The sequence below is a fragment of the Eulemur rufifrons genome, chromosome 28, assembly GCF_041146395.1.
Source record: "Eulemur rufifrons isolate Redbay chromosome 28, OSU_ERuf_1, whole genome shotgun sequence".
Classification (NCBI taxonomy): domain Eukaryota; kingdom Metazoa; phylum Chordata; class Mammalia; order Primates; family Lemuridae; genus Eulemur; species Eulemur rufifrons.
The window spans coordinates 12,158,826-13,195,996 of record NC_091010.1 but is presented as its reverse complement, the minus strand read 5'-3'; the positions used below and the strand labels follow the sequence as shown (position 1 = coordinate 13,195,996).

Sequence of the window (1,037,171 nt, the reverse complement as noted above, 5' to 3'; positions counted from 1 at the left end):
CCAGAGTATTCCATAGTCTAATGTAAATGTTTAAATTCTCGTGTATTTTTGTTTATATTTTTTTGTCTCTCTCTTATTCTGTCCTTGTTATCCACCTTTGCCCTTAATGCTTCAGATACCCTCCATAATTCCAAATTATTTTTCATTTCTATTTTCCTCTCTAATCTTTTTTCTGAGCTCACTCTTTAGCTGTCTCCAGTTTGAGAATCATGAGTTGTGGTATCTTGCTATGCAGGAAGAATATGATACTTGAGATTCCTTGCATCAACGAAAATTGGTCACTTTTCTCTCTCAGGTTTCCTACACACTACTCTACTTTAATTTTAAAGGAAAGGGTGTACCTTTTGCTCAAGGAGATACAGATTGATTGGGCAAAGAGCTCCTTGATGTATGCTGAACAATGTGTTATGGCAGAGAAAACCACAGCAAGTGTATTATGCCCTCTAAGGCCTACGTTGATTTTTAGATACGTGAATCAGTCTATAAAATAGCCAACAGTCTCAGGTTGGAACTTTAGTACAAGTTTCTGAGATGTACAAATCAGTGTTTCCTGCCTTGTGTAGTGTGCCACTATAGAAATGAGAGCAAAATTGTGCCAAATTTTAAGTTGTGGTATCTTTGCTTCCCTAGAGAATAATTTCCTTTTCAGATCCTTGGGAATTGTACTAGATATCCTTTTGCTCTCTGTAGATAAGGCCCACCTAGTGCCCAGGCTTAAACCCTCAGCAACCTACCTACCGACAACTAGCGGAGCATGGTGTTCTCTCTGGTTGCTGGCATGTTTGTGCATGCAAGCCTGTTTCTCCGGTTTGCCTTGCCCACTGAATGAACAGAGCAGCCAGGAAGCTCAAGGAGACATCTGGACACGTGTGATCTGGCCCCTAAACTCAAAGGCAACACCTCAAGGTCCAAATTTAACATTATCTAATGTGGTATTTTTTTTTTTTAGTAGGTTAATAGAATAGGCTGGAAATGGGCCTTTTCCTCTGCACTGTTAATTTGAAGTATAGATCCCAAGAATGGTAGCTGTTACATGCCTAAATCAGTACTAGTTTGGAATGGAAATGACTCTTCCTATATAGTTCTCAGCTCCACAAGGACACCTTCCCTGAAAACCTATCTTAAATGAACATCCCATCACAGCCAATTTCACGTTCTTTATGCCACTTTTTACTATCTGAAATTATCTTGTTCATTTAGTTATTCGTTTATGATCCGAGTCCTTCTGCCCCACCAGAATGTAAACTCCATGACAGCAAAGACTGTCAATCTGTTCTCAACTCTCTCATCAGAGCCTAGTGCCTGGCACGTGGTAAGTACTCAGTATTTGTTGAATAAGTGAGATAGATAAGCATAGAATTCCTGTAAGCATTTCTGAACTTTATCACCAAGACCCTTCCAGTGTTGGCGTGTGGCATGGCTGGCTATGTGGGAAAGCATGAGGGTTGGCGGGGGAAGCCATGGATTACATCATCTTCAGTGAAATGGGGACTTCTGCCTTAAGGGATCCTAGTTGAATAGATTAATCCAAGTTAATCCATCCAAAGTCATTTTCCTGTTGTAAAGATTTTATGAGGCAAAAGGCAGCACTAAGTCTGTGTGAGTCTGGAGATGAGTTAGAGCCCAGTGAAGAGGGACTAGAGAAGGAATGCCATTGGTAGGGGGACACTTGAGATTGGTTTCAAACCCGATATTAAATAGACAGGTGTTACACAGAGTAGAGGAAACAGATTCATTTTTCAGCATGCACGCTACTATATCATTTTATTGGTTAATAGTACCACTCCATCATGATTTAGAAGGACCAAGCCAAAGCAGAAATTGTGTTTAAGAAAAAGATGGATGTATATAATTCAATGTACAAAATAAAGTTTAAAAGCATGACTTTGTTCTTTTCTTTGCAATGGTACAGTATTTTACTTCCCCTTCTATGTTTATTAAACAACTTATTCCTTACACCTTTTTTTTTTTTTTTTTTTTTTTTTTGGAGACAGGTCTCTCTCTTTTGCCTGGGCTAGAGTACACTGGTGTCATCATAGCTCACTGCACCTCAAACTCCTGGACTCAAGCGATCCTCCTGCCTCAGCCTCCTTATTAGCTGAACCTACAGACGTGCACCATCATACCTAGCTATTTTTTTTATTGTTTTTTTTTGTAGAGACAGGGTCTTGCTATTGTTCAGCCTGGTCTCCAACTCCTGGCCTCAAGTGATCATCCTGCCTCGACCTCCCAAAGTGCTAGGATTACAGGTGTGAGCCACCAATGCCCAGCCCTTACTCCATTTTAATTTCTCTTTGCTTCAAAGCACTTGTTTACTATGATTGAAAGACAGTTGGGGGCCGGGCGCGGTGGCTCACGCCTGTAATCCTAGCACTCTGGGAGGCTGAGGCGGGTGGATCGCTCAAGGTCAGGAGTTCGAGACCAGCCTGAGCAAGAGCGAGACCCCGTCTCTACTAAAAATAGAAAGAAATTATATGGACAACTAAAATATATATATAGAAAAAATTAGCCAGGCATGGTGGCGCATGCCTGTAGTCCCAGCTACTCGGGAGGCTGAGGCAGTAGGATCGCTTAAGCCCAGGAGTTTGAGGTTGCTGTGAGCTAGGCTGACGCCACGGCACTCACTCTAGCCCGGGCAACAGAGTGAGACTCTGTCTCAAAAAAAAAAAAGAAAAAAAGAAAGACAGTTGGCTGAGGATATTGCAGCAAAGTAGTCATCATTTGGTCCCACCTAGTCCATGGCCTCTGCATTCATCCTTCCCCTACTATTTATATACCCTTTCCCATGGAACCCAATCTTTCCTAGGCTCTGAGGGAGGAAGAATTTTCAGAGCTTCAGTCCAGAGCCCAAAACTCAGCCTCTACTACTTATATGGAGAGCCCTGACCCTGGCCCCTTTCTAGGAACTGACACACAGCTCTTGTGTTTGAAACCCTGGCCTGTGAACCTACTTGGAACTCGAATTTCTTTGCTTGTTGTCTGGGCTCAGCCCCAGCCCTACAGCCCAGACTCTGCTGTGTACAAATAGATATTCCTGGTGGCAGCACTTACTTGCCTCCAGCTCTTAGTTTCTAGATTCTAGAGTCCCTGTGTCTGTATTCTACCTATCTACTGGGCTTTCTTTGCCCCACTGCCTCAGGTCCGACATCCTGCTGCCTGCTGTTCTCCTGGACTACCTACCACCTGTTGTTTGCTCACTGCTTTGGCTATCAGCTACTGCCTAGAGGGCGAGGGCGGTAGTTCCTCCCACCAAGCACCCAACCCCAGTTCCCACTCAGCCCACTGTAAATCTTGGCCTTCCTGGTCCTGCTGCAGCTCACCGCCCTGCCTTTCCCTGTCCTCACGGTGCTGGGTTTATGACCTATTACACCTGGATTATTTTTTAACCAGATAAAAAACTATGTAATAATATATATATGTATAACTATAACATATATATAGTTTTTGTCTGGTTAAAAAATAAGTGTAATAAATATATTCACAAATTCCTAGTATCTGTTCTGAAAAATATATATATACACATACCAAATATACATTCAGAAATGAAAGACCACTATCTAATTATACTTATTATTCCTAAATGCAGCTTGCACTCAAAAATTCTTTTCGGGCTACTAGTCCAGAATTCCCAGTGTGTGGAGCTGAGTATGGTTACCTTGTAAATGACTATTCAAAGGAAGGCAAGGTGCTGGCGTAAAGATTCAAGCTGAGATAACCGAAGAGATAAAATTCCAGATCAGGAGTGCACAGGCATTAATGGCCATACTATACCTACTGTACACGGCCTACGTGGTCATCCAGTTGTATTCCTAGGTGTGGTGTGGTGTCACCAATGTGACCAGGCATACTAGTTTATCCACCAGATATGTTGGGGGTGCTTGTCCCTGTGCTGGACTCGTGGTTCCAGAGGACAGGCTCTGTCTTACTCTCACTTCATTTTACCTAGCGTGCTACCTGGCACACCAGTAGGCAGTCAGTAAATATTTATTGAATGGATGGCTGTATTTACTAAGCATCATGGTAGGCTCCTGTCCTCCAAAAGCTTAAAATATCTACTAGTAAAAATAAGACATGTACATAATTCTGGCATTTAATGTTTGTTTCTGAGCCAGGAGTTATTGACTTTAACATAGTTGATACTTTATTTCATTCCATACTGAAAGTGTGCCCTCACTCATTTCTTTTTATTTCTATCAACCAAGACAGAGTTGGGGTTGTTTTGTTTTTCAGTGTTTTTGAGGATTAATAATAAAGCACTTTTCATGATGGAATGAGAGTCTACTAACATGCTGTACATGATAACAACAGAACTGTCATTGACTTTAAATTCTAACAACTTGTTCTCAGTAAATAGTGTTTGAGGTTCTGTTTGCTCTTTAAAACAACTTTCTCAATTCTTTCGTGGAGATACATGATCATATATTTAACCAGTAACCAATACTTATCAGTGTTTCCTTTAAAATGTGCTTATTTTCCATTTCGTTTGCTACCCACCTTGAAGCCTGTCTTCCAATACACTGGAATTATACCAGCTCTCCTCCCAGTTGGTCATTCCTTCTTTCAACTAATCTTGCCCAGAGTTTTTCCACATTCCTCTTGTGAAACACCAGTCACATCAAGTCTGGAAACCACTGCTATATGGCAACATTCTGCTAGACTGGTCTCCCTACTTTCTGAAGAATGGGCCATATTCATTCTTCTTTTGATGCCATTCTCCTGCCTATAATGCCCAAGTACCACCTCTTCCAAGAAGTCATCTTTGCTCTATCCTACATTCCTTAAGCTTTTCTGTCTATTGATTTTTTTGCATAGCTTAGCTGTTCCTGTGTCTTTTTTCCAAACAAGATTTCATACCTTTGTTCACTTACACATGAATAGGGGCTTCTCAGCCTCCCAGCCTAGGAAAGGATAGTTTAGGGGGTATCAAAGTACACAAGGTATCAAAAGAGCAGTCCCCAGCTGCTGGGGCCTACCGGTTATTGAATCCTTTCCCCTGTGAATCCATTGTTTTCAAGGCCCAGCTGGAGGCGGGGAGGTGGCCACTAACTCCCTGATGCACCTGCTATGCTGCTGTGTCCTCCCTCCTGTCCTTCCATAGTTACCACTGTTGCTTTAGTCACTGTGCTGAGCACCAGGGTTGCTAGATTGCACAACTCCAGGGGGGTGCCATTCATGTCCTGCGTGGTGTGAAGAGTGCTCCCTGGAATTGTGTATTGCAACATCTGCCCGAGGTCCTACTGAACACCAGGAAAGTGCTACTCAATTGCAGGCAGGGAGCCTAGTCCCTGGCTTGTTTAAAGAACCAGCCTTTTTTATTGTTTAACATTACATACACTTCAGGGCATTTGGCAAGATATATTTAAGTGTTTGTTAATTCTGTATCATAAAATATGAATGCATATAAGTAAACGGATTATAAGAAAACAGAGACAAAATGTTGGCAGTATTCTGAGGTGGCCTAATAGATGGCCATTATTTTCTTAATAAGCTCTATCTGCCCACAATGGATGATATTAATTTTATAATCAGAAAGGTAGATATTACTTAAAAGAACTGATTGATAAAAAGATTGGGGAGAAAAATGAAATTGGCAAGATGCATATTTGTCAGAATGAAGTCAATTAGAATCCCATATAAGATGTGTAAAGTTTTCATTTATTGGAGTGATGTGAATGTTTTTCTTAGTAACAAAAGTTATTCTGTTGTTATACTTGCAATAATGCATCATAATAATCAGATTTCAACTATATTACATACCATATTTAATCATAATTAAGATATTATACTATTGATTACAAGATGCATTATTTTATGTACAAAGAAGGAAGAAAAAAGACTGCCAATTAAACTATGACACATTATTGATTGTAAGACATCCCAATTTCAGAAAGGTTAAAATGTCAAAAAATGTGCACCTGGGTGAGAGTTGATGAAATACAGTGTGTTTTAATGCATCTAGAAGGTGAAACAATGCCATGTAGGTCAGTAATTTGAAATGTTGAGTTTCTAGGTTTTTGATGTATAATCTTATTATTATGCACGATTCCTGAATAGTCATACTATGAATGTTACCACCAAAGCAGAGGCAGTGCAGTTCAACTGCGCATAAATACATAAAACAAGCAAAAGTGAATAAGCTATGATTCAGTCACATAAAGTTTAGAAGAAATACTAGCATCAAGTCATGTGCTTGGATTATATTACAAATAAAAAATTAACTTTCTGACAGTTGCTTATACTGAAAGTGTGTGATGACAAGAAAAATTGAATTTTAAATGTTTTAAAAAACACACAAGTTTATCTTTGGAGAAGTCAAACTGAACAATCAGAACAATCTCAGCAGTGCGGTAGAATGACCTTCCATCTATGCCGGAAGCTGAACAATAGTGCTTGTTGCTCATGGGGCCATCAGGAAAAGCCAGCTGTGGACTTCTTTCTAGTACAATTAATTGCTTCCGCTGTATATAAAATTGAAAGAATTGGGTGCTTTAGTGCGGAAAAAGGATATCCTGCTACACTGCTCCCATTTCCTCACAGAGGCTATTACAGACCCTTTCACCATTAATTCGCATGCACTGGATTATCCTGTGATGAAAGACCAAAAAGCCTTTTCATTTTTATAGTCTCTTATCTCCTATTTATTTGACACCTCTCTGGAGATACCTGCTCTTCTCCCAAGACTAATTGCTAATTGCTAGGATGTCAGAGGTGGCTAATGACTGGCTTCCTTTTCAGAGACTAATTGTGAGCCCATCTCTATACTTTGTCTTGGGGTGGCCTTTGTCATTGCTGAGAAATATTCTGGGTCCCGTCATTGTTTGAAAGGACAGATGCTGTATTTTCAACGCCAACTTTCAATCCCTGCCCACAGTCCACTTTGAGACCAGCAAGCGACTCTTACATAAATCCTTTGCGTAGACCTGCGCTGGACAGGGCAATAGCCACTTGCCGTGTGTGACTATGTAAATTCTAAATTAGTTAAAAGTAAATTAAAGTTACAATTCAGTTTCTCAGTCTAGCCACATTAAGTGCTCAATAGCCATATGAGATTAGGGGCTTCCATGTTGGGACAGGGCAGATAGAGGACATTTCCATCTCCACTGAAAGTTCAGTTAGATGGTGCAGGCATAGATCTGCCTGCTCAGCTCAGACCTTAAGAAATGGTATCTGAAACCATTGCTGTTCTCACTATTCAAAATAAGTGGTAGAAAGACTCTATATCAGGGATCTTTTCTATAGTTTGTTACTAGGGAAGTATCTCTAAACATGTAGAGCACCAGAAATAAGAGTTGCTGTTCAATGGATATAAAGTTTCAGTTTATATGAAGTGTTCTTACCACAATTTAGAAAAAAAATACATTTTTTACAAATGGTAGAAAATTGGCCAAAATGCTAAACAGTGGTTGTCTCCCAGTAGTGAGACTGTGATCACTTTTTTCTTCTTTCTACTTGTATGTGTTTTTCAGATTTAATAAGCACATACTTTCTTAATTAGTAAAAATTAAAGATATCTAAACCCATTTATTTCTTTTATTGCCAGTTTTAAACTAAGGTGGTTTCATCCAGTCCCTGTCTCTAAGACAGGAAGTAGTCATTTTGAGCTACCGTTTCTTCAAAAATTACTCTCAGGCAGCATCTTTTAGTTGAGAGATCTGTATTCCCTCTATCCTGACGTGAGCGGCATCAGAGACTTGTGTTTGGGCTACGCAAGAGCCCTGCTAGGTAGAATCAGAGAACATCCTTCTGGAAGAGATGGCTCATGACTGCTAGCAATCCTCTCCACCCAGGCATTTGCTGTGCATTTTGCCAGGCTCCATGCATTTCTAGACTATAGTCCAGAGTCTTGCAGTCAAGGCCCAGCAGATTAAGGAAGTTTGTAGATTGAAGAGGGCTCTAGTTTCACCACTGAAAAGAGAACCATAAAAAGTCCTCCTTTCCCAAAAGTTCTGACGTGACCATACAGGTTTAATTAGGAATAGCAAGCTGTTTACAGCAAAGTATAAACTGTATAAAGCAGACCTCAGTGGACACTCCCAAAGGACGTCCCGTGAACCCTTGCTTCTCTAAGTCCAGATTCAGCAGATCTGGCTTGGTGAGGTAGGGTGCTGCAATGCCAGCCAGGGGAGTACCCCAGAAATCCCTTTCCAGAACTTTCCATGACCAAAAGAGATGGCTAGAGAGCTCAGGGAAAGCCTCTCTTTTTCTTTCCTTTCTTCTTTGAAACTTGAAGCCAGTCCCACTGTTTTCTTGAGTACTTTAGCACCCATCTGCTAGAGAGACTCTTGAGAAACACGATGCGGTGAGAAGAACACAGACTTTGGAGTCAGAATCCTGGCTGTATTTCCTAGCTTGTGACCTTGGGCAAAGTTTGTCAACCTCTCAGAATCCCAGTTTCTTCCTTTCTAAAATGGGGATAATACCAATCTAGTGGGACAGATGTGAGAATTAACTGAGATAGCATATGCAAAGCGGTTGGCACAGAGTCAGCACTCAATTCATTTTAGTTACCTGTCCTTTTCCTTCTAGAAAGTGATTGGTCCATTAGTGTTTATGTTGAAGGGGAGAGAAAACAAACTGTAAAATTCTTAATGAACCTCACTTCAAATACAGCCCAGTGCAGTTCAGTAATTAGCATGTGAGTTCTGCTTCGGCTTGGGCTGGGCTCCAGTCCTTCATTCCAGCCTGGGCTCTGGAATTCCCCTCTCTGGAAAACCTTGGCTGCCCACTCCCAGGCTGGGTTAGTGGCCCTCCTCAGCAATCCCACAGCACACACCTGGCCTTCTGCTCCTCAAGCTGGGGCGCCCAACATTGAGCGTGGAGCACATAACATTATACAACGTCTTCTCCAGGGCATCAGCTTGTTGTTTGTTGTTGTTGTTGTTGTTGTTTTTAATAACTTAAAGTGCATGATTTTTTTTAGCTAAAACATTAGATTGTAAAAGAAATTTCACAATTGCAGAGGGTCCCTAGAGGACATGTGTTTGCTGTCCTTTGCTTCTAGATCTGCTTTGTGGAAAAGCTGGAGAAGCATTTATTGCCATATGATAGTGAAATTCTGTGGTAATTTATTTATTTTCTCCCCCAGACTATGAGCTCTGTGAGGCAGGGGTTGTGCCTCGCTTGCATCTGAATTTGCAGTACAGTACTTCGCTGCTTAGCGTGAGGCCTGGCTCAAAGGAAAGCCTCAGTGAATGTTTGTGGAACTGAACTCAACTCTTTCTCCTGGTACTTCTGGTGAATATAGTATTTCCAGGACAGGAACCATTTGACTGACAGGACGTCACATTGCATGCCTAGTGGAGAGAGGTATTTTGGGGAGAGGTATTTAACCTATCTGAACCTCGGCTTCTCTACCTGAGAGGGTTGTGAAGATTTGATGAGAAATGATACAGAAAGTGCCAAGCACATAAGCATAGAAGGTACACTCACACACAAAAAAGGCTTATTTCCTTTCCTCTAAAGCCACATTCTGGTTATTAACCTGCAAACTATGAGATGATTCTGGTCATTTTAATCATTCCAAGCAACTCAAAAAGAACCTGGTATCCATGGCTGGTAGCCACTGCCCCGGGCTTCTGTAACACCCATGTGCTTCCTCCTAAACTCCCAACTTAATATTACCCATGCTCGCAATCTGGGTTTCCTTCACATTAAACCTGGGCTTATAAGACAGGGATAATTTAACTAGAAGGTGGAGAAAGGTAAGCACCTGTTAGGAGGCAGGAGCCTCAGAGCCATTTCAAGCCTCGCCTCACTCAGTAATGTGATTTACCCTCCCAACCCCAGGGCATGGCTTGGCCCTGGTTCTGGGACAGCCCTGGATGAATGTTACCAGTTCCTAACATACAGCATGAACCAGGGAATCAGGATCCCCCAGTGGCTGTGTCCGTCATTCTGTTGGCCTGGGTCTAAAGTAGCTTTACCAGCAAACTAATGAAGCTTAAACTTCAAGGCTCTTCCCTTACTTTAAAAGGCGCCCGTGGGTGCTAAAAGTTGCTGGAATATTCTAGGTTGAGAGGGGAAGCTTGGTTGCAATCAGGGAGCATTCCTATGTAAGTTTCTCATAACTTACCTAAAGAGATTTCCGAAGATAGAGACCTAGAGTTCCGTGACTTCATTCATTTGTTGTGATTTTTTTTTCTCATTCTAAATGAATACTCAGTTTGGTATTTGCAATTACTGTATATATTCTTCTTAAAGATGGCCCCACAATTCCTGGATTCCAGGCTGAATCAGGCCCTTCTCCAATCTCTGCCTACTTCTCTCCAATGCCTCCCACTAGAAAGTCACAAGTATAATGGGAGGCGACTCCTCTGCGAGGGGGTCTCTGTAGAGGGGACCACATGCAAGATAAAATTACCATTGCTACTTGCATTTCTGCTTCTAGCCCAGGCACACGTTGGATGCCTTGCACCAATTCTTCTACAAATGCTAGGACCCCCTGGCATTCCTAAGGGCTTCCCACTAGAAGGAAAAAAAAAACAATTTTGAAATAGTCTCTTTATACCTACTTTTATGCATCAAGTAGACTTTGAACTAGAGTTAGATAAAGGGAATAACTGATTTGCAAATAGAAAAGTAGTCTGTTAAGTATTTACTTAATAAAATACTTTGGGTTTTAGATAGAATTTGTGTGTGGAAAAAAAGGCACTCTGTTCTCAGCTAAGCGATAACAATAATGGCGTTCTATTGTCATTTCATTTCTAAATCTCTCCAATCTAATACCTAAGTGTAGATGGAAAAAACCAAAAAGCATAATCCAGTGTGTGCATACACTGCTCTGGAAAAGAAATCAGAGTTTTTCACAGTTTGGCTAATACATAAACGTGCTCCAAATAGTTGTTCCTTATAGCTGCTGCTTGTATAAGCAGGTGGGAAAGACAGGCAGGTAAACAGACAGTGTTTAAATAATGTAAAAATGCAGGAGTGTTGTGGAAATGCAAGGGAGGGAATGCGGGCCCACAGGGTGGCGAGGACGATGGTGTGTCCTGAGAGGGTGGAACACGCCAATTGAGAGGTGAGGCTGGAGCGGTGGCTGGGGCCGATCGGTGGGTGTCTTGAATGCGGGTCAGTTTGTGCTTTATGGAGAGATAGTGGGAAGCCATTTATGAGTGTTGTCCAGGATCATTTATTTTACCAGATTTATTTTCAGAGAGATCTCGAATAGGAGATGGATTAGGGGGTGGACAGAGAGCAAAATGGAGACTAGGAGATCAGTTAGGAAGCTGGTGAGATAACCCAGAGGGGAGATGTTGGAAGACAGGAGTCCTGAGGATGGATAGGAGAAAACAGATTCGAGGCAGGTTCAGGAAGTAAATTTGGCCGCCTGCGGTAAGTATTGGTTGTCAGAGAGTGTGAGAGAAGAAAGACACTAGGAGAGCCCGGATTTCTAGCTTCAGTGGCTGAGTGGTGCCTGCAATTCACTGAAAGAAAGAACACAGGAGGAGAAGCAGGGTGGGTGGAAGGGTGGAAGGGTGAAGAGCTCAGCCGGCGGCAGCTCTGGAATCACAACGGGAAAGTGTGCGGGGCAGTAGGACTGTGGGTTTGTCTGGAACTCTGTTTGCAGTAACAAGCAGTCTGCTTTTCCTTAGAGTGTATGTTTAGACAGGACAGCATGGGTAAGATGGGTGGCAGATTATGGGGGCTTCCCCCATCCTGAATTCAGCATTGCACATTGTATTAGTTGAGATTCTTTTGTTTGCAAGTGAGAGAAAGCCAGTTTAAACAAGCTCAAGGAAAAAGGGGAGAGTTAGCAAACCAGGGAAAAGATAGGCCTGGGGCCTCAGGAATGAATAGATCCAGGAGCCCTCGTGTCGGCAGAACACACTCTCTGTCTCATTTTGAATCTGCTTCTCCATGTCTGTTGGCTTCATTTTCTCCTGGGGCAGACAGACTTTCTTCACACGGGAGGGAACAGGGGCCTGTTGGACTCTCTTCCAGCTCAGCTACTGGTGAGAGAAGAGACTCTCTCTCTCCAACCTCCAGTTTTAACATAATCTCGGGAGGATTCTGAATGTTCTGGCTTGGTTCACAAACCCACTGCTTGAACCAATCGCTGTGCCTAACGGGGTAGGGTCTGAACCAGAAGAAAGGATAGATAAACATGCAGACGGCCATTCCTCCAACCTGTGAAACAGGTGGGCTCGGATGGCTGCGGAGCGTCCAGGTGAGGCCGTGGAGCAAGACATGGACTCGTGAGCCTGAGGCTCAGAGGACAGCTGAAGACTTCTGTCTGACGGCTCAGAAAGTAGCTGATGGCCTTGACAAAATTAACTGCAGGATTGATTCACGAGCTCAGTGAGTAGATTAACTAATGGTAATTGGTATAGTTCGGATATTTGTCCCCTCCAAATCTCATGTTGAAATTTGATCCTCAGTGTTGTAAGTGGGGCCTGGTAGGAGGCATTGTGTCATGGGGGCAGTCCCTTATGAATGGCTTGATGCCATTTTGTTGAAAAGGGCCTGGCACCTCCTCTTCTCTCTCTTGCTGCCTCTCTCACTGTGACACGCCTGCTCCCCCTTTGCCTTCCACCATGCGTGGAAGCTCCCTGAAGCCCTCACCAGAAGCAGATGCTCACGCCATGCTTCTTGTACAGCCTGCAGGACTGTGAGCCAAATAAACCTCTTTTCTTGATAAATTACCAAGCCTCAGGTATTCCTTTATAGCAGCACATAAAGGACTAATACAATCATTAGTCTCAGAGAACCCCTCATATGTATTTTATAGGGGTTTAACTAGGATCAGACAGTGAAGTTCACAGTTACAAAGTAAATTGTTTTTAAAAGAAAGCAAATCTCAGAACAGCATGTATAGTATGATTGCAATGAAATAAAACAGTGTGTGCGACCTGCGTAGGTGTGTATGCAAGCCCAGGTCGCTGCGTCCCAGACATCAGAAAACGAAACTGTGCCATATCCACACAGGACCGATGTTTCCCAGACAACCGCAATACAACCTTGACTGTTTTGCCATATTCAGACAGAACTGCTTGATAGGCAGCTTTGAACATTTTTTCCAGTGAAAAGTCTTATAGGAAAAATAAAATTTATTCTATTGAAAGCCAGGTTCTTTATCTCTACTTGTAGTCAACGATTTATTTCCTCTCTTTGCCATTGGCAGGCATTTGAAAGCTTTCTGCCGCATCTTAGCATGGCCTCTCCGCCGCCTCCCTCCGCCCCTCCCCCTGCTCTCCTGCCCTGTGCCTTCACTGAGCCAAGATCGTTCCCTTAAAGCCGTTACGTGTATTTTTCCCCCTGTCTGGAACACTCTGCCTCACGCTAGGGCATAGTGTTTTTCCTTCTTATCAGTCAGACTCAGCTCAAATGTCACCTCCTCAAAAAGACAGAAGGGTTCCCTGACCACACCAGCACGTCACTCTGTTTCATTTTCCCGTAGCGCTCATGATCTCAAATTCTGATTATTATGTATTACTTGTTTCTTGCCTGTCCCTTCCTTCAAAGTGTCAGCTCTACAAAAGCAGGCACCTTGTCCGTGGTGTCATCGTCCATACCCACAGCAGAGCCTAGCCATTCAGAGAATGTTTGTGCTGTGAAAAAGTACACATCCCAAGTTGTCCAAATGGTTTAAGTATGTGAATGGAACCTTGAGAAGGATGATTTGACATTGCGATTGCCCTGGGAAAGCCAGAGCTCAGGAAAGCCTAAACCAATTCATTAGGCAGTGTTTCCCAGCTGGAGCTCTGTACTCTGTGCTCACATAAGTTAAACAGATTTCTTTACTGAGGGACCGAGTACCCACACAGCTCACTCCTGTGTATTGGGGATCTCTAGGGTGATCAGCATATGCAGCTATTTCTCAAACTTATTCGATCCAGAACCCATTCTTTATGCCGTGTCTGTCGTTCATCAGTCTAAGTTTAGCTTGATGCCACTGTTACCTTGTAGGGCAGCTTTTTTTTTTTTTTTTGAGACAGAGTCTTCCTGCATTGCCCCAGCTAGAGTGCCATGATATCACCATAGCTCACAGCAACCTCAAACTCCTGGGCTCAAGGAATCCTCCTTCCTCAGCCTCCTGAGTAGCTGGGACTACAGGCATGCACCACCACGCCTGCCTAATTTTTCTATTTTTAATAGAGACAGAGTCTCACTCTTGCTCAGGTGGTCTTGAATGCCTGAGCTCAAGCAATCCTCCTGCCTCGACCTCCCAGAGTGCTGGGATTACAGACATGAGCCACTGCACCTGGCCATGTAGAGTAGCTTTAAATAGTCAAAATATTTCTCCGTAGAAGTAATCTGACATATTTTAGTTATTTTGTTCGGCTGATTCCAACCCACTAGACGGTAAGTTCCGTGAGAGCAGAGGTTATGGTCTGTTGTGTGCACTGTCGTGTTGTCGGTATCCAGAGCAGTGCCTGGCACCTGGTAGGTGCTCAGTAAATATCTGCTGAAGGAATGTATGAATGAGCAAATGAACAAACAATATTTATTCTGCCCACAAGTACTTAGTGAAGAGGGCAGGAATTTTAGTACAAGTTAATTGTACCAAATTCTGATTCTTGTGGTTTATATTTCTGGGCTCTCTATTATTTATTCTTGCTGCTGATTTTCCCAGTGGATTTTTTCCAGATAGGCAAAGTGGAGGAGTTAAGAAAGTGAAGCAGGAGTGAGGAACTTGGGTTCTGACCCCAGCTGTACTGGTGATGGCAACAACTAACATTTGTATTGCCATTTTCTTCCAAAAGTTATTGCCTTTGGTTCTCAAAATACCCCTGTGGGGCAGGTGGTGTAACCTTCATTGTCAGGTAGATAAACAGGCTTAGAGAGACTCTCCCAATATCACTCAAATGGCATAAATCTACCTCCATCTAGACCCTGGTCTTTCCGTGCCAAAGGCCAGGTTTATTCCCTTGGCACCTGGCTGCCTCCCTAGCTGGCTGTGTGCACTGAGGAAGCCACTTCCCCTTTCTGGCCTCAGTTCCTGCATCTGGAAAATGCCTAGATAATCTGTTAGATTCCTTCCAACTTTAAATTTTATGATGTATGAGCCTTTTTTTCCATCATCTATTTTCAAAATTGCTATAGCTTTAATAAAAAGTACTAAAATAATGAGATTTTGTTTCTATTTGTAATTGCACAGCTCTTTCAAAATCTGATCCAGGTGCTTAAAATCAAATATATTATGAAAAATTTCCCTTTACTTTTAAGTAATGCCTAGAAACAGACTACCTTGAAAAAGAATGAATTGGTTTTGTTAAGCATAGTACCCTCAGTGGGCCTTCATTATTTTAAACAAAATGCCATGAGAAGGTTGTACACTGAACTTATTTAAAAACAAATGATATGAAAGGAAATATAGTAACTTTTCTAGACATAAAGCCACTTATATCAGAATAAAAATAAATTAGGCCAGGTGCAATGGCTCACGCCTATATCCTAGCACTCTGGGAGGCCAAGGCAGGAGAATCATTTGAGGTCAGGAGTTCAAGACCAGCCTGAGCAAGAGCGAGACACCCTGTCTCTAAAAAAATAGAAAAATTCACCCAGGCTGGTGGCATGCACCTGTAGTCCCAGCTTCTCTGGAGGCTGAGGCAGGACGATCACTTGAGCGCAGGAGTTTGAGGTTGCTGTGAGCTATGATGACACCACTGCAATCTAGCCTGGGTGACAGAGCAAGACTCTGCCTCAAAAAAAAAAAAAAAAAACAAAATCGGAAATAGTTGACCACCGGGCTGGGCGTGGTGGCTCACGCCTGTAATCCTAGCACTCTGGGAGGCCAAGGTGGGAGGATCGTTTGAGTTCAGGAGTTCAAGACCAACCTGAACAAGAGCAAGACCCCCATCTCTACTAAAAATAGAAAGAAATTAGCTGGACAACTAAAAATATATAGAAAAAATTAGCCGGGCATGGTGGTGCATGTCTGTAGTCCAAGCTACTCAGGAGGCTGAGGCAGAAGAATCGCTTGAGCCCAGGAGTTTGAGGTTGCTGTGAGCTAGGCTGACAGGCTGACACCACAGCACTCTAGCCCAGGCAACAGAGGGAGACTCTGTCTCAAAAAAAAAAAAAAAAAAAGAAAGAAATACTTGACCACCAAGTAGCTAAATAAGCAAACCTTTCTGAAAATACTAGGCAAGGTGTGGTCTTCAGTTTATTACTTACCTGGTAAACTTCCTTTGCATGCAAAACATTTATATTATTCACATATCCTTGTCTGTTTAAACAAGCTGATTAAACTGCTATTGAGCAACACAGCAAGTGAGTTGTGTTTATTCTCCGCAAGATGTTTTGTTTTGTCTCAGACTTCTAATTGTGGTCATATAGAAGTAAGCTACTTTTGATATCACATGAAAAAACTTTACACAGAAAAATCTGTATTTGCATATCCTTTTAGGAGTTTTATTTTGCTAAAAAGAGGAATTCACACAGGCCAAAAAAACCATGCAAAATATTTTTTTGTGCACACTTCTAATATGCTATATTCCACTTCTGAAATATTAACCAAAAAAAAAAAAATCCCAAAACAAGAATACCTGGGTTGAAAAGTTAACATTATAAAAGCTAGATTCCTAACACAAACAGTGCAGATATAAGTCACTAAGTTGCAAAAAGTTATGTTTATAAATGTTAAATTAATGTCAACAATGAGGAGACAAGAATGGTACCTCCAAAGTCTACACCCCATCACGGACTATTAAAAATTGCATTTGGTTTGGTGTTGAAGGACATTCATGATGTTAATCTGAACTAGATACAATCTTAATTCTGACACTGTATCAGATTTACAGACACTGAATGAACCACACTCAAACCACCCTCCTTTTCCTGCTACCTTCAAAATTTTTTGTTTGTTTGTTCTGTTTTTTGGGTAAATAAAAGAGTACCTCAGAATCTATACTAGTTCTGAGATGTGGAAAAATTGATTCAATAAAGGACTATGGTGAAGCTGCCCTTTGAGATATTTCACTTTTCTTCTTAATGATCATACACTATTTAAGGATCACACGTGTGTGTGTGTCTGTGTATGTGCGTCTGTGTCTGTGTGTGTGTGTAAAACCTTTAAAAAGAGATTTTGGAAACTGAACTCTGGGGAACTTTTTTCCTTTCCTCGAGACCAGTCCCAGATAATTTAATAGATTGTTTTTGGAGAAAACCTACTCAGAGCCGTTCTGTAAAGTCAGCAACCGCCTTGCCCCTGCATATTTGAACTTTCCAAAAATAACAGAATGCTGCAAGGTACTTGTTTGCAACTCCTGACAAGTCTCCAGTCAGTCCCAGCAGATTTCACTCTGCCTGGTACCTTGTCTCACTTTCTCACGGCACCAAAGGTAAGAAAGGCCCTGTGGTAGGAGCACATTTATGTCCCTCCCTGATGTTCCCTGGGGGAAGTTGGTGGCTTCATGCTTGGAAAAAGTTCAGGCTTCCTGCTAGGGACACAGCTAGCCGCCTCCTTCTCCCGCAGGGGAAGAGATACATACTGGTAGGACGGCAGTCCCCCGGAAGCCTCGGTTCTCAGAAGAAAAAGAGTTCTAATGCATTCCCATAAAACATTTCAAACATGCAAAGAGAAAAATCCAAAACAGGAGTGAGGACAGAGTAGCAGTGAGTTGGAAGAGTGCCTAAATATCGTGCTCAAGTGAGAAACATCCACGCAAACTGCCTGCTTCAATGCCGTTTTCAATGAGCATAATAACAGTGCTTCCTAAAAAGGAAAGTGACTGTTCCATTTCCAACCTGAGAAATTAAGCTTCTCTCGTTATCACCAAACAGCTTTAAAATGCTTACTTAACTCAAACTATCACTAATACTGCAAAGAAGTTTGAAGGCCCAAGTCTACTTCAATAAATACTTAAATAATTGCTAGATCAACTCAGCTCATAGCTTTTCAAAGTATTGGCCAAAATGGCAAATGCATATATATCAGTCCATCTTTTCCTTCCAGCAGTCAGCACAATCGTACGTAATCACTGTGCTGCATTGAAAGGAATACGTGAAAAGGATGGTTGGTGCAGACCTGAGGGTGGGAGGGCCTGCCCCCTCATGCATTCTTACTGAGGTTGGCAGAAAGTAAGGCTCCTCTTCCCCACCCAGAGTGTGGGCATGTCAACCTATTCTGCCATCCTGTTTTAGACACTGTCTCTGTCTCTCTCGCTCTCTTTTCCATAGGCCACCAAGCCTGTTTGAGATAGAGGGTACTGAGGAAGATGTCATGAGTGAGCAGTCACAGGTTGGGGGTGAAATACATGCACAGGACTGGACACTCATGCTAACAAACCTCTTAAAGTAAAACAAGGGCCAAACACAACCCAGAGTCTTTAAAATCTCCTCTCACACACTGCAAAGCAAAACTGGAAAAACCCAATTCCACTTTCCCATCACAAATCAAAAAGGAGCTAAGCCATCTGGGGACATTGGCTGTTTCAAACTGAAAGAGGGTGGCTGAAGGGCCCATCTTTCCCAGCTGTCTGCAGAGTGAGCCAGAGCCCTTCCTGGAGCCCTGGCAAGTGCCCAGTGGCTCCCAGAAGACATCTCTTTGGACATGGGGGCCCCCTTTAGAACGTTTCAAGTTCGTTCAAGGTCCGAAGTCTGATGCACAGAGGTAGCTCCATGACGCTAGTAATGGAATAACACTTCCTTTTTTGGTGAGGAAAGGCCGATAGGTCTTAGCTAACAAGCTCTCAGCTATGGCTCTAAAAATACCCTGCAGCAAGGACTGTTTGGCACTTCATTTTGTTTGCCAGGGGAGCTCTAAAGAACCCTGCAGAATGCTTTGGATTCTCCATAACTGCTCTGAGCTCTGTCCCTACTCTGGTGACCACGACCACAGGGAAGTGTATCACTTTGGGAAAGTTGCTTTTTGTTTTTCACTTTTGAGTTCTTGGAATTCTGTACTAAACGTTTGAAGTACAATTCCAGTCTTGGATTAATTACTAGCTTGGTTTGAATCTTCATTTGGCTTCTAGTCGGAACTATGCAAATACACGATCTGTGCACCGAAGAAAAAACTAAAATTATACTTCAAAAGGGCTCAATCACTTCCTCTCTTCCCCCCTTCCCCCCAAAAGAAACATCAGCCTCCTTGAATCCTTTGTTGCCGGCAGCAAGAGCAGCTCTGCCCGTCAGCACCAGACGCCTGCACCCCTACACGTTGATGGCGTGTGCGTGCTTCTTGCACAGGGGCCTGTCCTTCTTGGAGTAGAATGGCTGCCCCTCCAGATTCACGTGGCAGACCTGGGACAGAGAACAGAACTGCGTGAGGCGGGACCCCGCAGCCCATGAGGCAGGGCGACACAAGCAAAGAATTTCAGTCACTGCTTTAACTCCCATTCTATTTTTTCCCTTTTTTCTCTTTTTTTTTTTTTTTTTTTGAGACAGGGTTTTGCTCTGTCACCCAGGCTGGAGTGCAGTGGTGCTATCACAGCTTACTGCAACTTAGAACTCCTGGCCTCACAATCCTCCTGCCTTAGCCTCCCAAAGTGCTGGGATTACAAGTGTGAGCCACCGTGCCCGGCCTTCAGTCACCCCTTTAGGAAAAAGCCCTGTCACATGCAGCCCAGAGAAAAGCCAATAGCCTGTACTCCCCACAACAGAAGCAGGGTAGATGGGTTAGACTATATACAAATTAAGACTTCCAAAGAAGACACAAAACAAAACTCAAATTAAATGTAATGGAGTAGAGAAAATATACACCATGAATACGACCAATTCATGCTATCCAAAATGTATAAAGAACCAACACAAATTCACAGTCGATACTCACAGAGAGGATTAATATCTAAAGAAATATTAGTAAACTAACAAACATGTCAGAAAAGATTATCTTCACTAATTAAAAAACAATAAATCAAAACTGCCCTGAGATACCACTAGACACCTATTCATCTAGCAAAATAAATAAAACAAAAAAACTCAATGGCTTGTCACCTTTAACCTTACATGACTCTAGCCAAAAAAAGAAAAAAAAAAGTATTCAATCTAAAATCAGCAATGCCAAAAGGGAATGACGCCTCCTTGCACAGTGCTGGGGACACATGAATCAGCCCAGTGTTCTGCAGGCGATGTGGCAACGCTGAACAAGAGCCATAAAGATGTCCCTCCCCTGTAACCCAGTCATGCCACTCTGCAGAATTTTATACTGCAGAAACAACTCCACAGAGTAAGAAAGCAACATGTGCTCAACTAGAAACTGAAAACTACTAAAATTGCTCTCAATAGGGAGATGATTAAATTTTTATGGTGCATTTTTCCAATGGAATGCCACCGTGAAAAAAAGCTGAATCAAATATGGAAGAGTGTATACACAGGGGAAAAAAGGAGACAAAATTATATATCCCCATGACAACAACATATGAGTATAGCTTGAGGCTGGAGACATCGCAAAAGGATGGGAACTGATTTGTTGAGGCTACCATGGGTCAAACCGGATGCTAGATACCCTATATACATGAGCTCCCTTAATTCTCATAAAAACTTTATGGAGCTAGGTATGACTTTCTCCTGTTTCACCATCGAAAAAACTGGGGCTCAGAGAGCCCAAATGTCTTGCTTAAGTCACAGACCTAGTAAGTTGTAGAGCTGGGCATCCGTGTCCAGGTCTGTCAGGCTCCAGTTCTATGCTAATTTTACCCACACTCCACAGCAGAGAGGTGTCGTGTTTACTTGAAACCGTTCTGGGCTTACAGATCTGTACAGAGGCAGCCCTCTGACTTTGTTGGACTACTACTATGTAGGCGGGGCCCTGGGTTGGCAATGTCTGTATGTCAGAGTCAGCCAGGAAGTCATATTGACTGGGATGGGCCCCGGCCTCAGAGAGGACCTTGAAGATCCCTACAGGGGAGCAGAATTGGGAGCCACTTCCAGGATACCGACATCACAAGGAGAAGTGCAGGTGGAGTCTCCACATATGGGTGGCCATGGGGACAGAGAAATCACCCTCCTGAGCTGAGCTTGGGTCAGTGAGCATGTGTCCACCACAAGAGAGCTGGAAATGAAAGGGCATCATGATGTGCCATGTGCAAGGCCCTGATGGCCCAGTTGGGGTCACACAGGGCTGCCAATGGGCTCTGCAAACCAATGAGCTTAAATAGTATTTTGAAAACATCCCAGGTGGATGCAGTGATGTTGGGTATAGGTAGGCGCTTGTGGAAGCCTCAAGCTGCTAGTGACAACTTGGAGATTCATCCCAAAAGGCAGACACCCAAGACATAACTGGTGAGAATGGGTTTTGGGGGAGATAGGCAGCTCTGGAGGGAGTTGGCAAAGAGCTGCCTGTCAACACCTGCAGTGCTGGCTGGGAGACCCCGCCTGGTCTGGGACAGTGCTGGTTGCTTGTGAGAGCTTCAAGATGAGTCATGCTGGGGAGAGAAGTTGTCAGGGGACTGAAGACCAAGGAATGAGGAAGGGACGGAACCTCAGAAGTGGCTCATGGGTGAGATGGGGCTGGGGGCAGGAACTCTCAGTGTCTTCTTGGTGCAGGGTGGCTTCATGGTGGAGGAGGCCTCCAGCCCACCCAGCATGGGGAGATGGCAGGGATGGTCCAAACCCCACAGCCAGGTGGTATCAGGGCCTGGCTGTGGAAGAGTGGTGGCCATGGACAGTGCTGACTGCAGTCCTAGCAGAGTTAAGGCAATAAACGAGGCCACCTGCAGCAGCCCCTGTGACTGCCTGCAAAAGTTTGCCACTGCCGATCCCCTCCTGATACCATGCCAGTGGGGAAAGGTGAGAAACCAAATAGATTTAGAAGAAAAGAGGGAATCGGTAAGACATTTTTCCCTACTAAGGTAGGAAATCCCTTCTGTTGGAACTCAAGTGCCAAAGCCAGGCAGGAGCCCAACCCTCACCCTGACTCAGCCTGCCCTTCTCAGCCTACCAGCCTTCCTTTATGGCTTTGGACTTGAGAGATATTGTCTTCTTCTGCCCTTTAATTGTTCATATCTGTTAGCTTTGTTTTCAAGATTCTAGATTCCTTGAAGTTAGAGACTTGTTCTGGGGTACTCTCGCACTTCCCAAACTCTAGGAATATTTGGTAAACTGAATCAGTCTAAAGAATGTTCAACCATGATATCTAATCAGTGGGAAAACAGCACATCAGCTGGGAGAGCTAGTGCAGATCTTCCTTTCTTACTAGGTTTTGTGAGTTTTTTTTTAAGTTTCAGGAAAACACATGCTCACTAAAAGTGATTTGGAAATGTAAAATGATAGAAAGAGGACCAACAAAAAAAAAACCAAAAACCCTTAGAGTTTTCCAATTAAAAGATTCCTTCCCAGCCCGGCGTGGTGGCTCACGCCTGTAATCCTAGCACTCTGGGAGGCCGAGGCAGGAGGATCACTCAAGGTTAGAAGTTTGAGACCAGCCTGAGCAAGAGCGAGACTCCGTCTTTACTAAAAATAGAAAGAAATTAGCTGGACAACTAAAAATATGCATATAGAAAAAATTAGCTGGGCATGGTGACACATGCCTGTAGTCCCAGCTACTCGGGAGGCTGAGGCAGTAGGATTGCTAGAGTCCAGGAGTTTGAGGTTGCTGTGAGATAGGCTGACGCCACGGCACTCTAGCGTGGGCAACAGAGCCAGACTCTGTCTCAAAAAAAAAAAAAAAAAAAAAGATTCCTTCCCAAGGAGGAGAACTATGTTGCACTTTGCTGTCTCAGTGGGGCAGTCAGGGGGCACTGGCTGGGCTGGAGGAAGATCTCACAACCTCCATGCTGATTCTCCAAAGGGCAGGATCTGCCCAGTTTCTTTGGGTAGGTCCTCTGGGCAGTGGCACAGGTCTGTCACACCGGACTGGACTTAGTTCTCTGGAACTTATTTGTAATATCAGCCTGAACCACCCTAAGCTTTACTGCTCCTTTGGTCTCTCTCCAGGACTTGTGTCTCATGGCTTTCAGCCAAACACGGCAGGCACACGGGAGCCGACCCACGCTCGCCTTTGCCACAGTTCCCTCTGCACGCAGCACCGACCTCGTCGGCCTGCCCTTGGAGAACAGGCCTTCTGTACCACTGTCTTCCTGGACTTTCTCCAAGTCTCTTGGATCCTTCTAGAAGTTGGGTAACCAGACTTGCAGGCAGTGTCTCAGGCCCAGACAGGCCAGGGCTTGAATGTAAGGGTCAAAGAGCCCTATGTTGTACCTTCCTGAGCCATGGCTCTTCAGGGGACAACCCCAAAGTCAGTATATTTATACCATTGTCCCTTTTGGAGGGGAGGCCTTGATGTATTTAAAGGACCCTAAAAGGCAACTAGAGAATCTATTCAAAGATCTGAGTATTGAGGGGTCAAATTGTGTCCCCCAAAATTCATATATTGAAGGTCCTAACCCCCAGTACCTCCCACCTACCCAGCCCAGGGACACAGCAGTGACCTTATATGGAAATAGGATCTTTGCAGATGCAATCAAGATGTAAATTAAGATGATATCATACTGGAGTAAAGTGGGCTTTTAATCCAATATGACCAATGTCCTCATAAGAAGAGGAGAACACCATGCAAAGGCACACACACACAGAGTGAAAGCAGCCTTGTGACAAAGGAGGAAGAGACTGGAGTTGTACCATAGCTGCAAGCCAAGAAGTGCCAAGGATTACTGGCAACCACCAGCAGCTAGGAGAAAGAGCATGGCCCCCTGTTGGCACTGTGATTTGGGAATTCTGGCCTCTTGAATTACGAGAGCATAAATTTCTGTTGTTTGAGCCACTAGTTTGCAGTGCGTTGTGCGGCAGCCCCAGCAAACTAATACACACGGTGAATACAATGCATCCCACAAATGGTGGGGCACAGAAGCGAAGTGTAGAACCAGACGCATACAGCAGTAAACTTTATGAATAGGGTTTGTCTTATCATAAGTCTATAAAAAAGGATTCAATTTTAAACTGTGCAGATATTCCAAACATTCCCAAAATTTACCTTGAGCAACTCTGATTTAGAAAAAAAAATATTAGTAGGACATTGATTTTCCCAAAGGAAGTTTAGTCAATTACAGATTGACATTACAGGGCTTTATCAGGGATGACTGATTCTTACCTCTAACTCAGAGTCTAAATGTCTCGCCATGATGTCCCCACCCCAACCCAAAGCCCTCAGAAGGAAAATGCCAGTCTCATACTAAAAATGACCCGCGGGTCAGGAGAAATAAATTGCACATAGTTAATAGTTAATCTAGGACTTATCTCCTGGCAGCTATATATCAAGAACAGGACCACTTAGGAAAATAAAATGATACTCAGTCCTGCTTTTTAAAGGTTCTATCAAGAGAAAGCTTATCATAGGTTTTTCACAGGATTAGTCAATAAGCTCCAATCTAGTGCTCAAGGTGAAAATTTGGGGGAAACCCCTCAAATCACTTCATCGTATCTGAAGCAATGAGTAACCAAAGGAAACCAACTGCCCCTCTTTGAATCCAAGCACTATTTACCGCTTCGCCTCCTGAGAGCATTGCTGCTGAGACAAACTGCTGGTTGGCCAAATCCTGGGACATTCTGTTGTCCTTACGAAATGGAAAGTCACAAAGCCACGCTGGCTTATAAATAATTATTAGTAAGAAAACTTTGTTCAACCGTGACATATCAAGGCATCATGGTATTTTCCAGCTTTTAAAAGTGATCAGGATATCAGAATGCTAGAGTTGCAAGGGATATAGAGGGTTGGTCATCTGCGCCCCCCTCCATTCCCTCCTGTCCATGCTCAGAAAGTCAGAATCCCATGCTAAAAACATACTGCGCAAATGAAGCAGGTGTCATGCCAAGTATGCCCCAGGGCTTCGATAAACTTGTCGCCGGCCTCCACAGGAAAATCACAGCCATGACACTTGGTGCTGAACAGATTGACGTAGTCTGAAACGAAAGACACAGTGACGATAGGCACCCAGGAGGGCAGTGAGGAGCATCCTGGCCACATTGACCCAAGGCCAGGACACCCCCAAATCAGTGGGCAGGGGGCACTGGATGAAACCTAACTGACTGTTTATCATGGCACAAACTACATAGTTACACGACTGGGCATTTTTTTTCCCCTTTTCCAATAATTTGTACTGATGTTGTGCGGACTCAGGCTTAGTCACTACCTTGTGCTGGCTGGATTTGCAAACACTTTCTGGAATTGTCACCAACTTTCTGCAATGTGATCATCTCCTCTGCTTCTGTCACCTCTGATATCCCAAACAAATCGATCCCCAAACAGATAAAAAAAAATCCACATTTCCAAAGAGCTATGCTTATTTTAGAAGAATGAGGATTCAACAATTTTAAGAGTTATAGAATGTTCTTTGCTTGGCCATTTTTCTGTCATCGGGCATTTGTGTTGACAAATTTCCACTATTATAAACAATATTTGAACTACTTTATTGGAGCATGTCCTCCTCCTCCTCCCCCACCCCCAAGCAAGAAGTTACTATTACTAAATATTATTTCTATAATAATGCTTTGCAGTTTAACAAGCATTGTCACATAAATGGTATTATTTACAAGTATCTCAATGTCAAGGATGACATGTTTTCTTTGTACTTCCAGCACAATGCCCAGCACACAGCCAATACTCAATATATATGTAGGAAATGAACGAATCTATCAATCAATCAATGAACCTAATCTTCATAAAACCCCTCAGAGACTGAAGTATCATTTTGTTTTGTTTTGTTTTATAGATGAGGAAATTGAGACCCAAAGAGGTAAAGGACCTAGCAGATCCCCTGGCTGAGACACAATGGGTCGAGTCCTGCGCTCCACCATGGCAGCTGTCCTCTCTGGCCCAAAGGGGCTGCACTTCTGCAGAACCACACTCACTGCAGAACTTCTCTATATTGTTCTAGAAAAGCTCAATTCCCTTTATGAAGCCCTCACCCCCCCCAGGAATATACTTTTCTCTCGATAGCTCTGCCACAATTGGCTTTTTCTTACAGTGATTTTCTTTTCATCTCCTTGTGGACGGTATGTCTGTTCGTTGTCTTAGGCCGTGTGCTCAGAGGCAGTGTGCCATGGGGTTACACACTTGGACTCTGAAGAAAGAGCGAGCTGGGTTAAATAATTGCTCTATTAAGGAATTGTTCAAACCTGGGACAAATTGCCCAACTCCACAGGGCCTCAACTTTCTCATCTATATACTATATTTATAGTATCAAACTCATGGGGTCATTGAATGGATTAAATAAGGTAATGTAAGTGAAGTACTTGGCACAAACACCCAAAAATGTTGGCTGTTATTTTGAAAGTCTTCATAAATGATGAAAGGAGGGAAGAGAACCATGATTTGAGTGCCTATTATGTTTCTTGCTTAATCCTCACGCCGGCTCAGTGAAGAGATAACATTCTCATCTTAAAGACAAGCAAACTGACTGGAGCGGTTCCATCACACAGGTCATAAGGAGCAGCACCAGGCTTGATGGACTCCAAAGTTCATCCTCCTTCCAAGACTTTATGCTGTCTCCAGCTCCTTATCTACCTGCCGTTGAGCGTTGATAAGTTATACCTATCACTTGCATGTTTTTTCCAACATATGGTTTCCCTTTCGTGCTTAATTATAGTTTGTCATGCAAATACTCTTATATATTCCAGTCCAGCAATCTTAGAATACTCACTTTCTTCAGTAGGCAGCAATGTATAGCCTCTCCAGAGCTAAAGAAAACATTGTCCTGCTTCCTTTAGAAAGTTACAGCAGATTTACGGTTCACTCTGTGCTCTGTAGGAACTTACTGGTGTGGGGTATAGCCTGACCCATATCCACCCGAGGACGAGCCCTGCACCCCACTTCTGACTCCTCTCTTGTCACTCCCAGTCAGTCTCCAGCTGCCCTGGGCTCTCTCTTCCGCGTTCATGCCTCTGCATAAACCACGTCCTGGCCTTGGAAAACCCTCCCCACTTTCTCTTCCAGAATCTCTGCCATCCTTTGGGCCATGCCTTCTTGCTAGGAAGTCTTCATCCCCTTCCCCAACCAACAGAGATGAGATGGCCTTCCTGAGGGCTTCCACTGGACTTCCCTCCTCCATCCATCCATCCATTCATCTATCATCTCTTGAACGTCCATGTGCATGCTGGCATATCACATGATGCTGTTTCTGCTTGAGGTTTTTGAAGGCAGAGACCCTGCCGTGCTCACATCTATTCTCAGCTCCTTGTATAGGGACTGGCACAGAGTACATGCTTGACACATGCTTGATGGAGGAATGATGAACAGACAAAGACATGGTTCAACCAACCTCATTAAATAGTGATTCCTTCTCTTGTTGTTCTTTCACATATTAAGCTCTTACAATGGCTTGAATCTATTTCTGAAATGTCTAGTCTTTCCTACTGATTAATTTTTCTGTTTTAAACTTGACTGGAGAATTGCCACTTTGTTTTAAAATTTGGTAGCACCGCCAGGCACAGGTGCTCATGTAATCCTAGCACTCTGGGGGGCCAAGGCAAGAGGATTGCCTGAGCTCAGGAATTGGAGACCAGCCTGAGCAAGAGCGAGACCCCGTCTCTACTAAAAATAGAAAAATTAGCCGGCTGTGGTGGCGCCCACCCGTAGTCCCAGCTACTCAGGAGGCTGAGGCAGGAGGATTGCTTGAGCCCAGGAGTTTGAGGTTATAGTGAGCTATGATGACGCCACTGCACTCCACCTGGGGTGACAGAATGAGACTTTGTCTCAAAAAAAAAATTTGGTAGCACGGGTCTGACCCTAATATTAATACATTAGGCCGGGCGCGGTGGCTCACGCCTGTAATCCTAGCACTCTGGGAGGCCGAGGTGGGCGGATCGTTTGAGCTCAGGAGTTCGAGACCAGCCTGACCAAGAGCGAGACCCCACCTCTACTAAAAATAGAAATAAATTATATGGACAGCTAAAAATATATATAGAAAAAATTAGCCGGGCATGGTGGCGCATGCCTGTAGTCCCAGATACTCGGGAGGCTGAGACAGGAGGATTGCTTGAGCTCAGGAGTTTGAGGTTGCTGTGAGCTAGGCTGACGCCACGGCACTCACTCTAGCCTGGGCAACAGAGTGAGACTCTGTCTCAAAAAAAAAAAAAAAAAAAAAATACATTAAAAAAGTTGGTATTTTTCCTCATTTATTCTACAAAAGGAGAATATCATTGGTATGGAATTAAGTCTGTGCATGGCCTTTCCTACAAGAAACATAATCTAGCTGCTTATTTATGTATTTATTCATTCCTTCCTTTATTTCTCCCTTTAAGTCTTCCTAATTTTCTTTGACTCCTTTTAGTCCCAGGTTGAATTAATACCCTTGTATTTAATGGATTTTATTGCTATTGTAAAAGAATTGACATCCATCAAATCACAGATGCTGTGTGTTGAAAAAGGGCTTAGTGCTTTTCTAGAGTAATGGTTCTCAAACATTAGCATCACGAGGAGGGTTTTTAAAAACACAGTTTGCCAGGCTCCACTCCCAAAGTTTCTGATTCACCAGATCTGGGGTGGAGCCTGAAGATCTGTGATTTCTAACAAGTTCTCAGGTGAGGTTGATGCTGCTGGTGCTGGGAGAAACATTTCTGAGTCCCAAACCTAACTGAGTATCAGAATCACCTGGGTAGGATGGGGTGACCTGTGAAATTCTGCTTCTGCAGGTCTGAGGTAGGTCTGGAAATTTATCTTCTCTCCAGTTTTTAAAGTTCTCCAGGGGATTGTGATGCCCCGCCAGCCTTGGGGACTGATCAGGTGCAGGCTCACCTGCGAGGGGCTCACCCTCCTACCTCTCTTACTTGTATGCAGAGCTTAGATAAAAGTGTCGGCTCATTGTGCAGCCGGCTGAAGTATTTTCAGCCGAGACCCTATCATTCTGGCGCGTGCTGCAGATTCCACAGGACTCCCTTCCCTATCTTCTTCCAAGTTGTTAATAAAAATGAAGGCAAGACATCCAAACAAGATATCACCTCACACCCATTAGGATGGCTACTATGTAAAAACAAAAACAGAAAATCACAAGTGTTCATGAAGATGTAGACAACTTGGAACCCTTGTGTCCTGTTGGCAGGACTGTAAAATGGTGCAGCCACCATGGAAAACAGCATGAAGGCTCCTTTAAAAAACAAAAATAACACTACCATATGATCCAGCAATCCCGCTTCTGGATAGATACCCAAAAGGACCGAAAGCAGGGTCTTGAAGAGCTATTTGCATACCCATTTTCATAGCAGTATTATTCACAACATCCAGGAGGCAGAAGCAACCCAAGTGTCCACTGAATGAATGGATAAACAAAATGTGATCTCTCCACACAATGAAATATTATTCCGCCATAAAAAGACAGGAAATTCTGACATGTCCTGGATGAACCTTGGGGACATTATGCTAAGTGAAATAAGCCAGTCACAAAAAAAACAAATACTGTACGATTCCGCTTATATTTTATGAGGTTTCTATAGTAGTCAAATTCACAGAAACAGAAAATAGAATGGTAGTTATTCTATTTTGCCTATTTTCCCAGGAGCTGGGGAGAGGGAAAAGGGGGGAGTTGTTTCATAGGCACAGAGCTCCAGATTTGCAAGATGAAAAAGTTCTGGAGCTTTGTTTTATAACAATGTGAATATACTAACAATACCGAACTATACACTTAAAAATGGATAAGATGGCAAATTTTATGTTGTGTGTTTTTTACTGCAATAAAAAAAATGATGACAAGGTCAGAACCAAGCACAATGTCCCACAGTATGACACTGGGGACCTCCCTCCTGGCTGACTCCAGTGTATTTTACCAATTCTAGGGCAAGTTAACAAACCAGGCTTGACTTCACCTGACTGTTGGATCATCTAGCTCTCCTCTCTTGATCTTGTTCATAGGAATATCATTCTTTATTGCATTCAACAACATACTAAACTTCTAGTATTCCTTCTAAAATAAAAATTAGATTGTGTTAATTCCTAGCCTTAAACATTTCCATGATTCCCATTGCCTAAGGAAGTGGACTGCCAATTGGGCTTCCTGGAGAGCTATGAGTCTCCTGGAGCCATTCCAGGGGCAACGTACATCGCCCACTTACCACGGGCAGGTGCTTTGCTCAGAGCTTTGCACGCGTTATCTGACTTCATCCTCACAACAGCCTCTGAACGAGGTGGTTTAGATGAGGAAACAGACACTGGGAAGAGGGAAGAGCCTTATCCATCGTCACACAGTGGCCCACGAGGGATTCAATCTGGGTCTCTCCAGGTACCTTGGTCTTAAGGCAAATCTGCTTTCTCACTGTCTTCTCTTAACAATGGACTATCCTCTTCCTGGGTCTTCTTCCTCAAAACATCATTTTTAAGAATCTTTTGGGGGGAGTTACTCTGAAGAGGGGCGGCTGGTAGTGGAACTCTATTATTCTTTCATAGATCTCTGATACAAATTGTGGCTTATCACAAACTATGGAAGTGATAATGCTTTTATTCAAAGAATAACAGCACTTTCACTAATTACCAATCAATATCATATGCTCATAAGAAGGGAAAAGACAGATGTTATCTTCTCCCCTTACGGACAAGGAAACTGAGGCACTGAGTAACTAGGTGACTTGTTTAAAGTCATGCAATTAACTTCAGAGCTGGAAAGAGAATCTCCAACTACAAGAACCCAAGAAGTTTCTTTTATAATTTATCGTCAGGGGAAAGAAGTTTTATTTAGTTTTGCTTTTTACCTTGAGGAACTGAATGTTTTTTCCTTTCTGATTTTAAAGTAAACTAACTTACTGTGTTTCTGTTTTTGCCCTCAAATTTGCTACCCAGTCAGTCGCTGCAGCTCTGTTATTCTTCACAATCAGCATGCTTGTGTTTCCCTCTTCTGATTTTCTAGTTGTATAATCTTAGCCTTCGTGTCTATGTTACCTTTGTTGGAACCTGCCTTAAATCCTTTCTGAAAAGGGCAGGCTATGAACACACAAGTGAGTGAGTGAGTGCTCAGTTAGCCAGAACTCCCGACTGTCATTGCTGTGCCTCCCGAACTCACAATGATTTACTCCGCGTTTTAAGATAGCATATAGCGTTCTTGGGGTATAGAGAAAGTCTGAATTCAGAGAGTGAGATTACAGGGCTCTAAAGGAACATCAAGGTCTGATAAATGTCACAGGAGCAGGGGAGGGGACTCTTGCGTACCCAATGCTTTACACGCCCTCTCTGGTTTAATCGTCACCACAACTCCAGAAGACAGGTGTTTACAGATGAGAAAAGTGAGGCTCAGAGAAGTTTAGTAACTCACTCAGGGCTACAAAGCCAGCCTGAAGTGGAGCCAGGAATAGAACACAGGATGAAGCACAGAGCCAAGGCCTTTTCAAGCTAGACCTTGTGGTCCCCAAGTCAAAATGACCTGCCAGTTTCCCAAGTGGTTCTCAAATGCCAACTTGTACTCCACATAGTTGACGCAGGGAAGGGAGAAGAGACTGGATGTGTAAAATAAGCTACAGACTCTGCCCCCACCCCTACCCCAGGAAAACTGCAACCGAAGAGGCAGAGGAGATAGCTCAATTAACTTCCTTTGTGTAATATTAGCATGATTCTGCCATTAAAAACAAAAATAAAAACAAACCCTTCTCCCAGAAATAAAGGCCTCCTGATGGTCAGATGTGAACAGACACAGGCAAGAGTTAGTTCCCTGTGCCTGTCACTTTCTCCCAGACTGGGGGGCTTCCTGCGTGTCGTCGCAGTGCTCCTACCTTTCTCACAGTAGGGCTCCCCATCTTCCATGTGGAAGAGGCTGTTCCCGAAGGGCTTCTTGCAGGCTGCACAGACAAAGCAGGTGGTATGCCACGTCTGTCTCAGGGCATGCATCACTTCCTAAGGGAAAGAGCTTGAGCTCAGGACAGAAAGGTCCAAGGGAGAGAGGGAGCCGGGCTTGACGTCCCCCAAGGCCCTGGCCACTGCCTGAGCAGCCCATCAGGGAACAGGGCAGGACAGCCCAGGAAGCAAGCCTAGGACATGCTGAAGAAAAACCTGGGGGTGGCAGAGGAGGGGTTCCCTCATCCAGGTGGGTGCCAGGTTCTATGTGTTCTTATGTAAGCTGTGATGCTTAACCCTCCCATTCAGCCTGGGAGGGAGGTGTTGCTTACTACTGCCATTTTACCAAAGAGGCATGGAGGGCCAAGGCCACATGCAGGTGAGCAGTGAGATCAGGCTACGAAGCAATAGTTTGCTTTGCAGAAGTTCCACCACCACTTCAGGCTGTGCAGCACAGGCATAGAATCATCTCTTGCTTCAAGGTCATTTGCTCCCTACTTCGCTGGCGGCAAAACAACTCTCTTCTAGGATAAAAATAGAGTTCCTTTCTCTCTTTTACCAGCAACTTCTTGGCTTCCTAATGGGACCCCAGAATCTCAGAGGGAAGGGAGAGGTTGGTCAGGGCTAAGGAAAAAGACCAGGTCAGAGCAGAGGGATGCTGCCCACTTACCCCCATGATTTTGGTGTTGCACTTGGCACAGATGGGGGCAAAGAACTGCTCGTAACACCGCTCACAGTAGACGTTGTTCTGCTCCTCCACAAAGCACACGTCTGCCAGGGAGGTCTTGCAGTAGGCACAGTTGAACTCTTCGGGGTGCCAGGAGCGGCCCATGGCTACCAGAAAAGGGCCCCTGGGGAAGCAGAGAACAGCACCTAATAAGGCAGCCCCCAAATCTTGGAACCGGATATTTCAGGAACCCCAAGAATGTTTAAACTTTTACCCAACAACTCTGACTTTTGTTGACTGTTCTAATGAAATAATGTGAAATTCAGAAAAAGCTCCATGCAGAAAGGTGTTCATTGTTGCGTCACTTATAGTAAAAGAAACTGGGAAACAACTCATATGTGCACCAGTAGGGGTCTGGGTGAGCACATTACAGAATTCAGCCGATTACTGATAATTTTAATCAGAACAATGACGATGCTGCAGGTGGCTGGGGTTTACTAAGTGATTACTCTGCAGGCACTATTCCAGGAGACTTTTGCGTTTATTGACTTGCTCAAGTCTCACAACAATCCTATGAAGTAGGTACTGTTACGACACTCATTTTCAGATAAGGAAAATGAAGCCTAAAGAGTCTGAGCAACTTGTTCAAGGCCATAGGGCTGGTAAGTGGTAGAACCACGATACGAACCTGGATCGTCTAGTTCTAGGTAGTGGTCAGAACATTGGGACTCTGAGGTAATTGTTTATATTCTAATTTTTACTTTTCTGTGTTTTCTAATTTTTCTGAGTATGAGTTACTGTATTTATAAATAAAAGTGTGGTTTTCATATATATAAGCTCACACCACACACCCCACACACACTGTATTCAAACACCACCACCCATAGTCCCTGTCTTCTAGGTGTGAAATGACAGCTTTTCATTTGAATATGGCAGATGCCCACCAAAGCCCAGTGCAGCAACAGGCCTGTTTGTGGAAAGACCCAGAAGCGACCCTAAAGGAAAGCTGGGTCAAACCAACAGCCAGCCAGCTTGCAACATGCCCAGTAAACCTACTGACAACAAGACTGGGGATTCCCAGAACCCAACCTTGGCCCAAGGGAGAGCTCCTGGCACTAGACACCCTGCTGGGAGTGTCCCCCACTTACCTCATGCAATCCTCCCACCTCCCTAGGGAAGTGGGTGTCACACAGTTATGGCCACTGAAGCACAGAGAAGGTCAGACCAGGTGGCAAGCCAGAGGGACCCAAGGCCGCCATGCATGCGGCTTTCTCCCTAGCTGCCGCCCCCCACCCCACCACCGCAGGGCTCAGACTATGGGGAAGCACCATGCATGCCCACCCTTTCAGCGCCCCAGCACAGGGGCACAGTGGGATCATACCGGATGACGATGTTGCAGTGGCCACAGAGCGGAGTCCGGCTGCTTGCTGGGAAGCGCTCAGCCCTCTGGACAGTGCCCCTGGCAAGGGGGGGTGCCTGGGCTGGGCCCCCTCGGGGAATGGCCTGCTTGCTGATGGAGGTGGTGCTCTTTCCAGGGGCAAATTTCTGGGAGAAGCTGTCATCTGCCACCCAGGGGGGACGGCCAGCAGACTCTGCAGGTCCCCCGCTGTAGGTCGCTGAGGGTGCAGGATTATAGCTGGGGGCAGGCGAAGGGGTATAGGCTGGTGCTGGGGATGGAGAGTAGGTGGGGGCAGGTGAAGGAGTGTAGACAGGAGCAGGCGAGGGGGTGTAGGGAGTTGGACTGTAATTGGCCCCTGGGGACGGGCTGTAGGTAGATGCAGGCACTGCAAGACAAAAATACCCAAAGAAAAATGTGTCAGGAATTCATTCTCCCAAACTCTCCCACCTCCAGTCAAAGATCTGCAAAAGGTGACTTTAATAAGAGCAGTACAATCCCAATTTTTACAGGAGACTTGTTTCTGAACTTCTTGATGCCCCAGATTTGAATTCTCAGCAGGGAGCCCAGGGAGAGAAAGAGCAAGTGCAGCAGAGCTCTGGGAGCTGGACAGGGCTGGAAGAGGGATATAGCTATAAATATCTACAGCTGTGCAGGGTGGGGCCCGGCCAGGCCTTGGCTGTAGGAGGCCTGCTTAAGACTGCGGGTGGGGGTGGGTGCCTGGGCCGGGAAAGAGGGTGGGAGTGGGTCAGCTCAGCTTGACTGGAGGATGCTTTCAGTTGCAGGGAAATGCCTCGATTGGCATGCGGTTGCTGAACCTGGACCTAGTTCAGCCTTCGGCACAAAGCAGATCACTTGGCAGCTGGGTTTTCGGGTTCAGGTTTCAGGTTTGGCTATAACTGCTTTCTTGAAAAACAGCTTGGCTTGATTTGTATTGGGGGGAAATGTCATCTTGGTTTGATTGGGGTGGGGGATCTTGAAGGCGTCATCAGAGTGAGCCTAGGCAGAGATGCTGGGGGACACAGCCCAGTGCAGCTGCTCACTTGGCCTGTGGCTGCCCGGGGGGGACCCCTGTTCCCCCACATCACTTTGGTGGAAGCTGAGAGTGTGTTTGAGTGACTGTCTAGAGGTTACCAAAGAGCTGGAGTGTAGGGAGGAGAACACGCTGCCCCACTTCTCCTGCCCCCTCCCCCAGCTCCCTGAAAGCAGAAAACCTTTTTGGGCTCACGACACAGAAAGAACATTGCAGCTGCTTACCCACGGCACCGTCACGCCTAGGCCCTCAACGCCCAGCCAGGGAGACCCAGCTGTGCCCTGCACACAAGGTCCAGCTGGCTTGGCTTCCCTTCTCAGTGAAGGAGGTTCCAGAAGCCTCACCTCAGTTCACAGTCTGCTCCTCTGGAAAGAGGCCTCATTCACCCCACCCCAGGAAGCCTGTCCGGGCAGCCTCCCTCCTCATTCCTGAGCTCAGCCTGGGCAGGATGGACTGCACTGAGGCAGCGCTCTGGGGCCCCAGCCTGGAGAGGAGGGTATTCCTCGGGGTTCAAGACCCTAGTCCCACCTCTGGTCTCTCTTTCCCCTGGACCACCTTGAGTGACCTGTGGCTCCCACTCTACATCTTCTACTCCCAGGTGACTGGCCCTTCAAAGCTGGCTGACATGGAAACCCCTGTGCTGGGGGTGGGTGGGGACCAGGCCTGTGTTATTGAAGGATTAAGGGATAAAACCCTCCACAGCCCTACCCTGGGGCCATCCTGGGAGTGATGCTAGCTTCCAAAGGTACAATCTTCTCCATATGGAATCTTCCTCCCACTTCCATAGGGGTAGACTAGGCACATAACAGATCATCTGAGTCAGTCCTACATTATCCATTATCCCCCTTTGCACTTGAGGTCACTGAGGTTCAGACAGAGCCAGTAAGTGGCAGAATGTGTCTCCAAAACCACTCTATCACCCCAAGCTGCCTCTGTAAAGAACATGAGTCCAATTTCCAGGAAGTCTCAATGCACCATGTCATTGAGGAGTCATTTTAAACATTGCAGAGACCCTATACTCTGGCATGTAGCTCAGCCATCAAGCACCCTGGCTCCAGGTCCCAGCTCTGCTACAGCCTGGCTGTGTGACCTTGGGCAAATTCCTCAACCTCTCTGGGCCTCAGCTGCCACATCTAAAACTGGCAAGAATAATTCTTAGTACCTCACAAGGCTATTATGAGAATTAAGAGAAGATAAGAAATCTAAAGAGTTTAGCCAAGTACCTGGCACAGTGTATCACTAAATGTGAGTGAGGATAGCAAGGATGGTGGCACCTGGATCTCAGGGTCAGATGTCCTGTCAGCTCCTCTCATGGCCTGGTGGTCACCCGGGGAAGCCCAGTCCAGGTAGACTGTGGGATGGAGGGAGGGGGAAGGGAGATGGGACAGCCCAAAGTCAGATAGCCTGGGAGTGAGTCTACTCGGTGGTGCAATGTATGACGCCCCTGCCTGCCTCACAGCTGTGGCAGGCAGGGAGTGACACAGTGTGGGCATTTTATAAATTTGTAAAGCCCAGATTCAAGGTGTTGTCACCCTCCCTAACGGCCCTGCATAGCTCCCTGGTTCCTAGAGCAGAGGGTCTCCAATTGCTGGGGACAGAGGTGATTTGAGGAGTGCCATGCGGGAGGGGGCGTGGCGAGAGGTCCCCTAGCAGAACTTCAGAAGCTTCATCCCTTTCTGTTAGGTATGATGGGGTTCTCTGCAAGATTGTGTTTCCTTTTTTTTGTAGAGCACAGTCCTCTGCTAAAAAACATGAAGAACAAAAGCCCTAATCCTGCGCTGTCCAATACATAGTCCCATGTGACCGCTGAGCACTCGAAAGGCAGCTAGTCTGAAAGGAGAAGCACTGTTCAGGGCAAAGCACACGCTTGGTTTTGGAGACTCATTAATAATCATTTTATATTGATTATATATTGAAGTGATATTTTGAATGTACTGGGTCAATAAAATACATTAAATTGAATTTCACTTCTTTTCTTTCACTTTTTAAAACGTGACTACTAGAAAATTTTTTTCTATTGAACGGTGCTGCCCACACCAGAATGACGCTTGCACACGCCAGGCCCTCTATGTGCATTATTTCCGGTAATACTCGCTGCAACCCAACGAGGGGGGCAGATCGTATTTGCAAATCAGTCCACTTTACAGCTGAGCAATTGAAACTTGGAGAGGGGCCACCTCAAAGTCAGATCTCCGGCCGACTCAACTCCAGATCCTCCCTAGGCGGCCAGACAGGCTTTAGCAAGCCTCTTCCCACCTTTCCTGTCCCCCTCCAGCAATACCAACCCTATTCTCTCTGCCTGGCAGTCGCTCCCCACCACTGTAAGGCCTCCTAAACTCCCCGGTTCACCTCCCTTTCTAAACTCCCACAACACTAAGGTCTCACAGAGGCAGGCCGGAATCTGGACCCCGGTTTGCCAGCTCCCTTGCCGGGGGCTGCAAGGAGAAGGGACCTTCCTGGCAACCCCCCTCCCGCTTCGCATCCCCGACTCCTAGCGGGGGTGGGGCGAGGGGGTCAAGCAGCAGCAGTTTCACGGTTCCCTCTCTGTCCTTCAGCCTGGCCTGCCGCCACCCCACATGCCAGGAGAGAGACCTGATATCCCATCTCGGAACCCCGGGGCTGTTGCTATTTCTGCGTGACGGAATTAAGCTCGTCCAAATTAGAAGGTGATATTTCATCTCTAATTGGCAAGTTCAAAAGGCCCCTATCGCACTCGGCGGCCTCGGGAATGTGTAATTAAACAAGGTGATTTCTGACTCACTCCAGGCCGGGCCTGGCTCTCCGCGACCGCCGCCCGGCCCACAGGCGGACGTGGCCGACCCGGCCGCGCGCCCCGTCCCAGGCCTCAGGTGTCCTGGGCGCCAGCGGTCGGATCCGGGCTGCGGACGCCGCCATCGGGCCGTGCGAGGCCCTCGGGGAGCTGCGGGACGCTCTGCGCCCTCGCCGACGCCCGAGCCCGGGGAGCCCCGGAGGGCAGGGGAGGGGAAGCCAGGGGGCTCGAGCCCGCACCCCCGCTTCGCCCCGGGCCGTCTGCCAGCCGCCCCCGGACCCCACTCGGCGGCCGGGCCCCCTCGGGAGAGGGAGGTGGAGGCAGGCCGGCTCCAGCGCGCGCCCGCCCGGCCGCCTCCTTCGCCCCAGGCAGGAATGAGTTAACGTCTGCGCGGCCTGGGAACGGCGGAGGCCGGCGGCTCGGGCGGCACGTCGCGCCCGCGGGGCCCCAGCCGGGAAGGAGGGGAGGAGCCGCCGAGCAGCCCGGCAGGGCCCCGGTCCGTGCCGCCCCCTGGCGGGCCTGCGAGGACAGTGGCGGCCGGGCGGGGGCACCGAAGCGCGGGGCCAGCCCGGAAGCTGCCAGAAGGGGCTGCTCCGGATGCGACGGGACGGAAATGCAGCCCCTGCGCCGTAGGGGCCTTGCCACCACCTGCAGCTTCGCATCCAAACTCCCCTGCAGCCTCCCTCTTGGGTCCCCGTTTTCACAGGTTGAGCCGCTCCCTCCAGCTCCATTCGAGATTTTTCACCATTGCAGCGCCCTCCCAAATGCCACCTCATCCTGTGTGGTTTTAACCTCAGAACTTTCTGTCTCTGACCCTGTAGGGAAGGAGAAGGACACCTCCTGTGTGCCAGGCACTGTACTAGGTCTTCACTTCATCCACAAAACACGAGGTATACATCGCACAATCCTCGTTGTCAAATGAGAAAATCTGGCCAGGAGAGACCCGGCACTTGGCCGTCTATGGCGCAGCTCGCACAGACAGCACCGCAGGCCCGCTTGGGGTCGGTCCGATGGAAGGCCGCTGGGGCCCGCCCACACTCCACGCTGTTGTCGGAGCGAGGAGCTGATCACGTGCCTCCCCTGCACATGGAGCTGAGCTCTCCTGCAAGGCGCTTCCTGACTCTCTTCCTGTCTTATCTCCCCTCTGCTCCGGCCACAGAGAAAAATTCCACAGAGAAAAATTCAGCCGGGTCTCTCCTTGTGCCCTAACAGGACATGCTCCAGGCCTTTGTATGTTCTGTACTCTCACACTTCTGCAAGACACAAAAGGTCTTCTCTCTCCCCCTTCCTCTCCCTTCGAATTATCTACCTCATTCTTTCCCTAAAGAGCTGTTAATGTCCTCACTTCTGGGCCTTAGCGTGGTAAAAACATGTGGGTGTCTGGTGGAGATGTTGATGGGGGGGGGGCTGAGCCTGCTTGGGGCAAGGGGTACGTGTACCTTCTGCTTGATGTTACTGTGGACCTACAACTGCTTTTTTTTTTTTTTTTTTGAGAAACAGTCTCACTCTGTTGCCCAGGCTAGAGTGCCGTGGCGTCAGCCTAGCTCACAGCAACCTCAAACTCCTGGGCTCAAGTGATCCTCCTGCCTCAGCCTCCTAAGTAGCTGGGACTACAGGCATGCGCCACCATGGCTGGCTAATTTTTTCTACATATATTTTTAGCTGTCCATATAATTTCTTTCTATTTTTAGTAGAGACGGGATCTCGCTCTTGTTCAGGCTGTTCTCGAACTCCTGAGCTGAAACGATCCTCCTGCCTCGGCCTCCCAGAGTGCTAGGATTACAGATGTGAGCCACCGCGCCCAGCCTTACAACTGCTCTTTTTAAAAAGGCTATTAAAAATGGTGACTTCCGTGGTCACCCAGGCAGTACCTGCATGTTGGGGTTTCCCTTACCTTTTCTATAAGTTGTACCAAAACATCCACTTAAGTTCTTTTGTTTGTACCATTCCTTCAAATAAAGAAATTTGGTACAAAAAAAAAATTGTACATGTATAATAATCTCGAGGGGAAAGAAATGTCTATATCAGTACTGTAAATGGAAAATCGTTACTGCTTTCCACAAATCCAAGACGGCTGTTAAATGTGTTGAAAGCATAATGGTTTGAATGTAAAGGATGTGCCCACCAAAAACCCTATCTCACCCATTTGTGTAATGGGCATCAGAAGATCCCTCTGGGAACTCCTGACTCATTGCTCCTGTGTATGCGGCTGCCAGAGGACAGAATGCACTACTCACAGCTTCTGCTGTGCCCTTGTCCCCCACCTGCCTGTGCCTTCCTCCCCAGCATCCGTGCATTCATTTGTTCCTTCATTCCCTATGCCTTTGCTGACCATCTTGTTTGTGCCAGGCATGGGTCAGGTGCATACAGCGGAGAAAATCCACCACGGCCCTGACCTCCTGGAGTTCAGAGTCAGAATCCAGTGGGAAGGAGGTGACGGTGACCAGACTCAGGGCCTGGATGCTGGGAGCCCTCCTGTGGGCACATCCTATATGCCAGGGCACGTGGGACCTTCCCCCAGCTTGGGAAAACACCTGCTCAAGAACCCTTAGGTTCTTTGAGCAATGGCTGGCAGGGGAAGAATTACCTTCAGGCTCTGGGGAGCAGGCCTAACTTTGCCTAAGAAAGCAGGGGCCATGAGGCTGAGCCCTCATCCCAGCAAGGGGACCCTGGGCACTGATGAGAATGGGGCCCAGATAGATGTAACAGACAACCAGTGAGTGCTGTTTCTGGCTGCCCCTGAGCTGCCCCCCCATCCCCCTTCACGTATTCCCCATACCTCCTGTTATCCTGTCTTGGCTGAGGAAACAAAAGACCAGACAGGTTGAACAGCTTGCGCTGGGTCACATCGTGATGCAGCGAGTCTGTCCAAAGCCCACAGCATTTCTGTTACAGCTGCCTGTCATTGGCAGCTTGAGCCAGACCCAGACTCATGGAGGAACAGCTCCCCCCTTTAAACCTTCGCTTCCCTCTCATTGAGCTAGAAATCTCTAGCCAGGAGCATCCTCTTCCTAAGAGCTGGGACTGCCCACCTGTCTCCTCAAGGCCAGATGTAGGCTCTACAGGATCTGGCCCACAGCTGGGGGCAGGAGGGCTGAGCCTCATTAGCAGGGCCTTGCTGGCCACCATCCTTCTGTGGCTTTGGAGCCAACCCTTTGCTCTTCCAACTCCTGGAGCCCATGCACAACTTAGACAGCCTCCCCTCCCTCTCTGCCTCTCACCTGGCTGGTAGACAGAAGGCCGGATGCTGGCAGTGGTGACAACCCGGGGCTTGGCTGCAGGGGCAGCTGGGCCCTCGATGGAGCTGGTATGGGCGGCGGGTGCTGGAGAGCTGGCTGCTGCGGGGCTGTAGGAAGAGGCCTGGGGCCTGGAACCAAGGGGGAAGAGTTATGGCAAGAAGGGCAGCCCCAGCTGGATCCTGGGGCCCGCGGCCACAGCAGGCTGGCTCCCTGACCTTCAGGAGCCTTCGTGAGGAAGACACCTGACCGAGATGTCCCTGGGGAGCTGCCAGAGGCTGTGAAGGAAAGACTATGGGGGTCTTAGAGGGGAGGAAGCTATTCCTTGGGTGGCTAATGCCACTGCTTTTAGAGAGAGGGAGGAAAGCCACCAGCCAGACAAGAGGATTCAGGGCAAAGCCTTCACTCCGTGGGAGACTGCTGGGGTGGGCCCATGGAGGGCAGCAAAGGCAGGACAGAGCAGTGAGATGGAGGTGGTCAGAGCTACCTCATCCCCTTGACCTTGCACAGCACCTCACAGCCTCAGACCACCTGGCCGCCTCCACCTACCCCTTTCTATTCTTGCTGGAGGGTAGCAGCAAAGACTCTGGGTTCTGGGCAAGAATGCTCCCCGGAGGGCTCATGAGACGCCAGAAGGCCTCCAAGAGCTCCCCCCAGCAGTCCCTCTCGTCTGCATGGAGTTCCTATTGTCCCCCTCCTTTGACTAGGTTAGAGTTGCCTTTGACCAGAGTCGCCTTTGCCCCATGTGGCCCAGGGATCACGGGACCAAAGAGATGGAAAAGTGTCTCAGTTCATTGCCCTCAGAAGATGCTGGACTTTTAGAGAGCTAAAGGCTCCGAGAACCCCTGGAGCTCAGCAGCCTGTGTAACCTTGTCTGATCCCGTATTTCCCAGTTTGTGAAACTCTTTTCTTCATTTAAGTCTAATGAACCCCTTGTACAACACATCCCTGTTCCTTCCCTGTGTGGCCCTGCATCTTTCAGATCCAAAAGGGGACCGCGTGACCACACACAGGGCAAGCGGGTCACCGACAGGGCTGCTGAAGGAGTGAGCTCCCGGAGGTACACAGCTTGCCACCCCCACCCACCCCATGGCTTCCTGCCTTCCTTCTACCTGTCCTCCCTGGACCCTGGGCCCGCTCATCTCTGCTGGGCACAGTAGTAGGGTGTGGGAGCGCCTTCCCCTCAGGGCCCCTGCGAGGCAAGTGGTCCTGGGATAGAACTTACCAGTAGGCTCCTGAGTGGATCTAGAGGGGCCTGCAGAGCCGCCCCAGACAAGGCAGAGATAAAATGAGCCTTGGGGAGCCAGCGTCCCACACCTGGGGGCTGTGCAGGCTTGCCCTGTCAAACTTCCAAGTTTCTGGCTGAGTAAGGACATTGTCTCCCCTCCCTGGGGCCATCTGTCCTTCTCTGGATAGATCCCTGTGCTAGGGGCAGCGGAGTGGGAGCCTCCATGGAGGAGGAAGAGAGTGTCTGTGGGTGCCTGGCTTCCACGGTGGTAGGAGAGGGCCAAGGGTCAGTGGGCCTCAGCTGGACCCCCCACCAGTGGAGGATGCTTTGCCAACATCCCAGGAGCTACGAGTCCTGTGTCGGGGAATGATGTTGGGAGAGGAAGAGGAGGCTTAGGATATCCAGTGAGAATTCTAAGCCATGCTCCCAAGAAAGGCTGGGGGGTCCATTCTCACGGGCTCCGTCTAGCCCAGGTCCCCTGGCCTGTGTGTCAGGAGGGGAGGCAGCCTGGCTCAGAATGTGACCCTCTGATCCCTCTGCTCCAGCCTCATTCCCTGCTGGGCAGCTCTTTGGGCCCCTCTCCAAGTTCCACCCGGGCCCTAGCTCCCTGGCAAGGCAGAGAAGGAAGGACTCACCCTGCTGAGGGTGTCCTGAGGGCTCCAGGAGCTCTACAGGGGTGAGGCCTCAGGGATGAGGCTAGACTGCCCACGGGGCTCCAGCACCTAGAGCTCCCCCACTCAAATTGGGAGGCTCCTTCCCGCGCAACGCCAGGGATATTTCTTGCCCTCCTCAAAGTTTCTTCTTGGTGCAGGTAGCAAGGCCCTTATGTGAAGAGATTCTGGCAGGGAGAGGGCAAGTAGCTTGCTAAATCCCACCCCCCCCACCTCCCCCCCCCCCCCGACACTGGGATAAAACCACCCCTGGAGGCCCAGGGCCAGGCTCGCCTTGAGGCTGGGCTGGGGAAAGGCTGGGAGTGGGCCATGTGAAGGCTGGGGTGCGGGCAGCTCACAGGCCTGCGGGCCACTTTGCCCGCGTCAGTCCCTCCTCAGGCTGCACCACAGACCTATGCACCCTGACCCAGAGAGGCATGTCCTGCCCAGAAGAACCTTAGGAAGCAGCGTGGAAGCTGGGAAAGCCAGGCTCTGTCCCCACACACCAACTGGACAGTTCCAGGAAGCCCACACAGAGAGCTGGGCCCACCCAGCTGCCTGGCTGCTGCAGACTGACCTGTCCAGCCTGCCCGCTCTGCCTCCCCTGGCCTTCCTGGCCTTCGGTCTCTGCCTTTCTCGTACCCAGAGGGGCACGTTGGGATGTAGGAAGTCCCAATACTGTGTCCTTTATATGTGCTAGGTGTTTTTTTTTCTTTCATAACCCTGTGAAATAGGTGTTTGTTAAACATCTTATCAGATGAGGAAACTGAGCTTTGGAAAAGTTAAGCCACCGTCTCAAGGTTACAGACAGAAAACTGTGGAGCAGAGACTTAACTCCCACTACACCAGGTGCATCTGGAGTTAACTTGCTTCACCATCAAGAGAAGAGAGGGTAGGGAGGGGTGTGTGCAAGTTAGTGGCGGAACTCCAGCTGGCCAAATCTGACCTGCCTTGGTTCTCAGCTCAAAGCTGCCTCCTCCGTGGAGCCTTCCTTGATTTCCCCAGTCCACATGCATGACTTTCATTCTCCCTGATCCTAGTTCCAGGAGCAAGGACTTTCCACACAGTCTTCCTTTGTTATCTCTCTCTCGCTCTCTCTTGCTCTGTGTGTGTGTGTGTGTGTGTGTGTGTGAGAGCGAGAGAGAGAGAGAGAGAGAGAGAGAGAGAGACTTTTACATCTCTCACTAGAGTGTGTCCAGCCAAGGGTGATGCGCTCCCCTGAAATGCACCCCAGCTTCCTCTTTATACTCTGCACCAAGCAGTGCTGGCTCCAGGTCCCACCTAGACACAGATGGACCCAAGGTGGCGCCTTTCCTGCCTCCCTTCCCTAAGGTTAGGGCTGGCACCTGGGGGCCAGTTACCTTGGACCGTCCGCAGGGCTCGAGGCAGGGGCTGCGGCAGAGGTGCTGGCAGCATGGGGTGGCGAGGCCGAGCTGGGAGAGGCAGCAGCGGGCGGCTGGGCAGAAGCGGGTGGCAGCGGGGTGGCGGCCTGGCTGGTGCACACTGGAGCATGCTCAATAGGGGTGCTGACGAAGCGGACCGAAAGAGACAACAGGTCAGGGGGTCTCAGTGGGGTCCTCTGTGCAGGGGCCGAGGCCGCGGCAGAGGCAGGCTGGGCAGAAGCCACCGCCCATGCTGCGAACAGTGCCGGAGCCTCGGGACAGCGTGTGGCCAGGCTCCGGGAGGAGCTTCTCCGGGATCCGGGGAGGAAACACTCGGACCGTGGGGAGGGTCACGGTAACATCAAAAACACTCTCAATCCTGGAGAAAATTTCCAGGATTCCCCCCGCCCAACTTTTCTGAGCTTCCGAATTTTTCTTTGTCAGCAAAACAGTGTGGTGGAAAAGTGGATTGAATTATCAACCCAGGTTCCTCCCCCAACCTGTTTCCCTTTCGTCCTTCCTCAGCCGGAGTCGTCGAGAACCTGGGCTTTGGGCTCCACAGAACTCAGGGCACTGACAGTACCGGTGGACGAACGCTACCACGCCAGGCAGATCAAAGTTGGCCAATGTGGCGTGGGAATTCGAGAACAGAGACCCCCGTGCCCCTTTTGGGGGTAAACCTTGGGGAAGCAGCAGCACCCCAGGATTCCCCATGCCCATGGCGAGGCGCCAGGCAGACCCAAGACCGTCCAAAGACCCCCATGCCTCTGTGTTGCCTAGGTGGCACAGAGGGTTTCACACACACTCAAGAGTGGCCTGGACTATGGCTGAGCCCTGCCGATCTGAAAGGCCTTGTAACTGAGAACAAGAGAGGCTTCACCTGGTCTAGCGTGAACCCGCGTGACCAGATGGGATGGGCAGATCCCAGCAGATGCCAGTACAGATAGACCATGACCGAGGACCAGGTGCCCATGTGGCCCCATGCCTCCACCCAGGACCACTCCAGGAAGACAAGAGCAGTCAGAGCCTGGGTTGATGGATTAGATTTTGGCTACCTGTGAAATGGGGCAGGGAATAAAAATTAAATTATAGGAAAGCAAAGAAATGCACAATCTATGCTTGTTCTTTGCTCTTCGATTTATATTTGTGTTTGCAACAATAGCGAAAGGATAAATGCACATCCTGTAAGTGGGAATAACTCCCCCTCCCATACGGTGCGCCAGGCATTAATAATGTCCTTAATGCCTCACAACAGCCCTCTGATGTGGGTATCACGGACTCTATTTAATAGACGAGAAAATGGAAACAGAGATTTCAATTGCTCAAGGTCCTAGAACTTATCACTAGGAACAGCAGAATCTGATTTAGGGTCATTTCGATTTGAAGGCTTAACCAGTACCTTGTGGAGGAAGAAAGAAACCTCTTTTTGTGATCAGCCAAGTAGAATCTTTCTCCAATAATAGGCACTGTTCTTATTGGAAATAATTAGACTAACAATACTTCCTCCATTGAGTGCTTACCATAGTATAAGCATGGCCCCATTATTCCATTTTAGCCTTTCAGCCTCTCTGGGTGATTGGGCTCATGAACCTCATTGTACAGATGAGGAATCTGAGGTCCAGAGAGAGCATCTCTGCTGAGACGTCACACAGCTGCCAAGTGGCAGAGAAGGGCTTGAGCCCTCATCACTGCCACACTTCCCAAACTTTGATGTGCACACGAATCACCTGGAGATCTTGTTAAACTGCAGCTTCTAGTTGAATGGGTCTGGGGCAGGGCTGAGAGTCTACATGTCTAACACGCTCCTGGGTGGTGCTGCTGCTGCTCCGGGACTGTGCTTGGAGTAGCAGGTGCTACAGAGGTCTGCCCTAGGTAGGAATGCTGTTTAGCAAAGCATTGCCGAATTCTCTCCTCCATCCAGTGAGGTGTGTGGTAGAAAAAGGCATGAAATACTGGGAGAGGGTCAGGGAAGAAGAGAGCTGGAGAAGTGGCAAGGTTGAGGGTTGACCGCCCCACGGGAGGGAGCACCATTCTTCTCCATGCCTGGGTGAGATGCATCCGGGATGGGCAAGGGCAGTGGCTGTGTCCTGCCCAGGCCTTCCCCTGCTTGGTGCTCTGAGAGGAGGCCTTGGGCAGCTCAGCTCTCGGGCCTGCAGCAGTGCCTGGCCCTGGCCCTTCCACGAGGGCACTTTCCCATCCTGTGAAAGAACCTCACTCTGGATGCCATGCCTGTGGTGTGGCCACGTCAGAGAAGCAGCTGCAGGCCCTGAAGCCAGACTGCTGAGCCGGCTGCTCAGACCCTCCTCTCAGCATGGGCAGGGATGGCCTGGGAAGGCCCCGGCTGACACTGGCCTCCTTCGTCTGCTTCTCCCCGGCCTATCCCACACTTCCAGTGGGCTGCTGGGAAGTGAGGACACTGCACGGGACAAGAGATGGAAATTTCCAGGCTGGGGATGGTATTTTGCAGGATGAATGGGAAGTTGGCTTTGCCTGTCTCCTTTGCTCCAATTCACTGTCAGGCCAGCTTACCTGCTGCTCTCCCAGCCAAGGCTCTAAATGAACTCTGGACTCCAGGGGATGAAGTTGGAGCTGGATGTGGCCCTAGGGAAATTCCTCAGTGACCACAGGGCCAGGACAAAGATCACCGGCAGGTATACATGGGCATGCATGTGAGCCTGCTGCTTGGGGTTCTTGTGGAGTGGCACCCTCTCTAGGGCCTCTGTCTGCAGACACCAAGCTGCAAGGGCCTAGGGAAGGCAGAGGAGGCATCGAAGGGCATCCTGAAGGATGCTGGGTGGTTCCAGGTCAGTTCCTGCCTGGAGTCCCACGAGTCTCCAGAATCCCCAAAAAGGGAGCATCAGAGAGCGAGCACTGCCGAGAGCTTACTTGGCCGTGGCTTCAATCCTAAAGACAGTGTCTGTGAGATCACCCCACCCTGGTCTCAGATTCTACAGCTGCTTTCTGCCATGGTCATGATGCAGTTTAAACATCTAAGCGAAAACCAAATCAAATCAAACCAGACTCAAATGCTCATGGCTACATGGGGGGAGGGTGTGGCCAGAAGGAGAAACAGCCTGGTTATGGTCCTCTCTTCATCTCATCTCTTCCCTCAACCTGGTCAGCATAAGGCGGAACATGCAGACCCTGCATCCCCGCTCTGTTGCGGTGGCCCTAAGTGGTGGAATGGTGGGGTTTGGTTGATGCTGTTATTGACAACGGTATGTCTGGAAAGGATAGAGATGGTATTGGTGGTGGTGCTGGGTCTTGGGTTGTGGTCACTGGGCTCAGGTTGGAACTGTTGGTGATGGTGGGGGCGTTGTGATTGGTACGATGGTGCAGGGGGTGGTTGTCATTAGTGGGGCGATGATGCTTCTTGTGTTGGTTACAGTGGTGGAGTATGAAGATCTCTGTTGACTGGATGGTGGCAGAATCCCAGTCAGGTGGTTAGTCTTGAAATTGTTCACACTCCCTCCCATCTAGTCTACGTCCCCCCTTGCGGCCTGGTGACTACTGCTCAGGGGAGCCCTGGCCGTGTCACTTTGCCCCAGAGCTACACTGCAACTCCAGGGCCCACGTTGACATTGTGGTTTATGTGAAGGACGCCTCATCAGTTGCAGTGTGGGTGTGCCCTGCAAACTTTACTAGTTCTACTTTGCCTGCAAAATACATTCAAAATCCCACAGCCTGTGATTCTAGATCTGGACCACTACTGCCATGGCATCCTCTGCATTCCGTCCATTCCAACCACAGTGATTAACTCGGGGTCCAGGACACCCCTTCTTCTTGTTGGCATCACTGCATCTTCTGCCCTGTCCACCCAGCCTCCCCTATCTGTATACACCCCAATTCTAACCATGCCTGGAGGTCAAACACCAGTGTGACCTTTTCTTCCAGGAAGACTCTGATCCTCCAGCTGGAGGATCACTACCTGTCTCTGGACCCCATGTGATCAACCTTCATTGTGGTCACAGCCACATCAACCCTTTCCTATTTCTTTAGCACCCACAGCAGCCAGGTGCTTTGACAAATGCCCACAGACACAGGACGATGAGTGAGGACATCTCTCCAGGGACCCCTGCCCTGGGGCCACCCAGGGCACTGCATGCAGAGGCCTGGGGTAGCCGGGAAGGCACCAGGCAGGCTGGGAAGCAAACAAGATTCTTCTAGGGCTTCAACCAGGTGATCCCAAGAAGGCTCCAACAGGCTAGGGGCTGGGGACAGGGGTCCGAGATCCCACCAACTCTTAGGGATTGGCTCAGGTCCTCTGCCAGCCTCAGGATACCCACTGCCCAGGACCTTGCTCTGTCTGGCAAGTCCCTGCCCCACACCATTCTTGGGCCTTGGAAGTCCTCAGTAAGAGGTCAGCCAAATATGGGTGTGCTCCAGGATGCTAGATGAAGGCCAGTATCCCCCTCTCAGGGGGAACCTTGTGGATCCTCGGGCTAGGATGATGCCTTCTTGGCCAGCCCTTCCTGGTGGCAGTGCTAAGGCCCCTGGAGGCAGAGACAAAGCCTGTGCCTGGGCAGCAGGAGCAGGAGCAGGGCCCTGGCCCGGCCCAGCCACAGGCAAAGCAGGGCAGTCCGGGAGGTTGGGCCTCAACATCTGCCTTTATTTGCCAAGTGCCAGTGTTCTAATACTCTCAGCCTGTGATTCCAGTGACAGGTTGGTGCGTAGACAGGTGGATGGGCTCTGGCTAGTGGCTCACAGCTCAGCAGGACTGGCTGGAATCTTTTTGGCTGCTGCCACCCTGACTATCCCTTACCAAATGCTCAGGACTAGGACAAGCTCAGGTGGGCCGGGGAAGCAAGGCCCAGCGGGAGGCAGTCCCTGTCCTCCTGCTGCTTGAGAAAGATTCTGCCGCCTCTGCCTTCCATCACCTCTGCCCTGAGCCCCAGCCCCGGCCCAGCCTACCGAGTTCCCCTGTGAGGCGTTCCCCCTCCTCGGCCCAGGTGTGCCCACCGGAGCCCTCCTCTCACCTCCTGGGCCAGGACTGAGCATTAGTAGTGCCTTCCTGGGAGAGGGGCTTGCAGTGTGCTTTCTGAAGGCTGATGGCTCAGCCTGCTGGTCGCAGTGGGGTGCGGGGGGAGAGGGGGCATTCGGGGATGCCCCATACTCACTGCTCGTGGGAGACTAAGGTTGCCCACAGGCTACAGCATGGATGTGCACCTGCCGGCCCTCCCTGCGGGGTAGGGAAGCAGAGGCAAGCAGAGCTGCGCTGGGTCTGGGGCCTGATGGGCACTGCTCCTGCCCCTCACTGGTGGCGCCTGTCCTCTCTCTGTCCCAGACACTGCCTCACAGCCCCTCTCGGGCGGGACACACACAGGCACAGCATGACTGGGGCTTGGTTTGGTTCACTTCAAATCCTCTTTATTTCAGAACAAGCATGCATATATGTACAGGAGAGAGAACTATGGAGCCAGCACATGGTACGGAGAGGAGGGCCCACACCCCGATCTCACCACAGCCAGGAGGGGTCTCTGCCTCATCTACCCTAGGGCTTCCACTTCCTCTGCAGAGAGCCCTGTTCCAGGCTGCCTTGGGTTCCAGAGGGCAGCCAGGGGGGCCAGGGGGCCAGGGATTGGCCTCTTCCCAGGACCTTGATCTATGGGCAACTCATTCCAGGATGGCACAAGGCCAGGAGCTGAGGGTGGTGAGAAACTGGGCAGTGGCATATCCCATTTCCCTTGGCTCTGGGGTGTTACACCAGCAAAGCCCATCATGCCCTCTCTGGTCTATGGCTAAGCCCTGTGCAGGGGCATGGGCTCGGGCTATTTGGGGGGTGGTGAGGGTTGCACTGGGTGGGGGTGCAGTGCCGCGTGGCACTGGGCCCTGGCATCAGCTCTGGGGTGGGCAGAGGGCAGAAGTGCTGCAGTTGGCTATAGAGGTGTCCCCAGCACAGCTATATATTGTCAAGCATCACCGTGGGGCTCACATGCCAGATCTGTGTGGGGGAAGGAGAGGGAGTCCAGCCTGTTGGGGTGAGGGGATTCCAGGCAGCCTTTTAGCTTTTAACATTAAGGATTTGGGCTGAAAGGCCATGGTGCCAGTTGCGCAATTTGGCAAAACGTGGGCTGTTACGTTCCGTTTCAAACCTTTCCCTGTGGCATAGAGAGAGAAAGAGACAGAGACAGAAAGAGAGAGAGAGAAGAGAGAAAGAATGAAAGGGGTTAGGGGATGTGTTCATTATTCCCCTGTATGATAGCTGGGATGGAGGGCATGGGAGGGAGGAAGTTGGCTTGGAGAAACTTTGCCATCCATGGGGTAGTTTCTAGGTGGTCAGGCCTGGGTTGGGGCAAGACCAGAGTCCCTGGGACAGAATGGAGGGACTGAAGCCCCTTCCTTGAGTGAGTGGAGGGGCCACGGAGAAGGGTCCTAACTAGTGGGGCTGGAGGGAGGCTGGGCAAAGAGGGGGCTCCCTGGCCTATGTGGTTAGGGCTGGGCAGGGCTGCTTTGGCTGTGGGCTCTCAGGACTGAAGGAAATAGGCAGGTGCGCCCAGCATGATCTCTGTCCCCTAGCTGGGCATCGAGAAGGAGGAACGCCTGTGCCCCGTGATGAGGCTTGGTGGGCAGAACTGCCACCTCCCTGTGCTGCCCTGGCCTCGCCAAGCCTTCACCGTCCTGAGAGAGAAGCCTTCTCACACCACCACCTGCCCCTGCCCACCCAGGCCTGAGCACAGCCCAGACACACGCGTGCAAACACACATACTCACAGGACCATTGTCACAGATACCGAGGGCCAGAACTTCCCGCCACTTCCCACCAGCAAGACCTCTGGGGGCTCAACCCACACCTGCTCAGCCGAGGGCACAGTGCAGAGCAGGCAAGCAGCAGCAGAACGTGGAAATGGAGGAGAGCGCGGCTGGGGAAGGCCAGCGCCGCTGCCGCCGCAATCCCAGGCCCTCCAGGCTGGAAGGGCTGCCAACAGCCTGTCTCAGAGGTGTCAACTGGTGGCCAAAGGGCCACAGCTAGCCACACACACAGTGTGTTTAACCTGTACGCGTTTAAAACTCGATTTAAAAATTAATTGCTATATCCATACTATAGGATGCTACTTAGCAGTTAAAAGGAACAGATGAACCACTGGGACACTCAGCAACTTGGATGAATCCCCAGGGAATTATGCTGATTGAAAAAAGCCAATCCTAAAATGCTCGTGTGCTGCCTGATCCCATCAATGGAACATTATTGAAAGGGATGAAATTATAGAAATGGAGAACAGATGACAGATTAGTGGTTGCCAGAGGTTAAGAAGGGAGTGGACACTGGAGGGGGTGGGTGTGGCTGTAAAACAGCAACCCCGGGGATGCTGGGGCGATGGAATGTTCTGTGTCTTGACTGTGTCAGTGTCAACATCCTCGTTCTGACACTGTGCTTCAGTCTTGTAAGATGTTACCACTTGGGGGACTGGCTAAAGGCCATATGGGATCTCTCTGTGTTTCTTACAACTGCACTTGAATTTGCAATGATCTCAAAATAAAAAGTTTAATTTAAAAAATGAGTCACCAGCATATGAAAATCAGGAAGATGAACTTTAGATCTTTGAAGATCAGAAGATGTTGCTGTGCTGGTCTTACATTTCTGCATAGTAACAGTCATCAGGGGCCAGTCCCCATGTCCCCACACTCACCTAGGTCCACTTTCCCATGCTTGTGTTACCTGCCAGACTCTCACTCTACCCCTTGAGTCCTGCATATTGGGTCTCTGTGAGAGACTGTTTGATAAAAGGGGCCCACTGCTAACATATTTCAAAACCACTGGCCTAATCCTAACTTTCCTTATACCAAGAGGAAACAGAGGCCCAGAAATGTCACATGAATGGCCTAAAGCTACACAGAAACTCAGTGACAGGACCACAATCTAAGCGCTAGACATCTTCTTCCCTTGCCACACACTTGCCTTTCTGAGGTCAGGGTGAAGGGGTGAAGACAGCATGAGCAAAGGCCCTGTGGCAGGGCCCACACAACCCTGCTGACAGCATTACAGTCATGACCATCCCATAGAGACTACTCAGGACACAGGGACACAAATCAGATGCAGCCAGTTTGCCTGTAAATCATCAGTCCTAGCAAGGCCTGCGGTGGCTGGGTGACGGTTTGTTGTCAGTGCTTAGAGACAGGGTTGGGGACAGTCCTGGAAGAGCTGGCAAGTCTAGCGAGACTGCTCTGCTTGCAGTTGTTTAGAGATCCTCAGCTAGGCAAAGAAAGGAGCAGGGAGACGAAGGCTCAGAAGACAGGGAAAGAGACAGGAGAGCAAGAGAGAGAAAGAAACCTTCCACCCCCATGAGGGCTGCTTAGGTGGTGACACCAGGGTGTCCTGGGCTCTCCAGTTGTGGTTTTCAAACTTGCTAGTGGGGCTGAACATCAGGGACTGAAAATCCACGAAACATAGGTAACTTTTGTCTCTGCCTTTTTACCAGGGTCCCGTCTACGGGAGGGCCCTGTGCTGTGCCAGCGCATAAGTACAGCGGCTGGACAGCGGGGCGGGGGTGAGGGGCAGTGCTGACGGATGCTCAAGGGAGGGAAGAGGGCGTGGACACACCGGGGGAGGGGCTACGGCGGGGGAGCAGGAGGGGAGGAGGGCCAGTGAGCCTCAGCGTCCGCTGCTGCTGGGTAGAAAAGGGACGTGGGGGGGATTTCCACACTGTTTGAGGACGGGGTATGATGCGGCCCTCGCCTTCAACTCCTCCAGGAACTCTCCTCTAGAAGTCAGCATTGCTCCTAACACTTGGGACGAAGGAGACATGCAGAGTTCTTTAGCCAGGTGAGCGTCAGGGACTACATGTATAGGCAGTTGTGCCACGAGGCGGGGCCAGGGCACTCTGGGTTACGCACTAGGGGCCTCCAGGATGGTTACACCCGAGCAGTGGGATCCAGAGGCCTCGCGGAGTTGAGCCTTGCCTAGGACGGAGCTGGGCTTGCCCCCACCCCCACCCCCATCATGGCTGTGCAATGCGGACCCGAACTTCTAAGCCATCAGGGCCCTGGAGTGTCTTCCCGAAGTCAGAGGGAAGCTCTGGTGACCTGCCTGAGATTAGGGCTCTGCTTGTGGGATGGAGGCACTATTTCAGCTACCTCAGGTGGGAACTGGGGAGCCACAGCATCACCTACACCTACCGGAGAAGCTGCCACGTGGAAGCAGACAGGAGCTGATGTTCAAGGCAGCTTGGACAGTTTGCTAAGGTGCCGGGGTGTTTCTAGGGAAGGCAGCTAAGTCCACAGTGAATGCCTGGGCTGTTCAGGCACCAGCCCTCCATGTAAAGACAGGGTCCCTGGAGATTAGACTCTGCCTTGGGCTGCCCAGCAGGTAGGCACTGGAGCCTCAGAGGAAAGCTACATGCTACCAGATACCAGGGACACCATCGGGAGCCAGGACCTGAGAGGAGAGGAGGGCTGTGAGCTGCTCTGCGGGGGCGGCCTTGGAGGCATGGCAGTGACAGATGTGAGGGGAGAGTTGGCAAGGTCTGCCTGACACGTGGATTCGCACCTGTCCTCGAGGTCACCAGTGCCCCTGCGTGGTGCAGAACGCCTGACACTACTCACTTGACGTTCCTGGCAACTTTCTCACCGCACAGCAGCAGGAAGGGGAAAGAAAGCACCTTCGCACGGGCATAGGCTGCTTAGGCGGTCCCCATGCGCAGGCTTGGCAAGCTCAGGCTCTGCCGGGGTGAGATACGCGGCAGGGTTTGCAGTGAAGCCTCCCTGTGGAAGCTCAGCCTTCAGGAGAGACCCTTGGAATCCTCGCTGGGACTGATGCTAATTTGGGAGGAGAAGGAGAAGGAGGCAGTGGTTGCCCTCAGCCACGGATGGGTCAGCAGGATCTAGGGTGCAGCTTCCGACTCGGGATTGGGGACGGAGGGAAGTGTGGCTCAGGCCCCCGAGGAGCAAGAGCCCTGACCAGCCTGGACCAGAGTGGGGACAAGGATGCTCCCTTCTGTTCGAATGGCCCCAGCTGTGACCAGGGCCACAGTCACAACCTCAGGCTTTAATCACAAACAGAACTGCCACACCGACCTGGGATGGGCGGTCCAGGTCTATGACTTGGCAGCTTGGGATTCAGTGACATAAAGTCACGAAAAGGGAAAGCAGCCCCTCCATCCCTGGGCAGAAGTCTTGTGCGGTGCCCCAGAGCCTCCACTGCAGGGCCTGAGAACCCAGAGGGAGGGGCTGATGGGGGGGGCAGCGCCTGCCAAGGGAGGCTGCCTGGGCCTGAGGGAGGAAGCAGGCTGGAGCCTCTTCTTGGGCCCTCTTTCCGGATTTCCCATGATGAAACCGTACAGTAGCTGGGGCAGAGGCTCTGAACCCTGCACCAGAGTTCTCAAGACCTGCTGCCTCTTGCTGGGGGCCAAACAAGGCTCCTGTGGGGTTAGTTCCCTGGAGTAAGGACAACCCCCACCCACCCCTTGCATATCTACAAGATCAGGTAGAACAAGCCTCAAAAGATGCTTCTGGAAGGAGGGAAGAGGAAGGCTAAGAATGAGGCCTGGGGACCACCCTTTATACTGCCCGTGTGTTCTCCTCACTCAATAACTTTGCAGAGCCTGCAGAGATTCCAGGGGAAACGCAAAAGTCAAAAGTTCGCTATAATCTACCTCCATGGTATACTTCCCCTGCTAATGACGTCTGGATACTGAGGCACAAGCTTGGTGGGACCACCCTGCATACTGAAGGGAAGAAGAGCATGAAGTAACCAGAAGGGGGTGGCAGGGTCTGGAGAAGCAACGGTCTGTGTCTCGTGGGAGGGAGGAAAAAGGTCCCTTCCTGACCTCTTGGTGGAAGGAACCGGGGATTTTTAGGCCATTTGACTCTAGGGTGTGTAAAGATCACTCTGTCAAATCTTTGGGAATGTCTACATTGCTCACGGAAGCATCTACATGGGTGGCTTCAAAGAGGAGGGTGGGACAAATATGGGGACAGCATGTAGGGGTGGAGCAGCGTAGGAGGAGGGGACAGCCGAGAGCTCAGTCACACTTAACATAGCTGGATCTTAACTTTTGAGCTAAATCAAACATATCTCATCTCAGACTCCAGATGCATTGCAGGCACGAAGGGTTAAGGACTATTGGAACCGCATGCCATTCCATGCAGGCCTGGGGGACCACACTTTAGGCCTGGACGCCCAGCCAAAGAATGGAGCAACTTGGGTTGGCAAAAATACAGGTTCAAAAAGAAAATCTACACCAAGTCCGAGCTGGCTTGAGTCTTACTCTGCGGGTCCTGTGACCACTACGCACTGGTTAGCAAGTCCAGAAAGCTTGGCCCCAGGGGGAGAGCACCTCTGACCCCAGACCCTCACACAGAGGCCGACACGGGAAGCGCTGGCCCAAGGCAGACTGTGCTGGGAAGAGCATGCGGATGGCATGTTTGCTACCGGGACTGTACATACAATCACACTGAGCCCCACGCCTCACCATGGAAGGCCCTAGTCAGTTCCAGGGGGTTCCAGGGCAGCATGCCTCCCTCACGCCCAGGGCTACGAGCATCTGACAGGCCATGATGGTAGGTTAGTGGCTGTGGCCTCAGAACTGCCACTGACAGGAAACCATGCCCTGAGACCCCCAATTCTGCACAAGCCCCTCCTGTCGAGGGCTTGTCTTCCTTTTGGGTGCTGTTGTGCTTTGAGCAATTTACAGAACTGGTACCTCAATGCAAGCCTGGACAGGTGAGTCCAGGGGTCAGGCGTCCACGTCTGCCTGCATGGCCTCCCGTCTGCCTGCTGCCCAGTGCCCAGCCTTTACACTCACAGGGGGACAGGCCCTGTGGTGAGAGGGCAGGCGAGGTGGCCAGCCCAGAGCCCTCACAGGGAGAGATGCCCTCATTCTCAATAGCCCAGCAAAGGCCAAAGCAGCCCTGCCCCCTGCCCGGGGAAGGAGCCAGGAGAGCCCAGAGTCGTCCCTCCTGCAGCCTGGGGCTGGGGCACAGAGACCCCTGACCCAGGACGGCTGCCTCAAGCCAGCGTGTGCTGGAGCCCTTTTCGGGCCAGGCTTTCCAAATCCATGAATTTGAGAGGTTCCTTCCATGAGTCCTGTGGCCTGGGGGCTGCTCGGGTGGGATGGGGCTAGAGGGCAAGGCCATGGAGCTGGGTCCAGGCACTCACCTTGATCTTCGCAGAGCTTCTTCATCCGGGTCTTGCACTGTGGGTAGAAAGGAGCTGGTCAGGGCACTGATAGGGAGCGCAGGGAAGAGCTGCCGAGCAGCCAGGCCCCAGTAGCTCCTGCCCCCGGCTTGTCATTGTGGGCAGGAAGGGCAGTGTGCTGGGAGGGGTCAGAGGCGCTGCCTGTGTGGTCCTCTCATCCCAGCCCCACGCAGTCATTTCTCCCAGGGGCTGCCCCATGAGCCTGCTGTGGGCTGTCACAGTTGGGCTTGGAGCAGAAGCTGCTTCACTGGCCACCTGCCCGAGGGTCCACAGGAGCTCTGCCGGCCACTAACGAACCATAAAGGCTTCCGGACTCCCTGGCTTCCGTGGGCCCCAAGACTGAGCGGCCGAGTCCAGACCCCTCGTGGCCCTCAGCACCTCCCTTCCCTGCGCCCACTCGGCAGCCCTCACTCACTGAATTCTGTCCCCGTCATCTGGGCCAGGATGCGGAAGGAACGCGACTGCAGGTTGGAGGAGCGGCGGGCCCACTCAGCCTCGTCTTCCGGCTTGTTCTGGTTCTTAATCACAGCCTGGTACACGGGAGAGGCGCTGTCCACGGTGAGGTCTTTGACAGGAAGGCTCCTGCAGTGCAGAAGGGGCGTGGGCGGGGGCGAGGCTGGAACCCGCCCGCCCGCTGTGCCCCTGAGCACCCCCCACCCACGTGTTCTTCTGTGCCCATCTGGCCTTCACCCGCTGTTCTCTGAGAACCCAAGACACGGGCGCGGCCTGGGTCCTCGGTGCTCAGGGTGGTCCCGGTGAGGGTTGGGGACTCAGATCCCTCCAGTCTGCCCCTCCCAGAGTGAACTCCAGGCCCAGGCCTGAAGGTGTCCCACGTCCGGCCACCCACGCCCTTTAAGGAAGGAGAAAACAGAAGAGGTCTTCTTGAAGTAATTTTGACCTTTCTGAGCACACCCTGAGTGTGGGCCTGGGTGAGAACAGGCCATCTGGGGGGACCCAGAGGCTTCCTCAGGGCCCTCCTCGCACCTGTGGGTGCAAACAGGGAGCCGCCAACACCGCAACTGCCCTGGAAGAGGGCTGAGGGTTCTGGGCTCAGCTGCGAGCAGGCAGACTCCGCTGGGGGTGGTGTGAGAAACAAGGCGGCAAGGCCCTGTGGCCCCAGCATGGCCCGCAGGGACAGCGGGGTTCCTGGCCTGGGGGAGGTGGGAGTGGAGCCACAGAGATGGCCACTGGCCCTGTGCCCCAGGACAGCACAGCCTTTTGGTGGGGGGTTGCTGGTGACCTTCTCTTAGACTCCCAGAGTCTGGCTCATGGTAGGTGCTCAAAACTCTTCACTGAATGAACGAATCCTGGACCAGAGCCCCCTGGGTCCAGTGCCTCCCGGCCCGGATCAGACTGTAGGGCAGCAACGATCAAAAGCCTTACTGGTGCCCACTAACCCCGGCCAGGGGGCCAGAGGATCCAGGCTGCCCAGCCCACTCTCTCAGTTAGGGAGGGCTCAGGCAAAGCTTGCAGCAATGACAGACTGTTGGTCCAGCCCTGTCCTCTTACAGATGCTGAAACTGAGGTCCAGAGAGGCCAGCTGGCTAGCTCCAAGTTACAGCAGGTAGGGCCCCATCGAGCTGCAGCCCATGCTTCCCAGCTTCTAGCCTACTGTCCTTCCCATCTGGCTCTCTGCAGTCACAAGGGCTCAGGAAGGCCACTTCTGCCCACTGGAGCCTTACAGAGATCAGATGCTCTGTGCCTGGAGACATGGCCCAGCCCAGACCCGTCCTGGCCAGCATCCTCCTGCCTGCCTCCCCCTTCCCCGCAGAGGGCTGGCTGGCTGGGAGAGGGATCTTTCCAGTGCCCATGCCTTCTACCCTCTCTGCAAGGAGCTGGACAGAGAACTGGCCTGGTCTCCCACGTTTGGCTCAGGGTGGGCTACAAGCACAGAGGTAGAGAAAGGTGATTGAGGTTAGGTGGAGGTTCCCCTATTTCCCTGAAGGCTCTGCCCTGGCCTGGAGAGCTACAGGTACAGGCAGCCTGTGATTGGGATCAGACGGGGAAGACCAGCAGCTCCTCTGGGGTCCAGCCAGGGAGGAGCGAAGGAGAGGGAGGAAACTCGCTCTTGCTAGGGGAGGCCATTTCCGGCATGGGGAGGAGTCCCAAGGGCTCCTGAGGTCTTTGGGTGAGATGGACAAAGGAAGGCACAACCTGGTGTCCCTGGTCCTGGCTCCTGGCCTGCCAGGAGGAGAGTGAAGGAGAATAGAGTGTGCCCTGCGAGACAGAATGTGTGGCCCCGAGCCCAGGCCCTGCCCTTGAGCCTGCCTACGTGGAGCTTTGGGATCCAGAGAGCAGACCGGAGGCGACTGCTGCTTTTTCCCGGGGACGTGCCCATGAGGAGCTCCCCTGTGCCTTTCTCAGCTCCAAGGGCTCAAGAAAGCTGCCAGGCGTGAGTCCTTGGGACTCAACATTGCTGGCATCGTTTCCCACAAACTGCAAAGACCAGGGACTCGTGTTGCTGGTGCAACAGAGGCTGGAGTCAGATGAGGGACTATTGCGCCTTTCAAGACACCAAGGCTTAGGGAGAACAAGCGAGGAGAGGATGAAACAGGCCCTGCAGTCCTGGGGGCCTGGGCTCGAGGCCATGCTCTGGACCGCTTCTGGCTTCTTCTTCTTGCCACAGAAAACATGCCATGGTCACTGCGACATCAAGGTTACCTCCGGCATTTACCCCACTATGCCCTGTCCGAAAATCCGATTCATCTTTCACCTCTCATGGGTGGCCGTGGCAGGGACTGGCTCCTGCAGGTCCATCTCCCGTGAGGATTCTGGGGAGTGGCCTCGAAGAGTTCACCTTGCCACGCTCTAGCCCTGAGTCACAGCCAAGTGTGGATTCAGACATTCAGGTCTATGCTGTCCCAGTGCAGACTGGAAAGGCTAAGGGCAGCCACCGGAAGCAAGGCAAGAACACAGAGATGCACCCCAGCCTGGGGGCAGTGCAGTGTGAGTGTCGTTACTCTGCAGCCACAGTGACATTATTTGGGGCAAACCCCCAAAGTCAAGTACTTGCCTGTACAGGCTGCAGGGGATGTCGTTTGGCTGTGAGGTGGGTATGAGGAAGAACGTGGACCGAGCACGCGGACTGACCACAGGTCCTCAGATACATCCCACCAAACCCACACACCATCCTGCACCCAGACAGACGGACGACGGGACAGACACTGCGTGCTCTACTTACGCCAGCGGCGACGCCCTGCCAAGCAGAAGGAAACCCAGCCGTGAGTTGGGCATCCCATGCGCGTCCATCATGGGATGGCAGAGGGCGGCGCACGAAAGAGAGCAGGGTTAGGATCAGAAACGAGTTATGGGAGTGGGGTGGGTGAAGGAGGAAGAAAAGAGAAAAAGAAAACGGTCAGCGAGGAAGGAATGGCGGAAATTAATGGCCGAGAGGGCTGCCCACTGGCACCACGGCAGCGTCAGCCCAGCGTGGCGGCGTTAAAAGGAAGGGCAAAGGATGGTCCTTTCCAGGCAGCAAGGGAAGGGAAAGGGAGGGATGGGAACAGGAGGGAGACGGGAAAGGTCCTTTGAGAAGCCTAGATTAATCAATAGTGTGCCATGTTCCAAAAATTATGGATACCCTAGTGGTAAAACCAAACGATTGCCGTCTTCTCAGGTGCAGGAAAGAGTTAGTTGAGGAGTAGCTCTTCCATTATTGTCCACTGAACTTCCCTTTGGCAACTGCTACCACTTTTAAGAGCACAACAAGGACACACGAGGCAAAGAAATGTTAACAGGAAATCTCTGTTAGCTCTTGAGCTTAGTCAGGCAGCCTTGTTTTTCTGGGTACACATGAGCTAATGGCTGTGTTTTTAAACTTGCATGGTCATATTTTCTGCTTTGAATGATGGAATTAAATACATCAACATTGCCCAGAGTTATGCAAAGCCAGCAGCCCCAAGCCTGAGGGGTTTGAGACCCGCAGCTCTGGGACAGGTGACTTCTGCCCCCTGGTGGCCCCAAGGCAGTACTGCGGCCCCAAGAGGGCACCAGGCTCCCCAGGCCCAGAGAGCCCAGGAAGGCCACACCAGCCTTCGTCCTTTGGCCTCTGGAGCCTGCCCTTCTTAACCTGTATGCACACCGTGGCCACAGGGGCTGGGCTCTGGAAAGGCCAAGCACTGTAGGGGTTATCTGTGACTTTTCAGCCCCTCTAGCCCTCTTACAACATCTGTCTTCCTAGCTTCAGAAAAAAAGTACAGCTGTCATTTTAAGACTTTTTGTCTTGACTTGTTTGGGATCCTGACCCAGGGATAAGATGTTGCCCAAAGAGATAATCAGCCAGTTCCACAAGTCAACACTATGATACTCCCAAGTAGAAAACAGTAAGGCACTGTGTGTGTGCACGTGCATGTGGTAAGAAAGAGAGAACAGACAAGAGAGAGAGAGAGAGACAAGGAGGAAGACAGAGAGAGAGAGAGAGAGACAGAAAGACAGAGGCAGAGAGACGTCCCATTAATGTTCACACTATTAGCATTTTTCATCCACAAACGATTTTCAGCCAACTCTTTCCCTACTCAACCCTCCAATTCCCCAATCATAACTAAAGGGCAAATTCCAGGAACCAAGATGTCTGAAATCCCACTGCCCTGAGGCCGGGCTTCCTGGGACCAAGAGGAGGAGGGAGGTGCCCATTGGTGGGACTCACTGCCAACGACATCTCTGGTGGTTAGACCCAGGCCCCTTCCCAAACCAGAAACCCAGCCACGTATTTGAATTGACTGTCATCGCAGGAAGAACACGGCACCGTCCCCCTGCAAAGAAGGGCTTAGCTGTGAGAGGCCTGGCGCCTCCAGAAGGTGCCCCTTGTTAAGACGATTGCAGAAGTCTCTTCCTAAGCCAGCCCGTCACGGAGCCTGGGAAAGTGCAGAGGCTGTGAAAGGCACCTTGAGGAACCACCATATTCTGCGTTTTGCCACCCTTCTCCTAAGGCTGACCATGAGACAGGTGCTGAAGAGAGGACAGCCACGTTCCGGAAGGCCCTGGCGAAGACTGGCTCCCCTCCAAGGGCCTGTGCCCCCGGGAGGTCCAGGGTGAGGGAGGAAAGCTGGTCCTGATGGCCTGGTCCCCTGGGCTCTGCGGACGATGAGCCCCGGTGTGTGGCAGAGGCGCTGAGGACGGTGGAGGAGGGGAGGCGCTTACCCGCTGAAGTCGCTGCCCTGGGCCTGCGCCTGCCCGGCGATGGCGTCCATGATGGCGTCCTGAGAGTACATGCTGATGGGCGTGTTGTACTGCGCGTGGATGATGGTGGCCTTGCCGCCCAGCCCCTTCACCTCAATGGGCTTGTGGGTGGACAGGGCCGAGTCCTTCAGGGCGCTGGGGTTGAAGCGTTCCTGGTAGTCGGCGCTGGGGAGGGGCGCGTGAGGACGGGCAGGGAGGGGGAGGAGAAAAGGGCAACAGGAGGTGGTTACATGGGCGGTCAAGGCAAGGGCTGCTGGTGGTGGGTGTCAAGAGAGATCTCCCAAAGCCGCGGCCCTGATCCCACACGGGCTACACAAGGTCCCCGGCTGTGGGTGGGCTGGGTCTGGTCGGGAAAATCCTCGGCACCCTCCGCAGAGCCCGGTGCAGGAGGCTTTCCCAGGTCCCCTGCAGGGCCTGGCTCAGCCGAGCTGCCCCCCAGGGAGCGCAGGGTGGGGCCAGGCATGGAGAGATCTCCTCCACACACAGCAGGGGAAGCAGGGGTTGGAGGTCAGGGACAGGCGCTGGGCCACGTGTGAGAGGCAGCGGCAGCCCAAGCTGAGTCCAAAACGCCCCGAAGGTGAGAAGCAGCCCCACTGGGCACCCACAGGAGTTCTGAGCAACGACCTTCCTCCAAGAAGGGGCCCGTCCTGCAGGCCACCCCCTCAGTGGCCTGCGGCTCTGCTCTTCCGGATGCTTCAGTGCAGGAGTTTCTTCCTCAGAGCAGAGGTGGCCCAGGGCTCTTCGTCCAGCTTGCTGTGTGTCCTGCCAGCCTCTACGCAGGGGAGGCTCTTCCCTCCAACGGATAGGTGTGCCCCCCAGGCAAAGACAAGATCAGGAGCAGCCCTTCTGAGGGGTCCCGCCGGGACAGAAAGGTCTTCAGGCTCACGCAGGCCCGGTGGCAGCGCGCCCCCACCCCCCAGCCAGCCTACGCGTCTTAAGCAGCTACAGCAGGAAATCGGGGTCAAAATTGGAATCATCCAATGGAGCCCCCACTCCTACCCCCAGAACGCCTCCGCTCCACGCTCCAGCTTCACACACATGCAGGCTCCCCCAGGAGCACAAATGCACCCCCACTCACACATGCACACACGCACACACATGCCGGCAGCACACGCTGTCCACGCCAGACTCGCAGACGCATGCTGGGGTCGGCACACAAGCGCACACACATGCTGTCCTTCGATACTAACTTGGCTGGAGAGTTGGCTACCACCTGGGGAGGAGAGAAGGGCAAAGAAGACAGGGTGATCAGAGCGAGGCTCCTGCCAGGGGCAGTGTGAGCACGGGGACCATCCTCAGACTGGTCATTATGGAGGCAGAACAGCACTGGGTGGGGAGAGTCAGGAGTGAGGAGGGGAGAGAGCTCAGAGTCGGGACTCCCTGACACAGCAGTGTTTCCCCCTCGGCGGCCCCCAGTGCCCTCAGCTCTGCCAGAGAAAAAGGCTTTCTTGTCCATCTTCATGGGCATTTGCACCATGTACATGAATCCCCCACATTCAGCCCAGCTCTAGGCCCTGGAGAGGAAGCCGGGAATGGGGACAGGGCCAGCTGTGGCTGCTACGGAGAGGGCCACAGCCCAGGTGCCTCCCTGCCAATAGCAGCTCTGCCCCTGTTCCACGGGAGCAGCTCTGGAGTTCTGCCCCCGGAGCCACATTGCAGTGATGCTGGGGGTTGGGGTATGCGACAGGGTTACCCACAGCTCCCGGCTGCTCTCTCTCCCAGAAGAGGGGCAGGCAGCCCTGGCCTCTCTTCCTGGGGTACAGAGATAGTGAGTGGTGCAGTCCCCAGGGACCAGTCCTAAAGGCCTGTGGACTAGCCATGAGGCAGGAAAGAGGACTAAGGAGGCTCAGGGAGAAATGTGAGTCCAAGGTTTGCTGCAGCAAAGCCCCCAGCCGAGGCAGCCTAGCTTGGACACCATGGAGGGACCCCACTCCTCACTCTCATCTGAGAGCCAGCTTCCTGGAGCATGGTCTCCTTGGGGGAAGCATTGTCTATATCACGTTTCTTTAAATGCATATTCCCTGCGGCGGCAGACCCTGCGGCCAGTGGCCCTGTGTGAAGCTGGAGACAGAGACAGTGTGGAACGTGGTGGGCTCTGTCCCCAAACCCTGCCACCTTCCTGGATCTGCTCACCATGGGCTCAGGGTCAGGGAGCCTGGGCCTCAGCTGGCCTGGCTCTGGTCGTCCCACAGCCAGAACCCTGGGGAGCTGAGCTAAAGTCAGGGATCCCTGGCCCCAGGGAGCCGCGTGGTGGCCTTGCTCTGCCCCAGACCCGCTACTGTCTTAGAGCTGATAAAATTCCCTGTGTCCTCCCAGGCTCAAAATAGCTGCAAGTGGTGCTATATTAGGAAAGGGCCAGCATGGGGCATCATTCCTTCTCCATTTTTGGCCAGTGCTGACAGCTGCAGGGTCAGCTCTTGCCCCCGACCAGCCCAGTGCCCCTGCAGAGGGCAGTGTCGGCCTGGCGGGGTGGGGGCTGCCAGCTCCTTCTTTGGCCTTGATTCCTGCCCCCAGCTCAGCCTCCCTCTCCCCCCTGCGGCCCGGGGCTGGGATGACTGCAGCAGACACATATCCGAGAGGAGCCGGTGCCCAGGTCTTGGGGAAGATGAGCCCAAGATGTGAGGCCTGCCCAGGGGCCCTCACACCAAGTGGCCTGAGAGATGCTGTCTTTCAATGCCAGCCCCAGAGAGGATGAGAAGGGAGCTGCAGAGATGCCCAGGCCCTTGCACCCCATCTGTTCCTGTCCACCCCTCCCCAGAGGATACAAGCTGCCAAAGAATTGCACTGCAAGCTGCCCAGGGGAGAGAGTGGGGGAAGGGGCTTCCTTTTGGAGCCAGACAGGACAGAGTTCAAATCCTGACCTTGCATCTTCCTAGAACTGTGACTCTGGGCAACTTACCCGCCTGTCTCAGCCTCTGTTTCCTCATTCATTAAATTGAGATGGTGGTACTCACCGCACAGGTGGACCGTGCAGACTAAGCCCTCAGCTTGGGACAATGGACAGACACCAGGATTAGCACTTGCTGACACTGCTGCCTGCGAGCAGTTAGACACTTAGCAAAGGTGGTGGCCTCGGCGCAGCAGAGGCGGCCCTGGGCTAGCCCAGGTTAGAAGCCCCAGCCTCTCCTGCCAACACTGCCCTGGGACAGCAGCATCAGCTTTTACTTTGTATGAAGCACCCAGGGCACTCCCTCCCCCAGCCTATTGTCCCTTGGAGGAAACTGTTGGACTCTGCTGCTCTGAGTGTCAGGTAATGATTTACATATTTGTCAGGTCCTGCCCCTGTGCCAGCCAACAGGAGGGCACCTCAAGAGACATGGGAAGTAGGGATGGGGCTGGCTTCTGACTTCCCTGAGCAGGTAGATAGGGAATGCAGGGTGGAGTCAGGCTGACCTGGGTACCAGCCTTGTCTGCCACTTACTAGCTGTGTGACCTTGGGCAAATTACTCATCCTCTCTGAGCTTCTATTTTCCAGCTGTATGATGGGTGAAATAAAGCCCACTTCTGGAATTGTTGAGAGAGTTGTGTTAGATAGAGTTCCTGAGAGTTAAAGCACACGGACTGTTAACTGGCCCCCAGTCCAGAGGCCCAGAGTAAAGGCTCAGTAAAGGGAGCCACTGGTCATCACTGCAGGTGGTCCTCCTGGGTGTCCCAGGCCACCAGAGGCCAACCTCCCCACCTGGGGCCAGTCCCAGAAAGTACCAGGAAGACCTACAGCCCAACAGAGGTGGGGCAAGGAGGCCATCTGTGTTCTACCATTCCCTGAGTTTTCTGACAAAAGCCCTTTCCTGGAAAACCCCGGAGGGTATATATGGCTCTGCCACCTTGGTCGGGGAGGCCCAGCTCCACTCAGGACCCCAGAAAGAGCAGAGGAGCTGGGGAGGCTGGAGATCTCTAGGAAGCAGTGACCTGGTGGGGCACAGGTGCTTTCTGCAATAAGGGCAAAGGGAAGGTGTGGGCTTGGGTCGGACTGGCCAGGTCCCGCCTATGACTCTTCTGCACACTAGCTGGCGACAGCGGGCAGTGACGATCCCAGGTGCCATGCAGTGAGTCATCACAGAACAGAACCCAATGCTTTACACGTGCTGTCTTCTTTATCCTCCCCCGAATCCTGAGACGGGACGGTGTGATTCCTCCACCGTACAAATGAAGAGCCTGAACCATTAGGCTCTAGTGCCTAAATCAGCCTACTCTGCCTTTAGCACCCAGAGATAATTGTGCCGACTGTGCGGGGCAATAGGAGAAGTTAAAATCAGATAGCAAGTATGAAGTGCTTGGAAGCTAATACATGCTCAGTGTGGGGGCTCCCTTTCCTCAGCCCCCTCCACGATGTCCTGGTTCCTTGTCCTAACTCTGTGCTTGTAGAGTCCCAGCAGCTAGACTGTGGGGGACATGGCTGCTGTTCTTCTCCCAGCCCTTTTCTCCTTGGGGGCCTGCTTCCCTGTTGCCCCACCCTGGCCAGGGTCAGTCCTGCAAGCCCACTCCCCTCCCACCATTGCTGAGTCTCTCCATACACAGCTCAGGCACTGCCTCCTCTAGGCAGCCTTCCCAGACTACCCCCAGTCCCAGAGAACTTGCCCTTGCCCTTCCCCCTCTATAACCCTTCTCTGCTCCTGCCTCAGTGCTCCCAGAGGGGCAGGGACGAGCCTGTCTCCTTGCCCCGTAGCTCCTGAAGATGGTGGCCTGGTGTGAAAGTTTTGGAAGTCAGAGTCTCCTGCACTCAGGCCTGGCTTAGCCACTTAACAGCTGGACAACTGGACCATGACTTAACCTTCTCTGAGCCTCAGTTTCCTCCTCTGCAAAATCTGACATGTCACCCAAGGTGGTCATGTGAAACAATGACCTGCTCAGCTCAAGGCAAACGTCGGTAGGATCATTGCTTGCATTGCTCTGAGCTTGCACTGCCTCCCGGGCCTGGCTGGATTGGGGCCAGCTGCTTGCTCTGACCACCTGACCAGGACTCTGCCAAGCACCGAGGACCCAGGTGGCCCCAGACCACCACTGGTGAGCTGCATGCCCGTTACCTACCCTCCTGGGAGTCCGGCACCCAAGGCCTTCCCTCGGAGGCTCATCTGGTACATCTGAGCCATCTCCCTCAGGGTCTCTGCCGAGTACAGGCCAATGGGGTTGTTATACTGCCTCGGCTGGCTCGAGCCCCGTAGGACTTTTGGGCCCAGTGGGTCCCGGGCCCCTTCCGGGCTGGCCCGTGGAGGGCCGGGGTCGGAAGCCTCCGTAAGTGAGGAGAAGGCGCAGGGCTGGGAGAAGGCAGGGCTAAAGGTGGGCCTGAGCTCCGGGGTGCCTGGGGTGCCCGGGCCGGCCCTCGCCTCGGGGCTGGGGCTGGGTGCCGCCAGGCTGCCGTTCATGTCCAGAGCAGGGTCCTGGCACAGAGCAGCGCCATGCAGGGGAGAGAGAAGAGAGTAGTTAGAGGCCACACATGTCCCAATGCTTCCGCATGGACCTGAAACAGATGCGTTAGTGTGAGCGCCTAGCCCGCTCTGCCCGGAGCACCCGGATGGGGCACCTGGAGGGGAAGGGTGTTGGAGGAGTGGGGGAGGCTCACGGCTCCTGGCCCGGAGGCTGGCAGCTGGGCAGAATGCAAAGCCCTGCACAGAAGCCAAGGCAAGCCTGCTGGCCCCAGGGGTCCCCTCCATCCTGAGTCTGTCCCGGGCTGGCTGTGGCAGGCGGGGTGGGGGTGCAGGAGGGGAAGCCAAGGAAGTAGGTGGCTGGCACTGAGCCTCTCTGTCCACCTCTGCAAGCATCTCCCAAGCGGCCCTCCGCCACTTCCCCGGTCTGTGACCCACCCGCCCTTGTCAGCCTCTTCTTCCCTTTCCCCACCTGCCCAATCTGCCTGAGGTTACCCAGGGGGAGTGGCTGGGGGAGTGAGGGCTGGGCCTCCTGTGCTTTGGGGCCTCGGGTTGAGCTGCTCAGAGGGAGCTTGGGAAGGGCCCAGGCACAGAGTGAGGTCTGGGGCCATGGCTGGCTTCCCCCATGTCTGAGTCTGAGGCCACCCACCGCCAGCACGTGTGCTGGGCTGTAGGGCTGTGCAGTGGGGAGGGCAGGTGGGGAAGTGGAAATCAGAAGGAGCAATCCTGTGTGGAGGAGAAACTGAGGCCCAGCAGGCCTCTCCCGCCTGGGAGCTCCTCCTGGGGTGGTTGGCTCAAGCTGGGGCCTCGGCCAGTCAGCCCCAGCCCATCCCCCTCGGGCAGATGAAGGTGAGAGCCTTCTGGAAGCTTGTCCCCTGCCTGGCCAGGAGGCTGACCCCTCTCCTGAGACGACTGCTGCCCAAGCTTGTTTCCCACCACAATGAGTGTTTCATGAGGGGCTTGAACGCCTCTCCCGAGGGCCTGCCCACGTCCCCACGGTCAGCTACGCAGGAGCAGGCATGGAACAGGCCAAAGGTCAGGCAGGCCAGGGGCTGCAGTCCAGGAACCACGGCTCAGAGCAGACCCGTCACCGACAGTCAGCACTTACCTTCTGGTGGGGGATCACCGGCAGAGGGGACTGGACCGGGGGTGCTGTTGTGGAGATGGAAATGGGACGCTTTGACCTGGAGAAACCAAAAATGGGACCAAGTGAGGAAGTGTCCCCTGAGGCCAGGGGCTCCTGCCTGGGCAGGGCTGGCGAGAGGAGAGCAAGAGGGAGCTGGGTGTGGGTCACCGCAAGAAGGCCTTGGTCTGACCAGGATGGAGGGCCCTTGGGCACTTTGGTCAGCACCATGGGCCTCTGCTATGTCCTTGGGAGGCCACCTCAGCAGAGAGGAAGCAGGAGGACCCTGGCTCCCAGGCCTAACGTGCTGGCAGCACCGGGACCACCCTCACCGAGCCTCATCCGTAAAGTGAGGCCGTAACGTCTGCCTCTGGGTGCTTGACAATGACCTGGGCCAGGACTGTCCTTACCTTCCACATGGCTCTGCAGCACAGGGCTGCCATGCAATTGCTGTGGGACAACCCCTCCTGTGCCCCCCCCCCCCCCCGCCAGCGCCCATGCCCTGGGCTCTGGAGAGCCCCCACCTACTTCTGCAGGGTGAGGCTCAGGTTGTAGCTGGCAGACTTGATCTTGTTCTGAGCCTCCAGGTGGGTCATGGTGTCTGTGTTGACGCCGTCAATGGCCACCACGAGGTCACCCTGGCTGATCTGGGACTCGGCTGCCTTGCTGCCTGGAGTGATCTGATTGGACAGCAGAAGGGGGGTGAGTATAAAGAGGTGGTTCTGAGGATGGGCCAGTCCTTAGGGAAGAGTCATATGCAGACATCCTGTAGAGGCCGTCATTTTGTCTTTCATTCACTGTGGCCAGTAGCAGCTCTCACCAAACCTGGTTCCTCTTCCTGGCACATGGCCACCACATTTCCTAGCACTTCGTATCTAACTGCAGCCATGGGAGTAGCCCTGGCAAGCAGAATGAGGGTGGGAGCAATGCACGCCACTTCCAGGTCTGGCCTAGCAACCGTCCTTGCGACCTGCACTCTCTGTTTGTTGGCTGATGGGACACAGAGGATGGAGAGGACGGCGGCTAACCTGCTAACTGGAAGGGGCCTGGATCCTGGAGTCACTGCCTGGAGGAGAGATAATTAAGGAGCCCTGTACTGGACATTGCATGAGTAAGACATTTTCACTGTGCTAAGTCATTAAGATTTGGGGGCTGTTTGTAACACTGGTTAGCCTACTGTGATCCCTGCGCTCTGCAAACCCATGGAGGTTAGGGAGACGCGGGAGCTCAGACTCAGCACCACCCCAGAGACACTGCCAGGCCAGTGGGCAGGATAAATGCATCCACACAAAAGTGCCCTAGTTCCAGGTGCTTTGTGCACGTGGCAGGTGTGCAGAGGGCAGAGGGAGCTGACAACCCTGCCGGATGAGCAAGGTCAGCTGGGAAGTGGGGTAGGGCCTAGGGCTCTGCAGCCAGCTTCATACCTCTAAAAGGGAAAGTGACAGTATGGGGGCCAGTTTCCAAATCCTGCACCCTGATGACATCACAGAATGTAGAGTCTGGAGCCCCATTTCCAGTGTGATCACACAGAATGCGATTGAGATGCCACGCCGGGAACTTCCCATGAGATCTCAGGAGGGTCACACCCTGGAGACATTATTTGGGAAGCCACTCCCAGTGACGTCATGCACAATGCCAAATTCTGCATGCCAGGCCTCCAGTAATAGCCCCACCCACAGTGATATCATATGAGATGCAAAATTCCAGAGGGCCTAGTGACATCATCTAAAATGGCTTGATGGTCTGTCCCTAGTGACATTAGCAGCCCCACCCCTAAAGGTGCCTCATGGAGTGTCAGAGAGACTCCCTAACCCTACCTCCCTGACATCATATGGAATGCCGGCGCAGCTGATAGCACCTAGAACAATCTTGTGACCTGATCCCACCACATTATGTTGGAGCCCCCCCCATCACCGTGACATCACGAGGAATGCCATGCAGGCCCCACCCCAGGGACATCACAGGAAAGAGGAGGCTCTGGAACCCCTCCAAGCTGTGGCTGGAGGGTGTCCCTTGGCTTTGCTGCCCCAACATGCCCACCAGCCAGTTCTTCTGGCTTCTCTGGGCACATCCCAGTCACCTTTCTGGCTATAACCCAGGGACAAGGCCAGCTCCTAATGCTGGCAAAAGCCAGATTTTGGCCAGGGCCTGAGAACCATCCTAGAAGGAGCCTAGAAAGGACCTGGGGACAGTCCCTTGCTCCAGGCGCCAAGCCTGGGTGGGCCTCTGGCCAGGCCCTGGGCTCCTGGGCTTAAAGACATGGACAGGAGCCTTCTGCCAGGCCCCTCACAGGGAACCCCTTTTCAAACCAGGGTACCCTACAGCCACTAGTCTCCAGTCCAGATGGGCTCTATGGGGGTGGCGGCAGGAACTACATTGTTTCCAAGTGACTGCATCACCAGTCACAGCAACACTGCCCCACAAATGTGGGTGATAACAGCAAGACCAGGGCAGCCCTCTCCAATTGCCATTAATCTGATGTTTCAGCCCTAGGGGCTGCGGTGCTCTCTTAAATATTGGCCGCCTTGTGCCCAGAGCATCCCTCCCCCAGCCCCCAAATTTGCTGAGATGAGGCAAGAGAAACAAATGCCTGGACTGTCAGGAAGCCACAGCGACTGGCTTGCGAAGTGCAGCCTGCATGCCAGGCTCCACGGGGGCATCTTAGAGTTACTTAGATTTCTCAAAATACACACAGCCCCTACCCCCAAATTCACGGCCACAGGGAGCCTCTAATGATGACAGGAGTGTGTTGCTGTGTAGAGGTTGGACAAAGAGTAAAAAACAACAACATTGAAGGAAAACAACCCTGTTCTAGACCGAAGGGCCTCCTGCGGGCAAGCTGAGCTGCCCAGCCAGGCCTTTCTGCAGAAAATCCACTGTCCCCAGCTCTCTGGCTTCCCGTGCAGGGCTATGCTAGCTCCGACATTTTATTACAGACATTTTCAAACAGTAAAAGTTGAAAGAATTCTAAAGTGAACACCCAGATACCCAGCACCACGGCTGTACCGTAACATTTCACTCAACTTGCTCCCCGCCACGCCGGCCCTGTGTGCTCGCATCCACCCGTCTCATCGTCCAGGTGTTTCAAAGAAAGCCGCAGAGCCCGGCGCGCTCGCGTTCAGGCTGAGTTTTGCAGTGAATGCCTGTACCGTCCTAGTGAACGGCCCATGGGGCTCCCCCACGGCAGGACATTGCCACGGCAGGTCACCCCCATGGTAGGTCACCCCCATGGCAGGACACCCCCCACAGCAAGGCTCCCCGCAGCAGGACGCCCTAGATGCTTCTACTCATCTACAGGGGTCGTCACCCTGCAGCAGGGAGCTGGGTGGGGTGCTGCAGAAGGTCGGGGCCTGTGGCCACAGGGGGGACGCTGCCAGGAAGGACGGGAGTTGTGCCCAGAGGATCATGATGACAGCGTGAGCAAGGGCACCAGAATGACAGCCAAGAGAGGCTGGGGCCAGGTCAGGGCTTGCCACAGGGCCATCTGAATGATCTGCCTTTGGAGCTGCCTTGGGGACATCTTTCTGCCTCAGTCATGGGCCAGCTCACGCCAATCCTTCCCGCTGGGTCTCTGGCACTTCCCCTTGCCCAGTCCTGCCTGGTGCCCCTCATCCTCAGGTGTGGGCTGGGGTGATCCTTGCTCCTGGGGGAGAGCCCAGGCTCCCGGCACCCGTCAGTGGCCAGACCTCCCAGAGGGGAGCTGCCGAGCTGACTCCTGCCTGCCCCTGGCGCCCTCCCCTGCAGCTGTGCTGCTCATCAGAGCTTGGCTGGCCTGGCCTTTGGCTGCCCTGAGCAGGGCCCAACACCCCGCAGGGTGGGGGCTGGGGTGCTGACAGCCTCTTATAGGGAGGTGCTTTAGCTGGGACGGAGGCAGGGACCCTAAGGATGACCAAGGGCCATTGGACGTCCTCCCTCCACTGCAGGAGCAGCCTGCCCCGGCCAGGGCAGGGGTGGGAGTGGGCACCCTCGGACCCGTGCCCAGAGCCCAGGGCTCACGAGGAGTGTAGTCCAGGCATGACCTTTGCATGTCTCTGACACAGTCAGACAAACTCCACCCTCCTCTGTTTGCTGTGTCCCAGAAAGGACCCAAAGTACCCAAATCCTTGGAGGGTTGGTTTTCTTAGATCTTTCTATTTCCTTTTGAGCAATTAAATGCCTCTTTTGAATGAGTGTTTCATTCCTGCTTCACTTTTCAGTCTTTTCCAGCTGATGGCCCCCTCTAAACTGGGAACCCAACCCTGGGCAGAGCCTAGAGCAGCCTCGGGGTGGGGGCACCGAGCTCCTGTCTCCAGCGTGCAGAGACAGGCTCCAGGTGTTTGGAAGCCAGGATCAGCCACCTAGCCCCCAGGAGCCCTTCTGCCTTGCTGGACCGAGTCTTAGGGCACCCCAGACGGTGGCCCAGGGAGAGCTGGTGCAGAGCCACCTGCGTGTGCCCAAGGGGGAGCACAGGAGGAGCACAGACTTAGGTATGAGCGGGACTCCAGGCTGCAGTGCCAGCCTCCAAGTTCTCGAGTGTCAAAAGAGCCACAATGCCTTTCTCTTGGGATTGTCGTGGGGATTACATTATTAAATGGGGTATTATATAAGAAGGGTGTGGAGCTGAGAAAGTTTCAGGGGAGCTCCAAACCAAGGAAGCGCAAGTGCTATCCTCAGACGGTGCCAGCGGGGCTGAGACTGGCAGGCCACGTCCCCGGGCTCCATAGGAAACAAGATCCGGAGCTGGCAGACGGTGGAGGGGGAGGGGCCAGCCCTGACTGACCAGTTCGGAGCCAGCCTGCTGTCCCTAGAGGGGCCTGGATGTCGGGGGGAGGGGAGAAAAGTTCTGTCCAGGGTCCCAGGGAAATAAGGTGCCAGCCGGGGCTCTGGGTGCACCCATGCCCTCTGCTCCTATTTCCCCAGGTCGCTGGCAGCAGGGAGGGCAGCTGGGCCTGCAGAATTTTCCAGCCATCACTCCTGGTGCTCCAAACCAGACAGGCCCCTGCTAGATCTGCCAGTGTAGGTGTGGCGGGCGGGTGCTGAGTGCAGGTAGCTGATGCTCAGGGTGGGGCAGCTTCCAGCAGCTCCTCCTCCGGCCCTCTGAGGCCGACCACCCACGGGGAGCTCTAAGTGCATTGTAACATCCTATGATTAAATTACCTTCCCCTCTGGTCTCCTCTGGGGCCTTGCCCCATCCCTCACCCTCGCACTGGAACCTTCTGTTTCCCCCTGGCTGATAAATGAGCCAGAGTCCCTTCCGTGCTCCAGAAACGGCCGCTCCCTCCTTCGAGGCTCCAACGGGCTACTGCTGTCCTCCTGTCCCTTCTCCACCTCCAAACTTCTCTGAGAAGCGACTGTGGGTTCTGCCCCTGCTATCTCCCCCCCACCCCCGCCCCACTCTCAGCCGTCTGCCTTTGGCCCCCACCACTCCACACATGCCAACCCCCTCCCTGTGTCTACAGCGAGGGGCCACGGCCCCCTGGCCTGCTGACTCCCCACTGCCTCCCCTCCTCCAGTGCAGGCCACCGCTCCAGCTGTGTCCCGAGAGTGGCCAGTAAATGTCCTCGTGGGCACTGGCTCTCAGGGGGCCCCAGCAAGGCCCACTTCATGCCTCCTAGGATGGTCCTGGGTGGAGGTGGAGCCTGGCCCCACAGGGGCGGAGGAGCTGTGTTTGGGAGTGGGAGGGCTCAGTGTGGGGGATGGGGGCCCCCCATGGTCAAGGGCAGCCCCTAGATGGGGGGACCATACAGAGGGGGAAGGAGACCCAGGGAACTGGGCTGCCCTGGAGTGCCTTCAGCGCAGGGAGCTGGGGCTGCCATGCAGCTGTCCTTGCCTTGTGTGCTGCCCAGGGGCCTCTGAGGGCCGAGGTCGCTCCCAGGACCCAGCCAGCCTCAAGACTGCTCCCTTCGGAGCCCACAGGGTCAGAGACAGCTCTGGGCAGAGGGAGGCCTGGCCTGGGGGACCTCTAACAGTGCATTTCCCAGCTGTGAGTCTGCCACTATCTTCCCCTGTTGACAGATGGATGCTGGGGGCAGCCCTGGGCGGCCTGCCTGACCTTCAGTGGGGCTATAAACAGCGCAGCCTGTCAGCACTGCTAAGCGCTGCCCAAAACCCAGCACTTTGTGCTCCAGCAGCCTTGAAATTCCAGGAATTGCCGGCACAGATACCCCAGAATAGTCTCAGCCCGTCCCCCTCCCCTCCCCCCACAGAGACCCTCTGTCCCCACTGTAGCTGGGAGAGTCCGGTAAATACCGGAACCAACACCAGCAGAGGGGCAGAGGTGTGCTGGGGGAGGCCTAGGGCTGGAGGCCCTCCAGCAGAGGACGGGCCCCTCTGGGCCGGGCTGGGCCACACCACTCCCCCAGCCTCACAACCAGCCCGGGGACAGCAGGTGGAAAGCATTTCACCAGTGCCTGCTAGCGCTCTCACTCATGTGCAACTATCCCCATTTTCAAGGTGAGAGAACTAAGGCCGAGCAGGTAAACTGACTTTTCTAAGGTGACACAGCTGAGAGTAGCAGAGCCGAAGAAAAGCACATGCCTCTTCCATAAAGCCGGGGCGTAACAGGCACTGAGGGCCAAAGCCCCAGACCACAGTCCCAGCCTCTGGCCAGCTGCTGGGGCAGGGGTAGGGGCTGGGCCGTTGGAGCTGCTCCCTCTCAGGCTGCTCCCACCCTCCCCACCTTCTGGAGAAGCAGCAGGGTCGGGGAGGGTGGCTGAGAGGGCAGCTCATGTTGCAGGCCCAGACACACCTGTCTGGGATAAATAAAGGCGCTTCCCTCCACCCTTCGCTCCCAGTCTCCCTCCTGAGCCCCCTTGTCTGTGTGCCTCAAGCTGAGACCCACTGAGGGGAGGCCTTGCTGGGCTGCCCCTGCCCCAGGGTTGATGCTGTGGGCCATGGGGGGGTGGGTACGGGAGCCACCCAGCCTGCAGGCGCCGACAGCTGAGAGGGGACAGGCCCTACTACATGCCTTTCTGCTAGTCCTTTCCACCCATGGCCACCTCTGCCCCATGAGCCTCAGTCTGCTGGGCCCGAAGTGAGGCGATCGTCCCAGCCCGCCTGCCTGACCACCTTCTCAGGCTGGCAGCGAATGTGCCCAGGGTGGCAGGACCCTGCTGAGAAGGGCCAGCTCTGCCTCTGCCAATCCATCCATCACAGTGCCACTGCCTCCGGCGCCCTGGAGCAGAGGCTCAGGCTGGGCACTTGGCCCATGGTGGGAAGCCAGAGGGGGCTGGGGTGGGAGCGGGGCTCCTCCAGAGCACTCTGGCCCCGAATTCCCACCAGGGGGATGTTCCTGGTGTGGAGGGTCCTTGTGAGCCCCTGCAGGAAATACCCCAGCCACGCAAGCGCCTGTTAGCGCTGTGTGTCCACGGGGCCTGCCTGGCCAGCAGCACCGAGCCTGGGACGCCCGAGCGCAGGGTATCAGCGGCTCCACCAGAGGAATTTGTCAAGGGGCTCCAAGTCCTGGGGAGGGCTCCAGCACCCAGCCCAGCCTCCTTAGGTGATTTGGGGTGTGTCCCTGAAGGAAACCGAGAGGCCATCACACCCATCCCCCGATACCTTGCCTGAGCTTCAGGTTCTATTTTTAAAAGTCCCCCCAGTCATTGGATCCAGTACCTCCCAATACACCCCCTCCTGCAGTAAGGACATTCCTCCTGTTATCTAGCTTAAGGCCTCTGTGCTGCCATTTAAGCCCCTGGCTGGCTGGAGCCAGATGGCGCATAGACCCTGGGTGAGGTCATTGGCTATCCTGAGTGCCACTGAGCCCGGTGGCTAATTTGTACCCGCAAAGATGGGGCAGGGGGCCTTGAGGACAGTGGGGCTGGGGGAGAGGTGGGCTCAGTCCCAGGCACAGGAAGCCAAGGGCCCATGAGAGGAGGATGGAGGCCCTACCTGTACAGGGAGGATACCTGCAGCCGTGAGGTGGGGACTGGGCAGGGTGGGGGGACCACTGGGGCTCAAATGCCCACATGACACTACATCACCAAGCAAGGTGTCCTTTTAGTATGGGACCCTGTGCTGTCCAGGGCTGTTGGCGTGGAGGGGTGGAGACTCCAGGTCAGAATAAGCCACGTCTCCAGCTGAAGGACGGAGAGCCAGCCCAGCACCCAGCCTGCAGGAATGTGGCCTCTGCGCTGTTACAAGGCTCCCAGGGCATCCCTCGGTGCAGCTTTTACTTCTTGGGCCCCCCCCAAGTACCAATGGAACCTCAAGTTCCAAGACCGAGACTGCTCCTCCAGTGGGAGCCCTGGTCCCTGGCCCCTCTGCCGAGCACCTTCCAGCCATGCCTGGCCGGGCACCTCACTGCCTCCCCCACCCACCGCCCCCCCACCCCCAGGCCTACGGCAAGTCTCTGCTGCCCTGGGGAAGAAACTGTCTCCTTGTTCCCCCAGTGGGCAGTAAGCCAGGCACCCCTGCCCACCCACCACCCTCCAGTGACAGCGCAGGGGCCTCCCCCTCCCCCTCGGGCCCAGATCAGCACTGCCAGGACTCAGCCACCAGGTGAGGGTCCTCCTTGCCCCTTGCGTGCCCCGCAGTCCACTCTGAACCTCGGGGCCCTCAGCCCCAGCTCTGCCAGTGACTGCAAGGGAGTCTCTTTGACAAATACTGACGAAGCGCCTACTACCATCTAGGTGCTGGGGCCACAGAGGTGTTTAAAACAGTGCCTGCTCCTAGACAGCTCCCTCTCGGGCATGTCTCGCTTCCCACCTCTCTGCCATCACTGTCTTCAGCTGAGCAGTAGAGTCACCCAGACAAGCCCCATATTCTGTGCCATCCCGGCCGGGCAGTGCTGTTCCCCAATCACAGGGGCCGTATCCCCAGACACGCGTCAGGGGAACAAGATGTGAGGCAGACAGGCAGGCAAAGCAGCCACAGTGGATGAGGAGGAGGTTGGGCAGGTGAGGGAGGAAGGCCCAGCCCCAGAGGCAGACTGTGCAGGGTCCCTCAGCAGTGGGCGGAGGTCTGGGCTGGAGCGGGTGCTGGAGCCCAGTAACCAGTCCAGCCCAGCCCCACACGCAGCAGGGCAGCCAGCGCCAGCCGTCTGTCTGTCCATGCATTCACCGGCCCGTCACCTGCCCTCTCCGTGCTAGGAATGTTCTCTTTCCAAAGCAGCTGCCCACCTCTGGGGAGATGCTCCAGGCTTGGGGGCACCCTGAGCCCACCCTGCCAGGGAAGGGATTAGGAAGGTGCTGTGCTCTCTGTCCAGCTGCCTGTCTGCCCACCCTGAAAACTCATCATTTCCTTCACTGTTCAAAACACCTGCCACCTGCCCATGGTGTCTGGCACTTACAACAGGCCAGCCAGCTCAGGTGGGCAAACAGCTGCAGCTGAGACCAGGGGACCAGTCCAGCTCCAGACCCCAGACTGTGGATGGGGCATGTTCTGCTTTCTGAGAGCCTAAGAGAGGACAGACAGACAGATGGACACACACGCCCTCCTTCGAGCGTGCCCCGCCCCTTCAGGTGCCAGGCTGTGGGCAGTGAGCACTCACCCGGGAGATAGTGAGGGGCATGTTGAAGTCCTTGCCGCCCTGCAGACGGAAGCCCCAGGGCCCGGGCCCGGTCAGAGTCACACTGTAAGACATCCTGGTGCTGACAGCGGCCGCCTCTGTGGACAAAGGACAGAAAGAGTTGAGTGTGAGGGCACTCACACACCCCGGCGCCCCAGCCCACACCTCTGCCCCTGCCCCCCGACCCCCAGCCTTGCCTGCTCCGTCCCTTGCTGCCCAGCCAGGCTGTGCGGAGCTCCTGAGAGGCTCCTAAGAATAGCTGGGAGCGAATGCCATCGACACTGATATCTGCCCTCGGCTGCGCCCATAAATGGACTGTAACCCTACACTGTGCCCGCCCGCCCGCAGCCTCCCAGTGGGTCCACCGTGACTCACACGGCTAATATAGCCCCTGGGGAGGGGTGTCCAGCACCCAGCACCCCCCAAGGGGAAGGAAGGAGGGACTGGGTAAGTTAGTGACAGTGCTCTGGTCCCCTCTGCCCTCTGGAGAGCCCAGACACTCCCTCTCTCTGCTCAGCGGGACCCACCCCCTTGCCCAGGAGACCGTGGGCTGAGCCCCCTTGGGCTGGGGCTTTGCTGCCCTGTGTTCCCTGCCCAGGACTCTGCAGCTGAGCCTTATTCAACACGGGGTCCTGAAGGTGCCTAGAACTGAGCTGAGCCTCCAGCTGGTCTGGAAGAAGCTTCAGCTTAGACCTGTGATTGGCCCAGGCTTGTCCAGCCATAAAAGTGATCATATAATAACAGCAGCCCTGGGCACAGCCAAGCTCAGCACGGAGGCTTCATGCCATTATCCCCTTGGACCCTGAGGGGCTGCCACCCTGGCCTGCAGGAGACAAGGCTCAGGGAGGTTAGATGACTTTTCCAAGGTCACATGGGGTGGACCCAGGCTCTTTCCTATGGGACTCATGCCAGATAATAGGCTCCTAGGGGGCTGCAGATGCCTCCCAAAGCCCTGGCCCTGGGGGACTGGGTCCCTGCCTACACCCCTTGGCACAGGGTCTGAAGGCAGGTCTGGAGCAGGCCACTGCACACCCCCCAACCTCCGCCGGCCCCCGGGGACCCAGTCAGTTGTTCCTGGCTTTCCTGTCTCATTTGTGCTCTGGAAAACTTGACAGCAGCATGGAAAGCTCCAGCTGCCAGTGCTGCACGCCAGGCCCCCGTGCCCTTTGCACAGGAATGGCAGGGGGCAGGGAAGGGAGGAGGAGATACCACTTGCTCAGCTGCTAGGACACAGGGCCAGAAGGGGCAGGGAGGGAGTGTGTGGTGTGTTCGGCCCATACCCAGAGACAGTGTGTTCTGGGTGGGAGCCTCAGCCCCTCAGGACTCCTGCCAGTGTGGTCTTTGGACCAAGCCATTTCCCAAGAAAGACCTCAGGACTTGTGTGGTCTAGAAATAGATCAAGGCCCACCCTGGCTCCCTGGCTAGGGAAACTGAGGCTCAAGGAAGGCAAGTGGGTTGGCTGCTTGCTGGCCCTCTAGGAGGGCTCTGAGCTGGGCCCCGAAGAGTCAGTGCAGGCCTGGGTTGAGTAATTTCCCCGCTGCCGGCCCTCCAGCCTCACACCTGGGGCCTGGCGCAGGCAAGGTACGTGGCAGGAGAGCCCACATTACAGGGTCGTTTGGTAACTTGCCCAAGGTCACAAAAATATCAAATGGAAGAAGCCAGGGAGGGACCTGTTTCTCCTCTCACTTCACCACCTCCTCTGCCCTGTGCCATGCATCCAGCCTGTCCTCGCCCAGGAGGCCAGCAGCTCACGGCCAGCATCCATGTCCCTTCCCCAGACCATTCCCTGCCCCTCCCTGCAAGGCCCCTGCCATCCATTCCTAGCAGCAACCTTATCCCCCTTCCTAGTGGTGTCTGTCCTGCGGGGCTGGGGAGCCCCCAGCAGCAGGACATGACGGTGTTGGGGAGGAAGGCACCGACCCTGGGGAGCGGGACCAGGGGAGGCTGTACCTGGAGCTGCCGGCTCTTTCTCTGGACTCTGGCCCTGCCTGATGCTCGCCTCTGGGGAAAGGGAGGGGTGGCAGCAGGATGCTCTTAAAGGGGAAGGCTGGCCTCCCTCCATCTGCCTCCCCTGGGAGACCCAAGGCCAGTCGGAGAGCAGCTGGTACCCATGGCTGGGCGGGGCTCAGCGGCTTCTTGGGGAGTGGAGGTGGGGGCCAGCCTGGCCTTTGTCCCTCCTCTTCTATGCCTGCTGCAGTTTGAAGTGGGCTTTCCGAGTGAGAGTCACAAGGTGGGGGACAGAGGGAAGGGAGGAAGCGAAGCTGCCGGAGGCATCAGAGGCCAGTCCCTGCTTCTCTCTCCCATCACAGCACCAACAGGAAGAGACCATGTTTGTCGGAGGAGACCTTCTCTGCTTTTTATTTTCCTCTACCCTGTCAGAGCCACGCAGCCGTGGGATGAACTTAGACCACTGATTTGAAACAAATCGCAGGTGCAGAGTGTGCACGCGTGTGCGTGGTGTGTGTACAAATAGGTACCTATGGGAGCATGTGTCTGCAAATGCCATGTGACCGAGAGTGTGGGCTGCGGTGGGAATGTCCGCCGGGGAAGCGGGTGAGTAACTGTTTCCAGTGCGCAAAGTGAGCGGGAGCCTAAGCTGGGGGAAAAAGCCCGAGGTGAGTAACTGTTTCCAGTGCGCAAAGTGAGGTCCGTGCTTTGACTGCTGGCAGTGAGAGACGCAGGGCTGGCCTTCCCGGGCCAGTGACATGCCCAGCCTGGGCACGGAGGCTGGCCGAGATGCCTCACTCATAAATAGCTGGTGTCCCCCGGAGCCATCACCATTGTCTTCCCTGGACAATTGCAGCACACAGCATTTGAGGAGGGGCAGACGACTCCAGGAAGCAGGAGGGCCTGGGCACACGCTCTTCGGGCCGAGCCCGGGGTCCGGCTGCTGAGCTGGGAAGTGGTTGCAGAGCACGTAGCCAGACAGGAGTGGTGTGAGGAGGGGACGTGAGGATGGGGCTGTGAGTCCAGCACAGCGCAGGTAACAGGGCCACTTCCAAAGTCTGCAGGCTCACAGGGTAATCCTAGGTCTATGTGTATGAGGGGACTGGACATGTCCCAGAAGAAAGAGGGAACCAGTGGGCATCCTACATCCTGGGGTCCATGCAGGGGAGCAGCCCCTTGGTCTGCAAACAAACAGCACACGTCTGTTTAGCCCGAGGAGCACCCCACTGGGAGCAGTTTCCCGATGACCAGCCACGCCTGGGTCACCAAAAGGTGAAGGGAGGTGGTGTAGAAGGGCCAGCTTGCATCCCGGGTCAGGGATGGGCCTTCCTGGAGACCACATCTTGGAGTAGGAGCCAGCAATGTCCAAGGCTGCCTGCAAAGTGTCTCTGGGGATGGTCGCCAGGCTCTTGGACTCCCGGGGTCTGGACCAAGTTCTCCCTTACCCCACCATACAGTTCCCTGTGGCGTCTCCTCTCACCCCTGCTCCCCTTAAACGAGTCATTCCCTGCCTGCGCTGGGGCACCAGCTTCCTTTGATCTTCACCGGGCAAAGCTGACCCAACCCCTTCCAGGGCTCCCTGTCCCAGGGTCAGGTCTGGAGACCCCCCGGCCAGTCCCTGATTGGGACCGCTCCTACCACGTCCTGCCCTCTTCCCTTCCCCTATGTCCCCCATTGCCATCCCATTCTGGGACATGCCGAGGTCCCTCCCCTGCCACCCCTGCACTTGCACAGGCTGTTCCTGGACGGCTCAGTGCTCCACCCCGCAACCTCCACTGCCTGGAGATCCACTTCACTGCACCTCCGCCTCCCCCCGGGGAGCCTGAGGGACTTGCCTCTGCTTTCAGGACCCTGTGTGCTCACCCTCCCCCCATGGCAGCGCTTATCACACGTGTTTGGTGACTGGTGATGGCTCGCCCTCCCTGTCCACACTCCACCCCAGCTCAGCACCCCTCCAGGACGGACACCGTGCCTTTCATCATTGCCTGGCCAGCCTAGAAGTCACAGCCAGGCCTCTGTCCTGGCCTCTGTGGCCGTGCACAGTGCCCAGGCTCTGGGACAGGGAGCAGTGCCCCGTTGGGGAGAATGCTGAGAGAAGCAGAGGGCAGCCCAGGGCCCCCCTCTCATGGACATGCAGGGGCACAGCTCTGGGGAAGGAGGCAGGAATGTGCCTTTGGTCTCTGGCAGGCTGGGGAAGTCCGAGAGAATCCAGGAGCCCACCTGGGGTGTTGTGTGGGTGTGAGAGGAGGGGAAGGGTGGGGAGCTGTCAGCTGAGGGGGAAGGGCTGCCTGGGGGCCTGTGCACACGGTATTTCCAGTGTTCCAGAATATGGCCTTCTCTAATCGCCATCGACATTCCGTTCCATAGGCACTTGGGCTGACAGCTGGGCTTCTTTTAATAGCCACAAGTATTCTGGGTGACATCCTGCTTTCAGGGCATTCATGGTGAGCACATACACAGCTCGCAGCCCCTTCTCCCCAGGTACGTCTAACTTCCCAACCACACAGAGAGGTGCACACCGCCCACACCTTAGAGCAGACACATTGGGGCACACTCAGTCACATGTCCTGGGGTATCATAGTGACAGAGAGGTATTCGAGGCACATGGTCACACACATACAGGAGTTGTGCTCCTCTGGCTGTAGACCACACACCCCCATGGACACACAGTTTCACACATGCTGTCCGTTTGTCATGGTACAACACAGCCCACAGCACCACTGCTACATGCGTGCATGGTTAGAGTCGCACAGTCACACACAGACACACCCAAGAGCAGTCACAGACCACACACAGGTCCTGCTCAGAGCATCTTGGAGTCACAGAGCCCCAAGTGGGCAAGGGAAAGCTGTAAGGTGTGGGGAGGGGGCGATTCCCAAGGACACTGGGTCTGACAAGAACAAGCCCCACTTTTCCTGGCCACTCCCTGGGCTACTTGCCTTAACCCCCACCCCTTTATAGATTGGCAGGCACTGGGCCCAGTCACCTTCCCTGGAGTCTCAGCTTCCTGTCCCTGGGCCTTGATTTCCATGTCCTCCAGGCCCTGACCATAGGGGCACCGCCCACTCACTCGTGGGGCAACTCCCCATGTGGCTGCCGCCTCCATGTCCATCCAGCCCTAGGGAAGGTGGAGAGTGCTTGTGAGGCAAGAGGACATCCTGTAGCTTTGCTCCTGCCCCTCCCCCACCAGGCCCTCCTCCATCCTCCCCACAGATAATCATCCCAGGAGGCCCACGACACCGTTTGCACAGTTACTGGTCACCAAAGCCCTGCAAATTGTGCCTGTCTGTGCCAGGGTGTGTGTGTGTGTGTGTGCGTGTGTGTGTGTGTGTGTGTACCCACATGTCCACATGCACACCCTCCTAAGCACGTGGGTGTTTATGTTTCTGGGTAGATGGGTGGTCTTCACGAGGGTGGAGGCCTCTGTTAACAGATTAGATTTACTCCTCAATCATTGTTCACTGCAGTGGGTCAGGTGAGGGAGGAATTGTCACCCCTGACAGTTCCTCCCTCAGCCCCTCAACCAAGACCCCCGGGGCCAGGGAAGAGGGAGGAGATCGCTGGATCGCTGGCTGGTCCATCAGTGGTGGCTCTCAGTGAGGCCCCAAGAGGACCTTGTGGACAGAATGATGGAGGAGCCCAAGTGTGGCCACGGTCAGGTGCCCATGGTGCAGGGAGCTTTCTTGGGGACATCCAGGGGCAGCTGCAGGCCCAGGGAGGGCTGCCAGGCTGGAGGCTCCCAGGGCCAACAGCAGCTGGGGGGTCAGTACCCATCCCTGGGCACACCCACTGCCCCCTGGCCAGTGTTGGATGTAGAGACAGACAACTTTCCCTTTCAGAGAAGGACATGGAGGGTCAGAGGGCTGAGGGGCCTGCCCGAGCTCACACAGTGAGGATGTGTTAAGCTGAGGTCAAAGCCGGGGTCTCCAAACTCCAGGGCCAGCCCTCCTTACGCTGCCTCTGGTGGGCCCTTCAAGCTCCCAGGAGGAGGGGCTGAGCGCTGAGAACAAGGGCCCTGAGCTAGTTCTTGCTCTGTCTCTCTTGAAGCCCATCCAGGGCCAGAAACACTGATCTTTTCAGGCTGTGGCTCTAAAGATGGTGTCTGCAAGGAAATGAGCTGGCCTGGAGCTAGAAGCCCTCAGGCCAACCCATGCCCTCTCTGGCCCCAGGGCCCCCACCTGTTGGGGAGAAGGATGCACAGCAATCTCCAGGCGGGTGGGGAGGGACTCTTCCTGCTAGCATCCCAGCGTCCTGAGGGTCCCCGAGTTCCAGAGGCAACCTGCCAGGGCCTGTGCCTCCCGTCCCCAAGCCTGAGGGCTGGTTGAGGAAGGCATGGTCAGGTGTGAGCCAGTGATGGCCCATGTCCTTACCATGTCATTCTCAGAGCCCAGAGACTCCTGGCGCCTCCGTCCAGAGATCCAGCTGAGGTCGGAGGCCTGGCTGCTCAGCGTGGAGCGGTGGGTGGAGCGGTAGCTGGGGTAGGGGCGACTGTGCTGGCGCGACACGCCCAGCAGCACCCCCAGGCAGGGCAGGTGCTGGGCGATGGCCACCCTGCAGGGGCCACACGTCGGGTTAGGGTGACAGCCACAGAGAGTGGGACAGATGGACAGACAGGGCTGATGTGGGGGACAGAGAGCTGCGGGGGAAGAGGGGAGGTTCAGACACTGGGGTTATGAGGACACAGAGAGACACTGGGAGCCTCGGGAAGTAATGAGGATGGACAGACAGACGCTGGGCAGTAGGCTTGGAGGGACAGCCTGGGTAACAGTTTCAGCGGGTGGATGTCCGCTCCAGCCCTCAAGTGGTGGCCCAAGCCACATCTCTGGGAATGGGGACCAGGGACTCTCCTGAGCAGCCTCTGTGCCCGACGGGCTTAGGCTGGCAGCTGGCTTCGGGAGGGTGGTGAGTGACTGACACCACCAGGCAAGAGAGAGAACTAAGGCAGAGGCGGCCTGGCTGGCCGAGTATCAGGAGAGTGCCCAGCCCAGAACCACCCATGGCTGCCTGGGCCCTTGAGGCAGAGCTGAGAGCTCCCTGCTGTGGTCTCTCCAGGATGTTGCCAGCTGGGGGACTTGACTTTACAGGGTCAGTGCCACTGATCAGCCGTCCTGGCTGCCCTACACCCTGGCTCCAAAGAGCCCATAGTTAGTATGGACATTGCCCAGGGAGCCTTGATGTCCCTCCAGGCTGAGCCTCTGGGAACTCCAGGCCCCACCCAGTGTGGCTGGCTGCTCCCCGCCGCTAGTGGCCACCACCCAATGCACACACAAAAGTCAGGAAAGATGGCAACCTCCGCCCCCATCTGCAGGCCCAGGCCCTCTGTGCCCAGGGGTGTGGCCCTGGGTTGTGGGAGAGTGCCGCACCTGTACTTGGGGTGGGTGATGGCGTAAATGATGGGGTTGTGGATGGCAGAGGCCTTGGCGATGACAGCCGGCACCGAGTGCATGTAGGGCGTCAGGACGTGCGCGTACCTAGGGCAGAGAAGATGCAGTCCCCATGCCAGCTGGTTCTCCCGATGAACCTTTTTCCTCTGGGCCAGGCCCTGCCAAGGCCCAAACCTTGGCCCGGCCCAAACCAGCCCAGCTAAGTCCACCTCACAGGGAGGGACTGGGAGAGTTCTGATCTGCGGTGAGAGGGAGGGAGCTGGGGGCGGTTGAGGGTGCTGCTCCGAGGAAGAGGTGCCAGGCCTGGGGGGAGGTTCAGGCCTGGGGGGAGGTTCGCCAGGTCCACTATCCCTTGGAGCCTGTGCTGCTGGCAATACCTCCCCTTTCCCCCCAGTGACCCTGGCTTCAGACCCTCTGCCCAGCTCTTCCCACACCCTGCCCCAGCCCTGATGCCCACTGCTCCCCCAGATCTTGTACAGAAACCCCATAGTAGGGCCCAAAGGGGACTGGGCCATTCCTACACAAGAAGGTCCCATACCCAAACGCTTGCAAGGTTTAATAGCCCTCACTGTCCCCAAAGTGCTGCCGAAGTCTAGTTGCCATCCCTGCTGCCACAGATGTCAAAGTCCCCAGACTCAAGCCACAAGGGACTAGAAGGCAGCTCTCAGGATCCGTTCCTGGAGGCAGGCAGCACCCCTGGCTATGTGCCCCACAGCTGGGCAAAGAGAGAACCAAAACCTTGGGAGAGCTGCATGTTCCCAAGAGGGCTGGCAGGCCCTCAGGCCAAATCTGGCGTGGCCCAGGGCTCCCCCTGCATGTGGCATAGTGCCTCCAGGAACTGGGCAGCCTCCCACCCTCTCTCCGAAGGGAGAACAAAGCTGTGAGGCTGGACTTAGGGTATGAGGGCGGCTGGCCCAGGTTGGGCTGGGTGGGAGCGGCTGCCTGGGTGGGAGCGGCGGGCCCTCTCCCCACCGCTACAGCCTCTGCCCTAGGCCCCTTGGCCTCTGCTCACCCAGCAAAGGCCACCAGAGCCACAGCAGTGTAGGGGGCCCAGGAGAGCACGAAGAGGAGGATGACCAGCAGCATGATCTTGGCCATCTTCCACTCGTTCTGCAGCCGCTGCCGCTGCCGCGGGGACTCACTGGTACCCTTGGAGGCCCCGAAGGTCTGGAGAGCCCTAGGAAGGGCACGTAGTGTGGGTCTGACCCCACTCGGGTTGCAGCGAGTGCCAGGGTCACAGCTACTGCCCGGGAGCCTCCCTGGACCACCCTCGGGGGCACTTGAGAGGGGGCCATTCCTTCCAGCACAGGTCGCCCTGATTTCTAGAAAGTTCCCCATGACATCAGGCCTCAGCTGCCTCCCTGTGGTTCTACCTGTGGCACCATCTCTGTCCCCTCAGCCCTGCCTAAAACCACCCCTTCAGAAGGCCTTGTTTTCTGAGCCTTCCCCAGGCATCCCTACTCATAAGCACGTGCTCAGCTTGTCTTAGCTGCCTGGAGCGGGGTGCTGTGGTGGGCGGGTGCAGATGTGAGTGGTGGGACAGGGGCGGCCTAGCCCCTCCTCCACACCCACCCTTACTTACCGTCCCGTCTCTCGGATGGCCCTGAAGATGAAGATGTAGCAGTAGATGATGACAAGCAGGGGCAGGAAGAACACGAAGCAACAGAGAAGCATGGTGTAGGCGCGGACGGACGGCGTGAAGGTCATGTAGTCCCAGGAACAGGATGTCAGCAGCCCCTCGGGCACGTAGGCGCCTGGGAGCCAGGGGAGGCGCTCAGAGTTCAGGGCAGCACTGACTAGGGCCCCTTATAGGACAGGGGCTTTGCATGTGGGGTTTGGGGTGCCCAAACACAGCCCCAGTCCCAGCCCCAGCCCTGCCTCGTGCAGCAAGGAAGCCTGGGGCAGTTGGGGGACCTGGAAGGGACCTTTCCAAGCTGGTTCTGGCGGGGGCACCAGCTCAGGAGATAGTAAGCAAAGCCCACTGCCGCCCATTTTTGCCAGATTGAAGCAGAGACCTCATCATTCCCAGGGTCAGGCTCACCAAGCCTTCAGCCAGCAGCCGGGCTTGCCCCCGAGGGCTGGCGCCTTGCTGCTCACTCCTCTGCCTGCTGAGACCTCCCGCCCCAGCCTCTGCCTCGTCTGACACACTGCAAACCCAGCATCAGCTGCACCTGTCACCTCACCCCACACAGGAACCCTCTGTATTTGGGGATAGTCTGCCCAAAGTGATCGTTTGGCCCTGATGGGATGGCCTCAGTTTCCCGTGCTGCTAGTCATGTCTGCTGAATGTCTATCTGACTTGAGGCTCAGGTGGTCCCTGGGCCCCTCTTCCAGCTGGCTGACCCTCGTTCACCTACTTCCCCTTGAACGTGCCCCTCCCAGCCTACCCGCCGCTCTCCCAGTGCCACCAGCCCACTCACTCCAGCCAAAGAAGGGTGGCAGACTCCAGGCCAGGGCATAGAGCCAGACGCCCAGCAGGACAAGCGCCGCCCGTCTCTTGGACGCCGCGCCGACAGTGGCCAACGGGCGCGTGATCACCAGGTAGCGGTCCAGGGCGATGGCCGTCAGGGTGATCATGGAGGAGATGCCAAACAGAGCCCCGCAGAAGGCATAGAACTCACAGCCTGTGGGCACAGCCCCCGGCCCTGAGTCCTCTGGAGGGAGGGTCTGGGGATGGAGTGTACTGGACTCGGCCCTCATCTCGCAGGAGGAGCAGGCCCAAGCACTCTCCACCCTGTCCACCTGCCACATCTGGCTGAGGCTGGTGGAGGCCTCAGGACCAGAACCCCAGTTTTCCCTTCTTGCTCCCTCATGGGACTGAGGGCAGCCACTCACTCTCTGCCTGAGAAGAGCCTATCCCCTCATCTGGGCCACCCTCCACTGTGGGCATCCCGCGTCCACGCCCTCCTCCCCCTCCAGCTAAAGGGAGCCCCAAGTGTCTACCTGCCTCCCCAAAGAGCCACTGTTTATAGAGGCTGCTGGCGAAGAAGACAGGGGCCTGGGTGACAGACATGAGGAAGTCGCTGACTGCGAGGTTGATAACGAACATGTTGGCAGGTGTCCGGAGGCTTCTGCTCCTGTGAGAGTCGGAAGCTGTTAGGAGGTGCTTCCCAGCACCTCTGGGGCTCACCCCCACCACGCATGTGCACACACATGCCACACACTCCCATGTGCACACACGCAGGTGCTGCACATGCATGCACACGTGTGCATGCAGACAGACACAAGCTGCCGGGGCACAGACCTGTCCCACTGTCCAGCAGGTACCAGCTGCGCAGCTGTTGAACCCAGAGCCAGGGACTGAGTGGCAGCCCCCAAGGCATCCCCTCAGAAGGAAGTGGGACAGCCATGCCTCTCCAGAGCCTGGCTCTTGAGCCTGGCCCATTTCTGAGTCTTGCCCTCTGGATCCCTCACCTGCTCTCCTTGGACAAACCTCGTTTCCCGAAATCCCTCCAGGCCAAGGTCTCCCTAGTGGCGTCACCCCAGCTCCTCCTCCTGAGTGCCCTTATTGTGCCTTCCCGAGGCTTCTCATGCCTCCCTCCTCCTCTGGCACCCCTCCCATCTGCATCTTCCAGGGCCATGTCTGGCCTGGGCCTACCGGCCGCAGCTGTCTCTGCAGTCTTCATCCTTGGGGGTGGCAAGGAGCAGAGGAGCTGATGACGGTGTACCACGGGTCAGGCACTGTCATCATCCATTTTTGCATCTTCCCTGAAGGAGGCACTATTGTCCCCATTTTCCAGATAAGAACCCTCCTGAGGCACCCACTTGTAAAGTGACTTGCTCCAGATTACAAAACCCAGTAAGCAAGGATGGGAATACTCATTTACGGGGCAATGCACATATGTGAACTTACTGAGTCACCATAGTGACTCCATGAAGTAAGTCACAATTCCGTTTTGCAGATAAGAAAAGTGAGCTCCAAGCGCAGAAATGAGGTGCCCAGTCCTGCAGCCAGCAGGTGGTACAGCCAGGGGCTGTGTGACCCTGAGGTCTGCGCTCACTTGTCCGCCTGTCTGTCTCAGCCATTCAGCCCACCAGGGGGACAGAGGGGAGAGAAGCTGGGGGTGGTTTCCAGGGATGTTTGATGGGCTTAAGGATCCTGGTACCCAGGACTGTCCTCAAGGCAGAGGGAGGATGCCCCTGGGGCACTCGAAAGCTGGGCAGAATGGGCAGAGACTGAAGAGTCCTGGGGACACCTGCCCTCCACAGAGGGTGTGCCTGGGCCCCAGATGGCATGTGCCATTCAAGCTTCCCTGGACCATGTTTTGGCCCCTTCCCTGGCTTTGAGGAAAGCCCGGGGCTGAGACCATTGAGGGTGTGGCCCTGCCCGCCCCGCCTAGCCTCAACAGTGCCCTGACTAGAGCTGGTACCAATGTTCTTGCCCTCATGTTCTGCCCTGTCTTGGCATGGCTGCCACCCTCAGTGCCCTGGGCCCAGAGCCACCAACCAGCCACCTGCAGAAGGTGTAGATGACAGTCAGATTGCCCAGCATCCCCGTGAGCCCCACCAGCAAGATCACCGTGCCCAGGGTATAGTGGGCGTGGTCTGGAACGTCAACTGTGGGGAAGGGGACCCGGGCAGCAGCCCAAGCCCCAGCGGCCTGTGGAGAAACAGAGAAATGAGGAATCACATTATCCCCTGTGACCTTCAAATAGCTCTGAGAAGGCAGAGTTAGGATTCCTAATAGGGCAGATGGGGAAAATGAGGCTCAGAGTGGCAAAGCTACTTGCGCACACAGCTGGCAAGTGGCCAAGCAGAGTGGAAGTGCAACCTTAAAAGTGTCTTTCTAAAGTGGAGCCCAAGCACCTACACCATGGCACAGAGGCACAAGCCTTCTAGGAGTGGGCCCAGATGACCTGCTGGAGGCCGGTGGGACAGACAGATCTGTGCCTGGCAAGCAGAGACATGGCTTGGGTAACCCTATCTTTCCTTGAGGAGAAGCCAGAGCCAACTCCTGGGTGCATCCTCCCCATTCCAAGTGCCCAAGACAGGCAGTAGTGCCCTAGGCCTCTCCAGGTGCTGGGGCAGGAGAGTTGGGTGGAGCTGTCTTCTCAGGAGTCCCACACCCCCCCAAGCCTTAAAGGAGAGGTTGCAGTCCCTACAGCATGACTGAGAGGGGCTGGCCTTGAGAGAGGGAAAGAATGCCTTTAGAAAGAAAGCTTGGGCCTCCCAGGGTCACTGAAGGGAGGTCATGACCCTAAGAGGTGAGTACAAAGGCATTTAAATGCCCCTCCCACCCTAATCCCTTTCTGGGGAAGAGAGGGTAGCCTGCTTCTGCCATGGGGGCCCCTAGAGCTGCCAGAGTCTTCTCATCCTGTCCAGGACCTGGACCACCACCCCAGCGTCCTGAGGCTGCCCCCAGCCCTCCTCAGGTAACAGTGCAGTTGGTGGAGTATGGTCCCGGGCCATCGCTAGGGTGATGGAGGCAGCAGGAGGCACCCAACACCTCACTGTGGGCTGGACAAATCCAGAGGCCTAAGTTATGCTCACCTCTCTGGAAGGCTCCATGGGCATCCAACCAACTTCTGAAGGGATTGGATGTAGCCAAGGACAGGGCTGGCCATTCCAGCCCCTGTGCTCAGGGCTGGCCATTGTAGTCCTCGGATGCTCTCCAAGGGGGAGGACACTGCCTGCACTCTCCTCTCCCGTCCCCTTTGCGTTGGGCAGGCTCAGATAGGTCCAACAACGTGCCCAGGGCCCCATGCAGAATTCAGCCCTTTCCCATCGGCCTCTCAAAGCCCCTGTGCATGCCCAGGAGGGGGACCGGAAGCGGGCAGGAAAGCCTCTCTGCATGCACATCCTCGCCCAGGCTTACCGTGGGGCTGGCAGGCAGCAGCTGGCCCAGGCTGGAGACGCTGCTCTGGGAGCTGTCCCCCCTGCTGGGCAGGGCTGGGGTGGCCACACAGCTGGGCTCCTGGGCTGGGCTTGGCAGCACTCTTGGCCCTGAAGGAGGGTTCATTCTGAGTTCAGGTGCTCCTTGCTTGAGCCCACAGAGAAGTCAAGGGCATGGGGAGCTCAGGACTCTAGCTGGGCCCAGCCTCCCAACCTCCCTCCCTCCGCAGCACCCCTGCTCAGCCCACTGCCTGCTCCCAGCCCGGAGCTGCTCTGTGTCCGGTGAAGCGCAAAGCACAGAGTGTCACAATTATGGTAATTCACAGCCACAGGGGCCATCCCCACCCTTAAGTAGCGGTGCGGGGAGCTGCACATGCTCAGTCCAAGGTCCCTGGGTGTCTGTCTGCAAAGGTCTGATGACGGTAGCATGAATGTGTGTGTGTTTCGGGGGGAGGGGGGCGGGATTGCTGGGCTTGGGCTCCTAGACATTGGGCAGAAGGTTTTATCCTCCGCTCTGACCAGTCTCTGCTGTTTCTTCCCTGAACTCAGCAAACACAGCCTGTGCCACCCCCGACCCCCCAGAGCCATCCGTGGGCAGGCGAGCCAGTGCAGCGTGGCCTTCCCTTTCCACGGTGGGCCCTGCCCCCACACTGGCCCCCATGAGTCCATGGCGCCCTCACAACCACCCTGCACAGAGCCAAGGCTGCTCACCCCATTCGCAGGTGAAGGGGATGAGCCGGGATGTGGCAGGGTGAGATGGGATCACAAGGCATTTTTTGTTTACTGTTTTTTTATAATAAACTTTTTAATGGAAGCATAAAGATAAAAAAAAAAAAATACTCACTGGAAGAGACCTGGGAACTCACCCAGGCCTGCAGGCCTGGCCCCAGATGACCGAATGTCGGAGGTGGAGGGGACGCCAGGCCTGTACCGCACCCCCTCTTAAGGGAGGCAGAAGGAGCTGGCAGTGGGGAGCCTGGGGCTGGGGAGGAAGGAGGCTGGGCACTCTTTCCAGAAGTGCTGCTCCGCTGGGCCAGCCATGGGCCGCGTTCTGGGGGGCTGACCGGGCAGGGTCTGCAGGGCTTCCAGGGACGTCCTACTTGGGGGCTGTGTCCTGAGACACTGCTGAAATGTGTGGAGCCCTGGAGTGGAAAGACATGCAGCTCCTCTCCCTGGGGTCCCCCCAGTCTTTATAAACAGTTCTCCTAGAGCCCCAGGTGGGCCGGGGGGCACACTGCCAGCAGATGCCCGCCCGCCTGCAGGCAGATTTCCTCCTGAACCCCTCCACTTCAGGCCTTTGGCTCCCAGGGGCTCACTGAGACGTGGGTGAAGCTGAGGGACCGGCTTTGCTTTCTGTCCTTAAGGTCAGTGTGGACGTGCCAGGTGGACGTGCCAGCTGCTTGCTTTTGAATATGAGGGTTTTCCAATTCCTCTCAGCTGGGAGCAATTCTGAGTGTACACAAAGTCCCATTCAATATCCGACTCCACTTTCTGAGCTGATGTAGCTGGCAGGGGGGTGGGGGGGCCAGGGAAGTGTTTGTCAGGTAGACAGGCCAGGGAGTCACACACCCAGGGCGCCACAGGCCTCAAAGCAGCATCTCAAAGAAAGGCCCAAGGAATTGAATCCCCCATGCTCCCTTGACAGCGTCCTTTCTCCGTGGCTGACACTGCACAGCAGCCCTTGTCAGTGACGGGTGATGCTGAGATCTCCTCAGGGTCCCCCCTTCTGTGCTCCTACCCTTCTGGGGAGGGCTCCCCATGACCCTGTGCTCCCGACATCTGCATCCACAGCCACCTGGCAGCTCCCCTGCCCAGAGCCTGCCGTCCAGCTAAGCCGGGAGGGCTGGGTGGGCATCCTCAGCCTCCAATTGTCCCCTCTGGCCTCCGCTGCCCAAGCTGTCCTGGCCACAAGCCATGGCCCAGGTAGGGGAACCCGTGGCCTTCCATCTCTCTGCTTGGACCAGGTGGCTTCTGTCCTCCCAGGTACCTGGCTGTGTCCCTCCCCTGAGCACTCCTACTCCCCACCAGGCTTGGCCCCGGGTGGGGCCCAGCCTCCCAATGCCCCTCCTGGCCACCCCATGGCTGTCCCATGGGCTGTGCCATCCACGAATCTCAGCATAGGCACAGGTGGGAAGGGTCCTCACAGCCCCCACCTTGGCTAGCGCCCACACTCGCAGAGACAGGCCCAGGCATCTCCTCCTCTGCCAGTGCCCATCCTGAGGGCAGCCTGACCTCAGCACGCTGTGCCAGTGTGTCCTATGGCCCCAGGGGACACTCGTGCTGACAGCAGGGCTGGGGTACCCACACCCATCTTCTCCCTCCCTGGTTCCCCCTTTCCTCTGGCCCCTCCCTTCCAGCCCCTGCCTGCTGCAGCCCTGAAGGAAAAACACAAAGTCCCGTCAGAAGACCCCGTGCTTAACCCTCTGTCCCTTAAGACAGAGCCAGAGCCCTAGTGTGGTGAGTGGGTGACAGGGGATATTACAAAGTCACCTGGAATGAGACGATAGAAAAAAGGTTTTATGGGGAAACCAAAACACCAGGGGTCAGCAGGAAGAGGCATGCTGTCCCCTCTTAGTGTCCGTGAGCACAGGCCAGGCTGCTGTCACTCCAGGGGGCTGAGGGCCTCCCAGGGACCTGTCCTGGCTCCAGGACAGCCTTGTTGGCGAAATGAGCAGCCATGCTGAGCACCAGGCAGTCTAGGCGTGGCCTCCAGCCACTGGGGATGTATCCGAGAGCGCCAGCGGCCAGCACCCAGCACCTGGAAACCTCGCTGGAAGCTGGATTCAGGCCGAAGGGGGAGAGGAGACTGGATGGCTCCGGAAGTCACGTTCAGGTGTAGCCTCTCTTGCTGGGGGGGAAGAGCCACTGACCCTGCCTAGCTCTGTGCCTAGCAACCAGGCTGGCTTCCTCTCGGACCACCAAAAGCACACAGTCCCTCTGGTTACCCAGCCTCCGCTCACACACTGCTCCTGAAACCTCCCCTGTCCCCTGCTGTGGGTCTCGGCTCAAACACCACCTCGTCAAGGCCGTCCTGTTCATCCTCTGGAACACTCACCAGTGGTGTCCTTTATAGTGACTGTCATCTCACCATGTCTGTCTGCCTCCCTGGAACGCAAACAGGTCTGTTTTGTTCACCTTCGCAGCCGCTGTATCAGGGAAACCAAAATCTCCCCGGTCCTTGCTTCTCAAAGTGTGGCCAAGGACTGGCCACATCAGTGTTCCCTGGAGCTTGTTAGAAGTGCAGAGTCCCCAGCCCTACTGACTCAGGGGGTCCATCCTCATGATAGAGGGGACAGGAGCTGGCCCGGACTCTTGGGAGAACTTTGTGGGCTGGTAACAGGTGGTGGAAGAGCCAGTTTGAGGGGAACACTAGGGCAACCCAGAGATTAGTGACAGTAGGACCCACTGCCACACCCGAGGCTAGAAGGGCCACAGGACAAAGGCGTTGCTGCGATGCCGGGGGCTGGGGCTGTCCAGCGTGTGCCACAGAGGCGGGCCCTCCCGAGGGGCTGTGGTTGCTGGAAAGGGGTGTGGTGAGCAGAGCAGGGGTGTGGGCCCACACTGCCCCTCTGGCCTTCTGCCTTGTGCAGGTGGCCACCATGGTCAAGCCCACCTGGAAGCCTGCTAAGGGGGCTGGAGAGATGCGGTTCCCTGCAACAGAGAGCAGAGCAGGGGAAGGGGGACGGAGCACACAGCAGCCGACCCCACACACGTGCCTTTCCCTCCATCAACCCCCACCCCACCTGCTGCCGTAGCCAGTAGAGCGTGTGGGCGCCCCCTGCGCCATGGCCTGCAGGTCAGCCCTCCCAGGTCCCCTATGGGTGCTCTTGTGTGGGCAGCAGTGGTGGCTCTCTGCCTGGCCAGCCTCTATGGTGCTCCTGGATCGGCCCAAGCCACCTTTCTGCTCAGCCTGGCCTCGGAGTCTACAGGCGATTACACTCATCTCCCTCCGTCCGCACCAGGGAGACCCACGGGGCCAAGGGTGCACAGTGGTACCTGCAGTCCTTGCCCAGAGCGCTGCCCTGACTCCGCCTGCTCTTCACACCTCTCTGGCAAGGCTAGAGGTGGGAAAAGCTTTCCTGCCCCTCACCCTCAGGGGAGTAGCAGGGCCAGGCGGGGCGGGGCTGGTGGGGGCAGGGAGCACGCTGTTACCAGCGGCTCAGGGGAGGGCCCACAGCAGACACATAGCTGCCTTTTGGGAGACTGGAATCAACCAGCCGTTGGGGACACTGCCCCTGGCCACCCCCCGCAACCACTGATGTTGATTTACCCCTGGCCACCCCCCGCAACCACTGATGTTGATTTACTTAAAGGCTTTACGGGTCCCAGAATTCCCGTCCTTTGTAGAAAAGTCCTGAAAGCTCTTGCAAAAAAAGCTGATAGAAAAGCCAGGAGGGCAGGAGGCCCCTGGCCCCTGTGTTTCTGTATTTCTGGCCACAGCACCCAGCATCTAGGGAGGCAGGTCTCCCCCACCCCCACCCTCTGGCCCAGCCCAGCCCAGCAAGCAGCACTGCAATGCCAGTTCCCTGCCACGCCCACCTCGTCCAGTTCTGGGGATCAGTTTCCTTGTCCTGGGGCTGGCAGAGGCTATCAGCTTACCCAGAGACTCCTGGGAGACTCCTAGGAGCTGGTACCAGGGGAATATTAAATGTCTTGACGAGCATAGTCCTGCAGGCACCAGGCCAGCACTCACCTGGGGCCTCCCTCACCTGGCAAACCCTGGCTTGATGGGACCCTCTGCCTGTGGCCTGAGGGGGAGGGATTAGAAACGCAGAAAGTCAGAAAAACCCTACTTTTCTGCAGTCTTACTCCACAGAATAGCACCTGCAGCTCTGCCCTTTTTCCTGCCCTGGGCCTGGAGATGTCATCCCTCCTGCCCCCATGCCTACCGGGAGCCAGCCACGTGACCAGTGGTCTTGCTAATGCTCTGAACTCCTTTTGGTCTGTGTGGCCCAGCCCTCCTCTCCGTGGCTCCTCTGCACCCTCACTGAGTCCCTTCCTGTGCAACCTGCACTAGCCAGAGGGAGCAGGAAGAGGGACAGCCATGGCCCAAGGGGACGGATTTACTGGGACAGAAAGTCTACACAGCATGTGAGGCTGTTTCCTGTCCCTACAGGAGCACCTGTGTCACCTCCTAGTTTCCCACTGCTTGTGCCTGAATTCCTGGCCTGGGATGCTGACCCTGGGTACCCAGGGCTGTCCCTAGTGCTGGCCCTGCCTGGCTCCTGTGTGGTCTCAGTGAGTCCAGTCTGATGGGCTCCAGCGTCATACCCATCTGAGTGCCATGCACTCGTTAAGCTCCTGCAGCCGTGTGCCACAGCCCAGGCTGGCCTCAGACACAGCCACTGCCCTGGGTGAGCTTGATGTACAATCGAGAGGGGTGACACAGTCATGCCCCAGAAAGCAGCCTGTTCCTCCCTGAGCTGGAGGCTTCTTTGAGGGCATCAGATGAGAGAGAGGAAAGAGAAAGGGCAGGGAATATCGGAGTAAGGCCAGAAGAACAAACTTTTAACTTGAAAATTGACTACACACCCAAGAGAGGCATGTGGGTATGAAAAACACCCAGCAAGTGGGTGGGCCTGTATTTCACATACCTTGGGCACACCCAGCAGAAAGCAGTAGCTTGCTGCTGGATTTTAAAAATGAAGTTCATTCCTTAGCGCCTTTAACATTTCCTTGTTTGGGCACGGAGCACCATAATCGGGATACGCAGAGAGAGGTGTACAGGCCCAGGGATTATATACTTTCTTGACCTTTTTGTAACATGCTAGAACAGCAATTTTCTTCCCTGAAACATTTTAGCTGATCATAACCAAGTGTCCACGCCATTCCCTACAAAGTGGGACATTTGTCTGAGGGAGAGAGGAAGTGGGGAAGTTACCCACTTTGACTTATGACAGCCCTGAGCCATTTCTGACCTTGCAGAGAGGAGAGGTATAAAAGACAAGTGAAGCAGGATGGAAATCTACAAGAAACACCAGAGTCACTCCTAGTGAAGAACCATCTGGCACAGAAATGTGTCCCAGGGTCTGCTCTGTGACCACCCCACAAGTCCTCATTTACGTCCACGTTGCTGTGGCACTGGAAGAGATCTGAACGGAAACCCCGCATTTGGATTTGCAACGGTAGATGTGTCAGCTTTGCAGGTGAAATCCCAAAGCCGTAAACAGTGTGAGTCCCACCTCCCATCAGGCCCAGCATGGCCAGGTCCACCTTGCCTGGCATTCCAGCCTTGCCACTATTGGCCACAGGGAGCTGGGAAGTGGTAAGGAACTGCACATCTCTGAGCCTCAGTTTCCTCACCCACAGAATGGAGATACTGTAATAAAACCTGCCTCACAGGGCTCTGAGTGGCTCCATAAGAAATTGGTTTCACTGATCATCACCTAAGAGCACATTTAGGAATAACATTAATTGGGTGTCGGGCAGATGTGGGGGTGGGGTGGGTGTATACATACATAATGAGTGTGATGTGCACCGTCTAGGGGATGGACACGTTTGAAGCTCTGATTAGGGGCGGGGGCAAAGGCAATATATGTAACCTAAACTTTTGTACCCCCATAATATGCTGAAATAAAAAATAAATAAATAAATAAATAAAAAGAAAGTGTGCAAAGTACCCTGGCCATGCCTCACCCAGTCTGGGCTCTAGGCTTGCAGGGGGAGGCAACATCCTAGTCTCCCTTGGGGCTTTGATGTTTGTACAGCATGGTCCCCCAGGGCATTACTTGGGAGTTTAAAAAATTATGGCACCTGGAGCCCACCCCCAGACTCTGATTTAGTTGGCCCGAGGTGTGGCCCAGGCACTGGGATTTTTATAAGTACCCAGCCCATATCTTTATGCCAGTGCCGGCAGCCCACATTCCTGTACAGACTAAGTGCTTCCGCACCTCCCACCCCACTTGCTCCCGGTCCTCTGGCTCCTGGCTCCATCTCTGCACTGGTTGTTGCTGCTTTGCAGCTGGGTCTGGGAGCAAACTCTCCCACCTTTCACAACCTGCAACTGCTTGGGGCCACGGTCTGGATTCAGGCCCCTCGCAGGCCTGTCTGAGCCCCTGAAAAGTAGGGGAAAGGGGTGGTGATGGGGAATCCAGGCACCTGGTGCTGCAGGCAGAGGGCACAGGAGCAGAAGCTGTGAGGTGGAGGGGCCAGGGGAAGCCTCGGGTCTCTGGGTAGAATTCAGGGCATCCATGAATTCAGGTGAGAAAAAAAATGATATTGTTGTTCCCACTAACCTCTACCTGAAATCTAGCTTTTCCCGCCATTATGAACATGAGCAAAACCCCCACAGAAGTATTACCTGTGACTTTGTGACCAGTGGGAATCACTGTTACTTCTATATGACAGTAAAGGTGTTGCAGATTATTTGCAATATTGGTTTTGTTCATTACCACTTCAAAATCACTGTCCTGCTCTGACCTGCCACCAGAGTCTATGGTTGATTTATTAATCAAGAAGGATATAGTTTACATGATCACAAACTTATTGTTTAATATTTTGGTATCAATATTTCAGTGTCATTGTTTTCCTTTGTAATCCTATGTATTTTATCTTATGCATTAAAAGTACTCCTGAAAAGGGCTCTGTAGGCTGCACAGGACTCCAGAGGGGTCCCTGGCACAGAAAAGGTTATGAACTTCTAGTTCACGGAAGAATGAGACAGGGGATGTTCAGAGCCATGACTGGGGTGGGGGCTGGAGGCAGCATCCTCTGGGTCCCCCAGGGGCTGCCTAGGGGTCTTAAGACCTGCCCCTTCCATGCCTAGACTCCTGCTTGCGCCAAGCCCCTGGCCCCACGTAGGCCCAATTGCTTACCTTTGTCTGGGTCCCCCAAGCCAGCCTGAGTCCCACAAGGACTGCCTGGTCCCCAAGGGCCCACCTTCCATCCATACCCCTGAACCCTGGGGCCTGGCTGTAACTCCTGCCTTCCTGTTTCCTCAGATAAACTGCAATTCCTTGCAGCCAGCAGAGCTGACCAACACCCTGTGGGGGTGGGGACTCTCCAGGAGGCCTGGGCAGTCTGGAGATCAGGGACCCCAGAGCCCCCCTGGAGGGACAGGAGCAGGATTCACTGCAGGCCAAGGCCCAGGAAGCTGCAGGGCCTTCACCAGAGGCTGGTCAGGGCGCCTTGGTGGAGACAGAGACCAAGAGGCAACCGCCAGGGTGCACGGTGACTTCCAACGTCTGGAACTGCTCCTCCCCATTTGACACAAAAGCAACAGAGGCCCAGAATTGGGCCCCCACCCCAGGCCGCAGAGTGCGGACCCTCCGGCTCTGCCCTGCCCTCTGCTGTCTTCACAAGAGCCTGTGGTCCCCACCAGGGGCCTCGGCCTTTCGCTGATCATCTAAAAGCTTCTTGGAATCCTCATTCTGGTAGCAAAAACTTTACAGCTTCTCCCCAAGGACCAGAAGCCTACGATTTCATGCCAGTGTGAAGAGCCACCGCTTTGCAGCCCCTGCCCAGGCGTCCCTGTTTGGGACTCCGCGTCCCAGCAGGGGGCAGGGACGAGTCACCACGTGACTGGCTTGAGGATCAGGAGCTCCGCTCAGCGGAAGGGAATTCTGGGTTTGTTTTGTAGTTTTTATTTGTGATCTAACTGATCCAAGCGCATCCTTTAAAAACGAAACAGCACCGAGAGGCTTCTGTGAAATCCAGGTCCCGGTACCCTCCCTCCCGCTGTCTAGTTCGACTTCTTGGAAGCAACCTCTTCCTACCCGTTAGTATTTCTTCTGCTATTTGTCTTCATAATTATAAATAAAAGGCTTATGCTGCCGAATCTTGTTTAGAAGACGTGGAAAGGGACTTCTGTTGCCAGCTAAAGCCCCAAAGCAGATGCCAAGAGGCTTAGGGTCCCCGCAGTCTGGCAAGAACTCTGAGAGCTGCTCCAAGCCCTCCCAGGCCACCTCTGAGGAGCCCAAACTTGCCCTTGGACCCACCGCGCGCGCCCCAGCGTTCACGGGGAGTGTGCTGGTGTTTTTCCTCCCCTGGGGCTGGGTGTCGGGGGAGTCTCCTGCCCCCGCTTCTACATAGGGCTATGCTGGGGGACCCCTGATGTCTGTTTTCCAGAGAGGACCTGAGTGGGGTGGAGCGCTGGCAGGGAGAGGTGTCTCAGCATCCACGTACCCCGTCTCGGTTCAGCGCCCCCTGCTGTCCTTTCTCTGATGCCCCCCAGCACAGAGACCTCCTAATTCACCCTCCCAATGGTGACAGTTGGTATCTGCGTATAGGCCCTGGTTTTAATTGAGGTGGTTCTTTTTTTCCTCACAGTTTATGGAGATATTTGCTGTTTATTTTAGCACATCAAAATCCTTGTTCTAAGGTTCCATTACACAGTCTGAAACCAGTTTCCAAAATATTTAAACTGAAGTCTTATTTCCTTTAAAGAGCACACAATTTTAAGAAGGAGTGTCGGGGGAAATTGACATTTACAGCGCATAGTTTGAACACCGCCAGGCCTTAGGGTAGTGAGGGGCGTGTATGAGTGTGTGTGTGTGTGTGTGTGTGCGAGTGTGTGTATAGGGGCATGGGTGGCAGGGAGCACATGTTCCTAAGGCGGGCCCTGGGGTCTAGATGAGGTCAAACGCATCCTGGAGCCACAGGCCCTGGGGACTGACCGCTGCTGGCCTGCGAGCATCTCTGCGACCGGAGCATTGGGTACAGTGGGCCCTGGATGGGCTCAGGCTCCCTAAGCCGCCCCCGGGCGAGAAGGCCCTCGGTGCACAGCCTGGGGCCGGCTGACCTAGTTCATCCGCGCCTCCACCCCTTGCCCGGAGGCGGTGCTTGGGACCCACGGGGACCCAGGCATACTCCGTGTATCCCCCAGCGCCCTCTGCTCAGTCAGAGCAGCCCTAGGGGGAGGCCACGGCCCGCCACCTGGGCCTCGGGGGAACCGAAGGGCTCTGCGGAGGCCCCGATCTGGCCAGAATCCTGCCTTTCTCCGATCTCAACGACCCCAGGGCCCCCAGAGTCTGCCACTGCCGGTGAACAAGGCGGGCAGGTGCCCTAGAGCAGTGGCGATCCCATTAGAGAGGCTTTGCTGCCCGAACCAAGGAGGGGAATCCCCCCTTCACCCGCTTTGCACCCAACCCGTCCCCTCGACTCTCCTACAAGGCCAAAGCACCCGACTGTAGCCCAACCATAAAATACAAACATGTCATAGTGTCTGTTCTCCTCCAGATAACCCTACATGTAATGCAGCGTGAACATAGTGCAAACAGTTTTTATAGCCTGAGAGATTGATTGTAAATGTCATTTGCAGGATTAAATGCATGCAAACCATGGAGAAATTTTTGGAAAAACAAACAAACAAAGAACAAGGCAAGGCCCACATCTTGCCAGATACAAATAAAATATGTACCATAAAATTGCTGTAATAAAACACTGTGAAACTAGCAGAAGGATAAACAAACAGATTAAGGGAAGAGAAAGAATAGAGACCAGAAACAGACCGACACATCTAGTCGGATGAGTGAGACAGAGCTACACTTTCAACTGTGGATAAAGGATAGATTATTTAACAAATGATGTTAAACATTTAAATAGCTGATTTTGATCTATTTAAAAAAGAGAGGCCACATTCACAAAAAATTTCAGATATTAACTTAGAGCAAAAATTTTAAAGTTAAAAAAAATCAGCCATAACAAAAACAATAGGAACCAAACCAAACAAGAAATTATGGGAGTATATTTTTATAATCTTATAGATCTTTCCCAAGCATTTCAGCAAAAGCAAAGCCACATAGAAAAATATTGACAGATTTGTCTACACAAAACTGTAAATCTTGCCTATGAAAAAAATACAATAAGCAAAGTCAAAATGCAAATGACAAGCCAGGAAAAAACATTTGTGATATGTATGACAGAAAAGAAGTTACTATTACTAATATTTAAGTCCTAATGAAAACAAATGAACGTCCCAACAGATATCTGGGCTAAATACATGAAACAGCCAGTTCACAAAACAAGAACTACAATAGCCAATAAGGATACAAAAAAGCACTAAATCTCATTGATAAACAAAGAAATGCACATTTAAAAAGCAACGAACATCCTTGAAACTCTTCAGTAGTTTCAATTTCTAGAATCGTGGTTTATATCAGACTAGCTGTCCCACTGATTACAATTATAAACTCTGGGCTAGGCACCGTGGCTCATGCCTATAATCCTAGCACTCTGGGAGGCCGAGGTGGGAGGACTGCTTGAGGCCAGGAATTCAAGACCAGTCTGAGCAAGAGCAAATCCCCATCTCTACAAAATATAGAAAAATTAGCTGGGCGTGGTGGCTCGTGCCTGTAGTCCCAGCTACAGGAGGCTGAGGCAGGAGAATCACTTGAGCCCAGGACTTTGAGATTGTTGTGAGTTAGGCCGACACCACAGCACTCTAGCCCAGGTGACAGAGTGAGACTCTGTCTCAAGAAAAAAATAAAAAATAAAATAAAATAAAATTTATTAAGACTTGTTTTGTGACCTGTAATATGATCTTTCTCGGAGATCGTTCCACGTCCTCTTGAGAAAAATGTTGCATTCTTATGTATGTTGTATGTGCCTGTTAGGTCCAATTGGTTAAGAGTGTTTTTCTTAGTCTATTTGGGCCGCTATAACAAAATGTCATAAACTCAGTGTCTTATAAACAACAAAAACTTATTTCTCACAGTTCTAGAGGCTGGGAATCCCAAGATGAAGGCACCAGCAGATGTGGTGTCTGGTGAGGGCCTGCTTCCTAAGAGATAGCTATCTTCTCACTGTTACCTCATATGGTTGGAGGAGTGAGGGATCTATTTGGGGTCTCTCTCCCTCTTTTTTTTTTTCTTTCTTTGAGACAGGGCCTCACTCTGTTGCTCTGGCTAGAGTGCAGTGGCATCATCATAGCTCACTGCAGCCTCTAACTCCTGGGCTCAAGTGATCCTCCTGCCTCAGCCTCCCAAGTAGCTGGGACTACAGACACACGCCACCACACCTGGTTAATTCTTCTATTTGTTGTAGTGACAGTGTCCCACTCTTGCTGAGGCTGGTCTCGAACTCCTGACCTCAAGTGATCCTCCCACGTTGGCCTCCCAGAGTTCTAGGATTAGAGGTGTGAGCCACTGCCAGTGGCCTGATAATGGAAGCTTTGACCAGAGTCAACAACAGGCCCCACTGGGCAGCAATCATTCAGGGTCATCTCCCCAGCTTCTGGATGTGTAGACGGAGCAGGTGGCCTCATTGCCATGGAATTGCTCCCTCACTTAAAGAGTAAGTCTGTTGTAAAAGGAAAAGCCAAGCAGAAGCCACTGGAGCACCCCTCCCAGCCAAGGGAGGTTTGAGGTCATGGGAGTGGTATCTGCCTTCTCTCCTGCACTTGAATTTTCATGTCAGCAATTGCTCCCACAGCATGACGGGTGTGTGCATCCAGGGGAGTGATTCCGTGAGAAGCCAGCAGAGACTCAGATAAAAGCGGGTAGAGCTGGGGGTACCTAGGGATTGCCAGTAACGAGGGACCAAATCCAGAGCATATTCAGAGTTCTTGTGTGGAATAGGTGAGAGACCTGATGGAGGGCAGCGGGAGGAGGAGTGAGTTCACAAAGCCAAAGACAAAACATAGCAGGACAAGGGGAGGCAGGGTCTTCTCAGGAAATGAGTCTGTCCTGTAACTGGAAAAGCACCTTACAGAACCCAACTCAAGACAGCTCCTTATTCAAATGTCTCCATTTGTCCAATTTGTTCATCATAAATATGCAAAACTTCTGAGATGTAGAAGAAGTAATGTCTACGTATACTTCATTTATGAATTTAGTTACACTTTAAACCACATATCCTAAAAGTGATATTTCCATTTATATGTGTTGCTTTTATCCATTCCATATTCTCTGAAACAATTTTCTCCCTAAAACTTCCACATGGATCATGGACCCCTAAAGCCTCCTGTTGACTCACCCAACAGGTTTCTTGAAAACCCCATTTCTTGAGAACAAGACCCAAAAGCCTTGAGTAATCCAATTCCCTACTTAGAATCACAAAGGTCTCAAGGAAATAAGCTTTCAGATGTGCACTTATTGTAGTTGGAAATGGGGACTCGCTTGACCACTCAGTGGGGGTGTGAGGCTGGTGTGACACTGGGGGACACTCAAAGTGCCCTTTACTAAAGGGTGAGAAAAGCTAATGACTCTGGCATTCATGACATGGTCACAACAGATTAGGTTATAGACAAAGGATCTAAAGAGTTGTTAATGTTAAAAAGAAGAAGAAAAAGAAAAAGGAAAACTCTGATGGATTAAAAGACATTGAAGAGCCATATCAACAGAATGTGTGACTCAAACCAACATTTGGGAAATTTGATCCCTGACTGGTTATTAGATATTTTTAAGGAATCATTGTTTATTTTTTAAATGAGATAATCATATGGTGGCTATGTTAAAAGAGTCCTTCTCTTCTAGACATGTATATAATGTCTAGAATTTTCTTTAAAATAATTCAGTGCAAGGGTTGAAGAGAGGACAGGGATGAAGTGGATGTGTGCTGGGGGTGTGGGGACATTAAAGAGGAAACAAGATTGGCCACAGTTGATAATTAGTCAAGCTGGGTGGAGGATTACACCACTCTCTCTACTTTTTAGTATGACATCCTCCAGAATAAAAAATAAAACAAATAAAATTAAATGTTTGCAAAATTTTCTTTTTTAAACTGAGGTAATTTAGAGAACATCTTTAATGTGAGAGGCATTGTAAGGACTAGATAATGATTCCCTCTTCTCTGAAAGATTCTTTGAAAACTAGTAAGTAACGTCTCAATGTTGCATTCTCAATATTGGTGTCTGTGTTAGTAATTTTGCCAAAGTCACATATCTATGAAATAGTAGATTTGGGATTTGGGATTTGGTCTTTGGCAGCTTCACTCCCAAGCTCCTTCCCTTGACAAGTACGTGATACTGAGTCACAGCCAACCACTTCAGAATCTCCAACCAGCTTACACCCCGGGCCTCTCATCTGTCTTTATCTGGAGCAGAACTTGTGGATTTGGTCAGTTAAACAGACAGCAGTGAGCACTCATACTGGAGACTGGCCCACCAATCTTGAATATTCACCGTGCCATGGGCATTGTCAATACTTATTATTTTAAGGAAAAATAGGAGAACATGTCTCAACTGGAGAGTCAATTAAACAGAGCTTAGTTAAAAGAGTTGCTATTGTATTTTTGAGGAAACAATGTCAGCTCTGCTATGGGAACTAACATCCCTCCCAACTCAGTGGCTTACATTAATATACATTCATTTCTCATTCACATTGGATGTTGCTGTCTGTGAATCAGTGGTGGTAGTTCTACTTCAAGTCTCATCTCATTCCAGGACTAGCCTGAAGGAGCAGCCTCTTTTTAGGACATGCCACTCTTATGGCAAAGGAAAAGAAGCAAGAGAAGAGACACACCATCCAATAGTTCTTAATATTTTGGCTCAGCTGTGGTGTATATATGCCTGTCCACATCCCATTGGACAGAGAAGGTCAAGGAACGATACTCTACCTTTGGGAAGACACTGCAGATCACATGCATAGTCCTCTTACAGGGAAGAAAGCATATGGTTGGGATCAATAATCTAATTGCCTGCATAGTCAAAGAAGTTAACTATTGCTGAAGTAGAGTGTCTGAATATTGCTGTTATTTTTCCATTCTCATATTTCCCATTTTTTGCAGCATTTATGTCACTTTTATAACCCAAAATTTATTCCATTAGGGTGAATTATAGTGGTTGGAAGAGCTCACCTTGTCTATTGTCTGGCCTTTAGTGTGCTGGAGAGATTTGCTGACTATGAAAGTCCTATCATTCACCCTGAATCAATCAGTCTGTTCACTTGACTTCTTTTTGAACAGAGTCTAGATTGCATTAGTTCACCCTGATTGCATTTGTGACTGAACCTTGAGCACTTATAAGCATTAATGAAAATATATGTGTGAAAACGGCCGACATGTACTAAGATATTCATGGAGACGACTTCAATCTAAGTCATGTGCTATTTGTATTGATAAATTTTACAATACAACATAATATAAACATTTGGTTTCACTTACAGCATTTTATTTTGTAATTCACTTTCTATTTCAAAAGTAATAAATGTTTATTTTTTGAAAATTACAAAAATATAGAAAAGCAAAAAGCAGTAGATAAAAATCACTAGTTTTACTCTGCCACCCTGAGATAACCACTTTTAGCATTTTAGTGAATATATTTCTAGTGATATTTCTAGCATATGTAAATACATTAAAAGTCATATTACCATTGATTAGTTTTACTTCTTAATATAGTAAGACTATTTCTCTATGCCATGTGGTATTATTCTATATTACTAATGGCTGGACAATGTCCTGTGGGAAAAGCCTAATTTATTTTAACTGGTCTGCTATTATCAATTCTATTACAAATTTCCTTAAAAATGAATTATTTCAAACATCCATAATTAATTATTCCCATAGACCAGCTTTCTGGGATCAGAAATTCTGGAACAAATGATTATGTACAATTTTAAGGGCCACGGGTATTGAATTACAAGAAAAATACACAAAATCAGTCTATTTTGTAATCTATCATTCCAGATCAACTGTACTATTGGTCTTCCTGCATTCATCAATCCTCTAGAAAGGTACCAAGGTATGGTTTAATTTTATTTTTTTATTTTTTTATTTTTTGAGACAGAGTCTCACTTTGTTGCCCAGGCTAGAGTGAGTGCCGTGGCGTCAGCCTAGCTCACAGCAACCTCAAACTCCTGAGCTCAAGGGATCCTCCTGTCTCAGCCTCACGAGTAGTTGGGACTACAGGCATGCACCACCATGCCCGGCTAATTTTTTTGATATATATATTTTTAGCTGTCCATATGATTTCTTTCTATTTTTAGTAGAGATGGGGTCTTGCTCTTGTTCAGGCTGGTCTCGAACTCCTGAGCTCAAACGATCCGCCCACCTCGGCCTCCCAGAGTGCTAGGATTACAGGCGTGAGCCACCGCACCCGGCCTAGAAAGGTACCAAGGTATGGTTTAATTTTAAAGCAAGTAGAAAACTTTCACATTCAGACATAATGAACTAGACAATTTGAAACTACCCTCCCACCAAAGACAGCTAAAATAATCCATATGGAATATAAAAACTTCTTCCTAAAAACATCAAAAAGTTAACAAGTGGCAGGGAGTTACCTTTCCAATTATTGCCAAAGGCCAATAACCCAGAAAATATAGAAACATAGGAGAGATCAGCATTTGGGCCACTTTTGTCAATCAGAAGAGGCGGTTAAAAGACTGAGGATGGTAGAGGCATATAAGGCTTTCCAAGCCAGGAGTAACTCTGAAAAACCACCCCATAATTAAGAGTGGAATCCTAAGTGACTGCCCCTTGCCAACAAAAGTAAACTAAAAGTAAACTGGCCTTACCCTTTACTGTAGTTCAGTTTAAGGAATCTGGGTGATTCAGAAAATTCTCAAATACTGAAATGGATCACAGTGGTCCTGGATTGCTAATACCCCTATACATTTTCAAAAGAAAAGCCTTTCTGGAAAAAGATGACACTATCCTGGTCTTAAAATTACTCAATAAATTTTTCAAATATTAATACAATTTGTAACACATACTCAAAGATAGCCAGGCATAAAAGGAGATAAAATAAGAATAACAATCAGCATAAACAATAGAAAACAGAAAGAGATGCACAGATACCCAAATAGCAGAACTACTAGTCATAGATGGAAAAAAAATCATCTTACTATGGTAGTAGGGATAAAAGCTGAACTTACAAATCTCAGCAATTGTGAATGTGGAGAGATAGGAACACTCATACACTGCTGGTGGGACTGCAGACTAGTACAACCTCTATGGAAAGTAATATGGAGGTACCTCAGAGAACTAAAAGTAGAACTACCATTTGATCCAGCGATCCCACTACTGGGTATCTCCCCAAAGGAACAAAAGACATTCTATAAAAAAGACACCTGCACTCGAATGTTTATAGCAGCACAATTCACAATTGCAAAGATGTAGAAATGACCCAAGTGCCCATCAATACATGAGTGGATTAACAAAACATGGTATATGTATACCATGGAGTTTTACTCAGCCATGAAAAATGGTGAACTACCTATTTTATTATCCTGGATGGTATCACAAGAATGGAAAAACAAATGCCACGTGTACTCACCATTAAATTGGTACTAATTGATCAATACTAATGTGCACATATGGGAAGTAACATTCATAGGGTGTCCGGCAGGTGGGAGGGGGAGGAGGAGATGGGTAAATCCACATCTAATGGATGAGGTGTGCACCTAACACTGGAGCTCCCAGATTCATAAAACAAATATTGCTAGACCTAAGAAAAGAAATAAACAGCAATATAATAACTTCAACACTTCAACACTTCACTGACAGAACTAGATGAATTGTGGCTCATGCTTGTAATCCCAGCAATTTGGGAGGCCAAGGTGGGAGGATTGCTTGAAGCCAGGAGTTCAAGACCAGCCTGCCAGCCTGGGCAACACATTGAGACCATGTCTCTACAGAAAAAAAAAAAAAAAAAAGATAGATTATTGAGGCAGAAAATCAACAAAGAACATCACACAACTACATAATACAGTTTCTTGGCTTTTGTGACCAATGCTCCAGCTGGAAATGTTCTATCTGCCCTTTCAGATCCAATCCACTCTGTGCCCTGGAAAGTGGATGGACTAGGGCACACTTGTTCTGGAAGAGGCCAGCTAATAAATATTTTAGGCTCTGTGGGCATGTGGTTTACATTGCAACTACTCAACTCTGCTGTTGTAGCCTGAAAATAGCCATGGACAATACTACCTATGAAAGTGGTTGTGTTCCAATAAAACTTTATTTATGGACACAGCAATTTAAATTTCCTGTAATTTTTATGTCATGAAAATTTTTATGTCACAAAAATTGCAAGCTGGATTTGGACCCCAGGCTGTAGTTTCGTTGACCCTTGGGCTACAGCAACAGATTCCTTTGCTTCCAGCTGGAGGCTCAGGCAAATGAGCAGAGGGCGGGAGGAGAGTGAGGCTGGAGTATTTATCCTCCTAATTCCCTCTGTGCCAGAGTGCCATGGTTGCTGCACCCCCTCCTGAGGAGGCCCTCCTCTACAGCTGCTCTGTACAGGTTCCTCTAACCCTTCCCTTTCAGGCCCAGGGGTGCTAACAGCACCATCCTTATTGTTTCCCCTTGAACCTGCCCATGCCATTGTAAATGGTCTCATTAGGTAAGCTCCCCTCAATGATCCCATTTCAGTGTGTCACTCTTTCCTGCCACACCCCGACTGATCCACCCCCCCTGTTCTCCCAGGGTTTGTCACGCTAGCTTCTGCATAACTCCACCAGCTCGTTAGATTCTTTTGAGCTTTACTTTCCAGGTTACGTTATAAAAATCCTAGGTTTATTTAATACGATTTTTCAGTTATTCATGGCCTCCATTCCCTCCAAGATCCTTACACCTTCCATCAGAGACGGCTCTCCTGTTTGGCTGCTAAGTTAGTGCTGTGGTTTGAATATCTCCTCCAAAACTCATGTTGAAACTTCATCCCCAATGTGGCAGTATTGATAGGGAGGATCCTCTAACAGGTGATTGGATCATGAGGGCTCTGCCCTCATAAATGGATTAATCCATTCATAGGTTAATGTGTTAATAGATCGATGGGTTATAATGGAGGTGGAACAGGTGGTTTTATAGGAAGAGGAAGAGAGACCTGAACTAGCACGTTAGCACACTCAGCCCGCTTGCCATGTGATACCTTTTGCCACCTTGGGACCCTACAGAGAGTCCCCACAAGAAACAAGGCCCTCACAAGATGCAGCCCCTTGACTTTGGACTTCTCATCCTTCAAGTTGTAAGAAATAAATTTCTTTTCTTTATAAATTACCCAATTTCACATATTCTAAGTAACGGAAAATGGACCAAGACAGCATCTACCACATTTGTTACAGTGTTTCATATCAGTTCCTAACAAGTCAGGGAAGCCATACCAGCTCAAAAGCTGCAGACTCCAGGGTAGCCCACCCCTGTCCATTCTCTCCTAGGCACAGCATGGTGGTCCCCTTTGTTCCTCCACCTGAAGTCAAGTCTGAGATGTCTATGCAATCTGACCTAACTGGCAGGAGATGTGCTCTTGCTTCAATATAGGAGCTCCCCGCCCCCCATTCCCAGGCCTGACCCCCTCACTCTCTCCACTCAAAGGCAACCACACTCCTTACACTCTGGAATACAGCTCTTATCCCATGAGCTTCATATGGTAATCCAAAGCCCTCCCAGGTCTAAGAAAGAAGGCAAACTAATGGACATGACATGGCGTCTGTGCTCCCACAGCTCATGCTGCAAGACAGACCCCTAATGACTCAGAACAGTGAATTCACACCTTTAATTCAGATACAAGAAGTGACTCATTCCCATTAGGGGAAGGAAGATGCATTAGAGCTGACCTTTGAGCTAGGATGAATGCACAGGTCACATAAAGCGATGTGACCAGAGCTGGCCTGTTGGGTCCCAATGTCCAAGATGCAGGCAAGGAGGGTAGCAGTGGCTTCTTCTGACTCAACAAGGGTTTTTTGGATGGAACAGAGCACCCAGAAGTTTGGAGATGGAGCTCAGGGTCTCAGAACAGCCAGACTTCAAGGCCTGGTGTCTGCCTGTTGTGGAGGACCCTGTCTCTGCCACCTGACAAAGCCCTGACCAAAGGGAAGTGGGAGAAAGTCCAGTGCTCGGATTTCTCTGGGGAGCCTGGCAGTGAGCATCAGGGCCTGCCACCTCTGTGAAAGAGAGCCATGGAGGGTCTGTGGTGGCCTGGCACTGGGGTCAGAACACAGCAAAGGGAACCCGAGGCCTGGCCTCTCCTCCCAGGACAACCACAAACACGTGTGAGACCTTGTCCCAAATGGATCTTCCATGGGGATATCTACCTATAGGTTCTTCTTAATGTTCAATGCTCTTGAAATCATCCCAATGATTTGTGAGCAAATAAAATCATTTTGTGGAAAAGCAGTATGTCCAACATATGTGATTGTAATTCTTTAGGGGTCATTAAATAATACATTAAATAGTACACAAGTATTAATAGCTGTCTGCTTCTTTCAGCCACCTGTCTGTGCTAGATAAGTTTCATTCACCCTCCAAACCCCCTCTGTGGATTGCATCAATGGGCTTCCAGTTGGGCTTGGCCAACGGGAAGGACCACAGGAGATGAATGGAAGCGAGAGAGTGAGAACAAGGGAATATTTCCAGCTCTCCCCCTGGCAGGCCGTGTCCTCTGCGGTGGACAGGTTGTGTCCCCTCCCCACTGCTCCACCTCTTGTCTGGTGTCTCTCTCCCTACACTACTCTCTACTGCCATAATCTCCACCACCTCTTGCCCCTCCTTGCCAAGCCGTTACCAGCCTTGAGGTACTGCAGCAGTTGCTGGTTTCCTTAACCCATGCCCTCAACTTTGTAAACAGTCTCTTATCACAGTCTCCTGAAGTTACCCAGTTTGACTGCACCATCTTTTTCCTGCCAAGACTCTGACTAACACCACGCCTAAAAGTTTATGTATTTACGTCAGCCAAAAAAAAAAAAAATCTTACAGTTGGGAATGTGTTGAATATGCAGGCACTTCCGAATTTCTGTGAGACCGCAACACAGGAGACAGCTGCTGATGATGTGGTCACACTGCAATGAGAACATTTGGGCAGGGCAATTCCTACGCCCAAAGACATCTTTCTTTCCGGACAAATACCCACCCTTCCACACGTCCCTCGCCAGCTCCTCATATTGCTATAGCATTGCTGCAGCAAAATGTTCACTCAAAGAGACACCACCTTATCAAAAAAGACTTTGTCCCTCACGTTTCTACTCTGTGATCACTGTGCTGTGAACCTGAATCTTTCTCATGAACAAGACAAAAGAGGAAGCAGCGGCACAGTGCCTTGGAGGGAGTCCACGTGAGGAACACGACCGAAAAGAGGGACAAGCGTGGGCGCACGCGCTCGGTCCGGGGCACACAGCTGCCGCCGGGTCTCGGAGAGGGCGGGACCTCCGCGGGGGGCGGGGAGTTGGGGGAGACGCCGCACGAGACTGCGCCTGCGCGGCTGGAGGCTCGGCTCCTGGCTCGCGCTCGCTTCCTTCTGTCCTCAGCAGCTGTGCGTCCGCTACGAGCGCGACGTTCCGGCTCAGGGCGGAGGCGGAGCGCAGCGGTGCCCTCCGCGGGGTTGAGAGGGGCGCTCTGCCAGCCCCGCTCCCCCAAACTCACGTGCTCCAGCCGGAAGGCGAGCGCTTGCCGGCTTCGGCGGAGGCGAACGTCCAGTCTCTCCCTGCACCACGGAGGACAGCACCTCGCAATGCTGCCCGGGCCGCGGCAAGGCGCGCCGGTCCCTGGGGAGATGGTCTCCACCTGCACGCCCATGGCGGGGGCGAGGACTGTGGGGGGCGGAGGGGACAGGGGCGACAGCAACCCGACCAGGCATCTGTCCCACAGAGTGCGCAGGGGCGCCCGCCGCAGCGCCTGGGGACTCTGAGCTCGTGCCCTGCACAGGCACGCAGAAGCTCCCTGTCCTCCACTGCAGCCTCGCCCTGAGACGAGAGATTTACAAAGGCCGCACTCCAACGGGTGCAGTGGAGGAGAATCGGGGTCCTGGATCCTGCGGTCTGCGGGGGAGGAGGAGCCTAGGGAAGGGCGAGAGGCGCTCCACCCTCTGCCCGGTCTAACCATGCATCCCAACGAAGCAGCACTTTTCAGAGCGGTGGCAAATTGGCACCCGCCACATTGGGGGTCCCTACTCGTTTACCGTCGCCCGTGTAGACGGGACCCTCCCGGGTTCTCCAGCGGACCGGGGAGCAGAAAGCACCCATTGCGCAGATGCGTCACTGTGTCCTTTCCCCTTCGCTTGGAAACAAAGCATTTTGATTCTTCAGCGGTTCTCAGGCTTTGGTGGATATCAAAATCACCTGGAAACTTGATAAAAATGCAGACCCAAGGGTCTACCTACTAAAACGAGGCGGGGCGCCCTCTGTCTACGTTACTAGCTCCCTGGTGATTCTGGCACTCATCCAAGTTTCAGAAGCACTGCCTTGGAGCAATGGCCAAATCCTGTCAGAGAGGCTGTACCGCCTGAACTACACAGGGAAAAGCTACAACCACTTCCTACCCCATTCCCAAGCCGGCTGCCTTCCTGACAGATCTGTAAATATACCAAGTCCCCTAAAATTATTCCGTAGATGTTACGCACTTCCAGCAAAAGCTGCACTGAATTTTGGGAGCACTTACAGAGTCAATTCCAAATGAGACTACAGAAAAAAAAAAAGGTATAAATAATGAATGGCAGCATCATTAGTCATTAGGGAAATTCAAATCAAAACCACAATGAGATATCACTTCACACCCATTAGGAGGGCTATAATGTTTTTTTTAAATAAAAGGAAAATACAAAGTATGGTGAGGATGTGGAGGAATTGGAACCTTGTGCATTGCTGGTCGGAACATAAAATGGTGTAGCCACTGTGGAAAACAGTATGGCAGTCCTCAAAAAGTTAAGCATAGCAACATTTTTCAGTCTTTAAAAGAAAGGAAGTTCTGACACATGCTACAACATGGATGAACCCAGAAACATGAGGCCAAGTGAAATAAGTCTGCTATAAAAAGACTAATACTGTATGATTTCATTTAAATGAGGTAACTAGAGTGATCAAATTCATAGAAATAGAAAGTTTTCTTGGGGCTGAGAGAAGGGAAATGAGTTATTTAAGTGGTACGGAGTTTCAGTTTCACATGATGAAAAATTTCTAGAGATTAATTGCACAATACTGTGAACATAATACTACTGATTTATATACTTAGAAATGATTAAGATGGCAAATTTTGTTTTATTTTTTTTACCACAATTCAAAAAATTTAAACATAGAGTTACTATATCACTCAGCAATTCTACTCCTAGGTATTAATACATATCCAAAAGAATTGAAAGCAAGGCCAGGTGCAGTGGGGCATGCCTGTAATCCTAGCACTCTGGGAGGCAGAGGTGGGAGGATTGCTCGAGGACCAGCCTGAGCAAGAGCAAGACCCCGTCTCTACTAAAAATAGAAAAAAATTAGCTGGGCATGGTGGTGCATGCCTGTAATCCCAGCTACTTGGGAGGCTAAGGCAGGAGGATTGCTTGAGCCCAGGAGTTTGAGGTTTCTATGAGCCAGGCTGACACCATGGCACTCTAGCCCAGGCAAGAGAGTGAAACTCTGTCTCAAAAGGAAAAAAAAAAAAAAAAAAAAGAAAGAAAGAAAAGAAAAGGAAAAAGAAAGAAAGAAAGAACTGAAAGCAGGAACCTGAACAGATATCTGTATACCAATATTCATAGCAGCATTAGTCACCATAGCCAAAAGGTGGAAACAAATACAAGTGTCCATCAACAGATGAATGAATAACAAAATGTGGTGTATATATACACACAATGGAATACTCTTCAGCCCTAAAAAGGAATGAAATTTTTGTATATGCTATAACATGGTGTACTTTGAAAACATTATGCTTAGTGAAACAATCTATACACAGAAGAAATATTGTAAGATTCCACTTATATGAGGTACCTAGAATAGGCACATTCATAGAGACAGACAGCAGGGTAGGGGTTGCTAGGAGCATTATCATTTAATGGGTAGAGAGTTATGTTGGGGATGATGAAAAAGTTTTGAGTATAGGTAGTGGTGATGGTCACACACCATTGTGAATGGATTTAATGTCATTGAATTGTACACTTACAAATGGTTAAAATGGTGAATATTAAGTTGTGTATATTTTATCACAGTTTTTTAAAAAAGATAATTAAAAAAAATAATGAATAGCCAAAGCAACCTTAAGCAAAAAGAGCAAAGCTGGAGGCATCACATTGCCTGACTTCAAACTATACTACAAGGCTGTAGTAACCAAAACAGCATGGTACTGGTATAAAAATAGACACATAGATCAATGGAACAGAATAGAGAACCCAGAAATAAAGCCACATACTTAACAGCCAACCGATCTTTGACAACCTCAAAAAGAATATACACCGGAGAAAGGACACATTTTCAATAAATGGTGCTGGGAAAATTGGGTAGCCACATGCAGAAGACTAAAACTGGATCCCTATCTCTTGCCATGTACAAAAAATTAACTCAAGATGGATTAAAGACTTTAAGACCTGAAACAATAAAACGCCTAGAAGAAAACCTAGGAAAAACTCATCTGGTCATTGGCCTATGCAAAGAATTTATAACTAAGATCCCAAAAGCAAATGCAATAAAAACAAAAATAGACAAATGGGACTTAATTAAACTAAAAAAACTTCTGCACAGCAAAAGAAAAAATCAAAAAAGTAAATAGACAACCTTCAGAATGGGAGAAAAAACTCACTATGTGTCTGACAAAGGGGTAATATCCAGAATCTACAAGGAACCAACCCAAAGAACTCAGCAAGAAAAAAAAAAACCCTGAAAAAGTTAGCAAATGATATGAACAGGCATTTTTTAAAAGAAATACAAAGAGCCAACAAACATTCGGAAAAATGCTCAACATCACTAATCATCAGGGAAATGCAACTTAAAACCCACAATGAGATACTATCTTATGCCAATTAGATATCATCTTATTGCATTATTAAAAACTCAAAAACACTAGTTATTGGCACAGATGCGGTGAAAGGGGAACGCTAATACACTGTTAGTGGGAATGTAAATTAGTATTAATACAACCGCTATGGAGATCCTTATGGAGATTTCTCAAAGAACTAAAAGTAGCCCTAGCATTTGATCCAGCAATCCCACTACTGGGTATTTACTCAAAGGAAAAGAAATCATTTTATCAAAAAGACACCTGCACGTGAATGTTGATTGCAGAACAATTCGTAATCACAACGATGTGGAATCAACCTAAGTGCCCATCAACTCATGAGTGGATTAACAAAATGTGGTATATATATGGAATATGACACAGCCCTGAATAAGGATGAATGAAGGCCTTTTGCAACAATTTGGGTGGAACTGGAGGCCATTATCCTAAGTGAAGTAACCCAGGAACAGAAAAATAAGTGCCACACGTTCTTACTTATAAGTGGGAAATAAACTATGGCTACAGAAGGGCACACAGAGTGATATAAAGGACATTGGAGACTCAAAAGGGGAGAGGAAAGTGAGGGTTGAAAAATTATCTATGGGGTACAATGTACATTATTCAGGTGTTGGGCACACTAAAAGCCCAGACTTCACTACTATACTCTCTCTCTCTCTCTGTCTCTATGTATATATATACATTTAATGGAATTCAACTTGTACCTCCTAAACCTATTAAAATAAAATTTAGAAAATTATTGAGAGGCAACTTATGGGATCAGACCCAAAAAGCTAACATAATCCAAACAGTGTGATACTGGTATGGAGTGGGAAATACTATCAATGGACCAGAGTAAATAGTCCAGAAACAAAGCTCCGTGTACACACAACTTCAGGGGGGTTCCCTAGTAGCAGAGCCTGTCTCTGAGATTCTTGTGCAGTGATTTGTTGAGGGAGAGCTCTTGGGGAGTGAGGGAATTACGATAGGATGGGGAGGCAGCTGGGCAAAGCTGTAGGTTCAAGAGAAGCCTAGCCCTCTCCTGATCCCCAGGGGCTCTGGAACATCACTGGCACCAGAGGGGGGCTCCCCCCGTCAGTGCTGGGGGTCGGTACACCCTGCATCACTCATTCAGTGACGTGCATGGGGGAGGGCGTGACCTCCTAGACATCTCTGGGCAAAGCAGCTCCCATCAGTCAAGGTGAACCTTCCTGAAAACAATGCAAGCGTGAGCTGTTAGCAGCCAAGGGCCACAGAAACAAGGGGGCTGGTGTAACATCCTGATAAAGAGTCTAGACACAAAAACACCAAGAGCCTCACTTAATACTATAAAGTAATGAATAAAAATGTAGAATTTCAACTCAGTAGAAAGGATAGAATATTCAATAAATAATTTTGAGACCATTAGGGAAAAAAGTTTGGTCTACACCTTATACCATGGATGAAAATAGGCTCCTGAGTGGACCCAAGATTTACCCGTACTAACAAACAGACAAGTAACAAATGAACAGTATTAGTTATCTATTTCTGCACAACAAATTAACCCAAAATTTAGCAGCTTTAAACACCAGACATTTATTATCTCAGATTCTGAGGGTTAGGAATTGGGAGCAGCTTGGCTGGGTGGTTCTGACTCAGTCTCTCTTGTGAGGTTGCAGTCAAGATGTCAGCCTAGGCTGTGGTAATTTTTTTTTTTTTTTAAGAGATGGTGTCTTGCTATGTTGTCCAGGCTGGAGTGCAGTGGTTATTCACAGGCGCAATCATTGCGCTCTGCAGTCTCAAATTCCTGGGCTCAAGCAACTCTCCTGCCTTAGCTGGAACTTCAGGCATGCACCATCACACCCAGTGGACTGCAGTCATTTGAAGATTCAACTGGAGGAAGATCCACTTCCATGATTATTCAGGTGGTTGTTGGCAGGCCTCAATTCCCCCCATTGGCTGTTGGCCTGAAACCTCATTTGTCACCATTGCTTCTTGCCCAGTCCAACCCAGATGGGCCCAGTTGGGCAGCTTTCCTGCAAAGAGTAAGTCAGGGACTCGGGCTCTCTCCACCCAGTGACTCTATTGTCCCCAGGGCTCTTGGACTCTACTTGTGCATCCAACCAGCTGAAAGCAATGGGAGAACATGGAGGGTTACATGAAATGTTTTAAGGGCCAGCCCTGGAAAAGGTACATCTCACTTCTCCCCACATTCCATTGGCCAGAATTAGACATCATGATGCTATCTATGGGCCTGGGAAGCAAAGCTTTCCTATGCGACCAGAAGAAAGGTGCACCAGTCTGGGGAGTACATGGTATTGTGTTTGCCGTGTGAGTAAGGGTATCCATTCTTCACCAGCCAGGGCTTGCCTGTCTGATGGAAGAACTCATTCTTTTCAAGACTTTGAATCATGAGCCCAGTGACTCAAGGACGGAATCAACAGGGAGAGTTAATGCATGCCAACACCTGGACTCTGTGAGGTCTCCAAGTTGGTCTTGTTTCACTGACCCCCTCATCCCTTCCTTTCCTGGGGGGCCCCTGCTTGTATCAATGATTGCTGAGTTATGTTACACGCATAGCTTCATGTTGCTAGAAACTTCTAAATGCTACCCAAGGGAGCTTTGCTGAATGTCCTTCCATTTGCCTCCGCAGATGGACCCTTGGCACCTCTCCACCCTGCTGTGTTCCTAGAGAAGCAGATCCAGATGCATTGCATATGGGCACCTGGCCCAGGTGGGTTCTGCCAGCAGGAGGCACTGGTAGGAGGCCAGAAGTGGAGCTGGAGTGAGGCGCCTTGTTTTCCTACTCTCAACTTTTTTTTTAAATTGAGATAAAAAATTCACAAGACATAAAATTTACCATTTTAACCATTGTAAAAGTGTACAATTCAGTGGTTTATTTTTTTTTGAGACAGAGTCTGGCTCTGTTGCCCGGGCTAGAGTGCTGTGGTGTCAGCCTAGCTCACAGCAATGTCAAACTCCTGGGCTCAAGCAATCCTCCTGCCTCAGCCTCCCGAGTAGCTGGGACTACAGGCATGTGCCACCATGCCTGGCTAATTTATATATATACATATATTTTTAGTTTGTCCAGCTATTTTCTTCTTTTTTTTTTTTAGTAGAAAAGGGGAGAGGGGGGTCTCACTCTTGCTCAGGCTGGTCTCGAACTCCTGAGCTCAAATGATCCACCTGGCTCGGCCTCCCAGAGAGCTAGGATTACAGGCGTGAGCCACCACACCTGGCCACAATCCAGTGATTTTTAGTATAACAATATTGTGCAATTGTTACTGCTATCTAATTCCAGGACATTTACATAATGCTCCCCCCAAACTCTTGTATCTTTCAATTTCCCCCTCCCCCATCCCCTGGCAACTGCATCTCCATAGATTGCTCTATCCCTTCCCCAAATGCCCTGGCTCTGTCGAGTGGTCCTTCTTCTGGAGCTTTCTATCGGGGCTTCAGGGACCACTACCTTCCCTCTTGCCCTTTGAGGCCTAAGCTCGTGACTTCCTGGCTCTTGGTGTGTTACAGGCTGAATTGTGTCCCCCCAAAATGCATATGTCAAAGTCCTAATCCCCAGAATGTGACTGTATTTGGATATTGGACCTTTTAAAAGGTAATTTAGGTAAAATGAGGTCACGTGGGTGGGCCCTCACTCCATAGGACTGGTGTCCTTATGAGTAGAGGCGATCAGGACACAAACCAAGGTGCGACCATGTGAGGACACAACGGGAAGGTGGCACCTTGATCTTGGACTTCTTTTTTTTTTTTTGAGACAGAGTCTCACTCTGTTGCTCAGGCTAGAGTGAGTGCCGTGGCATCAGCCTAGCTCACAGCAACCTCAAACTCCTGAGGTCAAGGGATCCTCCTGTCTCAGCCTCCCGAGTAGCTGGGACTACAGGCATGCACCACCTTGCCAGGCTAACTTTTTCTGTATATATTTCTTTTAGCTGTCCATATAATTTCTTTCTATTTTTAGTAGAGATGGGGTCTCGCTCTTGCTCAGGCTGGTCTCGAACTCCTGAGCTCAAACGATCCGCCCACCTCCGTCTCCCAGAGTGCTAGGATTACAGGCGTGAGCCACCGCGCCCGGCCTGGACTTCTTTTGCGAGAAAATAAATTTCTGTGGTTATGGTAGCCCCTGAAGTGATATACACACTGCTTCACCATTCCTTGTTAAGTTTCCTAAACCCTCTCCACATCATAAAATTAAGCTATCTTTGGAGCCTCTTCGGACGACAAAATGGCTTCCCATTAGCACGAGAATCGATGTTTCCAGACACGGTCCTGATGGGCTCCCACACCTCCCTGGCTGGACGCTCGGCTCTGCCCTGCCCTGAGATGAGTCTTCCCCCAGGCCTCCTGCCCTCCTTCGCCCTGCGGTCTCTGCCCTGAGTGCCGACCAGCCCCCGTGGCCCCCAGCTCTGTCTCAGAGGGGACCGGCCCAGCCCCACCCCACACCTCCAGCCACGGCCATTTCTGACCCCCTAGTACCCTCATTCCCCCCCCCCCCACCTCTCCTGGTGTTTCCTGACTGCTGCCCTGCATGGGTTTGAGCCAAATGTGGCTGCATTTGCTGCATTTGAAATGTTCCCTGTAGTTGACTTTCTTCACTCCAACAAATGACTGAAAAGGGACGTGGGGTCCTGTGGGAGCCATGGTCCAGCCCACCCACTTCCTCTTCCCCTGCCGGCCCTCTCAGCACCCTGCCTGCCAGGCTTCGGTGGCTTTGCGGTGTTAGTGTCATCCGTCCAACTTGAGCGAGGTGTGGACTTGAGTTTGTATGTGACATAGAGGGGCCAAGTCATGAGCAATGTTCATGTGAAGGGGCAAGAGCAGACACTCACCAGGGGGCAGTTAAATAGCGGGGATGAAGTCTGCAGGAGTGTCAGGTCACAGGCAGGTGGGGAAACCAGGGCGGAGAGAGAGGAGGCCAGCTGTCCAAGGGGACGTTTGGTGCAGGGTCGGGGCTGCACTGACCGCGGTGTCTCCCTGCACCTCCTCCACACACCCCAGGATCTTCAGGCTGTCAGGCCCAGTCTGGGACCCTGGGGTGGCTTTCCTCCCCCATCACCTGAGCAGGCCCAGGCCACACCCACGGAATTCCTCCTTGAATGGCTTGTAGAATCAAGGGACCAGGCCAGGCCCCAGGGGACAATGAGCCTGGCTAAAGAGCCACAAATGTGCTTTCTTTTGGATCTTCCAGCTCCCATTGAGAGGAAGACTGCAAGTGACAAAGGTAGCAAGTGAGCAAACATTAGGTCTGCCCCTCTGCCCTGCAGGCTCCACTGGGCCCCTCCGGGCATGTCCAGCACCCTGGCTGGAGCTCTGGTCCAGGTGCAGGCCGGGCTGTCATCCACTGGGAGCCTTTGACAGGGATTTGCCCTAATCCACCTGCTCACCCTTCAAAACCAGGTCCCATGCTCCCTCTTTGGGGAGGCCTTCCCAACACCCCGTTCGCTCCGTTCCCAGGGGACTCTGTCATGCCCTCCTCTATTTGTGTCAAGTACACCTGCTTTCTTCACCAATCTCATCTCATAATGCTGTATTTATGTGTCTCTGCCTCTGCCTCCGCCAGTACCCACTGGGGCCTTCCATGGTGGGGTCACGCTTCAGTCATTGCTGCGACCCCCTGCCCAGCATGGGGCTTGGCAGGGAGGAGGCCACTCAGTAAGACCCCCTGGACGGCAGCCCCGTCCCACCCCACCCCACCTCCTGCAACAGGAGGAATGAGTTATTTTTAAGAAGAAGAGTTCCCTGACTAAATAAATTTGAGAAAATCTGTCAGCGACCAAAGCTAAACAGGTCTGTACACTGCGAGACTTCTAGGAGCCTTTTGTCTACACATGTGCACTGTGGTTCTCTGAGGGAGCCGTGGCGGGCAGGGGAGCCCGGGCTCATTCATGGGAGAGTGCTCCTCAAAGGAGGACTCGGCCAGCACTGCTGTCCCACTGCTGTGAGCCTGGCACAAAACCGCGGAAAGGATGAGACCGTTGGGAAGACAAAGGGTGAGGCTGGGGGGTCGGGAGGGGGATTCGGATAACGAAGGCACACGAAGTAGGGCCGGGGATGCAGGACCGAGGATGGGCTCAGACGAGGGGGGTGGGACCTGATTATGGGGGGTGATATCGGACCCTTGGGGCAGGCCTGCCCGGCCTCGAGGGTCCCGCTCCTGCACATGCTGACAACCTGGCACCCGCACGCCAGACAGAGACCTCCCACCAGGAAGCTGTCAGGACTGGGTGGCACAGCAGGCTCCCACCCAGAGGGCCCACCCAGAGTCCACCAGAGGAGTGACTTAGAGAGTGGTCACTCCCTGCTCCCCGTCTTGAGAAAGATCCACTTGGAAAGTGCCCAGTGCTGCGTGACTGACAGCAGGAAAGAGGGCATTTGCCCCTGTGGAGGTGAAGGTAGCAGGGGGTTTGTGCTTCAGTCGGGAGGGCTGGCACTGGGAGCTGCAGATACCTGGAGGCGCAGGCAGGAGTGCAGGGGCAGCCCCCACCCGCTCAGAGTGGGTGTTGGCTGACTGCACGTGAGCCCCTTCCCTCCTGCTCAGCATGGGGCCTGGGGAGGGGCTCATGGGAAGGAGGGGGCATAAAAGAGGATCCAGGGAGTATGGGGTGCGACTCAGACTTACAGATCCCCTCCAGAGGTCTCAATTCAGAGGCCATTCTCACTGGGTCCCTGCCCTGCTCCCACTCCGTGAGAAGAAGCATGTGCTTAAGTTGGTCCTGTCTGGACCTGTCATCCCTGGGCCACCAGAAGAGCCCTCTTGGGAAGGGCCGGTAAGGGTGCCAGTTCTGTCTTTAACACCCTGAGTGAAAGCATGCCTCAGGCTGCTTCTCTTGAAAATGGTCAGTGTCACTGTGCTCTTTCCACCCTTGCATGGCCACTTAAAAAGGGACCTTCCAATCTTGCCACTAAACCAGTGGTTCTCAGCCATGAGACATTTGGTTATTACTGGAGATACATTTGTTGTCCCGACGGGCGAAGGGATGTGCTATGGGCATCTCATGAGTAGAGGCCAGGGATACGGCTAAGCTCCACAAGGCACAGGACAGGCCCCCACGACAAAGAATTATCCAGCCCCACATGTCAGTAGTTCTGAGAATGAGCACCCTAAGCTATACCCCCTGCTGACACACAGCAGCTCCACAATTCGAATGCAGGTCTCCTTCCAGCCCCCATCTACTGGCTGCCTCCCCAGGGCATTCCTGAGTGGTTGGTTTTCTATCCCACAACCTCCCAGCCAGGAAAGGATACATAGTTTCAGTAGACAGTTGCCAGAACTGAGACATGAGGTGACTTGTCCAAGGTCACGTAGCGCATAAGTGGCAGAGCCTGGATTCAAAGCCAGGTACAATGACGGGGAAACACGGGTGGGTATATTTGGGTGGCAAGACACTAAACTGTAAACAGTGGTTGCTTCGGGTGTTGGATCGTGTGTGTGATTTTTCTCTTCTCTATTTTCCAACTTTTTGACAATGTGATTATATTATTTGGGTAAATTTGAAATGTATTTTAAAATTTAAATGAGGCATCAGAAATGGTTCTTTGCACTATTTCCGTGAACTCTGGTTTCCAGGAGAAACTCAGCTGTCCCCTCCTCAGCCCTCTGCAATGACTGGGAATTTGCCGGGAGGAAGTCCCACCGGTTTTTATTTTGCAGGGCTCTCTGCTCTCTGCCTCTCACCCAAGCCAATATTCTTGATGTCTTCTCCCACTTACTTAGCTTTATTGAAGTCTAAAGACTGTCTAGGGAATGAAGTTTAAGATGGTTCCCAAGGGTTAGTCATCCTGTTGGTAGCTGTGGAGTCATCTGTCTCCTTCTACCTTATCCAAGTCAAACCTCTCCACCTGCAACTTTCCAGCATAGGAAAAGAAGTTTTTAACATTTGCATTTTTTGGCATCAAGCTGACCTCCCATTTGGATACGTAAATGTAGCCTGTGATGGAAGAAGGGACGGGCAAAAAAGAGGACAGTGACAGATCATGTTGTGTTTGAACATGAAACTGCCTTCTATGGGGAATATGCTTGTACTTTCTTGGTGTCCTCTTGGTCTCTGATGCACTCAAGCTCTTCTAACAAACATCTCTGCTGCTCTAAAGGTCAGGTCAAAATCTTCAACACACTGAGGAAAGTTTGTGTCTCTTTCACTTAATCTTGTCACGTAACCTTGGCCACATCGCTCACTTACTCTGAGCCTGAGTCTGCGTGGGTAAATTGAGGATCATAATGGCAACCTCGGAGGAGAATGGCGAGAGAGAAAGGAGACGGTGGATAGAAAACAAGTTGGTCCTTGGGATGTTCACCGGATAGTTGTTATATCCAAATTACAGATAATTTACTGATGAGCTTTTCAGTGAGGCTTAATTAGATTCTAGATTGGTTGACCTTAGCCTCACGTAAATTGATTTTAATAGGTATTTGCCTCGCCAGGTCTAGTGGCTCATGCCTGTAATCCCAGCACTTTGGGAGGCTGAGGAAAGATGATTGCTTGAGGCTAGGAGTTTGAGACCAGCCTGGGCAAAATAGTGAGACCCCATCTCTAAAAAAAAAATTAGCTGGGCTCAAGCAATCCTTCTGCCTCAGCCTCCTGAATGGCTGAGCCTACAGGCACACGCCACCATGCCCAACTAATTTTTTTCTATGTATTTTTAGTTGTCCAGCTAATTTCTTTCTATTTTTTTTTTTAGTAGAGGCGGGGGGGGGGGTCTCACTCTTGCTCAGGCTGGTCTCGAACTCCTGAGCTCAACTGATCCTCCCGCCTCAGCCTCCCAGAGTACTAAGATTACAGGCGTGAGCCACAGCGCCCACCTGGCCTCACTCCAGCTTTTGTGCATCTCTCAGGGAACTGGCTGAGCTTTGTATTTGGTTGTTAATTTTATTAAAATTCTAGATTTATTGACTTTGAAAGCCTCTCCATGCCCATTTGACACTCTGGCATTTCTTCCCAGAGAGCAGGGCCACCCCCCTCCCCAGGTGAAGAATCACTCAATTTCTTGGATTTCTTGTCGTTAAAGTCACATCCCTCACTGTTGGGAGCAATGCTACATGTTTTGTTGCCTGGACTCAGGAGGCAAAAGCAGGAAGCTGACTTTGTGTCACTGCCGCCCCCCTCCCCCTCCAGCCATCAGTCTCCTCTGGTGTGCGGTGGTGGCCCTGCTCCCTCTTTGCACAGCTCGGGTCCCCTTTCTGCTCTCCATCTGAGCCAGGCCTGAGATGTCCCTGCTCCCTGGCTTCACTCCGTGGTAGATACATCCTTCCTAGACACGTTCTCCTGTCTCTGCCCCTCATCCCACCGCGGCTCCTCCGGCTCTGCGGCACTGCGTCCTCTCTGGAACACTGGTACACAGCTCTTGTCTGTCTCCCTGAACAGGGAAGCTTCATCCTGTAGCTAAAAGTCTCGCCACGCTGAGGAAATGGCTTGAGGATAGGGACGGTTCAGGGAGGAAAAACTAGGTCATCTTCTGAGGTCAGGCGCCCGGGGGCCCCGGGAGGATCAGAACAGCCTTGTAACAGTCTGGCCCAGCTCCCTCGACTTCTTTTGAGGCCAGAAGAGGCTGGGACACGTCCAAGGCCATACAGTGAGGAAGTGTCACAGCAGGACTCGGATGAGGGTCTTCTCATGCCAGGTGCTCTGTGCTCTGCCCTGCCCCCCCACGGCCCTCTGAGACCCAAGTCAAGGGCTGCCCGTCCTCAGGCATTTGGCGGGCGCGGTGCCTTTTGAGTTCTACCACAAGCCGGCGCTGCGAGGATACAGTGGAACGTGGCCCTGCGCCAGGCGGTGTAACTGACTAAGGAACAGTAGTACAAGCTAACGTGGCACCTCTCCTCCACATACGTGACCTGTGGGGACTCGTTTATTCCTGGAAGCCCACTGGGGCGGTTACTACTGTTACCCCTTATTTCGTAGATGAGCAGAGTGAAGTGAAGTTACACGCCCAAGGTCTCGCTCCACATAGTGGGCAACGCTGGGTTTTGACTCTGGGCTGCAAAAGCTAGATGTTCGTGGGTGTGCAAGGGGAGAAGGTGGTGTCCCAGCTGAGCCTGGGAAGTAGGTTTGGATAGACTGGGAGGGGAGAGAGGTCAGAAGAGAGGGAGAGAGACCTCATGAGCACCAGGCAGATGTCACAAAACACTGGGCCAACTCCCTGTGTCCCAAACCCTCAAAGGTACGGGGCGTGCTTCTCTCGCATTTCACCTCCATTTTGGCCTTAGCTGTGGAGTACTGGAGGACCCCTCCAGGAGGGGGACGCATGAGTCACCTTCGACCTCTGCAATAAGGGGCCCCCACCCGCGGAGCGCGGGGCGAAGGGCCCTCCGCGGGCAGCCTTAGTACAGCGATCCTGCCACTGGGTGGCGCTGCGGCGCCTCGGGAAGGGGACCCCGTCTGAAAATGCCACTCGAAGGGATGGGGTGGGGAGCTTCACGGGCCTCTGTGCTAAGCAAGTTGCTTTCGAACTAGGGTTACAAAGAGGTACATGAAATAGTTCCTGCCTTCCAGGAGCCCACAGTGGAACAGTCACATGGATAACAAATTAATTGCTCCGATAATAGAGGTAATTAGTTGCTCCAAGTGCAAGGAACAACTAGTTCCAACCGAGGGGCCCAGGGGAAAGGCGGCATTTGAGTCTTAATGTAGAAGTTCAGGATGGCTCAGATGGTGCGGGCTCCCAGGGCACTGCGCTGCTGGGGTGGGGTGGGAGGTGGGGGTTGGGGTGAGCCCAGGGAGGTTTTGCAGAGTCCCTAGGAGGCCTGCCTGCAGGGACTGTGTCCCAACTGGCAGAAGGGTGGGGCTCTGTGCCCTGGCCCTTCAGCGTGGCCATCCCAGGTGCTCTTTGTCTCCATTAAAGCACTTCGCTAAGGGACATGGAAGAGAGACCTTGGTATTAGGACAACTAGAAAATTCTGGGAATAGCAGGTAAGGAAGACAACTGGCATCTTGTCCTCTTGCTGTACCTTCCTGGGACTTGACCTCGCAGGAAGGTGCAGCAAGAGTCCCAACTCTGGTCCCAGCTTGCTGTATGACCTTGGCCAGGACACTGCAGCTCTCAGAGCTGAGTGACTGCATGTGAAAAGTGGTCTTCTGTATGCAAAAATGTGTTGAAAAATGAAAAGGTTTGGTCAAAAGCCACAGGTCGAGAACAAATAAGAAAATTCTCTGTAGTTTCCCGCTGATCTGAAGGCACACCCTGGTCTCCTTGCAGGGCGTGGGGACATCTGGGGGAGGCAGACTCTCCTCTGCTCCCTTCAGTTCTGGGGTGGGTCCATTGAACAGCCAGAAGATATCTTTGTCCTTGGAGAACAATTCATCCTCTCTGCAACTTCTGCAAAATCTGATGGGCTGAGCTTTGCAGCAGGGAAAGTAGCTTAATACCTAGTAGATACATTTTCGTTAAACTTTTGAAGATGGAATGAACAAAGCCTCTATATTTTCAAATTTTCTTTTCAGAAGTTAACCCATTAAGGTGTCGAGACACACACCCAAACTAACTATAGTCATCTTCCAGAAAACAAAACAGGATCAGATATGGACTGGCTGAAGTTTGCAACTAGAGGCTCCGAGCTCACCCAGGTAGTTGGTGAGGGGTTGGTTGGACCCTCACTGGCATGCACCCACCACTGGAAGGGGTGCCTGTTTTTCCTCATAAGTCTTCACCAGCGAGGCTGCAGGCCAAGGCCCGGGGTGGCATTTCAAGCAGATACTCCATACCTTCTTTTGTCACTTACAAGTGATACTGGCCAGAGGTGATGGGGCACTTGGAGGTACCCAGGGTCTCATGGATCTGAGGGTTAGGCAAAAAGGGGGCTCCCCTCATACTCCCCTCCACCAATGTCCAGCCCCAGAGCCAGGCTTGCCCACCCCAGCTGGGGAGCCCAGGTCACCTGTTAAAGGGGTTGCTCCCCTCCACCCAGTGGCCGCTCCAGCAGATGCATCAGGGGCTTTGCTGCAAGCTGTGTTTACATAGTAAAACAAGCACAACCTTTCCATTTACATAGTCTACTACAGATCAATACAAATTGCAGTTTTCCAAAATCTCTTTCATTTACACATTTTACAGCAAAACCACAGAAAACTTAAGCAATTATCTATTTGAATAATGATGAGGAAAGGAGAATGGCTGGAGGGGAGCTGATGGGGATTAAGGGAGATAAAGTCCTTTCTGTCCCTGCCCCACCCGTCTTTGCCTCTGTTTGCTCCTAAATAATTACAAAGTGTGAAATAAAGAGTCATACAGAAATAAGATCAAGAAATGCACCTGGCCTGAACTTTTGGCTTCCACACTCTATAGTCAGATTGTATCTAATTTAGTCCCTAAATTGATAAGGAGCTGTTGGCTCAGACCAGACTATGTGCAGAAACACTTCAACTTTATGCACCAAAAGTTGGGCTTGAAGGGAGGCAATGGAGTTTGCACAAGGTGTGATGTGCCCCTCACTCACAGATTTATTACCTGCAGCCATGTCCCAGGAAAGACTTTTTGGGGACCTGGGAATTTGTCTATCTCCCATGTGTTCTACAGAATCCCTCTAATCTCTTTGAACCACTGAGTTCCTTTTACATATTTTATATACATAAATTCAAGCAAGGGATGTTGTTTGTTGTCTTTCCATCAGAGCTCACTGTTGGCTTTGCCACTATCTTGGTGGCGCATTATCCTTAGTACACTAAATAGAGCCTGTATAAATAAAATTTTAAAATGAATATCCCAGTTTGAAAATGAGCAAAAGACATGAAAAATATAATTCATAAGGGTCGAGTATGCCCAGTGTTAGTGAGATAAAACTGGCCCTCACCTTCTGTGTTGGGGCATGTAACTTTATACAGTCTTTCAATTAACAATAGTTTCAAAATTTTTGAATGTGCATGCTCTTTGATCAAGCAATTCCACATCTTGAAATTTATCCTGTGGAAACATCTACACAACCAAGCAAATATAGATGTAGTGGGATATTCCTTGTACATAAAAGTGCAAGGCAAGCATGAAAGTCCAGCAAGAGTATACTGGTTAAACCATGGTGTAACCAACCATACAGTGGATTACTATGTAGTTATTTTAAAGTTATTTAAATGCATCTATATCCTTTGATGTATTTCAGTATGTCTTTTTTTTTTTTTTTTTTTTTTTTGTTGAGACAGAGTCTCACTTTGTTGCCCAGGCTAGAGTGAGTGCCATGGCATCAGCTTAGCTCACAGCAACCTCAGACTCCTCGGCTTAAGCGATCCTACTGCCTCAGCCTCCCGAGTAGCTGGAACTACAGGCATGCGCCACTATGCCCGGCTAATTTTTTTTCTATATAGATTTTTAGTTGTCCATATAATGTCTTTCTATTTTTAGTAGAGACGGGGTCTCGCTCTTGCTCAGGCTGGTCTCGAACTCCTGACCTCCAGCAATCCACCCGCCTCGGCCTCCCAGAGTGCTAGGATTACAGGCGTGAGCCACCTCGCCCGGCCCAGTATGTCTTTAGTATATTGTTAGATAAAAAAAAAAGGCAGGATAAAAAGCAGAATACCTTTGAGTTTTTCTATGTAAAAATATAAATCTGTATATACATTGAACATCTGGAAAGTTACATTAAACTTTTAAGAGTGTCTAGCTTTGGGATGAATTTAGAATTTTATATTTTCTATAGTATGGATTTTAAAAAATTTACAATATCCTCTATTATAATGATCAATAAAAATATTGTATCATTCCCATTTGGGGAGAAAATAAACATTCCAACACTGCTAATCCCTGTATCTCTGAATGTCTTAGGGGTCATTGGCCCTTACCCAGGTGTCATTTCAGTCTCAGATAGGCACCAAGAACCCCCAAGAGTACAGGGAGCACGGCCAGGATCACACAGAGAGAAGTTCATGCTCACACCTCTTCAACTAAATGTTTCCAAAGGAATTTTTATTCCATTTTGTTTTGCTTTTTCTGGGAATCATCCTGTCTGCCCTAAGGACCTTTGGGCACAGCCACCTTGGTATTCTGTAATTTCCTGTAGCAGATACCGTTATACCCTGATTGTACCCTGTTAACCGTCATCATTTCCTTGCTTGTTGGCTTGACTTCTGAATGCCAGCACTTGGGTGTAATGCCTGAGAGCATTCTCTGTTTTCCAGAACAGGCCAGAAGTGACAGAGAGTTAATGCCTCCTGGCAGGAGCCCTTTATTAATCACTGGCAGGAGCTGGTGTGTAACTACCCTGGCTCCCTCACTCCTCAGGTGGGTAACAGCGAGGCAGGTGTTTTACACTGGCCTCCAGAGGTCCACAGTGGAACTGAGCTGCAGTTGCCCACATGATGACTCAGTGGTAAGAAACCTGCACTGACTTCCTTGCCTCTCTCACTTTCCCACTCCCTTACCGAGGGACCCAGGGATTCCTTCTCAAAAAATTAATTTCACTTAGATCTTTGTCTCAGAGTCTGCTTCTGGAGTTACTCAAACTAAGGCACTGTGCTTCGTTAGCAAGTAGGACATGAGAATCAGCCAGGATGGAGAAGCCAAAAGGTCTAAGGGCAATAATTACACCCCAGGTGGCTCCTGGATGCCAGATTAGGGCTCTGAATTGGCCTGGAAAGAGAATATGGAGCTTGCTTCCCAGTTCCAGTTCTCTAGGACAGAATTTGGCAAACTTTTTCTGTAAAGGGCCAGATAGTAAATATTTTAGGCTTTGTGGGCCTTTTGGTCTCTGTTGCACTTGCCCAGCTCTGCCAGTGTGGCATAAGAGCAGTCATAGATGATATGTAAAAGAATGGATGTGGGCTGGGCACGGTGGCTCACGCCTGTAATCCTAGCACTCTGGGAGGCCGAGGCGGGAGGATCATTTGAGCTCAGGAGTTCGAGACCAGCCTGAGCAAGTGCGAGACCCCGTCTCCACTAAAAATAGAAAGAAATGTTATGGACAGCTAAAAATATATATAGAAAAAATTAGCCGGGCATGGTGGCGCAGGCCTGTAGACCCAGCTACTCGGGAGGCTGAGGCAGGAGGATCGCTTAAGCCCAGGAATTTGAGGTTGCTGTGAGCTAGGCTGGTGCCATGGCACTCTAGCCCAGGCAACAGAGTGAGACTCTGTCTCAAAAAAAAAAAAAGAAAAGAAAAGAAAAAAAGAATGGATGTGGCTGTCTTCCAATAATACTTCATTTGCAAAAGGCAGCAGGCTGGATTTGGCCCACAGGCTGTCGTTGACTGACCCCCGCTCCAGGATAATAAAGAGAGGCTGGGCCAGCATCTGCCTAGCCTGGGGTGCTGGGTGGGAGGCAGCGCCAGCTTGCTGCCTTAGACTCTCTAGTGCAGCAGCAGCGCTCTCTGCCTGAGAGTCCCGTGGCTATGCAGCAAAGTGAGGAAATACTCCCCACATCTCTGTTGACAGTGGAGCACTCAGTGAATGTCCCAGCTTCCAAGCTCATGACAAGGTTTCCATTTCACTTATTATGCTAATAGGTCACTTTATTCTAATGGGGAGAGTACTGCCCGACAAGAAAAAAAATTTAAGCCCCCAGAAGGAAAAGCAAGTTAATGTTTTAAAAGACATATAAAATGGTGAATTCAACTAGGATTTCAAATAAGATAAGGGATACAAAACTTGATTACAAATAATTTATGGAGCAATAAATGGCGTCTTCTGTTGAAAACTGAAGGCACAATATTTTTTTAAATTTTTTTTATTTCAGCATATTACGGGGGTACAATTGTTTAGGTTACGTATATTGCCCTTGCCCCACCTGAGTCAGAGCTTCAAGCATGTCCATCTCCCAGATGGTGCACACCGCACCCATTAGGGGTGTATATACCCATCCCCTCCGCCCCTCCCATCTGCCTGACCCCCTGATGAATGTTATTACTATAAGTGCACGTAAGTGTTGATCAGTTAATACCAATTTGATGGTGAGTACATGTGATACTTTTGAAGGCACAGTATTGATAGATGACTGCGACAAAGCTTTTTCTTATGGTATTGGAAAGTACAGAACCAAGCTCACCAAGAGGGAGTTGATCCAAAGATAGGTGGAGACTTCAGTGAGACAACTCTTCTAAATGGCACAGGTCTCTTGACCTTGTTAATTACATTCTCAAAAACTTGCAAATAAGCTAACAAAACTGCAATGAGTCACTCTTTCCAATTTCCAAAAAGAATTCTCCATACTAAGCTCCATGCAGAGTCTAAGCCATGTTCCAAGCCCACTTTTCAGAGAGGTGGGTTGTTGAGCTCACCTAAGAAGGCAATGAGCCCCAAAATGAAGAGCAGACAGTATCAAATGAATGTGATTCTCTCCTTTGATGCTGCTACTGAGCTGGTAGGTCAGGGAATGCAAAGACAGAGGGAGTGGCAGAAGCTTATTTTGGAATATTAATCTATGCATTTTTCTCTCTTTTTTTTTTTTTTTTTTTTTTTTTTTGAGACAGAGTCTCGCTCTGTTGCCCGGGCTAGAGTGAGTGCCGTGGCATCAGTCTAGCTCACAGCAACCTCAGACTCCTGGGCTTAAGCGATCCTACTGCCTCAGCCTCCCGAGTAGCTGGGACTACAGGCATGCGCCACCATGCCCGGCTAATTTTTTGTATATATATATTTTAGTTGGCCAGATAATTTCTTTCTATTTTTAGTAGAGACGGGGTCTCACTCTTGCTCAGGCTGGTCTCGAACTCCTGACCTCGAGCGATCCAACCGCCTCGGCCTCCCAGAGTGCTAGGATTACAGGCGTGAGCCACCGCGCCCGGCCCTCTCTTTTTTTTTTGAGACAGAGTCTCGCTCTGTTGCCCAGGCTAGAGTGCCGTGGCATCAAGCTCACAGCAACCTCAAACTCCTGGGCTTAAGCAATCCTTCTGCCTCACACTCACTATGATGGCTGAAATTTTTTAAAAATGGTAAATAATAAGTGCTGGTGAGGATGTGAAGAAATTGAACCCTCACATATTACTCATGGGAATGTAAAATGGTATAGTCACTGTGAAAAATAGTTTGGCGGTTGCTCAAAAAGCTAAACATGGAGTTACCATTTGACCCAGCAATTCTGCTCTTAAGTGTATACCAGGAGAATTGAAAACATGGTCACACGAAAATTTGTACATGAATGTTCATAGTGTTATTCCTAACAGCCAAAATGTAGAAACAACTCAAATGTCCATCAACTGATGAAAAGATAAACAAGATGTGGTACATCCATACATGGAATATTATGCAGCAATAAAAGGAAATGAAGGAATGAAGTGTTTGTTTGTTTGTTTGTTTGAGGCAGAGTCTCATTCTGTCACCCAGGCTAGAGTGCCATGGTATCAGCCTGGCTCACAGCAACCTCAACTCCTGGGCTCAAGCAATCCTCCTGCCTCAGCCTTCCAAGTAGCTGGGACTACAGGTGCGCACCACCACACCCAGCTAATTTTTTCTATTTTTAGTAGAGACAGGGTCTCCCTCTTGCTCAGGCTGGTCTCGAACTCCTGGTTTCAAGTGATCCTCCTGCCTCGGCCTCCCAGAGTGCTAGGACTACAGGCATGAGCCACCGTGCCCAGCCAGGATGAAGTATTGATGCATGCCACAACATGGAAAACATCAAAAAGCATTATGCTAAGAGAAAAAGTAAGCTACACATTGTATGATGCCATTTATATGAATTGTCTGGAACATGCAAATCCACCAAGAAAGAAAGTAGACCAGTGATTGCAGGAGCTGGGGGAGGGGATCGGGGTGCCTGCTAATTGGTACGGGTTTATTTTTAAAGTGATAAAAATGTTCTGCTATTAGATAGTGTACTCTGTGAACATACTAAACCATTGAGTTGTACATTTTAAAATGGTGACATCCATGCTATGTGAATTATATCTCAATAAAGCTGATCCATTATTTAAAAATGGATCATAAACTAAATGTAAAAGCTAAAATTATAAAACATAGAAAGAAACCTGCAACCTTTGGGTAGAAAAATACTTTTCAGATAGGACACAAAAAGCACAAATTATAAAAGAAAAAAAGTGATAAAATGGATTTTAGAAAAACTTAAAGCTTTTGTTTAATGGACACCATTAAGAAAACAAAAGAGCCAGCCACAGACTGAAAGTACCTGCAATGCACAAGGCTGACAAAGGACTTGGATGCAGCACACATAGCACTCTCACAGTTCAGCAGGAAGAGAACAACCCAATAAAATATGCACAGGGACCTCGCCAAAGAAGACGTACTAATGGTCAGTAAACACAGGAAAAGACGCTCACCATCTTTACTCATCAAGGAAATGGAAATTAAAACTATGATCAGATACCACTACACACTCACCAGATCACCTAAAATGAAAAAGACTGGCAAACGTTTGTAATTACAGAGACAAACCAGAACTCTCCTATATTTCTGGTAAGAATGTAAGATGCTAAAGCCAATGAGAAAAACAGTTTGGCAGGTTTTTAAATACATATATATGTAAAACGAAACATTCTTGTCATAAGATTCAGCAATTGCACTCTTAAGAGAAAGAAAATATATTGCTAAACAACAACAAGAATTTTCATAATTGCTTTATGCATAACAGCCCAAATTTGGAAGCAATGTAAATATCCATCGACAGGTAAATGCATAAATAAATGATTGTATATCCATACAATGGTATATTATGCAGCAATTAAAAAAAATGAACTATTGATGCACACAACTGCATGGCTGAATTTCAGAATCCTGCTGAGTGAAAGCAGGCAGATGGAGAGAGTTCATACAGTATATTCCATTTATACAAAAATGTAGAAAAAACAAACCTAATCTACAGTCAGAGAAAGAAGTTACGTGATTTCCTGGGTCTGAGAGTAGTAGACGGAGATTGTCTGTGAAGAAGCACAAGGGAACATTTAGGGGCGATGAAAATGTTCTGCATCTTAATTGTGGTGCTGGTTACAGGTGTACACATTTCTCTAAACTTAAAATAGGTATGTTTCATTGTTTGTAAATTTTACCTCAAGCTGATTTTCGAATTTTCAAATTTGTTTAGAAAATATTTGCAACTCTTATTAAGACATAGGTCAACCTCTCTTATAACAAAAATCCTCTAGAAATCAAGATGTCAAATACCAATAATTTAATAGAAAAATACAGAAAAGGCATGCACATAGTTTTCAGAAAAAATAACACAAATTATCCCTAAACATATGAAAAAATGTTCATCTTTACTCATAATAAGAGAAATGCAAATCTAAACAACACTGAAATCACATTTCTCACTTATCAGATTGGCAAAAATTCAAAAGGCTGACAACACACTCTCTGAGACTGTGGGAAAACAGGCATGCTCCTACACAGCTGGTCTGGGAACAAAGTGGCACCTCCCCCATAGAAGGGAATTTGGCAATATACACCCAAATTACAAATGCACATATAATTTCTGAGAATGTATCTGACAGACATTCTTGCATATGGACAAAATGATGTGTATTTACTGTAAGATTTGGTCTTAAAAATTTCATTTACCAATAAGATTATCTACTGCATTGCTATATTTACTATAGTTTGTTTACTATAAGATAAAGTTTATTTATTATAAGATTGTTTTAAACAGCAAAATACTAGAAATTCCCCACATACCCATCTGTTGGTTGAATAAGCCATGGTTCATCTAGACAGCAGATGCAGGTATTAAAAAGAATAAAAAGGCTGCTCGCAGTGACTCACGCCTGTAATCCTAGCACTTTGGGAGGGCGAGGTGGGAGGATCACTTGAAACCAGGAGTTTGAGACCAGCCTGGGCAATAGTAAGACTCTGTTTCTACAAAAAAAAAAAAATAATAATAATAAATTAAAAAAAAATAAAATTAAAAAAAAAGAATAAGAAAGCTCTTTATATGTTGATATGAAAATTTCTCTAGAAAATACTGTTAAATGAAAAGGCAGGACACAGAACAGTAAAGATAACATGATACAAAACAGTAAAGACAACATGCTACCTGCTTTTCTAAGAGAGGGAAATAAGAATACTTATTTTCGTGTTTGTTTTTTTGGTTTTCTTTTCAGACAGAGTCTCACTCTGTTATCCGGGCTAGAGTGCCATGGCATCACCCCAGCTCACTGCAGCCTCAAACTCTTGGGCTCAAGGGATCCTCCTGCCTCAGCCTCCTGAGGAGCTGGGACTACCAGAGTATGCCACCATGTCAGCTAATTTTTTCTATTTTTAGTAGAGATGGGGGTCTCACTCTTGCTCAGACTGGTCTCGAACTCCTGACCTCAAGCGATCCTCCCACCTCAGCCTCCCAGAGTGCTAGGATTATAGGTGTGAGCCACCTCGCCCGGATTTATATATGTATTTATATTTTATTTTATTTGCATAAATAAACACTGGAAGGATTCACAATAAATGAATAAAGTGGTTCTCTGCTAAAGGCAAGTTAGGGAAAGATTGGGCTGGATGGTGACATGAGTTTAAATGAAACTTCTAAGCATAAATCTGTTTATACTGTTTTGATATTTGAACCAGATACATGTATAACCTATAGGAAAATATAAATTAAAAAAATCCAACAACAGGGCTGAGTGTGGTGGCTCACACCTATAATCCCAGCACTCTGGGAGGCCAAGGTGGGAGGGTGACTTGAGCTCAGGAGTTCAAGACCAGCCTGAGCAAGAGCGAGTGCAACACCATCTCTACTAACAACAGAAAAAATGAGCTGGGCATGGTGGTGAGCACCTGTAGCCCCAGCTACTCTGGAGGCTGAGGCAGGAGGATCACTTGAGCCCAGGAGTATGAGGTTGCTGTGAACCAGGCTGACACCATGGCACTCTAGTCTGGGCAACAGAGTGAGACTCTGTCTCAAAAAAAAGAAAATAATCCAACAACAATATCATCAAATCTAGTGGGGATGCAATAAAATTATTACATACACACACACACACACATATATACATACATACCCTAGCAAGCATCTTTCATTGCCAGCATTAGAGTTCATTCTTCAGTTGATTTTTCCTTTAAATCTTCAGGAACTCTGCTATGCACTACAAGGAAATGTGATGTCATCTGGGCAGTGACTAGCACAGAAACTCAGGAGACTGGGGAAAATCTAGGTGAAGATGGGTGGAATGGAGCTTTGACTTTTCCACGTGTACCTAATCTAATCTAATTTATGGCGGGAGACAGAGACCATAATCTTCTACCATAGAAGCCATGAAGACCAGGCACTTACTGTTCCTGCTGCCTTTGCAAATAGGACACGGATATCTATGAAACAGGCTTGGCTGGTTGGCTGCCTCCTCCCCAGTATCTGAACGAATCCTTTCCAGGGTCATCAACAGCAGCAAAGTGCACTGTCCATGCTCTGGAGCAGTGGGGATGTCTTGGAACCAGTGTTAATAGGGAGTCCAGCATTGACAATGGGTCTAGTGGCAGTGTTCCAGGTCCTATGTTGACACCAAGGAACAGCAGCAGTGGCCATATTTTATATCACTGGTCTCATTTTACAGCATAATTTTTGCTGTGCTCTGGCTGCATAGCTTCCCTTGGACCTGCCTATTTCCCAGGCCTGGGTATCCAGTCCTTCCTGTATTCGTTCCATACATTCCATTTCCTTAAACCTGTCAGTGTTGCTTCTGTTTCCGTGCAACTAACCCTGGTCCATGCGTCTGGATTTTGTTAGGGGTTCTCTACATGGAAATCCAAGCACATAAAAGAACCCACAACCTAGCCGAGATCTCTAAACCTATACATACCTTTGATGGAAAAGAAAGAGAAGAAAAATGTACAGAAGTACCACCAATCTTCTAACAGAGTGCTGTGTGTGTGTGTGTGTGTGTGTGTGTGTGTTTGTGAGGAGGAGGGGGGCAGAGAGAGAGAGAGAGAGAGAGACAGGGCAGCACTGGGCGAGGGAGTCAGCCATGAGAACACAAGAGACTTTCCTGAGAAGAGGCTGCTAAACCTGAGTCCTAACTTAGGCTGATAACTAAGTTAGCTGGGAAGCTTTGACAGGTATAAGCAAGTGATGGTTTCAGCCAATTAGCGATTGGAGGTCAAACTTAAGGATGGTTGTAGGATTCAGAATGTGTGACTGATGGTGAACTTTCTTTCACATAGTTACAATTTGAAGTCTTTTTTTTAAATGACAACCATGAATTTATATATTTCTTTTGTAAAAGAGATTCAAAAGACAGGGGAAAAAAACTTAAGGGGTGAACATGTGTGTGATTGCTCCCTGTATATATATCCAAAAAGACTTCTATTAGGTCTGATTCATTCACTTGCCACATATCCACTGAGCAGATAAAAAAGCGAATTAACATGTGAAGCTAATTTCACCCCTCCAGAATCTCCAATAAAACTAAAATAAAAGGATTTATAATCACTTTTAAAATTTTGGATATGGGCCGGGCACGGTGGCTCACGCCTGTGATCCTAGCACTCTGGGAGGCCAAGGCGGGAGGATCGCTTGAGATCAGGAGTTCAAGACAAGCCTCAGCAAGAGTGAGACCCCGTCTCTACAAAAGTAAAAAAAGTTTACCTGGATACGATGTGCGCCTCTAGACTCAACTCATCAGGAGGCTGAGGCAGGAGGATCGCTTGAGCCCAGGAGTTTGAGGTTGCAGTGAGCTATGATGATGCCACTGCACTCTAGTCTGGGGTGACAGAGTGAGACTCTATCTCAAACAAACAAACAAACAAAACACATCTCATTCCTTTTTAAGGCTGAATAATATTTTATTATATGTATATATCACATTTTGTTTATCCATTTATCTGTTAATGGACACGTGGGTTGTTTCCATCTTTTGGCTGGTGTGAATAATGCTGCCATGAGCATTGGGGAGCAGATATCTATTTTGAGTCATTGTTTTCAATTCTTTTGGGTATATACCCGGAAGTGGGGTTGCTGGATTATACAGTAATTCTGTGTTTAAGTTTTAAAGAAACCACCATACTGTTTTCCACAGCAGCTGATATTTTTATATTTCCACCAGCAAACTATGAGTGTTCCAATTCCTTCACATCTTGGCCAACATTTTTAAATTGTATAATAGCTATCCTACTGGGTATGAAGAGCTATCTCATTGTGGTGTAATACCTTTCAATGCACAACCTCACAAGGCAAGGCATGCACACCCACATCTGTCTGACTGAGCTTTTCTCCATACCCTGGTCCTCCTCAGGCCCAAGCACATCTGCTTTAACAAAGCAGAATGTTTATCCAACATTGTAGGATTTAGCTTAAATATTCACTCTTTGGTGTTGAATGCCACGTAACTGGTTTTCAGGATTGGCCTAATTGCATGTTCTCCTTCCAGAAATGCAAAACACCCCTGAATCATCTTTTGCCCAGACAGTAGTGTGAACGGAGCCCCTGGCTAGAAGGAGGCTGTGTGACCTGACCCAGCAGCGCTTCCCCAAACATGGCATCAAAGGTCCCTGGGCCATGGAAGTGGTAGGGCAGACAGAACCCCTCTTTCTGTCTGAGGCAACCAAGGCTCCTTAAGTGGGACATGCACAGTTGACAAGACAAATCCAGAGCAGAGCAGGCTGATCAGGGCCAGGATTCCCCAAAGGCAACATGCTAGCTGCCTTTGCTTCAATCCTGGCCCCAACATCCATCTTCTTAGAGGCTTCTGGAGGATTCCTTTGTAGAGCCATGTGGAGAACCTCAGGACTAAGGGCCTCTCCTGGGCCAGCTGCACCCAAACACTACACGGGGTGCAGGGTCTTCTCGGGAGTCAGCTCTGAGCCCAGGACAGTTGAGCCAAGGCCGGGCAGGTGTTCAGGCACAGGCACGGTTCCCAAATGCAGCTCTCAGAGAGCGCCTGCCGACTTCTGCACCAACCACGCACATTCATGACTAGACAAGCACCTCAGCCCTTCTCAGGGGTGTCTGGAGCCCAGCCCAGAGGGAGGCCTGGCTGACTTCTGACACTGTTTTCCTGCTCGAAGGCCTCCCCGCAGATGCGGCAGACTTCCACTCTGGTCTGGATCAGGAGGGAGTCCTGCCGCTGTATGGGGCTCAGAGGTGCCCGAGGCTCACACCCAGACCTGGATCCCAGCCTCTCCGGGGCACTAACCACAGGCAGCGGCAGGAACCCTATGATGGAGAGAAATGCACTCCAGCTTTCTTCCATGAGGTTGAAAACAAAATACTCAGGGCTCCCCAGGCCTGGATTCTTTCTCCCTGGGAAATGTCACCTGTGTGCAACAAGTCTAAAGATCAGAAACCAGAACCCAAGGAGACTCCAGTTCAGGGCTGGGCTGCTGCCGAGAGGGGCCCGAAGCTCCAATTTTGCTTTTCAATTAGTCGTGGGATTTGAGGAGGGAGGGTGTTGTGCTTTAAAACTTTTAGGTTTTAGGCTCAGGGTTCTGTAAATTCCAATAATGTGTTTGTTTCGAGTCTCCAGATTGAGGCCGTTTGTTCTAATTTGGCACTCTGCTTCCCTCCCCCGTGCAGTCCCAGCAGCTGCTGGACAGGGCGGCTGTGCGAATAGAGGGCCCTCCCTGCGATGGGGAGCGGGTCAGGAGGGTGGGGTGGGGGGGGAAGGAGGCCAACCCCAGAGCAGGGGCCCAACCCCCACCGCAGGCACTTTGGGAAAATAAGCCTCAAGAAGGACCAACTTTGAGTTATAAAAATGTTCATGAGAACATTTTTTTTAATAAAAGCAAAAAAAAGTGTTTTTGAAATAGAATCACTGTATAAGAGGCTAATGTTTGATAAATTATGACTGTCTTCTCAATGGATACTATGCAATGTTTAAAGATTCATAATTATGAAATCTTTGTTGAACCACTGAAAACCGCATGTGGAGTAAGTGGTCTGCAGCTTTATAATAATATGAAGTTACACAAACAAAGACCAGAAAACACACCCCCCACCCCCAAAAAGTGGCTGTGTTGTGGTGTGGGATTATAAAATGGTTTTCTTTTTTAAAAACATCATTCATGTCCTTGTATTGTATTTCCAATAAGAAAAGGGAAGGACAAAAGTAAAGCAAACAGGCCAGGTGCGGTGGCTCACACCTGTAATCCTAGCACTCTGGGAGGCCGAGGCGGGAGGATCATTTGAGCTCAGGGGTTCAAGACCAGCCTGAGCAAGAGCGAGACTCCGTGTCTACTAAAAATAGAAATTAGCTGGACAACTAAAAATATACAGAAAAAATTAGCCGGGCATGGTGGCACATGCCTGTAGTCCCAGCTACTTGGGAGGCTGAGACAGGAGGATCGCTTGAGCTCAGGAGTTTGAGGTTGCTGTGAGCTAGGCTGACGCCACGGCACTCACTCTAGCCCAGGCAACAGAGTGAGACTCTGTCTCAAAAAAATAAAAAAAGAAAAAAAGAAAAAGAAAAAGTGAAGCAAACACACCATTGAGGTCAGCTGATGGGAAAACCAGATATCAGTTCTCGTTTTTGTCAGGCAGCGGGTCTTACTGTGATTCTTAAATTTATTCTGAATCTTTTTGCCTGGTTACATCCTCAGACAGGTTCCAAGAAAGGTGTGATTAAAAACATGGCGTCCAAATTCTGGGAGGCCTAGACAAACCTGTCAAATGTGCGTGGAAACCATTACTTAGGTTTGTAACAGTTGGTTTGATGGGAATATCAAACCCAAATCCTCACATTTTCCTATTAGACAACCACTAGATGCTGCTCTAGGCTGTGTTGTGCCTGCTAAACAGGCTATGTTTGCCTTTCTTCCTCATGGACGAATGACAAATCTTCATTGAACTATTTGGTATTAGGACACACTTGCATGCATTTTTATGCAAAGTAAAGCCCAGTGCCTTCTCTACCCTTCCCTTGCTCTCTCTGTTAAGTAAAGATTTGAGCAGGGCGTTGGTACTAAGGTATGTGAGTGTCTTCTCTGGGCCAGGCAGTTTTTATACATTTTTTCATTTAATCTCTGTGCCAGAAGTCTTCTGTTGGCCCCCCCCAGATTGGCTCTCCACCCAACCCCAGAGGCCGAGCAGCTGAGACAGCCCCAGTGGTCTCCCTCCTCCTTTGGCTTTCCTGGCACCAGCAGGAGTTGACAGGCCGGAGTTGAGTGCGTGGTAGTTCCCCAGTTCCCTCGGCAGAGCCTCCACTGACTGGCTGTGGTCGCTGCCAAAGGTCCCATTTCTACAGGGGTGGGCCCTGCACACAGCCTCTCTGTCTCCAGTTCTGGAAACCTCTCCCCTCCATGGCTCCTTCAGGCCCACGGGAGGTGACAGCCTGTTCCCAGTCCCAAATACTGTCCCTCGTGGTTACTCTACACCTTACCCTCGCCTTTGTAAATAGTCCCTTTATGAAACTCTCCTCAAATTACCCAATCGAGTGTGTCATCTGTTTTCTGCCAGGACCCTGACTGACACAATCCCTGAAGAGATAGGGAGCAGCTCACCCAAGTTTGAGTGTTAGTAGGTGGCATAACCAGGCTTGGAAACAGGTCTGTCTGCATTCGCAGCCTGTGCTGCCTCTGCCAGATCAGATTGCTCTGGCCAAGAAGGAGTCTGCGTGAGGAGCAAGTAAGTGGGGCACGTGGGGTGAGATCCAGCATCGGGCTCAGGAACTGAACCCTTCTCCTGCTGCACGCCCCAGACCACGGCATGCCCAGGGCCCATCCCCGCGGCTGCCTTTCCTACAGTTGGTGTGCGCCCTCCGCCTCATTCAGCTGCCCAGGAGGCCTCTGCTTGCAGAGCCCAGAGCAGCCAACTTACTGACTCGTGTCATGGCCTTTAAAACATATCCACACATTCTTGGAGATTCTTCACATCAGCACTGGAATCTAATTTCCTGTTCTTGAATATGAGCTGCCCCTAGTAATTTGCTTCTAACAAATAAAATGCAGAGAAAGTGATGAGGTACGACGACTTTTGAGGCTGGGTCATAAAAACAGATCAGCTTCCACCTGGGCTCTCTCTTCTTGGGACACTATTCATGGAATGCAGCCGCCGTGCTGTGAGGAAACCTAGGCCACATGTTGCGGCGTGTACAGGTGATCCAGCTGGAGCCCCGGCCGTGAGGAAGCCCTCAGGTCCAGCCATGGTTGGCTATAGCTGCATGAGAAATCCTGGGGAGACCTGCCCAGCTGCGCCCAGTCAACTCCAGGAACAGAGAGCGATAAGAAAATGATTGCTGTTGCTTTACGTCACTAAGTTTTGGGATAGTATATGCACAGCAATAAAAAATTTAAAAAACCCCTTCTTTATAGGACTAGTGGAACTACCAGTGTTGGTTCTCTTTGGAGTGTTCGATGCCTCTGGGAAGTCTACTCTCCTCTAATTCTCTTAAAAAAATCTCCAAGTCTCCAACTGATAGCCTCATCATGACCTTGTCTTGGATTTTGTTCTTAGACACTTGAAATGTTGGTAACGTCTTGGAATTAAAGGTACCTGAGTTTTAAGAAACGTTCTGGGACTTACTTTTTCACTTAGTAATATATCGTTGACAACTTTCCAAGTGAGTGAATATAGACACCCTTTTATTTAAAACAGCTTCATAGTATTGATTTCCAGTTTTTAAGGGATTTCCCAAGCTGAATATGTCACCAAATAACATGCCTTACTCCTGGAGAATTTGTTAATCCATTCATTTGTACATTTGTTCTCTCACTCACTCATTCAAAAGACCATGAAGTGTTCACTACATGCCTAGTGGTCATTCTTGAAAATATCAAGAATTTTGTAGAATTTCAAGCCTAATTTTATTTATTTATTTATTTATTTTTTTCTGAGACAGAGTCTCACTCTGTTGCCCAGGCTATAGTGCCATGGTATCAGCCTAGCTCACAGAAACCTCAAACTCCTGGGCTTAAGCAATCCTTCTGCCTCAGCTTCCCGAGTAGCTGGGACAACAGGCATGTGCCACCATGCCCGGCTAATTTCTTCTATATATATTTTTAGTTTTCCAGATAATTTCTATTTTTAGTAGAGATGGGGTCTTGCTCTTGCTCAGGCTGGTCTCCAACTCCTGACCTCGAGTGATCCTCCCACCTCGGCCTCCCAGAGTGCTAGAATTATAGGTGTCAGCCACCGTGCCTGGCCTCAAGCCTAATTTTATAGGGACCATTTTTGCTTAAGTTAACCAAAGTTTTTTTAATTTTGCAACTAAGAATTCTGCATAGAACAGCAATTTTTATGAGGTATGAAATATAAGCAATAGACTCTCAGGGAAATGGAGAAAATCTGAGACTGGTCATCCTCCCCAGATAGGGTTGAAGATAATCGTGGGAGGTTGTTTTTATCATAGCTCCCAAAGATCCCTGTCTCCTGGTAGTACCCTGCTCTGGGCTCTACATAGCCCACCGTGTAATCCAGACCCAGTGATGTGCATATAAGGAATAGAACATGGCAGAATTGATGGGATATCATTTCCATGATTAGGTTACCAAAAACTGTGACTTCAGTCTTGCTCTATTGCCTTCTATATCTGCACACTTTGATGAAGCAAGCTGACATGTTGGACAGTTTAGAGTTTCAAATGGCAAGCAACTGAGGTGATTTCTGAGCAATAGTTCATAAAGAACTGAATCCTGTCAACAATGATATGAGTGAGCTTGAGCATGGATCCTTCCACAGTCAAGACTTCAGATGAGATCACAGCCTTGACCGATACCTTGATTGCTATCTTGTGAGAGATGTTGGCATAGAAAACACACATAAACTGTGCCCAGACTCCTGACCCACCAACCCTGTGAGATAGCAAGTGTGTGTTGTTTTAAGTTCCTAAGCTGTAGGGTAATTTGTTATACACCAATAGATAACTAATACAATGATCATTTAGGGGTAGGAACTTACAATTTACAGCATGTTGGTAATAAAATGAGTGATCTATTGCTTAGAATTGCTTTTATTTTTTTTATTTTTTTTTATTTATTTTTTTTTTTTGTTGAGACAGAGTCTCACTTTGTTGCCCAGGCTAGAGTGAGTGCCGTGGCGTCAGCTTAGCTCACAGCAACCTCAAACTCCTGGGCTTAAGGGATCCTACTGCCTCAGCCTCCCGAGTAGCTGGGACTACAGGCATGCGCCACTATGCCCGGCTAATTTTTTCTATATACATTTTTAGGTGTCCATATAATGTCTTTCTATTTTTAGTAGAGACGGGGTCTCGCTCAGGCTGGTCTCGAACTTCTGACCTTGAGCAATCCACCCGCCTCGGCCTCCCAGAGTGCTAGGATTACAGGCGTGAGCCACCGCGCCCGGCAGAATTGCTTTTAATGAAGTGTCCACTGAGGCAAGGCTCTGGGGGACCCAGTGGCTGCCACCAAAAACAGCATATAGGAAGTGAGCAATTCAAGGACTGTGGGTTTGAACTCTGCTGTATAATTTAAGGAAAGAGATTGATGAGCACAGGGTCACAACTTCTTGTTTCTCTTCTACCTCCTTTTACTTTACGCTTCCCTTTTCTTCTCTTCCCTTCCCTTCCTGAAAAATTCAGTCCCAAAGGCATTAGGTGGAAAGGGGCATGGAAGGCATTTGTGCCTGGAGGGGAGGGACTACGGAGCCACAGAGTGAGATACTGGAGCCCAAGTGGGGTGAGCAGGGCATTAGGGTAGGAGGGCTGCCTGGCCGGCAGGTCAGAACCTAAGCTCAGTGAGGAAGGTGTCTCCATAAGAGGGTGACCTAGCATAGGTTTAGTGGGCCTAAGAAGGCTGAGAAGGGCTCAGTGAGGATATGAGAGCCTGTCTTAGTCTGTTTTGTGCTGCTGTACAGAATACCTGACACTGGGTAATTTGTAAAAACAGATTTATTTCTTACAGTTCTGGAGGCTGGGAAGCCCAAGATCAAGGTGCTGGCATCCTGTGAGGACCTTCTTGCTGCATCCTCACATGGTGGAAGGTGGAAGGGCAAGAGAGAAGGAACCCAATCCCCAATCCCTTTTTATGAGGCCTTAATCCATTCATGAGTGTGGAGCTTCCCTGACCTGAACACTTCCCAGAAAGCCCCACCTCCCAACACTGTTGTACTGGGGATTAAGTTCTAACACATGAATCCTGGGGGAAACATTCAGACCGTAATAGAGCCAGAGCAGGGTAGTGGAAGTATATTAGTTATCTCTTGCTTTATAAGAAATTACCTCAAAACTTAGTAGGTCAAAGCAACAATAATCTTTTATTATCTTGCCATTCCCATGGGTTAAAAATTCAGACAGGGCACAGCAGAAATGGTTTGTCTCTGTACAGCACTGTCTGGGGCCTTGGCTGGCAGCCTTGGTGGCTAAGGGCTGAAATTATCTTAAGTTTTGACTGAGGCTGGAGGACCTGCTTCCAAAGTGGCTCATCTCACTCATACCTGGAGTATGAGTACTCCAAGTACTCCAAGTACTAGCACATTGATTTCTGTCTTCCATGCAGGCCTGCCCACACATGGCCCCTCCATGGGACTGTTGAGTGTCCTCACAATATGGCAACTGGTTTCTCCCAGAGTGAGCAATCCCAGAGAGTGAGCCAGAAAGAAGCAATCCTTTTTACAATCTAGCCTAGAAGGTCATCATATAGCACCACGTCCACCATATGTTATTCATTAGAAGTGAGTGGCTAAGTCCAGCTCACAGTGAAGGGAAGGGGAGATAGTTGTAGCTTTGTAGGGAGATGTATCAGACAATTTGCAGGTGTATATTAAGACCAATATAAAGGGCATTCATGTGGAGGGCAGCCTGGGGTGGGGTCTCAGAGCCCGAGCAGTGTGAGGAGGACATACACAGATGGGCAGCCTGGTGTGGGTGTGCAGAGCCCAAGCAGGATAAGGAAGATATCCACGTGAGAGAGACAGACTGGCTTGAGGAGCTGAAGCCAAAGCGTGTCTTCGGAAGGCATCTGCATCTATGGGGGATGGTAGCAGTTACATACAGGAGATAGGTTACATACAGGGGGTTGATCATATAAGTTAATGTATTAGGAATAATTAAAGCCAGGTTTCTCCTTCTCAGAAGTGTGAGTTAGAATATGGGAAGGGATAAATCTAACATAAATTCTGTGGCTTGGGATTGGAAGCTGGAGGTATCAGTATAAACTCATGGTGGTGCACCTTCGGGACTCACTGGGACGGTGGTCCTGCCTCCGCAGCTTTGCCAGACAGGGAACTACCTCCATGCCTCCAGCAGCCCGAACTGAAGGCTCTCCATGGAGGTTCCACCCCAAGGGCTTTGAGTGGAGGCCATCTGGCCTGTTGAAAAACTGAGGCAGATCTCTCAATTGCCACTGGGGTCATTGGAGTCATTTTTCCTTCTTGAAGAATGGCAAACATTCTAAGCCAAATAGCTGTTTCCTGTCTTGTAGGATCTAAGAAGTCCAACAGTCTTTCTTCGCTTCGTCCCTTTTCTGTACCCTTTGGTTCAAACTGGCAGTGTTTCTGCTCGTATAATACCATAAGCTCTTTACAAAGTGGTAGTCCAGGCCGGGCGCGGTGGCTCACACCTGTAATCCTAGCACTCTGGGAGGCCGAGGCGGGAAGATCGCTCGAGGTCAGGAGTTTGAGACCAGCCTGAGCAAGAGCGAGACCCCGTCTCTACTAAAAAACAGAAAGAAATTAACCGGACAACTAAAAATATATAAAAAAAAATTAGCCGGGCATGGTGGCACATGCCTGTAGTCCCAGCTACTCGGGAGGCTGAGGCAGGAGGATTGCTTGAGCCCAGGAGTTTGAGGTTGCTGTGAGCTAGGCTGATGTCATGGCACTCTAGCCCAGGCAACAGAGTGAGACTCTGTCTCAACAAAAAAAAAAAAAAAAAAGTGATAGTCCAGCCATAGCCTTAGTGTTCCCCTCAGGACAAGCCTTCTCATTTTGTGTAATATGGACAGGCTGAGGATTTTCCAAATCTTCAAGCTCTGGTTCCTTTTCACTTAACAATTCCTTCTTCAATCCATCTCTCTCTCCTCACGTTTTATATTATAAGCAGTGAGGAGGAGCCAAGCCAGTCCTTCAACACTTTGCTTAGAAATCTCCTCGCTAAACACCCCACTTCATGGCTCACAAGTTCTACCTTCCACAAAACACTGGCACATAATCAGCTAAGCTCTTTGCCATTTTATAACAAGGATCATCTTCCCTCCAGTTTCTAATAACATGTTCCTTATTCTGTCTGAGATCTCACCAGAATTGCTTTTAGTGTACATTCTAGCACGTAACTCAAAGCTCTTCCAGCCTCCTCTACCCATTACCCAGTTCCATATACTTAGGTATGTTTTACAACAGCACAGCACCCTCACTTCTCAGTAACAAAGTCTCTGTTAGTTTGGGTTTTCCAAAGAAACAGAAACAATTTTATACAATATAGTTGTTTGTATATAAATATAATATATATAGTTATGTATCCATATATATTAAGAGATTTATTATAAGGAATTTGCTCACGTTATAGAGGCTGAGAAGTCCCAAGATTTTCAGCTGGCAAGCTAGAGACCCAGGAGGCTGGTGGCATAAATTCCAGTCCAAATCTGAGTCCAAAGGCAGAAAAGACTGATGTCCCAGCTCAAAGACAGCCAAGCAGAGATAACAAGTTCTCTATTTATGGAAGAGGCCCACCCACATTGGGGAAGGCCATCTGATGTACTAAGTCTACTGATTCAAATGCTGATCTCATCCAAAAACACCTTTACAGACATACCCAGAATAATGTTTGATCAAATATCTAGGCACCTCATGGCTCAGTCAAGTCAACACATACAATTAGCTATCACAGGCCCCCAGGCCTTTTCCAGATTAACTGTGCAGTGGAGAAAGGAAATAATGTTCTCTGAGATTACTAAACACAATAATGAGCTCTAACTTTATTCTCTGGGAACTCAGAACACCTCTTTGAGACACTGGTAGGAGCTGAGCTTATAGTGGTCAGGCGATAAGTGGTGTTTCAGCCCAATTCTCACCCCACTGCAGGCTTTCCTCATCCCAATGACATTAGGCCTGAAGATAGGCCAAATATCACAGGCCAGAAAGGCCAACTGTGATATATTGTGTCACTTCCCTGTGGAAAAAGCACACATCCCTCCTCTGCAGAGGACACACTTACTTGGGCCAATGCAATGTGAACATGAGTGACACATGTCACTTCTGAGCAGAAGCTTTAAGCCAGTGTGTGGTTTGCATGTCTCTCTTTCCTCTGGCAACATTGAGATGGGAACTGCTCTGTCTGCCTGGGTACCGAAGCAAAGATGGCCCGGAGCAGAGCTGAAGCCAGCCTAAAATGGACATACACTATGAGAAAAGAAAAGAAAAGAAAGAAAAGAAAAGAAGAGAAAGGAAGGAAAAAAAGAAGAAAGCCAAACCTTTACTGTTGTAAGCCTCTGATATTTGGGGTCACTTGTTACTTCAGTATAACTTCATCTAAGCTGACTGATACATACTCCAAACCTATCCTAGTTATTCCTCTGCTCCTGAATAACCATATTTAACCATTGGAAGAATCCCCACAATAGCTCCTTGATCCACAGAGTAAAGACATCCAAGTGGAAACCACTAGAATTAATCCTCCATTCCAAAATTGTAAATCAGGCCAGGCCCAGTGGCTTGTGCCTGTAATCCTAGCACTGTAGGAGGCCAAGGCGGGAGGATGGCTTGAGGTCAGGAGTTCGAGACCAGCCTGAGCGAGAGTGAGACCCCGTCTCTACTAAAAATACAAAAATTAGCCAGGTGTGGTGGCCTGTGCCTGTAGTCCCAGCTCCTTGGGAGGCTGAGGCAGGAAGATTGCTTGAGCCCAGGAGTTTGAGGTTGCTGTGAGCTAGGCTGACGCCATGACACTCTAGCCCAGGCAACAGAGGGAGACTCTGTCTCAAAAGAAAAACAAAAAAAGCTGTAAATACAAATTAATACTATAGGGCCAGGTGTGGTGACTCACGCCTATAATCCTAGCCCTTTGGGAGGCCAAGTCAGAAGGGTCACTTGAGCCCAGGAGTTCAAGACCAGCTTGGGCAATAGCAAGACTCTGTCTCTACAAAAAATTTTTTAAAAACTTAGCTGAGTGTGATGGCACGTGCCTGTAGTCCTAGCTACTCAGAAGGCTGAGGCGGAAGGATGGCTTGAGCCCAGAAATTTGAGGGTGCAGAGATGATGCCACTGTACTCTAGCCTGGGCAACAGAGTGAGACCCTGTCTCAAAAAAAAAAAAAAAAATCAGTACTATATTATGGGAGAATCACAAAGATGCATGGTGGTGATTTCCATCACAACCCATTTTATTCTTCTGTTTGACCATTAATTGTCAAAATACGAATATCTCATTTCCCTAATTCTACTATTTTGTTCATTTAATCAATATATAGTTTGGAGCACCAATTACATATCAGGTGCTGTGCTAGGGCATGGGAAGCACAGAAAGAATTAAACCAGATTATCTTGCTCTTGAGTAACTCAAACTAGTACTGATCTTGACTGGATGTGGCCTATACGTGTTTTGTATAGTGAGCTGGATGTATGGTATTTGTATAGTGAGCAGTAGTTAAACAAAATTAGAATTAGTTGGCAACTAATTCTAAAAATCAAGAGACTTCACATTAAGATCTAGATTAATCGTTTCTTTTGAAATATGGAAAGATCTAGCAGTCTTGGATTCTCTCTCTCCGGTGGCTGCAGCCAGCTGGGAGCATCTTTCAGAAGGGCCTGAGCTTACCCAGCTCCTTGCAGGCCCAGCCACCCCCTGACCACTGAGGGAGAAGGCACAGCTTAGCACATGACCAGTTCTTGCCCTTCTAAGCCACATGACCTTGCCCTTTTATGGTTGCTGAAAACAAAAGAAACAAGCCTAACTGCCAGTCATTTAAGGAGAGATAGTATCCCTCTTTTCCAAAATGAACTCTCTATGGCAGGAATATTGGCTACACGAGCGCAGATGGATGCTTTCCAGGGCTTCAGCCCGCCAGGACCTCACCTCAGCCCACCTTCTTCTTGCCATTTGCTAGGTAGTCCTTATTAAAACATGTAGTTTTTTGGCCGGGCGCGGTGGCTCACGCCTGTAATCCTAGCACTCTGGGAGGCCGAAGTGGGCGGATCGTTTGAGCTCAGGAGTTCGAGACCAGCCTGAGCAAGAGCGAGACCCCATCTCTACTAAAAATAGAAAGAAATTATATGGACAGCTAAAAATATATACAGAAAAAATTAGCCGGGCATGATGGTGCATGCCTGTAGTCCCAGCTACTCGGGAGGCTGAGACAGGAGGATCCCTTGAGCTCAGGAGTTTGAGGTTGCTGTGAGCTAGGCTGACGCCACGGCACTCACTCTAGCCTGGGCAACAGAGTGAGACTCTGTCTCAAAAAAAAAAAAAAAAAAAAAAAAAAAATGTAGTTTTTAAAATAATAGGCTTTATTTTTTTAGAACATTTTTAGATTTATAGAAAAATTGACAAGATAGTACAGAAAGTTCTCATATACCCTGCATCCAATTCTCCCTATTATTAATAGATTAGTATGGTGTATCTGTTACAATTAATGAACCAACACTGATATATTGTCATTAATTAAAGTCCATATTTTGTGCAGACTTCTTAACTTTTACCTAATATCGTTTTCCTGTTGCAGGAGCCCCTTCAAGTTACCATATTACATTTAATTGTCATGTCTTCTTAGACTTCTTTCGGTTGTCACAGTTTCTCTGACTTTCCCTGTTTCGATGATCATGACAATTTTAATCAGTACTTTAAGGTCAGGTGTTTTGTAAGAAGATGTCCCGCTACTAGAATTTCTTTGGTGTTTTTCTCATGGTTAACTGGGGGTATGGATTTTTAGGAGTAGGATCACAGAGGTAAAAACCTCATTTTCTTTTCTTTGTTTTTAATTTATATATATATATATATATATATAAATATAAATATATACATATTCTGTAGAGGTGGGGTCTCCCTATGTTGCTCATGCTGGTCTTCAACTCCTAGCCTCAAGTGATCCTTCCACCTCAGCCTCCCAAAGTGTTAGGATTACAGGCATGAGCCACCACGCTCAGCTTAGTTGTTTTTATTTATTTTTTTTTTAAGAGACAGGGCCTTGCTCAGTCGTCCAGGCCGAAGTGCAGTGGCACAATCCTAGCTCACTGCAGCCTGGAACTCCTGGCCTCAAGGGATCCTCCCACCTCAGCCTCCTGAGTAGCTGTGTAAAATCCCACTTCCATCACCTCATATCAAGGGTACATACTATCAACATGACTTACCGCTTGATTGCTTGGCTGAGATAGAGTTTGTCAGGTTTCTCCACTGTAGTCTTTTTCCCCCTTTCCATCTACAGTCTTAAGAAGGAAGTCACTAAGTCACGCCACTTAGCATGGAGTTATGTTTCCCTCCTTGAGGGCAGAGTAGCTACATGATTATTTGCAGTTCTTCAGTATGAGAGATTTGTCTGCAATTCCCTATTTATTCAATCATTTATTTATATCAGTATCAACTAACAGATATTTATTTTATACTTTGGGTTATAATCCAATACTATTTTATTTATTCTGTTGCTCAAATTGTTCTAGCTTTTCAGTTGGTTTTTGTCTTCTTTTGACATATTCCCAGCATTGGGTTTTTTTGGTTTTGGGATTTTTTTTTTTTTTAGCACGTCCCTACTTTCTGGCACTGCAAGATGGTCTAGGCTCATTTTGTATATTTTCTGTCCCAGTCTTAGTATCAGCTATTTTTCCTAGGGGCTTTAGTTCCTTTTATTGGAGAATGGTATTAGAACCAAGATCTGGGAGCCAGGGGTAATTTTTATATTTTGCTACACTAAAACAACAACAACAACAAAAAAAACAAACAAAAAAAAACATGACCCAAATGTAAAAATTGTTAGAGGCACCAGGGCCAGACACCCCACATTGGCATATGCCCAACCTCGAAATCCCTTTCCTGCCTTTCCTTTGGTAGTTAGGGTTGGCAACTATCTTACTATCACCTGGCTGGTGGCCTTCTTTCAGGTGGCCACCTGCTGCACTGGCTCAGCCAGGCACTAAGGAGACAAGTGCTCAAAGAAAGGAAAATGCACACGCAGAAAAGAAGGAGAAACTAATGCTATCGGGAGGACCTGGAAGAGATCTCGAGCCTTGGGAGCAGCTCAGGAAGAACAGGAAGTACTCCTGGAAAGCAGATACTATGGCTGTCACCTTTGTTTTAGACCCCTACCCCTAACTTGCTCTGGGGAGCCCCAACCCTCAACTTGCTGCCTGACACATGGAAGGCCTCCATTAGCACTGCCGACAGTCTCACTCCACTGCCCTGAGCAGCCCACAGAATATTAGCAGAGCCCTCAATTTGGGAAGCTCCAAAATAACTCTTATGTGGAAGAATCCTGTGAGTTTTTTGAGTCCTAGGATTTATTACATGTGCCTTCCAGGGCCTGGAGATTTCTGAATCATCCTTGATGGCATCACCATTCAACGGAACATTTGGAGCCAGGCATGGTGACTCAAGACTGTAATCCTAGCTCTTTGGGAGGCTGAGGCAGGAGGATCGCTTGAGGTCAGGAGTTCAAGACCAGTTTGAGCAAGAACAAGACCCCCATGTCTACAAAAAATAGGAAAAAAAACTTAGCAGGACGTAGTGGCACGCCTGTATTCCCAGCGACTTGGGAGGCTGAGGCAGGAGGATCCCTTGAGCCCAGAAGTTTGACAAGTTGCAGTGAGCTATGATGACACCACTGCACTCTATCTAGCCTGGCTGAGAGAGCAAGACTTTGTCTCAAAAAACAAACAAACAAACAAAAACCCCAAAGAACCTTTGGGGGATTACTTTGGTAATGAAGTCACCAAAAGGTGTTGTGGAGCACTGCCGAGTCAGCAAGGCAATGTCATCAATTTTGAGAAACCCTTGGCCTAATGGGGTGAGGAGAACAGAGAAAAGTGAAGTAAAGGCTTTGCCCCAGCCTTTGTGTCAGCCATGGGGACTGAGACAACCCAATGAAAACCAATGCAGTGGGCACCACAGCAATGGCTCACCAAGTTGCTGGGGAGACTGGGAGTGATGACCCCTGGCTGTGGTGGAGGGACGGTGAAAGAGGAAGCTTGGGGATGGGGTGGGGAAAGGGGCGTTCCCCTAGGCAAGTTCACTGCTAGTAAAAACATTGAAGCTCCATGGCCCAGGTATCTGCTGGGGGACTGCAAGCAGGCCAGCAAGGAGAGTAAGCAGGGAAATGGGGTTTGGAAAGGTTCTGACCGAGATTCTTAAACTTGGACCTGGACAAACTTCACAGGAGCCTGAAACAGGATGTGTTTTTCAGGACACAAAGAGTTAACAGAGCATATCCGTTTCTCAAAGGTTGGGACGACCATGGAGGCTCTGCAACGAGACCCACTGCGGCTTCTGGGCAGCGTGAGATAAAACTCAGGCTGCCTGGAATGCGACCTTACAGCTTATCAACAGGGCCCGATGCTGTGTGGCCTTTAACTCACTGGTGCCTCCTGAAACCTTGCGGGAGTGGGGAGGCGAGAGGGGGGAGGGGACTAGTACAACTGTCCTCATTTACCAAACTTCACACCTCATTCCCTTTCCACCATCCCCGAGGCTGTCTGGAAGAATCTCTCAGCTTCGGGAGAAAGGAGGACACAGCCTGAGGTTGGGTGCGCACTAGAGACCCAGCATGCATACATTGATTCATTCAGTTAACATTTCTTGCGAACTAGGGCCACCCGGGATAGGGAGACCTGGGACATTGTCCCCAGAGAAGCCAAGATCTGGGGAAGCCGAGGCCGCACACCTCTAATTATAACTGCAATTACTATTTCGTAGTTGAGTGCTTTGGGGATTGGGCGAGGGGACCAGGAGGTGGAGCAGCGGCCACAGGCCAGTGCGTGTCGGGTTAGCTGTGTAGTTCGGCTCAGGAGAAAAGACCAGCGCAGCAAGGACACGCAGGAACCGCGCAGCTGGCGGCAAGGCCCGGCTGGTAGCGCGCTGCACGGCTGGATGGGCGCTGCAGCTCCGAGACGCGCCACCCCGCGCGGCCTCCGGCACCCAGGACCCGCTCCCGACGACCGGTTTGCACCCTTCCTCGGGCTGCACAGGCCTCACCTCGAAGGGACGCAGCGGGTGGGAGGCACGGAGGTGCGGGGTGTTCACCTCGTTGGGGCTGGCCCAGCTCCCGTCGCTGCTGAGCCCCTTTGGACTCAAAAGCCTCAGATAAGGCGATCAAAGCCCAGGTGGGGACGGGCGGGCTAATCCGCCGCTGCTCGTTGGTCTCCAGCAGCTCCTGAGCACCCGCCGGACGGCAGCAGACCGCGGAGCCTATGCGCTCTCCGGCCAGCCCTGCTCGCTGCCCGCATCCGCTCCCCGGGCCCGGACCCGTATTGCCCAGAGGCGAGGCCGGGCCACTGATCGGGCCAGGAAGTGCCCACTAGGTCATCCGCACAACAAAGGCGGCTCTGGGCGGCGCCTTCTGTCTTGTAAATGACCACTCGGGCGGGGTGGAAAGCTGCCCGGGGCACCCTACCCGGGATCCGCCCGTACCCCGACCCCGGAGCGCACTCATTTGAAATGTTAATGTTCTCAAGCTTCCTCTCCGCCCAGATCCATCTCCTAGGAAGTGGGCAGAAGCCTCGGGGATTAATGAACAAATAGCCCTTGGCTCGGGTGGGAACCGGGTAATTAGTTGGTCTGGGCCGGAGAGGCTGGTGTGCCCACGGAGACACACGCAGGTAAATTATCGCACAGTCCCGACCACTCGCTTTGGTCTCCTTTGTGCGCCGATTCCAGGAGTTGGAGAAGTTTTCCGAGTCACCAGACCTTTAATTGCCCCGGTGCCCCGATACCCTCCCGTCCCCGCGCAGGCCGTGCGGAATCCAGGTCACAGGTGGGGTGCGGGCGGGGCGGCTCGGGGGCGGAGGCGCGCTCAGGTAGAGCCGAACCCCAGCCCCGCCCCGGCCGCGGCCTCGCCCAGGTCCGGCTGGGCCCGGGCCCCGCCTGTGCTCCGCCGCTAAATCGCCCTGGGCCTCGGGACGTCCTTGGGTAGCCCTGACCACGCGGGTCGGGTGTCGCTTGCCAGAAGGCCTTGGCGCCCGTGGAGGACACGGATATCACAGCGGGAGCTTTTTAAAACCCTTGGCATGCGTTTGCCTGTCCACATTCGATAGGTTGTCGAGTTTTTGCCAACATTATCTCGTCATACTCCTTGCCCAGCCCAGCTGCTAGCGGTGGTAATAATACCCGCATTTTGGAAGCGCTGACACCCTGCCAGGCGCTGATCGAAGCCACGTGGATTAACCTGTGATGAGGTGACCAAAGTCACTGTCTCGCTTCTTTCTGGAACTGGTACATCATCTGCTCTCCATCACCTGGTAGCATGAGAGTAAACTGGGGCACGCTCCCCTGTCGGATATGGGGTCCGGATTGCACAGAATGTTTGCCAAGGGCCAAGCGCTCCTGCGTGTTGGAGAGGGGCCCGGCAGGTCGTCAGGTTCTGGGACACGTCTGTCCCCCCCCAACAGACCTCACCCCCACAGTTCTCCAACTTCAACGTTCTGTAATGCACTAAACCCTTCAAGCAGGCACTTCCTGATCTTCCGAAAGCTTTTGCCTCAAGCTGGGAAAACTCAACAGAGGACCGATCATTTTTCAACCAGAGGGCCAACACTCATACATAATGAAGCAAGTCACACAAAGGACAGAAGTCTTTCCCACTCTTCTGAGAGAGCCCCCTCGGCTTGGGGAATCTGGAGGGCTGCCCAAACTATGGGCCAGGTGGGAGGTGCCTACAGAGGGGTGGAGGGATGCTGAGACCTTCTACCCAGCCAAAGGCTGGAGTTCCTCACCGGGAAGAAATCCCCACCCAGGTTATTTATGAGCATTTCTCAGAAATCCCAGTTCCTCCCTTTTCTCTGTCCCCAGGGCTAGTTGTGGATCACCTGGGCAAGGAGGAAGAGCAGTTTATGGTAGAGCGGCTCCCACTAGGTCCCAGTAATACATCTGGATGCTGTCATAGGACCCAGTGGGCAGGGTGGGAAGAGACTATCCACTGCCTGGTTAAGACAAGGTGCTGTGGCTTTGAATTCAATAGCCTGGCCTTGCACACATCTCTGTCTTCCCCTCGGCCTTCCTTGCTCACAGCATGATCTTCCTCAGGCCATGGGCTCTCCACCTGGCATTCCTCACTCCTCAAACTCTGCCTCTTCCTCTAAACCGCCCTCAGGTCTCAACCGGACTCCTCACTCCTTCAGGCTGGAAACTGGCTTGAAAGGACTACAAGAAGATGGGGTTCCTTTACCTGGCTTGATATTCAGGGCCCAGGACAGCACATGCTTTGTGTCTGTAACCTTTGGAGAAAGACCTGGTTCAAAATCCTTGCTGTGTCACCTGTTAACCATCTGAGTGATCTTGGGCCAGTCATTTACCTTTGTACAGTATTCCTTAAGTTTTCCATCAGCAAAGTGGTAGGATAATACATCCCGATAAGGAGAGGAGACACTAATGACAATGTAAATGACAATACAGGGAAATCTACCCTGTGGCTGGCAAAGCATAGGGTCCAATAAATGGTAGCCTTCTCCATTGGTGAGAATAGAGCAGCTCCGTACCTGGGAGTCTGCACACCTTTGTTCTCACAAGCTCTCCTGAAGCTCCACAGGACAATGGATGATGGAGACAGTAATGTCATCGCCACCTCTGCCCCCACACTAAGTCATGCCCTGGAAGTTAAATACCTGAAACTGTATGGCCCTGGCTTCCAGGGCTGGGCAAGCAGCAGTCAGAGGCAGATTGGCTTTCAGAGCAAGTGACTCCCCAGAGGCCTCTCTCTTGTCGTCATTGTGGGTGGGCACCGCCCCACTGCTGGGATCTTGCTCCTAGTGGGATATCCTGCTGCCTCTTGCCTAGGAGGTGAGCCCAAGCAGATCTCCACTGACATTCAATAGCCTTGTCTGCTTCCACTGTTTCCATCTCAAGGTTATTGATCCCTAGCTGCCCGCAGCTGTCAGAATTCTTTTTCAACATTTCCAAGATTAACATATACAGTCATCATATCCATTTTCTAAACTCATATTAGAAAGAAGCACAAAAATGACAAAAATACCATACACCTGCTTTTCTGTACCTGCTTTTAATATGTAGCCCATGGAAACAAGGACTGTAGGATGATTGATTCATGTAAGGGAGGGTGCATGACTTGTGATAAGGCTCCACAAGTGCAGAGGGAGCAGGATGTTCCAGGCAGAGCGGACTGCGTGAGTCAGGCATGGAGTCGTGAGACCCTTGAGTAGTCTGCTGTAGCTAGTCAGGAGAGGAGGGAAACAGATGTATGGTAAAGTGGTAAACAACTGTACATGCCAATGCCAATGATAGTAGATAAGAACTTATCTCCCATAAACAGTGGGGAGCCACCAAAGTTAGTTTTTTTTTGGGAAAGTGGAATGGCCTATGAAATGTATATTTTAGAAATGTACGATATTCATTTTTTAAAAAATAGGCTATTTTTAAAAACAGTTTTAGGTTCATAGAAAAATTGAGCACATAGTATAGAGTTCCCATATATCTCCTTCCTCAACCCCCCTTCCCCAGCTGCCTCTATATTTGTTACAGTTAGTGAACCAGTATTGATACATCATTAACTAAAGTCCATATTTTGCATTAGAATTCACTCTGTGTTGTATAGTTCTGTGGGTTTTGATAAATGTATAATGACATGTATCCACTGCTACAATATTATAGAATTCTTTCACCACCCTAAAATACCCTGTGCTTCATATACTCATCCTCCCCCAAAACCCTAGCAACCACTGATCTTGCTACTATCTTTATAGCTTCGCCTTTTCCAAACATCATATACAGTAGTTGGAATCATATAGTATGTAGCCTTTTCAGACTGGCTTCTTTAACTTAGCAATAGGAATAATCTATGAATTCATATATTTTTGTGGCTTGATAGCTCATTTCTTTTGGGGTATTCATTGTTTATATTTTCCTTCCACAAATATTTACTGAGCTTCTTTCTATAGCAGCACTGCCAATACAAACATAATGCAAGCCATAAATGCAACTTAAATTTTTCTAGTAGCCACACTAAAAAAGATAAAAAAGAACAGGTGAGATTAATGTTGGTAACATTATATTTAACCCAATATATCAAAAATATTATCATTTCAACATTTAATCCATACAAAACTCATCAAGATACTTTATGTTCTTTTTTTTTTGTACTAAGCCTTTGAAACCCAGTGTGTATTTTATATTTTCCGCACATCTGAATTTGGCCTAGCCACATTTCAAGTGCTCAGTGGGCACACAGCTCTTGGCTACCACACTGGACTGTACAGTACCGTGCTGGGTACTGAGCATACAACAGGGACCAGAACAGACAAGATTTCTGCCTTCATATAGTTGACATTCCAGTGTGGGAGATAGATAATAAAGAAGAAGGTCGGGCACGGTGGCTCACGCTGTAATTCTAGCACTCTGGGAGGACAAGGCAGGATTACTTGAGCTCAGGAGTTCAAGATCAGCTTGAGCAAGAGCAAGACCTCGTCTCTACTAAAAATAGAAAAATTAGCCGGGTATGGTGGTGCACGCCTGTAGTCCCAGCTCCTCAGGAGGCTGAGGCTGAGAATCGCTTGAGCCCAGGAGCTTGAGGTTGCTGTGAGCTAGGCTGACCGCCACGGCACTCTAGCCCGGGACAGAGTGAGACCCTGCCTCAAAATAAAAAAGAAAAAAAAAAAAAAAAGAAAGAAAGAAAAAGAAAAAAAGAAAGTAAGTCGGGTGCAGTGGCTCATGTATGTAATCCCAGCAACTCAGGAGGCTGAGGCCGGAGGATCGCTTGAGTTCAGGAGTCCAAGGCTGCAGTGAGCTATGATTGTGCCATTGCACTCCAGATTGGGCAACAGAGTGAGACCTTGTCCCCCACCACCTCCCAAAAGAAAGAGAACAGAAAGAAAAAAATGCAAATATGCTGGTATTATGATAGAGACTGGGCAACTGCTTCAGATTGCCCAGGTAGTCAGGAAAGCCTACCCGAGGCTAAGACCTGAAGCAGGAGAATTATCCATAGGGTAATCACTACTTGTGTCAACTGTTTGTTGCCACGGTGCTGTATCACAAACCACTCCAAAATTCAGAGGCTTAACATAGTAACAAGTTATTATTGCTCTTGAGTCCACAGGCCAGCAGGACAGTTCTTCAGGTCCCAGGAGGGCTCATACATACATCTGTGAGCAGCTGCAGGTCAGGTAGGTGGTTATGCTGATCCCAGCTGGGCTTACATGTTCAGGGCCTGCTGGCTGCTGACAGGTCAGGGAAGACCTCGGCTCTTTTCCTTGTGGCTTCTCCTCTTCCATCAGACTAGCCCAGGCCTGTTCTCATGGCAGAGGCAGGGATCCAAAAGAGAATGTGCAAGTTTTCAAGGTTTCTCAAAGCTCAGGCCTATATCATTTCTGTTATTTTCTTTTGGCCAAGGTAAGTTACAGATCCAGCTGAGATTCTGGGAGGAGCTGCAAAGTCATATTGCAAAAGGTGCGGCTACAGGGAGGGGTGGAAAATTCAGGAAATTTTTGCAATTAACCTCCCATATTACTTAAAAAGGTTTCAATTCCACCAGGAAACTATTAATATAACAATTCTAAACTTGTACATTATGTGCCCAATAAAATAACCTCAGAATACAGAAAGAAAATTAGAACTCCAGAGAGAAATTGACAAAATTACTCTTATAGTGGGAGGTTTCAATGTGTCTTTTGCAATTATTGATAGATGAAACAGACAGAAAATTAGTAAAGATATAGAAGAGCTGAACACAATTTAAAGCTCATATTTACAGCATACTTTCTGTGTGCAAGGTACTATTCTAGGTGTGCTGGGCGTATAACAGTAAACAAAGGTCAACCATCCATGTCCTTATGGAGTTTACATTCTATTGAAAGGAAATAGATAATAAACAAGTTAACATGCAAGACAAATATGATGGCTATTATAGAGGAAAACAGCAGGGAATGGAGATACAGGGTGCTAGATGGCAGGCTGAGAGTTTTAACTTAAATAGCTTGGTTCAGATGACTCTGCCAAGGAGGAGACACTTGAGAGCAAAGACTTGAAAGCATGGAGGGAATGAGTCATGTGCATATCTTGAGGACTAGCAGAAGGAACAGCAAGTGCAAAGGCCCTGAGGCAGGAGCTGCCTTGGCATGTTCTAGTAGTAGACAGAAGCAGGATTGGCAAGGTGGGACGGGATAGAGCTCTTCAGGGGCCAGAACATGCCTTTTGGCTAAGATAAGGATTTTGGATTTTAATCTTAGTGATGGGAAGCTCCTGGAGGGTTTTTAATGGGGGTGGGAGGGACCTGTCATACAGCATTAGGAGTGAGGATACTGGGGAGAAAAGGGCTGTTTCCAGAGACAATGGTCAGGAAGTCAGACCTCTTTGAGTTTGCTGGATACCAGTCCTTGTCACGCAACATTCCCAAGGGAATTTCCCTTGCTTTGTCTTTCACCTACCTAGACAGCAGTTTATTCCCCAAAGATGTTGCTGTCTCTAGAGAACATATTCCAATTATCCTAGAATATAAGGTAATTGGGATTATGATAGTATTCATCTTCTCCATTCTCAGAATGAAAACCTATCTAAGGCAAGAACAAAAGGTAACTCCAGAAAGCACTCCCCTCCCTTTTGGGAAAACCCAATCAGTCAACACTTTATGGAGTTACCAGGTTATGTGAAACTACTGTTAGTTTCAAGTCACTTTCCTTTCAAGCTATAAGCTTACAAGAAGTAAATAAATGGGTGTCTTTATTCAACAAATATTTACTGAGCAGCTACTCTGTGCCAGGCACTCTTCTAGGTGCTAGGGATATAGCAGAAAATGAGACAGGCAAAGATCCCTGCTCAGAGGAAAGACAAACATGCAAAACGTGATATGTTAGATGGGGCAATAAATGCCCTGGAGAAAAATGAAGCAGGAACAGTGAGAATTTGGGAGTGGGCGTGCTGCAACAATTTAAAATAGGTTGGTGGGGGAGATTTATTGAAAAGACATCTGAATGGAAACCTAAAGGAGGTGAGGAATTAAAGTGGGCGGTGGTATGTGAGGGAAGCAAGCAGTAGGCAGATGGAATAGGAAGTGCAAAGGCCCAAAGGAATCAGGCATGGCAGAGCAGAAAGAAAGGGGGGACTGTGTCAGAGAGGTAAGGCCAGGGCCTGGCCCACATCTTATTGCTCTTATAAGACTTTGTGACATAACTACTACAACGTGCAAGTGTACAATTTAGAATTTTTTTTTTTTTTTTTTTTAACAGATGAGATCTCTATCTGTCATCCCGGCTGGAGGGCAATAACCTGATCACAGCTCACTGCAGCCTCAAACTCCTGGGCTGAAGAGATCCTTCCACCTCAGCCTCCCAAGTAGCTGGGACTACAGGCATGCACCACCACGCCTGACTAGTTTTTCTATTTTTTGTAAAGATGGGGGTCTTGCTATGTTGCCCAGGCTTGTCTTGAACTTCTGGCCTCAAGTGATCCTCCTGCCTTGGCCTCCCAAAGTGCTGGGATTACAGGTGTGAGCCATTGCACCCAGCCCAATTTATAATTTTATTACACATTATATGGCAAAGAAAAATTGACTGCTGCCAATATGGTAATTTCTGACTTCTAGTTCCCTGAACTGAATTCTATAGGTTGTAATACATTTTACTATACATGATCAGAAAAAGACTAAAAAGGCCTATTTAGCAACTCTAGTTCTGACAGTTCCTACGACTGGGCTAGAACAGAGCACAACAATGGCGGAACAGATGCCTTCCATTACTTTTTTTTTGCGGGATTTTCTTTTCTCAGTTAGAGGAAAATATAGGTATGAGCCCACTCAAGTGGGGCTCTAGGTAGTGGGGCTCTACTCTCCCTCAGGCAGGGCCACCTACAGCATCAAAGGGTACTATTATACAAGCTTGGCTCAAATCCATGATTTCGGTTTCTGGCATAAATATGACCTCTTTAGTAGGAAAAAAAAAAATCAGACATCTGAGAGCTTGCATAGAAGCATTTTAGCAAAGAAAAAAGTACTACTTGCTACTTGGTGTTTGTGTGAAGTAGATTCTTATGAAGTGAAGATAACCATTCTAAGGAGTGGGGGTGAGGTTGGGGAAGGAGAGTGGAACATGAGCTGAGAGAACTAAGAGAACAAAAGCAAAACAACCAAAAGCTGCTTGCTGGCCCATATGTTATCTATGCTGGAGTCCAGTTTGCTCATTCTGGTTTGGAACCCAGGGCCATGACAAGGGAAGGGGGTCAGGGCATTTGCCTGCCTCAGTGGAACCAGGTAGGTAAAAGGTTAAGGTGATGGTACAGCCTGCAGGGCCAGGAGTCTGAACTCCCTCCATGACGGGCCCTACCTAGAGGTGGCAGGCTCTCCACCTGTCTGTAGTATGGGGCATATGAGAGCAGAGACCCCTAGCATAGCTCTGCTTAATATTCATATATTAAGCTTCCAGATTAAATACACACACACATTCACACACACAATTTTTTCCTTTTCAAATCATTCTACCAAATCTGAGAATGTCCCCAAGCACTAATGGGTATCCAACATTTAAGAAAAAGTTTGGTTCTCTCATTATTTGCAATATCTTGAGCAAGTGCAAGCCTCTCAATTTCCTTACCTGTAAGATAAGGATAAAGGTTGGGATGCAGAGAAGGCCCCTGAAGAGCCTGGCATCATACCTGATGCAAAGGTTCTTAATGTTTTTGGTTTTTGTCTTTTTTGAGACAGAGTCTCACTCTGTTGCCCAGGCTAGAGCATCATGGTGTCAGCCTAGCTCACAGCAACCTCAAACTCCTGGGCTCAAGCAATCCTCCAGCCTCAGCCTCCTGAGTACATAGGACAGGTGCGCTCTACCACACCCAGCTAATTTTTTTCTATTTTTGGTAGAGATGGGGGTCTTGCTCATGCTCAGGCTGGTCTCCAACTCCTGACCTCAAGCAATCCTCCCGCCTGGGCCTCCCAGAGTGCTAGGATTACAGGTGTGAGCCAGGGCACCTGGCCCAGGTTCTTAATGTTCTACCTTTCCCTCTCCATCCTTACACAAGATATTAAATTGCTGTCAAATGCTATCGGTCTACTTTAAATCAATGCTTGTCACACTTTTATGTGTGCACCAATCACTTGGGGGAATCCTGTTAAAGTGCAGGTTCTGATTCAGTAGAGTTGGGGTGGGGACAGGAATTATGCATTCCCAACAAGCTCCCAGGTTATGCCTATACAGCTGACTGGGGATTATTCTTTGAGCAAGAATCTGACACTACTAAGTTCCATTACTTAACACAACTACCACACAAAAAGCTCTCATAATGGCTCCACAGACTATTTCTTTACACAATTAACCCTTCCACTAGAGCCTCATGCAGTCACTGACCCTGCCAAGTGTCCAGCACCAGAGAGGCCACCCATCCTTTGGTCTTGAAGGGTTCACAGTACCCTCCTACAGGACCTTGCAATTGTCTTGCCACCTCTTTTGGCTTTTTGATCTTGCCTTTTGCCTCTGATGATAATTACCCTTTAATTAGCACCCACCACCCTGTCATCTAAATAATTATAGTAAGTGCGGCCTGGCCCGCACCTCTGCCAGTGATCTTCAAACAAAACAATAAAACAAGATCCTAAACCACCGATTTTTTCAAGAAAGACAAAAACTGACCCAAATAAAACGATCATGTGAGAACTAACACAGTGGTGGAAAAGACACAGACCTGTTATAACTTCCATTCGTTTAAGCTATGGAAGAAGTTAATTTGTTTTGAAACAAGAGGAAATACTGATACAGTATTTGGGAAAATATAAATGTCAGAATATAAATTTTGCAAGCAGCCACGTAAAACAATTCAACCACGCTAAAATCCACCTTAATCTATTGGGAAGGGCTGCAAGATCTCTAGACTATTTTTTTGTTTATTTGGAGGTTTCCGATTATATTGGAGGGAGCTTGATAACTTCCTGGGTGCATTCAAAAGCAAATTATCTATTTGTGTGCTGTTTTACTTCAAGAGTTAAAAAAAGAAAAACCCAACAAATTATCCATTTGTGGAAGGAGGGGCGGGCTTTTTACTGAAAGCAATTAGTAGTTTTCTAATTTCCCAGGTGGGTCTCCATTAACCGCCTAACAGCAGGGCTGTCTGAGTCCGATAAATCATGCACCTGTCTTAGGGGGATCTAGAACACTGTTTTCCCATTGAAGCCTTAAAAAAACAACTTCCCAATTTTCTGAATTAGGTAATACACTGACATGTAAAAAAACCTCAAAAGGGTGTGCAGGGAAAAAGAAATACTCCTGCCTCCCATCATCCTCCAGCTCCCTATCCTCCCCAAAGGCAATCACTGGTTCATTTCTTTAAACTTTTTATTATTGAAAATTTCAGATATACAAGTGGAGAGACTGATAGGATTAGCGCAAGTGTTCGCATCACGCTGCGTCAACAATGGAAAACATTCTTCCAGCTTAGCTTGTTTTATTCTACCCCCTCCCTCCGCCCCCCGCCCCAGTTTTCCTAGGCGTATTCTAAAATTCCAGACACTAGGTCATTGTATGTCAAAACTTTAGCATGTTTTTTTAAATGATCCCATTACCATTATCATCTAACAAGGTTAATGATAAATCCTTAATACCATCCAATATTCTCGGGGTCACTTTTAACGGGTGAGGGGCAGACGGAAGAACTCCAGGGTGACCACTTAAGGGTTGGGGGTGGGGCGCAAAAAGCGCCGGGGCCGACACCGTTCGTGGCCGCAGCGGTCGGGTATACGGCGTCCCGCGCCTCCACGTTCCGGCCGTTGTTATCTGCGCCAGGCCAGGATCGGTCATGCCCGGCCGAGGGAGGCCCCGAGCCACAAGCTCCCCGCCTCCCTGCTCCCGGGCTGCGGCTCCTGCAGGCCCAGCGCAGCTGCACAACCCATCGTCCCCAGACACCGGCGGGTCCCTGGAGGGGAAACGATTGATACAGCTGCCTGCACTGCGCCCCCCGCCCACCCTCGCGGCACCTGCGTCTCCCGGCGGGGCTGGGAGCTGGACGCGACTCCCGAGCCCGGGCGGGCCAGGCCTGCGGCCACCTCGCCGCCCGCCACCGTGTCCCCCGCCAGGTTCTCAGCCCCGCGACCTCGAGGACCGGGACTACAACTCCCGTCGGGCCCCGCGGCCGGGCCAATGGCGGGCGCCGGAGCATGCGGGGCGCGGCGCCTGCGCGGCGGTTTGAGTAAGCGGCCGCGCGATTGGCTGCGGGGTCGGGCGGTCGCGCGGGGCCTGTGGGAAGCGGAGTGACGGAGCGAGCGGCTGTTGGAGGAAGGAGGTGGGGGCCGGGAGCGCAAATGGCGTTGAGATGGTTCAGGGCCCTGTTCAAACTCCAGCGCTGACCATTCACTGGCGGAAGCGGCGGCGCAGGAGGCGGTGGCGGCCCAGTGGGGGCACGTAGCGGGCTCCGGCACCAGCTCCGGCGGCGGCGGCGGCCAGGGAGGGCTAGGCCTGGGCCCGGCCGGCGGTGTTTGAGGCGGGGAGGGAAGTTGCGGGGCCGCCGCTCCTCCCCCCCTCCACCGGGCTTCCTATTTACCGAAAGCGGAGCCCCTTGCCTCCTTTGGCGCACCAGCCGGCCCTGCTCTCCCGCGCGGGGCTCCCGCGTCCGCCCGTGGGCCGTTGGGAGCGGGAGAGGCGGAGGCGGCCCGTGGCCAAAGCACCCGCCAGGCGCCGAGGGTAAGTGAGGTGTCGGGCGGCTGCCTAGGCCGGGAGGGAGCCAAGGAGGGTAGGGGAGCCAGGGGGCTGGAGGGGGCGATGGAAGTCTCACCGCCTTGCCCACCCGGCTTCTGAGGAAGTTGGGAAGGGGGGCGAACTGAAGAACTCTTTTTCCTCTTTTATTTTTCCTTTTTTGAGTTCTTTTTCGGGTGGCTACTGATTGACTTCCCTCCCCAAACCCAGTCAAGTGTGTTGATTTCAGCCCTGAGTCCTTTCCCGTGGTTTCCTCCGCCCCTGGCCGCCACCGAGGCCTTGCACAGCCCTAGGGATTCGGTGGCAGAGGCTTCCGGGGCGTCGAAAGCAACATCCCTTTCCTGGGCGGTGGGGGTAGGGAGGAAAAAAGTTGCGTGAGCTTCCAGCCCGGGGGGGCGTCCTCTTCCACTGCCTCCTGGCTCACCGGCCGTCCCCAGGTGAGAATTTCTGGGTGGTTAAGTTTCGCCCTTAAAGCCCCTGGAAACAGGGAAGACGGTAGATTTGGGTGGAAGTTAAGTGCGAAGACTTTTTTTTTTTTGTCTGTAATAACCCCAGCTCACTTTCCTCAAAATTCGACCTGACTTTGGGGTGAGGCAAAGGCCTAACGACTGAAAAGATCTAGTTGTAAATCATTCTTTCCTTTTTAGTTAGGACGGTTTTTGGAGTTCGAAGGCTGATCAGGCAAGATAGCTTGTGTACTTAAAATATACTGTAAAATATGTCTGCACACTTACTTTCGAGTTTATTAGTACTTTACGCTTAGATAATGCCATTTTAAAAGTCTGCTGACTTTTTAAAACAGACATTTTATTATGGGAAACGATAAAGACAATCAAAAGTAGGGAATATTATATAATGAACTCCCATGTACCCATCGTTTGGATTCAGCAGTTATTAACTCCTAACCAAACTTATTTCATCTGTACACTTCCCATTCCTTGATGTTGGAAAATTGCTGACGTTATTTCATCCATATTTCAGTATATATTTGTAAAAGACATGGACTCTTTTTTAAAAAACTACAATTTTCTTATCAAACTTAAAAAGATTAACTCCTTAGTATCAGATATTCATCTGCAGACTTTAAACTTTTAACAGTGAATGCTTTGTGATTCTAGGACCATTTTTACGAGTTTTTCTGATGTTGGCTTAAAGGAGCTCAAGTCTAGATTTTTGGTTTGGCCTTTAGTCAGCATTTTTAGATGATTACCACGTAGATGTATCCAAAACATTCCAGCTTTGTTGGTGTATATGTAAATGTAGGTCTGCAGATCTCTACTTTACATCCTTGAAGGAATGAAGAGAAATGACTTTATTTTGTTGTCCTGGTAGCTGCACAGTGTAGTTTTGTTTAGGTTATACTTGACAAGAAAGACATTAAGATTCGTTAAATCTACAGTCGAAGGGGGAATAAATCTCCCTCAGGAAAACTATTTTCTTGTAGCACAGATGTGTATGATGACTATATTTTTTTGTCAAATCAAAATTGGCTTTTTACTGAACATTGAGGGGGGTAATTCTCCATTGAGTATACATAAAGCTAACTTGGACAGTGATTCATTGTAAGTTGTAAGAATTTAAGTTAATAAAGGAAAAACATTAAAAGTATAGGTGAAAACATATTCAAAAGTATAGGTCAAATATCATTTCAATTGTTGTAAGTTTCAAAGTAATGAAGTTTTTCAGGCCACTAGACGATTGTTCATTTTTTTCAGTTGTATTTGATGTATTGATATTTAAACTGTAGGTCAAAGTGTAAGAAATGGATAAGGATTGATAGTGTTTAAAAAGTACTGTAACTTGTTTTTAAAAATGTTTGGCCCTGAAAATTTTTTTTGTCTTACCTGATTATTATGTGGTAATAATCAGATAAATCAGATGAATTGATTTGTCATTTATAAATTGGAGAGTAAAATAAAGGTTGCTTGTTTCTATTCTGTAGTAATCCATGGAATTGGGTATATGCTGGAGTTCACCAGCTCCAGAAAATGTAACTCGACAAATGAGCACAGCACTATAGGGACAAGGAAGATAGAATAAGGATGGTTTTTTGCGCTTAGGGAGATGACCACCTAAGGAATATTTTTTAAATCACAGTCCAGATTATATTACACCAAGAATCCGAATCTTCAAGTTTGGGTTAAGAGAATAGCACCATTTTTCTGACCTTTTTCCTCATATGAATAAGTGCTGTGAAATTTCAAAGAGCTAAATTTAGTAAACTATTTGACATTTCTGCAATCCTGAAAAAAATTAACATTTTGTGCTTAAAATTTTATATTAGGGGTAATTACCCAATTCACATTATTTTTTTAAGATGAAAATGTTTATTAGAATAGTTAGTTGATTCATTTGGAACTTAAAAAAAAAGTTTCATTATAAGTTGATTTTAGGGATGTTGTATTATAAGTTAGTTAGTCATTAAGTTTTTTTACTTTGTAAGGAGCCTATGAATATGTGCTTATTGTAAAAAAAAAAAAAAGGTTGACATATAGAGTAAAAAATGAGCCTCTTTATCCCCTTCCTCATATTTATATAATCATTTTTAAAGGTTTGTATAGTGAATGTCAAAAAGTCATATGGGAGAGAATCCCTAGTTTCTTATTTTTATATGCAGTGTTTAACACTTAAGTATTTATGATTATGTATTTCCTTAAATTTTTTTCACAGAGAATATGAAACAGGTGTCAAAATGACATCCAGATTTGGGAAAACATACAGTAGGAAAGGAGGAAATGGCAGTTCAAAATTTGATGAAGTCTTTTCCAACAAACGGACAACCCTTAGCACAAAATGGGGAGAGACTACATTTATGGCTAAATTAGGGCAGAAGCGGCCCAATTTCAAACCAGATATCCAAGAAATTCCGAAAAAACCTAAAGTGGAAGAAGAAAATACTGGAGATCCTTTTGGATTTGATAGTGATGATGAGTCTCTACCAGTTTCTTCGAAGAATTTAGCCCAGGTTAAGGGTTCCTCTTATTCAGAATCTAGTGAAGCTGCTCAGCTGGAAGAAGTCACTTCAGTACTTGAAGCTAATAGCAAAAGCAGTCATGCGGTGGGTGAAGACAGTGTTGTATCTGATAAATGCTTACCTTTGGAGGATACTTTGCTTGGGAAAGAAAAGAGCACAAACCGAATCTTAGAAGATGATGCAAGCATAAGTAGCTGTGCTAAATTAATGACCTCAGGTAAGTTTTGATTTTCTTTATTCTGAGCCAAGAGAGCTTTGTACAAGCAATTTATTTAAATGATTTGAATTCTAAAATACGTATAACTTGTGTTTTCTTTCTGCATTTATGATTGAGGACTATTGATAGTTTTGTAAAAGAGGTTTAAGAATTTTAAACCAATTGGGTGTTGAAATTTAAACAACTTGGATATTAATGTTTCTAGACTATTAGCAAGGGTACATTTTGGGAACAGTCTTTCATAAATCCCTAACCTCCATTCCAATAAAAAAACATTTCTTTTTGTTGTGTTGGGATTACACAGTATCTCATTTCTATTACTGTTGAGATTTGGATGGTTACTGATAATGAAAATGAGATCAGCATTTACAGTGAGGATTAGGTAGGAAGGTTAGACCTTTCCTCCAAAACTAGTTCAGAAAGATTAAGGAAGTATTGAGTATAGACAGTAAAGAATTGAACTTACCGCAAATTGAGATTAGTTTGAAGTCTGGGGCCAGTAGCAACTTGTATTGATAGATTTTAATCCACAAAACTTGTATGTAAATTTGTAAATATGAGGTTTGGTATTCTTGCCTAAAACAATATCTTGTTAGTTAATACCCCCCCTCACTTTTGTAAGGGGTTTGATAAATGATAATGAAGGTGCAATTAACTAAAAGACTGAAGAGCTAAGATTGAAGGTGGCAGGGTAGAGGTGGGGCAGGAAAGCCACCCTATCAGCAGTAGGATTAGGATGGCACTGTACTGTAATTGAAAATAAACCTTGGTTTTTGATGACTTGACAAAGTTTAGCAATAATGAAAGGTTATATAGATCTCATGTTTTGAAAGGAAGTAAAGAAACTTTCCTAGTACTTAAGAGGAATTTGTCCTTTGGAGGCTTAATATGAGGCACATCAAATAGTACAATGGGCTGTGCCTTGCATAGTTTTACTAAAAATGCTGAGCATTTTTTAACTTTTTTCTCACCCTTGGATGAGAGGATGAGCCAGCTGTTATTGTCATTCCCTTGATCCTCTGGGTTAATTCTAATTTGGCTGTCCTTACTGCTTTGCCGACATTTCTCCTAAAGCATTGTTTATGAGTTTAGGTTAAATTTTCATTAAAAAGAACAACATAAAACTGATTCCAGGTCAGCTCCTAAAAATGTATTACAATTGTAGGACTTTTGAGTTAAAATAAATTTTAACTTAGCTCTCCTCATTTTATAGATGAGGCTCACAGAGGTTAAGTGACTGTCCAAGGTCAGCTAGTGGCAGAATTGGAACAAGATTCATTTATTGATTTTCAGTGTTATTGAGCACCTAGTGTTTGTCAAACCACTGTGTGTGACTCTGGGAATGCGGTTCCACTTGAGTTATCTAGTATTTTTACTGCCATTTCTTGTTGTTTCCAGGCAGTTAATCTACAGTGTGGGGCAAGTAGGCTGGAGGAAGGTGAAGCTGGCCAGGTGGTGGAGGTGCTCAAGGAAGGCTGACGCTGGCTTCCCTAAGTGTGCTGTCTTTTGGGGAATCCGGTTTCATTGGCAGGCAGAGGACCTGGTGGCAGAGGGTATTAATAAGAATGAATGTTTAGATAAGGAGGAACAGGGATGTAGAAGTTAAAAATATGCAGCAAAAAAATTGCTGATGATATTTCTCTATATTTGTCCAAACTGCTGTTGGAAGTTGCTTGGTGGGGAACTGGAAAAACAGTTTTTTGTAGAATGAGATAATAGCTTCCCAGTCTAATGTAGCCAGAATGTAGTTCTGGTACTGATACTGTGGACTGACTGTGAATCCAAACTCCATTATCATGGGTTTATGAGGAGAAAATCGATACTAAAATACAGAAAAATAGATGGTTCCCTCTTCCTTCTTTACAAAGGGACCCTTAGTGGGAAGGGAATGGTGTAGCACTATGAATATTTCTTGTTTTCCTCCTCTCCCTTGGCCACCCAGAGCTGCAACCACCCTGACAGGGCAGTTCCCTGTAGGATAAGAAGCAAACTTTGAGGAAGTGCACATAATTTTGCTTTTAATCTTTATTTATTTGTCCTCCTGTTAGTGGTAGGAGTGTATTTAATTTTCTTAGCAGTCTTATCCTTTCCCTAATGTGTGCATGTTAGTTCTTAATGAAACATTTATAAATTTGTATGTTGGTTATATTTGTGGGAATGTTTTTGTATTTTATGACTTTTTTTTTTTTTTGGCCTCTGTCCTTTAAACTTTGGACACTTCCCTTGTGCCTAGACTCTTTTCTTACATTATGTCTATCAGATTGTGATTGCCTTTTCTCTCTTAGAAAGTCGTGTAATTTTAGTCGAAATTTAGAAACCTAAACCTAAGTTTTTGATAAAAGGGGTCTGTAAATCTTAAGTGGTTCCTAACTTTTTTGCTTTAGGGGCCTTTCTGAGAATGGTAAAGTTTTGAACTTTTTTCTCCAGATACAAGCACTTGTGTACTTACTTGGGTCTCAGAAACCTAGCAGTCTTTTGCAAGTCATGTTCAGGCATTTTATTTAAGAATCTGTTAGCAATTTTATCAATGACTTGTTTAAAGTGCATTGTATCCTTCCAGTAGAATGTCCCTGTTCTTTCATACCATTGTTTGCTGTAGAATTATATCACATCAGTGAAAAGGGCTTATCCAAGCTCAGAATCACCGTATCATTTGTCCTGGCATTATGTTTTTAAGTGCATCTCTTTCTCTATAGGGAACTATATGGTAAATCCTTTGACGCTATTAAAATTCTTTGTTTTTGGTACTTTTAAAAAAAATTGTGGCTCATTTGAAGAGGAAACTTAGGATGAGGTCATGATGAAAGTAATGGTTGCCATTTTGCAAACAGATGCTTGATGGATAAGGGAACCAGAAGCAAGATTATAGACTGAATAAGTACTACAGGGAAGGGTTGAGTTACAAAAATGTCTTAATCCTTAATTTAAACAATAACAGGAAAACTTTTATGATGAAACTTTTCAGACATACAAAAATATTCAGTATAAGAACCTCATGTACTCAACAGTTGTTAGTATATGGCAAATCTTATTTCATCTGTTTCACGCTCTGCTCTCTCCACCTCCCATCCTTTACCCCCAGATTATTTTAAAGCAAGTCTGGGATTTTTATTTTCATCTGTAAACACTTCCCTATTTAATCTTTAATTTTAAAACAAAAGATTCTGATTGCAGTTGCTATTAAAGCCATTGAGTTCTTGGCCAGATGTGCCACTTAAGAATGACTGTTAGCAGGAACTAAAAGTTCACCCTTCTAAGAGATCTTTTATTCTTTAAAGTTTGGAATCCAGGGCAGTGTGTATTAGGTGTAAAAGAAGCCTTTTCTTGCCCTTTATGTGAGGCTACTTCCATTTTCTGTCTTTTTGCTGTCTGCTACAGGTTTTTAATTTGGACTCTAGAATAAAGTGTGCAAAGACTTAAATTTCTCCTTGTCACGATTTGCCAGCCAGCTAGGATTCCGTCTATATACCCTGCCAAATATTGAAATAACTACAGCATAGGCTCTTAATTTGCGTGACTGGTTTTATAGCCAATGAATTTTTTTCATTTGCTTAAAGCTGTAATGAGTATTTATGTAAGTTAGAGGGATGATTTTGTCAGGAAATTATGAACTTTGATTTAGAACTGAAGGTGATTTTTAGAAAGGGAAATGAATTGTTCTATTACTGAAAGGTTAAAGTAGGCCAAGAACTTGTGACCTGAGATGAGATTGTCATCTACTTGTTGGATAAAAGTACAGGTGATTAAGGAGGATTATTTTTAAGAATCCTGAAAGGATAATATCAGCAAGAGTTACTTGCCTTTATTTGCTGAATGTATTTGTTGTATAGATTATATTTAAATTATACCTAAAATCAGCTGCTTTTTAAGAGAAGTGGATATTTAAATTCCTACTTTTACATATCAGTTGATCCTTAATGACAACCCAGTAAAGTGAGCTTTATTCCCATTATATAGAGGGTAAAGCACAGTTCAGAGGTTGAATAACTTGAACTATTAAGTGAAAGCTCTGTGAAACATCCAAAGTGTTCTTATTCATACAGTGTAGCTGTATTCTTATATGAATGAGATTAATTTTGTCATATTCAAAGCTATATGTTTAAAACACTGTCAGCATAAGATCAGTTTTCTCTTGATGTTTTAAATAAGTTATTTTGACAAGGGGCAAATTACGGATTCCCCCTTGTCTTTAAGTTATTTTCTTTTTAATAAGAATGATGGCCAAACTATTCTTAATAGTACCTAATAAAGCTGACCTTAATTTTATAGATAATATCTTCCACTTTTTAATTTTTGTGTGTGTGTGTACAAATGGAAATTAAACTATGCAAATTCTGAAAGGGGCACTATAATTCTAAATAAATTCATTTTGTTTTAAAGCAGAACTTTCACTAATAAAAGATTTTCTGAGTAAAAGAATGATCATTCTCAAGATTTGAGCATTAATAAAAGCATGGGAGACTACTAGCAGGTTTTTCCTCAGATCCAGGTTGAATACCAGCCATGGGTTAATATATGAAAACTATAAATATAGTCACTGCCCTCTAGGAATAGAGCTGTTGACTTCTACTGGTCATGATGAATAACCAGCTTTAAACACAATGACAATACATTTATATAAGATTTTATGCTTTTCAGAGCATTTTCCACATGTATACTTTTAGAATTTAGAGCCAGATGATACTTCATGAATTTTTCTGGTCCAGCCCTTGTTCCTTTAGGAAATGGTCCTCAACTTTCCTAGACTCTTGATGGTAGAGGAGAATGAATTTGTTCATAGGAAGGTCTGGGGGATACTTTGTGTCCAACCATCCGCTTGTTATTTTAGTGTCTATGGAAAAGATGGACTCAGTTCTTGCCTTTTTCACACTCTAGTGGGGAAGACAGAATAAAGAATAACAAATGTGCTAAAATTTGGAAAAATACAGGGTCTGTGGGAATGTGTAACAGGCTTATTCACCTGGTCTGGGAGTGGGGGTTTGTAGGCAAGGCTGACATTGTAGGCAAGGCTAACCTGAGACATGTTGGTGCATTGAAAAAGGATAAAAGTGGCAGAGCTTGGTGACATGAATGATGAGGAAGACGGAGACATCAAGAGTGATTCCAGGGCTGGGGTGTGGTGGCTCATGCCTGTAGTCCTAGCACTCTGAGAGACCGAGGTGGGAGGATCACTTGAGCTCAGGAGTTCAAGACCAGCCTGAGCAAGAGCAAGACCCAGACCCCATCTCTACTAAAAATAGAAAAAATTAGCCAGGCAACTGAAAATAGAAACATAAAGATTAGCTGGGGATGGTGGTGAGCAGGGAGTGCCTGTAGTTCCAGCTACTGGGGAGGCTGAGGCAGGAGGATCGCTTGAGCCCAGGAGTTTGAGGTTGCTATGAGCTAGGCTGATGCCACGGCACTCTAGCCTGGGCAACGGAGCAAGACTCTGTCTCAAAAAAAAAAAAAAAAAAGGAAAATGTAAAATTAGATGAAGTCATTAAGGAGAGTGTAGGAGGAAAAAGTACTGGGACTGTGCTGTGAAGAACTTCCAATGCACTAATGGATGGAGAGAAGAGGAAGAAACTAGACTAGGAAATTAAATAGGAGTAGCTAGAGCTGCTAGAGGGAAATCAAGGAAGTGATTTGTTATAGAAGCCAGCAGAAAAGTGTTACAGAAAAGATCAACTGAATCAAAATGCTGCTGCAATGTCAACTAAAAGGAGGACTGCAAAGCAGGCATTGGATTTGCATCTTGGATTAGAGTGATCTGAGGAGTGAGGAAATGGGGGTAGCAAGTGTTTACAACTTGTTAGAAGTTTGAAGTAGAGAAGAAAAAGGGCAGCTAGAGGGATATGAGGGGTTCTGGAAGGTTTAATGCCTGGAAGGGTCTTGAAGCATGAGATCCAAAGCACAGGAGAGAGTGGTCTTGAAAGAAGAGATGCTGCATTTCCTGGATAGGAGGAAAGGTGGAGAAAAATGTGAGCTTAGTGGGAGGATGGAAGATAAAGTGGTTTATGGCTGAAAGCTTTTTAAATTTTTTTCATAAAGTGACAGAAGAGGTTATTTCTGAACAAGAGAAAGAAGAGCAGGGTAACTTGGGGGATTGAAGGGAGCAGGAAAGGGCTCAGACAGATGTTACCTAATTTGGAAGAGCAGGCTATCTAGAGAGAAAGTAGAATTTCTGGACACTACTGAGGCCTTAGTTGAAGTTGGTGTTACTCATTGTGAGTATGGTTTTCCCCCCACCTTTAGTAGGCTCCATTATCCAAAACCAGCACAGAATATAGAATAGGATAATTAGAATTATGCTCAATTGGCATTTTGTCAGCATGTGGAAGGAAGAGAAAGAGAAGGAAGAGAATTTAGGATATTGCCCAGAGAGTGAAGTGATGGATTGTGGAATTTAAACAGTTTAGCACCCAGACAAGGCTGATGGATAGTAGAAAGGAGAGAAGAGGGGTAGTATGCTGAGAGTCTTGTTAAATAAAAGTCAAGAATAGGAGTACCAGAACAAGCAAATTGGATGGTTGATAGGCAGTGGGTTATCTGATTTTAATATTTAAGAGGTGAAGTATTTTAGGGCGTAACAGATTTCTAGATGAAACTGAAAACTGGTATATAAGGTGGAATGTGGGTGGGAGAAGATTGTCGATGATGAGATAAGGTTAAAGAACTGGGAGGTCAGAGGATTGGAATTTGTATGATAGCAAAACTGGTGAGTAGGTTATAAATCTAGTGTAAAATCCTTAAATAAATGAAGGGTTAACAACAGGTTGTTGGATGATAGATATTAGGAAGATGGTAACTGCTAGATGGGACAAGCCACAAAAGAAGGGGCTTTTATAATAGGGTGGAGGTATAATAGTTTTATAAAGGGGCTCTGAGATGGTAGGAAGGGCTGCAGGAGAAGAGGCACCTTTAGTCGAGTGTCAGCTAGGGCAGGGAAGTTGTAGAGAGAAAACTCCAAGTATGTGCGTGTTGGGGTATGCTGATGACAGACTTGGGTACTCCTGTGGTTGGTCGTAGTGGGTTGGATTAGGAGTTGGGAAAGAAGTACAGATATATTATGAGAATTAGAGTGTAGAAGAAGGTAGGTGACAAGCTGTGTTTTATATTTTGGATCACGAAGAGCATTAGAGTGAATGAGAAGGTATTGCATAGTATAGGACAAGCTGTGTTTACATGTTGGATCATGACCCAGAGAAGCAGATGAAAGTCATGGCTTTGGCACCACATTTTCCTGAAGTTGTGGTTATAAACCCTTTTTGTTCACACATCACCTAAAAAGTTTTAAAAAACTGTCTCCCATTTCATACATTTTACCCTCTGTGGTATATATTTAAAGTTCATGGTTGTATCAGTCATGGTCCCAACTGGAAACAGGTGGCATGCCCAAATTAGAGTGATGCGAGGATTGATTTACAAAGGGGCTATTTACAAAGGTGTGGGATAAATTAGGAAAACCACATTGGTGCTGCCCTAGCCTTGGTTAGTTGAAGTGAACCTGTTATCACCCAGGCCCAAAGGACAAGGGATTACCTGGGCTGTGCAGGGGAGGTCACCTGAAGGGTAGCAGTGTCCTTCTGTTGAAGAGCCTAGCCTGGAGGGATAAAATACTGGAGCCTAACTCTCCTCCTTTTCTTTGTCCTGGAACTCCTCCTGGGTAGAACCCAATGGAAGCCTGAGAATAAGGAACATTTTGATACAGATCAGCCTCCTGGGGCTGAGGTCAAGGTGGAGAGAGGATCTGGAAGGACAAATGGAAGATATCTGGTACAATATCTGAGAAAAAACATTGTAAGGTTCTATGGGAATGTCTACAGTTAGGTAATCACTGCACCACCCTCGAGATACAGACTATTTCCATCACCATCACCTTAAAAAGTTCTCTTACGCTTCTTCACGGTCAGTCCCTTCTTTCCACCTCTAACCCCTGGCTTCCTCTGATCCATTTTCTGTCCCTGTACTTTTGTCTTTTCATAGTGTCATATACATGGGATCACACAATGTGTAGACTTTTAAAATCTGGTTTCTTTCATTTAGCATAATTTTTTTAAGAGTGTCAGATGCTTTGCATGTCAGCAGTTCATTCCTTTTCATTGCTGAGTAGTATTCCATTGTATGTATGTACCACGATCCATTTGCTAGTTGGCCATTTGGGTTGTTTCCAGTTTTTGACAATTGTGAATGAAGCCGCTATTATAAACATTCACATTTAGGTGTTTGTGTAGACATATGTTATCATTTCTCTTGAATAGCTACCTAGGTATGGGGGCTTGCTGGTCATGAAAATATTCATCTTAAATTTAAATACTTGCAGAGGGTATAATTTCCTGTAAATATTGACATTTTAAAATAAAACATGCAATTTTGGTATCATAGTGATTTCTTTTAACTTTTATATTGTAAAATAAAACAGACACAGAGTACCACACAAAACATGTCTAGCTTAGTGAATTATCATAAGAGCAGCATTCCTAACCCCCATCTAGGTTATGAAATAGAACTCTGCCAGCCAATTCAGAAGCTCTTGCATGCATCCCTTCCCCCTTCTTCACCCTTAAAGTAGCTGCTGTCCTGTCTTCTATCATAATTACTTTCTTGCTTGCAAATGCCATAATTACTTGCTGTTCACTTTCAGACATTAAAAAAATACAAGAACAAGCACTTCTTTAATAGCCAGAAGATTTACAACGCTCCTTTTTCTTTTTGAAGTTGTATTTCTATCCAACTTCCACTTCAGAATTTTATTCTAATGAATATAGTATTTGTTTAGTCTTTAGTGGCCATCCTTTTCATAATTCTTGGCACGAAAATATGTATATGCATTTAGATTTGCATTTAGATTTAAACTCTTAAGAATTTTCTGTCACTATAATGCTCTAAACTATTTAAAAAATTATTTGGGCCTACATTGTGACCACAATTAGTGCATAGTTGATCAAGCAATATAAATGCAATGCCTGTTAAAGGTAAAATTTATTGGAAATGTACCTTTTAAGAGATGGTTGGGGGTTTTTCAGTTTATGTATATGTGGATAAATATTGCTAGAATAAGAAAAGGTTTTGGAACAAAGGTTTTGTCATCACTTCTATTCTTATTTTATAATACATATAAATATTGAGAAATCATAAATTGAGAAAATAAGAATGGAAAGAGTTTTGTTATAGCAGTTCCTTTCTTTCTTTCTTTTTTTTTTTTGAGACAAAGTCTTGCTCTGTTGCCCCAGGCTGGAGTGCAGTGGCATGATCATGGCTCACAGCAACCTCAAACTCCTGGGCTCAAGTGATTCTCCTCCCTCAGCCTCCCAAGTAGCTGGGACCACAGGCACACACCCCCCATGCCTGGCTAATTTTTCTTTTTCTTTTTTTTTTTTTTTGAGACAGAGTCTCACTCTGTTGCCCAGGCTAGAGTGAGTGCCGTAGCGTCAGCCTAGCTCACAGCAACCTCAAACTCCTGGGCTCAAGCGATCCTACTGCCTCAGCCTCCCAAGTAGCTGGGACTACAGGCATGCGCCACCATGCCCGGCTAATTTTTTTCTATATATATATTTTTATTTGGCCAGATAATTTCTTTCTATTTTTAGGAGAGACGGGGTCTCGCTCTTGCTCAGGCTGGTCTCAAACTCCTGACCTCGAGCGATCCACCCGCCTCGGCCTTCCAAGTGCTAGGATTACAGGCGTGAACCACCACACCCGGCCTAATTTTTCTATTTTTAGAAGAGATACGGAGTCTTACCCTTGCTCAGCCTGGTCTCGAACTCCTGAGCTCAAGTGATCCTCCTGCCTTGGCCTCCCAGAATGCTAGCCGTTTCTATTTGAATTCTCAAGTGCCACAAATCATGAGGTAATAAAAAATTAGTTTTAATAATGAACCAGTTTGTTGGGTCTTTTCAATTTTGTGGAAAGCAATTAATGGAAACCACCTGACATGAAAGGATTTGTTACCCAGACATGAGTTACTTACTTATGAAGCACAGAAACCAGCAGTTTGTTGCATTCTTTATAGGTCCTGCCAGAGTTGTGGAAATGTACTATAATAAGATTAGGGATAGGTGAGTGATATGGCATTATTTGTAACGTAGGAGTGATTGATCCCAGGTGGGTTGGCAAATCAGTTTTTTTAGACCAGACTACATGAGGATATTGGGAATCTAGAAATGAATTTCCTTAAAATATAATTATACATATATGTTTTGGAAGATCTATGTGTACCTCCAGGGGTATGTGTATCTAGTTTTTATTTTATTTTATTTTGAGAGACAGGGTCTTGCTATGTTGCCCAGGCTGGCCTTCTGGGCTCAAGCAGTCCTCCTGCCTCAGCCTCCTGAGTAGCTGGGACTAAAGGCATGCACCACTGGGCATCTCCATGCTCTGCATATGTGTATCTAGTTTGAAGCGTTAATTGCCACCTGGAAGGGAGGCCCAAGGCCCATTGGTTGAGGAGAGGCTGGGGTGTGTGGTGTGTTTCCTGTTTTCCTAGTGCTGCAAGAGTGGGGTAGAGGTGAGGTGGCTTCAGCTGGAAGCCATAGGGAGCAAATAAGCACCTCCGTGTACCTATAAGCTGTGGCAGTTGTCAGTTAGGCTCTCCACAGACTGTGTTGATGTGGGTGAGGGGAGGTTATATTAACTTGGACTGTTGTGTGTAATGGGCCTAGCTAAGTAGTACTTTTGAAATTGTTTTTAGTTTACTGTTTTATTTTTAAAATTGCATGTAAATCATCTTTAAAATTGCATGTAAATCTTGTGTTTTATAGGTATGCTTTATAAAATATAAAAATATTTTAGATTACCAATTGAAATGCTTAAAACTTTTAAATACTTTTTACTTTTCAAATCTTTTTTAAAAAAATTTTTAAAAAAATCATTTTTCGGCCGGGCGCGGTGGCTCACGCCTGTAATCCTAGCACTCTGGGAGGCCGAGGCGGGTGGATTGCTCAAGGTCAAGAGTTCGAGACCAGCCTGAGCGAGACCCCGTCTCTACTAAAAATAGAAAGACATTATATGGACACCTAAAAAATCTATATAGAAAAAATTAGCCGGGCATAGTGGCGCATGCCTGTAGTCCCAGCTACTCGGGAGGCTGAGGCAGTAGGATCGCTTAAGCCCAGGAGTTTGAGGTTGCTGTGAGCTAAGCTGACGCCACGGCACTCACTCTAGCCTGGGCAACAAAGTGAGACTCTGTCTCAACAAAAAAAAAAAAAAAAAAAAAAAAAAATCATTTTTCCTTTTTTTTTTTTTTTTTTGACAGAGTCTCACTCTGTTGTCCTGGATAGGGTACCGTGGCTTCAGCCTAGCTCACAGCAACCTCAAAACACCTGGGCTCAAGGCATCCTCCTGCTTCAGCCTCCCCAGTAGCTGGGAGTACAGGCACGTGCCACCACACCTGGCTAATTTCTCTATTTTTAGTAGAGGCGGGGTCTTGTTCTTGCTTAGGCTGGTCTCAAACTCCTGAGCTCAAGCAGTCCTCCCTCCTCAGCCTCCCAGAGTGCTAGGATTACAGGTATGAGCCACTGTGCCCAGCATTTTTCAAATCTTTTAGTAAAATTGATCCACTGAGGAAGATGTGCCATGTTTTTCCTGTGGCCTTTAGGTGCCTCTGATTAACAGCGGTATGCTCTTGTTGACAGTGAAAAGTCAGTTCCCTACCACTGAAACTAACGCTGTTAACAATTTCTTACACATCTTTTCACAATCTTTAATATGCAGAACATGCGTATCTATGTATGTACCCTTAAAAACACACAAATGTAGACACACACTATGTATTATGCCTTTATAAGGATTAAGGAATAATCTTTAAGATGTATTCCTGTCAGTATTTATATTATAGATCTACCTGGGTTTTTTTATTTTTTAGCAGTTTTATCGTTTTTCTGTTGTATTGATTTACCACACTTTAGTCTTTTATGGATATTTTGGCTATTTCTAGTCTTTTACTATTACGAATAAATGTTACATTGAACATCTTTTTACTTATGTCTTTGAGCATCATGTCATGTGTCCTCATATATTGGTAGGAGATGTTTTTAGAAGTGGTACTGACGGGGCGTTTACATTTAAATTTAAAGTTGATGTTGCCAAATCTCCCACTGTGTGGCTTTTTTTTTTTTTGTGTCATCTTCCTACTACCAAACTTTGAACTTTGCCTAGCTGAAAGGTAGAAAAATGGCTGTGTTTATTTTTGGTGTTTAATTTTTTTCACTTTAGATTATGTACCATCTTTACTTTTAAGAAATTTTATTTAACATGGTTCAAAATGGTATTGGTTAAAAGCTTCTCTCCCAGCCCTTTTCCCCTGCCAGCCCAGTTCTCCTTGGAATGTTAGTAGTTTTAGCCTTTTTGATATATGCTGTGTACATACAAGCAATATAAGCAGTTACATATATGTGTATGGATATGTGTGTATGTATGTGTATTTAAATCCGTAGACTGTTGTTTTGTACTTTACTCTTTGACTTCATATTTCTTGGGGACAATTCCATATCAGTATCTAACAGTTTTCTTTTTGGCCCTTTCCCTCCCCTTTGAAAAAATACTGCTATATGTTGCGTCAATTTGTATATGTTTTATAAATTACTTAACCAGTTCCTTGTTAATGTCAGACTTTTGGGTTGCTTCCATTGGTTTTTTTTTTTTTTTTTTTTAGTTGCTTTATTTTTCAGAGAATAAATACCACTTAATAACTGTGTAACTGTCAACCAATAACATAAGCCCACTGTCCGTCATCTGTCAAATGAGATACAGGTTCCCATTTCCTTATCTGAAACCTTTAGGGCCAAATGTATTTTGGAATTTAGAATTATTTTGGATTTTGGAAAGTTTACATTATCACCCCATCAGGATCTGAGGTGGTGCTCTCTTAATCAAAGACAGTGTTTCTTCAGAAAAAGAAAATACCATCCTTAAGTAGGGTAAATATTATAAATAGCCTCACTTCAGGTGGGGTCAGGTTTTGCTTCTAAATGTATTATGAGAAATCTTAGTTTTTAGAGCTTTTTGAATGTAGGAATTGTGAATAAAGAATTACGAACTTGAAATATAATAGTACCTGCCTAACTCAGATGATTGGCTAAGAGATCAAATGAATTAATACATGGAAAGTATTTAGAACAGTACCAGGTACATACTCAGGGCTTAATAAGGATAGTTCAACTTTGTTTTACTTTGAGTTTTAATTGTGAATGAAATCGAATATCTTTTTGTAACTTAATTCATTTGTATTTTGTTTTTTATGAATTGCCTCTGTGTTCCTAGCTTCATTTTCTACTGGGACATTGGACTTAATGACATCTAAAGATTCTTTTTTCTTTTTCTTTTTCTTTTTCAAGACAGGGCCTTGCTCTGTTACCCTGGCTGGAGCGCAGTGCTGCAATCACAGCTTAGTACAGCCTCAAACTCCTGGGCTTAAGTGATCCTCTCACCTCAGCCTTCCAGGTAGCTAGGACTGCAGGTGTGTGCCCCCACACTCAACTAATTTTTTTTTTTTTTTTTGTGGAGACGGAGTCTCTCTTTCCCAGGCTGGTCTCAAACTTCTGGCCTCAAGCGATTCTCCTACCTTGGTCTCCCAAAGTGCTGGGATTACAGGCATGAGCCACTGCACCTGGCCTGTTCATTTTTAATTCAATTATTTTCTTATTGAAATCTGAGTTCTTTTTTATGTTCTGGATGTAGCTTCTTTTTTTTTTTTTTCTTTTTTTTGAGACAGTCTCACTCTGTTGCCTGGGCTAGAGTGCCTTGGCGTCAGCCTCTCTCACAGCAACCTCAAACTCCTGGGCTCAAGCAATCCTCCTGCCTCAGCCTCCAGAGTAGCTGGGACTACAGGCATGCACCACCATGCCTGGCTAATTTTTTTCTATATATATTTTTAGCTATCCATGTAATTTCTTTCTGTTTTTAGGAGATATGGGGTCTGTCTCTTGCTCAGGCTGGTCTCGAACTCCTGAGCTCAAACAATCTGCTCGCCTCCACCTCCCAGGTGCTAGGATTACAGGCGTGAGTCACCACGCCCAGCCTGGATGTAGCTTCTTTATCTGATATATTTATTGTAGGTATTTTTTCAAGTCTGTGGCTTGTCACTGCATTCTCTTAACGGTGTTTTTTGTTGAGCTGAAGTTATTCTCATTTTATCAAATATTTATTTTATGACAAGGGAGCGTACCCTCTTCGTAGGCATCATCTTTGTTGGACAGATCTAGTTGATCTTTAATACGCATGTTCATCAGTCCTTATAGTTAGTTTGAATTTGAATGATTTCCTCACATTGAATAAGTTTGTTCCTTCTTCTCATGACAGCCACTCAGATAAAGGCAGCATTCATATAATGGCAGCTCCTGCCACCCCCATTAAACCTTTCTAGTTACCTCAACTATTTCAAGGGTTTGATCTCTGAAGCCACGTTGTCATCTGTACAGACTTCTTAGAAGTCAAAGGCTTTTTTTAAATTTAGAATATCATGTGATAAATATATGCCATTTGATACATTAGATTTTTAACATCTTCATCCAGATCTCTTCTGCTAATATGGATTAAGATGGGTTTATCTGTTTTAGTATTTCAGTTTTTAGGCACTATCACTAGAGATAGTGTATTATAATATAACCCGGTATGGGTCTTTTTATGAGGTCTCTTTTGACCATTGGTTTAATTAGCAACCTTTCTTACAAGAAAGTGAAGTCAGTATTTACAGACTAGCATACAGTTATACAGAAGTATACATCTTTGTGTGTAAGTCTCTCTCTATATATTCTGCTTTAATAAACATAAATTTGGGCCGGGCGCGGTGGCTCACGCCTGTAATCCTAGCACTCTGGGAGGCCGAGGCGGGTGGATCACTCGAGGTCAGGAGTTCGAGATCAGCCTGAGCAAGAGCGAGACCCCGTCTCTACTAAAAATAGAAAGAAATTATATGGACAACTAAAATATATATATACAAAAAATTAGCCGGGCATGGTGGTGCATACCTGTAGTCCCAGCTACTCGGGAGGCTGAGGCAGGAGGATCGCTTGAGCCCAGGAGTTTGAGGTTGCTGTGAGCTAGGCTGAAGCCACGGCACTCACTCTAGCCTGGGCAACAGAGTGAGACTCTGTCTCAAAAAAACAAACAAACAAACAAAAAAAAATAAACATAAATTTGTAGTCAGTCTTTTTTTTTTGGGGGGGGGGCGGGGAGACAGACTCTTGCTCTGTTGCCCAGGCTAGAGTGCCGTGGCATCAGCCTAGCTGACAGCAACCCCAAACTCCTGGGCTCAAGTGATCCTCCTGCCTCAGCCTCCCCAGTAGCTGGGACTACAGGCACGTGCCACCACACCTGGCTAATTTTTCTATTTTTAGTAGAGAATGGGTCTCACTCTTGCTAAGGCTGTTCTCAAACTCCTGAGTTCTAGTGATCCTCCCACCTCAGCCTCCCAGAGTGCTAGGATTACAGGTGTGAGCCCCCACGCTTACTTGGCTAGTCAAGCTTGTTTTCATTTTTATCAATACCAAAGCAAATTCCAGACACTGTATTTCTCCATAAATATAATTCTTTAACTGATAAGGACTCCAAAAAAGGTAACTGCATACCATTGTTACATTTTAAGGTACTTAATATGTAACTTTGGCATTTTTTTGTTTTAGTTTTTGACTAGACAACTTATATATGGTGTAAAACTCAAGAGGGATGAAAGAAAGTCTTTTCCCTTATCCCTCAGTTATTTAAATTCATAAGGGCAGCAGTCTCCAACCTTTTTGGCACCAGGGACCGGTTTCATGGAAGACAATTTTCTACAGGCGGTGATGGTGGGGAGGCAGAGCTCAGGTGGCTGTAAATACAGATGAAGCTTCCTTGCTCAGCTGCCTTTCACCTCCTGCTGTGCGCCCCCACCCCCAAGTTTCATGGAAGGCAGTTTATCCACAGATGGAATGGGGATGGAGGGGGGGCGGTGGAGCTCTGTGGATGAGGATTGGGGATCAAAGCATAAGGGCATCTATATCTGTATGTAATATAGAGATGCCTCATTCTTTGTAAAAACGACACAATGCTCAGGTGTGTGGCTGTATGATAGCTTAATTAGTTCTTTTTTTTATTGGTATTTGTATTTTTTATGGAAGTGAAAATCAGGAAACAGTGTTGTAGTGAGTTTCCTTGTTATTTCATGCTTATGGAAAGTTATTTGTAGAACAAATACTTGTAAATGAAATTGCTAGCTTTCAAGGATAAGTCCATTTCTTTGACTATGTGTATTTTTAATTTTAAAATATATCATCAAATTGCTCTTCAAAGAGGTTATTTATACTAAGAGATGCTCCCACAGAAATGTAGTTTTGTTTATTTTTATTGCTCTGTAGTATTTCTTTGTATGAGCAGACCACAATTGATTATACTTTTAATGGATATTTGGGTTTCATTTATTGGGAAGGATGTTATGAGCATACTTCTATTATGTTGAACCATGTGAAATTGCTGATACTCAAAAATTTTAAAAATGAGAATTTCATATGGTTGAATTTAATAATGCTTTTTGTTTTGCATATGCTTGCATTTCTGTTAGGTAAGTATACCTTGAAGTGGAATTGCTGGGTCATAGGATAAATGTTATGTTTAGCCTTGTGGATAATGCCAGAGTGTTCCAGTTTCCACTCCCACAGTTGAATTGATTACTTCCTCTATAACACTTGGCATGTCTTTCATTTTTAGCTTTTTTTAGTGATTGTGTAATGATATCTCATTATGGTTTTAATTTGTATCCTTCTAATGACTAGTGGATATGAGCACCTTATCATATGTTCATTGGCTATTTGAATGTCGTTTTTAAAATTCCTTTTCATTTTCTAATATGTATCTAGTTTCATTTTCCATGTGTAAGTCTTTTATTCATCTAGAATATATTTTCATGTTTGAGGTACAGAACTAAATTTTTTCCCAGATGTTCCAATATTGTTTGTGAATAATCTATCTTTTCTGTAGAGATTTGAAATATCCACAATCAGCATACACTGATTTCCTGTGTATATTTTTCTCCTTTTCTTGTCTTTGAAACCAATAAAAAAATTTTCTTAAGAGTATTTGAAAACTTGCTAAAACTGTAATACTCTCCCAGAAAAATGTGCGCACATTTTTTTCAGACAGTTTCACAAGATTTGCAAAACCTATGAAACTCATTCATATATCCCAGATCAAATCTCCCTCCCTACTTTTTAATTACTTCAAAGAATTCACTTCATTTGAGGAAGCCTCAAATCCCATTTTTACAGTTTGTTCCTTTATAAAACTATGTATACTCATATCATTGTAAGTGCTGATATAGGTTGGGTGTTTATTTTTAAAGGAATCATCAATGTTCTTACAAAATTAAGCGTACTTCAGGGAATAATGGGCATTTAGTTAATCTTTTATTTAAGGTTGCTTATTGTTTTTTAGACAAGCAAAATGAGGCTTAGAGGCTTATATCACTTGCCAAAGTTTCTTCTTTTTGGGAGTCTCACTCTGTTGTCCTGAGTAGAGTACTGTGGCATCAGCCTAGGTCACAGCAACCTCAAACTCCTGGGCTCAAGCGATCCTCCTGCCTCAGCCTCCCAAGTAGCTTGGACTACAGGCATGTGCCACCACGCCTGGCTAACTTTTCTATTTTTAGTAGAAACAGGATCTTACTCTTGCTCAGGTTTGCTCAGTCTGGTCTCAAACTCCTGAGCTCAAGTGATCCTGCCGCCTTGGCCTCCCAGAGTGCTAGGATTATAGGTGTGAGCCACCGTGCCCAGCCACTTGCCAAATTTTCATACATCCAATTATGGCCTTAGCTGTGGTTCTGCCCCATCCGTGCTTCTCAATTTCTAAGTTCCATGTAGTCAGTCGTCTTCATTATGCTGAATTACCTCCCTTACATGATACCTCATATACAAAAGATTGAGTACTAATCAAGTGATTCTAAAAACTAAAAAGATTTAATAAGTATCTGATTGCAGATGCTGCTGAGTTCTAAGTCTTGTACTGAGAGCTTTCTGCATGTCCAGTCTTCAGTCTGTAGCTTGAGTAAGAACAGTAAGCCCTAGAATGTGGCTTTGGCTTCCTTGCTTAAAGCTGTAGTACACAGGACATGAGGGAGTATTGATGAATTTACAGGTTAAGATTCCAGTAAGAAGAGTCTTACTAAAAGACTTGTTAAAAATATGTCCTATATTGTGACAACTTTGTAATAACTGTAATAATTTGCATTCCTGTGATGCTCTATAACCTGCAAAATATACTTAAATATATTATCTTTTTCTTTGTTCAACCTGCCCGTGAGGCAGATTTTATATAATTTTTTTCAGGTGAGAATGAGAATATATGAACTGTTGTTTTTTGTTTTTTACCCAGACCTTTTCTGGCATGAACTGCCTTTTTTTTTTTTTTTTTTTTTGAGACAGAGTCTCGCTCTATTGCCCCCGGTAGAGTACAGTGGTGTCATCATAGCTCACTGCAACCTCAAACTCCTGGGCTCAAACAGTCCTCCTACCTCAGCCTCCTGAATAGCTGAGACTACAGGCTCACACCTTGACGCCTGGCTAATTTTTCTATTTTTAGTTGAGATGGGGTCTCACTCTTGCTCTGGCTGGTCTCTTGAGCCTCCTGCCTCACCCTCCTGGAGTGTTAGGAAGATTACAGGCATGAGCCACTGCCCTTCGTGGCATGAACTTCTCAAGGTGACTTGCCCCAAGGTCATTTTAGCCAGGAAGTGACAGAGCTGGGACTCAGTCCATTTAACCCCTCATCTGTTAGTTTTGCTAGAAATACCCTTCTTTTATATAGCCGGTTTTTAAACCGAGTAGATACTTAGCCTCTCTGTAAGAAAAGAAAAACTCATCTTTGGTTCCTTCTCTTTATGTACTTGATGTTTTGAGATGTTAAGTGGTTTTATCTGACAGAAAAGCTGGGTGGTTGAATGTAGTTGGTATTCTGCATTTTAGGATAAGATAGCTCTTGCTCTATTCTGAGAGTGTAGTTAGGAATTTTTGTTGGAATGTTAAATGATGGAGGACTATAGAAAGAATTTGTTTTATATATTAAAATATTGTTATGGAGAACTTGGACAGCTTTTCTTACGTAGAACTCTTTGTTGACTAAATTAGATTTTATCTATGTAATATGTTTCGGAAGTTAAAAAAATATGTACTTTAGTTATTCACCTGTAGGATTGTTTATGTTTTATGTAGTTGAATACATGGATAGATCATGTTTGCTAATGACACAACTCCTTCAGTGAGAATACTTTCTATAGGGCTCCTTATTATTCTTTGTACTTAAAATGAATTACTTAAAATGAATTCATAAGATAAGCTCTGAGAAGTTAGATTGTTATCACATGAGAGGTAACCTATTGATAAAGATAATGACTGTTGAAATGCACAAACCCAACACACTCAGAATTTAGGGGAAATAGCGGTAATAAATAAAACTTGGCAGTAGTACTTTTTAAAACCATGGATAATAAAGTTTATTGTTCTCATAAATTTTTTTAGTCAGAAGGATGTTTATTACATACAACAATTAGTCTAAATTTTGCGATATTAAGACAGTGGAATGTTTTACAACTGTAGAAATTATTTAGTTGAACATTTAGTGATATAGACTTTTATGTATCATCCAAGCATTTATTAAGCATTTCCATAGGTATTTATTCTCAGTATTTCATTCCGTAATGCTGTAAAGTAAACTAGATTAGTCTTGTGAAACATGAGGAAATTGAAACTCTTAGGAAAACTTACAAAGTTAAGGGGTCTTGCCTGAGATCTGCAGAGGTAGTTTAACCAGGGCAATACAAGGGTCCAGACTCAGCTACCAGTGCTCTTTCTACTTGCTACAAAGTGGTAGTATTATTTCTTTTTTTTTTTTTTTTTGAGACAGAGTCTCACTCTGTTGCCCAGGCTAGAGTGAGTGCCGTGGCGTCAGCCTAGCTCACAGCAACCTCAAACTCCTGGGCTCAAGCGATCCTCCTGTCTCAGCCTCCCGAGTAGCTGGGACTACAGGGATGCACCACCATGCCCGGCTAATTTTTTCTATATATATATTTTAGCTGTCCATATAATTTCTTTCTATTTTTAGTAGAGACGGGGTCTCGCTCTTGCTCAGGCTGGTCTCGAACTCCTGAGCTCAAACGATCCGCCCACCTCGGCCTCCCAGAGTGCTAGGATTACAGGCGTGAGCCACCTCGCCCGGCCGGTAGTATTATTTCTTTAGGTTTGTTTTTATAATTGATTTTGCTTGTACCCCTTTTAAAGTGTCAAATATCAGAGTCACCTTTTAATTTTTAGCATCTTATGATTAGTGATTGGTGCAATTATGAAAACTGTAGTTCCTTGCCTTTAGCTAGGAAATATCTATGAATAAAACAGATATATTTTGTTTATAAATGTACTTACCTTCCAAATTCCAAAGGTAAGTAAATACAAATCTTAACAAGTTAAATTATATTTAAACCCATTGTGTAGCATTAAAAATTATGTCCATGTAAGCATTCCTCTTCCCTGTATTTGATGATTTGTCAGTTGAGATTTGTAAATAACTTTTCTTAAATGTGGATGCTTTTTTTAAAAATTAATTTTATTATTTGGCATAGAGTAAACAATTTGCCAGTGTTTTTCTGTCAATATGTGTTGAGGGAATTAATCATAATACCAGTTTGAATCATACTTCCATCTTTTATTTGGAAGGTCAAAAAAGTTTCTGATGGTAAAAATTGAAGGCGACAAAAGTGAATTGCCCAAGTAAAAAATGAATAGGCAGGTTAAGATTTACTGCTGGCTAATATGTTTAAATATCCACTGTAGTCACTTAGCTACCAGAACTGTTAAAAATTCCTTGAGGTTATTTGGCTTTTAGGATTAGAAAAAAGAACAGAAATATCTAGAGAAACCTGACCCTGTGGGCAGGTTTCTAGATAGAACTAGTATGCCTTATGGGCAGCTCTACCCCGTATAAATGCAAACACTGCTGGAAGTTTTTCATTAATTGTGTTAAACTGGCTTAGGTTCTACTAAATAATTTTTTTTTTTTTTTAAAGAGATGGAGTCTTGCTCCATCACCCATACTGGAGCCCAGGCTGGAGTGCAGTGGCACGATCATAGCTCACTGCAGCCTCAAATTCCTGGGTTCAAGTGATCCTTCCGCTTCAGCCTCCTGAGTAGCTGGAGGCTATCCACTATGGCCAGCTAATTTTTAATTTTTTTTTTTCCCTCCCTGAGACAGGATCTCTCTCTATTGCCCTGGCTGGACTCAAGCAATCCTCCTGCCTTGGCTTCCCAAAGTGCTGGGATTACAGGTGTCAGCCATTGCGTCTGGCTTTAATTTTTTTTTTTTTTTTTTTTTTTTGAGACAGAGTCTCACTCTGTTGCCTGGGCTAGAGTGAGTGCCGTGGCATTAGCCTAGCTCACAGCAACCTCAAACTCCTGGGCTTAATCGATCCTACTGCCTCAGCCTTCCAGGTAGCTGGGAATACAGGCATGCGCCACCACACCCAGCTAATTTTCCTATATATATATTTTTTTTTTTTTGAGACAGAGTCTCACTCTGTTGCCCGGGCTAGAGTGAGTGCCGTGGTGTCAGCCTAGCTCACAGCAACCTCAAACTCCTGGGCTCAAGCGATCCTCCTGTCTCAGCCTCCCGAGTAGCTGGGACTACAGGCATGCACCACCATGCCCGGCTAATTTTTTCTATATATATTTTTAGCTGTCCATATAATTCTTTCTATTTTTAGTAGAGATGGGGTCTCGCTCTTGCTCAGGCTGGTCTCGAACTCCTGAGCTCCAACGATCCGCCCACCTCGGCCTCCCAGAGAGCTAGGATTACAGGCGTGAGCCACCGCGCCCGGCCAAATTTTCCTATATATATTTTTAATTGGCCAGATAATTTCTTTCTATTTTTAGTAGAGATGAGGTCTCTCTCTTGCTCAGGCTGGTCTCGAACTCCTGACCTCGAGCTATCCTCCTGCCTCAGTCTCCCAGAGTGCTAGGATTACAGGCGTGAGCCACCGCACCCGGCCTGGCCTTAATTTTTAATTTAAGCATCTTTATATGGAAAGCCCATAATACCCCTGAGAAGGTTGGGCTAAGTCATTTGCATGTCACTCTGAATTGATTCAATTCTTTTGCGGAGTTGAGGGTGACAATTACAAGGGACTCAGATGCCTGGAGAAAGGTCCCACTAGAAGACATGAGAGCTATATCCTGAAAGGGTAGGATGAGAAATGTCTGATGTGTAAACATTAATTTATTGCAGTCATTTCAAGATTAATTGATTCTATATTAATTTGCCAGTGTCCCTGTTGTTAACTTTATATTGATGCCACTCACGTTTTTATCCTTTCATTTATTTTTATAGAGAAGATGGAGAATTTTCGTGAAGAACATGAAAAGAATAGTCACCACATTCACAAAAATGCTGAAGACAGTACTAAGAAACCCAGTGCAGAAACTACAGCGGCTTCTGGATATAAAGCTGATGAAATCAAGGAAACAAATGACACTTGGAACTCCCAGTTTGGGAAAAGGTCTGAATCTCCGTCAGAAACATCTCCAGTCAAGGGATCTGTCAGAACTGGTTTGTATGAATGGGATAATGATTTCGAAGATATCAGATCAGAAGATTGTATTTTAAGTTTGGATAGTGATTCCCTTTTGGAGATGAAGGATGAGGATTTAAAAAATCGATTGGAAAATCTAAATGAAGCCATTGAGGAAGACATTGTGCAAAGTGTTCTTAGGCCAAGCAACTGTAGGACGTACTGTAGGGCCAATAAAGCAAAACCCTCACAAGGAGCATCAAATTTTGATAAGCTAATGGATGGCACCAGTCAGGCCTTAGCCAAAGCAAACAGTGAATCAAGTAAAGATGGCCTGAATCAGGCAAAGAAAGGTGGTGTAAGTTGTGGGACCAGTTTTAGAGGGACGGTTGGACGGACTAGAGATTACACTGTTTTACATCCATCTTGCTTGTCAGTTTGTAACGTTACCATACAGGATACTATGGAACGCAGCATGGATGAGTTCACTGCAGCCACTCCTGCAGATTTGGGAGAAGCTGGTCGTCTCAGAAAAAAGGCAGATATTGCAACTTCTAAGACCACTACTAGATTTCGACCTAGTAATACTAAATCCAAAAAGGATGTTAAACTTGAATTTTTTGGTTTTGAAGATCATGATGAGACAGGAGGTGATGAAGGAGGTTCTGGAAGTTCTAATTACAAAATTAAATATTTTGGCTTTGATGATCTCAGTGAAAGTGAAGATGATGATGATGATGACTGTCAAGTGGAAAGAAAGACAAGCAAAAAAAGAACTAAAACAGCTCCGTCACCCTCCTTGCAGCCTCCCCCAGAAAGCAATGATAATTCCCAGGACAGTCAGTCTAGTACTAATAATGCAGGTAAGAATTTTTAGAAAATTATAATAAGTACAGTAATCCCCCTTATCTGCAGTTTTTCTTTCCATAGTTTCAGTTACCCCTAGTCAACTACAGTCTGAAAATGGGTGAATGTGATACAGTAAGATACTGAGAGAGACCACACTCTACATAAATTTTATTATGGCATATTGTTATAATTGTTATATTCTTAGTTATTGTTGTTCATCTCTTATTGTGCCTAATTTATAAATTAAACTTTATTATAGACATGTGTATATAGGAAAAAATGTACTCTATACTTTTGTGTACTGTCCGTGGTTTCAGTCATCCACTAGGAGTCTTAGAATGTGTCCCCTGAGAATAAAGGGGGGGAACCTTACTGTAAATGTGTTTTTCAGGCTTAGATCAACAGCTATTTAGTATCTTCCTAGATACTAATTTTAGCTTGCTATATTTAGTTTTAATAAAGTACCTGTTTAGAACCACAAATTACCTTATTCAAAGGTACATCATTTTAGATGTTAATGATCAAGTTTCAAGTTGTATGGAACCAGTTTATAGATTGAAAAGTCTTTATATTGGTGTTTTAATTCAGCCATTAGCACTTGAGAATTTTAAAGTGGGGCAGGGATACCGAACATCTTGATATTTGAAAATCCAAATGCTGAGGAGACATAAGGATAGTTTTGGACATTCAGAACTGTACTGGTAACAGATGGTTGTAATGAAGGAAATACAGATGATTAAAATTAATAAAAACCTTTTGTAGTTGGTTTAAAACCAATAAACATTTAAAACATTGTCAAACCCTCTCACGTTGGTTTAATAAAATTGAACAATGCTAGGTAAGTATTTCACTCTTAACCGTGAAAATTTAATTTGTCTCAAGATAGTAGACCCAGTAATGACTGGAGGTCCTCAAGGAGTTCAGTCTTCACTATGAGAGACAAACAAAAGAAACAGGTTAGCACTGCTGTAATTAAGTCATTACCTGACTTTGTGAAGTAGATTGACTGTCTAGTGAGGAAGAATACGTGAAAGCCTCTGGATACAGGGTTTTGTAACCAAATATAGTTTTTCTGGATCAGTTTATGTGTTAAAATAAAGCTTTTGTCCTGGTAGGGTAATAGAAGAAGTGTCATTATGGTGAATTAGAATTATAACAATATTCTTAAATATAGATTCTCTTGTAGAGTACAAGTCATACCTGAGACTACCTACCATTTTGCCATATTTGGCCTAAAAATAGCCTTGCTATATTAGAATCATTAGAATGATTCTTATCTTCAAAACTAGAATTATATAGAAGTAGCCCTTAGGAATTCAGGGGCTTAACCCCTACTCCCTGCTGCTGAAACAAAACCAAAAAAGGGTATTGTCAGTATTCATACAGTGTCGTCTTGAATCCTTTTTGAAGAATGGAAGTTTGGGGCACCCTTATTAGTCACTTGAGATCTCACTGGGCAGAAAGCTTTGTAGTTGCTTTCTTAGGAGGATGATAAGTAACATTGTACAATAACTGAGCTCTTGTCCTGCTTTAGTTTACTTGACTGTTACACTAACCTGGATAGCAAGTTATCTTAATCTGCACTTGAAAATCTGTGGCTGAAATTTGCATCTTGGAGTAATGAAACCTTTTAAACCTTAGAATGTGAAATTAGGCTCCCTTTCAGAAACTTGAAGTAGACACTAAATAACATTTGACTATTAGAGACCAATTTAGTTGATATACCCAAAGTTGGAATTTGAGTCTGTAAATAACGTGTGAAATATCACACGTGTGAAACAGCAAGTATTTTTAAGGCTTGGGATAGAGAAAAGTCTTCCTATTTTTGTTTAGGTTAGGAAAAAAATATTTTTAACCATTTAAGAAGTAATCTAATTCTTTGGTTAGTTTGTATGAAGACCCACAAATCATTGAACTATGTTTTATTAGGCCATTTTATATGTTTTGCCGAGGATAACTATTCTTTTTTTTTGTTTTGTTATGTGGCCTTGGTAATAAACGCAAACAAGCTTCTTTTTTTTTTTTTGGAGATGGTCTCCCTCTATCGCTCTGGCTACAGTGCAGTGGTGTCATCATAGTTCACTGCAACCTCAAACTTCTGGGCTCAAGCCATCCTTCTGCCTCACCCTCCCTAGTAGCTGGGACTACAGGTGGGCACCAACACATAGGCTAATTTTTTCTATTTTTAGTAGAGATGGGGTCCTATTTTTGCTTAAGCTGGTCTCCAACTCCTGAGCTCAAGTGATCCTCCTGTCTTGGCCTCCCAGAGTGGTAGGATGACAGGTGTGAGCCACTGCACCTGGCCAAGCAAGCATTCTTTGAAGGCCAAAAAAATTCAGTGCATATACAGTCCAGAAAAGTATTAAAGATAGATACCACCTGATGTTTTGTGTGTGTGTGTAAACTAGGCTATACCAGTGTCATCATCCACAGATTTCCAGCAGTTATATGACCTATGAATTAAGAACATTATTTTGGGAAAGATTTGATTTTGTCATTTACACAAAATAAGACCAGAGCTCATACACAGCAACCAGGTTTCTCTCAGGGGGAGGGACAAGCAGGGAGTAAGAAAGGGAGAATGAAACAGTGTTTTGGGGAGTATTTTGTCAACTCTGTGGTGCTTTCATTCTTTTCTCCCCAGAATATGTCAAAAAAAAGCTTCATAGGTTATCTAGTAGATAATTTGGAATATTAGTAAGCTAGCTAGTTTTGATTACCATTTCAGAAAACTTGGATTTTACAGAGGATTTGCCTGGTGTGCCTGAAAGTGTGAAGAAGCCCGTAAATAAACAAGGAGATAAATCAAAGGAAAATACCAGAAAGATTTTTAGTGGCCCCAAACGGGTAAGTAAAGTACCATCAGTGGTTTTTATTATTGGAGGGCTCAACTGTTAACTTTTTATTTGAAAGTTACCAGTAAGCATCATAGCAAATGTTTTTCAAAGGATATTTGTAAGTCATTTTTTCAAACATTATGATCATTTTTTAAAATTTGTGGTAAAATATGCATTATATTTATTATTTTAATCATTCTCAAGTGTGCAAGTCAGTAGCACTAAATACTTTCACAGTGTTTTGTTACCATCACTGTTATCTATACCCAAAACCTTTTCATCATCCCCAACAAAAAACTCTGTACTCATTAACTAATAAAGCCCTTTTCTCCTTCCCTCACCTCTAGTAAACACTATTCTACTTTCTGTTTCTATACATGTAACTCTTTTAAGTACCTTATATAAATAGAATCATATGTTCTTCTGTGTCTGGCTTATTTCTCTAAGATAATGTTTCCAAGGTTTATCCATATTTCATTGCTTTTTATGGCTGAATAATATTCCATTGTGTGATACACATACGTACATATACATACACATTTACCACATTTTGTTCATCTATTGGATGCTTAGATTTTTTTTTTTCCTCCTTCTGGCTATTGTGAATACTGCTGCTATGAACATTGGTGTATAAATATATCTGTTCATATCTCTGCTTTTGATTCTTTTGGATATATACCTAGGAATGGATTTCCTGGGTCATATGATAGGTCTAGAACTGGTTGAGGAACTGCCAAACTTTTCCACAGTGACTATACAATATTGCATTCCTACTAGCAATGCCCAAAGGCTCCAATTTTTCCACATCCTCGCCAATATTTTCTGGTTTTTTGATAATAGCTATCCTAATGCACGTGAAGTGGTATCTCATTGTGGTTTGATTTCCATTTCCCAATGATTAATAATATTAAGCATCTTTTCATGTGCTTATTGGCTATTGTATATTATCTTTGGAGAAATGTCTATTTAAATATTTTGCTCATTTTTGAATTGGGTCTTTTTTTTGTTGTTGCTTGTTGAGTTGTAGGAGTTGTTTGTATATTCTGGATGTTAATTCCTTATTCGTTATATGATTTGCAAATATTTTCTCCCATTTTGTTAGTTGTCTTTTCACTTTCTTTCTTTCTTTTTTTTTTTGAGACAGGGTCTTGCTCTGTCACCCTGGCTAAAGTGCAGTGGTGTCATCGTAGCTCACTGCAACCTCAGACTTCTGGGCTCAAGTGATCCATCTACCTCAGCCTCCTGAGTAGCTGGGACTACAGGCACATGCCGTCGCACCTGGCTAATTTTTCTATTTTTTGTAGAGACAAGGTCTTGCTATCTTGCTCAGGCTAGTCTCAAATTCCTGGCCTCAAGTGATCCTTCTGCCTCAGCTTCTCAAAGTGCTGGGATTATGGGAGTGAGCCACTGTTCCCAGACTCACTTTCTTGATACTGTCCTTTGATGCAAAAAAGTTTACATTTAGGCATTTGATCTGTTTTGAGTTAATTTTTGTATATGGTGTAAGGTTAGGGTCCAGTTTCATTCTTACACATTAATATGTCCAGCATTTAATACAGTCCAGCACACATATTGAGAATAATTTGCTTGATGTTACCTTTTTTTTTAAAAATTAATTCTTTTATTTAAATAGCTTATTACATTGTTTTGTTATTGAAAGTTACAATTAGCCTCTATCAGTACATTTTATTCTTGTAAATTGAATTACTTTTAAGTAACTAAAGACTGAGTCCACCTATTCTTTCTGTTCTTAATTTTTTTTCTCCTTTTACCTATGTGAAGAGTCCTTTGGTGATCTTTTCAAAGTGGTTGTGCTGTACTGTTGCACTCCTGGGTGCTTGAGTGAGGCTTTTAGTGTCTATAAAATTGTGTACGATGTGTTAATTTTCAGAGCATTATCTATCAACTTTCTCTGTAAAATAATAAACCCATTGCATGTTAATATTACGTTTTTATGCAAAATTAATTCAAAACAAAAAAATTAGAAGAGCAGCATTGTTTTACCTTTTTTGAGGGCAAATCTCTTTGAAAGCTGACTTAAAAGACATCTGGGACAGCATGGTGGCCTATACCTGTAATCCCAGTACTCTGGGGGGGTCCAGGTGGGAGGATCGTTGGATGTCAGGAGTTTGAGACCAGCCTAAGCAAGAGTGAGACCCTGTTTCTGCAAAAAATAGAAAAATTAGCCAGACATGGTGGTGCACGCCTATGGTCCTGGCTACTTGGGAGGCTATGGCAGGAGGATCGCTGAGCCCGGGAGTTTAAGGTTGCAGTGAGCTATGATGATGCCGGGGTGACAGAGTGAGACTCTGTCTCAGGAAAAAAAAAAAAAAAGGCACCTGGATTCTCATATCTTCTGTATTCAATATGTATTGTATGAAGAAAATCAGACCTCACAGATATTTTATTATTTTTTTTCTTGCCCTGAAGTCTGAATTGACTGACAGATATTTTAAATACTTGTATTTTAAATAGCCTTTTCTGGTAATTCTGGTTATTCTTCTTTTTTTTTTTTTTTTTTTTGAGACAGAGTCTCACTCTGTTGCCCAGGCTAGAGTGAGTGCCGTGGCGTCAGCCTAGCTCACAGCAACCTCAAACTCCTGAGCTCAAGGGATCCTCCTGTCTCAGCCTCCCGAGTAGCTGGGACTACAGGCATGCACCACCATGCCCGGCTAATTTTTTTTTATATATATTTTTAGCTGTCCATATAATTTCTTTCTATTTTTAGTAGAGATGGGGTCTCGCCCTTGCTCAGGCTGGTCTCGAACTCCTGAGCTCAAACGATCCGCCCACCTCGGCCTCCCAGAGTGCTAGGATTACAGGCGTGAGCCACCGCGCCCGGCCTATTCTTCTTTGATAGTACTCCAAAATTCAGCAAGTGGGAGTTTCTTAAAGATTAGTTACAATTTGTAATCTAAAACCATGCTAGTGAACCTTTCTTACTGTTACATTAAAATCTGTTACTCTGTCCTGCATTTTGAATGGGTATTTTACCCATGCATGCTTTCTAATACTATACTTTGGTCATTTGGAAAATACTGGTTTCACTGAGTTATGCAGATCTGTCAAATGACGACTTATTTCCTTATACAGTATCAAAAAATCACATTAATATCACTGTCAAACTCATCAGAAAAGTTTATAAGTGTTGGGAAACTATCTAGTTCACAGTGGTAGATAGAAACCTTCTAAAATTTTAGATTTTACTTGAAAGTTCAAAGTTTTTCATTGGAAGCAAATACTTCAAGGAAAGCAGCTGGTAAAGTGACAGACTCGCTTTGTTCGTTTTTGAGAAAATGTCTGCCAGATACCCAAGTCTGAATATGCATAGTTTGTCCATCTTTCAAGTAAAGAATGATGTTCCAGAAAAAAGTGGCTAGTTTAGCTTGTAACTCAAACAGTGGTGTTTTTTTCCCTTGATATAATCACCATATTTTATGTGCAACAGAAGTGTTTTATGCATACTTGTATTTAAGGCATAGAGATTTAATAAAATGAACAGTTTTTATTCTTTCATCATGGGGTTTAAGTGAAATTGGCATTTTATTTTTTAATTGGCATAGTAAGTGGCAGTGAAGGATATGACTGCTAGTATAGTTCAGAGGCCCTGCCTTGATTCATGCTAAGGTACTAATAGTTTTACCCACCATTACTTTTGTACCATCCATATAAATGTCAACAGTGAAAAAAGGAAGTAAAATTTTATTGTATTTGTGGAATTAGCTTTGACTGATAGACATACAGTTTATGGACTTACAGACTTATAGTTTTGACTTATAGACAGAGAGTTTTTTGGATCCCTAGGGGTCAATGAACCACGCTTTGAGAACTGCTGATTTATAGCATTCTGCTTTTATTCTACCCCCCCAACATTTTATTATGAAAAGTTGAAATACATAGAAAATGTGAAAGAGCAGTCCAGTGAATACCCATCTCTCTCTGCCTAGATTGATTTCCAGTTAACATTTTGCCATAATTGCACATACATGGTCCCCTCCCTCCCCCTTTCTATATAATATATGCTTACTGTATAATACAGGATATAAGTATATACTTATTAAAAATATATGCTTTCTTATTTGAAAGTAAGCTGTAGTAAGTTGCATACATTTCTTAAGGAAGAAGGTATGAGACATTCTCATACCTAACTGGTTATATGATTACAACACTTAAGAAAATTAATAGGAATTCTTTGATATAATCTGATATCCTGTTTATACTCAGTTTTTCCACAATTGTCTTCAAAATGTCTTCTAGTGTGTTTTTTCCAAACCATAATCATTAGTTGTTATGTTTCTTTTAGTTTTGAACAGTCCCCTCATTTAAAAAAAAAATTCCCCTTGGCAGTGATTTTTTTTAAGAGCTCAGGATATTTGTTTTATAGAATGTTCTACATTCAGAATTTATCTGATTGTTTCCTCATGATGTCATTTAACTTGTTTCTCTACTATATTATAGTAGTATAGTGTCAGAAGCCTGATCAGATTTAGGCTAAACATTTTTTGGCAAGAATACTTAAGTGGTGATATTGTGTATGTTGCTTTATATCAGAAGCTAGGTAATACCTGGTTATCCCACTCTTAATATTATTTGTCCACCTAATAAAGGTGTAATCACCAGCTCTCACCAAAATAAAGGTACATTGCTCCTTTTATAATTTAATTAGTGAATAAGCTTCAGGGTGCTAGTCTGGTACCATGCAAATGTCCCATTCCCCATTACTGTCTCACCTCATCATTGTTGAGCTTTGCTTACATCCTATACACTGAGAGTTGTGGAATGGTGGGTTTTCTAATTGTTATTTCTTCCACATTTAATGGCTGGAATTCTGTAAAGAGGAGCCTTCATCCTTCCCTTTTCTCCCTCCCTCCCTCCCTCCCTTCCTCCTCCTCCTCCTCTTCCTCTTTTCTTTTTTCGCCCTCCCTTGTCACTATAGAATCAGTAATTTCTACTTATTGCCTAACATTTAATTATGCCAAGTGAAATAAGCCAGACAGAATATTACTTTGTGATCTCACTTGTATGTCAAATCTAAAAAAATGTTGAGAACATAGAAACAGAATAGAATGGTGGTGACCGGGTATGGGAAGGGGAGGGGGGAGGAGATAGAGAGAAGTTGGTCAAATCGTACAAACTTGCAGTTTTGCAGGATGAATAGATCTAGAGGTCTGATGTACAGCAGGACTAAATAATATCGTAATGTGTATTGAAAATTTGCTAAGAGAGTAGATTTTAGGTGCTCTTACACACAAAAAAGGTAACTATGGAAGGTGATATATATATATATATATGAATTTGCTTACCTTTAGTAATCATTTCATTATGTGTATATCAAAACATTACCTTTTGTACCTTAAATATATATAATAAAGAATAAAGAATTTTTACTTATTAAATGTATTACAATAGATTTTTGCTTTTTAAAAAAATGTTAAAAGTTGTTTTAGATTTGGCCAGTGTGAACCATTTCATGCGCTCTCTTGTGTCCTTTTGATAAAACCTATCATCTTTGAGCATGTTCCTTGCCTTCTGTGTGATAAGATGACTCAGGCTCATCTTGCAGTTTACCTGTTTCAGTCATGAAATCACTCATTTCTCCTATGACATTGGTTCTTTTTGTGGAGATTAGTACTTAGAAACCAAATCTGAGTGCTGGATGTACTCGTTGCTTCTAGGTGCTTTCATTGGACAGAGCTAAGAAATATGTTGAAAAATAAGCTATGAGTTTATATTGATAGTTTCATTTAAAATTTGACATTACAGAATTTTGTAGTTATTTTGCCTGCTTTATCGTAGCATAATCAAAATTATAATAATATATTATTAAATTATAATATTAAAATTATAATACCAATATTACTATGAACAGTAAATATACTGAGTGAAGTTTAAGATTTCTTTGCAATTCTTTTTGTCCTTAGATTATAGTTCACTAAGCAGCCATAATAATGTCTCAAAGATGCTTGAAATAATTTTTCTCTTGTCTGCTTATGTTAATTTTCAGTTGAATTCACTTCTAGCTATTAGTGTTCAATTTTTTAACTTAGTTTTAAACTTAATATTGGAGCCATTTCTTTGCTGCTAACGTAGCTTAGAAGGTTGCAGTGTGCATGTACTTGACCTGATTATGAAGGAATCTATCTGGCCTAAAGTAAATCAGGTCATGGCAACCGAGTCAGCAGCAGACCTATTTACTGTTGATGGATGCAACATGATAGTGTCAGTGGAAAATTAAGAAAATTATTGCTAGTTTATAAATCTAAGCTATGGAATTGAGCTCATTTGAAAGATGTAATATGGGTTAAAGTTGTGTCTTAACATAGTAGTGCTAACATTTTATTCTCTGAAGAGACTTAAGTAAATGTCACAGATTTTTTTGATGTATGACAGATTTGGATTCATGGAAAGCTCAATTTGCCAACAAATTTTTACATAGGTTATCCCTCAAATACCAAGAGAAAAAAAGAGATGGGATAGGTAGGAAATATTCTCAACAGTCATTCTAGAAATGCCCTCATATAGCTGATAGGCCAGTGGGAGTATCTGGGTTTTCTGGAATTGGTTCTCTAATCTGATTAGATTTAAAGGCACCAATGACCCAATTTCCCAAGTGGTAAGGAGGTGGCTAATGACTTGTAGTGGCAAGAGTTTTCCTCCTTCTGTATCAGGGTTTGTCAGTCTGAGCACTATTGACATTTTGGACTGAATAATTCTTGTTTGTGGAGAGTGACTGTACATTGGAGGATATTCCTCTGGCCTCTATCCACCAGTTGCCAGCAGCACCCGCCTCTTCCCCAGTTGTTACAACCAAAAATATCTGAAGACATTGCCTAATGTCTCCTGGGGGGTGAAATGCACCCCCTTCCTATTGATGTGTATGTGTGAGTGAGTGTGTGTGTGGGGGGGAGAGAGAGAGAGAGAGAGAGACAGAGTTGAGAATAAATCAGACATGATGCCTGTTACTTCTGGATACCTCAGTTTGCACTTCCTATAAAAAGGAGAGCACTTGACTATATTGCTACAGGATGCTCATCATAAACCAGGGAGTTAACATTGATGTCATCCATTGTCTAATCCAAAGATCTCACTCAGATTTCACCAGTTATCCTAGTAATGTTCTTTATAGCAAAACAAATAAACCACACCCCCGTATCTCCTAAATAAAGAGCCCACGATCCAATCCAGAATCACATGTTGCATTTAGTTGTCACAAGTTTCTACTCTCGTGCAATCTGCCATGTTATCTGTGTTTCCTAGTCTTTTCATAGCTTTGACATCTTTGAAGAGTTAAGGCCAGTTAATTTTGTGGAGTATACCTCAGTTTGAATTTGATACTTTCTCATGATTAGATTTAGGCCACCCATTTTTGGTGGAAATGTCACAGTGAGAACTGTGTCATATCAGGGGGTACACAATATCAATTTGTACTGTTGATGGCAAGTGATTACTTAGCTAAGGTGATGTCTGTCAGGTTCATCAGTTTTTCTCACACTTTAATCCACTGGTTTTAGCATTGATTCTTGCCTGAATCAGTTTTTACTATGATGTTTGCCAACTGTGATTTCCTAACTACAGCATTCCTTCTACAGTTATTAGTATTTGGCTTTCTATTGTAAGGTAGATCTTCTTCCTCTCCATGTATTTAAGAATGTATGTATGTATTTATATATTACTCATTCCTATGTCAGTGCAAACATGACTGCTTTATCCAGTCATTTGTTACTGCTATTATATCTTTTTCCTTTTTTGAAATTTTTTACTGAGCCATCTATTTCCTATTTTTTTTTTTTTTTTTTTTTTTTTTTTTTTTGAGACAGAGTCTCACTCTGTTGCCCAGGCTAGAGTGAGTGCCGTGGCGTCAGCCTAGCTCACAGCAACCTCAAACTCCTGAGCTCAAGCGATCCTCCTGTCTCAGCCTCCCGAGTAGCTGGGACTACAGGCATGCGCCACCATGCCCGGCTAATTTTTTCTATATATATTTTTAGCTGTCCATATAATTTCTTTCTATTTTTAGTAGAGATGGGGTCTCGCTCTTGCTCAGGCTGGTCTCGAACTCCTGAGCTCAAACGATCCGCCCACCTCGGCCTCCCAGAGTGCTAGGATTACAGGCGTGAGCCACCGCGCCCGGCCTATTTCCTATTGTTTTAATCTTTTTTTCTTTTTAAAAATTTTGTTGCCCTTATATATTTACATAAGTCTATTCATTAATTTGATATTCAGATTTTCTTAGATTCAGTCTAAGAAGTCTAAGATTTGGTCTAGATTTGGTGAGATTTGGTAGATGTTCTTTCACGCTGGCTTTTAACATCTCCCACCATTTTGGATTTCCCTGCTTACTGACACCCTGAGATGTTCCAGGCTTATCCTGTACTTTCCCAGTCCTAGAATCAGCCTTTTTTCTAAGAATTCCTGTTTGTATTTAGTGGAGAATGATATTTAGAAATAAAGATCTGGTCACTAGGTATGGTTATTTCTTCTGAGGTATCACTGCTGCTAGGCTGTCTTCTAGTAGACAGAGCTAGAAAACATGTAAAAATCTGCCTGTACTCTTTCACATGCACATGGGCACATACCTATTTCTTAATCATTCTATGTATATAGAGAACCATGAGTTCACACTGATACTTCCAGTTCTAGTCTAATACCATGTTTTATCCTGGCCTTCCCATTTTCCATATTTTACTTCCTTTGCTAACAGTGAGAAAGAAATCTGGTTCCCATTATCCTCCACATGTTTACTTATTGGCTTAATCCCTACATATGTAACCAATTTCCTGACCACACAGGTCATCTTTCTCATCTTAGTGCCGTGCCACTGACATAGTCTGACCGAGAGTTCCCCTTCCTTTTCCCCACCTTCTTATTAGAAAGCATTAGCTTCTAAAGCGTGCTATCTGTGAGAATTTTCTTTAACACCTCATCAGGAATATAGAGAAGGGTTGTTTATATGTATCAGGATCGAGGGCTGGCTGCAGGAATACATACAGCAGAAAGAAAAGGAGGAGGGTGAAGAAAACTTCTGGTAAGAACATAGTTGAAGTGATGACTCAGAAAATTTGTCACTTGCTAGTGAGAAAAGTAAAGATAGAATTTGGTTGGAACATATATGGATTTAAGTACTGTTGTTTCTAGGTAAAGTTTTACTGATCATTTGGGAATTCTAGTCCTTTTATTGTTAAAATGTCATCCTGTTTCTGATTTCTGGCTATGGTTTCCGTACATTCCATTATTTGCAGCTGGTCATGTATGTGCTGATATATTTAGATTATTTCTTCTGCCTGTCCTGTGTGTGGTTTGATTTCTCCGTTTTCATTCAGCTACTGCCTGTTTTTCCTGCTTATAAGGCACTCACTACCTATGTATGATCAGCCTAACTTCAGTACTTAGAGGCTTGTGTTTTACCTGGGATGTTGGCCATCTTGTTCTGCAGTTAAGACCGCTGCGGGGTCATTGATGGAGCTAATCGTAACGTCAGTCTCAGTTTCAGTTCTCAAATATTTATACCTTTACTTTCATCATTTCCCTAGGGTTTAATGCTAGGCCCTTCTGGCATTATCTTTTTATCTGACTCGCTAAGGAACATTCTGGACTTAATTTTTTATTCCCATCTGTCCTTCAATATGACACTGGATAATGTGCTTTTGGGCAATTGAGTTAAAATGTATTTGTCAGTATAAATCATGATTACATATTTAGTTATATTAGAATGTTGTAATTACGTACACCTGTAGTTTTAAAGTTGTATGTAGCTTTATAGTTTTATAGACTCATTTTTTTTTTGTTTCATAAAATGAGTGCATGTAGGTTGTCAACTTAAAAGCAGAATCTTACAATTGAAGAGACTTTAAAGGACAAGTACTCCCACATCTCACCGAAGAACAAATGTTCCTTCCAACAGTATCTTCCTTTAGCAGTTAGAACCCACTCTCATGAAACAGCTTATTTTTCTGTGCAACAGTTTTACCCAGTGTTACCTTTGTTCTTTGAATGGAGATTCACTGACCATCTTGGGATCTAGTTATCAAGATGGTATTATGATGTCCACCATATTCTCAGGGACTAGAAAAACCTGAGATATTAATTGATATGAAGCCTGAAAAAAGAAGAGAGACTCTAGTCATTGATCTGGTGATTAGGGAAACTGGCCAAAGTGTAAAAGTTAAAAGCCACTGCCGTTCATCGCCGAGATTGGCAATCTAAAAAGTTGTTGAAACTGAGCAGGTTCTGACTGAGCGTGGTATGGAAGACAGAGGCAGTCTTAGTTGTCATTTCTTTGTCATTATTTTTGTTTGGTATACATGCTGCATGACTGTCAATGTATTAGGTGCTGAGTATACAAAAAGGACTAAGAAGAGCATCTTCAAAAGGCTGTCTGGTGAGGTAGAATGTTTTTCCCCTTTGGAATTTTGAGTTAGTATTTCCTCAGTGTTTTGTTGTTTTTCTCCCCCAAATCAGAAGTATCTGTCTTCCTTTTATATGGGTACTAGGTATTTAACTTAAATATCAAACCAGGCATATAAACCATTGATTTAGGAAAATGGAAATTGTTTTCTCTATGTGTTCTCATTCTGATGTTTTTTCCTTTAATATTTTATTCCAGAAGGATTTTAATAAGGAATGAAAGTACTGTTATTAAAGGTGCCTTTAAAGTTTGAAAGTTCACAATATTCCACTATAATCCATAGGCCTGAAATGAAAAAAATGTAGCCATAGGTTAATCAAGAGCCTGAGAACCGACATCCATTTGACACTTAGCCAGAGAGAGAGAGAGAGAGAGAAAGAGAGAGAATGTGTGCGTGTGTGTTAGGGTGTTTATAGTTTGGAATTTCATTTGCTTCTCCATTTTGTAATACAGCCATGCATTGCTTAATGATGAGGATATGTTCTGAGAACTGCATTGTTAGGTTATTTCATTGTTGTGCAAACATCATAGAGTGTACTTACACAAACCTAGGTGGTATAGCCTACTATATACCTGGACCATATGGTTATAGTCTAGGCTGTATTACTTCTAAGCTACGGATTTGTACAGCATGCTACTGTAGTGAATACTATAGGCAGTCCTAACACAGTGGTGGTAAATATTTGTACATAGAAAAGGTCCAGTAAAATAGAATATAAAAGATAAAAAATGGAACCTGTCTATGGGGTACTTACCATAAATGGAGCTCGCAGGACTGAAAGCAACCCAATTGCTCTAGGTGAGTCAGTGAGTGAGTGGTGAGTGAATGTGAAGGTCTAGGACATTACTGTATACTACTATACACTTAGGCTACACTAAATTTATAAAGAAGTATTTTTTCTTCAGTAATAAATTAACCTTAGCTTACTGTAACCGTTTAACTTTATAAAAATGTTTTAATTTTTTAAAACGTTTTAACTCTTTTGTAATAACACAGCTTAAAACACAAACATGCAGTTCAAAAATGTTTTCATTCTTCATCTTTATTCTTTAAGCTTTTTTTGTATTAAAACATTTTTTTTTTCTCTTTAAACTTTTTTGTTAGAAACTAAGACATAAATACACACATTAGCTTAGGCCTACACTGGGTCAGGATCATCAGTATCACTGTCTTCCACCTCCACATCTTATCCCACTGGAAGGGCTTCTGGGGCAATAACAATAACATGCATGGAGCTGTCATGTCTCTTGATAACAATGCTGCCTTCTGGAATACTTCCTGAAGGACCTGCCTGAGGCTGTTCTACAATGAACTTTTTTTTTTTGCTTTTATACATAGAAGGAGTACACTCTAAAATAACCATAAAGACTATAGTATAGTAGGCTGGGTGTGGTGGATCACGCCATAATCCTAGCACTCTGGGAGGCCAAGGTGGGAGGATTGCTTGAGGACAGAAGTTCAAGTCTAGCCTGAGCAAGAGCAAGACCCTTTCTCTACCAAAAATAGAAAAATCAGCTGGGCATGGTGGTGTGTGCCTGTAGTCCCAGCTACTGGGAGACTGAGGCAGGAGGGTCGCTTGAGCTCCAGGAATTTGAGATTGCAGTGAGCTCTAATGACACCACTGAACTCTAGCCTGGGAGATAGAGCAAGACCCTGTCTCAAAAAAAATAAAGTATAGTAAATACATAAACCAGTAATATTTATTATTGTTATTAAATATTAGGTACTGTACATAATTTTATGTGCTGTGTACCGTTAAATCACTGGCAGCACAGGTTTGTTTACATCAGCATCACCATAAATACAAGAGTAATGTGTTGCACTAGGATGTCTGTCACTAGGTGGTAGGTATTTTTCAGCTCCAGTAGAATCATGGGACCACCATAATATATGCAGTCTGTCATTGACAGAAACCTTGTTATATGGTGCATTACTGTATATATTATTAAAGTCACCATGTTATAAGTCAGATCTCCAGAACCTAATCATAACTGTAGGTTTTTGTACCCTTTGACCAAAATCCCATTCCCGCTACCTTCCAGTCCCTGGCAACCATCTTTCTACTCTTTGTTCCTGTGAGTTTTACTTCTTTAGTGAATCCCTCCCTATTTTTTTCCTCAATGGTTTATAATCCATTACTGTACTTAATTATTTTGGAACTAAATTTGTTCTGATTTGGCTAGTAGATCCTCTTCAACCTGGCCATTTTGTTCCTGTGCCATGCCCATATCATTCTATAAACACTTTACTTTCTGGCATAACACAATGTTCCAGATATACCTTCCTTGTACCTGCTCAACTCTTCCAGGTTTGAGGCTTCCTCTCTGAGGAGTACTGATTCCCTTTAGTGGGGAATGGTACTAGACATCAAGATCTGGGTCCTAGATGTGCTCATTGCTTCTTGGCCCTTTTAGCAGAGATAGGAAATGCGCATGCATATGTATATGCGTTCACATACATACAAATATACATTAACATAGGTATAAAGACTCATGCATATCACATATTTGATTTAGAAAGCATGAGTTCATACTGATATCTTCAGTATTAACTCATCCCCACAGAGTTATTTCTTGCTTTATGTTTTTTTCACAGTACACAATAGCATCATACTAACTCAAACCTATTAATGTAATACATTAAAGTAGGTACAGAATTGCTTTGCCCATTCTGTTACAATAAGTAAATATATTAAAGTGTTCAGGATTTGTTTGGAATCCTGCACTTGCTCCCTGCCCAAGATAGAGGGTATAAAGTCAAATACTGTGTTTATGAATTACTCGGATTAATTCTGCCTGCCTACCTCTTAATTGGTAGATCTTTCTTTTATTTTTTCCCTCCCTTTCCTGTGTTTGCTCTTCCATTTGAAGTACAGTATTCTTTATTCTGATTTGCTTTAAGTTTTAGGGTTTTTCCTCTTCCATTCTTATTGATGTTAGTTTTTTTTTTAAATTTGAATATGTATAACATTACCATGCTTCCAGAAGTCAAAACTGTGCAAAAAGGGAAGTTCAGTGAAGGATCACTTCATCTGAAATCTGTTCCAGTCTATCACCTACCTCTTACAGGGAACGAGTTTTATTGCTTTCTGGATTTTCTTATCTGTACTTCTTTTTATAAAAATAAGCAGATGTTTTCTATTTTTCTCTTCTTTCTTATATAAAAAGTAGCATGTAAGTGTGTTCTTTTGCACTTTTTTTTTTTCCTTTGGAGACAGCCTTGCTCTGTTGCCTGGGGTAGAGTTCCATGGCGTCAGCCTAGCTCACAGCAACCTCAAACTCCTGGGCTAAAGCGATCCTCCTGCCTCAGCCTCCTGAGTAGCTGGAACTATAGGTGTGTTCTGTCACGCCCAGCTAATTTTTTCTATTTTTAATTGCCCGGCTAATTTTTTTTCTATTTTTCATTAGAGACGGGGTCTGGCTTTTGCTCAGGCTGGTCTCGAACTCCTGACTTCAAGTGATCCTCCCACCTCCGCCTCCCAGAGTGCTAGGATTACAGGCATGAGCCATACTGCACCCGGCCTTGCACTTTACTTTTTAAATTTAGTTATGGCTCTTGCAAATCATTCTATTGGTTCATAATAGATCTTCCTCAGAGTGTATATTTTTGTAATTTAAAAAGTTTGCTTTAGATTTTATTTTTTCTTTAGTTTCTAACTTCTTCCATTTTCTTACAGGTTGGTTGTTTATATTTTTTAAATTGTTTCTTTTTAATGTTATATGTGCATCGTTTACTCACATCCAGCACTGGCAACATTTTATATATTCTGCATGTCCCTATTGTAACTCATTTCTGATCTCAATTGAACATTGTTCAAAGGTGGTGTCTTAGTTAACTTTTGGTGCAGTTGTAAAAGGAATCCCAAATTAGTTTTAAATAGGTAGCTTATTTTCCTCTGGCCTGCCAGTGTCTGGCTGTTTATCTGTGGACTACTTTCAAATTGCTGCAGTGTAAGGGACCCAGACTTCCTCTGTGGGGTGGTGGTCTACCACTTTAGACTATTGAGTAGTATTAAGGAACCAGGAGAGGAGGCAGTGAACCATCCCTGGAAGGCCAGGATCCAGAATGGGTACGCCACTTCTGTTCACACTTCATTGACTAGAGTTTAGTCATGTGCCCACACAAGCAAGCATTAGAGATGTTGAGAAATCTGGGTGAGCATGTGTCCAGGTTAGCCTTCTTAAAGGAAAACAAAGGGGAGAATGTATATTTTCTAATCACAGGTGTTGTCTCAAAATATTTACAGCTTCTGATTTCTTATTTCTAAATTTGGTAATCATCTCCCTGATACAACTGGTCCATATGTACTTAATGGTATTTTTAGCATACTAACTGCCATCTGAGTTGTATTTAACCATTAATATTGACAAATTAATTCTAAAAATGAGGATTAAATGAATAGAAGTTAATAAATTTTTTTTGTTAAATTTTTCATTAAATTAGAAAGGATTGTTTTGTTTTCTAAGTTTTTATTCTATTTTCGTAATAAAATACTGTATCCCCAGGGGATAGTGTGGCAGTCAACGTGTTAGTTGCAAGAACTGCTTATTTTAGCTGATTTATGATTATGGCATATTCCAGTATCTTTTATTTTATAATTGTTGAGTTATAGGCTGAGTTGTACTCTGTCAGAGTACCAACTACTGAACTTTATGTTTTTTACGTGGACTTTTTAGAGTTTGTAACCAAATTATACTATTTCCAGGTGATATTCTGAAGTGAAAGTGATCTGTTTTTATAAAACCATGGCTACCAATTACTCTTTTGAAGTTATGCTCACAAACAGCTGTTGTATTATGTATTATTTGCTCATAAAAATAGCAGCTGTCTCTTTAAAAGACATTACTACCTGATTCTGGCAGAGAAGAAAGATTTTCCAGCTTTATTTCTCCCCTTGAGCTGTGGATTAGATTCTCTACTCAGTGCTCAGTATTACATATCACAATGTTTAGTTCTTAGTATAGACATGGTTGGTTTTAATTTCGGGATTTCTGTAGTTTTACCTCAAATAAATTAATATTCTGAATATTTAACATGTTATGTTTTTCGTAGTTTAGGACAATTTGAGATTATATGATTATGTTTAGAAGGAAGATCTAAAGAACTAAAAGATACCCTAATCATTGTAAAACTTTCTTACTACTTCCTCTGATTCCACCACTTATCTTTTATAAAAAGCCTTTAAAGAAAAATTTAAAAAAAAGTGCAGATTTTTTTTATTAAAAATTCATTTAATACCTTTTTTTTTAAATTTCAGCTTATTATGGGGGTACAAAAGTTCAGGTTATATATATTGCCCATGTCCCGCCCATCCCCCCCGAGTCAGAACTTCAAGCATGTCCATTCCCCAGACAATGCGCAACGCACTCGTCATGTAGGTATACACCCATCCACTCTCCCCACCCCCCACCTCAGTCCGATACCCAATTGGTGTTATTCCCAAATGTGCACTTAGGTGATGATCAGGGAAACCAATTTGCTGGTGAGTACATGTGGTGCTTATTTTTCCATTCTTGGGATACTTCACTTAATAGAATGGGTTCCAACTCTCTCCAGGAGAACAAAAGAGATACCATATCACCGTTATTTCTTATAGCTGAGTAATACTCCATGGTATGCTTATACCACAATTTACTAATCCATTCATGAATTTTTTTTTTTTTTTTTTTTTTTGAGACAGAGTCTCACTTTGTTGCCCAGGCTAGAGTGAGTGCCGTGGCGTCAGCTTAGCTCACAGCAACCTCAGACTCCTGAGCTCAAGCGATCCTACTGCCTCAGCCTCCCAAGTAGCTGGGACTACAGGCATGCGCCACTATGCCCGGCTTAATCCATTCATGAATTGATGGGCATTTGGGTTGTTTCCACATCTTTGCAATTGTGAGTTGTGCTGCTATAAACATTCGGGTACAGGTGTCTTTGTCATAGAATGACTTTTGTTCCTTTGGGTAGATGCCCAATAATGGGATTGCTGGATCGAATGGTAGGTCTACTTGAATCTGTTTAAGATATCTCCATAATGCTTTCCACAGGGGTTGCACTAGTTTGCAGTCCCACCAGCAGTGTATGAGTATTCCTGTCTCTCCGCATCCACGCCAACATGTGTTGTTTTGGGACTTTTTGATAAAGGCCATTTGAGGCAGGGCATCACTCTGTTGCTCGGGCAGGAGTGCAGTGGCACAATCATAGCTCACTGCAACCTCAAACTCAAGGGATCCTCCAGTCTCAGCCTCCTGAATAGCTGGGACTGCAGGCAGGCACCATCACACTCAGCTAATTTTTTCTAGTTTTTTAATAGAGATGGGATCCTCAGTCTCACTCAGGCTGATCTTGAACTCCTGACCTCAGGTGATCCTCCTGCCTCAGTCTTCCAGAGTGCTAGGATTACAGCCACCTTGCCTGGTCCATTTTTCTTTCTTTCTTTTTTGTTTTTTTCTTTAAGAGACAGATTGTCACCCAGAGTGCAGATCACAGCTCACTGCAACTTTAAATTCCTGGGTTCCAGGGATCCTCCTACCTCATCCTCCCACAATAGCTAGGACTACAGACAGGCACATGCCACCACACCTGGCTAATTTTTCTTACTTTTTGTAGAGACAGGGTCTTGCTATTTTGCCTAGGCTGGTCTCAAACTCCTGGGCTCAAGTGATCCTCCCTCCTCAGCCTTCCAGAGTGCTGGGATTAAAGGTGTGAGCCACTGTGTCTGGCCCAGATTGTGGTTTTTTCCCTGTTTAAATTGCCAGTAAAATACTATGCACAGACACAAAGAGTTATGTGGCGTACTTTACTTCTTCAGAGTTCATTTAGTTGTACTGCATGCTGACTAAATTTCTGGTGAGAGCGTAATCCTGTTTTCATGATATCTTTGTGTGGGTAAGGCTGGGTGAATTCTAATCAGTTTACTATTTTTGTCCTTATTTAGTATATGGTCTTCTGTAAAACATAAATAAATTTGGTCCTGTTTAAAAAGGTTATGTGGTTTAAAAAACAGTTATTCTGATTTTTTTACCCCCTTTTGGGAGCCAGATCAATGGAGAATAGTAAAATATTGTCATTTCTTTTTAGCTTTTCAGGAAGGAACTCTTTTCTTTTCTCTGGTTTATAGTTGTGATTCAACAGCTAATCTGTTAACCGCAGCCGTGGCATTGTGATTGTAAAAACCAATTTTTAACTGTTGTTTTCATAGAAACTAGATTATCTTTTGTGGATAAACACCCCATTGGTCTGTCATTGGCATATTTTTTCCTTAGCTGTAATAGAGTGTTACATTTGAGATTTTTCTTGTTTGTTATGCCCCTGGAGAACTGAATAAAAAAGAATAGTATATTTAAGTATTGAAATATGCTAAAATGGTCAGTATTCTTAAGAGCTTTCTAATTATTTTTTTCTAAGTATTTTCACTGGCTTACAGAGCAAACAGAATCCACAAATTCTTTAACACAGAGAAAAGTTAAGGAATCTGGTTAATATGACTATCTGCTTTTTAAACCAGAATAAAATTAACAAGATTAAAGACAAGCCTGGTGGTACAATCAGAATGACCTAGTTAAAGCTTAGCTAGGTTGCAAAGTGGTGAGGGTAATTTGGTTTTCCATAAAAAGTTGATTGCTGTATGGTATTTTTATAGATACTGTACACAGTCACTTTCACAGAGTGAAATTAGCATGTGACATGCCATCTTTTTGTGTTTTACATACACAATTTTTTTTATCACCTTGTCATTATCAAGCACACACACACAATTTACTTAGCTTGGGAAATTATTGTACCATTTTCGAATAATGTAAAGATCCCGGAGTCAGTGTTCCTTCTTTTTCTCCTTCCCTGTTTCTTCCTCCCCTCCACCCGTGTGTATATTAGCCACATACAGATATTATTAATTTTAATTTTTAGATTGTAGGCTGCTTCAGCGGCCCTCTTCTCTCCATAATAAACACTATATTAACCTTGTAAGACATCGAAATGAGTCAAGGAAAAGTTGATTATATCTGCTTTTAGATTACTTATTAGCATTAAAATCATAAAAAACTTTAAAAATAATAGTGTTACTGACTTGCCTTATTCAACAAATAAGTTTACTCAATATAAGTTATTTGATGATTCTGCGTATTGCTTCAGTGGCTTTTTCAAAAACTTTATTTACTTTTAAATATTTTATGACATTTATTTACTTTTTTCTTTTTATTGTGATTTATCTTTTAAGATTTGCACATCCTGTTCAGTGGCTTTTAAGATGACTAGAACAGTGTGTTCCAAGTCTGCTTATTTATAATAACAATAATACTTGTTAACGGAGTATTTTCATGTCAGTTATTCCATGTGCTTATCATAGTCCCTGTTAGGTAGGTAGACTATGTATTCTGATATTCTTAAAAAGGTATTAGAATCAAACTGAGTGGCACACCATCACATAACAATTATTATCAATAATATTTAATACTTAAACATAGTGATATTGTTTCAAGTACTCTTCTAATGTTTTAATTTAGAACTTTGGGCTGCCCTGCTATTTTGTTACCTGTGGAACTAGGTAACTAGATTGTTCATTACCTGTAATCAGTGCTTTTTTTTTTTTTTTTTTTTTTTTTTTTTTTTGAGACAGAGTCTCACTCTGTTGCCCAGGCTAGAGTGAGTGCCGTGGCGTCAGCCTAGCTCACAGCAACCTCAAAACCCTGAGCTCAAGCGATCCTCCTGTCTCAGCCTCCCGAGTAGCTGGGACTACAGGCATGCACCACCATGCCCGGCTAATTTTTTCTATATATATTTTTAGCTGTCCATATAATTTCTTTCTATTTTTAGTAGAGATGGGGTCTCGCTCTTGCTCAGGCTGGTCTCGAACTCCTGAGCTCAAACGATCCGCCCACCTCGGCCTCCCAGAGTGCTAGGATTACAGGCGTGAGCCACCACGCCCGGCCTGTAATCAGTGCTTTTTAAAAAGAAGTAAAATGCTTGACCGTTGAGGCACTTTTTCTTACTAAAAGGCTATTATTATAGCCTGGGCTCTGACTATTTTTAGAGTACTAAAGGGTGCTCAGATCAGTGATCTAATAACTAGCAGGCACACAGATCCCATAGCTGATCTTTGAGAGGAATGTAAGGAATAGAGAGCTAAGTTTTAAAATTTATGTTGAGTCCATCCTATGTGTTGTGCCTCAGGAAGCCAGATCAAGTCATTGCACATAATTTGTTTTAGATTACCAATGCATTTCATTTTATGAAAACCTGGAGTATAACAATAATGAGTTTCTATATACAACACAAATGAGGGGTTTTCTACTTTATTAAGTTTTTGGCCAGTCTTGAAGGTAGTCTCTTATTTTTTGTGCATAGTGCTGAAAATATGAAGATTACAGTTTTATAAACAAAGAAAATCTCTAATTAGGTCAAGCCATTTATTTGAAGTTTAAAGGACATACTTTAACATCGCTTTTGTAGAGGATGGAGAAGATGAGGTGTTCCTTTTCCATGTTTTCAGTCTTTGTTTAATCAATTTCCTCTTGAAAGTGAAGGGTTTTGTTTTGTTTTGTTTTGTTTTGTTTTGTTTTTGAGACAGTCTCACTTTGTTGCCCTGAGTAGAGTGCTATGGCGTCAGCCTATCTCACAGCAACCTCAGACTCTTGGGCTCAAGCAATCCTCCTGCCTCAGCCTCCCAAGTAGCTGGGACAGGTGTGCATCACCATGCCTGGCTAATTTTTCTATTTTTAGTAGAGATGGGGTCTCGCTCTTGCTTAGGCTGGTCTTGAACTCCTGAACTCAAGTGACCCTACCGTCTTGGCCTCCCAGAGTCCTAGGATTACAGGTGTGAGCCACTGCACCCGGCCGAAAGTGAAGGTTTTGTTACTTTACTTTCATACAGATTAAATCTTATGGATTTGATTTTGCAGGTTGACAGTTATTTATTCTCAGTTCTGAAATTTAGAGTATTAAAACTGAAAGGTTTTTTTCCCTTTGTCAGTTTAAGTAAATTGATTTGGTAGCACAATAACCTGAATTGATGTGAGGCACTTTACATCTTTGTCCCGCTTACTGTGAACATTTATACATTTTGCTGCAGAAATCATGTATGTATTACCTGATACTCCTTTAGACCCTGCTGTATCTTGTAATATATGGTATATGCATCCCATTGACCTTTATAAAGTTTGAAAGCTTCTGAATGATGGCACATATCTGGCCCCAGTGGTTTTGCTTAAGTGAGCATGGACCTGTATTTACCTGTCATAAGGAACCTGATTCTGATTGTTGGAAGATTATGGGACATGAATGAGTGGTATGAAGAATAAAGTTTTGCCAAAGAACATGTTGCATTAAATATATTGATTACTAAGTTAAAATGCAAATCTGGCAAGAGGTTTACTTTCAAGTGCCATCTTTTCTTTCTTTCTTTCTTTTTTTTTTTTTTTGAGACAGAGTCTCATTCTGTCACCCCATCTAGAGTGCAGTGGCATCATTATAGCTCACTGCAACCTCAAACTCCTGGGCTCAAGCAATCTTCCTGCCTCAGCTTCCTGAGTATCTGGACTATAGGCTTATGCCACCATACCTGGCTAATTTTTTTCTATTTTTGGAGAGCGGGGGTCTCTTTCTAGCTCAGGCTGGTGTTGAACTGCTGACCTCAAGTGATCTTCCAGGCTTACCCTACCAGAGTGCTAGGATTACAGGCGTGAGCCACTGTACCTGGTCGCCATCCTCTCTTGGTTGGTCATAGTTGCACAGAGCACTAATTGCTGATTTTGTGGCTGAGTACCACAGTGACTATGTCTGTCATAGGCATGGGAGAATGATAGGAATACACCCAGATAGCATCTGTCCTTATCCATCTAGGATATGTGTTTATGCATTATTGTTATTATCACTATTATTTTATTTATTTTTGAGACAGAGTCTCACTCTGTTACCCAGGCTAGAGTGCAGCGGTGTCATCATAGCTCACTGCAGCTTCAAACTCCTGGGCTCAGGCAATCCTCCTGCCTTAGTCTCCCAAGTAGCTGGGACTATAGATACATGCTACCACTCCTGGCTAATTTTTCTATTTTTTGCAGAGATGAGGTCTTGCTCTTGCTTAGGCTGGTCACAAACTCCTGGCCTCAAGTGATCCTCCCGCCTTGGCCTCCCAGAGTGCTAGGATTACAGGCGTGAGCTATTGTACTCGGCCATTATATTATTCTTTATGATTTGTAGTTTATTAAGTGAGACACTTACACAAGGATGGAAGCAGTTGATCTTTTTCTCATTTCTCCAGTCACCTACAAAAGCTGTATATAATGCCAGACATTGGAACCATCCAGATTCAGAAGAACTGCCTGGACCACCAGTAGTAAAACCTCAGAATGTCACAGTAAGTGAACTGTATTTCATTATTTTGTGTTTAATAAGTTATAAATTAGTTAAGCAGTTACTATCTTAATTCATAATTTATAAGTCTTAGGCTTTTCTATTTAACCGTATTATGTTTTATCTTCACTGAAATTTAGTGTTTTCAGTTTAATTCATTGGAAAAGTGGGGATTGTCAGTAGGATGGCAGAAATTCTAGTGCTGGTAGGTTAAAAATTAAAGCCTTAAAAAATTAGGCTTTTTTCCCTCATGACCCACATTTTATGGAACTTTAGTGTTTAAGAGCAAATTAGTCCTTATTTGATGTTTGTATCAACCATTAAGAGCTATATTGTAAATTACATCCTACATGGATCTCCAAATGCCTTTCAGTGCTTAGTTTGCTTTCCACAGACAAACCTCTTCTTACATTCCAATAGCACTTTTCAATCGAAAAACACATTTGAGAAAAGAGTTTTAGCAAATTATTTTCTTCAGAAGGACTGGTAGTATTATGCATTAATACTTGCAGGTTAACTGGAAAGCCTCAGTCATCTGGAGCTGTCAAATGAGTTCTTTGTAACAACAAAAAAATGGAGATAGAGGTATTTCTGAAACATAATGTACAGTTAGTTCCCTGTCTTCTTAAATTAATTATATTAAACTCCTTTTGATAGTATAAAATCATCATTGTGAATATTAGGAATTATATAATGTGAGGTGCATACCATATTCTTAGAGCTATTTCTGCCCTAAACCACTAACTAGTTTAGACTCCTGTGCTATTTAAATTCTTTTGTCTGTCTGTTTGTAGTCCCCACCCCTGCTCTTGTTCTGTTGCCCAGGCTAGAGTGCTATGGCAGTGGTGTCATCGTAGCTTACTACAACCTCAAACTCCTAGGCTCAAGTGATCCTCCTGCCTCAGCCTTCTGAGTAGCTGAGACTATAGGCATGTGACACCACACCCAGCTGATTTTTCTATTTTGTTGTAGAAATGAGATCTCGCTATGTTGCTTAGGCTGGTCTGCAACTCCTGCATCAAGTAATCCTTCTGCCTCTATTATGGTTTTACTTTTCCATTCCTAGCTGCTTATGAAAGCTATTTATGCTTGCAGTTGTGGTTCTTTAGTCTTTCCGACGGTACTGGAGACACAAAACAAATTGTGTGTAATATAAGTTTGAAGAAGACCAGAAGAAATTCCTGAGTGGTTCTTTTGTGTGTAAAACGTATATCTTAACCTACTAGTGCATGGAATTTAAAGTATCTCTGAAGACCTTTCAGAGGCTTCCTCCTCCTCCTCCATCTTTATAAAGCTTTATTTACTTTTTTTAAAGCTAAATTTACCAGATAGACAAAATTTTCCTATTTATATATATATATTTAGAACAACTAATTTAATACCTTTATTAATAGGTGAGGCTGTCTTCAAAGGAACCAAATCAAAAAGATGATGGAGTTTTTAAGGCTCCCGCACCACCATCGAAAGTGATAAAAACTGTGACAATACCTACTCAGCCCTACCAAGATATAGTAACTGCACTGAAATGCAGAAGAGAAGACAAAGAAGTAAGCAGCCATATACAGTTTTACAGCACGTGGATAGATTTTTGTATGTAACATTTAGCCTTTTGATGTCTTGAACAAATACCAGTACACTGATAATCACAATTTTGAACCACAAACTTCCTACCACTGTCATTGTTTTAAACATATTTTTTGTTGCCATCCAATAAAGTATTTTATATATTTTTATATAAAATACACTGAGCCCGTAGATTTAAATATGCTAATTCAGAGTTACAAAAGAGGCGGACTTATTTTTTTCTTGGCAGTTATATACAGTTGTTCAGCACGTGAAGCATTTCAATGATGTAGTGGAATTTGGTGAAAATCAAGAGTTCACCGATGACATTGAGTACTTGTTAAGTGGCTTAAAGAGCACTCAGCCTCTAAACACACGTTGCCTTAGGTAAGATATTTTATATTTTATGATTATGTACATACTGCGTGTTATTAAATTTTTCCAGCTAGGTAAAGCCAAATATTTTTTATGTTGTTATCATGGGTGTAGTATATAGCCAGTGACATGTTAAAATACGATCAGTTTCTTCATAAAGGACTTGATTCTGTATGATGGAGGCAAAGGAGGGTGATCAGAGCCTTCTTAGCATAGTATAGGCTTTAATTTCCAGGTGCTTAAAAGGAAAAACATTGTGCTAAAGAATTTAAGTTCTTTTTGAGCTCAGAATTTCAAACATTCAAATGATAAATTAGATTAATTAAGCATGTTGGGATCTGAGTCATCTTTTTCGTATTATGGATTGATTGTCTTATAGTGGATTGATTGAATACTATAATTTGATTAAACTGTCCTGTTAGAGTATATCCAATCAAATATAGTTATTTATATTTATAATTTTTATATATCAGAAACATTATGAAAGGTAGCTAAGACTTTATGCTTTTAATGATGTAGTGGTAATCTAAGGAATGCACTAAAGGTGATCATGTGTTATTTATATTTTTAAATATAACATACCTAATCACATACTAGTCATCAGTATGTTTTTATTAATTTGGTTTGCCCATGGTTTTTACATTGTAATCTGTATGGACAGTGCTTTGACCCTACCACCCCATCCCTGTTTGCTTGCTTGATATTCCAAAAAGTAATCTACTAGCTGTTTTCAGTCCTTCTAACTTAGTCTTATTTTCTTTTAGTGTTATTAGCTTGGCTACTAAATGTGCCATGCCCAGTTTTCGAATGCACCTGAGAGCACATGGAATGGTAGCAATGGTCTTTAAAACCTTGGATGATTGCCAGCACCATCAGGTATTTTTAAGTTTCTGGGATTGAGAAATTCTGCTGAAAAAGTCTTGTCTATTGGGCTACCAAAAAATACCTTTGCTGAATGGTCTGTAAATATATCCTAATTATAGATTGGGTTCATTTTATTTGCTGAATATGTAGAGTTTGATGCCACAGATTTTTGGTTAATAAGTTATTTGATTATTTTCTTATGACAACTTTTTTTTCCTAAATTTGTCAATTTATACTATCAAACTTTTATTCAGTTATTATAGCTAACATAAGCATACTTGAATATTTGATTCTTTTAGTATGATTTCCTCTAATCAGAAAGTACTGAGAAGGATCTTTTAATATAATTTAACATTAATAGCATGGCAAAAAACTGGTTCTGAAATATAGTCCTAATTTTTAAAAAACGTTGTGGAAAGTATATAAATTCTTCATTTTCCTTGCCTTTGACACTTTACCTTAATAATAAAGCATATATGACAAAAGGTAGATTTAACATTGTCCACAGTTAGAAGAAAGTAATTATTATTGCTAATCATTATCAATAGTGGTGTTTTTAGATGTCCTAAGTATATTTTTGCTGTGGCCTTTGCTATGGCATCCTAATTTCCAAAAATAATTTGCTATGTAAACATTTAACCAGACACCTAGTCTGAAGTTCTTCTACTTTTGAGGGCACAGAGTTTAAATCTTTAGATAGTTGTGTTTTTGTTCACTGAAATAAGTACAGAAAATCTCAAATGTTGGAATATCCCAAACATAAGACCTTTTTGTTATATTAACATTTATCTGAAGGTACTTGTGTACTTATAGATCGAAGTACCTATTATAAACATAGTATGCTAACCATCTGATGTGATTTTGAAAGCATGTTTTATTAATTTTTTTTTTAGTTACTTGGTTCAACCAGACTTCATTGGTTTATTTTAAAGAAATGAATGCAAATATGTTCATTTCAGTATCCTAGATTATATGCTGATGTAAATATATGCTAAGTTTTTAATGCAGATTTTAAAACAAATTTATATTATGGCTTTTAAACTAAAATTTGACTACTATATCATGAAGTATATGATAATAGGGTGCGTGTGTGTGTGTGTGTGTGTGTGTGTGTGTATAAGTATAGCGAGAGCATGCATGTACACGTGAGCAGTAAAACATTTCTATAAACTCTTCATTTAGCCCAAAATGGCCAAAGAAATATGCAATTCATCTTATATTCTTTCAGCTTTGGGGTATTCATGTAGCGAAGGTCCATAGAAAGGAAAATTTTAAGCAATAGCTATTTATCTGTTAATCAGTTAACCATGTTGTCCTAGAATATTTTAAGGGGACCTCTGACTAAAACATTTTCAAGGTTTCCAACATGGTCAGCGATAACAGTTTTAGGTGTTTTAACTTGTAAACAAAAGTCAGTAACAGGCTGGGCACAGTGGCTCCACGCCTTAATCCTACCACTCTGTGAGGCTGAGGCGGGAGGTTCACTTGAGCTCAGGAGTTCAAGACCAGCCTGAGCAAGAATGAGACCTCATCTCTACTAAAAATAGAAAAATTAGCTGGTTGTGGTGAGAGCTTGTAGTCCCGGCTACTGGGAAGGCTGAGGCAGGAGGATTGCCTGAGCCCAGGAGCTTGAGGTTTCAGTGAGCTACAATGACACCACTGCACTCTAGCCAGGGCAAAAAAGCAAGACTCTGTCTCCAAAAAAATAAAAAGTTAATAACAATCTTATTTCCTAAGATTGTCAGTAATTGCTTACATGAACTTTTTCCCTTTTCTTTTTTGGTCTTTTGAAGAATCTATCCCTTTGTACAGCTGCCCTTATGTACATACTGAGTAGAGATCGCTTGAACATGGATCTTGATAGAGCTAGCTTAGATCTAATGATTCGACTTTTAGAACTGGAGCAAGATGCTTCATCAGCAAAGCTACTGAATGAAAAAGACATGAACAAAATTAAAGAAAAAATCCGAAGACTCTGTGAAACTGTGCACAACAAGCATCTTGATCTAGAAAATATAACGGTAGGTTCCTTCTTCCTTCCTTCCACTGTAAGATGAAAGTTACTTTCATGCTTTGATTAGTCACAACAGCTGTGTGACTTGGGATAAATCATTTAACTTTTCATAGCCTTGGTTTACAATTTGGCAAATTCTTGTAAGGTGTAGTTGTGAACATATTTTCATTCCCCACCTGAAATTCCTAAACTAGCTCCTCTGTATTTAGGTTTTTGGCCAATATGTAAATTTTCTATTGTGTTTTGCCTAATCTTTGTCTAGAGTTTTTTTCGTTTAAATTGTAGAAACTACATTTAGGCTATTAGGAATTTGAATTCTTATTCTCTGTGGGTTTCAGGAATAAAAATTCCAAAGGATTTGCAAGGGCCATTTTCAATGAGCAAGCTTTTGTTTATTCCACAGTATCTCAGGGTGTCTGACTAAGTGCTTCAAGGGACTTGAACAACCCCAAAGATTCGGAGGGAAGAGTCCTGGTTACCTCCCTTTCCTGGGTGCAGTGTCCATCCTAATAGAGACATGGCCAGTGGCTACCCTTATGCTCAACACAACTCCCCAGTTTAAGGTGGTCGTGCTGCTTGTGCTTGATTCCAGTTCTGCTTTCTTTTGGCCTTTTTACTTGTGGAATCAATAATCCATTGGTTACTAGGTTTTGAAAAAATAAGATTATTTATCATATAATAACTTGGTTTTCAGACATTTCCAACATCAAAACTAATATAAACATTTTTTCTATTGCCTACTTAAGAGTGTAGCATTTGCTGCAAAAATTGATGGAATGCTTGTGCTAGCCAGATACGACTTAAGGCTATTGCTTTATTGAATTAAGGTAGATTTGTAATAGATTCTGGGAGGTGGGGAAAGCAAGTTAACTTTAAAAAAGGCAAGATATAAAACTGATATATATTTAGCACTTTTCCCTTTATAAAATTGAGGGAAATAGCTATTGTGCTCAGATGACACAGTGATCTCTCCATGTTACCATACTTCATGTGTACTACCTTTAAAACATATCTGTGGCTGAGCAAGGTGGCTCATGGCTGTAATCCTAACACTAAGTGGGAGGATCGCTTGAAGTCTGGAGTTTGAGACCAGCTTGGGCAAGAGTGAGACCCTGTCTCTACTAAAAATAGAAAAAATTAACCGGGTGTGGTTGCACACGCCTGTAGTCCCAGCTACTTAGTAGACTGAGGCAGGAGGATGGCTTGAGCCTAGGTGTTTGAGGTTGCAGTGAGCTATGATGATGCTATTGCACTCTAGTCAGGGGGACAGAGTGAGACTCTGTCTCCAAAGAAACAAACCAACCCATATTTGTAATTTTTTACTTTCAACATTTTATGATGTTTACTAATTTTTTCATGAGAGTAAATCTGAGCCTGTAATTTTTATTTGCTGCATAATTGGATGAATGTACTTCTATTATTTGTCTTGTATATTGTTCAACTTTGAGATTCATTTCAGGTGTTCACTGTTAAAGAACATGGTGATAAATCTGATCACTGAATTTGCTCTATGTTCTGTTGAATTTATTAGGAGGTAAATACCAGTATAAAAACTTTCCTACATTGTATTAGTTTACTCACATAATTAAAACCAGAGCACTCTAGCACTCTGGGAAGCTGAGGCAGGAGGATCGCTTGAGTTTAGGAGTTCCATACCAGCTTGAGCCAAGAGTGAGACCCTGTCTCTACCAAAGATAGAAAAATTAGCTGGGCGTGGTGCCACGAGCCTGTAGACCCTGCTACTTGGGAGGCTGAGGCAGGAGGATCGCTTGAGCCCAAGAGTTTGAGGTTGCAGTGAGCTAAGATGATACCATTGCATTATACCCTGGGCAACAGAGTGAGACTCTGTCTCTAAAATAAAATAAAATAAAATAGAATAACTAGAGTACTACTGCTCATCTTAGAATGCCTCTTTTGTTCTCACTAATATTAGCTATTCTTGCTTATTATATTTATTTTAAATTGTACAGTAAATTTAGCACATTATTTTGTACAGTGAATATGCCCTACACATTAGTTTTGTTTGTTACATTAGTTGCTTAACTTTTTCCTTGAAATATGTTGGTACTGCTGATGTGCCATGGAGAGAGAATTTAAAATAGTAATACATTCATGTGTCACTTAATGATAGGGATATGTTCTGAAAATGCATTGTTGGGTGATTTCATCGTTGTGCAACATCGTAGAGTGCAGTTTACACAGATTTAGATGGTATATCTTACTACACACCTAGATTATATGGTATAACAGCTATAAACCTGGACAGCCTGTTAGTGTACTGAGTAATGTAGGCAATTGTAACACAGTGCTGGTAAGTATTTGTGTATTTAAACATAGAAAAAGTTTAGCAAAAATACAGTATTAAGGATAAAAAATGGTACACCTGTAGAGGTACTTATCATGAATGGAACTTGCAAGACTGGAAGTTGCTCTGGGTGAGTCAGTGAGTAAGTGGGGAGTGGCCTAGGCCATTACTACAGACTACTGCAGACTTTATGAACACTGAATACTCAATGCTACACTAAATTTAACTTTTTTACTCTTTTGTAATAACACTTAGCTTAAAACACAAACATGTACAGCTGCATAAACATGTTTTCTTTATATCCTTATTCTAAAAGCTTTTTTGTATTTTTAAAATTATTTATTTTACTGTTTAAACTTTTTAGTTAAAATTAGCCTAGGCCCATACAGGGTCAAGATTATCAATATCACTGTCATCACCTCCACATTTTGTTTCACAGGAAGGTTCTCAGGGGCCATAGCATGCATGGAGCTCTCATCTTTTATGATAACAGTGCATTCTGAAATACTCCCTGAAGGGACCTGCCTGAGGCTATTTAACAATGAACTTTTTTTTTAGTATATGTAGGAGTACACTCTACCATAATCATAAAAAGTGTAGTATAGTAAATACATAAACCTGTAATATAGTTGTTTATTATCAAGTATTAGGTACTGTACATAATTGTATGTGCTATACTTGCATATGACTGGCAGCGCAGTAGGTTTGTTTTTCCCTGCATCATCACAAACACATGAGTAACACATTACGCTGCGATGTTGTTAGACTAAGAATTTTTCATCTCCATTATAGTCTTATGGGATCACTGTTAAATGTCGTTTGTTGTTGCCCAAAGCATCATCATGTGGAGTATGACTGTATTATAATTAAGACAGAATTTTTAGCTAGAATTAAAATATCTGAGAGCTAATAATTGCAGTGTAATGTTCTGATTAATGAATTGTGCTTTAACTCTTGGAAGACTTTTCAAGTTTTCATATAAAATGCTTGAATAGTAGACTGTTTTTAAATGCTAGCTTATAGTATACTGAATAAAGACTAAAATATCAAAGATTCCTTTTTATACCAATAGAAACAAACAATAACATCCCTTTTTATCATAAAATATATGAATTTTTACTATGTTAATATCAGATTTCTGTCACCTTTCTTTCTAAAGATTGCCCTACCAGATTTCAGCTTTATTACTGTGACTCATGAGCTGATACACCTGAACCAGTCTAATTACTCTTTGAGGGACAGAATGAATCTGTTCTTGAAGTATTGGATTCTGGTTCTGTATTTGCCACCTTGGATACCAACTTAAAAAAAAATAGACTGAAATCTTCTAGATCTCTTCTAAATCTGTAATACTAAGATTTTCACTGGTAATATCTGTTGTTTATATTTTTAAATATCTAAATTATATGCAGTTCCAAATAGGTCAAGAGGACTTAATGTAAACTAGCTTCTTTCTTTGGGGTGGGGTGCAGCAAGGACAGAGTCTCACTCTGTTGCCCGGGCTAGAGTGCAGTGGCACAGCCTATCTCACAGCAACCTCAAACTCCTGGGCTCAAGCGATCCTCCCGCCTCAGCCTCCTAGAGTGCTGGGATTACAGGCCTGAGCCACCGCACTGGCCATAAACTAGCATATTTTGAAGGGCAGAAGCTTTGGGAAGAAAAAGGGGTCTTTTCCATCTTTGCTAATTAAAGCATTTCTTTTGTCATGCTGAAGTTCCACAGGAGCCAGATTGCTCTTTATTGGGAGATGGCCGTATGCTTTGAAAAAGAAAAACAATAGAATGTCAAAGAGAAAAAAACTAATCTGGTTATAAATATGGCTCTTTTTTTGCTCCCTCTAGTGGTGGGCCTGAAGCCTTACTTATTTATATATAATTTTGTCACCATTGGTTACCGCCCCATGTTGAATATCCAAGCTGCCAACCCTACAGTATAAAGTTTAAGGCCAGTCAGTATGCAACACTAAAATGAACAAAAGATTTGTATGCAGAATAGATGAGAAAATATACTGAACAATAAGAAAAGACAACCTTTTAGGAAAATAAGGAAAGAATAGTGAACAGGGGTCTTGTAGTAGAAGAAATACAGCTAACTAATAAATCTGTGAAAAAATTTTCAGGTTTACTGTACTCAGAAAAAATATAAGCAATAACTTATTTTGTACCCTTGGGAAAAAATTTAAAGTAGTAACACGTGGTTTTGAAGATTCAGGGCAACTGTCACTCTCACACTTTGTTCCTGGGAGTGTTACTTGTTACATCTTTTGTCTTAATCTTATATGTATAGAATTTATTTATTCATTGATTGAATGAGAGGTCTCGCTCTGTCATCCAGGCTGGAGTGTAGTGGGGCAATCATAGCTCTCAACAGCCTTGAACTCCTCCTCCTAGGCTCAAGAGATCCTCCCAGCTCAGCCTCCTGAGCAGCTAGGACTAGAGGCACATGCCAGTATGTGTGGCTGATTTTTCGTTGTTGTTAATTTTTTGTGGAGATGGGATCTTGCTTTGTTGCCCTGGTCTTGAACCCCTGGCTTTACATAGTCCTCCCAAAGTGCTGGGATTACAGGCGAGAGCCACAGTACCTGGCCCTGATATATTGATTTACAGTTTAAATTTGTGTACACTTTGATACAATAGTGTCCCACCGGAGCCTCTGTACTGTGGAAATAATAGTACCTGTATATATTATATTGAACTGACAAATGGTAAACTACTTTTAATAACAAGTTTTCTCTATGAAAACAAGCTGTGTGGTTAAAATCATTTGTTCAACATAGACTATTCTGATAAAATTAAATTAGTTTAAAAATTTTTTTTTTTTTGGTGACAGAGTTTTGCTCTGTTGCCTGGGCTAGAGTGCTGTTGCATCATCATAGCTCACAGCAACCTCAAATTTTGGCTGAAGTGATCTTCCTGCCTCAGCCTCCTGAGTAGCTGGGACTACAGGCATGCTGATTTTTTTCTATTTTTAGTTGCCTAGTTAATTTGTTTCTATTTTTAGTAGAGACTGGTTCTCCCTCTTGCTGAGGCTGGTCTTGAGCTCCTGACCTCAAGCAATCTTCTTGCTTTGGCCTCTCAAGAGTGCTAGCATTACAGGCGTGAGCCACCACTCCTGGCCAAGTTGAATTTTACTTGTAACACTATTCTATTAAAAAAACCCCTATGTTTTGATAGTATATAGTGAATATTTGTAAAGAGAAAAATCTCTAGAATTGCCTCAGAATTATTACTAAGAGTAAATATTCGTTAATGATGCTTCTGATTTTTAGACTGGACATTTAGCTATGGAGACATTACTGTCTCTCACTTCCAAACGAGCAGGAGACTGGTTTAAAGAAGAACTCCGGCTTTTGGGTGGTCTGGATCATATTGTAGATAAAGGTATGATATGCACATGTATAACATTTTTATATGTTATTTAAAGCCTGAAAAAATATTCACATACTACAAAAAATAATTATATAAGGTTGAAAAGATCTATTCTAGTAGCATCCTGCAAATCTCTCACTTTTAAAGAAGAGGTTATTAACACTTTGGTATTGGGAGTTATGGAAATAAATTATGTATACAGTATGATACATTGCAGAGTCTCACAGTATGAAACCTAGAGTAATGTTCAGAGATGCTCTGTTCATATTATGTGTACAGATTGCTTTTAATGTTAGCTCAGGGGTAAGTGTTGAGGTGATAGATACTAACTTGTGTCCATTTTTTTCCACCTAGTTAAAGAATGTGTGGATCATTTAAGTAGAGATGAGGATGAAGAGAAACTAGTAGCCTCCTTATGGGGAGCAGAGAGATGTTTACGAGTTTTAGAAAGTGTAAGTATGGACAGCTATTTGGAGAAAATTATTCAGTCATAATTGTGATAGTGTGTATGCGAGAGAGAGAGTGCCAAATATTGTATATAGGGTTTCACCTTTGTTTTTCCAAATTGAATTTGCAATGCATTGAACAACCAGTTGTTAATGAACAAGTTAAATGAGGTTTATATTTTAAGACTACCTATATTATTGTTCCAAATAAAATGTCAAGTTTGCTTATATGTGCAAAACTTTATTCTTTCCCTAATGTGAATTTCTGCCTGCTTTAACTTGTTTGCAAAAGACAATGTTTAAATAAAATCAGCTTTTGTTTGTTTTTTAATTAATGAGCATTTTCTTTATTTAGCAGATTGTAGGCATAGCTTGTTATAATATTTTGCTTTAGAGAATGATACTGTTGAATTGCATTAAGTATATTTTGTTCTTTGGCTTTTATGAATAACTTAACACAGTTCGGTATAGATTAGATTTTATACTGCCAGTGAATTTCAGAATGCATAGGTTGTTGACCAGGTTAGATTAGTTACAACATCTGTGGTGAAAATAATGTAGTGTCAGTTAAATGCTGCTGGCATAGATGAAATTGTTCCTTCTTTATTTTAGAGTGCTTCAGGTACATTACATAGTAGATATTGCTCTTTTGTAAAAATATATTCTAAGTCAATTCACTTATGAACTTTAACTTATTTGTTTGTTTATAAGTTGAGGACTGCTCTTTTGTGACATTGAAAGTAATGTCAGAATTACTTTCAGTAATGCGTTACAGTGAATCTAGAGTATAGAATACATTAATTATGAATGAGCAATTATAATAGTGGTCTTAATTTTGTACTAAAGCTCTCCTATTTTACATCCTGGAACACATGGGTTGTGAAGTCATTCCATTAGAGAACAAGGGCTATTTTTTCCTCATCTTTGTGTCTTTTAGGCCACCAGCAGTGTTCCCCAACCTTTTTGGCACCAGGGACCATTTTCATGGAAGACAATTTTTCCATAGACCAGGGACTGGGTGGGGGAATGGTTTGGGGATGTTTCAAGTGTATTACATTTATTGTGTACTTTATTTGTATTATTATTACATTGTAATACATAATTATGCAACTCACCATAGATTGGGGACCCCTGTTTTAGGGCACCGGGCAGAATGTGGTATTATATGAGTGAATGAAAGTTATGGATTGCCACAATTACATTTTTCCCTTTTAGGTAACAGTGCATAATCCAGAGAATCAAAGCTACTTGATAGCATATAAAGATTCACAACTCATTGTTTCATCAGCTAGGTAAGTTTTTCTAAAATCTAACATATTATTTATTTAAAACACTTGGATTGACCATAACAGAAGTAAACTTGCATTACCTTTCTCCAGAAAATGCTCTATTGAGTTCCGTGAATCAGAGTACATTATGGAGCAAAAGTTAAAGAGTACAGATTTTGGTTGCCAAAATGATTGGGTGTGGATTCCAGTTTTTTAACTTCAGCTGTATAACTATGGACAAGTCACTTACTTGCTACAAGTTCTTTACAAGGGGTTTAATAATTATATCTGAGCCACTTATGATTGTTGCTACAATAAAATGACTTAATGTATATTTACATATTATATATAATAGATTTTAAAATAGTGTATATTAAATATATGTATATAAAACATTTTAGAATTTTAAATAATTTTAAAGTATCTCTTGTGTATTATGCATATTATGTTAATGACTTAAATTAGTTAATATGTAAAGCCTAGAACAATGCTTGATATATAGTAAACAAAAAGCATTAATCTTTTTTTTGTTACAAGTGGACTTTTCTAGCCTTCTTCTTCTGCCCTTTATATTAATGCTTGTTTTTCCAGATCTATATGTAGTTTCTCTCATTCCACTTTCTCCTTGCCCAATTTTCATCACAATTAGGCTAATATTATCACCTCAGTGCATGTAAAATTCCCAAGTACGTCTCTAGTCCTGGTTCTACCTTATTACAGCAGCCTCTTCCTGATATCTCTGTCCTAGTTCTTGGTATCCCTGCCCTAGTTCTCTGGTCTTTAGTCTATCCAGCACAATACCACATGGAGTTAACTTTCTCCAAATCTCTACTTCGGAAAAATAATCATTTACCCTAGATCTCTTTGATCCCTTATTATCTTTGGATACATGTGCAATTTTCTTAAGAAGTGGGCCTTATGAAAGGCCCACAGCAGTCTGACTCCATTTTATCTATTTTTTTTAACCTCTTATTTTGGAGAATTTCAAAAATAGACAAAATAGTATAATAAACTGTTATACACACTTTACTCAGTTTAATTATCAATTTTGGGCCTGGTGCTGTGGCTCACGCCTGTAATCCTAGCACTCTGGGCGGCCAAGGTGGAAGGATTGCTTCAGCTCAGGAGTTCAAGACCAGACTGAGCAAGAGTGAGACCTCATCTCTACTAAAAATAGAAAAATTAGCTGGGCATCATGGCACGCACCTGTAGTCCCAGCTACTTGGAGGCTGTGGCAGGAGGATCGTTTAATCCAGGAGTTTGAGGTTGCAGTGAGCTCTGATGACACCACTGCATTCTACCCAGGGTGACAGACTGAGATTCTGTCTTAATAAATAAAAAAAAAAAAAAAAAAAAGGAAATTAAACCCCCTTCTTCACTTTCCCCATCATAAAAAAAAGTTATCATGGCCAGTTTTATTTCTGTCTGTAACCCTGTGCACTCCCCCTCCTGTATTATTTTGAAGCAAATCCAGATGTCATTATTATTTCATCTATAAATACTTGAGTATATGTTGTAAAAGGACTCTTTTAAAAAATATAAGCATGATACCATTTTTCACAGGATATAAATTATTAATTGCTTAATATGTTTAGTCAGTATTCAAATTTCTAATAATCTTAAATTACCAGTAGTCTCAAACTTACCAGTAGATTTTTTAAATTTGTAGATTTCTTCTCCATCTCTTCATTTGTCTTGCATGTGAAAATTTTATATCACAATTAGTACTCTTAATGCATACATTCCACTTGTTTTATTACCATATTTTATTCTGCCTTTCCAAAGAATGCTCTTAAAAATTAAATCTGTTTCTGATTTTATATTATTTTTTATTTTTTAAATTGACAAATAATTATATATATTGTTTCTGATTTTAAAAGGTCTCTTGTATACTTCAGAAACCATGACAAGTGCCTTGTAAAAAGAGGAATTCAATATGACAGGTTTTAGCTCTTTGATTGTGATTAGGAAATTTAGGTCAAATGTCTTGGAAGTGGCAGGAGAGGTCAGAATTGGATATTTGTGAAAGAGCATTCATGTAGCTATTTGAGCTTTTCAGTAGAACCACAATTTATGCATAGATAGCATAGTGATAGATTAAATAGTATATGCTGAACCTCCCCCTACCTTCGAAGCCACAGTTTAGCCCAGTATTAAAGACAGTGAGTTATAAATAACAGCATGGTAATTCTGGCCAACATTCCCAAACATCAAAAAAAATTATTTTAGGTTAGTCATGAGGAACACCTTCCTAAACAAAGGGTTAGGAACCTTATAGAATTTCCTCAGCATTCTAAAGGGCAGCTAGGGGTGGATTAGATATGGTGTGGATTTCTTTAATGGTTTTGTATGGCATATAATATTAATACCTAAAGAATCAACTTGACAGAGTCAGCTTACTTGATTTTCATTAGACTTAAATTAGTGGTCTTGGTGATTTAAAGAGATTCTTTAGAAATACTAGACCAGTTTAAGGGTTATATTTCCTTGTTATTTGGGGTAGTATCTTGAGAGACCTTGCTTGGATGCAGCTCAGTATATACCCTTGGATGGCTGCCAGGAGACATGTTGGTTTGAGTGACTTCTAGTTCAAAAATAATGATTTGCTCTAATGCATATGAAGTATTTAATACCTATCTTTACAAGGTTATTTATTATGTAATATTAGTATATATAACAATCCCTACCTTCTAAGAACTTGCTTTCTAAATGAAGAATATCTAAACGAGAGTCAGAGGTGTCCAGCATTAGCTCTTAAAGGTTTACCTATTTGAGGAAGGGTGGTGGTCTGTCTGTTGTATTGTAGAGATCAGTAAAATGGGGGACAATTCCAGGGAAATAAAGAGTTTACTAGTGGTAGTTGTAGTTAGTACAGATATAAACTATTGCCATGAGTTTTAATTTTACCTTTTGTTAGAGAAATTTTTAAAATTATATCGTATTTTGCAAAATAAAATGAGATTTAATCAGACAGCATTTAGGTTCAAGTAAGTAGAAATTTATTGTGTACTATTATTATTTACCATAATAGTCCACATTTTATTTTCTTTTAAGAGCATTACAGCATTGTGAAGAACTGATTCAGCAGTATAACCGTGCTGAAGACAGCATATGTTTAGCTGACAGTAAGCCTCTGCCTCACCAGAATGTAACTAACCATGTGGGCAAAGCAGTGGAGGACTGCATGAGAGCCATCATTGGGGTGTTGCTCAATTTAACTAATGATAATGGTAAGTAGTATTTTCTCATTGAAAGGTTGTATATTACATGTAAAAACAAATTAGTCCCCTTTATTTCTTTTCTTGACGTAGTAATATTTTTATTTTTATTTTTTTGAGACAGAGTCTCACTCTATTGCCCGGGCTAGAGTACCATGGCATCAGCCTAGCTCACAGCAACCTCAAATTCCTGGGCTCAAGCAATCCTCCTGCCTCAGCCTTCCCAGTGGCTGGGACTACAGGTGTGCACCACCAGGCCTGGCTAAGTTTTCTGTTTTTTGTAGAGACGGCTGTCTGGCTCTTGCTCAGCCTGGTCGTGAACTCCTGACCTTAAGTGATGCTCCCATGTCGGCCTCCCAGAGTGCTAGGATTACAGGCATGAGTCACTGGGCCTGCCCAATGTAGTGATTTTTTTAACTACCATAATGTACTTGACTTACCCATATGTAGGTTTAGACTGCTTTTAGGAGTTGATAATTTTAACTTTGTTGTTGTGGTTTTTTTTGTTTGTTTTGTTTTTTGAGACCGAGTGTTGCTCTGTCTCTGGGCTACAGTGCAGTGGGTCGCTGTAACCTCACACTTCTGGGCTCAAGGGATCCTCCTGCCTCAGCCTCCCATGTAGCTGGGACTATTAGGCACACACCACCACGCCCAGCTAATTTTTCTGTTTATGGTAGAGATGGGGTCTTGCCCTTGCTCAGGCTAGACTCAAACTCCTGGCCTCAAGCGATCCTTCCACCTCAGCCTCCTGAAGTGGTAGGATTACAGGCATGAGGCACTACACCCGGCCAGGAGTTGGTAATTTTAGAACTAGCCTAGTAGCTTGGCCCAGAAGTATCAACCGTGTATTTCAATAAAAGAATAACTATATAATCCTAAGTTAATATCCATTTTAATAAATACTGGTTTATTATTTTCATAAGAAAGAATCAGTAACAATTTTTGTATTTCCATTTCTTATGTCAGAGTGGGGCAGCACCAAAACAGGAGAACAGGATGGCCTCATAGGCACAGCAATGAACTGTGTGCTTCAGGTTCCAAAGTACCTACCTCAGGAGCAGAGATTTGATATTCGAGTGCTGGTAAGTTGAAATGACTGTTTCAAAAATGTGTATTTTATCTAGTATGATGAAAACATTCATCTTAGTTTAAGAACCAGTTGTTTAGTATGTTGTGGGATTGTACTGATAAATTTTGTATGAACGTACCTCTTATCGTACAAAAGACAATTGTGAAGGACTCTGTGTAACAATAAAAAGTATGGAAACTAACAGGTGATTAAAAACCAAAGGAATGGTTCTTTTGGAATCTTTCTTATGTTACATAATGGTTTTTAGCCATATTTCAGAGGTTAAAACACTGAATAACAGGTTTTTGTAAGCTGCCAATAAAAATTACACATATTGTGTTCATTTGTTTTAAGTTCTCACCTGTGGTAATATGTATCTTTTAAAATTTTTGTAGGGCTTAGGTCTACTGATAAATCTGGTGGAGTATAGTGCTCGGAATCGGCACTGTCTTGTCAACATGGAAACATCGTGTTCTTTTGATTCTTCTTTCTGTAGTGGAGAAGGAGATGATAGTTTAAGGATAGCTGGACAAGTTCATGCCGTTCAGGCTTTAGTGCAGGTAAGCATCAACTTAAAAAAACAAACACCTATAGTTTGTTGCATCTTCCAATTCCTTTAGCAATTGTGCCCTTTTATCTCCCTTCCCTTTTTTTGTTTTATTTTTTTAATTTAGAACTTCTGAAGCATATCTTTGCTGGGATAGGGAGGGAATGTCTTTTAGACCTGACCAGTTCTTAAATATTCATAGTTTCCAGGATGAAACTTTATTTTAACCAGTATTATTAACCAATTAAAAATGTGGTACAATTTCTCTGTAGACCAGTAAGAGGTACACTGGCTTTACTCGGCTATTGTAATCATTCCTCTAGAAGTGTTCACAAGGTTCACTTGTTTTACGAATCAAATTGGGAATCCAGCTCCATCCCATCCAGTCCTCTAGTATTTACTTACTGGTCTGGTCTGTGTCCAGAACACTGTTAATGCTTTGTCACCTGTTCTTTAACCAGTACGAAAAGTGACAAAGTGGCTGAGCATGAGAAATCCTGGGAAGAGACCGTTTTCTTTGAGCCATTTAAAGTCTTAATTTTTCATTATCCTCTTATTCTTCTCTGTTATGTATAATCGAGTGTTGACCGTAGATGAGATGTAATCCCTAGGCTTTTTTCCTAGGATTCAGAATAATCAGTCTTGAATAGCCTTGAAATTTTAGTCCTTAGTTATGAAAAATTATATGTGAAACCAGTGATAAATTATTATGGTACTTAATAGCTAAACAGTAGTAGTAATTTACTAACAATAATTGGTAATAATAGGCTATTTTTTCTTTGTAGACCTCATTTACTCATTGATTTATATTTCTGCTAAAAGAAACATTTTTTTCTTGTGTAATTTATTCTGTTTTTAAGCTTTTTATTTTGAGATGAGTGTAGACTCACAGGAAGTTGCAAAAAAATAGTACAAAGATTCCCATTTACTCTTTTTTTTTTTTTTTTTTTGAGACAGAGTCTCACTCTGTTGCCCGGGCTAGAGTGAGTGCCGTGGCGTCAATCTAGCTCACAGCAACCTCAAACTCCTGGGCTTAAGCGATCCTACTGCCTCAGCCTCCCAAGTAGCTGGGACTACAGGCATGTGCCACCATGCCCGGCTAATTTTTTGTATATATATATTTTAGTTGTCCATATAATTTCTTTCTATTTTTAGTAGAGACGGGGTCTCATTCTTGCTCAGGCTGGTCTCGAACTCCTGACCTCGAGTGATCCACTCGCCTCGGCCTCCCAGAGTGCTAGGATTACAGGCATGAGCCACCACGCCCGGCCCCCCATTTACTCTTTACCTAGCTTCGTCTAATAGTGATATATTACTGTAGTATAATATCAAAACCAATAACTTGACATTCTTACATTTCTATTAACTAAACTTCAGGCCTTATTCAGTTTCACCATTTTAGTCTGCATTCATTTATGTGTGTGTGTAACATGCATACTTTCGTGCAGTTTTGTTCCATGTTTAGATTCATAAACTCACCACTACACTAAGTTACAGAACTATCACCACAAAAGGATTCCCTTGTGCTACCCACTACCAAGCCTGCTGGCCCTCCCTGTCTCCTAGCTACCACTAATCTGTTCTCCATCTCCAGTCTTATCTTTTCAAGAATGTTATGTAAATGGAATCCTATGTAATAACCTTTTGAGTTTGACTTTTTTTCATTAATCATATGTCCTTGAGTTCTATCCAGATTCTTGCACATGTCATTATTGCTGAGTAGGTATTCCCTTGTATGGTTGTACCAGAGGTTTTGCAACCATTCTGGCACCTGCCTAATGGAACCTAAAATGAATAAAAATATACCATCAATGGCTTCAGGAGTTGTTTTTGAAGAAGTAGATGATTGATCTGCATTATTCACATAGTAGGGGTTAATCTGCAGAAAGTATTCCCACACTCCAGGAGACCCCTGTTTGTGGGTTTAGGAATTGTCTCAAATTTTCCTACGCTGTCTGACTGACCTGGGAATGTTTGGTATATGCAGTCCAGTATTCCTCTTTTATACTACGTGTTGTAGAAGTGGCTTGTTCTTCATGGTATCACTGTATATCATGCCTAGCTTTCTTTTACCTGCTAGGGTTTGTCAGTTTTTGGTTCTTTTCTTTTTCTTTCTCTTTTTTTTTTTTTGAGACAGAGCCTCACTCTGTTGCCCAGGCTAGAGTACCGTGGCGTTAGCCTAGCTAGCTCACAGCAACCTCAAACTCCTGGGCTCCAGCAATCCTGCTGCCTCAGCCTCCCGAGTAGTTGGGACTACAGGCATGTGCCAACATGCCAGGCTAATTTTTTCTATATATTTTTAGTTGTCTGGTTAATTTCTTTCTGTTTTTTAGTAGAGACGGGGTCTTGGTCTTGCTCAGGCTGGTCTTGAACTCCTGAGCTCAAACGATCCACCCGCCTCCACCTCCCAGAGTGCTAGGGTTACAGACGTAAGCCACCGCGCCCAGCCTGACCTCTTAGTGTTAGGTCATTAAATGTGAAATGTCCAATTTTGAATCAAAAGTTATAGTTTATTATATCTCAAACAAGAAGTAGTATAATTAATCAAAGTATGTGCCTAAACTGTCAGCGTAGTTTTGCCATCTTAACAGTAGCTTGTTTATGCCAGTAGTGAAGAAGCCTGGAGAGTGAGTGGCAGTGAAATCATGAAAGGTGTTTTCCACAGCTTGTTGAGAATTGAAGATTTTTCCTTGCAAGAAGTGATCCAAAGCTTGGAGGTAGTGGCAGTCAGTTGATGCAAGGTCTGGTGAATACGGTGGATAACAGAGAGTTTCCAAGTTCGGCATCTGTAGTTTGAGCAGCATTGTTTTTTGCAACATGTGGTCTTGGAAGAGGATTGGCCTGTCTCTGTTGACCAGTCTGGTCTCACTGCTTAATCGCAAACATCCTCATCATTTCATCCGATTGGTTGCAGTAGACATCCACTGTAATGGATTGACCACGTTTCATGAAACTGTAGTGGATAATACCAGTGCTGGATTACCAACCAGACACCATTAGCTTTTCTTTGAATATTCAGTTTTGGACTGTATTTTAGCACTTCATCTTTATCCAGCTATTGTGCCAAATGCATGCTATTATCAAAAATAATCCGTTTTTCATCACACGTAATGATACAGTATAGTACTGGTTCACCTTTATGTCATGACAGCAAAGAAAGGCAAGCTTGGAGATGATTTCTCTTTTGATACTTGTCTAATTCATGGGTACCCATCTGTCCAGTTTCTTTACCTTGTCCATTTGTTTCAAATGGTCCAATATTATTGGGATAGTAACATCAAGCCTTGCTGCTAATTCATGCATAGGTTGAGATGGATTCGCTTCCACTATAGCTTTCAGCTCATCATTATCTGCCTTTGTCTCAGGTTGCTCACATGGCTCATTTCAAGATTAAAATCACCAGAACAGAACTTCTGGAGCCATCGATGTACTGTGTGTTCATTAGTCTCATCCTTCCCAAACAGTTTGCTAATATTTTGAGCTGTCTGTGCAGCATTGGTTCCGTGATGGAACTCATATTAAAAATAATACGAATTTTTAACTTATCCATGGTTTCACAGAAATTGCTCTAAAAATTTTTTTGAAAGATAATCACAAGCCAGAAACCATGCATTTGAAAGAATGAAGATGTACCTTCACAATAAAAATAAAACAAGAAGTGTCAAAGTGAAAATGTCAGAGATACCAGCTGTCAAATTTAATACTAAAGGAAATAAGACATTTCATATTTAATGACCTGATACTATTATGAGTGTGTTTGACTTCCCAGAGTCCTTGATAGGGTCTTGGGGACTCCCAGAGATTCCTGGACCAATTTTGAGAATTGCTTTTCTATATAAAGCTTAAACTTTATTTTCTCAAGGGTATTATCATATACTAGCTGTCTTTGAAGTTTATATACCACTCTTCTATACATTCAGCAAATTTTTGAGGTCTGCTTGGCATTTGATCTTCAGATAGTTCTTTCTAGTAATTCAGAGTTTTTCCCAAACCATGAAAGTGAATATATTCAATGCTTTCTATGTGTTCAGCACTGTACCAGCATGGAGAAAATAAAGTAAGTGAAGGAAAGGAATTTGGTGTGCTCTCCCACCCATCGGCTAGAGTGCCGTGGCTTCAGCCTAGCTGACAGCAACCTCAAACTCCTTGGGCTCAAGTACTCCTCCTGCCTGAGCTCCCTGAGTAGCTGGGACTACAGGCCTGTGCCACCATCCCCAGCTAATTTTTCTCTTTCTAGTAGGGACAGGGTCTCTTGCTCAGGCTGTTCTCAAACTCCTGATCTTAAGCGATCCTCCTACCTTGGTCTCCCAGAGTGCTAGGATTACAGGTGTGAGCTACCACATCTGGTCTGGTGTGTTCCCTTTTGACTTACAACTTTTCCTATGTACTTCACTTGGTAAAAATGCTAACAATGTTAGTTGAGATCCAGTTCTTTCTGAGATCTTTTGCTTTTGACTTTTGCTGATTGTTTATCTCTTAAATTCTTTAAAAGAACCCATGTTGCTTCTCCCCCCCAACATCATGTTGTTTAATTCAGTGTCCTTCCTTCCTTTCTCGTTAACTCATCTAGTCTGCCTGGGTCAAAAAAAATTTTTTTTTAATTAAGTCCTTTTTTTTTTTTTTTCTTGAATTTGTTAGTATTATCCAAATTAAAGGAAATTGAAACTTTCATTCTTGGAAACAATACCTGCATCATTTAATAGATTACTTGATTAAGTCTTAGCAGCATTTATAGTTTTGTTTTGGTTTTCAGTAAGACATAGACTAAAACCTTTTACTTATACTCACTCTTTTTACCAGACAGCCTTCTTGAGAGTTAGTGATATATTTAAAATCAATTCAGAACCTTGAATTTAGGTGTATATATGTTAGTTGATGATCTCTTTTTAATGATCTTCAAAAATAATTTTTATCAGCTATTCCTTGAACGAGAACGAGCAGCCCAGTTGGCCGAAAGTAAAACAGATGAGTTGATCAAAGATGCTCCCACCACTCAGCATGATAAGAGTGGAGAGTGGCAAGAAACAAGTGGAGAAATACAGTGGGTATCAACTGAAAAGACTGATGGTACAGAAGAGATACATAAGAAGGAGGAGGATGATGAAGAACTTGACCTCAATAAAGGTATATTTATTTTGAATAGTGTAGTCAAATTGAGCATAATGGTTTGATTTTGTTTTCTTCTTCAAAATATTTTAATCCACAGATTGTCATAATCTAGCTATTACTTTAAGGGCCTTTCTAGTTCAGTCCAGACAGGCTTTGATACTTCAGTATTGTAGTAGTTCTTCCCAGCAGTGAGGAAGGTGGATGTCAGTGGCACACATGCTAGCAACAGCAAAGATCGCGTCACTTTTCCTTCCTGGGCCCTTCTTTCCTTTACTCATCTTTTTAAAAAGCAGCTACACAAAATGGTTTTTCCAGTTTTGAATTTTTGAGATTGTTTTGTCAGTTTCACTTTAAACTGAACTCTATTGTCATAAATTCTAGGAATAATTCTCAAAGGATAAGTCCTAGGTGGTAAACACAGTAAGGATTACTTTGGAAGTAATATCTTCACTAATCAAATCTTTGAGTATCTACTATTGTCAGTAATTTTGGTATTTGTTTTACCATTCATACAAGTTCTGCAGAATAGCCATTTGTAATCTCCTGTCACTAAGGTTAGGAAATTTAAATTGTCAGCTCTCTGTATTACATGGGTCCGCATCCTCAGAGTCAACCACCCTGAGTGAATCAAAAATATTTGTGGAAAAAAACCAATAAAAATAATACGAATAACAAGTATAGTATAACACCTATTTGCATCACATTTACATTGTATTGGGTACTATAAGTAATCTACAGATGATGTAAAGTATACATAGAGGATGTGCATAGGTTACATATAAACACTATGCCAGTTTTTATCAGAGACTTGAGCATTCTCGGATGTTGGTATGGGAGGGCATCCTGGAGCCAGTCTCCTGTGGATTCCGAAGGACAGCTGTAGTATGTTCAGCTTCACCTAGCTAGGAAAACCCAGCAATGTCTCATTCTGAGCTTCTCCTCAAATCTAATTAATGCCTTTAGTTCTGATGTTGTAAGACATTTCTGTTTCTTTTTCTCAGTTACTAGGTTTTGATATTTTGGGGGGACATAATATTTTGGTTGTTTAGCAATCTTTTAAAAACTGTAAACAGCTTATTGAAATATAATTCAGTAGTGTTTAGTACATTCCCAAGACTTGTGCAGCCATCACCCCCATTTTCCCTTCCCCCAGCCACTAGCAACCACTAATCCACTTTCTAATTTTATGGGTTTGTCTATTCTGGACATTTCATATAAAAGGAGTCATACAATATATGTGGCCTTTTGTGACTGGCCTCTTTCAAACAGAATGTTTTTACGGTTTATCAATGATATACCGTATGTTAGTACTGCATTCCTTCTTATAGCAAAATAATATTCCATAGTATGATTGTACCACATTTTGTTTATCCCTTTGTCCATTGATAGGCATTTGGATTGTTTATACTTTTTTTTTTTTTTTTTTTTTTTTTTGAAAAGTTAAAAATTCCTTAATTTTTTATTCCTGGTACCACTACCACAATTTACAGGGCAATATACCTGATGTAATGAAAAGAAAAAGAAAAAGACAAAGCTACAACAGATAAAAGACCTCAGGAATGTACATCTAATTGACACTATATTGCATTAATCAATAGCTGCACTTTTTGCAAACTGTGGCTATGACAGTCCTGAACAAGAAGGGTTTCCTGTTTAAGCTGCAGTAACTTTTCTGACTATGGATCATCGTTCCTTCTGTGGCAGATTTTTACAGTTCCTCTAATGCATTTGGGACGACTGTCTCAAAGTAACCTGCAGCTTTCCTGACAACTCCTCGCTCTCTCTCCTGCTAAGAACTGTAGCCCTTTTCTGCTGTTTTTAGAACCTTCTGCTACCATATCCACCACTTCCACCACCAGATCCATAACCACCACCATATGGACTGCCCGAGCTTCTTCCACCAAAACTGCCCCCTTTCATGGGTCCATAATTTGATTGCTGTTGTCCACTATAATTTCCAAAATCATTATAGTTCCCACCACCACCATAGTTACCTCCAAAATTTCCTCCTTCATTGTAACCATCATATCCTCCTCTACCGCCACCATATCCACCACCTTGGTTTCCATATCCTGGTCCACCACCATAGCCCCCTCTACTACTGTAACCAGGACCACCGCCATAGTTGTCACCATCACCTCCAAATCCATTGTATCCGCCGTCACCTCCTCCATAACTACCTCTGCTGCCACCACCTCCACCACCATAACCTCCTCTTCCACCAAAGTTTCCACCACGGCCAAAATTACCTCCACCACCTCCAAAGTTTCCTCCATGACCCATAAAGTTGCCAGATCCACCTCCCCGACCTCTTTGCGATCCAGCAGACTGCATCTCTTGTTTAGAAAGGGCCTTTTTCACTTCACAATTATGCCCATTAATAGTGTGGTATTTCTGAACAACAATTTTATCAACAGTATCATGATCATCAAAAGTTACAAAAGCAAATCCTCTCTTTTTTCCACTCTGCCTGTCTTCCATAACTTCTATGGTTTCAATCTTGCCATACTTTTCAAAGTAGTCTCTCAAATTATACTCTTCTGTATCTTCTTTAATACCACCAACAAAAATTTTCTTCACTGTTAGATGGGCACCAGGCTTTACAGAATCCTCTCTAGAAACAGCTCTCTTTGGTTCCACAACACGCCCATCAACCTTGTGTGGTCGAGCACACATTGCTGCATCCACCTCTTCAACACAAGAGTAAGTCACAAAACCAAAGCCCCTAGAACGTTTCGTTTGGGGGTCTCTCATTACCACACAATCTGTGAGTGTCCCCCATTTCTCAAAATGTTCTCTTAAACTATCATCTGTAGTTTCAAAGCTCAGACCACCACTAAACAGTTTTCTTAACTGCTCTGGTTCCTTTGGATCATGGCCCTCCATTTTGAGACCGGACTCGCCTCTTCCAACTCGAGTTCAATGGATTGTTTATACTTTTTAGCTCTTATGAATAATGCTACTGTGAACAATTGTGTACATTTTTTGTAGACATACTTACATTCCTTTTGGATATATACCTAGGAGTTGCAATTATTGTGTTACATATTAACTCTATATTTAACATTTTAAAAACTGCCAAGCTGTTTTCCACTGTGGGTGCACTATTTTACATTCCCTCAGCAATGGATGAAGGTTCCATTATTTGTCCTAGGTCATCCCGGTGGGTGTGAGATGATACCACATTGTGGTTTGATTTGCAGTTCCCTGATTACTAGTGATATTGAACATCTTTTCATGTGCTCATTGGCCATTTGTATATTTTCTTTGAAGAAATGTCTATTCAGTTCCTTTACCCAGTTTTTAATTGGGTTGTCTTTTTGTTGGGGAGTTGTAAGAATTCTTTGTATATTCTAGGTACTTGATCCTTACCAGATACGTGATTTGCAAATATATTCTCCCATTTAGTGGGTTGTCTCTTCACCTTGTTAATGGTGTCCTTTGTAACACAAAAGGTTTATGGTTTTTAGCCCTTATATTTGGGTCCCTACTCGATTTTGAGTTAATTTTTGTTAATTTGTGGATATCCAGTTGTCTTAGCACCTTTGTTGATGTTTAGTAGTTTTGAAGAAAAGATAACTAATAGAAATAGTTGATTTTATGAGATGGCTATTAATTGATAGACTGATATAATTCTTCATTCAAACATTTTCAGCCCTTCAGCATGCTGGCAAACACATGGAGGATTGCATCGTGGCCTCCTACACGGCACTACTTCTCGGGTGTCTCTGCCAGGAAAGTCCAGTGAGTAAATAGTTCAGTAATGTTTTATCTTTTTATGTTTAAAATCTTTTATTTAAAAGATTCTGGTGGACCAGTTTCATACCAACCCATTTCAGTTATTTATTTCTTTAATTTTTCCCCATTTATGTCCACATTATTCCAGAAAGACTATTGGTTGGCTATAGGGTTGTTTTAAACAATTTTTTTTTTTTTTTGAGACAGAGTCTCACTTTGTTGCCCAGGCTAGAGTGAGTGCCGTGGCGTCAGCCTAGCTCACAGCAATCTCAAACTCCTGAGCTCAAGCGATCCTCCTGTCTCAGCCTCCCGAGTAGCTGGGACTACAGGCATGCGCCACCATGCCCGGCTAATTTTTTCTATATATATTTTTAGCTGTCCATATAATTTCTTTCTATTTTTAGTAGAGACAGGGTCTCGCTCTTGCTCAGGCTGGTCTCGAACTCCTGAGCTCAAACGATCCGCCCACTTCGGCCTCCCAGAGTGCTAGGATTACAGGCGTGAGCCACTGCGCCCGGCCTGTTTAAACAATTTTTAAATTATTTTCCTATGGAAGAAAAATGTCAAGAAAATGTCTTAATATTTCTTTCCAACAGTTTTCTTTAATTTAGTTTTAAGTAGAAACCAAAGTAGAATCTATGTTAGAAAGGGAATAAACTTACATTCTAGACAAGTTTATTCCCTTTCCAATATAGGTTTTACTAATTGACGTTTGGAGTGAAATAAATTGATTTTCAAGTTTTAAAAGTAATTTGTTGATCTTTATGGCTTTTTAGAACTGATGTACCTGTCAGAGTTAGGCTGTTTGAGGTTTAATAAAAAGCAGATGTCAAAAACAAGCTAGTCTCATGAAGTAAAGGAGGAAAAAAATTAAGATAGCATATAATGTTAAAAACTTTTAAATATTTGTTGAACTTTTAAAGGGAGTTGGGGAGTACATTAGTCTAATGAAAAAGTTCTTATTTGATGGATGACTCCGTTCAAGATGCCTTTGGTTGAAATAAAAGAAGGGATAGTATAAAACCTGTACTTAGCTGGCTTAACCAAGATGGCAAAATCTAATTTGGATTATTTCAGTGCCTCAGCGAGGTCATTAGGACCGCAGATAATTTGTCTTTAAACTACCGTCAACTACATGTTGTCTTGTCCTCTGCTAGTTCTCATGGCCCTGTGCTGACTATAGCTAGATCTCTCATTAAGTTATGTCCAGCAGTAATAGCTGCCTCTTCCTCTACGTTTCTTTTTTAAGACAACAGTTTTCCCCCCCTAGGACCTTACCCCACCCCACCCCTCACCAAGTAGACTTCCTCTTATCTGGGCCAGCACTGGGTCACATTACCTATGAGAAATATGAGTGTCTAGATAATCTGAGTATTCACAGAAGTGGAAGGTTATGGCTATTGGGACATCTGCTGCCATGGGAAAAACAAAGATGAGGAGTAAATCAGTCTGTAAAGGGGGTGGCAGAATCATTGTGAGTGTTCCCTTTAAAATGGGGGGTTCACATGAATATTTTTAAATGGAAGGTCCAGTATGGTAAAGCCAGATTTTAAAATAGAAGAGAGTTTTGTTTCCCTCCCTCCTGCCCGCCCTTCCTTCCTTCCTTCCTTCCTTCCTTCCTTCCTTCCTTCCTTTCTTTCTTTCTTTCTTGTAAGAACATTCAGGAGGCAAGAAAAAGGTTAGCAAGAGAGTTGGCTTTAGTAGGAAGTCAGGGCCATCTCTCTTTTTGAAGCTAGAGGATTGGAAGAAAAGACGATGTTACATGAATAGCTTCATTTGGGGAGTAACTCATGCAGGCTTCTTGTGCCTGGGACCGTCTACCCACTCACATTTCCGCCATCAAGTTCTCTGTGTTGTCTTTTTTTCACTTTCTGTATCTATTTGTCTAAGTCTTGTGTAGTTTCACAAATCAGTCTTAATTCATCTCTTCCATGCTTCTACTGTATTCAATCTAAATGCATACCATCCTACTCCGTGAGCCCCCTCCGGACACCACCGCTTTCAGGGTTAAGACCAAGGTTCGAGTCATGGCTCTGGAGAGGCCCTTTCCTGTAGCCTCTTCAGTTCAGTCCTTTTCCTTATTTCCAATGTCAAGATTTTAAGAACAAATGAGACACATTAAAAAGAAAAACAAACAAACAAACAAAGAGGAAGAGGCAGGCCTTAAATAATGTAATATTTAAATTTTAATCTTTTTAGGTATTCTTTTTTTCACACACTAGGTTTAATCATACTCAGTCATGTTCTTCCTTATATAATGGTTTTTGAAATTGTGTTATTACAGCATGTGATTGATCTTGGGCCATCTTTTCCATGTTAAATCCTATTTATGTTTGTATCTTATCTGTAATGAGATAAGGTCCTTCTATTGTGGGCAGTGTTGTGAATTCAGAAAGCTAGCTGATTGCACAAAATGTAAAGGAGATTGGTTTGCCCAGTGTGTTAGTGGAAGAAACAGACAGGAAAGCAGGTGGTTGTATGTAGCAAGCGCTGCTTTGTGGTCAAGGGTAGCATACTTAGGAAGCCTAGGAGAATCTGGTCTCATTTTCAGTTGTCCACCCTGACTTCTTACCACTTTGCATCTGGTGCACTGCAGTGGTCAGTCTTCCAGCTCTTCTGCTTTCTTTCCTCTCTCCATTCCTGGGTCTTGTACACTGCACCAGGGCTGTCTGTCTGCAGAGTACTTGCTGGTCACATCGCTCAGGACCGCAAACTTAAAGACTGCTTCCCAATTTCCAAACCAGGCATACCCTTTGGATATTTAAAAAATTTTTCAAATAGTCCATGCTGTATCAAGCCTTTTCTTTTTGTACCTGCTGTGCTATTTAAAATAAATGCTATAACTGTCCTTCCTCTTGCCTCAGCCATTGTATGTATTGCATTCTGTAATGTGTTGACAGAGAAGGGTTTGATATAGATTAATGAAGGGCTATTGGCTGGGACTGGTGGCTCATGTCTGTAATCCTAGCACTCTGGGAGGCCAAGGCAGGAGGATCACTTGAGGTAAGGAGTTCCAGACCAACCTGAACAAGAGTGATACCCCATCTCTACTAAAAATAGAAAAATTAGCCAGGTATAGTGGCACGTGCCTGTAGTCCCAGCTACTAGGAGACTGAGGCAGGAGGGTCGCTTGAGCCCAGGAATTGAAGGCTCCAGTGAGCTATGATGATGCCACTGTACTCTAGCTTGGGCAACAGAACAAGACTCTGTCTCAAAAAAGAAAAAAAAAAAAAAAAAAAAAAAGCTGCAGTGAGGGACTGCCATCCAAAACATAGGAGCACTTTATTTTGCTTCTTTATAATTTCATAAGTGCCTTAGTGAAGGAATAGAAAAAAGGGAGGGAGGGGCTGATGGCAGATTGCTAAAGAGTAATATGTAGTTTCTTCTTCCTTGCGCCCACTAACAAAAGTCAAATTGGAAGCCCTCCCACACTTACTGTTTTTATTTTGTCCCATTACTTTGCGTCCTGAAACTTGGGATAACATTGTTTTGTGCCCTTTATTATAGGTGCACCTTACTAGAGGAGCTTTTCTTTTTATTCTTCCTGAAGCTTTAAAACATTTTTTAATATAATGAAATAGAAGAGTTTTTTTAAGCAGGTCATATAATATTTTCCTTATAATAGATTTTTATATATATTAATAGTTTAGCTGTTTCTTGCTAATAATGAAGGGAAACTCTTTAACTCTTGTCTGCTGGCATTGTTCGAGACTCTCTTTATCAAAGATCCTCTAGTTAATTCCTGTCCTACATAATTGGCTTTGTAGGCTTTGCCAGCTGTGCCTTTTCCTTTCTTTCTGGGGGTGAACTGGGGGGTAGGGAATGGATGCTAGCGCAGAGTGAGTGAGTGTGGAAAGGGAATAACCCAGGTGTTCCAAGGACCTTGTAGAAGTTTGTTTTGCAACAGAGTGTGTGCCAGAACCAACACCACAGGGTGCAATCTCATGTCTTCTGCCCACTGACCAATATTTCTTTGATTTATTTCCTCAGATCAATGTAACCACTGTGCGGGAATATCTGCCAGAAGGAGACTTTTCAATAATGACAGAGATGCTCAAAAAATTTTTGAGCTTCATGAATCTTACTGTAAGTAGCTTTTATTGTAGCGTATGTGGTTTTAACTTTTAAGAGTAATACATTGACACTAGAAATAAAAATACTATGGCCATAGTGAGTGGAAGCAAAAAGGGATTGTTTTTTAATTTTAATAATTTTATTTTAGTTCTTCAAGTTAATAATTATTGCATGTTAGGCAAAACACTTTATTATCAAAGCCACAGTTTAATATCAGTGTACTTTTGATTTGTGGTGATTTCATGTTAGTAACTAAAAAGGAGTTAAACTTTGATTTAATACTTTTTAATGGTTGTTAAATATTAACTGTTACTTCCTTCCCTCCTTCACCCCCCGTTTCAGTGTGCTGTTGGAACTACAGGCCAGAAATCTATCTCTAGAGTGATTGAATATTTGGAACATTGCTAGCTGCTTTACCTTTGCTTCAGGTGCTCGGTAATGCTGGAGCTATCTTTAGACAAAGAAAAGTCATGAAAGAAGTCCTTGAAGATATACCAAGAACATTCATCAGTATCATTTGTGTTTGGATTTTAAGACCACCTGATTTCTTCGTCATGCATTCTGCATTTGCTAAATGACAGTTACTACATCAATCTGCAACTATCAAAAATGAGGGAAAAGGTTCAGGCTGTTAACAATTCCATGCAGTATTTAAATACATTTACTTTGGCAGAGTTTATACCCTCCCCTTGTTTTCTTGCTTTATTCTGGGCAAGATTTCAGGGGACAATTTGTGCTGCTGTTAGTGCAACTGCTGTGTATGTTGAGCCACTGTTGTCATGCCAGCCAGGTGCAAAGGCAGCTTAGCTACTGAGGTATCGAATGTTCTGAGGACATTCTAGACAACAGCTTAGTTCCTTTTTCAGGCTCATTTGCTTTTGCTTTTTTGTTGAATGATTCCAATCGTAAATAAAGCTTTTAATAATTTTGTGAATTTTTTGGTTGTTGTTCCCTGAACTACTGTCTATATTTAAAATTAGATGGAATCCAAAGACACAAGGGATTAATAGTATATTTTTTTATTCTGATTAGGTTTGGGTTATTGAACTGTTTTCCACTTTTGTGACCACAACCATATTCAATATCATACCATAATGTGTCATAGCTGTAGACACAAGAAAACAAATCACAGTCGAGGGAATATTATATAAGATGATGTGCCCTGTTAAAGGAGTAAGCAAAATAAACAAACCCAGGGTAGTTTACACTTAATGCTAGGGAGGCTCTTGAAACATTAAGTTCTGAGGGAGGATTCTCTAGATATATTTTCTAATGTTCAATACAATAAATATAAGGAAGCTAAAACACCAATGTGGAATTCATGTTTCCAGATAACATGTATATTCTTCTATAGAATGACAGGATCAATTGCATAAGCGTAAAGCCTTAAATTGCTGGTTTAGAGAAGACCCTTTTTTCATTCAGATTCTTTGTTCATAGAACAGTTGTTTGAAAAGCAGTTATGGAACACACAAAACATTTTATAGATTTGATTTTATGACATTGCAAATTTTTCTTTTATTAATTATTGTTCAGACCACTGGTTATACAGTTTTGTTTTTTTTTTTAATTGATTGGGCCTGAATGCAGGCTTTTTAGAGATATGTTTCATGAATACTTTTAAATACCTTTCAGGTAGTTACATCATGTTTCTTCATTGGATTTATAAAACTTAAAGCCATAAAAATATTAGTTTGGTGTGTATTGGGGAAAATAGCTTAAAGTCTAATTTTTACCCATTTAGACTTTGTTATTTCCTTGTATAAAGTGACAAATCGGGGCTCTTGTATCAGTGCCAGCTGTAATGTTTTTTAATGCAGTGGCTGCCTTCTATTGTCTTCCTATTTTTGATAATGCAGATTGTTGGGAAATCTATAAGGAAGTAACTGATTCCAGGCAAATTGTTTTCTTCTTCCTTCAGCCCACCCCAACCCCTACCCCGTCCCGTCACCTTTTAAGAACATAGTATACCAGTGTAACGTGGGAAAGATTGCGATTGTATTTGCCCTGAGTATAAAAGATAGCTTAGCAAACTATTTTAAAAGCATATCAGTAAATGATACCTGTAAAATTAAATTAGATGTTTTAATTATTTTAAAGTACATTGATATTTATTAATCATTGGCTTTAGGAAAAGGAACAGACTTGGTAAAACTGACTTGTGGCAAATGGTGAGAATATTATGAAACATTTGGATGAGAACAATCAGGGTGAACTACATTTTTCTGTTACACTGGTAATCATTTGAGAATTGATTTACCTCAGTGTTTAACAGTTTTTTGTTTTATTTTGTTTCTTAAATAATAACTAATTGTCAAGCACTGATAGAGATGCAGATTTTGGTGGGGGGAGGCGGTGGCGGAGATACCACCTCACCAACTGTAGTGCATTTGTGTGTTTTTAACCCTCAGAGAACTCTGCATTTTAGGGTACTTGAGGCTGACTTGCAAATTAACTAAAGTTTTAAAGTAACCTTTTTTTTCCATTGTAAATATTTCTGTAAATACTATCAATTGGAAATTAGAACAGTAGAGTACTTTTCTGAATCCAATCCTATTTTTATTTTATACAGTATTTCTCAGCTGTGATCTTTGGAGCAAAAGCCAACGGCAGGAAAAAAATAGTTTGTACCAGTTTCATGAAGTATGTCTTTGGGTTTTTGTAAATAATTTTAACTCAAATAAAATTGCTACTTTCAATACACATGTTGTCTTTAACATAAGTCTATTGACCAATTTTGGAGGAAGAAGTCTCTCACAAACCTGATACAGTCAGCTCCCGTGGGAAACATGACTCATGGGAAACACACTGTCACTTGTGAATTTCCACCTGACTACATAGGCGTAAACATTTAACCAGTTTTTAAAAAATATTGTATTGTCATGTTTTTAATAATGCTCATCCGAATACTCTGCAACTCCAGCCAATTAGGAATAGCAGATTTTCAGTTGTATAGTTAGGCCTTTGGTACACTTACTATGTTGCTTTAGGTCTTTTTGCCCCTCTGAATATGACCTAAGATGATTTTCCTTCTGAGGTTTTACAACTGCTTTTAAGTTTTTCAGTTTTCTTCTTAGTTGTCAGCCTTTAAGCCCCCTGCCTTTACCACAGGTAGATTCCTCAAAATCTCCTTTCTGTTTTTAATCAGCAAAACTAGTCTCCGGGGAGTTCCCATCTACTCTCCCCACGTACAGGCAGTGTGTAAGAGTATTTGGATATAGAAAGCCCTAAATTACACATAAATTTTGATTCCTATCTTTGATATGTGTTTATTGACTTTGAGCAAATTCTTGAACTTGTTTCCTCAACTAAGTAATGGGCTTAGTACCTACCTTATGTGAAGGTTAAATAAGTATACATGAAGCATTAGCACAATGTTCTAAACTTGGTTAAGGTGTGGTAAATGGTAGCTTTACCATTTTACTGCTTTCACTCTATGGGGAAATTAAAACGTTCTGGACAGTGGAGTGGAATACTGTAACTGTTAGGGATGCCTGTGACGCTGCTGCTTCATACCACTGAGGTCATTAGGGTTTGGGTTACTTCAGCTCTAAAATTGCTATTTCCAAAATTGGTTTTGTTAGTATCTTGGTAATGACTAATAAAGCAGGGGGAAATTGAACAAACTTCAGCAATCATTAAAATGATTCAGATATGTCCTTCAGTTTTTTGTTTGTTTTAACATTAGAAGAAAGGATTTTTTTTCTTTTCTGAGACAGAGTCTTGCTCCGTAGCTGGGCTAGAGTGCCGTGGCGTCAGCCTAGCTCACAGCAACCTCAAACTCTTGGACTCAAGCAATCCTCCTGCCTTGGCCTCCCAGAGTGCTAGGATTACAGGCATGCGCCACCACGCCCAGCCTAGAAGAAAGGACTCAAAGAGGTTTGCACAATTCACTGTCAGTTAATGGTCTTCTGATATTGGGTGTGTAGGTGAATAACTTCACGTATAATGTCTTTGAACAAAGAATTTGAATAATACTGAGTGTCTTGGTCAAACCTCTGTTTCCCTCTCTAGGCTTTGTGTGTGTGCAGTCTGAACACTCCAAATGTCATGTACTGGCTAAGGAGCAAATATACAAAACCTCATCTCTATACTGCCTAGTTTTTAGTTATCTGTAAGAACCTATCTGCTATCCAGAATTTTTTACGGGAGGTATAGGTAAATGGAACTGTACTATTACGAGATTCAATAATATTAAGTAGAATTGTCATCAGTTAAAAGTGCAATTATAATCCCTTGAGCGACCAGTAAAAAATTCAAAGAGATACAGCTAGAAAGAACTGCTGGAGGAATCAAAACGGAACACTGAAAAATGGTTTGATTAACCAGAAGGAGGCAAGGAAGGAGTAACAGTAAGAAAAACCAGTAAGAAAAGTAACAAATAGCAAGGACAAATAGATAAAAAGCAAAAAGTACTTTCCCTCTAAGACAGGAAACAAGCCAGTGATGTCCACTAAATCTTTTGATACCAATAGTTCTATTAAATGTAAGTGCACTCCAGTCAGCTCGTCAAACTGAATTACCAAGAGACAACACTAAATAACAAGTATACAAATAGTGTGAAAGTAAAAGGATGAGAAAAGATAGACCATGCAAACAGAACTCTGATTACAGATTGGAGTAGCTGTGTTAATGTCAGACAAGATAGAGTTGGGAAGACAAGGGCACATCACCAGATCTATTAGGGGGATGAAAGTCTCTATCATGAAGAAATAACAATTATGTCTATGTATCTAATACCTGATAGGACTTTTACGATACCTGTGGCAAGAACTGGAAAAAAATGAAAGGATGAATAGACAAAGTCACAATTATAGTTTGATAATACTTTCTTAGGAATTAATAGGATATATTTTTAAAAATCAAGATAGAGAAGATATGAATAACAGTATCAGCTATCTTGACCTGGTTGATATTTACATGATGCTACACTCAACAAATTTTTCAAATGCACATGAAATTTTCGCTAAGATAGACCATCTGATGTATCATAAAATAAGTCTCAATGAATTTCAGATGATTGAAATCTTATGGAGGATATACTTTCACCACAAGGAATTAAACCAGAAATCAGTAACTACAATATCTAGGAAGCAATATTTGAAAATTAATGCACTTTAGTGTAGCCTGTGAATCAAAGAAAAAAATCAGGAGGGGAATTAGAAGATAGTACGATCTGAATGACAAATGCAAGATATCAAAATCTGTGGGATACATCCATAGCAGTGTTTAAAGGGAATTGAGAAAAAGGCTTAAAGTCACTTATCTTAGTTTCTACCTGAAGAAGCTAGAAAAAGATGAATAATGAAACTTGAAGGAAAGAAAAATAAGAGCAGAAATCAATGTAATAAAAAAGACAAGCAATATAGAAGTTTTATCGAAGCTAAAAATTGGTTCTTTGCAAAGTTAAAATTGATAAACCCTTAGCAAGACTAATCAAGAAAAAAGAAATTACCAATGTCAGGAAAGAAAGATGGACTATCACTACAGAGTCTATAGACATTAAAAGAATAATAAAGAATTTTATGAGTAAGTTTTACAACTTAAATGAGCAAATTCTGTGAAAAGCAAAACTTGCCAAAACTGACTCAAGAAATAGGAACCCTAATTAGTAGCCCTATATCTATAAAAAACAAATGAATTTATATTTTAAAATCTTCCTACAAATAAAAGTCTTGTTCCAGAAGACTTTTATTGGTGCATAATATAAAACATTTAAAGAAGAATTAGTATCAATCTTACATAGACTTATTTAGAAAGCAGAGAAGGGAATACTTTTAAAATCAATGTATGTATTGATTTGAACCTACCTGTGTATCCCCAATACAAAATACAGATGAGGCTATCACAAGAAAAAAAAAAAAAAAGCAAAAAACAACTACAGACCAACATTTTATAAATATAGATGCAAAATCTTTAACAAAGTATTAGAAAATCAAATCCATTTATATAACAAGTATAATACAACAAAGTGGAGTTTATCAAAGAATGTTGAACATTCAAAAATCGGTATAGTCAACTATATTAACAAAGTAAAGGACTAACACCATATAGTCCTCTCTTTAGGTAGAGAAAAAGCATTTTCCAAAATGCAACACTCTGATGACTAAAAAAAAAAAAACCTCTGAGCAAGCTAGAAATAGATGGCAACTAACCTTGATCAGAGCATATGATTAATCAAGATGAGTCAGTGAATACTTTCCTCTGAAGATCAAGAACAAGGCAGAGGTATCCAATATCAACACTTCTACTTTTTGTTTGTTTTAAAGTAGAATTGACAAGCTGGTTCTAAAATTCACATGAAAACGAAAGGACATAAAATAGTCAAAATCTTGAAAATAACAAAGCTGGATGATGCACACTATTGAACTTCAAGTTTCACTATAAAATTAGCCAAGACCATGTGATGTTGGTATGAGGACAAAGATCAATACAAATGAAGACAGAGCCTAGAAATAGACCTACACATACATGGTCAATTGATTTTTGCCAAAGACACCAAAGCAATTTAATGTAGAAATGAAAATATTTTAACAAATGGTTCTGAAACACCCATATTTTAAAAAAATTTGGCGTTTACTCATGCCAAACACAAAAATTAATTTCAGATGGATCACAGATCTCAATGTAAAAGCTAAAACTATAAAGCTATTATAAGAACACATGAGAATATTTTCATGAATTGGGGATTGGCAAAAATTTTTTAGACAGGATGCAAAAAATAATTTAAAAAATGACTTATTAGACTTTATCAAAAACTTTCGTTCATCAAGACACCATTAAGAAAATGAAGAGACAAGCCTCAGACTGGGAGACAATATTCACAACTCATATGTTTGACAAAGGGCTTGTCTCCAGAATATATAAAGAACTACAACTCAGTAATAAAAAAAATCCAATTTTAAAATGGGCAAAAATCTTGAATAGGTACTTCATAAAGAATGAAGACTAATGTTGAACACATGAAAAAGTGTTCATGGAAAGGCACATTTAAATTACAATGTGATACTTCTATATATTCAGTAGAATGGTGGTTTCAAAAGGTGACAATACCACAAATGTTGGCACAAATGAACGGTGGGAACTTGCTTAATATTGTTGGTGGGAATGTAAGTTCGTAACACCACTTTGAAAAGTTTTGGAAATTCCATCTGAAGTTGAAGATATACCTGTCCTTCAACCCAGCAGTTCCACTTTGTCTAGGAGAAATGAAAACATTCAACAGAAAAACTTGTAAAAAACATTCATAGTCATTTTATTAACAATAACTAAACACTGGAAACAACCCAAATGTCCACCAACAGGCAATGGATAAACGCATTCATATATTCATATGGTACTACTTAGTAATAAAGAGGAGTGAACTATTCTTTCAATCAACACATGGATAAATTTCACATTCATAATGCTGAGTGGAAGAAGCTGAATTTTAAAAAATAAATATAATGTGCATCAATTACACAAAATTGTAAAACAGGCAAAACTAGTCTAAGTTGAAAACATTCAGAGTAATTTATTTAGAAGACAAAACAGTTAAATAAAAAAATCTGTATGTTTAGAAATGTAAAAACACACACCTTGGTAACTCATGGGTTAAAGAAATTATAATGAAAAATTCTGCTTCCTTTTGGCCAGAGCCGCCATCTTCCAGTAATTTGCTGGATGTACACAAAGGGATGTCATTCCTAATACTAAAATGGCGAATTCATCAGGCAGATATGAAAATTAAAAATGTTTTTCACCCAATAATATGGTCTCAAGATATATGAAGCAATAAATTCCAAAGTCCTAATGATAAATAAATTGACAAGCTGGACCTTACCAAAATTAAGAACTTAAATTCTTAGAAAGACACTGCTCAGTGAATAAACACCCAAGCCATAGACTGGGAAAAAATATTTGCAAATCTCCTATCAGGTTAAGGACTTGTACCTAGAATATATAAAGAGCTCTCAAAACTCAATAAGAAAACACACAACTCAATAAAAAGTGGGCAAAAATTTCAACAGATACTCCACCAAAGAAAATATAAGCATGATCAATGAATATAAGAAAAAATCCTGAATATCTTAATCTTTAGGGAAATGCACATTAAAATTACAATTGGGTACAATGTATACCTATTAGAATGTCCAAAATTAAAAGACTGAGCATGCCAAGTGTTGGCAAGGAGGTGAAGCAACAGGAACTTTCTTTTTTATTTTTAATTTTTATGGGTACATAATAGTTTTACATATTTATGGGGTACCTGTGATATTTTGATACAGCATGTAATGTGTAATGATCACATCAAGGTAATTGGGATGCTAAACATTTAGCATTTCTTTTTTTTTACTTTTTTTGTTTGTTTTTTGAGACAGAGTCTCGCTCTGTTGCCTGGGCTAGAGTTGCCCCGGCACAGTGGAAACCTGGCCTCTGCGGGGCAGGTGGTTCTTTCCTGCCAGAGGTAGGCCGTGAATATAATCACTGTGTTATCTGCAGCTCAGTTCCTGAGGGGTTAACAGGTAATGTATATTTCAACAGGACTCATGTAAATAGACAGATTAATGCTACCGTGAGCCCACTTCTTCCTTCTTCGGGAATATGAGCAACATTAGAAATGGTTCTTGGATCTTTTTACCAAATGTCTTGATCCAACAATCCTGGAAAAGAGCGAACACTAATGAAAACAGAGTTGATTTCTAAATCTGTCTGTTTAAGGCATTTAAAGCGGTTAAAAACATCAGGGGCAAAGGAGTAACTCAACTCTGTGCGAAGACACTGCGAGAACGTGGCCACCACCTGCTGCCGGCGGCAGCTCCAGCGCCCCCTGGAGGGACCCCGAGGGCCGGGGTCACGCTGTCCCTGCGGCTTTCCGGTGACGCTGACTCGCAGCCCGGTGGGAAACTTACACTTCTCTTAGGATATGAAACATCAGAACTTTTACTGGGGGGATTTTTCTCACAAAGGCGACGAGGAATTTCTGACACGCAAAACTAGAGAGTCGAACTCTGCAGCGGGCAGGTCCTGAAATGAGGTTAGCACCTTCCAGTAAAATGGGGCTTTCACTCTCCTGGTCACAAACCTGTGGGAGTGCTAAAAAAAATTTTTTTTGGTGGTGATTTTTGGGAGGACGATTGCAATATGAAATTAAAATGGGCACAGAGCCTAAGGTACGTGACTCTTTGGGTTTTACTTGGAGAGTTTTTTCCTGGACGCGACTGCTGAGGTTGGAGGGGACATGGCCATTTCAAGTGGCTGACAGGTGCCCAGTGCTTTCGCGTCTCGCTTCTGGTGTAATCTCTGCAACCTCCCTGGAGGCTGAGTGGGGTCTGTGTCGCGCAGAGCCATCAGTCCAGGCGCCCAAGCTCAGGTTAGCCACCGGAGGTCACGCAGGGCGGCCCCAGGGTGCAGGGTCGGTGTCCAACCCAGGGCTGCCTGACTCCCCAGGCAGGCGGGGCCACCGCCCCCTGCTCTCGTGGCCCTGTCTCTGAACGTGTCCCCGCGTCTTTCTGGTTCATGGATTGCCCTGTCTGGACCGAGTTTGTTGAGGGCAGGAAGCCGTTTTTTTTTTTTTTTTTTTCCCCTACGTTTGAATATTCAGCGCCCTAATGAAACTAGCTTAAGATAACTTTTTATTTTTGTCTCGACCCGTTACTGAAATAAATGCTGATTCCTCAGAGCAAGGGGGAAACCATTTAAAGCTCTAAGGAAGAGAGACATTAGAACCAGGAGGGTTCCAAAAGGGACCATAGTAAAGAGAAAAAAAGTCAACCTTAAGAGGGTAGGTTATGGGTTTGAGTGTTGGAGAAGCGATTTACTCCTCAGTTGGCACTTTATGATGGAGTAGAGCTGGGCACTTACAAAACTAAGTAAATCATGAACTCAGAGGAAACAAAGTTCCACGGGAAAATAAACATAACCACAGTCTAGTATTAGTATCTATGGCTCAGCCGGGGTGATATTTACACTGTTGTAATAATGAGCATTGAATACTGAATATTGATCTCACCAACCCTCGTGATAGAGCTGTAGTGGGGGGATAAGCACGTGTGGGCCTTGGAGAGTGAAATCCTAGTCTTCAGGGTAGACACTCAAGGGAAAAATCAAGAAATAGCGGTATAAGCATATTGCTTAGAAATACGGAGTTATTATAAATTAACTGGCAGAAGAAACAGCTGCCAGAGCTAGAAGCGGGTGCTACCGGGCATCGGGGGAGCTGGGGATCCAAGGGACCGTTAGTTTCCATCGTGAGCCCTTTCATTGTAAACTTTTTTACTCTTTAAGGTATGCGTACGTATTTTTTTGATAGTGATAAAACTCAAGTTATAAAAGTAAAATGAGAGGCAGCTGGGACTGGCTTTGGGGTAGAAACCACATCCTGAGTTGAATCTTTAGACCATGGGACAGTTTCTGGGGCACTTAAGCATGAATTCTTGCATGATCAGCCACATGATGCACCAAATAATTTTTGGTGACTAAACCGAAATAATGAAAAATAAACGTGTATGGTTACCGTGCTATTACATAGCACCCCAGGGAAAATAAAACAAGACAAACCAAATATTCCGTAAGCACATATCGCTACTCCAACTTCTGTTTTATGTTGCTGTCATCCAAGGTGAAAATTTAAGCATAGCTTTTTCAGAAAGAATAGCTCACTTGAACTGAACATTCGCTATATATATGCCAGACCCTGTGGAAACCACATCCTGCGTTTGACCTTTGGATCACTGAGCAGTTTCTGAAGCGGTAAGCATGACTTACTGTACAATCTACCATGTCCGGACAGAAATAGTTTAAGTGGACTAATATGAAATATAGCATTTATTTTTAGGGTTTTAGGTGTAAGTGACGTAGCGAAGTTACACACAAGAGAAACTAAAATGTAGTAAAGTCACCATCTTATTTAAGCACCGGTCATTGTTCCAACTACTACTCGATTTTACTGTCCACCCAGGATGACATTTTGACGAATGTTTCATTATTAATTGCTAACATTTAATGAGCACCTAGAATGTGCCTGGCACAACCTTCAATTTTTAGATACTTCCAGAAGAATTTATGTTTCTGTTCTGGGTTCTAGGTCTATGCTTGAAAGTTCATAAAGTGTGAACAAGCTACCTCTTACCTAATTTTCAAGGCAGTGTGAAGTTGAGAAAGTAAACAGAGGTTTACTCTGAGCCTTGCCTGGAAGTTTATGAATTGTTTACGTATAGCATGTGGGTGTCTCATACAAATCAAATTAATACAATGGCATTTTAATGAAATCTTCTTCTATCTGGTCAAATGACTTGGCAGTGATAAAACATACAGGGGGTGAGCCACACATGTGTACAGCGTTGTGTGGTAGAAAATAGAACAACCCCTTTACAAGGCACGGTATTGGGCAAGAACCGCCCACAAAGGTGTGGTTTAATGAAGAAGGTGGCTGGGTCGGCTTTCTGCAGGGATGGGTGGCTCCAGTTGTCCCAGTGGAAGCCAGCGTCTGTTGAACACCTGCTGGGTGGCAGGTACAGAGCTGGGGGCTTTAGGTGCCCTGTCTCATTCATTGGCGTGCCTCTCCCACAGCTGTGGGAACTGTGGCCTAAGGTCACAGCTGGCAGACAAAGGTTGAATCATCCCTTTACCCGAATTCTCCAAGTCTGGGCTAGAACAGTGATGCTTCCTGCATCTTGGGGCTGACGGCTCTGGAGCACACAGAATTTCCTTTCTGAGCACTGTGGCTGTTTCCCTGAATAATCTACTGGGTCCGAGGCTGATGTATGTTATCTGTGCAGTCTTTGCCATTCGTTTCTGTTCTGCTCCACCTACATTTGTACAGATGCTTCGGATTTATGAAGCTCTAGCCTGAATGGGAAATCCAGGAAGAAGGTGGGTGTAGTGGCGGACAGTTCCAAGAGAAGGGACTGATTTATCTGTCTAATCTGGGGTTTACACAAGATGAGGTTTCTTTTCCTTCTTTAGCAGAAAGAAAATAAAATATTTTTAGACCAGCCTTAGCCTCCTAATCATAGACTGCACAATATCCGTGCGCGTTTCCTTACGCCTGGTTTCTTAGAAACACAGAGGACACTTGATGCTAGTGAAAGCCCAGAGTCCTGGGTTAGCATTTGTTTGTGTTTGTTGCGGGGGCTGTGGAAGCCATCATCTGAAGGTTCTACAGGAGCTCAGTGGGAAAGGAGAGGATGTGTTACAGCAATTCTTTATGAGTTGTCATTGTTAAGAAGAGGGCAGAGTCAAGTTATTATTCCCCTTTCATCCCAAAATTGATGTATGATTAGACAGATGACAGCTATTTCAAGGCCCACACAGGGAGCCTTCAGCCCTTGTTAGACAACCCCAGCTGATACCACATGGAGAAGGACAAGCCATGGCCACTGAGCCATGGCCACTGAGCCCTGCCCAGATTCCTCACCCACACAATCACGAGCCACAAAATGACTGTTGTTTTGAGCTACCAAGTTTTGGTGTACTTTGTTACACAGCTATAGCTGACTGAGACAGACATTTATTAGGAAGAGCCAAAGCTGGAAAGATTCATAGACAATGGTTGAATCCAAGTAAGTCAAACTCATGAGACAGAAAAGGTCCACAGAAGGGAGGGTGAGAGGGTGAGGTAGGTGCAGAGGGAAACCGAGTCAATACGAAGGGAAAGGTCAAGCCAGTTTTGCTGCTGAAAAGTCAGTAAGCTGGCCTGATCCTTAGAGGAGTACTTGGCATGTGGCAGAAGTTCAAAAAGTGTTTGTTGAATACACATACGAATTCGTGAGGCAGTCAGCTTTCCTGTTCTACTCATCTCCATTCCCTCAGCAAAATGCATTCCTCTTGGCTGTGTTAGCTGGGTTCTTGTTTATCTTGTGAGCCATTTTATGCTCCTAATAATACTCACTTTCTTTGCTGTGTTTGTTCACTGTGATTCAAGTGACTTTCCTCAGGCCAGATGTCAAGGGGTCCAGAATTCTTATGCAGGGCATGCTGGGGAATGGAAACCTGGGTGAAAGAGACCACAAGGGGACCATTTTTTCAAAAACAGATATAACCTATATATATTAGAATACACAAGTCCTAACTGTACAACTTGATAAAATTTTTCACATGTATACACAATGTAACCACCACTCAGATCAAGATCTAGAACATTTCTTTCATCCCAGAAGGTTCTTTCATGCTGCTTCCCAGGAGAGACCTTCCCCCACCAAGAGACAACTACACTGACTTCTACCATCATCAATTAATTTTTTTAAAATAATTTTCTTACTTGTTTTTATTAATCTTTCTTAAATGTACATATATTTCAGTGTTTAATATTAGAAGTTTTTTATTTTATTATTATTATTATTTTTTGAGACAGAGTCTCGCTCTGTGGTCCGGGCTAGAGTGCTGTGGCGTTAGCCTAGCTCACAGCAACCTCAAACTCCTGGGCTCAAGTGATCCTCCTGCCTCAGCCTCCTGAGTAGCTGGGACTACAGGCATGCACCACCCTGCCTAGCTAATTTTTTCTATGTATTTTTAGTTGTCCAGATAATTTCTTTCTATTTTTAGTAGAAACAGGGTCTTGCTTGCTCTTGCTCAGGCTGGTCTTGAACTCCTGAACTCAAACGATCCTCCTGCCTTGGCCTCCAGGTATATGTTTTGATAATATATCTCCCCAGTTGCTGGCTTGCCTGTTAATGATGTCTTTTGCTTAACATCAGTACTTAATTATAATGAACTGGGACTTATCTTTTAAACTATACAATGTATATATGTAAGTTATAATGATAATACAATGAATACTACAATCCCGCCCCAAACTTCAGCCCTAGAACATGACCCCTACTTTATGGCAGTATGCACCTCCTTAAGCCAACAACTGCCTCCCTCCCTACTCCCTCAGAAGTGACTACTACCTTAAATTTTGTTTTTATCATTCTACTGCTTTTAAAAATAGTGTTAGCTAACACGAATATGTGTCAGCTATGGTCTCACTGTGTCCCCCAAAATTCATGTGTTGGAAACTTAAGCCACAATTCAACGGTATTGGGAGATGGGGCCTAATGGAAGTTGTTTAGGTTGTGAGGGCTCCGCTATAACGAATGGATTAATGCTGCTATAAAAAAGGCCTTTCCAGAGTAGGTTTGCCCCCTTCTGCCTCTGCCACATGAGGACAGTGTTCTTCCTCTCTGGGGGACTCAACAACAAGGTGCCATCTTGGAACCAGAGACTGAACCTGCCCGTGTCTTGATTTTGGACTTCCCAGCCTCTAGAACTATAAGAAAGAAATTTCTTTTCTTTTGGCTTGTAATAACAGAAATTTATTCTCTCATTTCTCTCATAATCTTAGAGGCCAAAAATCTGAACTCAAAGTATCATTATCATTCCTTCTGGAGGCTCTGGGGAGAATCTCTTCCTTCCCTTGTCTATTTTCTGGTGGTTGTCACATTTCTTGGCTCTTGGTCTGTGGCTGTATAACAACCACCTGCATTTGTGGTCACATCACCTCCTCCCTCACATGTCTGCTTCTTGCCATTTTTTTGTCTCCTATAAGGAATTTTGTAAGCGCATTTTGGGTCCACCCAGGTAGTCCAGGATGGTTTCAAGATCTTTAAACTTAATTCCATCTACAAAGCTGAAATAAATTTCTGTTCTTTATAAATTACACAGTCTTGGGTATTCTGCTATAGCGGCACAAAGCAGACTGAGACAATCTCTAAATCATATGTTGCTCAGTTTTGCTTATTTTTGACATTTATAAAAATAGTACCTTATGTGTTATCTTCTGAAGCTTTCTTTTTTAATTATTCACCTTTATGTTTCCAAGATTCATCTTTATTGCTTGCATGTAGCCATAGGTCACCCACTTCCAAAGCTGGGAAATATTCCATTACATGAATTGTCCACAGTTTATTTATGCATGAGCCCATCTATGGGAATGTGGAATGTTCTCAGTATTTTTTATTTCAAAAAATCCTGTTATGATCTGTTTTATAACATGAACATGTACAAGAGTCCCTCTAGATAGATACCTAACAATGGAATATTTATCTCATAGGATATGTGCATATTCAGTTTTACAAAATACTGTCAAGTTGTTTTCCAAACTGATCCCACCAATTTATACTTTATATGCAGTTAAAGGCACCGTTCCCTGCTCCCACTGACACTTTTAGCAATCAAATTTAAAAATTTTTGCCAATTTGGTGGGCATAAAATAGCATCTCAATTGTCATCTTAATTTCCATTTTCCTGATTACTGATGAGGTTGAGTATATTTACAGACCACCGATCTCTTGTCCATTTTCTATTGAGTTGTTTATCTTTTTCTTATTGATTTTTATATTTATGTATTCTGAATATGATTTCTTTGTTGATTTTGTGTGTTGTGCATATCTCCTTCCAGTTTGTGGGGTGGGCTTCATATTCTTTACAGTGTCTTTTAAGAAATAGAAGTTTTAAATTTTAATGTAATTACATTTATTAATCTTTTCTTTTATGACTGGAATTTTAATACATTATTTAATAAATCCTTCTCTACCTAAGTTGATAAAAACATTCTTCTATATTATCTTCTAAAATTACTAAACTTTGATTTTCACGTTTAATTGACCTATTTGAAATTTTTTTTGTATTACAAATATCAATTTTATTGTTTTCCATATGAACAAACAATTGTCCCAGCACCATCTCTGTCCATTCCCTGTTGGTCTTTGTGGAAGGCTAAATAATGGCTCCCCAAAGATGTCCACTTACCGATCCCTGGAACCTGTGACTATGTTACCTTATATGGAGAAAAGGAATTTGCAGTTATGATCGAATTGAGGATCTTGAGAAGGAAGATTATCTCGGATTATGTGGGTGAGCCCAGTGTAATCAAAAGGGTCCTCATCAGAGGCAGGCAGGAGAGTCAGAAGCAGAGAGATGTGAAGACAGAAGCAACTCAGGGATGGAGGTGATGCACTTTGGAGACGGAGGAAGGGGCCATGAGCTAATGAATGTAGGCTGCCTCTAGCAGCTGGAAAGGGGATCAAAAAGGATTCTTCCTGAAGAGCCTCCAAAAGCAATACACTCCACAGACATTTTAGAATTCTGACCTCCAGAACTGCCTGATAATAAAGGTGTGTGGTTTTAAGCCACAAAATTGGTGGTAGTTTGTTGAAGTAGCAACAGGGGATGAATACAGTCTTCAACACCACCTTTGTTGGCTATCAAGTTTTCGTATTCTTATGAGGCTGTTCCTGGGCTCTCTATTCTGTTCCATTAGTTTATTATGTAGTCTTCTGCCAACATTGCAGTATTTTTATTATAGTGGCTTTATAATAAATATTGACCTGGTAAAGCAGCCCTTTATCCTCCTACTCCTGCCTTGGCTACTTTGACTCTTCTTGGGCCTTTGCTTTTCCAGATAAATTTCAGCAACTGCGTATCAAGTTCCTCAAAAAGACCCTGTTGAACTTTTAGTTTAGAATTACATAGCCTCTATAAATCTATTTGGGAAAAATTCACCTCTTTTAATATTGAGTTTTCTAAGAACACATTATGCTCCTGTATTTAAGTTTTCCATGTATTATATTAATAGTAGAGTCTTTTAAATTTTTTCCTTATACATCTTTTGCAAGAGTTTTTTCATAGATACCTTATTTTTTTGTTACTAATAGAAATGGTGTTATTTTAAAAATGATACATAACAGTAAAAAATTATGTTTTCTAACCACTGTTGATATATAAAAATGCAATTGATTTCTGTATAAGCTTTTATTACTATAATAATTTGTCTACATATTTCTTTGGTTTTCTATTATATTAGACATTCATATCACCTACATAATGATAGTTTCATTTCTGCCTTTCGATTTTTTTATATACTCATTTTCTTTTTCTTCTTTGACTGCTCAGGCTACCACTGCCAGTACAATATTGAATAGAGGTGGTGATAGTAGTCACTCTATACATATTTCTGGTTTAAAAGGAATTTTAACATTGCCCATTGAGAATAATGTCTGATGTAGATTTTTAAAAATTATAACCTAGTGTTGAGTTCATCAAATGTGCCCCTCATGTTTTCCTCTCCGTGAATAACAGCAGCGTTTTCCAGTAAGAATGAATTGTCCCCACTGTTGTCTTTGACTGCTTCTCCTTGGCATCGCTACCAGATGTCAGTCAACTTCTGAACTAATCTGCTTTGCCATAGCACCAGGAGGGGGCAGCCGTGGGTGACCTCACCTAAGAGTGAACACATGACCCAATGCTGGCCCATTATTTCAATGCCAAGACCCTAAATTGTGACCAGAAGTGTGGATAGTGGGAACGTCCAGATCACAGAGATGAGAGGCCAGAATTGGCTCCATGGCAATTGATGACCACTGCAGGGTGGAGTCTCAGGGAGCAGAAACCTGGAGCCACAGAGCACAGGGTGGGGTCACAGATGGAAGCGACCCACACATGGAGGAGAGAGGGGCTTCCTCCAATCTTAATGGTTCCCAGATCTCTGCCTGGGACTCTCCAGGCCTGGTTCTGCTTCGTTTCTGCCCTTATCAAACATGCCCTTCCTGGGAGTGCCTGAGTGGGCTTCTCCACGTGATTAAACAAGCCTGACCCATGTCCCCTGAGGCTGGCCTGCATGGCACCTGTCACAGCGACCTCTGCGTCTCCATCTTCATCACCTCATTTGGGTCCTTCTCATGTCGCACTGGGGCGCTCAGACTAGTGCCAAACCAGCCTCTGGGTTTGCCCTTAGGTAAACCATCTTCCACCAGATGTCCCTCTCCAGCCTAGCTCTGAAACCGCCCGTACCCTGGGAGCAACCGGCCAGGGCTGCCAGCCCCTTTGGAAGTCTGACCGTCTCATCCCAGCATTCAAGGACCGGTGATTTATTCTCACTGCCTCTCAGACTGCTCGCTCCTCTTGGCTACAGGTGACCTAAACTGCACCCACGCTGTCCTGCTTTGGGCCTTGGTGTGCTCACACTCTCGTCAGCACTATTCTTTGCTTCTGCGATCACTCCATCTGCGTTGCCATGCTCCTTGGGGACTCTCAGCCTGCACAGAACGACCCTTTCAGGTCCCTTAGGGGTGGAGACTCAGGTACATCAGGACGCATTTCAGCGGTGGTGACCAGCCCTCCGAAGTCGGTGTGCCTCGGTTCCCTGTCAGCGGCCCTGCCCTTCCTTCTGTGGCTTTTGAAGGCCCCGGTGAGCCCCTAGGGATTCTGCCCACGCCCCTTTCCTTAAAAGGGCCGGTGGGCTGCTGCACGCCCACAGTTCTCAGGGATTCCTCCCCCTCACCCCAGGATAAATGCTTTTCCTTTTCCCCTTCAGATTTCCCTACCAGATATCATTATCAGCATATGTTCAGACTCATGAATAATGCATAAAACACATTCTTTTTTTAGTAAAAATTAAAAGCACAGTAATAAAGCTGAAGTTCCATTGATCTCCCTCCCCCAAATCTGGAACCGCGCCCCGGGGTAACCTCTACCATTTGGGATGTCTTTTGGCTTTAGATAACAGAAATACATTTTTGCTATTTTTTTGCTATGAAATTGTTAATGTTTTAAGTATAGATGACCCCTACTATCTGATTTATTGTTGTTTATTTGGGAATATTTTCTCTTTGAAATATTTTCAATAGAAAGAGTTGACACTCAGAAGGTAGAAATGGATCAACAACGAAAAGTCTTCACTTCTGTCATTTGACAGAAGCCTTCTCTGTATGACATCCCCCATCCCGTCACTTGTTCTCGGGGCACTTGTCGCCAGCTGACATAAGTAGATGTGCCAGTTTCTGCTGTCTCCCCACTGATTGGAAGCCCCCAGAGAGAACAGACCTAGTTTGTCCCGTCCCGGGCCTCTCCGCAGCTCAACAGCGCCCGGCGCCGGGTCGGGGGATCTGCCGGGCGGCGGTGGGGTGGGCGCGCTGGGAGGCGGCCAGAGGGGCCCGCAGCAGCAGTTCTGGGAGTGGAGAGGTGTCCTTCGAGGAAAGGGACAGAAGGCAGTTGGGGACAGAGGTCCATGAGGAGGAACGAGGGAACGGATCGGCGTCAGGACAACGTCCGGGGTGGGGTGGGGAGAACCCCTCGGCCGGCCCTGCGGGTTTTCTAGGGCACTTCGCTGCTCAGGGCCACTGTTTTCTCCGTCCTGACCCGCCGCCAGGGTGCAGTAACCTCTTCCGAGGCCGGTGGAGCCGGGCAGGCTGGCCCTTCTGCCCCGAGACCAGCTCGAACCTGGCACGGGGCAGAGGGGAGGGCGGGAGACTGCCCTTAGTGGACTCCAGTCCAGCGCCTGTCCCTGAGCGCCTCTCTCCACTGGCTGGATCGCGGAGGAAACTGCGTCGCGGTCCCGGGTCAGCCCAGGCGGCTTAGCTCGGCCGTGGAATCCGGGACCTGGGAGGGGCGCGCCCACCTGCTCCCGGGAGAGGAGGCTGGGGCAGGCGGGCGCGGAGGGTGGCCTTGGGCCGGCGCCTGTCCTCTGTCCTGTTCTCTGCTGCACCCGGGAGCCGGAGGCGCGGGCCGCGGCTCGTGGGTGTCACCTGCTTGGGTAAGTAGATGGGCAAGTGAAGCACCCGGAGTGAACGCCGCCTTCCAGGCGCTCTCGCGGCCTCCAGAAGCCCGGGCACCGCGGAGGCCCCAGTCATGCCCGCGGGCTCATTCTCCCACTCCGAGAAGTGGGTGGGCAGAGAAGGGAAGGCGGGCCACTCTGCCTCTCTCACTCGCCACGGTCCCCTAGGGGAACTCACCAGCCCTAGTCTTGACCTCCTCTATCCCCGCGCCACCGACCCTAGCCGCCTTGGGGACCCTGATGTCCGGGAGCGGCGGAGCACCCTGTCCTCGAGCGTTCGGGCGGCCGAGGCGCTGCAGCCCTGCCTCCTCGCCTGGAAGGTGCGGGTGCGGGGGACGCTGGGGACGGCGAGCCGAGCCCAGAGCCAGGCTGGGAGCCCGCCCAGGCGGGGCTTGGAGAAGGCGCAGAAAGTTTCGCGGAGGCGGCGGCGAGCCGAAGCCTGGGGAGGGACAGAGTACGACCGACCCCAGGAGTGGGCGGGCCACGCTGACCCGGCAGGCGGCCAGCCGCGCAGGGGTGCGGCCTGCTCCGGAATCGCAGGCGTCCTGCGTCCCGCCCGCCGCCCCCGCCCTTCGCGTCCGGCTGCCTGTCGGGCTGGCTCTGCGGGTCCCTGGCCGTGCGCCCGGGGCCCGCGCCCACCCGCGGCGAGGCCCAGATTTCTGGCTCATCCTGGTCCTGCATCACGCGGCTCCCGCAGGGCCAAAGCCGAAGGTCACCGCTGACCGCAGCTCTGCCCGGACTGCTCCGCCGCGCAGCCGCCGAGGGTGCGCGCCGTGCCGGTGCCCGCCCGGGCCCTCCACTGGGCGGGATGTGCCCTCTCCTCCCTCGCTCTCGCCTTCCGTATTGGACGGGAAAGAGGCCTCTGGGCGTCTCTGGGGCTAGGTTCGGGAACTGCCGTCCTCCCGTGTGTCCCGGGCGCGTCTCGGGCACAGGAGCCCGGGACGCATTTCCCAGCCCAGCGGTGCCTCTGGGCTGCGGCCTAGGCGCTGACGTTACTAGTTCTTGGTTTGAATTAAATCCGCAATATACAGAAAGCCACACAACTGTGAAACTTAATGAATTATTATAAAATGAACACCTTCGTAACCACCACCCAGGCCAAGAAACATTAAGTACTTTTCCCGCCACCCCAGAATGCCTTTCCTGTGCGTCAATTTCACCGGCCTCCCTCCTCCCAAAAGTAGCCACTGTCCTGACTTTTATAGTAATGACTTCCTTGAGTTTTAAAAGATTGTTATTACCTAAGTGTGCCTCTCTAGAGGCTGTAAATTAGACTTGCTCCTTTTGTTAACATCTTCTAAATCTCTTAATCTGTAGGTTCTCTCTCCATCTCTTTCTTTTCCTTCCCATGTGTCCACGGAAGAGCCGGCAGCGTTCCCCTGCAGAGATTTCCAGTCTGGATTTCTCTGGATGTTTCCTCGTGAAATTCAACACGTGTCTCTGTTCTCTGCACTTCCTGCAAATTGACAACTGGATCCAGAGGCTTGATCATACTGAGTCACTCAAGGTTTTCGGTGAGACGCAGGTGATGGGGTGCTCTTTTATCAGAAGGCCCATGTCTGGTTTTCCCTCTTTTGAGATGTGAGCAGAGATGATGCCCAATGTTTACATTCACTACTTCGCTGGAGGATGAAAATGGTGATATTCTAATTATGTAATTTATTTTTCATTTATCAGCTTATTAATTTTAGAGACACACTTTCCTCATCTACTATTTGATTATCCAGTGGAACAATTCACAGAAGGCAGGCAGAACAAATGCTTGTTTCTTTGCATTTATTTATCCACTTTCAAGATAATGAATTGCTACCTTGTCATCTCCCAAGATGATGAATTAGTTTTAAAAAATACCATCATGAAGTCAAGGATTTAAACATATTACATAGATTTCAATACACTGCAGTTACTATCATTACTGATGTACAAACTGTCCCATCTTTGGCCAGTTGGAGACTCTTCAGGCTAACTCTCAAGCCCTTTACACGTGACCCTAGTAGTCTTTGACTGTTTCCTTGTTATCCTGTGTGACAAGAAGTCTTACCCATTTGGGGTGCTGGGAATCCTCTTCATTTCTTGGTTGATCATTGTGTGTAGGTCTTTTCAGTGGAAGCAGCTAGAAATTATATATATGATATTATAAAATAACCTGGGAATTTATACTGATATATCTAATTTCAGTTGAGGACTGCAGGGTTTTTACTTTTACCTGTTATACATGTATTTATTTTCTTTCACACTGGGAATCTTGGTTCTTAGGACACAGGGAATAACTGAATTAGAATATCCAATTAGTCATTTATTTTATCTCAATTTATGTACACACAGGTTCAGAATAACAATATGTGTATATATATATTTTTTTGAGACAGAGTCTTGCTCTGTCACTTAGGCTGGAGTATAGTGGCATGATCACAGCTCACTGCAACCTTGAACTCCTGGGCTCCAGTAATCCTCCTGCATCAGCATCCTGAGTAGCTGGGACTACAGGCTCATGCCACCACACCCAGCTAATTGTTCTTACTTTTTGTAGAGATGGGGTCTTGCTATGTTGCTCAGGCTGGTCTTGAACTCCTGGCCTCAAGTGATCTTCCCACCTTGGCCTCCCAAAGTGCTGGGATTATAGGCATGAGCCACTACACCCAGCGTAGAATAATATTAATAATACCATAACTAGTTGTGACTTCTGAAAACACTTAAAAATTTTTTGCCTCTATTATTTCTACCCATTCACCATTTTTTTGTTTGTACCACACCTACATCCTCAGATCATAAAGCCATTATATACTATAATCTATCCTTTTAAACCTTCATTTAGTCTTAATTCTATAAGTATTAATTAATACATGTATTAATCATCACCAATCCTTAATGTGGCAGCTCTCTAGTTACTGGTTTCTGAAGCTGATTCTCTAGTAGATCCTCAGGAAGCGCTGGTAGAACACGCCGCGGTGACACCGTAATAAAGACGATCGGTACTACTAATTATCCCCTTGGCCCCAGGCTGCAGTATGGCTCAGTACAAGACTGTTAACGATCCTATCTTTATTTCAACTTTCGATATTTTTTTCCTCATTAATTTTTGGGTATCAAAATTGGTTTAAAAATTATTGCATTAAAATCTCATTTACCTCCATACCTGAATTCTTTGGTGCCACCTGACATTCTGGAGGCCAGCGACTTTCTCTCCTCATCTGCCTCACCCTGGTCCCCGCCCTGAGTTGGAGCTCCTGTCTCCTTTGTCTTCATTGTTCTTGGTTGGTCAACTTTGATTCCGCTCCTAGCTGTCCAATTTTGGGTGCAGTCTGGGAAAGGAACCCTGGCAGGTCAGTGTGAGAATTCACAGACCTTCAGATGCCATCACAGACCCCAGCCTCACTCGATGGTGGAGAGAACAAAGCCCTTCCCAGACCCTCTGGTCCTCACTGGGCCCCTGCACCGCGCACGCACGGAGCTCTCCTGGTCCTCACTCGGCTCCTGGATTGGGCACGAGCAGGACCTCCAGGTGTCCAGGGAGCCTGTTCTTCCGTTTTCCCCTGCTCTCAAACTGTTCCCGCGCAGGTCTCGCGGCTGTTGTCCACCCACTTGTATTCTGCAGTGGCAGGTGGATACTTTGTTACCTAGTTTTGTAGAAAATATTGTCCATGAGATTTGGTTTTAATATCTTGTTTACCTGACTGTGTTTATGTGGGGATCCAGGAAGCACAAACTATGGTTCCACCACCACTGCCATCTGCCTAGATTAAATTGATTTTAAAAAGGGTACTTTCATTTTTATTGACATATCATAGTTGTACATATTTTTGTGGGTACATGTAATATTTTGATATGAGCACACAATATGTAAGGATTAAATCAGAGTAACTGGGATAGCTATCACTTCAAACATTTGTCCTTTCTTTGTGTTGGAAACATTCCATTTCTCTTCTAGATATTTTAAAATATACAATAAGTTATTGTTAATCATAATCACCCTACTATACTATCAAACACTAGAACTTCTTCCTTTTATGTAACTGCAGTTTTGTACCCTTCACAAACTTCTCATCTTCAACCCTCCCCACGACCCTTCCCAACCTCTGGTATCTATTGTTCTACTTTCTACTTCCATGAGATCCACTTTTTTAGCTCCCACATATGAGGGAGAACATGCAATATTTGTATTTCTGTGCCTGGCTTATTCATTTCACATAATGACCTCCAGTTCCATCCATGTTGCTGCAAATGATGGGATTTCATTCTTTTTTATGGCTGAATAATATTCCATTGTGTGTATATACCACATTTTCTTTATCCATTCATCTGGTGATGGACACTTAGATTGATTCCATATCTTGGCTATTGTGAATAGTGCTGCAGTAAGCATGGGAGTGCAGATATCTCTTTGACATACTGATTTCATTTCCATTGGATACATATACCCAGTAGTGGGATTGCTGGATCATATGGTAGTTTCATTTTTAGTTTTTTGAGTAAGCTCCCTACTGTTTTCCACAGTGGCTGTATACTTTACATTCCCACCAACAGTGTATGAGTGTTCTCCTTTCTCCACATCCTCACTGGAATTTATTTTTTTTTTTAAGGCAAGCACGAGCTGAAATTTATTGAGGGGGATTAAGATAGGATTATAGAGCAAGAGCAAGACATAGGTTTACAGAGCAAGATACATATGCCACAGATGATGGCCAGACTCCTTGTTGTAATAAAAGAGCCAGAATTCATTATTTTTATCTTTCTGATAAAAACCATTTTAACTGGGGTAAGATGGTATCTCCTTGTGGTTTTGATTTGCATTTCCCTGATGATTAGTGATGTAGAGCATTTTTTCATATACCTGTATGCCATTTATGTATCTTCTTTTGAGAACTATCTATTATTCCGGTCTTTTGCCCGTTTTTAAATTGGATTGTTTGTTTTAAAAGGATATTTAGAATTATTATATGTACAGAAGACATTAGCAAGTAACCACTCAAAAACAAAGTGACATCAGAGTCTGCAGTCTGTGCAAAGCCCTGCCTGGGTCTGCTCTTGTTGTTAACCAGGGAGATTGGCACCTGCTAGGGACACAACAGTGCCTGGTCCAGGCCAGAGAGCAGCCAGACAGCCTAAACACCCTCACGCTACAAACACCCAGATGTGATGGCCTGGCTAAGCTAAGAGGAGAATAAGGCAAAGGTTCTGAGTGAAGAGGGAACAGAAGAAAGCCAGGGTGCATGCCTGTGACCCAGCCCCGCACTGCCAGGGTAGGGGTCCTGCTATTGGTGCGTGGAGCGACTGAGTTTCACTGCTTTCTTGTGACAGGAAAGGAGGCAGGGATTAGGGATGGCAGTACACACACATAAAGCCAGGTCCCTGGGTGGACTATACACCTCATAGAAAGTGGACTAGAAAATATTTCACATTCCAAGAAGGCTTTATTGTCTGGGCTCTGGGAAAGGAAGCAAAAGACTCCTTTGAGGGGAAAAAAATCCTAGGTCCTGCAATTCTAGAAGGTTTGGGATCAAAATTTGGTTTTGAAAACACCCAAGAAATTACTGTAAATTTTGCTAAGTCTGGTGATGTGATGTTTCTAGATCGTCTCACAGAAGCAAACATAAAACCACTGTAGGGATCCACTGCCATCACCCAGGTGCATCACAGTCCGTCAGATTAATGTCCCATGAAAGAGAAGCTGGCAGGCTCGCACCAAGGGCATGAAGGCTTCCAGGCTTAAGATGGAGGAATAAGATCACACTCAGCCTCCTCTCCCCCTGGAAGTCCCCTATGGGCAACAAGGGGAACAAGAAACAGAAATAGACTCTGTCTTACATGTATACTGGATAGGAAGCAGCTAAAATGCTTGCCTACACAAATTAGGTGAGAAGACTGGCAAAGGCAGTGGGGATTGAGTCAGAAGGAGACAGTGGAGACAGGCTCGCAGGGACTGCAGAGCTAGCAAAGCAACAGCTTCAGTGCAAGGGACATACTCTGAGGCTCAGAATCTCTTGTACAAGTAGCAAGAAGGAACCCAGACTGTGGGCAGAATCTTCCCTGGATCTGGTGTGGTTCTAGAAAGCAGAAGAGGTGAAGTCAAATGAAGAACCACACAGCAAGCTGCCATATTTGCAGGGAGCAGTCCCTCTGTGTGGAGGAGAGAAGGACTTTTGCATTGAGAGGAACCCTAAAACATCTCTGGTTCCTCTCCACTGGCTGGGGGGAAGTAAAGGCTAAAATAATTCACAGACAAAACTCTGGGTCTTAAAGATAATATAATTTTTGACAGCCTGGAACATGGCCCTAACTGTTCCTCAACACAGGGCTCCTGCAAAAAAGCTGGTTCAACAAAGATAGCCCCCTAAAAGAAAACTGCCAATCAATCTCCTTATGAAAATTATGTAAAATTCTAACTAAAATGTCAGGGAATGTTTTAGCCATCCAGGATACAACAGTGAAAAAACCCTTATCAGTTCTTAGTGTCAGATTGTGATAACTGTTATGGAGATAAATCAGAGGAAGGGGGTTAGGGAGTGGGGCCATTTTATTTTAATTAGGGTGATAAGTGAAGTGTTTGTATCAAGAGGAGAGTGAGGAAATGATATTTAAGAAGAATTCCTTATGATCATCTTTATAGGGCCAGAAAATTCACTATACTTTTCTGATTAAAAACCAAAATAACACTTACAAAATGGGAGTACATAGAAATTTCTTTAGCATGATTTAAAAAAAAAATACACACACCTCAGTCCCAAAGCTAACAAGAATTTACTGTCACCAAAACATACACTGAAATGATCCACCATGAACAAGTGTCAGCAGACACCACAAACAGGAGAATTAGAATCCCAAGAAGTTCAGAAAATAGAATAATCTGATGAAACTATAAAATAAATTCCTACAAATTAAAATTCCTTTAAATTTGGTTAAAGACCAAAGAGACTCCATTGAAACCATAAGAGAATAAAATACTATGAAAAAGGAAAAATTAGAAAAACAAAACAAAATAAGGTAAAAAGAAATTCTAGAACTAAAAAAAAACAAACAAACAAAAAACAGTGCCATGGAAATTAGAACTCCATTGGATGGGTTAAATAGCAGATTAACCGCAGTTGAAGAGAGAATTTGTGAATCCCAATGCTGCAAAGAGATAAAGTGATAAAAAATAAAAAAGAGGATGAGTACAATAAGAAACATGAAGCATAGAAAGAGAGTCTAATATACATTAGAATTTTAGGATGAGAAAATGCAAGGAATGGTGAAGAGGCAATATTCGAAGAAGAATTTTAGAATTATTGAAAGACATGAATCTGCAGATTCTGGTCCTCAGCAGGAAAAATTAAAAAAAACTCAAACCTTGACATATGGTAATGAACTTGTAGGATGTTAAAGACAAAAGAAAACTTAATCACAACAGGGGAAGAAAGGCAGACTACACAAAACAACAATGAGACTGAATGGCAGACTACTTATTAGCAACAATTAAGGGCAGAATGCAATGGAATAATATCTCCTGAGTGCTAAGGAATAATCACAGAAATGGTTCAGACTTGTTTCATTCTAAACCATCATTCAGGAGTAGGGCCAAAGTAAGATTTTCAGATAGGGAACTACTGAGAAAGTTTGCCACTTTCAGTTTTGAAAGGATATATTTAAGGAAGAAGTAAATTGTTCCCAGAAGGAGGAGGGTAAAAGAAAGAGAGGGCAAGAAATAGGAAAATTCATGGCTAAGTCCAGCTATTGACTATGGAAAGCAACAACAATAGAAGTAGGAATAAAAATAACTACTTTAGGGGCTGGGCGTGGTGGCTCATGCTTGTAATCCTAGCACTCTGGGAGGCTGAGGTGGGAGGATCCCTTGAGGTCAGGAGTTTGAGACCAGCCTGAGCAAGAGTGAGATTCCGTCTCTACTGCAAAAATAGAAAGAAATTAGCTGGGCAACTAAAAATAGAAAAAATTAGCCAGGCGTGGTGGTACATGCCTGTAGTCACAGCTACTTGGGAGGCTGAGGCAGAAGGATTACTTGAGCCTAGGAGTTTGAGGTTGCTGTGAGCTATGATGGCATCATGGCATTCTAGCCCAGGTAACAGAGCAAGACTCTGTCTAAAAAAAACAAAAACAAAAACAAACAACAACAACAAAAAAACTACTCTAGAAGGCATTAACACGAAGCAGAACCAAGAATGCTAGACAAAGATAATATGTAAGATGAGTGAGGGGTGATTGACGCTAAAGCATTCTCAAGTCTTTGTATTGTGTGGGAGGAAGAAATACTGATTAATTTTAGACTTTGCTAAGTGAGGACAATCATTATAAAATAGAAATATATAACCCATATGAGACACAGAAATTCATCACATACTAGGCAACCAAGCAAGTCTCAACAAACCCCAAAGTTAATACCATGAAGGTTATATAATTGCTATTAAAAATTAAAAACAAAAAGTAGAAAAAATTCTCAATCATTTGGAAATTTAAAACATACTTTTAAATGATCTAGGGGTCAAAAAAGAAATCCTAATGGATATTAGAAAATATTTGAAAGTAAATTTCAGTGAAAACACTGTGTATCAAAGTGTGTGTCATGTCGCTAAAGCCCTGGTTTCAGGGAAATTTCCAGGTGGATTAAACACCTAACTATGGGAAGCAAAATTGTAAAATGTTTAATCTAGGAAACTACCTTATGATATCAGAGGTAGGGAAGAACAAGACATAAAAAGCAAAACTGGTAAAATAAAAGAAGGATAAATTTGACCATATTAAATTTAAAAACCAAAAATAATCAAAGAGAAAAGGCAGACACTTACAATGTCTCTATCACAAGGTATGCAAAAATCTACGTGGGATGACGAAATTGCTCTCCACAGTAGGCAGCTATTCATACTCCAATGAGCAGAGTGTATAATTTTGTTTCCGCCACATTCTCACCAGCTTCCCTATCTGGAAATCTTGTTTTACCCTTATTCTTGAATGATCATTTATAATGAAAGTATCCTAGTGCATATCACTGATAATTAATATACAGATTTATAACAAACTTTATAGTAAAAAAAGATAAGCAACCCAATTAAAAATGCATGCAGGAGAAGAGTAGGCAATCTGCAAGAGAAAACACGTCTGGCGACGGAGAAGCTCAACGTCACTAATAATAGGAAGTGTCCTTTTGAAAAAATGAGATATAAAAAGTCTGATAATACTTTTCATTCTAAACTATCACTCAAGAATAAGAGCAAAACAGATTTTCAGGGATATTTGTAAGTGTCTGCTCTAGAGAAGCCCGTTCACGTGTTCATAAGGGCACATGTACCAAGATGTCCACTGTGGCACGGTGGATCAGTCTAGACAAGTGAAAACAACCCGTCTCTGCCTTGGTAGGGGAACGGGTGAGTGAACTGTGGCATCGCTGTGTCATGAAATACTCTAAAGTAGTAAAGCCAGGAAGTAAGAAGCTCCATCTGCCAGGGCATCTACACATCAGAAACATGATGCAACAAAAAAGCTAGTTGCCACATGATGTGCACAGTATTATAATAATTTATGCAAAGTGAAAAACACACTGAAACTAACATACATGGCCAGTAGGAACATACACATAAATCAAAGTGTAGAAAAGCCAATTAGACCTTGCAGCAGATTACCTAACACAAAACCCGACACTACACATCAACAGCAGGGCTGAGGGATGGGGTGAAGGAAGGGCCTCAGCTCTCTGTAATGGTTTTCTCTGGTGTTTGGACAGAGTGAGAGCTCCAAAGCAAAGGGATATCATGGCATATTTCTGTATGATGGGTATGGGTGTCTGTTACATCATTACTTTTCTGCATGTTTAAAAATTTTATAATAAAATATATTAGCTCTATATGGATACTCTCCCCCACCCTGTGAATTAATCAGAGAGTTGGAAAAGAAATAAGAAAGAAATAACTTTATCACACAGCAGTTCAGTGTAATTCAAAGTTGTCTCCTTGACTATCTGAAAATCACCTCCCCCGACCAGTGCTGAGAGGAGGTGAGAGGCCTGGCCCAGCAGGTGTTTTCCCTGGCGTTCCTCTCCCACCACCCCTGGATGTCCTGCTCTGAGGCAGTGCCGTCCCCACCCTGTGTACCACAGCCTCACCCCTGGCTTACCCTCTGCTCCCCTACCCCCCACCCGCCCCAGCACATCTTCACTTCATGTCCTAAGCAGTCCTGCAAATAAACGTGTCATGTCCCTGTGGATCTCACTGTGGAATACAATAACAAACTGTATGTGTTAAAAAGCTCAATTGGCGGCCCCCTGCCCCCACCCCAACAGCCATGTCCACATTCCTGGTCTAGCATTTCAGTGCTTGGATGGGGTTGTGCTCACTGACCTTATATCACTTGCACACTTACCTGCCACTTCAGTCTGCCTGAGCAGAGTGACAGTGCCCGTTGCTTCCCCCCGTCCCCCGCCCCCACCACAAAGGAGATGAGCAGAGGCAGGCAGGGTCAGGATTTGGTCTTCCCTTTTCATTTGACTCTAAAGTTCTTGCTGCTTTATTCAGCTCAGCAGGCTCCCTGAGACACTCAAATATTATTTCTTCTTCTTTTTTTTTTTTTTATTTTTTGAGACAGGGTCTTGCTCTGTTGCCTGGGCTAGAGTGCAGTGGTGCCATCATAGCTCACTGCAACCTCAAACTCTGGGGCTCAAGAGATTCTCCTGCCTCAGCCTCCCAAGTAGCTGAGACTACAGGTGCACACCACCACACCTGGCTAATTAAAAAAAAATTTGTAGAGGGGGGGTCTTGCTATGTTGCCCAGGCTGGTCTCAAACTGCTGACCTCAAGTGCTCCTCCCACCTTTGCCTCCCAAAGTGCTAGGACTACAAGTCAAATATTATTTCTTCAGCATCATTCATCCACCCATCCCAGCCCCGCTGGCCCATGTCTGACCTGGGCTACATGATGGTGACTCAGTGGGAAGATTTCACAGGGCTCTACCTGAGGTGGGCTCAGGTTATGGGGGACACTGGGGAAGGAGAACCTAAGCTCTTCTGGGAGGGTGTGGAAAGACTTCCAGGAGGAAGGGGGTGCCTGGCTGGGCCTGGCAGGCCGTGCTGGAGGTTGGAGTTGGCTAGGTTTGGGGGGAGGTGGGCTGCAGTGTCAGGACCCAGCCGCAGCGATGACACATGCTCAGTGGCACAGTCTCAGGCTTTCCTGTTCCCACCTGCCCCTGGTCCCCACTTGCCCTGCCACCAGCCTCCCCTTTCTCCTCTTCCATTCCAGGACCCCCAAAAGGCCCAAACTCTCCTCCCACCGAGTTCTTCTCTGAGCATCCTGCCCCATGCCTTGACACACACAGGCTGGTCTGGGCCCCGCCCCCTCCAGCGTGGGGGTGCTGTTTGCTCTCCCCACCAGCAACCTGGGCCCTGTCTTCAAGGAGACATGGAGTCGGTCCTCCCTGCCACCTTTAGAGTACTTCTCCTTTCCTTCCAGACGTTCCCTCTCTTTTACCCCTGACCCCTGACTCTGGTCTCAGGAGGACCAAGAAGCCACGGTGGAGTGCCTCGCCCCATGTGTGTAAGCACCTCTGAGCACCTGTGGTGGCCACCTCCTACCTCTCTCCACAGGGCTGGGTGAGGTGGCGGGGGGCGGGGAGGGGGCGTCTTCTCCATCTTCTGTTCTCAGCGGCCTGCTCCCCGCCTTCTCCCTCGCCCTTTCCCAGAGGCTTCCCCAGCCTCCCAACATGCCCAGGCAGCCCTGCCCTAAAAACCCCAAACTAAACCTCCCTGGGCTCCACCACTCCTCCAACCACCAGCGCCTCTCCCCACCTGTTTGCGCCTGCAAGCTGCTCCCAATCTCGCTGGGTGCCTCTGCTATCTCACCCAGGGTCCTGTCTCCTAAGGTCACCAGGGACCTCTGGGCTTCATAGAATCACCACATCTAACTTCCACAGTCTTGTGCCTCTCCCCTGACTGTGAAGCTCCAGGATTTGCTCCTACCTTGTCTCCCTGCTCACTCCTCCTCCTCAGCTGGCCTCTGAAATGGCACTCCTGCCCTCCTCGCCCCTGTAGCTCCTGCCCTCTCCTCCCTCCGCCTGACCTCCCTAGACTGGAGGGTCTCAACCCTGGCCTCGCACTAGAGTCACCCAGGCAGCTCTGTCAAATGCTGATGCCCAGGCTGATTGGGTTCCATCCCCAGGGGAGGGGCGAGGTCACTGGTGTTTTCCAAAGCTCCCAGGTCCTGCTTGCTGCCTCCACTCCCAAGACACCAACACTCTGTCCCACAAGGATGCCCCGTTTCTCCCCGCCTGACCCCTCTGCTGAGCGCCAGCTGCCAGTGTGATGGTTCCATCTGGCATGGGAAGAGCAGAAAATGTTACTCAGAAATCTGATGGCGGCAGTTCGAGCTGGTCCAAGGGACCTGCTGCCCCCATAGACTTGTGTCTTCCCCTAATCAAATAGTAAATCCTTTATAACGTGGTGAGTGCCTCACCACAATCCTATGACATAGGTATTATTATTCCCATTTTACAGATAAGGAAACCAGAGACAGAAACTTGCCCAAGGCCATGAAGTAGCAGGAGGTTGTGGCATTACAAAGCCCACAGTGCAGGCTCATAACCACAGCGCTGGGTGCAGCAAGGCCTGCTGTCTCCCCCGGGGGCGACACCTAGCAGGGCTGGCTCCATTGGCTGGGCGGGCACACAGGGCAACAGGGACAGGCAGGCAGATGACGCATGCCATCTCAAGGTACACTTGACAATCTCACTTGCTGCTTGCTGCCTTTATGTTCCTGTCCTTAAATACCTCCTCCCAGGATTGAGGCTGGCTGGAACATTTTATCCAGGCCCAGCCGCAGCCTAGACAGAGTGTGGCTTCACCCGGCACAACAGCCTTTTTCGTCATCTGGACTAAGATCCTCTATGGGCAACTTCACTGGAAATTCCCCGGTAAGCGGTTTCTCCCTGTGACTTAAGTGTGAAACTGGATCAGTTGTGCTCTAATCTCACAAGTGTCTCAGGTTTAATGGCCCCAAACTACCTTCAGGAAGTACCTACCCCCCTTTCCCAGGCGCTCAAGCCAGAACCCTGGCGATGTGTCTCTTCACGCGCAATTAGCCACCCTCAGTCCATCTATTCTGGCTCCAAAGTATACTGACCCTCCCACAGCCCCTCCGCCCCAGTCCAGGCCACCTCTGGCGCTGCCCCTGACTCGTGCTCTTTGCTTCCGTTTCTCTCCCATCCAAGAGGGAGATGTTTGAGAGACAAATCCGACCCTGCTACTCTGCTGACCAACAAGTAAAAATATTAGTGGCACTTTGGGGAAAAGCCCAACTCCTCGGCCGGGCCTCGAGTCCCTCCTCCCCGAGGCAGCCCACCTGACGGTGCTCCCCCAAGTCCAGCCTCAAATCAAGGGTCTTCTGACTGCCCTTCCAAGGAGCGCCCCCCGCCCAGCCTTGGAACGCCCAGGCCCGGACTCCTGCTCGCTCTGCCTGGACCACAACTCATTCTTCAGCTTTCAGCTCAAACGCCCGAGGGCCCTTCGCCCTGGGCTCACGGTTCCTCCCCGACGCCTCGGCCGGGGTCCCGGGCGCTGTCAGTCCGGTGGCGCGGCCGCCGTGGTCGGTCCCACCCGGAAGGGGCGCGAGGCCCGGACACGCGGGGACCTCTGGCGCCAGCACCGGGTGGGCCCAGCGGGCTCTGTCGCCCCCTGGCGGCGGCGGCGCTTTGTCCCTCTCGTACCTCCGGCGGCGGCGAGGCCTGGCGCCGCCCAACCCCGGGAGAAGAGACCCGCCGCGCTCCTGGAGCCGGCCACCTGGCTACATTCCTCACCCCTCGGGGAATTAAGTGACTCCCAACGCCCGGGACCCGGAGGCCAGGAGCCTGGGGCGGGGCGGGGCTTCCAGCACGGGCCCCGCCCACTGCAGGCCCCGCCTCCTCCCTTTTCCTCACGGTAACCAGGTGGGTCTTCGCAGAATCCGCCGTCGGGGACACCTGGGTGCAAATCCTCAAATCCTCGCCTCTGCTGCCATACTGTGCAGCTCGTGCAAGTCACCTTCAGTCCTTTAATTAACGTCGACTGAGCCCTCCTACGTGCCAGGCACTATTCCAGGCGCGGGGCGCACTGCCTGGAGCTTACGGCCTCGTGTGGGGAGACTGATAAAATAAATGGGTTTTTAAAAAATAGAATATTAGATAATGACACATCTGTAAGGGAAAACACAACAGGAAAGGGGGCTAGGGATCGTGGGAGAGAGGAGTAAAATTTTAAGCGGGGTGGTCTGGAAGTCTTCCCTGAAGGGGCATGTGAGTAAAAACTTGAAGATGCAGGTGTCTGTCTGGGGGAGGAGCTTTCCGGGAAGAGCCACAGGCAGGTGCAAAGGTGAGCTCGAGGGTTACAAATAATAGGCCTGTGTGCTGGAACAGCCGGGGATGAGGCCAGAGAGGGAGCCCTCGTGAGGAGGTGGGCTTCTCCTCGGGGGTGGGGGGGAGGGGAGCCCGGCGAGTCTGGCAGGGGAGAGAGGGGTGGCACCCCTGGCCTGGGGTCCTGGCTGCCGCTGCGGAGAACAGACTGCAGGGGCGTCCAGGTAGGAGCCGCTGCCGCAAGGCATGGAGGGGCTAAGGGGTCTACGTCCAAGCAGACGCAGATAGGATCTGCTGTTGGCTTGGATGTGGGGTTGGAGGGAAAGAGCGGATCAGGGATGACTCGCGGGTTTTTGACCTGAGCACCAGGAAGAATGGAGGAGCCTGAGGGGGGAGGAGCAGGTCTGAGGGCCCGGAGATGAGTGGCGACGCTGGTTAGATGCAGATTGGGTAAGTGAGACGGGATTTCACAGGAGGGCTGGAAATCAAGATTTGGGAGTCATGAGGGTAGAAACGGCATTTTAAAGCGTTGGAACTGGATGAGGTCCAAAGAGTGGCTGAGAAAAGGTGGAAGGGGGTAGCAGGTGGGGGAGAGGAGGAGACGGAGCTGCAGCAGCCCGGGAGGCTGGAGAAAAGCCGGGAGGGTGGGGAGGGGTGGTCCCTAAGGCCAAGCGGAGAGAGAGTTCCTAAGAGGAGCTGGTCACCTGTCCCAAATGCTGCCGACAAGGCAAGAGGAGGATTGAGAGGGGAACATGGATTAGCGACATGGAGGTCATGGGTTACCTTGACAGGGCAGTGCGGGCGAGTGGTGGGGGTATAGCCTGGCTGGGAAGAGAACAGCTGGAGACAGCAAGTCTAGAAAAGCCTTCCTACATCGTTTGCTTTAAAGGGACGGTGGGGAGTATCTGGAGGGAGATGGGAGGCCAGATCCGGCAGAGAGGTAAACACGCAGGGGCGGGAGAGGAGGACTGCTGGAGCACGGCCTCGCAGGGGCGGGAGAGGAGGACTGCTGGAGCACGGCCTCACGCGGGAGACCGTGGCTGTCAAGGAGCGAGTGCGCCTCGCCCGCAGCAGCAGGCTGCCCAGCGCAGATTATGTGCGTGCAGATGCAGCCAGCTGCGGGCTCGTGGAGGTTCCCCCTTTTCCCCCTTAAACTTGTAAAACATAACAGAGTTACTGAAAATCACATAAAACACATATATACCATTTTATGAATAGTAGGTGCCTACTATCACCCAGGTTAAAAAAAAATAGGGCACTGTTAACACCCCAAGTATCTTCCCTATGTTCCTTTGTAATCATAATCCTTTCCTTCTGCCCTAAATGCAACCACCATTCTGGCTGTGTGTGTGTGGGCATATATATACACACACATATATATTTCAAAATATTACAGGGTTCACTGGTAATATTTAAAAAAATAGTTTTATCATCCAAATGCATTCCTTAACTGTGTTGTTTGTTATTTAACGTCATTGAGTAGAAGCCTAGTGCCTATAGTCTTTTTGTTTTGTTTTTGTTGTCTTTTGTTCAACATTATGCTTGTTAACATCATTCATGTTTTCTATAGTTTTAGGTTGTTCATTTTCAGGACTGCATAGTGTTCCATTGTAGAAATGGATGGCACATTATTTACCCATCCCACTCAGGTGGAAATTGGGGTTGTTTGCAGGTTTTGGCCCTCACAAACAGAGCTGCAGTGAATGTTTGTGGGTCGGTCATGTGTGCTCATGTGTGGAAGTCTTATTGGGGTAGATTGGAAATGCTAAGTCAGAGGGTATGTGTATCTGCAGCTTGAAGAGATGATGCCAAACTTTTTCAAAAGTGGATGTATGAATTTACACTCCTCTATTTTGATGAGTGTGTAATGGCACCCCACTCTAGTTTTAATTTGCATTTCTTTAATCATGAATGGATTTTTTTCTTTTGAAAAGTGCCTGTTCAAGTCTTTTGGCCATTTTTCTGTTCGGTGGTTATTTATTGCTGCATAACAAACCACCCCCAAATTTAAAAAGGTGAAATAGCTACACTCACTTCTTTCGCTCATGGATTTTCAACTTGGGCAGGACTTGTCCTTAGCTTGATGACTCCATGGCTGGGGGCTGGCATAGCTGGAGAATGGCTTCCTCACAACAGGGCAGTCTGGGGGCAGCTGGTGTATGGAGAACAAGCGTTGCAGGAGGTCTGGGCAGAAGCTGCAGGGCTTCTTCTGACCTAATCTTGAATGTCCTAGATGTGTTTTTTGGGTCAAGGAATTCACTAAAGCCAGCCCCGATTCAAGGGAAGGGAAATTAGATTCCACCCTTCAATGAGAGGAATAGTAAAGAATTTGTAGCCGTCTTTCATCCCCCATGATTGGGTAGCTTTTTTCATACTGATTTGTATAAGTTCTTTATATATTCTCTCTTTCTCTCTTTCTTTTTTTTTTGAGGCAGAGTGTCACTGTGTTGCCCAGGCTAGAGCACAGTGGTGTCATGATAGCTCACAGCAACCTCAGACTCCTGGGCTCAAGTGATCCTCCTGCTTCAGCCTCCCTAGTAGCTGGAACTACACGTGCACAACCACGCCCAGCCAGTTTTTCTATTTTTTGTAGAGATGGGGTCTCATTCTTGCGCAGGCTGGTCTCGAAGGAACTCCTGGCCTCAAGTGATCCTCCGGCCTTGGCCTCCCAGAGTGCTGGGATTATAGGCTTGACCCACCGTGCCCAGCTTGTATTTCTCTTTTAGTCTATTGTCAGTTACATAGTTTGGAAATATCTTCTCCCATCATGGCTTTGTTTTCACTCTTTCTAGCTTTTTCCCCCTTTGTGGTTAATGCTTTTTGAATCTTAAGTTTTCCTCTCCCTCAAGGTCATAGGAGCTTTCTAACTTTCTAATCTTCTGAAGCTTTATGACTTTTGTCTTTTCTATTTAGGTCTTTAATCCACCCAGAATTTAGTGTGTGGTGTGAAGTAGGGATCCATTTTAATTTTTTTCCTAATGGACATCTAAGTGCCATTTATCAAGAAGATGTCCTTTCCCCTCTGCTCTGCAGTGCCACTTCTGCCAGATAGCAACTGTTTGCACATGCAAGGGTCCTTTCTGGGTGCTCTCTCTGTTCTATTCTATTTTTCTATCCGTGGGTCAGTGCTGCACTGTCTGAATTTCTGTTGCATTGTAATAGGTCTTGATATCTGGTAGAATAAGTCTGCCCATCTTGTTCTTCTTTAAAAGCGTTCTGGCTATCTTGGTCATTTATACTTCCCTACAGATTTTAGAATCACTCGACAAGTTCCACAAAACATCTGTTGGGTTTTTTATTGAAATTGACATCTGTACCATATTACTCTTCCAATATTTATTCATAGTATATCTCTCCAGCGATTTGTTTAGTACTTCTCAATAATCTTTTATAATTTTTCCATGTACATTTTTGTTCCGTATAAGCCATAGGTTTTCATATATATGTAAAATGTGTACATATATATTTTAGAGACAGGGTCTCATTCTGTTGCCCAAACTGTAGTGCAGTGTGGCACAGTCAGAGTTCACTGCAACCTCGAACTCCTGGGCTCAAGCGATCCTCCCACTTCAGCCTCTGGAGTAGCTGGGACTACACGCATGCGCCACCACACCTGCATAATTGTTTTTTGCAGACATAGGGTCTTGCTATGTTGGTCTCAAACTCCTGGCCTCAAGTGATCTCCCGCATCCCAAAATGCTGAGATTATAGGCATGAGCCACTCTGCCTGTCCTGGTTTTCATTATTTTGATGCTACTATAAATGTTATCTCATTTATTCCTTCAATTCATTACAATATAGTGAATATCATTGATTTTTTTTAAGAATGTTAAACCAACTTTCATTACTAGAACAAATAAAACTAGGTCATGATGGATTATGTAGTATATAGTATATATTTGTATTTTGTTTATATATTATTTGATTTAATTGGCTAATGTTTGATTTAGAATTTTTTCATTTACTTTCATGAAAGTGATTTGGCTTGTAATTTTCATTTATCTAATGTCTCTGTCGAGTTTTTTAGCTTCATAAACAAGTTGGGAAGTGTTTCCTCTTTCTCTGTTCTCTGGAAGAATTTGTATGGTATTGACATCATTTCTTCCTTAAATGTTTGGTAGAATTCACCAATGAAGCCATCTGGGCTTGGAGGATTTATATTTCCTTAATAATTATAGGACAGTCCAGATTTTCCATTTCTTCTGGCATAAGTTTTGGTAAATTATATTTTAGAAAGAAATTTCCATTTCATCTGAAATTTCAAATATATGTTCATAATATCTTATTTTTGATGTCTGTAGGATCTTTAGGTAACTTCTCTTTTTCTTACTCTTGGTTAGTTATTTTTGTTTTTTCTCTCTCTCTCTGTCTCTCTCTCATTTTGATCAGTCTTGTCAGGAGTTTTCAATTTTGTTAATCCTTTCAAAGAAATAACTTTTGCTTTGATCTCTCTATTGCATTATTTTAAGTTTGTTTTATATTTTATTAATTTGTACTCTTTATTTTTTATTTTACTTTTTTGGGTTATTTTACTTTTTCTAATGTCTGAAATGGATGCTTTCTCATTAATTTTCCACCTTTCTCTCTTCAAGACTATACATTTCCTTCCAAGTACCCTAAGAGTTACTTAGAGGGAAGCACAGGTTTTGTTTGTTTATTTATTTATTCATTCATTCCTTATAATTGTCTTTACTAGCCTTTAATCACATCATTTATAACGGCATAGGTTTATAAAAGATATTTAAGACTGGTAATTTAGTCTTATCTTGGGTTTTTGTTTAGAATTGAGAATAGTGGAAGTACTTATGAGTTCACAAAGAATATTTCAAGTTCCTATGTTAGCTATAAACTCAAAAGGTATACTGATACCAATCCTACAAACATCACATGTGAATGTAAGTTATTTAAGCCTACTGGTTCACATGTTTAAAAAGCACCCTCATTTCTTTAAAGTCAAGTACTATAAATGGCTCTTGAAAATCTACTGTAGACATGATATATTCAGTTAAACTTGCTGGAGGCTAAGGTGTGATTTTATGTGACCATCCAATTCAGAGTCTGATTTATAGTTAAAATCAAACAGCATTTCCAAACAGCTGCTGCCATGGGCAGCATAATCAATTCGTCAGACAATACAGCTTCCAAAGCTCTCATCATCCTAGTTACCCTTCTTTTTGCTTTCACTTACATATTGCTTTCTTTTAAACAAGCAAAAAATATAAAAGTTCACTGAAATTCTGAAAGTCAGTGTACAGCACTGAATGATAATAGCTTTGGCTTTTGATATTACAAAGTTGCGTACATCACAAATATTTCCTTCATTCTGGGTCAAGGCTAGGTACAGCAGGAAGAATAAGATTCCCAAATGCAGAGTCTTGAGTTACGAAGTAACCAGATGAATGTGCATCAGCATGCTGCAAAGCTGCCTTCTGCTGCTCTGCAACGTGCTGCTGCTTGGCATGATCCCGGAAGTCCTTATTCAGAGAAGATCTGGAGAGTGCGATGCCAGCTCCAGGATGATTTGTTGAAGATTGGTTCTGCATAAATGATTTTCTTTTCTCTTTGTCTTTGTCCAGTTCTGCCAAGATTGCAACTCTATTTTTGTTTTGAAAACCTTGTCCTGAAGGATTTGCTGCCATCTTCCCATTCTGGTTCAATTATGTCCTGTGGCAACCGATCAGCACTTTACAATCACCTGGGATGCAAGGGCGCTCAGGACTGCCTAGCCTGCTCACTGCAGCTCGCAAGGGGGCCCACCCACTCAGAGACAGGCAAAGGGAGAGCTACCTGTGGCACTGCAACCTTCCCACCCCCAGCACACGTTTTGATGTGTGACATTTTTGTTAGTCTTCTGTTCTAAATATTTGTAATTTCCATTTATCATTTTCTTTTTTCACACTGAGTTGTTTAGGAAGGTATTTGTTGATTTTCAAATATATATGGCGATTTTCTAATTATCCTGTCATTATCAATTGCCAAGTTAATTACACTGTTGTCAGGAATCATGTTTACTACTATTTCATTGAAGCATGGCCTTTTTGTAAATGTTCATGTATGCTTGAAAAGAACGTATGGTCTGTCCTTGTTGAGTGCAGAATTCTATGTGTCCAGTGATCAAATGTGTTAATAATATTGTAGGAATTATTTCTTTTTTTTTTTTTTTTTTTTTGTTGAGACAGAGTCTCACTTTGTTGCCCAGGCTAGAGTGAGTGCCGTGGCGTCAGCTTAGCTCACAGCAACCTCAGACTCCTCGGCTTAAGCGATCCTACTGCCTCAGCCTCCCGAGTAGCTGGGACTACAGGCATGCGCCACTATGCCCGGGTAATTTTTTTTTTCTATATAGATTTTTAGTTGTCCATATAATGTCTTTCTATTTTTAGTAGAGACGGGGTCTCGCTCAGGCTGGTCTCGAACTCCTGACCTTGAGCAATCCACCCGCCTCGGCCTCCCAGAGTGCTAGGATTACAGGCGTGAGCCACCGCGCCCGGCCAGGAATTATTTCTTTCTTCACTGAACGGTGACCGGTTTTTCCATCTATATTGACAGACTTGTGTTAAATTCCCCACTGTGATTTTAGATTTGTCTATTTCTTTTTGTAGCTCTATAATTTGGAGCTTTATATATTTTGAGAGTATGTTATTAAGTGCATACAGATTTTAAATTGTTATATCTCCTTGGTAAACTGAACCTTTTATCATCATATTTATCCTCTTTATCTCTAATAATACTTTTTTGCTTTAAGATCTATTTTGTCTGATGTTAGCTCTTTTTTGGTTAATGTTCACATAGCACATTACTCTTATATTACTCTCATTCCTTTTACTCTCAATCTTTCCTTATCTTTACGTTCTAGAGGTGACTTTTATAAATGATGTGTAGTTGGATTTTTAAAAAAATACTGTTTATTATCATTTGCCATTTAACTAAAGCAGTTATTTCTCTTGCATTTGCTATACTTAATGTATTTGTGTTTAAAAAATACCATTTTATTTTGTGCTGTTTATCACTCTGTTCTGTATTTCTTTTTTCTTGGTTTCTTGGGTTTAACTATATTTTCTTGGGTTTAACTGTATTTTATCATACCATTTTCCCTCAGAAGTTATCCTGTCTCCCTTTGTGTGTGTGTTTTCCCTCAAAATTAAAAGTTGCATAATAAATTTACCAAAGTTTATAGTTAACCAACACTTTTACCATATTCCTAGACATACATACAATGCCTGATATTTTAATTCTGATTTGTTTTTACTCCATAAGCACTACTGTTCTAGACAGTGTTCATCTATATTTTCCTGCATATTTAAATGGTCCTTGCCTTTCATTTCTTCTTGTGTACGGGCCCTTCCATCTGGGATCACTTCCCTTGTGCCAGAAGTATCTTGTTTAGCATCTCCTTTAGTGCAGCAGTCTCCAGCCTTTTTGGCACCAGGGACCATTTCCATGGAAGACAAATTTTCCATGGACTGGGGAGGGGTGGGGATGGTTTCAGGATGATTCAAGTGCATTACATTTACTGTGCACTTTATTTCTATTATTGTTACATAGTAATATATAATGAAACAATTATACAACTCACTATAGGTTGGGGACCCCTGCTTCAGTGAATATTTGCTTCTGATTTAATTCTCTGAGCTTCTGTTGCCTGAAAAATCTTTATTTCATCTTTATTCCTGAAAGGTTTTTTTTCCTCTGTGTGGAGTTCTAGGGTAGAAATGTTCTTTCAGCTCATTGAAGCTATCATTCTATTATATTATCTTCTGCTTTTTTGTGTGTGTGCTGTTGAGCAGTTAGCTGTCAGTCTAAGAAATCTGTCTTTTTTTTTTTCTCCAGCTGCTTTGACAATTTTTCTTTGTGTCTTTGGTTTTCCACTGTTCCACTATGAGTTTCTCACCAACCAAGAGTTGCAAGGGCACAGTGGGTGGGCTTCAGGGGTTGGAGAGGGCTGGGGTTTAGGATCAGATAGGGGATGCATAGAGTTTGTAGGGGGCTGACCTGGGATTCCACATCTTTGAGCCTCAGTTGTCTGTTCTGTACAAGAGGGTTGATGATATTTATTTGCATTTATGTATTCATTCAGTAAGTGTTTATTGAGCACAGAGTAGGTGCCAGACCCTGTCCTGGGTAGTGGGGACACAAAGATGAGCCTCAGTTTTTCAGACTCTTTCACCTGGGTGGGGAGGCAGTCGTGGAAGCAAACGTGTGTGACGGTGAGTGCTACAGCCACAGGTGGCACAAGGATGGGTCACTTCCATGTGGGACTGTGGGTAATAAAGGCTTCCTGGTTGGTGGAGCTTGAACTTTGTCTTAAAAGCGAGTAGATTTTTATTGGACTACTCAGGAGAGAAGGCATTCCTAGGAGAGGGAACAGCAGAGGCTGGGAGGAGGGAAATAGAGTGGCTCGTTACTGTTACTGAACTGTTTTACATAGGGGAGTTGGGAGCCCTTTGGAGGGTCTCTGTTCTGGGCAGTAATCTTTTGATTGCTAGTGATGAGAGCACATGGCAGAAACTCACACTGCAACAGCAGGGAGGGCAGGGGAACAGCCACCACCTCTTGTCTCTGCTTCTCTGGTTCCCTCCACTCAGCAGGACCATGTCTGCCCACTTGGCCTGAGTTCACATCTTACATCCCCATCGCCTGAGAGAGCCTGATTCTCTTTCTTCTAGTTAAAAGCATTCCGGAGGAGGGCACTGCTTGGCTTATTTGGAGTTGATGGCCATCTCCAGACCAATCGGGCATAGTCAGGGGCAGGGACTTATAAGAACTTGGCTACTCCTGCTGCAGCCCTGTGTGTTCTTGGTGGTGCAGGTCCCAGGGGAGGGGACCCTGCTGGGCGCCAATCCTGCAGATGTTCACTACAGTGTAAATGCCGAGGAGTCTGACCTTTGTTCCACAGAGAGGCCAGTAAAGACTGTGTTTTATTTTATATTATTTTTATTTTTAATTGTGAATAAAATATCCATAACATAAACTAATGTAAGTGAACAATTCAGGAGCATTAAGTACATTCACGTTGTTGTGTAATTATCACCACCATCCATCTCCCGAACTTTTTCATCTTCCCAAACCGAAACTCTGTCCCCATTAACCACCAGCTCCCATTTCTCCTTCCTCCTGACAACCCCCATTCTACTTTCTTTCTCTTTGAATTTGACCACTCTAGGTACCTCACATGCGTAAATCATACAGTACTTGTCTTTTTGTGACTGGCTTACTTCACTTAGCATGATTTCCTCAAGGTTCATTCATGTTGGAGCACGTGTCAGAACTTCCTTTCTTTAAGACTGAATAATACATTGTATGTATAGACCACATTTTGTTTGTCCATTCCTCTCTTGATGGACACCTGGGTTGCTTCCACCGTTTAACTGTTGTGAACAGTGCTGCTGTGATATTTGTACATGGGTGTACAAGTATCTCTGTGAGGCCCTGCTTTCAATTCTTTTGGATATATCCCCAGTAGTGGAATTGCTGTATCATACGGTAGTTCTATTTTTGTTTGAGGAATGTCATACTGTTTTCCACAGTGGCCGTACCATTTTACAATCCCACCAATATCTCACAAAAGTTCCAATTTGTCCACATCCTTGTTTTATTTGTTTGTTTATTCATTTTTGGTAGTCCCCATCCTAATGGGCGTGGTGTGGTATCTCATTGTGGTTTTCATTGGCATTTCCCTAATGACTAATGACTTTAGAGCATCTTTTCATGTGCTTATTGACCATTCATATGCCTTCTTTAGAGAAATGTCTATTCAAGTCCTTTGCCTAATTTTTAATTTGGTTGTTTGTTTTTTTGTTGTTGAGTTGTAGTAGAGGGTTTTAAACAGGACTGTCATAATTGGAAGTATGGTTTTGAGAGTCCTGAGCCTAATTTTTTTGGAGTAATCAGGATGAGAGGGGAAGAGGCAAGAACTTGAGGCTTGCAGGACAGACACTTCACACAGTGAGCTCTTCACAAAGTCTGAGGCCCGCCCGGGCTCTCTTCCTGCTTGGGATCTTGGGTGGCCCGTGAAGAGGATATTGGAGTCATTACTTTGGATTCTGGCATCTCCTGGGATCCTGGTCTTTTAAGGCTCCCGGGGAAGGCTCAAGGGCGGTCCCCAACAGACCCGAGGGAAATCCAGGCCCAGCCCATCCATGTGGCCCAAGCAGAGGGTGGTTAACAGCCCAGGCTACAGGACACCTGCCTGCTGTTGTTCAGCAGTGGCCTGGCCACCGGGTAGGGCTCTAGAAACTGGCAGGAAGTGACTCCGAGTTTGGGTATGTAAAGGCAGGCTCCCTCAGGGGCCTTTCTGACTAACGGTTCAAAGACGCAGGGCTCTGGAGCCAGAATGCCTGGGTTCAAATCCCATTCTGCCACTTACTAGCTGGAAAGTCACATAACTTCTGCACCTCGTTTCTGCCTGTGAAATGGGAATAATAGGAGTGCCTCCCTGAGAAGCATTGAGGATTTAATGAGTCAATATGTCTAAAGCGTTAGAACAGTGCCCAGCTCACAGTAAATGCTATGTAAAGGTTGGGTGTTGTTATTTTCCCTGAGACCAGGCCCTGTTCGGCGTTGCACCGCCCAGCGGCCTTCCAATCTCCTGGCCCAAGTGGAGACACAGGTGTCCTCGCCCTGGTCCTCCCCTCCTGCGAGATTCGCGCGGCCGCAGCCGGCCCGTTCCCACGGCCGCCGGCAGGGGGCAGCATGGCACCGCGGCTGCCCTGCGCGGCGCCGGCGCTCAGCCTGGGAAGCTGCGCCCGGCCGCGCCCTCGCTGCGCGCCTCGCGGAGCCGCCCGCGGAGCCCCGGGTCCCGCACGGTGGGCACGGGAGCCGGAGACCACTGTCTCTGTGCAGCCCGGGGCGCTCTCGGGACATGGCGCCCCGCCTCCTCCTCTGCTCTTTCTCGGCCCGTGGCGCGGCCTGGAGGCCCTTGACCGTGCCCATCGCGCGGTGCACAACCCTCCCGTCTGTGAAACCGGGTAACTGCGCGGTGTCTCAGGGCCTGGCCCAGGCCAGCCACAGAGTGAGGGTCCGATGTTTTAACAACCCGCATTTCGCCTTCATTAGGAAGTTTCTGGGCCAGCCGGGGGGGGGGGGGCGGGGGGGGCGGGCAGCCCCTGAGCGCCTGTGTGTGGGCGTGTCTGGGCACGTGGGACTGATGGCGCAGGAGTGTGGCCCCCGGATGCACTGGCTTGCGCCGAGGCGGTGGCTGCTGTGTGGTCCTGATCCAAGCTTGACCCTGCTTGGTGCTTTTGCTTGTGCAGGTTGTGCAGGGCCTGCTTCCTGGAATGTCTCCCCGACCCCTCCGCCCCCCAACGGCCCTTACTTCCCAAGCCCTCTTCCCCTCCACCTCGCCTTCCTCCTTAGTCAAACCTAGCTTGGGTATATCAGAAGCCCTTAACAGACTTTTAGGTTTCTCAGGGCCTGGCATCAGCTTCCCTTCTCTGCCAGGCCCCAATAGCCTGGGCCTCCCCAAGGTCTCCTCCCACCCCAACCCCCACGCCCAGGCTTGGAGCGTCACATTAGGACACGTGTCTGTCTGACCCACCATGGCTCTTAGCAGGGGACTAGGAGCGTGGATCCAGCTTCCCGTCATGATTGCAGTCCAGGAATCTCATGGACTTCAGGGGTCTAGTTCTTGGCTGCCCTCCCCCACATTTCCTGGAGGGGCGTGGACACAGGTCGACACTGCTAGGTAGGCCAAGGGGACCCAACCTTCTGTGGTCACATATCTGCAGCAGAGGAGGGCAGATGCAGGACACCTACCTTAAGTGACCTGCTGAAGATCCACAAACTGGCAAAAGAATGCTCAGTGTTCCCATGAGCAGGAAATGCACATTAAAACAACTTTGAGATACAATTTTTCACTTACCAGAATGAAAAATTAATAATGCTTAATGTTGGTGAAGGTGCAGAGAAACAAACACTTTCACGAATTGCTCATGGAAGTGGAAATCGGCTTAAAAAACAGCTTTTTGGGACAATTTTGGAAATATCTATTAAGAGAATTAAATTAGGTATAACCTTTGACCTAGAAATTCCACTTCTAGGCATTTATTCTAAGAAGTAATTGCATAAAAGCTGAAAATGCATGTAGAAGTATTTTTACGGTTGCATCATGTAGAATGGTGAAAATTGGGAAAAATGTCCAATAGCAATTGAATGGTTAAATAAAGTATGCTAGATCCATGGGCTAGAAATGTAATCAGCCATTACAAATTATATTTTCAGAAGAGAATTCCATAGCAGGGGGAAGTGCTCACATTAAAATGTTCATTCACTTACTAATTAATTAATTGATTTAACACTTATTGAACATGTATTAGACATGCCAGGTATTCTTCTGGGTGCTGGCACTAAAATTGTAAACCAGACAAATACTATCCCTCTCTTTATTGGGCTTCTCTTCTTTAGATGGAGATAGGCAAGAAAGAAGCGAAAAATAAATTAATTTTCGGTAGTGATACTTTTGTCTGTTTGTATTTCAAAATAATAGGTGAATAGAAAAAAGGACAGGAAGAACATCACAGTGCCAACGGCGGCTATTTCTGGTTGGTGGTATCAGTTAGGATTTGTGTTCAGTTACAGATAACTGGGAACGTCACTGCAGAAGCTGACGTGGATGGGGGCTTAGCTGGCTCATGTGTCCGGGGCCGGTAAAGCGAGCCCCTGCTCTGCCATCCTGGAAGGCTGTGCATCCCACGCTCGGCTTCTCAAGGTCACAAGATGGCAGCCCGTCTACTTTCCAGGTAGGAGGAAGGGTGAGGCGGAGGCGCAAAGTCTTTCTCTTGAGGCTCTGCCTTCATCGTCAGGGAGCAGAGCTTCAGCCAACGACTCACTGGTCTGAAAGGGCCACATGGGAAGAACATGGAGGTGGTGTTATGGGTTATCATAATTTTCTTCTCCACATTTTCTGGCATTTTCTAAATCGAACCAGACATTAAAAGAAGCTTTTGTATATAGGAAACAAAGGACCTTTTGTGTTTTAAGAAATAGGGCTGGGGTGGATTGCTACGTGGGAATGGAGTGTAGAGTGGAGGCCACTGCAGCTGGACTTGGGCGCATGTGCTCTGGTCCCAGAGGCTTCTGCCACTAATTCCCACCCTCTGTGTCTTGTGGGCCCCCTCAGGCTGGCGCAGCACCATGGCCTCCAGGAGGCGGTGTGGCTGCCAAGGTGAGTGTGCAAGGCCTGAGCTGATGCAGGGCTGGGCCTGCTGGCCTTGGGTCTTTCTCTGCAAATGAGCTGGAGTTTGTCCCACACACAGGCCCTGGTGGCCCACGCCAGGCTGATCTGGGCTCATGCCCTGATTTCTTCACTCTGTTCATTTCCTGTGGCTGTTGTATCAATTTATGGGGGTACCCCCTTATCCTTGGAGGATACATTCCAAGACCCCCAGTGGATGGCTGAAACTGAAGATAGTACCAAACCGTATATACACTGTGTTTTCGATTTGGTAGCTGAGATGGCTGCGAAGTGAGTAATGGGCAGGTGGCATCTGCTGTGTGGTTACCTGGACAAAAGGAGGATTCACGTCCCAGGAAGGATGGAGTGTGACGGCAGGAGATTTCATCATGCTGCTCAGCCCAGTGCACAATTTAAAGCTTGTAATTGTTTATTTCTGGAATTTTCCATTTAATATTTCCAGGCCACAGTTGACCATGGGTAACTGAAACTGAGGAGAGAGAAACTGCGGATAAGGGGGCCTACTGCACCGCAGACGGGTGCTGTCAAAGAGCAGGCATCCTTCTCTCACAGTTCTGGAGGCCTGAGGTCTGAAATCTGCCAGGACCTCACTCCACTCAGGGGCTCCAGGGCGGAATCTGCTCCTTGCCTCTTTTGGCTGCCAGTGGCTGCCCGCATTCCTTGGCTTGTGGCCGCACCACTCCAGGCTGTCTCTGCAGTTACACTGCCTCCCCCTGTAGTGTCCCTCTGCCTCTCTCCTATGGACATATATGATGGCGTGTAGGGCCCACCTGGACACTCCAGGACAATCCCCTCATCTCTAAATTCTGCACTTAATCAAATCTGCAGATGCTTCCTCCAAAGAAGGTCACAGTTACAAGTAACAGGGATTAGGACACGGACATCTTTTGGGGGCATTTTTCAGCCTTCCACATTCATTAAGTATCCAGTGACTTTACTGCTGTGAGGCTCGATGTTCTCATCTGTAGAGTGGGGATCAGAACCCCGTTCTCACAGAGTCCTGTGTAGATCACCAACAAGCTGGGGACAGGTGAGGAGTGGGTGGCAGGAGGACAGCACATGTGCCTCTTTGGTTGGGCTCTGCCCCTCCCCTCTGATCTCTGAGGCCCCTTCTCCCTCCCTCCCCCTCTGTCACTGATCTGTCCTGATCCTGGGTGGCATGCACTCTGTGGGCCTCTGATCTTCAGGCCCTTGTCCCCGACTCCACCTCCCTCTCTTTCCATTGCCTGTCCCCCCAGTAAGGTGTGTGTGGTGCTGCGGTGCACAGGCCTGGTGCTTGGCAACAGTTAGGCACATGCAAGTCCCCTTGCTCCTCTGGGGGCCTCCCCTTGGGGCTTCTGCTCCATCCCACTCCCTCTCCTGTCCCCCTACATCGAAGTCCTGAGTCCCTCTCTATTCTCCAGATGAATCTCTGGGAAGTTAGGGACCTTGCTCAAGGTTGCCCAGAGTATGGGCAGTGGATCCTGGGCCCTTGCTGTGTCTCTGCCTCATCTGAAGGACCCCTGGGCAGCCTTTGCACCAAGCCCAGTCTCCAGGAGCATCCTGGGAGGTAGCACCTCCTCTCTTTGGGTGTACAGGGTGCTAAATGCACCGTGACGCCCAGACAGAGAAAATCAATCATAATTTCATTTCATTGCTGGGTAAGGGAAGAAGTTTATAGGCCAGAAAACCTGCTCTTGGAAATGGGTGTGTCTGTGAGCAGGGTGTTCACATCTGTTAGGGACTGCATCTGGCTGGAGGGCTGGGTCTGGGGAAGGGGCTCTCTGTTGGATGAGCGAGGGCTGCAGGTGAATGCAGCTCCCCCTACCCCGAGTCCCCTGAGGGGGTGGGGGCTTGGATCTGAGAGACTGCAAGCCCGCATTGGTGGGAGCTCCTGGGCTGCACCTGACTTAGGATGGGATGAGGAGGGGTGTGGTGGGGTGGGCCTCTCACATTCGTTTATCAAATGTCTGGGGCCGCCACTGTGCAGCTCCTGGCCCTCTGTGCAGGCTGACACTCAGGTACCGCATCATAGACAAGGAGCAGGCTAGGGCTGGGGTCTGGTGAGCTCTAGGGCTCTACCCCATGTGTGGACACCTGCAGCCTCATTCCTGGGGAGGGAGAGGGCATATGGCTGGCAAAGAGTATCCCATGCAAAACCAGGATGGGACAGTCTCCCATGAGCTCCCTAGTAACCAGGGGCACAAGTGCCTCTCACTCCTCTGGACTCCCTTTTGCGGGTCAGTGGCCCTCTGGCTTCCCCAGGATGCCCACTGAAGACGCAATGGTTGACATGTCTCTGGCTGACATGGAGCCACCCCAGACCCCTGCTCTGTAGAGATGTGTCTGGGAAGGAGCGTGTCTGGCCTTAGCATCTCCCACCGGGACCATTCTGGCAACTTCGACCCTGGCCCATTGTTGACTCCTGCTTCCTATCTTGCTGCTGTCCCCTCTGCCTTCCTGCACTTGCTTCTGCCTCCATACCTTTCCTTCTGTTGTCCTCTTTGCCTGGAATGTGCACCCCTCCCTAACTCAGCTTGAGGTCTTAGCTCAGCCCATGTGGAGCCCTGGGACACACTGCGGTAGACGGTAGACGGTAGACAGCAGGGGCAGCAGGAGCTCTGGGCAGTGGTAGGCGGGGGGGGGGGGGGGGGGGGGGGGGGAGGGGTGGGCTCTGTGGCATTCCATGTCCTGGGTCAGCTGGGCTCTGGCTGATGAGATTGTGGGGGCCTGAGTTCGGCTTTGGGGGCAGACAGACCAGGGTTCAGGTCCTGTCAGTCAGCTGGGGAATTGGGTGCTCCCCAAAGTGCAAAAATGGCAGAGTTGCAGAGCCCAGTGGTGGGGGAGAGAGGAGAGGAGTCACCCTAGGCAGGCCTTGTGGCTGGGAAGCAGGGGACCTAGGAGGCAAGCTGGGAGGGGACTGGGCCAGCCTTAGGGATCAGGGAGAAAGAACCTCTTCAGGGCTGTGGTGTCAAACATTTGAATTGCAGTAGCAGAAGCCTTTTTTTGTCACACACTTGGACTTACAGCACCCATATGCAAGGCTGAGTGTGGAAGTGGGGTGGGGTCCAGAGCCCCAGAAATCCTGAGCGTCCTCTGAAGAATCTCCTAGATCCAGGCTGTGGGGCACACACTTGGAGAATCTCTGGTTTAGGAGGCAGTTGAGACATGGGCTATCCTAGGAGGCCTGGGACTGAGATGACAGCTCTTAGGGGTTGTCCCTGGGACCCAAGCCTTACTTCCCTATTGCTGTTCTCTTGGCCTTTGGTGATGCTTTTGTGCAAACTCCAGCTTGCCTCATCTGACCTTTGGAGGGCACTAAGGAAGGGATGGATCTTGCTGGACTCCCAGGGGCCAAGGGGAGTTCTGGATGTCAGCATGAGAGCCCCAAACAGGCCCGAGCTGTTGTTTGGTCCTGCTACCACCCTTGCCTGGAGAGCCTGGGTCCAGAGGCCAGACCTCTGGGGTTCCTTGCTTTTGCGAAGGAAGCAATGTTTCACACAGGTAACTTTTTGAATTCATTGGTTCTAAGCAGACTGAGCACCCTGTCCCGAGCTCCAGTTTCCTGGCTGTGTAATGGGGACAAAGAGAGGTCCTTGCCCTGGAAAGATGAGGTGTTCCTATGCAGGGAGAACACACGGTGTGTGAATTTCTTCCTCCTCACTGGCCCGTGGGGCATGGCTCCAGTGGGGAGAGGCTCCAGGCAGGCGAAGCCCTCCCCCACCTGGGCTGCCACCCGTGAGCATCTGCACTGTGCCATTGGCAGTGCCACGGGAAGGGTGCGAAGGGTGTGGGCAGGGGGCACGACGGTGGGTCCTACCCTGGTAGCTCAGGCAAGCTGGTGCAGCGATGCCACCTCCCCCCGACTCCAACCTCAGGAAAACCAAGGATTAAATCCATAGAAGGCTCAAATAATAGAATGGGTGATGCAAAAGATTGCTGGCCTGAGAAATTTAAAGTGAAAACCCATGAGGGTACCAAGAGTAAAAATAAACAAAAAAATACAGTAATATCAAAGAAGATCAAATAAAATAAATACAAGCTGAGAAAACTGTAAAAATGAGATCACAGAGGTTGGCAAGAAGGGGTAGGGAGGACAAAATAGAAAGGGACAATTATCACTCAACAGGAGAGCCAGTGGCAACACTGAGGGAGCAGGTGAGATAAGCAATAAGTAAGAGTGTTTTTAAGAAAGGAAAGGAAAAATTCAGTGGGTTAAGAGAGGAAGGTAGCAGTGGGATTTTCTGAGCTCGGACTCTGGCAGAGGATGGGTTGCCTGGAGTCTGTGGGTAGGGCTGAGCCTGGCACTCAGACTCCTTCCAAGATGCTGACTGACCCTGCCCTGGGGACTTGGCCCTGGGACTCGGGTTAGCCTCTCCCAGTGCACACAGGAGAGCCTGTCCTCCATGCCAAAGCTTGCAGAGGGTCCCCCAGGCTGGGCCGTGGTCTCTCTTTGTCTGCAGTCCCTTTCATGCAGGGCCTGGGCTGAACTGCCTTAGAAATCCCAGGTGGGCTCTGTACTGGGGGGGGGGGGGGGGAAGGGGAGGAAGACACAGTCCGGGGGTGGGGGATGCTAGGAGAGGCATGATTCAGGAGGGGCACCGGTGCAGGAGCTGGCACTGTTGTTTCTACATTGGGCTGTGCCAGGATGACAGGCTGCTAAGAGGCTGGGACTCCAGCTGGCCCTTCCTCAGTGCAGTTCTTGGCTGGGGTGAGAAAGGTGGTGATGGAGAAAGGAGAAATCTGCATTTCTGGAATGACAAAGCTTTAAGCACAGTGACTGTGGCTTCTAAGTGGACTACTGAGGCCTTTCTTTGCCTTGACATTTTGCCTGCAGCTTTGGTGGCAAACTTTTAGCTTCCAATGGTGTTTTCGTTGACATTCTTGATGGGCGGGGTTTCTCTTTTTGCACCATCAGTTTCCTTGTGTGTAAAATGGGAAGCCCATGTCCTGGGTAAGATGTTAGGTGGTGAGAACAGTGCCTGCATGTGGTGAGTGCTAAAGGAATGTAGTTAGAATCAGTATAATTGAAGAACTCTTTACAAAAGGCAATCACCTGTGCTGGCCGAACTCCATGTAAAGGAAGGATTTACTGACTCTGCTTTAATTTCTGTGAACACACCTTTATGTAGTGAGGAGAAAACCAGGAGGACTGAGTCTTGGGTCTGCTAGCAGCTTACCTGAGGCCTCTCTCTGAGCCTCAGTTTTTCCCTCTCTGAAGTGGGTATGCACCATATGACCCAGAGATTGCTATCTATGTTCTCCAGCCAGGTTATTGCAGTGGGGGTGAACTCGCTCATTGGGTAGAGTTGCTTCCCCTGGTTGGGTCTGGGGAGGGGAGGACTGGTCTTAGAGAGGCAGATTTTGTAGCCCCAGAGGCCATCAGGGATTAAGGGGGCTGGGCCGGGTCAGGAGCAGTAAGTAATGAAGGGCTTGGTGAATCTGACCAAGCCCCCAATATTGGCCAATGCCGCTGGAACCTGGCAATACCAACTTCAGATATAAGAGGATTAAAAACATCTTGCCTTGAGGCGGATCTGTATAGGTCCCCAGTGGTTTCTGGGCCTGCCTTCCAGCTCTGGGAGAAACACCTCTGGGAGAAGGCATCCACAGGGACCACAGAAGGGGTGTCCAGGGCATTCTAGTATGGCTGGGAAGACTAGCCTGGCTGGGTGGAGTGAGCATCTGGGGATGGTGAGTGACCACATGCCCTGGCAGCAGGGGCAGGGGAGCACCTGAGACAGAAGGTGAGGTTGCTCCAGGCCAGCAGCTTCCAGAGGGGATCCACCTTGAGTTGTGACCTTTAGATGCCAAACCACAGGGACCCCATCATCTCCCTCATCATCCAAACTAGAATTTGTTCCAAAACTGTGCAAGTGTGTTGGTGACGTTGTCTTCTTAGTATTTGGAAGGAGGTCTTAAGGCTTGTCTTACTGCAATCATGCTACATCCACCTAGCAAAATATACACGAAGAACAACTTCTGAGTGTATTACATGCCCATTCTCCAAACACACTGCAGGGGCCCAAACAACAGGAGCCCTCCAACAAGGGGTATCCTGACCCTGTGGCTCTTGACCTCAGGTCAAGACCACACCACCAACCTTCCAAGGTGGAGACAGTCCCCACAGGAACCAAATTGTTATATTAAAAAATCCCTCCTTTATTTCCCTTCTCCCCACAACTGTGCAGCTAGTGAATGGTGGAATTTTGCAAGAATGAGAACTGGAGGCATGGGAGGTTTGGAGAGGCTGGGTGGGGCATGTTTTACCATTCGAGGCCTCTAAGTTTCTTGAAGAAGAAGTGTGCTTTTGCGTGTGTGTGTGAGACCACACTCAGCCCAGAAGCCCAGTCTGCCGTGGGCATGGCCATTTCTCTTTGCTTGCCCATTGGCCACCTCATCCGGGAAGTTACCTTGCTACCTCTGGGATTCCTTGATATTTCTGCAACTCAGCTCCTCCCTCCCAGGTTGCCCCTGCCCATGAGTCAGCCCCTGCCCAAGAGTCAGCCCCATCAGGGCTTCCTCACAGCTCTCATGTCTCCACTGGCCCCCACTGCACAGCCTCCTCCCCAACCTTTCCAAAGGAAATTTGCCAGTGACTACTCTGTGGCTGGCAGCTTGGGACACACACACACACGCTCTCTCTCTCTCTCTCAAACACACACAATTCTTTCTTCTCTTCCTGCCTTGGCTCACTCACCAGTGCTCAATGCCTGGAAGCCTCTCCTCCTCCTTTGGTAACCTCCACTTACTAGCATTTAGAACTGTCACCTCCTCCAGGAAGCCATCCCTAGCTCTTCCTCCCAGGATGGGTCAGGGTCCAGGCGCCTGTGCATACACAGCTTATTCATAGTCCTCCCTACATCGTTTAATGAACTGTTTAGGTGTCTGCCTCTCCCACTGCGCAGGGAGCTCTAGGCAAGGGCTCTAGTTGAGCCTCTCCTCGCGCCCAGTGCACTGCCTGGTGCGCGGCAGGAATCCTGGGGCCCAGCAGACAAGGCCAGCGGGGCATTCCCAGGCTCGCTGAAGGGGCAGCCCTCGAATGAGGCTCTGCCAGGAGGGATCAGACCCAACTTCCGCGGAATACGGCCCGTGAAGGCTCAGATGTTTCTCTGGAACTTGGGTGGGCCACGTGGAGCTCAGTCCGTCTGGGACTTGGGGTGTGTGGGGTAGGTGCTGCGCGTCTGGCTCGCCTCCCCCTTGCAGGCAGGAGCCCACAACAGCCTAACGCTGTTTGGTGGTGGCCGGCCGGAGGCATGCACGCACCGCGGAGGACCCCCGCTCGGCTCCGGCCGCAGGGAGCCGGCCCTCCGCTCAGGCTCGCGCGTGAAAGCTCCGCGTAGGGTCGGAGTCTGAGCCTGCCGGCCGCTTGGAAGGCTCCTCACGTCCAGGCGCCGCGGTCACGGCTGCGCTGGTTTCCGGCCATGAATTGGGCTTCAGAGTCCGAGCGCGCTGCCCGCGGGGCGGGGGATGGGCGCCTGCCGAGGTCCTCGCGAGCAGCCAGGGTTCGAGCCCGCAGCCCGGGCTCTGCTCCGCGACGCTCAGCCGCGGCCGGCGCCCCTTTGGCTCCCCTTGCATCCCGGTGACTGGCCCGGCGGCCCGCCGGCGTCTCTCTCAGGGCAAGGCGGGCCCGGCTCCGCGAGGGGCTGTCTGTTCCGGCCCGGGCATGACCCGAGACGCTCGGCGGCCGAGGTCGGCCGGCGCCTGGGCGCTCCAGGAGCCCCCCGAGGGCAGTCAGTAGCAGTCCCTCCTCCATCCTCCCGCCCCCAGCGAACCGGGAGGGGAACGAGGCCCCGACCGCCAAGTCTCCGCGCGTTGCAGCCTAGGCCAGTCCCTGCCGCCGTGCCGGCCTCCGAGTGTCCCCCCGGGCCAGGAGCGCGGAGCACCCGGCGCCCCCTCCGAGCCGCGAGCGGGCTAGCGCCGCGCGGCGAGGCTGAGGCTCCGCAGTCACGTGGTCGAGAGGAGGGCGGAGGGGAGGGAGGCGGGCAGGGAGGGGAGGGGGAGCGGAGCCGAGGGGGAGGGGGAGGGGAGGGGGCGTCCTCCGCAGTTCGCTCCTCGCCGGGGCTCAGACACACAGCCAGCCCGGAGCCGCCACGCCGGCCGGGACGCCGCCGCCACCGCCTCAGCCGCCCCCGAAGCCGCTCTAGCCGCGGGAAGCGCCGCTGCCACCGCCGCGGGCCGCCCCCGCCGCGCCGGCCTGGGCTCAAGCTGCCAGCGCCGCCGCAGCCGCCACCGGAGCGGGAGCGGGAGCCCGACCGCGCTGGGCTGGGCTGGGCTGGGCTGGGGCGGGCGCAGGGCGCAGGGGCGGGCGCGCGGGGGAAGACGCACGGGCGGGCTCGGCTCTCCCGGGGAGCGGCCCGGGACTGCACCGGGACCAGCGCCTCCCCGCTCCGCGCTGCCCTCGGCCTCGCCCCGGGCCCGGGCGGATGAGCCGCGCGCCCGGGGGACATGGAAGCGCTGACGCTGTGGCTTCTCCCCTGGATATGCCAGTGCGTGTCGGTGCGGGCCGACTCCATCATCCACATCGGTGAGCGCGGCGGGCGGCCGGGCTGGGGCTGGGCGGGGGCCCCAACGGCGCAGGGGGTGCGCGGCGTCCAAACTTGGCGGTTCCCAGGGCCGAGGGGCTCCGCGGGCGGTGCTCCCCCGAAGGGCCGCGCCGCGCCGCCCCGCGGAGGAGCTGTGCACGGGCCGCGCCGCGCTCCCGCGGGCTGCTCGCGGCTCCCCGGGGCTCTGATCTCCGCGCGGGGCCCCGCGGCCTCTGCCGACACTTAGGGCCGCGGCTTCGGGGAACACCGGGATGGACGCCCGTCGAGACCCGCGCCGCTAGCCGGGCCGTCGGCGGGCTCCGGAGGCCCCTTCAGCGCATCTCAGAGCAGCGGGGGACCGGCGGCGGGCACGGCCCGGGGGTTCGCCAAGTTGGCAGAGCAAGATCAAAGAGGCCGGACTGGAACCGTGTGTGAATATGGATGGGTGGGTGTTGTCAGCGTGTGTCGCTGTGTATGCGCCTGGCACAGTGTTGGTGTTACTGCGAGCGGGCGTTGGGGTGTGTGGGGCCATCTGAGCGTGTGTTGGAGCGTGCACGACTGTCAGCCTGTTAGAGTGGACACAGTGTCTGCCTGTTTCCCCAGTGTGTGTCTGTGTAGCTCTCGGTGTATGTGTGGGTGTGTGTGTATCTGGTTGTGGTGACTGCAGCCCAATCCTGGACGGTCCCAGAGTTTTGCGTGGTCCAAGTCTTGGGGCCAGCAGACGGTCTGGGTGGTGGGAGCTGAGGGAAGAAGCGTGGGCAGCGGGGGTGGGGGGACTCTGAGCGGGAAGAGATGGATAGAGGGAGAGAACCCGGAGAGAAGATGGGAGAGCAGAGGAGGAGGGGCCGCGCGGAGGGGGAGCGGGTGGCAGTTGGGAGCAGCATGGGAGGAATCTCGGGAAGTTGGGCCGTGTTGGGGGGCTGACAGTCGTCGCTTTGGGGGAGCCCCTCCGCAATCGCCTTTCCGGAAGTTGGGAAAGACCAGCGAGCACGGAGAAACTGGGGGTTGGGAGGTGTGAGAAGGCGGGGATGAAGGGACTGGCGGGGTGGGGGGTGGAGTCGGGTGGTGAGGGATTAGGCCCGGTCTCCGAGAGCGCAACGACCCCCGCAGAGCCCGGGGCCAAACCTGCTTCCCGCCCTGGAGAGGGCGCGAGTCTCGCGGTCAGCATTGCGGCTCCGGATGTAGCGAGGAACCCGGGCCTCCCTCCTCCTACCCAGCCCCCAACTCGGGGGATCACTGGGCTTAGCCCTAGGATCTCGGGGTCCTTCAGGGCCTGGTGAGGCGGGGTGCGGGTGGAGACTCCAGAGCTGCCCAGGTCGCGGGACTAGGCGCAGGTGAGCCCGCCGGATCTCGGATGGAAGCGCAGGGTCCGCCGAAGCGGTGCTGCCAGCGCAAAGCGCCAGCCGGAGGGCGCCCTGGAGGAGCTGTCCGCTGTTCTAGAAGGCCCTTTCAAGAGCAGCTCCTTCTGGGACCCTAAGCCCTGCTAGAGCTGAACGTGGAGGGGTCTAGCAGACAGTCCCTTCCTCCCACTCATTTCGACATACACCCAGGAAGAGGGAGTGGGAAGGCATGGAGAGTAGGAGGCTGAGCCCAGGGTGCCAGGCCGGGCAGCGTCGCAGCCATCCAAGCTGCAGGCCATCCAAGGCCCCTGCCTGAAGAAGCAAGCCCTTTCTGCGCAGGAAAGCCAACTGTAGACCTGCTTCGCTCAGCTCCACTCAGCAGGGGACGCGCATGGCAGAAAGGAGTCATTATTCCATGCTGGGATTGCGGTGGGGGGACATTGCCCTCCCAGGGGACTTTCTGGCCCCTGGGATGGGATTTATGGGACCCTGTCAGGGAACTGGCTGCTGCCTGAGGCCACCTCAGCTTGGCTCAGTCCCTTGTGTGGGGCATGGCTGGGACATGTGGTGCCTTGGTTGTGAGACACGTGTGTGACCTGGTGGCAGCATGTGGGATGTGCATGTGTAACTCATGTCAACTGTGTGCACGTGTGCTCTTGGGGGAAGGGAGGAGGAGAGCCTATTCCTGTGCAGGTTGAGCTGAGAGTGCTTTAAACTACTCTGCCAAGCTGAAATCCCAGCCTAGACCTCCCACCACCTTGCTATCTGCGGTCCTGCCGGTGACCTGACCCCAGGGCCAAGGGAAGTGGGGGAGAGTTCCTGTCCAGGCCCTAGTCATGACCGCTGCTCTCCTGCAGGTGCCATCTTTGAGGAGAACGCAGCCAAGGACGACAGGGTGTTCCAACTGGCCGTATCCGACTTGAGCCTCAACGATGATATCCTGCAGAGCGAGAAGATCACCTACTCCATCAAGGTCATCGAGGCCAACAACCCGTTCCAGGCAGTGCAGGAAGGTGAGTGGCCGCTGCGCCCAGGGCCCACTGGGCCACGGCCTGCGAGGCAGAGCAGCAGTGGGTACCAGCCGAGTAGTGACGGGCTCGGCCGCAACAAGCCCCACGCGCGGAGGCACATCCTTCTGGGCCCACCCAGGCAGCGGCGCCGGGACCGCTCTGCGCTGGGTGTCGGAGCGGAGAGCCGTGAGCGCGGCCAGCTGGGCGCCCTGCGGGTCGTGCGCCTCCTTTCCAGCTTGGTGGGCGCCAGTGTGCGCCGCGGCGGCGGCGCAGGCGTGTGCGGCTCACGGCTGTGCTGTCTTTGTTTCTCCGGTGTCTGTGGGTGGGCGTGTCTGCGCGCCGGGGACCCGTGTCGGGCGCGCCTCCCCTGATCTCTGAAGGCTGGTGTCTTCCTCGCCTGGAGCCGAGGAGCGCCCCGCGGCCCGAGCCCGCCCTGCCTGCTCTCGGAGCACAGCCTGGCAGGCGCCGCGTTTCGCAGCCTGGGGCCCCTCGGTGCCTCACCCCGCGCTGCGCGGCCGCGCTCGTCCTCCGGCTTTGAAGGAGCCGGTTTCTCTCTCACTGTTCGCGCAGCGGGCGGAAGCGCCGCCGCCTGGGCCGGAGGTGGGCGCTGTTTGCCCAGGAAAGGAGCGGAGCTGGGCCGGTCGGGCTGCGGGGAAGTCCTAGCCCACGCCTGGGCCGCCTTCGTCCGCAGCCGCCGCCTCGGGTCGGTCCCCGCGGCGGGGGCAACAGGTGCGCGGCGAGGGCGTTCCCAACAGCAGCACCTCCTGCTTTTCCCTCCTCTGCTAGTCCCTCCTCTCCCACCTGGCTCGCGACTTTGGAACCCGGTTCCTTCTTCACTCCTCCGGCTTCCTGGTCAGGGCCTAAGGCTCCGCCTCTGACACCTGCCTAGCTTCGGTCCCTTTTCCTTTTCTCTGCTTTGCTCGCCACAACCACGGGTTCCACCCTGAGGCCAGCGCCCCGGAGTGCTGAGAATACAGGGGCACAGCTGGTGGCACAGGATGCAGGGATTCCTTGCAGGAGGAACTGGCAGGGCAGGGGGTGTAGGGAGGAGGTGGGCTGGCTAAGGGCTGGCAGTGCTCCCTCCCACAGCAGGGCCCAGAATCCTCCTGCTGTCTTGGCATACACTGCCTGCCAGTCTCCTGGGTATCTGCAAGGATAGACTGACTTATTAATGGCCCTGGTCTGGGTTCAGAAGGTCAGAGCTGGTGCTGGGGAGGTCTTTGTGCTGGAGGGAGGCCTTTTGGGGTTCTCCTATCCTTGGGTGCAGCAGAAGAGGGAAAAGGGTCTGTTCTAAGGGAAGGGGCTGCCTAGCTCTGGCATCTGAAAGTCCAAGGATGTCTTGAGGTGGTTGTGCAAACCTGGAGTCCTGAGTGTTTTTTTGGGGTGATGGTGAGTGGGATAAGGCTGGCATTGCTTATAATGGGAACTGCTGTGTCCAGGCTTGGCAGATGTCCACTGTCTGATGCCAACTGAAGTACAGAGAGGAGGAATTCCTGCTCTTCTTTGGTGGCTGGTGATGTCCCACCAGCAGTCTCTGTCTCCCAATGCCCTCTGCCCCTTTTCTGTGTACTCTTGTCACAGGTCCTGGCAGGTGCTTGGGGTGGGCTCCAGCAAGGGGATGGCAAGGCCTCCTTAGCAAGAGTGACCCTAATGAGGGTGGGGATCTGGGGTGACATAGGCTTCTCCAGTGATGTGCCATAATTTTCACAGCATATCCTGTTCCCCTGACACTATCTCTGTACACCCTGTGTCTGTGGACATTCATTCTTTGTGCTTGGAAGCTGGGGACACACTTTGGAAGCACATATTTCCTGTATCCAGGAGCTTACAGTGTGATGAGGACCCTGCCTATGTTCCACATCTGGTGACATACCTCTGTTGACACACCTTGTTTTCGTTGCCTCCCCTCTGCAGTGTTGAGTATCCCATGCTCATTCATTTTGCCCCTGAATGATGATCAGAAAGTTCCCATCAGCAGTTCCCAGGGACTGAAGATAATGCTCTTGCAGGGGTTGCAACCTTAGGCAGGTAACACATGTGGATGGACCGGGCAGCTGGTCTTTGTGGGACCTGGACTGCAGAGTCTGGAGAGGTCATCTGTGTTAAAAGGAGCAGCTGTCACACAGTTTTTGCAGATTTCGCCATTGGGGAGTGAAAATCCTAGTGTTGTAGATGTGCTGGACTTTTTTTTTTAAGAGGAACCCCAAATCTGGACTTTAATGTAAAATCTGATTTTGAACGATTGTCAGCTAAACAATTTAAACAACACAGTACAAGCCAAACAAAACCTAGTTCTGGGTCATTCAACCTTCCAGCCCAAACGCAATTTTGTCCTGGAGACAAAGGCTCTACCCAGGGGCCTTTCCTGATTGAGACCCTGCTTTTCTGGGTCTCAATTTCTCTATTGTATAACTGGAAAATGTCTTGGGCTCCAAGGATGGCAGGTGGACAGAGTCGAAGGGTATGAGATTGAGTGTTTCTACATGTCTGGAACTAGGGAATTATATTCTGATGGCTGACAGTTGTCTAGGTAGAGGGACACTGGCCAGGTGTTGCTGGGCTGCCTGCTGCCCAGCGAGTGTGTGCTGGTTGAAGTGGCATGTGCTTTCACCTTGTGAGTCCCGTGGACAGAAATCCACATGGCTGTCCTGTGACCTTGCGTAGCCCTTGGATGGGCTATAATATAGGGGATGGGAGGAGCCAGCCCCTGGAGAGCTTCTGGGAGGAGCAGAGCAGTGCTCAGCAGCCTCCTCCCTTGCCTGGTGCTCACCTGAGCAGGTGCTCAGCTCTCTGGGTGTCCTTCCTTGGCTGTGTTCTATAGGGGGCTTTTCCATCACACAGCTTGACCCCTGCTTGATGGGTACCTGGTATCTCACTCATGGGCCTGGACATTCATTGCAATAGGACATGGGTAGTAGACACAGTTTGGATGGGAAAGAAAAAGACTTCTAGTGGGGGAGTGGCCAGGGTTGGACAACAAGGGCAGCTGGCGGCTCAGTCTCCACCATAAACTGTACAAGCCCCCATTGGCCTCCCAGTGGGGTGATGCTACCCCCATTTTGTTCTGAGCGGTAGCACCATGTAGGGATAAGAGCCTGGTGGAGCCTCAGAGTTCTAGTTTGGATCCTGCTGTTTCGCTCACTGTGTGACCCTGGGGCCCTGCTCTGAGCTTGTTTCCAGATCTGTTAAAAGGGAATAATCGTAGTATCTGCCTTATGGGATTATTGTGAGGATTAAATGAGATGAGACATGTGATAAATTGTCTGCATGAGGCCTGCGGTAGGTGTTCAGTAAACATGAATTCCCTTTCCATTCTTTGACCCAACTGTGAATTCATTTCAGCTTCTCTTGAGGCTGTTGATATTTTCAGCTACATCATTTTTTAAACTAGTGAATTCCTTGAGAGAGGACCCAAACTGACCTTTTCATTTTTAGCTTCTACTTTTTTCCCCGATTATAAAAGAAATGCATTGCTACAATGAGCATGTATTAATTTAAAAATGTAAAAAGGAAAAAGGGCAATGCATGCTCATTACATAAAATGGGGAAGGTACCAGAAAGCATCAGGAGGCAGAACAGAACCGTACTGAATTCTACTACTGTTATTATTTCCTTCTAGTCTTTTTTCCCCCACTGTATTTTTTAAATGTTGAGGGCTCCCATTCTGTTCAGTTTTATATCCTACTTTTTCCATTTAGTATATCATTGGCCTTTTCTGAAAGCACTATGAACTGTTTGTAAACATTACTTTTAGTAGCTGCATATATTTCCCAATAGTCAAAATATTTTTTTAAAAAAGGGAATCATTTTTGCTGAGATATGCAGAATTCAGCATGACTACAGAAAACAACTCTACGTGAACATGTTGGTCCTAAGATTTATACCTGTAGGCCGGGCGCGGTGGCTCACGCCTGTAATCCTAGCACTCTGGGAGGCCGAGGCGGGTGGATCGCTCGAGGTCAGGAGTTCGAGACCAGCCTGAGCAAGAGCGAGACCCCGTCTCTACTAAAAATAGAAAGAAATTATATGGACAACTAAAAATATAAAAAAATTAGCCGGGCATGGTGGTGCATGCCTGTAGTCCCAGCTACTCGGAAGGCTGAGGCAGTAGGATCGCTTAAGCCCAGGAGTTTGAGGTTGCTGTGAGCGAGGCTGATGCCACGGCACTCACTCTAGCCAGGGCAACAAAGTGACACTCTGTCTCAAAAAAAAAAAAAAAAAAAAAAGATTTATACCTGCAATTTCTTCAGGCTGATTTTGTACAAGATCCTTACGAGCATTGCCTTTTAGGATAGTTGGTCAGTGTATGTAAAAGAATGGATCACTCTTAATAAAATATGCATTTGATGAGGATTTAAAGCTAGCAAATAATAGATAACACAGAAAGGACATTTAAATCTCTAAAAAGTTGCATTTTAGATTTAGCTGGCAAAGTCGATATTAATAATAAGTGTGAAAATTTGTCTTCTAGGTACTAGAAGAGATATTAATTTGTTAAATAAAAAATTCCATACTGTTTTAAAGGGCCTGCTCAGGTAAAGATTATATAAATGCATATAATTTATATAAAGAACTGGCTGAACACGAGTCTTCTTTCATATATCATCTTTTACTGTGAGTAGAAACTGTGAGTTACTGGATATGCTGTAGATACATCTGTCATAGCGTGGAAGGATAATAGTTTAGGGAAGAGGCAGAAAAAAAGAATGTATGTGAGGCAGTATTCCTTTTAGTTATCATAAGCACAAAAGTGTTTTACAAAGACAGGGCAAAAAATTACCCAAGTATAGCTTGTTGTTCACAGAATGAAACAATGAAATAAAATAAAAATGAAACACAGTGAGCTTGTTGATGCCCATCTGAAGGTCTTGGTCGGTTTATGTTGGTTGCCTCCTGGGCAGCCACCCTGCCTCTCACTTGCCATGCCAGAATCTAGACATCCTGCTAGAGGGTCTCCCTCCCTGTGCTCTGATGTCTCCTGGCGGCTTCCTTGGCTTCCATTCAGAATTATAGGTCCCACTGAGGCCACAGCCTTGCAGCCTGCTGGCAGCCTCCCAAGACACTGTCAGGGTCTCTCTGAGGCTGATGTTGGTGTCATCATGAAGATGCCTGTAGGCCCAGCACCATCATTCCTATCCACGCAGCTGCACTGTTTTTTTTTTTTTTTTTGGTGCTGAAACAAATTTTACCCTAGTTAGTTAAAACAACACAAATGTATTGTCTTACAGTTCTGCAGGTCAGAAGCCTGACATGGGTCTCACTTGGCTAAAATCAAGGTGTTGGCAGGGCTAGTTCCTTCTGTAGGCTGTAGGAGAGGATAGTTTCCTTGTCTCTTCCAAGTTCCAGAGGCTGCTGGATTCCTCGGATCCCGGCCCCTTCCTCCATCTTCAAGGCCAGCAGTGGTGGGTCCGGTCCTTCTCACACTGTATCACTCTGACCTTGCTTCTGTCATCACATCTCCTTCTCTGACTCTTCTGCCTCCCTCTTTCAAGGACCCTTGTGATTCTATTGGGCCCACCTGGATAATCCAGGATACTCTTATGATCTGCAAGCTTCATTCTATCTGCAACCTGTGCCATGTAGCCTGACATAGTCACAGGTCTGGCGATTAGGACATGGATGTCTTGGTGGGCCATGATTCTGCTACCATGCTGGCACACCTGTCTGTGCCCATTATAGCCAAGGCACATTGCCCACCTTCCACTTGCTTTGCACCTAGATAGTCTTCTGCATGGTGGGCTGCACTCTTGCTTGCTGGGGGGCATCCTCTTGTCTTAGCCAGACCTGTTAAGACACTTGGGATGGATGGCTGTGTTTCCATTTCTATAAAGCTCACTCTGGAGGTATCACACTGTAAGCCTGCAGGGCCTCTGCAGACTTACCTGTGTTCTCCAATGACACACCGACTTCCTTCCCTGGGCCTGGATGCTGCTTGTACACGAGGACGTTCCTGGAGGAATCTGCTGTTTGAGTAACCAGACTACAAGTTTGTGCTGCCACGTGGACCCCTCGCCTCCTCTGCCTGGGTAGGTTCTTCTTCAGAACCTCACCTTCTGGGTCCTGTCCTCCACCCTGTGCCCACCTGGAGCCCATGGGAGGGCCCTTGTTGAAGTCAGTCCTGCTTTGCTGCCCTGCCCTGTGTCCCACAGAGAGCTGCTCATCCCGGCCCCCTGAGGGGCTGCTGCCAGTGATGCCTCAAGCCTGAAAGTAGCTGTGGACAGGGCTTCCCTCTCTGGATTCCCGCAAGCCTGTGGCCGTGGAGGGCAATGGCTGCGGTCCTCCCTCAGCTGAACTCCCAGGCTCCGGCATTCTCCTTCATTCCAGGGTCACTGCTGTGCAGGTGCACACGCACATGCAACACACACACACACACGCACACATACACGTGAGCACACGCACTTTCTCATTTTATAGCCTACACTCCTGCCCCACCCACATCCTCTTACTTGGGTTCAAGAGGCTCTCTTTCTGTTTTCCCTATTGCCCCAAGCCCGGCCCACAGATTGGAAGGTTGGGCTTAACTGGCAGGGAGCAGATGGGCACCTCACACCAGGTGTGTGTGTCGGGGCATGGGTCTGGTGAGACACTTGTCCGCCACACTGCCTTTGAGCTGCTGCTGTTCCCCTTTCTGGTGACATGCAGACTTTGACAATTCTCCTGCTGGGGCCATTTCCCTTGGGGAGGCCAGCTAAGGCTGTCCCTCAGCACCCACAGCCATTTCTTGTAGGGGCAGACAGACTCTCTTTCCCCATTCTTGTAGCTGCCGGCTTAAAATCCCTAGCCATGCACCCCAGCAGCTGTCTTCCCTTCTCACTCAGCCTTCCCCTACCCAGGAAGTGCTGCTGTCACCTAAAAGCTCAGAGCTTGCAGTCTGCACTGCTTCCTCCCAAGTCATTTCCAACCCAGTTTGATCCCCGGATGTGATTCTTTTTAGACTGGGCTACCCAGGGCAGTGCCTGTTGGTCCCTACCCTTTGGTTTTGTTCTATGTTTCCAATTGTAGCAGTAAGGGTAGATGAAGTTATACTGCAGTAACAAGGAATCCCAAAATCTCAGTGGCTTAACATGACAATAATTTATTTCCTGCTCTTGCTGTATGGCTGTCCTTGGTCAGCTGGGAGCTGGGCTCCTCAGGGTCACTCAGCTTGAATGTTGCTAGTTGCTATGTCAGAGGGAAACAGAGCTCTGGGGTCACTTGGCCTGGATGTGACCCAACCCACATCACTTCCGCTTATGACTTGTTGGCCAAACTAGCCATGTGGCTCTAGCCAGTCATAAGGGATCCAGGAAGCACAGTCCTACCATGTGCCTGGAAGCAGGGAGAACTGGAAATATTTGGTGAACCACACAAGTGCCTAGTCCCCATTCACGTCAAAATATCCCTCCTATTTCCTTGGTGACTCATTAAAACAATAGCAACAAAGGAACAAAAACCAAAAAGCAATGGTAGGCATTGGATGCTGTTTGGGCCAAGTCCATGGCTCCCATCAATTCCCCTTTGCACACTCACTGACTTGTCCCTCCTCTGTGGCCTGCTGGGCAGCCGTGCGGTGTGGTGGGATGTCAGGAAGCCTGGGTCCCCAGCCCTGCGAGGCTCTCCCCTATACTTTTCTCTGTGTCTGCCAAACTCGTGCTCTGTAAACGAGGGGCTGCCAGGCCCAGCTCTCAGAAGTCTTGAGCGAGATGTCCCCCAAGTAATGAGGCAAAGGTTGGGTTCCTGGCCCAGCCCCCGATGGGGCCAGCAACAGGGACCTCCCAACCCATTGCAGCTGGACTGTGGCAAGTCTGCACGTCCTACGGCCTCAGCCCTATGGCCCTGTGCCTCCTGCAGACTGCCCCCGCCTCTGCCCGTTTCCTTCTCACCTGCTTCCCCACCCAGCGGCAATGCTTTCGTGCTAACGGCAGTGGGCTGGGGCAGAGACCACTCTTCTCTCTGCTGTGGCTGGCCTGTGACAGGCCCTTGCTCTGGGGTGCTGCCCTCTCTGATAGGCACTGGGCTGGGGGGGGTCAGCTGTCTAATATCGCCTCCCCTGGGTTCTCCAAGCTTTTGCTCCCAGCCCATCAACAGCCAGTTTCCTGGCCAATGGCCATGGTTGGGAAGAGAAAGACCCAAAATTCTCCCTTCTGGACCTGAGACACAGGCAGGGTAGCTGGGAGGTGGTTAGATGGTCCCCTTCTATCTGTGTCTTGGTGTGAGCTGTGAGCAGGCTCCCAGTGGGTGAGGCTGGGTGGGGGGCATTGCCAGCTGGGGCTCAGGGTGGTTCTCAGGTTGCACCCCGTCCTCCTGCCAGGTCAGGGTCATGTGGCCCTGCTGACCCCATCTTTCCAGTTTGCCTTCCTCACATCAGTTCTTCCAGACCCCAGCTGAGGCAGACAGACACCACACTGCATCTCCACCGGCCCTGCACCTGTCCCCAGCCTGTGTCCTCCTGGCCCTTCCCCACACCTCTACCCAAGAACAGACGGGTGTCCAGGAGCTGAGTGGGGGGCAGGCACTCTCCCTCAGACAAACTGGGGTGCCGATCTCTGCTCTGCTGTTTGACTCTGGGTAGGTTACCTCAATCTCCTTGACTGTGCAGTGGCACAGAGGACAGCCGGGAGGGTCGGTTGAGAAGTACACTAAAGTGCCTAGCCAAGAGCTGTGCGCTGGGCAGGTGCTCGGCGCAGAGGTAGAGATGGTGGTTCTATTACTGGCCCGGATGGTCCCCAGAGGAGTTCTCGGCCTCCTCCTGCTTCCTGCCCTGGGCTGGGCTGTGTGAGCAGGTTTAGGGCAGCTGAGGTGTGTGGCTTGGAGTTGAGTCCCAGGAGAGCAGGGAAGGAGGTTGGGATTGGCAACGTTGCTCACATGGAGGCTGCCCGGCCCGTCTGTGTGGCCTGGGGCTCTGGGAACCCGCGGCCTGTCGCTGCACACTGTTCCAGTCCTGCTGCAGCCTGGCCCCCTCTGAGCGCACAGAGTGGCCGAGTCTGGCCGTCCTGGCCACAGGGCAAGCCGGTCATGCTCTGTTTTGTGGAAAGGGGTCAGGCGGGTCTGGGCTCAGATCCCAGCTCTGTGACTGATTAGCTGTGTGGTCTTAAAAAGGTCACTTCCCGTCTCCCAGCCTTAGTCTCAACGTCTGTGAAGTGGGGCTGCCTTGGAGCTGTGGTGCTGGATCTGGAGAGATGACACGTGCTGGCTGGAGGAGGGCTGTGGGCCAGCAGCAGTCCACTGGCATCAGTAGAGGCCTGCCGGCACCCTGGGGCTCGTGCTTGGGTCAAGGGTGAGGGGACAGGCTCATAGTATGCTCAGTGGGCATTCGTTCTCCCTGTGTCCTGGCACCCATTTTTTCTGTCCTTCTGGGTCCCTGCGAAGGGTACGTGATACCTCTTGGTCTCTGGGCCCTGCCTGGGTGCTAGCAACTCCCAGGTCAGGACAGAGACATGAGCACCACTGGCTAGACACCATCCTTGCCCCACATGTAGCAGGAGCCCTTGGCTGAGCCTGCCCGTGGTCTGCCCCTGGCATGGCCTGAGCCCTTGTGAATTGGGCCCTGCCTGGCCTGAGGGGCTGTCTCTGTGCTCTAGGCTGCCCACAGTGCTCCTCCTGCTTGGGATAAGATGGAGATTGAGGTCTTTTCTCGGCTCTGTTCCTGGATGGGGTCTGCAGGCTTTCTCCCGCCTTTTCCTCTGAGCACCCAGCACCATGGTGAATGAGGGAGGGCCCTGCTCTGGCCTCTGATCTGGGCTCTGGGCCCAAAGTTCTGGGACCTGACCTGAGCTCTGGGCTGGGCTTGTCTTAGGAGTGGCCCTCTTGGGCAGCCAGCACCAGAGGCTGAGGCAGCCCCACCATGGCTGAGCTCTCGGGCTGGGGCCATCTTCCCAGTCATGGCTGTTCCTTCTCAGTCCCGGGAGGCTCCCCTCACTCACCTCTCCCATAGGGCTCTAGTAGCCCAGATAACCCAATGGGCTGCCCACAAGTCCTACAGGTTGCCAGCTGGGGCCCGGAGTGCTGAGGGTGGGTCTCTCCTTATTCCAGGGCCCCAAACTAGAGCAGCCCAGGGCCTGCTGATGGGGGCCCAGCTCTGCGTGGGCCCCTGAGCCTCAGCTTGGGGCTTCTCTTAGGCCCCTGATACAGGCTTTGAGGGCTGAAGCACACTACTGCATGGTGCACGGTGCTGAGCTGGGGCTGCACAGGGCACCGAAGGCCGTTCCTCCTCTTTGGACAGGCAGGCTGGGTGGCCCCACTTTTGTGGGGGGAGAGTGGTGTGGTGGGCAGTGCTGAGGAGGGGGGACCGTCTAGGAGGGATGGATCAAGTCCTCAGACATTCCATGGAATAATCTGGGCAGAGTTCCCCTGCCCTGTGTGTGTGTGTGTGTGTGTGTGCGTGTGCCTGTGTGTGCACATGGGAGGAGGCTGTTGCAGACACCCAGGCTGCCTGGGCACATGTAGTGGAAAGAGCCAGGAGTTCCAGCTGCTGCTCAAGCCCCACGAGCCCCTCGTGCTTTGCCCCTTCCTGCACTTCCTTGGATTCTGTCTTAGTTCAGACATGGGCTCCCCAGGGGTCCTCCCGGTGCTCACAGGAGGCTGGCCCTGCCATCTGCTTCTGTCGTCTTCCTTTGACCTGTTTGGTGGTGTCTTCAGGAGACTGTGGGCTGTGGGGAGGGAGAGACTCGGTCTCTCATTTCCTAAGGTGTCCCCAGCTCCAAGACAGGGCAGTTCATGATGCACACTCAATAAACACCATTTTCCTCTTCCTCCTGGGGCACATTCCTTGGCCCAGATGTGTGGCCCTGACTCTGAGCCCCTCAGGCACCACCTGATGGGATGGTCATTGTAGTGGTGGTCACTCCACTTGGCCAAGGTCAGGGGGAGGCTGTGGACAGCACCCTGGGTCTTTCCTCATTGTCACCGACCCCTGTGGCATCTTGGCATCGTGCCAGCGGGATGAGGGTGGGAGCCAGCCAGCCTGCCCACCCTAGGGAGTGGCCCTCTCAGGGTCTCAGCTGTGCAGGTCAGCAGATGTCGCAGAGTTCTGGTGTTCAGAGCTGAGAGGGCCTTGCAAAGCCAACGCCAGCCTGAGGGAAGGTTCAAAAGTGTTATGGACTGAATGTTTGTTTTCCCCAATTTTACATGTTGAAGCCTCAACTCCTAATATGATGGTATTTGGAGATGGAGCCTGGGGAGGTAATTAGGTTTAGATGAGGTCCGGAGGGTGGGGCCCTCATGATGAGATTGGTGGCCTCATAAAAGAGTGACCAGAAAGAGCGCGCGCTCTCACGCACTCTCTCTCTCTCCCCCTCTCTCTCAAGGACACAGTGAGAAGGTGGCTGTCTGCAAGCCAGGAAAAGAGCCCTCACCAGGGACTCACCATGCTGGCACCCTGATCGCAGACTTCCAGCCTCTAGGACTGTTTGTTGAGAAAATACATGTCTGTTGTTTAAGCCAACCAGGCTGTGGTATTTTGTTATAGCAGCCCACGCAGAGTCAGACAGGAGGGGAAGGGCTGTGGGCAGATGCTGGCCTGGGTCTCTACCTGGCTGAGCACAGACTGCCTGCGGGAGCGTGGGCCAGCCCTGCCCTCCCAGAGCCACAGTGCCCAGATCTCTCAAACCAGGCGTGTGGACCAGATGGGCTAAAGATCGGTGTATCTCTGAGGATGGGTGATTGTCATCTCTGACCAGACTTCATGCTGAGCCGAGGTTGTCTCTACCCCCTCGTTTGCAGACAGTCACCATGCCCCTCCAGGAATGTTCGGGCTACACTGATTACTTCTCACCTGATTTCTCTTTTGGATATGTTCCATTTTGTAACTGCCCCTCTTAATACACAGCGTCCCCGATGTACCTGAACAGGGACTTGACTTGCTGAGCCTCAGCTGTCCTGCCTGTAAAGTGGGGATAATGGTGCCTCTCTTAATGGGTTGTTTTAAGGAACAAATGAGGTCATGGCTACAGAGAGCTTAGCCTGTGCCTGGCCCCAAGGAGGTGCCCAGTAAAGAGGAGCCACCGTGATGGTCCTCACGATGTCATCCGAGCAGCACAGAGGGATGGGGATGGTCACTGCTTGTTCTGGATGCTCTGCTGACATTAATGAAGCCCGAGTGGACACTGGCTCCCAGCACCACCTCCTGTGGTGGCTCAGGGTGAGCCTCTGGTCCTCAGGCCCTGGGACCTTTGCCCAAGAAAGAGGGCACACGAGACGCCCCTGTGGGTGCTTGTGCCATTGGTTATTTGACTTGTGTAGAATGTTCACCAACTCTAGAGAGTCTAATGTGCTCAGAGCTCTGTGAATCTCATGCCGACCTTCTAGAAGGCCAGCTCTCCTTCCCAGCCCTGAGCCACCTTGCAAGGGGCCTGTGCTGCCTTCACCGGCCTCACAGACGCCCAGCAGTCTGGACCCAGGGTTCCGCAGCACCCACGGGGTTTCATCAGTGAGAATCATGCACTCACCATTAGCTGGTGGATGTCTGTACCTGACTTGGTCTTACACTGTCTTGTGTATGTTTCATGGAGTCACAGAACAGCAGAGTCTGCTCCAGGCCTGCAGCCATTTCAGTGGATCTTCCCTTCATTGTAGTAGCCTTGTGGATGGTCACCTGGGTGGTGCTTGGAACCAGTCCAGGAATCTCACTGGAGAAAGGGACGCGGTGGGCTTGGGAGCATTGGTCCTGTCGCAGGCTCCTGGTGATCTGCTAAAAGCAGAGGTATCACCTGGCGTGGTCTCACTCGCATGTGGGAGCCAAACAAGTTGATCCCATAGAAGTTAACAGTAGAACGGTCGTTGCCAGACGCTGGGAAGGCTGGGAGCAGCAGGTAGGGAGAGGGTAGTTAACAGCTACAAAATTACAGCTAGGGAGGAGTAAGTTCCAGTGTTCTATAGCACTGTAGGGTGACTACAGTTAACAATAATACATAGTTTCAAGTAGCCTTGTGTCCAACACAAAGAAATGATAAATGTTTGAGGGCATAGATATGCTAATTACCCTGATTAGATCCTCACACTTTGTACACATGTATGGAAATATCACTCTGTACCCCTAAATATGTACAATTATGTGTCAATTAAAAAAGCAGAGGTATCTCTCAGTACCCTGTTTCTGTTGACACATCGTGCCCGGGGCTGTCTGTGCATCCTCTCAGGACAAGTCTGGCAGCTCAGGGATGACACAGGGCACAGGGAAGCCCGGATTGGGAAGGAAACCTGAAGGCTCGGCGGCCAGGGCAGCACCCTCCGCGTCCCTGCTTGGCCTCCCCCTGTGCCCCTGGCATTTGTCCAGGTCTCTCCACCTCCACTGCCATCGCCACAGCCCCCTGAAGTCACTTCCTCAGGGCTCACTGCCTCCACCCTCCCCTCCCGGCCACGTGCGTGCAGCAGTCAGAGTTATCTGAAAAAATCAATCTGATCACCTCCCTTTCCTGCTGAAACCCTTTGGTGTCTCCCACTGCATGAAGAGAAACATCCAGACCCCTTGCCAGGGCCTGCCGACCCCTAAGGACCCTGACAGAGGCTGACCTCACCTGCTGCTTTGCTGCCTGTCCAGTGAGACCACTGCCCTGGCCACCTTGGGCTTTTTCCCATCTCTCCGACAAGCGGAGCATGCACCTGCCCAGGGCCTATGCTCGTGTGGTTCGTACGGTCTGCACGAGGCGCTCCCTCCCAGCCTTCAGCTGCCTCAGCTCTCACCTCCTCAGAGAAGCTCCCCCGGCTCCAGAGGGCCCCGCTGTTCTCTTCCCAAGCATTCTTCTTCTTTCCGCGTGCTTCCCCATCTGCAGTTTTGCAGTTAACTTACTTGTGAAGATCACCAGGTCTGTGAGGGCAGAGAAGCGTCTGTCTTGTTCGCTGTTAAGTCCCCAGAGCCAAGCCTGGTGTGCAGCCGGTTGCAGGTGCTCAGTAAAGGTCTGTGGGTGGGTGGCGGGCTGGCCAGACGCCTGGGGCTGTGCTCTCTGCAGCCTCTGCATGCTGCTGCTCCTGGTCCTGCCTTCTCGCTCAGGACCTCTTGGGGTCCCGTCGCACAGCTGCCTCTACAGCAGCCCTGTCCTGCCACCCACGGGCCAGCCCCGCTTGTGCTGCCCTTCCCTCCTGGTCAGCTTCTGGGTTTGAACACCCTCCAGGAAAGAAGAGATGGGAGTTGGTAGCACTGCCTCTCCCTGGCAGCGGCTGCTTATGTGGGGCCTTCCCAGGCCCCGTGCAAAGGAGGTGTCTCCAAGGCTCACTGGCTGGAGGGGGAAAGTTTTGGAGGCTCCATGCCTCTGTGTGCCTGAGGGTGCCCGTGTGGGTGGGACTGGGTGGGTGGGGAGGCCCTGCAGGGGAAATAGACCTGGGCTTGCCCTGGGCTCCAGGTGCTGGCTGGGTGGGGTTGTGTGCCAGGACCTGGGTTTTCATTCTCCTCTCCCACCCAGGGATCCTCTGGTGTGTGAAATGGGGCTGATACAGTCCTGGCCGCTGCCTCGTCCAGGCTAGGGCAGGAGGAGGGGCCCTGGCTGGAGAGGGGAGGACAAACTGCAGGTCCAGGGTGGTGAACCTGTCAGCTCTGAGCTTGGTGGGGAGGGGCACTGGCAACATGCCCCCGCCAGTCCCTCCCTCGGCACGCCAGGAGCTGGTGAGCATCGCCTGTTTGCAAGGACGTAGCCAGCAGCACCGCCACCATCACGTTGGCCTCTGAGGAAGCAGGAGCTAGAACCCCCCTGGTGAGCAGGGGCCAGTGGGGCTTTGAAGCTCTGTTGTTGTTCATGATCCAAACTTTGTCAGGAGAAGCCAGCTGAGCATGGCTGGGTTGGGGGTTCAACTGTGTCAGGCTACTTAGCTCCTGCCAAGAAATTAATGTCACTGAAGGGAAGACAGTGAGGTCTCAGCACCCACCCATCGGTACCAGTGAGTGCCCAGGGGAGCTCCGGGGTGCTGCCCTGGCCTCGCCTCCGGGACACTGTGTGGCATGGACATGTTATGTGCATGGATGTGTCTAGGCCCACACATGCCAGTCCAGGCACCTGCACGTGGCAGATGGGCCCACACCCAGCCTTGCCCTCTGAGTCCTCCAGGGTATCTTCTTGGCACTGTGCCAGGCCAGGCCCCCCGCTGCTCCTGGCCTGCAGGATGACTCCTGGGCCTAGCATTCGAGCCCTTAGGGCCTTGCCCCTGGCCAGGTGTCCAGCCTCATCCCTGCTCTCCCCTGGCTGCCTCCACGTACCCTGCACCTCAGACCCCCGTCTCTTCCCAGTCTGAGCTTGCTTTGATCCTAAGGAGGCCTTCCCTGGTCACTCTGCTCCCTCTGCCTAGGCCAGGGCCACCTTGTTGCTGCCATGCCATCCCATCGTGTCTCACTCAGTTCATGTCTGGCTCCCACACCCACCTTCCAGGTCTCTGAGCTCTGGCACCAGGAACTCTGCATCTCAGGACTCCCAGGTCTGTACAGGCCTGGGCGCGTGCAGGGGTGTTTGCTGAGTGGCTGTCTGACTGTACCTCTGACGTGTGCACAAGTGGACGTGCACACTCACACTGTGTGCATGCTTGTGTGTCCCGGCAAGCTCACGGCACACATCTGCAGATGGACTGAGACCCCGTGACAGGTCGTCCAGGGGTCATCTCCCAAGTGGGCCCCTGCCTGGTGGAGCCTGTCTGGTGGGCAGCTGGGGATGCACTCTGGGACCATGGGGAAGGTGGCTGAGCCCTGGCACCCTGCGTTATGTGTAGGGTGCCTGCCTGTCATGGCCTATGAGGAGGTTGTGACCCACGTGTTTGTCCGAACACTGAGTCAGACCATCTGAGAGTTCCACCCCCAGCCCCACATCGGGGAACCTGCTGTGGTCTGAACCCACTCTCCATGTCAGTCATAGCGATCACGCAGGTGTCAGAAACCCACATACTGGCCTAACTGAAACATTTCTCAGGTCACGTAAAGGATAGGACTGGAGATTGTGCAACTTCAGGCGTGGCTGGATGCAGGGTCCCAAGTGGCACCCACAGGACTCTGGCTATGTCCACTCCCCTCGTCCTGGCTCTTGCCTGGCTGGGCCTCCTTCCCAGGCAGCCCCGGCCGCTGCAGGCTGATGTGTAATCAGCCCAGCCCCCTGGTCCCTCCCGATGGGAAGAGGGGGATTATTTAACTGGAGTCTCACAAAGTCCCAGGATTGCTGCTCCTTGGCCTGGTTTGGGGCTAAATCAGTTGCACCCTGAATTGATCCTGGTGCCAGAGGAGTGGAATACCCTGACTGGCCATGCCTGGGGGCTGCCCAAGCCCCTGAGAGTGAAAGGGGTGCAGCAGACGTGGGTGGTGTCACTGAGGAAGAGAAAGGCTGCCGGGCCCACAGGACAACAGCGTGTCCTCACCCCGGGCAGCCCAGCATGGGGCTTCTCTGCCACGGGCACTCGGGACATGGCCTGTCACCTTAAGAGGGGATTGGACTGGGAGTCCTGGGGTCATATCCCGTGACAAGACGTTCCAGTGGGTTCCTGCAGACCCAGACAATGTGGCATTGAAACCTCTTTTTGGGGCAGGTGGGGTTAGGAGTGTGAGGGCTTTGCTTTGCGTTCTGGGGTATGCCTGTGGGTGTGCAGGGGCAGGAGGGTGGGGGCTGGGCAGTTGGGGGTGGCTCTCTGGGGGAGGGACACTTGTGCTAGGCTGCAGGCCAGGAGGCTTGAGAGAGGGCAGTGTGCACTTCAGGGAAAAGGCAGCTGAACTATGGGGGTGTTGGGAGCAGTGAGGAATAAGGGGGCCAGCCTGGTGGGCCAGGAGTGGGGGAGTAGGAAGAGGGGACGGGGACCTGGGGCCTTGAGCCCCCATCCTGAGGGTCCCCAGGGGCATGTTATGACCTGACCTCTCTTTGCACCCCCAAGTCCTGACGGGAGATGGGGCCTAATGCCCGGGAGGTGGACCCGCTGCTCCCTGGGCTCCTTCAGCTTCCAGGGTGGCTGTAGAGCCTCGTCCCGCTGGGCTTTGGCAGGGACAGCCCCCCGACCTGCCTCTGTGGGTGACATGCGCTCCCCCTTGCAGGCAAGGTGCAGGCACAGGGTCTGGGCCTCACACACTGGCCCTCACTTTATATGTAGCTGTGAGCTTGTGCCCTTGGCCCTGGTCTCAGCCCGACCCACCCGGGAGAGTCTTTCCTGTCCCCACACTACTGTGGGTGGGGATCTCTGCTTTCTTCCTCTGCTGGGGACATTTGTGGGGTGCCCTGAGAGCTCCCTCCAGGTTCCAAGGGACAGACAGGAGTCCTCAGCTGGTAGCCTTGCCCTGTGCCCTGGGTCATCCTCTTTCTATCCTTCTGCCCAGTGGGGACATGGCCCGGGCTGCTTTGGACCGCAGAACGCTGGGCCCCTGCCGGGTGTGGCTGCCTTAGAGTCAAGGGCCTGGCTCAGCCGCCTCCTCCCGCGCAGCGCCTGTCCCGCTCTGAACGACTAATTGAATAGAAATCACGGTGCTCCACGCCGTGAGACAGAGCTCAGGCCCTGCCTAATCTCATTAAGAAGTCCCCTGACAGTCTCATTAGGCGGCTGGCTGCTCAGAGAGGTTTATCTCTGCCACAGGATGGTCCGGCCTCTGGGGGCTGGACCTGGGGCCAGGCCTTGCCCAGCTGCCTTCCAAACCCAGGCCTGGGCAGAGGCGAGGCTGCGGCAGCTCCACGGCCACTACCAGTCCTTACTTAATCAGTTACGCTTTGCTAGACTTAATTACTTTAAAATTATTAACTTCAGCTGGAGAAAGCAGGTGGTGGTGGGCCAAGAAGAAATGGGAACCTCCTTGTGGGGCTTAAGGGAGGCTGGGGCTGAGAGGGTGGCTGCCGGCTGGCAGAGGCTGTGCCCTGGGGTTGTGCTGGCAGGCTGTTTCCCCGGTGGGCAAGGGCCTGGCCTCCTGGCTGCCCACCCTGCATGCTGTGGCCACAGAGCTGGGTGTGGCAGGGACAGACGAGTGGGCTAAGAGCGTGATACGTGCTACGAGAGAACAAAGGGAGCACGGAGGTGGTGCCTGGCCCAGCCTGGGCTTGGGGGTAGCCAGGGGGCACTTTCCTGGAAGATGTGACTCTTGAGCTGAGTCTTAAGTGTGGAGTTGGGGGTTGGTCACGTGAAAAAGGGAGGCAGGCACTGCAGGAGGTGGGACAGCTGCAGCAAAGGCCCAGTGTGCAGTGGCAGGATCTGTAGTGCCTGGGAGCTGTCCAGGGTCCCTGGGCACAGGTGGAGGAGGGCGCTGACTGCTCTGTGAGGCCTGTAGGGGCCTTAGGGCTTCCCCTTTGGTCCTAGAAGAACTGGGACTTCAGAGCCCAGAGCCGTGCACCTCCACCTAGGCCCATGAGTGGTGAGGAGAGAGCCCCATGGGATGGGGAAACGTCAGCTCCCCTGACTCCTGCCTCTGGTGGGGCTGATGTCTGAGGATCCCAGGTCCAGAGCAAGCCATTCTGGAAGGCTTTGGGATTTCTGCATGGCTGTGACCCATGCTTCCAGCCTGTCTCTACCTCCCACGGCCACAGCTGCCTGGTCCCCATGGAGGGGGAGGGGAGGAGCAGGCTGCCAGGCTAGGCAGCCCCTCCCTGGTTGGGGAGCAGGGCTCAGAGCCCCAAATTTGCCCAAGGCCTGGTGGTAGGTCTGGTAGCCCCAGACCACTCTCTCTTCCCCACCCCAGGGGCCCCTGCTTCTGCCCACCCCAGCTGGACCCCTCTCAGAGTCACATTATTACATAGACTGTGTGGACGGTGCTGGCTACGACAGGAGTACCTGCATATGTACGATACTGCAGCCCAGGGCCCCCTCCACCTAGACCAGAGCCAGAGACAAAGGCTCATGGGTGCGTGTGCCGGCAGTGTGCTTTGGAACAGGTTCCGAATGGAAGCGTGAATCAGGGCAGGAGGGAAAGCCAGTTTGAGCTGGTCACTGCCACGAGCCACGGGGGCTCATTCCTGCTGTGGCCCTCCAAGGAGCCATGTAGAATGCCTCTTGGGTCATCCATCTGTGTGAAGAAAAGGGGGGGTATTTATCCATAAGCCCACTCCCCACGGGTCAGAGGGGCCAGGTGGCGCCCCTCCCCAGCTGTTCCAGGTCTGTACGGCAGCTTGGCTGGCAGGTGCCCACCTAGTGCTAGCAGAGAGGCCCCTGTGACTGCAGGGTGCTGCCCTGCTATACCTGCATGCAGCCAGTCGCCACGGCAGCAGGTCACAAGGTGGGCTGAGAGGATGTGATGTGAGCTACAGAAGTTGTCTAGAGACCCCAGTTCTTCCAGACTTACTAGATGAAGCTAACGGTGGAATTTCAGGCATCAGGACAGGGCCCTTCCCGGTGTGTGGAAATCATATCCTACAAGTGTGCTTTGGCTCACACGGAGGCTGGTGTAGGAGGGGCTGGTGCCCTGATCTCCCCTCAGGCCTCGTTGGACCACTGGAGCTTCCGAGGCAACAACTGGCTCTTGCTTGTCCCTGTTCCTCCCACAGCTTTTGGTCCAGCGTGGGCGGATGTAGCCCTTGTCCAGTTCTGGCTGGGATGGGGGTGGGGTGGCATGGTGGGAAGTCCCTGAATGGCGTTTGGCACTAGACAGTGCTGTGGCTGGGCTGAATCCCTCCTCTGCCTCTTATTGATTCAGTGAAAATTCCTTTACATCTCTGAGCCTCAGTTTCCTCATCTGTAAAATGGGAATACTCACATCTACCTTGGAGAATTGTTTTGAGAGTCCAAAGGAATGGTATGTATACAGGGCATGCATTCGGTAGGGTCCATTCATTCCCGTCCACATGTCTCCCAAGGGTTGACCCTGTGCCAGCCACTGTGTTAGGCATGTGTGGGCATAGCAGACCCAGGCCCCAGCCGCAGGGAACTCACCAAGTGTCAGTGCCCAGGCCACAGCCAGAGAGCCTGATTTCACAAGCCCGGCCAGGGCCCAGGCACCGGTATTTGCAGGAGCTTCCTGAGCGGTGCCTGTGCAGCCCTTCGTGATGGAGAGATGGGATGCTGAGCGCTGGGTGTGGCCACACGTCCTCCTTCCCTGGCTCCCAGTCAGTGCTTGGTGCTTCGGGGTGCTGCCACTGTTGATTTCCTTCAACACAGCTCCAGCTGTGCTCCCCCAGTTCAGATTGAAATGCACACTTTTGCACCACAAAGAGGGGTCCCTGGCAGGGCCATGAACATGAATTTGGTCCATCCCCCTGCACAAGGCCATTCTTCCTCCTCAGACACAGGACACTGTGGGTCAGCAGAGAGAGGTGGGGGAGCCAGGCATCACCGACTCCAACACTGGGGTCTCTAGGCAGAACACCCCTCACACCGGCACCTCCTTTCCCGACTTGGGGCCTCAGCCACTAGATGCTGTGTACACCCAGCAGAGTTCCGAGCTGAAGATGGCTTGCGCTCTTTGTAAGGAGTGATTCTCTGCAAAGAATATTTCATCTCATCTTATCAGTCATACAGAGCAGTGGAGCGATGGTATGTGCACGTTCTAATTCATAATTTTACAGTAATTTTAAAAAAACCTCAAGATATTGGTTTTCTTTCCATTAGTGAGATGGTGGCAGGCAGTAAAGCCCACTGTCTTTTTATAATCGGATTTAAATTGTTTTAATTATACAGCCCATATTCTCCCAGTAACATACCATCTCTGTGAGTTAATGGGCTTTGAAATCTTCTTTTGTTTCATACACTGTAGATACAGATTTTTTGTTAAATGATTTATTTTATATATAGAAATACAGAAAATTAGCTATGAGGTAGCTTAAGATGAGCACCGGGAGGTCGTGTCGTGTTAGAGGAAGGAGAATAAACGTCTGCAGGAAACCCAACCCACATGCCTGGATGGAATTCTGAGCATCTGGTCTCCAAAACAGGGATTTAGGAGCACAAGTGATGTACAGCGCTATCAGCGGGGAGAACATTCGTGTGGCTGAAAGGCTGCTGCAGAAAGTCCTCTGTTGATCCTTCAGTGAGGATATTAGAAAGGAAATGTCCATCCATTCCTTCATTCGTTCATTTCCTGAGTTCCTGCTGTGGGCGTGGCCCTGACCTTGGGCCTGCACAGCAAGGAAGGCCCTGATCTTTATCCTTAAAGAGCTCATGCTTTCGAGAGGAACAAACGTTTATACACATGACTGTCAAGTAAGACCTCTTCAGTGGCCGGCGCTTCCCCAGCCTGGGCTGCCAGGCAGGGCGCATAGCGCCCGGGGCTGGCGTGCTGCGGATGCCCCCTCAGTGCTGGAGGGTGCCCTGCCCCCCGACTCAGGCTGCCCGGGGCAGGGAAGCAGTGTGGGCTCCCTGGGACTTCCTAGAGGGTGGGCTAGGCCTGTTGAATGTCCTGTCCTCTGGACATCCCTCAGGCCTGGCCCAGCCTGGCTGAGCCATAGGACCAGCCCCTGGCCTCCCTGCCTGCTGCCTGTTTGTCTCAGCCCCACTGGGTACCTAAAAGGACCCAGCCGGTCTCTTAAGTGGGTTGGGCTGTCCCAGTTAGGCCGATTTCCCAAAAAGACTCCTGGGTCCTGATGGCCACTGGGTGAAGACCCAATGGTGGGGTGGGGGGTGTTGGGGAAGAGGGTGGGATTCAGCCTTGAATTCTACGCCACTTCTGCCTTGGTTCCCCTGGCCCCAGGTTGAAGCATCACTGGGATCAGGCCATGGACCTGCTGGCTGACCCAGCAGTGCTATGTGGCCTCTGTGAGCTGCTGCCCCTCTGGTCTCTGACACTGGCTGCCACAGTGTATGCAGTGGTGCCTCCACGGCAGTTCTCAGGGGGACACACCCTCCAGTGTGGCCGTGTGACCCCAGCACTCCCTTCTGCCTGCTCTTGGATACCTGGGACACTGGGTTTGGAGCCCCCATGGACTAAGGGTCTCTTAACAGTAGGGTGGGGACTCTCCCTAAGGGTTCAGGAGTAAGCGGAGGTGGGCAAGGCCCAGAAGGTCACACGCGCTGCTTGGTGTGACCCAGAGTGACTCTTCTTTAGAAGTCCTCCCAGATGAGAACCTCAAACTTAAGACCCACTCCCCACCCTATGATCGAACTTCTAGAATTATTGCTCCCTAAAATCTAGACCCCTGGGCTGGGTTCAGAATCTCTGGCATAGAATCCCTGGCAAAGACGCTCTATGGCACAACCCCAGGGGACAAATCTCTAAATCTAGACACTCCACGAGTAAGAACTGCAGGTTCTGAGCCTTAGAGCCTAGAAACCCTGTTTGGAAGCCACCCAGTCCGGACCACAAAGCCCCAGTCCCCTGTCTGAGCGAACACAGGTAGGAAGAGGCGCAGGACCTACCCCAACTCAAGGCTGTGTCCCCACTGGGCCTGACGCCCTGCTGCGGGGTCACCGGCTCCACAGATATAAATGCTGGGCCCTCAGTGAGAGACCTTGTGCTGTGAAATGTGACTGAGGTTCACAACACGTGGTCTTTCACAGTGTGTCTGGTATTTACAGCTGTCGAGGAGTCTCGTAGCTCCGGGAGCTGTAGGAGGAGATGCTCAGGCTGGGGGAGGGTCATGGGTTGGGAGCCCTGCAGGGGATGCTGCCCACCCCTGCTGGCTGCAGAAAAGCCACCTTTAAGGGCCTTCAGGTTAAGCTCGTCCTTTTGGAAACGTGGAGGGGGCAGAGAGGGGCACTGCGTGAGTGCCAGGGGCCCATGTAGGTTGTCATCCCAGTCCCAATCTTTTCCGCCATCTTTCTGGCTTGTTTAGTGGGCAGGGGAAGCCCTGGGGCGTCCGCCAGCATTTCATATCTAGAGCTCAGAGTCGGGTGCTGGCTCCCTTTGTCTTTGCATTTAACAGGGGACCTGTTGAAAGGACAGATTTGGGGGGATCAGGGACAGTCCCTGGAGCAGGTGATTTCTTAAGTGAAGCCTGAAGGATAAGAAGGACCTTGCCAGGGGAGGTGGAGGGGGACACAGCTTATGCAAAGGCCAGAGGCTAAAGGGCATGTGCCTAGGAGGAAATAAAGGCAGGAGTGTGTGCACGTGCACGGGGAGGGGACCCTGAGAGCCCAGTAAACCTCCCTCTGGGAGTGAGAGGATTGCAGTAGCTGGCCTGGATCTGTCCGCTGTAGGGACTGCACAGAGAGGCCAGAGTCGATGTGGGTAGGGGGTTGTCTCCGGCCTGGCTAGGAGGAGGCCTGAGCTGGGTGGGCTCTGGCAGGCCTTTCCCTTCCTCCTCGACACGCTGCAGGTGTTCCTCCAGGGTCCCCCCTCCAGTCCTCAGCCCCGTTGCTCTGCTCGGCCCCTGCAGGCCCTGGCTGTCCTCATGGCCTCAGCACACAGGGAGCTCTAGACCCCGTTTTTCGTCTTCTCTCCTCTTCTTTCCTCCCTCTCCTAGTTTTTGGTTTTGTCAAAGTTATACATGCAGATGGTTTCAAGAGTCCATGACTTTCACAAGGTCTAGAAAAACAGCGACCCTTCTCTGCCTTCTCCCCCTGGAGGTGCCCCTGTGCCCTTTCTCAGGGGGCGTTGTGTGTTTGCCAGCGTAGTTCCCAAGAGCATGCTTGGCCTCCACCTTCGATTTTCCAGGTGTGGACATCTGCATTGGCTTCTCGCTTTGGAGGGGGGCATTGTGGGCTCTCCCTCCCTCTCATCTCGCGTCCTCTGGGCGGTAGTGTCATTGTGGTGCTTTGGACTTCGGTCAGATCAGTGCATGTTTTCTGGATGAGGCCCGTGTCACCGCGGCACAAGCTGAGCTGGGGAAGCGTTGCCTTTGCCTTTCCTGTCCCACATTTCGTTTCCCCTGGAGTTAATGACTAACTCTCTGGTGGTCTGGTGCTTTGTGTTCTGTGTATTTCTCACTAGTTCATCCCCGTGCTCTCAGCTGGTTGTCCGGTATTCCCTCGGCACCGCTCTGCAACTTGTGCGGTTTCCATTCCACTGCTTGACTGTTTGACCCTTTCCGCTGGAGCCTTCGCCTGCTGCAGGGGCGCCTGCCGCACATGCTTGTGAGGTGCACGCTCCCCTCCTCCGGTCGCCGTGAGCTCTTCCCTGGTCCCGGAGTAGGGTTTCACCTGGCTTCCCACCCACCCTTGGCCCTCCCCATGCTGCCGTCTTTCTTTCTCCCGGACTCATCTGCTTCTAACAGGCCACTTGGTTAGATGATCAAGTAACCTTGTTTGGTACTGCTTGTGCACCCCGCTCCCAAGTGGAAGCTCTAGGAGGCACGGATTGCTGTGGTTTGAGTGCCCATCTCTAGCACTGTGCCTGGCACACACCGTGCCTGGCACACAGCAGGTGCTCAGTCGATGTGGGTCGCATGGACCACTGAATGTCTCTGAACTGGTTGCCAGACCCCAGACCTTGGTGCCTCCTCCTGAGTCACCTCCCTCCTAGGGTCATCTGTGGTCGCTGACTCCCAGCCTTCCTCCTCTGCTCATTCTCTTTTGTTCTCATGGGCTCCTCAGCAAGATGCAGCTGGCCTCACCACTCCCCATCAGGGTGCTCGTGTGGCCGTCCTGAGGGATGGCTCTAGGTTCTCCTCCCCGGCAGGAGGCACAGGCTGAGCTCTCTTCCTCGGTGTGCATCCTGCAGTGCAGTTCTGCCTGCCTGGCCCAACCGCCGGGTGCAGTGGGAACTACTGCACCCCTGGGAGCAGCAAGTTAATTAGTGTGGCTGGAGCTAGCACTGGGTAATCACCGAATCCACTCCCCCAGGGCAGGCACGTGCCCACCCCCAGCCCTCAAGTGTAGGGCTGTTAGGTGTCCTGGCCTGGCCTCTGCCAGCCTCGGCAGCTTTTCTCGCCCCACGCTTCCCTGTCCTCCTCTCCTGCCTGCCCATGTGGCTCAGGAGATGCTTCTCTGGAGGACAGGTCTCCTGAGAGGTTCCTGGACGATGCCCAGGTGTGGTACTGCAGGGAGCATTTGTTCACTTCCACGGATGTTCACCGGTGTCTCTCCTGGGCCAGGCGCTGTATTGAGTGTTGGGGTGGGCGGTGGACATGGCAGGTTCATGGAGGTCACCTTCAAACGGAGAGAGGACGTGTGAGACAGCACTTTGGAGGCAGACCAGCTGGATCTGAACCGCAGCTCTGCCGCTTACCAGCCTTAGATCTTGAGTAACTTACGGAAGCTCCCTGAGCTTCACTTTCCTCATCTATAAAAGGGGGATAAACGTAGAACCTGCCGTTCGGGGTGTTTGTGTGGATTAAAATGGGAACAGCATGTACCATGCGAGGAGCTACTCACTGTGGGTGGCCTCAACCCCACCCCTAGCGACAGCAAGCTCATGCCAAGCACCTACTATGTGCTGGGCACTTTGAGGTATGCAGGAGTGACTGTGACCAGGCCTCAGAGTTCCTCGGAACTCACAGTGGGAGGGGAGAGAAGGGGGGGGAAAGTTGAGAGCTGTGAGGGACAAAACAGTACTGGAGGAGGACAGAGTTGAGGGGTCCCAGGATCAGTTGGAGCCTCGAGGGTCCCTCCTGACAGGGGCACCTGTTGTGCTGGACTTTGAGAGTTGAGATGGGCTCGAGAAAGGAGAGTGGGGGTGGGCGTAATCACGGTGCTGATGGCGTCTGTCCTGGGGGGCTGGTGCTGTGGACCCCAACGTGGAGGGACCAGCAAGCTTCCTAAATGAATGCCAGCCAGGGCTCCTTCAGTTGTACGGGGCAAGGATCCAACTCACCCTGCCCTTTGCCAGAAGGGCATTCAGGAAAGGCTGGATCCTGGGCTGTGGATTATCTCTTTGTGACTCTGCATGACTTCATTATTTTGCCAAGCTCCTTCCACACGACAGTCACTCTTCCTGCTTAGCAAAAATGGCAAGGGAAAGAGAGGTCCTCAGAGGAGGACTCTGATTGGCCCAGCCCAGGTCATGTGCCTGTCCATGATCTGGGTGGTCAGTGCTACCAGGGACAGGGGGATCCTTATTGGCTCAGCCTGGGCCACATGTCCATCCAGGAGCCAATGAGTGCTACCAGGGCTGGGGGTATCCTGATTGGCTCAGCCTGGGTCACGTGTCTATCCAAGAACCAACCAATCAGTGTTATCAGGAGTCAGGGAGGGGTATTTTTCTTTTTCTTTTCTTTTCTTTTTTTTTGAGACAGAGTCTTGTTCTATTGCCCAGGTTAGAGTGCTGTGGTGTTATCATAGCTCACTGCAACCTTAAACTCCTGGGCTCAAGCCATCCTCCTGCCTCAGCCTCCCGAGTAGCTGGGACTACAGGCACGCACTATGAGGCCTGGCTAGTTTTTCTATTTTTAGTAGAGATGGGGTCTCTGCTCTTGCTCAGGCTGAACTCCTCTTGCTTGAACTCCTGACCTCCAGCGATCCTCCGACCTTGGCCTCCCAGAGTGCCAGGATTACAGGTGTGAGCCAGCCACCCGGCCAGGGAGGGCTGTTTTCATTGACCAGCCTGAGCCATGTGCCTGACTCTGGTCTGAGACCCAGTGGAGTTGGAGAAAAGTTACCAAAGGGGAAGAGAAAGGCTGTTAGCAGAGTAAGGTGACGGAGTAAATGTGCTGGTCACTCAGAACCATAACTGCCAGCCCCCCACCCCAGGAAAAGTTCCTCCTTGGCGACTCTAAGACATTGGCCTCTGTTGTCCTCCCACGCTGTTTTCAGGGCGGGCTGGGCCCACCCCTACTGATGGGGAGTTCCCTGATTTCAGGACAGCACCTGTCATCTTTTCAGCCCAGTCTCAAAGTTGGGTCAGTGTCGCCTCCAGTCATGATCTTCTGGGCTGGGAACCAGTGTGGCTGGGAGCTACCTGTCTCTGACAGCCCTGTGGGAACACCCTGGCCACAGACTCCTTGGCACAGAAGGTCAAGAATCAGAGCCTCCCAGCTCCTGTCTGGGACAGCACAGCCACACGCCGGGGCAGCCTTCGGTCCTTTCCTGTCCACACTCAGGTTGGAGGGGATAGTGGCTTGCTGGTGGCCTCTCGGGCAGGGGGACAGGCTGCGTTCCTGCTGGCTGGCTTGTGGTTAGTCAGTGCTGGTCAATCAGTCGGTCAGATAGAGAGTGGGCCAGGCAGTCAGCAGGGATGTGTGTCAGGGTCTTTCTAGAAATGTGTACGGATGAGTGGGCGATGCTTACATGAAATGACACAACTGTCAGAAACAATTTCTAGCCATGTTCCCATGGAGCCAGACCTGGTTATGACTCTGCATGTTGCCTCCTGGCAAATGAGGTTTGTCACCTAATCATTGAGCTTTAGTACCTGATATGCAAACCAGCTCTAGAGCCAGCTGGGCAGAGGCACCACGGGGCTCCAGGCACTCAGGGGATGGTGGGTGGGGTGGGAAGCAGCCTTACTTTTCACAGTGGAGGAGGCCAGGCTGTGGACACCTGCTCGCACTTCTTTGGCTGCCTGCGTGAGCTCTAGAAGGGCCCTGGAGCCAGCGGTACTGCTGTGCCACTGCTGCCAAGAGCTTTGGTGTTCCTGGAGGCCCCCACTCCTGGCCTTCCTGTTGCTTGGAAGTCATGGTTCTTTCATCCAATCACCAAGCCCTGTCCAGTGCCTAAATGTGTGCTTGGCCTTGGTAAGGGCTGGGGATTAGAGTGGAGACCCACTCTAGTATCTGCCTCTGCCACTGTGCACCCCATTAGTGTTTCTGTGTGTCATGTGTACATTTTACTGGGAATGAGATGAAAAAAGTCTCCTTCTTAGACACAACATTGGACTAATAAGTCCAGTGATCAAACTCCTAGGGGGGGACCTCGGGTTGTCTGTGACAGACACAGACTCCAGAAAGGTGAACCGCTACTGCCACCTTCCTGTCTTTGATGTTTGGGATCAACAGGTGACCCCTGGATTCCTGCCCCTTCATTGGCTGGTGAGGCCCTGTGGAAACCGTGCCCAGCTGAGCCTGGGGGAGGCCCCTTAAGGGTTTGCCTTGAGCCAGGACCAGGTCAGGGTCCTGCATATCCAGTCCCTTCACAGTCCTCTGGGAGTGGGGTTGGGAGGGGCCCTGTCCTCATTTTTGGAGAAGTGGCCATGGGAAGTTTAAAGTGTTTGGAGTCAGATAGTTCCAGAGTGTTGTCCCAGCTCTTCCCTGCATGGCCAGTCACTTGGCATCTTTTCATATAGCTCCCAACTGTTTGTTGAGGGCCTGCCATATGTCGGTCTCCATGCTGGGCACTGGGGATGTAGCAGTGAATGGGAGAGACCTCATGAGCCTGTTTCCTCATTTCTAAGATGAGGGGAATGAAACAGCATGTCTCCAATTGAATTCTGCACACCTAGTTCTACAGAATGGTGTGGAGAAACAGGCTCTGTGGCAGAATACATAGGACCCAGCTAGATGCTTCTCTTGGAGACATCACTACATGCCTCAGCATATTTAAGGCTCTGAGAAGTCCTGCAGTAGTGAAGCCCATTAACTTTTGTGAACTCAGCATTTGCAGGCTTACTAGAACATGGAACTTTCTTTGGCAGAGCACCTATTAACATCCTGTGTAATTACTGCTTAGCAAAACCCATTTTGGAAATGCCAAGGCAGCATATGTGAAATAGCCTGCAGAGTGCCCAGCACTCAATAACTGTGAGTCGTCCTCCACTTGGCGTCCTGGAGGAGGCACCGGGACGAGGCAGCCCCGGCTGGCTACAAATCAGCTTGGTGGAGCTGACAGCAGCTAACACACTCCGGTTTTAATGGTTTACAGCAACAAAAGTCAAAGTGAGTTTAATTTTAAAAGGCAAGGAATGATTTCCCCCATGCTCTGCCAAAATGGGACTTCATAAATATTGCAGCAGGATGTGCTAGGTGCTGGGCACATCTCTTGGTTGGGCAAAATCTCTGCAAAGCACCATGAAGTAGCAAATGGTTCCTCCCAAGCCATCCTCCTGTTCTTATTAGCAGGACATGCCACTTGACAGATTACCTGCCAGCACCACAGGCTGATGAGGAGATGGCAGCAGATTTAACAGGCCTGTGTTCTGGAAGAGGTACCTGTGCAGCCACCAAAGTGAAGCGACTAAGGCCATAGGAGGGTTCTGCAGCCCCACCCACATCCTCAGCCTCCCAGCCATGGTGCATAATCAGGGAGCCTCCATTCCTCCTTTGGAAGATGGGGACCATTGTGCCCTGCATGGTGTGTGCCTTGAGGTAGGGACTACTCCTTCTCCCCTGTGTTCCCAGAACCCAGCACAGGTGAACATCAGAATTGGGTTTTGAAGGATGAATAGGAGTTTCTTAGGCATACAGTAAGAGCAGGGCATTCTAGGAAGACAGCACTGCATGTACAAAGGCGTGGAGGCTTAAAAAAATCTGGGATGTGACATGAACCATAACCAGGTAGGGAGTGTGTTAGTCATAACTGAGCAAGTGACACACAGCCCTTTTCACTCGGGTTGGTTAGGGCGACCTTGGGGATCTGCTTCCTGTGCTGGAGGAGACACCTGGAAGGGAAGCATGGTGCCTGCAGAGACAAGGGCCATCCCTTCCCCCTCCCTGCTCTGGAGAGCTGGTTCACTTCATCTAGACAGCCAGCAGCAGCAGTAAGTGAGGGAGATGGAACGTGTTATTTTAATTATATGCTCTCACCGCCTAATTATAATTTTAATTGATATGTGAGCAGGTGCTGTGCTCTTCAGAGCAGTTTAAGGCAGGCATATTTCCCCTGAAAAGGAGCGCAGGTTGTTCTATTCATTAGTCAAGCAGGTGGCTAGGCCAGAGGGCCAGGGGCCACGGGGCGGGGAAGCAGCCTTTGCCCTGAGCGACTTGGGCGGTGAGGGGCTTCCCCTGGGCGTGAGACGGGGCAGGGAGGGAGGGGTGGCGGCTGGCCTCCAGTGCCAGGTGGATCTCTTTGTTTATTCATTCGGCTGTATGGTTGACCCTCGAACAACGTGGGTTTGAACCGTGTGGGTCCACTTACATGTGGATTTTCTTTCACCTTTGCCACCCGACACAGCAAAACCAACCCCTCTGCTTCCTCCTCCTCCTCCTCCTCCGCCTACTCAATGAGAAGACTACAAGGATGACGACCGTTAAGATGATCCACTTCCACTTAATGAATAGTAAACATATTTTCTCTTCCTTATGATTTTCTTAATAGCATTTTGTGTTCTCTAGCTTACTTTGTTGTAAGAATTTAATATATATGTCTTTGTTACAGAATGACCTTTTTTCCTTTGGGTAGATGCCCAATAATGGGATTGCTGGATCGAATGGCAGGTCTACTTGAATCTGTTTAAGATACCTCCATAATGCTTTCCACAGGGGTTGCACTAGTTTGCAGTCCCACCAGCAGTGTATGAGTGTTCCTGTCTCTCCACATCCACGCCAACATGTGTTGTTTTGGGTTTTTATGATAAAGGCCATTCTCACTGGGGTTAAGTGACATATCATTGTGGTTTTGATCTGCATTTCTCTGATGATTAGGGATGTTGAGCATTTTTTCATATGTTTGTTAGCCATTCTTATATCTTCTTTCGAGAAGTTTCTATTCATGTCATTTGCCCACTTTTTGATAGGGTTGTTTGATTTTTTCTTGCTGATTTTCCTGAGTTCTAAATAGATTCTTGTTATCAGTCCTTTATCTGATGTGTAACAAAGACACATGTACCCGAATGTTTATGGCAGCACAGTTCACAATAGCAGGAAGCAACCCAAATGCCCATCAATACATGATTGGATTAGTAAGCTGTGGTATATGTATACCATGGAATATTACTCAGCTATAAGAAATAATGAAGATACGACATCTCTATGGTTCTCCTGGAGAGAGTTGGAACCCATTATATTAAGTGAAGTATCCCAAGAATGGAAAAACAAGCATCACATGTACTCACCAGAAAATTGGTTTCCCTGATCATCACCTAAATACACATCTGGGAACGACACCAATCGGATATCAGACTGAGATGGGGGATGGGGGAGGGGATGGGGGTATGCCTACACAATGAGTGCATTGTGCACCGTTTGGGGAATGGTAACGCTTGAAGGTGCTGACTCGGGAAGGGGGCGGGTGGGGAAGGGAGGGATATATACCTACATGATGGGTGCAACGCGCACTATCTGGGGAACAGACACGCCTGGAGCTCTGACTTGGGGGGAAAGGCGGTACATGGGCAACATATGTAACCTGCAATTCTGTATCCCCCATAACAATAAGATGAAATAAAAAAAAAAGAATTTAATATATAACATATAATGTACAAAAATGTGTTAATCAACCATTTATGTTATCAGTGAGGCTTCTGGTCAACAGCAGGCTGTTAGTAGTCAAGTTTGGGGGAGTAAGAAGTTATATTCAGATTTTTGACTGCATGGCGGGGGTCAGTGCTGCTAAGCCCTCATCATTCGCAGCAGCTGTACTCTCAACAGTTAATGAGCGTTTGGTGCAGAGCAGGCTCTGTGCTAAATGCAGGGGATTTCAGAATGACCCCAGCACTACTCCTTCCCTCAAAATGCTCCCGTTTTAGTGGGGGTGGGAGGAGGATAAATGTGGAAAGAAATAATCATAATTCATGAGATAAATGGGAAGTTATTCTAGAAGCAGCATAGACTAAGAGAAAAGTTTTGCTTTCTAGTGAAGTCAGGGAAGGCTTCCTGGAGGACACTTAAGTTGGGGTTTTGAAATGTGAATAGGAGTTGACTAGATTGCTTAGGATGAAGGATAAGAGATGGTGGTGGGAGATGGCATTTTAAGCAGAAGTGGGAAGCCTGTGTGTGGAGGGTGTGCAGGGAGTGTGGGTGGTTTTCTGGAGTGCTGGCCTGAGGGAGGATCTTGTAGGAGATAAGGCTAGAGATCTGAGTGGTGGGCAGGTCTCCCAAGGGCCGGAGCTGGACCTCATCCCCATGGCAGAGAGGAGCTGGAGAGGATTTGAAGCTGGGGGTGGTGTAATGAGGTTTGTGTTTCTGGGAGATCATCCTGCTGGAAGGTGGGCTGGAGAGGCTGACGATGCAGCCAGGGGAGAAATGAGGAGGGGCTGCGTGAGGGTGGGGCAGAGGTGGAGGTTGGCTTCTTGGAGTGAGGGAAGGTAAAGGCCAGAGTGAAGGTCAAGTCTGGGCTTGGGCCGTCTCATCCTTGAGATGAGGAGACGGGGAGGCACAGGGGAAGACATGAGGTCGGTGTAGACCATGGGGTTTGGGGTGCCTGGGGGACCTTCCGGGTGAGCTGTCAGGAGGAGAGGACTGTGCTGGCGGCAGCACTCACGAGTCATTGAGGAGATGTCCCTCCAGTCAGCAGGGATGAGGCAGGGACCTGGGAACCAGTGTCCCAGGGAGTTTGGCTTTCAGGAGGCTTACTGGGGGTGCCCTTGGGATGTGCACCTGGGGGAGGCAGGGAAGGCAGTCAGGCTGGGCAGCCACAGGTCACGGGGTGAGGCCATCCCAGGGGAGGCCTTGGCAGACCCCTGGGAATGCTGCAGATGACATGCCATGGCCCGTTATGAGTTGGGGGGATGCAGGGGGTCAGGCCCTTCATGCCGTGGCTGCTCAGTGCTGGGAGGTGGCTGCTCAGAGCTGGGAGGTGGCTGCTCAGAGCTGGGAGGTGGGTGCCTTGGGATTGGGAATCGGCTTGGGTGCGGGGTTTTCTTATCAGATGGGGTGGCCCTTTTGGGGGCTGATGGCAGAGGCCTGTCTGAAGGCCACGTCCACCACACCTGGCATTTGAGGAGGCAGAAGAGGACACCCAGTCCGGCTTCCCAGCCCCTCACCACCCCGTTCCTGCCGTTTCCTGGCCCATCAGTCTTGTGTTCTCCTCCTGAATGCTCCTTCTCCTCTGCAGGGCCCCTTCTGACCCCGCTTCACCCTCCTGGGGCAGCCTCTCTCCGCTGGCAGGAAGCCGCCCTTGATTCCAGGGGTGGGGGAGGGCCTCGAAGGAGCCAGTGCAACTGTGGGGGAGGGAAGGCAGGGACCGCCCACTCTGTGCCCTACCTGCCACCAGCCAGTGGCGCGACCTCAGGGAGGCCACCCCTTCTCCGAGCTCCAGGTTTTCCTTCTCTGAAGTGGACGGTCTGGACCCAGTGTGTCCTCCCATTGCAGGTGCCGGGTGTTTGGTCTGCCCTGAGCTCCCGGCTGTCTGGTTGACCCCTGACTGTCCATTTCTGCTCTCTCTGTCATCCCCATCTAAAAGTGTGGCACTGGTTCAGGCAGTGGACCTGTGTCCGGTGCATCTCTGCCTACCACACGGCCCAGCCCGATCCAGCAGTGACCATGGCCTGACCCCTGTTGCTCCGGAGAAGAGGTTTTACTCAGCACCTATTCTGCGTCTGGCCCGTTACAAGCACCAGGCATTCATTTCCCAGGACCGTCTGCGGGTGAGGAGACTGAGACTCAGAGACTGCCCCGGAGAATGGGGCTGGGATAGAAGTGACTGCTGAGTTGGGAACTCAGGCCTGGCTACCCCAAAGTCTGGGCCTTTTCTGTTGTCCCTGCTCCCAGAGTCCTGATGCAGCACTTTGGAGAGCCCAGGGGGCTCTCCCTTCCTCCAGCCCTGCCTGGAGTTTCCAGTGGGGCTGTGGGCCCCTTGTACACCTCACAGAGATGCTGGGGGCATCGCCGTGGCAACCAGGCTCACACGCTGCTCCTGGCCACCCCTCCTGTGGGGTGGGGTGGGGAGTCTGCAGCGCAGGAGACCCCATCCTGGTGGCTCTGTGTGTGCCCCCTGCCCCAGCCAGGGGTGTCCAGCATGGGAGCCTGAGGCCAGAATGCCCAGTGGGAATTTAGGGGGGCGATTCCAGAGGCCACACTGAGGGGAAAGGTGGAGTTTGTAGCGCATCCCACACTCTAACCAGCAGCTCTGCACTGGTGACAATGACTGGCTTCCGGGCCCCTCCCGCATGTGCCGGCCCTGCCACAGCCGCCCTGGGTGGTTTATAGCAGGGCCTGGCTGGTTCTCCTGTCACAGGTGCCTTTGGGGAGGCCGAGGGCACACAGCCTGCGCCCCTCCTGCCACCTGCCCTGCCCTTTTCCTCCCTTGCTGACCGGGAGCACTGGGTTGTAGGTCACCAGTGCCACCCTCAGCCCTTCTAGTCTGCCCCTGGCTGTGGGCCTTGCGCTGTGATGACTGTCACCTCCCAGGGTGGTGGTTCTGGTTCCATGGGCGTGCCCAGCCCGCAGTGGGCTCCGTGGGCATGTTGCCCCATCTTACATGGTTTATATTTGCCAGGAAACCTGCTTCTGCCTGTGTCTGGCCTCATCTGGACTTTGCCATGAGCCACACCAGGATGATTCCCAGTTTCTTCTCTTCCTGGCTGTGTGGCTTTTTCTTGCTGCTCGGCCAAGTGGGACCCTGATGGTGGCCGCCTCATGTGGTTGGGGGAGGAGGGAGTGACATGCTGTGTGAGGCACTCGTCAGGGCTGGGAAGTGGGTGCAGCCACGGTTGTTGTGCCTGTGTGGTCTCTAGGGGCCTGCCCCTGGCTGCCGTCCTGAGCCCCAGGCTGTGGTGGGACTGGGGGAGGGGGGAGCTGGAACAAGGAGACCTGTCCCACCCCGGTGGTGCTACCAGCCTGCTGCACCCAGGGTGCAGGCTCATGGAGGTGGGCAGGACCTCCTGCCCTCTGCAGGGGCCTCCTGTGTCTGCCCGAGGAGCCCTGAGGGAGGGGACCCTGAGCCCCTAGGAGGGCTGGCGAGGGGTGAGGGAGGAAGGGAAAACCGGCGCCCTCCAAGAGGGAAGGGTGTGTGCAATCCCCAGGTGGGAACGGGGAGCCTGGGGCCAGAGGGAAGGGCTGAGCCCTTCTCCAGGGTGGGGACTCAGAGGACACTGAAGAGGACCTGCCCTGGGGAATCATGGTCACACCCGTGATCCAGGCCCTGATGCTGGAACTGCTGCTGGGACCGCGGAGGGCAGCGGAAGGGGGCAGGCCTGCTGCTCCGCTCAGCGTCAGGGGAGGGGCCTGGGCAACAGCCGCGGAGAAGGCCGTGGTGGTCAGGCTCTGGGCCGGGTCGGGGAGATTGGCCGCGCAGCCCGGTTACGAGGGTGCTGTAGATGCGGCTGCCAAGCTGTGATGCAGCCTGCTTTGCTTTGTAGCAGTTTCCCTCCAGCTTCTCTGGAACATGCAGCCTCCATGTCCTTGGGGTTGAACCTTGAGTTGTCCAGGGTGTGGGCAGGGGTACCCTGGAAGACCAGGCTGGGCAGAGACCTCCCCAGCAGGGCCTCTCCTCTGAGACTCTGCGGTTAGGACTCCAGGTCCTGCCAGCTGGTTGGGGGTCAGTGGTCAGTCAGTCAGTGTAGGGTAGGGGATGGTCACAGAAGGTGGCATGTAGGTGCTGAAGGGTCATTTGGGTCACTTTCTCATTGCCAGATGAGGGAATCTGCTGCCCTGGCCCACCCCATCCTCTGACCAGGAGGCAGGGGTCCCTTGCCAAAGCCTGTCCCAGGGCAGAGCCACAGGCTGCTAGACGCCAGCTGTCTGCCTTCATCCTGGCTTGCATGGTGACATGGTGGGGTACCCAACCTCCAACCACGTGGGCCACAGACCCCTGGCTAGTTGGGGGTTGGCTGCCATTTGTCACCACAGTACATTCACTTGCCTCGGAGGGCCCTGGAGAAGGCAGGAGGGTCCCTGAAGTCCTGCCACGATTGGGGGCTCAGGGCCACGGTGAGACTACAGCTGGGGACAGAGGCAGCACAGCCTTGGCAACCCGGCAGCCCCTGCAGTGGGCAGCATGCCTGTCTGTGGCCAGTGGGGCTGGCCAGGGCAGGTGAACCAGGCATCTGCTTTGTCATGTCACTTCAGCGGGGTCCAGAGAGGGTGGCCTGCAGCCATCCCTGCACGTGGGAGGAGACACCATGCTCCTTTCCCGAGCTGGGGCTTTACTGTCCTCTTGGGCTTCTTGAACTTGTCCACCCATCCCATAGTGATGGGGCTTGTGGGGGTGGAGGACACTGAATCCTCGTACCCTGGGAGGTCCCCAGTTCTGCCCCCCAAAGCCAGGTCCTAAACTCATTGCCTTGCCAAGCTCTGGGTGGTACAGGTGAGGCTGCCTGGGGGTCCTGCTCAGGGACATAAACAGAGCTGAGAGTCTCACGCAGAGTCCCTGGGCCCAGGGGGTCTCCCAGCCCACAGGAAGGGTGAGTCTCTGAGTGTGTCTGCGAGGGTGGCGGGGGTCTTGCCAGGTGCACACAGAGTTCCGGGCTCCCTCCCCACCTCTGAGTCAATTCTGAGGATGTGTGGGAGTCTGTAGGGAATGTCTCCCAATGGAAGAGTGGGTCACCAGCCATCTGCACATAAAAATGCCTCCCGAATGGTCCTGATTGGAAAAGCAATGTGCAGGCATCACAGAAAAATTAGGACATACTGAAAAGCTCAAGAAAGTGCTTTCAGGACCTGGCAAGATAAACGTTGCCAGGAATCCAGCCACACTGCTGCTCACACCTCCCAGCCTTCTCTTAGCAGCCTTCCCCTTGTGGCTGAGCACAGACTGCTCACTCGGGTTTGCCTTCAACCTTCCACCTTAACACTTTCATTCCTTTAAATGTCACAAACAATACACAAACACCTCTCATTATAAAAGATTTAAGCAATAATTAAAGTCCCATTTCCCTCCTAACAGGAAAAACTGAAATCATTTTGCTCTATATTCCTGCAGAACTTTCCCTCTGTGTTTACATTTATCTACACACATAGCGCGGAACACAGTTTTACTTTGTTATTATGTCTCGAAAATATAAACAATGCTGACACATATTATACTGCACCTTGCTTATTTTCACTCACCAATTTGTCTTGGTGAGCTCGCTGCATTATTTCATGTAGACCCACTGCATTTGAAACAGAATCTCATGTTTCCCTGTTAATAGATATTTAACAGATCCTCCTCCTAATAGATATTTAGGTTGTTTGTAATTTTTCACAATAACAAACCATAATGGAAATTCTTATACATGCCTGTGAGTTTGTATCTAGGTAGGTTCCCAGATGTGGAATTGCTTGGCTGATGAGCATGCACATTTAAATTTTTAAATAGTTTCTGCCAAATCACCTTCCAGAAAGCTGAATCAATTTGCACCCCCACAGACAGGGTAAGAAGAGCACCCATGTTCTCACGTTCTTGCCAACACTTGATATTATCAGCCTTTTAATTTTTGTCAATCTGATGGCTACTAGGTGGTACCTCATTGTTTTTTTTTAATTTGCATTTCCCTAATTACTGTGGTCTTTTCTTCTACCTACTTAACATATGCCATTCTAGCAGGTCTTAATTGTTAATAAAAAATATTATCTTGTTTAATTTATTTATCCAAAGAGTTCATTGCAAACACAATTAACAATGGCATTCTCCTCTATTAAGACACAACATTTAATGAGCCCAATGATGAAGCTTTCGAAAGAGCAGTATATAGTTGTCCATGACTCAATATTGGTATTGACTGATTGCGAGTGTTATTGTTCTCATGGATTTTCTGTGTTTTTTGGCTGCTTATGTAAATTCTTTAAGATGCTGTTGTCCAAGGGCAGGGTCTCTGGCGTTGGGCAGTATAAAGTCTGCCATTCTTGCAGGATTATGCTGGGCATAGATAACTGGCATCTAAACAGGGTTCCAGCAAGACCCTCAGATCCTCTGAACACTGGCATTTTTAGGCTGCCCTACCTCTGATTCGAATTCAAAATAACAACAGCACCGAACTATGGCATAAACAGAAGACTGTCCAACGAAGGAGTTAGTTCTCTTAGGACTTGCTTTGAAATAAAATTCTTTTAAAAACAGTTCTTGTTTTAGGGCCCCACTTTGCCGGGGCCTCCCTGGTAACCTGGCACCTGCTCCACTCTTGCCTGCAGTTTAACCTGTGACTTGCCCACGGCGGTGGCCCACACCTCATGTGTCATGTGCACCCACGGGACTTTCAACTAACTGATGGATGGGGCCTGGCACCATTTGCTTGGTCCCATCATACTCTATTACTTCTCTTCCAATAGCCAATTGTTCTTCTTTTTATTTTATGCCCTTTGATGTCTCTGTGACCCTAGATTTTAATTTTGGTCTCATGGACTCTTTGAACTACTTCCTACTATTTCATTAAAGGTTTCCCTCTGATTTCTCAGAGTTTGTCCATGTGGTTCAGACCTTTTTACCCTTCTTAAAACTTTCAAACATTTGATGAAGTAAATAAGTGCTCAGAAAATGCCTACAATTCTCATGAATAATCATTAGCTACTTGTCACCCACCGGTATCAGCAATTATAAATGAAAAGGAGTGTCTGTCACTGGATGCTTTGAATACGTAGATTAATAAGGCAAGAGCTGTCATCTTCATGATACTGACAGTTACCATCTAGGGACATAGTGTGTCTCCCCATTTATTTGGGGTCCTTTTAATGTTCTTAATCAAGTTTTACATTTTTCTTTATATATAGGACTTGCACATTTCTTATTAGGTTTATCCCCAGGGATTTTATAGATTTTATTTCTAATATGAATGAGCTTTCTTTTGGATTACATTTTCCAATTGGGAGTGCTGGCATATACGAAAGCTATTGATTTTTGCATATGGATTTTATATCCAGGAGTTTTGCTGAACTCTCTTATGAGTTCGAATAGTTTATTGGTTGATTCTCTTGGAACTCATAGGTAAATACTCATACTTTCTACAAATTATGACAATTTTGTCTCTTCCTTTTCAACATTTGTTCCTTTTTTATTTTTATTTATTTATTTTTTTTGAGACAGAGTCTCACTCTGTTGCCCGGGCTAGAGTGCTGTGGCGTCAGCCTAGCTCACAGCAACCTCAAACTCCTGGGCTCAAGCAATCCTCCTGCCTCAGCCTCCTGAGTAGCTGGAACTACAGGCATGCACCACCATGCCTGGCTAATTTTTTCTATATATTTTTAGTTGTCCATATAATTTCTTTCTATTTTTTTAGTAGAGACGGGGTCTCACTCTTGCTCAGGCTGGTATCGAACTCCTGACCTCGAGTGATCCACTCGCCTCGGCCTCCCAGAGTGCTGGGATTACAGGCGTGAGCCACTGTGCCCGGCCTTCAACATTTATTCTTATTTCTTTTTCAGGTGTTATCACATTGTCTAGGATAATGTTAAATATTGATAGTGGTAGAAAATTCTAAAGTTTCACAGTTAAGTGTGATGCTAACTCTAGGTTTCTAGGAGATGTCCTTCATCAGGTTAGGGTAGTTACTTTCGATCCCTAGTTTACCAGGAGTTACTAAAGGTTTTACTAAAAGTACGTTTTATGATTTTATGTGCTCAATTCAATATGTGCTCAATTCGAATTAATTTCTAAATAGTTTGGAATTTCTGTTGCCATATTCTCTTAAGCCAGCAGTTATGAAAAAAGAATGTTTTAAGTGTCCTAAGGTAGATAGATTGGGAGGCGGGTTCCTTTTATTGTTAACTCCTAGTCTTACTGCATCGGACTTGGTTACTGTACAGTGAAGTTTGAATACTTTTTTCTTGAGGACTTTACTGCTGTTTCCACTGTGGAAAGCTGTGTGTGCTTGGGAAACACTGCACTGCCTCCGCTGGGTTTCATGAGAGGGAGAAGTGGAGGCTGAGAGCACAGACTCTGAGGCCAGCTCGTGACCTGGACCCTGGCCCTGCCTCCTGCTGGCTGCGGGAATGTGGGCCTTGTCCCAAGGACCAGTTTCATCACGTGTAAATGGGCACAAGCGTGGTGCCTACTTACAGCATCATGTAAGAATGACGTTGGCTAATATATGCAAAACTTACACCAGAACTTGGAATGTAACAAGTATTTAATAAAAGAAACATTATTAGGTAAACATATGAAAGTGAGATGTGCAAAATTTTCATATTATTATTTTTTGCCTACTGAATCTGAAAGAAAAATGTTGAAATCATCTTTATGATTGTAGACTGGTTGGTTTCTTCTTCTTCGTATTGTCAGTTTTGCTTTATCTATTTTGAAGTTGTGTTGTAAGGTTCATAGTCTCACAACTGTCATATTTTTGGTGTGGGCTGTGTCTTTTATCAATATGAAATCTTTCTGTTGCTTTGAGCACTTTCCACCTTGAATTCTATTTTGTCTGATAAACACCTTCTTTTTCTGGGTTATCTTTTGCTTGGTGTTGCTTTTCTCATCCTATTATTTTTAACCTTCTTGGGTGTTTATCTTTGTATCTTATGTAAAAAGTTATGCCATGATGGAAAAAACCATCTGTTTATTGATGATTTTATTAGGGGAATTTAACCTATTGACATTTATTGAGATTCCTGTGATGCTTGGATTTTTTTTCTTGCCATTTTATTTTGTGTTTTTTATTTACTATGCTTTCTTATGCTGTTTTTGCCCTTTCTTGCCTTTTATTGGATCGATTGGGTTTTCTTTGTCCCACGTTTTGTTCCTTAAAGCAGTTTTCTCAATAGGGGGTCTGCTCTCCTGTTGGATGGGACTGGTGCATGGGGTGTGCTGCTCTCTGCTGCATCCCAGCGCATTTAGCATCCTTGGCCCTGGACACTAAGTTACAGCAGATCCCACTGACCATGTGACAACCAAAAATGTCCCCTCCCCTCTTCTCCCAGTGGAGAACCATCTATTAAGGGCTCAAAGCGAATACATTATTTTTTTGTTTCCTAGTGATTACTTATATTTCAGAGATACATAAGCTGACATTTGTCTCTCTCCGTATAATCGGTGTTTACATTGTCTCCCTGAACAAATCAAGGCCTTTATATACCTTAAACTGCTTTCTACAACCAAACCTTGTCACTGCCTAACATGAGACCAACTGGGATTTTAATTCCAAATTTTTTTTTTTTTTTTTTTTTTTTTTGAGACAGAGTCTCACTCTGTTGCCCGGGCTAGAGTGAGTGCCGTGGCTTCAGCCTAGCTCACAGCAACCTCAAACTCCTGGGCTCAAGCGATCCTACTGCCTCAGCCTCCCGAGTAGCTGGGACTACAGGCATGCACCACCATGCCCGGCTAATTTTTTGTATATATATATTTTAGTTGTCCATATAATTTCTTTCTATTTTTAGTAGAGACGGGGTCTCACTCTTGCTCAGGCTGGTCTCGAACTCCTGACCTCGAGCGATCCACCCGCCTCGGCCTCCCAGAGTGCTAGGATTACAGGCGTGAGCCACCGCGCCCGGCCTAATTCCAAATTTTAATCCTTAATAAGAGTCAGTAAATAGTTTTAACCATAGTTTAAGTTTTGTCTCACTTCTGCTTTTATATTCCACATCCTGTTCTTTGATTTTCTGATTTTTTAATTATGGTAAAATTCACTTCATATGATTTTAACCATTTTAAAGTGTACACTTCATCGACTTCCAGTACATTCACAGTGCTGTGCAACCGTGACCACCGTCTAATTGCAGAACATTTCCGTCACCCCAAAAAGAAACCCCACACCCGCTGAGCAGTCACTCCCTGTTTCACCTCCCCCCGCCCTGGGCAGCCACTCATCTGCTCGCTCTCTGGATTCTCTTTTGTGGTTGCTGGAGCACACCATTTGGTAATTCTTTCCAAGAGGGTTTGTGGGTGGTGAGTTTTCCATGTCCTCACATTTCTGAAAATGCCTGTCTCCTTCCCAAAGGCTGACAGAGAGAATTTAAGGTTTCTACCGTGTCCCTCCTAAGCCCTTTTGAGAAATGGTTTCATTGACTTATGTGTGTCCCATGTTCTCAGGAGAGTAACAGCTAAGTCTAATGTAGCCAGTGCTCTGCGCCGGGGCTTTACACACATCGACTCGTTTAAGTCTGATGACAACGCTAAGAGGAAGGTACTGTTCCCCACACAGTAGGCAGGAAAGAGAGGCAGAAGGAAGAGAAGCCCCACAGCTAGGAAGGAGGCTGCGCTTCACACCCAGGCCGCCCGGCTCTCAAGCAGTCGACATCCATCCTTGACTTCTGTCCCTCTGTAGGCAGTCTGTGTTGTTTTCTCCCTGGAAGAATTTGACATGTTTCCTTTTCCCCTTGGGTTCTGAAATTTCACCACTCTGTTCCAAAATATATATATTTTTTAAACATAATTCTGCTTTGCACATGATGGGTTCTGCCAATCTGAGGATTCGTGTCTTTCCACAGTTATGTATGTATGTATTTGTTTTACTGATTTCCTATATTCTCTCAGGTTTCTTTTTGGAATTTCATTTAGGTGGTGGTGGGAGCTTATATCCTCCATGTCCTTTTAATTTACTTTCATCCTTTTCATCTCTGGGTTTTTGTGCCGCCATCTGGGAGAATTCCTGTCTCAGCCCTCCAGGCCACTAATTTGATCTTCATCTGTTCCATGCTGCTATTCAGCCCCTTTTTAAACTTTAATGATAAAATGTTTGGTTCCTTGATCTAGTTCATTCTTTTTTTTTTTTTTTTTTTTTCCACAAATACAATAGCCTCTCTCCTCTCTCTGAGTTTTCTTGTTCAGAGGTTCAAAGTGCCATTCTGTCTGTCCTAGTCCACTAAATCCTCAGGTGTCAGTTCTTTTAGTGCCTGAGTTTCCCACGTCTCTTTCAATGTGTAGAGCTTCCGAATAAGGTGGGTGATTCTGAGTGGCGTACCTGTCTTTGTGTTTGAAAGTTTCTGCTGGCCTGTGTGTGAGGCTGAACTGCCCCCAGCAATGCTTTGGGGTGGGGGTGTCCCTGGGCTGTTGCACTGGTTGGACCAGACTAAGTGTTTTGGGTGTGGGGGTTCCACTTTCCTCCTGAGTGTTGGTGCCCTGACAGGGTTGCCTTGCCCTGGAAACCAAGGGGCGCTACTCCTTGCTCCTGCCTGTGGGCAGTCGCTGTTGCAGTTCATGGCTGGGTGTCACGGCCCCACCCTCACCACTCTCATGTTTGATCTGGGGCTTCCAGCTTGGAGCCGCCAGCTCCACAGCGGCCTCTCCCTGGGTGTGCTTTGGTCTGGGTGCCATTTCCAATCCCAACCCATCAGCCTCCACCTTCCATGTGTTCCTCAGGGTTTCTGCCCTACTGAGAACCTCATTCTTGTTTTCCAGCAGTGCTATGGATTTTTTAAAAAATTATTTATCATTTATGTCACTTTTAAGGTTTTGTGCTGGGAAGAAGAGGCTGAGTATGTCCTTAGGCCACCATTTGGGCCCAGCCTCTCTCCATTTTTTATGGACGACCTTGTTCCAGAAGAGATTTATAATGTGACTCTTCACTCCGTGTATTTACCATGGTACGGTAACTATCTCCTGGGTCATTACAGTTTCTTCATAATTGTATTTTAATGGCTGCATAATATTTCTTCTGGTGGCTATACCTTAATTGATGTAGCCATTTCCCTTTCCTTCCCATGATTTTACTATAATAAAAAATGCTGCAATGAACATCTTGTACCTGAAACATCCACATTTGGGACTATTTTTCTGAGATAGAGTCCTAAAGAAGGAGGTAAGTGTGTGTTTGTGTGTGTTTATTGTGGTAAAATATACATAACTTAACATTGACCATTTTAGCCATTTTTAAGAGTGCAGCTTGGTAGCATTCATGCTCATTGTTTTGCAGCTATCACCACGATCCATCTGCAGGACTTTTTCTTCTTCCCAAACAGAAACACTGTACCCCTTAAACAATAACTCCCCATTCCTTCTGCCCTCACCCCCAGTGACTGCTGTTCTCCTGTCTGACCCTGTGAATTTGGCTATTCTAGGTACTTCATGGGATTGGAATCCTATAGCACTTCTGTGGCAGGCTTATTCCCTTTAGCATGATGTTTTCCAGGTTCGTCGTGTTGTAAACGTGTGTTTGAAATGCCCGTGCTGTCCTCCTCCTTCCCGGGCTGCCCTCCCTCCGACACTCCCCTCCCCACCCCAAATTCGGGAATCCACAGTGATCTCTTAGGAGGTGGCCTGGGTGTCTCTCTTCATTCGTGTGCAGAAGGGTTCTTCCTGGAGACTCTGCCATCCTCATTCGCTCAGTGATTCATCTCAGAGCCAGAGCCAAATGAAATAGGATTTCATTCCCAGCAGGGCTGGTTTGAAAGTTTGTGCTCATAAACTTGCTTTACAGTAATCTATAAATTGAGTTTTTGCACTCTGCCGGCTCTGCCTCTCCTGCCTCCGCCAGATGTATTGCCACATTGGGCCACGGGGCCCAGGCATGAGGGGAGGCCCCAGGACGCCGTGTGCCTATGGGGTGGCGGGAAGTGGTGATGGTGAGGGGGTGCGGTTTCAATGTGTAATTGCATTTATTACTTGATTACTGCTGCTGCTGTCACCGAGGGAGCTAGGGAGCTCCTGGTACAGCTGCTTCGCACTGCAGTTTGTGCGTAATAACTGATCCTAGGAGGGAACTTGGCAGAGGAGGAGGAAGAGAAGAGGAGGAGGAGGAGGAGGAGGAGAAGGAGGAAGGGACACCCCCTAAAACATCCTGGGCACCAGACCCAGCAGATCCTCCTTCGAACTCTCAGCGGCATCTTTGCCACACTCTCTTTGTCGTCCTCGTCAGCCACTTCTGCAGACGCCAAGATTGCCCCCATCCCCGATTATCTCATGGCACCCTCTGAGGGAGCTGTCACTGTGACCCTTTTATAGACGGGTAAATGGAGCTTCTTTGCCCAGAGTCACAGCTCGTGTTTGTTCCTCACGGCAGGGTGTGCTTATCCACAGGAGTGAGAAGAGGGGTGAGGGCAGTGGGAGTTCCTCAGGCCCAGAGCAGCAGATGGAGGGGGACCCCAGCCCTATGACTTCCCATGAGCTTCCAGTGCTGGCTCTTCGGGGCTCACCCAGAGCAGGACTGGAAGGGACGGCCGGACTGGCTGGTTCAGGCTCCTGCCTTCCCTGCTGCCCACTGCAGCAGCTGTCTGGGGAGTGTGCTGGCTGGGCCGGCCGGGTGGGGGTGGAAGGAACCTTTGCGGGGCCCTTGAGGCAACAAGCTGGGGACCTGGATTGGATTCCTGGCTCTGCAATCCTGGCTGAGTGACCTGGGATCAGCCACTTAACCTTTCTGAGCCTCAGCCCCAGTCACTGAAAGAGCTCTGGGATGCGGCCAGGTTGGATGAGGCTGATGTGTTGGGCTCATCTCCACCCTTCTGTTCCCAGCACAGCTGTCAGAGTGGCCTTTGAAAACCAAGGGAGACTGTCACTCTTCTGCTTATCACAGCCCTGGCTTCCCATTTCCCTTGAAGTGGAGGCCCACAAGTCCCCCATGATCTTGTCCTCTGTTGGGCCTTGTCCCCTTCCTCTCTCCCTAGGGTTCCTCTGCTCCAGCCATGGTGGCCTCACCCCTGCTCTTCCAGCACCAGGCATGGTCCAGCCTCAGGGTCTTTGCTCTCCCTGTTCCCTCTGCCTGCAGCAGCCTTTCCAACACCCACAGGGCTTCCCTTCTACCTTCTCTGAGTGTTTGCCATGTGTCACTGTCTCCGTGATACCTACATTGACCCCCCCATCTGAAAGCCCACTGGCCAGCCCCAATTTCCTATTCCCTGCTCTATTTTTCCCATAGAGCTTCTTACCCAGCACACATGATGTATATGTATTTACTTGGCTATTATTTTATGCTCTTCTCCTGCAAGAAGCTCCATGAGTATGGGTTCTAAGTCTGGTTCTCAGGTGAATCCCAAGTGCCTGTTGTACCAGTAGGTGCTCAGTTGAATCAATGAATGAATGAATGGGGGAGTAGATGAATGAATGAATGTCTAGCAGATTGTCCTGCCTATGGTAGGGTCTCAGCAAGTGAGTTCTTTCTTCTTCCATGTTCCTTCCCTCTGCCCTGTCCTCAGGCCCAGCCCCTGGCTCAGCCCTGTCCCGGCAGGGGGTAGACAGGTAGGATACTAGGCCTGGCCTGCTCGGTTCTCTTGTCCTCTGGCCCCAGAGCATTTCCAGGATATCAGGAGGACGGGCTTTTCATAGCAGGAGGGAGCAGCATCTGAGCTTCCCCAGCCTGTCAGCATTTGTCGACTGCTGGTGTGGGCTGGCGCTGGCGGGTGGAGGGGCAGGAGGCTTGGAGGAGCCGATGCAGCAGAGCACAGAGCTTGACCAGTGACAGAGGGGGCATTTTCCAGTCCTGGCACGGCTTCTGTGTGGCAGCAGTGGCCATGAGCATATCCAGGTTTAACGCACCATGCAGAATTAAAGCCAGAGTGGGGACAAGACTTCTGGGGCCAGCTGTGTTCCAGCAGTAGGGGTGGATGGGCAGCCACACCCAGTGCCAGCGCCCAGGTATGGAGTTCTTGCCTGTACCTGCCCACCTTGGCCTTCCTCATGCCTCTGAAGAGCAGGCAGGCAGTGGGGTGAGGTGCCCCGAGCACCTGGGTCTTTTCTTTTTACTTGGGAGCCCCACCCAGCCCTTCAGACTGCATGAGCCAAAGGACACGACTTGCAGGGGAGGATCCCTTGGCCTCCTGCTCTCTAGCTCAGAGCCAGGGGTGTGACCCCCTTGCCCTTAGGACTCAGCCAGGAGTGCCGACTGAGATAATGGGGTGCAGGGCCCCTGCTGCCCATGGCCTGCCTGCCTCTTCCTGCCATCCCAGCAGAGGCAGGGTGTGAGGATGCCAGATGGGTGCTCACAAGAAAAACGACACTGTGGAGAATCCATTTTTAGAAGGTGAGATGTAATTGTGGGTAATTGAAAAACACCATCAAAGCTATTTGTCATAATTTTAACAAGTGCTTTCTTCCTGGGTCATTCATAACACTCCCAGAAACTCACAGTCCATGAAGCACCCACTCAAGTGCCTTCCTCTACTCTGCAGGAGTCTGTCTTGTTCAGAGTAGGGGCGGGGGGCTTGTGGATGGGCCAGCCCAGCAGGCAGGAGCAGCCTGGCCTGGAGGTGTAGCCTTGGTCCCGGAGACAGCTGCAAGCCTAGGGTTTGAGAAGGTCAGGACACAGGGGCAGCTCTGCAGCCCTAGACTGAGCCCTGAGCCCCTGAGCAAGTGCCCACAGTGGGCTGAATGGGCACAGGGGTCTGCCTCTTACAGGGAGGTGAGGAGTGGGGACCCAGGTGGTTCTCTTCTGAGGGGAATCAGATGTGGCCTTGGGGGCACCTGGATCAGAATTGCCAAGGCTATACTTTTATACTAATACTAATTGCTGTCCCCTCACCCCCACCAGCCCCACTGAATCTCCTGGGGAAGGGCCTGGGGATATGCATTTCAGCAGGGGTGACTCTTGTGATTTCGTGTACACTCAAGGGTGAGAAGCACTGGCTTGGAATAAGGTGCTTCTGAACTCCAGCCTGTCCCTGTCTCATGGAGAACTCCATAAAACCAAGACAAGCATCCCATCTGGAAGCTGAACAGGTCAGTTTGGGGTCCATGTTTGAGTGACGCCCAGAAGGAATGACCTCAGAAGGATCAAGGCTGGTGCTCAGGAGCATTTGGGATTCAAGCTCACAGCACTGGGTCGTTCTAGGCTAGGCGCCCCTTGCCGTTGTGGGAGTTGGCTCTGGCTCCACCCCAGGTGTCCATCTTCCATTGGGTCCCACCTTCCAAGCCTGGAGGCTTTGGCTGTGCTGCTCCAACTTGGCTGGGCAGCTCTGAGGGACCTCTGGGTCCAGCCAACTCTGGGGAGAGGTTCTTCCATCCAGTTTCAGCAGTATGCAGAGCTTCAGGGGCCAGGCTGTGCCGGGGGCAGGGGGATGTTGCAGGTCTGGAGGCTCTGGGGGGCACCAGCTTATGCTGGATTCACTTGTAAGTCAGGGCTGCAAGGTTCCTGACAAAAGGAGCCGGCAGTCCTGGCTGTGGAGCAAGCTGGGAGTGTGGAGAGTGAGCACCGTGTGATCCCTGCTTCAGTGGTCACATGTGCAGCCCTGAATCTGCCAGGGGACTGGAGAGGACTTCCAGAGTGTAGCACCTGAAGGTTGTGGGGAGTGTTGGCTGAGTGGAGGTCCCCAGTGTAACCAGAGTGGACAGGGCTGCCATGGCTACATCTGTGGCCAGTGCCAGCTCCAGTGTCTAGAATCAGGGTGTGAGGAAGTGTGTCTTGTTGTGTTTTGTGATGCTCTTGCTCAGTCTCACCAAAGGAGCAGGGAATGGAGTTGGCTGGCTATGTAGGTGGGTGGACAGGTGACGGATGGGTGCATTGTAGATGGATGGATGGATGGATGGGTGGATGGGGTTGACAGTTAGGAGTTAGAAAGATGGGTCGAAGGATGGATGGGTGAAAACTTGGCTGAGTTTATGGCTGGCTGGGTGGGTGGGTGGCCAGTGGGAGGATGTGTAGATGGATGGATTGATGGGATTGGAGTGGGATTAGTGGATGGATGGATTGGAGGACGGGGATGGTTGGATAGATGGTTGGGTTGATGGAGTGTGAGTGGGAGTAGACGGATGGATGGGCGGATGGTTGGAGGGAGATATTTATGGAGGTAGATGAGTAGGTGGGTAGGAGGATGGATGGAAGAAGGGGAGAGTGAGTGCATGGATGGATCTACAAATGGGTGGCTTAATGGGGGTGGAAGGAAGTGTTATGGGGCAGGATGCAGATTGGGTGGGTGACCAGGCTCTGTGATATAAAGTTAAGCTGTGTTGTATGTGCAAAAGTCCAGTTCCTTGTGTGATGAGAGACTGTCATGCTTCTGAGAGGAGTCGCCCAGCCTCAGAGTTGTTAGAGGAAGCAGCCCCAACCCTCTCCCTGGGCCACACAGACCATGTTCTTTCCCATGCGCCCATGCCTCAGTTATCCTCACCTGGTGGGTGTGGCTGCCTGGGGTCAGGAGTGCCGGCAGGATGTGGCTGTGCCTGGCCTGGGTGACAAGTTGAAAGAGCCATGCCAGAGGGCTGGAGGACCAAGGACCGAGGGGAGAGAGTGGGCCCTTGCCTTACGGAGTCCCCACCAGGCAGTGTGCCAAGTGCTTTGAGTCCATTGCTGTTTCATCCTTGTGACGCTGAGGAGGCATGGGCCCCACAGATGAGGCGGCTGAAGGTGACTTGCCCAAGTTCATGCCACTTGGCAGAGGCAGATCCTGGCGGCCCGGTTGAAATGGGGCCTCTGAACTAGGCCTGTCCCAAGAACAGGGTCAGATGCCGGCAGAGGGTCCGGGGCAAGAGGTCAGTCTGGGGAAGGCCACATTGGGTGGCGGGTCCTGACTGCAGGCCCAGGGAGGGCTCCTATGGGATGTAGGTGGCTCGGTGGCTTAGCGATGGGGTCCTGGGTCCTCTGATGCTCTGGCAGTAGGTCTCAGCGCACAGAGAAGGGCCCGAATGGCAGCCTCACATCCCAGCATTCAGCATGGGGGCTGGGGCAGCTGTACCGCATGAGGAGTGCTGGGAGAGGGGACTGCAGCCTGAGAGAACTACCTCCTCAGGGGGCCTTCTCCTGGTGAGCAGTGGTTGTGTCTCCAGCCTGTTGACCCTTTCCTTCTAAGCCACCCCTGCCTCGGTTTCCAGAACACCTGAAGCTTTTCTGCCCATCTGTGGGCCAGGCTGGGGATTCCTGTGATGCTTCCCCAGGCTGGGCCTCTAGGTGTGGCTGATCCAACCCTGAGGGGTTGGGAAGCAGATGGCTACCAGCCACAGGAGCCCAAGGGGTGGGAGGGGCCCTCCTCCCAGGGACCTGAGCCCCCTTCATGCCACCTGCCTTCATCTGGAGTTCCTGACACCATGGCTGGGACAACCCTTGGCCCCATCCTGTCCACATTCATTCGAGGCTTATTTCATGGTGGGCTTCAGGCCGGGGGGTCAGCCCTCCACTGTTCAGACCCTGGGCAGCAGGGAAAGGCAGCAGCCTCACCTCCTGGCTGTGGAGCCCGAGGGGCAGGGAGGTGGAGCCTTAGGAGTGAAGAGCCACGAGCCTCTGGTTTGGGAGGAAGGAGAGAGGAAGCTGGACCTGAGCTGTCCTTAGCAAAGAAAGATAAAGCAGGAAAAACCGAAAAGTAATTTTAGTGCATTAGGCTTGAGATGGGAGAGCGTTTACGGATCATTTAGTTTACGGATGGTGATAGGTTAGTGGTTAGATTAGCAGGAAGCCAGTCAGCTCGAAAGGAGGGAATTAATTTATGAGATTGCAAAGGAGAAAATTGTTTGCAAGAAATACAGGGGTTTTGTTGTAATAGCATGAAGTTTAGCAGAAACAACAAGTGCTGGCAGGCCCAGCTGTCCATCAGGGAGCCAGTTACCAGGAGCGCCAAGCTAGGGGGTGGGGACACGCAGGAATAGTGGGACGCCCCAGCTAGGGCTTCAGGCCAGCTCTCACCTGCCCCCCAGCCAGGTAGGAGGCTCTTCCTATTCCATGAGTTTCCTGGGCTTTGGCATTGAGGTTCTGGATTGGGGGAGGCCTTGGTGACAAGCGGCCAAGTCCTGGGACATCATTCATCTTGTGCCAAGGTCACGGGCATAAGACTTGTGCCCGTGACCAAGGCTCTTCCTTCCTCTGTGCCACACTGTGAGATCTGGGGAAGGGGGACCTGAGCAGGGGAGCCAGAGCCTGGGGGGGTCCTCTGTTCATTGCACCAACATTCCTGTGCCCAGCTCCTGTGCCCAAGAGGTGGCGTGGCAGGGCCACAGAGACTCGGTTCCAATTTTCACCTTATAAATTAGTGGCTGAGTGACTTGGGCAAGTTGTTGAGCCTCTTGGAACCCCTGTATCCTCATCTGTCAACATCTCAGGGTTGTTGTGAGGATGACCTGGGAAGACCTGTGTGAGGAACTCGGCCTGGTGCCCGGCACATGGTTAGTGCCAGGTAAGGGTAACTGTTAGTATTATTGTGCTTATTAGTAAAGGCAGGTGAGTTAAGCAGAGCCTGCCAAGTCCCAGCTTCTGGTGCTGCCTCAAGCCCCACCCCCCACTGCCCAGCCCCCATCCTGGTCCCCTCCACAGGATGTGCCTCTTGTCTGGGCTCCTCTTCCCCCCGTTGCCGCCCACCCCAAACCCTGACTGGCTGCTCCCTCAGCCCCAAAGCCTGGGCTGTAGCTGAGCCTGGGGCTGAGGGCCTGGGGCCTCCTGACACTTGTCTGTGCTCTGCCCTGGGGTTTCATTGTCACAGCCCCACGTGGCGCTGGGGAAAGAGCCCCTGAGCTTGGTGTCCCCCGTGCTGGTTTCCCACCCTGCAGAGCTGCTGTGGTGCTGCGTCACTCCTCCCTTGGTGGGTGGCCCCTGCTAATGCTGCCACTGGGTTTGTCTGCTGACATCCCTGTGCTGCAGGGGACACACTCCAGGGCCCTGTTCACTGTAGTCACTGCATCCTGGGGTGGCACAGGTAGCAGCCCTGACAGCATGTAATAGTTCACACAGGAATCTCCCTCGTCACCTGGTGAGATGTGATCCATGTGATTTCCAGAACGGTGGAGCTTCGTGCCCAAGTTGCAGGGCTGGTAAGTGGTGGAGCCAAGACTGGAACCTTCCTCCCACAGCCCTGCCTGTGTCCCCAGCTCCTACCTGTGCCGTGGCCTGGAACAGTGCCAGGAGGGGTCTGCGGCCTGTGGGGAGGCAGGACCAAGGCTCTGCATCCACTGCCAGAGGTGATGGGAGAAATCCTTCCCCAGGAGTGGCTGGGAAGGAAAGGGAGCAATTGCTTCCGCTTCGCTGACTAATGAGGGGTGGGCTTGCTCCTTGGGAGGCAATGAGCAAGCCCTCTCTCGTCATTAGCTCCAGCAGAGAAGGGACAATGTGTCTGGGGCAGTGCGGGGGCCAAAGGGTGCATTTCTTCCTGTCACTTCTCAGCACCACCAACGAAAGTCATTTTTCCAGGTTGGGGGAATTTCTGTTTTGAAAGTGAAATGGCTCTGATGTCATCTGGGCTTGAAGGAGCTAAGCCATCTGGAAACATTTGGAGATAGGTTTGCCTTGTTTTCACCCACATTTAACTTAACAGTAGCCAAGGCGGTCTGAACTTGACAAAAGTCCTGTCCTGTCAGCAGAAAGAGCCTGCGTGGTGGCATGCAGCCACGAGGCACTTTGCACAAATTGCAAATGCTGGGAAATGGAGGCCGGCCCCAGGGAGAAGTGGGCTCCCGGGTTGGGCGGTGGGCGGGTGAGCGAAGCTTCATCTGTGTTTGCGGCTCCCCATCGCCTGCATGTCAGCCCGTGGGCTCTGCCTCCTGTCAGATCAGCGGCGGCTTTGGATTCTCACAGGAGCGCGAACCCTACTGTGGACTGTGCACGCAGGGATCTGGGTTGCCGCTCCGGGTGAGTCTGGCGCCCCATGATCTGGGGTGGAGCTGAGGTGGCAATGCTGGCGCTGGGGAGTGGCTGCAAGTGCAGATGGTCGTTGGCAGAGAGATTTGACTGCACAGGGAATGTGGTGCACTGGGTCATCCCTGGACCACCCACTCCCCGCCTGTCTGTGGAAGGATTGTCTTCCACGACGCTGGGCCCTGGTGCCAAAAAGGTTGGGGACTGCTGATTTGAGGGACCCTCAGACCTGTAGACCCAAGGGTTTCTAGACAAGCTAATTAAAACAGATTGTGGTGCCGCCAGGAGATTTTTGACTTAACTTTTGAACCCCACGCTCAGGTTGTTTGGATGGAAAGACAGAGAGAACCTTTCTTTACTCCGGTAGCCCAAGTGTTCTCAGGAGTTGGGAAGCCCCTGCACCTCTCTAGGTGTTGGGTCACACAGGTCTGGTTTAGGTATTTGCCCTGCCTGGCTCGTGGGGCCTGCATGAGAACCAATAAGACCCTCAGGCTTTGATGAAGGCATAGTTTGTTGTGGGACCACACCCGTGGCACAAAGAAGCCTTGTGGGAGCATGCATGTGGGTGACACCCATCTGCTGTCCCCACTGGGTCTCCCAGGGTTTCCTCCCAGTGCCTGCTGGAAGCTGCATGATACAGTGGAAAGAGCATAGTCTTTCATGTCCTGCAGTCTGAGTTTGTATGTACTGGCTGTGTGATTTTAAGGATGTTTCTTAACCTTTCTGAGCCCCAGTTTCCTCATTGATAAGGAGGAGATAAGGATTGAACAAGGTATCACCATGGGATGTCTTATTTCCCTGGCTGGCACAGAGGACGTGCCCAGAAAACCTTGGCCTGCCCCTCCTCCCTCTCTTCCTCCTCGGTGTCCTCAGCTGCCCCCTCCTCTTCCTCCTGCCGGGTCCTCCTCGAGCTGCTCCTCCACTGTCTTGACCCACGAGGCTCTTTCAGGATGGATTGGCTGGAAATCTATCATGCTCACCTTCCCGTACCCTCTGCTGTCTGGGACGGAGAGATCTGAGCTCAGAGATAGCAGGCTGTTACCGAGCAGACTGCTGCACGGTGTTAGCAAAGCCAGCCAAGCTGTAAATTCCTCTGACTTTGGCTTTTTGGAAGCTCCAAACATAAATGTGGGGACATGTCAGTCTCCAGCAGACTGGGACAGTCCAGCAGACATGGAGTCTCCGGGCCAAGACAACAGAGGGCAGCAGGCATGTCTGGCTGGGTCTGAGTGGGATCAGCCGCCTTTTCTGGCATTTTCATCCTCTTTGCAGAGACCACAGGTGGGCAGTGGGAAGCCTGGAGATGGGACTGGTCCATGCCTCTCCCCCAACACCCAGACACCTGGGTCCCCAGCAAAGGCACTGACAGGCTGATGTGCTAAGCTGTGATTGGGGTCCTGGGGCCTCAAGGCATGTTGGTGGTGTCAGGTGTAGGTTGAAAGCTGATAGAGCCCTGACCCTCACCCTTTGCCCACCCAGGGCTGGGGAGCACCATGGCAGGTGGCCCTGGTGAAAGTGTTGGGGATGGGGAGGCACTGTGGCCAAGTGTACAAAGAACCCCAGTGTGGCTGTGTCCTGAGCAGCCCCTTGGGGTACAGTCCACTGGGAAGGGTGTGGTGGGGGAAGACTTGGGGGCTTTGGGTGTGTTCACAGTGGGACCCACTAGTGGCTGTGTGCCTGGCTAGAAGGATATGGGCTTGGGGGTGTGGCCAGGAGGGTGTGAGGGCTGCCCTGAAATCGCTCTGGGTCAGAGCAGAGCCAGCAGGAGAGCGGGGTGAGGGTGGGGGCACCACCCTGTGCACCAGGTTCGGGCTCAGCAAACAGTACAGTGCCTTCAAGATGTGCAGAGCTGAGCTGAGGCTGCCGACCCGGCCAGCTTGGACCTCAGCCAGTGGTGGTGGGCTTGAGCAGAGCTGGCTGTGAGTTCTGGAACGGTGGCAGTGGAGAGGCAGAGAGAAGTCAGCTCTGTCTTGGGTGGAGGCCAAGCTCGCTGAGGTATTGGCTTTCAGGCCTCTCTTAGGGTGTCTCTCCCAGCAGGGGCGCTTTGTAGGAGGAGGGACTTCAGTGCAACCTTTGTGTGCTAATGTCACAAATACATTTGAGAAGGAAGCATATTGAAGGTCATCGACCCCGTTCCACTTATTAGGTGTCACTTGGGTGGTTCTTTGATGGCAGTAACCGTGGAGGCCAGAGGCCACACTATTAGCGATTCAAGTCCCTCATGAGAGTCATTGAGAACAAACACAGCCACCTCCAGTCCGGAGCTCCTTCCACCTGGGGATGCTGCCTGGGAGAGTAGAGGCGGCAGTGTGGACTCCTGCTGTTCTTCACTGTGGTTGAGTCAGTGCCCAGGGGAGACAAGCCAGGCGGGTGCCGGGCCCAGGACACGTGAGTCAACCCCTTTTCTGTATGTGCTCTTTCTTTGTCGCCCACGCAGCCCCCTCCAGACTACATCAGCACTTCCCCCCAGGGTAGTTCTTACAAGACCCAGTGTGGTCGGTTACTTCATCTACGACGATTTTGTTAATTATCATGTCATTAGCACAGGTAGGGGCCCTCGGCGGATGACTGAGAGGCCGATGACTGAGCGTGGTGTCCGTAGGCTCTTCTCTCATCTGGACTCTGTTTTCACTTTGTCAGACTCCAACTGTGTGTCTTTAAGACTCACCTCACTCTTGTGGTCTCAAGAAAATTAATGCTCCGCGGCTTCCTATCCTTTTATCTCTATGGTGACTTTATAAATCCTAAGTACTGAGACAAGTTCTTCTAAATCCACTAATTTACAGTATCATCTTCCTATCGGCATGGAGTACAGGCTGTTCCCAAACATAAATAACTGAATAAATATATCTTTAGCAACCCTCTGTTATAGTTTGCATGTTTCCTCCAAAACTCGTATTCAGACTTAATTGCCATTGTGATGATATTAAGAGGTGGGACCATTAAGAGGTCACGAGGGCTGTGCTGTCCTGAGTCATTACTGTCATTATCGAGGGTGTGGGTTTGCTATGGAGAGTGGGTTGTTACAAAAGCAAGCTTGGCCCTCTCTTGCCCTTCTGCCTTCTGCCATGGGAAGAGGCCACAAGAAGGCCCTCGCCAGAGGTGGGCTCCTCAGCTTTGAACTTCTCAGCCTCTAGAACTGCAAGAAATACATCTCTGTTCTTTACCCAGTCTCAGGTATTTTGTTATAGCAACACGAAGTGGGTTAAAGCACCCTATAACCAAGTGTATTTTATATACTTACTGTTGGACCAGATATATTTTCTTTCTGTAGCGCAGTAGATTTCTCTTTTGGTCAGTGCCACTCCACTGGAGAGCCTGTGGCTTGTGAAAAGTGACCCGCGGTCGCTCTGAGGCTGGGTGTTTGGGGTTCTGATTCCGGTGGGCGTAGAGTGCCCTCCCCTCCAACTTGCCAGGGTGTGCAGGGGCACCGGCCTGTTTCCACCAAATGTTCTGCAAGTGGCTCTGGGGCCGGGGCCAAGCCTTAGGGCCTCATCCCAAAGCCTGGTGGTTCCTGGTTCAGGTCTAGAGGTGGGGGGGACCCAGCTGGGCACTCAGAGGTGGGCTCAGTTTGTTTGTCCATGGAGGTAAAGAGAGAGGAGCAACTTCTGGGGGTGGGGGCAGGCTGGAAAGTGGGTGTCTGGGGTAGCACAGCCAAGAGGGGCAGGGGCACGGTGGCAGGAACGAGGGTGGAACTCTGGACATTGGAATTCACGCTGAAGTGGCAGCAGGGAGCGGGGATGAAGGGTGGTGGTCCTGGGGGAGGGGACAGGGAGCTGTTGTTGGATGAGTTTAAAGTTAGTGACGCAAGATGAGTGAGTTCCAGAGGTCTGCTGTACCCTACGGCCCTGTGGTTAACAGCAAGGCATTGCGTACTATGAGTTTGTTGGGAGGGTAGGTCTCATGTTTAGTGTTCTTACCACATAAAACAGAAGCCACCCAAAACCCCACAAAGGGACAAAGGAAATTTTTGTCTTCTTTTTTCTCTAGCTTTATTAGATAAAATAAATAAAAATATTTTGACAAATGAAAATTATATATGTTTAAGGTATGCAACTTGGTGTTTTGATATATTAATACATGTATATTGTGAAGTGTTCCGCACAATCAAGCTAATTAACATATCCATCATCTCATATAGTTAACTTTTTTTGTGTGTGTTGAGAACACATAAGACCTACTTTCTCAGCAAACTGCAAGTATGTAATACAGTATTATTAACTACAGTTACCATGCTGTGCATTGGAGCTTCAGAACTTATGCATCTTATTACTGAAAGTTTGTATCCTTTGACCAAAATCTCCCCGTTCCCTCCACCTGAATCCCTGGAAGCTGCCTTTCTGTGCTGTGCTTGTATGCGTTTGACTTCTTGAGATTCCACATATGAGTGACATCATATAGTATTTGTCTTTCTGTGTCTGGCTTATTTCACGAAGCACAATGTTCTCTAGGTTCATCCATGTTCAAATGGCAGGATTTCCTTCTTTTTAAAGGCAGAATACTATTCTATTGTATATAGAGCACATTTTCTCTATCCACTCACCTGCTGATGGACACTTAGGTTGTTTTCATAGCTTGGCTGTAGTGAGTAGAGCTGCAGTGAACATGGGAGTGCGGTCATCTCTTCAAGGTACTGATTGCGTTTCCTGTAGATATATACTCAGAAGTGGGATTGCTCAATTATATGGTAGGTCTATTTTAAGTTTTTTATAGACCTTCCGTAGTGTTTTCCGTAATGGCTGTACCAATTTGCAGTCTCACTAACAATGTGCAGAGGTTCCCTTTTCTCCACATCTTTGCCAATGCTCATTATCATTTGGGGACACAGGGAAATTTTGGGAGGTGATGGATATGTTGAATACCTGGGCTGTCGTGATGGTAACACAAATATGCATGTCCAAACTCACCACATTGTATGCAATGATTATGTGCAGATTTTTGTTATACCAATTATACCTCAAAGAGGTGGAAAAGAAGAAAAGAAAGAAGAATGCTGGTCCTCCCTCTTCCCTGCTCAAGTCCAAGCACACTGTGGGCAGGTCAGTCGGGGCAGCACTATAATCCTAAGCACTTCTGAGGCAGAACTGTCTGGCCCTGGAGTTCAGACTGCCATGGGTGCTCTGCCCCCTCTCTGGAACTTTTAGTTGTTGGAGGACCTTACATCTCTTAACGTCAGCATGGTTTCCAAGGACTTTGGATCTCTGTGTGTGGGGGAGTCCCTTGTTTCCTAGCCTGGGTGTTGGACCTCCTTCCTCCATTTCCTTCTCTTCCCCACTCCTCTTTTTCTTCACTGCTCTGACTGTTGGCTTCTGGAAGCCAGATTCACAGCAAGGACAGGAGGGAGAGAATGGAGGGACTTGAGCCCAATACTGGAGGCCTTACCAGCTTGGAGACCTTTTGTTTTCTGAGCCCAGGTTACCACAGGTTTGTATTTGGGAGTTCCTAGATAATTTCTTCTGTCTCTCCCTGGTATTTGGAAGTCTTGATCAGATAAGAAAGTGTCACATGTGATTAGGAGCAATTTTAAATCAGGGAGAGGAAAGTGATTGGGGAAGGTTATCTGAGCAAAGAGACTTCTCCATTGGCCTCGGCTTGGGGGAGCCCTAGACAAGCCACTAGGGCCCATTAGCACTCACAGTTCTTGTGGGAGCCAGGGCCACAGCAAGGGACCAGGCGGGGCCTGGGGCTCTAGCATGAGGGACCCCCAAGCTAGGCATCCAAGCTAGGAGGAGGGCTCTTCCTTTCAAGTTTTGGAGAAAAGGTTGGTACCCACTTCTTGAAGGGTCTAGATGGCATGATCCCTGAAGGTGACTCCTCTTCTCTGCATCCCCATGTCAGGTGGAGTCATCACTTCCCATGGCTGGGAAACAGGAGGAAGTGTTCCCAAATGTAGTCAGGGTAGGTGTTAGGGCACTGATCCCTACCCAAGTTATGGTGGCAGGACTTGGGCTGGAACATAAGAGCATGCATTTTGAAGTCTACAGTACCCGTTTGTAAATGCCTTGTTGCAAGGTCTTTGGAAAGAGGGCTTGTGACTAACTCCTTGGGCCTCAGCTTCTTCAACTGTAAAATGGGGACAGTGTTGCCTACCTTATAGAATTGTTGTGAAAATTGGAGACAAGTACAGAAAGTGCTCAGTGGGAGTCTCAGCCCTTCCCTTCTTCTGAGAAGACCCAAGGCGCCCTGCGATCCTCCTTTCTACAATCCCCAGGGGAACCACCTGTTCTGACCCTGGGGGGGGCACCTTACTGAATGCCCAATTTCCATTGCTTCTGAGAGCCAATGCTCCCACTCTTCCCTGCATGGAGAGCTCTCTCTGCAGAGGCTCTCCCCTGCCTTGCTCCTGCCCTGTAGCCTTCGGGGCCTCTGATGTGGACTTAGATATTCCACTGCTTCCGAGGGCACAAGGGAACAACGGTGGGCAGTGAGGTCCGAGAATCACATGGTTACACACTAACAGCTCTTTCATTTGAGTTTTACACAATCATAAAGCCAGGATCAATGCTCAGCCATGTCACTTCCAGTCACTTTAAGGGAAATAAAGAAAGGTTTATGGGACATACCTAGAGCAGGCACAGACCCTGCCTGTCAGCATCCTCGTGCTCCTGCCCAGTGATGGGATATGGAGGGAGGGCTTCTCCCGGGAGGTCCTGTGTGTCAGTCTGGGGGAGAGAGGGTGGGGACCAGGGTGGGGTAGAGAGAGAGAGAGACAGAGAGAGAGATAGTTATTGACCGATTGGTTGATTGATTTTAAGGAATTAGCTGACATGACTGTGGGCTCTCCAAATCCGAAATCTGCAGAGCAGACTAGCAGACAGCCAGCAGGCTGGACACCCGGCGGGAGTTGATGTTGCAGCCTTGAGTCTGAAGGCCGTCTGGGGGCGGAATTCCTTCTTCCTCAGGGGACATAGTCTTTTTTCTTAAGCTTTTCAGCTGGATAGATAGGGCCCACCCACATTGTGGAGGGTAATCTGCTTTCCTCAGAGTCTACTGATTTAAATGTTAATCACATCTGAAAAATACCTGCATAGCAACCTCTAGACTAGTGCTTGACCGAGCAGCTGGCCACCAAGCCTAGCCAAATTGACACATAAAATTAGCCATCACAGATGGGCACACTGTCATCCAATGGTTTTAAAATGCTCTTCTAGCCCAGGTTTAGGTCTCAGAGGCTCGGATCTGAGAACACCCCACACCCTGACCATGAAGAGTGTGGCTTTGGAGTCTGCCAGCCTGGGTTCTGACCCCTGCCTCCCCAGTTCCCTGGCAAAGGCAAGTTACCTTGTCCCTTTTGGAGCCTCCATTTTTCCATCTGTAAAATGGAGATAATAGCTTGTATCTTACAGGGGTGTTGGAGGTTGGCTGAGATGATGGATGTGACAGGATCGGGCACAGTGCCAGACCATGAGTTGTGCCCTTCGTATGTTAGTTTCCTCCCAGTTTCTCCTTCTGCGTTTGCAGGGCTCAGCCCTGGTACCTGCCATGCCTTTTGGGCCCGGGGTAGTGGCCAGAAGCATAGTTCTGCGGGGCTTAGCAGGTTCCTATGGATCCTGGTCAGGGACCCTTTGTGGAACCCCAGCAGCAGAAATGGGAGTGAGCAAGGGCCCGGATCCACAGGGAACCAAGTGGCGCAGCTGAGGACAGGACACGTGGAGCATGTGTTCAGGGCAGGAAGGGGAGGGAGCCTTTCTGCCAGATGTTTTCCTCATTGCGATCAGGCCGCTGGCTCCTGCCCTCTCTTTGTCTTGGTGCATCTTAAACCTGCAGCTTCTGGGTTCCCCAGCACAGATCCCATGGCATGCCAAGGTGCAGAGTACAGTTTGAAGCAGCTGTTGAGGAGGCAGGGCAGGTGGGAGGGTCAGAGAAGTGCAGTGGAGTGAGCTGGAGACTGGACCCTTGGGACTCTCCGGATGCTTCCTCTGAGAACATGAGAGCAGAAAGGGTCACTCCCAGGGCCAGGCGCTCCACAGCTACATGACACAGCCAGTGGATGCCCTGCACGAGCATCCAGCTGGAGGGGGAGGAAATGTTGAGATGTAAAAGGGCAGTGGAACAACAAGTAATGACATGAGACTAAAAAGGGAAAATCTGTTGGGTCTTTAAAAGGTCAGAGTGGTCAGTGAAGTCAATTAAGCCCGGAGATAACTTGTGGAGGCAGGTCCCGGAGGGAGTTCCAGGAAAGCCCTAGGAAAGGTAGGGACGGCTCAGGATGAGCCTTGCTGCTGTCCCTGCCGGCATGTGGGTGCCCAGAAGAGAGGTCAGGTGACGCTTCTCCAATAGCTCCCTGTGAAACCAGGTGAGCTGCTGGTGTGTTGCAGAGAACTTGGGCTGGCACCAAAATTCCACCCATAACCCTTAGCAGCTGTGTGATGTGGGGCAATGCGGTATCCATTAGATGGCTCAGTTTCCTCATCTGTAGAATGGGGCTAATAAGTCCTACCTCATGGAAGGCTGTGGAGATAAATGAGGAAGACGTAAATGTCAGTTGCTGTCACGCCTACCTGGCAGGTATTAGGTGCTCAGAAAAGGCATGCTGTCCCTCCCTACTCACGGCCCGCCTGCTGGGCCGAATCCCTGCAGGTGGGGAAGTAACCTGGCTGAATCCTACCTGAGCAATGCTCTACTCTTTATTCAGAAAAACTCTTTAATGAAGTAAGAGATGCTTTCCTCATATTTCTAATTTTATTATTGAAAGTTTTTTGTACATACAGAGAAATAGTAGGCTAGTCCAATGGACACCACATATCCATCATCTGGGTTTAATAGTTGTTAACATTTTGCCACATGTCTTCTTCATCTATTTTTTTGGTTGAAATATTTATAAGTAAATTACAGACATTGTGACATTTCACTCCTAAATACTTAATTATGCATTGCTAAAAATTGGAGGACATTTTCCTACATATCATGTTTAGCAGGACAATCCTAATTTCTTAATAAAATGAATGTATCAAATTTTTTTGATACGGATGATTTGAATATGGGATCAAATCATCCGTATTCAAATTTCCCTAGCTGCCGCCGACGTATCTCTTACAGCTGATTGGGTCAAGCTGGGATTCCATTCGGGAAACACGTGATTAGTTGTTATTTCTCATAAATCTCTTCTCATTTAGACTAGTCCTGTGTGCACACAGGTCACCTGGAGGTCTTGCTAAAGTGCAGATTCTGATTCGGGGTCTGGGGCAGAGGCTGAGAGTCAGCATTGCTAACAAGCTCTTCACTGATGCTGCTGCTGCTGGTCCACGGCATACACTCTGAGTAACAAAGGTCTAAAATAATCGCCCCATCTACCTTTTTTTCCTATGACATTGACCTGTTGTATAGCACGAGCCACTTGTCCCTTAGAAGGTTCCACCTACTGGGTCTAGCCAGTTGCTTTCTCATGGTGACGTTTAACCTGTCCCTCTACCCCCTGTATTGCGAGTAACTGGAAGTTGGGTCTGGAGGTGAGTGTGATCCATGTGGGACGTGTGTGGCCAGAACACAAGGTCGATGCTGGGTGTTTCCTGTTGCATCATATCAGGAAGCACATCAAAGGTCAACGTGATTCATGACTGTGTGTCTTTGGCTACTTGGGACTGCAGGCAGATGCTGTGTGGGTGTGAGCATATACCTTCTGGGGAGGTGGGAAAAGGATTCATTGGTTCCATCAGATTCTCAAAGAGGTGTTAGGAGTTTTCACTCACAGCAGGCACCCGCAGTGTTTCTCAAACCCACATCAGAGCTGTCCCTGTCTCCTCTCTCTGTCCCTATCTCCTTGCCCACAGAAACACTTTGGCTGGGCGAAGACCATCGCCTCTTGCTGCAGAGGTGCCTCCCAAGGAGGCGCGTTCTCCCCTGTGGATGAGTCCCCAGGAGGGGCTGCTGTTTGCATCTGGGATGCGCCTGCCATTCTGGGCCAAATCCTTCAGGGAGCCCACCTTGGCGTGGCTAGATCATGTGCCGGGGTGAGGGGGGAAGCTGAGGGCCAAAGAAATGGAGCCATGTGAGCCAGGCAAGGCTTTTGACGGGGAAGTAAGTGGCGGGTCAGGAGCCAGGGAGGGTGGTAAGTGGTGTGCAGGCCAGTCAGGTGCCCGGGGAGATGGGCAGCAGGCCTGTGTCTGAGCCCATTTTTGGGGTATAAATATAGCCTTGATGGCTTAGGAGGCTCTTTCAAATACAAAGCCACCTAAGCCCCCAGAAATATGTTTGCTCTATTGAATCAGAATAGCTGTTACCCAGGGGCTGTGAATATCCACTTTCTTTAATTGCAGTGAGGGGCTAGTTGTGGTGGCTCAGGCCTGTGATCCTAGCACCATGGGAGGCTGAGGCGGGAGCATCATTTGAGCCCAGGAGTTTAAGGCCAGCCTCAGCAACATAGCAAGGCCCTGTCTCTACAAAAAAATAACAAAATTAGCTGGGTGTGGTAGCACGCACCTGTAGTCCCAGCTACTTGGGAGGCTGAGGCAGGAGGATCATTTGAGATTAGGAGTCTGAGGTTGCTGTAAGCTATGATCACGCCACTGCACTGCAGCCTGGGGACAGAGTAAGACGCTGTCTCAAAAACAAACAAACAAACAAACAAACAGACAGTAGTGAGTCCTTAAGAAGGGTAAAGAAACTGATTGGAGAAGGGGGCCTTGGGTTCTATTATCAGTGACAATTGTCAGCCCAGTGGTGACAATGGTTCAGGCAAACACTGCTCAGAGCCAAGGGGCTGGATGGGTTGGCGCTCGCCTTTTGAGGCCTCTGGTCCCTGCTGCCCTTTCCTTGCAAAGGTTGGGACACAAGGTTGGTAAGGTACTCTGAGGGGTCTGTCTGCTGGGTGGTGGCCCCTTGGAAGTGGGTCTAGATCTGGGTGCGATGTGTGCCTACTCCCTTTTTTAAAGACTTGGCAGAGACGGAGAGAACAGCACATGTGTGCGGGCTCAGGGGAAAGATAATGCTGTATAATTTTATATCGTCTTTTATGCTGTGGCTTAGCCACACACCATTAGCACAACAGGAAGGAAAATGAATGGAAATGAAGGGTGTCAGTGGCAGAGATAGATTAGATGGAGCTGATTGATTTTGGGCTTTTCTTCAGTGTAACCCAAAGCAGACTGTCAACGAGGCCCCATGAGCCAGCATCTGCCAGGGCCCGCGGGGCAGATCCTAGGTGGGGTGCTGCGGCCCCTGGGTCACAGGCCACGGCACCTCCCGGCCTGTCTGTGGCCTGTGGCTTGGTTCCCTGCTGAGCCGGCCCCTCTGTCTCTTTTCTGCTCCCACGGGATGGGGGTGTGCTGTTTTACTTCTCAGATAAGGGTCTGTTCCCTCAGCCTTCCTTGGAGGCAGGAGGACCCTCCAGGGCCTGTACATGTTTGATCTGTACAGAATGGACCAGCAGTAGACAGGAGTGCACAGCTTTGCTTAATTTCCATGGCTTCCCAAGACCACCCACTGGGTAAAGGGTGGAGGAGGAATTTGAACCCAGTCTTTCTGCCTCCAAAGCTCCCGCTCTGTGTTCTTCCCACTGCCCCAGGATGCTGTGGGGCTGTCTTCTTTTTGTCTTATCTTCCTAGCCCAGGCTCCCGGCCATGCTCTGGACTCCTAGGACATTCTCCAAGCCGCGATGGGGAAGGGCTGACCGTGGGGGCGGAGGCCAGGGGAATGCTGTGCTTGGAGTCCCAGGCCCTGGCTCAGGAGGGCTCTGCCCCTGCTGCCCCACAGTGACCATGGCTTCATTCCTCATGTAGGCTGGCACCCGTGGGACCTTGCAGGATCAGGCTGGAGGGAGGAGGCTCCAGGGAGCTCCATGTGAGACAAAGCTCTTCCCAGGTATCCTGTTTTAGTTTTCTAGAGCTGCCATATTAAATGTCCACAAACTGGTTGGCCTACAATAACAGAAATTTATTCTTCTCCCAATTTGGGAGGAACCTTCCTTGTTTCTTCTTAGCTTCTGGTGGCTTCTGGCATTCCTTAGCACTCTTTGGCTTGTAGGTGCATCACCCCAGTCTCTGTCTCTGTCCTTAGATGGTTTTCTTCCCTCTGTGTGCCTTCATGTGTCCTCTCCTCTTCTTATAAGGACACCAGGATTTAGGTCCCAGCCTAATCTACTATGACCTCATCTTAACTAATTACATCTGGAAATACCCTATTTCCATATAAGGTGACATTCTGAGGTTTGGGTAGACAGGACTTTTTTTGGGGACACTATTCAGCCCAGGACATATCCCATCTGGCCAGGCCCAGGTGGGGGCATTGAAAGCCCTGACAGAGAGGATCAGTGGTGCTGGCACTTCACCATCCTCAAGACCAGGGCTGGGGACCTGCGGCCCTGCGGCCTTGTGGCCACATGTGGCCTTTTTGGTCCTTAAGTTCAGCCTTTTGACTGAATCGAAATTTTACGGAACAAATCCTTTTATTCTTATTAATACATCTTTGTTTCTCTTTTGTATTTTTATTTTATTTTTAAAATGAATATATTTAAAATACCAAAGGATACTTATAACTTTGACTCAAACTGTACAAAAGTAATATGTGTAACCAAAACATTTGTACCCCCATAATACTCTGAAATCAAATAAAATAAAAATACCAAAGAATAAAGTAAGTTTAAACAAATAATCATCCCAGATTGACTGGCACAAGTAGAACGCTGGTTAGCCATAAGGGCTACAGTGATGGCTGCTATGCTCATGATTTAGTTCTAGCTTCCCCCGCCTGTCTGGCACTATTACCACACGAGGCTGGTTGGTGAGAGTTTATGGGGGTGGAGTACGCCAATCTGTTTACAGCTTTTGACAACGGTGTGGTGTGTTTCTGTTTGAAGTGGAATTTGTGAATAGTTGCACAGCTCAAACTATTTTTTTAAAATTCTGTCTGCTTAACAGCCCATCATGTCAAAGAAGACCAAGAGAACGCTGAAGGAAGGAAACAGATTTTTAAATGAGGATTGGGAGTTACAATATTATGTTGTTTCTGCTAAAAATAAGATGATTTGCTTACTTTGTGATACTGTGGTATCAACATTAAAGAAATTCAATGCTCAGTAGCATTATAACACTCATAAGGACCACAAATATTTTTTAAAATTTATTTTTGATTATCATGGGATGACATTAGAGGGAGAGGCATGAAAGGTATTGCAGAAATTAAAAGATGAAAAACAAAAGCAAAGACAATTCTTTCAAGCAGCAATATGACCCAGAAATAATGCCACTGAAGCAACTTATAAAGTAGCTTACATACATGGGAAAAAAGGGAAGCCATTCAGTGATGTAGAAATTGTGAAAGAATGCATTGTGGAACTTGTAGGATGCTTAGACACCAATAACGTTTCAAAGTACAAACAACTTCCTCTTTTAAGAACCATGAATGATCAGCAGCATGAATCAGCCTTCAACTTACCAACTTCATGAAACACTTCAAAAGGAAAATATTTATTGTCCAGTCGCTTTGGATGAATCAACTGCTACTACTGACTTGGTGCAGGTTTTATATTTCATTTGGTTTATAACAAAAGATTTTCTTTGCTATGAAGAGTTACTCACTTTGGTCACTTTTGGGAACAGAACACGTGGAAGCGCTATCTTCAACAACTTTCAAGATAAATGTGAAGTTGGACTGAATTTGGCAAATTTATTAAGGGTAGGTACAGATGGTGCACCTTCCATGACAGGAAAACATGAAGGGTTTATTGCACAGATAAAGAAATGTATTAACAGATCCAGAAGGTCTCATTTCTTTTCCTTGTATCTTGCATCAGCAAAATCTCTGTGCTAAAGCTACTATTTTAAGTGACATTTTGCAACAAGCTATAAGTATTGTTAACTATATTTGTACAAATGCAACATGGCATCATCAGTTTTGTAACATGCTAAAGCTGAATAATGAGATATTCAGTGTGGATTTGCTAAATGCATTCTAAAGTGCATTGGCTATTGCGGGGACAGGTGTTAGCCAAAATTTTATCTCTGCAAGAACAGATAGTGAAATTTTATGAAGAACAGAATCAGCAATGTGAATTATTGAAAGAACATTAGTAAGACATAAGGGACAAATTGATGGCTGCTGTGCTCATGATTTAGTTTTAACTTCTCCCACCTGACTGGCGCTACTACCACACGAGGCTGGTTGGTGAGAGTTTATGGGGCTCATGTACGCCAGTCTATTACCAGCTTTGACAATGGTGTACTGTGTTTCTGTTTGAAGTGGAATTTGTGAATAGTTGCACAGCTCGACAGTCTTTTTTTTTTTTTTTTTAAATTCTGTCTGCTTAACAGCCCATCATGTCAAAGGAGACCAAGAGAACACTTCAGCAACATGCCTGAAAAATGCTTTCTTGCTTTTCAACCACTTATTGCTGCAAATATACGTTCTCCTACTTACCCTAAATCAAGATGCCCTTAAGGTCACAAATGACTGATGCCCATCTGGAGGATCAACTGACACCGTGGACCTCCATGCTGCAACCAAATAGTCAAATGCTTCCCAACAAAAAGCAGATACAACAAAGTCATTAAAAGGTTAGTTAACTTTACAATTAACAAATAGTTTCCATTTTTTGAAATTATTAAGTACATAGTGGTTAGATGTTTGCAAAATAATGTACATTTTTGAGTATTGAAGTTTCTTGAATGCAGCCTTATATGATTACAGCTAAATTAATGGGGCCTTACAACATGAGAAGCTTCCCCACCCCTGCTCAAGATCGTCTCCAGCCCATAGGTCTGTCCCGTTGTCCAGCTGGGGTGGCCATTGCTGCTGTGAGAGTGTCAATGGGAAGCAGAGTTTCTCGCGGCAGGGAGTGTGATTGGTGGGCTCCGACTCTGCACAGGCATTGGTGGGGCAGGCACAGCCCTGGAGTTTTTGCTGGCTTTCCCCTAAGCCCTCACAGTCAGCATTAGCAAAGTGTTGCTGAATTCTTATTGCCCACATGGAAAGCCAGTCCCTGTCCTGCAGGGACCAGGTGGAACAGACAGGCTCAACTGGTTGTGTGTGACTTTACCTCCCTGATCCTGTGAAGGTGTCTATAAAGTGGAGGTGATGAGAGTCCTCCCTTACAGGGACAGTACCCCACAGTGCCTCAGCAATGTGAGCTAGCTTTCCTTTCCAGCTAATCTGTGAGCTTCTAGAAGGAAGGATTCTGCTCTTCCTCCTTTTCTGTGCTGCACTCAGGGTTTGGCATAAAGATGAGGCCAAGAATGCATGAATGATGAACAGACCTTTATTGATGTCCACTCCGTTCCGGGCTGGAGCTCAGCGTTGGGTGGACAGAGGCAAACTGGACAGAACCACTGCCCTCAAGGAGTCCCCTAAGCTGGGAGCAGGACATGGGACATATGGCAATCCTGTGTCCTGTAGAGTTGTAGGTGCTATGATGGTGAAATTGGTTTGAGGTAAAGGGAAGGAGGTGAGGATGCCTTAGCATGTTAATTTAAGCTCCAGGATGAGTCCTAAAAGATGGGAGCCTTCCAGAGGGGAGTGGAGGATGTTTCAGGCACCCCAGGAGAGGCACGATTGAGGTCTGGGTCTCCCATGGAGCCTGGGCAGGCTGAGTCTGGGTGGCTCCTGAGAACAGCCAGTGGCTGCCCATGGCCCTGCAGCCCCAGCCCAGGGTTTCTGGAGCTCAGCGAGCACGCATTAGGTGAGGCTGACCTCACAGCCAAAGAGACTCCTTTATCTGAGATTTTATGCAATGCACAAAAATGCTTTACATTAGAATGGAAAAATAGAACCAGACTTCATGGTTCTATTTTCATTTTCTATATTCCCTTCCAGTCCTTGATCCATAGACATATTTTTAATCACTGCCCAACTACAGCTTTGGTTATGGCTTTCTTTATTATACTGTAAACATTTTTCACTGTTGCTACAGAGTTTTCATAATTATCATTTCAATGGTTGCATAAATTGGCCATTAAGTTGATGTTCTTCAATTTATTTAAACATCCCCTTTTGTTAGAGGTTTAGATTGTTTTCTCTTTCTGGATATTATAAATCATGTAATGTCGAACATCTTTTTGAAGTAGTCTTTTCCTTCTAATAAATTATTTTTTCAGAAAAGGTGAGATTATTGGGTCAAAGAATATGAGCATTTTTATAGTTCTTGCAATGGTAATGCCAAGTTGCTTTCAAAAAAGATAATTTCTCATCAGTATGCAAGAAGATCAATTTTTACCACAACTCAACAAGCATTTTGGGTTGCGATTGCAAACCTTTGGTTTTATTTTTGCTATTGTAATAGATATGAAGTAACCTCCCATTGGATTCCCAGAGAGACGGTGCTTTTCTCGTGTGTTTACTGATGGTCTCTTCCCATGGGTGGATTTTCTGTTCAGCCCATTCATCTGTTAGCATCTTGGAGTTTTTCATAACGATTTGTGTGAACTCTTCGTGTTATAGAGTTATCAGCGTTCTGCCTGACACGTTGCTACAAATATTTTTCATGGACTAGTTTTATTTTAGTTATCTTGTTTCTTTTCTACAAAGCTTTTGTACTTTTTATGTTGTTGAATTTGTTATGTTTTTATTTGTACATTCTTTTATCGGTATGAAACTTGAAAAGTTATCACTTCCTCCAAAGAACAGATAAATATTTCCTTCTATTTCCTACTAGGCTTTTCTTTCACTTGACTTCTCTGTTTGACTTTTTAATCTCTCCAGAGTTTATTTTTTTGGTGTGTGAGGTTAGGTGTGTTTCTGAATTAATTACTTTCCCTGAAAACTACCAGCACAATTTATTAATCAAGAATTCCCTTCCCCCATCCATTGCTTTCTTTCTTTCTTTCTTTTTTTTTTTTTTTTTTGAGACAGAGTCTCACTCTGTCACCCTGGCTAGAGTGCAATGGTGTAATCGTGGCTCACAGCAACCTCAAACTCCTAGGCTCAAGCGATCCTCCTACCTCAGGCTCCCAAGTAGCTGGGACTACAGGCATGTGCTACCATGCCCTGCTAAATTTTTCTATTTTTAGTAGAGAAAGGGTCTTCTCTTGCTCAGACTGGCCTCAAACTCCTGAGCTCAAGCAATCCTCTTGCCTCAGCCTGGGATTAGAGGCGTGAGCCACTGCACCCAGCCTCCACTGCTTGTTGATACCTACTTTGTAACACATTAAATTCTTATGTGCAATTAAGTCTATTCTGGATTTTTAAATTATGATCCATATTTCCATTTTTGTGCTAGTTCTACATTACTTTCGTTATTACTGCTTTATAATATATTTTTTACATTGTTTCCTCCTCAGGTAATATAATATGTTTTATATCTAGTTTCCTCTCATTTCTCTTCCTTTACTGAATTTTATTTACTATTCTCATCTATTTATTTTCAACATGATTTTAGAATAATTTTAATTCCTTGAAGAAATCTTTTTGAGATTGAATTAAATTTATAAATTACTTTTGGGAAAATTAACACCTTTATAACATAAAGTCCCCGTCTGGGAACAGTTATTTTCTCTATTTATTCAAGTCATCTTTTATAACTCCCAATAAAGTTTGGTAGTTTTCTTTATGTAGGTCATGCACATCTCTGGTGAAGTTTATTTCTAAGTAGTTATACTCTTTGTTGCTTCTGTGAATGAGATCTCCTTGTTCATTTTATTTTATATTTTTGCCTATCTAGAATACAGTAGTAGGATAATTAATTTTTAAAAATCACATATTCTATTTATTATATAACGAGGATGGCAACAATTGAGGACTTTAAAAAGAAAACAAAGGAGTAACCGCAATCTCACCACTTTAACAAGCCAATAGTTTTAATTTTTCTGTGGTTCCTTCCTGAGCTTGTCCTCAGACAGACAGACGCTGGGCACAGCTGTAATCACAGTGGTGATCTGTTTTGCATCCTGTGGGTTCTCTTCTGTGATATCATAGCATTTTCCTCTGTGCCACAGAGTTTCATTCATGGTCTCATTTAATGGTGAGTCAAGGGGCCTGAGCGTTGGTTCTCAGGTGTCCCGAGGAGTGTGTGGGGACACTGGAGACAGGGGTAACTCAGGGCAGGTGGAGTGGGTGCCAGGGGAGACCGGCCACTTCCCAGAGGCTTGCCAGGGCTAGGCTGGCCCCAGCTCTGCCAGCCTCCCTGGCAGCAGGAGGAACAAGAAAGCAGGATTACTGTCTGAGGAGAGATGGGCGAGGTGAGTTTGGAATCAGCCGGCAGAAGTTGCCCCTCTACACCCCAAGTGCTTTCCAGATCTCTTTGGCTTTGGTACCGGGTGGCCACAGTGTCATTTGTTGTCTCCCTCCCTGGTCGTTATTTCTCTCAAATGCTTGTGGAGCATCTGTAGAATGTTGTTAGGTACTGAGGGTACAGGTGACCAAGCTAAGCTCAGGTGTGACCTGCAATGGCATCGAGTCAAACCCCAACCTGCTGCTACTGGTGGAGAAAAATGAACATACACGTTGACCAGTGTCACATCGTGATTCTCTGGTCCATTCACCCTCCACTCCCTCAGACCTTGTCCCCGCTTGTCACATCTCCAACACCGCCCCTCTCCTCCATGCTGCCCACCCCCACGAGCAGCAGACTCTGCTCCCTGTGTATTTCACTGAGCAGAGAGAAGGCGACAGCAGAGAACTGTCTCATGCTCCTCTGGCACATAAGCCCGCCGCCTGCCCGTGCCCTGGAAGACACTCTGGGTCCCTGCCCACCTGCCACATCCAGTCTGAGGCAGCCTCTGCCTCGGGCACTACCTCCCCTCCGTCTCCTTTCGCCTGGTCAAGGCCGTCGCCCCGGCAATTCTCTCCCTCCTCTCCTCTGCCATGGAGTTTCTTTCCCACCGGCTTCTGAGCACACTGCCACGGCACCTGCCCGAAAGATTGCTGCACTTGGCCCTCCTTGTCTGCAGCCGCTGCCCATCTCCCTCCCCTCCTGGGAAGGCACCCCAAGAGAACGCCCTGTGCTCTGCGTCCAGAGCCGTCCCTCCCTGCCCGCGTCCCTGCAGACGGCAATTGCCATCACGCCGGTCGGAACTGATCCTCTGCGCGGCCTCCTGACTGCCCCGTGGCTCGGTCAGGGGGGCCCAATGTCAGTCCTTTCGTTACCTGCCCTTCCCCTTCTTCGTGGGGCTCAGGGACAGCAGGCTCCTTTCTCCCAGCCCTCCGGCCGGTTCTCCTTCCCAGTCCTGTCTCAGGGTCCTTCTTGTCTTCGACCCCCAGACACTGGACTGTCCCTTGGCTCTGACCTCAAGCGCCTTCTCTTCTGTTGCTCTCCTTCACTGGGTGGTTTGCCTGGGGGTCCCCGAACTCTCCGCTTTACCCATCTCCAGCAGCCCCTTCTTCTAGCTCACCCCCACTGGCCACCCCCCGCTGGGCAGCTGCCTCCCCGCCCCCCAATGCTGGGACAGACCCGTCACCCCTTGGTCTGTTCCCCTCAAGAGTGCTGCCGAGGCAGGGGACTCACATCCCTCCACTCCTCTGAGCAACCCGGATGGGACCCCATCTGACCGGGGCTAAAGCCAGAGTCCTCAGAGAGGCCGCTGGGTCCCACCCAGCCAGGCAGCTCCCTCCCTGGCTGCCGCCCGCCCTGCTCCTTGCGTCTCCTGCCAGGTGCCTCCCCCAGGGACTCAGCCCCATGCTCTGCCCAGGGCTCCACGGACCCGTCCCTCATCTCCTCGGGCCGTGCTCAGCACCGCCTGGACCAGGCTTGCCTGGCCTGCCCTGTCCTCGGCTCTCCGCATCCCTGCCCTGGTTTAGTTTTATCCAACACAGTGATCACCCACTGATATACTCTGCCATCTATTTAGCCATTTTAAAAATTGATTTAAAATTTTTTATTTGACTTCATTGGGTTTTCAAACTTTATTTATCACTTTATTTTTATTTCTTATTCATCAGCCATTTAAAAAATTTTATTGATACTAGAATGTTTGCTCCAAGATGACAGAGATCTTCGTCTCGTGCACACGGCACCCAGGGCAGTGCCTGGGCCTGAGCGAGCGCTGTGGTGTGTTTGGGATGGAAGAGTGAGGAATGAACGAATGTGTCCCGCTCCACCTGCTGTGCCCCCTCCTCCCTATCGTGGTGACATCCTCACAGGGCAGTGTCTTTGGTGTGGACACAGGTCGGCATCTGCTGTCCCCCTCCCCTGATGCCACACCCCCAAGCCTGGGGCTGGAAGGAACATGTTGCTTTGTGGAGAATACAAAAGGGTTTTGCTCTGAGCACTGGTTTGGAGTTTTTGTTTGAAATGTAATATAGAGAATAACAACAATAAAAGAAAAGTCTTTAACATGTAAATTGCTCTGTTTGGCAGAGCTAAGTAATCAAGTCAAATGGCTCTTCTTTTTTGTCCTCCCTTCCCCAGGGCATTGCTGGCACCGAGGAGTTCCTCTGGGGCTTTGTTGCGAGCTAGGGGAGCCAGTGGGTGGTTGTGGGGCCTGGGCAGTGAGGGGGGCCCTCCTCCCCAGGCCTCAGGAGTGGGCACCGGGGGCTGGGGAAGGGTGTGGGGAGGAGGCGACTGCTCCTCTCCCGGCCTGGCACTGGAGCGTGGGGCCCCCAGAGACTCCAGCAGCCCAGCAGGGGACCCGAGTGAAGGAGGGGGTGATGGCATGTCTGGGAAAAGGCCAGAGCTTCATGGGACTGTCCCACAACAACCGGCAAAGGCACATGGGGTGGCAGGAGGCAGTGCGTGTGCAGCTGGGGTGCAGGACCCCGTTCTGGGCTGGCGCGGTGCAGGTGCGGGCGCAGATCGGAGGCTGGTGGCAGCGGGGCTCTGGGGTCTGTGGTTTTCATAGTGCCCAGGCACTCTCTGCTTCCTTCCCACAAGGGCCCCATCCCCACGCGTCTGTCCCCATCCCTCTCTTAACACAGATATCCTTACTCACACCCACACAGCTGCACTTACACCCCTGCCACACTCACGCCCCCTACACACCCTCTCACACAGGAACACCTTGTCCCCCCCATAGGGGGAGGCAGGTGGGGTGAAGGGAGGCTGAGCACAGGTGGCCTCCTCCCTGGCCCCGGGGCGGCAGATCGCAGATCGCTGTTAGCTGTGGGGGGCCCAGAGGAGGTCCCCCGGCAGACACTCATCTCTGAGCTGTCAACTCGAGTTTACCAGCAAACGCAGGAGCTGCTGTTCCTGAGAACTGAGCCTTTCTTCCCAGTATGGTGACGCTCCCTGGGGCGTGTGGCTGCAGGGCGACACAGGAATCCATTTTCCCTGTCACGCTGTCACCCTGTGCTTCTTGGCTGCTGTCAGTCCCGACAGACTCTGGAAATGGAGCTTGCAGATGAGCAGAGAAGAGCTCCCTGCAGCCCGGAGCCAGTGGGTGGGTGGGTGACCCTCCCCCACGTGGGACACCCTCCCCAACGTGGGACACTGGGCCTATGGGCGGCGCCTCCCCTTGGGCAGGTTCCCCAAGTCCCTGCTGGGGTCGGCTCTACTTTCTTGCTCCGTGTCCCCTGGGCCTGCCCTGAAGGGGCTTCCCCATCTCTGTGTGCCAGCCCCACAGCCTCCCTCTCTGTCCTGGTTTCCAGGGTTGGCAGCTCCGGACCCCAGGTGACAGTGACACTGAAGGAGGAAAACAGTCTTGGCTTTCGAGTCAGACTGGTCTGGGTTTGAGTCCCAGTTGTGGGCCCTGGCTGGGTGACTTGCCCTTGGCTTCGTCTGTCAGGTGGAGAAGGTGACCCCTATGTCAGGGCTGCATGTTGAGTTGCTGCCCCTGCTCCCAGGACCTCGGTCGTGTGCTGTGTCTGTGTGCCCTGGGTTGGGCTATGGTGCCAGCATTTATTGAACGGTTACTTTGCGCTGGCCTTGGGGAGCCCGGTTCTCATCCCCTTCTGCCCCCTTCAGTGTGAGCTGCGCACTGCGCTGTGGCCCTGGAGGCTCTCTGGGCACCGCTTGCCACCCTTCTGCCAGGGCCCCCTTGTCTGCTCCATCACAGGGCTGTGCAGGTGGCCCAGAGTGGACACACTGCTGGTGGGCTGTGAGCTGCAGGGAGCAGAGCGGCCGTGACACCCATGATCTTTTCCAGCTGTCCTGGTCCTGTGAGACTCGCGGGGCCTGGAGCCTTTGCTGCTCCTCCCTTTGATATGTGCAGGGCCTGGAACTGGACCGTCGGGATCTCACTGCCTGTCCCGGGAAGCTTCCTCTCCAGGGCTGCTCTCTCCGGCCTGGGGCTCAGGGAGGCAGTGGGGCCTGAGGGTGTGCTCCCTCCTGAGGCCTGGGAAATAAAGCACAAGTTCATTAGCAGACGGAAAGACCCTACTTCAGGGTCCAGCTCGTTCTTCACTTCCCACAACTGCCTCTTGCCTCACCCTTCATGCGACTTCCTATTCCTGCCCCCTCCAATACATCACGGCCTTTCACACTTTGTCTTTGCTGTTCCCTCACCTGGAACGTTCTTTAAGAGACAGCTTTAGTGCTTCCTGCCCAGGGCTGAGCCCCCTGCTCTCAGGCAGAGACGGGCACTGCCTCTTCAGTGCCCTCAAGAGCAATCTGCAGCTCGCTTTGTTCTATTAGGCACCAAGCTCTAGGATAATTACTTGTTTATCTATGCTTGAGTCTACTTCTTTTGGCAGGCATGGAGAGCTGTATTAATCAGCACTCTGGGTTGTAGGTGACAGAAATCCAAGTTAAACTGGTATAAGTAAAAGAGGGAATTTTTTTTTTAGCTTATACGACAAGGTGGTCCAAGGATATACTGGCTTCAGGCATGGCTGGATCTAGCAGTTACATATTATCATCCAGCTTCTTGCTCTTGCTTTTTCTTTCTTGCTCCTTCTGGGTGTCTTACGTCTCCTCTTCTCTCAATTGGCTTCATGTTTAGGAAAGACCTCCCCAACTGGTGACAAAGGTGACCACCAGAAGCACCAGCTTATCTAGTCTTTGCTGTCCACAATCTCAGGGTCCCTGTTTGTAAAGCTCTAGCAAAGGCTTTAGGGATATCATGTTGGCCCAGCTTGGTTCCCCAGCCCATCCCTGAACCAGCCAGGGTGGGTAGGACACTCTGTGTGTTTGGGGTTGGCCGCCACTGGCGTAGGGGTGTGGGCCAGCCCGCCGGGAGTCATGGTCTAGCAGTAGAGCCAGGAGGCTCTGCCGAAGAAAATGGGGTGGGAGGCTGGGGAGGCCAGAGCAGGGGATGGCCCCGCAAGAGCCATTAGAGCTCGTAGGCAGGAAGTAGCGGGACCAGAGCAGTGTTTTGGAAAGATTAGTCCAGTGGCAGTTAGGAGGGAGGGTGGCCCTGGGCCCTCGAGAGTTAGCATCGTGGGTCCCCGGGAGTAGGGGAGGAACGGGCTGAGGCAGGAGAGCCGGACTTGCCTGTGCTCGACCACCAAGGGCAGCACAGGGGTCCGAAGGGATCGGAAGTTATGGCTGGTTCCTCTCGCCGACGTTCTGCCTCTCAGGGATTCATCGCCAGCACTGGTCTCATGGGCCCTTCGGGCAGCTCTCTGTTTCTCACGGCTGGGGCTGATGTTCCTGGGCATCGTTTCGTCTTCACCAGGCAGCCTGAGACTTGAGGATGCTTTGGGCCTCACCTTGCCTCTCCCAGTCAGCGTGGTGGGACACTGGTCTGTCTGCTGACCTCGAGTGACAGGGATCTTCTGAGCCCACCCACCGAGCTTGCAGTTCTAGTGACCATGCTCCTGGGGTCCGGTGAGACAAGAGCGGTGGGGGGCAGAGCGGTGGTGTCCACGCATATTCTTGTTCACATGGGAGCCTGGGCAGACACAGCGGGGGAGGTGCATGTAGGGCTGAACAGGGAGGCGCCGGGCGAGGCCTGCTGCTCTCCGGCGGCTTTCGCCCTGTGCGTGTCCTGTGCCTCGGTGCCTGCGCTGCCTGGTGTGTGCATGAGGCCGGCACAGCCCGTCGGCCATGCTCGGGGAAGGGCCCTCTCTGAGCCGTCTCTGCACACTTGAGCAAAGGTGACAGCCACCCACCGTCAGATCGACGTTATCTGGCAATCTGTGTGCTGCTGTCTGGGGCTTGGGTGGTGATGGCTGCAGTGGGGTTTGAGGGGGAACCTGAAGACCAAGGTGCCCCTTTGAGGAGTGTCCAACAAAACTAAGATGCTTTTCTCCCAGAACACCCCCGAGAGGCCAGGAGAGGCTGTTCAGCAGGACTCCGTGGTCCTCACAAAGTTCCGCCTTGTTTCTGAGTTAGTTGAAGATCAAATTGCTAACGTGGATGTTGATCACATTTTAGGATAACAGGGTGGTTGCCCCATAAAAGCCTCACTTGTGGGCATTTTCCCCGTGTGTCGAACTGAATGTTGCTAGAGAGAACCTCCTCCCTCAAAAATGTAACTGATCACACGCTCTCCAAATGACAGGCCGCTACTGTCCTTATGAAGTCCTGACTGGAGCCTGTGGGCTCTCCTGGTCACCTTGAGTGCGTTCTTGGCTGGCAGGGCCTGGTCACTGTGGCCGAGGGATCACTGTGTTTCCTTTGGCTCTGGCACGGTGAGCAGGTGCTGACCTGTGGTCAGAGTGGCCGCTGGGCAGAGCGTGCTCACTCCGTGCGCACAGACTTGGCTCCACCACGTGAGCTGGCGTCTCCGGGTGCCGCAGCACAGACACCGGCAATGGCTTGACTCGGCAATGAGCACCTTTGATGGAGGCGGAACGTGGCAGGGCTGGGCAGCCACGAAGGGCGGCGCTCGGCCCGCAGAAGCAGGTGGAGCTGGGGGAGGGACCCTGTGGACTAAGAAGGAGTTTCCTCTCCTGTTGATCCTGATTGCAGCTGCCTTCTGACGTGGGTGTCTAGGAAACCTCAGAAAATCCCTGGACAACAGGAATTCTGGCTGAAAATATGTGGCTCAGAATTTAGGTTGACCACTGAGATACCATCCAAACTGGGGGCATTTTTAGAGTGAAAGGCAATGCTGTTAATAATTATGCCAAACAAATGGAAAAATAAGCACCACATGTACTCACCAGCAAATTGGTTTCCCTGATCATCACCTAAGTGCACATTTGGGAATAACACCAATTGGGTATCGGACAGAGGTGGGGGGTGGGGGGAGGGTATGGGTGCATACCTACATGACGAGTGCGATGTGCACTGTCTAGGGAATGGACACGCTTGAAGCTCAGGCTCGGGGGGATGGGGTGGCATGGGCAATATATATAACCTGAACTTTTGTACCCCCATAATAAGCTGAAATTAAAAACAAAAAAGGAAAAAAAATAATTATGCCAAACAACAGATGCAACCAGGCCGTGCTGGGCAAACTGGACCTGCGGTCACCCTGCTCAGGGCAGGCTCTGTAGAGGGGGACGGCCGGCTTTCTCCTGTGGTCTCTTGGGTGGTCCAGCTGGTTGTGGTCAGGGGCTGGGAGGTAGGGACCCCATGTGCCAGGTTGGCCTGATCTCTGGTGCTCAGAACTTTGGTCCCGGCACATACAGCCCATTGAACCAGGGCGCTGGCTCGAGCACTGTGCATTCATTTTCATTTTTCTCCTCTGTTGCAAAAGGCACTTGATAAAACAATAGCAGCAGCTGCCTTTAGTTGGGTGAAAACTTACTGGGGGCAGGAACTTTGCTCAGGGCTCTCCCTTGATTATCTCTTGCTTTAAGATGGGCACCCAACTTCTAGTTAGGGGTGCATTAGTTACTGACCTGACCCAGTCCCTCAGGGATACTGTGGGGAACTTGGGGACCCTTTGCAATTCAGCTTCTCGTGTGGCAGGTTTGCTGTCTGTGTGATCTGTTTCCTCCCAGCCTCACTTGCAGCTCCTCCCCCACCAGGCATTCCAGCTACTTCCATGCCTCCAGGGCTGGCCATGCATCCTTCTGGACCTCACCTGCTCTGCCTTTTGGGTCCCGCTCTGTGTAGCCTTCCGTCCCAGGCAGAGCTGCCACTCTTGTGTTCCCAAAGCCCCTGCTGCACAGCCAGGAGCTGTGTGTCTGCCTCCCACACCAGCCCATAAGAGCATGGCCTACAGGAGCAAACACCAGGTGGCTGTTTCTGTGTTCTGGGCCTGGGACTTTACAGGTGCCCCAGCAGTGGTGGCTGAACCCCAGTGGGCTTCCTGCTGGGAGGGGTCCCAAGGGTCCTGATTCTTCCCCTCTGGTTCTCTGCATGGGCACTGATTCCCTACCAGTCACAGTGGAAGCTAGTCAGCCCTGATGGGGCGTGCGGGGTGCCAGGCCCTGAGCGAGACAGCTGTTAGGCTCTGCCCCTGGGGTAGACACTGTCATCACCCCACTTTACAGAGGAGGAAGCGAAGTGCGGAAGGCAAAAAACTCTCTTGCGGTCGGAGCCTGGCAGGGCTGCGGAGAATCCTGCCTCTACCTGGCCCCATTCCAGGATCTTAACCGTGTGCTGAGCTGCCGGGAGGCACTTCCTCCCTGCCTCGCTGTGCCGGGGAGAGGCCCTTTGTGCAGGGCACCCCGTGCTGCAGGTTCCTGCCTGGCCTCCTGTGGCCTCGCTCGTGGGAGGATGTGGGGCATCGTGACACCCAAGGTGGTGTCCGCAAACCAGGTGAGGAGGCAGGGGAGGGAGAGCTGCCCCGGCCTGGAATCTTTCCACTGAGGACGAGCTCATGGCGACAGCCCCGTCTCCATGCTGGGGACACAGGCTGCCCCCGGCCTTCCTGCCTAGGTCCCCAGTGGAGGCCCAGCTCCCAGGACAGCACTGGGGGTGGTCCAGGCTCACCGCCACCCTTGCTTCCTCATCTGTGAGAGGGAGAGTGAATATCTGTCCCCTCACAGGGTTGTGGTGAGGATCGAGAAGACCCCACATCTGTCCGTCTGTACTTCCATGTATGTATGTGCCTGTAGCTATGCCTCGTTTATACCCTGTCTGTTTGCCTACCTGTGCCTGTAGCTACATCTAATCTAAATCTATATCTGTTTTATATGTATGCCCACATCTGCGGTAAGTCCTCACTTAACCTTGCCGATAGGTTCTGGGAACTTTCCTTGAATAATGTTTCAATGTCTTTTGTTATAACGTTGAGGAGAAAAAAATTGGTTTTGCTGTATGTTGTTTTGCTTAAAGTCGCAGTTTCTAAAAACCTCTCAGTGACGTTAGGCGGAGACTTACTGTCTATCTTATCCGTGTTTATCCCTGCTTCCTTTGCTATTCCTATGCCTACACCTAACCCATACCCGGCCCCAGACCTGCGTCTGCACCAGCAGCAGCTGTGCCTACACCGCACCTGCGTCTGGCTGTCTCGCAACACACCCGGGCACACGGGACGCATGTGCAGGCGGCTGACTGAGGCCGGCTGGTGGGGTGCAGTCCTGTCTCTCAGGGCTGGAAGCACACTCACGATCTACTGCCCACCCTGTATCCCCCTACACGGCCCCTGCCCGCTGGCCCCCGTCTCCTCCTTGGCCTGTACTGCCCTGAGGCCTAACCCACAGATCGAGTGGTGCAGGTTCTGTTGACCCCGTCGGCAGGGGCCCTGGGCGTGAGCATTTAAACAGCGTGTTGATTAGAAGCTGTTCCCTTTGTTTCTGTGACACGCGGTGGCTGAAGTGTCCCTGGCTGCATCCTCTTTGTGGGTCATTAAGAATGTCACATTTGGTTTAGGCAAGCATGTCACCGCAGGGCTGCACTGTGAGTGTCGTGTACAGGGTGATCCTGAGCACGCCATTCAGGAACTCCCCCGCTGGGAGCTCGAGACAGGCGGGGAGACGGTGTCTGGCTTCAGAGCCATTACTGTCAGCTGATGTCGGCAGTGCCCTGGCTTCGGGGAAGCAGGGCCTCTCCGGGTTGAGCTGTGGAGCCTGACCATGCGGGGGCTGAGGGGCTGCGTTTGCAGCAGCAGTCTGGACCCTTCCCTTGGGCCGGGGAGAGGCAGAGGCCACCAGGGCAGCCCCGCTCCTCTCCTCTCCTGACGTTGCATCACTGTGGCAGGAGAACTGTTGACATGTGGGCTGTGAAGCCAGCTGAGCAACCACGGGGCCTGGCCTCATTGCACCCTCCAGCAAGCCCACTTTTGCTGTCCCCATGGTGTGGGTCACAACACTGAGGCCCGAGAGGTGACAAAGCTGTCCCAGGCCACCCTGTGGATCAGGACAGAGCCAGAGCTGAGTGACCACAGGTCCATGTTCTTCCCCTGTTCCACAGTGCCCACGGGGCCTCCTCTGCCGTGGCTTTCAGCCCCCACTGCTGTGACCCTACCCCTTCCTAAGACCCTGACACCCGGATGTGGGTGCCTGACAGCGGACGGCATCCTGGCCTTCTCCACGGCATCTGCTCCTACTGGGGGAGCTCACTAGAGCCTATGGCTGGGAGGTCCCGCGTTTGTCACTTCAGGGTCTGCTCCGAATGGCCTCTGCGCGTGATAGCGTGTGGTGGCCTTCTGGGCCCCCACTGGGGAGCTGGCAGAAGAAGGGCTGGTCCATCCCAGTGGCAGGGGACGTGGGTGCTGTCCTGTAGCTGGTGCTCTGGTTTTGTCCAAAGAGGAGCATTCGTAGTCTGCTCAGACTGGAGATGGGGCCTCCAAATTCCTGGGTGCGTCAGTGAAGCAGAGCCTGACTAGGAGGTGGCTGAGCTGCTGGAGGAGCCTCTGTCTGTACTTGAAAATGTGGCAGTGATCAGCCGGGGCGGGCTGTGTGCACAGGTGTGTGTGAGGGCAGGCGAATGCATGTATGTGCAGGTGTGAGTGTGAGGGTAGGTATGTGTGTACACAGCTGTGTACATGAGCAGGTGTGTGTGAGGGCAGATGTGTGCGTGTGCAGGTGTGATGTGCAGGTGTATGTGTGCATGCAGGTGTGTGTGAGGGCACACAGCCACAGCTTGTTCAACCAAGTGCCTGAGCCAGGCTCTGCTCTAAGCAGGCCGGTTCTGGTAAAACCTGCTCGGCTCTGCTGAACCCTTCCCTCCAGCCAGGCTGGACCCTGGGGCCCTCACCACATGTGAGAGTTCTGAGCCCCACCTCGAGGGGGTCTGATTCCTCCCCTGCACAAAGGAAGGGATGGCATGGGGACCGGGGTGGCCTAGAGAGCTCCTGACCCAGCCCGGGGAGGGGCTCCAGGGAAGGCTTCCTGGAGGGGTGGTGCTAACGCAGAGCCTTGGCGGATGAGCTGGGGGAGGTGGCCAGGCACACAGCAGGGAAGGGAGGGCATTCCAGGCCTAGAGGGCAGCATGGACAGGCACAGAGGTGCCCAGGGGACAGGAGCTGGTGTCTGAGAAGAATGAAGAGTGTGAGCAGTTCGGGCATGTGTGAGGGTGCCCTGGTAGGTAGGGGCCTGACCCTGACCATGAGGGTCTCTTGTGTTCCCTGGAGGAGCTTGGCCTTGACTGCCAGCCAAATGGGTTGCTGCTGAGTGGCTTCAGGCAGGAGTGACACGGACAGACTTGACTCCTTAGGAGGGTCCCTCTGCTGAGGGTGGAGAATGGGCTGGAGGCGGTGCTGGTGTGGACGTCCAGGAGAGACATGATGGCTGCTCTGGGGCCATGGCAGTGGGGGGCTCAGACCTGGGAGGGAAACTCAAGGGAGGGCTTGGGGACTGCTGCAATGAGGCAGGAGACAGAGGGGGCCAAGATGCCTGGATTGGGATGTGTCTGGGGATGGAGGGTCATCAGCCCTGCAAATCCCTGGGAAGAGCCCTCTGTGCCCACCTTGGGCACCACTGTACCTAAATCATCTTGTGCTGCTCGTGGTGGTGCTTTGATTATGCATCGATCTCCTCCAGTGCCACCTCTCTTCTCCCTGGGCTAGTGGGGATTCAAGAGCTTGCTGAGGGGATTCCGCTCTTGGACCTGCTCCCTGAGATGGCCCACAGGCCCCCTGTGAGGACAGGCCCAGCCAGCACCCAGGACCCCATGGAAGGGCTGTGCTCTGGAGGCTTCCGATCTCTGATCTCCCCAGTGGATTGAAGGAAAGAAGGGCTTGGATCCTGCTGTGCTTTCTCCATTTTACAGATGAGGCAACTGAGGCAACCTGGGAGGTCCAGTGACTCACTAAAGTCACCAGGGAGAGACAGTCACACCGAAGCCTCTTGCTTCCGCCTTTAGAGGATAGGAGGGTGAGGGCATTGCTTGAACATCTGCTGTGAGCTAGGACCTGTGTGGTTCTTAAAGTCACCTTCCTGTTTCCTTCTTCCAGCAGCCATGCAAGGCGATGAGCAAGCCAAGGCTTTAAGTGGTGGAGTCACTTGTCCGAGGTCCTACTCTGTGGGGTGGGGATGAAAATCCAGGTAACTACATGCTAGGGTCTGTCTGCACCTAACCATTGGGCTATTCCGAAGAGTCCGGGGAGGAGTGGCATTTCAGCAGGCCTGGCAGACAGCAGCAGGCCCCTCCCTGAGCAGTGCTCCACCCCCATCCCAGAGCACCTGTGGGCTGGAAGGGAGGAGCCCTTCCCAGGCCCAGGGTCTCAACCTAGCTGCCCGGCAGAATCATCTGGGGAGCTTTTACAATGTTCTCAAGCTCTGATCAATTGAAATTGCATTTCTGGCAGCGGGGCATGGGAGTCTATATCTTTAAAAACCTTCACAGCTGATTCTGATGCCCAGTGGAGGTGTAGGACCGCTACCCCAGGCCTCAGGCCGCGGGTGCATGGGCAGCGGGGGTCTAGGTCCCCTGCTCCCTCCCCCTGGCATCTGAAAGTTCTCATGAACAACAAAGTTCCTTTTGGCCGTAGTTCCCCGTGCTGAATTTTCAGATGAACTCTGAATAGGCCTGGATTAGCCCCAGCCACCTGACCAGTGGGCAGCAGAGGAGGGTAGATGAGACAGCAGAAATGCCACAATTTCCCTCCAGCCCAGGACAGCCCTGGAGAGAAATTCTCCCTGAAGAGCTGGCCCACCTTGCTGCTCCTCATAATCCCTTGGCAGCCTCTGGCTCCACTGTGCACCTCCCCTTCCTCTGCAATCCCAGCAGCTCAGTGTCAGGCACAAAATAAATGGCAGACCCCTCCCCCTCACCATGTCCTACCACTCTTTATCTAAGTATTCCATTCTCTTCCTCCTTCCAGAAGATGCCATTTCCTCCCCTCCCTTCCTTCCAACACTTAACGATGGCTTGTTCCGTCTGTGCTGGGCCGTGTTGGAGATGCTTTGGGCTGTATAGATGAGCCACATATAGGCTCCGCCCCCCATCTGTTGCATTCTCTGTCGGTATGTGGGTCAGATGAGAAACACGTTCTGAAGAGAAACTGTCCCTGGCCCCAGTTGAGGCTGAGGAAGGGTGGTCCCCCTGGCTGGTAGAGTCAGGGAAGGCTTCTTGGAGGAAGAGGCATTTTTGACTCATCTCTGAGGGCTGGGGAGGATTTGGATGTGAGCAAAAGGAAGAGTAATTGAGGCTGGGGAATGAGCCATAAAGGGAGGAAGAAGGATGGGGGAGAGAAAATACCTGGATGTTTTATGCCCTAAGGAGGGCAACTGGAGGGTGGTTGGGGAACAGTGAATCAGTTCAGTTGCTGGAAAGGTCAATGATGGAGGGCACAGGCAGAACACTGGAAAGGCAGGTAGGGGCCAGGTCGTGGCCTTGGAGCCTGCGCGAGAGAGTCTGGGCTTGATTCCATGGAGAGAGGCATGGTGAGAGTTCTTGTGAAGTACATGCAGAGAGGAGAGGGGGAAAGCAGGGAGGGCTGCTCAGCCCGTACAGTGCAGGTGACACGGACGTGGACAGGTGAGCCGTGCGCCCCCAGCTTTCACAAAGCGTTCTCACCACAGCGAGTGACCCCAGCTTAACTGGTAAAGCTCTGTGTGCACAGATACCATTGCTGTTCTGAGTCTGCTGGTCATACTGAGGGGCTTGTTGAGTTTGACCTTGACTCTGCTCCTGAGATGGAAGAGCAACGATCATCGAAGGAGCAACATGTAGAGGAAGGAGGAGGAGGAGGAGGAGGAGGAGGAGGAGAATGTTGTCATGGTGGAAATTTTGTCAGACTTGTCCCTAAAGACTTCCTATTTTTGATGCTATCGTGAATCATATTGTATTTTTAAATATTTCAATGTGTGGTGTACAATTGAGTTTTGTATATTGATCTTGTACATAGCAGTGTTGCTCAACTCACTTATTGGTTTTAATGCCTTTTAAGGGGTAGGTTCCATCCAATTTTCTAAATAAATGATCATGCCATCTGTGAAGAAAGACAGATTTACTTTTCCCAGTCTGGATGACTTTAATTTCCTTGCCTTATTGTAATGGCCAGAACTTTCTGTAAAATGTTAGAAGTGATGACAGCAAACATCCGTTTTCCTGATCTTAGGGGGAAACTTCTTTTGCCAGTAAGTATGATGATAGCTGTAGGTTTTTTTCTAAATGTTCTTTATCAAATCAAGAAGTTCCCATCTATGCCTAGTTTGCTGAAAATTTTTGTTAGGGTTGATTTTGGAGTTAGTCAAATGTTTTTTCTGTGTTTATTGATATGATCATTTATGCTTTTTTTTGTTAATATGATGATTTACATTAATTGATTTTCAAATGTTAAGTTAAACTTGCATTCCTGGAATTAAACCTTACTTAGTGATGACGTGTTATCATTTTATATATTGTTGGATTTGATTTGCTAAAGCTTTTGCATCTATATTCACGAGGGATAGTACATGTTGTCTTAGTCAGTTTGGGCTGCTATAACAAAGTACCATAAACTAGATAGCTTATCCACAACAGAAATTTATTTCTCACAGTTCTGGAGGCTGGAAGTCTGAGATCAAGATGCCAGCATGGTCCAGGACTGGTGAAGGCCCTCTTCTGGGTTGCAGACTGCTGACTTCTTGTGGTATCCTCTCATGGTAGAAAGACGGCAAGAGAGCTCTCTGGGGTTCCTTTTATAAGACACTAATCCTATTCACGAGGGCTTCATCCTCATGACCTAATTTCCTCCCAAAGGCCCCACCTCCTAATACTATCACATTAAGGTTTAGAATTTCAACATGTGAATTTTGTGGGGACACAAACATTCAGTCCATTGCACATGAAGTTTATTTTTTTAAATAACATCTTTGGTTTTGTTATCAGGGTAATTTTGTTCTAGTAGAATGAATTGGGAAATATTCCTTCCTTTACAATTTTCTGGAACAATTTATGTAGAATTGGTATTATTTCTCTCTTAAATGTTTGGTAGAATTCATCAATGAAGCTATCTGCGCCTGCAGTTTTCCTTGTTGGAAAGTTTTAAACTTCAAATTCCATTTCTTTGGTAGATATTAAGGCTACTCAATTATCTATTCTTCTTGAGTGAGCATTGGTAGTTTGTATATTTCAAGGAATTGGTCCATTTCATCTATATTGATGAATTTATCGTTGTTCATAATATACCCTTAGTATCTGTTTGATATCTGTAGAATCTGTAGAGATGTCACTTCTTCTATTCCTGATACTGGTAATTTGTGTCTTCTGGTTTTATACTGATTAGTGTGGCTAGATGTTTATCAAGATTATTGATCTTCTAAGAAAGCCAATTTTGGTTTCATTGATTTTCTTATTTTTCTGTTTTATTAATTTTTTTCTGTTCTTTGTCATTTCCTTTCTTCTACTAAGATTGGCCTTAATTTGCTCTTCTTCTTAAAACAAATTCTTAAAGTAGAAACTCATGTCATTGAATTGACTCTTTTATAAATACATAATGTCTTTCTTTGTCTTTTCTTACATTTTTGACTTAAAGTTTTTTTTTTTTTTTTTTTGAGACAGGGTCTTGCTCTGTTGTCCAGGCTAGAGTGCAGTGGCAACATCATAGCTCACTGCAACCTCAAACTCCTGGGCTCATGAGATCGTCCTACCTCAGCCTTCCAGGCAGCTGGGATTATGGGTGTGTGCCCCCACAGCCAGCTAATTTTTAAATCTTTTGTAGAGGCAGGGTCTTGGGATTGCCCAGGCAGGTCTTGAACTTGTGGCCTCAAGCAATCTTCTCACCATCCCAGTTCTCTTTTGGTTACAATTTATACGAAATATCTTTTTCTAATCTTTCACTTTCAACCTACTTATGTCCCATGTAAAGTGAGACTTTTATAGACAGCATAAAGTTGGATCATGTTTTGTAAAATTTATTATCCCAACCTCTGTCTTTGATTGGAGAGTTTAACCCATTTACATTTAAAGTGATTATTGTTAAGAATGGGCTTACTTCTGCCATTTTGCTATTTGTTTTCTGTATGACTAGTAGCTTTTTTGCCCTTCATTATCTTCATTATTGCCTGTTTTGTGTTTTTTTTTTTTTTTTTCGTAACAAGCCACTTTGATTCCCTTTTCATTTCTTTTTGGTATATTATTTAGACATTTTCTTTGCGGTTACCATGGGAATTACACTTAACATCCTAAGTTTATAACAGTCTAATTTGAATTGATACCAGCTTCACTAGCATGCACAACTATGCTCTTATGTAGCTCCATTCCCCCATTTATATTATTGTTATCACAAATCACATCTTTGTTGATTGTGTGCCTACTAAAATTGATTTATAACTTTAAAAATGTATTTGTCTTTTAAATCATGTAAAAAATAAAAAGTGGAGTTAGAAACCAAAAATACAATAATGACTTTTATGTTTGCTCATGTAATTACCTTTACTTTTATTCCTTCATACATCTTTGAATTACTGTCTAGTGTCCTTTCATTTTAACCTGAAAGACACCTTCTAGCTTTTCTTATAGAGAAGATCTACTAGTAACACTGTCAGATTTTGTTTATCTGAGAAGGTCTTAATTTCTCTTTCATTTTTTTTATTGTGGTAAAATGTACATAACATAATCTTTACATTTTTAACAATTTTAAGTGTATAGTTCAGTGACATTAAGTACTTTCACATTGTTGTGCCACCATCACCATCCTCCAACTCTGGAACATTTTTGTCTTCTCAGACTGAAACTCTGTACCTATTAGATAATATCTCTCCATTCTTCCCTTCCCCTAGCCCATGGCAACCACCATTCTGCTTTATGTCCCTGTGACTTTGACCACTCTAGATACCACATGTAAGTGGAATCATATAGTATTTGGTGACTGGCTTATTTCATTTAGCCAGTCTTTCTAACTCTTGAAACAGAGTTTTGCTGGATGTAGAATTCTTGGTTGAGTTTTTTAGTGTTTTCCCCCCCCCCCCCCAGCACTCTAAATGTCACCTTACTGCCTCCTTGATTTCTGATGGGAAATTGGCTGTTAAATGTTATTGAGTGTTATAGGTTAAATTGTTTCTAAAAAAATTCATATGTTGAAGTCCTAACCTACAGTACCTGAGAATGTGACCTTATTTAGAAATAGAGTCATCGCTGATATAATTAGTTAATATGAGCTCATTCGGGTGGGCCATAATCCAATATGGCTGGTGTTTTTATGAAATGGGGTAATTTGGCCACAGAGATAGGCATGCACAGAGGGGAGACAGTGTGAAGAGAGGAGAAGGTGGCAATTTACAAGCCAAAGAGACCCGTAACAGAGCCTTCCTCACAGTCCTTGCAAGGAACCAACCAACCCTGCTAACACCTCAATTTCAGACTTCTATCTTTCACACTGTAAGACAATAAATTTCTGTCATTCATGCCACTCAGTGTGTGATAATCCGTTACAGCATCCCCAGTAAACCAACAGACTGAGCATCCCATATATATGACATGTTGCTTCTTTCTTGGTGCCTTTCAGATTCTCTCTTTGTCTTCAACAGTTTGATTATAATGGGTTTCTGTATGGGTCTCTAAGTTTATCCTACTTGGGGCTCATTAACTTCTTGGATTTTATTTTTTTTATGATTTTATTTTTTATTTCAGAATATTATGGGGGTGCAAATGCTTTGGTTACATGGATTGCTTTTTGGGTACATGGATTGCTATAACTGCTTGAGCCAGTTATAAGTGTGCCCATTTCCCAGATAGTGTACATTGTACCCATTAGGTATGATTTCACACATCCTCTCCTCCCCGCTCGACCTGCTTGATTTCCATTGAGTTTTACTTCCATCTGTGCACATGAGTACTCACTGGAATTCTAATTTAGTGGTGAGTACATGTGGTGTTTGTTTTTCTGTTCTTGGGATACCTCACTTAGGAGAATGGTCTCCAGTTCCACCCAGATTGTTACAAGAGATATTAATTAATTTTTTATGGCTGAGTGGTACTCCATGGTGTACACATACCACAATGTATTAATCCACTTATGCATTGATGGGCACTTGGGTTGATTCCACATCTTCACGATTGTGAATTGTGCCGCAATAAACATTCGAGTGCAAATGTCTTGATAAAATGACTTTTTTTCCTTTGCATAAATATCCAGTAGTCAGATTGCTGGATCAAATGGTAGATCTACTTTTAGTTTTCTGAGGAATCTCCATACTGTTTTCCATACAGCTTGTACTAGTTTGCAGTCCCACCAACACTGTGTAAGTGTTCCTTTCCCTCCGCATCCACGCCAGCATCTATTGTTTTGGGACTTTTTGATAAAAGCCATTTTCACTGGAGTTTGGTGATATCTCATTGAGGTTTTGATTTGCATTTCCCTGATGATTAGCAATGTTGAGCATTTTTTCACATGTTTGTTGGCTATTTGTCTTCTTTTTAAAAGCTTCTGTTCACGTCTTTTGCCCACTTTATAATGGGGTTACTTGATTTTTCTTGTTGATTTGCTGGAGTTCTTTGTAGATTATGGTTATTAGCCCTTTATTGGATGTATAGCATACAAATATTTTCTCCCATTCTGTACGTTGTCTATTCACTCTATTGATTGTTTCCTTGGCTGTGCAGAAGCTTTTTAATTTAATCAAGTCCCATTTATTTATTTTTGTTGTTGCTATGATTGCCATTGGCATCTTCTTCATAAATTCTTTTCATAGGCCCATATAGAGTTTTTCTAACATTTTCTTATAGAATTGTTATGGTTTCATGTCTTGGATTTAATTCTGTTATCCATCTTGAATTAATTTTAGTGAGTGGTGAGAGAGACGGATCCTGTTTCAATCTTCTGCATGTGGCTATCCAAATTTTCCAGCACCATTTAATGAATAGGGATTCTTTTCCCCAGTGTACATTGTTGTCTGCTTTGTCAAAGATCAGTTGGCTGTATGTGGATGGTTTTTTATATGGGTTCTTTGTTCTGTTCTATTGCTTTATATCTCCATTTTTGTGCCAGTACCACACTGTTTTGGTTACTGTAGCCTTGTAGTATAGCTTAAAGTCTGGTACAGTGATGCCTCCAGATTTGTTCTCTTTGCATAAGGTTGATTTGGATATTTGGGCTCTTTTCTGGTTCCGTATGAAGTGTAGAATTATTGTTTCTAGATCTGTGAAAAATGACATTGGTATTTTGATGGGGATTGCATTGAATCTGTAAATCACTTTGGGCAGTATGGACATTTTAACAAAAGATTTACCTGGAGGGAACTTCTTGCATTTTAAATTCATGTATTTTATCAAATTTGGGAAATTTTCAGCCATTATTTCTTTAAATATTCTTCTTCTTTCTTTCTTTCTCCTTCTTCTAGAGCACTCATAATGAATGCCTATGTTGGTCTGCTTGATGGTTTCTTAAAAATTATTTAGGCTCTGTTCACTTTTCATGTTTCTCTTTTTTTCTGCTTCTCAGACTTGATAATTTCAATTGTCCCATCTTCAAGATCACTGAGTTTCTGCCTACTCAAGTCTGCTCTTTGACCCCTCTATTGAATTTTTCATTTTGTTTTTATACTTTTTAGCTCCCGAATTTCTGTTTGGTTCTTTTTTAAAAAATAATTTTTATCTTTTTATTGTTCTAATTTTGTTCATATATGATTTTCCTGATTTCCTTTAGTTCTTTGTCCATGTCTTCCTTTACCTCTTTGAGCATATTTAGGACAGTTATTTTAAAGTTGTTATCTAATAATTCTAATGTCCAGGCTTCCTTGGGATGGCTTCTGTAAATTTATTTTGTTCCTTTGAATGGGCCATATTTTCCCAATTCTTTGTATTTTTTTTAAAACTGGGACATTTAAATATTACAATGTGGTAACTCTGGAAATTAGATTCTTCCCCCCTTCCCCAGGGTTTGCTGTTTTATTTAAATCTTTGTAGGGTGTATACTCCATTGTTTAGTAACTTTTGCAAACTATTTTTGCAAAGACTGTATTTCTTGTTTTGTGTGATCACTAAATTCTCTGTTCTTTTAGCCTGTGTTTAGGTAATGTTTTTGTGGATAGTTCCTTGAATGCCATGAGCTAAAAGAAAAACAAAACAACATAACAACAAAAACCAAACAAACAAGAAAACCCCCAAACATCTTTCTTAGTCTTTGAAGATTTGATCTATACTGGGGAACTCCTTCAACACTTAGCCAGGCTTGCATTGAGCCTTGGTATTAGCCTAAGGTGAAAGCTTAGGGTGTTCTCAGAGTATGCATCTTGCCTTATGCATGGTGTAGCTTTCTGTTTTTCCTAGGATAAATGGGTACTTTTGTCCTAATTTCTCAAAGAATCTTCCCCAACTTTTCCTCTAGCAGTCAATTTTATGTCTCGACTGTGTCTTTTGTCCCGGGTGTCTGTCAGTTGTCAGTTTGCTTTGTAATGTTTTGAGTAATGCCTATCCCTTTTTGGTCTAAGTTCAAAGTTAGGAGAAACAGAGAAGAGTGCTTTGAATCAATCCTTCAGGTAGCCCTCAGACAGGCTGTCACATGTAGACACAATAATTTGTGAATAATATCTGCTCTGCTTCCTCTGGAACCGGGGATGTGGGTCTTACACTGGGAACGTGGGATGCCACCACTTCAAGACACCACCATGCTGGGGGTGAGGTGGGGCAAGGGCAAATAAAAATGCCACAGTGCCTCTCTACTGTTTTTAAGTTGCCTTTTTCTTGCTTAAGTGTTCACTTGGTTGTTGTAAATCTTTGGCTGTTTTCTAGAATCCTGACAAAGTTGGCTGTGACAGTTTCTTGTTTTATGTTTCTGTAGGGAGACGAAAACTTGAAGCTGCCTACTCTGCCATTTTGCTCCACCATCATTTTTGAAGGGCATTTTTTGTTAGGTATAAAAATCTAGGTTGATGGTTTTTCTCTTTCAGTACATTAAAGATGTTTCTCCATTGTTTCTGCTAAGAAATTTGCTGTCATTCTTGTCCTTGTTCCTCTGAATATAACATGTCATTTCTCTGTCTGATTTTAAGATTTTCTCTTTATCTTGGTTTTGAACATTTTAATTATGATGCACCTTGATGAAGTTTTCTTCTTCGTGTTTCTTGGGCTTGAGATTTCTTGAAATTCTTGGATCTGTGCGTTCAGTTTTTGTCAAATTTGGCATTTTTCATGAATTATTTCTATAAATATTTTTCCTTTTCTTTCCCTGTCTCCTCTCCTCTGGGACTCTAGTTACAGGTATGTTAGGCCCCCTGAAGTTGTCTCATAGCTTACTAATGTTCTTTTCTTTCTTTTTTTTGAGACAGAGTCTTGCTCTGTTGCCCGGGCTATAGTGCCGTGGCATCAGCCTAGCTCACATCAACCTCAAACTCCCGGGCTCAAGCAATCCTTCTGCCTCAGCCTCCCGAGTAGCTGGGACTACAGGCATGTGCCACCATGCCTGGCTAATTTTTTCTATATATATTTTTGGTTGTTCAGATAATTTCTTTCTATATTTTTAGTAGAGACGGGTCTTGCTCTTGCTCAGGCTGGTCTCAAACTCCTGACCTTGAGTGATCCTATTGCCTCGGCCTCCCAGAGTGCTAGGATTACAGGCGTGAGCCACTGCGCCCGGCCATCTTTTCTTTCTTGCTTGCTCTTTTTGATTCTCTTATTTTTTCTGTTTAGTTTTGGATAGTTTATTTTTCCATGTCTTTAAATTTGCTAATCTTTGTTTCCTGCTATATCTAATGACATTAATCTCATTCAGTTTATTTTTTTAATCTCACACATTGTAGTTTTCATCTCTAGAAGTTTGATTTGCATCCTATCTTAAATCTTCCATGTCTCTACTTAACTTTTGAGCATACGGTATGTAGTTATAATGACTGTTTAAATATCTTTGTCTGCTAATTCTGACATCTGTGTCAGTTCTGGTTTGATTTTGATTGATTGACTTTTTTTCTTCATATGGGTAGATGTTTTTCATGCCTCTTTTCATAACCAGTGAGTTTTGATTGGATTTCAGACATTGTGATGGATACTTTTGCATTCCTAGAAATATCCTTGAGCTTTATTCTGGGATGCAGTTAAGTTACATGGAAATAGTTTGATGTTTTTGAGTCTTGCTTTTACTATTTTTCAGGCAGGACAGAGCTACTGCTGCTGAGGCAGGATCTTTCTATGCACTGTACCCCATGTCCTGCGAATCATGAAGTTTGCCCATCTGGTTGGAAACAGGCACTATTTCCTCAGATTTTCAGATGATTCTTTCCCTGGCTTTGGGTGGTTTCCTCACACTCCACTGAATAATTGAGTGGGACCTTCTAAAAACTCAGTAGATTTTCTCTGTGTGTGCATGTCTCCCTTCTCTGGTACTCTGTCCACTGTGGCTGCCTTGGTCTCCCTGGACACTCAGCTTCAAATCCACAGCTCAGGGCATCTGCTGGACTGTGCCTGCACCCACTGTCCCTGTGTCACCCTGGGAAGTCCCTTAAGAAAGCTGAAGCAATTGTAGGGCTCACCTTGTTTGATTTTAGTCATTCTAGAATCATTGTCCTCATTGCCTCACGTCCAATGTCTTCATACATTTTACACCTTTTTTTTGGTTGTTTCAAGAGTGAGGGTAAATCTGGTCCCTTGTTACTTGGTCAGAAGGAGATGTAAAAATGATTATTATTTTTAATATTGGTAATTTGAGCTCATTTAATGGTGGGGAAATAGAGAGGGTGAAGGTGTGGGGGTGATAGAGAGGAAGCAGTTGTTGGAGTGAGGCGGGTAGAGACAGTTTAATTCTTTAATCTGCTATTTATTGATCAATTCGGTGCCAGGCTTCAGTGAGCATCGAGTGGAACGATTCACAGCCCTGCCCTCAAGGAGCACACAGGCTGGGGGTGGGGGGCGAGGGAAATGCTTTATAGTTGTTTGAATCAGGAGATACAGCTGCTCAGACAAAACAGATGTTCCATGTTTCCAAACTATGAAGAATTAGATTCATTTAAAACATTTTTCATTGAATGCAATTATAAACACTGTTCCAGGAAGACCTACAAATCAAGATAGATTTGTTCAGCTGTTAAGGGAAGAGGATGGTTAATTTTGTGAGGAAGCTGTAGGAAGGAGCTTGAGATACAGAGTCAGAAGACTCACCTGTGAGCCCCGTCGGTGCTTCCCCACTGGGAGCCTGTGTGCCCACGTGCATGGTGAAAGGGGTACTGGTGGACATCTGCTCCAGAAGAGCCAGAGATGGCGTCTCTCAGAATGTGTGTGGTGGGGGGGGGGGCAGGGAAGTGGCGGAACATGTCTTGGAGCATTGGTTTGGTGACCTCAGTGAGCCCGGCACACCAGGACCCAGGGGCCTCTCTGTGACCCATGTGGGTGAGGATGGCATTGTCTCAGATACAGCCTGTCCTAAGTGAGCTGGACGGTGCTTGAGCTTGGGGCTCGGGCTGGCTCCTCCCCACCCCTCCAGGCATCTTGGAGCTAATCAAAGCTACTAGCAACCCTGAGCAGTAGAGGGTTCCCAGCGTGCCAGGTACTTTACGTGCAGTGTTTGTGCTCCTATTATTTTATGTGTGCCCTGGGAGGTAGGTTTTGTAGCTCTCATTTTTGGATAAGGAGGCTAAGGCTTGCAGAGGTGAAGGGACTTGTCCAAGGTCATGGACATGGCTTAGCCTGTATTTGCACCTGTCTGTCTGCCCTCCAAACTCTTTCTCACATGCCCCACAGTTTCTCTTCCTCTGTCAGACTTCATGATGTGGTTGTCATAGGAACACGTCTGGCACTAGGCCTATGCAGAAAGCCAGCTGGGCGTGTTAGTGCCTCCCATTGGAGTCCCTGACCCCTGTGCTCGTCTGGATGTCACAGGAAGCATTGTCCTCTTACCCCTTGCGTTGGTCAGAATAGGTAGCCCATGTGGCAGCAACAAACAGCTTCCATGTTTCAGTGGCTGATCTCTCACTGGGGCTGCATGTCCACCGTGGGCTGTCCTGATGCTCCCTGTCATGGTCTTCCTCCCCCCAGAACCAGGCTGATCAGACACTGTCGGTGATACTGGTAGAGGGGAGAGAATAGAGAAGCAGGAACCAGCTCCGAAACTTCTGCCGGGAACAAATGCTTATCACAACCACTTCCATTTCATTGCCCATAGCAGGTCACTGGCCAGGCCTGGCCCTGTGGCCTGGGGGAGTGAGTTGGGCATTGGTAACAGTGGACACCTTGTGAACTCCTGTCAGTGACACTTTCAGAGCCCCTGAGTGTGTCCCTCTCTGCTGGAACTGGGGCTGCTCAGCAAAGAGGGGCCCTGTCCCCTGCCTCCAGGACCTCACCGTCTAGTGGAGGGACAGTCATAACCCAAGAAAGGGGCACTTCTGGGTGAGAGGACTGTGTGTGACAGGGCTGCGGGGTACCCAGGGAGACCTGCAGAGTGGGGGCAGTGTCTGAGTCCCCAGTCCAAAGATAAGAAATCCCCAGTGAGGATCAAGAAGGAAGGGGCTCTGCAGGCCGAGGGAGAATGTGCAGGGGCATGAGGAGCAGAGAGCACGGTGCTGGGTGCGTGCCAGGACCTGTGTCTCTGGAGCCCGGGGACCTATGGGGGGAGCGGGAGGGGAGGTTGCTGGAGATGTGGGCAGGGCCAGGAGCCAGGCTTTCTTCACTGTGGGCAGGATGTCAGGTCCCTTTTGCTGTCTGCCAGCTGAGCTATGGCCGCGGAGTTCTGGCCAGTAGGTGTGGTGGGCACTGCCTTCCCAGAAACTCTGGCAAAGACCCTGTCCCGGCATGCACCAGTCCAGCCTGGATTGCTCCAGGCAGCAGTCAGAGTCTAGACCCTGCTCCCCTGCCGGCAGCCCCTGCTGTTCACCCTGGGGGCATGAATCAGCTCCATTCTTCATGAACAAAAGCTTCTGGGTTGCCAGGGAGATGCAGGGGCTGCTGCCTGCACTTCCTGGAGCTGCAGTTTGGTGTCAGGAAGAGACGGGCACTCAGCAGCCCCCGGTGGAGCCGTCCTGAGGAGGGCGGGCTGTGCTGAGCTGTCATTACCGAGGTCCTCCTTGCTGAATGGGGCTCTATGTGGATCAGAGACAGCGGAGGCTCCGGGTTTGGACAGACTTGGGTTTGAACGTGGCTCTGCCAGTGGATGGCCGCGTGACTTTAGGCCCGCATCTGCCCTCTTAGAGCCTGTTGGGATAATAATGCCCAGCTTGCAGGGGGCTGAGATATTTCATGAGGTAGTAGGGGGAAAACACTCCGTCCCTTCATTTATTCATAAACGTCTGCTGGTGTCTGCCATGCGCCAAGCACTGTCGTGGGGCTGGGGATCCGTGCTGGGACGTGAGGCTGCTGTGGCCCTGTGCTGAGTGGTGCCTGGCTGGCACCGTGCTAGGCACACAGGCAGGCTCACTAATTATTATAGTAGCTACTGTTGTTCTTGAGGACAGGGCCTCTGTGGGGGCTGGGGGAACAGGCCACTCCCAGGTCTTGAGCATCTCTGGGAAGTGGAGGGTAGGAGGAGTCCCACTCCCCATCCCATAGCCCAGCTGGAAATGGGCGGGGCTCATGGGAAGACCCTGTGGACTGAAGCTGCACCCTGGCTGTGAGTCCCATGGTGCAGGGGTCCAGGAGGGTTTCCTGAGCCAGTGAAAGCTGCTGCACTTGGCTTTGGGGCCACCACGGAGCCACAGCCCAGGTGCTGAGTGGGCCTTTTCCTCATCTCTCCTACCAGGTCACAGAGTAGGCTCTGGAGAATTGGGCTTGCAGGCTCTGAGCCGGCATGACAGTCATCAGGGACCTGGGATCTTGCCAGGGGGGCAGGAAGGCCCTCCCCTGGGAAAGGCTGTTGTGTTAAGGAGGGGGAAGCCTTGGGCCAGATTTGGGCCGGGCTGGAGACAGATGCAGAGCCCAGGTGCTCCCCAGCTGTGTGGAATTGCTGGGAATTTGCAACGTGCACTGGGGGTGAGACGTGGGTTTGGAGTTACTGGTGGCACAGGGACGCTGCGTGTGACTGCTCTATGAGGAGTCAGGGGAGTGAGAGGGGTTTGCTGGGGGAGCTTTCTGACGGGGTCTTGGTGCTGTGCATTGGGGGTTGGCGGCTGGTCCTGGGGTCATAGCTGGGGTCATCAGTGTGTTTGGGAGGCAGTGGTCATGGGATACTCATGAGGAGAGGATCATGGATGAGGCGGGGTGGGGCCAGCGAGGATGGGGTGTGCTGCTGGCCAGGGCATCCTCCGCGATGTCCTGGTGGAGCAGCTTCAGGTATGAGCTCTGGTGTGTCTGTTTCTTGTCTCAGTGCCCTGGGGCAGCTTGGGCCTGAGGCTCTGTGAGGGGTCCCTGGGCAGAGAGGAGGGTCTGAGGGCTGGGGCTGGGGCGAGGGGGGCTGAGCTGTGGGTGCGGGGGAGCCCCGGGGTATGGGAGGCTGGGCTGCTGATCAGCGACTTTGCAGATCCTCAGGGTCATTACTTGCTGTTGTTGCCAGGGAAAGTTGCAAAATGAAAATGAACTGTCGGAGAAGATTGATTCTTTTGATGTCTAACCAGGAGCAGCCTTTTATTGCTGTAAAATGTTGATTTCCTCTCGCTGCCAGTGACAGGTGAGTCTTAGTGGCACTGAAGGAAGGCAGACCCCGATCAGAACCCACAGAAAACGTCACCTGCGGGGCCCAGCTCTTCCTCCTCCCTGCTCCACGGCTGCAGCAGCAGTGGGACTCAGCGTCTGATTTTATACCTGGGGCTAGAGCAGATCTGTGGGCGTGCCAGCCCCATGGCAAGGCTGTGGTAAGACTCGAGGCTGTGGATTCAGACACATCTGGGTTCAAATCCGGGCTGGGCCACTTAAAAGCTCTGTGCCTGTGGGCAAGCTCCAGTGTCCTCATCTGTGAAATGCAAGAGCTGTACCTCACTGAGTCCTAGATTTTAAAGCACTTGGCACAGTGCCTGGCACAGGTTATCAGGGTTACCAACTGAAATGACCCGAAGCCGACATATCCAGGACTTGGTCACTTTCGCAGTAGCAGGTGGGGCAGGGCTGGGGGGAGGTGACAGTGAGGGCAGGACAGGCATCAAAAGAGAGGGAGTGGCCAGGGAAGTAGAGTGGGAGGCGAGGGAGGATGATTCTTTAAGGTGGGACTGTGTCCTTGGCGTGGGTGTGGGGGTTGGGCAGGGAGGGCCACTCGGCCCCCAAAGGTTCGGGAGGGATGAGCTGCCCACCTCTGCCGCAGGCGCAGGTGTGTGGCCAGGGGAGCCTCTCCCTGCCCGTGACGCTTCCCTTGCTTAAATGTGCTAGTAAGAAAAGGGCTGGGCAAGTGCAGGTCCTGCCTGGCTGCCCCAGGCCTTGGTGGCAGATGACAATGTTCAGGGGGTTTCATGGGGGCCAGGGAGCAGCCCTTCTACCCTGGGAGCCTCTGTTCAGCAAAAGTACAGTTGGCTGCAGGTTGGAGGGGCATCCTCGACTGTGGGGCCAAGCAGGAAGGGCGGTGGTGGCGCAGACGAGCGTGTGGGAGGTCTCTGTGTTGGGCGTCTGTCTGCCCGCATGCCTGCCTCTCTGTTGCTCTGAAGGAGGCAGGGGCTGGGCCTGCAGCTGCCTGGGCAGAGCGGCTCCTGCGTGGGACACAGCTCTCCTCTCTGGTTACAGACTCACCGCTTCGCTCCCAACCCGCCTCCACGGTCGACGTAGGGCATCGGGCCAGGCTCTCCTGAACGAGATGACTGTGGAAGTCTTTTCCAGGTGGAACGGCCAGCCTCTGGGAGGTGTTCAGGGAATGGGCCCCTAGAGGGGCGTGGTGAGCTCAGGCCACGTCTGAGCTGGGCAAAGCTGCATCCAGGGCTGTGTGGTGGGAAGGCGGCAGGGCCCAGTGTCTCCCAGGCCCTGGCTGGTCTCCAGCCTGTGGGGCAGGGTGCAGACTCCAGCCCTGGGGGCAGGGATACAGGGTGCAAGGGGCAGACAAGACACAGGAGGAGAGGCAGGGAGTTCCAGCAAGTTTCCAGGCCAAGAAGACATGGCAGAGAACCAGAGGGTGAAAGGAAAAGACAAATGAGCAAGGGGTTCCAGACTTTGGAGTGGGGGTGGGTGTTAAGTTTGAGGGTTGTGGGGTCCCACGTGCTGAGGGGCTGGGCTTTCAGCTCCAGGGTGGAGTGGTGCTGTAGCTGCTCGGGTGGGAGAGGAGGGTGCCCAGCGGGTATCTTCCCTGGGTCAGCGTGACCTGGCAATAGGTGGAGACTCTGGGAAGACTCTCAGTGATAATGAGGTGAATGAGCACCCCAAGATCTCATGCTGCAAAAAATCACTTGACCCCGCAAGTAGGAGGCCTGGATCCTGCTCCCAGCTCTGCTGCAAACTTGCTGGGGCTCCTGGAATGTGAGCCAAACATTGTCAAGCAGTGGGACCTTTGTTCAAATGAAATATTCCATGATACCCACCTTTTTAAACTGAGTCAAGTGGGTTGGGGTTGGGGGGGGGACGCAGTGGTCTAGCCCATCTCCAGAGCCCCACTTACAAGCACAAACACTTGTCTTGGATTTTAAAAGTTAACATTTTTAAGCCAACTCTCATTGAGCACTTGATATGTGCCAGGCACTGTTCCAAGCACTTTACAAATATTGACTCACTTAGTTCTCGTAACAACCCTAGGAAGGAGGTGAGGAAACTGAGGCACTGAGAGGTAAGGTGACACCCCAGGGTCACACAGCTAGTGAGTGGCACAGCCAGGATCCCATCCCCGGCAGGGGTGTCTAGGATCGGGTGTGCCCACTGTCCCTGCTGCCTGTAGGTGCCGGTGAAGGAGGCGGCTTGTGCTTTGGGAGAAAGGCCATGTGCCCACGTGACTCGGGCCGAGACTGCTTGCTGGGACCCCAGACAGTCTCTGGGGAGCCATCCTGTGGGGTCTGGATCTGGACGAGCCTTTCCCAGCTGGCCCCGGAGGGCCTGCGACGTCAAAGGCGTGTTGGTGCGTAGGAAATTGGACACGGGAGTTTCTCCGCCAGGCACACATTCTAACCACCAAATTTCTTTAAGCAGATAAAATGCAGAGGGTGTAATGTCAGATTAATGGATAAATAACTGTTCTGGTTTTTGGCACGATGGCGGGGAGCGGCAGTGAGAAGCCTCATTATGTGCCGCTCTGCCTCGAAGAACAAGCCTCGTGCTGCAACCCCAGCACCCGGGCCCGTGAACAGAGCATTAAATTGTGGGAAATGGCTCCCCCTCACTCGCAGAACAAAGATGTTTTCTCCAGAATAAATCGACTCCCTCTCAGCACGCTGAGCCCTGGTTTCCCACAAATGCAGCCTATGCTGGGCTCGGCTTGCTGGGGAGGGCGGGCAGTGCGGGCCTGGGAACCCAGCCTGGGGGCTTCCTGCTGGGCAGGTGAGGGGCTGGTCCTGGGGGCTTCTGGCTCCTGGGCTGCCTGGCCCTGGGGCAAAGGGGCAAACCTGCAGTTGTGTGGACAATGCAGGAGCCTCTGGAGCAATTGTGGTTGGAATTAGGGTGCGTGGAGAGGCAGTGATCCTTGTGATTAGGGCTTTGCATTGAATTTCCCTGGGTTGGCATGTCACTGGCCAGCTGTGCCATCTTCAGGCAAGTTATTTAGCCTCTCTGAACTCAGTTTGTTAACAGTGAGGTGGGACAGGGCCCCTCCCAACAAGGCTGCAGTGAGGAGCCTGTAATGAGATAGCTGATGAGGGAAGAGGCTCAGACAGTGCCGGCTGCAGCCCCCTCTGGAGGCACAGCCCTGCCAGGCTCCCTTCTTTCTCTGCCAACATCGATGCCCAAGCGGAGGGTGGGGTGTGGGGACCCTACAGGCTGCTGTGCTAGGGGAACAAGGCACCCCTCCTGGATCCTCCGGGTCTGGCCAGTGCCTGGAAGGCCCCTGGCTGACAGGGACAAGAATCTAAGAGAAGAGCTGGGTCTTGCCCTGGGCCAAATGTAAAGACAGTGATTGCCTCCTGAGCCATTGTGCTTGGCTGCTGCCTGGGTGTCCTGGCCACAGTAGCAACAGGGCTTGAGGGGCTGCTCACAGACAGACTAATTGCTGTCTGTTCCAGGTCAGCCCTCTCCTACCCTTCCTTCCTCCTCCTAGGAGGGGGCTCAGGCAGTGGAAAGAGCACAGGCTTTGGGGCCAGATTCACCTCCTGGCTGTGTTACGCCAGGAAAATTGCTTCACCTGTCTGAGCCTTAATTTTGCTACCTGCAGATGCCAGAATAATACTTCTGCTTTGCAATGCTGGTTATGAGGAGTGATGCTCCTGGACCAATGTCTGGCACATGGTAGGATCCTTGAACAGTAATGTCCTATAACAAGTGCTTGCAGAGCACCCACTCTGTGCTCACCCTGAGATACAGTGGTGAGCAGGGCCGCCATATGTGACCCCTTTGGGTTAGCTGGGAAGCAGGGTGACCTGCATGCTGGTGGCCACCTGGGTGCATACATGTGTGCCACCTATGTGCACCTGCATAGGACCTGTGAGGGTGGGACCTGGGGTTCTGCGGCATCTGGCAGGATCTGTCCTTTGGGATGGTGGACTGCTTCTGTCTTATTCTGGCTTTTCCTTCCTCCTCCTCCTCCTCCTCCTCCTCACCTGTTGCACCAGAGTTTCTCGCTGATTTAGCCCAGAGGTTGGAAAAGGAAAGTGAAAGGGTGTGAAATTTGTACGTGGGCAGAGAAAGATTTCTCATAGGGTGATTGGATATACAGAAGCAAAAGTGTATTTATTTCTCCAAGAAAGAAAGAGAGAGAGAGAGAGAGACCATGACACATGAATGAAGGAGTGAAAATGCAGGCAGCTGAGGGAAAGTTGCTTGGAGTTTTAAACGGTAAAAATGGCCTCCCCCCTTCTGTTTTAGTAGACTGATAACAGAAGCAGCGGTGAAGCTGTTGCAGGTGTTCTTTTCTCTGTGATGCCAGGTTATCAAAGTCCTTCAAATCTGCTTCCGACAGGAACTGAGGCAGACAGCAGGAGTTGGGGGGGGGGGGTGTTGCGCCCCTGCTGTCCGTCTGGGGCTCCTTAAGGCTGAGAAAATGAAACTCCTAGAGATAACAAGTTAGGCCACAAGTGTTTTAATTAAACAAAACAGAGGGAATAGTTGTGAGTTTTCAAAGGGGCAATTATGTGCTGTGCATTTCTTTCTTTTACTTTCTGTGTGATAGTTTAATTTCCTCTGTTAGGTAGGTTATTAGGCCACCTTTCGGAAAGTTTGGAAAGGGCCCTGGGCCTTGGTCGGACGAAGCCTGGAGCAGGAACATGGGCCCTAATTATTGACGGAGCGTCTCCTAGCTGGTGCATCAGGTGCTCTCCCGGCCCTGGGGGTTCAGGTGGGCAGTGATGAGGTTCCTGTCCTTGTGGAGCTTGGAGTCTTCTGAGTAATGACGATTACTGAGCACTTGCCCAGTGCCGGGCTTGGTGCTAAATGCTTTTGACATCTAATCCTCACCACAAAATGGACAGTCCGTGGCCAGGGTTGAACCCCACCCTTCCATGCTGGCAGGTCCTGTATGCCCTTTGTCTACCCCAGCCGTCTTGCAACCCCCTCTGGGATAGAGTTCTGGGCTCAGACGGGGTGGCTTCAAGCTTGGCCCCGTCCAATTATCTTGTAAGTCACACACTTTGAGCCTCAGTTTCCGTATCCACAAAATTGGGATAATCATTTTCCCCCTCCCAGGGTTGGGGGGAGGAAGCCACCAAGCACAGAGCTGGGAATGTTGTGGGGGCTCACCCAGGCCAGCGGGGCTGGGTGTTTTGCTCCCTGTGGAGTGGTCTTGGCAGCTCCCTCCCGGCTATTCCCTTTGTTTGGGGATCGTGTTTACGAGCTTGGAGCAGGGCCCCAGCGGCACTCCATCTCCCACCCGCCGGGTCTGTGTTTAGCTCCAAATTAAAGCCAAAGTAGAAAACACAAAACATTTCCTCCGTCACGGGTGAAGGAACCGTCTTGTCAAGCCGGAGCGAGCGGTTGGGCGAGTGTGTGGATGGTAATTGTGGAGTCCGGCTGGGGGCCTCCCTGGGGGCCTCCCTGGGGGCTGTGTTATCACCGTCTGTCCGTGCCTGTCATCATGGTTCTCTCATTCCCAACCGGACGCGGGAGAAGTGCAGCTGGCTGGGGATTTTCCATTTTCTGGAGGCTTGGATCCGACCTCCACCTGCTCACTCATTTCAATGGCCCAGCTCCTCGCAGCCACCTTGGGCCTTCTGCAGTGTCACCCGGCATTCGCATCTGTTCATTCCAGCGTGTCTGTCTGTGTCCCCTTTAAGACCAGGGGCTCCTGAAGACCCCGCTGGAGTCCAGGGCCCATTAAAGAAGCTCCAATGAGGAAGGCAGAGCGGGGCACGTGGGAGTGGGAGTAGAGCAGGTCTTAGAAGTGGACCTGGCTTCTGAATCTAGCTCTGTCACTTGCTGTGTGACCTTGGGAAAGTTACCTAACTTCTCTGAGCTTGGCTTTCCTCCTTTCTAAAATGAGGGTGATACTGGTACCGCTGGCTGTAAGGATTGCTGTAAGTATTATCATGAGGTAGTATCCACAGTGCGTAGCTTAGTGCCTGGCATGTAGTCGGTGCTTGGCAATGCTGGCTCCAAAGTGGCAAGAAGCCATGTGGGTGATACTCAGGTCTCCCTGTTGAAGGTAGAGCACAGAACAGGGCATAGGAGAGGAAGGGTGGTTGTTGCCCTGACCACTCTGCACAGGTATCCCGTGGGGTGGAGGTTGGCTCTGCCAGCTGAAGGGTGGGGCAGACTCACTGGTATCTCAGCACTGGTGGGAACAACTCACATTAACCAAGCTCATGAGAAACTGATTTTGGTTGAACACATGCCAGAGTATTAATTCACAGGGTTCACACCTGCCTGGGCTCTCACTGCTCCCCGATTGGGAACTCCCGGTGAACCGGGTGATTAGGTGCTTCCCACGGGAGGGAGGGACACCCCTAATGGGTCTTAGGAGGCTTCTTGATCACCATGTGGAGGCTGCTGTGGAAGGAGGTCATGGTGTGGCCTCCAACTGGGCTCCTCCTCTCGCTTCACTTTCCTCACTGAACTCTCCCCCCTCTGCCTCCTGCTCTCGCTGTTGTCTGTCCACCGCCCATTTGTGCATGCTTGTGCGCACACACACACACACACACACACACAGAGATGTGCGTTATTAGGGATACAGCTAGCTGGGCTCTGATTGTCTCTGATTTGAAGCTTACAGATTTCCCTCTCTATGTTAGTGGTGCCCAAGTTTCCCAGTTTTTCCTTGATAATGTATATTTTTAAATGAATATATTTATACAATTTCATATGTAGTTATATATGTATTTATATAATTTAATAATATTCTTTAATAATTCAGGGATGATTTCTGCACACAAATAGTTTGCATATACGTATGAGGGAGGACAGTCATTAGACTGTCATCAGTGAACCTGGGCAGGTGCAGATTAATGAGAGAGAGAGAGAGAGAGAGAGACTGCAGAGGTTTGGAAACAGTTTTGCCTCTGCACTTTTGGGGTGAATTGCAAGAGCTGACAGTTGCAAAGAGGTCAGGCTAGGCTGCCTACCCTGGGGCCAGAGCTGGGTCGTCAAAGGAAACAACCCCATGTTCTAGTGGATTCCCCCAAGCTTTGAGAGCCACTGTGAGAACACAGCTCCTGTTTTCCTCATTAGAGTATCTCACTCTCTTTTTCTTTGAAATTTAAGCATTGCTCAGTCCTGAAACTTAGCATTAATTTCTGTGCATAGACTTTTCCTTAGGCTGATTGTTTCCTTTTGATTTCTAATCTCAGTTCTTAGTTCAGTTCCAGGAACTGCTGAGTTTGTGAAGATCAGATATGATCAGTTTCTTATGTCCGCTTTGGGAATCACGACCCTGTAATCGGGTTCTTCCTACATTTGCCTGTTTCTGTGTCATCTTTCCCATTTAAAAAAGCCTCCACTCACTTATTCTGTAGTCTAGATATGTGTCTTATTGTTCAAAACAGCCCCTGCTTCTCTCTGTGAAGGATTGACAGGCTGCCCTGATGATGTCATCCTTGGCCATGTGACGTGCCTGAGCCAATGGAATGGAGGTAACAGTGACAGAAGCCTCTTCTGAACAGAAGCGCTAAGAGCCCCGGCATAGTTCTGCCATGCTTGTTTTTCCCTCTACCGTGAGAGATAGGGGCTGCTCCTTCAGCCGGGATCTTGGAATAAAGATGCCACGGGACAGAGCTGCAGCCAACCTGCAAAAACATGGAGTGTGGGGGGAAAATACTTTTTGTTGATTTAAGCCACTGAGATTTGGGGCCTGCTCGTTACGACAGCATATCTTGTCTTAAACTGACAAAATACATATCTCAAATGTATTTTTTGTTTTACTGGCACAATTTTTTTGCAGTACCAATTCTATTTGTACAGCCTCCAATGGTGGCTCTATTGGAATTATGGAGATACTAATTTTGTTTTGAACTCTGTTATTCAGTTGATGTGTTTCTTTTTACTTTGAAAAATAACTCATAGCATTTTTTGAAAATCTTATGCTCTATGTGTGAGTCTATTTTAGCATTGGCTATTCCTCTGAAATTGTACTGCTTTTTAAATAATTGGACTGTAGGGATTTTTATTTCTTTTACCTCTTTATTCTTCTTTGAGTTTTCTCTGTTGTTCCTTTCTGTTTTGCTGAGGGGTTCAACAGCCTCATTGGGGGAGAAAGCTAAATTGTGGGGCCGGAGAGGGGACCCCAACCAGCACCCCAGGTGGTGGCAGGAGGCCTGCGGTTGGAGACTTGGCACGTGTTTTGCACATTGCTGTCGGTGCTGCTGAGGGTGTCTGTTTCAGTGGATTGCAGACTGCTTTAATTGGATTAGAGGGAGAACGTCCTTGGCATTGCTCCCTGTTCTTTATCTTCCTGGAGCTAATTCTTTTAGGTGTCTGGAGCTGGCTCTCATGTCGTCTTCACACTTAGCTTGCCTCCTCTCTGGCCCTCTCTGGTTCCCTCACCCATACTCTGTGATGGGGTCTGTGTCCTGTACCCCCAGCCTGGCTGTCCTACTGAACGTAGAGCCCAGAATGGAACTCAGATCCCAGCTGACAGCTGGCCTTTTCAGCAGGGATTTCTCCCTCCTGATCCTGGGTGTCATACTGTTCATTCACCCCGTGGTGGCCATATCACTCTGTTGGTTCACAGTAAGCTTAGAGGTGGCAGCACCCAAGTCTGTCTCCCACAAGCTTCTTGATGAGTCTTTCCCACCTGTTCCACGTCTGTGACTTCCCGTCTATCTCTGTGGAGCTCTGTGTTGCTCAATATGGCCCATTGTTCCAAATGGCCGAGATCTTTCTGGATTCCAAACGCTGCATTAACTGTCTCTGAAGTGGGATCCGTAGCAGTCAATGTCCTCTGCTAAGTCATTCATGACGCTATTGAACAGGCAGGTCTGAGAATACAACCCTGAGGCATAACACCAGATACTCTGCTGGTTGGTATGAATTATTTGAGTTCAAATCCAGTTAACTCAATCTTTGAATCCACCTAATTATGCTAGCATCCAGCCCACCTCAGAGAGGATTGTGTGAATACCTTGTTGAAATCCAACTCTATATCAAAGCATAAAGGTACTGACTTTTCAGCTGAGTTAGCTAATGTTTGAGCAAGAAACAGATGACATATTCCAAAGGGTCATTGGACAGAGTTGAATAAAGAGGAGCCCGCCGGGGATAGGGAAGCACTCAGGGGCTGGCAGTCGCAGGGAGCTGCACCATCCCTAGCCCTGAAGGGGCTGAGCTGGGGGTGCTGTCGCTGGGCTTGAGAGGGGTATGCAGCAGGCAGGGAGGGGCTGCCCGGCGGGAGCTGTGCCCTCGGATGGGGGACACAGCTGCTGTAAAACGAGGCCCAGCTCAGCCCCCTCGGTCTCCCTCTGATGCTTTCCAGTGGCTGCAGCCACACAGAAGCCAGGGGAGGGGAGCCCAGGGGCTGAGTCCCTAGGGGCCTGCAGGACATGCAACAGGTGGATCGGGAAGTGCCCACAGAATGGGCATCTCACCAGGTCAGGCTGTGATGATGTCGCTTCTCTGAAAGTCTGCCTGACCTCCGTGTGGTGCTGCACTCAGTTACTTATTAAGGTCCCAAACCAGTCTTGTGAATTAAATATTTTTTCAGAGCACTGATCTCCCAGAGTGGAGAGAAGGCTTCTCTGTCTGTTGTCACTTTTGGATCCTTTTGCAAATGGGGTGAGTTTAATTGTAGTCATGGGGATGTGATGACATTTGCATGATCTTTGTGAACTCAGTGCCCGTGGGAGCTGGCTGGCCCGTTCCTGGTGGGAGCAGAGCCCCTGTCCCGGCCAGCTGGGTGGAGGCCCGTGAAGTCACTCCACTGCCCAGAGCTGTCCTGAGCAAGACAGACAAAACTCACACAGACACACCTGTGGGGCTGGAAGAACCGTGTCAACTACTGCAGAGCCGGGCAGTTTCTGTTTCACACCTGCTTTTGAAGGGGAGGGGAGAGCTGTGATCCACATGACTCTGGGAGCCTGGTTACTGGCTGTCATTTGCACCACCTTGGTGGGCAGTGTGGTGGGGGGGTGCGGGGATGGTAGTTCTCAAGTCTTATGTTCATCAGAATCACCTGGAAGTCTTGTTTGAAAACACAGGATTACGAAGCTGCACCTCACAAGTTTCTGATTCAGTAGGTTTGTCTGAGAATTTGTAAGAAATTGAATCCCAAGTTTCCAGGAGATGCTGGTGCTATTTGTCTGGGGACCCCACTTTGAGAAGCACTAGCCTAGGGGAAGATGATGTGGGAAATCCCGGTACTTCCAGGTGGCGAGGGCAGGTGCTGGCTGTCACGCAGCGGTGGCGAGGGCAGGTGCTGGCTGTCACGCAGCGGTGGTGAGGGAAGAGGTTCGTTGCTGCCCAGTGGTAAGCAAAGGCATTTGCTGTTGTACCATAGGTGGTGCGGGAAGGTGTTGGCTGCTATCAGGTAATGAGGAAAGCTGTTGGCTGTGGGTTTAGGTGTCAAGGGACGGTGCTGGCTGCGACAGGTGATAAGGCAAGGTGTTAAAAGCTGTTGGCTGTATGTACAGATGGTGAGGGCAGGTGCTGGCTGTCCCAGACGGAGAGGGAAGCTGCTGGCAGGCGTACACTGGAGATGAGGGATGGCTGTAAGGGCGGGTGTCGACTGTTACAGGTGGAGCGGGAAGGTGGTGATGGCTGCAGCTGGAGGGGAGGGGCTGGCCCTTCTAGTTGGCTAACAGGGGCAGCGGCCCCATTGCCCACTGAGGCTAAGCTATGTCCAACTCCCAAGTTCTCTTGTGTGTCTGCCCAGTTCCCCTTTCTGGGTCCGGCCAGTTTGTCCTCCTGTGCTGCAGTGTAGACGGGTCAGAGAAGGCCAGTGGAGCTTCACGGCCTGGTCCTCCGCTGCTGTGTCTCTTGGCCTGGGAGGGAGGGGTGTTGGTAGGGAGGAGTGTTGGGGTGGGCCTGGAAGCAGCAGTGTGGAGCTCTGTGGTGGGGAAGTGCTTTGCACAATGCCGTGCCGGCCATAAATAATGCATCCGCCACAGGAGGATGGCCCCGGGAAGCCTACCTTCCTCGCACACATTTAGGAGGCACATTTCCATGCAGAAGCCGCAGGAAGAGCATTCTCGCTTCTGTCTTTTATCATCAGTTTCCAATCAAGAATCACAGCAGCCCGTGTCCTGGGGCTCCGGCCTCGTGCCTGTGGGGCAAACAGTTCTCCCAAGAGCAGGCCTCCGATGTGGGGATTCCAGGACCTGGAGCCCCGTCTTTGGAGATGGCAACATGTAGATGAGCCCTTCTTGGGGGAGAAGACAGAGCTGTCAGCCAGGCTGAGTCTGATCTCCGTCGTTTCTATAGCTACAGTAAATGTAATTACCGAAGAGTAACCCTTTTCGGATTTCATTGTAACCTCAGAGAGCTAATGACATTTACTGGGTTTCTAGCAATCTGGGACAAAATGCTCATTTTGAATTTAACATGAGTAATGCCATTTTCCATCTTAGTTAAGTACTTTGTGTCATAAAAGAGTTATCTGCCCAGAGCCCCTGGTTCTGTCAGTAAACATATTACAAATATTATCGCCACTTATTTTCTGGATGAGAGATGTGGTGGAGGCCCAGGGAAATGCTCCTCCTTTGCATTTATGACTTTGCTTGGAGACTCAGCAAATTCAGCATGAAATCATCGAGGAGGTAATCCAGACTTGCGCCAATATCTCACGCCCGGCCGCAGGCCCCCAGAGACGGTAATGCTATCTCAGGGAGCACAAACTATGTAAATACATCCTTCCACCACCCGACCACAGTAGGTGTCAGGCAGTGTCACTTGGCTACCAACAAAGGTGACAGATGCTGAGCGTCTTTGGTGTAGAAAAATGGAAGTCATTGACTGCAGCTTGTTAGGGGGAAGATGAGTTTTCTCGCTGTTTCTGGAGACATATAGAATTTGCACACCAAAGTAGAGTTGGTGTCAAACTACATATTTATTCATCCATCCATTTATTCATGCACCTTGTGGCGGAGACATTCACACAGAGCCGTAAATAATCGTTTCAGTGCAGCGCAGTGGCTGTTCTAACGGAAAGATGTGCCAGGCTCGCTGGCGTGGGGGAAGCAGGGCATGGCAGGGGGTTTTTACTGCCTGGGGAGTCCCAGAGGCTCTCAGGGAAGGTGATGTGGGACCAGGCCTGGGTCTGTGTGACAGAGTTGGGTGGCCTGAGGCTGAAGGAAGATGCTCCAGGTGGGCGTGATGTCAGAGCTCTTCTTGGCCACGCCCAGGTCCTGCTGCAGTGAGGACTGATGTTGCCCTGCCTCCCCTGGAACCCACCACCGCTTCAGAGGTCCGAGGTGGAGGAAGAGCATCAGTAGACCCCTGGGCTTGGCAGGATCTGGGCTCTGGATCTAGCTCTGCTACTTAGTAGTGGAGCAACTTCAGGTAAGGTCAGAGCCTCAGTTTCCTCATATGTTAAATAGAGATACCTATACCCACCTCCTCCAAAGTAGTAGTGAGGATGAGATAAAACAAGGCCCCAGGATGCAGGTGCTGCTGCAGGTCTTGCTCCAGGTACCTATGAACCCCAATCGGGATATGTCTCTGGGAGATTTGTGCTCACAGAGCTTTCTAAGACAGCCCTTGGCCTAGGTGGACCCAGAGAACCTCAGCAGGTGCCCAGCACTGAGCTGCTCTGAGCCAGGCAGAAGCGTTTCGGGTGTGACTGTCATATTGCGTGGGAGCTGGGAGTCTGTGCTCCCTGATCCGGGTCATGGCTGTTTCACTCTGCCCGATCCTGGGTCCTGGCTCTGACACGTGTCAGCGGTGATTGGCAGACACATTCTGAAGTGAGAACTTGGGAGGAGCAGCGTCTATGCTTTCCTTCCTGGCAATGGATCAGTGCACAGCCCTGACTCCAGACCCGCAGGCCACTCCTGTCTGGGACCTGACGTTCTGGGGAGCCAAGTAGAAGGCTACAAACCTAGGCTTTTTCAGGAAAAGCTGGGGTGGAGGCCCTGCAGGGCTTGGGGGACCAGTTCTTGGGAGAGGTGAGGGGCCTGTGGGCCTTGGGTGCAGGGATTGGTCATAGCCCCAAGGCTGTGAGTAATTTGGCATAATTTTTTCATATTGCATATAAAAATACATGCAATTTAAAAATGTTCCTTGGACCAGCCTCCTGAGTGCCCTGTTGGGAAGCCGAGACACAGCACACTCACCCATGCTCCTGCTGTTCAACGAGACCATTTCTCTTGGCTGACGAATACATCCAATGCCCAGACCACTCAAATAGGCTCTTCTTCCAGGAAGGCCTGTGCTCCGGGAAGGTGACTGTGGAAGCACTGGCCTGCCTGAAGACGGCAGAAGGGGAAAGCTTAGTGCTGAGGGGATGCTGGAGAGGTCACCTTAACCATCCCTCTGCCTCTGCTTGGGGCTACCTGAATGCCCTGAACAGAGGGGAACCTGCCCTATTCATGGTTTGGGGGAGACTGCATGGAAGGGATCTTGGCTACTGGAGTCACTGTCCCCACTGGCTCCTGACTTTGCTTCTTCTTCCTGTGGCCTTCCTATTGGACCCGTTTATGCATACATCCATTTATCCCTCTATCCATCCATCCGTCCATCCACTTATCCATCCATTCATCCATCCACCCACTCATCCATCCATCCACCCACCCATCCATCCATCCACATCCATCCATCCATCCATCCATCCAACATTGATGAGCCTCTTCTGTTAATATGAATCAGACCCTGTACAGGTAACTGGGAATTGGAAGGGTCTATTGTGGGGAGACATACACGCAAGCAGACATGCATTAGAGGACCTGGAGGCCCAGTGATGGGGGTGGCAGTCAGAGGCTCTCTCAAGGTGGGCCATCTGGGCTGAGTCTGAAATTAAAGAAGGCATTATGTCAGCAAGGCAGTAGTTGAGGGAAAGGAGTTCCAGGGAGAGGGGCTTCCTGGGCAAAGGCATAGAGGCCTGAAACAGCTCCCTGCCCGAGGGGTTGGGGTGGGGGGGAGGAATGGAGGTGAGTCGGGCTCAGTGGAGGACAAATGGGTGCTGGGAGAGGAGCCTTAAGGAGGGTGCCGACTGTCGTCCTGCTGGGCTGAGGGCCAGGCGGGGGTAGAGTCGTCTGATGTCAGAGGCTGGAGAGGATGAGGTGCCCGGTAGGGAGAGTCCTAGGGTAGATCCAAGGGCGGCCCTGACTCGACTCTAGAGAAGCCCTGTAAGGTAGGTGACTTTGGGGCCAGCTGGCCTGTGGGTGGCCAAATGCTGAGCCCTTTCTGGTCTCAGCCCCAACCCTAGGGCATAGGTCCTGCTGCCAAGGAAGGGGCACCTTGGGAGCCCTCGGCATGGGAGCCTCTCTCCAGGCATCATGGCCATCAGAAGGGGAAAATACTTGGGGGCAGGAGGGTTTTCTGAGGGCCCTTGTGGACTGCCTTGCACCAAACTTAAGTACCCGCCTCAGCTCCCTGGTGGTCTTGGCTCCTACTGCAGAGAGGGGGCAGCTACCAGGGGAGGCAGCCCCTTCTCCCTGGCACGTGAGGGTGGGCGTGGCCCGTGTCCTGTGCCGCCGCCAGGGCACTGTGAGCGATTTGCTTCCTCAGCTCCTTCGATCCTGACGGCAACCAGGAGCAGGGCTTGCCACGCTCGTTTCGCAGACAGGGAGCAGAGGTCGAGACAGGTTGCGATTTATCCAGGGTCATGTAGTCGGCATGGAACGAAGAGATTTCTTCCAAGTCTGCTAATTCTGAAGCTCAGGGTTATTTTTTGTTGATTTCTGTTATCCTTGTTGTTGTTTTAACTTCCCCAGGCTGCAGCCTGCTGCGCCTCCCCTCCCCGTTTGGCTCTGCAGCTCTGTCTGAACACGACCTGGGGTGGGGCCCAGCAAGGCGTGGTGGTCCCACAGGTGGGGTCTCAATGCCCGGGCACGTGAGGCCGTGAAGGCAGGTGAAGGTGCCTCGCTGCTGGCGGGAGCTGCCTGGTTCGACAGTCCTGTGCCATCTGGAGCCGCTGGGCACTGCTTGCCTGCTCTGCAGAAGTGGCTGTGGGTTATTGGGAGGAATTTAATAGCAAGGACAGGGATTCTATACATTCTGGAGGGCGTGGGAGGCACTTCGAGGGGTGGGCGGCACCCTCTATCAGGTCCCTGGGCCTAAGAGCTCATTTCTCAGGCTCCAGAAATGGCGTCCGGATTGAGGCCTGTGGCCCCCCGTTCTGTGCAAAGGAGGGCTCCAGCTCTGGGGTGCACCACCCGCTCCGCTGGCCAGGCTGGTGCTGACTTTATCTGGGTCCTCGGGCAGTGCCCCTCAACTGCCCAGCCATGCGGGGACCCTGGGGCAGCACTTGTTGATTACCTGTCTCTATGGAGGTTGTGGCAGGCTCTGGGTGTCGGAGTGGTCAGAACCACATTCTGGGCTGCCTGGAGATGGGTGGACGCAACTATCAACTCATGCTGGGTGTTCACAGGGCCTGACACTGGCCCTAACTTGGTCCTTTCAGACACTGCCTTGGCCTTGTGTGCTGTGCCAGGCCTTTTGTTCTGGGCCACCCCTCTCTCCCGCTCATGGGCCGGTGCTCCCTGGGCCTCTGGGGTCCAGCCCATGCTAGTCTCTGCTCTGCCTAGTGCCACTTGTTCCCTTGCTCCTCAGTCACTTCCCCTTCCCAATCGCAGACTCTAGTTCCTGCCTCTCTTATCTTGGTTCCCCCTCTTTGGAAAGACTCTTAGTGGCAGACCTGCCAGTCATTGCCCCTTATTGGAAGCCCCGGGGCCTTTTCTCCTGGCCTGCTGCCCTTGGAGATGGTGCCCAGCCAAACTTTCAGTTTTATGAGGCTGGTTTGGTCTCTTTTTGGTGATTAGTTTGAAAATCCATCCATCCATCCATCCATCCACCCATCCATCCATCCACCCATCCATTCATCCATCTGTCCATCTGTCTGAGTGTCAGCCCATCTAGTCATTTGGCCAATAAGTATTTATTGACACCTATAGTGTTCCAGGCATGGTGCAGGCACCAGGGACCCAAAAATAGATGAGGCCTATTTCTAGCTGAAGAGGTGATATGCAGAGGGAACATCAGTCACTCTCGTGGGAGTGTGGCATGGCTTATTTAGTGATCCAAGGCTGCCACAGGGCTCGGTGAGCTGCCCACGGGCTCTCAACAGTGGGCCTCATCACGATGGTTGTAATGAAGGTGGTGTGAGCTGGGTGTGGAGGGGCAGGTAGGAGTTGGCACTAGCTGGGGAGGCCCTGTGCCATTGGAGAGGCAGCTGTGGTGAGGACTCCAGGCCTGGAATAAGCTGGGGGTTTAAGCCGTGTCATTTTGTGTGGCTATCAGGGTGTCAGGAAGACAAGGGGTGTTCTTGTGCAGGGTGCATGGAGGTGGGGCAGGGGTCCTGGGCAGGGAAGGAGGAGAGAGGGACCTGGGGGAGGCAGGGGCTTTAAGGTGCATGTGAGGGTGTGCCAGGATGGCGGTCAGGGATGCCAGGGAGGCAAGATGGCTGGGAAGACCCTCAGCCTCTTCCTCCTCTTCCACTCTGTGTGCTGGCCCAGGTGCAGCTGGGTTTGCGCTGGCCGAGAGCCTGCTGGAGTTATCGTCAGGAGCCCTCCTTGCTTGTTCCTTCTGTTGGTGGCCAGTGCCCAGCCCTGGCCTGGCCTGGCCTTCGCTCAGGCACCAGACACACCGTCCTAGTCCGTAGAGAGAGGCCACAGGAGAGCAAGGAGAGGTGTCCGCGTTGGGCCCTCAGGGAGTTCAATTGTCGGGACGTGGCAGGGCCAGTGAGGACAGATGAGGGCAGAGCATCCTCTGCTCTCTAGGTCAGCTCTCAGCCAAGGCCAGAGGGTCACCGGGGTGGCACAGGCCCTAGTCCCCAGATTATGGTGGCATTGCCCTTTCAGCCATGTGGCTCTTGGGGAGGCACAGAGCTGGGAAGGACCACAGAATTCTGTTTCTTCCCCACCCTCCATCTTCTTGGCCGCTGGGCATGTTGGTGCCTGTCCCAGCTTTGGTTCATCTCGCTCTGCTGCGCACGTCCCGGGGCCTTGGTGGTCTGTGAGGCCACACATCAGTGCTCTTGGCGTCTGCTTCAGTAAGGCTGCGGTGCTGAGGCTGGGAGGGGAAGCACGACGGGTTCCTCAGCCCCCTTCCCGCCTTCCTTGGGCTGCCGTGCCCGGCACCAGCCTTCTCCTGCTGACTTCTGACCTGGGGCTTCGTGGGCGCCATGGCCGGCACGCCGTGGGGCAGGGCCTGCCCTTCCGGCTGGGCCTCTCAGGGGAAAGGTAACCGTTGATTCCTATTATCCACCTATCCGTGGGAAAGGGTGGTAGGAACAGCTTTCGGGCGGGTGGGCAGTGGCTGCTCACTCATGTGGCTCCAAGGACCATGCCAAGGTGCCGACTTGGCGACAGCACTGTCAGGGGTGGTTCCTCTGGGTTGAGGCCTTCTCTGTTTTGTAGAGGCCACCACAAAGAGAGGGTGCCGTGAGCACTGGATACAAGTTACTTACGAGTACTGGGGTGAAGCTGATGCTGGTGGGAGTTGTGGAAATGGCGATGATAATGCTCCCTGGCAACAGCTGACCAGCTGAGGGGAGGACGCCCCTGCCCTGTCCCCCCAGGCAGGGGCGCGTGCTGGGATGTGAGCCCCTGGATGGGCAGTGTCCTGACTTCCCCAGGGTACCCAGTGACCAGGCAGTGTCTTGGGCCCCTTGCCCTAAGGGATGCCTGTGCCAACCCCCAGGACCAGCGGGTGGGCAGTGTCTCCCATTCCCTCCCCTGGGTTGAACCAGCCCCTGGGAGCCCAGGAGAGGAGCTTCCAGGTAGTGGGAGGTGGACACAGGCCCGTCAGTCTGCAAGGAGCCCCAGGCTCTGTGGCAGGCCAGGTTCCTAGAGTCTAGGGTTCCTGCCATTTCCTTGAGAGGAGAAAGGGAAAAATGAAAACACTGAATCAGTGAGACGGGGGGTCTAATTACCCTGGGTAACATCAAGCCTCCAATTTTGGGCCCTGGTGCTCCCTTTAATTTGGGGTGTTTAAATATTTACCTGCAATGGAGGGGAAAAAATCTTTTGGGCTGCAAGGCTATTCTGGCAGCAGTGCACTGAGAAATTCATTAAACCACAGTTAATTAGGGGATGAAAGATACATATATAGCTCATTAGTTCAACCCACATAATTTACATCTCTGAGGATATTCGAGGACTAGCTCAGCTAAGGCTGTCGGAAATGATGTCTTAAAATACAGTCTCTCACTGTGGTGGTTTCTCTGGGTCTGTGGGGCTGGGGGGGGGGGGGGTGCCAGGGCTGCTCTGCGTCTGTCTGTGCATCTGTCTGTCCAAGAGAGGGCACAGGGGTGGAGGCCTGGCTGCCCCTCCTGTTCCCCACCAGGGGCCGGGGTGGGGCCGGCTGGCTGAGCCTCTGCTGCCAGGCATGATTAACGAGAAGTCAGCCGCCTCCCAGGTGCGCTGCTTAGCATGATGGTGTGGTGTCCGAGCAGGTTTTAAGCTGCATCAAATCTGGTTCCTAGATCAGAGCGTTATCCCCAATTTAATCTGTAGCAGTCAGAGAAATCAGGGCTGGAGCATCAGATCCACATGTTTCTTACCAGACAATAGTTTCTGTCCTGGCGCCTGCCTGGGCCTCGGAGCAGGGGAGGGAGTGCCTTGGCTCTGCTGAGCCCCTGGCCTGGCCTCGCACACCCAGCGGGTCCCCAACTCAGCTCCCTCGATGGGCCTGCTCCTCTGGGCAACCGCTGCCACCAACTTGGGCCTGTGGTGGGATTACTGACTTCGCTGAGGGTTGCTATGTAGTTGTCACTCTCTTGGCGGGTTTGGTAGTAAGTGGGGTTGGCTTAAAAAAATTCCCTAAGTCCCACCATCAAACTTCACCCTGATTATGGCCCCAATTGGGCGAGAGAGAGGAGAGGAACTGTGTGCACGTGTGCACATGTATATGCATATACATGTGTGCATGGGTATATGTGTGCATGTGTGCACACGTGTGTATGGGAGTAAACGTGTGCAAGCATGCATGTGTGTATATATGCGTGTGTGTAGCACGTGTGTGTGGAGGGATGACAGTGAGGGCCGGGGAAGGCTGGATTAAATGTCCTGAAGGATCAGCATGGCCCCTGCTCGGCCCTGGCGTTTGCCCGTGTGGTGCTGGGGGCTGTGGGTTATTGGAGAGTGGCCAGAGTCAGACGCCCAGGTGTGATTCCCACATCTGCTAACGGGAAGCTGTGGCACTTTGGGCAAGTGATTTTCATCTCCAGGCCTCAGTTTCCTCATCTGTAAAGTGGCAGTAATAATTCCTAACTCTAGGCTATTTTTTAAAATTAAGGAAGATGATGATACAATTGACGCTCTTTCTCCAGGGTCTGGCATAGAGGAACTGCTCACCACCTGTTACCTCTTTTCATTATTGTTTTTAGTTCTTTACCTCTGAGCCTCAGTTTTCTCACGTGTTCAGCAGAGTTGCCTAGCTCACAGGGTGGTATGAGGAGCTGAGTGCCATCGGCACCTGGCACACAGGACCCAGCTGGCCCAGTGGCTTTGGGCTGTGTGGAAGACTGGGGAAGGGTGGGCACAGCCTGGCGGCGTTTGGTTCCCCAGGCCTGTGGTAGGGCTCAGGAGTAACTGAGCCCCCAACGCCTCCATCTGAGGGTCCCCAACCCCCATCCCAGCCTCCCCCAGTGGAGACCTGCCCCACTGAGTACCGGTCTGTAGAGCCAGCCCCTGGGCACTGGTGGCACTGCCTACTGGCAGGTCTTGTCTTCTTCCTTTGTGCTGGTACCTGTTCCTGCTGGTGTCCACACCAGGCCGTCTCCCTGTCTCTCAGGCCCTTCCCAGTATCATGTGGCGCCTTGTACCCCACACACGCCGTGATCCAAAAACTCAGCACAGTCCTCTGGACTGCCATTGTCCTCCTGTCTCCGGATCTTTGTCTGTGCTGTTCCCTCTGCCTGGAACACTGGCCCTATTCTTTACTCGGTGAATCCGGCTCAGCCTTAGAAGGCTCAGTTCATGATTTAGAAACCACACACCTCCGCCAGGTGGGGTTGTTGTTTCCATCAGACTCCACTGTGTCACCAGAACATGGCACAGGGCTTGGCACATAGCAGATGCTCAATAAAAATTGTGTAATTGAATTAGTGCACATTATCATAGTCTGTTTTAGATCTCTATTGCCTCCTCCATGTGAGCCCCTGAGAGTGGGGGCCATTTGATCCCCATGTCCAGGGGCCCCGCATGGGCACTGGCACGCAGGAGGTGCTTCCTGAAGATCTGTTGAACTCAGCAAAATATCCCAGGGCTCTGACCAGGTCGGGTCAGGTGGGGGGTCTCCTACCCCATCCGTGCAGGCTGGGCCACATGCCCTCAAGCTCTTGCTGGCAAAGGCCTCTTGGGGGCAGTGGTTGGGAGTTTGTCCCAGCAGGACTTTTGAGCAGGAACTTGCATTTGATCACTCAAAACTAATTAATTATATTGTGGAGTTGAGACTCAATCCTATTACTCACTGATGAGAAAATTAAAGGTCTATTGATATTGCAATAATTAATTGAACAAAAATGTGGAAATAACTATGCAAACTCTGTCTGGGACTAAGTCAGTGGTATTAACTCCCTGATGGTCAGATAGTGGTGAGGAAGATCCCCACTTAGGGAGCGTGGCCTGCTAAGGGCTGGAGTCCCTGCTTGTCTGTCGCCGAGGTAGTGTGGACTAATGGGTGGCACTTCTCCAGGGGTGTTGCCCAGAGGGGCTGGGCCTGCATGGGGACAGTGGGGGCCCCATACAGAAGCCTCACTCCTAACCTGCAGGGGACGGAGGGGTCCCGATGGCCAGAGGGCCGAACCTTTCCCTGGAAGGCCTGCAGGCCCAAGTTACTGAGAGGAGCCAAACTCACTGCAGGGAACACACGGCCCGGACGAGGCGACAAGAGGGGCTGAGAGGTCAAGGTGAGGTGGGATTCCAGAGCCAAGGCTGCGAATGGTGAAAACGCAGGTGATGGCGCATCTCGTGGGCAGTGGCCACCCTCTCCTGGACTTTAGCCTGAGATTGTGTCTCCTTGAGTGGGTGAAGGGGCAGCGTCCACTCAGGGGCTCCGGCGCAGCCTGGCAGGGGCGCCTCCCTCGCCTTTCCTCACTGCCCCCTCCTGCCGCTCTGTGGGTTGAGGCTGGTCTGGGGCCCCATCCCGCTGCCTGTGGAGGGTGGGACCTGCAGGGGCACAGGTGGGCCACTGGTTGGCAGCAGCCTCCATGCCACGGCTGGTGTGCTGCGCATTCATATGTTCATCCTGGCGCGCCCGGTGGGCGGGACACCGTGTGAGGGCAGGCGGGGGTCCCCACTCTGCACAGCCCCAGAGCCGGAGGCTGCCCTGAGAGCGCGGCCGCGGCTCCCAGCCGGGTGGGGGCCCCTGCACGGCGCTGCGCCTGCTGCTTGGACTTCCCGCCCGGGCAGCACACGCCACGGGTGAGCTGCTGGCCTTTCCGCCTCTGGAGCTAAGACACTTTTCTGGGGTCCTGGCTCTGCCTCAGGGCCCGCCACACACTCAGGACCCAAAGTCTTGCCTGGAACCTGCTCCCAATCTGCTCGCCGACCTGCCGCTTTTCTGCTCCGCCCTCGGGGTGGTCCCAGGCCCTCCAGCGCGGAGCTGCACTCTCGTTCCTTTGTGCCGGCACGGTCCGGCCAGTTCCAGCTCCCAGGAAGCCTGTGTCCTGGCGGCGGCCTGTGCTGGGTGAAGTGGGACGGACAGGGTGGAGGCCGAGCGCCTGAAGCAGACAGTGGCCCTGCCTCTCCCCAGCTAGGGGCCTCATGCCCCCTTTTGAGCCCCAGTTTCCTTGTCTGGAAATGGTGCATTGGTGCATTGGTTTTCTGCGGCTGCCACAACAAAGTTAAGCTGGGGGCTTAAACAATAGAAATTTGTTGTGTCACAGTCCTGGAGGCTGGAAGTCTGAGATCAAGGTGCCAGCAGTGGTGGCTTCTCCTGAGGCCAATCTCCTCGGCTTGCAGATGTCCGTCTTCTCCCTGTGTCCTCACGCGGTCTTCTCTCTGTGAGTGTCTGTGTCCTCGTCTCTTCTTCTTATAAGGACAGCAGCCATATCGGATTAGGGCCCAACTTCACGGCTCATTTTAACTCAGTGATTAGGTCTATGAGGACCCTCTCTCCATACAAGGTCACATTCTGAGGTAGTGGGGGTTAGGACTTCAACGTAGGAATGTTTTGGGGGGCACAGTTCAGCCCTAAACACGGGAGGTAATGTAACCTCCCCCCAGGATTGCAGTGAGGAATAAACACAGTGTGTGTGACACAGCCCCGGGCACAGGGTTCTCCCCTGTCCTCCTGGGCTACAGGGCCCCCGGGGAAGGGGTGCTGAGGCAGAGGCAGGGACTGTGCCGTCCACCAGCACGCGTGTCTCGCCATTTCACCATCTCAGCGGCAGCGCCGGGCGCTCCAGCATGGTGTGGCTTGCAGAGCCAGGCCTGGCTGTGCCCACGGGGTCAGGTGCTCAGCCCTTCCCCAGCTCCCCAAATGCTGCCATGCACCTTGTCCTTCCCGGTGCTGCTGCTCATGCTGTCCCTTCTGCCAGGACATCTTGTCATTCTCCCACTGGTACCTGTCACCTTTGAGATTATGTTCCCTTCTCCGTGCTCCCATAGTGGGTCCTGCCCACTGCCCGTGCACCTTGCTGTGTGAGGACTGGGGCTAGTGCCACTGACGGTGGGTGGGGGCCCTAGAGGGAACATACGGGGGTGCGGGGATGGCCGAGGGCCTAAGCCGGCCTAGGTCCTCCTCTGCACCAGGCCCTGCACTGGTGCTTCAAGTTGGAGGCAAAGACCTCGCAAAGACCTCCTGACTTTCAGGAATGAGATGGGGATGGCGATGATGGTGGCGGCTCCATTTGCTGGTGGCCTATGTGCCCAGTCTGGTGTGACGCACTTAATACATCTTCCCAGTTCTTCACTCCAATGTGGCAAAGTGTTATGGTAACTCTATTTTGCAGGGGAAGAAATTGAAGGGTTGAAATATCGCCTAAGAGAAAAAAATTACAAATCATGTATCTGATAATGGATTTGTATCCAGAACACATAAATGATTCTTACAACTCAATAATAAGACAAATCACCTAATTACAAAATGGGAAAACGATTTGCATAGGTACCTCACCAAAAGAGATACACAGATTGCAAATAAACCTATGAAAATATGCACAGCAACATTAGTCATTAGGGAACATGCAAATAAAAACACACTCGGATTCCACTTCACACCCACTAGGATAGTGATAGTCAAAGAAACAGTAACAAGTGTTTTGAGGATATGGAGCAACTGGAACCCTCGTGCCCTGCTGGTGGGAATGCAAAATGGTGCAGCTGCTGTGGAAAACACTTTGACAGTTTCTTAGAAAGATGAACATGCACTTCAGTCTATCACCCAGCAATTCTGCTCCTGGGAATTTACACAAGAGAAGCGGAAGCATGTGTCCCTGCAAAGACTTGCATGTGAATGAATGAATGTTCATGGCAGCCTTATTTATGATGGCTCCAAACTGGCTCCAACCAAATGTCCATCCACTGGTGAATAGATGCACAAGACTGGGTTTATCTGTTCAGTGGAATACTGCTCAGAAATGTAAGAGGACAAAACACTGACACATGCTCGGCAGGGATGAACCTTATTCTAAGTGAAAGAAGCCAGGCACAAAAGACTTCATCCTGTATATCCCACTTATGTTAAATTTCCAGAAAAGGCAAAATTATAGAGGCAGAAAGCAGAGGAGTGGCTGCCTGGAGCTGGTGGTGGGAGCAGGGAGTGACTGCAAACAGGTATGAGGGGACTTTTTGGCGGTGATGGAAATATTCGAAAGCCAGACAGTGGTGATGGTTGCACAACTGTAGAAATTTACTAAAATTCAAAAGAATTGCACAATGAGTGAATTTCATAGTATGGAATTTATGCCTCAATGAACCTGTTTAAAAGAAAATCTGGCTGAAGACTGTAACTGGTAAATAAATGGCCAAGGCAGGATTTAAACCAAAGCCAGCCTTCTCCAGGCCCCGGGTCTCTGGTCCACATGCTGGAGAGGTCAGCCTTGGGCAGGGGTTGAGAGACCTCTGCCCTCTGCAAAACGGGAGTCCCGGAGGGTGTCACAATTGCATTTGGTGTTGGGTGCAGGACTGGAAAGTTGGGACTGGGCCTTCTCAAGGGCCTGAATATTCGGGGAGGGTTTGTGTGTGCACGTTCAGAGCCTGAGGAGCTGTCAAGGCTCTGGCCAGGGGAGCACGGAGGCCGAAAGTGCTGCCCCTCACAGCCCCAGCTCCTCTGGGAAAAGTCTGTCCGCCTGTGGAGCTCTTTCTCCTCTATGCTGCGTCTCCCTCCCTTCCTGGTTTCTCCACCGCTATTGATTGGGCCGGTGGTTCCACCATCAATGCGCCCCGCAGGTGGCGATTTTCCCGGTGAACTGCATCTGGGCTCATTAAGGAAGCCGAGGCTCCCTGGGTCTCCAGTGTGCCTGTTGTATTTTGCTGATCGGCCCAGAGCCTGCTGGACCACGGGGGCTGCTTTTTCACCCTCCCATTCTCATCATTAGCATTCCAAAGTGGAAAACAAGCCTGGTGCTTGCTGCCTAAATATTTATGGAATGCTGCTGGGGTCAGAGGACCAGATGAAATTAAAGATTTACACCGCAACACCAACCTGGGAGTGCTTGGACCACGGTTTGCTTTCTGTGTTGCTTGGAGAAAAGGGTTTTCTGTTTTCTTCCAGGAATCTTAGGTTTTTTTTTTATAGGTTTTTGAAGCAAAATACATGAAATTTTAATCTATTGCTTCACATTGCGTCTTCCTAGGCTGTTAGTGACTCAGGAGCTGGTGAGTGAGAGGCGCACACACTGGCGTGTGTCGGGATGCAATCTGGGCATTCGGGGAAACCAGTGCCTTTGTTTGGTGTTCCCTCTTTTGGCTCCAGAGGAAAAGAGGGGCTGTTTGATAGTGTGGGGAGCTTCCACCTGCGTAGGGTATTAGCTGGGAACAGAAGTGCCCGATGTTTGTGTCTCCATAACCCTGAGAGTCACCTACTCCTCTCTTTCTGGGGTGGCTCTGATGAGACCCCCATGTTCTATCGAGGAGGGAGGGAAGGCTGGAGCATTGCTTCTGGGCCAGGCAAGATCTGGCAGAAAATAGACCCTAAAAAGAGTTTTTACAAAAGTGTGGGCAAGATTCAGGAAACCAAGTAAGATATATTGGAGCACCCTGGGGCCAGGGTGGCCAGGGGGAGCTGTTCTCATCCCTAGTCATGAAGGGACCTGGGGGATGTGACCACTGGAGCAGGGGATGCAGGCATGGCTACCCCAGCCAGGAGGGGCCGGGGAGGAGCACCCCTTCCTGTCTCTCCTCCCACTCCCTCATTTCTCACCTGTGTCTCCCATTGGCCAAATCCCAAAGTGGGGACAGGAGAGTCCTGGGAGTGGATCTGGAGGGCCAGGCTGTCTCTGGTCAGGGTGCCTGGAGGCAGAGCCTGGGTCAGGGGTTGGTGTCTGTGACTTATTGAGGGAAGCAGGTTAGGCAAGGAGAAAGGGCCAAGGAAGGACTGGTGTCATGTGAATCTAGCCTGTCCTGATCTGGGGACGCTGGAACATGGAGTTGTCCCTTCTGGAGGGAAGGAGGGGCAGCCTTCTCTGCCACCACCGTCTGACATTGGCTGTGAGCTGCCCTTGGGTAGGAGTGGGCCATAGCCTCAGGGAGCAAGGTGGCTGGAGAAGGGGGCAGCCGTGACCTTGGCCACCCACATTCAGAGCAGGGGGCTGGGAGCACCCACCTGTAAGGGCCTGTCTGGGACACGAACAGCATCGGCCACCCCATCAGGAACGGCCTCCACACCACAGCCTGGTTTGGGGGAGGACTGAGGCGCCCCCCATAATAGAAACCGGCCCCTCACTTCCCAACCACCACACCTGGGGAACTAATCTGAGTGTGCGTCTTCTCAGAAGCTGCGCTGAACCCGGATGAGGCTGTCGGGACGGCAGCAGACCCCTCCGCCGCTGATGGGTTTCCCTCTCGAGGTGGCCGAGGCCGGCTCTCCCCCAGCACTCCAGCCGGCCACTTCGGGGGTGGGGGTGGGGCCCTGCTTCCTGTCCCCTGCCACCGACAGAGGCACCTCGGCCCCCATGAAGGTCTGGCTGGAGTGCTCCATTTGGTTATCCTGAGAAATTACCCTGAAGGGTTCCTGTGAGTGAAGAATTTTAGATGAGGGTATTTATCAGAGCTCAGCATTAATAATGAATGCTGCATGACTTTTTTATTAGAGGAGCCACATAAATGTGGCCGCTTCAACTTTTTAACTCTCTGGAAAGCTCCAAGTTGCAGGCCACTCTGCTGTGGGAAAGAGCCAGCTAATCAGGCCCCATTCATATGCTAAGCGCTTGCTTAGCCGAGTTCATCAAAATGCAGTCGTTTCTTAAAAAAAAAAATATTTATAGACTTCCCCTCCCTGCAAAGGATTGCAAGGAAGATGGATAGTGAAAAATACAAATTGTTAATACCCTGAAAAGGAAGCCTCGTTCTGAGCCTTGCTAAAGTATTCCCTATTCTTCGAGAAGAACTTAAAAATGGGCATTTGTACTGTAATGTGCATTCTCAACTTCCCTTTGCTAAACTCTCTCCCTCCTCTTACTGCAACTGCTCCTCAGCGTCTCTCTCCTTAGGAGTCTGCTCTGCTCTGCTCTGGCGGGTGGTGGTGGCAGTGTGTGTGGGAAATAGAGCCGGAGAGGAGGCCTAGACTGTGCCTAACACTGCGCAGGACCCAGGCTTGTGAAACCTCACGGCATCTTTGCCTCAATTGTGTGCCCATTATAGAGACCGGAAAACTGAGGCTCAGGAGCTGCCCAGTGACTGCCAGCCAGTGCGGCAGTTCCTGAAGGAGCAGCATCCTTTCTGGCCGTCCAATTGCTCCCAGTTTTCTCCCTCCTGAGGACTGGGGTGCTCTGTTCTCACTGCACTTGGGGATGAGAGAGGAGAAAATAGGGAAAGGGGAGCTGGGATTCAGGGCTCCCCTGGCCCTCTTCCCTACCCTTGGGCACCCAGTCCTTGGGAGGGAGAAGAAACGTCAGCACAGATACCAGGCGGGTTTGCAGCAGGGGACCAAGCTTCATGGCACCCCTCACCCACAGCGTTTGTCCAGCGTGTTCTGTGTGCCAGCCTCGGGGACCACGTCACACCGAGGTCCGGGGCCACCTGCTTCCTTGGGGAGACGGACTGTAAATGCAGGAGGGGTTTGCCGGTGAGTAAATGAAGACACTGGGTCTTCAATCACAGTGGGAGGCCCAGAATAGGTGCTGGTTGACGTCAGTATCTAATGTCCCCTGTGGGGGTTAGTAACAGCTACTCACCCTCTGCTCCTTCCTGGTACAAATGCCCTTTCAAGACACAGTTGGACAGGCTATTCTTCCCATTTATCGAGTGGGAATACTGAGGCCTGCCGAGATATCACGATCCCGATTCTGCTCTTCTCACAAAGCTTCAGATGGGGCATTGCTTGGACACTTGTCGAGTGAGAGAACGGTTGACAACAGGGCCCTGGGCCTGCCTGGGTCAGGCCCGCTGGCTCAGGGCACGAGGGTCCACTTAGTGGGACCGCAGTAGGATAACCTGTGGCCTGCTGGGCCGGGGCTGTCAGAGCCAGAGCCTCTGTCCTGGGTGCAGAGTGACTGGGCCCTGCCTCCCAGTCACAGGCTGTGTCCTGAGTGTGCAGAGATGGTAGGGGGTCAAGAGGGCATCTCTGGCCTCCCAGGAACCTGCTCGGGCTCTCTGCCCGCCTCCCAGGAGACACTCTCTTCAGATTTCCAGGCAAATTAGCAGCAAACCAACCGTTTCCTTTTGGAATTTGAAATTGATTGTGGACAATTTTCTGACACACATGTCTCCTGCCATTTGCAAAATGTGCATCACAGGCCCCTTCTGGAAGCCTAGCTGGGCAGGCAGTGCTTTCTCCGTCCCCGGCCATCCCCACAGATGTCTGGATTTGCTGGAGCCAGGGTCATGCTTAGAGACCCTGGAAAGAGCCCAGCACTGAGAGGCTCGGTCCTCGGGAAGGTCTCAGGGAACCTGGGATGGCAGCTTGGGCAGATGCCTGGTCACCTGGGCCTGTCACTGCCCACACCAAAGAGCAGAGAGGTGGGTGTGCATTATTCCCACAGCCATCCGTGGAAGGAACTCATCTGCCTGGGCTCCTTCCTGCCAGCTCTGAATTGCGGATGAATAGATGGCTCAGACATGGCCCTGCCTGGGGGAGCTCACAGACCAGAGGGTGAGGCAGCTCTGGGAACACAGAAGACAGACCTGGGATAAATCAGGGGAGACTCCCTGGGGGAGGTGGCAACTGAGCAAACTCCTGAAATATGAGTAGGAGTCTATAGTGGCCAGCGGAGAGTTCTGCAGGTGGATGAAACAGGACATGAAAAAGTATAAAATCTTGAAAGGTGAGGTGGTTCAGGGGCCAGTGAGAAGTTCAGGTGTGGAGACAGAAGGTAATGAATATTTTTTGCACCAGGCTCAGTGCTGAGCAGGGCGCAAGGAGTTGCCCAGGAGAAACCATATGAGCTGTGTCTGCAGTTCTTTGGTTGTGTGTGAAGCTACCCCTCCTGAGTAGCTTCTGGGCGGGGTGAGGCTCCCAGCTCCAAGGGAAGCCAAATGTGGCACAGGAGTTTCTGGTGCTCTTGTCCCTACTGGAGACTCATTTCCTCATCTGTGGAGATTGTGATAAAAACTCCCCTGGGTGGTTGTGAGCATGACCAGAGACAAGCGGGGCCCGTGGTGGCCTCTCCCCTCTGTCATTCTTGTTGTTGCCCAGCCCTGGGTGGGCTGGGGTGAGGTGAGTGGTGGTCCTGGGATGGGCAGGAACTGTACCGTGAGGCCGGGCTGGGCCTGGAGCCAGGTTGAGGAAGCAGGGACAGGGTGGGCTTGGCGGAGGCTGTGTGAGGGCTGGCTGGTCACGACTGGCGGGCAGGCCGGGACGGGGGGCTCGGGATGCCTGGAGGGTGTTGCTCCCTCACTTACCGACAGCCACTTGTTCAGGGCTGCTCTGTGCCAGGCTCCAGGGACCCCTCGGTGAGCCAGACAGGTGTGGCCAAATAGTTGAAAGGGTGCCCCGAGGATAGGGTTACAGGAGGACACAGCCCAGTTTGGGAGCCAGGGCACGTCACCTAAAGAAGGGGTGTCTGGGTGAGAGTCGGCGAAGAGAGGGTGTGGAGGAGGCTACGGCAGGTGCCAGGGCTGAGTCGGGGACTGGTCTGGCTCACACCCGCTGCCGTCTGCCCTGGCCGTGCCCTCAGACAGGGGTTAAGGGCACCGTGTCCCCCGTGCTGCCCTGCCCGGGCAGCCATCCTTGAGGTTTGGGGAAGGGGTGGGGGTGCCCGAGAGAATGGGGTGCTCTCAGAGAAGAGCCCATCGGCAGAGAACAGCTCGGAGGCTCCTGGAGCCCCCACGGTGAAGCGGAACACAGGACAATTCCGTGACCCCGCGCTGGGTGTCGAGGAGCCGTTCTGGATAATCCTCCGCGGCAGCTCCAGGAACCTGCTTAAGAATGAAGCTTCCGTGGCTCCCGCGATGACTGGAGCCTGTGCACTCCCGGCAGTGCCCCGCCGCCATCCCCGGATCGTGATCACAGCCGAGACTCGCGGAGGGTGCCCTATGAGTCAGGCTGGTTCGCACTCAGCACTGTTTACTCACCCTGGGAGGTGGGGCTATTATTAGCCCATTCTGCCAGTGAGGAAATTGGGCACAGAGAAGTCAGGTGTCTTGCCCAAGGTCACACAGCTAAATGGCAGAGCTTGGCTTTGACCTTGGCAGCCTGGCTCCTACATGCTTACTCTGAACCCCGCACTCTGCTTGCAGTAATGCCCAGTGTTGTGGGGGCCCCAGGCCCCAGCAGGTGCCTTAGCTGCTCCTCAGCCCCTGGGGGAGGGAGACTGGCCATGCTGGCCCCAGGCGCTTGCTGCAGGGTGGGGCAGCCTGGGAGGCACAGAGGTGTATGGCTGGGGAGACTGGGGGAGCAGGGGGAGGGGAGGGCGTCACAAAGCAGAAGGCCTAGAGGAGTCACAGGGGGACCCTTTCCTGAGCTTCAAGCAGTCCCTAGTGAGGACACGGAGCCCCCCTCTGGACCAAGCAGCCCCTCCCCCCTGGTGTGCCAGCTGTCTGTGTAGTGCCCACCCTTGTTCAAGGTGCCTCTGGGCAAGGGGGGGATTTGGAAGGGACACACTGCTCTCGCTCTCTGGCAGAGTGATCGAGGTTCTTTGTGTCGAAGAGACCACCCTGTTCCAGTGCAAGAGGCCCTTAACGGTCCCTCCTTGAGGTACCAGCTCTTTAGAGCAATGAATTTATTGTCAGGTGAGTACAAGAGGAGAGTGGCCCAGGCAGACATGTCCAAGGGGACCCACATGTCCACTTCCTAAGGGTTCGCCCAGCTGGTCTCCTGGTATCTCCACGCTCTGCTCTGGGCTGCAGCTCCTGGGACACCATTGTCTCCGTTGGGTATTGGGGACCCAGGAGAGTGATTTTGCTGCTGGCCATCCCCTACGATCCCTCATACAGGGCTGACACCTGGTGGCTCTGGGGTTCCTGGCCAGGGTGTCAGGTGGAATTACCCGGCAGCAGCGCCAGGTGGGTGTTGATTGAGGCTGATTGCTGGGAGGTGGCGGCTGCAGGCTGCAGAGAGCTATTTCCAGCCGCTCCGATTGTACGAAGGAGGCTTAATCCTTCTAAGTGCCTCTGTGCTCTGGTGGTGTGGGGTGTGGGTGGGGACCAAGGCCGGAGCAAGGTCAGACTTCCTCTGTCCACATTTCCTCTCCGTCCACCACCCTCCCCATCCTTCCTTCCATCCATACACTTATCCTTCCGTCCACCCATCCACTACCCACCCACTCGTCCTTCCGTCCTTCTGTGGTCCTCATTCACTTTATATCTAGCACATCCCAGGTGCCATGCTTAGATGTGGGACCTGGGACCAAGCACTGTGAGGTATGGCCTAGGTCCTGCAGGGGCTCGCAGCCTAGCGGTGGGGCAGTGCACAGAGGGCCCGTGGTGAGGGAGGATGGCCACTGCGGGAGCGCTGGCCTTGGGAGGGGAGCCATGTTCGACCTGTGTCGAGCAGGTCCACGCAGGGGCTCCACAGGTGGAGGCTGGGCAGAGCATCCTCCAGGCAGAGGGCCGGCATGGGCCGGGGCTCAGAGGTGTGAGGAAGGACGGGCCGGGCAGGTATTGGGAAGGGCCTGGAGAGCTGGGCTGCGCTGAGCTCAAGAGGGTCTTGGCTCGGCCGCTGAGTGCTGGTCCTGTGGGATGGGAGAGGCTGGCCTCAGCTGCCACTGTTCTCTGTCCTCTTTTTCCTGACCCCACCTTCCCTCAAGCTTCTCCTTTTCCTGGGCTCAGTGCCCCCTCTCAGGCCTCTTCCCCACGTGGAGGCTGCACCCAGGCCCAGGGGAGCTGGAGAGGCGCATCATAGAGACGCTCCCATTCTCCTGGGTGGCTCTGTGCATCGGGGCTTCCTCTTTGCACCAGCTGCACACACACAGCGTAGGGGGCTCCTTCTCTGGTGGATGCAGGACGATGCAGGAAAGGCTAAGCCGCAGGGCACGAGGCCTGTGCCAAATCAGAGAAAAGGCGAGGCCAAAGCCTGGTAATCCCCCAGTTGTCTCCAGGTGGCCTTTGCGGTTCGGTTTCCTAGTTAATGTGTGCAAGCCGGATAAACTTAGGAAGGGATGGGTTTGGTTTGGGGTCAGGTAGGGCCTGGCCGCTTCTCTGCTGGGACTGCTCTCCGAGCTGCTGATCAGTGTGGCTCCTGCTGCTGCAGACACCCCGCCCCGCTCTGGGAAGCACAGAGAGTGGGAGTGTGTGCCCCCTGCTCCAAGGGTGTCTGCCCAGGAAGGTGGCTCTTCAATAGCTTTGCATGTGAGTGTGTCATGTGTGTGGGGGGGCAGGGATGGCAGGTAGGAGGCCCAGTAGGTCCAAGCAGGGCAGACAGATGCCCTTTCCAGGTGCGTGGCTCTGAGGGTCTTCTGGGATGCCCTTCCTCCCTTCTCGCTCTTAGCCTCTTCTTGCCCCTCACACCTCTGCCCTGTGCCCACTTGGCCCACCTGCCTACCCACAGGGTCCTATCTCGTTCATCAGGCAACTATTAATTGAATCAGGCCATGGAATCCCCGAGCCCCAGTGAGTGACCCCCCCTGGGGCCATGAGTCCTTGAGTGCCACCAGCTTTGACAGTGGCCTGACCCTCACACACACGGTCGTGATGTTGTCAAGGTTGATATAATAGCATGCAAGTTCATTCACTGAAGGCACATCAGTTTGAGGTCATGACGAATGTTCTCTGCCAGTGGATACTAAAGTACAACTACCTCATGCAGGAGCCATTTTTGAACTTTATAGAAGAGACAGGGGGACCTCTAAGCCATGTGGACCGTGTCTTAGCAGATCTTTCTGCTCGTCACCCTGGCAGCATGGGGCCCCTCAGCCTCTGGGTCCCCCTCCAGGGCAGGGTGCCTGGGCAGGTGCCATCTTTCAGGCCCAGGTTGGGCTGGAGCTGGGACACCAGCGCCTGCCACGTGCCTTCCAGACCCTACTGTCTCCAGGTCCACTTCCAGTGATCAGCTGCCCTTTCCTGCAGAAATATGTGCTTCGAGAAGAGAGCAAATTGCAGTGAGCAATATATAGTCCTCATCTGAATACGATTATGCTCAAACACTATAAATATTCGTAATTCTCTGCCTTGAGTACCGCTTCCCTTGGTGTTATATCCTCTTAAAAACCACTAGAGAAGTCAACCATTTAAGGCAAAAAAGTGCTGAGCTCATTCTGGGCAGCTGCCTTTGCTGGTGTCACGGCTGGAGAAATGCAGGTAGTGGCGCCTGGATCTTAGTCTGTGGTTTAGCTCGGCCCCCTGATGAGTCGCTGAGCATTCCAGCCCACTGCCCTGCTGGTGGAGGGACTGCAGAATGGCGCGCCCCACCCTCCTCCCCTCCCCTCTGTCTTCACACCAGGGTCCTCAGCTGGGAAGCTGGAGGCAGACTTCTGCAGGCGGAATCGGTACTTTCTGTGTGAATCTAGTCCTCGGCACCTGCACTTGATCTAACTCAACAGTTTCATTCGCTCCTTCAATAAACATTCGTCCGGCACCTGTGCCTTGAGGACCCTGAAGTGGCCTTGACATGGTTCCTGACCTCCAACAGCTCACAGCCTGGGGTGGAGACAGAGGGAGATTGCTCAGAGTGTTAAGGCATGGGCTGAGCTGAGCTCTGGCGCTGTGGGGCTGGGAAGGTCCCGGGGGCTTCTTAGAGGGGGGGGATCCTTGAGCTAAGCTTTGAGGGGGGAGGAGAAGGGACAGGGAGCCAAGGGCTTGGGTGGTGTTGTGACAATGGCCAGGCTTATTTTGGTGGCCAGTGCTCTGGATGGCAGTGTGGAGGGAGGTGTGGCCTGTGCACTAAGGATACCAGCTGTTTGTCTCCTCAGGTGGGGTCAGGGTCCTGGGGGTCAGTGGAGCTGCAGGAGGGTGCCATGTGGGGGTGGGGTCTTTGGGAAGAATGGAGGTGTCTCCCTTGTTTGGGTTTGATTCCCGCTCTCTGATAAGGCTCTGCCCAGATAGGTGCCATGCTTGGGCTCGCTCAGCCAGTCAGCACACCTTCCTTCAACCAACGCAATTATGCTTTATGTAGGTGCAGAAAATAGGTCTGTGAGTCTGTGTGCTGGGAGTGTTGTGGGCGGGGCTTGGGAGGATGGGGATTCTGGGGGTTCAGGAGGAGGTTGGAGGGGGGAAAACTAGAGTCCTGTTAGTGGGGACATGTGCCTGGGATGAGAGCAGGAAGGTTTTCCTTCTTTCATGTGACTTGGAATGTCAGTCTGTCACCTGCTGGTCCCTGGTCTTCACCTGCCAGTTCTTGGTCTTCAACTGCTGGTTCTTGGTGTTGCCCTGCTGGTCCCTGGTTGTCACCTGTACCACCTGGGAGAGTGGAAGAGAAGGATCTATGAAGTTGGACTTACTTGTGTTTGAAATCAGGTTTCATTGCCTTCTTGTGTGACCTTGGGCAAGTGACGCTGCCTCTCTAAGCCTCAGTGTCCTCATCTGAAAAATGGGATTCCTTCATAATTGTCAGGTGGATTGAGTGAGATGGGGAAGGGGAACTGCCAGGCACAGGGCAGTTTGCCTAGTAAGTTAGGTTTTTCTCTCCATATCACTGTGTCCCTGTGATGAGACACAGTGTGTGGTTGTCACTTGCTGCCTGTGCCACCCCAGTCACATCCTGGAGAACGGACCCGAGCTGGTCTGTGGACTGCCCAGTCTCGTGGGCCTAAGGGAGGGGGTGCACCTGCCTGCAGGGCGGAGCTGGGCTGCCCTCCCTTGGGCTGGAGGCCCCTGTGGAGAGGGGAGACAGCACCCAGGCAGGACACAGAGCCCTGCTCCGTGTCTCCAGAACTGCCTGGAATCATCCCACCAAATCCCTGTGAGGTTTGGTGGCCCGGGTTGTGACTAGGGCAGCTTCCTGTACTGCCGTGGGAGCTCCTCAGTGCAGAGCAGCCTGCGTGTGCGTGTGCGGGGCTGTGTGTGCAGCTGGTGGGTGTGCATGTGTGCCAGGCAGGGCATTTGGAGGGCCTGAGCCCCCAACCGTGCAGCTGCCCTGTCCCTCCTCTGATATGGGCCCTGGCACCGTGTCCCCCAGCCTCCTTGTCCCTTTTTCTCTCTCCGGGGAAGGCGTCTAGGCAGGGGGCAAAGAGGGGGTGCCGCCTTCCATGCCCAGGGCAGGCCTAGCCGCCAGCATGGTGCCTCTTTCCCGGCAGCAAAGTGGGACTGCGAATCACAATGAGCAGCATGTTATGTTTTTTGGGGGCTTCTCAGAGCCTCCCTGCCCTGGTTTTATACACCACGGTGCCCTCAGAAGCAGGCCTGCCACGTGGCAGCGTGCATCCCAGGCCCCTCTACTGGCCAGGCCGGCAGTTCACAGTTCACAGCGGGGCCGGGACCCTGTGACTCCAGCTGAGCTTGCCCTAGGTGGGGAGACAGCCTCCTCTGTGCGCCCCATCCCCGGTGATGGTGCTATTTTGGGTGTGCACGTGGCACTCTCGTCTCCTGAGTAGCTGTGGCCCTGGTGCCCTGGTGGTGAGAACGGGAGTGCCTGCCCCTATACAGCTGGGCTCCAGGGACGGGCTCAGGCTGTGGGGCTCATGCCTACTGCAGCTTGGAGAGTTTAGTGGCACAGTTCTTCCCATGCTCACACCCCTGCCCTTTTAGGGTCTTGGATGTGCTCAGTCCCAGAGATGGGCCCCTGCACTCAGGGTCCCCTGCAGCTCTGATGCTCTGCACTGTCAGGCCACCTCTCCTGGGGTGCATGGTCTTTCAGAGGCCTCTGTTTTCCTCCTCAACTGAACCACTCCTCCTCCCCCCCCACCCCCCGCCCCCGCCCCCGGGCATTCAGATTGCACCGAGTCTCTCAAGCCTCTGGGGGCAGCTCAGGTGCTGCCAAGGGCTGAGGCTGACCGTGCTCCCCCCAGGGCTGGGAGGCTCCTGGCCGCCATCCTGCCCTGTCCTTTGGGCCTTTGGCCTGGCCTGAGGCAGGGAGCCCAGGCTTTGTGGTGGGCAGTGTGTGCCCCTCGAAAGGCCTGTGCTCTTGGCATAGCTCACCCCCCACTGGCCATGGGGTGGTCATGCCTGGCAAGAGAGCTCGCTGCACTCAGCTTCAGCTGCCCGTCTCTGCAAAGGGGTGGTGCCCTGTTAGGTCGAGGAGGATGCCATGAGATGGTGGGCAGGGTAGCACGAGCTGCCAAGCAGTAGGTGCCCTGCCCCAGTCCTGCCGGCTTTGGGGTGGCCTGTTGGAGCTTGATGTCTGCTCCCTGGCCTGCCAACCTGTCTCCCACCCTGGGGCTCTGGCTGACCCTGTCCTCTGTTTCTGTGGTGGCCCTGACTCTGTCCTTGCTGCCTTCTGCCCCCTGCACTCCCTGTCCCTGTTCTTGGCAGGGTGAGGAAGAGGAGTAGCTGAGGCCTCCAGCCCTTTGGCTGCATTCTCCCTGGGGCCACCTTCCCAAAGTCCAGCTCTGAGCAGGCCCTGCCCCTGCTAAGAAACCTTTCAAGGCTTCCTGCTGCTCCTGGGATCAAAACAAAGCCCCTCAGCTGAGCATCCAAGGCCTCTCTGTGGGCCCCACCTTGCACTTCTTCCTAAGGGCCACTGCCTGCCCACTCACCCCAGTGTAAGGGGGCCGTTCCTGGCAGATCCACAAAGGCCATGGCGCTGTGCCTTGGCTCATGCCATCCGCTAGCCTCGGTTGTCCTCTTTCTCTGCCCAGCATCAGCTGCTGTGCTCTGCGAAGCCCTCTTGCCACCCCGGCCCCCTGACCGCTCATCCTGACTCCTCCTGCTGGACCTTGCCCACCCCCAGCCCACAGCCCGGTTCCCTCTCCAGACAGCGCCTGCCGGGCCTGGGCCGGGGGCTGCGTCACTTCTGTGTCTTCAGCATGGGGCCCCCAGCGGGGTGCATGGTAGGTGCCTACAGAGATCTGTGGCAGGCTCTGGGGAGGTGACTGGTTACCTGCTGGGGAGGACGTGGCTCTCAATCTGTCTGCTTGTGTCTGGAAAGGTGCTGATGGGAAAACCCAGCCTCACCGACTGGGTTTCTCTGAAGTTCCCGTCTGGTTTGTGAGTTTTGTTGTATTATTTTTTCAATTTTCTCCAAGCATCTGCTACTGTGAAAATTTTCATTATCACTGGCAAAGGTTCCCTCTCATCACCGCTGGCTGCAGGAGATTTCTGATTTCTCTCCCTGTCTGCTCCAAAGCACCTGGGGGCTGAAATGGGTAATGTCCCTGGGCCAGCTGGGCTTTTTCTCAGAAGATCTCAGGAGTGAGCCATCCCTGGCTGGGGCTCCGCAGGGCCGGGCGGCGTTACCTATGGTGCATGTCTTGAGGGTTTTGCCTCCTCTCCCTGGAATGCAGGACTGGGGAAGCTGAGAAAGCTAGCTTTGGGGACTGGACCAGTGCCTGCACCCTCTTTTCTGTCTGGCTCCCGGGTGTTCCCCTCAGATGCTGGTGCTGGGCACAGGTACAGAGGTGTCCACTCCCCCTGACTCATTCTCTGACAGAGGCGCCATCTCAACTTGAGAGGCTGTGTGTGGTCACGACGGCCTTTAGGACGATGACAAGGTGTTGGAAAACAAGGCCCATGCAAGATGTGGGGTGAATGAGAACAGCTGCAGCAGGTAGGACCGGGCTAGATGTGGCCTCCTCCAGGAGATGTCCTGCTCGGGGACAGCACTGATGAGCTGAGGGTGGCCTTGGACATGCCCACCTGGCTAACCATCAGCTCAGGCCTCATGCCCCTGGTTTGAGTTTGAGTTGCCCTGTGGTTTTGCACCTGGCTGGGCTGCTTTCTTCTCTGGTCGTAGCTCACTCCTCCTGTAATGGAGATAAGTTAGCTGCTCTTACCCGTGTGGTCCAAGTGCTTCTGCAGTACTGACTCCATTCTCATTGCTGACCTATGAAGTCAGGACTGTCCGAAACCCATTTTTAGAGTGGTGCACAGAGAGGGTGTGACTGGCCCAAAAGCCACACGCAGAGTAGGGACTACAGCCCAGGTAGTGTGGTGCCAGAACCTGTCTTCTTACTGCTGGGCCAGCCCACCTCTCCTCATTACTTTCTGTTTCAGCCCCGAAAGGGCTGGACGGTGGCCTGCTACCTTCCCTGTGTCATTGAATGTCCCCTGCACTAAGGTGGCTTTCAGTTTCAAAGGGGCCAGGAAGGAGGCTGCTCAGCAGTTGGTCCATGAATGAATAGACACTTCCCAAGGGAAGGAATCAGTATTTTAGAACTTATCCAAGACACATTTTATGCCAGAGGCTGTGTTTTCCTGTCTTGTGTGTGATGCAGGTGCCATGATCTGTTCTTCCCTGCCTTCCCCCAATTTTATAAAATAAGGCACGTGAAGTGGAGTGACCGGCCCAGGCTCCAGGCTGCTAAGTGACAGAGCAGGGATGGGGCTCAGATCTGTGACTGCCAAGTCTGTGCTCTTTGCGTGGTCCGGGCTGCCTCCCAGGGGAGCATCCATGGGCTGGGTGGACAGAGTGTGCTTTAAGGGACGCCTCCAGCAACTTTGCCCTCTGCCGTTTTGTTCACAGTCCCCAGCAGTGGGGGTTTTGGCCAGTAAGTGTGGACAACAGCCAACTTGGACTTAGCCGCAGAGGACCATGACAAGGAGGATGTAAAGAACAGAAGGGACCTGGGGTGGCAGAACCAGCTCCTGCCACCTCTGCCACCACCCCTGCTCTCTCCCTCTTGCCCTCACCCATGGGGTTGTGTGACAAGGGCTGTGGGGCTGCAGTGTGTGGAGCAGTGAGGGGCGTGTGGGGCTGTCCCTCCCTGGTCATCTCCCTGGGCTTGGCTGCAAGGCATGCTGGGGCTTGACGGCAGCTAAGTGGGGCAGCTGGTCTGGGCCAAGTGCGGGAGGGGCTGAGCCTGTGGAGGGCTGGCCCTGAGGAGGGATCTGCAGCCCAAACGCCTTGCTTAAGGGATGTCATGCAATTGGCAATGTTGGGCTCAAGGCTCGCTTCTGGAGGGTGGCCATAGTTCTCCCAGTCTTGGGATCAGGGAAGGTGGAGGTTGGATTGGGGACCCTTTTGGGTCAAGAGCCTATCAGGTGCAGGGATGTCACCCTCCCTTGAGAGAGTGGGCCAGCCCTGCCCACTGGAAGGCTTCAGGTCAGTGCTTTGGTCCCGGCCCCCACCAGCTGACAGGCCAGGGAGTGGCACAGAGCGCTGCATCCACACACACCTGGCCCGCCCAGGTGGTCAGCGAGGGAGCGAGTGGGTGTCCCTGAGGATGCTCACCCCAGAGACACACCCGCAGGGTGGTGACCAGCATTGCCTAAGGTTTGCCTGGTGAGTGCAGCCATTTCGGGCTGCCCCAGTGATGCTGGGTGGGCCAGGGCCAAGGTTATGTTCACCCAGCGTTGTTCTGTCATCTGCTGCTCAGAGCCATCTGGGTGCCCAGCTCCATGCTGGGTGCTGGGGACAGAGAGGTCCTCAGGGGGCTCCGTGCAGGTGGTGACAGAGACCTACGAACAGTTGATGACACCGTTAGAGCTGCAATTGTGTCCAAAGCAGGGGATGACATCAGAGGAAGAGCCTGTGTTGTGCTGGGTGTGGGCTGAGGAAGGGGCTTCACCAGGTAGACAAGGATCCAGGAGGGGACAGAGGTGTGAGTTTCTAGCAGAGGAACAGCAGGTGCAGAGATCAGGAAGCCTGACATAGCCTCCAACCCCCCGCGTTGTGCCTGCAGGTTGCCCCCTGGAAGTCTGCCGCCCAAGCTGTGGGACCAGTGCAGGGCTTGGAGCTGGGGCTGGGGGCTGGGGGGGCTGGCAGGATGGGTCACTCCAGCCTTCCCTGGAGGGGGCCACTGGCTGAGAGGTGAAGTGTCCTGCTGCACTAATCCCCTGGGATGGGAAAGACTGGACCGCCGAGGGCCTAGCAGGAGCAGGTGGGCTTCCTGGGTTAGCTTCCAAACCAGGGCAGAGCCGTGAGCCAAGAAATGGACAGGGGCCCTGTCCCTCTGGGGCAGTCAGCCCCACCAAGGGGAGAGGGCACAGGCTGGGGGAGTGAGGTTCCCACCCACACACATGCACACACCTGTGTTGGTGCACACACACACACACACACACGCTCACGCACACACAGAACTGACACTCGGGAGGTAAGAAGCAGAGACAAGGAGGATGGGAGAGAGCCAGAGAAGGCTAGAAACAGCCAGACGTGGGCTGGGATGGGAAGGGAGAACGAGAGAGCTCACTAAGCCTCAGTGCCCCGTCTGGGCGGGCCAATGGGGCTTGGGAAGGAGCGTACAGGCGGGGGAGGGGGCCTGGTTTTTTAGGAGACAAGTGCAGGCGGGGGAGGAGAAAGGAGGACACTCACTCTGGCTCGGGTGGCCTGGGGTGCAGGCAGGCGCCGTGGTTCGGCCTATCCCTATATGTGTAACTGTGGGCTCCGGTTCCTCAGTCCTGGTCCAGGGGCCTCTGAGCAGCCTGTTGCTAGGAGACCGGGCTGGCCTGGGGACGGCCAGGAGGAGATCGCTTGGCTGCTTCTTCCTGGAGCCTGTTCTGGAGGGCAGTGGCTGTTCTCTGTCCCCACGGCCCTACAAAGGCACCAACCCCTCAGGCATGTGGGTTTCAGGGAGGCCGCCCTGCTTCTTCCCCAGGGCCAGACCACGCTTGGTGTCTGGCCGAGAGGGACCCGGGCTTTTCCGCTCAACAGGGCTGAGCCCGCCACCGGCTGAGACACCCTGAATGAGGAGCCGGCCCCAAACTCCCCTCACCCCTGCTTGGCCGGGACTCTCAAAGGTAGGGTCCCGTCCAAGAAGGCTGTGTACTAACAACAGAAGTTACTCCTTTTTTGAGCATTTGCCATGTACCATGTTCTAAACTTTTTACATAAATGAGCTCATTTAATCCTTATGACAGCCCTGGGAGGTGGAGGCTGTTGTCCATTTACACGTGAGGGGCTGAGGCTGGCGAGGTTGAGTGGCTGCCTCAGTGCGCACAGCTGTAACCGTGGGTCTGCCTGTCCCCGGCCATGCTTTTACCTGTGGGGTCAGAGGCAGCTCAGGGTCTGAACCCAGGCTCCCCTGTGGTTTTAGGCAATGACCTGACCTTGGGTCTCTGCTCTTGTTCCTCCTGTCTAGAGTGTGGTAGCAGCACCCACTTCGCAGGGAGGCCATGGGGCTCAGCGATTAGGTGGGGGGCCCTGGCGTGGCGCCTGCGAAAGGGGCTCCCTTTGTCCTCACCCACTGCCTGGGGCAGAGGGGCATGTCCTCACCCCCACCCTAAGCACTGCCACCACCTTTTCTTCTTTTTCAGTCTTTCTCTTAACAGAGCTGGAAGCACCATCTTGGTTACCCGGGGATCCTTTTCTGGACCCAGCCTACCCAGGCTGTGGCCACACAAGGGTGTCCCATGTCTCTCTTGTACCCCTTCCTCCTTTAGTCACGTCCTGGGTACAGCTGAGGGCCCCTGGGGCTCCCTGTGCTGTGCCCGGGGTCTCCAGGCCTGTCCTTCCGGAGCTGCTTCTGCATCACGGTCTTGGGCCCTGGAACCAGCAGTTCTCTTATAGCCACTTGTCTCCCTTCACTGCCAGCTCCAGGACAGCACTGTCACTTTCTCTGAAGCTCCTCATTGTCCTTTGCTCACCCCTAAGCGATCCCTCCTTCCTGGGCAGAATTACATGAAGTGAGTTATTCAGGACCCCCACCCTCCCCCACCCCGGCTTATCCCTTCAGAGATTGGCTTATGGGCTAAGGTCTAGGAGGCCCCAAAGTCCGAGATCTTTCTTCTCATTGTGCTGCCCAAGGCTAGCCCTGTTCTTGGACAAGGCGGAGTTGCCACTGCCTCATTCCTAAAATAAGCCCCATCTCATTGATTCTCTGGGTTACTCATGTAGCACTGGTATTTCAAATGACCTCCTTAGTGTGTATGCATATGTGGCTTTCACTTAACTCAGTCCATCACCCAGCATCCTCTGCACGTCTCTGCGTGAATCCCTGAGCCTGGAGATACAGAAAGCCGTGAGCCTAAGTCCCTCTTCTTGGGACCTTAGGAGTTAAGCATGAAATGGTATAATAGATACTCAATGGAAGTATGCTAGGATAAAGTGTTCCTGCAGCTGCAGGGAAAGAGTGGTTAACTTTGCCTAGCAAGGAGGGAAGTCAAAGAAATTTCCATAGAGGAGGAGGCATTTGGGGTGCGTTTTGGAGGATGAGTAGGAGTTTGAAAGGCAGAGTAGAGGAGGTAGAGCATTCAGGGAAATGGAAGCAGCTTGCACAAATTCAGAGATTAGGGATGGGCATGTCAGCAGGCGAATAGGCAGCACTGGCACGTGAAGGCTGAAATAGACGGTGCGTCCTGACGTGGGGAGCAGGGGTGATGGGGGGTCTCACAAGCTGCACTTGGCTCACGGGCAGTGGGAGCACGGCAGGTGTTCGAGGGGCGCTCGGTGCTGAGCTGCAGTCTGTACAGTGGGCTGGAGAGAGAAGGGCCGGGAGGCAGGGAGACTGGTTGGCATAGACGTTCAGAGGTGGGGTGAGGGGCTGGCCGAGGGGCTGGTGGGGGGCCCAGGAGGAGCCGTCTGGGCTCGGGTGCCGAGAGTGCTGCAGGAGGCCGATGCTTTCGAGGTTTTCCGCGGTGTTCCTCCGTGCAGGCGTGCCCAGGTCTCAGCACTGCCCTGATTTAACTTTCACAGTGTCGGCTTCTGTGCGAATCTCGGCTAGGGAGCCTGGCGTTCCATTGGCGGAGCAGTAAAAGTCATTAACGAGGAGCTGGAGAGCTATAAATAAGCGAGCATGATCCCACCCAGTGTTCCCTGTGTTTCCAGTCTGCGGGAGCAGGGAATTGGTTTTGATTCATTAATTGGCACAGGAATGAGGCCCCAGAGATCCTATGGTGCTGCCGGTTCTTCTCTACCCTCCGGCTTCGCATGTCCCGGGCTACAGTTCGTCACTCAGGGGGACTGTTCCCCCAGCCTCCCTGGGCTGGGATGAGATGGAGGCCAGGGAGTAGTGGGGGCTCCCAGCCTGGTGGTGCTCCCAGTGAGACACCCACCCAGTTCCTGCTGCCCAGGCAAGGCCTTGGGCCCAGCCCCTCTTCCTCCTCACAGTCCCCTTGACCTCCTGGAAGCTCTCGGTGAACTCCTCCTTAAAGTGGAGTGTTGGTGTGAAGAAACTAACTCCCCTTCTCTAAATTGTGGGATATGGCTTCATCTTTTGGTGAACACGAGCATCATGGGACCTTGGCAAGTCTGCAAACTGTGTCTCACCCGTGAAATCTGGACCTAGTAGTGCTTATCTTCCAGGGTTGTCAGGAGCACGAGATAGATCCTTGCTCTGCTCTGCCACACCAGGCACGGCCGGCCAGGGGCCGGGAGGGTGAGCAGTGCAGGTGCTCCTGCTCCTGGGCTCATAGGCCAGAGAATGAGACCACTGGCAGTGGCCACGCACAATATTCCACACTGAAGGTCCCACAACCCTCCCCTGAGCTCCTGACCCCAGCCAACCACCCACCTGACATCTCTGCTTGGCAGCTCACACTTGCTGTGTCAACACTGAGCTCCCTGGGCAGTGAGCCCACTCCCAGTCTCAGTGAAGCAGCACCCCAGCCACCCACTTGTTCTGAACACTTGCCTCTCACCGGCCCTCTGCACCCAAGCCATCGCCAGCCCTGGAGGCTTTACCTCCCAAATATATCTTGACTCCATCGGCTTTCCCCCACGCCACTGCCATCACGTTGTCCAAACCACTGTCACCTCCCAGTGGACCCACACTCATCCAGCCTCCCCACACCAATCCACATACCCTCCATTCTACACACCACAGTGGACTGTGCGCTCACCCTCCTGGCACCTGGCCGGCCCAGTGCCTGGCGTGGCGGAGCAGAGCAACAAACTATTTAGACTCTGGAAAATAAGCGCTACTAGGTCCAGATTTCATGGGTGAGACAGTTTGCAAACTTGCCAAGGTCCCATGATGCTCATGTTCACCAAAAGGTGAACCAAAAGGCCAGGGTTTATTGTTCAAAAGGAGGAGTCAAATATGCAAGGGAGGTTGGTGATTCCAAAGACAGGGTATAAATAACTGATGTGGGTGTGGCAAAGGCCAGAGGAGGAGCACCCAGAGCTCAGGGGCAGGGAGAAGCCTTAGAGAAGCTTTACTTCCACAATGTCCAGCACAAACACAGAGGGGTGTGAAGATCTGGCAGGAGGAGGTCCAGTGAGTTGACTTGGGATAATGGCTTCTAATTTATGAAGAATGAAGCAAGGTCATTTGTCGAGCTTGGGGGAGAAACCTGAGTGGTTTGAGAAGAATGGGAAGGAAGGTGGCAGAGAGGGGCAGTGAGGGGGGTGCAGGCTGGGGGGCCCTGCTGAGGGTGGTGACCAGATGTGGCCAGGCTACCACGTTGCCAGTTGCATGGCGCTCTCTGCGGCTCTCTGCTGCTTGCTTGCAGGTGTGGGGAGGACGGTGGGCAGGTGGACCCGCCATGGGTTGACCTCGGGTTAGGATTTCACTGGCTGAGCTACATAAGCAAAGAGAGGGTGGCAAGAGAGTCTGCGAGGGAGTGACTGAGGAAACCAGCGGGCGTGCGTGAGTGCAGTGGGGGGACTGCAGGTCCCCTGGAGGCTGGAGAGCAGGCGGGAGAGTCGCTGAGGGGCACGGCTGCAGGAAGGATGGAGGCCTGTCAAGGCGTGTCCCGTGCTCTGGAGGGAGGCGCGGGAGTGGCGGGGAGCAGCGGCACACGCCAGGGCCCGAGCTCGAGCACGGGCCTCTTACGGCCCCCGCCACCCGCTCCCCCCACTTGATGGTTTTGGTTACCTTTTAAATGTCTTAATAAAAGATGAAAAATATTTATTCTCCATAGATCAATAATTTACTGTGAGTTATGACAATACTAAATTTGGTCAATTATTCATTGGCTATAAAGTATTTATAAATGCTACCTTAATTTAAAGCATTAGCCAATGGAATTCAAATATTAATAAGGCTGGTGCCTGTTGGAAGGAGGAAAGGAAGGGCACAGGTAATGAGTGGTTGGGAGGAGGGTGGGGGCTCGTGGTGGGTAAGACTGTTGGAGGAATGAGGTGGCCCCAGCAGTCCTGCTTGTGGGAGCAGCCTCGGGCTGGCAGCGGTGCTGGACTCCACTGGAGAGACGGTTCCTTCTGGGGAGGCAGGGCTGAGCCCAGGTCCGCCCAGAGCCTGGCTGTGCTTTCTGCCGCCTGCAGAGACCAGCTGAGCCTTGCCAGGCTTCTCTGAGGTGAGGACACCTGCACCTGGCTGCCTCTACCCAGGTGGAGGCCCTCTCTTGCCTTGTCCGTCTGGAAACGTCCTGTCGTTCTTTAAGGTGGCACCCAGAGGCCAGTTAACACACAGCTGCCGGGCGAGGGGCTTGTGATCTCAGAGTAGCAGGGGCTACACGGGCAGATCTCACCTATTTGGGGACTAGGTGTGGTCTTCTGGGGGGAGCCAGCCTGGGGAACGAGGCATCCGGGGTGTCTGACAGAGGGGAGGGCTGTGCTGGCAGTGGCTCGGGTCATGACCAGAGGTGGCACCAGAAATTGTGGGTCTCTCCTAGCACAAGCATTCCGTGGTATTGCTTCCCCCAGCCTTGGCCTGAGAATTTTCCAGAAATCCTCGTGGGGATGGAGAAGAGCAGGCATGGATCAGTGGCGGTGCCCAGAGCGACCTCAGTGTTTTTCATCTCCAGGGGCCCCTCGCAGCCCCAGTGACTCAGGCCTGCGCCGAGCCTGCAGCTGCCCTGGGAATTTCCACGCAGGGACGGGCGGGGTGGATCCAGCCTGGAATCCTGGGTTGTCCCCTGCTGGCCACTGTCTCTTCCCAGCACTGGCCACAGAGCTGCCTGGGGTCTGGTTCTGATGCTCTCTGGCTGTGTGACCCTGGCCAAGTGACCAGCACTCTGTGCTCCGATTGATTTTCTCCCCAGGGGATCCGGAAGCTCAGCTGGGGCGAGAGCTGCTGAGTTTGTCCCATGCAGTGGCCAGTACTGCACCTGACAGGTCCTGCGTCTGGAGAAGCCCAGGTGGGCGGGACGCTGACACCTCGGGGACAGGGGTGGGAATGTGACTGGATTGTGTGAGCTGGATTGTGGTCTGGGAAGCCTGGCTGAGCCCCGAGGGCTCCTCTCCTCTGGGCCCATCCTGAGCTTTGGGCAGCCTCTCTCCTTTGCAGAGACCCTCCGCTTTCCCAGGACACAGAGCTCGGGTAGGGGGCTTGGAGCTGCTCATTGCCGTTCATCTTGACTTCCCTACTTTCCCAGGGAGCCCTTATCAATCTGTCAAGCCTGCATTGTAATCAAGAGAGAAATCAGCTTTATGACCACATGGTATTGGAGGCAAAGAATTATAACAAAAGCTGTTATCCTCCAGAGAGTTGCAAAAACACCTCTAAGCATGAAGCTGGCGGCCGACGACTTCCAACTTCCTACTGTGCACCGGGCAGTGCGAATGGCTCTTCACATACAGGGACCTTCCTTGGGACACGCACAGCAGCCCTGGGAAGCGGGGGCCATCATCTTTGTTTGACGGGGGGGAAAACCCAGACCAACCAGAAGCCCAGAGGGGACCAGCCCTGTGCCCACAGTCCCACACGGTGGCCGTGGCAGGGCCCAGACACAGACCCCTGCACTGGGGCTCAGCATCTCTCGCCGCAACCAGGGCATGAGTTGTGTAACGTCCCATCTCACACAACCTTGATTAAGCTAATAGCTGATTTGGCTTTGATCTGATGTATTTTGATCTTATTATTTTTATGTTAGAAGCCTCCAAATAACCATCATTTCAACAGTGCCCCAATTAGCAGGCCATTCACAGTGGATTGGAAATTGACTCGCATCGGGCCTCTCCATTAGCGCCTGGGAGAGTCTTCCAGACTTAATTACCCACCCTGCTCCCGTTCCCGGAACGGAGGCCCGACCGCTTATGGCGCTGCAGGTGGCCGCACGAGGGGTGGGTCAGCAGTGCCCACCTCCACGGGGAGGGCTGGCAGCACTGGGGCTGTGGCCACCAATACCTCTGAAGACCCTGGATATGACTTTGATGGGGAGATGGGGGTGTCCAAGGAAGGGGGCAGGAAACTGACATCTGTTTAGCACCTTTCTTTTGCACAGCGTGGTATTGGCACTCGCTGCCCATGTCTAAGTCAGTGCGCCCACAGGCTGTGCTGGTTCAGTCTTATCTCTACCTAATAGAAAACAGAGACTAAGAAAGGGGGGTGTCCATGACCACACTGCTACTGACCAGAGGCGCCAAGACTGGAACGTAGGTCTGTGGGATTCTAATGCTCTTTCTGCTGCCGCTGGTGAGGTGGCAGCTGGTGGGGGAGCTGCCTGGTCCTGTGTCATTGTTACTTTGTCCTTTATGCTGCTCTTCCTGTGGGGGACCCTGAAAGGGGTCAAACCGCTTTCCTTCCACTGAGGCTGACCCCACATGAGGTCACCCTCCTGTGTGCCCCAGGCAGCTTGCTCTCTCTTTGCTGAATCGTGGGGTCTGTCTCCTCTGTGGGTCCTAAGCTCCTCAAAGATGGGACCTGTGGTCATCCTGCTCTTCCTGCCACCATGCTCAGGGCAGGGGCTTGCGTGTTGTGGGGGTGCTGAGCGTATGTACGAAAACTACAGGCGGGCAGGAGCCAATCTGCAGTGTGCAGTGGCATGTGTGCCCAGATGGGGAAACTGAGGCTCAGAGAGGTTCTGTGACTTCAAAACCTGGTGTATATGGAGTGGGAACAGGATTACCATTATAAGTCAGGTGATGACTTGGGAGGGAGCCAGGCAGGTGGGGCAACAAGAGCCAGGAGTGACTGATGGCTACAGGGAGGACTGTCCCTTGTGGGTCCTGGGATAGGACCATCCCTCCACAATGAAGGGCGGGGGCTCCTGGGCAACTTATGCCTGAGCGATGTGCAGTTTATTTTATAAGATTCTTTTTAAAACTGTGAATGCAATGTGTTGGCATTGAAGAGGGCACACACAAGAGAAGAAAAAAAAAATCATTCATTGTCACAGCACCTTAGTTTTTGGTGTTTTCTCCTGCCTTTTGCGTACGTGTGCTTTCTATCTAGCTGTAATCATGGTGAGCATGTAATTTTGTGCCCTGGTTTTCTTACCGGGCCACCGCTCAGAAGCGCTTTCCCCATGTGTGTGGCAGGACGCACTGTGCAGCCGCCCGTCTCATTTTCTGGAAAATGGACTCAGTGATCCCTGCTCCACATGGGCGTCCTGAGAGTAACGTGGATTCACGTGTATAAGGGACAGAGGATTTGACAGAGCAAATTCTTGCACAACAGTCCTTCCTCCTTCATCGCGTTCCTACTTACCCATTATTAGAGGATTATTTTCTTTTTCTAAAGGAATTATCTGTTCATGTCACGAAATTTTGGCAAATACAGAAAAGAAAGAAAACCATTTCTAGGCTTCTTCTACATTGTAGTCACTTTTAACATTGTGCAATATTTCCTTCTGGTCTTTCTTTTATGCATGTTGATGTTTTATTTAATTGATATCATAAAATATGTACAATTTTGTGTTATTTTCACATACCTTTTTATGACAAGCACTTTTCTGAGTTACTGTCGTATCTTCACGAATAGTTTTAAGGGCTGCTTATGCGTTGAGCCAACAGAGCACTTTTATAACCACGCGCCAATTTGCATCTTTTAGGTCATTAGCGATATTCCAAGAGTACGGATAAGTGTCTTCTGAATGGTTTTGGATCTGGTGCTGTTCCCCTGGTTTGGACAGGTGCCCAGAGAGGGATTATTGATCAGGGACATGGAAATGTCAAGGCTCGTGGTCTCCTTGCATGAGTCTTTACGGCCTGCCGTGCCCAGGGCTTGGCATGTGTCTGGGGAGGACCTTTGTCCTCCTGGAGCTTCGGGGCCAGCGGGAGAGCCAGACGGTTACCAGGCAACATGTGGTGCCATGACAGGGGAAGTTCGGTGAAGGGGTGTCACACCATGAGGGTCCCGAGCCAGCCTGGGGATATGGAGTCTGCGTCCTGAAGCAAGCGTGAGTGTGAAAGGTGAAGAGGTGAGTCGGAGGGGCTGGGTGGGCAGTTAGTTGGAGCACAGCAGCGGTGGGTGGTGAGGAGCTGGGCTGCAGGCCTGGGAGCCTGCAGGACCACCGTGAGGAGTCTGACTTCATCTCCAAGGACCGTGGGAGGGACTGCAGGGCTTTAAACAGGGCGTGACACAACTGGATTTCTGTTTAGGAGAGAACTTGGTCATGTTCGACCCGGGTGGGGGGTGTGCAGAGCATCTGGGGGGCTATGCGATTCCCAAGACAGACTTCACTGTCCACTGTTTGACCACCCTGGCCCTGGCCTTGCGTTTGGAGGCCGAGGGTTCAGCAGGGAGGACTGTGGCGTGTGAGTTATCGTCCTGCTAATGCTGGTGACAGCGCCAGGTGAGCGCCCTTGCGTGAGGAGCCACCGGCCTTTGGGCCCGGAGAGTGTGGGGGGCCCTCCCCTTCCCAAACCTCCCCCAGCCGCACCCTGCCTTGCTCCTTGGGGTGGTTGCCCTGTTCTTCTCCCCTTGTCCTGGCCCTGTCTGAGGCGTTACATAAACCCAAGGGCTCTCGGCGGAAAGGACTGGATTGTCAAAGTTGTTCAAAGTCTGCCGTGTGCGGCAGATGGCCGGCTGCCATTCACAGGCTGTGTTTTGAAGCTGCATCTGCTTCCCCACATTCCTGCCATCACAGAAGCCATTAGCAAGAAATGTTTGCCTCCAAACTGGTGCGGTGGGTTGCGGCGCTGGGAGGGGCATCTCTCTGTTAACCGGTGTGATGCCCCAAGAAGGCGTGGGTGGGTGGCTAAAAGGGGCGCCCCTCGTGGTCACGGGAGGACTTCCCAAGATGAGCCCCTTGGCGCGTCAACCCTACACACGGCCGTGGCGCCTTTGTCGTGCTCCTCCTCTGCACCCAGGTGACCGCTCGAGCGGCGGGAGCATCCTCCTCTGTTACTGTCAAGTGGCTTTTCAATAATCCTGGGCTTCTGGGACAGCTGCCTCATCTGAGGTTTGACCCAGAATTTTTATGATATGAATCAAGTGGACTTGGCCAGAAGACCTAGGGTTTCTGCCTTTGTTTTTTTTCTTGCCTACAACCTGTGTCCTCTAGGGTAAGTGTCTCCCTGACTTTCTGGTGTCATTTGGTCCCTTCATCCCCAATCAGTTCAGTTCAGCCAACTATCGTGGAGCACGAGGCATATTCTCCACCCCAGGGTAGGCCACGCAGGGAATAGATCAGCACGATACATTTTTGGCCCATAAACAGCTCCCAGTTCCAGGTGGGAAACAGGATGGCCAATTTCACAGCTCTGTTGGGGGGGTGGGTCAGGCAGACTTGGGATGGATCCCCCTTTTGCCGTCCCTCCTGGAGTAGCCTGGGGCAAATGATTCTGCCCCTTCCGACCTCCATTTTGTCACCTGTTAAATGGGCACAGAAATGTCTGGCCTGCATTTTCACCAAGGATATCAGTGAGGCTGTGCCCCTGAGAGCAGCTGGCCTCGCCGGGGCGGGGTTCTTGGTCCCTGAAGGGAGGGAGGTTTCAGGTGGCACCAGGGTCAGGTGCTGGGCGTGGGCCACGCGAGTGGAAGCTGGCGCAGCATCGCCCGATGCTGACCCATCTCTCTCTCCCCTCTCTTCCAGCCTGTGATCTCATGACCCAGGGGATTTTGGCCTTGGTCACGTCCACCGGCTGTGCATCCGCCAACGCCCTGCAGTCCCTCACGGACGCCATGCACATCCCCCACCTCTTTGTCCAGCGCAACCCGGGAGGGTCACCGCGCACCGCCTGCCACCTGAACCCCAGCCCCGATGGCGAGGCCTACACGCTGGCCTCGAGACCACCAGTCCGCCTCAACGACGTCATGCTCAGGCTGGTGACAGAGCTCCGCTGGCAGAAGTTCGTCATGTTCTATGACAGCGAGTATGGTGAGTGGGTGGGCGGGTGGAGGGGACCGGCCAGGGGTGGGGAGGCCCAAGAGTGGCTGGGGCCGTGGCGGGCGGCAGGTGGGCAGAGCTGAGTGGGCCTCGGGGTGGTAGGGCCCGGCTTGAGCCTCAGGGGCGGGGGGAGCTGCAAAACGGATCCACAGACAGGCACCAAAGTTGCCTAGCAACCACCTTATCATGACAGCTGAAGTTTGAGTCATTGTAGAGGTTTCGATAAAATATTAATAAACTGCTGGCAGGGATGTGAAGGGCGCTTGCTGGCGGTGGTGGAGGCCGGCCAGCACGGCCCTCCCGGAGGCCTCCGCTCCGGCGGCTGCCCTTCACCCTGGACGGTCGCCGGCCTTCTCTGCCCTGGCCCCATCGCCGGATCTGCCCTGGGCTTCAGGGTCGCAGGCTGGGCAAAGGTCAGGGCGAGGGAGGGCGTGGGGACGCTGAGCATGGCTTCTTTGAAGACCTCTCCTAAGAAGAAAATCATAATTTGCTTGTTAGGAAACCTCAAAAATGGGCTTTGGAGGAATGGCTTCAGGTTTTCTTATGGCTGCTCTGTAAAAACAGACCCAGTCCTGAGATGAAATGGTGTCCTTGTTTTGTGCTTTTTGGAAAAAAAATTTTAAAAAACATTCTGAGAAAAGTTAGACTCACGTGCAATTGTAAGAAAGAATACGGGCAGATCCCGCGTGCCCAGGTTCCCCAGTGGTAAGATCCTGTGTGACCGCAGTGCAGAGTCACAAGCAGGAGCCTTGTCCGTGTGTCACCTGCTCCCATGCACCACGCTGCCGTGCAGATCTGCTCCTGTGCAGTGTTATCACGTGTGTGGGCTCCTGGGACCACCGGTCAGGATGCGGACACTCCCTCACAAGGACCCGGCCCACCCCCCAGCGTGTGTTAGAGGGTGTGGGGCACGCGTGAGAGTTGGCAGCCCCGTGGCCAGGGCCAGGATGGAATGGGCGGACCTTCAAAAGTTCCATTTTTGTCTCTTGGTGAAATAATTCCTTTGCCAAGAATGTAACTAAGAAAAGAAATCAGCATATGTTTGCATTTGCCTAAATACTCTGCTGCTCTAAGACCGGAATGTTGTCCTCAGCTCTTGAGCAAATATGCTATTTGGAGTCTTCCAGGAAGAATTGAAAGAGCAAACAGTCACAGTGCTGAAATAATGATGAGGTGGTGACGGGGACAAGGGTGGCCCGAGGCTCTGGAGAGCTGAAACTGGACTCCGTCCTAGACCTGGCCTCTCCCTCCGACCCTCCCACCCCTGCTCGGTCCCTGGCCCCTGGGGAGGAGTTGAAGACCTTGTAACAGCCCTGAGGTGTGCACAGGCATCTCTTAGGGGCCAGGCCTTCCCCTGAGACCCCCCTGGGCTGCAGGCTCAACCCCAAAGTCCAGTCTGCTTTGAGGCTGGGCCCTGTGGGGACGGGTGGACATGTTCAGGGCTGGGGATACAGTGGTCCAGTGTGCCCAGGCCCTTCCCACCCCACTTCTCCCCTGTGCTCTGGCCTGCAGACATAGTTCTCCCCAGGGCCTGGGAGGGGCCTTGGTGGGAGCCTTGGCCACTGGGGGGGTAGATGATCCGCTCTCCAGCCTGCCCACCACGTCTGGGCTCCTGCGATTCCTGCAGACGAATGAGGCCTGGTGACACTTGCCCAAACCCAGTGTTTTCTCATTGCACCCCTTTTCCCCACTCCGCTCAAGAAGCAATTCCTCAAAGAAGGTCATCCCTGAACCCCACCTGTCCTACAGAGCTGGTACCATGGTTACACCCTCTCACAGACACGCTTCTGCCCTCACCTCTTGGCTAGTCCTAACACTCACGAGGGCTGGTTCTCGATGAACACTGGACTCCCAGGCCAGGCAGTAAGCTCCAGGAAAGGGGCTCTGTGCTTTTCCCTGCCGCACAGTGTAGCCCCTCAAGAAATAGTCACCATGTGAATGAACATGGATGACATGGAGTTTTCAAACAATTTTGCACAAGACAAAGGAGAAATGGGGGAAAGACAGGGTACCTGATAGCCTGACCCCTGAGTCCGAGTTGGGGTGGTGGGCTGGGAGACAGACATTTCATTCTGCAGACACCCTCCCCCGCCACTCCTCTCTCTCCTACTCAGAACCTCCAACCAGAATGAAACGTGTGCCCCCTCTTTTCTGATGGGCACCTTTGCTACCTTGGGTGGGTTGAAGTTGGTTTCTAATCGGACTGCCTTTTTTCAGTAATTCCATAACGATGCAGGGGGACCAGTAGCTTTCATCCGGTGGGCCGCTGTGGGTGTTTGGTGAGGCTTCCCTAGGTACAGTGTGGGAAGGATTCTGAGGCTGTATGTGGGCTCAGCAAGAGAAGACACCACGGTCACTCCATGAGGCTTCCGTGGCGGAAGCGGGAGCCTGTCGGAGATCTGCAGGTTGGTGGATGCTGACCTGGGAGGTGGAGGTGAGTGGGGCACCTTGGAGCTGCCAGCCGCAGTCGGAAGACTGGCAGAGCCTGGGCACCCACGGCGCTGTCCAGGGTGCTGACCCATTGGCTTCCAGCTTTCTGGAGGCCAGAGAGCTCTTTCATTGGATTGTGCAGGACCTCCCACCTTTGCCTGCCCTGGTCGTTGGCCTCCTGATTTGACAACATTTGAGGCTGGGTTTCTGCCCCTACACTTTCTCTGTAAAACTGTAGCTACCCCAACACCCACTGCTCGACCCCACTTTTCCCCTCACACACAGCCCAGCCTCTGGCCCGCTTTCCAGCACAGCTCGTGTTAGGTGAGCCAAGGCAGTTGCAGCCTACATGCCGTTCGGTGCAGCACATCTGGCCCTTAGAATGCTGGCACAGGCCTGTCCCAGCAGCACTCGGGGGTGAATGTACATTGCCCAGACGGCCAAGACAAACCGTGCCTCCTGACCTCCTCAGGGCCCCTCCTCCACCCCAAGCACTGCAGCGCTGGCTGCAGATGAGCCCAATTAACAAGCAAATTGAGTGTAAGGACTGTTTCATTTCTTCCAAAGTCAAACAGAAGTGGGTTAGGGACATAGTGACTCTTTGATGCTGATCTGCAAGTATGTTTACACATGTTATTTCATGCTGGCCACCCAACAACACTCTGAGGGGGGATTATTGCTGTGTTTTACAGATGAGCAAAATGAGGCTGGGAGAAGTTCTTTTTGACTTTCAGAACTGTGCATTCAAGGCATCATCTTACTTCTGTAATTTGGGGCTTGCTAGGCTCTAACTTTTCTCTCCTGATGCCGAGAAGGAGGGAGGGGTGGTCTGGAAGGGACTCAGCAGGCCCTAGGCTGGTGCAGTCAGTTGCTTTAGTGAACATGGTACGTAGGGTCCCACCTTTGCAGGGCGAGGCCTGATTCTTCCTCATTTGCCCATCAGCTTCTCTTTGAACCCGGGAGTGTCCTGGCCCAGGTGGAGCCTGGGCACTGTGCATGCAGGTCGGGAGGTGGAGATCAGAGACAGAATTTGGCGGAGGGGTGAGAGAGGAGTTGGGGTGTGTGTGGTTTACAAAATGTGAGATGTGCCATTTGGTAAAATTCCATTGAAAATACTTGTATGCTTGTTGTGACAGCGAAAGGAAATGAAAGAGAAACTGACATTTTTGGAGAGAAAATTTGTAAGATTAAAATACCAAAAGTTTGGATCAAACAGAACAGAGAACTTTCTGACTTGCCACTTCGAATGCTGGGATATTCGTGTGTGTGTGTGTGTGTGTGTGTGTGTGTGTGTGTGGTGGGGGTGGTGCTGGTAGCTGTAGCCACGATTTCCCGCTACTGAATCAATTTGGATGAGGGTTGTAATTACGATGGGATCTTAGATATGTTTGACTCATTCATTCAACAGATACTCACTGAGTCCCTCCTGGGTGCCATGTATTTTGCTACGCACTCATTTTAGGCGAAGACACAGACGGGTGAAGTAGCTTGGCTCATGTTGCACAGGGCTGGGACTGGAAGCCAGGACCCGGGCGCTCTTCCCTCCCCGGCATCTCCAGGGTGTGGTGGACCCCTCTGAGCCTCTGGGCCAGCTCGCAGGCCTGGAATGGGTTGGGAGCTGGGATTCTGCAGAAACAAAGTGTCAGGGCTCTGTATGAGTCAGTGCTATTTGTTCTAGTTTTAAAATTATTTTTTAAAAAATTCAAAGTTATACATGGTTACAATGTATATGTCCAATAAAGAGAATAAGAATAAAGCGAATGCTCATGAACCCACAATCAGTTTAAACAATATCAGGGAGCCCTTGTGTGCTTCACCCTGATTTTGTCCTCCCCTGGCAGGGGATGTAACCACTGTCCTGCATGCTAACCAGTCCCTTGCTTTCCTTGATAGTTTTATCATACTAGTATAGATTCTAAAATACACAATGTTTAGTTGGTATTTTTGTGAATCTTATATAACACTTCTGTATACTTCTGTGATTGCTTTTTTCACGCAGTATGAGGTTTTCAGGATGTGGGTAGGTATATTAATCATTTTTATTACTGTACAGTATGCCGTGATTGATTTATTCATTTTATTGTCAATGGACATTTGGGTTGTTTCCGGGTGTTTGCTATTACAGATAATGCAGATACGAACATTCTCATATTTTTTTGTTGGTGTTTGTGTGCAAGAGTTTTTGAGGGTCTGTTCTGAGGAGCAGAACTGCCGGACTCTTGGGTAGATGCACATTTCCCTTTATTAGGTGAGACCAAATTGTCTTCCAAAGCATCCCTACGGATTCACATTACCACCTGCAACACGGGAGAGTTCTCCAAGTCCCCCTAACCCCACCAACACTGTGTATTGCTTTCACTTTTAAGTTTCTAGTGTAAAATATTATTCTAGTCTGATTTTAATTTACCTTTTCTTGATGATAGATGAAGTGGAGCACCTTTTCATGTCTTTATGGGCTATTTTTGTTTTTTCTTCTATCAAACACCTGTTTGTAGTTATTTTTTTTTTTTTGCCCATTTTAAATTCGAGCCTTTTCTTTTGTAAGTTAAGTGTGGCAAATATCTTCTTTCAGCTAATTGCTTGTCTTAATGAACAGAAGTTCTTTATTGTATCGTTGTCAAATGTATTCATCTGTTTTATGATTAGCTCTTTCGCTTGTCTTATTTAAGAAGTCCTTCCCTACCCAAATGCCATAAAGATATTTTCCTGCTGAAACCTCCCTCTTTGCATGGGGAACAGATGTCATCCACCTGGCTGGGTGTCCACAGCTAGGCCCTGGCCTCAGCTGTGCCTGGGCCCTGCTGTGAGCCCACCTCTCCCTGCAGCTTGGCCTGACCTTCCTCCCACCCTGACACTACTCTGTTCCACCGTGCTTCTGGGGCCCCTCTTGTTCTTGGTGGTAACTGAAGCAGGCTCATGCTGATTCAGCACAGCCTGTGTCAGGGTGTAGGGAGGGCTTCCTGGAGGAGGTGATGTTTGAGCAGGTGCATAAAGGACAAGTAGGAGTTAGGCAAGCAAGGGGAACTGGGGGTGTGGGAAGAGTGTTCCAAGCAGAGGGAAGAGCTTGCTTCCCTCTTCCCAGAGGGAAGGCCTAGGGGCAAAGGAGAAGAGAAAGATCATATGGCTGAATTATGGGCAGTGGTTGGGGATGAGGCTGGAGAGATGGGTCGGAGCAGGCCTTAATGGCCTCATGGACGAGCTCAGAATCCCCAGGAGTCCCTGAGAGCCATACCTTGCCACCGTGGGTGGTGTCCTTAGGTCCTGTTCTCCATGCTCGGTCCAGAGATCTGAGGGCAGACAGAGGAGACGAGGTCTTCATGTCCAGAAGGCTCTTGCTCTTTCACCACCTCCTGTCCAGACTCACTGGCTGCAAACAAAAGAGAAGAAACTAACACATGCACAGGAGCCGTGATCTGACTGAGGACAAACCACAGGCCCAGAGTCCGAGCCAGAGGCAAAGCCTGAACTTCTCAGATGCCCCAGGCCTTGTGCCAGCGAGTGACAGCTGTCGTCTCTCTAGCCTGGCTCCGTGCTGGGCACCACATGAGAGTATTAGCTGTCCTACTCATGTCATCCCAACAGCAAGTCTGTGCAGTGGGCTTGTACCATCCCTGTGTTACGCAGGAGGAAATAGGCTCAAAGAAGTAAAGGGGTTTGCTCTAGGTCATATGGCCGGTGAGTGGGGCGCTGGCCAGGTCTGATTCCCAAAGCCTGGCTTCACAGCTCTGCTCGTGGCCTCATGGCAAAGCTGTGGGGAGCAAGCATCCCATGGGTAAAGTTTTTTCCTAATGTATCTTAAAGACTTACTGTGACATTGTTGGTAACAGCAGGAATTGATGAGAACCTAAATGTCCACCTTCAGCAAATTGGTTAAATATATTATAATGTGTACATTCAATAGAAAACGATAGTTCTTTATGCACTAAGAGGCAATAGTTCCAAAACGTGGTGCTGTCAGCTGACAATAGCAGAGTGAGGCAGCGGTGCGGGTGTTGCTCTGTGCAGAAGCCAGCTCACGTGCATGTGTCTCTGAGAGTACACACATGGTCACTATAAGGAAATTCCGTTTTAGGGAGGGACGCCTAGTGGCTTGGGACAGGGGTGGGAGATGTATTTTTCACTGCGTCATTTCTTGTGCCTTTTGAGTTTTGTATCAAGTGCAAAAAATAAGTGAATAAGAAAGCAAGCATGCTTGCCACCCCTCTCTCCCTACTCCTTACCACCCATGGTGACTTCTCTGAGCTTCAGCTTCCTCCTCCGTGGAACTGGGAGGATAATTTCTGCGCTGTAAGGGTAGCGCACCCAGCAGAGTGCCTGACACGTGGTAAGTGGTCCATACGATCACAGCGAACCATGTATGGGGACCAGGAGTGGAGAAACCAGCATTCTTTCCTCACAGCGGTGGGTGCGGGCACTAGGCAGCCTTGGTAGAGTCTTGGGGCAAGAGACTTGGCTGTTTTCCCCTCCACACTGGCTCAGGATAACCCCTGAGTTTAGTACTTAGGGGCATGGGCTCTGGAGCCGTCTTCTTGGGTTGAATCACAGCTCTGCTTCCATAACTGTGTGACATTGGGCAAGTCACTCAACCTCTCTGTGCAACAGTCTCCTCAGTTGTAAAATTGGGATAAGATAATCATCCTTGCCCGATGTGGTCAATGTCTGGATTAAATGAGTTAATACCTGTGAAGGGTATAGCCCAGTGCCTGGCACACACCAGCTGCTCAGGAACTGTGCCCAGCGGTGGCTCATTCTTTCTTGGCCTCCCAAGGGAGGCCTGATGAAGCTCAGTCCCGGCTTGCTCAGCAGCCCAGAATACAACTGTATCGTGGGCGTGTTCTTGGTGCTTGGGGAAGTGGAGAGAGCTCAGGGGTCAGCTCCGTCACCCGCGGGTGCACTCCATGCCCTATGGGTGGGGTTGAGCTGCCTGGGCCTCCCTGAGTCCTCCCTGCACAGTCACAGGTGGCCCTTTGAGCCCTTCTAACCTGGACAGCCCAACTGGGTTTCATAGCAAATGTCTGTCAGCTGTTGGACCTCACCCCCAGAGTCTTCCTGAAGTGAAACCCCCTGGAAGAAAGAGAATTATTGGACAATGTTATTTTAATCAGAGCTCCTTGCTGACGACGCCTCCTTCCCAGCCCCTGGCAAAGCAGGCCAGGCAACCGATCTCATTAATAACCCACTTCGTGTCATTATGGCATTAGTTTAAATCGAAGTAATAAATACTTTTTCCAGATGAAATGAGTAAATGAGTTTAATTGCTAGGAAACCTTCGGAAGAAGTTTGACAATAACTTTATCCGGATGAGCGTTTTGGGTTTTGTTCTTCAATCTAATTACAAAGTAACTGTACTTTGGGGCGCGTTAATTGTAGCGTGTGCTAGAAGATTAAGGCTCATTAATGCTGAAGTTCCCTCACCCTGCATCAGATTCCAGAGACGTGAGGAGACGCCTGTCGCGGGCGAGGATAAGGGACAGCAAAGCAGGGCTGCGCTGGCTCCCACACCTGCCCCTTCGAGTCGCTGGGTCCTGCGGGCGTCACGGGAGCGAGGGCTTGGCCAGACCCTCTGTGCTTTCCTCTTCCCGCCCCGCGCTGCAGTGCCCCTGCAGGACAGGGGTGGGCTCCCGTTGACATCCTCCTGCCAGACCCTCCCTCCCCAGGTCTCCTTGGCCCCACACACCCGAGGGAACAGGGAAGAGGTTGTGTTGTCAAATACCAGAATTCCAGGAAGGGTACCAATGAGATGTGGCTCCGAACTTCTGGAAGGACCATTGGTCCAAAGGGGACCCTGCCCCCACCTGTTTTTGCCTCTGCAGCTCCCTGCTGCTCTGTGAGCATGCTGGGCGCAGTCCTCCTCAGAGCTGTCGTGCCGGCTGTTCCCCTTGCCTGGGATGCTCTTCCTGCAGATTTCTACAAACTCCTTCCTCACCTGCAGGGCTTTGCTTCAGTTCTGCCCATCTCGGGAGGCCTTCCTTTACCATGTCGCTTAGAAATGGAACTCTGTTTCTTCTTGGCACCCCTTTCCCCCTTTTTGCTTTATTTTTTTTCCATTGAATTTATTCCCCTTTACTCAGTTTTTCCCCCTTTTATGTAAGTTCTACCATGGTGCGTTTACTCAGTGTTGGATGTCTGTCTTTAAACTGGAATGTGAGTTCCACGCAGACGGGCAGTTTTGTGTGCTTTGCTGGATGATGCTGGATCTTTAGCGTTTGGAACTGCACCGAAACCTAGTCAGTGCTCACTGAGTATTTGATGAGTGAATGACTTGGTATTTGGATGTTTCCTTGCACATTTATTCTCCCAGGAAGCAGTTGTTTCTTTATTTGCGATTTCTAATTACAACAGTAACACGTGCTTCCTGTGGAGTGGAGGGTGTACGAAGGCAGAGGCTGCCCTCCGTTTCCAGCAGAGAATTGGCTTGTTCAGCCTGCAGTGTTTCTGTCTACACCCTCCTCCTTGGCAAGCATGTAGGGTGTACCTGTGTACACCAGAGGTCAGGGCTTGATGGTAGTTTAGACGCACCCAGCTTCATGCAAGAATGAACATGAACTGCACGCGTATGTCACAGTGCGATGGCGCAGCGCCACTGGGTTTGGTAGGTGAGCCTGGCTTCTGTTGGAGCACTTGGTTCCATTCCTGACTCGGTCATTTTCTAACGTGCTTCTGGGCACACTGACAACTCCTTCTGATCCTTTGTTTTTCCATTTTGGTAGTAGGGGTAATAAAAACGCCTAACTCAGAGTGTTCTTGCGAGGCTGAAAAGGAATGAAATGAAATGATGGATGTGAGAGCAATTGCACTCCCCGCGGCCCGAGACCATTTCTCATTTCTCTCACTCCTCCTCAGTGCCCAGGACAACGTGTGATTGAGCTAAGCGCTGAGCAAACTGCCCTGGGAGTCCTGGAGCCTAGAGCCCCAGCTCTGTCCCTGGTGGCAGTGGGTTTTGAATGACAGCTGGGAGCAGGAGGGCTTCAGCAAGAGGAAACCCACGACACCAGCATGCGAGTAGCGCGGCGTGTTCGAGAGGGGAGGTTTGGGGAGGGTCGGCGGCTTATGGGCGTCAGCGACGGGGATGGAGGGCATTGGTGGAAAGGGGGCTGAGCCGTGTCGTGTAGACTCAGCTGTGTCTGGTAGGGTTTCCTTCTTCTGATGTGAGCCCTGTGCTGTGACATCCAGGCTTGTCCCACCGTGCAAACTCTCTCCTGTCCAGTAAGGGTGCTCAGGAAGGGACACCTGTCCTCTCGGGCTGCATTGCCCTGGAATGTTAAAAGGATGAAATTGCCTGTGCGTTGTGTGCCTAGCTGTCCCATGCAGGAAGCCTGATGGTTTTGATTTTGGTGGCATCTCCCCACCCGTATTTCCCCCTGGAGGCTCTGGGAGTGGTGACAAGGCCATTTAGAATGAGAAGTGAGGGTCGTGCCTAGACAGCATCTTCCATGCATGCAGCATTATGTCCCCTCTGCAGGCCTCTGTGTATCCAATTCTCTGCTGGAACTCTCCTCCGGCCCACCTGAGGGGCGGCTGTGGGTGCTCAGCTGCTGCCAGCTGCCCGGCCAGGGAGGAGGCTCCACCCGAGCCCGGCCACGCTGTCTTTTGACTCGACAGTGACCGTCATAGCAAGATGAGGGTTGCGCTGGAGGCCGTGCTGTGCAGTGCCCCCCATGGGAGCCGTGGAAGGGCCTGGAGGGCCTTTGTGAGCACCGGTGGCCAAGTCGAGTCCTGATGGGGTAAAGGAGGGCTGAGCAGAGGGGAGGGCAATGCGGAAGGTTCCAGAAGGGGCAGAGGAGCTGCCTTGTGTTCTAAGGGTAGTGGGAAAATGTGGAAAGGTAGCCCACTCTGCTTTCTTTGCTTTGTGATTTTTGCTTTGAAATTATTATTATCATATAGATAAGTAATACATGAATATCCTGTTGTTGAAAAAATTAAAACAACATAGACATTTACAGTGAGGAGCCCTCTCAGCCCCTCTTCTCCCTACCCCCCCCACCTTCCTCGCTCTTGGCTGTGCCACAATATGCACAGACATTCCCATTGCCATACGCGGGCTTTTCAGAAGCAGAAGTGGGACCGTGCCTTGTGCATTATATTGTGAGGTGCTTTTTACCAAGTGGGCTTTGGAGCTTTCTCTCCAGCGCCGCTTGGTTCTGCCTCGTTATCTTTACCTGCTGCATGACATTCGTGGGGTGGATGCCTGTGGGCTTTATTTACCTGTTTCCTGACTCGAGTGGTTTCTAGTTCTCTGCTGTTACACAGTGCTGTGGCGCACACCCTGGAATATACCTCTTGGAGCGTGGATCTGAGTACTTCCCTGGGGTGGGTTGCTGGAAAGCAGAGCTGCTGGGCTGCAGGGAAATCCGTGTTGTCACATTGGGAGGCTAGAGGATGGTGGTGAGATGCCAGTTACCAAAATAGGGTAGGAGGAGGGGAGGTGTTTGGAGAACAGACCCTGTTCTGGCCCCTGCTTGTTTCAGTGACTTGGAGGAAGAGAAATTCTTGGGTGCCATGTTGCTGAGAAGTGTGATTAGGCAGAAAGTCAGGGACAAAATCCAAAAACCAGAGAACCAGAGATGTAGTACGGGCCCTCCTAGGTCTGCAGCAGGTCTTGTGAGAAACGATTGGGGAATTGAGCTCCCTGCAGCTTGGTGGGAGTGAACATCCGAGGGAGGTGGGAATGGTCCCTGGGGTGTCCTGCCCCGAGGGACCACACCTCTCTGGTAGGATGGAGCCAAGCTGACCTGAGTTCAGAGGGGAGGGACCCTGAGGTCTCAGGAGGAGTTGCTGACTTGCCTGGGGCTGGGACGGGCTGATGTGAGCGGAGAGGTCGCATGACCAGGCCTAAGGGGGAGGTGGTACGTAGGACAGGGCTCAGTATGGGAAGGAACTTTCCAGGTGTCTGAGCTGGAAGGGGCTGCCTGCATCCCCCTAGGAAGCCCCTGGGTCACTGTGGCAGGAAGTGTCCTTGGCTGTGGCCCCCACACAAGCATCTTTGGCTGCATAGTCATTACTAGTCATTACGAACTAGGGGTCCTCCCGGCATAGTCTCCCTGGGCCTGTAGGCTTAGGTGCTGAGATTTGCTAATGGATCGTAAAGAGAATGATGTGCCCTGCATTGCTTCTCCCGAAGGAAGGGAATGAAACAGTTATTGTGTAGTTGTGTTGTGCCCGGCACAGCCACAGTCCTTTTCTCAGGCTCACGAGTAACTCGGCAAGGTAAGCATCTGCCACCAGCTCCGTAGGGAGCAGGCTTGGGGCAGGGCTCCAGCTGCAAGTGGCCGTTTAGATCTCAAGCCCTCCCTCTCCTGGCTGCCTGAGCTACAGGTGAGTGTGCTGCAGGCGCAGTGCCCTGGGCACGAGGAGGCAGGTGGGGGGCGGGGTAGGGCAGCAACCCGAGGGCCCCGAATCCTGAGATGCTGGAGCTGGATGAGGCTCTGGGGACCCAGAGGCATTTTTGGGTGGCCCGGCTGTCTCTTCTGTTCTCCCTGCATCCCATCCTCCTCCGGGGCTCGCCTGGCACCCACCCTCTGGCCCCGCGCACGAGCTGTTCTCACAGGGACATGCGCACAGCAGAGCCCTAGGCCTGGGGACTTGGGCTCTGGGAGGCTGCACCCTCAGCGTGGGGTTTTCAGGCTTTCGTTGCTGGAGACTCTCATGGCTCCGTGGAATTGCCACAAACATAGACATGAAAGTCACCTCTTGGCCCTCATCCCATCATTGGACTCTGCCTGTGCTCTGGGAAATTCCCACTTCGCTTTTTTAGTATTTTTATTGTGGAAAAAATACATATACAATACAAAATTTACCATCTTAACGGTTTTTAAGTAAAGAATTCAGTAGCGTTAAGTACATCCATATTGTTGTGTAACCACCACCATCCATCTCTAGAACTTTCTCATCTTCCCAAACTGACTCTCAGTGCCCCGTTCTTCCTGCTGTCCCTCATCAGCCACCACCCTCCTTTCTGTCCCCGTGGCTTTGACTATGCTGGGTGCCCGTAGGAGTGGAATCACACAGTGTTTGTCCTTTTGAGACTGGTTATTTCACTTAACGTAACGTCCTCAAGGCTCATCCAGCCGTGGCACGTGCCAGAACCTCCTTCCTTCAGCCGAATGCTCTTCCGCTGTACGGAGAGACCACATTTCGTCACACCGTTCATCTGCTGATGGACACTTGGGTTGCTTTCGTCTTTCGTCCCCTGGGTTTCTGAGGGTTGTAGGAGGGGTGTGCCCTTGCTCGGCAGTCTCTGTGTGTGTGTGTGTGTGTGTGCGCGCGCGCGTGTGCTGCAGGTCTGTGTGTGTGTGTATGAGGTGTGTATTTGCATGCTATCCCTTTTGGAAGACATCCGTTCGTTCTTCACTCTTCCATCAAAGTCACCTCCCTTAACTCACTGCCCTGCCCAGACCCCTCAATGGCTCCCCCTCTCTTTAGGATCGAATTCAGGTCCCTTTGTGTAGCACATGGGGCCTCTGAGGTCTGTCCCTCGCCTCCCTTCCTGGCCTTCTCTCTCATTACCCTCAAAACCCCTGTGTCCCAGCTACAGAGGATGTGTCAGCTGGGGCCCAGTCGGGGGAACCTGGCCCCCTTCAGGTGGTTCAGAGACGGGGACTTAACACGGGGAGCTGCTGGCAGGGGTGAGCAGAAATGCAAACAGTGGCAACAGCCCAGACTAACAACTGCAGGCACTGAAACCTCAGGGCTGGAGGGACAAATGGGAGAGATGGTCCCAGAGCCAGAACTGCCCATGGGAACTGGGACCTCCCAGAGTGGCCACCCTGAGGGGCCTGGGAGTGTGGGGGAGATCCAGCCATGGCCAGAGATAGCTGGGGCAGAGAGAGGGTGAAATACCTGGGTTCCCTCATCCCCTGTCCCCCCCAGTCTCCTGACGGTGCCTCTGACCCACCAGTTGCAACTACAAGGTCAAGGAGTCTGGGAAGGGAAGTTTTCTGAGGGGTGGTCGGCATGCTGTAGGCGAGGGCAGGGTGGATATGAGTGCAAACTGGCCACCTCCATGCAGGGACCCACCTTCCTGAATGTGTCCTGTCCCCACCCCACCACGTCTCCCCAGTCCTCCCCAGTGCCTCCTGCCTGAGCTAGTCATCCATCCCCAAGCCTCCTTCCAGTGTCTCCTTGACTTGGGCTCCCCTGGTCCCCCTGCCAGACAAGCTGTCCCTCCTCTGGGCTCCACAGCCCTCTGCATCTCACACTAGGTCACTGGACTGTAATTACTGACTTCCTTTTCTCATTCCCTCTGCGCAGTAAGCTCCTCCAGTGAAAATCCTGCTTTACTTGAGTTTGAACCCCTGGCACCAAAGGCCTGGCTTTGCACGTAACAGGCCTGAGCAGACGGTTATTGTGTGATTCAGCAAATAGGTTGCAGGTAACAGAAATAACAAGCCCAGAGATCTGGAGCTTTACATACACGCACACACATGCACACACACACACACACACGGCTGTTGTACGCACACTCACACATGCACGTACACCCACGCACACACGTGCGCATGGTTGTATGCACCTGCAAACACCTACACATCTCAGGTGCCTGTGGTAATTACAGTCAGAGGCTCAGATGAATGTAGTCTGTGGCCAGCTATGAATCTTGCTAACAGTCACTAAGGAAGATCAATCAACTTGCCTCCTTCCTTCTATGTCGGCACAAGGTTTTGCTGGAGGGCGTAGGGCAGCTCAAGGTGAAATTCTTCCTGTGGGCTTCCTGTTAGCCCGGCCTGTGTGGGGAGGGGAGAGCAAGGTGCACATCAGGTGCCTTGCCGACCTGCAGGATGGGGATGGGCACGCTGGGTCACCTTGGTCCACCTGGGACCTCCTGGGCCTTGGTTATGGCCACTGCGGTCAGAGCACCTGGCTACAGACCAGGCTGTGGCCATCGGGTGCTGTGCCAGCTCCTCCCTGACACTGCAGAGGGCCCAGGCGCCAGCACAGCGAGGCTTTGGGGGCCCCTGTTGTGGGGCTGGGAACAGCGAGGGGAGGGGGCGTGTGGGGTGCCCTGGAGGCTGCGCACAGGGGCCGGTTCTTCCCAACTCCACCTTTGGCGACCTCACTTTGGTGCCCAGAAACTGGTCATGGTGGCAGCATTTACACCGTGCAAATCAGCAAGTGGCACACGTGAGGCTTCTCTATCTGGAGGGCCAGGTTAGCACCACTCCATGTGTCCCGCTTGCAGGGTGTTTGTGACCAGCTTGGGGGTGGAGGACCAGATGGTGACTCGGGATAATCAATCGCACAATGTATGACAAAGGGGAGGTGGGGAGCCGGGGCCCGGTCACGGAAGGGGTGCTGTGGCCCTGCGCCAGGTGCTGGGAGGCAGGGAGGGTTCAGGCAGAGAGAGACAGAGGAGCCCAGGAGGGGAGCAGCCTGAGCACAGAGTAGCACGGGGGGCTGTGACTGGGGAGTGGTGCGAGGAAGGTGAGGAGGGGTTGCAGGCACGAGTGAAGGACCTGGAACTGGTGCCAGTGGCCCTGGTGGTTAGAGGGCAGGGGTGCTGCTAAACCCCACACAGCCTCTCCTGCTTCGGATAGCCTCTGGCAATGAATAATTTTTCTGGCCCAAAATGTGAATAATAGGTGATGAGAAATAGGTAGTTGGGAGCCCGCCATCGGCGATAGGGAGAGTTGCAGGTTCAAGGTCAAGGATGTCATATTGTTGGTGCAGTTTGTAGGGTAGAGTGGCAGTGAGTGTATGTCTGTGTGCATGCATGGTGTGAGCGTGTGTGTGCACGGGATGGGGATGTGGGGGACGGGGAGACCACAGGCAGGGGAGTATGGGGAGACCTTGCCAGGACATCTGGAGGTGGTGATGAGGCCTGGCTGAGGGTGGTGGCAGTGAGACCACAGCAGAGGAGACATGGGGGGCCACGTGGCAGCAGGAAGTGACAGCAGTGGGAAGCAGAATGGCTAGGGCAGGTGGAGTGGGGAGGTGGCATCAGAGGCTCCCCGGGGTCCCATCCGCAGCAAGAAGGCCAGCGGTTGCATCACCCTGAAGAGTGGCAGGAGAGCCGAGAGGAGAGGTGATGAGTCTGGTTGGAGTCATGGATTTCCAGGGTAGCAGAATGAGCCCGTGAACCACCCTTCCTCTCAGAGAAGGGGAGTAGATAGATCCTTGAAAAGTGCCAGAAGGTACCTGTGGGTTTTGAGACAGCAGGAAGTCAGAGGGAGGTGCCTTTGGATAGTTGAAAATGGGCGTTTCAGAAATAAGTACACCTGCTGCATCCCTGGCAGGTGTCAGGAGAGTCCTGGGCCTGGAAAAATGTGGCTTTGGCTGCAGCCTCCCTCCACAGACACCTGGTTCCCCCTGTGGCTCCCTGTGGCTCATTGTGCCGCTTACCCAGCCAGACTACTCTGACCTTCTGTTTCCTCATCTGTCAAACAGAGATAACGCTGGTACTTATACCACAGCATGGCCAGTGAATTCAGCGAGATCATGGATGTGCCTAGCACAGGGCCTGGCACATTTGGGGAAGTACTATGATTATTTTTTTAACATAATAAAATAATTGCAGTGGTGGGCGATGGACGGCGGGTAGACTGGATGTGTGTCCCACAGCCACAGGGCAGCTCTGCCAGCCTGCTGGTGCCCCAGGGGAGAGGGAGGTGCTTTGAACACTTGTCTCCACCCCCCAGCCCTCTAGTACCCTCGTGTAGGCCTTGGGCACAGAGGCTTCTGTATTCCTCAGGGAGTGGGTCTTGGCAAAGGAACCTGCTGTTAGGCTTAGGCAGTGTCTGGGGAGGGGGCTGGACAGCTTGGCAGGGTGGGAGGTGTGGGCAGGCCAGGCCCAGTAAGGAGCTGTTCTCCTGTGGGGCTGTGGCTCCCATTTTCCCTCTGGGCTGGTTTATAGGGGAGAGAACTTGTTTTCTCTGAAGGAAGCAGGGGCCTGAACCCTTGCCGGCCTGGGGATGGCCATCAGCATAACTGAGCAGGTTCTAACCACATGGGGGCCCTCTGCCCTTAGCCCCAGTAGGGGACCTCAGCCTGGTGCCGGAGGAGGAGTGGAGTTCAAACCCATGCAGCTTTTCTGCTCACTATCTAGGTGCCCTTGGATTAATTTATCCTCCCATCTGTGCAATGAAGAACCAGTGCCCAACTTGCTGCAGCCCACGTAGGGGCCATACACGCTCACACCTCTGTTCACTTTGCCATGTGTGTCACTTTGAGTGTGTGTGTCACTCATCAGTGCTAATTGAAGATCTGCTCTGCCGGGGGCTGTGGAGGATCGGTGGGCAGGAAAGAGCAAAGGCCTGGAGTTCTCCTGGAGTCTCCACCCAGCCCTGCCATTGCCAACCAGCAGGCCTTGGGTGGGTCTTTTCCTCTGAGACTCATTTCCCTTCCACCAGTTAGCATAGGGGGTGGGGTGTTGGTCCCTGTGGCTGTGACATCTCTAGTCATGTGTCTTAGTAGCAGTTGCAAAGTAAAAGCTCCTTAGGAGATGGGTGTTGGGGGCTTCTCCTTGAATTATTCCTCCCATGTAGCTGCCATATGGAAATGAGCCGATAATGGCCAATTCCATGTGCAAATCAGCTCCAGGCTCAGCTCAGCCTGAGCAGGCGTGATGCCTCCTGCACTATAAATACCTCCCCTGGAACTAGGGCAGCCCCAAGAGTGGCCCCAGAGTTTCTCAGCATGCACAGATGCGAGGAACATCACCTGTTCTTCCCGGGGCTCCCCAGCGCTCTGCCTGCTCCTGGGGATCTCACATAACCTGGTCTAGTTCAGTGCTGGGTCCCTTGGGTACATTCGTTAATTTTCACCAAACCCTGGGAGGATAGTATAATTAGCAGCCGGGGCTGGGGCTTTAGCACTCAGGCTCTGGTGCAGACTGAGTTCCGATCTCACCTCCAACCTTTCTAGCTAATGTGAACTTGAGTAAGGTGCTCAATCTGTCTCAAATTGCCCACAGACGTCTAGATCATAGCCTTCCTGTGAGGTTTAGAAGAGCTGGCACGGGGATGACATTTAGCGCCTGGCACGCAGAAAGTGCTCATCAGATGCTTAGTATTAGTATCAACCCTATTTTGCCAATGATGAAATCGAGCCTCAGGGAGGTTAAGTAACTTTTATGAGGTCACGGAGCCAGCAAGTGTCAGAACAGGTCTGAACACAGTGACCATGCTTTCCTATTGTCTTCTGGGGATGCTCAAATGATAAGGTAAAAGCTAACAGGCACCTGGGAACCCCTTTTCATTGTTATTCCTTGGGATGTCCACCAGGCCCTTCAGTGTCATGGAAAACCTGTTTCTGGTTTCCTGTTTTCCCCAGCTTGAACCTCTAAAGCTGATCTAAAGGAATAGGCGGTTGTGCTTGGGAGTTAGTCTCTGTACCTCAGTTTGCTTCTCTCGAAATGACTAGATCAAATCTGCTGGACTCTTGTAGTTGCATCAGCCTCTGTGTTGTGTGGATGTGTGGGGTACTTTTATGTGCCCTGGGGTGTCACCCAAGGAGGTGAATGGAGGTGGTTGCTTGTCATGGGGATAGGAAGGACAGAAGCACTTATTGAGCAGTTACTTTATGCCAGCATTGGGCTGTTTAAAAATGTATGCCATTGAATTTTCATAATAGTCTTGTAAGTTAGGTACTTTCAGCCCCATTTTCCAAATGGGAAAACTGAGGTTCAGCCAGGTCATTAAACTAGATTAAGGTCATCCAACGGGAAAGACAAAAACTGATGGCTATGTGACTTCAAGTTCCATTGCCTCTTAAGAAAACAGGAAGTCTTCAACTCAATTATTTCAGCATCTAAGAAGCTAGAAAAAGAGAGCAAATGAAATCCAAAATAAGTAGAGGAAAAGAAAAAAATGAAGATTAGAGTGGAAAATGATAAAATAGAAGACAGGAAAACAAAAGAGAAAATAAATGAAACTAAAAGCTGGTTCTTCATAAAGATAAAATTGATAAACCTCTAGATAGACTGATTAGGGAAAAAAACCAGAGAAGACACAAATTACCAGCTTTAGGAATGCTAAAGGTGACATCACTATAGATGCTACAGACATTAAAAAAAATAATACAGGTATATTTTGAAAACCTTTATGCCAAAAAGTTTCACAACTAAATGGAAATGGACAAATTCCTTGAAATACACAAATTACTAAAGCATGCTCAGGAAGAAATAGAAAATCTGAATAGCCATATACTTACTAAGGGAATTGAATTTGTAGTTGAAAAACCTCTGAAAAAGAAAACTACAGATCCAGGTGGCATCATGTTGATTTCTGCCAAATATTTAGGGGAGAAATATCACTAATTTTATGCAAACTCTTCCAGAAAATTGAAGAAAAGGGAATAGTTCCCAACTCATACTATAAGACCAGTGTTATTAGGGTATTAAAACTGACCAAAACGTTACAAGCAAACTGAACTGATATCCTTCCTAAACACAGACACGTGAAGCCTTCACAAAAGATTAGCAACAGGACGCTTCATTATGAACAGGCGGGGCTTAGTCCAGTGACGCAAGGCTGGTTAAACATTAAAAAACTAGTTGATGAAATTCACCACGATTACAGACTGAAAAAGAAAACGTATGATTATGTTGCAGCAAAAAGCATTTGACAAGATCGAACATTCAATTATGTTAAAACTGTCAGCACACCAGGAATATAAGGGGACTTGCCAACTTCGTAAAGGGCATTTATGAACAACCTACAACTAACATTGTGGTCAGTGATGAAAGCCTGTACGCTGTCCCCTGAAGATCAGGAGTGACACAGGATGTTCACTGTAGACAGATACCACATCTATTCAACCTTTCACCTGAGGTTTTAGCCAGTGCAATTTGGCAATAAATGAATGAATGAATGAATGTCACCCAGATTGGAAAGAAAAAATTAAACCTTTTAATTTACTGATTATAAGATCATCTATGTGCAAAGTTCAGTGAGACCCACAAAAAAGCTTCTAGCATTAACAAGTGAGTTTAGCTACATTGAAATCAAAATAAAAAAGAATACTATTCACAATAGAATAAAAAAATGTGAACTGTTTAGGGATCAATCTGACAAAAATCAGCAAGACCTGTACACTGAAAACTATAAAACGTTGCTGAAAGAAATTGAAGATGACCAAAATAAGTGGAGAGATATACTGTGTTCATTGAAGAGAAGACTTATTACTGTTAAAATATCATCCCCCCCAATTAATCTATAGATTCATTGTGATCCCAATGAAAATCCCAGCATGCTTTTTTTAAAAGTAGAAATTGATGAGCAAGTTGCTTTTAAAATTCATATGGAAATGTAAAGTACCTACAATAGTCAAAACAACTTTGGAAAGGAAGAATTCACTTGGAGGACTAACACTACATAAATTTAAATTGATTTCAGTTATCCGTTGCTAGTATATGGGTACAATAGATTTTTGTATATTGATATTTTTATACTGCAGTGTTGCTGAACTCACTTGTTAGTGCTTGTAGCTTTTTTGTAGGCCCATTGAATTTTGCACATAGATAATCATATGATCAGTATCAGTAAAACAAAAGTTTTTAGTTTTTCAGAGTTTTAGTTTCAAAACATTAAAAAGCAATAGTAATCGAGACAGTGTGCATCTATAGACAAATAGATCACTGGAACAAAATAGCCCATCCCAAAATGGACTCCCACTTAAATGGATGATTGATTTTTAACAGAGATGCAAAAGCAATTCAGTGAAGAAAGAAAAAAAAAATCATCTTTTCAACAAATGGTGCAAAAACAATTAAATATCTATGTGCAAACAAAAAAAGTATACTTCAGTTACCTTGCACTATATTTAAAAATTAGTCAAAATGTATCACAGACATAAGTGTAAAACTTGACAATATAAAACTAGTAGTAGAAAACGGTTATGGCCTTAGATTAGGCAAAGATTTCTTTGATATAAGCACAATTCAGAAAAGAAAAAAAATGACAAACTGAATTTCATTAAAATTAAGAACTTCTGCTTTTTGAAAGATACTGAGAATAAAAAGCCACAGACTGAGAAAAAATATTTATAAATCACATATCTGATAAAGGATCACATATAGAATATAAAGAACTTTTAAAACTAAAAAATAATGACACAATGAAAAATGGGCAAAATATTTGAATAGATGCTTTACCAGAAAGGATATACGGATGGCAAATAAGCACATGAAAAGATGCTTCTTATTGATTAGGGAAATGTAAGTTAGAACCACAGTGAAATGCTATTTCAGAATAGCAGTTAGAATGGCTAAGATTAAAGGTGACCAACACACCGAGTGTTAGTGAGGTTATGGAGCAACTGGAATTCTCACACCGCCTGTGGGAAGGTCAAATGGCACCACCACCTTGGAGAACAGTTTGGCAGTGTCTTAAAAAGCTAAGCATCCACCTACACCACATCAGCCATTCTACTCCTAGGTATTTACCCCAGGGAAATGAAAGCATATGTCCACACAAAGACTTATGTAGCAGCTTTATTCATAGTAGTCACAAACTGAAATATCCATCAACAGGTGAATGGATAAATAAATTGTGGGACATTTATGTGATGAAATACCACCCAGCAATAAAACGGAATCAATTAGTACAAGCAACAACATGGATGAATTTCAAAATAATTAGGCTGAATGAGTGAAAGAAGACAGACAAAAAGACACACTGTGTGATTTCATGTATATAAAACTCTAGAACTGCAGTCCCCAACTCCCAGGCTGTGGACTGGTACCAGTCCGTGGCCTGTTGGGGACCAGGTGTCACAGCAGGAGGTGAGAGGTGGGCAAAGGAGGGACGCTTCGTCTGTAGAGCCGCTTCCTGTCACTCGCCACCCCCTGGCCTTGTCATCCCCACATCCGTGGAAAAATTGTCTTCCATGGAACTGGTCCCTGGTGCCAAAAAGGTTGGGGATCGCTGCTGCTCTAGGACAGGCAAACTAATCTGTAGTGACAGATTGCAGATGGGTGGTTGCCTGGGGACTGGGGTAGGGGCCAGGGTGAGGTGGGGGAGAAAGACCACAAACAGCATAAGGAAACTTTGGGGGTGCTGACTATGTTCATGGTCCTGATCGTGGTGATGCATATGTCAAAAGTGTGTTGAAAATTTTATGTTGTAATATGTGCAATTTACTGTATGCCAATTATACCTCAATAAAACTGTTAAACAAATCCTATTGCCTTTTCCTGATACGATGCTGACTGTCATAGGGGCTCTGTGACCACGCCAAAGAAACCATCCTGCCTGAACTCATTCAAACAGTTGCACAGCCCTTATGGTTTCCAAAGGCTTATTAGTTTGAGCATGCATTTGCATAACCTCCACCACATAAGCGAGCTGTGCGGCTTGCTGGAATTCCTGTCAGACACGGGAGAGGGGGGGGAGCAGTCAAAATTACTTTATAGCAGAGGCCCCGAATGCAACAAGTGATTTCAACTAATAGTTCTTGAAACGCACTACAAAAAGACCTAAGTGCATTGCGATCTTCTAGAAGCTGACATCACAGTTTTTAATCTCCATGTTATAATTTTCTTCCTTTATCACCAGTCTGCATTAGGGTTTATTAGTAAGTCTCTGTCCTGCTTGGACGCCATCAGGTGGGGACAGATTAGCGTGTCGGCTAAGGAACAGTGGTCGGGAGCGGCCGATCAGATGAACTCAGACAGCGCAGTAATTAGCATGCCTGAGACACCAGGCTGCCGCTCTGGGGCGGCCTTGGCCGGTCTCACTGTGGAGCGGTTTGTTCCTTTCCACAAAGAAATTCATTACTGACGATCAATGGCACGCAGTGTGGGGGCTCCCCACCGTGGTCTCGAGTCTCCGCGGCCTGGAGTCGCCCCCTGCTTGGGGCTGGGAGACAGAGGTATCGGGTCAGCTCCTGGCTGCTCACCGGGGCTGTGGGCACAGACCCTGGAGTTCTGCTGTTCGCAGCCAGTGTCTCCTTCTCGCTCCCAGTGGGGACGACCGAGCACCCAGCCGCAGGCTGTCTGTGCCCTGTGTAAGACTGGCGTGGAATTGCTGCTGGAGTCGCCCCGCCAAGCTCTTAAAGAAGCCCACTTGATTTTTTTTGTGGTTTGCCCCATGCCAGCCACTTCTGAGTGCTGAAGCGCTAAGTCGTGAACCCGGGTATTCACCTAGTAAGCGTTTATCGTGTGTCTTGCGCACGCTAGGCTCCGTTCCAGGCTCTGGGGATTCACGGGGAATGGGAGTCAAGCTCCCTGCCCTCCTGGAGCCCATCGTCTGGCACAGGAGACAGAGAATAAATACATGAGGAAGCCAACAAGATAAGTACCACTAAGTCATTCATATTACTTGTTATCACTTAATGCTCCAAATACACACGACTCTCTTAGAGGTTCTTTCCCTGGGTTCATAGACTCCATAAGGTCCTTGCAATAGTTTGGAAAAGAGTGCGTGTGCATGTTTCTGTTTTTTCTCTAGGGAAAGTCCCTACGTTTCACCAGATTCCTGAAATGTCCATGTTCCAAGGAAGGGTGGACAATGATTCTAGTTCAGCAGCCCTCACGTGTCCATGGCACAGGTGTGCATTCCTGACCCTTTCCTCGACCCACCGTGACCATCTCCTCCTTGTCTAAGTCAGCTCACTCCCAGGGAAGTCTGGGGTCCCTAACCCTAGCTGGGCTCTGAAATGTTGCTTCCCTCTCTGGGTTCACGGTGATGTCTCCTGGAAGGTGCATCTTACCTGTGTTCTGCCAGCATCTCCCTGCTACCATGAGAATGGCGTCTCCATTTCCCATGGGAGGGCAAGGTCCTGAGTGCCACAGCTCCAGCGGCAGCCAGATAGGGGATTGTTCAGCCCTGCAACCCCTAGCCTGGCCTCCTGGACCCGTAAGGCAATGGCTGCAGTGGGAGGCCTTGGCTGGGTACAGGTGACTAAGTTCACCTGTGGGGGTTATCGTGAGGGGTTTGAGGCCTGGGGCACATCAGGGAACGTGCCCTGCCACTGGCACCTGTGCTGAGGGTGGCTGCAGCTCTGTGCCAGGGGGACAGGTACAGCCAGGTGGCTGTGTCCTGGCCATGGACTGCGTCTGTGGGAGGCTCGGCCTGGGCCTGGCTGCTCCCATCCAAGCCAGGGCCCCCACCTGCCCACGCCAGTCCTCAGCACCACCTGGCTCCTCCTGGTTAGCTCGCTCCGAGCTCAGAGCTCACCAGGTCCCTGATGGAGCCTGTGTCCTGTCTGGTCTGGTACTGGGTTCCCTCGGCCTCTACATAGGAGGGTGCTGCAGGGACCTTATTAGTGTTTCTGTCACAGTCTCAGAGGACTTTCACAGCCCAGTTCTGGGGCCTGACCTCAGCTGGTGGCGCAGCCCCTGGTGACGCCTTATTCCTGCCTGTGGCCCACATGGAGATGGGGCCTCTGGAAGAGGAGCCCCTGGGGTATGTGGGGAAGGCTTGGGGCTGGGTGCACTTGGGGTTTGTCCTGAGAGGCTCCCAGGTGCCCAGCTGGGGACGAGGGAACATGGGGCTGCCAACCTTGGTCCCTCACAAGATCGTTGCCCTGGGCTCCAAGACCTGCCCTGTGCTCAGCAGAACACAGAGTCTAATTGTGGCTAGGTCACGCTCTGAGGACAAGCTGTGGGTTCCAGAGTCACTTTCCCCACAGAGAGCATGGCCCTGGGCAGCTGCTTGGTCACTCTGTCCTCCGTGCTGTGTGTTCGCAAGTGGGGGGAGGGGCTCCTGCCTGCGGTGCCAGGACAGGAGTAGCTGAGTGCTCCTGCAGCCCGGGCGCGGTGCCCGCCCACGGGGTTCTCCGGGTGTCCCTGTCGCGCACCAGCGGGAACCTCCTCTCACAGGCTTGCTGTTGGGCCACTGGCCTGTGGCCAAGCCTGGCTGCCCCTCCCTTTGTCCGGCCTGCCCCTGCTCCGCCCCACCTGCTGGGTCCCGGACTCTGGGCTTTTCCTCGGCTGTGGGCTGCGGGAGCTCCGTTTCTCAGGGGTACCCCAGGCTCTGAGAGTGGTCAGAGCCCTCTGCGAGTGTCTGTGCGCCAGCCCCGGCCCCTGCCCGGCTGTGAGCAGCGCGGGATTCCGACTGCGGTGGGTGTGTAGTCAGTGCAGGGGGAGATGGGCGTCCTCTTGATCCCCTGGCGGGCCCTGGGCAGGATCATGTTGCAGCTTTTCATGGTCAGACCTCTGTTGGCTAAAGGGGCTGAAATCCCGGCGAACGTGTATTTAGACGTGATTCGCTGATTTGGGCTGGGAGGGCCATTGGTGATTGATGGGCCTGGGGCAGGGCAGTGTCTGTGTGAGCTGTGGCCCCTGCGTTCATGAAGGTTGTCTCACAGATGGAAGGACGCTGTCCCGTGGCCAGTACGAGCAGTGACTGGGGGACCCACAAAATCTATCAGGGAACTGAAACACCAAGTAACACGGACCTCTCCTCTTGCAAGTTGCGTGATCTTGGACTGGTAAGTGACACGAAGCCACGGCTTCCTCCCTTGGAAGCTGGGATGGAAGTGGCTCCCTGCTGGGGCCATGGCGAGGACCAGAGAGGTCCCTCAGCAAAGCCGTCTGGCACGCCGTCAGGGAGAGCCTGGGAGGGGGTGGAATCAATACGTGGCCACAGACCCCAGGAGCGCGAGGAGCAGGGGCACAGCTGCAGCTGGGCCCAGGCCGGGCGGAGAGCCACTGGGGGGCCAGTTTGCTGGGCGACTTGGTGTCTCCCCAGCCTTTGCCTCCCCGCCCCCGGCTGTTCCCCCTGTTATGTACAGAAGGTCAGGCAGGGGAAATTCAGGGCAGTGTCAAGGGGAAGGGGCAAGCGGAACGTAAAATGTAAGAAAAAACCCTACAGTAATTTGGCAATTTGGAAAATCAGCCACAGGGCATTTGGGAAGCAAGAGATTTTGTGACTTGGCTTCTGGTGAGCTGGCCGCTGGGAGAGCCAGTCACTCAAAGATTTGTCACTTGGGGAACTGACTTCGGAGATTTGTTTTTTGTTGAGTGGAGCTGATTTCTGGAGTGAAGCTTCAGCTCAGAGGTTTACAGGAAGTGGAGTCCTCCTCGTTTGAAGTGTCACACCTCATCCACTGTGCCCTTCAAGGCTGGGACGCACTGTCTCCTCCCAGAGGGGAGTGTGGCCCATTCTTTTTTTTTTTTTTTTTTTTTTAATTTCAGGATATTATGGGGGTACTAACATTTTGGTTACATGTTATGACTTTGCCACACCCAAGGCATGATTTGAGGCATGCCCTTTCCCCCCTATAACACTCATCGCTCCATTAGCTGTGAGTTTACCCACCCCCAAGCCCCCAATCCGTAAAGAATATTACTACCGTGGAATACGACTCAATTATAAAAAACGACGGTGATCTAGCACCTCTTATATTTTCCTGGATAGAGCTTGAGCCCATCCTGCAAAGTGAGGTATCACAAGGATGGAAGATTAGGCACCACACGTGGCGCATTCTTCACCATGGCGGGCTGGGGGCTCACTCTGGCTCTCACACATACTGGAACCTCTGCTTCTGCCTCTGTCTCATTCACACATAAACACACACTGAAATCTCTCTCACATGTCCACACACACGTGTTGCCCTCTGCCTCTGTTTCTCTCAGCACATACACACTGGAATCTCTGTGTCTCTCTGTGTGTGTCTCTGTCTCATACAGACACACACACACACACACACACACACACACACACATGCTTCCGCCTGAGGCTGCCAGAGCAGTAAGTTGGATGTTGGGCAGAGTTTTCCCACGGGGTGGTTCAGAAAACAGCGTAATTGGAGGGAGTAGGGAAAAGACAATGTGCTGTAATTGGTCTAAATAACCCTTCTTGCTGAGTGTTAAAGGCAAGTAAGTTCTCAGGAGCAGACACGGCTTTTTCCTCCCTTGGATTTTCTTACTGTTTTGGAAGTGCTTATTTCTGGAGGACGTCGCTGTGTCCCTCTCCTCAGGGTGGTGGGGGACCTGGGTGTTGCTGGTGTTCGCTGCCGTCGGGGCCTGGGGGGGACGCCGGACCATGTGATGGAAGCTGGACGCGTATGCCTGGGGCTGTCTACGGGCTCTGTGTCTGGAGTCAGCGCCTTCTCCAGATGTGGTCCCCTGCTGTCTCTGCTGATGACACTACGGTCACCAGGTGACATTCCTTACTTGTGCCACTGCCACTGAGAAAGCCAGCACTTTTTCGCAGCTCTCAGCCAGTTGACCACCATCTCCTTCCAGGCATGCTTGAATCTACTCCTTCTCCATCCCCATTGTGACGGACTCTCACCATTTCTCACCTACATTAGTGAGACACGACCTATCAGGGTCTTTGGCCATGAGTGTTTTCTTTCGCTAGTCCATTCCGCAGTCACCAGAGGGACTTGGCGGCATGAATCTGATTAGTGAATTCCAGCCCAGAAAACTTGGGTGGCTCTCTACAGCCTCAGGGTCAAGTTCAAGCAGCGTGGCATCCAAGACCCCTCCCAGTCGGGCCCCTCCCTTCTGCAATGTCACCTTTTCCCCTTCTCTTTACTCGGTTCTCCGGCGATGCCAGACTGCTCTAGTTCTCAGAACAGGCACGGACTGCTCCCTGCTAGGGCCTCACTTGCCCAGGCCTCAGTGCCTTTGCACATGCTGATCTTCCTGCCTGGGAATGCCGTCCTTTCACCTTGTGTCCCTGTGAATTTAATAGGCCATCAAGTCCCACCCCAGAGAGCATCGTCTCTGTTCTTTTAGGTAATGTTAGATATACTCTCCCTGTGCTATTTGTGTTGTTCTTTTTTTGATGACTGTTATGCTTCTAACACCGTGCTATTATTCATTTGTTTCCATATCCTACTCTCCTCCTCCTCCCATCCCAGGCTGTGATGTTCAAAGGCAGGAACTATGCTTTGTTTATTTCTGTGTCACCAGCATCTGGCCCAGGACTCGTCCCAATAACTGGCCTTCACAAATGGTGGTTCATTTCCCCCAGAGGAATTCATTCCACAAATGTTTACCTAGGCGTGGGCGTGAATGTTGACCACAGGTTCACGGCAGAGAGGTCTGCGATGTCCTTGGCAGCAGCTGTGCAGCAGGGCAGCGGGCCCAAAGCCGGCAGGAGCAGGTTCAAGAGATAGTGGGAAGGAGGGAAGTGGGGCCAGCAGGCACAGGAACCTCCCCCATATGAAGTCTCTTTGTCACAGGGCGCATAGGCATGGTGGCAGTTGCCAGAGGGGTCGTGGTGTCGAGAGAGAGATGTTATTGTAAAGATGGGAGGTAAGGCGGCGTGTGTGTGTCCTGATGGAATGACCCTGCAGACAGCAGGCTACATGAAAGGGAGAAGGGACAACTGGTGGACTGACGTCCTTGAGTTGGTGCTCCCGCATGTGCCACTCGTTGAAGGAAGCGAGACGAGCCTCGTCTGGCTTCTCCTGGCACCGTTAACCAGCTGGCTGCCGAGGAGCTCAGTGCATTTCCGGGCTGTCCTTCCCCCCTGTGTCTGAGTGTTGTGGTTCTGATCGCCAGGGCTCCTGGCAGGAGCAGGTGCAGGGCAGAGCCACGCTGGTCCCCGTGGATGCGGCAGGCACAGCCCTGGTGACAGGAGAGTCAGGGCAGGGTGGGGCTGGGGTCGGGTTTGACTGTGGTTTGCTTGCGGAGAAGTGTGCACAAGGTGTCTGGGTGATGGTAGCGGCTGGGGTAGGGTCCATGTAGATGGCTGGTGAGGACACTAGCAGGTCCAGGTCACATTCAGGCCACTGGCTCCCATTGAGGAAGGCTGGAAGAATCCGAACAAGTCAGAGCCGGAGCTGTCCTGGAGCCCGGCGGAGCGCGGGCTGGGGTGGGAGTGGGTGGAAGGTCTAGGGTGGAAGTGCTGTTGTGGGAAGTGGGGAGCAGCGTGGGGGGCAGCCCGGGCTCACTCAGCAGCAGTGTCACACAGTATCTGCGCCAGATCAGCGTGGAGAAAGGACTCACAGGCGTGGCTTTTGTGTGCCAGGCTCTTTGATGGATTGCTTATTCATAAGCCCATTTGTTCAGCAAGTGCTTGTCCGTCTAGTCTGTTACTTTCTGAAGCAGATATTATTGTCTCCATCTCACAGATGAGGAACTGGAGCTTAGAGCAGTTAAAGAACATTCCTAAAGAACCTTCCCACGGGGGCAAAACAACTCAGGCTCCAGCGGTTGCCAGATGCCCACATTGGAGGGGGTGATGCTGAGGCTCTGGGTGGGCTGAGGTTCCTTGAATCCCTGCAGCGGGGGCAGGCTGGGCCCTGGATCCTGCAGAGGGTGTGTGCACACGTGTGCGTGTGTGAGAGGAGAGAGGTGCAAAGGCCAGGAGCCAGGGAGGGCCAGAGCAGCAGCTCTGTGCCTCAGCGCTTCGCGGCATGCAAGTCCGACCTGGCGGGCGACTGGATGCCTGTGTTGTGGGTCATGGGTTCTGCAGCAGCCCTCCCCTGGCCTGTCTGCCTTGAAGGCCTCTGGAGCTGCCCACTCCTGTCCTGAGCCCACTCCCCAGGCGAAAATAAGGAGGCAGCTCCTGGGCCAAACCAGCAGCTATGTGCCTGCCTGTGGGGTGCTGAGCTGCCCTCCTCCTCGGCTACCCCACTTCTGCTGCAGGGACTGCAGCGTCCTGTGTGCTGTTGCCTCGCCCGGAAGCCTTGCTGCCTTTGAGGCTGAAGGCCGGAGCTCGCAGGGCCATTCAGAGCAGCAGGCTCTGTGCTCCTGTGGCTGCATCTCTCTGAGGCTGCATCTCTCTGGCACGACAGCTGCCAGCAGAGGAGGGTCCCTGGTGGATTGGATGTGGGATTGCTCTTCAGGAACCATTTACTGAGCATCTACTCTGTGGAACACACTGTGCCAAAAAGCTCACATTCTTCATCTTACCTCATTCTCGTGGCAATCCTTAGGTAGGAGTCATCGGCTCATGTTCCAGGTGAGTCAGCCGAGGCACAGGAAGGCCTAGCGACTTGTCCAAGGCCACACAGCTTGTGAGAGGCAGCACTGTATGGGAGTCAGGTCTGCCTGACCCCGGTGCCCACAGAATTTCCAGGACCTTCACTGCTGACTATTAAGCCATTGGCTGTCATTAGGGTGTCCTGAACTGGCATATCTGAAGCCATTAAAGTGTTCACTTGTGAAGGAAGCAAAGACCACTCCAGTGGCTCCAGCAGTGCAGCGGGAGGACAGCTGGAGGGAAGGGCAGGGTCTGGAAACGTGTCCTGGAGTCTGAGGTGGAGGGGGGTGGGGCGGGGGTGGGCTCCCTGGACAGGAAATGGCTACACCCCCACCCTGGCCCAGAGTACGGCATCTGCCCCTAGTCCCACCTATAGCTGTCTGCTGGCTGGCGTGTGCGTGCATGTGTATATGCATGCAGGCCCACACGTGTGCGTGTGTGTGTGTGTGTGTGTGTGTGTGTGTGCGCATGGGCAGTAACTTGGAAAGCGTCTGTGTCTGCATCTTGGTGTATGGATCTGTCCATCTGTGCCCATCATTTACTTATCTTCACGTCTCCAGTGCTTGGCAGAGAAGGGGCTTCCCGAGTGTGTGGGAAGAGGCCAATCCCACTCATATATATAACGGGCTGGTGTGGCCACCACTGCCCCTGTTGACAAGCAAGTGCCCCTCAGGTGCAGTTCATTTCTACTTGGGCTGGGCCAAAGGCCCCCTGTTCCCCATCCCCACACAGCATATCCGTGACCCTTGCCCTCGGGTCGGGGTCTTTTGAGGGTGCAGGATGGCTAAGGGATGGTGGCCTTTGGGCGTGAGTTGGTGGGGAGGGAATTCCTTTGTCGGCATCTCAGGGTCTCTCCTCTCTGCTCCTGGACCTTTCTGGTGGAGAGTTTTGCCTGACCCTCTCTCCTTCCCTCCCCCTCTCCCTCCTTCCCTCCTTCCCTCTCCCAGTTTGCTTTTCTGGTCTCATTCTGCCTTCACTTTCACCTTCCCCCAGGCCAGACCTATCTGGGATCTCAGAAGTCAAAGATGAGAAACTGGCCGAGTCTGCTCTAACTTAGGTCAGCACTTTCTTTGGGTCTCCTTTTGGTTTTCTGCTTTAGTGAGGACAGGGAAGTGGAGGAAATGGCCCTTGGGGAGCAAGAGAGGGAGAGATACAGGAGAATGGCCAGGTCAACACTGGAGACATGGCGTCTGTCCTGTGGCCTCTCCCTGCCCGTGTAGCTACACCCCCAGCTCCCGCGCTGTCTGTGCACACATACCCCCCCGTGTGCACACATACCCCCCCGTGTGCACACATACCCCCCCGTGTGCACACATACCTCCCCGTGTGCACACATACCTCCCCCCGTGTGCACACATACCTCCCCGTGTGCACACATACCTCCCCCCGTGTGCACACATACCTCCCCGTGTGCACACATACCCCCCCGTGTGCACACATACCCCCCCCGTGTGCACACATACCTCCCCGTGTGCACACATACCTCCCCGTGTGCACACATACCTCCCCCCGTGTGCACACATACCCCCCCGTGTGCACACATACCCCCCCGTGTGCACACATACCCCCCGTGTGCACACATACCCCCCCGTGTGCACACATACCCCCCGTGTGCACACATACCCCCCCGTGTGCACACATACCCCCCGTGTGCACACATACCCCCCCGTGTGCACACATACCTCCCCCCGTGTGCACACATACCTCCCCGTGTGCACACATACCCCCCCGTGTGCACACATACCCCCCCGTGTGCACACATACCTCCCCCCGTGTGCACACATACCCCCCCGTGTGCACACATACCTCCCCCGTGTGCACACATACCCCCCGTGTGCACACATACCTCCCCCCGTGTGCACACATACCTCCCCGTGTGCACACATACACCCCCGTGTGCACACATACCTCCCCCCGTGTGCACACATACCCCCCCGTGTGCACACATACCCCCCCGTGTGCACACATACCTCCCCCCGTGTGCACACATACCCCCCCTCGTGTGCACACATACCCCCCCGTGTGCACACATACCTCCCCCCGTGTGCACACATACCCCCCGTGTGCACACATACCCCCCGTGTGCACACACTCACACACACATTGTATAGCTTTCCACAGTTTCCACAGGTCCCGAGGAACATTGGTGCGCTGCCCGGGGGGGAAGGACACGGAGGGGCAAAGCATAGACCAACAGTGACTTAAGAGATATATCAAACAATTGGCCATATGTATGGACTTTGTCAGGATTCTGATTTGAAAAATGCTAAAAAAAGATTTATGAGACCATGGGGAAATTTGAATACTGACTGGATATGACGATATTAAGGGATTATTCGCCTTCTTAAGGTATACGCATGGTATCGTGTTTATATTAAAAAAATCCTGTCTTTTAGAGATACCATGGAAGCGTGTACATGTGACAGGTATGTTGGGGATTTTCTTCAGCTTATTTGGGGGTGGCGAGGTGCAGGTGGTAGCAGTTGAAGCTGGGTGTGAGATGCATGTGGCCTTCACCCTTTTCTCAGCGTTTGAGGTTTTCCTTAAGGAAAAGTAAAATAAAATCATGTAATAGCAGTTTTTTTCTCAGTTATATGAGGAATATTGTTTGTTTTTTATTTTAGGTTTTGTGCCTCAACTTTTCTGAAATCCTAGGTGCAGTTTCCACTCGCTAGCTGGAGGGAGGAGCAGATGGCAGGCTAGCTGGATAAGTAACGAGCAAATATTAACGAGAACAGGAAACGATCAATCGGGTTTCCTGGACAGATTGCTTTTATCCCTGGATACTTCTGCAAAATTACATGCATATAATATAGTCATATTATTTTTTGCTAGAAAATGATTCATACCGTGGGATTAAGTAGGACAGTACTTTGCAGGGCGAGGTTTATAGAGGCTTAAGTGTGGGCTCTGGAGGCAGACTGCCTGGCTCTGCTCTTCATAATCCTCTGACCCTGGGCGGTAACTCCTCATCTGCAAAATGAGCATAAAGATAGCACCTACTGTATACGCATACTATGGAGTACTATTTGGCCACAAAAAGGAGTGAAGTACTGATACATGCTGCAGTAGGGGTGAACCTTGAAACCGTTATGCTAAGTGAAAGAAGCCAGCCACAAAAGGCCACACATTGTGTGTTTCCATTCACACGAAATGTCCGGGACAGCCAAATCCCTAGAGACAGAAAGTGGCTGCCAGGGACAGGGGAGGGAGGGAGGTGGGGGGGGGAGGGATCGCTGATGGACAGGAGGTTTCTTTTGGAGATGATGAGAATGTTCTAAAATTAAATTGTGGTGATGGTTGTGCAACTCTGAATATAATAAAAACCATTGAATTGTACACTTAAAACAGGTGACTTTTGTGGCATATAAATTATATGTCAATAAAACTGAAAAAAAACCCACCACCCCCATCACAGAGATAAGGATTAAATGAAATACTGCGTGTGAAGTATTTGTCGGCACGTCACGGAGGGTTTGTAATTCCGGGCGCTTTGCGGCAGTTGTTAGGGAAGAGCACGTTCCTGCAGCATTTTCTTTCTGAAATGCTCAATGTGCATCATGCTATGAAAACTCTGGAAGTAAGTGGTTTAGGTAGAATTACTGTTTCAAGATTTTAATGACCACACACTGGTCTGGAATTAAAGGCCTTTTCAACTGCCCTAAAGTAGATTATTCACATTGCTCCACATTTTTGGTCTATTAAAAAAAACAAACAAACACCTCTCTTGAAGCTTGAAAATCCTCTGGACAGCCTACAAGGTGGCCTTTTCCTATACAGTCTTCCCTATCCCTCCCTCCTTAGGCCCTCTTCTTCCCCCAGGGGACTTAGGTCTGTGTCTGTCTCGGTGACAACATCACCCTTTGGTGTTCCCACCTTCATTAATAGATGCAAAGCTAATTAGTAGCTAATCTAATTGACTCGCCATCTCCTAATCTGTCTTTCCTCTTTCAATAATCCTTCACTGCCTAAGATGTGAGGGAGACAGCACTAGCTGACCGCCAGAAGAGACTGAGACTTGGCCTTGAAGTTGGGGAGTTTTTTGTCCTTTCAGCTTTCAGGCTTGCAGACCAAATCCCTGGGCTGCAGGCAGAAACACCTTCAGCTGCTCCAGGCCCCCTCCCCAGGAGCTCCTCTGAGTAGAATGAGTACTCTCCCTTTAATTTCAACTCTTATGCCCGGTGGGGCCCAAGCATGCTTCCCGTCTGGCTGCAGGTTGGAATCACTTGGGAAGTTTGGAAAAGGACGAATGCCTGAGTCCTGCCTCTGCCTGCTCTCATGTAACTGTTTTGGGGTCCAGAGACTATTTACAAACTTCTGGGTGATTCTAACATGCCATGACGTTTGGGAGCCACAGCCTCAGAGGAAAGACGGGCTGAACTGGAGGGAGGTGGTGGTCTGAGGGCGGGAAATCAAGAGTGTTTAATTAGTTGGGGGAGGAAGTGTGAAGGGTAAGCAGTTTTCTTGACTTGAGTGTAGAGGAAAACCTGTGAGTAAACCTGCTGTTTTAAAGGGTTTGGCATTCGGCTGAGAATAGACAAGAAGCATGGGTCCAATAATCCATTCAGTTTTTAGAACGTGGACTAAAATAGCTTCATTTCTGCTCTGACACATCCCTGAGAAGGACTCTTCCTCCTTTGTCAGCCAGACATGCCAGCAGTTGTCCTTTGGCACTTGGAGTGTGTGTGTGCATGCGTGGATAGCAGGAAGGTTGTGCAAAGCCGTGGCAGCTCTCTGTGCGTGCTTCCCTGTGGTTCACCTGTCGCTGTGGGAGGAAGGGCCTCGAGGGAGCAGAACAGGTTTGTTCATTAGAGAACAGGGTGTCGGCGTCTCTCCGAGCAGCTTGCATGTTTGGAGGCACCTCTGGAGGCAGGTGCTGTGCTAGGCCATTATCTCCTGCAGGTGGGCTGCAGTAGCCCCACTTTACAGGGGAGTCGACTGAGGCTGGAGGGCATGTGTCCAAGGACGCACAGTTGGTGGGTGGTAGAGCCCAGATTGGAACTGGTGTCTGCTGGGCTGTGCCACATGCCCACTGGGCACAGGAGGTGGTCTTGGTGCACACAGAGGTGGCTGCAGCAGAGCTTACACTCCAGCTGTTCTGAGTGAGCTGGTGCAGAAACCCAACCCTGTGGGCCAGGCCAGAGCCACTTGGGCTCCAGGTGCCACCTTGGGCATCGTCATTGCCCCCTTTGGCTCCTTGATTCCCTTAAGTCCTAGGCTTGTTGAGACTGTTTGGGGAGAGTTGGCTCATGGCTGCCTCCCTTAGGCCCCTGCCAGCTCCCACTGTGTCCTGAGCAGCAGGACAAACGAGGTGACGGTACCTCAAAGAAGAGGGACCCTCAGGAGCCCCAGCCGAGCGGCGTGGGTGGCCACTGGGCTCTTGGAGCAGCAAATCTCCTGGGACGGGGCACCCTCAGGGGTTCCTCCTGTAGGATGTAGGTGGCTTTGCCTCTAGCACTAGGGCCATACTCTGGGGACTCCTGAGCTGAGCTGGCTGGTGGAGGCTGCCTTTTGCTTCGAGTCTGGCCTTGGCTTGAGAGTGAGCGCATTCGAGACATCCCAGCCTGGACTGCCGCTGGGAACTGGCTGGAGGAACTTTGTGCTCCTCTGACTCACCGGGCCTCACGGGTTGCCCTGTGGCCATTCTGTGCAGTCTCTGGCTTTGGTTCCCACCCCTGCTTTCTCCTTGGCAGCGTCCCCTTCACATCCCCTTCTCCCCGGAGCTGGGTGCAGGTGGGTGTCCCCCGGGCACAGGTGTGCTGGAAGCTGGCTTCCTAACTCCATGCTCAGAAATGTCACTGAAATCTACCACAGTGGGAGTATTTACACCAAAGAAATCGGCAAATGCTACAAATCGGGGCATTGTCTGTTTATTTATTTACTTCTAGAGAGCCTATTAAACCTTTCCTAGCACACCACCTCCCCTGGGGCTGCAGGATGGCCTGAGAAGCCCAGGGGAGGTGCTCTAGTGCATGGTCCAGGCCAACCCCGGGGCAAAAGCTAGGCCTGGTCGCAGCAAGAAGCCCCTGAGTCAGACACAGGGCTTCAGTCACAGCAGACCAAAATGTGACCACAGGTGGCCTCTGGAAACACCGCTCTGAGATAGCTAAGGGCCCAGTCCTGCGAGGACTGAGTGGTGCTGCCTCCCATGTCCCTTCCCTCTGATGCTCACCTTCCCGGGTCCCCTTCCCCTGTCCCACAGGGTAAGTGGATGGGTTAGAAGAAGGTCTTGCAGAGGCAGATATTTAATGTCACACGCATGTGTCTTTGAATATGTGAGTGAGTATTTCTGTGTGTGTGTTCTCTCCCTACCAGAAGCTCCTACCTTGCTGCTCTGCCCAGGGCTTGCTGGGGCGTGTAAGGACGGGCAGCTTCCCAGGGCACAGTGGGCGCTCGGCTTGGAACCCCTCTCACCTTGCAGCGGGGATTCCACACCAGCAGGTGCTGTTTGAACCGCAGGCTGATTGGGTCCTGGAGGTTGTCTTGGGGTCCCCGTTTCTGAGGGCTTCCCAGGGCTCGGCTGCACCCTCGGTGAACGCAGCCCACGGCCGGGGCAGGGTGCGCCTGGCTCAGGGCAGTGGACGAGGGCAGAGACCGCTTGCTGTACCCTGCTGTGGCCGGGCCCCTGCCCGCTTTGTCGCACTGGCACCACACACCGCCTGGTGAGGTAGTGTGCCCATTTTTCAGTGGTGAAGACCAAGGCTCAGAGTGGTTACGTCCCTGTGCGAGGTCACACAGCTCACAAATATCAGGGGAAAGATTTGCCTCACACTTGAATGTCCATGCTCAGTGTCACTGTCACCACACTGCCTGAGGCAGGGGAAGAAAGGTCTCCCAAGGTGAAAGCTTGCCTTGTCCCTGAGTGCCTCTCGTATAGTCCGGACCTCTTTGTCTTGCATGTACACCTGCATTCATTTCACACCACTGACCCCCACTCCTCCTCCTCCAGGAAGCCTGCCCTGACTGCTCTTCATCTCTCTGGGCCTCACCACACGCAGCCAGCCCTTGAGCCTGTACCATGTGCTCTCCCGATGGGGTCTGTGTGGCTCCTTATAACTCCTTCCTTCCTTGAGGACCGGCCGTGGGCCTGCTCTAGTGCTTCCTGCCACCCCCACCCATTTGCCCCATGTCCTCCCTGCTTGAGCACAGTGTCCTCCGCCTCACAGGTGTCTCTGAGAGGCCCAGGCGGGAAGCCCGGGCGGCAGTGGGCCCAAAGTGAGCCCAGAGCCTCAGTGAGAAAGGCAGAGTCAGCCCTGCATTTGTGTCCCAAGGCCAGGGGCTCAGGACTGGGCTGGGGAGGGCTGACCCTGCCGCAGCTGTGAGGCGGAGAAGACAGAACCTCAGTTTCCTCGTCTGTAGAACAAGGATGGCACTACGGACCCACCCAGTGTGGTGAGGACTAACCGAGATGGGGCACACCTCGACCGGTGCCCGAGGCTGCTCCCGGGAAGCTCCCATGCCCGGCACCCCCCTTCTCTCCGCAGGGCCTCGGCTCCGTTTGCCTGATTCCGGTGTCCTTGGGAACAGCCAGGGGTGCCTGTGGCCTCTGGGGTCCATCCTCCACTTCCCGGGGCGAGGCTTGGTTCTCCAGAGGGGGCAAGCACTCTCTCAGGCTGGCTCTGTGGTTCCTTCTGGAAGGCAGGCACTCTTTCTTGGGGGCCCTCACAGGCCTTCAGGCTGCCCCTGTGCCCCACCCCCATCCTCCGAAAGGCAGGAAGGTTCTGAGTCTGAGATTTGGGACTTTGGGTTTGGGGCCTGGCTCAGGCTTAACTGTTTGGCAGGTGAAGAGGTGCAGGGTACAGGGGGGGTGGGGGGGCACGCCCGTCTCAGGGCCCTGGACAGATAATGTGGAAACGGAGATTGTCCAGCAAAAACTTAGAGAGGGCCGTGGGGACCGATGGAAACTGCATGCTGGTCACATAAAACCTGCTGGTTTAGGAAAGAAGAGAGAGAGTATTTGGTCCCACCTAAGTTTAAATGCCCGGCAGGCCCGTTCTACTGTGGGACTGGGAATTGGGCTGTCCTGGCTGCGGGTCCTGCTTCGACACTTGCCAGCTGTGAGTCTGTGCCAAGTTACTTACTCATCCTCCCCTGGCCTCAGTGTGCTCCTCTGCAAAGTGGGACAGTAACACGGGCCTCACAGAGTTCTCCTGAGGCCTGAGTGAGCAAACATCTGCAAAGCCTGGGTACAGCGGGACCCCAGGGCTCAGGAAATGGTGCTAAGATGACAGAAAGGACCGCTGAGGACGGCAGAGCTCACATTAGGGAGGCCAGTTGTCAGGTCACACTTACTCCGTAGTTAGCTTGGGCATAATGGACCGTGAAACGGTCCCGTGTCACCGGCATTCTGGGATCTCCCTTTGCGCTAATGTCCAATCCACGTGACTCGAGCCTCATCTGAGCGTGGTGGGAGCTGCTGCCCTGCACAGGGTTTCTGGGGGTGTGAACGAGGAGGTGAGTCTCACCTCTTCAATCCCAGGCCCTGCTGAACGCCAGCTCCCGCTTCTGAGCTGCTTCTGGAGCCTGCCGGCAGCTCCCATTCCTGCCCTGCCCTCCCCTCACTGCCCTGTGTGCCCTCCCCTGAGGACCCCTCCTGCGAGGCAATCTGTGGGACAGACTGCACTTCACGCTGGAGTTCGGGAAGGGGTGGCCACGTGCGATCTCTGCACCAATGATCCTAACCCCTGGCCCCGGCCCCAGTCCTAACCTTAAACCCAGCCCAGAGCTGGACCCCACCTTCCGGTCCGTACCGGATCTCTCTCTCTGTGCATTGGTCCAGCCGCACACAGCCTCTTTGGCCCTGGGGCTTCAGCAGGGACTGCGTCTCCCCTCGTCTCCCAGGCCACCGGCTCCAGGACAGCGGCAGACAGTACAGCAGATCTGCCTGCTGGTCCTGCGGAGCCCTGCGCTCTCCTTCCCCTCCCACTTGGCCCAGCCTGGGTCTGGGCCTTCACACAGAACAAGGGCTGTTTAGGCATTTTCCTCCAGAAAACCTGAGCCACACAGCAACCTGCTCATGCTTCGACACCGTTCCTCTCGACCTTGTCTCAGACCCGGCTCTTCTCCAGGGCTCCCTGCCCACCCAGCACCCCTCGCACCCCCTCCTGCCCCCAGGAAGTGATAAAAGGGAGTAGGAAATTGCACTGAGAGCAAGCCTCTAGGATCACAGAATTTTTTTCCTTCTTTCTATTGGACACAGCTGGGACTGATCGAAACCCCAAGCGGCTGCTCTGTGGCTGTTAGTCCTGCCAGGCACGGTCTGCCTCTGGAGCACGCAGTAGGCCAGCTGGAGGCACCTCTGCTATGGCGGGACTCCCTGGATGTCTTCCCCCTACTGCACATTTGCTTCCGTCCACTGCTCTTTGCTCCCACCCTGGCTTTTGGACACCACAGACATGCTGTATCATGCCCACACTGCCTCCTCCGTGCTGCTGATGTGCAGGGAGGAAGGCCATGCCCACATCTTCATCCTCTTGCCCTAGGAGCCCCAGGGGAGGGGCTGAGTAAGTGCAGGATCAAGTGGATTTGAGGGAAGGGCGTCCATCAGGTCCTTGGGGAAACCAAGCCCCCAGGCTTTCGTCATGCTGTTCCATCTGCCTTAATGCTGTTCCCCCACACACCCCTGCAGACTCTTCCTTCTTGCCTTTGGTTGCAGTCATTTTCTTGGAAAGCTCTCCCTGACCCTTCTGACAAGCTGTGTTTTGTGTTTGTTTAACTGTAACTAAACTATTTGGTTGTGTGATAGTTGGTTTAATTACACTCGTCTCCCCCAGTGTGCTGGATGAGGGCAGGGACTGTCCCTCTAGGACTGTGCTGAGCAGGCTACCTGAACACAGCGTCACTTGGTAGGTATTTATTCCATTCATGGTTCAGGCTGGGCCTCAGCAGTGAGCTCTTTTATTCTCTGCACCAGGGTGCTGCCGGGGGTGGGGCAGGGGTCGGAGCCCCACGAGGCCCTAGAATCCTGGGAGTCTCCGTCACCCTCTGGTTCTGAGCCTCTTTCCTCCTGCTTCCTAGGCTGCTGTTCCAGGTCACTGGACTGGAGCCTCCCCCAGATTTTGTCCTTTAAAACTCATTGATTTTTGTGCTGACTTTTACAGTACAAATGTCATCGTTAGATAAAATAATTGAAGCGGGTAATCTATTCGCTGAGCTTACAGCCCCTCCCACTCTCCCTGGCCTCGTGCACCCGCGAAAGCACTGCCGGGTTTGTCTTGCCCGCTGGTCCCCACCTGGGCTGCAGGGCCTGGGGCCAGCCGGAGTGAGCAGGACCTGGGGGTGCAGGGCCTCAGGCTGGAGACCCTTCCCTGCCACACCGGCAGTTTCCGAGAGGGACAGTGTGATGTTGGGGGACAGGCCAGGCTGAGCAGCCAGCCATGCACCAGCTGGTGGCCCTGCCGGGGGCCACTCTCCATCCTCTCTGCTCTTCATCCTCTCAGCCATTCAGTCAGGATAATCATACTTCCCTGGAAAGATGATTATATAAGAGACCACAGATGGGCGGCCCCCACTGTCCCTGCCACTGAGCACAGACTCAACAGGCGTTGTCTGACCCAGACTTCCCGCTCCGAGTCCCTGCTCGTGGCTCTGGGCCAGAGAGGCAGCCAGAGTCCAACAGCAGGGCCAGGGTGTGAAGTCTCAGCTTCCGACTGCTCCTCTGGATCCGCCGGTTGGCCACTAACGTGTCCGTCCAGAATCTCATACTCGTTGTCTTCGTCGCTGGCTTAATGGCTGAACTATCAACAGAGGATCTTCAAGAATGTTCCAAAAGGAGCTGCTCTGGGGCCTGTGCTCAGGGGGCGGCTTGCCCTGCAGCCCCCTAACGGCCTCTGCTGTGGGCCTCTAGGGCACGACAGGCCATGGAAGCCTCGGCTCAGCCAGATGGGGCCAGGGTGCAGCCACGGGACTCAGGCCAGCGCCAGGCCGGGCTCTGCTGCTCCCACCCCGTTGCCCCGAGTGGCTGCAGCCTGGCCCATAGCAGCCTGGGAGGCATAAAGGCCGCGGGGCCCTGACGCCTCTCGGATGCACAGTCACCCCCTCCTCCGCTCCCCCAGCCTCCTGGGCCTCTGGTCCCGAATCTCAGCCCCTGCGTTTCCTCTCATGAGCTACTTCGAATAGGCCTCTCCAACCCGGCAGCCTCGTGAGACTGGCTTCCTGAACCCCGCCTTAGGCTCACACCCATGATGGGGGGGTCAGAGGTGTGCCCCCTGCCAGGCTGTACCCAGGACAGAAATCCGCAGCCCCCAGGACCCTGCCTGTGGCAGCCCATCTCAGCTCTGGGCACAGGGTGTAGCCCGGAAGGCGCTCTCTGGGGGCCGGGACAGATGCCCAAAGGCCACGTCCGGAGAATAACACCAGGAGGATAGACGTTTTCTCCATGCAGTGGGCCAGGCTGCTCTGTGGGGGTGGGGGACAGGGGGCGAGAGGGATTCTTGCTGTACTGCCGCAGGCCTGAGGCCTGTCCTCTGGGCCCCTCTCCAGAGTGAATGTGGAGTGTGGACCAGGCGGGCCTCTCTGTGTCGGGAGGGAGATGCCTGTGGGACGGGGCGTCTGGTCAGCCCACAGGCCGAGGCCTCCCTCTGGGGCCCTGGGCTCCCCGCTCTGCTCTTCCCGCCCCAGCCCCAGCCCGACTCCAACTCTGTCTCCCTTCACACTGCTCAGTCTGCCTTTGGGGCTGAGGCTGCCTTTTCCTCCTGGAGACAGACCCCATCTCTAGCATCTGGTCTTCCACACGCTCCTGCATGCAGGCGCCTGAGGCTCTGAGGCTGCCAGGCCCCTGACCTCACCAGGAAAACCAGCGGGGCAGCTGGGCTCCTGCTTCCCGAGCCAGCACCTGTTTGCCCCATGGGTGCCTCATGCTTTCCCTACTCCACACCTCTTCCCCTGTGCCTCCACCCCACGAGCAGTGTGAAGTGACAGGCCCTGGGCCCCTCTGCCTGGAACCCAGGCAGGCAGGCGCTGACGCGGTGCTTTCCCTGGATCCCCTGGTAGGACGTTGCACGTTGCTGCCCCGATCCCGGGAAAGCCAGCCCGGTGCGGGGAGGTCTGTCCTACCTTTCTCCTGCCCCAACAGCATCTCAGCAAAGGGCCCTTCTCTGCCCCCCACCCACACCCGACCTCGCCCTTTCCAGCACCCAGGGGAGCCAGCAGTCAGGCCGGAGCCTCCCTTCTGCACAGCCGCCTGCCCGTGCCTCCTGTGCCTGCGGCAGAACAGACAGCCCCGCACCACACCCTCGCCTGCCCGCCAGCGTGTACCCGCCGGCTCCAGATCCAAACAGACTTTATGCCTCTTCTGCCTGTGAAAAGATGGCCCCAAGGCCCTTTTCATGCACAGGAATCCCCCTGTTTGTGAGGATTGGATTTGCAGAATTGCAAATGGAAACAGGATCTGAACCACTATGAGCCTTAACCATAGGAAGCTCTGAAAACAAACAAGATTGGTTCCCTCCGGTTTCAGGTGATGGAGAATCTGCAGTTTGCCAGTTACCTGGCCCCAGTGGGCTCAGGAAAGGAAGAGTTGCTTGGCTGGGCTTTGGGTGGTGGGGGTGGGGCCGCAGGGACACCCCCAGCCACCATGGCTCTTCCTCCTGGCCCCAGCCCCACTGCTGGTTCTGTGTCTTGCTGTCCCCTGCACGGCCAGCCGCCATGAGCTCTTCCTGGGTTTTCCTCCTGTGAACAGAGAGTAACAGTTGGAAGTTGGTACAAAATAAAACACACTTGTTTTTCTGCCTTCTCTATTGATTTGGTTTTAGCAGGAAGAAGCTGGATATAATTTTTCTTTGATTTCCTCTCGGTTTCGAGTGGATAGAGATGTCGTTATCAATTCCTCCCACCTCTGGCGTTCTCAGTGATGTGGGTCCTCCGCGATCTCCATCATCCACTCGCGAGCCTTGTGGCTCAGGCAAATCAGCCAGCCGGTCATCGCCGCCCCATGGCTAAAAGCCTGGGGGCTCAGAACCAGGGTGACGTGGCTGAGAGTGAGTTCTGCAGCAGTTTTGGGAAGGCAGATTCTGACTGATCAGAGATAAGCCCTCCTGGAGACCCCCTTAAGCACTTACGCCCTAGGGGGACTCTTTCTCAGGTCTCCAGCCTTAGCTTCTGAGATTATTTCCTGCCCCGGGGTACTCTCAAGCCTCAGCGTTCTCATCTGTGTAATGGGGTTAGGGCCTTTCTCATGGGGGCATCAGAGGTGACACGTCAACCACCTGCCCCAGAGCCTGGCACCCAGTGAGAGCGTCATAAGTGCTGTTCCCTTCCTGCAACTGCCTGTCCCAGCTCAGCTTCTCAGACTGAGTCCCTCCTCTGGGTGTCCCAACTTCCCTCTTAGGCCACCTACCCATGAAGCTTCAGAGATGCCAAGCCACTTGAGCGTGCCACGATGTCAGGGCCTGGCTTTCCTGACATCTTTGCTATACGCCTATTTTTTTGTGTGTGCCATCTTTTATTCTTAAAAACATGGCTCACACCCTGGTTCTTTGGGTCACTGGGGTCAGGTGGCCAGGGTGAGGGGCTATTCCTGGGCTGTGGCTTTGTGGGGGTTTTACATGGTACATGCTGTCTGTCATCGCCGGCACCATCAGCTGAGAGGTGGGAGGCCCAGGATGATGCATGGTTTTCCCTAGAGCTGGCTGGGCAAGCACTTCTTAACAAGAACACCCTCATTCTTGAGTATTGAGGGGGATGTCCAAACAGATGTCGAGAGATTGATGCAAGCAGTCCGCCTTTAAGAATGAAGGTGCTTTGTTTCTGATGTGCTGAGTGTGTGCTCTGACAGTGGGCTACACCGTTCTAAGAGAACAGCTTTTGGGCGGGACTCCCCCAGACTCCATTCCCTGCTTCACCACTTACACCCTGTGCAACTCTGGGCAAGTCACTGCACCTCTCTGAGCCTCAGGCTACTGATCTATAAAGACAGGGGAACCTATTCCCACCTGGAAGGATTGTTGTATGGGCTAAATGATGCTATGCATGTTGCTTGGCACATAGTAGGGCCTCAGTGCGTGCCGGCGGCCTTCCTCCTATAGCAGTGGGGCTTGCTGGTGATGAGCTCTGCTCAGCATATCTGGGCAGGCACCCGGGCTCGAGAATGGTGACCACCAGCAGGTTGCTACCTCCTGGCCACTCTGCCTCTCTTTGTTGCCCATGCCTCCTCCCCCCACCCCACGAATGCCAGAACATACACACTGAACTTTCTGTTGGCGTGATTGTGTGAACTTTTGATGTCATTGGTCCTGGAGAGTTGCTTGAGAGTGGCAGTCTAGCGTTGGTCGGCAGGAGGCATGGTGGCAGGCAGGAAAGGGGCAGCGTAGGTGGTCTGGACTGAGCAGGGAATTCCATGCCACTGAGATGAAATCTGTGCTTCAGAGAAGTGTGCTCAGCAGGGAGGGAGGACAGGCACATGGTGGGCACTTGCAGGGCGCCTTGGGACTCAGCCATGGCTTTGGCAAGACTGAGCCTCGTATGCACCGTGGATGGTCCCTCTAGAGAAATCAGGCCCTCCCTGGCCTAATCCCCCAGCTTAGGCATTGGTGTCCTGGAGGCATGGGATGGGCAGGTGTGCTTTGGCTCACACCATGATGATGATGATGATGGTGATGATGATGGTGATAACAATAATGGTGGCGGTGGTGATAATGATTATGATGGTGGTGGTGGTGATGACAAAGATAGTTCAACTCTTACCACATGATAGTTACCGATCTACCTGCTTTTCATAGGTTAATTCATTTAATTCTTTATCTATCTATCTATTTATTTATTTATTGAGACAGAGTCTCACTCTGTTGCCTGGACTAGAGTGCCTTGGTGTCTTCGTAGCTCACAGCAACCTCAAACTCTTTGGCTCAAGCAATCCTCCTGCCTCAGCCTCCCGAGTAGCTGGGACTACAGGCATGCGCCACCATGCCCGGCTAATTTTTTTTATATATGTTTAGTTGTCCAGCTAATTTATTTATATTTTTAGTGGAGATGGGGTCTCAATCTTGCTCAGGCTGGTCTCGAACTCCTGAGCTCAAACAATCCACCCGCCTCGGCCTCCCAGAGTGCTAGGATTACAGGCGTGAGCCACCGCGCCCAGCCTAATTCATTTAATTCTTGTAAGAATCCTATGGTACTACTGGAACTATATTATTGGTACTATTATACTATTGGTACTATATTGGTACAATAGGATAAGAATCCTATTGGTACTAGTATCATCTGCCTTTTACGGATGAGGAACAAAGGCAGAGAGAGGCACAGCAAATTGTCCATTGTCCAATTGTTGCTGAGGGGTGAAGCCTGATGTTGGATCCCAGCTGACTTAACCACTGTGCCACCCTGCCTCTCTCCCACGCATGATGAGTAGCCATGCTGACCGAGGCTGTGTCCTATGGGGCAGATGAGGCCCTGGCCTGGCCCTAACAGTCATGCGTTGCTTAACAACGAGGATACATTCTGCGAAATGTATTGTTAGGTGATTCTGACATGGTGCAAATATCCCAGAGTGGACTTGCATGCTGAAGCTCTCTGGTGTGGCCTGGTGCTCCTAGGATGCGAACCTGGACAGCACGTTACTGTACACAGTACTGTAGGCAATCGGAACAGTGGTAAGGATTTGTGTATCTAAACATATCTAAACATAGAAAAGGTCATGGGAGGTTATGATGGCTATGTCGTCACTGGGCAATAGGAATTTCTCAGCTTCATTATATAATCTTACGGGCCCACTGTATGTATGGTCTGTCTTTGGCAACGTTGTTATGTGGTGCATGGCTGTGTAGTGTGACCCACAAATGTACTTTAACATTTAAAAAGTAAAAAGAAACAGGTGACATTAATTTAGTATATCTCATTTAGCCCCTTATTGTCACTTCAACACATAATTATTTAATACTATAAAATAATTAATGAAACATTTTGCATTCTTTGTTTTGTACTAAGTCTGTGAAATTTGACCTCTAATTTGCACTTAAAACCTGTCTCCATTGGATTAGCCATGTTTTATGTGCTCAGAGGGCCCCTGTGGCTCATGGGCACTGCAGGCCCACCCACCTCTGTCCTCTCAGGGTGCACAGGGTACACGTGACAGGGGACATCTACCCGTCTGTTTGCTTCCCTTCAGTCCCACAAACTCCTCAGCGATGTCTCCAGTGTCTCCTGACCTGCCCCGTGGACCCCAGCTCGCCCCTCTGAAGGGCTTCTCTCTCGTACCTGTGCGACTGCACACAGGTGCTTCCTTCTGCCTGGGAGTCCTTTCAGGTGGGGCTGGAGCTGAGTCCTACGGAACAGAGAGGATCTGGAAGGGCCAGGAGTCAGGGTGCTGGGCAGAGCCCGTGTGGACTGGGGCATGTCTGCTGCTTCCTGCGTGGGTGGGAGGCGTGCGAGTCCAGGACGGGCAGTTTCTGATTGTGGTCACTGTGGCTGCTATTCACTGGGCACCTGCGTGAAATGCCTGACATGGTTCACTAAATTCTCACAACCCTCTGATGTAGATATAATTCCCCTTTTAATTTTAATCACTGTTTTCATCAGTGGGGAAATGGAGGCGCAGAGAGGTTAGAGACGTCGCAGCCTGTGCATGGTGAAGCCAAGACTGGGGCCCAGGGCTGTCTGACGGCCAAGGCCAGGCCCCTCCTCTGTATCAGAGAGCACAGTCTCTGGCTGATGAACGGGACTTCTCTGTAGGGACCAGGGAGGCCTGGGGGTTGGTGAGCAGGGTGTGTCAGGGCAGAAACACGGGGCTGGGGGGACAAATCTGGTCCAGGGAAGATTGGTGGGCAGCAGTCTGGCATGAGAAGAAAATCCCGAGAACCCTTGCTGTTTCTGTGGGGCTCCTTGGGGTGACTGTTACTGTTAGGCTGTGCTGGTCCCGTGCTTCAGGGGCTCCGGCATCCTTTCGGGGGAGACCCTAGCCGGCCTGAGGGGACAGCTGGATTTGGACCCCACACAGCTTCCCTTACGGTTAGATGCAGTGGCCCTGTCAGTGGTGGGCGGTCCTGGGGATGCCACCACTAATGACTGATACTTACGGAGAGGATGATGATGATACCTTCATTGACAGCGAGCTGTCAGCTTGCATTTACTAGTTGGGCAGATTCCAGGTTATCCCCAGGTTACCTCACTGTCACTCCCTGGACTTCCCAGCTGCTTTCTTCCATGGGGGCCACAGAGGTGGCCTAAGAACTTAGGTCACTGGGAAATGCCCATGGGAGGGGGTCCTGAAGGTGACCCTCTTGCAGGAGAAAAAAGATCGTGTTTTGAGAGAGAAAAGGTTGAACATGGCATACAACCCCTTCTTTGTGTTTCTTCATTGTCACCCCACTGAAGTTCTCTGGGGGCCTTGTCAGTGCACGTGGTGTAGGCAGCACCTTTTGGGGGCTCATCACCCTTGATCTCTCTAACACTCAGTGGTCTTGGACACCCTGTTTTCTTGAAGTGCCCCCTTCTCCTGCTTTGGGGGCATTTGCCTTCTGGGTCTCACCCCCTGTCCTCAGCCCTCATCGCTCTTGCTGTTTTTCTTCCTGGGCCAACATCCACATTTGTAGCTTCAGTTTTTCTTCTGTGCTGAGGACACCACGAACTACATCTTCACACTTGACCTTTTTCAGACCCAAGTTTTCAAGCATCTGATTAGGATGTGCTCCAACACCTCACGGTCAACAGGCCCCCCGTGGAACTCATGGCTTCCTTCCTAAACTTGTTCCTTCTCCTCTGTTTCATGGATTCACTTTCAAGAATCTGTGAAATTGCCACTCTCATGTTTCTCGAGATCCAGTTTAGAAGCCTCTGAGTCACCCTGGCCTCCTCCTTCCCCACCTGCCATGCAGTCGGTCAGCTTGTCCACGCCGCCCCCAAGCGCCTCTCCTCCTTCCCCGCGTCCATTCCCGATGCCCCTACCTGGGCTCTGGCTGCCATCCCCTCTTGCTCTCGATCGCAGCAGCTGCTACTCCTCCTAGCTGCAGCCCTCTCCAGCCTACTTCTGCTGGCCCCACCCTGTGTTTGTCCTTCTGCAACTTTAGGGCCCCTCTCATCTGAGGAACCTGGTACAGACCCGTCATCCTGGCCTTTGAGACTGTAGGTCATCTGGACTTGACTTTAGACACCCCTCCGACATTTCTTTCCCCATCTGCTGTCACATGACACCACTTCTTGTAAGTGCCCTTGTTCTTGTGGTTCTCTTTTGGCAGTGGGTGCCAGAAACCCAGCTGGGGCCACCTTAGTCAAAGGGTGGGAGGGTGTTTGGGCCTCCGGCTCTGTGGTGGCCAAGGCTTTCTCCCCCTTTGTTTCCCCATCTGCATATTGGCTAATTCCCTCAGCCTGGCTTCCTCCATAGAGCAAGAAACACAGTGGCTGTCATCTCCTGAGCCTCATATTGTGAGCCTTCTCTTTGTTCTAGTTTGGAAAAAATCAGGGAAGGGCTCTGATTGGCCTGGCCTGAATCATGTGACCTCTCCTGGGCCAATGAGAGGTGGCCAGTGCATGGGGGACAGAATGCTGTGGCTGGCAGCCCCCACTAGAACTGCAGATTGGATTGGAGCAGGCTAAGGCAGCATTCCTCCAACAAGAGCCAGAGTTGTTCCTAGAAGAAGAGGAACATGCTGGGCAGACAACAAGCTCTGCATCCGTTGCCTCTCTCTCCTTACCTTGCTCACACTTCCACAAAGGCGAGGCATCCTCTTGTGTTCATGTAGCACCTACATGTGCTCTTAATTTTACCACTTGACACAGCCATCTCCATGTCTGACGCTACCCGCAGCCTGCAAGCTGGGCAGTGCTCAGCTGGGAAGGTCAGAGCAGGGACTGGGCCATGCCCTGGGTGTCTGGGGAGCTTGGTCCTCCCTATCAGTAGTCTTGATTGCCCTTGAGCACGTCGCACCCACCCTACTGCCCGAGGTCTCCCTGCCTTCCTCTCCTCAGCCCTGCAACCTGCCCTGGGTCCGCAGACCTTCCTGCATGGAACACACAGCTCAGGCCAGGCGGAGATTCACGGCTCCCTGCTCTTGCCGTGCCCCCACCTCCACCGGAGGGTCCTGAGGACTGTCAACCTGCTGGCGCTTAGGGTTGATGTATACAGTCAGTGGAAAGGGCAAGGAAGTGGAGGTGGGAGGGAGGGACTTCCACCGGAGCTTTTGACACCTCCGACGGACCTAGGAACCTGTGCCGACCAACAGACAATCGGGTCTCTCTTCTCTCCTGGTGAAGGGCTTGTGATGAACTGCTCATGTTTTATTCCTACAGAGTTTTATTGCCACTCCAGAATGGTAGGATTAATTCTAAATGATTTCTGGGGTGCTCATTTCCTCCTAAACTGGAAATCACTATAATTGCAGTGAAAACTCTGACTCAGAATCAGAATCTGCATCTCCAATTGCTCTTGCGGAGTTGGTGAAAAAGGCAGCTGTGGGTTATGAAAGAGCCATTTGGTGTCCCGAGAGGAGGCTGCGTGGTCGCTGCCTTGAAGAACGGCAGGTTGGCCGCTGACTGGCCCTGGTTGGGCCTGACAAAGTGGGCACCGATCTGTAGGGCCCCCCTCAGCCTTCAGCAAACTGTACGGCCCATGGTGCCGGCCTGGGCACGGGGCACCTGGCAGAGTGTGGATTTATTTTTATTATTGGTTTTCCTGGAAGGCGAATGGGCTACCAATAATGAAGGCTTCTGTATAGCAGACATGTTCCTAAATACCAGAGAGGCTAAGGACAGGTGCTTTGGAGTCAGACTGACTTGGACTTGATCGTGGCATCGGCACTTACCTTTCCAAGACTCAGTTTTGCTATCTATACAATGGGGATTACAATAGAACTTCCTCCTGGAGTTGCTCGGGTGAGTAAATGAGACAGGGAGCACACAGGGCTTGGTGTGGTGCCCGGTGCACTGCCCGGGTGTCTCCATGGCTGCTGCTCCTGGAGAGGTTGCAGTGGGCAGAGCAGGTGTGTGCTCCTGGCCGGCTCACCGTGGCAGCTCTGCCAGGCCCTCCTCTTCAGTTTGCACAGCTCAGCCCTGGTGTGCTCGTCTGCATCAACCCAGTGGCTCCATGAGCTTCCACCTGGACAGAGAATTGCCTTTTGTTAGTTCATTCAAACATTTTTCCCATGTGACTTTATTGAGCTGCTACTATGTGCCAGGCTCTGTGCTTGGAGCTAGGGATATGCAGTGGTAAATAAAACACTCAGGATCCTGGGCCACTGCTGCTGCTGGTGGGCGCCCTTGGATGTGGAGGCTGGCCTGGAAGTCAGGGGCCCTCCTTGAGACCAGGGTGAGGACTGTGGTCCTGGGGGCTTGACATTCTGTTGCGTTCACTCTCCTGGAGACAGCAGAGCAGGTGGAGTTAGACCACATGGCTCAATCACTGTTACTTGAGTTCCTGAAGCTCTTTGGGCCCCAGTTTTCTCACCTGTAAGGCAGGAGTAAAAATCCTGCCTTCATAGGCTTGCTGTGAGGCGGCAATGAATGAGAGTGTGGGATGGCACACAGGCGGTGTTCCGTAAGTGGGGGCTCACTCCCCTGCTCCCCTGGCCCCTAGGTCCTGCTAGGAAGGACATCTGCCCTTGGGAGGAGGAGGGGGAGGGATGGTGTTGGCCCTGGCAGCCGTGTTCCCATTGCTGTGGCCCCACCCCACTGACATGGGTCATACTATTAGTCCTGTTGTCTGAGCCTTCCTTGAAGTCCACGAGCAGCCCTGGCATTTCCAGGGCCTTCCGGCGGCTGGTGATGGATGGCCCCACCGTCCAGCCGTCTTTTGTGCTGGGCCTGGGTGGGTGCGGGCGTGTGATGGATCGGCTCAAGGATGGTATTTTGGAAGGAAAGTTCAAATTATATTTCAGGATAATACCCTGCTTCTCCGGCCCCCACCATGCGTCCCATTTGTAATCTGGCCCAAGAGGTTCTGACGGGAGGTAAGGAGTGCGTGATGGATGGGCAGGCAGCCCCATTAGGCCTGCAGATCCTGGCTCTTAATTAATATAGATGTGGGTTTAATTTGGGGACTTAGCAGGGATGTTTTGAAGGCTGGGCTGTGTGGGGCCGCAGAGGCCCTGGCCCGTGGGCCGGGCGTCCAGCCGTGTCACCCCGTTCTTCCTCCAGCCCCATTACGACTGACTTCTGCTGTCCGTCATCTTGCTTTCTAACCACCAAGGTGAGGCGCAGAGGTGGGGAGGCAGCAGCAGGCACAGCTTTGGCGGAATCAGCTCCTTGGGGCCAGCGGAGGGTGCAGGGCCGAGGGGGAGCCGGGGCACCTCAGGCCCACAGCAGCCTCCGTCCTCCCTCCCTGTGGGTGGATGTGGGATGTGGCTTCTGATGATCTGGGCGATGTCAGGGAGATAAAATGCTGGTGCATGTGTAAGACAGTGTGAGTGTGTGTGTGCATGTGAGTGGAGTTGAGTGCTGATGTATGTGAGTGTGTGTGCACGCATGTATAGGCATGTGGGGGTATGAACATGTGGGCTGTGATGTGCTAGTAAATGTTCGACAGCCAGCTCTCCAGGAAAAACAAAAGCCCTGATTTGTCACGTTGCCGATTTTGGTGGTGAAATCCTCCCGCCGGGCTGCTTCTGAGCAACACGATGTCCCTGGACGCAGAGTTGGGCAGAGACGACGCACCCTCGTGTCGTCGTGTATTTCAGCTGGGATGGACATTAACAGCCTCCAGGACACAGATAGTAGTAAAATACAGCGAAATAATTAGGGAGTGATGAGTTTGTGTATTTATCAATTTTGTTTGTAATATAATTTGTTTAATTATAGGTTTATATAATTTAATTTATAGTGGCTGTGTTTAATAACCGGCACACAGATTCCTGAAAATGTAAGACTAGGCTCTCATGAGGCGGTACAGGGGCTCCAGCACGCTGGCGTGAGTGCGTGCGTGAGTGTGGGTGAGTCGGGAGGCCTTGCTCTGCGCCAGAATCAGGGTTGGGGCCCGGGCCCCTGTGCCCCATGCCCCTCCCCGTCACAGGCTTCCCACCCTCGGCCCTGGCAGGCATGACCCCGCATCCGTCATGCCCTGCTCCTTCCTCTTCTTCCCTCTCTGCAGCCAAGGACGCCTCCTGTTCCCCCTGGTGCTTCTACCCACCTGTGCTCAGGCTCTGCTGGGTCCTGCCTGGGCCACGGCCTTGGCTTCCCACAGCCTCCAGGGCTTTGTCCTCGCAGGACCGCCAAATGGAATTTTCCGAATCAAACCCTTTCTTCTACCCCAGGGCATGTCCACACTGCCCCGGCCTCCTTCAGTCCTTCCATGGTCTGCCCTGCCTTGGACTCTGGTCCACCGCTGGGTCCCCTCTCTGCTGCCACAAGGAGGGCCCTGGCAATGCCATCTTCACACCCACTGCCCTCTGAGGGAATCCTTCTTTGGCCAGCCGGACTCCAGCACCGCCTGATGTCGCTCGGCCCCTTCCCCGCCATGCCCCGGGCAGAGGGCTTCTGGCCTGCCTCCTCCTGGCACTGCCCACACTTCCTCCTGGGCAGAGGAGTTGTCCCTTGAGCAGGTGTTTACCTGCCTCTTCCTCCTCCTGTAAGCTCTTTGAGGGCCATGATGCCCCCTGACCTGGCACCCACCTGGCCCTGGAGCTCAGGCAGAGTGGGCCCTTCTGCAGCGGAAGCATTTGGGAGGCCCCCAGCCTGGGGTGGTGGCATCTGTGGGCCCCTGGCCGCGGCTTCCCTCCAGCTCCGGTTGGCACTGCCTCTTCAGGGGCAGGTTCCAGAGGAAACAAATTAAACCTGAGTAAATATCAGCGAGTAATTATGTGAATTAAATATATAATTTAAAGAACACTTGTCATGAGGTCAGTGGGAAGCCGTGAAGACGGAATCCTCCTGTGCCAGGGCTGGCGAGACGCAGGAGGCTGAGGTGCCACCGGGGACGGCAGCCTGTTGTTCCGAGCCCACCCCACATGCCGGCTCCGTCCCAGCGGCTTTATGTCCATCTTCCGGCTTGCTGTCCTATCGCTAGGAGGCCTCTCTCTGCCCATTTTACAGAGGTAGCCGCTGAGGCGCAGGGCACTCGAGACATGCCTAAGCCAGAGACAGCCATGGATGAGCCCATCTCCCGTGGGTCCATCCCCAGAGCCCACGCCCTGAGAGCCACAGCCCTGCCCTGAAACGGCCCCTGTAAGAGCCCGGCGGCCGCTGCTCGGGCTGTGGCCAGTGCTCAGGCGCAGAGCAGACTGCAGGGCACCGTCCAGGGCAGTGACTGCTGTCATCTGTCCTTCCTCCAAGATTTGACTTGTGGTGGGCGGGAGAGTGGGCTTGGCCTGGCTGGGGCCACAGGCCCTGGTGTCCGGTGACAGGCAAGGTGCCCTGACACCCCTCCTGTCCAGAAATGCCACCATGGCCATCCTGCTAGGGGGGCACGCCCGGTCCCATGCCCCTCATCCCCGAACAGAACCATCCGAAGGTACCTCAGACGGGCCCTTGGGGTCTATCATCTGAGCCTTTGATCCTAATGTCCTCTTAGTCTGGAATACTCTTCCCTCACCTGTCATGGCAGAACATGACTTCATCCCACAAAACCCAACTCCCCGCCCCCTGAAGGCTTTCTTGAGACCTTCCTCTCCCGACACTGCCTGGGTGATCAGACCCTTCCCGTGCACGTCCCGCATGTCTCAAGTACGGCTTGCTGGTCTCTTTCCTGCTGGGTCCTGTGAGGTGGGGACAGTGTCTCATCTGTCTCTCCAGCATCCACCACGAGGCCTGGCCCGGCTGGGCACAGACATGGGCTTGGAGAAAGCCCGAGTGAGGGAGTGAGTGTGGGCCAGTCCCATAACCTTGTCACTGGGGAGGAGGGAGGTGTGGGCAGTAACCAGGGCAGCCCCTCACACACCTGGGCCATGCTGGTGCTGGGCATCAGGAGGGGCTGCTGGGAGGGTGGTTGACAGCCCCCAGCAGCCTTTGGGCAGATCTGCAGACGTGGAGCCCAGCCCCGGGTTGCTTTCAAGTCAACTCAGCTGGGGCTGCTGTTTCTAATATTATGGGCTTTTCCTTAGAGTGATAATTTACAGAACTAATGCAGATGCTCCAGTTCACTGTGTAATGTCAGTTATTAATACTGATTGCAAATTAACAGCTGATAATGGCATGCGTCACATTTTCATCTTCTTGCCATTCTTACAAGCTAGACCACAGTACTTGACCAGTGTGCCTGGGACGGTCTCTCTGGAGCTCTATGTGCCTGGGACGGCCGTTCTGCAGGCCTGGGGTGGGGATGGGCTTCCCTTGCCTTAGTGCTCGGAGGACAGGGTCTCTTACAGTAGACAGACCTGAGGTTGGATCCCAGCTCTGTTATGAGCTGCTGATTTATCTGCGAAATGGACATAATCTGGTAATTCCCTAGGGGTACTCAGGCTCAGGTGAATTGTGTGTGCCAGGCTCCCGGCTCAGCACCTGCACGCGGTCAGGTTTGCAGACCTACCTCCTTGCCACCCTTCCCAGGTGCTTTCGGCTTGTTGGTGACTGTGGCTAAAGAGCTCAGGCTCTGGAGTAGATGGCCCTGGGTTTGAACCCCAGCCCTACTTCTTGCTGGCTGGATGACCAAGGGCAAGACATGAGGGTGTTGTGGGGATTAAATGAGACAGTATATGCTAATTACTCAGTGTAGTGCCGGGCACAAAGTCAGACCTTAATAAGCACGTGCTGTGTACTAGCCAGCGTGGCCTGTCATAACAAGATACCTTATGCTGGGTGGCTTCAGCAGCACATGTTTATTTCTCACGGTCTGGGGGCTGAGAATCCCGAGATCAAGGTGCCGGATCTGATGTCTGGTGAGGGCTCCCTTCCTGGCTTGCAGATGGCCGTCTTCTCGCTGTATCCTCACTAGGCGGAGAGAGAAAGACCTCGAATCTCTCTCTTTCTTATAAGTCCACTGATCTCAATCAGGAGCGTTCTGCCCTCACAGCCCAATTGCCTCCCAAAAGGCCACGTCTCCGAACCCCATCACGCTTGTAGTTCGGATTTCAACACGTGGATTTTGGGGGAGCACAAACATTCAACCCATCACATGCCGTTGTGATTATTCTGTCGTCGGTCCTGCCACACCACGGAGGGAGGTCATCTGGCTGTGGCAGTCACAAAAACCAAAGACGTTCGCTTCGGGGCCCCTCGGAAATTCAAAGGTGGCTATTTTGGGTAAACACTTCCAAGTTTCCCAATTCCTTGTCTAGATTTGCTCTGGGATTTTGTCTCTATGACAGCGAAGTCCAGGGAAACGTCCAGCGTTCCCTCAGAGCAGTGGCGTGGCTCGTTGCTGTCTGGTGTCGGCGGAGGGCTCGACTTCTCTGGCCTTTACTTTTCTCATGTCAGATGGGACAGTGAGCCTTCCTCGCAGGCCGAGAGAGGAGGAGGAAAACGGAAGTGGAGCATGTGAGCCCCCAGCAGCCAGGGGAGAGGAGCTTTGGCTCCAGGCTTGGGGCAGCGGACACCTGAGCTGAGGTGTGTTCTCCTGAGGCTGCGGGCCGTTCTCCTGGGGGGCCTGTGCCCAGCCCCCTGCTGGGGCGTCCAGCCAGCGTCCCGCTCCCGCACTGAGGGGCCTGTTGGGAAACACCGTGCCGATTCACCATCCTGAAGCAATGGCATCAAAACAGCAGGACTTCGGAAACCATCCTTACAACTCTTGGAAGAAGAACTGCTAAAATCAATGCCAAATACTGCATAAGTGAAAGGTGACAGGGACATCAAATTTTATTTGTGAAAATTCTAAAAATCATTAGCATATTATGGATCCTTTAAAAATATGATCTCACTCAGTTGACAGAAGGGAATTGCAAATCAAAGGGACTATTTATTGCAGTGGGAATAAGGGACCTGCCAGATTACAAGAAAATATTGAAGGAGCCAGAGATTTGAAACATGAAAGACAGTAGCAGATAAACACCACAGAATTTTATCCAAATACTGGAACCCAGCTTGGAACAGAATTTGGTGAAGAATTATTTTATAAACCCATTTTCATCATAACATGTGTAAAATGCAAATCTTGATCATTATGTAAATTAGTTACTTGGTGTAATTTACTTAATTCAAAGCACTTAATGCAGTGTGGTATGTTTTTTCCAAAGTGCCAGAGTAGACGTTTATTTTATTTTGTTTTTAATCTCGATCTTCCAGCCTGATTATTTAACATGTTTTTCCCTTGTGTTTGTTTTTTCAAATGGGAAGGAATAGGGCTTGGTGAGACACGGAACACGTTCTGATCAACCCATGCCCTCCCTTGCCAGGGCCCCAGGCAGGGGCGTGGGTACGGCTTATGCAGAGCATGTTCATGTTCATGTCTGAAGTGGCACACGGGTGAACACACGGTGTGAGCGTGACCACCAGGATCTGTCCAGATGGCCCACGCCCCTCTCCGGGTCTGCCGCCGCCCAGCTTTGCGGGGGGTTCTGAAACCCGTGCGAGCGGAAGGCTCCTGGGTACCGTCAGCCCTCACTAGAGGCAGAAACCTGTTTCCTTTCTCAGAGTTTTCGGTGACAGACCTTCCCCTTCAGCCACTTTACCACTTTGGAATTTCCATTGTCACAGACGGAGAGACGACCTTTTTAGTCTTCTTTTGTGTCAGGACAGCACCTCCCTTCTTGATGAGCCTCCAGAACAAGAGAGATGATTTGCTCATCTGGGAGCCCTTTTGGGGGCGTTCCCTGTGCTGATGAGCAGGCTGGGAGGGAGCTGATGGCGCTGAGCATCTCTCTCGCACTGCGCCAGCTGTGCTGTCTGCCCCTCACCCGAGAATCCGAGGGCTCCTGCGAGGAGGGAGGGGTTAGCTCTGTTTTGCGGAAGAAGAAATGGGCTCAGAGAGCTGGTTGCCCAAGGTGGCCCAGCTAGTGAGGGGTGGGATTCTAACCCAGGCCTGTGCCTATTCCGTGCACCCCTGGGGGGTGGCCAGTGGGGCTGCTTCTCTGTGCCCTTTTCCAAGCTCTGCATCCCAGGCCATCATGGAAGAGGGTGGGTTTTTGGTTTTTGTTTTGGACAAGCAAAAGTTGTGTATATTTATGGTATACAACGTGATGTTTTGATATGTGTATACATTGTGTAATGGCTAATTCAAGCTATTTAACATATGCATTATCTCACTTTTTTGTGGTGAGAACACTTAAAGCCTACTCTTTTGTCAATTTTCAAATATGCAATATACTATTATTAGCTATAGTCACCATTTGTACAATAGATCTCTTGAACTTATGCTTCCTGTCTTACTGAAATTTTGCATCCTTTGACCAACAATCTCAACACCCTGCTCCCCAGCTCCTGGTAACCACCATTTTACTCTCTATTCTGAGTTCAGCTTCTTCACACTCCATACGTAAGTGAGATCATGCGGTATTTGTCTTTCTGTGCCGGGCTTATCGCACTTCACATAATGTCTCCAGTCTTGTCCACGCCGTTGCAAATGGCAGGATTTCCTTCTTTTTTAAGGCTGAATAGCATTCCCTCGTGTATATATTCATCCATCTGGTGGTGAACACTTAGGTTGCTTCCTTATCTTGGCTATCGTGAATAGTGATGCAATGAACATGGAGTTTTAATATAGGTTTTATTATTATTTAGGGATGGCAAGGCCCACAGAGCAGGAGATGATTAGTGTTGAAAAGATGGTCTGTTATACTCACGGGTCCCCAAAGAGGAGGGCATGCCTTGCCACTGGGCCACCAGGAATGGGCGGCGGAGGGAGAGGGAGCTGTGGGTGACATCCTTTGCCATGGTTTCTGGGGGTAGGAAGAGGCGGGCAGGATAAGCAGGCTTGGGATTGGCTGGTTTGAATAATTTCAGCAGGCTCTGATGTCCCTGGCTGTCTGGCACCTGGCCTTGGGGTATTAGGACAGGTGTGTAGCGGTCCTGAGCATGAGACCCCCAATAAAAATAGTGGTTAGGAGTCTGGGCTCAGGATTGGTTGGTTTGCGTGTAAAAGGAGAGCTCTGGGGCAAGTTGTTTACTGTCTCTAGAAATCGGCTAACATGCTGGGAGCAACAGGCCCTCCAGGGTCAGCAAGTCCCCAGATGCCAAAGCATCAGAAAAGCAAAGATATGGTTAATACAGAGGGCAGGGGTGTTTTGGGGTGGAGGATGGGGTATCGCTCTGAGGGACCCTCAGGGCCAGGCCTGCCTAACTTCTTACCTGGGCAGCTGGAATTATAACCAGGACAGGGGAGGCCTCCCTCTGAGATGAGACCCTCGGCAAGGAGACTTAGAGCCGTGGCCCAGTGCTGCTGAGGATGGCAGGACGCTACCATTCTCACTCGGACATAGCCCCTGCCTGGGCTCTGGGGGTCCTTGTCACCCCGTGACAGGGAGAGGCCTGCTTCCGATTTTACCGAGAACCACCGAATGCGCTGCACATATACGTCGTCACTCCTCCCTTTGCTGAATTGCCCCTGGGCCTGCTCGGTGCCCGCCTGACTCCCATAGAGAGTCACCAACGTGGATTGATGGCACGGAATTAATTTAGTCATGAACTGCAGTCTGCAAACAGAACACACGCTGGCATGTAGGAGGTGCTCAGTAAGCGGCAGAAGGGAGCCGCTCCTTTCTTAGGGTCAGTCTTACCCTTAGGACCAAGAGCTCCTTGAGCACAAGGCTGTGAAGTTTTAAAATTCTGCCACTCTGGTGCCCAGCGCAGGGCCTGGACCAGAACAGAGCTCAGGAAATACTGGAGGAAGGACGAAAGAAAGGATGGAAGAAAGGAAGAGAGGGAGGGAGGGAGGAAGGGAGGGGGGGGATGCAGAGCAGAGAAGCTGCGGTGGGAGGTGAGGCACCCAGTGGATTCTGGGCAGAGGGCAGCTGGGCACCTGTGCGTGGAGCCACAGCAGGGAGGTCTTTGTGATCCTGTCTTGGGAATGGTGGGTGCTTCCTCCCCTGCAGACCCAGCCGGTGTCACACCCACTGCCATAGCGGCTCCATGCCTGTGACAGCGATGGTGGCCTTTGGAGTTGGTGGTGGGGAGGGGTGGGCAGTAGAGGAGGAGAGAAGCCTGGGCAGGGCTGCGAGGAATGAACTTGAATGGTGGGTCGACTACATCTGGGGAGGGATTCACAGCCTATCACGGGGGGCCCAGATAGGAAAGAAGTTAAAAAAAAAAGTCTACAAATCAAAGTTGTTCCTCAGCCTTTGGAAAATTTGCCAATAATCCAAAAACACTTCTAACTGTGAACTTCTTCTGAGTGTGAGGTGGCAGCCTCATACATGTGTATATATATATATATATATATGCATTACAGATGGTAAAATATTCTTCATAAGTACTCTGAGTGCTCAGGCCTTTCTCGGAAATTGAAAATAGTAGGGGAAAAAATTTGAAATGTGTTCTTTCGCTTCAATTACTTTTAAGAAAGAAAGTATTTAAAATATCCAGTTACTCTCCAATTTTTTTTTTTTTTTTTTTTTTCAGAAAAAGTGGAGGGATAGTCACAGCTATAACCTTAGATTTAAAAAAATTCTTCCCAACCTCAGTTCCTTGCCTAGTGGGGCTTTTCCTCCACCAAATGCATGGTCGTCGTGTGGGTGCCGAAGTCATGCTGGCTTCGGGCTGGATCTTGCTTTGGTGCAATTGATTCCGCAGACTTTTACTGCCTCTGACCCTGTGCTAGGCACTGAGCTTTGGGGATGGGTGGAGAAGTGAGGAAGGCCTAGTTCCTGCCTCCTGTAGGTTGTTGTCTAATATTACTTACTACTATTCCTTAATATCATTTCATATTGTTAAATTTGAAGGAGGCATGAATTCTACCTTGAGCATCTGAGATGGTGTTGGAGGGGAAGTATGATTGAATTGTGTCTTGATAGAGGAGCAGGGCTCTGTAAATTTCCAACTGGGAGAATCCAGGTGGAGAAAGAGAGAGAGAGGGAGAGGGGTAGGGGGTGTGTTTGGGGAGGGCAAAGAGCTTCTTTTCCTGCAGCCCAGGGTCTGTGGTTTGGGTGGTGGTGGTGAAAGTCGGTGAGGGTCACACGAACAGAGACAGAAAAAGCTGTTAGGACCAGAGTTTCTTACGTACCAAGCTAAGATGTCTGGAGTTTATTTTGTGCACAACCATAAAGTCTCTAGAAGGGTTTTTGTTTGTTTGCAATCTGATTGATTGATGCTTTTGAGGATATTAATTTCTTGGAAACATTTTTTTTTCCCCGGGACAAAGTCTTACACTGTTGCCCAGACGGGAGTGCGGTGGCACAATAATAGCTCCCACTGCTGCCTTGAACTCCTGGGCTCGAGAGATCCTCCTGCCTCAGCCTCCCGAGCAGCTGGGACTGCAGGTGCACACCACCACGTCTGGATGATTTTTCTTATTATTTGTAGAGACAGGGTCTCACTACGTTGTGCAGGCTGGTCTCAAACTCTTGGCCTCAAGTGATCCTCCTACCTCACCCTCCCGAAGTGCTGGGATTATAGGTGTGAGCCACCGAGCCTGACCTTCTGGGCAACTTTTAAGTAAATTGTGTTATTTGTTGAAGGTTTAGAAGAGGGTTATGTTATGGGCAGATATGACTTCGAGAGAACATTCTGGCGGAGTATGTTGGCGGGCACATGCCAGGGTCAGGGACCCTTGCGGGACACTGTTGCAGAAGTCGCAGGGAGCAGGTGGTGCTTGGACCTCAGAAGAGATAGTGGGGATGGGCTCAGGAGATGTTTAGGAGGAAAAGTTGAGAGGCCTCAGCCAGGATGTGGGCCTTGTTAGTGCGTGTCACATCTTGGGGACGTGAGTATAGACGTGGCGGGTGATGCCAGGGGGAAGCCCAGGTGAGTGGGAACGTGACGGGGACGTGTGACGGGAGGGGGTGGGGGGACGGGGGAGAGGAGGGGCACACAGTGCTGGGAGCCCAGGGAGGAGAGGGCTTCAAGGAGGGCCAGGCACAGGCCGGGCACTCTGGATCCTCCCGCCTCGGCCTCCCAGAGTGCTAGGATTACAGGCGCGAGCCACCGCGCTCAGCCTCATTCAGGAACTTCCTATGTGCTGTCTCTTCTGTCTGAAATGTTCTTTTCTGCGAGGTTTCCAGAGCTGCTTCCTCCTTGTGGATGGGTGCTCACAGGGCCTTTCTTACTCCCACCCCCGCGGTCCCCTCCAGCCCAACATCTATTTTCTTCGGAGTTCTTGTCACTGTTGGAAATTATCTATTTATCCCACCGTTTATTTGTTCTGGCCTGTTCTCAGCCCCTGAATGTAAGTTCCCCGACAGCAGGAACACTGTGGGCTCATTCAGTTTTGTTTTCCAGCGCCCGGGGAGGGACTGGCACAGAGCGCTCTTGGCGAATGTTACAGAGGGCTGGGGGAGCGTCCGCGGGAGGGCTCGGTCAGGTTTGGGTCTTGGAAAGACCTCTGGTGACCAGGCCCCTGAGGGCCCAAAGAAGCACAGGGTGGCTGGGAGGGAAGAAGTGACCCCGGGGCCTGTCCTGGGGCACTGTCCCAACACATTCTTGTGGGCACGGACTTGCCCACGTTCCCTGAGCTGCCTCCTTTCTCCGGGGAGAAGGACCCCTCTCCTGGGAGCCTCTCCCTGCTGTGCGGTGGCCAGTGCCTTTCCCACAGTTCACGCCTCTCCTCGCAGTCTCAGAGAGCCGGTGGCCGTGGGCCTCTGTCGGGGGTAGGGCTGACGTGAGGCCTGATGTGGCCCCAGTCAGCAGCCCTCCCAGGGGGTGTGTCGGGCGGGGGCAGCTGCATCCATGACGACGGTCGGTCCGCACGGGGAGCTTGCTGGGGAGGGCCCGGGACCAGGTCCAGAATGCTGCGGGAGCCAGGGGACTCCGGGGAGCTCGCTCTGCTGCCCAGGGGAGCAGCCCAGCTCTGTCCCTGCTCTACCCTTTTGGGGGATTCTCTGGAGCAACAGTGGATAGTGGCTCTTTTCAGGGATGGGGTAGGGAGGTGTTGCAATCCTGAAATCTTACAGGGAGGAAAGGACTTTTGTGGGCAAAGTGGGATTCCATGGCCCATTCCCGGGCCATGAGCAGGAGGGCTGGGAAGTTGGCTTGTGCTCTGCGCTGCTCTCTGTCACCTGCTCCCCACCCAGTGAAGCTGACCAAGAGCTTCAGGGAAAGGAGGCTGAGAGTTGACCTCTTCAGCCAAGTGGGAGCAGGTGGCTGTGGCCAGGGACTGTGGTCCCTGGGGAGTGCCGCCTTCAGCCTGCATCACTAATTTCCAGTGAGAGAAGCCAGTGCTGATGGGAGCTTAAACTCTCGCTGATGGCTCAGTCCCGTCAGGAGCTGCCCGAGAAGATGCCAGAAATACAGTAGCCAAGGCTGTGCAGGGGTTCTGAGGGCTTGTGTTCTCTGTGTGTGCATGTCCTTGTGTGTACTTGTGGGTCCCTAGACAGTTGCCACCTGCCTGTGGCACCTGCTATTCCCTGAGGAAATGAAATAGTTCTGTCTATTGCTTTGGTTTTAGGCACAGGGACGTCAGGGAGGAGACTGAAAGGGACTTCATCCCCAGCCTGAGAGGACTGGCCATGCTGGCATGGTGCGTGAGGTCCCCAGGGCCACACAAGTGGCCCTGCCAGACTTGCAGGCCCATGCAAGCCCTCAGGTGCACACACTCATGCAAATGTGCAGAGAGGCACACTCTGCAGACGTGGTCAGTCTGTCCCGTTAGAGACTCACGGTGGCCTTCAAAGGTGGGGGGAGAGAAGCAGGAGCTGGTGCATGGTGGGGCCCGGGTCCCACCTTCATGTCCTGTCAGCTGTGCTCAGATCTGGGTCCTAGCCAAGGCCATTGGGCAGTAAGGACCATTGGTCCTGGGGATGGGGCACAAGTGGCCTGTGGACATGTGGCCTCACCCTGGCTGGCTTGTACGCAGCCTGGTGTGGACGGCGTCGTGGGTGAGCTGTGGTGTGGTGACTTTCTACGGTGTAGGCCCTGTTCTTTCCCTTAGGCTTTCAGGAGCTACACCAGATACAACGCATCCAGTGACCTTGGTCTATCAGTTAGTTATTGCTGGGAAACAAACCATCCCAAAACTTGGTGGCTTAGAACAACAGTCATTTGTTATTTTTTATGAGTTTATAGGTCAACTAGGCTGTGCTGCTCTGGGCTCACTCCTGTGTCTGAGTTTGGCCGGCACGTGGCTGGGGTGGCTGCCTGGGTCCGGCCCGACTCTTCTCCTTGTGTCTGCACATCCCTTCAGTGGCCAGCCCGGGGCTGTGCTCATGGCCGTGGCAGGGTCCAAGAGCAGAAAGGGAAGTGCACAAACACTTATTCAAACCTCTCTGTCTGCATCAAGTTTATTACTGTTCCATAGGCAAAGCAGGTCACGTGGCCCAGGCGGGGTCTTCAAAGAGACAAAGAGCCTGGGAATAGGGAGGCCATTGCAAGGGGCCTGGAGACACCCAGTCAGCCTTTTTTGGGAACATTGTTTACACCGTGCTGGTTAAAAGGTGGTTTCTCCAGGCAGCACTGTGCAATAGGACTTTCTCAATGATCCCTTGTGTATAATCTACCCCTGCACCGTCCAACGTGCTAGCCACCAGCCCGATGTGGCTGTTGAGTAGTTGAAGTGTGGCTAGTGGATCTGAGGAACTGAATGTGTAATTGTGTTTCATTTTAATTAATTGAAGTTTAAATCTGAATAGGCATGTATGGCCAGTGGCTGGATTATTGGATAGCCCAGATCTAGGGGCGAGTCCTCATTGGCACCGTGGAGGGCTGTCGTGTGCCTGGCACTGCAGCCCCCTGCTGGTTCAGGCTTGGGCAGCTGCTTGGTGCTGAGCCTTCTCCAGTTTATGATGGGCAGGTGTGAGCCGTGATGTGCGCCGGGCCTGGGGCTCATGCCAGCACTGGGTGTTTCTAGGTGGGTCTCCTGAGCCCTCTGCACATTAGCCCTGCCTCTCCCTCTGATCGGTTCAGAGGGGGTCATTAACCTCTTCATCTTTTCTTTCAAGAGGCTTTGGGGCTACGGATCTCCAGGGTTCTAAGCAGAATGAGGGGGATCGAATGGCCTCTCTGGGAGCCCAAGAGTGTTGGGTGTTGACATTCTGGGGCCTGGGTGCTGGGGCAGGTGTAGGGCACTGTGTGGTCCTCAGCTGGTTCCCTTTCCTCATTTTGGGGGAGCCCTGTGCAAGGCCACCTTGTCCTAGCCCTGGGGCTTGGTAGAGATGGCTCTTCCTGCTACCTGGCATCTCCTTCCTGTCTGACTTGGTAGGCAGAGCAACACCGAGACCCCTGTGATTTGCCGAGCAAGTGGGTTTGGGTGCTTGGCTGTGCTCCAGGGGCCAGGCTGCGGACAGGCAAGGGCAGGCCGAGGTCAAGGCTAGCTTGCAACACGGAGGCCGTGGGCTTGAATGTCAGTCACACACCTGCCATCTCTAGAAGGGCTCCCAAGGTTCTCATTTGGACACTGCTGTGCCTTCCCTGTGGACCATCAAGAGGTTGGCTCCCTGAGACACAAGCAGGTGGCCGTCACGGGAACTGTGGTTCCTCAGAGTCCTACGAAAATGGTAGTTGGTGAATTTTATCCCCATTTTACAGAGGAGCCCTTCAGGCTCCAAGAGGACGGGTGATTTGCTGCAGTGTTTAAAGGACTGTACTAAGTCCTGAGTGTCAGAGTTCATGGCAGGTGCTCGGGCTTGGGACCAGGAGCCCCCAATGCCAGACAGCCATGGTGCTCTGCTGTCTGCCCTGCCACCGTGTGTGGTTCTTCATGATGGCTCCGATCACACAGTCCTGCTGGAACTAGACTTGCCGGTGAGCCCATCCTCCTGCAAGACAGGCAGCCTGGGGACCCCGGCAGCAGCTTGCATGGTCCCTGCTCAGGGAGTCTGTGGAATGGACACAGAGAGAAAGTTTTGGAGAGGAACTGGTTGGGAACAAAATCTGGTTGAATCAGCAGTTGGCTTTGATTTTGATTCTCTGTGACTAGATGGGCTGGGCTGTGCCTGTGGGCACCCAAGGTGTGGGGGGGTAGAGCTCATGGAATCTGGGCAGACCCAGAGCATCCTTTGGAGAGTGTGACTCAGGTACGGGTCTTGCTTTCGGGAGGTGCAATGCAAGGATGGGTCAGATGAAGGAAACACCCGAGCTTTGAAAAAGTGGCCTATGGGTGGAAACTTTGGGCTGCGAATGCCCCAGCTTAGGCAAGAAAGGGAATTCATTGGCTCATGGAATGCAACGTTCAGGACAAACAGGCTTTAGACACAGATGGACACAGAGGCTTCAATGATGTCATCAGGACTGTGTCTTGCTCTTAGACCTGCTCGCCTCTGCTGGTTCCATTCATAGGCATCTCTCCCTTTGGTGAAGCCAGATGGCTTTGTAGGGCTGCTGCTAAGAAAAGATTTGGGCCCTGGTTAAAAAAAATTCAGCCCCCCCTCCCCACCCACCCTCACAAAGATAGGTCTGTACCAGTGAGCAGTAAAGTGGGGCTCCAGGTTCCCCTCCGACCTCCATCCCCTGGTAGTTGGTTCTGGCAAGCCTCTGTCCCAGGAGTGCCACCAAAGTGCCAGAATGGAGTCTTAGTGGGCCACCGTGGGCCTCCCGCCCATCCCTGAACCAATCAGCATGTGAGCTTCTGATTGGACGGGAGGTGATAGTCACCCCAGCTGGGAAGAGGTGGGGAGAATGTTTCATCAAGGAAAATCAGGTCCCCGAAGCAAGACAGGGTCCCAAGCCTCAGGGCGGGGGTGCTGTGGTGCAGGCTGTGCGGTCACAGGATTGGGATAGGCAGTTCCTGAGGTCGGACCAGCCCCTTCATGACAGTCCGTGGCCTCATGTCACCCTTGAGGGTCAAGAAGCCTCAGCTGTGTGGAGCAGCGGGGTGGCGGGGCCAGGGCCCACCAGCACACGTAGGCTGGAGGACAGAATTGCGGGGACTGGGCCCGCATGGGGAGAGAAGGGGGGCTCATCGTGAATGGCGCGTTCTGGCCACAGGACTTGGATGGCAGAATGGGCTCACCGTGGTGCGAGGTGGTCACTCAGGCTGGGCACTGGTGAGGACTGTTGGGTCTAAATGGACATCCCACACCCTCTGTTCAGGGGACTGCTGAGGCAGACTGGAGCCCTCGTTTCTGGCGGTGGCTGCATGGGTGGGGAGCGTGACAGTCAGACACCTTCCTCGGCGCCCTTCCCACTTACAGACGATTCTCTCCTCCTCCTCTTCTCCCGCTGCTCAGATATCCGTGGGCTCCAAAGCTTCCTGGACCAGGCCTCGCGGCTGGGCCTTGACGTCTCTTTACAGAAGGTGGACAAGAACATCAGCCACGTGTTCACCAGCCTCTTCACCACTATGAAGACGGAGGAGCTGAACCGCTACAGGGACACGCTGCGCCGCGCCATCCTGCTGCTCAGCCCGCAGGGAGCTCACTCCTTCATCAACGAGGTAGGTCGGGGGGCCCGAGCTGCAGGGCCTGGTGCCCAGGGCGCCACAGGGCGTGGCCCAGGTGGGCTGCAGGGCGCCGTCCTCTTGTACACAGCTGAAACGGACGCGGGCCTGTGGGTGCTCGGCCCATAGCACACCGCCACGAAGGGGGAAACGCTGAGCATGACTTGGCTCCTGCCTGGTCCCCGACAGGTGGCCCAGGGCCTGCCCAGAGTCCGAGAGGCGGAGGGGCGGCCCGAGGGAAGCCTGCCTACAAGGCACCGCCAGAGATTTCTGAGGCAAAACTCAGGCTGGTTCTATTTTTTCTTTTTAATTTTCCTCTCTTTGTTGACAGGTGTAAGCTCTAGGGATAAAATACATTTCCAGCTCTCTGCAGAGGTGGGCAGGTCTGCCTGGGGATTTGTTAGCACCTGGAGGAGGTGTCTGTTGCATACTGTCACAGGATACATTCTGCATGCTTATATTTTTGGTGCTTGGACTAATCAGTATTTGTTTCTTTTAAAAACATCTCTGTTAGGGGTTGGGACCTTCTAATGAAGACAGGGTCCACTAGTTCAACAGAGAATCCATTAATCTGAGAACATACAAACTAGAAGTACTCTATGAGCTGGCTGCTTGGTGCTGCCCCAGCGGTCTAATCGCAGAGATGTGACAAGCTGGGGTTGGCAGGTCTCTCTCTGGCCCGGGCGGCCTTGTGGCGGGGGCCGTGAGCTGGGGGTGTGGCGTTCCTGGGAGCAGGGCGGACTGAACGGGTCACGGGGCAGCCAAGTGCTCCCTGCAGATTGTCCGAACGACTGAACCACCTTGTCCTCTCTGATTGAAAGTAGAATGAAGCATTATGCTAATTTCGTCTGCCATAGTTTGCCTGCTTACTCTGCTCCCCTCTAATTGATTATTACTCAAAATGCTGCCTCATGCATCAGGAGCCAGCACGAAGCCCACTGCTGGAGAACTGAAAATTCGGAACGCTTAATTTGGTGCAGTTGGCTGGCAGCCCCGGCGCGCTTGGCCAATCCGGCCAATCTGGCTGACCGGCTCCCGCTGGTGGTCAGCCAGGCTGTGAGGTCCCCTCGGTCCTGGGCACTTTCACCAGAGCACGTCTCCCTGGATGAAGTGATTGAGGCCACTGATGGGCAGCCTGGGATCAGCAGCACCAGCGTGTCCTTCTCCGAATGTGCCTGCGAGCACGTTTGCCAAAGTCCGCTCACACGACTCTTTTCTTCTTGCCAGACACCCCCAGCGGGGGTCCGATCTGGTGATGGTGTCTGTTTGGGTATCGCCAGCCTCCTTCCTTCTCTCCTCTTTCTTCCTCTCCTCCTTGCCACCGCTCTGCTGTGGGGGTTGGGAGTGGAAAGGAGTGAACAGATTTGGGATCAAGTCCCAGCTCCCCCACTTACTATTCGTGTGACCTTGGGCAATTTGCCTCACCGTCTTAGCCTCAGTTTCTTCATCTGTAGCGTAGGGATGAAGGAGACGACAGCCAGGACAAAGCATTTGGCACAGCTTCTCGAGAAGCATTAGTTTTCTTTTCACTGCACATATTCATGCATTTCCCTTCCAGAGGAATCCAGCCCCTGCCTGTTTCTGGGCCCTGTGAGGATTTAACACATAACTAAGACTGGCCTAAAGATGTTATTTCCTGGTGGTTAATTATGCAAACTCTTGCGGTGCTGGATACGCTTGGCTCGGCTCCGCCTGCCTTCCGGGGGTCCCTCCGGCTGTGTTTGCAAAGCCTTCTGGTTGCTGGGTGCTTTGGGGCTGGGGATGGCTCCAGAGTGGCCACTCTTAGAGTCAGTTAGCCAGTCCCTGGGTGTGGTGGTGGGAGACCGAGGGGAAAGACGACATCTGGACCGTGGCCAACTGCCCCCACTGTTGTCCTCAGTTCCAGTCGATGAGAGTCCTGGTCTCTGGTCCCATGTGCCTGCTGGTGGGAGGGGAGAAAGCCTGCGGTGGGTGGGCCTGTCTCTTTGTGTGCATTCTCCAATCCTCACACTTTGTAGGTGAGGAAACGGAAAAGCTAAAGAAGTTAAGTGACTTGCTTAAGGGCACACAAATAGCCACTAAGGGACTGAAAAAGATTCAAGTCCAGGTGTGACCCTCCCGAGCCCTGTCCCCCAGAGAACACGATGCTGCACTTGCTGGAGTGGCGGGGGGTGGGGGGGGGATGCGGCTCCGCTGCTTCTGGCAGAGTCTGCAGAGGTTTTTAGGGTGCTTATGCGCAAAGAGTTCTTTTTTTTTTTTTTTTTTTTTTTTTTTTTTTTTTTTTTTTTTTTTTTTTTTTGTTGATGCTTGAACTTTAGCTTTATTTTCTCTCATTAAAGACACATAATTTCTTTAAAATGCCAGAATATGCCTGTATGTATGCTCTTTCTGTCATAATATATTTACATGTTATAGTAAGTTGATTAGACTGATTATTAGATTGCATTTAGACTGTGGCTTTACCATTCTATTCTTTTTTCTGAATATTCTTGTGGTCCAATTTTTAGATTTATATCATTTTCTCGTATATATAAATAATGTAGCTTTTGATAGAACCACATTCTTTAGATTTTTCTCAATAATATAGAATTATTTATTGATGATAAATCTGGTTATTGTGAGGAATCAAAAGTATTTCCCTACACTGTCTAAACAAGTTAGTCAACAAGCTAGATAAGTACTGTCAATATGAAATGTATATACAGCAATAAAACTATTTTCATCTGTGATACCTAAAAAAGTAGCATGTAGTTCAAAATAAAGTTTTGTAGTTGTGTTTAGAACAGTGATATTACCTAAATGTGATGTGTTGGTGTGCAGACCTAATTTTTACACTGTACTTATTTTTAAAGATACACTTTTTTCCCCTGAATTGCTGCTACCTCTTATACTAGCATTTGATAAAATGGAAGGAAGATAAGGAATAAAGTAGTTTGAAAATCTTGTTTATGTTACTGCTGTTTCATTCCCTGGCCTTCAGTTTTCTCAGCCATAAACATAACATACTAATATTTTTTTTTTTTTTTTTTTTTTTTTTTTTCAGAATCAAAGAGTCTAACAGTATATCTTGTTAGATACAGTATGTCCTCATAATGTATACATTATTTCTTGTACAATGATATGAAATAATATGGGAAATATTCATGATAAATTATTAAGTGAACAGTGCAAGTTAAAAACAATAGTTTCATATTTTTTTTTCCCCACCCCCCCTTTCCCGAGTCAGCACCTTCAAGTGTTACCACTCCCCAAGCGGTGCGCAATGCACTCATTGTGTAGGCATACCCCCATCCCCTCCCCCACCCCCCACCTCAGTCTGATGTCCAATTGGTGTCGTTCCCAGATTTGTATTTAGGTGATGATCAAGGAAACCAATTTTCTGGTGAGTACATGTGATGCTTGTTTTTCCATTCTTGGGATACTTCACTTAATATAATGGGTTCCAACTCTCTCCAGGAGAACCATAGAGATGTTGTATCTTCATCATTCCTTATAGCTGAGTAGTATTCCATGGTATACATATACCACAGTTTACTAATCCAATCATGTATTGATGGGCATTTGGGTTGTTTCCACATCTTTGCTATTGTGAATTGTGCTGCTATAAACATTTGGGTACACGTGCCTTTGTTACAGAATGACCTTTTTTCCTTTGGGTATATGCCCAGTAATGGGATTGCTGGGTCAAATGGCAGGTCTACTTGAATCTGTTTAAGATACCTCCATAATGCTTTCCACAGAGGTTGCACTAGTTTGCAGTCCCACCAGCAGTGTATTAGTGTTCCTGTCTCTAAGAGTTCTAACATATCTCCTAAGTGTGGTGGGGAAGGACTCTGGACTTTGGAGGTGACCACGAGCTGTCTGAGTGGCTAGCCCAGCAGGTCCCCTAGGAGACACCCGGGAATGCCGTCCCTGCACGGAGGCTTTGTCACTGCCTGGAGGCGTTGCTTGGGTTTCTTGAGCAGACTGGACCAACTTCCTCTTTGTTGTGACAAGGATGGACAATACTCACAAGGGAACCCACTGCCAGAGCATGTCCTGAATTTTCTGAAACTCAAAACACCGTTATGGAGAAGTAAATGGCCTCTCAGCCCCCACTGCCATCAATTATATTTAATAAGTCAACATCGTGCTGGATCGGGGATGGCATGGATGAGCTGCGGTGGGCGTGGGCTCCGTGGCCTTCCCAGCGGTAACTTCTCCCCTGCCCTGCTTGAAAGGCCTGCCAAGTGGGAGCGAGTGAGGAAGACGGACCTGCCTGACTCTTTGACATTTTGCTAAATGGCACCGATTCTCTGGGCGGCTCTTGGCCTGGAGGGTACCTGGCACCCTCTGAGGTCCCACTTCAGGAGGGGCCGCAGGTCTGGGGATCCTGGCCTTGGCAGTGGGTGGGGGTAGGGGCTGCAGCAGGCTGAGGCTCTGGGGCCTCTCTAGGGCCCTGTGGGCTGGTGTGACAGGCCCCACCTCAAGACCCCTCACCAACTGTCACTCTGTCTTGATTCCACGCGCCCTCCTCTGAGACCTTCCCCACAGTCTTAGCCACCACAGCAGGGCGTCATCTTACAAAGGTGCTGAGAGGCCGCCCGTGGGGAGGCTGGGACTGGGGGTGACAGCACTCACATCTCCTGGTCCCAGGCCTGGGCCCACCGTCAGAGTTGCTGAGGGTGCAGGCCATGGAGGGACCCCCTCCTCCAGTGGGGCTCGTTTCTCTCTGGGCTTGGCCTTGGAGCTCTCTGTGAGGGTGGGTGGCTCTTTGCAGTCACTGGGGAGTGGACTGGACTCATGGTGTCTTCAGCTGGGCCTCGCTTCTCCTCTGGGCCACTGGCTGCCAAAGAGGGCTTCAGTGGGCAGTGACAAACACCTGTGACGTTCTCTCATGCAAGCCTGTCAGCTGAGTCACCAGCCTGGAGGTGGGGTGGCCTCTGCACTCCAGGGCCATGGGATTCCTGAAGGGACCAAGGCAGCGGCTGCTGAGAGGGGCCAAGGGCAGAGGCCTTGATCTGGGAGTCCTGCGGTGGCTGCCGGAGCCTTCTCCCTCCTGCTCTTGCTTTCTCCGGCCACTTCTCCAGCGTTTAATGAGCCCTGGCCTGTGCCCAGTTCTGTGCTTTCATAGGGCTCCCAGCTTGGTGGGCCGGGTAGAGGTGTGGACAAACCCCTTCACCTGCCATGCAGAGGTGTGGGCTGGGTCTTGTGAGGGCACCGAGGATGCAGGAGTTTCTCTGGCCATGAAGAGCTGGGGTGGGCAGAGGGACAAACGTCCCGGAGTAGGTGGCACTAGGGCTGGGTCTACAGGAATGCGCTTGCACTAACCCTGTGGACAGGGAGGGAGGGGGGAAGGGGGGTCAGGAGACCCCGGTGTATTCAGGGACGTGTGTGCATGCAGTTGCAGCCATGGGTGTGCAGGACAGGGAGTGTCTGGAGCTGACTCTGGGATGTCAGCAGGAAGGGCTCCCTAGTTTGGGGTGAGGAATCCAAACTTCAGGACTGGTTTATTCTTGGGGTCCTTTTCAGGGTGTCAGAGATTAACAGCCTGACAATATGTGTTATTGTGCTTGTTCTTCTCTAGGTCAGGTTTGAGGGAGAGACTCCAGTGCACAGTCTATTTTGGCCCTGGGCTTGGGATTCGATCCATCTGTCCATCTGTCCATCTGCTCATCCATCCTTCCATCCATCCATCTTCCACCCACCTAGCAAGTGGCACTTGGGAGCCTCCTACGAACCAGGAACCATGTTAAGTGCTGAGTGGATCACCAAGTGCACGGGCGGTGCCTCCCCGACACTAGCCATGACATCGAAGGTTATGGCACACGCCATGGCCACAGCTCTGCTGGGCATTCCCAGGGGCTGGCAGAGAGGCTGTGCCCCAGGGCTGTTGTCCACTAGGGCCTCTTCTGAGAATGTGTGGGCATTCGGGGGACACCAGGACTTTGTCCTTTCACCTCTCATTCACAGTTTCCACCCCTCTGTCTCTACTGTGCAGAGGCCTCTCTCTTTCCTTTGGTTTCCTCAGAGTTTCTCTCCCTCCCAGTCTTTTGTTTCACTGGAAAGAATAAAAAAGTTAAACTATCTGAAGCCATTTGTGTACCTTATGGAGAGGAGTTGCTGCTCCTTTTCCCCCAGGTCGTGAGGAGACAGGTGCAGCCTGCTCAGCCCTGGCGGCCCGGGCACCGTCCGTTTCTGTGTCCTGCAGATGTTGGGCCATCTGTGCCTCCCACTAGAATGTGACACCCTCAGGGCCAGGAACTCTGTGGCATTCGCCATTTTATCTTCCAAGAGCAGCATGAGGCCTGGTCCACAGCAGCTGTTGAGGGAATAAATGAATGGATATTTTATATTTCATATCTTCAATAGAACGGGCCTAAAGCTAGGTTTTTTTGTGTGTGTGCCTTGGTTGTCTTGTTGGCTGGTCAAAAGGCCAGCCTATCAGCAAGGGTTTTGTCTTAAAACTTTGGCTATCAGGAAGGCTTAAGTTTGCCTAAGAACTGTGTCTTAGGCCTGGGTGGTCAGCGAGTGGGGTCTTGGCTCCTCCTGCAGGTGGGACGATCCTGAGCCCAGCTGCAGCATGTGGCAAGGAGCACAGGGTGCCAAGATGAGTGCACTGGGGCGGGGGGGGGGGGGGTTTGTGGAAGGCAGTGCAGGCAGGTGTGGGAGCCCAGGCATGCACGTGTGCACACACAGACACAGGCTGATCCAATGATACAACCAAACAGCCACATCCACTGGTACAACCAGACCCTCAGACCAGCACAGCCCAACAGCTCAGACACACACACAAACACATGTACCCGTGTGGGTCCTTGCATCAATATGCACACACTCATCTACCAGGATGATGGCATGGCTGGTGGCAGAATGGTCTGGGGAGGGCATTATGTAGCTGGGAAAGAAATGGCGGTTACCCAGTGACAACTGCAGCAGGTGGCATTGACCTCTGCACTTGGATACCCGCGACCTCTTTCTGTAGAGAGGAGAATGGGAGAAAGAACAGAATAGCTGGCTGGCAGGACAGCTTCCCATTGCTCTGGGAGTGGGCGTCATCTTTCACTGGAGTATGTGAGAATGACAGGACAAAGGCAGAAGGGGCCACTCACGGTACTGCCCCTGCTCAGATCGCCTTCCCAGGTGTGGAGTGTGGCTGGAGGCCAATTTAACCCTTTGTAGAAGCACCGGCTGGGTTAACTCCCGGCTGCAAATCAATTGCTGCTCAGAGTTTGCTGCAGTGAGTTAACCTGTGCACAGGTTCCACAATTTCAATACAAAGACTGTGCTTTTTAATACATTTATAGCAAAGGTAAATGAAGTAATGGCAATGTTCTGTTGTCCCACATGATATATGCAAATATTTCTCACTCCAACATGGTAAATCTTTAGCAGATGACTTTATCACTCAGAGCTAGGATAATTCTGTGCCATTTAAGTATCATTTACCGGAATATTTTAAATTACTAATTAATTATAGAAGATTAATTTTTAAATATGGCCCCACATTTGCATTTAATTATATCCTACTGTTTACAGATTTTAAAGCCTTAGCACTTTAGCAAAAGTGCTTCCAGTCTGAGAAATTCATATTTTCTTTTAGAAATTCTTAGAAATGAGATCACAAGGAAGAGATGTTTTCTAGAATTAGTTCTGGTGGGTTTGGAACTCAGTGGCTGCAAGACGCAGCCAGAACTGGGGCCTGGCTGAGATGGGGAAGGGAACAGAGAGCTGTCCTGTTGGGCCTGTGTCCAAGACTCCATATGGCCGCTGTCCCCTTCCGTTTCTGTCCCCACCCTCTTGCTCATCCTTCCAAATCCCTCTCGTGCTGGGGAAGCCGCTGTGAGCTCCCTTCCTGAGCACCAGCCAGCACTGGTCTTGCAGGCCTCTGGAGTCCCAGCCCGTTGCCCACCCTCTGTGACAGCCCCGTTACCTCCCGCAGTGCCTGCAGCAGCCTGAATGCACCTCCATCTTCACCTCGTCCCAGAGCCAGCCCTGCACGCATCGCTTGTACTGTGACCCGGGAGTGTTGAGGGCAGGAACTGGGTCCTCCTCGCCTTTGATAGTCACCTTTCCAAGGCCTGTGCGTGATGCTTGGCAAATGGACAGACGGTGGGTGGGGCCCCAGGAGCACTGGCTTCTGCCCCCAGGCCAACGTTGTCTAGAACTTGTGCCCAGTGGGCAGACGAAATACATCCTTAATGCTCCAGCCAAGTGGGGACACCTGAAACACTGTTTTGAAAGAATTTAACGTCTGATTTTTGGTATTTCGAAGGAGCATCCCAGCAATCATCGAAGGAAAGCTCCTGAGCGCCGCTAGGCTTTCTGCGGCTGATTTTCTGGTCGAATGTCGTTCTGTTCCGAGTTACATCGTCAATCGTGCCGTCCCGTTCCCGGTGCCCAGGGATGCTGAGGGCCTTGCCAGGGCTGCTGGGAGGCCTGTCTGCTCCTTCCTGGGGTCACAGAGAGGGGCCGGGAACCTGAAGCGTGGGCCTGGAGACACCTGGTGTTCCTTCCTTCCTTCGTGGGTCATTAAATAGCTGAGCAAAGCGTCAGCTCCTCCCTGCAGAGTCTCTGTGGCTTATTAGCAGGTAGCCCCTTTGGCAGGGGAGGCGGCAGGCATGAGAAATAGGCATGTACAAAGGGAGGCGGCCTGCAGCAGCTGAAATGGCTCAATTACCCTTTCTTCTCCCCAGATCTCCAAGGGCATTCAGCTTGGGGGGCCTCCCCTGAGGTGGTGAGTCAGCCTGCTGTTGACTGAAGGGCTGGATGGGGGGTCCCCCCTGAGAGGAAGCCGCAGGAAGGCAGGGGGTGGGGGGTGGCGGTGTCAGGAGAGGCAGAGGTGAGGAGAGGTTATCCAATTGGTGTGAATTCATCTCAGAGAAGCTGTGCCGTGCAGCCCACATCTAGTGCCATCCTCTGCATGTGGCGTCCCCCAGACAGAGCCCTCACTGGGTGCTGGCCATCTGTGCCCGAGCTGCCAGTCCCCCTGGGGAGGAGAAGGCCCCTGCATCAGTTAGCTGCTGCAGGATAACAAGGCAGCCTGAAACGCAGTGTCGTGAAGCAGTGGGCCTGTGTTATTCATCAGCCTCCTGGTCAGCAGCCCTGGGTCAGACTCGGTGGATCTCAGCTGGGCTGTCTCATCCAACTGGGCTGGCCAGCTGTCAGCTGGGGGGACGGGTGACCAGGCCATGGGTGATGCCTTGTCAGGCACACTAGCCCAGCCTTCTTCATACGGCAGCAGCGGAGCTCCACGACAGCAAGTATGAGTGTTCAGGGCTGCTTGAGGCCCAGGCCCAGACTTGGTGTGCTGTGGCTTCCGCTGCAATCTCTTGGCCACCAAAGCAAGTCACGAGGTCAGCCAGACAGGTAGGGGAAAGAGACTCCTGTGGATGGGAGACTCCTGTGGATGGTAGACTCCCCTTGAGGGGGAAACCACACACACAGTCACCTTGCAGAGGGACTGGTCGCAGCAGGGGTGGGGAATTAGGACCATTCTGTAACCCCTCCGCCATCATCCCAGGGTGCAGTTGGGCTTCCCGGGAGGAAGCAGGTGGCTACCAGGTCTGCAAGTGACCTGGGGTTTGGTGTTGCTCAACCTTTGGCAGGGGATGTGGAACAGAGTGAGGGATGGCCTCTGTTTATCAAATTCGGCTCATTCACACCCATAAACTCAGCTAATCTCAACAGTGCTGGAGGGAAGGGCTGGGACGGAGTTTGGAGACTGCCGGGATTCCCGGATTTGCTCAAGGCCCTGCAGATGAGTCACAGAGCTGGGCTGTGGATTCAGAGCCCCTGACTCAAAGCCCAGCTCTTTTCTACTTCGTGCCATGGGGAGGAGGCTTGTTGCCCTGACAGGCCAAGGGAAAGCCCATTTTCATCCTAGAATGTCACACGGAGCAGATTTGGTGGACATTGTCCTGGAGGAGCAGGTGGGCCATGGGAAAGGGGGCCGGACCTCTCTGGGTTCACCTGGGGATTAGGGACACCCTCGGACTTTGTCTGCCAACACACCTGCAGAGAGCACAGGGGATGGGTGGGCTGCCGCTGCCTCCCCATCGACAACCAGAATGGTGGCTTCCATGGGACCCCGGGCACCAGAGAGCACGAGAGCATTTTACTGAAGCCTGTCTGCGGGCAGGGAAGGGCGGAGTTCCAGACAGACCCAGCCCCACTCCTGCCCTCCGCCTCCCCTTGCAGCTTTCTGGGCGGTGGTTCCCCGGCTGCACACTGGAGGTAGTAATACTCGACTCCTGGGGATCTTCTAAGAATTAAGCACAGGGTATTAGGGGTGCAGGGCTCCCTCTTTCCTCTCTCACTGTGCCTGACATGGCACAGGCTCTAAGAAGGTGCCCACTGTCTGGTGTGAATGGGAGGTGGAAGAGTGTCAAAGGCATTGAGAAAAACTAAACATCCTCTGTGACCCTGCGCAAGGTCAACGTTCCAGATTTGGCGATATGCTATTGGTTGACACCAGGCTTTGAGCAGGTGACCTGTGGCTGAGTCGGTCACCTCAGTCGGCCTAGGAGAGAAGTGGCCAGGCTGGTGGCTGTCACCACGTGTGTCTGCTCCTCATCTCTTGCTGTTGCCGTGCAGCGTGTGGTGTGGCGTCGCCCTTTCCGTGGTGTGTTACCCTCACATCTGCAGTGTCACCTGTGTGCGCTGTGAGTGACGTCAGGGAGAAGGCAAGGAACAGGGGCTGTGGTCCCCAATCGGAGTCACGGAGCCTGGTGAGGAGGGAGTTGCTGCAGGAGACAAGCGTGACAGTGTGAGCAGGAGAACCACATGCGCACCCCAGCCCCATCCGGGACGCACTGGGTACACTGGGGGTGGGGAGGGCAGGTGATGGGTTTCCTACCACAGGGGGGTGTAGGACTTGAACCATTTTAATTTAAATAAGGAGAGACAGGGCAGTGCACCCAAGGGTGTCCTCTCCTCTCCTTCCTCCCTCACCCACCCCGCCTGTTCTCTTCCTCGTGGAGGAAATCTCAGGCTTCTAGATGCTCAGCTGGGGACACAGTGGTGCTTTCTCCAGGGCTGGGCTGCTGGTGGCACAGAGGAAGGGGCATTGTCTTTGGAGCAAACAGACACCGGCAGCCCCCAGCTCTGCTGTTGGTGCCGTCTTGCCGAGCCTGCTTACTGGCCTGTGCATGGGATATGAATACCTTCCCGGGGCTGCCATGGGAATTCAATGAGATAAAGCTCAGGAGAGGGCTCTGCCAGTGGCACTTTCATTGTTGTGTCCGCGGATGGTGTTTAGAGCTGACCTGGGGCGGTTGGGGTCAAGGGCAGAAGTGTCGGTGTCTCGGAGAAGGGGAGCAGCGGCTGGCCTGGCAGCAGGGCGGCTCTCCACTCCCTCTGTGTGGGAAGCACAGCTCCCAGGGCCGAGTGATGGAACCAGGCCTGGGGAGCACCTAGGGGTGGCGAAGGGACGGGGCTTGCAAAAGGTGACAAAGTGCTCACGGCCCTCAGCTGGCCAAGCTGGGGTTGGGGACTGGACCGCTGTCTGGCTCTCAGCTGGAGAGGACATTAGTCCATGGGGAGGGTGCCCAGTGCCCCCGGGGCTCCGGATGCTGGCTGGGTGCTGACTGGTGCTGCTCAGGAGCAGGGTGGGAGTTTGGAGGGCACTGCCCGTCTGAGCTCTCATTGGGCCATCTGAGCAGGTACAGCTGCTGGTGGCTCTTAGGGTTGCTGGGCCAGTAGAAGGAGGGACAGACACTGGTGCTTTCTGCCTGTAGAGTTACTCTCCGGACGAGAAGGCATTTCTCAGCAGCCTGTTGGTGGCCAGCCTGCCACTGAGACAGATGGGCCATCCCTGGACTTCTTGCGCTAGGTGCTTTGAGGGGTAAAAATGTGGTCCCTTCCCCTAAAGAACTGCCAAGCTACACTAGAGAGAGGAAGAACTGTGAGCTGTGAGGACCCAGCTGGAGACAGCTCCGGGCCTAGCAGAGCAGGGTGGGGAGGGGCTGGATATCTGCTGTTCTCTCTGCTCTGGGAGGCCGAGGGGGCCCATCAACTGCCTGGGCAACTGCACAAACTACTGTTGGAGAATTCTGTAACTTGGGGCTTTTGAAGACAACCAAAGGGTCAGAGAAGAATGGCTAAAGCCATCCTTTGGAGTGACAGCCAGGTCATAAATCCAGATGCCTTCAGCCTACACACAGGGATAAGGTAGAGAGCAGGTGAGCTATGAGCAACTGCAGGCACCCGGGTTCCCGTGAGAGGGCTCCGTGTGGTCACTGTTTCTGGTGTCCCAAGAGGAGCCAGAAATCTAGATTTTCTGTGAATGTCTTAATTTTTAAATGTTTGTAACGAATTATAAAAATTTTAAACTCTTTTTTGGCCAGCTCTGCCTGTGGTAGGGCTGATAAGGCGTGTGGACTGCCAAGTGGCAGCGTCTGATTCGTTGCTTACACACTGTCAACTTGAGCTTATTAAATATGGAAACAGTATGACGAGAACCCTGTTCCCCAAGGACCCGCAATCATCCTTAGCGCGGCGGCCCTGAGAGTCCCTGTGTTTTCCCTTGGGTCTTCAAGGTACCCATTGCGTTTTCTGTGATCAGTACGGGACATGGCTGAGCTGTCTTAGGTTCTCCTTTGTACAGTGACCCTTGAACATGTGGGGTTTAGGGGCACTGACCCCGGTGCTGTTGAAAATCCACGTAAAACTTTTGACTCCTCTGAAACTTATCTACTAATAGCCTATTTTTGACTAGCACCCTTACTGGTAAGACAAACAGTCAATTAACACATTTAGTATGTTTCTTTGTGTTATATACTGTATTCTTACAGCTAGGTAAGCTAGAGAAAAGAACATGTTATGAAGAAAATCGGAAGAGAAAATATAGTTACCTATTCGTTTAGTGGAAGTGGATCATCGTAATGGTCTTCATCCTCCTCAACTACAGATTGAGTAGGCTGAGGAGGAGGAGGAGGAGGAGGAGGAGGAGGAGGAGGAGGAGAGGGAGGGGTTGGTCTTGCTGTCTAAAGGGTGGCAGAGGCGGAAGGAGGGGCGGGGGAGGCAGGCACATTCGGGGTAACTTGTATTGAAAAAATCCACTTGTAAGTGGACCTGTGCAGTTCAAATCCGTGTTGTTCAAGGGTCAACTGTATTTGCAGGAATTTTTGTTCTTATTATCCGTCATTACTCAAAGTCCACACTAAATGCTAACTAAGCTCTTTAGTAATTACAGGCATCTTTGGTCTTTCCTGTGTCAAGGTCAGCTCTTTAGATAGATGTTTTCATTGCTGTTGGTTTGCGCCCTCTGACAATACTGCGGCTAGTTGTTTGTTATCCTGGGACTGGCAGCTTTCTGTTCATGGGTCTTGTAGCTTTCTCCTTTCTGCATTTGGAGCACACGGCCCTGCCAGTTGCCTCTCTGTTCTGGGCCGGTTTTGGCCTGCCTGATCTTTTAGCACGAGGAGTAGCTTCCTGTTTAAGGTCTAAGTGGCACAGGGCTTGCCCAGTGGGAAAGCCAGCCCTTTGGCACTTAAGCGGTTCTATTAATACGTTTTACTGCCAGACTTTATTCCCCCAGTTCCTGCTGTGGGTGCAGCATCTCAGAGAGCCTGACTAGGGCAGGGCTCAGGCATCACTGCCGTGGGCTGTGGCCTCAATTTTCATGTTTTTCTAAAACCACATCTCATTTGCAGGGAGGGACCAACCTCGCCTCTCACCATGCGGAGTAGGTGCTCAGCAAGTCACCGAGTGCACCAGCCAGGCCTTTAAGGAATTGTCCAGTTCCCCATGTCATACTCAGCAGCTCTCCAGAGCCCTGGGCTAACGTTCGCACAAGCTCCTGACCGGACTCTGTCCCATTCCCTGTGTGACTGTAGGGCACTGCCTTGCCCCTCTGGGTCTCAGTTTGCCTGTCTTGAATGGATCAGATATTAATTGAGAAGCTAATATGAACCAGGCCCTGGTCTAGATCCTGAGGCTGTAAAGGGACTGAGCCAGACAAGTTCCTGGTCCTTAAGAGGTGACATCTTAGTGGAGGTGGGGGTCAGGCACTAAACAAACAAGTGAATAAACCAAAAGTAATTCAGGTAGTAATAACTTCCATGAAGAAACATATGACAAGGTAAGAAGAGAGTGGTTTAGGGTGGTGGTCAGGGATGACGATGCCAGTGAGGAGGCATTTATGGAGAGAATGGAAGAATGTGAGGGGGTCCACCAAGCAAGATCCGGCTGCAGAGATTTTAGCACCTGGCATAGCATGTGCAAAGGTCCTGAGGCTGGAATGAGCTCAGCATGCTGGGGGATGCGTGAGGAGGAGGGTGTGCCTGGTGCTAGGTGATCTAGGGTGAGGGTGGTGGCATGGGAAGGTGGGGAGATGTCCCGGGTCAGAGCACTGGGGGCCTCTCTGGCCATGGTCGGATTTTGGACTTGGTTTCAATCTAATGGGAAGTCACTAAAGCTTTGTGAGCAGGTGAGTGGCATGTTGTGGAAAAGGACCAGGATGAAGGTGTTGTCTCTGCCATTCTCTGACTCTACAGCAAGTAGCTCAGGGACACGGAAATTCTAAGAGAGTGGCAATTCATAGCTGCCAGTCCACAGGGAGCTGATACTTGTGGAGCTGAGCATGGCTACCCGGGAGGTGCTGCCTCTGCTCTCTCTGCTCTCTCCGCTTGCTGGGACCAGAGGGAGGGCACAGGTCCCGGAGGGGCAGCTCCCTGCACTCAGGCTGCCTGCCTGGGCCCTCGGTGTGGGAAATCAGACTGGGCCCTGCTTTGCGTCTTGCTGAGCGAGTTTGCGGGCGTGAGCTCAGCCTGCTGGCAGCCACCATGGCGGCTTCCTGCGAGCAGCAAGTAATCTGCCTAAAGAGCTTTGCACGTTACTAATGTGTGTGCAAATGGGCCTGCCTGGCTGCTCCAAGGACTCTCCTCCTGGCAGGGCTGCGAGAGGACATGCGCTTTGCAGGTGTGTCTTCCCTCGTTCCTTCCGCAGGGGATTCTGGGAAGCAGATCGACAGTGACCAGCCCCAGCCACAGTGCACCTTTCCTCAGTCTCCCCAGGCGTTCTGTTTGCGCTTGTGCCGATAGGCAACAAAGCAGCCCTGCCGCGTGTGCTTGCCTGTGCACACGTGTGCGTGGGTGCAGAGTTTGCGCGTGTGTCCCGTCTCTGGGAGCCTGCTTCCACGCTGGCCTCTGAACCTGTGCGGGGCACCCCGCCCCACCATAAAGGACTCCTCGGCGTGGTGGAGATGGTGATGCGGGACCCCACCCCCAGCGCATCCCACCCTTCATTGCTCCCAGCTGTTTCCCCTCCACAGTCAGCATCACCTGGAGGTTCCAGGCCGTGGCCCTGTGGCTGCAGCTCTGACCACTGCTCCCTGGGTCTGGGCTGCAGCTTTTCCCTTAGGCTAGGGTGGTCCCCCTTCCCCTCCTGTGTCCCAGTAGACACTAGTCCTAACCACCCCCGCTCATTCCAGAGCCCCCAGGGCATTTGCAGTGTTGGGGTGGAGGAGTAGGCAGGCCTGGCTTTGCACGGGGCTAAAAGCATTACACGACTGGATTCCTAACTCAAGCAGCTGCCTGGCACCTCCTCAGAGCTGGGCGCCTCTCGGAGCCTTTCCAGTGATGCCTAGGTCTCTTGACTCTCCTGCCATAGCTCTGAAGACCTGGGTCTCTGGACTCTGGACTTGACCCCTGCCAAGGCCAAGGGAGGGCACTAACAAGCTGCGGTAGGTGAGTTCTAGACCCCGCTCCCCGTCTCCAGCCTTCCCTCACCCCCTTCCACGTCCAGCTGGGGTGCTCATGTGCTCAGACCCTGGGGCTGCCCTTAGGGTTAGTCCCGTTAGGGGTAGCAATAGTGGTCCAGGCACAGTGGGAGACCTCAGAGCAAATTAAAAGATGAGAAAAAGCAAATTATCTGTGTAACGGGGAACACTATTTGCATATTTCATTCCGTGATCAGTTTAAAAATGTCATGACTTTTTTTTTTTCCCCCCCTGTGAGGGGCAGCGTCCTTTCACATCTGGCTAGTTTTAGCTTCCAAATGAAGGTAGGCAAAGGGAAGTTATACAGGCTGTCCAGGCACCCGGCTGGGCTCCAGAGCCCCAGGGAGAGGCTGAGCGGGGAGATTTCGGCCCCAGGGCTGTGCATCCCTCTTCCAGCCCTTGGGTGTTTCTTCCCACAAGGACGGAGCCGTGCCCAGGGAGGCCGTCTGCCCTCGGGACACAAAGCACATGCAGCCCTGGCTCATTAACTGCTCTAAGTGACTGTGCAGGGAGGATCCTGCTTCTCTGAGAGGGTCAGGCAGAGGGGTCTTGGCCCTGGCTCAGCATGGGACACCTGTCCACAGGTGGGAGGCAGTGGGGATAGCAGAAAGAACAGGGGTTTGGTACATAGTAAGTGCTCAGTAAAAGTCCCTGGTATTACTGTGCTGGTAGTGATGATGCTGATGATGGCGATGACGCTGTGGTGGTGATGGTGATGATGGTGGTGAAGATGAGGATGGTGATGATGCAGCTTTCCATCAGAAACACTCTGCCTCTGGCATCACCTTTGTCTTGCTTGGAAACACAAGTAACCCAGAGGTCTCAGCTCAATCCTATAGGGCCCAAAGACTATGGGTGGGCAGGAGGTAGGGGCGAGGACTCCTTGCTGTGTGAGGTCAGCAGGGGTCAGGGGATCCCAGGCTCTGTGGTTGCGGGGTCTGAATGAATATTTCAGGAAGATGTTTGAGCCAGGAATGCCAGCACCTTGGGGAAGGGACAGAATATCCTTCTCTGCCCAGAGGGGCATCAGGGCTATGTGGGAAGCTGAAGTTTGCTGCTGGAAGAAGGATCTGAGAGCTGTTTGTTTACTGCAGCGGCTCTATGTTGGACCTTTGTTCTGGTTGTTTGTTGCTGTGTGAGAAACCATGTCAAAACTTAGTGGCTTGAAACCATCATTTTATTCTCTCTCATGTTTTCCTTGAGCCAGAAACTTGTTAAGGGTTCAGCTAGGTGGTTTTGGCTCAGAGTCTGTCGTGTGGTTCCAGTGAGATCTGGAAGGGCTGGAGAAGCTGGAGGCTGGCTGGGCAGTCTTCCTCTTGGTCTGTCTGAACACGCTAGTTTGGACTTCCTCACAGCATGGCTGCTCAAGGATGCTAGGACTTCTTGCAGCCTACACTGAAGCTCAGGCCTTCAGCGCAAGGGCTCTAGCAAGTCAGGAGGCATCGTGGGCCTGTCTGTTCCAGACTCCTGGCGGGGTCCATGGGTGGGAAGAGTGGCCAGGGTGAGGGTACTGTGTCCAGTGCTAGGCTTCTGTCTTATGAACATTCATAATCCTGCCATTTGAGAATGGGCTGAAGGTAACTGACAGGAAGTGATGTTTTTGTTAAGATGCAGAATGAAATTGCAATCTACAGGGACAGGGCCGAAGCAGGGCTTGTGAGGTGTCTAGAGCGGAGGGTGTAGTAGGGAGTGGGGGCCTGGCGGGCTTCTTGGTCCACAGCGGCTCAGTGTGCCCTCCCTGACTCGCAGTGTGTCTCCACCTTGGCGGAGCTCCTTGTGCATTTGGAGGGAAATGGAGGTCGCGAAGAGATGTGTGACTCAGGGACCTCCCAAAGGACCTGGGCAGATCCCTCCAGAAACTCTCAGGGCCATGCGTGGTCTGCAGTAGGGCATGTGAGTGGCAGCCCGTGCCAGGGCCAGGTGTGTTGGGAGCCCGGCCCCAGGCCAGAGAGGAGGCGTGCTACGTGCAGGACAGCAGCAGCCAGCAAACCAGATGTTCTCCTTGGCATCGCTTCCCCCGTGACAAAGGCACTTCTCATCAAAAATTGGTAATTCTAAGCCCGGTAGTCACAGAGTTAGAGAATAGTTACATTGAAGGTGATATTTAATATTTATGTTCAAACTGGCAATACCTTGACATTAATTATCCTGTTATAATTGAATCTAGTAATCCATTACATTGCCATATAATGGATGTGGTTATATAGGACTCTAGTGAGGATAATGGAGTGCTGAGAAGCAGAATTTGTAATTTAAAACCCAGGAACAAAGGCCCTGGATTGTTGGCCATGATTTTTCACGCCACCTTTTTTCCCCAAGTCATTTACTCATCATTAAATAAACATTTGTTGAGGATTGGCACTGGAGAGACATAGGGGAGAGCATTGTCTGTCCTTAGGGAAAGGAAGCTGTCAGTGACAATACAGGATAGATGTCAGTGCCGGAACTATGGGGGCGTCCCCAAAGCCAACATGTCCATCCTGGTCGAAGAAGAGCTTTCTGTAGGAAGCAGTGTCTGAGCTGAGTCCTGAAGGACAGGCGAGAGCCAGGCAGGGGCACGACTGGGGCAGCAAGTGGCCGAGTGGACGGCCAGAGCATGGACGGCCAGAGCATGGACGGCCAGAGCGTGGACGCTAGAGGAAGAGCTTCCAGGAGAAGGAGCAGTAGGTGTTTGAATATGGCAGCATCCAGAGAGGCGTGTGGAGAAGGAGTGGGAGGGTGGGCTGGGAAAGGACCCCGTATGCCATGCTAGAGGCTGGCGTCCGTCTCTAGGCAGTGGGAGCCATCACAACATGGTGTGCCTGTCACGTCTGTGTTCCTGAAAGCTCTGGGTGGCCTCAGCAAACAGGACGGATTGGATGGGGCCCTGGGGCCAGGGAGGAAGGGCGGTGCTAGTGCTGAGTGAGTGCCGACATGGAGTCGAGTAAGGCAGGGGTAGCTGGGGAGGAGGAGACACACTTGAGGACTATTCTAGATGTGTATTCTATTGACCTTAGAGCGAGCCTCAAGTTTATTTTGAATAAACTTTAAATTTTAGAATTATTTTAGATTTATAGAAAAATCATGAGGATAGTACCGAGTTCTCATATACCCTGTACCCAGCTTTCTCTATTATTAGCTTTTTACATTAGTACATTTGTCACAATTAATAAATCAATGTTGACACATTATTAACTGAAGTCCATTTTTACTTTCTTACTTTCTACTCAATGTCCTTTTGTTTTGTTTCTATTGTTTTTTGTTTCCATAGCCTATCCAGAATAGCACATTGCATTAGTCGTCCTGTCTCCTTAGGCACCTCTTGGATGTGATCATTTCTCAGACTTTTTCTTAGCTTTTCATGACCTTGACAGTTTTGAGGAGTGCTATTCAGGTTTTTTTGTAGAATTCCTCTCAATAGGGAGTTATCAGATGTTTTTCTCCTGATCAGACTGAGGTTATGGGTTTGGGAAGGAAGGCCATGGAGGTAAAGCGGTGTTCTCGTCACATCATGTCAAGGGGACATGCTATGAACATGACTTATCTCTGTTGATGTTGACCTTGATGATCTGGTTGAAGTAGTGTTTGTTGGCTTCCTCCACCATAAAGCTAATCTTTGTTTCCCCCTTTCCAAACTGTACTCTTTGGAAAGATCTTACCATGTGAGATCACTTAGAGAGTGATCACGTAAAGAGTGGAGAGTTATGTTCCACCTCCTTGAGGGTGGAGGGTGGAGTATCCACACTCATTGTCTGGAATTCTTCAGCATGGGAGATTCTAATTCACTTTTTGAAGGGCAAATTAGTTGTGGTCTGTGAGTTTGGTGGTGGCGGTGATGGTGATGGTGGTGATGGTGATGGTGGTAGTGGGGGTGGTGATGTCAGTGGTGATGGTGGTAATGATATTGGTGAGGTTGGTGATGCTGCTGCTGCTGCTGGTGATTGTGGTGGTGATCATGGTGTTGGTGTTGGGGGCGGTGGTGATGGTGGTGATGCTGATTGTGGTTATGGTGGTTGTGGTGGACAGGCTGACAGGGGAGGCCTCAAAGTTTCCTTGAGAATCATTTTTGGGCCACCTCTGCCCCTCTGAACCTCACTCCAAGGGACAGTCCACTTGGTGGTAGATTGAAGACTTAGGCTGCATCCTGGGCTCCCAGGTGAGTAAGGCTCGGCCTCCTCTTTGGTGAGCCTTAGCCCCTGGCCACACAGTCTGACCTGAGGCTTCTGGTGCTCCTGTCCTCATGAATAGAAGAAGACCATTTGATTCAAATTAATCGGATTCAAGGAAAACCTGCAAGCATTTTTGCATGTTCCCTTCTGACCTTGATGAGTCAGACACATTCTCAGGCCTTGAGAAGCCCACTGCTTGTGGGTGACCATCTTCCTCCCATAAGCAGTCTCCAGCCCTTTGGCCTCTCTCTTAGACAAGCTAAATTTGGTCAGTTGCTTGGAGAGGGCAACTTCTCATCCCTGGGCTCTTCCCTGAGTGATCTTTTGAGGAGCTGGGGGAGAGAGCAGCATCGTAGCTGTTTAGGTGTTTGCCTGACAGATAGTAGGGGTAGAGATATTGTAGGCTTGGCCTCAACATTCCTCAACTCCTTCCAAATAACTATTCTTCATGTTGTTTTATTGTGTTTTTGTGAAATAAATTTTTTTTTTGAGACATAGTCACCCTGGGTAAAGTGCAGTGGTGTCATGATAGCTCACTGCAACCTCAAACTCCTGGGCTCAAGCGAACTTCTTGCCTCAGCCTCCTGAGTAGCTGGGACTATGTAGGTGTGCACCACCACGCCTGCCTACTTTATTCTGTTTTTAGTAGAGATGGTGTCTTCCCCTTGCTCAGGCTGGTCTCATACTCCTGACCTCAAGCAATCCTCCCACCTTGGCCTCCCAGAGTGCTAAGATTACAGGCGTGAGCCACTGTGCCTGGGCAAAATAAAATTTTATATGCACTTATTGACTATAGCCAAGAAGGTGACAACTGCGTTTGGTTGATTTTTCTGCTCCTTATTCCTAACCTGTTAGAAGATAGACAGTGTGTATTGCTTAAGGACAGGGATACCTTCTGAGAAATGTGTGGTTAGGCGATTTCGTTGTACAAACATCATAGAGTATATGTGCACAGACCTAGATGGTATAACCCCTACACATCTAGGCTATATGGTATAGCTTATTATTTGTAGGCTACAAACCTGTACAGCATGTTACTGTACGAATACTATATGCAGTTGTAACATAATGGTATTTGTGTATCTAAATATGTCTAACTGGAAAAGGTACAGTAAAAGTTAAGTACTATAATCTTATGGGACCACGCACGTATGCGATCTGTTGACTGAAACATCATCACGCAGTGCATGACTGTACACGTTTTGGCCTCCCACCGTAACAGCCTGGCAGGCTGCTTCCGACAGGAGCAGCTAGGAGCGTGCTGGCCCGGTGTGGTGGGGTAGCTGGCTCTGTTAGTCCTTTTCAGCAAGGAGATCACTGCGAAGATTAGTAGAATGGCTAAGCAAATGGGTCTGGAATTAACCTCAAGTTGGAATCCTGGCTCACCACCACTTACTAACTGTAGAAACGTAGCTGAATGCCTCACTTTTCTAACCTGCAAAATGGGCGTAATGAGATAACCTTCCTCATAGGTTGTAGATTAAAGGAGTTAGTACGTCTAAAAGTTAGTACACTTAAAAAGGTGCCTAGCACAGGGAAAGCCTTTACTGCTAAGCCTATGCAGTGTTCGCTGTTGCCATTTCTAGCATAGGCAGAGACTTTGGGAGCTGAATAGTGGATTTCGAGTTTCCATTCACTTGTTCATTCATTCATTCATTCATTCATTCATCTATTGTTTCATTAATTTGTAATCCGCATATACGTAGTGGTGCCTTATGTCCCAGTGTCTATGTAGAGTCACATTAGGAAAAAAGTAATGACACGCAAAGCAGTTCTTTACTAGTATCCTTTGAAGAATGTCAAAGAAGATCCTTTTCATAACTCTCAGCAACGCTTCTTAAAATACTCTCTCTCTTCCTCTTGTCTCGCACGAGCCACTGTCTCCCCAAAGTCCCCAGATATGTCACCCTTCACAGCCCACATGAGCTCTTGCTTCTCCTCCTCCCTCCTTTTTCTTTCTGTCCCTGTTTCCCACCCCCCCTCCCGCCCCATGCCCAGGATGCCTGAGGAAATGGAGAAGACACATGGGCCAACATTGGATCCCTGGGGTGGGCAGGGAGAGGAGTGTGCTCCCCGCTGGGTGCCGCCCACAGGAGCACCCGCACTGGGTGATGGGCGTGCAGATTCGGGTGGAGCTGCGTGCTGGGGGAGACTGCGGGACCACAGCTCGGCGCCCGCACACGGCTGGGAGGAGGGAGCCTGCCCATGCACTTGTCCCACCTGCTTCCCTCCGAAAGAGCCCTGGGTCAGACGGTAGAGTGGGGAACCGAGTGGGGTTCCCACCAGAGCTTGGCCTGGGAGATTGAAGGTTCCTCATTTTCTCAGGAGACAGTGGAGAGGAAGAGGCAGGAGGAGCTGAGAAAGGTCCAACCGGACGGGTCTGAAATTGGAGGGGAGCTGCCTGACCTTCGGGGTCAAGCTGCCAAGAGCGCAGGCCGCGGCCTCCGTCAGATCAGAGCCCCACTCGCAGCGTCACCCCAGGCTCGCTGCAGGACTTGGACAAGCAACTGGATCTCCCGACCCTTGGGTTCCTCGTCCGTGGGGGAGGAGTCATGCTCCCTTCGTGGGGCTGTGGGGCCTGAGCAGGGCTGCCTGAGATGAACAGTCGGCGTGCAGGCTGGGTGTTCTGTGGCTGCCCCCTCTCTTCACCGCCTTCACTCTCCAGGCTTGTGTCCCTGGTGGAAGGTCCGGGTCGCAGGCTCAGTCCCTCCAGGAAGGTGCCCATCTGCACACCGGGCTCCGTGGAGGTAGCCCTGCCCGGAGCCTCCCACTTGCACCTTGAAAGGAATCAGGCAGTTACTCCACTCCAGGTCTGGTGGACACACTCGCTCCACCCAACACCCCAGCCCCACCCTGCACGCGGCGCCCCGTGCTGGAGAACGAGTCTCTGCCCTTCCTCACAGGGTTATGATCTGACACAGCAGAAACCACGGTGAAGGTCATGGACTCTGGCACTTAGAAGGATGCTCACCTGTCCACTACACAGCTCCAGCAGTGGCCTCTGCTTGCACACCTCTGCAGGTGGGGAACTCACCATCTACTGAGGACACCCATTGTGTTGTGCAGTGAGAAAGCTCCTAACTTCTGTTAGGCAAAGGCTGTCCCATGGCTTCTGCCCTTTAGATCTGGGTCAGTGTTCTGGGGCCACGCTTGCAAGTTTGCTGTCGTTTCCCGTATCAGCTCCTCAGTTATCTGAAGACGGATGCAGGCACCTTGTCGTCCTCTTGGTAAGCCAAACCCCACCGGCTCCCCCGCCGGCCTTTCGTCCATCAGTAGTTGTCGAGCACCCGCCTGCGTCGGATGCCCTGAAGCTCTGCGAGGGGTGGGGCGTAAAACAGGTGAGAGCTCCACACCTGTGGAATTTACATTTTACATGACAGAAAAGAGGCAAAAAGCAAGATAATACCTACGGTGAGGAGTTCCATAAGGAACCCAGAGTAGGACCCATGGTGGGGAGTGACGGGGGCTTCTGTCGGCTGTGTGGCCAGCCTCTTTGACGTTTGAGCTGACACCTGATTGCCAGACTCAGGCCAGAGAAGGGAGACCTTTGCCATTGCCAGGGTCCTAAAGTGGGAATAAAAACTGTCACGTTAGAAACGTCAGAGGATGCCTGTTGAGCAGGGGAGGTGGTGGCATGGTGGGGTGACAGAGGTGGGCAGGGGAACACCGCCTGGGCTCTGTGGCCCACGTAAGGAGTGGGGATTTTATTTTAAACGTGAGGACAAGTCATGGGAGAGTTTTTACAGGGCAATGACGTGACCCGATTCCTATTTAACAAACCCTCTGGCTGCTCTGTGACGAGCCTTTAGGAAGGCAAGTGTAGAAGCAGAACAAACATCACTGCATGCCTCACGGGAGCGAGGTCCTTGCAGACTTGTATCGGACAGATCAGAGGCTAAATAAAGGTCTAGTCTCTGGCAAGGGCTGGGGTCAACAAGGGCATCTGTGTCTCGATACGTCAAATACCCAACTTCTAGGGGTACTGTCTCCAATTCTGGGCAATCCTGCCAGTGCAAAACCTACATGCCTCAGCCAAGGTCCCAGGCTTTGGCAGTGGCCAGGCTCATGGGGGAAGAGCCCTGCACGACCTCACCTCATCAGCAGTCCCCGCGGGTTCTCGTGATACAGCATTAGCAAACATCGCAGTGGGAAATGGTCTTTCATCTTCATCAGCGTCACTTCTGTGCTGTGGAGAAGGCCCACCCTCATTAGGAGGTGAGATTTGCGGCAGGAGCTCCGTGGCAGATGCCACCATCACAACGCCCCACCCCCGGCCGCAGTTGTCATTAATCTGTATTTCACTCTTGCTTTCATCCTTCACTTGCTGTTGTCATTTTTGGAGAAGGATCCTCTCTGTTAGCACATTTGGAACCTATTTCTTTGCCGAGGAGAAGGGAACAATACAGGTTTTCATCTCAGACTAATTATGCCTCCAATACATTGATGCTAAATAAAACCAAGGGGAAGGTAATTGGAAATTCTTGACGTGACATTCACAGCTTTGAGAAAAACAGATGTTCACTTGAGGTGCTGGGCAGAGAGTACACATCCCTGCGATTGGCCAATGCGACGGTTCCAGGGGGTCGTGAGGGAGAGTTGGGCTTCTCCTCACCTGCAGATATGGCGTGAGGGTTCTGTGCTGAGTCCATCCACTCCTTGGTGGCCTGGCCCAGCCTGGGGCCTCAGGTCCCAGCACTTTGTCCCCTTTCCCTAGTCCTTGGCATCTGGTGGGTGCTGTGTCCTCACCTGGGCTGATGCGGACAACTCCGTGTGAAGTCATCTGCGACACATCTGAGGTCTTGCGCCTGAAAGCACCACCCACAGCCTTGCCCCTGCCGCCCACAGCTGGGGCCTCTGGGCCAGAACCGCAGTCTCCTCGTCACCAGGTCCTCATCCCTCAGAGGGACAGAGAACCTCATTGGGTTCTTGGGAGACTTGGACAAGACAGTGTCTGGAATATGCTCGGAATACGGAATGTCATCCAGAAGTTTCCATTTTTCCCCAAGAGATGGTACCTTCCTATAGGTTAAGGCTGTGTTTAACCCTCAGTGCTCCTTCCCATCAGTTTGAGTTCTTTGACCTCCTTAAATAGCGTGACTGAGTGGACCAGCCAGACTTTGGCATCTGTGAGCTTGGGAAGCCATGGACCCCAGGTCTGCTTCCTTCCATGCGAACACTTGCACCGAGTGCACATGGTAACTGAGGCAGCTGAGTGTGTCGGGGGCAGACACCTTTGTCCCCTCTCCACCTAGCACATGAGTGAAAACCCCTGTGCAGTCTGATTCCTAAGACATGTATATTGAGGAAATGAGGGGACAGGTATCCTCCAGGCTGGAAAGACTCTGGGTCCCAAACAGCCTCAGTGATTGGGGCAGAACTGCATTGTGTGGCAGTTGCTCTTCCTGTCCTGGCCAGGAGGGGTTCTGTAAGGACAGAGACTGGGTGTGGTTGATCCAATGGTTACCCCTGATTCTTCATGCAGCCCTTCATCCGTGTGCTTGCTGGGCGCTCCTGGTGGGTGGAGTATAGTTCCCTGCCCTTTGGCTCTGGGTTTGGCCAATGGCATGTAGGCAGAAATGACACCTACCAGTTCTGAGCCTGGGCCTTAAGAGACACTGGAAGTTTCCACCTGTCCTCTTGAGTATCTACCACCTTCACCTTCATGAGGAGAAAGAACAAGCCCTTGAAATCCCTGGTCCAAGGTGGATGAGAAACATAAGGGTAGACCAGAGCCACTGAGCTGCAAACCCTCAGCCAGGAGAAGATCTGCCCAGCTGATCCACACATCTATGCAAATAGATGATGGTGGTTTTAGCCGCTGAGTTTTGGGTGGGTTGTTCCACAGCATTATTTTGACATTAACTGACTGATACATTGGGCCGTATTTGTTTCTGTGTTCTCCATGTCCAGCCTGGCACAGGGGAAGCTCTTAGAACTGTTTACTGAATGAGCAAGTCAATGAATGAGTGAAGAATTTTATTTGGTTGTTAAACCTTATTGTGTTGATTCTTTAAGTTGACACACATGGACACTGTGAGCCTGCCGGGGGCTGCGCTTGGGGGTTCCCGCCTCATCTGGTTGACTCTTTCCACGTTTTGTTAGGGTGGAAGGTTTGCAGCTACCCCCTTTCCCAGCGTCACAGCTGGGGAAAGGAGGAAGAAGAGTGGCCTTTAGAGCAGACGTGGAGCTCTAGCCTGGTCCTGGCACGGCTGTCCCAGCAGTGGCCTGACGTGGGCAGCACTGACCCCAGGCTCTGGGTGGTGCAGCAGGAAGCCCCCTTGGTGCCCCTTTCCCCATCGCTCGGGCAATGGCACCCTTCTTCCCAATAGGTGGTTGCCCTAGTGGGGTGTTTGAGGGGCCTGTGTCAGGTATTCTGCCCCAAACCACCTTCCCCTCTACCTGGGCCAATCCACCCCGCACAGGCAGACCCAGGAGGCCTTTCCATTTCTCTCTGAAAACCAGAGGCCACGCGGTGGAGTGGGGAGGGAGGCAGACCTGGGATTGGGTGATCCGGGTGAGTAGAGAATGGTCGCAGTGAAGACTTACTCAGTGTGGACATCTCGCTAGGCTCTTCACACGCATTTTCTTCTTTACCTGTGAGGAGTGCAATTTTGATTCTCCTTTTTATACCTGAAGGCACTAACGCCTAGTGAGGCCGGGAAACTTGACGGGTGCAGTTGGGCTGCAGAAGCAGGATTTGGAATCCAGCCATCCTGCTCTGGAGTTCCAGCTCCCGAAAGCCCTGTGGTCTCAGCCTGGCCTGCACATCAACATCACCTGGGGAGCGTCCAGATTGGATGAAGGCCTGGAGCCCTCGGAGGGAGGCCAGTCAATGGTTTGCCTGCCCATCTCCCCAGGTGAGCTGGTGACCACCAGGGCGAGGCCCTCTGTGACCCCACCATTGTGCCGTGTCCAGTTGCAGGCCTGGCTCGCAGCTGGGTGCAGCTGCTCTGCCCATCTGGTAATGGGACCCAAAGCAGTGTGTGGCTGTCCTTCTGCAGAGTCATGGCATGAGAGGAAACTGGCGTGGGCTTGGGGAGGGTCTTCAGCCTGTGTGGCCACTCTGACCTTGGGGCAGCCATTGTCTCTGGGCCTGATGACAGTGGTTCCTGGAGCTGGTTACCTAGCCCTGTCTTGTTGGGGGCCCAACCCTTTGCTGAGAGCTTTGTAAGCCTCACTCCCACCAAGCAGGCGGAGTCAATGTATCCTCCATGGGACACACAGAGTCTCCTTGTTTTTGCGCCGTGGGCTGCCTCCTTTCTCCGGTCATGCACCGTGTCCTGTTCCTGCCGGGCAGAGGCCCTCACTGAAGCTAAGGGAGTGCTCGCTTTGAGTTACAGCGTAGGGAAACCACCTCGAAGCAAGATAAACAGGAGGGCGAGTACATGTTGTGAAAGATATTCACTCCACAACCACGGCTGGAAGAACATTTGCTTAGAACGGCACAGAGAGAAGCAGAAGAAAAGGATGATGAGTGGAAAGTGGAATGCGTGTGGGGTTTCTTCAACGTGGGAGGCCATCGGGCCGCGCAGAGGTGGCTCGGCTAAGGCAGCGCACGGCGGGTGGGGAGGGACCCAGAGAGGGGAGCTGGCCAGGGTGGGCCCTGGTGGAAGCCAACTGAGGCAGGGCTACCCCAAACAACTCGGGGACACCGAGTGATCAAAATGCAGCAGCTGCCAGACTCCCAGGCACCGGTGGGCCCTCTGATGCCTGGGCCTTTTCCAAAAAGGGATCAAAGACCTCTCCTGTTAAACACAGGACCGGCGAATCAAAGAACACGGGAAATCAGAAAGAGGAGAAGTGAGGCAAATAAGGAAATGCAAACAACCCCGGGGGAAAGGCTCCTAGAGCCTGGCGCTGCTCCACCCTGGGGCGCTGCGCCTTTGAGGAGACAGAGTTGGGTCCCAGTATCCTGTGCATGTGTGTGTGTGCTTGTGCTCTGGTGTGTGTGTGTGTACTTTTTGTGGCTTGTCCTCTAAATTCCACAAAGTAGTTTGTTTTAAATGTCCATATTAATTGGGGCAACTGAGATGCAAAGAGGTTAAGTAACCAGGCGGAGGTGGGGTCCAGTAGTCTGGGTCAGGGCTGCCCTGCCGGACTTGCCGCTGCTGGTTGTGTAGCTGGTGCCTTGTACACATCAAGGGACACTTTTCGGATTGTGGTCCTTGTGGCTGTGCATTGCTATCAGGACACACTTCTGGCAGTCAAGGGCCCTGAGCAGAATAGCTGTTTGGGCTGGGGCAGGGCTGCAGGGCTCCGGCCCACTCCTGGGTCCCTCCCCTAAGAGCCAGCAGGAGTGGGAGGCGCCGCCTGGAGAGGGCACAGGACGCAGGTGTGCCAGCTCCCCACGGCCTCCCTGGAAGCCTGAGGAGCTGCCCCTCCAGTTTGGTGTGCTGGCTGCCTGGCGGAGAGAGCTGCCTGCCAGACCGGGGGAGGAGTGGAAATCGGCAGTCTGCAGGCCTGTGGGCCCGGGGCCATGTCAACACTAGACAACTCTGGTGCGACCTAAGGCAAAGCACTAATACTCAGGGAGCCGTCACCGGGCCATCAGGCCAACGTCTGGGTTGCAGGCCTGGGAATTCCTGCTGTGCCTGCACTGGGAAACCTTTTCCTAGACTCGTAGAGCAATATTTGTGTCATTTGGGGTTTCCTGTGGGCAGGTTTGGTCCCAGCCCACTGCACATGTCTGGATTCTCTCACCTCAAAGACTTGTCTAGGCTTTTGACCTAAAAACCTTCTCTCCTAAAACGTCCCCTTTGTCCTAACCTCCTTCTGGCTGTCATCAGTTCATTTCCTCTTCACCTCGGGGCTCCATCACCTCCTCACCTCCATTCTGCATCCCATTTTAGCTGCCAACTCCAACTGCCTCGTCCTGGAGCACGTCCGGTCCTGGAACTGCTGCACCTCCCGCCGCCACTCTGCTCCCTTGCTCCCTAGCCGTGCCCGGGGACCTCGCAGGGACCCCTGTCCCCACTTGACCCGTGAGGTGAAGGACTTGGCCCCAGTGCACAGTCCAGGAAGAGAGCTTAAACTTGAACCCAAGGCTCTGTCCTCCCACCCCACACCTGAACAGGGGCTCCTCCTTCCCCCCTACACCTGAACACGAGGTCCCTCCTCCCATCCTACACCTGAACACGGGCCCCTCCTCCCCCCCAATACCTGAACACGGGCCCCTCCACCCACCCCACACCTGAACACGGGCCCCTCCTCCCACCCTACACCTGAACACGGGCCCCTCCTCCCCCCCCCACACCTGAACACGGGGTCCCTCCTCCCACCCTACACCTGAACACGGGGCCCCTCCTCTCCCCCAACACCTGAACACGGGCCCCTCCTCCCCCCCAACACCTGAACACGGGCCCCTCCTCCCACCCTACACCTGAACACGGGCCCCTCCTCCCACCCTACACCTGAACACGGGCCCCTCCGCCCACCCCACACCTGAACACGGGGTCCCTCCTCCCCCCCCACACCTGAACACGGGCCCCTTCTCCCACCCCACACCTGAACACGGGTCCCCTCCTCCCACCCCACACCTGAACACGGGTCCCTCCTCCCACCCCACACCTGAACACGGGCCCCTCCTCCCACCCCACACCTGAACACGGGGCCCCTCCTCCCACCCCACACCTGAACACGGGCCCCTCCTCCCACCCCACACCTGAACACGGGCCCCTCCTCCCACCCCACACCTGAACACGGGCCCCTCCTCCCACCCCACACCTGAACACGGGCCCCTCCTCCCACCCCACACCTGAACACGGGCCCCTCCTCCCACCCTACACCTGAACACGGGCCCCTCCTCCCACCCCACACCTGAACACGGGGTCCCTCCTCCCACCCCACACCTGAACACGGGCCCCTCCTCCCACCCCACACCTGAACACGGGCCCCTCCTCCCACCTCACACCTGAACACGGGGCCCCTCCTCCCACCCCACACCTGAACACGGGCCCCTCCTCCCACCCCACACCTGAACACGGGCCCCTCCTCCCACCCCACACCTGAACACGGGCCCCTCCTCCCACCCCACACCTGAACACGGGCCCCTCCTCCCACTCCACACCTGAACACGGGGCCCCTCCTTCCCACCCCACACCTGAACACGGGCCCCTCCTCCCACCCCACACCTGAACACGGGCCCCTCCTCCCACCCCACACCTGAACACGGGGCCCTCCTCCCACCCCACACCTGAACACGGGCCCCTCCTCCCACCCCACACCTGAACACGGGCCCCTCCTCCCACCCCACACCTGAACACAAGTCCCTCATCACACCCACACCTATTTTGCTCGTTTTAAAAGCATTCAACAATGCTAGGAGGAATTTCATAACTAGCCCAGTCATCATTTTTGTCTTCTGTGTTCTTCTCTGGCCACACATGTACTGATTTTATATGGAGGCACTCATAATCCAGGTACAATTTTTTTATATTTATTTTTATTTCATCTTATTATGGGGAATACAGAATTGCAGGTTACATACGTTGCCCATGTACCGCCTGTTCCCACAAGTCAGAGCTCCAGGCGTGTCCGTTCCCCAGACAGTGCGCGTTGCACCCATCATGTAGGTATATATCCATCCCCTCCCCCGCCGGAGTCAGCACCTTCAAGCGTGACCATTCCCCAAACGGTGGGCAATGCACTCATTGTGTAGGCATACACCCATCCCCTCCCCCCATCCCCTAGGTGCAATTTTGTGTTCTGCTTTTTTGACCTAGCATCCCGGCACAAACATTTCCTGTGTAGTTGTAAAGCCTTCATAACAATTATTTTTAATGATTTCATCAAGATGAAGAATTGATGTTCCATAACCTACCTAATGTTTCCTGTTATTGGACGTTGCGACTGTTTCCAATCTTCAGTTTTTTTTTGACAGCGTTCAGTGAAAACCTTCATGTGTTGTGTTTTGTTTTTTTCCTGGGATTATTACTGGTGGCAAGTTTTCTGGAGTGAGGTCAAAGGGTCAGGAAGGAACGGACGCCTGGTGAATGCCGGCTCCTGGCCGGCATCACTGTGGTCTTGGCTACCACGCTGAGTGGTGAGCGGTGGGTACTGTCACCCTCCTTTTACAACTCGCAACACTGGCCTTTCCAGAAGCTTCTCTCCAAGGCCTCCTCTCCCTGAATGCGTCCCCACTGCTCCCACCCCTTCTTGCGCACTTTCCTAACACTATTATCCTTTTCATCTTCTCTGAGCGGCGGCTCCTCGGGCACCCAGGCCTGTCAGACACATGCACGGCACCCCGTGCTTTTGCTTTGGAGCGTAGACTTCACTCTGCAAAGATCTAGCTGACAAATGCTTATTTAACTAATGTCGGTCTCGCCCACTAGATTCTAATCTTTGCTGGAGAGGGAGTGTGGCCACCTCCCTCCCCCAGTGCCAGCCGCAGCGCTGGGCACACGGAGGGGGCATACTCGTGCTTGCTGGGTGAGCCCAGGGCCCCTTGAGCTCTGCTGTCCTTGAAGAACATGTTCCCCACCTGAGCTTGCTGTGGGCCAGGACGAAAGGCTGGGAATCGTGTGAGAATGGCAGGAGGCGGGAGCAGTGTGCAGAGCTGCAGGGGTGTGAGGAGGCAGCGTGCGGGGACAATCAGGGCTTCTGTGACAGAGAGACGTGCTTCCGACCGCCTGTTCGCTCCTCACTGTGGGGCCTGGGTCAGAGCGCCGCACCCCCGGGCCTCATTTTCTCACCTGTGTGATGGGCATATGCTGGGACTGGATGTGGGGACAGCCTTGTCTCCCTGGGCGTGTTAAAGTTACCCCGGTGCCCATTTCATTCGGCTTTCTCCTCAGGTGTCTGGGGTAACAATTCTGGAGAAAACACAACTCATTAATCGAAAGTGCTCCTTCAACTTCCCGGGAAAGAAGATGCCAATAGCCTGACGCCGATTCAGAGCAACTGGAAATCGCTTCTTTAAAAAAAAACCCAAGCTCGGGTATAATTATGTGAATGAATAATGAAGTCAGAAGTGGGTAGGATTGATTTGTCAGGTAAATTAATCTCAGCAGCCAGTGCAGGCACGTGGGGGCACGGGACGTGTCACAGCCTTGTCACCTGCTGCTAGCTTCTGTTTCACACCCCAGGCACCTGCTTTCCAATATGCCGCCTGACCTTCGGCCACATGGAAAGGTCCATGCAAGGTGTAGCGCCCCAGACCCTGGGGCATCATGGGAACAAGATATCAGGCTGAATTCGGCTGGACCTGAATATGGTGCATGCCTGGTGCAGGTATGTATCCAAAATTGAAGGTCCCAAGGGCCTGGGGACTTTAGGGGCATCTGGGCCAGGTCCCACTGAAAAAGGTGTGAGTGGCTCTTGGCGTTCAGTCTGCTGGGGATTGCCCCTGGTGTGCGGCGTGGAGTTTTCCTCTGGCCACAGAGAACCTGGTGTTCCCTGTGTGTCACGCCACCTGTCTGCTGCCTTCTAGGGCCGGGCCTGGTGGGCATGTGCCTGTTGGGGCCATCCTCAGAGCGGGGACCTGCACCCTGGGAGGGAGCCCCGGGCCCTGGCCAAGCAAGTGGGGTATGAGTTGTGCCCTCACAGGTTAGAGGATACAGGTGTGGGAAGCCTGTATTGGGCCTTCTCAGGAGGGTCCGGCCACCCCTGCCCCTGCTGAGGCCTTGCCCCCAGAGCCGAGGAGATTCACAGAGCAGGTGTGGTCGGGCACGGGTGCACCCTGGGTTCTGAGCAGGGCTGGCTGGCTTTGCAAGAGGAGTTAGTTCCTCCTACCTGCCAGGTTTGGATTTGAACCCTGGTCCATATGTCTCCAAGCCTTTTCTTGTAAACCCTGTGATACTGCAAAGAGTGGGGCAGGCCGACGATGGGATGGTGCCCTACCCAGGGCAGTTGGCTCACACGCACCACTCCGGCAGGCTGCAGTGTGTGGCTGAGTACGCTCTGAGGGCCACGAGAGAGCGTGCTCATGAGGGATGTGCAGAAGGGGGAGGTGTCTGTCTGAGCCCCAGCATGAGCAGTTGGGAGGTCTGTCTAGAGATGGGGTGGGGACGCCGTGAAGGATGTGCCCTGCGCCTGTCACTGCATGACGGATTGATTTCCCTGTGTGCAGGGCTCAGCCCAACGGTATTTAGTAATGACTCTCTTTCTGTCTCCAGTGACATGGTTTGGGGGGGAGGTGGGCAGTGTACCAGGGTGGCTCTGTCCTCTGTCCTTGCTGCCCTTGGGGAGCAGGGCACATGCCTTTCCTAGGGGCTCTGTGATGTGCAAACATTTAAGAGCTGTGGCCAGGCAGACTGTGAGATGCTGTGGAATGGAGGGAGCCCATTCCTGCCCCCCACAAAGGTGTTGCATGAATCAGCAGCGGGAGTCCCCCTCCTTGGGTGCCTGTCTGCAGCATCACTGCTTGTCAACGTGGGCTCCAGCTCCCGTGGCTGACACTTGCTCCGGGGAGCCTGGGCCCATGGACTAGGGGTGCAGAAGAGGCTTCTTAGTGGCATATTGTGAATCCAGCCCTGGGCGCTGAGCCGAAGCCCAGTGGGTAGCAGGGGGCTACGACCTCCATCACAGGCTCACATGGACCTGCTGAGGGCCTTAGAATTCCCCATCTGTACCCTATGGGAGATCGACCACCAGGTCTGCTCTCTGACCTCAGAAGGTCAGCCTCAGATGGCAAAGTGGCAGCCGACTCTGGCACTGTCCTCCTTCCTGGTCTCCACCTCTGTGCTGCACGCAGGGGCTCAGCAGGCTCGGTGAGGGGTCAGCCAGGGCTGCCAGCCCCTCCTGCCTGCCTTGCCCACTCTGTCCTCTTGCTCCCCTGCCCTGCCCCAGGCCTCATAGTCTGTCTGGTCACAAACAGTCCCATGGGAAGGCCCAGCTCCTACCTTCTGGGCCTCTTGGCCATGCCCCTGGGCAGGCCCTCTCTGGGACTGGGCACATTTATGTTGTGTTGAGATCAGGTCAGGGTTCCTTCTTAGCAGGGGAATGACTGTTCTCTCCTTGACATAAGGCAACTGTGCAGCAGTGCCAGGCAGGGGCTCTGGAACGCCAGTCCCAGCTCTGCCTCTCAATGGGTGGCCACGAGCAAGTGCCTTGTCCTCTCCAGGCCTGTTCCGTGACATGGGCTAATCACCCTTTCTTCAGTTGCTCAGGTCAATATCTTGGCCTCAGCCTTGACGCTTCTTTCTCACACCCGTCGTCATTAGCCCAACAACAGTTCTGCCAGCTCTGCCTCCAGTGCGTCCAGAATCCCATTACTCCCCCACCCCAGCAACCACGCCTGGAAACTGGCCTTCCCGCCTGGGGCCTTGCCTCCTGCAGCTTGCCATTCCGAGGCAGCTGGAGCAATCCTGTTAAATTGCCAGCCGATCATGTCATCCCCCTGCTCAGAATCTTCCCGTCACCTCCTGTCTCACCAGGGTGACAGCCAGAGTCCCTGCTTTTACCCAAGTCAGCGAACACCCTTCCTGGTCTGCATGGATGGTCCCCACTTATGCCTCTTGTCCCCGAAGAATTGTTCATGCTCAAAGTCATCCTGGTTTTCTGTATGTGAATGATCATAGTGGCTGTATTTATAATAGCCCCAAATTAGAAATGACCCCGATGTCCTTCAGCCGGTGAATGGGTAACACACTGTGGCACGTCCATACAGTGAGGTATCACTCAGCGCTCAACAGGAACACACTACCGATGCACATAGCAACGCAAGGTGACTCCCAACGCATGTGCCCAGTGAAAGGAGCCCCACCCCAAAGGCCTCCTGCTCCGTAATTTCAATCACGTGATGTTCCTGAATGTGCACAACTACAGGGGTGGGAACCTCACCAGAGTTAGTCAGGGATGGGGTGGGGGATCCACTACAAAGCCGTAAGGGAATTTTTGTGGGCGATAGAACTGTTCTATGTCTTGATTATGATGTTAGTTACATGACTGCCTAAATTTGTCAAACTCATAGAATTATACACTGAAAAGAATGCATTTTACTGTCTGTGAATTATACTTTGATTTTAAAAATGTGTCCTGGTTTAGATGATAACTTATACGGTCACCCACCCTCTAAAGTCTTACCTGATCTGGTCACGCTGGCTTTCTTTGATCTCGTCTGCTGATGCGCTCCTACTGGGTCTCTCCATTCCAGCCACCAGCCCTCCTTGCTGTCCCCTGAATATGCCAGCTGGGCCCCTGCACGTGCATCCTACCCTTGCTCCCCTCTCTGCTTGGACCAGTCCAGGTAGTCACAGGCTCCTTCTCTCATTCCCTTAAGGTCTTTACCCAACAGTCCCCCATCAGTCACTGATGACCACGTAATGCTGCGTAACAAACAGCCCAAGTCTCACTGGCATCCAGTGTCTCACGCACCCCTGCAGGTTGGTGGGGCTTCCTCACCCAGGCTGGGCTTGGTGGGCTCTGCTTTGAGCTGTGGGTTGTTCCCCAGTATCTCAGTAGGGCCAAGGTTGGAGGAGCAGCAGCTACCCAAAGGACCATGGCTTTTGGCTGTGGCAGAAGCACAAGAAGATAATTTCCTGTACGTGACATAAACAAAATATGCACGTGCAGGGACTTTTCTTGTGCTTCTCCCACAGCCCAAAGCCATGGTCCCTTGGGTCTGCACGGTCCCTTGTTAAGATCCCATTGGCTACAGAGAGTTGAGCTGTGCAGTCTACTCCACCCACGGGGAGAGGAGGGACCATGACCAATAATCTAAACATTCCCCGTCACCTTCCCAGTGAGGCCTTCCCTGGCCAACCTGCTAAAACTTCAGCTCTCAGCTTGCCATTTTATATCGCTCCTCTCTGCTTTATTGTTTTCCTTAACACATGACTGTATAACTTATTATACATTTTATTTATTAATCTTGTTTAGTTTCTGTCTTCCTCACTGGAGTGTAGGTTTCACCAGAGCAGGGACATTCATCTGTTTTGTTCACTCCTGTATCTCTAGCACCTAAGAAAAATGCTCAATAAATACTTGGCTAAATGATTGAATAGGGTTGTGCTAAGAATTTGTTGAGATGATATATAAGATGTGTTTAAAATACAGCCCTCCACACGGGAAGTGCTCAGTAATTGGTGGCTCTTATTACCCTGCAGCCTGAATGCCGTTGGGAGAGTCAGGGCCTCAGTTATTTATGTGATTACGGTACTTCGCACAGTGAGCCATTCGAAGCCGGATCTGCTTTGATTCTGGCTTCAGAGATCAGGTGTTGAGACCATCGCTTGCCCAGAGTCGCCCTGCAAGCCAGGGTCTCTGACCTGGAGCCTGCGCATTTCCCTCCTGTGCCGGGCTGCCGGGGCAACTTCCTGCACGCCGGTTGCCGGCCTCTGGCCTCTTTCCCTACACAAGTGTCCCGCGGAGTCAGAACAGCTGGTGAGATGAGAGCCCCTGTCCCACGGGGCTGCTGGAGGTCAGCCCCAAACACCACTCTCAGCTCCCCGGGAGCCAGTTGCAGTGCAGCACCTCTGGGACACTGGGGGCTGCCCTGTGCCATCTCCAGCCACTAGTGGCCCCTGTGTGTGGAGACCCCAGGGGGCCGCTCTCTGCAGACCCTAAAGATCAGACCCTGAGGAGGGATGGGGGGGCTCTGGGCAGAGACGGCCTCAGACACACATGCTCAGGAACAGCATAGGCTCCTCCTGCCAAGGGGAGAGTCATGGAGGGAGGGCCTGATGGATGGGGTGCCAGAAAATTTATGAGCGTCATTCCGTTTGGTCTGTGACCCTCATGGATGACACTGGGTCAGAGAAGCTGGACTTTGCTCAAATGTGAAACTTCAGAAAGATGAATTTGACCTTGAGTGGCAGATTCTGCCCTGGAAGAGGGACAAGGGGCCTGGGTCGTGGCTTCTCAGTGCCTGGTACAGGCTTCTGCGAGAGCCCTGCCATGGTGATTGGCCATTAGCGGCTTGTCTGTCTGTTTTCTCTGCCAGACTCTGAACTCCCTGCTCACCTCTGTATTCCCAGGGCCTGGAAGGGTGCTTGGCCCCAAGGGCCTCAGCAAGTGCTTACGAAATGTAGGCTTGATAGAGCAGTTGCCATGGGCCGGGCACTGTGCTCAGCTTCCCATGTCCATCTTCTCAGGTGACTCCTCACCTGCCCCAGGGGGAAATTGCTCTCACTATCCCTGGGGAAGGCAGAGCTGGGTAACAGACCTGGACTCGTAACCACTGCACTACTTTGCCTCCTGAAATTGAAGGACACATTCTGGTCCCAGCCCTGCTGGTTCGTGGTCGTGTGACCCTGGATGAGCCAGTCTAACCACTTTGGACCTTCGCTTTCTGCTCTGTGAAAGGGGGATGGCAGATCCCATCAGTCCTACAAAGAGGAGGGTTATGAAAATCAAACCAGAGTGTACTTGTGTTGAGTGCTTTATAGGTCTAAAATTTTATTACTAGTATTATTTCAAGTGGGCACCAATGGCAGTTGATAAATAGGGAAGTCGTAGCAGAAGTGTGACAAAACCGAGGGCTTCGAGAAGCTTAAATATAATACTGATCATTCCCAGTAGGTAAATGTGCAAAGAACATGATCTAACAAATCACAAGAGGAAATGCGGCTTGTTAACAAACATATGGAAAACCACTAAAACTTCAGTTGTAATCAAAGCAATGCAAATGAAAGCATTTGCCATTTCTCACCACTCAGTTAACGAACATGCTGTGCTGGGCGGACTGGGAAAATGAGCAGTCGCCTCTTCTTTTGGATCCCGGTAGAGACGTTCTGGAAGTTAATTTAGTGACGAGTGTCTGGAACTATAAAAGTTCTGTGTACCCTTTGACCTGGTAATTCTATTTCTAGAAATCTCTCCTAAGGGGTTATCCTAACTACCCAGGAAACTTTCTGCATGAAGTTGTTCAAAACAGCTGAATAAAAAATGGGTGGTAATCTGCGGAGTCAGCATTAGGGGTTGTGGTTAAGGAAAGCACAGCATGGCCACGTGAGGGGCATTCTGCAGCCACCTGCGAGTGTTCGCCAGGTCGCATCGGATGACTGTGTAGGTTATAAGGGAAAAAGCAAGGCATGAGATTACACAGTATTTTATTACAACTGCGTAAGATTCCATAGGGATCCTTGCATACAACGCAATCTGGAAGGAAGTCAAACAACAAATGTTAACAATACTTGTGTGAGGGTGGAATGAACATAGGTGATTTTAAATGATCACTTTAATAGTGAGCGTGTTCTTCCTCCGTGTTGGAATGGTAGCGAAGTGACCACACTGACCGGAGGATGTGAAAGGAGACGCAGATGCGGCCGGAGCAGACAGAGGTGCTGTAGTTAGCAAAGCTGAGTCAGGAGGCTACTTACCTCGTGTAGTATTTCCATCTGTAGCTCATTTTGTGGAAAACAGAGGGATGGTTTCTGAAGATAAGCCATGCTGAAAAATAACCCCTCCACTGCATTTTCTTCAGATCTGGAAATTTCTTTTTCTTTACATTTATTGTTGTTGATTACCGTCTCTTTTTCTTAAGAAGGAACTGGAATGTTTTTCTTCTGTTTGCAAACTTAAGAGAAAGTTATACGAACTTCAACCGTGACAGACCCGCATGCAGTTGAAGGTGGACACGCCGGTCTCCACCCTGCAGAGATGGCCACTCTCGACAGTCGAGTGTGTGTCTGTCCGTCTTTCCCCACGTGTGTGGTGTCCTGAAATTATTGTTTATTCTTTTTTTTAATAAAGGTTGGCTCATAGTATGCATATGCTTTTTTTAAGAAATTTCATTTAGCAACGTATCTTGGGCATTTTTCTATTTAAGTCTTTGTTAGTCAGGGTTCTCCAGAAAAGCAGCACTAAGAGGAGACAGATAGAGATGAGGGGAGAGCTATTAGGGGAGCTGGGTCATGTGATTAGGAGGCTGAGAAGTCCCACGACAGGCTGGCTGCGAGCTGGAGACCCCGGGACGCTGGCAGTGTGACTCTCAGTCCAGGACCAACATCCTGAGAGTCTGGGAGCTGCTGGTATAAGTCCTGGAGCCCAGAGTCTGGGAAGTCTGGAGTTGTTGTCCAAGGACAGGACAGGAAGAGGGTGTCCCGCTGCAGCAGATGGATGACGTATTTTACTTTTTTCTGTCTTTGTTCTCTGCAAGCCCCTGGCAGCTTGGATGGTGCCTGCCCACATTAAGGGCTGATCCTCCCCTCGTCCGCTCAGACTCACACACCGGTCTCCTCCGGAAACACCCTCACAGACATACCCCAAATAATGCTTTGACGGGTGTCTAGGTATTTCTTAATCCAGTCAGGTCGACGTCTAAAATTAACCGTCACAAGTCCACCCCTTGTCAGCTTGGCACCCCCGTGCATCTCCTTAAACCATACTTAATCTTCAAATAAGACAGGGACAAAGTCATGGCTCTGCCTCATGTGATGCAACTATCCTGTGTACGACAGAAAATGCGCTAATCCCTTCCCCAGAAGAAAAGGTAGTTCGTGGGTGATGTTTGCTCTTCTCATAGTCCATGACTTAAATACCATGATGTAAAAGTAACAATACTTAAATACTTATGTAAATTCAACCAATTTTATGTTAACTGATAAAAGAATAAGAAAGAAATGAAAACAAAGATATTTGTTATACTTAACGTGTGTGTGTCTATATATATATATATATATATATATATATAAATATATATAAATGCAGATATATTCTTAACAAAATAGGGAGGAAATCTTATAAAAGTTACAGTCCTTGTTTCTGCTGCTTGTCGTGTGGTCATAGCTAGTGTTTATAACTGCCTTCTACTACCCATTCTGAATGACCTTTGCCTCCAGCGAGACCTTGGCTGGTCGTGGTTCTTTATCTGATGGGGGTGACCGATACCTTCATCCCTGAAGCGTCTTGCATGGATTGAGTTGTTGTAATTTCCCACTGACCGTAATCACAGGGTATGGTAGTACTAAGAGACACCCTAAGGGACCTTCTGTATGCCAAACCTTTCCTCCACTGTGGAGCAGTAGTCCAAGTTCCCCTTGGCTTGATCACCCGGCCAGCACTGTAACTCCTTTCTTAGCCTGTTGACTCAGAGGAATAAGGAGCCCAAAGTAGCCAGGTAGCATCCTTAACTTCCAGTTCAATGGGATCATTATGGTGTCTCCTGGTGGCAGCACTCCTCCATTTGGACCTAAGACCTCTAGGCCAGCAGAACGTAAAGTTGCGGGAACAGGAAGCAAAAAGTTTTGCTAGTGGGTCACTAAGGGTAATGGTGAATGGTCCCACTCCCATTTACACCCCTTAATTTCTGGGCCCATGAACTCTGGCTGTGGGAGAAACAGCACCATATACTGGGTGCTGATTCAGAGCATACACGGCCTCCTGGAGAACCTTGCCCCAGCCCTGCAGCGTCACTTAGCTGGTGCTGTAACTGTGACTTCAAAAGGCCATTCCATCATTCTGTCAAACCAGCTGCTTCAGGATGGTGGGGAGTGTGGTAAGACCAGTGAATTCCCTGAGCATGGCCCATTGCTCTACTTCTTTGGCTCTGAAGTGAGTTCCCTGGTCAGAAGCAATGCTGTGCGGAATACCGTGATGGTGAGTAAGGCGTTCTGGAGTCTATGGATGGTACTTCTGGCAGAAGCATTGTGTGCAGGGAAGGCAAATCCATATCCAGAGTAGGTGGCTATTCCAGTAAGGACAAAAGGCTGCCCCTTCTGTGATGGAAATGGTCCAGTATAATGGTTGGGCAAGACTGTGCCTTTGAAGTCATGGAAATGTTGGTGGGGCTGGAACAGTCTGTAGTTGTCAGCAACCTCCTTTAGCTATTATTTCTTCACATACCTTTTTGGCCCCACCCTCTTTCTCCTTTCCTTCTAAGCCCCCGATGGAACAAGTGATAGATCTTTTTTTTTTCATAGTCCCACAGGTCCCTGAGGCTATATTCAGTTCAAAAATTTTCAGTCTATTTTGTCTCTGTTGTTTAGACAGGGTAATTTATGTTATGTCTTTCAGCTCCCTGATTCTTTCCTCTGTCCTCTCCTTCCACTGAACTTTATTTTTAGTTATTGTATTTCTTAGTTCTAAAATTTCTGTTTGGTTCTTCTTTCTCTCTTGTATTTCTATGCGGACATTCTCTCTTTTTTAATTTGTTTCAAATATATTTGCGATTGCTCCTTGAAGCATTTTTATGATAGCTGTTTAAACATTGTTGCCAGATTGTTCTTCATGCTTCCATCATCTCAGCGTGGGCACTGTTGATTATCTTTTTTCATTCAGTTTGGGTTCTTTCTGGTCCTTGGCATGAACAGTGACTTTTATTTGAAACCTGGACATTTTTAGGTACTACGTTATGAGGCTGTAGATCTTACTTGCACCTTCTGTTTTAGCTGGTTTTCTCTGATACTGCGCTGAGGAGGGGTTGCTGTCTCCTTATTGCCACATGAGGGTAGAAGTCCAGGTTGCCTTCTTGGTTTCTGTTGAAACTGGAGGGGGGTGGTTCTTTGTTGCTGCTGGGCAGATGTGGGAGTTCTGGCTCCCCACTAAGGCCACCACTGACCACTCCCTGCCACCCGGCTGGGAGAAGTCGGGATGCACCATCACTACTCCGCACATGTTCTCCAGTGACACCACGGTGGGGTGTGTTTGTGTGAGTGTGACCTGTTTGTCTCTGGCTGGTGGTGAAAGTTCTGACGCTACACTAGGCCTTTCTGACAACACTGGGTGGCAGGAACGGGGACCTTGTTCCAGCCTGGTGCAGATGGGGTCTAGTGTCTCCACTCAGGCTTTGCTGGCATGGGTGCGGTGGGACACGCTCACTTTTCTTCTGCAGTGTTTGGCTAGAGTTGGGTGGTTATTGTCTAAAAATTTTCTGTCTTTGTTGGCTACTCCTTTTCTGGGCCTTTGACTAGAGGGAACAGGCTTTTTGTTGAGACTTTTATTTTATTATTTTTTTTTTGCTTGCACCTGTTGGTGTTTCTGGGTTGCAGAGTCTCCAGCTCCAAGTCTGGGATAGATGAGGCAAAAAGGAAACCTGGGACCTCATCACTATGTCACTCCTTGGGTCCAGAGGTCTCGAGCTGCTCTGCCTACTTCTCTCCACTGTTCAGATTCTTCTCGTGTTTGTTTTCTATATAACATTTGGGGGTTTCAGTTGCATGTAGTGGGAAGAAGAGGGAAAAATATGTCTACTCCATTTCCCCAGAAGCGGAAGTCCTCCCTCTGGCCTTCCCTCAACCATGAAAGCCTCCTTTTTGGAGCCACAATTCCTCCCAGCAATCCCTAATTTGCCCTGGAGAAACGGAGTCCCTGTCTCAGGGCCAGGATCCCCGTGCTCTCTGGGACATGACAGCTGTTCTTTAAGCAGGGAGATACAAAATTAGTCAAAGTACAGTTGCTCATTTTTCAAACGTGTTTAATGATAGAATTCATTTGCATGCTAAACGAGTGTATCTGGCTTCTAAGAAAGTATTTAAGGAATCTCAAGTGGAAGATATTTATTTAGTTCTGAATTAACAGATGTGATCTCTCTCTTTCTCTCTCTCTCTCTCTCTCTCTCTCTTTCTTTCTCCCCTCTTCCCCCTCCCCCCCTTTTATTTGCCTTTTATCCCATTGTTGTCTTTTAATTAAACAATTCCTTCACAGGGTGTTCCTTCATTGAGAATTATTAAAGATGTAGGCCATCCTTTTATCAAACAGTGACTGTGTAATTATTGTATAGACTTTACATTTGGCTCTGGGGAAATTTAAGAATTGCGGGAGAGAAGGTGCTTCATTAATTGGTTGAGCAAGATTGTGCCTTTAATGGAGACAAAGGCACGGAAGCGTTTGTGGGGCTGGAACAGTCCGCGGTTGTTGGCGAGGACAGAGGCGGCCAGTGTTGGGGGCCCTGCAGACAGTTCCTCCTTCTGCGCTGACGGCAGGACGTGCCCTGCATGAGCGGATGGAGGGTGAAGGGGGTGGGGAGGCACTGGCCTCTGTAGGGACCTGAACCAGAGCTGGTGGCTGCACCACCACCCTGAGCAGACCCATGAAATCCTGGGCTGCCTTTTCACGGTGGGGTGTCAGCGGTCCGGGGTGGGGTGGGGCAGGCGGGTGTGTGGTGGGAGCAGGGGGGCTTCCCCTTGTGCGTCTGGGCAGGACTGCTCATCCCTGTGCTGCCGGGAGGCTGTGCACGGGGATCTGGGGAAGGGTGAATTCTGAGCTCCCCTTGCTGTTCATGAACCAATGAGTCCGTTGTTCTTATCGGACACCTAGGAGTGGCTGGTGAGGGAAAACAGAAAGAGCTGGCCTGGCCTCTGTTTACAACTCCTCTCTATTAGGAGTTTACAGTCCGGAGGGGAGGCAGAAAACACATGTGTGCACACAAACACACACACACTGTCACATCCGCACGTAGATTCATAGACATAAACAGTCCCAACAACACATAACCCAGGCTCTGCACACACACACTCACACACACAGACACCCCAGACTCACACACACAGACTCCACCTGCCCAGGTGCCACTCACTCACACACACATGCTCAGATCCACGTGGACATTCATAGCCACATGAGACACACTGACATATGACACACAGACACACAGACCCTGACACAAAGACACACAATTCATCTAGTACAGAAGTGACCACAGTAGGCAGGATGGAGATGGCCCAGGCAGGAAGTACGAGCGTATGTCCAGCCATTGAAAAGAAATCAAAAGCTTGTGTTCGTTCCAGGCCCCCTGCCCTCCATGCAAGTAAATTTTTTAACCCTAAACTATTGCTGATTTAATCCCTAGAGACTCAGGTGTGCTCATTCCCTTGACACACACATGCAAGAAAGCGAAGGAACTTGAACAATGATAGCTCATGTGTGCGCAGCTCTTGAGTTTGCAATCAGTTCAGCAGACTTTTACTGATGCCCATTTGCAGAACCTGTGGAATGGCCTGGGCACAAAAATATGCAAAAGACGAGGTCCCTCTGTTCCAAGAGCTCCTGGACCTGTGAGATGGAGTCACGTTCAGGAGCTTGGGAGCGCTGGTACACACACCCTTGTGCACACACACCCTTGTGCACACACACCCATGCACGCACTTGCACACATCTGTGCACGGAGACACCCGCCCACCCACACTTGTGCACTTTCACATGCCCAGTGCACACATGCTTTTGCACCTGATTGCACACTTGTACACACGCACATTCACACACCTTGTTTCACTTGCTTCTTGTAATCCCCGGTGGGCTCTGCAGGACCCTCAGACAGATATAGCTTAGAATTTCAGCCCCGCCACTGCCTCCTTGTGTGACCATGACACGTAGTCTCCTGGAGCTGACTTTCCTCACTGTAGGGTGGGGACAGTAATTCCTATCTCAAAGCAGTTTCCTGATAGATCTGATAACACAATGGGTGAAAAAGTGCTTGGCAGATAATATTCATTCCTTCATTCATTCTGCAGATATTTTTGACCTTGCTGCCTAGTGCCAAATCTGGATGTCAGGCCAAAAATAACGGACAAGACCCCAGCCTTCATGGAACCGTACACTGGCAGGAGGAGAGACAGTAAACAAATAAGCACATAAACAGAGAAAGTATAAGTGGAGTAGATAACTGTGGAAGGAAGAAGCAGAGGGATGTTACAGAGAATAGCTAGGTGATCCAGGAGGGCTCCTTGGAGGCACTAACATTTGGGCTGAGGTCTAAAGGATGATCAGGCCAGCCCTGGGGAGACAGGGGAACAGCACACCAGGGGGAAGTGACAGTGAATGCAAAAGCCCTGGGGCTCTGACGGGCTTGGCAAGCTCGAGGAACAGAAAGAAGCCCAGTGGGGCTGGGGTGTGGAGACCCAAGAAGAGTGGGCTGAAGTGAGGTCAGGGAGCTGGGCAGTGCCCGGGCGGGCTGGGGGCCCTGATGGCAGTGGGAGAGCCCAGGGTCTGCTCTCAGGGAACGGTGCACCATGAGAACATTCCCGTTCCCTGGCTGGTGCCTGCCTTGGTGCCACAGACATAGGACCAGCAGGGTGCTTGGGGCTAATGTCTCCTATCTCTCAGTCGTGTGTGCCCCTGGGACCTCCAGGGACATGGAGGCTGTCAGGTGGAGGTGACAGCTTCCATCTGGTGGCCAGGCAATGAAGGAGACTGTCGCTGTGGTTCTCCATTTTGTTCTGTGAGAAGACTCCCATCTGCTTTGCCCAGGGGGCAGGCAGGGGTTACCTGTGAAAGGACTCATCTTCCCCGCCCCAGGTCCCTAGACCACCAGGGCTCCCGGAGGGCGTCGTTGGGAGGGTATGCACGTCTCCCCCAGCCCACCCGGCCATCCTCTCTCCACCTTTCCTACCTTTACTCTCAGCCCAGCCTCTCCTCCCCGTTGCCTGCGCCTGCCAGTCCCACCCCGACGTCTTGCCCTTGCGTGCCTGCACCGGGGCCGGCGTGGCGGGGCTGTGCCGCGGCAGCGTGAGGCAGGGCCTCGGCGGGCAGGCAGCTGTGCGTGGCCAGAGCACATCCCGGGGGACAAGCTGAGGACCCTGGGGGCTCTGGGCTGCCTCTCCAGCTTCCCTGGAGGGGTTTTCCTGCCCTTGGAAGCAGCGAGAGGCTTATTACAGGGTTTCTCCCTGGAATGCTCTGCCCTGGAGACTCCTCTTCATATTCATTTATGTAGATAAATAAATACATTCCACATGTGTATTGGTAAAACACATGTCACGTAAACATTTACCATCTTAACCACTTTATGGCATTTAGTACATTCGCAGTACTGTACAGCCATCACCACCATCCATTTCTAGAACTTTTTCATCATCCCAAACTGAAACTTTGTCCTCATGAAACAGTAACTCCCTGTTGCCCTCCCCCCAGCCCCTGGCAACCACCGTTTTTCTTTCTGTCTCTATGAATTTGACTACTCTCGGCTCCGCGTGTAAGCGGGATCACACAGTGTGTGTCCTTTCCTGACTCAGCACAATGTCCTCAAGGTCCGTCCGGGTCTTAGCATGGTCAGAATTTCCTTTCCTCTCAGGCTGAATAATATTCCACTGTCTGGACAGACCGCATTTTGTTTGCTCGATGGACACTTGGGTTGCTTCCGAGTTTTAGCCGTCATGAATAATGCCGCAGTGAGCACGGGTGTGCGAGCATCTCTTTGAAACCTTGCTTTGGCTTCTTTGGAGCGTACACCCAGAAGTGGAACTACCGCGTTGTATCACAGTCCTGTTTTTGACTTTTTGAGGACTCGCCATCCTGTTTTCCACAGCAGCTGCAGCACTTTACGTTCCTACCAACAGCGCATACGCTTCTGGTTTTTTCACATCTTCACCAACGCTTGTTTTCTTTCTTTTTCTTCCTTCCCCTTTCCTTTCCTTTCTTTTGATAGTAGCTATCCTAATGCATGTAAGGCCTCTTGAGTTTTTAAGACACAGGTCAGCCATCACCTCTTCCGGGAAGTCCTCCTTGGTGCTCGCAGCCAGGCCAGGGGCCTGTGCTTTGTGCTCCCTCAGTCCCCTAGGCGTCCCTCGATCACATCCGTGTGTACACACACCTCCCCCCTCACTGCTCTGTGGGTGTCTAGAGGGACACACTGGATATTCAGTGCTTGTGCCCCTGCCATGCCAGGGCTGGTCCACGGGAGATGCGCGGGACTCCTTTGTAGAACAAATGCACGATGCGCAGACCCAGGCTGGCCTCCGGGTTCTGACGGCAGGGACTCCAGGTGCAGGGAGAGGAGCCTTGCCCCTTCCCTGGGACTGCTGGTCTGAGGGCACCTGGAGAGGGTTTTGTGGGTGCAGGCACACCCTAGAAAGCAGCCTAAGGTTGCTGCAGGCTCTGATGGCTGAAAACACAGAAGCACAACTTTGTATGAGCTAACTGGAGTTTGGTCGGCACTGGAGTAGGGTGTTCCTGTAGACAGCTGTGTGTGAGGTGCGTGCTGAGTGGAGGTCATTGGCCATGTTGGCCAAGGTGACCTGATTCCTGAAGCTAATGGTGGCAGATTTATCATTCTTCTTCCCAGGGATGAAGATAACGACATAACTTATATTCCTTGTGATTTAGCGACAGCCCCTTCATTTCTCAAGACCGCCAAGAGACTCGGATCTGGAGGTAGGATGGCCTTTTACCGTCGCTTGAGAAAGCAATATAAGTTGTAGCTGTCCTCATCACCTGGGGAAATGTCTGCTTCGGAAACAAGATTGAAGGAGCAGACTTCTTGGCAGCAATTGTCCCCTTATGGCGAGGAAGGGAACTAACTTGCAGCAACTGAGACCTACTATGTGTCATCACTGGGCAAACCTGCTATGCACCTCACCCAACTGTTCAGCAGCACAGAAGGTAGGTGCAGCACCACACTGGACTTGTGAAGGCAGAAGTGGACGCATGGAGCTCCCTGGTGGCCACACACTCAGGGACGAGTCCTTCCTGGCAGTCCCCAGCCCCTATGACAGCCCCTGTGCCCTTCGCAGAGAGGGCAGCTCCCGACAGTGATGCTTTAGAGACGACTGCATGAGAATATAGCGTTCAAGGGAGAAGAGAATGCTGCTCTAAATCCCAAGTTCAGGTGGGAGCTGGGCCAGGTGACGTTTTGGTCGCCTTACATCACCCATTCACTCAGTCATTTCGCAGACTTTCCTGAGCCCCCACTGTGTGTCTGGCTTTGTGCCAGGTGTGGTGACAAAGGTGAATAATGTAACATCTTCCATCCTCCAGAAACTCCTGGTCTAGCAGAGCGAAAAGGCAGATAAGTCCTTGCGGAAATAGAAATAGGAACCCAGGGCCGTGAGGGCACCAACTGCTAGCACTTGCTCTGCCTGGCGGGCTAGGGAGGGCCCCACGAGGAGGAAACGGGAGCCGGGTTTGAGAGGATGGGCGCAGACAGTGCAGGCAGAGGGGACGGTACGCACCCAGGTGCAGGGTCGTGGTGTGGGCAGCACCGCATGGTGGGCCGGAGGAGGGGGATGGTGGGGACATGAGGCCGGAGAGCCAGGCTGGGGCTGGGTGGCTAGAAGGTTCTTGTGTGTGTGTGAAGGAGCCTGGGCTTCATCCTGCAGGCAAGCGGGCACCCTCAGAACTTGCGAAGAGAGGCGGTGGCCCTCCCCAATGCGCTTTCTTTGAAGCTCCCTCCGGCAGCAACGCGGGGTAGGCTGGAGTCCGAGGGACCAGGCAGAAGCTACTGCAGTGGTCCAGGTGAGGGAGGATGAGGATGGGGCAAAGGAGAATCTCTGAAGAAGCGTATTTTTCCAGAGTGAGCCCAACCCGGGCTACCTCCCGCTCCCTCCCGGCTCTGCACCTGGGCCACGGCATGTGGCTGGAGGAAATCGCCACCGGGAACTCCTGGCTGTGCAAGTCCAGTGGGTCTGCCGTGCCGCCTGGCGATCCTACTACGTTCCCCTGAGCCGTTCATGTCACGTTTCCTCCCCTCAAACCGCCAAAACTTCTTCTGTAATTACATTTTGCTAATTTTTTTCTTTTTTTAAAAAAGTAACATTCTTTACTTTTTTGAGCAGTTTAGGTTTACAGAAAAAATAGAGCAGGAAGTGCGGAGAGATCCACATACCTCCTCACTCTTCCCTCCAATTTCTCCTGCTGTTAACGTCCTGACACGGCGTGGCACGTTTGCTGCAGCTGATGACCCAGCGTTGTACCCCATTGACCGGAGCCCGTAGTTTACATCGGGTTCACTCTTGCTGCTGTGCATTCTGGGGGGCTGGACGGATGCAGAGTGCCACGTTCCACCACTGTAGTGTCATCACAGTGATTTCGCTGCCCTAACAGTCCTCCGTGCTCTGCCTGTTCATGTGTCTTTTCCCCTTGACCCCTGGCACTGTCATACGTTGGAATCACACAGTACACGGCATTTCACTGGCTTCTTTTACTTAGTAATGTGCATTTAAGGTTCCTGCATGTTTTTTCATGCTGTGATAGCTCATTTCTTTTTGGTGATGAATAATATTCCCCTTTCTGGCTGTACCACGCTTTATCTGTTCACCTAGTCAAGGTCTGGCTTCCAAGTGTTGGCGTTTGGCTGCTGTCACGGCCTGCATCGGCCTATCGGTGCCCACGGCCTTTTCTGGAAGCTCAATGGCTGTGCTGAGCTTGTACTCCTAGTCGGCTGGAAATGCCAGGGAATTATTAATAGCCCCTCTGGGAGTGGCCCTCAGATGAAGGTGGGTGGAGTTGGTGTATAGATACCTGTCCCCTGTCCCTTGGGTGGCAATCCTGAGGCCCACGCTCCCCACCATTTCCCCGTAGGAGGAAGCGCCAGCCGTCTCCGTGGAAGCTTCTCAATAGCACCCATTGCTGGCCGCCCTCTCTCCCCTGCATCACTCGCCTACTCCCTGCCAGTTTCTCTTTGCCTCACAAATGAACCTCTTGCTGTTAAATCCTTGCCTCAGAGTTTGCTTCTGGGGACCCAAATTCAGACATTCTCTAATCACGAGAACACTGGTAGGGGTCCTACAGACACTGCCTCTGGGCAGTCACCAGGGAGCTCGCAGGGCCAAACCTAATGCTCATTCTTTGAGCTTCGTCTTATTCCCTCTTGCAACACCCTTTGGCCCTGGCGGACACGTCCTTGCACTTGGACTTTGGGACACGGTTCCCTGTTGAGTTTCCTCCTCCCTTACGGCGGGTCCTTTCAGATTTCTTTGCTAGCTACGTCTCATCTTCCTGCTCCCAGCACCCATACCAGGGAGAGTAGCCAAAGTGCTTGTACAGAAAGAAGATGACCCCTACTTTACAAAGAATGGGAGTTAATTTTCTCTGTCACTGCTGGGTTGAGGGGGGAAGTGACCCCGTTTATCAAGTGCCTGACATGCCAGGTACTTTGCACCTGCTAACTTGTTTGATCCTGATAATGGCCCCACAGTGGAGGTGCTTTTTATCACTGTGGACAGAGGAGGACACAGAGGCTCAGAGAGGTTGGACAGCTTAGCCGGGGCTCCCGGGGCTGGCGCTAGGAGTTGAAGCCTGGCTGTCCCACTTTTTCCCTTTCTAGAGCTGCTGACTGAGGCAGCTGTGCACAAGGTGGACCCTGGTTTCTTTCCCATCCTCCTTCCCCCTCACTTCCTGGTCTGATGGATGCCTTATTTCCTCCATCGCTGCGTCCCAGGCCTTGGATTTGGCTGAGCCGGAGCCCTGGAGAAAAGCGGATGATTAAATCATCAATAGCGCGGAGCCCCAGTGACTCTTAGGCAGCCCTCGCCCCCACCAGCCTGGAGCATTCAGCTTTCATCAGGGACAGCCAGGCCAACTTCAGAAATTCCTTCTTGGAACTGTGTTCAAAGGGTAATCAGCCCTCGCCCAGGCCGTTTGCTAAAGCAAGGCTGAGTAATTCACCAGGCTGCTGCGGACGGCGCCCTGCGATTTGGCTGGTGCTGTTGAGGCTGATGATGGGGCTTCCTGGGGGTGCTGGGTCCCCTCTTCCTGCACTCACCTCTCTGGAACCTGTGCTTCCTCAGCGCCAGGTGCTGCGACCAAGGGGTCGTCCCTCCACGCCGTGTGAAGGGGATGAGCAGCTGCTGCTCTGTTAACCGGTTTCCTGGCACTGATGTGCTGTCTGGGGTAGCTCTGTCCCGGGGGGGGGGGGGTCTCTCTTGTGCCTGTTGAGCCCCCTTGGGGGTGGACCTGAGTCTATACAGCTCCTGAGGAGGGGCCTGGTCCAGGGAGGCTACCAATACTATTTGCACCCATTGCAACCAGGCTTGCTGGTTCCCTTTGTGACCACTGATGCTGGGGCGCTGGGGGAAGGCACATGCGGTGCTGGGGGTCTAGCTGCAAGGCCAGGGGGCCAGGGGGCCAGAGCTCCGTGGAGAAGGCCGGGGCCAGATGCCTTCCTGCCTCTCCCGAGCCTCACGTGTGGCTCCTGTTGCCCAGACATCCCTGGGCCCGGCGTCATGCGGGGACTCTGTGAGTAGTGGAGGGGCTGGTGTGGAAGGCAGGACCATGTGTTCCCACTGCCTGTGTCCTGTTCCTTGCCCAGAGGAGACGAGGGGCATGGGGCAAGTCTTTTGAGAACACAAAAGCTTTTGAGAAGGAAGGCTCGAGCCCCTGGATTACATGACAGACAGAAGAGGAGGGCGTGAGAGGGAGGCAGGGAAGGGCTGGCACGTGGAGAAGCTGCCGCAGGCCACGGACGCCCACTCCACCCCCCTGTGTGCCCAGGGCAGCCAGATGCTGACCATCCGCAAGAGGACATTTCTAATTTACAGATTTTACGCTCTGGGGTCTCTGCACTGAAGAAGCAGCTGTGCATTTTAGCAGGAAACTAGAAGGAGGCAAAAAGCCCAGGCAGAAATGGATCGATTGTGTCGTCCATTAAAATCTTTCCAGGGCTTTGCTGAGCATATCTTTGGAGTTGTCGCTGTCTCCTGGCCTTTGGGAAAGACACGCTGTGTGATCACAGCGCTTTTCTAACTGTGGAGTTGAAAATCAATCCCTGCACATTTCCTCGGAGATGGCCTGTGGGTGCTCAGGGCCAGGCCTGCCACGGGGGTGTGTGCGCCGGCCCTGGCACTGCCGGGGCCTCGCTAAGCCCAGGTCTGGGACAACCCTCGAGCACCAAATAGCCAGGCCAGCCACATGCCGGGGCGCTGCCTCGCAGAAGCCCCCCGGCGGCCTCAGGAACCTTCCCAGTGGGCTTGCTTTGCAGGCCAGGTCATGCGAGCCATTTTCCTCATCATTTGAGTCACTTCCTGTCCATGCCTTGTTTCATGTAGGCTGTGTGGGCCTGAGGCTGAGATGTTCCCATCGTGATTTGTCTGCCGTCCATCCACCTGGTAATTGCCTGCCCTTGCTATTTAAATCGATTCACTTCTTAGATATTGCCTCCTCCTCACCAATGATTTCCATGAAATCATGGCTTGGATACGGTATTGGGGAATGTTTTCCCAATTAGAATTAATTAATTAAAGTAAATGAATAACTATTAAAAATGTTTAGCCATGTACCATCCAAAGTCATCTCTCACGGAACTTGCTGAGGCTGATAACATGTTGGGAAGAAGAGCTGGACCTTCCCTGGGAACTGGGAGCCGTTTCAGTTTAGATTTCATGGGTCTTTCCTCCCAGTTTCCCTCTCACCTTCAAAACTTTATTGAGCACTTACTAGATGCCAGGCCTGGAGCAGGACGTGGGGATTCCCACATGAGTCTGGGCCCCGCCTTGTGTGGCTCTGTGGGGACAGTGAGGATACCAGCGGTGACAGCGCTGGGGGAACCCCGGGGAAGGCTGATTCCCACCTGCCTGATGTGCTTCTCACAGTCCAGGTCCAACCTCACTGTGTGCATGTTTTCCTGCTCTGCCTATGAGCAAAGGGGTCCTCTGTGTTTTCCCTGGGAACTGCCACGTGCCTGACTCCCCTTTGGGCATCTGGTTCCAAACACGCCCTCCATGTGGCTGGAGTCGTGACAGCTGTCAGCAGCACCTGGCCACTGCGAGCACCTGGGGGAACCTCACTGTGGCTGTGGGATGCTTTGCTAGGGCACTGTAACAAAGTACCGCAAGTGGGGTGGCTTACCCCAGCGGTCCCCAGCCTTTCTGCACCAGGGACCGCTTTCATGGAGGACAATTTTTCCATGGACCAGGGGTGGTGGGGAGGGATGGTTTCAGGATGATTCAAGCACATTACATTTATTGTGCAGTCAAACCTCTCTGCTAATGATAATCTGTATTTGCAGCTGCTCCCCAACGCTAGCATCGCTGCCTCAGATCCACCTCACATCGTCAGGCATCAGATTCTTGTAAGGAGTGTGCACCCTAGATCCCTCGCATGCGCAGTTTACAGTAGGGTTCGCGCTCCTATAAGAATCTAATGCTGCAGCTGATCTGGCAGGAGGAGGAGCTCGGGCGGTGAGGTGAGCGATGGGGTGGGGAGTGGCTGTAGATATAGATGCAGCTTCGTTCGTCCACCCACACCCACCTCCTATTGTCTGGCCCAGTTCCTAGCGGGCCACCGACTGATACCAGTCCTCGGCCTGGACATTGGGGACCGCAGGCTTACACAACAGACATTTGTCGTCTCACAGTTCTGGAGGCTGGAAGTCCAGGATCAAGGTGGTGTCGGCAGCATCGGTGCCTTCTGCAGGCTGTGACGGGGAGTCTGTCCACGCCTCTCTGCCAGCCTTTGCTGGTTTGCCGTCAATCCTTGGCCTTCCTTGGCTTGTGGCAGCGTCACCTCGATCTCTGGCTTCTTTCTGCTTTACGTGGTGTTCTCCCTGCGTCTGTATCCAAATCTCCCCTTCTTATAAGGACACCAGTCATATAGGATTAGGGCCCCCCATAATGACCTCATTTTACCTTGACTATCTCTATGAAGACCCTATTTCCAAATAAGGTCACAATCACAGGGGGTTAGGACTCCAGCATATGAATTTTTTGGGGGGGGGCACGATTCAATCCATATGGGCTACAATCTCTGTCACTGAGTCCAAGTGGCAGGGGAGGGTGGTGACAAGTGAGGAGTCCCCTGTGAGGACCTTGGTGGTGAGCTGCGTCTGGCCTGCTCGTGTCTCTCACTGCGGGGTGCTGTGTGCAGGCTGAAGCTTACTGTTCATTCTATGCATTCAGTCATTTGTTCAACGTGCAGAAATACCCACTCCCACAGGAATCTGTTCATTCACACACTCATGCACTTCATTCATTCATTCAGCAGCCACAGCAGCATTCTGTGGCTCCCTCCTTCCGTCCATCACTCACACGTCAATGCTCATGGCGTCATTCGGCCACTCATTCATTCCATCCCCCTCAAAGGCAGGTGGAGCCGCCTCCCGCACGTCTCTGTGCTGGGGGCTGAGGTCAGATTTCAGCCCCTTGGGCTGCTTCCCTGGACCCAGAGGTGGGGAGGGTTTTTTTTCTCTACTGTTTTTGAACTGTTGAGCTGTCTTCATTTCTCCAAAGTCGTGTGGTTTTCCAGGACTGAAGGAAAATACTGACTTGGTGAGGAGCGGATGTACAGGCTGGTTGGATGCTTGATTTCTTGGCTACTTCTGTCAGAAGAATGGGGATGTTCCCCTCCTTCCCCCTACCTGGCAGGGACGAGAGCTCTGTCCTGGGTGCACTTGTTTGTTACCGGGTGCCCGTCTGCAGCTGTCCTGACTGTCTACACCGCTCTGAGCAAGAGGAGCGCCAGGTGTGGGTGTGGTCAGTGGGCAGGCGTGTGTCTCTTCCTCCTGACCTTCTGCTCTGCCCAGGTCCTGAGTCTTGCTCTGAGGATTCCAGCCCAGTGACGGTGTTTCCTGGCATGTGGTATGGCCTCAAGTTGGCATTTGAGTACTACTCACCTTGTCACCTAGAGCTCGATGGAACTTGAGAGTGTCCTCAGTTGTCCCTGGAAGACAGGTGTGCACTCCAGCTTCCTGCCAGCAGGGCAGGGCCCCGGCCTCCTTTTCCCCTGGGTCATTGCGGTAGGAGGCAGGGACACATCACCACGAGCAAACCCTGTTCCCAGGCCACGTAACCACATCCCTGTGCAACCCACCAGACAAAGTCTACCATTGGGGAGGACATAGGAAACAAAAATGTCCCGTGAAGGCAGTGGCTCCTGTCTGGTCAATATGCTCCCAGGACACGGATAGCGTCTTGCTTCACTCTGCTGCAGTGTGTAACGGGGAATAAATGCTGGTCTTCCCAAGGCACAGAGCTGGAGTTTAACTCAGAGCAAGTTGTGCTGAATGAGTTGGTTCCACCCTCAGGGTCGTTCTGATGGAGAGAAGTTCTGTGTGATGAGCATGTGTGTGTGAGTCTGTTTAGATGTTTCTGGAGTCTCTGTTTTGCTAATCATTTTAATTGGAATTTATTGCATTTACTGAAATATCTGGGAGTATTCATGTCTCCTCCTAAATCCCTTCGACAAGCAAGAGTGTTTTCCGTGACTAGTAAGTTACAAACTGGAAACGTGGATGGGGGTGCTGCTCTCTATCCATTCCTCATTCTCAAGACTCCCAAAGCCACACATCTGGACAAGCATTTCTGGGAAAATTCTATCAGCCTGATGTTTCCAAATATCATGACTTTGGCATTGGGTAGATGATGTAATAGAATTAAAAAGCATTTTCATCTCACTTCCGTGCCACGTAGACACCAGTGTGCGTCTTTCCCAGGTAGCATGTGTGAAATGAGGACAGGTAAGTCATTTGTCTTCTTACACTACCAAAGGGGCTAAAATAGCTCCCTGGTGTAGAGTGAGGTCTGAGACCATGGACACGTGTGGGATGTGATGAAAACACAGTAACAAAAACCTGCATTAAAAAGGTTAAGAAACTCACTGTGCTGATCAGACCTGAGCCACTTTTTTAGGTACGGCTCCTAATGCTGGCTTGGGCTGGGTTTTATTTCTTGACCCGACTTGAGATCTTATTTATGTTTATCATCCTAAAAAATATATTTAGTCTTATTTCCGACATTTCATTTGACATTTTTGTATTCTTGCTACGTCTTTTGGTTTTATATTTTGTGAGGCCATTTGGGCTCTCACAGGTAGTTATTTCCCCTACTAATTTGGAATGATTTCATCTCATTTTATTTCTATACTGCTGTCTTTAATTACCTCTGCTACTTAAAACATACCCGTATTTCCTGGGACATGTTTACATTTCTTTACCCAATAGAATAAAAAGATATTGAAAGAGTGGCTAGGGATTCCTCTGGGTAAGATGAGGAAATAACTTGTTATTGTCTGAGAAAAAAAAAAATCTACTGGCCTGAAAAATGGCCATGCGGTGCCTCGCCCATGAGTTTCCTTTTAGCTCCCTAGGTGTTACAAATTGCAGAAGTTTCTCCTGGCTTCTGGCCCTGGTTAGTGATAAATCTTAGTTTACCATTTTCATCTTCGTCTGAGCTGTGAGAGATTTGTTTTGGAGGGAAGTTGGCTGAGGTATGGGTTGTTGCCAGACACTATGTTAAACTCGAAAGTCTGAAATATAAAACTTACCTTGTCATTCCTCTGCATAAAACCCTTCCATGGTTCCCCAGAGGTCGGGGAATAATGTCCTGCTCCTGTAGCGCCCATGGGACCCTTGAAGACCCGATCCCCTTTCCTCCACCACCCCCTATTCCTCTGGCCTTCCCCTGACAGTGACATCGGATGGCCCATGGTCCTGTCCTTGCCACCACCAGCCCCCTCCTTGGCATCTGCTGGTGCAGATGCCTCTGTCTCCCATTGTTCAACTCTCTCTTCCCTCCCATCCTTTGACAGTCACTCAGGTGCTGTCTCTTCCTCCAGGAAGCTCTCCCTGACCACCTCTCCCACTGATCCCGTCTTGGCAATCTGGGCTTCCCTCTCGTTTACCCACCCCCATCTTACATTAATGTTATGGATCCTTTGTGGATCTCTAAGTGGACTGTGAACCCAAGGGCGGCCCCTCACCCCGCCTCCCCACCACCTCCCTCAGTACACATGTGTCACAGAACCTAGCACATAATTGGTGTTCCAAAGATGTTTGTTGTCATCTGTAGGATGTCAATCCTGGTTTAGTCAAATGGAAGGCATAAGAGTTTAAGGGAGTGAGGGTAAAACTAGAAAAATTAAATGGCTTGTATTTGAAGAAAAGTGTTGTTTTTGGAGGCTGTCATCTGAGCTGCCGTTTGCTGAGCATCTAACACACGGTCACAGTACACCTGAGGGAGTATTACGGGCCCAGTTCTGTGGATGAGGGACCAGAGACTCCGAGAGGTTGAGGAAGCTGCTGAGCTTCCATAGCACGGTGGGCAGTGCCGGGACCCGAGTCTGTGTGCCACCAGCTGGCGGCATTTGAGCCCTGGGCAGTTGTGCCAGGCAGGGCGGACATTCTGAGTGGCACTAGGACTCCGCTCAGTCTTCCCAAGACGACAAGTCCATTTCCCTACTAGCCCCGTGAGCTCTCTCAGCACAGGCCGGCGTGGGTTGGCTGTGCCGGTGCGCACCTGTGGTGGGGGGCGGATTCTCCAGCTGAGCGTTCCCGAGCCATTCTTCTTGCTGGAAATGTAAAATCAGCCAAAGCAATTAAAGACATTCTCTTGAGTTGCCTCAATACATGAAACAGATAAGCTGGGGGTTGCACACCCAGGGGCCGCCTTGGGTTTTCAAATTTCCCTGCAATGTGCCAGCTTGAAGTCAGGGTGAGGCAGACGGTGGCCCCTGGGGGTGGAGGGTCCCAGGCCAGCGCTTCCTCAGGCTTTAGAGAGGGGATGTGCATGTGGCGGTTCTCGTCCCAGACACTTCCCTCTTTACTGCTTCCTGTCTGCTAGCCCGAGAGCTCCTCCAGGGTGAGAACAAAATTTGATGAATCCTGTTAGTCTCTGTATCAGCTGGGCCTAGTTCAGTGCCTGGCACAGTCAGTGAACGTTTGTCGAAAGACGACTTGCTGCACAAATGAGTGGGTGAGTCTGGGCGTGCGTGCAGGGATGGGCCAGGGCCAGATCACAGAGACACTTTCTTTCGTCGCTGCCCTGGGGGTCCTGAGAAGGCTGATGGGTACTTCCCAGTGTCCACTGTGGAGAGAAGGGGGCCTGGGTGCCCTGCAGGTTCCCTTCACTTTGTTCTCGTCCAGACACTGATGGGGTGAGGTGTCCTGGGGAGGGACCCTGGGAGCAGTTAGGGTGGATGTGCAGCCTGTGCCCATCCCAGGCGGGCCAGGGCGGTGTTTGAGAAAACTATCTTGATTTAAGCAGCAAGAGTCCCGAGGGCTCTGCCAGGAGGAAACAGCCTCCCCTGTGGAAGATTTGATTCTGGAAGGAGACTGTGCGGTAGAGGTGAAGGACGTGGCCCACACTGCCCGACTGCCCCCATTGGGGTGCACGCTCCCACTGGCGTGGACACTTCCGACGCCCCAGTGCTCTCCCCAAGCCTGGATGCCTGCTACCCCTCCGGCTAGCCTAGCCTGGAGGAACTGAACTTCCAAAAACCCTTCTGAACTCTGAGGAGGAAAAACAGGCAAACGGGGAGGTAAGTACAGGACGCAGGAAGCATAAATAGAAATGCTGGTGCGTCCAGGACACACAACCAGCTTTCCATTCCACACGGCTTCTGCGAGACGGTCTCTCTAGCTGCAGAGGGCTGACTGCCACAGCACCTCCTTACGCAGGCTTCTGCAGGTTCACTGCCTGTGGCAGGAACTATGTCAGGACCCGCAGCCACTCAGGGGTTTCCTCTTGGGCACCCTTGTCTCTCCATGGTCAGGAATAGTGGCTCCATTCCCATCACCCACCCACCACGCGCTCTGGGCTTTCTGGGTCTTCTGCACCAGGAGTGAGTTTCTCTCTGCATCAGACCTCAGCCAGGGCATAGCGGAGTGCTCCGGCCAACGGGGAATGAAGATGCTGCCCAGAGGACTGCTGGCCTTGAAAAGTCCCAGCATGTTCCCAGGGTGGTCTGACTGATGCAGCTTCTTGGCTGTTAAGGATGTTGGGGAGGGAGGTGCTCCCGACTGCAGTCCTCCCAGGGCCTGGCTTTGCGGTCTGAGCAGCCCCAGCCCCAGCCCCCCTGCCCCTGAAAGCTGGGGTCCGCTTATAATTCTTCTCACTTCGGGGCTGAGCCCCGCGGCAGCTGCCATGTCACCGTGTCTGCAGCAGCAGGTGTGCTGCAGTCCTGGCCCAGGTGAGCGGAGCCCCCTCCTGCCCGCAGCTCTCACTGGGGAGCCCTAAGTACATCAACACCTGCACCCTCGTACTCCGTACCCCCTTCCCTGGTCCTCCGTCTCCACAGCCCAGCTTCCCCCAGCTGTCCACACACACTCCCCCTCCCACGGCTTCCCCAGGAAATTGTCAGGTCAGACCCAGCCACTGGCCAAGGGGCTGCAGACCAGATTGGAGTTTCTGATTGTGGCCACGTGAGGCAGGACTTGCAGGACACGGGAGGGCGAGAGTGGAGGTAAAACGAGGAGCCCGTGAGAAAAGGGCCTCCTGCTCACAGCGTGCTGCCTGTCGGCCGAGAGGACACCTGGACAGTCACTAGTGCCTACACAGGGGTGGCACATTTCACCGTTGGTTTTGCTTTGATTGGAATTAGGCTGTCTGCCTTCTTAGGATGGCGGTGTCCTCGGGTGACACCATCTGAGCGAGTCGCCTCCCTAGACGTTCATCCCAGAGCACACGTCAGCCCAGCTGGGGCATGTGTGACAGTGCGGGAGGCACCGTCGCCGGCAGGAGGCTTCTGTACCTTCACTGAAGCTGTTGGTCCCTAAATTTAGGCAGGAGCCCGAATGGGAACGTTTGCCTCAGTCTATTGGCCGGTGAAATATACCTTCTGAATTAAAATGCAGGGTGTGTTTTGTCACTGGGAGTCGGGGAGGTGGCAAGCGGTTAGTCTCTTGCCAAGCATTATGTGTGGGTTCCACTGGGGATGGCAGGGAAGGCACAGAGTGGTTATTTGAGCTCCTCCGTGTGGGGAGATTTTCCTTCTCCCTGCTGGTCTTTCAGCTTTCAGCCCGATGTGTCTTTTCAAATCTTTTTAAAGCTCCATTCTCTCCCCTCCTGACTACACATGGCTCATGGGAAACACGGGGAAGGAGCCTGGCGCCGCTGAAACTTACCTGCGGTGACTTCAGCATCAACCGGACCTGGGGCGGCTTTCGCCTTTGCTATTTACTTCGCTGTACGAGCTGCGTGACCTTGGCCCAGTCACTTCCCCGTTCAGAGCCTCTGTTTCCTCATCTGCTGATGGTGACCTCTTCCCCAGACCCCGCGAGTTTGCTGAGGGAGTTGGTGAAATGGTAAACGGAAGTGGCTGCCACAGGGCCTGGCACAGGACAGCGTCAAGAACAGTCGTTCTCATCCCCTCCCCACACCCCCTAGTTTACGTCTGATTCCCTGGAAGCAGAGCCGGCATCGCACTCGTGGTTTGTCCAGGGACAGCTAGCAGGTAAAAGCCTGGGGGATGTGGAGGTGGCAGGACGGGGCAGGGAAGACGCTCGGCACAGCTGGGTGCAGCTGAGGCCTGGCCGTGGCCTCGTGCCAGGGAGCTCAGTGTTAAGAGGCACCATGGGGTTGTTCCGACTTGAGGCTGTGCTGTGCTTTCTGTCCCACAGCAGTCGTTCCTGGGCTGTGGGCCACCTTGGGGAGGGTGTAGCCTCCTGGGCCTTTCCAGGTGGGCAGAAGCCCTAGCAGTTCTCCGGGGCCCGCAGCACGGCAGCTGCTGGTAGAGGGGGTCTGGATGGGGACCACGGCACCCGCTGCCTTCCCTGTGCCTGTTTTGAAACTTCTTATCCCAAGAACTTTTTTTTTTTTTTTTTTAAATCAGCTATAAATATATGTATGCTCAGGAAATTAACTACATTTCCAAATATCTGATGCCTAAAGGTTATCTGGGGCATTGAGGGATGTTTGCAGATTCCCTGGCTTGAGGGGTGAGGTCTGTGAAGCACTCCTTGCTCACGCTGTCCCTTGACACCCTGGGCCAGCCTTGGAGCGAGCCTGGCCTGCCGGCAGCTCTAGGGCCCTGGAGACACATTCTGCTGCTGTCGGTCTCGGGATCAGTTCCAAATCGAGAGGCTCCCCAGGTTTAATTGGCCAGCCCTCCAGCGTGTATACGAGCACAGCTCTGTGCTGCTGGAGCTGCCTCTAATCAGCATTTGCTAAGGTTTATTAACACCTTATCAGTGCTTGGGACGGCTCAGTGTACACTCCCTCGTCAGCGGCATTATCTCACTCCAGGAAATCTGAGAACATTGGACGGCGGAGCCTTCCTGCATGCCTCATTAGCTGTTCAAAGCGTGCATGGTTTGAGGGCCATCAGGGGGGCATCCATCAGCTCCACGAGATATCGAAGGAGGGGTGATTGATAAGTGAGCCTTGTCTGGAGGCTCTGCAGCTCCAAGGGCTTCAGGACAGGTGTGAAAACAGCCCATGGAAAGGCGGGTGCCCTGCCGGCACCTGGGTGTCGCTGGAGCCTAGTGGCACCCATCAGGGCTCTGGGCTGTGGCTCGGGGTGTTTGCCAGCTGAGCCCATTGCCACCCTGCTGTCACGTCAAGGCACATTTCCTTAAAGGGGAGGAAGAGCACACAGAGCCTCAAGAGTTAGGCGAACTTGGGTTTGATCAGAGCTCGGCCACTTACAAGCTGCGTCAACTTGGGTACATTTCTCGGTCTCCTCATCTGGAAAATGGGGACAAATCTCCCCTTTCAGGGATAAAAAGTGCAACCCCCTGGTACACAGCCTATTGGAAAGTTCTGGTCACATATCAGCTGCTCAATAATTAGTAATAATTTTTATTCTTGTTATTGGATCTCGGTTCTCAGCCGGGCTTTGAGTTTGTGGGAGGGTACAGTCCCTCTCGGCGGGTCCTCAGGTTGGAGCCACCATGGAGGGACATCTCTGAGTTCCTCTCTCTGGGAAGGGGCTGTGGGGCTGGGGCGTGTGATAAATAACTTCTCTTCCGAATTGAGTCTAACATTTCAGTCAACTTAGCCTCCTGCTGTGTGTGGGCAATTGCACCATCTTAGTACCACTCTTCCCCCTCTTTAATCTGTCTTTTCAGAATGTTCTGTCAATTAGAAAATGCTTGTCAGCTAAGTGACTATTCGGGAAAACAACCTACATGACTTCTCTAGCACTTGAAGAATTTAAAATAACGTCAAGGGATTAACTTGCAGGGAAAGGCATTGTTAGGAAGGAGGGCTGCTATTCAGAACTGCCTTCCAGTCTGCACGGTTTCATTAATAACACCTTTCATTCTATAGCCTCTCGCATCTAGAAGGATCTTGAGTGATTAACAGACGCTGTGAATAGGAATTACTTCATCTTCTGCTGAAATATCACTTCTCCTTGGAGCTGCAAGCATTTGATCCTCCCCATCCTTGTCATGCCAGAGGACGGCGGGGGCTGCCTCATGGTCACCCTTGCTTCTCCAAATTAGAGGGACTTATAATCACCAAGGGAGTTGATTTCAGTCTGCAGAAGGTCCTGAGCTGACTGAGGGCCTGGCGCTCTGCTGGGTGCTGGGGAGGAAGGAATCAGAGCTTATTCCTGCCCCGGAAGATCCTCCCAGCTAGGAAGACAGTTGGAAAGGTAAAAAGCACCTGGCCACAGGGCAGGGGGTTCATGCAACACAAGTGCAATGCCAGTGGCCATGAGCTGGCACAGGACAGGGCTGTGCTGGGAAAGGATGCATGGAAGGACGAGGACACGAGATAGAAAAGGCTGGCAGAGGGCACAGGCTGGCCTGCTGCTTGGGCCAGGGCCAGAGCAGAAGTTCTCAAACTCAAGTGGGCATCAGAGTCCCCTAGAGGGCCTATTACAACATGGACTGCTGGGCCCTGGCCCTGGAGTTCCTGACTCAGTAGGTCTGGCACAGGCCTGAGAATTTTCATTTCTAACAAGTTTCCAGGTGATGCTGATGCTGCTGGCCCAGGAGCACACTGCGGGAACCACCGTGCTAGAGGATTTAGCAGAGCCTGCAGTCTCAGATAGACACGCACAGGGGCTGGCGCGGAAGGCTGGGTGCTGGCACTGGTGGGGTCCGTGCACGCACCCCACGAAAAGAGAACAGCTGCTCCCGAGCTGCAGCCTGTGGTTGCCACGTGGGCATGTGGGATGAGTGTTACTAGATCTTCCACTTGGTCTGGAAAGACTGGGAATCTCGAATTTTTTGCATAAAATGTTTTTATTTTTACAATGCCACATGGGTCTAAGAAAACCCATTTGATGGCTTCCTGTGGCCAGTGAGGTTTCAGTTTGTGGCCTTTCTTCTAAAGAATGACCAGGAACTTGTCATGAAAGGACTTTTCTTGCAAAGGAACGCACAAGCCCAAAGGCCCAGACGCATAAAACGCCCGAGTGGGGAAGCGCCAGGCCTTCTGATGAGGGCATCGTGGGTGCTGGGGAGGGCGGAGGAGGAGCTGCAGGAGACGGTGGGAGGCTGGCAGGGAAGGGCCAGCTGGAGCGTGGAGAGGCTTAGATTTGATCTCTGACTCCGGCATGGCGGCCCACTTTCCCCACCAGCCTTGGTTCCTCTGTGTCCTGGGATAGAGGAAGCAGTCTGATAGCCATTGCAGGGGCTCAGCAGGCTGGGGGGACACTGTGGACTCAGGGGTCCACATGCAGAGTTTGGACGCCTCATGCCTTCAGTGACATGTGTCCCGTCCAGGCCAGCTGTGGGTTCACGGAAGTGCCTTTCCTTGGGGAGGGACTTCTTGTCCCTGTCTATTCAGAAGAGGAGCCAGGAGGCCTTTGCCCACTGCTGACTTTGTGCTCAGCATACTGCCCCGAGAAGGTCTTTGGGTCAGACAGACCCAGGCTGGGGTCTCACATGCACTTTGGGCAAGTTGCTAGAACTTTCTCAAACTCTATTCCTCAGTTATAAAACGGAGAAAACTTTTGCGAACATTAACAAAATTATTCTTAATGTAAAGAAGCTGATTATTTTTTAAGCTATGTGCTTTTTTAGGAGATTATGCATTATCATGGCGGAGAGAATGTAAACAGGCATAAAGAAAGAAACCAAAAAATTAAAATTGCCCAACTTCCCACAACCTCATAATAAACATTATGAATAGTTTTGTATCTATTCTTTTAGACTAGACGCTGACAAACTCTTTCTTAAAGGCCACGTAGTAAATATTGTTGGTTTTCAGCATGTATAGTCTGTCACAACTACTTTTCTCTATCCTTGTAGCCTGACAGCAGGCATAGACAATTTATAAATGAATGGATGTGGACATGTTCTAATAAAACTTTATTTATAAAAATAGGCCTGTGAGTTGTAGTTTGCTGACCCCTGTTCTAGACTTTATACAAAGTTATATGTAGTCTATATTTTATAAATATGGAAACATTCATACTTTTTCTTCTTTGATCTGACGTTTCACATCACAGTATATCAGGATGTCTTTCATATAAATATATATTCATTTATATTTTCATTTCTAAAGTGCAAAGTGTTTTTTACAATAGCAGATTGGTTAAATACATTATGGCTCGATTCATAATTTATTGAACCAGTCTGGCACTGTTGGATGCTTTTCCAATTTATTTTTATTGAAACATGATACCAGAGGTAAGATGTGTATTACCCTTTTGCACACTTGCCCGTGTTGAAGTAACCTGTCTGGAGTCTGGGCGCTGCAGGTACTCAGGAGGTGTGAGTTGCTCTCTGGTCCCGCTGGGTTCCCATTCTGGCATTTCAGACCAGCATCAGCCCTCTGCTGTCCTTTGTCTAGCTCACTGCAAGCCCCTTTATACTTCCCAGGGACTGGCATGTGCTTCCCTAGGACTCATGGGTTTTCCACTATTATTTTATCCGTTGCATGTAAATCACGTGTACTCACCATTTCCTCCTGCGCATGAGCATGCAGGCTTCAGGCTTTATTTGCTCCTTGCTTTGGAAGAGTCTGTCTTAGGGCAGTTGCCTCAGTTGTGCTGCTTGGACAAGTGTCGGTGGTGTTGCCCCTCAGCACTGAAGACACGTGGGCTCTGGGCTCGGTGGAGGTGGGGGCTCTAGTCTTTCTTCCTGGGCCAGGGCTTGTGACATCCTCTTGACTAGACCCTTGTACTTACCCCAGGGTGGGTCCCTTCCAGGTTCTGAAGACCTGAAGACCTCGGAGAGGCTTGGGAGAGAGGAGAGTGATCTTGCTGATATGTCTCTGGTGGGCAACAGTGAAGGAAAGCCTTGGGCACCAAAGGGGAGGCCACTGATGGCCCTGGGCACATGGTCAGCACAGCAGGGTCAAGGCCAGACTCTGTGGCCATAGGACCTGTCTGTGCCAGAGGGGTGCTGGCCATGGGGGTACACAGATGTGGAAGCCCCCACCTCCAAGGAGCTTATGGTCTGGGTAGGGGGAGAAGAAACACAGGACTGCCAGGATATGAGCAAAGCTTGGTAATTGGAATAGTGACGATGGCTCTGGGAACACATTTTCATGGCGGGCACTGTGCCAGGTGCTTCGCATGGATACACGGACTCCTCATGACAATTCTGCAAGGCAGGCAGTTGTCTGAGGGCGGGCTCCCCCAAAGCAGACCTGGAAATGAGGATTCCGGTACAAGTGATTTCCCGAGGAGGTCCTCGTAGGGGAGCCTGGGAAAGAGGTAGGAGGCAGGACAGGGAAGGAGGGAAGCAACTTGGGTGAGAGCTCAGAAGTCTCACAGGTGTCAGACTGACCTCAGGAGCTCTGGAGGGCGAGTCCCTCCCTGGAGTGTTCCTGAGACAAAGGGAGCTGGGCTGTCAGGCCCACACCTGGTGTCACGTGTGTGTATGTGTATGTGTGTGTGTGCGTGCATGTGTGTGTAGGTGATGCTCAGGCCCTTCCAGGCCTATGTGCCCTCAGGCAAAATGGCTCTAGCAGCCCAAGGGTCATTCTCTGAACAGGAGCCCCAGGTAAGTGCTGGGTGGTGGAGGAGGAAAGCACAAAGTTCCATCCTCCTGTGATGAGAATGTTACTGTCCCCATTTTACAGATGGAGAAACTAAGGCAGAGAAAAGTGGAACAACTCATCTGCAGCATGTGGAAAAGCCAGGGTTGCTGCTCAGCCTGTCGGGCTCTCTCCCTAAAGCTGCAGGGAGGGAGGGTGGGCATCTGGCTTTTGGGAAATAGAGGCATTCAGGGAGGGACTCCTGGAGGAGGTGCTTGGTAAGCTGGGGGTGCAGTGATGGCCCTCAGAACCCTGAAGCAGGCAGGGCTCATGGGAGGCAGGTGGGTCCTGTATGATGCGGCTTAGGGCCTGGGGGATTGGTAACCATCTGGAATAATGACAGAGGGCTTTGCTTCTTCTTGCTAGGCGGAGGGGGCTGTGACCACGTCTTGTTGGAGTTGTGGTGACTATGCTTTGAGGAATATGAAGCTGCCAGTGGGGAGCAGTACAGAAGGGAGAGGGTTAAACCAGATGGCGGGGCTGCCATTTCAAAGGCTGATGTCCAATGTGCAGTGGCTGCTCTCAGAATGGAGAGAGGAGTCCTGGACAGAGACGATCCTGTGACAGGGCATCCTTCTCAGGAAGGAGGTGGGAGAGGGAGGGTCAGAGGCATTGCTGAGGCCTCCTGCCCGAGGGAGTCTTTGCATGGCCCTGCAGAGATGGACCATGGAACAGAAGAGAGATGGGAGCTGGCATTTGGTTCTCTTGAGCTGCCTTTGGGACCTTGATGTGGTGGAGCTGCCTGAAGGCATTCGGGCTGGAAGATCCCGAGCCCCTGGGGAGAGAGGTCAGTGCTCTGGATGCACGTGGTGAGGGAAGCCCTTGGAGCCCACACTCGGGAGGGCGGGAGGGAGAAGCGGGTGGCTAGGTGCCAGGAAGGGCCAGAGCCATGTGGCTGGGGGGGGGGGGGGGTGTCCAGAAAAATGGTGCAGGCAGCTGGGGAGGTGTGGAGGCCCTTTGGGAAGGAGTGCTCTGTGGAGTCGACTGCTCTGCTGGTGCCCAAGAGGTGAGCTCCCAGATCACTTACCTCCCTGCTCTGTTGGGAGGTGGCTGCACACAGGCTTCGACGTCTGTAAAGGAAGGAGCTGCCTGTGGAAAGGGCACAGGTTCAAAAGCCAGTCTGTGGGGGACACAAGGAATCTAAGGAGCTTGCCGGTCATGGAGGCGGTGGCCTGTGGCCTGGTGGCTGGCATCCTGAGCCTGGGTGCTATGTTCCCTGGGGGTGCTGAGTGAGACACTGCCCAGGGTTTTGTTCTTCATGTGCTGAAACGGGGCAGCAGGGACATGGTTAAGTGACCCGGTCTTTTGTGGCTACAGTCCTGGCTGTGCCCTTTGTGCCTATGCCTGGAGCTGGTCAGCCTCCAGGGCCCTCTGGACTTGATCTGTCACCAGTACGATGGGGATACGCTGGCCCCAAGGTGTGGGTATCTGTACCGGGTGCTCTGGCTGGTGGCCAGATCTAGCTGGTGGGTAGAACTGGGCACGTTTCCACTCCACCCCCTGCAGCTAGTACTCATAAAAGCTTCAGAGAGAAAGCACTTTTTGCATGTTCCCACTGGGAAAATCCTGTATTTAGGGGAGGGGGTCAACTTGTAGTTGAACATATAAACTCTTAGGGAAGTAGATGAAAGACTCCAATGTCTATTTGTAGCATTTGTTTTATTAATTTATACATACACATTTAAATTTCCATGTTATGTAAAATAGTATGTTAATTTTGAAATACTGCTTTTTTCCCCTTCTTGCATTTGTGGAGCAATTTTATTGAAAGCCTTCCACGGGTGTCTGTCATTGCCAGAGCCACTGTGTGGAGCGTGTCACCTGTTTTCCAGGGCACATGATCTGCACGTCCATCGTAGTTGCCTGAGATCCAGCAGCTGTGGATCTGTGCAAAACGCCCTCCCTGGAGAATTTAGCTCAAGCTCCCCCTGCTCGTTTGCATAGTATTAGGAGAGTGGTTTCTTCCACTTGTTCTGTACGTGTGTATATTCATGATCTCCACAGTGGAGCTACTGATGATATTGCTGCGTAAAGTGATTTGTAAAAGACTTGTTTAGAACAACATCCCCAGCTTGTAATTTGAAGGTCAGACCTAGGAATAATTATTAAGTATAGGTTAAATATCTTTGCCTCCTCTTTTAACGATTCTTTCAGGCAACCTCTTAGAACCATCCACAACTAGCATTGATTGAGGTCATTTCAGGCTAATATCTTTTCCCCAAATGGTACTTTGTTGGTTAAAATAAAGTAAATGAGAGAACTGCCCTTTAATAGGAGAGCGTTTGTCAGGAATTTGAATATAAGTTCACTTGCTCTTTTTGAAGGATGTTGTTGGGAAAAAATTACCTTTGCCTTTCGCTGGGTCATAGAGAGTAGCAGTGGCTCCACGGATAATTGTTGGATTGAATCAATCTGAGAATTTCATAAATACCTGTGTATGGCAGAGTGCCTGGCACATAGTAGGTGCTCAGTAAAGACCAGTTCTTTTCTCCTGCCTGAGTCCCACTGCATCTTTCCTACCTTTCTGCTTGAGGGGTGACCAGCAGGTTACCTTGACCTGCTCACTCATGGTGGTGTCGGGCCCCCTGGCACAAGACGCCCTGACGTCCTCTTGCACAGTGGGACTCAGGGCCTGCATGGACCGGCCACTCTTCATTCCCTTGCCTGCCTCGTCTCAGACCGCACCTGCCTGCCTCCTCCATCAGTCCACTCTGTCACGCTTTTTCCTCTGCTGGGAGTGCTTCCCCTGCCCCCTACTCCTCCCCCTCTCTGAACTCATACCGTGTCTGGCGTCTCTTCCTCAGCGAGGCCTCCCTGGTCCCTAGATGAGATCAGCCATCTGCCCCCTTGGGTGTTATGCTTTCACCGGGCTGAGGACATCTCCTTCCCAGCATTTACCCGGGCTGTAGTTCAGCAGGCATTTGGGCAGTTATTGGACTGATGCCTGTGTCCTCTCCTGGACTATAAACTCTGAGAGGACAGGGACCTGGTCTGCCTTGACAGCTGAGCTCCCAGTTCTGAGCACGGTGCCAGACACCCAGCAGGTGCTTAGGAAAACATGTGCTGCATGTTTGTGAGTGGTACCTACGCATTGAGAAGTTTGACGGAACATGAGGAGTGCCATTCGTACATAACATCTTGACCTGCCTGGATCTGGAGCCCCCTCCCGCTGGTCTCTGGATGATGTCGGTTTCTGTCATTTTGCATAAATATGACGGGCTCAGGAAAATAAGGCATGCGGATGCCCGGAACTTCTAGCCATGAGTCATCGTCTCCATACAAGGTGCCACGTATTCTTCTGGAGGGAATGAGTTGGACCTTTCAGTTTAATCAGACAGTTTTGGTATTCCCAGGAGCTGCGGGTCGGGCCTGAGAGTTATCTAAAAAGATCCCCGTACTGGAGGAGTTGAAATTGTGGGCCAATAGGGAACCAATAGTAGCGAACACAGAGACGCTGGACTTGATAACTCTGATCTCAGCAAGCCTAGAACCCGGGACTGGAGTCACCACAAACCAACTAGAGAGCCAAGCAGAAACGGGCCGAGTTCTCCCTTGCTCCTGCCTGACCTGTCGTGCACATAGGTGTCCATCCAGCCGCTCAATCTCTTTCCTCCTCCCCCTTCCTCCCTGCCCTCTAGTCCAGGGGTCTCCTTTATGCACCCCCCAGAGTCATTTCTTCCTTCTTTCCCTCCTTCCTTACCTCCCTCCCTCCCTGTCTCTTCCTCTTCCCCACTTCCCTATCAACTTTTTCTGGTTTCACTTTCCATATACTCAAAGTTTGATCCCAAGATCTTCTTCTGAGGACACCTAACCTACAACACTATGGGTCTTCCATTCCCCAAGGCAAAGCTTCTAGTTAGAATTCTTGCAATTCGCATTCATCTGCTCATTTGTTCCACAAATATTTCTGGCATGCACGCTTCGTGGCTGGAATGAGGTTAGATCGTGCACATGCAAATATAAGCAAGAGCGGACACAGCTCCGACTCACATGGAGTTTATTGACTCGTGGAAAAGACAGACATTACTGAGACAATTCCATGAACAGGAGTCTAAAGTCACGATGCGTTAAGTGAGGTGAAAGGGACGTGGTTCCGGAAAGGAGTTCATCTGCGGAAGCTGTGCCAACCTGGGGGGTCAGCGGAGCTGAGGAAGCGACCCTTGAGGTGAGGCCTAAGGGCAGGGCAATCTGTGCCGAGGCCCCATGCTGGGAGAGGTTGCTTGAGGGACTGAAGGGACGCCAGGGTGCCTGGGATCCAGCCAGGGAGGGAACATCCAAAAAGGCAGACGGAGTGGGCGAAGGCCGAGCCTGCAGGACCTCGTGGACCACGTTGAGGGCTGTCATCTCCATTTAAGAAGAAAGGAAAGGCACGGCTTAGTTTAAGCAGCATCGTGGCACTAAGTAGGACAGGGGCCCAGGCCATGTTGCTGGTCACTGAAGCAGGTCAGACCAGACGCTGCAGAATCTGAAACACCTAGGAGGCTGGTACTGCAGGAGGCAAATTTCTCATCTGCTTCATCCCTGACTTGAATCCTAGATAACTCCTGGCAACCTCCAGAGAAGTGACTGCAGGAAAGATCTCCTTGAAGGCCCACATGTCATGTTCTCTAAGAGGTTCCTTTAAGGTCTCTCTGCCTCCAAGCCAGGATTAGTTGCCCTCTGTGTACGTCCAACCCTGTACAAACCTCGGTAGAATCCTGACTCCTCAACTAGAGACTCCTTGAGGGCCAGGGCCATGCCTTTCTCATCGGGGTGTCGCCTGAGCCTCAGAGGCAGCAGCTCTTTGTCGATGTGCTGAGGGAACTTCATCTTCTCGAAGAGCTTCACCACAGCTGAGAGGCTGGGGCAGCGCTCTAGGTCTGAGGGCAGCACACAGAATCCTCTGACACTTTGTGGCATCTCCAATGAGGCTCTGTTTTTGCCCAGCAGATGGACCCCAAGCCCTAGGGCCTCCTGATTGCTGTGCAGTTTGTAAGCCCTTGGAAGCAGCTGCCAGGCCACCATATGTATGGGCAACAGCCAAACAACCTCCTCAAGCTACAATCTCTGCTGCAAGATCCACCGTGTCGTGGCTTTGGAGAGGCTGTGCGGGTCACCTGGGGGGCTCTGTCTGCTCCATGGGCACCAGATGCTGCCACCTTTATGATGCTGGTGGGCAGAAGCAGCTTCATTTCCTAGGCTGTTCAGCAGGAACCCAGGTCCTACCATCTGTTTGTGCCATGTTAACTGAGAGGCTCGCCAGGCTGATTTGTGAAGAAGGGCTTTTTGGGGATGGGAAAGGTGGGAGTAGGAATTCATAAGCAGGTCCTAGAAGTTCTGGCTCCTGGAACTCAAGACTGGGGCCATTGGGACAGTGGAGTTGGAAACAAGACAAGGATTCCTGAAGGACAACTCTTCCTGTTCTTACTATACCTGGGAAGATAGATCAGCCCAGTGTGGACAAACGAGCATCTCCTTGTGTGCTAGGAGACCTTTGTTTCAGCCTTTTCTTTGCCTTTATGTACAGTCTGAACTTGATCCACTCATTTGGATCATTTGGTCTTCAGCATCATCATCTATTGACCAGGAAGTGGGAGTTAATGCCCTCCAAGTCTGTTTCCACCCTTGGATACTGTGTGCCTAGAACATTTGGGATGCTAGGATACCTTAAGGCAGGGGATAGCCTCATGGGTGTGGCTGAGAAATGCTCTGGAAGTGGAGTCCGGAGTCCTCCTGCTCTGGTCACAGCTGTGAGGCTGGGCAGGAACTGTTCGTTAAGCCTTGGATTCTCATGTTATGACTTACTAGCTGTGAGATCTTGTCTTAATCTGCTCAGGCTGCCATAAGGAATACTATAAACTGGGTGGCTTAAACAACAGAAATTTGTTTTTCTCATTGTTCTGGAGGCTGGAAGTCTGATATCAGGGTGCTGCTGGTTTCTGGTGAGTGGTGAGGGCTCTTTTCCTGGCTTGCAGACAGCTGCCTTCTCTCTGTATCCTCACATGGCAGAGAGAGAGAGAGAGAGAGAGAAACTGAGACTCCTGGTGTCTCTTCTTATAATGCCACTAATCCTATCATGAGAGCCCCCACCTGCATGACCTCATCTAATGTTAATTGCCTCCCAAAGACCCCATTTCCAAATACCATCACATTGGGGGTTAAGGTTTCAACATATGAATTGTCAGGGGACACAAACATTCAGTCCATAACAGGAAAGTTTCTCCTTTGTCAACTTGAGTTTGGCAACAATAATGGTACTCACCTGTATCCAGTTATCTTTTGTTATAATAGTGTAGTATAACAAACTATCCTAAAACTCAGCAGTTTAAAACAACAACCATGTATTATTCTGTCTTTGCTCACCTGGGCCAGGCTTGGCTGATCTTGGGTGGGGTCACTCATGTCTGAGGTCAGCAGGAGGTCAGCCTTGGCTTGTGTTGCTTTCCTCTACCTGGTCCCGACCCCCACAGGCTAGCCCAGGCTCATTCTCAGGGAAATGGCAGGATTCCAAGAGAAGGAGTGGAAATGGGCAAGAGTTCTTGAGGTCTAGCCTTAGAATGAACACACCGTCACTCCCACCTCCTTCTATTGGAAAAGAAAGTCACAACATCTGCACAAAGTCAAGGGATGAAGTATAGACTCCACCTTCTAATGGGAAGAGCTGCAGAGTCACATGGCTGAGATCAGGGAATGGGGAAGTGGGGCCATTTTAAGAGCGTGTCTTCTACACTACCTTACAGCCTTGCTGTTAGGCTTAAATAAGATTATTTATGTTATCATGGTGCCTGACAAATAGTGAAAACCCTCCAACTGATAGCTGCTATTGTATTGTGATTAGACTGACCAAAGATTCAGAAGATTCAGAGCTAGATAAAGTGGGGTCAGCCACTTTATGCAGCCAGGGGCCAACATGAGACATCTATCTGTCCTGAGTCTTTGCAGGGCGCACTGTCCACTCCTTCACACTCATGGGGAGACAAGCTGTGGGTAGGTGAGGGGCCCTCACCTGGACGGTGGAGTCAGTAGGACGCTGGTCTTGACCTTCTTTTAGAGTTGGGAGAAGACCAGCCCAAGTCTGAATCTCTGGCAACAAGTCATCTTTAGCGAGAGATGTGCCTGAGCACACTCGCAAAGACCAGCCCATACTGTGCCGTGGCACCCCCTGGATGGGGCTGTGGTCCCCCTTGCTCAGTATCCCTTTGCTTCTCTGGGGTCCAGTCTGGTTTCACCTTGCCTGCTAGGGGATTTTCCCTAACCCCCTGTCCCTAGCCCCAACTCTAGTAGACAGAAAAGCCCCCCTGCTGCCTCCCAGAGGGTCTTGTTGAATCGCACCTCTGGGCCTTCAGAGATGTTCTTTTGCTTGCCTGGGATGATGCTAGCCCTCTGGGTTTTCTACCTGAGTTCTGAGAAGGCATTTTCAGGGGTAAGGAAAGTTAAGTGCCTGGATTAGGCATAAGGGCAGAGCTTCATGGCATAGTATTCCTGTGGTTTTTTTCCCCCATCTGTATGCCCACTTATTAAAGTTAAATCTTAGGCAAAAGACCAATTTGCATAATACAGAAAAGCAGAGCTACTCTAGCTGAGTATGTGAGTGTGAGTGTGTGTGTGTGTGTGTGTGTGTGCAGGGATGCGCGGGCTGGCAGGTAGAGCAGAGCCTCCAGTCCTGAATGTCCTCCTCTTCCCCATCCCTCTTGCCTTCAGCACCCCTGAGAAAAGCTTTTGCATTTCAACACAGCAGAGTTTTAAAAATATTGGTGTGGAGAATCTAGACAAGTTGATGTCCTTTAGGGTAATTCTCTTGGATATCCATCAATTAAGCTGGGCTTTTTCTTTTCCCTTTTTCCTTTTTAATAACTTTTATTTTTTTATTATACAAGTAATACATATTCATTGTAGAAAAATTAGAAAATATTCATATGCAAAAAGAATTAAAGTCAACCATTTTCCAACTCCCAGAGATAACCGCAGTAAATATGTTAGTGTATATTTTTGCAGCAGAGAATAATATCTTTTGGTATCATTAAATATTCTGTAGCATAAATTTGGTGTCTGCTTGGCATTTCATTATATGGAAGACCATGACTTATTTAATTAGTCATCTATTTTTGAGTATTTGCATGTGAGGGTACAGCCTTGTACCTTAATCTCTGAGTGCATTCTTAATGATTTTCTAGAAAAAGATTTCTAGCTGTACAATTGCTGGGACAAAGGGCATTCATTGCCTATTGAAATGTTTTAAATTACAAGATATGTGTATATGTACCCACATATGAGTTTATATGATGTGTATGAATGTTCAAACACATTCTGGTGCATGTGTGTATGTTTTATTCCTTCACAATCCCAATTATTTGCATCTCATTATTACTGTTTTTTTTTGGAGAGGGGTGTTTACTGTTTTGCCTGGGCTGAACTTGAACTCCAGGGCTCAAGCGATCTGATCCTCCTGCCTCAGCCTCCCGGAGTAGCTGGGACTGAGTAGCGCGGGCCACCAGCATCTGACACTTTGCTTTAGTCCCCCAAATGGCCCTTCCCCTTTTTCATGCTTCTCTTTGTTCTCTATTTCTGTAGCTCTAGAGTTTCATTTTTTATGATCTCTATGATCTATTCCATTAGCATTTATTTTTCTTTTAAGAAATAACTTTAAATTTTGAATAGTTAATGCGTTCACATGGTTCAAAAATTAACAGTGTAAAAAGGTATAGGATGGAAATTCTTCCAAGCTCTACTCGGCTTCACCCCTTCCCAATCCCTCAGATAAACAAACACATTATTAGTTTTTAGGGGTTCTTCTGGATTTTAAAAAGTCAGTTATAAGCAGATGTGAGTATAAATTCACATTCCTTCAACTCTGTATATAAACCGGGCACACTATGTACACTTGTTCTGCACTTTGCTTTTTTGTTTTAATTCCGTAACACGTCTTCGAGATATTTCCATATTAGTGTATGAAGGGCTTGCCCATTCTTTTTTCCCAGCTGCACAGTATTTTATTGTATAGATGTGCCATAGCCAATGTAACCAACTTTCTAATTATAACATGTAGATTCTATCCAATCTTTTGCTATGAAAAACAGTACTGCATAGAATATCTTGTAATTAGGTCAGTTTGCATTTTTGCAAGTATATGTATAAGATAAATTCTTAAAAATGGAATTGCAGAGTAAAAGGGTTTTTGCATTTGTAATTTTGATAGATACTGCAGAATTCTCTTCCAAAAGGATTGTGCCAATTTAGACTCCCACCAGCAATGTATAAGCGTGCCTGTTTTTCCATAGTTTTGTCAACAGAATTCGTTATCAAACTTTTGGATTTTTGCCAATGTGATGGATTAAAAATAGTATGAGAGCACAGTTTGAATTTGCATTTCTCTTTTGAGTGAAATTAAGCATCTTCTCACATGCTCAGGAGTTATTTGTATTTTATTTTCTGTGAGCCATGTGTTCGTGTACTTTGCTTGTTTTTCTACTGATCTTTGTGAGCTCTTTATAATAGGGATTTTATACCTTGATCTTTGTGGCATGCTTTGAAAATATTGAACTCAATTTGTTGCTGTTTTTTACTTTACTTTTTTTCATGAAAAAGTTTTTGATTCATATATGGTAAAATTATTGATTTTTTTATGTTTATGCCTTCTGAATTTTAGTTCATAGGAAAACATTCCCCAGTACAAAGTTATAAAAGATTATCTTCATTTTTCTTTCAAGTACTTTTATGGTTCCATTTTAAATATTTAAATCTGAGGTCCCTTTAGAATTTTTTTGTGTATAGTTATTACAATATTGTTTATTGAACATTTTATCTTTTCTTCATTGATTTTTCAATGCCACTTTTAAAATATATGCTAAAATCTTGCATATATTTGAGTCTATTTCTAGAATTTCTATTGGGTTTCATCGATCTTTCTGATGATCTCTCATATGTCTGTACCATACTGTTTTAATTATTGAAGCTTTAAAATATGTATATTTTAATACTTGGTAGGATTAGCTTTCATCCCCTACTATTTCTTTTTCTTTTTTTTTTTTTACTTTTTTCCTGGCTCTTCTGATTATATTTCCTTTTGAACTTTAAAATCAGCTTATCTGATGCCCCCAAAATAGCCTGTTGACATTTCATTGGGATTGCTTCCAATTTATAGGTTAATTTAGGGGAAACCAAAGTCTTTGTGATGTTGAGTTCTACCCAAGAAATTGGTATGTCTTTCCATGTTTTTCATTACTTTCTTTGCATCCTTTGCGACCATTTAAGAGTATTCTTCATATAGATTTATGCATCCTGGATCAGTTTATTCCTAAATATTTTATCTTGCTATCTGTGTTGTGAATTTTTTCCCTTCCATTAAATCTTCTAATTAGCCAATTGTTTGTATATATAAGAATTACTGACCTTTTTATATTGATTTTGTACTGCATTCTCATTAAATTTTCTGGTTTTTGCTTACCAGAAGTGGGTCAGCATTTCTTCATTTGTTTTTCAGAGTTCTTATACAAGTTCAGCCATAGTTACACATCTAAAAACTTTCCCAATCATGATTGAATACATGCTCAAAATGTATAAAATCATTTATTAATTAAATACTAAATACTATGTATATATACACACACACTTCTTATGAATACTTTTGAGCATTGTACGTTCCAAACAGGTTTTGCCAATAGAGAAATTCTGCCCTCATTCTTAAAAGCTTAAGTAACTAAATATCAGCAATACGGACATTTCTTACCAAGTGTCACTGTGGATCTGTCTTCTCAGTCGTCCCTCAGAAATGCATTGACTTGATTTCCCCGTGATCCCCGGTGTGGGCTATTTGTGGAATCACACCTGGCTGAGTCTTGCAGGAGCACACCTGGGTTTGTGTGCTCACGGATCCTGTAGTTTCTCCATTGCCTGCCACGTTTTGACAGAGGTGGATCCGCAGATGATCTGAGCTTGAGCTCTTTGGCGGGTGCTTACCATGCACACACATGTCCCTGTGAATGGTGGGAGGAGAGTCTCGCCTTTTCAAGCTGATTCTGGAAGAGGCAACATGGACATTCTGTTAAAGAAAAACTGACAACAGCTTGCAGGGCTCTCATGATGATAAGGAGAAGGGAAGGATTGGGTTGCAGGCTGAGCCCAAATATGTTTCCAAGAGGAGGTTATGTGTTTCTCAAAGGCTTGGACAATTAAGGCTCATGGGTGGAGTCTGGTCCCGAAGGTAGTCAAAACCAAGCAGGGCAGCCACACCCGCCAACAGACCCAGTGTCCTGGAAAATGCATGTCATCTAGAGTTATGCTGGTGGGGTCCCCATTGCTGAATACTGGCTGGATTTTCCCAGCGCCGCTGAGAAGCAGCCTTTGCCCTGTTCCTGGTGTGTCCTGGCCAGACTCGCTTTCCGGCTCAGTCCCACAATCTCACTATCAGGCCAGGTTTTTCCCGGGCCACACAATAGCCCCATCTCCACCAGTTCTTTCTAATTCAGGACATAGTGTCTTTAAGAAGGAAATTTCATGGGTCAAAAATATCCACATTGCTGGAATGTTGGGGCAAATCTGACAGGATAATATTTGATATGGATGGATACAATGTGTACTGAGGCCCTCCCCCATTGAGATCATCAAATCAAAGTCGGTTGGTGGGGGTCGGGGGAGGAGGCTGCTGCGGGGCTGGCAGGTTGCTCACGCGCTACCATCACATGGTGGTGTCGCTTCTCAGTTCTGCCTTTTACTAGCTGATGGCTTTAGGACCAAGTTGCTTCACTTCCCTGAACCTCAACTTCTCATCTGTAAAACGGGGCTAACAGTAGTGCCAGGCTCATGCAATGACGGAGAACAAGGCAGCGTATGTAAGGTACTTGGCGTGAGGCTGGGCATACAGAAGGGCTCTTTCTTTCTGTTTTCAACTCTTGCGCTAATTCTGTGGGAGAGGTGAATTACCATGTCCGTTTTATAGGGAAGGAACCAAAGAGCCCTGGTCTGTAGGGATCTAGAGCTTGAAACTTCCCAGCATGTCCTACTGTGTCCCACAATGTGATTATTATTTTTTAATGTTACGAACAAAGTGAGTCTTCAGTGTGATGTGTTGTGAGTAAAAACAAATGGGGCTTTATGCGACATGGATCCACAATGTTTAGCTTCCCTTCCCCGCTTCACGTGATGTTTCTAAGCACAAGCGCTCACCCAGAATCCTGGCTGGGGAGGGGAAGGCCCGTTAGCAGCAGCAAGGAGCTCTGCCATGCCCCCACCCCCCTGGCACTGGGGCTCAAGCCTGGGCTGCTGGCCTAGACACCCTTGTCCTTGAAATGTTTGCATTTCCAAGTCTTACTGCACGCTCTGCCTCTGGGCCTGAAGAGCCACCCTGGCCCCCCAACAGGTCTCTCTAACTTAGAGTATTAGGTTGCAGGGGTTGGAGTTTGGGTGTCTTCTCTTTCAGGGACCTCCGCAAGGCTTTGAAGGCTCTAAGGGAAGTGATTATATTAATAAACTGATAGTCCCAGGGCAGTGGCTGCCTCTCTGCCCTACTTTTGCCTAAGATGGACACTCAAGTGATCCTTTAGAGGTTAAATAAGTCAGTGTCTTCTATTCATCATTAAAAAAAATATGGTATTCTGTTTCATATGCCTATGAACTTGAAATGAATGCAAATTAGAGCCCCTGACTGGTGATCTTTGATCCTGGAGCCTTGAAACTGTTTGGTTTCTTCACTCAGCATCTGGAATTTGCTTCCCAAAATGAGGAAAATGTATACACGTGTTCCTCTGTGTGCAAGGATGGTGAGTTTGAGGTCAGGGCCAGGAGAGCAAAACGCGGGAGCCGACACAGGGAACGCGGCCACCGTGCTGCCAGGAGGGGCGTTTCCAATGAGGACAAAGCAAGGATTATTTTCCTCCTGGGAAGTTCCAGTCCACCAGAGAATGAAAATCCAAATGCTTTCATCAGCATAGTTTACGCTAAGTTCTCACTAGCCTCTAAGAATGGAAGCTCAATATTACAGTGAGCTCCCTGGCTTGTGGTTTTGTGGCTGTTTCTATCTAATTACACATGTAATTCCATTTCCCAGTCTTGATTAAAAGTCATTTTTTTCCCTAGAAACCAAGCCTCCAAGTGCTTCTGCTGCACCACGGAGGGCATCAGGGTGGCTCGAGTATGGATGAAGGGCTGTCTGGAGTTGGCTCGTCCAAGATTACCCCAAAATCATCTCCAGCAATCATTGCTGGGCTCCAGTTAACCCCAAGCTGCCTTGATTTCCTCAATCCTTAATGCTTACTTCATAAAAACTTGAAATCAAGGAGAGGGCAGGGTTAGGAACTCTGTTTAGGCTGCATAATGTAGCAGCGTTCCCCCCCAAGGTCCTAATTAACCATGAAATTGTACATACCACCCTGTTAGCAACAAGTCCCTTAATGTCCCCATTCACTGGGAATAATTGCATCATTTCTCACAGCTGCTGCTACGTCCCAGGAAAAAGCCAACTCTATTAATCACCTAAAGCAGAATAAGTGATTTTCAGCTTATGTTTTAATAATACGCACCCGGCTCGGGTCCGCGTGAGCAGGGTTTGGCTCTGCCGCACGCTCGCGGATTGCTGTTCCGCCTTCGCCAGACGCCCTTCTCCCACCAGGGCCCGGGGAGCGCAGGAGGCTGAGTGGTTTAGACGAGTGTGTTTCCTGCTGGGAGCTGTCTTTGATGATGAGCCTGGGTTTGGTATTTTCAATCACTGAGGGAGAGGCTTCAGTGAGCTTAACAAAGATTAATTGGTTTTGATTAGGAGCGGCTAATTAGTTCCAAGGCAATCATTTGTTCTGCTGCGCCGAGAACACGGTACCGAGCCGTGGAGAAGTTCTGCGACCTCTGGTGTGGCCCTGGTTCTGCCTGACTTGGGAGACGTGCTCGGGGAGAGGACGTGGCCTCTTCGCTGCCCGGCAGACCGTGGTGGTGTCCCCACGTGACCGCTTGCTAACCAGGTGGCCTCAGGAAGGGTTCGACCTCTCCGAGTTTCTGTGTCTTTTTAATGAAATGGGCTTAACAACTTGTAGCATTATTGGAGGGATTAAAAGCACATACAGATGTAAAGAGACTGCACGTAAGCGATGAATAATTGGGAGTTGTACAGGGATAATTGTCCAGAGATGAGCAAATGGCATTGCTCTCCTTGACAGTTTCACTTGTCAAGATAATAACCCCTTTCTTCCTCTGCTGGCATGGGGTGACCAACCCAGATGATCAAGGTGAGTTTAGGGTTTAACTATTATACATAATCTTTATCAAATCAACTCTTTGGGGGAATAAACTTTAAGAAGAGAATGAAGAGAGAAATTTTTAATTGTCTGCCTGATGTGGTCATGCTGGCTGTGACCCAGCACTCAGCCACAGGCCACCATGTGCCTTGAGAGGTAGGCGAAATTGCCCTAAAGCACCCTCACGTCCGTGGCCAGTGCAAGTCCGAAGCCCACCCAGAGCTATCGCTAAGGTTTACAATCCACTGGCCTCCTTTCTCCCTGAGCTGTGGCGTCAGCATGTGCAGCCTCTGTCCTGTAAGATTCCCAGTGGGAACCTCAGCCCTCCTCGGGTTCCAGCGATCACAGCAGCCGTCACGCAGTGAATGACTGTCCCCATCACAGCAGTGGGTCGTGGGACCGGGAGACCATCCTCAAGCTGCAGGGTGGAGTGTCCAGAGACGGTGGCTCATCTTCCTCCTGCCCTCTTGCTCTCCCTCCCTCCGTCTCTGCTTCCATCTTCTCCCTCCCAGGCCGTGGCAGGGGCCCCACATGCTTCTGCTTTGTTATATCCGCTGCACTTCCCGCGGTAGCACCGGGGCCGGTCAGCACTCAGGACTCATGTGGCTCATCTGGTGCTCTAATTGTCTAGGAAAGTAGACAATTTTCTTCCTAAGAAAAGTCCCAGTCTTGTCAAAATAGCCTCCCCCTGTCATGACTCTATTGATCCGCACGGCGTGTTCCTTTTGCCCTGCAGTACCGCCAGAGCGCGTGCTCGGGGTGACCCGTGCCTCCAGCCCTCTGCCCGCCGGGCTACTGCAGTGGCTGCCAGAGAAGATTTGAGAATCAGGGTCAGGGTTCACATCCCAACTTTGCCATGTGCAGTTGCACGCTCTTGGCAAGTGACTTAACCTCCCCATGCCTCAGTTTTCTCATGTGAAAAATGAAGATAATGACGGAATCTACCACGTCGGGTTGTTGTGTGGGTTAAATGAGTCGATATAAATAAAGCTCCCAGAGCAGTGTCTGGCACGTGACAAGTCTGCAGTGCATGCTGTCCATGTGTGAACAAGGTCCACTAGACTATAGTCTCCCCTGGGGCGAGGCTCTGTATCTGGGGAACAAATATGTAAAACATGTGTGTGATTCTGCCTGACGGTGACACAGGGCCTGACACAAGACGAGGCTCTTTCTGTGCTGCAGCGCCCAGCTCGGCAGTCTAAACAAAATGTACTTTTGGCCTGTAGGAGATAACTTGTCAAAATGAGCCGCCAAGTTCTATCCAGGAACAAAGACTCTTGGCTTCTCCTTTAGCAGAGACGTGTGTGGTTCCATGAGGCCCCCTGAAAGTCTGGACCTCATCCCTGTTGCTCGCTTCCCCTGCCCCACGCCAGTTGTGCACATCCCGAAGAGTTGGGGATTCTGTGGGGGACCCTGTCATAGCACCTCTGTGATACGATTAGCAGATTTCCCTCCTTTGAGTAAAGTGAGCTAGGGGAGGGGCGGTCTCGGGACCCCTGGGAATCCGGGTGGGCTGTAATTCACCCTCGGTGGATGTGCAGATGGAGAGAGAGGGTTGCTTTTACGAAGGCCTGCTTCTTCTTTTCTAAGCAAATCAGGTATTTTCTGTCGATCAGCAACGTCTCAGGCCTTCCTGGCTCCGCAGAGAGACTGATAATTAACCTCTAACCAAGGTAAAACCAACTGATGTGTCAAAAACCGTTAGACCAATGCTGGTTTATAAGCTTATGCACTACAATTAGAAAGTGGGGAAAGAAAGTCTTTGGGATTTTAAAAATAAACTCTCAATGCAGCGGAAAGCCATGAGTTCCTTCACCCTGCCATTCAGCAAACATTTACATGGCACTCGTTCTGTGCCTGGCACTTGCTAGACACCGGGGACAGAGCTTAACACCGTGCTAAGTTCACTCCCTGACCTTGACACACCACTCTCTTGAGCAGTGTTTCTGTACTGAGGCTTGGTGAAATATCTGACATTCCTTTAGTGGACTATTATAAATGTAAAGCTGCTATTATATAATAATATGTAGCTTGCTTTCTTACTATTGAGTACATGTTGTAGGTGATGTTTATTAGGTCTTTCAATAATCATGTTAAAAGATGTTTATTTTCATTTTCTATTGGTGTGCATTAATCATCACTGAAATTTAAAATCTCACAGGCTCACATCACATAGGGATAATTCACCTTGTAGGTAAAGATCCAGTTATTTAAAGTTCTAGAAAGTACAAGTTTTTGTAGATTTGTGAAATTCAGTATAAAGGCTGACATTTGAGAGAGAGAAATTGGAGGATGTGAGAAGAAAACATTTGTAAGAGTGGTCAAAAGTGTGGTAATTGGGTTATTTATGATGCAGTGTGTAGTTCCAGAGGGGGTTTTATTGAATTCAGTTGAGCTGCGAATTTGCCAGAGATCAAACTGAAGCTCTGGCAGGAAACAGAGTCCAGGTGGGTCACCTGTAGCCTGCGGCCTGCCCTCCTGTGCCCTTCCCTGCGCCGCTGTGCCCATCCACACAGTCAGGAGCGCAGGGGTCACCTGGCCAACGGCAGGACACGTGCGGAAGAGCTGCTGGCTGGGGCCTGCAGGACGCACCCCCAGGGGAGGACTGGGCCCCTAACTGACGTCCTCCATACACTGCCCGCCCTCCAGCCATCAGGAAGGTCTCCTGAGGCTGATCTGATTCCATCAGGATAAAGAGGAAGCTCTTTTCTCATTTTTGCTCCTCAGGTTCTTGAGGTCTTCTTTGGAGGGCCCTGGGGATATGGGGGGCCAAGGGCAAGTAGAGAGAAGAGAGTCGGGAAGAAAGAGGCCCTGCTGGGGCTCAGGGAGGAGTGTCAGGAATGCCTGCGTGTGGGTGAAGTGTATGCAACTCCACTCTCCACTGGGGGACATTCTGATGGCTTCCCAAGAAGTCTTTTCTCTGTGCTGGTATCTTGGGCTTTCTGTGATGCTCAGAGACAAAGAAGCAGCTCAGAGTGTAGCTCGGCCAGTCCAGAAAGGGCAGGGCCTCTGCCTCCTCCTGGCAGATCCCCTGCTCCCGTGGAGTCCCTTGGTGGTGCCCTGTAGATCTGGGCTTTGCCATTAGCCTGCTGCTCGGGCATTGGCAGCACTACCCTCTCCTCCCCGCTCCCCTGCTTTCAAGCCTCCAGGCTCCTAGAAACTGCTTGGACCACTGAGCTTTCAGCTGATGTTCCCAGGGTCCCGAACCCTCTCCCAGCCGAGGAGACACTCCAGGCACACAGACAAACCTCCTGTCTGTCCCTGGGGCCTTGAGACAGCCATCTAGAGGACAGGGGCTTAGGGACCAGTTAGACATCTTTATAGGGTTTGGCCAAGCCCTCGTAAGCCCCCTCTGGGCACCTTCCCAGTTTCCCCCTTGCATGTGGGGGCTGTCTGAGAGGCTGGGGACCGGCTCCTCCTTCAGGGCAGAGACTGCCTGGAGGGATGTGCCCTAGGCAGGATGGTTGGCTTTGGCTGGTCCTTTGGAGAGGTCCCCAGGATAAGGCTGGAACCCCAGAGGAAGGTTTGCCTACCCAGGTGGGAGGGCCTGAGAAGGCCTCACAAACAGGTGGCCTGAGGCCAGACACCTGCAGTGAGGACTGCAAGTGAACATCCCAGGTGAGAAGTGATGGAAATAGGCGGGGCCTCCTCCAGGCTCCAGCAGGCGGCTCCGCTCTCAGGCTTCCCTTGGACGACAAAGCTGATGCCCCTGGGGTTTACACGGTGGCTCGGGGGCCACGAACTTTACGTGAGGGCTCTCTGTGACACCCTGCAGTGGCTCTGAGCAACACAGTGATTTTACAGGCTAGGAAACTGAGGCTGGAGGGTCAGGGGACCTGTCCCAGGCTACCTGGCGAGGGCGAAGCGTGACTCCAGAGCCCAGCTCTGCCTGGCTGGCCCCCCCCTGGGAAAGCCATCAACCAGGCCCCTCCTACCTCACTTCAGGTCACCCCCCATAGACAGCGCAGGCCAGGGAGGTTTCCAGATAAGCTCAGCTTCTTTTCTGTGGGTCACAGTTCACGGTGCGGCTCACGGACTTGCAGCTCAGAGACGCTGGAGTTTCTCCCCAGGCCTGGTGTGGCGATGGCGCCAGCAGAGGCGGGTTCTCTCTGCTGCTGCGGTGTTTGCACGGTTTCAGGCCTTGCAGGAGGCCCCACTAGGGCTCAGGACCTTGCCCCGCCACGCAATCCCAGGTTGGTTTGAGGGAAACAGATGTCAGCAGACCTGCCCTGAACACTGCTGGTCCGAGGTGTTCTGGAAGGATCTCCATGTGGATGAGTGAGTGGAGTGGAGTGTCAGCACCCAGTACCAGTGGACAGTCACATCACAGATGACACGTGCCAGCGAGCTAGTGAGCCAGCGAGAGGCAGACAGAGACTGAGGACCAGCGACAGGAACCCAGCCGGAGAGGAGAGGCCGAGAGAGGCCGAGCCCAGAGAGTGATCCCACCGTCCTGGGTGCACCCCCGCCCTGAGCTGCGAGGGCTTGGGTCCCGCAGCCCAGAGACCGTCTTTCTTTAAATTGATATATAGTAATTGTACATATTTTTAGGGTATGATGTGATGTTTTGATACATGTATACATTGCGTGTTGATCAAATCAGGGTAATTAGCCCATCCATTCACCCCCTTAAACACTTGCCATTTCTTAGTTGTGAGAACATTCAAAATCCTCTCTTTTAGTTATTTGAAATACACCATACTGTGAGTTATAGTTTTCCTACCGTGTAATAAAGTACCAGACTTATTCCTCCTACCTAGCGTCCCATCGTACCTGTTGACTGATCCCTTCTCACACACCTTCACCCTATTTTCCTCAGTCTCTGGTAACTGCTGTTCCACTCTCAACTGCTGTGAGATCAATTATTTTTTAGATTCCACGTGTAAGTGGGATCACACAGATTTGTGTTTCTGTGTCTGGCTTATTTCACTTAATATAATGTCCTCCAGGCTCATCCATGTTGTCCAGATGACAGATCCTGTCATTTTTTAGGGCCGTGTAGTATTCCACTGTGTGCGCACCACACTTCCTTACCCAGCCATCGGTGACGGGCACCCGGGCTGATTCTGTGTCTCGGCCGTTGTGATAGTGCTGCGGTAAACACAGTGCAGACATCTCCCCAGTATCCTGATTGTATCTCCTTTGGATATGTACCCAGCAGTGGGAGTGCTGGGTCAATGGTAGTTCTATTTTTAATTTTGGGGGGAACTTTCATACTGTTTTCCATAATGGCTGTACTAATTTACATTTCTATCAACAGTGTATGAGTTCTGTTTTCCAGAGATCATCTTTACTCTGCTTTTCCTAAGTGCTTGGATCCCACGGTAGTGCAGGTCCCTCCTGAAATGGGGTGGGCACTTGGTGCTTCTTAGGGGGCTTTCTGTTCAGTGGGGAAAAGACTGAGCCCTCCCCTCCAGGGGCTCCTGATCCAGGGGGCGAGTGACAAGTTAGCAGATCATGACCACTCTGTGTACTAGTCTCTTCCTGTCACATAAGCTCTGGCTGCCAGGGGCTAATTATTCATACCCAACTCTTCTGTGAGTTCTGGACCAATTTGGAAACATACGTAAGAGTCAGAGAGAGAGAGAAACGTTTCTGCTTTATTGCTGGATTAAAGACCTGTTTTGGAGCTGATACTAAAACGAACTTTCAACTGTTTCCCCTCAAGTGCATTGCTTGGGCCCTGCACGTGGAGACAGTTGGTCTGTAGATTCAACCTTTGCTCAATCGCTTCCTGGAAGAGCCCAGCCTGGGCCTCAGCTTACCTTTCCACTCAGTCTTGCTGGCCACTAGGGTCAGGTGAACCAATGGCTGTCAAACTCTCTCCCTCTCACCAAGCAGGTAAAACCTTCCTCTTCCCAAGGGAAGAAGCTGCAAAAGGTAAGAGGAAGGGCGGCAGCTTTTTCTTTAATACATCTAGGGGATGAAATTTCTTCTTTAACATCTGGGGTAGAACATGGGGAAAGGGAGTAAGCAGTTTCTCATAATGATTCATTAATGTTTTCTGGAAAAACTCAGAAAGGGTTTTTGAAGAGTGAAGAGGAGTTGGCCAGGTAGTCCAATGGGGATGGGAAAGGTAATCTTAGAGGGAAGGGACTGTGTATGCAAAGACACAGAATTGGCATGGGTCTATCGTATAATCCAGAATTGCCAAGGCTGAGGCTAGGTGGTAGAGGATCAGGGGAAAATGACTTCAGTGAGGTTAGGAGTGAGGAATGACAGGGTCAGATTTACATTTTTTTTTTTTTTTTTTTTGAGACAGAGTCTTGCTCTGTTGCCTGGGCTAGACTGCTGTGGCATCACCCTAGTTCACAGCAACCTCAAACTCTTGGGTTCAGGCAATCCTCCTGCCTCAGCCTCCCCAGTAGCTGGGACTATAGGCACACACCACCAAATCAGGCTAATTTTTTTCTATTTTTAGTGGCCCAGCTAGTTTTTCTTCTTCTTCTTCTTCTCCTTCTTCTTCTTCTTCTTCTTCTTCTTCTTTTTTTTTTTTTTGTAGAGATAGAATCTCACTTTTGCTCAGGCTGGTCTCAAACCCCTGAGCTCAAGCAATCTTCCCACCTCGGCCTCCCTGAGTGCTACAAATACAGGCATGAGCCATCCCACCTGGCCCAGATTTGCATTTTGAATTCTCTTTCTGGTTGAGTGGAGGAGGGAAGGAAGGGAGGGAGTGAGATGAAAGAAGAGTGATGAGCTAGGAGACAGTCTTGGTAGAAGATGACGAGGCCCTAAGAGGAGGCAGTGGTAGTAGGATGGAGAGCAGGGAGGGATGTAAGAACTGTCTGGAAAGCACAGTTGGCAGGACTTGCTTATTGCTTGGTTTGTTCACCGCAAACATAACATTGACGTGGGGAGGAGGATTTGGGGTCACAAATTTAGCCTACTGAAGAGAAGGGTGGGGGCTGTTACAAGGTGACTCTCCTACTCTGAGAACCAGAATATAAGACCATCTTCTGAGGGTCAGCATTTTAGCCAATATGAAATAGATCTGCAGAGATGTGCACGAAGTTGCCTTAAAGAAAAAGGACGAAATGGGATATTTAGGACGGAGAAGTGGAGGTTGGTCTGCCCAGAGGCAAAGGCAAAGGCAAGTCGCAGAGACCAATGTTGGCCATGTCTGTCCAAACAGTGCCGGGTGGGGGTGGGGGCGACCCCTGGACTTTAGGGGCATGGCTTCCCGGCAGCACCAGCGCCCGTGCCAGCAGGGGCACGGTGCCTGAAGGCAAGAACCGCAGCTCTGCGGATGCTGTGCGTTTGCCCAACTCCCCTTGTTCCTTAGTCGCTTCTGGGCTCTGACTCAGCAGCTCGGGGCGGGGTCGGGGGGGGGGGGTTGCCTCCAAGGAGAGACTGGGCATGTCCGTGGGTGCGAGATTCCAGCCTCAGACTCCGTTTCAGCTGGCCTTTGTGCTGGACCTGGCTTTGCCTGCTCGTGAGAGCCGATTCCCAACCTGTCTCATTTAGACACATCACTTGGTAGCTTGAAATTGGCCAAGGCAGGAGGATCGGTTAGCTAGAGCGGCCTTATCGGAGGACCACAGCCTGGGTGGCTTAAACAGCAGAAATGCATCTCCTCACAGTTCTGGAGGGTAGGAGTCGAAAATCAAGATGTCAGCGGGGTTGGTTTCCCCTGAGGCCTCTCTCCTTGGCTTGTAGGTGTCTGTCTTCTCCCTGTGTCCTCACGTGGTCTTCTCCTTGTGCCTGTCTGTGTCCTAATCTCCTCTTCTTTTGAGGACATCAACCATCATGGATTAAGGCCCACCCTAATGACCTCATTTTAACGCAGTCACCTCTTTACAGATCCTGTCTCCAAATACAGTCATGTTCTGAGGTCCTGGGGGTTAGGGCTTCAACGTAGGAATTCTGGGGGGACACAGTTCAGCCCATAACAGTGAGAGTATTTATATCGAGGAAACAGAAAAATGCACAACTCAGGGTTCCCCACCCCACCCCGCCCGGGAGCTGGATGTTAGCCCTTACAGCACAGCACTGGCTGTCTCGCTCACTCTGGCTCTGTGGTGTGCACGTCCAGTTCGGAGAACTTGGTTAGTCCTCACAGAGAAACAGTTTCGGCATTTTAGAACTAGTAAGGCCAGGAGAAGGCCCGTCCCTGGAGGAGTGGATGTCTCTGTGGGGCATCTAGGCCCCCACCTCGAGGCTTCCTAAGACAATATCCTCTCGAGCCTTGTGTGGAAGTGCATCTTGGAGTGATAATAGTGACTTTTATTGACTTCTTCCCATGGACCAGGCCTGGCTCCAGGACTTTGCACGCAGTAGCACACCCACCCTCCTGGTAACCCCGAGAGATGGGTACTGCTAGTACCATATGCAGTTCTGGATGAGAAGCTTGCCTGACGCCGCGGCTGACGGATGGTGGTCGGGGTCCTGCCCTGCGGTTCTTCATCATGAGGCCCCCTGCTCCCCGGGCCCCGATTCCCTGTCACTTCACACCACCCCAAGTAACTCAGCGTTATTAACTCCTTCCGGAGGCCAGAGCTTGGTCCTTGACAGCCTTTGTTCCCCTTCCAGGAGAGGAAGTACATCTCTGCAAACACCTTTGTAGCCTGAAGCTGGGATGGGAGGTTTGATGATATTTCTAGCTGCCTCGAGCCCCTTGTTCTGTCCCAGAAAATGCTATCAAAAGGGCACCTTTAGAATTCACTCTGATTGCATAAGTAGTTTGAATAATACATCTGTAATTTGTGACATATATTCTCTAAGCAAAATATAGTAAGCCATGCTTCAGGGAACACACTGTGCTGTTGTACTAATTAATTTGTCAAGTTATGCCTAATTATAAAATGCAGTGTTGCTTATTTTGATTTGTAATGTAGCCTACATTGTTTTAAGCACTAACCGGGAAGCGGCAGAGCGTGGGGGAGCAGAGCGTTCCCCCCGGGCTGCAGACGCCGTGGGCTGTGAGCGAGTGTCCCAGTCGATCCTCACTGTGCCCTGTGAGGCCAGAAGGCCCAGCCCGTTCCTCTCCCTCCGACAGGGCAGCGGTGGGCCTCTCTGCCTGTCGGCTGGTGGACACTCCCGCCCAGGTTGTGGTGAGAGTGGCCCATGGGGTGGGACAGGGCCCACCAGGGACTAAGAGGCAGCACAGGGTCACTCCCTGTTGGCTGCTTCTGGCCACAGGAGATTGTCCTGGCTCTCTGGAGTAACTGGCTCTGGCTGGTCCTCCTCGGGGCGAGGGGTGACAGGCTCAAGATGAACATGACTGTGGTCAGAGTGTGAGAACCTGGCTTCTGAGACTTCTCAGGTGGTGGCATTCCTTGGAAATCTGCCAAGGGGCGGTGTTGAGCATTTGGATTGACAGCCTCGAAGCTCAATTTTGTCAGCACATTTTAGAGGGACTCCTTTCCCAGGGACAGACTCGCAGTAGCCAGCCAAGAAAACCCACGGGTGACCCCTGGCCAGAATTCCCGGGACAGCACCTGCTGGCCTTGCGGAGAGTCTGCCCAGTCCAGGGAGCAGTGTCTCAGACTGGGAATGTCACTTGTCTGGGCCACCCGGGACTGGTCTGCCCAGAGGCTGGCAGGCCGGAGCCTGGGGTCCTGCTTACCCTCCCCTGACAGCAGCGCGAGTGCTGCAGACCTCTGCCTCTTTGGGTTTCCCTCCGTATTCCAGGAGGATCACGTCCCTCTTTTTCCCCAGACTGACTGTAATACATCTGCTGAGGTGCCCCCAAGCCCTGCCTTTTGAGGACACACCCAGGTGCGCTAGAGGTGGCTGCAGGAGGCTCTCTGAAGCTTTAGCCTGAGGCTTCCACCCAAAGTGTCTGATGATGTCAGTATTCTGTCTGATATTGTCCCATATTTTCCCAGCCCCATGTTATTCTTGCAGAGCACCTGCTATTTTCATTATACATGTGTATCTCACCTTATAAATATCTATTTATGAATATTTATAGATTTATGTCTTATGTTATACACATATTTATTTATTTACTTTATGCTTATTACCTATCCCCCACCCCTGGGACGTACTGTTTTGTTCCCCAGGGCAAACCCCATGCCCAGCCCAAGACCTGGCCCCAGTGGTGCTCAAGAAAGTATCTGCTGAGTGAACAAAAAGTTCAGCACTGAGAGGGGACCCCGGGAACACTTCACAGACCTACTCGCGCTTCGACGCACTTCAACCCTGGACTTGGTGTGTGGCATTTGCCTGGCTGGTGCTTCTGCACTGGGACCCAAGGGCACCTGGCTAGGTGGGATCCTACACTGCACACTCACCACCGTCCATGCTTCCGTAGTCAGAAGGGCATCTGATGAAATTAAAAGGCTGAAAATTTAAAATAGACACATGGGAACTCTTTTTTTGGCAATATGTAATTAATCAACTTTTGGAACTCAGTTCTGCAGGATATCACGGAGGCAAATAATTCAGCATGACTAAGGAGGGGATTAGAAAGCTCTATGAATAAGAATAGCATCTGTTGGTGTGGAGCTTCCTATTCCGGAGAAATCTACCCCAGAGCTGTTAGGTAAAATCTCCCCATCAGTTATGATTGGAAGGAAAACAGGCCTATTAGAACAGAGTAGGTAAAATAAAGGCTGCCAATGAGATGGTGGTTATAGACACTGCCTTTTGACAGGGAAGGAGGCCTTGACCCAAGGCAGCTCAGTCCCAAAAAGTTCCTCCCCAAATAACCGTGCTCCCTGAAGGCTAGGACCTAGATTCAGTAAGATTCCTGTAATTTCATGCACTTATCCAAACATCCACCCATCCATCCCAAACATCCATGCACCCATCCATCCATCTGTTCATCTCTCCATCCATGCACCCATCCATCCATCTGTTTATCTCTCCATCCATGCACCCATCCATCCATCTGTTCATCTCTCCATCCATGCACCCATCCATCCATCTGTTCATCTGTCCATCCATGCACCCACCCATCCATCTGTTCATCTGTCCATCCATGCACCCATCCATCCATCTGTTCATCTGTCCATCCATGCACCCATCCATCCATCTGTTCATCTCTCCATCCATGCACTCATCCATCCATCTGTTCATCTCTCTATCCATACACCCATCCATCCATCTGTTCATCTGTCCACCCATGCACTCATCCATCCATGCACCCATCTATCCGTTCATCCATCCATCCATCCATCCATCCATCCATCGAGAAAACAGACAACTGTAATTGTAATCACACAGTAAGTATGATTACAGAGGACCTTGCAGATGCCAGGGGAACCCAGGAGGAGGGTTTGAGTGGTGCCTTACCAGGAAGTGAAGCCTCAGCAGGGTGGTGTTGTGGAAGGAATGTCTGCTTTGGAATTAGAAATGGATTTGAATCTTTGCTGTGCTGTTTATGGTCTGAGTGACTGTGAGCAAGTCACAGAACTGTGCAGAGCCTTCATTTTCCTCTCCTATAAAATGGAGACAACAGTATCCACCTGGGTTCTGTGAAGGTTTGATGAGATGATATCTGTGAAGGCTGGACAGATGCCTGCCATTAGTAGCTGATGGGTAAATTTTGGTGTCTTTTCTTCCATTCGTCCTGTGCTAATTTATTTATATCCTGTTTAGAGATATTTATATATTCCATATTCTACACATACACACTCACATACAGACATAGAATTTAAAACTCTCAATTCAGTGTTAAATTTCTCCCCTTTTCTGGGAACTCACAAAGACATCTGTTACCTCAATGCCATTAGCTGTGTTAGCACACCTGTAAGTACCTTGTTAAAAAAAAAATCAAATATTAACAACAGAGCAGGAGCTTTGGGCTTCTTTTTAATTACTCTGAAGGGTAAGTTTACTTAAAATAAGCTAATTTATAATTCTGAAGTTGTAAATTTGGGTAACTGTCCCTTGATGACGTTTTTTGGTGAATCTAAGTGTAGACATAGAATCCTCATTTTCTGTAGGGAATGTCTCAGGGTAAATGGGGATAAGGTCGTATGGGGTGACACCCTCTGACACCCCCGCTTCCTCCCTAACTCAGAGGGAACACAGTCAGCACCTTAACACTGGAGCCAGTTGAGGGGAATTGGGTGCCTGTTGCCTTGGTCAGGGATGGTTACCATTTCCATCCTGTGGGACCCCCACCAGGCCGTTGGTTCTGTGGGTGTGAGGGGAGAGAGCTCACATTCCTGCTTGTCTGGAGGTCTGTCCAGCCTGCAGACCACCTGCCAACTGAGAGGGCTCAGGGGTGGCCCACCAGCCTGGGACCATGGTAGACATAGTGGTGCCTGCCAGCCGGGGTGTTCCTCGGGCTGTCTTGTGGTCCACACTTCTGCAGGGCAAGGCCACTGTCCTCCTACGAGGAATCTGGGTGGTCTCTGTTAAGGTCTGGATTGGGGTTTTGAAAAAGAAGTCCACTTTTCATCTCATCTACACCAATTCCTGGCCCCCTCTGACTCTGCTTTCTTCCCCACCCCTCGGACGGTACAGAAGGCTGAAGCATCGTTCATTGTCATGGTCTGCCCATGGTCTGCTGTTCTCGTTTCTCTCTCCCTCTGAGGACTGTGCCAAGCAGGGCACCAAGTGCTCATGGGCCCTTAATATAAATGTCTGATGATGATAATTAGATCATGGGCAATTTGTTACCATAACATTTACTTTTCACATTTTTCTTGGAAATGATATCTGTCTTCAGCTCTTTTGCTTGACTCAGGGCAATGATTTCAATTTCTACAAAGAATGTGGCCCAAAGAGGTGATTTGTTGTTGAAGAAAGAGCAAAGGTCTTGGAACTGAGTGGACTGGGCTTCTATTCTGGCTTCTCTGCCTTCTAGTTGTTTGAATTTGTGCAACCTTGAATTTCTGGTCTTAAATTTCCACGTTTGTAAAATTCCTTCTCCCTCCCTCCCACAAATATTTAATGAGTGCCTATTATATGCCACCCAGGGAGACATGGGCATGAGCCAGGCCAAGCCCCCTTCACCGTGGAGCTCACCTCGTGGATAAGTGAGGCAGGTAACAACCAGACAAGCACGTCGATACATGATATATCTTGCAGGGATACGTGCTGTGAGGGAAAACAGAGCTGAAAGGGGAAAAGAGAGGAGTGAGGAAGTGCAGTCACAGACAGGAGGGGAGGACCCTCTGACAGAGGCATTTGGGAGGCATGCAGGGGTGAGGGCGTGAGCCGTTGGGACATGGCAGGAAGAGCATCCAAGCAGAGGGACCAGCCAGTGCCAAGACTCTGAGCAGAGGTGTATTTGGCATGTTCAAGAAACACCCTGGCAGCAGGTCAGGTAGGGCGTTGTGGGGCTTTGTAAGGAAGGATTTTACTCCAGGATGGAAGCTGTTAGAGAGTTTGAGCAGATCTGCTGTGAAGAACCGACCACGGTAGGAGAGGAGGAAGGAGGGAGCCTTTGAGAGCACTGTGGAAACAACCCAGGTGAGAGCTGGGCAGGGCTTTGGTGGCAGGGGCATGGGGTGGGGCGTGAGCAAAGGTGGAAAACCTGAAAAATGGTCAGATTCCAGATTTTTTTTTTTTTTTTTGAGACAAAGTGTCTCTGTTGCCTGGGCTAGAGTGCTATGGCATCAGCCTAGCTCACAGAAACCTCAAACTCCTGGGCTCAAGCAATCCTTCTGCCTCAGCCTCCCGAGTAGCTGGGACTACAGGCATGCGCCACCATGTCCGGCTAATTTTTTCTATATATATTTTTAGTTGTCCAGATAATTTCATTCTATTTTTAGTAGAGACAGGGTCTCGCTCTTGCTCAGGCTGGTATTGAACTCCTGACCTTGAGCAATCCTCCTGCCTCGGCCTCCCAGAGTGCTAGGATTACAGGCATGAGCCACTGCGCCCGGCTCAGATGTATTTTGAAGGCAGATGAACAGAATCTGCTGAGAGTTTGGATGTGGGTCTTGAGAGAAGCGGAGTCAAGGATGGTGCTGTCACTTTAGCCTGAGTGACAAGAATGGTGTGGCCATTTACTGAGGTTAGGAGGACTACAGAGGAGAGGGTTTTGGGGGGATGTTTTGATTTTGGAGATGTTCAGTCTGAAATACTCCTTACACATCCGTTTGGAAGCTTGGAGAAGGCAGCTGGATCTACCATGCTGGAGATAGGAGGTGAGGTTGGTGCTGCAGCTACAACCTGGAGACTCACTATCGCACGGACACCATGGAGAGCCTCGGTGTTAGAGAAGGTTGTTGGGGGAGGGGGTGAAGGCCAGGGAGGTCTGGGGACTGACCTCAGAAGGGCTGCTGCAAGGGCTGAAGCGGGGAGCGTAAAGCAGTCGGCTTTCCTGCCTCCCACCCCTCAGAATGCATGGAGAATTTCTGACCAATTTGGAAGTCCAGTGGAAGACCTGGGACTTTTTATAAAAACTATGAATATTTTGCTCATGATGATGCAGTGCAAGTTTTATTTAGTTACAAACCCATCATTCGAGATGGAAATGCCCCTTCCCCACAGCCCCTGGATGTCTGCTACGAGGTTGCTTCTCAGAGACAAAGTTGGACACCCCAGGGCCCCCAGGTGGCGGCTCTGGGGTGTGCCGAGGGGAGCCCCGGCTGTCCTGAGCCTGCTGTCTCTGGAAATACCGAACATCACACGCTCTCCCCTTCCCTGGGTTTGAGCCCAGGTCTTCCATGTGAATATGCACATACAATCTCATCATTCCTAGAACGTTCCAGGGAAGTCAACAGATACCTGTTCTGAAGGCAGGAAGGTCAGGGTCAGTTCAGTGGACTGGCTCATCTGAAGTCAGACAGTAAATCAGAGCATGCGAGAGATGCTGGCTTCAAATCCTGTAGCCCAGGACCCCAATTCCGTAGCCTCCCTGAGTGTGTAAAGTCCCATAACCTTCCCAGGATGAAGGGGGCAGAGTTGCCCTGTCATGCAGCGTGCAAGGCTGGGAGCTTTGTTTATCCGTAGGGTGGCTGTGGTATGGGCTAGACGGGGCAGAAGCAGATGCGATGGGAGCAGGCTGGGATGGCTCGTTGTCGGTAATTATTCTATCAAGGAAGTATTGGGTTGTGATGCACGAGGCAGCTCCGGAGCCAAGCACACCTGGGGGTTGAATGCCAGCTCAGCCTCTCATTAGCCGTGTGATCTGAGCCAAGTCACCTCACCTCTTTGAGCCTGAATTTTCTCATCCATAAGACAGGGGAAATTAACTCCTACCTCCAAGGGAGGTTGGGAGGATCAAGTCAGCTAAGGATCATAACGGAGCCAGGGCATAGCCTGGTAAGAACCTGGCATTCACACAATGTTTATTCTCTTTCCTTGTCTCTGTGCAGCCAACGAGAAATTCCTGATGACAGGAGTTACGGGTTAATGATTAATAGCTTCCGTGATGACTATTGTGATAATGTGAGGGTTGATTTTATGTCAATAAATCAATTAGGAAACCTGAGCTGGGGACACTCAAGGCAACGTCTGATGTGTAGGCGAACAGGGGCAGTGCATACGCACTGGGCTGCCATCAGCGGCTGGCTTTACCTGCAGAGACGTTGGTCTCAAAGGGACGTTGGGAGGAGCAGCTCCAGACTCCCTGCAAGTGATACGATGACCTGAGTTCATGAGCACAACACTTGGAAAATAAAAGCAGTATTTGTCCCATCCATTAAAATTAAATAAAGGTTTCATAACAGCACTGTTCACACTAGCCAAAAAGCGGAAGCAATCCAGACGCGCGTCCGCTGCGGAAGGGGTGAACGGAGTGTGGCGCATCCATGCAATGGAATATTATTCAGCCACGAAAGGCAATGGAATCCTGACACATGCTACAGCTTGGTTACAACTTGAAAACATTATTCTAACTGAAAGAAACCAGACAAAGAAAGAACAAATACTGGATGATTCCATTTATAGGAAATGTGCAGAACAGGCAAATTCACAGAGACAGAAAGCAGGTGAGAGAGGGGAGTGGAGAGGAACTGTTAGTAGCTACATGGTTTTTCTTTTGGAGTGATAAAAATATTGTAGAACTAGATAGAGGTGATGTTTGGACAACACTGTGAATGTATGAAATGCCATGGAAGTGTACACTTTAAAATGGAAAGCAGTGAATTTTATGTATGTTATGTGTATTCTACTACAATTAGAAAATAATCAGATAAGGGAACCTGGGATCTTCCCCAGGGAGACCCTCAAAGCAGCTGCTCTCTCTTCGTGGACCTCTTTTTCATGTCTCCATCTGCCCCACCATGGACCAGACCGCACAGCACGCTGTGGACAATTTGTCTCTTCATTTTCACAGCACCTGTGAGAGCGGGGATCTTCATCCTTCTTTACAGACCAGGAGTGGAGGCTGAGAGCCTGTTGTACACTTTCTCCAGCCCCACAGCCGTGTGTGCTGAGCTGGGATTCACACCCATGCTTGTGTACATCTCTACACGAGGGCTGGACCTGCCACCACAAATGCCAGTTTCTGGTCACTCGTCATAGTCACTGCCATTTATTGAGCATTTACTATGTGCCAGCCCCGGGCTAGGTCTGGGCGGCCTTCTCACCATTTAGGTTCACTTCTGGGTTGCCTATGCCTAGCACAGTGTCTACCCAGTAAAGAGCAGGAGCTGAGTGCGTGTTTGTTAAATAGAGGTCAGGTTTCTGTCATTGAGGTTGTTGACTTTGTTGTAGATGGGGAACTGGATTAAGGGAACAGCTTTCTCTTTGACAACTGTCAATAGGAGCGATTTTGGCAAGAGTGAGTCAGACTCCTGACTTCTCTGAAGGAAAGCGGCTCGAAGCCCTCAGCCTCCTCTCTCCTGACACTTGGCAGCCACAGCTCATCAAGCAGTTGCAAATCACTTGTATGCTCAGAAATGGACAATTCAGCATTGTAAATTTTAAAAATTAACAGACTGTTAAAGGATCAGTGTACGCTGGAAGTCGTGGCAGAAAGCAAGCAGCTCGGCACTTGTAAGAGCAATATGCGTGCGTGTGTATTTCAGATATTACTCATCGAATACAAGCATATGTTTATAACCCGCCATCTAGATGCAAATAGTTTGTGGTGTGGTGCTTATATCCCCCACAAACAGTGTGAAATTTATATAAATTATGCAATAATATAGATGTTGCACATATGTTAGTTTGAGCTAATTGTCGTCAAAACTCTGGGCTTGCATGGGTTTGTGTTGGGTGTGTTAGCAGCACCCTGGCAGGCCTAGGGGGTGGTGCTGGTGCAGGTCTCGCTGTATTTGCAAGCCAGAGAGCAGGGTGGCTCCGGGCACAGAGGGACAATATCCTGAGGCTTGGAGGCAAGTTCCTCAGGGCTTTCAGTTTTATAGGCTCAAAATTCAATTTTATTGGGGTTCTAGGGAGCGACTGGGCTAGAGGCACTATTCCAAGTCCCAAGACAGGGTTATTCATTCACAGTGAGAAGTCCGGCTGTCTGCTGGGCTGGGGTCTCACCCCAGCTGAGTTGCATGATCTCCCCTCCCAGACACAGTGCACTGGCACAGATATCAGGCTCTGCCCCAGGTTCAAGCCCAGCCCCACTGCTTACTAGCTGTGTGACACCTAACCTCTCTAAGAATCCATTTCCTCCTTTGTAAAATGAGGAGATAATGGCTCCTCTCTTAGCGTTGTGGTTGGGGCAAAAGTGATACCATTTGTAAAGAACTTAGTACATACGATGTGTTTCCAGCTGGTGGAACCCCTGACTTGGGACTACCTTGTAGCTTACCTTGCAGGAAAGCTACAAGGGAGCCAATTCTATTAAGGCTGCTTGTTCTAGTTATAACTCACCCCTGTGGAAATCACTCAGATTCATGGTCTGCGCATTCGAGCCGGGTGATGTCAGTGTCAGGGCAATGCAGCCGATGCGGCCTCTTCCCCTCTAGGGCTGTCCCTGTCCCCACACAGCCCAGATACTGGCAAACTACTGTAATCACTATTTTTGAGTACCTACTGTGTGCCAGGCACTAAGTGCTTCAGTATGCGTTTTGTTACCTAGTGCTCCCAGAAGGAAAGGAAGAGGTGGCACTGTTCCTATTCCTGGTGTACAGCTAAGGAGCTGCAGCTCAGCCAGGGGAAGCCACGTGTCACAGAGCTGGTGACGGGGAGCCAGGATTTGAGTCCGGCCCTTTCTGGGCCCACAGCATGCTGCTCTGTGGCTGACTCCTCCAGCAGGGCAGCCTCTCCCCAAACAGTGCTGGCCGTGTGGGGACATGCTTCTGCATTCTGAGCCCCTCTCATCATGTGCTTTCTGTTTAAAGCAGTTTCAAACCACTGGTGCTGTTTTGAGACCGACTTTGGGACTGACCTTGCAAACTCCCCAGGCTTGCTTGCCTGGGATTAGCCTGGTGTAAAGACCCCTGGACCTCAGATGACGTCTTAGGATGCCCAGGCTCACCTCACCTACTCTTCGGTGTTTTCCTGGGTTACGTCTTGGCATGTGGGAGTGGGAATACCCATCCACTGTCCCCCTGTGCTGGGGCGCAGGCAGCCCCCCACATGCCTAGACCAGCAGTGACTGCCCAGCTGGATCCCTGGGAGGCTGCTGGGAGGCAGAGTGGTGGCCAGGAGGAAGTCTGGACGGCAGCCAGCCGGGGAAGGTGGAACTCAGAACCGGGGACACTGTTTTCTGGGAAGAGCGCACACCTGTCTCAGATCTGCTCATCTCGTGGAGCCCCGGCCCTCACCACGTCACGGTGAGGCTTCTCGCACTGGCTTCTCACGGATCACTGTGTACCATTTAGAGCATCTCACAAGCAAATTTAGCCAAGCTTATTTTGGGCCAATTGAAGTTGTAGGCATGCTGCCTGGGGAAAAAAATAGATCTTTTCTCACTTGATGTGTGACAGATGAGAGCGACAGGGAGGCCCGCACACTCTATCCTGCACACGGTGATCGCTGCTTGGGGGCCTGGGGACTGGCCACCTTATTATCCTGCTTCTCATCGTGTCACTTCTGAGATGTTTAAATGGGTCGTTTGCACCAGACAGCTGGGGGGATATGGAAGAGGAGTGGCCAAGAGAAAGTAGGCAGGTCTTTCTGCAAGGTGCTGACTGGGTCTAGCTGTCTGTGCACCCTCTGGGAACTGGGTGGTCTCATCCGGGACTGCTTGTTCCAGTCCTGTGCGTGGCTTATGGGCTGTCAGAGTGTGGAGACTCACCTCCTCCTCCCACCTGCGATGGGGCCCTTGGCTAGGGAAATCTGAAAGCTCTCATTTCATCTTCGCCACCTGGAGACATAAGTGGCTGGCCTTGGTTCAGGGGTGCGGTAGAGGATGGAATGAGGAGGAAGAAGAGGAAGGCATTAATGCAACCCAATTGAGTGCTCATGATGTACCGGGCACACACATGGTTGTGATTCTTGTTATCAGTTTTTGCATACTTGTTCGTTCACTTGCTATGTGAGAGACGGTGAGGCCCTTGTCATAGGTAGCATGGGGGTGGGAAGGGAACTTCCTTGAGTGATGTTAAGGGAACAGATGTAATTGAACTTAGAGAGGTAGGAGACCGATGAGAGAAGACAGAGTCCGGGAGGAGGCCTGGGTCCTTGCTCTCACGGTTGTGTAAATTGTATATGATTCAGGGATCATAAGAAGTCAGGAGGAGGAATGTGTTTGGTTGGGGGAGATGGTGAGTCCGGCCTTGGACATTTAGTGTTCGTGTGGTTTATGCATGCAGGCCCTGTAGCAAGCAGCTGGCAACAAAGTAATGGTGCTCAGGAGAGGGGTCTGGACAGAGACTTAGAGAAGCAGTGGGCATGGAGCAGGTTGCTGAAAGTGTACATGGAACGTAGGGCTCAAGGACTGAGCCTGCGTAGTTGGGGTGGGCAAAGGCAGCAGGTGGTCAAGGACGCCCTTGGAAAGTGGGATCATAATGGTCCCCAGCTTGTGAGGTTGTGAGGTTCAGTGAGGGGACGCACACTGAAGTGCTGACAGTGAGCACAGAGCCAGTGGGTCCACAGGCCGTGTGAGTCGCTGGTGTGTATTGCGATGGTGACTGTTACTCTCTCTTGATGGGTTTTCCCAGTCTTCCTTGGGGCACATATTTCACCTTTGGACTGGATCAGACACTCGTGGGGAAGGGAGCTGGGACTTCTGGGCTGCACCCCTTGGCTGGGCAGAGAGGCCCTGAGGACAGAGTGGGAGGTGGCAGTGCAAGGAAGCGGGACCTCTGTGTACCCTGGGCTGGGGAGAGGGACATCTCAGTCTGCCTAGAAGGTGGTGATTGAAATGTCCTGTGGGCCTCTCCAGTGTGACCCTGGTTTGGGCTCAACCATCTCTTGGATCTTAAAAACAAAAAGGAGTTTTTATACCACCCGTTCCCCAGCAGACTGGTGACCTTGAACTAGCCTCTCACAGAGACCTCCAAGAAAAAAGAGCTTCAGAACTGCCCTTGTTTTCCACCCTTGAACTGACTGTGGGTGACGGGGTTACTGGGCAGAAGGCCGCGTGGCCGACTCGCGGCCCTGCCTGGCCTTGCTTGCCCTGTGGCCCTGCACTGTCCCATACGGAAGCCACCAGATGCGGGTGGCTGCTGAGGACTTGAAATGCCTCTGGTGCTACGGAGGACCTGAATTTTTAATAATATCTAATTGAAATTAATTTAGATTTAAAAAGTGACACTTGATGTAAGTATTAGAAAACGTTAACTATGTTTGAAACAACTTTATGTGAATCTACTTTGCTAAAGATAAATTTATAAAATCTAAAATCAGATTAAGTATTTCTGATGAAAATTTAGCATTTAGATTGAGATGTGCTGTAAATGTGCAATACACACTGGTTTAGAAGACAGTATGAATGTAAAATATCTTATTAATAATTTTTATATTGATTACATGTTGAAATGATAATATTTTGGATATATTGGGCTAAATAAAATGTAATATTATAATTAATTTTAACTCTTTCTTTTTACCTTTTTACAGTGGCTACTAGAACATTTTAAATTGAATATGCATTTTAAATTGAATATATGTTGTATTTCTTTCCGACAGGGCTGCTCTAGGCAGCCCAGGGCCGAGGCTCACCCTCAGCTATCTTGGAGCCAGAAAGCCCAGAGCAGGTATACTTCCCATCAGAGACACCTGAGGGGGAAGCTCTCCAAATCTTCTGGGGAGGCCTGGTTCAGCCTCTAGTCTGGGATGCTGATGGCTCTGGGATTCTCTTCTAGCATACACTATGTAGGAGCAGGCAAAGTTTTACAGGTTTAAACTAGACACCAACCTTAATACAAACTATGGACGTGGGGCGAGGATGATGTGTCAGTGTAGGCTCATCAGTTGTAACAAAAGGACCACTGCGGTGCAGATGGTAATGATGCGTGAGGCCATGCATGTGTGGGAGTCTGGGGGGATGTGGAAAATCTCTTTACTTCTGCTTCATTTTGCTGTGAACCTAAAACTATTCTTAAAAAATAAAAATGAAGTCCATTAACAAAACGAAAAACTTCAAGCAGAGGAGTAAGAAAAACAAACAAAAGCCCCCCAAACAGACATCTCAGGGTGTCATCAATGTCTTTATTTGGGAGGAAAAATTTGCTGAATTAATCCCTGCTAATCAGGGAAGGTGCGAGCCGACCAGGCCAGATCGGAGCTTGCCTCCGCGCATCGCAGGACAAGGCTCCGCCGCAGGGAGCAGCTGCCTGGCCGCCAGGAAGTCTTTCCTGAGGTTCTCACCAGGAAACCCAGAGAAGCCCAGAAGGGGAGAGAGGCCTTTTCTTAATTTGGCCGGCTTCCATTTGGGAGATCAAGGTCTCAAATCACACCCCGCGTGGACAAGCGCTTCCTCCCAGGCTTTGATCATGGCCGTGGTCCTTGCATTGCAGAGTGGCTGCAGACACCTTCATCCCCCTCCCAGGCAGGCAGGCAGGCCAGGGTGAATGAACCAGGTAGGAGAATCAGAAAGGACAAGAACACCTTGCAAAGTGGTCCCCAAGAGTTCTGGTGCTAATATTCTATTTTCTCATCTCCGTGTGCTCACCAGTTTTAGGATTTTTGCAATTTCTGCTTGTATACTAAACTTCAGTAAAGATAGTTTGACAAAAGGCCCCAGTGATAGCTGTCACTGTCATCAAACCCAGGAGAGCCAGCATGCTGCTGCTCACAGAGGGGCTTCCCTCCTCCCCAGGGAGGCCTCATTCAGCCGGGCCGGGCTGTGCTTGCGGCCTCTGCACGCTGAGGACCCAAGTGCTGGCTGACACCATGAGATGCCTTAGGATTTTGCAAATGATGAGGATGAAACTAATGATGATGAATTACAAAGCACTTCTTACGTTCACCTCCTCCACCATCTGTTACTTTCTCTGACCCACAGTCACCTTCACAGACTGGACCTCATTTTCATAGGCAGGAAACTGAGGCTCAGAGAGGCCAAGGCCTTTAACAAGATCACTGGGCAAATAAGCCGTGGAGGTTTGAACTCAGTTCAGCCGGATTCCCCTGGGCCCTGCAGGCTGTGCTGGGGCTGTGACCGGGGCACCCGGGAGCAGGCTGGAGCTGAGTGGGGTGGCCTCGGCTCCTGTGCAGCCCCCAGGGACGGCTGTCAGTCCGCCAGCGCCCTGGGGCTGTCCTGTCTGTTACGGGGGGCTGGGCTGCCAGCTTAGTTTTTTCTCCCCACCCTGTGCCAGGATCCATCCTCGCTTCCGTCTGGCACTTCACAAATGTGTGAGGGGTCTCCCCTCACCACCTACAGTAAGCAGATTTTTCTCCCACGTTGGAACAAGTTTGCTCCTAAGTGGCTGTGCGCCGTGCTGCCGCTGCCGGGCACAGCTGGCCCTCTGAGGGCAGCGTGTGCGATGCTAAGTGAGCGCGTTCGTGTTTCACCTGGGGCGTGTTTGTGTTGTAAACGGGTACAGATTGAATTCGGCTTTAGGTGATATTTGACGTTTGTCACGTTTTTCCCCCACAGTAGGACGGTTAGAGGAGAGCTAATTTATTTCAGGCTGAGTGTCCCGAGCCTCCGGTGTGTGTGGGATGGCTGTTTCCCCTCTGCAGTCACTAGGATGAAGCTGTGCACCAGGGCTGCCAGCGTGCTGGCCACAGCTGCCCTGACCCTGGGCATGCCCGACCAGGAGCCCCCGTGGCCCTGCCCACGTGTGCTTTTGCCTTCTTTTGGCCCCTGATGACCTGGCTTGGAGTCAGACAGACCACTGTATGGATCTTAATCTGCCACTCAGCTCCTTGCCAGCTGTGTGGCTCAGCAAGTCGCGTGCCTCTCCGGACCTCTGGTTCTTTATCCGTGAGAGAGAGAATGCTGACTTCTACCCAGGGGGCTTCTGGGAGGATTAAATGGACACTCTAAAAAGGGCCTAGCATGGGTGTCCACACATGCGAACTGCTTTTCCTCGTGTGTGAGTTGAGCGCACGGGCTCCACCTGCTTACCTGGCCAGTCCAGGTGTAGCTGGAATTGGGGTAGGGTCGAGGGCAGGAAAGGGGAAGTGCCCTGCGTCCTGAGGCCCTTCTACCCCGCAGGAGCCCACAGATGCTGCCTCCTCCCTGATGGGAACACTGTGGGCACGTGGCTGAGGCCCTGGGGGGCTTGCAGAGAGGTGCCCGGGTGGGCACTGCCACACCGAGGGGGTGTGTGTCAGTGCAGGGGGCAGCTGGGGTGGAGGGGGCGGCTGTGGGGCAGGGCTCGCAGTTGTCAGTGCTGGTGGGCGAGGGCGTGCAGGGGTTGGCGGCCCCTCTGCGGTGTAGACGCCAGACCTGGTCTGGGTGTGTTTCTGAGTGGGCTTTGAGGTGGCTGCCGGGCATCTGGTTCAAGCTGCCCTTCTGTCTTGCCCTGTGCTCCCCCAGGAGAGAGAAGGCTCCACCTTGATCAGAGGCACCTTCTTGTCCAATAATAGCCACTGTGTGCTGGACGCTTCCTACAGTCCAGCATCCAGCATCAGGTGTCCTGACAGTGAGTCCTGATTTGGGGTTTGCAAACTCCTCAGCCCCATCTCACGTATCATTGGGAGGAGGTCCGTTGTGAACTGGATGTGCATGCTCTCTTAGAGTTACCCAAGTGCAGAAAAATGTTTGGTTGCATCGTGAAGAAAGAGAGGACAATATCGTGTGGTTGCTGTCAGGACCCTGGGTCTGCAGCTGGTGGAAACATCGAACACGGGGCAGCCTCCCTCTCACCAGGCAGCCTCTGGGGGGCTGGGCAGGCCGGAGCCCCTGAGAAGCGAGTCTTGGTGGGGGGGGGGTGTCTGTAGCCTCAGCATTCCAGCTGTCTAGGGCCGGGGGACTCCAGAGGTGCTCCCGGGAGGTTTGGAAGAAACAGCCTCAGCAGCAGCAGCAGCAGCTTGGAAGGCAGAGGCCCGGCCCAGCAGAGGCGTGGGCACCTGCAGTCACGTGCACGTACCGAAGCCAGCTGTTTGCGTTTGGCATCGAAGCTGCAATAAAGAACCTAGGACTTGTTGGAGTGAGAGACGGGCTGTCATGCTGTGTGAGAACGCTGCATATGTAACTCAATAGAGTTCCGCAGACATTTTGGCATGGGGCGCCGTCTGTCTTGGAGCATTTGCTGATGCTTCATGTAGCCTGTCTTCTCTCTCCCCGCAGGGTCATGGGAGGCCAGAGAGCCAGTCTGCTTCCCCCGCATCTGTCACAGGAGCTTGCAGAATTCTGACCCAGCTGGGTGGTTTTGGCGTTTCAGGGAGACGTTTCTGATGCCATGGTTTGGTTATGGCTCATGGCATGAAGGAGCTCACGAGAAGTCTGTGTCCCCATGGCTGAGGGCTGGATCACCCCCTGAATTGAAACAGAGGCGAGCAGACTGCCGTGCTGGGATGTGACCACTGGTTCCAGATTCTTCTCTTTTTTCTGGAGCTGTGGGCAAGCAAGCCGCCTTGCAGCTGGGAGTGAGTCTCCAGGGAGAGGCTGCAGGAGGAGAGGGGAGGTGGTGCAGGTGCATGGGTCGGCTCTGTGGTGCTGAGTCTGAGCATGGGGGCGGCATGTGCCGACCTCCTCTCTCTCCCTTTCCTTCTCCCTCCTTCTCTCCTGGGAGTTTTGCACAGCCCAGGTAGGACTTGCATCCTCTCCACCTCTTCCTTCTCTTTCCTGCTTGGAATCCCCACAACTGTTTTTCTTGCTTCGACATGCCGAGAACTACCAAATCATTTGCCATGGTCAAGACTGGCTACTTTGATTCACACAGATGACTCAAGGGTGGGAGGACATTTGAGTTGTCCGCTGGATGGCACGGCTCTTTAGATTGGATGTCTGCCACCATGCCTACCCTTTGTCCTGGAGACATTGGGGCCAATACAGCCAAATGGACTGTGATATTGGGCAGTGGCCCAGGTGTGCCTGCTCAAGGGTTTGAGGGCAGTGGCTGGGTTCCCCCTGCTCCTGCAGGCCAGGCGGGGGCAAAGGGCAGCCTGGTTCCCAGTCCTGCCTCAGCAGGCCGACGGCTGCAGGTCTGCAGCAGAAGTCAGCACTTCCTAGAGTGGGGTCAGTGCTTACTCAAGTCTAACACTTAACCCTGTAGTCCAACTTTCCCCAAATCCAAATTTTGAGCACTTGCTCTGTGCTCAGCGCATATTAGGCTCCGTCAACGATGCAGAGAAAGGAGAGGGAGAGTCAGGAAAGGTGATAGACGTCTCTTGATAATAACCCACGTGCCAGGAATTTTATTTTTAGTTGTTATTCCCATACATAATGAGAGAATGAAGCCTCAGAGGGGTGTGGGTTATTTTCTCAAATAAATGTTTCACTGCACACGAGTCAGTGGTTGGGGTAGAACTGGAGTCCAGGAACGCCTGTTAGCAAGTCCAGTCCTTTTTTTCTGTATCCTCTGATCTCTGCAGTCGCCTGTGCATAACCTCCTGCTGGGGTTTCAGACCACGTCCACCTCGGGGCCGAGCAGATTATGGGCACAGAGCGGCACTCAGTGAAGGTTTATTGAATGCATGAACTAGCCAGTGTTAGACTCAAGACCGCTGCTGTCCCTTATGGGAGCACCCTTACCCTGTGGGTGCTGAGTGTGAGCGATGTCATCTCTGATCCTGAAGTCTACAATCTCCCAGCCACATGGCTGTGGCCACCAAGGTGCTCATCATTTTGTGGGGAGACAGAACAGCACACAGGAAAGGGGGGTGGGTTTACAATGGGAGCCTGAGATCCAAGAGAGGCCGACCGATCTTCAGATCCATTGGAAATACGTCATCACAGAAGCAGGAAGGGCGGGAAATGGACAAACGCGAGACTGAAGCTCCCTCATCTATTTTTTATTCTGTTAGTATTTATGGAGGACCTGCTTGGTTCTGGGCACTGTTCTCGGCTTCCGGGAGATAATCGTGAAGAAGACAGAAAAAGCCCGTGTCCACCTTAGAGAGGAGTCACTGAAACAGGCTCTTATTTAGGACTCTCACTTCTGTGTTTGCTCCATTTGGTTCCTCAGCAGACACTTGCCATTCTAGGCCCTGGGGACTCAGAACCAGAGATCCCCGACACTCCTGTAAGAGACAGTGCTCTTTGGGGTCAGTCTGTTTAGCTCAGCCTCCTGTTTGCTTCCCGTCATTCAGCCGAGACTTTGGCCCCTGGTAAGTGTCTTCCTCACCAGCGGAGCCGACATAATGCTGGGTAACGTCACTGTCCTCGTGTGACCCTTCAACACCACAACCTCTCATTCCCTTGACCTCCTCATTGACCTCCACGACCCCTCACCTTCCTACCTCCATGGCCACACCGTGGTCCTCAGCATCATCTGAAATGACTCCAGCTCCTGGCTCCTGCTTTCTGCCCATGTCCTTAATATTACCCCGCCCCCCCCCCCCACCTGCTGTACCTCGACAGTTTTGACTGCAAACAACAGCAGTTAGTTCCCACTAACTTAACCAGTTAAAATGATGAATTGTTAGGATATTGGGCTGCTCACAGAATCAATGTGAAGTCTGAAGAATCAGATTAAGAAAGTGAGCAGCAACCAAGAGAATCTTGGGCCCCAGGGAGCCCAGTTACATCCCCCCACCCACCCCAGCCGCAGTCTGGGTCAGCAGCAGGGCCGGCACTCAACTCAGCCGCGGCTTCCACTGCACCCGCCACTGCCGCTGCAGCCGGACTCTGGGCGGCGCTGCCGTGGTGTCAGTCCTCTCTTAGCTTTCTTGCATCCTTGTATCCCTTTCACCAGATTTAGAGAGTGGGTAAGCTTATCCAGTTTCTGCTTTTTGCTGTAGCTGCCAGGGTGTTGGGAGAAATAATATCTTACCCCATTCAGCATCCTTAGGAATACGCGTTTCTTCTGTGAAGACTAACGGCTTGGTTGGATTTCCCCCAAACTGGAAGGGAGTTTGGATGGTGGACAGTTAAAAGAAAGCCAAATGGTCACTACATTCTCCTCTTTTTCCTGACCAACACCCATGTGCATTGATTGATTCAGTGTTTTTGAGCACCTACTATGTGACTGGCATAGTTCTCGGGGCTGAGGGAGTGAGCCAAACAAAAATCCCTGTTCGGATGAGACTTTGAGGAGATGGACAAGAAACACAATGAATAAGTATATGACATGTTATGTCGTGATAAGTGCCATGGAAAAATTACAAGACAAGGAGCTGTTGAGAGGGGCTCAGTGTTAACCATGGTGGTAAGAAAGCCTTCCTGGGAAGCTGGCATTGGAGCAGACCTAAAAGATGAAGAAATGAGCAGACGAGTTATCTGAATGACTAGGGAAAGGTGTTCTGGGTACAGAGGACAATAAACGTGAAGACCTTGGTGTGGGAGCTTGAGTGGGTGTGGGTTGTGAATGGAATGCCCTGCAAACAGGCGAGAAGCCCGTGTGGCTGGGGTCACATGAGCCACGAGGAGAGTTTTAGGAGGAGATGAGGTCGAGGAGGTAACAGCATTAAGCCTGAAAACTTGCTCCTTGTAGATCTGTGACAGTCTGGCCAGGAAGTTAGCCATTGACTGAGCGTGACTGGAGTGCCATAGCAGTGCGCTTCCAGATGGTATCTATGTATTTTGCCAAGTGGTCTTTGTGCTATGCCCAACTCTTTTCCTCCTGCCCCAGCTAAAGGCAGTCCTGTATGGGTTGATGTGGGTTGAGAGAGAGGCTGCAGAGCCAGGGTATGTAGCCAGTGAGACACCTTCGTGGCTTTCCTGTGGCTTTGGGACCTGACCACGCATGAGCACGTATGCACCACTTCCACCTGATGATGCGATGCTGACGCACATGCCCACACTTTTCACCCTCAGTCTGCAAACATCCAGTCGACACTGGGCAGCTCAGCCCACGCATTGATAGAGTTTCCATTGTAAAGCATTCCTTCTTTCCTAAACCTGTTAGAGAGTCAGGAGCTGCTCTGCAGAATGAGAATAGTTACTTGCCGAAGAGGGCATAACTTGGCTCCCAAGCCCCGGGAGGCTCCAGCATGATTCAGCCGTGTGGGCTCCACACAGCATCCTGACTCAGTGTGGCCACTCTGAGTTGGAGTTAAGGGAGCTGAGTGTCAGAGCTGTTGCACCGCAGCCCAGAGAGCAGGGAGCCTGCTCTTTACGTGGGCTGAGCTGGCCCAGTGTTGACTGGGTGTTTACAGACTGAGGGTGAAAAGTCTGGGCATGTGCGTCAGCATCGCATCATCAGGTGGAAGTGGTGCATACGTGGTCATGCGTGGTCAGGTCCCAAAGCCACAGGAAAGCCACAAAGGTGTCTCACTGCCTGCCTACCTGGCCCTGCAAACAGCCCCTCTCTCAGGCCACATCAACCCATACAGGACCGCCTTTAGTCGAGGTGGAGGAAAGGCCATAGGCATACCATAAGCTGTCAGAGTTTCAACACATCCCGTGAATGCATTGGAGGCGCACACCCAGTATGCTGTCTGCTGCTTCCAAATCCGGAAAGTCTCATCTAGTGTTGCGCCTCTTTGTGAATGACGTAGGGTACAGGGAGCAGCGTCTTGTTCTTTATATTGCAGAGTATATTCTGACAAACCCCCACAGCACTGAGACTCCAACAAATTGAGCCATGTGTGGCAGGTTCCCCTACTTTCATAGAAGTTATTTTCTACCATATACATTTGCATCTTACCAAGGCACTCCCTACCTGCTAATTTATGCTCTCCACATCTTATCAGTATGATGTTCTGTTAGACAGTTGGACAAATTCTTATGAACTGTGTGGCTCAGAGCCAGGAAGTAGATATGGACCTCAGGCAGGGTAGTGAATATTTATTGCCATACGCACCTGTAGGAAGTGAGCTGTTTCTAGTAGTTTTTGTTGTTGTTTTTGGGCTAGAGGAAGAATATACTGACGGATCAATAACTGTGTACCAGTTGCCAGGGTCTACATTGATTTGATCCAATACAGAGACCATATCAGGAACAGCAGATGCAGTTGGAGTCGCCCCTTGATTAAGTTTATGATAATCCACTGTCACTCTGTGTGACTCATTATCTTTTGTATCTGCCAACCTAGAAGGTTACACAGGAGAGTTACTGCAGTCCTCTGCTTTGCACCTTTCACGTATTTAATGATTAGCTGAGCACATGTAGTAATGAAAAACAAAGTAAAAAAAAAATTAATGATGGGGTTAATGTATCTGATTTCCCTAGGGGTGTAGTAGTGCTTTTGTTTGTTATTTTGGTAGGAAGACGGAAATGGTTTACATTTTGCCCTTTTGGCCTTATTAGCCCTTGCTCAATTTCTACGGAGTCACTTGGGAAGTTCCTTATATTGCTGAAAATATCTATTCCAGACATACACTCAGGATATGGGAAAACACTACTGAGTAGATCTGAGGTCCCACTGGGCTTACTATGAGACTCACTAGGATTGAAACTCTGTTTTTCACTTGACCTCCATTGCCCCTGCTCTGACCCTTGGGCAGACTTAGGTGTCTAGCACTTAGGATGACTCAGGATTCAGCAGTCAATGATGCCTAAAAGGTGATGGTATTTCTTTTCCTCTGGTGCGAAGTTATCCTGATAAACAGGGTCTTAGGCCGTTCAGGCTGCTATTACGAAATACTATAAACTTGGTAGCTTAAAAACAGCTGTAATTTATTTCTCACGCCCTGGAGACTGTGAAGTCTAAGATCGAGGGGCCAGGAGACTGGTGTCTGGTGAGGGCCCCTTCCTCGTTCACAGAGGGTGTTTCTCACTGAGTCCTCACAGGGCAGGAGGGGCAGAAATGCTCCTTGAACCTCTTTTGTAGAGCGCTGGTCTCATTCACGGGGGCTCTGCCTTCATGCTCTAGTCCCCTCCCAAAGGTGCCATCTCTTCATACCATCACCTTGGGGTTAGGATCTCAGCATATGAAACTTTAGGGGGACGCAAACATTGAGCCCATAGCAAAGAGCTTCAGGTCCCTTTGAAGAAGGCTAGGAAGAGCATTCATGATACTTAACTGGGATGCTTTATGGTGAGTTGAGGGCTTCCTTTCTTCCAAAGGGTTCAGGGTCATTCAGAGGACTCAGTGTTTGGACATTGATTGAAAACAGGCTATGCCCCATTATTTAGCTTTAATAAGGCCCTTTTCCCCCAGTTAAACAAACTAAGTGGCACCTTGTGACTCATCTTCGGTTTTGGGGACCTCATGGCCAGGTAGCCTCTGCCAGCGATCCCTGTGGGTCAGGACATTCTGCTGACCCTGCAGCTCCGCTGGTCCTTGCAGGTGCCAGGCCTGCTCCGCCGCTGGTGTCTGGGTGTGTGCTGCCCTCAGCCTCTGCCCTGGGGCCAAGTTCAACTGCCGTTGAATGGCGCTTTACAGCCTATGGACACCTGGCACTAAAACGTTTTTCGGAAATGTTTTGTGTTTCTCAGCACTTGGCGAAGGGGGTGGCTTTGGGAGTGTGGTCATGGGTGAGCAGGGTGAGATAAGTCTACTTTAGTATTCCTTTGGTCTTTGGATTATTTCCTCTATATTATGTCCAAGAAGTTCTGGCATCTCAACTTCACATAGGATTCATCACTGTTGCGTTTAGATTTCTGTTAAATAGCTGAGCAAACAATTAGAACCACTCTCAGCTGCTTGAGCCAGGACATTGAATTTAGGATTCCGGCACGTGCCTCCGTATCAGTGAACTTGGTCTGATCTGAAATTATGTTCTTCCCTCTTTGGTGCAGTCCTCTCAGGTTCATTCCCACATGTATATTCCTGGTATAAATGAGCTAAGTCCCGCTGTGTTTTTTTGTGTGAACAATCCTTCTCTAAGATTTCCTTTGTAATTGGCCCTCCAAGACATGTTGGGATGATACTCTAGTTACAGATACAGAGACAGTGAAGTGCGTGTGTGTGTGAGTGTGTGTGTGTGTGTGTGTGTGTATGTGAGAGGGAGAGAGAGAGAGAGTTGAGATTGGGGTAGTGTCAGGGCATGATGAGAACTAGCTTTTGTTTCAAAGTGGAAGCCTCAGTCAAGGCAGTGCTGGGGTCTTCAAACAATGGAGAATGGACAGAAGAGAGAGCAGAGGCTGCTCCGGCTGATACGGGAGGCTGATTGGGGTTGGGACAGTGAGGCTGCCTGTCCTCTTAAATCCTCCCATTCATATCTATTTCAACTCTCAGCCTCCTGATTGTTCCCGAGCAATGTCCCAACTTCAACATAAGAGACTTAGAGAGGTTATAAATGCAACTAATGTTATAATTCAGCACCCGTAGGGTCATACCTTTGGATATTGGCTACCTAAAAGTGTAAGAGAATTTGATTATTTTAGCAGAGTAAAAGAAAGTCCTTTATGTTCAGTTCATACATTGGGCCTAGAATTTAGAGATTTGAGGGTTTTTTTTCTCTTTCATTTATACAGGACGGTTAGAAGCTGCCACCCTAACTCACTCCATTGTCATTTGTCTCTTCATGCCTTTCATACTCTTCTTTGGGAGTGAAGCCTTAGTGTCCCAAAGCCTTGCCTTCAGTTCCTTCATTCATTCCTTCAGCAAATATTTAATATGCATTCATAATTTGCTAGGTATTGTTCTAGGTGTTAGGATATAGCAGAGATTAAAAAAAAACTGACAAATATCCTTGCCCTCATGGAGTAACCAATCTAGCAGATGTTTTATTTCAGACGATCACAGGTGATAATGTAATGATTTATTTCATCACTGCAAAGTATTGGCTTCCCTATTCTCATTTCCTAATTCCAATAAGATTTTCATTACTTTACCCTCCAGTGGGGGCCAGGACATCAGCCTCAGATTCCTCCCATTTTTTATTGCAATAGGCCATTACGTTGTCCTCACATACTCGCCTTGACCACACCTCATCTTCATCCAGTGTGATTTTTTCCAAAATGCAAAATGTGAACGCCATCCCTTGCACTGACCCTCTACTACCCCAAATTTCTTTCAGAATTTCTATTGAATTTAAGGTAAAGACCAGCATTTTTTTTTTTTGATTTAACATTTTCTTTTTTTAAAAAAAAATATATTTATTTATTTATTTTTGAGACAGAGTCTCACTCTGTTGCCCAGGCTAGAGTGCTGTGTTGTCAGCCTAGCTCACAGCAACCTCAAACTCCTGGGCTCAAGCGATCGTCCTGCCTCAGCCTCCTGAGTAGCTGGGACTATAGGCATGCGCCACCATGCCCGGCTAATTTTTTCTATATATATTTTTAGTTGGCCAGATAATTTCTTTCTATTTTTAGTAGAGATGGGGTCTCGCTCTTGCTCAGGCTGGTCTCGAACTCCTGACTTCGAGTGATCCACCCACCTCGGCCTCCCAGAGTACTAGGATTACAGGTGTGAGCCACCGCGCCCGGCCAAGACCAGCATCTTGAACGTGGCCTTCATGGTCCATCCACCACCTAACTCTGAGCATATTTCCTCTGCCTTATTTGTTCCTCCACCCACACACCCTTCAACTCATTGCTTATTTTTTATATTTGAGAAATTAATTGAGACATGACTTCCTGATCCCCACTCCCACTCCTGCCAACACGAGCTGGTCTGTCAGCACCCTGCCAGCCCTCCATAGCCCTTCCTTTGATTTGTCATCAAACATACAGTACTATCTCTGACAGTCTGATGAAGGGTTTGCTTTCCTAATAACTAGGCCCCAGGCACCTTGTCTGTGCTTGTTGTGCCATATCCTCAGTGCTCAGCACGCTGTTCAGCACGTGGTGGTACTCAATGCATATTTATCTAATGAATTAATAACATCATACCCATCCTAACAGTCTCTAAGGCTTTAAGTGCCAGAGTAAGAGTAGGTACTGATACTGCTGTCAGTTGGGGAAGAGCCCCTTCAAGGATTCCAGGGGTAGCCGGGGTGTCTTCCTGGAGGAGAAAGAGTTTGAGCTAAGAAGTGAACTGAGCTTGTCTTTAAATGGGTGTTTCACAGTTGCCTGGGTCTTTTTGTTCTGGATCCTATTCTGTGACTGCTATTCACACCTGGAAAAGGTAGTCATTGGTTTTAAATCACTGTTTGGAGTCAAGGAAGCGGAGAGGTGGTGTTTTTGAATCAGCCCTTCAGAGATCATTGAGACAAAGCTTTTCAGCCTTGGAACCCTCCTGCCTATTTATCTGCTCATGATTAAGACCCATCTTCTCAGGTGGATCCTCCTTTTTCTCCATTCTGTCGTCTGATGCAGAGAATTTAGGCAGTTTACAGACCTCAGCTTAGGTTGGGTTAGGAAAATTCCAGACAACATGTGCATGTCCCTGCTTTTCCGAATTTCTTGTGGGAGGGGTGAGAAAGCCTTTGCAGGGGAAGAGCATAAACAGTGTTTGGAAAACTGAAATCTCATAGCAGCTTTTTCTGTTGTTCCGGCTATGTTTACCTTCCTTCTTGGCAACAACATCACCTCTTTTATCGCTGCTATTCCATTTGTCCCCAAAACTCCCGATTATCCGTCTTCAACAGCATGGCCTGGCTTTATCTCAGGCGATCAGTTCTAGCAGACGGACTGATTACAAGCCATTTCCTTCCCACATTCCATAGCTTAGTGTTCCTGTTAACTTTTATCATCAGGACTGCAGAATTCTCTCCTAGCTCTGCCTGAATTCATGCATAAATACAAATGGCTGCAGCTAAAGCCCCAGCCTCTGCCATTTAAATCCCAATTCATCTCACTCTGGGATGCTGGTGTGGAAATTTCATTTATGGTATTGGTTTGAGAAATGTCAGGAGGGGTTGTTGCTAAACAATTCTTCAGCAATAAACATTTATGCCACTTGCAAGGATGAGATCAGAGCATTTTTCTGACCAGGGAATGATAGATGTCCCTTTGGAAAAAAATTCTCTTCTTTTTCTTCACTCATATTTTGGACCTCAGAATTGAGTTATTCATGATCCTTAGTTCATGACACACTCTTATCATTACCGTGTGTGGCCGGAGTTCATTATATAGCATTCTGAGTACTATATAATACTACAATGGGATGCTGTTGTGAATGGTATCTCCTTTTTAATTCACTCTCCCGTTGATGTGCATTAGGAGTGATGCCAAGATTTTGCTATTATGAACTGTGCTTCTGTGGACATTCTTGTTCATGCTTCTTGCTATACATGTACAAGACTTTCTCTTGGAGTGCCGTTGCTGAATTGTTGGGGACATGAATGATGATGTCAAACCGAAAACCTGTTTTCTAAATTGATTGTATCAATTTATCCTTCTACCAGCAAAGTATGGGAGATGTTCTTGATTTACATACTCTGAAACTTATGGAGGCTTCTTAATCTGTGTCCAGGGAATGTATATAAAATGGTACTTTATTGTGGTCTTGATTTGCATGTCTCTGATCACCAAGGAGAGTAAAGGTCTTATAGTTTTGTTTTTCATGTATTTTTCCTTTTCTGTGAACGGGGCCATTTATGTCTTTGCTCATTTTTCTATTGGATTGGACATCCTTTCTTATTGATTTGTAGATGTTGTATATGTATTTGATATTAATCTATGATCAGTTGTAACCATTACAAATATTATTTTTCCATTTGTCTTTTTTACTTTCTTGAAAGTTTCCATTGATAAATAGAAGTTGTTAATTTGGAGGGAGTGAGCCAAGATGGCCGACTAGAGACACAGCTTATTGGACTGTCCCAGCTGAAGGGTAGAAGGTTAAACCAAGGAGAGTAGAGAACAATTGCCGCTGGGGTGTGGTCATAGGGAGAGACAGCAGAGGCATCTGAGGACCCCACTGAGAAGAGCTCTGAAGCTGAGAATGAGGAAGAGAGAAAAGAGAGGACAGTGGTGGACCAAATCCAGAGATGCCAGGAGCCTAGTGAAAAGGTAAAGGGGGCTCCCTTCCCCCATATGGATGACTCCAGTGAGCAGCAGGACATAAAGCTCTCAGCCCCAGGAGAGTGCCACCAGAGACCAGAGAGCTGGCATTCTTATACCTAGATGCCTCCTCCTGTGCACCACCTCCATTTTTGGCACCATAGAAAGTAATTTTGGCTCAACTGGCCTGTAGCTATGGTTCCCTACCCTGCATAGCAACCACAAGAGTGCTTGGTGCTGAGAAGCCTGTTTTTCAAGGGTGGGGGTGTGCTCCTGCCTGAGCATGCCACTGAGAGTGGAGCTGCCACAGTGGCATAACCTGAGAGGTTCATCATATCTGCTAAAGCACCCCAAAGGCAAGTCAGGACCAGCACTTCTCTCCCTGGCACAGCCAGAGACTGATCTTTGGTGACTAAGACAAGGTCCATAAGCCAGCCCTAGCACACTCAGTTCTCGATTGAGAGGCCTGATGAGAAGGAACCAGCGAAAAAACTTCAGAAATATGAAAAATCAAAGTGAAATTACACTCCAAAAGAAAAACAATAACTCTTTACCAATGGATGCCAACCTAAAGGAAAAGATTAAAATGACAGATGAAGAATTTAAAATATGGATTGTAAGGAAGGTCAATGAAATATAAGAGAATATAGAAACCCTACACAAAGGAGGCACAAAAACAATGCAAGAAATAAGTGAAAAATTCTCTAAAGAAATTGAATTGTAAAAGAAAAGCCAAACAGAACTTGTGGAAAGGAAAATTCATCCAAGGATTTACAAAACACAGTGGAAACCCTTAAGAATAGGCTAGATGAAGCAGAAGAAAGAATCTGAGAGATTGAAGATAACACCTTGGAGCTAAACAAGTGAGTTGAAGAGAAAGAACAGAAAAATAAGAGGAACAAACAAAGCCTACAAGAAATGTGGGATTATGTAAAGAGGCCAAACATAAGAATCATAGACATCCCTGAGGGTGAAGAAGAAAATATACAAGGGTTGGAAAATATATATGAAGCAATAATTGAGGAAAATTTCCCTGGCCTTGCTAGAAATCTGGAAACCCAGAAACAAGAAACACAAAGGACTCCTGGGAGAGTCACCACAAAGAGGCAATCACCATGACACATACTCGCCAAAGTAGACAGGACACGACTTGCCAAAGTAAACATGAAAGAGGCACTCCTACAAGCAGCAAGGTGAAAAAATCAGGTAACCTATAGAGGAAAACCTATCAGACTAACTGCAGACTTCTCAACTAAGACCTTACAAGCCAGAAGGGATTGGGGCCCCATTCTTGGTCTTCTCAAACAGAATACCAATCAGCATAGAATTTTGTATCCTACAAAACTAAGTTTCTTATATGGGGAGAAATAAAGACCTCAGACAATCAAACAATGAGGGAACTTGTCAAGACCAGACCTGCCCTGCAAGAAATCCTCAGAACTGCATTATACATGGATCAACATAATAGATGCCCATCAGTGTAAAATCACCCAAAAGATAAAGGTCAGAGCCCAGATACCAAAATGGCTCAAGAGGTAAAACAGAGCAATAAAATTCTACTCAACAGGATGAACAGAAATCCACCCCACTTATCAATTTTTTCAATAAATGTGAATGGCTTGAACTCCCCACTGAAGAGACATAGGCTGGTTGAAAGGATTAAAAAACACAGGCAAGTATCTACTGTCTCTCATTCAGACTCAAGGTGAAGAGACGGAAAACAATATTTCATGTAAATAGAAACCAAAAGAAAGCTGGTGTAGCTATTCTCATATCAGATAACATAGACTTCAAATCAACAAAAGTCAAGAAAGACAAATGGTAAAGGGAACCATTCAGTAAGAAGAAATAGCAATTCTACATATTTATGCACCTAACATAGGAGAACCCAGATTCATAAAGCAAACCCTACTTGACTTAAACAAAATGATAAACAGCAGCACTGTAGTAGCTGGGACTTCAACACCCCATTGACAGAACAGGACAGATCCTTCAAACAGAAAATAAACAAAGAAATAATGGACTTAAACATAATTCCAGAACAAATGAGCCTAACAGACTCTATAGAACATTCTACCCCAAAACCACTATGTTCTTCTCATCAGCTTCTGGAAAATTTCTAAGATTGATCAGATCCTAGGCCACAAAACATGTCTCAACAAATTAAAAAAAAAATAGAAATTATGCCATGTATCTTGTCAGACCACAGTGGAATAAAATTAGAAATCACCTCCAACAGAAACACTCATTTACACACAGAGTCATGGAAACTAAACTACTGCTGAATGATAGCTGGGTTAAGAAGGAAATTAAGATCGAAATCAAAAGATTCTTCAAACCAAATGATCAAAGGGACACAAGTTATCAAAATCTGTGGCATACAGCTAAAGCGGTCCTGAGAGGAAAATTCACACCCCTAAATGCCTCCATCCAAAAAACAGAAAGATCACAAATCAACAATTTAATGAATCATTTCAAGGATCTGGAAAAGGAAAAATAAACCAATCCCAAACACAGCAGAAGGAAAGAAATAACTAAGATCAGAGCAGAGCTAAATTAAATCAATAACAAAGGAATTATATAGAAGATTAATGAAACAAAAAGTTGGTTTGAAAAGATAAGCATTATTGATAGACCTCTCACTAGATTAATCAGAAGCAGAAAAGAAAGGACTCTAATGAGCTCAATCAGAAATGAAAAAGGAGAAATCACAACTGATACCACAGAAATGCAAAATATCATTTCAGAATACTGTAAAAATCTCTATGCACATAAACTTGTGTGGAGAAAATGGATAAGAAGTGCTTCTTAGAAGCACACAGCCTCCCTAGGCTCAATCAGGAAGAAATAGAATTCCTGAACAGACCAATATCAAGTATTGAAAGTGAAGCAGCAATAAAAAATCTTCCAACAAAAAAGTCCAGGATCAGATAATTTCACACTGAATTTTACCAGACCTTCAAAGAAGAACTGGTACCTATACTACAGAAATTATTCTATAACATTGAGAAGGAAGGAATCCTTCCAACTCATTTTACAAAGCCAATATCACCCTGATACCAAAGCCAGGAAAGGACACAACAAAAAAAGAAAATTACAGACCAATATCCCTTAGGAATGTAGATGTAAAAAATTAAAAAAAAATCCTATCAGGCTGAATTTAGCTGCACATAAAAAAAAAAAAAAAATAATAATCCACCCCAACCAAGTCAGCTTTCTATCAGAGATGTAATGTTCAGTCAACGTATGCAAATCTATAAATGTAATTCACCACATAAATAGAAGCAAAAACAAAGACACATGATCCTGTCAATAGTCACAGAAAAAGCATTTGACAAAATCCAGCATCCTTTCATGACAAGAATGCTTAACAAAATAGGCATAGATGAGACTTACCTCAAAATTGCAAAAGCCGTATATGACAAACCCATAGCCACCATCATACTTAATGGGAAAAAAATTGAAAGCATTCCCACTGAGAACTGGAACCAGACAAGCTTGCCCTTTATCACCACTTCTATTCAACATAGTGCTGGAAATCCTAGAGCAATAAGACAAGAGAAGGAAATCAAGAGTATCCAAATGGGGGCAGAAGATTTCAGACTATTGATCTTTGCTAATGATATGATCTTATATCTAGAAAACCCCAAAAAGTCTGCCAAGAGATTACTGGAATTGATGAATAAATTCAGCAAAGTCTCAGCTTACAAAATCAATGTACACACATCAGTAGCATTCATATATGCCAACAGCAGTCAGGCTGAGAACCAAATCAACGACTCAATATCTTTCATAATAGCAACAAAGAAAATAAAATACCTAGGAATATATTTAACAGAGAGGTGAAAGACCTCAAAAGGGAGAATTATGAAACACTGAGGAAAGAAATTGCAGAGGACATAAACAGATGGAAAACCATACCATGCTCATGGATCAGCAGAATCAACATTGTTAAAATGTCTCTATTACCCAAAGTGATCTATAGATTCAATGCAATATTCATTAAAATACCAACGTCATTTTTTGCAGATCTAAGAAAAATAGTTCTTTGCTTTGTATAGAACCAGAAAAGACCCTGAAATAGCCAAAGTGACCCTAAGCAAAAAGAACAAATTGGGAAGCATCACTTTATCAGACTTAAAGCTATGCCACAAGGCTATAATAACCAAAACAGCATGGTACTGGCACAAAAACAGAGACATAGACCTATGGATCAGAACAGAGAATGCTGACATTAAACCATCCTCATATAGCCATCTGATCTTTGAAAAAGCAGACAAACACATACACTGGGGAAAAGAATCCATAATCAATAAATGTTGCTCGGAAAATTGGATAGTCACACATAGAAGATTGAAACAGGATCCGTACCTCTCATCACTCACAAAAATTAATTCACCATGGATAACAGACTTAAACCGAAGGCAAGAAACTGTATGAATTCTAGAAGAAAATGTTGGAAAAACTCTTCTAGATAGTGGCCTAGGCAAATAATTTATGAAGAAGGCCCCAAAGGCAATCACTGTAGCAAGAAAAATGAACAAATGGGACTTGATTAAATTAAAAAGCTTCTGAACAGCCAAGGAAACAATCAATAGAGTGAATGGACAATAGACAGAATGGGAGGAAATATTTGCATGCTAAGTATCCAATAAAGGCCTCATAACCAGAATCTACAAAGAACTTAAAACAAATCAGCAAGAAAAAAATCAAATGACCCCATTAAAAAGTGGGCAAAAGACATGAATGGAAACTTTTCAAAAGAAGATAGAGTAATGGCCAATAAACATATGAACAAATGCTCAAAGTCTCTAATCATCAGGGAAATGGAAATCAAAACCACAATGAGATATCAGCTAACTCCAATGAGAAATGTGTTTATCAAGAAGTCCCAAAACAACAGATGCTGGCGCGGATACAGAGAGAAAGGAACACTTATACATTGTTGGTGGGACTGCAAACTAGTACGACCTCTATGGAAAGCAGTATGGAGATACCTCAAACAACTAAAAGTAGACCTACCATTTGATCCAGCAATCCCACTATTGGGTGTTTACCTAAAGGGAAAAAAATTATTTTATCAAAAGACACTTGCACTGGAAAGTTTATTGCAGCATAATTCATCATCGCAAAGATGTGGAATCAACCCAAGTGCCCATCAATACATAATGGATCGATAAAATGTGGTGTATATATACTATGGGGTATACTCAGGCATAAAGAAATTGTGAACTAATACCTTTTGTAATAACCTGGATGGAACTGGAGACCATTCTTCTAAGCAAAGTATCACAAGAATGAAGAAACAAATACCACATGTACTCACCATTAAATTGGAACTAATTGATCAATACCCATGTGCCCATATAGTAGTAAAACTCAATGGAAATCAAGCAGGTGGGAGAGGGAGGAGGGTACAGGTAAATTCACACCTAATGGGTACAATGCATGCTATCTTGGTGATGGGCACACACATATCTTTGATTCAAACTGCAGAAAAACAAATCATGTAACAAAAACATACGTACTCCTGTAGTCTTCTGAAACTTAAAAAAAGAAGTTCTTAATTTGGATGTTGTAAAATTTATCAACTGTTTATTTTATATAGTTTCTTTTCTTTTGGTTTAAGAAATCGTTTTCTTCTCCTAGATCAGAAAGATATTCATCCATGTAAACGTCTTAAAGTTAGCATCAATCATTTAAATTCCTTATCCAACTGTAGTTAATTTTTATGTTTTGGAGTGAGTTAGGTCTGAAATTAACTTTTGTTCCCAAGTTGATAATCATATTTTCTGGTTCCATTTATTGAATATTCCTCATGTGTCCAGTGACCTGATCTGCCATTTCTGATACCTAGAAAATTTCCATATACCTACAATATCTGTTTCAGGGCTTTGTATTTTATTCTGCTGGTTAATTTATTAATTCCAGCACTAGTACCACCATTTCTTCATTGCTATAGCGTCATAAAAATTCTCAACATCTGGTAAAACAAGCTTCTTCACTCTTCTGTCTTAGAATTATATTGGCTATTCTTTGTTTTTATTCTTCCATGTAATTTTAGAATTATCATCTATGAAAATCTTACTGGAATATTGAATAGAATTGCACTAAATGCACAGATCAATTTGGGAAGAATTTACATCTACATAAGATTATATATTCCTATCCATGATTATGGTATATATCTTCATTTATTTAAGTTTTTTAGAGACCAGATAGGGCCTTGTGTTTCAATAGTTCTCTTGCCTGCTGTCATACAAAGCCTTGTCACTTACCCGTTTATAGTCATACCACAAGCTATGCACTATGATATTATACATTCCTGTATATTGTCTTAATTCAGTGCCTGCTCTTACCTAAGATTATGGTGATGTTTGTCTGACGTGGCTGAGTCTTGATGTGTGAATGGAGCCTTCACTGTGACCCCCATCAGAATTTGACCAGGCTGTGGGATCCCTTATCTGAGCCTGGCAGTAAATTTATCAGTGATTTTTACAGATGGTTGCTTTCACTTCTTGGTAGTCCAGGTGTCCTGTGCTTTGTTATTAGATATTCTAGTTTCAATCACACCACACCCTCTTCACCTGCTACCTAATCTACATGATTAACCCATACTCTTCCCACAACATTCACCCTTGCCTTTGGTCTTTCTCTTTACTGTCTTGGGGTAGCCTCTTATGAGGGGGCTATGAGTTTTGCCTTTGTTTCCCTTTTATTTAACAAGTGCTTTTTGAGGGGAGCAGCCACTGTGAAACATTAAAAGTGTGTTCCCTTTGGGTACAGGGCAGGAGCCCTTATAGTGGCTGGCTGGAGCTGTGGGTCAACCGTAGGGTCACATCTCGAACTGTTCGAACCAATGACCCTAGTACCAACACTGACCAGCTCTCAGGATTCATGGCATTTGCCCATGTGTGTTTGATGGCTGGCAGGGACAAAGCATGTCACCCTCTAGGCCCTTGTCACATGCTTTCAAGGGAAAGATGTGGAGTTTGAGCCTGAAAGTATTTCATCCCTTGCCTGACATGAGACCTTGGTAAGTTATTCAGCTTCTCTAAGTCTCAGTTTCCTCCTTATAAGATGGGATCGATGACAGCTACCTCAGAGTGTGATGTTATGGTAATTCATGACTTTTTTGTGGTTCCTTCTCTCAAGAGTCCAGACAGGAGGCAGCAGGAGCAACCTGGACAGGCCCCTTTCCATCTCACCTCAGCAGCTGCAGTGCCTGCCAAGGACAGAGGGGAGCGGGCAGTAGTCAGGGCTCTCCAGGGAAATGGAGCCGATAGGGTGTGTGTGTGAACAGGATGTGTGTGTGTGGAGAGAGAGAGAGAGAGAGAAAGAGAGAGAATAGATTTAAGGAATTGGCTCAGGCAATTACAGAGTCTAAAATCTCCAGGGTGGGCCAGCAGGTTGGAGACCCAGGAGAGAGCAGGGATGCAGACGAAGTCCAAAGGCCATCTGCGGGAAGATTCCCCCTTGCTGGGGGAGGGTCAGCCTTTGTTCTAGCGAGGCCTTCAGCTGATTGGATGAGGCCCACCCACATTATGGAGAGCAATCAGCTTTACTCAAAGTCAGTGGATTTAAATATAAACCTCATCCAAAAATCACCTCACAGAAACATCCAGAATGTTTGACTGAATATTTGGGCATTGCGGCCCAGCCGAGTTGACATATAAAGTGAATCATTACAGAGGGGCTTTGGGAAGCTCTTTTTCTTTTTGAAGTGTTTCTAGCTCTTCTGTGGTAATTAGGTCATTTTTCAAACATACATAAACATCAGGGAGAATTGCAATATACCTCCTTGTCCATCCTGCACATATTTGCAGAGGCAGGTTTGTAGAGCAGGTAAGAGCCCAAATTTGCGGAGGTTGAACCCTGGTTCTGCCTTGCTGTGTAAACCTGGGCAAGTTACTTACCCTCTCTGTTCTTCAATTTCCTCACTGGGAAATGAGGGTAAATAGTACATCTTCCTGACAGGGTTGCAGGGAGCATTAGCTGTTGATTGGATTCCTCTGTATGAACAGTTTACCTTCCTCTTCCTCTATTGCTTGACACTGGCGAGTTCTTGACATTTTGCTGTGGCAGGCAGTGCTGTGGTGGACGCCATTCTATCGTTCTCCTCGTGCCTGTGCAGGGCAGACAAGCTGGCGGTTGCCCTGGGTGTTGCCAAAGGGATTTCCAAGTTAGTTAGACTTTATTTTTCACATCTTGGCAAATACTTGGTTGATAGTGTTACACTTTAAAATCTCTGTCAGATGGGTATAAGTGGTGTCTTGTTATAAACATGCATTTACCCATTTATAGATGATTGAATGTCTTTTTGGATACTCATTGGCCATTGGCTCCCAAAGCCTTCTAGAAAGAGAGCCACCCTCACATTTGGTGTCTGTTACTGGCAACCTCTTCACATACTGGGGCTGGGAACAGATGGGAAGTGGTCAGGCCCACCTGGGGCTCTGTGGGCTGGCTACCCTGTGTCCTGCTGGTCTCTGGTGGCCTTGGTAGCTTTAAGAACCCACCTGAGATCTCAGGAGTCTGGACTAGTTGGGCTCCCCTGATTAGTGACTGAAGTAATATTCTAAATGGGGCGCAAGTGCCAGAGAATTAAAAATAAACTTCTTGTTTTTGAATAAGAAGCTGACATGTTCTCAGGACAGCAGGGCTATATATGGATGAGCAGCTGTCAGCTGCCTCACGGGCTCTCCCAGCCAGCTGATGTGCCAAGGGCTCCCCGTTCTCCCAGCTCCCTGGCTTCCCAAGTGCAGGTCTCAGCTGATACAGGCTCAGTGAGGACAGCTACGTGGCTCTGCACCCTCACTCCGCCACCACTGCCCAGCGCCGTGCTTGGCACGTTGTGGGTGTGCACTTGCATTTGTTAAATGCACGTGTCAGGTGTCTTCAGTGTCCCTGAGGTTCTGGATTGGTCTGGTTCTGGGCCGCACTGGGTCGGGGAGACAGAAGGAGGGGAAGACATCTTTGCCCTTGTGGGTCTGCCATGGATTTGGTGAAATGACTCAAACTGGTTGGAGGGCAGTCAGTCATCCCTTGCTCTGCAGGATGAGTTAGGGACAACCACAAGATCTTAACGTACTTTGTGCTAACCTCTTGACAACACTTAAAACATTGAATTTTCATCAGTTTTTATGGCTTTGTCCTATTCATCTTTGCATCCCCAGTATAACACATGGGTTGTGGACATAGTATGTGCTCAGGGAATATTTACCGAGTGAATAAATAAACCAGCGGAGGAAGGTATGATGAGTCTCACCAACCATGGTGTTGAAATGCCACTTTAGTATCTGTATACTGAAAGTTTTAATTCCACAATCTTTTTACGTATGCATAGTTCAGCGCAGTCCCTTTACACAAAAGAACATAGGAATCTATATGGCTTCTTTCTCCTGTAGAACACAGAGCTGAGTCTGGGGGGTCGTGAGTGGAGAGACATTTGTTTATACTCCTCCCAGGCCCAGTAACTGCCATGATAATTTTGTGAAAAGGCCAGGCGGTTAAACAAGGATTTTGCTGAGACTTGCAAGATTGAAACACAGGAGAATGCAAGTGCAGAAAACCCATTAGATTTTACATCTGTGAGTGCTGGTTTGAAAACTGTAAAAAGAGGTGCCACCTGTATTATGTAAAAACATACAACTCAGGGGAGACTTTATTTTTCTGAGCAATTAAAAAATGCAATTCAGGGTAAGGAAAGAAGGGACTTAATATCAATGAACTTCTTTAGGATCAATTGCTATTAGTACATTAAACAGATTAATGCCAGCATTACTGTTTTACCTTTAATTTTCTATAAAATCCTGATGTTTTATGTTGAATTGTATCCCTCCAAAAGATATGTTGAAGACCTAACTGCTGGTAGCTGTGAATGTGACCTTATTTGGAAATAGGGTCTTTGCTGATGTAATCAAGTTAAAATGAGTTCCTAAGGGTGACTGTGATCCATTATGACTAGTATCCTCATAAAAAGAGGAAAATTTGAAGACAGACACATACACATAAGAGAACACCAGGTCGTGGTACATGCACAGGTAGAAGATGCCATGTGAAGAGGGAGGCAGAGACTAGAGTTATGCTGCCATAAGGCAAGGGATGCCTGGCGCCCCAGAAACTGGAAGAGGCAAGGCAGGACCCTCTCCTGGAGCTGCAGTCCCCAACGCCTGGGGTGAGGACCAGTACTGGTCTGTAGCCTGTTAGGAACCGGACCACACAGTGGGAGGTGAGCGGCAGGTGAGCGAGTGAAGCTTCATCTGTATTTACAGCCGCTCCCCATCCCTCACATCACTGCCTGAGCTCTGCCGCTTGTCAGAGGCATTAGATTCTGCATTATGGTGAGTTGTATAATTATTTAATTATGTGTATATTACAGTGTAACAATAATAGAAATAAAATGCACAATAAATGTAATGGGTTTGAATCATTCCAAAACCATCCCCCCTACCCCGGCCCTTAGAAGAACTGTCTTCCGTGAAACTGGTCCCTGGTGCCAAAAAGGTTGGGGACCACTGCCCTAGAGACTTTGAAGGGAGCATGGCCCTGCTGACACCTTGACTTCAGACTTCCAGCCTCCAGAGCTGTGAAAGAGTAATTTTTTTTTGTTTGTTTTAAGCCACCCAGTTTGGGATACTTTGTTACAGCAGCCATAGCAAACTAATACACATGATGTAGCTGATCAGTTTCAACAATCAAGCTAATTGTCAGGCATATGCCACAAATGATAAGGGGACTTTCTGGATCATTGGATGCTAAGCTGTGTGGCAGAATCGCAGATGCCTCTGAACCTGAATCTACAGGTTCAGATTATAACAGATGTCCTTCCTCTGTAAGGCCAAATTTGTTTAGGAAATATTTGGCAAACTCTTGACATACAAGCAAATTGGAGGAGTAGAACTTTAAGGACTCACCAAGTTCAGGGAATGTGGCTGAACAGTGGTCCAGGCTCAGGAGGAATGTGGACATGAAGTCAGGTGAGGTCCTTAAAGATCCACCTCTGCCCTTTCAGTCTTCCTTCAGTGTCTTCTAGTTTCCAATGTGTTTTTTGTCTCATTTATAAGTTTTTAACCTGAAAAGCTCTTACTCAGGGCCTTAGAGACTGATTGAGGTTGATGTGGTGCCCTGTGTGGTTTATGTCATGTTTTTGTTTGTTTGTTTGCTTGCCTGCTTGTGTTGCTGTTGTTTGCAGTTCTCTGAATATTAACACATAAGAATTCGTGGAATCACCATTTCAATAAGGATATAGATCAGTTCTATCAAAAAATTCTCTCGTGCTATTCTTTTATAGTCACACAATTTTTCCCACCCGAACCCCTGGCAACCGCTGATCTGTGCTCCATCATGATAGTTTCATCATTTTGAAACTGTCATATAAATATAAGTGGACAGTATGTGCCTTTTGAGACTGGCTTCTTTCACTCAGAATAATGACTTTCAGATTCAACTGAGTTGATATGTGTATCAATAGTTCATTTTTTATTGCAGAGTAGTATTTCATTGGATACATCATAGTAGATTTATTCATTCACCGACCAAAGGTCAATTGGGTTGTTTCCAGTTTTTGGTGATTATGAATAATGCCACTAAAAAACATTCTCTTATGTGATTTTTTTATTCCTCTAGGGTAAACCCCTGGAGTGGGTTTGCTTAGTTATAGGATAAGTATGTGTGTGTATTTAACTTTATTAAAACTGCCAAACTTTTACAGAATCCATTTGGAGTTAAGTTTTGGTTAAGGTGTGAGTCTTAATTCAAGGGTTTTTGTTTGTTTCTTTTGTATATGGATGTCTAGCTGTTCCTACACTATTGAAAAGATCATCCTTTCTGCATTGAAATGCTTTTATACTGTTGTTAAGATCAATTGGGCATATTTGAGTGGGTCTATTTCTAGATTTTTTATTCTGTTCCACTGATATGTTTATCTATCCCTTTACTAATACCATGCTGTCTTGATTACTATAGCTCTATAGTAAGTGTGAAAATTGATTAGAGTGATTCCTTCAACTTCCTTTTCAAAATTGTAATTCCTTTGCCTTTACATACACATTTTAGAAACAACTTGTCTGTATTTTGAAAAATCTTCCTGGGACTTTAGTCAGAATTGCCTCAAGTCTATAGATCAATTTGGAGGAAATTAACATCATTGGTATTTTTAATCTTCTAATCTGTGAACACAGTTTGTCTTTTCATTTATCTAGGTCTTTGATTTCTTGCATCAGTGTTTTGTACATATTTTGTAAAGTTATGTGATTTTTATAACTTATTTCTTTCCTTTTGGCACTATTGGGAATAGTATTGTTTTCAAATTTTTGATTTCCAGTTCTACATTGCTAGTACATAGAAATACAACTGAGTTTTGCATATGGATTTATTATCTTGCAACCTTGCTGAATTTAATTTTTGGTTCTAGCAATGGTTTTGTAGTTTATTTGGATTTTTTTTCCTACATAGACAATATTGTTAATTGTGAATAGGGAGAGTTTTACTTCTTTCTTTCCAATCTGTATGCTTTGGTTTTTTTTTTTTTTTTTTTTTCCTTTTCTTGCCTTATTGCACAGGCTTGGGATTCTAATAAGATGTGAAATAGGAGTGGTGAAAGCGGACATCTTCGCCTTTTGCTGTTCTTAGTGAGAAAAGCTTTCAGTCTTTTGCTAAGTATAATGCTAGCCAAAGGTTTTTTTTTTTTTTCCTTTATAGATACCCTTTATCAAGTTAGAAAGTTCTCTTTTCATTTGCTGAGAAATTTTTCTATTATGAATAAAAGCTGAATTTTGTCAAATGCCCTTTCTGCACCTATTGATGTGATTGTGTGGTTTTCTTCTTTCTACTTTTAATATAGTATATTATATTGCTTGATTTTTAAACATTGACTTAGTCTTGTATTTCTGAGATAAATCCCACATGGCCATGGCATAGTGTTACTTTTATATGTTACTAGATTTAATTTGCTAATATTTAATATCTTCTTAAAGATTTTATTGTGCCTATGTTCATGAGGGCTATTAATCTGCAGTTTTCTGCTTTTGTACTGTCTTTGTTTTGGTAAAAGGTAATGCTGGCCTCATAAAATGAGTGGTGAATGTACACTTCTCTTCTATTTTCTGGAAGAGATTGTGTAGAATTGGTTCTATTTCTTTTTTTAAAATGTTTAGTAGAATTTTCTAGTAAGATCCTCTAGGACTGGAGATTTCTTTGTTTGGAAGGACTTTACCATGCATAAAATTTATTTAGTTCTTGTAGGACTATTCAGGTTATTGATTTCATATTGGATAAATTCGGTACTTAAGTTTCCCAATGTTGGTCTATGGCCCCTAAGCTGTTGGGTTTATGTAATAAACAGTTGTTTGTAGTATTGTCTTATTATCCTTTTAATGTCTGAAGTCTGCTGTGATGTACCATTTTACTTTCTTGACATTGGTAATTTGTGTCTTCTTTCTCTTTTTTCTTTATTAATTTTGCTAGAGGTTTGTCAATTTTGTTGATGTTTGCAAAGAACCAGTTTTGGTTCCATTTATTTTATCTGTTGTTTTCAGGTTTTCAATTTCTTTGATTTCTGATCTTATCTTTTTTTTTTTTTTTTTTTTTTTGAGACAGAGTCTCACTCTGTTGCCCGGGCTAGAGTGAGTGCCGTGGCGTCAGTCTAGCTCACAGCAACCTCAAACTCCTGGGCTTAAGCGATCCTACTGCCTCAGCCTCCCGAGTAGCTGGGACTACAGGCATGTGCCACCATGCCCGGCTAATTTTTTGTATATATATATTTTAGTTGTCCATATAATTTCTTTCTATTTTTAGTAGAGACGGGGTCTCACTCTTGCTCAGGCTGGTCTCGAACTCCTGACCTCGAGCGATCCACCCGCCTCGGCCTCCCAGAGTGCTAGGATTACAGGCGTGAGCCACCGCACCCGGCCCTGATCTTATCTTTATTATTTCATTTCTTCTGCTTGCTTTGGGTTTAATAATATGCTTTTCTTTTTCTAGTCTTTTAAGATGAAAACTTAGAGTATTGCTTTGAAATCTTTCTTCTTTTTAAAAAATAAATATTTTAATACTACAAATATCCCTCTATGCACTGTTTTACCTGCATTTCACCAATTTTGAAATGTGCATTTTCCTTTTTCGTATAGTTCAAAATATTTTCTAACTTTCCTTTAGATTTTCTTTTTGATGCATGGATTATTTATGTGTATTTTCAAGTGTTTGGAGATTTCTTATTATCTTTCTATGATCGAATTCTAGTTTAAGTCCATTATGGTCAGAAAACCTACTTTGTATGATTCATTTGTTTAAATTTATTAAGATTTGTTTTATGATACAGGATATGGACTTTCATGGAGAATGTTTCATGTGCACTTGATAATAAAGTGTATTTTTCTGTTGTCGTGTGAAGTAGTCTATAAATAAGATTTAATAGGTTGATGGGGTTATCTTGTTCTTCTCTATCCTTGCTAATTTTCTGTCTACTGATTCTATCCATTAATGAGAAAATTGTGTTGGAGACTCTATAATTGTGAATTTGTTTATTTCTTATTTCAGTTCTTCCAGTTTTGCTTCACATATTTGAACTTCTGTTTTTATTAATAGGTGCATACACATTTAATATTTTTATATTTTCCCAGGGAATTGGACCTTTTGTCATTATGCAACATTCCTATTTATCCATGGTAATTCTCTTTGTCTAATGTCTTATTTGTTTGACATTAATAGAGCTACTGCAGCTCTCCGTTGATTAGTATTTACATGACCTGTTTTTTCATCCTTTTATCTTTAATCTATCTATGTCATTATATTTGAAGTAAGTTTCTTGTAGGCAGCATAAAATTGGTTCAAGAGTTTTTTTTCAAAATTGATTCTAACCATCTGTTTTTTGATTGTTAAATTTAGACTATTTATATTGAATACATTTATTAATTTGTTTAGATTTAGGTTTTCCATTTTCTTATTTTCTGTTTCTTCCCTCTGGTTTTTTTTTCCCTTCTGTTAACTCTTTCCTGCCTTCTTTTAGGTTCTTAGAACATTTTAATATTCCTTTTGGATTTATGTATTGTGATTTTAACTCTATTTGATTATTTTTTTATTATGGTTGCCTTGGAGATAAGATAACAATATACATACTTACCTTTTTGAAGTGTGCTGAGAATAGATAATTTACCATTGCAAGTGGAATGTAGACTCTTATCACCATGTATTTTCCTTTACTCTGCACACATTGAAAACCTTATCAGACTGTGTTATGATTTTTACTTTTAGTTATCAAATATATTTTATTTTATTTTATTTTATGTTTTTTGGGACAGAGTCTCGCTGCATTGCCCAGGCTACAGTAAGTGCCATGGCATCAGCCTAGCTCACAGCAACCTCAAACTCCTGGGCTTAAGTGATCCTACTGCCTCAGCCTCCTGAGTAGCTGGGACTACAGGCATGCGCCACCATGCCCGGCTAATTTTTTCTATATATATATTTTAGTTGGCCAGATAAGTTCTTTCTATTTTTAGTACAGACGGGGATCTCGCTCTTGCTCAGGCTGGTCTCGAACTCCTGACCTCGAGCGATCCACCCGCCTTGGCCTCCCAGAATGCTAGGATTACAGGCGTGAGCCACCGCGCCTGACCTCAAATATATTTTAGACAACTCAATAGAATAGTCTATTATATATAGACTTGATTGTGTTTGAGATTTTTTTTCTTTGTCTCTAGTTTTTGGAAGTTTGATAGTAATGTGTCTGAACATGGGTTTCTTTGAGTTTATTTTGTTTGGGGTTTGCAGAGCTTCTTAGATCTATAAGTTTTTGTCTTTCACCAAATTTGTGAAATTTTTGGTCATTATTTCTTCAAATATTTTTTCTTTCTCTTTTCCTTCTAGGACTCTGATAACAGAAATGTTAGACCTTTTATTTTTGTCCCACAGTTCCCTGAGGCTCTGTTCATATTTATGAAAAAATATTTCTTTCCCTTATTCCAATTGGATCATTTATATTGATGTGTCTTTAAGTTTATTGATTCTTTCCTCTGTTATCACTGTTCTTCTACTGAGCCCATTAAAAGAGGGCTTTTTTGGTTGTTGTTAAATTTCACTTATTGAATACTTCAACATAAAATTCCTGTTTGGTTTTTTTTTTTGAGACAGAGCCTTGCTCTGTTGCTCGGGCTAGAGTGCCGTGGCATCAGCCTAGCTCATAGTAACCTCAAACTCCTGGGCTCAAGCAATCCTTCTGCCTCAGCCTCCCAAGTAGCTGGGACTACAGGCATGTGCCACCTGTAGTAATTTTTCTATATATTTGTAGTTGTCCCGCTAATTTATTTCTATTTTTAGTAGAGACAGGGTCTCGCTCTTGCTCAGGCTGGTCTCGAACTCCTGACCTAGAGTGATCCTCCTGCCTCGGCCTCCCAGAGTGCTAGGATTACAGGTGTGAGCCATCACGCTGGCCCTGTTTGGTTTTTAAAACCTCTTCTATTTCTTTGTCTAGACTTTTAACTTTTCCATTTCTTTTAAGAATATTCACAACTGCCTGTTGGAACATTTTTATAATAGTTGTTTTAAACTCTTTGCCAGAAAATTACAACATCTATGTTATCTTTGGGTTGATATTTGTTCATTATCTTTTCCCATGTGAGTTGATATTTTGCTAGCTCTTATTCTGAGCAATTTTGGATTTTATCCTGAAAACTTTTAATATTATGAGACTCTTGGTTTCATTTATATCCTGTGGATTTTGTTGATATCATCTTTTAGCAGGTTGGATTCAGGCCACAAGTTGTCTATGAGCTGTTTCCAATGTCAGTTCAGGTTTCAGAGCATTTGCAGGGCTCTTGCAGTCTTTCCTTGTGTGTGCCACCCAGTGGCCAGTCTGAAACCTAATGGTAATCTGTCTTCAGATTTTATTCTCAGTTTTTTATATGTTGATTAGGATCCTCTCCAACTACGAGCATCTCAGGGGTGAGCCTAGGAGTTCAGAAGCAACTTGGTAACTTGGTGGAGCTGCTGTCCTGAGATCCTCCCTCTCTGTGCTATCCTCACTTTTTCCCCATTTCAGGGCACTCCCCTTTGACGGTCCTTCTGCCAGATATTTGTGGCTTTTGAGATCTTGCTCTGCTACATGCTTCTGTGGATGCCCCTGCCTCCAGGCCCAAGGGGCAAGAAGATCAGAGGATAAAAACTTGATAAGCTTATAGCCAGTTTGGTGTAGTTTGAATTCTTGTTCTCTTCCCCTATCGGCCTGCCACTATTTACTTGTCAAATTCCTTGAATGCTCCATGCATTCTGTCCAGACTTTATGACTGCATTCGGGGTGAGAGTCATGGTGGTGTGATATTGCTCCATCATACCTGGCCAGTGCTTCTTAACCGCATGTGCACATCTAAATCAGCTAAGGAACATTTTTTTCCCTTGCATAGTTTTTATGGAGCCGTCTCAGTGGGGTTCACAACTCTTCCTCACCTCGTAGGCTGGAGACCCTTGAACAGAGTAGCCATGGTGGGAAAGTCTCTGAAAGCTAAGACAGAGCCAACAAATGGGGAGGAGGGACACCCATCTGCTCGCTAGTTGAGGACTTGTCATCTAGCCCGGATATTTATAGGACACTTGGTCTACTCAGAAATGAAATACAGGATAGCTGATCGATGGTCATTCCATCAAAGTTCCACTAGTGATCTATTATTGAAAATCACTTTCTTCCTCAAAAGCGCCTCTAAGTTGAATTTATAAGAGAAGCTTCAATTTTCTATGGGTGCAGTATTGTTCTCTATGGGTGCAGGGTTTTGCTTCTGGAAAATCACTTTTAAAATAAAAATCTCTAAGCCTAACATGAAAATAAATGAAACGAGCATAAAACACAAATATATGTCTTTAAAAACATTTATAGTAAGAATGTGAAGCCAAACAGGGTCTATGAAGGTTAATTTTATATTTGCAGTTGTTTCAGCCAGGTCTGGGCTGGTGGAAATGTTTAAAAATATAAGCCCAGTGGCATTTGGACTGAAGATACTGTCTTCTCTTCTTAACAAATCTCATAAAATAGGTACTTTTTATTGCTGCAAGAACCTTTAAACTGAATTCTAAAGTAAGGAATTCTGGTGCATAGAAGGATCTCTCTTTAAAATCACAGGCCACCTCGCCTACTCTTGCATGGGCAGCTGGACAGAAGATTCCAGCCGTGGTTCACAGACCATCAGGTGACCCTTGGGGTGACCCAGCGTTCTGTCCATTGCCACAATTACACAATCATGTGCTGAGTATCTAACAGTTCACCAATAAGTGGCAGGGCATGTGTACCCGGCGTTCTGACCAGAATGGACCTCTGTGTCTTCATCTCAGGGCCTCCCAGTCTCTCCTGGGTTTGGTCAGTTGTATGTTATCACAGGAGTGGGCAATGGGGCTCTGTGTGGTCCCCAGCATCTGATTCCAGGTGTGTGACTTAAGGGCAGGGATGTTGGGTGCTGAGATTGCTGTTATTGGCTATTACTGGCTGGATTTTAGACAATTTCAATCTTGAGTCTACCTGATGCCAGGCCAGCTGTGTCCCCTAGGACCCCCCCTGCCTTGCCTCTGTCTGCTCTGTCCCCAGCGGGCCAGGCCGCCAGGCTGTGGGTCCTCGCGCGGCATCTGTGAGCCCAGACAGAAGGGGCTGTTTCCTTGAGCCGGAAGAGCTATTTGGGGGCATTGGGTCCAGCCTCCTTCTGGGTCCAGTTTGCTCATTTTTCTTTCCTGTTGTTTGGTGTGGTTGAAAAATGGAAGCAGCTTGCAGCTCCTGGCTCAGGAAGTGTTTGATTAGCTGGTTCATCACGGAAGCTGGCCCAGCAGGTGAGCGTCCAGTGAGGTTTAAAGTCGTGGCGTCCGTCTCTATGGCGGGGCACCTGCTCTGTGTCTGGACTGGCCACTGATGGGGCAGCTGCCTGGCAGGGCTGGGAACGCGACTTCTGTGTCAGGATGCCACGCAAGGCGGCATCATCTGTGGAACATGCTCAACAGTGGAAAGAGGTCCCTGCCTTTGACTTTGGGCGAGTCTCTTTACTCCCCAAGCCACAAGTCCCTTGTTTTTAAGATGGGTACATAAATCCTCTCTCAGGATCTGTTTTCTGTCTCTGTCTTTGCACATATCACTTGATTATTTGTCGGATTCCTTGTTTTGCTGTCTGTTGTCTCCTTTAGTGAGTCATCAGGACAGATGATTTCTGCCCTGGTCACAGTTGTCCCTCCTGAGCCTAACACAAGGTCTGCATGTGTTAGGCCACTAATGAATATCTGTTGAGGGTAAGAATAAAATTCATTTTATATACTGACGGATGTCACTGTGAAGGGCTGTTTCTTCCTGGGTTTAGGCACCAAATAGCAAGATATTTTGACTTCTCTGCTGAGCAGAGGTGAGGTTGTGAAGCTAATGATACCTAAGAGGGTCATTTGTTTCATGGGTTCCTTCTAAGGCAATGTGATCCACAAGGTCATGGGTTTTTGAAAAATTTGCAAAAGTAAGTGTCGTCTTATGTTTGAGCTGCTATAACAAAATACCATAGTCTGGGTGCCTTATAAACAACAGGAATTTATTTCTCACAGTTTGGAGGCTGGGAAGTCCTAGATCAAAGCACTGACAGATTTAGCCTCTGGTGAGGGGCCTATTTCCTGGTTCATAGGAGACTGTCTTTTTGCTGTAACCTCACATAGCCTAAGGGCTATGAGCTCTTTGGGGCTCTTTTATAAGAGCACTAATCTCATTATGAGGACTCCGCCCTCATGACCTTACATCCTGATAGCATCGTTTTGGAGGTTAGGATTTCAACCTATGAATGTTGCATAGGCACAGTCAAACCCTAGCAGTGAGATTAAAACAATGTTTTCTTTTCTCTTCCAATAGAACATCTCTGTATTAATCATGATTTTTTTATCTCCCATATTTTCTGGCACTTTGACATCTTGGGGCGCTGCCAACCAGGGAGAGACTGCCCCTACCAGGGAGGGCTCATTCCTAGAGACAGCAACTAACTCCCCTGTGAGTACAGCTTCCATATGCAAACCAGCCGATCCAAAGCCCACGCCCAGCCACCTCCTCTAGAGCCACTATTCCATGGCCCTAACCACCCCAGGGCCAGGCACCAGCCAACTCAGACAGCCCCAAACACCCCAAAGCCCAGAGCCCCCTGGAATTATTCACACCAGTTGGTCCCAAGCCTGCTCACTCTGCCTCACCCATTTCTTCCCTCAAAAACCACAATAAAGGCTCAGGACCACATCTTCCTCCGGCTGCCTCTGCCCGACTGACTGACCGACCCTGGGGCTTCCCCAAGTGGCCCCGCAAGGCGTGTGATACCTTCCTGCCTCTAGCGATCTGTGAGTGCAGCAAACGTCTCCCTTCATGAGAGTCATTTCTGTGTCTGTGTGTCTTACTACACCTCATTAAAAATTTGAAATCCCAGGTACACATTTACAAAACCTTCCAAGTTGTATAAACAGTAGCCCTTGGTCAGAGTGACCTCTGCCATGGAGTCCCCACAGAGCCCCTTTACCCACATCCACGTGTGTCCTGGGGACATAGCCAAGGCCCAGGGCATCCTCAGCATGGGAGCCATCCAGCCCCTGTGGGACCTTGAGTGGATCCCACTTTCTCAGCTGATGTCATTGTCATTCCCCAGCCCCCCAGCCCCAGGAATGCAGGAAGGCCCAGCTGGGGAGCAGATCTCCAGAAAGTGTGACAATGTCACTTCCCTTCTTGTAGATGGTTTATTGGATAATGGAGCCTCTGCCAATAGTAGCAGAGCTTCTAGGCTGAAGAGCCTGAGGAAAGCCTCCTTGCGTGTTACTTCATGCATTCATCCTTATGTTTCATTCATGCAACATTTACTGAACTTTGGCAGGCTCTGTGTGAAGGGCAGGGGACACTAAGCCAGGTTAAGCCGCCTCTGCCCTCCATCCTCAGACAGTTGAGTCCGTGATTGGGCCTCCGTGTGGCAGCTGTGGCCACTGAGGGAGAGCAGTGGTGGTTGGGAGGGGGGGTCACCCAAATCTGGCAGGATGGTGAGGAGGTCAGAAGAGGAGGGGTACTACAACTGAGTTTTGGAGAATGAGCAGGAATCCGTGAATAACTGGGGTGGAGGGAACATGCCAGATCTCTTCTTCATTTCTGTTCAGCAGCTGTGTTGTTTCCTGAGCCCCAGTTTCATGCCAGTCTCTGCGTTAGGGCAGGGGGTTTGGCGGTGAGCACACCTGATGTCTCACCCTCCTTGGTGGAGTTCTCGGTTGGGGGGGAGGTAGACGTTAAACGAGTCATCGCTCAGGCACACGAGAGCCACACAGTATGATGTCTGCGAGGGAACCGCCCAGGCATTAAGGTGTGGCGTGGTATTGCTGGGGGACCTGATTTGGAGGAGGGCTCTGGGAAAGCCCCCGAGGAAGTGCCTCCTAAACTGGGTCCTGAAGGTGAGAATGTGTGAGAAAGGCGGGGCTGGGGGACAGCGTCCTGGATCCCAGGCAGGAGGAACTGCAGTGCAGGGGCCCAGAGACCGGGTGGGAGGGTGGAGCAGGGGGAGGGTGGGAGAGGCAGGAATGGCTGGGGTGGGGGTGGGGCAAGGCCTCTAAGCCCGGTGAGGACCAGACCTGATCCTTGTAGTAGTGGCCTTTAGAAGGTGGGACAGTGTCCCAATCCAGAATGGGTTTCAGAAAGAGCACTGAGCTGCCAGGCTGGTGAACAGGGGCAGCTCTGAGGCCTGGGCATGGAGCGGCTGCCCTGGGGTCTGCCGGGTGCCTGCACACCCCCCCCTCCCCGCCACCTAGACTGGCCCTAGGTGGGGAGGAGCCGGTTAGGGTGGGGCAGGGAAGGGAGGTGCTGACGCTTTCTGGAGCTCTGGCTGGAAAAGCTCGCTTAAGAACCAGCACCCGAGGCTGGGAGATGCAGCCGGGTGGGATGCAGCTGCCCATTCTGGGAGTGCCGAATGGAAGAATCTTGGTGGAATGAACCTAGTGAATGGACTCTGCGGTTACTTTTTCCCCCCACTCCGTGAGAGAAGGAAGCTTTATCTATGCTGTCCTTTGCGGAATCTTCAGTGCCTAGAACAATCCTTTGGCCTTAGTCAGTGCTCAGCAAACACCTGTGGAATACATGAACATTGCACCCATGTTAGACACAGGTGCCATCCGGGCTCAGCGGACCCGAGGAGCCAGGCCAGGCTTCAGGAGCTGGGCATCTGGGCTTGCTGTCCCCGTGCTGTGGGCCTGGCATGGACTGGCCTTCGCTTGCTCAGACCTTCCAAGCGTGGCTGGAGGGAGGGGCGGCTGGCAGGGAGGGTGGAGGTGATGCTGAGCTTCTTCATGCTGCTGATGTACCCGGTTGCCATGTGCGGCGCTCCCCAGCTGGCCCCCGGCAGCCTGTCTCTGCAACTAATGCTATTTCCCCAACAGAACGTGCAGACAAATGTCTCAGACAACAACCTGTATTTTTGTTATTTTTCTTCTCTCAGACTAACTGCTTTGGTGCTCACCAAGGGCTCACCCAGGGCATTTCATTTGGAAATGTTCTGGGCTTGCTCTCTGCAGGCAGTTGCCTTTAAGACAGAGGCAGTCTGAGACAACTTCATTACCTTGCAGGATTTTCTAGGTTAAATTTGGGCTGCCTCAAATATGGGAGACTGACTTACTGTGGATGTCTTAGCATACATTTATGTATCCACCCAATCCATCTGTAAGTTAAAAACACCTGGGAGGCATGCAAAACTTTTCTCCTCCTCTGCTTAGTGTTTCATAATTTTATTAGACGAATGATTTGCTGAGCAGCTTGAATGCAATAGACATTGCGCCAGGCGTTCAGCCTCCAACACCTCCCTTTATTTCTACCACGTCCCTGTGAGACGGGTATTACTATTTTTCTTCTTTGGGGGAGTAAATTAATGCTTTGAGAAATGAAACCATGCATTTTGAATTTGTCTGGATTTGTACCAAGAGACCAGGCCTTGCTCTTATCCCCACGTGAACCTGACATTGGGGGAGACAGAGGCAGCCCACAGCTGAATTGTTCTTTTGCCTCTCCCTGGGGATCAGGCAGCCAGACCCGGGATACAGGACCTCCCCTACTGGGGCTGTCTGCAGATGGGACGTCCTCCTGTGCTGGTTGAAGCCCTGTGGATGGAACGCTGGAGTGAACAGAGGAGCTTGCAGGGGAGGGGTACCCCAGGGGAGACAGACACAAACGAATGCCCAACCAGGTGGGTCACTGTGGGTGGGGTGGCATTTCAGGGGCCTCTCGGGCACTGAGCAGCCATCGTGGGACACTGAGTGTTGGTTCTGTGCTCACAGTGGCTCCCACAAGGAGGGCATAGCCCAGGAGCTCCAGGTACCATGCAGTGAGCCCTACCTTTGGCCTCTGAAGGCCACAGTCTAGTTAGATTCACAGGGGCTATTTCCGTTTTATTGATCCAATCCAGACACCTTCCTCTAGCTTACAGCTGGGGGAGACGGAGGTAGGCAGCAACTTGGTGTTGGTTTTTGTGTCAGACAATAGAGTCATATAGTGGAAAATGCCCTAGACTTTTAGTCAGAAAGCCCTTGGTTCAGACATGAGTCTGCTACTTGCTTAACTACCTTGGGCAAGTCACTGAACCCTCTCTGAGTCTCAGTTTTCTCACTTGCAGCTTGAGATAGAAATATCTATTGCTATTGTGAGGATTAAGTAGCGTCTGCTACTGGTTGTCACCTGGGAGCAGTTTTGTCTCTCAGACAACATTTGGCAATGTTTGGAGACATTTTTCGTTGTTACAACTGGGATGAGTTGCTACTGGCATCTCATGGGTAGAGCCCAGAGACGCTGCTAAAAATCCTACAATGCAGAGGTCAGCTGTCCACAACAAAGAATTGTCCAACCCCAAATGCCAGCCGTGCTAGGTTGAGAAACCCTGGGGTAAATGATTGTCACCTCGTGCTTGGCACTCAAGAGGGTATTAATCAAGGCAAATTGAATTCGATGCAGAGTGGTAAGAGCCAGAGGACGCCTTGCTGGGGCTCCCAGTAGGCACTCTGGTGCCCCATGGCTTGCCCCTGGGACCCAGGATGGGGGCTGCAGATGTGTCTGTGTGCAGTTGTCGGGAGGCATCCTGGCCTGCCTGGAGGAGGACACTCCCTTACCCTTTCTGGGCCTTGCTTTCCCTGCCTGCCTCATGATGGTGTCCAACAGAGCTTCCAAGGGCCATCTGGCTCTGACGTTTCCTCCCAGGTGCTGGCATGTGCTGGGATTTGGCCAGGGCCGAGACTCCTTCACACCTGCATGTGTTGGCACGTGTCCTCCCACCTTCCCGGCTCCACATCCACCCTGCTGGCCTGCTGTGGCTGGGGAGCAGGCCCAGGAGTTGGGAGAGGGCTTTCCTCCCCAGACCTCTTGGCACCTGGACTTCTTTCTTGGCCTAGGCAGCTCGTGCCCTGGGCCCAGGTGGTAGATGGACACTAGAACCCCCCAGGTGTAGGCTTGAAGGAGACCCTTGGACTTAGGCTGGGGATGGTATATTCATAGGAAGGAGGAGAACCCTTGTGTCTCTCCCTTGCTCCATGTTAACTGGTTCCAGGTCTTCTCTGAGGCCACTGGCCTGGGGTCTCAGGGGCAAAGGGCATTTGTTAGGAGCCTATGAGAGTCACTGGCAGCAAGAACAAAGGGAGCTTAGCAGGGCAGGGATGAAGCCAGGGAGATGGGTTAGAGCCTCTCTCTGTGGTCCAGGGAGAGGTGAAGGGGCTGCTGGAAGGTTGTGGAGGGGCACAGAGAGGAGAGCTGGGTCCAGGCCACATTCCTGAGGTCTAGGGGCCAGGTGTGGAGGAGACAGGCTGACACCCATGTGTCCAGAGAGGACAGAGGAGGAGAGAAGGGAGAGGTGTGAGGAGGACCTCAGTTGGCCATGCAGAGGGTGAGGGTCCCATGGGCATAGGGAGGACGGTATTGTGCAGTGCAGGGTGGAAAGAGGGGACCTCTTGTCTCAGCAGTCCCCAGGGCTGTCACCCTACTGGTGAGTCTTGTCCTCCCTCCCTTGCCCAAGACTTGAGCAAGGGAGCATGCCCTTGAGGAGAGCTGGGGGCTGCCTCAGAGCCCCCAGGGAGCCCCCACGGCCTGTGATTTCCTGCTGAGCATGCACAGGGCCCACGGGCCCAGTCCGGCCTGGATACCCTGGATGTGACACATGGCCCCGGGAGAGGATGGGCCACGGGCCTCGTGGGTGGTCTCGGAGGGAGGCCCGTCCTGTGCAGGTCTTCACTCCACATCCTTTCTCTTTAAAATGGGACAATCATTTCCACCTTGTCCATTTCACAGGGAAGTTGTGAAAATTAACTGGGCTTGTGCCCGGGAACGTGCGGTGCTGTGACCTCAGGAGCTACTGCAGAGCGAGGCTGAGACTGCTTGGGGCTGGGAAGCCGGCAGGGGGCACACGGCCCAGTCTCACTGGGTGGATTTGCTCGGGTGCCACTCCCGTCTCCTCTCCCTGCCTTCTGCCCGCGGCTTCCCAGCCTTCCTGGTTGAACTGGCTCCTGCCCCAGGCCCAGGGCTAACTGCTGTGACAGGGCCTCCATTTCCTTAACCACGACCTCAGCAGAGATTGTCCCGTCATCCTCCCTTCAGACAAGGCGCTCAGCCCGCGAGGCGTGCCGGCCACCTGCCCGCCCACAGAGACCCGTGTCCAGGGTGTGGCCGGTGCCTGCTCCCCACTCCCAGGGGCCTGCAGTTTCTGGAAGTCTGTGTTGCTTGCGGGCCCCAGATTGGCTAATTGGATGACAACGGAGGGCCTTGGGAGGAAACACCACATGGGTTTCTAAAGTGTTTTTAGGGAGTCATAAAAGTGCCAGGTTGTCTTTTTTTATGACGGTTTTTACAGTCCTGATTTAAGAGGTTCTTGAGTTTTCTTGGTTTTGCCTGTGGGTTGCTCTTGCTGAGAAACTTGGAAGGGAGGGAGTCCCTTTTCCAGGGACAACAGCCACTGCAGGGAGAAATTCTCCCCAGAATAGAGATGATAGCAGAGCGGAAGGGAAGTCACCTGTGCTGGGTTCCCGTGTGAGCCAGGCGCAAAGCTGTTTGCACACATGAGCTAGTATGGTCCTTCTAGAGACGCGTGTGATGCTGGGCTTGCTGTCACTGCACAGAGGGAAACTGGGGCTCAGAGAAGCCCCAGACTGGGCCGACGCACACAGCTGCCAAGGACCGGGCTCACCTCGGGGCCCTTCTTTTCCTCGCCAGCCCACACCACCACCCATCTGCCCTCAGCTCTCGCCCGGTGGACCATGGCCGCAGGAGTCTTTGGGGGGCTGCACTTCACCCTTGACCCCTGGGGTCAACTTTCCATAGAGCACCTGCACTAACGAACCCTCTTATATATCAGATCATTTTGCTCTAAAATACTTCCAGCAGTTTTTGTTCTCACAGAATAAAATTGAAAGTCCTTTCATTTAAAAAAAATTATTGTGTATGTTTAAGGTGTACAGCTTGAAGTTTTGATGTACATACAGATAGTGAAGTGGCTACCGTAGTCAAGCCAATTAACATGCCCATCATCTCACATAGTTACCTGTCTTGTTTCGCGGCAAGAGTCCTTTTCATGACCTTCAGGCCCCCATAAAAGGCCATTGCTTCCTCTGGCCTCATCCCCAACTTCCATCCTCCAAACTCATTGGCGCCTCCTGTTTGGTTCTCAAACATGCCGAGCAAGCTCCCACCCCAGGGCCTTTGCACTGGCTGTCCCCTCTAATAGGATCACTCTTTTCCCAGATTCCCCTCTGGCCAGCTTCCTTGCCCCGCTGGTGCCTCTGCATGATGCTGCCTCATCAGAGAGGCCTTCCCTGCCCACCCTTCCTAAAATAGCACCCCCTCTGCTCTGGCCCTTGCCCCGCCTTATTTTGAAGCATTTGTCATGACCCGACATTGTATCATATGTCAGTTGGATGGTGATTGTCTCCTCACCACCAGGCTGTAATAAAACGGGCTGTGTGCATCTTGTCCCTGTTGTACCCTCAGTGCCTGCAACAGTGCCTGGCACATGGTGGGCACTCAGAGCATCTGGGGAATGAAGGACTCACTGAATGCACAGAGGATCGAAGGGGTGATGGGGGTGGGGAGACACAAAGTGACGGAAAGGGAAAGCTGTGTCCTTTAGACAAAGCTTCCAGATGTGGGCATCTGGGGGTAAGGACATCGAGTGGCCAGGAGCCTGGGGCAAGAAGGCAGAGCTGGAGGAGCTTTGGAACCATTTGAAGGGGGCCAGCATGAGGCCCTTTGCCAAGGTTCCTAGTGGCCACTGGGCTTCTGTCAAAAGAGCAACTCGGCTCTTGTGAAGTTCACGTCCTTGGCAGCTGCTGCTTCCAGATTCCCTTCTACAAAGCCTGACAATCTGCGAGGGCTTTTCCCTGGAGTGGCTGTGGTTCATGTCCTTTGTCTGCGTGTTTCAAGACATAAAACACAGCAAAACCAAGCAGGTCTTGTCCTTACAGCTTGTGTCTGACTGAGGGTGTGTGCTTGAAGAGGTGTGGGTGAGACCCCCAGGGTGGGGAGGGGCACATTCACCACTGTTGGCTGCGGATTGTTCGTTTCTTCCAGCGCCTGGGCCAGAACACGGAGCCTGTTGGTCAGTTCTCGATTCTCTGTGCTCACGGAGTACCATCCAGCAGCGAACTACTGAGATTCATCCTCACACACAACCCCGTCCCATAGCTTCACTGGGCTCTGGCTCGGCTGGAGGAAGGGAAGAGACAACTGACATTCCCCAGGTGCCCACAGTGGCTGGCATCAGGCTAGGCATTTACATAGTCATGATTTCTTGAGTTCTCACTGTGGGATGGGCTTCAATATTCTTTCACATACTGCAGGGCTCAGAGAAGCCACCGGACTTTCCCACGGTCCTGTGCCTGTTAAGTAGCAGAAGCTGAAGTCTCACTTTGGGACTCCCAAGTTCAGCACTTGATTCATCACACTGCATCCAGGGGGCACATCTCTCTTCCTGACCCCACCTGGGGACAGCCAGCATGCCCTGTCCTTCACTCCAGTGCCTTGTGGGAACACGAGTGTGTTTTCCACGGGGAAGAAGGAGCAGGGAGGTTCTCTGCTGCCCAGACACCCCAGACAGGAGCTGAGGAAGGGGCGCTGGATCTGTGCGGGTGGTAATGCCCAGCTCGGGGAGCCAGAAGTTTGTGGCCAAGTTTGTGGCCGAGTACTCGGGGTGAGGAATCAGGCAGCCTTGGCTGTGTGACCGTGGACTAGTTATTTCTGGCCTTAGACCCTCTGTTCCTCATCTGTTACGTGGAAATAGAAGTTGTCCTTGTATCTACAGCTCCCAATGCGGGGCCTTCATGCACAGTAAGTTCACAGGGAGAGGAAAAGCCACACAGGATGATGCAACTGGCACCACCGTCCCACTTTTTCTTCACTTCACTGCGCTGAGCACCCGCCATGTGCCGGGCGCGGTTCTGGGAGCTGGGCGTCCAGTGGAGAGCAAGACAGCCCCGACGCTTTCCCGTGGGGGCTCTGGGGTGGCAGGGGGGCAGGTGTGCAGGAATCACACTCTAGGACAAGCCCTCTGAGCTGGGACTCTATCGCCACTAGGTCTAGGTAAGTCCCCGGTGGGGGGAGCAGGAAGGGGAGTGTCCAGGAAGCACACAGCATGTGGAGGGTAAAGAGGGTGGAGTGGCTTTGTTCCCTCCCTGATACTATTAGTGTCATGATGGCAGCCATTGAGGGCTTCTAAGGAGTGACTGCTATTATCGAATTTTTGTTTTGGTTGAAAAGTTCATTCTGGCTGCTGTGTGGAGGCTGGGTGGGAGGTAGCAATTGTGCGTGAGTGAAGACCAGCTGGGAGGCTACCAAAGTTGTTCTGGCAACAGATGAAGGTGGCTTGGAGTAGGGCGCTGGGTAGACCCACTGTCTCTCTGGCCCCTTCCTGAGCCCTGTGCACCAGTGTCTGCCCCCACTGAGGGTCCCAGTGCTGCAGCCCTCTGTTATCAATTGAATTGTGTCCCCTGCAAAAAGGATACGTTGGAGTCCTAACCCCAGTACCTTAGCACGTACTAAATTCACCTTATTTGGAAATGGGGTCTTTACAGATGATCAGGTTAAAATGAGGCCATTGGGGGGCCCTAATCCAATATGAGTGTTGTCCTTATAAAAGGGAGAATTTGGACACAGACTGACATGTACGGAGGGAAGATGATGTGAAGACGTTGATGAGAGGATGGCCATCTACCAGCCAGGACGGTAGGCCTGGGACAGTCTTTCCCCCGGCCCCCAGAGAAACCAACCCTGCCAACACCTTGATCTCAGACTTCCAGCTTCCAGAACTGCGAGATACTATAGTTGTCTGAGCCACCCAGGCTGTGGTGCTTTGTTACGGCAGACCTAGTGCAATATACCCTCTTCCTGCGGAAACTCAGGGACCTCCAAAATCTCAGCACACCTGAGGCCCACTCGTGGCGATGACCAGATGCAGAGGTGGCGGTGGGGGCTCTCCAGGTGACGCAGGTGGGCGCCTGGCTGTGGAGGGCGGGCCAGAGTACAGGTCTCGTGCGGGGCCTCCCCGGCGTGTTTGCGCCCGTGGGCCTCAGCTCTACCCCTGGGGGAAGCCAGACCACCAGACAGCTCTGCACTTGGCCTTCATTGTGTCCCCAGACGCCTTTTATTTAGAGTCTCCCACAAAAAGTGCAGCTCTTGTCACGGATCCTACAAGAAACAAGTCGTATGGAGTCAGAGAATGGGGTCTGTCACTTACTGGCTTTGCAAACTTGGACGAGACACTTATGCTTTCTGAGCTCCTGTTTCTTTATCTGTAAAGTGGAACCCTTGGAGGGTTACTGTAAGGATGTGGGGAGAATGTGTGTAACCAAGGCGGCCACGTGTGGCTGGGGCTGGTTGTGCCCGGCACAAGGGTGGCAGGGGTGGTCTGCACTTCATCAGCACGCGGCCACCAGGCCTTCCACACTGGGCCTCTGCTTCTAGTTTGAGTAAAAGCTCCTGTGAGCGGGGAGGAGCCCATATGCCAAGCGTCTCACAGTGTTCCCAGCACGTAGTGTTTGCTTTTTCCCTTGAAATGGTTGTTCATTACACAATTCAGAGAAGCATCTTTCAGAATTTAGGAAGTGTCTGCCTCCTCCTTCCTGGGGTGATCGATGTGGCCATGTGCTTCCCTTTTTGCTCTCGCTGCTGGGAAGGTCAAGTCCGTTAATTCTTATGTTTGTACAATTTAATTCCACTTTTCCCTGGTTCTAATTTATTATGTTTTATTTATGTTGTGCAAGTCTATTAAATATGTTCTGTGTGGTAAGCTGCCCAGTGCCTTTGGAGGAAATGTTTCTATGGAGATGCAGTAGGTTTTCAGACTTTGGGCAACGCAGCTTCTCGCTGTCCTGGGTCCTTTGGTGCGGCAGATGGCTGGAGGTGAGTGGAACAGCTCTGGCATCTGCATGGACCCCAAGGATGTGGCTTTGGGGGATTTTTTTTTTGATCACACATTAAGGAGGGAAGATGTTGCAGGGACTGGAAAAATGTTCTCCATGGGGTTACTCACTGATGGCTTTGTACAGTGAGCAAGAACTTTAAGGATAACCTGGGTATCTGGGGAGCCCTGGAAGGTGAGCAATATGGTTTCGGAGAGCTGGATACATCCCCGGCCCTGTGGGCCCTCTGGGCCAAATTCACCTGGGTGCTCTTATATCTATTATCACATCTGCCATCACGCCTGTCCTTCAGGGCATTGGCTAGACCAGGCGTCTGCCAGGCTCCTAAGCGTGGCCCATGAGGGCACAGTCAGGTCAGACTTGGCATCTTGCTCAAATAGCAGGTTAGGATTTTACACTGACTCTTTGCTACATGACGACTGGCCGGGCATTTCTGGAAGTGAACTGGGGGCTTGTGATCCAACCCAGGGCAGTGAGGGAGGCCATCCCATTGCACTGTGTTCTGAGAGGGGCAGCCTTGAGTGTGTGTGTGCAAGGGGAGAGCTCCCAGGCTTTGCAGGGGTGCGTGGGGCCTTGCTCCAGTCTGAGCACGGGGGTTGACTCCTCACTTTCTGCAGCTATGATCATGTCCTTTTTCCTCCAGACTCTTCTCTCCTCCAGAGTTGAAAACTTGCTCAGAGATGTATTTGTGCAGCTGACACTGTGTTTTGTACAACACTGGGGGGCTTTTAGGTGGGGTCTGCACCCTTGGGTCAGGCACAGGCCTCATCCCTCCTGCAGGCTCGTCCCTGCCTGTTCTGCGCATTCCTTGTCCACTCCTCACCATGTGACCTGCCTGAGACAGAGTCTGGGCTGCCTCCAGCATCTGCATTCTGACCACGATAGGCTTTAGGATGGAAGGAAAAGATTCCCTGGGCATCTATCATGTGCCGTCCACTTTTCTGAGCATTTTTATGACTCTAGTCTTCTTCACACTTTATATCAACCCTATGGTGTAGACATTAATCACATCTACAGTGGAGGGGACTGAACCCTGAATCAAATGCATGAGGAGAGTTTGTCCCAAGATCCAAGCAGCCCTGGCTTCTATTTAAGCTTCCTGGGCTTTGCCTCTCCCCAGGAGCTAAGGGGAGAAGACTGCTGGAACCCATGGGGCAGCCGCTTAGACCTACCTCCTCCTAAGTGCCTTCCATGTGGGGCAGGAGAAGAAAAACAGTCCCTTTGGTGATTGCAGATCACTTACGGTCCCACAGCTTGAAGATCAGTCCCCACTGTGACTGGAGCAAACCTGTACCTACGTGCTATTTTTCTGGGGGAAACACTGTGCTTCTGTTTTTGCCTGTCATGTGGGGCTTTTGAAGACTGTCAGCCCTGAAGGCAGAATGTTGCAAAGAGCATACACAGAGGGAAGGAGTTAAGCCTGCTCAGGGCTGTGGCCAAGAGCAGCTGTCGCTTCTCAGGCGGCTTCAGGGATGTGGGGGTGGGAGCGGTCGGGGTTGGGGGGCACAAGAGGGCTGTCCTGATGTGTATCAGCCTGGAACATGGGGGCCCTTCTATTGGTGCACACACATGGGGATGCCCTGGGGTGGCAAAGGGTGGAGAAGCTGGATAGGTGGGTCAGGTTTTCTAAGACAAGGCAAGGAAGCAGTAGCTTGCCCCCTGCAGCCAGAATCCGGAGCCTTCCCTCAAGTCAGTGCGAGCTGGGAAGGAGCTGCCATTCTCTGGAGAGAGCCAGGCGTGTTTCTGCTGAGTGATAGGTCAGCCTGCCTTCACCCAGTCTGGAAGCATCCCTGCTCCTTGGGGACAGTGACTCCCAATCATTTGACCGCAAGCCACGCCAGTAATTGTGATGTATTGATGGAGCATCCTCAGAGTCCTGATTAACTTGGATCAAAGTGCCCAGCAGAACACAGCCTTGCAGATAGATTAATTGCTGCAGGAAATGATCACAGTTTGATCGCTGGTCATTTTGTTGTTACTTGAAAACAGAACAAAAAAAAAACGATAATCAAATTAGAGAAAATAAATGCTTTTATATTTAATGAGGGAAAAAAAGAGAAGAGAATAGCACAAACATTGTTTGGATCATGAGGGAGACAAAGCACACTCCACAGAGGCGTCAGCGTCTATTAGACGGCGCTTGCCAGCCCTGCGGTCAGCTGGTAACACGGACAGAGAGCGCCTGAGCCGCGGGTGAGCTCTCGGGCTGCTGGTGTTCTCACACGGCACAGTTTTTCAAGGACAGGTTTTGGAAGAATAATAAAGGAAAACCAGATAAATATGTTAATAATTTTCATGTAGATGAAATATTTTTTATAGCAAAGACATCACTAGGGTCTCTTTTGGGGAGCATGACTTAGGTTTTTGGGAAAGATGGCCAATAAGAGGGCTTGGCCTTGCGAGTTGATTCTCTTGATCATCTTCTGGGCAGTCTCCTGCCTCCTGGGACTTTAGTTGAAGGAGGGCTACTTGGAGACCCACTGGCCACAGGCCTGGATCAAGGAACATCAGTGCCTGGAATCTGGGGTTCCAGGGTAGCCTGCTATAAACTGGACCCCGCTCGTCATCCACAGAGAAGCCATTTGGCTTCCCCTGTTTGCTAACTCTAGCCAGTCCCAGTCACAGACGGGCCACCTGCAAGGTCTCATTAAGCACCTTACAGCTTTCTGGTGTTACTTTGTTTCCTGCATGACAGAGGATCCGATGGGGACAATTACTACCTCGGCCCTAAGTGTGGATGGCCTGGAGGAGCCTCTTGGCCAGGTAGAGGTGAGAGGGTGTAGTGGCAGGCTGCCCCGATCCGTGACCCTTCAGTTTACTAGGATCAGGAAGGATTTGCAAGCACTGCTCACCCTAGATCTTGGCAGAGAGGGTTTCAAAAAGCCCCAAGGAATCTCAGAGTTTTTGTAAAAATAAGGGAAGACAGATCTTCAGGCTGCAGAGACTTGGAACTGAATGTGAGCAAAGAATTATGAATGCCCCTGGTGGAGACAGGGAAGGTTGGAACGGCCCAACAGAGCTACACACAGAGATTTTTGGATAAATTCATACTTAGGGGATGGGCAAATGATGGGAATGGCGATAAGGCAGCCTTGTACAAATTTAGATTTGTACAAGGCCCAGATGAAGCCCTTGTAGAGAAAATAGAGAAACATGGAATTTTAAGCCAGACGATTAGGTTGACGTCTAACTTTAAATGCATGTACTCAGAGGTTATTAATTCACCAATTGCTGTCAGTCAAAAGAAGGCTTCAGTGTTGGCCTTGTCCCTTTCAACACGTCTGTCACGGAAGTGGTGGAGCACTGATTGAACGTGCAGGTTGCAGGAAGTCAAGAGGGTCGCTGTGTCATCGGTGCCCTGCAACCACCAGGAAATACATGGAAACCTACCGAGTGTGGCGCTCTCAGAATTTGTTTATTTGCTTGACAGATGAGGATCCCAAATATTTCCCATGACTGGAACAATGTGTCAGAGATAACAAGGTAAAATCTGACATGGAAAAATTGAAAGTCTTCCACTTGGGTTCAAAAGGTCAATTGTAGTGCTTGGTCTCTAATTAAAAACAGTAATAGTACCTGAGCTGAGGTCCTCAGACCTGAGCCCAAGAACGAGGAGTGTGGAGCGGGGCCGTCTAGCTGACCCAGTGACTTTTGGGTGTGGGAAATGCACCCTCAATATTGTGTGCCACTGAGATTTTGTGGTTGTTTGTCACTTAGTAGCCCTACCGATATATATTGCCAGTTTGCAGCTGAGCTGTGATCCAAATCCAGCTAATCTGACCCCAGGGCCCAGGCGCTTTGGCTCTTTACCATATTTCATTGAAAGAAGTGAGAGAGCACCGAAGAGACCTGCCATATGCCCCACTGTAGTCGTATTTAAAAATAATCTATTCTCTACTTATAATTGTAGTCCAAACTTTCCAAAAATTCCAATCAAATGTTTATTGGATGTTTACAAAATGATTAGGAAGTAAAGCTGGAAAAGGAAGCTGTTTTATTTAGAAATACTCAGAAATAGGAAATAATGAAGGGGGCCAGTATTAACAGACTTTAGAACATGTAAACCAATGGTAATTAAATCAGGGAGATACTGGTACAGAAAAGAGAAAAGGCGAAGTCTGATCCTAAAACTGATTCTAAAACATAAAGTAACTTAGGAGACTTAAGAGAAGATGAAGAAGAATCAAATACCACGTAGAAAGGAAGTATTATGTAATAAAGGATGTTGGAAACACATTAGTTGTTTGGGAAAAAATAATAGCTATGCATCTCATGAACCAAAAGTAAATAATAGTTCTATTAAGGAGTTAAATATAAAAAATCATAAAAAACTAGCAAAAATAGACTCTACGATTTTTCAAGATAATGTCCTAAATTTTAGTCATAAAAATATTAAAAAGGTAAATCATATCACTTTATAAAAATTAGAAATTTCTTTATAAAGATAAAAATGAAAGAAAAAATGATGGAGGGAAAGGTATTTGTTACAAATATAACAAGATGGGGAATATTTAACTTGCCTCATTCAAATTTGTGAGGCCAACATCACAACCCTGATTTAAAAATAGACGAAATGTGTGAATGAACAACTAACATCAGAAGAATTAAAGTTCAGCGCACCTCAAAAGATGTGCAGCACACTCCTGCTCTCTGCCTAGCCCTGTGCCAAATACCAAGATCTCAAAACAAATGTGGCAAAATGGACAGCTTCAGGAATAATCAACAAATTGCAAAATAAAACGAAATCCATGCAATCATCTTATATCTACTGTATATGATTAAAAGTTATAATAATGCTAAGGTTGTGATAAAAGTGGTATCTTTGTACATTGCTGGTGGCTGTGTCAATTGGAAAAACCATTTTGCAAAACATACCTGGAATCAATATGTTCTACGTTTGACTTAATAATCTCTCTGGTAAGAAGTTATCCTAATAGTATAATTTAAATGAGAAATACATGAATATATAAGGATTTTATTGCAGTGATATCTACCATGCTGAAACATTGGGAACAACCCAAATGTTCAGTGCAGGGATAGCTAAATAAATTATGGGATAGCCACACAATAGACTATTCTGTAGCCAATAAAGACAATGATTGCAAAGACTGGGGGAAAATATTTATGATATTACAATAAGTATTAAAATAGCAAAATGGTATCTGTGAGGCGATTATAAGTACATAAAAATTAAATATGTAAGTGGCCCAGGACTGGAGGGGCCCTGGAACTTGACAATTCATGGGATGGTAGACCTGTGGGAAATTGTCCTCTTCCCAGTTGCCTTTGATTTCCAATTAGGGTTGTTACAGTTTACAGTAACAAGTAATAATAGTAACATTAAATTTAAAAAAGATGCAAAAGGACAGAATGGGGACGATGGGTTGTAGCTCTGCACAGGAAAAAGAGGCTCAGGAGTGTTAGTTGACTTCAAGTTCACTATGAGCCATCAAAATTATGGGTCAGTAAAAAACAGGATTAGAAAATCCTTGAATGCCTTTGTTGGGACACAGCATGAGACCCACAGGATGTGTCTGGCTTCTGTCATGCAACATAGTATCTTCGAGATTTTGTTGTGTCTATCAGGTGTGATTCCTTATTTGTTGCCATGTGGAATTCCATTGTATGAATATATTGCAATTTATTTATTCATTCCCTTGTTGATAGACATTTAAATTATTTCCAGTTTTAGGCTGTGATGAACAAAGCTGTTATTAATATTCTTGTTCATGTTTTTTGGTGGGCATATGCATCCATTTCTCTCATATATATATTTAGGAATGGATTGTAGGATTATAAAGGAGTTTAGTCTTGAGAAGATATGTTTAGTACTAGAAGATGCTGACAAACATTGTCCCAAAATGGTTGCAGCAATTTTATTCCCACCAGAAATGCATGAAAGTTTCAGATACTCTACATCCTCGACAACACTTAGTGTGGTTAGTCTTTTAATTTTAGTTATTCTGAAAGGGGTAGAGTGGAGTTTTATTTTAAAATCACTGTAGTTTTAATTCCCATTTTCCTGATGACTAAAGATGTTGAGCATTTTTTCACATTCTTACTGGCCAAGTGGGTATCCTCTTTTGTAAAACAGCTGTTCAGATTTTTTTTCCCCACTTTACTTTTTAATTGGGGTGTTGGCCTTTTTCTTTTTGACTTGTAGGAGAATTTTTAAAAATATATATTCCGAATATGAGTCTTTTGGGGACATATGTATTATGAATATCTTGTCATTTTTTTCTCTTACCTTTACTGTGTGGGATCTTTTAATGAGCAACAGTTATTACTTTTCAATAAAGTACAATTGTTATTTTGTATGGTTGCTGCTTTTTCTGTTCTATTTAAGAAATCTTTGCCTCACTTAAAGTCATGAAGCTATCTTCCTGTATTTTATTTTAGAAGCTTTATTGTTTTACCTTTTACATTTAGGTCTGAAGCTGAATGACTTCTGGGAAAAGGTTGTCACCTGGGAATCCCTGCACCTGTTTTCATTTAGATTTGTTAATTTTATTCCTAAATTTTAATTCTTTTTTGCTATTGTAAATGAATTTGTTTTATTAATTTTATTTTCATTTTCATGTTTGCATGTAGAAATATAGTTGATTTTTATATATTGATCCCATATCCTGCAATCTTGCAGAGTTCATTTATTAGTCCTGATAGTTTTTTTGTGGATACCTTAGGATTTTTTAAAAATTTTTTCCATATAAGCTTATGTCATCTACAAATGGAGATAGTTTTACTTCATCCTTTCTTCCTACTTCTTTCTGCATGTCTTTTATTTCTTTTTCTTGCTTAATTGGCATGATTAGAACTTCCAATGATTAGAACTACTCAACTTACAATGTTGAGTAGAAGTTGCAAGGGTGGATATCCTTGTCTTGTTTTTGATCTTAGGGGGAAAGCATTGAGTCTTTCATCAAGTATGGTGATAACTGCAGATGATTCGCAGATGCCCTTTATCAGGTTGAAGGAGTTTGCTTTTATTCCTAACTTGATATGTATGTGTGTGTGTGTGTTTTGTTTGTCATGAAAAAGTGTGTTGGATTTTGTCAAATGCTTTTTCTGCATCTATAGAAATAATCATGTAGTTTTTTTGTCCTTTATTCTGTTAATACGGTGTATTACACTGACTGGTTTTCAGATGTTAAACCAATCCCGCATTCCTAGGATAAATTTCACTTGTTCATCGTGTATAATCTTTTTAATATGCTGCTGGATTTAGTTTGCTAGTATTTTGTTAAAAATTTTTGTGTCTAAACTGATGATAAATGATATTGGTCTATAGTTTTCTTTGCTTATGATATCTTTGTCTGATTTTAGTATCAGGGTAATACTAGCCTCATTGAATGAGTTTGGAAGAGTCTGTGAAGGCATGGAATTAATTTTCTATTTTTTGGAAGAGTTTATGAGGTCATGGCATTTTTTTTTACTATGACAATTTCAGAAACAATTTTATTGACTAAGAAGATAAAGGGATGCAAATTAGTTGTACAGGTTTCAGTTCCAGCTAACAGAATAGTGGCCATTAACAAAATATAATAATAAAATCAGAAAGTATTCTACACATGTTCAATTTGAATATTCAGGTGGGGGGTTTTTACTGGAAATATGGATCTAGAGCTAGTGGAAGAAATTATATTTGGGAGTTATCCACAAAGAGACTAGAGGCTTGGGAAACAAAAGAATATATTGAGAAATATGTAGAGAACAGTTTTAAGGGTGCTGAGGAGAAAAACATTTAGAAGATAACTGTGACAGAAGTCATAGAGGAAGAACAGTACAATCTCATTTTCCCCCCAGAGTGAAAGCAAAATCAATTTAATACTACAGAATTAAGAATTTTTTATGACTTCCTAATGATAATGCCATTTTTCAGTCCCCCCAATCAACATCACACCCTAGAGCCATCCCATGACAGGAGCTTCCTTAATATTAATTGTTTGAGTACTGAAAAAATTAATATCTGATATTAAGGTGTAGCTTACTTTATCATTTAAAAAAGGGAGGTTTTCTGTTCTTGAAATATTCAAAGTAGACAGGACAATTTTAACTGAAGTGACTCTTACATCCTTTTTTTTCAGCTGTTATAAATTTGTAATGGACAAATACATGCTCATAATAGAAAGGTTTAAATTATAATTTAAAAGTATAATTTTATAACCTGAAGAACTAATATTTGGTACATTTTTCCTAGTCTTTTCCATGCCTAGTTTTTATTACATATATGTAAATATCATTCACTGAAGGCTTACTAAATACCAAACCCTTTAACACTTTACCATTGCGTCCTTTCAACCATCCTGACACTCAGAAGTTAAGTGATTTGCTCAGGGTCACAGCTAAGATTTAAAACCTGCTACTTACATCTCAGGTAGGACTCGGAAGCCCAGTATTAACTACAAAACTGCGATAAACTACCTGTTTCTCCTCTCCTCCTCTTAGTAAACATCACCATTTCCCAGAACATTAACAGTAACAATGTATTAGCAGCTTGACCTCTTATTGTACAAATGCAACATGATTTATTTTCCTATTCGCCAGATTTGTATATGTATTGCTATTATAAATAAACCTGTGATTAATATCTTTGTATCAAGATCTGTCCCAACTTCATGCAATTACCTTATTGTCAATAGTTATTTTTAAATAAATAATGAAGTTGACACACACAACACACACAAAACTGGCAAGTAGCAGGTAAGTGCTCCTCTTATTTGAGTTTCTTAGCTTTCATGTGGTGTGAACAATTCCAATAATACAGGCCAAAGGAGAACAAAGGTATTACTGAGCTGCATCGGAAGCCGTGCATGGCGGCACACACCCCTAGTCCCAGCTACTCAGGAGGCTGAGGCGAGGATCACTTGAGCCCAGCAGTTTAAAGCCAGCAGGGCAACATAATGCACAGTGAGGCCGCATCTCCAAAATAATTAATTAGAACAAGAAATGCAACAGGGAAAGTCTAAAATAGCATTTGAAAGCAAGCTCATGATACTCAACATTAGCAGGCAGAAGAAATAGGGAAAAAAATGAAAGCAAATCCTCTTAGCACATCCAGGGCATTAAATAAATAAATATAAAAATAAATAAATATATATGAAGCTATCACAGAAAAGCCAGCTAGGTTTTGTGGGTGGTTACACGTCATCTGTTAGCGTAACCGACCCCCCATTGACCCCTATATAATCCTCTCCTTAACTACCTACTTGACCTTTCAAGTTGTTTCTTAGAAATGGCAGATTTTCCACAAGACAATGGAGCTGAGATTCCGAAGGCCCTGGGCAGACTTCCTGATGCCAAGACTCACCATCCCCCACAACCGCCCCCAGTGTGTGTAGCCCCTTGTGAGAGTCGCCAGGGGCAGCCCCCAGGCACGCAGCCCCTCTTTTGAAAGCTCATGATCCCCTTAGTCAGAGAGACGGATAGAGGGATTTGAGGCAGCTCCTCCCTTTTCTCCCAACAAGACAACAAGGTGTCTGTCATAGTAAAAATTCCTTTCTTCCTTGGGAGTCCTCGTTGACTCAATAATTGGATCTTTGTGCAACGAGCAAATGGACCTAGACCGAAACTCCCTTGTGGTTTTGACAACGTTATCAGTCTCACCAATAATCAGACCACATCTGCAATCAACATTTTCATAAATGGAATTATATGTAATGTACAATACAAATATTTGCCCATCCTTTAGTTTCCAAAGCATGCGCATGCACATGTTGACTGACTGAAACTCTTTTATGAGAGGCCAGGAGATCTATATTTTCCCAACCACGCAAAAGGAAAACAGATACAAACTAGTGTCAAGGGACTTCCTTGCCTAAAATTACAGGTCTCTCTCTCTCATGTATATATCCACCCTTCTTCTATTCTTCTCTCTTTTGAAAGGCATCATTATCCAGTCATTCAAGCCAAATCTCCCTCTCCTTCACCAGCCACCCGCCTCTCTAGTCATCAAGTGTTAAGAGACATCTTCCTGAGTTTTTCAGGAATTGATCTCTTCTCCATTAGAGTTCCCTTTCGAAAGTCATTTCTTCCTAAGTCTGGCATGCGAGATTTTAATTGCTCAGCTGCAGTTTTCTCTTCTTCAGCCAGTGGTGACAGCTCCAGGTCTGTTTGCTTTTGTGGGTTTTGTATCATGTTCATAGGCTTATTCACAGTGACACACGTGCAGCTCTTAGTCTCTTTGTGCTCAATAGCCACTGGTTTAAAGTGTGCATACAAAGTTTGATATCGAGATGTTATCACTGACAATTTCTTTAAGAGTGCAACTGGATTTTCTTGCCTGCTGAATCAGGATGATTAGTCTTGATTTCATATTCCAGCCTGTACTGAACGTGTTCCAGATCAGAGACAGCTTTCTGGAATTTTTCTGGGGTAGGAATAAGGGTGAGGACGGTACTCAGTTTCTTCCAGGATCACCACACGTGCTTTCCAAGGCAGAAGTGAGAGACCCAAGATTCAGCTCGAAGAGGGGAGGGAGCAAAGGCACAAACCATACCCAAGGTTTGCCAGCTCTAGACTGAACAGAAATGGGGTTGGGGCTTTCCTGGCCGCTAGGAAGTCGTGCACCCAAGTCTAGCATCCTTTCTCAGACTTTCTCCGAGGGCATGACATTAATTCTTCTTTAGATATTTGAAAGAATTCATCAGTGAAGATATCTGAACTTTGACTTTTCTTTGTGTGAAGTTTTAAAATTATGAATTCAATTTTTTTACTTTTCTTAGGTATATTTAGACATTCTTTTCCTTCTTTAGACAGTTTGAGTAGTTCGTGTCTTTCTAGAAATTTGTTCATTTCATCTAAATTATTCAATTTGTCACCATACAGTTATTCATTTTTATTTTTGTAAGATTGGCAGTGAAGTTCCCTCTTTCAGTCCTGATTCTAGTAATTTGAATCTTCTCTCCTTTTTTCTTGGTAAATCTAGCTAAAGGTTTGTCAATTTTATTGATTTTTGTCAAAGAGCCAACTTTTTGTTTATTGATTTTCTCTATTGTTTTTCTATTCTGTATTTCCTTTATTTTCACACCATTATTTCCTTCCTTTTTCTTGTTTTGGGATTAGTTTGTTCTTCATCTTTTTAGTTTCTTAAGGCATAAGAAACTAAATTTCAGATCTTTCTTCTTTTTCAGTATGGGTGTTGATAGTTAACAAATATCCTTCTAAGTACTGCTTTCACTGCATCCTATAAGTTTTGGTATGTTGTGTTTTTTTTTTCGTATCAAAGTAATTTTTTATTATTTTTGTGCTTTCTTTTTAAAAATTATTTTTTACAAGTATTTTGGAATCTTAATATCAAAGTATTTTTAAATTTCTTTTATAATTTCTTCTTTCTTTTTTATTTCAAACATTTTGGTTACATGTTATGACTTTGCCACTCCCAAGCCATGATTTGAGGCTTTCCCCCTTATAACATTCACTGCGTCCATTAGTTGTGAGTTTACTCACCCCCAACCCCCCAACCCCCAAAGAATATTACTACCGTGTGAGTACCTTAATGTTGATCAGTTAGTGCCAATTTGATGGTGAGTACATGTGGTGCCTATTCTTCCATTCTTTTTTTTTTTTAAATTGAAGCATTAACATAAACTTTATTTCCATATCTCTGATTTGTGCTGTAAATAGAAAGGAAAAGAAACAAAAACAAACAAAAAATTGAATCTTGGATCTAGCCATTTTTCAAACTGCAGGTACCAAAACTTGAGTGGGAGTAAACGCAATTCAGTGGGTTAAGACCAGATTTTTTTTTTTTTTTTTAATTTCATCTTATTGTTATGGGGGATACAGAATTGCAGGTTACATACGTTGCCCATGTACCGCCCCTCCCCCCAAGTTAGGGCTCCAGGCGTGTCTGTCCCCCAGGTAGTGTGCGTTGCACCCATCATGTAGGTATATATCCCTCCCTTCCCCACCCCCCCCTTCCCGAGTCAGCACCTTCAAGCGTGACCATTCCCCAAATGGTGCGCAATGCACTCATTGTGTAGGCATACACCCATCCCCTCCCCCACCCCCCACCTCAGTCTGATATCCGATTGGTGTCGTTCCCAGATGTGTATTTAGGTGATGATCAGGGAAACCAATTTTCTGGTGAGTACATGTGATGCTTGTTTTTCCATTCTTGGGATACTTCACTTAATATAATGGGTTCCAACTCTCTCCAGGAGAACCATAGAGATGTTGTATCTTCATTATTTCTTATAGCTGAGTAATATTCCATGGTATACATATACCACAGCTTACTAATCCAATCATGTATTGATGGGCATTTGGGTTGTTTCCACATCTTTGCTATTGTGAATTGTGCTGCTATAAACATTCGGGTACATGTGTCTTTGTTACAGAATGACCTTTTTTCCTTTGGGTATATGCCCAGTAATGGGATTGCTGGGTCAAATGGCAGGTCTGCTTGAATCTGTTTAAGATACCTCCATAATGCTTTCCACAGGGGTTGCACTAGTTTGCAGTCCCACCAGCAGTGTATGAGTGTTCCTGTCTCTCCACATCCACCCCAACATGTGTTGTTTTGGGTTTTTTTGATAAAGGCCATTCTCACTGGGGTTAAGTGATATCTCATTGTGGTTTTGATTTGCATTTTTCTGATGATTAGGGATGTTGAGCATTTTTTCATATGTTTGTTAGCCATTCTTATATCTTCTTTTGAGAAGTTTCTATTCATGTCATTTGCCCACTTTTTGATAGGGTTGTTTGATTTTTTTCTTGCTGATTTTCCTGAGTTCTAAATAGATTGTTATCAGTCCTTTATCTGATGTGTAGTATGCAAAAATTTTTTCCCATTCTGTAGGTGGTCTGTTTATTCTCGTGACTGTTTCTTTGGCTGTGCAGAAGCTTTTTAATTTAATCATGTCCCATTCATTTATTTTTGTTGCTGCTGTGATTGCCTTGGGGGTCTTCTTCATAAATTCTTTGCCTAGGCCAATGTCTGTAAGAGTCTTTCCTACATTTTCTTCTAGAATTCTGATTGTATCACACCTAAGGTTTAAGTCTGTTATCCACCGTGATTTGATTTTTGTGAGAGGTGAAAGCTGTGGGTCCTGTTTCAGTCTTCTACAAGTGGCTAACCAATTCTCCCAGCACCATTTATTGAATAGGGATTCTTGTCCCCAGAGTATATTCTTTCCTGCTTTGTCAAAAATTGGGTGACTATATGAGGATGGTTCTATATTTGGATTTTCTGTTGTGTTCCACTGGTCTGTGTCCCTGTACTTGTGCCAGTACCAGGCTGTTTTAAGAACCACGGCCTTGTAGTATAGTTTGAGGTCTGGCAAATTAATACCTCCCATTTTGTTTTTGTTGCTTAAAATTGCTTTTGCTATACGGGGTCTTCTCTGGTTCCATACAAAGTGTATAATTATTTTCTCTACATCTGTGAAGAATGATGTTGGTAATTTAATAGGGATTGCATTGAATCTGTAGATCACTTTGGGTAGTATAGTGATACCTCGCTTCGGAGGATGGGCTCAAGCTCTATCCAGGAAAATATAAGAGGTGCTAGATCACCATTGTTTTTTGTAATTGAGTAGTATTCCATGGTATACATATACCATATTTTATTAATCCACTCATGGATTGATGGGCACTTGGGTTGTTTCCACATCCTTGCAATAGTGAATTGTGCTGCCATAAACATTCGAGTGCAGATGTCTCTGTTATAGAATGTCTTTTGTTCCTTTGGGTAGATGCCTAACAGTGCTATTGTTGGATCAAATGGTATTTCTATTTTTAGCTCTTTGAGGTATCTCCAAATTCTTTTCCACAGAGGTTGCACTAATCTGCAGTCCCACCAGCAGTGTAACAGTGTTCGTATCTCTCCACATCCTCCCCAGCATTTGTTGTTTTGGTATTTTTTGATAAAGACCACCACCCTGAACACACCCGATCTCATCTGTAATTTCTTCTTTGACCCAGCGATTACTGAGGAGTTTGTTGTCTAATCTCTCCATATTCATGAATTTCCAATATCCATCTCTTATAGATTTATAATTTAATTCTCTTGTGGTAAGATAACATACTTAGTATGATTTTAGTAATTTTAATTTTATCGAGGCTTCTTTTATGGCATAGCACATGGTCTATCCTAAGGGATTGTTCCATGTGCACATGAGAAGAATGAATATTCTCATTGAATGGAGTGTTCTATAGATGTCCATCAGGTCTAGATGGTTTATAGTGTTGTTCAAGCTGCTTCACTGTTGAACTTTTATCTACTTGTTCTAGCAGTTATTAAAAGTGAGATATTATAGTCTCCAGTTATTATCATTGAATTAGTATTTCTGCCTTCAATTCCATCAGTTTTTGCTTCCTGTGTTTTTGGGGTACTGTTATCAGCATATATGTTTATATGTTTGTAACAGTTATATCTTCCTGATAGATGGAGCCTTTATCATCATAAAATGTTTCTTTTTGTTTTCAATAACACTTTTTATCTTAAAGTCTATTTTGTCTGATGTTAGTATAGCCACTCCACCTGTCTTTTGGTTACTGTTTGCATGGTACATCTTTTTCTGTTTGTTTATTTTCAACCTATTGTATCTTTGAATCTAAAGTGGGTTTTTTTTTTGTAGACTGCCTCTGGTTGGATCTTTTTTTTTTTTTATTTTTTTTTTATTTTTATTTTTATTTTTTGTTTGTTTTTCAGCTCATCAAGGGGGTACAAAAGATCAGGCTATATACATTGCCCATGCCTCCCCATCCCCCCGAGTCTGAGCTTTAGTTGTGTCCATTTCCTAGACAGTGCACATCACTCTCATCATGTAGGTGTGCACTCCTCCCCTCCCCCCACCCCATCCCCCCCAGAGAGAACTTCAAACGTGTCCATTCCCCAGGCAGTGCGCATCGCACTCATCAAGTAGGTATACACCCATCCCTTCCACCCAGCCCCGACCTCTGTCCAATACCCAATTGGTGTGAATCCCAAGTGTGCTCTCAGGGAAACCAGTTTGCTGGTGAGTACATGTGGTGCTTGTTTTTCCATTCTTGGGATACTTCACTTAATAGAATGGGTTCCAGCTCACTCCAGGAGAACCAAAGAGATGCCATATCGCCATCGTTTCTAATAGCTGAGTAATATTCCATGGTATACATATACCACCTTTTGCTAATCCATTCATGAATCGATGGGCATTTGGGTTGTTTCCACATTTTTGCGATTGTGAATTGTGCTGCTATAAACATTCGGGTGCAGGTGTCTTTTTTATAGAATGACTTTTGTTCTTCTGGGTAGATGCCCAGCCCTGTGGTTGGATCTTTTAAAAAAATAGCTTTGTCAATCCTTGCCTTTTGATTGGAGTGTTTAATACATTTACCGTTAATGTAAATGTTAATGTAAACTGGTAGAGTAGAATGTGCACCTTCCGTTTCATTGTTTCTTTTGTAATGCCTTATATCTTTCTTCTTCTTTTTCTCCATTACTGCCTTATTTTGCATTAAATGTATATTTTCTAGCATAGCATTTTAATTCCCTTGTTTCTTTTACTCTATGCTTTTTGTTATTTCTTTAGTGATTGCTCTGGGGATTACAATTAACATCTTAGTTTAAAACAAACTAGAACAGATTAATAGTAGCTAAATTTAAATGCTACACAAAAATTTTAATATAGCTGTTTCTTCCTCCTTCTTTATACTATTATTGCCATACAAATTGCATATTTATACATTTTAAGCCTGTCAGCATGGTTTTTGGTGGTGTTGCTGTTGCTGTATGTTTGTTTTGTGACTTTGATGGACAAGTTTTGTGATGTCTGTATTCCATATAGTATATGTCCTTGAAGTCTCTGCTCAATTTTTTTGACAGTTAGCTAATAATTGGTCAGATATTTCTGTTAATACTTTTAGCCAATAAGGTTTTTACCCTTTGCCAGGTGGTTCTGTTGGTGTTTTGAGTCATGCTTTAGATGCTCATGTAGGCACTTTACAACTCTGTATTTTTCACTTTCTGCTTGTGTAGGGTCTCAAGGTCAACCAGAGGTAAGATATTGGGGCTTTCTCAGATCATTCCCTCATGTAGCCTTCTAAAGTTCCAGAAATGTATCAGAGATTTCAAACCTCCCAGTGGATATCTCATTCTCTCTGTCTTCCCTTTCAGTTTTTGGCCAGGCTGTTGTTTGCCCTAGCTGTTGGTATAGCCTCAGGCACTTGTGATGCCAAACAATGGCTGCTTGTTGTTTTTAACAAATGCTTTGGGAATAGGGCCTTTCCTACAGAGGGAGCTGTGAGCCAGGTCAAATCATGACAACACCTGTGAATAAGGATCTTCCACAGAGCCATGGAATGTATCAAATTATGACAGTGCTCTGGAGAATGAAACTTTTTGTGGCGCTCCACACTCAGTTTTCCCCCCCTTGTAGCTACAAGAATGGTGGTCTTCATAACTATCTGGGTTGAGAGACTGCTTTTTTTTTTTAAGGCTACCCTGGAGCTGGGGAAAAGGTGATGGAGGTCAAGTTAAAACATCCCAAATCCTGATGTTCTTACCAAAGTTCAGCAGTTTTTCTTGCATAAACACTCCTTAGGTTGTTATACACCTTTGGTTAATTTCCAGAGCTCTGAAAAAGTTGTTTTTGACTGTTGTTGCCAGTGTTTTCGTTGCTTTTATGGAGGGGCTTATTTATGGAAGCCGTCACTCTGCCACCCAGAAGTCCTCTTTCAGTTGGATACAATGGCCTTTTAAGTAGTTTCTGCATGCCCTGTGCTGGAGTGAGAAATAAGATGCAGGGCTTGTTTTCATCTCACAATGTGAAAAGGGAGAGAGGCAAGTTGCATATAAGAGCAATAAACTGTTATGTGTGTGGAAGGATGTCCATGGTGAAGCAGTGGCTCAAGGGATGTGGTTACTTCTCCTATGGGGGCAAGGTATGACCAGGAGAGACATGGTGAAGGAATAGACTTATGCATAAACACATGAAATAGCCCCAGGGATTTGGGGAGATTTGCTTTGGAATACAGGTTAGGAGTGTTAAGAGATGCAGATAGGTAGATCACCAGGGGCCTGGTGTCATGAGTTTAGAGCTCCTTTGAAAAGCTAACAGAGCCTGGGCAGGTATTCAAGCAGATGTCTGACTTGTTCAGATGGAAATTAGGAAAAGTCTCTCTTGGCAGTGGTATGGAGGACACATCGGAGGGTAAGGGAGAAAAAGGATGAGGGTCCAAGGAAAGAGGGCTGTTTTCCTGATTTGGCAGAGAGATGACGGCCAGCCCCTGGGAGCAAGGCAGTGGCAGTGGATGAGGGAAGGGAGGGATGGAGTGGAGAGAGAATTTAGTAGTGGAATCCATGGGGTCTGGGACCCAGTTGCATGTGGAGGAAAAGGTCAGGAGAATCATTTTTGTGTCTGAAAGATGTAGCTTGCTCCCATGAAGAAGGCCATGGATTCTAAGCTTCAACTGCCTTTAGGAACACATCCTGGAATCCATGATATAGTTGCAGCAAGGGAAAAGAAGAAGTAACCTTCAGGTCAGGCATCAGCAGCACAGATCATTCTTCCAGACTCCCCAGGCTGGGTTGGGCATCTCTTCTTAGCCTTCACAAAACCTGCTTCTTATCCTCAGTGGAGCACTTGGCCTACTATTTTTACATGGCCTGCTTATATGCCTAGCTTTGTCTATAAATTGTGAGTGCTTTAAGCACAGGATCCAAGTCCCACTCCTCACTGTGTCTCCAGCTTGTCCAGAGTAGGGGCTTAACAGTTGTGTGTCAGACTAGCGGTGGGTGTAGGGTTGGGAGGAAAGGGAACCTGGCAGGCTAGTACTGAGTGGTCCCATCACCTCCTGAGTCTCTCTCCAAACTCAGCACCTCCCAAGCCTGAGCGATGTGTTAGTGTCCCTACCCCGACGAGCTGAGAGTCCACAGACCGTGACCCTGGTGCCAGGGTCAGTGTGCCAAGAGTAGGCAGTGTCCTGAACACACACTGTGCAGGGACCCTCTGCCTCCCAACTGGAGACGGCCACTTCTGACTTGACCACTCCCTGAAGTGCATCTGCCAGTCCTTGCGCTGCTTAGCTGCTGAAGCCATGCGAGTTTAACCCCTCTCCCAGCCTCTCTTGTCTTTTCCTCAGGTGCTTACAGGGCCTCCGAACTGATTATTTTTTTGTCGGAGGGAGTGTATAGATGCTGGCCTAGGGCTCCCATACTTGTTAGCATGACCGTGGCCACCTTCTGGGACTGGGCCCTTGTATCCTGATAAGGCATAAGGTCGTCATAGCCCTGCTTGGTGCTTGAGACCCCTCAGCCTGCTTGGGTCAAGGACGGCCCCTTGATGCACATTGGTTTCTCCAGAGACGGCGTCTTGCGCTCAAGGAGCCCCTCTGAGAGCGCTCAGTGTGCCCTGAGGCCCAGGTTGTGCTGGATACAACATCTGTGATGGTGTGTTTTTCCCTCCCTCTCCATTTAGGGAGTGATATGGATCTGGGAGATATAAAGTTATTCTCTGGGAATAATTTTCAAGTGGAGCTTTTGGGCAGTCATGACATTTGCCAGGTACTTGGCAGTGCCACTTAGCTGAGCTGGGGCTTTTTCTGACTGTAGGAACCAGCAGCTTCTGGTTGTTTTGTTAAGTAGAGAAGCAAAGTGGAAATTGGGAGAGAAGGCTGTAGGCGAGGACCGTCTCAGTCCAGCTGGACTAAGCAACTCTGTAGGTGAGAGCAGTGCCCCAGGGGATGCTGGGAAAGAACACTGGGGGGGGGGAAGGGGGGAAGGAAAGGAGGAAGGAGGGAGGGAAGGAGGGGAGGAAGAAAGGGAGAAAGGACGGAAGGGAGGGAAAAAGGAAGGAAAGAAGGGAGAGGGGACAGATGGTGGCCCGTGGGTCCTGTGGTCCGTGGCTTTGGGCCACATTCTTCCCTTTGCCTCAGGGCCCGAGTGGCTGGAGGCCTCCTGACTGGTCTGGGCTTCACTGTGCTCATGGTACGAGGTCACTGGTGGGGTCCTGCGGTGGGTCTGACGGATGTAGGGGGCCTGTCGGGCACAGCTCATGCGTCTGGCCGTGCCGGCTGTGAAGGGAGGCAGGGCAGGCTGCTGAGGAGAACCAAGCGCCGCATGATTACAGGACCTTATGTTTGGGGAGCAATTTAGTGTTTTCAAAGCGCTTGCATGTACGTAATCTCATTCTGTCCTCAGAGCGATAGTGTGACCGTGTTATTACCACACTGCTCCATTCAGAGGAGAAAATCTGGGCTTAGAACGCTCCTGCCGTTCAACCATGGCAGGACCCACTTCTGAGGTTCGTGAGGCTGGCCCTGGGGCCCTTCCATGCAAGACCGGACAGCCACACAGGAGGCTGTCGGCCAGCCCGTGTGCAGAAAGAGCGACTCCACCACGGAGCCTCCCCGGTCGGTCCTCAGGATGAAGGCGCGGGGTAGCAGTGGCTCTGCGGAAGCCCTCCTCCCTCCCCAGGCCATCAACAGCAGGCCTGGCAAGTTCTCCTCCAAAGATGGAAAGAAATGCTTTCCCCGAGAGGTCAGTGCTCACAGTTGGGCACCCAAGGAGAGAAAGCAGTCTCTGATCAGTTGAGGCCAGTGTGGTGACAGAAGTGATTAAAGCAGGCTCCATCTGTCCATTCATCCCTTTGATGGTTCACCCGCATGTATCAGCAATTGGCAACGCCAGGCATGGGGTGAGATTCTCAGGGGTGGGGGCCAAAGAAGAGATACACAGGTCAGTGAGACGAGGCCCTGCCCTGGAGCCCTTGGCTGGTGGAAACATACAGTGCTCTCTCGGCCTTGGTGTGGCCAGTGCTGTGTGGATACGTGTCCCCCGACACACGGGAGGCACAGAGGGGAGTTCAGAGTTGAGGGCCAGAGAAGGTTTCTGCAAAGAGAGGGCTGCAGACCTGGCCGGGAAGGCCGGCTGCACAGTGATACAGTCACAGCCGCCCCCACGGCCTGTAGGCAGCACCTGTGCACCTGTCCACCTGTCTGTGCCGGCAGAGTGACCTCCCCACTTTGCTGGTGGAGACGGAAGACAGTGCAACTACTTTGGAGGACAGTTTGTCTGCTTCTTAGAAAGTTAAGCATCAAATTACCTTATGACCCGGCTCTTCTGCTCCTAAATATTTACCCAGAAGAAATGAAAACATACATCCACACAAAGACTTGGACATGAACGTTTAGCTCAGCTTTAATCATAACAGCAAAACCCTGGGAAAGATCCAAATGCGCACTGACAGGTGAATAGTAAACACGTTGTGGTGAACTCAGGTAACAGGAAAGCACGCAGCCAGGAAAGACAACAGCCTGGGGATACACACAGGACACGGACGCATCTCAAAAATGTTATGCCAAGCAAAAGAAACCAGACATAAAAGAGTGCATTGTGTGTCATTCCATGCCTACGAAGCCCTAGAAAACACCAACCTGATCTATAGGGATGGAGAACAGATCAGTGGTTGCTGGGGAGGGGGTGGGTGGGAGACTGACTGGGCAGGGCCCAGGGGACTTCGCAGGTGATGGACATGTGCCACGTCGTGATTGGCGTGGTGGGCGTGCGGGCGCAGGCACTTGTCAGTTCATTGCTCTGCACACCTCAGAGCAGATACTGGTGGGGCTTTGGGCCACATCCTGGAGTCCCCAGCTGTGCCTCACCCTACTCTATTTGCCAGAGCATGGAGAGGCCCAAGGTTTCCCAGGGGAGGGTCCAGTGTGGCCAGGACAGGGGATGGGTGTCACTGAGGGGAATGGTATTAGTCAGGGTTCTCCAGAGAAGCAGAACCAGTGTGTATATATGCAGAGAAAGAGATTTATCATAAGGAATTGGCTCATGCAAATTTGGAGGCTGGCAAGTTCCAAGATCTGTAGTCAACAAACCGGTGACCCAGGAGAGCCAGTGGTGTAATTTCCAGTGTGAACGTTTCAGTTTGAGGTAAAAGCTGGAGAGACTGATGTCCTGGCGCAACAGTCGGGCGGCCAGTTACGGCTAACTCAGCCATTTTGTTCCACGCAGGCCTTCAACTGATTGGGCCAGGCCCACCCACATGGGGGGTTGGGGGCATCTGCTCTGCTCAGCCCACCAGTTCAAATGCTAACCTCATCCAGAAACACCCTCACGGACACTCCCAGATGAGCGGGTCTGGACGCCCTGTGGCCCAGTCAAGTAGACGCAGAAAATTAACTATCACAAGTGTCGCCAGGGGCCCTGAGGCACTGGATGGGTAGGGTATTACTTGGTGTGTTCACGCAGGGCCAGTGTGCCAGGGCACCTGTGGGCGAGGGGAGAGTAGTTTGTAACCAGCCTCTGGGGTCCCGTGTCTGTGAGGAGGTTTCATTCCAGTGAGGGAGACCATCATCAGTCAGTCGCCCATGGAAGTAAAATTCAAATCTCGGTCACGTTCACAGCGGAGCCATGTGGGGTCCTGGAGAGCCCGGGTGACCTGACCCATGCGGGGGTCAGAAGGAGCTTCTGAGGACAGTGGCGCCGGGTCTGTGAGGTTTGCCTTCGCTGTGCACATCTGTGTCTTGCCCTCGTCAGCCTGACTGGCCAGCAGGTCTCCCAGCCTCCCTCAGGGGTGGTTTCACACGCTCCGTTCTTGCTTTGGTTCAGAGTGGCTCACTGTGGGGGAAGGTCCTGCTTCCAGCTGGCCTCGCTGTTGCAGGTGACAGGCAGGTCTGCAAAGGCTGCCTCTCAGGGGCAAGTTCATTCTGACAAGCCACGCGAGGCAGACAGACACCCCACCCTGCTGCCTTGCCAGGAGCCCCTCATTGCCCACGTGGGGACAGGACTCGTTAGGGGGGTGTGACTGACTTTCAGCATGGCTGCACGGGGGGCGAGTGGCCTGCACTGTCCTTCCACGCCAACCCCAGTAGAAACCTGTTCTGGGTGGGGTGTAGCCCTGCCAGTGGCCTTGGGGCGTCACGATGCTCTCACCTTCATTTTCACTGGGGAGCACATCCATCCCTTCCCTTCCCACAGCTCTCTGATTTCTTTTTGGGGAGCCTCCTCCTGCCCCTGCGGATAATCTGGGGGATTATGCTGTCTACAGAAGCCGGGGTGGGGGGGGCCAGATTTTTCTTCTTAACTGCCTTGTACTACCAGAGGGGTCACCAAGAGCTAACCTGGCTGGTCAAATGCTTTCTCGTGGGGCTTTGAAAACATGACGACCAGAGAACCTGCTGGAATTCATTCACGGGGCGTGTGAAGCAGGGGAACATTCTGGCCACACCGTTCCTGCTCCAGTTATTTTTGTAGTTTGTTCTCCAAAGCCCCCGCGGAGCTGCCTCTCATATCCCAGCTTCATTCTCCAACTTTGGCAGTGATTCTGTGAGTTCCCAGAGTCCTTCCAATAATTCCCCAACTTTAATTAGAATCAATTTCTGTTGCTTGCACTAAAGAGCCCAGTGGTTCTTGCTGGATCCATTTCAAATTGAGGCTTCCCATTCCTGCCCTGTTCTGTGCTGCTCGATGAGAGAGAGGGCAGTTTCAATTAGATTCAGGGGAGCTTTTTTTGATTAGAGTTTGTAGAGTGCTGGGATAGGTAGGGGCTGTTCTCATGCTATCGCTGAATGTTCGAGCAGCTTAGGGTAATCAGACCATGTGCATGAGCCTAAACCAGGCTAAGATGGTCCACTGGGGTTAAAACTGCACTTAATCCCCACCTGCCCCCATTTGGAAAGAGAAATCCTGAGCATCTATTTTACACTTTTTGAAAATATGACCTTTCTGTAATTCATCTCTTTGAAGTTGGAAATATCCTCACAAACTTTGAGAGTAATGAGCCTGGGCAGCTTCCAAGTTTCCAATGAAGAGTGCTGGTGGGGGAGGGGCTGGGCTAGCAGGAGCCTGCTGGCATAGAGAGTGTTCTGGAAGGGAGTTGATACAGCCAATTAGAGACTCCTGTGGCCAGCGGTGCCCAGCTGTAAGGAACTTCCTCTGGACTGCCGGAGTCCAGGACTTGCCCAGCAGATGCAGACCACTTGAGGCAGTCGTTTATAGTCTGATTCAGGAAATTATTTTGGTTAAAATTAAAATAAGAATACGTATTTAGATAACAAAACATGAGCATAATGGGTGTTGGGAGTTAAGAGGTGAACTAGTGAGGCCGGGAGCTCGGGCATCGCCTGTCCTGAGTAACTGTGTCAGGACTGGCGCCCTCCACTGCCAGGACCCGGAATCAGCGCTGCCGGGGCACCTGGCGGTGACTCCAGCGGGTCAGCTCACAAGGAACTGGTGTGCATATCACACCCTCATTTCCTCCCCACACTGAGAACGAGCGAGGGCCTGGGGGTGCACAGTGGGTGGCTCCCCTCTTACGGAGGCTGAGCTGGAGGAGCTTCAGCTGGTGGGGAGGGGTGTCTGGCAGTGGGTGGGTGCTGGGGAGCCAGAAGGGGAGAGTCCCCCTCCAGGATGGCAGGGATGGGTCAGCCGCACTGTCCACTGTGCCTCTGGCAGACGGCGCAAGGTGTCTGGCACGTCAGGAGCTCAGGGAAGCTGCTGACTAATTGTCTGACTCACTGAATGAATAATGGCGAAAGGGCAGCCTGAAGTCGCCACCTGCTCTAAGGCCAGGAAGCACTTTCTCTCTTCACTGGCCTCGCATCTTTGGATAGAACAATACCCTTAATGAGGCTGTGCTCATGTTCCCTGGCCCCGCTGTTTCTGCTTTGCCTACAGAGACCCTTCTAGGCAGGGGGCTGGGGCAGGGGCCAGCCAGACCCTCCACCATTGATTTCACCGGTTTTACTCCCACAGGAAGCCACTGCATGCAGGTTGTTGGTTCTTCCCTAGGTTGCCTCTCACAGGTGGAGATTGGCACCCGGGATGCAGGTTCTGAGGGCCGCTTGGTGTCCCCACGTGTTGCCTGCTCGTGGCTAGCGGTTCGCCCGCTGGCTGCTGGCCATGAGTCCCTGTTTGCTGGGACTCTGGGGCAAGGGCAGAAAAGCTTCATTGTCCCAGTTTCTGTTGCATGGGCAAGGGACAGGGAGATGGAGTCTCTCCTTCAGACCCCGGAAGCTCATCATCTGAAACCAGGAGACACCGAGGGGGGAGCTAGTGGTCTCCTCTCCGTGATGTGCATGCTCTGCCCAGCATTGGGAAGGGGCTGAGAGCCAACAATGACGTGTGATAGCATTTTGTATACTTGTACCTGTAGATTCCAAACTTTTCTAGGCCTATTTCAATGTATGTACTAGAAAAGGAGAAAAAACAAGTTCAACAAGTGTCTGTAGTAGGTTTGACACTTTGTAGCCACAATCACATTTACATTTCACAACAACACTGTGGGGAACTGAACTGTGGCTCAGAGGGACTAAGCGACTTACTCTAGATCACAGGATCAGTAAGTGTTCACACTCCTTCAACACTTACTAGTGTAATTTACTGCTTTCACCTTCATTTGAGGGGGTTTAACACAGTTCTGCAAGCTTGTGCGGACCTGCGAGGCTGTGCAGGGACAAGTATCACCTGATTTTGCTATTTTCTGCATATCCTAGAGGACACAGTTTATGAGGAACCACAGGACACAGTAATGTCAAATTTGGGGATGGCTTTTTCAAATATATGGCGGGCCAACTGTCAGTATTTCAGAAGATAATTTCCTTTTATAATAAAGAAGGTATAAAGTTTTTTTTGCATGTCTATAGTGCTAATAAAAGGACTATTTGTATTTCCTGTATTTATGACTTAAGCTTTCATGTAGACTTAATTTCTGAGGATTCCCCATCTCTGTCAATTACTGTCAGTCCATTAACTAGTTAGGGCATGGGATAAGGAGAGTCAGTGTTCAGAACCACTTGGCATGCTTGTTTGATGCAATAACTGGTAGCCATTGATTTGCAGTGAAAGTGATGGTTAGATTTTATATTTAATGGAATATCCTCTTTCTGTTGCCACCCACCTGCCATCCAATTGTTATCTTCATTAATGGCCTTTCGTGGCATGGTTTTTGGTGGCCAGAGATTCCCACTGGGTCCATTTCTTTCCACCATTTTGTATGTTTGTTAATTTCAAGTCCGTTTCAGCGACTGCTGTAAATTGCAGAGCAGTCCTGGGCTCCCCTCCTCCTAACTGCCTTGATTGTGAAGTGCCAAATTCCAAGTTCAGAAGGATTTGTTATTTGGAGATTATTTTGGCCTCTTTTGTAAATTAATTTCCTTTCCTGCTAAGACAGCCAAAGCACGGCAATGATTTTGTACCACAGAGAGGTAATGAGGCTTAGGGGAAAATGCTTAATAGGAAAACATTGTCCCACACTGAGAATTAGGAACTCAGGGTGGAGAAGAAGCTGATGAATATTAAAACGAGACTGTGATGTTTCTGCGTGAGGATTCTGTGAGAGTGTGCTTGTGCTGTCCTGGGAGGGAGCTATGCCGGGACCTTCATGCGCAATAGGGGTGGACACACACAGACAAAGACTGTGGCATGGTTAAAAACTTCATCGGTCAGGGGCTGAGGCAAGGGAGAGGGATTCACGGTGGAGTTGATGGAGGGAAGCTAGGAATACCCCAGAGGCCACGGATTCTGCACAGTGGGGAAGCTTTGTTCAGTTACACATAGTCTGGGTGTTTCTTTTCACAAAATATCCTAGAAACTACAGTTGACCCTTAAAACAATGTGGGAGTTAGGGGTGCCAACCCCCCATGTGCTTGAACATCCATATATAACTTTTGACTCCCAAACTTAATTGCTAATAGCCTACTCTTGCCGGGTAGCCTTACTGACACCATCAATATCTGATTAACACATTTATGTTGTGTGCATTATATACTGTATTCTTACAATAAAGCAAGCTACAGAAAAGAAAATGTTACCAATAAAAGCATAAGGAGGAGAAAATATATTTACTAGTCATTAAGTGGAAGTGGATCATCATAAAGGCCTTCATCCTTGTCATCTTCACATTGAGTAAGCTGAGGAGGAGGAGGAGGAAGAGGAGGGGTGGGTCTTGCTGTCTCAGGGTGGCAGAGGCAGAAGAAAATCTACGTCTAGGTGGACCCGTGCAGTTCAATCCCTTGTTGTTCAAGGGTCAATTACATACAGTTCTCCAGATCAGTGGGGAAAAAAAGACATGTATACCAGGGAGATGCCACAGAATACAGATGTAGTTCAATTTGCAAGGCCCTGTTCTGTTTCTTTTTATTTCTTTCTTTTTTTTTTTTTCCTCTCTCTCTTGGTAGAAGACTTTATTTAGAGAGGGAGCCAAGTTTTGGAGAAAAACAAACCTCCTTAAAAAATAGGTTTGTTTGCATATCCTGCACTTAAACCTGAAGTCATTGCAGTAATAGTGGGATAGATATCAATATGCCCATTTCATCATAGATGATTTGGGGGATTTAGAAAACATCAAAGGGGATCAAGAAAAGAAAAGAAGAATTTCTAAAACATGGAATTTCTAAATTTCCATGTCTAGCTTTTCCTCTGGATGGAGCTATAAAAATATAGGCCATTTTTTTGTTGCTGTCCTCTGAATTGTTTTGAAGTTTTAGTCTGTTCTAGGAGTTTGCTCCCAATGCTGTGTCTCCAGTTTTGTGTCCTAACATTTGTGCCTTCTTGTTTACTAAAAATGATTAACTGCATTCAATTGCTCTTTCATTCCTTCATCCATGGACTGCCCTCCTGTTTGGTTTTTTGGGGATGCTCCTCCCTTGCTACAGGAGGCAGAAGGGGGAGTCAACATGCAGTTTGTTTTTAAGAGGTTTCTTGGGAAGATGGGATGTTTGTTACCTTAGATACTGTTCCTTAGAAGCAGCGCCTGGCATGGAGATTCAAGAGCACTATGGAGGGAGGGGGAAACTCATAAAGGAGTGAGGTGGGAAAGAAAAATATCCTAGAATCTGCAGTGGACCCTTGAAATAGCATGGGAGTTAGGGGTGCTGACCCCTGTGTATTTGAAAATGCATGTATAACTTTTGATGCCCAGAACTTAATTGCTAATAGCCTAATATTGACAGGAAGGCTTACTGATAACATAAAGAATTGATTAACACATATTTCGTGTGTTATGTGTATTATACACTGTATTCTTACAATAAAGTAAGCTGAGAAAAGAAAATGCTATTAAGAAAATCATAAGAAAAAACATATTTACTATTTATTAAGGTGTTGGCCTGGCCCCAGGAGCATGACTGGCACTGCAGTGCCCTCTGCCCCCAGGTGAGGGCCGGGCTTGTGCTCTCCAGCAGCACTGGCCATGGGCTGGGGCCCTCTGGGTGCCTCTGGGCTTCAGTTGCTCCGGGGGAGGTTGCAGGTATGAGCCTTTAGCTGGGACCGGAGCCACGGGGGAAGGGCCAGTGACAGGGATCCTGGGGTGTGTGTAAGGTGGGACGGCAGAGGTGTCTGCTGTAGCTGTAAAAATATTATAAGTAACCTTAAATAAAGGCAAAACAATTAAATGTGTTACTAGGATGAGATAATGTGCAATGGGGGTTCTGAAGGCTCAGAGACTAGCTTGATCTCGGATCATCTGGGAAGACTGCATGGGAGAACCACATGCGAAACAAACCTGGGGAGATGGGAGCTTTGGAGTGTGGGTAGGGAAGGGTCTTTTGGCTCTGTGTGACAGAAACCCAACTCGAGCTAGTCTAAGCAGAAATGGAACATGTGAGCACACTTAAGTGGGAGGTCCTGAGGATACATGCTTAGAGTTCTCTCTCTCTCTCTGTCAGCAGCCCAGCTCTGTTTGTCCTTTTATTTGCCTGCGGAGCTGACTCCATCCTATCACTTTCACTTATTCATTCAACAAACATGCATGCACTATATGCCAGACAGAAACCCCCTACCCTCATGGAGCCCAGAGTCTGGTTCTCCTCTTGGTAGACAGGGTGGTGGCTGTCACTCCCAGCCCAAGGGAGATAGTGACCCAGTCTGACCTCGCTTGGGTTATGTTCCCATCGTGTGGGCTGGTCACTGTGAACAGGAGGATGGAAACATCCCGTGGCCAGGGGTGGGAGTGGTATCTGTGAATGGTATCCAAGCAGAGCCAGATGGGGTCCTGTAGGGGCTGTTTCTTAATGGAATTGAGGTGCCAGACAGGCCCCCGACTCCAGGCCCAGCATACAAGTCAGGCGATGGTGCCTTGTTACTCACAGAAGAAGACTCTCTCGGGATCAGCGATCGTGTGGTCAGAGCGCAGGCTGTGTGGAGAGGAACGGTGCGAATCAGGCTGGGACCAGATTTGACAGGACTCTGAATGCTGGACCAGGACTACAGACTCTATTCTGTGAGCCACAGAGGACGGTGGGTCCTGGCGTGACCGACCATGGGGTTTCGGAAGATCAGTATGGCAGGATGTCTGTACAGGGCATACGGTTTTCTGGCTTTGAGAACTGATTGAGTTAAAGGATGAATCAAAGGCGACTGCAAGGCTGTGCTCCTGCTTTGAAATATTTTGTTATCTCCTAGGCTTTTGTGGTCTCCTCTCCCTCCGCTCCTCGCCAGGACCATTCATTATAGTCTGGTCAGGCCGGGATGCTCGGAGCCTCCCACGTCTCTAGCTGTGTCATTTGTGAGTCCTAAGACCACGGAGTTATATCTTGGTTGCTCTGGGTATTTTACTCTCTCTCTGGCTACAGTCTGGGCTACGCTTGTGATTATCCTGAGCTTTATCCTCTCTGGCTGACACATGTTATTAAAATGACAGGACCACTCTCTGTCAGTGATCTTGCCACTGCGTTTCCTGAGCCACGTCTCCTCGGGTCCAGAACAGTGGCATTTCCTCTGTTGCTTCTGAGCTGGGCAACTGTCACTCCTGGTGCACTGCTCCGAATTTAATGGTTCTCCAAGCAGATACCTTAGCTGATCTAAATTTCCTCTTGCTACTGTGTTTTGTCTGCTCCCTATTTCTGTGCGAGGAAAGGGAAAGAACTTAAGTTTATTGATCATTAATTTGTAAAATTCCACCCATGCCCTGTTGGTGAAGAATAAATGCCACTAGGCTTTCTTACCCACCCGGTATCTCTCTGTCTGTCATCTGTCTATTCACGTGTCCATCCATCCATCCATCCATCCTTGCCTATATCCCTCTTTGTCTCTTCTTAGCTGTCTTTCTATAGACAGAGAGACATACACACAAGGTATCAGGGAAACAAATAGACATTTTTGTTTATTTTATTTCAGTCATTATTATAAACTCATTTAAACTACACATATCTCTATAAAGTAGGTAATCTTATCTCCAATTCACTGAGTTGCAGGGAGGTTAAATAATCTATCCAGAAATACAGAGTTAGTCTTTGGAGGTGTCGGGGGCAAGCCCGGAGGGTTTGATGAAAACACTGTGCTCATCAGAGCACAAACAATGTGGCAGCACCATCTACAACAGCAAAAGCCTGGAAACACTGCAAATGAAAATCAATAGGAGTTTGGATAAATAATTTAAGATTTATCCATAATATGAAATACAGTGCAGCTTCTCAAAAGAATGAATTAGACCTGTATGCACAAAGGGTAGAAGAATGTTCATGATCTATTGTTTCATGACAAAAAGAAGAAAATTCTACAATAGTCTGTATAATATGATCCTATTTCTGTTAAAGCTGTACTTATAGCCTTACATATACATAGAGTCTGGAAGGATGCCCAAAAGTGTGCAGTTACCAGTGGTTACTTCTAGGAAGTGAGGTTGGGGAATAGAAAGGAGTTTTCAATGAAAACTGTTTTGAAATGTATACAAATATCATTATTTTAATAATAGGTATTGTTTTCATCCAGACGTAAAGGCCTGTGTCTGACTAGCACATCTGGATGCCAAGGAAGGGCTGATGCCTTCGGTCCCCCTGCCCCTGCCGCACCTGTCGGAGCAGCCCCGGGAGGGAGAAGCACGTCTCCTGCTCCCACAGTGAAAGCGCCCTTTGTCCTCGCTGCTCAAACCTCACAATCTCGTCCAGATGGTTTCTCGCCTCTCCAGTTTGTGTATTTCCCGTGTGGGCTTAAAGCATCTTTTTGTATACCTGTTTCTGAGTATCAAGTAATACTTCACAATTAAAAAATGTAAATTAAGACAACAGCAAAATATATCACCTTTCAGAATGGTCAAGATATGTGGGAGAAAAATTACATATATTTATTTTTTCCTTAAAGTACATGTTTTTCTTTAAAATTTTAAAAACATTGCACATACTTAGAAGCATTCAGAGTGACGACAAAATAGCTGTACTTTTTTTCCCTTGCGATTATAAACTGGTAGTCACTTAACAGGAGAATTATTTGGTATAAGCTGTATCAAAAACAAAACTATCACGCCATATATAATTTGTGTTATGCGTGACTTGCTTTAAATTTCTATGCCAATTTCCAGCCCATACTGTATGATATAAGGTCGATGGCTATTGCAAATACCACTAAAATACAGGTTAATAATGTCTTAATCTTAATACTAGGTTTACTGTACAAAAAATTATCCTACACATCCTTATGATTTCAATTAAAAAAGAACAAATGAGATGGGTAAAGGGCAGTTAATTCCTCTGCAGAAGAGCAGATCTTGCTCTAGAACTACCTAATGCCCCAACGTGATCTTCAACCACCTCATCCTCATCTTCTTCTTCCTTGATCTTGCTCTTTTTATCCTTGGAAACTCTGTCTCTCCTTTCAAAAAATAAACCTTTCATTTGGAATAATTTTAGATTGTTAAATACAGGACAGGGTTTTCATCTGTCCCCTTACTTAGTTTCTCTTGATATTAATTATCTAATCAAATCTTACATTGCCATGGTACATTTGTCAAAACTAAGACACTAACAATAACATATAACCATTAATTAAACCCCAGACTTTATTTGAGTTTCACCAGGTTGTTCTGCTAATGTCCTTTTTCTGCTCTCAGATTCAATCCAAGATACCACATTACATTTAGGACAACTTTCTGTTCTTCTTTGCCAGGCTTTAACCCAGGAAAGCAATATCATTTTCAGAAATGTCCCCAGCATAGTAGACTTATTATGAGGTTGCTTATCACCTGCAGTGTTATTCAGTATTCTCCCAATTCTTTTGTAACATCTCCAAGATGCTCTCCTTTGATTTCTGGGCAATCGACAGAACAAAACAAGAACAAGGTCGAAGGAGGCTATTCAGTGGCTACTGGGATTCTTGAACCTGTTTTCTTTCTCCTTCAGAAGGGAATGAGGCTTTCTTAGCGAGGCTTTATACTTTTGCTTCGTCTTCAGTTTCTCTCTCCTTAGCAGACTTGGTGTTCTTCTTTACTGAGCATTTTTCAGAAAATTCAGTGAAGTTGACTGAAGCATCCGGGTGCTGCTTCTCGTGCGCCTTCCTGTGGTACAGCATCCTGTGGAAAAGTCAAAACACTTTCCGTGTAGGACCTGTCTGTGCCCGTGGGGTGGGGGTGGGGGGGCCTGCCACAATGCCCGCAGTACAACTGGTGCTTCTAGGGCAATCTGTAGTCGCAGCTTTATTTGCAAAACTAGCTGCCTTGCTGGTAAAATGCTCTGAATCCATATTTTAAAATTACATTTTATCTGAGTTACAGAAGTTATAAATGGCCACGATAACAAGGAAAACAATACAAAGATGCATACATCAGTGATTGTCCCCACCCCAAGCCACCCTCCAACTCCAGGCTGCTGAAGTAACCTGTGTTCACAACTTGGAATGTAACCTTGTACACCTCTGTGTAGGTAAAAAGATATAAGCATGAATAATAGGTACTTATCTCAAACCACAAAATCAGAAGCCAAAACGTGTGACTTTCTATGTCTACAGCTGACAGTGTTCACCTTGCACTTTGTGTGGTTGCAGAGAATGCAGTCCTGGCCATGCTGAGTTTCCCCTCTTCCCTTCTCCTGGGGTAGCCTCTCTGATTTGGTGATGGATACAGTGGTGGGGGCAGGGTAGTGATGGTGGCACTGCTTTGGTATGGTGTCATCGTCTGTCCCCGTTTTGAGCTATGCACTGAACTTGCTGTCATCTCTCCAAGTTGTCCTCATTTCCATGTCTTTAGTCACTGGAGCTTGTGACTGTGTCCTCAACCTTACCTACGAATGTTCTTTCTAGGACTCTCAAGTCACCAAGCAGCTCCAGGGACCCCCACTGGGCATTGTGGATGGAATTGTGGAAACAGCTCGTGTCTGTCTTCCTGGGTGCCTAGGAACACTAGGTTTGTTGGCATCATAAGTACCTGATGAAATTAAAGACCATGCTCCTTTCTCAGAGCCACCCAAGACTGCCTGGGAGGGTCCCTCAATACCCACTCCTTGGCCTCGGGGCCGAGGCCCAGGGATCGGGGACAGCACCCCTTTCTAAGACACCACTGGGCTCTATTACTCAAATATTTCATGCTGTCTCTTCTTGCTCATGCATTTTTATTTAGGTTATTAAGTATGAAACGTCCAATTTCCTTAAGTACTAAGTTTGACAGTTGATATCTCTGACATTTCACTTTGACACTTCTTGTTTTATTTTATTGCGAAGGTATATCCTCATTCTTTCAAACACATGGTTTGGCTTGTAATTATCTTTCAAATTTTTTTTAGAGCAATTTTTGTGAAACCATGAATAAGTCAAGAATTAGTGTTATTTTAGTATATGAGTTCTGTCATGGAACCAATGCTGCGCAGACAGCCAGAAATATCAACCAAGTGTTTGGGAAGGATGTGGCTAATGAATGCACAGTACATTGATGGTTTGAGAAGTCCCATTCTGGTGATTTTAAACTTGAAAATGAGCCATGTGGGCGACCTGAGATCAAGGTGGATAATGATGAGCTGAAAGCTGTAGTGGAAGCGAATCCATCCCAACCTGAATTAGCAGCAAGGTTTGATGTACTATTCCAACAATATTGGACCTTTTGAAACAAATCTGCAAGGTAAAGAAGCTGGATAGATGGGTTCTGCATAAATTAAACGAGCGTGAGAAGAGAAATCGTCTTGAAACTTGCCTTTCTTTGCTGTCACGACATAAAGGTGAAAAATTTCTACACCGTATTGTTATGTGTTTTGAAAAATGGATTCTTTTTGACAATCGCAAGGGTTCAGCACAATGGTTGGATAAAGAGGAAGTGCGAAAACACAGTCCAAAACCGAATATTCATCAAAAAAGCTAATGGTGTCTGTTTGGTGGTCCAGCGCTGGTATCCACTACAGCTGCATGAAACCTGGTCAGTCAATCACAGTGGATGTCTACTGCAACCAATTGGACGAAATGATGATGGTGCTTGCAATTAAGCACTGAGACTTGTCAATAGAGACAGGCTAATCCTCTTTCAAGACAACCAACCACATGTTGCGTAAACAATGCTGCTCAAACTACAGAGGCTGGACTTGGAAACTCTCTGTCATTCCCTGTATTCACCAGACCCTGCACCAACTGACTACCACTTCTTCCAGGCTTTGGACCACTTCTTGAAAGGAAAAATATTCAATTCTCAACAAGCTATAGAAAACACCCTGATTTCATTACCACTCACTCTCCAGGCTTCTTCGCTGCTGGCATAAACAAGCTACTGTAAAGATGGCAACACTGTGTCGATAGCCTAGGCACATAGTATGATTAACTGTACTGCTTGTTGTTTGAGAGATAATAAACTACACTTTTGATTTGAAATTGGACACTTCATATTTAATGATCTGTATCTCCTTGTGGCATAAAAAGTATTTTCCCAAATGAGTTTATCGAGAGCAGTGATCTCCAAAGTGGCTTACACAATTGATTCCCTGGGGGTGTAAAAGGAAAATATTAAAACTTCTATTTCTATTTTTTTAAGTCAAAAAGCAAAGGAGTGAAGCTTCTTGTCTTAATATTTCACTCATGCTGGCACTCTGAGCGCAGGGCATGGATGCTGAGGAGGAGGGTGTGCAGCGGGACCTCACCTGCCTGTTTATCTTCTTAGCGTTTCGAGCACATCCCATTTAATCTGCCGTGGGATGCCATTAGCTGATCGCTTTTTACAAAATAAGACCTTTCAGTGGTAAACTCTACACTACCTTCTAATGAAATGGGGAGGACATTCTTAAGTCTTTTGTACTATCCAGAGCGTCACCAATGACCTCATGGCAAAGTGTTTAGGTAGCTGGAACTTGATGCTAAGATATTGTTCTTTCATAAAAAGATAGACTTTCAAGAATGCTGACTTTTTTGTATGATAATAAGGTAATATCAGTTGACTGCCACCTGGCAGATATTTTTTAAAAATTAAACATATTTTAATCTGTCCCTTCAGTGTTTTAACAATGCAGAGAAATTATTTGCTTTTTGAAAGAAACTCTTGCTCTGAGTGAAGATTTTGAAAACGAATATTTGGAAATATTTCCATTATTATTTTGTTGTTGCTAAAAACAGTAAGAGTTACTCATAAATAATAATTTTAAAACCCTTATGTCTGCATATAAAAAAGAAAACCCCTGGAAACAGAATTTTCTAACTCATATAGAAAAATCTTCCACAGTGAAGAGTTTCAATGTGTTTTGTAACTACATATTAAAACTATGAAAATTTCAACATCTCCAAATCCTAGGAAACAGAATTTTCTGACCCATGTATAAGAATCTTTTAGAGTAAAGAGTTTCTGTGTGCTTCAAAATGACTTCCTAAAACCATGAAATCTCAGTGTGTTTGAAGGCCTTTGCAAGAAGAACTGATTAATATCTAGGAAAATAGAAATGTGTTAGCCAATTTTTTAGCAGATTCTTTGGTGGCTAAGATTGAGAAAGCAATGCCACCAAAGAACTTCTTCAATTTGGACATATGAGACTCTGAGAGTTATCTCTTTCAGCTACAAAAACCATTAAAATCAAGTATTGAAATAAATGGAAACTGGAAGCGTGCTTTGAATTACTGTATGACAAGTGAAAATTTTTAAAAAAATAAAGCATTTCAATTACATTGAGGGACTTAAATTTTTTATGATGGAGGATGTATGTTTTTAGTAATAGAAAAAATATTTTGTACTATTAATTAATCATATATAATTTACTTAAAACAGTTTGTTTCCTCTTTTGGATCTCCTTTAATACTTGTATTTTCGTATATGTTTTATAATCTGTCGTAATTCACATACATAATTTTTAAGTAGGTGAGTACACATATAATGGGGCACTTGCCTCAAAGGATTTACTGATAGGTGTACATGGTTAGGATATTTGGTAGTCATGGTCAGTGGGAGGACCTCAGCATCTGAAACTCAAAAGCCATGAATTAACCTCTATTTCTTTTTCTTTTTTTTTTCTTTTGATTTTAGTTTATTTTTAAATTTTCTAATGTATGACCACCATTCAGTGACTTTTAATGTATTCACAACTTTGTGTAATAATCACCACTATCTAATTTCAGAACATTTTTATCATCCCAAAAAGTACCCCATACCCTTTAGCAGTCATTCCCCATTCTCTCTTTCCCCTACCCCCGACAATAGCTAATCTATTTTGTCACTGTAGATTTGCTCATTCTAGACATTTCATGTATATGATATAATACAATATGTAGCCTTTGCATCTGACTTCTTTCATTTTGCATTTTTTTAATGTTCATCCATGTGGTAACGTGTATCAGTACTTCATTCCTTTTAATGGCCGAATAGTATTCCAGTGTATGGGTAAACCACATTTCGCTTATCCATCGATTTTTTGATGGGTGGGTTGTCTGCACTCTGGTTATCATAAACAATGCTACTATGAACATTCGTGCACAGGTTTAATGGGGACATATGTTTTCAATTCTTTCTTAGCTAGAATTTTACCTGGGAGTAGAATTTTCAGGGCAATAGTAAGTCTGTTTACTTTTTGCCAAACTGTTTTCCAAAGTGGATGTTCTATTTTATATGCTCACCAGCAATGAGAGAGGGTTTCAGTTTCTCCCCATCTTTGTCAACACTTGTTATTGTCTATCTTTTTTATCATAGCCATCTAGTGACTGTGAACTGGCATCTCCTTTTAGCCTCTATTTCTTTAATCTGCTGTGTTATTTCCATGTCTTTAGGAGGGCCACAAGATAAAAGAAGTTAGTGAAATGAAAACATATCAATATTATTTTACTAAAACACATATACCTATATCATCTTTTTTATTTTAGAAAAATGGAATATACTATATCCATTACATGTAATTTGCTTTAAAAATTTCAACAGTAAATCATATTTATCATTCCAAATTAGCAGATATAGCTGTACTCCTTTAGTATTTATGTGGTGTTCCATGATATGCACATGCCACATTTTAGTAAGCATTTTGTTGTTGAGAGATAGACACGTCTGTCTCAGGGTTTCTCTCCCACCCTTTCCTGCCTCTCTCCCTCCCTCCCTTCCTTTCTTATTTCCTTCTTTCTTTGATGCTCCAATAAATATCTTCATACATTTTTATTTCTGTAAGATAAGTTCCCCAAAGGGGGTCAAAGTCTGTATGCATTTTCAGTTTTAATAAGTATTGTCATATTACTTCTCAAATAAGTTTGCAGCAACTTACACACAGCCATGAATGAAAATCTTTATATCTTTTCATCCTTGCCTGAACCGAAGTTATCTTTCTTCTTCATTTTTGTCAATTTCATCGATAAAAAAGGATGCTGTGCTTAAATTTTCTGCTTGTGAGCTTGAGCATATTTTTACTTACTAGCTGTTTCAGGTAGCTTTTGCTGCATAACAAACCACCCCAAAACTTGGTGGCCTAAAGCAACAACATTTTATTTAGCTCATAATTCTACGGGTCACCAGTTTGGGCTGGGCTCCACTGGGCAGTTCTGCTACTGGTCTTGGCCCAGCTCCCTGAATGGTCTAGAGTCAGCTAGTGGCCAGTTAGGTGGCTCTGGCTGGCTGTTGGCTAGGGCGAGGGAGGCGAGTTTGCCATGTGTCTCTCGTCATCCACCAGGCTAGCCTGAGCCTGTTCACAGGGTGGCTGTGTCCGGGTTTCTCAGAGCAGCAAGACAGGGCAAGCCCCAGTGCCAGGAACTTTTCAATTTTCTGCTCAGCTATATTTGTTAATTTCCCTTTGGCCAAGCCAGCCACATGGCCAATGCAGACTCAGGGGCTGGAGAAATAGACACCCCTCCTGAAGGGAGGGGAAATTGTGTAGCCATTGTTTACAATCTACTGCATTAGCCTTTTCAATTTCTTTTTCTCTGCATTGTTTTTTCAATCCTTTGTTCTTTTTTTCCTTACCAACTCTAAAGGAGCTCTTTACTGTCATTAACCAGTTGCCTGCCACCTACTGCTGACCTTTGAACAACAAGGGTTTGCACTACACCGTTGACTTTTTGTATGTGTGGTTTCCTCAGGGCTGACTGCTGGTCTTAAGTATGCGCAGATTTTGGTATTCATGGGGTCCTAGAACCAATCCCCAGCGTATACCAAGGGACGACTATACGTTGCAAATATTTTCTCTAGGCCTTCATTTATCTTTTGGCTTTGTGGTATCTTTTACTATGTTAAAAATGATCTGCCTTAAGAAATTCTTCCTAGTTCCAAGGTGAAATAATACTTTTGTTTCTGTTAATTTTTTTTGTCAGAGTATAGCTCTTTTACTATTTCTATTTAATCTGACATGTAGTTTTTTAAAATACTGCATATATCTTATATAGCTTTGATTTATTCTAGCATTCTTTATTAAAATTACTTATTAAATAAAGCATCATTGTTTCCACATGGAAGTGAAATGTTATTTTTGATATCTGTAAAGTTCTCATAAATAATTTTTTGGTAGTGGTGGGGGGGCTACTTGGCAATATCCTTTGACATAACAAAAGACATTCTATAAAAAGGACATCTGCACTAGAATGTCTATAGCAGCACAATTCACAACTGCAAAGATGTGGAAACAACCCAAGTGCCCATCAATACAGGAGTGGATTAATAAAATGTGGTATATGTATACCATGGAGTTCTACTTAGGCACAAAAAACAGTGGTGATCTAGCACCTCTTGTATTATCCTGGCTAGAGCTGGAACCTATTCTACTAAGTATCACTAGAATGGAAAAACAAACACCACATGTCCTCACCATCAAATTGGTGTTAACTGATCAACACTTAAGTGCACATACAGTAATAACGTTTATTGGGTATCAGGCAGGTGGAAGAGGGTAGGGGGGATAGGTATATACACACCTGATGGGTGTAGTGTTCACCGTCTGGGGGACGGACATGCTTGAAGCTGACTCTGGTTGGGCAAAGGCAATATATGTAACCTAAACATTTGTACACCGTCATATGCTGAAAAAAAAATTTGCCATCTAAGAATTTGTCTTCCAGAAACAATTGATCAAGAGATATGTACAAAAATGTTTACTGCAGCATTAAATTAAAAAAAATTGGAAACAACTCTATTTTTGAAACAAATGATTAGATAACCAAATAGGATAATATTGTTCAGCTTTTATAAAGAATTTATTAGCCTGGTAAGTCGAAGACATTTGTTCAGTGAAGAACACTGTAGAAAGTATGTATGATATGATTCCACTGTTACACTGCAACTAAACGATCTGTGTGTCTTTATATCACACAACCAAAGGCACATATATAGTATTTGATATTTTTAAATATTAACAGTTGCCTTTTTCTGTTCTTTCTATGCCTGACTTCCTCTCCCTCAACCCAGTCTTCAGGAAGCACATGCGACCACAGAACAAAAGTTAGTTTGCAGCATTCAGTGGTCAATGAAAATACTTTCTTCCCATCCTTCCCTGAAGTTATCATTACCATTGGCCTAAGCAAGTCACATGGGCAATCCAGACTTTTTAATTCCACAATAGACTTCTATAATCTACGATAGAGATGCTGGTTTGAGGAGTTTGAGGGGAAGGCTGGTGTAGTCTCCAAGGTAGAGTAAAGGACTCCAGCATCTGGTTCACGTCCTAAACCTTGGACACTCAGGCTCACCGTCTGCCAGGTCCCTGCGGGGGTGGCTGCAGGACAGAGAAGAATCTGAGTGGAGAGCGCAGGATGGGCACCTGAGAAGGGCTGTGTCTTTGAGGTCCTCCTAAGGTAGGGAAGGAATGTCTGGACCACAGGCCCCAGACAGTGGGAAACGAGAGAGTCTCTGCCCCATCCAAACTCTGTGGAGGCCGCCACCCTCACTCACATCCCCTGAGTCAGGGGCTGCAGCATCAGAAGAGGAGAAATCATCAGGTGGGGGTAGGAGGTATGTCCAGGCAGAGAGAGCCTGGGAATGCCCTGCCCAGGGAAGCGTGAGAGAGCATCCAACAGTTTTCCATCTATTCCCACGGGGGGCTTTGAGAAACAGAGGGCCCACAGCTGAGAAAGGGGTGCTCCAGAGTGTGGACCCAGCATGGACTGCTAAGTAGATTTGGAAACTTGGGCATCTCAGAGTCTGTTAATTAAGATAGATCCTGAAGACCACAGGCAGAGAAAAGTAGATCTTGGTTCCAAATAGCACAGATAGGTGGTGAGCAAGCTCCAGGGGCTCCTCATGCACCCGCCACACACTTTGCTGCAACGTGAGCTCCCTGGGATGAAGATGCAATTCTGGGTGAAGAAGGAGGGGGCAGGGAGTTCAATCCACAGGGAAAACCCTTATTTGACTGAGAAAATTCTTACTTGCCTGAGATTACTCTCCATTGCTTAAAATTAAGTTTCCACCTCGAGGTGGAATGGGGTGTGGGATAGAAATAAAATTCAGTAACGAAAAACTAAAGATGCCCGTCTTTCGCACACTGCCTGAGTCTGTGGCCTGTGGAATTCATGCCTTCTACATATATGTATTTAGATAGGTACAGAAAAACATCCGGAAGGATTCATAACAAGCTGTTCCCGTGGTAACAAAGTTTAATTTCCTACACTGAACATGGATCACTTTTGCAATAAAAATGCAAATCTAGAAAAATATTTCAAAGTATATCACGTTCATTGTAGGCAATTTGCAAAATACAAAAAGTACATTTAAAAATTAAATCATCTGCATTCCCACCATGTGGAAATAACCATTGTTAATATTTTATTTTCTTTCATCTATTTATGTATATATCTCCAAAGGATATAGATATGCATATATTCCAAATGTGTATATTCTTACAAAATGAGAATTATATTTTTTTCTATCATCTGTTTTTTTTCCTTTTAATGCTGTTAATGAGCTTTTTCCCATGCTACATGCTATTAAATACTCTTTGAAAACACCCTTTAAAAGGTACGTGCCCTGTGAAGTATATACTGTAATTTCTAAATACAGATGAGGAAATGAGGGTCAGAAGGGTAAGTATGTTGCCCATGGACACCCAGCTGGCATGTGGTGCAGCTGGGATTTGAACCTATGTCCTCTTGGTTACTAAGACCAACCCTCCCAAGGTCGGAAGAATAAATGAATAAGTGTCACAGGTTGATGTAAAGCACCTGACTTATGTGGATCCTTAATAAATACTATTCTTCTCTACTCTCCGCACCCCTAAGCTTGTCTTCCCCAAACAGGACAATTGTTATGCTCTACCAGGGTTTCCATCTCTGGGCAGTCACTCTTAGTCTCTAACAGCCCTTCTACTGGAGCTGCTCCTTTGGCATCCTGCATCTCTGCCTTGGTCGTCTCCTCTCCAAGGTCCTGGCTGAGATGTCCAGCCAGCCTCTGGCTCCATCCTTTTGTGTTTCCCACCCCACTGGCACCATGTTGTCACTGTGGGTCTACAATGCTTTTGTCCAGGCCATCTGGAAGTGTAACAGAACCTCCACAGAGGACAAGATTTAAACCGTGCAGGCAAAGTTCTCCCAGAACCCTTTTAACTTTAAAGCAATCCATCCAATGAGTTATTGTGGAGGAGGTAACTGGGTTTCGGCTGAGAGAAGTATAGGGTCTATAAAATTCAGATAAATCATTCCAGAGATATATGTCTAGAGTTGTAAGTCACCCAGATGTCAATAGACACTGCTGTTTCTCCAATTTCTTTTTCAGAAGCCACGTCAATGTGTACCCCAGAATCTGCATTCATTACTCACCCCAGTAGCTTTGGAGAGGATTGCAGATGGCATGGTGCCGGGAGTGCTCAGGGCCTGCGTACAAGGTCACTCCTCTGAGCTCAGCTTCCTAAGAGAAGAGCTGAAGCTAAGCAAGACTGGCCTTTCTTGAAGATTCACTACGCCTGGGTCAGAAAACTCAGAGGCCTCTTTGGGCCAGGCAGATAATGTAAATGGAGGCAGAGGGTTGAGGAAAGATGACAGAGAGGGGTAGGGACGGGGCAAACTGCAGAGGGCATGTCCCATTAAAGGACATTCAAATTGAATCAGGAAAGAACTGTGATAATTCCTCTGATAATTTGCTACCCCATCCAAGAAGTGCGATAGGTAGAATAATGACCCCCGCCCCCCAGCAGTCCCTGTCCTAACCCTGGGAACCTACGGCTATGTTACGTGGCGAAAGGGAACAGAACTAAGGTTGCAAATATTAAGGTTGCTAATCAGCTGACCTTAAACAGGGGGCTTCGCTTGGGTTATCAGGGGGGCCCGACGTGATCCCAAGTGACTGTCAGAGCATAAGAGGGAGGCAGAAGAGAAGCATCTTGACTGCTGGGGAAAAGCACAGAGAGATGCTTTGCTGCTGGTTTTGAGACGGAGGAAGGATCCAAGGAACGCGAGCGGCTTCTAGGAGCTGCAAAAGGCAAGGGAACGGACTCTGTCTTAGGGCTCCCAGAGAGGAAAACTGTGCCTGCCAGCACCTTCATTTTAGCTCCGTGAGACCCATATCAGACTTCTAACCTACAGACTTCTAATCTGTGTTGTTTGAGCCACTCAATTTGTGGTAATTTGCTGCAGCATCAATGGAGAACTGACACAGGTAGGATCCTTTCCGTGTACCGAGAAGAACATCTCTGTCTGCGTCATGGGGCCCAGCAAGGCCTACTTGAGTAGGGGGAGCTGGGAATGACCTTGACCTTGTTGTTGGCCCAGGTGAGAGGCAGCTCAGGTGGGCTGGCAGAGGGGCGTCCTACAGACCAGGCACCAGGTGGGGCTGGGACTGGGCCACCACCTGCCTGTGGAGGGTTGGCTTTAGGGGACAGCCATTTGGCAAGGCCCAGTTTTCCAGGGGGCTACCGGGGTCATAATCCACTTTTTAAATCATCAGCTATTGGCAGATTTGAACAACCATGCTCAAATTCACTTAATTAATTTTTTTTTAGTAAATTAACTTTAAAAAGAGATTTTACTTAATGAATTTCTGTGTGATTTCTTTGGGTTGATATGAGAGATTTTTATTGCTGGCATTAGGAAGTTTTAATTTTTTAAAGCTCTTTGACTCAAGGGTTGAGGGGCTGCCTGCAGTGATCCAGCTAAGGGCTGGCAGAATTGTTTTCTGGCCTGTTTCCAATCTGCTGCTTTCGGGGATGTCCCACAGGGGCCGGGGCTGTTAATTGTTCGGCCCTCAGAATACTGCTGATCGGAACTGGAGAGCCTTCCACGCGTTTGCAGCATGTTGACTCACATCCCCGAGGTCCGGTCCTGGCTGTGTCGTGCCATGGCATTCCATGATGTCTCTGGGCCTCACTGTCCTCCTTTGTCTAATGGGCACCACGATAGGAACTACCCCACAGGGCTGCTGTGAGAATTGCAGGAGCTAAGCTACGTCAAACTCTGCAAAGAGTCAGTGCGCAAATAAAAATAATGATTTCGCTCATTGTTGTTCTAGTTTTAGAATATGTAATATGAAAATTGGAGAGTGCTGTGTTGAAGGGCAGGGCGGGAGTTTAACCCCGGCTGCATGTTTAGACGCTGGTGATGCAACAGCGAGGAATGGGTGTGGCTGAACCTCTCCTGCAGTACTGGGTCTTACCGATAAATAAATGTGTATGGATATTTTCCTCCTGAATTCAGGTGGATTTTCCTGGAGAACTTGTCCTACAGAGCCAGGCTCTCCCACCCAGATTCCCGCTGGCAAGATCTTTGGGATTATCGTCGAATGGAGGCATATGAGGCCTCCTGAGGGAACGCCGCTGGGGGGTGGCTTTGTAGAATATATTAATACTAAGTTCAAACGCTCGTCACATTGAGACCAGACAGCCAGCAGATCTGGCACGAAGAGCCTGGGTGTTGATAGGTCATGTTGGGCCTTATCTGGATGATGAATAAGTGTGGGAAGAAGGAAGTTCTTGATGTGAACTAAACAGCCTTCTCATACGCAGCGTCTACTCTGTGTTGAGTACCGGGCCAGCCTTGGGTTTCTCGACCCTGGCACTATTACAGTTTTGGGCTGGCTAATTCTTTGTGGTGGGAGCTGTCCTGTGCATAGTAGGGTGTTTAGCAGCTTTCTTGACTTCCGCCCACTAGATTCCCCCTCAGCCTCCTCCCCTCAAGTTATGACAACCAAAAATCTCTCCAGACATTGCCAAATGCTCCTTGAGTTGTAGGGGAGTAAAATTGTCCCCAGCTAAGAACCGCTGGTGTAGACATTGCAGTTATAAAAATTAGTCAGACTCAGCTCCTCAGGAATCTCACAGTTCAGCAGGGGAGACCCCTGAGGACAACGGGCCATGGTCACACAGCCAGGGCAGCCACAGGGCTGAGCCTGAGCAGGAGCTAAGAAAGACCAAGATGAAATGGGGAGGGGGTGGGCAGGACCTTCCCCACAGCTTCTTTGCTGGATACAAAGAGAAATGGTCCTTTTCTTGTGCATATGGGTCAGTTCTGGTTTCCTGATACCCACAGGAGCCAATCAGAGAGTGTTGCTTTTTGCCCTTGCAGCAAATGACCCCAGGCTACCCAACATTTGGAACCTCCTGTGTCGGTTTTTTCTATGTTGGATTGGCAGTTTTCACATCTTGCTGCTCCTGGCTGTCTCTATCTCTGGCATCCTTGCTCTTCCCTAGAAGGGCTAATGCTTGTCCAGGCCCCACCCAGATGAATTAGGCTGGAATTGCTGGGGATGGGGCCTGGGCACAGGGATGTTTTAAAGCTGCCCGGGCGAATCAGATGTGCAGGGTTGAGAATCACTGGTCCCAAGTGAGAGAGAACAGCCCGAGTGAGGACTCGTGGGGAAGGGACCAAGATATACACTGCGGCACTTCCCGGGGTGGGGGAGGGGCTGCTTTCTAGGTCTGGGCTGGGTTCCCATCAGCAAAGTTGGGTAATGGCCTCCACTGGGAATCAGAGCATTGTTTTCATTTATAAAATTAAACTCCATTGATTTGAAAAACAAGTGTGAATTAAAATTAACTTACTAAACTGATCTTTAAACTTAGGGCCAGAAGAGATTGTATTAATACTATTTTAAAACTCACTATCTTTTAATCAAATATTTTTTAATTGAACATCAAAATAATTCAATATAAATATTGCAAGCTCACTTCTCTCAAGGTAGGGTCAAGTTCTTCTCTTGTATATGTTCTATAAGCTAGTTTTTTTTAAAACTGCAGTGTCTCCAGTTTTCCTCAGCATGGGAATAAGGAACGACCCATATCCACTTCAAACAATTGCGTTGCGTTTCATTCAGCGCAGCTCACTTCTGTTCAACAGACCTCCAGGGGCCTGCCAGGTGCTCAGCTCACAGGAGTTGGGAGGCAGGTAGGTGAAGAGCAGTTTCTTGAGGAAATCATATGTGGCACAAAGAGTATACGTGTGTGCCTTTGGTCCATCCACCCATCCATCCATCCCGGCCAGGAAGGAGGGAAAACGGGTAAGGAATCTGAATGTTCTCACAGGTCCCCGAGAGAAGGCAGAAGGAAACTGGGTCAGAACCCACCACGGAGAAGGATGAAATGTCCTTCCTTCAGGGACCTTGGGGAGGACAGTGCAAGCCGTATTCCAAGAGAGAATACAACAGAGATTCAAGAGGGGTCTGAGAATCCTGGGGTCCAAGTCCCCAAGTCAGGGCCCCCAGTCCTGATCCAGCCAGGAAGCCAGCCCCCACCCCTGTAGTGAGACCAGCACAGGCAGGGCAGGACCGGACCGGAGAAGCAGCGTCAGAGGACAGCGATCGGCTCTGAGGCCCCTCCACGCAAACACTAGGTCAGGAAACCCCACCGTTCACTCAGACGCCATGGAGGAAGGGTGCGTCAGGCACTGGGATGACAACAGTCAGTGAGACAGACCCAGTCCTCACCTCATGGGCTTTGCAGTCTAGCATGGAAAGGACAAACGAAGAGACCATCTTTATTAAGTGCCAGCTGTATGCCAGGTGCTTCACAGGCATCCTCTTTGTAATGCTTCATAGCAATTTTATTTTGTGTATAAGGATAAAAAATCACTGGTCAGGCCAAGATGAAGCATCAGAGTTTGGGTGATACAGAGACATTCACATACATTCTGACAGGTGGCCAAGTACCCGCTTTCAACAAAGTGATCTCAAATGCCTTTCAGCAGCTGGCCCTGATGCTTGGAGTTCCTACGGAACATGTCTTCCGAGCAGTCCTAAAGTCCTGGAGTCGGCAGGGTCACAGCTGGAGAGGGGTGAGGGCTAAGTCTGTCTTCTGTTTTGGGGAGACACTTCGGCAGAGACCCCACAGGCGGCAGATAGGATAGTTGCCCATGGACCTTTTATGTTTGACTGCAGATCTGGGCTTATCGCTTCAGGTTACAAAGGGACACTCAAGTTTGAAGAAAAGAAAGACTGGGAAGTGGTAGGTATCGATGAGCTGGGGAGCAGGCTGTGCTTTGAGTGTTAAGAAAGCCTGCTGGGCTGTTTTCCACGTGCTGCACCATGCCACAACAGTATTGATAACCGGAAGCCTAGTTACAAAAAGATATAAAACCATAAATTCATTAAAACACAGTTACAATGTTAAGAGTCAAATAACTAAGGGCAAAGGGATCCTTATACCAGGAAAAATAGGTTAAAGGAAGCTCTTAACATTGAACTGTGCCCTGAGCTTCCTGGTAGGCAAGGCAACAAGCAGAATCAGACAGAATTCATAGCCCTCAATGCTTACTACAAAGAAGAATACCAGTCCATTGGGAGAGAGGCTTCTATTTTTTAACTTATCCTTTTTTTTTTTTTAGTTTTATGCTTTTCTTAGAAGGCATTTATCACATGAGTTTCTAGATAAGGGACACAGAACAACATAATGGATAGTGTCTTTGCTTGCAGTTTTACAAACAATGCAAATATGATTCAAATGGCTGCTTCTTATATCTCAGCCCTGGCTGAAAGCCAAAGGCATAAACAGTATGATGTTCTAGTTCAGCGTGACTTTTTCTGTGGAAAGCCGAAATGATATCATCCAGACTTGGAGCTTCCTAGGGATTTGACTTGGCACAAAGTAGAGCTTAAGAGCTTTAGAAGAATTAAAATTTGGTGTTTCTTAGGCTGTCTTTCTGGCTAGCTTCCACCTAATTTTTAAGATGTAGCTCCAGTGTCATCCATTCCAAGAAACCTTCCCTGACACTCTGAGATCGAGCTGGGGGCCCTACTATGTGCTGTCATAGTGCCCTATGCACTCCTTCTCTCCTCAGAGTCCCCACTTCATTATACCTGTTTATGTGTCTGTGTTGAAGGCAACAGACCCTGAAAGGTAGGCAGGATCTCAGTTATGTTTGTATTCCCAGCTCACACACTGGCTCTGGCACATAGTAGGCCTCCACAAGTATTTACTAGGCATGCCCAAAGTAGAATAGTTTCTGGTATAAGGCAAGGTAGTTTGCAGAGAGGTTAGATTCTGAGCTTTGGCTCCAGATTTCCAGGTTCAAATTTAAGCCCCTACCACTATCTAGCTCTGCTGCCTTGGACAAGTAAAAGAGTCAGTCTGTGCCTCTGTTTACTCATCTGTAATATGGGGCTAGCAGCAGTGTCTACCTCAAAGACTTGCTGAGGGGATTAAGGGAGTTGACACAGAGAACCCATTGTGTGCACATGGAAATTGCCATGCAATTGGCTCTGATAATTGGCTCTTTTGCCAGGGTTAGTGGGCAGAGGGGCTGAGCTGTGGTCTGGGCTAGACCTGGCACACAGCCACTTTTTGGTCACTCAAAAGCAGCTCCAGTGCCCAGGCTGTCGGGTGTGCCGAGGAAGGGGCTGACACTCTGTGCATACTGGCCCTCGAGGCCCCCTCTGTCTGGAGGTTGGGCACCCCCATGCTTCCTTCTCAGAGCTCTGTGTCCAGCCACACTGGGGCGGGTTTATGGGAGGACATTCATAATCCTTGGGTCAGGACTTCATCTCTGAGGCTTTCCAGCCTTCAGGTGGCGTCTCACCCTGCCATGCTTTCCCTTGGAAGTCAATTGAGGAGTCTTTGGGGACTGGCAGACTTGACATCCTCTCCCAGCTCAGCCTCTGATTTCCTGCGAGACCCCGGGTGAGTGATGTAACACCTCCGGCATCAGCTGTCTCATCTTTCATAACAGAGATGACGGTGGTACCCAGGATGGGATGGCTCTGTGGATTCAGTGGGGCAATCTGTACAGAGTGGTTAGCTGGGACCTGTGCGTGGTCAGCACACAGTCAATGTTAAATGCTTTTGCTCTTGACTTTGCAAACCCACTTCTCTGCAGTCTACACCTGGCATTTTTATCCATGATATGAACTCTCTTTAGAATTCATCTTTGTAGAAATAGCCAGGAAAACTCTGGAGGCTTTAAAGTTACAAAGTGGCTTTTTCTTAACCAAGGCTCCCAGGACTTAGCATGGGCAGGGATTGGTGTTCACCGACCTGCCCCCGGAGTGACGGAAGTTCCCTGCACAGCCCCCTCCCACCTGGCCCTCCTGTAGCAGGTGGGCTGCCTGGCACTCGGGCCGTGCCTGGCCAGTGACCCCAGCTGGTTGGACTGACCTTCTGTCTGCCTGTGGCTTCTCACTGCCCTTTTCACACTAACAGCATTTTCTGCTCTGAAAGACACATACATATTCAACATAAAGGGATTAGGAAAGGAAAGTTAAGTACTTTTCATCATATTTGTACAGATAGTGATGTGTAAAGTGGTTTTGTTGAGAAGAACATATGATTCGTGCTGGGGCAATAAATGAGAATCTAGACTCTTAGAGTATGGCCCAGACCCTAGCTCTGATCCACAGCTGGCCTGGTGGTGTGTCACTTGGTGAGCTGTTTATCTTTGTTGCATTTTTTTTTGTGTGTGTGTTTCTAATTTCTGCAGGTTGGGGTTCTCCTAGTCCCTATTTTGGGGCACCCTGTGGGCACATTGGACTCAGAGTAATTTATCCACATATGTATTGCTATTTGTAAGGGCAGGGAGATGTTTTGTTCTTTCTTGGCTTCACAGGATTTCAATGGCCTCCTTCCTCCTGACATCTATCCGAACCTCCTCACTCTTCCAGACCCTCCCTGAAGCTGCTCCTCCTCTTCCAGCCTGCTCTCACTTCTCCAGCAGAGGCCCTTTGAGACAGCTCACCCACCCACAGACTGCACGCACCATCTGTCCGCCCTCCCCCCCCCCATCTGATTGAGGAAAGAGACGCATCCCTTGTGCCCCGACACGCGCTGTCACCGAGGAGAGCATGCCTAGGAAACACTAGCCTGTGTTTATGCTGAAGGAGCTCAGATCCTCTGTTCTGTACATTTTTAAGTCATTCATCCTTCTACAAAGATGTGTTGATCAAAGTGAGCCAGTATGTTTGAACTATTTCTTTGAACAGGCTATGATAAATCCCCAGCCCGCGTGCACATCCTGTTGATATAATGTCAATCCTGAGGTTACTGATGGGTCCTCCCCTTTCCTTACCTTGGGTTGCCTGATGGATGTTCATTTAAATGGGCTGTGGAATGGAGTTGTAGGATAAGAATCTGACATCCTTCCCCTGTACGAGTGATAAACAGAGCCAGAGCTCAAGACGGACTTGTGGGCTTGATCAAGAATTCTCTGTGAAGTCGTGCCTGTTCCACTGCTCAATTCCAAAGAACACGCAGTTCTGAACAGCCTCCGAGGCCTGCAGATTGGAGCAGAGAAGAGAGCTGTCCTCCTCTCATCCCAAAGCCTAGCCACAGGTTCCCCCCTTCCCAAAGCTTATGAAAATGAGTTCTGTTCTAGTCAATTTTGTGCTTCTATCACAGCATACCTGAGACTGGGTAGTTTATGAAGAGCAGAGATTTAATTCTTATAATTCTGGAGGCTGGGAAGCCCAAGGTCGGGGGGCCCACATGTGGAGAGGGTCTTCATGCTTCATCATCCCATGGCTGAAGGCAGGAGAGCCAGAGAGCGTGAGAGACAGAGTGAAAGAAAGAGAGCAAGAGGCTCTAAACGCATCCTTTTATAAGGAAACTGCTCTTGCAGTAAATATGGCATTAACCCTCTCCTGAGGGCTGTTCTGTCATGACCCGGGCAACTCCTGTTAGGCCCCCACTCCCAACACGGTTGCAATGGGGATTAAGTTTCCAACACACACGTTTGGAGGACACTCAAACCATTGCAAGTTCTGTATAAGAAGTTTTGGAGTTTGGGTTCTCAGCTAGTTTTCCACGCTCAGTGCAGAAAACCAATATTCCTTTTACTTCTAGTTTGACCACTGACTTGCCCTCTTCTGTCAGCCCCAGCCCCTGCTGTGACCCCTCCAGCCTCCTTCTATTAGTTAGCTCCAGTTAACTTAAGCAAGCCTGCTCTAGTTAGCCTGAGCAAAAAGAAAATTTATTGCCTTTTGGTTGACCTTGGATTTATGGACTTCCGATTGGTTAGACAGTTCTCATTGGTTGTCCATGTTTCTCTCTCTCCTATAAACTATGCTGAAATGACAGTAAAGGGTTAAGATGTTACAAACCCACAAGATCAAAGAGTTCATGAGAGGAGTCCACAATGGATGAGAGCTTAGGGCCAGTCTTTGGGAAATGGAAAGCGGATGGAGGATGGATAACTGGCTCAGCAGATGTGAGGATGTTCCAGCTTCAGTGCTTGATAATGGAGCTGCTTTGGGAAGTGAGTTGGTTCCACCTTCGAGCTTCTGAGAGCCTCAACACCAGAGACCCCAGGAAGTGGGGGTGAGGCAGGTGGCAGAAATCAGGAGAAATGAAGTAGAGACTTATGTGTTAGGTAGTGTGACCTTCGGCTTCTTTTTCTTATCTGCTCCCAGAATGCCAGGGGCTGGAGTTCACCCTTCAGACAGGAAGCTGGAGGAATCTTTTCTGGAGAAAGTGAACAACTCTAGAGAAAAGACTTCCCCAACTCTGGAGAAAAGACTTCCCCGCGCTGGCATTGTGGAAGAGAGGGCTGTCTTCCAGTGCAAAGGCAAGAAAGCCCACCAACCCACAAGCTACACCCTACCCTTCAGTGAGCTTTGTCATGCCCACTTTAAATATGAAAGGACATTTAAGGATCATTATGCTTTTGAGGAATGTCTCTTATATGAAAGAGAAAGGACAAAGTAAACATACAAAAGGTTCCCAGACAAACTGAATAATGTAGGGAAAAAGAGAAAACTTTAAAACCCTGTTATTGATAGTCTTAAAGAGATAAAAACATACTGTACCCTTAAGACATGAACAAGATACTATGAAAAAGAACAGAGAGCACAAAGTAGCAACTGAAGATAAACGTGGTAACTGAAACTTTAAAAATCCAGTTGAAATAAAGCAAAAAGGCAAAGAGGTATATAATAGGAGAGAAAAGTTGATAAAATGCATGGCACAGTTCAGGAAGTTCAATATTCTTCTAATAGAAATTCTAGGAAGAGAACAGAAAAAAAATGGAAAAAGGTAAATATCAAAGAAATAAATAGGAAAATGTCTCAGAGCTAAAAGACATGTGTCTCCAGACTAAACAGTCCTATAACCATTTAGCTCTTAGTCGAAGCGACTGAAAAGAACACCCACACCAAGGCATCAGGTTGGAGTGGGGAGAAAAGGGAGAGAGAAAGGGGGAGGAGGAGGGGAGGAGGAGGAAGGGCAGATGATGTGAAAAGAACAAGAATCAGCATGGCATGAGGATGTTTAAGAGTAACACCAATGCTAGAAGATACTGGGGAAGTGCTATTTCTGTGGGAAAATTAATATTAACCTATTCTGCACTAAGCAAAACTAGCAATCAACATTATATCAAAATAAAAATAATCCATACATACAAGACTCAAAAATGTATACCGGATGCACCTTTTCTTAGGATGAGCTTCAGAATAATAGAGCCCCAAACCCCAAAATGATAAAGGTAAGCCACAGCGGGTGCAGGGAATCCAACCACTGGAGCAGAAAGCCAGGTCTCAGGACAGCCCCTGTCATCCGACCAGGGACCCGTGGGCTAGACGGCAGTGGCGGGAGCTGTGATGGGCGCTCTCCAGGGCAGAAGGAAACTGAAAGCCTATTAACGTGGGTGAGAATTTGCAAAACTATATCATAGAACTTGTACAAATAACTATGAATCAAGGCAACTTTTAATGCAAGAAAAGCAAAAGTTGTATAAGCAAAGAAATGATATAATCATAGTCCGCTATTTGGCTTAGTACTGAACAGTATCATAACTGCAATAGAGTTGACACTTTTGATTTAATTTAAAAATTGTGATATAACCAAATTGGAAATATTGGGAAGGGAAACGAAAGGGTGAATGATTGGATGAGCGATTTAAATTGCTTGTACCATATCAGGAAGATAATAGTGCTAATGTTTAAAATTGATCAACCAAGTATAGCAGAGTGACCTTGATTAATTATGATGAAGAAACATGGAAGTAAATCTCAAAGAAATAGATGAAAGCGTTACAAGTGTTTGCCTCTGGGAAGCAGGACGAGGAGTGGCAGTAGGACCAGGGACTGCCATTTGTCAACAGAAGGCTTTTAATACTGCCTTTTAAACATTATGATTGAGCATAGAATAATAGGTTTATAAGCTACTGTCTGTAATTGTCACATTGTGCTTTGAAATTACTCAGTTTATTTTCCCTTTTAAAACATTTGATTATACTCTTATTCAGCACATTGGTCTTACTAGTGTTTGATATTCAAATTTAAAAAATAAATGTTATGTTCCCTATTGTTTGTATAAAGTTTTAAAACAGAGTTAATAAGAAATAAAAGGAATTTATTCAAATGATCCTGGGCAACTCACAGAGGTAGGCAGAATGCTGGAGAACCAGGTCCAGAAAACTGTAGGGGGCTGGATGGGCACAGACGCGGCCAAGGTCACCCCCAGGTGACACTGTTTAAGATACCGTCATTGGACACAAGACTGCCTTTCCCGCTGTGAATGGTTTAGTTCTCTGGGCCACTCTCTTAAGATTCCAGGGATCCACTGTGCCGGCCTAGGTTCTGTGCCGGCCTCCGAGGGCTGGAGAGAGGGACCTTGTCCCCTCTTTGCAACCTCTGGCCAAGATGCACACAATGGGCATCTCCACAAATCAAGGACTCTCTGATGTTGGGTCACCAAAATCCTGCAAGTGTTTCTCACACCCTCCATGTGGGACACCCTTTCCCTCCCTCCCAAACCACTGAGTTCCCCGGACCACTGGGAACCTGCCCACATGGCCTACCCCACCCCAACCCCTTCTCCTGGGCCCCCAAGGCCTGGAGCTCCCTTGCCCTGCTCTGTTCCTGTGTAACCTTAGCGTCTTGTGAAATTTCAATGTATGCCTTGAACCAAGAAACCTAGTATTCTGAGGAGATGAGTTTGATAAACACTGGGTTCAACCAAGTTCGATAAGTTTCTGTGAAAAGAGGACTTTTCTTTTAGTGGGCTTTGTGATTCTGGAGGTGGGGTATAAATGTGCTGTATCTCAGACTTTCTAAACCACAGATTTCCTTTTTATTATAAGAAACTTTTAGCATTTTCTAAGACCCGTCCATTCCATGGAACACAATCTGGGGACTCCCGATTGACAGGGTGAGAGCCAGGCTCCGCTGCCTGGCAGAAGGCGCCGGGTATTGGGACCTGGCGGCATTTCAGGGAGTAACGCCCGCCTTGTGCTATGGATCCTCCCACCTTGGATTTTAAGCCACAGCAGGACCAAGGGAGGAGATGCCTCATGTGCACATTGAACTCACAGCCGAGTGGTTCTCAGCCCAGACAACGCCACGTCTGCCCCAGCGGGTGGTGGATGGAGTGGCGCCTGACACAGTTTGAGCACAAGAAACCCGAGGAGAAGAAAGCGTGCGTGGTCTCAAGGGCTTCTCCATAGGGCCAGGCTGCCCTGAAGGCAGATCAGGCCACGCACTTCCTGTCCTAACTTGCAGGCAGGAAGAGGTTCCAGAATGGTCTGACCGTTTGCATAGAGCAGTGACCTGAGAGGACAGGGCTGGGCGAGGGGGTGTGATGGTTTAGTCAGTACCCTCAGGGAGTAAAGTGAAGTTCTAATTGAGGGCAGTAGAGAAATATCATTGCTGCAGGTTAGGGGAACAGACACAGGTGTCTCTATATTATGCAAATTATGATTTCGGTACCATACATTCATTATCTGTGAGTTTAGAAATCTTCATGGCTAATTCTGCCTAACTGATTTTTGCCTCGTCGTGTGAAATCCTCATTCACAGGATGTGAACATGTGACTCCACCCCCGTCCCTCCAGACCTAACGCCCTTTCTCACCTCCAGCCTCCTGCAAACTGTCTCCTTAGAAGCCCTGTGTTCACAGTTTCTCTCCAAGCAATGCCAGGTGCTTTGTGCTGGCAGTAGGGGTGGGTGGGGCAGGCGGGTGACACGCAGAGGACTAAGCTCATGCACATTTGGTTCCTGATTCTGTTTCTACCTCCTCTGGGGGCAAATGCAGAGTTGTGTGGCTTCACTGTGGGGCCCAGAAAGCTCTGGGCAAAAACTAAGCTCCTGGCCGTTCCCAGGTCTGGAACTCAGCTGCATGGGGCTTTGTTCTTGCGGAGAGGCAGTCTTACTGGTTGTCAAGCAACTTATACTGTGGACTCTAAAGAAAACAGATTTCTTCTCTCACACTCTATTTTTGCTGAATTTGTAATATCCTCTCCTCCTTTCTGTCAAGACCTCAGAGCCCCAGTATGGCCTCTTAGTCAGTTTCACCGGGGCCAGGTCCTAAGCTAAGCATCGAGGTGGCTCAGGTGAGCAGCTATTTATACCCCAGCTGTCCCCTCTGCCCACCCTCTACCCCGCTTTCTCATGTCACAAATCAGGGACTTGTTTCCTGACAGTTCCTGGGCCAGGGAGCTCTTCCCCAGCACCCCAAGGAGGAAGAAGCTCTTGTCTCCAGAACTGAACAGCAGATATTTTTCTTTCTGTTTCATTCTCTAAAAAGTCAGGCTCATAAAAAAGGAATACAAATTACACTCAGAAGCTCTTATCAGCTTGGTAAAGAATAGCTACTTTCAACTTTATTGCTTTAAAAAGAATTCACATCTTCCATCTTTTAAAAACAATTTGGGTTGAGGAAAGGAATTAGACCCATGTGCAGAAGCGGCTTGCCTGAGCGCTATTTGAGGGGGTCGTGGAATTAACCTTGAACGCTGATGCTTTAGTTGAGCGGCGAGGCAGTGTAGCTCTTCTCCCAGTGGACGTCCCTGCGGGTCAGGGTCCCTGGGGCTGACAGCTGCACCAGGAGGGGAAGGACCTTCTGTCCCAAATGGCTCTCACACCTCCCTTCAGCAGCATCTGATGCTGTGGTTTCCTGAAGCTAGCCTTTCCATGCAGGCAGTGGCTTCTCAGGCTCCAGCATGAATGTGGAAATACCCGTGGGAGGGAGAAGAAAACATTTCTAATCAGTTTTGGTCTTAGCTTTGCTTGTATATGAAAATCGCTTGAAGCTGGAGCTGAAGAGCAAAGTGTATGAGAAATGGCTTGGCAACCTTCACCTTGCCACCCAAGGGCCATGTCCCCTGCCCTTGGGGGACCGAGTCATGAGATTGTTCACAGCCCACACTGCAGAGGCTGACAGCTGCTTTCGCCAAAGCAGAGCAGGCATAAATAATCTCAGAAGTGATTTGTTCTACTGAACATCTAGGTCCTCGAAAGGGATTGTGTGGCGGCATCCACGTGGCCAAGGGCCTGAACGTCTTGCCCCTCCGTGAGACAAAATCGGGTAGAAAAGCCGGCTGCACTTGTCTCCCATCAAGGCACAGCCTGAGTGTCTGCAAGAGTGAGAACACCGAGGGCCTTATTTGGCTTCTGCGCCCTCCAGGTGGCAGGGAAATTATGGACCATTGATTAAAATCCGAGTATCCATCAGCCAATACTCATCGGCACTGCCTGGCTTGGCTTCTCCGAGTTGATCTTATTAAACAGATCGTGCCTGTGAGCAGACTCCATTTGATTTTTCTGCTGATATTAACGTTTCTTCATAAATTGTCCACATGTAGCATATTCTCACTTTTTATTACAGTAAATTGCACTTCCTGCGCAGCCCTGGAACCTGCCTCTATTTCATCTAAAGGATCCACAAATGATCTGTAATGAATCTTCATCCCCCGGAGGCTGTGAGCTGGCACTTCTGCCATTGGTGCACACGCGAGGAAGGCAGTTTGGGCTCACTGTTTATCTCAGGCTTGGTCAGCAGCGAGGACTGAGGCCCGGGAGGTCTAATGATGGACTAGGAATTGTTCACATCTGTCAGATTTTTACATGAATTAGAAAGCATAATGCTTGCTTTCTTGCTTTTTTCCCCATAGCAACATAATAGTTTTTCTGAGATCCTAGCCAATATATATATAAAAAAAATCTAATGCCGAACACTCTTTCTCTAGTGTTGCAGCAATATCTTTTTAAATGCCATTAATGGACCAAACTGGTCTAGAACTTACTGTGTTGTTAAGCATGATGTATGGGAACTTGCACCAGGAGGATCGGCACACGGCACAAAAGAAGAAAATTATGTCCCGGTGGAAAAGCTCTGAATTTGATCACGTTTCTGTCAGCTCCCAAAGGTCATGGCATCTTGCATTCATCCACTTTCAAGTTCACTTTGTTTTATTCTCAGATTCTCTCAGATGTGTAGAAAAAGGGCGTTATTTTCAAATACAGGCAGTGTTCACTTTGCATGGCATAGTGTTAACCCCAAATCAAGTGCATAATCAAGTCCACGCAAAGTGAGGACACAGGTCCTGTGTGCACAGGTTTTGGTTAACGTGGTACCGTGCAAAGCAAAGACTGTGAGTCAATATCCCTTTTCACTGTACTAGGGCTCCACTCGTGTGCCCAGCCCTCCTCCTACTCAGCACCAGGGAAATGAGCAGGATGTGAACCACCCATTCATTCATGCCATAGCCACATTTTGAACATCCCTATCTGCTAGGCCTTGTGTTCGACAAGTGGCTTGTGGTAATTAGAGCAGACTTTGGACCTCCAGGAGGTCACTTCCTAGTAAGGGACAGGAGGCTGCTTACCCGATGCAGAAATCCTTTGGCAACCAGAGATCTACCTGACCCAGGAGCTCTGGAGGCGGGTGGCAGGAAACTCTGGAAGCCAGGGCCAGACTCTGCAGAGGACCCTGCAGCTCCCCAGGCCCCCGCCCTGCGGGCACGCCATCGCCTGCACTGCCTTCTGTCTCAGCTGTTGCTTTCGCTCTGAACACCTATGGCAAGTGCTGAGCGTGAGCTTTGTCTTCTCTCCGTCCCCGCGTTGGTGGGATGCAGTAGGAAGCACATAGGTTATACATCTGAAAGGTCCGCTTACACGGACTTGCTGGGGGACTTTGGGCAACTCATTCAATCTTTCTGAGCCTTGGTTTCCCCATCTGCAGTTGGCAAATCAGAGCCTCCTTTGGCAGGCTGTTGTAAGGACTCAGGGAGGGAGTGTGTGTAGAGGGCTTGCTTAGCTCAGGGTCTGGGCCGGAGGAGGTGTTTTTTAAGTGCCAGTGCTTGCCCCCAGCCTACAACCAGCCCACAACCAGCCCGGAGCCTAGCCTTTCCCAGCCAGCACTTTCCCTGAGCTCTCAGGCACAGGCTCAGTTTTCCATCAACAAAAAGGACCCTCTTAGGATCCCCCAGAGCTGTGTTTTAGAGCTACATTCTGCCCCCGCCCCGTTCCCAGATGGCCTTGCTGGAGCCAGGATTGATTGCCTGGTATCCACCAGCCTGCAGTGACCAACACCCCGCCCCCCCATGCTAAGCTGCCTTTTCCTGTGCCCAAGTTTTGTGCTTCCTGTTTCTACCAAGGTTGGGGGCTCTGGGCTTCAAGAGAGCTCTAGAAGAGAGACGGGTGGGAACAGATCACTCATACTTGGTCAGGAAGGCCTGGCTTCTGGGAAGGGCCTGAGAGGAGATGCTGGGAAAGAGACCTGCTTGGGTCCAGGATTTCCCAGTGGGATCCGGAAGTAAGGATGGAGCTGAAGTGGGAGCCATGGGAGACTTGGACCTTCAGGACAGGACAGTTTTCCAGGGGAAAGCCAGGCCCAGAGAGGTTCCAGGGACAAGGCAGGGGAAACAGGGGAAGCAGCTGGGCCAGGATCTTGGGCTGTTTTCCCTGGGAAGTACAGGGTAGCCCAAGATGGTTCAGTGCTAACTGCTCTTGACGTGTTTCCTCGTGACTCTGGACACAGCTCCTGAACCTCAAGCCTCCCGGTGAGTGCATGGTTGATCTCCTTGTCAATGGGTTCCTCAGATCATCCACCATCTTGCAATGCAGCCAGCTACTCCCTTTCTTTGCAAATGGAGGGTGTTGTGCTCCCTTGTGCTTCGGAGGGGTGACATTGCACAGAGAGCATTGTTCCTAAATAGCGTTTTGTTGCAAAGGCAGCAGTGGGCCTTTAAAGTTAGCTCAGTATCTGTCCTTGGGAAAATGCCAGGCCCTGGGCTCCATGGGGGGAATGTTCTCAAATGTTAGAGTTGGGGTTTTAAAAAGATGCTAATTGCCGACAAGCTTTCATTATCTTCGGCTCCCAGTGTTGGGGGGGTGCCTAGATAAGTGGCCAACAATTAACACATACATAAATAATCGGTGGCATTTGCACTTTGTAAAATAAATCCTCAACAGTGTTGCTGGAAGGCTTCCATGTGGAGGTTTTTTCCACTCCATGTACTATTCCTTTAGGCCAAGATAAAGTGAGGCAGGCTCCTACTTTAGAAATGCAAGTGGAATAATGGTCTCAGGCGTATGAGAAGATAACCTGGAGAAGGAAGGCACTCATGCTCATTACGGTGTTTTCTCAGGTATGAGCCAAGAGACCATTTTGTTCTCATTGTCAGGGACCAGGGTCAGGCCCAGAGGTTCGTACACTTTCTTGGACTGTCATTTGGGCCTTTGGAGAGCAGCCTGACCGAGGGAAAAAACACAGGCTTTGGGGAGAGTTGGACCTGGGTTCAAATCTAGCCTCTGCTGAATACTGGCTAAGGGACCTACTTACTGCAAGATGCGCATCTAGGTCAAGGTGTCAGGTCCCTGTCTGGGGAGCGAGACTGAGAACAGTGCCTGACTTGTTAGGTTCTTGGGAGTAAATGAGGCCTGTGGGCTGTGACGTGGAGGTGACGTATCTAAGTATCGACAGGTGCTCGAGGAGGGTGCTTACTAAAAGCAGGCTGTTGTCACCCTTGGCAATGGCTCCAGCTTGGTCCTTCATGAAAGGCCGTGAACACAGGGAAAGGGGCCCAGGCTGGAGGTGATTCCTCTGATGCACTCGGTACCCCTGTCCTCTGTGCTTCCTTCTAGGGGGATCCTGGAGCTGATCCTCACCACCATGTCCCCAGCCCCCGTCCAGGCGAGCGGCCCTCCCACCTGGCATTCTCATCAGCGTTCAGTGGCTGCTTTCTGTCCAAAACCTGTCTGGGAGCTGGGAGCTGTTGCTTGGCCTGCATCTATTTCCCTATGAAAACTGAGACTAGGGTGGCCAGAGCAGAGCCCACATGCCCTCTGGCATACAGGGGGCCCACAGGATGGCATGTGGGTGTCCTGTGTCACTCACACCCCAGCTCTGTGGATGCCAGCAGGAAAAGGCACCTGAGGTTCAGACTGGGGCTGCTGCTCACAGAGGAGAAGACACATTTCCTTCCACGCCTGGCCTCCCAGGCCTGGGAGGGTCAGCCGTCCTCAGCTTCCTTTAGCCGCATCTGCCTATGACAGCACACTTTTCTCTCCAGAGGGTGGAATGCGGATGTCAATATGTGTATGCACACGAGTCAACACAGGCGTGGACATCCAGCCTTTCACTGCTGGCTACCTGTGTCCACCCTCCCACCAGGTTCATGGGCCAGTTACCACCATCTGCCACCTCCTCTGTTCAAAGGTCCTGGAAGAGAAGTCAGCTTGACTCTTTGGAAGTTTCCACTTTTTCAGCTCTTCTCCCAAGTTCTCTGTTTGCCAATTTACGGCAGGGCACAGGAGCTGGCAGACGGGCTCTGATGGTTTGGCGAGGCCTTGCAGGATTCACAGCAACTTAGCAGGGCTGTTGGCATCGGGCCACCACAGCCAACCCTTTGGGCTGATTGAGACCTAGTTCCCAGCGTGGGGAGCCTCCACCACCCGCCTCGATTTACTTTGGGGGCTGTCCCCTAGCCACGGTGCCCAGCTCCAGGAGAGAAGCCCGGCTGCAGGGAACCAGCCACCCCACCTGCTGAGGGCGAGTGACTGGGACCCGCAGGACACAGGACCTGCCCTTGCTTGTCTGGTTGGGTCAGCACTTCCCTGCAGACACCCACAGTCTGTCGACCCACACTGTGGCCAGGAGAGGGGGAAGTGCCACGTTGTGCTGTCTTGAAGGGTCTCTGGGCTCATGGAGGAGGTGGTCTTACCATTTGGCAAGGCTGCATTTACACTTGGTCACTGGTGGCTCCATGGTGGCAGAGACGAGGCTCATGGTCACTCCCCATCCACGAGAGTTAGGACGCTTCTCAGGCCGGCGGGGGGGGGGGGGGGGGCTGTCTCTGGGAGGAAGGAAGGAAGGAAGGAAGGCAGGCAGGCAGGCAGGTAGGTTGGTTTGCGCGCTGGGCCACATTCACAGGAGACGTGTGGAGCAGGGGTGGGGAGGAGCTCCGCATGAACTGATCGTCTCTAGTGACCTCCTTCCTGGCTGGAAGTGTCACACGTCATTTCATTTAATTTTAACAAAAGCCCCAGGTGGGAGGTGTTTGTCTCAAGTTGGGTTCCGAGAAGCAAACTTTGAGATGAGGATTTGGGTGACAATGATTTATTAAGAATTAGGGGAATTAAAAAAAGAAAGACAGTAGAGGAGTGAAGATTTGGAACAGGAAGCCAAGCGAGGTGATTTTGGCCCTGTCCTGCCGAGGAATTCTGGAAACAGCTGAGAGTGCACTGGGAGAAGTCCCCATCAGGGAGCAAGGCAGCTGGGACCTGTGTTCGCGGCACCCTCCGTCCTCGGTTAGGTGGAAATTCCCAGGTGCCGTGTCTGCCAAGCAGGGATCCGGCAGCCTGGATCGGGGTGTTGGCTGCTGGGCGTGAACACACATGGGGCATCATTGCAATGGAAAATGCTCCCGGGATTTGAGGGGGTGTGGGCAGAGCGTCCATGGCACTGCTGCTATTCAAATGCCTTATGGGCATGGAAACTGCAGCTCAGAGAGGTGGAACAGCTCACCCAGGAGCGCTCAGCTGAAAAGTGGCAGGACTGGGATTCGAAAGCACTCTGCCTGCCTGCAGGGCTCTGCATACTGTCCTCACTCTGCAGACAAAGGGGGGACTTGCCTCCACCTGGGGATGCAGCTGGGAGGAGAGGGGAAGAAGGGACACACCCACTGGACTGTGAACATTTAGAGCTCTTCCCAAAGAGCTGGCAGCTCTCCAGTAATTGTGGGGTGGAGAGGGGTGGTGTTCTTACTAAGTGCTGTATCTTCTCCTTCTCCCCATCTATCTCAGCCTCTGCGTGTGTTGCACCCTCTGGAAAAGGCTGCAGCCAAGCGCTATTTATCTCCATGTGGTGGAAAGAGGCTTAACAAATTAGCTGATGCTTAATTGGTAGGAAAAGTAGGACAGGAAAGTTGGCCAGTTGTCCCGTGGGGTTTTCTGATCAGTTCTCTCCACCAATATCTTCCCTGCGTGAGTCTGACACGAGGTGGGAAGACGCCTTAGGGTAGCCAGGGCTCCCACCTGCTCCCTGGGATCTCCTGGCAACCGAGGTCATCTGCAGTGCTGGCTTCTGAGGGACAAGTGGGGGACCTCTCACATGCACAAGTGTACCTGCACCTTCAGATGCACAGCACGGCCCTGAAGCAGGGCTCCCAGCCCCTGAGGCCAAGAGTCAGGGACAGAGCTCGGAAACAACACAAGATCTAAGGCACATCGCCATTGCGGGTAGATGAGGATCCATGGAGGTGGGGGGCCTAGAGGTAAAAGCTCCCTGGGAGGTTCTTATGTGCAGCCAGACTTGAGGATGCCAGTGCATGACGGAGTCGTACCCCTCACCTGGGGTCAGCCTGCGTGCTGAAACTTAGGTACCCGTGTGGCACTGTGAACAAGGCACTGTCCACCTTCTGCTCAGGCACTTCCTGTGATGGGACCTCACTACTCCTGAGGCAGCCCGTTCCATCTTGAACTACGTGGAAATTCAGAAAGTTCTTCCTACACTGAGGTGATATCTGCCTCCCTGATTACTAGAGCCATTGGTTCTAAATCAACTCTCAGAGGCTGTACAGAGAAATTTCAAGCTCTCTTGCACATGACAGTGCTTCTTGTGTTTAAGGACACCTGTCCTATCCCAGCCTCTATGCATCCTTGGTCACTTTAACTGACAGTCTGTTCGGGCTGCCCCACTCCATGCCTGGGCTCCTTCATCAAGTGGGGTGACCCAGTTAGATCAACCCCTTCCTTTCCATGAGTCTTTAGTCTTTACTCAAGGCTGTTGTTTCAAATTTTATTTCCCTGTTTGCCCTTCTGCTACTGGAAACCAAGCATAGGGCTTTGAGTTCAGCCTTGTTAAATTGCATCTCTTTAGATTGAATTCGGTGTTCCAGCATTCTGAGATGTTATGACATCCTCCCAGTTCTGTGTTATGTGCAGATTTGTAAGAGTGTCACTAGAGTCCTCCATGTGAGTGTCAAGGAAATGCTGAACTGCTGGGAGTCAAGGTGAGCTGGAGCCCAGCGCTGTGCTCAGAGCATTCTCAGACCACCCGGTCTCCACCCCCGACCCCCCTGGGTGCTTCTGGGCTTCTGAAGTCCTCTGTGAAAGTCTGTGTGTGGAGAGGAGAGAGGCTCTGGGGTGGTGGCCAAGACTGCACCCTGAGGTGCCCTACCATCTCCACCCGGACTGAGGGCTCCTCTGAGAGCCTCTGGCTCTTGAGTCCTTGCAGCTTCCCTGGAGAGAGCCTGGTTAACTGAGTGTGTAGACTGGACACGGCTCCTGGGGCACGCCGGGGAGAACACCACAGCTGCTTCCTGAGGCGTGGGAGGGAGCGGCCAAGGAGTTTCAGCCTTACGGCATTTATCCTGGGGAAGAGAGGATTCGTGCCGGCCTTGGGCTCAGGAAGCACATGGGAGGGCCTGTGGGGCTAGAGGAGTGTCCCCACTTGCTAGCTAGGATGTGAGTGACGCTAGAACCCTGACAGGGTGGAAACAGCCAACTTCCCATCACTGCTTCCCGGGAAAAGCTTGGCACGTGCATGGGTGTATTGGTGTTTTCCTCTTCCTGAGACTGAGAACTTAAAACATGTCACATACCTTGGCAGGCAGGAAGGGGCAAGTGCTGTCTTCATTCTACAGATGTGATTAAACAACAGCTAGGGGGAGGCAGCCCTTGTCCAGTCTAGACTCCTGCCCTGTTTGTCTTCACAGGGACTGGTGCCCTATCCCTAGGCTGGAGAGGACAGTCTGTGTCCTTCGGCCCCGACAAGGCCCAGGAATGCCCCTGTGCCCACCCTTGTGTCCTGTGGGGTGTTGTCTGTGAAGGATTTGGGGGCTAGAGCTCACCAGTGCACCCCCCATGGGCTCCATTTGCACGTGCTTGTTGTGTTCGCCAGCAAACCTGTCCCTCTGGATGTAGTGCGGTTCTAACGGAACCGTGTGCGATGCCAGCGTGCCGGCCTCACGCTGCCCAGGCCTGGGGCCCTGCTGGGCCACGTGTTGCCTGGGTCGCTGGTGCAGGCCCTGGCACCTCTATGCTTCTTGTTAGGAATGAGGCAGAACTCTGGGTACCGATGAGGAAAGATATTCTGATATATTGATAAATCAAAAATGAGAGTTTTAACTTGATGTGTATGTCTTGGTCTGATTTTAATAAAAACAGCTGTGTGATATCCATTTGCAGTCATGTACTTGCATATGTCACTGTAAAAGCTCTTGGAAGGGGACACCTGACAAACCCCCCCGGGGGGGCATGGATTTGAAGGGATACATGGGGAATTTTTTAAATGGGTATGGATTATGGGATGGTTTTGAGCATTTTTATTTTTCTATATTTTTTTCCAATGAAAAGAGTAAGAAAGATTACATTATAAAATACGAGGAAAAAAAAGAGGACTATAATCTGATAGTGCTCTGCTGTCTCTCAGGTTTGTAGGTGGCCTGGCACGGAGCCTCGGGCTTAGCAAGCGCTTGGCACATACTCGCTGGGCGTATTCTTACGGGACATGCTTGAAAACCATCAGTCTCTTCCAATTCTTCCAATCTATTGCCTTTCCAATTAAAGCAGGGACAAAGCACTCATAAACACATACAGGAGACAAAATAATTAACTGGGTCCTGTCTGCCTTGGCCTTCTACTTCATATATTCAACAATATGCATTGAACACCTGCCATGTGCTGGTTATTGTGTGAGGTTATGGGTCACAGCTGTGACTTAAGCGATGTGGCCCCTGACCTCAAGGAGCCCCCAGCCTGGTAGAGGAGACAGACAATAAGAAGTAAATAAACTGACAACCATTGCAGCACAAGCATGGCAAGTGCTAGAAAGAAACAGAACAAAGCAGAGAGAATGGTAGGGTGGAACCACTGCCCGGGAGCTGCAAGAGCCCAGCTCTGTGCATCCTCAAGTCCTGAAGGCAGCTCCCAGTCCCAGCTGTGAGCTGCTGTCTTCCTGGGTGTCACTCAGCGTGGCTGGCCTGGAGAAGCCACCATAAATCCCTTGTTCCAGTTTGCTGATTCTGCAGCCTCAGGCAATGAGGAGCCTCCTCCCAGAAGTGCACCTGCAGAAAGGGGTTTGTTGGCGTCCTTGGGGAGGGGAGGCTGTGCCTGCACCTGTGGCCCTGTGAAGCCTGCAGGAGCTGCAGCGTCCAACCCTGCTCCGGGCTGGTGCAGGAGAACATGCGGTATGGTGGGAAATCAGGTGTCTGTGTTCAGATGATGCTTCTTGTGGCTCAGGCAGCCAGAGCAGGCCCCAGGGGGACGGCATGTTTTGTGAGGAAAAAATTCTCCTAGAACAATGTTTATAAAGCCCTGTCTTGGCATCATCCTGTGTGTCTGCCAGCTTCTGTCTTGCTTCCGTTCATGTTCATTCTTTTTCTCTCCGCAGGCTGTGGAGACCAACCTGGCTTCCAAGGACAGCCATTGGGTCTTTGTGAACGAGGTAAGAGCCCCAGCATGGTGAGGGGCACGGCCTGGAGTGAGCCCCTGCCCCTGGGGAAGCTCAGAGTGACCCTCTCAGGCCCTGTTCTGATGTGGGGGCTGGAGGGAAGCCTGGGGCTGCACCCTGCCCAGGCACGAGGTCAGGGCGTTGGACTTGACCTGCCAGGATGCTCACCTGGAGCAGGTGGGAACCAGGGGAAGGGACCCAGACCTGAGTGCATGAGGAAGTCCCAAGGCAAGGGCAGTGGTGTCAGGTGTGAGATGCCTGAGGCGAGGCAGCCATTGGGAGCCAGGGGCTGAAAAGGTCAGAGCAGGTGACAAATTGGGCTGCAGAGGGGCTGGAGCCAATGGAGAGACCGCATTTCATGCAGGCTGTTAAGGGTGTGTGTGAGGGTTATGTGTGTGAGTGTAAGCAAGCATGCGTGTGTGGAGGTTGTGCACATGTGTGAGAATATCAGTGTGTGTATGTGTGTGAGTGTGTGGATGAGTTGTACGTGTAGGAGTGTGCATGTGTATGTGTGTGTATACCCGTTTGATTATTTGTGTGTGAGTTTTATGTGTGTGAGTATATGCGTGTGGGTATGCATGTGAGTGTGTGTGTATGTGTGTGTGAGTATGGGTATGGGTTTGCATGTGTGAGTGTACGTGTGAATGTATCTGAGTGTACACGTATGAGTGTGTGGGTTGTGTATGTGTGAGTTGACGTGCATGTGTGTGAGACTGTGTGTGTGTGTGCAGCCAGTGCGGGCGAGGTTCAGTGCACCCATTCAAAGGGGTGAATGGGAAGTCTCCCCAGGACCCGCCATCCCACTGGTTTGGCCCCAGGGAGGAGCAGGAACACGAGTGTCCTGGGGGCCTGGTCTGCTCCTTAGTATTTGCACCCTGCCTGGCCCTGGCCTCCTCCACGCTGCAGGCATTGCACAGGAGTGGCTGTGACCATGTGCCCCCACTTTCCTGAAGAGTCCCCTCTGCCTACATGTCCATTCAGGGAGCACCAGACAGGCCAGCCACTGTGACCCCAGTGCCAGCACTGAGAGCTGACTCGGAGGCATTTCCTGGCACATGCTTTCACCAGGGCTGTGGCCTTCAGCTGCTCCAAATTACCTGATCAATTTCTAATGGCTTCATTCTGGGCGATGCAAAATTTATCATGTAGGTAATTTATTCTTTTATGATGTATGTTTCTTCATTAGTTCAGTGCTTAATATGGCTGAAATAGTCCTGGGTGGCTTATTTTAATAATTGTACAGGTAATGTCAGTAACCACTTGCAAAGTCCATTTTTCATGGTTTTCTTCCATGAATTCATATCTTATTAGCTCCGTGTCCACAGAGGCCAGTTGGATCATGCGTAGTAATCGTCCATTTACCGTGGGGTATGATGGTTGTGTTGGTGATTAGAAGGGACACAACCACCTCCTCCCTGTTCTTTGGAGCCTGCTCGAGGCCCCCTTGATCCTTAGAAAGTTTTTGATCCTCTGAGGTTTGCTGACTTCTTTACAGTTTCTTCAAAGTCCAGTTTCCTTTGTTCCAGAGAACGCATGCATTCCATGTGTCCCTTAAGCCAAATACCTGGTGTTGGTTTTACTTTTTTGATGACTCATCCAAATTGGGTAGCCAGTGTTTCTCTGTTGCCAGTCTTCAAACAAGTGCTCTGTGTTCATTGCTAATCGGTTTCCTTTTCTGAATCCCTGCCTGCCCCAGGGCCCCCTGTCTGTTTCTCCTGACTCCTTCTTCGGGACTGGAGTTAATTCAGACTGACCAGAGGGAGATGCCCAGGGCATTCCATGCTGGTAGGTACACTGGCATTTTGGGGCAGCTGGAACTCAGGGCTCAGTGTCACCAGAGGAGTCAGATGTGAGGTGCACCTGTCAGAGCCACCCAGGAGCAGCCTCACCCGTGACGGCGGCTCTGTGCCACCACGAGCGGCAGGGACCCCTGAGCTGTCAGGGCAGCCCACACCGACCATGCGAGCATCCCGACCTCCAGGAAGCCCTGGCCGCCTCCTTTCCCGGCTTCCTTTTCTATTAGGAGGATCTTCCCCTTGAGAGGCAAGGGGACAACAGCTAACATTTCTTAGCCACCTGTTCTACGCCAGGCACTTGTCGGTGCATTTGCTGCCTGGCTTAGTCCTCATCAACAGCCCTGTAGACAGTTATCGTTATCCTCATTTTGCAGATAGGAAAAACGGAGGCTCCAGAAGTTAAATCACTTGCCCAAGGTCCTGCGGCTATTAAATGGTGCATCTGGGATTCTATGTGAAGACTGCCTGGCTCCAAAACCCTCTTTACCAAATGACACCATAATGCACATGACCTTGGCAAAGATCCTTAACTCATGAACACTGTCTGATTCAGTAAAGCCCATCCGTGGGGCTCAGGTATGCACACTGACGGGAACACTGTTGGGCTGGCCCTCGGTGCCAGCTCACGAACATTCCTGAAGTCTGCGGTCGGAAGATAGGGCCCCCTGTCAAGCTCCCGCCCATGCACTCAGTGCAGCCTGGTGATGACTGAGGTGTTCTCCAAGTCACACGTGGGCCTATCCTTAGAAGCCAGCTGCATTCGGGGCCACTGTTGCAGCCTGCGCCACTGAGACCAGAAGCCCTGACACTCTTGTTACAGTGTGGGATCATTTCAGGATCTGCTCATTTCTTAAGCTATGCCAGTATGGAGCTACAGACAAATCTTAATAGTTTCTCAGTTACTTTTAGTTGGTTGTATATGATGCCTAGGGAGAAATAAAGAAAAAAATTAAGAGTCAGGCGCAGGCATTGATGGCTCATTTTCCAGTGTGGTCTCCAGAATCCAGCTGCTACACTGAGTCCTTGTCTTCCTACTTGTTGAAAGAGCTCTCTGCTTCTCTGGAGGAAGTTCAGCCCCTCAACGGAGCTCAGGCCGTGCCTCCTCCCCACCCCACCACGTTCGTCTTTGGTCCTCCAGGTGGCCCCTGGCCGTGCCCTCTGCTCCCTCCTTCCTCACAGCCTCTGCCCTTCGGTGTCCTCCCCTGTATTTGACTGGCGTAATGCATTTCCCTGGATTCCAGGTAAACACTGAAGGGCACATGTTTTTGTCTGCTTTCCCCATGCCGTGGTTTTCTGGGGGAGTACCGGTGTTGCATACTCCAGACCTGTGTTGTTTGGAGAAGTAATTGGATACAGAGGGTGGCTGGTGAGTCTGTGGGCCTCACTGACAGCCCTACGGGTCTCTGGGCACCACGGTGGGGACACGGGCAAGCAGATGCATTTTGGGGTATAAAGTATATTCTCATTGATTGATTAAGTTACAAGTTACCTTGGAGGAAGGTGGGGGGAATTCAAAAGAACTTGTGGAAAACAAAGTGAGCCATTAGTCATGGTGGTCACTAGACTGTGAGTCCCTTGAAGGCACGGTCAGCTCCAGCTCGTCCCTGAACCCTCAATGCCGTGTGCAAAGAACAGATTCTTAACAGGCGTGGTTGAAGGCCGGTCGATGGACACAGTGTAGAGCGAATTGCAGTGACAAGCCTGCCTCAGAGAAAAGACAAAGGCAACTATTAAGACCATAGTTCCAGAGACGAGGGGACTGCTCTGGGTCGTTCATCAGAAGCTGCCAGTTCAAGGCCAGTCAGACTTAACTCTGGGTGAGCTGGGTGGCTTTGGGAACATCTTTATCAGCTGGGGTACAGTGCGTCCTCCCTGCATGGCCTTCAGCACCTCCTGGGGGAGCCATGACCCGGCTGGTCTAGCGATTCACAGATGTCCTCGCGTTGGGCAGAATCTGGATGCGGAGGACGATGCCCTCCCCACAAGGCTCCGCATCGGGGCGGGAGACATGTGCCTCATTGTCTGAGTCTGGCCTCTTGGGAATTCCTTTATGGAATATGCAGTGTGACTCTCCAGCCTCTTGAAGAACCAACAGTGACAGGGACTGCAAGTGCTCTGTTTGTTGCTGGGCAGCTCTCATTGTTACGTGAATTCTTCCAGACAGGGAACCAAAGCACACTTTGATGGAAGTGGTTTAAGAGGCTTAACAAGCAACGCAGAAGTGCACATATAAGCTGTGCACCTGGGTTTTCTCGGCGAGCGAGGCTCTGAGTGGTCAGCAGGGCCAGGAGGAGGTGGGCTCCTGGGAGGGAGGGGCACTGTTGACAGGCCCTTGGCTCTCTGCCCCCATTGTCAGTGTACACCAGTGACTCCATGTCCCATGTCCATTCCAGACCTTGCCCTTGAGCTCCAGACCCAGAGATCCAGCTTCACTGGGATCCTTCTTGACTTGGCTGCCGGGAAGCCCCATCACCACCTCAAGCTCACCATCCTCCCCCAAACCTGGTTCTCAGTTAGTGCTCCCCAATCTCAGAGACCACCAACCGTGTGCTTCTGGTTGGCTCCCCAGCCAGAGAGAAAAGCCCCATCATGCAGCCCATCCCGGCCCACTGCAGGTGGCCCCTGACCCCATCTTTGCACCCTTGTTTACTTACCATTCTGCTCACTGTCTCACAGCTCATCCCTGCAAGTGGATTAGCAACTTCTTATTTTCCTTATTTATTTTCCCCTCCTGGCCTGGGCTTTTGCCAGGATTTTTCTTTCCACCTGGTGTGTCCTGTTGAATCTGTGATTGTCCAGGACTTACCTTTCCTGCAGGGACCTGCTTAATATCGTCTCTGCCTAAAAGACTTCCGGATTTCCCCAGTAGAGTTATTCTCATGCCATCTTGTGCTCCTCACCCCAGCCCTGCTGTGTTGGGGAATTGTCACAGGTGCCTGTTTCCCTGAACAACCTGTTGGTGAGGGCTTAGATCTCCTCTCTCTCAGGTTCCCTAAAGTTCCCAGCATGAGGGGTTCACACACAGAGGACTTTTCTGGGTTAAACGGCCTGACTGTATCCTAAGGGGGATCATTACAGTGCACCCCAAGCATGGGGTCCTCCCTGGGGGGACTCTGCAGGCCCCTCTGCCTGGAATGCTCTCCTGTTCTTGCCTCCAGGCTGCAGCCCCCGGCCCCTACCTTATCACTTTCACTGGCTTGTCACCAGCCGGTACTCATGAGGCTCCTGCAGCCGACCAGACCTTGCTCTGCCCCAGAGCGGGCTCTGTGTACAGTCCAGACCTTCACCGCCCCCCCAACCCCAGAGCACATGCTGAGTAAAATAAATGAAAATGAGAGTAGGTGGCACATGTGTAATGTGGAGGAAGAAGATGCTAAAGCTGTAGTTGAAGAAAACAAAGAGAAACACTGTGATGTGAATGCAGAATCACATAGCTTTAAGATTGTGTATTTGGGATGCAGAGGAAGAGAGGAAGGGAAAGAGAGTTTATTTTTTTTTTCTTCCTTTCATTTTGAAGATTCCAATCCCGTTTGAATATTCAGTCCCTGTACCATTTACTGTCTTCAAATTTAATTTAGTAACACTCAAAAACAATTAGATTTGTTGTAAGCTATTCACTTGTTTCTCTCCCCAGCCCCACTGAGGAGTCTTTGAGGACAGGGACCACATCTTACCCACTTCTGTAGCCCCAGAACCCTTGAATGAAGAACAGGAGCTGCCATTTATCAGACATTAGAGCCAGACACTGTTTTTGAGTATCACTTTCATTATCTATTTTTTATTTTAAAATTAATAGCTTTAGTGCACATGTGAAATAACTTTCACTGGGTGCCGTGCAGATGGGGGTTGGGAGGGGCTGGGTATATACACACCTACTGGTGCGGTGCCCACCATCTGGGAGATGGACACGCTTGAAGCTCTGACTCAGGTGGGGCAAAGGCAATATATGTAACCTAAACATTTGTACTCCCATAATATGCTGAAATAAAAAAAAAAAAGAAATATAACAAAACCAATTCCATGGCAATAGATAATAATCTAATAAATGTGAATTTCTGACTTAGCAACAGAATAAAATAAGAGGAAATTAAAAAAAATAAAATTAACAGCACTATTGAAGTTTAACTGACATATAATAAATGCACATATTTTAGTGTACAAGTTGTTAAATTTGACATGTGTATACACCCATGAAACCATAACCACAATGAAGATAGTGAACATACTCATCACCTGAAAAATGTCCTCATGCCACTTGGTGATCCCACTCTCCTGGCCTGTCCTCTCCCACTCCTTAGTCAAGTACTGATCTATTTCTGGCACTGTAGATTATTGGTATCTTTTAGAATTTTATACAAGTGGAATCATAGAATATGTACTCTTGTTTCTTTTTGGTATGGCTTGTTTTACTCAATGTAGTTATTTTGAGATTTATCTCTATTGCAATGTGTAGCAATAGTTCTTTCCTTTTTATTGAAGAGGAGTATTCAGTGGTATGGATATTCCACAATTTGGTTATTCATTCACCTGTTGATGGCCATTTGACTTTTTTTAGATTTTTGGCTATGACAAAGCTACTATGAATTTTTGTGTACAAGCCTTTGTATGGACATGTGCTTTCATTTTTCTGGGGCTTATACTTACAAGTGGAATTGCTGGGTCATATGGCAGATGTATGTTTAATTTTTTAAGAAACTGCCAAGTTGATGAGACTTGCAGTTGCTCCACATCCTCTTCAGTACTTGATATGGTCAACCTTTTTGATTTTAGTCATTGTAATGGGTGTGCAATGGTCCTCATTGTTGTGATTTTAATGTTTATTTCCCTGATGTCTAGTGGTACTGAGCATCTTTCCATGTGATTATTTGCTGTCTATATCTATATGTCTTCTTTGGCGAGGTGCCTGTTTAAATGTCTTGCCCATTTTTATTGGATTATTTGTTTTCTTATTATTGAGTTCTGAAAGTTCTTTATACAGTTGGGATACAAGTCCTTTATCAGATAAATACTCAGAAAATATTTTCTTCCAGTCTGTGGCTTGTCTTTTCGTTCAAACCCTGTCTTTTGAAGAGCAGACATTTTTAATTTTGATGAAGTCCAGTTTATCAGTTTTTAAATGGATTGTGCTTTTAGTGCAGTACCTGAAAAATTTCTGAACTCTCTACTCTGTTCCACTGATCAATTTTCTCCTATCTTTATGCTAGTCCGACACTCTTTTGACTACCATAGCTTTATAATAAGATTTGAAATTAGATTTTGTTAGTCTTCCACTTTTGTTCTTCATTTTCAAAGTTGTTTTGGCTATCCTAGGTCCTTGGAATTTTCATATGAATTTTAAAATCATCTCCTCCATTTGTACGAAAAGAAGCTGACTGGGATTTTATTTGGGATTGCATTGAATCTATCATCCAACTTGGGGGTAATTGACATCTTAACAACAGTGATCTTCTTACCCACAGACAAGGTATCTCTCCAATTATTTAGGTCTTTTTAAATTTCTCTCAGTGATGTTTCATAGTTTTCAGTGTACAGATACTTCACATCTTCTTGTAAGATTTATCTCTCAGTATTTTATATTGTTGATTGCTATTATAAATGGCATTTTTTAAAAAATTTCGATTTCCAATTGTTTGTTGGTAGCATATAGGAATGCAATTGATTTTGTATATTGATCTTGTATCCTGGAACCTTGTTAAACTCACTAATTCTAGTACCTTTTCATAGATTCCATGATATCTTCTTTGAAAATATTTTCTTGACTATTACGTTCTCTGGGAATATGACAGTTGTATTTCTTCCTTTCCATCTGGATACTTTTTGTTTCTTTTTCTTGCTTGATAGCACTGATTAGTGCCTCCAGTACAATGTTGAGTACAAACGGTGAGACCAGACAACCTTTTCTTGTTGGTGTTATCAGGGAGAACACACAGTGTTTCACCATTAAGTATCAAGTTAGCTGTAAGTTGTTCATAGAGGACTTTTTTCAGATTGGGGAAGTTCTCTTCTATTCCTATTTGGTGAGACTTTTTATCAGGAATTGATAATGGATTTTGTTTAATGCTTTTTCTGCATCTATTGAGGTGATCATATGGTTTTTCTTTTTTCAGTTTGTAAATATGCTAAATTACATTGACTGATTTTCTAACATTAAGTAAGCCATGCAACATCCCGGGAATAAAACCTACTTGCCATGCTATATTATCCTTTGTATGTATTTTTGCACTTGATTTGCTAAAATTTTGATTAGAATTTTTCTCCTATGTTCATGAGGGAAATTGGTCCTTACATATTTTTTTCCTTTTAGTGTCTTTCTCTGATTTTGGTATTGGTGTAAGGCTGATTTCAAAAAATAAGTTTTGGGAAGTATTCTTTCCTTTTCAATTTCTGGAAGAGTTTGTACAGAAAATTGTTATTATATTTTCCTTGAGTGTTAGAATCTAGCGATAAAGCCATGTGGGCCTGGGGTTTTCTTTGGAGGAATGTTTTAGCTACAAATTAAATTTCTTTAATAGACAGAGCTATCTATTTGTGCTTGAGTGAGTTTTGGTAATTTGTGTCTTCAAGGAATTTTTTTCATTTCCTCTAAGTTGTCATATTTGTAGGCATAAAGTTCATAACATTGCATTATTGTCCTTTTGATATTTGCTGAATCTGTAGATATATGATCTTTCTCATTCCTAGTATTTGTAACTGTGTCTCCTTCCTTTCTTGATCAGTCTGATTAGAGGTTTATTGCTGTTATTGATTTCAAAGAACCAGTTTTTTGTTTCATTGATTTTTTTCTACAGTTTTTCTATTTCCTTTTATATTAATTTACAGTTTTGTCTTCATTATTTCCTTTTTTTCTGTTTACTTTGGCTTTAATTTACTCTTCTTTCTTCTACTTCCTTAGGGGGAAGCTGAGATCATTGATTTAAGACCTTTCTTTTGCTTTAGTGCTGTTTCCCCTTAAGTGATTTCGTGGCATCCCACAAATTTTGATATGTTGTGTTTTCATTATTTAGTTTGTAATACTTTCTATATTACTTTTTGATTTCTTCTTTGACCCACGGGTTTTAGAAGTGTGTTATTTAGTTTCCAAATATTTGGGGATTTTTTTTTTCAGGCATCTTTCTGCTATTGATTTCTAATTTAATTCCATTGTGGTCAGAGAACACAGTTTCTATCACTTAAATCCTTTTAAATTTATTGAGACCAATTTGATAGTCCAGTATATTGTTTTCCTTGGTAGATGTTTTATGTGCACTTGAAAACGACATATTATCTGTTGTAATGTGGAATGTCCTATAAATGTGAATCAGGCCAATTTAGTTGACAGTGTTGTTTGTATCTTCTGTACCCTTTATGATTTTCTGTCTCCTTTTTCTATCAATTATTAAAATATTCAATTTTAGTTGTGAGTTTGTTCATCTCCCCTTGCAGTTTTTTCAGTTGTTGCTTAATGTATTTTGAAGCTTTGCTACAAGTGGCATAAATGTTTAGGATTTTTACATCCTCTTGATTTATTGACCCTTTCTTATGATGAAAAGACCTCATTTATCCCTGGTAACTTCTTCTTTTCTAAACTATATTTCATCTGATATTAGCACAGCCACTCCAGGTTTCTTTTGACTAGTGTTAGCATAGTACATTTTTATCCATTCTTTTACTTTTAACCTACTTCTTTCTGTATGTTTAAAGTATATTTCCTAAAGGCAGCACATGCTTTGGTCTTGCTATTTTATCCATTATAACAATTCTGTTTTTTAATTAAGGATCTTAAATGATTTACATTTAATGTGATCATTGATATGGTTAGATTTAAATTTGTCTTCTTGATGATTTCTCTTTGTTCTATCCCCTTTGGTTCCCTTTTTCTCTTTTTTAACTTCCTTTGGATGAATTGAGAACTTTTTATGACTCCATTTTAACTCTTTTACTGGTATATTAGCTATGACTCTTAAAAAATTTTTGTTAAGGCTGGGCACAGTGGCTCATGCCTGTAATCCTAGCACTCTGGGAGGCCGAGGCAGGAGGATCACTCGAGGTCAGGAGTTCAAGACCAGCCTGAGCAAGAATGAGACTCCGTCTCTATTGAAAATAGAAAGAAATTAGCTGGACAACTAAAAATATATAGAAAAAATTAGCTGGGCATAGTAGCGCATACCTGTAGTCCCAGCTACTGGGGATCCTGAGGCAGAAGGATTGCTTGAGCCCAAGAGTTTGAGGTTGCTGTGAGTTAGGCTGATGCCACGGCCCACGGCACTCTAGCCTGGGCAACAGAGCGAGACTCTGTCTTCAAAAAAAAAAAAAAAAAAAAATTTGTAATTGCTTTAGGACTTATAGTCTATACCTTTAATTCACTACAGTCTGTTTTTAAGTGATAGCATACCCCTGCACATATAGTACAGTATATAGTATGCTTCCATTTCTCCTCTTTTGGTCTTTATGTAATTATTGTCATAAATATTACTTTGATATATATTATATATGATACAATACATTGCTGTTATATTTATTTAAACAATTATCTTCTAAAGATATTTGAATAACAAAATAATCACTTTCCTGTGTAGTTACCATTTCAGATGCTCTTTTTTTGTGTGAAGATCCATATTTTGATCTGGTATCATTTCTCTTGTCTGAAGAACTTTCTTTGATATTTTTTATAATGCAGCTCTGTTAGTGATAAATCCTTTTAGCTTTTGATATCTTTCAGCTTTTGTGTGTCTGAAAATGACTTAATTTCACCTTCATTATTGAAAGATATTTTTGCTGGGTACAGAATTCTAGGTTGACAGTCTGTTTTTCTCTTTCATTAATTTTAAAATGTCACCTCAGTCTTCTTATTTATATTATTACTGAAAAAAATCTGATGTCATCCTTACTTTTGTTTTTCTGTACAAAGCAGCTTCTTTATCTCTGGTTTCTTTTAATATTTCCTCTCTCTGGGTTTGATCAAGTTGATTTTGATGTTCCTGGGTGTAGTTTTCTTCTCTCTCTCTTTTTCTCTGTGGTGGTTTGTTTGTTTTTTTTTGTTTTTTTGTGCTTGCAGTTTGTTAAGCTTCTTGTACTTGTAGGTTTATACTTTTTATCAAAAATTTCATCCATTATTAGCTAGATATATGAAAATTTCCATGTTTTATTTTTTCAAATATTTTTCTGCCTCCCATCCTCTTATTTGAGAATGCCAATTACACATATATTCGGCTGTTTGAAGTTGTCCCACCTATCACTGATGTTCTTTTTCTTCTCTTTTTTTCCCTTCTTGTGTTTCATTTGCATATTTTTTATTGTTTTGTGTTCAGGTTCACTGATATTTTCTTCTTCAATGTCTAATCTGCCAATAATCCTGTCCAGTGTGTTTTTCATCTCATACATTGTAATTTTGATCTCTAGAAGTTGAGTCTTTTCTTTAAATGTTCAATGTCTTTATTACATTTTTGAATATGTAAAATACAATTATAATAATGATTTAAGGTCACTGTCTGCTAATTCTAATTTCTGTTTCAGTTCTGGGTCAGCTTTAATGAATTGGTTACTCTTCTCCTGTGGCTTCTGATTCTCTGTTTATTGAGTACCCGGTAATCTTTGATTTAAGACCAAATTTTGTGAATTTTACCTTCTTGGATTCTGGATATTTTTGTATTCTTGAGATTTTCCCTAGGATGCAGTTATTTGGAAACACTTTGACCCTCTTGCTTTTGTGATTTATTAGGTGTTTCTCAAGTAGGCCTCACTCTGGGGCTGATCATTCCACCCTACTGGGGCTAGACTTCCAGAGTATTTTACTCAATGCACATGAAGTATGAGGTTTTCCAGTCTGGATGGTGGGAAGAGGCACTTTTCCCAGCCCTGTGTGAGCTCCAAACACTGATTCCTCTAATCCTTTTGGTTGGTCTTTTTTCCAGCTTCAGGTAATTTCCTTCCGTGCATGCCCCAGTCAGAACTCTGCTGAGGATCCAGGGGACCTGATGGAAATGGCCACATTTTTCTCTCTCTGTGAAACTCTCTCCTCCTTGGTGTTCTGTCCCGTGGACTCTAACTGCCTTGGCTTTCCAGTCTCTCATATCCATGTCCTTAATGGATGGGGTCCAAGGGCTTCTGTTTGTTTCCTTCCCCCTACACTGTGGCATGGAAACTCTCTCAAGATGGTAATTTAGTTCAGTCACAGGGCTCACCTGGTTTCCTGTCTTCAGGGGTCACTATCCTTTGTTGCTTGTTGTCAAGTGTCTTGAAAACTGTCATTTCATATATTTTGTCTAGTCTTTCTTGAAAAAGTCTTTTATGAAAAATATATTTCATATATTTTGTCTAGTTATTTCAGGCAGGCAGGTGAATCCAATCCTTCTTATTCCATCTTGGTCAACTATGGAAGTTATCTTTCTTATTTAATTCACAAAAAACCTTGGTTTTGTTGAGTATATTTTGAATGGGGCAAGGCAGATGATCAGATAATAATTAAATATATAATTTGATGGATTTGACAGATTCTATATATAATGATAAAACTATGGTAGGAGGGAGAAGGAATGGGTTCTACTTTATACAGGGTGGCCATGGTGACCTCTTCAATGAGGTCACATTTGAACCAGGACTTGAAGAAGCGAGGGAGTGAGGAAGCTGTGCATATATCTGCAGGAAGAACATTCCAGGCAAAGGAGAGAACAGGTGTGAAGTCTGTGAGTGGGAGCCTGGTGGGCGTGTTCTAGAGATGACACAGAGGGCAGTGTGGCTGGAGTAGAGTGAGGGATGGGAGAGACGGGAGAGGAGGTTGGAGGCACCATAGGAGGCCAGGTCATGTACGACTTCGCTCACCATTGTAAGACATGTGACTCTTACTCTGCATGAAGTGGGAATCAAGTGGAGGGTTTTGAGCAAAAGATTGCCAAGATAGGGTTTATTTACTTTTTAAATATACTCTGGTATCTTCCTTAAGAATAGTTGGGGGCATATGGGGGTAGCAAGGAGAGAAACCATTTTCAGGCTATTGTGATTATCCAGAGGAGGGAGGGTGGTGGTTTGGACCATGGGGATAAAGCTGAGGTTGTAAGAAGTAGCTGGAGTCTGGATATACTTGGGAGGTGGAGCAGATAAGATTTACTATTAGATTAGATGCAGGTTATGAAAGAAGGAGAGATATCAGGATGACTCTAAGGTTTTTATTTATTTGCTTTTAGCTTGAGGAACTGGAAGGAGAAGACATTTCTTGAGATGAGGAGGCTGAAGTGATGGATATTTGAGGGACGAAATAAAAAATTTGGTTTTAATGTGTTAATTTTGAGGTGATTATTGGACTGTCAAATGGAGAAGTTGAGTAGTAGCATGGCTAGGTAAGTCTGGAGTTCAGAGGGAGGGTGACAGTGGTGAATTTGGGAGCCGTCTGCATATAGGGGGTACTTAGCATCCTGCAACTGGATGAGATCACCAAGGGGGTGCCTGGCTAAAAATGAGAATCCCAAACCCTGACACCTGGGGAGCACATCAAGCCCAAGGAAGGAGGAGAAACCTGCCTTGGAGACTGAGAAGGAGCAGCTTGAGGTGGAGGAGGAAAACAAGGAGGAGGTGGAGTCCCAGGAGCCAAGGGAAGAAACCATTTCAAAAGGCTGGGAGAGATTGTTGATGTCAGGTGCTGCTGCCAGGAGAGTGTGTGACCTGGAGGGTGAGCACTGGGAAAGGTTGGAGGACTCAGCCCACGGGAACTGCAACTTATACTACTCCATCCTACAGAAAGGGAAACAGAGGCTCAGTGAGACAGATTCACTTTTCAACGTCACATAATCAGTCAGGGAAGAATCAGGATTTGAACTGGGATCTGAGGTGTTCTGAATTTACAAAGTATACAACTGATGCCACATTGCCCCTCTCTCACCTTCCCCCCACACCCAGCACTAACTGAATGCTGCAAAAGTGACTGAATCCCAGCACCACTGGACTTTTTCATAATCTGGAAGCAGTAATATAGTTCTTATTATGAAAAGTCTTACTATGAAACTTTTGTTATTTATTACAGTCATCCCCCCTTATCTGTGGTTTCACTTTTTGTGGTTTCAGTTACCTGTGGTCAACTTATAGATCAAAAATATTAAATGGAAAATTCCAGAAACAAATAATTCACAAGTCTTAAATTGGGGCGCTGTCCTGCATAGCCTGATGAAATCTCGCCCTGTCCCGCTCTGTGCCTCCCAGGGCCATGAATCATCCCTTTGTCCAGTGTGTTCACGTTGTAGACCCTCCCCTCCCATTAGTCACTTAGCCGTGTCAGTTATCAGATAGAACAACCGCAATGTATGTACGGTTTGGTACTGTCTGCAGTTTCAGGCATCCACTGGGGGTCTCGAAACGTATCAACTGAGGATAAGGTGGGGGGAGACTGTTGTATTAGATCTCTTCCTTTTTTTAAATTTTTTAGTTTATTTTTTTATTTCAGAATATTATGGGGGTACAAATGTTTTGGTTACATAAGTTGCTTTTGTACCATTTGAGTCAAAGTGTGCTCATCCCCCAGGTAGTGTGCATCGTACTTGCTAGGTGTGAGTTTACTCATCCCCTCCTCCCCTCTTCCACCTGTTTGATTTCTGATGAATGTTATTTCCATAGGTGCATATAAGTGTTGATCAGTTATTACCAATTTAATGATGAGTACATGGGATGTTTGTTTTTCCATTCTTGTGATACTGCTCTTAGAAGAATAGGCTCTACTTCCATCCAGGTTAACATAAGAGGTGCTTGTTCACCATTTTTTTTTATGGCTGAGTAGAACTCCATGGTATACATAAACCACATTTCATTAATTCACTCATGAATTGATGGGCACCTGGGTTGTTTTCACATCTTTGCAATTGTGAATTTTGCTGCCATAAACATTTGAGTGCAGGTGTCTTTTTTATAGAATGTCTTTTTTTCCTTTGGATAAATACCCAGTAGTGGGTTTGCTGGATCAAATGGTGGGCCTACTTTTAGTTCTTTGAGTTATCTCCATATTGCTTTCCACAGAGGTTGTACTACTTTCCAGTCCCCCCAGCAGTGTATGAGTGTTCCTTTCTCTCTGCATCCACGCCAACATTTATTGTTTTATGACTTTTTGATAAAAGCCATTCTCACTGGAGTTAAGTGATATCTCATTGTGGTTTTGATTTTATTTCCTCCTTTTATGTATTTTGTATATTAGCACTTTATTTTTAAAATCTCTCATGGAAAAGATGAAAAGAACCTTGTAAAAGCCCACACAAACAAGCTACGTGTCACGTGAGGAGTACCTGAAAGAAAGAAACTATATTTACTGGAAATACACTACCATTCGTTAACCAGAGTAGATCTATTTTCCTTTCTCAGCCCTAAAGGAGCCTATGAGATTTAACATTTATGCTAACAGATCTATGAGGACATTGTTGTGCCATAATATCATTCATTAGCTCTTTTCAGAGCCCCATGGAGAGAGTGTTTGCAGCTGCACAGACGGATTTGGGGAGCAGATCTGAGAAGAGGTGTTGTGCCATTGTGTTTTAAATCACAGTCTTTGGGAACACGCCATGGACGGGCTTCTGACTCCAGCATTTATCACTTCTCTGACTCTGGACAAGCTGTTTCATTTCCTTCCTTGACACTTATTTTCCTCATCTGTTCAGTAGGGTTCATAGTAGCCACCTCCCAGGACAGTCTTAAAGATTAAATGAGCTGACATGTAGGAAGTGACCCAGGACAGCGCCTGGCAGATAGCAAGCACTCTTAAAAGGTAGCTCTTCTTAGTGGCAAGTAACTGATTTCCTGTGGGAAAGTTAGTCTTTGGATCTTAATCAGGAAAACACAGAGACTTAAGGAAGTGATTCCTTTTGGTATTTGTTATGAATCTGAATTGCTGCATTTCTGTCTGTGTTCTGGGCTTGCTGGGACCCTAGTTCCCCCTTTCAAACTCCTATGCACCCGTTAAGGCTCAGCCCCAATTACTGCCTCCTTACCCTTTTTGCAGTACCTACTGATGTCTTCCATGGTCTTCCCTCCTTCCCACGACCCAGAACTCAGGTGTGATTCTTCAGCAGTCCTCAACTTTTTCCTTCACTCTCTGTCTCCTTACCATGACATATAACTCTTGACACGCTGTGTCATTCATTCATCATATATGTACTGAATGCCTGTGAGACTCTGGGGATGCTCATGAGAATTTGAAATGTGTCCCCCACGATCAGAGAACTTGTAGTATCATGGGTGAAAAACACGTGTCCATGGATCACTAAATTATTAACACACCCGAGCAAGGGCTGTGGGAGCCTCTCCTGATCCTCTGCAATTCAAGTTCCAATTCCCTGTAGACGGACAGCCTGCTACTGCTGTGGAATCAAGCTCCATGATTTTAGATGTGAGTCAGTGGGTCCCAACAGGTGTGTTGCCGTTCCGCAGAGTTTTGACAGAAGAACGTTTGGGAAAGAGAGTGCTGACACTTAGGCAGGTTTAAAAATAGCTTTAATTACCACGTGCAGCAAATGCATCTGAAAACTCAAGGTTAGTATCTACCTTTCAGCGTTTTCCTGTCCATTGCTCTTCCCACAAATGGGTTCTGGTGGATTCAGATGAACCTGCTGCGTATGCCAGAAGAGCTCTATTATCTGTGCCTTCTACCCTGTTATTACACCTCCTTTGCCAGGCTGGGTAATCATTATGCACCACGTGGAGAAGGAGAGGCCAGCACGCCTGCACGCACACGCGGCTGCTGCCTTCGCACAGCGTGGGGGACTGTGGACCTCTGGTGGGGCTCCCCAGGGACGGTCCTTTCAAAGCCAGAACACAGAAACAGAAGCAGAAGCAGGAGACAGTTCAAACCACCAAAACTTCATGTAAAATGTCTTAAAAGATGTTTGAGGGCTCGCAGAGACAGTAGTCTCCGCTTTGGCTGTCTTTTCTACCGCCTCAAACTAAGGAATGTTATGTGCACCGGGGTAGCTTGTCTCTAGAGCTGGTTGGAAATCCCAAATGAATACCATGCAGTTTCAGAAAGGGGAGTGAGAAAACCATCCAACTCCGTGATCAGAGCTAGGGTGCAGTTTCCAGCAGCCCTGGAACCAGCTTGTCAGCTTCTGAAGCAAGGAGGGGCTGAGTCTTCTCAGGCGGTGGAGGAGTGGCTGCTGCCACTCTCACACCTCGCCTTCCTCCTGGTCAAGAATTGCTGAGAGCCACCTTGTGAGGCCAGTGAGTTCTGAAGGACCTTCTGCTTGCCCTTAGGTTTCTGCTTGCTTGCTGTGGGCATTGCAAGAACAGCCAGCTGAGTGGCTGCCCTCAAAAGCAAGGGAACACACGTTGCTGAAGACCTGCTGGGTGCCGGGCCCTGCTTTGGATGCTTTGTAGAATTTTGTTTTGTTTGTTTTTTGAGACAGAGTCTCACTCTGTTGCCCTCAGCATCTGATGCCCCCAGCATCATAACTTGCTGCAACCTCCAACTCCTGAGCTCAAGCGATCCTCCTTCCTCAGCCTCCAGAGTAGGTGGGACTATAGGTATGCACCACAATGCCTGGCTAATTTTTTTATTTTTAGTAGAGACAGGGTCTCACTCTTGCTCAGGCTGGTCTTGAACTTCTGAGCTCAAGCATGACTCCCAAAGTGCTAGGATTACAGGCATGAGCCACTGTGCCCAGCCTATAGACATTATTTTAAAACAAATTTTATCTGTCCAATGAACTCAATTAAAGAGATGGTGAAAAATTTTATCCCAGTTATAATAGGATTGTTTCCTCTCTGCTCTCCTGAAGGTTGTACAAAGGTGCTTGGATTTTACACTAACAAGATCAATCATAGGAAGATCTATATAGATCCAGCAATCCCACTACTGGGTATATATCCAAAGGAAGTATTAAATAAGTATATTGGGGAGATACCTGCACTCCTATGTTCATTGCAGCACTATTCAGAGTAGCCAGTACATGGAATCAACCTAAGTGTCCAAGAATGGATGAAGGAATAAAGAAAATGTGGTATATATACACAACGGAATGCTCTTCAGCCTTAAAAAAAAAGAAGGCAGTCTTGTCATTTGCAACAACTTGGATGAACATGGAGACATTATGTTAGGTGAAATAAGCCAGGCACGAAAGAGAAATACTGCATGATCTCACTTACACAGTCGTGTGCTGCCCAGCAACATTTTGGTCAACAGCAAACAGTGTATACAATGCTGGTCCCATAAGATTATAATGGAGCTGAAAAATTCCTGTCACACAGTGATATTGTAAATGTTCTAACATCATAGTGTGTTTTGGGAAAAAACTCAAACTGTTTTTCCTCTGCTTTCACACTATAGCAATCCTCAACACAGAAGAAGACTTCTGTGACCAAATGTCTGTGTGTGTGTGTGTGTGTGTGTGTGTGTGTGTCTTCTCCTTGTCACCAAGCCAGCAATAATTCTGCAGTGGACACCAGCTCGGTGTCCTCCAACTCAGTGCTGCCACTGTGTACCTGGATATAGCATCAGATCCCACAGGTTGAGGACTCAGTCCCCAAGACTGTCCCCTGCTTCCGACACAGTCACAAGTCTGCGCCTCCAGAACTGACTGATCAGCTTCAAGTTGGGGTTCCCAGGACCCCCTCTTTGGGTTTGGTTAATTTGCTAGAGTGGCTCACAGAACTGAGGAAAACACTTACTTATATCTACTGGTTTATCATAAGGGATATTACAAAGGATACCGGTGAAGAGATACAAGGGGAAAGGTAGGGAAGGGGTGCGGAGCGTCCATGCCCTCCCGGGTACACCACCCTCCAGGAACCTCCTCGTGTTCAGCTGTCTGGAAACTCCAAACCCAGTACTTCTGGGGTTTTGTGGAGGCTTCATTACATAGGCGTGATTGATAGCGTGTAGAAATGTGACTGGACAAAAAGTGCATGATCTAAACCCAGCAAGGCCTGTCTGTCCTGACTTTTCTTGGCCTCTCTGTGCAGCATCCCTTCCTCCAGGGTGTGGGACAGGGCCTTCTCTGGAATGAGGGGCTTTTGACCCATGATCAGGTAAGAGTTGCAGGTGTAAGAAGGACAATAGAATGCAGAGAGAGAGATTCTGTTTGCTGAGGTCAAGTCCCTCAACATTATAACAAAAGACTGTAACAAGGGCCATGGGAGTTACAAGACAAAAAATAGTATTTATCATGATGTTACACAGCACAATGCATCGCTCATGCGTGTGGTGATGCTGGTGTAAACAAACCTACCGCATGGCTGGTTTGTATAAAAGTCTAGCACACACCATTATGTATAGTACATAATACTTAATAATGATAATAAATGACTATATTACTGGTTTACGTACAGTGCATAATACCTAATAATGATAATAAATGGCTACATTACTGGTTTATGTATTTACTGTACCATACTTTTTATCATTATTTTAGAATATACTCTGTCCACTTACAAAAAATCATAACTGTAAAACAGCCTCAGGCAGGTCCTTCAGGAGGTATCCTGAAGAAGGCGTTGTCACAGGCGATGACAACTCCATGCCTGTGACTGCCCCTGAAGACCTTCCAGCGGGACAAGATGTAGAGGTGGAAGACAGTGATATTAATGATCCCGACCCTGTATTGGCCTGGGTGTCTTAGTTTTTAGCAAAAAAGTTAAAAAAATTTTTTTTAAAGTTAGATAACTTTTATTTAGTAATTTTTTAACAGATTCAACTCTTTTTTTTTATTTTTTTATTTCATCTTATTGTTATGGGGGATACAGAATTGCAGGTTACATACGTTGCCCATGTACCGCCTTTCTCCCCAAGTCAGAGCTCCAGGCGTGTCTGTTCCCCAGATAGTGCGTGTTGCACCCATCATGTAGGTATATATCCCTCCCTTCCCCACACCCCTTTCCCGAGTCAGCACCTTCAAGCGTGACCATTCCCCAAAGGGTGAGCAATGCACTCATTGTGTAGGCATACACCCATCCCCTCCCCCACCCCCCACCTCAGTCTGATATCCGATTGGTGTCGTTCCCAGATGTGTATTTAGGTGATGATCAGGGAAACCAATTTTCTGGTGAGTACATGTGATGCTTGTTTTTCCATTCTTGGGATACTTCACTTAATATAATGGGTTCCAACTCTCTCCAGGAGAACCATAGAGATGTCGTATCTTCATCATTCCTTATAGCTGAGTAATATTCCATGGTATACATATACCACAGCTTACTAATCCAATCATGTATTGATGGGCATTTGGGTTGTTTCCACATCTTTGCTATTGTGAATTGTGCTGCTATAAACATTCGGGTACATGTGTCTTTGTTACAGAATGACCTTTTTTCCTTTGGGTATATGCCCAATAATGGGATTGCTGGATCGAATGGCAGGTCTACTTGAATCTGTTTAAGATACCTCCATAATGCTTTCCACAGGGGTTGCACTAGTTTGCAGTCCCACCAGCAGTGTATGATTCAACTCTTGACTTCAGCTATCCTTTTTTCTTTTTCTTTTCTTTTTTATTTCTTTTTTTTATTTCAGCATATTGTGGGGGTACAAAAGTTTAGGTTATGTATATTGCCCTTGCCCCCCACCCCCAAATCAGAGCTTCAAGCATGTCCATCCCCTAGACAGTGTGCATCTTCTTTTAGAATAGAAAAAATCTTATAGAATATATAAAGTATTTTTGTATAGCTATACAATGTGTTTGTGTTGTAGGCTAAGTGTTAATACAAAAGAATCAAATTAAAAAAATTAAAAGTTTATAAAGTAAAAAAGTTAAAGTAAGTCACACTCATTCATGCCTCACTCTTGGACTCGCCCACAGCAAAACTTCCAGGCCTGCAAGCTCCGTTCATGGTAAGAACCATATACAGGTGCACCATTTCTGATCTTTTATACTGTATTTTTACTGTGCTTTTTCTGTGTTTAGATATGTCTAGCTACACAAATACTTACCATTACATTACAACTGCCTATCAGATTCAGAGCAGTAACATGCAGTACAGGTTTGTAGCCTAGGAACAATAGGTCATACCATACAGCGTAGGTGTGTAGCAGGCTATACCATGTGGGTTTGTCTAAGTATACCTTGTGATGTTTGCTCAAGGATGAAACCTTCTAAGAATGCATTTCTCAGAAGTTATTGCTGTCGTTAAGTAACGCATGACTGTGTGTAGAATCCAAAAAAGCCAAACTCACAGAAGCAGAGAGTAGAATAATGGTTACCAGGGGCCAGGGATGGGGGTGGGGATTGGGGAGATATTAGTCAAAGACACAAATTTCAATAAGATAGGAGTAATAGTTCAGGGGATCTATTGTACGACATAGTTACTATAGTTGATAACAATGCATTGCATGCTTGAAATTTGCTAAGAGAGTAGATTTTAAGTATTCTCAGCACAAAAAAAGATAAGTATGTGAAGTAATGGATATATTAATTAGCTTGATTTAGCCATTCCACAATGTATTCATATTTTAAAACATCATGTTGTACACCATAAATATATACAATTTTATTTGTCAATTAAAAATAAATAAAAATAATGAAAAGTCTCTGTAGACAATAATATCAACTCTAACCCACTTTGGGCCTCAAGTTGGGCATGGTGATTTCTTTTTCTGAGGTTGAGAAACCCACACCTAAGGCCCAGCCTTCCTAAGTGGCCATCAGCCACCCTTCTCTGACATCCCACCCTGGGGAACTGTGTGTATCAGGGGTTGTGTAGACCCATAAGCTTCTCCTCTGTCTCCTTCCTCATCTCTACTAGAAGTTTCCTGGATCAGGCCTCCTTGACCTCTCCCATCTCCAGGGCTCATGGGACTTCCCAGCCAACCATCCTTGTCAGTTCTCTGCTTTGAAATAGAATATCTTGGGAGAAAGAAGAGCACAAACTTTCTAGAGCACAAAGTGTCGCTTACCACTGTGTGGGTGTGTGTGGGTGTGTGTGTGTGTGTGCATAATGGAGGGGGAGGGACACGGATAGGAGGAATGCACACAAATGCTGCTCTAATTCTTTCTGATTCTTCTATAATAGTAAAACAAAATGTAAATTAATATACCAGTGAATTATCTTTTCAAACAGCCTTATAGATGTGCTTTATTTTGCCAAATTGAGATTTTATTGTTATGTTCTGTTTTGTGTCCTACTGTTTTCAATTAATAATATATCATTAACATTTTATCATGTCAGTAAATCGCATTTGAGATAATATGTAATGACCTTGTAGTATTCTGTCATTTGAAGGAGGAATCATAATTTGTTCAAATCTTCTCCATTGTTGGAAACTTAGATTGGTTAATGCCCTTGTAAATAATGTTGCAGTCAACATCTTTATACCTAGATCTGTTGATGTCTCCTTATGATGGTACTATGATAACAATGTGATGGTAATAATATTGTTTCCAAGTATGGGAATTCTCAAAGAGCCTAGACTACTTTCATCAGAGTACCTGTCTCATCTCACTCTTATGTTTTGTGAACATGAATATGATCAATTGTTCTTCATTTTTACCAACATGATAGATGAAAAAGGGTGTATTTTTAAAATTTATATTTCTTTGCTTATTAGTCAAGTCAAACACTGTTAATACTTATTTACTGATCAGCATGTTTACTTCTGATTTTGTGACTTGTTTGTCCATCTCCTTTGTGCAGATGTATTAGGCTTAGATTATATAACTTGGTCTTTGCAACAACCTTATTAACAGTTAAGTACAGACAATGAAGTTGAGGCTCTGAAAAAGTCTCAGGTATCACAACTATGTAAAGCCAAGCTGGCCTTTTAAGCCCAGGCTGGTATGATTCCGAAGCCTGGGTTATCTTCATGTACTACTTACTGCCTGGGAACCAGTCCAGTCCTACCTCAATGGGAGATAAATGTTGATTTATGTCTTTTAAGGGTCAAAATTTCTACATCACGCCAAGTAAGTCTCCTGATTCTTATTTTGGAGTAGATCATTTTAATTTCTGAATCAAAACTTGGCCTTTGTAACTTAAAGGGACAGAACTTTCTATTAACTAAGAATAGACAGAAACATCAGGAAATGTGCCCAAATTTCCACCCAATAGAAGGGAATGAACGAGCAGGTTCAAAGGGCCAGTGGAAGACAACATGAAGTAGCTTTTATGGTTAAGCTGAAAGAATCCTGCTCATCTAAAGCCTGGTTGTGTTGTGTGGGGCTCTTCAGCGGCCTCTGTGCTGCCCCAGCTCGAAGACCTGCAAGGGAGGAGAGGCACCTGCCTCACCATTGCAGGAATGGAATCATGTCCACGTTCTCTTTGCACTCAAACAACTATTCCTCACTAAATCCTTTTTCCCACAGTTTTTACTCTTCTGGACTTTTCCCATCCTCCTTGCAGGTGAGGATTTTTGGAGTCAAGAAATTGATTCTTAGTCGTTTCCTTTGGACGATCTGCATCTGGGTCAGGCACTGCACTATGAAATTTCATATCATTGAATACCTCAAAGGAAATTTTCAACTTAACACGGTGGCTCAGTTTAATATGAAATGCCATTTTCCCCCCAAATATTGGCTTGAGGAGGAAGGGCTCTATAACCATTAGGTTTCTATACATCAGCTCACACCACACTGTTTGGGGGAGCGTCCCCCAGATGAGAAGCAGTCACAGCTGGGAACCACATGGACTGGGAAATGTGATGAAATTATGGGAAGACATTAAAGAATGGGGCAGTGACCGGAAGCACAAGGTGATAATGTGGGAAAGGGCGAGAGGAGACCCTGTGGCATCTCTCCCACAAGGACTTTGGCTTTTATCCTGATCGGGCTGAGGAGCCACTGCAGCTTGCTGAGTTGAGGAGTGATGTGCTCGGAATTATGTTTTAGAAGGACTCCCGCCCTCCGACTTCTGTGTGGAAAATACACCACAGGGCTTGGGGTGGAAAAGGGTAGAAATGGGAAAAACAGTTCAAAAATTAGGGCCTTTAAGTAGAGATGATGGTGGCATGGACCAGAATGGTCCAAGCAGAGGGGATGAGATTTACACAGATTCTAGAGTTGCTGACAGTGGGTCAGACTGATGCACAGGACAAATGGCCAAAGGGCAAACAGCCAAAGGGCAAACGGCCAAAGGGCAAGCACCTTGCACGTGTTTAAAGCAGAAGGAAGGAGACGGAGGTTTTGGGTGTGTGTGGTGAGGGTGGTATTTTACGTAGGTAGAGAGCTCTGGATTTGAACCCAGGTCGTCTGATTCCAGTGTCTACACTGTTATTATTTTACAAACTCTTTGACGTATAATTGACATTTAAAAAACCTACACAATCTAACGAGTACAACTTGGAGTTCTGACGTAGACACATGTGAAACTATCACCGCAATCATGCTAATGAACATTTTTATCCCCCATAAAAGTTTCCTGATGCCCCACGTAATCAATTTCTCCCTCCACCCACTCCCCAGGCATCCTCTGGTCTGCTTTCTGTCACTATAGATTACTTTGCATTTTCTAGAATTTTATATCAATGGAATCATACACTATGTACACTTTTTTTGTTGAGCTTACTTCATGCAGCATGATGACTGTGAGGTTCATTCATGTTGTGTATATTGATGGTTAATTTTGGTAGATGATGTGAAGTAAGGGTTGAGGTTAATGTTTATTTTATTTATTACATAGTTATTTAATTGTTCCAGCACCAATTATTGAAAATATTATCCTTTTTTCTTTGGCCACTTTGCCAAAACTCCACTGGCTTTCAGCATGGGGATCTATTCTTGGACTTTCTGTTCTGTTCTATTGAGCTATATGTCTGTCTTCCCACCACTGCCACCCTGTCTTAGTAACTAGAGCACTGTAGTTAGTCTGAAATCAAGTGGGATGATTTATCCACTTTTCCCTTTTTTTTTTTTTTAACTTTGTTTTGACCCTTCTAAGTCCTTCATATTTTCACAGGGCTGAGACCAGGGTGAGGCAGGTGAGGCACCTGGATCACAGCACTGAAGATGAATTTACTGGCAAGTTTGTGGTAGTGACTTACCTTAGTTGGGACTCTGCATTTCCATACAAATTTTAGAATTAATTTGTCAGTTTGTAGAAAAATTCTGCTTGGGTTTTAATTTCAGTTGTGTTTAGAGATAATTTGGGGGAGAATTGACATCTGACATCATTAGTCTTCTAATCCACGAGCAAGGTGTGTCATTCTGTTTATTTAGGTCCTCTCCAATTAGTTTTAGCAATGTGTTGCAGTGTTAAGTATACAGTCTTGTTGTTAAATCCATCTCTAAGTATTTAATATATTTGATACAATTATAAGTGGTGTTGCTTTTTCAACTTAAATTTGCAATTGTTTGTTGCAGTTTGTAGAAATACAGTCGATTTCTGATCATTGTATCCCTAACCCTGCTAAACAGATTTCCTGGGACTTGTCTAGGTAGACTACCATACAGTCTGTGAATATGGAGAACTGAACTTTCTTTCCAATACGGGCCCCTTTCATTTCTCTGTCTGGCCCCACTGTTCTGGCTGGAACCTCTAGCACAGTTTTCAGAAGTAATAGGTGTGGACATCTTTGCCTTTTGTTTGATCTTAAGGGAAAACGTTCAGTCTTTTACCATTAATTATGATGTTAGATGTAGATTGATCATAGATGTCTTTTACCAGCTTGAAGAAGTTTTCTTTTATTCCTAGTTTGCTGAGAGTTTTTAGCATAATTCGATGTTGGATTTTGTCAAATGCTTTTTATGTATGTATTGACATGATTATTTGTTTTTTCTTTCTTATTCTTTTAGTATGGAGAACTAAACTGGCTCATTTTCAAATGTAAAACCAGTTTTGCAGTCCTGGGATGAACTCCACTTGATCATGATGTTTTATCCTTTTTATTTTTTTAATTATTGGATTCAACATTAGCTAAAGTTTTTTAGCTGAAGTATTTGCTAAGGTATTTTAAAGGAAATTTGTATGTATGTCATGAGAGAGATTGGTCTGTAGTGTTCTTATCTTGTAAACCCTTGGTCTGGTTTTGTTATCAGGATAATTCTGGCCTCCTAAAATGAGTTGCAATGTGTTTCCTCCTCTTTAACTTTCTGAAAGAATGTGTGTAGAATTGGGTATTATTTCTTCCATAATTGCATGTAGAATTCACCAAGAAGTTATTTGGATCTGAAAGGTTCCCCTACAGACCCTTGATGAAAAGATTTTTAACAGAAAATCCAATTTCTTTAGTAGATATAGGACTATTCACGTAATCTATATTTTTGGATGAATTTTCTACCTTTTGTTTTTTCTGAAAACATCTTTATTTTGCCTTGTTATTGCTGTGTATAGAAATCCAGGAAAATTTTTTTTTTCTTTCTGTACTTGAGAGATGCCACTTCACTGACTTCAGGCTTGCCTTGTTTATGATGAAAAGTCAGCTGTCATTCTTAGTTTTATTTCTCTTTGCATATTAGATCTTTTTCCTCTAGTTGATTTTAAGATTTTTTCTTTGTCTCTCTTTGATTATGTGCTTGTGTGTTGTTTTCATGAAATTTGGAAAAATTTTGCCATTAGTGTTTCAAATTTTTTTTTTTTTTTTGGTTCTTCCCTCTGTTTCTTCTCCCTCATGGACTTAAATGGTATGGACATTAGGCTGCTTGAAATTGTCCCCTTCTCACTAATGCTATGTTGATTTTTTTAGTCTTTTTTTATTTCTTTGACTCATTTTGGACAGTTTCTGTTGGCATATTTTCCAGTTCACTGATCATGCTTCTACAGTGTCTAATCTGCTGTTAATTTTATCCAGTGTATTTTTCATCTCAGATATTGTGCATTTTATTTGTAGAAATTCAATTTCTGTCTTTTATTTCTCTCCCTATCATGTGCATGTTTTTCTTTATCTTCTTGAACATATGGTTTGTATTTATAATATTCACAATATCTGTTTTAATGTCCTGTTTTACTAATTCTGCCATCTGTATTACTTCTGGGTCTGTTTCTATTGCTTGATTTTTCTACTCTTTATGGGCTGTATTTTCCTGCTTCTGTACATGCCTGGTAATTTTTGATTAGATGCCAGACATTGTGATTTTACATGGTTCAGTGTTTTATTCATTTTTATTCCTTTAACTACTTGTTTTCTTCCCTTGGGACACAGTTAAGTTACTTAGGAATATTTTGATTTTCAAGACTTGCTTTGAAGCTGTCCTGGGCACATCTGTTTAGTCTGTTGCTGATTGGAGCCATTACTGAGGACGCCGCACATGTGCCTTCCAGGTGTCCTTTCCCTGGAATCAGGGTTTCCTCACACACATGCTAATCAATACTCAGCTAAAGACTCAAAGAGAAGGCTCAGCAGAGCTCTGGAGAACTTTTTTGTGTAGCTCTCTTTTCTCTGGAGGTTTGCCTTATGAATTCTAACTGCCTTGGCCTCCTAAAACCTCCAACTTCTCTCTTCAACTCAAGGGGACCATTGGGTTCTTCCTGAGTTTCTCTTTCCTGTGCTACAAAAGAGAAAGTCTCTCTGAGCAATAAGCTCAGGCTCACCTCATTTGTTTCTCTTCTCTTGAGCATCACTGTCGTTCAATTTTGCTTGTGGTCCAATGTCTGAAAACCGTTGTTTCATATATTTTGTTTGTTTTTAGTTATTTAAGGTGACAGGTAAAATCAGCCCCTATTAATCCATCATGGTCAGCATTTACACTCTTCATCACCATGCTGCATGTCCTTCTGAATTTATATTCTCAGATCCTTACACTTGGGTCTACACAATTGGTTCTCATTCAGATGGAAGGACTTTGATACGTTAAACACAGGGCTGAAAACCTCAGAACCATGGCACTTCAGGGTTCTGGGCTGTGCAATTTTATTTTCAAATCATCCTTGGAAATTTTATGGGTAATTTTTCAGCATTTAAAGTTGTGTATGCAATTAAAATTATAATTTTCTGTCAGTTCCTTGGGGATAAAAAACCATGAGGTGCTAATGTGAAACATAAGGTCTCATTTTCCTAGTGGCAGGGACAGTGGTGCACAAATAGAAACAGATTTAAATATTCCCCTGAGATAAACAAATAGGTATTACAAACAAAATAATTAAAGTGGTTTGTAACAAGCAAGCAAATGAGTGCTGTGAAGGATCAGCCGCTATTATATTTATTTTTCTGTTTGAATATCTGCCTGGGGAGTAAGCTGCAGATTAAAGGGCCCAACTGGCTTTTAAAAATTTAACAACAGAATGAAAAGCATTGGCTTTGTGTTATGGAGATAGTTACTTAGGTCAAGTTTTAAATATTAAAATTTTTGAGGTTCCATCTGTGTGCGTGTGTTTGTGTGTAATTCTGAAGAGCTCCTTCCCTCCTCCCCTCTTTCCCTTCCTCTCTCCCTCTCTTCTTTCGCCCCTTGCTCTTACCGTCTTCCGTTCTCTTCTTCCTTCACCGTTACTTTCCAGACCTGGTGCTCAGCGCTGGGAAGATAGCAGAATATGAAACGTGTGCCCGGTCCTGGAGGAGCAGGTTCTGGTTTTAACTTCAGCGTAGATGGAGCAATGGATTAGCACCCGCAGTTTCCTTTTGTGGGGGGCACTGAGAATTTACAATAGTCCTGAACTGAATCAGAGTTGTGGGCTGTACAGTAAAGGGCCAGAGGATCCTTATGCAATTTGGATCTCAGTATATGGAATTTCCTTATGTGAATCTTGAAACCCTTTTTCATTTTTTTTTATTGACACATAGTAATTGTACATATTTTGGGGGTACAATGTGATGTTTGGGTACATATATGCATTGTCACCTCCTATATTTATAATTTCTTTGTGGTGAGAACATTAAGAAGCCTCTCCAATTGCTATTTTGAAATATACAATACATTATTAACTATAGTTGCCCTACTGTGCTGTGTGATGGAAAACCAGAACTCATGCCTACTGTCTAACATCTCTAATCATCAGGGAAATGCAAATCAAAATCACAGTGACTCACAAGAGAGAGTAAATAAGTTCTAGAGTTGTATAGCACTGTAGGATGACTATAGTTAACAATAATAAATTACGTAGTTTTGAATAGCTAGGAGGAAGATATTGAAAACAAAGAAATGAAAAATGCTTGAGATGATGGATATACTAATCACTCTGCTCTGATCGCTATGCATTGTGTTTATTACAACATCACTGTTTAGTGCATAAATATGTACAATTATCATGTGTCAATTGAAAACATTTTTTAAAAACCACAATGAGATACCACCTCACTCATTATCAAAATGGCTATTTATCAAAAAGACAAAAGATAACAAGAATTGGTGAAGATGTGGAGAAAAGGGAACCCTTAGACACTGTTGCTGAGAATGTAAATCAGTACCGCCATTATGGAAAACAGTATGGAGGCTCCCCAAAAAATTGAAAGTAGAGCTACCGTATGATCCAGCAGTTCCACTTCTGCATATACATCCAAAGGAAATGAAATCGGTACGTTGAAGAGTTATCTGCATCCCCATGTTTATTGCAGCTCTATTCACAATATCCCAGATACAGAATCAACCTACGGATCCAACAACAGATGAACAGATAAAGAAAATGTAGTGTATGTACACACTGGAATACTATTGAACCATAAAAAAGAATGTGATCCTGTCATTTGAGACAACAATGAACCTGGAAGACATTATTTTAAGTGAAATAATCCAGGCAGAGAAAGACAAATATCACATGATTTCACTCATAAGTGGAATCTAAAAAAAGTTGATCTCAGAGAAGTAGAGAGTAGAACAGTGGTTACCGGAAAATGGGGAGGAGAGGGAAGGGATGCAATGGGGAGAAGTTGGTCAATGGGTACAAAAATGGAACCCTTTTTCTGGGCTTATTTCCATACTGCTTGGGCGGGGGGCAGGCAGGTTCACTTCTCTACCTGTGACTGCAGAGTCCTGTTACCTGAATAACTTCTACTCAGACTCTGCCCTGAGTTGTTGAACTGCGGGGACTCTGGATGTACTCTGCTCTCCAAATGCCAGGCTATTTTTAGCTTGTCCCTCCAGTTATTTTAGTGCTTTCAAAACCTTGGTTTAGACTCGGAGAAGTTTACATTTCAGATGCAACTTAGAGCATATTTCAGGAGTATCACATCTGAAAAAGTGAGGGTAAGGTTGGTGACTGCTAAACCACTTTTGGGAATTGCTGTGACCTACCTTGGATGTGTGGGTCCATTGGAATTAAGGGAAACTGCATGAGCATGAAAGGGTGAAATGGATTTACAAGAATTTAGAACTTGCTAGGCTGATGGAAGCCAAGAAGCCCATAGAAGATAGAGGAAAAAGAGAGGGAAGGAAAAAGAGGGAGAGGGAGGAGAGTGAGAGACAAATAGTAAACACAACGGAAAAAGGAGAAAGTGAAAATGGGAAAGAAGGGAAGGGGAGAGAGCTGCAGAGAAGGGGGGTGAATCTTACAGCTGGCCCTCCCAAGTCTGCTCATCATCTATAACTAACAGCCAGCGGGGGGAGCTTCAGTGACTGTCCCCAGGAAATGCTGGGGACGTGTGCAGTTCCCTTGGCTTATTAGGAGACAGATATCCACCTTCTGCTCATGGACAAATATAATAGAGGAAAATACGTTGAAAAACAAGCTCAACTCAATGAAGTAGAATCAATGCAAAGCTCTCAGGACTTTCTTTGGACTCCTCTGACTGGGATAGCAGATTCTCCCGGTAAACCAGCAGACCTGGAGCAGAGAGCCTGGGGGGACATCTGTCCTGCTAGGTGTTGGTCTTTAGGGAACAGGGTCCGCTGCCTATTGCTGGCCAGGCTGACAGGGCCTGCTCATGGCAAGGACTGTGACGGAGGAGGTGGGATGGGGAAAGCCCTGCCACCTGCACGCTGGGCACCCCAGGGCATGAGGGGCAGGCAGAATGCTGGCTCTACTGCGAGCAGAAGTCATTGTGTCATTTATACAAACAAAGGGAGCTGTACTACTTTTCAAAGAATGGTCCATTTTTTTCAACGGCATGATAGTTGAGTCCTGATTTGATGTCTTGGCAGGGAGCGTAGGGTACCTGGGATCTCTTGGAGGTGAGGAGCAAGAAAGAGCTAAATGCAAATTGGGGTGGTCTCAGGTGGGCTCCCTTGGGGTGTGCAGGAGGCTGCAGGAGCAACAGGGTGACAGGAGGGGCAGATAAAGGGCTGCTATGGCTTGCGTGGCGGCTAGGTGGAGGCAGGTCTTCGCTGGCTTTCAAAGGTTGAAGAGAAGAAAGAGCTTTAGCTTTTGAGTTAGAAGGATAAGGAGCACTGGCTGCTGTGCTAGCCATGTTGTACTCCATTGAATCAAAGTCACTGAACTATGTCAGAACCGTCGGAAGTACTGTTATCCCATTTGTAGATGATACTCAAAGAAATTAAGTGCCTTGTCCAAGTTACACAGCCAAGAGGAGAAGCCAGAATTGGAACCCAAATCCACCAGATTGCAGATCTTACAGTCTCATCACTTTACTGCCTGATAGCTAAGACCAGGGCTTCTCAAATTTCAAGATGGCTCTGAATCACCTGGGGGTCTTGTTAAAATGCTAACTAGATAGGTATGGGGTGGGGCCTGACACTCTGCATTTCTGACAAACTCCCAGATGATGCTGATGCCGTGGGCCCACGGATCACACTTTGCAAAGCAGCAGATCCTCTTAGGTGATTTTCTGCAGCCTGCATAAATTAGGGAGACTCATGCATACCCCTGAGTTTTTAGGGGACAACTAATGAGACAGGGCGTGTCTCTGGTCAGAAGAATCCCAGAGACGATGGCCCTCTGTCTGCCATCCTCTGTCCTGGAAAAGTGACCGACACCAAGCTCTGGCAGCATTCTCCCTCCCTCTGTTCCTCGCCAAGACATCCCCATCTCCACGGAGCCTTGGCCTGCCTCACCCTGGATGCTCAGTAGGGATCTGAGTGCAACAGACATTCTGAAAATCCTGTTGACTTAAGTGGGAGTTATTTTCTCATCATGACTTTATTGAATTTTCCTTCTATTTTCTCAACTTTTCTCAAGCCGGCCTTGTCTGTGAAGTTCCTCTACCATCATCAACTTTAGATTACTGATGCCATGGTATAGAGGAGGAAAATAAACTTTATTACTTCTCCATAGATGGAATAATGCTGGTATCACACAGATGTTTGATAGATCTAGGTCTTTCTAAGAAATAACAGGAAATGATTAATAATGTGATTGTGTAGCCCTATATAAGTTTAGAAATCTATATAAATGTTTAATAATATTTTTCCCTGATACCAAAAATTTTTACTGAAGTCTTACAGATCAGACAAAACTTCTTTGTGCTTGAGTTTTGCATGAGGTTTGCCAAAATGTATATTTAGATAAAAGATATCCTTACCACTTTAATTATCATTTTGAAATTTTTTTCCTCATTATAAAAATTTATCCTCTTTGCTACACAACCCAGCTTGGAGTGAGACATTTGCAGTAATTTTCTGTTTTCAATAAAATATTTCTAAGAAACTTAAAAGGTACAGAGGTATAAAAAAACACCCACATGTCCACCATTCAAATTTTGCCACATTTGAGATCTCATATTTTAAGAAATTGACAATTTTAGATACAATAGAAATCTGCTCTAAACCCAATTACAAGTCTCATAAATTCAGTATTAGTCCAGTTGTTTTTGATTACAGTAACAGAAAATTCTGAATCAAATTTCCTTGAATGATCTCAGAATTTATTGTTTCACTTTACGGAAAGCTCAGAGATGGGTCATGACGTTTCAGGGCAGGATGGTTCAGAGTCCAGACAGCATTCTCAGGAGCCCTGTGTTTTGCAGTGTGATAGGCCCGTCCTCGGGAGAATCTGCCCGTGACCCGAAACTCCAGAGGCAGAAGGGCGCTGTCTCTTCCAGGTCTTCTTAGGAATGAGCAAACCTTCTCAGACTCCATCACGGAGAAACTCCTCACATAACAACAACCAGAAATGGCATGTACTTAATTCACTGATCGAAAGCAAAATTGTCCTTCTTGTAGAGGACACAAAGGAAGAGAATGAGATGTGATTGTCCCTCTTCAGGGGGAACATGTGTCTTGAGCCAGAGTCTTGTACTGGAATGACAGACAATCAAAGGTGGGGAAAATTGGAAAATGTCCACAGCGCTGGACCAGCAGATGGAAGGGCCCAGAGCACAGGTGGGCTCCTGGCGGGAAGCCTGGGTGCAGCCGAGCCTGGAGCTGCATGCTCAGCTCCGCTCTCAGCTGCCGTGGTGACCAAGGCCCTGCCCGAGCACAGGATATGGATGAGAGAAATCACATTCTAACCCATCAGGAAGAAGGAATATAAGAAAAAGCAATGAGCAAATCACTTAGCTTTGCCTTGGAAAAGGAACATAAAGGAAATTTTTTGTCTAGAAAAAGATATGCACCCTTGTGGTACTGAAGGTTCCCCGCAGGACCACAGGACAGGAGCAGGGCCTGGCACAGAGCTGCTGGAACTGAGTGGTTGCACAGTTTGGAGTTGAGGCGAGGAGGAGAAGTGACCCTTTTCATCGTCCCCAAGGAATCGGGAAGTTGCTCCCGTGGATTCTTAGGTTCTGACTGCAGACATCTCCGGACTGGACAGGAAGGAGAGTCCCAGAGTGCGGAGAGCATTGGCAGGCAGTGCTTGTGCTCTGACCCGGAGCGAGTGGATGAGAGCTGGGCCAGGGGACACAGGGAGGTCCACAAGGCTCCAGCAGACCCTCACTGTGAGGAAGGAACTTGGTAGCTAATAGGATGGCAGTCAGCTTGCCAAGCCTTTAAGGGGTGCTGGGTGGGCAGAAGGGCAGCTTGGGGCAGGGGCCGAGCCCCTGATGTTGTGGCTGCCCTTGGCTCACTTAGCCCCTCACCCCAGGAGCTGTGGCAGGTTGGTGGCCAGGGAAGGTGATGGTTGCACTTACAGAAAGGTACTGTGCCACCCTGGGAGTCAGCTCCCCCGCAGATTTGCAGGGAAATCTGATTTCCAGGGTCCTGCTTGGGGTGTGGTGGGGAGAGCTCAGTGCTACTGATTCTCCACCAGAACGTTGAGGAAGAAGGTGAGGCATAACAAAAGGCCTTCTAGGGAGGTGGCTGGTTGCTCCTACAGGGGCCTCTGCCATCAAGAGAATGTGGGAAAAACAAAAGGCAAGAGTATGTCCATTTCCTCTCGGAGGTGTGCTGGCTCTGATTCACCCCTTTATGCATAATTCAAATTATGTTCTTAATGGTCTCTTTATTTTTTTCTAGATAAAATATTTCCTCTCCAAATCCTATATATTCCTTCTCCAGGCATACCTAAGTAATCCTCTCATTGCTTTTTCTAATACTCCTACTTCCTGTTAGATTGGAATGTGATTTCTCCCATCTGCATCCTGTGCTCGGGGCAGGGCCTTGGTCACCATGGCAACCGAGAGCGGAGCTGAGTGTGCACCTCCAGGCTCGGCTGCACCCTCTGCCCCCCTCCGAAGCCCACCTGTGTTCTGGGCCCTTCCATCTGCTGGTCCTGAGCTGTGGACATTTTCCAACTTGTCCTTGTTGGATTGTCTGTTGGTTCTGATACAAGATCATCTTCCTTTGAACAGACTTTTGTCTGAAATACAAAGTTTAGTAATTGAAGCCCAAATTCAATATGTCATAGCACTTTAATTCTTGCAATCCTTGTAATTCAGTGTACTCAGGAACGATTGATCATCCTAAAAGGACACAATCCTTAACTTTTACTTTCTCCCAGATCCAGCACGTGGTTTCAGCTGACCAGGCGTCACACAGTCAGCTTCCTAAGACAGTTCCTGAAATGCTTTGTTCACCACGATATCCTTAAAAATGTTACTTTCTTGTTTAAATGATTTTGAAACCACTGTTCACTAATTTCTAACCTTGTTAGTTCCCTTTGTACCATCACAGTGTCTGAAAGCTAGGAAGTGTCATCTGGAAGGAGAAGGATTTAAGACCTATTTTAAAACATAGTTATTCACAGTTAAAATCTGTTCTTGCAACCAACCACTGATCTAATCACTTCTTAGAGACAGGTCATGAACCAGAGCTTTTTTTGACCTGACTATCCCTCTCTCCCCACTGAAACCCTTGGTTTAGATAAATGGTCCCCAACTTATAATGGGTTGACTTACAATTTTTTGACTTTATGTTAGTGCCAATAGGCATTTGGTAGAAACCGTACCATGAGCACCTTTAAAACCACTGTTTTTCACTTTAAGTACATTATTCAATAAATTACATGAGGTATTCACCACTTCATTGTAAAATTGGCTTTGTGTTAGGTGATTTTGCCCACCTGCAGCTAATGTCAGTGTTTTGAGCATGCTTAAGGCAGGTGGGGCTGAGCTGTGATGTTTGGTAGGTGAGGTGTATCGAATGCATTTCGACTTACGGTATTTTCAGCTTATGACCGGTTTGTCAGGGCATAACCCCGTTGTAAGGGGAGGAGCATCTGTAGGCACCGGTTTCCATTGTTTCGTAGTCCTGTGTGCGCCTCGCTGTGGAGCCTGGCGCTCTCCTCTGCCCTCTCCTCCTCCGGTTTTCCTCCTCTCTGATTCTCCATATCACAGCCAGAGGTTTTCGAAAATGTAAAGCTGATTGTGGCTCGTTTGTGCCCCACAGCTTTCAAGGGTTCCGCATCTCCCTCGGTGTGGGCATGTTGGCTGGGGGTGCGGACCCCTGTCCCCACATCTGGCCTTGAGTCTGGCTCTAGTCCCGCTCTGAGCGCCCCTCTCTGCCCCTCACAGGCACCCACTGAGGACAGCCAGCCGCCGTGCCCCTTCCCGGGTTGGTGAGGCCTGTGGCACTGCACACCCGCTGCTGCTACCCAGAACAGGGTGCCACCCACCCCCACCTTCTGCAGCACCACCAGCACCTCAACTGCACCCCCCCCCCCCACACACACACAGCGCTCTGCCTGACAAGTCATCCTCCGGGTTCTGTCTAAGTCCTCACAGGAGCCTCGTCCTGCGGCCCCTTTGCTATTTCCATGCTTGACGGTGCTCATTTTCAGTGGGAGGACACCAGCGTCTGCCTCTCAGAATTCCCGGGGATGTCGTGAGCGCTAAATAAGTGAGCTAATGTGTGCAAAGGGCTTGGTGCGTGTCTGCCGTGGAAAGCACGGGCTTGCCTTCGCCCCGGACACTAGCACATCCAGTGACATTCGAGGGACGGCATCAGGCCTGACGTGCTCACCGCTACATCCCCCATGCTCAGGGTGGAGCAAGCCTCAGAGATTTGGGTGGATTCTGTGGAATGAAGGAGTGGATGGATGTATTTTCAAAATTTGTAGACAAATAATTTTATAAAACAAATGTAATTATGAAAGAATTCAGGGAAGCTCGTTGCATTTTTATCAACTATTTCAGAGAAACCCAGCTTTTGCTGTCTGAGTCAGGTGGACGACTCCCAAAGGGAGACGCGCGTGGCCTTCACGTCTGGCTGATGCCTGCCATGGCATCGACAGCGGTGGCTCCTAAAAGCTTGACACCGTGGAAACCAGTGTGTCGGTGCTCAGCCTTAGCCATCTTTCTCTGGCCTTCAGGGAAAATGTTGACTAATCCTGTTTGCGCCTTAAGGATAGCAAGTATTATTCGTAAATAAGCAACTAATGAACTGTGTGACCTGGGTCCAATCCCTTAACCTCTCAGGCATTCGACCCTCAGGCCCTGGGTCTGGACGTTTCCTGACAGGCCTTTTGCAGAGACAGTTCCAGAGTTGATGGTAAGCCTGGGTCTGGTTATTTTTCTAGGAAATCAGTGACCCAGAGATCCTGGACCTGGTGCACAGTGCCCTTGGCAGGATGACTGTGGTCCGGCAAATCTTCCCGTCTGCAAAGGACAATCAGAAATGCATGAGGAACAACCACCGCATCTCCTCCCTGCTCTGCGACCCCCAGGAAGGCTACCTCCAGATGCTGCAGGTCAGTGTGCTCCCTGCGCGCGGGCATCCCACCCACGCCCCCGGCCTGCTGCGGGAGACACCCAGGGGCCTCCCGGTGCCCACCGACTGTCATTACCGGAACTCTGTCGTTTGCTGAAATTGAAACCGGTCGGCTGGGCAGTGTCTCGAGCAGCGTCAGCAGGCAATTATGCTTGTTGTTGGCAGACAGGGAATGTCAGCTCACTGGGTGCCTCCGGTATTTAAAACTTACATACTTAGGGGGCAGAGAGATTCCTGTCTCTGAGGCCTTTGGGATGCCTGCTTTGTGGGAGTGGGTTCGTCTGGCAGGGCTGGGGATGGAGTCTTCCTTTGGGAAGTCACCGTTTTGAACCTCTTGTAGGCTCTTCCTAACACAGACATGGCTCTTGCAAAGCACGTAGGGACTGGTCCACACATGTGCTGAGTGCCGAGGCTTCAGTCACCCAGGACACTGCTGGATTCCCAGCTGGGCAGGGAGGGCCAGGAGAGCAAGACCGTGACCTGCCCACCTGCCCTGTTCCTTCCAAGCCAAATACCAAGTGTTTATGGTCAGTCCTTCGACCACTCTCCCAGCCTGTGTGCAATTGTATCAGCTTGCCTTGGGGCCTTGGGGTAGGATGGGGAGCTCCGTGCCTGTTGTGAGAGGTGGTTTTCTCTCTGGATGTTTGGGAGCAGTGAGGAAGAGTGTGGAGAGTGCTTCTCCATGAGGAACGTTGTGTATAAGAAAACTTTCACTGATGCTCGGTGGGAATCACAGGACAGAAGGACATTTCTCCCACTTAGGTCTGTGGGAATTGCCCAGAAACTTGTACCTGGGGTGTGCTTGCCATTCAGCATTTGAAACTAGTTGCACCTTCTTTACCCAGCCAACCACAAGGAGTAGAAACCAGGGTTTCGGGACAGAGACGGCTGTATCTGCCCCCTGAGTATCAGCCCCACCCCAGGACATTGGGCATCACCATATCAGGGCCCATGCGCTTTGGGGAGGGGATTATTGGAATCTCAAGTAGGCTATGGACATGTGTAATATGGCAAAGTATTGAGTCTACTCTATAGCCTTATATTTGAGGGAAAAAAATGAAACATGCCTCAATACAACGTAAACATGAAAAATACGGTTGATGGGGAAACACAGCAGACACTGATTTTAGCTGGAATATTCCCACCCTGCCAGTGCCCACTCTTCCAGGGAGCCCATCAGAATGTCTGGGGTCTTTCTGAAGTGTTGTAGGTTGGGCCCAAGAGAGTGGACCTGAGGCTTCTGCAGGACCCAGGGACTGGGGTGCCCAGAGCACGTGGGTCAGAGAGAAAGGCCCTTGATGCAAGACTTCGTACTTTGCAATGCTGCTGGTCTGTTCTGCCCTCCTGCTCTGTGGAGTTTGGAAGAAGTGGCGAGGGCCAGGCAAGTCCCCTGACTGGGCCTTTGTATCTATAGCTCCTACACTCTACGTGGACAGAAGTGGCATTAGACAACAGGGCTCAGGCAGTGTGTGCCCACCCCCACCCAGTGCAGGAGGAGAGGGGAAAGTGTCTGTCCTCAAGGGCTGTGATGCCTCCTTTTGGTGTGGACCGTGAGGTGCAGATGGGCTCTTCAACTGCACGTCAGACACGTTGGATGCAAAGAATCTGTCCTCTGGAGGGAGACGGAGGGCACTGCTGGGGGCCCAGCTGAGGGCCTACTCAGTGACACACACCCATGAAGGGGAGAGACAAAGGCGCAGCTCTCAGGTGTGTGGCTGGACGTCGTTGCATGAGACAACTGAAGCATCAGACCTAGGAGCCCTGGGACACCCCACGTCTCTCTGTGCCGGCTGAGACCCAGGCGCTGCGTAAAGAGCAAAGTTTAGGAGCAAAACCACAGGGATCTTGCAGTGACAGCAGCAGAACGAGAGCCAGACTGCCAGGGTTCAATCCTAGTAACTCTAATTACTAATTATTTCATCATTATTACTTATTTGTCATTCTGTGCCTCAGTTTCCTCCTCTGTAAACTGGATATTAGAATATTACCTAGCCCCTCGAGTCATAATGACACTTAAATGAGAGAACATGTAGAAAGCATTCAGTACAGGGCTGAGCTATTAGTAGTGCAGGTCGAGTATCTCTAATCTGAAAATCCAAAATCCGAAACGCTCCAAAATTCAAAAGTTTTTGAGCACCGACATGATGCTCAAAGCAAATACTCCTGGGAGCATTTTGGATTTTGGGTTTTTGGATTAGGCATGCTCAACCAGTACAAGGCAAATATTCCAAAATCTGAAATAAAACCCCAAATCTGAAACACTTCAGGTCCCAAGCCTTTCAGATAAGGGATATTCAACCTGTTACTATCATTACTGACAAGACGGCCAGGTTCCTTCCCGTGGAAAGGCTGAGCATAGCCTCATTTATTTATTATTTATTTGGTATGATATAGTCCCCCTTTCTTCCTGAGCATGCTTTTTAAAAGCGTCACCGCTGGTGGGAGAGCAGTTCCCATCTGTCTAGCGCCTCATCACAGGCTTTGTGCACCACGTGCTGTCCACACCACTCCCATGGGCACTCGGTCACAGCCACCTTGCTTGAGAGAAGAGAGGCCGTGTCTTTTAGGCCCACGCAGCTCTGCATGTAAGATCCTGCTCCTTGAAGATCTTCAGTGAGGGCTTACGGGGTGGAACTGTTAAGAATGCAGGTCTTAACACAAGCTAAACTGACGCTAGATGCCTCTTTATATATATAAACATAAATGAAACGCTTTATTAAGGGAATCTCTATCTCCATTTGTTGCATGTGCACCCTTGAGAGGCGGGGATGATGAGAGGGAAATGTGGATTTATTTACTCATCCTGCCCAACGACCACTGGGGCGGCTTGTAGATCCATCTCATTTACAAGCCATTCCCTTCCAGTTTCCTCGGGCGCTATTACCACTTCTTTCTTCCTAATGACAGCGTGGAAGGCAAACTAATTTCTACTAGCCTCTAGCTGTGAGATTTATCGAGAAGGCTCTAACATGTTTAGAACAACTAACTCAAGGAAAAAAAAAACCATTTATGTCATGGATTATTAACTTCGTCTTGATGAAATTAATGAAAATCTTTTTGGAAATGGAGCTCTCCAGTCCATCTTTAGTTCTTCTCCCCCACACACAGGATGATGGTTCTGGTTTAGAAGTTTCTGGGAGGACCTTTAAGACCAGGGACTTTTTGCAAGATCATCTGTCTCTTGGTTTCTCCGCTGAGGGTCTCAGAAACTCCATCTCCCTCTCTTAGCCCTGTGGTTAGGGCTTTCTGTGCTCTAGTGCCAACCAGGAGCTATTATAGCAAATCAATTTGGTTCCTATTTAGCAGATAGAAAGTCCCTTGGAAGAAAAATACCTAAATACGTGGCTTCTTAGTGGCTCCAAAAGCATTGCATTTGCCGGCATTCAGTACTGTTGTTTATTTTTCCCTACAAAGCGCTGTCTTATGTGGGTGTTTTTCACTCTTGTTTTCTTGACAAGTTAGTTTAGGGCTTGTCTGACTCAGCCAGTAATAAAAGTGATAACCAGTCCCTCGGAACCTGGAGACTTTGCTAAGATTTCACGGACATCTTTGCTCAGAGAATCTGCAACGCGCTCTGTCTTTGGAACTGCATCGCCTGGCGACTTCAGGGCTGCAATTGAAGTAACAGACATGTTATCACATTGCCACCCCGTTTATATTCAAATATGTTTCCCAAGGGTGACAGGCAAAATGATATAAAATGTGTTGTCTGGTCACTGTGGAGCCTGATCCCCGAATTAAGCTGCGAGGGCTAATGTGGTATTATTATAAAATGCTCCCTCAGGTTGGAATTTCTCTTCTTTGTGCATTTTAAAATTGTTGAATGGCTTTGTGGAATCACTTCTCCCCTGAGCCCGATCTATTAAAGCATTTCAACCCCCCTTGCCCACAACATCCCTGTTTCTTTAGGGCTTTCATACTCTTCCCTGGCTACAAGTTCTTTATCAACCTGTCAGTGGAAGCATTTCTTCTGGAGCGTCACTGAGCCTCCCCACACCAGCTACTCAATTTCATGTCACTTTCAATGTTTTACTTAACCCTAAAGATTCAGACAGGAGCATTTAACCAGGAGGGTGGGGAAGGCTTTGTCAGAGACAGGTGCACGGGCGTTCTCCTTGGGTGCAGCTGGTGCTGTCCTGGCAGCAGGTGGCCACGTGTGCATTTGCAGCCCAGAGAGTCGTGGTGTGGACAGATGCCCCTCCCCACTCTCCACACCATTCACTCAGATTCAGCACTGAGCAGAGCTCCCTGCGTCCCCTTTGCCCTCTGCCACCATCTGCTCCCTCCTGAGGCTTGGCCATGGTGCCCTCTCTCAGGACAGGTGGGTCGGCAGCAGTTTGGCAGAGAGACCTTGCCTGGGGACGGATTCCTCAAGCTGTGACATCTGGGCGTCAGCTTGTCCGCCCAGCTGGACCCTCTGTCGCTGCTTGTCTGACGTTGCTGGCCAACCAGAGCCTGTCTGAGGGCTGGTCAGGGGTCAGCTCCTGCTGTTTGTCTGTATGGTGCCCCCTGAACAGTCAGTCCACTTGGCTTGATTAACAACGGAGGGAAAAGAAAACTGAGCTCTGTAGACGCCTGGAGGAAATGCAGCTTGTCCTAATGAAAACATTTCCCGCACTTCCAGCTTTGGTGTTGGGAGGATAATGGTCTGGTCTGACCTGGCCTGCAATTCATCTTCCTTTGCCTTCAAGGATGATTTTTTTACTGTGCTAATGTGGATGCACAACAATTCCCTGGGCCCCAGAGCACAGCAGATCCAAGGCTGCAGCACCCTAATATGACTTGACTGGAGTCTCAGATGTGCTACGGAGAAGACTCGTGCTGAGCGCCAGGAAGGCAGACAGCCGGCTGCAAGACAGGTGCATCCTCCTGGCCTCCGGGGCCCCTCCCTTCCAGTGTGGGGGGGCAGAGATCGCAGCCTGCCGACAGCCAGCTGGGCTGGGGGCTCTCAGCTCTCCTGAAGAGCTCAGCACATCTCATGAGGGGCTTATATTTTCTTTACCTCTGGTCTTAATCCTGCTCTGAGGACCCAGTAAGCGACCAGAGGATCTGGGCTTCAGGTGGGGCTGCCTCTGCCCCACCCTGTGCTTGCCCAGGTAGAAAATCAGTGCCTTCCTAGTGTCAACAGGACGAGAAATCCCCACCACACAAGACATCCACTATGGCCTGAATGTTTGTGTCCCTCCAAAATTCATATGGTGAAACCTAATCCGCAAGGTGATGGTATTAGGGAGGTGGGGTCTTTGGGAGGAGATTGGACCATGAGGGTGGAGCCCCCTCAGTGGGATGAGTGCCTTTCTAAGGGGCTGAAGAGACCGGATCGTCCCCTTTCACCTTGTGAGAACACAGAGAGAAGGTGCCACCTGGGAACCAGGAAGCGGGCCCTCCCCATTCACTGAATCTGCAGGCCCGTGGAGCTTACTCTCCAGCCTCCATAAATGTGAGAGATCAGTCTGTGTTGTCTGTAAGCCAGTTACAGTGTTTTGTCACAGTGGCCCGAGCGGAGTACGGCAGCCTGTGAGTCTCAGAGATGGTGTTGGGTGGGGCATTTGCACTGCAGCTGCACGAACCGCCTCTGATGTTCCAAGTGCCCTCCTGCTGGGGAACGCTCAGTGACCCTGGACGCCGCTCCCCTGGCCCCCGTGCTCCCTCATCCCTCCATCTGCCGGCTTCCCTGTCCTCCCTCTGTGTTCTCCCTCGGGGTCTTGACTCCAAAGTAAATTCTTCTTATTTTCTCATGAAGATAAATTTAACCATCTTACCGGTAGCCTTTGCTCCTGCTGACACAAGGTATTTTCCTAAATAAAATATAGCTACTGATGTAATGGGCATTCTGGGGCTAACTTTAAAAAAAAAAAATAAAGCCTATTTTTCCATCCCTGGCCCTCAGTTGATTCCTGTGCTTGGTCTCTAGTTACTCTGCAGCCAAGAGCGTCTGCCTGGGTTTCTCAAGCGCTGCAAGCCCCCATCATGAGCTCATGGCTGGCTGAATTCTCTCTTCCGCCTCCCAGAGATGCATCCTACCTTTCCCGTTACCTTTCTGAGGACCCGCCTCCTGCATGGGTAATTGACCTTGAAAATTCATGCCTCACCAGGATCCTCCCATCTTGTGGAAATGCATAGCCTTGAGTTCTGATGGAAGATGAGCAATTCCACATGGACTATATCTGCAGAGAGCTGCTGTCTCGGTCCCCAGTGTGGCCTCTATCAGCCATTATGCCTCTTCTAAGAGGCATCCTCTTTGCAAATGCCTTGATATCTCTTTGCCTTAGTGTTTCTAAGAACATGTTTAGAACTATTCACTCAACTTCCATTAATTCTACAAATACCCATTTATGCACTTATTATGGCCAGTCCTTAGGTAGACAGTTCACAAATATTCTCTCTTCATTCTCACAAACGCTTCAGAATAGGGAGTTTTAATTTCCATTGCGTAGCCTGTTCTGATTAGGGAGCTGGGCATGTGCAAAGGCCCAGAGGCCCGGGAGAGCAGGGGCAGAGTTTAGTGTGCCCGAGGCAAGGGGCGAGAGGTGAGAAGTGTTGGGAGGTGACTTGGGGAGGAGGGCAGCCAGCAGGGTGTGGCCCTTGGCGATGTGATATGTCAGGATGTGGGTTCCAGAAAGAAAGCTCTGTGCAGTGTGGAAGGGGAGGCCTGGGGCTGGAGACAGGGAACCAGTGGTTACCATCTTCCTCGCGGGTGATGAGGGCGCCTGAACCATGCTGCAGTGGTGGGAGGCCACCATTTGGTGAGGACATCCGGGAGGCTTCGCTGGAGCTGAAACCTCTGAGCTGGCAGGGGATGGGTTCAGAAGGCAGAGTGCAGAGCACGTGCCTTCCATGGCGCTGGGCTGCAGCTGACCCTCGTTACAGCCACATCCTGCCCGCCTTCCCCACCCCTCCTGCACATCCGCGTGGTCTCATTGCAGGATCTGCTGTGCCAAAGGCTCCTGTGCTGAGCCAGCCCCACAGTGCAAGTGCCTGGCCTTTGACTGCAGTGGGCCACGCCGCCTCCCTCTCGGGAAGTGGGGTCAGGATATTACACAGCTTCACCTGACCCCGCTCTGGGCCTTCCTGTATCGCTACTTTTTAGGAAACATCCCAGGGGCCAAAGAAATGGCCTTTCTCTCAAAGGGTAGCCCTGCAACACCTCCAGGCAGGCAGCCCTGCAAGGCCAGGCTCAGGCCTTGGGGGTGGCGGCAGCTGTGGCTGTGCTTCTGTGGCCAGAGGCCAAGGACATGTGCCCAGGTGCCCAGGTGAGCAGATTTCAAGTGGGGCTGGGGATTAATGCTCAGCACTGATTCTTGCTCAATCCTTTATCCACAAACTGCAGAAGTCAGACGTGACCCCTACAGCCTTTGGAAGGCGTCAGGACCACGGGGCCTTGGTAGGGAGGACGAATGATGTTGGCAGATACAAATTCATTTTCCCAGTAGACCCCATGTTGTGTTGCCAGATCCATGTTGGGCTCCAGATACTGGGGACACCCCGGGAGCAGCCCTCAGCTCCCCCACATTGAAGTCGGGAGCCAGCTTAGGTCCTTTATTTGTCCCTTCCATTCCTTTATGTCCCTGTTCCCTCCAAAAATGAAAATGCATGCAAAGAGCTTAGGGCAGTCCTTGGCATACAGGGGTATTACCACCTGCATTTTACAGGCGAGTAAATCAGAGCCGCCACACTGCACCTCTCCAGGGGCCCAGGTCACATTGTATTTTATAGTTATCCCGATAAGCCTAACAGTGTTAAGTGGCTTGCTCAACATCACTCAGCAAGTTAGTGTGAGTGGAGATTTACTTTACCCATTCAGGAAACATTTTTGAGTGCTCGCTATATCCGTGCACTGCTGTAAACACTGGGGTCCAGCAGCGAGCAGAGGTGGCCCAGGTTGTGATGACTCCAAAGCTCTTGCTGATCCTATGAGGCCACCGGCCTAAGCTGCACACGGTAGCCTGAGGGTCATACTATATGACAACGAGTGAAAGAGGAACTTGGCTTAAATCTCTAGGGAGGCTAAATGCACCAGCCAGTCCTGCTTCCAGCTCTCTCCAGCTTAGAGTAGCACCCACAGCTCCTGGGAAAGCCAGGGGCCACTCTCCTGGCCCTGGCTCTTGTCTGCCCCTGGTTTCCCTCCCTCTGGTGTCTCTGATCTGGTTCCAGGTCTTTTGCTTTGCAGCCAGGTCTCTCCTCTGCCATGCCCTTGGCCTTGATAATTTGACCTGTCTTTTGCTTCTCAAATTTACCCTCACCTGGAATGCTTTCTTGGTTCCTGTAACTTTGTGCTGTGCCGTTCCTGGGCCAGCCAGAGCCCTGGGCTCCTGTGTCTGTGCCTGCATGGGAATGAGCTTTTAAATAGTGATAGTGTCTCCTCTGCTGGTCTTACTTTTGCTAATAAGCTGTGCCGTGCCTTACCTGAGATGTGCGGAGGGAGGCAAGGACTCCTTCAGGACAGGCCTCCCTCTCTGCCCCTGTGGCCTGTGGCTCCAGCTTGAGCTGGTGGCCCCTGGGTGGTCGATGGTGAGTGAGTGTCCATGCAGCTGGGAGCCGAGACCTTCCAGATCTCTCCTCTGGGCTCACAGGCTTGGCATGATCAACCCTGGCTCTGGCATCCACCCTGAGAAAAGGCTCCTCGTAAGTTTATCAGGATCTGGTGAATCTGCCTTTCTACCAACTCCTCTTGATCTTTTCCTCCAACGATCCCTTCTCTGGCCAACCAGACTATGAGGGAAGGGCCTTCCCCACCCTCTGCATCCCCACCAGTGCATGTCAGCTGGTCTGTTCGCACCATGTGGGTCACCTAAGCGAGGATGCTGAGGTTGAGGAGCAGATAGCGGATCCACAGCTCAATACTGGAGTGTCAGCTTCTGCCCCAGGCCGGGGGAAGTATGGAGATGGCGTCTTACCAGGAGACAAGTGGATGGAAACAGCTCCCAGAGAGGATCAAGAAGACATTTTGAACAGGCTATAAATGAGAAGCAAATTGCTGTTTGAACAGAGGAGGGTTCCTCCCAAGTCAAAGTTGGAGGCAGCAAATCCCTTTTTTTTGCTGTTTTCAATATTTTCCCTTGTTGCAAAACACATCTATCCACCACTCCATCCTGTACCCATGCATACATGTATCTGCCATGCATCCATCCATCACGCATACATTAAGCACCAGCCATATGCCTTGGTACGTGCTGGATTCTAGAAGTAACACTTAGAGCTCAAAGTGTGGTGAAGTAAGCGCATCTGTGAACTGACAGCACGTAGAATATCACGGAAGAGGGCGCCCGCAGGGTGATGTGAGGGCAGGGGGAGGGCCCACCTGGGCCTGGGAAAGAACATTACTCAGTCTTGTGCCTGTGACCGGCAGTGCCCTCTCCCTCCAAGCAGACATGCTTGTGGGAGGACTGAGGGCTTCCTTGGTCTTTCTGAGTCACATCCTGCTCTTTCCTCCCCAACGCAGGCCTCTCTGCATTCATGTGTTTGTTGAGTACCTTAATTCATTGTGAATAGAAGTGCCGGAGGGAAAAAGGAAATTCCTTTAGGTGCTGGCCAGGGCTGGCGCCAGAGGCGGTGCGTGGGCTCTGCCGATGTGACAGTGTGAGTAGGTGTGGGTGTGGGCCAGAGGCTCCCGGCTGGCTGAATAGCATCAGCTCTGAGTGGGTGGCTGGGAGACCCATGAATGTCTTGAGAAGAGACATTTGCACATCATGAAGGACTCTCAGCTTCCAGTTATCCTTTTTGGGGGAAAAAAAAAAAAAAAAAAAAAAAGAACAAAAACCAAGCCAATTCCCAGTGGCTTACCTTAGACACTTTAAGAACAGCTCCATCATGGGTTTGTTTTCCAGGGGGGAGGAAGACGTGTCCAAGCAGTTTTGCAGTGGTGGGTGCTGCCGGGGGCTGGGGAGCTGGCAGGAACAGGGCGTGGCTTGGTCCTGCTCATTGAGGAAATGCTCCTCCAGGCCTTAGTGGGCCAAGGACGCAGTTCTGTCGTGGTGTTCTCTGCAGGACAGGGGACGAGTTCCTGGTGGTGGGAGTCACTCTTCTCTCTGCTGTCAGGTGAGACAGCAGAGGGGCAGCCCGAGGCCCTTGTGTTAGCTCATCCTGCTGCCTCTGCAACGTCTGGCCACCCTGCCCCCGTTCTCACACCTCCAGCACCGGGAGGCACAGGGCACAGGGCCCACAGTGGTCATAGCAGGGACACAGGACGATGGCAGACAGAGTAGTGTTCCTCAGCAACGGCCCATGCACGGAGAGACCTACAGGGGAAATGGTCAGCTCTGCTTGAACGTGACAGGGTGGGAATGACCCTCGAGGGCCAGTGTGGGTGGCTGGACAGGCACGACACAGCAGATGTCCCGGACGTCAGCTCCAGTTGCTGGGGAGAATTCCCACCATCCTCCGAGCAGAGTCCTTGTCTGGGCCTCTGCTTTGGGGCACCTAGAGTAAGACGTGTGAGGAAAGTGCGTGCGTGCAGAGAACAAGGCATGGCGAGCTGGGGTGTGGGGACATGCTCGGGAGGTGGGTGGTGCAGCTGGGGGCAGAGGGGCTCTTCCTGCATCCCAAGGAGCCTGTTTGATCTTCCCAGGAGGCCTGTGAGGCTGACATAGTTTCCTATTTTTATCTGGTGGTTTTGTTTTTCTGCAATATTTTTAGCAGACTACTTGCTGCTCAGGTGTTCAGAGCATGGTCCCCTTGACCCACTTTGGTGGACGGTTGTTTGTGCAACAGTTATCAGCGGGGGCCACACACCTGGCCGGAGGCGCACATTCCCTTTCCCTCACCCCTTCCCTCCTCCTCTGCTGCGTGCTCCCTTGCCCCACAGCGGCCTGGGCTGCCCTCCTCCCTGCAGAGGGCTACTGCTGGGTCCCCGAGAGGGCAGGTGCTGGGCTTTCTGCTCCTCCAGACAGGCTCTGTAGTCACAGTCGGGATTGTGAGCCGGGCCTGTCCACCCCTGGATCCTGGGCCCATGCGTGGTCTGACTCTCCAGAGCTCCGAGGTGGGCTGTATCTCCTCCACAATGCAGCCTCGCTGCAGACAGCTAAGCAGAGGGGTGGTTCTCAGATGGTCACAGTTATAAATCCCAAATGTGTTCCCCTGGGTGGCAGTGACTCCACTGCATGGCAGACACCGGAATCTCTACCAGTTGTTACCACCTTCCTGGTTGCCAAGTGGTCACTCAGGCCACCATCACCCTGGGCTTGTCCAGCCACAAGAGCCGTCTTCTTGAGGCCCAGGTCTGATCACCAGCTTTCTGTGCACCAATGTACAGGTGGCGCCCTTCTCCCTAAAGTCACCTCTGTTGTTTTCCTTCTTAGCACAGCCCCTAGGCTCTGCATGGCCCAATCCCTGCCTCCTCCTCAGTCTTGCCCTTCCCCACCAAAGAACCACGGACACAGTCACCTTGAACTGTTTTCAGTTCCACTGACCAACGGGTCAGCCAACAGTGACCCACAGGGTGAATTCAGCACATTGCTTGTTTCTGCAAACAATGTTTGCTGGCACCTGGCTGCACCCGTTTGTGTATATATTGCCTATGGCTGAGTTCAGGTTATAACAGCAGGGCTGAGCAGTTGCAAACAATCACAAAGCCTAAATCTCTACTATCTGGTCCTTTACAGAAAGCTCTGGTGAACCTTGCCCTAACTGGCCCTGCTCCTTGATACCTTTGTGCCTTGCAAATGCCGTGTCCTCATTTTATCCTGCTAGTCCTTGTACCTGAGCTTCCCACCCTTTCTTCCCTCCAGCCTTCTTACCTGACCGAGTAACTGGCCTGCGTGAACAGCTCAGTCAGGTGCTAATCATGCTGGTTCTCCTTGCTGATGTGTGGATGTGCCTCCCAGTTCCCGAAACAGGGCAAGGTCTTATCCTACCCAGGACTCCAGCACCTGGCTGGGTTTTCAAATGAACACCTGGAAGCCAGAGGATCCTGGCACGGATATTGGGCACCCCACATCTCCCCAGCTTTCTGTGGGTTTCTCCAGCTCTCTCTGGAAATGCACCTGTGGAAAGGGCTTTACCACCTCTGTCTTTGCAGATCTCCAACCTCTACCTGTACGACAGCGTTCTGATGCTGGCCAACGCCTTCCACAGGAAGTTGGAGGACCGGAAGTGGCACAGCATGGCGAGCCTCAACTGCATACGGAAGTCCACCAAGCCGTGGAATGGAGGGCGGTCCATGCTGGACACCATCAAAAAGGTGAGCGTAAGGGGCCTCCTGCGAGGGCCAAGGCCAAAGACAGGCCCCTCGTCACAACCCCCACTCCCTGCCCCCACCTGCAGCTGGCCTGAGGCTGGGCCCATTGTGTGGCCACCCTGGCAGGCCCCCCAGGCCTCTCTTCTTGCCGCTCTTCCTGTCCTGGCATTTGAAGGCTGTTATAACAATATGTGCTATTATTATTTTCATTTTAATATGAGGAGATTGGGCATCAGAGAGGTTAAGTAACTTGTCCAAGGTCACAAGTAAGTAAAAAATGGGGGCAGCTGCCTGTCCCACGTCTGCGACGCCCCACCAGGCAGGATGCCACGCTCCAAGAGTGGTGGGTGGTCTCAGTTGGCATGGCCACGTGCTGATCAGCTAGGACCGCGGCGTGTGTGTGCGTGTGCTTGTGTGTGCATGTGCACGGGTGTTCATGTGTGTGCACACACACTCTGTACTTGTGATGTGTCCCACATGCTGAGGAGTGACACCAAGTCAGAAGGCTGGATTTGAAGTGAATTGAATAATCCACGCAGGACTTGTTAGAGTGAATTGGCTTTTGGAGGCTTCCAAAGAGCATTTAGGGAGCTCTGTAATGTTAAGAACTTTAGTCACGATAAGCTGCGTGTGGTTTCAGTGGCAGCGAACATGTCCTGGTGTTGGTGTGGATCTACTGCAGCCCACGGGAGGGGTGGGCCCCTCTGGTTCCCAGGGACTGTGGGAGACAAGGCTGGTGAGAGCTCCCAGGCTTGAGAGGGGAGGGGGCTCAGCAGGGCGCCCTCAGCCCCCTGCCCCCTGCTGCTTCTTGATGCCCACTGAGCTGGCAAGGAGAGGCGCGAGGATCTCAGCCAGGTTGTGCCAGACGCCGTGCTTTGCACACATTTTCTCCTTCAGTCTTCGCAGGCTCCGTGATGTGGAGCTAATTAACTCAGGCTGAAGCTGGGAGGTGGGCATGTGTCCAAGGTGGCACAGGTGGCAAAGCCAGAACTCAGGCTGCATTTGGCCTCCAGTGCTCATGCTTGCTGCCCTGCGACTCTCTGCCACGTGTCTGATATGGCTCTCCTTGACCTTTGACTTCCCTTTTGGGTCAGGCTAAGGTGAGCCCTGGAGCAGGTTGCAAGGGGAAGAGTAAGCTGCAGGAGGGTGGGGTAAAAGCTGTCACTCTTCACTCTTGTGGCTAGCACAGTGCCTGGAACACAGCAGGGCCTCTAAACATGCTGACTGCAGGCCTCAGGGATTTTTGCCTGTCAGCAAAGGGTGTGGGAAGCAGGACCCTGCTCCGAGGCTCTAGGACTGCCAGCCACTCTGTCCTCATTACAGCCTTTGGGACTCTGTTCTTTACCCCAGCCATATTTTTCCGACCTCCGTTGGTTTTTCCTCCTGTCCTGCAGGGCCACATCACCGGCCTCACTGGCGTGATGGAGTTTCGGGAGGACAGCTCGAATCCCTACGTCCAGTTTGAAATCCTTGGCACGACCTATAGCGAGACCTTTGGCAAAGACATGCGCAAGGTAAGCCTCAGGGTCCCCACCTCCCAATCCGGAAATCCCCAATCCCGGTCTCTGTCGGTGTTGGTGCTGCCGTTGGCTGGTGTTTATCGGGCATGCTAGGGAGGGGGCACAGAGAGGTTTCCAAACAGAAATCGCCACTAATGTAGTCTCTTTGTGTACAACAGGAGCCCCTGGCCACAACTGGGTCCCACTGCTTGTACCAGGGGGGCCACTTGGAGGCTAGGAGGGGCAGCGTGTTTTCCCAGAGCAATAAAATCAGCCCAACTGAGGGGACAGGTGTTAATTGTGGCTGATGCAGGACAGAGAGATTGCAGCCAGGGTGTCCACCAGATCCAAGAATGAAACAAGACCCCGAACAGAAAAATGAGCCACAAGGAGGGTGGGAAGTGGGGACGCCGGAGCCCAGTGGAGAGAGAAGAGAGAGGCACATGACACGATTAACTCAGGCTGAGGTTTGGCTTTGTATTTAATGCTGGTGCAGGTGGCAGACCTGGGTGTCTTTCCAGTGATACTTTGCCTCTTCTTCCTCCTCTTTTGCAGGGTGGAGAACAGTTTTGCAGGATTAAAGATAGCAGGGAAGTAGCTTTTTATCCAGAGTGGGGACCCCCAAAGTTAAGGTGACTTGTGAAGCCAAGAGGTCACTATGGCAAGCAAGGGGTCAGTTATCCAAGTGAGGGACTCAGACGGGGTCACTGTGTGTGCTAGGGAGATGGTGAGGTCTGGGCGGTCAGTGGCTGGCTGCCAAGGGCTGTGCCAACCTGGCTGGCTTGGGTGCACTACCAGAAATGGCCTGCACAGGAGGCCCACGTGCTCATGGTGTCAGGGCCACAGGGCTTAGGTGTCTCAGGAAAGAATGAGCGCGTTAGTTGGTCAGCGTCTGCTCAGGCATGGGCTGGTGTAATCTCACACACACTCTTCTTTACACTTGGGAGGAAGCTGTCCCTACTAATGACAGTGCCTGGGAGATGAAGGAAAGTCCTTGCAAGTACCCTCCTCAGAGAGCCTCTACCCTGGTCTCCAGCATGGCTAGGGGTGATAGAGGCGTAGCAGGGGTTAAGTGACGTTGGGTACTGAGAGTCTGGCTGGGGGCTTCTTTGCAGGGCCGGGGTAGGAGGACAGATGTGTGGAGGGTGGAGTGGGGGAGGCTGGGGAGCAAGGAGGGGGTGGCACAGGGCTCACCAGTGACAGACTAGGAGGAGGACTACTCCTCAGGGAGACACCAGGTGGTCTGGGCCTGCGCGTGATGGGGAGGGCGGGAACTCCCAGCTAGTCCTGTGATGGAGATGGAAGATAGAGGCATGGGCTGCTCATATAAATAATAAGAGGTTCAGTAATCGTTCGTGACACAATGGTTGACACATGTGGTTTGATGACATGTTGGAGCTCAGAAGTTGGTCGGTGGCCTCCTAGAGGGGGTCAGCCTGTGACTATCCTATGACCCCCTGGAGAGCAGGGTGTGGCCTGTGTTGTCAAGGGCATCAGGGCTGGCCTCTGTTGTCTGCTAGGCAGGCCCAAAGCTGGGAGGCTTGGTGGGGGGCTGGGGCTGGGGGCTCAGCATTGGTCTGGGTCATGACCGCAAGAGAAGTTGGCTTGCGCTGGGACTCCCACCTGGCAAGGGGAGCTCCTTCAGTCCCATTGACTTGAAGGGGCCTGCGGAGTGTAGCTGCCTGCAGAAGCGACATTCCCATCTGCCAGGGTCCTGGGGTACTCGCCTTCGTCCCCAGTGTTCCTCTGAGGTGAGTGACAATCAGGTCCAGCCTGCTGGCTCCTTCGCTACCTCCCACCCGCCTTCTTTCTGCTCAGCTCTAACCCCAAAGTCCACGCTGTGGGCGGGACTGTTGGTCGTGGGGGTCAGTCTTAGGCGACTGACTCTGGAGCCCTCTGCAGGGTGCCTGGCTGGCCACTCCAGGTGCCCGAGAGAGGAGGAGGCACTGTGTCCTGCACTTCCTGTTTCAGGTGTCTGGGCCTTCCGTGTTGCCAAGGCAACGCTACTCAAAAACCCTGAAGCCAGTGGGAGCTGGAATCTCTGAGTATAAGGAGCTTCCGAGCAGGAGGCCTGAACATAATTGAGTTGGAAGGGAAACTGATTTTCAAGTGGGCTTTATTTTAAAATGTATCCTTTTGTCATTTGAAAATCTTCCCCTAATAACTGCATATCCCAGTTGTTATCTGTCTGCCTAGCAGCTTATCGCTGTTAAAGAGAAGTTATCTGGAAAGCAGGGAATGGGATTTACCTTAGCAAATGTTTGTTATTCAGATCCAGGGTGCATTAAAGCAAGGTCTGGAAGGTTTCAGATGAAGCAAGGCGAGGGGATTAGGACGGTGCGGTGCGCAGGGAAGGGCGGCATTTGAAGGCAGGGCTGAGCCGTGGCTCCTTGTGGAAGATGGGGCTGTGAGGGGTGGGGCTGGGAAATCGGGGTGACTTAAAAATAAAGGATATTCACATAGAGGGGAAATGACTGAGGTTGAGTGGCAGATTTGAGGGTAGGGTCCTGAGCCACACAAGGGCAGATTAGCCTTCTGAGGACCCCTGAGATGGCAGCTCTCTTGGCCACGCACAGGGCACAGCTGCGAGAGGGGCCAGCAGGGCAGACCCTGCATGCTTTACTCTGGGCAGGGCCGGGCGTTCCTGCAAAGATTATATATATATCATATACATTTAATATACATTGCAAAACAATGTGGGAAACAGAGCCAAAGACCCAGTAGTTTCTTTAAGATTTAAACAAATAGAACTCATTTAAATTAGGGAGCAAATAGATATTTTCTTACACTATATACCCTGGGGGAAATCTCAGGGAGGGTGAGTCACCCAGATGTTTTAGATTAAGTGGCATCAAGAGACTGTGGATTACTCAGCCTCTTCATCAGAGGGAAGGAGTGGGTGATCGTCTTGCACTGCAGGGTGCTGGGCAAGTACTAATTCAATTATCTCATCCAGGAAGTGTGTTTTCATTGAGGGAGTGCCGGATGGCAAAATCAAAGGTCCATGTCACCGGCTTGCTGTGTAACTCAAAGCAAATTATTAATTGACTGTGTTGTACTTGGAGCTGTCTGGCATGGGTCTGCCACCAGGGGCAGGGGTTGCTGGAAAGTCACTTCCAGCTCGCAGAGGAGTTGGCCTGACATTTGTCTTGGGGGTGTGGGGGGCTGTCCCTGCTTCTTCCTATTGGAGGCATGCTTTTTCAGGACTCAGAGCTGTAACAGGTGCTCCACAAATTTCTACTTGGCTTTGTTTCTCTTTGCTCAGACAGAACTCTCCAAAGGAGGGTCCCATGAGCTTGTCCATGCAAATGTAGTTAGCTCATGACATGAGCTCTGACAGATCTACTGGAGGCCACCTGTAGTAAAGTTTCCAAAGGTGGGGTGTGGGGAAAGCTGTCTGATGTAGGACAAGAGGGGGTGAAGCAGGAACTATCGGGCATTTACTATGGACAAAGTAATATGCATTTATACGTATGTTGTGCCGTTGACTGGGGGCCTTCGTGTCGCTCCTAGACCTAACTCTCCTGAGTGTTTGCAGTTTCCTCAGGTGGACGGCACAGGTAACCTGAGCCTACCTGTTGACTAGAGGGGTCAGTCAGGGTAATGGCCCAGTGCAGGACTTGGCAGTGAGAGCTCTCCCATGTGGCACGGGGCAGCAGCTTCGGCACAGGGGGCCGTACACCTTTTCTGAGCATGTCTACCCCCGGCCCCGTGGAGCAGAGAGGCAGCGCAGGCCTAGCGCACAGCCATCTGCCTCGCAGTGCTCTGGGCTGCTGCTCCTCCCACCGTGTGCCAAGCCTGAGGCCAGAGATGGCAGCCCCCTGTGCAGCCCTGAGCAGGCGCAGCTGGGACCACGAAGCTCTGGGCGCTGGGACAGTGCCCAGCTCCCCTTCTGTGCCTGCAAGCAGATGTCCACTCCTCACAGAGACCAGGGGCTGAGAGGGATCTGTGGAGCTTCACTTCTGATGTGGCTGTATGTTCAGGGCTCTTCCAGTGTTGGTGTGATGAACAGAAGGAGGCAAACACGACTGTCTTTTTGTTTCCCCACAAGCATGACTTGCCTGGATGGTAGCACCAGTTACGGCCCTGAGGAAGCATTTTCCAAGACCTCACCGCTGAGGCTGCCTGTCCTTCTCCATCCTGGTGGTGTGGGGACCCTATTCCCTCCCACTAACCCTGGGTCCCTGGTGCAGCAAAACCCTGGGGAAATTGCCAACTCTGCCTGTAGGCCATTGGACTCTCATTTTCCATGGGTGGCATCGCCTGATTCACTGGCTCGGTGGAGGCAGCGGTCTCCTTGGGCAGGAGGGTGGGGAGTGGGTGGGTACACCCGGAAAGGCTGTGGGTTTGCTTTCTGCCTTGCATCCCAGGATGGCGGAGACCCTGATGCTGTATAGGAGAACACAGCTGTTTTCTGCCCCTTTCTATAGAGAAGAATCAAGTTAGGAAGTATTTAGTCCTTTGAGGTTCAAGCTTTTCTCTGTCCTGGGTCTGGTCAAGCAGAAACTTGCCGGGAGCCAAATATATGAAGCAGTTGTGGAAGCACAAATGTGGCTGCAATAAGCAGGGGGCTGGGTGGGAAGCACTGGGGCTCACCTCACAGCCTCTGAATCGCTGTGGTTTTCGGCTCAGCTCCATTTGGGCCCGGAGATTGCAGAGACTTGAGTATGTAGCCCCAAGAAGACAGATTTCTTGGGGGGGGGGGCCTGGGGGGCGGAGTTTGCAGAGGACCCAGAACATCTTTTCTGAATTTGAGGTGGTGCAGTTCCTCCCCTTCAGCTCACTTTCTACTCTACCCCCCCGACTCCTCCTTGTCCCCCAGAGCCAGCATCAGCTGTCACAGTCCCTTCCCCTTGGAGCCTGCTGACTTAAAGTTTCACTACTGCCCTTGGTTTGGCCTCCCCGTTCCAGCAATTTCCCCGGGAAATGGAAGAGCCTCATTCCCCTTTACTTGTTTAAGATGCTTCTTCTATCTTCTCTGTCAATTTTGATTCTTCATAAAAGCTGGCTTTGGATGGGAATCAAATGCCCCCCTTGATGTCACGTCCCTGGGAGAGCCTTGTGGTTGCTGATAATTCACAGAGTAATAATTGCTCATCACGCCGCGATTGCCACGCGGTAGGACCCCAGGCCTCCCGAGCTTGAAAGCACATCATTAACATTCCCGCCCAGACCCGCTACGCTATGTTACAAATTGTCCCACCTTCTCCGGGTTCAGAAGTTGCAAGAGGTGAGGCCACGTTGCAAAGGCGGACTCTGGTAATGAAGCAGACGCTGCCTTTACCTGGTGGCTGTGGCAGCTGGTGGCAGCAGCCTGGCAGTGGGCGAGTCGTGGGGAGGGGGCTGTGGGTGGAGGGGGGCTGGGAGGACCCAGCCTGAGAACTGCGAGGTGTCTCAATTAAGCTGCCCGCGGAGAGACTCTGGCTGTGCACGCTGGGTCGCACTAGAGAAAAAAACTTAAGTCCCTTCGTGGATTAACATTCTTCCAGCGTATATCCCGAGTAAAATGTCAACTGTTCTGAGCCCTTGTGCAGAACTGTTTTTGACAGAGCTGAGAACCAAAACAAACACTGCTGCTTCATCTGAGTAAAGGAATAAGGAAAAGATGCAATTAAGTATTTCATTTTAAGTGGCATTTCATCAATACGTGCTCATTTAGGGTAGAATGTTTAGAAAATATAGATAAATGAAAAGAAGAATATAAAAGTCAGCTATAATCTTTAAACCAAGAAATAAATACTGTTAGCATTTCTGGTGCATTTTTCTTTATATTTTTCCTCCCTCCATACATAGAGATAGAGGTAGTGATATGTACACTTATCAAATTGCTATTTATGGTAGATATAGTTTATATCCTGACTTTCCCACTAAATGCTATATTGAGAGTATTTTCTCATTTCTATAACTATTCTTTACAACTAATTTTTTTTTAATGAAAGCACATTACTCAACTTACAGGCAGCCATCATTTATTTTATCTTCCTATATGATAAGTATTTGGACATTTTACCATATCATTATAGAATAGTGTAATCATGAACATCTAAAATACAGATAATTTTAATTATATCTATACTTATTCTCTTATTATATTTTTTAGAAGTAGAGTTACCAGACCAAGAATAATAATTCTTTTAGGCTCTTGATGTACTTGATACATATTTTCAAATTGATTATAGAAAGGCTTAATAGTTTTCACATCCAGAAGTCCTATGTCTTTGTTACATCCTATGCTGAAGAAACTGATTGATATATGTTCAACATTTTTGCTAATTTGGTGGAAGTAGGAAAAAAACAATGTGCTAAAGTTTGAATTTCTTGAGAGATTATACACTTAAAAATATAATTATTGATCATTTGCATTTTGCATGTTGTAAATTATACCTCAAGTCCTTTGCATGTTTATATAGGAGGTGAAATTTTTCTTGTACACTCATATAACCTCTCTTTCAGAAGGGAATCAATAGTTATTTGTATCAAATATTTTGTTGCAATAAATTGTCTTTGAATTAAAAAATATTTTTACATAGAGGCATTTAAAAATTTATGTGGTCAAATGATTAGATTATTCATTTGCAATATTTTTCTGTTTGTATTTCTTAGAAAGTCATAACCAGTTCACAAAGTGAATACTATTTACTCATACCTTCTTCTAGTTATTTTTATGGTTTGATTTTTTTTTTTCCAACAAAATCTGGGATGGATTTGGAGTAAACTGTGACATGGCCTAGCTTTTACATTTTTTCACTAAATGGTTACCATTACCACTTATATAGTAAACCTTCCTTACCTCATTGCCTTAAATGTCACACTTTCTTATATATATTATACTAAAATTTGCATATCATATTGGTTTTTTAAAATTGTTAGTCTTTTTTCTCTCCTTTTTTTATGCCAGCTTAAATTTAATTCATTTTTGTACATTATTAGAATGTGCTTGTCTGCAGGTAACAATGTCCACCTCAAAGGGATTAAACAATGAGGAAGACTTACTCTCTCACATTAAAGAGGCCTGGAGCAAGGGTGGCTTCAGGGTTGGCCAATTCAGCCATTCATTGCCAAGATCAAAGGCTCAGGGCTTTTTCATCTTTCTACTTGGCTATTCTCAGGGCATAGTCTTAATTTCCTCTTAGTTTCAGAATGACTATGACAATCCCAGCTGTCATACCCAGAAAGATAGCTGTAAATGGAAGAAGAAAGTTATTCTTTTCTGTGTATCTTCTTTCCATCAGGAGGGGCCCTTTCCTAGAAGTGGTTCTGGCTTCCCTTTTCTCTGTCATGCACGCTGGCTTTTATGTTACTGCAGTTGAGGTTTTCCTCCTTGGTCAATGTCACAGTGACACAATTTCTCTCCTCGATGCTTGTGTTCAGCTCTTGTTAGGCTTGTGCTCTTTGCATAACCTGGCTAAGGAAATGCTCATTCTTTTGCACTTGTATGGACAGAACTCTTGAAAGTTGGAAAGAATTTGCAGAATTATCTGGGCTGGTTGCGGGTTTTGGAGCTATTACTTTGATATCTTGGAAACTTTCTTTCTTGGTTTCTGCATTTCACTGCATCATTTTTAGTAATCAGCTTCACTGAAAATCTTGCCTTTCGCTGGCATTTTCAAAGTCATTACTAACAAACAGGTCTGCATAGTATTTGAAAATGATTTCTAAAATATCTAGCTGTTAAAATATCTCCCTTTTCATCCTACTATTATGTATTTGTGTTGTCTCCCTTTATTTCTTTATTAGACTTGACAGAAGTTTTTTAAATTGATTTTTCTCAAATAACTAGGTCTAATTTGTTTAATTAACGTTTTTGTATTTTATGTTACTCTAATTAATTGATTTATGTTTTCCTGTCTGCCTGCTACCTAGCATTTGTTTCATTGTTATTTTTTAAAACTTCTAATATGAGGTGTTAGTGAATTTAGTTTTATTCTTTCTGGATTTGGCATGCTCTATATTTTATTCTGAATATAGTTGGGACTGAATTCTTAGTGGTTTTCCTAATGTAAAGTGAAGTGTAACAGTTTCACAGAAAAAAATGCCTAAATCTTAAGTGAATCATAGTGGGTTTTCAAAAGTAAACACACCCATGCAATCAACACTTGCATCAAGAGACATCACCAGCACCCCCAGAGGTCTCTCTTGTGACCCCTTCTGATCGCTGCACTCACCGAGCGGAACAAGTTTTGATGTCTAATGCCCTTGATTAATTTTTCCTGTTTTTAACTTGATATCAATGATATCAGATACTCTGTACTCTATTGCTCAACATTGTGGTCTAAGATTCATTATTATTGTTTTATAGAGTTTTAGATCACTTATTCTTGTTGTGTTTTAAATATGAGGTTTTATTATTATTCAGGTATGGAGAAGCCAACGAATCAGAAGACAATTGTCATTGAAAAGATAGTTTGTCACTCACAGTCTCCACGAGGAGGGGGCACACCACACCACACAGGGCCACACGGGGACATACCAGGGTCAGGCAGGAGGCAGAGGAAAAGATGGGCAAGTTTTATACGGATTTTTCAAGACTGACTTCTTGGCTCTTTGCATTTCCTTATAGATTTTAAAATTAGATTTTCATTTTTCACAAAAAAAATGGGATTTTGACTGACTTTACATCAATTTAGAGAGCATTAACATCTTACCAATATTAATCTAATTCATGAATATAGTATACCCCTCAATTAATTTATGTCTTCTTCAATTTCTCTCAGGAAAGTTTTATAGCTTCTACTGTGAAGATTTGAATAACTTTTGATTTATTCCTAGATATTGATATTTATGATTATATTGTGTAGAGTACATTTCAAATTGATTTTTCTACTTGTTTATTGTGTGTCTATAGAAATATAATTCATTTTATATATTGAACGTATTTCTAGTGAACCAACTATATTTGCTGATTTATTCTACTAGTTTACCTGTAGATTCTTTTTGATTTTCTATATACATAATCATGTTATCTATGAATAATAAGAGTTTTATATTTTCTTTTCTAATTATTATTCCTTTTATTTTTTTCCTGTGTCTCATTGTACTGGTTAGAATCTTTAGTTCAAATTAAATAGATCTAGTGATATTGGGCATCTTTATCTTGTTATTAGTACAAGGTAGCTTTTAATAATTCATTCTTTAATATTATATTTACTACATAATTTTGGTTGGTGTTCTTTTTTCAGATTAAGAAAATTCCCTTGAATTTCTAGTTTGCTAATATTTTTGTCAAGAATGAGTATTGTATTTAGTCAAAGGATATTTAGCATCTATCCAGATAATTATGTAATTTTTATTTTTCTTCTTAATTTGATAAATTATGCTGATTGATTTTTTCTTTTTGATGCTGCTCATTTGTTTCTTTGTATCAACACCATGTCCTACTGTTTTGATTAATATTTTATAATATATTCTAATATTTGCTAGGGTTACCTTCTGATTTCTCTTCCTTTTCAGAATGTTTTTAATTAGGTTTTTACTTTGAGATTACCATAGATTCACATGCAGATGTAATAGATAATACAGAGAGATTCTACCCTTTACTCGGTTTCTCCCAATGGTAAATCTTGTAATACTGTTGTACAATAACACAAGGATACCAACATTGATGCAACCCATGGATCTGATTCGGATCCACATCTCCCTGGTTGTATTTGTACCCGTGTGTCTGTGTGCATTTAGTTCTGTTCAGTGTTACCATGTGTCAGTTGGCATATCCACCACCACAGTCAAGACACAGAATAGTTTTGTTTCCAAAAAGATTTCCCATTTGCTCTTTTATAGCCACATGTACCTCCCTCATGTCTCCCTGCCCTTCATATTCCTAATTCCTGGTAGCAATTAATCTATTCTTTCCCTATTAAAATGTTATATAAATGGAATCAAATAGTAATATAATTTTATCAGGTTTTTTCACTCAGCATAATTTCCTAGAGATCCATGTAGGTTGTTGCATGTATCAATAATTTCTTCCTTTTATTGCTAAGTGACACGTTAGAGAATGGATGTCCCACTGTTTAACCATTCACCCAATGAAGCACATCTGAATTGTTTGCAGTTTTGGGCTATTATGAATAAAGCTGCTATAAGCATTTGTCTACAGGTTTTCTGGGATAAATGCCCAGGAGTACAATTGCTGGGTCATATGGTAATTGCATGTTTAGTGTTATTTAAAACAAACAAATAAACAAACAAACAACTGCCCAACTGTTTGCCTGAGTAGTATACCATTTTGTACTTCTGCCATGAAATTCATAAGAGAAAGTTCCTTCACATCTTCACCAGTATTTTTGTCTTATCATTATTTTTGATTTAATAATTGTGTAGAGATATCTTATTGTGGTTTTAATTTGTGCTTCCTAATGGCCGATGCTGTTGAACATATTTCATGTGCTTATTTGCCTGTTTGCTAGCTGAGTATCCTCTTCAATGAAATGTCTGTCCACGTCTTTTGCCTGTTTTTCTAGTTGGATTACTTATTTTGTACTGTTGAGTTTTGAGGGTCCTATATGTATATATATTCCAGATATGAGTCCTTTATTGAATATGTGGCTTGCAAATATTTCATTGCACTCTCTAGTTGTCTTTTCATTCTCTGTTAAGGATCTTTTAAAAAGCTAATGTTTTAAATTTTGATGAAGTTAGCTTATCATTTTTTCTTTTTATAGATCATGCGTTTGATGTCCAGTCTACAAATTCTTTGCCTCTCCCTACATTCCAAAGATTTTCTCCTATGTTTCTTCTAAAAGTTTATATGTTTACATTTTACATTTAGGTCCATGATTCATTTTGAATTATTTTATAAATTGTGAAGTTCAGGTTGAAGTTCATTTTTTAGCCTATGGGTGTCCTATTGCATTATCACCATTTGCTTAGAAGGCTATCCATTCTCCACTGAATTGCTTTTGGACCTTTGCTGTAAATCATTTGAACATATTTGTGTGAGTCTATACCTGGGTTCTCTAGTCTGTTCCACTGATCAATGTGCCTGCTCTCTGCCAATACCACAGTCTCTTGATTACTGTAACTTTTTATACATTGTTGGATTGTATTTGCTAATACATTATTGAAGACATTTGTATTCAACTCTCATGAGAATACTGAGATGTTTTCCTTTATTGTACTATCTTTGCCTACTTTAGGCATCAGGAAAGTACTAGCTTCATAAAATATGTAGGAAAACACTTCTTTGTCTTCCATCTTAGGGAAGAGATTATGTAGAATTGGTTTTAATTCTTTAGATGTTTGATAGAATTCTCTGGTGAAATCCTTATGGCCTGGGGATTTCTTTTCTAGGAGCTTTTTAATTACAAATCCAATTTCTTTAATGGTTATTGGACTATTCAGATTATCTATTTCATGATGGTTATATTTTAGTAGTTTGTGAGTTTCAAGGAATTGGTCCATTTTTTCTAACTTGTCTAGTTTATGAGTGTAAAGTTGTTTATATTATTCCCTTTTATCCTTTAAATTGGTACAGTATCTATAATAATATTTCCTGTGTTATTTCTGACTTTGGTGTTCTGTCTCCCCTTTTTCATTATTTTTGTTAGTTTTAATAGAAGTTTATCAATTTTATTGATTTTTTAAAGAATCAACTTTTTGTTTCATTCATTTTCTTTATTATTTTTTTTCTATTTTCAATCTTAATAATTTCTGTTGTTATCTTTGTTATTTCTTTATTTCTTCTAGGTTTGGATTTATTTTGCTCTTCATTTTTATAATTTCTTGAGGCAGAACCTTAGATTATTTGAGAAGTTTACCCTTTTCTAATGTGAGCTTTTTGTGCTATAAATTTTCCTATTGGAAACTGTTTTGGCTGTATTCCACATATTTTTATATGTTATCTTTCATTTTCATTCAGTTCTATGTATTTTCTAAAAATTTCTTTTGAGATTTACTGTTTGATCAATGGATTAGTTAAAAGTGTGTTGTTAATTTCCACAAGCCTAGAGATTTTCCTCTTGTTTTTCTATTATTAAATTCTAGTCTGATTCCATTATGATCAGAGCAAAGACTCTGTAAGACATCAATTTTTAAAAATTTATTGGGGCTTTTCTTTTTATGTTTATGATCTACCATGGTGAATGTTCAGTGGGCACTTGAAAAATATGTGTTTTCTGCTGCTATTTGGTGGAATGTTCTACATGGGTTAGTTAGATATTATTGGTTGATTGTGTTGTTCAGCGTTGCAATATCCTTGTTGATCTTCTATTAGTTCTCTCAGATGCTGCGATGAGATTGTTGATTTCCCGTACTATAATTGTAGATTTCTCTGCTTTATCAATTTTTGCTTCATGCATTTTGAGGATCTGTTGTTTGGAGTATATACATTTAGAATCACTGTATCTTCCTAGTGGATTGCTCCCTTTAACGTTATTTAATGTCTTTCTTTATCTCTGGTGATTAGATTTATCTAATATTAATATAGTTACTCCTGCTTTTCAAACATTAATGTTTGTGTGCAATATCTTTATATTCTTTGACTTTAAACCCATGTCATTGCCTTTGAAGTAAGTTTCTTGCAGGCAGCCTATACCTGGATCATTTTTAATCCCCTCTTTTAATCTCTCCATTTTACATTATTTACATTATTAAAACTTATGTTATTAAATTTTAATTTAATAATGGTATATTTACATTATTAAAATTTAAAGTAATTATTTTGTTTTAGCACTCAGGTAAGTGCTAAGTCATAATTGCATTGTTTGTTTCCTCTGTTTTTCATTTCTAGGTTTCTCTTTTTTTACCTTCCTGTAGGTTACTTGAATATTTTAAGGATTCAATCTTGATTTATTTCTAGTGTTCTCTAGTGTATATCATTGTATAGTTTTCTTGGTAGTTGCTCTGGGTATTATAATATATACATTTGTGACTTATTCATAGTCTTATTCATGATCTATTCATACCAATAGATCATAGTCTATTGGTATCAACATTTTACCACTTTGAGTAAAGTACAGAAATCTTACTTTCATTAGATCTCTTTACCTTCCCCACTTTTAAATGTCATTTTCTTCAGTATCAGATAGTGTTTTTGTTTCAGGAATAACTTCCCCTAAATTGAGGTGGAGTCGAGAGACCAAAGAATGACTCAGACAACTCCAGCTTGGCAAGTTAGATGAGTTTATTAGAGGTTACTTACAAGGGCATTTGCTCCTGGGAAGCACAGGAACTTTTTCCATAGGAGCTTTCTTGCTAACAAAATTCACATCTGCTCATCCTGTGTTGTTGCCTCAAATCCCTTCCTAATGAGTGACACAGAGCTCTTACATTGTTTCATTGCATGTTCACATTGAAACATATCAAGCATGTGCAGTACAATCATCATGTGCCATCATACAACCCATGCTATGTTAATGATATTATAATTCTACACTAGGTGAAGATTTTAGTATTGCAATTAGTGAACAGGTATTGTAAGACAACTAAAGCAGTCCTAAAGCAGTCAGGGCTGGTCTAAGCCAGCTACCTCAAGCAAGAAAGTGGCACATCTGTTGTGCCTGGTGGCTATCTTAATTTATTTTGTAAAGATTTTGTTAAACACTCACAACCAGCACAGTGTTTCTGTCTGTGTGGTGGGAAACTTGCATTTTTCCCTTAGATATAATTTCTGTTTCAAACTTCAAATCTAATTTATGAAACTCACAGGGAGAATAGTATATACTTATATTTCTGCTCTTCTGTTTTTCTTTCTTACTTCTTGATGCTCCAGGAATCCTGCTGTTACCGTTTCCTTTCTGCTTAGTAAACTTTCTTAACTAATCTTGAAGGACTGGTCTGCTAGCCACATACTCTTCTGATCTTTCTTCGTCTGAGAATGTCTGTCTTTCCCCTTATTTCAGAAGGATGTTTTGCCAGACATACAAGTTATGGTTGAGAGTTCTTTTCCTTCAGCACTTTAAAAATGTTGTGCCATTTTCTACTGATTGCCATAGTTTCATGTTAGGAATCTATAGTAACATAAATTGGTATTCCTCTGGGTAGCTTTTCTATAGGTAGTTTCAAGATTTTTTGTTTTGCATTAGTGTTCAGAAGTTTTATGTCTTAATGTGGCTTTCATTGGGCTTATTTGTTTGGGATTCCTGTCTTCTTCAGTTTATAGATTTGTATCTTTCACTAAATTTGGTAAACTGCTAATCATTAATTATTTGAGTATAGTTAATTAATATGAAATGTCTTTTCTTATGTCTAGTAATACTTATTGCTTAAATTCTATTTTGTCTGAAGATATATTAAATAGCTAGCATATTTGATTTATTATACATAATATTTGCATGGTCTATCATTTTTCATATTTTAATTTTTAAATATTTTTCTCATATAGAAGGTATATTTTGTTTAAGCAGCATATAATTACTGTTATTTTTGATTTTTTAAATGTACTCTGACATTTCTAGACTTTTTCTTGTAGTATTTTACCTGTTTACATTCAGTGTAGTGACTGATTTATTTGGCCTTATGATGATCATTTTGCTATACTTTTTCTATTTGATATTGTTCTATTTTCTCTCTTATAACTGTTAAATCTACTACATTTTAAACCCTGCAAGTTATTAATAGTTTATACAATCAATATCCCACCAAAATTCTTTGCACTGGACATGTATTTTTCTGTCCAGTTGTCCTTTACTTAATCCCTTTTGGATTATGTTTTCTGTTGCATTTCTCTTTTGCCGTATTTTTGATTAATCATTTTTTCAAATGAGCAATTTTCCCCTTCTATTAACTTGTTATTCACATTAACTTTCACTATTCTCTTGGTGAATACCCCAGAGATTAAAACATACATTTTAACTCATTACAGTCTAATGTTAATTATTTCTTTTACCTCCTCCCCACTAACACTAGCACCTTTCAATGTTAATCTCTTTTAAATTCTTTCCTTGTTTGCCTTATTGTTGTCATTTAGTTTAATTGCGCATATTTTAAACTCCTTAAGATATTGTTACTATTTTTTGAACAATCATTATTTAGTCACTATTTAATTACATTTTTCTAGATATTACACTTTCAGTTATTCTTATTCCTTCCTGTTTTCCTTTAGGATCATTTTCTACTCAAAGAACTTCCTTCACTGTTTCTTTTGATGCAGATTTTCTGGTGACCAAGGACTTCTCTCAGTCTTTGTTCTTTTGAAAATAACTTTATCCAACACTCATTGGTGAAGGTTATTTTCATTGTGTGCAGACTTTTAAGTTAGTAGTTATTTTTCTTTCAGAATTTTAAAGGTATCATTCTACTTTCTTTTTTTTTTTTTTTTTGAGGCAGAGCCTCACTCTGTTGCCCAGGCTAGAGTGAGTGCCGTGGCGTCAGCCTAGCTCACAGCAACCTCAAACTCCTGAGCTCAAGGGATCCTTCTGCCTCAGCCTCCCAGGTAGCTGGGACTACAGGCATGTACCACCATGCCCGGCTAATTTTTTCTGTATATATTTTTAGTTGTCTATATAATTTCTTTCTATTTTTTTAGTAGAGACAGGGTCTCGCTCTTGCTCAGGCTGGTTTCCAACTCCTGAGCTCAAACGATCCACCCACCTTGGCCTCCCAGAGTGCTAGGATTACAGGCGTGAGCCACCGCACCGGCCTTCTACTTTCTTCTTGATTCCATTATTTCTGTCAGTCTTTCTGTTTTCGGTGTTTTTTTGTTTGTTTGTTTGTTTTTCAGAGATAGGATCTCACTCTGTCGCCCAGGCTGGCGTGCAGTGACACAATCATAGCTCCCTGTAACCTCCAAGTGATCCTCCCACCTCAACCTCCTGAATAGCTGGGACCACAGGCCTGTGCCACCATAGCCAGCTAATTTTTTTTCATGTTTGTAGATACAGAGTCTCACTATGTTGCCCAGGCTGTTATCAGTCTCATTGTTTCTCATTTAAAGGGACAGTGTCCTTTCCTTCTAGCTGTTTTTAAGTTTTCAATAGTCTTACTGTACCTAGATACAGTTTTTCTTTTTCATTTCTCAAACTTGAGATTTATAGAATTGCTTGATTCTTTGCATTTGAATATATTGTCAGTTTTAGATAGTTCTCAGTTTTTATCTAATCCTATTGCTTTTGGTACATTCTCTCTCTTGTCTCTGGAACGCTGATTACACGCATTAGAGCTTTTAAGCATAACCCACATGCTAATGTTTTCCCCCTTCTCTTCGTTTTTAGTCATTATGCATGATTTTATTTTCTATTTATTTTAACTTTGTTTACGTATGTTTCAACTAGATTCCAATTATCTCTCAAATTACCTATATTTCCCCTCTACTTTTCTGTAATTTTTCTATTATTTTCTTGAACAGATTATCATGGTTTTTTTCACTAACTTTATTGAGGCCTATTTTATACATTGTATCATATACCCATTTTAACTGTATACTTCAATGACTTTTAGCAACTCTACTGAGGGATAATTGAAGTAAAATAATGGAGAATATTGAAAGCTATACATTTTAATGAGTTTTGGGATACATATGCATATGTGCATATACACACATATGCATACATATAAGAAGTTTTCGTTACAATCGGGATAACAAACATTTGCATGACCCTGGCATTTGCCTCCGCTGCTTTGTAATCCATTTCTCCATCTCACACCACCGCTGGTCAACCGCTGACCTGCTTTCTGTTACAGCAGTTATTTTGGTATTTTCTAGAATTTCATATAAATATTGCAGAATTATACATGATGTGCTGTTTTACTCTTTTTCCTAGAATAAGGCTTTTGAGGCTCATCTGTGCTGTTGTGTTTGTTAAAAGGTCCTTTCTTTTTATTGTTGAATCATTTTGTTATATGGGAAAACTGTAATTTCTTTATCAGCTTATCTGTTGATAGGCGTTTGAGTTGTTTCTAGATTTTGGATATTTTCAATAAAGCTAATTCAAGCATTTGTGTAAAAAATGTCTTTGTGTAAATATATATTTTTATTTCTCTTGGATAAATACCAAAGAGGGAGAATGGCTGGGTCACATGGTAGGCTGACATGTAATTCTTAAACAAAATTCCAAGTTGTTTTTCAAACTGCTCATTCCATTTTTATTTTCTTCAAGCAGTGTATTAGAATTTTAGTTTTTTCACATCCTTGGATACACTTGGTATAGGCCAGTTTAAACATTTTTAGCCATGATAACTGAAATATGATAGTATAACATCGTGATTTAAATTTTTTTTTGAATAATTTTGGATTTTCAGAAAAGTTGCAGAAATGGCACAGGTAATTCTTGCATATACTTCCCCAGCTTCCCCTAATTTTAACATCTTATATGATAATTGTACATATATCAAATGTAAGAAGTTAACCTTGGAACAATGTTATTAAGTAAACTATGGACTTTATTCTGATTTTGCCTGTTTTCCTACCAATGTTATTTTTCTGCTTCAGGATCTTTTCCAGGAGGGCCACCTAGCATTTGGCCATTGTGGCTCCTTCCTTCTCCAATCTATGACAGTTTCTCAATTTTTCATTGTTTTAATGACCTTGACAATTTTGAAGAGTATTGTTCATTTATTTTATATAACGTCCTGTAATTTTCGTTTATCAAAAGTTTTCTTCTTCTTATGCTAGACAGGTGTCATGGGTTTTTGGGAAGAACACCACTGAGTCGAAGTGCCCTCTAACTGCACCATACCGGGCGGTGTGTTATATCCATGCATTCCTGGTGATGTTGACCATAACCACTTGTTTAAAGTGGTGTCTGTGAGGTTTCTCCAATGTAAAGTTACTATTTTTCTTTTTCATACAATGTTCGTTAGGAACAAGCCACCAAGTCCAGACTGTGCTTGTGGGGAGCGGAGTTAAGCTCCATCACTTTGCATGAAGAGTATTAAAAATTTGTGGATATTTGTCAAAATCGTCACAATAATAAACATCTGGGGGAAGATATTTGAAACTGTACAAATAACCTATTTCTCTTTAAAGTTTTTCCCACTCATTTTAGCATTTATCTGTAGATTCTGCACACAGCAATTATTACTATTGTGCTTTCTGTGGCGATTTTTCAATTTCCTCCGTGCCTCTTACTTTACTTTTTTGTAAGGAAGATTTCTCTCTCCCCCGGCCCCATTTATTTATTTGTTCAAACATGCATTATATCAGCATGAACTCATGGATATTTATGTGAATCTTTGGGTTGTAAGCAAATACTATTGCAATACTGTTCTGCTTTGGTTACTGGGAGCTGTTCCAAGTAGCCTCCTGTCTGCTTTGTACATACGGCCCCCACCTCCTTTTTGAGGACTTTCTTTCTTTCTGTTGCTATAACATGCTCTGGGCTCACCTTGTATTATATTTTCCCTGCCTCTGACCTAGAATTAGACATTTATCTAAGGAGCTCTGGCTCATTTTATTGGGGAATGGTATTTAGAAACTAAAATCTAAGGGATTAATGTATTTGCTTTTACTGAGATACCACTGCTTCTAGGACTTTTCAGTGGGCAGAGTGAGGAAATATATGCGTGTATATTAACCCGAGTATATACACATGTCTATATTTCTGTATATCCATCTAGCTATCATCTACCTATCTATTCATCCATCTCTGTGTGTGTGTAGATGTACATCTACACACAGATACAAATAGATGAAAATATACAGATAGATACAAACACACACACATGCATGTAAAAATAGTCATGGTTTCTAGCAACTCCATCATGAAGGGTTCATTTTAGTCTTGTCTCCTTGCATATTTGTTACTTCACTCTCTGACGGTGAGAAACCCGGCTCCCATTATCTGTGAATTATTTACTTATTTGTCCAACCCTTGGATTCATGGAGTGTCAGAATTGCTAATCAGTATGCTTGTGAGAAACAAATTTACCAACTAAAGAGCAGTGTTTAAATGCAACTCTTTTTGTATTTAGCTTCACAGTATCCAAGCACAACACTGTTTCCAAAGCTGCTTAGGTCAACTGCCTTTCCCACACCACCTTCAGTGAGAGTGTGGCATACATTTGTAATACAAGGAAATTCATATTTTTACAGCCCACTTTCATCCTGGAATCTGCTGACATTCTGGCTATAAATATTTTTTAAAAAATTTATACAATAAAGTTAACTTTTTGTGGTATACATACAGTTCTATGAATTTTGATGAATACGTAGCATCATGTATCCAACATGTTAACATAAAGAACAGTTTCATCACCTAAAAATTGTCTTGTGTGGCCTCTTTCCATTTGATTCCCCACCCTTAGAAAACCCAGGCAACCAACCACTAGTCAATTTTTGTCTTTTAGTTTGACTTTATAAGAATTTCATATTAAATGAGTTATGTCATATGTAGCCTTTGAGGTCTGTCTTCTTTCTTTTTTGAATTTGTCAAGATCCATTTAAGATTCATCCATGCTGTTCTGAAATTTAATGTTTACTCCTTTTATTGTTGAATAGTATTCCATCGTCTAGATACACCAGAGTTTGTTAATCCAGAAGACACTAGAAGGACATCTTTATCATTTCTAGTTGTTGGCAATTCTTTTCTTGTAAAACCAGTTCAGTTATAATGAATTCCCTGTTTTTTGTTGTCTGGAGAGACTTTATTTCTCCTTCATTTCTGAGGGTTGGCTTTGCTAGGTGTAGTATTCTTGGCTGCTGGCTTTCCCCCCTGCTTTTCGGCACTTCAAATGCACTACTCTATTCTCTCCTGGCCTGTAAGATTTCTGCTGAGAATCTGCTCTTGGTCTAATGGAGATTGCCTTGTGTGGGACTTGATGCTTTTCTCTTGCTGTTTTTGCTGAATTCTCTCTTTGTCTTTAATTTTGACAATTTGACTATAATATACCTTGGAGAGGACCTCTTTGGGTTGAATCTATTTGAGGATTTTAGAGCTTCCTGGATCTGGATGTTCATCTTTCTCCCAAGACTTGAAAAGTTTTCAGCTATTATTTCATTAAATGAGTTTTCTGTGCCTTTTACCTTCTTTTCTCCTCCTGGAATTCCCATAACGTGAATATTTATTTGCTTAATGGTGTCCTACAGGCTTTCTTCTTCATTCCTTTTTATTCTTTTTTTCTATTTCTCTTTCTTTCTTGCTTTTTTCCTTTTTTCCATATTTTTTAGATTTGCCTATTTCAAAAGGCTTGTCTTTGAGTTCATAAATTCTTTCTTTTGCTTGGTACAGTCTTTCTTTGAAGCTCTCAATTGTATTTTTATTTCATTCATTAAAGTTTTCAGCTCTAAGATTTATGTTTGGCTTTTTTAATGGTTTCTATATCTTTGTTGAATTTCTCATTCAGGTCATGAATTGTTTACCTGATTTTGTTGAATTGTTTATTTGTACTCTCTCTTATCTTGCTGAGTTTCCTTAAGATTGTTATTTTGAATTCATTTTCTGGAATTTTGTGTATTTTCTTTGATTTGGGGTCTGTTACTAGAGAATTATCATTTCTTTGGAGGTGTCATGTTTCCTTGCTTTTTCATGTTTGCTGTGTCCCTACATTGATATTTATGCATCTTGTGGAATAGTTGCTTCTTGAAATTTTATGGAGTAGGTTTTGTAGAGAAAGCCTTTTTTCTACAGATGGGTCCTAGGGTGTCAATTGGGTGCAGTACATTAGCTTTGGTTCTGGGTAGACACATTTGTAATCTCCCTGCAGTTTCTCCAGCTGCAGTCCAGGTTAGCAATATTTGTGCATGCCTCAGTAGCCTTAGGCTGTGAGAATTTTTGACAGTAGTGGCATTGCTTCACCAGCCGTGTGCCCACTAGGCTGTTTCTCAGGCCAGGGGCATGCACATGTACACAGTGGGTTGGCCAACTCAGGCATTAATTCACTGAGATCAGGACCACTGGACTCTTTCTCAAGCTGGTGGCACAGGTGCCCAGGATGAGTCAGCTGGTTCACTGGGATCAGGACCTCTGGGCTATTACTACAGTCAGAAATGTGAGCCATGACTGTGGCTGGCTTGGGGACAGGTCCTCCAGGGTTGGGTTCAGTCTGCTTTTTCTCCAGTCAGGGTCATGGACCTGCAGCTACTCAGCAGGCCTGGGGGCATGTTTACTGGGGAAGGTCTGCTAGACTATGTGTCTGGCTAGGGGTGAGGTTATGGGGTGGCTCAGCTGACTAAAGGATGAGTCTGTCCTAGGTGGGTCCACTGGGCTGTTTCTCTGTCTGGGGGCTCAGGTGCATGGCTGCTTGGCTGGCTCAAGGGCTTGCCTTCTGGTGTTGGATCCACTGGACTGTTTCTCCAGCTGGTTGCATGGCAGCAGCTGCTCAGAAGCTCAGAGCATGTCTTTTGGGAGCAGGTCCACCACACTGCCTCTCCAGCCAGGGTTGAGGGCACACAGTAGTTCTGCTGGATTAAGGGTGGGTTTTCCTGGGTGGGGCTGTTGAGCTCTTTTTCTGGCCTGGGGTGTGGGCACACAGAATTTGTGGGCATGGTGAAATGATAGCAGAGCTCTAAGGCTGGAAGGGTGCTGTTGCTACTAGCTCCAAGGGCAGTGCACACTCTACTAGTGGCTCTGGTTTCAAGATGGCCCAACATTACAGCAGCTTGGGTCATGGAGGGTCCTGGGGGTGGGGAAGTATACAACTTGTGTTCTTAATCCAGAGCATTACAGCCATGTGAATTCCAGGCAACTCCCCAAACTAGGTTTAGAGCTTGTGAGGACTATGGGATTGTCCTGTAGTAAGGACTGCCCATGTCTGTAGTGGCAATGGGGAATGGGAGGGGTCTTCTGCTTACCTTCTCACTGCAAAGGGAAGTTCTTTTTTTTACTCCAAGTTAATCCTAGTGAAGCAGAGATGGTGGCAGAGGTAAGACATCTCATTCCTCTATATATGCTGCCTTTCTGAGATTCTAAGCACAACAAGGACCTCACCACTCCCATGTTGCATTTCAGAGCTCTTCTGACACTATTGCTAAATTTTAATTATTTATTTGTTGCCTTGGTTCTTTCTTATTGGGTGGACAAGTGCCAGGTGCCTCTAGTCAGCCATCTTGCTGATGTTAGTCTTTTTGTCTAGCTAGATTTTTTTTTGTTGAAAAGTCAGTCATCAGTCTTAATATTTCTCATTTCAAGAGAGCATATTTTTTTGTCTAGATGAATCAGTATAAATAAAACTTATTTGATTTTCCATTTTCATTTTATAATTCTCAACTGCATTCATAATTTTTTTTTGTGGATTCAAATTTTTCATCTTTTCATTCAGGTTGTCCCTCATTTTCTCTTACATGTAGGCAAATTAACATATAGACATTATATAGACATAATATTTATTTCCAAATGCTGGTCTGTTAACTCAAATATAATATCTTCTTCTTCTAAGGGTTTAATTCTATTGACTATTTTATCTCTTGGCTATCAGTCATTTTCTGTTTGTTTCACATGTATACTAGTTAGTTTTCTTTTACTGGACATTTTGGGGAGAATTGGAGTCTTTGGCTTATGTTATTTTTTTCTAATGATTTTAAAATGCTGTACTAAAAGAAATTTATGTTATCAACAAACTGTCTTGATCCTACTGATATTTGGTGTTAGAATTTGTTATGGTGATTTATAGTCTTTTTTGTGCTCTTAGGACATGCTTACACTGAGGGCATTGCCTCCCTCAAGTCTCATTTGAATGTCATTGGTATTTATCAAGATGTTTATACTTTGCCTGGGCCTAAAGCTTAATATATCTCCATGATTCTGTGACCTTGGAAATATCTACTTATTTCTCCATTCTCTTAACAGTCAATTACATCATCTTAGACTCTGCAAATAAGATACACAACTTAGGAGTCATCTAAGAACTTGAGTGCATTTTTTACAGAGATATTTTGGACTTATTTCAGCTTGTTCTCTCTTAACATACTTTACAATTTTTTCTCACTTTGATACCATAAACTCTTATCTCTTTTCCCTCTGCCTAGTGAGACTGTCATTCCTTGCTCATGTTTGTTTTCCATGCAAAATTGATTGAAAAATGTCCTCAGGTAAGAATATTTGGTATGACTTTGAGGCTCTTGTCATGTTATTTTCATTATCTCAAAAGTAGCCTTGTATTGCTTGATACCTAAGGCCTAAAATCAGTTATTTTATACATTTTAATAGATTTTATGGTTGTTTACTATGGGAACTTCTTTTATTTTTAATATTCTAGTATATTTTTGTTTATGCTCTCCCTCAAAGCATTGTTCAGGTTAGATAGTTTGAATTTTCAAATAAGGGTATCATGTTGTAAATATTCTCCTAAGACTTAATTTAAATTCAACATTGTTATGTTAATGAAGCTTATTATGTGTGTAGCTAAGTTTTTTAATTTAAATTTCTATAACTATATAGCATTTTGTTTTCTGAGTATATGTTAATAATTTATATATTTCTCTGGACATGGCCACTTTATTTATAGTTGTTCTTTTTCCATAATAAACATTACTATTGTTAACATTATTTGTCTTGAATATATGCTCATATACAAGAGGTTTTCTTGACTATGTACAGAGGTGGAATTGCTGGGTCTTGTGAAAAATCAACTTAATAATCAACTTATAATATCAATTTGTTTTCCAATGGGATTATGTTAATTATACTTTCAGCAATATATATGATATCCCATTGATCCACATCTTCTTCACCCCTTACTCTTTTTTAGACTTCTTATTTAGGCCAGTCAAGAGAGTGTAAAATGGTATCACATTTTGATCATGCTTTGCATATCCCTGATCACTATGAAAATTGAGCATCTCTTCATATGTTAATTTAGCATATGTTTTTCCAGTTAATATTCATTTCCTTTGCTTGGTTTCTTTTCTGCTGGATTATTTCTCTCTTTCATATTGATTAATGAGAGTTCTTCATGTGTGTCTGGAGCTTATAACTTTTTGGATTTAAGTCATGCAATTATCTCCCGTGAAGTTGTATCGTTTTCCTCCCATCTTTTTAAGGCATCTTTAAAATAACAAATTATTAATCTTAATAAAGTAAGATTTTTTTTTACTTTTAATATTAGTACTGTTTGTCTGAATCCAAGGTAAAAAAAATTTTTCTTTATATTTTCTAATAAAGGTTTTTTTTAAAAGAACTTTGTTAAGATATAATTTACAAATACTAAAATTCACCCATTTTAATTGCACAATTGGATTCGTAATGATAAATGTATTCATCCAAGTAACTATCACCCTATTTGAGGAATAGAACCTTTTCATGAAACTAAAACGTTTTCCCATTCCCCCTTTGAATTCAGTGCCCCTTTCCATTATAGAAAAGTGATGATTTGATTTCTGTTGCTATAGATAAGTATTATCTATGTTAGAATATACAAATAAAGTTCAGTCATCTTTTGTATCAACTTTCTTTTACTTTGCTTAATGTTTTTGAGGTTTTCATGTTATATTGTGTATGAGTATTTTGTTCATTTTTTTTTTTTTTTTTGAGACAGAGTCTCACTCTTTTGCCCAGACTAGAGTGCCGTGGCATCAGCCTCACTCACAGCAACCTCAAACTCCTGGGCTCAAGCAATCCTCCTGCCTCAGCCTCCCGAGTAGCTGGGGCTACAGGCATGCGCCACCATGCCTGGCTAATTTTTCTATATATTTTTAGCTGTCCATATACTTTCTTTCTATTTTTAGTAGAGATGGGGTCTCGCTCTTGCTCAGGCTGGTCTTGAACTCCTGAGCTCAAACAATCCTCCCACCTCGTCCTCCCAGAGTGCTAGGATTACAGGCGTGAGCCACTGCGCCTGGACTTTTGTTCATTTTTATGCATGGTATTCCATTATATTATTGGCACAATTTTATGAACATTTGGGTTTTTTTTTCCAATTTTGGTTTATCATGAATATAGCTGCTGAGAACATTCACATATAATTGTTTGTGTGGATGTGAACTTATGCTTTTATTTCTCTTGGTTAAATACCTGGACTTATGACAAGTATGTGTCTAGCCATAGTTCAAGAACACAGTCTAAGGAATTGCCAAACTGTTTTCCAAATTTTGCATTCCCACCAGAAATGTATGAAAGTTCTAGTTGTTTCACATTCTCATTAAGATTTGATATGACCATGTTTTTAATTTTTGTTATTCTAGTGGGTATGTAGGTATTTCTTTGTGTTTTCAAATTCCTCTTCTATAATGATTAATGATGTTAACCATCATTTTATGTGCTTATTGGAAATTCCCAGTATGTTCTTTCGTAAGGTGTTTATTCAAATCTTTTGTCCATTTAAAACACTGGGTTGCTTGTCTTCTGTTTTTGAATTGTATGATTTCTTTAATATTCTGGATAACAGTCATTAGTTGCATGTATGTGTTAATATTATGGATATTTTCTCCCAGTCCATGGTTTTCTTGTCTTTCATTTCTTTAACGGTTTTTTTTTTTTTAAAGAGCATAATAGTCATAGAGTCCAATTTATCAATTTTTCTTTTATGGCCAGTGCTTTTTGTTTCCTATTAAAAAAAAATCTTTGCCCATCCCCAAATCACAAATATTTCTTCTAGAATTTTGTAGTTTTACCTTTTACTTTTCCGGCTGTGATTAATTTTGAATTGTTTTTGTATATGGTGTGAGATAGGCATCAGATTTTTATTAATCCATTTATCTATTTATTTATTTTACATGTGATATTTAATTATTGAAAAGGCTTTTCTTGCCATAATGAATTACTTTGGGCTCTTTGTTGAAAATCAGTTGAGCATGTATATGTGGATCTTTTTCTGGACTCCCCAGTCTGTTCCCTTTTTCTATACATTTATCCTTATGCTAAAACCACACTTTTTTCATTACTGAAGCTTTATAGTAAATATTAAAAGCACATGATGTAAATTCTCTACTTTTGCTGCCTTGGTAAAAATTATTTTGATTATTCTAGGTTTCTAAAATTTTTAGAATCACTTAATTTCTTAGAGTCAGGTTGGCAATTTCTTAAAACAACTTCTGGGATTTTTTTTTTTTTCCTGATTGCTAAATGTTTGACCAGTTTGGGATTTATTGGACATTTTACCAATATTAAGTCTTCTAATCATGAATATGGCAAAGTTTCCATTTATTTAGGTTTCCTTTCAATTTTTCTCATCAATATTGTGTAGATTTTAGTATACAGGTCTTGCATATATTTTATTAAATCTATTCTTGCGTACACTGTTTCAAACATTATTTTAAATTTCATTTTTCAGTTGTTGGTTGCTGGTATGTAGACATATACTAGATTTTTCTATATTGACATTGTATCTTGTTACTTTGTTAAATTCATGTGTTAGTTCTAGTAGTTTTTTCCTATATATTCTATGAATTTTCTACATACATTACTAAAAAGGCAGTCAACTTCTCCTCTCCCCTCCCTTTCTCCCTCCTTCCTTCCCTTCCTACCTTCTTCTTTGCTCCTTCTTTTCTTTTTGCATCTTTAATATAATGGTGAAAAGATGGTGAGAGTTGACATCTTTGCCTTGTTCCCAATATTAACCAGAAAGTATTCAGACTTTTACTATTAAGCATGATGTGAAATGAGGTTTTTTTGAACTTGTTCTTTACCTGGTTCCTATTTTGCTGAGATTTTTTTATCATATATGAGCTTTGAATGTTAAAAAAAAAATTCTGCATTTTATCATAATTGTTGTTAATTTGTTGCTTTATTCTATTCGTGTGGTGAATTATATGGATTGATTTTTTGAAAGCTAAAACAACCTTGCACTTCTCAGATAAATATCGATATAGTCAAGGTGCTGTATCTTTTATATATATAAAAATTTGATTTACTAACATAAGAGGTATTAATCAATTAATTTTTTTTCTTGTAATGCCTTTAGTTTTGAATGAGCATTTTGCTGACCATATAAAATGAATTAGGAAGTACCACTCCCCCTGCTTTGTCTGAAATTGTTTGTGTGAAATTGATATTGTTTGTTCTGCATATGGTTGTTTGAATAAAGCCACGTAGATCTGCAGTTTTCTCTGTGGAAAGCTTTTATTATTATTTTTTTTTTTTCAATTTTCAGATAAGTTTTATTACAGCCGGAGAAATTTGTATACTTACATCTCTGAGGTGTGAGGGATAGAAATCCTCAAATATTTTGAAGTATTGAAAACTGACAACAAGTATTAATATATAATGAAGAGAAAAGATTAAATTGTGAATTAGCAATAATTAGGAATATACTTTTGTGAACAGGAAAATCTTTTTGGGGAGATCTCCTGGGCACATTTAGGTTGAATCTCATTTTCTTTTCTTTTTTTTTTTTTTGGAAAGCTTTTAAATTATTAATTCAACTTCTATAATGATTATAGGTCTATTCAGAATTCTAATTTCTTCTAGTGTCAGTTTGGTCATTTGGATCTCAAAATGTTTTCCATTTTATTTTTTAAAATTCATTGGCTTATTATTATTTGTAATAATCCTTTAATTATCATTTTCATGTCTATATAATCTGTAGTGATGCCTTCTCTTTTACTCCACAGAAGGTAATTTATGCTTTTTTACATTTTTTCTCTCTTAATTAGCTGAAATAGGGTTTTATCAATTTTTATTGATGTTTTCAAGAAACAATTTTTGTCATCAGTGATTTTCTCTTTTTTTTAATTTCTATTGACTTTCCCTCTTTATATTTCATTAATTCTAACTATTTTGTGTTTAATTTGCTGTTCTTCTAAGCACCTTATTTGGAAGCTTCGGTTAGTGATTTTATACATTTCTCTTTGTGAAAATGTATAAATATTTAGAAATATAATTTTTGAAACAGGTACTGCTTTAACTGTGTTTCACAAACTTTGATATTTGAGTGTGCATTAACTTTTGGCTCAAAATGGTTTCTAATTTTTATTGTAATTTTTTGACCCACTGGTTATTTATACATATGTTGTTTCAATTTCATTATTTAGAGCTTTTATGAAAATGCTTTTGTTTTTAACTTCTGAATTATGCTGTGTGTGATTTTAGTCTTTTTAAAGTTAATGAGACTCATCTGATAGAAAAACAGCTACTGTTTGATCCAGGTGAGAAATCTGTTTGTGCTGCAGTTGTTAGACGTAGTGTTCCATAAATGGCAGTTAGGTTGTATTTGTATATGGTGTTGTTCAAGTCTTCTGTATTCTTACTGATATTTTGGTCTTTTAAAAATACCAATTAGTGAGAAAAGAGTGTTTGAATCTGCCTTTTTTTTTTTTTTTGCTTCATGTATTAATATTTTAATGTTTTTATTTAGGTGCATACCATAAATAGATTATTATTGCTTCTTGGTGAATTATTACTTCCATTGTTATGAAAATTCTTATTCATTACTGTGAGGTGCACTTGGTCAGGTATTAGTATAGCCATTACATCTTTTTCTGTGGCTAACATTTAAATGGTATCTCTTTTTCTATCCTTTTATTGTTAGCCTGTTCCTTTACGTGTAAACAGCATTTCTTATAGACAAGATGTTTGGCTTTAAAATTATCCATCCTCACAGTCTTCACCTTTTGCTTGTGTGTTTATTTTATTTACATTTAATATAATTATTTATATGGTTAGGTTTAGGTCTGTCACCTTGCTATTTGTCTTCTATTTGCACCATATGGGTTTTTTATTATAGTTGTTTCTTTTTTTCTCTTTTACTATCTTCTTTTGCATTATATTTTGGTATTCCATTTTAATTTCTCTATTGGTTTGTTATATATGTATCTTTGATTTTATTTATTTATTTATTTATTTTTAATTTTTTGTTTGTTTTTCAGCTCATTAAGGGGGTACAAAAGATCAGGCTATATACATTGCCCATGCCTCCCCATCCCCCCGAGTCTGAGCTTTAGTTGTGTCCATTCCCTAGACAGTGCACATCACACTCATCATGTAGGTGTGCACCCCTCCCCTCCCTTCACCCCATCCCCCCCAGTCAGAACTTCAAGCGTGTCCATTCCCCAGGCAGTGCGCATCGCACTCATCAAGTAGGTATACACCCATCCCTTCCACCCAGCCCTGACCTCTGTCCAATACCCAATTGGTGTGAATCCCAAATGTGCACTCAGGGAAACCAGTTTGCTGGTGAGTACATGTGGTGCTTGTTTTTCCATTCTTGGGATACTTCACTTAATAGAATGGGTTCCAGCTCACTCCAGGAGAACCAAAGAGATGCCATATTGCCATCATTTCTAATAGCTGAGTAATATTCCATGGTATACATATACCACATTTTGCTAATCCATTCATGAATCGATGGGCATTTGGGTTGTTTCCACATCTTTGCGATTGTGAATTGTGCTGCTATAAACATTCGGGTGCAGGTGTCTTTTTTATAGAATGACTTTTGTTCTTCTGGGTAGATGCCCAGTAATGGGATTGCTGGATCAAATGGTAGGTCTACTTGAATCTGTTTAAGGTATCTCCACATTGCTTTCCACAGGGGCTGCACTAGTTTACAGTCCCACCAGCAGTGTATGAGAGTACCTGTCTCTCCACACCCACGCCAACATGTATAGTTTTGGGACTTTTTGATAAAGGCCGTTCTCACTGGAGTTAAGTGATATCTCATTGTGGTTTTGATTTGCATTTCCCTGATGATTAGAGATGTTGAACACTTTTTCATATGTTTGTTAGCCATTTTTATATCTTCTTTTCAAAAATTTCTCTTCATGTCCTTTGCCCACTTTTTGATAGGGTTGTTCGATTTTTTTCTTACTGATTTTCCTGAGTTCTAAATAGATTATTGTTATCAGTCCTTTATCTGATGTGTAGTATGCGAAAATTTTTTCCCATTCTGTAGGTTGTCTATTTACTCTGGTGACTGTTTCTTTGGCTGTGCAGAAGCTTTTTAATTTGATCAGGTCCCATTTATTTATTTTTGTTGCTGCTGTGATTGCCTTAGGGGTCTTCCTCATAAATTCTTTGCCTAGGCCAATGTCTGTAAGAGTCTTTCCTACATTTTCTTCTAGAATTCTAATAGTTTCTGACCTAAGGTTTAAGTCTGTAAACAGCCTGGTACTGGCACAAGTGCTGAGACACAGACCAGTGGAACAGAACAGAAAATCCAAATATAAAACCATCCTCATATAGCCATCTAATCTTTGACAAAGCAGAAAAAAACATACTCTGGGGAAAAGATTCCTTATTTAATAAATGGTGCTGGGAAAACTGGATATCCACATGTAGAAGACTAAAACAGGACACACAGCTCTCACCCCTCACAAAAATCAAATCACGGTGGTTAACTGATTTTTAAATTTATTTTTGTGGTTGTTCTAGGATTTATTTTATGCATATTTAATTTATAACCTCCTACTTTGACATGATGTTGCACCAATTCACATATAATGTATGAACCTTAAAACCGTATACTTTCAATTTCCAGTATCCCATACTTTATTATTATATTAATTTTATTTCCACTTATGTTTTAAACCAAAGGTTTATTATTTCAAATTTTGCTTTACACACTCAAACATTTTTTAAATGGGAAAAGACATTTTATGTATACATTTTCCTTCACTCTTTATTTATCTATGAGATCCACATTTCCATGTGATATTATTTTTCATCAGTCTGAAAAACTTCCTGTAACAATTTTCATGGGCATTTGTTTGTCTGGAAATGTTTTTTGCCTTTTCATCTTTTTTGAGGAATTTTATTTTCACTTCATATAGAATTCTACTTTGATAATTAAATTTATTTTTCTCATTTTGTTTCTTTATTTTCTGGCTTGCAACTGGAAAGAAGTCTACAATAATTTTTACATTTTTACTCCTCTAAATAATATTTCTTTTTTCTCTGTCTGATTTTTAACATTTTCTCTTCTTTTAAGCAATTTGATTTTAATGTGCTGTGTGTAATGATGTAATGATTGGTGATGTGTGTGCAGCCGTGTGTGTGTGTGTGTGTGTATGCGTGTGTGTGTGTGTGCGTGTGTGTATGTGTGTGTGTTCACCCTGCTTGGGATTCTGGTGAGATTGCAGGACTCTCCTAATCTGTCTCTGTTTTCTCCAGGTCACAGTCTTGTACTGCCTCTTGGCCAATGCTTGAAAATAATCATTTTATATATTTAGTACAGCTTTTTAGTCATTTGTGCTGGAAGGACTAGTGTGGTACCAATAACTCTGTTGTGGCTAGAAGTAGGAGTCCTTTTTATTACAATTTAAACTTTTTCATTTTAAATGTAAAGTCTCAATCCATCTGGAGGTCATTTTTGTGCATAATATGAGTGAGGATATAATTTTACTTTTAAAAGTTATGGATAACCATTTTACCCCTGTTCTGTTTATCAAGTCTCCTTTCCCTAACGACTTATCATGCCTTCTCTTTTCCGTAGGCAAATTCCCATGTACATAGACATATGGGTCTGCTTCTGGGCACTGTGTTCTATTATGTTGGTAAATTAATCTATCATTGTACCAATACTGAGCTATCTTAATTTCTATGGTTTAATAATAAATCATATAAATCATACTCTCTGTTAAGTTTGGTTCCCTCTCCCAATTCTTCTTCGGGAATGTCTTAGCTATTCTTAGGTCTTTATTTTTCTAAGTTCCTAATAAAATGTTACTTCTTTGGTTAGTATTTTTTTGCATGTATAGATAAATTTAGAGAGAATTGATATCCTTACCATATTATGTCTTTCTTTCTTTGATCATGGATTAACTGTTTTTAAAAAATTCTTTAATGACCTTCAATAATATTTCTAATTTTCCCCACACAGATCTTGCATATACTTTATGAGATTTATTTGCTATTGTAAATGCTGTCCTTTAAGGATATTTTTTCTAATTGGTACATAGAAATAAAATCAACTTTTATATAAAGATTTTGTATTCATTAATTTAGCTAAATTCATCTCATAGCTAATATAAAATTTTTCTAAAGATTTTTTTTGTTGCATACATAGATAATCACGTAATCTGAAAATAATAACTTGTATTTTCTTATTTCTAACTCTTAGGTCTTTCTTTTCCCACTGCATATTATATATTCTAGAACATCTAATATAATGTTGCTTATATTTGGTTATAGTGAGCATCATTTCATATTTCTAACTTTAATTGCTTCGCTATTTCCTCATTTAGGATTATGTTTATTAAATGTACTTTGTAGATCCTTATATCAAAATAAAGAACTTCCTTTCTATTCCTAATATATTATGATTTTTCTCATAAATAGGTATTAAATATTATGAAAAGCTTTCTCTGCCTGTGACATGGATTTTCTCCATTAATTTCTTTAATCAAATTTGTGTGCTGTTATATTTATTTTTTTTAGATTTTTTATAGATATTTTACATCTCTATTTCTGAATAAAATGAATGGTCCTGTAAAATTTGCTTCTTGTACTATTTTTGTTTCTTTTGGGATCAAAGTTATAGTGGATGCATAATACGAGTTAGGATTTGCTCCCTTTTCTTAAAATTTCTAAAAGTACATATCCTTTATAAGTTTAGTAAAAATTGCCTATAAAACTATTAAGAACTTCTTTGTGGGAAAGTTTTTAATTTTATTAAGGGCTTTTCATGTTTTATTTCTTCTTCAGTTATTTTTATATTAGTTTTACAAATATATATATATTTCTAACCTCTAAAAGTTATTAACATAAAGGAATTGATAATATTCTCTCATTTTAAATTTGTGTTGTTTTGGTAATTGTGTCACTTTTTCATTTATAATATTATTTGTTTGTTCTCTTTCTTTTGCTTTGTTACTTGACAAATCAGTAACCACAGTTTTGTCTATTTTGCTATTCTTTTTTAAAAAAATGGCCTGGCACAATGGCTCATGCCTGTAATCTCAGTACTTTGGGAGACCAAGGTGAGAGGATTGCTTGAGGCCAGGAGTTTGAGATGAGCCTGAGCAACATAATGAGAGCCTATCTTTAAAAAATAAAAAGAAAAAAATAACTTTTAGCTCTTTTTGAGTCTCTCTATTTTAATAAAGTAAAACATCCAAACTTTGTAGCCATATCCTAGCTCCAGCAATTAAAAGCTGCATTATCTTACATAAATTTCTTAAACTCTCTGTGTCTTACTTTCTAGTTCTATAAAATGGGAACAGTAATTGTATCCACATCATAGGTTGTTATGACAATTAGAATAGTTAATAATTGTAAAACATTTATGTGCCTGGCACCTAGACAGTGATATGTAAAGATTTTTGAGTAAATAAATAATTTTGTTAATTTCTTTTCTTATCTTTTCTTATATATTTTTTGACTTAATATTATTATTCTTATAAATTCTTAGGTCTTTCTTCTTGTCTAATATAAGAATTGGAAGCTACCTATTTTCCTCAATTTACTACTCATGCTATATTCTATAAATTTTGCTATGTGGTGGTTGTTTTTGATGTTTTTATTGTTATTACTAAGTTCTAGGTGGTTGTGAACTATCCATTATGAATTTTTCTATTATTTCTGAGTTACTTAGATGTACTTTAACTTTTTTTTTACAAATATAGGAATATCTTATTTATGTTTTTGTTATTAACTTGTAACTTTTGGTCAAGAACATAGTTTGTTCTTGTTTAGAATGTAATCAGTTTTGGAAATGTAAGAGGTGTGTCTGAGAAGAATGTGTATTTTTATTTTTATTTATTTAATGAATGGATAGCTTTTATTTATTTATTTTATTTTTTTATTTCAGCATATTATGGGGGTACAAAGGTTTAGGTTATGTATATTGCCCTTGCCCCACCTGAATTAGAGCTTCAAGCGTGTCCATCCCCCAGACAGTGTGCACTGCACCCATTAGGTGTGTATATACCCATCCCTTCCTTCCCCCTCCCACCTGCCCAACACCCGATGAATGTTATTGCTATATGTGCACTTAGGTGTTGATCAGTTAATACCAATTTGATGATGAGTACACGTGGTGGTTGTTTTTACATTCTTGGGATACTTCACTTAGTAGAATGGGCTCCAGCTCTATCCAGGGTAATACAAGAGGTGCTAGATCACCATGGTTTTTTGTGGCTGAATAAAACTCCATGGTATACATATACCACATTTTATTAATCCACTCATGTATTGATGGGCACTTGGGTTGTTTCCACATCTTTGCAATTGTGAATTGTGTTGCTATAAACATTTGAGTGCAGATGTCTTTTTCATAGAATGTCTTTTGTTCTTTTGGGTAGATGCCCAGTAATAGGATTGCTGGATCAAATGGTAGTTCTACTTGTATCTCTTTGAGTTATCTCCATATTGCTTTCCACAGAGGTTGTACTAGTTTGCAATCCTACCAGCAGTGTATGAGTGTTCCTATCTCTCTGCAACCATGCCAACATTTATTGTTTTGGGACTTTTTGATAAAGGCCATTCTCACTGGAGATAAGTGATATCTCATTGTAATGTTGATTTGCATTTCCCTGATGATTAGAGATGTTGAGCATTTTTTCATATGTTTGTTAGCCATTAGTCTATCTTCTTTTGAAAAGTTTCTGTTCATGTCCTTTGCCCACTTTTTGATAGGGTTGTTTGATTTTTTTTCTTGCTGATTTTCCTGAGTTCTATATAGATTCTGGTTATCAGCCTTTTATCGGATATGTAACATGAGAATATTTTCTCCGATTCTGTAGGTTGTCTGTTTCCTGTCATGATAGTTTACTTGACTATGTAGAAGCTTTTTAATTTGATGAGGTCCCATTTATTTATTTTTGTTGTTGCTGTGATTGCCTTTGGGGTCCTCTTCATAAATTCTTTGCCTAGACCAATGTCTATAAGAGTTTTTCCAACATTTTCTTCTACAATTCTTATAGTTTCATGCCATAGGTTTAAGTCTGTTATGCACCATGAATTGATTTTTGTGAGAGATGAAAGGTGTGGGTCCTGTTTCAGTCTTCTACATGTGGCTATCCAGTTTTCCCAGCACCATTTATTGAATATGTATTCTTTTCCCCAGTGTATGTTTTTGTCTACTTTTTCAAAGATTAGGTGGCTACATGAGGATGGTTTTATATCTGGGTTCTCAGTTCTGTTCCATTGGTCTGTGTCTCTGTTCTTGTGCCAGTACCATGCTGTTTTAGTTACTATAGCCTTGTAGTATAGCTTGAAGTCTGGTAAATTGATGCCTCCCAATTTATTCTTTTTGCTTAAGATTGCTTTTGCTATATGGGTTTTTTCCTGTTTCCATACAAAGAGTAGAATTATTTTTTCTGGATCTGTAAAAAATGATGTTGGTATTTTAATAGGGATTACATTGAATCTGTAGATTACTTTGGGTAGTATAGACATTTTAACGATGTTGATTCTGCCGACCTATGAGCATGGTATGGTTTTCCACCTGTTTACATCCTCTGCTATTTCCTTCCTCAGTGTTTCGTAGTTATCCCTGTAGAGGTCTTTTACCTCCTTAGTTAAATTATATTCCTAGGTACTTTATTTTCTTTGTTGCTATTGTGAAGGATGTTGAGTCTTTGGTTTGATTCTCAATTTGACTGTTGTTGGCGTATAGGAATGCTACGGATTTCTGTACATTGATTTTGTAACCTGAGACTTTGCTGAATTTGTTTATCAATTCCCATAGTCTCCTGGCAGAATCTTTGGGGTTTTCTAGATATAATCTCACATCGTCAGCAAAGAGAGATAGTTTTACCTCTTCTGCCCCCATTTGGAAGCCCTTGATTTGCTTCTCTTGTCTGATTGCTCTGTCTAGGACTTCTAGCACTATGTTGAATTGAAGCGGTGATAGAGGGCCACCATGTCTGGTTCCAGTTCTAAGTGGGAAATGTTTTCAGTTTTTCCCCATTCAGTATGATGTTGGCTGTGGGTTTGTCATATGTGGCTTGCATCCTTTTTAGGTAAGTCCCGTCTATGACTGTTTTGTTAAGCGTTCTTATCATAAAAGCATGTTGAATTTTGTCGAATGCTTTTTTTGTATCTATTGAGAGGATCATATGGTCTTTGTTTTTGCTTCTATTTATGTGGTGAATTACGTTCTCTGGCTAGATTAATGAGAGGCAGAAAAGAAAGAGCTCTGATAAGCTCCATCAGGAATGAAAAAGGAGAAATTACAACTGATGCTATGGAAATACAAAATATCATCTATAAATACTATAAAAACCTATATGGCCATAAACTGGAAAATGTGGAGGAAATGGACAGATTCTTAGAAACACACAGCCTCCCTAAGCTCAATCAGGAAGAAATAGAATTCCTGAACAGACCAATATCAAGTACTGAAATTGAAACAGCAATGAAAAACCTTCCTAAAAAGAAAAGTCCTGGACCAGATGGTTTCACACCCAAATTTTACCAGACCTACAAAGAAGAACTGGTACCTATCATGCAGAAATTATTCCACAACATCTAGAAAGAAAGACTCCTCCCCAACACATTTTATGAAGCCAACATAACCCTGATACCAAAACCAGGAAAGGATGCAACCAAAAAAGAAAACTGTAGACCAATATCCCATATGAATATAGATGTAAAAATTCTCAAGAAAATCCTAGCAAACCGAATTCAGGTGCTTATCAAAAAAATAATCCATCACAACCAAATGGGCTTCATCCCAGAGATGCAGGGATGGTTCAACATACACAAATCTATAAATGAATATGTATTTTTAAAATTGTCCAATAATAACTATATGTTAATTAAATTGTGTTCTTCACATCTTGTATATCTTTGGTGATTATTTGGTTTGCTTGAGGAAGTTCCTTAGAAATTACTCAGTTGCTAGATTTTTGAAAAGTTTCTCTTTGTAATTCTATACATGTTTACTTTATAAATTTTAAGGCTAATTTATTAGGTAAATAATTGTTTTGACATGTTATATCTTTTTGGATTCATTAAACCCTTCAGCATTTATAATGACTATTCATTATACTTTTTAAGTTTTATTTTGTTTTTAATTGACACAATAATTATGCATATTTATGAGGAACAGTATGATGTTTTGATACATGTATACTTTGTGTAATGATCATATCAGGATAATTAGCATATTCATCACATAAACACTTGTCATTTCTTTGTAGTGAAAACATTCAAAATCCTCTCTTCCAGTTATTTTGAAATATATAATACATTATTGCTAACCATAGCCATCCTACTGTGCAGTAGAACATCAGAAGTTATTCCTCCTCTCTAACTGTAACTTTGTACTCATTCACCAACCTATTGCCTTTCCTTCCTCCCCTCTCCCTGCTCTACCCACTCACTGTTCTAATCTTCTATGAGATAAACTTTTTCGATTCTACATATGAGTGAGATTTTTCAGTATGTGTCCTTCTGTGCTTGGCTTATTTCACTTAACATAATGTTCTGTAGGTTCATCCATGTTGTTGTAAATGACAGGATTTATTCTTTTGTATGGCTGAATAATATTCTGTTATGCACACGCACATATATATATGTACATATACACATATATACCACATTTTTTATCCATTCATTTGTTGGTGGACACTTAGGTTGATACTGTATCTTGGCTATCATGTATTGTACTGTAGAAACATGGGAGTGCAGATATCTCTTCATCGTAATCATTTTTCACAGAAATAGAAAGAAATAATTCTAAAATTTGTATGGAACCACAAAAGACCCTAATTAGCCAAAGCAATCTTGAGCAAAAAGAATAAAGATGGGACCATCTCTACAAAAAATATTTACAAAAATTATCTTGGTGTGGTGGCACACTCCTATAGTCCTAGCTACTTGGGAGGCTGAGGCAGGGGGATTCCGTGAGCCCAGGAGCTTGAGGTTGCAGTGAGCTATGATGACACCACTACACTCCAGCCTGGGTGACAGAGAGAGACCCTGTCTCAAAAAAAAAAAAAAAAAAAAAAAAAAAAGACAAAAAGAGAGAGAGAGAGAATAAAGGTGGATACATTACAATTATTGATTTCAAACTAATACTACAAGGCTGTGGTAACCAAAACAGCATGGTACTGACATAAAAACAGATACACAGACCAATGGAACAGAATAGAGAACCAACAAATAAATCCACATGTTTATAGCCAACTGATTTTTGATATAGGTGCCAAGAGCAGACATTAAGGAAAGGACAGTCTCCTCGATAAATGCTGCTGGAAAAACAAATATTCATGTACAGGGGAATGAAACTAGACCTCTCCCTCTCACCACTTTCAAAAATCAACTAAAAATGGATTAAGGACTTAAATGTAAAACCCAAAACTATAAAACTACTAGAAGAAAGCATAAGGGAAACACTTCATGACATTGGCCTGGGCAAGGATTTTTTGTATAAGACCTCAAAAGCACAGGCAACAAAAGGAATAATAGACTAATGGGATTATGCCAAACTAAAAAGCTTCTGCTCTGCAAACAAATCAATCAACAGAGTGAAGAGGCGACCTTCAGAACTGGAGAAAATGTTTACAAACTATGCACCTGCAAGGGGTTAATATCCAGAATATCTAAGGAACTCAATAATAGGAAAAAAACCCAAATAATCTGATTTAAAAGTGGACAAAAGATCTGAGCAGACATTTCTCAAAAGAAGACATGCAAAAGGCCAACAGGTATATTAGAAAAATGTGCAATGTCACTAATCATGAAGGAAATGCAGATCTAACCCACAATTAGACAGCAGCTCACTCCAGTTAGATTGGCTTTACCTAAAAGACAAGAAATACAAATGCTGGTAAGGCTGTGGAGAAATGGGAATTCATATATGCTTTTGATGAGAATGTAAATTGGTGCAGCTGCTACGGAAAAAATTATAGAAGTTCCTCAAAAAATTAAAAGTAGAACTACTATATGATCCAACAATCCCACTACTGGGTATATATCCTCTGTGTTGTTTTACCTTAACATCTGTCTTGTCTGATACTGACTTAGTTTTTCTTTTTATTAGTATTGCTTTGATAGTATCTTTTTTTTTATACTAACTTCTAACTATTCCAGAAGTTTTTCTTTAGTTTGACACCATGGGCAAAATCCACATTGGTTTTCTTATCTTTTTTATTTTGAAAATTTCTGTGTCCTTATAGCACAATTTGAAAACAGCATATGGCAGATATTTTTCCCAATCATTGCCTTTAAACTGGAAATAATAATAATAATAATTATTATTTAAAAATTGAAATTTTCTATCATTTGAACTGTTGATTTAAATTATTCAACTTTTTCTATTTTTAATTTTTTTTTTGTCTTTTTCAAATGATAAGAAATTTAGCAGCTTCATACCGTTAGTGTTCCCCACATCACCTGGCTATTATATATAATTTTCATTTTGGTTTGCTTCGGATACACTTTTTCTTCTCTGTTTGAGGGTGCTTTTGCTCTTTTAAAAGGCAAAAGCAAACTTTCAAAGTATTTTATCCCCTGTACTTCATGTGTCTCCTAATCTGCTAGGTTTGCTTCTTTTCTCATTTGACTACTTTCTTACAAAGTCTTTCTGAAATGGGTCTTTATGAGACAAATCTAATGAAGTCTTGTTATGTCTGAAAATATTTTTATGGCATTTGAAAGCCAATTTGGCTGGATATAAAATTCCAGGTTTAATGTTCCTTCACTTAAAATGCTTTAAAATACATGATTTGGGCCGGGCGCGGTGGCTCACGCCTGTAATCCTAGCACTCTGGGAGGCCGAGGCGGGTGGATCGCTCGAGGTCAGGAGTTCAAGACCAGCCTGAGCAAGAGTGAGACCCCCGTCTCTACTAAAAATAGAAAGAAATTATATGGACAACTAAAATATATATATACAAAAAAAAATTAGCCGGGCATGGTGGCGCATGCCTGTAGTCCCAGCTACTCGGGAGGCTGAGGCAGTAGGATCGCTTGAGCCCAGGAGTTTGAGGTTGCTGTGAGCTAGACTGACGCTACGGCACTCACTCTAGCCCGGGCAACAAAGCAAGACTCTGTCTCAAAAAAATAAATAAATACATGATTCCATTGTTTTATGGAACCTAATGTTGCCGTTGAGAAGTCTGATGTCAACTTGTCCTGAGAAGTTATTTGCTCTTTCTGTCTGGAAGTTTTTAGAACTTTTCCTTTGTCTTGGATATTCTTAAATTTCACTAGGATATCAATGCTTACATTTACTTATTTCCATATATTTTATCCTTTGGCAATTTCTATCCAAGACCATTTATCTCTCTTGAGGTCTTTGAAGCTTTATCTCCAGAGTTTCTTCTTTCTCCTCTCTCCCCCTCCTTGCTTCGGGCCCTCGCCCGGAAACCGCTTGTCTGTTTCCTTCCTCCCTGTCCTCCTCTGCTTCCGGTGTGCGTATGGTGGTGCCGCCTGCTTCTGTTACTGTCTTATGCCTTGTGTCCCTGTGTTGCAAATGAGGGTAGTCAGCATTGCTTCCTGATATTCTATCTACTTTTAAGCAAAAAGTGGCAGATTGGCGTCTGATTATCAGAAATCAAAAATTTCAGTTGAAACATTAACTGTGTGCTTAAATTATTTCACTATTCAGTGTCATTGCTTTCCTCCTATGATTTGTCCATCTAGATATCTTAATTCCGTTCTTTTTTTTTGGGTAGCTTGATTATATATTTATGCTATTTTTCCAGGTATGTCACTTTTTATTAATTCCTGAGTCTTTGCAATGTCCTTCTTAATCTAGAATGCACTTTTTGTGCCATTACATAAGCTGGAGACATTTACTCCTTTTTTCTTCCTGTTTGTAGTGTGAAAAAGGGAAAGCCTGGAATCCTGCAGATTATCAAGTGGATTTTTAGCCAACACCATTTTTTTCTGTATAAGCATTTGTTACTTATGTAGCCTTTGTTCAATTCCAATATTTTTACCAGAGTATGTTTAGATTTATTTTTAATATTTGGTTTAGAGCATTGGTATGTCCCTTTGGTTTACAATTGATTCTTTTAGAATTCAAAAAATATTTCTTCACTTGACTCTTCTTTGGTCCTGTCAAAGTTGTTGTGTGTTTTCTGGTTTGTGCATTTGTTTTCCCAGAATCTTCCATAATTCTGGCTTTGATCGACGTTTTCTGCTCCTCCATGTCTTTTACTTTAGTCCTGGTCCTTGCTGTCTGTGACCATTCCTTTCAAATTGTCGGGGAAAGGAGGCTTCCAATCACCCTTTGTCTCTTCTCTTTGTCGATTCCAATGTGGACTGTACTGCTGGGATTGGAAGTTTGTTTTTATCTGCAATCCTTCCTTCCTTAATTTACCAACTCTCCTTTTAAACTCAGCTTGTTATTTTTTACTTTTCCTCATGACTTTCCATTTTAGCCTGCTTTATTCTTTTAGTTCGTTGTAACAGTTTCATACAAAACATGTTCTCTAAATTATATTGAAGCTGTTGTTTACTACACTGTTCATTGTTCTATCCATGGTCACTTTCTCTGGATTTCTCTGCCAGCAACTGCAAGCCCTGCTGTAAGATGCTGAGATTCTTTCTAAGTCTGTCTCGGCCAAATGTGCTTTGCTGGTGGGGATTGCATTTCCCAGGATTCAATGAGCCATTGCCTATTCCTTTCTCCTCCTATTCCTGTCTTACAGTTTCCTGGCAATTGTTTTCTCTAAACGGATTTAGAGCATTTTCTGAAAATATGTTTCAGGGAACACTAGTTCTTTTGGATATATATAGATGTTAAGTAAAAATAAAAATGCCATGTATTCAATTGCATTTAAGACATATTGAATCAAACAAAACCATAACAGGATTGTTTACTGAATGGCTTTTCAGACCCTTTGATGGCTCTGTAGTTCCTTGAGATGGGCATAGACAAAGCTCTCTGGGGTGCATCTGGGAAGACTGATATATTCTGCAGAGCACATTTTGGTAGCCTTTGCTGTCACATGTTTGGGGACATGCAGAAAATGTCTGTTCCAGGAGAGAAAGCACACAGTAGGGGAAGTGATGTGCACTATTCACTTTGACACAAACCCTGGGCCTCCAATCTTGAGAACAAGCAAAGAGGGAATGAGTGGTGTTAGACTGTCCTCCTGTGGGGTTTCAGAGTGGTGAGGCTGCCCTGTCTTTGGTGAAAAGCATAGGTCATCCAGTGATTGCATTTCTCAACCCATATCCATCCACTTTATTTTCAAGGGAAATTCTCAATATTGACAATAGGATGACTATTAGTATTGTCTTTATCCTTTTTCCCCCTATCTTTTCATCATGTCTGTGACTTTATAAATATTTTAGTTAGAAGTTGGGGGAGAATGTGTCATCTGCCATTTTAAACCAGAGACCTTTGGAAACAGTGCAAGAGGTTGGTGCATAATCCACATTGAACTTGCTATCTCACTTGGGCAGGAGAAGCAATCACTTGGAAGTATGCAGCTCTACACTTCTCCATGTGTTTGACCTCAAGGGCATGGCTGTGTTGTCTCATGATTACTGCCGGCAAACACAGGGTGTATCTCTGTGTCCGCTGCCTTTGCAGCACTGGACTCTATTGGCACCCAGTGGTAAGGACTACCGGCTATACCCCAGGCACTAGTTAGTAGTAAAACTTTGAACTTGCCACTACTTAATCCCCATCAAAGGTAGATTGAGAGAAACAATACTTTTAGATTACCTGAAAGCTATTCAATCCATCAATCCTTTGGATGCAATATTTATAATCAAGTAAAAGGTGGACATTCAGCAAGCTTCCTCTGGTGAGAATTGCATTCCTCCTTGTAGACCCATGTCATCAAATATTTTTGGTGTGATGTCATTGGCAGCCACTCAGGGACCTGGCTAGAAATGTGCTTCTGAGACTCATCATTGGCTTTATCTCAGGAACTACAGAGCCTGACACTGCAGACACTGGCTGCCTGACACCTGTTTTCTCTGTAAGCACTGATGCTCTGGTATTCATTTCATTCAGGGATGGAAATAGCTATGCTTGTTTTTGTCCTATGATGTTATAAATCATACGAATGATTAGGTTACTGATCATACTAAGTAGCTAAAATGATGGGTGACAGAGTTGATATTTAAATCATTATGGCAGGCTGGGTAGAGGCTAACCAAATAACCTCAGCCGTGGAAAATCTACAGCCTTTATTTGGATAAAAACAGTCCATTGAAACACCTGTTCTGACAGAAAGATTAATTCGGCATTTCCAAAAGTGTGTTCTGAGTTGCAGGACTTCAGGAAGACGCTTCCGGAAGGAAAGGCCTTGGGGGGAACTCAGGGTGGGAAACACGGTATGTCAAACCTATGTTAGTTATCATGATTCATAACACACATCAGCATGTTAAAACTCTGTAGTGAAGAAACCTGTTTAATTTTTGTTGTATCCATTTTTTTCTTCCAAAGTTCGTTGACCTCAGGGCTTTTGTTGTTGCTGCTGCTGCTATTGCCAGCCCTCACCCCAGTGCTATCCCAGGAATGCTCTGTGGAGTTCACTTTAGAAAATACCAGGTTTGATCGTCCCACCTAACACCAGTGAGTTTTCCTTGCCACCGTTGGTTGACTCCCATTATAATGATGCTTTTATTTTTTCATATACTCCCTATGATCTGTTTGGAATGTTGTTTTTTTTTTACAGTGGTAGTTGTGGCAGGTGTGGTTTGTGCTGTGCCGTGTAAAGGTTAGTGCTGTCCCTGAGCATAACAGCAGTGCAGGGTGGGGCGGTGGAGCCCTGCAGAGACGGGGCGCTGAGGAGGTTGGAGTGCTCGAGTGACAGCTGTCGGCCGGTCCCAGAGCAGGACTTGATTCCTCCGCTGTACACCTTTCCCGGCCTCCTCCAAGCTTGTGCTGGAGTCTGGGTAAAGGTATGAGTAAGGTATAGAGACTTCGTCTCCAGGGGCTTCAGATCGAGAGCAGTGACAGACAAATGAAGAAACAAGGGCCCCAGCACGTCACAGGAGCTGAGTGAAAGTGACTGATTGGTGGAGGTTCGGTACGGCTTGACTGGGGCGAGCACACCTGCGCTGCCGGTGGGCAGCCAAGGGCGCGGCGGGGGCAGCACGGCCGAGCCCCCCGCCTGCCGCCCCTGGGGTGCCTGCAGAAGTCCGGGTGGTTGCTGCCGGCTGAGGGAGGTGCTGGGTTCTGTACGGCCGGATCATAGCACCCCCTGGAAAAGGAGGGTGGAAGACGTGCCTGAAGAGGCGGCCAAGGCCCGTCCTCGGGTGCTGAACTCCGGAGAGCGGGTGGATGAGGGTGTGGCAGAGCCCCGGAGCCGGCGCCGAGGACGGTGGTCACAGTGGGCATCTGACGGAATCCGGGATGTTGCTGCCTTGTCGCCGCCTTTCTGCTGGGCAGTGCCTCTGCGGCCCTGTCCCCCTGTGCTCTGCTGGCCACGTCCTCAGCAGCTCAGCACTCTGGAGTAGCCGTGTTGGAAAGGGACTTAGCGTCGGGACCCCTGTGACTTCCTCCCTGCAGGACTCGGGGGTGTCATTTCCATCGTTCCACTGGAGCAGCAGGAGGGAGAGCCTTCATCGTCAAGGGGAAGAAGACAGCTTCCTGTGAGGTCTGGCATGGCCCTGTCTTTGAACCTGTGGATCTTGGTGCTTGGCCAGAGCCGCAGCTATTGCTTCATTTCACCAGCATTGGGAGGAGTGGAGAGAGAGAGAGAGGGACAGAGACAGAGACAGAGAGAAAGACACCAGGGTCCTGAGGCCTTGAGAAAGTCTCAGCTTCGCTTGTGAGCTGGATTCCAGAGTCGTAAACCTGCCCCCTGCCAGAGAACAAATCGTTCCAGCAAGTCTGATGACTTATAAAGTACAGCCAAGAGGAAAAATCATTTTAGAGATATTGAAAAGAGCCTCGCCAGGGCTCCCCCTGTGGTGGAAATATCAATACAAGATTTATCTGGGTCCCCAAGCCCTGTGGCACCATCCAGCGATGGGACAACGCTGTCCGCATTTCAGAGCTGACAGCTACAGCTTGCTGCTTTCCGCGGCAGCTTCCACTGCCATCGGGAGCTTCATGTGTCGAGATGGCTCTCTGGTGGCACTGGCGGTTGGGGCGTGGTTGTCCAGTGCGGTAGACAGTGGTTCCAGGGAGGCCGGGATTCCAGGCCTGTGGGAGAAGGACTTGGGGACAGAACTGAACTTACGCCCTAGCTCATGAACGCACTTCAGCGTCCAGAACTCGAGGCAGGTTCTTTTCAGGCCGGCTCCCTGGCCTCCTGCCCAGGCCCCAGGGGCTCCGCTGCCCCCTCTCCTCTCGGGGCTGCGTCCTCCCCGCTGGACCACGGCCCAGCCCTCCCTCTGTGACCCACCCCCCCCACACACAGAAGCCCAGGGTCCCCTGCCTGTGTCTCTTTTCTGAGTTCAACTGTTTGCATTTCATCTCCGTCTGTTGTTTTATAATCTCTTCTTTGAACTCTTGTATCACTTCTTAGATTTCTTTGTCCTTCCAGAGACCGTGTTATCTGTTATTTCTTAGAGACCAGGGAGGATATTTGTCTGAACTCTGAATCTTTTGTCTTCCCCCTGAGAGATAATTCCTTGTGCTGGATTTTATATCACCTGCTTTTTCTGCTGTTCCCTTCCTCCCCTGCCAGCTTCTCCCTCTCCTCTACCCATTTTTTTGGGAAATTCTGTTCACATGTTTACTGTTGCTCCCTGGCAGAGAAGGCTAGCTCCCTGTTAGTGAGAGCGTGGGGAGGGATTGGGGGCCGGGTGGGAGCCGGCAGGGGCAACCCCCCACCTCTGTGGGGGTCAGAGATGCTCTCTCCAAGTTTGCAATTCACTTTGTCCTGGGTGTGTATCACTCCGTAATTTTCAGGATTCAAAACTTGAGGGAACTTCCAGAAAATTCTTAGGAGATCCGCATCCTCCATGTCATGACTTGGGCTCTCTGCCCTCAGCTTCCCTGTTCCACTTCAACTCAGGACGTGTCTCAGGGCCTGTGGCTGGAGGCCATGACATGGTCTCTGCCTTACAGGGGAGGACAGATCTGGCCTCTTCAGGGGTATCACTCACTTATTCTATGGGCTCCTGCTACACTACCAGGGGACATCTGTGTTCTGCTTGGTGTCTGAGCTGCCAGGGTGAGCGTCAGCGTCCGTCTTGTCACTCCGGTGTCACCACCTTGCAGGTGTGCTTCCTTCACTGTGATTTGGAGTGTCTAGGGGTGAACATCCCTCATTGTCTCCAGGAAAGGCAGGAGTAGAAGGGGAACAGATTATGGCTGGGGGCAGTAGAGTGTGTCACCCCCACCTTCAGGAGGACGAAGGCAAAAAGCCAGCAAGTTTCTCTTCTCTGCCTCAGGTAGAGTATGGACGTATCAGGTGTCCTGACAAGCTTATCTCCCAGGAGAGCAGGCGCCGGGGTGGCAGAGGCTCTGTGTAGCCCATGACGAGGGCTTGATCGGGGTGCTGTGGGGGCGTTGTGGGGAAGGGGGTGGTGGAGAAAGGGGAATGCAAGCTGGGATGCCTTGCCCAGTGTGGCCACGTCCTGTTCTCTGCCTCGGATGCCACTTACAGAGCAGCAGGGTGACAACACCCATGTGACCTGACCGAGGCAGGAGGCCGATGGGACCAGGGGCCTGGCCACCCCCTGCCAGGTGGCTTCTGGTCTGACTCAAGACAGGGCCCACCCCAAACCCAGTGACCTCAGCATGTCCTCATCCCCCACACTGATGGGGCTTGAACCCCACAGCCCCCAACCCCTCTGCCCAGCCAGGCCACTCCTGTGACAAAACATTCTTTCTGCCCAGTTCTGAACCTCCCCCACGATCTGTCTTTCCTGCGTCTCCTAACAGACGCAGACCTTGTTTGTTTCTTGCTAGTTTCCCTTTTTCAAGGCCTGAAATGGCCCCTGGGTGTAGAGCCAGGTCCCCTGAGGACAATTGCCTAGTGACAAACTGCTGGTGGGCAGACTGTCATCTCATTTAATCATTCTTCTGCTCAATCTATATTTATTGAGTTCCTGGTATCTGCCAGTCATGGGGTTAGGTGCTAGGAAACGACAGGGGACAAAGGGAGACACAGCCTTGCCCCCACGTTCAGAGCCCGGGGGACGGCGCTCGCCTCCTTCAGTAGACAGGCTCAGTGATGCTCACGTGCTGTCATGGGGCAGTGGGTCCCTCCTGGCTGGGGGTCGCACGTCAGGCTTCTGGACAAAGTACGGGAGGCCTGCAGCAAAGCCAGAAGTGGGAGCGGGCTCCCTGCAGGGGGAGGAGCAGGTGTGATGCCTGGAGGCATGAGAGAGGGGCGCTGCTGTCACAGAACTCAGGGCCCTTCAGCGTGGGGGAAATGAGAGGGTCGCAGGGCCCAGTCACTCAGACTCCCACAGACTGTGCTTGTGTTTGGACTGTACGTTTGTGTTTTACAAGATTACACTTGTGTTTTACAAGTCACGGTGCTGGGGCATTCAGGACTGGCTGAGGCTGGAGCCCGGAGCAATGCTCACCTCCTGCTCTGGGCCTCTGCCACCCTGACCATGTGGCCCCCAAATCCCATGGGTGCCTGGGGGACTGTCCCACCCCATGGGCAGGTCTGAAGCCAGCCTGGTCCCTTCTTCTCCATTCTGGACCCTGAGAGTGTTTGTTGCTTTTGTTGCTGCCTGTGTAACCCGACGGGTTGTTTGCTAACAGGAACCACATGTGGCCCCAGGCACTGAGCCAGGGGCTTTGTGACACCTACTTTCACCCTCAGAGATGGTCTTTGTCCGAAACCCCCATTTTTCATAAATTCAAGCTGAGACCCGGGGAGAGATACAGCTCTGGGCTCCCAGTGCTGCTCCTGGCCTGGAGTGCCGGAGGCCCCTGCGCTCTGTGGATGTGCCGGCACCGTCCCCGAGGCCTCTGGGCACACAGTGGTGGCGCTCAGTGCAGCATCAGCTTTGGCAGGTGTTTCGGCCCCAGAGCCAGCTCCATGGTTCCTGCTTACGCAGTCAGAATCCTGAAATTCGAAAATAGATCATAAATACACATGTGGATGACCTAAATCCAAACGGAGTGGGGCGCCCTGGGGAAGACGAAGCTTGCTTATTTATTTATATTTATTTATTTATACCCTGCCTCATTCCAGAAAAGGATTAATGGCAGCTTACAGAAATACTTAGTGTACAACTGGAGGGTTTTTTTTTTTTTTTAATTCTTTTTCTCCTAATCAAGAAATGAGGGAAATTGGAGCAAAGAGAAAATGAGGGCAGGGATGCAAGATGAAGCTGGTGGGAAGATAAATAGACAGTGCATGTGCCCACCCTGTCTCCCCCACTCCTCCAGCCCAGTTTTATTTCCCAGGCAAGTCTTGACTCAGGCTGAAGGCTCCAAGGCAGCCCAGAGCCTGCCTGGTGGGCACGGCTTGGTGCCCAGCAACTTGCGTGCCAAGGACTCTATCAGTTGCTAGAGGTCAACACCAGATGTTCCTTTAGTGCCTATGCACCTCCTGCTAGCCACAGTGAAGAGGGAAACAGGTCCTGTTCAGAGTGCCAGACTCTCCTAAGGCAATAACAAATCAATGACCCAGGAGAAGATAAGCCTTCCCACATATTTGGGCCTGAGGAAATATTTGGGTGATGATTTATGTGTGGAAATAATTAGCTTTTGCCTCTACTGAAGAATAAATTCATGTGTTTGGCCAACCGATCTTCACCGACTCTACAGTGGGCCAGCCACCAGGCTCAGTGTTACAGACAGGACAACGGGCAGACGGACTCATCCCTGCATTCACGGGGTCCCCATTCTTCAGGGGAGACAGACATAAGCAAGAACACACCTGCACATGATAATTAAAGGCCGTGGGAGGTGCTAAGTAGGAGTAGGGGGACTCCGACAGAGACGTGGGTGGGGCCGTGCTGGGGGCTGGGCCATCTCATGTGGAGCGAGCCACAGAGTTCTTTCTGGGGAAGTAAGATGCACATTTAAACCTAAACGCTGTGAGAGAGAGTGCCACATAAAGAGCCAGGGGAACTGTGCTCCAGGTAGAGGGACAAGAAGGGGCGAGTTGCCGAGGCGTGACAAACCTTGGAAAGCTCTAAAGGTTGATGGAGTTCTGCCTGGAGACTGTGCCTCTGACTTCACAATCCCTCTCTGCCCTGGGGCTCCCAGGGCCTCTGCCTGAGACTCCGACTCTGAGACTGGCCCAGACGAGAGGCTGCGCACTCTTGGGGGGCCTTGATGGTGCTGCCTCCTAAGGCAGAGGCTGCTCACCGGGCCCAGGAGGGATGCTTAGGGTGGCTGAGTTTCAGTGGCGGACTTCATCTTTCCCTGTCCAGATTGGCCTCTCCTGCTGGGAGGAGGGGCTGGAATAGGAGCCAGCAGGCTGAGGGAGCCCTCGAGGATTTGGGGGATAAGCATTGGTAGAGAGAACCGAGGGCAGGAAGCCAGGCATCCTCTAGGAGGCGCCCTCTGGCCAGGCATCCTCAGACTCCCGGGCTCTGGCCGCTCCTCTAAGTGTGCTGTGGCTAGTACATTGTAACTCCTGGGCCCTCTGAGGGTTGCACGGTGAGTAACTGTATGCAGCACTGGGAAGCGTGAGTCCCCAAGACAGAGGACAGGAGGCCAAAGCAGGCCGTGCATTTAGGACATGGAGGCAATGACTTTGCCTGCCCCGTTCCCCATGAGCTCTGACTGTGGGCTTTACATGAGACACGAAGACCCAGATAGGACTTATTCTTCTTCTCTTATCAGATGTTGGCTTTGGGAGAGAGCAACGGGGACATTAGGTGGATGTGGAGGGCACACAGACAGGCCACCTTTGGTGGGTCCCATCCCATGGGAGGCAGGATCCTGAGATTGTCCACCAAGCAGTCATCTTTCTGAGGTTCTACATTGCCGCAGGTGGCCCCAGGTCAAGTTCGGTCGGGTGTGTCGGGTGTGCTGGCCCGCAGAGGTCTGGCGGTGGGGCGTGGGCTGGGGGCTTAGCTGCTGGGGCTACCTGGCCACGTTGCCGACGCTCTTGGGTCATGGACACGTCTGTGCTCTGATTCGCTATCCAGAGGGCAGGGGCCAAGGGGCAAACCTTTGAGCCTGAAAACAAAAATGAGCCCGGTAGCAACTTGGAGATTTTCAGGAAAGCATTTAGGCTGGTTCTTGGTGAGTGCCAGGAGCAGAGATGACAGTCCAACCTCACAAACGAAGCTGTGCAAGCCCCACGTCGAGCCTTGGGCTTTCGCCTTGCAGGAATGGCTACCAGGGAGGAGAGGAGACCATTGGGCAATAAAAATCTACTAGTTTACCTGCATCGACTAAGACCGTATCTCCAGGGGGTACAATAAGAGCCAAGGGTTTCCTGTGCTTTCAGGATCCATTCGGATGTTTCATTTCCAACTCAGGCGTCTCCCCAGAGAGAACTAGGGGCACCTGTGCGGTGGGCCAGGCCCTCCTTCCTTCCCTAGCACCACGCCCCTGTCCGGGCAGCACTGCAGGGAATGTCTGCCTCTTCCCGCCTCCAACCATATTCCATGAGGAAAGTTCCCCCCACAGAGAAGGAGTAAATCAAGAAAGAAAAAGGCTGGCAAGCTTCTAGGCAGTCAATAATTCCTGATTTTTTTTCACTCATTCATCAACTCTTAATTGGTGTCTACTGTGTGTCAGACACTCGGCTAAGGGGTAATTAAAAGGCAGAATAACTTTTTTTTTCGTGAAGTTTATGGTCTCCAGAGGGTGACCGATGAGTAAGCAGATCCTGTGATGTGGTAAGCGCTCTGCAGGGGTGACAGGAGGTCGTCGGAACCGGGCAGGCAGCCAGGGCCAAACCTGGGGAGTGAGATTGGAAAGGATTCTGTGGGCCTTGGGAGACCCTCTCAAACCCAGAGGCAGAAGTCTCCTGAGTAGGAAGAATCTTTAGAGGGGGATGGCTGGCAGCGTGGGGGGGTCCCTGCCTGTCTGGTGTCAGCGGGACACAGCCGCAGAGAGGGGCCAGGTGGGAGGGCCTTGGCAGCCCTGGACCCTCCTGTTCAGGCTGCCTGGGGGACGGTTTGGCCTGGGGGTGGGGAGTGCTGGACTGGGCACACGCCCGGCTCACACGAGTGGGTGGCCCTGGAGTAGTGGGTGTCCCAGAAGCTGGGCAGGCTCCTGGAAGGGAATTGGAGCTCGTTGGGCAGGAGATCTCCACAACACTAGCCCTGTTTACCCCACCCCAGCTATTCCTGTAGGAGGGATGGGTGAGAGGAATGAGGCCGAGATGTTTGGAGCCCAGCGGGGAGGCGGTGCCCAGCCCATGGACAGGCAGGGGCTGCTCAATTCGGTGGCCTCACCCACGGGGCCCCAGTGGACAGGAGACTCATAGAATGTGCAGATTTCATGGCAAGACTCAGGCCTTCCACCTGAGGACAGATTGCCCAGACCTAGGCAGTGAGGATGGGCACCGGGAGCAGCCAGGGCAGGGGAAGGAGAGGCATGGTTCCCAGACCCTTCCTCCTTGCCAGGCATGCCCGTCCTGCACGCTGTGTGTCTGTGATCTCACCACACGCTGCATGAATGGGAATGGTTTCTCCAGCTACCAGCAAGGAGAAGGAGGCTCAGAGAGAGTCTAAGTAACTTGCTCAATGTCACAGTCGTCCTTGGTAGGCGCTTCGCTCCAGCCAGGCCTGCAAGGCACGGAAGGCAGATGGCTGACTGCAGCTGGGGGACAGAGGGCAGAGCCTGTCCACACCACCAGACCCAGGCCCTGGGCAAGCCCCGCCACAGCTCTGCCCCTCACGAGGGCATGACCCTGGCAGGCTGGTGAGAGGCCCCGCTCCCTAATGGCTGGTTTATTTTCAGGTCAAACGCCTCTCCCTCCCACCTCCCCTCCTCCTGTCCTGCCCTTTGCAGCCTGGGCCCTGGGAGGCCATAGTGACATCCAACGCTCACAGCAGGTTCATCTCCATCTGCACAAATCTCCTTCACGTCAGCCGGGGCCTGGTGGGGGGTGGGGCGTGCTAATCTAATCGGCTCTTTCCCCATCTGTAATTACTGTAATCTATAACAATAATTACAGTCCATTTTATTTTAGTGCCACTTATCTAAATGTGGATGTGCACTACTGAGATTGCCAATAGAAATAAGCCCTTGGGTGAGGAGCAGGGTGGAGAGGGATGGGGGGAGAGCCGCCGCCGCACAGGCCCGAGCTGTTCCAGCGTGCCCCTAGCAAGCCCTTGCTGCCCTCTGGGGCGCCCCGCTGTGCTGCGGGTTCAGGATACCTGCAGGGGGTGGGCCACTGAGCCACTGGGAAAGAGGAGGCCTTGTCACATCAACCCAGGGTTCAGGGGCTCCCCATGGAGGGGTTGCCTTGAGCCCCAAAGCAAGAGTGGCAGCTGTTACCATGCCAGGGAGTGGCCCTCCTGGGGCCAGCACCAGCCCCAGCAGTGCAGTCTGGCCGCAAAGCTCTTCAGGAACAGGGACGATGTCCTCGGGGCCTCGTCTCTCAAATGCCAAATGCAGGGCAGGGTCTGGCACATGGTAGGTGCCTAATGAGTGTTTGGTGAATGACATGGAAACGGCATGAGAAAAATATCATGTCACTTAGGCTGGCTATGGATTTAGGAAGCTTTCTATCCACGAATCAGCACTCACGCCACTGTAATTTGGAAAAGATAATTGCTTGGGCGAATAATTTATGGGAAAACATTTCATTTTACACAGCATGAAGTAGCTGGGCTGGAGATCGTGTGTGTGTTTGTGTATGTGTGTGGTATATATAGCGTGTATATATGTGTGGTGTGTGTATATATGTGTGTCTGTGGCGTGTTATGTGTGTGTTATGTGTATGTGTGTATAGTGTGTGTGCATGTGGATGTGCACGTGTGTGCATAGTTGTGTGTATGGCATGTTGTGTGTATATGCCTTTTTTTGGTTCATTTTGGGGCCATTTTTTCTTTTTCTTTTGTTGGAAGAGAGCTAATCTGTCCTCAGTCTTATCCTGAGCCACGCAAGTTTCCTGATTCCAAGGTTGGAAGTGTGGGGATGGTGATGGTTGTGGTGGAGCGTTAGGTCCAAACAATTTATTACTGAGGGCTTCACGGTGAGTCCACTGGGGCTCCTTTACTAGACTGCAGAAACACAGAGAAAGGAAGTCAGCATCCCTGTCCTTGGGGACTGGGGGGGACAAACTGTTTCAGTCTAGCCTGTGAGCCTTAGTCTCCAGAAGTCATTCTCCCTTCAATGTTTAAAAATGGTTTGAGTCCTCACCCAGCTTATGGCATGGAACCCCAGGCCTCCCTGCCCCCCAACAGAGCTCCAGTAATGCCCAGGGAGCTTCCTCGTTTCTTTCTTTCTTCCTGCCTTTCTCGTTTCTTTCTTCCTCCATGGAATTCACGTCACGATCGTTCTTCCTCCTGCTGTGGATCTCTTTCCTCTGCCTTGCTCGGAACCACTGTGGCACCAGATTCTTTTGCTTTGATTCACAAAAGTGCTCCCAACACAGAGCTGTTGCAACCCCAGAATTTCAGGGAAGGTGTGGGGCTGTTCAGAAACCAGCATAGTGAATTCCTTACCTGAATATTTAGCCTCTAATTTTAAAAGCATCTCCATCCTATTCCAGTTTATTTCTCATTTCTATAAAATCTATAAGGATTGTTCCTGACTGCTAGGGTGCATGAGTGAGTGTGTATGCGTGTCACTCAGTCATCCTGGCCCCCAGATCAAATGACTGTTCCGAAGTCACACTGGGTGAGTGTCTTGTCTGCAGACAAGGGACAGCATCAGGGATCTCCTGTGTGATTGTGTAGCCAGGCTTAGAAGTGTCACCTGTCACATGTCATTGAGGAGAACTCAGTCACACGGCCTGGCAGAAGTGGAAGTGAGGCCGGAATGCAGTCCAAGTGTGTGCTCGGACAGAAAAGACCAAGAACTTGATGATCAGCTGAAACACTGCCACAGTTAGCCCTCTGTTCACTAATGTTTCCTCCTTTTCACCTTATATAGAGCATGTGCACCCCATCCTTAAAGCAGATTACCCCCAAATCCCACCCAGCCTGTGGATCCAGAGTAAAGGCCAGAACTTCTGGACTCCATTAGCCTAAGGGAGGCTTTTTGCTGTTACATGACCTGGGAGCTAAAACCAGGAACCGATACTCCTGGTTGTCTGTAGCCCTCCCCACAAAACCACCCCAGACACAGTTCTGGAATTGACAGGATAAATGCAGCAAATGCTCCTGCTGGGGAGGGAGAAGGAAGGGAGGAGCACAGCATTGGTTCAGAGTGATGCAGAGTTCCTGGGAGGCCCCAGTGAGCTCCTCTGCCCTGGCAGTGGACAAAGCTCCCTGGGCAGACTCTGGTTCTTCTCTCTGGGAGAAACTTCCCTGACCCGTGTCCTCCATGGCCCTGGATCCTCTCTCTAGGTGGTTGTCCTTCCCCGTTGGCCTCCAGGGACACATCTGAGGTGGGCACTGTGAAGTGGGCATGTATGCTTATGGGCTTGTGCATCGGTTTATATAGCCAGAGCTTGTGATACACACGTGCAAATATTAATGGATGCGCTTGCACACTGCTATTGATGTGAGAGTAAAAATTATCTAATGGATTATATATCTAACATGCTGTTAACATCTTGAGCTGGAGGTTTCCTGGTTAGGCAATAAACCCCCTGAAATAATGCTTCCATGAGAAAGTCCACATTTCAAATTTCTTAAAATTTATGTTATTCTCTTTGTTAGATATTTCCCTGGTACTTTTGTCAGTACCAGATTTTACTGGAAGTTTGACATGTGACTGGAGAGCAGTCACATGACAGCCCCATCTAGGAAACCACACAGACATTGGACATCACACGCTCTTGGTCTTAAAAGGCCCTGGGCCTGTCCCTGATGGCAGGGGCATCTTTTGACCCTGCACTGGCCAATGACCCCTGCATGACATGTGGCGTCCTGAGAGTGACCAGCCTTCTCTCAAAGACTGCTCTCCTCTGGGTCTCTTGGGAGGTTTTATTTTGTCTCAAGTGTTGGGTGACAATGCTCTATGTGTTTTCAGAGTAAAACAATTCTGGCCCTGCTGGAAGAAAGAGAGTGTTGAGCCGGTTCCTGAGTTCTCATTTGTTAGTGCACTAAAGCAGATTCGCTGGCGTTTTCTGAGGTGACTCCTGACCCCACTCGTAGCAATCCTCAGCTCACCTCATGACACAAGTGGGATGTGTTCCCAGCAGGACCCCTGGCTTCTATAAAAGTGTGTCGTCTCCACCCTGGCTCTATTTCCTGCTAAGATGCAGAGGTTGCTCTTCACCCAGCAACCACAAGAGCTATACCCCAGCGGTTTTGGGGAAGTGCCGGGCCAATCCTGCACTCACTGTCACGCTTTCTGCCCATAAGTAAGCTGCAGGAACTTCATTCAGTCAGGATACATGAAGGATGGGAGGCCTCACCTCTCTTGTTGATATTATAGACATTTTTTATAGTCAGTCCGCCTGTCTGAGGTGACACCCTCACATGCCCAGCCCTCTCTGTCCCCTTGGCAGAACTGGTTTGAGTGACTTGCACTTTGCCGAGTAAGAAACAGAGTCTGGGAAGCTTCTCGCTGCATTCATTGCAAAGATGCTGCTGGTGACGCCATTGTCCACTTTGTTTTAGAGTCTGGGTTTATGATCCCCCAGGAGACAGTTTTTGTCTGATTACAATGTCCAACACAGTTGCAATTCCCCAGAATGAGCTGTTGTCACGTATCTTCTCGGTACGGCGAATTTGGTGACTAACAGGGTTTCCCTGTTCTTGCAGGTTCTGACTCTTAGGAAGTTGGGAGGAGAGGTGAGACCCACCTGCTGGAGATGTGGAGGTCACCTCTGTAGGAATTCCTAGGGAGATTCTGGCTCAAGTTTATTGCCATCCTTATTTATCTTATGTCTTCTTTTGATCTCAAGTCAGTGGATGCTCTTTTATTGCAATTAACTTGGTCAACTGCCCCAAATCCCTCCTGGAAGAAGGTTTAGACACACACATGTACTAACATGTGCAGAAACCTTTTCTAGAAGCCCCTGAGGCCAATATGACCTGGTTGCTCATGACCTCCCCTGACTCTACTGCAGCTGCTCCTTATGCCCACCAGGCATGCGCCCACCTCAGGGCCTTTGCACTTGCTGTTCCCTAAGCCTGCAATGCCCTTCTCCTGATATTCACTTGGCTTACTGCCTCAAATATTCAGGTTTCTACTCAAATATCACCTGTTCAGTGAGGACTTTTTGTCTACTTTAGTTAAAATTTCAACCCTCTACCACGCCCCATCATTCTCCCCATATAACATCTGTATTGGTCTCCCTCCACTAGACTGTGGCATACAGGAGAGCAGCAATTGTTGCTTGTTTTGATTATTGCTGGGTCCCCAAGGTTTAGAACAGGCCCTGACATGCTCAATAAACATTTGTTGAATGAATGAAGAAATTCTGTTTTCAAGCTGTCAATAGACCATAATACTGCCCATCCCGCAGAGATCTTCTGGAAAGGATTGATCGTCAGCATTCCAAGCTCTGCCCTGGCATGATGTTATGATGCAGACTCAGATTACCATGTGTCAACGTGTGTGTGTGTGTATGCGCGCACACACACATGTCTGGTCCAAGGGTTAATTGTTAAATGGTGTAATTAGTATTGTTGCTGTCATTGTCATTTTGTGCTTAACTGTATGGCTCCTAGACCTGGCTGGCTTTTCCACTTAGGAATCTTATAAAATTCTTATGAGAACATTAATTTGGATTTATTATAATTAAACTTTTAAGTTATGCCTTTAGGAAGATTAATTTTGAGACAAAAGACTAACAAAAATAGGTCAAACCAATGTTAAACTATTGAGAATTTCTGACCTCCTAAATAAACGTTGAAGTCTCTCAGGGGCAAGTGATTAAGATCATGGCTTCTAAGATCAGACATTTCTGGGTACTAATCTAGGCCCAGCCAGTTACTGACTGTGTGACCTTGAACTAGGATTTTTTTTTTGTTTTTGTTTTTAATGTATAATAAATCTCTATTTCTTTGCTGGAGAATGGAGACATTGATATTTACTTCGTGGGCTTATATACACATGATCTTTTGTGTAAAATCCCCCTAACAAGGCCAGTCATGTAGTAGGTGTTCATTAAATACAAGTTTTACTCAAGATACTTGAAGGAAGGGTTTAGCATTTTCTGAGCTGAACCCTCTGGTTGGGTAGTTTGTACCCACAAAACCCAGCTATTAGCTGCTATCCAGCATCAGACAGGATTTTATCATCTGAACTACATGTTTGCAACTGGCCAACCACTGCCATATTGCAGCTTATGTGATCAGTAATGTCATATTTTACAAAAGTTAAGATGATTAATTTGTCAGAGACACACTATAAAAAACAACAGAGAACAGAGGATTAATTTCTGGTGATGCTAATGGTGCTTATGTAGTGTAGTGGGAGCATACAGAGGTGTCTCAGTATTTGAAGGGAAATATTCTTCCCCAAATGATATTATGACTCAGGAGTCCAGGGGAATTAGCTTTTATTTCTTTCGAGCAGAGGAAAAATTATCCTTGATTCGATATTGATTTTTTTAAATTGGGTTCTGCTACCTTTACACTCAATCTGAGAGCAGAGATTCAAATGACGGCTCTTAATTCTACAAGCACCTACTTTTTCATTTTTCTCTTCTGGATGGGGAGCCCAGACGAGGCCCCCAGAGCTCTCCAATGATTGGAGGAAACTTCTGTGATACAGATAATCACTCATTCCGGTGAATGAGCTCCCGAAGCAGACGATTCCTTGACCTCCTTTGCCGACTGAGTTTGCAGGCATGTGTCCACCATGGAACCACCTGCTGGGCCAAGCAGGGTCCCTGGTTTCCTGGAAATCATGATAGCAAGAAATATAAGGCGCTTACACTTACTATGTGCCAGGAATTCTTTGAACTACCTTATATTGAATAAGTAATTTAATACTCACAATACCACTGTGACTTGGCTTTCATTATTTAGACCGATGTTGGCCTCTATGACAAAAGGGAGCTGTAGCTCCCCAGGGCCACACAGTGTGGTGGGGGTGGAGACAGGATCTGACCCTCGATATCTGCCTCCAGACTGGATGTTCACAGAGTTGGCTCATGGGTGCCGCTGGTGTATGTGATCTCATATCAGGTCTGCCCTGTGCCAGGCACTTTGTACACATTGACTCTTAGTGCTGGCAACTACCCCATTGGAGGGATTATTGTCCACGTTTTAGGGATGGAGGAACTGAGGCCTATTTAGGTCATGTAATGTGTGCCCCAGGTCACATAAATAGTAATCAGGAGAAACAGGGCTTTCACCAAATGGTACAGGGTGAGAATCCAGGCTCTCTGTAACACTAGATCACATTGGTTCTCCCCACTCCAATCTCTCTTCCTCCCCAACCTCCTCTAAGCAGGCCTGGGTTTGTGGCTGTGTGGAGATCTGGTGGCAGTTGAAGCTGGACATGTTCCAGAATCCCAGCGGCTGGTGGCCATGGCTCTGGTCCGTGTGGGCTGCTGTGCTCACTGCAGCAAGGTGCTGAGTGGACGGACCCTCCTATCCTGTCTAGCAAGTGGCTCTGAGGCCCTGGGGCTGGGTGTAGACAAGGGGCCTAAGACGTCCTCCCAACCCTGTGCATGACATGAGGTAGAGCTGCTTTGCTCTTTCTGTTTGCTCCAGTCTTGCCTGAGCTGTAAGGGAGCGCATGTCCCGGGCCAGTGCCTGGAGAGCAGATGGAATGGCCAATCTGCACAGGGCTGCACCTGCCCTAGACATCACCCCTTCCCGCTCCCCAGCAGGCATCTTCCCATCATCCCACAGACCCCACTAGTGCGCAAAGTTAACCACGCCCCGATGCAAAGGACCACCTCCCTGCACATGGTGCCATCACGTAAGCCACCCACCACTTCCACGTCTAACTTCCCTTTCCCTTTCCACCCTCGTCTCCGCGGGGCTGTGCTGCCAGTGCCTGTTGTGTGAGATTAGCAGGAATTACTGACGGCTCGCTCAGGGGCACACGGATAGGAGAACATGCCTGGAAGGGGCAGTTAGGACCTCTTTAGACGATGTAATTAACCTCGTCACATTTCTGCTTGTAGAGTGGATAACGCTGTCAAACGCTGTCCAGTCTTTCTGGGATTCAACAGATTTTGATTCAAACAGAAAAGCCCGGGCTGGGCAGGGAGAGGAGCGGTTGAGCCTGTCCTTTCTGATTTGCAAAGGGGTTTATCGTTCGCTTGGTCTCCGTTCCTCTGAAACATCTGGGAGTGGTGGCGTGTGCTGGGAGCACGGGGCTGGCGCGGCAGCAGCGTGTGCTCCGGGAGCGTCCGACGGCCGGGTCGCACGGCAGGGACGGAGCCCTGGCAGGAGGACTGAGAGGCCCCCAGTTATTGAGCTACAGGGATTTCACTCTCCCAAGGCAGGTTTTGGATTTTTCCAATAGAGTGAAGCAGGGGAACAGAAATTGAGTCTTGTTTCCATTTGATGTGTTTTATGTGCTTTGCCTGGAGGCCTCGTAGAGCGAGAAACGCCAGCAAATGAGACTGGCCCTTCCCGGCCGGAGCTGGCGCCGCACGTTCCCATTCCCCACTCTTCTCTGGCGGCAACTGGTGAGATGAACGGCGGGAAGAAACAAAGGGATTTTATGTCACTGAAGATACTCTGAAAAATGACAACAGACAGCATTTCTAGAACAATTCTGCGCTTAAGCGGTTGGCTGCTTCTCAGGCCTTGTAGGTGCCTTCTTCCTCTTCATCCTCCTCTGAATATTAATATTACTGTTTCCTGGAGATGTTGTCTTCGCTCCACGCTCTTCCCCATCCATGTCTGTCAGGCCCCAGCTCTGGAGGCCTTTTGTTTACTTAATCTCCACCTTGGACGTTTTTCTAAATCACCTGCTGAGGTCATTTTCCTGCTGGGAATTCCTCGTTTCCCATTGACTGCAAGTTAAAATCCAAACCATTGGCACAGCATACGTGGTGCACTTGACCGGTTGCCCTGAAGGTATTTCTTATGCCCCCGCTCCCCCACATTAGCAATTGAGCTTTTCTGAGGTCAGAAACTATATCTTTTTGCTCATCACAGTATCCTGAGGACATACGTTGATGAGCAGGAAAGAGAAGCTATATATATATGAATACTACACGGTTCCTACCAACCTGGCCCTGGAGTGACATTGCCAGGTGTCATTCACTGCCATTCCCCTCCCTGGCCTCTTACATGGCTGAGCCACCTTCTCCTAACCTCGTCGCAGCCCTGCTGCCTGCCCACGGCACTCGCTGGAATTCCCTCCTGCTTCACCAGTGTGCCAGGCGTGGGCTCATCCCAGGAGCCTGGACTCTCACAGCTGCTCCGACACCTCCAGGGCCCCACCAGAGCAGGTGCTCCCTGTGTGTGCTCCTTAGAACCCCTTTCCTCCTCCGTGACAGCCCAGATCCCATTCTTGACTCTTCCCTTGACTTCTACACAGGGCACGACCTCTTCCTGGAGATCCCGAGGACAACAGAACCTGGCACTGCAGAGCCCAAAAATTGGTTAAATGAATGTGTCATGAGATGATGGACCACGCACAGAAATGTGTTTGGGGCATGGATTCGTTCTTTCCTCAGTATGTTCCCCATGATTTCAATTAGGGCTAAACTTGTGCACACAGTGGTGTCCAGTGATTGCTAAGTGTCTGCCTACACTGCTGAGTGACCCAATATCCTAAGCTACGATGACCAACACTACGGGTTTGCCTGGGACTAAGGGCTTTCTCATGAGGTGGGACTTTCAGGGTTAAAACTAGGAGAGTCCCAGGGTCAGTGTAATCCTGAGCTACGGCCAGTTGAGAAGTCTCTTTAGTAGAGTAAAGGCAAGTAAAGTCGGGTATTTGCTGCTGTACAAATCATGGCTGCCATTAGATTATGATTAGATTAGATTATTATTTCTGTGAAGACAGATGATACGAACTTCAAAGAAACAGAATGAGACAGCAATAATATGTAGGTCCTCAGTCCTTGCTGTACATTAGAATCACCTGGAAACTCTTAGCAATCCCAATGCCCAGGTCCTACCCAACCCACTTATGTCATAAGCCTGTGTGTGGGAGCCGGGCATCAGACCCTTTGAAAGTCTTCTGGGGGATTCCAAAGTTCAGCAGAGCTGGGACCCTCTGTGAATGGAGCTGTGGGGGCTCCTCCCAGGTGTGAATGGATTTGTCGAGGAGACAGGAGGCTGGAGGTGGGGAAAGGAGGTGGCGAGATTGCAGGCCAGCTGGAAGAGAGGAGGGCCTAGGACAGAGCGGCTGCAAGTTTCTGTTGCGAGTTGGCCTCTGCCCCATCTGCCTGGTTTAGAGGCCCACATATTAGGGGAGAGGGCAGGTTGGCAGGCCAGAGGAGACAGTGCCCAGCTGTGCTTATATGAAGGGGAGAAGGAGGGAGGTGGAGGTTTGTGCTGACCCCTTCCTTGTTACAGTGGACAATGGTGAATTTTATTGATATAGGCTTTCAAGGTGGGGTTTGTTTTTTTTTTTTTTTTTTTGAGACATGGTCTCACTCTGTTGCCCGGGCTAGAGTGCTGTGGCATTAGCCTAGCTCACAGCAACCTCAAACTCCTGGGCTCAAGCAATCGTCCTGCCTCAGCCTCCCGAGTAGCTGGGACTACAGGTGCACGCCACCCTGCCCGGGTAATTTTTCTATTTTTTTGTAAAGACGGGGTCTCTCTCACTCTTGCTCAGGCTGTGTTGTTTTTTCTATCCGGATAATGATTTTAGCTCCCGATACCACAACCTATTTTAGCTAAGGCTGACAAATGTACTTCTCTTGCTGGAATCTCGCTGCGGTGTGCCTTCCTCCTCCCTCCGTCCCTAGAACTCTTGGCTAGTGAGCAGGCCAGGCAGGGACAAGTGGACTTGGGATTAAGGTGACACTGCAGAGATGCGAAGACCATGCTAGAATGTGGCTGTCAACTTCCTCCCTGCCTTTCCTTACTAAGTTCAGAGATCCACCCACCTTGCAGGGTGACCTCCTCTGCCCTGGGAGGGGATGCTGGGCACTTGGATCCCCTGTCGTATTTATTTGTTGCCATTGGACAGGTGTGACAACCTGAGTTGGGGCTGTGGGCAGTGCGCTTGGTAGAGCTCTCCGTCTTGGAGGCTGGCTTGCGAGCATCAGCCTCCCCTCCTGCTGCCCCCCGCAGCCACTCGGCGCTGCGTGGAGGGCTCTGCACGGGCCACTACTCCTCATGTCTGCTCTCTGCAGAGGTGGCCTCAGCTCTGCCCCAGCCAGGACCCTGGAACTGCCTCATACACGTGTGTTTCTATTTCTATCATTCCTGGAGGGAGGAAGAGTTTTTATTTATTTAGTAACCTTTTATATTTTATCTTCTATCAATTGTCTGTTCCATGTCTTTGTTGTGGAAATCACGAAATTGATCTGAGCCTCACTCTTCTCACTTATTAAACAGGGTTGCTTTGAGGATTAATTTTTATTTCATCTTGTATATGTGAAGTGCTTATTTTTGGGCCTCTAACATCAAGGGCTGCTTCCTAAATCTCAGAGCGGCAGAGACCTCACATACCATCTCCTTTAACATGCAGGGCCAAGGGTGTTGGCGATGTGCCTAGGATCGTGGAGTGGGTCAGTGCCCCGGCCGGGATACACACCTGTCTCCCGTGCGTGGTGTCTAACTGGAGCACCACGCTAAGGAGATCACCAACAGAGAATATTGGACTTTGTTGTGATCGTGTGTGTTTCTGATCTCAGGCAAATATTATTTGGAAAAAAATCCATCAGGTTAAAATTGTTTTAGTTCTTAAATTATTTGATTGTATAATACATTCACATGGTTCAAAAAAGTTTTTAAAAAGTATTACATAGTGAAAATCCTGCTCCCTACCCACAAATAAAGTAACTCCTGTGTGTCTAGTTCTCACTTCCTCCCTGTCTGAATAGATACCCTAAGGCAGTAAGTTTCTCATGTACCGTTCTTTAAACCACACATAAGTAAATTGGAATATATATTCCTTAACTTTCCTATTTTTACCAGTATCCTTGTGATTTATTTTCATATTAGTTCAAAAAGAATTGGTTTCTTTTTTACAGGTACACTACTACAGGCTTTTTGTCTGCTTGTTTACGGGTATAATCCTTTCCCTTGAGTGAATGGGGCATGATTTATTTTACCAGTATCCAGTCGATGGACATTTCAGCTGTTTCCAACCATCTGCTATTAAAAACATTATTGAATGAATAACTTGGACCACATATTAATTCCAAAGTATGTGAGAATGACTTTAAGATAAATACCTACAAATAGAATTGCTGGTTGAAAGGGTGTGTGCGTGTGTGTGTGTGTGTGTGTGTGTGTGTGATTTTGCTAAATATTGCCAAGTTGCACTTCACAGGGGTTGAGTTCATTTCCGATTTGATCAGCAATGCATGGGAGTACCAGCTTCCCTAGAATCTTGTTGACACAGCGTTTTACCAAACTTTGGGATTTTTGCTAACCCGATAGTTGAAAAAGGTAACATAGAATAATTGAAAATTGTATTTTTCTTATCCTGTGTTAAGCTGTGTATCCTTTTCAAATATTTTAGAGCCATTTTTCCTTTCCTGTTAACTGGTAGTCCTATAATTTTTCCATGTTAAAAATTGGATTGTTGATCTGTCTCTTTCTCATTGATTTGTAGGAGTTTTATACATCAAGGAGGTTACCCTTTGTGTTGTACATTGCCCATATTTTCATCAGAATATTGTTGGTTTTTTGACTTTTCTTCTTATTATGATCATTTTTATCATTTTTTTTTACCACATGGAAGGCTTTTATGTAGTCCAATTATTTTTTTTTCTTTTATGGACCCTAAATTTTAAATAATTTTTCCAAGTTATCTTCCAGTATTTTTATAGTTTCAATTTGATGCATTTAAATTCTTGATCCTTTTGCAATTCATCCTGGTGTATTGATTGTGTGCCTTGTATGAAAAATGGATCCCACTTAATATTTTTTCTAGATGGCCACCCAGTTACCCCAACACCATTTGTTGAATACTTTATATATTCCACACTTCCTTAGGAGCTGGATGAGGAAAAACATTCTCAATTTTATTCTGTCTGAATGGAGTTTAGCCTGGGATTTCCTGGGAAGGTAGTAAAACTTTTCATGGCGGTCCCTAGTGTCGCATTTCCTGTTCTGTTTGAGATCACTGTGCATCTCTTAGCTTTGCCACTCTGCTTTCCAACCTTTTGTGGTTAGCTTCCCTTGCCAACAGGATTCTGTTTTTGCAAACAGCAGTGTAAAAACTCGATGTGTCTGATGTGGGTTAACATAGAAACTATACTACTGCACCCCCCCATAGCCATTTGCAAGCAGAGAGCTCCCAACAAATATCTCATGCTTTGCAATTTCCACCAAATGATTCTGCATCAGGACAGGGTGGGTACTGCCAGCCCGCAGAAATACCAAAGGTGGCACAAGAACCACATTTGGGAAGTAAATGCATAAAGCCAGAAGAAATTGACAGCTGTCAAGCATGTGAAAAGATAACTGAAGAAATGTCCACTCCTTCCCCTTGAATTCCACCTTACCCCTTTTTCATCTTCCCCTCCCAACAGCTCCTGCAGATGGAATGATTAACAGGAAGCTAAAAGCTCCAGCAAAGTGAGAATGACTCAGGACTTTTGGGTCCTCTTTCTCTATTTATGCATTTCGACATAAAGTTCTTTTTCCCATTATAAATATAAGCATGCTCATTGCGTATTAGATATGCTATTTAACTTATTTGCATTTTTAATGAATCTGATTCAATAAAAAATTTGAGTCAGCTAGCAAAACCTAAAAAGGATCAGAAAAAAATAACTGGTGGGATTGGAGCCTAGATAATGAAGGACAAGAAATTAATAAAGCTGGCGGGGGCGTTGGTGGTGTGAGAGGAGGACAGGCTCATAGAAGGGGAAATTATGTGAGTTTGTGCAATGGCTACATTGCTCACAAATTTGGTTCTACATTTCCTACCAGGCAAACAAAAAGGGAAGTGTTACGACCTTTATAGGACAAAAAGCTTCATGGGAGAAGCCCTGCTTGTCCCGACACAGAGTTCTGGGGCTTAGTTCTGCCAAAGGTTCAAATGCTCAGTACAAGGAAATTCTAGACCTCCTTGGGATTTGACAATCACAGATGTGGAGTTGACTACAGGAAACAGGAGGGGCACAGGTATATCCTTACCATATGGAGGACAAGGTTCTTCCTTTCCGGTCAGCCCCATAAGCAAGGGTGAATCCAGATTTTCATGAAGTGTATGCACAATTTCAGAGATTTTTTTTTTTAAGAAAAAAAACCATAAAATTGTGAATGTAAAATCAGGTATTAAAGTGAATATTTATTTAGTGGAAAAACAAATTATGGTAAAAAAAATCATTAAAAACAAGAAAAAGTTGACAGATATTAAAAAAACTGCTTTGCACACAGCTCTATAATACTTTCCCCCCCTACATTTTTGGGCTACTCTTTGATCCTCCCCTTCATATGACAGTCCTTTTGAATTTAATGTTTTATAGAGAGAATGAAAAGATTACTACATCTTTCCTCGGGTGTGGCTGATTGAAAGTTTTTTTTAATAGTTGTTTAGAAAAGTTTTAGTTAGCTTCTCATATTGTTAATGTGCTGTGAATTTAAAAGTATTGTCAAATTTAAGAAAATCTTTCCAAATTTCTTTTGGGTACATGAGTTGAAAGATTTGCAAGATTTTTCCATGGCTAGCGTCCAACTTTGTTTATTTCAAACCTTGTTTGTCCTCCACTACCACATACTTCTGGCCAGCACTCCAGCGCATGGACTGCCATGACACTGCCTCACCTGTGCACCTCTGTGGTATGAGGACAGGTGAGTCAGCACACGGAGCAGTTAAATAATGCCTGGATTTCCACCCTGGGGTAGCCAGCAATTAGCTACCTATGCACAGAACTGACCATGGGAATGTATCCTACTAACGTCAAACCAAACATATTCAAAACTCAACTTCCTAAAATTTCTAACAGCTGCTACAAAAGCAGTAAATATGAAAATGTGACTAAAGGGAACTTAGGTGGAAGAGTGGTCTTAATTGATTCAGTTAAGTATAGATTGATAATCGTTAATCTGAAATGCCTGGGACCAGAAGTGTTTTCGATTTGGGATTTTTTTTTTCTGATTTTGGAATATTTGTATATATATAATGAAATATCTTGGGGATGGAACCCAAGTCTAAACATAAAATTCATTTATATTTCATATACACCTTATACACATAGCCTGAAGGTAATTTCACACAATATTTTAATAATTTGATACAAAAACAAAGCTTTGATTGCATCACATGAGGTCAGGTGTGGAATTTTCCACTTGTGGCATCATGTCGGTACTCAAAAAGTTTCAGATTTTGGAGTATTTTGGATTTCGAATTTTCAGATTAGAGATATTCAAACTGCACCTTGCTTTTGCAAATTTTACAAAACTGAAGACACCTGGCAACACACTGCTAAGGCCCTTTCCTAGCAACTGGCAGGGCCAGAGTAACAGATGAGGCCTAACTCATCCCCTTTAGTTAGATCTCAGTCTGGCTGCAGAGCTCTTGAGCAGTAGCCGTGCGCACTCCCATGCCTTCCGAGAGGCTTAACACTTGGGATTTAGAGGCAGAACTTCGGGACCTATTTGAGCTATTTTCTTGCTGTGTGACTGTGGGCTAGTTGTTCAACTTCTATGAGCCTCAGTTTCATCTGCTTGGAGACTGACATATTAGTAGTATAAAGTTATGGGGTTGTTTTGGGGATTAAATGACATATACATCAATTGCCATGTTCAATGCCAGGGACATCCTAAGTTCTATATAAATACCAGGTATAAGGATGCACTAGGAATCCTCTAAGAGACCATTTAACCACGTGCTTTGTCCTCCTTGGGAAAAAGAAAAATCCCTGCTGCATTTATGCTGTATAGTCTGATGACTCTTCATATTTTCAGACAAGTAGAATTTTGAATTAAGTGACCCTCAATTTTGTTTTCAATTTTCCCCTTCTCTTTTCCTTGAATTGTACCTGGGTCTGTGCCGTGGCTGGTGTGCACCATTACCCAGACGTGCAAGCTCCAAGGAGAGCAAACTGTGGCTTCAATAACACCTGTTTTTTGAGAGTGGCACGAAGGTACTAACTTAGCATAGAGGAGGGTGAACTTGAGGCCACAAGCTTACTGACTTAGAGTAGCTTCAGGAATAAAGCCCATGGATGTTTGTGAGGGGTTGGATGGCTCCTCAGCACACGTTGGACATTCATCTGCCTCTGTTTAACCGTCATTTGCTGGTCCCTGCTTTGTGCTGGACCCTGTGGGGCTTGGGGATCACCGGCAGCAGCCCAGGTGGCTGGTTTTCCCCACACCAAGAAGGCTGGCTCTTATAGAGACCATGGAAGCCTCATTCACCCTGGGCTTGCTCTTTCTGTCCCCGTGGGATCTCACTGGGGGCTTGCAAATGCTGCCAAAAAGTGCCATGCAGGACTACACAAAGGCCCCACATGTACTCCTGAAGTGGGTTCATTTGCCAGATGTGTCCCTACTAAAAATGCCCTCACCAGGGCGATTCTGTGCTGCCGCTGTAGTGGTAGAACCAGCGCTTTGCCGAACGGCGCTCAGCAGCATAGAACGAGACTGGGTCTCTCTGATTAGGAAACACGGCTGCTGCTTGGCCTGGAAGGATCTATATCGAGCATCCGGTTCATCTCCCGTCACCCTTCACGAACAGACTCACCGTCTCAGAGGCTCATTGTCCTGTCCCTGAACAAACTGGATTTCTACAGCACAAAACACGTCTATTTAACTTTTATTAAGAACTAATGTTGAAACATTCAGCAGTCTCCAGAGTGTTCTTTCTCTGTGGCCTCATCTGTAACTTATGTATTATTTAATCTTGAAATGTGGTCTCCCAGAGAAGTGGCTGGATTTGTCTCATCTGCCTCCCCAAACGGAGACGAAATTATTCCCTGAGCGTCTTAGATCACAAATGGTACCTTTTGGAAACGAAAAGATAATACTGTTTATGTATGAGTACAAGAGAATTACTTTACTTGTCTGTAGTAACACTGATTAAGCTGAAATGTCAGAGCTAATGTTACAGTTAATAAATGTTATACATATTCAAATTCGTCTAAATACTGAAGATTGTAACTAATGCAGAAGATGCTGTTCAAAATAGCAGGAATACCACACCCCCATGTGAATGCCACTTGTGCGATCCACTGCTAGTGAACAAGGTAAAAATGTGTGTTATACATGAGCGTCATGTTGGTGATGTCCACAGGTGCTGTTTTGTCACCTGGAGTTTTCTAAGCTAGATAAATTGGTACTGTTGTGAGAAACTGGCTTACGATTTGGAAAACATTTTGTGATCTGTAGTTTCATTTTGTAAATCAGAAGGGGGCTGGGGGTGTATTGTCAGGGTGAGATGAGAAAATGCAGAGTCAGACATCAGTGTGCCAGTGGCATTGGGGACAGGGCGAGGGAGGGTAAATGGGTCCCCCCGTCCTTCCCTCCCACAGCCTCACAAAAGTTGATGGTAGCATGTGCTCTTCTTCATAAGAGAAAACGTAGCCGAGACCTGTTTTCTTGGTGGGCACCCTCCAGCGGATGGCTGTAACTTCCTTTCTCCCAAGAAGCAGAATACAGAGAACACGGCAGGTGGGAACACAGAGGAAACACGATGAGGGCTGCAGGGTGTGCAGCTGGCTCGGGATCACGGACAGCCTGCCCTGCCTGTCCTCATAGAAGTCAGGTCTCCATTTCCAAGGAGGACAGCACCCTTGCTCTGGCCACAGGAGGCCCTTGCCTGTTTGCTGTCCACCCACCCCCTCTCCCCAGAAGCTGTGCTCTGCATTGATTTTCTACTTTCCAGAAAGAGCGTTGGGATCCGTAGTCCTATACAGACAGCTGCAAGTCCTAGCCCTGCCATGCGCTGAGTGTGTGACTGTGGGCTAGCATTTTTTTTTTTTTTTAATTCAGGATATTTTGGTTACATGAAATGTGTTTGCCTCACCCAAGCCAGGGCTACAAGCGTGTCCTTCCCCCATGCAGTGTGCCCTGTTTCACCTTGAGGCTACTCAGGGTCCTCCCGTCTACCTCCTGGGGTGATTGTGCTTAATCAGTGAGCTAATGTCTATCAGGCACCTGGCAAGTCACCTGGCTCATAGCAGGCACTCACTTCTCCCCATCCTCCAAGCTGGCGGGCCGTGCATTTTTACAACATCAAGAAGGGGATTTCTCTCCTCTTCCCCACTGCTCTGCCTCTGTCCTGGTGTCTCATGACTGTCAAAGCCCCAGTCCCTTTTCAGGTCAGCAGGTAGAGAGCAAGCAGTTCATTTCCTCTCTCCCTGGTACATGGAGCAGTGCAGGGCTTAGCTAGAAAGGAGGATGCCAGGTGGGGCACAGTTCCCAGATCGGAGCTGATCAGGAAATGACTCTTGCACATTCCAGCTCCATGGTGGAATGTCTGTGACAGCCCAGCTGGCACCTCCAGCCAGGTAGCTCATCGCCCCAAGAGAATTCTAATTCGGCTGGATTTTACCAGGAAATGACTGTATAACAAAGAAAGGATGTATTAAAGTGTGCGTTAGAGATCATGGTTATTATAAATTGCATTCTTTGAAATCTCATTTAGATCCAGGAACTTCCAGATTGCATTTGGAAGGCTCTGAGGATTAATCCTTTCGGAACAATGGAGTGCCAGTGATCATTTGGAAAAGTGATTATGCCAAATTTAATTATCGTACATGTACATTTCATCGGCATCACCATGCACACCCAAGAGACGGTGGGGAAAGGACTTCTCCAGCATGGGCCCTTAATTGAGGAGCATGGTGCAAAATTATACAGGTTGTAATTGAACGTCACTTAATAGGAGGCACGATGGATGCAGAGATTGTGGGTGGAGCAAAGGGAGGGGGCGTTTGGCCCACCCAGCAGATGTTTGAGATATTTGGAAAGGCTTTTCAATGTTTTCAACATATTGGAGAGGAACAAACTACATTTCAAGTAGGCTGATAAAAATGTTTTTCTGCCTTAAGCATTTCTTTTGTTCTCTGTTCTTGTGGTATCTTCACCTCTTCTGAATTGCAGGGCTCAGATTCAGTTTGGAATACTCAAAGAAGCTGCGAACAGGGACTTTGAAAGTGCTTGTGTTTTGGGGGGAGGTGGAGGGCATGGCACAGGGACTGAATGGCGAACAGATGGACCATGGCAATTTGGACCTCAAGGTGTTCAGAGCTTGTTCTATTGGACGCTGACCTACCGGGGACCCACATCGGGTTTGTCTGCCTCCTGGCCCTGGCTGGCTAACACCTGTTGGAACTCAACTGTCCTTGCTACTTCCTTAGGGGCCTCCTCGATGACCAGGGTTGGGTCGGCTGCCCTGCACTTGCTTGCACAGCACAACAGCGTAATTGCTAATTTATACGCTTGTTACCTCTGCACGCCATGGGCACTGTGAGAGAAGTGACCTTGTCCTCGGGCTCAGCACTGGCTCTGCAGCCCCCAGCATGGCACCTGCATAGAAAGGGCTCAGTAAATACTCGTTTTAATGGGCAATCAAAACGCGGAAAGAACAGGAGTCAATTCCTCCTCACTGCACATTCCTAGCTATGCCGAAGCCCAAACAAGTTGCCTCCAAAGCTGCCATCGTTGGCTTGGGGGTGTGATAAAACCATTATTGTTTAACACATGACTCTTCCACTTGATGTGTTCCCAGGAGCTAACTGGTTAGTTTCTCTGGGGTGCAGTGAGGATTGTAAAACTGGATGCAGGCATCCTTGAGAGGACAAAGTGAAATCGTGTATGGCTGGGGCTTGGCACGTGGCAGGTGCTCCATTCTTCCTGGGATACCCATGGAAAGTTACTTTGTATTTGCCGAGCTGAGCTCAGAGTCTCTTGATCTTTGAAGAGTTGGCCAAGAATTCAAGGACCCAAAAGCCTAGGCCTTTAACTTCAGGTTCGGGGTGTTATTATTGGGTTCTCAATGCCATGGTGCTGAAGCCACATCTCGCAGGTATGCGTGCTTAGTGGGCAAATCTGCCCACCTTGAAGAAATGCCTTCTGACTTGTGCTTTCAGCTGAGAACATGACTGCTTCAGGTGGAGTTCAGTGGCCCTGTTGGGGTTTGGTATCCAAGAGATGCAGTTTTCCTTGGTGGGGGCATTTTACCAAAGCCCAGGACGCTCAAATTGCTACAGCTGAGCAGAGTGGCTACTGGACAGGAAATCCAGGCATAAGTCCTACCTCATGGAGCTCTTAGGGGAGATAAAACAGGAAAATTAGGGAGGTCATGCCTGAGAAACCGTGGAATGTGTTGCAGATATACACTTGTTGACTTCTATCCCACGAGCTAATTCAGTGGCCATGAGCAGTCTCAGATGCTTTTCCAAGACACGGCAGGCTTGAGGATCAAGGGGTGCAGGGCTCCTTGCGACTTCTGCTGAGTTGCTCTAGTTTACCTGGCAGTAAAGGAATGGGGCAAACCCGAAATGGGCAAAGGAAGCAAACGAAATTGTTTTGAAAGTGGCCGGTGTGCCAGGCGGAGTGCTAAGCACGTTATCTCACCTTCCTTCATCTCATTTCCCCAACCACCTGGGAAGTAGGTGGTGTACTCTCTCCATTTACAGCTGTGTTGCCCAAATCATGCCAGTAATAATAATAATAATAATAACTACTAAAATCTATTGAGTGCTTGCCATATGTCAGGTGTTTAATAAACCTGAATGATACAAAGTTGCCATCTGTACAGGTCAAAAACAATTGAAGGTCAACACTTTCCATGTATCTCATTTGTGGCTGAATTAACTTAGGTCAGACAGAGCTGTCTGACTCCAGGTTTCCTGTTGGAACACCACTTCTCAAAGAAGTAAAATAGAGTGCTGCTAGCAAAAATGCTGTTTTATATATTCATAACAACAATTGTTACTACCAAGGGCCCCATGGAGAAAGCTCGGGCCTAGAGACTTGAGCACGTGGTGGTCATGTGGGCAAAGAGAAGGCAGGTCCCCAGGCACCATACTTTGGGGACTCTTTCTTTCTTGCATTAATTCTTTACCCTGCATGGCACGGTGCCCTCAGAGGTGGGAGACACTTTTGCTGTATTAGGTTTAAAATGTCATCACTAATTAGCTAGGATTGCAGGCTGGGGCATTGCAGTACCAAGCCTGGGGATTTAACTTTATAGACATGGAATTGAAGGGAAAAATACGTTTTCCAAACTCATTTTAAAAATAGTTTCCCTTGGAAATTAAAACCATTAAATGTACATCATTATGCAGATCAGTATTCATGCTTTAAAGAAACATAATTTTGCCTTCACTTAATTTGTTTCTTCAAGACCTAATTATGGATTAGATAAAAAATGTTATTTTTCTATCACTGTGCAAATCGCCTTTTACCACCCAGGAAGACAGTTTTCTCTGGTTAGTGAAGGTTGTTTCCATGCCGTGATCAGTCAAAGGAAAAGTCAGGGAGACGTATTCCGAGAGGGAGTTGGTTGTTGATGAAGACAAAGAAACACAACAAGTGTGATTCTTTTCAGTAGGACAGAGTGGTGGGACTGAGCTGGGTGTGGCTGCAGGTCCTCCTGCAAGAGCAGATGCATTCAGCTCCCTGCCCAGGCCCTGGAGTAGCCAAGGGCTGTTCCAGGACCCAGCAGCAAATGTTGGTGGCCCATCAGACTGGGCTGCCTGGCAGGGAGCACCAGGGTGGCAGGGAGAGGAAAAGGCATTGGGGGACATCCAGAAGCAGAAGGGAAGACAGTGTGTCTTTAGACATCAGGACAAGACTCAGAGATCGGAGCTGGCTCTGCCTAGGAGTATGACAGCGGGCACTTCCATCCTGTTTGCTGAGTCCAAGGCATGGTTTTCAGCACTTTACAAACATCAGCTCATTTAGTCCTCACAACAGTTCCACAAGGCAAGTGCAGTTGTTATCTCCATTTATAGACGAAGAAGTTGAAGCCCATGAGGGAGAAGTAGCTCGTCTCCGAGTACGTGGTCAGAGTGGAGCAGTTTGGCTGGAGTCTTCCCCACCAACTTCACCCACTCCACTGTCCCGCCCTTCGGCACCAGCAGGGCACTCACAGCTCGACAAGGGACATAGATGCCTGGACACGTTTAATCCTGTCCACAGTCGTATGAAGGCGATGTGCCTGTGTGAGCTGCTGTTCTATGGTCCCTGATGCATCACACCTCCTAGTAGTCACACAACTTTGTAGTATCCTCCCCTTGAACCTGGGCTGACCTGTGACCTGCTTGATTCAGCAGTATGTGGCAGAACTGATACGGTGACAGTGCTGCGCCTCAACCTTAAGGCCCCTGGCAGCCTTCATTTTGCCCTCTGGGGAAAGCCAGCTGCCACGTACACAGTCTGAGTACCCTGAGGCCACCATGCTCAGTAGTGAGGAGAAGCTATTATATGTGGAGGGAAACTGAGGCCCCAGCCAACACCCCTGCTGGGCTCCTAGCCGATAGCCCCACCAACCTGCCAGCCAGGTGAGGGAAGGAGATTCTAGGAAGGAGATTGCCCACCCCCAGTGGTCCCTGCTGGCTGATGGCTCACGAAGCAGAGAAAAGCTATCACCAAACTCTGTCCAAATTGCAAAAGCGTGAGCAAATAAATAAAATGTTTGAAAATGATTGTTGGTTTAAGATGCTAAGTTTTGCAATTGTTTGATAATGTAGCAAAAGATAATTGAAATAGTTATTAACTTCACTTTTCAGAGAAAAAAAATCTAAGGTACAAAGAGGCTATGGGACTTGCCCCAAATGATACAGCTAGGAAGTGGCGGATGCAGAGATTGAATCAAGGAGTGTGAGCGCAGAGGTGCACGCCAACCACCATTCTCTGCTTCCTCTGTTGGGGCGTTTGCAAGGATTTCCTCACTGTCCAAGCAGGGGCAGCCTGTGTGAGGATGCACAAGGAGTGCTATGACATGGAAGCAGTTTTTAAGCAGGCTAATCATATAATCTTATAGCAAGTAGGGATGGTGTCTCCCACGTTGCAGGTAGGAAAACTGAAGCTTGGAGATTTTAGTAATTTGCTCAGGTTCATACAGCATGTTTGGAGAGCTAGAGTTTGAACCTGGTTCAGCTCAACCATCATGCACAGTATGTGACCAGTCTAGTCTCCTGTACCCACTCTTTAGAACCCCCCAGCAGGCTCTGTCACACTATTCCAGCTGTTGCTGAACTCTGCTCAAATTGAGCTGCCTCCTACCCTTCCTTCAACATCAATGCCAGCTGCTGTCCTGGAGATGCTTTGAACATTCGTGTGACCACTGAGACTCGGTAGCCTCTCATTGTCTCCCTGATCAGAGACCATTACCTCTGTTTTCCTGTGCATGCCAGCTCCCATCGTGGACAGACAGATGGGGGGATTTTCTGCCCTCACCCCGCCTCTGTGCGGATTGGGAAGCAGCTCCTCCCAGATCCTGGATGCTGTGCAGCTGCAGGTCCAACAGGCTGTCTCACAGCCGTGTGAAGATTCAGCTTCAGCTGGGCCATGGGACGTCTTTTCTTCTCACCCACAGAAGATGAGCAGACAGGTGTTCCTAAGTGAGAGGCTAGTTCTTCCTGGGGAGAGGAGGTGGCAGCACCTCAAAGGGAGGTGGAAGCATTGAGGCTGTGCCCGAGGCCAGTGGAGAGGCACCTGGAGGCCCCGGATTCCCCCTCTGTTGGCTTGGTCTGTTTCTCAGGCCTTAGATCCTCACTGAGCTCAGGGCATATCGCAGAAGCTAGATCCTCGGTGGGGCTGTATGAAAGTAGCTGACAGACTATGTCATTTTGATCAAAAAAGGCTATCAGCCCGTAAGCTTAAAAACTACTCCGTTGCCTCAGTCTCCCCATTGTACCTGGAGTCCATAATGGTGCTACCTCCGGTTGTCATAGCACTAGGGCTGTCATATATCTGACAGTGGTCAGAGCAGCACCTGGTGTAACCTATGTAAGTGTGAGCTCGGTGCAAATGACACGTGGACAAATGGCTGAATGCCTGTGTGTATGCAGTAGCCCCCTCTTATCCACAGTTTCACGGTTTCAGTTTCCCATGGTCTGAAAATATTAAATGGTAAATTCCAGAAATAAACAATTCATAGGTTTTAAATTACACATTATTCTGAACGGTGTGATGAACTCTCGTGCCATCCTGCTCCGTCCCGACCAGGACATGAATCTTCCCTTTGCCCGGTGCATCCCGCTGGGCACGCTACTTGCCCAGTTGGTCACTTAGTAGCAGTCTCGGTTTTCAGATCAGCGGTCTCGGGATTGCAGTGCTTGTGTTCAAGTAACCGTTCCTTGACTTACCGATGGCCCCAAAGTGCAAGAATAGCGACGCTGGCAATTTGGATACGCCAAGGAGAAGCCATAAAGTGCTTCCCTTAAGTGAAAAGGTGAAAACTCTAAACAAGGAAAGAAAACAAATTCCTATACTGAGGTTGCTAAGATCCGTGGTGAGAATGAATCTTCTGTGTGTGAAATTGTAAAGAAGGGAAAGGAAATTCATGCTAGTTTTGCTGTCACACCTCAATCTGCTAAAGTTATGGCCACGGTATGTGATAAGTGCTTAGTTAAGATGAAAAAGCTATTACAGTTATGGCAGGAAAACATGAACAGAAACATGTTCCAATTGACAGCGATTAGGTTCGGTGCTATCTGTGATTTCAGGCATCCGCTGGGGGTCTTGGAGCATAATGTACCCCCTTGAATAAGGGGGGACTGTTGCGTGTGGGTGGGGAGGGAGGGAGAGCAGGTGTGGAGAGGGTGGGAGAGAGATCACTGCAGTGAGGGCAGGTTCTGAGCTACTTCCAGTGGTGTCCAGTGCATGGCAGGGTCTCAGGGTCTCAGTGTGTCCTTGTGTCTGTGGGAGGGTCCCTGAGATGTCCAGGTACCGCCCCTTTGTTGCATGCCTGAGGCCCAGGGCCAGGGGAGAGGCTTGTGTAATTCACAGAGGAAGTTCATCCCAGAACTTTTCCATCTAGGTCACCAGAAAACAGGGTCCTTGGACACTGGGTGTCAAGCCCCCCATGTGTGTTTTTGGGTCTGCTTTGCCTTCTGGGCTCCCTACAGAGGCACCCAGGTGTGTCTAAGCAAAAGTGCCACTTCAGAACCTGAGAAATAGACTGGCACCATCTCCTGCTGTGTTAGGGTCTCTAGGCAGCAGCAGACCCCTCATTTCAGCATTTGTGCCCCGTGGCAGCGTGAAGGTATCAGATCAGCAGTCTCCAGAAGAGGGACTTTTGCTCTACTCCGGGAATTGGGGCTGGCCGCGACTTGCTTTGGCCAATAAGACATGGTGGAAGTGATGTTGCAGACGTTCTAGAACCTCAGGAGACCCTGCAGCTTCTGCTTTGCTCTCTTGGATGCTGCCCTGAGCTGGCCAGGCACTCAGGAGCTCAGGATGGAAACCAGGTGGAGAGAAAGGTCAAGTCATCTCAGCTGACTCGGCTGACCTTGCACACTCCTGATCTTCCAGCTGAATGAAATCCCAGGAGGAAGCCCCATTGGTCACTGAATTGTTAGACATAATAAGTTCTAGTTGTTGTAAGCCACCAGGTTTTTGGGGGTGGTTTGTTTTGCTGCAATAGGTGACTGAAACACTTGCCCAGGTCCAAGCAGATCTGGGGTTCTAGGCCCCTTTCTAGCTGCCCTTCTACCAGCATAAGAAAACGGGTGACTCAAAAGCTGCTTCATAAGAAGTGGGAAGAGCTGGTGAGAAGAGAAGGCTGAATGCTCAGAGGCACGCGATTAGGCTGCTTCACATACCAAGAGATGTGTCACATGCCGGAGAGACTAGGTTGACTCAAAAGCATCCCAAGATCTCTAAGAAAAATGTAACGATGATAAAAATAAATTTAGTACCTGCAATATGCCAATCATTTTATATGCAGCCTACTCTAATCCTGTAAATAACTTTTAAAGGTAAGTAGGCATTAATTTCATTATTTTTGCAGGTGAAGAAATAGAAACAAAGAGGATAAGTTATTGGCTCAAGGTCACACTGTCTGCAAGGGGAGGAAATAGAACTTGGATGAACGTTTGACTCCCAATCCCAGCTTCTATCTGTCATGCCTTGTTGTGTCCCTCTTGGCCCACTGGCTATGTCTTGAGGGAAGGGGGATTTGGGGGAGGAGGTGTCTCTAGGCATAGCATGCTCTCCTTTACCACCAGTGCTTCGCATGTGTTGTTTCTTTGAGCAGCAGTGGCCTGGATGCTATCCTCTATTTGGGGAAATCCTAGTCATTCTTTAGTGTTAATATCATACCTCACTCTCTTCGACATGCACTTCCCTGGTCCCCTAGGCTCAGAGAATCACTCTTTTCTCTGTTTCCCCTCACTGTCCTCTACAAACCCTCTTCACATGTGTAACCCATGATTTTAACTTCTTCCTTTCATTTACCTTTCTCCCTCCCAGACCACACATTTCTCTAGGACAGGGTCTATGCTTCATTCATTTTTGTGACCTGTGCCTGTCAGATTCTGGCAGGTGGCAGACTTCAATAAGTGTTTGCTTAATTAGTGAATATGTTGGCGATTGGATAGAAGGAACGACTCTGTGAACCATTGCCCAGATTTAAAAAAATGACACCTCTGATGGAAGAGAGTCCCCTTCTCCTCACTGGGTGAATGTCTGTGTTGTCCTTCAGGCTGGTGGCACGTGGATTCTGGCTTCAGATGGAGATTTCACGAGATCAGTGACGTCATGAGTGGGATGGTCACATCACTGGGTTATGGAAGATAAAATTAGAACATTTATTTACAGATATTTTTTCCTAAAGCTTGAGAGGGACATTAAGCTTTGCAATATTTTGCTATATGGGTCGACACGGGTGCTGGTAGGGGCTCTGCCACGGTGCCCTGCTGACCGCGCATGCATCCAAACGGGCCATGCAGGCAAAAGCCTGAGTTGTGCTAACGGAAGTCCTGGTGCATCACCTCGGGATCCTCCTGGCACGCGAGGGGGGGCAGGGCTGTGAGGAGCTGCTGTGAGGCATCTCCCACTGTCCCCCTGGCCACTGGGCGGCCGTCCTCAGGTGGTTTCTTATTGCTCCTCGGGGGTCTGATGGGGCGCGAGCATCCTGCCCTGCCCCTCTCGGGACAGACCGCAGGCCACAAAACCTTGCAGAGGAAGTCTGGAGTTGGCGCCTCTGCAATGGGGTGTCCCACAACTCAAGCCACAGTCACTGCCCTTTTGTTTCAATGTCATCTTTTTTGGCGTGTGGACGGAGGACCCAGGGAGCTGGCACACTGGCTGCTCTTCCTTGCTCTGTCCACAAGTCATCGACTGCCTGAATCTGAGCATGGTGTGTCATCTCTCCACCGGCCCAGTCCTTCCCTGATACAAGCTGAACACAAGCCTCCCTTGTATAGTTAAATGGGATCACGCAGTGTCATCTGTCAAATTTTTAAATGTTCACAAACATTTACTTTTGATGTCTTCACTTACCTCACTGAGGACTGCAAACAGTTTGAAGGCTGACTCTGGTCCGTGGAGCACACTGTAAGCGGCACTGTGGCGTGGACTGAGGGGTACCCAAGGGAAAAGCAGGGGTTCCAGCACACAGACGGTTTGCCCGAATGCCCTAAGTTTTGACTTCAATAAATTGTAATGTCTTGTAATTCACATTTACCTGGAAAAGGATTCATGGATGATATTGAGTTTTAAGTAAAATAACTGATAGCGGATGGAGAACAGGGTTACCTGTGAATAATGGGCAGACTGAAGATGATCCCAGGGAGGCAAACGCCGCTATCAATGTGAGAACGGAGCGTGAGTGGACATGTCTGCAGGCCTCGGTCTGAGCTCCTTGTCAGCCATATTATGAGGCAAAAACAGTGACAATATAGGAAGTTGGTTAAAAAATTTCCAAGTTGTCAATAAAACTATTTAAAATAGCAAATTAAATTTGTAGTGGTTAATAATGAACCTTGTGTTAAATGTATACTGCTGGGTCTTAAAATATTCATTAATGACAATATGATCTCTCAGTAAAAATAATTTATTTTATCTGTATCTCCACTTGTAAAAATATCGTCTGTATGTATTTTATAGTATATACAATATGTTAGTATATGCAGGTACATCATTCGTAAATAAGCATCCATATATTGGTGTAACGTTTTCTCACGGGGTGGTGTTCAGGAAAGGTTCTGACCATGGCAGGAAATCACCTCCAAGGCCTTCCAAGCCCCAAAGGTGGTCAGTCACGTCTCCGCATTTACCCTGCAGGGGCGCGTCAAGATTTCTGGGCTTTCTCCAGTTGGAGTGTGTGTCTCCACCGGTGTGAGCTCAGTGCCAGCCCTGAGATGTGTGTCCCACCAATTCTGACTCATAAAGGGCCTGAGGGCTGGGACTGTGTGTGCTTTGGTCTTGTACCAATTACAAGGATCATAAAGATACACTCAAGAGGCGCATCGACTCTTTCTGCAGTTTGTCTATTCCAAGCTTCATTAAAGAATGTGGATTAAAGAAAAACCATTTGGGGCAGGCGGAGGGAGGTGGCTCTGTCCTGACTGTCAGAGCAGCCAACGAGCACAGACGTGGGGACGACTACTGTCAGCTAGTCATTGACTTGGCAGTACAAGTCCGCATCCCTGGGCTTGCATGAAATTATTTGATATCATACTTTATTTAAAATTAGACTTTATTTTTCTCATTGTAAAAGTAAATCAAGCTCATTATAGAAATTTCAAAAAATGTATTGAATTCTAAAGAAAAAATTCAGCAATAAATTTATTACTCAAAGAATTATTAAATTTTGGATTTATCCATCTGTGTATTATATATCCCCATACCACATATATAACAAATATGTGCATACATATATAATATTAAATATGCACATGGTTATAAGAATATATATTTATCGTTTTGAGTTTTTTTAATTATATAATCTCAATTCCCCACGTTTTACCTATACTGACCCCAAAAGCCACTAAAGAGATTGAGCTCTATTAATTTTTGGTCCTGGGGTTTCCTCTTCTGTGTAGGACTTCACCAGACTGAGCAGGTGAAGTCCTGCAGACTCACTGGTGCTGTGGGGACTGTCTCAGTGGGGTGACAGCAGAGCTGATGTTCCCAAGCTTGCAGCAGCCGTCTATTCTTATTTTCAATGTGAGACTCTTTCTAAGGTCACCTTCGTCTCCTGCACCGACACTTCCCAAACTCTTCCTCAGACCCACCCCCAAGGCAGAGCTTCTCAGAGCCAACCTGGCTCTCCCCCAATATCTGCTTTCTTCGTTTGCATGTGACTTGCCTCATTTATAATATCACTACCAAGAGAAGGGGGCTGTAACCAGGGCAACAGAAGAGGTGCCTTTGCAATTCAGATTCAGCCAGTCTTTCTGCTCCACTTGGTTGGATTCTCATACACTCTTGGCTCTCTTCTCTCTTGAGATTGCAAGAACGTAAACATCCAGAATCTCCCTCTTCAGCTCCTGTCCTTTCCTCCCAGGGCCTCCTCTCAACTCGCCAACACAACACATTCTATTTCCACCAACTAAACATTTCTTCAACAGTTACAAGAGTCTACCCAACATTACTACTACTGCTCAACATTAAGGGTCATGACATTTTCTAATGTTAACACAATCTCTAATAATCCTTTTTAGTGCTGCCTAATGTTATATCCAGGAGGTGCATTATAACTACTCAACATTTCTTATATAATTGGATTTCAGGTGATTTTCCTTTTTTGTTTTTGCGATTATGTTTGGTCCTCTAATGATCACCTTTGTGCTTAAGTTTTGTTTTTGCCATTAACGTGTAGAAGCTCTTCCTTAGAAAAGTTCCCTGGAATTACTGGTCAGGAGGTATATTTGAGCTGGGCGTGGTGGTGCCTGCCTATAGTCCCAGCTACTCGGGAGGCTTAGGTGGGAAGATCACTTGAGGCCAGGAGTTAGAGACCAGCCTGGGCAACATAGTGAGACTCCATCTCTAAAAAATAAAAATCAACAAATAAATTTATTAATTAATAAGAAGTATATTTGTTATGCTCTTGGCTCATACTGCTAAGTTGCCCTCCACAGAGTATCAGTTTATCCTTGTTAATATTATGCTCATTTCACAGTGTTATCACTAGATATTTCATTTTAAAAATTTTATAAGCAAGAAATAGTATATCACTACAACTTGCCTTTTCTATGTTATTAGATTGAGCATATGTCCTTGCTTGTTAGGCAATTGCATATTCTATTTTGTTAATGCATTTGTTCTGGTTTCCTTTCTTTCAGTGTTTCCACATGTTTTATGTTGCAAGCAAATTGTTCTGCCTGTGAGGCTGGGGCAAAAGCCTTGTTCTTAAATCAAGAGTATCACACCTCTCAACTAATCATAGCTGATGATCAGATGCTCAATTTCTTACCTGACAATGTGTCAGGAGAGTCTTGCGATTCTGAGCACACCTGAATCTTCTCTGAATTTTGGTTGAGGGAGAACTCCATGGGATCTTATTTTAGGTTCTCCCAGACCTCAGTCACCTGTCCAAGGACAGATGCTCCTGTTGGGATTCAGCAAGCTATAAAAATAGGTATGCGCATCTTTATTATTTGTGATAACGATAATAATAATGGTCATCGTTTATCGAGTGCCAGCTCTGTGCCAGGCATTTTACTAAGTTCTAAGGGTGCTGGATCAGAAAGTACTCTGTCCTCATACAGCTTATATTCCAGTGGGGGGGGGGAGATAGATAATAAATCTATAAAAATTTTAGCAATTAAATGCCCCTTTGAAGAAAACGAAGACTGACTGATGCAAGAAGCCAACTAAGAGTAGTTCTGGGTTAAAAATGTTTCTAGGGGAAGAGCACGTACAAAGACTCTAAACTGGGAATAGTTTTGGGATATCAGAGGAATAGAAAGAGGGCCAGTGTGGCTGCTATAGGTAACTAGGAGGAAGTGGTAGGATGTCATGTAGGCAGAGGTCAGATCATGTAGAATGTTGTAGGTCATGCTTAGGAATTTGGATCTTATTTCAAATGGATGCCAATGGAACATTTTAAGGGAAGGAGCAATATGAAATGATTTATGTTTCTGAAATGTTACTCTTCCTCCTATGTGAAGGATGGATTATGGTCAAGATAGGCTAGACTATATTATTTTCAGAGGCTTAATACAAGAAAGATTTATTTCTTGTTTACACGGAGCCTGATATAGTTGGGTGTTTCTTTAGGGAATATCTTCATCATGGTGGTCTCAGGCTATTGAATCTCTTATGTGGTAGCTGGATTCCCCAGAGCAAAGGTGACAAGAGAACCAAGTGGACATTGCACGGCTATTTAGAATGTAGCCTCTGAAGTCACAAAGTGTTACTTCTACCACAATTTGTAAATTACAAGTGAAACCAGTCAAGGTTCAAGGAGGAGTGGAGGGGGTAGACTCTGTATGTTGATGGAGGAGTAACACGGTCACAGTCTAGAAGAGCACATGCGATAGATGATGTTGCCACTCTTGGAAGATACCACCTGCAATACCTGTGATACTGCTACCTATGGCCACAGTGATCCACACCTCTCTGGAATGAAAGCTAATCTTCCTCCCTCCCTCAAGAACCCTTAAGTCTCATTCCACTATGGCATCGACTCAAAATCTGGCATCTTTTCATCTAAGTCAGGTTGAGGTACAAATGAAGCTCCTTGAATACAGATTCTTTGATACAGCTCCCCATGTATAGTTCTCCATCTAAAGACCTGAATCTAAAAAACCAGTTATTTGACTCCTCTACATTCAATATACAAAGGTAAGTCAGTAATAGAATAACCGCAATAAATACTCCCACCTGTAAGGAGGGAGGTGCTGGGAAGCACATGGTGGTCACTGGTGGATAGCGATTCTCACATCCAGCTGGACCCGGGTCATTAACTCCTCCATTAGGACCTGTTACTGCTTCTGGGCAACGATTCTCTGTTTCTTGACTCCACCCTTTGAGCTCTTGATTCCTTCTAAGTGATCCTTAATTTTCCGTAAAGAAAAAAAAAAAGTAGACTCTTTGTAGCTGGATATTTTTCCCAGCTGCTTCCTGCCCATAGAAGTTCAGGGATCTAAAAGTCTCTTTCATTCTGCATTGTCTCTGAACCATTTAGTCTAATCTGGCTGGGCTTTAGCCACTACACTTACTTTAAGAACTGTGGGTTTTTAAATGAAGTGTATTGGTTTTTGACCACGTTAGATGAAAGCCATACCTACACATTTCTTTGAGATGGGCTCTTCTTTACCTTGAATTTCCAAATAGGCTGCCCTGGATTCTTGAAAGTTCTACTGTCTGACAGATAGGGTCTGTGATAGTCGCTTTTAAGATTGTGGGAAGCCTTTTGTCTTTCTGAAAGGTCTCCAAGGTACGACATTAAATATTTATGAGCTCTTAAGAAAGGGTTTTACACTCAGACTCTTTATTTCACGGGTCTGCATTTTCTGAGTAGTCTGCAGGAGTTGATCTTTGCACTGAGCACCTCTCTTATTTTGGAATTTTTCTGCTTGAAGAGACTGAGGATGAGAAATAGTTTTATGTTTGAGTCCAACAAACCCTGGCTTCTATTTATTTTCTCTAAATTCCGCTTGAAAGCAGAATTCCTTCTTCATTTAATTTATGAACTGTCTGTGCAGCCATGCGTGCATTGTCATATGCAGCTAAGAGAAAGCAAGGACTGTCCAAAATTCTGCCTGGTTAGATTCACCTTTAGATGCATCTCCTTAGTTGGATTCATCAGTTTATTAAGAGATTTTCTACTTCCCATAGTACTGCAGGTTGAAAGTTTTCCTAAATTTTCTGCCACTGTGTAACCAAGGTAGCTTTTTTTCTAGCTTCTAGTATTTCTGACTAAACTCTTACAGTAAGTTTTCTTGAGTTTTGCTTCCACTAAAAGTCTCCTTAAGGTTCTTCCAGCTTCCTCCTGTACACAGTACCAAAGCTAATCCCACATATTTCATTTTTTTTATAGTAACTCCATATTTCCAGGTAACAAATTCCATTCAAGTTTCTATTGCTGCATAAAAAATGACCCAACCTTTAGTATAATAAACAACAATTTTGTTGTATCTCATGGATTCTGTGTGTCAGAAATTTGGTCAGGCTTATCTTGGTGATTATTCTGATGTTAGCTGAAGTCACTTGTTGACACTCAACTGGCTAATGCACTGATCTGAAGGTTCTAAGGTGGCTTCACTCACATGTCCAGCGCTTTGGCAGAGGTGCTGGGAAGGCTGGACTCATATAGGACTATTGACTAGAATATCCACATGTGGTTGGTCTCTCCAGCATGGCGGTCTCTCCAGCATGGTGGTCTCAGGGTGTTGTACTTTTTGCAGGGCAGCTGGATTCTCCTAGATGAGAGGTTCTCAATGAGTGGTGGTGTGGGTAGGCTGTGTAATTCTCCCCTTCAGGGGATTTTGGGCAATGTCTGGAGATATTTTTGGTTATCACACTGGCAGTGGGGGGGGGGGAGGGTGTTGAGCTACTGGCATCTAGTTGGCAGAGGTCAGGGATGCTTCTCAACATCCTATAATGCACAGAACTTCCCTCTGACCGTCAAATAATTATCTGGGCCCAAATATCAATGGTGTCAAGGTTGAAAAGCTTCGTGCTAGGTGAGCATCCCAAGAGAACGAGGTAGAAGCTGCATGGCCTTTTCTGACCTAGCCTGAACGACATGCAGCATCAGATTCAGGCCAGATTTCAAGTGAGGGGAATTAGACTTCACTTCCTGCTAGGAGGTGGAGAAGTCACATTATAGAAGAGCATGTGGGATGGGGAATATTGTCACAACCATCTTTCGAAAATACAATCTGCAGCAGGAACTGTCAGGGAAATGTGAACGTGCTCAGTGCCCTGAGAAAGGGTAAGCATAATGCTTTAAAGATGCAGGAGGATCTGTCACTTCTGTTTGGAGAGATGAAATGGGGTTTCCTGAAAACATGGCAATTAAACAATTTTTAAAAATGACAAATTAAACTTTGAAAGAAGGGTAGTGCTTTAGCAAGTGCAACTGGAGAGAGAATATTCTAGGAAGGGGGAACAATAGAAATGAAGGTATTGACATTCATGGATCAGCAAACTATGACTCTCGGGCCCAATCCAGCGGGCCACTTAGTCTGTACGAAAAGTTTATTAGAACCCAGCTGCCCCCATTGGGTAGTTGACCACAGCAACTATATGGCCCAAGAAGCCTAAAATATTTACTGTCTTGTCCTTTAAAGAAGAGTTTGCTGATCTCTGGACTAATCCTTTAATTTATTTGCTTATTCAACAAATATTCATTAAGTGCATGAGGTGGGCCAGAAATTGTGTCAAATGATTATGATGGTGAACAAAACAGACATGATCTCTGTCATGCAAGGTGCTTTTCACAGTTACAGTATTTGAGAGCTGTTAAGAACACAGCAAAGTCCTGTGTTTGAGAATATTAAAACTTAAGAGTGGCCGGGCGTGGTGGCTCACGCCTGTAATCCTAGCACTCTGGGAGGCCGAGGTGGGCGGATCGTTTGAGCTCAGGAGTTCGAGACCAGCCTGAGCAAGAGCGAGACCCCATCTCTACTAAAAATAGAAAGAAATTATATGGACAGCTAAAAATATATATAGAAAAAATTAGCCGGGCATGGTGGCTCATGCCTGTAGTCCCAGCTACTCGGGAGGCTGAGACAGGAGGATCGCTTGAGCTCAGGAGTTTGAGGTTGCTGTGAGCTAGGCTGACGCCACGGCACTCACTCTAGCCTGGGCAACAGAGTGAGACTCTGTCTCAAAAAAAAAAAACAAAAAACAAAAAAAACAAAACTTAAGAGTGACCTGGGAAGGCTTTATCAAGAGTAAGACTCATCAGGCAAGACCCACCAGATCAGGAGGAGCCAAGCGTGGGATATGAATGGTAGAAATGTGATTTACTGGGGAAGTGAAGAGTATGCACAAGTTCCTGTGCAGGAGGGACCTTGGCGTGAGAGAGAAAGTGAAAGGTGGCCAGTGTTGGTAGGGTGTCGTGAGCAAGGTGGAAAGTGTGATGAGAAGGATGAGTTTGAAGGGCAGACTCGGTGAGTCTTACAGGCCGTGGAAAGGATAATCCAAGTGTAACAGAAGGCCAGTTGAGAATTCTAAGGAGGGTGAAATAAAGCAATTTTCTTAAAAAAAAAAAAAAAAAGAAAAGAAAAAGAAAAAGCAAGAAAGAAAACGGGCTGCTGGGGATGGGGGTTAGAAAGGAGGTGAATAAGAGAGAAACCGAGAGATAGGTAAGGCAGCTCATAAAACTCCTAGGTAAGAAATAATGGTATGATCTAGACACTGCTTCTCAACTTAGCTGTGCCTGTGCATTCCCTGGGAACCTTGTTAGAATGCAGACCCCGATTCAGCAGATGTGGGTTGGATCCGAGATACGATGCTCCGGGTCCGCAGACCACACACTCACCAGGACCTAGAGGTAAAGACTTACAAGGTGGGGTTTTAGAAATCACTCATTTGCTAACACTTTTCCATGGCTAGAAGTCTTAATGTGAGTTTTCAACACAAAATCATGCAGAGAGAAAATCCTCCCAGGAACTTCCAACCACTGTAAATAAATATGCACCGAGCGAGAAAGCCTTTTATAGAGCTTCAGATCTGAAGCATAACTGGGGATCTAGAATTTGAGAAAAGCATGAAATTCCAGCCAGTTAATGAGGTAGTGGCCAGGGGATGATCAATTTTATAAATCTTTCTAATAAGATTGTATTGAGTGAATAAAAATGAAGAAGAGATAGTCTCTGCCTTTATAGAGATGCAGTTTATTTGGGAATAGATGGAAAAAGAGTCTTAATATATTGTGAAAAGCATTTCCACAGGGCTACGGTCAGGGCATTGTGGGCTCACCGAAGGGAGACATTTACTCTTGGACGTGCAAGGAAAGATCCCTAGAATGATAATCACAGGATGACCAGGAGTCAGAGAACAAGGGAAGAGGAGGGTGTTTCCGGGAGAGGAGATGGCCCAAAGTTTGAAGAGAATATAATGGAAGAGACCTGACACATTTTTCAATGTAAGAACTCATAGAACTGGCTGTTGTACATGTCTTGTCAAACTTCAGACTGATGCATAGTGTATGTAGGGCCATTAATTGTAGTCAGTTCAATCTAACAAGAATTTCTTAAACTGTTAGTATGGGTCTTAGCATAGTAGAAACCTGAGAGAAAAAATCTGTATTGTTAATAACAATAGCTAGTATTTAGTGGAACCTACAGATGAAGACATTTGAGCCTGGAGGAAAAATATGACCAGTTCAAGTAATTTGCCAGAGATCCCCTCGCTCAAAAGTGGAAGAAACAGAATTCCGGCCTGGCTTGTTCTGCTGCCGAGACTGCCTTTGCTAGAACTTGCAGTTGATTCAGAGAGACAAAACTAATACACCTAAAACAATTAAAGAGGGACACAAAGTCAACATTACAGTCATAAGCTAGATTGTAACGCAGTCTCAGAATGAAAATTGCTCCATTGTTTTTCTTCTGATTATAAAAGCGATGCTTCCTGTCTGTAAAACAATTCAAACATTACAGAATTGTACCATGCAAGAGATGAACATTCCCTGTAATCCTATTGCTCCACTCGATTCCAGAAACAGCCACTTTTGTGTCTTAGGCATATACATGCACCATCTCCCAAAGAAATAAGCATTAAAAAGTTTGGATCATACCATATATAATGTTATGTAACCTATTTTTTTCCACACACCATGGAACTATTTGCAGGTAAAACTGCACTTACATTCTTTCTAAAACCTTATAAAGATGCATCTAGTTCTTCAAGATTGGTAGATAATTTCTTGGCTGTTTGAGACCACAAGCTCCATGTAGTTAAAGCACAGTTACTTGAGGGTACCAGTGTCAGTCATAATGTTATTTTGGGAGTCTTAACCATCCTTGCCAGAGGGTCATAGTTGGGTCATATGACATGTTAGTACCACTACCTACCACTCCAGCACATGGCTCTATCATTTTCAAAATCATTGTATACATATCAGGTTTATTTAGATGCAATTATGTGTAGTAAATCCACCCATTTGAGCTGTACAGCATTTGATCATCTCTGACAAACAAATGTATACGGTAGCATGTATACAGAACATTCAAAATATAAGAACATTTCCGTTTCCCCAAATCCCCCTACTTTGTCTTTGCATTCGATACTCTCCTCCCATCCCACCTCTAGGCAGCCACTGATCTATTTTCAGTGGTTTAACACTGCCTTTCTGAGAACACCTTATCCATAGAATCATTGAGTGTGTGGTCTCTTGTGTCTGGCCTCATTCACTTGGCATAATGCTTTTGAGGTCATCCATGTTGTTGCATGTGTCAGTAGTTTGTCTTGCTGAATAGTATTCTTTGTATAAATATAACACATTTTGTTGATCTGTGCACCAGATGATCCACATTTGGAGAGCTGCTGTTTTGGGCCATTATGAATAAAGCTTCTGTGAACATTCACATACAGATCTTTGTAGGGACATAGTTTATATTGGCCTCACATAAATGCCTAGGAGCGGAATTGCTGGGTTGCATAGCAGGGATATATTTACCTTTATAAGAAATCTCCCAGCTGTCTCCCAGTATGGCTGCACATTTTGCATTCCAGATCCTCAACAATACTTAGTAGTGTCAGTCTTTGAGTTTTAGCCATCCTAGTGAGGTTTAGTGGTAGAACACTTCCTTGTTATCTTATTTTGCATTTCCCTGATGATTCCTGATGTGGAATATATATATATTTTCATGTGCATATTGGCCTTTCACATGTCTTTTTTTTGGAAAAAATAAGTCATTTCTCTGTTTTTAAAAATTGGGCTGTTTTTCTTATAGTGGAGTTGTGAGTTTTCTTCACATGTACCTCATACAAGTCCTGCATTGGATATACATTTATTTGACATTGTCTGGTAACTTAGTTGCTGTTATGTTTTGCTTTCTCCCACTCCCCCCCAGTACAGGTTTGGAGGAGGAGAGCTGATGACCGTGGGACCTCCCTTGAGTCTGATGCTCCCAGGGGCTTTGTTCTCCTGCTGGCACATGCTTGGCCTTTACGACTGTTAAATTTCAGGAGTGTTTCTTCTTACTCACTTTTAAAACTGCCACCTCTTTCATCCCATGCTGTGCCATAGATGCTATGTCCTGTCTTTGGAGAGGCTTCTTACCTTGTGAAATTCAGTCCAACAAGTGGTTTTATGACTACAGGTTTCTTATAGGCTAAATTTTATTTATATATATATTTATATAGGGTTTTGTTGGTTATCTGGCTTTTATTGTTGTTGTTGTTACAATGGGAGCAACATTCTCTTTCTGCTTTATATATCTTAAGCAGAAGTGGAGCTTTCCCCATCCTTGCTCTTAATGTGACAGGAAGACTCCATGGCTGGCACTATCAGAGCTGGTCCATCCTTCCATCCCTCTGGTTGACCAAGGCTGAGCTGAGCCCCGTTCTAGGTGCTCATCCAAGCCAGGCAGCAAGGAGTCAAGATGCCCCTTCACTGTGCCAGCAAGGTTTGACACCAGAAGTTAGGAATTCAAGTCCTGGTGCAGGCTAGAATATCCAGTTTCTGGTACTGACACATCATCATTTTGACAAATTTGCCTCCATTATGACTCTGTGAGCATTGAGATGCTCAAGAAGACCTTTGTAGTGCCACCCACACCCAGGAGGAGTAGCAGATGACACGTTAAGTAGCTCCATGCCTGGGCTAAGCAGTCACCCTGGAGTTTCAGGTAGTAGAGACTGGGCTTGGGCATTTTCACTGCCTCCATCACCAATGATCCGTTGCCAGGGCCAAAGGCATTTCTGCCAGTTTTCATTACCTTTCTCTCCAACACTACTGGGGAAGCATCTTTTTCTCATCCTTGCCAAAGGTTTTTCATAAGCCCTCGTGTGTGATAGCCCTCCTGCATATTTCACTCTTCTTCCAGTTTCTTCCAACTCTGTCCTCTGGACATTTAGTGTAAGTTCTTGTGAGGCTTGTTTTAAGATAGTACAACTTTCACCAAAGGCTCAACTCCCTGTGCAACTGGTCCTGACTGAGACAAGACTTTCATCTCTCCCATCTCAGAGTGAGAACCACCCCTTCCTGCACAGCATGTCTGGGGGCTTCAGGAGAGGCACTAGCCCCTTCCTCAGTGGGTGTATGAACCTGATACTGACTGCCAACTCCTGTGATCCCTGCCCTCCGACGCCCAGCCTCAGCGACCCTGATGTGCTGGAGTCCCCAAAATGAACTGTAACATTATACTATACTGCAGGAACCCTGGCTGCTAATAATATTCTACCCTCAGATAATATTATAACATAGTGATATTCTACGCACAGATTCTACACTCTCCTTCTGAGATGCTGTGTTTGTGTCTAACCATGTTGTTTCTGCATTTAGCCAGAGCTTAAGACTTGTAATCAACTGTCTGGAAATTAGTGCTGGCCAAATGTCCAATTCAAGCTGATTCAAGAAAGTGGGTTCCCCTTCATCCCACCCCCATCCAAGGCTGTGATTCTTTGAAACATACATTGAGCCCAATTATTTTCCAATACAAGTAGGCAAAGGGATAAAAAAAAAAAACAACAACTAATAGATGACTTATTGTTTTAGAAAAGTCCATGGCACTGACATGAGGATAAACCCAGTATGGCCATCGTTCCTGAAGCCAGGGCCATCTGCACTCCGTGGATGGAAGTCACTAGTTGATAAGGGGACAGCTCTCATGGGGCTTCAGCTGTGGTTGTGAGGTTGGATAAACATGGTCATAAAATCTTCACCTCTTGTTTCTAGTACTCTCTTGAGACAAGCTTACCAACAAACTATTTCTCACTTACTTGTGAGAGTATCACAATATAGGCTATTGATCTATTGTCTTGTTGGATATTGTTAAACCTGAGATTTGGGGTTAAGGCCTTCTTTCCTTTCTTCCTTCTCTCCCTTCCTCTCTGCCTCCCCCGCTTCCTTGCCTCCCCAGGAATGGGCAAGACTCTCTGTTTGAAATTGGTCATGTTCTGTCTCTGGGCTATAAAGCAGTTGGATTTCCTCTTCTTTCCTTTCTCCCTCCCAGTGAAAAGAGGCAACAGCTTAAGACACCTCTATAATTAGGTTGCAGATCACAAAGCCCAATCTTCCAAAGGAGGCCTGTCCCATTTAGGGTTAATAGCCCTGCATTCATTAAGAACAGGGCCACAAAGTCCCAAATCCCCACATCTTACATCTCAGAAACACTAACATGGAGAATACCCCGATTGACTCAGGAAATACATTTTCCTGAGACCAGTGGTTTATGAAATATATTCTCCAACTGGCTGATCTCTTGAACAGTTGTTTGTCATAATCAGATTTTGAGACCATATATCTCCTTTCAAGTGATGATTGTGCTGTAACCTCTGGCTCCATCCACATTTCTGTTCTGGGTAGAGCAGATCTCGGTGATGAACGAAAACCATAGCTGTCTTATCAAATAGCAGCAGTACTTGTTTTGTTTAACAGTGCTGGAAATTAGTTTTTCAGGCACTGATCTGGACAGGTCAGCTGTCAAAAGTGGGTGTCTGTGTCCATAAATTCATCGATCCCATAAAAAACATTCTGTCTGCAAAATACAAGAGGAAGTGAGAGTAGACACACTCATGTACAAATGAAATGGTCTGCAGCCGTACGACTAAGTGTCAGGACTTCTTTGGGTAAAAGGTTTTTCTGGCTTCCCATTTATCAAGCCTATCAGCCTCATTTGGCTTTTATTGACTGAAACATTTTCCTCGGCATGCTGGACGGGGCGCGGAGCACCGGGCACCCTCAGGGTGGAGTGGGAGGCGGTCTTTCCTAATCCTGGCTGGCTGCAAGCCTGGGAATCCATTTAAAGGTGTCATTTTACTTTAAAAAAAAAAAAAATGACACCGGAATCTTTCATTTGGACTGTGCATTTCTGTGTTCTGGTCTCTAATATATCAGGATCTCAGAGGGACGGTCTCACCTGGAAATGGTGAAAGTTTACCGCTCTGGCCTTGGGATTTGGGTAAGAGCACATAGCTTTGTGGAAATAGGAAGATTCGCTCTGCCCGGAGCACGGGCTCCGGCCGACGTGAGGGAATAGCAGACCTTCCTGCCCCACACGGACAGTCCTGGATCCCGGACCACGGTTGCACTCCGATGTGTTTGAAAGGCAGCTTTTTGGTTTCTCTTTGAAGTCTTTTTTCTTTCTTTGTCCAGGAACAGGACGCCTAAAGGCCAGGGAGAGAGAAGTCGGTATTAAAACAAAATAAAACAAACAAACAAAACCTTTACGTTCTAAACACTTTGAGACAAAAAAATAAGGATGATAACAAGTTTCGAGGAATTTTATTTTTCTTCTCATGGAGTTTCACTTTGATTTAAAGGGCCTTCTGGCATTAAGGTTGTCTGACTATTAGGTAAAATGAGCTGGTGCTGTTCCTCTTTTTTAGTGGAGAAAAATTGCTTATCTCCACGGATCTGTGCCTCAGCCGTGGCCACTTCCTGTCTTCCAACCCTGCAGGTGTGTGGTGCCCTGCACCGTCTCAGAGAGGTCTCAGATCAGGAGGTGCTGTAGGGGTGAAGCTAGCAACATGCCGCGTCTAGGGGATAAGCCACTTCCGGGCCAGAGTTCCTTAAAGCCAGAGCGCTGGCTTAATGGTTTCTGACTCTCAGATTGGCCTGACATACTGACAGATAATTTCACTTCAATTATTTCCCCGACATTCCATTTTCAGTCATATAAAGACATGTGATGGGATATTGCTTAATCATCTATGCTAGTTATTTTTATCAAAATCCTATTTTCCTTCCTATTAAAGTAGTGAAAAACCTGTTAAAAAATGAAGAGCATAGAGAAGGTAATAGTGATTATTTATGATTCCACTGAGTATTTGTAACACATATAGGCATGTGTCACATTTTAATGTATCTCCTCCTATATTTACTACTGCTTAAAAAATAATTAAGGTTGTATTGTACACATAGTTTCATATCCTGACTCTTTATTTTTGTGATTCTTAATTAAGATATTTTATAATAGATTATTTCAAGTTTATTTTCTCTTTTGAACATCCTCTCACTGGTTGGCAGGAGAGAGATTTTTATTCCATTTTGTAGATAAGAAAATGAAATTTCAGTGAAGTTTAATTTATTGAACAAATATTTGTTGACTGCCTCCTACATTTCAAGCACTGTGTTGTCACTCAGGTAAGCGGTAAGAACAGCTAGAACCTAGGTCTACTGACTCATAAACATTTGCTAATTTCATGCTTCCAATTTCTCATGTTCTAGACCAGTTACAGAAGTTGATCTTGGAGAGGAGAACCTGGTGTTCGAGGGAAGGTTGGAGACCCTGAGACAGAGTGAGCAAGACAAGGTCCAACTCAGGAGCCTGAGGTTCTAGACAGCTTATGAAGATGGGTTTTGACTCCAGAGAACAGAGCGAGAAACCCAAATCCCACCTCTGGCTCACAGACATAGGCCCAAAGTAGAAGGCCCTGGGGATCATTTCTATTGCAGCTTTGCAGAAGTCACCAATATTGGGCTAAAGATGTGTTAGTTGTGATGACTGTATCACACTAATGTAACATCTTAACAACAGGGAAATTGGTTGTGAGGTACATGGACATGATCTGCACAACCTCTACAACTTTTCTGTAAATCTAAAGCTATTCTAAAGTTAAAGTTTATTTTTAAAAATGACGTGCCTGAGATGAGGGTGAGGGATTTGGTGGGGATTGTAGTGTACTTTGGCTACGTAAACTGAAATGAAGCTGAGAGTCAGGGTTAGTTCTAGATTAGGAAGGCCTTTCTTTTAAGCCAAACACAAAAATGTTTATTCTGTAGGAAGTAGAAATTCATTAGCAGATTTTCATTACCATAGTTCATGTTTATTTATTATAAAGGTGCATAACAGCATGTTGGAGGATGGCCCAGAAGAGAGAGGGGTCGAGGGTAACAAGACCAGCAAGGAGGCTGTTGCAAAGGTCTGGGCAGAGGCAGTGGTATCTGAAGCAAGGCAGGGGGCTAGCAGCAGAGAAGGGTGTGGAGAGCCACCAGGAGGCAGAGTCCTTCTTGGAGCTGAGCTGACACCCTAGCAGGACAGGGCTTAACCCCAACTGCTTCTTCCTGCCTCCGTTCTCCGTTCTCACGCCCGATCACAATCCCAATAGAAAGACAGGTGAAGTCTGGTTGACCAAGGCTGAGCTGAGCTCCGTTCTAGGTGCTCATCCAAGCCAGGCAGCAAGGAGTCAAGATGCCCCTTCACCATGCCAGCAAGGTTTGACACCAGAAGTTAGGAATTCAAGTCCTGGTGCAGGATAGACTATCCAGTTTCTGGTACTGACACATCATCATTTTGACAAAATTGCCTCCATTATGACTCTATGAGCATTGAGATGCTCAAGAGGACCTTTGTAGTGCCACCCACACCCAGGAGGAGTAGCAGATGACACGTTAAGTAGCTCCATGCCTGGGCTAAGCAGTCATGGGATGCAGGCAGCCCACATACACGCCCATTCCTGCTTCCTGAGTTCACGTCGGAGCATCCAAAGAATGCAGGCAGTCAACTCTGTGACTCCATATGTCCGAGTCTGTCCTCTTCCCTTTGACCAGCATTTTAGTCTAGAGGCAGGAATAGATTCTGTGTCCTAGTGCTATTTCTTGAGACCCAAGGGAGAGAAAGCCATGAGATTTCCTTCTTGTTGTAGCAACTCCCAGAATGCAGTATGTTTGGCTTCTTTGATGTCCTTGAGCAGAATTCTGGGTAGATCTTCACTTGTTCTTTGCTGAAATGCCACCCGCTCCAAATTAATTAGGGTGGTGGTGGGGGCTCTTCAGCGTGCATGACGATGCTCTTAACTAAATTGCTCATTTATCACTGCCAAGTATCCTGCTTAGAATGGAGTGCGCACTGGTGGGTACCACGTCCAAAGTGATAGCAAGAGCCTCCAGATTTCTTTCCAACTGGCTGTAGAACTCCATACCTTATTCCGATGGTTTTGCATTAGGCCTCAGATTGTAGCATCTTCCGGGTGGAATGGGCCTGCAGGTCCTGGAACTGTGGCCTTACAGTCACGGCGCAGCGTGCAGACCCTGCTGCAGATGTCAGGACTGTGAGAAATGCCGAGGGAGTAGAAGTATCCTTAAGGGGAGCAATTGGTGACTCCTTTGGGGCCCCCAATGGCACGTCTCCACAGCCGGTACTCCTTCTGTTTGGGTTAAGTAGGGGTCTTATGGATTTTCTTTGACAAACAGGAGATGCTGCCTGTGGCAGTTTGATCCTTTAACCCCTTGCTATTTAAATGGTGGTGCACAGGCCAGCAGCAGTGGCATCACCTGGGAGCTTGTTAGGTGTGAATAACCTCAGGTCTCCCTAGTGAGTATGCAAAATCCCCAGGTGACTGGTGTGCACGTCATAGTTTGGGAATTACTGCTTTAATCTACAGCAGTGGCTCACAGTCTGGGTGTGCACTCAGATCACCCAGGGAGCTAAAATATCCATTTCTAGCCCACTACAGACCAAATAAATAAGAATCTCTGGAGGTGGGGTCCAGCCTCCAGGATATTTTAAAAGCCCCCTTAAGAAATCCTGATCTGCAGCCAAGTTAGTGGCCCAGAGACCGAGATGAGCAGGGGCCCTCAACCTTGGTCTCGATATTGCGATCACTCGGAAAGCATTATCACTCCCACGCCCAGGCCCTGACTTAGTTGGCTTGAGATGGGCCTGGCTGTCTGCATTTTTTTTTTTCTGTCTCCCCAATTAACAGTTGAGAATCATTGACCGGACCAAAGCCTCATCGTTGTCGTACAAATGCTGCAGGGATGCAGGGAGGGGAAGCAGCCCCAAGGACAACTGTGGCTCCGTTGTTTTTGAATCAGGCTAGGGTCTCCTTGGCCACTTTAGGGTGGCAGTCAGAGATGCATCTAGGTATTGGACACACCCTGCAGGCTTAGGAGAATATAGCAGATCCAAAGCACATTTGTTCTGTTACTATCCGCTACCTGCACATCAGGGAAAAAGATGGAGCTCGCATCACAGTGAAAACAGGCAGGAGGCTCTTGGCCCTGCTTGCGATAGTCACTGGGGTGCAAGACGAGCTGAGCACTTGGGGCCTCATCCTACTCTCGGACACAACAGTGGCTAAACCCAAGTGCCCTGTGGCCCTGGCAAGTCACAGGAGTAAGTTAAACAAAGAGGGTACCTTCTGGGGTACACAGTGACATGGCCTCCATGGGTGGAGAGAATAAAACTGGACATAAACACTCCTTCTAGAGACATGTTCTCACTAACTGGTTTCATTTTAGGGGTGCCGAGTTCTAGAGATCCAGGAAGGCTGATGGAGGAGTGGCCGCCTTCGTCTGTTCCATCTCTGTCCTCTGTAGGGTTTAAGATGGCTTTGGTCCTCTGGGAACCCCAGAGCGCTGCTGTCCACCTCCCTGCCTGATTCAGGACCCAGTTTAGGAGACGAGGTTCCAAGGTGTGCACAGCGCCTGTTCCATCCCTCACACTCCCTTTTTTCCTTCGCAGCTGGCTACGTGGGACTCGGAGAAGGGCCTGAACGGCAGCCTGCAAGAGAGGCCCATGGGCAGCCGCCTCCAAGGACTGACTCTCAAAGTGGTGACTGTCTTGGTAGGATCATGGGGATATTCTGGAAGCTTCGCCGTCCAGGCCTTTGAGTCAGTGGCTACTTTCTGTGTAATGCAGGGTTTGGAGAGAAGGGGGTCTTGAGGAGTGGTTGGAGCTTTCATTAAAGCCTTTCCTTTAAGTAATAGTGAGGATGATGAGGGGAGAGTGAGATTGGATATTCTGCCCCAGGGTCTCGGAGGCCTTCCACAAGGGGTCCCAGAGCTGCTCTAGAGCAGGCCCTGTCATCCAGACCCACTCCGAGTGCTAGAGGGGCCCAGCTGCTCCACTCGTTCCTGTATGTAAACTGGTCTTGACCTGCTGCTAGTCCTTAGGAGGGCTGTGCTGGTGGCCAGGTCTCTAGAAAGATGCTAGAGGAGGACATTCTTCTAGCACTCAGCACCACTGACAGGCCACGAGGCACAAGTTCAGAATGAAGACAGACCACTGGGTAGGTGCAATTTTTCTGCATAGCTGTCCTGGAATCATAGACCTTTCCATTTGTAAGAGACCTTAGAAGCATCTTCCTTTCAATTTCTGTTTTTCACATTTTTAAAAGAACTGTAGGAAAAATTTTAGATTTACCTCTTATTGCCTGGGTCAGACATGTCCAAATGTTCCCTTCTGTCACAGCAGGCACTAGTGTCTCCTTGGCTCAGAAGCCTTTGAGAGCAGCGTTTGTGCATTCTCTGTGTGCACACCCCGGAGAAGGCTTATATTTCCCCAACAAACCTAGATTAATGAGATATATACATATTCTCTGTGGCTGTTTGCCAAAAAGCCCCTTCTTGCTTAGCTTCACACAAGAAAGCAGGGAAATGGTGGGGAAGGCCGGGGTGTTTTCTAGATGGTCACCTACCCTGCATGTGATACAGCACAGCACTTGTGGGTGTGAACACGGCATGGCTTTGGACTCAGGAGCTGTGGGTTTGAATCCTGTCCTATCCTTTGACTTCTGGCCTGGCCTTGCCTGTTAATCAGTATTCATTTTCTAGTACAACCTGATAGATATAATACTTCCCTCAATCTAAAATCACAGAGCTCTATTGGCATTTATTATCCTGGATGAGAAGTGTCATATTTCTTACGTGGGTCTCATTGAATTATGGCATTTCCTAAGGACAGAGTCCCAGTTCTTCATGAATGCTGCAAATGAACGAATGGAAACAAACCATGTTATTCTAGGAGCGGGGGTTTTGGGCAGAGTCTGGGTAACGTAACACAGGACAACTAAATCTCCATTCCTCCGTATCGATCTGCTGCTCGGAGAGATCGTCCTGCGCACAGTACCTTGAGTGTCCATAAACTGCTTTTAGAAAAGGGCAGTGGAATTTAGTATTTGTCCTAAATTTGGTCCTAAATTGAGTGAATACAAATGTTCTAAAGTTAGGATTCATCAGATTGGTCTCTCCAACAATACCCTGGAAATGCGCATTAATGAACTTGTTATTTAATTGAAGAACATTCATTCTGTTGTCCTCAGGAAGAGCCTTTCGTGATGGTGGCTGAGAACATCCTTGGACAGCCCAAGCGCTACAAAGGGTTCTCCATAGATGTCCTGGATGCACTGGCCAAGGCTCTGGGCTTCAAATATGAGATTTACCAGGCCCCCGACGGCAGGTATGGTCACCAGCTCCATAACACCTCCTGGAACGGGATGATCGGGGAACTCATCAGTAAGGTAGGTCCCTAAAGCAGGTCCACAGGGAGGGGCACCCTAGTGTGTGGGGTGATATCTGAACTTGGCCCATTATGCAGCTGGAACCGTGGGGCCAGCTCAATAGACTGCAGCCACCATGCTCTACACACTGGGGCCTCTTTTCCCCAAACTCTCTGCTATACCCATTTCTGCCCTTTGACCTTCCTGTTCTCTGGTGTGCTGTTTTCCCTCCCTGCCCATTGCTCTCACTCCTTCAAAGCCATCCCCTGGGCCTGCTCTGTAATACACCCTTCAAGAGACCCACCCCCACAGTCGGCTGAAATAGGAACCCACGGGGGTACCCGTGAGAGGTTATTCTTCCATCCCTGGCAGACCACAGTGAGTGTGAACACATGTGTGTGTGTGTGAATGAGCATGTGCGTGTGTCTGCATCACTCTGCGTGGGCGGAGTGGCCTCCCCAGCTCCTCACGCTCATTTCAAATCACCACTCTTCCTCCCTCCTGCAGAATCTGCCTCCTCATTAAAACACACAGCAGGAAGCCAACTCACCATGCCTGATCCCTGTCCTTGTCACGTCATGACCTCTGGGTCATTTCCCCATGATCCTTTATGATAGTGGCACCTGACTCAAACCCTCCCTCTCCAATATTTCTGCTGCCACCATTCTGACCATTTCTGCCATCCCTAGGGACATCCCTGGCTCCCAGTGCTTGGACCTCCTCACCTGTGGGGACCTTCGCCCTGCTCCGCTCCAGCGTCCATGACGTGCATCTTGTCAGTGTCTTACCTGGCACCATCACTAGCCCACTCCATGACCACAGCTTCTTGTCCTTCTGACTCCTCTGAGCCTCTCCCCCTATAACACAGGCCCTTTTTCTTATAACCTATAAAGGCAGACACTAGGCCCATCATCCTTCCAAATTTCTCTTAATCTTTATTTCAAAACAACTTTATTGTGATGAAATTTACATACTACAAAATTCACCCATTTTAGATGTACAATTCAATGACTTTTAGTAAATGTATGAAGTTGTGCAACTGTCATCATAATCTAGGTTTAGAATATTTCCAGCACCCCACTGAGATCTCTCTTTCCCATGTGCAGTTAATGCCGTTCCCACCCCCAGCCCTGGGCGGCCATCAGTCTCTTTCTACAGAGTTGCTTTAGTGAACATTTCCTGTAAATGGAGTCATGCGAGATGTGGTTTCCTGCGTCTGGTTCTTTCTGTGTAGCATCTGTATTTGAGGCTCACCCTTCGCTAATACTTCTGTGCCTTTCTGATGCTGCATCCTTCCCTGCCGAGGTGCCCTCCATGGTTAACCACCCAAACCCCTGTCCCCTTCATCTCTTGTGATTCCCTGTGTTCTTGCACCCAACCCTGAATTGATTTTATTACCTAACCTCTTGACTCTGATGTCCAGGTTGCTGCATGCAATTAGAGAAGAAAATTACAAATCTGTCCAGACTGATGTAGAAAATATGTGAGGTCTCTGATGTCAGCTGGACCTTCAGTAGAGCCTGAGTCTCTTGTCCTTTGTTGGTCCTCTTTGCTACATCTCTCAGAGACTATTTAAGTTTACCTTTCTCCTTGAGCTACCTGATAATCCTCTATCCTCAATTAAAAAAAAATATTGCACTTCTATATTGGGAAAGAAATTGAGACGTCTGAGCGTGAAATTCTACTTCTACTTCCTATGAAATTCACATCTGCAGGCACCTGCACCCCCTCCAGAAGGGAGGGTCACCTCCCCCCTCCCCCCATCAGCCTCTCCCACTGTCACAGGCCGAGCCCTCCACCTGTGTCATGAGTCAATTCCCTTGTGCCTCTTTTGGGCCTTGCTGTATAAATCAATTTCCTTCCACCCTGTAGTGTATACCTGTCTCGCTCCACTAAATCTCTTTCTCAGGCCTTCAATATGTTCCAAACTGCCCTAATCCTAAAAATGAACCCAGAGGCAAGAACCAGAGATGCAGACGTGGCAAATGTAAGAGGAGGGCTGTGATGTAGTCACCTGCAACATTTCTTTTCTCTTTACTCTGGATATGTTGTTGGATTTCAGTTTAGTACATCAGTCTATCTGCCCCTAGCCCATATATTAAACCTTACAAAATCTTTCTATGTGTGTTTCCCCAATTTGAGCAAGTGGGTTGGATCAGCTGTCACAATGGATCATTCTAAAGCAAACCTGGTTCTGCTGATGCCTCCTACTTGGGGGCCCAAGAGCCAAGATCAGGACGATGACTGTGCCTTCCAGTGTTCTTGTGGTTGAAGGGGGACTCCAGGCCCCATTATTACCTGCCGCCCACCCATCTAGGCATGACCCTCTCAACCTCATCCCACAGTCTAGACCCATCTTACTGGGGTCTCTGTTTTTAAAATAAAGCCCATTTTGGAAAGCAAAAGTTTTGGGACATAATTTCGAGGTCACAGTATAGCATGTCCTGAGGGACTGTTTTTTATTTTATTCTATTTTTCTGAGACAGGATCTAGCTCTGTTGCCAGGGCCAGAGTGCAGTGGCGTCATCACAGCTCACTGCAATTTCAAACTCCTGGGCGTGGGTGATCCTCCTGCCTCAGCCTCCCAAAACAACTGGGATTACAGATGCATGCCACCACACCTGGCTAATTTTTTTAAAAAAATTTTTGTAAAGACAGGGTCTCACTATTCCGCAGGCTGGTCTCTAACTTCTGGCCTCAAGTGATCCTCCTGCCTTGGTCTCCCAAAGTGCTAGCTAGCATTACAGGCATGAGCCACTGCGTCTGGCCGGAGAGACTCTTGACAACACGGTTTTACTATAGGAAGAATCAACTCATGTGTCTGTAGGCCATGAGTTAAGGGTGGTGGAAGATAGAAATAGGTGGATGACCCCTTTATTCTTGGATTATTTTTCTCTCTGGCATAGAGGCTGCTTATAAAACCATCAGGGACTGATATGTTAATGAGATTCAATGTAGTCATTACAACTCACCATCCAGCGTCTGAAGTCTTTAAGAAAAGAGAGAGATGTTGTGGGCTAATGGAGTCTGGAGAGGCTCCATGGGAGAAGCGGAGTGTGTCTGTGGCCTTGATGTGTAGGAAGGATGCAGAGAGGCCAGAAGAAGATCAAGGGCCTTCATGGTGGCAGGCGGAGGGTAGGGAAGGGAAAGGAGGAAGCTCAAGTTTGGTAGGGGGGAACAGTAAGAAAGTGAACAAAAGCTACAATTCATAGAGGAATGAAGATGCTCTATTAGACACTTTCCTCCAGAAGCGGTTTCCAGGAGTGTTAGGGCTGGGGAGAGAAATCTGTAGGGTGATGGAGGGAGCAACAGCTTAGTATCGGGTTTTCCTTACAATATTTAGAGTCACAGGGTGTCAGCTCTCAAATCCGTTTCCCCTGAGCAGAAGAACAGTTCGAAGGGCAGAGTGTAGACCTTGACCCGGGCTGGAACCCAGCAGGAAGCTGAGGATTGCCGTAGCTGAAGACGTGTTTGCCTTTCAGAGAGCAGACTTGGCCATCTCTGCCATCACCATCACCCCGGAGCGGGAGAGCGTCGTGGACTTCAGCAAGCGGTACATGGACTATTCGGTGGGGATTCTGATCAGGAAGCCCGAGGAGAAAATCAGCATCTTCTCCCTCTTTGCCCCGTTTGATTTCGCCGTGTGGGCCTGCATCGCAGCGGCCATCCCTGTGGTCGGTGTGCTGATATTCGTGCTGAACAGGATACAGGCCGTGAGGGCTCAGAGCGCTGCCCAGCCCCGGCCGTCCGCTTCCGCCACCCTGCACAGCGCCATCTGGATCGTCTACGGAGCCTTCGTGCAGCAAGGTACCTTCCTGGCTTCCCGATGTTTGAATAGCGCCAGGGGCCTGGAAGGCTTATCCACTGGCAAAGTTCTCAGACGTGTTTTACCTAAGTCATTTTGCATGCAATCTTATCTAATCTCTAGGACAGCACTAATATCACGCTGCACCCAAATTCTCGGAGTAATACTAGACAGAAATTAAATGAAACGACAACAAGGAACTCAACTTTAAATCCTGATTCTCCACTTTAGATAAAATTAACTTTGGAGTTCTGCTTTGCACCTTTCTCCCCTCCCACATCAGAGTGGTTGCTATGCACATGAGATTGTCAAATGAAACTCTGAACCTTGCTTAAATTTGAAGACTTAATGGGGGAAAAAAATCGCAATTGTGTTGCAATCCTCTAAGCAGTACTCCAGCCATGCTTGAGATACAAACTCTCCTGCCTCTGAGAGGTCTGGATAGCTCTTTTATCCAGTGGTGAGTTACAGGATTGTGCAATTTTGACTGGAAACAGCAAATTGCAAAGTTCCTAATGAGAGTCTTGGCCCTATTTGCTCTGTGCCAAAGGCTTTGCGTGGTTATGTAAGGAGAATAGGCACTGAGAAGCTTTCTTCTGCTACCACCTAAGGGACTAGGGAGAAATAACTGGCCTCAAAGAGGCCGCTTCTGACCAAAAGCCACATGCAATGACTTCTGAAAATCCTGGGGGGAGGGAAAGCTGTCTAGTGAGAGCTGAATATTAATAAAAGTGATATGGTACATCTCATTTCGAGGTTTAAAAGAAAGTTAGGGCTCTGTCTGGGTAGGAGGTAATTCTATATTTACAGAATTCCTAAGTCTATTCTATGTGAATTTCAGTTGCGGCCCTAGAAGTTCTTACCACTGTGAGGTAGAATCTTATAATCAGAAGATTTTGATATTCAGAACTCTATCGGTGGTGCATTAACAAACTTCATATAGCTAGAAGGCCAGTCCTAACTTTTCCGTATTTTGTGGTCCTCCATCCCTTTCCAAGATTGGTGGTTTTAGGGTCCTTTCCCAGAATTGGCACAGTCCCCCAGACCAGCTGGCAGTCACTTCCTGGTCCCCAGCCCATCACCTGTGGTGGCCTGCATGCCTGGGCACAGGGTGGAGCATCTCCGTTGGGGTGGGAGAGTAGAAGCCCCCGGGCAATCTGCCTTGCCTGCCTCCTGCAGGTGGTGAATCGTCTGCGAACTCTGTGGCCATGCGCATCGTGATGGGCAGCTGGTGGCTCTTCACCCTCATCGTGTGCTCCTCCTACACAGCCAATCTCGCTGCCTTCCTCACCGTGTCCAGGATGGACAACCCCATAAGGTAAGCCTAGTCCTCCTTCTAGATCTGGAATCATCAGAGGTGTTAACAAGCTGTCCAGGGCAGCCTGACGTTATGGAGAGAGCCCGGGGGGCAGAGACAAACTCAGATCTTGGATCTGCAGTTTGATGATCTCCCGGAATCTTTAGTGCATGGAGAAGAGCTTCGCTCCTGTTGTGTTTTATTTCTTGCATAATTACATAAATGTATAAATTCATTAAATAATATTTCTCTAAAATTGAAATGCTGCCTACAAAACTAATAAATCCAGACATTAAAATTAAATTATATTTTCTCAGACATGTAAACATTGATTACAAACTCATTTAATAAAAATTTTATAAACAGTTAGTTAAAATTAATTAAAACCAGAAGTCTAATGTATTTTTCCAATCTTCAAATACCTTAAAATGATTTTAAGAATATGCCAGTCATCAGAATGATTGGAAAACACATTTCACTTACATTTATAAAATTATTGAAACCAAAGACTAAAAATTGTTTTCATTTTTACAGAATGTTAAAATTATGGCATAATAGAATGAGTTTAATGTAGTGAAATGACTGTTGGAAATACCTTTATTTTATTATCAGATTCCCAAATATAGTGTAAACTGAAAAAGAACTTGAACAAAGTGAACGTGTGTTGGATATGTGGTTGCTGAAGTGGCTGCAGGCGTGGATCCATTCTGAACTTCATTGGGTACATTATTGGCTTCAATATTAACTCTCACTTGAGCTCTCATCATGGTTTCCTGGCGTCCTGCCTTTAGTAACTTCTCCTTCAATCCATCATGTTCACTATGATCATGTTGATTCTTTCGGTCCACAGCTCTAATCAAGTCGTCCACACTCAACCAGCTTCTATGCCTCCCAACTGCCTATTTAAAAGAGTTCAAACTCCTTGACTAGGATTCCAGATTAAGTATGATATTATCGAGTATCTTTATTAAATTGACATTTTTATTGAGATAATTATAGAGTCACATACAGTTATGAGAAATATTGCAGAGAAATCTCCTAGGATCCTTTCCCCGGTTTTCCTGAGGGTAACATTTTGCAAAATTCTGGTATCATATCACAACCAGGGTATTGACATTGATGCAGTTGATTGATTTTATTCAGACTTCTCTTCTTGTGCTTATCTCTGTGTGTATGTATGTAAGTGTGCACTTCATTCTATATAATTTTGTCACATGTGGATTTGTGTGTCTGTCACCGCAGTAAAGTTACTGAACAGGTCCCATCACCACAAGGGTCCCTTGCATTGCCCTCTTATAACCACCCCCACCTCCATCACATTTCTTCCCCTGCCACCCTGTCCCTAACCCCTAGAGACCATTAATTGTCCCCCATTTCTGAAATTTTTGTCATTTCAAATGTTATATAAATGGAATCGTATCTTTTGGCTTTGGCTTCTTCACTCAGCACAATTCCTTCAAGATTCATTCAGGTTTTTGTGCGTATCAACAGTTCATTGCTTTTTATGGATGAGTAGTATCCCAGTTAGCTAACTGCAGTTAGTTTAACCATTTGCCCACTGGAGGACATCTGTGTTTTTTCCAGTTCTTGGCAACCATGAATAGAGCTGCTACTAACGTTTGTGTGTACATTTTTGTATAAACATTTTTTCATTTACATGTGATACATACCCAGGAGTGCAATTGCTAGGTCTTGTGACAATTGCCTGTTGAGTTTTATAAGAAACTGCCAAACTACTTTCCAGAGTGATGGTACCATTTTACATTTGTGCTAGAGATGTAGGTATTATCCAGTTTTTCTATGTCTTTGCCAACATTTGGTATTCTCACTATTTTTCATTTTACCATTCCGATAGGTGTAGAGTGATATATTGTGGTTTTAATTTGCATTTCCCTAATGACTAATAATATTGGACACTTTTTCACATACTTATTTGCTATCTGTCTTCTTAGGTGAAATATCTGTTCCTATCTTTTGCGCATTTTCTAAATGGATTATTTGATTATTACTGTTGAGTTGTTAAAGTTCTTTATATATTTTAGATACTAGTTCTTTGTCAGATGTGTGGTCTACAAATATTCTTTCCCACCCTATAGCTTATTTTTTCAACCTCCTAACAGGGTCTTTCCCAGAGAAAAATTTTTAATTTTTGACGAGGTTCAATTTAGAAACTTACTCTTTCATGGAGTATACTTTTGATATCGAGACTTTTCCAAGGCTGAGACCCTGAAGATTTTCTCTTGTGGTTTTTTTTTTCCCTAAAACATTTATAGTTTTACATTTTATATTTCAGTCCACAATCAACTTTGCATTAGTTTTTGTATAAACTTTGAGGTTTGGGTTACGCCTCCCACCACCATATTTTTGTCTGTGGATATACAATTGCTCCAGCACTATCTGTTGAAAAGACTATCCTTCTTCCATTGACTACATATACATATACTTATATACTGTAATATATATATTGTGAAATGATTATGACAATCAAGCTAAGTAAGATGTCTTATTACCTCACATAGTTATCACTTTTTTTGTGTGTGTGATGAGAGCAGTTAAGATCTATCTTAGCAAATTTCAAGTATATGATGGAGTATTATTAACTATAGTCACCATACTATACATTAGATCTCCAGAACTTATTCATCATACCTAACTGAAATTCCATACTCATTGACCAAAAGCTCCTCATGTCCCCAACCCCACAGTTCCTGGCAAGCACCATTCTACCCTCTGTGTCTATGAGTTCGACTGTTTTAGATTCCAAATACAAGTGAGATCATGCAGTATTTGTCTTTCTCTGCCTGGCTTATTTGACTTAACATTATGTCCTCTAGATTTATCTGCTTTTGCCACAAATGACAGAGTTTCCTTCTTTTTTAAGGCTGAATAATATTCTGTTGTATATACACATACACACACATATCCATTTATCTATCTCACATTTTCTTTATTCAATTATCTGTGGATGGAAACAGGTTGATTCCACATCTTATTCATTGTGAGTAATGCTTCAGTGAACATGGGAGTGCAGATATCTCTTCAAGATACTGATTTCATTTGCTTTGGATATATACCAAGAAGTAGGATTGCTGGATCATGTAGTAGTTCTATGTGTAAGTTTTTGAGAAGCTCCATACTATTATATTTTTCCATAATGGCTGTACCAATTTGCATTCCCACCAGCAGTGTATGGAATTCCCTTTTCTCCACATCCTTGACATCACTTGTTATCTTTTGTCTTTTTCGTAGTGGCCATTCTAACAGGTGTGAGGTGATACCTCATTGTGGTTTTGATCTGTATTTCCCTGACGATTAGTGATGAATGTCTTTTCATATACCTGTTTACCATTTGTATGTCATGTTTTGAGTAGTATTATTCAGATCCTTTGCCCATTTTTAAATTGAGCTATTTGGTTTTTTGCTATTGAGTTGTTTGATTTTCTTATATATTTTGAATATGAACACATTATCAGATTTATGCTTGGCAAATATTTTCTCCCATTCTGTAGTTGTCTTTTCACTCTGTAGATTGTTTACTTTGCTGTGCATAGGACTTTTAGTTTGATGCAAACTCATTTGTCTGTTTTGTTTTTGTTGCCCGTGCTTTTGAGGTCAAATTCAAAAAAATCATTGCCCAGACCACCCATGTTAAATGTATAATTGTTCATAGTAGTCTTTTATAATCCTTTGTACTTATTTCTGTGATATGAGTTGTCTCCTCTTTTATTTACGATTTTATTTATTTGAGCCTTTTCTTTTTTATCTTAGTCTAACTGGAGGTTCATCAATTTTGTTTATCCTTTCAAAAAGCTAATTCTTGGTTTCATTGATCTTTTCTATTGTTTTACCAGTCTCTATTTTATTTATTTCTGCTCTGATCTTTATTATTTCCTTCTTTCTGCTAAGTTTGATCTTAACTTCTTCTTCTTTTTTTAAGTTCCTTGAGGTATAAAGTTAGGGTATTTATTTGAGATTTTTCTTTATTCTTAATGTAGTGTTTATCACTGTTAACTTCCTTCTTAGAACTGCTCTTGCTGCATTCCATAACTTGGTTATGTTGTGTTTCCATTTTCTTTTGTCTCAGGATATTTTTTGATATTCCTTTTGATTTCTTCTTTGATCCACTGGTTGTTCAGGAGTGTGTTGTTTAATTTCCAATTTTCCTCCTGTTATTGATTGCTAGTTTCATAGCATTGTGGATGGTAAAGATATTTTATATTATGTCAGTCTTCTTAAATTTGTTAAACTCATTTTGTGGTCTAACATTAGATTCTCAAAGGGCGCAAACCCTACTGTAAAACTGCACATGTGAGCGAACTAGATCTAATGCCTGATGATCTGAGGTGGAGCTGAGGCGGTGATGCCAGCACTGGGGAGTGGCTGCAAGTACAGATTATCATTAGCAGAGAAGTTGGACTGCACAATAAATGTAATGTGCTTGAATCATCCCTAAACATCTCTCACCCCCAACGCTAGTTCTGTAGAAAAATACAGTTTTTTTCTTATGTTCACTTCAAGGCTTGGGTATTTGATTTCCTTCCCAACCCCTTCTGTTGCTTCTTACTTTTAGCCTACTTCACAGTTTGCACAGTTAATTGTACAGCCTAAAAAGTGTAGACTGTCAGGGTCCAAACTGTTGTTCTGTCCCTTAAGAAGTAATTAATCTCATCATGTCTCATTTTTATAATTAGAGGATAACACCTTACCTCACAAAAGATGTTAGGAGGATCGGAAGACAAAATACATGCTAAACACAAAATATGACATCTGGCACATGAAATCACCTGATATAATCACTTACTAATTTTTAAGTGCACTTTTCGGTTTGCATTTACTTTCAATAATTCCTCTGCTTTCATCCATCACTGTGATTTTAGTTACTTTTATGTATTTTGTTTAATATTATTTAACTTTCTTTCCTTTTGATAAATGGTTAATTCATTTATCAAAAGGATAAATATGCCTGTCTATATGCCTTTGAATCCAACTTTTCTCTCTCATTTCTATCAAGTTTTCCTTTATGCACTTTTGTAACCTACAACTTCATTAACATTCTACTCTTTACCAATATAAAATTGTCATTTTGCAATTTAATGCTGTATAGCTTAAATCCTACTTTGTTGAATATTGATAGAACTCGATTACTATTTCAAATATTGACCATATTTGAATCACTGTGCTTTAGGTATTTCTCTTACAATTAGCATGCATTAGATTTCTAAGCCAGTTTTATTAATCTTGTCTTTTAAAGGAGAATATTTAACTGTTGACAGTTATTAAAATATAATTATATTTGATCTTCTGTCATGTCTACTTGTGCATTTAAATTGTTTTCATGGTGTTTAGCATTTTATTACCATTATTATTACTATGGTCTTTCTCCCATATTTTAAGTATTTTATCTTAAGTACTTAAAGAAAATATTTAACTTTTAAGTTAAGTATTTTAAAAGTCAAGTATTTTCTTTTACCCTCCAGAGGTTTCCTTTAGGCTTAAAAATATACACACACCTCTATTTCTCCTTTAGAATCAACAGTAAAACCATATATTCATCTCTCTCCTTATGGAAGATAATGCTAAAATATCTTTATCTCTTCTCTTTTTTCCACCTGCTTAATAATTTTTGTTCATAGAATTTCAGGCCCAGTTTATTATGGTTCTTTCTTTTCTTAGTTATATCATTTATGGATGGCTTTTCTAAGATATATTTGACATTCACATTCTTTTGCTTTATTCCATCCATATTTATAGTCATTATTTGAACTGAATTCTGTGTTACAATGGTTCTTACACTTGTTGAATGAATATTTATTCTATGATTTAGCCATTGTTCATTTCTTTATTTTGATGAATTTTTGATCAGCGAGGGTAGCTTTTTGAGCAATATATCTAATAAGAGTAGTATAATTTCTAAGATACAATATCTGAGAATCTTTTTTTAGTTGCCTTTACACATGAAATAAAACTCATCTGGGTATAGTACTCTTGTGTCACAACTTTCCTCCTTAATATTCTGTAGAATCTGCTCCACTGTCTTCTTTCTGTGTGTAATACAGTGGAGTAGCATTCACTTCCTCCTTCCCCCTCTTCTTTCCTTTCCTTTCTTCCCCCTCACATCTTTCTCTCTTTACCCCCCTTTTTCTTCTTTTCCTCTTCCTCCTCTCCCTTCTTTCTCTTTCCTCTTCCTCTACTTTCTTTCTCCTCCTTCTCCTCCTCCCCTTCTTCTTCTCTCCCTCTTTTCTTCACCTTCCTTGTTCTCTTCTTGTACTTCTCTTTTTTCTCCTCCCTTTCTTCCTTCACACTTCCCTCCTCCCTGTTTTCTCCTCTTCCTTCTCCTCCTTCTCTTCCTCCCCTGCTTTTCTACCTTCTTCCTTATCTCCCCTTCTCCCCCTACTTCTCCCTCATCCTGTTACTTTTTATTCTTCTTTCTTGTTTGTTCTCTGTTTCCCCTTATTTTTCCCCTATTCCTTTTCCACTTCTTTCTTGTGCTTTCTCCTTTGTAATTAACCTTACTAATATCTTTGAATTTAAAAACTTCCACCAGTATTTATTAGAGTTGGTCTATGTGCCATTAATTATGCTTAGAATTCTGTGAGTCCCTCTCATATGCAAAATGAAACTTGTACCTTAGCTCAGTAATTTTGTCATCTGTCAAGTCTTTCTTTATTATTTATATCTCCCGTTGTCCTTATCTTGTTTCCAGGAACATTAGCTTTTCATATGTTGATACTATGAGTCCTCCATATCTATTGTGCTCTTAGATCATTTTCAATCCATCTCCCTTTCCCTGTTCATTCTGGGGCAGTTCCTCAGTTTGTCTTCCACATTTCTATTAGATTTTCTTTAGTTTTCATGTGCCTTTCAGCAATAATAATGACCATACAAATTCTACTTGCATATTTTTATTTCCCTTTATCTTTTTTCCTCTCACTCTGCTAATACTTCTTTTATTCCTCAGCCAATGTTTTATGGTTTACGTTTTTTAGTTTTGGTATGAAGAGTCCTTTCTGTAATGAATTATACCTACAGAAAAACCAAACCATTTAAAATTTCATTTCCCTTAGCGTATGTTTTTCAGCAATATATTTGCAGTATCTTTAATGCAATACCATATAAACATATTTATGTATTATTTCTTTCACATTGAAGCCTTTCTTTATGCTTCAATGTTGTTTTTGTTCTTTATTTTACTTTCTTTAACGTGAAGAACTCTTTTCATAAACAGGTAAACAGGTTCTCTTTGGATCTCCTAATATTACATCTGGCTGCAGTTAGAATCATCCTCTCAAATCTTAACACAAGCTTGTGAGTGTGGGGGGTGGGGGGCCTGTGATGTAAATTGCCATCACCAGTACTGTACCTTAGTGAAAACTTTTCTCTTTTGCGCTTTTTACTCCAATGAGAAAGTTTCTATTTCCAGCATTCTTATTCATACAGTCCCTACAACAGTAAGAAAAGCCACAATGTAGCTTTTTGTAGCATTTTTTTTCCCTTGGCACTACTATTCTTTGCTATTTACTGACAAATTACTATTTGTCAGAGACAAATGCCAATGAACTGTGGTTTCTGCATACTGTACCCTTCAGAGCGGAGAGGAGCTGGGGGAGGGGAGGCGGGAGACCGGGGAGGCTTTACATTGTTGTTACTTTCAGCTTCTTTGTCTCTGTAGATACAAAAGGAAATCCACTGAGACCATGCTTTTTCAAAGGAAGATGAATTTGAGTCTTCCATGGCTGTCTTCCATTAATTTTCTTTCCTTACCCTAGAAATCTCCTGGAGAGTCTGATAAGTGGGTAGTATCCTTTCCTGGTTCATGATACGTGATTCCCTGTAATTTAAAAAATTGCCTGTTCATTTACTGGGTATCTAGAAAGATTAATGATGAATATCTGTTTTCTCTTTGTAAACATCTTTATTATTAGAAATCTAAATAATCTTCAACCTGTACATTTTCAAACTAACATAAAACCATTCAATAATGATTGTAATCTACCCAGTCCGTGTAAATGTTCATAGTTACTGTCTTTGTCTCTGAAACGTATAAATTCCTTAAAAGACATAGAAAATGCTAGTGTCCAAGATAGACTTAAATATTCTAGAGAACAGGGATATACTTATCAATTAAGTAATTTTTACCTTTTTCATTTGGAGTGGGTTTGAGGTACATTCATTGAAGAGGGCATATATTGTTTTTGTTTCACTAAAAAGTCTCAAAATGCTGTAATTACTTTCATTACAATTGTAATTACTCCATTACAATTACTAATACATTTTTTATCTATTATAATAGTAACGGCAGATTCATTTGAAAAAGGTGGCATTGGCAAGTGGTTGGACACTATGGGCGCCTTATTTCATCAGTGCCTTTATTTAGGAAATATTTTGGTTAAAAATCCTACCTATCAGGTACAACGAACACTATTTGGGTGTTGGGCACACTAATATCCCTGACTTAAGCATTATAAAAGCTATCCATGTAACAAAAATATTTGTACCCTGTTAATGTTTTGAAATTAAAAAAATTCTTTGTGAATCCTTCCTATGTTTAGAAGGATCACATTTGGCCTAGAGGCTCATGCTGAAAGGCAGGGACACAGTAGCACAACTCAGAGAGACAGCAAGGTGTAGTTGTCATGCTCATAGACATTGCAGCTTAACTGCTTGGGTTCAGATCGTCTTTTCCCCACTTATTAGCTGTGTGATTTTAGGAAAATCACCTAACATCTCTGTATTTCTCTTTTTTCATCTCTGCATAGGGGTAAGAATAGCATCAATCTCACAGAGTTATTGGGGAGGAGGTGGGGATTAGCCAACATATGTTAGAGCTTACAAAGTTACCTGGTACATAGCAATGGCCATATAAATGTTAGATGCTATTGTTGTTGTTAATTATTGCTGTTGACAAGGACTTTGGTAGTCAAAGGAACAGCTTTGAGATTTGGAGTCCTAGACTGAGGACAGGAAGCGTGATTGGGAGATGTGGGAGAGAAGATGGTAGTCTAGGAGTTGGGCAGGTCCACTTTGCAATTACCAGCGATTGGCTACATGGCGTTAGTCACTGACCATTCTGATATTTGGTTCCTATCTCTGTAAAATGGAGAGGTGGGTACAAATAGCAATTTAAGATTGTGTTCATCTGTTCATTGGAAACATCAAATTTGTAAATTAAAATGAGCAAATGCTTCCTACAGATAAATTATTGTGCTAAGCTAAGGAAAGACAGGGAATCTATAATGAAAGTTTTGTCTTGTGCCCACAAATCTACATAATTTCGGAGGAGAAAATAAAAAGACTGAATTCATCAGAAGCCTAATTTATCCCAAGGTGGTTTTTCTTCTAATCATCTTGATGTAAAGAAATAATCTTTACTCACACAAAATTTGCTGTAAACTTTTGATTTTAAATGTTGTATCATTATTTGTAATAGACTTATGATAAACTGAAAATCTAGATGACTTTGGGTTTGGTGATTCCTTCTTTGATACAAGACCAAAAGCATGATCCATAAAAGAAAAAAATGATTAGGTTGACATTTATTAAAATTTTAAACTTCTGTGACAGACATCGTTAAGGGAATTAGAAGATAAGTCACAGACTGAGAGAAAATCATTGCAAAACAATTATAAGATAAATGACCGGCATCCAAAATATGCAAAGAACTCTTAAAAGTCAACAGTAAGAAAACAAACAGACCATTTAAAAAAGTGGGTAAAAGGTCTAAACAGACACCTCAACAAAGATTTACAGATGGCAAACAAGTAAATGAAAAGATGCTCAACACCGTATGTCATTAGAGAAATGCCAGTTAAAACAACATTGGAATACTACTACACACCTATTAGAATGGCCACACTCCAAGACACTGACACCAACCACTAAACGTTGATGAGGATGTGTGAAGCAACAGGAACTCTCATTCATTCTTGGTGATATAGCACTTTGGAAGACAGTTTGGCAGGTTTTATAAAATCGAACATATTCTTAACATATGATCCAGCAATTACACTTATTGGTACTTACCCAAATGAGTGAAAAACATATCCACACAAAAACCTGTTTATAGCAGTTTTATTCATAATTTTCAAAATTTGGAAGCAACCAAGAGGTCCTTCAATAGGTTAATGGAGGACAGGTGTGGTGGCTAATGCCTGTAATTCCAGCATTCTGGGAGGCTGAGGCAGGAGAATTGTTTGAGGCCAGAAGTTCAAGACCAGCCTAGATAACATAGCAAGACTCCATCTCTACAAAAAATGAAAAACAGAATTAGCCAGGCATGGTGGTGTGTCTCAGATACTTGGGAGGCTGTGGCGGGAGGGTGGCTTCAGTCCAGGAGTTTGAGGTTATAGTGAGCTGTGATTATTTCACTGCACTCCAGTCTGGGCAACAGAGTGAGACCCTGTCTCTTAAAAAAAAAAAGGGAGATGAATGGATAAATCAACTGTGGTACATCCAGACTATGGACTATTATTCAGTGCTGAAAAGATATGAGCTATCAAAATTCAAAGAAACATGGTGGAAACTTAAATGCATATTAATAAGTGAATGTTTTATGATAAATAGAAATATATATGGGTTTTAATAGCCTCTATGTCAAGGATTTAAAAGATGTGTTTGTGGATAAATTTGGGAGAACATGAACTGGCAGGGCTATGATGGATCAATTGCTCTTTGGAGACTGAGCATAAGTTCTGCTTACACATGGATCACTGCCAGTTCAGACGTGAGGATTCCATTTTTTTAATGAATATATGGACAAAGGCATTGAACAGGAATCATAAACAGTTGGATATGATGTGAATTTGTCTCACGTGCTTTGTCTTTTGGCAGCACAAGTGGTTTAAATTTTTTAATTTGGTGTTTTGGGTGGTGCTTACACTCTTCAGGTTGCCCTTGCTTTCATCTTTTTTTGTTTTTTTGACATCCAATGGCTTCATACCCTCACATACTCACCTCACACTATCCAACCATTCAAATTTGTAACCTCTCACACAGAAGACCTGAACGACTCTTGGCAAGTTAACGAGCACTATAAATCCTTGTTATTCAAAGTGGGGCACATAAACCAGCATTATTGGTATGAATTGGAATCTTAGGCCTCATCTCAGATCTCCTGAATCAAAATTTGTATGTAATGAAATCTACAAGTGATTTTATTTTATTTTTATTTTTTTTATTTCAGCATATTACAGGGGTACAAATGTTTAGGTAACGTATATATATTGCCCTTGTCCCACCCAAGTCAGAGCTTCAAGCGTGTCCATCCCCCAGATGGTGCGCACCACACCCATTAGGTGTGTATATGAGCATCCCCTCCTCCCTGCTCCCATCGGCCCAACACCCAATAAAAGTTATTACTATATATGCACTTAAGTGTTGAAAGTCCCAAAACGATAAATGTTGGTGTGGATACAGAGAGTTAGGAACACTCATACACTGCTGGTGGGACTGCAAACTAGCACAAACTCTGTGGAAAGCAATATGGAGGTACTTGTACCTCAAAGAGATATAAGTAGAACTATCATTTGATCCAGCAATCCCATTACTGGACATCTACCCAAAAGAACAAAAGACATTCTATAAAAAAGACATCTGCACTTGAATGTTTACAAGTGATTTTAATTTACATTAAAGTTTGGAAAGCAGTGCCTCAGGTTAGAAAAAAAAAAAGATCTATAAAATTCTGATGGCCTGAAGTATCATCTAACAAAATATTTTTTAACAGAGCTACATACTAGTTCCTGCCTTTAGGGCACCACCGACTGGAAAAGGAAGGTGGTTTAGAGTAGTGGTACTCATGAAAAAGATACTGTGTGAATTCCTCTGCATGCCATGATGGAGTAACATGTATGGAACTAGACCTCCCACCGTTATCAACTATTAAGACTGGAAATTAGTTCTCAGTATCTCTAATCATCAGGGAAATGCAAATCAAAACCACAATGAGATATCATCTAACTCCAGTGAGAATGGCTTTTATCAAAAAGTCCCAAAATAAGAAATACTGGTATGGATGTGGAGAGATAGGAACATTCTTACACTGTTGGTGGGACTGCAAACTAGTATAACCTCTGTGGAAAGTAATTTGGAGATAACTCAAAGAACTAAAAATAGAACTACTATTTGATCCAGTAATCCCACTACTAAGCATCTACCCAAAGGAAAAAAGGACATTTTACAATAAAGACATCTCCACTCGAATGTTTATGACAGCACAATTCACAATTGCAAAAATATGGAAACAACCCAAGTGCCCATCAATACGTGAGTGGATTAATAAAATGTAGTATATGTATACCATGGAATACTACTCAACCATGAAAAACAATGGTGAACTAGCACCTCTTATGTTATCCTGGGTGGAGCTAGAGCCCATCCTTCAAAGTGAAGTATCACAAGAATGAAAAAACAAGCACCATATGCACTTGCCATCAAATTGGTACTAACTGATCAACACTTAGGTGCTTACATGGTAGTAATATTCATTGGGCGCCAAGTGGGTGGGGGGTGGTGGTGGTGGTGGGTGAACTCACAACTAATGGGTTGCAGAGCTCACTGTATGGGGGATGGGCATGCTTGTAGCTCTGGCTTGGGTGAGGCAAAGGCAATATATGTAACCAAAATGTTGTACCCCATAATATTCTGAAATTAAAAAAAAAGAAAATAAATAAATTGGAAAAAAAGATAAAAACTGGAAAAAATATTCTATGTACAAGCATTTTAAACACAAAAAATCACAGATGGATTGAGAGGGAAGGAAAAGTTATGCCATGCAAACAGTAGGCATAAGGAAGCTGGTAAGGCTACGTAAATATCAGACAGAGTGGACTGTATACCACAGAGTACTACTAGGGGTAAAGAGGGTCATTGCATAATGGCAAAAGAAGCAATTTCACCAGAAAGACACCACTTCTATATACGTTTGCATCTAATAATGGGGCATCAAAGTTTATGAGGTGAAATCTGACAAATCTAATGTGAAAACGGAAAAATCTAAAATTTTAACTTTATTCTCTTAGATGCTGACATAACAAGTAAACAAAAAGCCATTAAGGCTAGAGAAGAGCTAAATAATGCTATCAGCTAACTTGACATAATTGGCATTTATAGAACAAACAGTATACCCCAAAATTGCAGAATGCACATTTTTTAAGCATGTATAAAACATTCACCAGGAAAAACAATTTGTTGAGCCATTGAGTTAAATCTCAATAAATTTCAAAAGAGCAAAATCATACAGAGTAGGTTGTATCACTACAATTAAGTTAAATTAGAAATGAATAAAAATAACCTAGAAAATCCACAGCAAAATTTAAATACAGAATTCAGGTAAAATAGTGCTAAAGCATTAGCTAAATACTATTAATAAGTATTTAGAAAAAGCATTAGTTAATTTTTAAATATTTAGCTAATACAGCTAAAATAGTGCTTAAAGGAACGTTTATAGCTTTAAATGCCTATATGAGAAACAAAAAAAAAAAAATTTGCTTAAATTAAAGATTCTTAGTTTCCCCCTTAAGAAGAGAAAAAATAAGAACAAGCCTAACTCAATAATCTGAAAGAAAGAAATAGACTATGTACAACAACACAGAAAATTAGGAAAGCTAAAGGTTGGTTGTTTGATAAGTTTAATAAAGTTGATAAACTCTAAGAAGACTAATAAAGAAAAATAAATGATAGAAAACTGAAATTACCAATATCAGGAATGAGAGTAGGGATTTTACTACATACTTTTTAAACATTAAAAGGCTAACAAGACAATATTATGAACAACTATATGCCAAAAAATGCAAGAACTTAGAGGAAATGGACAAATTTCTTCAAAAGCAAGATCCTGGGTTTGTAAGCAAACACTTTGCCACCTGTGAAATTTCAGGTCCAGATGGCTTGACTGGTGAGTTCTATCCAATGTCCAAAGAAATAGTACCAATCAGAAACTCTTTTATAAAATAGAGGAGAAAATGCTTGTTTTAATACATTTAATAAAACTGGGATAACCCTGATTCCAAAAGCATAAAACAATAGTACAAGAAATGAAAATTAGAGCCCAATATCTTCTATGAACTTACATGTAAAAATCCTCTATAAAGTATTAACAGATTAAATCCAGCAATATATAAAGAAGATAATACATTATATTCAAGTGAAGTTTTATCTTTGAGATACAAGCTTACCACATTAACAAAATAGTGGAGAAATGTCATGTGATCATCTCCATCGATGCAGAAAAGCATCTGACAAACTTCAGCATCTATTCATGATTAAAAATAAATAATCAAAATTGAAAGCACTTCCACTTAGAACTGGAACCAGACGGGGCTGCCCACTGTCCCCATTACTTTTCAACATAGTATTGGAAGTCCTTGCGAGAGCTATCAGGCAAGAGAGCAAAATCACGGGAGTCCAAATAGGGAAGGAAGAGATCAAACTCTCACTTTTTGCTGATGATATGATGCTATATCTGGAAAACCCCCAGGATTCAACCATGAGACTCCTGGAATTAACGAATATAGCAAAGTCTCAGGCTACAAAATTAATATACACAAATCAGAGGCATTTATATATGCCAATAACAGTCAATCGGAAAACCAAATTAAAGACTCAATACCCTTCAAAATAGCAACAAAGAAAATAAAATATCTAGGTATATACCTAACTAAAGAGGTAAAGGACCTCTATAAGGAAAACTATGAAACACTGAGAAAAGAAATAGCAGAACTTGCAAATAGATGGAAAAATATACCATGCTCGTGGATCAGAAGAATCAACATTGTTAAAATGTCTATACTACCCAAAGTGATCTACAGATTCAATGCAATCCCTATTAAATTACCAACATCATTCTTCACAGATGTAGAGAAAATAATTATACACTTTGTATGGAACCAGAGAAGACCCTGTAGAGCAAAAGCAATTTTAAGCAACAAAAACAAAATGGGAGGTATTAATTTGCCAGACCTCAAACTATCCTACAAGGCCGTGGTTCTTAAAACAGCCTGGTACTGGCACAAGTACAGGGACACAGACCAGTGGAACACAACAGAAAATCCAAATATAGAGCCATCCTCATATAGTCACCTATTTTTTGACAAAGCAGGAAAGAATATACTCTGGGGACAAGAATCCCTATTCAATAAATGGTGCTGGGAGAATTGGTTAGCCACTTGTAGAAGACTGAAACAGGACCCACAGCTTTCACCTCTCACAAAAATCAAATCACGATGGATAACAGACTTAAACCTTAGGCATGATACAATCAGAATTCTAGAAGAAAATGTAGGAAAGACTCTTACAGACATTGGCCTAGGTAAAGAATTTATGAAGAAGACCCCCAAGGCAATCACAGCAGCAACAAAAATTAATGAATGGGACATGATTAAATTAAAAAGCTTCTGCACAGCCAAAGAAACAGTCACGAGAATAAACAGACCACCTACAGAATGGGAAAAAATTTTTGCATACTACACATCAGATAAAGGACTGATAACAAGAATCTATTTAGAACTCAGGAAAATCAGCAAGAAAAAATCAAACAACCCTATCAAAAAGTGGGCAAATGACATGAATAGAAACTTCTCAAAAGAAGATATAAGAATGGCTAACAAACATATGAAAAAATGCTCAACATCCCTAATCATCAGAGAAATGCAAATCAAAACCACAATGAGATATCACTTAACCCCAGTGAGAATGGCCTTTATCAAAAAAACCCAAAACAACACATGTTGGCGTGGATGTGGAGAGACAGGAACACTCATACACTGCTGGTGGGACTGCAAACTAGTGCAACCCCTGTGGAAAGCATTATGGAGGTATCTTAAACAGATTCAAGTAGACCTGCCATTCGATCCAGCAATCCCGTTACTGGGCATATACCCAAAGGAAAAAAGGTCATTCTGTAACAAAGACACATGTACCCGAATGTTTATAGCAGCACAATTCACAATAGCAAAGATGTGGAAACAACCCAAATGCCCATCAATACATGATTGGATTAGTGAGCTGTGGTATATGTATACCATGGAATATTACTCAGCTATAAGAAATAATGAAGATACGACATCTCTATGGTTCTCCTGGAGAGAGTTGGAACCCATTATATTAAGTGAAGTATTCCAAGAATGGAAAAACAAGCATCACATGTACTCACCAGAAAATTGGTTTCCCTGATCATCACCTAAATACACATCTGGGAATGACACCAATCGGATATCAGACTGAGGTGGGGGAGGGGATGGGGTATGCCTACACAATGAGTGCATTGCGCACCGTTTGGGGAATGGTAATGCTTGAAGGTGCTGACTCGGGAAGAGGGTGTGGGGAAGGGAGGGATATATACCTACATGATGGGTGCAACGCGCACTACCTGGGGAACAGACACGCCTGGAGCTCTGACTTGGGGGGAAAGGCCGTACATGGGCAACGTATGTAACCTGCAATTCTGTATCCCCCATAATAATAAGATGAAATAAAAAAAAAAAAAGAAAAAGAAATGAAAAGAAACTCCTTCAACTTGATAAAGTGAATAAACTGAGAACTGCCTACTAATAATATACTTACTGATGAAATCTTCACTGTTCCTCCCCCATGGACCCCAAGGTCAGGAACAGCACTGCAGCAGAGCTCCTTGCCTGAAAAACAAGCAAGGAAAGTAATGACAGATAGACTGACTTGAAAGGAAGAAAGTAAAACTGTAGTTCATGGTGACATAGTGGTCTTTGTGGAAAATCCTAACAACCTTCTAATAAAATTAAATCTAATAAATACATCTTCATAAGTTGCAGAAAACAAAGTCACTATACAAGAAACAATTGTATTTTTACATACTAACAACCAATAGCTGGAAAACAAAATAAAAAAAAACAATAATTACAATAACATCAAAAGCATACAATTCGAATCCATTTAAAAATATGTGTAACAATTAATTTGATTAATTAAATATGTGTAAAAAGTATAAAATGTTGCTGAGAAAAATTGAAGAAGATCTAAATAAATGGAGAGCTATCCAATATTCATGGATTGGAAAACTCAATATTGTTGAGATGGCAAATCTCTCTACCTGAGCTATAGATTCAGTGCAATCCCTATCAAAATGTTGGTAGACTTATTTTAGAAAATAGAAGTAATAAGATCATTCAAAAAATTCATATGTAAATGCAAAGGATCTAGAATAGATAAAAGAATTTTTAAGAAGAGAAACAAAGTTGGAAAACAAGCACTGTCTGATATCAAGACTTGCTATAAAGTAATGGGGGCATTCTCCATGCCCTGTCTCTAGGCTTATGTAATCTCTCCCAGTGCTCTGGTTTCCCTGGCTTGTGTCTGTTCCTTGAACATCATGGGTAGTTTTCTGCTCTGTGGCCTCCACAAAAGTTAGTTCATATTTTTGGAACACTCTTTTCTCTCTCTACTTTTTACCTAGCCAACTCTGACTCATCCTACAAGTCTCTACTCAAATGTCACCTCCTTAGAATGGCCTTTTTGGATACATCTCAATTGAAATCACCCTTCTCTTTTTTTTCTCTTTCATAGGCCCTAGTGCTTTTATTTCTTAGCAATTTTTATAGTGTGCAACTGTGTAGTGTATTTATATGCTTGCTTTTTGTTTGATATGCACTTATACCTCTAGATAATAAACTTCATGAATCCAGGGACTGAGTTTGTTTTCTCGTTGTATACCCAATGCTTAGCACAACGCCTGACACAGTGTATATGCCCTATATGTATATTAATTGGATGAATGAATTACTGAAGGCAGGCTTGTACTTTTTGGTCTATATAACGAAAATTAAGAACTTTGGGTAGGATGGTTCAAGATTAGGTTTAGCTCAGAGGCTAAATATAAACTCTGATCTTGGCTTCAGAACTGTCTAAAGTTGAGTAAACACCCTTGAGAGGTGATGAATTCCATATCCCTAAGGTATGTCTGCAATAGCTGGGAAATCGCGAAAGTCTCTTGTAAACTCTAAGTCATGTATTCTGTGCTCCCTATTCCCTGGGCCACGTGCCATTTATAGCGCTGCATGTAAGGAGGAGCTGGAGTGGGGTTTTTGTTTGTCTTTGGTTTTTCCTATTTATTAATTATTTATTTTGAGCTTGAGGACAAATGCTTATGTCAGGTATACACATCAGTGTCCTGCTGGGGAAAGTGTTGACAGGAAGCCTTTTTCTAAAGGTCAAATTGGAGATTTTCCACATCTTTTGATTTTTTTTTACTTTTCATTCTTCTGTTGTTCCTGTATTCAGAGATCCATTAGAATTGTGTGAAATGCAGTCTGCAGTTTATGTACTGTTTCACATTTGAGCAGTGAGATGCATGAATTGATAGCTTGCACATTTTATAGCCGTGATAAGTCATCCCCATGCACAACCTGGATGTAGAATTTGTATTCCTGTTCAGGCTTATGAATGCACATATATTGGTAAGAATTATATAAATCAGGAAAGCTAGGTTCCTAAGGGGCAAGTGTGTCGTACAACTCCTGTGATGGGTGCATGCCCCCTTCTCTCGTGTCACATGCAGCATCCTGTTGTCAAAGCCACATCAAAGGCATTGAGTCCAGCCCTCTGAAGCAGATGCTGAGTTCTTATGGAAGTGTAGAGACAGAATTTCCACAGGCTCACTCTGCAGACTGTGTTCAAAAGATTGCCCTCCTCTATGACTAACCCAAAGTTGATATGTTCAACGTGCTGGGAAACCCCAAATGGGTATTTCTCCCACCTCCTATTTTTTTAAAAATTGGCAAACTTTATTTTTTTGAGAAGTTTTAGGTTTGCAGAAAAATTCAGTGGGAAGTACAGAGTTCCCATATATCTTTCTTCCCCCCATTTTCCCCTATTATTAACATCCTAGTGTGGTGCACTTATTATAGTTGATGAGCCAATATTGATACATTATTATTAACTGAAGGTGATGGTTTACTTAGGATTCACTCTCCGTGCTGTACATTCCGTGGGTGTTGACGAATGTGTAATGATATGTACCCACTGTTATGGTATCATACCTCATAGATTCACTGCACAGAAGTCTCTGTGCTCCCCTCATTCATCCTGCTCTCTCTCTTTCCAAATATTTTTTAACTAAGCAGAAACTGGGATCATTCTAAACATCTACTTGCTCCATACTCCCCAAAAGTACTCTGTCGATAGAGTCGATCCATTCTACCTCCTAAATCTCTCAAACACATGTCATTTCTACATTCTGGGTCATACTCAGGTCCTGATGACCACTCAGTTTATTGCACTAGCCTTCTGACTTACCCGCGTCCTTTCTCTTTTCACTCCTTCAAATCTGTCTCCATATTGTCAGTATCAGTGGAAAAATCTTTGTAAATAAGTTCCGATCCCGTCAGTCCTTGTGTGTAAGCCTCCAGGGGTTCCCCAGATGTTCAGGTTAAGGTTGAGCTTTCTTAGCGCAGAATCTCCACGGGTCCACGGCTACCTTGCTAGCCTCACTTTTATAGCTACACGCACGATCTGTGGTGCCACGAATGCTGAGCCTTGGTGAATATCTCAATGAACAGGTACTTCCTGCACCGTGTTAGCTCAACAGTTTGAATTTTTCAGGATGCTGTTTTTGTTTTCTTTTGATTTTTTTATCCTAAGGTTTTCTTTTCCTTATTATTCTTCTATGGCAGCTCCTACATAGAATGTCTTAAATTGAATGCTATCTGTTTATTTATTTGTTCTCTTTGTGTTTCTATCATTGAACTTATTAAATTGAATTTTATTGTTCATTTATAAGTTACCTCTTTCATTAGACTGTGACTTCTTTTGGGGTAGAAACCATGTCCCATTTGTATTAGAATTGCCCATGCTAAGCAGAGGGCTTGACACTTAGCATAGCACTTAGTAGGGGTTGGGTAAATTCATGAAGGAATGGACAACAGAGCTTGAGAGACTCAGGTCGCCAAGAGTCAGTAGGTAAATGATAGTAAAAATAGGCTTTGCAAGCCGGGAGAAGAACAGGGCAGGTGTGGAGAGCAGGTAGCATAAACGGAGCTGATGGTGGAACCGGGGAGAAGCACGGCAGCTGTTGAGAATGAGCTGCCTCAAAAGCAGCTCACTGCACAGTGTGAAGTGGAACTATTGAAAGGGACACAGAGACAACCAGAAATGAGCACACCCAGTTGCAATGGGACTCCTTTTTCAGAATCCTCTGAAGTGGAAACAAGGTGGTTTAGGTGACCTGGTCATTGCTTTTGGTATTTAGTAACTGTGGCCCCATCTATCTTTTAACAAGCCCTGGGCAAGTGTCTTGGAAAACAGCCAGAATATTTATGGCACATTTGGGCCTATATGGAGCTGTTTACATTTTTAAAATGAGGTAAAGAAAATAATTTGTTGATAATGCAAGTAATAGGAAGTTTGGGAGAAAGAGACTGTCTTAGTGAAATTTAATGTAGTAGACATTAAATTTAATGTAAAAACAGAAGGCAGAGCAGGGCATAACCTGACAGCTCAGCCTACAGGAAAGCGGAGTCCCAAAAATTTCACAAAAGGGAACATTATAGGTCCCAGGCTATGGTTCTAGAGGGGAAAGTCTTTATATATATATATATATATGTATATGTATATATATATATATATATATATGAAGGGGTGGGGGGTTGTGAGGAGTTGCCTTTTTTTTTTGTTGTTGTTGTTGTTAAGACAGAGTCTCACTCTGTTGATCTGGGTAGAGCGTAGTGGCCTCGTTGTAGCCCACTGCAGCCTCAACTCCTGGGCTCAAGCCATTCTTCTGCCTCCCGGGTAGCTGGGACTACAAGTGCATACCGCAACACCCAGCTGGGTTTTTTTCCTTTTTTTTGGTAGAAACGGGGTTTCACTGTTGCTCAGGCTGGTCTGGAACTCCTGAGCTCAAGCAATCCTCCCACCTCGGCCTCCCAGAGTGCTAGGATTACAGGCGTGAGTCACCGCACTGGCCAGGAAAGTCTTTAAATAATGAAATGGTAGCAGTCTAATTACAAATGGTAGGGAGGAGGGGACAGCAGGCAGATGCCCGGGGGCTCTCCATGGGGAGGGGGGTTCAGAGGGATAAAAGACAAGCACAGAAATTAGAAGGTTAGTGCACAGGGTACTAAGACAAATCAGGGGTATCCCCGCAAAAGCGCCTGCTCGTAGGGCCAGTGACAGAATGAGCTTCAATTGGGGAAAAGTGCTGAAGAAGGCAAAAGTAAAGTTTTGGCAGAATTGATTTTTAAACTCCAGTAGAAGAGAAGGTCAATGCTTAAGTAATACTGGGTGGCGTTAACAGGCAATAAACTAAAGCAGAATCACTGCTGCCATAAAAATTATTGGGTTCTATCTTTGTCCTAGCACAGTGGCCTGCTGGCTGTGTGATTTTAGATGGTCACTTTATGGATCTGAGTTTTAGTTTTCTCACCTCCAAAATAGACACAATCCTACCAGCTCAATAGCGGATTATGTCAGTTAACTAAATTAGATATCCTAAGAGCCAACATGGTGTTGGCATTCAATTGGTCCTCAATAAATAAATAAATCTATCATTCCCTTGATGACTTTTAAAAGCTGCTTCGAGATTCAATTAGAAAACTATTCCAAGACATTGGAATAATTTGCAGATATAATGTATACTTACAAACTACTGGTATTTGAAAATCAAACTGGTCTCAGAGTATTGGAGATGGTGAAATATCTAACTTTTTGAAAAACAGTTGAATTATTGAATTTTTGATTTGATATGCCAGTGAGTTTCATGTGCAACTGTGGCAACATTTATAAATGATTTATTTGAAAGGAGATGTGTGAATACTTAGAAAAGAAAAGTGATCCCTAGGAGATAGTACCAATTCCCCAAGAACAAATCATGTTGGGTTATGCTAACCGCTTTCAATTTGTTTTTCTTTGTTTTTGATAGACTTACTAGGTTGGCAAATCAGAATAACTCTATATACATGGTGTATCCTAATTTCAGCAGTGCATTTGATGGTCTTACATAGTAATCTTGTGGATAAGAAGGAAAATGTGGTACATGATTAAATAGATTTGCAATTGGTTAAACTGTCCCAGAACATTAATAAAATAAAATTTGGGTTACCTTGGCAGATGGTTGCTTAGCTGAATGTCATAAAGTTCTGACCTTGGAACCATTATTTTCAACAATAATCAAAGACTTATATATTAAGATAGCAAAGACGTACTAATCAATTTCACAGATGATATAAGATTTGAAGGACATGTATGTTTTATGTAAAGTTTATTATTACAATATATACTCATTAAAAACAATTAAATATAGACAAATAAATAAAAGAAAAATACACAAATAAAAGTACAAAGATATGAGATTATATTTCAATGTATAATTATTTTATTGCAGATTTAATTCATGGTCAGTTCAAATAGGCGTGATGTGCTAAAACCTTTCTCCTTAAAGTAATTTTGATAAGATAGGTGTTGTTCCTGCTGATAATGTTTTTGGAAAATCTGAGAATCATTTTATATACAGTTTCTCTGTATTTAGGTTCTTGCTATCAATTTTACTCTTGATCGGTTGAACTGTGTTTTCAATAGCTATGTCAACAAGAGAGCACAGGCATTTTCTTTACTAAACTCCTACATTTCTGCAGCTTTGTTTCATTTCTGGTTCTTCACATATGAAGGATAACTTGACGGGTTGAATCTAAGTGTATATTCTCTAGCATGTAGGACTCCACGTGAGAAATGTTTTGCTTTATTTTTCTTCCTTTGAATCTCTCCCCCCTCCATTTTTGTTAATATTCCTACAGGATATTTTTGACAGATTTTTGTTAGCATGTGTATAAATAATATGCATCTCTTTCTATTGGATTTCCTTGGAATGTAGTGAATTCTTTCCATTTTCATGCTCATGTCTTTTGGGGTTTTTTGTTGTATTTGAGGATTTGTTTTTAATTATGACATCTACTATAGTCATTTGCGTGTATCTCTACAACTCCTATATTCTAAGGGTGGAACTCTGCTCCCTAGCCTCTGTAACTACTGTCGTTTTATTTTCACTTTCATTTCATTTCATTTCTTTGTTCTCTTACTGTGGATTCAGAGCCCGCTTTTGAAGTATATCCTTCATACAATTTATTCTATTTTCTCTGCTGTCCATGTGGATTTCATTTGAGCAATTTTAATTTTTCCCCTGCAATTCTTCATTTTATTAACCATTTCCCTTCATGTATTATCCTGTTGACTTTTCATGTCTGGTTCTTTTCTTCTTAGCCTTTCTGAACCAGTTCCAAAAAAATGCTTATAAGGAAATGGCACATTTGCTATTTTACAAAGTTGTAATTTTTGAGTGATGGTGTGATATGTTATCTTTTTTTATGGTTATTTTATCAGGAAGTTGGGAGAGTAGCGGGTGCTAGACAGAAACCATTTTAAACTGGAAAGCCTGGGATGGCTAATATGTTGACTGATAGAATCAAAATTCAAAATGATATCAACAAGGTGGAACAAAGTGTTGAAATCAGAAAATGGATAAATGAAATATGACAGGCTGCCTAAAAATGATCAGCCACTTAAGGACGGGGCAGGGGATGCCTGACTTGATGTATTTCGAGGCTGATCCATCCCTCTCACTGTTCAGCTCACTCCCTGCTCTTCCTGGGCAGTGTCACCCAGGGTGAAGACTTCCATTACCACCAAACGCTGAGGGTGTGACATCTGGGGCTCTAGTCCAGGCCAGCACCTAAACTACACTTGTCAACACTGAGCTCGTTAACTGGATCCAAAACCATTCTACCAACATTAGTTGAAGAGCGTCACTATTGTGGCCATTCAGTCACCCTTAACCCTAGCCTGGCCTCATTTCCCACGGGGCATCACTTGCCACCTAGAGATTCAGAATGCCTCATAAATATTCCTCAAAATCTTCCCCTTCTCTCTTTACTTTTGGAGCAGGTGCTTACACCCTGAACGGCTTCCTCCCTGCTTTTGGATGTGTCTAAATCTATCCTTTTCTGCTTTTATTTCATCCAGTACCTTCTGAGTACCTTTGTAAAAGACTGGTCTGACCCCATGATTTCCCAGCACCCACTCCTCCTCCCCAAGAAAAAGTGTGTCCATCGTCCCTACCGAAGGAGCCCAAGTGCCTTCAGCAGCCACAGGAAGCCCTGGCCTGCCTTGGAGCTTCCCCCTTCTCCAGTCCTCACTCACCTGATGTGTGAATCGCAAGAGGTTGTCTCCTTTCTGTGCTTTTGTTGTTTTATTTTTCTGCCCTGGAATACTTTACTCCCTTCATCTTCCTGGAAAACTCTTCGTTTTCCATTCAAGAATCTACTCTGATGCTCCATCCTCTGTGAATCCTTTACGACCTACCAGCCTCCAAACAATCCCATGTCTTTTTGCTTCCCACAACACTTGTCTCGTATCAGCCTTAATGGCCAACTCCCTCTATTGAAATCGTGTCATTAAAGTGCTCTATTCTCGACGCTGTTAAACACAGTCATGTCACTGTCTGCAAACCAAGTATTTGCAGATTAGTTACCCGCGCCCCCAACATGCATTCAGTCCATCAGTTCTTTTTAAAATTTCACATCTCACGTTTCCTCGGGGTCTGGTTAAAGCCTGCTCTTCCTCGAATTGTTCCTGAACGTTTCCAACTTTGTGCTCTCTTTAAAATCCCTTGTCACATACTGTCTGTTTCTAACATGTTGTAGTTTATTCTTATTGCCTTATACGTTTTACAGTAATAGTTGTATTAATTTTTGTGATTAATAATCTTTCTTATTCTTACCATAAAAATTTAAATTCAAAAAACAAAAAATAATCACCAACATTCATTCCCTCTCCCCAAATAATCAATAATTTCTATTTGGAGAAAACCATTTTAGGTTTCTGGCTCTGCCTATTTATGGATGGATAGAGAGAGACAATCTAGAAAAAAAAAAAGAAATCATATGATAAACCTATTTTTAGTAAAAATCATTACATTCCTTTTTACTTGACTTTGAGGAAAAATGACTATAAGTAAAAGTAAAGACTGCCGAATTGTGATAGTTCTTTCTTTAATACAGGAAATATTAGTTTCTAAATTATCCTTCTGTAGTTACAAAGTCAAATCTAAAAAACTGAAGAAGTTGGAGTACTTTTATCTACTTGCTTCAAGTATTTGAATCTCTACTATGGGAGATAAGGAGATTATCACAAGCAAATATCCTCCTATTTTCCTAACCACTACTTTTCATATTTTGTTAGATATATTTACATTGCAAAAAATTATGAATTGATATTCCTTTTCCATGACCATAGTTACCCAGAGCTGCTAAATATTAGTTCTATATAAAAATGAATTCAGGGCTTGCTCAATATTTATACTTTTATCATAGTTTACATCTCATTAACTATCTTAGTTTTTGTACCAGACATTTAAACATGTGAAAAATTTTTAAAAAATAATATAACAAACACTTATGCATCACCATCCACAAGTAAGAAATGTTACTAAACCAATTTGCTTCAAATTATGTTTTGTGAAATAAAATCTTATATTAAATAGATACAGTTAAATACGCATTTGAATTTATACCCAGTTTTTTTTTTTTCTGTTCTGCCTTCAGGCATTTATTGACGTGAATTCAGAGTACATTGAGTTTTTTTCTCTCTCTCTCTCTCTCAATTTTACCATATATAATACTCAACTGTAAATAAAATATAGGATTATTTTTAATATTTTAATCTTTTTAATATCTTATCTTTGATATCCTTATATATAATATATTTAACATATTCATTATGTTTTATTTTCTTAAAAATATATATAAATAGTATTGAATTGTAATATACATACAGTAGAAAATCATCTATATGTTGCTTTTTACAATTTATATTTGATACATATAGGTCTAGTCTATTTATTTAGATGCCATATAGTGAAGTATATTTTAACTATACAACCCTATTATGTTTATGTATCCCCCTACTGACATTTGGATTGATTCAGTATTTTGTCGGGATGCCAATATCGACAGTGCCGTGATGTGGATTCCTATATATGTGTTGTAGACACGTGGATGCGTTCCTTGGGATACATACCTTGAAATAGAATGGCTGGCTCATTGGTATGGGCCTACTGAATTTTATTAGATATTGCCAAATTGCTCTCTAATGTGGTTTTCAAATTTTACATTGCCAACAGCTGTGTATAAGAGTACACATTGTTTATCAGTGTTGTGACTATTTGATGATTTCACACTTTTCAGTTATGAAAATCTGATGGGTATCACATGCTATCTTATATTAATTTGCAGTTTCCTAATTGCAAGTGAGGCTAAGCATTTTTTCATAAGTTTATTTCCATTTGGGCTTCTTTTGCACATTTTCTATTCATATTTTTATGTTGTTGTTCAATTGTATTATTCGTTTTAATCTTATCAGTCTTACATTTGCATGCACATAAACATTTTCTTCCTGTCTGTGGCTAACTATTTTGTTTTCTTTGCAGTGTATTTATTGTGAGAAGATTTTAATATTAATAGAGTCAACTCTATAAATTATTCCCTTTAGGGTTTGTTCTATTTGTGTGTTCTTTAAAAATATCATCCCTAACTCCAGGTCATATAATTTATTTTAAAAAATTGTGCAGTATTGATTTTCACATGTTGGTCTTTTATCCATCTTGAATTTAATTTGGAGAATATCATGTAAACCATATGGATAAACAATTTTTACAATGCCGTTTATTGAAGAGTCCATCGTTTCTCCTTTGATTTTTTAAATAAACATTTTATTTTAGAATGTGGCAGTTTACATTTACAGAGAGGTTGCACAGAACATACAGAAAGTTCCCACATACTCCTCACTCAGTTTCCCCTGTTGTTAACGTCTTATATTACGATGGCGAATTTGTCGTGACTACAATCCAGATTAGTATATTACTGTTAACTGGCCTCCACAGTTTATGTGGATTTCACCAGTTCCATCCTTCTGTTCCAGGACCATCCAGGATACCACGTTACATGTAGCCATCATGTCTCCTTCCTTTCCTATGGTCTGTGACAGTTTCTCTGACTTTCCTTGTTTTTCATGACCTTGGCATTTTTGAAGAATATTGGTCAGCTATTAATGTAGAATGTCCCTGAATTTGGGTTTACTTTTTTGTTTTCATGGTTTGACTGGGTTTGTGGGTTTGGGGGAGGAAGACCATAGAGAAGAGATGCTGTTCTCACTGCATCCAATCGGGTTTGCACGGTGTGGACATTACTTAACCATGGGTCGTGTCAACCTTGTTCTCTTGGTCAGGTAGTGTTTGCCGGGTTTCTCCAGTGTGAAAGTCCTTACACCTCCTTCCCATATTCTACTTTTTAGAAGCAGCTCAGTTAAGCATGGCCCACATTCAGGGTTGAGGGGGTATTAAGTTCTACTTCTTGGAGGAGGGAGTATCTACATAAGTTATTTGAAATTCTTCTTTAAGAGAGTTTTCTCTCTCCTGTCCCCATGTATTTACCATCATTATTTGTAATAGTATAGCCTTGTGGATATTTTATTCTCCAAATTATAATCCAGTACTACCATAGTTATTTTGTTGCTCCAATTGTTTCAACTTCAGCCACCTGGAGCTCTTCTGGGTTGGCTCCTGAGTCCCTCTGGCACATCCCCATTCTTTTCTTCCCCTTTCTCCCTTTTCACTTCCTCACCTCTTGGCACCATAAGATGCTCCAAACCCATCTTGTCTACTCCTCATTGCAGCCCTAGGGTTAATTGTGTCTCCAGGGAGCTTGCTCCTCTTATTTAGAGTGGTATCAGAATCCAAGACATGGGCTCTGGTTGTGCTCCTTGCTATGGGGCATCACAGTTTGTTGCTCCTCTCAGAAGTTTGAGCTAGGAAGTAGCTGTGTGTATCTTAACCCGTGAATACATATGTATCTATAATTGTTTCTTTGTCTATTCGTGTGGATCTTTAGTAAACTACACGTGAATTCATACTGTTGTCTCTGACTCCAATCCAGGACTATGTATTTCATTCTAGCTTTCTCCTCTTGCTTATCTATAACTTCCCTCTGCAACAGCCAGAAACCTGGATCCCACCAGCCACCATCCATGTACTTATTTAGTCAAACCTAGTGTACATGGACACCAATTTTGGAATAATAAGCCATCCCTTCATGAGAAACAAATTTACCAACTAGAACAATGTTTATGAATAGTTCTTTTTCTCTTTAGCCTTACAATTTCCAGTGAAAAAACTTTTCCAGCGTTACTTAGGTTAGCTCATTTTCCCTGTGCCCTTTAGTGGTTATATCATGAATTTATACTATAGTTAGATTCCTGTGACACTACCTACATTCCGTCTTGGGTTCCCCTGAATTCTTGGCTGGCTGTAAAAAATTTGTATGTATGCATTAAAGTTCCTTCTTTGTGCTGTGTGTGGGTTTCGACAATCACCATTGACTTCTATGGCCTCCTAAATCACACAAGCAGGCTTTGCAGGTACCTGAGATGCTTGATGATTTCTGCCTTCCTCTTTTCCTCCAGTGATCCATTTGTTTCTCCCTATGCACTGTCATACTGTTGCACTTGTCACACCCATCTTTGTTTTTCCTTTCCAGAACTACTTGGAAGCATTATTCTTTCATATATATTAATATTCGAAAGTCAGCTTCTTAGATTTCACAAAAGCAAAATCACAAAATACTTGGGAATAATTGGCATCTTTATGACATGAGTTTTCCTATTCATGAACATAGTATATCTACCTTTCCATTTACTTTTTTTCTTCAATAATGTTTTATATTTTTTAACATGGCTGGAGTGTCTTTTATTAAACATATCACTACATAACATCTGTATTATCATGAATAGTACATTTTTTTCTGCTACATTTCCTAAACACCTTTGCTCTCCTATCAGAAAATTATAGCCCTTTCCTCAGTTCAATGGTATTTTGTCATAAAGTGTGTGGGGATATTTCTAGGCTTTCTATTTCTGGCCCTTGGGTCTACTTAACCATTTTTGTAAAATACTACCCTGTTTTAAATCCTGTTACTTTTTATAAACCTATTATATCCACTTCTCCAACTTCATTCATCTTCAAGAGTATTTTGGTTACTCTTCACTCTTTTCATTTCCATATAAATTTTTGGATCAGTGTTTTAAATTTTACAAAATATTACTGCAGGTAGTTTGTGTTGAATTTGCAGATTACCTTAGAAAGAAATTACATATTTATCATATTGAGTCTTCCAATCCATGTAAATGAGTCTTTCCATTTACTTAAGTATTTTTTTCTCAGTTTATCTCAATAATGTTTTTATTGGAAAGCCATAGTCACCTTTTGTTAGATTTATTACTAGGTGCTTGACATTCTAATAATATTTTAGATGATATCTTATAAATTTTTGTTGTGTACCTTTATGTTGCTCATATATAGAAATTGATTTTGTATATTGATTTTAAATCCAGTTATATTTCTGAGCAGTTTTATTAATTCTAATAATTTAAGCATATATTCTCTTGAAATTTCTATGTACACAATCACATCATTTGTGAAAAATCAGAATTTTGTTTATTTGTTACAATCTTTAGGGTTTTTTCCTCCCTCTTAAAGCATTAAAAAATACCTCCAGTATAACTGGAATAAAAGCAATGTTAGAGGGTACTATGGACTGAATTGTGTCCCCCCAAAATTTATAGGTTGAAGCTGTAACCCCCAGTGTGGTAGGTATCTGGAGGTAGGGCCTTTAGGAGGTAATTGAGACTAACTGAAGTCATAAGGGTGGGTCCTAATTTGAAACGATTGTGGCCTTAGAGGAAGAGGAAGAGAGAGAGAGAGATTTGTGCCTCTCTCTCTCTCCCCCCATGTGAAAAGGTAGCAGTCTGGAAGGCGGCAGTCTGCAAGCCAGAGTGAGCCCTCCCCAGAACCTGACCCTGCGGGCACCCTGACCTTGGACTTCCAGCCTCCAGAACTGTAAGAGAATAAATTTCTGTTATTAGCCACCCAACCTATGGTATTTTGTTATGGCAACCTGAGCTGACTAATACAGTGGCCCTGTTCATCTTGTTCCTTGCCTCAGAGGGAAATCTTTCAATATTTTTCCATTTAGAATGATGTTTGATATTTTTCTTAGATGTCCTTTATTAAGTTAAGAAATTCCTTCATTCCTATGAAGCTGAGGGTTTTTTTTCCTTAAGGTGAATAAATATTATATTTTATTAAATGCTTTTTCTACATCTATGAAAATGATCATAGTTTTTTTCTACTTTAATATGCTAATATGGCAAATTACATTGATACTTCTAATGCTAAACCAACTTTGCATTTTTTAAAAAAACCCAGTTAGGTTACAATGTTTGTCTTTTAAAAATATTGCTATATATTCATTTTCCTAATATATTATTTAGAATTTTTATGTCTACATTTATGAGCAAATTTGGCTTATAATTTTCCATTCTCCTACAATTTTATCAGGTTTTGTTATCAAAGTTTTGCTAATTTCATAAATTGTGTTGGGGTTTGTATATTTTTCAGATTAAGTCTAGGCTGTGTTTGGTAACAAGTATAACAAAGTGTCTTCACACAATTCGCTCTGGATTGCCTCACGGTCCAATGTATTAATAGCTGAGGCGGCTTCTCTTGGCGTAGGGATGACTAAGAGATCCAGAATATGTATAATACATTTGTGAGGTTCCCACATGAAATGGGCAGTTCCGGAGGTTGCCATGGAAGTGGAAAGAATACACGGACTCAGTTTTTATGGCCTGGTCTGGAATTTTCTTACATAATTTGTGCCCATATCCCATTAATTTGAATCTAGTCCCATGGCTCCAACCAAACTGCCGGGAAGGCTGCAGAATGGATGTAGTATTCCTTTGTGTTCAGTGAGAGGAAACAGGTTTAATGAGCATCGAAGGTCTTTATCACAGGGAAAATCGTCATTGTCTATCATCTGCAAGGGTCTGTTGAAGAACGGAAAGATTTAGTTCTTAAATACTGGGTAAAACACTACAGTGATGCTCCCTGGACCAAAAGTTTTCAGTGTGGAAAGGGTTCAAAATATGTATTTAGTTTTTTAAATACTTATAGGACGATTCTTGTTTTTATATTTTTTTATGTCAGATTTTACTAGAGGTCTTCAATGCAATTTTAAATGTTTGTTCATAGTCAGTGAGCATGAAAAGCTAGAGTCACAAGGATTGTGTGGCAATTTTCTTTATCTCTGCTACTTTTAATGAGGAAAGGAGAAAACATGTTTGCTTTAGAGACAATTTCATGACCTCTGTGTGGTCCACAGGGCCATGTCTTAGCCCACCAGTCCTGAGGACACTGCCCACGTTCCACGCCAGGTCTAGGAGCTCTAAAACAATACTGTGAAGATCTGTTCACATTTTCGTTGTCAGACCAATACTTCCAAAAATTCCTCTTGTAAAGCCTAGAGAGCTTCTCTTCAATTGGATTGGCGTATTGTTGTTGAGAGACGTGGAGCTCAGCCTGCCTACTCTGACACTCACACGTCTCTCAAAACATATCTGTAGGAGAAGATCACCTTTTGCTTTTGTCCAGTGAAATTTTGTGTTTCTATTTTTTCTCTGCATGCCTACCACAAGTCTCTAGAATTTTCTAGAAAGGGAGGTCTCTCTTGGTGGGTAAGTTTCAGGCTGTGGTAGAAGGAAACTCTGTTATAATTGCTGTGTGTCTCGGGGTGGTGGTGAGCTGGGTGGAGGGCTCCTGGCCTAGCCTGTTGCCATGGGAATAAGATATCACTTAAGTGACTGATTGTAAGAAAAAAGGTTGCCCTGCCATGCTGGCTGAAGCAAACAGAGAAACAAAGCAGAAATGAATCACGAGGAGAAATGTAGGATGTTCCTCACATCCTTGGAAAGTGAAAACTGACCAAAATTGAAAGGCTGTCTAGCCATGAGTAATCTTCCTTGGGGAAGGATGCCAGAAGGCGGATCTTCTTACACCTCTGAAGAGGATTCTCAGAACAGGCAGGCTTGTGATTCTTTCCAAGCACCTCCATCCCGGGAGCTTGGCTGTCCCCCAGCACAGTGACTCAACCCGCCCGACGCTGTGACGCTGTGTTGCAGAGGCCACTGCAGGCAAGCTCGCGGGAGGCCTCCGCCTCACTGGATGGGTGCCTGAGGTCTCTGTCTCCCCTGTACGCCCCTATTGGAAGTCACAGTTGTTAATTTATTTTCCCACCAGAAAGTAAGTCTGTCTGTGTTTACAGGGAGGTGGAAAGAGTGGCAAAGTTCTTCCTGTATTTTGTGATCCACAAGCAGGGGTGTGCTGGAGCCAGCTGGCGCAAACACAGTGACATCACATTGCCAGCTTAAAATTGGCTATGGTGGGAGTATTTATACCCTAGAAATCAGCAAACTCTGCAGCACAGGGCATTTTATTCATTTACTTATTTTTGGAGAGCCTGTTGCTGAACATTCACCCTGCTGACCGTAGACCGTGCTTGCTGCTCACATTGCGCTAGAGTGTGGTGTCTTAAAAACACAGTCTCGTGTCATCTTCCCAGCTCTCTGGGAGGCGGGTACTGTCTTTTTCCCCTTTCGCTGAGGAGGAAACAGAAGATCTGGGAAATGAAGTCTTGCTCACGGCTACCTGACAGCTCTCTGAAGACCTGGTCCGGGGGCTTGTCCTGTGCCCACTCATATAAAGTGCATGGCCTGTTCCCTGCCTGGGCCCCTTGTCCCTTGCTGCAGAGGAGCCGCTGGTTCTGAGATGGCAAGTCTGTCTTTTCTGTCCTCATCATCCAGAATCTGCTGCCCTCTGCTGCTTCCCCCACCTAAAGAATGCTCCAAGCCGGGAGAGAGGGGACGGGGCTCTCCTGGTGTTTGATGGTGCATCAGCTCCCCCAGGGGTTGCACTGAGAGCACGTGTTTTAGTGAATTGCCTGGGGGCACCCACATTCATTCAACTCTGCTTGAACATCTGTTCTGCACAGACACGGTGCCTAGAACGTGTGGGGAGAGCAGGCCACACACGGTGGTCCTTGGAAAGGGCCCGTGTCAGGGAACTTGCTGTCTGACATGGGCAATGAAGAAGAAACAGAAGCGCCAGCGGAACGACCCAGAGCTACGAGTCAGGTGCGTGGGTCGCAGGCAGCGTGGAGGGAATAATTACCCGCAGCTGAGGCGGCAGGCGAGGCGCCGGGCCGTGAAGGAGGTGCAGATTTAGCAAGCAACGGTGCACAGGGCGTTCCAGGTAAAGAGGCAGAGCACGCCCGGTGAAATGCTGCAGAAGTCTCAGGTTGTGGGGAAAGAAGCGAGTCCCTCCCCTGCAGATGAAAAACACCTGGGGCAACCTAACTTTCCCAAGCCTGTTTCTTTTCTTTCTTTCTTCTTTGTTTTTTTTGTTTTTTTGGTCTAAAAATAAAGAAAAATGCTAATATTTGCTTCACGAGGGTTGTTTAGATTAGGAAAAAAAAATCGAATACATTTTAAAAAGATGGTGCCATGTTGGACATGAGGAAGTGCGAGAGAACACATGCAGTGCTCCTTTGCTCTCTTCCTGGGCTCGGATTAGGGGGAGAACAGGCTCAGAGGGGCCCCGCTTGGACATGAGGTTGGGCCACGTCACAGGGGGGCTTGAGTACGAGATCGAGGGTTTGCACACTGAATGGCAGCTGAGTGAGCGTTTCCATCAGGAGTTGGCTGTGGTCATGGTGGCACATTTGGGAGATGAATTGTGTGAACAAGCCGGAGAGGGAAGCCGTAGACTCTTGGGCTAGGGAAGGGGTGAGGGCGTGGTCTCCGGGAGGCAGCCCAAGTGCAGGAGGCACCGTGGAAGCAGATGCAGCAGAGGGTGACTGATAGAGTTGGGGTGCGGGTGGGATGTGGCCTGGAAAGAGGAGAGTTAAGGGTCCCAAGCTTGGCCTTGCTGGATCTGCCTGGGGCCTAGTTCCCTGGCCTCATTCTGCACCTTCTTTCCACCCCACACACACTTACCCTATCCTCATGTTTACCCTTCAGTGTTCTCGGGAGCTCAGGGACCTCCCTGGAGTGGCTGGAGGCGCAGTCTTGGGCACTGAAAGGAGGAGCGGGTTGGTAGCGTAGGCCTGGCATGGCCGGGTGATAGCATATGCAGTGGAGCTTGAGCTGCCCTCCCAGGGCCACTGGACTCCTTCTGTGACCACCATGCTGACCCACTACCTCGCCCTAAGCCATCACAGTCGTCACCTACCCCACGGTGTCATGCCATGTCTTGCCGGGAGTGGGGCTGCCCTAGTGGCAGGCGCTGGAGCGTGTTTACATCCCCACAGGGACTCTTACAGACAGTTTGCCAGTGGGTCCAGATGTTAGTCTGTGGACATTTTCTGCCTTGGTCATATCACTAGATCCCCTTGTGGCTACTTCTTAGTTGGCAGGGTGGCATTTTCTCTGGCAACATTCTTGCCTCACCCACTTCCTTACCCCATCGTCACACATGTTGCCTGACACACCAGGGGCTCCCTGCCTCTGCATCCTATGTTATGTATGCACCTTGCACCTTCTGCCTGAAGGCTCTGCTCTCCTCTTCTGCAGGGCACTGATATCTGTGTCTGTCCCACAAGACTCAGTTCAGTTGTTCTCTCTTTAAGAGGCCTTCACAGATCCCTTATGGTTGGGTAGAGGAACAGCTGGAAACGTTCACCTATTGGTCTGGGAAAAGTCAGGGCTACTAAACCCAGAGCCTTTAGAGTCCCCTGCAAAGACATATGCTCATCACTGTGGATGTTAATGGATTCCCAGTGGAGATACTGTGGACTAAAACCCAGAAGGGCTTGGACAGGAGTCACATAGAAAGTACGGCAGAAGGTGAGGGCGGCCTGTGGTCAGGGAGGTGGGGCAGAGGCCTGGGGAGCTGGGATGCTGTGGTGTCCCAGGGAGCAGGTCTCGCAGGATGTAGCAGAGGCAAGGATGTAGTCTCGGGTTGGTGTCAGAATCCCCTGGGGCTTCTGAAACAAATCCCCCCCGCCACCACTGAGAATCACTGCCATGATAGTCACAGCAGGAGGATGTTCTACCCCTAGATGTGACAGGGCATGCAAGGCTAGAAAGACTACTGGATTAAATGACAAATTAAGTCACTGGCATTTTTCGAGAGCCTATTTTATGTCAGGTGTAGATTACCTATAATGATGCGTGTTAAGCAGCAGCGTGGGACTTGGCTGACTGTAGTTCCCTCTCCTTTATCCATTGAGAGAGAAATTTAGTTGCATGCTAAGGGTGTAATTTAAATTTCAAGGCGTATAAACCGAAGTTGAAGAAGTGAGGACATATCATTATTGAGAGGAGGGGGAGCGAAGGCAGTAGCTTACGGAGGTGATGGCGGCAGGGTTGGGGGAGGTGTCCAGGGAGAACTGGCTGTGTAGTTCCTGTGTTAGAAGGAGGCAGATCTTATCACAGCCAGAAACAAGGTGAAGAGGGGCTGACGGTGGGGCAAAGCTTCTAAACCGACCAGAGGAAACGAAAATAAGGTTGAGACTCCAGCGGAGAAGGGAACCAGGAATACAGGTGCAGAGGCCACCTGGGGCGTGAGACCTCTCTGCAGGCCACCAACCACAGAAGGAGCCAAGCTTCAGACTCTGTCTCTGGGCACTGGACCTTCTAGAAGTCTCCTCTTCTCAGTTAACCATTTCTGTTCCTGGGCCTGAGAAAAGGCCACAGGGAAGCACAGCCTGGGGCCGTAATTCTCTTTGAATGTGTTTGAAGGAGGCTAGTGGAGGAGAAAGTAGAGCGTATGTCCAGCCTTTGATCTTTTCCTTTAGGATATATTAAAAAAAGATCACTTCTCCCTGAATCATGCCAGTTGAGGTTTTCTCCTGGGGCACTTTGGCCAGCAGGAAGGTGATCGGTCCTCTCTGTGCCCAGCAGGGCCCCGAGCTTCCTGCCCCACTGCAGCCCAGGCTGAAGAGCTCCTTACAGCTGATTCCATTCTTCCCAGGAAGCCCGTTCCGGCCTGGCCCAGCTCCCGCCAACTCAGAATGTGGGTGTGGGTGCGGAGCCGAGTGCTGGCAGGGGGAGAAATGGGATTCTTGACCTTCGAGTTCCAAGTAACTAAAGAATAGGAAACAGCGTCCTGCCCGCACGTGTCCTAGTTAGATCCTTTCTTCTGCAGACTCGAGTGCTCTCTTGGTGGCGGAGGAGGCTCTGGCACCATCACTCTCTCAGGCGTCTTGTGTTTTGTGTCTCAACATACAGCTCCATCAACCCACTTCTCTTTACTCTCACCAGACTAAATATGGATCGTGTCTGTTCCCCCATCGTTGCTCCTGCTGGTCTTACTCCCTGGAAGGTTCTTTGTAGTTTATTTACCTTCGGCATTCTGCTTTTCATCCACAGCTTCACTCCTAGATGCTTCCTAGGGGAGACGCAGGTTTAGTCCCACGACTCCGTTCTCTCCAGGGAAGGCCCCATCTAGCTAAGATTCCAGAAAAGTATTGAGAGTAAAACCCTGGTGGGGGAAAGTCACGTAGACTTTGGTACTCAAGTGGTGTTGGTTTGTATCTCCTCAGCTTTGCTTCCTTTGGCTTTTAGATAGGAATGTGCATCCCTTCTGGGCAATGCTGCCAGAAGGTTAGTAGAGACAGGCGACTCGTGAATGCATGTAGCACATGGTGCGTGCTCCGTTAGAGTCACTGCCTCTGTTTCCTTTCCCTCTTCTCAATTCCTACTTCTTGCTGTACTCAGGAACTTACTGAGCTCCGATCCCCACGCCCCGCTCAACTGAATCACAGGGGTGACTCGTGCCAGCCCCCCGCCCCTGTTTGCTGGCCTCAGTGCTGGGCGTGCTGGCTGGGTGGCCATTCTTGACCTTCCGGCAGCCATCACACCTGGACTCTGGTCTTATTAAAACTCACCTGCTTTAGTCCCACTTTATCTCCTGTCCTGTTGAACACTATGGCACTTGAGATTTTGTTTTTGAAATAGATTCCAGGTTTAGCACTTAAGAGGCTCTGGCTGTTTTGGGGGCCAGATTGCCCGATGCTGAGTTTATCAGAGGAGATCTGTCACGCATTCCAGACTCACCAGGACAGCTTAGAATCTGCAGTTCAAACACAGGGGCTAACAAATTGGTGTCTCAGCTCAGATGCAAACAGCAGCCACCGAGGGTTCAGATTTTTTCCTAAGGCTTTATTTATTTTGTTCCTTCCCCAAAGGTAAAATGATGGTTCTGATAGCTCTGCCTGCCATTAACCTGCCATTAGTGAACCCAGTGACTAATTGTGCTTGAATCTGGTGAGCAAGTGAAATTAAATGTCCTTGCAGAGACTGGCTCCTGAGGACTTGGGGGAGAGCAGAAATGCAGGCGTGCAAAGAACCAAGCACGTGAAAATGTGGAGCTTTATCAATCAAGTCCGACCTCCAGGATTTAATGGGTGCTATGACACGCTCAGTTCTGTGCCTCATAGCTTTCTGCCTTCCCAGCTTCCAACGGCCAGCCCGGGGCTAGGAGAGGCTCATCGGAAGCTACGTCTCCATGTGGTGGGTTTGACCACAAAGCTCCAGGCCTCTTCCTCTGGTTGGGATTGCTGCAGGCGGAACCTGAGCTGACGATTCTTGCACAAACAGGTTATTGGGTGGAGGGGGGAATCTCAAAAGAAGCAGAATGAGGGAAATAGGGTAAGGCAGGGAAAAAATACTAAGCAAGAATGTGGTGTCAGCTGCAAACTATAACAGCTCCAGCCTAATCCCACAAGAGCTCCAGAGTGCAAGTTGCCTCAAAGAGTTGGTCCTACCTTCAGGGAAGGGGTCTGCCTTTAACAGTCCCCTGTCATTCAGTGGCTGACTGTGGGCTGCCTCCTGCAGAAGAGATGAGTGTGTGGGGGGGGTCATTTGTAGAGGAGGCAGCTGTCCTTGGTGGAGGACAATGCTCCTGCGCCATCAGTAGTCAACATTCACAGGGCACGTCCATGCAGAGAGGGCTCTAAGCTGGGCACCAACAGTATCCCCTGCAGGTTGGGCTCGCGTCCCTTCCTCCTGCTGGGGCTGATCCCTAGGGCACTGCACAGCCTTTCTGGTGACGATCACTTGGTCACAGGCAGGACAAGAGGCAGAATTTTCCAAATGCCCTTTAACAAGCCCAGATTCTGAACTCAGGGCCTGACTGCAGGCTTCAGTTCCCCATCACAGCTTCACACGCAGGTCCCAGCCTCCACGGGGTGCTCAGAGCACTCAGCACCTCCCTGCAGCTCCTACATGGACTCCACCCCGGCCCCTGACTTTGCCTAACAGGTGAGAACCAAACCTGTCCTTCTTGCAAACAGCTGAAGCTGATGCCTCCAATGTTGTTTGTCGGGTGAATGTCACACGGAGCTCTGCAGCACTTCTGTGCCAGGGGCGCCTCTGGACGCTAGAAGGGTGTGTTCCTCTCCCTGAAGTTTGAACACTGAACTCGTTGCGTTTATGGGCTCCCTCTGGGTGAGAGGGACAAAGCTGAGAAGAGAGGGAGAGGCTCATTCTCCACCATATAAACACCTTTTAAGTAACCTTTTTTGTCATTTTCTCAGACATCTTTCCTAAGGAACTTGTGGCATAGTCTGCAGGATTGGATCAGGGAACCCCTCTCAAGTGAGACACACACACACACACACACACACACACACACACAATGTCATTCCTCACAGCAGCCTTTCCCACCGACGGTCGTCCTGGGTATTAAAGGTGGCTCCCAGGCAGGGCAAGGCACAGAAGGGGGTGCCAGGACCAGATCTGTGTAGAGACGGGAGCTGGCGTGCTCCCCTCGACAGTCTGGCCTAACGGTGGGTCACATCAGGACCCACGGAGCAGGGAGGGCCGTGAGGAGTAGGGCCGGGAGGCAGACTGGAGCCTTGTGGAAGCTCAGCATGGAACACGGGCCATGAACGGGGAGAGAGGTGTAGCTGCAGAAAGTGTGAGCACTGCTTACGTGATGTGCTGTTTGTTGTCCCCAGCCAAATTGTCCACGCTGGAAATCATCAGTCTTTTATGCTTATCCCCATGACCCCACCGGGGAGCCCTTGGAGCCTGCTCAGACCCTCGGTTTGCTCCTCTGTGATATGACAATGACTTTCCGCTGGCGGTGGCTGTAGAAAGGGCTGCTCTCTGCAAAGTGCTGTGCATAGTGCCTGGCTCACCTGGCCCTCTCTAAACAGGAAAATCCCCTCCTTCCCCTGCCTCTGCTCACCTCACTGTCCCATCTGGAGTGGCCGTGGTGGGGTCAAGGGAGGAGACATTGCCCTGGATTTGGGGAATGGCCGTGGAACAGCCCTGGGACGTGAGAGTCAAGCCAGGCTGGATCAGGCACATGCTCATTCAGGCCGGGCGTGGGGGATCCTGTGATTAGTGAGCCGCATGCCATCCTCTTGTGGGCCAGCGGGATTCCTCATTTGGGTGATGCTTTCAAAACCCCTGGCTTTGCCGCGCTAATCCACCGTGGTTGCTGATGTGTCCTCCGGGTGACTTACTTTCTCTCTGGCTTTCTGAGATCTGAACCACTTGGACCACACTCCACCATCCTGGCTTTGTTTCTAGACTCACGGGAGGGAGCGTGAGCTGTTAAGAACACAGCAGAGCTGTTGAGAACACAGCCAGGGTGACTCTTTGATGTGCCCCTTCGAGCCTGAATATCGGTGGCCTTCCTTCAGAAGTGGTGTCTTACTGCCGTTGCTGACGAGTGAGACAGAGTCTGCCTGTAAGCGGCAGTAGGTCGTGCAGCGATCCCTCCAGTGTCGTGCAAAGTCCACCAAGCATGGCCCAGAGCCCTGGCCTACTCGTTAGCTGTGTGTCCTTGGAAAGAGACTGTCTTTTCTGGGCCTTGTTTCCCTGGTCTATAAAATAGGGAGGTTTTATAATATAGGAAGATTTCTAAACTTGCCTCCTGCTTTGACAGTTTATGAGCTTATCAGTAACTTAGATCTAACTCTGGTCTTACATAGTTGGTTAGAGCATCTCAGACCTGGCTTCCCTTGGCTCAGCCCACTAGGAAAACAGGCTTCAAACTAGGGTCAAGAATAAGCACATGTCCTTCCTTCTACTTCAGATTCCACACTGAGGGGACACATGCCAGCCCACAGACGCCTACTCAGGGGTAGCCACACACACACACACACACACACACACACGATGTCACAGCCGTGGGCTCTGCTGCTGACGCACAGAGGGAATCTCTGCATTGCTCTCTTGTACTCTGGTCTCTGTTTTTGGCTATGCTGAGGCTGCGGTTCTTTCCCTGGGTCCCCCCTCCCCCCCCCCCCCGGAGCCTCCCGGTGGGAACATTCCCCGACCCGTGTCTGACGGCTGTGGGCCGTGCATGTCCCTTGCCTTCCCACCGGTAATGCGCCTTATCTCATGATAACGACAGTCACAGCACACAGCAGGTCAGCAGGGGATTTTCCTCTGAAAATGGAGAGAACTCGGCTGTCGAGATGGTGCGTGAGCTCTGCACGGCTGGCCTGTGTTCAGGGCTCAGGGAGGGGGTGGGTGGGTGCTCCCCCAGCGAGAGCACTGACTCACGTGAATTCATGGAGAAGCAGGGAGGGAGGAGGTGCCTTTCCCTGTGGAGGGGGAAGCTGAGTCAGACAGCCCAATTCAGTTGTCAGGGTTTACAGTAATGACACGCAGAGCAACAGGACAGGCTGGACTCATCCACACATTCATTCGAAAAGCCCTTTTTGACCACCCCACCCCCATGCCAGGGGCTGTGCTCAGTTCTGGGGGCACAGTGGGGAAGAGCCAGACCTGTCGCCTGTCTTCACGAGCTCACAGCACAGGAGTGTGCGCAGGAGTGTGTGCTTGGAGACAGACTGTCTGAGCGCACACCTTGGGTCCAACATTTAATGGACGTGTGACTTTGGGCCAGTTAATTAACCTTCCGTGCTCCAGAGTCCTCTTCTGTAGCTTGAGAATAGTAACAGGCCCTACTTAAAAGGGTTGTTCTGTAAATACTCAGAGCCATGCCCCATACATAGTAAGCACTCCATAACAGTCTCCTCTTACTTGTCTTTATTCCTTTTTCAAGAAATAAAAGCCTATTAGGGGAGCAAGCAAATAAAAGACATAAAGTGTGAGTGTGGCTTTGGTAAGGAAGGGGCTGCTACCTATCAGGAGGCCTCCCCCGACCTGGGCCTCACAGAGGACGCTGGGGAAAGTTCTCCCAGGAAGAACAGCCGATGAGGGATAGGCAGGCCCCCTAGGTGCTAGATGTGGGTGCTTATTTACACCCAAGACAGCAGTGCAGACTGCGTGGCCACGCTGTTCCTTTGGCAGCCAGGAGCTGGAGGGAGGGGGTCTACTTTACTTTTCTACTATTAATGAGACTTGGATCTTCTCTACCTCTGCGCGGTTCTCTCTCTCTACAGCCTAATGAATATTCTCTTCATTTTCCCGAATGAGGGCAGTAGCACCGATGTTGGAGGAGGAGGGAGATCTGAGCAAGATTGAGGGGCTCAACTGGATCCCGCCTGTTGGGACATGGCACAAGGGAGAAAGGTTGCAGTGAGGGGCCGGGTAGCCCAGGTCCTGGCTCGGGGGGCCGGGTGGATGGGGAAGCCCACGCCTGGCATGCACCTGACATGAGGTGTACAGGGGAGAAGCGGCTTGGGTGGGCACATGAGGTCTAGTTGGGACCAGGTGAGTATTAGGTGCCACGGATATCCAGGTGGAGATGACCGACAGGTGATGACAGTGAGGGAGCCACAGTATCTGAAATCAGGGCACAAAGCACAGTTGGCTATTGAAACTGATTTATTGATTACAGTTAAGTTGACCTACATAAAACAATGCAAATATCTAGAAAATCATCCAACATCCCTTTGACGCCTTACAAGCTAACCCCAGCTAAATCTCTTACTTCTCCACCCAAGGCTTCCAGGATCTGCCCCTTCCTGGGGTGAGGAGTCTCCCTGGCTGGGGAGTCAGAGTCCCAGTTCACCCTCTGCTGTAGGGGGAGGTAGTAGCAGAGGTGGCTCTGCAGAGGGACATACTGACCCTGGAGGAAGGTCCCCATCCTCAGCCACCAGGAGAACTGTTCCAGGACTGGGCCCCTGGGAAACACCTGCTTACTGTATCCTGGCCTCCCACGCCTCCTGCTTGATCAGAACCGCGTCGGGGAGTGGTTTTAGTGAAACCTGTTTCTGAATTCTGGCTGAGCCATTGACTAACCATATTGGGCCTGAGTTTCCTCACCTACTGAATGGCACCGCACTATCTCTGCCAGTATATTCTGGAGATTGAGTGCACAATAAATACTCAGTAAATATTAGCTCCTCCCAGACCATATCAGGGGATGTCACAAAAGTGATGGTGCAATTCTTTACAAGAGAGGTAGACTATCAGAGAGTTGCTCTTTGCCTAGTTTCTTTTTTGCATTTGGGAGGCGTTTGCCAGAACCAGAGCCTTGACCTCCGGGGGCGAGCTGTGCACACCCGTCTCCGCCCTCCCCTGGGTGGAATTATGCTGATCTTGCCTGGCAACGTGCCTTCCTTCCCGAGGCAGCCTGGAGATGCATATTTATGTATTTCCAGTCATCACCCCAAGAGCTCAGATTTTCCTGTCCTTAGTGTCACTTTAATTAATACACTCCCATGTGCTGGGTGACAAAATTAGGTTGCAGGGGTGGCAGGCGTTTACATCACAGAGGGAGAGAAAAAAGGTGTTTTGCACCATTTTCCTTCTTAAGCTCTGTTATTAATCTTTGCAATCAATACTCCTTTATTTTTGGCTCCAGAAGATGGTGGGGGTAGAATCAGACTGTCAAGCAATCTGAGACCACATCTGCATAAGTAATAGAGATGGTTTGTTCCTTTCACTCTAGATGAAAACATGTGTTCCTGGCCAGATGTGACAGGGCCAGGCTCTGTGATTCTCATGCCAACTTTATAATATGTTTGATTTAGGTAAAGTGCCTGGAACCTACTGGGACTAAGTTGTTATTAAACACCATCTGCAGTTTTCACTTTAATTAATATCACAAGAATGAGGAGCCCATGCTTTAATTACCACATTAACCCTTTAGGACCATGGGAAGAGGGGAAAGTGGGGGAGTGTGTGTCGGGGTGGTTCTTTAGAGGGGTTTGGGTCTGTATGATGATGCCCTTGGTCCTGAGCCCCACTGCTTTGAGCCTGTGTGGTGGGCTGGTCACTGTCCAGGTGTGATCCTGGGCCTGCTGGGGTTTGCTCATGTGGAAAGGAAACTGGAGTGTATTTGCCCAGCAGAGAGGGAGTCTACTAACACATCAGTCATACCTGTTTTTCTGACCCTGTAAGGGAAATTGCCTCAATTACAATAGCAGCACTAATAATAATAGTTATAATAATGACATAAACAGTGAGTATCATTTATTGAGGAGTTACTATTATTTTACTGTATTCTACAATGTACTATATACTGTGTGTGTGTGTGTATGTGTGTGTGTGTATATTCAATGTCGTACCATACAGTTATATGCTAGGAGCTGCCTAAGTGCTCTCTGCTTATTTACATCATTTAATTTTTACCACATTAAGCTATTATTGCAAATGAGGAAACTGAGGCAGAGAACCAGTCCACACAACTGATATGTAGCAGAAGTTGGATTCAAATGTAAGCTTGTTTGAATCAAAGCCAATTCTCCAATACTTTTCACTAACACACATCACTTAATACAATATTCATGCTGAAAAGTTGAAAGGAAATTTTCTAAGTAGAGAGGGGACCTATTGTGCCCTCCTGCATTTCATTTCCTCTGAGGGAAATGAAACCTCAGATTCTGATATCGCTGCCACTGCCACCTCCAAGGTGCTCATGGCTGTGACTTTGAGCTCGGCTCTCAGTGAAGAGAGTGAGCTCATCGCTTGGGTCCCCAAGCACAGCTAACGTTGGCTGGGACTGTGAGAATGCCTCGTCAAACCACGCAGGGTAATAAGACATGAATACATTCAGACATTACAAGAGATAAGGAACTGAAAACATGGATTGTGAAGTCTGAGATGTAAGGTTAGCCTCAAAGTAATGCTCTAATTCCAAGGGAAGAGAGCTTTGAAGTTAGGCACTGCTGGGTAGAAATCTTTGCTTACACCCTTACCAGCTACCAGACTACAAATAATTTACCAACCTGTATGCTTTGGCTTTCTCCTGGGGAAGTGCAGATGTTCATACTTGCCTGTCTTGGGTTTCATGAGGATTTTACAGTGCCTGATACATAGCAGGGATTCTTTAAACAGCATGGCTCCTCTTGTTGGAGGCTCTTACATGTTGGCTCTCAGACTAATTGCTCACAGAAGATGGGATCTTGGACTACCAGCGAGGAGCTCCCTCCTGGGCCTCCCGACACCTCTGCGTTCATCATCTGCTGCATGTCAAGATTGAGTGACTATTCCAGTGGCAGGAGCATGGCACCAGGAGGGAACTCACACTAGAGGGACACTGTTAGACAGTTAGATAGAATGATCACTGTGCCTTTTACACTCCTGGAGGTGTCTCTTCATCTCTTCACAGGTTAACTGACTCATTTATTCACTCATCATGCAGTCACTGAGCCGGTTTGGTACCCAGATTGGGCTGGGCATTGGTGGGGTAACAGTACTGCAGTGACATCACCTTGTAACCAACATAATGACCATATGGCAAGGGTGGCCCATGATAGAAGTCATCTCATTCACTCATTCTTTTATACATTTCTACACTAAAGAGATCTTTTGCTCCTATTACGTGGCTGGCATTGTGTCAGGCTCTAGAGACATAGAGGTGAGCGAGCAAACATGGTCTGCACCTTCATGGAGCGGCAGCTGGCAATGCAGAGGGACAGAGTGACTCAGTGCGGTGCAGCGAGACAAGTGCTGTGATTAGGGAGGTCTCTGTGACTGCTGGAGCACGTGGGGGCTGCGTTAGTTTCCTGGAACTTCCATAACAAAGTACCACACACTCAGTGGCTTGGACAACAGAAATTTATTGTCTCACAGCTCTGGAGGCGGGAAGTCCAAGGTTAAGGAGCCAGCAGAGCTGGACCCTCCTGAAGGCTGTGGGGGAGAGTCTGTCCCTGGCCTTCCCCTAGCTTCTGGTGGTCGCCAGCAATTTTCGGCATTCCTTGGCTTGTAGTTGTGTTACCCTGACTCTTCCTTCATTTTCACGTGGCATTCTCCCTGTGTAGGTGTCTGTGTCCAAATTCCCCCTTTTTTAAAAAACTTTTTATTTTTAATTATTACAGGCATATAATAGTTGTATATATCTATAGGGCACATGTGATGTTTTGACATAGACATACAATGTGAATTAATCAGATCAAGATAATTGGGGTATCCATCACTTTAGGCATTTATCATTTCTTTGTGTTAAGGACATTCCAATTCTCTTCTTTTAATTATTTTAAAGTATACCCTAACTTTTTGTTGATTATAGTCACTTTGCTGGGCTATCAATTATTGCTCATTCTAACTATTTAACTTTTTATAAGGAAACCAGTGGTATTGGAATAGAGCCCACTCTGATGACCCTATGTGACTTGCTTACCTCTGATAAAGACCCTCCAAATAAGGTCCTGTTTACAGGCACCGGGGGTTAGAACTCCAGCACACCTGTTTTGGGGGATACCATTCCACCCGTACTGGGGACTGTCTGTAACAGGGTGCTGCAGGCAGGGATACACAGCACGAGACCTGGAATATGAGGCGTGGGCCATGTGTTTCGGAAGGAGAACTGTTCCAGGAGGCAGACGAGAAGGAGCAGAGGCAAGAGAAAGTGCTGTGGGCTTGGAGAACAAAAGCTTTCCTTGGCAAGCACATGGAATATCGGGGTGGTGGCCTGGGGACTAAGTGGGGACAAACCCCGCAAGGCCTAGAGTCATATTTGGAGGGTCTCTCCCTCCTGGGGTGAATGGGGAACAGTGAAGGTTTGTCCAGACAGTGTCATGGTCAGAATCCATCACAACCTCCCACAGAGAGTCTTGTCACGGCTGCGTGGCTGGTGGTTGTGCCTCCTACAACACGCACAGCTCTGTTCTGCTCAGCCGAGTTTCCCTGTTATGCCCTAACATCAGGAAAAGACTGTACGAGGCTCAGTTTAGGCACGGGGTGGGGAGATGCGGCCTCTTCCCTGGGAGAGGCGTCATGTGGTTTGGAAGGAGAAGGAAGCCTGTCTCTGGCTGGCACTGGCTGCATGGGGTGGGAGGAGTGATGGAAATATGGAGTGCAGGGCTGGAGAGAGGGCGGCTCCCTTGGGATGGGCCTGCCCTGGCCGCGGCTCCCTGGCTGGCTCCCTGGCTCCTCTCTTTGCGGTCACCTGGCCCGTGAAGCGTCCCATCCTTGCATCCAAGCCCTCTCCTACCTGCTGGCCAAGCCCCCTCTGGCCCTTTTGCCTTTACTTTTCCAGCCTGAATGGCCAAGCCCATGAAGGGAGTTTCCAGAAATGCCTTTACAGACAACTGTAAGCATCCCCGCTTATCTACTGGACTGGAGCCTTAGGAGTAAAAGAGAAGGGAGGAGAGCTTGGCCGAGGCAGTGAGCCATGTGGCTCACATGTCGCTCATCCGTCACATGTCGCTCATCCGCTCAGACAGTCACAATGCAATGCCCGCCGTGCAGCTCTTGGGACCTGGGCATAAACGCACAGGTGCAGCCTGGTCCTGCTGCTCCAGGCCCTGAACCCCTGTCCTGCCTGCCCGGATGCCCTGTGAGTGTGGCAGGGGACATTTCAGAGGGATCCATGTGTCTGGCAGACACAGCAGTCTGGAGAGACGGCAAGCTCAGAGGGCACCATCTTTGCATACAGTCCTTTGAGGTTGCCATGGAATGCTTATTTCTCCTGAAGAGCAGCAGGTAGCTTCGCCCTAGAATCACCACCAGCTCCGCCTGCTGAAAGTCATCCTTGCTTCACTGAGAAGGAGTTGGCTTTGCTTTGGGTATGTGGCTGTTTTTTGTGCATTATCTTTCATCCCAAGGCACAGTGGGAACAATATTATGTTACAGGGACACCTGCAGTGGCCCGAGCTGATGCCTTTGAAGGTGGTTAATTTGCTTTGCCCCATTGGGTGCTGTGTGGCTGCAGCCTTGGGGTGACTTGGGGACAAGCTCCCTGGAGCCCTGCTTCTGGGGAGGTGGCTGCCAGCGCCCTGCAGGGGCAAAGCTCCTGGTAACCGAAAAACTGGATTTTAATCATTAGAGGTCTGTTCTTTGTGAGATCCTCCCCATGGTAGCTGTGAGTCCCAGCAGATACTGCAAAATGAGATTCCAGTTCTCAGAGAAAACGGTCCATGGTGCTGCTTTGCTGGAAGAGAGAATAGTAAACGAGATAAGGTTTCTAGTTCCAGCCCAGTTTTAGTTTTAGTTCCATGATTCATAGAATCATGAAATAGCACAGCTAGGAAGACCTGACAGATCATGTTGTCCAGGGGTTTCCATTGCAAATGTTTGCAGGGATAAGCAGGGAATATAAATGTTGGTCTAAGACCAAAGAGAGTGCTAAGCCTGTGATGCCCCAGAAATCAAATGCCTAGGCTAAAAAAATGCAAATTCAAAACAGACAAATGGTGTGCTAGCCAAACCAGCCACTTCTGAGCCACTCATGCGGACCAGCAGTTTACAACCACTGACATAGCACAATTTTCTCGTTTAATAGTTGGGTTAACTGAGGCTCGTGACGATAGCTAACACTTACTGAATATTTGTCACAGGCTATGCTCAGTGCTTTGCCTGAAGTCACTCGATCCGTGAATATCCCTGTTGTGTGGATGCAAACACTCATGCACAGAGAGGTCAAGTAGCTGTCCAAGGCCACAGAGCTAGCAAGTGGGAGAGTGATATTCAAAGCCACAGTCGGACCCCAGTGCTCAAGCTCTGAACCCCTGCCCTGCACTGCCACTCCAGTATGGCTGCTCTTCAGAGCAGGGGAGTGCCGTGTCCCCTGGGCAGGGCCCAGAACGCAGGCCCTGGAGCCCCAGTGAGATAGCATCTGAACCGGCCTGTGCTTCTTCCCTCGTTTCCTCCTGCTTCTCAAGAGGTTCAAGGTGTGGAGCCAGGCTTTGCAGCCAGGACAGCTGGTGTACATGCTCAGCTCCAGTGCTGATCGGCTGTAGGGTCCTGGGTAAGCTGGTGCGAGTCTCCAGTTCCTAGGGAATTTGGTTTACCTCTCAGGGTCCTGTGATAACCTCCTCTCAGGGCTGTTATGAGGATCCCGTGGAAGAGGGACTGGCACCAGGTCTGGGTGTATTTGGATGCCCCCAGATGCTTGTGTCCTTCCATGTACTTTCCCGTCAACCTTTCCGTGGTGCTTTATCCCGTGTTCTGTGGCTGGGCGTTCTGCCCCCATGAGACAGCCTATTGTTGGACACTGGCAGAGTCATCCCGAGTGTCTTGCCCAAGCCCTAAAAAGTTAATGGGATGAATAATTACCTCGAAGAGCAAGAAGCAGGGCCACGCTCTATCCTGCCAGCATCCCGGCGCTGCAGCTGTAGATAATGTTGCTCTGATTGGGGCACAGGCGGCTCCCGCTGATGCCGCCGGGGGAGTGCAGGCACCTGCAGCAGCCAGTCTCTGCCACTGGCCAGAGAGAGTGCCAGGTCGACACTATGTGGCTTGTGGAGCCCCTGGGGTGGTGTGGCTGGCAGCTGGCGTTGTTAATAGTGCCACAAGAGCCTTTTGTCTAAGAGAAAACCAGCTGTAACTGAACGGCCATGGCATGGACAACATCCCCACTTGGAGCTGGTTTGGGAAGATGTCTCGGGCATCTTGGAGATCCAGGCCTGGAAAAGCGTAGCACCAGACAGCCCAGTAAGCTAGGCTTGGTGCTGGCATGGACCAGCTCCAAAAAAGCTCATAATTTCCTCATCTGTAAGGTGGGAAGAATAACTTATCACAAAGGGTGGTTCTGAGATAAGCCAACTCATGGAACAGCACTTGGCCTAAAGTAGGATTCCTTCCATCTGCTGAATGCAAACCAGACCCCTCAGCGACAGAGCATGCCTTTTTCCTCCCAACTTCCCTTTCTGACCTTTCCAGCAGGGTCTATAGCCTTGTTAAAGTGATCTTTCTGCAAACGGCTAGCATCTTGTAGCTTCATATTTAATTACAGCTGGTTTTGCATTATTCAATAACTGGCCCCTCTGTGCTAGTCATAGTGTTTTCCCTCCAGCTGGGTCTGTTTTCTTGTGCCCTGAGTGTTGACTGCCTAGACCCATAGACAAGCTCAGGCAGGCAGGTGTCTTATGTGCCATGATCTCTGCACCGGCTGCTGTGGTTGGGTTCTCTGTCACACACGTCTGCCTCCTGTGAGGTCCCCATCCCACCACTGAGGAACTCACAGTCATGGCAGATGACGTCCCTCTGTCAGAGTGTCCTGTCCCTCTTGCAAAGCCCCCTGCTGTCTCCTCTCCACCTCCTGCCCCAGGGCCCTTGAGTGCACACACACACGCACACACACGCACACACTCAGGCCTGAACACGTGCACTCACATGTGTGTGTGCACACTGTACTCACTGCCACTCTTCAGCTCTGCCTCCTGAAACACACGGCCCATGCTTCCTGCGGTGGCTTCCCCACCGTCCAGAGTGCAGGACGTGCCAACCTGCTGAGCTCACACATTCTGCAGCTTCCTAATTGTCTGGGGAACGCTGGCAGTTTCTCTTTTTCCCATTATCTTTGCACTTCTACACAACTTCCGTTATAACTATGCTCTAAGTATTTTATGGGCAATTGTCCCTCAATCCCGTTCTCGGTGCTTAGTTATGTGCCATTTCTGCTCCCTCCTCGTAAACTGGTAGTAGTTCCCAGAAGGTTTCTCTGTCTCACACACATCGGCGATTTAAACATACTGTTACCTTTTCCCAGAACATCTTCCATCCTTCTCCTCTACATGTCAGCTCCCTCTTTCTCCTTAAGTCCCAACCTGGCCTCGCCTTCCCCAGGAAGCCTCCCTCTTTGCCTGTGCCCCCATTGGCTCATCCGCCAAGTGGGGACAGGTTCAATGTCATGTGCCCAGGACTCTGCTTAATGCTGGAAATGCATTTTGCATGATGTTTCTAATCATCCATGGACTTGTTTGCTCAACCCTCTCGCTTAGCTATGAGCTACTTGACATCACCGTGGATGACACTAAAGCATACAGGATTTTGTACCGAGCACTCCTGAGTGTGAAGACAGCTTTTCTACTTGCTACTTCTGTGACCTCCCATAATTTCTCCCACGGCCTTGGTTTCTTTATCTGTGAAATGGGGGAGAGTGATAATTACCCTCCAAAAACTTTAGGAAAACACATTGCCAAGGTTAAAGGAAGCGATACAAAGGGAGTGTTAGCATGGGGTCCTGAAGTTAGTCCTGTGGTGTCTTCCAGCACGTCCAGTGACTGATGGGGAACTGACACAGCAGAGGGCTCAGGCAGACATCTGAAGAGGAGGAGAGGAGGGACGGAGGGATGGTGAGGGAGACAAGAGACTCAGGCTGTCTCCCTGGAGCAGAGAGGGATGCAGGCTGTGCAGGAGGGAGGGAGGGCACCTTCACAGCCTCTCGAAGGGTTGCTGCTCTGATTTGCATTTCAGTGACATTTATGACAGCCTCATAATGGATTAAGAGCCCCCGCACTGATATATTAAAGGTTAATGGTGCATCCTGCTTTTGTATTGATTTGTGGCAGCAAATATTTGCGCGTGTTGAGAGCTGGGAGCCAGCCATGTTCTTGGCATGGAGGAGCTGACGGCTAGCGGGGCTGCTTGTGCAGGCCTCTCATGGAGTGGCGGGGACATGGGAGCCAGGAGGCACACAGCGGCTGCATCCCAGGAGAACTCTCTCAGCCTGTGGATGCTGATCCGTGAGGAAGTTGGGTCTGGAAGTTTCAACACCCTGAGGCTGGAGGCTGTGAAGAACCAGGTCTGATTCCCGGGCTCCTTGGTGATCTGCTCCTGGGCTGACTCTAAACCACACAGCTCTGTGCTGCGCCTCCTGGCTCAGGGCCAGGAAACCAAGGGCAAGAAGGGCTCTTCGACTCAAGCGCTTCAAGCCACTGCTACGCCTGCTTCTCAGCAGATGATGACACACAGTTATCCTGAAAGGAGACTGGTCAATCTAAGATGAAGACTTTTCCAACAGACTATCTAACCTAGGTGTTTTAAAGGCAAGAAAAAGGCTAACCGTTCCTATATAATTCATGCGTATAAGCCCTGTTTATTAGAGTATCTACTATGAGCTGGGCACTGTGGTGGGTAGGGAGAAATTATCCCAATTTGCCTGATGCTTTTCTGATTTTAGCACCGTGAAAGTCCAGCATCCCAGGAAATTGCTCAGTCCCAGGCAAACTGGGATTGTCAGTCACCCAAGTTGTAGGCTCTGGTGATAGAGCAACAAAGCAAACAGCCAAGTCCCATTCTGGGAGAACTGACATTACGTATCAGGCTGTGATACGTTTATTTGTACAGTGTAATTTCAGGAGGGTTGTGTTTTAGATAGGGTTGTCATGGAGAAGATAACATCTGATTGGAGACCCAAGACACTGGGAGAGGGAGCCAACCGGAGGTCTTAGGGAAGAGTGTACCAGGATGAGAACGAAAAACAGCTGCAAAGACCCCAGGTGAAAAGGCAGGGAGGCCAGTGCAGTGAGAGCAGAGAGTTGGGCTCCAGACAACGTGGGACCTTTCAGTCCATGCAAGGACTTTGGATGTTCCTCTGAGAGACCAGAAGTCATTGGAGGGTTTTGAACAATGGGGTGACATGATCTGACATAGATTTCAAAAGGATCATTTTTGTCTGCCCTCCAGGGTATAGACTGGGGGGGTTAAAGGTGGAAGCAGGAGACCCTTAGAGAGACAATCTCAATATCTAGGTAAGAAGCAGAGGTGTGAGGAGAAGATGAGGGTTTGGGTTAGAGTTAGGGTTAGGGTTAGGGTGATGAGGATGGTGATGAGAAGTGATCAGATTCTAGAACTACCTTGGTAGAAGAGATTGGACGTGCTGAAATTAAATGTGAGATAGTGTAAGAAAGAGAGAAGTCCACAGTGATTCCAAGGCTTATGGCCACAGCGTCTCAAAGAATAGAGCGATGTCCGACTGAGATTGGAGAACTAGAGGAAGCAGCCTTGGTGATAGGTTTGGGCCTTTGCAGTTGAAGAGCTAAAATTTGAACATGTTCAGTCTGAGGACCTGCTGGCCATCTGAGTGGAACTGTCAGGGGGGCAGTTGCCTGGAGGGGATGGGGTGGGTCAGGCTAGGGTGGCCCATCAGGGTCACTGGCATATAGATGTATCTACAGCCCACTGACTCGATGAAATCACAGCAAAGGGACTGTCACCACAGAAGAGAAAAGATCCATGTACCGAGCCCTGGGGCACCCCAAGAGTCAGAGTTTGGGAAGAGAAAGAAGAACTAGGAATGGAGATGGGCTTGGAGGTGCCTGCGAGATGGGAGAAGAACTGTGCCCCGGTGATGTCCTGGAAACCGAGGGAAGGATGGACGTCTAGAAGGGGAGAGTGATCAGCTCGTCAAATGCTGCTGCTGGGGGGAAGTGAAGACGGGACATTGGCCACCGAATTTGGGAGATGACTGATGACCTTGGCAGGAGCAGCTCCCCTTCAGTGGTGGGATGGAGGCTGCTCCTGAGAAACGGGGAGAGGGTAACGGGGACGGTGACCACAGAGCTCTCCAGAGGAAGGACTGCAAGGGTGGGGGCTGGGGATGGAATTTCGTCAAGAGTTTTGGAGGGGACAGATATTCAAACCATGGCGCCTGTGTGTACCCCAGCAGCCCCTCCTCCAGGCTTCCTGGAAGGTCCTGGGTAAACGTTTCCAGCTGGGAGAGGCTGGGAGCCGACTCCCCAGCTGCACCGGCCTCTGCGGGCCAGTCCTGCCCCCACGCACTCACGCCTCACGGCTCTTGCAGAGCAAGGAAGGGCACTGGAGGAACACATCAACCCCAGTGGCTACACATCCACCTGGCTACTGTATATAGTCGCTTGTCTGACCTTTCCTGCATCTTATTCATCCTCACAGCATGTTCATCGCTCGCTCCGTGATAGCAGGTGGCGGCCGCCTACCCCCCTGTAGGCCACGCTGGGCCAGCGGTCTGTTTCCCTACAGCCTGCGAGCTAAGACTGTAGGTTTAAACATTTTGAAGTGTTGGAAAAAAACAAAAACACAAAAACAAAGAATATGTCACAGAGCCTTATGTGGCCCTCAAAACCCACGTATGTACTGTCTGTCCCTTTCCAGGAAATCTGCTGATGGTGGCATTGCCTAGTGATTGTGCTGTGGTTGTCATTGATGTTTCTGTCCCCTTTCCTGCACCGTGTACACTCCACAGGACGGGGACTTTGTGCTGTTCACGCCCTATCCCTGGGCCTAGAGTGGTGTTTGACACAGCAGATGCACAGGAAATAGGGTTGTTTGAGTGGTGACTGAATGAAGGAGGGAGACACCTGGAAGCCTGATGCTGGTTGGGAGAAAGATCAGAGAGGTTGGAGACACGGGGGAGCCCCGGGAAAGAAACCTGGGAGGGGCCTGGCAGCAGGCCGGGGGGCAGGGGTGCGTCACGGTGCCTTCGGGAAGCAGGTTGCGGAACCCCAGCCAGGCACCTCGATGGCTTTGCACAGCACTGTCGCCTGCGGTTCCAGACGTCAGCCAGAAAGCTGAGACTGCCGGAGTGAGAGTGGAGGCATCTGTGGGCTGCAGCCAAGGCAGCTTTGCGGTACGGGGATGAGCAACCCTCCCACCCACATCTTTTGGGCCACTCCACCACTCTCATTCTCTACAAGGAAGAATAATAGGGCTGCAGGCTTTAGATGAGTCAGGCTATGATGACGGCATCCCCGCCATCGTTGAAATCTGTTTTCCATGTGCTGTGTATTGATTCTGCTCTTGTTGCGAGTGTATTTATCTCCATTGCCAATGTAAATATTTCTGTAACATGCAAAAATGTATTTATAAGTTCTGTATTATTGATTTTTCTCATACTGCAAACACATTTATCTCTTTGTTAATGAAAATGTATCTAGGAAGCAGTAAGATTGATTTATGGAGCAAGGGGAGGGGAGCATGGGAGGTGGTGCCAGGCTGGGGAAACTGTCCTTGGTCACAGCTGAAGGGGGCCTCGTGGTTCTTCCAGGAGGTGCATGTTTCATGGGAGGAAAATGCCCTCGGAGGCAAGGGATGCTTAAAAAGTCCTTTTTGCAAGACAGTCTGATGTGCTCATAAATGTCAGCTATTCTTTCAGCTTGGGGAGACCCCACAAATCCGTAACCCAGGCCAGGAGATGGAATCAGCTTCTGTTGGTCCTAAACCCAGTTTTGGGAGAGTATAGTTGAGTGGAAGATACTGGTTCAGAAGTAAGATTGTATGAGAGAGTAGGTTTTGCCAGGGGAAGATTCCAACGCAAAACATTATCAAAAGGTAAAGTAAGAAAATAGCGAACAGAGGTGGGCTAAGCCTCCAGGTACACACACTTCTGCTTGGATACTTCATCAGCCAATCCAGGCCCCGGTGGGCAGCCTGGGGCCGATGCCCTCGAAGCCACTCTCCCTGAGACGTTCCGTCCGAGGTGCTCACTACTTCCCCAGGGAGGCCTCTGCTAGGCTGTTACCATCATGGTCTGCAAAGCAAGGGTCCCGATTGCCTGCCAGAGGAGTGTTGGTGTCTGTAGGCTCATCCTGGGTCCAGACTTCCCCAGGCCATCAGTTCAGGTACCCTGGGGCCTGGAGTGTGGCTGTGGACAAGTCAGCTGACTGCAGGCCGACAGGGAAGCATTTGCATGTACCCTGGAAGCAAGGGGCTACAGGCTTCTCCCTGGGGAGACAGAGAGCCGCAGTCACATGGGCCTTGAAGCTTAGACGTGCCGCCTGCCCACGCTTGTTTCCGTCCAGGTGTGACCACCTGGCCCATTACCCATGACTCCTTAGCATGGGCCCCTTGCTTCAACCGTTTGAACTACGAATAGTCAGTCTCACAGAAGAGCTGGCATTTATTACACATTGGCTACGCTTTGGGTGTATGTTTATGATTGTTAATCTTCACCAACCCTGCAAGATAGGTATGAGTTATGAAAACTGAGACTTTAGACATTAAATGACTTGCCTTCGTCATCGGTTCTGGAACTTGCACCAGAATCACCTGGGGGCTGTAAACACACAGACTGCCGAGCACCAGCCCCAGAGTCTCTGATTCGCTAAGCCTGGGATGGGGATCAAGAATTTGCATTTCTCATAAGATCCCAGGTGCCACCAATGCTGCAGCTCCGAGGACCGCACTTCGAGGCCTACTGGTCTATGTCAAACGGCTACGGCTTTCAGAGGCAGGATGCACAGCCGGGGCTGCCAGGTTCCATAAGCTGCGTCTTTTTGGCTGATAGGAATTGCGTGGTGTGCGTCCCGCATGAGCCGCGTCTTTTCACACATCAGTGCCTTCTCAGGCAACACCTTCCCTTCCCGAAACATCCTAGGCCTCGGTTCTCCATGTGGCCGCCACTACCTGTCCTTCATGACTCAGCTGTATGGTTCCTCTTCTAGGAAGCCTTTCCTTGGTTCCAGCCCGTCATTAACTGTTGCTCCTCTGTGCTTCCGGGACCCCCCATACAGACCTGTATTTGCATCCCTCTCATGCTGCGAAGTCCTTGTTGGTTTACTCCTCTGAGCATTCACTCACCCCTCGTTGGGCCCTCGTGTGCAGACCTCCAGATAGCCTTTTATAAGCTTATTTACCCTAAAGTAGGATGGTACAGTCTACCGTGTGCGGGGCACGCTAGTGAGCTTGGAAGCCCTGGCTGAAAGAGAGAGCGTGCATCCGAGACGGGAGGGTTCCCTCTGCGCAGATTTGTAGCTGTGAGGGTTGATGGATGGAGGGAGGCGCTGGGTCTGAGCAGTCAGGGACAGAGAAGACAGGGGTGGCGTTTTGGGGTGGGAGCTATGAGCTATGCTGGAGCAGAAACGGATGTGGAGCCATAAACATTCAGGCTGCCTGCTTGTTATCCAGAGATGTTTCCTGAGCCTCTGGCCGTGGGCACCATCATGAATAAATACCAAGAGGAAAGAGGAAATCTCCATTTCAAATGTGGGGATGAAACAGTCATGCCCTAGCTCCCTGGCAGTTCCCCATTCATTCCGCACTCATAGAAACCGCAGTAATTTAGAGCAGTTCAGTATTTAGACTCCACTGTGTAATTCATCCTGATGTTTCCCATTCATCAAAGCCCCGTGTGTGTTTGTATTACCACGAGAAAAATAAGAAATGCAGAAAAAGAAATATCCCCCTTTCTTTCATTACAGGCAAATTACGACAGAGTTACCACCCTTGGGGCCCTTCAAGCGAAGGAACATCTTGCTTCAATTAGATATAAATAATGAACAATAATTAGAAAGATTTCTTCATTGAATTTATTATTTCATGTTTCCTTTCATCTGTAATGTATTGAGACGAATGCTGAGCTCTGTTTGTGGGCCACAGCGCAGGGACCAAAGGAGTGCTGTGGAGTGTGTTCCCCCACCGGGAGGCGGCGTGCGTGCTGGCCCTTCTGTGCGCTTCTGTGGACGCCGCTGTCAGCCTGGGTCCCGGGCCGTGGGTGCAATGACGGGGCTGCAGCTCCGGTCCTCCACATCCTATAGTCTACTGGGGACCGGGACGCACAGCCCTAGCTTAGGACAGTTGCTACCAGCTGTCGGACACTGACTTTGCGTCAGACGCTGCTCTAAGAGCTGAACACAGAGCCCACGTAATCCTCTCAGTAACCCCCTGCTGTGGGCTCTGCTTCTTTCCCTATTTTTAACAGATTAGGAAAGTGAGCACAGAGAAGTCAGCCAACATGCCCAGGCCCACAGTGTTCGGGTGCTGGGGCCGGCAGGCAGGGCGGGCAGCTGGGCTCTGGCGTTCCTGCTTGTCCTTGCTCTGGGATGCTGCCCTCTGCAATCCCAAAGAGATCATGCTGCCGTGGAACCCGCACACCACAGAGAGGGCACCGGGAGGCCGAGACGGGCAGGGCTCCCACAGGGAGAGGCGGCAGCTGGTCTTCCCGGGGCTCGGAGAGGTGTGAGGGCGGCTGAGCGAGATGAAGAGGTTCCAGGCAGAGGGAGCGCCACGGCCTGCTGCCATGGATGGGGAGCGGGAGGAGTTCTCATTTCAGGACTGGCCACCGTTCTCTGGGGGTGGGGACAACAGCCTGGGATGAGACCAGAGGTGGAGGGTCCTGCCGGTGGGGGAGATCAGCTGTTCTTGTGGGATTGTGACTCAGTGAGGGGCAGTGATGATGGTGCGGGTTGACAGAAGAGACTGAGATGTCCACAGGAGAAATGAGTGAAGAGCAAGCATGTAGGAGTCTGGAGAGACAGCCTGGCTCCCCACTGGGCTTTTCTTATTTTTCAATTCTGTCTAGTATGCGACATTCTCTCAACACTCTGAGCCCAGTACTGCCCTTCTGGGGCAAGTAAGAACTTTGTAGCAATTAATCAGTTCTTCCTGCTCTGACTGTTCTTCCTTCTGCAAAGAAGTCTCCTTCTCAGCTCCCAGCTGGGCAGTCTGCTCCCGGGATGCTACGCCTGTAGACCCAAGCCCCCCCGAAGTGCTTTTCAAAATCTTCATCATCTGTTAAATAGTTGTCAACATTTGAAAATCAGGAGATATCATATAAAAATCTAGTTTTCTTTATATTTTTGAAAACCAAGTTGGTTGGGGAAAGGAGTGAGGAGTGCTCAGAGTCAGTAATTGGCGGGCACCCCAGCAGCTGCAAGCTCTGGAGGGGGATGCCTCTGAGCTGCCCCGTCTCTGAGTGGGTTTCTCCCCATGCCAGCTCTGAGCGTCAGGGGCCAGCCAGGGTCTTCCCACATCTTGCCAGCGTGACTCTCTTTCCCGCCCCGCCTCTGCAGGTGTCTGACTTGGAGATCTCGGCCTACAGTGTCTCAAGTTGCCCTGACTCTCTGATACTGCGATTCTCTCTTTGTGTGTTTGTTTCTATAGCTGGACTGTAAGTTCCTCGAGGGCAGGTATCATGTCTTATTCATCCTGAATCCCTCGATTGCAGCATAGGGCCTAGTTTTAGGTATTCGGTAACCTTGTTGAATTAATCTAACCCTAAGGAAACATACTGGGACAGAATGAGATTCCGGCAAGTCTCACTGGGGCTGAGGGACTCGGGCAGCTGGGCCACTGGAGTGGAGAACTTGGACAGTGGGCCATGACGGGGCTTGACGTCAGCAGGGCCTTGCAGCCCGTTCGTATCCCTGCGGTGTGTGGTGCCGACACGTACCCATGCCTCGCTGCCTTTCTGCATTTCAGGACGTTCCAGGACCTGTCCAAACAAGTGGAGATGTCTTACGGCACCGTCCGGGATTCGGCCGTCTATGAGTACTTCCGAGCCAAGGGCACCAACCCCCTGGAGCAGGACAGCACGTTTGCTGAGCTCTGGAGAACCATCAGCAAGAACGGAGGGGCCGACAACTGCGTGTCCAGTCCTTCGGAGGGCATCAGGAAGGTAGGCGGGAGCTGGCCCTCAGGCACGTGCACTGTGGCAGGGCCACGGGCATGGTCATCCCCTAGGTGGGAGTCAGCTCTCCGTAGGCATCTGCCTTTGGGGCTCCTGTCACCTGCCGGGTAATCCTTCTTCACACATTCTCTAGGTGGGTGCCCATTCGCCCATTCTGGGCAGCAGGATCAGAGTCTGTGCTTGTTAGGAACTTCCTGAGTTTCCAGAGGGTCCTGACTGCAGAAGAACAGGGAGATAAGCCTGAGCCTCAGACCTCCCTCCTTCTGGGCTCAGAGGTTGGTGGCACAGGGGGTCTGCCCACCCCAGTGAGAGCACTGGGCAAGAGCAGCGTGCAGAAGGGGTGTGCTACCAAGAGTGTAGTGAGGACAGTGAGCCTGGACAGGGCCTGTACTAGGCAACACCACAGGAGGACAGGTGGATAAAGGTCAGGGCCAGAGGGAGGAAGGGCAGAGAAAGGCCATGGCACTCTTCAGCGGTGGGCTAGATGTTGCTCATTTATTTCAGTCCATTTCCCACAATGACCAGAATGAAGCATATTATCCTGTTATAGGGCTGAGGACCAGTCACACCCCAAGTTAGGATCTGGCTCCTTGGCTCCTTGAGTTCCAGGCTGAGGATGTGGCACTTATCCACCAGGTGCTGCTGCACAGCCCTTTCAGTGAGGAGGAATGTGGTGGGATGAAGGCGGGTGTCATGATGCTGTTGCTGGAGAGGTCCTTCTGTCCAGTGACCCCCACGTGTGGTGGCTGTTCTCCCTGAGGTCATTAGTGAGTGGTGCGAGAGAGATGTGCAGCTCCTGGCCAGCACTGCCACACTCTGAGCAGACTGGCTGCCTCAGTGTCTCCTCCCAGGCTTTTCCTACTCTGCTCACCCCACCACCTCTGTGGAACCTTCTCACACACTCGCACACGCATGGTCACACACAGTCTCTCTCTCACACACACACACACACACACACACGCACATCCCCACCCCTGCACTCCCTTCCCCATCCACTTGATGACTGCCTGGCCTTCCTGCAGAGGGCAGTGGATGTCATGACAGTTTGGAACAAGCTTTGGGGACACCAGGGCACACCAGGGCCCACCGCCCTGCTCTTCATGGTGTGTAAGGTGCTCAGCAATTGGCCAGCTCCTCCCAGGAGTGCCCCAGGGGGGCCCAGGGAGAGAGGCCTGAGTCCCTCTTGCATTGGGAGCACGTGGGCATATGGACAGAGTGTGGCCTTTGTCCCCTAGCTGCCGTGCTCTGTGGAGTGAGTGCCAACTGGAAACGTGTTCTCCTGCAGCCCTTGTCTCCAGGTGACTTCTCCTTGCCATTTAGCCACATTGAACAGCAGAAAGTGTCTAGGCTCTGGATCCCGACACCTCGGGGCATGAATTCCAGCTTCACAGCTCACCAACAGTGTGAAATGGAGCACATCTCGCTCCCCATGTGGAACCTCTCGGAGTTGAGAAAGACCTGGGCAACTTTCTATTTGGGGGTCCCGTTAGGGACTTAAACTATCCAAAAAATACATATTGTGGTAGATTTTGAATGTCTACATTTAACCAAGTGATACTTTAACAAAAATAATAGAATGCAATGTAGCTGTGTTATTCTCGTGTGTATAAGATTTATTAGAACCTCTTAATTGGAGCACTGCAAAGGGTGGCGCTCCAGCCCTGAGCTGCAGGGTCTTCTTTCATCCCTGACAGTGAATCTTTGTGGCTGTGGAGTGACCTCATTTGGAGATAATGAATACAAGGTTGATTTAAGGCCTCTTGCGAATGTAAGGCCTGGGCCAAATGGCCTTGGAGTTCCCTCCCCTGGCTTTCTCTGATGCTCAGACAGCGCCAGCAGACCCATCCACACCGGATCTCCTGAAGATTCATTGCAAAATGCTACCAAAAGTGCCGCTTATAAAAGAAAAGATAGTTACTTTTGACTTTATTAAAGTTCTTCTCATTACAAGACACTTTAAAGAATGAGGAGGGGATATTTATAACACATATAGGCAATATAGGATTAATATTAAGAATATAGCAAGAAGTTTTACAAATTAATAAGAAAAGCTCAAATAATTTAATAGGAAAAATGGGCAAAAGACTTGCGCAGGCCTTTCACAGAAGAGGCAACACGAATGACCAATAACCAAATGAAGAGATGTTCAAAATTATTAGTGATCTGTGAAATGCGAATCAAGACCATAAGGATGTATCGTTCTACACCAATTAGATTGGTAAAAATGAGAGGTGGTGGAGAGGGTGTGGAGTAACAGGTGGTTAATTGCCGGTGGGCGTGTACTCAGTGCAATCGCTTTGGAAAAGAGTTTACCGTTCTCTTAAAAAATGGAACTTTCATATACCTTATGGCTCAGCAATTTTGCTCCAGTGTATCCACCCCAAATAAATGTCCGTTTGCACTTTAGACACAAGAAGGACCACGACAGCATTGCTTATAGAACCAAAACCCTGGAAACAATCCAATGACCCTTAACAGTGTAAAAAAATATTTTCTGCAATGAAATGGATGGACTACATCTTCATCCAATAGTATGGATGAATCTTAGCAGAATAATATTGCATGAAAAACCAAGTCAATTTCATATGGATCAACTAATAGAAAATAAACTAGAACAGTACACCCTTTCTAAAAATATATAAGACGCACTCATACGCACATCCAAAGTAATACAGAATACAAGATTTTCCGTAGTGTTTGCTACAGATGGAAGAGGCAGAGCAGCAGGAAGAAGCACATTGTTGGATATAAGTCAGGGCTGGTGTTAAGTTTAGATTAGCATGAGAGTTTTTAATATTTTAAATTTCTTATTATAATAAATAACAAATGAGTTAATTAAAACAGAGGCCCATGCCTGGACAAATGGGTGGGTGTCCTGAGACAGGGGTTGTTATAAACCCTATTCTGTTCAGCTACCTGCTCTTCCAAATGCATAAGTCAAGATGGAGCCAGGCAGAGTTTGGCTTGTTGCAAGTGCCAGCCCCTTCCCACCACAGACCTGCTTGTTCCTCGAGCCTGGTGTGCCTGAGCAAGGCGAGCACACGCGCTTAAAGCCCTCTGGAGGGTGATCACGCTGGAGATGGGTCATTAGAGAAATGCCTCCTTGTCATCCTATTTAGTCAATTGGTGGCACGTAAGACACTGTCACCCTTTGGTGATATCTAGGCTCTTACTCATGAATAAAAGAATGTAAGGAAATTGTGAAGGATGCAAATGTTTCCTTATCAATGCCTATTGCTTTATGGTGAAGAATCTAATCTTTTCTGCAGTACATAGGATGTGTTACTTTTATGACACCTTCATTTTATAACCCCGACACTGGCTTTGTGATCACAAATCCCTCTCTTGCATTTGTATCTCTAAGAAAAAAAAACACAAAAAACAAAAAAACAAGCAAAACTGGCTGCCAGCACTAGACAAATGTTAAGGGTTTTATAACTAGTGTCATAAAAGTGAGTTTATAGTATTGTCAGAAAATGAAGTGCGCCGCATTTTTTACTGGTAGAAAAGCTCAGGTTCACCCTCAGATCTTCCTTCCTCTGTGTCTGCCTGGATGGCAGCCACGTGTTGCACCCACGTGCTTTTCTGGAATTCTTCCCCTCCCCTACTCCTGCAGAGCTGCCCTCTCGTCCCTGCCCCCAGGTTATGGCTTCGGTAACCTTGTGAATTCCTGGGCCCATGTCAAGGGCAGACTAGGCTGGAGATGGCTGAACCATAAGTGAGGTCAATAGCTTGAATCCAGAAACTATAGGAAAAATCCAGCAACAAGGAAGTTATGGGCCTGCGAATAATATTCAGGGAGGAGCAACATCTCTGAATCCCAAACAGAGCCTACTTTTGTGCAGTGCAGGGAGCCCAGCAAAGGTGAGAAGATGCCCACTGGGGGGCTTCTCCTGGAAGCTTCTTTGGAGTTAGATAGACAATCACACTTCTAATTTCCAGTTGCTCTTTGGTAAGTTGTCTCTGTTTTCAGAGAGAGAGCTCAGTAGGGGAGCGATGTCTAATTGCTTCAAAAGTCAGTAGCCTGGTGTCAAGGGTAACCCTGGAGAGCTGCTGTTAGTTTTTCCTTGGGAGTACTAAGACTTTTAATGACTTGAAACCAATTTAGGTGGGGAATTGCCTAACAATAGTGATCACTTTTCTGCAGTGTCAGAACTGAAGTGATGTCATGGTTGTTCCGCCTCTGAGACCCACTCCTTGGTGCCGATGGCCACTCAGATAAGGACAAGGGCAGAACTTCCTGGGCCCTAGTGAAAAGACTGTGAAAGAATTTGGAAGGGGAAGGAATGGGAATTTTTATTTCTTAAGAGATTACAAGAAGCAATTTTTATGACAAACCTGCCTGGCACTCAGTAAGTCTCAATAAATACAGGATTGTTCCTCAGTGAGTCATCTGTTTGCTGTGTGACTGAGCAGAGGCAGATAAATCGGGGGCATGGTTCCTGTCATCACTTAGCAGATCACCTTCCTTAGATCCCATGATGGCAGGGATGAGAGAAATAGCTCTGGGGTTCCTGTCAGGCTTGTCTCTTAAAAACCTCTTGGGGAGGAAATCCTCCCAGTGGGTCCTGAAAGATGTGTCACAAAGGGAGACATCCCTTCATCCCTGCACCTAGTAGGCCTGGGGAAAGACTAGACGAAGTATTGACAAACTGTGGCTCATGGCCAAATCTGGCCCACAGCTTGTTTTTGTTAATAAAGTTTTATTGGATAATAGCCCAACCCATTAATTTACATGCTATTTACGGCTGCTTTCTTACTACTTCAACAGAGTTGAGTAGTTGTGACAGAGACCATAGGGCCTGCAAAAGCTAAAATATTCATTATCTGGCCATTTACAGAGCAAGTTTGAGGACTTCTGGTCTAGACAGGGAGGCAATCCAGGGACACTGCCCCGAGCTGCACATCATCATCACAGTCACCGTTAGTAACAGCACAGCCTCTGAGGCTGCATCATCTCATGGTGCACAGGCAGCCCTAGTAAGTAGCTCATGTCCTAGCTGCACCATCGAATAGCATATGGGCTCTGCCCTTTCTTGTCTGTTGGGTCTAACTCTGGTGGCCTAGAAACTTCTCTCTCACTGCACAGGGACCCAGCTTTACTCCTGGCCTGGCCTGGCCGCCCTCTGAAGTCTATTAGGTAGTCTCTGTGTCCCAGGCACTATGCCAGATGATTTACATACATTCATGCTTTCCTCCTAAATATACTGCTTGATTATCATTGTCCCCCTGTAGAAACTGGACCTGAGCCTCAGCAAAATGCAGTAACTTGCCCAAGGTCACCCAGACACGAGTAAGTCGTGACATGGTCATCAAAACCTTGCTCCAACTGTGCCTCTTCCCACAAGGTGGCATTATCTTTTCTAAACCTCAACATGTCCCCTCCCCCTTGTGTACTCTTGTGCTTTTATTTCCTTTCTTCTTTGCCACCAAAGTAGCAAGATATATGCTCTCATTTTTAAAAGCCTTATTCCTCCTTCCATGTGTCATAGCAAAGGTTATTTAAGTCTATGACTTTATCTTTTGATTTTTCAAACTATTAAAATATCAATTAGAGAAACTTTGAGATGCAGAATTGAGCTGGCAAGTGGTTCAAATTTATATGGTAATAACTTTGTCACAAGAAGTCAGACTTTAATGTTGCTGGTGGGATTTTTTTTTTTCTTTAGCCTGATCAACTTCATCACGCAACATCCAGCATAACCCAATTTCTGTGCAGTGCCAGGGCTGACCTGGACCACCAATTGATTAAGCCTTTCCATAAATCAGACCTAATATTTAATAACACTGTCACATAGAATATAGTGTTAATAGTTTAAATGTCAATCTTCACAGCTCATTGAGTTCTTTGAATAAATAAGTGAGTAGCTTGTTTCAGACCCTGTGGCCAGAGATAGTATTTTTCAGAGGGAAGTAGCTCTGGAGACCAGCAGTTATAGCAGACGGTGGTGTTTTCTACTCAGTAAATACAGCTGAGGTCATAAAGTGTGAATGCAAATGTAGGAAGAAAATGGATCCACGGTAAATTCTTATTTATTTTTATCCCTGATCTAATGCTTGCCCTGGCATCAGATTGTATATGGGCATAACCTGTCAGCACCTGCGTTGGTTCCCGTCTTCCCGCTCTGTAACAGGGCTGCTCTCCTTGCAGACAGTCCTTGCTCAGTGTCAGAAAACATACTCTGTGGCAGAAAATGTGGTCCCCAGAAAGGACAGCAGTCTTTCACAGAAGGACCAGGAAATTTGGCACCCCACAGCACCCTCCATTTTGAAGGAGCAAGGTGAGGAAGGTGACCATGTATGGGGCAGCGTCCTGGTTCCATGGCATGTGGAAGTTCCTGCTGAGGAATGGGGAGAGGCTTGTATGGGATGATATTTCTCTGTACTTTCGGGATGCCAGATTTGAAGGTCAAGAGAGTTTGGAAGGGATGCAGATCTGGCCCTCCTGAAAAAGGACTAGTAAGAACTAGGTAGCCCTGTGCAGTGAAAAGCAAGAGCACTGTTCTCAGTGACAGGAGGGGCCGTTCAGGCATGATCCAACACACAAGTTTTGTCCTTTCTCTGCATCCAAGGCAATGCAGACTGGGGATTCTATAAACCTCCTTCCTTCTCAGCCACTCATCTCTGTACCTTTTCTACTCACTCAAAAGGCACTATATCCACTTTGCAAGTTGGATGGTATCTTCTCTTTCTTCATTCATTTATGACCTTATTTATCCTTTCAAGAAATGTAGTTTGAGTAGCTTCTTCTTTCTAGGAGTTAAGATATGTGAGTTTAAATTCCACTTTCAACCCAATTTAATCTGTGGCTTTGAACAAGTGAATTCACCTTTCCAGACCATCTGCAACCCTGGAGAAAGCCTTCCCGGATTAGCTGTGAGTTTACAAATGTGTAAGGGCTGAAGCATCTGGTGTAGCACAGGAATACATTCAGTAGATGTCAGCAAACTTTCTTAGCATCACTATATGTTAGAAAAATAATATTAAAAAAATAAAGACAAACAGCAGTTAGTCTTTTATGGGGTATAATTGACATACAGTAAAATCCACGTGTCTATCTCATGAGTTCAGTTATGTAATAACCACGCAAAACAGGATACAGAACATTTCCATCACCTTCAAAAGTTTTCTCCTGTCACTTTCTAGACTCTTTTACTCTTCCCCAGAGACAACGACTTGCAGATTTTTAGCACCACAGATTAAATTTATCTTCTCTTGTAGTTCATATAGATAGAACCATATAGAATATGTGTCTTTGTGTTTGGCTTCCTTCACCCAACACAATGTCTATGAGATTTACCCATGAAGTTGTGGATTTCAGGACTTTGTTCTTTTCTTTTTCTCTTTGAGATATATTCCATTGTATGAATAAGCTCAAATTTTTATCCATTTTCCAATTGACATAAGTTTCTGCAGTTGCCAATTCAGGGCGATCATGAATACAATATTATGAACATTCTCATACAAGTCTTTTGTGGAGATATGTTTCCATTTTTCTTTGCTAAATATGAAAGGGTGGAATTCCTGGGTCCTAAGGTAGTGTGTTCACTGCTGTATGCATTGCCTAACCACCTCCAATGTGACCATGCTATTTTACACACCCACTAGGAACTACTACTTGCATACTTGTAAGTTCCAGTTGCCGTGCATTCTAACCAACATTAGTGTTGCCAGACACTTCTCCTCTTCCCCAGAGACAACTGTTCACAGATTTTTAGCATCACAGATTAAATTTACCTGCTCTTGTAGTTCATATAAATAGAACCACATAGAATATGTGTCTTTGTGTTTGGCTTCCTTCACCCAACACAATGTCTATGAGATTTACCCATGATGTTGTGAGCACACATCTACCTTAGCACCCAGGAGTTCTACCCTTTCATATTTAAAATTTATATATATAAAATTATATATATATGTATTCATATATACACACACACACACAGTGAACCTGGGCCACTTCCTTATCCCGTACACAAAATATTAATTTGAGATGCAACATAGAACTAAATGTAGAAACTTCTAGAAGAAACTTTGCAACTTTGGAGTAGAGACGACTTTTTTAGGCAGGATACAAAAAACAATAACCCTAAAAAAATTGATAAATGGTATTTTAAGTCTAAAAATGTCTACTCCTCAAAACACACCATTAAGAAAATGAATGGGCAAGTTACAGACTGAGAATTATATTTGTAGCACTTATATTTGGTCAAGAACTTAAATTCAAAATATTTAAAAGACTAATATAAATCATCAATGAAAAGATGAAGACCCCAATAAAAATTTACAAAAGACTTGAGCATACATTTCATGAGAGAAGATACATGGATGACCAATAAGCATGTGAAAAAGTGCTCAACTCACTCGTCACCAAAGGAATGCAAATTAAAATAATGAGATATCTGTTCACACCCACTACATTGTCTACAATCAAAAAGATTTTTATTGTATAATCGTATTGTAAATATTTGTATTGTATTGTGTTATTTTATATATATAATACACACACACACACACACACACACACACACGTATGTCAGATTGACTCAGGACCATTTGTTAAAAAGACTTATATTTACCCAAGAAATTGGCTAGATACCTAAATTAAAAATCAGCTGGCCATGGATGCATTGGTCTATTTCTGGATTGTCTGTTCTGTTCCATTTATCTATGTGTCTTTTCTTAGGCCAGTAGAAAAATGTCTTGATCACTTTAGTGTTATAATAATTCCTTAGATCAGGTAGTTTGAGTTCTCCAACTTTGTTCTTCTACAAGATTGTTTGGACAATTCCAGATCCCTCAAATTTCCATTTAAATTTTAAAATCATCTTGTCAATTTCTTCAAAATATCATCTTGAGATTTTGGTAGCTATTACATTTAATATATGGATCATTTTGGGGAAAATTTATATTTTTACAATACTAAATCTTCCAGTCTGTGAACATGGCTTTCTGTTAAAAAAAAAAAAAAAAGCAAAACTTTGACTTCATTGATTTTCACTGTTGTTTTTATATTTTATTGATTGCAGCTCTTTTGTAAAAAAAATTTTTTTTATTTCTATTTTACTTTGGTTATAATTTGCTCTTACCTCTTCTGTAATAGCTTTGCAATGTTAAAACTTACATCATTAATTCTGTACATGTTTTCTTTCCTAATATAAGCATTAGAGCTATAAGTTTCCTTCTAAGCACTGTTTTAGCTGCATCCCCTGAATTTTTATATCTTATGTATTCATTATCATTTAGTTCAAAATATGAAGCTTCAGGCTTAATCCTTTTCTCAGGGTATCGCTGTTGAGTTCTGGAGGGCAGCACGTGGCTGCGATGTGGTGTAGAAAAGTCTGTGGATGCCCAGAGCAGGGATATATTCTGCTTAGTGGTTGGAAGAAGCTTCCTAAGATAGTGCTGTCATGGACACACATTTTATAATCCACATGCCTTAATTTGTTTTCTGTTTTGAAGATAAAAGTGTGGAATGTGGGAGAAAACTGGCAAGCAGAAAATAAAATAGAAAGTTAATGGAAATCAGAGAGGCAGAGAGTTGAACGTCATGTGAACAAAATGCACTTGTATTTCTACTAAATGTATAACTCCTTGTAGGAGAATGAGGGCAGTGATATTTTCCCCGTGTAGCAGTTGCTGTCTTCAAAGTCCCTTCCTGGTCTTGGGCTTCAGCCTCCTGTATCCTAGAAGCCTTGGTCAAGTAAAATGTACCTGATTTTTCTTCACATGCATAACTCTGTGGTCCACCTGACACCAAATGCACTTAAACATCTCCCAGTTTGTGTCAACTTTTAAAATAATAACCAGTTTTGAAAGGAAATCTTTAAGTTATATGTTTATAATTTACATGTAATATGTTGCCACTAAGAAAAGTGTAAAATATTCTGGGACATAAGAAATAAAAATAAGCAGAAGAAAACCAATCAAACATCTTTGTTCACCACCTAAATACAGTTCTAAGAATTATTTTGTGTATTCCCATCTAGTCTTTTTTGAATTTCTAAAATACAATTTATGTAATTATATAGTATTGCAGAAAATATATTTTAACTTGCATTTTTCTAATATTGTAAAAATTTACAAAAATCATTTAATGACTAATGAATATTTCATCAAATAGATATAAAACTATTTGAGGTAAAAAATTTATTCAAACATTCCCTTTTCAATTGTCATTTGAGTTCAGTTTTTTACACATAACATTGTAATGAACATCTTCATGCCTAATTTTTTTTCTAGTTACTATATTTATTTTGTAGGTCTAATTCTCAAAAGTAGAATTATGGTGTCAAAACATATATAAACATTTAAAGCTCTTGGCAAAATATTACTGAGTATTGCCAAAAGTAGGCCTTTGGATGAATTATATTATTAGTTGTGGAATGGAATCATAAGAATATATATTCATGTTTCAGTTGATTCTTTAAATCAAATTCTTGTGATTTATCCTATATAGAAGTCTTTTTATAAATTGGTATTTTTCTATTTTTCTCATATTATTCATTGTGACTTTTTTCTTTCTCTTTCTCTTTACAAATGTACTTTATGCATTTGTGTGTGCATGCATTTTTGCTTTATTTTGCTTTATTATTCTGGGGACTAGTGTGAAGCAGCAAACATTTTCTTTTCAATCCTTTTTTTCCTAGACCCACATTAGACATTGCCACCATAAATTGTGATAAAAAAAATTATGGTGATTTTGGGGATATTGAATAAGATCATGGTTAGAGATCTGTAGTGGTTTACTATTCAGAAGTGATGCATATACAAACCCCTTCCCCAAATATGTCATTCTGCAATGATTTACTATTTAAAGTATTTGTTTTTTATACATTTATTAATTCATTTATCCATCAACTTATTTACTAGTGCTGAGCTCAGTTAATATGTCAAAGTGGACATGATACTTTATTCCTAAATGCGAGTTGTAAGAGAAGACAAAGGCCAATTTGGGATAGTATGTTATTTCAAAAATAAAAGATTTTTGCTTCTTTTCTTACTTGACCCTGACCTCCTCCAACAGGGCCTCCTGTCAATGTTTGGACAATCAGGAGATTAATTTAATCATAATGGTTACCGTTAGAGAGGCCTGGGATTGCCCAGGTTCAGGGTTAAGTTTCTCCCACGCACCCATGCGACTGTGCTTCAGCATAACCAGCTCATTCGCGAGGAAACTAAAGTCCCAAGAGGGCAAGGGACTCGCTGACAATCAAGCTGGAGTCAGTGTTGAGGTTTTCTCACTCGGGCGCCCTTGTCCTTACCCTGTGAGTCTCTGCAGCAATGGATGAGACTCCTGATCAGAATGAAGCCCCAGCTCCCCCTGGCAGTGACTCTCCCGTGTTCCAGTCACCGGAGCCCCAGTGGTTGCCTCCCCACTTCACACCTTTGTGCACTGTGGTGCACACCACACCGCTTGGAGCACCCCACACCGCTTGGAGCACCGTTCCCTTTCTTTGTCTGGCAGACTGCTTCCTGGTTGTCCCTGGAGCCTTAACGGAAGCACTCACTCCTCCTGAGCCTTCCGTGAGTGCCTTCCTGCCCCTCACCACCTTGGGCATCCCAGCACGCAGCCTCGCCAGAGGCCATCCAATCCCCAGGGCCTGGCTCTGTTGCAATCCTGCCAGACTTGGAGCTTCTCTATGGTGGGGCCTGGCTCTTATTCATTTGTCTGTCCCCAGGGCCAGCCTCAGGCAGAGGCAGGCACAGGGGTATGTATAGCACATGGACATTCAAAGCCTCTGACCCTTTCAAAAATCAAACAAAATAAATGTTCAATGAGTAAGCAATGTAAGTGGGTGGAAATGCAGTCATGTGTGTCTTTCTTAAACAAGATGAGCAGCAGAATCGCTGGGGTCCAGTTGCAGGGAGAGCAAGGAGAGATGAGGGGTGTCCGGGACGGGAGGGGTCGTCTACCCCAGGCCTGGGAGGCATAGTCAGTCTTGCTGATGCCAGTCACCACACATTAACTAAGTTGGCCTCTTCATAACTCCTTGCTGCTTAAGTCTGCCTGATGATGATTGGTTTGGGGTAATACAGTCCAAAGATCAAGGAAAGCCCCCACCGTGCTCCCTTATTAAATTCCTTTGCTTTGGGTTTTCAGCATTGCCAAGCAAATCTCATTATGAATTCTTCAATTACTTTCTTTTATGATTTTTATAATTTGGTAGGGTAAGCTCTGGAATCAAACCAATATCCGTGCCATCATGCTAACTTTGATTATTTTCAAACTCCTCATTAGAGGGAGTGGGAGGATGTTGACTCCCCTTAAATCTGATTTTATTTTTCAGATTTGCTCTGCCCTGTAATTGCTTTGTACCCGGGTCTAATGTGCTTCACCTTAGCGCTGGCTGTAAATGTGGGCCGATTCCATTCTGTTTGTTCCACTGAGCATTATTGCTTTGGGTTTTATGACTTATGTTTTTGCATTTTGAACTGAATTGTTTTGTTATTTGATTACATCAAAATGAAGATGCAATTGCTGGTGAAAACAATTTTGATTTATTACGTAAGCCACATTGTTGGCAATTTTTGTTTAGCTCATTTTTATTTTCACTTTTTTAGTATGATATTGTTTGTCCAGGATCAAAGAGGGAGAAACGGAGACAGGCAAATAACATTTATAAAGAAATAATTAGGTGTGGAGGTGTGTTCATGCACTCCGTCTTCACTGAGGGCATTTTGTGGTATTTCCATTTTGTAATAATGAATGCCAAACTCGGAAAAGTTAAACCCTTTGCCCTAAAATTATCTGACTCTTTCTACTATCCTTGTGTTTTATCATGATTACTATTACTAATACCATCATCATCATCAACAAGATAAAACGTATTTTAGTGGAAGTTGTAGTTTCCACTGGGATGGGCTCTCTGACAGAGTTGATAGTTCTCTCTACTGTCCAGCTTAGGGATATTAAGATTTGCTCTGGGCCCTGCATTTTAAAACTGGTGTGTGTGTGTATGTGTGTGTGTGTGTCTGTGAGACAGAGAGAGAGGGAGAGAGAGAAAGATGGTATGAGGCGGATTCACTCAAACCAGGAGTACTAGGAACGTGAGGAGAGGATGTCTGCTGAGGACCAGAAAGAGGACACAGAAATGCTGGTCTTAATAAAGAGCATCCTCGGCAGCAGAATCTGGAGCCCCCAATATTTGAAGAGTCTTCACATAGGAGGGGACTTGGGCCCAGTGCGTGCAGCCCAGACACCGGACCCCAGTCAGTTACGTGAGGATGTGATAAGAGGACTGTCCAGCGAGGACAGCGATGCCGTCATCCCTGGGCCACCCAGCAGGGCCGTGCAGGGGTCTGACGCACCATCTCTGGCAGGCCCCTCTAGTGGTAAATTTTATGATGCTTTTGACTTTATAAAGCTGTAAACCCTGACTGACGGAGCCCAGAGCTTGTTCGGCCGTGAGGGATGGGAGTCCATTTGGATCTTTTGGGTCAGAGTGTGACCTCTTTTATAGCTCTTCCAAGCGCTCTAAGGCCGTGGTGTGAGCTCTGACATTTTAGCAAAGGCCATAAAGGAATACTTAGACACAAATGGAGTTAGAGAATGAGGCTGTTCCACACAACCCCCCAGGGATGGTCTCCCAACACATTAAGGGATATTCTTTCACATTCATTATACTCACATGAAATTTTGCTGCTTCTCCCGCCTTCCAGCATAGTCTGAGCTGGCAGTTCCCAACAACTCTTTATGGCCAAAGGGACATTAAAAGAAGGTTGCTTCAGATGGCAAGGCCACCCTCACCTCAGGGTGCAGGTTCATGAGTCTCACTTGAACTGGTCTCCGTGAAGTCAAATGCTCAGTTAAAACAACGTCGTAGTATGGTGAAGAGAGCATGGGGTTTGCATCAGTGAGAACGGGTTTGACTCTTGCATTCATCTTTTGCCAACCGTGAGATCTTGGGCAAATTAACTGACTCCTGAAAAATAGTAATAATAACACTAGGTCTCACCAGAGCTGCTGTAAAGATTAGAAGTGATGGGAAGGGATTAGCACTGTGCCTCTCAGAGCTTATTTTAACACAGCAGTTATCAAGGGGTGGGCCTTGTTGCAGCCGCAGCAGCAGCATCTGGGAGCTTGTTAGAAATGGGAATTCTTGGGCTGTACTCCAGACCTCGTGAGTCCGAAGCTGGGTGATGGGAGGTTAGTGATCTGTGTTCCAGCCTGCCCTCCAGGGGATCCTCGTCTTTCTGGACTTTGAGAACGTCTGCTTGAATAAACGGCACTTACTGCTACCATGGTTGTTTTATGAGTACTTGATTTTTTTCTTGAATTTTAGAAAGTGACTCTTAGAGGCCAAGGGTACCCGTTGATGCTGTCCATGAACATGAGGCTCTGGAGGAGACTTTAGGATGGAGGAAGGAGGAGGGGAGACCCAGAGGGGCAAATGGCACATGGCCAGCCCAGCCTGACTTCCCAGATCATAGTTTTCATCCCTCCAGCTTTTTATTCAATCACTTTACACATATTTATCCATCATCAGCTCTATGCCAGCATCTTGCTAGGGGAGTGAACAGGACATGCATGGTCAAGGAGCCTACATTTTTCCCTGTAGGGGCGTGTGTGTGTGTGTGTGTGTGTGTGCGTGTGTGTGTGCCTGGCACACAGAGAGTGTCCACACAGCCCTAACTCTGTGTTTTATGGGATATTTAACCACAAGTATGTCTGTCCTCTGTGCACTCTGAATTCCTGTGTTCTTAGGTTTTTTCATTTTCCTGAGATGGTATTTTTCATTCTGTGTTCTTTCCCCTTTGTAATCTATTTTTTATCTAGGCAAACCAAATTACTCTTTCTTTTAAATCATTCTTAATTTTTCCCAAGAAATAACTCAGGTTAGATTATTGTTTATCATAGTCTTTGGACAATTTAAAATTTTGACAACTCATTGAAAATCGATGTGTCCCTTTGCCCTGCTGAGAAGGTTGTTTATGGCCTCTAGTTTTGCTGATGGTGTACAATTTCAGATTTTGAGAAAGGAGCCATTGATTCTTCCAAGTTAGGACTTTTCTTTTTTCTTTGTACCAAACCAGCTTCTTTTCCCTTGTAGATGTGAGAATCTCTCTCCTCCTGGGATACTTCTTGGTTTACTAAAAAGACTATTTCTCCCAGAGTGCCAGAGGCCCCAAAAGGCATAATGCCTCCATAGGGTCAGGTGCTGGAGGCAGATGTCATTAGCAAAAGCTCAGCCAGAATCTGGAAGCAGAAAAGGAAAAAACAGCATGAGAACAGAGCCAGTTGCTAAGGAGGCTCTATGCGGCTCTTTGCGGGTGTTGACATTGAACTTTTGATGCGGCAGGGAGGAAGGCCATTTGAAGTCACGGAGACCTGGGGAGAAATTCAAGCTCTGCCAATAGCTAATTCTGTGGCCTTGGGCACAGCTCTTTCTAAGCCTCAATTTCCTTGGGTAGAAAATGGACACAATTTGTACCATGGAAGTTTATCCTGAACTTTCTAAGAAGAGAATGGGTGGAGAAGTACCAAGTAGACTACTTTTGGGGAAGAAGTTGTTCAGCGTGATTTTCCCTTAAAGTTTGTTTTCAGTAGCCTTGATCTTTCAACTCTATGGCTTTCCTTCTTCCATTTAGTGCCCCAGTCCAAGACCCCAGAACTTTAGTCCTTTTTCCCTTTCTAAAGCTGCTTTCAAGAGAAGATCAGAAATTAATTGGCCCAGAGGTCTATATCCTTCCATGTCAACTTTAGCATGCATCAGGGTCACTTGGAGAATTATTAAAACATAGACTGTTAGGTCCTACTTCCAGAGCCTCTTATTCAGTGGATCCAGGTGGGACCTGAGGATCTACCTCTCTAGTAAATTCTCTAGGAAGCCTCTGCTGCTGATCCAGGGAACATACTTTGAGAACCACTAGTCAATAGCATAGACTTTGCGAGTGTCACCCCTGGAGAAGACCTTATGGACCATCTGGCTCCCCTTTCATTTTTATAAATTGACAGTGAGTCAGTAATTGGGCCAAGACTCTAACCGTCTTTCTAATTTACCAGGCTGATGATTGAAGACAATTTCAAGTGATATTTATTCCAAGGCAATCGCATTTTAATCAGAATCCAAACTTTAAGCTATAAGATGATATTGGTGATGATTATTATGACCATGAGGATAATGTATTATTGTTTGAGTTTCTTCAATGCACCAGGCACTTCCCACACTGTCTCTCCTTGTGATGAGCATGTGAGGTGGGCATGCTATTTCTGTCTTCCCGGTGAGGACACTCAGCTCACAGGGCTCAGGTGGCTGGCCAAGGACAAGGGGAAGGCCTGGTCTGCCTGTCTCCAAACCCTTGTTCTCACCAACACACTATGCCATGCTCTCTATAAAGTGGCGTGAAAATTCTATAAAGGAAGTTAAGAAATCAAAGAGCAGATAATATAAAAGAAAAGGCATTGGTGGCCTTTTGAGATGCAAAATTACCATCATTCTCTCTAGTCGCTGCTGTGCTCCTCACTACTGATTATGTTACTCCAGGGCACAGGGACACCAGAGTGGCCAGCAGGAGCTACTTTCCACTGCTGTATTCGTGGGCTGTCTCTGTCGCCTCAATCCTCCTGTCCAGGAGGTGGGTGGCCTCACTGGGACCCCCATGACAAGGCTGCAGGGCTGCCCTCGTGCCCGTGCTCTATGTGGCCGCACATACCCACAGGACATCCCTCTCCCAGATGGCCTTGCCGCCCCTTTGGCTGCATCATCTCATTGTCCAGCTCCACCCTGTTCTCTGTGGCCTGAAGCCAGGAGCCAAATTGACTTTGCACCCCATGGCCACTTCGGGAGAGCAGCTTTTTCAGTAATTGTGGGGAGTCCGGCTGCAATCTCTCTCCCTCCCACCGAGCCCGTGCTGGGTTGCCTCCTTTGCTGGGCCGGGGACTGATCCGGATAAAGGGTCATTATCCTTCATTCCGTGCACAGCAGGTTTCCTGGCAGCCTCCTAGGTGGTCTCTGTGAACGGCCTCTGAGTGTCTCGCTAATGGCCTGCCTTATATTTTCATTGTCATTTTGGGCCACCACCTTCCATTGTTCTGAGAGCCCTGGGAAAGGTGAGCTCCGCATCTCCAGCTGTAGGTCACATTTTCTGAACCCTTCGTGGTTCCCCAGGTGCTTGGTACCTGAGTCCATGTCTCCGCTGTCTCCTGGGGGTCGGCGTGGCTCACAAGCTCACACGTACACATACGTACACTCACACATCAACACACAAAGCTACACACACTCACATTTTCACATGCATACCCATTCACACAATTCTCAGATGCGTACATACTTCCACACTCACACACATTTCCTCACACATTCATGCACTCACATGCATTCACACACACTCACACATTCACACCTGCATACACACCACCCCACATGCATGTACACCAACACATCCCTGCACACTTACACACATGCACACACACATGCACACACACTGACATGCGTTCTCACATGCATACATACTCACATACCCATACGCACATCCGTTCTCACATGTCCACACTTACACACCTATACGCACACATTCTCCCACACTTACACACATGTACACACAATTCTCAAGCACATAAACTCATGCTCTCACGCATGCACACACACTCACACACAGACTCTGCACACTCACACAGAGTGTGCTGTTGACTTCAAGGGGGAGAGTGACAGGTGGGAGGGCAGCGGGGGGAAGGAAAGTGCTTCAGGAACAGCTGACAGATTGGTCTCTTGGGTCCAGTTGGACACTGAGGAAGGAGAAGGAAACGGAGATTGCGTTGAGCCCTCACTCTGTGCCAGGCAGAGTGCTTGGCATTCTGGAATTTCCCACCCGTAATCATCCCCCTAGGAAGGGATTCTCAGCCCCTGAGACTCTAGGTCCCCGAAAGAGCTAGGATGAGACGGTGGGCTCGCCTGCCTCCGTCACTCTGCTGTCTGCAGTGCGCTGTGCGCAGAGTGAGATTGAATCTCTGCAATCACCATCTTGAGCACCGCAGTCGCAGGTGTTTGCTGACGGAAACACGGGCAACACAGAGATTCTAAAACACCAACAAAGGTCACCCATGATGGTACTGCCCCAAAATGATCCTTGTTTATATTTGGTACTTGCTTTTGATTCTTCATGAACATAAAACTTTCCTATAATAATTTTAAAAAGATATCCCAGTGTCAATACTCTATTCTAACAGGTTTTTTGTCACTGAATAGTATAATATTGGTTGTCATGTTTAGACTTACCATATGCCAAGCAAGATCCAAAGCATGTCACATACATTGAGGGGTTTAATCCTCATCAGAACTCTGTGAGGTATGGACCAGTTTACACTCAGTGGAACTGAGGCCCGGAGATGTTAAACAGCGTGCCCGCATTCCCGCAGCCAGCAGGCAGTGGAGCCGGATTCAAACCCATACAGTCAGAACCCAGGCTGGCTCACAGCCCAGGGCTGCCTTTTTTTTTTTTTTTTTTTTTTTTTACCGTGGAACTTCTTCTTAGCAATCAATGCTCTTTTAAAACACCATATTAATGGTAACATAATATTCCATCATCTAATACTGTCATTTACCTAGCTGATTCTCAATTAGTGAGAATTTAGGTTGTTACCATTTTCTGGTTAATTTAAACAGTGTGGCCCTGAAAAATCTTTATACAAACATTTTTTCAAAAATTGAGTAATTCCTTAGGATAACTCTCAAGGGGTAGAATTGCTGCATACGCACATTTTAAAAGCATTCAATTTTCCCTACCAAATTGCCATTCCAGAAATATCATGCCAGCCCACACTCCCACCAGCAGACTGCAAAATTGTCCTTTTATCTGCAGATGGTCTGGGTTTTTACTGTTGCATCTTGCAATTTGGCACAGTGCGTATGTAATACAGGTATCAGTGTAGCCAGGGTTCAGGCTGTGTACGACAACGTGTTGCCATTGTATGAACATTACTAGGAGCTGAGACTTGGGATGCTTGGAAAGGCTGGGCCCTGCTTTGCCGGGGTGAAGAGTGGTGGCGAGGGGAGGCAGTGAGCGTGCCACACAGACAGGGAAAGCACTTGAGGATGCACCAGGTTTCCAAGGAGTCCCCGATGTCCAGAAAAGGTGCAGACCCTGTGTCCTCCCTTCTTCCAGGATTTCAGTGGTTCCATGAACCACTCTTATTTTTAAGGCTGGGGAAAGACAGGCACTGCCATTCGTGTGTGATCTGTCACCAGCAATGTGCCGTGGGAAGTGGTCCACGAGTGAAGACAGTAGGTGTGTTTTCCCCAGCCTTTCCTTCTTGACTCCCAGCAGGGCGGAGGGGATGAAACAGACTTCTCTGGAGCCAGATAGAACTCAGGTTGATGTGACTCCACTGTTCATTATCTGGCCTTGTTTGGAACAAGTCACTTTATTTTTCTGAGCCTCAGTTTCTTTATGTGTAAAAGGGGATGAATCTTCTGTCCTTGAGAATTGTTCCATGGATGAAAAAGGCTTCAGGTTTCTAAAGGTCCTGGCACCTGGCAGGTGCCTCACACCTCTCTGTACCTGCACTGTGGATGCCTGGCTTCCTTCAGTGCTTTTTTCCTGGTAGCATTTGTGACTGATGTTTGCAGCACGAGCATTCTCGTTTGGGGGAGCAATGTGGTTGCTTGTCTCTTTCTAAAGCAGTTAGGATGGAGTAGAAGAGTGTAATGAGGTTCTTGCCTCAGAGGCTGATGTCTCTGAAAGTTTGTGCTCCAAGTGAGTTCTGAAAGGCATGGAGTCAGTGGAGCAATGAGAGGCAGTGCAGTCTCATTTTATCACCAGTGTGGGATGATGGAAAGCGAGCGGTCATCCAGTGTCCCAGCTTACTCGTGGATTTGTGTGGGGAGAACAACAACAACTTTCCTGCAGCCATATAGGCTTATCATGTTCTCCCAAATGTTAGGAAGGATGCTTTAAGTGCTGAACCCAGACCTCCTCACTGTCTCAATTCCTTTCCTTTTAGAATGCTCCAGGGCTCAGGGGGACTGGGGAGTGAGTGGACTTCAGGGATGGGCTTGGATTCTGGTTCCTAAGATGCTTGCTGGGAGACAGGCCAGCAGTGGTCCCTCTGGCCACTGTTGTCTTGGCATACTGTGGATGGATGTCCACATGCCCTAGACTTTTTTCAGTGCCACAGGTAGATGTTCTTCCTCCTTTCCCTAAAGTCCTTGCATCTATTGTTTTTATGTCTGGACCAAAGCCTTTTTTTTTTTTTTTTTTTTTCTTTTAGGGAAAGAGGAAAATGAAATGAAGCAAAATGTTTAGAAGCAAGCCAAGGATGTCAGGGAGCATTTCCCAAGTTCTTGGGTGCTATCGGGAGCCAGTGTCTTGGAGAGGTTTGAGAGCTCTGCCAGGCCTTTGTGTCCCGTCGATGGGCCAGGGCACAGCTCCAGTGGAGCCAGGAGCAGCCGGGGGATGCAGATAGGATTTGGTACCCATGTAGTGTGATAGTATAGACTGTAAAACAGGATTAAAGAAAACATTTTAATCAACTTGTCCTAAGGATCATCACTTATGCCACTCCAGTAGAGAATGATACTGCCCATCTTTTGGCACATTACATTTCACATGTACACAGAACAGCAATAGTACTGCATCCATCAGTAATAGTGTGTCCATCCCATTATTTTCTGCTGCTTTCATTAAGTGTGTGTATGTGTGTGTGTGTGTGTGTGTATAGTGATCAAATATATATACAGTGTTTCTGCAAAGTCTTTATAATTACTATCTGTTACATAAAATGCTATCACATTCGTGAACCATAATTTATGAAATTATTTCTCTACTTGGCATGTTTACTTAAGAATCAACTCTAGATTTAGAATATTTGTCATATGTTTTGGATCCATTTAGATTATTTTTTAGGTTAAACTCTTAATTTTCCGGGGAGAAGACATGAGCAGGTGTAACCATCCGTGTTCTGTATTATTGCACTACTTTCTGAAGGGTTGTCTCATTTTGTGATGCCCATAGCCAGGAAGGATCGTGCCCATGTTACCACAATTTCTTCACCACTGGATATTATCAATTAAAAATAAATAGCACCATATAAGTAGCCAAATTACATTTCTAGACCATACTGACTTTCACACTTCTACTTTCTTGCATGATCTACAAATACGTTATTGCTCATGGAGGAAACCTAGGCTAGAGAACCAGAACTGGTCCCGAAAGGCTCTCCAGGGTCAAAGGGGCTGGACAGTGGTGTTTCTGTGCCCACTCAGGCTCTGCACAGAGCGGAGGGCTCGAGGGAGGCTCAGCTGTCTGCATAGCTTATCTCCAGCCTAGCTTTCCAACAGCCACATTCCAACGCGTTGATCCATGGTGAGTCAGTGACTGGAAATTCAGAATGCATTTAATATCATAAATGGGCTAGCCAGCTAAAGGTGATTCAACCCACTGAAAGACGAAGTACAGTGTTTGCTTTTGCCTTAAGTATCGGAATCTAAATCTGTGGCCTCCCTGTATCTCTCAAACATTGTGAAATAAAATGCCAATGATCTATTTGTAAGCAGCTCACCACCTATATGCCGGCTCTCAGACCTCTCCTCCCTGACCCCCTACCGCCGCCTGGGAGGTAGGAACAGGGCAGTGCTGGGACACACGAGGAAGAAGGGGCTGCTATGAACAGGCTTAACGGCAAACGTAGCAAATCGAAAGATCTGTCGTGATGCCTGCAGGAGGTGGCTGGGCTCACCCTTCTCCCTCCACGAATACCAGCCCGTGGCACAAGGTTGAGAGGAGGCTGGATTCCTGCCTGTGCTCTGTCTTCCCAAGAGCCTGGAAATAATCCTTAACAGAAAAGAGTCAATATGAATAGGGAATGGCAAACATCTCCTGGTGTGGAGGTCTCGGAAATGGAATTGAAGGGGTGGAGGACGGAGGTTGAGGGATAGGCGTGCTGTCCTGGCAAAACTGGATGCTAGAAAAGAGACCAGGAGCAGAAAGGGGGGAAATGCTGATGACCAAGGAAGAGGAGGGTGAGCTTGTGATGGGAGGGACAGGGAAGGGAGGACATACTTGGATCTCCAGGGTACAGGTGCTTGGTGTATTCCATGTCCCCCACTTATGGGGGAGCCAGGCCTGTGGATAAGTAGCACCCAGTAAAGAGCTGAATTCATAATTATTAGGGGCTACATGGAAAACTAGTTCTGACCTTATAAGGAAGAAACAAATCTTAGAGGTTTTTTTGTTGTTTTTTATTATTATTTATTTATTTATTTAAATGGGAGAGGGATAGAGCTTATTCTTCAAAAGGGCAAGCAGAGGGTCTCTATGAAGGTGACAGAGCTATGACGGGTGGGGCTGTTTTGACTTCTTACCGCTGGCAGCCGAAATGTTCCTGGCATCAGGGTCAGACCTCAGAAGCCTCATGTCTGGTACAGGCTCTGCGCCCCACCAGAAGGACTGGGGAGGTGTCTGCAACGTACGGGAAGTTCTCCTGGAAACTGATGGGTGTGGGCACCCCAGGGGAGGTTTGGGTGCTGCACTCTGCTCCGTGTAGGACTGAGAGAGGCCAAGGAAGTGCTGGCATGCCAGGGAAGCAAAGAAGACACGTTGAGAATGGAGAGTGTTTCCTAAGGACAGAGCTAGGATCTAGCCTGTCTCGCTGCAGTGGGAGCTTCCGATTTGGCCCCCACCACCCTCTCCGGGTCCTCCTGCCCTGCTGCCGACAGGGAGGCCAGGGATCCAGCCAGGTGCTTCCTCAAGCAGACGCAAGACACATAACGGTAGCCTGGTGTGATAGCATGCCCCTGTAGTCCCAGTGACTCAGGAGGCTGAGGCAGGAGGATCACTTGAACCCTAGAGTTTGAGTACAGTCTGGCAACATAGCAAGACTCTGTATCTCAAAAAAAGAAAAAGAAATATAATGTTACATTTAGTACCTGTTTTTCAAATGGGAGATTGAGTGTCTGGGGTCATCCCAGCAGGTCAAAGAGACCCCTACTTTATCCTGTCTTCTTGATCATCTTCCTGGTTAGCAGGGATTGTAGGCTGAGTCTTCACCAGCATCCCTTCCAGATGTTTCCTCTTGCAGGACTATAAATGCAGCTTCCTTCACACAGCGGTGCTCACCTGTCTCTGAGCCCAGACTGTGCCTTGCGGGAAGCCAAGTGCCCCGTTCGAGTGGCCGCGCCAGGCTTTCCTCAAAGGGTCAGTTTCTACTCAGTCTGAGCCAGCTTATGCTGTTTTCCTTCATGGAACATCACTTGAAAGGTGGAAATGAACCTGATCTTAATTCTTCCTTCAGCATGACATGCCCTTTTGAAATCGTACAAATAACAATGTCTGATTGTCATGTTGAATTGCGAGCATGGATGTGAAATGCTCCAAAATCTGACTGAAGCCAAATATTAGGTCGTAAGTCAACATTTTGCTGAGAAACTTGGTTACTGAGAGGTTGAAAATTTATATCTTTTTGTAAGAAAACATGTTTGCCAGCAGGAAAAAAATTCAAAGACTGTTATCTTCCTACATGGTGGGAGAGAGATGTGTGTGATTTTGCAGCCTGGGTCGAAGTCCTTTAGGACTGCTGAATTGGACTGGTTGAGGAGCGAGGCTTTGGTGCAATTCTGGGATTGCTCCCTGAGCTGCAAGTCTGTGGTTGGCATGGGCGTGTGTCAGTCCTCACAAGGTCATTGGGCAAAATTGTGTGAATGGCTAGGAGCAGCCTCTTCCACTGAGAGAGGTCACACTCTGCCCACAAATCCTTCTGGTGGGGACCTGACAAGAAAATGAGCCATCTCATGGGCACTGAGGGTCTTGAGAGAAATGAAATCCTGACCAGCTTCATTGAAGAAGATGTGGCACTCTTTGGAAAGTCTCAGTGGACATGAAGAGTCAACCAAATTGAGGCAGGAGCTGGGGACAATGCCCTTGACAATGCCAAGAAGGCCATAGCTTGCTGGCTTGGCCTCTTGCTGTCTGTGATACATCAGCCCCATCACCAACCCCTACTGAGGTCCTCCAGCGTTTCACGTGTGCCATGGTAGGAGGGACGGGGAAGGAAAAGAGGTGTCTGTGTCCTCACTATAGAATTAAAACCAAGCACTCTGTAACATTAAAAATATTATACTCTATTTTGAGATGGTCAAGTGACAATGTCTAGTTTGCATCTCCTCCCATAAAGTAAAGCAGCTTGCATTCCCTCTGAGTACCCAAACTCCAGGCAAAGTTAGAATTGAGGCTCAAGATAGAATTGAACGCTGCTGTGGATGGGTGTGATGGTGTAGGACTTTAACTGTGGCCTCAGGCAAACTCCTCATGGAATAATCTGCAACCACTGCACTGATATGGAGACGCTGACACTGGAAACCGCTCCTCTGTGTGTGTGTGTGTGTGTGTGTGTGCGCGCGTACATGCACGTGTGTGCAGGCACATGCACACCCTTAGTGAGGGCAGTGAAAGGCAAGTGGCGGAAGCCTGGCATGGCTCACAGTAGGCCGAGCCCTGTCCTTAGTGGGTTCTTCCCAAAGCACAGGAGCTCTAGACATGTGCTTGTGCTTGACATTAAGTCACCACGACTTGGGGGCACTGATCTCAGGGCCACTTCCCACATTCACCCTAAGCATGCCTCAGTCAAGTCCTAAGTATAAATATGAAATGAATGAGAATTATCACATCCTATTCTTCCCTCTCCCTAGGGACAGTGCTCTCCCGGGAGCATCTTCCTCACTGTCACTCTATTATGCTCCTCTATATTCTGGTCTGGGAATCTCAATCCCCTGGGATCAGAGTTTCTGCACTCTCCACAGGCGAACCCCCCAATCTGGGACACAGGCCCACGCCAAGGTGACCAGGAATCTGGTCTTACAGGCCGGCTGCAGCTCACCTGCCCTTCCCCTCTCCGTGAGCTGTGCTGTGGCTGGAGCCTGCCTGTCCTTTATATCTAACCACAGAGAGGGCTTCAGCCAGCGGTGGCATCTGCAGGCCAGCAGATGGCAGGAGAGCTGGCTGTGCTGTCTGATGGGCAGGAGGACCCTGAAGATGGGGCCCTCAGATCCCACCATTGAGCGGCCTGGCTGCTCAGCACTAACACAGCAGGCCAGGCCTGCCTGACTTTGTGGTGGTTTTGGTCTTTCAGGCAAAGAAGGGGAACTACGCTTTTCTGTGGGACGTGGCTGTGGTGGAGTACGCAGCCTTGACGGATGACGACTGCTCGGTGACTGTCATCAGCAACAGCGTCAGCAGCAAGGGCTACGGCATCGCCCTGCAGCACGGCAGCCCCTACAGGGACCTCTTCTCCCAGAGGTAGGCGTGGGCAGCCTGGGGACTCCAGCACTTGGGGTAGGAGAATAACTTTCTCTTAGGAGAGAGGAGCCAACAAAGCTCATTCATTCGTCCCATTTTCCTAAGCACCAGCTGTGTACCACTGCATACTCCCCCCACCCCCAACTAGGCCCTGTGCTAGGTGCTGACGTATAAAGAGGAAATATGTGGTCCCTTCCCATGAGGGCACATGGTCTCTGTGGAAGGGGCTCACTGTGATGTGAGCAGGCAATGCCAGCCCAGGGCATACATGGGATGGTGAGGACATTGCCAGGGTGCAGGACACCTAGGAGGACTTCCCAGAAGAGGTGACACCTGAGGCCCCGAAGGATGAGTAGCAGTTAGCCAGAAAAATGAATAATGAGTGGGATCTGATAAGGACCTACTAATCACTTCTAAAGATAAATGCATCTGCAAAGTGGCAATAGCCAATGTGGAGACTTAAACAAAACAAAACAAAAAATATATAGGGTCAGAGAAGCAGAATGTCTCCAAATTCATGTGCTCATGGGGGCTGCTGATTTCAGAGCAAGAGCTTCCTGGTCCCAGGAGGGTGGTCTGCTGGGGCGGGGAAGGGGCCTGTCGTTAGCCAGAGAGGGTGGAAGTGAAGGGCATGGGCAGCTCAGAGGCCTTTTCCCAGTAGCCAGTCTCAGCAGGGGTCCTGTCCCTAAGGATGTCTGAGCCTTGGGCCCTCCCTCTTCTTGCACACATCTGTTAGGTGGCTTCCTGCTGGTGGCGGGAGTGGAACTGCAGAGCCTAGTGAGGGACCCCCAAGGACCAGCTCTGCCTTGGTTCACCTAAATGCAAAATGAGGCAGGAGCACCCAAGGGAAGCGGCCTACACAGTGGCAGGCTTAGAGGCAACCCTAACTGCCTGATTTACACAAGAATTCCACACTAAGGAGCATCTATTATCGGGGGAGAGTGCTTAGAAACCATTCCTCCAATACTCTGTAGTTCAGAGATAGTAACCGACACCCGGGGTCGCTCAGCCAGCTGCTGGCAGAGCTGGGAGCAGAATCCGGTGTCCTGAGGCCCCGCGCTGTGCCTATGTTCCTGCTGGATCTCCAAGCCCTTCCACCTGCCTTCTCCTACCCCCAGATGTCCATATTGTGTCCTTCTGCTCATGAGCACCTGAGCCTTGGCCCCAGCAGGGGAAGGCCTAGGAGGAAGGCTACGGCCAGTCCATTCAGTGGTTTGTTTGCAAAACTGAAAAAAAGAGTAGGACTAATTAAGGTAAATGAGGCTTTTGGGTTTTCTCTTGGATTTAATCAAGTATACATTCTGTTCCTCCCTCTGCTCCCTGGAGCAGAGAGAGATGACAAGAGGGAAGGAGGAGTGGTGATTTATCAATTGCTCAGATTAAAGGCATGAAGAAACAATAGCTTCTCTCCAGGATTTATAACACGCTGGCGTTCTTGAGGTTTACACCAGTTGGTTTTCCAAGATGGGAGGCTCAGGGCGATTCCACAGCCCATCAACCCGTGAGCATCTCTCTAGAACAGATGGTAAGGAAGCCTCTGGGGCCAGCACAGCAGCAACACCAAGACGGCTAATGCACCCCAAGACAGCACTCATGGAAGCACAGGAGCCCCAGGGAAGGAAGGTTAGAGTCCCCGTGTGCCCACCCTGCTCAGATATGCCCTGTAAGTCTGCTGAAGTGAACATTGATACGCTGGAGAGAGGACAGAGCAGACGCTGGCCAGGGAGCATGGGTCTCTGCCGGGTCGCTAAGTGGAGTCAGGACAGAGGGGGCTGGCACCAGGTCAAAGGAGGACCTGAAAATACTCCACCTGGGGAAGGCAGAGGTGAGTGGGGAGGGGTGAGCTGTCCACCTCCAGTATCGTAAGGCTTGCTGGGTGCCGAAGGAATGACGTGTCCTCTGCATGGCTCCAGAGGGCAATGGGCCAGGGCCAGCATCGGGGGCGGGATCCCAGAGAGCAGGCTGTTCTGGACCAGGCCTGCCCACTGCCTGTCCGCTTGCCAACCGTGAGGTCTCCATGCAAAATTTCTCCCAACAGAGACCCTGTGGGCTGCTCTACCCACCCCAGTGATCACCATGATCAAAAGTGGCTAGTCCAGTTTCCATGTCGTCTGAAGAGAAGTGGTTTATCACTATTTGCTTTCATCAGAAGGCCATGTGCTCTGTGACTATAAGAAAATGTCCCCAGTGGCTGTGCTGGCCTCCTGTAGTGTCCTCATCTTCCTCCATGGTGCAGCTCCTGCTGGGCTGGGATCATCCCTCCTCCTGGCAGGTGATGTCTGCTTCTGCGGGAACCCTCAGACCTCAGGTTGCCCACTGACTGCTGCCAGGGATTCTTTAAGAGGCCCTGTGTGTGGCGTGTGCAGAACTGTGGGCCATGGAGGACTGAGAGGGAGGTCGGGGGAGCAGTGCTCCCTGCCATTTGTAGGAAATGGGGCCTGGGACAAATAGCTCTCAGCCTTATCTGGAACTGCTGTGACTGTCTTTCCCTTCATCCTGGGAACTAAACTATTTCCTTGAATATAGATACGCTCCTTTGCTTTGGCACAGAACAGGTTGTAGGGGTGCGTGTGCGTGTGTGTGTGTGTGTGTGTGTGGCAGGGGTTATGTGCTGTAACAGGCTTGCAGACCACGGCATGCAGAGTGGGCATTCAATAAATGTTTAGCAACTTAATAGCCACTTATTGAGCACCTACTGTGTAGCAGGCTCTACAACTATTGAACCAAGATAAGCACCTGCAATTATATCTGTCTGAAAAATAGAACAACTGGCTTTAGGAAGTGGCTATTATCGCTCCGGCTTACTCATAAGCAGGAGTATGGAATTAGCGTGCACATTAGTGTAGCCTCATTCTCAAAGTCATTTTGTGTCCCTGACTTGTTTATCTTTCCTCTGTCACTTCCATATTTAAATTTCTTTTTTTGGTTGTTTGTTTATTTTTTTAATGCTGTTTTCCTATTATTTCTGGAGTAAGATTGGGCATAATAAATGCATCTATTGTGGGGAATAGGAAGAAGAGAAAGTGAGTAAAATTAAGCAGCCTGCCTGATGCTGCACGGGAGCTGCCTAAGGAGCAGAGGGGTGGGGATCCGACCCCAAGTCATGGTGTGGCTGGAGCCTCACCGTCCCCTAGGCCAGAGCCTGACCCTCGAGGACAGCCTGCTGTTCTGGAAAGTGCATGTCCACTTGGGTCAGAACAATCCAGTTCTGATGATCTGTGTTGCTATCTTCTAATTGCAACTGTGGGCAACTCATCTAGACTCTGAGCCTTGGGTCTTCAAGACATAAAATAGACTTAATGAGAACCACTTTGCAGGCTGTTAAGAGGATTCAAACAGTGTAAAATGATCAGTCCCTACTGTGTTCTCAGTACACAGTTGCTCATGTCCACACTGGCCTGATGGGGCTGCCGGTCTATATGGCCATCAGACTGTACAGCTCCTGACCCACTTTTATGGAGCTCCTATTACCTGCCTGATCTTGAGCTAATGGTCTGCATGTGTTCTCTCTTTTCATTTTGTCCCAATAATCTTGTGTGGTAGGTGCATTTATTATAACGTCACATTTTAGTGATGAGAGATCTGAAATTGAGAGGTTCTCAGCCTGGATTTAGGCTGATATCCATAAACGCAAAGCTCTGCTGTTTCTCCGTAGTCTGCTAGTCATTCAACTGCTGGCCTTCTCAGAGGCCCTGGTGCCAGAAGGCCCAACCTACTCACCCCACCAGCAAAGCAAAGGCTGAGTAAGGCCAGCGCACATCCGGGCATGCAGCTTCCCCAACACGCTCTGAGCCACAGAGGTGGTACAGCACTGCAGCTGCCCCCCTGACCATGCGATGTGGCGTGTGAGAGAGCTCTGGTGCTCAGGAGCATTCTAAACACGACCCCAAACCACACAAAGGCACCGTCAGTCATGCATTGATCTCAACAACCAAGTCTCTGCACGCGCAGCCACGTTCTCCCTTTTTCATGACGATCAGTGCCCTGAGCACTTAGTGGACATCATATCAATATCTCACCACAGCCATTTTTGTTAACTTTTCATCATTCAAGTAATACATTCATGCATTTATTAACACAACAAACATCTATCGATAGCCTCCGTGGTGCCAGCCACTGTGCTTGCTCAGGGGGAAACATGGAGAGTAACACGCAGCCCGTGTCCTGAGGGGGACGAAAGCACCGAGGTTTAGCAGGGGTGAGTCCCCAGTCCAGGGAGACACAGCTGAGGTCTGGTGCTCCCAAAGCCAGATCTTTGCACTAAACCAGGCCATTCTCAGCTGGCAAGAAGCCATGCCATGCTGGGTCCACAATGCTTACAGGTCAAGGGACCCCCTCGGGGCTGTGACCCTTTGTCTCCACCAGACACAAGCTCATGCAGGAGAATTAGCCCAGCCTCAGGCCTGTGGTCAAAACTTGTTAGCATGGCAGGTGCAGGGTGGGCACTGCTCAACCATGTAATTGTTAGTGTGCTTCTCCTGGCTACAAAGAACTGCCTCTATCTGTGCATGCTCAGAGGGTTAAAGAGGTCGCTACAGATGTCATTAGCTGAATATATCACCACAGACCAGGAGTTAAGAGCTCCACTCCCCAGATGGAAAAGGTTGGAGATTTGGAGTCTGGGTGCTACCAGCTCCCACTGGCTCCCTGTTGAGACTCCTGGGTTACGAAGGGAATCCCCAAGATACCCCAATAGAAGAAAACCACCAGGGGGAATATGTGAGCAGCAGGGGTTGCCCCACCACTTCATGCAATACAAAACCCAGACTCCCCCCTTGCCCTCTGGAGCCCACGTTCTGGGCTCTGCCTGCCTCGCTGTCTTCCCCTCACACTGTGCTCCTCCTCACGGACACTCTGCGGCCTCGCCAGCCACGTTGTGGCTTCTTTAGCCTGCTGAGCTCTGCCCCGGACGAGAATCTCGCACAGGGTTTTGGTCTCAGGAAGGTTCTTCCTCCCCTAGTTGAATGCTGACCCCGCCATCCTCAGAGTGGTTTGGCAAGATATTTCACCTCTCTCTGCTGTGATTTCTAGCTCCACATAAATGGGAAAATAGAAATAAGTGTCTCAAAGTGTGGACATGAGGATTTGACACTATTTTCTAAAGAGGTAGGCTATTCCCTAACACATAGAACATGCTAGACCAGTGTGAGCTGTTTTACGATAAGTCAACCTTCACGTTTCTGCTTACCCATCGCCTCCTCATTGAGGTCTCCCCTAGTCCCCCAGTCTACGCCACCCTCCGCAAGGTGCCATCTCCTAGAACCTCTGCTTTCTTTTTGCTGTATTTATCACCACTTCTGTCTGCACACTGATTGCTCTAATAGTTTTTAGGGCCGGTGTTTGTGTGTCTAGACCATAAGCTCTGCAGTATTGAACATCGCACTTGGCACAGTGCGGAAGCTCCTCAAATCCAATGAATGAATGAATGATTTGGTTAATCCTAGTGGGAGAGACTTAGAATATAGTTAGTTACTGAAGTTTGAAAGAAAGCATTTTTGCTATGACGAACATCCTAAATCCACAGTCTGAGTGTTTGCCTCCATCATTTCTGTCTTTCCTGGTTTTATCCTGAGCTCTTGCTGCAGAATCCCTGTGATGGGCCTTATGTGCTGTGGGGTGTGAGGGAGGGCAGGGGGTTGTCAAGGAGCGGGGTGGCAAAACCTGACGTTCTGGGGCGAGCACTCTGTTTGCAGGGGGAGGGGAAGAGCCGAGGCAGAAAGCTGCTGGGATGGTTCAGTGTTGCCCGTGGTGGGGCCAACAGGGCAGGGCACGGCCAGGGCCCCGTGGCTGAGTTGACGAGGCCAGTGGCTGTAGCTCACCTGGATTGTGTCTTGCAGGATCCTGGAGCTGCAGGACACAGGGGACCTGGATGTGCTCAAGCAGAAGTGGTGGCCACACACGGGCCGCTGTGACCTCACCAGCCACGCCAGCGCCCAGGCCGATGGCAAATCCCTCAAGCTGCACAGCTTCGCTGGGGTCTTCTGCATCCTGGCCATTGGCCTCCTCCTGGCCTGCCTGGTGGCTGCCCTGGAGTTGTGGTGGAACAGCAACCGGTGCCACCAGGAGACCCCCAAAGAGGTCTGTACCCTGGGTCCTGCCTCTCCTTTCTGCAGCCTAGAGGCAGGAGAGTCACACTGGGCCATTTGGAGGGCGGTTTTTTCCCAGTTAGTGTTGACTTGAGTTATCTTGTTTGGAGACAGCAGTTTTTTATATTGGGGTATTGTGTTATGATTTTATTTTGTGTTTAAAGCAAGAGAAAAAATGTAGGGGATGTTTTCATGCTTGAACAAAGTGCCGAGGTGTTAGCCATGGCCACTAAAGTCCTGTATTTATCTGTAGAGCAGATACAGCGTGGGCAGCGCCAGAGAGCCCTTCCCCACCCTGCCCCGCCCATGTGCCTCCACCCTGGCCTGGAGAGACCACCTGTAGGGTAAGAGAGGAGCCCCATTCCCTCTGCCTTCCCGATTCTCACCAAGGGCCATGGGCCCTGCTCGCCCACGTGTAGGGGGATCCCCATCCCTTCCTCCCTCTCTCCTTCTTCCTTGCAGGGCCCAGCCTTCCATGTCCCTCCTGGGCTCACCTAGCTCAGGGGACACTATCACTCTTTCTAGACTCCAGGCTCTGGATTCCGTCCTCCCCTGTCTGTGCACCAACTACAAGCTGATCTGCCTCTCGAAGCTTCCTTCTCATTGGGATTTTATTCTTCTTCAAGCTCATATTGTTTTTCTTAAAGCCTTCACCAAGGTCTCTTTTCCCCAAGGGAGGGTGGTAAGGAGTGTCCTTTGGGGGTGATTCTCTGCCAGCAGAAAGCTGCACATAGGCACCAGCCCAGCCACGCCACGTGTGGAGTGTCACTTCCTGCCATATATACCTCAGTGACATCTAGAATTGCACCTCTACTTAGAGATCCTGTCGGTGCAAACAGATGTCAGTCTCAAACAGGAAGCAGAGAAGCAACCAGCATCAAATCCAAAATCACTTCTGTTTTGTTTTTTGTCTTTGCTGGAGGCTCAGGTAACACAAGGCAGTTCATGAAATGGTCTCAGCGGTAGGGGGTCAGCAGAGGAGACAGCAGTAAGGATGGGGCCACACGGCCACCATCTCTGGCCAGACCACACCCCATTCTTCAGGCCGTGGTGGTTCCTGGTGGGTTGGGGGTGAGGACAGTGGTGGTGTCCCCTCATTCCTGTCTGACTCTCCAGGCAGTGAACTCTCTGCAATTACACTCTCTTTTCCCTGGGAGGAAGGCAGTGCTTGACTCAGCGCATCTGAAATGTTCCTGGGACGTCCGTCTTCCTCTCCTGCCTTCTGTGTTCCTCCGTGTACGGGAATGTGAGGCTGGGATCTACCACAGCCTCGGTGGCTCTCCTGGCACCCCTGGAGCTCAGGAGAGAAGGAAGGAAGGAATTTGAGGGAACCCTACTGAAAGGAACAGTTGATGATTCTGCCCTAAACTTCTTTGGCTACTGGAAAATTTTGTGTGAAGAAGTCACCAGGAGGGACAGTGAATTATTCTGATGAGTAGTTAAGGAAGAGCCACACACATCTCCCCTCTCCAGCCCATTCAGTCATGGCAGCCCCTCCATGCCGTGGCCAGGGCACCCTCCCCTGCTTGTCACCACCCAGGGCTATATGCACAGAGGATCACAGAGGCTAGGTGACCCATGTTGCATCTGCTGCCCACGTTGTTTATTTGGAGGTTTATTTATTTCCCTAAGTCTTTGGCCCGACCTCCTCTGTGCAAATGCCCCTGGGGTCAGGGGAGCAGGGGAGGGTCTTCAGGTAGATGAGTATCGCGCTGTCACAAAGGTGCTATCCTGGGCAGGTGTGGGCACGATGGGAGCCTGGGACACAGGCTCAGCCTCAGCCCCTGGCACATCCTCTGTGAGCCTCGTGCAGGGAGAGGTTGTCCTTTGCGTTAGAAGTCCTTGTCTGCCTTGTAGTCATGTCCCTCGGAACCCTTAGTGAGAGTTTCAGCCTGGACCACTCAGAGTTAATTGTCATGGGGTGTGTGTAGCGGGGGGCGGGGGGACGGGGGGAGAAAGAGAGAGAGATTGTTGGAGAGACATGGACAGGAAGGCAGAGGCGAAGGAGAGAAAGAGAGACAGGGAGACCAGAAGATGACCCAGCTGGGAGGAGCAGCTCCTTCCTGGCGAGTAAAACATCCCGTCCTTTCTTCCGGCTTCTGCTTAAGTCCAAGATCTCGGATTTGAGAGGATGAGCACGTTGGTCCTACTTTGACAATGTGGGATTCCTGCCCCGGCTGCCAGCCTGCTTCCAGATGGGAATGGGGGTGCCTGGAGGGGCAGGTTGGAAGAGCACGGTGCTGCCTGTCCTCCAGCCCCTTCTGGTGTTGCTAAGCGGGGTCGCAGGGAGATATTCCAGCTTTTTCCTGCCTGTATGGGTTTCTGGTTTTCAAATGAAATTTCTCCCTCCCTCCTTCCCCTTCTTCCTTTAATAAGCATGCCTGCGGGGGCCCGGCCTGCTCTCAGATAACTCACCTCCCCAGGGGCAGAGAGCTTGGTGTCCGGAGGTCTACCTCCAGCCAGGGCGTGGTGGGGTCAGAGGGGTTGGGGTGCTGCTTAGTGAGGACTTCCTGGGACTTAGGGCTGTTGGGATCGAATGTTGAAGGATTGGTACAAATCCTGGAGCTCGAGATGAGATGGATCAGAAGTTGCGTTTTGGGTGGGGTGAGCAGCATTGGGGGTAAACCAAGTCATCACGCCTCCTGGCTGGAGTGTGGAAGGAGATGCTAGCAGAGGCGGCTAGGGAAGCGGACAGGACCTACTCCGAAGGGCTTAAATGCCAGGCCAAGGAGTTTGGACCTAATCGTGTAGGGAATAGGAACCAGGAAAGGGGGCGAAACATCAGTATTTCAGAAGCACATTTTAAACCCTTCAAAACATGATGATGGCGTTTAATCCAGAACTGCTTGGTGCTACTGGTTGCCTGTGTTTTATGGAGCAGCATTTGCAATTAGGAGAGAATGTCTGGTTAATCTTAGAATGCTGCGTTTTGGGGCACTGGCTGTATTTCTTAAGAGCCGAGAAAACCTGTCTTAGGGTGGAGCCAAGCTGTGTTTAATGGCTCGCGCTGGGATGTCTTCAGAGTTTAGACTCCTACTTGAGGAAGAGTAGTAATGTGCATTCAACCCCTTAATATTCATGTGGATTTGAACTCATATTTTTTCTGAGGAATCAGACGATTATGTAGTTACCCAATGCAGGTGAGTACAGCAAGCTCTGCGCGTGCAGTGAAGAGCCACCGCTAGATTTATGGGGGATGTGGAGCCATTGCTCTGAGAATAAAATATTCATGAAATAAAGATGAGAACAGCACAAATGGGAGATGGCATGAGGAGTGAGGGATGAGTCATCCATCGCTGGGCCGGGAGCTTGGAATTCTTGTTGCTTCCTGCCTTGCCTGCCCTCCCCTGGCCCTGTGGCCGTCACAGACGGGAGCTGACAGAGGCCAGTGTGGCCAGGAGCCCTCTCCACTCTGGGCCGCGGGCCAGCATCTGTAGGTGTGGCCCCAAACACGGCTCTCCATGGAAGACTGGACATGGGGGACCCTCCACTCCACACCTTTCCTTGCCTCTACTCCATTGACACCTTCTTCAACTGCATGTAAAGATTTTTCTCTTCTGCACTTTTCCCCTCCTCATTTACAACAACCCCACGGTGTGGCGCTGCGGATTCAGCAAGGGACGGTGTGTAAAGTGACTTAAGGAGGTATCTGGCCCAGGGATTGCTTGGGGAGTGGTAGCCCAGGGACCACTCCTGCCCAAGGCCCTGAGGAATACAGGGAGGCAAAGCACACCTTAGGGCCCCTTCCCTGAGCCGGGCAGATTGCATGTTATCTTCTTGTCCCTCTTCAATAGCGTTCAAAGAAGGTATCCTTAGCCATGGAGAAAGGGGACTCAGAGTGGCCAGGGCAGAGCTGGGTGGGAATGATATGCCTGCCTCTGCTCACCTGCTGCCTCCCAGGTGCAGGCTCGTCTACGGGCCAGGGCACCCGACTTTCCACTAGGTGTGTGCATGAGCACGTGTTCCTATGTAGCATTTTCCAGAGGGTTTGGGGAATGAAGGATGTGACACAGTGTTCTTCCCTGGGCCAGCCTCCTGGCTCCCGGCTAGACATTTACATGCTCTGAACTGCAGTCTCTCTCTTGTGCTGGAAAGTGGGCCTGGCCTGACAACTGAGCTGCCGAGATCGGACGGCTTGGCATGAGGGTGAGGGTAGTGAGTGTGCGTGTCTCACCCCTTGGCCCAGGGCCTTCCTGCAAGAAGGCACTGAACATTTATCACAGGCCACTGTCCGTCTCAAAAGCAGCTCCCTGGCAAAGCCTCCCCTGCCTGCCGCCGCCGGCTTCCTCCCTGGCCGGGTGTGATTCCACGTGGCGGTAATTGTTTACCTGCCTGTCTCTGCACCCAGGCTGCCTGAGTCTCCTTACCCCTGCATGCCCATCAATTTGCCCACTCTTTGGAACAGTGGAAGCTCTCGTTAAGGGGTGATGAATATAATTGAAGTATTGAGCACCTTCCGTGTGCCAGGGACCAAGATGGATGCTTTACCAAGAACATTAGTTCATCTGGTAGCAGGAGATCAAAAGTGTTTATTTTTTTTTTTTTTGTTGAGACAGAGTCTCACTTTGTTGCCCAGGCTAGAGTGAGTGCCATGGCGTCAGCTTAGCTCACAGCAACCTCAAACTCCTGGGCTCAAGCGATCCTACTGCCTCAGCCTCCCAAGTAGCTGAGACTACAGGCATGCGCCACTATGCCCGGCTAATTTTTTCTATATAGATTTTTTTAGGTGTCCATATAATGTCTTTCTATTTTTAGTAGAGACGGGGTCTCGCTCAGGCTGGTCTCGAACTCCTGACCTTGAGCAATCCACCCGCCTCGGCCTCCCAGAGTGCTAGGATTACAGGCGTGAGCCACCGCGCCCGGCCAAAAGTGTTTATTGAATGAATGAACCAGTCTGGGCTCCGATAAAGAAAACGTTACTAATGTTAAACTGTTATGCAATCATTGCAGGGGGATCAATGGCTTTCAATTCTGGCTGCACATCAGAGGTGATTAATTCTGGAGCCTTTTAGAAGTACATATGCTTGGGCCCCAAAGGGTCAAATTAGGGAGATCTGGGCTATATCATTTCTAAAATCTCCACTTGTGCTTCTGATATCCTCCCAAGGAGGAAAACCGCTGATCTTCACCAGCCTTCCAAGGTGAGAAGCTACTGGGAGTAATGGAATTTGAATAGCACGAGGCCCCTGTGTTGTGGGGAGCATAGATTCCTTGACACATTGGTGTAGTGGGAAAGAGAGGTTTTGGAGCCTGGGAGATGTGAGCTCTGGTCCTGATGCTCCACTTACTGTGGCATCGTGTGACCTTGAGCAAGTCGCTTTAGCCCTAGCCTCAACTCACTCTGTATACCTGCTGCTCCCGCCTATGAGGTGAGGTGGTGCTGGGCCCCCTCGTTGCCCCCTCCTACACAGTCTGTGACTGAGCTGAGCAGAACTCTTTCTCCTGCTGCTTTGGGAAACTGTCCACCCTCTCCCAAGCTCACTGCACTGACTTAGCGTCCGGCTCCTTCGCTCTCACCTGGCCATTGCGCTCAGACTCCCAGCCCAGCCCACTGGGGTCGGGTGAGTATTTGGAGCATCACTTAAAAAGATCATGTTGGTGGCATCTCTCCCAGCCGTTGGGTCTCATTTACCACCTGGTTGATCTCGGTGGTAACAGGAGAATGCTGCCAACAGCCGTCCCCGTCAGCTGGGAAGTCTCTCATCTCTAGTTTTGTTCCTGCCCAACTTAAAGTAGGAGCTGTTGGACTCCAAACAAAGTCAGTTCTAATGAGTCCCACGTGTCACAGACTGTTACAGAGATGATAGTTTAGTTAATTACCGTTTTCCAATACACTGTATTATTTCCACGTTGGTGAACAGAGGCTTAATTACAGAACTTTATCTCTCTGCAAGACAATGCCTGGGAGAGGTTCCCCAGTAACCTCTGCTGGTTCATCTGTCATCGTGTTTAATACGAGGTGAGAAACGCAGAGCTGGGATGAGGCCGGATTCCTGGGTAAACACAGTCAGTGAATTTTATGTCATATTCAGGGATGTTTGACTAGGTCAGTTACCTATGGTCAATTAATGAAGGCAGCAATAAGTTTCCAAGTCTCTTTCCACAGCTGTCATTACCTGGCTGAACACTGAACCTGGGGATAATGAGGCTGTAAACTGATGTAGTTCACATTAAAAGAAAGCCCATTATTTGAATTTGCATAACATAATAGAATACACCATTTTGTCTAAAAGATAGATAATTACTCAAATCACTCCTGCCTCTTTCCTTGAGTAGGCTGATCACTCCTGCCTCCTCTTTCCCCGGCTGGACTCGCAGAGGCACAGCAAGACATCACTTTACATGCACTAAATCTGAGGCCCCAGCTCATACAAGAAGACCATGCTTCCAGGGCTTCCAAACAAGGCGGTCTTCTCCTGTCCCCTGCATCTCACCTCTGGCCCCTATAGGCAGCGCAGGAGCAGGGAGCCAAGAGTACACCTTGTGAGACTTAGCATCAGGCTGCGTTGTTTTTCCTGAACAGATAGGGAGGTATTTTCTGCAGTTCTACTCATTTTCTTGTCCAGTTAAACAGCCAACAGAGGAGGCTCGTGATGGCGCCTTCTCCCTGGGTTTGTGTTAGTGTTGCAGCTACCAGGAGTAATGGAATTTGAATAGAATGAGGCCCCACCAGTATGGGGAGGATAGAATTCTTGGCAGTCATTTTGGGTGGGAAGCTCTCCCTGGAAATTTGTTCATTAGGCGTGGACATTCTCTGTGCGTCCTGACGTGGAAAGCATAAAGACTAATGAGTCACTGCGATCAGGACTTGATTCGCAGTGCATGGCTTTGCAGTCCTTGGAGCTGCTTCATCTGTTCTTTATTGGAAGCCAAGAAAACCAATATATGGGTTAAAGAAACTATTCACTCATTCGAGCTCTTCCTTTAGAAATACTGACTCAAAGGTAACTGGCCGTCTCCACACACAGTCCCATTCCACATGCTTTGGTACCGCCCGAGCCACTCCTTCCAGCTGCACGTGTTCAGCCTGGTGCCTGTGCCCATCCACGTGCAGCCCACCACCCTCAGCCTCCTGTCCCCTGCACCCCAGTGGCGAAGGCATCCAGCACAGGGACCGCCCTTGCTCCCAGTTTCCTTCACAGGACTCTCACCGGTCTATCTTCCCTGAACCTTTCCATACGCTTGTTTTCCTGGCATTAGATAGAGGGGGATCCTTTCTCCGCCCTCCACTCTCAACTTCCTGCCTCCCTGTGGCCTTCTTGGGCAGAATGTTAACCTTCCCCTGTCTCCAAACGCTGGCAAAACGAGGAGCAGCTGCTGAACACCTGTCCTGGCCCAGCACTCAGTTGGCTCTTAACAAAAGGCCAGGCCCTCTCTTCCACCCTCCAGAATCCAGAATGAGTGTAGCTGCAACCAAGACACTTGTTCCCCACTTCAAATTAGTCCACTCTGAATCTTTATTTCTTTCCATCCCTAAACAGGTCCTTAAAGTCTTATAGGGAAGGTAGAAGTGAGGAAAAGGCAAGATTATGCAACTAACTAGTTCTTCCAATGAGCCCCAGGAACACCTGGTCCTGAGTTTTCCTTCCCTGGAAATGACAGTCTGCCGGTGAGGACGCCTGGCTTGTCCAGCCTTCTCCAAGCTTTGCTGGCTGCAAAGAGAAGGGAAGGTTATATTATTCAACCTTAAAAGTATCTGAAATTCTCTCTGAACTTCTCCAGCTTCCAGGGTCTCTGGTACCAGTCTTTGGCCTTTCATATATTTTGAAATGAAAATGCCCTGTAGATACAAATATTTACCAGAATGTTTGTGGCACTGACTTTGGCTCATGCAGATGAAGGAGCTGTATCAGGGCCCATAGCAACACTGAGGGGGCTGGGGACTCAGGCTTGGTGATGGACAGGTGTCGGGGCTTGTCCAGAAGCCTAGGACCCAGGCACCAAAACCATGGCCGTGGACAAGAAAGTTTGGTGGGAAAATTTCTATTCATGTCCTTTGCCCACTTTTTGATAGGGTTGTTTGATTTTTTTCTTGCTGATTTTCCTGAGTTCTAAATAGATTCTAGTTATCAGTCCTTTATTGGATGTGTAGCATGTGAAAATTTTTTCCCATTCTGTAGGTTGTCTGTTTACTCTCGTGACAGTTTCTTTGGCTGTGCAGAAGCTTTTTAATTTAATCAGGTCCCGTTTATTTATTTTTGTTGTTGCTGTGATTGCCTTTGGGGTCTTCCTCATAAATTCTTTGCCTAGGCCAATGTCTATAAGAGTCTTTCCCACATTTTCTTCTAGAATTCTAATAGTTTCACACCTAAGGTTTAAGTCTGTTATCCACCATGATTTGATTTTTGTGAGAGGTGAAAGCTGTGGGTCCTGTTTCAGTCTTCGACATGTGGCTATCCAGTTTTCCCAGCACCATTTATTGAACAAGGATTCTTTTCCCCAGAGTATGTTTTTATCTGCTTTAAAAACATGCTCAACATCTCTAATCATCAGGGAAATGCAAATAAAAACCACAATGAGATATCACTTAACTCCAGTGAGAATGGCCTTTATCAAAAACTCCCGAAACAATGAATGTTGGCGCAGATGCAGAGAACAGGAACACTCATACACTGCTGGTGGGATTGTAGACTAGTGCAACCTCTGTGGAAAGCAATATGGAGATACCTTAAACAGATACAAGTAGACCTACCATTTGATCCAGCAATCCCATTATTGGGCATCTACCCAAAAGAACAAAAGACATTCTATAACAAAGATATTTGCCCCCAAATGTTTATAGCAGCACAATTCATGATTGTGAAGATGTGGAAGCAACCCAAGTGCCCATCACTACATGAGTGGATTAATAAAATGTGGTATATGTATACCATGGAATATTACTCAGCTATAAGAAATAATGGGGATATAGAATCTCTTATGTTCTCCTGGATAGAGCTTGAACCCATTCTACTGAGTGAAGTATCCCAATAATGGAAAAATAAGCACCACATGTACTCACCATCAAATTGGTTTCACTGATCATCACCTAAGAGCACATTTAGGAATAACATTGATTGGGTGTCGGGCAGATGTGGGGTGGGGGAAGGGATGGGTGTATACATACATAATGAGCGCGATGTACACCATCTGGGGGATGGACACACTTGAAACTCTGACTCGGGGTGGGGGGGAAGGGCAATATATGTAACCTAAACTTATGTACCCCCATAATATGCTGAAATAATAAAAAAAAAAAAAAAGAAAGAAAGTTTGTTGGGGCACTGCTGCTAGAACAGATGAAGCACCAGCCATTTTCTGTCTTTTTTTCTCTTTGTTCAGGATTCAGATTTAATTCTGCTGTCCTTGTTTGAGTCATGATTCTGTTGCTCAGCTAGGTAGGCAGGTCACCTGCCAAACTGTTACCCCGCAGGAATAGTCGTTCCCTAAAAGCAAATAAACCACGGACTTCTTTAGGAAGAAGTCCAAGCCACTAATGCCCGATATAATAGTTATAAAATACTAGTAAAAATAGTTTTGCATGCAAAAATGAAAACAAAACAGATAAAACACACAAAAAGGGGCAAAGTTACCCAGAGCCGGCTTAACCATGGTGTAAGGTAATTAGGAAAAGAACTTGAATCTGATTTGTTACATATTTTACAAACTTTTGAAGGAGTCAGTGAAAGCATTGTGTGAACGATGTTTAGCCAACCAAAGTAGAGACGTGGTATTCTCCAGCCACTTCCCTCAATTTCACCCCGACGCTTGCCGCCCAGCGGTGCCCTGAACTCAGAGAGGGGCTCCCAGCACCAATGGGCTGAGCCCTGCTTGTGTGGGGCTTCAGGTCACTAGGATCTTGGCTCTGCCTCTGAGGCTGTGCCAGTGGTTCCTGCTGTCCTCCCCACCTGTGACACAGAACCACATCCCGTCGTCTGCTCCCCCCTCAGTCCAGCCGGCTCTCTTATGCTCAGATGTCCCCCTGACCAGAATGAGTTCTCCATTGTCGTATGGGTGTTGTCAGTTTTCTTGTCCTGGGGAAGTTTCTGGGAACAACAGGAGGTGTTCCTCCCCAAACCAAGCTCTGTGTGCCAGCGGTGAACTCACACAGGTGTGGAGAGCAGTGGTCCCGCCTTCTCCATGCCGAGGGCACCGTGGCAAGGCGTGAATTGCAGAGCACCTCACCTGCTTGCCTGAGAAACTCTGGGTTCAGCCTTCACGGGGGGAGCCCTGTGGCTGGTGCCTTCATCTGGGGGACTCATGCCCATCACTCAGGTGACCTCCTAGGGGAAATCCTCTCCCGCCAGCCCCATAGGAGCTCAAAGCAGTCACTGGAACGGCCCTTCAACTCACATGGCTCCTTCTTTTCCTTATGAAATCATATTCAGGGCTTCTAAATTTCTTGGTATTTTTCATTCCCTTACAAGGCTGACAGGGGGTAGGTTCCTTTCTCCAATATGTGATGTCAACATCAGACCACCTATGGGGCTGCGTCTTAGGGCTGAGCTTTGATGCTGTCTTTCTCTTGGAGACTGACCTGAGGGAGGGATGGGCCTCGGTCACCCCCATGCTGGGCACAGTGGCACCCATGCTGCCCACTGCAGGACTACAGCTTCGGCCTCACCGGGAGCTTACACGGCTCCTCTGCTGGGCACCTGGTCCTGTGTCCCACCTCACTGGGGGGAAACCAAGGAAGGAGATGACATCATCCTTCTTGATTTATTCTGACATTATAGGCAACTCATAAAGTATTTGGAAGGAATATTCTGTTTTATTTTCTTTCTTAAGCAAATAAATAAATGAACAAAGCAAACAATTTCCTGTGATGCCGCCCACCATGGTGAGGTAGGGGGGGATGTGAGGATCACCCACTTAGGGAACCTCAAACCCCCGTGACACAGGAGTCAGCTGACCCTGGGGAAGTCCCTTCCTTCACCCTCCCCATCCCTCCTCCCCACCCTGAAACCCCTGTCCCACTAGCCTTCCAGACAGGGACGTGTCCCCCTCCCTGCATGTCTGAAGAGGTGGGCACAGGTGAGGCAGGACTCTCTCCTGCTCCAGGCTTCTGGGCTGCCTCTAACACTATGGGGCTTGTGACTCTCAGGAGATCACCGGACCTTCCCGAACCTATGCCTCCTTTTGTGTAAGGCGGGAATGATCACCCCGAGTCTTTCAGACTTGTGACTCAAAGGGCCAATGCATGGGGCATGCCAGGGGCTCAAGGACCTGTTCCTGTATTCCCGTGGGACTCTTTTGTTTCCCTTCTGTTTCTGCCAGTTCTTCAAAGCATCTTGTCCCAAGGTCACCTCTGGGTGTGCAGAGGCGGGATGCAGCCAGGCCTGCTGGCGGGGCCTTTGCTCGAGGGGTTAGGTCCTAGCCTGTGGCTTCCCCAGACAGCTGCGGGCAGGCCCTGCCGTTGAGGGGAGGTGTGAGCATGGCAGGTGCAGGGTGCTCACCCACAGTCCCACAGGCTGAACAGGCTTGGGGTCTTCAGACAGCCGGAGTCTGTGGCAAGCCAGCCTGGGCCCACCGTTCGGGGTTGACCTGACCTCTCTGCTCTCCCTCCAGGACAAAGAGGTGAATCTGGAGCAGGTCCACCGGCGCATGAACAGCCTGATGGATGAAGACATTGCTCACAAGCAGATTTCCCCCGCGTCCATCGAGCTCTCGGCCCTGGAGATGGGGGGCCTGGCCCCCAGCCAGGCCTTGGAGCCCACGCGGGAGTACCAGAACACCCAGCTGTCGGTCAGCACCTTCCTGCCGGAGCAGAGCAGCCATGCCACGAGCCGGACACTCTCATCAGGGCCCAGCAGCAACCTGCCACTGCCGCTGAGCAGCTCGGCCACCATGCCCGCCATGCAGTGCAAACACAGGTCGCCCAACGGGGGGCTGTTCCGGCAGAGCCCGGTGAAGACCCCCATCCCCATGTCCTTCCAGCCCGTGCCTGGAGGCGTCCTTCCAGAGGCCCTGGACACGTCCCACGGCACCTCCATCTGACCGCGCGCCTGCCCTCCCGCCCGCCCACCCACCCACCCGACCAGCAGAGCTTTTTAATACAAGAAAATGACAACACAGACCACACACACGCACACACACATACAGAGACTCTTTCATTTTTCTTGTACATATGTGTAAATAATGACAGAATGGAGTGGGGTAAAAGTGTATTTTGAATATTCCCAATTTTCGAAGTCAGTAAAAAAAAAAAAAAAAAAAACACAAAAACTGTATGAATGACTTTGTAAATTTTGTTCTATATGAATAAAAAGGCAAATTACTTGTGATCATTCTGAAGTGCCAAAGGAGCCCCCGTTCCGGGCCTTTCTGAGGGCAGGAAGGGTGACCAGATAAGGAGCCCCCTTCCCGCTGGGGGAGAAGGAAGATGCGCCCCACATGCCGTCTGCTGCCTTGTCCCACGGCTCCCTGACCCCGTCCTTTGCCCCTGGCCCCCGTTCTAGGTAAAGACTGAGTCTGGCGCTGGCGTGGGCTGGCCGGTTGGGTGGCTGTGCTGTAGGGTGGTCAGCTGCTCCTGGTAGCCTGAGACTGCAGAGGTGTCCTGGACAGTCCCAGGCAATCCGGGACGAGATGGTGACCTCACTGTGTGTCACAGTGTACCGTGGTGTGCGCCTGCCCCATGGGTCTGAGAGAAGCTGCCCACATTGAGGTAACAGTCTCTGAGGGCCGATGTGTTCTAGCGTCTTCCTGTTGGCCTTGTTTTTTACTTTCTTTCCCACGTTAGAAGAATCAACAGGTGATAGAACAAGGGGGAGGAGGGCAGGCCCCATCAGTGCCCCAGGGAGGCGGGGCAGAGGTGGGCTCGGCCCGGTGGAAGGGCCGTGGGACAGAGAGATGCGAGGTGTGGCTGGTTGTGTGGTCCAGGTGTGGCAGTGGGACAAGAAGCCGGCTAGGGGAAGACTCTTCCCCTGGATTTGGGCCCGTGGTCCCGAGTGAGAGGGAAGTGTAGCCACAGACACAGGGAGTACAGGCTCTGCTGTTTCAAGGGAAAGGATCTTGTTGGAAGGAGTTGAGGCAGTTGTCCCAGTTGAGTGGATTCGTTGATGGGGAGAGAAAGGGGACACTGTTTGTTCAGGTAGGAAAAGGCCTTGGCCTTTAGGAGAGAAAACATGACTTCGTGTGATGTGAAACAGGTAACTCCCACCCCCACCCCCGCAGGGAAGTTGCTTGTGGCCCCAAAAGCGAAGGCGCGTCTCTGGGCTGAGAATCCCACAGCTGTTCTGCCAGAGAGCCCCCCCCCTCCAAACCCTCTCTCTACATTTTACCACGTTCTCCAGACCAGGAGTCCTCAAGCAGCGATCCGGCCCCAAAGCGAGGACCTTCTCCACTGAGAGATCCCATATCCTCTGCGATTCCCAGGCCTATCCCCGTGCTGGTAAACCTGCCAGGAAGCCCGGTGTGTAAGGTTAGGACAACCTAACAGCCCCACCTTCGGCCAGTGCCCTTTCTGGGGCAACTAACTGTAGAACCAGGAAAGAGCCATCAGGAGTGGAGTTGGAGGAATCTGAGCCGTATCACTTGCGTTGTTCTCCTAAAGGCAAAGGTGATTCTGTCAGGATGGAGCACGCAGCCCACTCCGGCACAGAGGCGCTGGGGCTCCCACCTCCGCCCCCGGCGGCAGTCAGGGAGCTGAGAGCCTGGCGTGTGGTCATGGAGAAACACAAAGCCCTATTGATCGCCTCTCCTACAGCTTTGTAGAGTTACTCGAGAGAGGTATTTATGAGGGTGATAACTAGCCCAGGATTGATTTCTTTCCTAAAGTCCTGAGTGACATGATTGAGCAGTAAGGAATGGCCACATCACACAGTCAGCTAAAAGCACCCTGGAGAAGAGAGTGTTCATAATTATTTATCTCTGGGTGCTGAGAATGGCCTGATGTTCATGCTACCAAGGTAATCCATTGACATCTTACCAATCATGATGTGTGGAGCTTGGATCCAGGTGTGCCTGGTGGTCTGCCATCACCCTGAAAAAGAGCAGGCTTTGTTTTCCATCAGCACTTTGGGGGCCCTGCCCCGGATGGTCAATCTTTCATATATATCTCTCTCTATTTTTTTAATCAAACTCTGGTTTCATTGCCTTATCTCACACCTAAGTCTGCTTTGTTTTCCCTTGAGATGCCTGTCTTCTGGGGTATAGCACGTTGTCCTCTTGGATGGCTTTGCTTAGAACAGGTGCCAGGGAGAAGAAAGAAAGAGATGGAGAGTGTGTGTGTGTGTATGTGTCTGAGAGAGAGAGAGAGAGAGAGAGAGAAAGAGACAGCATCTTCTAGAGGAAAGTATTCTGCTTATACAAATCCTCAACCCTTCATGGTATTATTCTTCACCATGTTTGTGTTATTTTTTTTTTTTAATTTTCTACCCTTGGTGTGAGGGGAAATGATTGATATTCAAGCAAGTTCTCTAGGAAAAAAAAAAATCTTCCCAACTCAGATTTCTGTGTCAGCTCAGAATGTATCTTTTTTTCATGCTTTGCTCTTTGGATTTATAACTCTGTTTAGACTATTCCATACATTTTAGGTATATTTTGTGCCTTCAGACACTGCAAATAATAATCAGCATTTGGATTAAAGTTGTTTAATAATAAATCTTGTCTTTGCTCCCTACGCTCTTATTCTCTGGGATGGAGAAATGCTGTCTGCTCGTTTCCGGGCAAGCTGAGGTCACCAGCTGAAATCTGTTCCCTCGGCGTGGACAGCGTGAGGGAAACTCCTCTCACCAAGCGGGTCTCAGATATGCCTGGAGCCGGGGCACACCCCCCTCCCCCAGTGTGCGTCCAGAGTCCCCCGACATCAAGCAGGGGACCGGGTGAGAGACAGGCTGAGCAGCAGGTCTATATTTTGGTTAACGCAACAATTTTCTTTGAAATGATAAGTTCTCGGAACACTTGAGAATTGTGCCATGACACATAGAGAAGCGTCCCCATGGCCTGGTAGCGTGAACATCCTTGTAATTGTCAGCGGACTTTGTTTCTTCTCTCATCTCTATACTCACTCCGATGTCAGATAAGTCGCTTCCCAGCGCTTAGGTCCCGGGGCTAAGGGATTGTCCTTCTTAGAGGAGCCACAGCTTCGCTTTTCAATATCTGGTCCTCACGGGGTCTGTGGGTGCCTTTTCCCAATGGACATCCCACATTCTCCGTCATCCCACAGGCCTGGAGTCACCAGCCTGGGTCTGGCCCCCAGACGCCTCTGACACCGCAGAGTCCCCCTCTGACTTTTGGGACTTTCAGGGGGAACTGACCCCTCAGCAGGGCTGACCCGAGGAGGAGGCTGGTTTCCATGAGCAAGATCTCATCTGCCGGGAACCGAAAGGGGAACGGCCCTAGTTCTTCTGCTCCTGAGCCAACGAGGGGCTTCTCAGACTGGGCTTGGGGGGCAGGGGACAGGCCCCCCAGACTGTCTAAGCAGACAGATGGAGCTGGGCAGGAGCAGCTGCAGGGTTTCCCGAAGGTCTCTATTTTCTTAAGAAAAGCTGCCCAGTTCCTAAGTTCGAAAACCCCCAAATCGTGCCCAGGAGAAACTAATTCCCTACCTAAAATTTGTGTTTTCAAGCTCTCGAATCTTCTTTAAAGCTCAGGACGCATTGAAGAAGAAAAGAGCACTGGACCCAAAGGCCAGGATGACAAAGAGGAATGTGGGGTTCGTTTACTAATCACTCCATTTAAAAATAAATGACAGAAATGTTATTAAATATTTTAAAATATTAAATTTAATCATATTTTAAATATAATTAAATATTTTATTTAATAATAGAGATGGACAGTGTCTAATGGATAACTCCAGTCTCCGCATGACTTTCTGCTTCCAAGGCTAAGGGGTCACTTAATAAAGTGCCTCTGCCCTGCGTTTTCAGGCAACCTTCACTCCTACAAGCAACGCTTATGACTTTGCATCTCTGTCTAAACTAAAGCCTTGTTTTGTGCTCCTAGCTTTGGCAACAGAAGATGAGATAAAAGATCAAAAAAATTTTAGCTGACCTTTCATTGCTATGGACACAATAAAAGAGATAATGCTTTTGTTCCTAATGCAACATTTTTTATATCTAAAGCATTCTTTTATTTCATGCCATTAGCTGTTTTGAATGCTCAAAACTATGTCTGATTCTTATCATACTCATCCTTCATACCAAGAAACTTCAGATTAAGTCACACTTTTCTGTGCCAGTAACTTTAATCATTGCTTATTTATTTATTTTGACGCTCAGTGTTTAGTCAGAAGAGACTTCTTATGAAAGAAGAGAACCTATTTCAGATAAATCAGGTGAGCTAATAGTCACCCCCCACAAAAGAAGAAGGAACATTTTTCTATAATCTCTGCTCACCCCCTTAGATTTTATCCTGTCACCTCTGAACTTGATATTGAGCACTGAGCTCCAAGGAGAGCAGAAATTCTCCCTCGTTCCAAAACAACAAAACCAGAAATGAAACGCCGGCTACAGAAATCTGCAAAGGCCAGTGGCTGGGATCTGGAAGTCGGGGCAACAGACAGGCCTGGATCACTTTGGTTGAGTGATCAAATGTGACCCCAGGAGAGCTCAGTTGCTGGCAGGTTCGAGCATACAGTTGCCAGGGGCAACTCGGAAGTGTACAAACTCAGAGGAAAACAAAATATCCTCCAACAAATTGAGACTTATCGACACCCAGAATAAATATACACAGACACAGGTACACACAGGCACATGCCCGTGTGCAAACACCCAGGTCCTTGCAGACACACTAATCATATCAGGCACATGCATGTAGAATTTAAAAGCACACAGCAATGCACTTTGGTGACACAAGCAGGTGGAGACCTGCTCATCAGAGCTCGAAAACAGAGAAAAGAAGTGGTTTCAGAGCTTCCCTGTCCAGCGCACAGTCTCAATGCAATAATCAGCCAAGCAGTTCTCTGCAATCAGCCACCGCGCAGGGAGGCACACCCTCTGCACAGTGGCCTCTCTCCTGCCAGGCTGCCTGGAGCACACAGCGAACCCTCCTCTGTCACCAGTCCCTTGCTCTAACATCCTGATTTTCAACCAGAATCCCTGAAATATGCAAAGAAGTCTCAAACGTTTTCCAAGTCCTTCTAACTCCTTTGAAATGAAAATGCCCATGTATCATATCCGTATCAGCAACCGTGTATTAATTAGGTATCATGTTCCAGGGATTGTACTGTACCCTGTAAATATAAACGCTCTCTTATTCTCAAATCAGCAATACAAGGTAGAAATTATTATCCAAATTTATAGACAGGGAACCTGAAACTCACAAAGGCATGGTCCCCAAAAGCTGGGCAGAGATAGTGCTGGGATTCACGCTTTCCTGTCTGTCTGACTCCTCAGTGCGTGCTCCCGCCCCGCAGCTGGCTCTCCTTCCCAGGGAGTACGCCCGCCATGCCTCCGCAGCCGCACCTGTGCTGACCTTCACTATCGCCAGCCCAACAGGTCTCTCAGCCTCCACTTCCGCTGTCTCCTCTTCGATGGCCTCAGGGCGGTTGGTGGTGAGTATCTGTTTGCACACCCCTGTGGTGGCTGTGGCTAGCCTGAGCTAACAGGGTCGCTACTAACTACAGAGACGAGCTGGGTTGCAGCCCGGGAGCTGCCTCAGCCAGGCGGGGCCTCAAGTGTGCCCGGTTTGCTCAGAGGAGGGGCTGTTCCTCCGAGGCTACCTCTTCCACTTCACGGCCCAAGGAGCATCCCCTCCTTCTGCAGAAAGTAGACTGTGTACCGGACCAACGGAAGCACTAAGTTAAGGCTACTTAGTGCTTTAAAGAGCTTTGGGATTCTCCCCAAGAGCAGGGATTCCTCCCTGCAAATCTCTTCAAAGACCTCAGAGGTGGCTGAGAACGTCCTAAAATTATTTGCCAAATTGCTGAGTGCATGTACATGTGTGTATTTTTTCCAGAAATCGGGTTTATATCTTCAAAAATATTCTTAAAATTCTCTTATAAAAGCTCTAAGCGGCTGGGCGCGGTGGCTCACGCCTGTAATCCTAGCACTCTGGGAGGCCGAGGCGGGTGGATTGCTCAAGGTCAGGAGTTCAAGACCAGCCTGAGCAAGAGCAAGACCCCGTCTCTACTAAAAATAGAAAGAAATTATCTGGCCAACTAAAATATATATAGAAAATTTATTAGCCGGGCATGGTGGCGTAGGCCTGTAGTCCCAGCTACTCGGGAGGCTGAGGCAGTAGGATCGCTTAAGCCCAGGAGTTTGAGGTTGCTGTGAGCTAGGCTGACGCCACGGCATTCACTCTAGCCCAGGCAACAAAGCAAGACTCTGTCTCAAAAAAAAAAAAAAAAAAAAAAAGCTCTAAGCCACGGCCCTTAAGAGCTGGAAGTCAGGCAGGCCTCCACACCTCACTCTCCCATGTTAGTGCTTAGGTGTCAACCCGTTTTGGTGCCCATGTGAGGTGGAAAACAAAAGAGTAGCCAGAAGGAGGGAGTGTGGGCAATGCATTGCAGATAGGGCCCTTGGAGATCCGACTCAGAGGTGGAAAAGTCCCTCTAGCAGGGCACCCTGGGTTCTGCAAGGTACATGGGCAATGCTGCTGCCCTGATCCCGGCATGTAGGAAGGTGGGCAAGACAGGGCAAAGGAAAGTATATTGAACTTGGCCAGGTCCGGACTGGAATCCTACTTCTGGCACTTACTGGTAGTGACATCTTAAGCACATTCTTTTTTACTTCGTTGAGTGTCACTGCTTCATTCATGTATTTGTGACAACAATATCTATCTCTTTGTGTTTTGTGAGGATGCCATGGTTGGCAATCATAGTGACTGCTGCAAGCCAGTGAATCTTGCTCTGTGCCAGAGCTTTTCCTGTATCATCTCATGTCATTTGTTCCTGCTATTTTGGTACGCAGTTGCCAGTGAGGAAAAGGAGGCTCAGAGAAGTTCAGAGGTGTGCTTGCATGATGTCCCAGCTTGGGCTGCTGTTTGACAAAACAGCATAGACTGGGTGGCTTATAAACAATTCTGAAGTCTGAGAAGTCCAATATCAAGGCACTGGCAGATGTGGAGTCTGGCGAGGGTCCCCTCTGTGGTTCATAGATGGCACCTTCTTGCTCTGTCCTCACGTGGTGGAAGGGGCAAAGGGTCTCTCTGGGTCTCTTTATTAAGGGCACTAATCCTAGTCATGAGACCCTGTCCTCATGACCTAATCACCTCCCAAAAGCCGCACCTCCTAAGACCATCACCTTGGGAGTTAGGATTTCAACATATGCATTTTGAGGGGACACAAACATTCAGATCATAGCACATGTGAAGAGGTGATGCCCAGGCAGCCTGCGTGCAGAGCTGTTGTATTACTGTTTACATATGCAGGCGTCAGCACTGAGCCTGGGACATGTCGGCACTTGCTCTGTTCTCCTAGGCCTGGCTTCCTGGGCGAGGGGTCCAGAAAGAAGAAATCTGCTTTCCTTGGACTAAGACAGATGCTAAACAAATACTGAATGTCAATAACATAAGTGAGACCTGGTTTCGCATTTTGACTCTGGACTTCCCAGCTGTGTGATCTTGGATTTGAAGTGATCAGAATGAATTCACAGAGCTGTCTGTGATTCACGGCTGCTGGATGATGCTTTCCCAGTTCATAAACTTTCCTCTTCTGCCAGCTGAGCCTCTTGCAGAGCCTATGCAGATCCCGAAGCGCAGAGCTGGCTCCTGACAAGCTAGGCCCTGCTTGCCTTTGCTAAACGGCAAGTTGATTTTTCCACATAGCCTTCGTGGAAGGCAGTTGGCCCAGTGCTCACTCAGTAAGTCAGACTGGGGTCAGACACTCTGGCTTAAAATCTGATCTTTCCCACTCACAAGATGGGCATCCTTGGTCCTGTCACTATTGTCTCTGAGCCTCCGTTCTATCCCCTCACCTGTAGAGCGGATCCTGAGTCCTGAGCTGGTTCGAGGATCAGGGACAATGCAGGTAAAGTGACTGCACACATATGCTCTCATCAACAGTAGCTCTTGTGGTCTGCGCACCCGTGGCATCTCGCATCCGGATGTGAACTGCTCAGGCTCGGAGCTTAGTCAACCATGTCATCCGTAACACACACACAGACCACTTCCAGCTGGTCTGCCGGGACACAGGAAGGTGGCACTTCCATTTCCACCCTGATTTAACTGGGATGTGTGCCATGGACCACGTTCTTATCTCGCTTGGAGCTGACAGTGCCACAAGCCCTCCCCTCTGTTCCTCAGACCCTCTCAGGTAATAATTCTGATTGTTCCCAGAAAGCAAATGAAAAGCCGCCTGGCTCACCTGGCGAGGATGGTTGGATTGTGAGCTGCCTGGCCAGTGCCCTCCAGCATCTCCCGGGATGCTCAAGAGGAAATGCGGATGGGAAGGCGGCTCCTGGGGACAGCGTCGCTACAGCTGGTGGAGGCATTGACGAGTCCCCTAGAGCACGGTCGGAGGGGCGAGGTTCATGGCCACATATTCTGTAAAACATCAGACTTTAGGGGCTTCCTGGGGTGATGGCCCTTTGTTTCTGAGGTCGGACCCAACCACTTTGGTTTTACGGGAATTTCAGAGCTGTGAGGAGTGTGCACGCTGAGCTTATTTTACCTCTACTCTCTGCATCTGTCTTTTAGCTCCTGCCTCTACCTTAGACCCAAAGCCACAGTGGGGGCCGAATCTTCCTCAGTTGGCTGCTTGTCATCTGGTCAGGCTATTATGTCATGTGGAAGGTGCTTGTTGCATTCCAGAGCAAGTGATAGAGTGAGCTGCTGTGTCAGTAAGGACCCTGCACGGTAAGAGAGAGACGGTACGTGGACACTGAGGAGTGTGAGCAGAGGGACTATTTGGGTGATGTGGCAGGTGGAGGAAAATCACGAGAACAGTGGGAAGCCTGGGGCTAGAGACTGCCGTGCACCCTGTCCACCTTGAAAGCCCAGAAAAGGAGGAAGGAGGAACACATGTTCTAACTATGATAACTGCCCGACAGGAGCCAAGTACAGCTCCAGGGACGAACCATTCCACAGTGACCCCACAAGCAACCAGCTGGGGAAACACACACTCTGGCTTCACTGGCCTCTTGCCCCCTAACCTCCTGCCAATCCCAAGAGCAGAGGGCAAGGGGCCCACTGAGGCAGTTCATGGTGACCAGCCCCTGGAGCACAGAGCAGGGAGTATAAAGACAGAGAATGGGCGTGGGGCAATGGGAGAAATAAGACACTTAACAGAGCAGGGCCCAGGGGAGAAAGAAAAGGGATTCGCATGGACTATATGCCTGCCATGCCCTGGGAGAATTAACTCATTCTTCCCCCACTGGAAAATTAAGAAATCTCATTTTGACAAACGCAGAAAATGAGACTTAGGCAGTGTTTTGCTTAAGGGGATCCAACTAGTCGGTCAGTCTAAATAAAGCCCATGCCCTTTTCCACCCTGGATTGCCCGAGTGTTCAGAAGACATGGACACAAGACACGTCAGGCAGAGGGTCACCTCCCCAGACTTGGGTCTCAGCCACCAAGGACTACAAGCTTGTGGGTAAGAGTGGGAAGAGTGGAAGATGTGGCACTCGTGGAGAAAACACCAGTGTGCCTTTTCGCAGTTGGGGTAGCATGATTGTACCCTGCAAAACCCTAATTTGGCTGTGGGAGGTCACTCTTCCGAATGGATCCCTAAAAATACTGAGGCCTGGAGCTACATGGGAGCTAGTATGTTGGAAGCAGAAAGATGCTCTTGAAGTCACGTTCTGCTATTTCTTAGTTCCATGGCCACGAGTAAGTCACTTAACCTCTCTGAGCAACAGCTTCCACATTTATGAAATCTACACAATGAGAACAACAATTTTATCTCAAAAGTCCAACTAAGGAAACTTGGAATAGAGCACCTCGTGCCAGCATCAGTGACTGATATGTAGCAAGTGCTCAATCAGTGATGGCAACTATCAGTATGGGAAATATGGTCACAAGAGGCCCAAATACAAGGCCACAGTTTTAAAGTATACTTTATAAAAAATATATAAAATACACACAGAAAGGGACATAAATCATAAGTGTAGAGTTCAATTCATTCTCACAGTGTGAGTGCTCTTTTGACATCCCAAACTCAGAACAAGAATGGAACATTGCCAGCCCTCCTGAGGCCCTTCTGTGCTCCTTCCCAGTTGACACTCCTGGAAGTCCAAAGGTAACCAGTACTATAAGCTCTAGAACCATTGATTAAGTTTATCTATTTTTTAAATATGTAGATAGAATTCATTATACTTCTTTGGTCTGGTTTTTTTTTATTTCCTTCAACATTGGCTTTAGAGATTTATCTGTATTTTTGCATGAAGTCCACTTTCATTATTGTATAGGATTTCATTGCTTGAATACACCACAATTTATGCATTCTACTGTTGATAGACTTTTGGTTTGCTTTTGTTTTAGGTTATAATGAACAGTGTCCCAGTGAACATCTTTTGTACATGTGTTGGGTGAATTTATGTATGCTTTTCTGTTGAATTACTGGCCATAGGTGTGCCTATGTTCAACTGTATGTAGATACTGCTAAAACGTTTTCAGAAATAGTCATACAGATTTATGCACTTTATCACCAATGTTTGGGAATTGTAGTTGTTCCACATCCTCAGTAACCCTGATGCTATGATATATTTTAATCTTCAACCTTTCGAGTGGGAGTATGATATACATAACTGTGGTTTTAATTTGCATTTACTGATGATTAATGAGATTGATGCTTTTACAAATGCTTATTTGCATATCACTTTTGTGAGATATCTCTTTTCTTCCAGACCATGGATTGACATTTCATTCTCTTTCTGATATCTGTTGATGAACAGAAGTTGTTAACTAAACTGTAAGTTCATGTGTAAACTTTTTCTTTATCCTTGCTGCTATAGATGTGTTCTGTTTCTAAATGCTTTGCTTGGCCCAGGGCATAGAGGTAGTCTCCTGTTTTCTTACGAATATTTTGTTGTTGGTATTTGTTTTGCCTTTACATTGCATCAGCAATCTGCTTGGAATTGATTTTTGAGTATGATGTGAGAATAAGGTTATAATACATTTTAAAATATGGATATTTGATGATTCCAGGACCTTTATAGAACAATCCTTTTCTCATTACATTACGGTGTCAGGTTTATCACAAATCAAGTGATGTTATATATATTGGCCTGTTTTCACATCATGCTCTGATGATCTAATTGTCTATTTTTACACTAATACCACATTGTCTTAGTTACTGTAGCTTTGTAATCAATCTTCATATCTGGCTATATAAGCTGGTCCTTTGCATTTACACATAAATTTTAGAATTTACCATCCTATCTTCCACAAAAATCCTCTTGAAATTTTAATTAAAACTGCATTGAATCCACAGAAAAATTTGGAGAAAATGAACACCTTTCTATTTCTTACTTTCAACTTTTCTGTGTTCTTATATTTAAGGTGTGACATTTGTAAGAAGATTGAACTTGTGTGTGTGTGTTTAATATGGTCTTTTAAAATCTTTAATTAAAGTAATTAATTCATTCCAATTCAATATAATTGCTAATGTATTTGGGTTTAGGTCTATAATCATTATTTTTTCTATTTTTCCTTCTTGTTCTATGTTAATTATCTTCTTTTTTTGCCTTCTTCTCACTTTTTTTTGTTTCAGCATATTATGGGGCTACAAATGTTTAGGTTACATATATTGCCTTTGCCTCACCCAAGTCAGAGGTTCAAGCATGTCCATCCCCCAGACGGTGCACACCACACCCACTAGGTGTGAATATACCCATCCCCTCCTCCCCACCCCCACTTGCCCAACACTCAGTGAATGTTACTACTATATGTACACATAAGTGTTGATCAGTTAATACCAATCTGGTGGTGAGTACATGTGGTGCTTGTTTTTCCATTCTTGGGATACTTCACTTAGTAGAATGGGTTCCAGCTCTATCCAGGATAATACAAGAGGTGCTAGATCACCATGGTTTTTTGGCTGAGTATAACTCCATGGTACACTTTTTTTGCCTTCTTAATAGTTAAAATGATGCTTTATTATTTAATAGCCTCTCTCTGTTAGCTTGTTGATTGTACATTTTTATGTTCTCTGAATTCTTAAAGGAATTACCCCAGATATATAAATATATGTCTTTACCATGTTCAAGACAAAATCAGTATCTTAAAACACTTTGACTCCATTTAACCCCCTTCCGTCTTTTATACTTTTAATTTTACATAATTTTCAACAAAACAAAAAATTGTTATTGTTTTATACAGTAAGGAATCATTTGAGCTTTTCAATGTATTTATTTTTTCTCTGTCTCTTCATTTCTTGCTCTGTGTCTTGGTTTCTTCCTGAGATATTTCTTTTTCTGCCTGAAGAACCTCTTAAGAATTGTGGTAGCTGTCGGTATTCTGGTGACAAGTATCACACCGTCTTTGTGGGGAGAAGACCAAAAATATATTTTAATTTTTCTTTCAAAGGACATTTTCACTAGATACACAATTCTAGGTCAGCATTTTATTTTCTTTCAGCATCTAAAAATATCATTCTTTTGTCTTGTGGCTTCCAGAGTTTCTTCTGAAGTTCCTTCTTGGTGCAATTATTTTTCCTTTGAAGATAATATGTCTTTTCTTTCTGGATGACTTTAGGATTTCTTTTGTCTTTGGTGTTTAGCAATTTTACTATGATGTGTTATTTTCTTTAAATTTCTCATGCTTGAGTCTTTAGAATCTCTGAATTATTGTCATTTTTCAGTTTTGGTAAAATTTTAGCCATTCATTCTTTCTTTTTCTTCTGTGCCTCTATGTGTATTTAAGCTTTTTTTGAAAAATAAAAATCATGGTACATAGTTCTCATAGGCTCTTTGCTATATTTTCTATTCTTTTCTTTTTATCTACCTTCTTCAGCCTAGCTATTTTTTACAGACTGATTGCATCTTTTTTATTTATCCAATGCCTAGATCACCCATGTGTCTGGTTTTTTTAAATTATGTTTATATTGATTTTTATGATTTTTTTTCACATTTTATGTATATTAATAGTTATTATAATAAGCTATATTTTAGGGCACTTTTAGGTTTAAAACATAACTGAGTGGAAAGTACAGAGAATTCTCATTATCTACTGTCCCAACATATGCCATAGTCTCCACAGCTATCAACATCCAGCACCAAAGTGGTACATTTGTGACAATAGATGAAGCTACATTGATGCATCATTATCATCCAAAGTCCATTGTTTACATTAGGGTTCACTCCTGGTGTCATACATTCTATGGTTTGATAAATGTATAATGACATGTGTCTTAGTTCATTTGTGCTGCTATAACAAAAATACCCAAGACTGAGTAATTTACAAGGAACAGAAAATTTATTTTATCACAGTTCTTGGGGCTAGGAAAGCCAAGGTCAAGGCACTGGCAGGTGCAGTTTTCTGGTGAGGGTTGCTGTCTGCTTCCAAGATGGTACCTTGTTTTCCTGCATCCTCCTGCAGGAAGGAGCTCTGTGTCCTATACAGGGCGAAAGGTGGAAGGCAAGAGGGGCAAACATTGCATGAAGCCTCTTTCATAAGGGCTTTAATTTCATTTACAAGGGAAGGAGCCCTCATGACTTAATCACCTCTTAAAGGCACCACCTGTTAATACTGTCACATTGGCCATTAAATTTCAACATGTGAATTTTGAAGGAAACACATTCAAACCATAGCAACAATTAGAGTATCATACAGAATAGTTGCACTGCTCTAAAAATACTCTGCTCTGATTATTCAGCCAACCCACAACCCCTGGAAACCACTGATCTATTTAGTCTCTATAGTCTTACCTTTTTCAGAATGTCATATAGATGGAATCGTGTAGTATGTAACCCTTTCAGATTGGCTTCTTTCACTTGTCAATATGCATTTAAGATTCCTCCATGACTTTCCTTGGCTTGATAGCTCATTTATTTTTAACATTGAATAATATTCCATTCTCTGGATGTGCCACAGTTTTATGCACCTACTGAAGAATACCTTGTTGCTAAGTTTTGGCAATTATGAAAAAAGCTGCTATAAATATCCATGTGCAGATTTTTTTGGTAGATGTTATATTTTCACCTCATTTGAGTAAATATCAAAAAGTGCAATTTCTGGATTATATGATAAGACTGTATTTAGGTTTGTCAGAAATTGCCAAACTATCTTCCAAAGTGGCTGCATCAGCTGTAACAAATAGGAATTCTTATTGCTCCATATGTGGTGTTGTCAAATGTTTTGGGTTTTGGTCATTCTAAAAGGTATGCAGTGATATCTCATTATTGTTTTAATTTGTAATTGCCTAATGGCATGTGATGTGGAGCATCTTTTCATATGCTTATTTGCCATCTGTATATTTCCTTTGGTGAAGTGTATGATCAGGTGTTTTGGCCATTTTTTAATTGAGTGGTTTGTTTCTTATTATTGAGTTAAAGGGTTCTCTGTATATTTTCAATTCAATTCTTTATCAGATATGTCTGTTGCAAGTATTTTCTCCCAATATGGCTTGTCTTCTCATTCTTTTGACAGTGTCTTTAGCAGAGCAGAAATTTTTAATTTTAATAAAGCCAACTTATTAGTTTTTTCTTTCATAGATTTTTCCTTTGCTGTTGTATCTAGAAAGTCATCATATGCAAGTTCATCTAGATTTTCTCTTATGGTATTTTGTATGAGTTTTATAGTTTTGCATCTTGCACTAAGATCTATGATTCATTTTGAGTTAATTGTTTGGAGTGTATAAGGTATCTGTCTAGACACTTTAAAAATTTTTTTTGCATATGGATGTCCAGTTGTTTCAGCACCATTTGTTGAAAAGATTATATCTTGTCCATTATATTGCCTTTGCTCCTATATCAAAGTTTAGTTGACTACATTTATGTGGGTCTACTTCTGGGCTCTCTATGCTGTTCCATTGATCTATTTGTCTATTCTTTTGCTAATACCAAACTGTAGCTTTATAGTAAGTCTTGAAGTCTGATAACATCAGTTCTCTGACTTTTCTTGTCTTCACTATTGTTTTGGCTATCCTGGGTCTTTTGCCTCTCCATATAGACTTTAGAATCAGTTTTTCAATATTCACAAAATAACTATGGGGATGTTGACTGGGATTGTGGTTAGCCTATTGATCAAGTTGGGAAGGACTGATATCTTGACAATATTGAGTCTTTCTATCCATGAACATACAATAACTATTTATTTAGTTCTTTGATTTCTTTCGTCAGAGTTCTGTAGTTTTCCTCATATAAATCTTGTACATATTTTGCTAGATTTATGCCTAAGAAATTTTTTGGCACTAGTGTAGATGATGTTGTGTTTTTAATGTCAAATTCTACTTGCTTATTGTTGTTAGATAGGAAATTGATTGAATTTGTTTATTAACCTTGTATCTGAAAACTTCCTATAATTGCTTATAAATTTTAGGAGTTGTTTTGTGATCCTTTCAGACTTTCTACATAGAGAAATATGTCATTTGTGAACAAAGATTCTTTCATATCTTCCTTCCCAATCTGTACAGCTTTTATTTCCTTTTCTTGTCTTAGTGTACTAGCTTGCTTATTGCATAGTTTTAACAATGCTGAAAAGGCATAGTGAGAGGGGACATCCTTGCCTTTTTCCTGTTCTTAGCAGTAAAGCTTCTAGTTTATCACCACCAAGTATAATGTTAGCTGTATAAGTTTCTGTATATTTTTTTTATCAAGTTGAGAAAGTTCCCCTCTATTTCTAGTGTGCCATGAATTTTAATCATGAGTCAGTGTTGAATTTTGTCAAATATTTTTCCTGCATCTATTGATGCATGTGCTTTTTGTTTGTTTGTTTAGCCTGTTGATAGAGTGGATTACTTAATTGATTTTTGAAACTTTAACCAGCCTTTCATAAATGCCACTTGGTCAAGGGGTATGATTATTTTTTTTTACATTATTGGATTTAATTTGCTAATTTTTTGAGGATTTTTACATGTATGTTCATGAGAGATATTGGTCTGTAGTTTTCTTTTCTTGTAATGTCTTTGGTTTTGGTATTAGGGTAATGCTGGCCTCATAGAAAAAATTGGGAATTGTTTTTTTTTTTCTGCTTTTTGCTTCTGGAATAGATTGTGGAGGATTGTTATAATTTTTTCTTTAAATGTTTGGTAGACACAGTGGACACCTCTGGGCTTGATCGTTTCAATTTTGGAAGGTTATTAAATATTGATTTGAATTCTTTAGTAGATATAGGACTATTCAGATTGTCTACTTTTTCTTGTATGAGTTTTGGCATATGTGTCTTTTAAGAATTTGGTCTATTTTCACCTAGATTTTCAAATTTGAGAGCATAGAATGGTTTGTAATATTCTTTTACTATTCTTTAAGTGTACATGAAATCTGTAGTGATGTCTCCTCTTTCGTTTCTGATGTTAGTAATTTGTGTCTCCTCTCTTTTTTTTCTTAGTCTGGAAGCTTATCAATTTTATTCATCTTTTCAAAGAACCAGCTTTTAGTTTTTTTTATTTTCTCTATTGATTTCCTGTTTTTAACTTCATTGATTTCTGCTTTAATTTTTATTTCTTTCTTCTGCTTATGTTGTATTTTATTTGCTCTTTTTCTAGTTTCCTAAAGTAGAAACATAGATTATTTATTTAGATCTGTTTTATTTTATAATATATGTATTCAATACTACAAATTTCTCTGAAAGCACTGGTTTTGCTGCATCCTGCAAAGTTTGTAAGTTACATTTTTATTTTAATTTAGTTTAAAATATTTTTCAGTTTATCTTCAGATTTTCTCTTGGAGTTCTGTCATTTTTTTACCTCACATATTTTGATGTTCTGTTTTTAGATGCACACGTTAAGGATTGTTATATATTCTTATAAATCTATCCTTTTATCATTACTCAGTGCCACTCTTGATCCCTGATCATTTTTCTCTCTCTGATGTCTGCTCTGTTGAAATTAATGTATAATCACTTCTCCTTTTTTCTTTTGATTAGTTCTAGCAGAATATATCTTTCTCCATTCCTTTACTTCTAATCCATATTTGTCTGTATATTTATTTTTTATATTTTTTATTTTTACTTCAGCTCATTATGGGGGTACAAAAGTTTAGGTTATATATATTGCCCATGCCCCCCCATCCCCCCGAGTCTGAGCTTCAAGTGTGTCCATTCCCTAGACAGTGCACATCGCACTCATCATGTAGGTATGCACCCATCCCCTCCCCCCACCCCCATCCCCCCCAGTCAGAACTTCAAGTGTGTCCATTCCCCAGATTGTGTGCATCGCACTCATCAAGTAGGTATACACCCATCCCTTCCCCCCAGCCCCCACCTCTGTCCGATACCCAATTGGTATTATTCCTAAATGTGCACTTAGGTGATGATCAGGGAAACCAGTTTGCTGGTGAGTACCTGTGGTGCTTATTTTTCCGTTCTTGGGATACTTCACTTAATAGAATGGGTTCCAGCTCTCTCCAGGAGAACCAGAGAGATGCCATATCGCCGTTATTTCTTATAGCTGAGTAATATTCCATGGTATACATATACCACATTTTGCTAATCCATTCATGAATTGATGGGCATTTGGGTTGTTTCCACATCTTTGCGATTGTGAATTGTGCTGCTATAAACATTCGGGTGCAGGTGTCTTTTTTATAGAATGACTTTTGTTATTCTGGGTAGATGCCCAATAATGGGATTGCTGGATCGAATGGCAGGTCTACTTGAATCTGTTTAAGGTATCTCCATATTGTTTTCCACAGGGGTTGCACTAGTTTACAGTCCCACCAGCAGTGTATGAGTGCATATTTAAAGTGGGTTTCTTGTGAGTTTTTGACCCACTCTGACAATCTCTGTCTTTTAATTGGGTTTTTAGATCTTTGATGTTTCAAGTTATTATTGATATAGTTGGATTAATATCTACCATATTTGTTACTTTATCCTATTCATTGTCTTTGTTCTTAGTTTTAACTTCCACTCTTTTTCGGTCTTTTGTGGCTTTAATCAAACATTTTATATAATTTCAATTTATCTTTTTTCTTAGTATATCATTTATATTTCCTTTTTTCTTTTTTAATGATTGTCCTAGAGTTTGCAATATACATTTACAACTAATTCAATTCCTCTTTCAGGTAACATTATACCACTTCACAGGTAGTGCAAGTACCTTATTATAACAAATATTCCTGATTGCTCCTGCTTGTTCTTTGAATCATTGCTGTCATTCATTTCATTTACATATAAGCTAGAATCATTTAAAACATTGTTGCTATTATTATTTTGAACAAATTGTTTTCTGTTAGATTATTTAAGGAAAAGAAAAAAAGAAGCTTTTATTTTACCTTTGCTTATTCTTTCTCCAGTGATCTTCCTTTGTTTATGTAGGTCTGAGTTTCTGACCTGTATCATTTTCTTCTCCCTGAAGATCTTCTTTTAACATTTCTTGCAAGGCAGGTCTACCAGCACCAAATTTCCTCAATTTTTTTTCTTTTTGTCTGAGAAAGTTTTTATTTTTCCTTCTTTTTAAAAGATAATTTTGTAGTATACAGAATTCTAGATTGGTGGAATCTCTCAACATTTTAAATATTTTGCTCCACTCTCTTGCTTGCATAGTTTCTGAGAAATCACATGTAATTTTTATATTTGCTCCTCTATAGATAAGGTGTTTTTTCCTCTGACTTCTTTTAGGGATTTTTTTTCTTTATCTTTGATTTTCCACAGTTTGAATATGAAATTTCTAGGTGTAGTTTTTTGGGTGGTTTTTTTGGGGGGTGGAGTGGGGGAGGATGTTATTCTGTTTGGTGTTCTCTGAATTTCCTGGATTTGTGATCAGTTGTTATTGCTTCAAATATTTCTTCTGTTTCCTTCTCTATTTCTTCTTATGGTATTCCCATTATTGATTCATTATACCTTTTGTAGTTGTCCTACAGTTCTTAGATATTATGTTCCATTTTTTCAGTATTTTTTCTCTTTGCTTTTCAGTTTTGGAAGTTTCTGTTGATATGTCCTCAAGCTCAGAGGTTCATTCCTCAGCCATGTCCAGTCTACAAATGAACCTACAAAGGTCTTTATTTTTGTTACAATATTTTTTATTTCTATCATTCTTTTTGAGTGCTTCTTAAAAATTTCCATCTCTCTGCTTGCATTATCCTTCTGTTCTTCCATGTTGTCTAGTTTTCCATTAGAGCCTTTAGCATATTAATTTTAAATTCCTGGTCCTAGAAGTCCAACACCCCTGACATATGTGAGTATGGTTCTGATGTTTGCTCTGTCTCTTCAAATTGTGCTTCTGGCCTTTAGTATACTTTGTAAACCTGACGTGAAATATTCAGTAAAAGCGGCTCTGGTAAATAGGCTTTTAGTAATGTGCTGGGAAGGTGTGGGGAAGGGGCAGCATTCCATAGGCCTAGGATTAGGTTTATACCTTTTTGTAAGCTTATGCCCTTGGCTATGAACTTCACAAGTGCTTCTCAGTTCCCCCGACTCCTGCCCCAGATGTGATGGAGTGGTCAGAGGGGGTTAGAGTTGGGTGTTTCTTCTCCTCTGGGTTGGTTAGGCTTTAAATAAAGCCCCAGTAGATTAGGCTTTGGTAAGATGATTTCTCTTGACTGCAGGCCTTTTTAAGGACAATAGGATGCTCTGGCTGAACATATTTCAAAATGGTCACTTTTCTCTTCTTTTGTTCAGAAGTATGGGGGGAATTTCTTTAATACTCACTTTTAGAACCCAACAGAGCTACTGGGGGTAAAACTCGTGAACAGTGAGGGGCCTCCCCGTGTCTGGCCTCCTGGAGTTTCTAACACTCAGGCTTGTCCACACTGTGCCTTCAGCAATTCAGCAGTTATAGCTATTCATCCCACTCCTAGACGTTGCCCTCCAGGGGTCACAGCTGAACACCTGGTATGTTGCCCAACACCCCTCCTAACGGCTTGTTCTCGTCTTCCATTTTGTCTCCCCAGTGTAGTGAGATGGCCAAAAACTCTTCTTACCTTTTGTGTTGCTTCTTTTTTCCTCCCCTTCTTAGTCTCTTTTCCTACACAACTTAAAAATAACCTCATATCTCCACAGGAAAACTGGCACACAGTGAGGTTCTCCTTTCACTACGCCCTCAGTGATTCTAGCTTCTCAAAATCTGGATGCCTTGATTGGCTCAAACTCCAACTCTTGCTTCCCCTCTTCTGTGATATATGGGAAGCTCTGCTTAGCTAATGACCTTTCCCTGGGTCTGCTCCATTTCCTGGCTGGCTCTCGGCTCTGTGTTGCACACCTCAGTGGCATCTGCCAATGGGAAAATCCTCATGCAGTTCCCCGAGGGATCATGGCCCTGGACTCGACTCTTGGCTGTTACTGCAGCTCTGTAAGACCTGCGAGCAGATGTTTCTTTTATTTTAATCAACTTTCCTAGTCGTTACTCTTGGAGGTATTGGTCTCAATAGACAGAATGGAAGCTCTGGGGCCACTTACTCGCAAGAAGGAAAAGTCGCAGGCCAGTGTTCATAGCAAGTGTGAGAAAAGCAGAGGTGATGTAGAGAACTCTGGGAAGCTCCCGGAGGGCAGTCCTTACTGTAGAAATCACGAGCTGACCTGTGGCCACGTTGAAAGTGGTTATGTTTCTCTGCAGATCAGAATCATCTGTAATATCTTATTTGGAGAGATGAGACTACCACATACTTTACCCAGAGTTACTCCCAGGGGAAGGAAGGTGGCAGCTCTCTAACATGGAGACCATGGAGAGGCAGCTTTTTGGGCATGGACCAGAAAGAAAGTCCTTGTAAAAGGAAATAACCAGGGCGTAGCCACTGGCCCAGGGTAGCACCAGTGCCAGTGGTGTGCTGGTGCCTGCTCTTACCAGCTCGCAGGAGCCTTTTCTCAACTCTGTGTTCAATAACGTTACATTAGTGCCACAAAATTGGCTGTGATTAGAGTATTTACACCATGGAAATCAGCAAGCATTATAAATCAGAGCTTTGTTTTATTCAGAGAGCTGGTTGTAAAACATTAACCAACATACTACCACCCGGAGGATATGTGTGGCAGAAAACTGGGGCAGATTTCAAGCCATTTAGGTTATAGATATGAGGGCTGACTCAGTAATAAGCATTATGTTAAATTCTTTGCATATGTTCCATCATTTAATTCTCACAATAACACTGTGAGATCAGATCATGGTGGCTAGGAGATTTTATGCAACCTACTTAAGACCACATAGCAACCCAGGTCAGTCTAACCCCTAAATCTTTGTTCTTAAATCTTTGCACTAAATATCCTCTCTTCGACAGCACAAAATGGGAGGGCAGATCTAGAGTAAATGGATTGACAGGTTTTCAGTTACTGAGAGCAGAAAACATAGTGTGCTGGAACTGGTCACACAGTGGGTCCACATAAGACATGCAAACAGACCCTGTCACGGCCCTACAGGTGCCCAGTCTGCAAAAGAGCAAGCCCTAGGAAGCTGGGGGTGGTGGCTCATCTTAAGTGCCTCTCCAACTACTGGACACAGCACAGTGATACAAGAGTCTAGAACTGGCAATATGGCAGTGCCGTCATCAGAAACCTCCCCCTGGGCTTGGTAGCTGCACTTACAGTGAGTGACATGCAAGAGTCAGGGCTAAGTCTCAAAGGAATTGATGTTCTAAGCAGGCTTTTGAGTCTGGAACTTGGGGATGATGCGGATCTCCTGCTTTCAGGAAGAGGCAATTTGATCAGAATAGAACTAGCAGTCAGGACACTTGTTGTGTCATAGTGATTTCATGATTATACAGGCCTCTGAAAGGCAGAGGGACAGAGAGTCTCAGCTTTGGAGAGGCCCATGCCAAGACCTGAGAGCTGGGGGAGGAGGAACACCTGGAATTCCCCAGAGAATGAGAACCAATAGGGTGTGTGTATAGGTAGAGAGACAGAGAGCAATATCGAGAGAGAGAGAGAGAGAGAGAGAGAGAGAGATTGATTTTAAGGAATTGGCTCCCATGGTTATGGAGTGGTGGGAAGTGAGCAGGCCTAGCAGCAAGGCCCAGATAGGACACGCAGACCCCAAGTTAAGCATCTGCTGGGCTGAGTGGGATTCTCAGGCCTCAATGTAGCAGCCATCAGCCCAAATGGCAGCTACTCTGGAGCCTGGGGACATGTCCTGTGTAATTTAAGTTGAAGATAGTTTCTTCTATCTTTGTTTTTGAGTAATGTTCCTTTGGAGCATTTCAGATGTGTCAGCGGAGCCTCAGGAAATGAATCTATCCTCTGTTGGATGAGCCTGGGAGATCTCAGACGGATGGAGCTGCCTGGAATGGACTTCGAGGTGAGACTAGACCACAGACATAAACAAAAAACAAGAAGAGCCAGGAGGTGTAGTCAATATTTATAAAACACAAAAATGAGTAGGACATCTGGGGACACAGAGATGCATAGAAGCTCCCATGGAGATATCAAAACACATTCTGATGAAACTATAATAACGAAGGTAGTCTGATGTCCTAGTTTGCCAGAGACAGTCTAAATGTATGCCCATTGTTCTAGCAGTTATTAATAGTTTCTGTTAGAATGATAAGTTGTGTGGTCACTCTAGCTATGAATGGATGTGAAGGTTAATTTTATGTGTCAACTTGGCTAGGATTATGACACCCAGATATCTATCTGGTCAAAAACTAATCTATCATAAAAGGGTGTTGAATTTTGTCAAATGCTTTTTCTGCATCTAATGAGAGTATCATATGGTTTTTGTTTTTGCTTCTATTTATGTGGTGAATTACATTTATAGATTTACGTATGTTGAACCACCCCTGCATCTCGGGGATGAAGCCCACTTGGTCGTGGTGGATTACTTTTTTGATAAGTACTTGGATTCGATTTGCTAGTATTTTATTGAAAATTTTTGCATCTATTCATGAGGGAAATTGGTCTGTAGTTCTCTATTTTTGTGGATAACAGACTTAAACCTTAGGCGTGATACAATCAGAATTCTAGAAGAAAATGTAGGAAAGACTCTTACAGACATTGGCCTAGGCAAAGAATTTATGAAGAAGACCCCCAAGGCAATCACAGCAGCAACAAAAATAAATGAATGGGACATGATTAAATTAAAAAGCTTCTGCACAGCCAAAGAAACAGTCCAGAGAATAAACAGACCACCTACAGAATGGGAAAAAATTTTTGCATACTACACATCAGATAAAGGACTGATAACAAGAATCTATTTAGAGCTCAGGAAAATCAGCAAGAAAAAATCAAGCAACCCTATCAAAAAGTGGGCAAAGGACATGAATAGAAATTTTTCAAAAGAAGATATAAAAATGGCTAACAAACATATGAAAAAGTGTTCAACATCTCTAATCATCAGGGAAATGCAAATCAAAACCACAATGAGATATCACTTAACCCCAGTGAGAATGGCCTTTATCAAAAAAACCCAAAACAACACATGTTGGCGTGGGTGTGGAGAGACAGGAACACTAATACACTGCTGGTGGGACTGCAAACTAGTGCAACCCCTGTAGAAAGCATTATGGAGGTATCTTAAACAGATTCAAGTAGACCTGCCATTTGACCCAGCAATCCCATTACTGGGCATATACCCAAAGGAAAAAAGGTCATTCTGTAACAAAGACACATGTACCCGAATGTTTATAGCAGCACAATTCACAATAGCAAAGATGTGGAAACAACCCAAATGCCCATCAATACATGATTGGATTAGTAAGCTGTGGTATATGTATACCATGGAATATTACTCAGCTATAAGGAATGATGAAGATACGACATCTCTATGGTTCTCCTGGAGAGAGTTGGAACCCATTATATTAAGTGAAGTATCCCAAGAATGGAAAAACAAGCATCACATGTACTCACCAGAAAATTGGTTTCCCTGAACATCACCTAAATACAAATCTGGGAATGACACCAATTGGACATCAGACTGAGGTGGGGGGCAGGGGAGGGGATGGGGGTATGCCTACACAATGAGTGCATTGCGCACCGTTTGGGGAGTGGTAACACTTGAAGGTGCTGACTCGGGAAGGGGGGGGTGGGGAAAAAATATGAAACTGTTGTTTTTAACTTGCATTGTTCACTTAATAATTTATCATGAATATTTACCATATTATTTCATATCATTGTACAAGAAATAATAAAAAAAATAAAAAAAAAATAAAAAAAACTAGTCTAGATATCACTGTGGAAGTATTATTTTTAGATGAGATTAACATTTAAATCAATAGATTTTGAGGAAAGAAGATTAAGCTCTGTAATGTGGATTGGCTTCATCTAACCAGTTGAAGGCCTTAAGAGAAAAACCCTGAGGTTCCCAGAAAAAAGGGAATTTTGCCTCCAGACTGCTTTCAGACTCAAGCTGCAATATGGTGTCCAGCATGGTCTCTAACATCTTTCCTGGGTCTCCAGGCTCCAGCCTGACCTGCAGAGTGTGGACTTGCCAGCCTCCATAGCCATGTGAGCCAATTCCTTAAAGTCAATCAATCAATCAATCAATCTCTGTGTCTCGATACTGCTATCTCTCTATCTACCTACACACACATCCTACTGGGTCTCATTCTGTGGGGAACCCTGACAAATACAACAGACTTATCTACATGTGGCTATGAGGACATAGTGGCAGAAGCTGTTGTTTCTTCTGGGCACAGAAATTTGAAGGGCAAGATGGTTAAATTACAAGGCTGATGCGGGAGTAGCCAGCCCAGGGAAGAGCGTGAGGAGATATGACAACGCAATTCTGAGCTAAGGCAACAGCAGGAAGGATGGAAGGGACAGAAACGGATTTGAGAAAAACTGTCCTTGGTTTCTTGTTTTTGTTGCCGCACCTGTTTGGTACACCTGTATCCTGAACGACTCAACCACCTGCTTTCTCTATTCCTATACCCAGACAGCGGAGCACAGGTAACAAAAGCACCGCAGAGCAGATTGCTGCCATTATAAATTCATGGTCACCTATCTCAAAGAGACCTGGAAATTCTACCAGGACTTTCTGGCCAATTCATTGTTTACTTTCCCCACAAACTGTTCACACTTTTTAAATGCATAAATATGCCTCCTCTCCCTCACTCAACATTTTTAAATAAAACGTTTTTATTTTGAGATAATTGTCAATTCACATGAAATTGTAAGAAATAATACAGAGTGATTCTTCGTCCCTTTACCGAGCTTCTGCCAATGGTAACATCTTGCAAAATTATAGCACAATATCAAAACCAGGATTTTACCTCGATACAGTCACGATAGAGAATGTTTTCAACACTACAGGATTCTTCCTGGTGCCCTCTTATAATCGTGTCCACTTCCCTCTGCTGCTCTTTAACTGCTGGCAGCCACTAATCTGGTCTCCATGTCCATAGTGTTGTCATTTCAAGAATGTGGTATGTGTGGAACCATATACAGTATGTACCTTTTTAGGATTGGTTTTCATCAGACAGCATAATTATGTGGATATTCTTCCAGGTCATTGTGCATTAACAGTTCGATCCTTTGCATTGCGGGGTAACATTCCACCACGTGGATGTACTGCCGTGACTTTAACCATTCACCCACGGAAGGGTGTGTGGGTTGTTTTCAGGTTTTGACTATTAAAAAAAAAACTCCTGTAAAAAAAACTCCATACAGTTTTTTATGTGAACATAAATATATTAATTTTTTCTAGAATAGAAGCCCAGGAGTACAATTTGCTGGGTAGCAATGGCTGTGGTAGTTAACATGTTGGTATTGTAAGAAATTGCCGAAGTGTGTTCCACAGTGGCTGTACCGTTTTCTACTCCTGCCAGCAGTGTAGGGTTGATCTAGTTTCTCTAGATCCTTAGCAGAATTTAGTGTTATCACTATTTTTTATTTTAACCATTCTAATAGGTTTGTAATAATAGCTTGTTGTAGTTTTCGTTTGTATTCCCTAATGGCTAATGATGTTGAACATTTTTTCGTATGTTTATTTGCCATTTGCATATCCTCTTTGGTGAAATGTCTATTTTTGTCTTTTGCCTGTTTTTTAATTGGGTTATAATTTCGCTGTTCAATTTTGTAAGTTCTTTACATATCCTAGATACTAGTCATTTATCAAATGTGTGGTTTGCAAATACATTCTCTCAGTCTGCGTCTTCTCTTTTCACCCTCTTCACAGGAACTTTCATAGAACAAATGTTTTAAAATTTGATAAAGTCCAGTTTATCAACTTTTCTTTTTATAGATGGAGCTTTTGGTGTCATGTTTAAGAAAGCTTTACCTAGCCTTATGTCTCCCCCATTTTCTATTATATTTTATATGTTTTATAGTTTTATAGAACTTTTATGGTTTTACATTTTGCGTTGCAGTTTGTGATCCATTTTGAGTTACTTTTTATACAAGACGTGAGACTTAGGTCAAGTTTTATTTTTTTCCCTAAGGACATTCCACTTGATCCAGCACCATTTGTTTAAAAAGTTACATTTTCTCTAAGGTTACCTATGTCCGTTGACTTATTTTTGAACCTTTGCCAAAATCAGGTGGGAATATTGGTTTAAGTCTATTTCTGGGTTCCTTATTTTGTCCCATTAATCTGTGTGTGCATCCCTCCACCAAGACAGTGTGTACAATGTATCTCGAAATCAGACAAATTGATTTCTTGCATTTTGTTCTTCTTCAGAATTGTTTTAGCTATTCTAGTTCTTTGCCATTTCATATATGTTCTAGAATAATTTTGTCTATATCTACATAATTCTTGCAGTAAATTGATAGAAATTGCATTGCACTTATATCTCAATTTGAGAATTGACATCTTTACTAATTCATGAACATATATCTCTCCATTTATTTAAATGTTATTTGATTTCTTTCATGAACATTTTGTAGTTTTTAGCATGCAGAAGTATCTCATTTTAAAAAATCAATGGTATTATATTTTAACTTTTGATATCCATGTGTTCATTGCTAGTATATGCAAAACAATTGATTTTTGTAGGTTGATCTTATGTCCTACAATCTTACTGAAGTCATGTTTTACATCTGGGAAGATTTTAGTAGATTTCCTAGAATTTTCTGTGTAGACAATTGTGTCATCTGTTTATAGCAGTCAGTTTATTTCTTCCTATCCAATCGAAATGTCTTTTCTTGTCTTTTCTTGTCTTGTTATACTAGCTACAACATCCAAGACTGTTGAATAAGATTGCGGAGAGAGAACAGTCTTTCTTTGTTCTTGGTTCAGTCTTTCACCATTAAGTTTAATGTTAGCTGTAGATTATTTTGTGTATGCTTTTTATTAAGTTGAAGTTTTTCTCTATCCCTATTTTCCTGAAAGTTTTTTCATGAGTGGGTATTGAATTTAGTCAAATGCTTTTTCTGCATTAATTGATACGATCGTGTGACATTTCCCCCTTCAGCTTTTTAATGTGGTGAGTTACATTGTTTGGTTTTCAAATATTAAGGCATCTTTGGACTAAACCGCACTAGGTCACATTGTATAATTACTTTTATACATTGCTGAATTCTATTTACTAAAATAATGTTAATAATTTCAGATCTATATTTATCAGGGATATAGGTCTTCAGGTTTCTTTTTTTGCTCTGTCTTTGTCTTGTTTTGGTATCAGGTAGTATGAGCTTTGTACAATGAGTTGGGGAGTGTTCCCTGCTCTTCTGCTTTCTCAGAGAGATTGTGTAGAATTGGTGGTAATAATTCTTTCGTATTTGGTAGAATTCATCACTGAAAGTTTCTAGGACTTCATATTTTTGAGGTGGTGCATAAATAATGAATTCAATTTCTTAATAAAGTTATTAAAATTATTTTATATTGAATGAATTATTAAAATTTGTGTTTTTTGGGGAATTGGCACATTTCACTTAGTTGTCAAATACACGTCTGTGGAGTTGTTTGTAGTATTTTCTTATTATCCTTTTGATGTCTGCAAGATCTGTAGTGATATCTTCTATTTCATTCCACATATTAGTAATTTATGTCTTTGTCAATATTGCTAGGGATTTGTAAATTTTATTGCTATCTCAAAGAATCAGATCTTTGTTTCATTGATTTTCTTTATTGTTTTTTTGTAAGCAATTTTATTGATTTCTGCTCTTATCTGTTCCTTCCTGTTGCTTGCTTTGGATTTATTTTGTTTTCTCCCCACACTAGGGTCTCAAGGTGGAGGCTTATTTTATTGTTTTGGTACTTTCCTCTTTTCTAATGTATGTATTTAGTGCAGCATATTTTCCTCTTAGCACTGCTTTAGTGTGTCCCACAAATTTTGATTTTTTGATTCAATGATTTTTTTTTACTTCCCTAGAGATTTTCTCTTTAATCTATGGGCCATTTTGAAGTGTACTGTTTAATTTCAAAGTGTTTGGAGATTCTTTCTCTTCTACTTCTGTAATTGATTTCTAGTTTGATTTCAATGTGGTAAAAGATGTACTTTTATAATTTTAATTCATTTAAATTTGTTGAGGATTATTTCATGGCCCAGGAAATTGTCTATCTTCATATACATTTTGTGAGCACTTAAGAAGAATGTATATTCTGCTGTTGTTGGATGAGCTGTTTTATAAATGTTGATTGGATCTTGTTGAATGGTGATGTTTTAGAGATCTTCTATATTTTTGCTGATTTTTAATCTGGTTGTTCTATTGATTTTTTGGTGGGGATTAGAGTCTCCTCTCCACCTATAATTGTGGATTTATGTGTTTCCCCTTTCGGTTTTATCAGTTTCTGCTTCACGTATTTTGCAACTCTGTTGTTTGACGGATACAGATCCATGTTTAGAATTGCTGTGTCTTCTGGACGGATTGACACTTTTTGAATTATATAATGTCCCTCTCTGTGTCAAATAATAATTTTCTTTGCCCTAAAGTCTACTTTATCTGATATTAAGATAGCCACTCCTTTGATTAATGTTTGCATGATATAACTTTTCTACCCTTTTGCTCTCAAACTGCTTATATTATTATTATTATTATGTTTTTAAATAAACACTATATAGTTGGGTCATATTTTTAATCCACTCTGAAAATATCTGTTCTTTATTTTGGTTATTAATTTGCTAGAGCTTAAGTCTGCCATTTTTTGAGGTGCTATTTCTCTCTTGCTGCTTTCAAGATATTTTTTGTATTTAGTTTTCATGAGTTGGACTATGATGTGTCTTTGTGTGGATTTCCTTGGGTTTATCTTATTTTGGTTTCATTCAGCTTCTTGAATCTGTAGATTATGTCTTTTTGAAATTTGGAAAGTTTTCAGTCATTATTTTTTGGGTACTTTCAAATCCTCTTTTCTTTCTCTTCCTCTGTGCACTCTGGTGACATGAATGCCAGGTCATTTTACATTGTCCCACTGATCACTGAGCCTCTGCTCATCTTTTTTAGTGTATTCTCTCTCTTTTTACATTGTCTAATTTATATTGTTCTGTCTTTAATTTTGCTGATTTTTCCTGTCCCCTTCAATACACTGTTGAGCCCATCCAGTGTTTTATTTTATTTTTACCTTTGTTATTGTACTTTTCAGTTCCAAAATTTCCATTTGGTTTTTATTTATATCTTCTATTTCTTTGCAGATACTTTCTAGTTCTTTGTTTATCCTATCTTTCTTTGCTTCTTTCTTTCTTTCTTTCCTTTCTTGTTTCTTTAGGCTTTGTTTCAAGCATGTTCCTAATTGCTCATTGGAAGATATTTTATGATAGCTGCCATAAAATCTTTGCCAGATAATTCTAACATCTCTGTTATCTCAATGTTGACATGTATTTATTATCTGATTTCATATAGATTGTGATCTTCCTGGTTCTTAGTGTGATGAGTGATTTTCAATGAAAACCTGGACATTTGGGTATTATGCCATGAGGCTCTGGATCTTACCTAAACCCTCTGTTTTAGCTGGTTTCCTCTCTCTGATTGGAGAAAGTGTAGGTGCCTGGTTACTGTCACAAAGGCATAGAAGGCTAGGTTCACCACCTGGCCTCCATTGACAGATGAGATTGGAGAATTCTTTGTCACTTCTGAATAGGGGAAGAAGTTTCAGTACCCAAAAAGGTCTCCACTGACACTGTGTGAAGGGAGCCTCTGTATTATTGGGCAGTCATAAATAACATGACTCCACCACGTCACCTACCTCACTGGTTGGGGAGAGAGGGGACTTTTATCTTCTGGCTCCTTACTCGCTCTTCTCTGGTAGCACCCCAGGTGGGAGAGAGACACCTCATCACAGCTTGACAAGGGTGTAAGTCTAAACTCCCCATGTGACTTTTGTTCATGTGGGTCACAGTTTTTTCTGTGATGTTGCACTGTAGTAGAGCAGTTACTGTCTAAAGTTTTCTATCTTGCCAGGCTGCCTGTTTCCTGGTTCTTTGGGTAAAGAGAACAGTCTTTTTGGAAGCTATTTTTGTCTGTGTCCATTGCTGTTTCCCAGTTGCTTCTTCAGCTCCAAGTCTGGGCTATGAGTCAAAAAGAAAACCCAGTGAACTTACCGCCATGGTGTTACTCACATCCCAAGGCCTCGGCTGGTCTGCTACCTTCTCTTTGTCTTTCAGAGTCTTCTTCTGTTTGTTTTATATATATGATATCCAGGGATTTTAGTTGTAGTTAGAAAGAGGAATAGGGAAAAGTACATCTATTCCATCTTCCTGGATGTATAAATCCTTGCTCAATTTAGTTTACTCTGTAATCACTGCACAGAAAAAATAAAATAAAATAGAACCTACCAAATAAGAATTTGCTTATTGTGCTAATTACAAATTTATGCATCGTCCCCCAATCTCTCCCCTTTTCCCCTGTTATAATAGAGGAGGTGTCTTTCCTGGGGACCAAGGACACCCCTCATCCCTGCACGTTAGGTGCACTCTTGCTTCCCCAGGAGCATGAAAGCACAGGTTAATTATCTTTCCTTTGCCTTATACATAGATTCATCCTGTCACCTAGATTTGTCTACTAGCTTTTAATCATGTTTAAGCCCTTTCCATTAAATACAAGTCAAATCCTAGCCTCATTCTGTCCCCCCTTCTCTTCTTAAAGGAAAATATTCTTATTTCTTCATCTTCCATTTATCCCTCAACCACTCCAATGTGGCTTTGGTTCCCATAATCCCACCTCCAGGTAGCTCTGCTGCAGACAGGTATTTCTGTGTGTCTTTTTGAACTCCCAACACTTTTTGGCTCAGATGATCATTCCTTGCTTCTTGGAATACTCTGTCCTTGGCTTCCATGAGACAGGACTCTCCTGATTGTTCTCCTACTTCCCTTGCCACTTTTTTGTTCATTTTCTGCACTCATTCTCTTCTCCCCAACCAGTGAATGCTGGAGGTCTCAGAGTTTGGTCACCAGCTCTCTTCCCAACTCAATCGAGTTTCTTCTTGGACATTGTCATCTACACCGTGACTTCAGTTGTCATCTATATGCAGACAGCACACACATTTATATGCAGCCTCATCTCTCCTCCGAGTTTCAGACTTGTGGTTTGCATCTCCTTTCAGAAGGCTGAAAGTCCCAGCAAACCGATATGTCCAGAATTGAAATCGAGATCTCCCTAACAGTCTCCCAGCTCACTGCTCTGTCACGTAATCTGCTTCCTCTGTTCTCTCAGTCAGTGAATGGCACCATCACCCATCCAGTTATAAAAGCCAGGAAGCCATCTCGCCAGGAACCTGACGTAACGTCGTCTTCTCCTTTGTCTCCTGTGTTCAACACATCACTGTGTCCTGTTGATTTTACCTCCTATATAACTGACAAACCTATCCCCTTGGCTCCCATCCCACTGCCTTCACACTGATTCAAGAGACTGTCACCCCTCCTGCCATAGATGCTGCCACAGCTGCCTAAACATTCCCTCGTATCTACTCTTCCTCCTTGTCGAGCTTGTTGCACCCTGTAGCCAGAGTAATTTTTTCAAAATCCAAATATATATATCTATCTATCTATCTATCTCTCTCTCTCTCTCTCTCTCTCTCTCATGTTGAATATCCCTAACTGCTTTCGTAGTCTTGCCAGTGCTGTTAGACCAGACAGAGACATAGCTCCTTTATGTGGTCTGAGTTCTGCATGGTCTGCTTCTTCCCTAATTTCCAGTCTCATTTTGCACAATTTTCCCCCAATTTCTGCTTCAGCCAACTGGCCATTTGGTGGCAGTTATGTCCCCTGATGTGCCTGCCCCAGGGCATTTGCCTATAGCACTCTCTGCCTGAGCTCATACATCTTCTCCTATTCCACTTTTTATCCTTTTCCCCATAGCCTTCAATTCTTGGCCCAATCATCATTTCCTGATGTCTCCCTGCAATTTATCACTTATTTGATGCTGACCATTTATGTTTATGCTACTCCGTTAGATGTTAAGAGCCACAAGGGCAGAGAATGCCATTTATTACTTATTCTCATCCCTCCACATGTATCACCAGGACTCATTGAGTCCTTACGTTGCACACAATGCACGAAGCCACTGGAGTTATACATTGCTGCAGCTGGGATTATTTTCTTCACATGGAGGAGATTTCAAATAAATATTTTGGAATAAATGATTCAACGAGATCAAATGAATGGGATTTAATATTGGTTAGACATACGTATGGGAGTAATTGATAAGAAAAAGTAAGATGGGATTTTTAATTTCTGCCTTGGGTGATATGATTGATGTTAATGCCTTTGACAAAAACAGATCACAAAAATACTAGGTTTAAGAGGAGGAGGTTGGGTTTATTTTTTGACACATAATTTTTGCTGTGGAAGTGCTGATCACTAGTCTTCAGTGGAGGTCTGGGCTTGGGAAACTGATTTGGAGGTATCAGCATATGGATGGTATTTGCATTCATGTGTGTCAACAAAATCTACCGGGTGCTGGTGGGGGATTGAGTAGAGTGAGAAGAGAAGAGAAGAGGGTCACAAATAAGACCCTGGGTAGCCAACCAGAGATGAAGAGTGTGTCATCACAGAGGTCGGGGAGAGGCAGTGGCAGAGGGGAATGTGATAAGGGTTATGAGGAACTGCACCTCTCCACTAAGACGAGGAGTGGAGTAAGACTCAGTCTTTCCACAGGGGACTCAGGAAGGCGCGAAGTGATTGAGCAGCGATAAACATAACAGTGCAGTGGACACTGAACGGCAAGACGGGGTTGGAGGAGGGCTTGACAAAGTGAGGTCCTGCTGAAGACCAGGACATTTGACACCTGAGTAACAGGGGGGACAGAATGAGAGAAAGTAAAGGAATTTTTAGAGGAGAGTTGAAGGAGTTCGTGCTTAAGGATCTCATTTTCCCAGTGACATAGAGCACTTACTCATCAGCTGAGAGAATGAGGGCAGGGGCCTGGTGGGGAGCCCGAAAGCAAAGACAAGGCTGAAAGGCATCGCTGCAGGGAAAAGGGAGAGAGACAGCTTGAGCAGGATAATGGATTTTCAGCGATACTGAAAACTCAACGAAGACTGAATTCGAACACATATAGTGGATTTTATCCTCTGCACTCCCAGGGCAGCAATGGGAAAAACAGGTGATTGTATTAATCCAGACCTGGACATCATCACAGCCTGTGCAGGAAGATTAAGGGATCAAGGGAGTTGAGCGAGTTGGTAAACACGCTGTTGAAATGATTGACAGCAGCACCCAGGATGACAGGAAGGAAGTGAAGCTGGGCAAGGTGGATGGGCCAAGAAGACAAAGCAGAACTGGGAGATTGGAGCGCCCCATGAGCTCACGCCGGGGCAGTTTTGTTGGGGTAGAGGAAGGGACGAACTTTAATCAAACACTGGAAGGTTAAATTAGAGATTGTAGAAAAGAAACAGTAATGTGGAACCGATAAAAACACATACTTGGATGCTAGATGCATCTGTGTATGAGTCTTGTCTCTTAGTTATTAGCTGTGTGAACTCGGAACTCAGTTGCTTCATCTATAAAGTAGAGATAATAATAGTTCCTATGTCAAAAGCTCGTAGCAAGAATTAAATGTGATAATGCACAGAAAGCACTTAGCACAGTGTAGTATATTGTAAGCTCTCTGGGAGCAGGTGGGTATTTACGCTCTTACTTTTGTGATCGTCATGATATGACCTCAAGGTGTGGCTGTGACTGTGAGTGGGTGAAAGTGTGAAGTGCAAAATTCTGGCATGAAGAAGATTTGGAATGAGACCAGAGTATAGGGAGAGCCATTCACATGGCTGTTTAGGTGGGCAACAGTATCCTTGCTCTGTCTTCATTATTGATGTGGGTGCCATGGTTGTAGGCTGGAGATGATGCTGCTGGCCTCCCCTCTCCACAAAAGGCGCATAGCAAAGGCAGCCCAAGGCTCTCCCAGTTGGGTCCTTCCTTTGACTGGAAGTACACGTGCATCCAACTTCAGCTTTGTTTGTTCGCAGTAAATCCTTGTATATCACAGCGATTCATTTGCATAAAAGGATGCCCAGGTTTTAGTAATGAGGCATTTTTAATTGTTTGGTTTCTGCACATAAATTGGTTCTGAGTCGGCCAAATATGCTTGTAATTAGGAAACAAACAGCAGAGGCCAGTCAGTAGCGTTTCCTTTTGCTTATTTAAATAGTAGGCTTCCTTGGAGTCAAGCCATATTGATTCTGAGGAAGCTTTATTCAATTAGTATCCACGTGTGCATCCAGCACTGTGTGGTCAGGGAGGACACAGGTGGACTTAGGAGTGACTCTGGGTGCTTCCCAGGGGTGTCTGGCCACCATGTGTCCCGCACGGGAGATTGAGAGCCTCTGCCCCTAAAAGACAGCACTCATGCTGCCCCTGCAGGCACCAACCACATCGGCACCTACAGGGCCCCTCCAGTTCTGTTAGCAGCTCAGAGTGCCCACCATAGCCTGAAAGGCCTGGGGAAGAAGAGTCTTGGTTCCTAGCTTAAGAGAAGAAAGGAAGCTCATCGTTAGTAAGCACCTACTGTGTACTCAGTACTGCAGTACTCAGTACTACTGAACTAAACCATTACTGATAGCAAATCATTTAATCATCACACCATCTTATAGCAATGAAAACTCGACTCAAAGAAGTAAATGCCTGTCTAAAATCATACAAAGTGATATGAACCCAGGTGTTATGGAATCTAAGGCCCACATGCTCCACAGACTGCTAGTGTGTTTTTTTTCCTGGCATGAAGAAGGTTTGGAATGAGACCAGAGTATAGGAAGGGCCATTCACATGACTGTTTTGGTGGGTAACTGTATCCCTGCTCTGTCTTCATTACTGATGTGGGTGCCATGGCTGTAGGTTGCAGATGGTGCTGTTGGCCTCCCCACGCCACAAAAGGCGCATAGCAAAGGCATGCGTGTGTATGTGTGTATGTGTATATGTGTGTGTGTTCTTTCAGGTTTGTTTTTTTCAGAACTTATTGGAAAGTTTGAATAAATTACATAAAGGATTATATATCTGTAGCATGAGAGACCACCTATGGGGTGGAATATCGGGGACCAAGGTGGGATTGTGGCGTGCCTGAGCAGAGCACTGGGTGCTCAGGGGCCCGAGGCCTATCGGGAAAGTGATGATACATACCTTGGGCTTGAAACCCACAATTTCAAGACTGCGTATATAAGTGAGATCATGTGGTATTTATCTTTTTGTGTCCAGGTTCATCCATGTTGTCACAAATGACAGGATTTCCTTCCTTTTTAAGGCTGAATAGTATTCTGTTGTGTATATATACACCACATTTTGTTTACCCTTTTATATGTAATTTCTACCTTAATAAGGCTGGGGAGAAAAATTCCAAGCAGATCAAAGAGCAAAGTCTATCAGTCTTGCATCTAACAGGAGATTGTTGCATGGCAGGGGAAGCAGCTAGCCATCTACCTCTTTGGTTTAAACAACCCAAAATTAAATAAGATAGCTGAGGACTAGCAAGACACAGAGATGGCATCAGGGTGGGATGTATGAGGGTAGCAGAGATGCTCTCTGGGCAGAATAAGGATTTTATTGGGTTAACTGGTAGAGTCAATGGGATGCCCCTTCAGCAAGAACAAAATAAACAAACAAGGAAGGATAGTTAAGTGCAGGAGTGGAAATCTAGGGTGAAAGCCATCCCAGTTTGCCCAGGACTGTCTGGTTTTAGCACTGAAAGACCTACTTCCGGGAAGTACTTCAGTATGGAGTGAGTTGGGTGGGAATGAGTCATCAATGCAGCTGTCATGAGAGGCTTATGACAAGGGTTAGGAGAGAGGCCAGGGCAGCTCAGTGCTTGTCACTGCAGTCACTTCATTCTTCCAGCCGGTGTCCTTAAGCCTGAAGCAGGAAGAGGGATTTCTCTTTTGTGTGGTCACTGTGACGCCAGGTGTGTAATGAGCCTTGGAGGAAAAGGAACAGGGAACTAAAATCATGGAACATCCTCTCGGAACTTGTTTGCACTATAGTGTCACCTTTAATATTCACTTCAAGTATTCTTACTATTTTCCTTGTTTTAGAAATAAGAAAAAAGTAAATTATTGAGACACTAGGTCGTTTGTCCCAAGTTACATGACTGAGGGCAGTGAAGTCACATTTGAAGACCGGGGAGTAGGGACAAGGAGTTAGATACAGCCAAAGAACTTCTTTGCCAGTGCGGTTGTGAGAAGTCTGGGGTTGTGTTCCGCACTGCCCCACTGGGACCCCCTGCCGGGAAGAATGGCTGGGGTGACATTTCTCTGGTCTGAATGCCTGAGCTACAGCATGCTGAATAATTCTCAGAAGAGCTAACCTTTTTACCTGAAATTTTATTATTTTTTTTGCTTTTGTTTCAAAAAGTAAAGTAACCACTGCAAGTTTCTGTCAAGGAAGGAATGACCGTTCCAAGCCAATAAGGCAGAGGTAAAATGGAGTAGGATCGGCTGCAGTCATGCCCAGGAGTCCGTGTCAGGGATTATTTCTTCTTGGCCTTGACAGAGAATAATCAGCCCAGAAAGGAGAAGGAGCCCTTGGGTATGAAATCTATTTTTACAGAAGTTGGTTGGCAAGCATTTACTCAGGTGGGAATACACACACCTTAGTATCCACTGCCACCCAGAAGCCCACATGTCCCCATGGAAAAATCAGGCATTTCTAACAAGGAAAGACACTTTTCAGAACCAGCTCCATGGCAACTGAGGAGCCCCATGGGAGAGCCCTTGGGGAATGGCTCCTGGAATTTTGTGGAGCCTGGAGTTATCCATCCTGCCTGCAATGAAGGACACTCCAGCCAGACTGCCCTTGACACCTGGCAGTCCAGCTTTATACAGGACACCCCAACAAGGACAAGTGACCTGCAGATGCTGATTTTTAAAGTGATAAATTCTTATTCATTAGCTTTCAATTTCTCTAAGTATCACAATTATAGGGAATAGGGGAAAATATGTATTTATAAAAATGTCAGCTAGAATTAGAAAATCACCAATTTATAACCCCTAATAAAAAATTATTATGCAAATACTAGCAGTGGCTGAAAAAACCTTTTGGTAAGATATTTTTGGGGAATAAAAAAAGAAATTTACACAGTGACAAATATCACTTCTCAGTTATTTACTAATTATAAAGGGAAAAATATTTTCTTAAAGTGAAGAGATGGCGTCAACTAAATGATCAAAACTAACATCATTTAAAGTGGAATTTCACAGCACTTGCCTCCTGATAAGATGTTATATGTGGTACAATATCATCTATAAAGCGCTTTTGACAAAAATATTTAATCTTCATCTAGCCAAATCATAGCTCTAAGGGTCAGTGTAATTGAAATTCAGAAATAGAGGCACACTTTAAACAATACCATCAGTAAGCAGTTACAAAAATTCAGATTGTAGAAAGTTCAACAAGAAAACTGGTGGCCTGACTCTTTAAAAAGGAAACAAACAAACAAACAAACAAAAAACAGGATTGCTATTCTAGATTAAAGGATACTGTAAAAATATAAGAAACAAATGCATGGTAATGTGTGCACCTTGATAGGACCCTGGATCTAGAATAAATAATTAAATAAGCAAACAAAACAGACAAATAAGTCACCCATTTCAAAGGCAAATAGGTAAATTTGAATATAGAATGGATATTAGATGTTATCATGGGACTATAAATAAAGTGTAATAATGGCATATTATATTGGAGAAGGTCCTTATTCAGAGGAAATGTATGAAGCGTTCATGAGTGAAGTATTACTATGTTTGAAAATATTTAAAATGTCTTTGTAAAGAAATACATAAAATGAATTTTTAAAAAGTAGCAAAATGCTAACTATTAACATTCTTTCACAACTTTTAGATGTTTGAAAACTTGAAAAGCAAAACTTCGTGAAGTTCTGCCTCTGCCAGGATAGATCAGTTAGTACCAGATAATTCCTCTTGCTGTAAACAAATATAAAGAATTGCGTGTCCGTTCCCCAGACAGTGCGCATCGCGCTCATCATGTAGGTATACATCCATCCCTTCCCCCACTCCCAAAGAAGTATCTGAGGCAAAGCTTCTAGATTACAGAATCACATTGTGATGCAGCAATGTGCTTCCTGAGACACGTGGCAACACGTGAGTTAAGCCCTGTGATGGCTCCAGCATTTCGCCTGGGGACACTCTGTACTGCCATGCAGGGAGGCAGAAACCAAGGGAAGCTCAGGGGCTTAGAGGAACTGAGATGTCAGAAATCAGAGGCTCTGACAGGCTGAGGCAGGTTACAGAGAGCAGGGCAGGGTGCCGGGGAAGAGGGAGCTGTCTGGAGAAGGAACTTCAAAAATCTGCAGCAGGCCTCTTGAAGTGTTGGCTAAACAGTAAGTTGTTGGTATGTTGACACTCAGGTAGACAAAAGCCGCTGAGAAACTGTGGGTTGAATAGAGATTTCTGAGGCTGCAAAATGGCCAGTCATAGGTGGTTCGAACAGCTCAGAGTGACAAGACCTTGTTGAAAATCCTGGGCTTTCAATTGATCAGTTGACACCCTAGAGTGACAACTTCTTAGGAGCAGGACAAATATACCACATCTATTTGGATCATTGTCAAGCTTTGAGGCAGGGGCATGGAGAATCTGTAGAGCAGTTAGAGAAAAATATATATTACACAAAAGGGAGCAATAATTTGAATGACAGCTGACTTGTGAGAAGAAACAATGGAGGCCAGAAGACAGGGGCACGCGTACACACACACACACACACACACACACACGTATGTATATAACCAGAAAAACTATTTATTCTTCATAAGACCATCATAAAAATATCGTCAGAGAAAGAAATTGAGAAAATTTATTTCCACATCTCTTCCCTACAAAAAGCTAAAGAAATTGCTTCAGGCTGCAGGGAATTTACATCATATGGAAATTCAGTTTAATACAAAGAGATGAAGATCCCAGGAAGTAATAAGTATATGGAGAAATGGGAAAGGTCATATAATTTTTCTTCTAGTAATTTCTTTAAAAGACATAACTTCCTAAAGCAAAATTTATACATATGCATATGTATTATATACATAGACAATAATGGTTCAAAGGACAAGGATAAACAAAGCTATCACAGTGTTTTTCAAATTCATGATCAACTGGTATAATATTAACTTTTAAGTTAAAGATTCTTTCTGTAATTCTTAGAACAATTACTAAATGCAATATTTTAGTCTTCAATGTACAAGACTTGCATATTATTTGTTAATTTTTTCCTAAATATTTTTTGTTATTGTTGATTATATTATTGTTTTATACATTTTTTTGACAATTCCTATTTTCAAATTAGAAATATTTGCTAGTATTAGAAATATACTTGATTTTTGTATATGGACATTACCTCCTGTGAACTTCATAAATTTGATGTTTACTTCTAGTAGTTTTTTAGTAGATTTCATTGGGTTTTCTGCATACACAATCATTGTTACAAATACTATCAGTCAACAGTTTTACCTCTTTTTTTCAACCAATCTTTATTTTTCCTTTTGCCTTCCCTGCCTCCATTCCTCCCTTCCTCCCTTGTTTTTCACTAGTTCAGACTTTCAGTACAATGTTGAATACAAATTAGGAGAGAAGATATTTTTACCTTCTTTTTGCTCTTAGTGAAAAATCATTCAATATTTCACCATTAAGCATGATGTTAGCTGTAGTGGTTTTTTGTTTTTGTTTTTGTTTTGTAAATGTCCTTTTTCAGAATGAGGAATTTTTTCAATGTTCCTAGTTTCCTGAGAGTTATTATCATGAAGAGGTTGTAAATTTAAAGTGGTTTTCTATATTTACTAAATGATCATTTTTTTTCCCTTTCATTCTGTTGATGTGGTACATTGCATTGCTTGATTTTCAAATGTTAAAACAACCTTGCATTCCTGAGATAAATTCTACTTGGTCATGATTTATTGTTCTTTTTATATATCTCTGGGAAAGATTTACTAACACTTTATAAAGGATTTATGTCCATGTTCATGAGAGGTATGTATCTCTAACTTTTTTATTTTAATGTCTTTTTCAGGTAATATTATCAGTATTTTATCAGTTTTATAAAATGTGTTAGGAATAGCCCTTTTTAATACTGAAAAAATTTGTGTAGAATTTTTTTCATTTATTCTGAAAAAATTTGTGTAGAACTTGCATTATCTCTATTAAGGTTTCATATAATTATGAATTCATCTGGAACTGGAATTTTCTTTGTGGAAAGAATTTTGTTTTATTATGAGTTCCATTTTTAATAGATATTGGTTTTTTTGATTTTCTATTTCTTCTTGCATTCCTATGGTAAGTTTTATTTTCAAGGGTTTATTCATTTAATTTATGTTAAAGAATTTATTGTCATAAAATTCTTCATACTAGTCCCTTATCATGCTTTCAAAGTTTATAAACTTATAATTATGTCCCTTCTTTTGTTCCTGTTGGAAATTTGTTTTCTCTCTCTATCTTAAACCATCTTGCTAGATTTTAATCAATTTTATTATTGCTTTCAAAGGTCTACATTATTAATATTGTCTATGTTTCAGTTTTCTATTTTATAGATTTATAGTATTTATTAATTTTTTCTACTTATTTTTGGTATAATTTGCTTTATTTCTAGTTTCTTATGTTGGAAGCTAAGAAAATTGGTGTCAGACATTTCTTCTTTTCTAATATAAGCATTGTGAACTAAAAATCTTAAGGCTTCCCCCCATCCGCTGACTGAATGGACCTCCTCCTGGCCAAGGGGATGTCTTAAAACTAAATTGCCTGCCAGGAGGAGGAAGATCAGACATGTCTCATCATGCCCCTCTCCCTTGCAGATATCCTTTGTAACTCATTAACAGGCCTCAAGCTATGCAAGACAAACCTGCAGGTCCTCAATTTATACAACAAATGTATGTCTGGTGGCTTGTCTCTGACTTACAGACTTACTTACCTTAACATTCCAAGCCTTTAGACAAAAGCTTCATGTCTTTAACCAATTACAAAGTCAAAGAGTCTTTAAATCCACCTATAACCTGTAAGGCCCCGCTTCTAGATGGCCTAGCTTTTGGGGCCAAACCAACATATGCCTTCCATGTATTGATTTATGACTTTACCTGTAATCCCTGTCTCCCTGAAATGTATAAAACCAAACTCTAACCCAACCACGGTGAGTCCACTTGCTTAAGGCTTCTTGGGTGTGGCTCTGGGTGATGGTCCTCAAATTTGGCTCAGAATAAATCTCTTTAAAATTATTTTACAGACTTTGGCTTCTTTTCCATTGAAAGCACTTAAAGTTATTTAATTCCCTTTAAGCACGTTAGCTATAATCCACACTTTTAGTTATGTTGTGTTTTCATTATCACTCAGTTTGAAATACTTTTCAATTTTCTTTCTTATTCCTTGTTTGAGTAATAGGATATTTAAAGTGGCATTTCTAACTTTTCGTATACTTGGGGATTTTCTGTATATCTTAATGCTATTGATTTCTAATTTAAAATCTGTGTGGTTGGAGAATATATTCTGCATAATTTCTTTCTTTTACATTGATTGAAACTTTCTTGACCCAGAATGTTGGTCTGTCTTGGTGACTGCTCCATGTGCAATTGAAAATAATGGGTATTCTGTGGTTTTGAGGTGAGGTGTTCTATAAATACCAATTAGGTCAAGTTGCATGATCGTTTTTTTTCAAATTCTGTATTTTACCTATTTTTGTATACTTATTCTATCAATTCATCAGAGAAGAGTATAAAAATATCCAGCTACAGTTTCTCTTAGCTCTTCTGAACTTCCCTTGGCGATTCAGCTGTTGAAAGCCTGTCTTGCCTTGACAGATCCACAGCTTTCCGTTCCCTTCCTGCCTCTGCTCGTGGAGTGTGCTGCCCTGCACTGGGGGAGGGGCCACATACTTCAGTGGCGTCCCCCTCCACGATTGTCCTGCATCCTGCCTTTCTCTTGCTACCCAGGAGCATTCAGTGGGGACCTACCAGAAAGGGTAGGTGGATGGTGCAGTCTTATGCTGCACGTGAGGTGCCTTGTAGTTCCACACTAGCATGCGGGCCCACACTTGGCCATGGCAAGTTTGTTAAGAGTTTGCGTACTGTCTCCTAAAACCCAGCTATCATAAATTTTTCCTCTTCACACTTCTCCAGGAGCCATCCGTCTCGGTCTCTTTTATCCTATGATGTGTTTATCCCTTTCTAGAATTTAGTTCATTTGCATCCTTAAGTTTCTGAGAGGCTTTGGAAAAAAAACCTTCTCTCTCTCTCTCTATATATATATGTATATATATATGTGTGTGTGTGTGTGTGTGTGTGTATGTGTGTTCACTTAACCAGCTTGTTCTGGTTGATAGTATACAAACAATGATTTTGTTCAACCTTCTAAACACAGACCAAAAAGATCGGTTTCAGTTGATTTTTCATTTTAGGGATTACTTTTTAAATATGTAAAATATTTACTTGGTTTCAAATCAAAAGTGTATAAAAAGCATACAGTGAGAATTTTAATTCTTTCCTTAAAAATAACTGTGCATTGCTTCTTGTTTAGTGCGTGCACTTGTGTGCATGTGTATGTGTGTGTGTGTGTGTGTGTGTGCAGACAGATGATACAGATAGGTAAGTATTAGTTTCTCATCCTTCCTTACACAAAAGTTCATATTCTAAACCATGTTCTTTGCCCTGTTTGATTATAAGCTTAAAAAAAATATCCTTTAATACAGAAAAGTACACAGATGATAATAAGAATATAGCCTAGTGAATAATTATACAGGAACACATTGGTATGAGTACTACGATTTCCAAGAAACCAGTATGTTTTCTTGCATATACTGGCATGCTACCATATAAAGGAAAAATATTGGAGATATTCTATATTTTATATATAGGTTTATGTATTGTTGGGGGTGTTTTTATTGTGCTGTTTTGGACAAAATAAAGAATTCTCTGTTGAGCCAAAAAAAAAATTCCATATCATCTACAAATGTAGTTTTATTTCTTACTTCTTGATCCTTATACATTTGCTTTCTTTTTCTTGCCTTCATTTCTATGTGATAAAACCAGTACAAAGTTAAATAGAAGTATGAAAGTGAACATTCTGATTGCTAAATATTAATATCAGAAGGGTTTTTGTTTGTTTTTGTTTTTGCTTTTTTGAAGGGCATTTCATTCTATACCATAGAATGAGTGTTCCCCAGAAGCTTTTTTAATAGATTAATAAAAATCTTTATATTCTAGGTTTGCAAATAGTTCTTAGTTTTTGCCATCAATAAAGGTTGAATTTTATCAATTGACACCTGAACATCTATTGAGATAATATAATTTTTCTCCTTAATTTTGTTAATAAGATATATTAATATTATGTTGATTGACTTTTTTAATGTTAAACCAACTTTTTAATAACCAAATAAATCTAAATTGGACATAATATGTTGTAATTTTTATGCATTATTGGATTTTTAAAACATTATCTTTAAGAGTTTTCATTTATAAGTAGGACTAACCAGTAATTTTCCTTTCTTCTAATCCCTTTATTTTAATACCAAGTTAATTCTGGTTTCTTAAAATAAAATGGTCAATATTCCACTTTTTTCTTTCTCTGGAAAGATTTCTACAAGCTTGGTGTTAGTCTTTCATTAAAGTTTGCCAGGCTTGTCCTGTGAAGTCATGTGGAATGGCTCTTTTATTTGTGATTTTGTTTGTTTCTTTGCTTAAGGATACAATTTCCTTTACAGACAAAGGACTATTTATATTTTTCTTGTTTTTATGTCAGTTTTAATGAATTACCATTTTTTAAAGAATCTATTTGCTTCATCTAAATTTTCAAATTTATTGTCAAAAAGTTGGGCATGATATCTTTTATTTTTAAATGTGATGTATTCCTTTTTGTATTTGATTTTGCAAATTTGTCCTTTCCTTTTTCTCTTCAATATTAACATTTTTTAAATAATATTTTTACTCTTTTTAAGGAATCAATTTTTGTGTTGTCATTCCTCTCGACTATATTTTGGTTTTTCCTTAATTAATTTTGTCTCTTATCATGTTGATTTTCTTTATGTATTTCCTTCATGCTTCCTTTTGGGGTTAAATTTGCTGTTTGTTGTATCTTTTGATTCTTGCTCCTGGTAGATCATTTTCATATTTTATGTAAGCACATCTTCAGCAGAGACTATTATTGTCTATGGGCATCCTATACATCTTAATTTGCATAATAGTTAATATGCATTGCTTTGCATTTAGTTTTACTAGAAAGCCTGAGTTTCAACAGCTTGGAACTAGATTTTTTTTTTCCCCATTTGTGAGTTATTTTTCATTCATATGAGTAGACTGGATTTTGACTTGATTTTCATATGTGAAATAGGTTTATGAGTTCAATTTCCATAGGAAATTTAGAAGACATTTTTCCCCAGCCAAAGCCCTAGGCAGAAGCATGTTCAGTTTTCAGTTCCTAGTGTCATGAGGAGAGTGTGCAGGCAACTCTTCTTTCTGTCATTCAGGTACAGCCCTTCCATGATTCTGGTTCTGAGCAGGGCCTCATTCCACCCTCCCTGATTAATTTGGACCCAAAGCTAGGTGTTCTGTTTCTGAGACAGCACTGAGATCCCAGCCCTTTCCTCCGAGACCTTGCTCTGCCATGCCATCACGTGGAGCTTCTGCAGTGACATCTCGGGGGCTTAGCAGTCCATTAACTTCACTCATTGTTCCTAGACTTCCTTTTCTTTTAAACATTAGAATAGATACTCTATTGGGATAGAGATTTTGCTAACTCCTTCTACCATATTGCTGAACTCCTGACTCTAGGCTATTTTATAAAAGTTAGACTGAGTCTTACTTGCTTGTTTCAAATGAGGTAGTGAAGGTGACAGTATTAATCTGGATGTTACAGTATGGTAACAGTGCCCTTGGCTGATCAGGAAACAAAACAAAATGGCTGAACTGTGCAACATAAATGTTATTCTGTTATTATGCAAGATAGCCAGCATAGAAAAACACTACTCTTGAGACATCTTGGCTCTCATACAAGTATTAGCAAAGAATGCGCCTGTGGAGTTAAGCTTCAATAAATTGGAGCACAAAAACTATTCCTCTTCATATGCAAAAACATGTAAGAGTTGAGGTTGAAAATAAGTCCACACTGGGGAAAAAATTAAGCCCATCAGCGTGTATTGGGTTTTAGTGAATTTGGCTTTATTCACCCCTAATTTAGAGTGTCCCAAAGTTTGCAATTAAAAGCTACAACTGAACAGTGGCTGAACACTGACTCATTAGTGGAGAGTTACAAAAGCTCAACAAAAACCACCTAAATTATAGACCTCAGCTGTTCACAAGGCTTCCTCGGTTTTGGCAAAGCAATGCTTGTAAAGGGTAAGTGTGTTTTTGGGGACGGGTATGTGTATTTATTGATCACTATGTATTCATTTATATCAGTCATTTATTGTATCACAGATACAGAGATGTGCATTAATGGGACTTCACCATTCAACCACCGAGTACAAAACCCTTTCAGTGTTTTTTTTTTTTCAGTCATCCCTAACTCCATGTCTTTTTCCCATCACACAAACCTTAATGTGTAAAATCTACATGTTTTGCAGAATATATTCTTTCTCAAAAAAAAATAATACTACAGATTAGAGTGGACAATGTTGGTGCTTCATCACATCCCCTGACTGCCGTGAATGTTGACTGATAAGCCCCCCAGCTGCCCTTCACCAGAGCGTTGCCCTGGGCTGCGTGGGAGACCGCTCTCCTGCACACCTTGCTGCTTGCTTCTCTCATTCTTCTTTTTTCAAGAGAAGCACTTTCACGAGAATCCCTCTCTCAGGCTCTGTTTTTTGAGATCCCAACATAAGACATAGTCTTGTTATAGAAATTACAATTTGATTCATATATATGAGTAATATATATGAAATAGAAGAGTCAAGAATAATCAGAATAATTGGAAAAGGAGGAATAAAGGGAGGGGAGCTTCTTGAGTAGATAGCATGACTAAATAAATATAATCATTAAAAGAGTGAGGTTTTAGGCACAGAGATAGCAACTTAAATAAAGCAACAGAATGGGAACCCAGAACGAAATTCAGGCATAATTATTTTATCACTGTTATATAACTAATGCTTAGAACAGAGCTGAATACATGGTGGATGATAAAAACATGATGTATGAATGGAAAATTGATCTGTGATGGAGCTGGCATTACAAACTGGCTGGGAAGAAGGGATTTTTCAGCAAATGGTTCTGGAGCAATAGCTTACCCATATGAAAAAAATATTGGATCTTATCTTCATACTATAAAAACAAATCAATTCTAGTCAGTTAAAGATCTAACTGTAAAAAGTAAAATTTTAAAATGGTTCGCAGAAAATGTAGCAAAATGTCTTTATAACTTTGATGTTGGAGAGTGTTTTTTAAATACATCAAGAAAAATGTGAACAATAAAGGAAAAGATGGATTAAAAATTTTTAATTAAAAAAGTTTCTGTATCAAAAAACACAAACATATTGAAATGGCACAGATCAGCAGAGATATTTGCAATATACAAAACTGACAAAGTATTAGCATTCAGTGTATATAAAAATACTATAAATCAACAAGTAAATAGAAGAAAATTAAAAAAAGACAAAATATATCAACAGGCAAACCCAAAAAGTAAACAAATATATGTTAAGATCCTCAACCTCAGAAGACTTTTCATATTCATCAGATAAATAGAATTTAAAAACAGCTAGCAATCCCTAAATGTGCCATCTATAGACAAGGAGTCAACAAGGAACAGGTACATCCATGTAACACCAATGAGCATGTAAATTGGCATTACCACCTCGGAGAATCATTTGCCAATATCTAGTAAAATGCAAACACCAATGCCATAGTTTTATACCATAGTTTTTAGTTTTATACCATAGGTGAACTCATACACATATGAACAAGGAGTTGTATAAAAAATGCTCATTTCAAAATTATTTGTAATGTCAAAAAATTGAAACAATCTATCAGTAAGACAATTGAAATAATATATAGTATATGCATAAAATGAAATAGTCTGCAGTCAAAATAAACTGTAATAGATATATAAGGGAGGAAAGAGATAATTCTTAAAAACACAATGTTGAATAAATCAAGCTAGTTGCAAAAGGATATGTGCAATATGATGTCTTTTTTTTAGAAAGCTTTAAACTTATAAAATAATACTATCTTTATCTATTATTTCTGCATGAATATATAAATTGCAAGAGTACAAAAGTATAAATAATCAACAAGGGTGGACTAATTTTATACTCTGGTAAGAGATTAGGGAATATATTTTTGGAGGTTTAATTGTCACTTACATATGGGGTTGAATTTTATTTGAAATATTTTATTTTTTAAGCTGTATGGAAGGTATATGGTTTTTTGGTTAAATTATGTATACTTTTGTATGCCTGAAAATGTTCTTGCTAAAAAAGAAAAAATAATTCTATACTGTTTTGTATGTATTTAAGTGTACATTTTATATATATATATATATATATATATATATATCACTCACACAAGATATATAAAGCTTTGTTTTATACTTTATTCCTTCAAGGATTTGTTTGTTTATTTTATAATATTTAGCAGTGCTGCACTATGAGATCTTCAGTATTTCTGAATGCTGCATTGTATTCCTATATTCATCCCTCCCATTTTACTTTTATTCTTCTAGCCGTGGACAAATAAATGCCTTCTGTTCTTTTACCTGACCTCTTGAAGATCTATGCAGGAATTTTCTTTGTGTGTTGCAGGCTCCTAAAGTGTGTGCATATGTAACTTCCCTGGGCACTCCCAGATAGCTCTAAATCAGATAGCTCCAAATGGCATCTCATTTTACGCTTCTACTAGAAATGGATGAGGAATTATATTTTTTCAACAATCTTTTCCCAGTCTGTCATTGGTTAACAAACTCTATAGCATCCTTAATTGAACAGAAATTCTTAAATATGACATAACACGATTAATTCATTTTCACCTCATACTATATGCTTTTTTCCACATCTGGCTTAGGAAGCTCATTCTCAGCCCAAGGTTGCAAGAACATTCTGGGCTGAGGGCTTATTGTTCTAAAGGTCCTAGCAGGAAATTTCAGCTCCTTGAATGTTCTTGGTCAAGGAACCATTCCTCTCTGAGAAGATGATCGTCCTCAAGCACAGAGGCAGTTGCAGGAGGATTGCCCAAGGGGAAGCAGTGACAAGGTTGCCTCAAGGCTGCCAGAGCACATGTGCTTCGAGTTGTCCCAGACAAGGCGTTCTAACACGTGAGCTGGGAGAGTTGGAAGCAAGACATGACTCAGCAACATTTGACTCAGTCTTTCTCTTCCTGCACCTCAGAGTTCTCATGTGTAATGTGGAGGGATGGACAATATCCCTATATCCCGTTCAACTCAAACAGTACATGATAGAATTGTTTTTACTAATTTATAAATTCCATCATCCCAGGGCTATAGGAATCGGGTTTGGTGACATCTGTTTCTCACATGCCCTACAACAAACCATTTATAAATCAAGGTGATCCCAGACTCTAGTTGGGGGCCATATTAACTGTTTACCAAATGTATTACTTCAGCTTAACTGCCATGTAGATACATTCTCAAACCTCAATGATTTCACTCAGTCAAAACTGATTGCTCACACAGGTAAAGTCCAGTCGAGTGTGTGTGGCAAGGTGGCTCTCCAAGCAGCCACTCGAAGGCTTGGGCTTCTTCCATCTCGTATTCTTTCCCTTTGTTAGGCTCTTGGTGTTCTCTCTAGTCACCTTCCACACAGGAAGAGAGAACAGAGGATCACTGTAAGAGGACTTTGGGGACCAAGTCCTGAAGTGGCACATACCACCACTATTCATGCTCTCTTTGCTGGAATTTGGTCCCAGGGCTATACTTACAGAGAGGAAGGCCATGAAATCCAGTCAGGTGTGTGCCTAAAAGAACACAGAACAGTCTCTGCCATACAAGGAGTACCAGTCACATACCTGTAGAACATGAATCAGTTTTGTTTTAATTATAGAAACAATATAATAACATTTTTTAAAAAGTTTTTTTTAAAAAAGAGTAAACATATGGGTGAGTACAATATAAAAAAAACCAAAAAACTAAATCATAGATGAACAGCTGATAATAAATATTTAATTCTCAAAAAAAAAGATAAAAAAAATTTTTTTAACTGGGGAAGAATCACCCATAATCCTATGCAAGGAAAAAAAATATCTGTTATTATTTATGCAACTTTACAGAGCTGTAATTAAGGACATGTACTTGGTTAGTCTTTCCTTCCTTCCTGATTTTCTAACTTCCTTCTTAAACATTTCTTGATTGTCTACTGGGCTAGACAGCAAGAATATAGAGATCAATAAGGCATAGCATTTTAAATTTGCCCTCAAGAAGTTCCATTAGCATGAAAGCAGGCAAGTAACCAATTGTTATGACATAGTGTGACCAGGACTGTGAAAGAAATGAATACAGAGTATCGTGACAGACTTTATCCAAAAAAGGGATGTCTAGAGAATGTGGTATCTGAACTCAGCAGGAAAGGATAAATAGAAGCTAGAGTGGTTTAAAAAAAGAAAAAAGAGTTCAAGAGCATTCCATTCTTTCACAATGGTCTGCAGGCATGAGATAGAACTGTGAGTCGGGTACCTGCACCTAGTTCAGATAGTTTGGGAAATAGAGTGTGAATAGGATGTGCTGAGAGCGGAGTCAGGGGAGTTCTGATGGGGTCAAACTGTGAAAGACTATGAGCTCTGTTGAGGAGATAAAATTTTAGCTGAAACACAAGAGTATCCATTGAATTGTTTTAAGCAGAGGAGTGAGATGATTAGAACCCTGCTTGAGAAAGATAACCCTGGTTGCTGTGTCAAAAAATATGCCCTAGGCAAATGGACTTAAAGGCAAGAGACCAGTTAAGGGATAAGATGCGTAATTCATATGAGATATGATGATGCTTTGACCGAGGCTGTGACTGACACTGGGGAGTAACAGATAGTATTCAAGAGATATTTAGGAGGTAAAAGCAAGAGGGCTTGGGAATTGATTGGATGTGAGGCATTTTAGGAATATGTTGGAAATGTCTCCCAGGATTCTGATTTAGATAATTGGATAGACAATTAAAGCAGAAACTATTGGAGAAGGAGAAAGGATAAAGAGTTCAGATTTTAATTTTAATTTATTCTTGGAAATAGGAAGTTGGTTATAAAACAAATTCAGGAGAGAGATTTACACTGAAATGAAGATACTTAAGTGGATCTATAGGAGTCAAAGAGATTGTTCGGAGATCATGTGTAGAGTATGAAGACCCACATTTAAGTGAAAGATAAAAGAATAAAAAACTGACCCTGGAGTCTCTGAAGGAGCAAACAAAAAAAAAAAAAAAAAAAAATGAGGAATAGGACAAGAGTATGAAGTCACATAAACTAAGGGAAGAAAAATTTAAGTGCTGACAGAAGATCAAGGAAAATAAAGATGAAAGATGGCGGAGTGGTGGTGACGGCCTGAATCTGCGCTCCCGGGAAGGAAGGCATCGATCCGGACCTGCCACAACGCTAGAAGACCGCTCCCACACAGGAACAGCGGTGTGAATCCACGGAGAATCAGCGTGGGACAAACAGAGCGAGTGAGGTCTGAGGTGAACGAAAATTGGGAACGCGGGACAGACACTAGCCAGCGGAGCGCGGGTCGGATACACCGGCCCCCAGCCGGGGCGGGTGCAGCCTCTCGGGAAAGCGGCTAGCCCTCCGCTCCCAATTGAACAGAGCCCTGACCCAGGCCAGCACAGAATCACTGAGGGATACGTGGCGCATTGGAGACAGGAGGCTTTTTTTGAGAAATTACCTTAGAACCTGGGGGATCTCAGCTGAGACAGCGCTTGGCGAGGAGGGACGGATCTGCCCCAGGGCAGAAAAACACAAAAGACTCCCGGACAGCAAATAGCGTTGTACCCCGTGCTGCCTTTTTCGGCAGTTCTCCAGCCGGTCACCCCCGGTGCGTGTCCTTGCTGGCCAGCCCCCGGGCAGTGGCGGTCTCTGCCTGCCGGGGAGCCGGTCCCCTCCAGCCCCGGAGCACGGCAGGCGCCATCTTGAAAGCGAGAGCGAAACGGCTCGGGAGCCAAAAAGTGCCCAGCGGCTCTTTCTGCCCGTGCTGCCTTTTTCGGCGGTTCTCCAGCCGGTCACCCCCGGTGCGCGTCCTTGCTGGCCAGCCCCTGGGCAGTGGCGGTCTCTGCCTGCCAGGGAGCCGGTCCCCTCCAGCCCCGGAGCTCTGCAGGCGCCATCTTGAAAGCGAAGGCAAAACCGATCGGGAGCCAAAAAGTGCCCAGCGGCTCTTTCTGCCCGTGCTGCCTTTTTCGGCGGTTCTCCAGCCGGTGACCCCCCGGTGCGCGTCCTTGCTCGCCAGCCCCCGGGCAGTGGCGGTCTCTGCCTGCCGAGGAGCCGGTCTCCTCCAGCCCCGGAGCTCTGCAGGCGCCATCTTGAAAGCGAGGGCGAAACCGCTCGGGAGCCATAAAGTGCCGAGCGGCTCTCTCTGCCCGGCGCCCTCCGCTGGTCTCTGAACCAATGCCAGGAGTGCGGGATATGCCGGGGCCGCGCTCGGGGTGAAGGGGCAGAGCTGCGCTAAGGCAAAAAAAAAAAAACAACACGAACAAGAAGAATAGGCTCGCCGAACTGTATATTTTATTCTTGGTAAATTTCTTCTGGGTTTTGTTTGTTTGTGTTTGTGTTTGTTTTTGGGTTTTTTTGGGTTTTTTCTTTTTTTTCTTTCCTTTTCTTTTCTTTTTCTTTTTTTTTTTCCCGCGGCGGACAGCCTCGGCGGGCACCTTTGCCCTCTGGGCCTCTGGCTGCCGCGCCTTTTTGAGCGCGGAGGTTGGATCCCCACCACCCTCGGAGCTGTGCGGGCGCGCAGACGCCATCTTGAAATCCACTGCGAAACCGCCCGGGACCCAGCCGGGCGGGCGTGAAGGGGCGGAGCTGTGCTAAGGCGTAAAAACAAAAACATCTAATGGCCGCTCCGGACCCAGCCGAGCGGAAGTGAAGGGGCAGAGCTGTGCTAAGGCGTAAAACAAACAAACAAACAAAAAAACATTGAGTCGCTGAATTATATACTTCAGATTTGTGTATCTTTCTGCCTTGCAGTGTGGTGAAGTGCTATGTAGTTTGTTTTTGTTCATTTTTGTTGGCGTTTTTGGTGTTTTTTGGTTTGGCTTTTTGCGTTTCTTTTCTTTTTCTTTTTTTTTTTTTTCTTTTTTTTTTTCTTTTTTTTCTTTTTCTTTCTTTCTTTTTCTTCTTTTTTTTCTTTTCTCTTTCTTTTTCTCCTCTTTCTTTTCTTTCTTTCCTTTTCTTTTTTCTTTTTTTTCTCTTCTCTTTCTCCTCTCTTTTCGCCTTCTAACTGGGGACCCACGGTGAGCTTCGGAACGGGCCAGGTCCCTGGCTCTGGTACATACTGGATCCTGAGTAGTCACCCCCAGGGCCGGAGATCTGCGGACACGCAATTGCCACTCTAGGGCCCACAGCCAAGTCACTGCGGAGCAATAGGGTACCAAGAGGCTCCCTGGACGGCCCTCTCCCCTGGTCCACGGACCTTATATAGGATCCCTGCCCAAGTGTAAACACTGAATACTTCTCCAGAAGCGAGAGTGTGGAACCTGATCCCTGGGGACATTGGGCCAAGACAGACTTTTGCCCGTGGGAGCTACAGCAACTGGGGCGCTGAGCAAGCAAAGTCACCGTCCTCTCCCCATACCTAGTATCTTGCCGGCAGATAGAGTCAGAAACCTCCCCTATAGAGGAAGAACCAAAGGGAAACAAACAAACAAACAAACAAAGAGAATTTCGGTCTACTATTAGTGTGGACCCTGCCTGCCTTCTGAAAGACCACAACACAGTGTCCTAACTCACCAAAGCGGTCCTGGATCACTCCAATCCTCTAGGATTGGACCCATCGGAAGCAGTCCCCCAACAGAAACAGAAAAATCTCTGAACAATACACAACAGTCTCCCCCTCTTGCCAAAAGAAGCAACATACCTAGACTGTTTCACAGCCTAAGAATAGAGCACAAAGAGTCCTGTTAACCAGACTAAACCTATAAGTAAAGATCCATCGACAAATCTAGATGGGAAGGACCCAGCGAAAAAACACGGAGAGCAAAAAGAATCAAATGGAAAGCTCATCCCCAAAGAGAAATACCAGCTCCCAACCATTTGACACAAACCAGACTCAAAACACCAACATGTCACAGGAAGAATTCCAATTATGGATTATAAACAAGCTGAATAATATACAAGAATCAATGGATAAACAACACAAGGAAAACACACAAAAAATACAGGATTTGGAGGAAAAATTCACTAAAGAAATTGAAATATTGAAGAAAAACCAAACTGAACTCCTAGAAGTGAAGAATTCACTCAGAGAGCTACAAAACACTGTGGAAAGTCTCAAGAGCAGGGTAGATCAAACAGAGGAAAGAATCTCAGAAATTGAAGATAACTCCTTCCAACTAAATAAGTCAGTCACAGAGATAGATCGAAAAAGTAAGAGAAATGATCTGAGACTTCAAGAAATGTGGGATTATGTGAAGAAACCTAACTTGAGAGTTATTGGCATTCCTGAGGGTGAAGAAGATAACAAGCAAGGGTTGGACAAGCTATTTGAAGACATAATCGAGGAAAATTTTCCAGGCCTTGCCAATACTCTAGACATACAGATTCAAGAAGCTCAAAGGACCCCTGGGAGATTCATAGCAAATAGGAAAACACCACGCCACGTAGTCATCAGGCTGACCAAAATATCCACTAAAGAGTCACTTCTCCGAGCTGTAAGGAGAAAGAAACAAGTAACTTACAAAGGAAAACCCATCAGAATTACACCAGATTTCTCAGCTGAAACCTTACAAGCAAGAAGAGGTTGGGGCCCCATTTTCACGCTTCTGAAACAGAATAATGCCCAGCCTAGAATCTTGTACCCAGCTAAGCTAAGTTTTCTATACGAAGGAGAAATCAAGACATTCTCAGATAAACAAAGGTTGAGGGAATTCACCAAGACAAGACCAGCCCTCCAAGAAGTACTCAAAAGAGAATTATACACGGATCAGCACAAGAAAGATCCACGAATGTAAAACTACTCAAGAGCTAAAGATGAAATTCCAGATACCACAATGGCCCAGGAGAGAAAACATCACAATGAAGTTCTACCCAACAAGCTGAACAAAAAACTGTCTCACCTATCAGTTTTCTCAATAAATGTGAATGGCTTGAACTCCCCGCTCAAGAGACATAGACTGGCCCAATGGATAAAAAAATACAATCCAAGTATCTGCTGTCTTCAAGAAACTCACCTAACCTGCAAAGATGCATTTAGACTGAAAATAAAAGGATGGAAATCGATATTTCAAGCAAATGGTAACCAAAAGAAAGCTGGTGTGGCAATCTTAATTTCCAATAACTTAGCTTTCAAACCAACAAAAATAATAAAAGACAAAGATGGCTACTACATACTGATTAAAGGCACAATTCATCAAGAAGCCATGACTATACTCAATATATATGCACCCAACCTAGGTGCACCTAGATTCATAAAGCAAACCCTACTAGATCTCAACCAAATGATAGATAACAATACTGTAATAGCTGGAGACTTTAACACCCCACTGACAGTACAGGACAGATCCTCTAAACAGAAAATAAACAAAGACATAATGGACCTCAATAGAATGCTAGAACAAATGGGCATGGCTGACATCTATAGGACATTCTACCCAAAGTCCACAGAATATACATTCTTCTCATCAGCTCACGGGACATTCTCTAAGATTGACCATGTCCTAGGACATAAATCATGTCTTCAAAAATTCAAAAAAATAGAAATTATACCATGCATCTTCTCAGATCACAGCGGAATAAAAGTAACAATGATCACAAACAGAAACCCTCACTCTTACTCAAAGTCATGGAAGCTAAATAACCTTCTCCTGAATAATTATTCTATAAAAGAAGAAATCAAGATGGAAATCAAAAATTTCTTTGAATTAAATGACAATGGAGATACAACTTATCAAAATCTATGGGATGCAGCTAAAGCAGTCCTGAGAGGAAAATTCATATCCATAAATGCCTATATCAAAAAGACAGAAAACATGCAAATAGACAACCTAACGAATAGACTCAAAGAACTGGAGAAAGAAGAACAGAACGATCCCAAACCCAGCAGAAGGCGAGAAATTACTAAGATCAAATCAGAACTAAATGAAAAGGACAACAAAGAAACTATAAGGGAAATTAATAAAACAAAAAGTTGGTTCTTTGAAAAGATAAACAAAATAGACACACCTCTGGCTAGACTAACCAAGAGCACAAAAGTAAAATCTCTAATAACCTCCATTAGGAACATGAAAGGAGAAATCACAACCGATGCTACAGAGATACAAGATATCATCTATGAATTCTACAAAAATCTTTATGCACACAAACTGGAGAATGTGGAGGAAATGGACAAATTTTTAGAAACACATAGTCTTCCCAGGCTCAACCAAGAAGAAATAGAGTACCTGAACAGACCAATATCAAGAAATGAAATCGAAACAGCAATAAAAAACCTTCCCAAAAAGAAAAGCCCTGGTCCAGATGGGTTCACACCTGAATTTTACCATACATACAAAGAAGAACTGGTGCCCATCCTACATAAACTATTCTCCAATATTGAGAAGGATGGAGTTCTCCCCAACACGTTCTACCAAGCCAATATAACATTAATACCAAAACCTGGAAAGGACACAACAAAAATAGAGAACTACAGACCAATTTCCCTCATGAATATAGATGCAAAAATTTTCAATAAAATACTAGCAAATCGAATCCAAGTACTTATCAAAAAAGTAATCCACCACGACCAAGTGGGCTTCATCCCCAAGATGCAGGGGTGGTTCAACATACGTAAATCTATAAATGTAATTCACCACATAAATAGAAGCAAAAACAAAAACCATATGATACTCTCATTAGATGCAGAAAAAGCATTTGACAAAATTCAACACCCTTTTATGATAAAAACGCTTAACAAAATAGGCATTGATGGAACCTACCTAAAAATGATACAAGCCATATATGACAAACCCACAGCCAACATCATACTGAATGGGGAAAAACTGAAAGCACTCCCACTTAGAACTGGAACCAGACAGGGCTGCCCATTGTCTCCATTACTTTTCAACATAGTATTGGAAGTCCTTGCGAGAGCTATCAGGCAAGAGAGCAGAATCAAGGGAGTCCAAATAGGGAAGGAAGAGATCAAACTCTCACTTTTTGCTGATGATATGATGTTATATCTGGAAAACCCCCAGGATTCAACCAAGAGACTCCTGGAATTGATTAACGAATACAGCAAAGTCTCAGGCTACAAAATTAATATACACAAATCAGAGGCATTTATATATGCCAGTAACAGTCAATCGGAAAACCAAATTAAAGACTCAATACCCTTCAAAATAGCAACAAAGAAAATAAAATATCTAGGTATATACCTAACTAAAGAGGTAAAGGACCTCTATAAGGAAAACTATGAAACACTGAGAAAAGAAATAGCAGAACTTGCAAATAGATGGAAAAATATACCATGCTCATGGATCGGAAGAATCAACATTGTTAAAATGTCTATACTACCCAAAGTGATCTACAGATTCAATGCAATCCCTATTAAATTACCAACATCATTCTTTACAGACATAGAGAAAATAATTATACACTTTGTATGGAATCAAAGAAGACCCCGTATAGCAAAAGCAATTTTAAGCAACAAAAACAAAATGGGAGGTATTAATTTGCCAGACCTCAAACTATACTACAAGGCCGTGGTTCTTAAAACAGCCTGGTATTGGCACAAGTGCAGGGACACAGACCAGTGGAACACAACAGAAAATCCAAATATAGAACCATCCTCATATAGTCACCTAATTTTCGACAAAGCGGGAAAGAATATACTCTGGGGACAAGAATCCCTATTCAATAAATGGTGCTGGGAGAATTGGTTAGCCACTTGTAGAAGACTGAAACAGGACCCACAGCTTTCACCTCTCACAAAAATCAAATCACGGTGGATAACAGACTTAAACCTTAGGCGTGATA

General features: G+C 47.3%; 5 protein-coding genes and 1 pseudogene across 18 annotated transcripts; 2 read left to right on the top strand and 4 right to left on the bottom strand.

The window, feature by feature from the left end:
• Positions 1–19,095: 19,095 nt before the first annotated feature.
• On the bottom strand, positions 19,096–79,279 carry LDB3 (LIM domain binding 3). 10 transcript variants are annotated; one of them, XM_069460203.1, is made up of 14 exons: positions 77,255–77,347; positions 68,314–68,465; positions 67,771–67,846; positions 62,490–62,512; positions 61,261–61,464; positions 56,537–56,703; positions 56,083–56,119; positions 43,969–44,133; positions 40,715–40,860; positions 33,676–34,078; positions 32,298–32,478; positions 31,567–31,687; positions 24,665–24,780; positions 19,096–19,185 (listed from the first exon to the last, which is right to left on the bottom strand). In XM_069460203.1, exons 1-14 carry the CDS (start codon positions 77,345–77,347, stop codon positions 19,096–19,098), a joined length of 1,974 nt encoding a protein of 657 aa, XP_069316304.1. The 10 variants fall into 10 exon arrangements, with proteins under 10 accessions (XP_069316304.1, XP_069316302.1, XP_069316303.1 ...); XM_069460201.1 differs by lacking the exons at positions 43,969–44,133; positions 62,490–62,512 and adding an exon at positions 66,328–66,677; XM_069460202.1 differs by lacking the exons at positions 61,261–61,464; positions 62,490–62,512 and adding an exon at positions 66,328–66,677.
• Positions 79,280–80,361: 1,082 nt separating this feature from the next.
• On the bottom strand, positions 80,362–90,562 carry OPN4 (opsin 4). 2 transcript variants are annotated; one of them, XM_069460702.1, is made up of 11 exons: positions 90,419–90,562; positions 89,055–89,203; positions 88,457–88,486; positions 87,547–87,680; positions 87,024–87,227; positions 86,186–86,357; positions 85,616–85,780; positions 84,583–84,690; positions 83,590–83,770; positions 82,206–82,337; positions 80,362–80,400 (listed from the first exon to the last, which is right to left on the bottom strand). In XM_069460702.1, the coding sequence occupies exons 1-11, from the start codon at positions 90,560–90,562 to the stop codon at positions 80,362–80,364; spliced, it is 1,458 nt and encodes a 485-aa protein (XP_069316803.1). The 2 variants fall into 2 exon arrangements, with proteins under 2 accessions (XP_069316803.1, XP_069316804.1); XM_069460703.1 differs by lacking the exon at positions 88,457–88,486 and having other exon boundaries at positions 89,058–89,203.
• A 74,775-nt stretch (positions 90,563–165,337) lies between these two features.
• WAPL (WAPL cohesin release factor) lies at positions 165,338–249,143 on the top strand. Its single transcript, XM_069460007.1, has 19 exons — positions 165,338–165,449; positions 168,132–168,652; positions 190,970–192,013; positions 194,728–194,846; positions 216,479–216,574; positions 217,965–218,117; positions 218,384–218,520; positions 219,273–219,384; positions 221,166–221,393; positions 226,960–227,071; positions 227,414–227,511; positions 228,721–228,797; positions 231,828–232,003; positions 232,958–233,073; positions 233,456–233,620; positions 238,524–238,731; positions 242,372–242,460; positions 246,445–246,540; positions 246,871–249,143. Exons 2-19 carry the CDS (start codon positions 168,154–168,156, stop codon positions 246,934–246,936), a joined length of 3,591 nt encoding a protein of 1,196 aa, XP_069316108.1. The 5' UTR covers positions 165,338–165,449; positions 168,132–168,153; the 3' UTR covers positions 246,937–249,143.
• LOC138376018 (heterogeneous nuclear ribonucleoprotein A3-like) lies at positions 240,179–241,627 on the bottom strand. 3 transcript variants are annotated; one of them, XM_069459953.1, is made up of 2 exons: positions 240,849–241,627; positions 240,179–240,725 (listed from the first exon to the last, which is right to left on the bottom strand). In XM_069459953.1, the coding sequence occupies exons 1-2, from the start codon at positions 241,600–241,602 to the stop codon at positions 240,535–240,537; spliced, it is 945 nt and encodes a 314-aa protein (XP_069316054.1). In that variant the 5' UTR covers positions 241,603–241,627; the 3' UTR covers positions 240,179–240,534. The 3 variants fall into 3 exon arrangements, with proteins under 3 accessions (XP_069316054.1, XP_069316055.1, XP_069316053.1); XM_069459954.1 differs by having other exon boundaries at positions 240,179–240,710; XM_069459952.1 differs by having other exon boundaries at positions 240,179–241,627.
• Positions 249,144–285,654: 36,511 nt separating the features above from the next.
• Positions 285,655–285,975, bottom strand: LOC138376549 (SOSS complex subunit C pseudogene; annotated as a pseudogene).
• A 15,574-nt stretch (positions 285,976–301,549) lies between these two features.
• On the top strand, positions 301,550–982,520 carry GRID1 (glutamate ionotropic receptor delta type subunit 1). Of its 2 annotated transcripts, none has more exons than XM_069460227.1 (16): positions 301,550–302,031; positions 304,227–304,382; positions 450,700–450,984; positions 516,284–516,489; positions 725,115–725,168; positions 761,546–761,716; positions 773,753–773,914; positions 775,306–775,425; positions 871,448–871,549; positions 873,027–873,224; positions 876,686–877,010; positions 878,188–878,326; positions 936,416–936,611; positions 961,687–961,853; positions 967,691–967,931; positions 979,487–982,520. In XM_069460227.1, exons 1-16 carry the CDS (start codon positions 301,953–301,955, stop codon positions 979,913–979,915), a joined length of 3,030 nt encoding a protein of 1,009 aa, XP_069316328.1. In that variant the 5' UTR covers positions 301,550–301,952; the 3' UTR covers positions 979,916–982,520. The 2 variants fall into 2 exon arrangements, with proteins under 2 accessions (XP_069316328.1, XP_069316329.1); XM_069460228.1 differs by lacking the exon at positions 979,487–982,520 and adding an exon at positions 968,193–968,282 and having other exon boundaries at positions 301,953–302,031.
• Positions 982,521–1,037,171: the final 54,651 nt, after the last annotated feature.

What these genes read in the sequence shown, in the direction of transcription:
- LDB3 (XM_069460201.1), bottom strand. Translation starts at nt 77,347, where the DNA reads ATGTCTTACAGTGTGACTCTGACCGGGCCCGGGCCCTGGGGCTTCCGT. An exon ending in TGCCCCTCACTATCTCCCGG is followed by an intron (nt 68,466 to 77,254) that starts GTGAGTGCTCAC and finishes CTGTCCAATCAG; the next exon opens with ATCACTCCAGGCAGCAAGGC. An exon ending in CAGGGCAGCGACTTCAGCGG is followed by an intron (nt 56,704 to 61,260) that starts GTAAGCGCCTCC and finishes TCTGCACTGCAG; the next exon opens with GAGCCTTCCTGTCAAAGACC.
- WAPL (XM_069460007.1), top strand. Translation starts at nt 168,154, where the DNA reads ATGACATCCAGATTTGGGAAAACATACAGTAGGAAAGGAGGAAATGGC. An exon ending in TTGATCTAGAAAATATAACG is followed by an intron (nt 221,394 to 226,959) that starts GTAGGTTCCTTC and finishes TCTGATTTTTAG; the next exon opens with ACTGGACATTTAGCTATGGA. An exon ending in GATTTGATATTCGAGTGCTG is followed by an intron (nt 233,074 to 233,455) that starts GTAAGTTGAAAT and finishes AAATTTTTGTAG; the next exon opens with GGCTTAGGTCTACTGATAAA.
- OPN4 (XM_069460702.1), bottom strand. Translation starts at nt 90,562, where the DNA reads ATGAACCCTCCTTCAGGGCCAAGAGTGCTGCCAAGCCCAGCCCAGGAG. An exon ending in GCCATCCGAGAGACGGGACG is followed by an intron (nt 85,781 to 86,185) that starts GTAAGTAAGGGT and finishes TGCCCTTCCTAG; the next exon opens with GGCTCTCCAGACCTTCGGGG. An exon ending in ATCACCCACCCCAAGTACAG is followed by an intron (nt 83,771 to 84,582) that starts GTGCGGCACTCT and finishes TGGCCCCTGCAG; the next exon opens with GGTGGCCATCGCCCAGCACC.
- GRID1 (XM_069460227.1), top strand. Translation starts at nt 301,953, where the DNA reads ATGGAAGCGCTGACGCTGTGGCTTCTCCCCTGGATATGCCAGTGCGTG. An exon ending in GTTCTATGACAGCGAGTATG is followed by an intron (nt 450,985 to 516,283) that starts GTGAGTGGGTGG and finishes CCCGCTGCTCAG; the next exon opens with ATATCCGTGGGCTCCAAAGC. An exon ending in TGCTGGACACCATCAAAAAG is followed by an intron (nt 773,915 to 775,305) that starts GTGAGCGTAAGG and finishes CCTGTCCTGCAG; the next exon opens with GGCCACATCACCGGCCTCAC.
- LOC138376018 (XM_069459952.1), bottom strand. Translation starts at nt 241,602, where the DNA reads ATGGAGGGCCATGATCCAAAGGAACCAGAGCAGTTAAGAAAACTGTTT.